Below are 1,153,433 nucleotides of genomic sequence, written 5' to 3'. Positions count from 1 at the left end.
ACGTGATATACTCTGTTATGCAACAACTGCTTATTTCAACCTTATTTTTCTACTTGCTTACTTTACATGGCATTTTTAGGAAGCTATTGAGAGGATTTCTGACCAAAAAGTGGCCCAGAAATCCAGCTATCGAAACAATATGTGTGATGTAACCATGCACTGGGAATAGCATAGGTGTTTGGGAGGCAGGATTTGAGGAAACAAAGATGGGCCCTGGAAGGCTCTCATAGGCTCTGCCCAGGCTTGCTGGGGCCTTGGTTTTAGAACTGAGTGGGATTAAGGAGTTTTATAGGACTATAGAGGCTAGTACCACCCTGGGAATGATTGCATGCCTCAGCTACTCTGTTACCCAAATGAATGTGAGGAATGTTGTGGTTTTATATTTGAGGTTTTGTTTCATACATTTTGGGGAGAGAGGGAGGCTAGAATTATTGCCTTGAGTTCTACATAGTTGAATTAAGAACAGTGTGTTAGGAGATCTTTAAATTTAAAACGGGGATCTAATTAAAGTTTTGTCTGAGCAAAGGGCAGGTAGGCCTCAATCTTCCCAGATGTTAATAACATACAGTGGCACATATTTGGTTTTGAATATGTTTAAGCATCAGATATTTTAATTATATTTTAAAAATAACATATATGACATTATTTATAGAGAATATATATGACATACTTATAAAGAAGATAATTAGAAGATTCTAAATTCTCACCTCAACTTATAACTCGTAAGGAGCATACCAAGTACATTAGGGTGAGCACACAGTGATCTTAATGTTTGAATTGTGGTGTGATTCCAAAAGAATGGCTTAACCGCGCAAGGATGTCTTGGTAGAATATCAGTCACTTTGTTGGGAAACGTAAGCCTGAAGGTGGAGTGAGGTGTTCTCCAGGCATGGAGATAAGGGAGCATAAATGATGTAGCCAACGGGCCCAAGGAAACATTTGCCCATTTAGTCAATACTTGTTTCACGTTTCACAGAAAATACAGCTTCCTTACAATAGTTTTTTTAACTGACTCAAAATTTTTTTTAACTCCGTAAAAAGTTACATAATGTCTTCCATCTTCCTCTTATTCCATCTCGTGTACTCTGTTCACCCACTCCCTCTGGTAAACATTGCTCTACGTTTTTCATGTATTTTTTTCTGTGGCAGATAGTGTTTCAAAAGATGGTCACAACATCTCCCACCTCACCTGCTCTTTTGCAATGGGACATTGACACTCCCCCATTAAGAGACAGAATCTAGGCCTCCTCTCCTTGAAGCCAGGCTGCGCACTGTTCTAAGCTTTGTATAGGAGTTAGCTCATTTGAGTTTTACGAGAGCCATATGAGGGGGTACGATTATCACCCCCATTTTAGAAACGAGACAATCATGGTTAAAAGCCAAAAGGTTACTTAGGAGCAGCATTCATAAAGTTGAAATTACAGTATATACAGAAAGAAATAGAAATTTTAATTTACGTCACAGTCTATGATCAAGAGGAACACTAATAAATTGAAAGTGCTTGAGAAATGTTGGTTATTATTAGATTTCAAATGCTTTATTTCTGCTCTTTTAATTGTGTATTTTAATTTTTTTGTCTTACATTTTTTCTAATTCTAATAGTATTTTCATTGTTTCAAAAATATATTTCCCATTCTACTGTTTCACTATTATTTACTTTTCTCTTTTAGTGCTTAATTCTGTTTCTAAACCTGAAAGCTACATATTTTTACATTCACATTTAAAAAATCCATTATCTCTTTTGTATGCTTTTCTTTTTTTTATTCTATTGGCATAGACTTTACATCTTAAATCTCATGTCTTAATCTCACTATTTTCAACTCTTAATATTCAAACCTAATTGGGAATTTATTTCATTTCTCACTTTTTAAAGGAGTTCTTTTACCTATTTTCTTATTGCATCTTATTAAATAACATATTTTAAATCAATTACCTTTTTTCCGAGTCTTCATGGTGAAAGTTCTTAATAAAGTTTCTAATGTGTCTCTCTCAACATCATCTAGTACACAACATTATTTCCAGAAGTCTGTAAGCTTCTACCTTGAACTGGATGAGCTTAGCTTTTAAGATCTGGGACAAAATTCTGTACCTGGGGCAATGAGTTTGATGGATTTTAAGCCTGGTTATACGTTATGAGATCCATTATCTGTTTTATATTATGGAATGTGGCCAGTTAGGGTCATGAAAGAAATGACACTAATGTAGTAATATTACTTGAGTTTCTATATCATACAACTGTAAGAGAAGTTTGAACATTCATTTACTCGTATTCACTGTTTTGGACTTTTATTGTTTGTGCTGACAGGTAAAAAGGTTGGCTGAGATTAGGATTGGGTTTGCTGTTGAGATCCTTGGTTCATATGATAGAGATTTTTCTCAACATTTACCACTACAGTCAAAGTGTATTCTGTATTCTTGGCACATGCTGGTTGTCTTCTTGACGATAATTTATTTATTTTACACACCTCTCTGAATTCATCGTCACTGGTCACTGATTACCAAGACTGATGTAAAACTAAAGGAGGCATTCCTAGAGTGAGTGCAGTGGGTCCTATCTCTGTGGGCCTTCCCCTTTACAGAAAGATGCAGGAACATTAATTAATAAATCAGCCGCATTTCCTCCCGGAGAACCAGCAATACAGATAATTCAACGTTAAACCATCTCTGCTTATATCTTCTTAAGATGGGTGCTTTGGACTAAATATTAAAAGACAATATCCTTTATTTTCATCTCAGGAAAAAACCAAACAAACCAGAACCAATATTACCCATGGTTAGATTAATGAGATTAGAGGGCAGGGAAAACTAAGACGAACAAAGGAGGTTTAGATATATTGGTTACCTGCTGTTATCACAGTCCGTGATTGTAGCTTAAAGAGAAATTTCATATATCCTGTCAACAGTTTGATAACTTAAAAATGTTTCGATACACGTGGTATCTTAGAAAATGTGGAAATCAGCTTTTTGCTTTGACAAAGACTTTTAGGTAGCAAATAAAACAAAAACAATACAAAACAAAATAAAACAACAAAAAAGAAACAAGTTAGTGATTGACATATGAAACAAAAATCAGAAGCATCCACTTGTGATTTTATCAAATTCAAATCCTAAAACCCTCTAAAAAATCTGGTAAAATAAACTATGTAGAAAGCTCCATCAAACTGAACAATAAGAATGGATTTTGAAATATAGTTACTTGAGGTAGAATTTTGGGAAGTGAGGCAGAGGATTGGTGGATTTGTGACATGTTTATATTTGCCAGTTTTATAAAGGAAGATTATCTGCCTTGTATTTTGTACTGAACTGTTTCCCTATGCCTCCTCATACTCTAAAGCTGATTTAAGAATTTAAGTTATTTGCGGAAAGTTCTGTCTTTTGAATTATTCAAAGACTTTAGGTGGTGTGTTCCAATCCTTATCAATTTCTTTGTTTATTAATGCCAGATTTTACCTAAATATAATCCTTCCTTCTGTTTTTTAGAGGAAAAATTACAGACCCGTTTGTGTGTAATACATTCCTTTGACAATATAGGCCAAGTCCTTCTTGGTGAATTGCAAATTTGACTTCTTATGTTAATGTCCCTCCTAAGAAAACAGGCAAGATTTAAGCATAGCTATTCTGTTAATTGACTTAGACTCTACCTTGTAGAAACATGTCTTTATGATATTATAAGATTGTTTGCAGTTTTGACATTGTAGACAAGAATTAACTGTCCTTCGATTTGTGGGCAAGACTTGATTATGGACAAAACAAAATTGATATCTCTCCCAGTTATTCATGCTTATGTTTAATTGTGCTTTAAATATTATCAGGGTGAATGGACTGCTCCAGCTCTGCAGTTCACTGCTACTCAGTCTGAAGTCACAGACTGGTCTGCAGGCGTGTGTGTGCCCTGCGTGACATTCAGCAGTTCCCTACTGAAGACTGGCGTGCTCAGCAGGCCACTGAAGACTGGTCTGCAGCTCCCACTGCTCAGGCCAGTCAATGGGTAGGAACAAGCACTGAGTGGTCTAAGTTGCTCTTCTAGAAAGGCAAAAGAAATGGAAATAAGGTTGATGGAAAATAAACAGTATCTAAAAAAAATAAAAAAAATATTATGGTGAGAGCTGGGGTTATTATTGATGATCTTTTGATTAGTCAGATAATTTCTTTTGTGCAGAGAAGAGGGACAGAGTTCTGATTCTCAGTAATTTGTAACACAATATCTTGATAGCTGTTTTGGATTAGAGAAAACCATACCCTCACATAAAATAAGAAACATGTGATGATGATAGTAATGGTGACAATTTTTGTGGGGGATATTTAGAATATTTATTGAAACAAATGAATGAAATCATACTTTTGTACTTGCTCAACAAATTATTACCTGATCTATAGTAGTAACAATTTTTTAAAAAAGGCTTAAAACACTGTAACAATAACAACATAATAAGCTAGCATTTATTGAACACTTCACATATAGGAGGCATTATTCCTAGGGCTTGACATATATTATCTCACTTAATTCTCATAACAACTCTTTTATAGAGCTATTATTATTCTCATTTTTAAAATGAGGAAACACAGGTAGAGAGAGATTAACTATACTCAGTGTTACACAATAAGTGACAGTGTTAGAATTCAAAACCTGGACAGTTTGACACCAGAAAGTAAATACACAGAATATGATAGGAAGCTAAAGACTTGCTAAAAGTTTAGTGGAAAATTAACTTACTTCAAATAAAAATCTTTGATAATTTCATTAAGAGATTCTCACACTTAAAAAAACTTTTTTTTAATGATAAGGTAGTGCAGGTCCTCATTAGAAACAGCATCCTTTAGTTGGAGGTGCTTAATATACCATCAGGGTTTTTGCTGTTGTTGTTTGTTTGCTGTTTTGTTTTGTTTTTTTAGGTCTAGTGGAAATGATGTGGCTCTGCCTAATTTCTTCCCCATCAAAACACTAGAACTTTGGTTTATTTCTAAGTTGTATTTTAGATTGAAAGAACACATTTAAAATTTTGTTTTCTTTTTGTACACACCTTCCTTTGATGTTCCCTTCACAGGCAACACATCTGCTCTTGCCTTCGTGAAAGGAAATTTTCACAAAAATTAGGAACATTATTTGGTATGTCAATGTTAGTAATAATAATTTCAAATATATTTGTAGAGGATTAAGGCCAGCTTGAAAAATTAAAATAGTATATTGTTCCTCCAGAATTGTTAACTTATTCCTTTGTGATTATTCCAAACTCTATCCTTATTCTTTGCAGGCTTATTCTTAGCCTTTGATAAACTGCTGTACCATCTGTAGAAACACTATTCTAGCTTTCAGACTTTACACCATTCACATTAAGTTAGGCCAAAGGTAGGTTTTTTTTTTTTTTTAAGATTTTATTTATTTGAGAGAAGAAAGAGAGAGATAACAAAAGAAAGCACTAGCAGGGAGGAGAGGGAGAAGCAGGCTCCTTGTGAGCAGGGAGCCCAGCCAGGTTCTGCATCCCAGTGGACAGAGCTACTCAGGCACCTCCAGCCGGAGATATTTAAAGTAATACCTAAGGGATCATTTTCCAGTTCTTCTAGCTATGTCTTGATAATAACTCAACAAAAAATTACAGGCTCTATTTACAACCAGAAGAGCGTTCCTATTGGTACACTTACACAATTTAAAATGACACCTCCCAAAGGAACTTCCAAGATACAAGGTCAACTAAAACTTCCTGAGGTATCACTTAAGACATTTTAAAGTTGTGTTGGTGATAGAATTATCAAACTGGTGATTTTATTCTTGCTTTTCTTGGTAATGTAACTGTGTCAAACTCTGAATCTGCTGCAATGAATGCTTCTACTTCAGGCTCTACTCTGTAGGTATTTTTATTTAGTGCTGCTTCTACTTTTCCAGAGGATGGTGCTTAGGAAGAACATACTGAATCATCTAGTTTATGAGATATGTTTTCTCATATGTTAGTCCTGTTATTGTCATCATCATCTCTGGATAAAATGACTGAATCCTTTCAGCCTAACAAACTTTTGGATCAGGAGGCAGAGGAGATTGGAATGTACTACAATGACATTTCCATTCTGCTTTCCTCTTAGTTTCAGTCTTCAGTCATGATTCAGACTCGTGTTTTGTTCATTATATGAACATTATACACAACGCCTTCGGGCCAACTTAGTCTTACAGGATTAATTTTGTTGGACACAGAGTGGGTATCCTTGAGCTGCTGATTTTAATACTTGTATCTATACATCAGCATGATGAGAAAGTCTTCCATGAACGCTCCAGAATGTATCAATGCAGTTTGTGTATTTTAATTTAATTTCTAATTATTGCTCTATTATGTTAAGCAATTACATGGCCTTCTAAAGTTTTAAAACTTCCCGTCTTGTGTCGTCTTGCACGTGTCTTCATGATGAAATCACCCCAAATAGTAACAATTTTGGATTGACAATGTGACTTCCGGAGAGGTAACCTCCCCGGGCCGTCCGGGCTCTTGCGTGCCGCCATATTCCTCCTCTCACACCGCCTCGCTCTCACCTGAGGCCCACACAGCGGCAGGACTAGGCAGCCCCCGCCTCCACCTCCGGCTGTGCTCACCCGGATGAGGGGCCGTGTGGCAGGAGAAGAGCCGCAGCGACGTTCCGGCCTCCGGCTGCGCCTTCGGGACCGCAGGCTCCTGCGTCCAGACGGACCTACGCGAAAGCAGGCCAGGTGCTGCGGGCGGTGACGCCCACGACCAGGGCTTGTCTTCAGGCTCCCCTGGACAACACGCGGCGGCGAGGACGGCGACGGTGCTTCCCGGACCGGTTCCTCGCGGCACACCCAGAGGCTTGCGAAGCTTTCTCCCCCCACGGGCTCCTGGAAGGGAGGCTGAAGGTGAGTGCACAAACACGCCTTTCTCCGGGGGCGCGGGAAAATGGGCACACCGACCGCTGGCTGTTTTGGCAGCTGCCGCCGCCGAGGCCCTGCACCCACGCGCCCGGGCTGGACAGCGGCCGTGGGGACCTTTGCGACCGTCCACGTGGGCACGGTGGGTCTCCCCTGCTAGCGCCTTCTGTTGATCGCCACACTGGTATCCTTGGTATAAAACTGAATTTGCCGTGTAATATTAACAAAGAGAAGGGCTACAGGTCTATTCTAAAACTAAAGCTGTCATTTGTGGTGGTGTTCCTCAACATTTAACCGGCTTGTATTCAACAGTCCTGTGCTTATTAGTAACTTAGTCTGCTCAGCGGCATGGCGTGCACTTTGCGTGATCGGCTTGTCTTTGAGGAAAAAACAAGTAATTGTGTCGCTCAGCAAGGCCACGCTTACACCCCGGGCTGACAGGCCCCTGGCGGGAGCCCCGCACAAGAGCCGACCCACATCACCAACTCGTGAGAATCAACTTATAAAAACACCTTCTCAGCACTGGCACACTGCGACCTATAACTCAAGACATCCGCTTTTGTGACTCATACTTCAGGCCCCAGGGGAATGCTTCTCTGTGACTCTTGTCCACTTATCTTGGATTGAAAGGCAGTTGAATCCCAATGCTGTAAAGGTTTGTAGACTGTGCTGTTGCCAGGGTAGGAGATACACACTACTTTGGCGTGCAGGGGGGTTTGTGTGGCAGAAACAGTTAGGAAAGAGAAAGAGAAATTAATTAGGTTTCTAAACCGCCATTATTTCTTGCCTACTCTTTAATAATCACATCTACACCTTCCACTTTTGCCTCTCTTTAATCCATCTTCCAAATCTTTATAAGTATAAATAAATCCTATCACTTACCTAATTAAAACTCTGTAATGGCTTCAGGTTCTTCCTAACACCCCTGACCCCTATCACCTTGTCTCATGGTCTGTCTGCACCTTCATGAACATGATGTTGCTGCAGATGGGCCTTCTCGCTGTTCCTGGAGAAACGCAAACTCCTTCTTGCCTTAGGGCCTTGCATATATTCATATATTGTTCCCTTTTCCTTCAGATTTTAGTATAAAGCTCAGCTCCATGAGGAAGACCACTCTGACATCTAGGTCCGGAGTAGGTTTCTGTGATACACTTTCACATTCTCTTAAAAACTTTTTTTTTTTTTAAATATTTTATTTATTTATTTAACAGAGACAGCCAGCGAGAGAGGGAACACAAGCAGGGGGAGTGGGAGAGGAAGAAGCAGGCTCCCAGCAGAGGAGCCTGATGTGGGGCTCGATCCCATAACGCCGGGATCACGCCCTGAGCCAAAGGCAGACGCTTAACCACTGCACCACCCAGGCGCCCCCTCTTAAAAACTCTTAAGTCCGTTTCCTTCATAGGACTTAATAGAATTTTAATTGTGTAAAATTTTTTCCCAATAGTTGTCTATTTCTTCCTTACAAATTAAGAGTTCCATGAGATCAGGCAGGGTTCTTTCAGGTATATCACCAGTCCTTAGATTGATGTCTGGCACAAAGAATGCACTTGGTTTTTCTTGGATGGAACAATGATCTATTGTATTGCTCAGCAATGCCGTTGTTAGATCCAGGCCAGATGGCTTAGAGAAATGAATGAGTGAAGAATGCCACTAACCAATTGTGTGATTTCTGACATGTCTGGGTCTCAGTACTTTATATTTTAATTGAAGATGATAATTCCTAGAAAATAGCTACTTAATAAAATTCTTAGAAAGAACATTTAAAATTAAACACACATACCCAGAAAAGATTATTTTGATTACTGAAATGTTTATGTCTGTACTGTCAAATATGTAGGTATAGCTATGGTTTGGAATGAGTATATATATATATCAGTTAGGGTGAAGTATTAGTGAACTGGAGTGGGTTTAAAAAATACTGGGATCGTTACTTCTTTTAACAAGAAGTCTGTTAGTAGGGAAGTTCCAGGTGCAGATTGTTGGGACTCTGGCTCTGCCTCCCTGTCATTTATTCTGTTTCACTCTCCTTTGTGGGTAAGCCTTGTTTTCAGACCCACAGCATGCTGTCTGTAGCAGTTCTGGGCACAGTATCTAGACACAACACTATCCAGAGAAAGAATATCTATTTCTGTGAGTCTTGAAAAGGAGAGAAGGCTTTCCCAGAGGCCCCCAGCCCAGGAGACTTCCCCTCATCAGAACTGTGTCACATTGCTGGCTTAAACCAACCTTGGGCAGGGGAATAGGATTGCATGATTGGCTTCATTCAAAGTGACTTCAGCTCTTTTGTTGGTAGTGGCATCAGCATTCCTTTAATCATGGGGACCTGTGGAGAAGGGTGGATAATAGAACTTTATCATTTTTTCTGGAAGGAAGAAGGAGGGATGAAAGAGATGGATTTTTGGGTAGGCAACGAACAGCCCTATTGTCTGCTGTACAATATGTTAAGTATATATATTTAAATTTGTTTTTCTTATTACTGGAGGTCAGAAGATCTAAGACACATAGATAATGTGGAAAGATAAAATATTGTAGTATCACACAGTATCTTCGAGTACAGAATAATAGGATTATTAGCAAATGATATCACTAACAAGTCAGCCTACACTGGTATGCAACAATGAAGAGAGTTTCTTTGCTGTGTAGTTAAAAATCATGTCTGATTATAAAGTAGAGGGAAATATCAAATAACAAAGGGTTTTATAAGCAGTGACAGCTGTCAGGGATAACATGCCCATTCTCTGCCTACTCCCATGCTCATTGCATACTTAGCTAATTGATCGCAACATACTCCTTACTGAGGGTGGACATGATTAAGAGTCCTTTTCAGACAGCTCCTGATTATCCACTGGAGTTGATCCTCTAAAGAAAGCCTATCCACTATCTATGACATAGATATGTTACAGAACTATTTTTTTATACTAGGGTGAGAAACCAATATATGTGAAGCAGAATGAAAAAAATTCCAAAGTAATTTCAAGTGAAAATCAATAAAGATACGGACCAAAAGCAGAAGAAATAGAAATATGAGTAGTAATTTTATGCAATCTTGGCTTTTGGTGTAAGTGGCCTTTCAGTTAGGCCCTGCAGGATGCAGAGGATTTATGGTTCGGTGGATGAAAAAAGGAAGAAAAAGAGGAAACAGGTCAGGGCATTAGCAAAGACAGGCAATAGGATCAGTGATACTAAAATATTGAGATGAAAATTTGCATGTCCCTAATCTTTTCTCTGTGCCCTCTTCCTTCATCCCTCAGCACTTTATCATTGTTTCCTCTCAACCAAATCCCTCTGTCAGCAGAAGATCTGACAAATTCATTCACACTAAACAGCACATGATTGATAAGGCTCAATGAGAAATCTTTCCCTAATCTATTGTGAATATTTGTTAGAAGCAAAGCTTTAAGCTGAAGGTGTGAAGTTAATAAGGTATAATTTCACAAGGTAGTGAAATAGGAGTAGGGCAAGGGCAAGAGATATTTCAGAGACTGTGAGCCCTTCCCCAAGTCTGTGCAATCATACCACGGAGTGAAATACCGAGTAACAACAAAAAGAAGTATTTTGGGTAAAGGCAGTTTATTCTGCCTACAGTGTCCAGTGCTTTAAAAAATGGCTTTATTGAGATATAATTTATATACCATACAATTCAACCATTTGTGTACATGTCAGTGGTATTTGGTGTATTCACAGAGTTCTGCAACCACACTCCTTTCTAATTTTTAGAGCATTTCCTTCACCTCAGAAAGAAATGCTCTACCCAATAGCAGTCATTCCCCATTCTTCCTCCCTCCGGCTCCTGGCAACCAGTAATCTACTTTGTCTGTATGGATTTTCCTATTCTGACCATTTCATATAAATGGAGTCACACAATGTTGATCTTTTTGGACTGGCTTATTTCACTTTGCGTTATGCTTTTAAGGTTCATGCATGTCATGGCGGTGATCCCTATTTAATTCCTTTTCGTTGTTAAGTAATATTCCATGGTATGGATGGTCTACATTTTGTTTATATATTCATCAGTTGATGGACATGTGGGTTGTTCCCATTGTTCGGCTATTATGAATCATGTTGCTATGAACATTCATGTCCAAGTTTTTGTGTGGACATATGGTTTCATTCCTCTTAGGTATATACCTAGGTGTGAAATTGCTAGGTCTTGTAGTAACTTAACCCTTTTGATGGTAGATCATTTTCCAAAGCAGCTGCACCATTTTAAATGTCCACCAGCAATGTGTGAGGCTTCCAGTTACTCCACATTCTTACCAATACCTGTTTTTATCTTGACTTTTACGTATAGCCATGTTGGTGGTTGTGAAGTAGTATCTCATTGTGGTTTTGATTTGTATTTTCCTGATGGCATGCCCAACACTTTTTGTACCCTCCTTCAGCCCCTAATAGATATGGTTCCATTGTTTTTGGCAAGTGAAATTTCTTTTTTTTCCCTTTTCTAGCTAATGACCAATAGAGATGAACACAATGGATGGTGGTTTCCCTTTAAATGATACTGATCCTGTTCATGATTTCGATGGTTGATACTCGAGATATATTCAGGGGGCACCTGGCTGACTTAGTCAGTAGAGCATGTGACTCTTGATCTCTGGGTTGTAAGTTCGAGCCCCATGTTGTGTGTAGAGATTACTTAAAAATAAAATATAAAAAACCAAAACCATATTGTTAAAAATATATATATATATATTTTAAAAATATATGTATGTATTCAGGTCAAGAACAGGAATACTGTCCAAACATGAAAATCTAACTTTGTGTGTGAGAGGAGCAGATACCAGTGAATAGAAACTGAAAATCACAGTTTGCTCCACATGTCACTTCAATCTTAGCATATTGCTAAATGGCCCTTTGCTGTAATTTGAAATTGTGGGAGAGCAGTGACTATCCTAAAAATCTTGTAGGAACTGAGAAAGATGAATAGTCTACTCTTATTTCCTTAGATCTTTGGAACATTAGTAGCATTTTGGCATTGCAGAAAATCTTCATATTGCTTTCATTTTCATTTATTTCCAGTCAGAAGGAACTCAACTGTGAAATGATATCAGAACCCCTGGTACAGGAGAGTTTCTGTTTCCTGAAGTTTGCTTGGCTGCCTTCATTGGGCCATTATTGAAGTGTTTGCAGAGGCCAACAGCTCTTAAGGACTTTAGGCAAGTTTTTATCATACCAGTTAACTTAGAGGAATTTCATTTTATTTTGATTATTGTTGTTTTTTGTATATTATATGTATTATTCTTATCAATTGTATTATAATTTTACTAGCTATTTAAGAAGTATTAAACTACAGGAAGGGAACTTTTTTTTGGTTATTGATATCCTAATGTTTAGAACAGTGCCTGGTACATTGTAAGTACTCACAAATATTCATTAAATAGATAAACAGATGAATCGAGTGCCTTTTATGCCTGGCACATAATAAATGCTCAGTAAATGTTAGCTGTTATTTTAAAGTGCAAGTTTTTGGTTAAGCACTTTACGGTGGCTACTCAATTCTCCTACCAACCAAGAAAGAGAAATATTGTTATTATAATATTAATTTTACAGATGAGGAAAGGAAGAGCTCAGAGAGTTAAGTAATTTGTTCAAGGTCACACATAGGACTGGTAGGTGGCAGAGCTGCGGTTGGAACCCAGCAACGCTTGTCTGCTAAGCTCGTGCCCTTATTCACAGTGCTCCTCTGCCTTTGCTATTGAAGTATAAACAATCAAAGCCCTGTGCCCTTTTATCATTGCCTGGCAGCTCCCGAACTGCCGGATGTTACGATTTAAACAGAAGACGAGTGCCGTTGGGTATGAGCCACCTCTCCTTGCTCTGCGGCAGACGGTCCTTTGAAGTGGAGAGAACAGATATTCAGGGAATAGAAAAAGGAAACTTCAGACTGCTTGAATTTCATATGAAAAGTTGTCAGTTAGTGTTATTGATCCACCCCACATGTAGCAGCTGGTAAAGCGTTTGTTTTAACTTGCTTTTCTCCTGATGTTTAGAAGTTTTGCTGCTACTCACAGAATTGAGAAACTGCTTAAACTCAACCTAATCCTTCTGATGTGTTACTGTAAGAATTTATACTAATGCTCCCTTCTAATAATAATAGGTATTCCCAAAGGGTGAAAAGAGGAAACTTAATGTGGTGGCTTGCTCCAGGAGGAAAAACAAATGCCTTTTCTGAGAGTCAAGAAAAATGGGAAAACAAAAATCGGTGCTGACTTGTAATTTAGAGTTTCTTGGAGCTACTCCTATGCTAATAAGTCTTAGTGACTAATTATAGCCAAGAAAAATATGTGATATGTGCAGATATGAAGAAATTAGGCCAGACATTTAAAAAATATATGAGGCTACTGGCAAATGAGATTTTTTAAAAAAATTGAGAACAGTTTCTGTCACAAATACTGATCTGTCTAGAAGGATGATTGGAAATTTGTGGGTTAGTATAGGATTTTTTAAAAGTTAAAAATTTTAAGGACATTCAGCAAGGCCAGATCTGGTCAGTATTCTTTGAGTAATAGTAGATTTTCTGGGACTTGTGTTCTCCAGCTTCATAGACAGCTGGGGTGAAGTTATAGTGAGGGCTGCATGGCTAAAGAAAAAACAGTTACCAAGATAAAAAAAGCAAAGCTGGGTGACTATTTCCCTAAGTTCATTTCTTTATCTCAGTTCATTTCCCATACGGTTTTTTCAAATGGGAAATCTGACAGTAGTGAACATTATTGTGAGGCTGGCAGGCCTCCATTCCTTTAATTATTATTATTTTTGTTGTTGTTGTTATTATTATAATTTTTAATGCTGTCTGGATGTGGCTGAGTTTGGCATGTAGCCTGAGCCAATCAGTATAGCTTATATCCTCCAGGACACAGGCATCAATTTAGGAATAGGTAGATGACCCAGTTTGAGCCAGTGGAGTCAGGGTCCAGGACTTAGGTCCAATCTATTGGGTGAGAGAAGTCCTTCTTTTCTGCTTTGGTTGAGAAGAAAAGAATGTGTAAATCTGAGGCTGCTGGCAGCCATTTTGTCTTCTCTGTTGTCACAATGATAGGAGTGGATTCCTGGAGGTGGAAACAACACAGAGGGAAGCAGAACCAGGACTGGGAAGAGACTGGTGACTGGTTTCAGGCCTTAGATCTAGCTGTGTTCAAAATCATCCTTGTCCTTTGACTCTTAAGTTCCATGAGCCAATAAATGACCCCATGCCACTTTTTTTTTAAACCTATTTGACCTGGTCTCTTCCTTGCAACCAAAGCATCCTGACTGATTTGTTGAGATAACTTTTAATTTAATTGACCTTTACCAGCTCCCCAACTAAAGAGTCATACACATACTTACACACTAAGGCTATTTACAATGGACTTTATGGCGCAATCCTGATCATATGTAAATCTTTTACTGCTAGTTTTTTAATTAGATACATTATTTCATCTGAATATTTGGGGGTAGGTTTTGTTTGTTTAGAGAGGGAGAGGGGTGGGAGAGGGGCAGAGGGAGAGAGAGAGAGAGAGAGAGAGAGAGAGAGAGAGAGAATCTTAAGCAGTCTCCACACCCAGTGTGGAGCCTGACAGGGGACTTGATCTCAGAGCCTAAGATCATTGACCTGAGCTGAAATCAAGAGTCAGACACTTAACTGACTGAGCCACCAATGTGCCCTAGGGGTAGGTGTTTTGTTTGGGAAAATGACATGGTTCCTTGGTAATAGTGTCCTGATGTAGCTTTAGTCCGTGTAAGTTTTCATTTAGTGGCAAATTAAGCAAGAGTACAGTATTTATTTTTGGGTCTCAGACAAGACTAGGATGTTCTTTTTTTATTTAAAAAATTTTTTTTATTTATTAGAGAATGAGTGGTGTGGAGGGACGGTGCGGGGGGGGGGGGGAGAGAGAGAGAGAGAGAGAGGGAGAGAGAAAAGCAGACTCCCTGGTCAGCAGGAAGCCCGATGCAGGGCTTGATCCCCAGGACCCAGAGATCATGACCTGAACCAAAGGCAGCTGCTTCAACAACTGAGCCACCCAGGTGCCCCAAATGTAGGATGTTCTTATGTCCTGTCCTCGGGCCTGTCATAGCTTTGTAGATAGTAAGTGTTATGGACTAAATGTCTGTGTGCCCCCCAAATTCATATGTTGGAATCCTAACCTGCGGTATGATGGTATTAGAAGGTATAGCCTTTGGGAGGTGATTAAATCATGAGGGTAGGGGCGCCTGGGTGGCTCAGTCGTTAAGCGTCTGCCTTCGGTTCAGGGTGTGATCCCAGGGTCCTGGGATCGAGCCCCAAATTGGGCTTCCTGCTCCATTGGGAGCCCGCTTATTCCTCTCCCACTCCCCCTGCTTGTGTTCCCTCTCTCGCTGGCTGTCTCTCTGTCAAATGGATAAATAAAATCTTTAAAAAAAAAAAAATCATGAGGGTAGAGCCCTCATGAATGGAATTAATGCACTTATAACAGAGACGGCAGAGATCTCTCTTATCCCTTCTGCCATGTGAGGACACAGTAAGAAGACAGTCTTCTGTTAAGCAGGAAGTGGGCTCTCACCAGACACTGAACCTGCTGGCACCTTGATCTTGGACTTCCCAGCCCCTAGAACCGTGAGAAATAAATGATTGTTGTTGAAGCCACATAATCTATGGTATTTTTATTATAGCAGCCCAAGTGGACTAAGACAATAAGAAATCCATAAATATATGAATAGTTGTTCATTTGTTCCTGTTAATTAAAATATGACTTATTTTCTTCTGTTTGTGAAGAAACATTTTATTAGTGAAACAAAATTCAATGTCAGTACTGGCAGAATATTTTTTCTGTTTGTGCTTTGATGTAAATAAAAGATAGGATAATAACTTTCCTTAGCATTTTCTTATTCCTTAGTCAAAGATTGTTTATTAGGATTTATACCTTGCATACTTTATTTTGTCTTTGAAAATATATTTAATTTAGAATATTTTTATAAGTTTATATTTAAAAAGTTATACTTTTTTAAAACTAGGCTTCAATGGTAGAAGCAGAACCATTATGGTATATGAGAGAAGGGATTTATTAGAGGAGTTGGAACTTACAGAATTGTGGGAGGATCTGGAAAAGAGAAGGTCCAAAAAAGAAATTGAAGAATCAGAAAAAAAAATATCAACCAGTTAATATGAAAATCCAAAGATGTCCAGCTTCCAAAATAAGACTGTGAAGGGAAGATTCATGGAAGATCCTATGGGGCGCTGAGACTCTGGGTAGCTAATGCCTCTGTGCGTCCACTGCCAAATGTCTGTGGGTGGGTCTGGGGCTGCTGTTGAGAGAGAGTGTACGTGGGACTGAGGACAGCCAGGGCAAACTGGAACCTCCTGCCAACTCTGCAGCACTCTATCTTTGCATTTCACCACAGTGGCCTTCAGAGAATCATGGCTAACCCTCACTGCCACTTTCTGCTTGCAAACATTCCTCTTTAAGACAGCTCCAGTTTGGAAACGTATAGAGAAGGGGATTTAAGGAAGCATACTTTCTAGCTTTAGCACCATATTTGCTCTTAACGTTTTAATTTATGATTAATTTGGATTTGAGTTAATTGAAGTGTCGTACAAAAGGTGGTTATAGTAAGGAAATATTGATACAAATAAATCGCATAATGGTTAAGGGCAGGGGCTTAGAGTTAGATGGACCTAAGTTTTGAAGTCCTTGCTTCACCATTTTCTAGCTGGACAACTAAAACAAATTTTCTCTAAGCTTTAGTTGCCTCATCTGTGAGAGGGAAATGCTGATCAGATCTACTACAAAGAGTTGATGAAAGAATTAAACAGATGTGTTGGACTTAACATAGTGAATAGCAAATTGCAAACATGCATGAGTTCTTGTTACTTCAAAACAAAATTTCAGATACCATAGAGGAGCTGCCGAAGGCAAGAGTTTTAAGTGACAATAGTCAGTTTGGAGGTGGATTATTCCTGGTACAATCCTACTCTCTCACACTCTTAATTTACTGATGATTGTTCTTGTTTGTTTTGGATTTCACAAAAATAGTATATATGTGCTTACCTCATGATAAGCCTCATAGGCTTTATGTTTTCCAAGTAAGCCCTTATTCATTTTTGTCTTGTACTAATAATTCTTCTCTGTGGTATGATAATCAGTTTCAACCAGTTTAGGTAGCTTGTTTCCCCTCTCATATACATACAAACATGGTATAGTTCTTCCTTGTTAGTGTTTCTGATTGGCCTGTTGCATAAATTTTAATTGTCTTGGCCACAATTGTTAACAGTCCCTTGTATGATAGAAACAGGTCTGTAACACCATGGTGGTATTTTGGTTTTATTAGATTTTCTGCTGAACTGACATTTATTTCTTCTTCATAATAGCTAATAGGTTTTCTCAAGTCAACTCCTAGTTAGATATACTAAACTATACCATCAACATTGCCACAGTGGGGGAGAACATCCATTTAGTTCATATAGTTGCTATTTTAAGTTATTAAAGTAAAATTTAAGATAAGGGACTAGAAAATGGCCAGATCTCATATTGTGATGAGTTGAGATTTTATTCATCTGAGACTTTCCTTACATGTTTTATTTTAAAACACATTTTCTTGATAATGAAATAGAAGTAACTTATAGAAGGAAAAAATTGGAAACTACAGAAAAATACAAAGAACAAGGTAAAATGACTTGTAATCTTAGGACTTGGAGAAAACCGCTGTCAGTATTTTGCTGCTTTTGTTTCATTTTCAGATTTGTTTTCATATATAAAAGATGGTCATGCTATTTGTATGTATACATACAGGTACACAAAAAATCACATTACTGTTATTTAGTTTGGCATCCTACTTCATAATATATCATGTGATTGTTCCATGTTAGTGAAAATTCTTCATTCCCTTATTATTTATGTCATTATTGCATATAGACATATGTCAAACTCCCATCATAAGGCTTGGGACATAGTTAGCGCTCAAATGGTATCTGTTATGCATATCTCTGTATCTAGAATTGCCTTTATTTATGTAAAGTCTTTGGATTTAGACTTACAAACATTTTAGTATTCTTAACACAAGTTAACTTTTTTTCAAGAAAAGATATCTTTCTTTTTACCCTCCAACCGGGAATTGATGAATATTTTTAGAAAGTTTATTCTCTTTTTACAAGTAACAAGTGTTCTTTCCCTCTAAGTATTATTTAAAATGTCTGTGTTTTTTTATGTTAACAGTAGTATGGTCTGCCGGAACTTGATGTTATGAGCTTCACAAATGATTGTGTGCCTATATGTTTCTCTTGGTACTTCTTAGTTTTTATTTCACGTATCTTATCAAATGAAAGTAAAAAGGAGAGAGGGAAATGAGCCATAAGTGATTCTTAATGACAGAGAACAAACTAAGGTTTGATGGAGGGAGATAGGTGGGGGATGGGCTAGATGGGTGATGGTTATTAAGGACGGCACCTGTTGTCATGAGCACTGGGTGTTTGTATGTAAGTGACAAATCACTAAATTCTATTCCTGAAACCAATATTGCACTGTATGTTAACAACAAAATTTAAATAAAAAAAATAAAATAAATGCTAAAGAGCTGCTACCAAATGTCATATCCACAAGCGGTTAAAAAAAAAAAGTCTATATCCTTTCCTTGTGGATTAGATTTTTAAAACAACCATTTTGCCTACTTAATTTGAATCTTAAATGTGACTTTGTCTAAAATTAATATTCTGTTCCTGGTGTTTTTTGTTTCTGTTTTTTGGTTTTTTTTTTTTTTATTTGAGTTTGATATCCTTCCCATAAAGCTTTTACTTTTAACCCATTTTAATCATTCTAATTTTACTTTTTCTTTTGTAAGCAGTATGTAGTGCCTTTATTATTTAATTGAGAAATTTATACTTTTCACATTTGTGAAGTGTTTGGTCTGTTGTCATCTTATTTTATGATTTACCTTTCCTTACTATGACTAGTATTTTCTTTTGTGACCTTTTCTATAGATGGCCTATGTTTTATTTGCTTTTTTCCCCCTCTTCCAATGATTAAGAGACATACAAGATGTTCACTGTGTTTTTAAAAACAACTTTCCAGCTACATTTCACAAATCTTCATTTTAGGAAGAATTACATAGCATTTTTTAGTGTCTCTATATCACTTTTATTTTTGACCCATTATTAAATTCCTGATCTTTATTAGGTTTATCTTGGGTTGAAGGTCATATGAATGGTTATATTAAGAATTAATACTTCTTATGTTACATGTATTTTATGTAATGTTTTTGAGATTTTTATTTCATTTTGTAATCATGTTTATAATAATTTTGTATAGTCAATGATTTGATTTCAGTGTTCACCACCAGTGCTTTTATGCAACAACCTTGTTTAAAATGTTGAGTTTTTAATTTTGATGTCATTCTTAGTATACTGCCTTTGGAGGTTTAGGAGAGCCTAACCTTCCACCCCTTTTTCTCTCCAAGTTCTAAAGAATTGATAACAAACACAAGGAGCCAAGTGGGATCAGTGATGCCTAATCAGCTAATACCTAGCTCTTTGGCTGTATTGGTAAGAGTTTAGTTCCAGAGAATTCAGTGGTAGAAAAATGAATCTATTCCTGCTAGTTTCAGCAGGAAAAAATTGTAATGTATTAAATAGTTTATGAAATTATCAAAGACTGAAGAAACAGACTCTAGGTTGAGCTTAAGAGAGCAACTCCTAGGCTGCAGTCCAGAATCACGCCACCTAGGAAGCTTCTCCCTCTGTTATAATCAGGAAGCATGCAGCTCCAGAATGATCCTTTCATGACCATGATCAGGAAACTCCTGCTATTGCTGCTGACTATACAACTGTGTCTGACTTGTTACAAAATGTGCCAGCAAAATGGATGGCCCATGAAGCTGGGGACTGGACTGCAAATGTTGTCCCAGAAAAACCAGAGGCTTCCATGATTGTGCTTGTTAGCAGAAATAGCAGCAGTAGCTGGAGAAGATGGCTTCTGCAACACTAGTGCTTTTTCACATCTCTGGTGGTTGTATTCGATAGTCCAAACCTAAATCATACCCGGAAACTTGAGCTGCAAAGGAGCCTACGAATTGAATTGTTTAGTTTTCTAGTCCCAACTTTATAGGAGTATTCTCTGCAAGGAGGATAGAATCGATGCCCAAAGTCAAATCTCTTATCTACAACAGTATTATAGCTGCAAAAGTGGAGGATATCTCACAGAAATGAATTTATCTATTTAGTCACATGCACAGATGTACTGCAGGCATCTTTTTCCCAAGCCTGGAGGTTCACCCTGGTGGTCTACTACTTGAGTACAGCGAGAAGAGGAGAGCATGTGCCACATGATCTGGCAGTTAAGGCAGAGTCAGAGAGGAGGATCAGAGAGAATGGGTGGAGCCCATTTATTGCTGTGAGGCACAGTAAATTGTCCCATAGCCTTCCCTGGAAAGTTGATAATGAGTTGAAGCAGGAATATGGTTTTCGTAATTTGAGATGGGAACGTGAAAGTGAAGGAAAAGTGTTCTACCAGCGTAACTGCCCTTGATCTTTTAAAAAATACTGGTATAATAGTGATATGTTTTCTGAACATATAGATCCCCTCTGTAGTTGAAAATGTCTTTTTACTATCTTCACATGTGAATGACAGCTTGACAGGGTTACAGTCTTGGGTTATAGCCTTTTCTTCCTAAAAATGACATTGTTTGGTTACTAAGTGTTTTAAAGGAAAAAACCTCAGGCCAGACTAATATTCCTTGGTAGAGAAACCATTTTGTTTGTTTTTTCTGCCTAGAGCTTTATGGATTTTGTCTTAACCTGTTAATTGACACATTAACAGAATATGTAGATATTTGGTCTGTTGGTTGAGATTTACTTGTTAAATTATTGGGCTTTTATACTAAGTTATAAGATCTTTTATCAGATTAGACAAGTTTTCTTCAGTTCTGTTTCTGACCATTGTTTCTGTTATATGTTTTCCAGTTACAACTTGGGGAAAAACTAATTCTTAATTTATTGAGCTCCACATCTATCATATTTTCATTGATTTGTCTCTCTTGTCATTTTTTATGAGTTTAAAATCATCTCCTTTTTGATCAAGTCTGTGGCCAATACAATTTTCTGTATTTCTTCTTCATTTTCCATTTGATGCCGGGAACCCTCATCTGGAGTGAGTGGGTAGATATTCCCTGTCTGACAATGACGTTGAGTGTCTGTTACATAGAAATTTCTTTTTCCACATCACCTGAAGCTGAATTGGGCAAGACCATCCACCATGTGTCACCAGAGCTTTCCTGGCTTCTGCCTCCTGGAGATAGCAGTTCTTGGGGTCAGTGTCAACTACAGAGTTTTCATTTGTGGCCAAATTTCTTGTTGAAAAATTTGGCTCCTCAGCACGCAAAGAAAGACAAGTACTCAGTGGAGCTACTTCAATAAGTACTCCTTTGAGGTAGAGGACTAGTTCTCCAGTTTTCAGGTAAATAAAGATCTTATTTCATGAAGTGGGAGATAATGCCTGGAGAACAAATAGCCTTTTGTCCCTGTTTCAGGCAGATAAATTGCCCATTTCTAATGGCTAAGTTGATGTAAGACAACCTGTGTTTCCCAGTCTAGTTCCATTGACCTGATGACTAATAAAGATTCTTCCATGAAGTTTGTCCTAGCTTTCAGTGCTACCATGTATAGTCTTTGTCTCTGCCTTCAGGGAGATAATTTAGTGGGGACTTGGATTACCCCATTTCAGGAACTTCTGACCAAGAGATTCTGTTTTAATTGAAAGCTAGTAGTACTATGATACAGGCTTTAAAGTTGTGATACTACTCTGAATCCATTCTGCAGTCAAACAGTATAATTCATTGACAGTTCTTGAGATGAAAGTTGGTCTTAGAGAGTATCTAGGAAAATAGAAGTCTATAATTTGGGAAAAATGAGGGGTTTCTAAAATTGGGATTAATCTTATTTTTTGCTCTTTGGATATTATACTTGCAAAATTATACTTACATTTAAGTATGTATACTTATATATAGAGGTAGAGACTGGTAGAGACTGAGAAAAAGCTTTTTGAAATGTATGATGTCATTGAATTCCAATTATGAAAATCTTAGAACCTATAAAATATGAGAAAACTGATGCTAGAACTGGATAGGAGAGTGAGTTGCTTGTCTAAATGAAGAGTTGTATTTGACTTGTATAAGAGACTTATGTTTATATGGTAGTCCCTAGGCACATTGTCCGTGTAAGTTTAAAATTTAATTAATTAATGAAAAAATTAAAAATTTAGTTCCTCAGTCACATTAGCTACATTTCAGGTGCTCAATAGCCACATGTGTTTAGCAGTTACTATATCGGACTGCATAGATATAGGACATTTTTGTCATTACAAAAAGTTTTATTGGACAGTGCTATTTTGTACAACAATGTCTTTAAATCTTCACTTGCTGATGAACTCAAATACTATTGATTTTTAATGCAATGTATTTTGGGAAGAGTATTTAAAAGTATCTAAGATTATGGACTCGGTTTTAGCTGGGTTTCTTTTAAAAATAATCTTTTAATTTTTGAATAGATAAAATATTTATTTTAGAATATTTAAAAATTTACAGAAAAATTACAAAGTTGGTATAAAAACTTGCCATATAGCCCTTTTTAAAAAATTTTCAGTGAAGTCAATAGGTAAGAGAATGAATATTTTCTAGTCAGACTATTCACATTTAAACTGATTATTAATATAGTTGGATTAATATCTATCATGTTGGTAACTATTTTCTTGCATTTTTCTCTATTTCCTCTCCCTCCCTCTTTCTCCTGCATTTTCTGGTTTTAATTGAACATTTTATATGATTTCATTTTATCTCCTCTTTTAGCATATCAATAATTTCTTTTAAAAAATTTTAGTGCTTGTCTTATGTTTTATAGTACATATTTTTAAACTAATCTAAATCTATCTTCAAATAACACTATACCATTTCATAGGGAGTACAGTTACCTTATAACAGAGTATTCTTAATTCCTTCTGTTTGTTGTGGCATTGCTGTTATTCATTTCATTTATTCATATGTTATAATCAGTAATCACTTTATTGCTTTAAAGAAAGATCTTTTAGGTCAATTAAGTATAAGAAAAAATAAAAGATTTTATTTTGCTTTCATTCATTTCTTCTCTAAAATGCTTCCTTTCTTTATGTAGATCTTGACATGTCATTTTTTTCTGCCTGAATAACTTCTTTTAGCATTTCTTTTAGGGCTGGTCTGCTTGTGTTGAATTTCCTTACATTTTGTTTGTCTGAGAAAGTCTTTATGTCTTTTTCACTTTTGAAGGATAATTTTGCTGGATATAGAATTCTGGGTTGGTGGTTTTTTTTCAACACTTTAATTCATTCTACTTTCCTCTTACTTGATGGTTTCTGCCAGAAGCCTGTTGTAATTCTTATCCTTTATTACTCCATAGGTTAAGACACCACTCCCCCATTCCTTCTGGTTTCCTTCAAGATTTTCTCTGTGTCTTTGGTTTTCTGTAGTTGGAATATGATATGCTGAGGTATCCTTTTATTGTGTGTGGCATTTATCCTGATTGGTGTTCTCTCAACCTCCTGTATCTGTGGTTTGGTGTCTGTCATTAAATTTTTGAAAGTTCTCAGCCATTATTACTTCAAATATTTTTCTGCTTTGTTCTCTTTTTTCTCCTTCTGGTATTTTAATTATTCATATGTTGTACCTTTGATATTGTCCCCTAATTCTTTCATGTCTTGTTGTTTTCTTCTTTCTCTTTATATTTCAGTTTGGGAAGTTTCTGTTAACCTATCTTCGAGTTCTCTGATTCTTTTCTCAGTCATTTAAAGTTTACATTGAATTCATTGAAGGTGTTTTTCATTTCTGGAATTTCCTTTTGATTGTTTTTTAGTTTCGGTCTTTTTGCTTACATTACCCATCTGTTCTTGCATGCTGTCTAATTTTTCTATTAGACCCCTTTTCCAACATCTGCATCCTTTCTGAATCTGATTCTGATGATCGCTTTGCCTTGTCAGAGTACGTCCTTTCCTTGCTTTGAAACTGAATATGTTGTATTGGGTAATAGAAATAGAGACAAATAGATCTTTATCATGAGGATGTATGTTAATCTGGCTAGGAATTGGGCTATGTTTATTGTTTATTGTAGCTGTAGATACTAAAGGCCCCAATTCCTCTGATGTCCTTGTTTTTGTCTCTCCTGTTGTCTTTAGGTTTTCCTAAGAACTCTTCAGATAGAGTCTGTGTTTCACAGTTTTTTTCAGCTATAATCCACTGTTACACTGGATCCCTTTTGTGATGGTGGTAAGGTCTGGAAAGGGAGCATTCCATAATCTCAGTCTTTTTGAAGGTGTGTGTCTCGGGGCCTTTCAGTGTTTCTCTAGTGTAAAGGAGAACTTGTCCACTACCCCCTTCTCTGGATGAGATATTTCCAGTCTATGTTCTTGAAGTCCCAACCCTTATTAACTGTGGCTTATTTCGCCCCCTAAGTGAAACAGGAAGGCTTGAGCTGGCTGGAAGGCCTGAGGTGAAAAGGCCTTTGCTTTGCCTCACTGGGATAAGGTTTTAGAAATGAGTTATGAAAAGCTCTTTTCCTTGGAGAGCAGGTCTATTTTATAAAGAAGGCTTTGTTGTTACTCCTCCTCTCTCACTGCCCAAACCAGGAGGGGATTCTCTTGAATCCTTACTGTGAGGGCCTGGTGGTATTCCTGGTGAGAAAGCCTAAGAATGTGGGGGGAATTTCTTACTCTCCCACTAGTCCACACTCAGTCTACAGCAATTCTTCAAAATTACCATAGAAGTATTCCTACCAGTTTGTAGCTTCAGTGGCTTCTGATCTAGGAACAGATCTCAGTTGCTTTATCTCTTTGTATGTGCCTGTCACTCTGGATTTTGGAGTGGTTTGCCGTGTAACTTTAGTTCTCTGAAGGGCCCAAGAAGAGTTATTGGTTTTCAGCTTTTCAGTTTTTTGTTGTTGCAAGTATGAGAGTGACCGCTTTCAAGCTTTTTGCATGTCAGAAGTGAAACCAGAAGTTCCCTGCTGAGTTCCTCTGAAGTTTTATCTTGCCAATTTTTCTAGAATATTTTTAATTTTCTGGTTGTCTTTGTCAAGTCAATAGATAGGAGAACCAATCTTTACCCAGTTATGGTGTGGTCAATATTTTTGTATCCTATATATAACATCTTTAGGGATAATTAGAGGATGAAACCATTAAGTGTATGAAGAGTGTTTCAGGTTTTTTAGCACTCATTAATTATGGATATCCAGAAGCTCTTATCTCTAGATTAATTATAGATTTCTAGAAACACTCATCCTTCTACTTTATAATTCTGTTCATTCATGTGTATAGTGGACACATTATGTGATATTTCCTCAGTTTATCAGCCCCTCATCAAAAGAGAACTTTCTCCTCCCCATCCCTTATACACGAGGAAGGGCCCTATTGGTCTGGTGTGTATCTTGTGATCCTGTCTTCTGGGTCATAGTTACTTTAGATGAACAGAGCTGAGCCAATTGGGTTCTTTCTCCTACTAATTAAGAACTGGGATTGAGAGGTAACTAAACTCCTTAAGTTGGTCACTTGACTTAAAGGTAAGTAAACAGTTTTCAGGCAGACATCATCTGCTGTGTGCATGCTGAATCAGAGAAAGGTATTTGGTGAAGAACTGGACATTCTGAGAGACGCAGATGTGTGAAATCATATAGCCTGAGATAGAGATATAGAGGGTAAAAGCCTTGGGTATTGATAACATTCTATATCTGTCTTGGGTTCTATGTGATACCCCTATTTTCTTATAATAAATTTGCTATTATTGCCTAAACTATCTTGCAAGCATATTTTCTACTTATTGTCAGGGGTTATTGACGAGATAGTGATAATGAGAATCAGAATGAATTTCAGAGAAGGAAGGAAACTTTCATATTTGTTTGAACATCACCCTTTAGAAGTACAAAGGCACCCAGTCATGTTTGAATGTTTGTATTAATTATTAAATAACACTGGCCCTTTGAAATAAAGATATAAGTAAAAGTTTTATATTATTCCATGTGGCTTCTATTCAGTATTTTCCGATTAAGATGGCAAATTGATTTGATTCTTTTGGATTCAGTGGTTGATGCTACTTCCTATTTGTAAAGATTTGTTAGTTAATGGATTGCATATTTCTGACTTTTTGACTAAAATTGTTGAATTGTGAGTTCCTCTCCCCAGAGGAACTTCTTTGCAATTTGAGTCTATGGACTTTCTAGTTCTGCTGTCCTGAGGAAGGAAGTCATTAAATAGTAAGGTAGATATACAGAATGATGACAGTCTTTGGAAAAGAAGAACAAATTTGGATAAAAGATGGGCTGATGGCAGAGGCATTAGTGAAGGAAAATTTTTATTGAGGACATTGGTTTCTGTTAGCCCAGTTCTTAGGCTTTGTATATGTATGAAGTTGTCAGCCTCCTTCAGAGTACAGTCATTTAGGCCAACAGGACCATCAGGGATAGAGAGTTTAAGGACAGAGATTCTGTAGCACTAATTCAAGATAGGGTTTAGGTAGTTAAGGTCTTCCTCCTGTTTTGGTATATCTTATTTATTTAAATTTTTAAAATATGTTATTAATTATGCATAAGAGAAAATAGAAAATATTAGCAACCTTGGATTTAGCAAAGAGTTCTTAAATATAACACAAAAAGCACAAGCTATGGAAGAAAAAAAAATCAATACATTGGATTTCATCAATGTTAAGACATTTGCTCTTTAAAAGACACTGTTAAAATGAAAAGTTGAGCTACATACTGGTAGAAAATATTTGTAAAACTAGTCTGACAATATATGACATATGTCCATTGTATGATATATGTCATGTAGCCATAAAAATCACGTATTATTCTTATAACTAATGATAAGAAGACAAATAACGTATCCAAAAAATGCACAAAAGATTTCAACAGATACTTCCCTGAAGATTTGCAGATGGAAAATGAGCACATGAAAAGACACTCAGCATCATGAGTCCCAGGCAAATGCAAATTAAACCACAATGAGATAGTATAATACTCACACCAGGACGGCTAAAATTTAAAAGACTGACCATACCAAGTGCTGACAATAATGTGGAGGAACTCAGACTCTTATACATTGCTGGTGTAATGTAAAATGGTAATAATGTATCCCACTTTGAGAAATAATTTGACAGTTTCTTTTTAAAAGTTTAACATACACTTATTATGGCCCACCCATTCCACCTCTATATTTTTACCTAAGAAATATGAAAGCACATGTCCATTTAAAGACTGGTATGTTGGGGTGCCTGGATGGCTCAGTTGGTTAAGTGTCTGCCTTCAGCTCAGGTCATGATCTCAGGGTCCTGGGATTGAGCCCTGTGTTGGGCTCCCTGCTTTCAGAGAACTGCTTCTCCCTCTCCTCCCTGCCTGTGCTCTCTCTTGCTATCTCTCTCTTTCTCTCAAATAAATGAATAAAACCTTTAAAAAATGAAAATGTTTTTAAAAAAGACTGGTATGTGATTATTCATAAAAGATTTATTGGAAATAGCCCCAGACTGGAAACCATTGAACTGTCCATCAGCAGGTAAATGGATAAACAATATGTAGTGGAATACTGCTCAGCAGTGAAGAGGAATGAACCATTGGTACATGCAACAACATGGATGAACTTCAAAATAATTACGTGGAATGAAGAGAGACAGATAAAGTAGTCCATAGTCTATTATTTCATTTACATACGTTCTAGAATATGCCAACTAATCTGTAGTGATGGAAAACAGATCAGTGCTTCCCTGGGAGTAAAATAAGGACGAGGATGTGAAAGGGAGGTGTAATAAAGGGACAAGAAGACACTTTGGGGAGTGATGGATATTGTGAAAATAAAGGAAACCTCATTTAAAATGGAATAGGGCACCTTCGAAGGGGGAGCTCTCATATACTACTCCTCCCTATAAGAAACATACCTCACATTCCCCAACAGGAAGACACTTCTTTATATACCCCAGCAGGAGAAAGGAAGAATTTCTCCTTGCCCAATAGCAGCCCAGCCAATGAGAACTCAGTGAAACAGCCTCTTCCCAGCTTCTTCCTTTCCCTATAAAAGCAAGCCCCTTGCTTTTGCTCTCCAGACTTGCCTATGGTTTGCCATAATTTACTTGTCCTAAATTGTAATTCCTCTGCTATTCCTGAATAAACTGATTTTGCTGATAATATCACTGGATCTTTTATTTTATTAAGGTCAACAGTATGTTTATTGTCTTGGGATGTGGTGATAGTTTCAAAGGTGTATACCTATGTCAAAACTTACCATATTGTATACTTTGTGTGCATTTTATTTTATGCCAGTTATACTTCAGTAAAGCTTTAAAAAGAAAAAATAGGTAAGTTCAGCTAAAAGTAAATGAATAAAATAGGCATAAATCTGATATATAAGATGTTCAGCATTAATCATTAGAGAAATGCAAATCAAAACCACAATGAAATATCACTTCATATCCATTAGGATACCTATTATAAAAAAAAAAAAAGCAAAAACTCGACAACCCAGAAAATAGGAAGTATTTAGTGAAGATGTGGAGAAAATGGAACTCTTGTATAGTGTTGTTAGGAATGTAAAATGGTGCAAGTACTATGGAGAATAGTATGGAGGTTACTGAGTAAATTAAACAGAATTATCATATGTTTTAGCAATTCCACTTATGGGTGGGTACACAAAGGAATTGAAAGTAAGGACTTGAAGGGGTGTCTGGCTGTCAGTTTGAAGAGCAGGCGACTCTCAGGGTTGTGAGTCCTACCCCTGTGGTAGAGATTACTAAAATAAATAAACCTTAAAAAATAAATAAATAAATATTTAAAAAAGAAGGTAAGGAGTTGAACAGATATTTGTATATCAGTGTTTATGGCAAAATTATTCATAATAGCCAAAAAGTAGAAACAACCCGAATGTCAATTAAAGGGTGAATGGATAAACATAATGTGGTATATATATATACATGTGATGGAATATTATTAGCTTTAACAGGAAATGAAATTCTTTTACGTGCTGCAAAATGGATGACACTTGAGGACTTTAAGTCATACACAAACAAATATTGTACGATTCCATTTACATGAGCTAGAATAGTTAAACTCATAGAGAAAGTAAGTAAAATAGTGGTTACCAGGGACTGGTGGGAGGAGGGGCATGGGGAGTTATTGTTCGATGGGTACAGCATTTCATTTTGAGAAGATGAAAAGTTTCTGGAGTTGGATGGTGGTGACAGTTGCACAACGGTGTGAATGTACTTAATGCCACTCAACTCTACACTCAAAAATGAGAAATGGTAAATTTTATGTTATGTATATTTTATCACAGCAAAATTAAAAATATCTGCTATATCAAATAGGATCCTTAAGGAACAAGCAAACTTTTGTGTCTCACCTTAATGAGTTCTGTAAGAATTAGAAAATGCCCTAGGAAAAGAAGCTGCATTCTGTTGGGAAAATAATTTCCTGAAAGCTGGATTATAGACCGACCATAGTTGGAGAGGTGAGCACATATCACTTTAGGTATCATCTCAGGCTAAAGGCATTATATATAAAGGGCAAGGGAGATTCATGCTAAAATGAAGGCTCACCTAACAGTTTACTCTGTCCGCTTGGGGTGCATATTAAAGCAGTAGCTTCTCCTCTTCTGGCATATAACTCAATTCCTCTGTTCTTTTTGAGCCTTGTTTTCCATATTTGTCATGATATGGTGACAGTCTATTCCCCTATAACTTTATAGGTTGTTTCAAGATAGGCTAAAATTAAATAAGCTTGTAAATTGCCTTTAGTTCCTCAGAGACTTAAGTGGTGTTACTTCTGCTGCTCAGCCCCTGTGAGTACAGCATCAGTCATTAGAGTCCTGCTGCTGTTTACTACACAGTGTGTCAAGACAATAGTGACCTATGACCCAGACAATATTTATCAAGGGTTGGGGCTAAAAGATTTTTCATTTAGGGTAGCACTCATCTTTATATCTTCTTTTAAAGAAGCATCCTAAAAGCAACATACAAATGGTAGGAAGTACCGTAAAGATGTCATAGCAAAGGCAGTCTTAAAATTATTCATATTTTCCTTCCATTTTCTTGCATAATGTCATTTCTATAAAAGAAACATACTAGTTTTCTGGAACATTTTGCTAGTTCTTGATGAAGGATAAAAAATTATGATTGTAATTGTGGTTAATGTAAGTGTAGGAAAGGAAAGAAACTTTTCTGATACCCTCTTAAGTTCAGTGACTGAGGCTTGTGAATTAAACCAACAAATGAAAATTTCATAGGAGAAAAGGGGTTGTTTTGCTTGCATACTGGAGTGTCACAGAAAAGAAGTGAAAACTCTAAAAACATGATCAGGCCCAGGGCTTATGTATCATTTTAATGCAGGGTGATGAATTGTGGAAAAGTGACAAGACAAAGGAAAAGGGATTTGGGATTCCAGGGACAGCAAATTGTGGGAAGGCAAATATATGGAGGAAACTAATGAAAGGTAAGGGTTATTTTGGTAAGGTTTGTTTATGCAGACTCAAGTCAGTGCTATTGCAAGAATGAGTCATGTCTTCCTTTTTGTATGGGAAGGGGGGGTGACGTCTTTACAAAGGGAAGTTTATGCCCTGTTTTTAGGCAGAAAGGGGGAGGCAAAGAGTTCTTGTATCTGCTCTTTTTTAATTGCCTTCAGCTCAAAATAATCATGCGAAAGTGGCATATTTGGGGAGCGTATTCTGATCCCTTCATAATAAAGTGAATGTGTTCTCTTCTTTCTAGGTTTTTTTTTTTATATTTTTAACAGAAATTAACTTGGATTATCCATAATTTAAGGACTATTTCAGATAGCTGTGTGTAATTTGCTTGGATATTGGTCTCCTGATGTGTAACTTAAATCTTTCTTTGTCATTTACTTGAGAGTTTTCAAGTTTCTCTCTTTGAGTGTGTTAGAGAATGTGTATTTATCCTTTATCACCTCTTTGGTGGCAGGCAGCTTTGCTACCACCTCATGTGTGTGGCTAGGTGGTTTCACAGTGGTAGCAGGGATAATTCTCAGGGAAGTAAACATGAAGCATGGTTAAGTCAGAGTTTAGAAAGGTTACTCCTGAGGGTGGTCTTCTGGGAAGGCTGCATTTTTCTTCTTTCCAAAAGCTAGGGTTTCTGGAGAGAGAATTTCTTCCATCCTGCAGAAAATGAGAATTAGAGAGATGTGCTCCGTCAAAATCAGTGGTTGGCTAGGGTGAATCCACGACCTGAAATTCCTTACTGGGAAGATGGCCTTGGAATACATGAACTTGATTCAGGAGGCATTCAACAGTCAGCGACAGTGAAGGAGCATGGCAACTGAGTTGAACAGCATGGGAATAGCTTAGAAGAAGAGCAGTGGCAGTGACAGCAGCCAGATAGCAAATCCATGAGTGCGTGCGCAAGAGATAAGAGAGAAGTGTTGCTGATTAGAACAGGAAATTTATAGGAGAAAAGGAAAGCAAGTCACAGGATTTATGGTTGCGAAAGCAAAGACCCCGTATTGTAAAAAAAAGTTAGATTTCTCTGAAGGCACTTCTAAACCTTCTTTAATAATAGAAAAGAAGGCATGGAAGAGGAAGAGTTATCTGATAAAGAGGGGGGATTGAACCAATGACTTTGTGGTATCCAATTTATAACATTTCCTTTTCTCGGGGAGGGCTTGGGAGGTCAAAGGAAATTCAAATTGTATAATGTATTTGCTACTAGATTAAAGTATCTCGAACTTTTTAATAATGTCATTTAGTCATCCATGAAAATTTTATTTTCACACGAAGGATTATTCATGTTACAAGTTGATGTTCAAGGGTCCTAACAAAGCAACAATTATGCAAACTCATCCTTTACCTTGTAGCCCTTGTTACCTATTTAGCCCAGGCTCTCATGGTCTGTCTCTATTTGAGTTACTGGATTTGTGGTCCATAGGAGTATAGAGGGATGTGCATTTATCTTGTTTTTAAAAGGAAAATAACCATGATAAATAATTTGTTACAAACTTTTTTGATACTTTTCACCAAATTAGCAACTTTGAAAGTTGTCTTACCTGGATATTTGTTCATGAAAGAGACACAGGTACTGGAATCGAGATTCATGATGAGTGTAAGTTTGCCTGTCCTTGAAGAGCTTGTGGATCTGCTTTATACCATATGGTCTCTGAAAATATGATGATATCCAGTGTATGTGAAGGATATTTCCAAAATGATTTGGCTCATAAAACTGTCAGTTGATTTCATATATCTAATTGAAACGTTTTCCATCTAAAATAGGGCAATTTACAGAAGTGTCTCTCTGGTTTATTTACATTGCATATTCCCATAAAGCAGCAGGTTTGCAATAAAGCATTTGACACCCCCATGGTATTTTGGAAAAACAATATACAATCTGGCACAAGTTAGCACCAGTGTGAAATGGCAGGCTGGGGGGATATCTTAAATAGCAGCAACTTTCAAGACTAAATGAAGTGTCATCTTAAGGAGTCTGCTGTTAATGCAATTTAAATTACTCACCTGAAATTAATATTCTGCTGAGGGAAATAAAGCAATTTAAAGGACCACATAATTTCCGATCACTTTAATGACATTATGTGGTCATGGACTGCTCCCTTATCTAATATAGTAACATTCTAGTTTCTTTTTAACACTAAACACATTTTTCCATTTTAATTACTTGCCTTCTGGAAAAAAAAATCTACTCAGTCCTTGCAGTTGGTTAACAATTTGAGATTTATGCTTTGCTTCATTAGAATTAGGTAAACATGACCTTGACATACTTATTATTGTACCTAATATTCATTCCTATTAGAGGAAAGTGGAAATCAAAGAACTGTGGCCTATTGTGTGAATTTTCCAAGCCTTTTAAGCCTGTACAAGGCCAATTTCACTTTTTTTGCCCCTTTGTAGCTAGAGGCAGTTTGAAATGTGCACCATTTTACTTCTTCCCATTTGGGCATATGAAAATGCTAAAGGAAGAACGCAGTTTTTATAAATAACTGCGTAGCTTTCTTGAGGAAAGAAGAAATGCTAGATTCTTTCTAGATGAGGGAGAGACTTGAAGTTTCTAGGTTTTTAGGATGTTGGATTTGATTGGATGAGATAACGAAAGGACAAATGTGTTGACTGTTTATAGGTGCTGGAATTGGTATTGTTATCTGAGGATTAAAACAAAAACAGCAGCTCTTATTTTAGAGTTGATTTGAAAAAGAAAGGGTGAAACATAGCTAAATACATTATACGTAGTGAATATTCTCATTTGTTAATTTCTCTTTAACATTTTTTGCATTTACCCCCATAATTATGGAAGGCTATACCCTCAGGCAGGAAGAAGCAGCTACTAGGCTGTTGAATCCTGGTGGTGGTTTTCAGCCTTGGCGTGGGGGAACTTCTTCCTTACCCCAGTGCGCATGTTGCCCCTAAGAACAATTAAATCAGAAGCTCCGAGGGTGTAATCTGGCCTTTTTATATATGTTATTTAATGCTCCACAAGTTATTACAGAGTGCAGCCAAGGTTGAGAACTACTGTGGTATAGACCCTCTTCTGAGTGCAAAGATATTTGTGTTGATGTCATTATTTTATCAACAATTCAATTACCTATTTAATCTAACTATTGACTTCTAGTATGAAGAGAAAAAAGGAAATTCCATTAGTTTAGATTTGGTGAAAATGACAGTGAAGTTCTCTAGGGAAAGGATTGGCTTCAATTTTTTTAGTTCAGTTTCTAACAGTGACTAGCATATAGTAGTTGACTGCTGCATATTTCCCAAATAAAAGCTTAGTTTATCCATTTAAGTTTATTTTGATGGAAATTATTGTTATCATTCAGAGACCTTGTTAATGGAGTCTATAAAAATGTTGAGGAAGAGTATCCTTCTCATTTAGTACACTACCACCTGAGGAGAGTAAATAAACTTCTTCAATAAAACAATATAGTAATATTTTTCCCAAAATAACATCACTGTTGGGTAGAATAAAACTTCATTAAATCACTTGAATGAAATTAACTTTTGCATTTGGAAACTGATTGTGTTCAAACTAATCAGTGACTCAGCTTTTAGTAGGAAATGGTCATGTGACTGACTGAATGAATGAGAGACTTGACAATACTACAGAGAATTAATATTTTTCTAGATACAGTGATTTTATTATATATAGGCTTCATATATTGAGCCATTTAATAAGTGATGGCAGCCTATATATCTCAGGTGAAAATAATTTCTAGGCATTTGAAATATACCTTTATAACAGAATGTGGCTTTTTGCTTAAATTTGTTCTGCCTGTTCATCTGTTCATCCATCTATCCATCCATTCATCCATCCACACACTTAGCCATCTACCTACTTATTTATTGTTACCAGAGATTTTTCCTTCACCTTTTTATCTGCATATTCTGCTCATTCTACTTTTATCATTAGACTGATCTTGGAATCATGTAGCCAAAGATATCCGAGGTTCCTACCACACAGAGATTGCTATGAAAACCAGACACATACGAAATAAATACAATGCATGTTTTGATTATTTTTATGATGTCATTGCCACTATATATTGGATAAAATTTGTGGAAACTATTAAATATTACCACTGTACATGAATAGATCAAGTCAATAACTATTTTTTTCCTCCTAAAATTTAAGAGGGATTTAAGTTATTTTTTACATTAAAATTAAAACTTTAAAGAGCAATGTTCAAATCATAATAAAAAAGAAAATATTACAGACACTTATGTATACACCACTGAAATTAAACGTATGTTAACAATTTGCCTCTCTTTGCTTCCTCATTTTCCCTCCCTTCTTCTTTCTTCCTCTCCTACCTCCATCTCTCTCCTCTGTTCTTATCCCTCCTCTTTCCCTCTCTTTTTCTCTCTCTTTCCTTCTCCTCGTCTTCTTTATCATCATCACATCACTCTTAATAAAAGCACTGCAACCACAGCTAAAGCTTCCTACGTGCTCTCTTGCTCCTTCCTTTTTCTGTAGGGGTCATGACACTTGTAAAGTTGATGTATATCATCCCCATGTATATTTTCTACTGTTTACAAATGCATGTGTATGTAAATGCAGTAGGTACTATTGTTTGGGTATTTAAAAATACATAGAAATAAATTTGTTTTGCTTTACTCTTGACATTGGGTTTTGAAATTTATTCATGATATACTTAAAGTATGTGTAATAGTCCATTCTTTCTATAATTTACAATTTATTTTATTCATTCCCTAATGGAGAGCTCTTAGGATAAGAATTAAACATGGAAAGTTTACATGGAGGTGATGTTTGTATTAAATCCTGAAAGAGGTGAGTAGGGATTTTCCAGAGAGATACAAACATTCCAGGAAGAAAGACAAACCAAGGCTTAGAACTGAGTCCTGGTAAGCTTTAAACAGCATGTGACAGATATGGATGACACGGGCTCCTATTAAGAAAATGACTAGTAACATTGACATGTAGCTTCAAAGTAATATTAAAAATATTTGAAGAATATCTTAATTGAAATATTCTTGGCATTATATTTCAATAATCTCAATCTTGATATGAGTGACAGTAAAGCCATGATACTGTGGATACCAAGATACCAGTCTTAAATGTTTTGTTTCTCCTCACTTTTAATGAGAAAAATAAATTTGACCTCTTCCTCATAACTTTGTGCAGTAAGTTTTTATTGAAGTATAATTGACATATATCCTATTAGTTTCAGGTGTATACTATAGTGATTTGATATTTTTATACATTACAAAATGATCCCCACAGTAGGTCTAGTTACTACAGTCTGTCACCATACAAATTTATTATTACAACATTATTGACTGTGTTCCCTATGCTGTTATTTTATATCCTATTACTTATTTATTTTTTAACTAGAAGCATGTACCTCTTAATCCTTTTCACCTATTTTGCCTGCCCACCCTGCCCCCCAACCCATTCCCCCTCTGGTAACCAAATTTGTTTCCTATATCTATGAGTCTGTTTCTGTTTTGATTGTTTTGTTTTTTTAGATTCCACATATAGGTGAAAATACAGTGTTTGACTTCTTTCACTTAGCATAATACCCTCTAGATCCATCCACATTACTGCAGATGGCAAGATTTCATTCTTTTTTATGGCTGAGTAATATTTGATTATACACACGCACACCCCCACATGTTCTTTATCGAGGGACACTTGGGCTACTTTCATAGTTTGGCTATTGTAACTAATGCTGTAATAAGCAAAGGGGTGCATATATCCCTTCAAATCAGTGTTTTTGTATTATTTGGATAAACACCTAGTAATGGAATTGCTGGATCATATGGTAGTTCTATTTTTAGTTTTTCGAGGCACCTCCATATTGTTTTCCCTAGTGGCTACACCAATTTATATTCCCACCAACAGCCACTAACAGTGTATGAAGGTTCCCTTTCCTTCATATCTTTGCTGACACTTATTATTTTTTGTCTTTTTGGTGATTGCCAGCTAGTACATCTGACAGGCATGCGTGGTATTTCATTGTGGTTTTCATTTGCATTTTCCTGATGATTAGTGATGCTGAGCATCTTTTCATGTATCTGTTGGTCATCTGTATGTCTTCAGAAAAATGTCTGTTCAAGTTGTCTGCCCATTTTTTAAATCAGGTTTTTTTTATGTTGTATAAGTTCTTTATGTATTTTTTATATTAACCCCTTATCAAATGTATGATTTGCAAATATCTTCTCCCATTCAGTAGGTCGACCTTTTGTTTTGTTGATAGTTTCCTTTGCTGTGCAAAAGTTTTTTAGTTTGATGTAATCCCTTTTGTTTATTTTAGCTTTTGTTGCTCTTGCTTGAGAAGACTTGTTCCAAAAAAATATTGCTAAGACTGATGTCAGAGAGCTTACTGCTTATGTTTTCTCTAGGAGTTTTATGGTTTCAGGTCTTCATGTCTTTAATCCATTTTGAGTTTATTTTTATATATGGTGTAAGCTAGTGGTCTAGTCTCATTCTTTTGCATGTAGCTGTCCAGTTTTCCCAGCACCATTTATTGAAGAGACTTCTACCAACTTTGGATTTTGTTTGTTCTTCTTTTTCTAGTTCCTTTAGGTGTACAGTTAGATTCTTTATTTGGGATTTTTCTTGCTTCTTAAAGTAGACCTATATTGCTATGAACTTGTCTCTTAGAATACTTTTGCTGTGGGGGCACGTGGGTGGCGCAGTCGTTAACCGTCTGCCTTCGGCTCAGGGCGTGATCCCAGCGTTCTGGGATCGAGCCCCACATCAGGCTCCTCCGCTAGGAGCCTGCTTCTTCCTATGCCACTCCCCCTGCTTGTGTTCCCTCTCTCGCTGGCTGTCTCTGTCAAATAAATAAATAAAATCTTAAAAAAAAAAAAAAGAATACTTTTGCTGTGTTCCACAGATTTTGGTAAGTTGTGTTTCCGTTTTAATTTGTCTTAAGTTTTTTTTTTTTTTAATTTCCCCTTTGATTTCTTCATTGACCCATTGACTGGTAAAATGTTAGTTAGTCCTCCTGTGTTTGTGTTTTTCTCTGATTTTCCTCTTGTAATTGATTTCTAGTTTCATATCTTTGTGGTTGCAAAAGATGCTTGATATGATTTCAGTCTTCTTAAATTTATTGAGACTCGTTTTGTGGCTTAACTTATAATCTGTCCTAGAGAATGTTCCATATGTGCTTGAAAGAATGTGTATTCTTCAGTTTTTGGATGGAATGTTTTGTGTGTATATATATATATTTTTATATATATATATATATATATATATATATATATATATATATATATATATATAAAGTGCATCTGGTCTGGTGTCATTTAAGGGCAGTGTTTCCTTATTGACTTTCTGTTTAGATGAGCTAACCATTGATGTAAGTGGGGTAAAAAGTTCCCTACTCTCATTGTATTGTCAATTTCTTTCTTTATATCTCTTAATATTTGCTTTATTTAGGTGTTCCTGCTTAAGATATGTTTAAGAATATATATCTATTTGTTTAAGAACGCTATATCTTCTTGTTTGGTTGATCTTTTTATTGTTATGTAATGCCCTCCTTTGTTTTTTGTTATAGTCTGTATTGTCTGATAGGAGTATTGTTTCTCCAGTTCCCTTTTTGTTTCTATTTGCATAGAATAATTTTTTTCATGCCTTCACTTTCAGTCTGTGTATGCCTTTAAATCTGAAGTAAGTCTCTTGTAGGCAGCGAATAGATAGGCTTTTTTTTTGTTTTTGGACCATTTAGCCCCTAGTGTCTCTTGATGGGAGCATTTAGTCCATTTACTTTTAAAGTAGTTTTTGATAGCTACATACTTACTACCATTTTTTAATTGTTCTCTGGTTGTCTTTGTAGTTCTTCTCTTTCCTTTCTTCTATTCTTGGTCTCTTCTCTTCTGGTTTGATAGTTTATTTTAGTGTTATGTTGGGTTCTTTTCCTAGTTTTTGAGTATCTATTGTAGGTTTGGTTTGTGGTTACCATTAGGTTCACATCTATCAACCTGTTTTAAGCCGATAGTCAACTTAAGTTTGGCTGCATTCTAAAAGCACTACATTTTTACTCTCCTCTTCCACATTTTATGTGTGTCACGTCATATTGTACATCTTTTTATTTTGGGTATCCCTAACTACTTTTGTAGTTGTAGTTGATTTTAGCATTTTTGTCTTTTATTTTTCATTCTAGCTTTTTAATTGGCTGATTGACTGCCTTTACTATACACTTGCCATTACCAGTGAGATTTTCTTTTTCATGTATTTCCTTATTTTCAGTGATGGCCTTTTCTTTATGCTTAAAGAAGACCCTTTAACATTTTTTGTAAGGCCAGTTTAGTGGTGGTGAATCCTTTAGTTTTTGCATATTTGGGAAGCTCTTTATTTCTTCTTCAATTCTGAATGATAACCTTGCCAGGTAGAGTATTCTTGGTTGTCAGTTTTTACCTTTTAGCCCTTTAAATATATCCTGCCACTCCTTTTTGATCTGAAAAATTTTTGCTAAAAAATCAACTCATAGGCTTGTGGGGTGTCCATTGGGCATAATTGTTTGTCTCTTGCTGCCTTTAAGATTCTCTTTATCTTTCATTTTCATTCTTTATCTTTCTTTCTTTTTTTTTTTTAAAGATTTTATTTTTATTTATTTGACAGAGAGAGAGACAGCCAGTGAGAGAGGAAACACAAGTAGGGGGAGTGGGAGAAGAAGAAGCAGGCTCATAGCAGAGGAGCCTGATGTGGGGCTCGATCCCATAACGCCGGGATCATGCCCTGAGCCAAAGGCAGACGCTTAACGACTGCGCCACCCAGGTGCCCCTCATTCTTTATCTTTCATTATAATTATAATATTTTTGTATGGATCTCTTTAGTTTCATCTTGTTTAGGACTCTGTACTTCCTGGACCTGGATGTTTGTTTCCTTCCCTAGATTAGGAATGTTGGCATGCTTGATGTTGTCTCAGAGGTCCCTTAACCAGTCCTCATTTTTAAAAATTCTTTTTTTCTGTTCTTGTTTTTAAAGATTTATTTATTTATTAGAGAGAAAGAGAGAGAGAGAGCATGAATGTATGGGGGGAGAGGCAGAGGGAGAGGGAAAGAGTCTCAAGCAGACTCCCCACTGAACATGGAGCCTGATGCAGGGCTTGATCCCACAACCCTGAGACTGTGACCCAAGCCAAAAAATCAATGCCCAACTGACTGAGCCACCCATGCTCTAACATCTGATCTGGTGTTTATTCCTTCCAGTGTGTTTTTCATTTCAGTTATTGTATTCTTCAGCTCTGATTGTTCTTTTTTCTTTTTTTTTTTTCTTAAAGATTTTATTTATTTATTTGACAGAGAGAGAGACAGCAGCCAGAGAGGGAACACAGGCAGGGGGAGTGGGAGAGGAAGAAGCAGGCTCCCAGCAGAGGAGCCTGATGTGGGGGTCGATCCCAGGATTCTGGAATCACGCCCTGAGCCGAAGGCAGATGCTCAGCAACTGAGCCACCCAGGTGCCCTGATTGTTCTTTTTTTCTTATTTGTTAAACTCTTGCTGAAGTTCTTACTGTGTTTATCCATTTATCCATTCAGTGAGCATCTTTTATGACTTACTTTGAACTCTTTATCAGGTAAATTACTTATCTTTTCTCATTAGGGTTTTTTTTCTTTTCTTTTCTGGGTTTATGTCTTTTTCATTTGGAACATAGTCCTCTGACTCCTAATTTTGTTTGACATTTTGTGTATGTTTCTGTGAGTTAAGTGGAACAGCTCCCTCTTCTAGTATTGAAACAGTGATGTTTGTGTAGGAGCATCCCCTGTGTAGACTGCATGTGCCTGGTGGGTTTGGCAGAATGGCTGAAGCTGGAGCAGCCGATGGCCAATAGGTCTTAGAGTAAACCATGCCATTGCCTCCTTGGCAGGATGGTTGGAGCTGGAGCAGGTGTAGGTTGGGCTGGGGTAGGGGCTCTTGGGTATGTGACCCAGGGTCTGCCTTGGCAGGCTGACTAAATCATGGGGTTCTGGGGCATTCTGCACCATGGTCATTTTGGTAGGACTTCTGGATCAGGTACAGGCCAGGGTTTTTCCAGGCATATGGCACTTAGGCTGCCTTTGTAGGATGGCTGGATTGGGCACAGCCTGGTTGTAGTGGTGGGAGGAGGTGTCTTGGAACACGACCAATTTCACCGAAGTATGCTATATATTTTTTTTGGTATTGTAATGAATTTTAACTTGCATGAATTAATTTACTCTAAAGAATGAAATTGCCATTTGCAATTTTTTATTTGAAAACAGTAGTCTCTTTCCTGCCATTCAGTAGACAGGAGAGCAAAAATAAGACTAAACTGATAACATTTGAACTCTGTCATTATACATATTATAAGCATATGTAATTATACATTTTAAAAAGCCATTAAGCTGATAATGGGCAGTCCATAATCTTGAAAGATTAGTCCAAAGAAATGAGTTCAGTTCATTGAAATGTTATCATAGCATGGGTTAATGATGTGCATGTTTTTATATACTACTAAAAAGGAATGTTATTGTTCAGTGTGTTGTAATAGTCATTTCCTATTTCTGAATTTTATTTTCTTCCTTCGAAAAAGTTATTGCTGAAATCTCCCACACTGGTAATTATCCCTTGCTCAACCTCGTTACTGAATGGAATAAAATAAATCATAGACTTGATATCCAAAGGAAAAGCTTGGTTAACCTTCCTCAAGGTTCTTGTGGTTACATATGCATATATATTGTCTCCTGAGGTTGTTTAAGATTGCATAAGAGCACAACACATGCTTAATGCATTATCAGAAATTTTGAAGAGCACTTAAGACAGGAACATATCAGACAAAGTCTAATTGTTTGCTAAATTTTTATTCCATTATATTTAATTTAGAAATTTAAAAATGCTGAAATATTCTTCTAGACATTGACTTTTTAGGAATGAGCATTGGAAAAAAGAATGCAAATAGATTTTAGATTTTCACTCAATGAAAGATCTAGATATTCATTCATTGTTTCCAGTTAGATTTTTATCCTGCTTTAATTAAGAAAATTATTTTGTATTGTCCTACATTGTGATGTTATTACAAACTCCTCATCAGGTTCACTAAGAAATATCTGCAGACATTTCTGTATTAATTTCCTAGGACTGATAGAGCAAAGTACCACAATCTGGGTAACTTAGAACAACAGAAGTTTATTGTCTTAGTTCTAGGGGCTGGAAGTCCCAAGTCCTAAGGTATTGGCAGACCATGTTCTCTCTGCAATCTGTAGGGGAATCCTTTCTTTCCTCTTCCTAGCTTCTGGTGGTTTTCTGGCAATTTTTGGGTTCCTTAGCTTGTAGATGTATCATTTTAGTTCTCCGTCTTCCCATGGCATCCTTCCCACATCTGTCTTTTCACATGGTCTTCTTTCTTTTTTTTTAAGAACTCTAGTCATATGGAATTGGGGCCACCCTACTCCAGTATGACCTCATCTTAACTTACTACAGCTGTAATGATCCTGTTTAAAAAAAGTCATAACATTGTGAGGGGGTTAGGATTTCAGCATATGAATTTTGAGGGGGACACAGTTCAACCCATAACAATCTTACATTTAGGTAAAAACCTGAGTGTGTGTCTTATTTCCAGATGAACTTATTTCAGGATGGTAGTGTCAGCTGGCAATGATTAGTGCAGAAACTCTGCTTCTCTGGTGAGAAATGGCAATCACTATGAATATATCAAACTTTGAGCTTTTCTTCCTGTTTTCAGGAAGGAGACATCATTATGTGTCTAATATTGTTATTCTCTATGTGGACAATTCATCATTCAGTTGTCCCTCCAGAAGTGGTCAACATCAAATTCTGGACTGGCTGACAGGACATTTGCTTCTCGCTAAGCATAACTTGTAGTTACTTAAAAACTTGGGTTTTTTTTTCTGGATATAAAATATTAACATTTATTAGAAAAGATAATATACAGGTATTTATCTGTAGAATCTCATCTAATTGTATTGTAGAAGAGTGTTTTAGTTATTGGGAACATCTATTAGATTTAGAAGATAATAAACATTGGTTTTCTTATGTAGCCTGCATTCACCAAAATAGGCTCAACCAGTGTCTGGAAGACAAAGTTTATTTGGCTCATGGTTTGACTTTCCTGTTCATTATTAGTAATGAGAAATTTTGTAATTTTTCTGCTTTATGTTATCTCTGGACTGGCTGTACTACAGTAATATTGATCTAAGAAAAATCACAAAAATTTTGCACACAAGGTAAAACATATTCTTTTCAAGTATACATTTAGCATATGTTGGCTCACAGTAGTCTCTGGATTTCAAAAAAAATATGTATCATATGGATCATTTTCTGTTATCCTAAAACAAACTGATTAGGAATTAGTAATAAAAGGAAAATGGCATAAAATAATACGTGTGTTTGGAAACTAAAAAACATATATATTCCCAAATAATTCCTGGGTTACAAACTTTTTAGAATGGAACAGTAATAAAAGTAGACACTAAAACTTGTGGGATATAGATAATGTATTCAGAGAAAGAATTTATGATATTCAATAAGTTTATTAAAAAATAATGTTTTATAGGTTTCATGTTGGCTGTTTTCTACTTCTTAACCCTTTGTAAGAGGTGTTATCTAGGCTATATTTTTCAACAGACAAGACGTTGGATTGTCTTTTTTAGTCTTTGTTCATTTGAATCATGACTAAATCACTTCTCAGATTTATACTTGGAGGTCAGTTTGAGAAAAAAACATAGTCTTCCATTTGAGGGCAAACTGATTAACCTCTCCTGTGCTTTATGGAGATTCTTTCCAGATGTTTGCTTTAAGTTGTCTGTCAATCCTAACTTTTAGATGGTGGTGTGTTTTCATCTTTTCCTATGTGTTTATAAATACTTTAGTGAAAAATTAGGAGAGGCAGCATTAGGGGATGTTAACAGATGCCATTTTAATTAAGAAATCCTGTTTGTTTCTATGCTTTTGAAGAGATGAAGTTATGAGCAAGGTAAATTAGGAATTTACCCGTGCTATACTTTGATCAAATTCATACAGAATTCAGGCAGATGTCAAGTTAGTTGATAATCACCGCTTTACTTGCCTGTGTGCTGGCTTTGTAATTTGCTCATAGAAGGAACCCTCTTTATTCTTTGTGTGCCTGAGTGACATGTACTCCAACAATATAATTTGCTTCTTCATTTTACTTGAAACAAATATCCTTTAGTTGCTTCCATTCCTAGGTTTGCAGATTTCTTAACAGGTTTATTCACCAGAAGTTCCAGTAGGCTCTTAGACAGAAGTTCCAGTAGGCTCTTAGACAATTTCAAATAACATACTAAATAAAAACTGAAAGTTAACCCAGGGGCTTCCATGTTAAAAATGAATATAGATAGAGATTAATAAACTCCATCTCAGACTTTTGAATCAGAGTGCTGGGATTGGGATTTTGGCAACTATAGTTTTAAAAAGTAGTTTCAATCCATGCCCTGGTTGAAAAAAAATCACTAATTTGTTATGTACAGATTAATTAATATGGTGGGTAGGTTCTAACTTATATTAATCTGGCTTGATTTCTCAAACATGTATCATTGCAGTACAATTTTTAAAAAGTTAGGGGTTAGACAGGACTTGGAACAAATCTCACTCTGCCTCTTTGCACCTTGGGCAAGCCACTTAGTCTTTCTGAGCCTCAGTTTTCTCACTTCGAAAATGGGGATGATATCATTTATGACAAATGATTTGTTTAATGGCTTACAATCTTGTTGTTTAAGAGTCTTGGATGGATCCTCAATGCTAAAGATAATAGGTGACAAGATCCCAAATGTTCTAAAGAGGATGACTTGCTAAGTAGTGGCCAAAGCCATCTTGAGACACAAGGGTCACATATAAAGAGAAAATCTGCAGGCTAGACTGATCAGAATAAAAAAAATATTTGAAGGGGTTTGTTACCTTAGAAGGCATGGTCCTGACTTCCTGTTTCAGTACATCCCATATAGGTTCTCCCTGATGCTCTGGCCTCATCCTGATAGGCGTTTTTAAATGGTTCTGTCTTACCTCCTGCATGTCAGCCCTGGTTATTAGAAGACTGTTTGTAAAATTAGGAGCTTATCTCCCCTGTAACCCACCAACAGGGATGGGAGATACAAAGAGCAGATTGAAAGACAACAGTAAGGAGGGAAAAAAGACTATTTTTAGGTTGTACCCTACTGAATAAGTTTATTTAACATGAGTCATATATAGTTAACTCATGACTCACTCTATCAGATCTCGGTACATCTATTATAATATCTCATTTAAGCACCCTTCTATCTTATCAGCCAAAATCTAGCATTTTCTTCTTGAGGTTGCCAAAGAACCCTGGGATCTTATTTAGTTCAGAGTGGGAGATGGGAGGAATCCATCTTTACATGCTGAACAAAGAGGGACTTTGGAGTCTGGCATCCCCTGCTGTCTTTGTTTCTCAAAGTTGGTGTGCTGCCGCTGGGCACCAAGATTATAGATCTTTTTTAAACTTCGTACCCTGTGCTTAGCCATTATTGTCCAAAGCCCAGTGACTTCTCCTAATGTGTGCAAATGACCTAGTATAATGTCTGATACATGATAGTAACCAGTTACTTCTTAAGCCACATTTATAGGGCTATGATGCATGTAGAGGTGTAAATGTATCTGTTGACAGTATGGGACATGTAACTGAAGGATTTAGAGTTTGTCCTACAGTAGGGGCTGTCAGTCTTCTCATCTGGTTGATGCAGTTGCCATTGCTCACTGATGTAAGTTCTTTGGGATTAGTGATATAGAAGTGGCTGTTTGTTCGCAGACTTGATGTTGGAGTTACCAAGGCTCCATCTCAGCCTTAATTACTTATTTATGTTTGTTTGTTTGTTTCTTTCTTTTACTGTACACTCTTCTTTGGTCATCTCATGTGTTTTTATGGCTTTCGGTACTATTTCTAGGCAAATAACTCAAATTCTTATTTCCAGCTCAGTTCATAGTTCTATGCTCCTGATGCTTATATTACACTGCCTGCATTTTTCATATTTTATGCAAGCATCTCACATATAACGTGTTCGAGACTGAACCCCTGAGTGCCATCTCTCACACATGTTCTACTTCCATTTAGTAATTGGTACTATCTCCCTTCCCAGCTTTTCACACAAGAAAATACCCTTATAAAAAGTACCATCAAAAACAAACAAGCAGACAAACCAACCATCATCTCTTGCCTATAATGCTCATCTTATTTCTTTCCTTGTCTACCTTCATCCATTTTCCACGTAGCAACTGTAGTGATCTTTAAAAAGGAAAAAAGATTAGCCACTCTGGCCTAAAACCTGTTAATGACTGCCATGGTACATAAAAATCAAGTAGCTTGACAGTGGCCTTAAGGCCATGCATGATTTGATCTTTGAGTATTTATTCAACATCCCTCTCTTCATTCTTCCCCTTGTGCATTTTCTCCAACTACTCTGTCCACCATGCAGACACTAAGGCAGTAAGCTTATTTCCACCTCAAAGCCTTTGTACTTGCTTTACTTTCTGCCTGCATCACTCTTCCCTAACACCTGGAGCCCCTGTCTCCACATTCCCTACCTAGTTCACCAGTCTAACAATTATGTTTAAAAGTCACTTCCTCGTGGAGGCCTTCTCTTGTACCTTCCCATTCTCTTTTATCATATCTACTCCTTTCCTTTTAGAAGTTATTGCACTTTTTAAATTGTATGTTTGCTTGTTTAGTGCTGATGTTTGCTATTAGATAAGTGAGTTCATAATGATAGTGACCTTGTCTGTTTTGTTCACTGTGGAAGAAGCAGAATGTGAAACAGCGCCTGGCATAACCTGCTGAGCGGATGAGTTAGTGAAAAGAGTGTGCATGGAGGTGGGAGTAGGAGATACAGGTTTTTCTTTGCTTGTGAGAGTGAAGGGAATGATCCAGAAGATGTTAGTGTGCCTCTACAGTTTCTGGATACATCTTCTCTCCTTTCCATTTGGTTGCTAACGTTCCTTATTTGTATGAAAAGGAATCTCTACAATTTGCTCTTTCTTTTTCTGATAGTTATATCCATCATCACTGCTGTCATTTCTGTTTGCCCTTTTATTCCATCCTCTTCTTTGAAGTTGGATAAGATGTTCTCACTGAAGCCACAGAAATAGAAAGTATAATGGAAATTATGTAGTATTATTTTATGATGATGAAATGGGAAAGAGATAAAGGTAAAGTAATTAAAGCCCAGAGTGGTGATTCTCACACTTTAATATCTAAGTTCCACAGGGAGTTTGTTAGCAGATGTCTATTCCTGGACTCTATCTTTAAGGTGTTTGATTCAGTTGATCAAAGTTGGGGTCCAGGAATTTGAAATTGTGTCAAGGTCCCTTGGAATGGTGTGTTATGGTGGGATTTAGTGGGAGATGGGAATGGAAATCCTCCCAGAGATGAAATTTGCGTCAGTTTTATTTTCTTCAGTGAGAAAAGTTGCTTCTGTGTCACAGTAAAGTTGGGAACTTAAAATCCTGCTGGATTCATGGAGCACTGTCTCCTTTAAGAGGATAGGTGGAGGACGTTTTGCAGTCACATAAAAGGAGATGCCCTGGGAGATAGGGGTTTCTAGACCTGGAATGAAGTGCAGCTTACCTGGGAAATTAGGGAAAGTGAGGCTTTGAAACTCTGAGGTGGAAGGTGCCAGAGGGTATCTGGATCGAGGGCTTTGGGAGTGGGCTTCCATCCCCAAATATGTCTGGGAAGTAAACTGAAAGGCTAACACTGGTAATGTAGCACTTTGTGCTTCAGTCTGGCAGGGTGAGAGGACTCAGTTTCTGAGATGACACTGGGTATGTCCATTTGCCTCAAGTGCTGCCGGTGAGCTCTGGATCAGCACCCACACTGGCTCCAGAGCAGGGGACACAGCCTCTGCCGTTTTGTGCTGGGCCGAGTCTTCAGGAACAGCTTTATGATATGTAGGATCTCACCTCCATGGAGCTTATGTCTTTCACTGCAGTTGCTGTTGCTGCTGGCTCATACCTGTTGGATGACAGAACTGAATGAACTGTAACAGAAGGGGCTTGGGCACTACCCTCAAAGATGCTCCACTGTGAGGATGGCCAGCATCTTAGCACCTGCACCTACCCCATGAGCTAAAGACCAATTCTATGCTTCAAACAGGGTTTGCTTAGGCTCCTTCCTAACGCTTAGAACGCTGGATTAAACTTGGGAGGCTTGACTCCTACCTCTTACCAAGATATTTATGAGCAATAAGAGACCCCTGGGCTATAATAGAGAGTTGAGGAGAGCCATGCAGGGGATAGACTAGGCTTCTGGACCTCCTGCTATTGCTAGGTGGATACTCTCTGGGGATGTGTAGATTGCATTTTGTGTTATGTTGGGGTACCCGAGTTACAGGCAGGTAGACTCAGCAGGTATGTACTTATTATGACTCAAGGTAAGCTATGAAATTCTAACTACAAAATAATATGTATTTCAGAGAAATCTGATATATCATTGTTAATGCATGGAGACACAGAATATAACATTGAAGGAAACTAGAAATGACGTAGAACAGCTTATCGCCCAATAAGAAGATTCTCTTTATTATTGTACTGTTTCTATTACATCTCTTAGTTGAATACTTCCAGTAATAGGAAATTGAGAACCTTTTAGGATATTTCACTAATTTACTTTTAATATTATTAGAATTTGATAATATGCTTTAATATCTGATGGTTGATACTTCCCATCATTATTTTTGTGTTCAAATTAGTCTTGGCTCTTTTTTTCTGGGTCATTTAATATCTCAGCTAAGCTTCAAAATCATTTGGTGAAGTTCTAAGTTTGTACATTAATTTAGGGAGATTTGAAATCTTTGTAATATTCTCTTTCATTCAAGAACATGGTTATGTCTGTCCATTTGTTCAAGTCTTATCTACCTCTCCCAATAAAGTTTTGTAGTTTATTTTATATAAGTTCTGGGACTTTCTTGTTAGTTTTATATATCATTCTGTTAGTGGGGTCTTATTCCGTCTTGTTCTTTAATTATTTCATAAGAATATATGAAAGCTATTGGAATTCAAGTATTTGTATTAAATAATTTCTTTTATGAGTTCCAGTAATTTTCCAGTTCATTTTCATATGCTATCTGGATAGAACACCAAAATATCTAAAATTGGTATCACTTTGTCCTTTTCAAAAGTGAAGAGTTTCCAGCTTTGTTGCATTGGCTGGAACTTCTGAAACAATTAAAATAAGGAGTTACCTTTCTAATAAATATACCACTCAATTCTGTTTTCTATGTTGTTGCATTGGTTAAACTATTCTCAGACTGCATTGTGTCAAATTTTATCTTCCTTGTTTTGAGGTAAATTAATTTTGGGACTCTTTTCAACTGTATTGCTGAGGCCTCTACCTATTTTATCTCTCCTTACAAATTGTTCAAAATACTTGAATTATTATTATTGTCATTCTTATTGCTACCCACAAAACAGTAAGATGATAGCAAATTAACTTTGGAAAAGAGAACAAACCAACTATAATTCCATTACTCGTATATTAACAATCAGAGTTGGATGTATATTTCTTTTCTGTTTTTAATTGAATGCAGGATACACAGAAAAGGGATAATATATTACAGTGATATTACATTTTTATCTAAAAATTGAGGGATGATTATAGATAGTAACACCTACCTCATACTTAATAAAATCACATTGCTTAGAGTAAATATTATTAAAGTAGTTTAAAGTATCTTGAATTTATTTTAAAATATGCTTTTCGTAAACTTTGTTTTCATAAAATGATCATTGATCATAATTAACAGTAGAAAAATTAATGTAAATATTCTCAAGTTTTATGTGATATGCTTATACAGATTGACATTTTGATTGTTACTTTAAAAATTTTGTATTTAGGGGCACCTGCGTGGCTCAGAGGGTTAAATGTCTGCCTTAGGCTCAGGTCATGATCTCCAGGTCCTGGGATCGAGCCCCATGTCAGGCTCCCCGCTCAGTGGGGAGTCTCCTTCTCCCTCTCCCTCTGCCTCTCCCCCTGCTTGTACTCTCTCTGTCTCTGTCTTTCTCTCTCTCAAATGAATAAATAAAATCTTAAAAAAAAAAAAAACCTTTGTGTTTGTATGTCAATGATGTCTTAGGTCACAGGTTGTATGCTGGTTGAAGTGTTTATTTGTATATACACATTATAAGATAATGCTGTATGTACAGTAATGATGTCTCAAGCACAGCTGAATGAAGAAATCCACTTTAAAGCTCAAGAGATGGGGAGAAACTGGGATTTTTCTTTCTTTCTTGACAGACACATTCATCCTGTCTGACATTCCCCCAGTTCCTGAAATGTCTCCAGGCTAGCAGTACAGTATATACAGACTTCAACCTTGGATAGGAGAACACAAATTATATCAGTTTTGACGTAAGGGTATGAGTTCATGAGTAAGGAAGATAAGGGATATTTTTATGGTACTGAAAGATCATTATCTGTTTATTTTAACCACATATACCTATTTCCAGATATTTTTCTGTGATGGATATTCAGTTCCCACTTATAATTTTTCCTTACTCTTCCTTTTCATTTGTCTTGTCTGTGAAGGTTAGATAAATCTGTCAAGGTGGGGCTGACTTTATGTTTTATGTTGGGTCTGATGTATGCTTGCTTTTGTGATCACTGTGATTACTATTATCGCCACCATATAATTTTAGTACTAGATCTTCCTTGCTCTGTAAAACTAATTATTTTTATACCAGTTCTGCCTAGGAAGTTGGATTATAACCCTCAGAACACACTTGAATAGTACAACTGCAGGCCTACCCTGAAAATAAATAGGGTCTGTAAAGGGAGGAAATGGTCGTAGTACACAGAAAGCATGAATTTTAAGGGTGTTCAGCGGTTCATGGAAAGCAAGGAAGTTCTCTTTACTCTCTCCTCATCTCTGGTGATAGCTTAAAAATTTTTTTATAAGAAAGGCTTCATTTCTTTTGGTTTAAGGTGATAATTTATATAAAAATCAATTCCTGTGCCATTATATGACTGTGATAAATTTATATTAGTTCTTTTTAAATAATATTTGTTAATCACCCCAATGTATTATGAACCAGAGGTATTGTACTATGCCCTGGAAAAATCCCAGTAAATGAACTGGCATCCAAGCTCTTGAGAAACTCTGTAATTGTGGTTTCAAACACCAAGCACTATCTCATATACATATAACGTGATAATTCTATACCAAAGGGAAAAGACTCTAAAGTAGTATTATAAGGTTTAATATAAAATAGGTTCTCAGTAAATATTTTTTATAATATTAGTTGTCTTCGTCTTTCAATTTGATGAACTGCTTTTTATTAAAGAGAGAAATCATTATTTAATGCTTAAAATACCTACAATTTATTGATTTCTTTGTGCTCAGTACTTTACATAAAATTTTTGTACTTTTTTCTATTATATCAGTTAATGCATACTTATTATAATAATTATGGAAATTTTCATGAAAGTATAATGAAGATCACAGATTCACCAATAACTCCATCATTCAAAGATAGTCATGATAAATATTTTGGCGTGGATCTTTCAGTAAATTTTTCAATGTATATTCTATACATATATTGATAATTTAAATGAAATTAGTAACATGATGTACTATATTCTGTTTTTCACTGAATCAACTAGTCATTTGCTCATTAATTTACTAAATATTGAAAATCATCATGGGTTTAGATATTCTACTACATCTTTAGTAGCTGCATGGTATTCCATTTTCTGGAAGCATGGTGAAACAAGCACTGTTGGTCATTTTTGGTGATTACACTTTGGGCCACAATAAATATTGCTGGGTGGTTTTCTGAAATTGGAATTGCTTTGTTAAGGTGTGCACATATTTTAAAGGTAGTAGCATATGTTGCCAAAAAGCTCTCTAGGAAAGTTGTGTTAAGTTATATTACATGAAATAGTGTATGAAAGTGTCCATTTCCCACTACACTAGTCCACATTATCAGTAAAAAAAATAATTGCCCTTGTATGTGTGTGTGTAAAAGCATGGCTGATCATTTCTATTTTTTCATGTTTAGTGCATTTTAAATTTTCTTTTAGTGATTTACTTGATCATATTTTATACCTATTTTTTTATTGAGTTATTCTTCACACTACCCTGTCAAATTTCCTGTTATATTAAGAATGATAGCCCTGTAGCTGTCTTATACCTGGGCTTATTTTTTTTCAGTTTATATACTTTGGGCTTTTGATATTATGTGTACAAGTTAATTTTTGCAAGCAAAATCTATTATCCTATTTAATTATGTTTTCTGCCTTCGTATTTATGCTTAAAAATTCTTTTTATCATGAGATGAGAATAATAGTAACTAATATTTTCTTCTAGTACTTTTTTATTTATTGTACATTTTATTTTTTAATATACTGGAAATCGATTTTGGTGTATATTGTAAAATTTTGTTTGAGTCCATAATATGACTGAAGATTACATTTCTGTTGACTTCATGAATGAATGCTTGCAGGATTAAGTACAGACCTCTGGGTTCAACTTTTTTCACCCCAGATTCGGTAGACATTGCTCCTTTGTGTCTCACTCTTTAATGAAGATGGCTTGATTCTCCTTTTTTTGAAACTTGTACATGAAATCTATTGTTTTTCCTCACTGGGTATATATGAATCAATAGTTATTCTTAAAAGTGAAAAATTTATGAGGGTATGTTCAGAAGTTGGCCTATATTCATTGTTTTTGCTTTAATTATGATGAGTTCTTTTAAATATGTAGATTTATGTTTTTTTCTGTAAGTTTTGGAAAGTTTTCTTGTATTACAACTTTTTGTACTATTTTGCTTCCGTCTGTTCTTTTCCCCTCTTTAGTAGTTCTGATTATATGTACTGATGAGTCACTTTGCTACATATCTACTATTTTCACTTATGATTTTTTTTATCTCTTAGTTATACTTTCTGTGCTGCAGGTAAAATTCTAAAGGTTTTTCCAATTAGATTTTCTGCATTGTTGATTCTGATCTTTAGTGCTTCTAAGACATTTAGTTTAAATTCAATGACTGTGATTTTGTGTTTTTAAAATCTTTATCTCATCCAGATCCTCTGCCTTTCAGCAAAATAGCCTTTCAGTTTAGACTGGTTTTTTTCTCCTAAACAATTAATCTTTAGTCTCCTCTCTTTTTGTAGTCATTTACATTTTTAAAAAATTGAGGTTATAAAGAGGAAACATACTTCTGTTTTCTGTGACATGCTTATCTTTTTATGTTATATTACCAAATATTTTTATTTGTTTCACCATTTCCCGCTTGTCTTTAAAAAGGAGAGGTGTATCCAGGGCCAAACATATGCTCCAAATGGTCAATAATAATACAATGTGTATAACAGTGATATTTCACTTTCATACCAAGAAAGAGATGCACTTAACCTAAGTCTCAGAGAATATAGAGAAACCGAGGTTTGTCTTTTTTTTTTTTTTTAAAGATTTTATTTCGTTGAGAGAGAGAGAGAGCGAGAGAGAGCAAGGGCAGAGGGGAGAGGGAGAAGCAGACTCCCCACTGAGCAGGGAGCCTGACACAGGCCTCGATCCCAGGACCCTGGGATCATGATTCTGGGCTCATGACCTGAGCGCCAAAGGCAGATGCTTAACCAACTGAGCCACCCAGGCACCCCTGAGGTTTGTCTTTCTTTCATTGACTATCCATTTTAGCATGTCCTGGAATGAAATTAATATCTTCAGATTTTCTAAAGGCTAATGGTTCAGAGTGTACAGATCCCGACACTGGATAAATGATAACGTTATACCAGTATTATGATAAGTCCATGAATGTGGTGTAAGCTCAGCACCACCATGCCATGTATTTTAGAAAGGGATAAACTTGCACATGTGAGATCTAACTCCTGAGTTTTAATGTGATTACCTAGTACTTTTACTGGCTTACTATTATTTGTCTTTCAATGTAATTATTATATTGTTATATATGTATGTAATTATGTTGTTATATATATACATATATATATACATATATATATATGTATATATGTATATATGTATATATATTCTCCCACTCCCACTATTGTTTCCTCTGCTTTTCATCTTCTATCTTGAATTATCTGTTCTGATTTGGGTGTTTTACTTTGTATTATAGGTATCAGGTACTCTCTGCCTAGGAGGTTTTAAGATTTTTTCCTTCATTTTTGAAAATTTGAATCATTCATAAGAAAAACTGATAACTGTACCAGGATGTGGTTAAGTGTATGGCAGACATTTACGAGGTTTGGTGAGCTCTTTTAATTAGGAGACTCAGGTTTTTCTTCAGCTCAGAGAAAATCCATTTTTCCTTCTTCTGAAACCACCTATCCTTTGTGATCTGCACTTGAAGACCCTTAACTTTTCCCTGAAGGCATTTGTATTTAGATATTTGTCCTCCTGGGAGCTGAATTAATGGCCCAAGAGATTTAAAAAAATGGGGGGGGGGTTCCATCCTTTTCTTAAATTAATGTACTGAATTTTTAATTTGAAAATCATGTTGTTTATGTCTTTTGTCATGCTGAATTTCAATCTTCTTACGTCTTCTTGTTCTTTCTCTGGCTGTGCTGTTTCAAAAGTGGCGCGTATCTATTTGCTCTCTCTGGCTGCCGGTATGTGTTATGGGCAGTGGGTGGGTAGTGGGAGGAATGCAGCAGCTGCTCTGCTAGTGTTTGGAATTAATAGTTGCATTGGCCTCAAGAAGGGAGGGAAACAGGAAGCTCCACCTTCCTAAACTTTTACGTAGTCCTAACATTGGACATTTCTGTTTGATATTGGTAGTGGAAGTATTGTAGATTTTATTGTAGGAATCATGGATCACTTCTTAATCAGAAAAATTCTGTATTTTTTACTTAACAAGAACAAACAAGTAGATCAGTTAATGTTTTTCTTCTCTTTACCAGGACTGTTTGGCAGTATTTTGTCACCTAAAATTTATTTGGAATAATGTTAGAACCTAATGACTTTATAAACACTGACAGGTACTATTTTTGGTAGTGAAAGTTTATAGCCTAATTCCATATAACCAGCTGTTGTTCAGATATTAATGATTTGTAAAACGCAATGGGGCATGAAGAAAAATACATATTTTACTTAAGATTACTTTTGATCATCTTAATTTCTATATTTTGCTCTCTGTGCTCTATGGCTGAGTATCAGAAAAATAACTATTCCCTGAAAAGGAAACAGCCTTCTTCCAGAGGCATTTTCATGGCACCTTAATAAATCAGCAAGGAAAGGCACCTAAGAGAGCAGTAAATCAGCACCCTGTGTTCTGTCTTCCTTTCATTATACATTCCTTCCAGAGGATGATGAGGCTATATTTTTACCTAAAACAGGCCTCCCATATGAGTGTTTAAAAAAATGTGTATTTTTTGGCTTGTTGGAAACTTTAGGAACAGGTTTCAACTTCTTTTACCTAAAAATATATTTCTGTATGCATATTTTGACTGCTTGGGGGATGAGTACATACAACAGGCAAACATAGGTGTCTTTCTCTCCTCTCATTCTTTCTCTTCCTTCTACTAGCTTATATGTGTTTAATATCAATTTGGTTTATATTCATTGAGGAACTTCATATTTCATGAACATTGTAGATTTTGGGGATACAGAAATAAATCTAGCATTGTCCTACCATGCATATATAATTTGTGTGAACACACAGCATGTAATTCTGATTAAAATACTTGGTATACATTTCAGGGCACATTATTTTTAGATTGAAAATAAAGATAAAACTCTAACTTTCATTGAGCCTTTATAGAGGTAACATGATTTTATAGTTGGGCCATGTGTAGGTAAATTATATAGAACTCTGTACAGGTGGGGAAATAGGAATTCTTTATTCATTTTATCATTTTATCTTGACCCAATCACAAAAGTCAGTTGTCTCTTTCCCTGGCAGGTTAAAAAATATCCTAAGGCTCGGGGCGCCTGGATGGCTCAGTCGTTAAGCATCTGCCTTCGGCTCAGGGTGTGATCCCAGGGTCCTGGGATCGAGCCCCGCATTGGGCTCCCTGCTCTGCTGGGAGCCTGCTTCTTCCTCTCCCACTCCCCCTGCTTGTGTTCCCTCTCTCGTTGGCTGTCTCTCTCTCTCTCTGTCAAATAAATAAATAAATAGAATCTTAAAAACAAAAACAAAAAATATCCTAAGGCTCAAAAGGATCATTCACCATGATCAAGTGGGATTTATTCCAGGGATGCAAGGATGGTTCAATATATGCAAATCAATCAATGTGATACACCCATTAACAAAGGAAAGATAAAATCATATGATTGTCTCAGTAGATGGAGAAAAAGCATTTGACAAAATTTAACACCTGTTAAAGTCTCAACAAAGTGAGTTTAAAGGGAACCTGCCTCAGTGTAATGAAGGCCCTATATGAAAAACCCACAGCTAATATCATAATGGAGAAAAATTGAGACTTTTTCCTCTAAGATTAGTAACAAGATAAGGAAATTCACTCTTACCACTTTTATTCAGCGTAGTACTAGAAGTCCTAGTCACAGAAATTAGACAAGAAAAAGAAATAATAGGAATCCATATTGGCAAGGTAGAAATTATACTGTCACTACTTACAGATGACATGATGCTATACACAGAAACCCCTAAAGACTGCACCATAAAAACTATCAGAAGTAATTGATGAATGCAGTAAAGTTAGCAGGATACAAAATTAATACCCAGAATTTGGTAGTGTTTCTATACAGTAATAACAAAATAGCAGAAAGAGAAACTAAGAAAATAATTCCATTTGTGTTCAGACCAAATAGAGTAAAATATCTAGGAATAAACTTAACCAAAGAGATGAAAGACCTGTACTCTGAAAACTGTAAAACATTGATGAAAGGAATTGAAGATGACTCAAACAAATGGAAAGATATTTTATGCTCATAGATTGGAAGAATTAATATTGTTAAGATGTTCATACTACCCAAAGCAATCTACAGATTCAATACAATCCCTTTCAAAATACCAGCAGCATTTTCACACATTTAGAACACATAATACTATAATTTATATGGAACCACAGATGATCCCAAATAGCCAAAACAGTCTTGAGAAAGAAGAACAAAGCTGGAGGTATCACAGTTCTGGATTTCAAGATATATTACAAAGCTTGTAGTAATCAAAATAGTATGGTAATGGTACAAAAATAGACACATAGATCAATGGAACAGAATAGTGATCCCAGAAATAAACACACATTTATGTGGTCAACTAATCTATGGCAGAGGAGGCAGAATATACAATTGGGAAAAAACAGTCTCTTTAACAAATAGTGTTGGGAAAACTGGATAGCTATATGCAAAAGAATGAAACTGGACCACTTTCTCACACCATACACAAAAATAAACTTAAAATGGATTAAAGACCTAAATGTGAGACCTGAAATTATAAAACTCCTAGTATGTAGGCAGTAACTTCTTTAACAATGGCTGTAGCAGCATTTTCTAGATATGTCTACCAAGACAAGGGAAACAAAAGCAAAAGTAAACCACTGGGGCTATATAAAAATAAAAAAAGTTTTGCACAGTGAATGAAACCATCAACAAAACATAAAGGTATCCTACTGAATGAGAGAAGATATTTGCAAATGATATATTCAGTAAGGAGTTTTACATATATATAAAATGTATATTTGTATAAAGTACATAATATATGTAAAGTATGTATTATATAAATATCTCCAAAATAAATAAAGAACTACAACTCAAGACTAGAAACCCAAATAATCTAATTAAAAATGGGCAGAAGACATGAACAGACATTTCTCTGAAGAAGACATACAGATGACCAGCAGACACATGAAAAGATGTCCATCATCACTAATCACCAGGAAAATGCAAATCAAAACCACAGTGTGATATCCTCTTACCCCTTTCAGAATGGCTAAAATAAAAAAGACAAGAAATAACAAATGTGTTGGTGAGGATGTGGGTTAAAAGGAACCCCCATGCATGACTGGTAAGAATATAAATTGGTAAAGCCATTATGGAAAGCTGTGGAGGGTCCTAAAAAAATTAAAAATAGAACTACCATATGATCAATAATTCCATTACTGGGTGTTTACCCAGTAAAAATACTAATTCAAAAAAATATATGTATCTTTACATTAATGTTGCAGCAATATTTATAATAGCCAAGCTATGGAAGCAACCTGCATGTCCATCGATAGATGAATGGGTAAAGTAGATGCGATACACACACACACACACACACACACACACACACACACACACACATAATGGAATGTTATGCAGCCATAAAAAAGAAGAAATCTTGTCATTTTTGACAACATGGATGGACCTAGAGGGCATTTTTCTTTTTTCTTTCTTTTTTTTTTTTTAAAAGATTTTATTTATTTATGTGACAGAGAGACAGCCAGCGAGAGAGGGAACACAGCAGGGGAGAGGGAGAAGAAGAAGCAGGCTCCCAGCCGAGGAGCCCGATGTGGGACTTGATCCCGGAATGCCAGGATCACGCCCTGAGCCGAAGGCAGACGCTTAACGACTGCGCTACCCAGGCGCCCCAGAGAGGGCATTTTTCTAACTGAGCTAAGAGAAAGACAAAATACCATATGATTTCACTTTTATGTGGAATCTAAAAAAATAAAATGAATAAACAAAAAGAATTAGACCTATAAATTCAGAGAACAAACTGATGGTTCCCAGAGGGGAGATGGTTGGGGGAATGGGTAAAATGGGTGAAAGGAAGTGATAAATTCAGGCTTCCAGTTATGGAATGAATAAATCTTGGGAATAAAAGATACAGTATAGGGACTATAGTCTTTGGTATGTAGCCACAGTTGTGGTGATCATAGTAGAGAGTTACGGAATCACTATGTTTTATACCTGAAACAAATGTAACATTATGTGTCAACTATACTTAAAGAGTTAAAAAAGAGTTATTAAACAATAATCTCCAGCCATGACTGCAGGGTCATTGATGATCTTTCCATGTTGAGAAAATCCTTAGTTGTAACACACTTTGGCATGTAACAACTGTTTCAAAGTATGCATTTGCAATTCCTAATTGGGAATAAGGTCCCAGATATTCCAGGTAAAGCAATCTTCTACAGCACGGGTGGGCAAATAACAGTCCATGGCCAGATCCAGCTCAGCACCTAATTTTGTAAATAAATTTTTTTTTGGAATACAAAAAAGCTAACCAAAATATCCCAAGGCCTTAAGAACAGTCATTAGCCCTTTCTCTGTTTCATAAAATTATATCTAACTTTAAGAAACATTTGTAGCCTAATGGACAGCATATTACAGTGGGAAAATACACTAATTTTGGAACTTGGTCACTTGAATCCACTAAAAGCTCAAAATTTATTTATTTCAATTATTTTATGTAGAATACATCCCAAACTTTAATTCAATGGAATGGGAAATCTGTTTTTATAAATTATTTAAATCACATGAAAACTTTAAAGAAATTTATCCTCTTTGTAAGCTAGTTTTTGAGAAATCAATGTAGAGAAATATATTTATCATATGGTTTCACTCATAATGTGGAACATAAGGAATAGCACGGAGGACCACAGGGGAATGGAGGGAAAATTGAATGAGAAGAAATCAGAGAGGGAGACAAACCATGAGAGACTCTAGACTCTGGGAACCAAACTGAGGGTTTCAGAGGGGAGGGGGTGGGGGAATGGGGTAATTGGGTGATGGGTATTAAGGAGGGCATGTGTGGTGATGAGCACTGGGTGTTATATGCAACTAATGAATCGTTTGTTGAACACTACATCAAAAACTAATGATGTACTATATGCTGGCTAATTGAACACAATAATAAAGAAAGGAAAGAAAGAAGAAAGAAAGAAATCAATGCATAACCTATAATTCAGTTACAGTTACCTAAAATGATTCAAAGAGACAGTATTTGAGTTTATTATGTATGTTTATAGCAAAAGCTAAGTTTTAGAATCATTATTATGTGTAACAGATTTTCTAGGCATATATTAATTTGAAGGATGCACCCATAATCTAAAATAGTAATTAATTGAATTTATGGACCTTATTAAATCATTTTAGGAACAGAGTAGTATGGGTAATCTTGTTAAATAGTGATATTATTCAGCCTTGGTGAATCAAAGTAGATAAATGACCCAGAGTAGAGCAATATTTAGGGATAAAATACCTTTCAAGAGCATAGTTTATAAGCTAAAATAAATACTTATAAATATTTTTATATTATAAAAATGATGAAAGCTAGAGACCTTTGTCGTCCAGTCTTCACAAGACAATAGGCGTGTCTATGAACCTTTCAAAATGTAAGTATCTGTTTAGACAAAAACCTGTCAGGGAGCCAATTTTGAGGTAGATCTGTGCTGATAAGGGATAGTGAGGCAGGGCAGACTCATCAGGGAGACCCTGGCCTTTTGGGGACTTGTATCTAACGAAAGGTATCTGGTCATAACGCCCAAAATTCTTCATTCTAATAGGAAAAGCTCGTAACAGGAGAGGCAGCAAGTGTGCTTGAGCCATTTGCAGGGACAGAACAACAAAGATCTGTGTGTGTGTGTGTGTGTGTGTGTGTGTGTGTGTGTGTGTGTTTGGAGGAAGATGTCTCAGATTAAGGATTGTTATAACATGAGGTACCTTGTATGGATGCTTTCTGTGGTCCCATGTGTAGCTGTAGCATGAAGATGGGAAGTGGGAATGTCATTTTCCAGTACTGTCAGCCATAAGCCAAGAAGGAGCCCAGAGTAGATGAAGCCTTGAATCCCCTGGGAGGAAACTGGTTCTAATTGTGGTTGAGGCCAGTGATCTAACAGTGTGCATGTTCAGTCCATTGGAGGGAAAGACAAGTGATTAGACAGGAAATGGATTTGCAAAATATTTTACTTTCAGTATTTATCTTAGAAATTTATTTTAAATTTAATTAGTATGATTTCACCAGGCTTTGTATATAACTGCATAATCACAGCCAAAATCACTTCAGATTTGTAAAAAAGACTTCAAGTTTGTTAAATGGGAAAAAAAGAAAGTGCAGTAGTGATGAAGTTGGGGAATATACGTGAGGTTCAGTGGGGTGGAGTCCGGAGCCAACGACCAAGAAAGAATTCTTGAGGCGTCTTTGGTGCAAAATGGTGGTTTATTAAAACACAGGGACAGGAACCGTGGGCAGAAAAAGCTGCTGCCCCGGGGTTGTGAGGAATGGCCTATTTTATACCCTCAAGTGGGGAGGGGGCTAGGAATAGCGTAAGTCTCTAAGGAATTTTGGAAGCAAGTTCTCCAGGACCTTGAGGGGGCTAGCTACCGTTGGGAAAGGGTCATTTATTACCGTCTAATAAAAACCTTAGTCATGAGACCCTTCAGATTTATATCGGTGGGCCATATGCTTGGGGGATGATTGCCAATACGTATTTTGGGGGGTTAGAAATAAAGGAAGTTTCCAAAGGAATTTTTATACATTAAAGTAGACTTAAAGGATCTTGGTGGAGGGGAGGGGGTCAGGCTAGGACTGCCTTTTGCCCTTAGCAAAGTATTAACATTGAGGCAGCTGAGTTCCTAGAGGAATGTCACCATGCCTGTTTCAAGGACTTGTCAATGGGCTGTAGGTAGTAAGGACTGTTTCTTTGTCCTTTAGGGCAGCCAGGAGTGCCTGAGGAATGTCACATACATCCCATGGGGGGGGGGGTGCAGGGTGTCAGCTTCTGCTTTGTCCTCAGCTTGCCTTCCGTTCCCTCATCAGTAGTATATTTTGTTAGAGCTCTTTAAAAGAAAACTCACAAACTATCCACAATAAAATATTTTCCAGGATTTGGGCATTAAATTATTCATTTGAAATCTTTCTTCATAAATAAATTGTGTTTTAGCTTAAAGAATAAGATGATTTTTCTCATTTTAAGGCCAAATAACTGGGCTATGTGTGACTTAAGCTAATTATATATTGTTCATGTTATCTAAAAGTCAAGAGTCATAGAAAAGCATAGTTTTTTGTGTATTAGTTTGACGAGTGGCAGCCAAGTACCCTTCTCTATTTACCTTCACTCCCTTGGTTCTTTGTGTAACAGACCAAATCATACCTCCCTATTATAGATCCAGAGAGTTGTTAGTCTTTGAACAAGAACATTCAGAAAAGATATCAGGCATTTCCTTTCTCAAATTTTAAAATAAAGAGCCCGAATATTTCCAGAGTGAATTTTAAGGTTTATGACTCTGAAAATTGCAAGTTAAGAAGCACATTAGCAATTATTTCTGAATTGCACCAAAAATTATGGACCAGTTCAAAACAGATTGTTGATGTTCTAATGTCACGATTGGTGCAACAAAAGTCCTTTGCAATAGAGATTTTTGTTTATGACTATATCCATACCCTGTATCCCTTTTCTGCAACATCATTGCTTTTTTCCTTTTTAACAATTTTATTAAAAATAATTCCCTAGGATATAATGTGATCTGCTGCTTAGAACAGGTTAACAAAAGTGGAAAATTTTATTTTCTATTTCTGATCTTTGCCCATAGCAATTTAGTACCAAGTTAGGTATCTGGGTCTCCCCATTACAAAAAAAGAAGTTTAATTATTCTTTCTCCTCGAAGATACTTAATTATCAGTTGAAAAGACTTCATGCTATTTAGCGATCTTCAGATCAAAGCAGTATAAACATGCATCATTTTAACAGCATACAAGTATAAAAGCTAAGAAATTATCTTTAGTGTGAGGTTAGTCTCCCCACTCTCCATGATTTTGCTCAAATTGCATGGGTAACCTAGATACTAAAGCTGAGATATACATCCCTTTGAGGAAAAGGAAATTATTTCCTTTGCCTTTTGTTTTGTTTTCTGCATAAAAGGAGTTGCAGATATTTTGTAGATGAAAGGTTTTATTTATCCAAGGATTCCTTTGAACTCAAACTATTTTTTTGCTGAAGTTATTCAGAAGGTTGTGTATGGGGGAAAAAAACCAAGTCACACTGTAACTGGAAAAATAGTCATTGTCAGTAGCACTTAGTTAGAGGACAGTATAAAATGGACAAGATGTAGACCTTAAAGTGGAAATAAAGTGCTTGTTTTGATGAATAGTTATCAGTGGCTTAATTGGGTATTTCATCATGTCTGTGATGGGCTGTAGGTTATTTATCATGTTTGTGTGTTCTCTTGTTTGAATCTTCACACAAATGGAAGACTTCTGAGTAAGTGTCTTTTAAAGGCGAATTCGAGTTGGATTTTGAACACTGTAATCAATTGTTTAGCCCATAAATATGTGAAAATACAGGTATTGTAAATAATAGTTTGTCCGTTGTTTTTGATCCCCCATTTTCTTTCATCTGTTAGCCTTTTTTGCTGGAACACTCCTGTGATTGCTTCTGCCCCAGCCACTCACAATCATTCTGCTCTACCTACTTCTGTTAGTGATTATATTAGCTCAACGCATTTAACTACAGTTTTCACGGTCGATTATTAATGAAAGTTTCATTTTATCTGTAGTAATACTTTGCCAACAAAACTGCTGTGAAGTTAATTACCTGGCAGTTTTTTAAAGGATAAAATTGAAAGAAATGGCTTTTGCTGTTAAATTGTCATGCAGACCTACTTTTGTCCTTACAGGGTAACAACAGATCCCTTTGATAACTAAGCCAGGTAGGTCAGCTGCTCTCTCTTGTTCAAATGGTTGATGAAATATTCACAAAACTGAAATCTAGCGGGGTCTGGAACCTATGGCTTTGCAATTTCGATGACATTTGATTATGTCCTTTGTAGATTGTTCATGTTCTTTGAACTTGGTTGAAAAAAATGTTTATATTTCAACCTGCTGAGCTCCTCACATTTAAAAGAGAATAAGTGGCTTCTACAAATCAAGGCACCCCAGGTAGCAAAGACTTGCCTCACAAACAATGGCTGAGAGAGACACCTGGCTGCAGGCACATCAAGAAGCTGCATTGTTAAACCAGCTGAATTGTGGAGAATGGATGTGCAGCAAATCACAGTTCCTGAAAAGTTAGTGTACTTATAGGCTAAAGATTCCTATCTGCTTTGACTCATTTAAAAAATTACACTCCATGAAAATATTGAGGCAGTAGTTTTAAGATTTTTTTAAAAAAGTTTTTATTTTAATCACCTGGTGCTCATCACAAGTGTACTCCTTAATCCCCACCACCTATTTCACCCTTTTCCCCCACCCACTTCCCCTCTGGTAACCATCCATTTGTCCTCTATAGTTAAGAGTCTGTTTCTTGATTTTTCTCTCTCTCTCTCTCTCTCTTTTTCCCTTTGCTCGTTTGTTTGGTTTCTTAAATTCCACATATGCGTGAAATCATACAGTATTTGTCTTTCTCTGACTAACTTATTTTGCTTAGCATTATGCTCTCTAGCTCCATCCATGCTGTTGCAAATGGCAAGATTTCATTCTTTTTTATGGCTGAATAATATTTTATTTTATATATATATGTACATATCTATATCACATGTTCTGTATCCTTTCATCATTCGATGGACATGGGCTCCTTCCATATGTTGGCTATTGTAAATAATGCTGCTATAAACACAGGGTGCATGTATCCCTTTGAATTACTGTTCTTGTATTCTTTGGGTAAATTCCAGGTAGTGTGATTGCTGGATCGTAGGGTGGTTCTATTTTTAACTTTCTGATGAACCTCCATACTGTTTTCCAAAGTGGCTGCACCAGTGTGCATTCCTACCACGAGTGCACAAGGGTTCCTTTTTCTCCACATCCTTGTCAACCCTTGTGTTTCTTGTGTTGTTGATTTTAGCCATTCTGATAGGTGTGAGGTGATATCTCATTGTAGTTTTTATTTGCATTTTCCTGATGATAAGTGAGGATGAACATCTTTTCATGTCTGTTCATCTGAATGTCTTCTTTGGAGAATTGTCTGTTCATATCATCAACTCATTTTTTAATTGGATTAATTGGGTTTTCAGGTGTTGAGTTTTTTTTTTTTAAAAGATTTTTTTTAATTTATTCGACAGATAGAGACAGCCAGCGAGAGAGGGAACACAAGCAGGGGGAGTGGGAGAGGAAGAAGCAGGCTCATAGCGGAGGAGCCTGATGTGGGGCTTGATCCCATAACGCCGGGGTCACACCCTGAGCCGAAGGCAGACGCTTAACCGCTGTGCCACCCAGGCACCCCTCAGGTGTTGAGTTTTATAAGTTCTTTCTGTATTTTGGATACTAACTCTTTATCAGAGATGTCATTTGCAGGTATCTTCTCCCATCATTGCGTTTTAGTTTTGTCGGTTGTATCCTTTACTGTACAGAAGCTTTTTATTTTCATGTAGTCCCAATGGTTTATTTTTGCTTTTGTTTCCCTTGTCTCAGGGGACCTATCTACAAAAAAGTTGCTACAGTCAATGTCAGAGAAACTATTGCCTATGCTTTCTTCTAGGATTTTTATGATTTTAGTTCTCTTATTTAGGTTTACACCATTTTGAATTTGTTTTTGTGTATGGTGTAAGAATGTGGTCCAGTTTCTTTCTTTTGCATGTAGCTGTCAGTTTTCCCAACATCATTTGTTAAAGAGACTTTTTCCCGTTGGATATTCTTTCCTGCTTTATTGGAGATTAATTAACCATATAGTTGTGGGTTTATTTCTGGATATTCTATTTTGTTCTGTTGATCAATGTGTCTGTTTTTGTGCCAGTACCATACTGTTTTGATTATTATAGCCTTGTAATATAACTTGAAGTGTGGAATTGTGATGCCTCCAGCTTTGCTTTTCTTTTTCAAGATTGTTTGGGTGATTCAGGGTCTTTTGTGGTTCCATACAAATTTTAGAATTCTTTGTTCTAGTTCTGTGAGAAATGCTGTTGGTATTTTGATAAAGATTGCATTAAATGTGTAGATTGCTTTGAGTAGTATAGACATTTTAAAAAAAGATTTTATTTATTTGTTGGAGAGAGAGAAAGAGAGGGAGAGAGCACAAGTAGGGGGAGCAGCTGGCAAAGGGAGAAGCAGTCTCCCTGTGAGCAAGGAGCCTGATGTGGGACTAGATCCCAGGACCCTGGGATTGTGACCTGACTGAAGGCAGATGCTTAACCTACTGAGCCACCCAGGCATCCTAGTATAGATGTTTTGACACTATTTGGTCTTCCAATCTATAAGCATGAAATATCTTCCCATTTCTTCTTCAATTTCTTACATTGGTGTCTTATAATTTCCAGAGTATAGGTATTTCGCTTCTTTGGGTAGGTTTATTCCTAGGTATCTTAATTATTTTTGGTGCAATCGTAAATGGGGTTGTTTTCTTAATTTCTCTTTCTGCTACTTCATTATTGGTCTATAGGAATGCAACAGGTTTCTGAACATTGATTTTGTATCCTGTGTCTTTACTGAATTCATCAGTTCTGGCAGATTTTCGGTGGAGTCTTTTGGGTTTTTTTATATACAGTATCATATCATCTGCAAATAATGGAAGTTTTACTTCTTTCCTACCAGTTTGGATGACTTTTATTTCTTTTTGCTATCTGATTGCTGTGGCTAGGACTTCAAGACTGTGTTGAATTAAAGCATCCTTGTCTTACTCCTGACCTTAGGGGAAAGGCTCTCGGTTTTTCCCCCTTGAGGATGATGTTAGCTGTGGGTTTTTCATATATGTCCTTATATTATCTTGAGTTATGTTCCCTCTAAACCTACTTTGTAGAGGGTTTTTATCATGAATGGATGTTGTACTTTGCCAGCTGCTTTTTCTGCATCTACTGAAATGATCACAGGGTTCTTATACTTTCTCTTATTAGTTTTAAGATTTTTAATTAGGAACTTTCTTTGTGCTGTTAGGGCAAGTGTAGGTGTGATCTCCATCACAGGGTGGCCAGAGTTAGTGAATAAAATTACACGGACCCCAGTTAAATTTGAATTTCAGAAAAGAAGGATGTGCCGTGTACCCTGTATTGTATCTGAAAACTGTACATTCTGTTTTTTACTCTTACATAGAAATTACATTCTGTTTTTTACTCTTACATAGAAATTACATTCTGTTTTTTACTCTTACATAGAAATTACATTTATTTTCTTGTCACAAATAGTAAGAATTAATGAACATGGCACAAATGAAATTCAAATTTATATGATAATGTAATTTTGCCAAAATTTCATGTAATTTAGTCTGGAGCAATTTTGAGATTTTTAAAAAATATTTTAAAGCATCGATTTCCAAATTTGAGTACCTATTAGATTCTTACTTGGGGAACTGATAAAATTCATTAAAGTATGATCCAGGTGGCCCTAACAGTTCCCCCTCAACTTGACTAAACTTGAGAAGAGCTTCTTCTTGACTATGGGTACCTGATCTCCCTTTTCTTAGAACATTTACTTTGGTAAACTTGCAATTGTAAATTTTTTCCTTGCCCCTTTGAGATGTAAAACTTCCCCCAGCCTCTTTCCATTTTTACAAACCATTAATGTCTTTCTCAAGACCCTGGGAACCATTCCTTTGAAATAGTAATAAAGGAAGATAGTGTCCCTGTCTCCCAGTCTGTGTGTTAGGGTAGGAGCCTACCTTCAGTAATAAACAATTAGGAAACACAGGTGCTCTAGTCACATTGACCAATTTTCTCCATAACATTTTTCAGTACTTTTCCACTAGCCCACCCCAGTGCTTAAAAATCCTCCCACTTTTTGTTTCAGCAGCGCTGAGCTTAGTCCTATATTAAAATTCCTCTCCCCTACTTGCAGTAGACCTAATAAAATTATCTTGCTGTTTTTGACAAGTGTCCAGTCCATTTTTTACTTTGACAGGTGGGACAAGTCCTAGGACTTTTTTGTTAAGTTCTCCTGGTGATTCTGATACTGACCTAAGTTTGAGAACCAGTTTATTTTTAGTGATATATTACAAAACACAACAAATGGATATTATTAGGTTCCTATACATTGTGGTTTAGATAGGAAGATAAAAAAGAAAACAAACCAACGCAATAGTATTTGATAAATACTTTGACCAACATATGACCAAATGTTTCTTTCTACTCTACTTCTAATGACTGTTCAGAGACTTTATTATAATATTGCTTTTAAAAACAAATGTCACTTGGGCATCTGGGTGGCTCAGTCAGTTAATTGTCTGCCTTAGGCTCAGGTCATGATCCCAGGGTCCTGCGATTGAGCCCCACATTGGGCCCTTTGCTCAGCGTGGAGTCTGCTTCTCCCTTTCCCACTTCCCACCCGCCCCCCTGCTTGTGCTCTCTCTCTCTTTCTCTGTCAAATAAATAATTAAAATCTTTTTTAAAAAGTCAGTATTTATAATTGTCAAAACTTGGAAGCAACCTGACCAAGATGTCCTTTAGTATGTGAATGGACAGATACACCGTGGTACCTCTAGAAAATTGAATATTATTCAGCACTAAAAAGAAATGAGCTATCAAGCCATGAAAAGACAAGGTAGAAACTTAAATGCTTATTACTAACAGAAGCCAATCTGAAAGGCTGCATACTATATGACATTCTGTAAAAGGCAAAGTACAGAAAGCACAGAGCATTTTTAGGATAGTGAAAATGCTCTGTATGATACTATAAAGTGGACATATGTCATTAAAATTTTGTTCAAACCCATAGAAAGTACAACACCAAGAGTGAAACCAAATGTAAGCTGTGGACTCTGGGTGATAATGATGTGTCTGTTGGTGTAGATTCATCAGTTGTAACAAATGTACCGCTATGGTGAGTATGTTGATAGTGGGGGAGGCTATTCATTTGTGGGGGCAGAAGTATGTGGGAAATCTCTCTAGCTTCCTTTCAGTTTTTTTGTTAACCTAAAACTGCTATGAAAATAAGTCTATTACAAAATTCTTAATAAAGACTTTTGCTTTTGGTTGACTATTCCCACTCAGTGTTCTACAATGAACTTCATTATTTCTTGAGTATGAACTTCCTGGCAGGTTGTGTCTGGCCTCTTGGCAGCTTATGGTTTCTGTAGATGATTTTTTTTTTAATAATGATTTTTTATTATATTATGTTAGTCACCATACAGTACATCCCCGGTTTTCGATGTAAGGCTCGATGATTCATTAGTTGTGTATAACACCCAGTGCACCATGCAATATGTGCCCTCCTTACTACCCATCACCGGTCTATCCCATTCCCCCACCCCCCTCCCCTCTGTAGCCCTCAGTTTGTTTCTCATAGTCCATAGTCTCTCATGTTTCATTCCCCTTCTGATTACCCCCCCTTTCTTTATCCCTTTCTTCCCCTACTGATCATTCTAGTTCTTATGTTCCATAGATGAGAGAAATCATATGATAGTTGTCTTTCTCTGCTTGACTTATTTCACTAAGCATTATCTCCTCCAGTGCCGTCCATGTTGTAGCAAATGTTGAGAACTCGTTCTTTCTGATAGCTGAGTAATATTCCATTGTATATATGGACCACAACTTCTTAATCCAGTCATCTGTTGCAGGGCATCTCGGCTCCTTCCACGATTTAGCTATTGTGGACATTGCTGCTATGAACATTGGGGTGCATATGGCCCTTCTCTTCACTACGTCTGTATCTTTGGGGTAAACACCCAGTAGTGCAATGGCTGGATCATAGGGTAGCTCAATTTTTAACTTTTTAAGGGACCTCCACACTGTTTTCCAGAGTGGCTGTACCAACTTGCATTCCCACCAACAATGTAGGAGGGATCCCCTTTCTCCACATCCTCTCCAACAATTGTTGTTTCTTGCCTTGTCTATTTTTGCCATTCTAACTGGCGTAAGGTGGTATCTCAGTGTGGTTTTGATTTGAATTTCCTTGATGGCTAATGATTTTGAACACTTTTTCATGTGTCTGTTAGCCATTTGTATGTCTTCTGTAGATGATTTTTGCATAGATTTACCCAGATACTCATCTGGCCTGAATATGACTCATCTGACCAGGAATATGAAAACCTGTAATGCTTCCTTTGTATGGTAGTATGGGACCACAGAAATGAGCAGGCAACATTAAATAGTACAAAGTGTCCGTGTTAAATCATGTAGACTATAAGATTCTGAATGAAGACTTCTGAGAGGAGATGGAGAAATGGGGAGGTAAAAGGGAAAGAATATTCACATATTAGCATACATTCTCCATTGTATTAGAGAAGGTTTCTCAAACTCAATACTATTGACATTTTGGGCCAGATAATTCTTTGTTGTAGGGGACTATCCTGTGCATTGTGGTATATTTAGCAATATCCCTGGCCTCTGCATGCTAGTAGCATCCTCCAAGTTTGGCAAAAATGTGCCCAGATAGGGTCAAATGTTCTTTGTGGGGCAAAATTGTTCCACATTTTACAACCATTGTACTAGAAGAAAAGTTTACCTGGACTTCACTGAGGTGAAATCACAAAGAATCGTATATATTTAAAGCATCATTTAGGTTTTATTGGAATATTTTACATATAAAGGACTATGCTTTTTACATGACTAATAAATGTTTTCATATCAGGAAAATAAAAGCACGTGTACAGACAATTTTGAAGAATGTCATCTGCTCATGGAACACTTCAGATGGGTACATCTGTGTTCATTTAGTTACCACAAAATTTATAGAAGAGTTCTGTGACAGCAATTTGTCTCTCACTCCCAGTTTGTTATTTTACCTTCATCAGGTTCTTTACATAACCTCTACTCTCATCCCCGAGTTTTAGGCTTATAGAGTTTAAGACTTGATTAAAAACAGTGTGTAAATGTGTTTGTGTGTAAATATGGTGATATTTCCACAAATTCTTTTTAAAACAAGCCTCTTTATATAGCAAAGTCTGTGTTTGAAAATAGTAACAACAAATCTTCAGAAATCATTCAGATGGAGTTGTGTGCATCTCTAGCTGAATATAACAGGAAGCATCTTGACACAGCCTCTTTTCCTCTAGGGATTTCTCAGGTAACATGTAGTTTCTTTCCTGCTCTCCAGTAGCTCATTTTCTGAATCTATTTCTACTTCAGTAGAGACTTTCTCCTTTAGGCTTTCTCATGTCATACCTTCCTTCATAACCTACCTATAGAAGTAGATACCTGTCTTAGATGCTAATTGCCCACCTGACTTTGAATCAACTTCCCAAGCACACACACATTAATTTTAATTATCAAGAGAAAGACCCCTCTCCCGTCCTGATTTCAGACATCATCAAGCATGTATGAAAATGGAGGAGAGAAGGGTTCCTTGCAACCAAATGTTGGTGCTTTCTTTTGAGCACTTCTTTTTAATTTAGTACAGAATTCTGATTCTGAGATGAGAAATATGCACAGATTTAATCTGCATGGATTCTTTATGAGACTTTCTCACAAGGAAGGCAGTTAAAAGAACACCTTCACCTTCTGGGCTTATCTGTGTGATTCCTTCCATGTGCTGCAAAGGATGATAACATAGAGGAGGGAAAGAAATGTCCAGTTTTCCCTGATAGTTCCGACTCAGTGGGTTCCAATGGAAATTCCTGTGGTCATGTCTGGGAAGGAGATGGTGTAGCATGGTGTAAGGATGGAGGGCATGAATAGGAAAGGATGTTGAAGGATTGGAAGCTCAGAGTGGAAAAAGGAGAGTTTTGGGAAGTGAATGCTGTCCATTGGAAGAGTAAGGATGGGGGGGCAGTGATGGTGAGAGGATTAACACAGATGTCTTGCTGTTCATTAGGAAAAAACTGTTATCCTTTGGCGTTTTTTCAGGAGACTGCATAGGGATTGACAAACTTTTAATTAACTTTTGTTTGTTGGACATACCTTAATTAGTTTTTCTAAGTGGAATATGAATAATTATTTGTGCCCATGTCTAGAAGTAATGGGCGATAGTGGGACCTATACATATTTCTCACTTCTGCCCTGGTGTAGCCCTCAATGGATTATCACTCAATTCCACCTATCCAAAGGGCACGTGGAGTATCTCTGTTACTTGCCCTAAACATTTTCTTTGTTTTTTGGTTTAGGATTTTTAGGACAATGTGTGTTTTTAAATCACATTTAAAATTTCTTTAATGTTTAGTACTTTCTCAACCACAGACTTTATCTTATCCGGTATTTATTCTGATGCCTCAAACTGTATTGACTTCTACTTCTAATAATAAATTCCCTGATAAGTAGTTCATTGAAATACTGTCATTTTATTTTTAGATACAGCATTTTAGTCAGTTTTGATGCATAACCACAAGCTCCATTTCTTTTTGGTTCTAGAATTTTGGACTTTACGAGTCATATTATTTTTTTCCGGTCCCTTGAAACTCATCTTAAATAAAATAAGCCCACAGTCTGCTTTCATTATATTATGAATATCTTGAATCTTACTAATTTTTTTTTGTTTAAAAATAACCTTCTGCATTTTTTCCCAGAAAACTATTTAGCCATTCTGAAATAACTGTCTTTTGCAACTGTTTTCATTTGGAAGATAGAATATTAAACTTTTGTAGCAAATGCATATTTAGATACTTGAATGGACCCAATTAGTGAGAAATGTTGTATTTTGAATTTATTAAAGTCGAGTCCATTAATCCAAATAAGAAAAAAAGTGACCATCTTTAATTTTGGAATTATATGTTAACTCTACTGTTGAAAAAGACACACTGCAGCAAACCTTCCCTTATCCCTGGTGAGTTTGGATATCTATGTAAATACGTTATACTACATAAGAGAGGTAAAAGGAGGTTAACACACATATACACGCATACACAAAACTACCAAAATTTTTGAGAAGTTTATATTTTAGGCTTTTGTTTGGTTGTTTCTATATGTGCATATATGCGTGTTTACAGTGCAACTCATTTTAATAATTTCATAATTTGCCTCACAGTAAAATACATCTTTCTGTTTTAAACAAATTACCTTGGTCTTTTAAAAAAGGATATAGGGAAAATAAGGATTCTTTTTGTATTTTATCCCCAAAGCTCATCCAAAAGCTTTAGGATTCTCACACAAAGTAGCAAGCATTTACTCAGAAAGTAAATCCAAAGAAAAGAGGATTTATATGAGACCAACTAACCAAGCAGGCAGTGAATTCCAAATTCAGAGAATAAAAAAGGTTTATTAAAATGTGTCAGCTCATCACTTCTAGACTATGCTTTTGAAATAGCCAGTGGCCCCCCCTTAGGTGATTTCAGACAGTGGTTCATTTTCTTTTAGTTAATAAGAATGAATAAATAGAGAAAGAAGTATTTCTGGCTAATACTTAATCCCTTGATGCTGGCATGTACCATCATGTCATATAATATACTTCTGTTTATGGTTCAAGTAGTTGTTCTGTTACATTTAAATTATAAAAATAATTTCAGTCCATAACCATTTAAAGTGGATCCTAGCTGAGCTCAAATCACAGTAACCATCTTACTGTTTGCTGAGCCAGTATCCTGGTGACCCATGAGGACATCTGTTAACTTACATTGATATGTCTATGGGATTTTGTTTAGGTTAAAGCGGAAATAATTTTTTTAAATTTTTTACATTATTTAAAAGATTTGATTTATTTGAGAGAGGGAAAGAGAGAGAGCGAGAGCGTGAGCACGAGTTGGGAGGGGAGGGACAGAAGAAGAGGGAGAAGCAGGGTCCCCACTGAGAGGGGAGCCCCACATGGGGTTGGAACCCTGGACCCTGGGATCATGACCTAAGCTGAAGGCAGATGCTTAACCAACTGAGCTACCCAGGCACCTTGAAAGACTTTTTTTTAATTGCAGAAGCACCTCAGGCTGAGGTGGTAGAAATATCAGCCATGGAGGGATCATAATGGCTACAGCCCATTTGGAGTTTTGAGCCCTGATAGAGTGAGGTAGAGGAAAAAGTTGAAGGAGCTGCTTTGATGAGAAATGCCGTGATATTTGCATACTTATGAGAGGAGCTAGGCTTCTCCAAGGACAATGATAGATCACTGGATAGAGGATGTGTGAGGGACTTCTTTCCAACCTCAGCAACGGGCAAAGCTCTGAGTTTTCAGAGACTGACTACTTTGGGAACACCTTGACTTGGGCACAGACATTCACAGGGTACATGGAACAATGGCAGTGACTTGAGATTTTCATGCTGGAAGGCAGCCCCCCAGAAGGAAAAGTTGGGAGCAGATAATAGCAGTTTATTCTTGCTTTATAGGGACTCCCAAAAATACCTGGGCAGGAGATCCTTCCAGGGACTGGAGTCCTTCCTTCATGAGTTAGTAGGAATATTGACCCAGTGAATTTTGAATGTCTACTGTTAATGTACTAATGTCGACTGGAAACATCTGCATTGTCTTTATTTATGGTGTTTCAAAATTATTGTGATTATCTTTTTAATAAAAGGTCTGTCTAATTACAAACAAACAAATAAAAAAACTCCACAACACCTGACTGATACTTTCTAATATATTTTTGCTTCTACAGTCTGGGTTCATTACAAAACATCTGAATTGTCTTTGTGCATATTAATGAGTTTAATAATTAGATGAGGAATGAGGGAGAACATGTAGTTCAGAAGCAATTAGTCAACATTATTAAAACACATCCTATAAATTGTATCTATATTTATTAAGAAAGGTTGCATTCTCAGTTTGAGAATTTAAGAATTACATATTAAATTATCAGAAAACTTATTTGATAGTAAAATTGGGATTATAACTCTATTTTTATTTATTCAGTGCTAGAACATAGCATTAAACTAAAGCACATTTTATTTAAATATGCTGTGCTGAAAAATGGGGATGTGTTAGCTAGACAATAACTGGTTTTCAACATATCCTATGGTATGTTATTCTACTTTATAACTTCCAAAAACTTCAGCTTGGGGAATATACTATTGCTGTACTATGGGATGTTGTGATTCAATATTAATATATTTAATTTATTTAAGTTTCATGCTCCTGCTCTGTTTTGTAGTGATTGGGGCTGTGTAGCTGAGAAAAATTTCCATTCTTGTCCAAAAATATATATTGAAGAGCTATTTATTTCATTTGCATTCTTTGACTGCTGAAGCAACAGTATGCTCTTCCACTTACTGACTGAAAGATACTAAACAAGTCATTTATTCTCTTTTAGTCTCAGTTTTGTTTTATCCTGTAAAGTGGATAAAAGAACACCTAATAATGGTGTGTTAAGGAACTGAGATATGGTGGCTCCTAGTATCTGGTTGTTGGGCATTCTCCTTCCTTCTTGCAATGCACTTCTTATAAACAGCAAAATCTTCGCCTTAAATTCCAGCCTGTGGTCTTTTTTCTACCCACTGTTCTAGGCTTATAATTATATTGTCTTCATATGATAATTCTATATACTTAGATTTGCCACTGTTAACGAAGTGGGCAAAATATATTTATTTTTAATTCTAGTAAATCTCCAATTCCATTATTTTCCTTTGAAATGTCTTTTACATTTTTCATTTCTCTTACCTTTCTAATAGGACAATTCTAGTTTGGGTCCTAATCACCTCATGCAAGGATTACTGAGCAACACCTAGCAGGCATCTCTAACAGCAGATTTCCCCCCTTCCATTTGATGTGCATTATATTGTTAGAATTATTTTTATTAAAAAATCATATCATTCGCCTCACAAACAAAATAAAATTTTAGCAGATTGATAAGCATTTAAGTTGTATCATGTCCTAATTTCTTTGCTAGCTTCGATGGCTTTTTATAACAAGAACATTCCCCCACTCCCATCCCCACTAGCCTTCTTTGCGTCTTCTCTTCATTCCAAGAAGGACGATTTTTTTTTCTTGTGGTTGTTTAGTCCAACCTCTCTGCCTTTGTGTACACTGTTCTCCTTATTCCACGTCCTTCTCTCTTTCTTCACCCATCCTTCAGGGATCATTTAGGTTTTTCTTTGCTGTTGAAGCTTCCAATCCAAGTTATATGAAAACTTGCCAAATACTTATGTCTCTAGGAGTTCTTTGCCAGTGATTTTTATACATACAACTAATGGACTCCTAGCCTTTTTTATATTGTGATAAAATAGACATAAGATAAAATTTTATCATTTTTGAGTGTTCGTTTCAGTGGCATTAGGTATATTCACATCGTTATGCAACCATCACCACTGTACATTTGCAAAAAGTTTTCATCATCCTGAACTGAAACTGTACCTATCAAACAATAAATCTCTTTTCCTCTCTCCCTCAGCACCTGGTGACTACCATTCTACTTTCTTTATGAATTTGACTGTCCTAAGTACCATATTTAAGTGGAGTCATACAATATTTGTATTTTGGGGTGTGGCTTATTTTTCTTAGCATAAGGTTTTCAAAGTTTGTCCATGTCGTAGCATGTATCAGAATTTCATTCCTTTTTAGGGCTGAATAATATTCTGTTGGCATAGACCACATTTTGTTTGTCCATTCATCTGGTGATGGACAGTTGGGTTGCTTCCGCATTTTGGCTATTATGAATAATACAGCCATAAACGTGTTCAGATATCTGTTCGAGTCCTTGCTTTCAGTTCTTTTTTGTAACCATCCAAAAGTGGAATTGTGGATCATTCTATGCTTAATTTATTGAGTAATTGTTTTTCTGTCTTTTATGGTGGTTGTACCATTTTATACTCCCAGCAGCAATGTGCAAGTGTTCCAGGTTCTCCATATCCTTGCCAACCTTGCTATTTTCTGCTTTTTGGATAACAGCCAGGCTCATGGGTGTGAAGTGGTATCTCATTGTGGTTTTGATTTGTATTTCCCTAATGATTTTGAAGTCAATTATCTTTTACTGTGCTTATTGGCCATTTTTATGTTTTCTTTGGAGAAATGTCTATTCAAGTCCTTTGTTTTTGAATTGGATTATTTTTTTTTTCCTGATGAGGACCTTTTAAACAGCATATATTCAAAAAAGTTTATTAACAGGTTTATGAAGACTTCAATCATCACAGGGAACATGAACTAATCTCTGTGTGTATGATGCACTATGAACCACTGAGGAGGATAGAGCTTTTCAGTGGCCTAAGATGCCTTGTTTATTAAGTTATTGGATATGTTATTTATGTTTTCTATCCATTCCTTTGTTTATAGCAGTTGTTCTCTTTAGTGTTAGCATGCCTGTCTATAAGCAATTTTCTTTTTAACTTGTTGTCTTAATGTGATTTTTTTCTTGGAAACTAGATGATCCAAATTGTTACAGTTATGTGTAAATTTAGGCTAAATAATTTCTCATTGAGGCCTAAGAGACTCACCCATGGGTAAAGAGAAGACGCTTTATTGTATGAAATTCACAATGTCAAACTTATAGCATCCTTTTGTTTCTTATTGATGGAGCTAAGTAAGGTTTCTTGTTTTTTTTTTTTTTTCTGTAGAAGTGCGATTTTGCAGTATAAGCTTCTCAAGTGTAGCAGCTATATTTGGTTCTTAATCTCTATAACTATATGTATCACGTTGAATATTCAGTGGTTATCTAATGAATGTGTTTTAGTTGCTTTGTGGTAGGTTCATTCAAGTTGTATCATAGGGCAGTTTCCATGGCGATTTTAACCAATTTTTTCATTGAGTAATTGTTCTAAAATTATGGTCATTCTTGAGGAGAGACCTTGAAATTTATGATGCCTTAAAAAAATCTCAATTCATCAATAGGATTTGCTCAGTTACAGATAATCCTAAAACTTAAAGGTTTAAGAAGACATCATTAGCTCATTCACTGATGATTCTATGGGTTGATAATTTGGGCTGGGCTCAGCTGGGCAGTTTTTCTGAGTTCACTCCTGTGGGTGCAGTCAGCTGGCAGGTAGGCTGGGATCTGTTTCGTTCCAGATGGCTTTACTCACAAGTGTGGCACTTGGGTTGGGTGTGTAAGGTTACAGATTCACTTATCTACCCTCTAGCAGGCTAGTCCAGATTTCTTTTCAGTGTTCCAAAGGCAACAGGAAAGAGCATGGTGCATGCATGCAGGGTTCCAAAAGCAACAGGAAACAGCATGCTTCAGTGTGCAAGCTTTCTTCCTGTCTCTGTTTCATGTTTGCTAAGGGTTTTTGGCCAAAGAAGTCATATGGTTAAGCCCAGATTCAGGAGAAAGAGAAATAGATTCTACCTCTACACGGAAGGAGCTGCAACTTACTATGATAATTTTTTTGTATTCAGTCTACCACGATGTCAGTATCAACACATGACCTTGTTTTGTTCATGTAGTATAAGCCCCATGTGAAAACTGTATTTTCAAAATATAACATTATATGTTTTAAAATAGATTGAAGCCATACTTATAGGCTCTGAAATGGCATGAGGCTTGGATATCTTCTTTGTTTGAATTTATAGTTTAAAATATTTTTCAACAGGTTTTTTTTCTTTTTATTTAAATCAATTGCTTGCCTTTTGTCAGACTTTTCAGGGTATGAAAATTACTAAAATACCAAAATCACTCTGCATTAATAATATAAGACAATTGAATGACAAAAATTTTAACATCAAATCACTCCCCAAAGTAGCATTGTCTTTTTAAATTTTAATTTCTATACAATATCAAAAAAAATGAAGGGAGTAAAAAAGCGCATATAGAGTAAAATTGTAGTCATAAATCTATTGAAGTTACCTAAGTTATTTGGAAGCTAATTATGACTGTGTGCAAAGCAAATGATGTGAGAACTGAATTAATGAAGACTAGCTACCTCCCACAAGCTAATGAGGCATACTTTATACCAGTAGTGCCACAAATAGAAAAATTAAACCTCGTGGTGGAGAGAAAAAAGGAGCAGCCCAAGTTAAGAGTAACATGCAAGGCCAAAGAAGTTCCCAAAGGCCCTTTCTGCAATTAACAGTCTTTGCTGCCTTTTGTATGATACAAAATATAGAATGTAAAATCCTTGAAATTCCCTTGTATTTTGTCCCCCACTCCACCCATAAGAATTCATAGACACTGTAGTTTGCCTTAGCTCACAGAGTCAATGTAGTACTAGTGTTCAAATGCATCTTCATTTCTCAAGTGTTGACACTTACCTTCATATATGATATATGAACTATATATATGAGCTTATTATATATAAATTCAAAAGGAATATACATTTGTATATTTCTACATATTTATGTATAACTATATTTACATATAATGCAACTTGCTCTGAAAACAATCTAAAAGATTGGCAGAATAGATCACCCACAGTTTTAAACATAAAGAGAAGGCCACATCAAGAAGATAGAAGGGTCAGAGATGCTGTTGGGAATCAAACCCCTAATGTGGTAACCCATATGTGGCAGGGATATCATAGGCACTGAGATCCTCCCTGGGTGAGGGGATCAAGCTCCACATCAGGCACCCCGACCCGGGGTATCTACACTGGAAACATGAACCCCCATAATGTCTGGCTTTGAAAATCAGAAGGGTTTAGCTCTGGGAGAACGGGAGCACTATGGGAAACGAGGACTCTATAAAAGGACCAACATGTTGTATCACTAGGTCCAAGATTCAACACTGAAGCAGCAGTTTGAAAAGTACCTGGGTTAAATGTGAAGGAGAATATTGACTGATTTTAGGGCGTGTGCCAGAGGATCAGGGACCTGTAGGAACTTTCTTCAGGAATGGAAGTGCTGACAAATGCCATTTTTTCTCCCCCCTTCAACGTAGCTGACACTAGTTCTGACACTCTTCATCTCCTTGCTAGCATCCTTCACCCTGCCCTGGGATTCCCCTGCATATCTGTCCACCTGGCAGGTGCCTCTCTAAAGTGACTCCCACCCACCACACCTGGCAAGCAACCTTAGTTGGGACTGGCATCTCTTCAGAACAGCTACCATCCACCACACCTGGTGGGCAGCTCTGGCCAGGAATGATGCTCCTCCAAAGTGACTCCAGCCTTGGAGTGGAGAGGAACCTGTTCTACTGAACAGCACACCTGCAGCAGTTGTGGCTAGGCCTCTCAGCCAGTTGTGCTTGGGGCTAACCCCATCACCAGCATGCCTACAGCAGCTACAACCTGGCCTCCCAGCCAGATGCACCAGGAGCAAACCCTACCTGCCAGCAAGCTGGCAGCAGCTACAGCTCGGCCTCTCAGCCAGCTGCACTGGGTGCCAGTCCTGCTTACCAGGGCTCCTGCATTAGTCATGGCCAGTCATTGTTGACAGCTGGGCTGAGGGCCAGTGCCACCCACCAGCTTACCTGCAGCAGTTGTAGCCCAGTCACAACAGAAGGGTGCATGTAACCCACAAGAGGACACCCTTGGAGACCCTGGTTCTGGTGGCCTGGGGGCCACGGGCTATTGCACTACTGAGCCCCACAGGATGCCTTCTACATAAGGCAGTTACATTCAAGAGCAGGAGATGTTGCTGATGTACCTAATATATAGAAAAAAACATGGAGGATCAGACAAAATGAGGAGATAGAGGAATATGTTCCAAATGAAAAAAACAAAACCTTAGAAAAAAATTAAATGAAAAAAGATAAGAAATCTACCAATAAAGAGTTCAAAGTAACGGTCATAAAAATATTCATCAGACTTCAGAGAAGAGTTCTCTGTGAGAACTTCAATAAAGATATAAAATACAAAAAGAATCAATCAGATGAAAAATATAATAACTGAAATGAAAAATACACTAGAGGGAATCAACAGCAGATTAGAGGCTGTGGAAGGGATCAGCAATCTGGAAGACAGGGTTGTGGAAAGTAATCAAGCTGAATAGCAAAAAGAAAAAAAAATGAGAATAGGTTAAGGGAACTCTGTGGCATCATCAAGCATAAAATATTCACATCATAGGAATTCCAGAAGGAGAAAAGTGAGAGAAGGGGGCAGAAAACTTATTTGAAGAAATAATAGCTGAAAACTTCCCTAATCTAGAAGGAAACAGACATCAAGATTCAGGAATCACAGAGAGACCTTAACAAGATGAACCAAAAGAAGGCCACACCAAGATACGTAGTAATTAAAAAGGCAAAAAGTAATGATAAGGAGAGAATTTTAAAAGCAGCAAGAGAAGAGAAAACCATTACACACAAGGGAAATCCGTTAAGGCTATCAGCTGATTTTTCAACAGAAATTTTGTAGACCAGAATGGAGTGATATGATATATTCAGAGTGCTGAAAGAAAAAAAACCCTGCAACTAATAATACTCTACCCAGTGAAGTTATCATTCAGAAAAAGAGAGACAAAGACTATTGCAGACAAACAAAAGCTAAAGGAGTTTATTACCACTAAAGTGGCCTTACATGAAATGTTAGAAACTTCTTTAAGTAGAAAGAAAAGGCCATAATTGAAAGCAAAAATGTTATGAAAGGAAAAAATTTCACAGGTAAAAGCTAGTAGATTAATACTACTATAAAGATAGTAGATTAATCACTTACAAAGTTAGTACAGAGGTTAAAACATGAAAGTAGTAAAACCAGTTATATCTATAGATATATCAAGGGATACACAAAATATGTAAAAAATATGAATATGTACATATGAGGGAGAAGTAAAGATTTAGTGCTTTTAGTATGTATTAGAACTTAGGTGACCATCAACTTAATATAGACTGCTATACACATAAAATATTATATATGAACCCAGTGGTAGCTGCAAATCAAAAACCTATTGGAGGAAAACAAAAAATAAAGAGAAAGTAATTCAAGCGTAACACCAAAAGTCATCAAATCGCAAGGGTGAGAGCGAGAGAAGAAAGGAACAGAGAACTACAAAAACAACCAGGAAACAATTAACAAGATAGCAGCTGTACATTTACTTTAAATGTAAATGGACTAAATATTCCAATCTGAAGACACAGGAAGAGTGAATGGATAAAAAAACAAGACCCATCTCTGTGCTTCCTATAAGAGATTCATTTCAGACTTAAAGACACATGAAGAATTAAAGTGAAGGATGGAAAAAGATACATCAATGGAGGCAAAACCCCGCCCCCCCAAAACTAAAATACAAACCATGGGGGTGACAATACTTAAATCAGGCAAAATAAGCTTTAAAACAAAGACTGTAACAAGAGGGGAAAAAAGGCATTACATGGAGTGCCTGGGTGGCTCAGTCAGTTAAGTGTCTGCCTTCTGCTCAGGTCATGATCTCAGGGTCCTGGGATGGAGCCCTGCATCAGGTTCCCTGCTCAGTGGGGAGTCTTTTCCCTCTTTCTCTGTCCCTCTGTCTCTCTCTCAAAATAAATAAAATCTTCTTTTTAAAAAAAAGGCATTACACAATGATAAAGGGATCAATCCAATAAGAGGATATAACAATTTTAAATATCTATGCACCCAACATAGGACCACCTAAATATATTAAGCAAATATTAACAAATATAAAAGAAGAAATTGACAGTAATACAATAGTAGTAGGTGAATTTAGCACCCCACTTACATCAATGGGTAGACCATCCAGACAAGAATCTATAAGGAAACAGTGGCTTTGAATGACACATTAGGCGAGATGTACTTAGCTGACATATATAAATATAAATATATATAATATCTACTATATATATTATAGAAATATAATATTTTTATTTTTATAATATTGTAATTGTATAATTAATATATTTCTATTATATAATAATGTAAAATATTTTATAATATAAATAATAAATAATATATAAATATATAATGTACATAAATATAAATATATAAATGTAAATATATATACATATATATGTATGTGTATATACATACACACATATATATGTATATATATATAAAACATTCCATGCAAAAGCAGCAGAATACACATTTTTCTTTCAAGTGCATGTAGAACATTCTCCAGGATAAAACAAATGTTAGGCCATAAAACCAGTCTCAATAAATTTAAGAAGATTAAAAATATATTAAGCATCTGTTCTGACCACAAAAATAGGAAACTGTAAACCAACTAAGGAAAAAACACAAACACATGGAGGCTAAACAGCATGTTACTAAAAACCAATGAGTAAATTTGATTTTAATCAAAAGAGGAAATCAAAAAATACCTTGAGACAAATGAAAATGGAAATTCAGTTTAAAATCTTCAGGACAGGAAAAGCAGCTCTAAAATGATGATACGGCTCTAAAATGATGATACATGGTAATACAGCTTAACTCAAGAAACAAGAAAAATGTCAAATAAACAATCTAATTTTACACCTAAAGGAACTAGAGAAAGAAGAACAAACGAAGCCCAAAGTTGGTAGAAAGAAGAAAATAATAAAGATCAGAGTGGAAAAAAATGAAATAGAGACTAAAAAAGCAATAGGAAAGATCAATGAAATTAAAAGCTGATTCTTGGAAAAGATCAACAAAATAAATGAACCTATAGCCATACTCATCAAGAAAAAGAGAGGACTCAAAATCAGAAATTTAAGAAGCTAACAGTTGACACCACAGAAATACAAAGGATTTTAAGAGACTGCTTACAAAAAATTATACAATAACGAGTTGGACAACCTAGAAGAAATGGTTAAATTCCTAGAAACATGCAGTCTTCCGAGATAGAATCTTCCGGATAGAAAATTCTGGCAGACAGATTACTAGTAATGAAATTGAACTGGTAATAAAAAAACTCCAAGCAAACAAAAATCCAGGACCAGGTGGCTTCACAGGTGAATTCTACCAAAAATTTAAAGAAGAGTTAACACACATCCTTTTCAAACTATTCTGAAAAACAGAAGAGGAAAGAAAACTTCCAAATTGATTTTACAAGACCAGCGTTACCTTAATAGCAAAACCAGACATAAACACTACAAAGAAAATTGTAGATCAGTATCCCTGATGAACATAAATGCAAAAACCTCAACAAGATATTAGCGAACTGAATTCAACAATATATCAAAAATATCATTCACCACAATCAAGTGGTCTTTATTTCAGAGATGCAAGCATGGTTCAATATTTGTAAGTCAATCTATGTGATACACTACATTGATAAAATGAAGGATTAAAAATTATATTATTTCATAAGATGCAGAAAAAGCACTTGACAAAATTCAGCCTCCATTCATAAAAAAACAGTTAACAAAATGGATATAAAGTGAACATACCTTAACATAATAAAGGCCATAGATCACAGACACACAGCAAACATCATACTCAGTGGTGAAAGGATGAAAGTTTTTCTCTAAAATCAGGAACAAGAAAAGGCTGTCTAAGCCAAGGAAACAATCAAAAAAACTAAGAGGCAGCCCACGGAATGGGAGAATATATTTGCAAATGACACTACAGATAAAGGACTGGTATCCAAGATCTACAAATAACTTCTCAAACTCAATACACGAGAAACAAATAAACAAATCAAAAAATGGGCAGAAGATATGAACAGACACTTTTCCAATGAAGACATACAAATGGCTAACAGACACGTGAAAAAATGTTCAAAATCATTAGCCATCAGGGAAATTCAAATCAAAACCACACTGAGATACCACCTTACACCAGTCAGAATGGCAAAAATAGACAAGGCAAGAAACAACAATTGTTGGAGAGGATGTGGAGAAAGGGGATCCCTTCTACATTGTTGGTGGGAATGCAAGTTGGTACAGCCACTCTGGAAAACAGTGTGGAGGTCCCTTAAAAAGTTAAAAATTGAGCTACCCTATGATCCAGCCATTGCACTACTGGGTATTTATCCCAAAGATGCAGACATAGTGAAGAGAAGGGCCATATGCACCCCAATGTTCATAGCAGCAATGTCCACAATAGCTAAATCGTGGAAGGAGCCGAGATGCCCTTCAACAGATGTCTGGATTAAGAAGTTGTGGTCCATATATACAATGGAATATTACTCAGCTATCAGAAAGAACGAGTTCTCAACATTTGCTGCAACATGGACGGCACTGGAGGAGATAATGCTAAGTGAAATAAGTCAAGCAGAGAAAGACAACTATCATATGATTTCTCTCATCTATGGAACATAAGAACTAGGATGATCGGTAGGGGAAGAAAGGGATAAAGAAAGGGGGGGTAATCAGAAGGGGGAATGAAACATGAGAGACTGTGGACTATGAGAAACAAACTGAGGGCCTCAGAGGGGAGGAGGGTGGGGGAATGGGATAGACCGGTGATGGGTAGTAAGGAGGGCACGTATTGCATGGTGCAATGGGTGTTATACGCAACTAATGAATCATTGAGCCTTACATCGGAAACCGGGGATGTACTGTATGGTGACTAACATAATATAATAAAAAATCATTAAAAAAAAAAAAAGAAAAGGCTGTCTATTCTCACCACTTCTATTCAACACAGTACTGGAAGTTCTACCACAGCAATCAGACAGGGAAAAGAAATACAAGGAAGAAGTAAAACTGTCAGTGTTTACAGATTACATAATACTATATATAGAACACTCTAAATACTCCATCAAAAAACTATTAGAACTAATAAATGAATTTAATAGAGTCATAGGATAAAAAATCAATATACAGAAATTTGTTGGAATTTACAAACTAGTGATAAACTCTCAGAAAGAGAAGTAAAGAAACAATACCATTTACAGTTGCATCAAATAGAATAAAATACCTCGGAAAAAACTTAACCAAGGAGGTGAAAGACCTGTACTCTAAAAATGATGACATTGATGAAAGTAATTAAAGATGACACAAAAAACAGAATGATATACCATCCTTATGGATTGGAAGAATTAATATTGTTAAAATGTCCATACCTACAGATTCCATGCGATGCCTATCAAAATACCAATAGTATTTTTCACAGAACTAGAGCACATAATCGTAAAATTGTGTGGAACCACCAAAGACCCTGGATAGTCAAAGCAGTCTTGAGAAAGAACAAAACTGGAGAGGTATCATAATCTCAGATTTCAAACTATACTACAACATTACAGTAATCGAAACACTATGGTACTAGCACAAAAATAGGCACAGAATAGAGAACCCAGAAATGAATTCATGCTTACGTGCTTAATCTATAACAAAGGAGGAAAGAATATACCATGGCAAAAGACAGTCCCTCAAATAAATTTTGTTGGAAAATTGGATAGGTACATGCAAAAGAATGAAACTGGACTACTTTCTTACATAATACACAAAAATAAACTGAAAATGGATTAAAGATCTAAATGTAAGATCTGAAACCATACAACTCCTGAAAGAAAACATAGGCAGTAATTTCTCAGACATTGTCCTTATCAATATTTTTCTGGTCTCTCCTCCCCCAGGCAAGGGAAACAAAAGCAAAAATAAGCAATTGGGACTACATCAAAATAAAAAGCTTTTCACAGCAAAGGAAGCCATCAACAGAATGGAAAGGCAACCTACTGAATGGGAGAAGATTTTTGCAACTACTGTATCTGACAAAGGGTCAATATCTAAAATCTATAAAGAACTCCTACAACTCGACACCAAAAAAAAAAAAATCTGATTTTAAAAATGGACAGTGAGGGAGTGGGACTGGGTGGTTCAGTTGGTTAAGTGTCTAACTCTTAATTTTGGCTCAGGTCGTGATCTCAGGGTTGTGAGATTGAGCCCCACATTGGGCTCCGTGCTGGGCATGGGCTGTGCTTAAGAGTTGCTCTCTCTCTCTCCCTCTGCCACTCCCCACCTTGTGTGTGTACACTCTCTCTCTAAAAATAGATAGAGAAATAAATAAAAATTTAAAAAATGGGCAGAGGACCTGAATAAATATTTTTTGCAAAGAAGATATGCAAATGGCCAGAGATAATGAAAAGATGCTCAACATCACTCATCATCAAGGAATTGCGTATCAAAACCACAAAGACATACTATATTTTTGTTTTTGCATATTGTTCCATTTTATGGGCTTACTATAATTTAAGTCATTCTTATGTCTGTATTTCAAATGAGTAGATATAATCAATTAATAGCTAAATAATAAATATACTAGTATTAGAAAATAAAATACAGGGTCTGATATTTTCTTTCTCTTATCTGCCCCCCTTCTCTCCCTGTTTCTTTATTTTTCTCTTGTTCCTTTCCTTTCCTTTCTTCCCTCTGTCTCTTTCTTTTCTTTTCTTTTTCTCTCTCTTTCTTCTCAAGTCATGATCTGGGGGTCCTGGGATCGAGCCCTACATCAGACTCCACAGTCAGCATGGAGTCTGCTTAAGATTCACTCTCTCCCTCTCCCACTTGTGCTGTCTTTCTCTCTCAAAAAAAATTAAAAAATAAAATAAATAAAATCTTAAAAAAGTACTCTAGCCATTTTTACCATTTGTTTATCTGGGTTTTGTTTATCTGTTTTTATAATGCCTTCTAAGTACCTATCATTTCTTTTTTACCATTTAATCCTATAAAGGCTGTTCTGTTACATCCTGATAATAATAATAATTATTATTTTTTGAGTGTAGTTGACACACAGTGTTACATTAGTTTCAGGTATACAGCATAGTGATTCAGCTTCTCTGTACATTGTGCTGTGCTCATCACAAGTGTAGCTACCATCTGTTACTATACAACACTCTTAAAATATCATGGACTGTATTCCTTGTGCTGTTCCTTTTATTCCCATGATTCACTAATTCTGTGACTGGAAGTCTGTATTTCCCACTCTCCTTCACCCATTTTGCCCAACCCCTTATCCCCCTCCCCTCTGGCAACATCAGTTTGCATTCTGTTTATAAGTCTGATTCCAGTTTTTGTTTATTTGTTTTAAGATTCCACACATAAGTGAAATCATATGATATTTGTCTTTCACAGTCTGATTTATTTCACTTTTGCAGAATACCTTCTGAGTCCACCTATGTTATCACAGATGGTAAGACCTCATCCTTTTTATAGCTGTGTGTTATTCCTCTGTGTGTGTGTGTGTGTGTGTGTGTGTATACCACATCTTTCTTATCCATCCATCTACCAATGGACACCTACACTTAGATTGCTTCCATATTGTGGTTATTACAAATAATGCTACAGTAAACATGGGGGTGCATGTATCTTTTTGAATTAGTGTTTTTGTTTTCTTTGTGTAAATACTCAGTAGTGGAATGATTGGATCATATGGTATTTCTATTTTTAATCCTTTGAGGAGCCTTCATACTGTGTTCCAAAGTGGTTGTACCAATTTACATTGCCACCAGCAGTGTACAAGGGTTCCTTTTTCTCCACATTCTTGCCAACTTTTGTTATTTCTTTTCTTTCTGATCATTATATTATTAGGAAAACTTGTAAAATAAAAAATGACATAATTAAATTAATAGAGGCAAGTATGTAGAAGGTTGCATTTATAAACTGCAGTTTCAGTTTCACATTTCTAGTAGCACATTTCAGTGACAAAGATATAACTATAACTGCACATATGCAACCTAAACACTACTCAGTCAATCCAGTATTTGATTACATTCATCCTTTGCTATTATTAGCATAGTGTTTCTTAAGCATTCTTATCTCCTATATCTCCTGTGGTTAAGAGAGACAAAGCACCAAACATTCAAATGAATGGTTTAGGCTTTTAGTGTTTGATGCCAGTTCTGAGTTTTGATCATCCATGACATCTGGCAGAATGCAAGTTTTTTACCCTAATTAATGCTTCACAAGTATCTCTATGGTGAGTTATTGAAATTCTTGCTCTGATTCGGGAGTGGATACAGTATACTTCTACATCGTGTACATTCTCCTAGTTACTAAGAATATAGTTTATCTTCAGGGAATGTTGGGAATCTTCTCTGAAAACTGAGGTATTCATGGTTTCATTAAATAGCAAGAAAGGGAGAAGTGAACTGCTTCTTGAGGGCAATCTATAGCTATCTCTCTTCTACCACAGTACCTCCTGATACAGGTAGGTACGTCATGAGCGATGGGTGTATGTGGCATGCCTTGTTATTACCTCCTTTTATTTACAGAAAACTGGTTTGATGTAAATAATTTATCAAGAACTTTATATATGCCAGAAATTATTCTTAGCAATTTATTTATATTAGCGACACCATGAGTAGGTACTAAAATCATCCCCACTTGTAGATGAGAAAACCAAGGTACAAATAAGTTAAATTATTAAACCAGAGATACATAACTAGTAAGTGATGCCATGTGGTTCTAGTGCCCACATTTTTAACTACTATGCAGTATTCCATCTCCATTTGTAAACTAGTTGACTCATTTGGAAGAGATAGATTTAATAAGTACAAAAGAGAGAAGCAGTACTATTTTGGGCCTAATTCAACCGTGGAGATAAAATACTTTCTGGAATAATTGAACATTAGTTTTAAAATGAGAAGATATCAGCTTAGATTTTATCTCATCCACTTAATGGTTGTGTGAGTTTGTTCAAGACACTTCAGATAAACATTTCAACTAATGCTGTAAGAATTGTATATAGTTAATTGCATTATAATCCATGGAGAAATACTAAGTTTTTATTACCATTTATAAAATAGAACACTACACTATAAATTGGAAGGCAAATCTAACTCTTATCTTGCACTAGTTGGTTATGATTAGATAAATCACTTAAAATTCTCTCTTATTTCTCCACTTATAAAATAAGAACAAATTTTTAACCTTATCCTCTAAAATTATCACAGGAATGTTGGAAAGAAAAATGAGAAAATAAATGAAAGTGCTTTGAAACGGCAGCCTACAAATCCTAACTGGTGGCATTGTTACAAATAGAACTTAAAAATATTAAGTTCTATATGATATTTACATCCTTCTTAGAGTCTCTTTTGTTTTCAATTAGGTGTTGGTATGGAGGAAAGTTGGTGGTTGTTGAAACCATAGAATTCCTGTTTTAGGTGGGAGGCTATATGATCTGTTTTATGTATTTTTTTTCTTTATCATGAACATTAACTTTTCTGAAGTTTCATAATAGGGATCCAGCCATAATAATGTTTTAAAACATTTTAATATATATGACGTGTATGTATGTATATTATATATATATAATATATATATTATGTATTTAGGTGGGAGGCTATATGATCTGTTTTATGTATTTTTTCCTTTATCATGAACATTAACTTTTCTGAAGTTTCATAATAGGGATCCAGCCATAATAATGTTTTAAAACATTTTAATATATATGACATGTATGTATATTTAATATATATGACATGTATGTATATATATATGTAATATATATATATATATACATGTATACACATATGCACACAGATATTTTCACCTTTAGAAAAGGCCCTTTTGGAAGTTGATTTGGTTCAAACCCTCCATTTAGTGATGGACAATAATATAACTTGTTGTCATTTAACCACTATTCCCAAGGTGGGAGTAGAACCAAGTCTTCTCAAATAGAATCCAGGGCAATTTCCACAGTCCATGGTAGTATTTACCTTTTCTACCAATGTTCTGACATAGTATTTTCTTTCTTTGATTTTTATCCTTTCTTTTCACTTCTTTCCATTTAGTTCACTCCTTATTTTATCTTCAAATTTCCCTTCTCCCTTACTGTCATAATAACTTCCAGGCCAGAAATTTTAAAATGCAGTCCAGATAAATCCAAGAAAATGAAATTTCGATTCCATTCAAATTTTAGGTAAAAAGATACTTTACATTTTATTGTATTCCCTTAAAAATATAGCTATCACTGAGAGCCAGCTTAGGCTTCTTACATACTTGGGAACACCTATGACTGTGAGGCAAGTAGTGCTTTCCCCATAATTGATTTTGCAAATTTCTAGTTTAGATTTTTATTAAGAAGTGCTTAGAATCCACATGCCAGCTTCCAAGTAGGTGGATCGTTTATGGACATAGATTTCCCAGGAAATCATGGTCTTCACAAAACCCATATGCTTTCCCCATGACGAAGAACAATGAGCCCTTTCCTTGAGTCCGTATTCCAACTATGGCTAGAGAGTTTACTTTGTTTAACCCGACATAGCTTTGAGCTTTCTTTGAACCCAAAGGGATGACTAGATTTGCTATTTTCTAACATCTAGACTACTAATAGAGATAATGAAAATACTGTATTTCTTTAAGGTTTTAAAAGAATCTTGTATAGGAGTTATAGGAAGACAGAGTATATAACGTCTTTGGATTATTTTCCTTATGTTTTAAAAGTTTAAATTAGTATAATGGCTTATTGGATAAGTAACAATTAATTTAATCAGTTGTTTATTTCTTATAATTTCACTTTAAAATATAACCATGATAGGCATGGGTGGATAGAGAATATGATTAAGGAATTAGATGGTTGAATATAGACTCATTTGCCAAATTATATGTTAGTACTATAGGCAGTCCTTGAAACTATAATAAGGAAAATACAGGACCAATAAAATGAAATTAAAAATTTACCTAGTGAGGAATTTATTGAGCTCATGTCTCTGGTGAGCATTGTTAGAACAGCTAGGCCAGGCCTTTCTGAATTACTCATTATTTGGCTCCGTTGTCAGTGGCTGAATATTAAATAGGATGGACCACGGTTCTTACCTGGTAGGATAAATCTTCTGTTACTTTTGCAATTATGTTCATAAACAGGCCTGGCTTCTGTGATGGACACTGATTGAAAATCTTTTGAGTAAGACTTCTTAAGAAGAAAACTACTTGTGGGTTAGGTACACTTTTGAAAGGGAAGTGACATTAGCAGTGCTTATCAGTTTGTTATGAAAATTTAATGGAACTTATGATATAAAATGAAATATTGGGTAAACTTCTGACAGGTTGTCTTTAATGACAGTTCAGGATACAAATAGCTCATTTCAGAGACCATTTACCTAAGGCTTTTAAATTAAATTTTCTAAGTGCCTTGCATGTTCGACTGTACATTTAAAGCAAGCACCATTCCACTTCAGGGAAATGAAACCACTTATAGTCATAAAATAATAGATTCAGATTGGCCTTTCAATAAAGGGGTGAGTATGCCAAAAATTTGAAGGGTATTACTGTAAATAAAAATCTTTATTAAGAACTAAAGAATGCAAATTGATTTTAAAGGTTGTCGTCCTTGCTGGCACATGCTAAAATATAATAATGATAGTATGAAAATACTCTTGAGAAAGGAGGAGATCTTGAAATGATAGAGAACTCTAGTCCTGCAGAGAAGAAGACGTGGCTCAATGCCTTTCATGAGGATGGTCTAGTGTATTAAAATGATGGGTTATTTCAGTTGTAGGGCTGTGTGAATGAGGTCTAGGCATGAAGGCCAACGGTTAGCAGTTCACCATTAGGTTTATTTGTTCCTCCAGAAACATTGTTCTTAACTCTAGAAAGGACTTCCTGTTCATAAAGTGTTTGTACGTAAGTCAGTTGGTTAGTGTTTATTGCCCACAGCGTGTTTTGGCAAATAGGGCTGGATCCAAGGAAAATTGCTTATTAGTAATAGATGAAATTAGTATTCTTCTCTCAATTGTTTTCTGTATCTTTTTCCTCCCATTTAATTCACACTTCTTCCTCCATACCCATACACACTAGTACTCCAATTTTCTCTGTTCTGTCCTATAATGGAATTGATAGAGGACTAAAGCAGACCTACGAGTTAGTGACTCTAAGTGACATCCATTTCTCCTCATCCATCCAGGAATACTGGCCTTTTAAAAGAGCAGGCAATGCTTTCCTTGAAAGAGACAAACAACAACTAATAGTAGTATACCCATTTTCTGTATTAGGGAATTGAGCTTGATGGAGAATATACCACTTATTCAAGATCACACAGAAAGTTACAGAACCAGAATTTGTACCCACATCCAGCAAACTCCTAGGCTCTTGAGCACTGAACTTTGTTATCTCCCAATCTCTGGCAGCTAGATTGCAGGAAATTCCTTGTGTAGGAAGATGAGGAAGAGTTTTCTTTTCTTTTCTTTTCTTTTCTTTTCTTTTCTTTTCTTTTCTTTTCTTTTCTTTCTTCTTCCTTTCTTTTTGTAAAGATTTTTGTTTATTTTTTTGAGACAGAGACAGAGTGCGCAAATAGGCAGAGTGGCGGACAGAGGGAGAGGGGAAGCAGGCTCCCTGCTGAGCAGGGAGCCCAACGTGGGGCTCGATCCCAGGACCCTGGGATTGTGACCTGAGCCCAAGGCAGATGCTTAACCGACTGAGCCACCCAGGTGCCCCTGAGAAAGAGTTTCTAGTCTCCCGCAAACTTATACTCTATACTCTGCTAAATTTGTGGGCACATGAGAACCATTCTTCTAGCCCAGGTCTCCTTAAGGAGCTGCCCTGCATGCTAACTCATGGCTATTCATGCTGGCTTTACCTCAGCTTTGGCCTTCCTTTAACTTTGCAGCGAGCCTTCATCGTTATGAATTTGACTCCTCTACATTCCCTAATTCTTCTCATTTTCTTCAGTTATTACTCTTCTGGGGTGACCCATGCCCCAGTTCTGCCCCTCTGGTTTAATTACCCTCCTCTCACCTGCCTTTGAGACTTGAGAAATTCTGAGAGTACAGCAAGGACAGAAACAGAGGGCATAGAAGATGCTTTTGCATTAGTTGTTTTTTCTTACTGATGAAATTAAACACTTCAGGATCCAAGGAGAAACTGTGATATATAAGAATTTATAACTTGGGAATCTGTCTTTTTCTGTTTTTCTCTATGTCCCATTTTCAGCTGAATCCAAGGCTTCAGTTATCTTGGATAAGTCACAGCAACCTTTAATGAAGATTTCTTCCACCACAGGAGGAAAGAAAAAGTCCTCTATAGAAGGAATAACCTTATAAAAATGACTTCAGACATGATTTACTAATGTATTAGGGTTCTCCAGAGAAACAGAACTAATAGGATGTGTGTGTGTGTGTGTGTGTGTGTGTGTGTGTGTGTATTTTCATATATACAATTTCTTTTTACAAAGAGATTGATTATAAGGAATTAACTTATGTGATTACGGAGGCTGACAAGTCTTAAGACCTGCAGGGCGAGGCAACACTCTAGAAGCCCAGGAGAGCTGATGGTTTAGTTCCAGTCTGGGTCTGAAGACCTGTGAAGCAGGCGAGCCAATGTTGTAAGTTCCAGTCCATAGGCTGGCAGGCTTGAGACCCAGGAAGAGCTAGTGTCTCAGACTCCAGAGACTAGAAAAGACTCATGTCCCACTCAAGGCAGCCAGGCAGGAGGAGTTCCCTTCTTCTGATGGGAGGGTAACCCTATTAATTCTATGTAGGTCTTCAACCAATTGAATGAAGCCCACCGACATTAGGGAAGGCAATCTGCTTTACTCAGTTAACCAATGTAATTGTTAATCTCACCCAATAACACCCTCACAGAAACACTCAAGATGTTTGAACAAATACCTGGGCACCCTGTGGCCCGGTCAATTTGACACCTAAAATTAGCCATCACATGTAATGTTTCTATATATGAGTAATGTTTCTTCATTTCTATGTTCAGCTGTTTCTCATAGCTAGATGTAGAATGAGCATTTGTTTTAGTTAATAATTCAGTAATGCTTGTCGTCCGTACAGTCTCCTTTTTCTTGAAAAAGTCTAGGGGATACGAACACCCTACCAGTACAGGAGTTTGCCAGGGTTTAAGCTATTTTTTACAATATGTAGCTTAAAATAATTTTCTCATTTTCCCCTCCAGGTGAATCTACCAGTATTTCTCTCGTCACACTTGCAGTTTTGTCTCCACTCTTCTCTGAGTTTATTGCTCCTGTCTCCACTTCTGTTTGTGATTGTGGACTTTCCTTCTCCTTTCTCATCCTGCATGTACCTACCCATTTAATCAATGTCTGTGAACTTTAATCGGCTGCAGGGGATTGGTTTCTTCCATGTCTGTTAATTAATGCCAGTTATAATTTGTCATATTCAATCAACGCTAGAAAAGTTTGAGAAGGTGAGATTAGCAGGCACATGACTCTTAACCAGATTTTTAAAATATGTAGTGCTAATTTTTAGCATTAGTTATTACAGAAAAGCATCCACGTTTGTCTTTTGTGGAAGTAGCTAAGCTGATTAGTGCATAGTACTAAAGAAACCAATAGCATTGTCTCCCTTCTTAAGGCTGTCCGTTATCCTGGCCTTATCTCTAGTCAAGGCCTGCATCTGTAGTCCTCCCTCTTGTCAGCCGGTGAGGGTGCTGTTTTTGGTCACAGGGGGCTTGGGTGAAAAAGAGAGGATCACCTTCTTTTCTGCTACTAACTTAAACAACTCGTGGCCATGCACTGGGGGAGGCGGATAGAGCTCAGCAGGACAATCTTCTTATGTTAAGGTCAGCAAGTTATTAAATATTCTCCATAGGGAGGTGATCGGATTAAATAATTAGTGAATGTAAAGTGCTTTAAACTGCTAATTATTATGCTTTGTGGGTCTATTTTGCAGATGATCTGTAGTCAGTGAACCTGTCATTAGGTAAGGGGTTCAGGATGATGTTCTCTCTCATTTATCTCCGCTCCCCCATGAGATTTTATAAGTATATTGTGGATGGATTTTGGTATTTTACAGCATTTACAAATGTAATCTACCATTGTGACTCTTAAACTTTGGTACATAAGAAAAGCAAGGCAAGATAGCTAAGGAAACCTTTTCAGGAGAAAAGGGAGATTAGAAACACCAGATAGCAGATAGCTCACACTATTAATCATGTGTCACTGTACCAACATAAGAACTATGAGCTGTGCTGTGTAGAAGAAAACCTAGAAATAGGGCTCAGCCACTGATAAGTCTGTTATGGGCTACTTGTTCTAAAAGTTCAATTTAATCTCCTGTTGTAGCATGGAGATTTGAAAGGTAGAAAAGCAATTACTCCTGTCCCTGGAAGATCAAGCTCTTTCTTCTCCATTAAGGAATTATAGCCAGCTCTAGAGATGATTTATGGAGCTATCTGACATATACAGTATGTAAAATTGAATAATCCATAGTCAATCATGTCAGTATGGTTTTCAATAGATTTTAAATAATATGTCTTTGTTCATAAGCTTGCTATGTTTAGTAGCCCCACCCTCAGTATGCAAACCACAAAGGAGCATGATACAATTTAAATATTTAGCGCTCACTTCAAAGTTGGTATGGAATTAATAAAAAGCACTTGAGGGTATTACTTTAAAGATCTTTTGAATATTGGTAGGAGGGAGGATGATGAAATTAAAAGTATGATGTAGAGTATAGAAACCTCACTATATTCCTTTAGCGCTTCATTACCTCTTTCCCATGTACAATTTGAAAAGGAAAAAAAAAGATAGATAAGCCAGCGATGGGCAAGCCAGTGAGAAATCACTTTGTGTATCTGTGCTGGCTTAAGTTTGAGGAAAGCTCTGAGTCTGTGTGCAGTGTTAGAAGAGATGGACTCTGGGGGTGCCTGGGTGGCTCAAAGTGTCCAACTCTTGATTTCAGCTCAGGTCTCAATCTTAAGGTCATAAGTTCAAACCCTGTGTTGGGCTCCATGCTGGGTGTGAGCCTATTTTTTAAAAAAATTAAACCCAGAAGAGATGGGCTCTTGAGAGGGGGAGGGGAGGGAAAGGAGGGAATGGGAATGGAAGGGGGAGGGGAAGGGGAAGAGAGAGAAAGACTAATTAACTTTCTGCATCTTAGCTAGAGGAAAGAGAGCAACATCACGACCTCCTTAGGCTATTAGAAAAGGTAGGAGGGGCTAGACTAGAGCTGGAGGTAATGAGGGTGTGTGTGGCTCTGAGAGGCAGTATATGCAATGGTTGAAAGCAAGGAGTCTGAATCCATACTGCCTTGGGTCATGAACCCAGCTCTCTCAGGTACTAGCTGTATGTCCTTGGAGAGAGTATTTAATCTCCTTGGACCTCAGTTTATTGGTCTATAAAATGGGGTTAATATTAGATTGCTATGAAAAAAAGTACCCAGAACAATATATGGGACATTATAGGCACTGTATAAATGTTTGTTCTTATATAAAAGTAATATTAGGATTACTTTTATTAGTAAAATGAAATTATTGTTACTAAATAAAAACATGAAAGTTACCATTATCTAAGACCATGAAAGATACGCAAGATCTAATTTCTAAGAGAACTAGAGGACAAATTAGTTGTGGTTAACTATTAGGCAGTGAATTATTTACTAATTAACTTTTAGGAAAGACGGTGTGATACAGGGGAAAGAGAACCTGAGCTTTAGGGACCGAACACCTGAGTCCAGATAGGGACTCTGCTATGGGTATATTCCAGATTAGAGTCTTCCTCTTCTCCCACAGACCCACTTTTTCTCTCATAGACCTTCTTTCTTTCCTTTCTTTCTTTCTCTCCTTTCCTTTTCTTTCTTTCTTTCTTTCTTTCTTTCTTTCTTTCTTTCTTTCTTTCTTTCTTTCTTTCTTTCTCTCCTTCCTTTTTTCCTTTCTTTACCCCCTTCCCTCCCTCCTCCCTCCCTCCCTCCCTCCCTTCCTTCCTTCCTTCCTTCCTTCCTTCCTTCCTTCCTTCCTTTCTCTCTCTTTTTCTTTCTCCTTCCTCCCTTCCTTCCTTCATTCCTTCCTCCCTCCCTCCCTCCCTTCCTTCCTTCCCTTTCTTTCATCCATCCATCCATCCATCCATCCATCCATCCATCCATCCATCCATTTCTTTTGAGTGGGGGCAAGAGGGAGAGAGAGCAAATCTTAAGCAGGCTCCATGCTGAGCTGGGAGCTCAACATAGGGCTTGATCTCACCACCCTAAGGTCATGACCTGAGCTGAAATCAAGAGTTGGATGCTTAACCAGGTGCCCCTCATGACCCTCTTTTAATCAGTTGTATCAACTGTGATTTCATCTCTTTTCCTGAATTGAGCCCTAGCCAGGTGGAGCCAAAGTGTCACATGAGGACCCTCATCATGCACTATTATTTCACTTGGGCTTTTGTAGTAACCTTCCATTCCAGATCTGGACTGTCCAACATCTGATATTCTGCTATTAATTTTCTTAAAGCACCATTCCTTACGATTCTGTCTCCTGTGCTTGACAGTCTTCAGTGGGGCTTCATTTTTGACAAAATAAAGTCAGTCTTTGCAGTTGTGCTCTAGACTTTTCATGATACGCTCTCAGCTTAACTCCCCAGCTTTATTATGTACCTTGTTGATACAACCAAACTAAGCCAAATTAAACTCCTGCTCTCCCCATTGCTCGTGCTCACCTTTTTCTCTCCTAACCTTCCCAGTCTTCACCACTCAGTTGTGTATATGGCTTTTCTGAATTTTTGCTCCTGTTTCTGATTTTTCCGTAGCTCTAAGCCCCTTTAAGATGCTGTGTACATTCTCGTTGATCTTACAATACAGCAATTATTATTTTTTTAAAAGATTTTTATTTATTTATTTTAGAGTATGTGTGTGTGAGTGGGGGAGAGGGGCGGAGGGGGAGGGAGAGGGAAAGGGAAAGAATCTCAAGCAGACTCCATGCTGAGCATGGAGACCCATGTGGGGCTCAGTCTACAACCCTGAGATCGTGACCTGAGCCAAAATCAAGTCGGATGCTTAACTGACTAAGACACCCAGGCACCCCAATATAGCAATTACTGTTATAGTTATGTGGACAAATGCTTATCTCTGCTTTTTGTATCTAAGTCTTACACAGTTGGGCTGTGTTTTTATCATCTTGGTATTCTCTGAAGTCTTTAAGGTAGTGCCTTAAACTTAATAGGCTCTCAGATACGTGATGAAGAAGTACATTAATGAATGAATGCCATTAATCGAGTGACCCAGAAAATCTCATTTTGGCTTAAGTTTTCTTATTTACAAAATAATGAGATTGAAGGAAAGTCTCCAGCTCATTTTTGTGTTTCCTTCCAGCTTATAAAGTTTATGATTCTAAATCATTCCATGTCATCGTATAAAGAGAAACTGCAGTATATCGGAAATAAACACCAAAAAAACTCTTTGAATATAATTACCGTGTCAGTTTCCCCAGCTTCACACTTCTATTATTTTTAATTCCCTGCTAATGTTAGTGTATTAAGCACAAATTCCATTATTATTCAAAATGTAATTAATTAAAAAAACTTTTCTCAAATAAACAAATGTGTAATGGGATTTTTCAGTGGCTGATAGAATCTGTTTGTACTGAGGTTTTCATGCTCTGACAGATTTTCCCAAAGTTTTGGGCTGTTGTCAAGAAGTTCGGAGCTTATGTATTTATTTTTACTTCCATTTTAGATTAGTTGACTATTGTTAGTGGCTCTTTACCTTTTTAAATATCTTTACTTTTTTCATTCTGTATTTTCACTGTTTTATTCCCAGCTACATCTGGTCTCCTGCAGAGGTGTACTAGTTCACTGTTGCTGCTGTGGTCCAGGACTAGTGATGACACCTCACAGAGTTTTCCATGTTTATAGTGACTGTGATACACTCTGTATCCTTGAGCACATAAGGGATGTGATGAGATCTGGAGAATAACTGAATCTGTGGAATAGCAAGTTGCTTTCTAATGGCATTTTACTGTATTTTTATTTTTATTTTTTATTTTTTTTTAAGATTTTATTTATTTATTTGACAGAGAGAGACAGCCAGTGAGAGAGGGAACACAGGCAGGGGGAGTGGGAGAGGAAGAAGCAGGCTTCCAGAGGAGGAGCTTGATGTGGGGCTCGATCCCATAACGCCGGGATCACGCCCTGAGCCGAAGGCAGACGCTTAACGACTGAGCCACCCAGGCGCCCCATACTGTATTTTTAAAGAATGTTATGATGAGATGTCACTTTGAGTCATCATTCAGTTAAACAGATACATGCATTTGAATTCTTGACTTACTATGAAAGTTACATTTCACTTGGCATTTCACTGAATGTTTGAATTTAAAAATTTTATTACCTAATGTACAGGGAAAATCATTTCAATGCTTATCTTGCATCCTACTTGAGAGAGACAGTAGGAATTTCTGTAGTGTGTTTGTGGCAAGATTGAGGTCATTTTATCACATGAGTATGATGTTTATGTATCCGAGACTCTCTATGTATAGGAAGTTGTTATGTTTTATCGTGAAAGGATTGTCATTGACAATTCTAATTCCCTCAGAGGTTGGAATAATTCAACATTCACCTTATAATTGTTTCTTTATAAGAATCGTTCTCTTATAATTATAATTTTAAAGCTGTTTTGCTGTTCTTGTAATTTCTGAACACTCTTAAGCATATATAAGCATATGAGCATTTTACATATTTTTTAATATATAGGAGAAAAATAAATATTTAACCAACTGCTTAAACTTTAGTTCTTAGAATATCGTATTTATCTTATATCGGTTATTTTACAAAATTATTTGTATTGGAGCTCTTGGCCGGCTCAGTCAGAGGAGCGTTTGACTCTTGATCTCAGGGTTGTGAGTTTGAGCCCCACATTGGGTATAGAGATTACTTAAATGAATACACTTTTAAAAAGTTTTAAAAAATTATTTGTAAAGTCAGGATCCTTTCAGTTGCCAAGCTTATTGACCCTTTCTCATATATTGAATAACATGAGGAATTCTGACTTTGCTAACATTTGTCACTTTCAAATAATCAGGCAAATTCTAGCTGGTGTGTTGGGGCTCGACTCAATAGCATGCATTGGGGAAATAACTTTATTTTCCCTATCACTGTCTTTAGATTCACATGGTTGAGTCTCCCTTTCAAGGCTCTAAATGACACTGTGGCAAATTTCCTAGGTTTTTGGCCACTTTGAAGTACAGAATAATCTCTTTTTTAGATATTAAATACTGTGTAATCCAAATAAAAAAATTCATTTCATATACAGTTTAAAGCTTCTCCTCTTGTGTTCACCCTGATACCTGCCATCCCCAGTTCAGGTACAACCCAGAGTCCATAGCCTGCAGCAGTGGGGGAAGGGGGTGAGGCATAGCCTGCTTCATCACGGAGTTTGTCCTACTTTTCCATCCACTTGTTAACTGTTGCTTCTGGTTCTATGGGTGGGCAGGGAGGAGGAACTAGAAGAAAAGGGAGGGATCTTACTTGGTTGTTGCTGTTAGAACTGGCATTGAGGCCCTTACTGTGGCTGATATTTAAATGCTGACTTTTTCTCAGAGGATGCTTTGGTGGTCTTTATAGAATCCTTCCCTCCATCCTCTCCCAACCATCTCCTGGGACCTCTAGCCCTATAGTTTTCCCTACTTTCTGGCTGTCCTGAGTGAATATCCACTCCTCAATTCTTTTTTTTTTTTTTAAATATTTTATTTATTTATTCGATAAAGATAGAGACAGCCAGCGAGAGAGGGAACACAAGCAGGGGGAGTGGGAGAGGAAGAAACAGGCTCATAGCAGAAGAGCCTGATGTGGGGCTCGATCCCATTACGCCGGGATCACGCCCTGAGCTGAAGGCAGACGCTTAACCGCTGTGCCACCCAGGCGCCCCCCACTCCTCAATTCTTGCTCCTAAGAGTATACTCTGCACATCCTTGTCCTGGTAGATGGTTTTCGTGAGCCCAGTACTGTTCAAATGTCTGAAGCCTAGATACTTTCTTTCAGCCCCCAAGAAAACTTAACACCTTTGTCCTTGTATCCTAACCTTGGACATGGAGGGAGCATGTGCCAGTATAGCTCTAGCTTTAATATTTGCTATCACAAACAATTGGAATTGCCCTGCTTTTTTCAAGTGAGAAAATGCAGATGAAGGTTTCAAGAGAATTCTCTTTAGTATTCTGATTCAGTATTAACATTAAATGAACCTCTGAGTTTTTATATCTGAATAAGCATGGGAGCTGGGGACAGAAACGGTGGGAAGAGGGGGTTTAAGATGTCATCTTCTTTTGAACTCACAGCAGCTGATGGATAACTATGCCAGAATATAAAACAGTGTGTTTAGATACTGACACCTACTTCCAGTGGAGGACTTTGGATTTAAGGGAAGAAAAATTTTCTTTCTATTTAACATTTTGAAATAAACACTAATTAAGTATATATACACATACATACAGAATCATCACAAATACACTGATAGTAATGCAGACTAATGCAAAAATGTTTTATCTTGGTGACTCAAGTACTACTGATGTCATTGGTAATGTGATATTCTATTTTAATACATTTCTGAACAAGAGAGAGTGTAGCGATCCTTCATTTGCATAAGAGTTGCATTCCTAAAAAAATGATGCATTTCAAAACCATCCTGGATTTTCATTTCCAGCTATGACTGACTAAATTGTGGCAGTTGAAATTTCCTACCGAAAGCTGGATGATGAGAAAAAACTTTCAAAAGCATTTTAAAAGTCACCAAGGGAATCAGGACTGAAGGGGACAAGATCCTGAAGAGAAGAGAACACATTCTGTACCACCTTCCCCCTCAAGATACTGGTTAACTCATGAACAGTGAATAGTGAGATGCTAAAAAGCTGGGCACAAACTGGCTGCCAACAACCTGAGAAACTAAGCAGGACATTGGGAAGTCTCATGGTAATTGGGGGACAAAAGTTAGAGTTCCTCAGGCTGTCAGTTGGAACACTGAAAGACTGTTGTCTAGAAATAAATAAATCCTCTCTGGAGAAAAATAATATTCTGAGTTTTTATAGACTTTCAACCTAATGTCCAACATTCAGTAAAAATTATCTGGCATACTGACAAATGGGACCAAAAGAAAAAATAAACAAAGAAACAGACTTATAAGTGATACAGATATTAGACATACATTTTATTTATTTATTTATTTATTTATTTATTTATTTATTTATTTATTTATTTTAAAGACTTTATTTGAGAGCACACGCACACAAGTCCTGGGGAGGCGCAGAGGGAGAGGGAGAAGCAGACTCCCCGCTGAGCAGGGAGCCTGACCCTGGGCTGGATACCAGGACTCTGAGATCATTACCTGAGCCTAAGGCAGATGCTTAACTGACTGAACCACCCAGGTGGCCCCAGACATACATTTTAAAATAAAATTAATGTAATCAAGAAAATAGAAGAAAAGATGTAGAATTTTATCAGAGAATTATGCCCAATACACACACACACACACATGCACAGACGCAGGCACGTACAGATTCTGTTTGAGAACCATGGCTCAGTTGCTCAGTCCAGCCCCTTTTTATGTGGAGAGGTAAAACTCAGAGAGCTATGATTGCTATACAAATTTAGACAGATTATAAAGCTGAGGTTTGAACTGTGACCTCCTAACTCTTAATCGAGTGCTCTTCTACAAATCTTCTGTTTCAGGTAAGTATTAAAGTTCTTGGGAGAACTAACTTTGATTTCTGTGTCAATCAGCAACTTGAAGATACACATATACACATACATATAGATGAATGATGCAGGACACTTAAAAACCATTAATAACTGAAAACTATTAGTTGTTTTTTAAAACTCCCTTTGTTATAATAATGCAAATCCCTTTCCAAAATTTTGAAGTATGCTGGGACTTCTTGCTGAGAGTTTAAAGGCCTCAAAACACCTCACCCTGCTTCAGCTTAGGAGAATCAAAGGAATACTTCAAAGATCTCAAGTTTGAAAAATATCAGAAAGTTCTACTTGTAGAATAGTTCAAAGCAATCACAGGTGAATCATGAGGGATTTGTGTGAAAAGTTAGTATCCAAATATATTTTGCCTCTGAAATTCACATAGGCTTCTAAATTCAGTTGTATTAGCATTTTTATAAATTCTCTCACAACTCCACAGTTCTTCAGCATCCCCTGAAATCATAGGCTCTCCTCCAACTTTAATGTTGAGATAGCTGTCATGTCTCACAGACTTCTGAGATGTCTGCTTTCCATCCATTTGCTCTTTGCTTCTCTTACATGTAGAAAATAGAGCTTGTCTGAAAGATTTTATTTTTCTCTACTTCTGTTTTTATAGGCAACTTCAGATTTGCATTTTTATCATTCCTCTCTCAAAACATGTTGGCATTGTTATTGAGTTCTAATGGCTCTTTATTGGTAGTTCTCAAAATTAGTGAATCATTATTTATTGCTCTGAGTGGGTTTGTATGCAAGCTTCACTTTATTTCTTGTTTTTTTTTTTTTCCTGGGGAGTTTTTTTTTTTCCTAGTATCTACAAGTGAGATACATGTATGTATTAGTGTGTGTGTATGTGTGTGTGGGTGTGTCACTAGTGCAAGAACCCAGTAAGGAGCACCCATACCTACAGAAGGTAGTTACAGAGCCATTAATTCCATTTATAAATGTACACAAAATGAAATGGTTCCATATCTATCAGAGCTTCAGTGAATTCCACCTCAGTGAGTCCTTGCCAGGAAGGCACTGTACCCTACAGAGGCGTCAGTTCTTATTTGCTGCAACTCTGGGTATGCCAGGAAGGCTTGGGAAATTGTGAGTACCACATATCCCCCTTCAGCTCCTTGCCATTTAGCAATGTCCTCAGCACTATTATATCTCTAAGATTTAATTTGTCTCATTCTACTCAATGAATATGCTGGAACACTTGTCTAAATATAAGGCTCTTCTACTGGCATATATATGACCATTAGGTTTGTATTCAGATATTTCAGTCCTTAGCTTTCTATATGCTTTTCAGAAGACTGTACAAATCTTATTTCAGTCCTAATTCTTTTCCTAAGCCCTTTTACATAGCTGTACCACTAGAGTGAAACACAGGTTCAAAGCAATTGTGAAGATAGGTTTTAGCAGTATTGTGAAGGTCTCTGACTTCCTTCCTGTTCTACCCTCATTTTTCCCCCTCTCCACCAGTCTCCAAGTGCTTCTCTCACCAACTCATTAGTGTGATTATTTTGTTACCCTGGAATCATTTATTTGACACAAGTTTTTTTGTTGTTCTTATTATTTTTTTTTTTTTACTAAAAATTTAAGCGTACTATTTCATAGCCTGTTAGTATGACTTGGTTTATACTTTCAGGAGAGCAAGTTTTAATGATGAGAAGGTGTAGGAAGCTTGAAGATTCTGGCCCCTTTGAGGAAGAATACCTCTTGGGTAAGGAAGGAAGCACTTCTGTGGGAGGAAGCCAGGGGTACCAAGGCCATCTGGAATAGACTGTACTGATCACAGCATAACCTGTTGTTGGTTTAGGGAGCTGTTATTAGAACTGTGGTTCTCACTTTGTGTTGGAAGTTATCTCAGGGAAGAGAGAAATATGTGGTCTGACTTCTTTATTAGGTTGGCTAGACTTCCAGTGTATGCTAGTTCAGGCTAAAGGAAATCACTTAGCATATCAGATTCAACAAGGTTTTATTCTCCTCAGAATATAGGGTGGGAGTGGACACAGTCTGTGGAAGGAGAAGAGTGATGCATTTTTGCTCACTTTACTGTATCCTTAAATTTTCATTAATTATACTTCTCTATACGAAAGTGTTGAAACTATAGACACTAGAATCAGGCAGGCTGGTTTCAGTTCCTGGCTGTGCCCCTTACTCACAGTGTGACTTCGAACAGACTAGCCCCATTGTACTCTAAAGCACCTCTAAATACTGTCTCTAAAATGGGAATAATAATAGCATCAACCTCATAAAGTAATATTAAGAATGAAGTAAGAAAGTAGGTGGCCAGCTTTTTTTGCACAGTTTGTGGAATAATGATAGGTATTAATTATATTCAAGTTTAATTTGCCTTTATGATTTCATTTAACTTCAAAATATGGTTGTTTAATATCACCCTAGGTATTATTCCAAACATTTTCAATGGCTATTTACTGCAGTATTTTCACAATCCAGTGTATGATAGCTGTTTTCTGGATTTATTGGTTCCAGTGAATTTCTTGCCCTTTTAGAGAACTTCCTACCAACAGCATCTTAATTTGACAGCATTGTACAGATGTGCTTTGTGTTTCAGTTGTTTTGTTTTACCAACTGTTAATCCTATGTTCTTTAATGTAAAAGAGCTGAAAATGGTGACAAAGCACAGGCTGAGTTTAGTTTCCCGGCAAATCTTTTCTTTTGACTTTCAGATAAAAAGTGTCCTAAAACTCTCACAGGTGCACTCATCTTTTATTTTCACCAAAGTAGCTTTACAAAAGACATCCTCCACCAACTCTTTCTTGGACTACTTTGAGTTATTTATTTTTTAAAAGTTAATCACACTTTCTCTTCTTCCAAATACATCCAGATTTATTTACTGAGACCTGGTCTCTGAATCCTCATTAGCATATCTGGTATGTAATTCTAAAATAAAGCTATTATTAAATGTGTTTGTGGTAGACCCAACTTAGTTTGGTTGCCTTGCTCATGGTAACTTCCCAGGAGGTCATGAATGTGCTGCTCTCCTAGTTCAGGTAATGGACTCTGATGTAGGAAAGAGGACATTAGGGTTCGAAGCTGACAGCCAAGAAAGAATTCTTGAGATGTCTTTGGTGCAAAAAGGTGATTTTATTAAAGCAAGGGAACAGGACCCATGGGCAGAAGAAGCTTCAATGGGGTCATGAGGAGTGGCCCATTATATACTTTCAAGTTGGGACGGGGTTAGGAATAGTGTAAGTCTTTAAGGAATTTTGGAAGTGAGGTTTCCAGGACCTTGAGAGGGCTGGCTAGCTATTGTTGGGAAAAGGTCGTGTATTACCATCTAATAAAACCTTATTCATGGGACCCTTCAGGTGTATATTGGTGGGCCATCTGCTTGGGGGATGATTGCTAACATGTATCTTGGGAGTTTAGAGATAAAGGAAGTTTCCAAAGGAATTTTTATACGTTAAAGTAGATTTACAGGATCCTGGGGGAGAGGGGCCGCTCAGGCTAGGATTGCCTTTTGCCCTTAACAAAGTATTAACATATAGGCAGTTGAGTCCCTAGAGGAATGTCACTCTGCCTGTTTCAAGTGAAGGGGTTTTGGAATTCAGGTGAGGTTCGTGGGGGGAGGTCCAGAGCCAGTGACCAAGAAAGAATTCTTGAGATGTCTTTGGTGCAAAATGGTGGTTTATTATAGCATGGGGGCAGGACCCCTGGGCAGAAAGGGCTTCTACACTGGGGTTGTGAGGGGTGGCTGATTATATACTATGGGGTTGGGGGAGGTAAGGAAAAGGGAGGTTTCGAAAGGATTTTTATATATTAAAGAAGACTCACAGGATACCAGAGGCTTTGCCTATTCAAGTTAAGGTGGTTTTTCCTTCTAGTAAGGCATTAACAGTAAGATAGTTGGGGGCTTCCTGGAGGAACATTACACTTTGCCAGCTTCAAGTATCTGTCACTGGCTGCAGATTATAAGGACATTTAATTGTATCTACATTCCCTTCTGGAAGCTAGGCCGTTGATAGAATGCTTTGTAAATTGCTAAGACTTTTGTAAACTGAGGGACACTCTTGTCTTGCAGGATTGTGATCTCTATAAGTTAACTATTTGTTTTTCCTTTAGGGCAATCCTGAGGAATGTCACATATATCCCATATATGTGAACCAAAATAGTTGTCCTTATTCTTCTCTTCTTGCATATGCCCCAAGACCTGCTTTCCCTAGCACTATACAACTGCTTCTTATGCAAGTAGTGTTTGAGCCAGAGACAGAGCTGCTGAAAATGGGTTTTCCCTTAGCTGGAAACTTCTCCCAGGCAGTTTAATTCTTAATCATCACCTTAGTTCATTTTGTAGTTTTCATTTGTTATTATTTGTCTCTAATACCAGCTCTAAGTAAGGAGTTTCAGTTTTCCTTGCCTTTTCCACAGCTGGAACTCTTCAGTCAGTAGGAAGATCCACTTACCCTCATTGTCTGTCCTCCGTTGCCTCAGACTACCATTATTAGTAGATTATATTCAAATGTGTTTCTCTTTGATGCTTTTTTTTTTTTTTAAAGATTTTATTTATTTATTTGACAGAGATAGAGACAGCCAGCAAGAGAGGGAACACAAGCAGGGGGAGTGGGAGAGGAAGAAGCAGGCTCATAGCGGAGGAGCCTGATGTGGGGCTCGATCCCAGAACGCCGGGATCACGCCCTGAGCTGAAGGCAGACGCTTAACCGCTGTGCCACCCAGGCGCCCCTCTCTTTGATGCTTTGGATCCCGTAGGCCCTGACACATTTTAAACTCCAAATAAATGGTAACTACAAGTATCATTGTAATGGTGATGCTCACCATATTTACAAGTGCTAAGATGCTAGAACAACTGACATACACCTCATTGGGCACCAGATTCTATTCTTTCTACTAACCTGATTATTGGGGTAAGTTCTTCATACCATTTGTGTCTTACTGGAACAGTTCACTCAAAGAAGGATTCACTAAGGAAGGATTATCTTTCTTCATAGAGGAGGACCTTATTTGGACAAGAGTGTATGAGGTAAGCCTTTTTCCTACTGAAACAGCCAAACAAGATTTTGCAGTTCCACAGCTGTTGTATCTATAACAATTAAACTTAAATTTTCTTGTTAGGCCACTAAACCTGAATATAGACTGTAATACAGAGATGCTCATAATAAGCGTAGAAATAAGTTCTTATGTGTTTTATGTTCTTGATAAGAAAGATTAACAGTCAGCTATGGTATTTCTCCTTGAAAACATTTCTCATGTTCAAGAATGGTTTTATTATTGAAACAAGTTGAATATTTGGATGAATAGGCAACTGGTAAAATATCCTTGCCCTATGCTAATAAACTTTGAAGAAGAGTTTTCAGCTGCTTTGAAAGATATTTTTTTCCTGCTGATAGCTTGTAAGTAATTCAAGTTGTAATTTCCACTGGTGCCATGGCCAAGTTATCACTTTAGCATGAAGGAGAAAAAATGAAACAATTGATGACTCATCTATCAGAATAACTAGATGCAACTGTTCAAAGGGGAAGCAGAAGAGAACAAGAAGTGATTCTGCTGTCAATTATATTGTGTTTGATTTGAAGTAATTATATGTAAAGAAGAACTGTGTTGGATGTTAAGGTCTCTACTCTCTCAGACATACATTGCCCCCACCTTTCTAAGCCTTTCTTTGAACTTAACCCTACTGGTGAAAAGTAGGTATTGAATATGGATTACCTTAATAGTCACCACCTCATCTATTGAGTTGAGGAATGTGTTAGCTCTGGTAGTAATTTAGGAAAGATGCTTCATGGTAAGCATCACTTTGAACTATAGTATGTCAAAGTAAAAATAATAAAGAGAAGGATGTGATATTGTAGTCAGTCCTGGAGACAACCAGAATACCTTTGGCAGTGAGATATTTTGGTTTCACAAATTGGTTTCTGGACCAACTTATCAGTCTTTCTTAGCACACCATTACTTTGAAATTAAATTGAACAAGCTTTATATCAGGTACTTTAAAGAAGATTAAGCCTATTTGTCTTGTAAAAATCAGTGAATAAGGTGATACCAATAGCTGATTCCCCTTCTTCCGACTATGGATCCAGGGAAGATGCCTTTCAGTGTAGATTTTATTTCCTCTGATGGATCTAGCTTTCAGTGAATATAATTTTCAAGACTGTGGACCATCATTTCCATCCTAAGGATGGGAATAGGGCTGAATTTCAAGTTATAATCAATATAATATATATGTGATGCAACACCAGCAGCAGCAGTCTGTGAAGAGGGCTCAAGATCTTCATTATGTCTCCCCTCAGCTGCTATTTACCTCAGTACAGCTAGTGTCTCATAGGTCTGTTGTTTCCCAATTCACTTCCATTCAAGTGTGGGGAGGGGTCTTATCTTTAACTGGCTTATTTCATCTTAATACCTGTTTATGAAATGTTTGTAGAAGACTTAAAGTCATTTTGTATTTTTTGTAGTCATATTTCTCAGGTGCTCTAATAAACGTGTTGCCTTACAATCAACTATTAGGCAATTTGAGTAATAGTTTTCTTTGCTTTAAATCAGTGTATAAATACTCTCTTGAACTATAGTTTGAACTCTCAAATAATTGTGATGTCTAGTGAAACTTAATACGATAGAATGAACAAATATACAAAGATTCCTTGGGTATCCTGACTTAGGTTTCTGAGGAAGTTGACTCAGTAAAAGAGAAGACAGTTTTCTTTCTAATTAGCAAAATGGTGGCCTAAGTGCAACTGGTTGAATCTTGCCTCATGGGAAATTATAGCATAACTTCAGTAAGCTGTAATAGCTTCCTGTGGCTGCTATAAAAAAATACCACAAATTTGTGGTTTAAAACAACAGAAATTTATTACCTCATATTACTGAAGGCCGAAATCTGAAATCAGTTTCATATGGTCAAATCAAAGCTGCACTTCCTCATGAGGCTCCAGGGGAAAATCTGTATTTTGTCTTTTCCAATTTCTGGTAGCTGCTGGCATTCCTTGGTTTGTGGCTGCATCATTCTAGTCTCTGTTCTGTGGTCCCACTGCCTTCTCTTCTGTCTGTGGTAAAATCTTCCTCTGCTTCTCTCTCATAAGAAGTCATGTGATTGCATTTATGGCCCACCCTCAAAATCCAAGATAGTTTCCCCATCTCAAGATCTTTAACTTGTTCACATCTGCATACCCCTTTTTTGTCATGTAAGATAACACTCACAGGTTATAGGGATTAAAATGTAGATATCTTTTGGGAATCCGTTATTCAGCCTGTCACTCAAGTGTTACCAGGATGTGTAATATTTAATAGATAAATAGCATGATCTAAATTACTAATAATGGTGCTTTTCAGGAATTGGCAATATTTTCCTCTAAGAATTTGGAGAATCTAAAATGGCAAATTTGGGGACAGTTTGGCTTTTGAACCAGAGTGTTACAAAGCACAATTAAAAAGGAAATTTGCAGACTTTGTGTGGATTCAGGGTTTTGTGGAATTGCATATTAAAGTTTGTATACGTTTTAGATTTGGTGTATACGTTTTAGATTTGGTGAACATTGCTTGTTCACACCTTTGGATGTTTTCTAAAGTCTAGAGCTTGTCTGCTATGTCAGTATTTTCTGGTCTGCAGGTATTATCGTGATGAGAATTTTAAAATGGAGTTTCTTTCTTTCAATACATAGAATTGATAAATATTTTCATATTTTGGAAGGTATGAAAGAACTGCACAAAGGTTTTTTGGCCCCCTCCATATTAAGGGTCTTATCTTTCATCATCATATAAGACTTAAATAACATGGGACTTGATCCCATAGATCTTGTATTGATCCCAGGCTCTCCTTTTCAGATCATCATACCCAGGATCTGATACACCGTGGTAATCACTGGGCTCTCATATAAAATCAAAACTTCCTCCCTAGCCCTAGCTGTTCTTTATTACATCTCTTCTCCATTACATATTCCCCATTTTTGACACTTTGTCTTATGATTTGGTTCTTATAGTCCTGAATTGCTCTCATGATGGCTTTGATGCTGACCAGAGCCTAGAGACAGGCTTCTTATGGTCTTCCTACAGATATTTCCAGGCAGTGATTGCTTTCTACCCTCTAACCACCCTGCTTGCCCCAGCTGTTGTGATATGATTATGCTTCCCCTTGACACCAGAGCACAATTATGACATAGTAAAATATAGTAATGTGAAGAAATCCAAATACTATGGTCAGTAGCTTGAAAAGGCTTATTTTCCATAGCTGAATTATGAGAATGAATTGTTCAGGCTGCAGTGTTCTAGGTTATTGGCACACTAAATGTAGAATACAAGAAACTATGGTCTTACTGACCTGTGTTTTGGAAAAGATTGGCCCACAAACATTGATTGAGTCATTCAGTCAACATGAATTTTTTTATTTGTCAAGACCTTTGTTAGGTAACAGGGATAAAATGATAAAAACAGACTTGTGTTTTCTTTGGGCTTTCATGATAATTACTAAATCAAATGGTCATGAAGAATTGCAAATTACAATTATGAATGATAAAAGACTTATTCTAGGAAAAGTCAGAGCATATAACCTAGGTGAAGGGAGGCATTCAAAGAAGGTTTCCATAAATAAGCAAAATCTTTATGGATATTTGAGGAATGAATGGGAAATTAGCAGGGTGGGGTGGTGAGGGTATGGAGAGAACATTCTATGCAAAAGCACATGTGCAAATGTCCTGTGGTAAGAGGAAGTGTGGCATGTAGAGGAATTTAAATAAGATCAATGACATTGAAACAGGAAGTTGTTTTCAGTATAGTAATGGTGGTAGGGTGGGTAAGAATCAGATTATCTGCTTTTAGGCATTTTAGAGATTTAGCCTTGCCAGAAAATTCATAGGAAACTATTGGATACTCTAAACAAAAGTATATGTAATCAGGTTTTGTTTTAAAAAAGATACTTTACTGTGTGGAGATGAGTTTGTAGGAAAGGAAGAATGAATATAAGAAGTCTAGTTAGAAGACTACTGTAAAAATAGAGATGAAAATGGGTCATTCTGTTTTTCCATATTCTTTGATTTTGTCCTTTTCTGGCTTTCAGCATTGTGCTTGGATCACTATATATTTGTTTAAAGAACAGTAAAAGATTTATGAGTGAATAAATCCGGCTATGGTTTGGTGTAGAAGAAGAACTTGAACCAACTATGCTGTGTTTGTTGTTTAATGTTTGTTGTCACCAATGCTCATGCTCAGTTTGAAAAACTCAAGAGTTCTATAGCATCATGAAAATACAGAGATCAAAATGTTCTAAATAGGGGTGCCTCGGTGGCTCAGTTCGTTAAGTGTCTGCCTTTGGCTCAGGTCATGATCCCAGGGTCCTGGAATCAAGCCCCACTTCAGGCTCTCTGCTCAGCAGGGAGCCTGCTTCTCCCTGTCCCTCTGCATGCTGCTTCCCCCTGCTTGTGCTCTCTCTCTCTCTTTCTCTCTGTGTCAAATAAATAAATAAGATCTTTAAAAAATGTTAAAAATGTTCTAAATATATTGAATCACTCATTTGTGCATTTGGGAAAGGAGTTAGAGGAGTTCTAGGGATATAGGGCAGACATCCCATATTTCAATCCTTGTGGACCAGAATGTTATTAAGCAAAATTAAAGGTCTGATTAAGACTGCAAAGGGTATAGAGATTCCTGAGGTTCTTGGTAATTATGCGATAGAAATTTAATCCAAATTGGCAGGAAATTAGTCTTTGAAGGATAAGAAGATGATAACTAGGTCACTTGACAATATGGTGTGAATATTTTGTCTGAGCTTAAGAGGTCATTCTAACTGCTTCATTAAGACTCAAATATTCTATTAAAATGAAGATATTCTAAATATGTCAAGCTTTAGGAAAAGAAATCCAAGAATTACAAAGAGGTATTTTAAATTGCAAGTGCTTGATGTCCATCCAAGAGTTGAATTAATTGCCACAAAAATGTGAAGTAAATATTTCTGCTGTAAATTCTCTCAAATGTACACCAAAAGTATTTAAAATAGTATGAGTTAATATAAAGTTGAGACTTTGAAAGTTTTCTCAGTTGGTTTTATGAGTTGGGCTCAATAAGGTCCGGGTGCCTCAGTCAAAAGCCCTAGTGTATCGTACTCAGTGCAGGCAGAGTTGCTGCAGCGGCACAGCAAGGACCTGCCTTAATTGGCTTCTACAGGGAGACTAGTATCTTCCTTTCTTAAATTTTTTTTTATTTATAATGATTTTTTATTATATTATGTTAGTCACCATACAGTACATCCCTGCTTTCTTAAATTTTTAAATTAAAAAAATTTTTTTTATTTTTTTTATTTTCAGAGATCGGGTCCAGAGCCTGACAGGTTTATTTACCTGGAGAAGTAGATTTTAGTTTCTAGAAAAAAAAAAATTAAAGACACAACCGGAAGTGAAGGGGTAATCTGACACAAATTATCATTGATTAAAGAGCCACTTTACCTCAGGCCTAGTACAAATTCTGTGTTTCACAGTAGAATTCTTCTAACCTCGTTGAGAGAGGAGACAGCCTGGCAAATAATACCCAAGGCATTATTTCTGGGGTCCATTTAACTAAAGATAAGTATTCATCTTACTAAAACCCATTTGTAGGACCCACAGAATTATAATGTAGTAGATCAGTACAAGGCTTTAGAGTCCTATACGTGTGCGTGAGAGCCTGGCTCTACCAGTTATTTGCTATGAGACCTTGGTCACAGTACTTACCTTTTCTAGGCCTTATTTTCTTATATCTAAAAGGGGGGTAATAATACTATTTACTTCATACAATTATTGGGAGGATGAAATTACTTCATAAATACAAATAATAAACTAAAAAATTATAGCAACTACTCTTACTGGGAGGCTTTTCAGATCGTTTATGATCTTTATCTAGTTCTCATCACAGAAAGAATGAAGAATTTTTATAGTGTATTATGTCAGTTATGCAAATATAACGAATATTCTACAAAACACAGATTCTCAGACAATTTTAGGGAAAACCTTATTTTGAAATTTACCACTGAAACATTATTATAAACTTCAATAACCTTATTGAAACATTTACAGTATTCTCCTCGCTATGAGAGCCATGGATGGAGAAGTGTTAATGGCATATTGTATGAGTTTTTCTTATATTCAGATAAAGTTTATTCTTGGGAAAATATTAACTGTTTAGGCAAATTCAGCAAAATTTAGTGACTAGAGGGAATTAAACCAATGCATACATTGAATAGAATATCCTAGTATTTTCTTGATTTGCTCAAATGGGAGAAATCATGTAATTTTTTTGAAAAGTGCAATTTATATGAAAATGTAATTTCTAGACATTCAGCAGCCCATTTACAGGGTAAAAAAAACTGTTGTCATAAATTCAAAAAATGCAATTTTACATTTTCATGACTATTTATCAAAATAAAATATTTTTCTGCAGGCACGATAGCTTATTATTATACATTTGGGATTTTTAAAGATTCGTATTTTGTTTTAGAAACAGACTATTATTTCTGACTGACTGCTTTGGGTTTTAAAACCAATATTGTCATTAGCAAAGAAGCATACCAAGTTACATAAGCAAAACAAAATCAAGCTGTATTTGAACAGCACCTCAGAGGAAGTTTCTCAAGAAGTCATTTAGGTAATTTAAAATGTGTTTTTTTTCTCTGATGTTCTGATATGCTACATATAGATAAAGTTTAATTGCCCTTGGGTGATTGTTTTTAAAGAAATCTCAAAGCTAGGGGCGCCTGGGTAGCGCAGTCGTTAAAGCGTCTGCCTTCGGCTCAGGGCGTGATCCCGGCGTACCGGGATCAAGTCCCACATCGGGCTCCTCTGCTAGGAGCCTGCTTCTTCCTCTCCCACTCCCCCTGCTGTGTTCCCTCTCTCGCTGGCTGTCTCTCTGTCACATAAATAAATAAAATCTTTAAAAAAAAAAAAAAAAAAAAAGAAATCTCAAAGCTAAATCTTAATCCCTTAATTTCTAAGTACCTCACAGTGTTTCCCTTATGATTATCTGGTTTACTGCTTCTTTGCTAATTAATCCTAGAGAAATTCCTCTAAGAAATCCCACTTATCTGAAAGACCCATTTTATAGATTATGGGGGGCATCTGCCTACTCACAATCTTTTTTTTGAAAAATTTTTCTCCTCTATGTGATTGAACACTTACAGCTGTTTTTTATCACATGATCCCCACCCTCTGAATGAAGGCTCAGCTATTAAAGATTCTTTTTCCTATTACTTGAGTTTCTGAGCCAGTGGCCAGTTGCAGTCTTCATTGGCTGAGGTTTTCATTTTGGGGAAACACTGATCTATAATATCCTCAAAAAGAGGGAAACCTCGCTTTCAGAAAGAGAGAAAGAGTGGACAGATTATGCAGAGAGAAGCATTTTCAAGTTTATGAAGTCCCTATAAGTCAAAGAGAGTAATTTTTGTTTTCTAACACTTCCCAGTTGCTGGTTCCAGACCCTCATGAGAACGACTTATCCATGATTTTCATAAGCTATTCCTGTGTCCTTATAACAAATTTTACTTTGTTGAAGTACCTCGTGTGAATTTCTGCTATTTGCAACCAAAGAACCTCTACTAAGGAGGTAATTCAAATCTAATGGCCTTGTTTGGAGAAAAAAATGATGGTCATGGTGGTGGAATCTTTTCCTATGAAATTGTGCAAGTCTGAATTTATACACCCTGTAAAAGCATTGGAAGTCCTTAGTAGCAAAGTATATGAAAAGCATGTGTAATTTTAGGAATTCCTATCCATTGGCACAAAAGTAAAACATGATTACTTCATAGTCCAGGAAAGCTTTTTCAGCATCTTTGAGGAAGAACTTAAGGAAATAATTTATAAAGCACAGATAGAAAACTACACAGGGATTTCCAAGAGTAATTTTTACAATCAGGAATTTTTGCCTCTGATTTAGACTCTTTAGACTCCTTCCACTGTACATATTATCAGAGAGAATTTAAGTAATTCTCCTAAAGTCATGGTGGATATATGCCAGAACTCAGATCAATTCCAAGACACGTGTTCTCAGCTACTCTGTTGTTCTGCCTCCTGAGGTGATCCTAAAATGTGGAGGTTACCAAGCTTAACCCCTCAAGGAAGTACATTTTGCAACTAGTGATATGTACAAAGGAAGGAAATGAAGAAAGGAAGCTTCTGATATTTCTTATCTACATTCCTTACTCCTCCTTGGTATTCATCTCTGCCTAACTCTGCCCATTCCCAGGCCCAGGCCCACTGGAGAGTATAAAATGCTTGAATATTACCATTATTTAGTAACATGCAACTACAAATCACCCATCTTTACTGCCCCTGTCTGGACTTTTCTTGTGATTTTGTAGGATTAGGAATCATATTTGAGATCTTAGAAAGCAGGATATTGTCACTGAGAATCTTCCAAAGAAAAGAGGCTTCTATTGTAAGATATTTGCTTCTTTATATAGTATTTAAGTGATGGCTTTAAGTATTGCTGTGGGTGAATGACCATCTTTGTCAGCTATCACAATTTAAAATTGGGCCCTAAAGACCTAATAGTTCTTAGTACTTTAAATAACGCTGATAACATCAGATGATTCCAGTATAATTTTATTTTAAGTGTCTTTAGGTGGCTATCTGTAGTTGACAGTGACAAATGAATATAGCTTAAGGCTCTTTTCATATGCATTGATCCATGCTAAAAAGACCAATACAGCTCTTATTGCAGTATGTTGTGAGTCCAAGAAACAATGGACAAATTTATGATGAGGCAGTTACCTAACTATAGCAAAATACGTTAGCCTTTTTTTTTTTTTTTTGATGAATGTAAAAATAAACACTACGGCTACTCTAAAAATGACTAAAAACATCTCTGATAGAATTACTGTAATTTTCTTCACTTAGAGAAATTCCATGCCATGTGATTGGGGGGTCATACTTATAGTGGCAGAGATCCATTTAGATAGAGAGATAACAAGCAAGTTGCTTAAGTTATTATTGCTTCCACGAGTCTAGCAGGAAAAAGGAACAACATTAGGAATAATTGATAGTGAAGGGATGAGGGAGATAAAAAGAGATGGACTGGGAAGAATTTAATGACTCTTTGTGGCTTTACATCTGTCAGTTTTTGTGCTACATTAAAGTTTCATTATTTTCACATTTCATGTTTTCATATTTTTCCATCCCCTTCTTTCTGCTAAATTTACCAAGTAATACAATGTAGATAATGGAGAGCTATTTCTATAAATGTCATCGAATGTGTTACTGAAAATGAATAGTGTTTCACTGATGCATTTCCTTCAAAATACATTTTCAATTAGCAGTGGAGGATTTGTGTACAAAACATAGTCTTTTAAAAATTACATAAAAAAATAGACCATCACATAACAAAAATGAAAGCCTAAAATCATGAATATTTGTATCTATGTTCAATTTTAGTGGGTCAAATGGTTGTGTCAATCTGCTTTTAGAAACTTCATTTTCTTACGATATTTGGTGCTTACCTAGATGCATTCTACCTCTCAGTTACTTGACCTTTAGTTTACCACAGGATATATTTTAATAGTATTTCTGTTAATTTCACCAATGAGTTAAATTATTTTATGTGTAAATATCTGAGCACAATGATTGAAATGATTTTCATAATCTTGTATTAGCATAATATTTTTTTGAAGTAATTCTTCATTCAGAGTTAAGGCAGAAACCGTGATCATATTCTCTCTCCATGACTGAATCATCATGCAACTTCTTATAAGAACTTGTATTTTTGGTGCTTTAATTTGGTAGAATCGAAAAGAGTTTAATACTTGCCCTAAGCATATGCCTTCCATGGTTGTGTGGAGGAGGGTTATAACTCAGAATGCCACTATTTCAACCAAACACTGAATTTCTGGATCAGTGCTGCAGAAAGACACAATGAGGGCAAGGATCACATCTTCATTCACCATATATTTCTTTCACTCCCTATTTTGCCATGTATACCACCATGCTTAGCTTTGGAAATCATATAGGATTGAGTGTCTTCAGGTGAATATACTCTGTCTTCATGCATCTTCATTCTCCTCACCTGCCTGGCATAGGGAATATGCTTGTCAATGCTTGTTAAATGTGTTTTTAAATACCACATTAAAAAAAAAAGATTTTATTTATTTATTTGAGAGAGTGCGTGGGTGAGCATGAGTTGGGGGAGGGGCAGAGGAGAGAGAGAAACAGACTTCCGACTGAGCACAGAGCCTGACCTGGGGCTCCATGGTGGGGGACCATGCAGGGGTGGGGTGGGAGGGTGGGTGTCTATGTGGGGCTTGATCCCTGAGATTATGAACTAAGTCAATATCAGATGCTTAACCGACTGAGCCACCCAGGTGCCCCTGAACAACACGTGTTTTAAATTCAACTCAGTTTGCTTGTCTTCATGCAAGAAATATCTAAAACAGCACCAGCCATACAGTGTGAGTGTTGTTGTTGCCAGTAAAAGTGTATGAATTCCCTGATACCACTGCCATTTGTTTTACTGAACTAAATCGACATCTCTTCCTTACTTATTCATGTCTTGTAGAATGACAGATGGAGATACGGTCTTATGGAACTAAATGTTGGAAAAAGCTATGATATTCTTTTTTGTTTGTTTGTTTAAGATCTTATTTATTTGTCAGAGAGGGGGGAGGAGCACAAGCAGGGGAGGTGGCAGGCAGAGGGAGGAGCATGCGCCCTGCTGAGCAGGGAGCCCGATGCGGGGCTCGATCCCAGGACCCCAAGATCATGACCCAAGCCCAAGGCAGATGCCTAACTGACTGAGCCACCCAGGCATCCCAAAAGCTATGATATTCTAATTGGGAATTAAATGTCTTCATCAGGAGATACTGCTGAATTAACATCATCACTTGTAGTATATTGTACTATTTTGGGGTGCCTTTTCATTTAGAGATAATTCTCTCATTTTTTGAACTGCCATAATGTTTTGTAATAAGCAATATTCATTGTTAGGATCCAGTCTGCCTCCTTTAGAAAACCTAAGTTGTACGTGATGCACTTATGGTTATAGGAGGGCAAGTTATGAACAGTTAAGAATAGAAATGTTTTCATTGACATCTATTTCATTGACATCTATTCATTGACATCTATATGATGTGAGAAAGAGTATTATATAATATCAAGACAGTTTGCTGTGTTCATATACTTTAGCTTATTCAGTTAAAACTTATTATAACATTTCTTTGTGCCACTTCAGTTGTATGTAAAATGATTAAACCATGGCTAGAGCTGCCAAGGTTGAAGTGTGCCCTGTGGCTACCATTTTCATGTAAAGTAGTCACAGTCATGTGTACCTGTGCTTGAACTTTCTAGGCAGCTCTTGTGAATGAGGAAGAGATGCAGGCTTGGAGCTGGAAAACCTGAGTTCAAATCCAGGCTTTGACTCTGTGTGGTTTTGATTAATCCTATTTTCTTTCTTGAGCTTCAACTCTTCCTTATGTCAAAAACAGACAAATTGTGTGAGATAATGCATGAAAGCATTTGTAAACTCCAGAGAGGTTCCTAAATTTAAAATGTTGGAAGTATTATAAAATGTGTAGGCAGGTATTATTATGGAGCAAATGAAAAGCACTTTCAATGAAAATGTCATGCCAGCAGGGACTTTACCAGAATATCTTACCCAGGGCTCCTTTGAAAGCTGGACTCAGATTCTTGATTGGCAGTAGCATGCTTGGAGCACTACATGGCCCTGCTTCAGTGCTCCCACTGTGTTTTCACAAAGCTTGCTCATTGTTAATTAAACTGAGCCAAGAGTGTCAGCATTTATTAGGCTAGACTCTGGACAAGCACGGAACTGTGAAAGCAAAAAGGAATTTAAAATTCGAGAAAGGTTATTGAAAATATATAGGCTTTGAGGTTTACATATCTTGTCTTCTTGTATAATTTAAAAATAGGCATCTGTATCCAAACAATGAAAATGCAAAAGAAATGTCCAGCTTTGCTAATGCTAATGGACATGTGGGTCTCTTAGTGCCATTGAAGCATTTAGATTTTTATCCCCAAGAGGTCTGCAGTCTTCACTCAGCTGGAACAAGTGGAAAAGGATCTCAGATATAACAATGTTATAGCTAGAATGTCTAGAGTCATTTTCATCTGGATGATGCATTTTACTTTCTACATCTTTAAAATAGAAAGAAAAAAAGAACCTCGTTCTTTTTTTTTCCCCCTGAGTAGCACAGCTCACATCTTGAAAAGCTATTGACAGACTCCAATTTCTCTGATATATTTAACCAGAAGGAGCTCTTGATGATGAGTGATCATTTACAGGTACTTTTAAAGGCAGGAGTTAATGGAAGTGAGGATAAAGGCAGAAATTATTCCTATTCTTTACTGTGTCTTCCAGTTAAAAGATTTTTAGCCTTGTCTGAAGGAAACCTGCTTCATTCACCTGCCTGGTGATTATCGATGAATACTGACTTACATCTTCACCATGCCAGCATTAAAGTGTCCTGCTTTTTCTTTATGTTTGAGAATACTTCCTTCTTTGAGTCATTAAAGTCAGATCTAAAAAGGTTTTCTCCCACTCTACTTTAAATAAGAGCATAGTCAATTTTAAGGAGTGTGTGTAGAAATAAATTGTACTTTGGTGCCTCTGTAATAACCAAAAGAAAAAAATGGGACAGTGTTCTTGGAATTAAAGAGGGATGTGCTCACATTTACCAGTATTTATATGGAACCAAATGATTCTTAAACAGATTAATATTAGTCAGTGACACATAAGCATATCCCAGTCTATCTAAAATTATGTCCAGGTACTCCTGTCTGTGTTACTGTGTGAAGGTATTACTATCAGCTACACATTTTTGCCTGTCAGCAGCTCCAATTTGTACAAATTTCCATGCTTATTTTTCAGAAGATTTGAGTTTATAAAGGTATTTTTAAAAATATTAGATTGCAGTTTACTGCAAGTAAAAAATTATAATGAATGAATTGGTACACATTAAATGACATTAAAAATATTCTTTAAAATAGAAACAAACACTACATAATTGTTCTATAATTTTTTCTTAGTTTTGTCATAAATTAATTTGAGATAATTCTCTTACATTTGGTTTCCTGCCTTACATGGATCGGACAAGAGATCAGTTCTTTTCAATGTTTCTTATTTTCAAAGTGGTTAAAATTTCATGTTTCATTGTAATAATTTTTAACTACTCAGTCTGTTTATAACAACTAATCAGAGAAATAAAATGGATTTTATAGAGAAACATCCATTAATGAGCAAGTATATGGGGATTAGAAAAGTCTGCCTGAATCACAAGGCAGAGATGGCATTTAGTATCCAAGTCCACTTCCAGACAAAATTAGCAAAGGCTGCAGTGAAGTTAAAGCCTGCTGGTTACAAAATTGGAAATTGGTTTCCTGGGGCTCTCTGTAAACTCTTCATTACTTTACTCAATCATGGTTCATTAGCAAGTTAACAGACAGAAGACCAGCGCACGTTGGGATATATGTAGAGCCAATCCTTCCATCTCCTTGAGCTTCACTTAAAACCTGAATGTCACAGCAGATTAGACATTGCTTCAAACTGTATTTTCATACCATGCTGTACATGGTCAGCCCACAGATCATATCCACTTAAACTCTAAATATTGTTAAATGTTTTGGTTTATCACACATTTCATAGGGCAGCAAAGGTTTTAATTCAAAGTGACTCTGATGGAACAAAAAAAATCTCAAAAGGCATCTGAAAAAGAAACAACTTGAAGAAACTCAGTGAAGAGATTGGACTAAAGTAGATTTAATGGTTCCCATTAACTTGGATCTAATTCATTGGAGGGGAAAAAAATCCATAGGGACATTAGGGCATTTAAATGTGCTTCTGAATGTGGTTGGACAAACTGTGTCTTGGCTCATGAAATAGTTTTGTTCAACCTAAGCAAATGGCTTTGACTCTTAGACCAAAACAATTCATTTTATGCAGTTCATATTGCAAGAATGTATTTTTGTAGTGTTGTGACTCTTGAAAAACACTAGGGAATGTACATAAATTCCTAGGACCCACTAGAAGTTATGGTATATTTCTATTTTGGACTCACACGTATTTGTGTTACTCAGAGGATCTGTTATTAGTTGCTGTCCAGAGTATCCATTGCTCAAATATTATGTGTATTTCATATTCTGAGAGTATTTCATATTCAGGGAGTAGGCCTAATTATCAGATGAAATAAAGTGGGATGAATGTTCAGTTTAAGAAGGATTGGACTTATAAGACACGAATGCCCACTCTCACCACTGTTATTCAGCATAATACTGGAAGTCCTAACCAGAGCAATTAGGCAAGGAAAAGAAATAAAAGACATCCATATTGGAAAGGAATTAGTGAAAATTTCTCTATTTTTGATGACATGATATTATATATAAAAAACCCTAAACACTCCACCAAAACACTGGTTGAACTAGTAAATTCATTAAAGTTGCAGGATACAAAATTAATATACTAGAGCCAGTTGCATTTCTATACACTAAGAATGAAGCAGCAAAAAGAGAAATTAAGAGAAAAATCCCATTTACAAATACATCAAAAAGAATAAAATCTTAAGGAATAAATTTAACCAAGGAGATAAATGGCCTATACAATGAAAATTGTAAGACATTGCTGAAAGAAATTGGAGAAGACTCAAATAAAAGGAAACATATTTCATACTCATTGGTTAGAAGAATTAATGTTAAAATGTCCAAAGCAGTTTGCAGATTCAGTGCAGTCCCTTTCAAAATTCCAGTGGCATTTTTCACAGAAATAGAACAAACAGTTCTAAAATTTGTATGCAACCACAAAAGACCCCAAGTAACCAAAACAATCTTGAGAAAAAAACAAAGCTGGAGGCATCATGCTTCCTGATTTCAAACTATACTACAAAGCTATAGTAATCAAAACAGTATGGTATTGCCATAAAAACAGACATATAGATCAATAGAACAGAATAGAGTGCCCATAAATAAACCTAAGCGTATATGGTCAATTAATTTCACAGAGCCATGCATATACAATGGGGAAGGGATAGTCTCTTCAATAAAGAATGTTTGGAAAACTGGACAACCACATGCAAAAGAATGAAACTGGACCACTATCTAACACCGTACATAAAACACAACTCTGAATGGATGAAAGACTTGAGCATAAGACCTAAAACCTTAAAACTCCTAGAAGGAAACATAAGTAGTAAGCTACTTGACATTGATCTTGGTGATGATTTTTTAGAATGACATTAAAAGCAAAGGCAACAAAAGCAAAAATAAAGAAATGGGACTACATCAAACTAAAATCCTTCTGCACACCAAAGGAAACCACTGACAAAATGAAAAGGCAACATAACTGAATAGGACAAGATATTTACAAATCATACATCTGATAAGGAGTTAATGTCCAAAATATATAAAGAACTCCTACAACTCAGTAGAAAAAAAAATCCAATTAAAAAATGACAGAGGATCTGAATAGACATTTTTCCAAAGAAGTCGTACAAATGGCCAACTGGTACATGAAAAGGTATGCAATCTTACTGATCATCAGAGAAATGCAAATCAAAACCACAATGAGATATCACCTCACACTTATTAGAATGGCTATCATAAAAAAGACAAGAGACAACCAGTTTTGGTAAGGATATGGAGAGGAGGAAAGCCTTATGTACTGTCAGTGGGAATGTAAATTGGTGCATCTACTATGGAAAAGAGTGTGGAGGTTGGTCAAAAAATTAAAAATAGAACTACCATATTATCAGCAGTTTGAACTGGATATATACTTTCATATATATCTTCTGGGGATATATCTAAAGGAAACGAAAATAGGATATTAAAGAAATTCTGCACTTTCATGTTCATTGCAGCATTATTCACAGTAGCCAAACTATAAATACAACCTAAGTGTCCGTCAGTGAATAAAGAGATAAAGAAGATGTGGTATATTTATACAATGGAATATTATTTAGCCATGACAAAAAAGGATATCCTGTCATTTGCAACAACATGAATGGACCTGGAGGGCAGTATGCTAAGTGAAATAAGTCATTGAAAGACAAGTACTGCATGGCATCACTTATATGTGGAATCTAAAAAAAAAAAGTTAAAGTCATAGAAACAGAAAAGTAGTCACTAGAGGCTGGTGGTAAGTGAGTAAAAGAGACGTTGGTAAAGGGGTACAAATATTCAGCTATAAAATGAATAAGGCCTGAAGGTTTGATGTAAAACATGATTACTGTAGTTGATAACACTGTATTATATAATTGAAATTTGCTAAAAGAATACAACTTAAATAGTGTTTTCACACAAAAAAAGATAAATATGTGAGGTGTAGGATATTAATCAACTAGATGGTGGGAATTCTTTTACATGTATATATGTATCAGATCACCACAATGTACACTTTAAATACAATTTTATTTGTAAAAAGAAAAAAAGGATTTGCTAGAAAGGAAATAGAAAACTTAAGGGTGACTTGTACATTTTTAAAAAAAGATCATTCTTCAACCATAAGTAACAAAGCAGAAGTGGTATTTTATTTAACATTTACTTTATTTAGACAGAAAAAGAGGACACTGATTTCTTCTGGCTTAAATTTTATCTTTTTTGATAGAGAAGTTTCCATTTTTTCCCACTTTTTTTCAGTTCTAGGTTTCTTGCATTTATTTCACAGTTTCTAGGTCAGCCTTCCCTACATTATTTTCTTATTTGTTTTCATAGAAAAGTAGATTTTTATGAAATGCAGCCTGTATACGACAGGTGAGGACCCAGTAATGTGAGTATCATACTTCAGTGATGCCTGATAGATCAAAACGTATTGATTGGGATGAGAGGTTCACAATGATTTAAAAAATCTTAGTAAAGTTTGATTTAATAATAGGCGATTGAACTATATTTTATTAATATTCAGGCTACAGAATTTCATTGTCTTTTATTCTTTCTTGACACTAAATTTTGTTGTAAGGTAAAAATTGCTCTATCCTTGGCTTCCAGAAAATTAGGCTGATTTTGGTTTAAATTACAGAGAACAGATCTGGCCCAGAAGGAGTCCATATTTGTGAGATAATTGGGAGTCTGAGAGTCTGTAGAACAGTTTGGGCTGTCAGGTCTCTTCTGGTTTATGCCTAGTGGGACACATGGGTATTTTATACTGGCCTCACATTAGCCTCAGTTATGAGATAATGATACAGGTTCAGGAGGGACAGAGATTTGAACTGGCCTCAAAACTTGGATTACTGGATGTATTTGTTTTATTTTGTTAAGCCTTAACTCTGAGAAAGATGCAACATCATGCATTGACTTTCTGTCCTTTTCTTTTTTTGCAATCTTATCGATGTATAACTTGTTATTCCCAACTGTCCTCTACTTCCCTTTACACTTTTTTTCCCTAAGAGAATTCAATAGCTCTGTTATGACTTGAAGATATTCCCAAATAGTAAAATAAACAAAACTATTACAAAAAATCTCTCTTGTATAAATCAGGCTGACTTTTTAAAGTTTATGCCTTTGGCACTATTGTTTTAGATCATAAACTCTTAGCAAGCAAGGGCGATGTAAGGCTTGGTTAATTTTTGTCCAAGACCATGTGATTAAACCTTAATATATATTGACTGTTTTTACCCATTAACATAATTTTGTTTACTCAAATGCATTATTTTCTTTTTCATTTACTTAGTATATCATATTATGTACAATAGGAAACAAGTAGGAGTCAATAGGAAAACATATTTTCTTGCACTTATTTTTTTTAAAAATTATGCTTATATCAGTTTTTGCCTTCTCTTTTTTCATTCTTAGGCAGAGACAAATATTTTCTCCAGTAGCAAAGATATTACTTCATTATTTTCAGCAGGATTCTCTCTCAGGTTGCATTTTAGTTATTAACTGCTTTGTTTACAGTCATCTCAAGAAATACCATTCCTCTCATTCAGAAGTGCACCAATCCTTACCTTACAACTCAGTGCTTGAGAGAATTGAAGAATGTGAAAGCCATTGCTCTGACGTTTCTTAACATAATAAATTTATCAGTGTATGTATCTCCTGTTTGTGGGGCTGTGCCACACTTTGATGGAGTCTGACCTGATTTCTTCAGTGACAGCCAATTTGCAGAGAAATATTTTTGTCTTTTTCCCTGAGAACAGTTACCTAATGAAACAATTAATCACCTTCTAAATCAAATGCAAAACTTTGAATTAACACAGCTGAAGAAATGGAAATTATAGGTGCTATATTCTGAGTAGGAAAGTGAGTGAGGTATAGAACTAGTCAAACTCATTGTGTAGGCACTGGTGATGATAATCTGTTTCAAAGAGAAGAATCAGGTTGGCATTCAGAGTAAAGGCTGGATTTGAATCATCTGGGTGGAATGCAGAATAGAGTGAGAAATTCATCATACACAGCCTTCCCAGGGTGGAATGCAGAATGGGATGAGAAATCTCTCGATATAGCATCTTGTTTTAAGAAGATGCATATGGTCTCAAGATGCGTATGGTCTAAAACACGAAATTTTATTATAATTCCTGAACTTTCTGGGCCCTATAAGTGCTTCATTAGTAGATGGGCATCTGTTAATTGTTTCAGCTCCCAAATGACAGGAAAACACTCTTCAGTGTTAGAATTGGGTAGAGGGACCAAAGGCTAAGAGGCAGAACCAGAATAGAGGGAGAGCAAGCCCTGGTAAAGTGGCTTGAGGAGGTAGTGGATTGAAGGTGGGAGTGGGTCACAGACAAAAGGTCAGTTTCAGACACAAGAGTAGAACCAAGAATCATGAACTATGGACTTGGACTAGGGTGAGCACTGAAGGATTGCAGAAAGTGCACTGGACTGGGACTTATGGAATTAGTTCTGGGCTTGGTCTTGTGACAGATTATTTATATGACTTTAGGTATATCCTTCAGCATTACTGGTTCTCAGTTTCATCATTTGTAAAATGAATGGAAAGACCATATAGTTTCTAAGTTCCATCACAATTTTAAAATCTGTGATTCTGTGGTATGTCTTATTCTGAGCCATCAGTCTGTCAGAAGGAATGAGGCTGCTCAGAGAACATTAGAATGAAGTTGAAAATGAGCACTCTAGATCAATTTTTTGACACTGATGGTTAGTTAGCAGTTTAACAACCACAGTTAGCAAATGAATTCATGAAAAAGATAAAGAGAACATTCACCAAATACACTCTATTAAGAAACACTTTCTGTTTTATGCGATGACAGTAACAGTAGATTAGAAAAGTTAAAGAAGTAACTTCTGTATTTAAAAAAGTTATTTAACAGAGGAATGCACTGATTTTAGATTTCATTTATTTGCTATTAATAAAAAGCTATATTTGCACATAAATGAAAAAATGCTTAGAACTGAAACGCTAAAAACCTTAAATTTTTACTTTTACCTGCAAAAGAAATTATGTTGAAATCACACTGAAATGCTATTGAATGTGAATGTGGTACATGCATACCGTCTCTGAAGGCATGCGTTGGGATGCAGACTTTATCTGGACACAGATCTCCTAGGTATTTTAACAAAATATGAATAGAGAGAAAACAGGAATTACTCAGAGGAAAAATTGAAAGCCAACTTGTACTATACAGCACTGAGATAGCAGAAACAGCTGCACAGCAGCTTAATCCTCGTGACAAGCCCAGAACTCCACAATGACGGCTGGCACTGTCTGATGAAATTGCCAAGGAGCCAGATGCCACAGCTGGGAACATTATCCTTGTGTTTCTGATGAAATTGATACAGCAAGTGGTACTCCATTGTTAACTCCTTGCTATCCATATAAGCTTTCTCAAGGAATTGAGATCTCTTGTAAAGGGTAAGTTCCAAAGAATAATAGCAAGGACAATAATTCTATTAGAGAAAGAAACTGAAGAAGATAGTAAGTATTGCTCAAAGAAGAAAAAATAGAAAATAAGGAGTGATTTTCAAATGACGAACTATAGAGAATTAGAGGAGTCGTGACAGTATCAGGTTGACAAATGGTCTAAAAATTATAGCACTATTTACATTTTCTCTAACATATGTGGTAGTATTTTTTTCCAGTGACAATGAGAAAAACAATAGGGGGAATGTTTGACCTAAAAAGATGATGAAGAATTTTTTCATGATAACATACTAAATAATACATAAATATTAACATTTACAGTATTTGACCCTGTGTTAATAGTATAGTCTATGAATAGTATAGTCTATATACTAATAGTAGTCTATGGTATAGTTTGTATACAGTGTGTAATATTTTATAGTTTATGTACAAAGTACAAGACCCTGTGAATTACTGGATGGTTTGAGGCTATGGAGTATTCTCATCTATAAATATAGTATGGTTTATGTGATGGACTAACAACTCTCATGTCCTCACTGTATTTGAATTTTGATTCCTGGAACATGTGATGAATATATTACCTTACATTGCAAGAGGGACTTTGCAGAATTTGAGATGAGGAGTTATCCTGAATTGTTTGGGTGGGCCCAGTCTAATTACATCAGTACTTAAAAGCAGACAACTTCTGTGGTTGGATCAGAGAGATGATATAAGAGTTTGAAGCATGAGAGAGATTCAACTCAGCATGGCTAGTTTGAAGTTGGAGTAAGGAGTCCATGAGTCAAGGAATGTAGAAACAGAGAGAATGGGCTTCAACTGAAAGACAGCAAGGATCTCAGTGCCACAACCATAAGGAAATGAACTCTGTCAACCAACTGGACAAAGAAATGGGTTCTTCTCTATACCCTCCGGAAGGGAATGCAGCCCTGGTAACACTAATTTCTGCCTTATGAGACCTGTGTAATGAGGACTATAAAATAATAAATTTGTGTTGTTTTAAGCTTGAAGTTTATAATAATTTGTTATTGGAGCAATAAAAATCAAATGTAATCCATGTTATTAAATGCATAGCAAGTTAAAAATACAAGGGGAAAGTAGCTATACAAATAGTGATATATTAAAATGATCAAGTCTGATTATCCACTGAGTTAGTAATTAAAAAGAGGGCAACTTTCATGAGATCATGTAGGACTCAGTGGGACTGAGAAGTTTTTATAAGAAACAAATGAAAAACTGACTTGGGAGGATATGTAGACTTTGTTGATGAACATTATGTGTGGGAGACTGACAAGACAAAACTTTTTTTTGTAGGAAAAGTTATGAGATGTTTTTTGGAACAAATGGGTGAGAGCCTTGACTATTTATATATAAGAATCATAGAACAGTAGGGAAACCTGGGTTTGGTAAAGATGGTAGAAATTGCTTGGGCTTTCTTGTAATGCCAAGAAGCAGCTTGCTTATGTATGTATATATGTATATGTTTATATTTATTTTCCAGTATAATTAATATACAGTATTATATTGGTTTCAGGTGTACAGTATAGCAATTCAGCAGTTCTATACATTATTCAGTGCTCATCATGATAAGTGTACTCTTAATCCTCTGACCTATTTCACCCAACCGCCTACCCACATCGTCTCTGGCAACCACCGATTCGTTCTCCATAGTTAAGAGCCTGTTTTTTTGTTTGTCCCTTTTTTCTTTATTCATTAGTTTTGTTTCTTAAATGCCCCATATGGATGAAATCATATGGTATTTGTCTTTCTCTGACTGACTTATTTCACTTAGCATTATAGCTTCTAGTTCCTTTCATGTCATTGCAAATGGCAAGATTCCATTCTTTTTATGGCTGAGTAATATTCCATTATAGGTATATACCACATCGTCTTTTCCATTCATCTATTGATAGATACTTGGATGGTTTTCATATTTTGGCTATTGTAAATAATACTTCAGTAAACACTTTTCCAATTAGTGTTTTCATATTCTTTGTGTAAATACCCAGTAGTGGAATTGCTAGATCAAATGGCAATTATATTTTTAATTTTTTGAGGAACCTCCATACTGTCTTCTATAGTGGCTGCACCAATTTACATTCCCACCAACAGTGCAAGAGTGTTCCTTTTTCTCCACATCCTTACCAACACCTGTTGTTTCTTGTGTTGTTGATTTTAGCCATTCTGACAGATGTGAGCTGATATCTCATAGTTTTGATTTGCATTTCCCTGATAATGAGTGATATTGAGCATCTTTTCATGTCTGTTGGTCATCTGAATGTCTTCTTAGGAGAAATTTCTGTTCATGTCTTCTGCCCATTTTTAATTCGATTAGTTGGGTTTTTGGGGTGTTAGGTTGTGTAAGTTCTTTATATATTTTGAGAACTACCCCCTTGTCAGATATGTCATTTGCAAATATTTTCTCTCATTCAGTAGGTTGTCTTTTTATTTTTTTGATTATTTCCTTTGCTGGACAGAAGATTTTTATTTTGATGTAGTCCCAATAGTTTATTTTTGCTTTTGTTTCCCTTGCCTCTGGGGACGTACCTAGAAAAAAGTTGCCACAGCCAATGTCAGAGAAATTACTGCCTGCTCTCTTCTAGGATTTTTATGGTTTCAGGTCACACAGTTAGGTGTTTAATCCATTTTGAATTTATTTTTGTATGTGGTGTAAGAAAGTGGTCTGGTTTCATTCTTTTGCATGTAGCTCTCCAGTTTTCCCAACACGATTTGTTGAAGAGACTTTTTTTTCTTATTGTATATTCTTACCTAATTTTTGAATATTAATTGACCATATAATCATGGGTTTATTTCTGGGCTCTTTATTATGGTCTCTTGGTCAGTGTGTCTGTTTTTAAGCCAGTACCATACTGTTTTGATTACTATAGCTTTGTAGTATATCTTGAGATCTGGGATGTGATACCTCCAGTTTTGTTCTTCTTTTTCAAGATTGCTTTGGCTATTCAGGACCGTATGTGGTTTCATACGAATTTTAGAATCATTTATTCTAGAGGAAGATACAAAGATTTTCCATATATAGTCTGTGCCCTCACAGGTATAGTTTCCTCTTTAATCAACCTCTTCCACCACAGTGGTACATTTATTACAATTGGTGAACATATTTTGACACATTGTAATCTCCCAAAGTCCATAGTTCACATTAGGGCTCACTCTTGGTGTTGTGCATTCTATGGATTTGGAAAAATATATAATGACATGTAACCATCATTATAGTGGCATATGGAGTTTTTCACAGGCCCTAAAAATTCATTGTGCTATGAGCTTTTTCAGTAATTGCACTCCCTAATATTTATCCAAAGGTACTGAAAACTTATTTCCACATAAAAACCTGCACATGGACATTTATAGAACTTTTATTCATAATTATTAAAACTTGGAGGCAACCAAGATGTCCTTCAGTAGGTGAATGGATAAATAAACTGTGGAACATCAAGCTAATGAAATATTATTTAGTGCTAAAAAGAAATGAGCTAGCAAGCCATGAGAATACATGGACAAATCTTAAGTTCATGTTACTAAGTGAAAGAATCAAGCAAAGTTTTCAATTTTTCATTCTTTCTGATATCAAAGTAACAATGGATATTGTAGAAATAATTTTGAATCCAATGTAAGTTATAGTGAAATGTGACAGTCCTCCAACCTGCCTACCTACCCTGCAATTCTATGCTCAGAAGGCACATTTAAAATTATGTCTGCTTTTAGGTCCTCAGATTGTTCCCTCCATATAGCTTAATAATATGCCTTTAAGTCCATGTATCAATGTGTCAACCTTAGACTTTATTTACTGGTCATATACTATGAAAGATGCAAATTGTTAAACTTCCCAATATTAAATCGCTTGCTTATACTTCTATTTTCTGTTCCAATATATATAGCCAAAAGTTGCGTACACTTTTAGAACTAGAGATGAGAATATGCGTGTCCCACTACCCTTCCCTCTACCTTCTCTCTCCACCTTCACCTTCCAGCTTGTTAGCTACATTTTTACTTTGTCATTGAGCTGTCCTCTTTCTTTTAGAAATTGAAAAAATGTAATTGAGTAGAAAACAATTCAGTTGAAGGGCTGGAAAAGAATTCTCCCAGGAGGTAGTGCAAAAAGACAGAGACAGGTAAAAGTGAAACAAACAGATCACACAGTGGCTAATCCAGGTAGTCTTTTATCTAACCGATAGGATTACAGAAAGAGATACTATTGAAAATAAGTCTACTGTACTTTTATTCATAGATTTATTTCTAAAAGCTGATAACCAATAAATAGTAACTATATTATGTATACAGTTAATATTGTTTACTGGAGAACCTCTATTTTTCTTACTTGAAGTGACTTAATGTCCTAACTCTTAAAGTTATTGCTAGCATGTAGGTGAAATGAACCTTCATCATATTCTCAAGGACTTTTATTTATTTAGATTTTAGTGAGTAATGATTGACAAATATAATTTTATGTATTTAAAGTGAACAGTGTGATGATTTGATACACATTTATATTGTAGAATGATTACCAAGATCAAGATAATTAATACATCTATCACCTCACATACTTAACATAGTTAAGTCTGTGTGTGTGTGTGTGTGTGTGCACGGTGAGAATGCTTAAGATCTCAGCAACTTCCAAGTATACGGTATTATGTTATTAACAGTAGTTCTTTTATTTTTTAACCATTTCAGTCACACTGGTGATTTCAAGGGTTCCCCTTTTGATTTCTGCAGACACACCACCAGGCCTTTTAATCTCTTGCTCCAGTTTGTGTGATTACTCAGCTCTTCTTGGCTTTGGTCATTCAGAACTTCCCCTTGTTGAGCTCACTCTTTTCTGAATTCTACTTCTTACTTTTTTTTAAATTTACTCCTTCCTTGGCTTCTAATGACTTCCAAGTAACTTCCTAAAAATGAATAAGAATGGGAGATTAGAGTAAAAGGTTAACACTGTGGAGTTCATGCACACTTGAAATATTTTTATTTTTCAACTAATTTCATGGATATACCTGCATATTAAATTTTAGGCCCCATAAATTTTCTCTCAGGACTTGAAAATGATTGCTCCATTGTTTTCTGAGATGCAGCTTAATGAGATATATTATGTTACAATGATGCCCATTTCTTTGTAATACTGTTTTTTTTTTTTTTTCCTTCCTGAAAGCATTTAGGACTTCATGTTTGAAGTTCTAAATTGTTATAAGGACTAGATGTGGGTCTTTGGTCATTCATTGCTCTGGAGATTTTTTAGGCCTAAAACTTGTATATAGCATTTCTTTAGCTCTTTTTTATCGTCTCACCCTTTAGTAGTTTCCTTTTTTCCTTTTCCTTTCCTTTCCTTTTCCTTTTACTCTCTTTTTACTATTTCTGGATACCTATTGGTGAAAAGTTGAATGATCCCTAGAGAAAAACTCAAAACAGTAAAAAAAAAAAAAAAAAAAAAAAAATTATAGGATTAAAAATAAAGACAGGCAAAGATTTTTTAGGAAATCAAACAAAAATAAAGCAATTGTGACATTAACTTCAAACAAAATAGAGTTAAAATATATTTAGGAAGAGCATAATGTATAATAAAATTATAGATCATGTATATATGTAAAGAAAAGGATGCATATGTCTAAAAATTCAAACTATTATATATAAAATGAGAAATAACACAGTTATTGTGGAAAACAACACGTAGTTTTCTGAACAGATAACTATAGTCCAGGCTAAAAGTTTTATATGCATTAATATTTAATCCTGTAACAATGCTGAGGCAGATACTATTTTTCTCATTTTATATGGAAGGAAACAGTGTTAGATATTTTAAGTAATGTGCAAGGATTAAATAACTAGGAAGTATGTAATAGAATTGGATTTCAAACACATGTTTATCTGATTCTGGAGTTGGGTTCTAATACTCTGCATTTTGCCTTCTTTCACTCCCTTCCATAGAGGAAGCAAATAAAACTCAATAACATAGGGGCTGTGAATGATGTTTGTTTGATTTGAAAGATATATGTGTCAAACTTCCAGCTCAGAGAAGTGCTAATAGAGCTAGAGTTTTTTTGTCACAGTTGTTCTTTGTACTATAAAGTTCTAGATTTGACAGATGAGCAATGTCATGTATCTGTCCCTATAGTACTATACAGAAAAGTTTCCAAACCCTAAAAAGTCCCCTGTGCTTCACCCCGTTAACTTCCCACCAACTCAAGCCCATGACAACCACTGATATGTTTTCTGTTTTCATGCTTTTGTCTCTGTCAGAATTTCATGGAAATGGTATCATATAGTATATGTCATTTTGAAACTTCCTGCTTTCTTTTAGCCAATATCCATTTAAGCAATAGCGTATAACATGTATCCATGCTCTTTCTTAGATTAGCAACTTATTCTTTTTTTTTCACTGAATAATATTCGGTAGTATAAATGTGCCGTAGTATGTTTATTCATTTGACCATTGAAGACCATCTTGGTTGCTCCCAGTTTTGGGTAAATCCTGATTTTTAAAGGTTAATAGTGTATATTGACATTTATAGGTGCTAAGTGGAAGATATGACAGGACTTGTCATAATATACTATCTATCACTGGTGTATTCAATTTTTTAAACTATAAATGAAAAATGACTCAGGTCATTCAATATGCATTTTATTTTATTTTATTTAAAGATTTTATTTATTTATTTAACAGAGATAGAGACAGCCAGCGAGAGAGGAACACAGCAGGGGGAGTGGGAGAGGAAGAAGCAGGCTCATAGCGGAGGAGCCTGATGTGGGGCTCGATCCCATAACGCCGGGATCACGCCTTGAGCTGAAGGCAGATGCTTAACTGCTGTGCCACCCAGGCGCCCCTCAATATGCATTTTAAAGATGCAGTAAATCATGCTTTGTTACTAAACAAGGAGGTGTGAAAATAAATGAGCTGAGCATTCATGTAGAGAAATTAAAAATAGAGAAACACACGAGCCAATAGAAAGATGAAAGAAATGGATGATAAAAATAAACAGACATTAATAAATTGGGAAATACAAAATAGTAGAAATAATAAGTAATTTGAAGAGATTTTTTACTTGGAACAAATCCTATAACACACATACAACTTTAATATGTTTCATCAAGGAAAAGGACAAAATTTTCAATGACATTACAGGAAAATTTATATAAGACTAGAATGAAAAAGATATATGCCATGTAAATGATTTCAGAGTAAAATAGTCTATAATTTACCCAGATTAATTTTATAAAGACATAAGAATGCTAATACCAATATCTGTTTTAGACCTTCCCCCAACTATAGAATAATCTATTTTTGCAAAGAAAACAAAAGCTTACTAGCAAGTTAAATTCAACTAGTTATTAAAAGAAATGGACACAACTTAGTATGTTTTGTCCCAGGAATGCAAGAGCAGTACCAAAAAAAAAAAAAATACATTTCAATATGTTAAAGGAGAGAAAAATTATAATTTTAAAAAGTTTCCTGAAGGTATTAATTAATAATAATTACTAGCCTTTTAAGTTACAATAATTTCTAATTTTCATTAAATACTTAAGTTGCCAGCCACTGTTCCAAGTTCTCCAAACACATTAGCTCATTGAATTCTCAAACCCACAAAAAAATAAGTACTGTTATCCTCATTTTACCACTTTGACAGAAAAGGAAATCAAGGCACAGATAGTTAAAATAACTTACCTAGTGCTACACAACAAAGAAATAGAAAAGCCAGAACATGAACTGAGGAGATACGACTCTAGAACTATGCTCTTATCCACTGGCATACAGATTCATAGAACTTATTTCTGATTAAAAACAACTATGAAAACCATAAAACAGCAACCATACCAATGAATCTACCACCACTCACTACATACCACAACATAAAATTAGGAATAAAAATATAATAAAGAGGATCTATTTCAACCTAAAAGTGAACATTATAGTAAACAATGAAACACCAAAAGAAGGAGGGCAAGTATGCCCTCTACTCATATTATTTTACACATTTCCAGAAGTTCTAGGCAATTGAATAAGAAATGAAGTGAAAACAAAGAAGTGTATTTTTTGGAAAAGAAAACATTTAATTATCATAATTTTCCTATGACTTAATAATCTATCTAAGAGACCCAGGAGAATTATTGGAAAAACTATTTGAAGTAATAAGAGAGATCAGTACATTATCCAGATGGGGAAAAATGCAAAAAGGTCAGTTTTTTTTTATTTGACAATTTTAATGGAAAAAAGCCATTCCCAATAGCTAATATATTATAAACTGTCTAAGAATAATATATAAGGCCAAAATAAATCCAGCTACATTAACTCCGCTGAAATCTCAAAAAAAGAAGATATGAAATACATAATATTGGATGGAATGTCTAAATTAGATTATTCCAGTGGTACACTGGTAAATTGGCTTTCTGTGAGGTCAGAGTGAGGAAGCCATGATTTGTAGCTTTTGCTGAATTCTATGGTGTAAAAACTCCCACCATGGCTGATTTCAAGATATTAAGAGTTTAAAACCATGTGGCAAAATTCCTAAATTATTAAATAATTAGCTTTTCCCAGGTTGTTAAGACCTCGTTCTAGAACACAACTGAATTACTACTAATTTAATTTGTATGTTTAATGTAATTACATTCTAAGCCTCAATACTATGTTTTTTGAAGCTAGACAAATGTAATGAGCAGGCATGCAGATTATATAGGAAAGTGTGTTATAAACGACAATAGGAAATAATGAATGTGTTATAGGCACAAAAATCAACAGATTCATGGCTCACAATAGGCAAGGAATAGATTCTAGCACATGCAAACAATCATTGTGTGATAATATCTAGTTGCTTTTAGTTGTAGAACTGCAAACTCATACAAAGAGGTAGCATTTTTTAACCTAAAAGAGCAGTCTTAAGTGTTAATGTTCAGTGTTAAGAGCCTGGGTGGCTCAGTCGTTAAGCATCTGCCGTGGGCTCAGGGCGTGATCCTGGCGTTCTGGGATCGAGGCCCACATCAGGCTCCTCCACTGGGAGCCTGCTTCTTCCTCTCCCACTCCCCCTGCTTGTGTTCCCTCTCTCACTGGCTGTCTCTCTCTCTGTCAAATAAATAAATAAAATCTTTAGAAAAAAAAAAGATGATGTGGTAAATTCTATATGTACATTCTATATAATTATAAGTTTTTTGCAACTTCCCTGGAAATCAATTTATTAATAGATATCAAGAACTTTAAAGAATATATACCATTTAATATACAGTCTGTCATCTTTTAAATATATATATTACATATATTTTCAGATTAGTGAAAAATTAGAAACAACTTAAATATCTCTTCTCATTTTGGGTCATTTTGCTTCATGTATCTGAAACCTACTATAGCTAGCTGAAGAAATGGGGGAAAATGATTTTTACAGGCATTCACAGATATTTCATGGAAGCGAAGAGCAGGAAGTACAGCTGGTTCCTTGAGAGGCCAAACAGAAAACTAAAAAAAAAGCCACCAGTATCCAGGACAGCTGTGTTCTTTATATTGGTGTTTGCTGCTCCATGATCTCTCGTCTATGCTTGGTTTTTGTGGGGCTGTGGAGAAAATATTTTTTGTGTTTCTGCAGTTAGGAATTTTTCTGAGCAAATTTTACTGAAACCTGAGATCTGGCGGAAAAAGTGGAAGGTAATTTAAAACCGAGAACTTCAGAGAGATTTACCAAATTCCAGAGGTATATATTTGGATTTCAGGATACAAGATGAGATCTGAAATGTGGAGACATCCTTAGGTTGTAAAGCTGAAGACAGTGGTTTTATCTTCCCTCTGAATAAATTAATTTGTATTCCAGAACGTTTGAATGGGAACCCAGGATCCTTTCCAAGAAGCAAAGCTTTTTTCCTATCTGGAGGGAAAGGGGCAATGTGTATTTTAGCACTTAGATTCACTATTTCGGCTTTCTTGCCTATGATATATACCTTATGTTTGTGTCAGATAATGTATATGTATAGCTTTCATCACATTGCCCTAAGAAATTGAGGCACAGAGGAATCACGAGGTTATTTGTCATAAAGTAAATAATAAACTGCTCTGCTCCAGAAACCTGTGTGTGCATTTAGGATAATATTAATAAATATGGATATTAAAAACTTAACACATTTTTTGATCCATTCTCCAGGTTCTCTCTGTACCTTTGCTCATCAGTACATAGAGCTCTAAAATGGCTGCTCCATAGGCCCCTAAAGGGCCTCGCACCCAAGGTAAGTCATCTATTTTTCTTAGTCTCTCAATTACAAATTCCCTGCAGAGAGAACCAAATCAGGCTCTGCCTTACTACACAAGGAATTAGTGCATAGATTTCTGAGTGGAAAAGAAGAAATGAATTCTTTAGGACAACCTCCAATAGTAGGAAAAAGGATTAAGGTATATCTGATATCATGGATTATTATGCAGTTACTAAAACTGAGTTTTTGAAGAATATTTAATGATTCTGGAATATGTTCATGATACATGTTTATGCTCTTGAGGGATAGTTGTCTATTTTTTTCTTATAATGTGTCTGGTTTTGATATTAGAGTAATACTGGCCTCAGAAAATGAGCATTCCCTCCACTTCTAGTTTTCTGAAAAAGAATGTGTAGAATTGAAACCATTTCTTCCTTAAACATTTAGTATAATTTGCCAATGAAACCATCTGGGCCTAGAGTTTTACTTGATGGAAGATTTTTTTTTTTTTTAAGAGAGAATGCATGCAAGTGGTGGCAGGGGGAGGGAGAGAGATAATCTTAAGCAGGCTCTACGCTCAATATGGAGCTGACGTGGGGCTTGTTCTCATGACCCCGAGATCATGACCTTAGCTGAGATCAAGAGTCAGATGCTTAACTGACTAACCCACACCAGCATCCTGTTGATGGAAGATTTTTTTAAGCATATTTAATTTTTTTAATGGGTTTGACTATTAATGTTATCTATTTCTTCTTAAGTGAGTTTTAATAGTTTTGTCTTTCAAGGACTTGGTACTTTATGGACGTTTTTAAAGGGAAGCAACTTTAGAATACAATTAGGTGTCATTCTTACAAATCCTTAACTTTTTCTTTAAAAGTTTAATACTCTAGTCAATAAAACATTTTAGTAGAATTTTCTTTTGTAAATTCCTTCCAGACTTCTAAGATTCATTGTCAACGCAGCTGATATTTTCTTATCTCTCAATTGTGGTAGTGGGATTTTCAGCTAAGGAATTGTCCTTGCAGTCACCTCTTCCTTGGTTTATAAAAGTATTGTCTATTTCAGTTTTGTTTAACTAGTTGGGCCTCTAATGTCTTCTGCATGAAAAAGAAAGAAAAGTGAAGGGGGGGAGTGCACTTTGCTTCTTTGAGAGTAGAAAAGTCAACAAATGCCACCACTACCACCAACAAAGCTATATCTTTCTCTTGATTGTAACACAATTTTTTCATTTTATTCTTGGATGGAATATTTCTTCTCTTGCCTTTCAGTCTAGGAGCTTGTTTAAATCAGTCGTAATGCAGTTAGGTAACTAATAGGCCACAGTGACCAAGTTTGCCTTAATAACAATTGACATTTATAACCTAGTTAAGCTTTAGCTTGACAGGGATAATGCCTCATAATCCAAAATAGAACATTTTGGTTAGAAATTTTGAATTTCAAAATCAAGTTTTAAAATATTTCATCATACATTCTGTGATTGGAACTTTAATCTTAGTCATTTCAACAACTGGAATCTTAAGGAATTTGACAAATTCTTAATCAAATTCTTCTTGGATGATTAACTTTTATTTTATAAGCCAGATTTATTGAAGTATAATTTATGCACTATAAAATTTACCTGTTTTAGTATACAATTCTGTGGGTTTGACAAACATAATTGGCTTGTGGATTTGTTTTATTCCAAAACTTTCATCCTCCTACTTCCCCGCCTATTACCATTCTCCTATTACCCATCCCTATCCCACCCAATGTTCTTGAGAATATTTGAAATAAATGGATAGGTGCTCTTACAAATTTCATGGCATTATACTCAACATGAAAAGAAAATGTTCTCTGGTAGATATACAAAATGCTAGCTGCTTCCTTAAAACTTGATTATTAGTCCTGAATATATGGGAGCCTTTTCTTTTGGATTTGTTGGAAACCGTAGCATTTCTTCTTAATGTTTATACTGTAATCCCTGAAGTTCATGTATTTTATGTGACTTAGTGACCTGTGAGCTTCAATGCGGACACAGCTACCTCATATGCATGTGATTCTTATGTACTGTGAATCCTATAGTTCATCTGTCAGTGAAGGATATGGCGGAGAATTTTTTTTTTCTGGTTTCTTATGATAGTGATATTTCCCTCTTTTCTTCTGTGACCTTTTCCTTTTCTTTACAAGACTTTCAGAATTTTCCCCAGTAATTCTCTGAAGGCCTCTTAAATAGTCCTCTAAACTGTTCTATCCCTTAGTAAATCTGTTTTATAGCGTTGTCATGTACATGACCCCAAAGTGAAGAGAGTAACAAAAGGAAAAAATATACTGACATGTGCATTTAGAGGGGGAATTAAAAATGTGTCAAATAGTGAATATTTTGTGCATGCATTCCCCTTCTTATTAAGCTAAACTTAAGCTTATCAGCTAAACTCATGGACTTGCTGGATCAAAGAGTATTAAGGCTTTTAATACATAACCTCAAATTTGTACTCCTGAGAAACTTTGCTGTAAAATTCCCATCAGTATATATGAGAAAAATATTTCTCAACTTTCTTGCATTTCTTTGCTTCATGTTTGAAACTTCCATGCTTATATAGCTCTTATTTGTAGTAGTTAAGGATAAATGTTTGCTACACCAAGTTAAACTAAAAATATCTTAGTCAAGGACAAAGGTATGTAATTTAAGATAGGGATGCTTCTGTTATTAAGTTAAAAGAATAGACAACTTTAAAATGAAATGGAGATTATCTTCCAACTGGTTACTATACCATTCTACACAATAAAGAAAAATTGTTTAAAATGAAAATTTAATCTTGTACTGTGCTGATAAAGAGAATATAATTTTGAATGAAATGATAGCTATAAAATGTTGAAATGATGATTCCCACATAAGAATAAGAGTCTGGCACCATTTTACAAAAATAATTGCTCAGACTCTGGCAGTCTACTTTGGTATTTATTATCTCAGGTGTCAGTTCTCATTCATTTCTCTATTTTATGTATTTTGGGAGATTTTTCTAACAATTGATATTGTATCATTCATTGCATTAGTATTTCTCACAAATACATAGTCACTGAAAAAGCTCTATCCTAAAAAGAAAAGAAAAACCATAAGGACTGTTGAACATACTGAAGGTTTGCAGATTTTATGAGCAGTTGACTAAGGACAAATATATTTGGTCGCATTTTGACAAGTTACTCATCTTTGGTATAGGTAGAAGGGAGTAGCCTCTCCAGCCTGCTTAACCTTACCTGCTAATTATACCACTGAACGGCTAAATCCTTATTTGACGAGATTTCTATTAAGAAAGACTGCAAAGCAAATCCATAACCATAGAGATGGCTAAATTATCTCTGATAAAATGAGATAATTTTGTCCAACGAGTAAAATAATTATAGATTTTAAGATTCAGCTATGATTCTGACTTTAGTTGCATAATTGCATACACCATTAATGTGAAAAGTTGATTCAAATATCCTGAAAATTGGGACTCCCAAATGCTTTCTTTAAATTACTGAGATAAATTCATGTGAATACTGGTGTTTAGTGCCAGTTTATTGGAAACTTGCTTCAGTGTTTACAATATGTATGTGTGTGTATATGTTTATATATATATGTATATATATATATATGGAAAGTAATATATAGTATTATATACTATATATAGTGTGTGTGTATATATATATATAATAAAGTAGTATAATGGCTTTATCTAAAGAATGGTTTAATATGGAAAGAAATGACAAGGGGCTTTTATGGAAAGTCCAGTGTTTCAAAGAAAATCTGTGTGAGGTAACTAAGGTGAAACAGATTTTAAGCTTCTAAGATCTGTTTGCTTCAGTAGCTTTAGCCAAAAAGAATAAAAACCTGAGGTAAAAAGCAGTAAGACTCCATCTTTCATGCTCAACCAATCTAAGTATGATTCTCTGTTCAGCTTGATAACGGAAATCATCTTTGTTTTTGCCTATGCCAGACACCTAGCAGGAATTTCCCTTTGGAATGCCCTGATCTCACTTTCGTGCATTCTCTTCTGTACATTGCTTGTTAGGAACAGTTATCTTTCTTCCTTGTAATCAGGTAACTTCCCCTAGGTGCTTTTATAAGCATAGCTATTCTGTGAGTCTATTGCAGTGACAACCCATCAGAAAAAAAAGACTGATGTTAATAACATTGAACTGTTGAAAAAAAAAATCAAGAAACCATGGATCCCTTGAGACATAAGCTCTGAACCTCAACTATGACTATTAAATCCATTTTATATTTTATTCAGATTCAGACTTCTAGGGGGAGAAACAGCCACACTTGCAGAATGCTTTAAAAAATCATTTGGAAATACACAAAAAATTGGCTTGTGTGTTTGTTGCTATTTTCAACAAAATAAACAATTTTATAAATCATTTCACTTTTGTTACTAAGAAACATTGACTCCACATAGCACATTTCACTGTCTTCATTATTTATATTAATTCTTTTATCTAAATTAATAAACACATGAATGGAAAATAAAATAGAACAAAAGGGTTGGTTATGAATATAGATAATTTCTGAATGTACCTATTCCCACCCATTCCCATCTAGGCCTGCTCTTAGGGGCAAAGACTATTTCCTCCATTCTCCATATAGTTTATTTGTGCCACTTTTTCTTTTCTTATCAGCTGTAGACATTATTGTCAACTTCCTATAATATAATACATCAGATTTAGCTCACTTTCCAATCCCTCCAACTTTATTTATCTATCTTGCTTAATATTGTTATATTAGTTCCTCAGTTGTTTACCCTTGCAAACAATAATACACATAATATATACTTACCTTTAGTCTCTTATTCCATTAACCATTGGCTCCTCAGTTTGTTTGATGAAAAAATTAGTGCCCCTACCTGTGCTTCTGCCTCTGTTTTCTGCCTCCTACTTCCTACTCCTGTTAATCTAGTTTTACTTTTAAATTGGCAAGTTTGAAAACATTTGCCATTTTGTAACCACGATTAGTATTTCCATATTTTGTTATTGGTTGATCATCAAAGTTGACAGCTGGTGACATTTATATTATTATGACTTTGGGAATATTCCTCATTGCAAAGCCAAGTGGTGTGCTAGGATTCCTTTTCTTTCTTTATGGTTCCAGTATCGTGACTTCTGTTTCACTCAAAGAAGATTGTTCAGATGGGTTCTTTCTACATTTCATCAGTCATTCCACATTAGAGTTTGCCCCATATTTGGACTGTGCATACTTTTCCAGTCCCTTTTGCCCTGGAACCCCATGCTGGTTTATCCTGCTGTTTTCTTATTGGGAAAAGAATCACAAGTCCTTTTCACCAATGCCTTCAGTTTCTTGCTCATTCTGGCTCTTGCTTAAAATACAGTGCATTGTTATTCTTTTTTTTTTTTTTAAGATTTTATTTATTTATTTGATATATATAGAGAGAGAGCACGCACAAGTAGGCAGAGCGGCAGGCAGAGGGAGAGGAGAAGCAGGCTCCCAGCTGAGCAGAGAGCCCTATATGGGGCTGGATCCCAGGACTCCAGGATCATGACCTGAGCCGAAGGCAGATGCTTAACCAACTGAGCCACCCAGGCACCCTGCATTTTTATTCTTGAAACTCATTGACCTTCTCTTAGAATTTGGATTAACTGCTGTTTCATATTTCAGATATAATTTTAGTGTTTGGTTTTCTCATAATTGAGTTTTTCCCCCTGGCATTTTGTGCTTTTTAAAATATTCTTTGGTTTCCAGGTTATCATTCATACCATATAATGTAGGTTGTCTCCTTTTTGCACATCTTCCTCCAGAGTCTGTTATTTTCATGCTCTTGTCCGGACCTGGTGATGCCAGCTGTCATCTTGGTTCTGTCTTTTGCTATTCTAGTTTTCCCCCTCTGTTATCTGAATCCCATAAATTTACCTCTTTTGCTTCACTTCCTTGTTTTGCTGGAGGGTATTTTCAAGTAACTTCATCAAGAGGAATTCTGTATATTTGAAAGTGTCTTTAGTTTAAGCTTGCACTAAATTGATTCAGTAGCTAAAGGGATTCGAAGGTCAGCATCATCCTCCCTCAAAATGTGGTTAGCATTTCTCCATTGTTCATCCTGTCCCGCTCGCACCCCACCACTTACCTTCCATCATTTCTTTCTTCTGAATCTAGATCCTCTGTAAGGATATGTAGGTTAAGCTGGCTCTACCCACCCCACGACCTTATCCTTCTCTCTGTGTGTTATAAATAACCCATGGTTTCCTTTCCTCAGCTTCTTCTGTCAGTCTTCTTCCACCTATTTTCTATATTTAGAAACTTCAAGTCTGCTGATGATTCCTCTGTCATTTTATTTGCTTTTGGGGGTTTTAGCCTTAAAAAAGTCATTTACTATCATTTTTGGGAGGAAAAGAGGAAATAAATATATATACTGAGTCATCCATCTTGAACCCAAAATCTGTATCAAGATATTTACACATTTAAAATTTTAAGATTTTAGTATGAATGTTTAATGATTGATATATTGGTTTATATTTTTATCTTTAAACTTAAACTCTGAGGTATTTTCCTTAGATAGCAGATGTGGAAACTGGGGAATGGGTAGGTTATTTAATTGCTCAGGCTTTTCTCTCTGGTAGTGGTAGGTGATATTTACAAATCTAGATGTATCTGATTCTAAATACCATGCTCATTCACTCTGCATAGCAGGTTCTTATGCTGTTCTTATATTGGTAACTAAATTTGCCTTTGGGTACCCTTTAAGAAATATATGTTATATCAGCACAGATTCCGAAAAGTAGAAAAGATAAAGAAAAGCAAAAAAAAAAAAAAAAAAAAAAACAAAACCCCAAAAAACAAAAAAGCCAAAGAAAACTCCATTCCTCAGGTGGATTAAAGTATAGTTAGAATCTAGTTGGATGCATTGTTGCATCACGATGGTTTAGGATTATTTTGAGATTTGGTGACGACTGCCCAGATCCCCTCAAAATGTAAATATTGGTGGAGATACTCTAATTAATCAGTATGTATCGAATATCTCATATGGATAAAACATTATACCAGGTGCTATAGTAAGTACAAAGATGAGCAAGATATAATCTGTCATCTTCTAAAAGAAAGATAAATACAAAAATAGTTATAGTGGAAAGCAAGATATAAGCACTGCAAGAAAAGCATAATATGCTATGGTAATTAAGGAAGGAGAGGTAAGCAAGGGTCACCAGAGTATAGGATGGAGAATGGAAGAATATTTATGTGATGAGCTTTGTTAGATGAATAAGTTTTTAACAGAAGGGAGTGTGTTCCAGTCTGAGGGAAAAATAAAAACAGTACTAAAGCATGAACATATTCAGGAAAGAGAGGAATATCCAGGTTTCTTGATCATTTGGATAATGAATAACAGAAAAGCCAGTGCCTTGCACAGAGTACACAATCATTCAGTAAGAAATTTTTTTTAAAAAGATTTTTATTTATTTCTTTGACAGAGAGAGAGGCAGCGAGAGAGGGAATACGAGCACGGGGAGTGGGAGAGGGAAAGCAGGGAGCCCGATGTGGGGCTCAATCCCAGAATGTTGGGATCATGACCTGAGCTGAAGGCAGATGCTTAACGACTGAGCCACCCAGGTGTCCCTCAGTAAGAAATTTTTGAGCCCCTCCTGTGTACAAGAATTGATGGATGTAATAGTGAATCAAGATGACTTGGTCACTGCTCTTATTGAATTCACCATCACATGAAGTAGACCAAATAAAGGAGTAAACATACAAAATGAGTGTACTTTGTACCAGGTGCCATGAAGGAATAATGCTAATCCCATAGAGTTGTGTGGATTACACATGCTAATATATGTAAAGTACTGGATGCCCCTAACCATTATTACTTTCATGATCATTTAAAAAATATTATTAAGAAGTAAGTAAACAAAGTTTGTTATAAAAAATAACAAGGACTAGCAACTTTAAATACAGGAGTTAAGAAAAGTTTTTCTGCTAAAATGGTATTTATGAACTTGATATAAGAAGTCAAGCCATGCAAATAATGGGGGAAAAAAGTGATTCAGTAGAAAGAACGGAGGAGTAAATGCCACAAACCAGAACATTTTAAGGGAGGTTATAGGAAATGAATATTGGCTTGTTTGGCTGAAGCAGTTAGGTAGGGGAGAGACTTATGAGATACAGTTGGAGAGGCGGGCCGAAGTATACTCTGCATATCTATGTAGGGCATCATAATATTTTATAAAGAATTGTTGAATGGATGAGGAAATGAAAGAATAAAGATCTATTGAACTGTGCCATGGTTGCCATGTCTGGAGAAGCACATGGGGGCCAAGTTGTGAAAGACCTTGAATGTTGGTCTAGAGTGAGTATCATTGGATTAATAGACAGTGAAATATGCTGTTCATTTTCCAAACAAGGGAGCACATGGTCAGGACTGTCTGCATAATTTGTGGAGTCTGGTGAACAAAAAACATGTGTAACTCCATGTTTATAAATTAAGAATTTCAAGAGGGTGTTAGCAGAACATTAAACAAAGCTTGGTCCTTCTTAGCATAGGGTCCTGTGTATAGGCCACATGCTTTTCAAGCCTTGTTTGGTCATGGCTAATAATCTTTTAGAAGTTTTGTCTTTCAGGAAACTGTGGGTACAGGGAAAATATCTAATGAACAATTCAGATACTCTGTACAGTGTATGGAGAGAAGCTGAATCACCATTCAGTGAGAATGATAAGAAGGGGACCAATGGAAAAACTGGCAGAAATAGACTATATAAATGGTGTTATTGGTTGAATAGAGGAGATGGAATTAGAAAAGGAAAATTCTAACATGATTTAGGTGTTAAGCCAGAGTGACCATGGGGAATGAGAACGACTGTTTGTTAAACTGTTTCCTGTATGCCAGAATCTCCTAGATACTTTATTAAAATTTAATGCTTAAAACAACACATTTGTAACAGTTGTAATTATTATGATTTTAAAGATAAAACAGTTTAAAGAGTCTCAGTAAGTTTTCTCAGGTATTTGTATCTGTATTTCAAATTTCAGTCTGATTGTACAACCTGTGTTCTTTTCACTGTATCACATGGCCTCCTTTCAGTAAGAACATAAACTATGGTGTTCCTAGTTTGAGATATAGCAACTTAAGTGGGTATTCTCTGGATCTGATTTCATTATCTTTCATTTATTCAGCATATATTTAATGAGTGCTAATTACTATTATATAGCCAAACTCTTTATCTACTTACTAACTATACAACTGTGGGAAAATTGACTGGACTTTCCATACTTCAGTTTCCCCCAAAATGGGGATAATAAAGGTGCCTACCTTGAAGGACTGTTAAGAGGACTAGTGATTAAAAACATACATTACCTTGAACAGTGCCTACCATACAGTTAGTACTCAATAAAGGTTACCAATAAACTCAGTAAACTCTTACCATTACTTGTGGCGCACAATCTTATTTTAGATATGTCCTAGATTTCAAGTCAGTAAATTTTATGGCCCGTATAAAAAGAGTAGATGGAAAGTCACAAGAAAAAACAAGTTTGTGATTTTTTTGTCCATTACTGGAACTAATATAATGCAAGAAATTTTCAGTGGAGGTATGGTAAGAAAAATAAATTCTTATTTTTAGACCAGTAAATCCTAAATAACCAATGTCTAGTTTGTTAGTAATTTTGTTTCAGTAGGCATTAGCATGTTCTTATCCATTAGTCAAAAAATATTATACATATATCATATATATACATATACATGTATCTTGTATGTACTCATGCCTGTACACATACATGTAAGTGTAGGCATATATTGGTTACTAAGTCAGCAGTGTAGTAAGTGATGATAATGATTATCCATGTAACAGTCTTAAGAGTTTTTCCCATGAAGTAAAATTTGAGAAATATTAGTAATTAAGCCATAAACCTGTGCTCGTAACTTTATTGGAGTCATATAATATGAACTTGGTAGTTTTAAATTTTTTCTGTGTTATATTTTTTCTTATCTGTCTAGTCAAAACGAGACTATTTTAGTAAGAGCAAGTTAGCAGTAGCATTATATGGCTCCTGAAAGTAGTACAATAGTGTTTTCCTTTTTAGGTCCCTTAAGTTGAAAAAGAATAGTTAATTTGCATTATGAATTTGTTTCATTGATTTTATCACAAAGAATAAAAATAACTGATTACATCTTTTAATCAGTATGGCTAGTGAGTCATTTTTAAAAAAGAATATTCAGGTTCTGTGGACTATTTCTTGGCTAATTTTATTTTAGCTCTAATACTTTATATTTTGATCTCTAGTATTAATTCATGAATAAAGCTACTATACCGAGCTTCCTCCCCTCATTTTCCCTTTTCCTGGCATGTCTTGTCCTTCCATCTCTGTAACTTTAAACATTTCCTTAATTACTTTATCCTGAAACGATTTCTTCTTTTTCTGTATTTCTCAAATACTTTCTTGGTATTTCTCTTGTAGCACTTATCACTTTATATCCTGTATACATTTTTGGTGGTAAAGGCCAAACTCTGTATTTATGTACTAGATGCTATCAACTTTGCCTAGTTGAGGGTCTGCTCTGAGGCTCATGGAAATTCTTTGCAGCCTATAAAGTAAATCTAAGGCATGAATTGTTAATGTAAGTGCGTCGGGATTTTTTTCTAACTTATGTACCTTGGGGGATGAATAAAGGATAACAAAATGTCCAATTTGTTTTCATATGACAAGGACTAAAACCAAGCAACCCCCCAAACAACCTAGTTTCAATACAGCAACTATGGATCCCCAAAATGCTCTCTTCCTATGATTAAAAAATGATCTCCCTTGGCAAGATGCAGATTGATGTAATAAAAATTAGTGACCCATTTGAAATGAGAAATTAAATAAGCTAGTGGGAAGTAAGTACCCACTTCTGGTGTCATCATCTTGGTGAGCCTTCAGCAATGAGGAGTAGGTGAAGTGTGCTTGAGATTGCAGTTGTGGGTAAGGGTAACAATGCATGCAAGAGAAATGGGCCTTGACTATGGGATTTTGAATGTGTCAACACCCACCTCCACCTCCTTGCTTCTGCCTTTTAAGCAAGCTTCTAGGAGTTAGGGCCCAAGAGGAGACAAATTCTGTGTCAAGGGGAGTCAGTGTGAACATACACATCATCAGCTCAAATGAGAGAACACCCAGCAGTGGAGTTTAAGCCTGAAGTTTAGGCGAGGAACAATAGGATTGTTATTTTCCCTTTTGTTTATTGCTCTCAGTTAAATAGAGGTTGCTTTATTCTCTGGTGAGAGCATGACGTACTAAGAGGGTTTATTAAGAGTAACTTTAATCCTCACGGATTAAGTAACCTGTTTACCCATTCTTAAAATCTTCTAACTCAGGGGACAAGTTGAACAAGTAGGAGAAGAAGGGACAGAAGGTTATTGGGTAGGAAACATCTCTAGAAACTGAGGCAGAAAAGGAATAGCTGAAGAAACTGATTGTTTAATCTGGAAAAGAGAGAATTTAGGGGGTGTTCTGATAACTTTTCAGATTATCAACCCTTTATATAGGAAATCTATATATTTGTGTGTGTGTCAACAGTAAGCAGACCTAAGCCTAATGAAAATCCTAAATGAGGAGGTAGATTTTAGCCCAGTGGAAGGGAATACCAGTCAATCAGCAGCCAACCAACAAACAAACACAAAGTTTTACCACGAGAAAAAAATTGCTTTTTCATGAAGTAATGAGTTCTGGGTCATTGGAGGTGTTCAAGCAGAGATTGAAAGACCACTTTTAGGGAGTAGTGCAGAAAAGAGCCCAACATCTGATAATGGTTGGGTTAAATGACCTGTAAGGTTCCTCTGCAATCTAACATTTTATGTTTCTAAGAAAGTACCAGATTTTATGCCTTAGATATAAGGTTCAGGAAGTCATATTATTTCTAGGCAATTTCTCATGTCCCATTTAGTAAAAAATAAAGAAATAAACTAGTTCCTGAATGAGAAAGGAATAGAGCTGGGGCTTTATGCTTTCCTGGTTAAAAGAGGCCTTCAATATCTTTTGTTCTATGGAATCTAAGAAAATAATGCTCTAAATTTTGACACTTTCTCTTTTTAATATTTACTTTTGTGGAAGCTAGTTTCATTTCTCACCTTGCAAAGGAGGAGTCAGCTCTGAGGTTTACCATCTTTTATGATTCCCTTTACCTCAGAGAGCAAGGCACCACTTAATTCAGACTAACCTGTGGTACTCGTTTAAAATTTGCATTCCTAGTCCCACTCTGGCATGATGAATCAGAATCTTTAGGATGTACCCTTTGAATCCTTGTATTTAACAAATACCTTCATGTGATTCTTATGCACATTAAAGTTCAAGAATGTATGCAATAGATCTTCATGATTGGTTTTAGTATGTGAGTATCGTTTATTTTCATGCTATCGGATACCAGAAAACCTCTCCATCTTGTGCAATACCTGGGGCAAAAACCTTGACAAGAATAAATAGTTGTCTTCAAAAAATCTTTTTCTTTTTAAATTTTTTATTTTTGAAAAAAAATTAAGATACAGTTGACACACAATGTTACATTAGTTTCAGGTGACAACATATGATTCAAATTCTCTATACATTATGCTATGCTTACCATAAGTATGAGCTGCCATCTGTCACCATAGAATGCTATTTCAGTATCAATGCCTATATTTCCAATGCTTTGCGTTTTATTCCTGTGACTTCTTCATTCCATAACTGAAAGCCTGTGTCTCCCCTGACACTTTACCCATTTTGCCCATACCCCCCTCCCCTCTGGCAACCATCAGTTTATTCTCTGTATTTATAGGTCTAATTCTGCTTTTTGTTTATTCATTTGTTTGTTTTTTTTTTTTTGGATTCCACATATGATTGAAATCTTATGGTATTTGTCTTTCTCTGTCTGACATATTTCACTTAACATAATACTCTCTAGGTCTATCCATGTTGTTGCAAATAGCATGATCTCATCCTTTTTTATGGCCGCATAATATTCCATCATGTATATATATGTGTGTGTGTGTGTGTGTGTGTGTGTGTGTATACCACATCTTCCTTATCCATCCATCTGTTGATGGACAGTTATGTTGTTTCCTTGTCTTGGCTATTGTAAATAATGCTACAGTAAACATAGGGATACATATATCTTTTTAAATTAGTGTTTTTGTTTTCTTTGGGTAAATACCCAGTAGTAAAATTACTGGATCATTTGGTGATTCTATTTTTGAGTTACCTCCATACTGTCTTCCACAGTGACTATACCAATTGACATTCCTATCAACAGCACACAAGGATTTCTTTTTCTCCACATCCTTGCCAATACTTGTTATAAAAATACTTTTCTTGATGTAGTCTTTTCATTTGCTTACTTTAATTCATAAACTTAACAATAAGAAAAATCATAGCATTCATTTTTGCATACAGGCTTATAATTTTAATCTATAGGAGAACTGTGCCAGAGGATGTTAAAATGAAGGAAAATTTTTTTATCCTTTATTTGTTCTTGTAAAAAAGTTGGTGGTGGATTAGCTTATTATTTACAACATCATGCTGCTGAATTCTAGGACATAAGTTGGGTACTTATGTGGTCAATAACAGTGTTGTTCTGTTCCATGGTTTAAAAAATTCATGTCCTTGTGTGAAGAAGTAACTGTGTTTTCCGAGGACTTTCACACACACACACACACACACACACACACACACACACACAACTGCCAGTGACAGAAATGACACTCAAACCAGCTTAAGAAAACAAAGCTTCATGTAACTGGAAAGCATAGGAATGAACTCTAGGCATGTCTGGAGCTGAGGCTCAAATGATGTCATCAGAAGTTTGTCTTGAACTATCACTTAGCTCTGATTTTTTTTTCTGGATTAACTTCATTCTGGTAAGTGTTTCCTATGTGGTGGCAAAGATGGCCATCATCAACTCTAAGTTTATATTGTTCTTACATCTGGTGCTCTAAGAGAAAAGAAAGTGTATTTCTCTAAATCTCCATGCAAAAATCTGAGGGATGACCCTCCTTGGCCCAGACTGAGTCACACATCTATTCCTGACTTAATCACAGTGGCCAGTGGGATGAAGTACTTAGAGTTCTCTGATTTTCTATTACTGGGCCATACATCCATCTTTGAAACAAAGGTTTATGTCACCCCCTGGGTCTCTTAAGATATGTGTGAGTCTGGGCATGTTTCCCCCCGAGGAGGAGATGCTGAGCAGAAGTTAGCTGATGTCCTCCAGTCGAACTACTTATTAAGTTCTTCTTTCAGCAGGTATTGATTGATCATGAAATATTGGAGATATAGAGTGGACCCCCACACGGACTTCCACTCCTTAGGCTCAGTCCAGTGGATGGAATTAATCTCTAACATTTGCTATGTACGGTGATAAAGACTGTGGCAAGGTAACAATGAAGTTCTAAGGGAGTCAAGAGGAGTATGCAGCTAATTGGGACTTAGTAATTTAAAGAGTGGCAGCTGGAATCTGGAGAATGAGTTGGGGCCATAAGGTAGATGCAGTGGGAACAGCAGTCCAGGAAGAGGGAACTGCAGGTATAAAGGCACATACTTTGAAATGGAAAGTAAGAGTATCATGTTACTTATATAATAGCTAGCATTTATATTACAATCAAAATAGATTTTCTAAACAGGACGGTTAAAAAAAAATCCTGACTCAGGGTAAAATTTGAGCTGTTTGTCCATTTTGGCTGGGAGCCAGTGCAACTTACCCTAGATAACTCAATTTCTGTTAAGCTGAACTGTGTTTCCACTTGTAAGAAAACCTTATAGTGGAAATAAAGATTTTTTTTTAGGTCAAGTTGTTAAGATTAAATGTTAGAAAGCTCTTAAAGGCAATTGCAGTGAAGTTTAGCAATTTTACTTCTTAGTGAAGGAAAAAAATAATATGGCAGCAATTTAGAAAAATCGTGCTTAAAATTCAGTGAAATGTAGAAGCAGTGGAAGTTAAAATTGAAACTTTTTAAATAGACTTCAGTTTTTTTTAAGGATGAAAAGGATACCTATTGATTCTGTTTACCATTGATGATGATTCAGGTGTGGAATATTCGACATACAGTATTACTCCAAAAGATAAAGATAAAAGTGATTTTAAATATTTTGAGATGAGATGGAGAAAAGAGGAGCTAGGGAAGAGAATGTATGATAAGGTAGCACAATTAAAAAAAAAGTTTATATCCAGCTTTTCATAGTGTCTCTGTAGGCATTAGGTTCAATTATATAGTCTGCTTTAGAGAAACCAATTATATAATGATGATGCGGTGATGATAATAAGAGCATTGTTTTAAAGCCTATATCTATATTGTTGAATTTAATTCTTGAATGACCATTTAATATAGACTCAGTATCATCTTCATTTTAGATATGAGGAAACAAGGCATAGAGAGGTTGAACAGCATGGCCAGGGTTCGGGAGCTGGTGTTAGAGCAGGATCCTGACTCATATAGAGTGACACTGGAGTCCAACTGTGGACAATAACAGCTAAGATTTATTTAGCATCTACGATGAGCCCCAAATTATACTTGGTTCATCTATTCTTCACAGATGTCCTATGAATAGATATTATTTTAAACCCATTTTGCAGGTGAAGGAGAGCTTGAGACACTGAGAAAATTGTCCAAGTTAATAGGTCTTCTGGACTTCATATACTGTGTTCCAGTTACTGTTCTATACGATCCCTTTCTTGGGCTGGATATAGTGATCGTAATGAACAAGGGAAATCCGGCTTTTCATTTTCTTCATGAATCTATAGCAAATGCCCATTTAATGACAAGGTGCTACTCTGTGGAGACCTTAATAATAAAGAATCACTAAAGAACTTAAATGTGGTGGTCACAGAAATAGGTAATTTTAAACTAACCTGAATCTGTGCTATAAAAACTATGTACTGTAGTTTAGGATTTAAATCTATTCTGAAAAATTGCATTAAAACATGTTCCATATACTAATTCTTAATACTTTGAATTTTTTTCTTATTTTTAAAATACCCCTTTGAATTTTGATACTGATTTCAGTTATAAAACTGTTACATTTCTAGTTAAGTATACCTGGTATATTTAAGAGGTTAGAAATTTTAGCCCAGGATTATACTTTAATATGATAGGTTGAGCATATGCTGGTATCTCCTACTTTGCTCCAAAACTCATTGTAATAAGAATAAAAATGTAGAAATAGGAAGTGGAGGGAGAGTCAATGGTGTGTGAAAGTTTTATCAAATCTAATGAGATGTAGAGAATGGGTAAAAGAGTCATACTGGTTCAGAGCAGTGGAGGAAACCATAGCTTAGAAAATTCCCAAAGAAAATGCCTTGGGGGTTGTATGCAACTTCTAATCTACAGATAGAATAGTCAAAAATGAGTGTAACCTTGACAACAAGGGGGTAAATGGTATAAGTCACTTAAAAAAAAAAAAAAGGTAAAAAGCCTGTAGGTGGATAATACTTCTCATACACCTTCCTTTCCTTTGGACACAAACCTCAAAACCAAAAATTGCCTCCAAACAAAAAGTAAAAATTAAATAAAAATGGACATAAAAAATAGAACAGTGGTTAACAGGGGCTTGAGAGATTGTGGGATGGGAACTTAATGTGTACAGAGTTTTAGTATGGGATGATGAAAAAGTTTTTTTAGGTGGATAGTGGTGATGGTTGCACAACAGGGTGCATGTACTTAATACCATTGAACTATACAGTTAGAAATGGTTAAAATGGTAAATTTTATGGTGTATATATTTACTACAATAAGAAGAAAGAAAGGAGACTTCTTATCTATAGGAATGAAAAAGACTGGTAAAATTAGGATAGTTTCTGTGGAAATTGGCATCTTAGAGTGAAGTCTTCGACATTTCAGCCATTCATAGTGGCTGACTTGCTACTGCCTCCACATAAGATGAAACCTGCAAGTTGGCAAACTTGCTCATCAATACAAAGGACTCAGCTAGATTTTCTGTTGTCTTAACCTTAAATTCAAACAGACAATTAACTACCAGACAAATGAGGAATGTCAAAGAGAAAGAGCCAGGTTAATAATTTGCCACAATGGCCAGAGAGGGAACAGAAGAGAATTTTAAAATTGTCCCTGTCCCTAGTATTTTAGAGATATTTTAGAGAGATATTACATTTATTAAGTAATAATAGTATGCTATAAAAGAAGGAACACATAATGTAACTGACGGAAAAATCAGAAGAGTAAAGAATAAAAATCACGCAAATCTCCTGGAAATAGAATAAAAAGAACAGAAAACAAGGGAGGGAAATAATGAGAATAAAAATTAAAGGCATAAGGATCAATGCAAGGTTTGCTACCTAAATAGTGGAAGTTCCTGAAAGAGAAAACAGGGGACAGTATATGATCAAAGAAATAATAAAAGAGGCAATCCTGTGCTGAAGTATAAGTCTTCATGTTGGAAGGTTTTCCATGTACCCACAAAAATGAAGAAAAGACATTTTCTAGACATGTTCTTGTGAAAATTTAGAATACCAAAGATAAAGGGAAGATGCTAAAGTTTCCAGAAAGAAGACAACAAAGTTAAAAAACAGGTCACCTTATATTATAATTCAACAATAAAAAGGCAACCCAAATAAAAAATGGACAAAGGATTTTAACAAACCTCTCAAAAAGATAAACAAATGACTAACAAACACATGAAAAGATGTTCAGCATCGTTAGCCATCAGGGAGTTCCAAATCAAAACCACAATGGAATAATACCTCTTAACACACATTTGTATGTCTGTGATTAAAAAGACAGATAACAACAAGTGTTGGTGAGAATATGGATGAATTGAAACCCTCAGATATTCCTGATGGGAATGTAGAATGGTATACCATTTTGGAAAACAGTCTGATAGTTTCTCAAGAGGTTAAACAGAGTTACCAATATATGACCCAACATTTTCACTCCTAGGTATATAGTCAAGAGAAATAAAAATAAATATTGGCACAAAAAGTTTTGTATGAGTGTTCATAATGATATTGTTCATAATGATATTGTTCATAATAAGCCCAAAGTGGAAACAACCCAACTGATGAATGGATAAAATGTAGTATTTCCAAACAATGGAATATCTGGCCACGAAAAAGGATGAAGTACTGCTACATGTCACAATATGGATGAACCTTGGAAATAGTATGCTGAGTGGAAGAAGTCAGTCATAGAAGGTCACATATTTAATATTCGTTTTAAATGATATGACCAGGTGTGACCAGAATAGGCAAATCTATAGAGATAGAAAATAGATTAGTGGTTGCCTAGGGATGTGGGGTTGGGGGAAAATGAGGAGTGACAGTTTAGTAGGTACAAGATAAGAAAATATAGTTTTGTGGGGATAGTGGCACAGCTCTATGATTGTACTTAAAGGCATCAAATTGTACACTTTAAGTGGGTGAATTGTATGTTATGTGTAAATTGTATCCCAAAAAAGCTATTATTTCTTTTTTAAAAAGTCACACTGCCTCTTAGCAGCCTTGGATTCTAGAAGTCTATATAATGTGGAAATAGGCAAAGACCACCCAGATGAGAATAAGCAAAGGGTATTAATACAGAGCTTTTTATAATAAGGGAGTCAGCCCCTATCACCTGGTTTTGGCAGAAACTCAAAGGCAAGCAAAGGAGTGGGAAAGCTCTATAGTGGAAAAAGGAAAGGCTTCAGGTATGCCCTGATTGGAAGCTGTTGGAATGGGGAAGGTGTAGGTAGGCTAAGTAGAAGCCAGGTATCCTATGTGGCTTTTTGTGGTTGGTACTAAACTGAAAGTGGAAATAAAAATTAGAGAAGCTGTCAGTTACTAATCAAGTTCTGGCCACTCTGGGCCATTTTTTTCAGGATTTATTGTTTGTTGGAGACCATGATCTGATTTCCTACAAGTAGATTGGCTTCTTGGACAGATTACTGTAGACAGTGGGTTGGTTTCCTAGGTTAGTTGCTGCAGATTGTTGGTCAGAGTTCTCTTTTTATATATGATGTGGCCATTGTCCATTTGTATATTCAGTCTCTCAGTAAAAATGCTTTCAAAATTATGAAGGAATGAAAAAATACATACCTAAAGAATAAATAAAATCTGAGAGCTGAATGAATATATCATACATTCAAGGATTCTTAACTTTACTTCCTAAGCACCTTTTCTTAGGAAGTTAATTGAAGACATATTCCAAAAAATAAGGAAGAAAGGGAAAGATAGGAAACCCAGAAAGAGGTGATATAATCCAGAAGAGCAGAGGCCTGAAGTTCCAGGAAGAGCATGGTTTGGCACATGTAGAGAAGAGCCGCTGAGGGTGGAGTGCAAAGATTGAAGATGCCAGCAGGGAATTGAATTCTGTGTGGGGAGGGGTGGGAGGGAGTTTCTAAAACGGTGTAAAGGACTGTTTTCACAGGAAACTAAGGATATGATAGGGGAGTAGGGAAAAAAAAAAGGCAATTTAAAAAGGCATTAGTTACTCCAGGGAAAACAATAATATAGTGCTTACAGTTTTATCATTTTGAATTATTGTTCACAACACAGCCTGTAATTACAAAGCACATAATAATACAAGCATTATTGTTTTTCAGTAAACACCAAAATGTAAAATCATTGATTGTAGTTATAAAACAGGACATAAATACTGTCATCCTTGATAAAGTAAAAGTATAGGTGACAGAGGTGGTGAGATGGAAAGTGGGCGAAAGGTGAAAGAAAGGCAGAACATGCCATCATTATAAGATCAGAAGCCAAGAGATACTGTCTATGGTTGATGGAAGAAGAAATAAATGTGTCAGTTTGTTACTGAGAGAAATAATGGTATTCATGTGTATTCACACACCAGCATAGGAATACGAGTTATAACCTGAATTCTTCCTTAATAATATAGATAATTCTCTATGGTGATAAATAAATGATTTATATTATCATTTGAAACTGCTCTGTGGTATAAGATTTGTTATACCATATTTATACTGGTAGATTTTTGCATTGTTTCTAATTATTCACTATTGCAAAGAGTGTTACACTAGTGCATATTTATGCAATTTACCTATTATTTCTTTATAATAATTTTCTAAAAATGCAACTCTACATCTAAAGTTATCTATATTTGAAATTTTTAATCTGTGTCCAGACTGGTCTCCAGAAATGTTTATTGACTTATACTCTCAACTCAGTAATATATGATATTTTCTGTGTTTGTATATCCTTACCAACACCCACTACTATCAGACTTTTTGATATTTGTCATCTGACTTCATTGGTACTTAAATTAACATTGTTGGATTACTAGTGGAGTTGTACATATTTTTATGTTTACTGCTATTTGTATTTCAGTCTTTACTTGCCCTTGCACACATGGTAATATTTCTTTTATTCATAATTAGGATATATATATAAGAAATTTTGAAAATCTTTTAAAGAATTGGTTACAAATTTTTTAAATCATTTTGTTTGGATTTTAACCTTGTTCATGCTGCTAAAAATTTTGAAGTAGGCAACTCTTATAAACATTTTTACTTAGGGTGTTTGAATTTAGGTTCATATAGTGCACATTGTTTCTACTTCAGGATTATAAAAATATGCACCTAAATATTATTATACTATTGGTTTTCTTTTTTACATTTAATTGATTTGTTCATTTGATATTTATTTTGATGTCAAATGAGACGATGTTTTCCAACCAACTTTTCTTCTAGTCCTTCCAGCACTGCTTCTGTTTCTTTCTCTTGTTGAACATCACTGAATTCTGCTAAATAAATATATTTTCCTAGTATTTGTTTTATCTTCTTTGATCTATATTCACTAGTACAATGGTGTTTTAATTCCTCATATTTTGTTTTCCCGTTCTCTATCTATTGGGAAAGTATCCTTTATTAGTTCTCTTTTTCATATTGTTTCTGCCTGTTATTTCATAATTACCCTTCTAGATAAAATTGAAAATTCTTCAGTCAAAATTTCAAAACGACTTATTAGAGTTTTGATTAAAATTGCAAAAAAATTTAAGGACACGTGATGGGTCCGCTGACATCAGGGGAACACTGCTTCAGAAAATTTATACAACTCTACTGAATTTTTTCACCTTACCTTCATACACACAAACCTTAAATGGATACTCCACAATGCCCAGTGACCCTACCAGGTTGTCTTTAACTATGAATTTCTGAAGAGCTAGTAATCTAGTAATTTTATCAAGATATATGATGTGTTGATAAATTTTCAGAAATTCTGCTCATCATAAATTCTATTCTCTGCATGTAACTTCTGTGTACTGCTTATAATGTTGTTAAAGATTATTTCTGTCACACTGTATACTTCTCAGGATGTTGTCTTTCCAGTGCATCTTGTGTGTTTTCTTAATTTAATTGAGAATGTAAAAGAATTGTCTAAAATGTTCTTTTATAATAGAGGTAAATTTTCAAATGTATATTCTTCATTTTTCTTTTGTGTTAGTTTTTGTTGGTGTTTTTGTATTGTTTTGTTTTCCTTTGATTTTTAAAAATTTATCAGTCTCTATAGAGTTGTTTTCATTTAATTATGGGGAGAATTTGCCCCAAAATGAAACAAAAGGGTTTTCCCTGAATTGTTTATCGTATCTTAGCACTATTCAGAGTGTTTCTTGGAACCTAAGAATGGAGCTTTATATTTTCAGTTAGGCAGGACCACTGCATATGGCTGAACAGCTTGTGCATTGCATGAGAATACCCACCTGAGGGTATGAATGGAGACGGACATTCTGCTCAATAGGTTCTGTGCCTGAGTTCCGAGTTGTGTCTTGCTAGAGGACAAGGCTCCCTCTTGTTCTCACAAAGACATAGTTTACCCACCCAGCCATGTATCCACAGAGCAGTCTGCCTCTTGGGAAGTATAAATAACCAGGAGAGACCTTCTTCTTAATCTCACAAACACCAACCTCTAGCTTGCCTACATCTTTGTGCATATATCTGCCTTTCCTCTGAGCCACCTGTGTGCTGAGCTCCTTGGGCCAGTTCTTCCAGTGTGTGCTGGAGGGTACTGCCAGATGGGGATGAAATGAAGAAAAAAGGATCAAGAGGATGTTATTTTCTTGTACTGTCCTCCAGGAAATCCTTCTTTGCACTTTAGAAGTTCTTGTTCTTTTTTTAGGAGTCCAGTGTGCTGATTGTTGCTAACAAGGTACAATTAAGGGGCTGGAGTTGGTATGAAGGATTTACTTAAATTGTACTTGATCATGCTGAAATAAATCTGCAGCTGACAATGAGAGAAGATGGAAAACTGTCATGTGATGTTTCTCCTCAAACTCATTGTGGGTTATGGATTTGTTTTGAGTGTTTTTCTTTTCCTTTTTTTCCCCTTTATGATCTTTGGGACTTTGAGAATATCCAGTGAACTTGATGGGGTTTTGGAATATTGGTGAGGTTTGGTGGGGTGAGGTCTGGAGCTGATGACCAAGAGAGAATTCTTGAGACATCTTTGGTGCAAAATGGTGGTTTTATTAAAACACGGGAACAGGACCCATGGGCCGAAAGAGCTGCTGCACTGCGGTCCCGAGGAGTGGCTGATTATATACTCAGGAGTTGGGGAGGTGAGGACAAAGTGGGTGGCCAGAAGGACTGTCATATGCTGTAGAAGACTCTCAGGATACTGGAGGCCTGGTTATTGTCAAGGCAAGGCTGTTTTTCCCCTCTAATGAGACACTAACATGAAGACAGTTGGGAGTTTCCTGGAGGAATGTTACATTCTTCCTGTCACATGTCCTTGTCAATGGGCTGCAGGTTCAAAAGAAATTCAGTTTTATTTACATTTCCTTCTGCCTCAGCCTCCCTCAATTTCACGGAGGGGACGGTAATGTTAGGGCTCTAGGGAACTGCGTTATGGGAGCTTCACAATTTGGGAGCTGTCTTTATGAAAATAATACAAAATAAAATATAAAGTTAATGACATAGTATATATTTATTCAGAAATCTCTTTAAAATTCTTGGGGATTTATATCTCTTTTCTTCTGATCTCTCTGTAGGCAGTATACCAGAAATGCTTCCTTAGAAATGTTCCCAGTGGTAACCTTTTTTCTCTTCCCAACTAAAAGCTGGGAAGCTTCCCAAAGCTTTTTCCTTGTAAATCACTAAGACATTTGCAAACTGAGGGAGACTCCTGTCCTGCAGGACTGTGATCTCTATCAGTTAACCATTTGTTCTTCCTTTAGGGCAGCCAGCAGTGCCTGAGGAATGTCACACATACCACATTGGGGCAGGGGTGGGGGAGCTGGGGGGTTTGTAAGGTGCCAGCTTCTGCTTTGTCCTCAGCTAGCCTTCTGCTCCCTCATCAAACTCTCCACCATCAATATAACTCTACGGACTTTGCTGGTGGTGGTGTGGTTATTTAATTTTTGTGATAGGGAAACAAATTCTTTTGAATAAAAATAAAACAAAAAAAGAATAAATTTTACTAAGCCAAAAAAATATGATGATTTTTGGACCTTCAAACTTCTTTGAAGCCCTGAGATCCAGCAATTTCCCCCCATCTTCTGTATTATAAAAGTACCCTCAACTACACTAACAATTCCATGAGCATAATTTCTTACACCTAAATAAAGGCTCTCTTGTCTGTTCATGTTGCTCGATCTATTGTCCCATTCAGAGCAAAAATCCTCACCAAGCAGGGCAAAATATTGTTCTTTCCTAACTCAGCTTGGAGGGCTCCCTCATGTTCTTCAGATTTCTGTTCCAATTCACTTTCTCAGTAAGGCATTCCTTTGGCAGTCTCTCTCCCTTTCCTAAATTCGTTTTCTTCATAGCACTACAACCATTTGATATATTATAAATATTGCTTAGTTCCAGCTCTTCTAAGGTGTAAACCTAGATCAAACTCTATATATTGGCATTTTCTAGAACATGCCACCCAAACCATTATTTTAACTAGTTTTAAAAGGGTTACTGTGATATTATGATTTACAGTCATAGGGTCTTCCAGCTGTTCCTGGCGGAGAGATCCTATAACCCTTAGAATTTCTTGTGATAAGAGCAACAAAGGTGCCTTTTGTTATGTTAGTGAGGTGACCTTTGAAAAGCCCTTAGGTAAGGGTGCTAGTTGCCAGGGGAACCAACCTTGTGATTGAGGGTTGGAACTTTATTTATTTATTTATTTATTTATTCATTCATTCATTCATTCATTCATTCATTATTTATTTACTTGTTTAAAGTTTTTTAAGTAGTCTTGATGCCCAGTGTAGAACCCAGTGTGGGGCTTGAACTCAGACCCTGAGATCAAGACCTGAGCTGAGATCAAGAGTTGGGCACTCAACCAACCAAGTCATCCAGGTGCCCAGAGGGTTGGGAACTTTAGTAACCACCCCCGAAAGGGAGAGGGGCTGGAGGCTGAATCAATGACAGTGGCCAATGATTTAATCAATCATGACTGTGCAATGAAGCCTCCTCCTGAAAGGACAGGTTTCAGAGAGCTCCAGGTTGGTGAACACAAGGAGGAGGTTCCAGGAGAGTGGCACAACTGGAGAGAATGTGGATGCTCTGGGCCTCTTCCCCATGTCTTTCCCTATGCATCTCTTCCTGAGTTATATCCTTTTATAATAAACCAGAAATCTCTAAGTTGACAGATTTCCTCAGTTCTGTGAGCTGCTCTAGCAAATTAATGGAACCCAGGGAAGGGTTGTGGGAACCTCTGATTTATAGCCAGTTGAACTTGGACTTAAGACTGATATCCTGAATTGGAGGAGGTCTTTGGAACCTCTAGTCTGTATCCATTTGGTCAAAAGCAACAGCCTGGGCTTGTAACTGGCATCTGAAGGTGGGGTGGGGGAAGGCAGTTTTGTAGGACTGAGCTCTCAATCTGTGGAATCTGATGCTATCTCCTGATAGTGTCAGAATTGAGTTGAATCCTCAGACATCCTGCTGGTATCTGAGAACTGTGTGGTGTTACATGGGAAGTATGCCGCCCCCACTTCCCTACCAATGCACACATTGGAGTTGGGTCCAGGAACCTAATTTTGTTACCTTGCCACAGAGTTAAATTTACTATTAAGATAATGAAGCTTAAGGTTCAGGCCCCTTCTTTGTACAGACCAGTGAGAATACAGGAAGTTGTTCAGAGTTGTAAGTGTTCTAGTTGGGAAGAGAAAAAAGGTTACCACTGGGAACATTTCTAAGGAAGCATTTCTGGTATATTGCCTACAGAGAGATCAGAAGAAAAGAGATATGAATCTCCAAGAATTTTAAAGAGATTTCTGAATAAATATATACTATGTCATTAACTTTATATTTTATTTTGTATTATTTTCATAAAGACAGCTCCCAAATTGTAAAAATTTCAGTTTCCACAGAACCTGTAGTCAGCATTGGTTAATTAAATTAAGTTTGCTAATAAACATAGAACTAAAGAAAATGAAGCAGGTTTCCCTGATGCAGAATTTTGGAGGTACTTGCCATGCAAATCTGCAATGTAAATCTCTTAGAGAAAGTTGAGATATGTGGTATTTCTAAAATGGCACATCCACTTTTTCATAAAGCATCTTAAGCAATCAGTATCCTGTGGAAAATACTTTGGAAAGCTCTGCCCTGGAAACTTGCCCACTCTCTCTGCTTCCTATTTCATTTCCATCAGAAAGGGTGAACACTTCACTAACCCATTTCTAGTGGCTGGAATGTCACTTAATGAATTTTATATTTGAAAGAAATATAAAGTAGATTCTTTCCGAGATTGATTGAGCCCTCTATGTTTAGCATGACCCTGGATGAAATAAGAAGAAAAATAAAAACCTTGAACACAATCTAACCTGACCATGATAGTCACCATTTTAACCCTTATCAATCTCCAGTTGATGAAGGAGATTGTAGTTACCTGTGCCACGATCATATTTTCAGATTTAATCTGCATTTTCAAATTCCACTGCCCCTCTGGAGACTGGCAGTAACCTAAAATAGTAATCTGAATGATACCTAAAAGGCATTTCAATGCACTTGCCAATTGAAAGCTATTGCAACCCTCCAAGAATAGTTTTTAAATACTTTAAAAATGTTTTACGCTGCTAAATATAAAATAGAACCACGACTTCTCATAATTGAATTAAACTAGATGAAACTCAGTCTGAACTTCAGATGATAGATCAAACAGTTCAAAAATCGGTATAAGAAGAGAAAGTGTCTCAGACGGTGGAAGTGAAATTGTACTGTATTCACACCAGATGGCATTTTAAACAATACTTTCCATGGGCAACAGTGATAAATGTGTGTGTGTTTTGTGTGTGTGTGTGTGTGTGTGTGTGTGTGTGTGTGTGTGAATTTATTAGAATCATATCTGTCTTCGTATTTGGCTTCCTTCTTATGTACCATCCTTTTTTTAACTTTTCTTCTGAGTTCGATCACATTTACAGCATCTGCATTCACAAGATTACTCACTTCCCTAGCTCAGATTTCATGGCATTTAACAACTATAATTATACTTTCCAAGTGCTGTACCAATCTTCGGTATTACATTCACTGGCAGGGATATTAGCTTTCAAAAATGCTGAAGATCATAGACATTTCATTTGTAAAGATGGGCTGTACTTAATTTTGATGACAGTTATCTTGTTCATAACCACACTAAAAAGATCAATCTCATTAAAAGTATATTACAATTGGCAAATCTAAATGTGATGGGCTAAATTCTTTCATCAAATTTGTAGAAATGGTCTTAGATGTGAGTTACCTGAAGTTTTAAGAGGAGAGGTGATAAAAATAAAATTTTCTTACTTTCTGGGTAAATATTGTCAAGTTTCAAAGATAGGGTGAAAATATATCCTGGCATAACCCCAGTTTATGCCTGTTGTTCTAGCTTAATTATTACTATAATCCCCTTTCACTGTCAAAAATGTCTCGGTATAGATGATAAATTATATAGTCACCCTATTTGTAGATTGTTTACTAAAGCTGGGACAATTTGATCTAATTCATTCAGTTCTATTCCCACCTTCTTCTGATGCCTACTGTGTTGTAAAGCTTGGATTTTATAATGATAGTTTTTTTTAATATGTATACAGTAAGATATAAAAAGTCAATTTTCAGTTATACTTAAGTGTGTATGTCCTTAAAATAGAATAAAGTATATCAAGTCACAAGGCAGATGACTGAGTGTTATTTTTAGACACTGCCTTACCTTCATACATCAGATAGAATGTGTATATATTATATCTTGCTCTATATACCACCGTGGATTTTAGGGCATCGGTAAAGATAAATAAAATTTCCTGCTGTCTAAATTAAGAAGAACCTGTATTAAAAAACTATAATAAAACTTGCTATAACTTTGGTTGCTGAGAATAGTAAGGTTGTTCAGTAAGGACAATTGAAATTTAAATCATACAGCTGTATTGTTTTTTGTTGTGTTTTGTTGCAAATTTGATACAACGATAAGGTCTCAGCACTAATAGAAATAGTATGATTATAGACTAGTAAGTGGTTAATATTTTTCTCCTTGCAAAATAACTTCCTTAATTATTGGTTAGAGAATTCTTGGGACTGTGTGTCATAGTTTATTTTTCCACTTTTTAACACATAGAAATGTAAAACATAATATTTAAATGGTTCGTATTTCCAACAACTGGATAACTAATGCTAATACATGTTAATATTTAAATACGCTCCCCCACATTAAAATTACATTTTTATACATGGTGTATTCATTATTGTTGTAATAGAACAAATTATTTCATAACATGTTAGCAGCTTAAAGCACAGACTTTTATGATTTCCCAGTCTTGGGGTTCAGGAATTCAGAAGTGGCTTAACATGTAGTTCTGGGCTCAGGGTCTCTCAAAAGGTTGCAGACAAGCTGTAGGCCAGAACTGTAGTCATCTAAAGGCTTGACTAGGGCTGTAAGATCCATTTTCACCATGGCTTACTCACATGGCTATTGGCCAGAGGTCTGAATTCCTTGCTGTTTGCTGGCAGTAGGCCTTTGTTCCTTGCCATGGGGCCTCTTCATAGGACTGCTTGGATGTCTTTAAGATGTGTAAGTGGGCTTCCCCAGAGCAAGTGATCCAAGAGATCCAAGAAGAAAATGCCTTCTGTTACCTTGTCTTAGAAATTATACACCATCACTTCTGTCACACTCTATTTATTAGAAAGAACTCACCAAATCCAGCCCACTCAATGGGAGAGGACTTAATCTCTACCTCTTGAAGTGAGGAGTATCAAAGGATATGTGGACATATTTTAAAACCACCACATATGGTAAAAATGTAGGAAGCTACTGCAAAGTGGAAACACTGGAAACCATGAAACATTGCTGAGAGAAATTAAAGATCTAAACCAATGGAAAAGATATACTATATTCATTGATTGGAGATTCTATACTGTTATGATATTAATTTATTTCAAGTTGATTTATATGTTCAATGTTATCACAATAAAAACTCAGTAGTCTTTCTTGTAGGAACTGACAAGATGACTCCTAAATTATGATGGAAACGCAAAGGACCTAGGACATCAAAATGATCCTGAAGAAAACTGGATCTATATATACTAATACATTTCAAGATTTAATATGAAGTTATAGTAACTAGGGCAAGAGTGTTTTCAGCATAAAGAGACAAATAATTCAATGAAACAATGAAAAGTCTAAAAAGAGACACATATTATATCACTGGATTTTTAGCAAATTGCCAAGTACTTTAATTTTTGTTTCTTGGATCCTTAATATTATATGTATTTTCCATGCTATTACTAATTATTTGAACATATCATTTTTATTGATGGTATAATTTAATTTCATGTGGATGTTCTAAAATTTGTCAAATTCTTTTCTACCTGAAAATGTAGGTGGTTTCCAGTCATCTGCTGAAATTATGGGTAATACTGTGCAAGCACTTGGTTTATAAAGGTGTGTGTATACATGTGCATATGTGTGTGTTCTTTCCCCTATTTACTATTTTGCCTTATAATAATTTCCATAAATAACTGTTGGGTTAAAGGGATTTAGTTTTGTGATACTTAAAACATGGTGACAAATTGGTTTATAGATTTTTTTGATTTTCATTGCCACGGGCAGTGTAAGAGAATGAGTTTCTCTCATAACTCCTCTTAGTTTTCATCATTCATATTTGTATAGCTTTAATAATGCGTGCTTGAACATTTCTCCATATGTCAAATTTTAAAATTATGTATTCATGACTTTTAAAAAATAGCAGTAGCATATTATTGATTATAGTCACCATGCTGAACATTGCATTATCCCTGACCCTTTCATTTTACAATTGGAAGTTTGTACCTCTTGATCCCCCTCCTCCGACCCATGTTGCCTACCCCCCATCACCTTCCCCTTTGGCAATCACCAGTCTGCTCTGTGTATCTACAGATTTGGTTTTGTTTGCTTATTTTCTTTTTTAGATTCTACATATAAGTGAAGTCATACAGTATTTATCTTTGATTTATTTCGCTTAGCATAATACCTTCAATATCCATCTGTGTTGTCTCAAATGGCAAGATTTCATTCTTTTTATGGTTGAATGTAGACCACATCTTTATCCATTCATCCATTGCTTCCATACCTTAATTATTGTAAATAGTGCTCCAGTGAACATATGGGTACATAATTCTTTTTGAATTAGTGTTTTTATTTTCCTTGGATAGATACCTGGAAGTGGAATTGCTGGATTGTATGGTATTTCTACCTTTAATTTAAAAAAAATTTTTTTATTTATTTGACAGAGAGAGAAAATGAGCACAAGTGGGGTGGAGGGTGAGGGGCAGAGGGAGAGGGAGAGGGAGAAGCAGACTCCTTGCTGAGCAGGGAGCCTGATGCAGGGCTGGATCCCAGGACCCTGGGATCATGACCTGAGCCGAAGGCAGACACTTAACTGACTGAGCCACCCAGGGGCCCCTCAACCTTTAATTTTTTAGGAACCTCCATACTGTTATCCAGAGTGGCTGTATCAGTTTACATTTTGGCCAGCAATGCATGAGGGTTCATTTTTCTCCACATGCTTGTCACTACTTGTTGTTTTTTGTCTTACTGATAATGGTCGTTCTGATAGGTGTGGGGGTGGTATCTCATTATGGTTTTGATTTGCATTTCCTTGATAATTAGTGACGTTGAGCATCTTCTCATGTGCCTATTGGCCGTCTGTAGGTCTTCTTTGGAAAAATATCTATTCCAATCTTTTGCCATTTTTCTATTGGATTGTTTGGTTTTTTGCTCGATTTGTATGCGTTCTTTATATATTTTGGGTATTAACCTCTTATTGGATATGTGATTTGTAAATATCTTCTGTTATTTAGTAGGTTGCCTTTTTATTTTGTCTGTTGTTTCCTTTGCTGTGAAGAAGCTTTTTGGTTTGATGTAGTCCTGTTTGTTTGTTTTTGTTTTTATTGCCTTTGGAGTCATATCCAAAAAATCACTGGAAAGATCAATGTCAAGGAACTTACCACCTATGTTTTCTTCTAAGAGTTTTATGGTTTTAGGTATTACATTCAAGTATTTAATCCCCTTTACGCAAGTTTTGTGTATGGTGTCAGTGTTCCAGTTTCATTCTTTTGCATGTTGCTGTTCAGTTTTTCCTTTAGCATTTATTGAAGAGACTGTTCTTATGCCATTTTGTAGTCTTGATTCCTTTGTCATAAATTAATACCATATATGTGTGGGTATATTTCTGGGCTTTCTGTTCTGTTCCATTGATCTATATGTTTGTTTTTATGTAATATGATACTGTTTTGATTACTATAGCTTTGTAATATAGTTTAAAATCAGGAAGTATGATGCCTCCAGCTTTGTTCTTTTTCAGGATTGCTTTGGCTATTCGGGATCTCATGGGGCTTTCTGCCTCAAGTTTTAGGACTGTTCTCTTTCTGTGAAAATGCCATTGGGATTTTGATAGATATTGTATTGAATCTGTAGATTGATTTGGGTAATATGGATATTTTAACAATATTAATTCTTCCAATCAATTAGCATGGAATATCTTTCCATTTATTTTTTCCTTGTTTAGTTTCTTTCATCAGTGTCCTGTAGTTTTCCATGTATAGGTCTTTCAACTCCTTTGTTAAATTTATTCCTAAGTATTTTGTTCTTTGTGACGCAATTATAAACGGGATTATTTTCTTAATTTCTCTTTCTGATAGTTAATTGTTGGTGTATAGAAAGGTAGCTGATTTTTGTATATTGATTTTGTACACTGCAACATTACTGAATTTATTAGTTCTAACAGTTTTTTGGTGGAGTCTAGGATTTTCTTTATATAAAATCGTGTCCACACAAGGTTGATAACTTTATGTCTTCTTTTCAAATTTAGATATCTTTTATCTCTTTTTTTGCCTAATTGCTATGGCTACTGTGTTTAATAAAAATTATAGGAGTGGGCATCCTTATTTTGTTTCTGATCTCTTTTTTTTTAAGATTTTATTTTATTTATTTGAGAGAAAGAGAAAGAACATGGACAGGGGGAGGAGGTGGAGGGAGAGGGAGAAGCAGACTCCCCCCTGAGTAGGGAGCCCAGCTTGGGGCTTGATCCCAGGACACTGGGATCATGACCTGAACTGAAAGCAGACGCTTAACCAACTGAGCCATCCAGGGGCCCTCTTGTTTCTGATCTTAAAGGACAATCTAACAGCTTTTCACTGTTGAGTATGATGTTACCTGTGGGTTTTTCATATATGGCCTTTAATATGCTGAGGTATGTTTTGCCCATACCCACTTTTTTGAGAGTTTTTATATTAATGGAGTTTGAATTTGTCAAATGTTTTTTCTTCATCTTTTGAGATGATCATATGATTTTTAACCTTCATTTTGTTAATGCATTATGTTAACATAATAGTATTATGTTAATTGATTTGCGGATGTTGAACCATCCTTTCTCCATAGAATAAATCCCACTTGATCATGGTGAATGATCCTTTTAAAGTATGGTTGAATTCAGTTTGGTAATACTTTGTTGAGGATTTTTGCATTGCTGTTCATAAGGGATATTTGGCCTGTAATTCTCTTTCTTCCTCCCTCCCTCTTTCTCTCTCTCTCTTTCTCTCCTTCTCTTCTTCCTTCCTTCCTTCCTTCCTTCCTTCCTTCCTTCCTTCCTTCCTTTCCTTTCCTTTCCTTTCCTTTCCTTTCCTTTCCTTTCCTTTCCTTTCCTTTCCTTTCCTTGTCTGATTTTGGTATCAGAGTAATAATGGTGGCCTTGTAAAATGAGTTTGGAAGTGTTCCTTCCTCTTCAATTTTGGGAGAGTTTGAGGAGGATAGGTATTAAATTTCTTTTGAATGTTTGGTTGAATTCACCAGTGAAGTTTTCTGGTCCCAGACTTTCATTTCTTGGGCGGGTACCAATTCAGTCTTCTTACTAGGAATCAGTCTACTCAGATTTTCTGTTTTTCGTGATTCAGTCTTGGAAGATTGTATGTTTCTAGGATTTTATCTATAATTTTATGGTTGCCCAATTTGTGTATAACTGTTTGTAGTAGTCTCTTATGATCCTTTGTATTTCTTTGGTATAAGTTGTAACATCTCTTTAGATCTGATTTTATTTATTAGAGCCCTCGGTTTTTTTTACTTAATGAAGCTAAGGTTTGTCAATTTTGTTTATATTTTCAAAGAACTAGCTCTTAGTTTCATTGGTCTTTTAAATTGTCTTTTTAGTCTTTGTTTCATTTATTTCTTCTTGGATCTTTATTATTTCCTTACTTTTATTAATTTTGGGCTTCAAATGTTTTCTTTTTCCACCGTCTTTAGGTGTAAAGTTAGATTGTTTTATTTGAGATTTTTCTTGTTTCATGAGGTAGGCCTGTATCTCTATGATCTTCCCTCTTAGAACTGCTTTTGATCCATCTGATAGTTTTTGGTATTTTCTACTTCCATTTTCATTTGTCTCAAGGTATTTTTTCAATCCTTCTTTGATTTCTTTGCCAACCCATTGGTTATTCAGTAGCTTGTTCTTTAATCTCCACATATTTGTGATTTTTCCGGTTTTTTTCTTATAATTCTAATTTCATAGACCATTGTGGTCAGAATAGATGCTCGATATGATTTTAATCTTTTAAAATTTATTGAGATCTGTTTTGTGGCCTAACACATGCCCAGTCATGGAGAATGTTCCATGTGCTCTTGAGAGGAATCTGTATGCTGCTGCTTTTGGATGGATTGTTCTCTATATATCTATTATGTCTATCTGGTCTAGTGTATCATTTAAGGACATTGTTTTCTTATTGATTTTCTGTCTGGGTGATCTATCCAGTGGGAATTGGAGTATTAAAGTATATATTACTGTATAGCTATCAATTTCTCCATTTAGGTCTGTTGTTTGTTTTATATATTTATCTACTTCTGTGTAGGGTGCATAAATATTTACAAATGTTATATCTTCTTGAAAGATCAACCCCTTTATCATTATGTAATGCCCATCTTTTTTTAAATTATAGTCTATGTTTTAACATCTGTTTTGTCCTATATTAGTATAGCTATCCCAGCTTTCTTTTGGTTTCCACATGCAAGAACTTCTTTTTCTATCCCTTCACTTTTTGTTTTTGTGTGTCCTTATATCCAAAGTGAGTGCTTTGTAGGCAGCCTACAGATAGGTCTTGTTTTTTTAATTTAATTTTAATTTTATTTTTCATTTATTTATGAGAGACATAGAGTGGCTAAATGGATATATAGGAGAATTTAGTCCTTTACTAAATTACTATTACTTTAACAGTTAAAGTAATTATTAAGTATGTCCTCATTGACAGCTTGTTTTCTATGTGTTTTGTAGCTCCTCTTTTTTCTTTCTTTTTCTCTTGCTTTTTTCTCTTGTGATTTGATGACTTTCTATAGTATTATTCATTATCTTTTCTGTGTCTACTATAGGTTTTTGCTTGTGGTTATCATGAGGCTTACATATAACAGCCTATATATATGGCAGTTTATTTTAAGTTGATAGCAAGTTAAGTTTGAAAGCATTCCACAGTGTACATTTTTACTCTCCCTACCTGTGTTTTATGTTTTTGATGTCACACTTTTCATCTTTTTATTTTGTGTATTCCTTAACTAATGATTGTAGTTACAGTTATATTTTTACTACTTTTGTCTTTGCTTTATACTAACTGTATAGGTGATTAATCCACTACCTTACCATATTTACCTTTACCAGTAAGATTTTTACTTTCACATATTTTCTGTTAGAAATTAGTGCCCTTTTATCTTAAAGAAGTGCCTTTAAAATTTTTTGTAAGGCCCATTTAGTAGAGATGAATTCCTTTAGCTTATCTTGAATACTTTATTTTTTAAAGATTTTATTTATTAATTTGACATAGAGAGACAGCCAGTGAGAGAGGGAACACAAGTAGGGGGAGTGGGAGAGGAAGAAGCAGGCTCCTAGCGGAGGAGCCTGATGTGGGGCTCGATCCCAGAATGCTGGGATCACGCCCTGAGCTGAAGGCAGATGCTTAACGACTGCGCCACCCAAGCGCCCCAGCTTATCTTGAATACTCTTTATCACTCCTTCAGTTCCAAATGATCACCTTGCTGGGTGGAGTATTCTTGGCTGAAAACTTTTCCTTTTTCTTTTTTTCTTTTAAATAGTATTTATTTTGTTATATTAGTCACCATACAGTACATCCCCAGTTCTTGATGCAATGCTCCATGATTCATTACTTGCATATAACACCCATCACTTTGAATATACAGTACTCACTCCTTTTTAGCAGAGGATATGTTCTTTTTTAAAATTTTATTTATTTATTTGACAGAGAGAGAGAGAGCGCACAAACAGGGGGAGTACAGAGAGAGAGGGAACAGTAGGTTCTCCACTGAGCAGAGAGCCCAACGTGGGGTTTGATCCCAGGACCCAGGATCATGACCTGAGCTGAATGCAGATGCTTAACCAACTGAGCCACCCAGGCGCCTCAGTAGAAGTTATATTCTGAGACCCACGGTGGATGTCTGAAACCATTGATCCTACTGAACCCTATGTATACTGTTTTTTTTTTTCCTATAAATAAATAGCTGTGGTAAAGTTAAATTATAAATTTGGCACAGTAAGAGATTAACAGCAATAACTAAGAATAAAATGGAACATTTGTAACAATATGCTATAATAAAAGTTATGTGAATGTGGTCTCTTTCTCTCTCTCAAAATATTTTATTGTACTTACCCATCTCTTGTCATGATGTGAGATGACAAAATGCCTAAGTGATGAAATGAAGTGAGGTGAATGACATAGGCTTTGTAACATAGTGTTAAGCTACCAATGACCTACTGATGATATGGCGCGAGGAGGATTACCTGCTTCCTGACTGGTTGAACGCATGTAACTGAAACTGTGGAAAGTGAAATCCCAGGTATGTGGAGGACTACTGTACCATGTCACATTTTTGGGTTTGCAAAATTCTGCTAAGAATTCAGCTGGTAGTCTTATGGGGGTTTCCTTGTACATACAAGTTGTTTTCCTTTTGCTGCTTTTAAGATTCTCTCTTTAACTTTTGACATTTTAATTATAAAATGTCTTGGTGTGGGTCTTTTTGGAGTACCTTGTTTGGAACTCTGAACTTTATGGATCTGGATGTCTGTTTCCTTCTCAGGTCATGTAAGTTTTTAACCATTATTTCTTGAAATAAGTTTGCTAACCCTTTTCTCTTTCTTCCTTCTGGGATCCCTATAATGTAAATGTTATTCTGATGGATATTACCTGTTTGTCTCTTAAGCTATCTTTACTTTTTAAAAATTCTTTTTTTCTTTTTGCTGCTTTGTTTTAGTGAGTTCCAGTATTGTCTTCCAGCTCATTGATTCTTTCTTCTGCTTCATCTTTTCTGCTATTGAACCCTTTTGGTGTATTTTTCAGTTTAGTTACTATATTCTTCAGCTCTGTGACTTCTGTTTGGTACTTTCTCATATTTTCTATATCTTTGTTGAAGTTCTCACTGTGTTCATCCATTCTTCTTTTGAGTTTTATGAACTCAAATATCATATGGATATATGAACACTACTTTGAACTGTTTATCAGGTAAATTACTCATCTCTGTTTCATTAAGGTATGTTTTTGTTGCTGTTATTTTGTTTGGAAATATTTCTCTGCTTTTTCATTTTGATTTACTCTCTGTTTCCATTTATTAGGCAAAATGGCTGTCATCCCCAAGACCTGTGAGTGTTCCAGAGGGAGGGATCTCAGTTAGCACCTAGTTTTAGGCTGATTGGAAGCTAGGCCCTCAGGCAGATAGTTTTATGAAGATATATTTAGTGCGAATATATTTATGCAAATATATATAGTCATGCGCAGTTGCTGTTGTAAACCCTGGTGGTTTTCAGACCAGGTGAACTGGAGGTGTACCCTTGGTGATGTTTGCAAAAGGTGGGGCTCCAGATGAGTGTATGAACTTGTTTCTGGGAGGTATTGGAGAAAGTACAAAGTTAGGATTCCTAGCCTGTATTCACTGAGTGCGCCTTCATAGCCTCTAGATGTGTGGTAAGTCTGTAGCCCATCCCTCAGACTGAGGCTCCAGAACAAGTATATAGGCTTTTTTTCACAGGATGAGTGGGAGTGTGTTTGTCTTCTGTGTGTACAGTGCCCTGTGATTGGTAGTTTGCCAAGAACTGTTTCTTGTTTCAGACTTGTGGTGCTCAGAAACGATCCTCCCTGGCTATCAGAGCCAGGTGCTCAAGTGCTGTCTCCTGTGTGGAATGCATGTATGGCTTTGGTGGGGGCTGTGGGAGCAGTGTGGGGGGTTGGGAACTCAGCCCCAGGCTTTGGTAGGGCTGCAAGAGTGGTGCAGGAGTGAGTCGTGCCCCCTGGCACTAGCAGGTTAGAGGTAGAGTACAAAAATTGTGCCCACCAGCACCTTAGTCCTTGGAGAGAGTTCTGACAGACTGATGCCCCTTTAGCAGAGCCTTCAAGACTAGCAAATGAATCTCCTTCTCACATGGTCTGGGCACTTTTCAAACTGCTGCTTTTGCACTGGATCCCAGGGCAAGTGAGTCTACATGCAAGCCCTTTAAGATTGGAATCTCTATTCCCTATAGCCCTATGGTTCTTACATGTTATTTTATTTTATTTTATTTTATTTTATTTTATTTTATTTTATTTTATTTTATTTTAAAGATTTTATTTATTTATTTGACAGAGAGAGAGACAGCCAGCGAGAAAGGGAACACAAGCAGGGGGAGTGGGAGAGGAAGAAACAGGCTCCCAGCGGAGCAGGGAGCCTGATGTGGGGCTTGATCCCAGGACCCTGGGATCACGCCCTGAGCTGAAGACAGACACTTAACGACTGAGCCATCCAGGCACCCCTCTATGGTTCTTTTAGATAAGAGCCCCATTCGTTTCCAAAGCTAGATGTTTTGTGGACTCATTTCTCTATGAAGGTTTCATGGGTTGGTATGCCAAATGTGGGGCACAAACCCTTTGTTGCTCAGAGAGGAGCTCTTGCTTTGTGAGATCCCTCCTGATTGTGGGTTGTCATGCTAGGCGATAAGACTTTCAGTGAGAATGTGTCTCTCCCTCTCCTACCCATCTAAATGTGGCCTTTTTATTCTTTGTTGTGGATTAGCTGTTTAGATAGTTTTCAGGTCTTTTTCAGAGGGAATTATTGCAAATGTAGTTGTAGTTTTGTTGTGTCCTTGGGAAGAAGTGAGTTTAGGATCTTCCTATGCTGCATCTTGAACTACCTTCTGAATTCATGACTTTTGATCATTTATTTGAGTCCTTAGGGTTTCAAAAATATTTCTGTTTATGTTCTATAAAGACCGGGTTCTTATGGATGCAGTCCATTGGACCTTTAGCAGATCCTCATCCTCTATGGTATTTTCATGATATGATGTGCCATTTTTTTATATAAGCATTTTGCTTTGTTTTGTTTTTTCAGTTGAGTTGTAGTAGCTTTCAGTCAGCTCTCAAAGTAGCTCATGAAAATAAAGGTTAAGAACCACTAATAAAAAAATATAGTACCCATTTGTATTATTTTCTATAAATTTATTCTAAAAATACTTTACCTAATTTTTTGTTTTCTTTTTAATTTCAACTTTGCTTATTTGGTTAGATTGTTTACATGTAGTCATATCTTTCCTTTTTTTGATTAGTTTTCATTGCTTTTAAAATAAGAATGCTCTTGCTTGTCCAGATAGTTAAAAATATTTACTTTTATGTTTTTCTAACTTAAAAATTCACTCTTACATGTAAGTTATTTGAAGACACATGGAAATTACATCAATAAGTTATGGTGATTTGTTTTCCATTTCATATTTGTAGAATAATTCATTAAATGATTTACCTTCTTAAAGTACTTCATTTGTATTTAGGATGTACTGGGAGGATCTTGCATACTTTTTTTTTCCCAACTAAAATATTAGTACCATTATTACCTAATAATCCTGTTGTATCAGTCGATACTTATGTTATCAGTGTCACTATTCCTTTTACTCAATTTTTTTGCTAGGCAACAGGAATAATACAGTTTGATATTCTCAATTTAAGTAATGATATTTATAAAATTATTATTATGAACTTAAAGAAAATATGATTCCTTTCCTTGATTTTTTAAAAAAAATAATTCCTATTGAAGGCTATGATGGTTAAGGAAATACAATGCATTCAAGTAAGCAATGTGTGATTACTGTTTTTGGAGAATTTTTAATATGATTTAGTATATAATGAATATCCCTGAGAAGGAGGTTTATTGGGTTTATATGAAAACATAGTTCTCAGGATGTGCACTGTGGGTGAATGTGTGTCATGCAAGTATAGTCATATGTTTAACATCACTTATAGATTATGAGGCCATGATTGGAAAATGAACTGCAGGGTAGCTCAGGGTGACAGAAACAAACATTTTGAAACAAATGGCAGATACAATAAGTGATACCAGTTTTGTACTTCAACTATCAGCCACAGTTTCATACCTGCTCAAATATTTTATTCAAATCACTGATGTGTAACTTCTTGTTCTGACGTAGAACAGAGTCATCATTTCCTTTGTTAGGTTCTGAACTCCTCAAAGGCAGGGCAGTGGCTTTTCAATCTTACTTGCCTCATCATACCTATACCACCGTTCCATAGCATCGAAATGTCTGATTTCCTCAGGAAGGTGACAGCACAGAGGGAGGGAGCAGAACTGTAAGAAAATTGCAGATTTCCTTATATAACTAAACACAGAGACTCTGAGATTAGTAATGAAAAGAGACTATCCACATGGCAATGGATAGCTGGGCTAATTCCCCTGACTCCTAGCATGGAGTTTCTTGCTGAATCTTCCACTGTCCTGGCCTCTGGGGACAGAAGTCAGGGATTTGTTGGCTTAGCTGTGTTTTTCCAGAGGGATATTCTCATTTTTGTCAGCTTTAGAAGACCAGGGTTAGTTTATTGAGTCGGTGGGTTTTCCTTTCATGAGTCTATTGTTTCTTTCCCATTATAGCACTGGATTCACCCTTGTTTTCCAACTTTGACCTTTAGAGTCTCTGCCTTCAAATTACAATTTTGTATTTTAACCTCACTTAACAGAGAAGGGAAAACTGAAACTCAGCGATTAAATGACTTGGCTGAGGTTAAAAAATGGGTCATCTTGAATGTGAGATAGAAACCAATACTTTTGATCGTATTTCATGGGTTTCTCTCCATGTGACTATGCCATCTGTTCTCAGCTGATTCAATCCTGCTATTCTTCTTCATATTGTCTAGCAGAATTGTTCAGTCAGTTTTCAGTGACGAGAATGCCATTTGTTCTTACCTGTAATGCTGTCTTTTACTTCAATAGATGTTTAGATGTTTGCTGTTTTTTTGGCCACTGACTCCCGTTTTGTTTTTTTATATTGCATTCTTAATTTTACATAAGTAGTTTACTCCTAGTAGCATTTCTATTTTTAAAAGTTTATTTGGCTGTATAATTGACTTGTCTTTTGCTTTTACTTACTTTTATTATGAAATTTGAGTCTTCTTTCAAAATGTCTTATATTTATTTGTCTTGCCCCCTTTTTTAAATCTCTGTTAGTGCCTGTGTCACCATAGACCTCACCAAGGTTAGTCTCTTGACACAAACATTTTATTATTTTACTCTTGTTCAAAAGCCCACAATTAACATTTTACATGCTAAAGGATGAGATGTAAAATATTTTCAAAAGTTCTGCCAATGTTTATGGAAGGAACAGTGGATAATAAAAAAGATAAGGGAACCCCCCCCCCCCTGAGAATTTAAAACCTTTGACATGGAATATGGTCCAGGTAGATGAGAGAGGAAAGGCCAGGACTAGGACGCAGATGTTTCCTATATTAACTATATATCTGAAAAAGTAAATAGGAAAAAATATAGTGTTTCAGGAAAGATCAATTAAAGGAGAAACATACTGAGAAGGTCTTGGCAAATTTTCTGAGATGCCAACTAACATCCAGCAAATTATCTGAAAAGGCATAAATATCAGATTTCTCCTCTCTGATATTGTCAAAAGATAATGAAATAACTCCTACAGAATTTACCAAAGAGACTTTGAGTACTTATAAGTGATAGACACTATTCAGCACTTTGCAAACATCATTCTATTTTCTCCTTATGACTATGAGTATCCTCTGGTTTGGTTCCTGTGGTAGAGACAGTGTGCAGTGAGTCATCCATGAGCTCCTCTGCTTCATTTCCCTTCCTCTCTTGCAGTTAGTTTTCATCAGTGGATTGTGAGTTGCAGTGACATGTGTCACTTGAGCCAGTGTGCTCCCTCTTTTTCTTCTGCTCTGTTATGATCATGAGGCCACAAGTTCCAGATGGCAGAGCTAAAGATGGAGGAGGACTGCCTGAACTGCACCAAGCTTTATAGTAATGAGATGTAAACCTTAATTGTGTTAAGCAACTAAAATTCTGACGGTTTTCTAAAGTTGCAGCAGTTAGCCTTAATTAGGGAAGCAAATTCTGGAATGCAGTTGGATTATAAGGTTTTTAGTTTCTGCAAAATGGAAGTGACAATTGTGTTCTTTTAGCTATTATGCATTTGTTTCTATTTCTTTCTCAGTACTGGAAAAGGTATTTCTTGAGACATGTCTTTCAGTGCACAGTTCAGATAAATCTTGTATCTCTATTGTTGACCATTTAACACAATAGTACTACTGTTCTTTCACTACACTTAACTATGGCTAAGCAGTTGACCCACCTGGGAAATTTCTGGGAGTCTTTTTATTCTGCTTTTTTTCTTTCTGCAAAATTTGAACTGCATAGAGCAACATAATGGCCATTTCCATTGCCAAAGAACTTTAGTAATGATTTTCTGTATCTTTGGAAATAATAAAAATAACACTGAATCAACTATTTTTATAATTGAAGGATTAATAAAGCATCTGATGACAAATATATTTGTTTTCAAGTTCAGTGCATACCTACATTTGTCAGCCTTTTTGTGTGCTCTGATAATATAGTGCAGAGGTCAGCACATTTTTTTTTTCTATAAAGGGCAAAGTAGTAAATATTTTCAGCTTTTGGTGTCACATAGTCACTTTTACAACTACTCAATTCTGCCATTGTAGCATGAAAGCAACCTTAGATAATACATAAAAGAATGGATGTGTCTGTGTTCCAATAAAACTTTATTTATAAAAACAAATGGTGGCTGCAGTTTGTCAAACCCTGTTCTAGAGGAATACAGGATATTCTTTGTTGTTATAGTACTTTATTCTTGCCAGTAATTTTCAACCAAGGGCCCCAGAATCTCCCAGGAGAAGGATGGTGTGTGTGTTAGGGTTCTCTAAGGCTAATAGAACTAGTAGGATTTTATACACACACACACACACACACACACACACACACACACACACACACAGTTGATTCTTGTTATACACTATAGTTATGTTAGTAGAGTCTCTACAGACCGAATCAGTGAATAATGAATCATTACTCCATTACTCCTAGGGGAAATACAAGGTAATTCCTGGAAGCCTCTGGTCACAACATTTTTGTCAACCAATCAATCCTTGTTTTATGCTTGTTTCTGTTAAAGAAATAAAGAAATATTCTGTTAAAAATATATATTTTTAAAAATATATATTATTTATGCATTAACATGAACTCACGGTCAACAGCATCATGCCTGATACCTCATGCCTGAACAAAGCTTATATAAAACATATTTTCTTTGTAAGGCACACGAAAACCTGCTCGTATTTAGGAATACTAGAACGCACTTTGGCACTACACTTGGAGGCCATTTTAAACAGCAAAATCACCAATCACTTGCACCAAAACGAAAAACAAAACAAAACAAACCTAAAACAGAAACATGGCACTAAGTAGATTTTGAAAAGGATGCTCGTTTATGGTATGAGAGCTAAAACAAGGAGAGGGAACATTGCCTTGTTTGAGCTCAACTGAGAACCTCTGTGTCTGGTGACTCAAATTTTTTGCCTTTCTCTGCATATCCAGGAATGACATGAAAGTGCCTTGAGTGTTGATTTTGAGGTTACAAACGAATTTTAGCAGGTAAGCAAATTCACAAATAGAAAATTTGTCGACAGTGAGGACCTACTCTACACATACACACACAGTTTATTTCAAGGATTTGGCTTACATGATTGTGGGGTCTGGCAAGTCTCAAATTTGTAGGGCAGACTGGAAACTAGGCAGAAGCTGCTGTTGCAATCTTGAGGTAGAATTTCTTCTTCCTCAGAAACTTCAGTTTTGCTTTTAAGGCCTTTCAACTGATTGGATGAAATCCATGCATTTTATCAAAGTTAATTTCCTTTATTTGAATTTAATCGATTGTAGATATTAATCATATCTACAAAATACTTTTACAGCAACACCTAGATCAGTGTTCGAATAACTGGGAAATGTAGGCTAGCCAAGGTGATGGTATAAAACTAATCATCAGTGTGAATATAGTTTGGAAAAGCATAGAGACTACGGTGAGATAATGGTATTATGGTTATTATTTTTTTAAAGATGATATCTTTTGAAGATACATGGTTAAGTATTTATCAATGAAAAGATAAAGACTAATGAACTAAACAAAATATCAGTTGTGATTATCTGGGTCCAATTGCCTTCTCAGTGTTTCCTACACTTTTCTATATTTGCAAATTTACTACATTTCTTTTGTGTTTATTATACAATCAATTATGGTACTTTTACATATAATAGAAAAACATATGTTATATATATAATAGAAAAGTATATATATATTATATATATAATATAAAAATATGTGTAAATTTTCTCTTGCTACATAACAAATTACCACAAATTCAGCAACTTAAAATAACAAATTTATTATCTCATATTTTCCATAGGAGTCCAGGCACAGATTATGAGTCCTCTACTCTTGGTCTCACCAGACTAAAATCAAGGTGTTGTCTAGGATTTGGGGTGTCTTCTAAGCTCACTGGTTGGTGGCTGAATTCAGTTCCTTGTGGTTCTAGTTTATATACCTATTTTTTTGTAGGCTGTTGACTGTGAGTTGCTCTAAACTCCAAGGGGGAACCCTCAGATCCTAGTCTTGTGGTTATCTTATAACATGGTGCTTACTTTTTCAAAGTCGATAGGAGAATTTCTCTCCAGTCTGCTAAGATGGAGTCTTATATATAGCATTATCTAATCAGTGGGGCAGCTCTCCAGTCTTATTCATAGTTCTGCCCAAACTCAAGAGTAGGGAATTATAAAGTATGTGAATATTGGAGGAGCAAGAATTTTGGAAAGCATCCTAGGATTCTTCTGTTTCCCATACGGTGTGATCATAACTAATAAAAACATGCATGGCCAAAACCTGGAATGGAGCAAAAAATGTTAACTGCTTTTTTTTTTTTTTGAGTTGGCATTATGAGGAAAGGTGTATTTACCGCTACAAATGTGTAGTTTAAAAATTGTTTTGTAATACTCATGTGTTAATTTTATGTATATATTTAATTTTAATAAGTTTCTTTTATAGAAATAATACTGGTTTGTTGTTGAGGGGATCAAGCAGTAGTGAAGAGCTTAAAGATAAAAATATGATTAAGCTCTATTCCTCTCTCTGAACTTCTCCCTGGATCCCCTCTATAGGGAAATAATTGTTAAAATTTTTGAGGTATCCTTTTATAAGTATTCTTCAACTTTCCCTTTCTACTAAACACTATATTAGACATCTTGTATATGTCTTAAGTTTGGTAATTATATTTTCAGTTCTAGGAATTCCAGGATTTTTCTTCTCGTGATTTCAATTCCTTGGCAAATATTTTCATCTCATTGTATATTTAAAGAAATCATGTTATATGAGTTGATCACATTTAACAACAAAGCCCATCTTTGATAACTTCAATATGTGGATTAGCTATAACTTTTGGCTTTTTTTCTCTTGGGTTTGGCATTTGATCTTGTCTCTTGTCATGCCTCATAATTTTTAACTAAATGCCATACATTTTGTGTGAAAAATGGCAGAGGCTCTGGATGATCTCATTATACTCCAAGGGAACTGACTTTTTTTTGGCAGTCAGCATACTGGCAAAGCAATTGACTTCAAACAGAGATTAGAGGATTTGAGTTGATGATGAGTTTTAATCTTTGAAAGACTTCTAATTCTGGCTTCTAAAGTGTAGCCCATCAGGGATTAGAGTTGAAGGCTCCATAAACCAGGGCTTTTTCTCCTTGGTGAGCTCTACAGTCTAATTTTTTGTCTCTCCAGTATGATGAGTCTGACAACCCCTGTGCTTGATTATTAGCTACTTGGCTGTCACTTTCTTTCTTTTTTTTTTTTTTTTAAAGATTTTATTTATTCATTCGACAGAGATAGAGACAGCCAGCGAGAGAGGGAACACAAGCAGGGGGAGTGGGAGAGGAAGAAGCAGGCTCATAGCGGAAGAGCCCGATGTGGGGCTTGATCCCATAACGCCGGGATCACGCCCTGAGCCGAAGGCAGACGCTTAACCGCTGTGCCACCCAGGCGCCCCTGGCTGTCACTTTCTGCATGGCTACCCCATCCTCTTGTCCTATGCAGATTAGGAGTCAAAAAAATGTCTCTAGGAAAAGTTAGTTGGAAAGTTAACTTATTATTCTCATTTGGCTTTTCTCTGGGACCATAGCCTCTCATGTTCTAGATGCCTTGGTATCATTGATCTTCAGTTTTTGTCTCCCGAACCCGCTGAGATTGCTGACATTTGAGTCACTACTTTTGCTTGGTCCGCTAGCCCCAAGCCGCTTAGGAATTGGCAAATGTCTCCAGGAGAAAAGTAGTAGGAATATCTGTTTTTTTTTTCCCCTCCAGATTTTCTCGTTATTCTTTCTTCCTTTTTTTTAAATTGAAATATATTTAATGAGAGGCCTGTTACAAGCCACTCTTTAATTTTCAGAAGCAGAAATCCTCTACCTCTATTTTTATCTCTTAATTAATTAATTAATTAATTAATTTTTTAAAAAAGATTTTATTTATTCGACAGAGATAGAGACAGCCAGCGAGAGAGGGAGCACAAGCAGGGGGAGTGGGAGAGGAAGAAGCAAACTCATAGCGGAAGAGCCTGATGTGGGGCTCGATCCCATAACGCCAGGATCACGCCCTGAGCCAGAGGCAGACGCCTAACCGCTGTGCCACCCAGGCGCCCCATTTTATCTCTTAATTTAAGCAATATTACAGTAGTCCACCCTTTTCTACGGTTAGCTTTCCATGGTTTTCGTTACCTGTGGTTGACTGCAATCTGGAAACAGATGATCTCTGCTAGGGCAGAAGGTCAGTAGTAGCGTAACGCTGTGTCGCAGTGCCTATACCATTCACCTCACTTTTTCCTCATCACGCAGGCATTTTATTCACACCATCACAAAGAAGGATGAGTACTGTACCATAAGATATTTTGAGAGAGTGAGAGAGAGAATATTCACATGACTTGTATTATAGTATTTTGTTCTATTTTATTATTAGTTATTGTTACTCTCTTACTGTGTCTAATTTATAAATTAAACTTTATCATAGGCATGTATGTGTAGGAAACATAGTGTATTTAGGGTTTGGTACTATCCACAGTTTCAGGCATCCCCAGGGAGTGTTGGAACGTATCTTCTGCAGGAAAGGGGGAGCTACTGTACTTTTTTTTAAAAAATGGTCACTGCTTAATTTTATCCACATGCATTCTTGGCTCACCTTTCTTCTGAGATTGTTTTCTTACTGAAGTACCTTGTTTAACATTGTTTAAATTTCTTTAGTGAGAGTCTGTTGGTTTTACATTTTCCATTTTGTCGTGTCTGAAACTGTCATTATAAAAAACATAGCACGGTAATAAAAATTTAGTTAGTTGCAAAGTTCTTGGCTGACCATTATTTTGTCCCAACAATTTGCTGACACTTGAGTCACTACATGACCATGTTTGGGTTTCAGTATTGCTGTGGAGAAATTAGCCCAGCCGAATCATTGTTCATTTTAAGTATTAGTCCTTTTTCTCTTGGTGCTTTTAGGAACCTTTTGTGACTTAAACAATATGTTTCCAAATGTTTACTTTTTATTTCATTAATGAGACAATTCAAATGCAAAATACAATAAAAGAGAAGCCTATGATAAGCCTATCATTGTTCCCAATCCACTCTCTAGCTTAACAATTAGCCTTTTGTTATTCTCGTTGTCTATTTGTATATCCGCAATATGAGATTTTTGGTACTTTCTGAGTCTGTAGATTTATTTCTTTTTATCTGTTCTACGTAAATCTCAGCTGTTATCTCTTTAAGAGTGTTTTTCTTCCTCTTTCTTTTTTCTCTCCATCTGAGATAGCTACTAGACAATTAAATCTTATTTCTTCCATGTTTCTTAAACTTTGTTTTGCATTTTTAAATCTTTTTCCAGTGCAATCTGATTAATGATTTTAGCTTTATCTTGCAGGTCTAATTCTCTCTTTGGCTGTGTCTAATTTGCAGTTTAACTGACCATTGAGTTTTAACTTTTGATTATTTTATTTTCAGCTTACTAGTCCTATTTTTTTTTCATTTAAAAAGTAGGCCAGTCAGTTATTATTTTTCATCCTTGCTTACAACATAATTATTAGCACAGATTCTGCAGCCAAATTCCTTGGATTTGGATTCTAGCACCACAATTTATGCTATGTAAATTTAGGCAAGTTTCTTAACTTCTCTAAGCTCTGATTTCCTCATCCATAAAATTGATAGCACCAACTTTATGGAGTTGTTGAGGATTAAATGAGTAAATATATATAGATAAAGCATTTACAACAATGCATGCCACAAAATAAAGATTATAAAAGTATTTGTTAAATAAGATTTTGTTTCCTCTTTTTATTTCTTTAAATATTTTTAAAAGTTATTTTTGCATATTGATTTGATCATTTCAATAGGTGAAATCTTTGTGGTGATAATTCTACTGATTTTATTTCTGCTAACTTTCATTGATGTCATCTTGTTCTTCTGTATATTTCGGAAACTTCTTTTTGTCCTTGTTTCTGACTAATCTTTAAGAATTTTTAAAAAAGATTTTATTTATTTGAGAGAGAGAGAGAGAATGAGAGAGAGCACAAGATGGGGAGAGTGGGAGGGAGAAGCAGACTCCCTGGTCAGCAGGGATGCGGACTCGATCCTGGGACTCCAGGATCATGGCTTGAGCCGAAGGCAGTTGCTTAACCAACTGAGACACCCAGGCACCCTATTTCTGACTGATCTTAATGTCTAAGAGTACTAAAAGACTTGTTTGAAGGTCTCCTCCTACATTTGTTTTGTATCTCTGTGATTCCCGCTGTACTGTAGTCCCTGTGTCACTTTAAGTTATGGTTTGTGTTTGGGAGCCAATTTGAGGGCAGAGCTATGGTTATGAATTCTCTCTGGCTGTTATTATCCAAATGTATGAGGCTGAAGCAGACACATTGACACTTATATTCCCTTTGCTAGCAAGTTAAATTCTAGCTTATCCTTTTACTGAAAGAGCAGGCTTTGAGGGCCCTAGCTCTCAGTAAAGGGGTCTAGGAGCCTAGTATTCTACTTTGCATGGCCCCATCATCTGTCCCTGACAGGAACGTTAGAACTCAGGTCCTAGGTTTCTTGTATTTAGAAATACCTAGGGTAGTCATGGCTCTGGATCATTTTTAACTCTGTGGTTTTGGCCTCTTTTTGGATGGGGGAGAGGGACACTGAGACGGTCTTTTACTTTTGTATGAACTTAGTTATGATTTAGAGTAAAACTTGTCAGTTAATTTTGGCATCTATGAACATTTTATTGGTTTTTTCCAGAATGTCTGTGCCACTATATTTTTGTAAGTGGAAGTCTCTCTTCTTTGTTTTTGTTAAATATCTTTTGCTGTGTAGTCAGTATTTTCTTTGGTGTTACGTGTGTGCATGTATCTATATTTTCCCTTATTATATTTGGAATGTTTATAGGCTATTCTTATTCTTTAATAATGTAATCAAACTTTAACATTATCTCTGGATTCCCTCTTATGAAATTTAATAAAATCATAAGTTTGGACTTTTTAATCTCTTGCCTATCTTTCTCCACTTCTGAATTTTTATCATACTATTTTTTCATTGTCAAGGTTATAACATTTTTATTATATTCAGCTGCTGTAATTCTCATAGTTTATCTTAGTTCTGTATTTAAATATATTTAGTGTTCATTCTCAGTTCTTTATAACATAGCTCTCCAGTATCGGAATTCTTTGATTCTTTATTTGATCTTTTGATTAATTAGATTTTTGTCATTGAGTGGATTTCTCTTTCTAAAAAAAGAATTCATGACTACTGTAATTCCTAAACTCTTGCTTATCTGAGAACATCTGCCTTTATAAGTGAATGACAAATTGGGTGTTAAAGATAGGTATTATAGCTGCTTTTTCTCATACTATGTAAACACTGATTTACTCTTTCCCCATCTGTAAAATAAAATTCTCTGCAGAAATTTTAAGGCAGAGTAATTTTTGTTTATTATTGGTGACTGTTTTTTATTTCCTAGATATTCATAAGAAACATTTTCCCCCTAAAGTTTAGTAACTTCTTCAGGTTATCTTGACATTGCTCATTCTTAGAGATTCTTTTATTGAAATATAATTGACATATTATATTAGTTTCAGGTATACAACATAATGATTCAACATTTGTATACATTGTGATTATCATAAGAAGTCTAGTTACCTACCATCAGTTCTCACACAAAGTTACAAAAAAACCTGTTTCTTGTGATGAGAAATTTTAAGATCTACCCTCTTAGCTGCTTTCAAATATGCAATACAATATTATGGACTATAGTCTCATGGTGTAAATTACGTTTCCATGACTTATCTATTTTATAACTGGTAGTTTATACCTCTTAATCTCCTTTACCCATTTCATTCAATCCTACAACTCCTCTCTCCTCTGACAACTACCGTTCTATTCTCCATATCTGTGTGTTTTGTGTGTTTTGTTTTTTAGATTTAACACATAGGCGAAATCGTATGGTATTTATCTTTGACTCATTTCACTTAGCATAATACACTCCAGGTCCATCCATGTTGTCACAAATAGCAATATTTCATTCTATTTTATGGCTGAGTATTATTTCATTATATGTACACACACACATATATATGTATATATACACCATTTCTTCTTTATCCGTTCATATACTGACAAGCATTTAGGTTATTTCAATATCTTTCCTATTATAAATAATGCCACTGTGAACATAGGGGTGCATAATTCAACTAGAGTTAATGTTTTTGTTTTCATTGGTTAAACACCCAGATGTGAAATTCCTGTATCATATAGCATTTCTTTTTTTTTTTTTAAAGATTTTATTTATTTATTTGACAGAGATAGAGACAGCCAGCGAGAGAGGGAACACAAACAGGGGGAGTGGGAGAGGAAGAAGCAGGCTCGCAGCGGAGGAGCCCGATGTGGGGCTCGATCCCAGAACGCCGGGATCACGCCCTGAGCCGAAGGCAGACGCTTAACCGCTGTGCCACTCAGGCACCCCCCATATAGCATTTCTATTTTTAAAGTTTTGAGAAATCTTCATAATGTCTTCCACAGAAGATGCACCAGGTTACATTTCAAACAATTTTCTTCGGATCTTTACCAACCTTTTCTTCGGATCTTTACCAACGCTTGTTATTTCTTGTATTTTAATAATAGTTATTGTGACTGGTATAAGATGGTATCTTATTGTGGTTTTGATTTGCATTTCCCTGATGATGAGTGATGTTGGGCATCTTTCCATGTGTTGGTTGAAATCTGTATGTCTTTCTTTTTTTTAAAATGTCTATTCAGGACCTCTGCCCATTTTTTAATCAGATTGTTTTATTGTTATTGAGTTATAGGTGTTTTTTATATGTTTTGGATATTAACCTGTGATTAGATACAAGATTTGCAAATAATCATCTTTATTTTGTTGGTTTACTTTGCTGTATAGAAGCTTTTTAGTTTGATATTGTCCTATTGTTTATTTTTGCTTCTGTTACCCTTGTCTGTGGCGTCAGATCCAAAAATATGTCAACAGGAATGATGTTAAGTAGCTTATCACTTATGTTTTCTCTAGTTTTATGGTTTCTGGACTTGCATTCAGGTCTTTAATCCATTTTGAGTTAATTTTTGTGTGTAGTGTAAGATAGTGGTCCAGTTTCATTTTACTGCCCGTGGCTGTTGAGTGTTCCTAGCACCATTTATTAAAGAGATTCTCTTTTCCGCATTGTGTATTCTTGCCTCCTTAGTCATAGATAATTGACCTTATATGGTGGGTTTATTTCTGGGCTCTTTGTTCTGTTTCATTGATTTGTTTGTCTGTTTTTATGACCAGACCATACTATTTTGATTACTATAACTTCATAATATAGTCTGAGATCCAGGAGCATGATTCCTCCAGCTTTGTTCTTCTTTCTCAAGTTTGCTTTGGCTATTTGGGATCTTGTGTGCTATAGAATTTTAGGATTTTTTGTTCTATTTCTGTGAAAAATGCCATCTGAATTTTGATAGGGATACACTGAGTGTATAGATTGCTTTGGGTATTGGACATTTTAACATATTGATTCTTCTAATCCATGAGCACAGAATATTTTTCCATTTATTTGTGTTTTCCACCATTTCATTCATCACTCTTAGAGTTTCAGTGTACAGATCTTTCACCTACTTGCTAAATTTTTTCTTAGTTTTTTTCTTTTTTATATACTTACAAATGTGATTATTTTCATAATTTCTTTCTGATCGTTTGTTGTTAATGCATAAAAATTCAATAGATTTTTATATATTGACTTTCTATCATGCAGCTTTACTGAATTTATTTATTACTTCAAACAGTTTTATGGTGGAATCTTATGGGTTTTTTTCATGTAAAATCATGTCATCTGCAAATAACTTTACTTCTTCCTTTATGATTTGGATGCCTTTTATTTATTTTTTCCTAATTGCTCTCGCTAGGACTTCTATTACTGTGCTAAATGAAAGTGGTAGAGAGTTGTCATCCTTTTCTTCTTGATCTTAAAGGAAAAGTTTTCAGCTCTTCACCATGCTGTTGCTGATAGCTGTGGGTTTGTCATATATTGCCTCTATTTTGTTGAGGTACCTTTTGTTTATACCTACTTTTTTGAGAGATTTTATTATAAATGGATGTTGGATTTTGTCAGATGGTTTTTCTACATCTAATGAGACGATCATATGATTTTTATCCTTCATTTTTTAGTATGGATCACGTTGATTGGTTTGCAGATGTTGAAAACATCCTCGCATCCCTGGAATAGATCCCACTCGATCATAGTGAAGGATTCTTTTAATGTATTGTTAAATTTCATTTGCTTATATTTTGTTGAGGATTTTTGCATTTGTGTTCATCAGGGAAATTAACTTATAAATAAAAAAATTTTTTTTTTTTTCTTTTCGTAATGGCCTTGTTTGGTTTTGGTGTCAGGGTAGGTCCAGCTATGTAAAAAGAGTCTAAAACCATTCCCAACTTTTAAATATTTTGGAAACATTTGAGGAGTATAGGGATTAAATGTCCTTTGAATATTTGGTAGACAGAATTCACCAGCATGAAGCCTTCTTGTCCTGTACTTCTGTTTATTGGGAGGTTTTTGATTACTGAATCAATCTCCTTACTAGTAGTCAGGCTATTAAGACTTTATTTCTTTATGATTAAGTTTTGGAAGATGGTATGTTAACAGGAATGTATCTGTTTTTCTGGGATGTCTACTTTGTTGCCATATAATTCTTCATAGTAGTCTCTTAGGAGCCTTTGTATTTCTTTAGTATCAGTTGTAACTCCTCTATAGATCTGATTTTATGTGAGCCTTCCCTCTTTTTTTCTTCCTGAGTCCAGCCAGAGGTTTGTCAATTTTGTTTGTATTTTCAAAGAACCGTCTCATAGTTTCATTGATCTTTACTTCTGTCTTTTTAATGTCTTTCATTTATTTTTGCTTTGATCTTTAGTATTTCCCTCCTTCTGCTAACTTTGGGCTTCATTTGTTCTTTTTCTTAGTGCCTTTTAGGTGTAAAGTTAGATTGTTCTTTGAGATTTTTCTTGATTCTTGAGGTCAGCTTGTGTTGGTATAATCTTCCTTCTTAGAACTGCTTTTGTTGCATCTCATAGATTTCGGTATGTTGTATTTCCATTTTCATTTGTCTCAGTAGTTTATGATTTCTCTTTTGATTTCTTTGTTGACTTTGCTTGCATAGCAGCATGTTGCTAATTTCCCCATATTTGTAATTTTTCCATTTGATTTCTGTTTTCTTACCATTGTGTTCAGAATAAAAACCTGACATGATTTCAGTCTTCTTGAATTTATTAAGACCTGTTTGTGTCTTAACATACGATGTATCCTGGAGAATATTCCATGTGTACTTGAGAAAATATGTATGCTGCTGCTTTTGAATGGATTCTTTTCTATCTATTTGGTCTAATGTGTGATTTAAGGACAGTGTTTTCATATAGAAAATCTGTTTTCATATAGATATATCCAGTGGGTACATGGGATATTAAAGTCCCTATTATTTTTGTTTAGGCTTATTAATATTTGCTTTGCATATTTATATATTTCCCTGTTGGGTGCACATGTATTTACAAATGTTATATCTTCTTGGTAGATTGACCCCTTTATTATTATGCAGTGCCCATCTTTGTCTTTTATTAGTTTTTGTTTTAAAGTTTATGTTGTTCAATATAAGTGTAGCTACCCCAGCTTTCTTTGGGTTTCCATTTGCATGAAACATCTTTTTCCATCTCCTCACTTTTAGTCCGTGTGTGTCCTTACATCTGAAGTGAGGTTTTTTTGTAGGCAGCATAGTAGTGGATCTTTTTTTTCCCTATTCATTTAGCTACTATGTTTTTTGATTATTTAGTCTATTTAAATTTAAAATAATTATTGATAGGTATGTACTTATTGACATTTTGTTAATTGTTTTCTATGTGTTTTACAGTTTCTCTCTGTTCCTTTTTTCTTCTCTTGCTTTCTTCCTTGTTGTTTGATGACTTTCTGTAGCATAATACTTAAATTCCTTATTCATTATCTTTTGTGTGTTTACTGTAGGTTTTGTTTGTGGCTACCATGAAGCTCAAATGTAGAGGCATATACATACAAGTAGTCTATTTTAAATTGATAGTGAGTTAAGTTTGAATATATTCTTAAACTGAATTTTTTGCAACCCCCAAGTTTTATGTTTTTGATGTCACATTATATATCTTTTTATTTTGTGTATCCTTTAACTAATTACTGTGGTTATATTTATTGTTACTACTTTTATCTTTTAACCTCCCTACTAGCTTCGTTAGTAACTAATGCACTACTTTTATTGTGTATGTTTACAAACGAGATTTTTGCTTTTGTATATTTACTTTACTAATTAGTACCTTTTCTTTTCATCTTGAAGAGGTCCCTTTAATCTTTCTTGTAAGATTGGTTTAGTAGTGAAGAACTTATTTAGCTTTTTGCTTGTCTCAAAAGCTCTTCGCTTCTCCTTCAGTTCTGAATGATAACTTTATCAGGTAGAGTATGCTTGACTGGAAATTTTTTCCATTCAGTACCTTGAATATATTATGCCACTTCCTTCTTGCTTGCAGAGTTACTGCTGAGAAATCTACTGATGGTCTCATGTGGGTTCCCTTTTTTGTCATAAGCTGTTATTCTCTTGCTTGAGATTTTCCCTTTAACTTTTGACATTGTAATTATACAGCTGACCCTTGAACAACATAGTTTTGTGACTTCTGTTTGGTACTTTATTATATTTTCTGTCTCTATGTTGAAGATTTCACTGTGTTCATCCATGTCTTTTTCATAGTTCAGAGAGTAACTATATAAACATTACTTACAACTCTTTATCAGATAAGTTACTTATCTTTGTTTCACTAAAGTTTTCTTTTTCCCTGTGGTTTTACTTGTTCTTTCATTTGTACCGTACTCCTCTGTTTCCTCACATTGTTTGACACTGAATGAATGCCTATGTATGAGCTGAGGTAGCTACCTCTCCCAGTCTTGAAGGAGTGGCCTTATGTAGGAAATTAACCTTATTTATTTTTAAAAAATTTTTCGTATTTGTCTCTCACATTGTCTCTGATTGTTTCAGACCCATGGGTTCCAGAAACATAATGCCCCCTGGCCGGCCACCAGATCCAGGCACTCATAGGACATTCCCTGTGTGAGCGCTACATACTCATTAATCTGGCATTGATTGTGGAAGAAGCTCAGAGGGGTGAGGTGCTGACAGGTCTGGGGGTGGTCATGGGAGCACATAGATTGGTGGGGCGCTTACCCACCTGATTAGATGGCAGCCATCTGAGCTGCATGGAGGGGCAGTATGTTTTCTCACTGGTGCTAGCATTTTAGAATGCAAAAATTGCATCCATCTGTGCTGGCATCAACCATGTAGAGGGAGAGAGCACTTTGGCCAGTACCAGAAAGGTAGAGGAAAAATGCCAAAGATGGCATATGCCAGCACCTGTGTCCTTGCAGAGAGTCACTTTAGGCTTTTGCCCTCCAACAGAGGCCTTAATGTTAGCAAATGAATTTCCTTCATGTGTGATCTAGTGGCTTTTCAATCTAATGCCTTTTTTTTTTTTAAAGATTTTATTTATTTATTTGACAGAGATAGAGACAGCCAGTGAGAGAGGGAACACAAGCAGGGGAAGTGGGAGAGGAAGAAGCAGGCTCATAGCAGAGGAGCCTGATGTGGGGCTCGATCCCAGAACACCGGAATCACGCCCTGAGCCGAAGGCAGACGCTTAACGACTGCGCCACCGAGGCGCCCCCAATCTAATGCTTTTATACCAGGTTCCAGAGAAAATGATTCTGTGTACGAGCCCTGTCGGTACAGAATCTCCATTCCCTATAATTATATGTTTCTCCTTCAGAGGCCCCATTGGTTTTCTTGGTGGTGTTTTTTTTTTTTTTTTGATTGATTGATTTAATTAATTTTTTTTTAATTCTCCCATCCCCTATTTTTTTTATTTATTTAAATTCAATTAGCCAACATATAGTACGTCATTAGTTTCAGAGGTAGAATTCAATAATTCATCAGTTGCCTATAACATCCAGTGCTCATCACATCACATGTCCTCCTTAATGCCCATCACCCAATTATCCCATCCCCCTACTCACCTCCCCTCCAGCAACCCTCAGTTTCTTTCCGATAGTTAAGAGTCTTCCATGGTTTTTCTCCCTCCCTAATGACTTCCCCTTCAGTTTTCCCCTCTTCCCCTATGATCCTCTGTGCTCTTTCTTATATTCCGTATATGAGTGAAACCATATAATAATTGTCTTTCTCTAATTGACTTATTTCTCTCAGCATAATACCGTCCAGGTCCATCCACATTGATGTAAATGGTAAGTATTCATTCTTTCTGATGGCTGAGTAATATTCCATTGTATGTATATATACCACATCTTCCTTATCCATTCATCTGTTGATGGACATCTAGGCTCTTTCCATAGTTTGGCTATTGTGGACATTGCTGATATAAACATTGGGGTGCATGTGCCCCTTCAGATCATTACATTTGTATCTTTGGGGTAAATACCTAGTAATACAGATGCTGGGTCCCATGGTAGCTCTATTTTTAACTTTTTTTTTTTTAAAGATTATATTTATTTATTTGACAGAGATAGCCAGCCAGCGAGAGAGGGAACACAAGCAGGGGGAGTGGGAGAGGAAGAAGCAGGCTCCCAGCGGAGGAGCCTGATGTGGGGCTCGATCCCAGAACGCCGGGATCATGCCCTGAGCCGAAGGCAGACGCTTAACCGCTGTGCCACCCAGGCGCCCCTATTTTTAACTTCTTAAGGAACTTCCATACTGTTTTCCAGAGTGGCTGTATAAGCTTACATTCCCACCAGCAGTGTATGAGGGTTCCCCTTTCTCTGCATTCTCACCAACATCTGTTATTTACTGAGTGCTTAATTTTAGCCATTCTGACTGGTGTGAGGTGATATCTCATTGTGGTTTTGATTTGTATTTCCCTGATGCCAAGTGATGTGGAACATTTTTTCATGTGTCTGTTTGTCATTTGTATGTCTTCTGCCCATTTCTTGACTGGATTATTTGTTTTCTGGGTGTTGAGTTTGATAAGTTCTTCATAGATCTTGGGTACTAGTCCTTTAACTGATATATTATTTGCAGATATCTTCTCCTTTTCCGTAGGTTGCCTTTTAGTTTTGTTGACTGTTTCCTTTGCTGTGCAAAAGTTTTTATCTTGGTGAAGTCCCGATAGTTCATTTTTGCTTTTGTTTCCCTTGCCTTTGGAGATGTGTCTAGCAAGAAGTTGCTGTGGCCAAGGTCAAAGAGGTTGCTGCCTGTGTTATCCTCTAGGATTTTGATGGATTCTTGTCCCACATTTAGGTCTTTCATCCATTTTGAGTTTATCTTTGTGTATGGTGTAAGAAAATGGTCCAGCTTCATTCTTCTATATGTGGCTGTCCAATTTTCTCAGCACCATTTATTGAAGAGACTGTCCTTTTTCCACTGGATATTCTTTCCTACTTTGTCGAAAATTAGTTCACCACAGAATTGAGTCCATTTCTGGATTCTCTATTCTGTTCCATTGATCTATGTGTCTGTTTTTGTGCCAGTGCCATACTGTCTTGATGATTATATCTTTGTAATAGAACTTGAAGTCTGGCATTGTGATGCCACCAGCTTTGGTTTTCTTTTTCAACATTCCTTTGGCTATTTTGGGCTCTTTTCTGGTGCCATACAAATTTTAGGATTACTTGTTCCAGCTCTGTGAGAAATGTCAATGGTATTTTGATAGGGATTGCATTAAATGTGTAGATTGCTCTAGGTAGCGTAGACATTTAAACAATATTTGTTCTTCCAGTCTATGAGCATGGAATGTTTTGCCATTTCTTTGTGTCTTCCTCAATTTCTTTCATAAGTGTTCTGTGGTTTTTAGAGTACAGATCCTTTACCTCTTTGGTTAGGTTTATTCCTAGGTATCTTATGGTTTTGGGTGCAATTGTAAATGGGATTGACTCCTTTCTTCTGTCTCATTGTTGGTGTATAGAAATGCAACTGATTTCTGTGCATTGATTTTATATCCTGCCACTTTACTGAATTCCTGTGAGTTCTAGCAATTTTGAGGTTAAATCTTCTGGGTTTTCCCCATAGAGTATCATGTCATCTGCCAAGAGGGAGAGTTTCTTTGCCGATTTAGATGCCTTTTATTTCTTTTTGTTGTCTGATTGCTGAGGCTGGCACTTCTAGTACTATGTCGAACAGAAGTGGTGATAGTGGACATCCCTGTCAAGTTCCTGACTTTAGGGGAAAAGGTCTCAGTTTTTCCCCATTGAGAATGATATTCACTGTGGGCTTTTAATAGTGGCTTTTATGATAGTGAGGTATGTTCCCTCTATCCCTGCACTGTGGAGAGTTATAATCAAGAAAGAATACTGTATTTTGTCAAATGCTTTTTCTGTATCATTTGAGAGGATCGTGTGGTTCGTGTCTTTCTTTTATTAATGTGATGTATCACATTGATTGATTTGCCAGTGGTGATCCACCCTTCCAGCCCAGGAATAAATCCCACTTGGTTGTGGTGAATAATCCTTTCAATGTACTATTGGACCCTATTGGCTAGTATTTTGGTGAGAATCTTTGCATCCATGTTCATCAGGAATATTGGTCTGTAATTCTCCTTTTTGATGCAGTCCTTGTCTGGTTTTGGGATAGCTAAGCATGAGTTTGGAAGTTTTCCTTCCATTTCTGTTTTTTGAAACAGGTTCAGAAGAATAGGTATTAGTTCTTTTTTCTTTTGAAAATACACATTCATTTATTCACTTTGACTAAATGGTAATATATATGTAATAAAATTTTAAATTTTTTTAATGAATAAAATCACATATACTTTCCACCATGTGACTGAACCGGAACAATAAAATTTGAATAATTATTTTTAAGATATTAATGTTAAATCAAATCAAAACTATTTCATTAGTGAAAAAAAAGAGGCTTACCCATATCCAAAGTATTTTGCCAAAAATAATAGTAAAATTATAATAAATTTGCTCCGTGTTATCTCACTACCACTTCTATCACTGGTACAACTTCCACTATTGTTGCTACTTTGTTCACTATTAATATGAATACAGTTTATTCAATATTATCTTCTCTCCATTAAATCCTTTTCCTACTCATTTTATTCATACAATAACCCTACGGTACTGATACTGACTCCTTTTATTTTTATTTTATTTTTTAAAAGATTTTATTTATTTGACAGAGAGAGAGAGCAGGAGCAGGGGAGCAGAGGGAGAAAGAGAAGCAGGAGCAGGGAGCCTGATGTGAGGCTCAATCCCAGGACCCTGGGATCATGACCTGAGCCAGAGGCAGATGCTTAACTGTCTGAGCCACCCAGGCACCCTGATGACTCCTTTTAATAGATGATGAAATTAAGGATTTTCTTAGAACATTTAAGTAAATTACCAGTCTTACCCATTCAGTAAATAGAGAACCAGGATTAAAAACCAGATTTATCTTTTTCTAAAGAATAGAATATGATAAAAAGTGTATAATAAACAAGCACAGTATATTAGTTCTTTAAATGTTTGAGAATTCCCCTGGGAAGCTGTCTGGCCCTGGACTCTTGTTTGTTGGGGGATTTTTGATTACCGCTTTAGTTTCCTTGCTGATTATGGGTCTGTTCAAGTTTTCTGTTTCTTCCTGGTTCAGTTTTTATAATTTATATGTCTCTAGGAATGCATCCATTTCTTCAAGATTGCCTAATTGGCATATAGTTGCTCCTAATATGTTCTTAAAATTGTTTCTATTTCCTTGATGTTGGTCGTGATCGCTCCTCTTTCATTCATGATTTTATTAATTTGAGTCCTTTCCCTTTTCTTTTGATAAGTCTGGCTAGGAGTTTATTGATCCTTTTAATTCTTTCAAAGAACCAGCTACTAGTTTCATTGATCTGTCTACGGTTCTTTTGGTTTCTATTTCATTGATATTTTTGCTCTAATCTTTATTATTTCTCATCTCCTGCTTGGTTTGGGCTTTATTTGCTGTTCTTCCCCCAGCTCCTGTAGGTGTAAGGTTAGCTTGTGTATTTGAGACTTTTCTAGTTTCTTGAGAAAGACTTCCATTGCTATGTACTTCCCCCTTAGGACCACCTTTGCTGCATCACGAAGGTCTTGAACAGTTGTGTTTTCATTTTAATTTGTTTCCATGAATATTTAAAATTCCTCTTTAATTTCCTGGTTGACCCATTCATTCTTTAGTAGGATGCTCTTTAACCTCTAAGTATTTGAGTTCCTTCCAAATTTCCTCTTTTTTTTTTTTAAACATTTTATTTATTTATTTGACAGAGATAGAGACAGCCAGCGAGAGAGGCAACACAAGCAGGGGGAGTGGGAGAGGAAGAAGCAGGCTCATAGCGGAGGAGCCTGATGTGGGGCTTGATCCCATAATGCCGGGATCACGCCCTGAGCTGAAGGCAGACGCTTAACCGCTGTGCCACTCAGGTGCCCCTCAAATTTCCTCTTTTGACTGAGTTCAAGTTTCAGAGCATTGTGGTCTGAAAATATGCATGGAATAATCCCGGTCTTTTGCTATCAGTTGAAACCTGACTCAATATGTGATCTGTTCTAGAGAATGTTCCATGTACACTCGAGAAGATCCATGTGCACTCGAGAAGAATGTGTATTTTGTTGCTTTAGGATGGAATGCTCTATATATCTGTGAAGTCCATCTGGCCCAGTGTGTTACTCAAAGCCCTTATTTCCTTGTTGATCTTCTGCTTAGGTGATCTGTCTCTTGCTGTGAGTGGGATATTAAAGTCCCCTATTATTATTGTATTGTTTTTTATGTGTTTCTTTAATTTTGTTATTAATTGGTTTATATAATTGTCTGCTTCCACATTAGAAGCATAAATACTTATAATTGTTATATCTTCCTGTTGGATAGACCCTTTAAGAATGATATAGTATACTTCTTCATCCCTTACTACAGTCTTTGGATTAAAATCTAATTTGTCTGATATAAGGATTGGTAACCTCAGCTTTCTTTTGATGTCCATTAGCATGATAAATGGTTCTCCACCCTCACTTTCTGTGTGGAGGTGTCTTTGGGTCTAAAAGGAGTCTCTTGTAGATAACATATTGATGGGTCTTGCTTTTGTATCCAATCTGATATCCTGTGTCTTTTGATTGGAGCATTTAGCCCATTTACATTCAGAGTAACTCTTGAAAGATATGAATTTAGTGCCAGTGTATTACCTGTTTCTGTCTATTGTCTCTATTCCTTTCTAGTCTGTGTTACTTTTGGGCTCGCTCTTCACTTACAAGTTCCCCTTTAATATTTCTTGCAGGGCTGGTTCAGTGATCACAAATTCTTTTAGTTTCTGTTTTTCCTAGAAGCTCTTTATCTCTCCTTCCATTCTAAATGACAGCCTTGCTGGATAAAGTATTCTTGTTGCATGTTTTCTTACTTAGTACCCTGAATGTATCATGCCAGCCCTTTCTGGCCTGCCAGGTCTCTGTGGACAGGTCTGCTGCCAGCCTAATGTTCCTACCCTTGTAGACTAAGGACCTCTTGTCTCAAGCTGATTTTAGGATTTTCTCTTTATCTCTGAACTTTGCAAGCTTCACTATTATATATTGGGGTGTTGATCTGTTTTTATTGATTTTAAAGGGGGTTCTCTGTGCCTCCTGGGCTTGAATGCCTATTTCCTCCCCCAGATCTCAGCTATTAGGGAAGTTCTCAGCTATAATTTGCTCAAATATACATTCTGCCCTTCTCTTTCTTTCATTTCCCTTTTGGGACCCCAATAATTCTAATATTGTTTTGCTCTTGGTATTGCTGATCTCGTGTATCCTCCCTTCATGGCCCAGTTATTGTTTATTTCTCTTTTGCTCAGTTTCTTTATTCTCCATAACTTTATCTTCTGTATCACTTATTCTCCCTTCTGCCTCATTTATCCTAGCAGTAAGAGCCTCCATTGTTCATTGCATCTCAGCAATACCCTTTTGATTTCAACCTGATTAGATCATAGTTCTTTTATTTATCCAGAAAGGGATTCTCTGATGTTGTCTGTGCTTTTTTCAAGTCCAGCTAGTATCTTTATAATTGTTCTAAATTCTAGCTCCAATATTTTACAAATATCCATATTTATTTGAGAGAGAGAGAGAGAGTGCAAATGAGTAGGGGGAGGGGCAGAAGGAGTGGGAGAGAGAATCCTTAAACAGACTTCCTGCTGAGCAAGGAGCCTGATTCAGGGCTTGATCCCAGGACCCTGCGATCATGACCTGAGCCTAAATCAAGAGTTGGCTGCTGAACTGACTGCGCCACCCAGGTGCCGCACCCCCTTGGTTTTCAAAACCACATTTTTTGGAGGCTCGCCTCTCCAGCGTTGGTCCCAAAGGTTGAAGTGCCTGAGGTGGGACACAAACCCTTTGCTCCTCCGGGAGAAGTTTTGTATTTATGAGATTTTTCCTGGTTCCTGACTATGGGTCACCACTCCCAGAGTTAGATTGTTGGTGAAAGCGCTTCTCTGCCTCTACTGCTCACCTCAATGCAGCCGTTTAATTTGTGTGTGTGTGGGGGGGTTTCTGCTGGTTTTCAGGGGTTATTTTTGGAGGGAATTGTTGCATATATAGCTGTAGATCTGTTGTGTCTGTGGGAGGAGATGAGTTCAGGATACTCCTACACTGCCATCTTGAACTGCTTCCCCTTATATAATTTTAAGTGAAATATAGAATTGCTTTCTAATTAGCATATTTGGTTTTTTAAGAAAATTTTTTCTTTTAAAATACATAAAATTTTAATTCCATTTGCTTAGATTTCTTCTTTAAAAACACCAATTATGGTTCTATATGTATTGCCCTTATTTGTCATGTTTTTTCTATTTTCTTTTATATCTGTGTTCTTTTTTATTTCATTTTGTGTGCTTATCTCTAACTTTATGGCTTACCCTATTTTTAGCAGCATTCAGTCTATTTATTTCAACTTCTCATATGCCCTTCATTTCTGTATGGTTTTATTATCATCATCTATTTCTTTCCTGAGTTTTGCCAGGTAACTTTGTATCTCATTTGGGTTTTTTTCCTCATATATTCTTTAATCACTTGTCTCCCTTAGTTTGTTATATTTTTAAGCATTCTAAATTATTTTTCTGAAGATTTCTTGTTCTCTCATTGTATACTTCATATGTTCTTATTTATTATACTTTTCTCAACCCATTATGCTAGTGTAGGACTTGAACAGAAGTGCACTGATGAATCCTTTAGAGTTTGGATGGGATTAGATGGTAAATAGGAAGATGATTTGAATATTGACTTGTTTTCTGATTGCCCTTCAACCCATTTCCACTTTAGCATTCAGATGCTCCAGTAAAGAATTGTTAATAGGGCCTTTCTGGACGCCTTACTTAACTTTTAAAGGAACCTGTAGCTTATTCAAGATTTAGCAGTTTCCATTGTCTACCCTAAATTTGGTTAAATTTCACTATAATGTATTCTTTATAATTTGTGATTTGGACTTAAAGATGTTTCTTGGTTTTATTAACTATAGAGGTTATTTTTCTATTTCATTTTATTTAACATACTAGTGACTCAAGGTTATGAGTAAAGTCACTTTGCCATCTTTTGGTTTATAATAAAATTACTAAGTTTTTTTTTTAAACTCCTATCTACCTATCAAATCATGTTCATTAGTTTTCTATTGGTGCTGTAAAAAATTACCACAAACATAACAACTTAAAACAACACAAATTTATTATCTCACAGTTCTTTAGGCCAGATGCATGGGTGGGTTTGACTGGGTTCTTTCTTTGGTTCTTGCAGGATCAGCCTCAAGGTGTCAGCTAGTTTGGCTCTTATCTGGAGCTCTGGGGGAGAATCTGTTTCCAAGCTCATTCAAGCTATTGGCAGAAGTCAGTTCCTTGTGGTTACAGGACTGAGGCCTCTGTATCTTTGTGGGCTCTCAGTTGGGAGTCTTTCTCAGCTCCTTAGGCTTAAGGTTGCCTACGTTTCTCATCACATTACCCCTGTATCTTCAAGCCAGCAATAGTGTACTGAGTCTTTCTCATGCTTTCGATGTCTCTGACTTCCTCTTCTGCTGCATTTCTTTTGCCTCCAGCCAAGAAAGTTCCCTGCTTTACTACATTGGGGCCATATAGGTAATCCAGGATAATCTGTATTAAGGACGTTAGCCTGAATTAAATCTGTGATGTCTCTTCTTCATGTAACAAAACATATTTACAGGTTCCAGAGATTAGGATACAGACATCTTTGGGGGGTATTACTCAGCCTATCATACACATTGAAAGGAGTGGTCATATTTTCTAATATATTCCAATCTTAAGCCTTTCTTGCTTACCAGAGCCAGGTTTTAGTTTCCTGGACACATTACATTTAGAGTGGTCTCTTTGCCTTTTGGATTCTATTTAAAATAAATTATTTCATTTTCTTGCTTAAAGTACTATAATAGGTTACCGCTGTACTTAGAACATTTAAATCCTTTCCCATGGCTCATGAACTGGGTTTTAATTACCCCTTTCTAATCGCAACCCATTATGCTCTCCCCATCATCATCTGTGTTCAACAACATTGCTCACCCTTTGGTTTTTCAAATAGTCTAAACTTGGTCCTGCTTCAGATCCTCTGGACTTGCTGTTATACCTGCTATGATTTTGCTATGCCTCACTCTGTCTTGTCCTCTAGGCTCAGATCAAATATTTTGTCCTCAAAGATGCCTTTCTGACCATTGTATGAGTTGTTGTCTGTCCATCATTCTCTTTGGTAATTATCAATTTAAATGTTTTATGGTGCTTATCTTTGTATCTCTTAGTATGTGGATGATAGAAAGTGATTGAAAGATTGTACTTCATTGCCATGGCTGGCCTCAGCAGTAAATGGAAATACAAAAGTGAATCTGGTAGGTTTATTGTCACATGCCACCAAATTACTTTAGAAAGTATTAGGTTCCTGATTAATTTCCTTTGTGATGTTGGAAAGCTGTCCTCACTGAACTACAAGAGTAAAAATATCACTCAATACAGTCAGTCATGCATTTCAGGTTCTAGTACTGGTTGGTGATAAGAAAGTTGTTTCATCTCTCTATTCACATTCCATTTCTTCTAATGTAAAAGAAGGAATCTGGATGATTTAATCTCTGTTCATTTTCTACTTGAAAGGTTAAGGATTTTGAATTCTGAAGTCAATTTGATATTAAGAGGTCCTTAAACTTCTTGTATTGTCTAAACCAGTGGTTTTATAGTGTGGTGAGCAGATCTCTGGAGGTCTCTAAGTCTTTTCAGAGGGTTTGCAAAGTCAAAAGTACTTTTAAAAATATTAATATTTATTTGCCTTTTTCTTTATAGTGACATTTATACTGATGGTACAGAAGTAAAAACTACAAGTATGCAGTACAAGTCAAGGCAGTGGCATCAAAGTGTGGAAATAGTTATTGCATTCTCCAGGACATTAAACAAAATGTAACCAGATTTAAAAAGTCTTTTCATCTAAGAATATTCTTAGTGAAGCAGGAAAAATTATTAAATTTGTAAAATCTTGACCCTTGAGTGTCCCTCTTTTTAATATTCTATGTTACAAAATAGGAAAATAGTATAAAATACTTCTGCAATATACCAAAGTACCAAAGTATGGTGGTTGTTTAGAGAAAAAGAACTTGTGTGATTGAGTTGCAAGCTGACCCAGCCACTGTTTCATAAAATACCGTTTTCTAAATGAAAGAATGACAGACAAACTAGGGTTATTCAGACTTGATTATTTGGCAGACCTTGTCTCAAATTTGACCAAAGTGAATCTGTTATTTTAGGGAACACCCTTGACAGTGTTTGTTGCTAATGATAAAATGAGCTTTCAAATGAAAATTAGAATTTTGTAAAATTTATATCAACTTTCCAAACATTTTAAGACTTTTTTCAGTGAGGTTAGTGGTGATACTAACAAATGTGGTTTTTAAATTTTGAATAATGAAATGTGTCAACATTTGAAAGAGCTGAGTGATAACTTAGTGAACGAATATTTTCTAAATGAAAAATGCATATTATAATGCATGGATGGAAGATCTACTCAAAGCACAAAATAGACCAAATGGACTTACTGTAACAGCATAAAAAGTTTATTGGTATGGTTTCAGATTCCACATTGCAACTAACATTTAGGTACTACTTCTTATTGAATTTGAGTATAATATCAAATAATATCCATACTTATCCTAAGTACTTTTAAATTCTCCTTTCCAAGTATATATTTGTATGAGGCTGGATTTTCTTAATTCTTCAAGCAGAGTAAAATACTCCAACTTGAATGTAGAAGATAGGGTTGTTCAACTGTCTCATATTTAGCTAGATATTTAAAAAGATTTTTAAAAATGTAAAGCAATGCTACTTTTCTCAGTAAAGTACTTATATATTGGGAAATATACTTAATTTTCATAAAATGTATTGTTTATATATAGTGGGTTCATTATTATTTTAAAAGAATTAATAAATATTTTCAATTTTCTCAGTTTTAATCTCTAAAATGGTAAACATCAATAGATATAATCCATGTCAATAAAAGTCCTGTGGGTTCCTTATTAATTTTTAGGAATATAAAAGGGTCCCCAGACCAAAAAGTTTGATAACTGTTGGTTTAAGCAGAACCAAAAGATGTTCAGTAGGATTGACTATTTAAAAATTTTTATAATTGTGGTAAAATATACATAATGTGAGGTTTGTTATTTTAGTTCTTCTAAAGTGTACAGTTCAGTGATATTGAGTATGTTCACATTGTTGTACAACCGTCACCATCATCTATTTCCAAAACTCTTTTCATCTTATAAATGGAAATTCTATACCCATTGAACAGTAACTCCCCCTTACTTTTCTATCTTCAGCCTATGACAGTCACTATTTATATTAGTCAGGGTTCTTCAAAGAAATAGGACCAAAAGAAAAAGAGATTTATTATAAGGAGTTGATTCACGTGATTATGGAGGCTGACAAGTCCCAAGATCTGCAGTCAGTAAGCTGGAGACCAAGGAGAGACAATGGTATAATTCCCATGTGAATCCAAAGGCCTGTGAAAAAGCAGAGCCTATGCTGTAGATTCCAGTCTGAGTCTGAGTCCAAAAGCAGGAAAAAACCAATGTCTTAGCTTGAAGACAGTCAGGCACAGAGAAAATGAATTCTCCTTTACTCGTCCTTTTTATTCCATTCAGGCTTTCAGTGGATTGGATAAGGCCCATCCACAATGGAGAAGGGACTCTGCTTTACTTCGTCTACCAATTCAGAAGTTAATTTCATTCAGAATCACTCTCACAGACAAACCCTGAGTAATGTTTAACCAAATATCTGGGCAGCTTGTGGCTAGTTAAGTTTACACACAAAATTAACCATTACACCATTTCGTTTTCTGTGTGTATAAATTTGACTACTCTAGATTTCTCATTTAAGTGGAATCATACAATATTTTTCTTTTTGTGACTGGCTTATTTCACTTAGCATAATGCCCTCAAGGTTCATCCATGCTTTAACATGTGTCAGAATTTTTTTCTTTTTTAAAGCTGAATAATATTCCATGGTATATATACCACATTTAGTTTATCCATTCATCCATTGACTGACTTTTGAGTTGCTTCCATATTTTGCTTATTGTGAATAATGCTGCTGTGAATATGGGTGTATAAATATTTGTTTTAGATCTTGCTTTCAATTTTACTTGTGTATATTTAGATGTGAAATTTCAGAATCATGTGACAATTCTATGTTTAATTTTTTGAGGAACTACCATGCTGTTTTCCATAATCACTGGACCTTTTTACGTTCCTACCAACATTACACAAGGATTCCAGTTGCTCCACATTCTTGTCAATACTTGTATTTTCTGGGTTTTTTTTTTTTTTTTTTTTTTTTGATAGTAGCCATCCTAATAGTGTAATGTAATATCTCACTGCTGTTTTGATTTGCATTTCCTTGATGATTGGTGATGTTGAGCACCTTTTTATATATTTTTTGCTTTCTATATATTTTCTTTGGAGAAACGTCTATGCAAGCCCTTTTCTCTTATTTATTTATTTATTTATTTATTTATTTATTTATTTATTTTCCCTTTTCTCATTTTTAAATTGAGCTGCTTACTTTTTTGGTTTTTGAGTTGCAGAATTTCTTTTTATATCATGGATATTAATCCCAAGTTAGATATATGATTTTCATATATTTTCTCCCATTCCATGGGTTACATTTTCTCTCTGTTGATTTGTCCTTTGATGCATAGAAGTTTTAAATTTTGATGTAGCCCAGTTTGTCTATTGTTTCTTTGGTTGCCTGTACTTTTGGTTTCATATCAGAGAGATCATTGACAAACCCAATGTCATGAAGATTTTCCTTTATGTCTCCTGCTAAGAGTGTTATAGTTTTAGCTCTTATGCTTAGTTCTTTCATCCATTTTCAGTTAGTTTTTGTCTTTAGGCAAGATAAAGCTCCAGTTTCATACTTTTGCATGTGCGTATCCAATTTTCCCAACACCATTTGTTCTTTCCCTCATTGAATGGTCTTGGCACCCTTGTCAAAAATCCTTTGACCATACATGTGAGGGTTTATTTCTGGGCTCACTATTCTGTTCCATTGGTGTATATGTCATTATCTATGCCAGTACCATACTGTTTTTATTAATGTAGCTTTTAAAATAAGTTTTGTAATCACGAAGTGTGAGATCTCCAACTTTGCTCCTCTTTTTCAAGATTGTTTTGGCTCTTCAGGGTCCCTTGAGATTCCATATTAATTTTATGATAGATTTTTCTATTTATGCAAAAAACATCATTGGAATTTTTATAGAAATTGCATTTGGTCAGTAGGTTGCTTTGGGTAGTATTGAATTAATAATAATAAGTCTTCTAATCCATGGACATGAGATGTCTTTCTATTTATTTGTGTCCTTAATTTATTTCAGCCATGTTTTATGATTTTTACCGTTCAAGTGTTTGGTCTACATGGGTGAGTTTATTCCTTTTTTTTCCTTTTTGATGTTTTACTAGGTTTAACTGTTATGCACTAAAAAAACACATTTATTGAATATAGGTACTGCTTGAAATAGAATATCACATGGATCATATCCTCTATTAATTTATGTTACAGATGGGTCCAATATATTGTCATATGTAACCATAAAGGTGATTTTCACAGGGTGTTATTGGAGAATATAGGACGGTTGTTTTTATCCCAACTTGAGATATCAGGCAGTATCATCTTGGCAGTTATATCTCAGTGAAATTTTGAAGGAAAAGTAGACTTGAGGGAGAATGAAAGAGGGAGATCTGGGAAGAAAGTTAAAAGTAGAGATAAGAGCTCCTGAATGAGGAATTGGAAATGTGAGACAGCAAGATGTTTACAAAGAACTGCTCTAATGGTTTGATATTGTCTGAGCATGTAGTTCACTGAAAGGTGGTATAGGAGACTAGACTGGAAAAGCAGACAGGATCAAATCTTGACAGTTTTCGCCCAAACTGTTAACTACTCTTAAAATTCATGTGTTACCAAGTCTAGGAACCCTTTTCTTACAGTTCTTCCTCTCTCCAAGTTGGGTTAGGTCCCCAATGATGCTACATTTATATTTGGAAGAAACAGCTCTTATTTAATACACTTAAAAGTTGTATTATAGTTTATTTATATGCTTGATATAATGCCTGGAATGTACTATCGTTTATTGAAACTTTCTGAATTGGGTACATATTTTTGAATAGATAAATTATGAAGTAACATGAATGCTTAAAGGAATTATTTTTTTGTTGCTGTTTATGTGATAGTAGGGGCTAATTTATATTGGAGGTAGGGAGAGCAATTGTTAAAACTTTCAGAGAGAAACAATGTTATTAGGACTTATGTTAGCTTAGCAGCTCTGGAAATGAAAGAAAACAGTCTAGAATGTGCTTCATTTTACTGTTGTGAAATTGTGTGCTCCCAGTGAAGCCTGGCGATGGGGTGGGACACTGAATGGTGGCATATGCAAGCTGACCTCCGAAGAAAGAGTGATATACACAAAGATTTTGGGTTGAACATGAAACAAGTTTATTATCCCTTAGGTAGAATGCCATCAGAATTGAGGTAGGGAAGATAAAGTAAAAATAGCTGTGTAAATTGTTGAGAGGTTTTAGAAGAATTGGAAGTGCCTAAAACCAAAAGTGGCCTCTCATGGAAAGATCCCTGCTTACCTCAAGGCAGCACATGTTTCTTAGACATGAAGCTGAACTAACCATCTGTCTTTTCAACCTCCCCTTGAAAATGCCCATGCTCTGCTGCTGAGGTCGAGTGCTCCTTTCTGTTTATCCATCTGCACCTACCATACAGTGTGAAGATGTTAGTTTTTTCTTTGTTGCAACAAGGGAAGATCATTTTAGAAAATGGATTTTCTCAAGAATTTCAGAGTATAGTATTAATCTTTAGTAGAGTAGTGCAAAATAAAGTCACCACCACTTTACATTTTTTTTTTGAAGAAAGAGAAATGTGCAGAATTATTCAAGGTGACAGCAACTACCTTCAACTTTTTATATGCCAGCAATGCAGATTTTTTATGGAGTGACCTTGAATCACAACAGTAAAAAGAATCAGGTATAATATATTAGGACTACTGTAAGACTGCCAGGAAAAAGGAAAAGTAAAAAGAACCTTTATAATGTAAAATTCTTGTAATCTACCATTTTAAAAATCAGATAGTACATGGGAGCATATTGTTCTCTCTTCTAGGGAGCTTCCAACAATGAGATAGCAAATGTTCCTGTTTCAGCTAGGAATTTTAATCTTAGTTACTGTGTGGAATATAGTGAAAGTAATCTATACATTCAGTACATGGGCATATTTATTTTTGTGCTTTGTAATCATCAATTTTTTTCTGCTTAGTCTTTTGAAAACCATGCCTTTTATTACTCAGAGACCTAAGTTGAATACAGAAGCAATATGTTAAGATTAAATGGGTGACTTAGTAGGATTTAAGTTTATTTTAACTTGAGATATTTGTTTACTTTATTCAAGTTTTTTAAATAAAACACAATCTTTTGGATATTTAAAGTAATTAACATTAATATAATTTTGTTGTAGTATAACATATCAAAAACTCAAATATTTAGCATATGTCCCAAGAACCAGAAAGGAAACAATTTAAAAATAGCCAAAATTAATTATAAATAACACTAAAGGCATAAGCCTCTCCTCCAACACAAACACACACACAGAAACAGAGAGGGAGAGAGAGCGAACACCAACTGGGCCCTTTCATATAAAACAAAAGGAGCTCATGATCTTATATTTCCCAAGAGCACTAGTGCTTATAGCACAGTACGGTTATTAATGCTTGCCATCATACCCTGAATCATCTGGAAAAGGTTAAATAGTGTGCAGTAATAAATGCATTTTTAGAAAATAGAAAAATATGTACCTCTGGCCTAAAGGGGGCCAAACACTGTTCTTTATTTTATTTTATTTTTTTTTTTTTGCTTTTTTTAATGATTTTTTATTATATTATGTTAGTCACCATACAGTACATCCCCGGTTTCCGATGTAAGGCTCGATGATTCATTAGTTGTGTATAACACCCAGTGCACCATGCAATACGTGCCCTCCTCACTACCCATCACCGGTCTATCCCATTCCCCCACCCCCCTCCCCTCTGAAGTCCTCAGTTTGTTTCTCATAGTCCATAGTCTCTCATGTTTCATTCCCCCTTCTGATTACCCCCCCTTTCTTTATCCCTTTCTTCCCCTACCGATCATCCTAGTTCTTATGTTCCATAGATGAGAGAAATCATATGATAGTTGTCTTTCTCTGCTTGACTTATTTCACTTAGCATTATCTCCTCCAGTGCCGTCCATGTTGCAGCAAATGTAGAGAACTCGTTCTTTCTGATAGCTGAGTAATATTCCATTGTATATATGGACCACAACTTCTTAATCCAGTCATCTGTTGCAGGGCATCTCGGCTCCTTCCACGATTTAGCTATTGTGGACATTGCTGCTATGACCATTGGGGTGCATATGGCCCTTCTCTTCACTACGTCTGTATCTTTGGGGTAAACACCCAGTAGTGCAATGGCTGGATCATAGGGTAGCTCAATTTTTAACTTTTTAAGGGACCTCCACACTGTTTTCCAGAGTGGCTGTACCAACTTGCATTCCTACCAACAATGTAGGAGGGATCCCCTTTCTCCACATCCTCTCCAACAATTCAAACACTGTTCTTTAAAGTGCTTTCCTTCCCTATGCAGACTTGATCCTCAATGATTCTGAGTAATTGTGACTTTACAGTAATTGGAGTTAAGCCAGAGTTAATGTGGTTAGCCAAGTGTTGCTAATGACACTACACATTCTTTTTTGTGCACCTGTAGTAGAAAATAAAAATACTATTCTTTATCATTGATCATCATATATTTTTACTGAGGAAGAGAGCTAGGTAGGATCTCCTAGTTTGTAGCCAAAAGTCAATTCACAAATTGACTTCTATGTCAACATATCATATTATTCACAATAATGTTATAAGAACTACATTTCCATATGCCACACAGCTTTTATTAGCTCTTTATTAACAGTTTAACATTATTTTATTATGTTTCATTTCTTTTCACTGTGTTTAGTAAAGATGAAAAATGATCTGTTTACATTCGTTTATATATTATCATTGTAAAAATACATGTCTTGAAAAGCACAGTTGAATGGAATAAGGACACTTACACAAGGCAAATTATTGCTCCATTGAAGAGTTTTAAATAAAGTTAGAAAGACTTCAAATAAAGGAGAAAAGAAGAAAAGAAGTAATTTATTGAGTACCTCCTATGTGTTAGGTTTTGTGCTCTATATAAAGAATTTGATTCTCAAGTATCGTAGATGAAGAACATGAAGTTTAGCCTGTAGTTAAACAACTGGTAATCAGCAAGACCAGAATTCTTACTGAGACCTGTCTGGCTTTAGAATTAACACGCATATCTAAGAGCAGGCATGGCTAGAATTTTAATACCTGTTGAAAATGCATGACACAAAACTAAGACCTCAAGAATAGCCAAAGGAGGAGATCAGTTGGGCTGCAGGGATGAGAAAAGGTATAGTTTAGAAAAGAGAAGTTTTTATAGACTTCACAATGAGAGAATCTTGGTAAGAGTAGGAAGAAGGGAAGTTTATCCAAATTTCAGTCACTGATGCCCATAAGAAAAGTTTATGATCCCTATATGAAATATCGATATCCTCAGTGTTAAGAAGACGGTCATATTGACAGAAAATTTTTTCATTTTTATGGAGTCTGTATTCACTAGTCATACATTCATGGATTCTTCAAAATTTTATAAATAAAAAATTTCCCCCCCAAAAACTACTAAACACATTTGGTAATTTTCTAAAATGATGGAAATTGTATAACTTATCCAGTACAACTACATACGAATATATTTCTCTGCATATTGATATTAAGTTAGTGTTAATGTTAATGTCAATAATAGTAGCTGATTTTTATTGACCACTTTTTCTTTGCCAGCCACTGGCCTCAGCAAATTGCATGCACCATCTCATTTAATCCTCAGAATAAAAATGTTGTGTACTGTTGTAATCACTGTATAGACAAGTAAACTGTGGTCTAGAATATTTAAATAACCTAACCAAAGTAACATGATGTGTGTTGGATAACTTCATTTCCCCTTCGTATTCCTCCGTATCTTTATGCATTCTTCTGGGTGTCCTGGGAACAGCCTGGCTTCATGAGCACATGACTTAGGCAGTTGCACAGGGTCCCACACATAGAAGGGCCCTTGATTTAACGCTCTGTTGTCACTATCTTGAAATTCTTAATAGTGTTAAATCTTCATTTTGTTTTGGATCCACAGAATGTGTAGCCAGACTTGTCTGGGCAGTTAACCTTGTCTGGGCAGTTAACCCATTTGCTGTGTGTCCATGGTCTCCCTTCTCCATGGTTTCAGAGGTAAAGCGTGGGGAGAAAGTGAGGCTGGTGTATTAATTAGTCCAAAAAACCACAACCCGTGCGGTTTCTAAGTAGTTGCTTTATTAAGCTCTCCTCAAATTATCCAGTTTGAATGTGCCATCTGTTTCCTGCAGGGACCTTGACTGGTATATACAGTTACTTAAAAAAAGAAACCTGCAAATAATTAGAAAAAATAAATAGCGTGGAGTTAGAAAAATCATGGCTTAATGGAAAGACAAACTGTACTCCCTCAGCTTCCGTTCTGCTTATTATCTAATCCAGCGACACCATAGAAATCAGCTCAGGACACTTGGATAGGAACTACCTGAGGGAGAACAGAGAGCACAGAAGGGGCCAGAGGCAAGTAGCTGTAGGACCTCTCTGCCAATTTTCTCTCAACAAAGGTTGAATCAGCTTATGCACTACTGGTTATACACTTGCGTGGCTGTTTTATCACATCTTTACTTTTACTGAGTTTTATAATTTTCCCCAATTCTGTCTCTGACCTTAAAGGAAAAAGGGCCCAGAATTGGTTTGAGTGATGCCTGACCCTGAGAGGGTGGGGGTGGGGAGCAGGGTGATGGTAAAATCTATGTAACTGGACTCTATATATGAATTTAAATTCTTAAGGCTATTAGTTCAGTTTCTTTTTTTTTAATAATAATTTTTATTTTGTTATGTTAGTCACCACACAGTATATCCTTAGTTTTTGATTCATTATTTGCGTATAACACCCAGTGCACCATGCAATATGTGCCTTCCTTAATACCCATTACTGGTCTATCCCAGTCCCCCACCCCCTCCCCTCTGAAGCCCTCAAGTTGTTTCCCAGAGTCCATACTCTCTCATGGTTCATTCCCCCTTTACCCCCCTTCATTCTTCCCTTCCTTCTCCTACCGATCTTCCTATTTCTTATGTTCCATAAATGAGTGAAAGCATATGATAATTGTCTTTCTCTGCTTGACTTATTTCACTTAGCATTATCTCCTCCAGTCCCATCCATGTTGCTGCAGATGTTGGGTGATCGTTCTTTCTGATGGCTGAGTAATATTCCATTGTATATATGGACCACATCTTCTTAATCCAGTCATCTGCTGAAGGGCATCTCGACTCCTTCCACAATTTAGCTATTGTGGACAATGCTGCTATGAACATTGGGGTGCATATGGCCCTTCTCTTCACTACGTCTGTATCTTTGGGGTAAATACCCAGTAGTGCAATTGCTGGATCATAGGGTAGCTCAATTTTTAACTTTTTAAGGGACCTCCACACTGTTTTCCAGAGTGGCTGTACCAACTTGCATTCCCACCATCAGTGTAAGAGGGATCCCCTTTCTCTACATCCTCTCCAACAATTGTTGTTTCTTGCCTTGTCAATTTTTGCCATTCTGACTGGTGTAACGTGGTATCTCAATGTGATTTTGATTTGAATTTCCCTGATGGCTAATGATTTTGAACATTTTTTCATGTGTCTTAGCCATTTGTATGTCTTCACTGGAAAAGTGTCTGTTCATATCTTCTGCCCATTTTTTGATTTGTTTATTTGTTTCACGCGTATTGAGTTTGAGACATTCTTTGTAGAGCTTGGATACTAGTCTTTTATCTGCAGTGTCATTTGCAAATATCTTCTCCCATTCCGTGGGCTGCCTCTTAGTTTTTTTGACTGTTTCCTTGGCTCTGCAGAAGATTTTTATCTTGATGAAGTCCCACAAGTTCATTTTTTCTTTTGTTTCTCTTGCCTTTGGAGATGTGTCATGAAAAAGTTGCTGTGGCCAATGTCAAAGAGGTTGCAGTCTATGTTCTCCTCTAGGATTTTGATGGATTCCTGTCTTACATCGAGGTCTTTCATCCATTTGGATTTTATCTTTGTGTATGGTGTGAGGAGTGGTCAAGTTTCATTCTTTTGCATATAGCTGTCCAATTTTCCCAGCACTATTTATTGAAGAGATTGTCTTTTTTCCACTAGATGTTTTTTTCTGCTTTGTTAAAGATTAGTTGCCCAAAGAGCCGAGGGTCCATTTCTGGGTTCTCTATTCTGTTCCATTGGTCTATGTGTCTGTTTTTGTGCCAGTACCATGCTGTCTTCATGATCACAGCTTTGTAGTATAGCTTGAAATCCGGCAACGTGATGCCCCCAGCTTTGTTTTTCCTTTTCAACAATTCCTTGGTGATTCGGGGCCTTTTCTGGTTCCACACAAATTTAAGGGCTGTTCCAGTTCTATGAAAAATGTCATTGGTATTTTGATTGGGATGGCATTGAAAGTGTAGATTGCTCTGGGTAGCATAGACATTTCAACTATGTTTATTCTTCTGATCCATGAGCATGGAATATTTTTCCATCTTTTTGTGTCTTCATCAATGTCTTTCAAGAGTGATTTGTAGTTTCTAGAATATAGATCCTTTACATCTCTGGTTAAATTAATGCCAAGATAATGTATGATTTTTGGTGCTATTGTAAATGGAATGGATTCCCTAATCTCTCTTTCTTTAGTCTCATTGTTCATGTATAGAAATGCAACTGATTCTGAGCATTGATTTTGTATCCCGCCACATTACTGAATTGCTCTGTAAGTTCTAGTAGTTTGGGGATGGAGTCTTTTGGGTTTTCCATATAGAGTATCATGTCATCTGTGAAGAGAGACAGTTTGACTTCTTTGCCGATTTGGATACCTTTTATCCCTTTTTGTTGTCTGATTGCTGTTGCAAGGACTTCTGGTACTGTGTTGAATAATAATGGCGAGAGTGGGCATCCTTGTCGTGTTCCCGATCTTAAGGGAAAGGCTTTCAGCTTTTCCCCATTGAGAATGATATTCGCTGTAGGCTTTTCCTAGATGGTTTTTATGAAATTGAGGAATGTACCCTCTATCCCTACACTCTGAAGGGTTTTAATCAGGAAAGGATGCTGTATTTTGTCAGATGCTTATTCTGCATCAGTTGAGAGGATCATATGGTTCTTGACACTTTTCTTGTTGATCTGCTCTATCACACTGATCGATTTGCGAATGTTGAACCACCTTGCATCCCAGGGATGAATCCCACTTGGTCATGATGGATAATCTTTTTAATGTACTGTTGGATCCTATTAGCTAGGATCTTGTTGAGAATTTTGGTGTCCATATACATCAGGGATATCGGTCTGTAATTCTCCTTTTTGATGGGGTCTTTGCCTGGTTTGGGGATCAAGGTGATACTGGCCTCATAGAATGAGTTTGGTAGTTTTCCTTCTGTTTGTATTTTTTGAAACGGCTTCAGAAGAATAGGTATTATTTCTTCTTTGAATGTTTGGTAGAATTCCCTGGGGAATCCGTCAGGCCCTGGACTCTTGTTTTTGGGGAGGTTTTTGATCACTCCTCAATCTCTTCATAATGAATCGGTCTGTTTAAATAATCAATTTCTTCCTGTTTCAGTCTTGGTAGTTCATAGGTTTCCAGGAAGGCATCCATTTCTTCCAGGTTGTTTAATTTATTGGCATAAAGCTGTTGATAAAAGTTTCTAATGATCCTTCCTATTTCATTGGTGTTGGTTGTGATCTCTCCCCTTTCATTCATAATTTTATTAATTTGGGTCCTTCCTCTATTCTTTTGAATAAGTCTGGCCAGTGGCTTATCGATCTTATTTATTCTTTCAAAGAACCAGCTTCTAGTTCTGTTGATATGCTCTACTGTACTCCTGGTTTCTAATTCATTGATCTCTGCTCTAATCTTGATCACCTGCCTTCTCATGCGTGGGATAGGCCTGTTCTACTGTTCCAGCTCCAGTTTCTTGAGATGAGAATATAAAAAATGCATTTTAGATTGTTCTGTTCCTTTGAGTGAGGCTTGGATGGCTATGTATTTTCCCCTTAGGACTGCCTTTGCAGTATCCCATAGGGTTTGCACCGATGTGTTTTCATTCTCATTGGTCTCCAAAAATTGTTTAAACTGATTTTTAATTTCCTGGTTTACCCATTCTCAAGCAGGAAGGTTCTTAGTTTCCAAGTGTTTGAGTTTCTTCCAAATTTTTCCTTGTGATTGAGTTCCAGTTTCAAAGCATTGTGGTTTGAGAATATGCAGGGAATAATCTCAGTCTTTTGGTAGTGGTTGAGATCTGTTTTGTGACCCAGTGTATGGTTTATTCTGGACAAAGTTCCATGTGCATTTGAAAAAAATAAGTGTTCTGTTGTTGTGGGGTGTAGTGTTCTATATATATCTATGAGGTCCATCTGGTCCAGTACGTCATTCAAAGCTCTTGTTTCTTTGTTGATTTTCTGCTTAGATGATCTGTTTATTGCTGAGAGTGTAGTGTTGAGGTCCCCTACTATTAACGTATTATTATCTGTATGTCTTTATTCTGGTTAAGAGTTGGCTTGTGTATCTAGCTGCTCCCCTGTTGGGGGCACAGATATTTGTAATTGTCATATGCGCTTGTTGGATACATTCTTTAAGAATAATATAGAGTCCTTCAATATCTCTAACTACAGTCTCTAGTTTAACATCTAATCTGTCTGATATGAGAATTGCTACTCAGCTTTCTTCTGAGGTCCACTGGCATGAAAAATGGTTTTCCATCCCTTCACTTTCAGTCTGGATATATCTTTAGGTTCAAAATGAGTCTCTCGTAGACAGCAAATGAATGGGTCATGTCTTTTTATCTAATCTGCAACCCTGTGGCATTTTATGGGAGCATTTACGCCATTCACATTGAGAGTGATTATTGAGAGATATGATTTTAATGATGTCATGTTGCCTGTGAAGTCTTTGTTTCTATAGATTGTAAATTTCTCTTCTGTATCACTCTTGGGGCCTTTTACTTTTATAGAACCCCCCCTTAATATCTCTTGTAGGGCTGGTTTGGTGGTTACGAATTCCTTCAGTTTCTGCTGATCCTGGAATGTCCTTATCTCTCCATCCATTCTGAATGACAGCCTTGCTGGATAAAGGAACCTTAGCTGCATGTTCTTCTCAGATAGAGTTTTGAAAATACCCTGCCAACCCTTCCTAGCCTGCCAGGTCTCTGTAGACAGGTCTGACGTTATTCTGATATTTTTCCTTCTGTATGTAAGGATTTTCTTCCCCCTGGCCACTTTCAATACTGTATCCTTGGATCTAATATTTGTGAATTGCAGTGACGTGACGTTGTGTGGGTCTGTTGTCATTGACCTTGGGAGGGGTCCTCTGTGCGTCTTGGACACGAATACTTGTTTCCTTTGCCAGATTAGGGAAGTTCTCAGCGACAATTCATTCAAATATCTCTTCTAGAGCTCTGTCTTTCTCCACCCCCTCAGGGATGCGGATGATTCTGACAGTAGAATGTTTCATTGAGTCAGTAATGTACTGTAACCTACATTCTTGAAATTGGATTTTTTTGAGCCAAGTTTCTGTTTTAACTTTCTCTTCTACCATCCCATCCTCCAATTCAGTAATTCGTTCTTCTGCCTCATTAACCCTGGCCGTCACAGCATCTAGTTTAGACTGCATTTGATTCATAGCATTTTTAATTTCTGCCAGATTCACTCTCATTTCCGCCCTAGGGAGTCTATATTCTTGTTAATATTTTCATTAATATTTATTCAAGCCTACACATCATCTTGACCATTGTTACTCTGAATTCCATTTCTGACAATTTGGTTATATCCATATCCATCAGTTCTGTGGCAGAGGCCACAGACTCATTATCTTTTCTTTGCTGGGGGAGGGGGAATTTCTCCTCCTCGTCATTCTGATGAGGAGAGGTTGTGGGGATGCCAGAGCCCAAATTATTGACTAGGACCCAGACAGTGTGCACTTGTTTTATAGGGACCTTAGGGATGTGGGCTTCTTGATTTTTCAGCCTGCCTTCTGTGGGAGGGGCCTGCCGTGCTGGTATTCAGGCAGCCCTGTTTGGGTAGAGTCACCCTGTCCCCTGTGAGGGGGGTGGGAATGAGCACAATGTTAGCTGGTATTTCTGGGCTTTTGTTCTCTGGTGGTTTTCTGTGACTCTTCTGAGAGTCAGAGCAGCAGTGGCTGTATCCTAGCCACTTTCTCAGAACAGAGAGATCACAATCCACTCTCCACCCAGCTCTCCTGGACATTCTAACTCTGTTTCTGTTGATGCTACTAAAAACCCTGCAGCATCCCGGGCTGTGCGCCTCACAGCCACTCTCCCAGCCCTTGCTCCAAGGCTGGCACATCTCTGTCCTTCGTGCTTCTAACACCGCCAGCTGTCCCCGGTTCCCGTGTGCGCATGCTCCCGAGCTCTCTGTTTCAGTGTGGTTCACGCTGGTTTTCAGTCTGGTGGCACGCATGCTCCCGAGAGCCCAGTATCAATCCAGTTCCAGTGAGCGCTCTGCAGCTCTGGTTTTCAGTCTGGTCGCATGCGCATTCCTAGGCTCACAGTCTCGGTCTCAGTCTGCTTTCTTGGGGGTGCTGTTCCGCGGTCTGACCAGCTCCCCAGTGCAGGTGGCCACTGCTTCCCGGCGCCCGAGTGCGGAGGCTCTCTCCCCCTTCCATTTATCTTCCGATATCTGTGCGCAGATTTTCGGCTCTCCGCTTCGTACCTCAATACTCAGCACTGGAGATGTTCATTTGAAGAGATCCAGATGTATCTTCCTCCATCTTGGGGGCTGATTTTGTGGGTGTTCAGGATGGTCTGGTAGATATCCAGCTCGACTCAGGGGACCAGCTGAACAAGGGGTCCCCTACTCCTCCGCCATCTTTTCTCTTCCTGTTAGTTCAGTTTCTGACAAATACCTACATAATTACTTTCTCAGGAAAGCTCTAGAGGTTTAGAATAAAGATCTTAGTTCTGTGAATTCTCTGACATTAAAAATGAACACAGGAGAAAATGCTTGTCAGGGAAAAAAAGTGAGGTATTAGCATTTACATTTCATTTTCAATTTACATGTTTAAAGGCTCTGTGTTTTTTATATGAAGTTGTTTAAATCACCATTATTTTTTCTCCTTGACTGGAAAATAAAAGGATATTCTTTAAAGTTCAATTTTATTATGTTTCAATTTCTTATTATGAGATTTTTCTCTATAGGCAGAGAGGGTAACCTCTTAGAAATACTTCCATTAGGCATTAACAGCATCTATGAAATAGAAATCCAAATTTGGGAAACAAGCTTTTTGTATTTTCACTAACAGCACTATCAGAGTAGTACTAATACATGAGCTTATTCATGTTGACTTAAAGGTTATATGAGAGCTTGAGTTTTAAATTAGGAGGTTATATGCCATTGAACTGTGAAGATTTTTATTCCAAAGGAAAATTAGAAATAATTACATATAGAGCCCTAGTCACTAAACTTTTGTCTCATCCCATAAAACAAACCAAAATAAAACACTGTCTTTCTTTAAATCTCTACCAGAAGAATGTAAGATGCTTACTATAAATATAATGACAAAGAAGTTCATTTCTTTTCTCTCTGTTCTCACTCCCTTCATGACTTAAGACTCATGGTTTTAAACACCATCTATATGATAACTCACAGATTTCTATCTTTACCCCAGATCTTTCTTCAGAAGTCCTGAATTTATATACATAGCCCAATTTAGTAATCTCCTCTTGGATGTTAAATTTGACTGCTGAAACTGGGCTCCTGATCTACACTCCAGAGCTGGTCTGCATGCGTCCTTACCCATCTCAGTTATTGGTACTCCATCATTCTCACTGATCAAACCCTGGAGCCATCCTCCTTGTGTTTTTCTCATATTCCATATCCAATCCATCAGGAAAGTCTATTGACGTTTCATCAAAATCCAAGTACCTTTTACCACCTCTGCCATTACCCTCTGATTTAAGCCACCATCACCTGTCTCCTGGACAATAGCCTCTTGCCATTTTTATCTTTTCTGCATGTGTTGCCTTTGCTTCTCCATTGATTCAGCAACAAGAGTGATTATTAGAAATGTAAATAAGATTATCTTACTTTTCTGGTCAGAGCCCTTAATTGACTTCTTACTTCATTAAGAGTAAAAGCCAAAGGCTATCATGTCCTTACGCTATCTGACTCTCTCTGCTTCTTCTCTGACCTCCTCTTGTACTGTCCCTCCTCCTTTCCACCTCTTTACTACCTTGAACCAAGCACACTGGATCATGCCCTTTCTTTGCTACCTCCCCTTCTACTCCCAACCCTCCTTACTTTGCTCTATTTTAGTTTAGAGCACCTACCATCTTTTAACACATAATTTACTTATTTATTACTTTTATTATGTATTGTCTTTCACTGTTAGAATGTAAACCTTGTGAAGACAGAGATCTTCCTCTGTTTTGTTTACTGATCTATCCCCTGTGCCTAAAATAGTACTTGACATTTAATAGCCAATCAGTATCTGTTAAATGACTGAAAGGTTTCTTTATATTATCTGTACCCCCTTTTTGTAAACTATGTATTTTGAAGGGCTGTGTAGGGAGGTAATTTTATGTCCAATCTATTTGCAGAATGATAAAACAAGCTTAGGATTGGTACTAGGTCTTTTCTAATTATAGAAAGGTCTTGAGGATTATTATAAACCATCCAGAGTTAATATTTACTAGTAGAAACATAAAAGCGGTTATTTCTCACTTTCCTGATGAGCTATATTCATGTAAGAAGAAAGACAATGAGTTTTAGAGTTAGACTTAAGGTCCACATACACCTCTGACATGAGGTGAGTGGTCTTGCACAAGACTTTGACCTCTCTGTGTTGTCCTCTGTGATATGGTTATGATAATGTTAGCTACCTCTTAGGGTTGAAGTCAGTGAGTTAATATGTGTAAAATAGCTTGCTCATGCATGCCATGGAACCCAATGGAATTCCAGTGCATTTAATTCAGAGTGTGGTTGAATGAGCTTCTTTTCTACAAGGACAAAGATAAGCTTAATCTTTACTTCTTCTGCTACTTGAGACATTTTTCAAGCACATTCTCTCTTCATGAGTAGCTAAAACAGAGATGAAACTGTCACAAAAGGGGGGGAGATTCATCACTCAGACAGTGAAACTACTGTTGCACTGGGTGAATAGAGCTTAGGGAGTGTGGAGAGAGATCTGCAGGTACTGGATAGATCATTGAGTCAGTGATGTAGTGGTAAACTGAGAATATCAAGGTCATTGCTAAGTTCTTAGTAAACCAAATCTAAGAATAGTTTTGTCTTTAAAAGAATTTTATCCATGGAATGAGTTACCAAAGTACGAAATGAATTAAAATGATGCCAACAACAAGCACAAGTGTTTTTGAATTTCAAAACATATTTCAAGTCATGTGTAACTACTGACTATTGGTAATTTGGAAGTTAGTATTATTCTGTTACTGATATATTCAAGTAAATTTACATGTACTGTATATTTGAATAATACAGTATTTTTCAATTACTATCTTAAGATCATTTCCAGAATCAAGTATTTATTCAACCTCTTTGCTTAATACATAGAAATGATCTTTTCTTTCCACTTTAGAGATTAAAAAATTTACAAGAAAAAAGGTTAAAGGACTAATACATTATCAGTCTCTAAAGCAGTAATAAGACTAGAATTAAAACACAGCTATTTTGATTTTCTTAGCAGATCTTTGATAAACTCACCAAATGCTGTTGAAATGTTATGTCTTTTATGAAATGCTTACATAGGGTAGATTAAGTGTAAAAAAAAGTGGCAGCATCTTTCAGCTGTGATAAACTGAATATGAATGTTCCTAATCTTCTAAACAACTAGGGGTAGCAGAAACAAGTGCCTTGTCTCTCTGCTGACCTCACCGGGGAAAATTTTACCTTTCAGAATTTCAGAAGAAATGTTGATGTTGGTTTACTGTAGGAGAACTGCGAATAACAATATAACTCATCTGGGAAAATGTACAGATCTGTAAAACTCTGCATTTCTCTGGACTTACTCACTTGGGTGATTTCATCAGAAGGTCAGCAAAGAGAAAGAAACAGTGGCAGCATAAAGTGATAAGGTTGTCCTTTGGTTCTGTAACTCTGTGCAAACTTATTTTGTCTTGGTGCTGGATACCAACGTCAAAGCACACTGCATGGAATTTTCTTCACAAAGATGTGATTGCAGCAAAAGAACTGTAATCAATAAGTACTTACCACTACTTTCTGCAATATAAATCATTGATTGATAAAACAGTGGGTCAAATCACTGTCAACTTTATTGCCATAGGAGGCTTTTTTTCTTAACATATCAATTATTGCTATATATCCTTTCATTAAATCTACTTTTGTATTTCAGTATTATGGGAAAGTCTATGCTTGAATTCCCTATAAAGTCGTATTAGGCTGTCTATTAACCACAGGGGCTTTGAGCTTGATGTTTGAGTACTTTAATTGTCACTGTAATTGATTTTACCTTTGACTTGGCGCGGTGATTTCTTTCTAATTTGTTGATGATTAATGACCATCCTCTGGTTATTGCTGCTCAGCTGGCCAGAAACAAAGCAATTGGCTTGTCTTGGCTCTTAACTTTTCTTAAAAGACTTTAAAAATCAAGAGTGGCTTTGTAAAAAGATTTTATACCCTCTGTGGTTTATCTTACAAAAAAAGGCTGGAGGTCAAACTTAAATAAATGTGGGTTAATTTTATCTTTATGTTCTTAAGATACATTAATATTCAAAACTTTCTACTTTATAGCATTTTGGTCAATATATCAGTTTTAGAAACGTAGATGCTTTTGAAGATCAACAAAAAGTTAGGATATTTGAATTACTACAAAAATTTTCAAAATAAAAATTCCTAAAGAAGTGATACCATTATTCTAATGATGTTATTATGATCTAAGAAATAAAAAAGTGTTCATTAGAACCCTGGGGTGGGGGGAGTGGAAAAAAAGAAAAATGGCACAAGGTGATTACAGGGATCTCACCAAAGAAAGATTCTTCTGAAATGATCTGTAACTCAGAATTTTAAACACAAATATACAGGATGAAAATAGAATTGGTGATTATTGATTCATTAATTTAGTTAGCAAATGCGAGTGATACCATGAAAAAGCATTTTGCCAAGTACTGAAGAAAAAACAAGTTCATAGACCTGACTTTTTGTTCATCTCCCCCCAATATACAAACAATCACATAGGTGATATGATCTAGGAAGAAAAATTAGAAAGTGTTATAAAAGTAGGGAAAATATGTAGCTTATACAAGATAGTTAACATAAAAATTTGAATTATACAACTATAAAAAAAAAGCACACCTAACCTAAGATACATAAATATTTTAAATCTCTTAGGAAATATTTTAGAAACTCCATTGACAAGATTATGTGAATAGAATCTTTAGGTGTGAAATATCATTAATGATAGGGAGAGAAAATAAACACTGAGAAATATGTCCAATCTAATAAAAAATTTGGTGTAACATATTTTTATTTTGAACATAAATCACAAACTATTGAAATTTTGAAATACATCAAGCTAATGCACATATTCAAATATAATTGGTTTTAGAACAAAAATTCTTCAGAGCAATAATTATTTTTCATGAGTATTTAATTTGTTTTATTATGTTGAATGTTATTACAACTTTGTAAATTTTTAAAAAATTAAATTGATAAAGTGAATTGTAAGTTCAGGCATATAGATAAATTTCTTGAATTCACAAAATAAGCTAACAATTTCTGAGTCTTTTTCTAATAAGAGAAAGAAAATGTTTTTTAAGTAATTGGGAGAGTTGCTGCCTTAACCAGGGATTCTGATACTCAAATATTTTCAGAACTTAAGTCCAAGTTGAAGTTTGTTAATGGATTGTATTTGAAAATATTTTTAAATTAAATAAATTGTTTAAAATGTTGGCTATTTTTCAACTGATAAGATATTTTACATAGTAGTTACATTTTAAGGACAAGATAATAAAATCTTTTAAACTCAATATTCCATACCTGATGATCTTCCCAATAGTGTAAGACCTTAATCACTGTGAATAATGATATTTCAAAAAATGCATTTAGAGATCTCTCTTGAGATGACAGGAACTTACCTTCTCTACCCTACACCTGCTAGAATCCAAGCTACTGTGGATGACTTACATGATTTGAGTCTCTGAGAAAGAGGGTATAGGGAAATGAAAGGTGGAAATTAGGTTCTATGCAGCCTCTGGTCATATAAATCTTCCCAAATTTCTTTGTCATTACCTGTTTCTCCATTGGAGAATTTTATTTATTCTTTTCTTAACCGTAGTACAGATGGTTTTTGTAGCTTTTCCTCTACCATTGCATCTGCTAGGCAAGCAGACAGTTCTTCTAGAGTTTTGGGGGGGAATCAGAGGTTGTTTAACAGTTCAGAGTAGAGACTTTGGATTTAAGAGGTTCATGTCTCAGCCGAATGGCTTTATGTAGTTTATTTAAAGCATCTGGCTTTTGTTTCCTCATTAAAATAGCAACTATAATATGTATCTTAAACAGCTTTGAGAAGAAAATAGTGTAAGGTAAAATCTAGGATTATGTTTTTTTCACTTAAAGCTTGTAGGAAAAGACTAAATGGTGTAGGTGATTGTTCTTTGTGTAGATGAAGAACTCAGGCCCTATTCACGTACATTTAAAAGGACTTTAAATGTATCTAGGGCTTTTAAATAAGTATAATTGAGTGTTGAATTACCAAGGGCTTTTAAATAAGAAGTATAACTGGGTATTGGATCAGAAGCTAAGAGAACTGAATCTCTTTGATGATGATAGGTGGTGGAATGAAGAGAAGATTTGGAATTCTAGTTATGAGACCCAAGCTGAACTCTACTTTGATCAAGATGGTCTTCTTTTCTCCTTTCTTTTTGTCACTTGCAGTCTCTTGTCACCATAGACTACATCTAGGATTATGGATAATTCCTGCATAATTTCAGAATCGAGAATTAAGGTTCACTCATTTATTCAACCACTATTTATTGCCTAATCCTCAAGTACTAGGCACCAGTCACAAAAATATGAACTCCCCTACCCCTGCCAATAAAAAAAGAGTCTATTTTTTTTTCATAAAGCTTACAGTGCAGCAGGTTTACAGATACAAGTCAGGTAATCTCCAAGCGCATGTAAAATGACAACTGTGACCACTGCAGTGAGGTAGAGGCCCATACTGTGCATTGACTCACCATGGGGGAATTTGAAGTAGTCATGGAGGTCAAGGAAGGTTTCCTTGAGAAAGTGATGATTAAGTTAATATCTGAAGGAGTTAACTCCTGGGTGAAAAGGGAAGAGAAGCACATTCTAGGCAGGAGGAAAGAACTGTTAAAAAACAAACAACAAACAAACCAACCTGTCCCTGCAAAGTTTGATGAACCATTTGAATAATTTTGTCTTTAAAGGGCAATAAGAAGCTTAGCAAGGGTTAAGACGTCATTTGGGAAAGTCAGGGTAACATGATCTGATAATCAGATATCCAGTTTGAAAAGACCATTTTGTTTGAAACATAAAATAATGGATTGGAAGGGAATTTAGTGGTCCTATGCAGACCCATTAGGGGCCATCGAGGCAGTCCAGGTGAGAAATGGTAACTTGAACAAGGCTGTAGATGATGTACCTGAGAGAAACGGATAGATTGAGAATTACTTAGAAGGTAAATGGATAAGAAATGTAATTTAGAGAAGGGTGATAGGAAATCTGTGATCCCTATTGAGAACAGAAAAAACTCTTAGTTCAATATAGCAGAAAGGGGAAAAAAGAGTTCTCATGACTAACAGGGTGGTGGTAGGGGATGAGAATGTGATAAGATGTAGAAATCTTCCAGACACCTGTTCTTTGAGTATAAAAATTGTTGTAATAGACATTGGCTGCAAACTTATAAAATGCTAATTCTTCATTTCTTCTTTCTTTCTTCTCAACATTTGCTTAAAAAAATTTAGAGGAATACCTTTTTCTCACCCCATTTGGAGGTAATTACTGTAAAGAATGAAATATTTTTCTTATGTCTTTGTTAGCAATCTGAGTCAAATCTGAATGATTCATATTCACAAGTATTTTCCCAAAAATTCATTTGTACTGTATGCTTTCCAGAAGTATGAATTATGTAGTACCTTCTATCAAAATTCTAAAAAAAATTTAAATTTTCTCTTTCTTGTGATTTTCTCTTTTAAAAAATTTTATTCAGTTTTATATTTTAATTCCAGTATAGTTAACATATGTTATAACATTGTATGTTGTATTAGTTCCAGGTATACAATATAGTGATTCAACAATTCTGTATATTATTCAGTACGCATCATGATATGTGTACTCTTTAATCTCTATCACCTATTTCACCCATCCTTCTACCTGATAACCATCAGTTTGTTTCCTATAATTAAGAATCTGTTTCTTGGTTTGTCTCTTTTTTGTCCCCTGTGTTCATTTGTTTTCTTTCTTAAATTCCACACACAAGTGAAATCATATGGTATTTGTCATTCTTTTTTTGCACACAGCTTATATTCTCTGGCTCCATTCATGTTGTTGCAAATGGCAAGATTTCATTCTTCTTTACGACTGAATAATCTTCCATTGTATACATATGTCACATCTTCTTTATCTACTCATCTACCAATGGTTATTTGGGCTGCTGCCATAATTTGGCTATTATAAATGATGCTGCAGTGAACACACTGGTGCATATATCCTTTTGAATTAGTGTTTTTTTATTCTTTGGGTAAATACTGAATAGTGCAATTCCTGTATCGTAGGTTAGTTCTATTTTTAACTTTTTGAGGAACCTCCTACTGTTTTGCAGAATGGCTGCACCATTTTGCATTCTCACCAACAGTATAAGAGAGTTCCCCTTTCTCCACATCCTCTCCAACACCTGTTGTTTCTTGTGTTTTGATTTTAGCCATTCTGACAGGTGTGAGGTGATATCTTATTGCAGTTTTGATTTGTATTTCCCCAATAATGAATGACGTTAAGATTCTTTCCATGTATCTGTTGGCCATCTGTATGTCATCTTTGGAGAATGTCTGTACATGTCTTCTACCCATTTTTAATTGGGTTTTTAGGGTGATAAGTTGTATAAATTCTTTATATATTTTGAGTAGTAACCCTTTATCAGATATGTAATTTGTAAATATCTTCTGTCATTTGGTGGGCAGCCTTTTAGTTTTGTGATTGTTTCCTTTGCTGTGCAGAAGCTTTTTCCGTTGTTGTAATCCCAATAGTTTATTTTGGCTTTGTTTCCCTTACCTCAGGAGACATATCTAGAAAGATGTTGCTTTGGCCAATGTCAGAGAAATTACAGCCTGTGCTCTTTTCTGTTTTATGCTTTCAGGTTTCACATTTATGTCTTTAATCCATTTTGAATTTATTTATCTCTATGGTGAAAGAAGGTGGTCTAGTTTTATTCTTTTGCGTGTAGCTGTCTGGTTTGCCCAACAGTGTTTGTAGAAGATACTGTCTCTTTCTGATTGTGTATTCTTGCCTCTTTTGTTGAAGATAAATTGACCATACCATGGGTTTGCTTCTGGAACTTCTTTCCTCTTCCAATTCTCTGTCTTTTTTTGTGCCAGTACCTACTGTTTTGATTACTACAGCTTTATAGTATAACTTGAAATCTGAAATTGTGTTATCCCCAGCTTTGTTTTCTTTTTCAAGATTGGTTTGGCTGTTTGGGGTCTTTTGTGGTCCCACACAAATTTTAGGATTATTTGTTCTAGGTCTGTGAAAAAATGCTGTTGGTATTTTGATAGGGACTGCATTATATCTATAGATAGCTTTGGGTAGTATGGACATTTTAATGATCTTTGTTCTTCCAGTCCAAGAATATGGAATATCTTTCCATTTGTTTGTGTCATCTTCTGTTTCTTTCATCGCTGTCTTATAGTTTACAGAGTATGGGTCTTTCATCTCCTTGGTTAAGTTTATTCCTAGTTTTTTTTTTTTTTTTAAATTTTTGCTGAAATTGTAAATAGGATTGTTTTCTTTCTCTTTCCATTGCATCATTATTGGTGAATAGAAATGCAATAGATTTCTGTATATTGATTTTATATCCTGCAGTCTTACTGAATTCATTCATCAGTTCTGGTGGTTTTTTGGTGGAGTCTTTCAGGTTTTCTGTATATAGTATCATATCATCTGCAAATAGTGAAAGTTTGACTTCTTCATTTCCAATTTGGATGCCTTTTATCCCATTTTCTTGTCTGATTGCTGTGGCCAGGATTTCCGGTACTCTGTTGAATAAAAGTGGTTAGAGTGGTCATCTTTGTCTTATTCCTGATCTTAGGGGGAAGCTCTTGGTTTTTCACCATTGAGTGTGTATGATATTCACTGTGGGTTTTTCATATATGGCCTTTATTATGTTGACGTATGTTCCCTCTAAACCTTCTTTGTTGGGTGTTTTTATTGTGAGTGGATGTTGTACTTTGTCAGATGCCTTCTTCTGCATCTACTGAAATGACCATATGATTTCTATCCTTTCTCTTATTGATGTGATGTATCGCAGTGATTGATTTCCAAATACTAAACTACCCTTACATCCTGGGAACAAATCCTGTTTGATCATGATGAATGATTTTTAAAATTTATTGTTGGATTTTGTTAGCTAACATTTTGTTGAGGATTTTTACATCTATGTTCATCAGAAATATTAGCCTATAGTTCTCTTTTTTGGTGGTATTTTTTTCTGGTTTTGGTATCAGGGTAATGCTGGTCTCATAGAATGAACTTGGAAGCATTCCTTCCACTTCTGTTTTTTGGAATAGTTTGAGCAGAATGGGTATTAACTCTTCATTAGATGTTTGGTAGAATTTACCATTCAATCCATCTGATCCTGTACTTTTGCTTTTGGGGTTTTTTTGCTTACTGATTTAATTTCATTACTAATAATTGGTCTGTTAAAATTATCTATTTCTTCCTGATTCAGTTTTGGGAGGTTGTATGTTTTTAGGAATTTATCTATTTCTTCTACATTATCTAGTTTGTTGACATAGAATTTTTCTCTTATAATCCTTTGTATTTTTGTGGTGTCAGTTGATATTTCTCCAGTGTCAGTTGTTATTTCTCCTGTTTCATTTCTGATTTTATTTGAATCCTCTCTTGCTCTTTTTTGATGAGTCTGCCTAAAGGTTTATCAATTTGGTTGGTCTTTTCAAAGAACCAGCTCCTGGTTTCATTGATCTGTTCTATTGTTTTTTTTTTGTTTGTTTGTTTGTTTTTTTTAGTTTCTATTTCATTTATTCCTGCTTTGATCTTTATTGTTTCCTTTCTTCTACTGGCTTTGAGTTTCGTTTGTTTATCTTCTTCTGTTTCCTTTAGGTGTATAATTAGGTGGTATATTTGAGATTTTTCTTGCTTCCTGAGTTAGGCCTGTATTGCTATAAACATTCCCCTTAGAACAGCTTTTCTGTGTGCCAAAAATTTCGGACCATTGTGTTTTCATTTTCATTTGTCTCCATGTATTTTTAAATTTTTCTTTATCTTTTAATTTATTGATTTCTTGGTTGACCTATTCATTGTTTAGTACCATGTTATTTACCTTCCCTTATTTGTGCTCTTTCTTGTGGTTGATACTTATTTTCATTGCGTCGTGGTCAGAGAAGATGCATGGACTGACTTAGATTTTTTTGAATGTGTTGAGACTTGTTTTGTGGTCTAACCTGTGGTCTATTCTGGAGACTGTTCCATGTGCACTTGAAAAGAATGTGAACTCTGCTGTTTTAGGGTGGAATGTTGAATATATCTCTTTTTGTCTGTCTGGTCCAGGGTGTCATTCAAAACCATTCTTTCCTTGTTGATTTTCTGTTTGGATGATCTGTCCATTGATGTAAGTGGGGTGCTAAAGTCCCCTACAGTGGGATTCACAGTGCCTGGATAGATAAAATCTAACTTGTATATGCCTTGCTGGATGAGACTAATAGAAAAGCAAAGGAGGAGTACCCAGAATGCTGGGCCTCCTTTGAAGTCTCTTGGCTGAAAGCAGCCAGATTCTTACTGCGGCTCAACATTCTCATCTAGGGAGTAAATGTTTAAATTTTGAAGAAAAACAAACACCTGTGGTGGTGACATACTTCACGAACTCCTTGCCTTGCACGCATGTTATGAGCGCTGCTTGCCCATATATTATTGTACTGATCACTAAAGCTACACATTTCTTCTTATTTTGCTCTCATGCTTGGTGTATTGATAAAACTCACAGTAAAAGTGGAGACAAAGCTTAGATTGGGGCCTTTCACCACTGGAGTGTTTGGTCCCCAGGCCCTCTCCTTTCTCTTATTAAGGTGTCTGGAGTGATGTTTTCATTTGCCATCTCAGAGTTTGCTGGCCAGACTCAACACCCAACTGTTATTGTATCACTACTGATTAGTGCCTTTATGTTTGTTATTAACTGCTTTAAGTATTTGGGTGGTCCCATGTTGGGTGCATAACTATTTGCAATTGTTAAATCTTCTTGTTGGCTTGTCCCCTGAATGATTATCTAGTATTCATCTTTGTTTCTTGTTACAGCCTTTGTTTTAAAGTATTTTTTTAAAATATATTTTGTTTTAAAGTATATTTTGTCCTATAAAACTATTGCTACCCCAACTTTCTTTTCACTTCCATTTGCATGGTTAATGCTTTTCCATCCCTTCACATTCAATCTACAAGTGTCTTTAGGTTTGAAATTAGTCTCTTATAGTCAGCATATAGTTGGTCTTGTTTTTTTATCCACTCTGTCATCTTATGTCTTTTGATTGGAGCATTTTATCAATTTAGATCAAAGTAATTATTGATAGGTATGTATTTATTTCCATTTTGTTACTTGTTTTATTCCTGTTTTTGTGTTTTTTCTCCATTCCTTTCTTCTTTTGCTCTCTTCTCTCACAATTAGTTCGCTTCTTTAGTGATGTACTTGGATTCCTTTCTGTTATTTTTTGTATATCTATTACTGGTTTTTGATTTGTGGTTATCATTCAGTTTGTTTATATCTTCTCTATATAGCAGTCTATATTAAGTGGATGGTAACTTAAATTTGAACCCATTCTTTGCTTCTCCCCCTGTTTTAAGTATATGGTGTTTTTATATCCTTTTGTTTTATGAATCTGGGACTGATTTTTACAGATACACTTATTTTTACTGCTTTTGTGTTTCCTACTTTCCTTACTGTTGCTTATGGTCTTTACTTTCAAGTGCATTTTATCATTTCTTGTAGGGCTGGTTTAGTGGTCATGAATTCCTTTAACTTTTGTTTGTCTGGGAAACTCTTAAACTCTCCTTTTATTTTGAATGATAGCTTTGTTGGATAGAATATTCTTGGCTGTAGATTTTGTTCTTTCAGCACTTTGAATATATCATGCCACCCTCTCTGACCTGAAAAATTTCTGCTAAAAAATCAGCTGATAGCCCTGATATTCAGTTTCTTTTGTAGGTAACTGTTCTTTTCTCTTGCTGCTTTTTAAATTCTCTCTTTATCACTATATGTCATGCTGTGCACCTCCATCAGATTTTGTTGTGGCATCTCTGTGCCTCCTGGATTCGGATTTTTGTTTCCTCCTCCAGATTCAGGAATTTTTGAGGTATTAATTTTCAGATAAATTTGCTACCCCCTTTTCTTTCTTTTTTCCTTTTGGGATCCCTATAATGTGAATGTTATTATGCTTGATGGTGTCACTATGTTTCCTGAGTCAAGTCACATCTTGCATAATTTTTTTCCTCTCACCTGCTCATTTTAATTACTTTCCATTACTCTTTCGTCTAGGTCCTTGGTTCATTCTTCTGCTTTGTCTAATCTTCTGTTTACTCTAGTGTATTTTATTTATTTATTTTTAAAGATTTATTTATTTGTTTGAGAGAGAGAGCATGCACACCCATTAGCAGCAGGGGGAGGGCAGAGGGAGTGAGACAATCTCAAACAGACTCCCTGCTGAGCATGGAGCCCAATGGAGGACTTGATCACAACCATGGGATCATGACCTGAGCCAAACTCAAGAGTCGGATGCTCAATCAACTGAGCCACGCAGATGCCCCTCATTTTGTTTATTTTAAATTTAATTTATTGTGTTCATCTCTGGTTCTTTTTTTTTCATTGTTAAGGGCTCACTGATGTCCTCCACGCTTTTCTTAAGCCCAGTGAGTATCTTCATGATCATTACTTTAAGTTCTCTGTTAGATATTGGGTTCTCTTTGCATACTATGAGCAGTGTTTGGTCCCTGTGGTTAGTGGGCTTGGGCTTGAGCTGAGTCTCATCAGACATTTCCCAGAGATGCAGTAGCGCCAAACTGCAAAGTGCCTTTCCTGTGTTGTCCCCTGAGAAGCTGTCATTGGTAGTCTGGGCCTGTAGTCAGACCAGTTTCTGCCTCCTGCCCACTGCTAGGGTCTCTGTCTCTGGTCTTTGTGGTTATTGTTCCCTCTTTCTGGGGCAGGAATCACTGTGGAGTGGCACTGGCCACTGTATGGGCTTCTTCCATACTACCCGGCCTATGGCACCACACTGTATGGGCTCTGGTCAAGAGCTTATTGGAGAGGGCAGATCCACAGAAGCACGGTGTGGTATGTGGGGCCACAGTGCTAGTAAGTTAGTGAGTGCGTCCTGCAGGTTACCTTGTGTTTGTGCTGGGGGATGGGGTGGGGTGGGGGGAATGGAGCCTTCCAGTTCCTTTCATCCTAGAGGAGTTCCCTAGGGATTCTGTCCCTCTGGGACAGGCTCTGAGATTAGTAAATAACTCTCCCTCCTGTATACACCAGACACCTTTCAAACTGCTTCTGTGCTATATCTCTGTGGGGTATTTGTTGTGATGTCTCTTTAAGGACTTATATTCGGTTTCCTCTTGCCCATTGGCTCTCCCAGAGGCATGCCTGCTGATTTTTTTTTTTAATTCTAGGTTTTAAGTCCTGCTGGTTGAAAGAATTCACGAAATTTGACCCCTCTGGTATTCAAATCTTATGCTGTACCTTTTATTCCTATAGTGTATTCATTCCATAACAGGAAACTATCTCCCACTCCCTTTCACTTACTTTGCCCACTCCTTGATCCCCTCCCCTCTGGCAAATATCAGTTTTCTCTGTTTATAGGTCTATATCATACATCATATATGAGGTAACAATGTTTCTGTTTTGAAAGAAATCAAATATTGCAATGTGCTTAAAAAACAGTACACCAGGGGCGCCTGGGTGGCACAGCAGTTAAGCGTCTGCCTTTGGCTCAGGGCGTGATCCCCGCGTTACGGGATCGAGCCCCACATCAGGCTCTTCCGCTATAAGCCTGCTTCTTCCTCTCCCACTCCCCGTGCTTGTGTTCCCTCTCTCGCTGGCTGTCTCTATCTCTGTCAAATAAATAAATAAAATCTTAAAAAAAACAAACAAACAGTATACCATAAAAATGTATAATCTATTTCAGCAATTTAAGGATTGTTCATCACTAGGCAGACTGTTACCTTATTTTTTAATTAGTAAGTGAATGATGAGAGACCATGAACTGTTAACAGTAAATAGTAAAATAATTTGAAATAAAAGACAATAGTGATTTAAAGGATAAGTAAAGTAGGAATAAAATTAATTACTGCAAATGTGTTCAGAGCTTTTATGTTAAAGAGCCAACATAAAAGATTGTATTAAATGCTGAAATACTAAAGACTTGAATATTAAAGGTTAGACTAATAGAGTATTAATTTTAGTATCTGGAGTTAGAAATGAAACAGAAACAATATTTTTTAGTAACACACACACAATTTGGAAAAAGAAAGGTAATGACTAATGAAAAGGGCAGTACAACTTATAAGTTAACATGAAAAAAAATAAGTACCTTGATCTCACCAGCAAAAATAAGGAAAATGAAAAGAAATAAAGAATAAAATATAATAATATTAATCACATAATAAGATGGAAAAATAAAAATATTTCACTTGTTACATTAAACAGAAATGAATATGTTATTTATTATAATACCAGATGCTTTGGTTAAAAAAATAAAAATTGTAAAAAGCTAAGTGTAGAACTATGTTTAAATTTTACTGCTAAGATAGGTGTAAGCAAATACAAATTTTAAGAAGGATGTTCAATTTTTTTCATCAATGTTTTATGTTTTATAGTTCGAGTACAGCTCTTTCACCTCCTTGATTAAGTTTATTTCTAGGTATTTTAATATTTTTGGTGAAATCATAAATGAGATTGTTTTCTAAATTTCTCTTTCTGCTACTTCAATATTAGTGTAAAGAAATGCAGCAGATTTCTGCATATTAATTTTGTATCCTGTGACTTTACTGAATTTATTTATCAGTTCTAATAGTTTTTTTTTTTTGGTGTAGTCTTTGAAGTTTTCTATATGTAGTATCATTTCATCTGCAAATAGTGAAGGTTTTACTTCTTCCTTACCAATTTGGATGTCTTTTATTTCTATTTGTTGTCGGACTGCTATAGCTAGGACTTCCAGTTCTATGTTGAACAGAAGTGCTGAGAGTGGACATCTTTGTCTTGTTCCTGATCTTATAGGAAAGAAAAGCTTTTAGTTTTTTACTAGTATGTGAAATGAATGAATACTGATGAAAAAAACTGAAGATGACACGAACAAATGGAAAGATATTCCATGGTCATGGATTGGAAGAACAAATATTGTTAAAATGTCCATACTTGCCAAAGTAATCTGCAGATTTCATACAGCACTTATCCAAATACCAACATTTTTCACAGAACAAGAACAAATACCACCAAAATTTGAAAGGAACTGTAGAAGATCTTGCATAGCCAAAGCAATCTTGAGAATGAACAAAGGTAGAGGTATCACAATTCTAGATTTCAAGATCTATAAAGCTATAGTAATCAAAACAGTATGGTACTGGCACAAAAATAGACACATAGATCAGTAGAGAGCCCAGAAGTGAAATCATGCATATATTGTCAAGTAATATGTGACACAGGAGGCACAAATATTAATAGGGCAAAGTCTCTTCAAGAAATGGCACTGGAAAAACTGGATAGCTGTATGCAAAAGAATGAAACTGGACCACTTTCTTACAGCATACACAAAAATAAACTCAGAATGGATTAAAAACCTAAATGTAGGACCTGAAACCATAAAATGCATAGAAGAAAACAGGCAGTAGTTTTGACATAGGCCATAGAAGTATTTTTCTAGATCTGTCCCCTTAGGTAAGGGAAATAAAAGCAAAATTAAACTATTAGGACTACATCAAAATAAAAAACCTTTGCACAGTGAAAGAAATCATCAACAAAACAAAAAGGCAGTTTGCTGAATGATATATCTGATAAGGGGTTAATATCCAAAATATAAAGAATTTATACAACTGTAACCCCCCAAAATAATAAATTAAAATGGGCAGAGAACCTGAATAGACATTCCTCCAAAAAAGAAATACAGATGGCAAACAGACACATGAAAAAATGCTCAACATCACTAATCATCAAGAAAATGCAAATCGAAACCACAATGAGATATCACGTTATACCTATTAGAATGGCTGAAATAAGACAATAAACAGTAAGTGTTGGCAAAGATGTGGAGAAAGAGGAACTCTTGTGCATTGTTGATGGGAATGTAAATTGGTATAGCCACTGTGGAAAACATTATGGAGTTTCTTCAAAAAAATTAAAAGTGGGAATACCATATGATCTAGTAATTCCACTACTGGGTATTTACCCAAAGAAAATGAAAACACTAATTCCAAAAATGTATATATTTATGTTGATGTTGCAGCGTTATTTACAATAGTCAAGATATGGAAGCAACCTAAGTGTTCATCGATAAATGAATAGATAAAAAAGCTCTAGTGTGTGTGTGTGTGTGTGTGTGTTTGTGTGTGTGTTTGTGACACATATTATTGCGCCTTAAAAAAGAATGAAGTCTTGTCATTTGGAACAACATGGATGGACCTAGAGGGTATAATGCTAAGAGAAATAAGTCAGACAGAAAGACAAATACCATATGATTTCATTCATGTGTGCAATTTAAGAAACAAAACAAAGTAAATTCACAATAGTCAATGACCATAATTGATTCATGAAGAAGTAGAAAATTTGGATAAATAATAACCCTTGTAAAATTTAATAACTTCTTTCTCTCATACTTCTCTCCCCACAAAGAAGACGCTAACCCTGACTATCTAAGGAAATTTGTAACATTTTTCAAGATACAGGTAATAACAATCTTGTGCAAATTGTTTCAATGACAAGAAAAGAGGTAAACTACATAGTTGTGTGAGACTAGCAAACATTGATACCTCGATAGAATAGGGCAATAATGGAAAATAAGTGAACAGACTTTGTGTCCAATTCACTGCAGATATCTCTTGAGCACTTGAAATGTGGCTAGTGCTACTGAGGAACTGAATTTTCAAGTTTTAAAAATTTTGATTAATTTGAGGAGGAGCTAAGTTGGTGGCATAGTAGGAGGACCCTAGGCTTGTCTCATCTCTTGAGCACAACTAGATAACTATCAAATCATTGTGGATACCCAAGAAATTGACCTGATGACTGACAGAACAAACTCCATAGCTAGAGGGAGAGAAGAGGCCACATCAAGGAAAGTAGGAAGTGTGGAGAGGTGGTTTGGGGAAGAAATGGATTGCAGGTGCTGTGGAGAGAAGGGAGCCTTGATTGCAGAGAAAGGCAAGAGGGAGAGGAGCACACAGAAATGTACAAAGAGAACGCTTCCCCAAAGCCATTGGCTGGGAAAATGAGAGGGGCTGATTTTTGTGAGTTTTTGCAACTTGTGGCACTTGCAAACTGGAGTATAAACATTGGCAGACTTGGCCAGGATAGAGCACTCGGGACACTGCCCTGGTCCTGGAGATAAGGCAGGCAAGCAACCTGGGGGCAGTTGGCACCATCTGAGGAATGCCTAAGGTGTACAAGGGAGACCTTGTTCTCTTTTCTTGCAGCACATCTGTGAGAGGTGATGTTCATAGAGGTGCCTCTCCAGGGACAAAAGAGCTGGTGGGTATCATTTTCCTCCCTTGCCTCTCAGCATAAGCACAGAACCACCTGCATGAAATAGCACAGCACCCACACTGGCTGCCTAACCTGCTTAAACCAAGTCCTGCCCCCTTGTGATCTTTGGTACTTCCTTTCTCAGTCAAGTGTGCCTCAGTCTCACTGCAGTGGGCCCCTTCCCCAGACTATCAAAAACCTGCACTCATACCACATCTCCTAACCAGAGAGATCTACAAGGCTTTAGTTCTACTGGAAATAGAATCAGGTCTCATTTAATGAGCAGACAAGAGCACGTCTAATTAAAACTCACCGCAATCTGGCCAACATCCAAACATTGCCTATTATAGGCATGGAAGACCTCTGCAGATGGCTGACCTGAGGGATAGAGCAGCCAAAACACAGCAGCAGAGTGTACACAGCACACACCTGAGACTCCCTGATATACCAGGCCCTGGACACTATATGACCTCTTCTTCATCAAGCCAGTATTCTCAGAAGCAGGAAACATAATAGGCTTTTCTAAAACACAAAAGAAGACCGAGACTTAGGCAAAAATGCCAAGATGGAGGAATTCATCCCAAATGCAACCACTAGAACAGGTCACAGCCAGAGATCTAATTGAAACAGATAGAAGTAATATGCCAGATGAAGAATTTAAAACAGTAATCATAAGGATGCTCCCTGCACTTGAGAAAAGAATGGAAGACTTCAGGGAGGCCCTTCCTGCAGAGATAGAAGAGTTAAAAAGGAATCAGAAATGAAAAATACAATAACTGAGATTCAAAACAGACTAGATGTAATAAACATAAGGATGGAGGAAGCAGAGGAACAAATAAGTAATACAGAAGATAAAATAATGGAAAATAATGAAGCTGAACAAAAGAAAGAAGAATTATGGAACACGAGAATAGACTTAAGGAACTCAGTGACTCCATCAGGTGTAATAACATTCTATTATAGGAATTTCAGAAGATGAAGAGAGAGTAAAGGAAGCAGAAGGTTTATTTGAGGACACCATAGCTGAAAACTTTCCCAGTCTGGGGAAAGAAATATCTAAATCCAGGAGGCACAGACGATAAAGAAAAAAATCTGAAAAGCAGCAAGACAAAAGACCTTACAAGGGAAACCCATAAGGCTAGCTGCAGATATCTCCAAGGGATCTTGGCAAGCCAGAAGGGAATGGCATGATATATTCAACATGCTGAATGAGAAAAATCTGTGGCCAAGAATACTCTGTCCAATAAGGCTATCATTCAGACAAGAAGGAGAGTTCAGGAGTTTCCCAAACAAAAGCTAAAGGAGATTGTGACCACTAAACCAGCCCTGCAAGAAATATTGAAGGAGACTCTGAGTGGTAAGGAAAGACCAAAATCGACAAAAAGAAAGGAACATGGAAAATCTCCAGAACCCATATATGAACTGTCCTTCAAGTAGCATCTTGTTTCAGGAAGGCTTAAGTGTTTTTAATCATAGGTATAGAAGTACATGAAAATAGCCCTATGCTAAACTGTTTCAGAGTTCTTTGTGTAGAATGCATCTTGCAACTAACGTATGTACCTATTTCTGAAGATGTAACTGTTTTGCACGTATATGTACAATCATATGGGTATAGCCATGTGCTTAACTGCTTGAATCTACCCTGTGTAGAATGTGTCTTTCCGCAAAATTCTTCCTTTCATTAAGATATAACTGGTTTGTACTTACGTATACAATTATATGGGTGTACTTGTGTGCTTAACTGCCTGAAATATCGCTATGTAGAATGGGTCCTTCAACTAACATCTTCCTTTCATTAACATGTAACTGGGTTGAATTTATGTGTAAAATGATATAAGAAGAGCCCTGTGCTTAACTGTTCAAATCTACACTGTGTAGAATGTGGCTTTCAACTAACATTTTAATTTCATTAAGATATAAAACTTTTTAAACATAAAACATTTTTGATCAAATTAAAAAAGACTCTTGATTCAATCATTGCAAAACCTTAAGCATGGTTGAAATGACTTGGTTATGTGAATCTATCTTTTCAACCATAAATTTTATGGTATAAATATAGATAAATATTTTTGATGAAAAGTTGACGTCTGAATTGAGATATACTCTAGTATAAAATACAGATTTAGAAGACTTAGGTAAAATAAAGAATAAAATAGCTCACTAATTTTTAAATTAATTGTATGTTGATAAATACTACATTTATATAGCATTTTAGTTTATTGGGTTAAATTTATTAATATTAATTTCATTTTTTAATTTTTTTAAATCTAGTTACTTAAATATTATATATGTGGCCCACATTATATTTCTGTTGGGCAGCAGTGTTATAAATCAGTCTCACTTATGGAAAAAGATGTGCAACACAATGTTATGGATTCAGGATTGTATAATAAAGAAACATTATTTATCATAGGAACTCAAGGATGATTTGATTATGTACAATTTGTTAATGCATCTCCTACATCCATAGATTAAGGTTTGTCTTAAGTGCAGTCTTTATTTTTATTTGTGTCTGACTTTCCTTTTCCCCACATCACTCTTTCTCAGGTAGCACATGTTAACCAGGTGTATCGTGTTCAGTAATTTTCTCTATACTGATATGTACACTTAATTGACACTGTTGTAATTTTGTTGTTGCTTTACAAAATTAAGATTATATTATATTCATTTCTCTGCATCTCACTTTTTTCATTCATGATATCCTCATTGAAATTCCTCCAGGCAACTGTTATTCTAATCATTGCATAATATTCCATCATGGGAATATATAAAATTTATATGAAAATTTATTCAACCCTTATTCTATTGGAAATTTAACTTCTTTCTACTTTTTGCCACTAGAATGATGTTTAACATGCTTGCACATAGAAAGTATATATGAGGTTGGGGAGATTTATAAATCAAAATGTTATGCATCAAAATTTTAAATTGTAATAGATGCTCCAATTGGTTTCCAAAAGGACAGACAAATTTGTGTTCTCCCCATTGATTATCATATACTATTCCATGCACCATCAATAATAGCAGTAGGTAATATATGTGGAATTCACTGGGGTGAAAAATGTGGGAGTAGCTGATTCTGCACAGTGTAAGGGGGGAATCAGAATTTTGTAAAGAAGGAAAGCTTAAGGCAAGTCCAGAAAGATAATTTTATATATTTATATATCTCAACATATAAAGTGAATGTACATATTTAGGACATTAAAAAATGGCTCTTTCTATACAGAAGTTTTATACTTCTATACATTCCAGAAGATAAGTAATAATTATTTTTTTCAGAAAAATCACCATCCTTATAACTAGTTTTCTAGAGCTCATTCTTTCCTAACTATTAATTTGTAGGGCAAAATTTCAAATATAAGACATAGCTATTTTTCTAAGAATTATCTTTACTGATTCCTGTAGAAAAAGAATTGTAGAGTTAATTCACTAAAGTTCATAAGAAACTTTAATGGGATTTTAAATGGAATTGCATTTAATTTATAGATTAATTTAAGGAGAATTGAGAGCTTCATAAATACTAAATCTTTCCAGGAACATGGTATATCTTTTCATTTATTAAATCGTTCTTGGGCTTTTCAAACTCATTTGAATCTCTTTGGGAAGATGAGGTGGGGAGTAGAAGGTTTGGCTTAAGCAGAATCAGATTCTCTTTTAAGCTGTGGAACTTTCTTTACAGTTCATGTCACATAGAGATAAGCTCATAAAATGATACACAGTTCTTCTGTATGATAAGACCAGAGGGAGCACTTATCATCTGAAAACATCTTTAAGTCAAGAAACACATTTGTTAAGTTTAGTTACTGGTATTTTTAGGTTGACTTTTCCTAGGCTATGAAGTATTTTTCCAACTATCCAAACTTCCTTGGATAAATTTGAGAAAATGTTGAAAAAATGCATAAATTACTTGCTTGTACTTTTACTAAAAGATACATGAGTGTTGGTTAGCTCCTCAATAATTTTAAGATATCAATTCAACATTTATTTTGTTTATTGTTACCATTTTGTTTTTCCAAGAGTATCCTGGATGCCTTTTTATTAAAATTTTATTTAAAATGTAATGTCAAAAATTAAATGCTTGTTAATATTCTTCCTCATGAAATTCCTTACAAAGGTTTTCCTCTATTTCAGACTGTTCTTTTAACAATGACTTACTTTATGTCTAATTTGAGAGTTTTGCTTTTATTTTTGGTTTGCTTTATTTAGAAATTTGTAGAATTTTATATTGTCTAGGTATCCAGAGAGTTATATGGTTCAAATTTAGGCCTGAAGGTTATTTGGTTCCTATCTCTCCCTCAAAATTATTGCTTTATTTATCCTATTTTGAAAGTTCTCTCTGAATTGAGGTTGGATTACATCTTTTAGAGCTATCTAAATGTTGAATTATTTTTTTCACTCAGGCAATATATTAATTTTTAAATGAATCTTCTTTTACTGTCCACACATTTGTGATTCTTTAAAAATCAGTTGGTTGAAAGGCCTAACTAAAGTCATAAAGTTTATTCTCAGATGGGCCAATTTACTTTTCCCTACTCAGTGCCCTGAAACTATTTTTCATATTGGCAAGTATTAGAAATATCACAAAGTGTGTGACCTGCATAAATTTGAATAACTGCAAGATAAAATTAGTTTCGGTTTAAGGGAAGATTTTTGACTCACTTCTTAATTTTATTTTTTTCAGGGTAAATTTCCTTTAGCTCCTTTTTTTTAAAATTGTGTGCTTGGTCCTTTAAACAAATTTTAATCGTTTTTGCTAGTTTTCATCCTTTATGTTTTCTCACTTTAAGCAAAAACTGCATATGATACTCTATGCATGTAATTCTTCTTGAATATTGGGGAAGATTTGTTTGTAAGTTTTTATTCAAGTATCCATTTTCTATCCAATATCCAACATCCTACTTTGTAAAGAAGGAAAGCTTCTAAAATGATTAGAAACAATATCTATATAGTGAAGGATTAACTTTACTTAACGGGCTACTGGGAGGTGATCTCCAGGTCTTTGGAATGACCTGTCTGATAAGTATCTTTGTTTGCTTGGGGTCTTTTGCTGTGAACAGTATAACAGTGTGATTTATGATGGGGTCATTGGAACATGCCATATAGTTCTGACTTCCTAAGGACCTGGTGACTAAGGATATTATTAGCCTGAGTGTCCATGTGGGGCTAGTGATGAAAGGTCAGCCATGTTGGCAGTATGTGATCAATCCCCAATAAAAACTCTGGACTCCAAAGGCTCAGGTGACCTTCCCTGGTTGGCATTACTCTGTACTATTATACACTATAGCCAGAGGAGTTAACATTATCCAGGACTCCATAGGACATGCTGACCAGATAGATGCTTTATGAATGGACCCATCCCAGATTGAACTGATTCTAATTTGTATTCTTTCAGTATAATAAAACCATAATCATAATTTAAGTACTTTCTTGAGTTCTGTGAGTTGTTCTAGTGAATTATCAAGCCTGAGGAACATCACGAGAACCCCCAAATTTGTAGCTTGCTGGTCTGAAGTGAGGGTGGCCTTGGGGCCCCCCAAACTTGTGACTAGTGTCTGAAGTGATGGTGCTCTTGTGGAGACTGTTACCTCAAGTGTATAGTTTGTCTCACTGTTAATACTGTCCTAAAATTAATTAATCCTATATGTAACTACAGGGTAACATTTAATATATTATTACTTAGGTATATCCATATTTAAAAAATCTACTTTAAGAAACCTCATTAGGTGGCTATTATGTGTCAAGCACTGGAAAAGGGAAATATTTCAGCAATTCCTTTTTCTGCAAGCACTATTATTTTTAACTCATGTATTGTTTCATCTTAAAACATATACCTACTATAGAGATAATTAGAATATTTTTTTTAAAGATTTTATTTATTTATTTGACAGAGAGAGAGGCAGCCAGCGAGAGAAGGAACACAAGCAGGGGGAGTGGGAGAGGAAGAAGCAGGCTCCCAGCGGAGGAGCCTGATGTGAGACTCGATCCCAGGACCCTGGGATCATGCCCTGGGCCGAAGGCAGACGCTTAATGACTGAGCCACCCAGGCACCCCAGGATAATTAGAATATTATAGGAAAAAGAAAGTCTGAAAGGAAACTGCTGTATTTGTGAGCAATTTGAATGACTTGACCTTGGGATACCAATTAAATATAAAACTTGTTTAGACTAGCTATCATCTAAAATGCTCTTCTGTTGTCATCGGATGCTTTTTAGTTTTATAGTAATAGAATACTCATTTTATAGCGATATCTTAAGGAAAGATGGGAAAGGTCAATGAAACCACAAAATTTGTCAATTTAAATCTATTAAATCACAATAAAACTTCTCCTCTATTTGAAGTTTTCCTAGGTTTCATTGTGTTCAGATATTACTAGGGATTAAGAACTATAAAAAAGGATTGAAAGACCACAGAGATTGCTAATAAATAACCCTCTGTTGAGTCTGGAGGAAGTGGTTGTTGTGAGTCAGATGACTGGCCTCCTAGAATGTCTTTATTAATGATCTGGGAGAGACTGTAAAAGCATTATAATGAAATTTCAAAGATGCTAAATGAAGGTCTTTCAAACACTGCAAAATTGGTCAAATTATGGAGCTGGGAATTAGGAACCTGGAATGCAATTATTTCTAAGGATTTGAGTGGTAACATTCAGGAAGAGGTAACAACAATCATGAGAACAATTTCCGATTTCCCATAAGAATGTTTGTCTGTTCTTGTCTTACTAATGTATTATGTAGCTTATATATACTTGTTGAGTATTTGACTATATTCTGATAATTTCCACAACTGCCAATGAGTCTTCTATGTCACTTATAATTGAATGCCATGGTTAATACTTTATTCATATTTAAAAGTAATGGAATAGGAATTGACCGTTTTGGTTTGGAGGAAAATGTCATTTGAAGGAATTAGCCATGTAACTATTCCACCCATGAAGTCTTTCATGTGGCTATTTTTACAATAGGAAACATACATGTTTTGCTACACAGCTTGCATAAAATCAGTATCTGCTCTTACAGTTAACAGAAGTCCTAAGTGATATAATTTTTTTTCATGCTCTTCCTTTTTGATTTTACAACCTTTGAAGTCCTTTAAGGCTTACCGTCATTTTCCAAGAATAGTGTTGAGAATAATTCAAACCCATTTAGTAAATTGCTACTTTTATACCTTCTGTTCAGTGGCTGGAGTTGGGGGTATAGCTGAAAGAGTTAATATAGCTTCGATTTGTATCTGTTTACAACCATGGAATGGTAAGCCCAGGGAGAATAAGGCTAAGTGCATGTTTGTGGAGTCAGCTAGTAGCAGCAGGATTTCAGAAAATGACTTAATGCTTTGGTCATGTGCTTTAGTTCCAGGGGTTGGGGCTATTAGAGTGAAGACAATATTCACAATGTCTTACACCTTCTGAATGTTTGACATTATGTTATCCGTCCAACTGTGAAATGAATTCTGGGCTGTCCTTAAATCCCAGTAAGTAACTAAAACTGCTCTAATGTAAAGTAGATAGCAGAGCAGTAATTACTGCATGCACTTAAAAATGCACCAAGCTCATTTACCCTGTGTTTTTAAAGTGATACATAGGGTGACTAAACTGACACTACTTAGACTCATGGGTGATGCCATAGGATGGTATGGACAAGGGCATGATTATTGCAATCACTGCTTGCACCAAGTCAGGCTCCATAGTAGCTTAAAGACTGAGGGTAGTGGGTGTGGCACTCCAGCCCCAATTTTTAGACAGGGATTCCAGGAATTTATGTCTTGACAATCCAGAGTGCTTTGGAGCAACTTTGTGGGTACGCCGTGCTAAGGAGATGTTGGCTGAGAGGTGAACCAGACCTCTCAGATAGCAACTTCCCCCGAATGGGCTCAGTTATTCCAAACACAGCAAAACAGTGCTGCTGCTGCTGCTCAATCTAACAAGTACTGAGAATTCCAGCTATTTCCGATACCGTTCTCCGTGTTTGACATGTATGAACACATTGAGTAGTCACAGCTCATTTAGTACTTGAGTTAGATTTTATTATTGTTATTTTACAAATGAGGGAACTGAAGCACAAGAGAAGTATGTTATCCAAGGTCACATAGTGGGAACACTATGCCACCTGAAAATAATCTCTCCATTCTCAGTCACCACTCCATGATGATTTAGGAATTTTGACATACTTGGCCCCTTATTTGTATAGCTTAAAGTATGCTTAGGAAATCTCCAGACTTTGCTCTGACAAGCACACTTAAGACAGAAAAATAATTTTGTGCTGGCATTTAAAAGGAATGATACCTTGTGTTAATGACTTCAAGATATCCCAGAAATGGCATCAGATTAAAAAATCTAATCTATGTAATCATAGCTGTTAGAGATGGAGGGGTCTTTGTAGACATCTGACGCAGAAGTCCTGGTTCCCTGCAAGGATACCTTTAAAAAGGCGCTTGCAGCTGAAATAATATGCAGGATATTTTTGTAGGTACGTGTTTCTAGTTTGCATATTTATTGTTTTCATCAGATTTTCAAAGGGTTCTGTGACTCACAAATATTAAGAATCTAATCTAAATATCTTCACATAACCCTTCTTTCCTTCCTTCTCCTCAGTACCACAATTTTCTCCTTCTTATGGTCATCCATTTTCATCTTCATCGCCTTCTTCCTAATTCTACCCCTAGTCTGTCACCACATAGGACTAGGTACTTCAGCCTCTTTCTTCTTCATCCACAACCAGGAGAGCAGATAGTAAAGGCAATTCAGTTATCTTTGGCATGAACTCACTCTTCTCTTAGTTTATTAAAAAAAATAAAACTTCAATGACATTAATGGCTTGAAGGAGCTTGGTTGTGTCAAGCCCACTTTCACCCCAAATTATTCTTCACTCTGCTGATTCTCTTTGGCATATCATGGTTGCTCTGTCTTTCAGAGCCTGATCCCTTTTCAGAGGTTCCACAGCCAAGTCTGGTTATAAAGTGTCGTGAATTTAATTTATATGCAACTTATCCTTTCTCCCATATATACTCCCCTTTCAGGAGTATTCTCCCCTCCTTCCCTTTCAAGACAGATACAAAAAACAAAAAATGTACTGGGTAGGGAAAACCTAAACTAGAGAACATGTATTGCTGGTTTCCCAGACTTTTACTTAAAACTCTAACTGAATGTGCTTATCAAGTTTCTATAGGTCAGGAACCTCCATTTGTTATTGATTGATTAATTTATTCATTTTTAAATTTCATTCAACAATCTTACATTATGCTAGGTCCTAATGACACAGTAGTAAATAAGGTGCCCATGCTTTTGTCTCATACAGCTTTAGTTCAAAACCAAACTTCCGTTTAGCCTCTCTGAACCGTCATTTCAAAATCTTAGGTGATTAATGTATTCCTTGTTTCTGAAATGAGCAAAATAGTTTACCTCTCCTCTGAACAAGGCCTTCATATCTGTGTACTGTCTTGCTAAGTAGCCTTCAGCAAATTATTTCATATTTCAGTTTTTTATTAACTGATGAGCATGTGTAATAGAAATAATAGTAATGCTATGTGATTTTAATGACTAGAAAGTGTCCTAAAAATATACAGTACCGAGCGAGTTCCAGGTAGTAAGGGGACCATTTGAAATCTCATTTCCATCTGGCTGTTTATGCAAACGTTTAACTTGCGTTTTGTCCTCTTTTTGTGTATTTCCTTTGTGGTTGCAGGCATCCCTGATGCCATTATCTGCTGTTTTACTTGAAAATTGAACCTGTCTCTTTGAAATATGTTACATAGTTTAAAAAGTGTAAGCAAACTCTGACATTAAAATCAACTTAAGTAGAGACAAACAAATGAATATAGATGGGGTACTTTGCTGCTTTTCCCCTGGCTCCCTCCCCCGGCTGCCCTTTGCCTGGGATGTGCATCTTTGACAGAGCCATAATTCAGTATGTGTTCAAAGGCTACAGATTCAGCAGTAAGCACTTAAATGGTACTGTAAGTGATATCTTAACAACTTCTGTTAGGCTTAAAAATGAATCCTTGTAGAGACTAATGTATTGTACAATTTTTTAAAAAGATGAATGGAGAAAATAGCCTGCCTTTAATAGAGTGCTCTTCCCATAATAGCTGGAATTTGTGATTCACCAGCATACCCACATAATAGTTTTTGCAGTAGTAGTACTGCAGTTTAAGGAAACCTCTTGTCCTACGCCACAATTAATTAAAATGTATGTTTAATTAACATAAAAAATGGAATTCCAGTAGGAAAAAATACTTCTTTAGCATTTCTTGAAGAGTTTTAGAATCTGTGGCAGATATGTTTCTGGGCATTGGTGATCTTATGATTTTTTTCCAATATGTTGAATACAGCTCTAGGTACTGATTGCCACAGAGACAGTGGCTGGGACAAATACTTGTGACAAATGCTCGTGATGGTTGGTTGGCAAAGGAGGGCAAGTGTCCCAGGACGAATGGCTGGCTTTCCTTATCAAGTTAGGAAGGCACCATCTGACAGCATACAATGGTTCTTGTCTTCTCCAATAACCTTAATTACATTTGGGAAACTTGAAATGAGGCCAGGAAGAATACACAAGAACCTGGCAGCTGTGGGCTCCTGAGAATAAGGTGTACCATTTCTCAGCATTCTCAAGGATAATCTATAAAACCTGATCACATAGGCCATTGTTCTTTAATGGAGGGTTGGAATCAGCTTTAACCAAATATATATGAATGGGGAGAAGCTAATAAAAGACCACTTTTGATTGCCTTCGTCTATCTTCAAGTTGTTGTTTTGTTTTGTTTTGTTTTGTTTTTTTGGTTTTCAAGAAACTAAAGCAATAGCTGTGCTCTGCAGTCATGTTAGTGTCCACTTGCAGCCTTGAGATTCTAAACAGGCCTATGGAATTTTGTTCTAAGCATATCAGACCTATAAGCTTGGATAAAGGAAAAAAATCAGTTCTGAGACTTGTGTGCATTCCTGAGACAAAAGAGAAAATGCGGAAGCAGTGACATAGAGTAGATATGTGCAGAGGAGGCCACACCTGATGAACAGTGCCTAATCTCCCTCCTTCAGGTGTGGAAATGAACACAAAGTAAGTAACTAGAGCAGGGGGTGGGCAAATAGATGAAGAATTTTCTGAGCTCTCTGCTCCCTGAATGATATGAAAACTAGAAAGACCAAAACCAGGATTAGAGAAAATCCAGAGCACACAAACAAAAGAAGGTCTCAGAAATATTATAAAAACAATTGATTTCTATAAGTGCTTTAATTCAGTGACTTCAAATTGGTGTCCTGCCAATTGGTGCTAATTAGAATTTAAATTCTGGGAATTTCTACAATAGGGAAATATATTTTGCCTTCATATTTTTAGACTTCTGTTGGACTCACAGGGAATCTTTTGTTGTTGTTCATTTGATAAGTCAGTAGCATTTGTTGAGCGTTCATTGTACACAGAACAACATATCCTTCATATCATTTTGTCTGGGAAACTGAATGTGAAGGTTTCTGAGAAGAGACACATATTCAAGTTTAATAACATCAGGGACCTCATTAGGAAGCAACCTCACTGATTCTGTGGTTCAGCTTCAAGGTTCCGAAGATTGTGTCAGAATGAGGCTTCTTTACATTGCTGTGTTACTTTGGCTTCCTCTTCTTAAAGCTAAGTGATAAATCATATTCTATTGAAGCAGCTTCATTTTAGCATTGGTTTCTTCTTTTCAACAAAAGCTCAATTTCCAGAGGAAATTTTCTTTAATATGGGGAAACTGTATCAGATTCAGATCATGCTTATAATCAGATTTTGGGATTCAGAACAGAACTATTTCTGCAAATAATCTTTATCTGTCAGGATATGCATGTGACCTTTTCTCAAAAGATTTAGTTGGTCAATTAAAATTTTCCCTCTTTCCCTGACCTGTCAGTGCTCCTTCCACCTCTCCCCTCCCATCTTTACTTCCCAACTACTGTGCTATGGGTTAGAACACATATTCTCTGGGGATAGAGTGTTTATCATTTCTGATGGGTATCTGGCATCACCAGGAGAGTGGAGGAGAGCAGTCACAAGAATGACAATGCAGGATTTTCTGGCATGAAGGGGGAAAAAAAGATCCATGCAATTTACTTGAATCATGTACAACACTGGCTATTTGATGTTCAAAAGCCCACAGCAGACCTGCCTTTAATCTCTACACATGTAGGTTTAGCTGCAGTTCTTAGCGGAGCACGAGTTCAAAGAGGAGAAATACAACACTCAACAATAATAACAACAAAATCCAATACATGCTTAGCAGGTTTTAGCAGCCCAGAAGTGCTAAGCAGATTGTTTTACATGGAGAAACAGGCTGAGAGCAGCCCATTAGAGAGAGATCCAAGGTAAGAACGATAGCGTAGGCAGAGACATGCTGATTCTGTGCAGCAGGTTTATGGTTTGAAACATCATGGAATGAAACATTACCAAACATTACAGTCACCTTCGCTGATTATCATGGCAAACGCACTGTGATTTGGCAAGCACAGACCCCATGTGTGTCTTCAGGTCTCAGCCATTCTGAATTCCAGGTGTAAACATTGTTGGTCATCATGGAAGTGTGCGTGGTTTGTGTTTGCTTATATGGTGGTGTAAGGTGTTTTCCCTCGTACTATCCTGGATTTTTAAATTGAGCTTTATCTCTGTAGTATTCTCTACAAGTATTTTCAGCTTCCCTATATCTCTCCTCCATTCCAGATTGCCAAATCAGCAAGTTAGAAGTATTGGTTAATTGCAACAGCTGGTGCATTAATGGCTTTTGGGTTAATCTGTTTGGAAACAGTTTATGGAGGGATGAGTTATTGTTCTCCATAATACATTTTCAAATATTCAAATAGCATTGTCAGAACAGCTGCATTAGTTAATTTCAGGAATTAAGAAATAATTTCTTTTCAGGTACCAAATTTCAGAATGGTTTTGTTCTAGAATAGCTTTAGAGCATAGGTTTACCACTCAATAAAAATTATGCCTTCGAAGACTGACTTATTCTCAGTATGTGTTTAACCATAATGCTGTTTTAGAAGTAACATGAATGCAAAATTAGATCCAGAGGTGTTTTTTTTTTTTAATTTTTATTTTTTAATTTTTTTTCAGATATTCTTTAAACAATTGGAGACCAATTTTCAATAAATGTTTCCATTATTAAGTAGCCACCATGTAGGTTGAAGAATAAATAGTCATGTGTGGCTATTGACTTGCCCCTGGGCATGATAAGTTATACCTAAGCATAGCCTATGTGGCCAAGGAGCCTGTGTATCTCTTTTTTTTCAGAGTTAGCCAAGAAAAGCACAAGGCATCCATTTCTCAGACCCATGGATGGAAGGAAAAAAAAAGCTGCTTTATTTATAAGACTGCCATTCATACAATTATAAATCTGAATATCTTACCTGGACAACTTAAATGAAAAAACAAAAAACAAAGACTCCTTTCTTTTTCCTTTATTTTTTCTTTAGTTATTTAGCTTTTTAGCTTAACAAGTTTATTTTGGTGGCCATTTTCAGAAATTTTCTTAGTAATATATTGAGAAGGATAGCTCTAGTTTATGCAGAAATCCAGACTTCATATCTGAGAATTGGACTTGAGGACAAATTCCATCACTTGCCAGCCTTGGGACCTTCAGCAAATCACTTCATCTCTCTCTAAGCCTTAGTTTACTCATGGGTCAAAGGGAAACAAGAGCTTGTTTCCCACAGCATTACTGTGAAAATTTAAAGCATGGTATAAATGAAAAGTATTTTTCATTTCTGGAGGATACACCCTCCAGAGTTTGCTATTTCACATATAGTGATCTAAAATAAAAGTTGATAGTTATATAAATAATATTTTATACTGATTGATCTCTTTCTAGTTTATATAAGCATGGGTTAGGGATTTTAGATTAGAGTTTTTATAACTTATTGCTATTGAATAAATGCAAGAGAAAAGACACAATCAAGAAATCCAAATAATGTTCATTCACTTATCAACTCACTCATTCATTGATATGTATTATGTTCCTACAATGCGGGAGGTACCTAAAGTGTAAAGATGAATATGATGAATTTCTTTCCTTTGTAGAAAGACTGGCATCAATGTGAGTAGCAGTGATGTGATAGGGGTTATAGTACAGGTATGTTTAAGGCAAAGTAGGGTCTTAAAGGAGAAAGACAACTGTCTGAGGAGGAATGAGGCAGTGAGGATGGAGGTGCAAAACAGGCTTGAATAAAATTTCTTATTCTCTAGTATACACTTAATTTTAGCAAGAAAGATGTTTCAATAAATATCTGTACAGAAAGATAAAGATATGTGCATATATACCAATATTCATTTTGAGAACATAGAACAGTGAATGACTGGGGAAGGTAGAAGAGGCTTCACTGTGGGTAAAATAGCTCTGAGAATGTTTTATGGAGGTTCCAGTCTTCCCCAGCTTTGTACCATACACTTTATATAAGCTCATTCTATCATCATAGGCAGTACTGTCTGCTGGTTGAGTATACTTCTTGAAAACCCTACAAACCCTGGATTTTTATCCTAGCTTTTCAGAACTTACCAGTTGCCTTACTTAAGACGCTTAACCTCTAAACCTTTTCATCTGTACAAGGATAAACATACTATCTCTTTGAAAAATTGGCATTTGGATTAGTCAGAGTGTAGACATGTAGATAAAGCAATTAGGCCAGTGCCCAGCACATAGTAAACCCTTGATATATAGTGCACTATATGGTTGTTCTTGTTGGAGCAATAGTGTCAGTAATAGGACTAGTAGCAGTAGAAGGAGTGGTAGCAGTGAAATATCGGAGGCCAGTATCATTAGTCCCTTTCTAAATACAGGGAAATCAAGTCTTGACTCAGTTAAGGAGCTTGCTCAATGCTAGTAGTGACTAAGCCCTGATTAGAATCTTGGTTATCTTACTCCAAAGTTTAAGCTCTTAAATATTGAAGGAAGTTCATATCTGACTGGCTCCTAAAGGAATATGTTAAAAGAAATGAAAATGAACACTGTTTGAAGGCCCAGGGTGTCATATTGTGTCAATTGGAGAAGAAACATTCATATTTTAAGGGTATTTATCCACATTACTGCAAACAAGATCCAAAATAGAAACTTAAAAATTAGCAGTTTTATGTACACAAGGAACCTTTGTGTTAACTGAGCAGGTTCTTTCCTTTCTCCCTTGTTGTGGGACGTGAAGCATGCATGAATCAGCTCTGGCTGCTCTAACAAATACCATAGACTGGGTAGCTTAAGCAACAGAAATCTATCTCTCATAATTCTGAAGGCCGGTAAGTTCAAGATCAAGGTGCTGACAAGATAAGTTTCATTCTGAGGTCTCTTCTCTTGGCTTATAGGTGGCTGCCTTCTTGCCTTGTGCTCTTGTAACCTCTTCTTTGTTCACACAAAGGAAGAGTGAACTCTCTGGTGTCCCTCCTTTATGTACATTGATCCTATCAAATCAGGGTCCCCACCATTATGACCTTTTTTAAGTTTAATTGTTTCCTTAGGGTCCCTATTTTCAAATACAGCCACACTGGGAGTTAGGGCTTCAAAATAGGAATTTTGGGGGGACACAAACATTGAATCTATACAGAGAATTATGTCACACATTACTAGTTATGTACCCAGAAGTAGTCCTAAGCAGATGTAAAAAGCGGTTTCTTTGTATGTATGTAAGCATGTATGTATTTTTCAGCAGCCATGTTTCTCTTGATGAAACTGTTTTTCAGGTTCATAGTGTTATAGTTTTATCTCTTCTCTCTTAAATTCGAAGTCCATCATTTTAGGCATGGTATGTGTCAGACTGTTACAGTGTAAATATTCGATATTAATGTAGGTGTCAATCCCTACCTCCAGTTTAACAAAACTCTGTTAGGAATAGTCGTCCTCCTCTTGCAGGCTTCCTCTTTCCACCACCTTGGAGCCTGGTCTTGAAGAGCAGCAGAAGTTCTCAAGAGGATGGAAGTGTTGTGGGATGAGCTCAAGCTTGGTGTCAGTAGACCTGTGTTTAAATTTTGTTCTTCACAGTGTAAAAAGTGATGCTACAGGATCACTTTTTCGCAGAGGAGTAGTTGGATCATCCGGATTGCTTGACTGGGACTGGAGGGTCCAAGGTATCGTCATGTACATGGCTGGTACCTTGGCTGAGGTAGTCAGGGTTGGCTTACCTTTCTCCCTTATCCTTCATAGTCTCTCTTCCTCCACAGCCTCTCTGCACTTCACGGCCTCTCTCTCGCAGGGCAGTCAGACTTTTTTATGTTCGCTAGATTCCAAGGAGATGAAAGTAGAAGCTGCCAGTTCTTGTAAGGCCTAGGCCCAGACTAGGCAAAGTTTCACTTCTGCCACATTTTATTGGTCAAAGCAAGTCACAAGAGTAGGCCTTATTCAAAAGGAAGGGAACTAGCATGTATATACGGGTATGGGAAGAATCGTTGGTGGCCATCTTTGTAAATCATCTGTTACACTGGCCTTGATAACATTTGTACAGTCGGGCATGTGGAAATGTGAAGAAAGAATATTCATGGTGGAAATAAATAGGCTAAGCAAAAACTTAGAAATGGGAAAGAATATGAAAGGCAGTTCTTGAATTTCTTTGGAACCCAGACTCTGAGGTTGGTTGAGGTTAGTGTCTGGAGACCGGTGTATAGCTGAGGAACCTCTCAGTGTTCATTATGCATCTTCATACATAACCTCCTCATGCTCCCTCCTGGTATCCATTTGCTTTAGATCTGCTCGAAGTCCCAACTAAAATAATGTAATACATAATTTTATTCTTAACCAAGTTTTTGTTAATGTAAAAATAATGCATATACATTACCAAACACTCATCAGAATAAAGGGCATATGGTGATGGTAAAAATAAGTTTCATTTCCAGATCTTTAAATTTTACTCAGGGGCAATCACTAAATAATTTCTCCCAAATCCTTCAAAAGATAATCTATACCTAGCCAAGAGGGTAGGTAGATATCTATCTATCTATGTAATATGTTCTATATATATATATACACACATAATATACATATATCTGTGTACATATGGGAGCATACACTATAGGTTGTTTGGCCTGCCGCTTTTTTTTTTCACTTAATAATATATTGTGGAGATTGCATAATATCAATATGTATATACTTAATTGCTTTCTTAAATGGAAAGAAGTAACTCTTCGTGATAATTGTTAGTGACCATACAAACTCTTTGTTATGAATTTAACTGTGGTTAAATACACACTTGTGGGGGCGCCTGGGTGGCACAGCGGTTAAGCGTCTGCCTTCGGCTCAGGGCGTGATCCCGGCGTTATGGGATCGAGCCCCACATCAGGCTCTTCCGCTGTGAGCCTGCTTCTTCCTCTCCCACTCCCCCTGCTTGTGTTCCCTCTCTCGCTGGCTGTCTCTATCTCTGTCGAATAAATAAATAAAATCTTTAAAAAAAAACACACTTGTGGAGGAGGAAGAAATAACAGACTAATACCTTGATGCTCCTTCTGTAGACAACAGGAATGTAAAGAGATGACAGTGGGGGAGAAAAGATGACGAGTAAATGGTGTTTTAGGTGTCAAGGTGAAGTAAACCCAGGAGTCCATAGATGTTTACTGTAGATAAAATGTATTTGTGAGATTGTTTAAAAATGCACAGAGCCCACTATAATCATAAAGAGAGAGTGAAATACTGTAGAGAGGGCAGGCACATTCCAGTGCTCTCCCTGGTTTGACTTTTCATGGAGCCCTGGCCTCTGTGGGCTAGCTATTCTGTTTTTTTCTTTCCTTTAATTTGGATACATGAGATCCAGTTACATGGGGAGAGTGTGGAGAAGAGATACACAGTCCTTTGCAGGCATATGTGGACCTTTTTCAAGTATCTATTTTTGCTGGAAACACTGGCTTCCAATAATTATCAGGTAAAGTTTACCTTTTTTTTAATAAGATTTATTTATTTATTTTAGAGAAAGAGAGAGAGAGTGTGTGTGTGTATGCTAGCGCACAGGCAGGGGGAAAGACAAAGGGATAGAGAGAATCCTCAAGCAGACTCCCTGCTGAGCATGGAGCCTAGCGTGGGGCTCCAACCCAGAGTGCTGAGATCACAAGCTGAGCCAAAATCAGAGTTGGCTGCTTAACTGACTAAGCCACCCAGGCGCCCCCAGATAAAGTTTGCTTTTAAGCTCAGAATTTTTTCATAGGTCCTTGGTTATGTAATATTACTAACATTGGCCAAATGTTTACAAAATTTTCCAAATTTGAGACATTACCAAATTATGAATCCTGCCAGGATTGTTTTAATTTATTTATTTTACACAACTGGTTTTGCCCACTGGAAACTTAAAACTAGTAAGAGAAATAAGATGTGTTCATGAATAACAGCTGTAGGAATCATAGATAAAATAAGTAATTCAGGGTTCACAGAAAGGGTCATTGTCTTTCAGAAGCATGTAAAGAGAGGGCTTCCTGGAAGAGACTATATCGGAAATGGGTCTTAAGATTGTGGTAGGATTTCCACAGGTGAAAGAAGTTAGAGAGAGAAACACTGCTTTTACTACACAGGTATAAAGACATAAGCAGAAGTGTGAAAGCAGAAATCAGATAAAGCAATAATAATATTAATGCTAATATTTGTCATTTGTTGAGTATTTGTGATGTGCCCTAAATGAAGCCAAGGTGTTCTAACACTCTTTAATACTTACTGCATCCTCCAGAAGAGGTATTGTTATCCCTGTTTTAGAGAAATATAAAAATCGAGGCTCAGAGAGCTTTAATAATTTGGCTGAAGTCCAACAGGTACAGTGTAGAAATTCAGAATTTGTGTTTATCTGCCTGACTCTAAAGCTTGTGATATTTTTAGGATGTTTGCACTGCACAGGCCAAGTAAAGAAAGTTCCAAGAGCAGGCAGTGGTCAGCCATGTTCACTGCTACTGAGAAGTTACATAAGAAGACTGAGAACTGACCTTTGGAGATGACAGCAGGGAGGTCACTGTTTGCTTTAAGAGGGTCAGTTTCAAAGTTTTGTTGAGGCTGAATTCTTGATATAATGGATTTCAGAGAAAATGGAAGGTGGGAAAGTGGAGACATGGATTACAGACAATTCTTTAGAGGAATTTGACTGCAAAGGGAAGCAGGGAAACAAGACAGTGCCCCTGGGCAGTGATTTGGGGTGAAGGGAAGGATTTTTGGCTTTACGTTTTGTTTGTTGATGAGAATGATCCAATAGAGAGGGAAGAAATGATGATATGGGGAAGGGGATCGTTGGAGGATCAAAGGCCTTGAGTAGGTGGTGCTGACTGGGATCCAGTGCATCTGTGGAAGGGGTCATCTGTAGACAGGAGCAGTGACAGCCTATTGTAACAGAAGAGGGGCAGAAGACGTGGGCACCGATGCAGGCTGATGTTTCGGTGCTGAGAATATAAGGCCTTTTCTGACTTTTTACTTTTGGTGAAATACGAAACAAGGTTATCATTGAGAGGAGGGGCAAGGGGTCTAATTAGGAGTGTAGGATTGAATTGCACTGACTATGTTTCATTCCCTGTCCTGTTCTGAAGATCACAGTATGGAGTCTGGGCTGCTTGCTTTATGGAGGAAGCACAGCCACAGTAACGGAAAAAAAGGCTCCAATCAGCAATGCTGAAAGAAGAAAATCATACCAAACCCTGGAGATCATCTCTACAGACACAGATCTGAGTAGCCCAAAGTGAAATGAAAAATAGATCTCAAAGTATATAAATCATCATAGATACTGACAGCTAAACATCCATAAGGCAGCAGGCAGGAAGAAAAGAACCTGCTGGCTATGAGAGAGTAATAGCAGCATGATTCTCAAGCTTGTGTTTCCATCCATGAAACAGAGCTAACATAGCATTGGTTGAGTTAGAGTAGCCTTGGAGAAGGGGTTGGAGAGGTGAAGCAGAGCAGCGACAGGGCTTCTAGCGAGAAGAGAGAGAATGTACATTTATCCTAAGTGAAGAGATAAAACAAAGAAATTCAAAGCAAGTATAGCTATGGAATAAGGGTGGGATTTGATCAACTAGAAGATTAAAAAATTTTAGAATACAAGTGTGCGTTTACAGTCGGTTTTAGATGGTATGCTGAAAGTCCATCACTCCTCAGAAATTTACTTCTTTATTCAGACATTTAAAAATCATATTTAAAAATCATATAAATGGGTTACATAAAATTAGCTTACATGTAACAATCGCTTACATAGTGCTTACAATGTGCCTGGTACAAAGAGCTTTACATACTAATGTACTCATTTAACAGGAACAAGTCTGAGTTACATATATTGTTATCATACCCATTTTACACATGAAGAAACTGGAGCATAGAAACCTGCCAAGATCACACAGTATGCAATGAGTAGAGCTAGGCTATAAACCCAGACCAGCTCTGACATACTGCATGATCTGCTAGTTAAGGATATTATCCAATAGGCATATTAAAATAAAAATCCTAGATAAAAAGGCATAAGAAGTGGGGAAATAATTATACCAGGAAACTAGGGCAAGGGCCACTAACTAGATCTTTGAGTTTCTTAATACTCAGGATGAAAACAGAAACATGATTTGCAACCCTGCAGATAGAGCATGACTGCTGCCTGTGGGATCGGTTATAATAGGAACTTGTTTGTAATGTCACATGATGCATGTTATGGGCTGAATTATGTCCTCTCTAAATTCATATTGAAGTAGTAACCCCTAGTACCTCAGAATTTGACTGTTTTGGGACCTAGGGCCTTTAAAGAGGTGATTAAGTTAAAATGAGGCCCTTAGGGTAGGTCTAATCCAATCAGACTGGTTGGATGAGGAAATTCGAGATACAGAGAGACACCATACAGGTGCACACACAGAGGAGAGACCATGTAAGGAGACAGCAAGAAAAATGGCCTTCTGCAAGCCAAGGACAGAGGCCTCAGGAGAAACCAAGCCCACTGACATCTTGATCTTGGACTTCCTGCCTCCAGAAGTATGAGAAAATAAATTTCTGCTGTTTAAGCCACCAGCCTGTGGTGTTTTGTTATGGCAGCTTGAGCAAACTAATACAATGGAGTTGTAATTTTGGAACAAAACAGTTTAGATGGACCTCAGGGCAAAAGTAGGGATTTTGACCAAGTTTGTTCATCAGTGGACTGTGTAGGAAGAAAGCTTTAGGCCACATTATCACCTCTGTAGAACCAGACAACCCCAGCAGCTATCCATGCATGACAGTTGAAATCCAATGGTGATAATATTAACTACGATTTATGTACTGGCAATTTTCCCCTGCACATTTCAAGGAAATGTGGGAAAAAGCAGAAGACACTTTCACATTAACTGGATGACCCTGCATTATATGATTTTCTTTGCCAAAAAAAAAAAAAAAAGAATGATTTCAATGATTTTTTTTTTAAATCTCTGCTTTTATTGTAGCCACACACTTTTGTAAAAGCAGCTTGCAGAAACGTTCTGAAAACTGACATTTTCAGGTAGCTCCAGGCACTGCGTGGGGCACTGAAGCAACCCTCTAGGCGCGTTGACCTCAGCCTTTCCCTGCACCAAGTTCCCATCGCAGCAGGAGATTTGAATTCATTATGAAAGGGAATTCAGCTTTCAGAACTGGGTACCATATGTCTTCCTTGGTGATAAGGTTGACATTTGCATCCGTTGAAAATACATAAGTCAAGTCATTCTTGTGCTAATTCTCAAGGGAGGAACCTGCAGCTGACTTAAATCCAAGCACTGACAGGTTGCAGCCATGGGATCCTGCAGGTTTTCAAGTCAGTGCATCTTCCAGAAGGTGTAAGGCAGTCATGCCTTGGAATTTTGAAACAGACAATAGACAAAGAGGTAAAGGGAAGTTAGGATTTTTGCTTTCTCTTCTTTGTCTCTCTTGGCTCACACTGCTCACTTAGAGACTTTCCTCTCTATATAATTTTCATTTGTTTCTGTTTATTATTAAATTTCTCTATCACAAATTTAAAAAATCTGCTTGTGTTCTGTGTTAATTGAAAAATGTGCATATTGCCTTATATCAGCATAGAGTTGACAAAAATGCATTTGGTGAGGTTTCTCATTATTCAATACATTCTATCAGTGATCTATTATGACTTTAGAGTAATCATTTATGGAGGGACCAGAGTAAGAAATAAGTAAGTGACAGAAATAACTATTATTTTCTGACTTATATAACCTTGATAAATTTAAAGTATTCATATTCAGTTATCAGGTATAAATAAGGACTATTCACATATATTTATTTTTAATTGATATTTTGTATCTTAAATGTACTCAAGTTCTTGCCTTGTTATTTATTTGACTTTGGTCAAACCACTTTAATCACCAATCACAATTGCTTAATACATCCGTTGTCCTGCAAACAGTAGAAATAATATTCTTTAATTATTTAGTGATCAGTTATACATCTTGGATCTTTGAACAAGAATGTGATCGCTTAACATTTTCACTAGAGGACAGAAAGGGAGGAAGGTTTAACATAACTTCAGTTCAGTACTTTAATGTTAATTGGGTATTTGAATGTCTAAGACTTCTCCTTTAAGCACTGAAGTCATAAGGAAAAAATTAGCCTTTATTTTGTCATTTTATTACATTCTTTCAGTGCAACTGTGCTGAAGATTTTGTATATACAAAAATACATAAAAGTGTGGGGTAGTGGGAAAAGCAATGGGCAAGCAGTCAAGAGAGCCTGGCTTCTCATCTTGCTTCTGCCATTGATTTTCTGTGTGATCTTAAACAATAAACAAGACCTGTCTCATTTTCTCATTTTCCTCATTTATAAACAGCAGCAATAAGACCTTTGCTGTCTACTGTTTCTTGTGATTAAATTAGATAATACACAAGAAAGCATTTAGAAAATGTTATATAAGTATTTTTACTATTAATGGAAGTTTGTGCATTGCTTAACCTGAATGGTGAGTTAGCCAAAGCATGAAAAGATTCTTTTGTAAGTATTTTTACCTCAGAACAGAAACTGGACTCTGCCTGATTACTTTCTCTTTATTTTAAAAACACTCTTATGGATTAAAAAACTATATTCACTAAGTCTCATTTAATTTTGTGTACGTCTTTTACTGGGTAGGATGCCTTGGTAGGGAGGTACTTGATAGAAGACTGAATGCATTTTAAATGAATGAATCAGCCAATAAATGCAGATATGTCCAAGGTATTTGATTCTTTAAAAAGGGAAAGAAAATTAGATAATAAAATATTGTAAAATAGGTTTATACCACATCATTTAAAATAAGCATTGAGGGGGGTGTGGGTGGCTCAGTTAGTTGAGCATATGACTTGATTTCAGCTCACATCATGACCTCTGGGTTGTGAGATTAAGCTCTGCATTAGGCTCTGTGCTCAGCATAGAGTCTGCTTGGGATTCTCTTTCTCCCTCTCCCTCTGCTCCTACCCCCACTCTCTCATATGTGCTCTCTCGCTAAATGAATGAATAAATAATCTTTAAAAAATAATTAAATAAGCGTTGATTCCCAGTAGTAATGTAGACTGTGAAGAAAAAAACTCTCCCCCAAATTATTTCTATTATTTAAATTATTTATTATTTTAATTTATGTATCATTTAAAAAATTATCCATCATTGCTGTTTCTCCTTGTCAAAGAGACCTGGAAGAAAACATGTTTAGTCCACATTGTGAGACTCCTTGGATGCACAGATGGAGGACGATGGGCTGGGGGGAATAGTTAGAAGTGAAAGCCTTGGAAAGTTCCATGTGTTTTAGCTGCATTTAGGCAGTCAGGAAGGGCACTGGGATGAATGTGTAAGACAATAAACATCAACCTAAAACTGAATGGACTTGTCCTGATCAGATTCAAAATTTGAAAATAGAGCTTTCCTTAATGTAATGGAAGATTCAAGAGATACTCCTTCCTTCCTTCTTCCTTTTCTCCCTCCTCCTTTTCCTTTCCTTTCTTCTTTCCATTCCTCTTTCCCTCCCTTCCTTACTTCCTTCCCTCTTTTTTCCTTTTCTTCCCTTCTTCCTCCTTTTTTCCCTCCCTCCTTTCCTTTCACCCTCCACCCTTCACTCCCTCTCCCCCCCTCCATTATCTTCTTGCTCTCTTTCCTTCAACTCTTCGACTTCTTTTTACTCCCTTCCTGGGTTTATAAATGATTATCCTTTTCTGATATTTCACAACTATTACCTTTACTTTCAGAGAAGTAATTTTTCTGCTTTAGGAGAAGAAACAATGGAGAATGGTCTTGTCCATAGTTTCCTTTGACCATCTTCTTGCCATTGATAGTAAGATTTATCAGTATTTCATAGGATATTACTTTTCATTCTTTTCCCCCCTTACACTTACGCAATTGACTAAGTATAACTGGTATCATTACCCAGAAAATATCGAATCATGCCAGTACAACATGAATATAAGTAGCTATTCATGTCACAAAAGTTGCTTATCTGTTTTTTCCATGATAAGTTAAGCTGGAAGGTATAGGTATATACCTAAGAGTACATTCTACACATGACAGGTATTTTATTTCAATGGAAAAAATAACTGGAGTTTTGAAAAATTACTTGGTAGCTGAAAAGTATTACAGATAGTACTGTGAAGATCTATCATTTTATGAGAAAACATATCAGAACTGATGTAGGAAACAAAAGTAAAAGAAAAATTAAATTTCCTTAGTACTTAACAGCCCATTGGCAAGTCCTTGAAACAGGCAGAGCGACATTCCTCTAGGAACTCAGCTGCCTTGATGTTAATACTTTACTAAGGGCAAGAGGCAATCTTAGCCTGACCCCAAGGGATCCTGTAAGTCTACTTTAACATATAAAAATACCTTTGGAAACTTCCTTTATCTCTCCACCACTGGATACATGTTGGCAGTCATCCTCCAAGCATATGGCCCACTGATAGACATCTCGAGAGTCTCATGACTGAGTTTTAACTAAACAGTAATAAATGACCTTTTACTAACAATAACTAGCCCGCTCAGGATCCTGGAAACCTTGTTTTCAGCCCCCCTTGGGGGCTTGTGCTGTCCCTAACCCCCTCCCAACTTGAAAGTATGTAAACAGCTACTTGTCACAATCCTGGTGCAGTTCTTTCTGCTCATGGGTCCTGTCCCCATGCTTTAATAAAACCACCTTTTTGCACCAAAGATGTCTCAAGAATTGTTTCTTGGCTGTTGGCTCAAAACCCCAACATTTTCCTAAATCAAGAACCACCTATGTTGGATGTTTTTGCCCTAGTTTTCAAGATTCCGTTCTATTTTCATAAATTGGGTGATACCTTTTCACACCGGGGAGAGCTGTTTGCTTTACTCAGTCCATTAATTCAAACGCTAATCTTTTCCAGAAACCCATCACAAACACACAGGGAAATAATATGTAACCAGACATCTGGGCATCCTTTGGCCCAATAAAGTTGACACATAAAATTAACCATCATAGTTATGTAATTTGCATTTGAAATATCAGTGGTACAATGCTACCTTTATAAAAAATTTACTTATAAAACTTTATGTATAATGTCTCTACAATGATATTTCACAATAATTGCATTTAAATTGAGTTTGTAACACTAATTTTTCTGTAGCTGAAAAATGTAATAAATATCTCATCCAAGACTGGCAATAGAATATTTTATGCACATCAGATTTTGTTATTTCAGTGATTTTATTCTGGTTGCTTTATGCTAGACTTGCTTATCTGAATTTATTATCCATTTCTCTCTCCATATATGTATGAAACCATTTCCTTGTCCATCAATATAACCTTGATGTAATGAAATTTTTAATTAGACTCTCCTATCTGAAACCATGGTTCAATTTTCTTGCACTGTAAGATGATTTTTTCCTCCCAAATATAGATGTTTCTGGGACTTAACTGTTTGAAATATGTGCGTCTTTTAAGCCAAAAGTACAAATTATTTCCCAAGTATTGTGCACTTGTGCCATTGCATACAAATCGAGGACATAGATTTCTCAAAGCCTATGTAAGCAGCTCATTAATGTAAAGCGTATAATATAACTGTATATGCAGACTGACTTATTATGAGGGCTAATAGTTTGCACTGGTATTAAAATTTAAAAGTTTGAGCTAAACGTGTGTTTGCACCATCAAATACTGTGCGCTACAAACTATTTTTTTCTGTGAGACAGATTTACCTGACTCATTTTTACTTTCTCATCATGACTTTTTATTAGTCAATAGTGAAATTTAGTTAATGGAAATAATAATTCACTGCGTTTTCTCACAGTTCAGTTTTTGACTATAGCATACACTGCATTTTCCTCCTTGTATTTTAATTTAGGTTTGTTTCCTTTACTGGATTATACATTCTTATTGGTCAGGACCAGGCCTTTTCCTTTAGTGCCCCTCATAACATTGCACTTAAGTGCTTATTGACAAATTGTTAAGTATGAAATTTTGAAGGGTCTGGAATAGTACTCCACTTGTAAGCTAACAAGTTAAAATGCAGCAGAAACATGAGATCAAAGGACGGAACTTGAACTCACAGAACATCTTGCACTCTTCTGACCTTCCCGGTCTATGCAGGCCATGTGGTAAGAGCCAGATTTGCACCACAGGAGAGAAATCCTGAAATATGAAATTTGGAGTTTATTTGGGGTGGCTGGCATGTCTGACCACCCCCACCCCCCTCCTTTCTCCCCAGAGAAAGAAGAAATTTGCTCTGGAACGTAAACAAATTCTCTCTGAGAAGAGGGAGAGAGGGTACCATTCTACTACCTTGCAATGTAAGTAAATGGCTCTGGGGAGATACATCTTGTTTCTGTCTTTAGGGTTGCTGTTCAGTCATCTTTAAACAGCAAGTTGTAGAACATTGGTGAAGAGTAGATGGGTATTCAGTGTAGTAGTTATGCAACTTTTCTGATGATTTAAACTTCTTTGAAGTAAAAAAAAAATTGTAAAATGTTTGCATTGGGAAAATAAGAGTAAGCTGGGACTATGCCAGGTGAACCAGGAAATAAGATTATCTTGTTTATAAAGCATAATAATAGGTGCCAAGTACTATTCTAGGCTGTAGACACACAAAGCTAAGGCACTTTTCTTTTTCTTTCCAGGATCTCATACATAAAAGAAAAAAAAAATTAAGTCAATAAATGTGAAATTTGTTGTAGAGAAAATTTTGTGCAGAGAAAATATTTGTGTGTGTCCCTGTGCAGTTGAGGGCATTCTAAACAAATTTTGCTTAAACATAAGACCTGTGCTAAAAGATCAAGCTATGGAAAGAAATTTACAACTGTAAAGGTAGTGAGACTTCCAGAGAGGTTAACCTAATTCCGAAGGTTTGTGTTTGTATTTCATTCAAGGAGGGGTGAGGCCTGAAACCTTGGCAACATCTTTGAGTTGTAAAGCTGGAGACTGGGTTTATGTGGCTAGTGGAGAGATGTATTTACACACCAAAGGGTTAGAATCCAGGATTCCTCCTCTTACTCCATTTTCAAGATTCTCTAAAGGAGAAGGGGCAGCATATCCCTATAAGCTAGAGGAAATTTATTTTTAACCATTTTTTGTTTATGATACAGAGTCCATTTGTACATATAAGACATTTGTTCTGGTTTTCATGGCACTACCTCAGGGATAAGACTTGCACCAGTGCTATTTGCTGTAAGTGAATAGAAGTCTGTCTGATCCAGAAAATCTAGTACATGCATTCAGGACAAAATTAATGAAGATGAAAATGTAAAAATTCAACAGAAATACATTAGAAGTTCTATAAAATAAGAGGTATGAGTATTCTGTAAACACAAAGGGAGCTACTACTGTCCTCCAGAAATTTGGTTGGATCTGGAAAACATACTGGTTTGAGAGAGAAGTTGTATCCATTACGGTTCTCAGTTAAGTGTGTGTATCAGTTGGAACACGTGGCATATTTCACTCTTTAAACTTATGAAGTGGTACCTGTTCTTTTCTCCTCTCATTCTGTAGTATTATTTGAAAAGAACGACGTAAGAGTAATATTACTTAGTGGACATTTATGGGGCTCCCTGCACAGTAGAGAAAGCATCCATGGGATATATTCAGAGCCAGTCAGACTGGAGTTTGAATCTCACCTGTGGGAGATGGGACTTGTTAATTAAAATCTATCGGTTTCAGTGTCTTAAAAATGGAATGTTCATGTTTAATTCAAAGAGTTGTTGTGAGACGTAAATGAAATAACCCATGTTAAGTGCTTAATGTAGTGCTTAGAAATAATCGGCCCTAAATGGGTGTTTCTTCTCTTTCCTTTTTTTTAGTCCTGTCTTCTACCACTTTGTAAAAGACCATTGCAATTATAAAATTGAATAGTTGAAGGACACTATGTCTGTTATTTACCTGTCTTAGCCAATATCACATTCTTGAAATGGGTCTTTCTCCATGTTGATCTTATGTTGGGAATTCACAGCACATTGTGAACATGTACAGAATAACCTTGCTTAAGTGGGTGGCAGTAGATGAGAAATCTTAAAGGAACCACTGGACTTGGAAGCCCACTTTATCAGTTATCTATATTCAGGATTATAAATAATGTGTATTAGCCACATTCTAAACTATTTTTAGCTCAAAACAAATTAATAGGAGAGAAAATGCCGTTTTACTTTTCATTCATTCATAAATTTGTACACTTTAGTGAAATTATTTAAATATTATAGTAAAAACTTTTCCTTTGAAATTTCTATAGATACAAATCTGAAAATTGTGTTGATTTCTCAAACTACTTGTTTTATAAAGTATCTGTTTTCACTTCCAGAATGATCACTTTTTAGTAATAGAGTATTGTTTGAAACTGAGGCTAGCTACCTCAGAGCTGTAAAACCCAGACTTCAGGCTCTCTATATTTCCGAAGCTAAGAACTATTAGGCTCTCAGAGTGAATTTGAGTTATGTTTGGTTTGTAGTAATAGGAGCTGAAAGTCATTCATAATCTGCTGTTACACGGGCTGATCTTTGTTTCTTCTCCCGCCATTGTTTATAATGTAACACCCATGGACATAAGTATTCCCATGGACATAAAAAATAATTATGTTCATATACTGATGGAGAATAGAAGGAAGACCACTCAGGGCAGTGTTCTAACTCTTCTAACTTTCTAACTCTCTTTATGTAAGATCAGGTAAAACAAATATACATACTATTGCAAGTGGGCAAGAGTGGGCTGTTCATCAACTTTATGATTTTAATTCAGAGTTTTCTGATGTACTAAAGCAGTCTAGTTTTCTATAAATATATTGCATTAACTGGACAGTGCCATCTAATTCTATTTGAGATCATGGGCCAACCAAATGGAGTTTTATATGTGATGTTTGAATTGCCTTGAATGCCAAAACTATTTGAAGGAATGTTCAGTTCCTCTGCTGAAGCAGGAAAACAACAGGTTAATTTAACATTATGAATAGTAGTCCGTCATCATCAACCTAATCATTTAAGTTATTTTACTTCTGCTCTCTATTTCCTTGCTGTCTGTTTGTCAGAGACATCTCACTCAATGTCAACTTGGAGAAATTACATGAGGGGAGGAAGGCTAGGGGATTTTTGGTGATTAGTCTTTCCAGCGACTCTGGATCTTTTCACTATGATGGAGCCCAGAAATTTGTCTCTCCTTCCGTTATATCGCTAAAAATTTCAAGCTGGTAAAATTATTCCATCATGTAAATCATTAAGCAGAAAGATTTTTAAATATCTGAAGCCAAAGATTTTCTACTCTAAAGTTAGGACAGGGATATGTTCCATCTGCCTGATCCCTCCCTTAAAATATGTATGCCTGAATTCTCTTCCTTGAATTAACTCCTAAATTTATCTTCCTTGATAATTACTTTAAAAGTTTTCCTATTGAAAGATTTTTTCTGTTTCAGTATATCAGGAAATTTTTATCTTTGTGGTGGTGACCAGCACAGGTCTAGTTAAATTTTTGTTTTTATGGTATTTACTTGTGCTTCCACTAAATATTCATTGGGGACCTACTGTGTGGTTAGCACAGTCTTTGCACTCAAGGAACTTACAGACTAGTGAAAGAGACAAGACATGCTGTGTGTTAAGGGCTATGATAGAGGTAAGAGAGCACATGGAATGCACATCTAATTCAGTCTTTATGGGATTAGGGAAGACCTTCTGGAGGAGGTAATGTTTCAGTTGATATCTGAAGGATGAGGAAAGCTAATCTAGGAAGAAGAGGGAAGAGTATTTCAAGCAAAGGGAACAGAATATGATAGAGACCAAGTGAAAACATGAGAATGAAGTTGTGGTAATCTGGGGGAGAGGAGTTTAGGTGGTAGAGAAGAAAAGAAAAGAAATTGGAGAAATCTGCTGGGTAGATGTGCCGAGGAGTTTTTACTTCATTTAATTTAGAAACTGTCTTTCTGGTACTAAGTAGTTAAACATTCTTGATGAACTCCTTTAATGTTGTAAAAAATAGTTAAAATATCACAATATGGGCTAACTTGAGCTAGTTAACTAAATGGTCTAGTTCTGGTTCTTAATTCTGGTTAATAAGAACTAAGATGAGCTAGTTACAGTTTTCGTAAGGATTACCTTAGTAAGTTGTCTCATATTTGTATTACTAGTTTGTTACTCTTATCTGAGGAAATGATGAATTTCAACTAATCATTTTACATTGTTAGACCTTTTTCAGAATTTAAGTTTCAAAATGGTACAGACCATGAACCATCTTGGCTGTAATAGAATTCATTTTTTTTTAAAGTGTTCTGGTATAAATTAACAGCAGATACTATATGCCAAAATATACATAGAGTACATATGATAAATAGGTTTCATCATATGGCTTTTCTTCCTAGAAAAACTACTTAGCTTTATTTTATATACTGAAACCATTTGCTAAGGCTTTTGAATAGCTGGACAAGATTTTTCTTCATTTAGTCTTGCATGCATGCACACTTAATCAGATCATTCTATAGTAGTTTACATGAATTTGCATAGGTAATCAGTGTATCATTGCTTGTACACCTTATATGTCTGTAATTATAATGACTGTTCTGCCTATTACAACCATATTAAGAGTCCATATAATGAATTAAGTCAGGTCTCCTATTGTGCAATTCATTAGCAGTACTCCTGGTCCAGCCAACTACAAGAAAAAACAGTTTAGGGAAAAGAACTAACTGATGCATATGGACGTGGTTATTAGTTTTGTAACAGGCCTAATCTTTAAAATGTTTTGTCAAAGCAAATGTTTTGAGTCAGTAAATTCTGCTCTTTCAAGGGAATTTCCCCATATAGAAATATAAATTTTGCCTCCATCAGTGATACCACATTGAGAGGCCTATCCTGCCTCCTCTTAAACTAGTTTATATAAACAAAACAACTAAATGTATTCTAATAGTAGACAAAGTAGAACGTTTAAAGGTAAGCACACTATAATCCCTGAGTTTGTTTTCCAAGGTCACATTTTTCTATTATAAATTTTGCCTGGTGGATCGGTATAATCTGAGTTACTTCTATGCAATACCTAGTACCTAGTAGAAATTTTGTTTTTGTCGCTTCTTCCCCTTGATGTTCCCATCCAGCAGACCCTTGACTCTTAGCCAACTCCCCTGAAGCTTTCTCCTTGTACATATCTCTTCTGTGGTGGTCCCAAACTCTGGGGTATTTTCCTCCCAAGTTTGTACAATGAAATTGGCATGTCCAAATTATAATTAAAGGACTAATTTCTATGACGATCCAGGAATTCGTATAGATTAGTAAGAACACACACATTGTGGTAGAAAATGAGCAAAATAAAAATGAGCAATTAACAGAAAAATTATAATTTTATTAAAAGAGGCTCAGTGTTATTTATAATTAAACAAATGCAAATTAGGACAACAGTATACTTTTTTCACCTACCAGATTGGCAAACATCAAAAAAAGTTTAATAATACCTGATACTGACGAGTGTGTAAAAACAATTATTCTCATAAACTGTTGGTGAACATATAAACTGATGTAACATTGTCGTTTGTTTCTTGACCACTCTAGATTCTTCATATGAGTGGAATCATACCATAATTGCCCTTTTGCGACTGACTTATTTCACTTAGTGTAGTGTCTTCAGGGTCTATCCATGTTGTAACGTGTGTCAGAATTTCATTCCTTTTAAAAAGGTTAAATAATGTTCCATTGTATATATGTGTACTACATTTTGTTTACCCATTCATCTGTTAAAGGACATGGGGTGGCTTCTACTGTTTGGCTATTATGAATAGTGCCTCAGTGAACTTGGATGTACAAATATCGCTGTGAGACTCTGCTTTCAGATTTTTTGGATATATATCTGGAAATTGAATTGTCAGATCATATGGTAATTTTACTTTCAATTTTTTGAGTAACTGCTATATTGTTTTTCATAGTGGCTGCACCATTTTATGTTCCCATCAATGGTACCCAATGGTTCCACTTTCTCTGCATTTTCACCAACGCTTACTATTTTTGTGTTTTTTTTTTTAAATCTCAGTGGGGTGTGGGGAATATCCCTCCGTTTTTAAAAACTTTAAAAAAATTGAAATGTAATTTACATACAATGTTGCATTAGTTCAGGTGTACAGCATATTCATTTGATAATTCTACAGATTGCTTCGTGCTCACCTTGATAAATGTAGTCACTGTCACCATACAACGTTATCACAGTATTATTGACTATATTCCCTATGCTGTACTTTTCATCCTTGTGACTTATTTTATAATTGAATGTTTGTACCTCTTAATCCCTTTTATCAATTTTGCCCATGTCCCTGCCTCCCTTTCCTCTGGCAATCACCCGTTCTCTGTATTTAAGAATGTTTTTTGTTTGTTCATTTGCTTTCTTTTTTGGATTCACATCTAAGTGAAACCATGTGGTATTTGTCTTTCTCTGACTTATTTCACTTAGCCTAATGCCATCTAGGGCTATTCTTGTCATTGCAAATGGCAACATCCCATTCTTTCTTTTTTGTTGTTTGGGGGGATGGGGGATGGGGCAGAGGGAGAGGGAGAGAGAAAATCTTAAGCACACTCCACACCCAGCGTGGAACCCTTTGCGGGGCTTGGTCTGAACCCAGAGATCATGACCTGACCCAAAATCAAGAGTCGGACACATAACTGACTGAGCCACCCAGGTGCCCCAATCCCATTTTTTTTTTTAATTTTATGGCTGAGTAGTATTCTGATAGTATTCCTCATGTAGGAGAATTTCTTGGTGGTGTGAGAACTCTCACCCATGCACACTGGAATGGAGTACAGAATCTTACTTAGAGAAGTGGGCTGGACCTTCCCTAAGAGTAGACGTAGACCAAATTCAGGCTCAGGAGATATCACAGGAAAAGTAGGGAGGAGTTTGGAAGACTTTTCACTCCTTGATAAAGGTTGAGATGAGGCTGAGAAGAAGGCCTCTCTTAGCTCCATAATTTATCCTGCTTCCTGCTTTGACTATTAGATCAAGGATTTGATAGCTGGAGCTGTAGCCCCCTTCTTGTGACCATGAAGCCACTGAGCTGATGACAAAAAGCCAAGATGTGTGGAGGATGGCAAAACAGAAAGAATGTGGTCTCTGGAACTGTGTTTAGCTGCTAAATTGGTCCTGGAGCACCTTTCTCCATACCAGTTCAGTAAATAATAAATATCCTTGTGACTTATGCCATTGTTAGTCACGTTCTTGGTTACTTATGAACAAAATCATTCTTCTTTGATAAAATGTGGATAGTCTGATCACATTTGTGTAAATGTATGTGTTTGTAATAGTATTTGTTAACTTATGAATTTACTGAGCATTTTTGGAGTTTATCTAAGAGGCTACGTGATAGATACCATTGAAAAACAGACATCGCTATCCTCATGTAGATTATAGTAGGAGAGAAGGGCAATCATTAAACAAAATATAATAGAGATGCTATATGGAGTAGAGAAAGTGTTATTCTTTAGGTTGTACCTGGCCAGGTACCTTGTTTTTGCCAATGGGATGTTAATATATGTCGCAAGTAGCAGTGTTAAGTATACTTGTATAGTTCGACTTGAATTTTGTGCTCCATTTTGAGAAGAGCATGGTTTGGGTGGCTGCTGGTCTTAAACAGATAAATGGCATGTGGAACAGACCTGAACCTAACCTGAGACCCGGAGCCCAGAACGCAAAGTCCAGTCTTGTCCAATTCAAGCCATCCCATAGATCTCTGAGTGAGAAATAAATACTTGTTGTTTTAAGCTACTGAGTTTTGAGGTGATTCGTTACAGAGCATCATTGTGATGAAAACTGACTGATAAATAATAGTACTTTTGTGTGTTCCTTAATGGGCTTGTGTTGCTTCTGGTATTTCTATGTAGACAACTTCTAATTCTATATATTGAACCCTTAACTCTGTTACCTTTGAACAATTAACAATATTTGGCAATGACAGTGGTAATTAGAGTGGGATTTTATATATTACAGCCATTTACCCTCAGAGAAAATGGGGACTTAACTGTGGAGCTAAGCTGAGGAAGGGTGAAGGAAGATATTTTTATCTCAAGAAGAAAAGTGACCAGTCCATGGTTGGTAGCAGCAAGAGTCAGTGAAATGAACTGTGCCCTCAAAAGGTGAGACTGTGAGGGAGTTAGAGGGCACCGCTACAGAGCGATTCCCACAGAATGAAGAACTCAAAGGAAGTATGATTGGATGTTTATCTTAGAACATGAGGCATACCTGTTAAAGAAAGGATAAATTTAATAATTCCCAGTTTCAGGGAAGGAAGCAGACCACCATATGATTATGCTGAAGAGATATAGTTCCTTCTTCAGTCAGTACCTTGAGATTGCTGAACATTATTTGGTCAGTGTGTGTGTGTGTGTGTGTGTGTGTGTGTGTGTGTAGAATTGAAACTTATGCTAATTTCGGGACCATTTAATTTTTTATGTCTGTGGTGAAACTTAATGTCTTCATTGTCAAAAATAAAATGAAGATATTGTGAGGAGTGAAAGTTCTGAACATCCAGTCTGGTCAAAAATACTTCTCTTTGTACACCTCCCCCAAACACCTACCTCATTGTGAGATGTATTCAGTCATGGGGATTAAGTATTTCAGGTCCTACAGGGATAAAAAAATCAGAGTAGAAAAATGATAACAAAAAATAATATGATAAAAATAATAAAAAGCTATGCTTTTGTCAGTGATTATGTAAGTAAAATAAAATGATTATAAAAATAAAGGCAGTAGCAGAAAACCATATATTCTACTGCTATATACAGCAGTGTTTCCCAAACATGCCTTATTATATAATCATGTAGGGCTCTTATTAAGCACACAGAGTTTTGGTTCAAGCCCAAACTGAGTCAGATCCTCTAAAAAAGGGCAATTAATATGTTTAAAAGATGTCTAGATGAGTTATATGATCAGGTCAATTTGGAAAATGCTGGTTTATTAGGTTTTATTCTATAGCAGTTATTTTCAATGTGTGTTTCCTAGACCAGGAGCATTAGGATCTTCTTAGGACTTGTTAGAAATGTAAACCCTCAGGCCTATTATAGAGCTACTGCAACAGAAACTCTGGGAGTGGGTAGTGTTGGTATAAGCACTCTAGGTGATTGTGATTAAGGCTAAAGTTTGAGAACCACTGTTCTACAGATTTCAGAATGGTGAAGAATAACATTTGGGTGTGCCCACAACAAATCAAAAGTAGAAAGGGTCACTACTTGGGAGATGTTAAACTCTATGACAGATAAGCAGCTTTTAAACATGGACCTTAACATTGCCTCTGTAAATAATATATAACACACAACTTTTGGATTTTCTCCTTTTGGAAGAGAATGCTGTTCTGCCAGTCAGTTAAATGGCTACCATGTGCCTAGTACTGATGAAGCACTTTTCCTACATTGCAGTAATCATTGAGCTCCATTTTCAGGCGAGCACTTCATGGAAGACTTGGGATTTTAAGTCGGACCTTGAAAGGTAGTGTTTCAACAGGTAGAAATTGGGAGAAAAATTACTTCAAGGCAGAGAAAAGAACATTAGTAAAAGCAAGGACAAAGAAGAAAAAGTGAATTTGGATAATAATGAATGGAGTAGAGCAGTAGGTCTCAAACTATCTGCATCAGAATCACTTGGAGAGTTTGTTTAAACACTGAGCTCCACCCCCAGAGTTTCTGATTTAGTACATCTGGGGTAGGCCTGAGACTCTGAACTGCCAGTACAGTCCTAGGTTGTGCTGGTGCTATTGACCTGAAGACTGCATTTTGAGAATCACTGGTATAGTGTGTGTGACGGAGGTAACAGTGACCAAATACTGAAAGATGTTGGCTTCTGAGGCCAGATTACAGAGGACCTGAATTCATACCAAGAAGTAGTGGCTTATTTTATGTATATTTGTATTTATTCATTTATCTTGCTTTTGTTTAAAGCAGGAGCAGTAACTTGGCTGGGGTCCCTCCGGACTACTCTGATGTAGTATGCAGGGTTGAGTCAAGGAAAGAGAAACAGGCGTGTTCCTAAATTACTTACCTCCAGTCTCCCCACTTTACTGCTACTACTCCCACCGTTTAGATCCATGACTCCTTTAGAGAACGTATGAAATTCTTTGTTTTGAACATAAGTGAACAGTTGAGATGACAGTGTGAATGACTGATAATTATTTAACACTTTTCTTAATTATTTGCATTTTAAAGGTGGTACATAATAATCTCAATGAACCTCTGCTTTGGAACGTCAGCTACTGTAAAGTGTTAAGAGAAAAATGTCTGTCAAGCAGTGTGCATGTAAGGGAAAGGGAATACACCTTTTTGGGTGGGAGGGGTGCGAGGGCTTTCGTGTAGGTTGCTCCCAAGTTTAATTCTCCCTGGTTGTGTCTGCTTTTAGATTACTTGCTTCCCTTTCTCAATCCACAGATCTCAAATAATGCCAAGTTTCTTTGTGGTAGATTAGTTTCTGACTGCAGTTATATTCTGATCCATTGCTAAGCAATCAATCAGCTGTGCTACCTATGTGTGGTAATCTGACTTTAGTAGGAATACGGGCTTTCAAAATCTGTTTGGAGTTTTTACGTTTCTCTAGATGGTGAAGATTAAGGATATGGCATACCAATTTCTGTTACTTTGTACATGAAAACATTCCCATATCTATATGGGTTTGGGTGTGTCTTTCATCCTTATTTTAAATATCCTGTGCACATTCTACTTTTATTGTAAGTTTCATGAAATCATTTTGGAGGTTGGTGGGGATATAAATAAATAAAATAAGGGAATATCATCATATTATTTTTGTCTTTTATGTGTTCCAGTTATCACTTCAATTCCGTGTTAGAGACATGTAAAAACACAAAGAGTTCAGTATACAAGATAATGTTATTTTCTCAGCTAATGATATAATAAATAAAAGCCTCTCAACAGATTAACCTGTGGAGGTATCATTTGGTTCTGTAATGAATAGCTTCTTGTCTGTAGTCACATTCCTCTCTGCCTGTTGCCCACCTCAAGGAAGCCAGAACAGAGGGACATTGGAACTTTATCCATGAAAAAAATATTGTCACAGACTTTAACAATGATCAGTGAGGAGAGCACAACAGTTTGACAAAGAAACACATAAAATTACCAAGAATGGTAATAACTAGATGAAGATCAATAACTAATTATTCAAAAGACAGAGATGACTAGAACAAGACAGAAATGTGAGGCAAAATGGCCCAGAAACTAGAATAATATGTATCCATTTGGAAAATAGATTTAAGAATGCCATAGGTGGGCAGTTTATGTCTATGTAAGTTATGCCCAATGGTGTTAAGACCAAAAAATCTAAGACTACCCTTCTTGGCTTATGGTAATAAATACCAGGATCATGAAGCTTATTATTATCTCTTCTCAACAGTCAGTTGAAAACTATCAGAAATATTAGGATGTACATGTAGTATTTTACATTATATAGAAACATTGAAATAAATAGAATCTGTTCTCGAGTGTCATGTATTGTTAAATGAATCAAAAATGGTCCTAATGATGGGTAGTTTTATTTCACTATATCAGAAAATGATACATGGGCTTTCCAACAACACCATCAGACTGATTATGGCAGTGATAAGTTGGACGTGATTGAGATTTGAGTGTTTTAAATGATATTTTATGAATACCATGTTTCCTGAAATAAAATACAATTGGTGATTCTTCTCTTCTGTCTTTTCATCTCTCAGTATGGAGCAAATAAAGAAAAGCACAAATAATAGTTGAGGCAAGGTCAGTGTTTAAATCAGGGTGTAAATCTCAGAGGATTTCATATCCAGTATCACTTTTTGCTGTTGACATCAGGGGAAAAGTTTAAGATACCTACTTTCAGCTTACAGGAAATCTGTTGCCATTTCTTTATGCTGAAAACTCAGAATGGTGGCTCTTTCCCAGCAGATTAATGAAAAAAAATTTTAAACAGGCCATCAAAATTGCTATTGAACATGGAAATATAATGGTGTGTGTTTCTGTCTTCCTTTTTTTTAAATTGAGGTATAATTGATATATCACATATTAGTTTCAGGTGTACAACATAATGATTCAGTTTTGTATATATTGTGAAATGATCTCCACAGTAAGTCTAGCAAGCATCTGTCACCATACATAGTTACATTTTTTTTCTTATGATGACAACTTTTAAGATATTTCTCTTAGCAGCTTTCACGTATGAACCACACTGTTATTAACTGTAGTCACTATGCTGTACATTATGTCCCCATGACTTATTATATAACTGGAAGTTTCTACCTTTTGAGTTCCTTCACCCATTTTCTTCATCCCACACCCCCTGCCTTTGGCAACCACCAGTCTGTTCTCTGTATCTATGAGCTCGGTTTTTTGTGTTTCTGTTTTTAGATTCTACATATAACTGACATCATATGGTATTTGTCTTTCTCTGACTTATGACACTTAGCATAATGCCCTCAGGGTCCATCCATGTTGTCACAAATGGCAAGATTTCATTCTTTTTTATGCGACTAATATTCCATTATATGTGTGTGTGTGTACACACATGTATATATATCACATCTTCTTTACATATATACATACATATATATATATATATATATATATATATATATAAAATGTGTTGTAATATATATCATATCTTCTTTATCCATTCATTCATTGATAGACATGGGTATTTCCATATCTTGGTTACTGTAAATAACACCGCAGTGAATATGGGGGTGCATATATCTTTTTGAATTAGTGTTTTCATTTTCTTTGGATAAATACCCAGAAGTAGAATTGCTGCATCCTATGGTATTTTATGTAGAGGTTTTGAGGACCTCTATACTGTTTTCCACAGTGGCTGTACCAATTTACATTCCCATCAGCTGTGTACAAGGATTCTTTTTCTCCACATTCTTGCCAACATTTAATGATTTCTTGGTTTTGTTTTGGTTTGGTTTGGTTTTTGATAATGGCCATTTGACAGATGTGAAGTGATACTTCATTGTGGTTTTCATTTGCATTTCCTTGATAATTAATGATGTTGAACATCATTCATGTACTTTTTGGCCTTCTGTAGGTCTTCTTTGGAAAAATGTCTATGCAGATCTTCTGCCCATTTTTTAAATAAGATTCCTTTTTATTTATTGAGTTTTAGGAGTTCTCTCTATATTTTTTCAGATACATGATTTGCAAATATTTTCTTTCATTCAACAGATTGCCTGTTCATTTTGTTAATGGTTTCCTTTGCTATGCAGAAGCATTTTAGTGTGCTGTAGTGCCAGTTGTTTATTTTTGCTTTTGTTGCTTTTGCTTTCAATGTCAGATTCTCTGTCTTCTGTTTTAAATGATGAGCATATTTAGAACATAAATAATTTTTTTCTCTACCATTTACACCTGTAATGATACTAGCCACTCAGTAAAAGTTTGATGGTACTGAAACATAACACGAAGGAGAGAAAATGATGCATTGAATATGAATAGATTCAGAGATTATTAGAACTGAAAAAAAAATTCAGTGATCATCTGCACTGGTGTAACATCAAAGCAGGAGGTTTGTATCATAGCAGACTTAGTTTGCCGTTATGACTCCATCCTTTATTGGCTGTGTGACTTTTGACTGAGTCAGTTTTCTTAGATAAAATAAAATGAAAATATTCAAATATACTGGCTTTAGGATGGGCTTCTTCAAAAGCAGAGCCTGAGTCAAGAACTTGCATGGAGGTAGCATATTTGAGACATGATCCCACGATACAGGAATAAAAATGTAGGGAAATGAGACTGAGAAGAAAGTTGAACTAACACTGTTCATTATGGAGTTTGCTATTCCAGGTAACAGGGTACTGATTCCCCCAGGGCTTCTGAGAAGAGTTCAGACTATCTTCTAGAAATGTTGCTCCAAAGGACAGGATATGGGCATTTGTCTTCCAGTGATTGCACATAAAACTACAGAAATCAGAGATAAGTTGAAGGGATGTGGGGCATCACAAGTATATGAAATTGTTGAAATACTTAATATGATTATGTAATTAAGGTACTTGATGTTTTATAAGCAGTTAGATGTTTCTTCTTCCTTCATTTTATTAATGAGAGAATTTTATGAGAAGAATTATTCAGTTTTTTGTATTTCAATTCATTTAGACAACACATAGTACATCATTAGTTTCAGATGTAGTGTTCAACAACAGTTGTGTATAACACCTAGTGCTCATCACATCACGTGCCCTCCGTAATGCCCATCACCCAATTTCCCCATCCCCCCACCCATATTATTCAGTTTTATACAACTATTTAACATCAGAATGGGGTGGATACCATGTGACCTGACTCCCATTTACTTCATTCCCCATTTTGGCATACTATAAACTTGGTTTTAAGGTACAACACTGTATATTTATTATCTTACCTTTGATCAAGCTTAGAATAAATGTTAGACATTTTTTTTTTTAAAGATTTTATTCATTTATGTGACAGAGAGACAGCCAGCGAGAGAGGGAACACAGCAGGGGGAGTGGGAGAGGAAGAAGCAGGCTCCCAGCCGAGGAACCCGATGTGGGACTCGATCCCGGAACGCCGGGATCACGCCCTGAGCGGAAGGCAGGTGCTTAACGACTGCGCCACCCAGGCGCCCCAAATGTTAGACATTTTAATTACCATTTGCAATGGTATGAAATTTCTACTTAATGTTTTTCCAAAGGAAGCAGAAGAGGGTAGTATTAATATAAGTTTTACCTTATAAAATGTGATTAGCTTATCACATGGCTGATATCCTGAAGAAAAACTGTTTTGAAGATAATTTTTGAAAAGTCCTTTGTTATCATTTAGATATAAGGTAGCAGGCCCTCACCCCCCCTTCCCAACTCCAAGAATAGGTGTCTTATCAAGACTGGTTTCATGGTGGAAAAACTATACCCCATATGGAATGAGAAAAGACCCCAAATAGCCAAAGGAAAGTTGAAAAAAAAAAACTAAAGTTGGTGGTATCATAATTCCAGACTTCAAGCTCTATTACAAAGCTTATTACAAAGGAAGACACAAAGAAATGGAAAAACATCCCATGCTCATAGACTGGAAGAACAAATTTTGTTAAAATGTCTATGCTACCCAAAGCAATCTACACATCCAGCGCAATCCCTATCCAAATACCATCAGCATTTTTCACAGGGCTTGAACAAACAATCCTAAAATTTGTATGGAACCATAAAAGACCCCAAATAGGTAATGGAATGTTGAAAAAGAAAACCAGAAGTGGAGGCACCACAATTCCAGGCTTCAGGCTGTATTACATAGCTGTAATCATCAAGACAGTATGGTACTGGCACAAAAACAGACACATAGATCAATGGAATAGAGAACCCAGAAATGGACCTTCAACTCTCTGGTCAACTAATTTCTGACAAAGTAGGAAAGAATATCCAATGGAAAAAAGATAGTCTTTTCAGCAAACAGTGTTGGGAAAATTGGACAGTCAGATGCAGAAGAATGAAACCGGACCATTTCCTTATACCATACACAAAAATTGATTCAAAATGGATGAAAGAGCTAAATGTGAGACAGGAATCCATCAAAATCCTAGAGGAGAACACAGGCTGCAACCTCTTCGACCTCAGCCACTGCAACTTCTTGCAAGACATGTCTCCAGAGGCAAGGGAAACAAAAGCAAAAATGAACTAGTGGGAGGGACTTTATCACGATAAAAAGCTTTTGTACAGCAAAGGAAATGGTTGACAAAACCAAAAGACAACCTACAGAATGGGAGAAGATATTTGCAAATGTTTTGTCAAATAAAGGGTTAATATCCATAATCTATAATAAACTTAGCACCCAAAGAACAAATAATCCAGTCAAGAAATGGGAAGAAGACACAAACAGGCATTTCTCCAAAGAAGACATACGAATGGCCAAGAGACACATGAAAAAATGCTCAACATCACTTGGCATCAGGGAAATACAAATCAAAAACCACAATGAGATACCACCTCACACAACTCAGAATGACTAAAATTAACCACCCAGGAAACGACAAATGTTGGCAAGGATGTGGAGAAAGGGGAGTCCTCTTACTCTGCTGGTGGGAATGCAAGCTGGTACAGCCACCCTGGAAAACAGTATGGAGGTTCTCAAAAAGTTAAAAATAGAGCCACCTCTGACCCAGCAATTGCACTACTAGATATTTACCCTAAAGATACAAATGTAATGATCTAAAGGGGCACCTGCACCCCAGTGTTTATAGCAGCAATGCCCACAATAGCCAAACTATGGAAAGAGCCAAGATGTCCATTGACAGATGAATGGATAAAGGATATGTGAGTTATATGATTTCACTTATATGTGAAATTTAAGAAACAAAACAGAGGAACATAGAGGAAGGGAGGGAAAAATAAAACAAGACGAAATCAAAGGGAGACAGACTAAAAGAGACTCTTAACCATAGGAAACAAACTAAGGGTTGCTGGAGGGGAGGTTGGTGGGGGGATGGGGTAACTGGGTGATGGACATTATGGAGGGCACATGATGTAATGAGCACTGGGTGTTATATACAACTGATGAATCACTGAAGTCTGCCTCTGAAACTAAGAATATACTATATGTTAATTAATTGAATGTAAATCAAATTAAATTAAATTTAAAAAAACTATGCCCCTTGGCAAGGAGAGACAGTTTTTGGTTGGTTGTTTTTGTGTTTTAGAGTGGCTTATAGCTTTTATTTTTTTTCAGATTTTTGTTTGGTTTTTTGAAGTTCGCTGCTTTTACATTCACTTACTCACTGGTCCTTTAAACTATTTGTATATGTTTATTTTTAAAAAATATTTTGCAGTAGTTCTTTTCCATCCCCAAAGCTGATCCATAGGCTGCCTATATACTCCTTCCTTCCTACCCCACCACCCACTTGCTTACCACCACTTGGCAAATAACAGCTTCCATCCTTTTTTTATTAGGATTCCATTTTTACTGCCAGAGTTTAGGCTATATGGCAGGCAGTTACCTCTTGGTTTTCAATTTATTCATACCAACTTGGTCCCATTCTCTGAACTGACTTGAATGCAAATTCAGTGCTTGTATAGAAAATGGGATATCTAAGGTGATCAGGGGAATAGGTTTAATATTGTGGCGCTAGCCTATCTTTAAAGTGGTTTTTCTTCTCCCTGGGCATGCGAGAAAACTATATTTCACAGCTTCCCTCTCAGTTAGTTGTGTTGCCAGGGAAATGCCAATGCCTACGGGAACTCAGGAAGCCTCTTTTTGATGTCAGGAACAACGGCAACTGGGGTCACCGAACAGCTGCAGCAGACCATCTCCCCTCACCAACTGAACCCAGTCTAGTCTGTTACATAAATGAGAAATGTGCTTGTACTATTTTAAGTCAATGAAAGCTTAGGGTTTGTTTGTTATAGCAGTTGTCCAACCTTAACTAATACAGAAATCTTACCTTATAGTCAAAAATACTTCACAAGACATATTTACATACTCACTTGATAGTTACAATTTGTATGACATATTTTTATGCCTATTTCCTAATAAAGGAATTGAAGTAAGTCGTGTTATCAAGGGTTTAGGGTCAAGTTCAGGATAGATTTACAGGACTTGAAAGATTAGAACTACAAGCTATTGTGACAGGCTAAGAGGTTGAGTGAAAGCAGTAAAGTATGACATAGTACAATATGTAAACTACAATATGTAAATATTCGTTCAGGCAGGATACATAAAATATAAGGGCTGATCCCGGGACAAGGATGGAGTATTTTCTCCAGTGTATTGGAACTGCAAGGGTTTTCAACAATTTGCGAATGTATAGCTGAAGGGAATGAAGCATCCCCAGAGATGCAGCTCATTCCTGCTTAAATTAGGTTAGAAGGCTAGGCCTTCTGGGAGATGCTTACACTAACCAGAAACTATGCTAGCATACTGCATTCCCAGCTACTAGACCTCACTCCGCTCTCCATAATTATTTCCTTTCTAAGTGCTTTTGAGGAATCCCTGTAAAATCTGCCCTAATGTGATAATTGGGGTTCAGAAGTTTTAACAGTATAAAATAAGGGGTCATGTTATTGTAAGGATAATGAAGTCTCTGGGGGAGCCTGTGCAGCTTGCTGGCAGGAAGTTGGAGGTCTTGCTGTGTGATCCAAAAGTGTCCTTTCCCAAGTATGGTTTGGCATCTGTGGTTGCTATTATCCCTCCACTTAATTTCTTTGGAAGCATATGGGGTTCTGTGGTTGGCTGGAGTCCCTACAACGTGGGCAGTTCTGTTCGTCTAAGTGTCAATGCAAGAATGTCTTATTAATATGGTTTTATAATAATGTTCATGTCTGGTAAAATATGACTGCCTTCTGTGTTCTACCTCAGAAATGTCCTATTCTTCATGGCCTTTTGCATTTCTATTTTTTTAAAAAAAGATTTTATTGATTTATGTGACAGAGAGAGTGAGAGAGCACAAGAAGGGGGAACAGCAGAGGGAGAGGGAGAAGCAGGCTCCCCGCCAAGCAGGGAAGCCTGACGTGGGGCTCAATCCCAGGACCCTGAGATCATGACCTGAGCCGAAGACAGATGCTTAACCATCTGAGCCACCCAGGTGCCCCCCTTTTGCATTTCTACATAAATTTTAGAATAGGGGTGCTCAGTGTGGAGTCTGCTCAGTTGAGACTCTTTCTCCCTCTCCTTCTGCCCCTTCCCCCTCTGTACACACTCTCTCTCAAATAATTAAAATCTTTAAAAAATTTAGAATAAACTTGTAACTGATCAGGATTACATTGAATCAAGAGACACATTTGAAGAGAATTTACTCACATTTAAAATGAAGTTTTCCAATCCATGAACATATAATATTTCTCTATCAGGTACATCTTTTCTAATTTCTTTCAATAATGCATTATAGTTTGCCATGTAAGATGTTAAGGTTTTCTTTATAAACAGTTCTATTAAGGTAAATTTATATACCATGAAGTTCAATCCTTTAAAGCAGAACTCAGTGGTTTTTAGTATATTTAGTATATTCATCTATTGCCATGTTTATTTTGGAATGTTTTCATCCCTCCAAAAACAAAACATAACAACTCCATAGGAATAGTATTCAATTTCACAGTCCCCTAAGCACTGGCAACCACTAATCTACTTTCTGTCACTATGGATTTACATATTCTGGACATTTCATATAAATGAAATAAAATATGGAGTCTTTTGTGATCAGTTTCTTTCACTTACCATGTTCAAGATTCATCCCATGTTATACCATGTATCAATATTTAATTTCTTTTTACAGCTGAATGGTATTCCATTTTATACATTGATACTCTACTTTTTGTTTATCCATTCATCCACTGATAGACATTTGAATTGTTTCTACTTTTTGGCTATTATGAGTAATTCCTCTATGAACATTTGAGTACAAGTTTTTTTGTGAATGTGTTTCTAATTTTCTTGGGTATATATGTAGGAGTTCACTTCCTGGATTATATAGTATGTCTTTTTTTTTTTTTTAATAAACTTTTTGAGGAACTGCTAGACTATTTTCCAAAGAGGCTACACCATTTTGTATGCCTGTCAGCAATATATAAGGTTTCTAATTTCCCAATATATCTTCTTTGGAGAAATGTTTATTCAGATTCTTTGCCCATTTTTTAAATTGAGGTGTATTGACATATAACATTATCCTATTTTCAGATCTACAACATGGTTCAATAATTGCATATATTGCAAAATGATCATCACACTGCTCATTTTTAAGTTGAGTTATTTGCCTATTTTTGGTTTGTCAAAGTACTTTCTATTTTATTTGTAAATATTTTCTCCAATTCTGTGCGCTGTCTTTGCACTTTCTTGATAGTGTCCTTTGAACCACAGAAGTTTTTAATTTTTTGAAATCCAATTTATCTTTTTTGTTTCTTTGTTTGCACTTCTGCTTTTGGTATCATATTGAAAAAAGTATTGCCTAATCCAAGGTCACAAAGATTTACTCTTACGTTTTCTTCTAAGGTTTTTTTTACCCTTATATTTAATATCTGGTCCATTTTGAGTTCATTTTTATATATGATTTGAGGTAGTAGTCCAATTTCATTCTTTTGCATGGAGATATCCAGTTGTTACAGCACAATTTGTTAAAAGACTGCTTTCTCTATTGGATTGGTTTGATAGCCTTGTCAGAAATCACGGGCACCTGGGTGGCGCCGTTGTTGAGCATCTGCCTTTGGCTCAGGGCGTGATCCCGGCGTTATGGGCTCGAGCCCCACATCAGGCTCCTCCGCTATGAGCCTGCTTCTTCCTTTCCCACTCCCCCTGCTTGTGTTCCCTCTTTCACTGGCTGTCTCTGTCTCTGTCAAATAAATAAATAAAATCTTAAAAAAAAAAAGAAATCAATTCACCATAAATTTATAGGTTTATCTCTTAACTCCTTATTCTGTTCCTTTGATCTATTTATCTATCTTTATGTCATTACCATACTATTTTGATTACTGTAGTGTTAATGTTCATGACTAATGTATATAATTGCAGTTGGTTTTTTTTTGCATACTGGTCCTGCAGCCTTACTGAACTTGTTTATTAGTGCTAATAATATTTTTGTATATTCTGTAAAAGTTTCTCTATACAAGACCAAGTCATCTGAAAATAAATATAATTTTATTTCTTCTCTTCCAATCTTGGATATCTTTTATTGCTTTTTCCTGTCCAATTGCCCTAAATAGCATCTTCAGTAAAATGTTGCATAGAAGTGGTACAAGTGAGACATCTTTGTCTTGTTCCTGATCTCAGGAAAAAATATCTAGTCTTTCACCATTAAGCATGATATCACCTGTGGGTTTTTCACAAAAATGCCCTTTATCAGGTTGTGAAAGAGCCCTCTGTTCCTGTTTTGTTGAATTTTTTTTTTTTATCATAAAAGGGTATGGATTTTATTCATTGTTTTGCTGCATCTGTTGATGGGTGATCATGTGGGATTTTTTCCCCCCTTTATTTTGTTTATATGCTGTGTTACATTGATTGATTTTAGTATGTTTGCCTGATCTTGAGTTACTGATAAATTCCACTTGATCGTCAAGTACAATCCTTTTTCTGTGTTGCCGGATTTACTTTGCTAGCATTTTGTTGATAACTTTTGTGACTATATTCAAAAGGAACATCGTTCTACAGTTTTCCTTTCTTGTGATGTCATTCTATGGTTTTGGTGTTAGGGTAATACTACAGACCTCATAGAATGAGTTGGGAAGTCTTCCCTCCCCATTTTTTGAAAGAGTTTGTGAAAGATTGGTCTTAATTATTCTTTAAATGTTTGGTAGAATTAATTAGTTAAGCCATCTGGGTCTGGGCTTTTCTTTGTGGGAAGTGTTTTGATTACTAACTCAATCTGTTTACTTAATATACATTTCATCAGATTTTTCTCTTTCTTTTTGGAATCAGTTTTGGTAGTTTGTTTCTATGAATATTCCCATTTTGTCTGGTTTATCTATTTTGTTGGCATACAGTAGTCCATAGTATTACCTTTTAGTTCTTTTTATTTCTTTAAGGCCAGTAGTAATGTCTATTCTTTTATTCCTGATTTTAGTGATTTGAATCTTTTCTCCGTTTTTATTTGGTGAGTATAGTTAAAGACTTGTCAATTTGTAGATCTTTTAAAGAACTAACTTTTAGTTTCATTGATTTTCTCTATTGAACTTTTATCCCCTATTCCCTTAATTTCTGCTCTAATCTTTATTATTTCCTTTCTGTTTCCTTTAGTCTTATTTACCACCACCACCTCCCTCACTTTTTTTTTTTTTTTAGTTTCATAAGGTGGAAGGTTAGACTGTTGATTAGATCTGACTTCTTCGCCCCCGCCCCCACCAGCTTTCCTGACATAAAACTGACATATAGAACATAGAACATTGTGTATGTTGAAGGTATACAATGTACTTTTTTGATATACTATATATTGTGAAAAGATTGCCACAGTAAGGTTAGTTATTAACACATCCATCACCTTACACAGTTTGTAAATACATACATATGTATATGTATATGGATATGTGTGTGTATAAATACATATATTTAAATATATATATATATATATATATATTTTGGCAAGGGGAACTTGTAAGATCGACTTTCTTAGGAACTTTCAAACATACGATATAGCATCATTAAGTATAGTCACTGTGCTGTACATTATATCATTATATCTTCAGAACTTACTCATCTCATAACTAGAAGTTTGTACCCTTTGATCACCGTCACCCATTTTCCCATCTACTCTTGCTCCCAACTCTGGCAACTGCCAGTCTGCACTCTGCTCTGTTTCTATGAGTTCATTTTTTTTTTTTTTAAGATTCTACATACTTGTGAGATCAAACATTATTTGTGTTTTTCTGTATGACTTATTTCACTTAGCATAATGCTTTTTAGGTTCAACCATGTTGTCATAACGCCAAGATTTTCTATTATATGGCTAAATAATGGATATTTATATACATAATGTATATCTGTATTTATATTATATGATATTACATATCATCAGTTGAAGGATACTTAGGTTATTTCCAGGTCTTGGCTATTGTAAATAATGCTGTAATAAATATGGGGTACTGATACCTCTTTAAGATAGTGATTTTATTTCCTTCAGATATATACCCAGAAGTGGAATTGCTGAATAATATAGTCTATTTTTAATTTTTTGAGAAACCTCCATACTGTTTTCCATAGTGGCTGCACCAATTTACATTCCCATGAACAGTGCGCTAGGGTTCTCTTTTCTCCACATCCTTGACAGCACCTGTTATCTCTTGTCTTTTTGGTAATAGCCATTCTGACAGGTATGAGGTGATACCTCATTGTGTTTTGATTTGCATTTCCCTGATAAGTACTGATGTTGAGCATCTTTTCATGGACTTGTTGGCTGTTTGTGTATCCTTTTTGCAAAAGTGTGTGTTCAGGTCCTTTGCCTACTTTTAAATTGAGGGGTTTTGTTTTGTTTTGTTTGCTATTGAGTTGTGTGGGTATTTTAAATAGTAACAACTTACCAATTACCGCATATGTGGTTTGCAAATATTTCTGCCATTCTGTAGGTACCCTTTACATTTTATTGGTTGTTTCTTTTTGAGGTGCTGAAGCTTTTTAGTATGTTGTAGTCCAGATTGTTTATTTTGGCTTTTGTTTCTTGTGCTTTTGGTGTCTTACCATGAAATTATTGCCAAGACCAATATCAAGGACTTTTTACCCTATGTTTTCTTCTAGGAGTTTTATGATTTTGGGTGTTATTATTTAATTCTTTAATCCATTTTGTGTTAACTTTTTGTGAGTGCTATAAGATAGGGGTTCCATTTCATTTTTTGGCATGTGTCCAGTTTACTCAACACCACTTATTGAAGAGGTTATCTTTTCCACATTGAGAATTCTTGCCTCCCTTGTTAAATATTAGCTGACCATATATGCATGAGTTTATTTCTGGGCTCTCAAGACTATTCCATTGTTTTATATATCTGTTTTCACGCCAGTACCCTAATGTTTTGATTTATATTATGGCTTTGTAATATAATTTGCAGTCAGGAAGTGTGGCTAGTGTTAATGAGGAATTGAATTTTTAATTTAATTTTTAATCCATTTAAATTCAAATTTAAATTGGGACATATGGGTGTTAGCTTCCATGTTGTATAGTATAACTCTAGTGGACTCAGTCTGTTTTCTCTTCCTACTCAGTTTATATGATACATTTGATAACATGTTTCTTTGGTGGCAACATCTACTTTATCCTTGTTTGATTTTGATACAGGATTTCTTTTATCATTCCAAAAATGATGCTTAGTGCCAGATATCCACACAGTCACATTGTTTGGAGGCTCTGCCGCTTCTGGAATGCTGCATGAAGAATGAAATGCTAATGTTCTCAAGGAACCCAACCTCCTCCAGGGAGGTTAACTTCCACTCAGTCAACATTAATACCCTTACTCTTCTCTCGTTCACAATACTTTCTGAATCCTGTATTCATAAAAACAAAGTCCTCTACTGTAGGGCAGGGGACACCCTGATCTCTAAGACCCAAAGCACTGACTCCTCATTTTCAAGGAATAAAGATGGGCAAACCTCTCACATTTTTTTTTCATGCTGAGATCGTAATAGTTAAAACAGACACGATTTCTCAGTCAAACTGTCTTGCTACATACATATAGACCGATGTGACAAAGAAAAAAATTAGGAAAAACCAACAAATGAGGAAAATCGTGTATTCTGCATTGTATGCTCCTATTTGTAAATGGTAGTAATGTTCTTACTGCATTGCAAAGCACATGGTAAATGAGAAAAAAAATGCTCAGAAATATTCTATGCAGGCATGAGTTTTGCATTTCTGGGAACCGAATGCAAGATAATAACTGTGTAATAATTTGTGAATTATTTTAGAAGTCTAGCAACATTTCTATATGAGTAAATTTGAAACATAGAGAGATTGTAACATAAATGGTCATAAAGATTCAATGATGATGGTCTTAAAATGTCCTCGTTTCCATGGCAATTCTAGAGTAATTATCTTATCTTCTAGTAAACATATAAATTTGGGTTTAGTTACAGAATATTCTGATTATATGTGTGTCTTGTTATAATAAAAACAACCTACCTATTTTTTTATGTTAGTGAAAACACTGTCATGTGACTATTACAGTTTACTTCGGATTCTTTACTAACCAGCTTTTGCAAATTAGCCAGATAGAATTTATTTTAAATGATGTATGTGACTTATGAATTGTAATGGGAAATAAAAAAAATAAATATAAGCCACAGTAGTTCTTGCTGAAATTATGTTGCACTCACAATGTAAAAAATTTCTATGGAATAAGTAATATTATCATATTGGTCACAATTAACTGGTAAGAATAGGAAAATCACAAAATCAACTTGGCTGCAAACATAAAAAATAATATGGCTTTCTCTTTAGTAAACATTCAGAATGTAGATTAAGATGATGTGATTTCTTTGCTGTAACAGAGATGATGCCTCACTTAATATATATTAGAAACATTACTACTTATTTTGAATTAAATATGATCTAGAGCAAATAAATAATATATGAAATACTGGAAATAATGTGTTTTAAAGGACTTGGAAATCATCATGTGTTAAAATGCAAGATTATTTTTTTCTATTCCGTATGGGTCTTTATTATATGTAGATGCTTATTCTGATATATATTAAAATGGTAGACATATGGAACAGAAGCCAGAAACCCTATTTCTAATTCTGATTGTATAACCTGCCAGCCATGAGACCATGAGAAAATCATTTTGATATTTCTTATTCATAGCTTATTTACTTATTAACTTTCAATAATTTCCATTCTGCTCACCTTAATACCTGGTGGTAATGACCAACTGATGCTAATGGAATGTAGAGAATCTGTGATGCATTTTGATTAAATAGAGAGCTACTGAATAGTCAAAGCACAACTGATTTCAAGGCAAAAGGCAGGTATTCTTGTTCGAAGAGGCCTTGGGATAGTGATTACTTACAATCAAGGTAAATTTATTACCTACCCATTGGGTTTAGAAAGGGTGTAAACTGCATAAATATGTATAAAAGTTTTGGTGGCTTATTAGTGTATATATCCAAAAGCCATATTTCAGAACATAATTCCTTCCTAGAAATACTATGGAATAGTTTAACATGGAAAATATGAATATGCAGTAAACAATATATTGGAGGGTGTTATGGGATTGATAGGATTGGGGATGAGATATAAGAAGACTTAAGTATCAGCTAAGATTCAGTTAGCCTGCATATAGTAGAAAGTCTAAAATAGTGGCTATACAAAATAGAGGTTTATTTCTGTCTCATTAACAAGCAATCCAGAAGCAGACAGTACTCAGCTTGTTTGACAGTTCCATTGTTGTTCAAGCAGGTTTCTTCAATCTTTTACTTTACTATCCTTCATTAATGACTTCTCTCCCCAAATTTGACACATCGTCCAAAGTAGCCAGAAGTCTTTGTTCCAAGGAAGCTGGGTGAAGATAGTATTCAGAATTTTTTGTAGTAATTTTTTGCAATGTTTTGGAAACAATTCATTTCAAAATGAAAAGTTAAAAAATAAAAAAATGCAAAAGCGTAAAGGGGGTTCTTGAGGAGTGGAGAACATTATGATTTGACACATAGCAGACAATGGCCAAAAGAATGTACTAAGTTTTAAAAATAGTAAAGATTATTTAGAACAGCAGTTTTTAATCTTAATATGAAGGGAAGAATTAAATGTTTATCTGTGCATTTAATAATTTTGAGGGGCAAGAGAGTTCATTACTGTCATCAAAATTTCAGTAGAGGGTAATTTAGAACAAATGGATAAGTTTTGATTTTCATACTTAAACAATCTCTTCTTATTCAGTAATTCAGAAATTCTGTTCTCAGATATGGGTCAAAACAAAACCCATGAGTTCATATGACACAAAAAAGAGAAAACCAAAAGCAATATAAATAATAACACAAAATAAAACCCAACTCCTCACTGGTCATAGGAACTAACTAGGACACACTCCTTATTATGAAAATTGGCAATTTGAAGGAAAACAGTTAATTCTGTTTTTCTTGTATAACTTCCATTGTAGGATAACCAAGTACTTCATATTGATGAGAGAAAGTTATTCTTTATAGAAGATTCTATGCTAATAAACAGAGGAAATGATTTATAAAATCATGATTTTGCATTTCTTAGTAATATATTCTTCATCATGTAATACACATCAAGTTGATGGGTAACATTACAGTAGAGGGATTTGTTTCCTAACAGATAGATGACAGTTGAGTTTCAAGCAGCACTTGTGAAGTATTTTTGCCAAAAATGTTTGCTTAGTTCAACCAAGCCTTTATATATACAGTTTATTAGGAATATGAAGAATAAAAATAAGTTAAAGAACACCGTAAAACTGGAATGTAGGATAATCTATAGGAACCTTGATCCAGTTCTTTTAACAAGTCACTGGCATTAAAAAAAAAAATGAGAGAGAGACTTAAAAGATACAGCTGTAGCAGACAGAGATGTGCTTCTTAGGTCCCCCTTCAAGAAAGCACTGTTGCCTAGCTATGAGCAGTGTGGCTCACTGACAGCTTCCACATGTGAGTTCCTGCAGGATGTCCTCAGCTTTTCTCTCTGCTCTTGCTAATGAGTTGAACAAGAATGTGATTCAAGGGCTGGCAATTATTGCCAAGACAGGGTGCCTCTAAAGGGTAATCTTTCCTCCTGAGCTTCCTCTTGGACTGACAGAAATTTTGTTACAATTGCACCATGGCTGTCTGCCTCCCCCTGTCTAATTCTGCTTTCTTTTTCTAATTACTAATAAATTAATGGGCTCTCAACTACTGATTTATATTCTTTCATGAGATATTCAGTCAGATGTGACCACAAGAGGGGACACAGGAGAGGTGCTGGAAAATTTTATTACACACACAGTACTAAAGAGAGAGAGAGTCACCACACAACACTAGGAGGGGGTCGCACAGGCAGCAGGGGGAGCACTGAGAGACCAGGCTCAACCAAGCAGGTGGGAAGAAGAGGGAGAGGGAAGGGGAAGAAGGTGAACTTGTGGGCAAATGCCTTTATAAGGAGTCAGGGTAAAGTACACAGCAAAAAATAGGAGGGGATTTCATTGGTGCATTGAAGTCATTAGGTCACAATCAATGGAGGGAAAGACGGGGAATTTGTGGCAGGGGCCAGCCTTATTACACTGGAGTATCTTGGTCCCCTAGGCAGGGAGCTCATAGCCTGTTTGTGGGGATTTGAGCTAGTAGGAAAATAGGAAGTTTTAAAACTGACAGTACACCAAATTAATCCTATCTTAATACCGTCTTTGTTCTTCCTAGAGGTATAAACTGATATAATTTCCAATGGCAATATGAGGACCTTATGTGAATTAGAGATCAAAACTAAATGTGATAACCAAGAAGGTGTATAATCTGAAACTGTAAGACGTCGATGAAAGAAATAAAGACACAGTTAAATGGAAAGATACTTCATTCTCATGGACTGGAACAATTAATATTGTTAAAATGTCCATACTACCCAAAATGGTCTATAGATTCAATGCAATCTTTATCAAAATTCCAGTGTATTTTTCACAGAGCTAGAACAAATAATTCTAAAATTTGTATGTAACCACAAAAGACCCCAAATAGTCAAAACACCCTTGAGAAAGAACAAAGCTTGAGGCATCATGCTCCCAGATTTCAAAATATAGTACAAAGCTGTATTAATCAAAACAGTATAGTACTGGCACAAAAAACCACATAGATCAGTAAACAGAATAGAGACCCTGGAAATAAACTCACACTTAATGGTTAAGTAAGCAACAGCAAAAGAGGCAATAATCTACAATATAGGAGGCAAGAATACACAATTGGGAAAATATTAATAAATAAATGGTGTTGGGAAAATGGAACAACCATATGCAAAAGAATGAAACTACCATTTTCTCACACCATGCACAAACATAAATTCAAAATGGATTAAAGACCTAAATGATTGAAGACCTGAAACCATAAAATTTGTTAAAAAAATGTAGGCAGTAATCTCTTAGACATCAGCCTTAGCAACATGTAGGGCCATGTCTTTGCACACAAAGGAAACAAAAGCAAAAGTGAACTATTGGGACTACAACAAAATAAAAAGCTTTTGCACACAAAGGAAACCATCAACAAAATGAAAAAGCAGCCTACTGAATGATGGAAAATATTTACAAATATCTGATAAGGGGTTAATATCCAAAATATACAAAGAACTCATAAAACTCTATGACAAAAACCAAAACAGTCCAATTAAAAATAGGCAGAGAACCTGAATAGACATTTTTCTTTTTCTTTTTTTTTCCCCTGGCTTTTTAAATTTTTTTAACTTTTAAAAAGGTGTTTTTAATTTTGGGATGCTCAGTCAGTTGAGCATCTGCCTTTGGCTCAGGTCGTGATCCCAGGGTCCTGGGATCAAGTGCCACATAGGGCTCCCTGTTCAGCGGGGAGTCTGTTTTTCCCTCTCCCTCTGCCCCCCCCCGCTTGTGTGCTCTCTCTCTCTCTGACAAATAAATAAATAAAATCTTTTAAAAAAGACTTTTAATTTTAATTCTAGTGTAGTTAATTAACAGTGTTATTAGTTTCAGGTGTTACAATATGGTAAATCAACAATTCTATACATTATTCAGTCCTCATCATGGTAAGCATACTCTTTAATCCCTATCACCTATTTCACCTATCCTTTCCCACCTCCCCACTGGTAACTACCAGTTTGTTCTCTATAGTTAAGAGTCCATTTCTTGGTTTCTCTCTCTCCTTCTCTCTTTTTCCCTTGCTCTTTTTGTTTGTTTGTTTGTTTCTTAAATTCCACATATGAGTGAAATCATATGGTATTTGTCTCTCTTGGACTGACTTATTTTTGCTTAGCATCTTGTAGTTTTGGTTTGCATTTCCCTGATAATGAGTGACGTTGAGTATCTTTTCATGTGTCTGATAGCCATCTATATGTCTTCTTTGGAGAATGTCTGTACACATCTTCTACCCATTTTTAATTGGGTTTTTAGAGTGATGAGTTGTATAAATTCTTTATATGTCTTAGATACTAACCCTTTATCAGATATGTAATTTGTAAATATCTTCTCTCAATCAGTGGGTTGCCTTTTAGTTTTGTTGATTGTTTCCTTCTCTGTGCAGAAGCTTTTTACTTTGATGTAGTCCCAATAGGTTATTTGGCTTTTGTTTCCCTTGCCTCAGGAGACATATCAAGAAAGATGTTGCTATGGCCAATGTCAGAGAAATTACTGCCTGTGCTCTCCTCTAGGAGTTACATGATTCAGGTCTCACATTTAGGTCTTCAATCCGTTTTGAGTTTATTTTTGTATATGGTGTAAGAAAGTGGTCCGATATCATTCTTTTGCATGTAGCTGTCCAATTTTACCAATACCATTTGTTGAAAAGACTGTCATTTTCCCATTTCATACTCTTTGTCAAAAATTAATTGACCATATAGTCATGGATTTATTTCTGGGCATTCTGTTCAGTTACATTTCTCTCTGTGTCTCTTTTTGTGCCTGTACCATACTGTTTTGATTACTACAGCTTTGTAGTATAACTTGAAATCTGAAATTGTGTTATCTCCAGCTTTGTTTTTCTTTTTCAAGATTGGTTTGGCTATTTGGGACCTTTTGTAGTTCCATACAAATTTTAGGTGATTACTTGTTCTAGTTCTGTGAAAAATGCTGTTGGTATTTTGGTAGGGACTGCAGTAATCTGTAGATTGCTGTGGGTGGTATTGGACATTTTAAAAGTATTTGTTCTTCTAATCCATGAACATGGAATATTTTCCTATTTGTTTGTGTCATCTTCAATTTCTTTCATCACTGTCATATAGTTTACAGAGTACAGGTCTTTCACTTCCTAGGTTAACTTTATTCCTAAGTTTTGTTTGTTTGTTTTTTTGGTGAAATTGTAAATAGGATTGCTTTCTTTTTCTATCTATTGCTTCATTATTAGTGTATAGAAATGCAATAGATTTCTGTACATTGATTTTATATCCTGCAATCTTACTGAATTCATTCATCAGTTCTGGTGGTGTTTTGGTGGAGTCTTTCAGGTTTTCTGTATATAGTAGCATGTCATCTGCAAATAGTGAATGTTTAACTTCTTTACCAATTTGGATGCCTTTTATCCCATTCTCTTGTCTGGTTGCTGTGGTCAGGATTTCCAGTACTGTGTTGAATAAAAGTGGTGAGAATAGACATCCTTGTTTTGTTCCTAATCTTAGGGGGAAGCTCTTGGTTTTTCACCATTGAGTGTGTATGATATTCACTGTGGGTTTTTCATATATGACCTTTGTTATTGTTCAGGTACGTTCCCCCTAAATTTACTTTGTTGAGTGTTTCTATCATGAATGGTTGTACTTTGTCAGATGCTTTTTCTGCGTCTGTTGAAATGACCATATGGTTTTTATCTTTTCTCTTATTGACGTGATGTATCACAGTAATTGATTTGCAAATATTGAGCCACCCTGGCATCCTGGGAATAAATCCTGCTCGATCGTGGTGAATGATTTTTTTTTTTTTTTGAGTGTATTGTTGAGTATTGTTAGCTAATATTTTGTTGAGGATTTTTCCATCTATTTTCTTCAGAGATATTGGTCTATAGTTCTCTTTTTTGGTGATGTCTTTTTCTGGTTTTGCTATCAGGGTAATGCTGGTCTCATAGAATGAACTTGGAAGCATTCCTTCCTCTTCTGTTTTTTGGAATAGTTTGAGTAGAATAGATATTAACTCTTCTTTAGATGTTTGGTAGACTTTACCTGTCAGTTCATCTGGTCCTGTACTTTTGCTTGTTGGAGGTTTTTTGATTACTGTTTCAATTACATTGCTGTTAATCAGTCTGTTCAAATTTTCTTTTTCTTCCTCATTCAGTTTTGGAAGGTTATATGTTTCTAGGGATTTAGCTGTTTCTTCTATGTTGTCTAGTTTGTTGCCATAGAATTTTTCTTATATTCTGTTTGTATTTCTGTAGTATTGGTTGTTATTTCTCCTCTTTCATTTTTGATTTCATTTATTTGAATCCTCTCTCTCTCTTTTTTTTTTTTAGATTTATTTTATTTATTAGAGAGAGCGAGGCAGTGTGGTAGGAGGGGCAGAGGGAGAGACTCTTTCAAGCAGACTCCCTGCTAAGCATGGGGCCTGACACAGGGCTCAATCCCACAACCCATGAGATCATGACCTGAGCTGAAACCAAGAGTCAGGCGCTTAACCGACTGACCTACCTAGGTGCCCTGTCTCTTGCTTTTTTTTTTTTTTCTTCTTTCTTTCTTTCTTTCTTTCTTTCTTTCTTTCTTTCTTTCTTTCTTTCTTTCTTTCTTTCTTTCTTATGAGTCTGGCTAAAGGTTTATTAATTTTGTTGATCTTTTCAAAACACCAACTCCTGGCTTCATTATCTGTTCTATATATTTTTTTTAGTTTCTATTTCATTTATTTCTGCTTTGATCTTTGTTATTTCCTTTCTTCTACTGGCTTTGAGTTTTGTTTGTTTTTCTTTTTTAGCTCCGTTAAGTGTAAGGTTAGGTGGTTTATTTTAGCTTTTCCTTGCTTCTTGAGTTAGGCCTGTATTGCTATAAACTTTCCTCTTAGAATGGCTTTTTCTGCATCCCCAAATTTTGGACCATTGTTCTTTCTTTCTTTCTTTCTTTCTTTCTTTCTTTCTTTCTTTCTTTCTTTCTTTCTTTCTTTCTTTCTTGTCTCCTTGTATTTTTTTATTTCCTCTTTGATTTCTTGGTTGGCCCATTCATTGTTCAGTAGCATGTTATTTAACCTCCATGTGTTTGTGCTCTTTCTTGTGCTTGATTTCTAGTTTCATGGTGTGTGTTCAGAGAAGATGCATGGAATGACTTAGATCTTTTTGAATTTATTGAGACTTGTTTTACGGCCTAACCTGTGGTCTGGTCTGGAGAGTGTTCTATGTGTACTTGAAAAGAGTGTGTACTCTGCTGTTTTAGGGTGGAATGTTCTGAATATACCTGTTTTAGTCTGTCTGGTCCAGTGTATCATTCAAAGCCATTGTTTCCTTATGATTTTCTGTTTGGATGATCTGTCCGTTGATGTAAGTGGGGTGCTAAAGTCCCCTACAATAATTGTATTACTATTCATTACTTCCTTTATGTTTGTTATTAACTTAAGTATTTGTGTGCTCCCACATTGGATGCATAAGTATTTACAATTGCTGTATCTTCTTGTTGGATTGTCCCCTGAATGATTATAAAGTGTCCTACTTTGTTGCTTGTCACAGTCTTTGTTTTAAAGTCTATTTTATGCAATGTAAGTATTACTACCCTAGCTTTCTTTTCACATCCATTTGCATGATAAATCCTTCTCCATCCCTTCATTCTCAATGTGCAGGTGTCTTTAGGTCTGAAATGAGTCTCTTGTAGGCAGCATATAGATTGATCTTGTTTTTTATCCATTCTGTCACCATATGTCTTTTGATTGGAGTGTTTAGTCCATTAAATTCAAAGTACTTATCGATAGGTTTGTATTTATTGCAATTTTGTTTCTTGTTTTATGATTATTTTTGTAGTACTTCTGTGTTCCTTTCTTCCCTTGCTCTCTTCTCTCACAATAAGTTGGCTTTCTTTAGTGATATACTTGGGTTCCTTTCTCTTTACTTTTTACCTGTTACTGGTTTTTGATTTGTAGTTACCATTGAGTTTGTATATAACATCTTCTCTATACACCAGTCTATATTAAGTTGCTTAATTTTGAACCCATTCTTACTTCTCTCCTCCCCACTTTTTAAGCATATGGTATTATACTTTAATCCTTTTATCTTGTGATTCCTTGACTGTTTTTTACAGATATACTTATTTTTATTTCTTTTGTGCTTTCTATTTTCCTTATTCTTGCTTGTGGTCTTTCCTTTTCACTCAGAGTGCCCTCTAACATTTCTTGTTGGGCTGATTTAGTGGTCATGAATTCCTTTAACTTTTGTTTGTCTGGAAACTGTTTATCTCTTTTCCTATTCTGAGTGATCACCTTGCTGGATAGAGTACTTTTTGTGCAGATTTTTTTTCCCACAACAATTTGAATATATCATGCCACTTTATTCTGTCCTGCAAAGTTTTTGATGAAAAATTAGCTGATAGCCTTATTTGGTTTCCTTTACATGTAACTGTCTTCTTTTCTCTTGCTGCTTTTAAAATTCTCTCTTTACCATGACTTTTTGCTATCTGAATTACTATGTGTCTTGGTTTTGACCATCTTGGGTTGATTTTATTGTGAGCTCTCTGTGCCTCCTGGATCTGGATTTCTATTTCCTTTCCCAGATTCTTTAATAGTTCATCTTAATTTCTTCAAATACGTTGTCTGCACCCTTTTCTTTCTTTTCCCCTTCTGGGATCCCTACAATGTGAATGTTATTATGCTTGATGGTGTCACTGAGTTCCCTAAATCTGTTCTCATTTTGCATAATTATTTATTTCTCATCTGCTCAACTTGACTAGTTTTCATTATTTCTTTGTCCAGGTTGCTGATCCATTCTTTTGCTTCATCTCATCTACTATTTATTCCATCTAGTGTATTTTAAATTTATTTATTGTGTTATTCATCTCTGGTTATTTTTTATCTCACTGTTAAAAGTCTTACTGATGTCCTCCACTCTTTTCATAATTCCAGTGAGTATCTTTATGATCATTACTTTAAATTCTCTATTAGGCATATTGCTTTATGTCCATTTTGCTTCAGTCTCTTGCTGTGATTTTGTCCTGGTCTTCCATTTGGAACCTATTCCTCTGTCTCCTCATTTTGTCTAACTCTATGTGTCTGTTTCTGTGTGTCTCTTGGACTGGAAAGTAATGGCCTTATGAAGAAGAGATCCTATAGTGCCCTGCTGTGTAGTGTCCCATGTTCACCAGAACCTGGCTCTTTAGGGGTGTCACCTATGTGATGTGTGTGCCCTGCTGTTGTGTGCCTGTTACTTTTTCTTTCAGTCCAGTCGTCTGTTATGGCCCTCTTTGTTGTGGGTGATGTTAGGCCCCTGTTATATAGCAAACCAGTTGTGGCATGCCTTGGACTTGAGTTGAGTCAGACCAGGCATTTGCCTGAGATGCTATAGCACTAAACTGATGAAGCTTTCCCTGTGTTGTTCCCTGAGAAGCTTTGGTTGGTGAATGCATCCTGCAGTCAGACCAGTTTCTGTCTCCAGCCTACTGCTGGGTCTCTGTCAGACTGGTGTGTCTGGTTCTTTCCTTCTGTCCAGGGCAGGAGTCACTTTGGAGTGGTGTTGATCACTGTAGGGGCTGGCTGCTCAGTGCTAGGCCTGTGGCACCGCCCTGTATGGGCTCTGGACAAAAGTGTATTGGAGAGGATGGATGCTTTGAAGCACAGATGGGGAGTTGGGTCAGCGGTGCTAGCGAGCCCTTCGTGTTGCCCTTCCTCTGTGCTCGAGGCCCTGCAGCATCAGGACTGAGGCAGGGTGTAGAGAATGGTTTGGCAGAAGAATAGCACAGGTGAAGGGGGGCAAGGTGGCAGTGCTAGCGAGTTAGGGAGCAAGTCCTGCAGGTAGCTATATATTTGTGCTAGGGAGGGGGCAGGGAGGGGAAATGGCACCTGCCAGTTCCTTTGTTCCTGAGGTGGTACCCCAGTGATTTCTGTCCCTCAGGACATGCCCTGAGACTAGTAAATAACTTCTCCTCCTGCGTGCCTCAGGCGCCTTTCAAACTGCTGCTTCTATGCTGTATCTCTGCAGGCTCTTTGTTGTGCTTTGTCTTTAAGGGTGGGGGACTCAGCTTCCTCTTGCCTTCCTGGATTTCCCCTGAAGCAGAGCCTGCTGATTTTTTAAAATCCAGATTTTAAGTCTCACTAGTTGTAAGAACTCACAAAATTCAACCTTTCTGGTTTTCAAAGGTAAGTGTTATGGGGATATGTCTTCCCCATTCGTGTTGTCAGGCATGAGGATCTGTTTCTCTCCCTTCTCCATGCCCATGATGTCCCTTCCTCCTGCCTACAGTCCTGAGAATCTGTTTAGTTCCTGATCACATCTTTGCCCTTCTACCCTCATTGTGTGGGCTTTTTGCTACATTTGGCTGTAGAGTTTATTCTGGCAGTCTTTGGGTCATTTTCTGTTGTGTTTTGTGTGTGTGTGTGTGTGTGTGTGTGTGTGTGTGTGTTTTGTTTTTGTTTTTGTTTTTTTTTTTTTTTTTTTACACAGATGTGAGTGTTATCTAGTTGAATCTGTGGGCCAGGTGAGCCTAGGGTCCTCCTTCTCTGGAATCTTCCCCATGACACCCTGAATAGACATTTTTCTAAAGAAGTCATAGAAATGATTAACAGACATATGAAAAGATGTTCAACATCACTCATCATCAGAGAAATGCAGATCAAAACCACAACGAAATACCATCTCGCACCAGTCAGAATGGCTAGTATCAAAAAGAGTGGAAATAACAAGTGTTGGCAAGAATGTAGCTACAAGGAAGCCCTTATGAACTGTTGGTGGCAATGTAAGTTAGTGAAGTCATTATGGAAAATAGTATGGAATTCCTGAAAAAATTAGAAATTGAATTACCACATGATCCAGTTATTCTACTTCTGGGTATTTGTCTGAAGAATATGAAAATATTAATTTGAAAAGATATGTGCACTCCTATGTTGGTTGCAGCATTATTGACAATAACTGAGATCTGGAAGCCACCAATCAATGGATGAATGGATACAAATTATGTGATATATATTAGTGTATATATATGTATATATATATATATATATATATATATATATATATATATATACACACACACTAAGTGAAATAGGTCAGAGAAAGACAAATACCATATGATTTCACTTGTATGTGGAGTCTAAAAAACAAAATAAATAAAAACAGAAACAGACCCATAAATACAGAGAACAAACTGGTGGTTGGGTAGTTGCCATAGGAGAGGGTGGTATGGGGATGGGTGAGATAGGTGAAGGGTTAAGAGATACAAACTTCCACTTAGAGTTATGGGGACAAAAATTACAGCATAGGAAATCTCGTCAGTAATATAATAACTTTGTATGGTGGCAGATGGTAAATACACTTATGGTAGTGAGCCTTTCATAATGTATAGAATTGTCAATCATTATGTTGTACACAAACTAATATAATATCATATGTCAATTATACTCCATTTAAAAAAATCAAATGTGAGGGGGCGCCTGGGTGGCATAGAGGTTAAGCGTCTGCCTTCGGCTCAGGGCGTGGTCCCGGCGTTATGGGATCGAGCCCCACATCAGGCTCCTCTGCTATGAGCCTGCTTCTTCCTCTCCCACTCCCCCTGCTTGTGTTCCCTCTCTCACTGGCTGTCTCTATCTCTGTCAAATAAATAAATAAAATCTTTAAAAAAAAAATCAAATGTGAAGCACATCTTTAGTCAAAGAAATTTGAATATGAGCTCAGTATTTTACTTTCTAAGGTATTATGTTAATTTGGTTATATGTGGTAATAGCATTATAGTTAAATGAGAGAAGATTTATATTTTTTGGAGATATATATTAAAATGAGTGGTGAAATAACATGACGTTTGGAATTGTCTTAAAATATTTTTGCTAAGAATGAGGGGCAGATAAAAAATAGAGAAATAATCTTAATAATCTTGGTGATGAGATCATTACATTACTTGTAATATGGTGATTTTAAAACACTAGGACTAGTTTTTGGGCACTGAATATGTGACTTTGGGTGAACTGATGATGAAGAGATCAAGCAGTGATCAAGAGTGCATGAAATGGAAAAAAGAAGTGAGAAGACGGGTAGTTTATAAAGACAGAAGAATGATAGGAAGCTGCTGGAAATAAAAACATAAGCATTCTTATTCATTACACTAACAATTTGAAAAAATGAATTGCTATAAAGGAAAATACATATCCCTTCATAGTAAAGGACCTAGACATTATTATTAACTACAATACCGATAGATCATCTCTTGGAATAAATTATTTAACTATATTGAGTTTCAGTTTTAAAAAATACAAAATGGGAATAATAACCTCTACTCTTCTATTTTATTATCAATGTTTATAATAAATGGACAAAAATGAAAGGTACAATATTATATACTAAATGAAATTGGTATTTTTGTAGGTCTTAAATTTGAGTATTGCCATCTGATAGGTTTAATTCATTGTAATCTCAATGAGCTAAAAATATGCACAGAATGTAAAAAAAGAAAGGAAATACACAAAACTATTTATAGTGATTGTCTTCAGGAGTTTTGGGTGGTTTTGTTTTCTTTATATTTTATTCCTTCATATTTATTTCATATTTTATTATTTATTATATTTTCTAGGTAGTTAGAATGAACATTATTTTCTTAATTAAGGCAGAAACCTTAGGAAAAAAGATCATGTTCCCTTAAATATAAAGGTACTACACATAATAAAATAAGTTCTTTTAAAAATATAAAGTACTATACAATAATAGTTAACATTTTACACTTACTGTGCATAAGTGCTTTACCTACATTATTTAATCTCTGCAAGAACACTCTGATTTTAAAATGATGCATGTAAAGACTGAGGCACAGAGAGGTCAAACACCCTGTTCAAATTTATCTGGCCAACAGCTCAGTTAGAATTTGAACCCAGGCATTCTGGAGCCCAAATCTGTCCTTCTAACAATATGAATGTAGATGAGAATGACACCCTGTTATTAGGACAAGGAATGTGATAGTGGAATGATATATTTGTAATTGTCAAAAATCATTTTAGAAAACATATTGTGATATTCTTCACCTTTTCTTGAAGCACAACCAGCATTTAAACTGTTTATGAGCAGAAAAGAATAAATGTAAGCAAATGGAATTCCACTCTTTTCAAGACTGTCTGAAACCTCTCACTTCATTGGCATGTGTCCAAGCCTTATTATACCTATTCATTTAGCCAACGAACATACTTGGGGTAGCCCTATTCCCTGGAAACATGCTGGTAAACTATATTTTTCTGTTTCTATATAATCACAATGATGTCCTGTTCCATCCTCCTTACTTTTTTCTCACTGTGAGAAATGAACAGAGCTCTTAAGAACTCACAGTTGGTTGATATTAATTCCACATATTTCTGTTGATGCCTACTCTCAGGAGTGAGTGCTAACAAGCACTGAAATGCAGAACGAGAGACAGCAAGAAGGTGACCAGAAATGCAAGTTCCATAATCAGCTCCTCAAAACTTGAGAATTGAAAGAATTTTTTGAGATCTTAATTACTTGAGTTATAGATGGCCGGTCATCTTCCATATTTTATTTAATATCATTTATCACATTTTCCACCATCCTAACACTTACAAAATTAAAAACAGAATATCTAGATTGTCTGAAGTCATGAAATGAAATTGGAATACAATTCAGATATTTCTAACAATCATAATTGTGTTTGGAATATGCAGGTCATTATTGTGATCCTTTTTTGTGCTGTATTCTGTACATACAATTGACTGTCTCTTTGAAAGTGTTTATAAAGCACCTCAGCATATCCAGTTATAGTATGGGCCAAGTCATATTCCTCCAAGAGTATGTATACTCAAGAATATATATGAATATATAATCCAAGAATATATTTTTATTCATATACATAAAATTTAGAACATACTAAAATCATCTGACGTGTATTCAAAAGCATATTTTGAAACTTCACCATCAGAGATTCTGCTCTAGTATATGTGATGTATGGCCTAAGAATTTGGTTAGTCAGTTTAATTTCCATTATTTCCAAAAAGAAACCTAATTTCTATTAAGCTATCACTCTCCCTTCCCCTCTTCCCTTTACGCCCTGGCAATCGCTAATCTACTATTGTCTGTATGAATTTGCCAATTTTGGAAATTTCATATAAATGTCCACATTTCATACAGTCTGGATTTTTTCATCAAGCTTCTTTCACTTAGCATGTTTTTGGGATGCATCCATGTTATAGTATGAATCAGTACTTCATTCCTTTTTTGTGGCTGAATAATATTCCGTACTATGGATATAAATAAAGCTTTTTAAAAAATCTGTTCATCAGTTGATAGACATTTGGATTGTCTCTTCATTTTAGCTATTGTGAATAATACTGCTATGAGTATCAGTGTACAAATTTTTGTATGTACATGTTTTCAGTTCTCTTGGGTTAAGTAACTAGAAGTGGAATTGCTGAGTCATATGGTAATTCTATAATTAACTTTTTGAAGAACTGCCAAACTGTTTTTCATAGAGGCTGCCCCATACTCCATTCCTACCTGTAATGTATAAGGGTTTAGTTTCTCTACATCCTACCAACACTAGTTTTCCACCAAAAATAATTACATCCATTCCAGGAGATGTGAGGTGGTTTCTCGTTGTAGTTTTGGTTTTCCTAATAACTAATGTCATTGAGCATCTGTTAATGTGTTTTTAGGTATTTGCATATCTTCTCTGGAAAAAATGTCTGCTCAAGTCTTTTGCCTCTTTTTATTAAAATTGGGTCATTTGTCCTTTTGTTTAGCTCTGAATGTTTTTATTTGCTGTGTATACTAGACCCTTATCAGATATATGACTTGTAAATATTTTCCCTTGTTTTGTGGGTCACCTTTTTTTGTTGATACTGCCCTTAAATGCAAAAAGCTTTAATTTTGAAGTCCAATTTATTTTTTGTTATTGATTGTGCTTTTGATGTCATATTAAGAAATTATTGCATGACCCAAGGTCACAAAGATTTAAAGCTATGGTTTCTTTAGAGAATTTTATACTTTTAACTCTTACATTTAGATCTTTCATCCATTTTTGAGTTCATTTTTATATATGTTTGAGGTAGAGGCCAGCTTTATTCTTTTGCATATAGACATCCTGTTTTCCCACCAACAATTGTTGAAAAGACATTAACTTTCCCCTTTGGAATGGTCTGTGCACCTTTGTTGAAATCAATTTGCTATAAATAGATGAGTCTTTTTTCTTGACTCAAATTTTATTTTATTGCTCGGTCTATCCTTGTGCCAGTACCTCACTGTTTTAATTACTGTAGTTTTGTAGTAAGTTTTGAAATTGGGAAGGGTGAGTCTTCCAACTTGGTACTTATTTTCAAGATAGTTTTAGCTTTTCATGGTCCTTGAAATTCCACGTGTATTTTACGACCAACTTGTCCATTTCTGAAAAAGAAGCAGGTAGGATTTTTATTGACTGCTTTGAATTTATAGATCAACTCAGGGAATATTGGAATACTGCTTTCAGGGAATGAGTTAGGAAGTGTTTCATATTATTTTATTTTTTGGAAGAGTTTGTGAAGGATTGTATTAATGATTCTTTATATTTTCATTAGAATTCACCAGCTAAACCATCTTGGACTTGGTTTTTTTTTTTTTTTTAAGTTTTTAAATTGCTCAATCTCTTTACTTGATATAGATCTATTTGGATAGTCTCTTTCTTCTTGGGTTGGTTTTGGTGTTTTTATGTTTTTAAGAATTTGCCATTTTTCTAAATTATTTAATTAGTATACAATTGTTCATAATTTCCTTATATTCTTTTTATTTTTGCAACATTAGTAGCAACGGTCTACTTTTATTCCTGATTTTAAAAGGCTGAATCTCCTCTCATTTTTCCTGGGTAGCTTATGAATTGGTAAGAGAAACTAATTCTAAAGAAACATTACCAATACAGCCTTTGTAGTAGCACCTAGATTAGTGTTTGTTGTTGATTAACACTAACAGCTTAGCCACACTGACACACATGACGAACTGTCACAGTCTAACTAAAGGTCTGTCGGTTTTGTTAATGTTTTCAAAGAATCTACTTTTGGTTTCAAGATTCTCTTTGTCATTGTCTTTTTAAAAACATTAATATTATAGTAATTTATTTAAATATAGAAATCTCAGTGAATTCTGTTTACTTTCACGTGTTTTAAAATACTGTTTATTTGAGTAATAACTACCATTATAGAAAAATGAATAAAGGTTTTTTTGCATGGTACTTTGAAAGGAGAGTAATCAAATTCAATTTAGAGTAATTACTGGCTGGCTCAGTCGGGAGAGTGTGTGACTCTTGATCTCAGGGTAGTGGGTTCAAACCCCATGTTGGGTGTAGAGATTATAAATAAATAAATAAATAAATAAATAAATAAATAAATAAATAAACAAGTTTAATTACTGATAGGAAGTACTTCTGCTATTTTTCTATTTGTTTTCTACATACCTGAGAACTTTTTGGTCCCTCACTTCCTGCATACTGTCTTCCTTAGTGTATGGTTGATTTTTTACAGTGAAATGTTTAAATTCCTTTCTCATTTCTTTTTGTGTATATCCCATAGGTATTTTCTTTCAGTTACCGTAGGATTACATTTAACAATCTAAAGTTATAAAAGTGTAATTTCAATTTATACCAACTTAATTTCAATAACATACAGAATCTCTACTCCTTTAACAGCTCTGTCCCCATCTTTTTCTATTGTTGATGACACAGAATTACATCTTCATACATATGTGTCCAAAAACATAAACTAATAATTTCTTGATGCATTTGTCTTTGAAATTATGTAGGAAATAAAATGTGGAGTTCAAAACCATAGTTACAATAATGGTAACTCTTAGATTATTATTTGTTTTATTTAAACATATTAGTCTGCTAAATTACATAGAAAACAAAAGGTGGAGTCACACACTATTGTTACAATAGTACTTATTTATATAATTGCCCATGCTTTAACCTTTACTAAGACCTTTATTTCTTCATATGGCTTTCAGTTATTGTCTAGTGTCCTTTCATTTCTTGCTGGGAAGGTCTAGTGGCAATGAATTCTTCATCTTTTGTGTATCTGGTAATGTCTTAATTTCTTCCTCACTTTTGAAAGACAAATATAGGATTCTTGGTTCACAGGTTTTTTTCTTTTAGCATTTTGAATATAGCAGCACACTACCTTCTGGCCTACAGTTCCTGGTGAGTAATCTGTGGGTAATCTTATTGAGGATCCTTTGTATGTGACTAGTTGTTGCTTACACAAGTCGCTCTGTCTTTAGACAGCTTGACTGTAATGTATCTCAGTGTGGGTTTCTTTGAATTCATCCTAACGGAGTTCATTAAGCTTCTTGGAAATTTATAGTCATGTCTTTCATCAAATTTAAGTCGCACGAGTAATAGACAGCATGAGCAGGGAGCCCAATGCTGGGCTTGATCCCAGGACCCCGAGATCATGACCTGAGCCAAAATCAAGAGTTGGCTGCTTAACTGACTGAGCCACCCAGGCACCCCTATTTTCCACCATTTAAGTTTTAACCTATGTATCTTTACACTTAAGTGTGTTTCATGTATACAGCATATAGTTGGTTCTTATTTTTTTTGTCCTGACAATCTGCTTTTTAATTGGGCTATTTAGACTATATTTAATGTGGTCTGTTTATGGGCTATATTTAAATCTACTACCATCTTATTGTTGTCTATTCGTTCTGTCTGTTATCTATTGAATATATTTTTACCCCTAAATATTCTTGAGCTTTGTCCTAGAATGAAATTATTTGGAACCCCATTTATCATTTTGTCTCTTGTTTTTATGATTTGTTAGATGGGTCTGGAGAGTTCTCTGTCTGGGCCTACCTATTCCCCACTTTTGAGTTTAGCTCCTTCTCTGTATTCTGCACAGTAGCCCATGAGCTATGTAGTTTATTTCATCTAGCTATTGGAAACAAACACTATTCCAGGCCTTGTGTGAGCATCAGGCATTGTTACCTCCAATCATCTTTCATATTTCTTTCCCTGGCCTTATTTAATTTTTTTACATGTTATATGATAATTAGTATTCAACTATTGCAAAAATATGTTTAGAGCGTGAAGTATACAAATAATTTTCTGTAGGTTTTTCTTTTGCATCAGTCCACATCCCACAAATCTAGAAAAACCAGCCTGCTAGATAATCTAGTGGTCCACTTTCAAAGCAAAATATTAATTCATAAAATATGTTTTAATAACAACAATAAGCAGCATTCGCTGTGGCCTCAAAGGTAGCAGTGCACTACCTTTTCTCCATAGGGTTCTGGGACTCTTCAGAGTATTTTATATTTATAGCCAGTGCTAAGGTTTATCACTTTCCATTAGTGCGGCTTCTCTTTACTTGGCTTTCTGCTATTTTTTATTTGGCTAGTGCTAATGGCATGTTAATAATCACAACAAACACTGGCTCTCTTTAATGTGTAATCTGTTGTCTTAAGGATTATATATACATGGTTTTATTTACTCCTCAGAAGCCCTATTTTAAAGTTGAGAAAACAGAGAGGATAAATGACTTGCCTAGGGTCACACATAGTTGGTAAGAGCTCAAACTTAGTTTATTTAATTCAAAAGTGCTTACCTAGAGCAGTGGTAGAGTACTACCCTTAGCTGCTATGAGAAATAGTCACGACAGTTAACAGTTGTGTATTGTTACTATATGTTAGAGTTGTTCTTAAGTAAATCGTGGATATTAAATTATTTAAAGGTGGTCTTACAACTACCTGATGGGTATGGGATAGGTTCTATTATTATTATCCTTATTTTATATGTGATGAATGGAGGAACAGATAGGTCTTATACCCAGGAAGTGGCAGAGCTGGGATCTGAACCCCCACACTTTGTTTTAGGAGTTTATGATCTTAACCTTTAATCTGTGTTGATTAGATTATATGCTCCTACATAATCTGCTGGTTTCCACTTTAGCTTTTATTTGTCTCTGTGGTTTTTGTGTGATTATCCTGCAATTAGTAACTGGCCAGGGAAACAAAGTTTTCATATTTTTCTATCCTTTTCATCTTATTTCCTATTTTATTGACTTGTTTGGGAAATGGCAGATAGCTATAAGGTCATATCAGTTAAGGTCACCTCTGACCCACTTTAGTTTTTTTTGTGTTATTGGAGAAATCAGGCTGCCCCTTCCCTTGTGTTCTGTGAATGATTTTATTTGTCCTCTGTTTCTGCTAAGAGATAGTGGGACATGTTTTCTAAATGAAGCACACACACACCACATGCACACATACAAGTTCCACAACAAACCACAATGGAGTGTATTAATAAAGAGTATAAATTACAATGTGTGTATGTGTGTGAAAAACATCACCTAAGAATGATAACACATCAGAAGGTGTTTTTGGAGAAACGAATTCTTTCAAAAGATTTATTACATTCTCCTTTAATCCAGTTTGTCTTTCTTTCTGAAATGTATTTATGTCTTAGCACCTTTACAGAACCTTTCTGGACCTACTTCCTCCTATCAGATGAGTGTAATAGCTTTTCCTGTGATTCTTGCATTTATTTAGTCTTTCCTTATTCCTCTTATCAAGGGACATTCTCCAAGCCTCTGAATACAAAGAGCTTTTAAACTAGTGCAATAATAGAAGTTAAAAGCAATCTTCAATTCACTTAGTAAGGGTTGGGGAACTTTAATGTTTGTGAGACTATGACTTTGATCTATTTGCAAATAAATTTCTCACAAATCTTTCCCTCCCATACATCATCACCCTCCCCATCTTGCCACAGTTCTTTCCCTTAAGTTTCCTCCTGGCACTGCTTTATTTTTTCTTATTGGTGTGTTTGGAGCTTACAGGTTCTCTACTGTTTGTAAGTTAGACATTCTACCTGTGTCATAAGACTTTTAACCTAAAAGTGCTATTGAAATCCGGAAATCGTTCCAAAAATCAAGTTTAAAAAGTAAACTCAATTCAGTGTGATTCAAACACTCTCACTATGGGGTCTCAATTAGTTCTTAGCCTGGAGACATGTTTTTAGGGTTCATCCATCAATTTCTTTGTAACACAGAGACTGCACTTCTATTCTATCAGCAAGAGAGAATTCAGGGAGAATGGGAGTTTTGAACTCTAGAGTTGGAAGAGAACTGGAGACCTCTCAACTTCTGCTTCTAGGGAGAAACAGTCCTAATCCTTACTAGACAGCTAGGTGAATGTCCTATTTTTCAAGAGATGGAAATTGAACTCTTGTAACTCATATTAAGTTTATTAAAAATTGTCCAGGCTTGACAGTGGAGAAAGATGACAGATATTACCACAGTCATGTAATCTAGATCAACATCAACAGTCATGCTGGTTACATATACCCTGGATGTGTTGAGAATGGCATTTTATCTGTGTGATCATCCTCCTCCAAACCCATAACCCCACTCTAACCATGAGAAAAGCATCAGACAAACCCAAATCAAGGGACATTCAACAGAATATATAACTAATACTCCCCCAAACGGCCAATGTCATCACACGCAAGGAAAGCCTGAGAAATGTCACAGCTGGGAGAGACCTAAGGAGACATGACAATTAAGTGTAATGTGGTATCCTGGGTGGGATCCTAGAAGAGAAAATGGTCATTAGGGAGAAGTGATGACATCCAAATAAAGCGCAGATTTTAGTTAATAATAATGCATCAATATCAGCTCATTAGTTGTGACAAATGTACCATATAAGATGTTAATAGTAGAAAAAACTGAATACAGAGTATATGAGAACTCTATACTATCCTTGCAACTTTTCTATAAAAAGTGTTCTAAAATTAAAAATTTATTTAAATATAACAAAAATCATTCAACTATAGGAAGTACTTTTTCATTTAGATTCAAGAATACTTTGAAGCAAGCAGAAGTACGTTTGTCCTGTTTTACCATAATGACTAAGGCTGTTATAGAATTTTGGGTTACGATAAATAGTATTTGAGTTTGTTATTTTCCAGACCTTTGAAAATTTAGAAGGTATTAATTAGCATCTTAGCCTTTTTAAGCTAAATTAATTGTTCCTTAAATTTTAGCAATTTCTGTTAAAGTAGGAGTCCAGTTATAGTGAAGAATTTCTTGTTCATGCTCAATTTGTTGTAGAGAGAGTTAACATCAATGGAATGGATAATTACTAATAAAAATTTTGGGAACCAGTATTGATGTGGTCATTTAACATAGGTCAGGAATCCTGACACTTCTTGAAGTGATGTCCTAAAAATAGCACACTACTTAATTTTCGTATAATCAGAGCAATGGTTATATTTTGTCTTAACATTCTAAACTCCTTTTTTAGGACTTGTGCCCTTGTACTTTAAAAGTTTTGTATAAACACTTCTGTTTTGATCATATTTTATTCCTAGAATGCATGTAGTTTATCTTGGTTTATTTTAGAGTGTACTGACAAAGCCATCCTGACACATCATACTTTCTCTGCACAAATAATGTAAAGGGCAATTGTATATGTTGTGTATTATGTCTCTGTGACTATTTCATTTAATTTTTAGGATTGCCCTTTAAATTTTTGCTCTCTGACAAATGGATTAGTAGCACTTTCAATACTTTGTATACAATTTTCTGCTACTCAGAAATACATAAATCCATTTATTTGACCTTCATAATGAGGCAGAGTTGATACCGTAAGGTTAATGAGGCAATTATTCTTATAGAGAACATCAGTCATGAAAGCATAGTTTCTTCCTCTCTTTAATATGCACATTAATTAAAATAATTTTTTCTTTGCTATTTGCATTGATAAGTGATCATCAATGACGGGAGGGATAATTAAGATTCTAAGTATCTCCATTGTGATTTTGGGCCCTAAGTTTCATGGTATAAAACTTTTTCTGATAAAATATGTACTTTCATATTTACCCTAGTAACCTGATATATACTTTTTTCCGTTCACTACAGAAGCAGAAGCAATGGATGTTACTATGGCAGTCTGTCAGTTATGTGGGGAGAAACATACACTGAAAGTCTTTTCAGAATCTGCCCTTGGCTGCTACCTCAGATATAACTCACTTGGTTAGGCATGACATTTAATCATAAGCTAATAGTTCAAAATTATTTATTGAGTTTTCTTTCAGATTAGAATCTTTTTAGGGCATAATAAACATTGTTTTCTATTAATATCAAAATATACTTTTAGGGATATACTGATCTAAACATAGATCCTTAATAATTTTTGTACTAACACAAGGTGATTCTATCAGCAATGAACCAGCCAAACCTGTGGGTATGTAAATTTATTAAAAAGTTTAATTAAATATTATTTGGCTTGTGTACAATAACTTATATTAAACCTAAACCAAATTTACTTATTATAGTTTAAATATACATATTTGTATCTATAAATGTATTTAAAATATATTTATACACACATATTGAAGAGAAAATATAGATAATGTACTTGCATCTATAATTTAGAGGAATGGAATAATTTTTCTCAAGTTGACATTTTTTATTTGGCAAAATGCTTTAATGAGGCATTTGCTTGTGAAAAATGGGGCTTAGACATAGCTGGGAGGGCTGAGAAGAAAGACAAGCAAACACTAAATTGCTCTTCCTAATAAAATGAGACTTTTTGGAATTTCCTACAGAAGTTAAAGAAAGGGCAAGCGGGGGATGGAGAGTGTCACTGAAAGGAAGGTGGAGAAAGGAGACCAACAACCCAAGGAAAGCCAGAATGCTCGGCAGTGTGATGGTAAATGAGCATGGCTGAAGGATAATTTATACACATGAATGTCTGGCTTCTCATGATAAGCTCTTGGTCGCATGAACTTTTGGTTGGCTTTTCCTTGCCCCACCCTCACTTTGTAACGTCAGAAACTTCAATGATAGTCTGAGCAGGGGCACACCCGCTTTGGGAATGGATACATAAGAGCGTTTTTCAGGATTGGGAAGACTCAGAGAAAAGCAGCAGTCTCCGAGAGAGAGAGGATCCAGTGGGGTAGAGCAGAACTGAGAGCTAGCAGGTTCAAGAGCTACTGAATACATTCTCTCCTGTGATTTACACACATTTCATTTGAATGTTAAAGTACATTCAGTACCCTCCAGGACATGCGGTACCTTAGCTATGTCTCAGTTATACATAGGATGTATTTAATACTCTGTGTACGTGATCTCTTAGATTTAGGTTACCAACAGCACCACGACATTCCCAAAGAATATTATCTAAGGGTTCATTAGTGAATACCCTGACCTCTATAAAGAAGTGAGTTCTGATTTTGAGAAAGAAAGCACCCCACACAGTAAAACCTCAAGCCATCTTCTTCATATATGGTAACTTTGTGAGATTGAAGGGCCACATTTCTCTGAAGACCTACTTAACAGAAATCTGGGAAGGAAGATGTTAGTATTCATAGCCTCACAAACTGAATGGAGGGAAGTTGGGCTCAACTTTGATTTTTCCATTTAAGGACAGTATCATAAGTAGCCTTACATTTTCTACATCTTTTCTTAAGATATAGAATGTAAGAAATTATTTAGGGTCATAATTGAAAATTGATCTGTGTTAGAATCATGTTTGTCCTTGCCCCACATGGCTGGCAATCAACCAAAAAGGCTGTTAACACCGTTAATCAGGATGGTTGCCAATTGTTATCATTTGAAACTGATATATTTTCTTGTTTACATATTTTGAAAAAAAATAACTTTTGAGAAGCACAATATACAGTATACACTGATGGTTGGGTAATTTTTTCCCCTTATCAGATTAGAAAGAAAACTGCATTTGAAGTAGAATGTTGGTCTCTTCCATCAGATTAAAATTTCACAATTTAGAAACTCAGTTAGTTAGTAACTGACTTCTTTTAAAATGGAAATGTAGGGGGGCTTTAGTCTTTCATACTTTACTCTAAATTGTTTATTAGATGACCTGTCTTCTAACATGTAGGTAAAATTAGCCTCAATGAATAGTTGAGGGTGTTAATAGAGCCCTAAAGAGAGGGAGGTTAATTTTTGAATAAAGACCATGACAATAGCATCCCTGATTGTGACCCTGTGGGAGAGCCTATGGGGCAATGGAAAAGGTGAAAGTGAAATAAGAACATACCAAGGTAAACTGTATTCTTTACAACTTGCTTATAGTAATCCATATACTAATAATACTCAGGTATTAAACAGATTTAAGATAACCAGAGCGAATATGGGGGAAATGCATTCTTCTTTTCTAAATAAAAGTAATGGAATAAGAATTTTAAAATCTATTTCTGTCCAACACTCCTACATTAAAAAAAAATTGCACTATTTCTGTGTATCTCCCCTCTAGACACCTGCATCTTCCAACAGTAAATCATTAGCAACCTTACGAAGTGCCACAGAGAATAGGCTTTGTGGTAGAAAGATGAACATAAAAGAGAAGTTGAGAGCAATCAAACATCCACTTAGGAAGCAGTTTTACCTATGGGAATCTTCATTGGGTGCCTTTATTTCATTTTGATTACTGCCTTTACTGTTTCCTGGAGAACAAAGCCCTGATTTCTAGAAGTATGCTTTCTCTCCTGAGCACATAATTTCTGAGCCCACGGGTATCTTATAGACATTAACTACACTGATTCAATGGACTCAGACAATTTTGTATTTCTGAGTTTTTTTTCTAGGTGGATTCTAAAGATTTAGGATAGCTTTTTTTCTTTGTAAATATATAAAATAGCGTAAAAATAAATTTGCATCACTATGACTATCTTGTAGGATACCTTTCTTTCAAGAAGCTCAACGGAATTTTTGATGTGAGTCACATTCATACTTTAGTCTAAATTGGGGCCTCAATTACAGAGTAGATACAGTATGTATATTGAATTTTATTTTGGTGCCCCTAAACAGTAACTAATGTCCACAGGATTGTGGAAAGAATCACTAGGGGGGAAAAAAAGAATCATGTAAGTTTATGAGATAAGACTTACAATAATACCGCCAGCTATAAAGTGCATGTAACTATCCATGCAGTCTCTTCTCATCACCTGATAAAACATATTTTACCTTACACTATAATACAGAATACACTAAGGCCACTGCCACTACGAAGACCTCTCAGTACCCAACTGCCCACCTCTGCTAGAAGCTGGACACAGGAATGTTACTGTAGAAAAATCCCAGTTTTCTATACACTTGCTTGCTAAAAGAAAATAGCCAGAATGAACGTGAAATTAGCTTCTGCCTTTTGTTCATTCTCCAAATCCCAGGAGATGGCATCTAATTGATGGAACCTGAATCACATCCAGATCCTTAGCTGCTAGGGAATCTGGAAAACATGGTTTTTGCTTCCCAGTCTCTAGAGCACAATGGGACAGTGGTTCTCAAAGTGAGATCCTCAGAACAGTAGCATTAGCATAACATCCCCCTTGGAACTTACGAAAAGTACAAATTTTTGGCCTACCCTTTACCTGCTGAATCACAAACTCTGGGGATGTGGCCCAGCAGGCTGTATTTTAACAAGCCTTCCAAGTGATATTCATGCACACTGAAGTTTGAGAACCACTGTAATAAGGCGCACTAGAAGCAATTGGAAAAAGGTGCTGCTTGCCATTCAACCATATTTGAGAAATAGGTCGAGAAACACATGCCATAACACACAGGTAGTCCAAAGAAGGAAAAAGGAAAATTAGGAATTCTGAAAATTTAAATCATAGTTCTGTTTATATTAGCTGATTGTATTATTAGAGGTGTAGGCCTTAAATTCTTACTTGTAAAATGGGGTGTCTATTTTTATGGGAGTCTACTATGTTCAACAGAAGTGATTTTTATGTTTTGTTTTTGCTTTCCATTACAATACCTTCATTAATACACTATTACCTAGCACATGCTAACTTTAAGAAGTTAGTTTCCAAAACCCATAGCAGAAGAATCAACAAAGCCCATTAGCTTTTTATTTTGTTTTATTTTATTTTATTTTATTTTATTTTATTTTATTTTATTTTATTTTATTTTATCTGAGTTGGGGGAGAGTGGGAGAGAAAGAGTGAGAGAGAGAGTGAGTGCACGAGCAGGAGAAGGAGCCCAGGGAGAAAGAGAAAGAGAATCTCAAGCAGACTCCCTGCTGAGTACTGAGCCCAAGGGGGCTCAGTCTCATGACCCATGAGATCATGACCTGAGCCGAAATCAAGAGTTGGTCACTTAACCAACTGAGCCACCCAGTGGTGGCTTTTACATACCTTTTAGCTTTTACAGACATTTTCTGGAAAAAAAAATTATTACAAGGATATTTGAATTTAATATTTCTTTTCAAGCCAAATCAATAACCTTTCTTGAAAAGTGGACAGTGCTGTTCATCCTAAGAAGGTATAAATTTGCTTGATGTAACACACTGTTTTCAAAGAACACAAACTTTCATTTCTAGAGACTCACATATATATATTTAATTCCCAGAATATGAAAATTAGCAAAAAAGTGAAAATCTCCTCATAATCTTACCACTTAGAGACAAAATGAAGTTAATCCCTCTCCCTCATCCTTTTCGTCTAATCATCTCTATCAGAAGGAACTACTGATAACAAAACCAGAATTTTTGATGCTTATATAGGTAGACACATACATATTAAGATAATAATTGAACAGTTAATGTATTCACTCATTTGAAAAAAGTACTTAGTTTTAGAAATTAATGTACTGTTTTTAATTACCAATTCATTAGTGGATTTCTTCATGAACCAGTAATTATTTGTGATGGCTGTATGATATTTTGATTGTATGAATATAACCAATTTACTTAACTATTCTCCTTATCACTGTATATTTTTCCAGTTTATTTTTAAAGATTTATTTATTTTATTTTTAGAGAGAGAGAGTCTGGGCGAGTACGGGTAATGGCAGAGGCAGAGGGAAGCAGACTTCCTGCTGAGCTCAGAGCCCTCCATGGGACTCTGTCCCTTGACCAAGAAAGTCGGACACTTATTAACCCACTGAGCCATCCAAGTGTCCCCCAGTTTTTTTATATTGAGAACAATAATGCATTTAATATCTTATACATACATCCTTATGTATTGCTTTTTTTATTTTTTACGCTAAATATTATAAATATATTTACTGAGCATCGCATTAAGAAATATTAATAGGTCTTACTAAGTTATTCTCCAAAAATATTGCTCTAATTTAAGCTGTCAATAATGACATACCTTTTAAAACTTTATTGTTATTAATATTTCATTTAAAATGAAATTTATGTGGTGTTTAATTTTCATTTCCTTAATTAGATGTAAGGGTGAACAACTGTCTAAAATCTACTGTTTATTGTTTTGACTTTGTGAGTTATTTGTTCTTATCCATGACTCATTTTTTTTTCTACTGCACTATTTTTCTTTTCTTCTTTGCAAGTGGGAGTTTTTTGTGTGTTTTGGTATATTAACTACTTGTTCAGTGTATTACAAATATTTTCTGTCAGTGCAGTGCCTTAAAAATTTTTTTTGTTTTCTTTTTTACCATATGTGAGCTTTAAATTTTAGAAAGTTAAATTTGTTAAAATATTTAATGGCTTTTGGGCATCATGCCTTGCTTAGGAACCTGTTCCCATCTCAGGACTAGTTTTTAAAACTATTTACTATTTAATTAATTGTATTTTTTTTTAATTTTATTATGTTATGTTAGTCACCATACAGTACATCATTAGTTTTTGATGTAGGGTTCCATGATTCATTGTGTATAACACCCAGTGCTCCATGCAATACGTGCCCTCCTTAATACCCATCACCAGCCTATCCCAATCCCCCACCCCCTCCCTTCTGAAACCCTCAGTTTGTTTCCCAGAGTCCATAGTCTTACCTAGTTCATTCCCCCTTCTCTTTACCCCCCCTTCATTCTTCCCTTCCTTCTCCTACCAATTTACTCGCATTCCTTATGTTCCATAAATGAGTGAAACCATGTGATAACTGTCTTTCTCTGCCTGACTTATTTCACTTAGCATAATCTCCTGCAGTCCTGTCCATGTTGCTGCAAATGTTGGGTAATCGTTCTTTCTGATGGCTGAGTAATATTCCATTGTATGTATGGACCACATCTTCTTTATCCATTCATCTGTTGAAGGGTATCTCGGCTCCTTCCACAGTTTAAATATTGTGGACAGTGCTGCTATGAACATTGGGGTACATATGGCCCTTCTCTTCACAGCATCTGTATCTTTGGGGTAAATACCCAGTAGTGCAATTTCTGGGTCATAGGGCAGCTCTATTTTTAACATTCTGAGGGACCTCCACACTGTTTTCCAAAGTGGCTGTACCAACTTGCATTCCCACCATCAGTGTAAGAGGGTTCCCGTTTCTCCACATCCTCTCCCAACATTTGTTGTTTCTTGCCTTGTCAATTTTTGCCAATCTAACTGGCATAAGGTGGTATCTCAATGTGGTTTTGATTTGAATTTCCCTGAAGGCTAATGATTTTGAACATTTTTTCATGTGTCTGTTGGCCATTTTTATGTCTTCATTGGAAAAGTGTCTGTTCATTCTTCTGCCCATTTTTTTGATTTGATTGTTTCTCCTGTATTGAGTTTGAGAAGTTCTTTATAGATCTTGGATACCAGCCTTTTATTGGTAGTTTCATTTGCAAATATCTTCTTCCATTCTGTGGGTTGCCTCTTTGTTTTGATGACTGTTTCCTTTGCTGTGCAGAAACCTTTTATCTGATGAAGTCCCAAAAGTTCCTTTTTTTCTTTTTTTTCTTTTGCCTTGGGAGACATGTCATGAAGTTGCTGTGGCCAATGTCAAAGATGTTACAGCCTATGTTCTCTCTATGATTTTGATGGATTCCTGTCTCACGTTGAAGTCTTCATCCATTTGGAGTTTATCTTTGTGTATGGTGTGAGAGAGTGGTGGAGTTTCATTCTTTTGTATAAAAGCTGTCCAATTTTCCCAGCACCATTTATTGAAGAGACTGTCTTTTTTCCACTGGATGTTTTTTCCTGCTTTGTCAAAGATTAGTTGACCATAGAGCTGAGGGTCCATTTCTGGAGTCTCTATTCTGTTCCATTGGTGTATGTGTCTATTTTTGTGCCAATACCACGCTGTCTTGGTGATCACAGTTTTGTAGTATAGCTTGAAATCAGGCAACGTGATGCCCCCAGCTTTTCTTTTCTTTTTCAACATTTCCTTGGTGATTTGGGGTCTTTTCTGGTTCCTCTAAATTTTAGGATTGTTTGTTCTAGCTCTTTGAAAAATGTCATTGGTATCTTGATCGGGATGGCGTTGAAAGTGTAGATTGCTCTGGGTAGCATAGACATTTTAACTATGTTAATTCTCCCGATCCATGAGCATGGAATATTTTTCCATCTTTTTGTGTCTTCTTCAATGTCTTTCAACAGAGTTCTGTAGTTTCTAGAGTATAGAACCTTTACCTCTCTGGTTAAGTTTATTCCGAGATATCTTATAATTTTTGGTGCTTTTGTAAATGGAATCAATTCCCTAATTCCTCTTTCTTCAGTCTCATTGTTTGTGTATAGAAATGCAACTGATTTTTGAGCATTGATTTTGTATCCTGCCACATTACTGAATTGTTCTATGAGTTCTAGTAATTTGAGGGTGGAGTCTTTTGGGTTTTCCATACAAAGTATCATGTCATCTGTGAAGAGAGAGAGTTTGACTTCTTCTTTGCCAGCTTGAATACCTTTTATTCTTTTTTGTTGTCTGATTGCTGTTGCTGGGACTTCTAGTACTATGTTGAACAATAATGGCAAGGGTGGGCATCCTTGTCGTTTTCCAGATCTCAAGGGAAAGACTTTCAGCTTTTCCCCATTGAAAATCATATTCGCTGTGGGCTTTTCATAGATGGTTTATATGAAATTGAGGAATGTACCCTCTATCCCTACACTCTGAAGGGTTTTAATCAGGAAAGGATGCTGTATTTTGTCAGATGCTTTTTCTGCATCAATCGAAAGGATCTTGACTCTTTTCTTGTTGATATGATCTATCACGCTGATCGATTTGTGAATGTTGAACCACCCTTGCATCCCAGGGATGAATCCCACTTGGTCTTGATGGATAATCCTTTTAATGTACTGTTGGATCCTGTTAGCAAGGATCTTGTTGAGAATTTTGGCGTCCATATTCATCAGGGATATCGGTCTGTAATTCTCCTTTTTGATGGGGTCTTTGCCTGGTTTGGGGATCAAGGTAATACTGGCCTCATAGAATGAGTTTGGTAGTTTTCCTTCTGTTTCTGTTTTTTGAAACGGCTTCAGGAGAATAGGTATTATTTCTTCTTTGAATGTTTGGTAGAATTCCCTGGGGAATCCATCAGGCCCTGGACTCTTGTTTTGGGGGAGGTTTTTGATCACTGCTTCAGTCTCTTCATAATGAATCAGTCTGTTTAAATAATCAGTTTCTTCCTGTTTCAGTCTTGGTAGTTCATAGGTTTCTAGGAAGGCATCCATTTCTTCCAGGTTGTTTAATTTATTGGCATAAAGCTGTTGATAAAAGTTTCTAATGATCCTTCCTATTTCATTGGTGTTGGTTGTGATCTCTCCCCTTTCATTCATAATTTTGTTGATTTGGGTCCTTTCTCTATTCTTTTGAATAAGTCTGGCCAGTGGCTTATCGATCTTATTTATTCTTTCAAAGAACCAGCTTCTAGTTTTGTTGATCAGCTCCACTGTGCCCCTGGTTTCTAATTTATTGATCTCTGCTCTAATCTTGATCAACTGCCTTCTCGTGTGTGGGTTAGGCCTGTTCTTCTGTTCCAACTCCAGCTTCTTAAGGTGAGAATATAAAGATTGCATTTTAGATTGTTCTGTTCCTTTGAGTGAGGCTTGGATGGCTATGTATTTTCCCCTTAGGACTGCCTTTGCAGTGTCCCATAGGTTTTGGACCAATGTGTTTTCATTCTCATTGGTTTCCATAAATTGTTTAAATTCTTCTTTAATTCCCTGGTTTACCCAATCATTCTTAAGCAGGATCGTTCTTAGTTTCCAAGTGTTTTGAGTTTCTTCCAAATTTTCCCTGTGATTGAGTTCCGGTTTCAAAGCATTGTGGTCTGAGAATATGCAGGGAATAATCTCAGTCTTTTGGTATCCTTGGTTGAGACCTGCTTTGTGACCCAGTATATGGTCTATTCTGGAGAAATTTCCATGTGCATTCGAAAAGAATGAGTATTCTGTTGTTCTAGTGTGTCGTGTTTTGTATATATCTATGAGGTCCATCTGGTCCAGTATGAAACTCAAAACACTTGGAAACTAAGAATGATCCTGCTTAAGAATTGGATACACCCTTTAAGAATAATATAGTGTCCTTCTGTATCTCTAACTACAGTCTTTAGCTTAAACTCTAATCTGTCTGATATGAGAATTGCTACCTCAGCTTTCTTTTGAGGTCCGTTGGCATGAAAAATGGTTCTCCAACCCTTCACTTTCAGTCTGGATGTATCTTAGGTTCAAAATGAGCCTCTTGTAGACAGCAAATGGATGGGTCATGTCTTTTTATCCAGTCTGCAACCCTGTGGTATTTTATGTGAGCATTTAGGCCATTCACCTTGAGAGTGATTATTGAGAGATACGATTTTAATGATGTCATGCTGCCTGTGAAGTCTTTGTTTCTATAGATTGTAAATTTCTGCTCTGTATTACTCTTGGGGTCTTTTTACTTTTATAGAACCCCCCTTAATATTTCTTGTAGGGCTGGCTTGGTGGTCACATATTCTTTCAGTTTCTGCTGGCCTTGGAATGTCCTTGTCTCTCCATTCATTCTGAATGACAGCCTTGCTGGATAAAGAATCCTTGGCTGCATGTTCTTCTCACTTAGTGCTCTGAATATGTCTTGCCGGCTTTTTCTGGCTTGCCAGGTCTCTGTAAGCAGGTCTGATGTTATTCTGATGTTCCTGCCTCTGTATGTGAGGATTCTCTTCTCCCTCACCACTTTCAAGATTTTTTCCTTGGATCTAAGATTTGCAAATTGTACTATTATATGACATGGTGTTGGTCTGTTCTCATTGATCTTGGAAGGGGTCCTCTCTGCCTCTTGGACACGAGTGCTTGTTTCCTTTGCCAGATTAGGGAAGTTCTCAGCTACAATTTGTTCAAATATCTCTTCTAGACCTCTTTCTTCACCCCCTCAGGAATGCTGATGATTCTGACATTGGAACATGTCATTGAGTCAGTAATTTCCCATATTCTAATTTCTTGAAATTGGAGTTTTTTAAGTCATGTTCCCTCTTTTTCCTTCTTTTCTATCATCTCATCTTCCAACTCACTAATTCGTTCTTCTGCCTCGTTTACCCTGGCGGTTGGAGCATCCAGTTTAGACTGCATTGGATTCATAGCATTCTTAATTTCTGTCAGATTCGCTCTCATTTCCGCCCTTAGTGATTCAGTATTCTCGTTAATATTTTTGTTAATATTTTTTCAAGCCAAGACATCATCTTGACCATTGTTACTCTGAACTCCATTTCTGACAATTTGCTTATATCCATATCCATTATTTCTGTGGCAGAGGCCATAGTCTCTGTTTCTTTCCTTTGTTGGGGGTTCCTCCTCTTTGTCATTCTGATGAGGAAATGTTGCGGGAATGTACAGAGCCCAAATTATTGACCAGGACCCAAGCAATGTGCACTTGTTTTATAGGGACCTTAGGGATGTGGGCTCCTTAATTTTTCATCCTGCCTTCTGCGGGAGGGGCCTGCTGCGCTGATATTTAGGCAGCCCTGTTTGGGTAGAGTCGCTCTGTCCCCTGCAAGGGGGGATGGGGATGGGCACAATGTGAGCTGGTATTTCCGGCCCTTTGTTCTCTGGCAGCTTTCCCTGGTGGTTTTCTGTGACTCTTTTGAGAGCCAGAGCAGCAGTGCTGTATCCAAGCCTCTGTCTTAGAACAGAGAGATCGCAATCTGCTCTTCGCTCAGCTATCCTTCACTGAACTAAAAACCCTACAGCGTCCCAGGTTGTGCACCCCATAGCCGCTTTCCCAGTTCTCGCTCCCAGGGGTCCAACGTCTCTGCCCTTTGTGTTTCTAACACCGCCAGCCTCCCCTGGTTCCTGCGCACGCACCTGAGCTGCCTGTTTCAGTGTGGTTTGTGCGTGCACTCCGGAGCGCCGGGTTTCCATCTGGTTGCACGCGTGTTCCTGAGCTCCTGGTTTCAGACTGGTTCCAGTGCGCGCTCCTGAACTCCCCGTTTCAGTGTGGTTTCCCGGTGGCTAACAGTCTGCGAGTCCGACCTGCTCCCCAGTGCAGGAGGCTACTGCTTCCCGGTGCCTAGAGTGCGGTGGCTCCCTCCCCCTTCCATTTATCTTCTGATATCTGTGCGCAGATTCATGGCTCCCCACTTCGTACCTCAATACCTTGTGCCAGAGATGTTCTTTTGTAGAGATCCAGATGTATCTTCCTACGTCTCAGGCTGATTTCATGGGTGTTCAGGATGGTCTGGTAGATATCCAGCTCGATTCAGGGGACCAGCTGAAAAAAGGTCCCCTACTCCTCCACCATCTTTTTCTCCCTCCCCTTAATTGTAAATTTTTATACTTTGATAGCTTCGTTTCATATATTGTATCTTTAAATTGCCAGTATTTTGTAGTGTACAATTGCTTGCATAAATGGATAGACAAGATCATTTATTAAGTAATTAATTTGAAAGGATATCTTAGGATATACCCAGTTCTCATATTCTGTTGGCCCTGTACCTTACTTTTCTAGTCTATTCTACTTGCCTTGTGTTTATTCCACTAAAACTTGCTGTTTTAATGACTGTAGTTCTTTTTAAATGTTAAATTTTTCCCCTTGTGGTGACTTTTAAACTGGCAGACTAGTAGAACCAATCTCAGCCCCCTTATCTTTCAACAATCTTTAAGAATTATGTATGTATGGCAATTTCTAATACATCTGAATTGTCATTTTAAAAAAATTATTAGATCACTGTTTTTGCAGGGCTCACTATAAATATTAACTGACTTTAATCAGATACAGCAAAATAAATAAATAAATAAATAAATAAATAAATAAATAAATAAATAAATAAATAAAAACCCTTGTATAAATACTTGTTTATAAATCCCTGGGAGTGCTTCTAGTATAATGTTTTCAATTTAACAGTGCTTATATATAAGGAATATTTTCAGCAATGTATCTTCTCAAGGAAAACCAAAAAAAAATCAATAACATTTCAACTACCTGACTAAGAAAATGGAGTTGTCCTTGTTAAATTCTAAGCTGTTATTTAGTAGTGTTCAGTCTTATTAAGAGTAAGTCAATAATACTAACTTCTAACAAATGTATATTGAGTACCCAAAGGATATGTGTACACTGTAGGAATTCTCTGGAGGACAAAGTAATTCTCTAAAGAATTCTCTGGCTTCCTAACTTTTCAATAAGATCATCACTTATTTCTGAAAAGCTCAGAGTGAAACTATATTGCCATAGATTTTTCAGGAAAGGAAATTCAAGGGGTGAGAGTGGGGAATTCGAGGACTGGAAGTTCTTTCGTGAGATAGTCTTCTGCCTCACTGAAATATGGGTTCTTCTTGGATCTGATCCAACATAAATACTTTAATGAAATAACTAACATTTCACAACTTCCAGTTCTGCGGCTGTGTTCAGTGCATCAGTGCTCCCGGTTAGCAATTAATCTATTAGGTTGCAATCACCTTTTCAATTGATTTATATTAAAGGCTTCTAGTTTTCTAGCATTTCCATGTTTAATATTGCTGACTTTTGCATGATTATTTGTGGTTAATTATTTCTTCGTAGTATTTTATGTATATAATTACTTAGATTGACAGTGTCATAATTAGAATGATGATACCAAGGAAATATTAATATTGCCTGCTTTTGAAAAAGCCAGAATATGAAATAAATTATTTCATTTAAAAATAAATGGGTAAACTGTCTAATTTTTGAGGAAGTGAGTGTAGTTTTTGTGTAACAGTATGCTATAAAATAAAATCTTTAACTTTGTATCGGGAAAAAGAACGAAATAAATTTTAAACCTCAGATAAAAACTATTTTTGTTATTTTTTCATCAAAATGCCTGATTTTATAAACACTAATAGATGAACAAGTTAATTCCAGCCATGATTTATGCATTATACATGAAATTTCTTCAATTTGTATGTCTAAATATGCTGGTATGAATCACAATATTTTTTAACTTCTGTTTTTATTCAACTGGTGTTTTCAGTTATATAATCACACTGTCTTGCCCATTGTTTGTATATGTCTTCCTCTATACTTTTCACAAAGATACAACCTCATTAAAATTCTGTTTTAGAAAATCAGATATAAATGCAGTTCAGATCATGTCTCCTAAAACATAAGTACGTACAGTGAAATCTTGATATAAGACAGCTTAAATGAATGGGTGTTTTTACTGTTCTTTGACAACATCATAAAGAATTTCTGTGAATGTCCATGTATAATCCAAGAGTGGGGAGACAGGGTAGATGAATATTTTGTAAACAACAGAAGTTTCTTAGGAATCATTTCTTTCTTTGGTAAGTAGGTTCAGTAACCCTGGGTGAGATCAGGACCTGGGGTAGGTGGTAATTTAAAGTCTGTTGCATTAGATTGTGTTTATTGAGCGTCTACTGTCTGCCCATCTCGGCATGCTGTTGTTGTACTTGGGGAAATTTTGAACAGAGATCAAGGGAGAATACCTTCTCCTCTTCCTACCAAAATCAATGATTTTTGTACACTTTGCTAGGCAGTGATTCAGGATTCAAATAGAGAAATTAAAACAGTATTTCTCAAGTTTTAATGTGCATAGTAATCGCCTAGGTATCTTGCTACAATGAACATTTTGATGCAGCAGACCTAGGGCAGGCCTGAGATTCTGCATTCGTCTATGTTCTTTTCTACTCAAAATAATGAGTAATAATCCTATACTATATTGCCTTCAGTGGTGCCTCAGCCCTCTACTGTTAAAGTTACTATCTTGTATAAAAAGTAATTCCAGTGGACACTTCCCCACTTCATCCTGTTTACTAAGGGCGGTTAGAGATCAGGGTTTTAGAAATGACCTGGTCACTGCTTCCAAAGGACAAGATGAACTGATTCTGTCTTTATAACTAAGGTGATGAAAGTGTAATGGGAAATCCAACATTTCTCTTCTCCTTTGGGAAACTAGTGGGTTGGCTTCCTGTATTTCCTAACGGACATATTACAAATTAGGAGTCATGCATAATTTTTCAGGACACAGAAAAAGATATAAGAGTTTTTTAGAACATGTCATACCTTCACTTCTTGTGCTGAAGCTTGAAGTAGATGTTTTTGGAATTAAGCATTGAAGGCCTTGTGCTATCACACTGTAGGAATTTTAGTCGGAGTTTACCTCACAGATGAAGGAATAGTGACCACGTGGCAAATGGCACTGAATCAACTTTGTCTACAAGTGCAGAATTTTCAAAGGTCTCCAGGATATATGGGAAATATAAAAACAAACAAAACAAAATCACTTCTATATGATGTATTTACGATCTAGCTACTTTTTAAAAATCTTAGCTACAGGATAAACTATTTTTTATATAAACTATTAGGACCTGGGTTAAAGGACAGAGCATACCATACATTTGAATGCTCAGAAAATTTGTCTAATGATTTCCAAAATGAGACTTTAAATTGGTCTTATTTTAGTTCTTGCTTTGAGATTTGCTTGAAAATTGTCATTTAGTCAAACCTAACAAAGGCTGAGATTTCCCAGTCATTTGGTGAAAAAAGGAGTGACATTTCCTGAACAGTATATTTATAACCCACGGTCCTTTTTCTCATTGATCCTGAGCTTTCTCTATTAATCACATAAATAAACTTCTTCCCAATGTCTCCTGTTCTGTGTCCTCATATTTAGCAATGAATTACCTTTGAATTTATCTTAGTCATAATAACTATCTTCCTTTATATAGTAACCATCAGTCTTGTTCCCCTCCTTCTCACAATTATCCTGATCTGACCCCTCTCCTTTGTATCTCTCCTTTACTTCCAATTTTATTATTTTACCAATCAGATGGCTCCCAGGTCCTTAGTTTTTTTCTCAGATATTCAGATTTTTTTCCCAGAAGTAACACAGCATTTTGCTTCATATGTATTTCTACCTGTAACTTTATTATATCATTTTACTTCTTAAATTATTTGTGAAGATTTCCTTTCATTCCTCTCATATCTCATTCTAGCATAAAACAATTGTCGTGACTATTATCTTCTGATTTTTTAGTAAATTGATTCCTTGAGAAATAGGATGCCCAGAGTTTTACCAGATTCATCTCGGATGCCATAAAGGAATATTCATTTTTTAACTAGAGATTTTCTTCTTTACAGGCAGCATAAAAATCTGTAAAAATGGGGTCAGTTTAAAAAAAAATAACAAACCACCACAAATGAATGAACTTGCACCAATATCTCCCATCCAGATGAACAGAATTCTCTTCTTTGTTAAGTTCTCAATATGCCATTCCTATTGCTGATAGACAGATTATAAAATTGACCTCCTTTCTGTAAGAAAGATTCTAGATTTTTCAGTCCTTTCATATGTGAATTTGCCTTGAGAATCAGCATTTATGTGTAATGTATAATTCATACCTCATTTTCTTCCCAACATAGTTTTGAGTCCATTTTTAATAAAAGATACATCTAAATAAGATACTTAAAATCTGTAGTTAAAATTCAATGAAGAAACAAGTATAGAAAATATAGAGGAATTAAATCAAACTAATATTCCATTTATTTATTCATCAAACGTTGTCTAATAATACCTATTGTCTGGTAGGTATTCATTAGGCACTGGATCAGAAAATAAAAGTAAAGGATATGTTATAGTTCCCAATTTTCAGAAGATCAGAATCTAGAAAAAAAGAGACAGACAAAATTAATTAAATGCCAGTATGTTGAATGTTGTGTCAGATGCAAATGAATATTGCAATGCATGAGGTCAGAGGATTTGATTTATGCTTCATTAAAAAAATAAGTCAACCTATCTTGATTCTTCTATGGGAGAATGGCTGTCTTGGCTATATGTAAAGATGAGGTCCACTCGATAGTTTAATGATAAAAGGAAAAATAGTTTCATTGCATCTTATAAAAAAATATCCATAGTTGTTTTGAGCTTTTTTATTCCAGTATACAAATACATATGTGCTATATATTTCAATTAAATGAAAGAAAAGCCGGGTTCAGGCTTCTAGTGCTCTTAAAGACTGATGAAAATTGCTTTGAGTCATAGTCAGAAATAGTTTGTCACCACTGTACATCCTAAGGATGTTAGTTGTTTTTGGAATTTTATCAGATTTGAAGGAAGCTTGTGATAACACATAGGATTGACCTGTGAGTAGGCTGTTGCTCTGTAAAGTCAGGTCTGGATTAAGTTTAAGAACACAATAGCAATCATGTTAGAGACAGAATTGCCAAATTGTTTCTATTTGAGAAAAGTAAGTGCTAAAGGATGTGATTATGGACTATCAGAAGACACTGAATAGGATGGATTGTATACTCAGCTGTGGATGCCACCTCGCTTGAAGTCTAGAAGTGGTCCATAGTACTACTAGAGTTTTCTTTCTATCCAAGAACAAGACTCATATGCATAGAATTGGTTAATTCAGCTCCTCATTATTGCTCCTGGCATTTATTGCAAAAACTACCTAACTTGTTTTGATCCTTGCCTTTATTTTTTCCATTCTAATTCATACTTCCAAATGATGCCATTATGGTCTCTAAGGCCTCTCTAGATATTAGCACCCTGTTTGCCTTCTGAAAGCCTAAACCCTCTAGCCAGTCCTTGATGATTCTTTATGTTCGAAATTACCTTACCTTTCCAAATTTGACTCCAAGTACCCCTCATCAACCACCAGATATTCTGTCCCAAATGTACCTACTTACCATTTGCCATTGACACCTAGCATGTGCACATTTTCACATTTGTGTTTTTGTTCACATGATTCCCTCTGTACCTCTCTACATCTATATCCAAATTGTACATCTCTTTTGAACTTTGGCCCAAATTTCATCCTCTGTGTAGACTTCTGGTATTTCAAGTTGGAAACGAACTTTCTATTCTTTAATCACTAATAGGTTAGAATAGAACTGCACCTGTAGCTCTTTACATACACCCACTGCTTTCTGGATAACATGAAAATTGAGTATGTAAGTCCTGTTCCCTTTAAGATTCTTAGGAAAAAGATCTGTGTCTTATTTATTATTGAAAAGATAATAACAATAGTTAACATTTATTGAGGGCTCACTCTGTGTTATTTAAATATGTTTAATACAACTGGGCAGTAAAGATTACTCAATAAAGAGAGTCTACTTAAAAAATACAACTAAAAGATGACTAAATTAACTGCTCCATTCAGTGTGAGACATACATTATCAAACTTAGTGCTTATAACAGCACTACAAGACAAATATTACTCTCCCATTTTAAATGGGAGGAGCCTAAAGCTCACAGAGTTCAGAAACTTCCCCAGCATCACATGTATCTGACTTCAGATCCAAACCCTTGACCATTATTCTGTATTGCTGCTTGCGCATTCCCACCTGCATTTTTGTTCCCTTTTGCTTCTTGGGTTACATATGCATCCCCCCCCCCGGAAGTGCTCATAAAAATCTCTTGGATAAACAAATGAGTGATTCAATTAAGATATGTATTATCTTATAAGGGTTATATATTTATATCCAGGCTGCAAGATAGAAAAATTTCATTCTTTATACATGGAAGATAATTGGTATAAAAATTTCTAACTGACACATAAATTGTTAAGATTTATGCCAGAGTTCTGATTTGTGCTTTCTATTACATAACTTAGGAGAATTATAGTCTTTCAAAATAAATTTACTTCTTCAAAATTTTTAAGAGCCTCAGGAAAAAAGAATGTGGGGACGTCATTCCTCAGAAGAAAGATGCTAGAGAAACCTAAATTTTTGTAAAAGATCTTTCATTTAATGTCTGATGTAAACCTTGGCCTATTTGCCGTCAGGTCAGTTTCTTCTTTATTCCTCTGTTCTAAATCATGGTGCTGATCTCTGTAGACTATGTTTCCCAGGCTCTCCCGTTACTGGGTTCTAGCTGTGTTTGGACAATGGGAGATATTTGAAGAAAGGAGAAACGGAGAAGCTAGGGTGTTTCTTGCCCTCTTTGTCTGAAGTGGCATCATCTGTACTAGCTGCATCTTCTCTTTGGCTCTAGTTTCTTCAGACAGGCCCATTAAGGTTTCAGCTTCTACCAAGTGACCCTGGCCCCTGGGCTCTCGTAACACCATCCATCCTTTGCATCTCCAATTTAGAGATAGTACCATCTTCCAGTAATTGCTAATCACTGGTTTGGTTTACTGTCCCTGGTTGGCTTCTTAGCAATTCTATCACCTGTGTACCAATCCTGGTATGAAATCCCTTCTGTTTTAAATACTAATAGTGGGTCTTCTTTTTCTGATTGGATCCTTATTGATAAAATGTCCTGTGAAATAATTGGTAATATTACTAAAATTGACAAAATTTTAGATTTAATACTGGGAAAATTTTAAAAATAATTTAAGTATGTTCTCTTTCATATATGAAGATAAACTATAAAAATATAGGGCATGTTGTTTTCTTTCTTTCTTTAGAAGAAAAATAGTAAGTTAGATTTATTCTCACACTGCTACCTTGTCACCAACGGTATATGATGATCCTGGGATAGCCGGCCACTGTTAGTGATACAGTCTAGGATGAATGGAATGGAGTTTATTTTGACTATGTGGGAATCAAAGGTCTTGCTTGAAGCCCACCAACAATGTATTTGAATCAACTGAACTAGTCAACTAAAAACATCCAGTGATATACACTAGTAGCGTACATTTGACAATGAATGGTTTAGGTCAACTTAAACAATGGTTTAGGACAATGAATGATTCGGGTCAACAATAATTACATATTTTTAATTACAGTTTAAAATCGAATTCAGCTAGCAAAACTACCTGTCATTGTACTGATTATGACATGTAGCATATTAACTAACCTTTATTCTGCTTCCTGTTGTCTTAATTGAACAAGACCTTCATCAAACAGACAAACCTAAAGGAACTCAACTGTCATTTTATTTAGTCTACAATGTATGCATCAGGTGTTGGGAAATGTTTATATGCATATGTTCTTAAACTTGCCACTAAATGACAGAAACAATGAAAGGTCATAACTTTGGTTGAAAGAGGGGATATCTGAGATCATTTCTTTCATATTTAGACTTTAATTTGAATGACGGTGCAGAACCCTGTAAGTGTCAGAGGTCTGTATTTGTATATTATGTAAAATGGTTTTAATACAATTGGGTGGGGAATATTAGCCAACAGATAGAAAAGACATCCATTAAGAAATACTAATTATATGACTATTAAATTAGGAGTAGGTACCCAAATTCAAATTTTCAGAGAAAGTAGTGGAAAGAGTATTAGATTACAGTATTGGAAGACCTGGATTTGAGTCTTCATTCTGCTGCATTATGAGCGGCATGACTTTGGGCAAGTCCTTTCATATATCTGAATTCAGGGTTCTCATCAGTAAAATTAGAATAATACCAGTGCTACCAGGCCAATAGTAGTTTATTCTAAATAAACACATTCAGTGTCTCTAAGCAGATCCAAAGATTTGCTGAGTTTTCAGGAGATGGAATGTGGGTTATTTTATCTTATTTTCTTTGTAATATGTCTAAAAGTAGATGTGTTTGAGGCTGATGGCATTCTCTCTCATTTTCTTTTTTATTCTGAGGATTACTCTTTCTGAGGATGAATGGAATCCATGAACATTTCTTCTCTCATTATCTTTTTCTATTTAGACTTTTTTTTTAATAGTCATAAAGGTGACTTTGCAAGAAGAGCATACTGCATTTCACATTTGTGAAATACTGTTGTGAAAAAATTATCAAAACCAGAAAAACAGGGTTCATTTTCTTCCTGAATCTAAGAAATGTTAAGTGAGAAGATTTCTCTTTTGATTATTTTCTACTTGTTTCTGTTCTTTAGCAAACATGATGTTAAGGAGTTATACCAAAATAGCCCATTTTTATAATTTCTTAAGTACTTTATTTCTTATTTTGGAAGCATCAGAGCTGAATTCAAACTTCTTTTAATGACATATATATTTAACTTCACGACTAATTCTAAAATGTTTCTTCTTCTAAACAGGATATTATAAATCTGAAAATATGACTTACGGTTTTTGCAGATTACACTTTTAATAAAAATGCTAGATTTACCGCCTGGTTGTATAGTTGAATATATTCATAAATTTTCACAAGCACTCTTTAAAAAGGATTTTTTTGGTAACATTGATAATTTCATTAGTATTGCTTGCATATTGGGTTATATTTTTCTTAAAACAGGTACAGTTGGAATTACACCTATTTCTAAATAATAGTTATTTTTATAACAGCATTGCATGAACATTTTTAGAAAAGTCAAATAACACTAAAAAGTTTATAACCAAAACCATCTGAATCTGATTCACTTATCCTTGTGAGGTGGGATTGGGTCCTTCCCAAAGTATGTGTGGGGGTGGCCTTTTAATATTCATATTTCTAAATAATATAGTAATGATCAATAATTCTAATATCTCCATTTTACACATTATTTGCTGTCCTTAAGTGTGGTACGTGAGGATTTTGTTCCTTTGTACTGTAACCCTTTTGCCTCCTTCCATAATACTTGAATTTTTAATTGATTTTTTTGCAGTTTACTGGGCCTAGATATATATCATTGATTGCTAAGCCAAACAATGTATTAAATTTGTAATACATTGTATTAAATTATTGTAATACATTTTATTAAATTCTTAAATTTTCTTTCTTTCATAGTTTTTTTTCTGGGCATTTGCCCTTTTTTTGCATTCAATAATTTCTTGTGCACTCAGTTTTTATTATTTTGCACAATTCAGCAACTTCTTATATGTAATTTTTTGTAGAGTTGAGTCCATCATATAATCTATCAGTAGAGTCATTTATTAAATTTGTTCATTTTCTGAGAGGTCTTACTCCTAGATTCCTTCTGCTTCCTGGGCTAGTCTACACCAGTTATTCTCTAGGCCTGTCTTACAACTTGCTTTTCTTTCCATGTCCTGGGAATTCCTTTTTACCTTTCTCTTCTGTTGAGTCCCTAGTTTCCTAGATCCCATTATTTTTCTTTCTTGGTTTTGATGGTAGGTGCTCTCCAGTAGCTTCCACTGAAAGGATGCATGAAAGGTACATGTTTGGAGACATTTCATCTCTAAAAATATTTTTATTTTGCCCTCACACTTGATTCACAGTTTATTTGCATAAATTTGGACTAAATCTCAGTTCCTATCAAGGTTTTTGTTTCTGAAATTCCAGAATATGCCCTGTTGTCAGTGGACCGTCAGTGAGCCTTTTTCAGTTTGGAAAAATTTTAGCACAGAGTAATTTCTCTTATAATTTTTTGATCTTATTTTTTTACCTTTTTTTTCCTGTATTCTTTTTCAGGGACTCCTACTGGTCAGCAGTTACATCTCCTGGAACAATTCTCTAATTTTTGTATGTTCTTCTCTCTGATTTCTTTCCATTTCTTTATTTTTATTCTACCTTTTTAATGTGATTTTCTCAAGATCTTATATCCCTTTGTCTTCTAATCCTTCTGTTGAATAGGAAACATATTTTATCTGTGCTTTTAAATTGTTTCATTTTGAATAGCATTCCAACTTTGCTGCATAGATGTAATATTTTATGTTCTGGGAAATAAATTTTAATTTTTGACTAATTGCACCTGGTCATTCACCCTATTATTTTGGATACCTCATATGTCCCCATTTTTTGTTAATTTTGGTGTCTGTCCTTCATCTAGGGGCTTTCCTCAAATGTTTGGTATCTTTGGATGTCTGTGAATGGGACTCTAAGAAGCTGGTTGGATGGAGATTGTGTACCTAGACAAGGCTGTGTACTGGAGACCGTGAGAGTGATGTTGGCAAATTTGCCAGATTTTGGCCTTTGAGAAATTCTCAAATGCCAGTATCTGTTCCTTTCTGGGATTTTTCAGTTCCTTTAGAAATGTTCCTCCATTCTGCTATTTTAGGAGCAAGCTGAAAAAAGACTAGGGAAGGTGGTAGGGGTCCCAGCATTGGTGTACAGTCGTCCACTGAAAATCGCATTTTCAGTCCAGAGCCTGGCCGCCACCTCTCACTGTGCTCGATATCTCTGATACCAAAGAGCCAGCTGCTGGATGGGGCTGAGTAGGGTGCTGGGAAGCCAGTGAGATCATTTCTGCTCTTTCAAGCCCTGTCTGGTTCCCTCTTTTTGTGGTGTCTGACACTGCCATCAGGCTTGCCTTTTTGGGTTCTGAGCTGCCAATGGCTTGTCTCTCACTGGTGCACTTCTCTATTCAGGCGCTTGATTTTCAGCTGCCTCTGCTGTGCTATTACAGGTGTGTCTTAGTTTTCCATCTTTCAAAATTTTCTTGATGTTTCCTGTTCTCTCATCCATGAGGGTTTACATGCCATGGAACTCAGGGAGAGAAAGAGGGATAAGTTTGCTGCATTTCATGGGAAGTCTATTTTTATACTTATAATACTCCAGTCTTACATTTTAGAACACCAAAAAAAGGGAGATAAAGAATCTCCTCAAATACATCAGTATATCTTAAAATTACATTTTTAGTTGTTCTCCTAGTTCAGAATTATTTTAAACAAGGTATGTATGAACATTTTCATTTCAAAGTGTAACCTGCTAGTTTATCTTCAGGTATTGAAAAAAAAAAAAAAAGGCCATAAGTCCAAGCATATTAATGAATGTCTGTAACCAATATCTACAGCCATAGTTTGTAATTTAAAAAAAAATATGGATCAATAAGGCATTGGTTAAAAAAAAAAGTCAAACTGTTTCTCAGCAAAGATTGTAGATTTCTTCTTTAAAGGTTAAAGTATTTCATGAACTTTAGTCTCCTGATGTCAAAATCAGTGCTAAATTGTGCCAAGTTAGTTCAGTAACAGCATTTAGTCTTAGATGATTTTATCTGGCGCTCATTGAGAAGTGGCCTCATGAGCCTCTTGATTTTGTTTCTTTCAGTCTTATCACTTAGTTTAGAAAGTACAAAGACTTCATTCCAGTGTTGGAGTGTGAAAGAATGAGATAAAGATCAAATTACCTGTACAAGAAAGAGAAATGGATGACTTATCATGTTTTCACATTCCTAAGGTTTCTAGGTGAAATTTCCTACCATAAATGTCAGTTAAATAAATGTCTGAAACAACGTGACTTTTTTTCTGTCTTTCTTTTTTTTCTTTTAACTAAGAGTGGCATTAGAATTGCTATGAATTATTTTGCCTGTGGGACTAAATTACAGACAGAGTCCCAGAATTTGTTCTATCACCTTTATACTTTTAGGAGTGAGATTTATTTAATTAAAATGATTGGAAAAGGCTCATGGAGGTTTTAACCATTTAAACAGTGAGGAAGTTATAAATAGTCTCTTACAAAAAATGTATTTCCTGAACCAATCATTTAATTTTGTTTCATGACTTTTTCTCCCTTCCATGAAGAAATAGCTTATATAATTTTCTGTGATGCATTTTAAAGCAGTGTTTAAAAAAAAACAAAACAAAACAGGAAAAAAGGAGGGAATAGCTAGCCACATATTGTTGCTTCTCTGGCTACTCATTTCATAGCGTATGATGGTAGGTATATCATACCAGAAAAGAAAGACACATATGAAAGAAAAAAACCCCATGCATTTAAAATAATTTTAAAACCAAATCCTACATTAGCACTTCTAAAGGTGAGTTCTTAGGGTATATATTTTGTGCCTATAAAAATGTGTATCTCTGTCCACAAATTGTTTTTGATTCCCGTCAGAGTAGTGAATACTGCCAGTTGAGTAAAAGGAAAACACCTTTTGTGATTGAGGCTTTGAATGTCTATCCTCATTCTTCAAATGCATTTGCATGTGTGCTCCTTACACCAGGAATGAGAGAAGACACATCTAGGTGGACCAGACCTTGTCCCACAGCATCCCAACTTTTTTGTCATGGGGTGCTCTTGAGAGCAACGCAGATGAATGTGACACAGATGTTTTATGTCCTCTGGAAGAACTGTTCCTGGATCTCTCATTGATAACTCACAATCCTTCCAGGCTTATTATATGATGTAGTGTCCTTGATCTTAAAATGCTTTTGGTAGTCTCAGAGTTTGTAAATCAGAGAATCTTCTAGTCAACCCTCTCTGATTGATACATTCAGATCTTGGCACAGTGGGCTCTGCTGTAGCAGGGTTTATCTGCATATTCAAACCAGTCATGAATAGCCAGAGCACTGACTTAACATGCCTAAGGCCTAAAGTAAATGAGGAGAGGCCCACAAAACGCTGAGACAGCAAAACTAATGAGGACCAGGCAGGGAGTCTACAGAAAAGGGTAATATACGCTACTTCCCCTTTATACTCTTTGGATTAGTTTTTTATCAGGCTCTGGGGAGGGAATTCTGGAGTATATATGCAACAAGAAGATGTTTGTTCTCTATAGACCAGCATTATGGGAGAAGTAGCTGGGGATTCTTAATATGAATGGGAATAATACAAACTTCGCAAGTTGTATAAAACTTTGTGAACCTATAGAGTTTTTGAAAACTCTGTATGGTCTTATTACAGCAGGAATGCATCATTATGGTCTAGTAATTTTAGTTAGATTAAATAACCTCTGAAGCAAAGGTCAACATTTGGAATTTGTGGGGTTTTTTTCCCTCAACATCCAGGAGGTAATCCAGTTGGTGTTGTTTTAACCGTTTTCTATAAGATGTAATTTCTTTATTTAATTGGTTAATATAAACAAAGATACAAAGATTTAGCTTTCCTAAAATTCCCAACAATTTCAATTTCACATCAGATTTTACTAGTTTGGAATGAAAATAATGTATCTGCAGATGGTGCTGAATTGCATAAAATTAATTACTACATGTGCAAGTTTTCACTAATTAATTCCAGTGAGGCCTGTAAAAATCTATTGTGAGCAGAATTACATGCTTTTTTAGCCTCTTCTTTTCCAGCCTGATGGTTGCTCTTTCACTCTTGATAACACGTTAAAGTGACATGGAAGCTTAAAGGTCACTCAGGGAAAATTTTGCATTGGATTTCTTAGGGTATAAAAGAACCAAACTCTTGGGTCATGGCTAGTTCCCATAGTTGCCATATGCCTGTAGGTTTTCATTTAAAGAGTGATTATCCCTTGGTGATGGGATGGGGAAGTCAGTATTGACAAACATATGCTATTGCTTTGCATGTATTTTCCAGCCATGCCTGGACATAGATTGACAGTGGGATTTGTCCAGTGTTTTACTCCTTGGCCTTAGTACTGCTATGTAATGTTCATTTTTCCATCATTTTCTGTGGTCTTCATGAGTGACTGTTTGCAATACAAAAACTTAATTCATGTAATTGAATATTTTGAGTGTAATATTAAGTGTACTTTGTCTATAACAGTGAAGTTTCTGGGATCACTAAAGAGCTACTAATATGGGATAATGAAGAAATAGGAGGTTTTCGGACTAACAATATTTAAAAGTGAGAGTTTTACTAGTCATTAGATTCTATTTTGAATCATGTGCCTTCAAAGTCTTCATGAAGTTCTAACTACCTCAGATATAAATAGAAATTTTTGGAATTTTTGCTAGATGCAGTGAATAATAAAATATCATTGATTTAGGGTCTAATTAGTCAATGTATTAGTCTTTTTTGGCTACCATAACAAAATATAATAGACTGGGTGGCTTAAAAAATAGAAATTTATTTTCTTGCCGTTCTGGAGACTGGAAGTTCAAGAGCGCAGTGCCAGCAGAGGTGGTGTGTGGTGAGAGCTCTCGCTTTGGGTAGCAGATGGCTACCTTCTCACTGTGTGCTCACATGATTTCTTCTTTGTGAATTCACAGATCTCTACCTCTTCCTCTTTTTATAAGACAACCAATTCTAGAAGATTAGGACCCTACCTTTATAACCTCATTTAATTTTAATTACCTCCTAAAGGCCCTTTCTCCAAATACAGTCCCATTGGGGAATTAAGGCTTCCATATATGAATTTTGAGGGACACAGTTTAGTCCATAGCAGCCATAAAACTCAAACATAGTATTTTTAACATAGTTCTAATTATACTAGATGTATATAAGCATGACTTTAGGCATTATAGGATACTGAAGTACTTTCTGCAGCATAAGCAATGAATTAAATTATGTCCAATATACTTCGTGTGTTAAATTGCTTTATAAACTGGCAATTCATATATAGAGGATAGGGTATTATTTGATAACTAGCATAGATAATAAGTTGGCCACCCCATTTCACTTTTTATTAATTCTGAGACAATCAAATTCATCATGTTTTCACTTTAGGAACAGATATAACTTATGAGCTATTTGAACGTGCTGTAATGCAAACATTCATTTAAGCTAAAATTTTCTAGTATGTGGAATAGCTAGTAAATAAGAAGCTACTTTATTTAGCTATACCCAGAATCATAACCAATAAATTAATTAAGTATACATAATTAGCATAATATTTTCAAACCACTATAATTATATGGTTTCATTTCTTGTCTTTATAAATCGCATTCCCCAGAACTCTACCACCATTGCAGGCACAGTAATAGGGGGAAAGCAAATGCTTTGTTCAAAAGGTGATCGTCTGTAGCTTGGGGCTGCCACATACAGTTATACAGGTTTTATACTGCATAAGTACGTCACATTTAGCAAGGCTCCATTCACATTATAGACAATGTAGTTTGCATATTTATTTTAACAAAAATCTCCCAGCAGATGGCAGTCAAATGTCTTATTCTGAGGAAATCAACACAAAGCAATGATTTTCTGACAGATGGAAATAAAGTTTTTTGAAGAAGGACCACTTTTTCTGATTCACAAAAAGGCACTGAATAGGCTAGCTTATGGGGGATATATATGTCATGGGGGAATTATAAGGATTAATTCAGTCATAATAGTTCCTGGCTCATAGAAATCTCTGAATAAATATTAACTACTACACTACACAATTACTACTGTGTGTACTGCTGTCATCATTTTCATTATCTCCATGACGACAAGCAAACAGTTTTCACACATATAGGCAATATCATTTGGGAGAAGAGAGATGGTATGGAAATCTGTCTTACCTAAAAAGACTGACTGTTCCATAAGATGGTATTTAAACAAGCCAAATGAAAACTTAAACTTGAAATAGAATGAATATTCAGAAGAAAAGAGACTTATAAGTTTAAGTCACTCCCTCTCCCAGTATGGTGGAAAGTGAGGGTCAAAGACTTGTAAGGAAGATTATATCAGTTCTGGAAAAGTTACTATTTTTTCCTGCTTCCAAGTGAGGTGCTGTGTCAGTTCAGGTCTTCTGAGAAGAGAACTCTAAGACAAGATTCCAGTACAGGAGATTTAGTGAGTAGAACACCTATAGGGATAAAGAGAGAGGGAGAAGGGAGGGTAAGTTTTCAATTGTTGATGCAGGACTGATACCCGTGAAAGGAGAAACAGAAGGAAGTGGACTTGGGTAGGAATAACTCCAGACCATAATGCATTTCTGAGAAAGCCTCAGCCAAATCAATGGAGAGTATGCAAGCAAAGGTTGCGCACTGAAGGAGTCCCACGTTGGACAGGAGTAGCTTGGCTCTGGACCTCTCCATTCTCCATGTTCAGTTATTGGCTGGGAACCGCCCAGAGGAAGTGTATTCTCTTACTGAACACAATGGTGGATCCAAAGGTGCAGCAGTCAGTCAACTGAACAGCCGGGGCTGTTCAGTCAGCTATGTTCGTTATTGGCAGGTTCTCTTGAAGGGGCATCTGAATGAGACACCTACATGGCTGCCACAGAACCTGCTTCGGTGCTTAAAAGCATAAATACAACCCCCTCTTTAAAAAATACATAATAGTATGAGCAACCATTTACAGAATCGAAGGGAGAACTGGCCAGCTATACAATAATAGTAGGAGATTTTGACACCCCATTTTCAATAATAGAAAGAACAACCAGACAGAAGATCAATAAGGAAATAGAGGACTTGAACAAGACTATAGAACAATGGAACCTAAGACATATCCAGAACACTCCATCCAACAACAGTAGAATATACATTTTTCTCAAAGGTACATGGAACATCTTCTAGGACAGATCATATGCTAGGTCACAAAATAAGTCCTAATAAATTTTAAAAGATTAAAATCATTAGAGTGTGTTTTCTGATCACAAAGGAATGAAACTGGAAATCAATTGCAGAAGGAAAATTGGAAATTCCATGAATATGGGTAAATTAAACTGTATGCTCTTAAACAAGCAGTGGGTGAAAGAAAAATTCACAAACAAGTTAGAAAATATCTTGAGACAAATGAAAATGAAAAACAGCATACCAAAATGTATAGGATGTAGCAAAAGTGGTATTAATGAGGAAGTTTATATTTATAAATGTCCACATTAAAAAAGATCTCAGATTGACAACTTAACTTTATACCACAAGGGACTAGAAAAAGAAGGACAAAATAAACAAAAAACTAACAGAAGGAAAAAAATAATGAAGATTAGAGCACAGATAAAATGGAGAACAAGATAACTGGAGAAAATCAATGAAACCAAGAATCAATTCTTTGAAAATTCAACAAAATTGACAAACTTTTACCTGGATTGACAAAGAAAAAAGAGAGAAGACTCAAATAACTAAAATCAGAAATGAAAGAGGGTACATGAATACTAATATTATAGAAATTAAAAGGAATATGAGAGTATTGTGAACAATTGTTTACCAACAAATCAGATAGCCTAGATGAAATGAATAAATTCTTAGATACACACAACCTACCAAAACTGAATCATACAGAATTAGAAAATCTGAACAGACTTATAACTAGTAAGGAGATTGAATCAGTAATCAAAAATCTTCCAACAAAGCAAAGCCCACAACCAGAGCCCTCCCTAGTGACTTTCTAAAGAAGAAATAATACCGTTCATCCTGAAACTGTTTCATTAAAGTGAAGAGAAGGCAATAGTACCAAACTCATTTCATGAATCCAGTGTTACTCTGATACTAGAATCAAAGACACTTCAGGAAAACTACAGACCAATATCCCTCATGAATATTGATGCAAAAATTCTCAATAAGATATTAGCAAATAGAATTCAACAACATGTTGAAAGGATTATACACTATGACCATGCAGAATTTATTCCTGGGATGCAAGAATGGTTTGACATTTGAAAATTGATTAATGTAATACACTACATTAATAAAATGAAGTGGAAAAAAACATATCATCTCAAGATTCAGAAAAAGCCTTTGACAAAATTCAACACCCTTTCGTTATAAAAATTCTCAACAAACTAGGAATTAAAGGAAACTACCTCAACATAAGAAAGGCATATATGAAAAACCCATAGCTAAACATCATATTCAATAATGAAAGGCTGAAAGTTTTTCCTGTAAGATAAGGAGCAAGACAAGAATGCCCATTTTTGCCACTTCTATCAACATAGTTCTGGAATTAGGCAAGAAAAAGACAAGTTATCCAAATTGGAAGGAAGAAGTAAAATGATCTGTTCTCAGACAACATGATCTTATATGTAGAAAGCCCTAAAGATCCCACAAAAAATTTAGAACTAATAAAGAAATTTAGTAAAGTACTAGGATACAAAGTCAACATGCAAAAATCAGTTGCATTTCTGTACACTAACAATTAATAATTCTATTTACAATAGCATCAGAAAGTATAAAATCCTTCAGGATAAACTTAACCAAGAAGGCAAAAGACTTGTACACTGAAACTCACAAAGCATTTTTGAATGAAATTAAAGAAGATAAAAGTAAGTGGAATTATATCCCATGTTTGTGTGTTGGAAGATTTAATAATGTTAAGATGTCAGTACTACCCTAAACAGTCTACAGATTCACGCACTCCCTATCAAAATCCCAACACTGTTTTGCAGAAATAAAAAAATCCATCCTAAAATTCATACTAAATCTGAAGAGACTATTTCTTTTTTTTTTAAAGATTTTTATTTATTTATTTGACAGAGATAGAGACAGCCAGCAAGGGAGGGAACACAAGCAGGGGGAGTGGGAGAGGAAGAAGCAGGCTCATAGGGGAAGAGCCTGATGTGGGGCTCGATCCCATAACGCCAGGATCACGCCCTGAGCTGAAGGCAGACGCTTAACCGCTGTGCCACCCAGGCGCCCCTGAAGAGACTATTTCAATCTCGAAAAAGAGAAACAAGTTAGAGGTCTCACAATTCCTGGCTTCAAAACTTAAAGAGCTACATTAATCAAAACAGTGTAGTACTGGTATAAAGAAATAAATATAGACGAATGGAATAGAATACACAATGCAGAAATAAACCCTCACATATATGGTCAAATGATTTTTGACAAGGGCAGTAAGACCTTGGTGAGAGGGCAATCTTTTCAACAAATAATGCTGGGAAGACTGGATATCTATACATGCAAAACAGTGAAGCCGGTCCTTACCTTACATCATATACAAAAATTAACTCAAAAATTGATTAAAGACCTAAACACAAGAGCTAACACTATAAAACTCTTGGAAGAAAACATAGAGGAAAAGCTTTATGACATTGGATTTAGCAGTGATTTCTTGGTTATATCAAAAGTACAGGCAACAAAAGAAAAAAAAGCAAATTGGACTACATCAAAATTAAAAACTCTTATGCATGAAAGAATACTGTCAACAGGGTGAAAAGACAGCCCATGGAGCAGGAGAAAATATTTGCAAGTTATATATCTGATAAGGGCTAAATATCCAGACTGTATAAAGGACTATTACCACCATCACCAAAAGCAAACTTTTTTATTAAAAAATGCACAAAGAACTCAAATAGACATTTCTCCAAAGATATACAACTGGCTAATAAGCTCATCAGAAAATGCTCAATATCAGTAAGCATTAGGGAAATGTAAATAAGTATGATAATGAGATACCACATCAAATATCACATTAGGATGCTGTTATCAAAAAAGGAGAAAATAACAAATGTTGACAAGGGTGTAGAAAAATCAGAACCTTTGTGGACTGTTGGTGGGAATATAAAATGGTGCAGCCATTATTGAAAACAGTATGGTGGTTCCTCAAAAAAATTAAAAATAGAATTACCATATGATCCAGTGATTCCATTTCTGGATATGTACCCAAAAGATTTGAAAGCAGGGACTCTATCAGATATTTATACATTTTCATAGCAACATTATTCATAATAGCCAAAAGGTGAAAGCAACCCTTTTGTATCTCTGCATCTTTTTGTTTTCTTTCTCTTTTTCTTTCTTTCTCTCTCTCTTTCTTTCTTTCTTGCTTTCTTGCTTTCTTTCTCTCTCTCCCTTTTTTCCTTCCTTCCTTCCTTCCTTCCTTCCTTCCTTCCTTCCTTCCTTCCTTCCTTCCTTCCTTCTTTCCTCCCTCCCTCCCTCCCTCCCTCCCCCTCTCTCTCTTTCTCTCTCTCTTTCTTTCTCCCTTCCTTCCTTCCTTTCTTCCTCCCTCCCTCCCCCTCCCTCCCTCCCTCCCTCTCTCTCTCTTTCTTTCTTTCTTTCTTTCTTTCTTTCTTTCTTTCTTTCTTTCTTTCTTTCTTTCTTTCTTTTTCTTTTCTCTTCTCTTCTCTTCTCTTCTCTTCTCTTCTCTTCTCTTCTCTTCTCTTTTCTTTTCTTTTCTTTTCTTTTCTTTTCTTTTCTTTTCTTTTCTTTTTTCTTTTCTTTCTTTCTCCCCCCCTGCTTTTCTGTCTCTCCTCCTCCTCCCTGCTCTTCCTTAGTTCCTTTCCCTCCCCCCCCATTCACGTTGACATTTGATGTTTCCATCTCTGTCCTGTTCATTGGTGGATGTGTGGATAAGCAAAATGTGATATGTACATATAATGAAAAAATTATTCAGTCTTAAAAAAGGAAAGAAGTTCTGACATGTGCTCTAACATGGATGAGCTTTGAAAACATTACACTAAGTGAAATAAGTCACCCACAAGAGGACAAATACTATATGACTCCACTTATATGAAGTACCTAGAATAGTCAAATTGATAGATATTAAAAAGAAAAAAGGTGGTTACTGGGGGCTGGGAGGAAGGAGAAGTGTGGCGTTATTGTTTAATGGTTATGGATTTTTGGTTCAAAAGCTGAAAAAAGTTCTTGGGAGAGATGGTGGTGATGGTTGCACAACAATGTAAATGTAATTAATGCCACTCAGCTGGACACTTAAAAATGATCAAAGTGGTAAATTTTATGTATATCTGTTTTACCACAACTTAAAAAATGTTTAACCAAAAATGTATTAAAATTTATAGAATAAACCAACTCACTTCAGAAAAAATGCATAATAGTTTAACAATATGAATCACAAGTAATTTAAGCAATGATAATTTGGTCAGTAGAGGTAAGTTGGATTTAAAAATATCAGTTTAGACTTTGAGTTGTCAGGTGAAAGAGAAGCCTAAACATTCAGTTTCTTTAAGTCCTCTTTGGATGTATTTGTATTACAAGAATGAGAAAAACAAACAAAACCCCAAAACCCTCCAAACTCAATATAAGGAAATGTCACTTTGGATGAATTAATCCCAACATTCTCCAAGGAATTTTGGTGAAAGAATTGAAGCTCTAGTGTTAGGCTATTTTTCTGGACTAACTTTGTAACTATTTCAGAATGCTTCCTCTTAACTACATAATAATTTTAAAGTTTTATGTCTAGGATTTAGTCAAACACGTAAGTAAGCTGGGAAAAAAAATAGTACCATCAATAGGTGATTATTTATTTTACTCCTTGATGAGAAATTTCCCTATATACTAGAATATTTGAAATCAGTATGTGGCTAAAGGAAACACATCATTATTGAAAAACCACTGACCCCAGCAATTGCCATTATTTAACAACCCAAAGCATATCTGATATCTCTTCTCACTGTTTAACTATTTTGTATTTTGAGGAAGTCTGTTAAACATGATTATTTTCTACTAATGTATAATATTTTTAGAGCATTGGATACATGATAAATATAGATACTTCTCTTACTTCTCCAAACTTTAGCATCCATGAAAAAGAAATAATTCTTCAAATTTCTTTTCTTTTTTTTCAAGTAATAATTTTTTGATGAGAAGACAATAGAAAAAATATATGTGTAGACAAATACATGCGCATACATACAAAAATAATATGTTAATACCTCTTTTAAAGGAACAATATATAAACAATAATGACATTTTAAATAGTTTATATAATGACAGTGAAAGACTGCTGAGTCCATCTAAATATATTAGAGTCAAAATGAAAATTAAGCTCTTGGGTCTCTAAACTTCATAAGCTCTACATCTTCTCCCAAAAAGTTAAGAATCATGTGTTGGAGAGGGGGATTGGCTAATGTGTGCTTAGAGTACATAGAATAGTTTCTGGCACATGGAAAAGTCATTGTCATCATCATCATCATCATTTATACCAATGATTCTCAACCACTGGTGGTTTTTGCCTCCCAGGGGACATTTGGTGGTACCTGGAGATAATTTTGGTTGTCATGACTTAGGCGAGGCTACTGGCTTTTAGTGGGTTAGAGTATAGGATTCTGCTGAAATTCCTACAATGTACAAGACAGCCCCCCACAGAAAGAATTAGCAGGCCCAAAATATCTGTAGTGCTGAGGTTGAGAAACACTGATTTAAGTTATTCTGTTGTTGGGAGATGAAGTTTAAAGGCCAGCAAATATTTTCAAAATGTTGCAAATAATGCTGATTAATCCTAACGTTAACTCTGCATTTTCTAAGCTTCTGTTCAGCAAACTGTGAGTTATCAAGAATCAGAAATCTCTATGGATACGTAACTATGGGTGGGAAAAGTTTCGGAGGGAGTAATAAAATATATAAAGTAACAAGTGTGTTCCTACAACATAGAGAAAGAAGGTAAAAGAGAAGACACTGGAGGAAAACTAATGGGAGCAGGGACTGAGTAGGAAGAGGAGAATCTCAAGAACCTGATTTTAGGGCCTTTGTTTTACAACCCTGCCCCTCAGCATCTGGTGTGGGTTTATAACTTTTTAATTAATTTCAGACTTTGAATGAATGAATGAAAAGAAGATTACAACTCCTATCCCTTCACTCTCCACTTCACTTAACAAGTTCTCACTGTACTGATTATTCCTCAAAGCTCTACAGTGCTCTATTTTTTCTCCTAATCATCAGCAAAATGAGGAGAGACCCAGTGCTCCCTAACTGCTTTCCATTGAGGAGGAAAATTGGATTGAGAAGGGATTGGCAGGACTATGTATAGACAGAAGTGGTGAGATCAAGTGGGACCCATTCCTACCCATATGTAAAGCTCCCTTCAGCCAGCACACAATTATATTTATTCTGTCTATTGAATTTACAGGCTACTTGACCTGATTTTGGTAGCTGTTATTGATTTATTTTTATGGAAATACTTCTTTTGCTATGTTTTAAACCAAATCACTATGAATCAAATCACAGATGGTGTGCAACTCCTGTGATTGGAAATCCCCATCATCCTGAGATTCTGATGTAATTGTGTGTATGGGGGGGCACTTTCCTTAATATAATACTATTTTAAGTGTGGAGGTTCTACTAAACAATATAGTAAGAGAAACAAGAAAAAATATAGTAAGAACTAAAGGCATTTTTTCTGTGTTGAGGGTACTCATGTTGTGACTCAGTGGCCATTACTATGTTTTCTAGACCAAGATGTATGCTTTCTGGTGGTTTTATTAGCCTTGTACATCACATTTCACTGCATAAATACCCAATAAATCATTATGTGGTTTCTAATCAAAAGACATGTAGTTAAACCAAAAAGCAAAGCCAATTTACACTTTGTTATCCTATAGTTGTGCTTTTATTTCAACCAACTAAGTATTGATTTTATTTTGAAGTTTCTTATGTTACAAGGTGGAAAATTGTGTTTTCCAGAAATATGCACCCTGTAACAAAAGTGGTAAGAGCAGAAAACTATTCAGAGGGGTAGGTGATGGGCCTTGGGAAGGCAATAGATGGTAGAGAGAGAAAGGAGGAGGAGGAGGAAGAGGAGAAGAGGGGAGGGAGGGAGTATAAGGGAGAGTAATAAAAATAGGGACGGTGAAAGAGAGGCAGAAAGACATAGAGAGGGAAACAAAGATATTTAGCAAGACAGAGACAGGAAACAGACACTGAACATCAGAAACAGAGATTTGTTTGGCAGCTCTGAAGGGTTAAAAAACCTCAGGAAAAGAGTGAGCAAAAAAGACAAGAGAAAATGTGAAATGTTAGGTGCTCTGTAACGTCCTTCTATTTCTCTAAGAGTTTTCTGAATCTTTGGTTTTTCTGGATTTTTGCAAATAAATGCTTTTGGAGTTGGATTTTTCTTTTAATGTGGCAATGTTTGTAACTGGTCCCAGAAGTGGCAGAAAGAACCAAGTTACATTTGAGTTATACTTATATACCCCTAACTTAATGGTGTGTAGAAAACTGGGAACCATTTTTGAAGACTAATAAAATAATATGCCCTCTAGTGTTTTGGTTTTTTTTTTTTTTTAAGATTTTTTATTTATTTATTTGACAGATAGAGACAGCCAGCAAGAGAGGGAACACAAGCAGAGGGGATGGGAGAGGAAGAAGCAGGCTCCTAGTAGAGGAGCCTGACCTGGGGCTCAATCCCAGAACACTGGGATCACATCCTGAGCCGAAGGCAGACGCTTAACGACTGCGCCACCTAGGCGCCCCTCTAGTGTTGTTTTTACTTACTTGGTTCCATCCAATATTTTAAGATAATTTAAAATCAGTCTTACAGTTTTGAAAGCCCATTGACATGTTCCATACAGTGCAATTTATATTTGAATGTCACCATTAACCCAACTTTATCCTAATAATTTTATGCTTTTTCAGCAAAGATGAGACACATTTAAAGAAAGAATTTCAGTCTTTTTCCCTTAAATTATTAATGAACACATTTTTACAGATTTCCGTAAGTATAGAACCAACAAGCAAGCAGGTTTCACAAAACACAGTTGTTTCCACAGTGCAAATAAGGACCATCTATATGAGACATAAAAATTTTAAAATAGAGTGTGAGAGCAGTGGTCTAAGAGCCAAGATACTGGGGTCCCAAGCACAGCTCTGCCTCAAATTAGTCATAGGACCTTGGCCACCCCATTTATACCCTCTTGGTTTTTGTTTTGTTACCTTTTATATGAGAAATTTTATCAAGATGACCCTTTAAATCTCTTCCAATTTTAACCTGTATGTGTGTTCTGTGGGTTGGTCACTTGGAAAATCTGGAGTCAAAGGGTATAACCCCAGCATGTGCAGTGAGGAGTGGTGTTTATGGCTTGCTGTAATTTTGATATTTAGCTATAAAGTATAGCTATATAAGTTAATATTCTATAGTATAGCCTGTTTCCTAAATTATTTTTAAAAGTAGTATGAATTATCACTTTCTACATACACTACCAAATATACTTTCTGGAAAGTTTTCTAAAATTTTTTGTGTTCATTACAAACTTAAGGTTTAATGGAAAGAGAGGAGACCCTTCCATATTTTTTCAAATTACACTTTTTACTTAGAGATAATTATAGATTCGTATGCAGTTTTAAGAACTAGTACAGAGAGATCATGTGTACCCTTTAACCAGTTTCCTCTCACGGTAATGTCTTCCAACACTGTGGAACAACATCATGACCAGGACTTTGACAGTGACAGAGATATAGGACATTTTCATCACCACCTGTTGCACATTGATAACTACCCACATTCCCTTCCATCTTCACTTCCACCTTAATCCTTGGCAACCCTGAATCTGTTCTTTATTTATATAATTTTCATTTCAAGAATGTCACATAAATGGAATTACAATATTTAACATTTTGGGGTCGTATTTTATCACTCAGCATGATTTTCTGGTTTCATCCTGGTTGTTGCCTATATCAATAGTGCATTCCTTTTTATTGCTGAGTAGTATTCTATGCTATGGCTATGTCACAGTGTTTAATAGTTCACCCACTGAAGGACATTGGGTTGTTGCCAGTTTTAAGCTATTATGAATAAAGCTGATATAAATCTTTGTGTACAGGTTTTTGTGTGAACACAGATTTTCATTTCTCTGAGACAAATGCCTAAGAGTTCAGTTGCTGGGTTGTATGACGGTTACTTGTTTCATTTTTTAAGAAACTGCCAAACTGTTTTTTAGAGTGGCTATACCATGTTACATTTACATCAGCAATGCGTGAGTGATCAAGTTTCTTTACAACTTCTCCAGCATTTAGTATTGTCACTATTTTTTATTAATTTACTTTTTAAAAGACGGTTTTAGATTTATATGAAAATTGAGCAAGTAATGCAGAGAGTTTCCATATATTCTCTCACACACATTTTCCCCTATTAGCATTTTACATTCGTGTGCTACATTTGTTGTAATTACTGCACCAATGTTGGTGCATTATTATTAACTAAAGTCAATAGTTTATTCAGATTTCATTAGTTTTTACCTACTGACCTTTTATTTTCTGGAATACCATCTAAGATACCATCTAGCTGCCACATTTCATTATGCTCCTCTTGGCTGTGACAGTTTTTCAGACTCTCCTTGTTTTTGATGGCCTTTATCGTGCTGAACTGGTGTTGGCATTTTACTAATTCAAGTTAAGTGTAGAAACCTCTACTTGGATCCTGTTACCCTTCTCTGTTTATAATATAATTGCCTTAAACGTTTCCTCTGCATACACTTGGAATCATAATTTTCAAGAGGAGAAGGAAAGTCTGTTTAAGCTACCTATAATTTTGCTTACTCTGTTCTTTCTTCCTTCTTGATCCTCCAACACTCCTTATTTTATTGTTTTCCTTTCTGTTTAAAGACTTTTCTTTAGCCACTTTTTAAAAGAAAGTATGCTGATGCTAGTTCCTTTCAGTTTTCCTTCATCTGAGCATGTCTTTGTTTTCCCTTAATTCCTGAAGACTATGGTGACTGGATATAGGATTTAAGGTTCACGTTTTTTTTCCTTTTCAGCCTTAAAAAATATTACTCCACACTTCCTGATCTCCATGGTTTCTGATGAGAAATTCCCTGTCATTCAGATTGTTTTCCACTGTAGGTGTAAGGTATTCTCTCATTGTTTTCAGATGTTTGTCTTTAGCTTTCAGAAGTTTGACTGTGATTTGTCTTGGCATGAATTTCTTTGAATTTTTCATGTTTGGGGTTTGCTCAGCTTCTTTAGGTTTATGTCTTTTGCCAAATTTGAAAGATTTCCAGCTATTTTACTTTCAGTAATTTTTCTGCTCTGTCATCTTGTTCCTCTCTTCCTGGGACTTTGATAACACAGGTCCCTGATGCTGTACTCTTTCCTTTCCTTTCTCCTCTGTTGTGTTTTTTTCTTCATTCTCCAGATTGACTGATTTCTCTGTCTTCAAGTTTACTGATTCTTCCCTCTGCCCCCCCCCCCCCCTTGTGCTTCTGAGCCTATCCATTATGTTTTTTATTTCGGTTATATATTTTTCAGTCTAAAATTTCCATTTGGTTCTTTGTTAGGTCTTCTATTTGCTAAGACTTTCTCTTCTTTGCTGACACTTTCCATGTTTTCATTATTTCAAGCATGTTCATAATTGTGGATTTTTGTAATGGATGCATTTCATTGTCAAATAATTCTAACATCTCAATTATCTTGTATTGACATCCATGATTGCATTTTTCATTTCAACGTGAAATCTTTCTGATTTTTTGCATGACATATTTTGATTTTGACTGGGTGTGTCTTTTTGTTATTGTTATGAGATGCTAGTTCTTACTTAAACCTTTTGTTTTAGCTGGTTTCCTGTAACCTTCTTCTAAAAGGGGAAGAGGATATGCTGCTTTTGTTATTGCTATGTGGGGATAAAAGTCCATGTTCCCTGCTTGTCCTCTGTTGGGAGGAGGGCTCCTCATTATTGTTGAGTGAAGGAGGGAGTCCCTGCTCTCTGCTAGTCTCTTGCTGGGGGAGGTTGAAGGATGGCATTGCTAGTATTGGGTGATAGTGGAAGTCTTAGTTCTTCATTAGGCCTTCTTTGATATCGCACAAATGAAAATAGGGTAAAGCATCTTGTAACTGTCAGATGAGGATAAAGGGTCACCATATGGTCTCCATGCCTTGTTATTGCCTGATGGAAATGAAAGTCCCAACTCTCCCCTTGGTCTCCCATGACACCAACCTGGATGGCGGGCTGGGGTGCTGCATTACTGCCTGGTAAAGGTTAAAATCAGACTTTGTTGGCATGGGTGGAGGTGTGTCTATAGTTTTTTGGTTTTTTTTTCTATAATTTTTGTGATAGATGAGAGCAGTTAGTGTCTAAGCTTACAGTCTTGTTAGGTTGCCCCTTTCCTAGTTCTTTGGCTAGAAAGAGCAGGCTTTTGTTAGTCTTTGTCTTCATTCATTGGTGTTTCTTGTTTGCCAGCTTCTTCATTTTCAAGTCTGGGATATGTGAGGAAGAGGAAAACCCAGGGACCTCACGACCATGTTGTACCACAGGTCCTGAGGTACAGGTCACTAGCCTGTCTGTTTGTCTCACTACCTTTTGGAGTCTTTTTATCTTTGTTTTTTATATAATGTTCAGAGTTTTTCTGGGAGGGGTATAGAAAAGTATGTCTACTCTGTTTTACCAGAAGTGGAAATCCAGTCCTTTCTGTATGTCTTTAATGATCTCTTTGAGAATTCTCAGTAAAACTAGATGCCACTTATTTGCCCATTCCAAGGAAAGCAGGAAGAAAATTCCTACCTTTGAAATCATAAGAATCTTCTGCAACACCTGTTTTATCTGTGGCTACTCTACTTCTTGGTATTCATACCGCCCTATCTCTTGCCATGAATTTTGAACTTCCTCCATAGTTTGCATTCTCAGATTATGCTGTTAACTGCCCCAGAGGGTTAGCAGTTCCAGAATCTGGTCTAGTTTCAGCTCAATAAATTTGTTTGCTTTATTAATTGATTTATTGGATGAATGAATGTGTTTTCAATCACTGTTAGCCACCCACTTTATCCTCAAAACTGAACAGTTTATCTGGGTATAGATGTCTGGAGGAAGGGGTGGCCTAAAGAGATGATTGGGCCAGCAAGCAGTACTTTTCAGGCAAGGGCACTTATTTTTTTCTTACCTGTAGTCATTGCATGTTTTAGGGTTTTAAAAATTCCATGGACATTTCTAGCTACATAGCTTGTAGGCCTAGTACAAAATATAAAAATATGAGGCCCCTTATTTGAAAAACAGGAAAGGGGCCATTAAAGGTACTAAAATACAAAGCTTTTTCTTTTTTTTCCTGCTGTCTCTTTTGGCTTGTCATGGTGATTTTTTTTTTTTTAATTTCCTAATTGTTATTCTAAGTAGAGAAAACTTACAAATCTTACCATTCATTTTTATATTCCTGCCAGTTTTAATGCAGCTATATGAGCATTTAACTCATACGTAGAATCTCTAAAAGTGCACAATTCGTGTATGATATGGATTTTGTTCTTACCAGAAATGCTATGCAAAACTAACCAAATTGTTTCTATTTCACTTCTTGAACACATGCATTCTGTTAACATTCTATCTTCAGCTGATTAGTGAATAAGTAAGGACTGAAAAGAGAGGGGACCATGGGTTGCTGTATCTTTCTCTATTCTTCTTTGCCATTTTTAGCATAATTAGTTGGCTAATACCAGGGAGTAGCATGCGTGAGAAAGGATATGATTATGTTTCTTAGTCATTTGTGTTCTTAGAACTCCATTGCTTGCTTTCTACATTTGAAGCAAGTTCTGGTTAAAATGGAATACCTGGTCTCTTAGAGTTGTCTGTACACCTGCTTATTCAGTTGTATATGTAACATGCTTAATTTATACTTGCTTTGAGTTTCATGGAATTCTCATGCCTGGTGAGTCCACAACTATTGTGTGAGCATGGTGGATAGGCCTAATACACACATGTATATTCTCTATTCACATGCATGCTCCATTGTCCCATTGGACTTCACTTACTAAAGACAAGTTCAAGAATAAAATTATTGAGGGGGTGCCTGGGTGGCTCAGTCAGTTAAGCGTCCAACTCTTGATTTTGGCTCAGGTCATGATCTCCGGGTCATGAGATCCAGCCCTGTGTTGGGCTCTGTGCTGAGCATGGAGCCTGCTTGAGATTCTCTCTCCCCTCTCTGCTCCTCCCCTGCCACTGGCACTCATGCTCTCTCTCTCTCTCAAAAAATATATATTGAGATTTTCAAGACATTGTTACCAAAGCATTTAATCAAGCATAGCTCTGAGCACAGATCTCTGGCTAACTGCACAGCTCATGAACCATGAAACCTGCCTTTATGAATCAGAAGCAAATTTTCCTGTATTTGTAGTGCCCTACACCTAAATTTTCTGATACTCTTTGCTTTGCCCACCTAAATACCTAGCTTTCCTTTAAGCTATGAAATCTGGCATTTCAATTTCCTATTACCTAAAGAATTTATTAGTTGAACACTTTGCTTAACCAAGTTTTGTTTGAGTATTTACTGGGTTCCTATCTCTATGACATATATCGGCCCTTGTTATCTCTGTGAGTACAGTTGTCTTTTTTTCTTCTGTTTTAAACTTTCTATTTCAGTCCTGCTACATGTGATCTTCAGGCTTTCTGTCTTCAGGATTATTGTCTGGGTCCTTCCTACCTGTCATACTTCCTAGTTGTACCCTAATTAACCTGTTTCTTATTCCTTGATTTTTATCTGCAATCTAGTAATATCTATGGCTTGGTGCTGATGTAGTCTAGAGCAGTATTTTTTCAAACTGTGGCAACACATATTCATGTAGATATTGCTTTTTAACACACACACACATACCCACAAAGTTGTATATTGGTTCACAGGATTAAATGCATTTATTTATGTGGGCTGTGGGTCATGGTCAAAATATCTGAAATCTGGTCTAGTGTAAACACAAATTATTTTCACATTGAAAAAAAGTCTAAGTCATTGCATAAATTGCATCATATTATAAATTAAGTGCATAACTCCTGCTGTACTAAAAGGATACTGGAGTGATGATTGTACCATAAAGGAATGATCATCATGCCATAAGGTTCATCAATGATACTTCTTGTTACTATAATCTTCAATGTGGACTACCAGCAGTATTGAAGAGAAGGAGATGGAGCCAATAGGCAGAGGAAAAGCACATGTGAAGGGTAGAGATAGGATGTGCAGATTAGTTTGACTAGAGGATCCAGGGCTTTATGGAAGCAGAGAACAATGACATTTGAGTTCAGGAAATACAAGGACATTCTTTGTTAGACTATGTTGCATGTTTGGATTCTGAATTTGATACAGTGATTTCATTAGAAAACTACTGGAGATTACTGAGTATAGGAATGATGCTATAAAAGTGGGGGTTTGGATAATTATCTTGATAACAGTTTATATCTTGGATTAGAGAAGAGAAAGGCTAAACTTTAAGAGACCATGTAGAGCTGTGCTATCCATTATGGTGGCCACTGGCCAAACTTAGCTCCTGAGCAGTTGAAATATGTCCATGTAACTGAGACCTTGATCTCTTTCTCATCTCTAAAAAGAGAGTGATAATTGTACCCATGTTATAGATTGTGTGAAGCTTAAAGGTCTCATCCATGTAAAGTGTTTAGAAGAGTACCAGGTTAAAAAACAAAAACAAACAAAAAGAAAAAAAACAAAAAAAAAAAAGAAGAAGAAGAAGAAGAAGAGCACCAGGTATATAATAAGTGTTTAATTTAATATTGACTCTTACGTTTATTGTTCACAAAAATACTATGTATTTGAACAAGTATCCAAATATGTTGTAGTCCCAGAAGTATTTACCATGAGCACTGCAGGTGAAGAAATTCTGAGTATCTTTTAAAAAATGTTTGTCTATTGCCATCAAACTATTTCTTTATCTGTTTTGAGTTAGAAGAATTATATGTTTTGAGTCAAATCCTAGGAGTCAGATTACATGAACTCGAAGTTTGACCAGATCTGACTGAAGGCAGATTACTTAACCTTAGCAAGTCTCTGTTTTCTCACCTCTGCAATGACTGTAAAAACGCTTCCTCAGTCTGTGTACCCATTGTTAGAAGATGATTAATGGTAAGAGTCAAGCATAGTGCCAGACACATGTGATTTTACTGTTACTCTTATTTCTTTTAGAAGAACCCTTTGCAATCCTGTGAATCTAGAACTTTTATTTTAATCTAATTATAAAAGTATATTTTTGAATCATGGCCACAAAATCTGAAAGATGAACATTTCAGTTTTTCTTTTTATTTTCTCCTTTATCATTCACACTGCATTTATTATGAAAAACCTATTTCTATTGAGTCTTTTAACCTATCCAGTGGCTCATAAAACTGTCAATTGGTTATGAAAAACAGACAGATATCTGCTAAATCTATTTTTTAGCTTAGTACCCCCATGTGAATCTTTTTTCTGCTGTGACATTTTTAGATTAATGTATCATTAAGCAAACTATATACCTAGAGAAGAAAAGTTAATGAACTCTTATTTCTGTTGACTTGGCTGTAATGACCTTGCATTTGGAGGTTTGGGGCAAAATAACTGAATGAGAATCATTATTAATAAAAAATGATTTTAGGATTTGTTATTCCTTTATATAACAATACATATTTGTTTTGTTTAAAAAAAGATTTATTTGAGAGAGTGAGAGAGAGAGAGAACGTGAGCAGGGGAGGGGCAGAGGAAGAAGCAGACTCTCCGCTGACCATGGAGCTGGACATGGGGCTCAGTCCAGGACCTGGGATTATGACCTGAGCCAAAGGCAGATACTTAACTAACTGAACCACCCAGGAACCCCTAACAATACATGTTTGCTTTCTAATCCAAGGTTAACACTACAGGAAAAGGAACTTTTCAAAGATTGTTTCTCAAATGAACAATTATTTTCTATTTGTAAACAAGAGGAGATACTTTGTAAGAAACAGTATTCTGTCATTGATTAAATCGCTATTCCTTTCTGCCCAGTTATAACACAGAACTTTAAAGGACATAGAACTCTAAAGGACATAAATAAACACTATTCTCTCATTGATCAAATAGCTATTCTTTTCTGCCCAGTTACAGTATGGAACTTCAAAGAAATCTGGTTTGCAAGTTCTCTTTACTACTATCCTCAGATGCTGACCAACACAAAGTTAAGGAGCTTGAAACATTATTAAAATGTTACTCTTGGTATAGGCTTTAAAGGGCCTCTGTCAAAATGGGTTGAATTATTTATCTAATGGCAGATTTTACCCTTATTTATTAAGTGATCTGCCTTACATATGAAATAAATGGGATCACAAAATAATTCTAAGATATATTCATCTCTTCAGTGCTCTCCACAGGGTTTGCTTGCTAGACCTATTACATGTTTACATGGATTCTGGCCTGAGAATGAGGGTTGGCTTATGGAGCAGACAGCGTATGCTGGATTTTATGTGTTGTGAAATATGCCTTAACCGGAAAAGGCTTTTTTTAAAAAAATTTATTTTAGTATAGTTGAAATACAATGTTACATTAGTTCCAAGTCTACAGCATAGTGATTCAACTTCTCTATATGTTATGCTATGCTCCCCACAAGAGTAGCTGCCATCGGTTACTATACATGCTATTGTATCATAGACTGTGTTCCCTTGCTCAGCCTTTTATTTCTATGACTTATTTATTTCATAACTGGAAGCCTGGATCTTCCACTTCCCTTCACCCGTCTTTCCTATCCCCCTACCACTCTACCTTCTGGCAACCATCAGTTTGGTCTCTGTATTTATAGGTCTGATTTTACTTTTTGTTTGTTTATTCATTTTTTTTGTTCTTGAGATTCCATATGTGAGTGAGATCATATGGTATTTATCTTTCTCTGACTTATTTCACTTAGCATAATACCCTCTAGGTACATCCATGTTGTCTCAAATAGCACGTTCTCATCTTTTTATGGCTACATAATAAATCTATTGTAGATATATCTCCCTTATCCATTCATTTATTGATGGACACTTAGTTTGCTTCCATATTTTGGTTATTGAATAATACTGCAATAAACGTGGGGGACATGTATTTTTGGGAAAGGCTTTTTAATTTATGTGTCTCCTCATTTTAGATGAAGAAATTATTATCCTTCCAATTGGAGTTAGCTTGAGAATTCTCTGTTGTGAGATTAAGTTAATGGTAGATCCTCAAGTATTATATATTTATTATCCTAATCGAGCTTGAGTGGTAATAAAGCTGCCAAGAGAGAAAAGGTAAAGTAAGAACCAGAAAGTTTTGTAAGGTTAGAAACAAAGTAATGGATCTAATTATAAGAAGAGCAAGGCCAAAGATAAACACATAAGAGCGTGTGTGAATGGAAGAGGAACTGTTAAACTAGAAGGGCAGTTGGATGAAAAGCAAAAAGTTTCTTCATGTCGAAAATGGAGCTAGGAGCTAGTCATATCTTGATGTTGGGTTTTTGAGTATATTTTTGTTAATGTTCCTAGTAGTGCCTGGCACCTAGTAAATGCTCAATCAATAACAGACAGTATTATTATCATCATTATTTTTATTTGAATTAAGGAATCTGATCCTGATAATATTTTCCAAATATGAAAATTTAGAAATGGGTTCTTATATCCCTTTTCAAACTTAAATGCATATCTGTGCATGGAGTTCAACCCTAATGCCATTGGAGTTCATGTCACATGTGTTTCTTCTTCTTTATTTTCATCACAGAGAGATGCAGCTCTCCTATCCTCATGATGAGTTTAGTGACTTAGAAATCAAGCCCATTAACTGTATTACCTATTCAGTTGGTGAACTGTGACACACTGTTTCATTAGTCATACCAGGTTGTTTTGGAAATACATCCTATCAACCTATAAATTATGGAGCTGCTGTTATAAATTCATAACACAACTATATGGGAAGTTTTGGATTAAGTTCATATTCTCTTAGCTGAATTAAAATATGAATGAGCCACTTTGCATCCCAGACCTTGGTTCACTGTAAGTCTGAGGTGGGAGGATGATGTTAGGAAAAAAAAAAAAGAGAACACAGTATTATTTGAAGTCCATATCCAACCTGTCATTTTGACAGATGCATGTTCTTGGCTTATTTTAATACCTGGATTGAAAAAAAATTAAGAACTCTAGCTTGGTCTTCTATGGCTTTTCAAATATATAAAGATTTTCACTCCCATGGGGAAAAGGAGATTATGAGATTCTAAATAATAGGAGGAAATTTTATGTTTGATGATGATTTAAATTAATCCAGGAGTTGTTTATGGCTCTACTAGCGTATTGTGTTATTTTGCCCAGTTCCTAATTCAGTCAAGCAACAAGAATATATTGAGTGATCGGTTATATAGTTATGATGCTTGATGCCCCTCCCCCAAGAGTATGCAATATAACAGCACAGAACACAGATATATAAAAAGACAACAGTGGCAGAGGATCTGTTGTATTGTTAAACAAATGATACTGATAACAAGTGCTGTCAAACGTCAGAGACTGTCTTTTGCTCTAAAAATATTTCAGAGATTTCATTCTTAGCCTGGAAGTAGCACTTCTTTATGACTCCAGCCTTGCCTCCAGCTGTGACCTCTTTACCACACTCAGGTCACTCAACTCTCATCACTTGTGGGGATAAATCAAAGTTGGATTTAACCAGGCTAAGAGAAGAATTATGTAGTAAAGCCACATATAGACTCTTTACATTACCTTAAGTAGCCCTCAACTGATGGTCCCCCAAAATTTATTGTCAGATGATATCAGTTTCCCTGATTGTAATGATAATGCTTAACATTAATGCTTGACACAAAGAAGAAACTAACAGGTGTTTTTGTAATCAGTGGTTTTTAAAGTTGTTTTAACCTGCATTCAGATGTTTATAAGTTTTAAAAATACAATTTTTTGAATTGTATTTTCAGAGAAACCCAGTGACCACAACTCATATTTACAGAAGTCCACTAGTCATAAGCAGGTTTGTCCAGTATTCACGTACCTCACAGACTATTGTGTCCCTTAGAAAGGACCTTTGCATGCACTTTCTACATTTATCTATTCAGGTTTTCCTTCATACTACAGATACCGAGAACCTACAATTCTAAGATTCTAGGCACCAGGGATACAGTAGTGAACAAGACATATGAAGCCTCTATTCTTGCATTCTATTGGAGAAATGAGCAACAAGCTAATATAGACATAAAATAACAGTAATGATAAGGGCTAAGAAGAAAAACAAACCAAAGTAAAAGGATGCAGAGGGACTGGTGGTAAGAGAGGTGCTGGTCAAGGTAGTTCTTACTGAAAAGACAATATTTGAACTGAGACCTGAATGAAGTGAAGGAGTAAGGTAAGAGCATTCAAGCAGAGAGAACAGCAAGTGGGTAGATACTGAGGCTGGAGGATACCTGGCATGTCTGAGGAACAGCAAGGAGCCCACGGGCCTGGTTGAGATTATAGTGATATGATAGGAAGTTGCAAAGGTAGTAAGGGCTTTACTGGAGAAGGACTTTTAGACTATCATAAGGACTTTGGGATTTTTCTGCATGAGACAGGAAAGATGAATGACAAGCTCTGACTTGTGCTGTGAAAGAAAATACCTGATGTGTTGAGATTAGTACTTAGGAAGCCAAGTTAGAAGCAAGGAGAACATTTAGAAAGTTCTAGCAATAAACCTGGTGGGATATAGTGATAGGTTGAGCTGGAGCGGAAGCTGTTATGTGGGAAAAGTAATGAGGCTTCTCAATTAATTCAAAAGTAGACCTGACAGGATTCATCAATGAATTGGATGTGGGTTGTGATCAAGAAGAATCAAGAGTATCTCTAAGATTTTTGTAAGCGTAGAGTTTATACTTAACTAAGGAACACTCAGAGGAAGGCAGGTATGTGTGTGTGGGGGGGAGGTGCAAAATAAATTTGGTTTTGGATGTATTAATTTCGAGAGCTATCAGACATCAAAGTTGAGAGGTCGAGTTGGCAATTGAATATGTGGACTTAGAGATGGGAATAGTGAGAGCTGAAAATATAATATCAGGAGTCTTCTGCATGTAAATGCCATTTAAAGCATAAACCTAGATGAGCTCATCTATAGAGTAAATGCTGATAGAGAAGGGAGGAGGCGAGAAGACTAAGTCCTTAGGGCACTCCAAAATGTCAAGGTAGGGGAGCTGAGGAGAAATTAATTATGGTACCAGAAGAAGCAAGTGAGGAAGGAAGAGTCTCAAGACAAGGCTACATGAAAGGGAACATGTTTCAGGAAGAGGGAAGTTATAAGATGTATTAAATGCTGCTATGAGAGTGAGTAAAATGAGAACTGAGGATTAACCAAAGGATTTTAGAATAAGGAGAATGTTGGTAACCCCGTTTCCTGAAATACCCTTTTCTCATCTTTACTTATAGCTGGTGCAAAAACAGTTACCCCCAAACAAAGCAAACAAAAACAGATTGAGAGAGGAGGGGGGTAGGGGAGAGGAGGGTGAGAATGAGAACATGTGACTGATCGTTATATAAATACATACAAATGTTAAAACTTTGAAATGGGGTGGGGGTGTTCTAGACAGAGGTCTAAGCTATATGATAGTATTGACAGATACTACTGAGTTGTGGGGTGAGTCCTAGGCTACACATGCCTACTAACAAGCCGTGTGAGAGAAGACATCAGTGATATTTTGAGCTTGCTAATGATAGAGCTTAATCTAACACGAAGAAGAATGTAAAAACAGAGCTTTGCTCTCTTTGCATCATCACCTAATCTGATGATAAATGAAAGTCAATCAATTTTCAAAAAGCTTGGCTTCACTGTACCAAGGAAACAGGTGGTTGATATCACCTTATAAGATGTTATTTTATTTTGTTTATACAAATGTGCTAGAAAATAGTTTCTGAAGTGCAGTATATAACCCTTTTGAATTAGTAAATAAAATATCTGAGATACACTGTTGCTTTTTTAAAGTAATTTTTAATAAGAAAACTAGTATGAATGAATGAAAAAGGAAGTAATTGGGGCCTCTCCCATAAAGGAGCAATCATGTGGAAGCTCACTAGATAGCTCTGTGTATTAAGTAATATATAGTAATATAGTTATATAATATATAGAAATGCCTCTGTAGTCTAGATACTTAGAGGAATTAAGTAATAGATTAAACTAAGCCATTTGACAATTATTTTCTTCAGTCTTGTATTAGGAGAAAATAGAATTGAGATTAAAAAAAATTCTTTGACTTAAACACAGAACCAAAGGAAGAGAGATGCATAAATAACATTCGGAACACAGATCCATAGTGCAAGAGAAAACAGGACTAACAGAAAGTGGGTAATGAATAAAAAAACAGTAATCCATTTTTAATTGTATTAATTTTTCATGGGATGTTATCATACTCTTGTTGAGTGAGAAATGGTGATTGTGTTGTTTCAGGAAGATATTTATTTTCTCTTATTAAAGCAACATAATGATTTTAGAGATTCAGATAATCAGAGATTATATTTTTGATGTGAGAGTTGATGCTACAAATTTATAGGTCTTGTCTAGTGCTTCTCAAACTTAAATGGGCACACAAATTACCAGGGGATCATGCTACAATCAGATTCTGGCTCAGTGAGTCTGGAATGGGATCTGAGATTTTGCATTTCTAACCAACTTTCAGGTAAAGTCAGTGTTGCTGATTAGAGCATGATGCTTTGAATAGAAAGGTACAGAGGAATTGTACTTCCCGAGTAATTAGGCTGACTTACAGACTACTTGATTCTTTCTCAGAGTGAATCTCTTTGGCCCTGATTACACCTCTGATTAGCATCCTTTCAGTTTGCATTGTTCTTCATAGATGAACATCATATTTTTGACTAATAACTGAACATGCTTTCCGTAGAAGTGATAGATTTGCAGTTGTCTATTCCTGCTCATTATCCAGACTTCTTTATTAAAGACCAAGAAGGAACATTTTGAGTGTTGAGGAACATTCTGTGGACATGGGGTAGAATGAAGTCGGTAGTTCTGTGTAAAGATTGTGCCCATGGCCTTCTTAGCTCTGTGTTCTAAATCTGGGTTTTATTCAGTTTTGTTAATCAGTCAGATTTTTTGGCTAATGAGGCCAAGAGTGGAGGCTATGCTCTTGATCCTGTGTCATGACTGGGGACTACACTCCTAAACCAAACTATTCAGAAATATGGACCATTGTTGTTTGAAGAAGAGGTATATTTAAAGAAAAGTAGCACAAACACCAATACTGATAAAAGCAACCCAAAATGAGTTATCTACATAGAGTAAAACACTCCCTTTTCCTGCTGTCTAGTCAAGGTAGTAGCTCTCAACAACCCTGGCTTCCCATTAGTATCATTTTGGCAAGTTTATAAAATATTCCAACCTGGACCCATCACCCCTAAAGGTTCTGATTTAGTTGGTAGAGAGGGGTCCTAGGTATCAGCATTAGTTTTAAAGATCCCTCTTGTTCTCATGTGTAGCTAAGCTTAAGAACCACTTTTTAAGAGTTAGAAAGGCTTAAGTTTGCAGATTTCTCTTTTTGAGGAAAAATATAAGCCACACAGCAAATGACTTAAAAATCGTAAGTGTTCAGTAAATATTTAGTAAATAAATGGTATTTAAGATTGAGGGTACCTCTGTTTAATTGATCTGTTTACTCTGCTGAAAGAGATACAGAAAAAGAGTTAATTGATGACAGAACTAAAGTTCACAATGATTTCTTTTTTTCATTGCTAGACTGAAAAACAAATCTCCATTAATTTTTTAACAGTCTTCTCAGTATCTAGTAATACATTTACACCCCTGTTGAGGGTTGTTCAATCAAATGGGGCTTGGATAAACCCCCATTTTCCTATAATATAAATGAAGAGGGTATCCATTTTTGAAATGTATTTTGGTCTGAACTACGTGGAGTAACACTTTCAAGAGTTTCTCTCTGAGCAAGTTTACGTCTATATATAGCTATTACTCAAGAATTTCAGTCATCTTATATTTTCTCACTTTTTTGCCTTTATTCAGTCTTAGGATTCCTCCTTTTATCTCTCACATCCTCAAAAACATTAATTTGGGCCTACCATTCATTTTCTAGGTTATATTGAAATGATACTTATTCCATGAAGCCTTCTTTCTTCCTTTGGTCAGAATAGTTCTTTCCTACATAAGGTATGAATTAAGAATTATCTTTAATAGCCTATCATGCCTTATCTAGTAATTATTTATGTATGTCATTATTACCATCCCCTCAAAAATATAAGCAGCTTGAAAGGTGGGACTATGGCTTATGAAAATTTTAAAAGATTTATTTATTTATTTATTTATTTATTTATTTATTTATTTATTTTATATATATAGAGAGAGAGCACATGTGCATGCATGAGCTGGGGCAAGGGCAGAGGGAGAGGGAGAGAATCTCAAACAGACTCCCCACTGAGCATGGAGCCCAATGTGGGGTTGATCTCATGACCCTGAGATTATGACCCTGAGATCATGACATGAGTCAAAATCGAGAGTAAGATGCTTAACTGAGTGAGCCATCCAGGGAATCCTGGCTTACGGAAATTTTATTTATCATTAACTCTTATCATGTATATAGATACATAAATGCATTAACAAAAAATTATACTTTGATTGAATTAAACAAATAATCTTGTTTATTATGAATTTCTTTTTTTAAATTTTCATTTCAGAAGGTAAGTTTTCCTGACTTCATCATCAGATTCTTAGACATTATACTTTTTCTTTTATGGACCAACCACATTATTTAAATTAAAAAGCATTCTTTTCCAACAGAAAGAATATGATAGTCATGACATTTAAAAAAAAAGATCCTTTTATAAAAATGGATTTTGTTTTCAACAAAGCTAGATAATCAGAATTCCCACAGTCCTCAGAATACAGAGGGATTTAGCTAAAATTCAACACAGGAAGCTAGGCAAATAAAGGAGAATCAGTGACACAGAGAAAATTTCACACAGAGTCTAAATTACAGACAAGGAGGAAAAGCTGTAGGAAATCACGGAGTGCTTTCTTAGACTCTCATACTTTAGTGAAGCAGCCTAAGCCCTGAAGAATCTCAAAAGTATTCAACAAATGCACATTTTTAGAATGATAGAGACAAAACTGAAGAAACTGTTTTATTGAGAACAGGACCCAAATTGAACAAATTGGAACCCTGAAGAGACAAGGAGAGAAAGACCTCAGGATATACCATAACTACAAAATATAATTTTTGAACATGAGGACACTGATGTGGAAGTCTAAAACTCTGGACCTCTCAGAGGTAGAGTCAGGATATCTTCCTTCTCTATCTACCTTCCTCCTTTCCTTTCTCCCTCCCTCCCTCCCTCCCTCCATTCCTCCTCATTTCCTTCTTTCCTTCCTTCCTCCCTCCCTCCGTCTTTCTTCTTTCTTTCTTTCTTTCTTTCTTTCTTTCTTTCTTTCTTTCTTTCTTTCTTTCTTTCTTTCCTAGTTTTAGGGGAAGTTATATTTATTATTTTATTTGAATATAGTTGACACACGATGTGACATTAGTTTCAGGTGAACAACAGAGTGCTTCAGTGACTCTATAGGCTACACTGTGCTCCAGGTGTAGCTACCATCTGTCACTGTGCAAGATGATTAGACAACTTTCTGAATGAAGCTTAGCCTCCAGACACAGAAATGAAAACAAAAAGGAGCTATATTTCTGAATATATTCATAGTAACAGCAGAAAAAGGAACTCTTACTTAAACCATGAATTTGTGAAACTATGACTTTTCTCTGCTCCCTATGTAGGAACACTTTCCTAATTTAACTAATTAGTTAAAAAAAAGACCAAACTCCAAAACAACTTCATTGAAATACAGAAAAAAATATTTACAATCCAACCCCATATAAATAAATTGCAATTTATAAATAAATTGTAAATAAACAATGTTCCAACAGATGAGAACATGCCAAAAAAATGGAGCCACAAAGAAGATAAAAACTACTGTCAGATTTTTAAATAGTCTAGAAAATTAAGAAAATGATCAAAGGTTTGCAAGAAAAGCATAAATCTCTAATACAACAACTTCAAAGTGAGGTAGCTAGACAATCATAGAATCTGAAAAGATAGCAAGAAATACTGTAGAAAAAGGTTAAAGAAAAACATTTTAGAAATAGACATTAAAATAGAAGAAATACAGAACACATAGTTTCACACACAAAAAAAGAGTAGTATAGGATATAGGATATGGAATAGAAAAATCTAAGCCACTGGGGACGCCTGGGTGGCTCAGTTGGTTAAAGCGTCTGCCTTTGGCTCAGGTCATGATCCCAGGGTCCTGGGATTGAGTCCCGTGTTGGGCTCCTTGCAAAGCCCAAATGTCTTCACTGTGAATTCTACCAACTGTTTAAGGAAAAAATAATATCAACTGTGTATACACAATCTTTCAGATATTTAAAAGGAGGGAATACTTCAAACTCATTCTATGAATCCAGGATTACTTAGATTCCAAAACCAAATACCATACAAGAAAACTGCCGACCTTCCATAAACATAGATGCAAAAATGCTGAACAAAATTGTAGCAAATTGAATTTGACAGTACAGGAAAAGGGTCAGACAACAGGACCAGATGAGCTTTATTCCAGTAATAAAAAGTTGGTTTAATATTTGAAAATCAATCAGGGCAGTGCACCACATTAACAAACGTGGGGGGAAAAATGGAGAAAATTCCTTTGATAAATTCAGTGTCCATTCCCAAGAAACAAGAACACTGTCAACAAGTAGGTATAGAAGGTGTATTAGTTTCCTGTGACTGATGTAACAAAGTGTCACAAACTGGTTGGTTTAAGCAACAAAAATTTATTATCACACTGTTCTGGAGGTCAGAAGTCTAAAATCGAGGTGCCAGCAAGGGCTGCACTCCCTTTGGAGGCCCCAGGGGAGAGTCCTTCTGTGCCTTTTCCAGCTTCTGGTAGCTGCTGCCATTCCTTGCCTTTCTTGGTTCATCACTTCAACTGCCTCTTTCACTTCACCATCTCCTCTGTGTGTCTGCGTCTTCTCCCTTTCTCTTATGAAACACTTACCATTGAATTTGGGACCCACTTGGGTAACCCATAATGCTCTTGTCTCAAGACCCCTAACTTAATTATATCTGCCAAGATTTTTTTTCCCAAAGAGGCTAAGGTGCAAGGATTTGAACAGGCACGTATCTTTTAGGAGGCCACCATTCCACCCACTACAACGGGGAATTCCCATATCCTGAAAAAGGGTGTCTGTAGAAAGCTACAGCTAACATCATACTTAATGGTGAAAGACTGAATGCTTTTCCGCTAAGAACTACAACAAGACAAGGATGTGCACTCTCAATACTTGTATTCATGATTGTACTGAAGGTTCTAGTCAGTGCAATCAGGCAAGAAAAAGAAACAAAAAACAGCCAATTTGGAAAGGAATATGCAAAACTTTTTATTCCAAGACAAAATGATCATCTATGTAAGAAGTATGGTAGAATCTACAAAAGTAAATAAATAAATAAATAAATAAATAAATAAATAAATAAATAAACTATTTGAACTAGTAAGTGAGTTTAGGATGATTGCAGAATGAATGATCACTATACAAAAACCACTTACTTTTCTATATACTAACAACAAACAACTGGAAACTGAAATTACAAAAAAAGAAAAAAAATTCCCCTGATTGGATTCATGACCGCAATTATTAGTATTAGTATTTGCTCTAAAGGACACTTTTTTAAAAACAAGTGGCAGAAGAGGAATAAGGTCAGTCGATTATATAATAATATTAATTCTGATTTTGATAATTGGATTGTAGTTACATGACAGACTAACATTATTTTTAGGAAGTACACACTGAAATATTTAGTTGTTAAGGGACATTTCAAATAGTTCTGAAAAAAAATTGTATATGAGAGTAAGAGAAACAATAGTACAAGTGATAAAGGGGATAGGAATTTGGACAAAGGCTATACAGGACCTCTTTGTACTATTCTTATATCTGTTCTGTAAGTAAACCTGAAATTAAGTCAAAGTAAAATATTAGGAAAGAAATTGAAAATAGTGTGTATGAACCACTGTTCTGAAGAATTTTGCTGTAAATAGAGCCATAAGTGATTGCCCAGATGAAGTCAAGAGGTATAAAACTTTATTATAACATTTGGCACAGCAAGATGCTCTTGCGATGGGAGGCATTAGCTCATTGAGACAATGCTCAGAGAGAGGTTATGTCCAGGTCTCCACATTCTGATGTGGTGAGCAGAAAGTTTAGCAATGCTATTCTCTTTCTCTTTTCCATTCTCTCTTCTCTCTGACTCACACAGTTGAATTTGTGTTAAGTTAAATGCCATCATTATACATTTTATTTATCAGTTCTCATACCCAAGATTAGAATTTGCAGTGTGCATTCATTTAATTTAAAATGTCAAAAAAAGCAACAAATACTGTAATGGAATACTTTTAAAACTTCTTACAAAATCTTCATAGTTTTCCAAACAGGACTGAGGCAAAGGCGTTACCAGGATGTATTGTAACAGCATCTAGAGAAATGGAGGGAGAAGATGAAAATGGCGTTTTTAAAACTGAATGACTGACTCCCTTGGAGGAAGCTTCCCCTATTTACAGTCCTCCAAGGAAAGTAGGACAAATGAAAGCTCTTCTGTAAAGGACTGTGTTACTTCATCAGGTTGCAAGATGCTGCTTTAATGCTCCCAGACCGTTCTGGAGAATGTGGCCCACAGAATCTTGCTTCTAGAGTTCTTTTCCACTGCTGTGCAAGAAAGGTAATTAGAGAGACCAGGGAAAGGGTGGTGGGAAGGCTTGTGCTATGAATGCTGCAGTCATTATTTCAAGTAAAGTTATACACTCAGATAGAGAAATACTCATTACATGTCAGTTTTTCTAAAGTTAAGTCAGATTATCACCCTTCAGTAACCAACACACATTTATCTTTGACACCTTACATATTATTTAGTAGGTGGCAGATTTTTCACAACTGTCCTCTCTCTTATTAATAAGATTCTCTTAGAAACTGTGGTTCCATTAAGAACACATAAAAACCTTCCCTTAGGGCGTTCGCTTCCTCCTGCAGTGGAGGAGTCTTTTTCGTTAGAGTGGTTTGTTTTTTGTTTTGTTTTTCAATTGTAGAAGATGACTGAAGTCTAGAAATACTTACTCTATCCCATTATTTATAGTGCCCAGAATTGAAGTTTAGTGTCCCACAAATGATATTTAATGTATTATTAGAAGGCGAGATAGAGTGAAAAGAACATTTTATTTGTTGCCTGGTGGGGCTGGGAAGCAGGGGGAGTGAGAGAGAGAGAGAGAGAGAGAGAGAGAGAGAGAAAGAAAGAAAGAAAAGAAAGAAAGAAAGAAAGAAAGAAAGAAAGAAAGAAAGAAAGAAAGAAAGAAAAAAGAAAAAGAAAGAAAAAAATGTCAGCATATCTACTCTTAGGGCTCAAAGAAATCAAGGAAATCAATCATTGAGTTAAGATCCGGGTTAACTAAGGTAATAGATGTGAAAGTGTACCCATTAAAAATATTATATAAATTTTTGATATATTTATTACTAAAATAAACAAAAAAACAAACAAAAAAGAGGTAAAGTTTCTTGCTCTTTGTGAAGCGGGACTGCGCGCCGCCCACCGGTTCCGGGGTCCTTAGACCCTCAGCTCCGCCAGCCGGGTGCGCGGTCTAGGAGTCGCCGCCGCAGGTCGGCCGGGCGTCTGGTCGGTCTTCCTCGCTGGTGCGCGCGCTTCCCTGCCGGCCTTGGAGAGCTGGAGCTGCTGGAAGCCGCGCGGGCCAGGCGGGCGCAGCGCCCGAGGCGCAGAGGGAGACAAAGCCGCCCGGGCCCCCTAAATTAAAAAAAAACAAAAAACAAAAAAAACGTCGTCAGCATTTAGCAATAAGGAGCTTCGAGATTAGTGATATTTATCGTAGGGCATATTTTTGTTATTTACGAGCTGTTTACACCATACAATTGGGCAAAATTGTCTACTTATTAGATGTTTACTCGCAAATTGTGATCTAAAAGACGTGCGGGACACAAAACAATAATGAATGCAAATAAAAACTGTATAAGAGAAATCAAAATATAATTTATGGGAAGATACTTTGAATAATGTCAATTTTTGGAACCTCTGTGTAGATGGAAAAGATGTAGATAATGTAATATACAACCATCATGATATTAACTGAATTTTTGCATTCAAAATAGGAGGGCAGTACTATTTCCTATGCTTGTCTGGTCAGACCATTCTTAGTAAATGGCAGTCTTCTGACTATCATAGTAACAGCCAGCAGCAAGGGGATTTGCAGAATATCAAGCAAGTAAACTAGAAAACTGAGTTTGACTTCCAGTAGAAACAACAAAAACAATCCAATTTATAAAGCTTGGCCAAATTGAAATGGTCCTAGACAAGAATCTGTAGGGTATAAAGGAGAAGGAAAAATTGTTTAGAATGTGGTAATGGGATGCAATTAGGGAAAAGAAAATGTACGCTGAATATCAGAAACAATTTCCTAACAGTCTATTAGACTGTACATTAGTTTCCCAGGGGAAGAAATGGAAGCCTCATTGCCTGAATCATTTAGAGCTAGACTGATTCCCAGAGGGTGTGGCAACTCAGAAGGAAATGAAAAATGTAGAGTCATGAAAGTCAGTCTAAGTTAATTTTGTAGCACAGTGAAATGCTGTTCTAGGTATTGGAACGGGTCTAAAAGCACTGCAAGGGACGTATTCTGTTACTTTAAAATGAATGGTGCACCTAGCCCCGTACCATCATCAGCGTCAGATGGAGTCAGCTCTCCGGTAAATCCAGTACTTTTTCTGGGCTGAGTGCTAGGACAGACAACAGTAGATGCCATTAAAGTGGGGGGGGGGGGGAATCACAGTATGCCTGCAACTGGTACCAACCCAAGAGGCAGTAGAGCTGAGTTAGATATTGCAGCTGCCTAACTAGATACTTACTTCTCCCCTCTTTCCTCCAAAACCCCACTGAAGAGGATGGACTCTAAAACAGGCTGTTTTTCAGTCAAGGAGAAACACCGCCAAGACTGAACTCCTGACTTAGAAGTGTTTTGGGGACCACCTTGTACTGTTACATTGAACTATATTAGTGACAAAGATTTGTTGGTTTAGTCTCATGTAATATTTCTTTTCAATGTCTTTTAGTCTTTTCTAATTTATCTACTTTTCTTCTTACCACCAAAGTTAGATTCTGTATTTCTGATGAACACTTAGCTCTCTCACCCCACCCCCAAGATTTTCCAGATAGTTCGGGATCCAGCCAACATTAAAACAAGATAGGATCTAAGTTTATTAATATAAGACACCATTTTGACTCACAAAGGAAGAAAAACACTTACTTCCCATTAAACCGTGACAGTACTTCATCTCCTAGAATTTTTATCTTATGCTTATTGAAATAGCTTTTAAAAATTTTTTTGTTACAGATATTTTACCATAAATCATATTTGTGCATATTTTAAAATTGGTGAAATAAATTGCTTAACATATTTTTAAAATAATTTCACACTTAGAGCACAATTTTTCTGCATCCCTTTTAAGCCCGGAGTTGTTGATATCTATCCGTGTTTTGTCACAAGAGACAGTCTTCTGTGCCATCAAGAGCATTACCAATGCAGCATTTCTTTAAAGAGTGCTCCACTATCATCTCTGGGATTTCCTCATCAGCTACTGATACCTGTTCTGCCGAATGTGTTGCTGGCACTTTCGTCAATAGAAGCAAAAGATAAAACATCTTTATCTTCTTGTAGGGCCTTTCTCCTTTCGTGCCAAAAATCCCTTTGGTTTTGATGCCCAAGAAAAAAAATAATAGAATTCATTACTTTTAGGACGGAAATTTGCTTCTGGACTATTAAATATATGTCCTTCTGCATGGCTTCTGTGTCTTTCTGAACACAGAACTTTTCATTTCAGTGCAGAATCATCATGCAATTTTTAAAGACATTTTAAACGGTAATTAAATGTACCACCTGTAGTACTAACATAACTCGATTAAAATGACAATATGGAAGCCATGACCATATTACTTACGTGCAGCCAGTGGCAACTGTGTCATTACTGCCGCCTGGTTGAGAATGACAGGAAGATGTGAAAAACTGTGTTTTCTTGAAAAATAAATCCCCTGGTCTTTTTTTATTCAGTTTTATGTTATTTAAAAAATTTTTATTATTGAAGTATAGTTGACATACAGTGTTATATTGGTTTCAGGTGTACACCACATTGATTCAACAATTCTGTACACGAGCCAGTGCCAACCTTGATAAGTATAGTCGTCACTGTCACCATACAATGTTATTACAGTATTATTGACTATATTACTCTTTATCCCTGTGACTTACTTATTTTATAACTGGAAGTTCAGACCTCTTGATTCCTTTGACCTGTTTTACCCATCTCCCCAGTCCTCCTTCCTTCTGGTAACCACAGTTTGTTTTCTGTATTTAGGAATCTTTTCCTATTTGTTTCTTTGTTCATTTGTTTTGTTTTTTAGATTCTACAACAAGTGAAATCATATGGTAGTTGTCTTTCTCTGTCTGATTTATTTCACTTACCATAATATGTACACTCTGGGTCCATCATGTTGTCACAAATAGCAAGATCATCTTTTTTATGGCCAAGTAATATTCATACCACATCTTCTTTATCCATTCATGTATTGAGGGACACTTAGGCTGCTTCCATATCTTGGCTATTATAAATTATGCTGCAGTAAACATAGGGGTGCATATATCTTTTGAATTCATGTTTTTGTGTTCTTTGGGTAAATACCCAGAAGTGGAAGTATTGGGTCATATCGAATTTCTGTTTTTAATTTTTTAAGGAACCTCTACACTGTTTCCATTGTGGTTGCACCAATTTACATTTTTACCACCAGTGCACAAGTGTTCCCTTTTCTCTACATTCTCACCACACTCGTAGTTTTGATTTACATTTCCCTGATGATGAGTGATGTTGAGCACCTTCTCATGTGTCTGTTGGCCATCTGTATGTCTTCTCTGGAAAAATGTCTATTCAGGTCCTCTGTCCATTTTTTAATTGGATTGTTTGGGGTTTTTTGTTGTTGTTTTGTTTTTTGCTATTGAGTGTTGTAAGTTCTTTATATATTTTGGACATTAACCCCTTATCAGATATTGCTTGCAAATATCTTCCCTCATTTGTAGGTTGCCTTTTCCTTTTGTTGATGGGTTCCTTTTCTGTGCAAAAGCTTTTTATTTTGGTTAGTTCCAATAGTTTATTTTTGCCTTTGTTTCCTTTCCTGAAGAGACAGACATATCCATATATATGTTGCTAAGGCCAATGTCAAAGAGATTACTGTCTGTGTTTCCTTTTAGGAGTTTTTATGGTTTCAGGTCTCAAATTTAGGTCTTTAATCCATTTTGACTTTTTTTATTTTAAGATTTTATTTATTTATTTGACAGAGAGAGAGCAGAAGAGCACAAGCAGGGGGAGTGGCAGAGGGAGAGGGAGAAGCAGGCTCCCTGCCAGTCAGGTAGCCCAACGTGGGGCTCAATCCCAGGACCCTGGGATCATGACCCGAGCCAAAGGTGGTCACTCAACCAGCTGAGCCACCCAGGCATTTTGACTTTATGTTTGTGTATGGTGTGAGAAAGGGTTTGACTCTTTTGCATGTAGCTGTCTAGTTTTTCCAACTGAAGAGAAGAAACTATCTTTTCCCCATTGTGTATTCTTGCCTCCTTTGCCATAGATTAATTGATACAATTGTGAGCTTATTTCTGGGCTCTCTGTTCTATTTTGTTGATCTGCGTGTCTTTTTCCGTGCTGGGACCACACTGTTTTGATTATTATAGCTTTCTATTATATATTGAAATCTGGGATTGTGATATCTACAGCTTTGTCCTTTTTGCTCAAGATTACTTTGGTAACTTGGGGTCTTCTGTCTTTCCATACAAATCTTAGGTTGAATCTTCTGTTCTTCTAGCACTTTTACCAGGCCTTATTCATGCTAACTGGAAAATTTCACTTAACCCTGAGTTAAAACTAAATTACTGAGGAGGCCCAATGGTGTCTTTCTCAAGGGAAATTGTACAGCTCCTTTGTTTCTTGCTCATGGGAACCACGTATTTGATGAAAACTCACATATTAGAGAGCTTGAAACTGCTTGCCATTCTCAGAATTTTTGTTGTTTCTTGTCTGAGGGGCTCTGTTCCCAGTATGAAATTAATTCCCTATATAATGACTTCAAAGCAATTCTTCAGAGGCTTTTTTTCTTGCTGTCCTCAACTATAAGGAACAACGTTCCACTCCTTTAGATCTTGGTGATTTCAACAAGTATCATTAATTTTAAAATTATTTCTTATTTTAGAAATGTTGTTATGGGAAAATATGTATCTTAGAATTGATGCAATGAAGTCTATGTCACTATACAGTTTTTCTTTCCTATTCATTTTACTCTAACTGAAGTTAGGTACCATGTCTGTATTGAGATTTTATTGTCGTATAGTGAATGTTATTTGGATCTCACGTTCTTCCTATGGATAATCCCTAACTACTGCAGGATTAGGTTAGTGCAAACGCAGTTTTTGTTTTGTTTTGTTTTGCTTGTTTGTGACTAGGTACGTAACCTTTATTCTTCAAAGTATTTTTGAGAGTTACTAATACTGCTAGGGAGTATGTATGCCCTCAGTCCTATAAACCCATGCTACCTTTTCCCAGTGAACAGATGTTTATTAAGCACCTACCATGTACTGTATTCAGTACCAGGCAGTAGAGAGAATGATGAACAAGTTAGGTAATTCCTGACCCCACACAGACTACAGACTTGTTCTGCACAAAGTCTCTGTAGAATGATGAGGACCTGTTCAGTGATCTGGATCACAGTAGCTTTGGAATTATGTGTATGTGTGTGTGTGTTTTACTATTTCAGAGGATAGAAAATACATCTAGAATTTTTACTAAAGAGCAAAGGACCCAAACAAAACCTTTAGAAAGAAAGCACTGTAGATTGTATGTGGGCACCTCTTAAAACTATGCAAAGCCTCTTCTTAAAATGAAAGAGCCAAACTTTGAGGTCAATAGAATAATTTTGCTGGCCTCTGTACACTTTAAAGAAATTAATGGAGAGGAAAAAAATACCTATTTGAATTTACCAGGAAAGTGCTTTTAAGAGACCCAAATAATCCCCTTCAAATCATTTTAAGTTTCAAAAGGACAAGCAAATTGTTAATTGAATGTTTAATTAACATTTATTGCTAGCATATTAGGTTTACATGAGTCACATTGAGTAATACAGTAGAGTTGTATTCTTGCTACCATATGTGCACTTCATATCATATTCAGTCCCCATATATAATCAACACATATGGTTCATTTATACCCATTTTATAACACTTGGAATATAATTTCCCTATTTTAAATAATCATAGGGGTTTATAGTTCTATCACTTCTTTCACTGAATTCAGCATGAATTTATTGAGGAAACTAAGTATAAAGTACTTTGCTAATAACACTGGGAGAAATATAAAGATGGAATAGATATAGTTCCTGATGCTGGTTAAAGAATTTGGTATCTGAAAGGGAGGGCAGGTATTATTATGTGCCTGTCTGTGCCTTGTGCTATGCTAGGCACCGGACATACAGAAAGAGTAAGAGATGGTTTCTGCTCTTTAGCAGTTTAGCTTTAGCAGGGCGTTAGAATAGTCAGAAGGAAATAGAAGGATGTTGAAGGGCCAGAGGCAAAAGAGATAAGGCATATTTGCAGACATGGAAGTGGGTTCAATATGTATTAAAAATAGAACACGAAAGTTGAGAAAAATACCTGAAACTTAAGCCATGTAAGTAGGCAGGGGTCTGGCAGTCATAGGCTTCACATGTTATGAAGTTTGGAAGAGAAGTATGGATAGTCATTGATGGATTTTAAACCAGAGAATGGCAGGGGACCTTTTAGTGTTAGGAGAATTATTCCAGTAGTGGTAGAGGAGACAGAGAGACAGAGATTTGAGGCAGGTAGGGCCCCAATTACTGAACTAACAAGTATAAGAGGTGGGAAGAATGTAGAGGTGAGGATTATGAAGTCTTCCTAATAGCTCCTCAATCCTGCCCTTTTTTTTAAATGTACACTCCATTTTCTATCTCCAGCCCACATAATGTCATCTCTGCTTTTTTATGTAGGTTGGCTCCATTATTCCCTTATTATAACAAATTTATCCTTTCCATATTCCATATTATGCAGTCCAAATCTTGGAGGAAGCTGGTCTAACTGACTAAATTAACATCTTGGTACAAGTTCTAGAGGCATATATCATACTGCATATTATTACCTGGATATCCCAAAGGTTGGCCTGAATTTAAAATGCCACCTTGGGATGGCTGGGTGGCTCAATCAGTTAAGTGTCTGCCTTCAGCTCAGGTCATGATCTCAGGATCCTGGGATCGAGCCCTGCATAAGGCTCCCTGCTCAGCGCAGAGTCTACTTGTCTCCCTCTACCTCTGCCTCTCCCCACTGTTCATGCTCTCTCTCTCTCTCTCTCAAATAAGTAAATAAAATCTTAAAAATAAATAAATAAATAAAATGGCCACCTTGTATAAAAAATAGACACATAGATAATGGAACAGATTAGAGAGCCCAGAAATAAACCTACCCATATAGGGTCAGTAATTTACAATAAAGGAGCCAAGAATATGCAGTGGGGAAAGGACAATCTCTTCAATAAATGGTGTTGGGAAAAGTGGATAGCAAAATGCTAAAGAATGAAACTGGATCACCATCTTACACCATACACAAAAATTAACTCAAAATTGGATTAAAGATTTGAATCTAAGACCTGAAACTATAAAACTCCTAGAAGAAAATTTAGATGGTAAGCTCTTTGACATTGGTCCTGACCGTGTTTTTTGGATTTGATACCAAAAGTACAGGCAAGGGAAGCAAAAATAAAGAAGTAAGATTATATCAAGTTAAGAAGCTTCTGCCCAGGGGCGCCTGGGTGGCGCAGTCGTTAAGCGTCTGCCTTCGGCTCAGGGTGTGATCCCGGCGATCTGGGATCGAGCCCCACATCAGGCTCCTCCGCTAAGAGCCTGCTTCTTCCTCTCCCACTCCCCCTGCTTGTGTTCCCTCTCTCGCTGGCTGTCTCTGTCAAATAAATAAATAAAATCTTTAAAAAAAAAAAAAAAAAAGAAGCTTCTGCCCAGCAAAGGAAACCACCAACAAAAGGTAAAGACAACCTACTGAATGGGAGAAAATATTTGCAAATCATATATCTGATAAGCAGTTAATATCCAAAGTATATGAAGAACTTGTATCCTCAATACCAAAAAACAAATAATCTGATTGAAAAATGAGCAGAGGATATGAATAGAATTTTGCCAGAGAAGACATACAGATGGCTAATAAGTATATGAAAAGATGTTCAACATCACTAATCATTAGAGAAATGCAAATCACAACGAAAAATCACTTCATACCTGTTAGGAAGGCTGTTACCAAAAAAACAAGAAATAACACGTATTGGCGAGGATGTGGATGAAAGGAAACCCTGTACACTATTGGTGGGAAGGTGAATTAATGCAGCCAATGTGGAAAACAGTATGGAGGTTCCTCAAAAAATTAAAAATGGAAATACCATATGATCCAACAATTCCACTTGTAGGTATGTATCTGAAGAAAATGAAAACATGAACTTGAAAAGATATATGCATCCCCTGGTTAATTGCAGCATTATTTATGAAAGCCAAGATATGGAAATAAAGTGTTCACCAGTAAATGAATGGATAAAGAAAATTGTGTGTATACACATACAATACACACACACACACACACACACACACACACACACAATGGAATATTATTCAATCATAAAAAAGAATGAAATCTTGCCATTTGTGACAGCATGGGTGGTCCTTGAAGTTATCATGCTAAGTGAAGTAAGTCAGAGACAGAGAAAGGCAAATACCACATGATCTTACTTACATGTGGAATAAAAGCAAAAACAAAAACTGCAGCAATAAAACAAAACAATCTCACAGATACAGAGAACAGATTGTTGGTTGCCAGAGATAGGGACAGAGTGAGGGTATGTTAAACAGGTAAAGGGAGTCAAAAGGTGCCAACTTCCAGTTACAAAATAAATAAGTCATGGGGATGTAATGTACAGCATGACAACTATGGTTAATAATACTGTGTTGCGTATCTGAAAGTTGATAAGAGAGTAAAACCATAAAGTACTCATCAGAAGAAAAAAAGAATTTTGTAACTAAGTATATTGACAGATGTTAGCTAGACTTTTTGTGGTGATCGTTTTGCAATGTATACAAATATTGAGTAATTATGTTGTATGCAATATAATGATTATATTATATATGTATATAATGTATATAATATGTATATAATTATTATACAATATAATATAATGCAACAATATAATGTTTTATATCAATTATATTTCAATTTAAAAAAAATTTTTTAAATGATAAAATGACCAACTACTGATTTTTGTCTTAAGCGTTTGATATTCATTGTTTCATTTTGAAAGACCATGTTGAACGTGTACAAGAACTAGGTATAGTGGGACTCCTTAGTTCTGTCTTGGTTCCTGCAGTTATGCTGCCCCAATTTCAGGTCTATTACATCATTATCATAAATTCTAAACTTCTTTCTTTTAAGTTGGTGTGATGGTTAATTTTATGTGTCATTTTAGTAGCAATTTAATCCAACACGAATCTAAGTGTTATTGTGAAGGTATTTTATGGATGTGGTTAACGTCTATGATCATTTGACTTTAAATGAATCAGATTACCTTTGATAATGTGTGTCAGCCTCATCTAATCCACTGAAGTTAAGAGCAAAAACTTGAGTTTTCTTGGAAAAGAAGGGATTATGTCTCAAGACTGTAACAGAGATCCTGCCTCATTTCAAGCCTGCTGACCTGCCGCACAAATTTCTGACTTAAGATAGCAGCAATTGTCGCCTGTGTTTCTAGCCTGCTGGTCTGCCCTACAGATTTTGAACTTGCCAGCTCCTACAATTATGTGAGCCAATTTCTTACAAGAAATCATACCTTCACCTCCCGGTTCTGTTTCTCTGATGAACCCTGACCGATACAATTTTCTTTTAGTTTTGCTTTATCTGTCTAGTCCCAAGAATTTTCTAAGTAGGAAGGTGAGGGGGTAAAAATGGGAGGGCTACTCTACCTATTCCAAGCGAAAGGTGGCCATGGACCCAAAGATTGTAAAGCTTTGGAATTAATTTACCCTGACAGTAGTTCCTGTTGTTTTTACTACCTGAATCTTCTCATTACTTTTATCATGTGGTATGTCTCATGTCCTCCCATTGGGTATAACTTTCCATGGGAAATAACATCCATTTTCATATGCTAATAACTACATTATGTTTTCACGTTCTATTTGTAACACTTGTCAAAGAATGACTTTAGCTATGCTTAGGTTTAGAAACCAGTAGCTTTTTCATGCCTTTTACATTCATATACTGCTTATATTCATTGAGTTCTAAATGACGGGTATTCGGTGTTCCAATATCCATATGACTTTTTTTATATTTAGTGTTTTATTTGTAAGGTGAAAGATTCACAACGATCCCTGAGTAAAAACCATGGAGGCTTTTCTCCCCCTATGACTTTTCATCTCATTGCTACTTCCAGAAGCAGGAAAAATCTTTTATATTCACTGAAACACTGTGGGTAATGATCCTTAAAAATTTTAGTCATTCTCTCTAATTAGTGCCTCCCCAGGGAGGAAGTGGTGACGGTGAGGGAAAAATTGACTATATGGGTATTCTATTGATTAATGCTACTGTAACAGGAACAGACAACAGGAAGATAATTTTTAAATTACTAAATTAGTTAAATGGAAACCAATCAGTTGACTCATATTCTATTCAAAGGCAGCATAACCACTACTTTTCATAAATGATTCAGAATGCCTATATCATGATTGGTATAGCTGTAGATTTTTACAGCTTGTTTCAGTGGCAAGAGGCATAAAGGAAAGTGGAGTTTTGAGTTCTAGTCCTAACTCTTTCATGAGCTTTGAGCTCTGATTCTATGTACATTTCAGAAATTGCTCATGGTGAATGGCTTGTAAGGATAAAAATACAATGATAGGTATAATACTGAAAAGTAGAATTCACGAAGTAGGAAGCCTTATAATTAGAAGATTATATGGTGTTAGGTGCAACTCAAACTCTACTGCCTGCCCCTACTCACCATTTTCTGGAAATAATAATTCTTTCTGAGAACTTAAATTACTCTGCATATAGCAGAGCAGAGCTTTGTAAAGTCACTTTAAGGGAAAAAAATGGGTTCAAGTTAAGACCTCTAGTTAAGAAACTGTTAACATTCAAAGGTGTGAAAATTTCTAAAATAAAAGTATCATCATCCATAAAAGATTCAGGTTTTTTTTCTATTTTGGTACTTGAGCCGAACACCATAAAAAGAAAAGTTCCTGAAGTTAAAATGTTATCAAGGCTGGCTTCATGGCCATGTGACCTGTGTTGTCAGACGAGCTCAGTGCCATGCTCAGAAGAGCCCCACGCTTGGTTTATTGCTCAACTGAGAAGGTCTTGTGATTCTTAACTGTATCTTTGAATGTGTGTTTTTTAAGTGAAATCCAATGGGACGATGGGGAACACGTGTCAGTAAAGAACATGCATTTCTAGCAAAATGTGTGTTCGCCATTCCTTGTTGCTCCATTCAAAAAGCGTGTTTGTGATGCCCCATGGGCACAGAATTCTTGTGGTTTTAGTATCCATAGAAGTGCAGAGAGACTCCAAGCAAGTACAAGGGAGGCGTGTTAAATCAATGAGTGAATAAGTGGGGGCACTGACAGTCTGGGGACGCCGCTCGTTCTGTCTGATCCGAGTTTGCTTCAAATGCAGAAAGAAGGCAATGGCATTCTAAGAAGCATTAATGATAAAAGGCTGCCATATCCTTTCGTATTCTTGTTACATTTCCTAAATAGGTCAACCACCGATGGGAAAAACCATATAGAGAAAAGTGAAGGAAAGAGCAACGCATAGTTCCTTTTCCTTTCAGTGTTTTGTCACCCACCAGCAAGCCTGAAGTAGAGTATTAGAATACACGCATATCAAGAACCGAAATAAAAACAGTTGAGTTACTTCTATGTTGTGTTTCCTTTGTCTGATAAGAGCAAAATTCATACACCTTTAGGAACTGATATACAAGTTGTGAAATTTTAGTGATTCTGCATATGATTTCAGTGGTCTTATATTTGCATTTAAAACAGGCATTACACAATTAAAGATGAGGGGTAAAATTCACACAAATAACGAAAATTTCTAGTTTTTCTTAGGATGACATTAAAGAACACATTTAAAAAGCAACAAGACACCGTGACAGGTTGTGAGAGAGAACACAGAATAAAGAAAAAACAAAAAACAAAAAACCCTTTTATGTCATTTTTTTGGTCACTTTTTTCCTGCATTTTGAATAAGAAGTCTCTCATTTCCATTTCGCACTGGGTCCTACAAATTTAACCAGCCCTGGATGTCATTTCTCATCCATCTTCACTCTTGGTTAATACAAAACTTTATAAGCTTTGGTCTTCTTGGCTTTCATATGAATTGCTTTCCTATTGGTCTTGGTCCAATCTCCCATTCTGATACCACGTGTTCAATTTTTTGTGGGTTGCTTTGTTTGATTTTTCTTTCTACCTAAGTATAGGATGTTGCACTTAATTCTTTTAAATTTAATCATGTTACATTTCCCATTGGCAAAATTGATTTTCTATTAATAACTTCTATCAAAATAGAATTGAACCCTGAGCTAGGCGTTCTCTTTTGGGAAGGTGTCTGTCTTCTCTTCAGAAAGATCTTTTACTTCAATTTAGTGTTTCCTACTGCAAGAGTTATTTGTTTCTTTCTCTTGTATCTTTCCTTTTCCCCTGAGATTGAGAAGAATTTTCTTCATAACATTTTGGATTATTCCAGTGACACACATGGTGGCTATTACTTGTCTCATCTTCAATCACCAACTAATTATATGCATGAAATATAATTCAGCAGTTTTCCAGCTGGGTACACCAGCCTAAGATAGCAGTCTTTAAGGAGAACTAATATGGTTTTTCCTACTGTAGTCCATTTCATAAAAAACTCCAAAATTATTTCCAAATAATATTAATAAAATATGTATGTGCCTTTACATTGTAACTGGGTATTAACTGCCAGCTGCTTACATATATATTTTTCACATCTCTTTTTCTGGTACATTCATACATTTTTATTTATGGAGAAAGTAAAAAATGCCCTCAGCTATACAAATGTTATTTAGCAGTTTCATAACAATTAAGTAATGAGTGATGAATGAGTGATGAAGCACCAAAGCTAGGTCTTCATAAAAGTAACCTTTGCTTAGTAGACAGTGAAAGAATTCTAAACAGACCAGTTGTATAAGCTGGGGCAAACTGCTCAACTTTGGGCTTTGCCCTCCTCATTTGTAAAATGAAGGTAATAATAAAATCTAATTTAAACTTTTGTTAGAGGAGTGCCTGTCACACTATAAATGCTCAGTTTACCTTCTAGTATGGCCGCTCTTATCCTTGGTGCTCTTACTGTTGTTGTTACCATTTGTAGTTAATTGCCCTCTTCCTGGCTAACAGAAGTTGGATTTGGAATCAAAGTGGTGATGTTTTCACCTCAGGTTTTGGGTTGTGATTAGTCTTAGGCAATAATAATGATCCTGTTTCTTACTCGTCCTTAATTTACCTGTATCACTTGCAACTCGTGCAGCCAAAGGCCCTAAGTTAGTCCAGCAGAAGTTTTCTGATGAGGTTTCTGAGAAGGCATTTAATTACTTTTTAAAAGGGGACAAATGTGGCTGAAATAGACCCATAGCCCATGGCCTCTTATCTCTTTCTGCCTTCTTTGAATATGGACCTTATGAAATAGCCATCTTTTGACAAGTCTTTAGGGAAAAAAAGCCAACACACTCAACCAGGGCAAGCAGAGAAATAGAAAAGGTCTGTGTGTCAACTTATATCATCAAGCAGTGAGACACAGTTTGTGGATACATCCTGTGCCTGCTAAGAAACACAGAATGGCATCATATTTAATACTTTGGCTACTTCTAATAGCTTATCATTCATGATTTTTCAGATAAATAATTTTGCTCTCAGTGCATAATTGCAATAGCATATAGTGCTTGGGACATAGAATCTTAAAAAATAATTTCATTGCAGGGGAAAATGAATTCTATCTAGTCTATCTTCTGCATGAATTTAAATAATTTTCCTAAAAAATTGAGTGAATACAACCTTATAGAAATTTCAAAATGGTCTAACTATTTTATTCTTTGCTGGATTTGCAAATGTCATTAAATTTAAATGATTAGATGTTATTTTAAAAAGTGGTCTTCAAACATAGAGCGGTGGTTCTCAACTGAGTGCAACTCTGCAATTGGCGATGTCGGGACACATGTTTAGTTGTCACTTGGACAGTGGCTACTAGCGTGGAGTGTGTAGAGGCCAGGGATGCTGCCAGACACAAACGTCTTTTAATGTACAGGATTGTATAGTACACAGGATTCTCCCCTCCCCCCACAGAAATTATCCTGCCCAAATGCCAGTAGGAGCAATGTATTTGCAAAGGATTTAGAATGTGTCCATTGGGACTGTTAAGGGTCTGCTTAAGAAATATTTTCCTTAATTCAGTTATTTCTTATTAGTTATACTTAATGGCCAGATTCTACTTGTGACAATGCTAGTGCCAAATTTCAGATATCTTGACAGTTTTTTTTTTAACTGAAGAGATACAAATAAGTTTTGATTACATGATTATAGATGAGAGCGAAATATTAACCTATAACTACACACAATAAAAATCTGAGATAATACACATAGCAAGACTATCCTGACGTCATAAAGGGCCTGTACTCTGCTGACTAATAAGGAACTAACGTCATTATTTTTGCAACCTTATCCCTTCAAAATCTCATACCCTTATGGTTCAATAATATGTATAAAATTTAAAAAGTTTAGTTCCTATACTTTAAGTGTATTTATTGCCACATATATTTTCTATTAAGTAAATGGTTAGTAATAGCCTATTTTGCAGCCAAAATTAAAGGAGCTACAATAATCTAATGCAACTCTAGAATTAGAACCCCAAGCTTGGGGAGTCAAGTTTGCTAATTAATTTGTAGTGCTATCTAAGATACACATATTTTTCAAGATTAAATTTTTCAATATGTTCCGTCCATTTTTGTACTTTTGACTGCTTCTGGAACAACAACATAATTCTATTTTAGTTCTCCTTAAAAAATGATGGTATCATACAAAGTATAACTTCTTTTTAGTAAGGAACTGGGCTACATTCACCATTCATTATTTTATGACCCTGGAGGCACTCTCTTAGAATTTTGTTTAATGGAGATTGCAATAAGGACTAAATGAGATTTTGCAGGCAAAAAAAGTGCTTCACCCCCTACCTGGCACAGAAGAAAGTTCTCAAGAATGCTGTTACTTTTTCCTCTCTGCTTTGGTATTTTTGCTCCAACAGAATGCTTGTGATGATTCATGGCTCATGGTCAGGCCTTAAAGCTTACCTTGTTTTGACTAGGCAACATCTGTGTTTCAAAAGAGAGAATAGATCCCTGATGTTCTTTTTTTTAATCTATCAATTTTTATGTTATTGATTTTGAATATTCTGCTCATTAGACACAGACAATTTACTTTTAATTGTCTGGACATGCTTTGGATTAAGCAATGGATTAAGACAAGCAGACTTACTGCAAACGATAAATTGGAATCCTACAACTGGAATTAACATTTAAAACAAAGAGTGAAGGAAATTCCTTTTTTAAACTCTGAAGGTCTTTTCTTCACCATCAATTTGAAGCATAACTGTTTTCCTGCTTTATAAGAGATGAACTTTAATACTACCAAGTGCGTTGCAACACGTTCAGAATGATTTCTTTTGTCATGTTGACTTCAGAGGTAATAACAGAGATGGAGTTAAATAGGCCACTTAGGAAAATGTCTGCCATTTTAGATTGTAACCTACCACTTTGCTTTCCGTTGAAAGTCAAGCAAAGCCTTACGTGGTAGGGTAAATTGAGAGAAGCCCAGCCAGTGTTAACCTGCTTCATGAAGATCTAATGATATACTTGCTTCTTTGCTGACGACTATTTTGTTAGCAAGAAAGAGCACCTGAGAGATGTAGGTACTCAATGTCTGCCTGACAGCAAATGTAAATCTTTCCTAGGTACATAGCAACAAACCTTAAAATAGAATCCAGCAGCGCTTAAATTAAGAACAAGAATACTTATTTTACTTTTTCTACAGTCCCATTGTTTTGTGATTCAAACATTAACTCATCTATCTTATATTTAAGCTATAGCCAAAAAAGAGCAAAATTTCCCTACCATCCATAGGGTTTGGAAGGTTCTAACCTCATTTCACAAATGAAGCTCAGGCAGTTTACTCAGATTCCTTCTTAGGACTAGAAGCTGTTTCCCCCCCTTTTAAAATGAACAGTTTTAAAGTCCTATGTGCGTATTTCAGTTGTAAACAGGCACAATCTCTGAACAGAGCTAGGTTGGAAGTAAGCTTGGAGATTTGTCTAGATTAAATTCAGATCTGCTTTTAGATTCAAAATGACCCCATACATTCAACTTCAGAATCACCTTCTTTGTTTGCTGTAATGTGGATTAGAGCCTGCCTTCCCTGAGATTTTCTTTTTCCTTTTTGAGTATGCAAGTTACATTTTCCTGTTCATCCAAAGAACGAAGTAAACCCAATTAGATTTGTTCTCCATCTGGGAGCAGGAAATTAACTTTGAAAATGATTTAAATCTCTTGCCTGGGGAGGGACTTTTACTGCCCTGAGTTCAATAGTTCAATTTGACAGAAGCCTTTGCCAGATTTCTAATACATAGTTGTGTTTAAAAAAAGGATGAAAATGAGGCTGCTTTAAATTTCATTAACTGAATTCTTATATCAGGCCAAATTTGGAGACCTGTCAGATTGAAAAAGTTGGCCCAGCAAACCTTCTAAATAGACATGTATTATAGGCTCAAAGGAGAAGAAATACAGGCTTTTGTATATTGAGAGGAAATCTTCAGGTCTGACAGTTATTCCTTGTAATTTTTTTTATTATGTTGTAGCCATAAGAACAGACAGCGCAAACCTGAAACTATGAAGACTGGTTGTGCACATTCAGACTTTATTTTGGTAATCAAACAAAACAACAGAATTCTTCGGACATATTTTTAATGATATACGTAATAATTGTGCTGAAAGGTAACTATTCAAAGATGGCAAGATGTTCATAGAAATAACCTTATTTTGAATTTTTATATCCAAACAGATGCTAGTTTTAGAATTTTTTTCTTCTCATTTGTTTATTTGCACATATTTGTAATTAACACTGGTGATCACAGTATTCCCTTGTGACTATTTATCACACTCTCACATACACATTTGTGTGTATATATACTTTATTTTCTATAACTGGGTCTTCTTTCCTTGGTATCCTTTGTCCCATGTCCTGGCAGTAGGATTCCTGCTGTTGCCTCCATTCAATCACACTCACAGTGTTTTCCCCTCACACCAAGGCATTTTTGTTCAGTATCTGTCAAGCAGATGATAGTTTAGGCCACAGTAGGTTGTGGCAGCAAATGACCCTCAAGTTTCTGTCTTTTTCAGAAAAAAAGCTTTGGTTTTTGCTCCTCTTATATATTAATTGGGGGTTGACTACAGTTCCACTGGATGCTATTTTCATTCCAAGACCCAGGGTGATGGGTCAGTTTCTAATGAGATATTATCAAATTTATGACAGAGAAAAAGAGCAGAGGTAGAATGATAAGATAACTTTTAAATCTTCTGCTTGGAAGATCACACATCACTCTCCTCAGGTTTAATTGACCATATTAAGTCATGTAGCCAAACCCAACGTCTGTGGGGCAGGAAATATAATTCTCTCATAAGAAATGGCTTGATAGGGAGGGATATCTGAAATAAATGTGACTAAACCACAAATAGAGTATATTTTACAGGACCCAGTATATACATGTACATATAAGCCAGTACAAGGAATATTCAACAAATATTTGTTGAATGGATAAATGAGTGATAAAACATTAGTACATTATGATGTACTCTGATGTATCTATTCCACTGTATTCTTTTGCATTGTATTCGATTTCATTTTGTGAAGTGTTAATCATGACCCACTAAACTGATTTCATGATCTACAGTTTAGAAACACTGATTAGCAAATGTCAGACTGAAAGCAATATTATTTTCAATCCTTAAATTTGTCTTTTTCTCCTGAAAACATAATAATCATTTATTAAATACCTTCTGTGTGCTAGGTGAGTATTAATATTGGTGTTGTGAAATAATTTTAAAGAGTTTAATTAAACATCTAAGAAGCCCAAGGTTAATACCTGCACCATTAATATAAAAGAAACTTGGTGATCGCTTGTAAACAGATGTGTAAAAATTGAGGGAGAACTATAAAGGTTTCCCCAAGGAAGTGATGCTTAAACTAAGTAATGATAATGAATAATAGGATTTTGAAACATAAGAAAGACTTGCATAAGAAAATTCTCAGTGGCATGAAAAATTATGGTAATTTCGAAGAAGGCCAAATAGTCTAAGAGAAAAGTGGTCGGAAATATGAGAAAGTTATGGCTCATACGTGACCAACTAACTATTCTTTTTTTTTTTTAAGATGTTTTTATTTATTTGAGAGAGAGAGAAAGAGCACAGATGGCAGAGGGAGAGGGAGAAGCAGACTCCTCACTGAGCAGAGAGCCCAATGTGGGGCTCGATCCCAGAACCCTGAGATCATGACCTGAGTTGAAGGCAGACGCCTAACCAACTGAGCCGTCTAGGCACCCTGACCAACTAACTATTCTTTGTCTACTAGATATATCTGGAATCTCTGGTCTATAATTCTACCTTTTTAAAAAAGCTAGTAAAAGGAAAGCAGGAAAGTTGTGGAAATCAGAGTTTTATTTCATAAACAGATCAGATTAAAGGTTAACAAATTCCCTATCTCACATATTTATTAGATGAGCTTTTTATGCCTCCCAAGTATACTAGACAGACTTTTCCTCTTTTTCAAATTTTTCCCATTTGTGATTTGCCATGTACCAATTATAGAGCCGTAAAACAAACTGGCCTCAATTTCCTTATCTATATAAATAAATTTATAATACTTCCTGCTGTGTCCATTAGGAAATATATTTTGCAGCATGTAACCAAAAAAGGATATAATGTTTTCATCACATAAGAACTAAGAGAGCAGATAGAGTGGCCCAAGAATATTGAGGCCAAGATCCCTGTGTTCCTGCGGTATCCCCTCATGTTTGCAAGATAATTGGTAGACTTCATTTAAAACATCCATAACATCAGGCAGGAGGGATGAGAAAGAAGCAATGAAAAAGAGACAAGCCTACATCAGTAGTAGTCCACAGTTTTCCAGAGATTCCCCAGCAGGCTTGGAATCACATTTCAGTGGCCGTAGATCATATTCACATCATGTGGCCAGTTCTTCCTGCAAAGGAGGCTGGGAAATAAACTGTGCTATTGCTACCTTGAATAAAATTAGAGTTCCTGATAATAAGGGGAGAATAATAGCTGCCAGCCACATCCTCTTACCTCTCAGGGTTGTTGAGGAAATCAAATAAGAATATAGGTGTGTAAGGACCTAAGATCAGATAATCATGAGCAAGTAAAATTGAATTTAGAAAAAAGTAAGAAACATACGAAATTAAACCTAGCTAACTAGCTGTTTCTGACACAAAAATTCTTAGAAATTCCAGCAGGCAACACACACACACACACACACACACAACCATTCATACACATAGATACTGCTGCATTAATGTATATATAAATATTTAATCATCTATGTGTATATGCCTACATATATTATTTACAGATCACTTATACTAGTTTATAATGAAGTTTCATGCATACGTAAATGTACCTATAAATAATAATATATACACAATAAAATAACTGAAAAATCAAAGATACTATTTTTCTTTTTAATTTTATGCTACTAAGGATTCAAAATCTTCCACAATGTGATATTGTGAATTTATTTCAGAACCTCCCACAAAATGCTCATCATTTACGTGGCAATTTTGTCTTTTTCATGAAGAATTTCTAACTGGAAACTTGGAATATACAGATTAATGGGGGGAGGGGCAGATATATACACATTCACCACAAAACTGGGCAATTTGTAAAATTCACAGAGTTCTGAAAATTTGAGTAGAGTTTAGGAGCATTGGCTCTCTCAGATAGAGAAACGATACTGAGGGAAGGTACGCTAGCTCTCAGGTATGTAAAGGTATGTTATACAGTTAAATAGGAATTATTCTGTTAGTTGATAAGGACAGAACATGATATAATGGGTTGAAGCTGTAGCAAGGAGTGTTCTTTAAATAATAGGGGAAAAGGCAATAGAAGCTTCCAGAAAGGTATCTTTTTACACACACTGGAGATATTTAAGGAACAACATTATTGATATTGTAGAGTCTTCTGACATAGCAGAAGAGCTACTATATTTATATCCTATTTGTACTCCTGGACATTTTATTTCAGTTTCTGCATTATTGTTACTATTTACTAGATCAACTGGCTAAAATCATTATATTATTACACTGTAATTATAGCAAGATAGTATGTGTGAAGACCCTTTGTAAAGCTACCAAATACTGTAACAAAAGTATAAGCAAATACAATGTAATATTACTATGCTCCTCTGTCACACAAAATCCTGGGCTGATGTAGTCTGTAAAGTAGTCGTTTTCTAAGTGTAGCTGTGGATTCCTGGGGATCCCGAGACTATTTCAGGTGGCAGGTGAAGTTAAAAGATTTTCACAATAATATAAAGATGTATTTGCAATTTTTTACTGTGTCGACGTTCGTACTGATGGTGCAAAACAATAGTGGAGAAACTGCTGGCACTTTAGCATGAATCAGGGCAGTGGTGCCAAAGTGTACCAGTAGTTGTATTTTTCATCGCCATGCATTTGTGGTGAAAGTACACACACACACACACACACACACACCGGTTTCACTTAGGGATATCCTTGATAAAGCAGTGGATATTATTAATTTTATTGAATACTGACCCTTGAGTTACATGTCTTTTTAATACTCTGTATGATAAACTGGGGTGGGGGGGGAGGTGCTCCTATTCACTTCCGTTGCACACCGAAGTTCCTGGTCTGTCTTGAGGAAAACACACTGTGCTGTGAGCTGAACTAGCTTCTTTTTAAATTGAACTCCTTCCTTTCCCAAAAGAAAAATGACAAACTATGGTATTGAGACTTGGGGCAGACATTTTCTCAAAAATGAAGTGAGTCTACTATCACTTCAAGGAAAATAACTTAAATAAGTTTGCTAATGAATGTATTTGAACTTTAAAATGAAAATTAGAATTTTTAAAACCTTGCATTTGCCACCGGGAATCTGACTACTTTCCACTTTTTACTGACTTTTCTGATGAGATCAGGAGTGATATTAATGCATGTGATTTTTTTTTGATACTGCATAATGAAAAAGGCAGTAATTATTTGGAAGCTCTGCATAGCTCAGTGAAACAGTATTTTCCAAATGACCAATGCAATTGGTAAAAGATCTATTTCACCTATAAGATAGACCAGCGGATTTTAATGTAACAGTACAAAAAGATCATTGATACATGGTTTCTTAAAAGTTAGTTGCAAGGCTGGATCGGAGACTATCATTTCTCATGTTTTGGTGAAGAGTCAAATAAAAGTATCCACAAGCATCTAAAAAGGTTACTAAAATACTTCTTCTCCCAACCACTTATCAGTGTATCAGTATATGAGAGACTTCGCTCATATAGTTCAACCCAAACAATATGTAGCAATAGAATGAATGCAGAAACAAATAGGAGGATCCAGCTGTCTCTATTAAGGCAGTTGTTAGATTTATAAAAACAATAAAACTCTTCTTATTATATTTGTTTGTTTTGGAAAACATAGTAATTGTTCATAAATAATATGTTTTAATATGAACGTGTCTTGGGTTTATTACTGTTATTTGTAAGTAGCTTAAAAAGTTACGAATTTCTTTATTTTATTTATTTATTTTTAAAGGACTATTTGAGAGAGAGAGAGAGAGCACAAGCAGGGGGAGGGGTAGGGTGAGGGCAGAAGGAGCGGGAGAAGGGAGAAGCGGGCTCCCCACTGAGTACGGCCCCCCAATGTGGGGGAGATGCGGGGACTTGATCCCAGGACCCTGGGATCACAACCTGAGCTGAAGGCAGGCACTTAATGGACTGAGCCACCCAGGAGTCCCCAAGATTTCTCTATTTTAATTTCCAATATAGTATATATTGGTTGATGTAATCACATAAGTAAATGCTCATTGGGGTATTCGTTAATTTATAAGACTATCAAGAGGTTCTAAAACCAAATGTTTGTGAACCACTGTTACCAAAAAAACTTTAAAACACAAGGTTTAACTTTATACCATTATTTACACACGGTTGAACTTTACACCGTTATTTAATACATTTTAGACTTTGATCCGTGCGTTGCTTTTGTGTTCTTATGTCACAAACTTTGGTTGTGTTCTTTTGTTCTCCAGTATTTGTTTTTGCCATTCAGATGAGAAGACTGAGTCCTTAGGCTCCCTGTGCTTTTTAAATCATGATGATCCCCAAGGCCTTTGCGTTTCTCACTGTGTTTCACTTTATGTTTACATTTCTTTTCTTACAGAATTAAGCAGTAAGCCAGAAGCCACGTGCCATGGTGTGCTGGTAAACCCACCCTGAGGGGGTAAAAAAAAAAAAGGCTGGATTTGCAGCCCTTGCTGGTGCCTTTAAGCCAGTAAGCTAACATCCCTCTCCTCGGAGCAGGAGTTGGGAAGAGATGTGAACAGCGGCTCTCCTGAGTGCCACGACCTGGCTCCGGCACAGACTCGGCCCATGTCATTATTAGTGTTTCTATCTTTCATCTTTTAGAAAAGATAATTCCACATTTTCCTGTTTTCACTCAGAACATATCTGTTCTGACATCTCTGTGAAAAAATAGAGTCTTTGGTGGGTTTTTTTTTGTTTTTTTTTTTTAAACATCTCTCTATTGAGCAGTCAGCCATTTAGGCCCTCCGTGTGGTGTGGAGACACCTGGCATCACGCAAAGCTGTAAAAGGTATCAAATGTTCTCTGCTCTGGAAGAGGCAAATTCACACAATGCACTTTGAATTTTAAATGTGGCTGTTATCTGGGTAACTTTATCAGTGAGAACTTTAAGGATGAATAGTTTGCCTTGCTACTCGAAGTACAGTTTTTGGACTTTAACTTCCACATCCCCTGGGAGCTTGTTAGAAATGCGGAATCTCAGGGGCGCCTGGGTGGCGCAGTCAGTTAAGCATCTGCCTTTGGCTTGGCTTGGGTCGTGATCTCTGGAGTCCTGGCATCAAGTGCCTGCATCTCCCCCCCATCCGGATCCCTGCTCAGTGGGGAGCCTGCTTCTCCCTCTCCCTCTGCCGTTCCCCCTGCTTGTGCTCTCTCGCTGTCAAATAAATAAATAAAATCTTAAAAAAAAAGAAAAAAGAAATGCAGAATCTCAGGCCTCACCGAATCCCCCAGCTTCATCAAAATCTGCATTTTAACACGATCCCTCAGGTGATTCTTATGGGCGTAAGGTTTCTGAGGGCTGCTTTAAGGTTATTTGAACCCTAGTGGTCTCAGCTTGCCACCTTATATTGGTAAATGGTTACTACAAAAATACAAATCTCAAAAAATGTGTTATGTTTCAGAATATTAGCCAAAATATTCCACTCACCTTATCTCTTAGTTTATCCTTAATGTTATTTTTCCCTAGTTAATTGAAGTTAAGTTTATGTATGTGTCTATGTCTTCTCATAATCTATTTTCTTTAAAACATAGAATTTCTATTCTCTTTTGGAGCATCAGATTTATCACTCCAGTTCCTGTTAGATTTTTGTCTCCTTGAAAATACTGATGTATAGATTCTTTGCTTTGTGGCGTGATCAGTCAGAGTTAGTACATATTTTTTCCTTCTCTCTTGATTCGGAGATTCGCTTTTATGTGTTACTCAATTAGTAAGGTGTTAAAATGCTGTGCCTCTGAATTCCGTGAATCAGCCCAGCACGTTGGCTCTAAAGGCTAACATAATTTACTATCATATAGTTCAAGAGCTTGACAGAGAAATGGACATTTTTTTTTTGGAAGAATACATAACAAAAATTAACATATTTATAGGAGTTTAAGCAAGTCTCTCTAAGGCAACTGATTCCACTCTGGCTACACTTTAGAATTATCCAAAAAGTTTCTAAGAAACCTAGGACTGGGTTCCCTCCCCCAGAGACTTTGGTTTAATTTGATCTAGTGTGGTTTTCATGTGTCAGTATTTTCAAAAACTCTCCAAGTAGTGCAAACCAGGGATTGAGAGTCACTGCTCTATGGAGGTGCCAAAGCCAAGAATAAATAGGCCTTGGCCAGGCACCCTGCTGACAGCATTCTCTCTCCTGAAGGGGTCTACTTAGCCCATGCATGAATGTGGTCATTAAATTTGTCACCTAGGTCCATCCGATTTAATTACATATCTTTAAGAATTACTGAAATGTTTGTTTTTAACCTAGCTTTATGAATACAGCAAAAAAAAAAGAACAAAGATCAGGCGGTTTCACTATCATATAAAGTTTAATAAAAATAGCTGACTTAAGGTGAAATCTGTATGCATCAAAGGAAAAAGAATGTAAGGATGAATATATAGGGTAATTTCCTCAAACCTGGCTCTCCGAGTAAAAGCAGAATATAAATACATAATTTCAGGTGAGCCTAAAGACATAAACACAGACTGGCCTAGTACAATAGCCTGCGGTGATTTGAAGTTTTGTTTTTTCTTAAAGTTTTATGTCAGTTTTGCCTTATATCTCATGAATATATTTCATCATATATATCGATGTATTGATATATATATTTCATCAAAGATATCGATCAAATATGAAATATGTATATTCTAGTTACCAATATGTAATTCAAAAGATAATAGATATTTTAAGATTAATATATTTAAAATTGCATAAGAAAACTTCCATTACTAATCTTTCCATCATCAGCTTCCTCAAGGTAAGTCAGAGGGATAATAGATTAAATGTTTTGGTTCAATGTCCTATATCATTATGTGTTTGGTAAAGTATAAACATCTAGAGAGAGTGTATTAATCAGCTTGGGCTGTCATAACAAAATACCACAGACTGGATGACTTAAATAACAGAAATCCATATTCTCACAGTTCTGGAGCCTGAAAGTCTGAGCTCAGGGTGGCAACCTGGTCGGTTTGTGGTGAGAGTTTCTCGCTTGGGTTGCAGAAGGCTGCTGCCTTCTCTCTGTGCGCTCATGTGGCATTTCCTTGTGAGTGTGTGAAGGAAAGAGGGAGCTCGCTGGTGTCTCTCTTATAAGGTCACTAATCCTATCATGACCTATTATGACCTTATTTAGTCTTAATTACTTTTTTAGAAGCCCCATCTTCAAATATAGCCACACTGGGGGTTAAGACTTCAACACATAAACTTGAGTAAGACACAGTCAGTCCATAACGGAGAGGTTCTTGATTGAGCACATACCTCTTTTTTTCTCATACAACATTTATAATATGCTAGAAATATTGTTTTTGAGTATGGTTTGATGCATATATATGAAAATTAGCAAGAAATTTATACTGAGCAGAAGGGAGACATGGGGATGGGGCTGGTGAGAAGGAGAGAGAGAGAGGCATTAACTAAAAATGATGCCTATGACCTATGATTTGACAAAATCCCCTGTACCCCCTGCCCCCTCACCCTTCCCAGTGACATGAAATACTATGTCGAAAACCCATGTTGAAGCAGAGGATCTGTAATACCAAGAATGAGGTTTAGGAAGCTCCTTCAAGAAAACTGACAAGAGTAAACGCACCCTGGGAAAGGGTAAAGCAGCTGGGAATGATGGTCTAGCTCCTGGCTATCACTTTATAAGCTTAACGTATGCTCCTGCTGAAGAGATAAAAACACGGAGCCCACCATTGAACAGCTCTCACCTCTGGTTTCTATGAGAAACTCATTACTTGGCTTCGTATCTGATGGAGTGTCTAGGAAATCTTCTGGAGTGTCAATCATTCAGCCATGCGTGGAGAAGCAGGAGCTAAAAGAATATTTCAAGACCTTCACCCTATCACTTTCCCCCAAATAAACACTGGGGAGAGGAATAAGCATTTTAAACAAGGGACGGTCTTGCTTAAAGGTTCTTCATTACTATTTTAGCCTTGGGGCAAAGTGCTTTTTCCTTAAAAAATGAGAAGTGATTAATAAAAATGGTAAATGATTAATAAAGGATTTTAAAACTCAAAAGCAACCCAGCTTCTACTTAGGAGATTTACATGAGAATTATGAGCATTCTGTGGAACTCTGAGTTAAGGTGCTCATTGTAAGCACTACTAATGTTACTGGTTGAGTTAGTTAAAATGATGGTGTTGATTCAGGCTACCAGTCTACAACTTCGCCTGCCAGAGATTTGGTCCTTCTGTAGGCACATCTGTATGTTGCCTCACCCCCTGCCCCCAGCCCCTTAAATACCAAGCAACACCGGTAAAATCTCACTTCTCTGGCCAGTAAAATACTCCCAATTATTTCATGGTCAAAGACTTTACATAATGTCTTCACAGATACAATCTGTGAATTATAAATCAAACAAATTGGTCAAATTCACCATGTTTTAACCAACTATAAAGAAATCTTGAGATTGTTGACCTAATACAAATATAAAATTCCCATAACATCATCTGACATGGTTTATTCAGATAATTTTTCTTACACATGTGTAGGGTCAAAAAAATGCAAAATTTAAGTTTTTTTCCTCACATTTTCTAGTCAAATCACCAGTTTGGGAAGATGTGTCAGGTTTATTCTGACTTCAAGCAAGATCAGGGACTACCTTAGACTGAGAGGCAAAAACAGGGAGGAACTCAAACCTACCTCCTTTGGGCTTTGGTGGATCAAGCGGGTACTTTTCAAAGTGTCTTTTTCTCCACTGCCTTTGTGGAGAGGATGTCTGGGTTGGAAGAAGATTGTGCTTTTAATTATATCTCCCCAACACTGGTTCCTCAGAAATCTTACTCCTATGGTAGTTAATCAACTAATGACCAGTTGATGACACTGGTCATTTTCTTGTCAATAATAACTATTCTTAGGTTCTGTCTGGAATTGCTCAAAACACAGTCTTAAAAGTTACCACTTTCTCATTTTGTAACTAACTGAATTTTATCGTTCTTGCCACATCGACTTTGTTGTTAAAAAGCTGGTGCAGGGGCGCCTGGGTGGCATAGTCCCTTGAGCATCTGCCTTTGGCTCAGGTCATGATCTCAGGGTCTTGGGATCGAGCCCCTCATCAGGCTCCCTGTTCTTCAGGGAGTCTGCTTCTCCCTCTCCCTCTGCTGCTCCCCCTGCTTGTTCTCTCTCTCCCGCTCTTTCCTGTCAAATAAACAAATACAATCTTTTTTAAAAAAAGCTGGTGCAAATATTTTCAGTGGGAATTTGTTTTGCAAATGCCATCTATGAAATCCCATCTTCCCAATGTTCCTCAACTAGAAGGTATTTTTTTTTTAAAGATTTTATTTAAAAAAAAAATATTTTATTTATTTATTTGACAGAGATAGAGACAGCCAGCGAGAGAGGGAACACAAGCAGGGGGAGTGGGAGAGGAAGAAGCAGGCTCATAGGGGAGGAGCCTGATGTGGGGCTCGATCTCATAGCGCCGGGATCATGCCCTGAGCCGAAGGCAGACGCTTAACCGCTGTGCCACCCAGGCGCCCCTAGAAGGTATTTTTAAACCTCCTTAATTGTAGGTAGAAAAAGACTTCTAAAGTTCTCTGATTTCAGTTTTAAGGGGTAAATGTTAATTGCTAATCTTGGGTTGAATTTTAACTAAGATTGCTGACCTTTATTCTATTAATATTAACACTGATAGGATCAATTTAACTTACTAACAAATGGAAGGAAGTAACAGGCATTTCAAATAAGAGTCACGGTCAGTAGAACATGGATTTGTAGGAATCAAGGGTAATCTAAGCCACAGCCCTTTTTACCTCCAAAATAAGCGTCCTTTTAAACAGACCTGCAGTTGTACTTTTCAGACAAAATATGTACAGAAAAAAATGTCTATTAAAATAGATTTTAAAGCCATTATTACTGAGGCTCAGTCATAGAAAATACTTCATAGAGTGTCTATTAGAGCCCAAGAGGGATTGGGATAGTTAACTTGAACCAAAGAAGCTCCGTGTAGCACATGAAACAGCATTTTGAAGGTCATTTGCACATAAATGAAGAGCTTGCTTCTCCACTGCTGCCTGTTAAACTTTTGAAACTTGCAGCAGTAGAGGAATGGCAGTCTGATTATGCCCTTGGACAGTCCGTTAGAGCCTGCAGTCCATTTTATTTTCCATGTGGTGTTCATTAAAGTCAGGTCAAGTAAAAAGATTTTCTCTACCTCTGTGATTACTGCTATGAAATCATCAGCTTGGAGAAAACAAGCAGTTGTGTGTGTTAAATACCTTGGCCAAGCACAAAACAAATCTTTGTCAAAACCCTAAAAGCACTAATCAGCACTTTCACATGCCTAACTTTAATAAACAGGACAATTCATGTAAATTCAATTTAGTGGGCATTTTATTAAGTATGTACCATGTGTAGCCAAGTGCTCTGAAAACTATGAAGAAAGTGTAAAATATAGTTCCTGTCCTTAAAGTGCAGTATTCAAACAGAATTGGAATGAACTGAGCAGAAGTCCAGAGATAATTTTCCGACCTTTCTTGGTATACAAAGTAGTGATTTACATTATCTCCTCTGGGTGGAACCATCTTTAAATGGCTTACATTTGCATAATGGCTTTTCTTTTGTTCCTTCTGTTGTCCCAAGTAATTGCTTGCCTATAGCATTTTATGGCTCTCTAATGAGTACCTCCTTCCTTTATGAAAAAAGAAATGATCTGGTTTCTTCCAAAGCATAAAGCTGACATTGATACCTGAAAGTTGAGTATGGTATCACACCCTGGGATACATGAGAGAAGAAAAGTTCAAGACAAAAGCAAGAAATGTCCACTTGTATGTCTTTTGTTCTGTTTATTAAGGAAAAAGAGGCTGTGGAGATGGAGATAAACCCAACAAGTCTAGGAGATGACTATAAAATGTTTTAACATTGAATCTGGGCTTTCAATTAGCCATGTAGTTTTCCTTTTTAAATCAGGCTTGTCTCTGGTGAATACCTTGTAGTCAAAGAATATCCTGATTCTTTGAGCCAATCAAACTATGTCTTTAGTAAGTTATTCAGAGATCTAAGGAACCTCAGCTGTTGGGGTGGGGGAGGAAATTCATTTATTTAGAGTCTTCATTAAAGATGTGCTAAAGTTAGAGTAATGGCAAAAGTAAAAGAAAAATTGCACCAGATCAGTTAAATAAGTAAGAAGACTTTATTCAAGACTATTGCAAAAGAGGAGAGAAATTGGACTCAATTCCTCTGAAACAAAAGATGGGAAGATTTTAAAATAAGGGTAAGATTGGTGGATGTGATTAGGATATCTGTGTTTGCTAATTGGTGCTTATTGAGGTTAATCTCCTCCCTTCCCACAGAGACTGGGAGAGAGGGGCCCTATCTCCTTCCATGATTACATTTCAAAAGGATGACTCCCAGGTCCTTGAGAGAGACAATTCTAGGTTGTAGAAGATTTACAAAGGGGCAGAGAAAGAATTAGAATTGCAAGTTTTCTAAAATAAATGCTCTAAGAAAAGGGAGGTCAGGAAACTACAGTCACAAAAAAGCCAGTCTAAGGTTCAGTCAAGCTCAGGGGAATCACAAGGCTGCCTTGGTCACAAAGATAGATGTGGCTAAGACATATGGCTAAGATTTTCCTCTCTTTCTTTCCCTCCTTCCTCTGTTGCTTTTTCTCTCCTTCCCTCACTCTTCCTTCTCTCCCTCTGTCTCACTCATCATACACCTATTCTCTCTCTCTTCCTTCTTTTCAGTCTATGAAGCCATAGTAATGTATATTAACTTTTATTTTTAAGCCTGATACAATAGTGGACATTTAGAACAAGAACAAGTTATCACATTGATCATGGATTTAGCAATAGTCAGAGTGTGATGAACTATAGCAATACTCAGTTCAAGCTTGATGAGATGTATTAATACAACAATACAAAATATATTTGAACTTATCATTTATGAGATACTTGAAATGTTTTATATATAATCACCATTAACTGTATAGTTTTTAAATGCCCTAAACTAATTTTGATTATTTTATAATAGTAATGATTTGGAATAGAATGTGCAAAATGATTTTTATTTTGGTAATGTAATTTGTGAAAAGTAATGTTATGAAAATAGACCTATTTTCCTAAATATTATATAGAATATTTGATATTGTCTTTGTTAGTGTTAATATAGGAGACCAAAATATTTTTAAAGTATAAAAATGTGATTGAGATTCCAAAAGAAGATTTAATATTAAAGTAATATTTCTAGAATTTATATTCCAAGATATTCATTATATACCCTGACTCCAGTTCATTTTATTGTTTGACTTGCTTATTCAAATCTAGGTACACATTCTAAAAGAATATGGCTTTTCCCTTTTAGAATAGTTTCTGCTTGTACTGATCTTCATAATCAGAAAATGTGATAATCCATAATCAGCCAAGACCTGGATAATTATTAACCCACTCTATTTTCTAGAGTTGGCAAAGATAAGCTGATGGCCTGTGATTCTCTTTGGTTCTTAGGGGGCCAGCAATGGGTTACTTTTTGCCTGTTAGTAATGTTTTAATCAGAAGGAATCCAAACAAAAAGATGCTGTGGTCAAAATACTATTATCAGTAGCTGAGACAAATAAGAAAGAATAAATCAATAATTGCAGAAGGAAAAAAAAAAGTCAAGGTTATGGAGTGAGTAGAACTGCTGGTGTAATGAACACTACACAGGCTAGAATTCACTTCTATAATCTTGTTAGCTGATAGAATGAGCCACGGCCTGTCCTCTGGATCTCAACCAGTCCCTTCTTAAAATGGTCAGTGGCTTGGAGCAATATGAATAATGTCGTATACCTATCTTTTTTCAGAAATTACATCAGGGGAGACTCTGATACTTTCATGTCCCAAATTTGTCTTTCACCTGGATATTGGGGAGACAATATAATATAGTGTATATGAGCACAGGCTTTGGAGTCAGCCTGCCTGCCTGAGTTTGAATTTTAGCCCTACTCCTACTCACAAACTTTATGACCTGGGCAAGTTACTTAACCTCAGTTTTTTGTTCCCTCAAGATAGAGTTAAGGGTGCCCAGAGGATGGAGTGTGTATGAAGACTAAATGAAACAATAACTGTGTAATAGGATATCATTTTGGAAATCTCATCTTAGGCACCAAGAGGGAAAAGAGATGCTAAAGTGATTTTTGTAAGATAGAATGTTCTGTAGAAATTTCAAAGTAGGTTAGATGACATATCATAGAAGAGAGTCGGATATTGAAGATTAGGATATATATAAGCAGAATTTTCTTCAAGAGAACAGCTGCCGTTCTTTATTTGCCTTCCAGCACCATGTCAGGAGTGTATAAGAGTGTGGATGCTTCCATAGTTCTCTCAGGTCAGGGGAGAGGGCTTCAATCATAACATTCAGAGAGCTTAATATATGTGCTCTGATTTGGGGCATAGAGCAAACTGGTATCTTATTCCTACCTTAGAAATCTGGTGAACTTGGGTCTCAGAGTGGAGTCAAATTGAACTCCTTGGATTTTCATTACTGACACTTGTTCTGTAAATAAATACATGAATGTTTCCTGTGGACCAGATGTGGAATTGATGTGTGTTGAGAGATGTGTCCGAAGGGGACTCTCGGAGGATCATCAGGCCTCAACATGGTTGAGAAGCTGAGTATGGACCACAGGATTTCTAGGAGCTAATTAGACAGGAAATGATGTTAGGGAGTCCATTTTCCTGGAGACCAGGGAACTTTGAGGGAGTAGCTGCTAGCAGTTCTCTGAGAGAAGGGTCAGATGGGGTGCTCTGGTAGGCACAGAGAACAGGGCGTCATTTTGTGAGACCTCTGTTTGTGTAAGAATTTTCCTGCCCTCCTTACCTTTCTGTGCTATATCCCTTCCTTATTAAGTTGGGAAATTTGATTATTACATGGAAGGCAGAATTTTAAAGTTTACAAAACTGAGAATATGTTTATGGCATAAAGAGATGGCAGGGCTTTATATCGACAGTGATAGCAAACTCATAGGGCTTACTCAAGTTTTCTTCTAGAGAGAGGAAGGCATCCCCCAGTTGAGTACATTTTTTTGGAGAGAGGAAATAAAAAAATACAGCTGCATTCTGATTGTCTCCCTGGAGTCAAGCTTGTTCAATACACGTAGTACAAATGTAAAGCAGTTAGAACTGTGACTGACCCATAAGAAGCATTCAGTGAATGTGAAGGCTTATATTTGTGTATTTTGTTTTATTTTATTTTAATGATTCTACTTTCAGATTTCTACCTGGACCCCTAACATTAGCTGTGTCTGGGAATTTGCTTCAACTTTTGCATGCAGGGCCTAAAAGCTCCTTTGACAATTTCAAATATTGCTCCCATTTTAAAATATCTTTCTATTTGGTCTCCAGCCTTCTTTGCCTTGGCTTTTTGGGTTTTGTAATTATCTTGGCCATTGATTATTTATTTGAAGTTTTGAAGTCTCACTCTGCCCAATTCTTTTGTATCATCATGGTTCCTGTCTGCCAAACTAATTTCTGATTCATGGTTGACTTTCATATTGAGCGTTAAGGTATTTCAGAACTTTCTGATGATTTACTCTCATCTTTCATCAGCTCCTAACATGTGTTGGGGTTCTAGTGTCTGGACCAGATCCCACTGTAGCGGCCCAGACTGTATCACAGCTGCTCGTGGCTGCAGCCCTTCTGAGTAAGCACTTGAATCTTACAGTAGTGTGGAATTCCTCCTCCCTTCAGAACCTTTCAGTTACTTAGCAAAATTACATCTTTTGAGGCCCTTTTCCTGTTATAGTAACCAGTCCTGGCACAGGTGATAAAAAAGTATTGCCATATACTTTTCTATATGTGAACATCTATATTGTTCTACATTGTGTCTGTGCTTATCTTTCCACATATATACCCCAAACCTGGAAGTAGAGGAAAATCCCTTGTGTTAATAGAAATTCAGCTATAACTTACTTTTTTTTTCCATCTTGGAGAATTTAATGTGCCAACAGGGAGGGAGAAGGGCACAAGATTTGGAGGCACAAAGCATATAAATTGTAGTCTTGACTTTCAATGGAAACATGGAGCATAATAAAACTCTTCTTCCGTCAGAAAGAAGAGAAGATGGATGTTCTTTCCCCTTGTGTGAATTGCTATACAGTGATTGCACTGGAAACAGAATTTAGAGCATACACACTGATAATCAAAGTGTACATGTCTCTTGCTTAAAGAAGCTGCTGTAATAAAAAGAAATGGGGAAAGCACAGAACTAAGGCTATGATAGAGGATGATGTAATTACTGCTGACTTGAGTCCTACATATTTATAATGTGACTGGTAGTGATCCCTTTGGGTCAGTCGGTTCCTGAGCCTGTTTATTTTATTCATGCTGACAGGAGCACTGCTGACAAACTACATGTGGATCATCAAATATTTACTCATTATTGAACTGATATAACACCTCTCCTCTTAAGAGCTTACTGCTCTCCGCATGAAACTTTTAAATTGTACAACTAACTTTCAGATAAATACCTACGTATGGAAACTGCGCAGCACAATATGGAGCCCGGGGGAAAAGAGATGAGGAGTGGAAATTCAGGGCTAGTCCTTGATTATCTGTGACCTTGGCCCAGCTGTGTTCTGAAAGAAATAATAAAAGGGATGTTTAGTCCAAATGCACAACCTAATTATGTGAACAGGACCACTGCCCAGAATTCTGCTTAAATTACTCAGGAAAGGGGTCTAGGCAGTTAGGAGGAAATCTTTTTTCCTGATCCCTCCCCCTCTCCCTTCCTCCTCCCAGTGCAGTCCCAAAGCAGGCTTTGAGGAGCCACCTCTCAATGGTTTCTTCACTGATCCCTCTTAACAGCTCAGATTTAAAGCTAGTGCCCAAATCTCTAGCCCCGTTATATACTTTCTTCATTTCTCATCATTAAATTAACATTTTGTATGGAGGGAGTGGAGAAGATAGAAGTTGGATCAAAGCTGTTTTAATTCTCCATAAACTCCATAAACAAGCTAGTCCAGCCTCCACTCCCTAACAGCGTGGGGAGGTAGGCATACGAAGTGTTATTTATTCATTTTTCTGTGTCCCTAGGAAATGGATGTTGTTCTCTGACGTTGATTTCTGTTCATTGGTGGCTCTTGAAGCCTCGTCTTGTAGAAAGTAGTGGTCCTCCAAGTCTAGATGGGTTGATGCAGCTGCCAGGCTAATGGAGGAGGCAGCTTCAAATACAGTGCTGACAGGGGCACATGTAGCAAGGTGAAAGAATCATCTCTACATAGGAACTCTGCTGAAACCTCAGTTCCTAGTATAGTGCCTGGCATGTAATAGGAGCTTAATAAGTATATGTTGAATGAAGGAATGGACACAGTATATTTATACATACACAGATACTAAGTTATTCTTTTTGATTATGTTTCTTCCATATGAGACTCAGTTCTGCAAATGCTTTACATACAACTTCTTATTTTGTATAATAACCTGAACATTATGGGAAGAAAATCCAGGACCCCATCTGGTTCTGATATCTGCCCTCACCAGAGTTTTTATGCTGAACATATTGGCTAGATAGATTCCACCAGCATATTTTCCAGCACATCTTTTCTTTACCTGCATTTTGTCAAGATAGCTGTTGCAACAAAATAAGGGTGTTTTGCCCTTGGCCTACAGATGTTAAATGGGGTTTCTAGCAGTTCTAAGCCACTTAAATATGCAATTTGGTCTTCAGAGGATCTAGGGAAAGTTTGAACATTTGGTATTGGTGCCTCCAGTTCCTTATTTAAGTTCAGATTTCATTACATTTTGGTCCAGTTGAAGAACAGTGGCTCTCCACTGGCTGTAGGACAATGTTTACACAGCTAAACCTGACACTTCTCTTCTTCCCTCTCAACTCCTAGAAAATCTATCATGATTATTTTTAAGAGTTTATTAAACAATGAGTGTCACAAGCTATATTTTATTGACAAATATGTGAACACTGTAGTAAGAAAAATTTTATTCACTTGTCATGTCTTACTAAACAGTACAAAGAACTATTAATATTTATAACTATTAAAATCTCACATCTGTGATCCCATATTATGGGGTGAAAGGCTGAAAAAAATTAAAAATACATGGTGGGGAGCATCTGGGTGGCTTAGTCAGTTAAGCGTCTGACTCTTGATCTCAGCTCAGGTCTTGATCTCAGTGTGGTGAGTTCAAGCCCAGCGCGGGCTCCATGCTGGACATGGAGCCTACTTAAAAAAAAAAACAAACAAAAAACAAAAAAAAACATGGTGGCTATTATCACCCTTCATAATGATCCCATGGCCCTAAATTGTAGATGAATCAAAATCTCCTTCAACGTAAAGGAAAAAAGTAAGTCCTTAAAGGTGATCCTTGCAGGTAGGTAGGATTCAGGTAGTGGGGAAGGCATTTCAGGAGATGTATGTAATAACGCAGAAGCTGGATATGCCTGACTTCCAGTGGCAAAGTGATAGGAGATTTGGAGGAAAGATGTAGTTTAAATTAAAAAAAAAAAAAGGCTTCAAAAGCTAATAGTGGCTTAATGTACCTAGGAAAAAAAATTGATCCTGGCTCTATAAATTACACAGAAGTTTCTTTCACACATTCTTACTTAATTGGCCCTAGAACAAAAATCTCTTACCATATTTCTGCCACTTTAGCTGCCAGTTAAGGCACCAAGATAACAGACCTCACTTTGGTACAAGTGATACTTTTAGAATTATTTTCTATGTGACTCCTAATATCTTTGATTACAAGTTTAAGGAAAGTTTATATGAATTCTCTGTCCATTTCTGAAGCATCTTCACAAATTATTTTATTTCCAGTCATATTAGTAAGCTTCTGTGGTTACATTCATCTTCATACAACAGGAGAATTACTTTTCTTTGTGAAATAAAACAACTTTCTTTTTTCCAACATAATATGAGTTGGGGCTAATGATTGCTAAAGTTGCATTTTATACTGGTCCATGGTTTTCCTTTTTTTTTATTTTTTTAAAAAATTAACTTATTTATTTGAGAGAGATAGAGAGTGTGTGCAGAGAGGGGAGGCACAGAGAGAGAGAGAGAGAATCTCAAGCAGACTCCATGCCCAGCAAGAAGCCCAACAGGGTTCTTCATTCCACAACCCTGAGATCATGACGTGAGCCAAAATCAAGAGTCAGACCTCTAACTGACTGAGCCACTCAGGTGCCCCTTCCTTTTTATCATTGTAACATATATTAGTATTTAGGATGTTACATAATTTGGGGATGTACAGAATAAAATATTAATTGCTATATAAACTAAAAAATTGCTCTCACATAGTTTAAATTTACTTTACAAAGCCCAGAGGTTTCCAAAAACTGTTCTTTTACATGCCTTTTGAACAATTAATACATACAAATTATTAAAAAAAATTTCAGGTTTTAAATAGCATACAGCCCTATCTATTTCTTAGTAATCTACATATTATCATCACAGTCATATTCTAAACATATATAGGGGTTATATAATATATACAAATATATAAATACATATACACACAGAAGTATGTGTGTGTATATACATATATATATATCGGCAAAATTCAAAATTTGTTGATTATTGGCAAGTTGCTTTCCAAGGAGTTGTACCAATTACACTGCTACAATAAAGCAACAATATATGAAGATCCCTGTTCCCTTACACCCTCATCAACAAAATGTAAAAACCCTATCAAACTATTTGCTTGTTATTGCTTTTTAGGCTTAATTAGTATTTTTCTCCTGTGAAGGAGATTGAGCACATTTTCATTTTTTAACACACATACTTATTTCTTTTTCTTTTTCTTTTCCTTCTTTCTTTTTATTTTCTTTTTCTTTCTATTTCTTTCTGTCTGTTCATATATTTTTGCCATTTTCTATTGTTTGTTTTATTAATTTATAGTAGCTCTTTATATATTAAGAAATTACATCATGATTGTGATATGAGTTGCATATATTTCTTTGAAACTTGGAGTTTCTCTAGTTTGTGGCAAGTTTTTCTAAGGTCATTTTTTAATACTTGTGTAATAAAAAATGTGTTTTTTGCGTGGCTCTTTTGAGGTATAATTGACATTCAATAAAGTCACATATTTAAAGTATACAATTTGACAAGTTTTAACATACGAATACACACGTGACACCGTAACTTCAGTCAAGATAGTGAACATATTCATCACCCCAAGTTCCCTCATGTACCTTTATAATCCCTGTATTTTTTTAGCAGCTTCACACAAAATCTGATTGGTTATATATTAAGTTTCATTCAGTTAAGATACTTTCTAACTTTACCTTTGAAGAAATGAAGGCTTGCCTAGTTTGCTTCCCATTTCTTAGGCATCATTCTTTGTTTAAAGTAGTGATTTGTGGCCTGATTCTACTCCAGAAAACTGTTGTTTTATATATCATGTCCAGCTTTTTAGATTAAAGGATAAATCTGGTCCCTGCTACTCTATCTTGGGTAGAATCCTATGTAATCAAATTTAACAATCTTTTTTCTTGTGGCATCTGGTATTTGTATTCCACTTAGAATGGCCTCCAACACTCAGGTTTTTTCAAACCATCAGGCTTTTTCTAGTATTTTTGTTTGTTTTTATGGAATGTATTTCGGAGTAAAATATGAACTGTAGAGCCAGCATCCCTACTATCACCCACCCCACACAAACACTTATAGCTCTCTAATTGTCCTGACATCATTTACTAAGTAATATAGCTACCTGTCATGTCCTAAATTCCAGTATGCATTTGAGTTTATTTCTTGGCTCCCTATTATTCAATTGTTGTCTGTTCATGAGCCAGTTCCACACTGTTTTAATTTTTATGACCCTGTAAAATAATGTTGGATAGAATTAGTCCTACTTTGCTTTTAATTTTCCAAAAATTTTTATATAATTTTGCTTGTTTATTTTTCTATGTAGAATTTAGAAACAGTTTGTTAATTACCAAAAAAAAAATCTGGTTAGAATCAAGTTAGATTCATAGATTATCATTTTTTTTTTAAGATTTTATTTATTTATTTGACAGAGAGAGACAGCCAGCGAGAGAGGGAGCACAAGCAGGGGGAGTGGGAGAGGAAGAAGCAAGCTCTTAGTGGAGGAGCCTGATGTGGGGCTCGAACCCAGAACGCTGGGATCACGCCCTGAGCTGAAGGCAAATGCTTAACCACTGCGCTACCCAGGCACCCCAGATTCATAGATTATCTTTGAAAGAATTGATATCTGTAAGATGTTGTATCATTCTGTGCAAACATAGTATCCAAACCTTTTCAATTTGATCAAGAGTTCCTTTATGTTCTTTGGTAGTGCTTTACGTTTTCTTTATTTATGTTTGCATATTTGTCCTTAACTTCATTCCTAGATGTTAATGGTTGCATTACTTCTGTAAATGTGGCCTTTTTCTCCCATTACTTCTTCTAAGTAGTTTTTGTTTAAAGTAGTGATTTGTTGTATTACTAGTGTGAACACTGGAGGTCGGTGCAGCCAGTACCAGCTGCTCCAGCCAAACCACCTTCTTCTTTGGCTGCCTGCACTATAAAGGTTGTACAAAGTAAGTATTTGAGTTCTCAGCCTCCACTGAAGGAGTAAACACCAATGCATAGCGGCCACATTGTGGCCACGAAAGAGGCCTAGAGAATGTCAGAGACATTAGCACGCTGTTGTGCAGTCACATCCAACACCGGCAAACTGCATTCCCCCTGCCTGATGCTAGATTCTGATTTTGAAGAAACATGAAAACAAGTACTAAAAACTTCTTACGGGACTTTGAAGGATTATATATGACTGATATGAACATTTTTGTCCTGCAGTCATATATTGAGAGACTTACTGTCTGAAGGTATAATCATTTAACCAGACTGTATGCTACAGATTAATAATAGTAAAATCAGAATTATACTAATAACCAAAATGCTCTTTATACAATATATGTTCTTCATAGAATTAAGAATATAGAAATAGTGTTCTTTTTTTTTTTTTAAAGATTTTATTTATTTATTTATTTCCCAGAGAGAGAGCACACAAGCAGGGGGAAGTGCAGAGGGAGAGAGAGAATCAGATTCCCCATGTAGGACTTGATCCCAGGACCCCGGAATCATGACCTGAGCCAAGGGTAAACCCTTAACTGACTGAGCCACCCAGGCACCCTAGAAATAGTATTTTTTTTTTTTTAAAGATTTTATTTATTTATTTGACAGAGAGAGAGACAGCCAGCGAGAGAGGGAACACAAGCAGGGGGAGTGGGAGAGGAAGAAGCAGGCTCATAGCGGAGGAGCCTGATGTGGGGCTCGATCCCAGAACGCCGGGATCACGCCCTGAGCCGAAGGCAGACGCTTAACCGCTGTGCCACCCAGGCGCCCCTCCTAGAAATAGTATTCTTATAGTAAAATATCTTTTACCATTTAGAATAACTATTCTGGGGCTGCTAAAATACTACTTTTTGTTTGTTTAATTAAAACATCTTAGTCAAGGAATGAGAATATTTCCTTCAAAATTTTTAATTCAATGATTATTTCACAAGTTAAACCTGACAGCAAAATTATTAATAATATCAAACATAATAGGCAGACATTTGAGAACTACTTATAAAGAAAAATCCGTCTTTTTTACTAAAACTTCACTCTTACTGTTTTACTGAACGAATATATATTTTGACCTTTGAATCATGAAGTCGTGAGGGTAGAAGATATTGGCCTCCTAGAAAAAAAAGGCTGAACGTGAAGTGTCCTCAGCTGGGTTAAAGCAATGAGAACAGAGGAAGATGGTGTAGGTGGGGTTGGGGGGTCAGGTCACGGGGGGGAAAACAGTGTATCTTTTGAGTTCATTAATGGCACACTACATCAACATTTTGTCAAGGGTATTTCAGTTGCTTGTTTTCACCAAAGAATTCAGTGACCATTCTGGAAAACAGTACCGTAGTCAAAAATATGTGTGCGAGCGATAATAGTGACAATTATATGTCATGATTACATTTAGAATTGGAAAGGCAGTGTGGCTGTAAAAGCCCTGACTTTTACGGAATGAGTTTTGGAAGTCTCCGGTTTATTAGGTCAGCTGCTTATATCTCCCGAGCTGTAAAGCTTTCAGTCAGATAAAGCGTTCCAGATATCATTGCCCCTGCATTCTACAGTTCATCTAAAAGTACTTTTATTTGCCAATAAAAATTTGCCTTATAAAAACCAAATTGGATTCATCAAATAAGGAGTGTGGCTGCTCCATTGCATCTGTATTGTAGTTGTAGTGATATTTTTAATGTGATAAAATTATCTTTTTACAGATTTGCGGGTAGTAAAGCTGTTACAGTCAGATGCTGGGACAATGAAACTCTCCTTACCAATTAAATAAAGGAGATTCCAATTTATTGAAGGCAATGAGAAAAGGATTTTCTTTTTCTTTCCTCTTTGTCCTCTTCAGCATTTAGCTAGCACTTTCCATTTGCATTGAACACCTTGTACTTTTCGGGATTTGCATGTTACTAGTAATTTCCTCTCAGCCCGGGAGGAAGATCGGTAATAGTTTTATCCCTGTTTAAACAAGCACAGAGTGTGACAGCATGCCACTAGATATTAGTATTAGTCAGTCCCTGAAGCAGGGAGAGAAGGAGGTGGGCTGCCAGTGCCAAATTTAAATGCGGAATGAAGACAAGGGTGGGAATGAGACGGGGCGAGAGCAAGCAGAGGCTCTGCCCTGGCAGCTGTAGAGAGAACTGTTTCTGTCATGACTGCGGACCTCAGTCCTTCACTTTACCTTCTTCAGAACTTCCTCTCAGGCTCTTAATTCTGTGTCCAGCTCGCGGAACTTTGATCGCAGCTGGTCCGCCTTGGCGGTGAAGGTAGACTATTTGGACTCGATGTTTGGCAATGGTGCATCTTCTTGGACAAGCTGTGAATGCCAGCTCAAGACCCTTAGCCAGCGTGTGTGATTAAAGTTCAGAGATAGTGGGGAACCAAAGCAAACCTTTTCTGGGGTGCCTGGGTGGCTCAGTCGTTAAGCGTCTGCCTTCGGCTCAGGGCGTGGTCCCAGAGTCTTGGGGTCGAGCCCCTCATTGGGCTCCCTGCTACTCTGGGAGCCTGCTTCTTCCTCTCCCACTCCCCCCTGCTTGTGTTCCCTCTCTCACTGGCTGTCTCTCTCTCTGTCAAATAAATAAATAAATAAAATATTTTAAAAACAAACAAACAAACAAACAAAAACCTATTCTTGGAAGGCTGCCACAGGCCTGAAACACAAGCCTCAGCCTGAGACTCAGACTGACCTTGTGATCCCCATTGTCCACTCATTCCCAGCACAAATTCTCCACCTCAGGCAAGCCGCTGAGCATCTACTTTCCAGATCATACACTGTATTCTCTCCATGTCTGTCCTGTTCTGTGCCCTCCACATGAGATGTTTGCCTTCCTCCCTTCCTGTGGTTGGGGAGTTCAATTCTTCTATGAGAAGCCACAATATCACCTAACATTCCTTTATTTACTTACTTATTTATTTATTTATTTATTTATTTATTTATTTATCTTACAAGATTTTATTTAAATTCAAGTTAGCATAGAGTGTAGTTTTAGTTTCAGAAAAAGAATTTCATGATTCACCACTTACATATAACACGTGGTGTTCATCACAAGTGCCCTCCTTAATGCCCATAACCCACTTAACCCATCTCCCCACCCACCTTCTCTCCAGCAGCCCTCAGTTTGTTCTCTGTAGTCAAGAGTCTCATGGTTTGCCTCCCTTTCTGTTTTTGTCTTATTTTATTTTTCCTTCCCTTCCCCTATGTTCATCTGTTTTGTTTCTTAAATTCCATATAGGAGTGAAATCATATGGTATTCGTCTTTCCCTGACTGACTTATTTCGCTTAGCATAATACACTCTTGTTCCATCCGTGTCATTGCAAATGACAAGATTTCGTTCTTTTAGATGGCTAAGTTACATTCCACTGTGTGTATATGTGTGTATCACATCTTTTTTAAAAAGAGATTTTATTTATTTATTTGTTTATTTATTTATTTGAGAGAGAGATTCTGGGGGGGGGGGAGGAGAGCAGAGGAAGAGGGACAAGCAGACTCCCTGATGAGTGGGGAGCCCAACATAGGGCTCAGTCTCACAACCCTGAGATCATGACTTGAGCTGAAATCAAAAGTCTGATGCTTATATAACTGAGCCATTCAGGCACCTCAATATAGCAAATCGTGTTTATCCATTCAACGGTTGATGGACATTTGGGCTCTATCCATAATTTGGCTATTGTTGATAGTGCTGCTATAAATATTTGGGGTGCATGTGCCCCTTTGAATCAGTATTTTTGTATCCTTTGGATAAATACCTAGTACTGCAATTGTTGGGTTATAGAGTAGTTCTATTTTTAACTTTTTGCAGAATCTCCATACTGTTTTCCAGAGTGGCTGTACCAGCTTGCATTCCTACCAACAGTATAAAAGGGTTCCCCTTTCTCCGCATCCTTGCCAACATCTGTCATTTCCTGAGTGGTTAATTTTAGCCATTCTGATCCATGGGTGGTGGTATCTCATTGTGGTTTTGATTTGTATTTCCCTGATGATGAGTGATGTTGAACATTTTTTTCTCTGTTAGCCATTTGTATGCCTTCTTTGGGGAAATGTCTGTTCATGTCTTCTGCCCATTTCTTAACTGGATTGTTTATTTTTTGGATGTTGAGTTTAATAAGTTCTTTATAAATTTTGGATACTAGCACTTTATCCAGTTTGTCATTCGCAGATATCTTCTCCCATTCCGTAGGTTGCCTTTTAGTTTTATTGATTGTTTCCTTCACTATGCAGAAGCTTTTATCTTGATGGAGTCCCATTAGTTCATTTTTGCTTTTGTTTCCTTTGCCTCTGGAGACGTGTCTAGTAAGGAGTTGCTATGGCTGAGGTCAAAGAGGTTGCTGCCTGTGTTCTCATCTAGGATTTTGATAGACTTCTGTCTCATATTTATGTCTTTCATCCATTTTGAGTTTATTTTTGTGTATGGTGTAAGAAAGTTGTCCAGTTTCATTCTTCTGGATGTGGCTGTCCAATTTTCCCAACACCATTTGTTGAAAAGACTGCCTTTTTTCCATTGGATATTCTTTCCTGCTTTGTCAAAGATTAGTTGACTGTAGAGTTGAGGGTCCATTTCTGGATTGTCTATTCTGTTCCTTTGATCTATATGTCTGTTTTTGTGCTAGTACCACACTGTCTTGATGATTACAGCTTTTAATAGAAGCCCAGAATTGTGATGCTTCCAGGTTTGGGTTTTTTTTCCAACATTACTTTGGCTATTCAGAGTCTTTTCTGGTTCCGTAACAGACTTTCTTTTTTGATTTATCTCATTCAGACTGTGTTTCTGATACCAGAACTATAATTTTAAAATAATGTGGTATAGTCAAATATATAAGTGGCAAAATTAATGTCAGATTGGAATTAAAAGCCAAAAACATTAAGGAAGGACAAGTAGTGAAGACTTAAAATCTATGAAACTTAATGGATGAAATAAAACAAAATAAAAAATATAAAGTGAACATAGAGCTATAAGGAAAAATTAACAGAAATATAATTAACCTGGGAAATCTGAAAACATCACTCTCTTTTTATGGCAACCAAACTAAAATATATTAAATGGAAAATCTGAATAACATTAAGAAGGTTATTAAAAGGGATATATGGAAAGCTTTACACACAAGAATCAAAAAGAGTATACATTATTTTCAAATGTTCATGGAGCATCTTCAAAAACTTATGTTTTAAAAACTGAAAATGAAAGGAAATTAGAAATTGTGGTGACCACATCTTCCAATTTGGAATCTAGACATGATTCAGAAAATGTCCTAAAACTTGGGGCACCTGGGTGGCTCAGTTGGTTAACTGTCTGCCTTCAGCTCAGGTCCTGATCCCAGGATCCTGGGATCGAGTTCTGCATTGGACTCCCTGCTCAACAGGGAGTCTGCTTCTCCCTCTCTACCCCCCGCCCCTACTTGTGCTCTCTCTCTTGCTCTTACTCGCTCTCTCTCAAATAAAGTCTTTAAAAAAATTGAAAAAAAGAAAAAGTCCTAAAACTCATTTAAAAAATAGAATCTTGATTTTTTTTTAAAAAGGTAATATACTTATTGTGATGAGCACTGAGTAATGTATAGAACTGTTGAACCATGATATTGTATGACTGAAACTAATATAACACTGTATGTTAAATAAAAAAAATAGTAGCACAATTTATGATCATACAAGTAAAAACCACATGAAGCATTTATTGAATCAGTGGTAAATTCTTTACCTAAACACTTTTATATAAAAGAGAAAGCATGAAAATATGTGAGCTAGTCATTCAGCTTCAGTCAGACCAAAAAAAGCAAATGTAAGAACAGTATAGAGAAGGAAATGAGCATAAAAGCAGACAATCATGATTTCATACGGACAATGCAATAAGATGAACAAATCCAAGAGATTTTTTTTAGATTTTATTTTTGTTTTATTATTATTATTATTATTTTAGAAAATGATACATAAGAAAAAACTAGAAAGCCAAAGCAGGAAAAGAAAGAAAAAAAATGATATACAAATAGATACAGCAAATATTAAAAATAAATTATATACTTTTGGGAAAATATAAATGACCTAAATTTACTCAGAATAAAGTATAATGCCTCAATAGGCCATTAAGCAGACAATTAACTAAAATAGTGTTCAAAGTACCAGTAATAAAATGATTCACAAAAGAGATGGTTTAATAGGCAATTCCTTCAAACATTAAAGAATTTCTGTATCATATAAAATGTTCTGGAACCTAGAAAAGGAGAGAAAACTGCTTCTTTTTTACAACTTTGTAAGGCTAGTCTAACATTTACAATCTGACAGACATAAATTCTTCATATTCTTTATGATAATTGTGTAACTCAGTATTTTATTGGGCTTTTCATTTTTTTCATTTTTTTTAAAGATTTTATTTATTCACTTGTGTGAGAGAGAGACAGACAGAGAGAAAGCACAAGCAGGGGGAACAGCAGGCAGAGGGAGAAGCAGGATTCCCCTCTGACCGCAGGACTCAATCCCAGGACCCTGGGCCACTCAGGGATCCCTTACTGAGCTTTCTAGAAGCACCGAGGTAAATTTAAAGTTCAAATATACATATTGTTGTATATTTGTAATCATCTTTACTGGTCCTTTTTCTCTCTAGACCACATTGTTCCACTTTAATTTATAATTTATTTTTGCATTCTTGCTATACCATTAAAATTTTGCACATATTCTTGCTATAAGTCTTTCCAAATCCTTTGAGATGGGGATTTGATAAAATTAATTACTTTCTTTAGAAAATATTTTTACTTAAATTTCAAGTCCACAGAAAAGTTGTGAACATGGTGATATGAACTTCTTATGTCCTTCATCTAGATTCACTCATTGTTAATATTTAGCCACATTTCATACTGTCTTACTCTTACTCTGGGCGTAGGTTGCATATCAAGAATCAGAAATTTTCCATCTTCTCACAGAATTCCTTCACGCCTTTTTCAACGAACCCCTATCCTTGGGAAGTAATCACTGATCTGATTTCTATCACTACTGAGTAATTTGACCTGTTCTGGAATTTCATGAGGTCAAACAGTATGTACTTTGTGTCTGGCTTCTTTCACGGAGCAGAATATTTTTGAGATCCATCTATGTTGTTGTGTGTATGATTTATTCATTTCTGTTGTAGTGCAGAGTAATACTGCATTGAATGAGAACACACTTTATTTGTCTACTCTTCCTTTGGCAGACATCTAGACATTGCTATTTCTAGTTTTTGGCTATTAGGAATTAAAATATAAATATTATGAATGAAATTAGATTCTTTTTTTTAAAAAAATGGGTATGTTTGCTTCAGTATCATTTAAGAGATCTTCATTTGCCCCATTGAATTACTTTGATGACATTGTTTAAAAATCATTTGACCAGATACGTGTAACTCTATTTCTTTCTCTGTTTTGTTCCACTGGCCTATTTTGTCTATCCTTTTACCACACTTACTTGATTACTCTAGGTTTATAGTAAGTCTAGATTTGGGTAGAATAAATCCTTCAATTTTGTTCTTCTTTGTCTAATTGTTTTGGTTATTTGAGTTCCTTTATCTTTCAAAATAAACTTTAAAGTAAGGTTTTAGGGGCGCCTGGGTGACTCAGTCATTAAGCGTCTGCCTTCGGCTCAGGGCGTGATCCCGGCATTCTGGGATGGAGCCCCACATCAGGCTCCTCCTCTCAGAGCCTGCTTCTTCCTCTCCCACTCCCCGTGCTTGTGTTCCCTCCCTTACTGTCTCTCTCTCTGTCAAATAAACAAATAAAATCTTAAAAAAATAATAATAAATAAAGTAAGGTTTTAATTTTCTAGGAAGAATCCTGTTAGTATTTTGAGATTGTACTGAATATATGGATCAATTTAGGGATAATTAATGTCTTAACGATATCAAGTCTTCCAATCCAAAAATATAATTTTTTTTTTAAGTAATCTCTGCACCTGATGTGGGGGTTGAACTCACAACCACAGCATCAAGAGTTGTATGCTCCACTATCCGAGTCAGCCAGGTGTCCCAATATAGTGTATTTCTCATTTTCCTAAGGCCTCTTTAACCCAGAAATGTTTTATAGTTTTCAATGTAAATATATTATACATCTTTTGTTAAATTTATGCATAATATTTAATGTTTTAAATGCTGTTGTACATGGTACTTTTAATTTCATCTTCAGATTTTTCATTGCTAATACATACAAGTACAATTGATTTTTGGATATCGTATCCTGTGCCATTGCTAAATTTACTTATTAGTTCTGCTACTCTTCTGATAGATTCCTTAGGACTTTCTAAATAACACAGTGATGTCATCTGCATGACAAAGATAATTTTACTGCATCTTTTCCAGTCTTCGTGTTTGTTATGATCTTTTCTTGTTCAATTACACTAGCCAGTACTCCAGCACGATGTTGAATAGATGGCATGAGAGAAGCCATCCTTGTCTTGTTACTAACTTTAGGGAGAAAACATTCAATATTTCACTATTATATATCATATTAGCTCTAAATTTTTCATGAATGCCTTTATAGTTTAACGAGGTTTTCTTTTCCTAGTTTGCCAAGACTTTTAAATATAAATGGCTATTTACTCAAAGTTTGTATTAAAATAATTAAATGATAATTGTATGACTTTTCTGTCTCAAACTGCTAATGTGATAAAGTATATTGACTAACATATGCTAAACTTGCATTTATGGGATCAACCCCATTTAGTATGAAGTTTATTATTTTTGTATATTGTTGGATTTGACTTGCTAACATTTTGTTGAGGATTTTTGCATCTATAATTTCAGGGATATTTGGGAGAGTGGATGGTTTAACAAACATGCCGTCTAAGTACATAAGACATTTTATGATTATTAGAGTAGGGATATGGAATCAGTATGAGTGTATGCTTCTTGTTTGCCCAGCTCAAGTAAAACAAAATCTCCAGGCTTATTTGATGACTCTTTGGGATGGAAAACCAAAATAAAGTATTGGGAAATTGTATTGGTAACAGAGATCACAATAAAAATTTGCTCTGAGTTGCGTTTTCTTTAATGAAAACTTTAAAGCAAATTTTTAATTCTGTTACAAATTTTCTCTTCATATTTACATTTATGTTTAGGATTATCCCTGTGTAAATTTTTACCAAAATTATCAATTTTCTTTGAAACTATTCTTGCATTCTTTTGATTGGAAAATAAGTAATACAGAAATTATAATTCATGTGATTTTATGGAACATATAAAAGAGTTGCAGCAAAGCAACTCTAATGCAGTGTTATTCTACACATAACTAATCACTTTTACTTAAAAGTCCTTGTAGATTTGTTCCTGGGACCAACTTTGATTCAGTGTATAAAAGAGTGATAAATAAAATGGTCTATCAAAACTAGAGAAACCATCAGATAGAACCATGGGTTTTAAAAAGGCTTCTAAAAATCATAAAACAGAGAAAAATGGTATTCCATCATTTATAAGCCTTCATCCAGTGATGAAAGCATTTTATAGTGTCACAAGATTCATACAATAATAATTCAGTAGTACTGGCTACCTTCATAATGGTGAGAGGAAATGCAAGGAAACTGACTAAAATTATAATTCTAGCATACACTAACTGTAGCTTTGGAGAAGTCATTTCACCTTTCTGAATCTCTTCCCTATTCTCTAAGATGAGAGGTTTCGAAACCATAATACGGTTTGCAAGATCTTTTTCAGACCTCATGTATATGCTACCACACCTTATAATAATTAATAATCCTCATGATGATTCTGAAACATTATGAAGTCTTGAAATGCTTTTGAGTCCTCAAAGAAATTGTGTTCAAATTTTTTTGTAGGCACTTGCTGCTTTTGTCCACCAGCATCTTTTCCTCCTTCTCTTGGGAATATCACTCAAATATTTGCTTTGATTTTCTTTTTCTTCCCCAGATAGTTCATTGCTTCAGGAATGATGCATGTGCTTCAAGCTTAAAATGACTGGTATGATTCCATTTCCTTGATTTCAGTGGTTCTTTGGGTATGGTTAAACAAACAAAAAACAGAAACAAAAACAAAAAATCCCCACAACTAATTGATTAGATCAGACACCACCCCAGATGTCTTATTTAGAAATTAGAGAAAGATCTATTTCTGTGCTTACCATGAGCAAGAAAGCATGATACCCTGGGAGCTATCTGCAGCCATCTCAGGACCACAAAGGTGAAGCTTGCTGATCATGTAGCCAATACTGAGAAAGAGCTGAAAAATGAATGAGAATCAAAGGCATAATCAATTTGTTTAAGTTTTCAAATCCCTCCTGTCAGAGGACACCAAAATCTTTGGATTTTTTCGGTTGCTTAAATTCCTTTATTCTCTAAGCTAATTTGGTTCGTGTGTTTTTACTTATAGTCAAAAACATTCTGCTAATACTAATTGAGGAAATGCTTTGTTTTAAACATAGCTAGACAGGCTATAAGGAACATGTATCTCCCCATATGTGTATTTGTCCTCATATCAATGCATTGTCCTGCTAGTAGTGATTTCTCTTCCTGCTCACTAACTTTCCCCATTCCCCTTCTTTATGAAACAGATCCATTTCCTTAGGGAAATCTTCCATGTTTTCTACCAGGACCAACTCATACTTTCCTTAGGGGAACTCCCTAACTCAGTCTATGTTGTTCTGATAGTGCCTATAATGACAATATCCAAGCCATTTGTGCTAGCTTGGACCCATCAAAGAATCCAGCATTCTTGGCAGAGTAATTAGCATAAGGCTAGACATGTGGCTTGATAGAAGAACTGGAAGTTTTCTTTGTATCACTCTGTGACATTTAGAAAGAGGAACCTTTTTCCTGCTTGAGTTTCTAGGCTGAGAGGATTTGAATTTGGGTTCCCAATAGCCATGTCCCCAGTCACTGGAAGGAAACGCATATGCAGTAAGAAAGAATGAGACCAGCTCAGAAAAAAAAGCAGAAATAAGGAGAGGGAGCCCAGAAAATAGCATTCAGGACCAATATTCTTGACATGCCTGAAGCTAGGCTTCAAACTTGAACTTATCTGTTCTTTCAGTCAATAAATTCCTTTTTGAAGTTAATGTAGCATGAGTAGGATTTCTGTACTTCTCAAGACCTAGCTTATAAAACATAAGAAAACCAGTTCAAACGTCTGTGTACATAAAGATACCTCCTGATTTAATTTAGCTGCACACCTGCTCATTTCACTCTCTCCTTGCCATTTGTAGTATCTTTTCTCAGCATTTGATGCTCTCATGGTTTTGAGGAAACTATTGATAGCACTCTCTACCGGCTCCCCACACTCTGTGCTGCCCATGCCTGTCCCTGACATCAAGCCTCCTAATGAGGAAGCCGCTGCAGCTGGCTTTTTGAATCACCGCTTGGGGCCTTATATCAACTAGACTTAGCAGACGCTTCTTTCGGAGCGGCCAAATCAAACATACTGGCCTGCGTGTGAATTGATTAACTGCAATCTCACCATCATTTTGCTGACTGTGTGCCCAGTGATGGTCACTATGAAATGACAGCATTTTTATCTTTCTCTCTCTGCAAAGTGGTTCCTGGGGCAGAGCCGACTCTCAAAGAACATCCCCAGATCAGTGGAAACACCCAGTCTCAATCATCACCTTGAACAGATCTAGTTTGATATTGCATTTTATCCTTATTTTTGTTTTTTAATGGAAAATTTACATTTTTTTCATATTTAGATAATCAGAAATGACCTAAGGTTGGCATGGATTCCCGTATCTCCCTCAGTCTGGGATCAGTTTAATAGAGTACAAGTACTTAGCTACAGTTGGGACCAAATGGGTGGTATATTTTTTTGGACAGATTGTGGTTCTTTAACTGTATCAAACAATGGGCTGGTTAATGTCTCAAAAGTCATTGGTTACAGTATATATCTTTACATTAAAATGTCCCTGTTCTTTTCTCTCACTGTCTCTCTTCCAACTGCCCTTCCACTGCCCTATGCACACACACCATTAATGTGATCAGTGTCTCCCTTCTAGAGATGGGTATTACTGTCTAGTTACAGGTGCTTAGAAAACTAATTGTAGATAATGTTCTCATTCTTGCATTCAAATTTATACTTAAGAAACAGTATTTCAGACAATGGACTGCTTCCCCCTTTGTCATCAATTTTTAATTCATTTAATCTGCAAATATTTATCAATTGCATATTCTGAGCCAGCTACCATGGCAAACAAGAGAAAGGCTGCACCCTATTGTCGTCAAGCTAGCTAATAAAAGATGAGTTGGGGAGCTCTTACCTTCCATTCTCATTTAGTCAAGTGTCCATTTATTAGGGTTTTTAATGCATCATCCAATTATAATTCATATAACTATTGTTTGTGCATGCTTGGTAAATTATACTGTATGCAAATATAAGTAACTAATTGTGTCAATAACTCTAAAAGTGACAGGAAGATAAAGAGGGCCGCTGCTGCTGTTTGCTTTGTATTCTTTTCTCTCTTCTCTCTACATTCCCTTCTTGGAGGTGGCACAGATTTAGGAAAAACTTAAACTTTTTAAAAAACTACTGTGGTAACTGTGATTATGTGGCATTGCCTGCGAATGTCAAAGTGATCATTTATGAATCAGTGTGATTTAAATTGGAAATCTCCACAATTATAGCCAGAAGTCATATTAAAAAAATAGATAATGAAATTTTACGGATAACCTAGTTAATTTCATGATTATAGTTAGGTGATTCAGATAATTCTAGGCCTGCACTTCTAGTTTCTTAAAGAGAATTGAGTCGTGAGGAGAACTCTTGGGAGACAGCTTGCCTGTCTTGGGGCAACACCTAAAGACCCTTCTGAAGTAATTTTTTTCTTAATTTTCTCATCAATAATAACATTTTCTTTCCTTAGTTAACAAGTTTTTTAGGATAATGCAACCGAAAAAACACTAGCTATATCACTCAAGTTTGTGCAAAGGTGCCTGTTTTTAATATTTTGGATATAATTTGACAAAAAACTATAAGCTGAGTAGGAAGGAGTTTAGGAAGCAAGTCCTCTCAACCCAAGAGGTAGATGACGCTCTGACCCTGTGTCTTCCTCGCAGTAGGTATTTAGTAGTAAAAGAGGAAAATGTTTGTAGATGTTGGGAAATAATCTTTTTAGTTACATTTTGCTTGGAGTTTTCTTTTCCCTACAGAGGACTATAAATAATCCCTCCTACATCCCTTACAGGGCTTATAGTCAGTCCCAACCATAAACAGTAGAAAGAGGCAACATTATGTTATCCTGTCAAATTCCCAAATGTTCAACTGTTCAAGAATAGCCCCACCATGGTAACAGAAAAACCTACCATTGAATGTGCCTCTTTCTGGATATGGGCAAGGTATTGTGTATCCAAGAAGCACGTGCTGAAACACAGAATAGCAGCCACAATAGAGACAAATATTTACTGAGTAAACGCAACAGTGTAACCTATTAATATTTTTAAAATCCACTTTTTAATGTTCCTGGATTAGTTATTCTCATCATAAGGCCTGGGAGACTGGGATTTTAAAAAATAAGTTGTGATAGTGGGAAACGATGGTGACTATTACAAGTATGGGGTACTTATGCTATGCAGAATTTCTTGGTATGGAGTATATACTCTAGACAGCTATGTCTACTAAAATCTCATTATTACCATGGAGTTGTCTCAGTATTGTCTCTTGGACACATGACAGGCCGTGGTCTCCCAAGAGACCATCAGGGTGACATTTTTCTTTGGTGCTCCTTTTCCCCAAGGTATTTTCTGAGGAAATAAATTCTTTGAGCTACTCTAAAATAAAATAATTTTGGAGTCAACTAAGTTTATCTCTATATCATATCTCATTATTAAAGACTCAAACATGTTGCATGTAACACAGTAAGGGATCTGAGAAGCTATAAATTAAATATACTTGTTTAACTTTGTTCCATGTAGTGGAACCTTGCTTCTTTGCAACAAGTAATATTCTGTAGGTTTACTTTGGACAATACAAACTTATGCAAATTCTCTTTCTGATTTTTTTGATAACACTTATAAATTTCTGTCTACATGTCAAGCTACTTTCGTGGGTGAGGAAGCTGAAATAAGAAGATCTTGTGATTATTAAGATGTAGAGCCGGCATTCAGACTCGGGTAGCTTGGTACCAAAGTCCAGGCATTTGATCATCCAAGGTTTGAACTTAAACCTTGAGTTTTTGGAAACTTGATTCTGCTTGCAAGTCCTGGAATGCTCCATCCTGTAGGGCTAGAGACACATTAGACAAAATCCAGAGACTGATGTTTCAAACCCAAATGTCTATGTTATAATTTACAATAAGAAATTGCCACCATAAAGATTGGAGCATTCAAAGTGCACAATTTATGCATTTTTCTCTTCTAGGAAGACCTATGTGGAAAACCAGGCCACATGCAAAATGTTATTGGATGAGAATGGAATCAGAACAAGTGGAGTTAATTAGATCACTGTTTCTCAGTCTGTACTTCAGGGACTTAAAATTGGGGGGAGACATTAGCTGAAGTTCATCCCTGGTATAATGAATTTTAATTATTTCCTCCAAAAGTATCATTAGTAGGGAGATTGCGCCAAAATGAAAGACTGAGAACATGTGCCTACTCATCTTCCCCTCTAAAAGCCAAAGAAAAGAAAGAGAAGATTCATTTATTCTGTGAATAAACCCATGACTATGGAAAAGCTACACAGAATGTCATTAGACAACCAGAACTATCATACGTTTCCTGAAAGATAAAAAGCAAATGTGAATAGATTACTGAAGAGTAAAACCATAAAGAATACAAAATATAAAACATGATCTAAATATTCCAGAAGTAGTAGTGATAACTTCCTGATTGATCCAGGCCCAATGCAATGAACACGAACTGTTGGGTGGAACTTGAGATGTGGGTCAGGTTGACGTCATTGCTGAGCTCTATCTTGTGCACCTAGAGCAACAAAACTTCCCACTTCTCTTTGACTAAGGAGTGGTCTGGGCATTATTTGGTAACAGGATAAAGCAGAAAGCCAGAACATAATGATTATAAAATCAAGGCAAGATGACAGGGAGCTGTTGATTTCCAAGAAAGACAGGATTGTCTCTACTCATTAGACTATTTAACTCACATCCCAAATTTACCACAGCCCTGTCCTTTCCTCTCCCATTAGAGGCAAAATGTGGTCATCAAAGCAGTCAAGAGTTGTCTAATTGAAATATGATCAAATAGCCAAGAATCACCAAGTAACTGAAGGAAATTAACATTATGAAAGAGTTACTAAAACAAACATTAGGACATAATACCTGACAACATAGAGTAAGTAATAGCAAAAATAGTAGAAAACCTTAGGATAAGCAAGATTAATATTTTTTGAGGGGAGTTGCCGCAGAATATTATGGTCATGAAAAAGAATAATATAGAGATTTGGGACATAAGGAGTTTGTTGGAGTAGACAAAATAAATAATAGAGGGACTGGATGTAAAATAGGCATAACTACTGAGCATATTTCTGAGCTGGGGGTTTAACCTAGGAATTTCCCCCCAAATTTTAACAAAAATAAGAGATGGAACATATAGCACAATAAAATAAATTCATAAAAATAAGAGAGAAATTAATTCAGATAAAAAAATAATGAAATGTAAAAGCCAAGAGGAGAAAAACCAGCTGGTTTCTGAAAAATTAATGAAATTGACAAGCCTCTAGAATAATTCATCAAGAAAAAGAGGGAATATGGAAATATATTAAACATGAGAAAGAGGACATGAATACAGATTTAGGGAAGATTAAAATGTGTGAGAAATTCTGTACAACTTTATGCCAGTGAATTTGAAAATATAGACAAAATGCATGACTTTCTGGAAGAGCTAAAATTTGCTGAAAAGTTTTTAATAATGATCTCCTGTTGTGGAAGACTTTTCTTAGCCAGGACACAAAATTTAGAATTTATAAAGTTTAGAGAGAGAGCATTGACCTCATACAAATTTTTCTGATGATGAGCCTCATGAACATGGTTAAAAGAACTGACAGAGAAAAAACATTATTAGTCCTTTTATTAGGAGGCAAATATTTACTATCATGATATTTTAAACACTACCAAAACTTTATCAGAAGATAATCATCCCATTGGAAACAAAACGACCCTGCCAAGTCCCCTTTCCTATGTTATTTTTTTCCCATAGTGCCTGACATACTTATATATAGATAACTTATTTGCATTATAGTAGCTCTCTTCTCCCTATCAGAATGTAAATTCTAAGATTACAGTATTTTTTTTTTTCTGCTTTGGTCAGTTCTTTACTGACCAAAAGACATCATAAGTATTCATAGAACCAAAATACAGATCACCAATAACCATGTGATGGCACTCTGCAAGAATTAGGGGAGAGCAAATTTAAAAAGTTCTAAATTTTTTGTCAGTCACACTGGCAAATAAGAGAAAAGAATTTTAATGTATTAGGATATGGAAAAATAAGTTTTCTTTGTGCGATTTTAGACAAAAAAGCAAATTTAGAAAGCAATTTGAAATTAATTATTGTCATTTAAAATGCATAATTTCTTTGACCACAAAATTTTGCTTCTATGAACAGGTTCTAAGAAGTACTTGCACACACGTGTAAGCTACGTGAGCAAGCATGTGTTACTGCAGCGTTGTTTATAATAGTAAATGACTGGAAATAAATGTCAATCCATGTGAAGTAGGTGCATATGAATTAATATACAAAGATCCAAAAGTTATATAGTTAAACTTCAAATCGCTTTATAAAGATAGTTATAGTATCTCTTTTGTATAAATATAAAGTTAAAAAGCCTATAACTATAGGAAGAGAGGTACAAGTTGTCACACCTAACTTTTATTAGTGATTACCTCTGGGTAGAAGATAAAAATTGAAAGAAGATTTAGCAACTCTTCTCTGTATACTTCTGTATGCTAAAACAAGAATAATGCCATGTAATACTTGTATCGTTGTGTATGAGCGTATAATTTTCATGCTGTCACAAGTATATTTGATTTTAAGTCCTTAAAAATTTTACATTATGTACGCTTCATAATTATCATTTGTACAAGTTGCATGCTATTTCAGTAACCTCTAAAACCAGCTAGTCACTGGTTTTAGGTAGGTTTTGAAACTTGATCAGTGGAAGTAGAAAAGAATTAATGAATTATTTGTTGAGTTAGCTTTGGCCCTTCTAGGCAAGAGACATGTATATAAACCTTAAAAGCCAGAAGAAAGGTTGTGAAAGCAGTCAGTTATAACAGTGAGAATAGAGAAAATTTGCTTTAAATATGCTTTCTCAGAATACGCTTTTAGGAACACCAGACTTCCAGGGCATTCCATTTGAAAGATTTCGAAAAGAAAATTTTGAAAAAAACAACAGCTACTGTATTTTCCCATTTTGTTATTGCCAAGTATTCCACAAATTATATTAAAGTTCTAGGAAAAAAGAATATATATATCTAGCATGGCTTTAAAAAGTTTTAAAAAATATATTTAACGATTTTATTAGTTTTCAATTGCTTTGTAACAAACAATCCCAAAATTTAACAGCTTAAATCAACAAAAATGTATTATCTCACAGTTTCTCTGGGTCAGGAGTTTAAGGGTAGCTTAGCCTAGCTGTATTGTTTCTGGTTCACAGTCTCTCCTGAGTTTGCAGTTAAGATGTTGGCTGCGGATACAATTACCTGAAGGCTTAATTAGCCCTGGAGGATCTATGTTTAAGGTGGCTCACCCCCTTGCTGGTCACGGTCAGTTCCTCACAATGTAGACCTCTCCAGAGGGCTCCTAAAATGTCCTCATAACATGGCAGCTGGCTTCTCCCAGAGCAAGTGACCCAAGAGAGAGAAGAAACACAATGTGTCTTCCTCCTTTTTTCTTCCTAATGCCTTTTATGACATTGTTTCTTAAGTTACATTGTTAAAAAAAAGTCAGGAATTAGAACCCATACTCAAGGGGAAGGTACTTAGGTTCCACCTTTTGAAGAGAAAAATATAAAAAAATTTGTGGACATAATTTGAAACCACCACGGTATCAGAATCCATTCTTTTCCCTTGATAATACCTATTAACATTCTAAGGATCACAGTGGGAATACTTGGCAATAAGGTCTTCACACTGAAGAGGGTTCCTTATGTTATCTCTTCAGTGGAGAGAATAGGAGGAACTGACTGACTCTGTATTCAGTATCTATATGGTAATTGCATTTTGCATCTCCTTAGGAACAGCATGTTTTAAATAATGTGTAAATGGGTTACCTATGATACATTTTTTAAAACAGTAAGTGCAAATCAAAACATGTAAATCCTGTATAAAAATCAAGCAACAGGGACAGGTCATGGGTTTTGTATCTTGAACTTTTCTCTCACATTCACTCATTCTTCCATCCATTCTTTCATTTGTCAGCCTACCTTGACAGCTTAATGTTATCAGAACTGCACCATATACTGTATAGAAAATCTAGTGAACAGAAGTAGCCTGCATTCACCTTTTGAAAAAACCAGTCTTGTGAATGGAAACACACATGGAACCAGTTGTCAAGAAAAAGGCTAAAGTAAATACCCTCACAGAAATAAGACCAAGGGTTTGAGAGCAAAAGATGGGATAACTAATTATGCCTGGGGAATATCTAGGATGAAACCTTACATTTTTATTGTTATTCCTTTTAATTTGTTGTGAAGCCTGGTATTGTAACCTTTTTTAGAAGTAGCAATTCAAGGAACACCTGGGTGGCTCAGTCAGTTAAGCATCTGCCTTCAGCTCAGGTCATGATCCCAGGGTGTTGGGATCAAGGCCAGGGTCAGGCTCCCTGCTCTGCAGGGTGTCTGCTTGGCTGGCTATCCCTACCCCTTCCATTTCCCCCTCTACCCCTCTTCCTCCTCATGCTCACTCTCTCTCTCTTTTTCAAATAAATAATATGTTTAAAAAAGAAAAGAAGTAGTAATTCAATGTGTGACTAATCTGCATACATTGTGGAATTTATTCAACCAGTGAATCCTACACACACTCAATAGATTCTATTTTTTAAAGAACTTTTTGTACCATCCTCATTTAGGAACAATTTACTACATCAACCATAAGGGAGAAAGCTAATAGAATCAGATCATAAATATGTGTGCCTGTATGTATGTGTGTATATAGATTAGATCCACGAGCATACATAACATCTGTCCTGTCAGGGTCATACGTAAAGGTAAAGGATTAGAAAAAAGCTTAAAAAAAGAAATCTTGAAGATTTTCTAAGTGTTTGTTTTTCATAATTTGCTAGAGAGAAATACTTGGTATATGCTCACTGTCTATATAAAATCTGTCGGTTAGTCTCCTTATTAAGCTAATGAGGACACTTTTACCTAGACCTTCAGAATTGTACATTATTTCTTATTTTTTAGCACTGACCACAGGTCTTGTTATAAGACTGGAGTTGAAAGAAGAGCATACAGGCTAAGTGATGGCTTTTTGGAGGCAGTGGGGTCTGTTAGGATAAATATGGGATTTCGCATCATTTCCTAACCAGCTCAATATTGCTGGTGGTGTGGTCTAAGTTATTTAAACTCTGTAAGCCTCAATTTCCTTAGCTGTAAAATGGGCATAGTCACATCTACTTCCAGCACTGTTATGGGAGGATAAAAAATATAATGCCTCTACATTCTTATAACAGTGCCTGGCACAAAAGAGTTACTCAATAAATAATCATGCTATCAGGCTTACTTACTATATATACTATTCAGCACTTACTTTATAATGGGAATGTGTGAAGCACTTTATACACATTTTTAAAAATCCTGTTAATTTATAGAAAAGGGAACTAGGAAAGGTTTAAGGCCTTTCCCCAAGTCATTGGCCAGTAGTAAATCAGACCAGCATTCAGACCCAGGTGTGCCTGACTGCCCTGTACTTAGTGCCTTTTCCAGTACTTTAGATGAGAGCGTCATGCCCATGAAATGTACTTTTTTTCCCCTGTCATATTGGTAAACCATCTTGAAAAAACATCCAGTCTTTCAATACTATCTTGGATGTGGAAGTTTCTCAAATGGGGTCATATCCTTCTTTTTTTTTAAATCATGGCTAACTGTGATAATCAGGAAAAATGATTCATATCCCTATTGTCAGCATTCCAGTCAAGCTCCAAGGAGAGTTCCAATTAATGGAGAAAGAAAAAGAGGATTTTTTGCTGCGTTCCCTTAGTAATCTCTTAGAGATCTTTTTTAAGCTCTCAGCTCCCTGGAGTCACGTATCTCTGCACTTTCTGTTGCCCCCACTGTTTCAGGAATGCTTTGAGGACACTGCAAAATAATATAGAGGGCAGCACAGTATCTGCAAAGGTTGGGGCTCAGGGAGTGTCATTGATGGAATAGGTGATCGATAGATGAGTGGATGAAGGAATAAAGAAAGGATGATGGGAAGAAGGGTGAGGGAGATGAGCATGAAGTTGAGAGATGATTGTGACATGAGTCATGAGTTATACCTTTCCCAGAAATTATGCATTAATGTTCCTCAGTTCACTTGTTACGAGCACTTGGAGTGAGGAAAGCACTCTATATCACTGTGGATTGCAGAGCAGGAAAACCTGTGTACCAGTAGAGTACTTCCAAATGGAAAAGTCACGTGCTCCTATCACCCTCCAGGGCTCAAGATTTCCCATCCTTTCCATTTTTATGGACCTAAATATTACAGTTACTGCCACACATTATCTTCTTCCATAGGTAAAGTAGTCAAAAGCAATCTAAAATGTAAGTTTTTGCCTATTTTTTTCTTGTTTTTTTTATGAGGTCAGGAACTTTGTTTAACTTATTATACTTTGTTTTATTACCCTTCACAGATAATGCCTTTTTTTTTTTTTAATAAATTGAGGGTTTGTGGTAACCCTGTGTTGAACAAGACTCCTGGTGCCCTTTTTCCATTAGCTCACTTTGTGTCACTGTTGTTATATTTGTTATGGTTATCTGCGATCAGTGATCATTCACTGAAAGCTCAGATGATGGTTAATATTTTTTAGCAATAAAGTGTTTTTCAAATAGGTACATTGTTTTTTAAGACGTAATGCTATTGTACTCTTAATAGACTACAGTATAGTGTAAACATAACTTTTATGTGCTCTGGGAAACCAAAAAATTGATTTGTCTTGCTTTATTGTGATATTCACTTTATCGTGGGGATCTGGAACCATAACCATGAAACTTCCAAGGTATGCCTGTATTTCCTGCTATAACCAACCTTCCTAAAATAATGCCTGACACTTAATAGGTGCTCAGTAAATGTTTTCTGGATGCTTAAGTGAGTCAATGTCCATGTTTGGTAACATTTAATTTTACAACAACTCTTTGTCAGCACTTAACACAATCGTAGGATGCTTGAGACTTTGGGACTCAACCTAGAGAGTTTATTTCCCTCATTTTTCAGATAAGGTAGCTGTGTTTCAGAGAGATTACATTAGTTGTGCAAAATCACATTCCAGTCATTATAGCACTTAGGTGAGAAATCAGGTTTCACATCTGTCAGACTGAGGCATTTCTGACTAATCCACATTTCTTCCTGTTTTTCTTATACCCACTTCTTACTATTCTCTTTGTATAGTCACTATAATCTTGCTTTCTTTAGCCGTATGAAACCCTCAGTGTGTTTATTTTTTAATGTTTATAACTCTAAATAAAGCTGTTCCTTGACTTTGGTCAGTATTAATTCTACTGGGTAATGTAAATTAGTGTCACAAAGAACTAGAGGAAAGCTATTACCATGCATACCAAATGATTGCCACCAGAAGGTGTTTGGCATTCCAGGGAGATCCATGGTATAAACTCTTCCCTTGAACTTACAAATAAGCAGACAGCAATATTTGGGCTTTTTCTACTCAAGCAATTTACCACATGATGTTTTGGGTAATCTTTTTATTTCCTAGATTAACTGGTCTACCTCATGTCTAATTCATCAACTTGACCAAAAATAATAAAGGGAATTTATACTCCAATTAGTTTGATTCAATCAGAAGGATTTTAACCCAGAAGCAGTGCTTGACACTTTAAGATACATTATTTCATTCACTTCTTCAATAGTACCATAGCCCCATTTTAGACAGGAGAGACTGACGCTCCCAAATGATAACTTGCCTATAATCACATATTAGGAATACAGTCAGGCTTTGAAGCCACTTTGCTGTGTTTGGTTAGTGAACATTTTGTGGCCTCTTTTTTTGTAATATCCCACAGTTGTGGGGATGGTGAGTGGGAAGCAGAGAGACAATAATCGTGACTGTTGATTCTAGCAATAACATAAGTAATTGGGCTGAGTCCGCTGTTAATTCACCTGCCATGATGATTATCAGAATAGATCTACAATCTGCTTTTTTCTCAATGTCCTCGTTAGGGATAATAATGCTTCCAAAGATTTCCTGGTGTGACAATCTCAATTCACTACAAGTTTAAGGACTTTTATCTTTATTTCCTCTGATTAAATATAATGCTTTAATATGTGGAATGATAATAGTTTCATCTTTTCAGTGCCTTCCTGTTCAGTCTTTCAGGATAGGACTTAAATTATCTTGACCAATAAAGACATTTTAGGTTACATACAGACAGAAGGAATGGTGAGATGGGGGAGACCACTAAGTCTACTAACATTTTCATTCTGGATAGAGGCATCATCGCAAGCATCAGATTCCTTTATTGTCTTCAAAGAGTGCAATAAAGTTTTTGCTTTGTTTTGTTTTAGAATCATGAACTCAGGATTTTGCATCAGGGTTAAGAGCTTAAGCTCCAGAGACAGCATGACCTCGGTTTGGAAATTAGATCTGCGACATGCTAGCTCTGTGAACTTTGGCCTGGAAAAACCTCAGTTTTCTTATCTTTGAAACTGGAATGACAACAACAACAATAATATATTTCATATGCTTTATATCAAGGTTAAATGAGTTACTGCAGATAACAGTTCATAGCTCATAGTAATCATTAAGTATGTATTATTATTTGATAAACTTTACCTAACCAAAACTCTGCTGAACCTTCTCCTTTGCTCATATTATATGAATTATTATAGGTGAATACCATTCACTATTTAAAAACATGAAAAATTAGAACTAAAAACAAATGAAAAAACAAGCAGCAGTGCTGCTTTCTCATGATAGTCTGTCCATTTCCATCTTCAAAGTCAGATACCCTCTCTTTTTCTTTGGGAATCACTGAATCCCTAGGTGTTACTGATTGATAATATTCTACACACAGTACCTACCAAAGAAAGAAATCAGAGAAATAGAATCTGTTTAGCTTTGTTTTCCATTTGTTTAAGTATTTCTAATGTCAGTTGGGTACGTTCAAAGTTGACCAATCCATAAAAGTCTATGAAAAGTACATACAGGGTTGTTCCAGGTATATTATAAAGGATAGCAGTCATTGTTTCCTTCAAATGTTACTTTTTATTTCTTAAGAGACAGAATCCTAAAAAGAAAGAGAGAGAGAATCCTGAGTTATAGATTATGGTTCTGTCTCAAAATGGCATTTTCTTCCTGAGAGAAGTTAACTATAGACAAGTGTTTTTGTTTCTATGTTCTCTGAACCAGCAGCAGAAACATTGAACACCAATGGGTAGAAAGAGGGTGAGTTTTACGTACAAAAATTGATGACTTAAAAATATGAGCAAGCTTACTTTTTGCTTCGAAATATAGTAAATCTTCCTCTGTTTGAATCTGGAAGATTGACACATTATATTTTAAAGCTACTGAAATATTTCATCTTGAACTCAATGGCCACGTGTGTGAGGTTGAGGGAAGGATCATTGGGGAGCAGTTAGCTAGAAGAATGGAATATGATGATCCATTAGTAAGAATATTGTAACATTTTAGTTACAAGATGATAGAATATGTATGAAATATTATTGTATTCTAATCCATTCATAGCCTAAACTACTTTTGTAATATTTCTAGTTGATCAAGTGACTTAATTAATTTGACTAATAAACTAGAATGGAGGGACACCTGGGTGGCTCAGTCAGTTAAGTGTCTGCCTTCAGCTCAGGTTATGATCCCAGGGTCCTGGGATTGAGTCCCGCTTTGGGCTCCTGGCTCAGCAGGGAGTCTGCTTCTTCCTCTGCCCGCTGCTCCTCCTGTTTGTGCTCGCTCTTTCTGTCTGACAAATAAACAAATAAAATCTTTAAAAAAACCCAAAAAACCCAAACCTAGAATGGATCCTTGGCATTTGCTAAGGTGAAATATGAATGATAAACTCATATATCAAACATGTACAATGTTATCTTATTTCCTGTGCTTGATCCTAATGGCCCTGCTGAAGGGCATATTAAGAGAAGATTGAGATCTAAAGAGTCACAAAGTCTTACAAAGTCTGCTTAACTACCTTAGTTAATACCAGGCACAGAATAAACCAACTACCTGCGTTCTCCAGTTGAGCTTTCCTCCCTGACTTCCCAACTTAAGTGGAGAAAACTTTAAAACATTCAAGAAAAATCTCTTTTGTTAGGCTAGATCTGAACCTACCACAACCATCAATGTTACAATGACTATTTTAATTCTCAGGAACAAGTTATTTTATTAAGTAGCTGTTTGTTTTTCTTTTTTATGTATGTGGAAAATAAGAGAGTACAACCAAAACTTAGCGCTGGTTAAAGCCAATTTCAAAACAAGAGAAATGAGAATTTAGATGCAGATGTGAAGCAATTAATTATTTTCACCAGAAATAATTGGACTATTGGGATTTAAAAATATATTTAAAAATATAACTTACCTATTTAGATATATGTAAGTGTTGGGTTTTGCCTTAAACTTAGAAACAGTAAAACTAATTTCATACCACATTTTAAACTGTAGTCTCCCTACAGAACTGTACACCTGGAATTTAAAGACTGATGCATGAAAAATTGATTCATTTTAGCCTTCTCAGTGATCAGTGTGGCTGTCTGCATGTATTCTGGGTATCGATTTTGAAGGATAGCTATGCTTTCATCCAGATAGGTATTTCATTGTCTCAACCATCATCTTATTTTGATGATCTTCTTTCTAAAATACTACCTATTATTAAAGTAATCACCTCTGAATATTTTCTTGCAGCAATGCTTTATAACATTTCGGTCTCTTACAAACCACATTTATTTTGATATGTTAGGCAGCCAGAGTATGTGATTAGAATTAAATATTAAAAATACAAATTAAGAAGAATGTTAATTTATTTTGTTCTGAGAGCTTATTAGCTGAAGAAAACTCTGATTTTCTATCTATTTTGAGTATCTTGTGTCAGCAATATCATGTTCATAGCACACCTCATTAAGTAAAGTAATTTAACAAAAAACTGTATCCAAATGAATGCTAATAACTTACAAAAGCACAAATAAAATTGAATTTGTATGAAGAAGTGTTTGCCTATGTCTAGACACTAAGTAATCATTAATTTCCACATATTCCCTAGAAATAATTAGAAAATTTCATTGCTTTGCTTAACCTTTGGATTTTCAAGAATACCATATAAAATTAAAGACAAAAAAATAAGCAATAAATCTTAATTTTTTCCCCAAATTGTCATCTTTTCCAAGAAAATTTAACACTGTCTTGAATCAGTTTGCCATTTATTTCCTTATTCTTTCCATGATTTTCATAAAGTTTCATACCAAATTGTTCTCCACATCAGTATAGATGAGTTTTTAAAACTAGGAAGGAATTTGAACCTGAGTAGAAAGTCTTATTAGTCATAATAACTAATGATATTCTTTTAGCAATTTTAACATTTCGAAGACACATATTTCCTATAGATGCTCCTGAATCAATCATTAACAATGTTGATTCTGTCAATGGTAAGACACTGTTTTGAGCCCCGTTGTACCGGGGCTGTGCCTTTGGGAAATAGCTTTTTCATGTGGTGGTCTGCTAGTTACCTAGAAGTTTTAGAATTCAGTCTACTTTTACACATGGGCATTCTTTGGGACACATGTATAACATGGGCAATTTTCAGGGAAGAGGATTTTTTTTTTTTTTGAGGATGGTTTTTAAAGAAATTTTAAAAACGCTTTAATTTTCACGTGACATTTTTCTGTTAGACAATGACTGGTCTTAATGTGGATAAACTTTTTGAGGTGTACCTCACCACCCCTCAGGATGTTACAGCTCTTTCAGTGATCATCTGACATCTATATAACTGATTCCAGTTCTTTTTTCACATACAGCTTTTTCTTTAATGCCTTAAGTATTTGTTTATATGTTTGTTTATTTGTTGGTTTCTCTAAAATATAAGCTTCATAAGGTCAGAGGCTTTTGCCTGTTTTGTTTTATGCTATTTCATTTTCAGCTGCCCATTGAACAAACCTTTCTCTGCCCTTAAGGATGGAACTCAGTTATTTTTCCGTTATAATGCTGAAGAATAAGTGAGCTAAATTTTGTCAACTTGCAATTTTAAAAATATTGAAATTTTAATCAAAGTCAGTCATTTTGCAGTAAGACCTTCTGTCTCTTTAGTCTGAGATTACTTGTACAAGGTTTGTTATAAAGATCAAAAATACAATCATTATGAATCTCTCAGAAAAATTCTTGCCACAATCATTCCATTGCTGTTGGCTATTTCTCACCCCCCACCCAAATTTCATGTGTAGTGTAGTTTTTTGATTTGTGGGATTTATTTTCAGTTTTTAAAAACTGCTTAATTTAAAAACTACACAATATAGTTAAATGTATCAAAAGTCAAAACTATATAAAAACTTATACTTTGAGAAGTTTGCTTCATTCCTTCTCACCTACTTTGGTAATTATTTTTTAAATTTCTCACTTATTCTATCAGTGACGAGACTCAGAAGACCTACTTCACTAGTAATATTATTGTTTTAACTGAGTTTTCATATATGTTATACATTTAAGACAGTGTCTATTCTTTCCAAAGTTTTTGGAATGAACCAGAGTGTTAGTCATTATAGTCTGTTATTGGAGAGGAAACATGGGTCTGGAACCAGATGTTTTTGAATTATCATTCCAGCTCTGCTATTTACAAGATGTGTGGTTCTGTAAAGTCAGTTAGTGACTCTGAGATAAATTTCATCATTGCAAGGTGGAAATAATAACATTTACTTCTTAAAGATTAAAAGAAATGTGGTAGCCATGAATCTGTGACACTTAGATATCTTTTCAAGAGAAACTACCCCTTTCTTTTGCTTTCTTCTCCTCCTCCCCCTCCCCCTCCTCCTCCCCCTCCCCCTCCCCCTCCCCCTCCCCCTCCCCCTCCTCCTCCTCCTCCCCCTCCCCCTCCTCCTCCTCCTCCTCCTCCTCCTCCTCCTCCTCCTCCTCCTCTTCTTCTTCTTCTTCTTCTTCTTCTTCTTCTTCTTCTTCTTCTTCTTCTTCTTCTTCTTCGTAATCTCTACACCCAATGTGGGACTTGAACTCATGACCCTGAGATCAGGAGTAGCATGCTTAACTGACTGAGCCAGCCAGGTGCCCTGAAACTGTCCCTTTCTATTAAGGGATAGCACATCTGGATCAGTAAAGACACCGTAAAGGTCTGTCCCCTACAAGGCAACAGATGCTCCTTGAAGGGTAGCCCACCTCCTCTCCTGTGTTCTAGGCCAATAATTTGGGTTAAATCTCAGCATAATCTGAGTGGAGATGAGCTAAGCCTGATAATGGATGAAAGATTTAATATCCAAAGGAGCTGTAAAAATGGGTCAGCATGTATGAGCCAGATCCAAAGAATGGACTGGATTTTGAGGAAGCTTGATCAAGTAGGCCAGAATGTAAGTCTAAATAGGTAAAAATCCACTGACTTGGGTGTCTTTCTTGGAACATAGGATTTAACAGAGGAAGGCATATTTAACACTATAGCAAGGACCCTCAGGGATATGGTGAAGTCAGTGTTAGAGTGGCTCTTAGAAGCCTGAAGAAAGTGAGAGCCCATGCCAGAGTGGATCTGCCTGTTTCCCTGATAGACAGTGGAGAAAGAAGTTAAAAACAAACAAACAAACAACGACAACAATAAAACCTCAGAGGAGTGAGCATGCTGGAATGAATATATTATGTAAGACCAGAAGACCAACCAGAGGGTTTTGTTGCATGAAAGAGGCTAGAGGACACATCATTCACTAAGGTCATCAAGAATGCATCCATGGTGGGTGATTATGACGTATCAATGTAGGTTCTTCCTTGGTAACAAATGTACTAGTCTGGTGAATGATGTTGATAATGGAGGAGGATATGGATGTGTAGGAGCAAGGACTATATGGAAAATATGCCTTCCTCTGTTTTGTTGTGAATCTAAAACTGTTCTAAAAAACTAAAATCTTTACCAAAAAAAAAAAAAAAGTATGTGCCCATGGTAGGAGCATCACTAAGAACTTCAGTGCTGGCTCTCCTGTGCACACCAGAGATGATGGTAGGAGGACTACTCACAGAATGGCATTCAGTAGAGCAGAAGGAATAGTGGGTCTTGAAGAAGGAATAGAGCCTATTTGGAAGCGCTTGATTGCCTGAAGCTAGGTCATTACATTTCTATAATGACTGGCAAGGACGACTGACAGCCATGGGACCTTGACTTGCAAGGAGTTGTGGGGATGGTTAGTGGCATCTCTAGGGACAGAATAGATGGACAGTCAATAAGGGAACTGCTTAACATGTATACACAGAAGAAGGTAAAGATGAGGAACGGTACTGAAACAATGCAGCAAGTGTGGACTGTGAAGATTCCATCAGGCTTTGTGGCAGATCTTATCGTGTAGCACGTGTCGGTGGTGGATAATGAGGCAGTGTGGGGTTTATAAAAAGCCCTAGTGAGAAAATTACAACACGGGCCTCGGGGGTTTTGGAACAAGGCAATGCCATCTGCAGCAAAGGAGTATATGCCTCCTGAGAAACCACCCCTGCTATGTTACTGAGCCCTGGTGGAGACAGAACCCTTGTCCATGGTGTAATAAGTGACTATGCATTCAGAACTATTCATTATAACTGGGCTGTCTTGAACACACCGAGTCATAAAGTTAAGCAGGCCCATCAGTATTCCATCATAAGATGGAAATAGTACATCCCGATTGAGGCTGAGAAAGACTAGAGGACATGAGTATAATGCATAAGCAGGTATCCCAAACCACCAAGTCATCCATCACAGTTGCACCAGTGCCCCTCCCCCAGCTTATACCTGAGGCCTGATTTGTGGGTGGTGGGGGTGGGGGTTTGGGATTCCATATGATCACCTGAAAAAAGGAAAAAATCCTAAGTTTGGCTTATAGATAGTTCAGTTCGTATGTGGATGTAAGCTGAAAATTGATGTTGGTTACATTATAGTAACATTCAGGGGTGGCTTAGAAATTCAGTGAAGAGGATAATCTCTTCCTCATGGGTGGCACTGCAAGAAATGCACATGGTTTTCTGCTTTAGAGGGGAAAGAAGAGTGACTGGGGATGCTCCATTCTAAAATGTCCAGGAATTCACTCTCACATGGATAGATATCTATTATGAATATGGGTACATTTATGGGTTTGACTTTCCTTCTAATAGAGATTTAGTCAGCACCATTATCTGGAGGTTTGCTAAAGGTCTGATGCATAGGCGTTGAATTCTCCACAATACCATCGAACAGAGAAACCACAGTAAATGTGGTATAGGAATGGACCAATGGCCGCAGGATCCACTGACTGAATCATATACCACACCATCCAGAGGCAGCTCTTCTCACAGAATGTTGGAATGGCCTTCTCTTGGAGAGTCAGCTTGATGGCAGTACTGTGTAAAGAGGCATTGCCATTGTTCAAGACATAATAGATACCAAGTCAGAGGTCTAAATAGGAAGAATATATGGGCCCGAGTACCAAGAGGTAGGAAAGGGATGGTGCCATTTACCTTCTACTCCTAACTTCACTGTGGAATTTTCCATTAGCGGTCCTAGTCTGCAAAGGGGCAAACTCTTGCCAAGGAAAAGAGCAGAGGTACCATTAAACTAAAAGCTACAGCTGCCACTTAAGCTGTTCAGACAATTTGTGTCCAGAAAATACCAGGTAAAGAGGGGAGTCACCATCTTTGCAGCAGTAATGAATCCACTTTCCAGAATGATATAAGGCTACTTTTTTCATGAGGGAGACAATATGTGTGGAATCCAGGTGACTCACTTCGACATCCTGTGATATTCCCTTGTTCAGTTTTAATAGTGAGTGGACAGGGGAGCCTATGTGGCTCAGTCAGTTAAGCCTCCAGCTCTTGGTTTCAGCTCAGGTCATGATCTCAAGATCCTAGGATGGAGCCCTGAGTTGGGCTCTGCACTCAGTGGGGAGTCTGCTTGTCTGCCTCTCTCCCCGTGTCCGTCTGCCCCTCCCCCTGCTTGCGTGCTCTCTCTCTCTCTCAAATAAAGAAATCTTAAAAAAAAATAGTGGACATATGCAGGAATCCTCATTTGAAAAAGGTATAATTGAGTAGGGCTCAGAATCATCAAGAATGGATTTTTGGGTTACAACACCAGGTAAACCAGCAGGACCTACAATTATTGCTCAAAGCCTAACTGCAGAGACAGGGCTATGATTTGTCTTCCTAACATACTACCATTAAAATTTCTCTCAGGAGGAGAGATCCATAGGAATGATTGAATACTTTCTGGAAATCTGTGCAGGAGAGACTTTATGAGACATATAAGGGGGGGACTGTGGTGGCCATGGAAGTGTACCACTCAGATATCCCTTCTAGGAAATAGTTGGCAAATGGCCTCTGGTTGCTTTACTTTTAGGATCCATTGCAGCATTCCTGTAAAGTCCATGCTCTCCTGGGCTGCCCCCAGCCCGTAACTGAGTACAACAGAGGTACTATATATAGCCAGGAAATTCTGGCCTGATCTAACACTCTGCTTATGGGCTATTTTTCCTTTGGCACTGTACTGCTCTCCTACCCAGCTTTCCACAGATGTTAGACCTGCACCAGAATCCGAAGGCTTTTCCTGATCTTGCTCCTTCTCTTTATCCTTGGCAGACATTCTCCCAGCAAATCACTTGCACATCTAATTCTTGGCATCTACTTCTCACAAGAATAAAACTGAGATATTAGGTAATGCTGCCTAGAGAAGTTCATTGTGATTCAAACTAAGAACTCAAAAACGGTTTTTTTTTAAGTCCTTATCAGTCAGTATATGTTTTTAATATGTTAGAGAAATTGGTTATGTCTTAAGCCATTTTCCTAACCACAAAGCTATGAATATTTTGCATGCATATGAAGTTTGATGATATAAAAAATATTATACTGTATTTGTTAATTTGAAATAAAAAATATTCATTTATATTATTTGCCAAGTCCATAATCTATTCTAGAAGTATAAAGAAGCAATATCCAAATATAGTGTATTTTATAATATAACCTTTTTCTGCTTATAGATATCTTACTCTTTTTTTTATTATGATATGGTAGTCCCATACGGTACATCATTAGTTTTCGATGTAGTGTTCCATGATATATATCTTACTCTTAAGTAAGCCATATTCTTTCTAGATCCATATCTGATCATTCAAAAGTTGAATAATAATAAATAGTTGAAAATAGAAAAAAACTTTTACATAGTTTTCACTTGTGTCACTGTCACTGAATAGGAGAGAAAAGGTAATATTTTTCATTTGGATGCAATCATCCTCAAAGGCAAATGCATGATAGGTATTATTGCAGGTACAGGGAGTGGGTTGGTTGATCTACTACTTCTTAGCTAATAACTGCAGTAACCTGTGGCAATGAATGGAACTGAGAACATGTCAACATAGAGTAATTACAGCTAAGTTTATGCTGGTATGCGATGCACAAAGTAGAGCATTGATAATGCTGACCTCATCACTTTTGCATTTGTCTAACAAGAATGAAGTTTTTTAAGTCACTGCTATATCTTTTGGATTTGTATATTTTTGGGATCACATTTTCTTTAGGGATTTGTTTTATATGCATATAAAAGATATATTTTAGATGTCTGGTTAGGAAAGAAGATGCAAGAACCGTTTTATTCATGCTAATGTTACTATCAGGCTCAGGGTTGATTTCTTTAGAAAAATATGTGTGTATGTTTGGGTTGCTTTCGCCATGCATATACTCTCTACAAGGACTGCAGACCTTGCTAAGTAGCTCTGAACACTATGTGCCCTTTCTCTTTGTGGTCAAAGTCACATCACTAGTCCTCTTTTCTCTTTCTCTCTGGTTTGTTTTGGAACTTCAGCTGTCGGCTGGAGATGCCATCTAAGAGAGCCTAGAGTTACTTTAAATCCGTTGTGCTGTGGAGTAAAGAAGGTGGCTGGGCGTTGTCCCTGGTTCTTCAGAGGAATCCTCTAAATCCTTGGATTTCCCAAGTGATAGGAGTGTCTTTGTTACTTATAGTGGACCTTTTGAGCCCCACCTGAGTTTATGCTAATCAGATAACTCCTGGAGTGCCTTTAGATAGTTTATGCTAACCCAGTGAGCCAGAATGGGGGCTGGTCATGCAGGAAAGACCAATCATATAAGTAGAGGTTTGGGGCTTTGAGTCCTGTGATATCAGCCTGACCCTCTGGGGAAGGGAAGGAGGTTAGAGATTAAGTCCAATTTTATAGCCAGTGATTCAGTCAGTCATGCCTGTGTAATGAAACTCCAATAAAAAATCGTGTACAAAGATGCTTAGTTCAGCCCCTGAGCTGCTGACACTCATCAGTATCCTGAGAGGGTGATACTTCCTGAGAACTCAGAATCTTCATGATGGGGAAGCTCCCACATCGTCCTGTATGTTTCTTCATTTTAGCTCATTCTGATTTTTATCCCTTACAATAACAGTTTAGTGCTTTCTTGAATTCCGTGTCATTCTAGTGAATTATCAAACCTGAAGGAATAGTGAGCACCTACAAATTTGTAGCCATTTGGTCCCAAGCATGGGTGGCCTGGGCACCCTTGTGGCTGAAGGGAGAGCGGTCTTGTCGGGGACTGTACCCTTGACCTGTAAAGTCTGACTGAATTTGGATTGTTAGCTTCAGAACTGCATTGCACATTCTTTAAATCCTCAAGCATAATCTCCTTTAATAGCCAACCAGTTTATCTGCTGAACTTTGTTTCTCTTCCCACATTTCCCACCATTCAGGCCAGCTGCTTCTTTCTTTGTCACATCTTTCACGGGCATCTCCTTCGGTTCGTGTTCTGCTGTCACACGTTTCCCTTTTTGATGTGAGCCAGTTCACTACGACTTAAGCTGGTCTATCCTCATACATTCTTCTCTATATTGTTCAGTCAAATGTATCTCCGTTCCCCTCTCCTCAAGCTCAGACACCTTTTTCAGAGATAATCTGTTTAGTGCCCACTGCAACAACCTCTCACATGGCAGGCGCTCATTTATTTGTTGAATAAATCTCTGCCAGCTGTTCAAACTCCATTGCTCCAAGGAACCCCACAAATCATTCCCTACACATCTCTTCCGTTCTGTTTTTCTTACTTCCATAAATGAATCTCTTGTTCCAACCCAGTTTGCTCCCAAACAATACGGGTCCATCTCCATTCCGTTGAACAAGCTGCCTGTCTGAAATGCTTTTTTTTCTTCTCTACTTGTCTAAATGCCACCTCCAGGAGCCTTCTTGGACTCCATTCCTCAGGGATGGCTCTCACCCCTGAATTCTCTTAACACACCTTGTCTGCATATTGTGTGTATTGTATGCAGTTCTCATTTGGCTCTTAGTCTCCACCACCTGGGATTTTATATTATCCCAGGTTCTTTAAAAAACCATACCACAGTCTTTTGAAAACAGGCAAATGTAATAATAATTTTTTGTGATCTCAAGGACTAACAGATGTAAGAAGTGCATCAGATTTCCAGTTTTTCTACAAATTTTTCTTTTATTCTGTCTAATTAGCTTAAGCAGTCAAGCCTGACCTATAAAAACAGTGAAGATGGGGAAAATCCCTTAGCTACTCATTCTACAGCTGTTCTAATCAACCCAGTATTTTAATGTCTGAAATTTTAGAGGTAGTATTGTCCATACTGTCTCCTTGTAGCCGGAATTACAGAGAATTTGTTTGTTGTCCTTCAATAGGGTATGTGTGATTTTTCACTTATTTGTTCTAATCTGAACTTTTCTCACCTGAATCTTCAAAGTCAGCAAAGGCTCACATTTTCCACCATGGAACAAAGCAAAAAATACACTTACAAGCATAATAAGGCAGCCCTCACTGTTTCCAAACAGGGAAGAAACCATGCCCCCAAATTTATTTAAATAATACAATCTTTTTAGGCAGTTTTGCAGTCCTTACTTTGACATAGCTTCTTACATCACCCTCATGCCTATACATAATGAAGACTAAATATTGGCAGTCTTTGTTATTTTGTGGCAAAGAGAAGAAAAACAAGGTTGCATTCTCACTAATCAGGAAGGATGCACAATTCAACATTCATTCAGTAGAGACATGCCTTGGGACGAAATGGCCTTTTTGTGAGCAAAACACAAATTTTTAGAAAAAAATCAAACCTGAAGTTGACTGCAGGGAGTTCGCTAAGTTTACTTTTGGGCAAATGGGTTCTGGGTCATTAGGTCTACATTTGTTTTAAAGAGGTTTGTGTGCTCTGAAACAGACTGATCAATAATAATACTGAAAAACTAGGGTGTTATAAAGCTGAATTTTAAAGTACAGCACATCTAATATGTGAATAAAGATGAATGTGTTTGAAAATAAAGATAAAGGGAATAGTGAAAACTTACTTCTCTGAAAAATATTAGATGTTAGATGTATTAGATCTAAATTTATTAGATAAATTTAAAATTTCCTTATAAGATTCCACATTACTTTTTACTTACTGTCAGTAGAAACACATTTTTACAGATCTTGCTTTGTCAAATATAATCTCATAGTGATTTCATATTCCTACACCTGAGTTAATGATTTCTCTCAAATAGTTCTTTCAACCATTTACACGTTTATGGGTCAATACACATTTAAAAACACTCAGTAGGGAATTTGAAAAATAACTCCTATCAACTCAAAGGGATAGCAAAATTATGTACTGATATAATGGTCTTGTAGAGAGCAAGATGGAGTCACTCATGTCAAGCAATGATGCAAGCAGTTTAGGGTACTGCAGCTATGAAATATCACTGAGACCAGCACCAGCTGACAAGCCCAGAACTGAAAGCAAGCAGAAGCAGAGGAGGTCCGCAGGGACCCAAGACTGATTAAATCCCTTTTAAAGGGGAGGATTTTTGTAGCAAACTGTCAGCCTCTTCAGACATGACATCTCTATGTATGACCACTTTAAAAAGGCAACTGCCACCAAAGGCTCTGCCCGATTGATCTCTGAACAGAACCGAGATCCTTCACTGCTTGAACATAATAAGCAGTAAGTGCCGAGAGCTGACCCGGACTGGACAGAGGCCTTATTTCAACTGCACGCCCACAGAGCAGTGTTTGGTTCGTTAACCTCCTACCCCCTGTGTATCTTGTTTGTTGTGTGACTTGTCCTGTGTTCAGCTCTGTGTGCTGTGTAAGAAGCCAGGTTAATCATGTGGTGAAATGTCATTGAGTTTGGAATCCTGAACCTGCTTTGTAATTACGTTAACCTTGCTTTATGACTGAATGACGCTGACATTGTGGAAAGACATCACAGTGTGCGTGCCTTCATAGCATGCTCATGACAGGTCTATAAAATGAGATAATGACTGAAAATTTTAGTTATTTTTACATTCTTACTCCTGCCTTTGAATTCATCGTTAAACATTATACTGAGCTGGTAAGAAATCAGACTAGTAGAAAGAAACGTAGATTGGTATATTTTAGACACCAGTTTATTTTCAAATTTTACAGATGTACGATAGCGTCTGATAGCCAAAGATCATACTTGTACCAAAGTTGATTTTAAGAGTGAAAGGTAGAGTAAAAACATAGGTGAAAGACTGCTTTCTGGTGAAGGCCTCCAGCTCCAATTATTGAAGGCTCCAATGTCTTCTGCAGTGAATTAGATTGTCTTTCGAGGAAAGTACCTAGAACCAAACCAGAGGTACAGGATTGAGAAAAACTTTCTTGGGAAATTTCTTCACATACAATAAAGGGTTGTGTTATGTCATCAATACAGTGTAAACTTACAGAGCAGAGTAAATTCTGAGCTAATGGCTGCAATGAAGAAGTACAGAGTAGGTACCAATGGAACAGGTTTTCTGTTTCAGGGGTCCTTGCACTTTGGGCAAGAGAAGAGAGTGGCCAGGAGACAATGACAATAGTGATGAGCAGGGAACGGATTTCATCATATCACTAAAAGGGAAGAGCTGGTGGTGCCTGGGTGGCTCAGTCGGTTAAGTGTCTGCCTTTGGCTCTGGTCATGATCCCTGAGTCCTGGGACTGAGCCCCATATCAGGCTCCCTGCTCACCGGGGAGCCTGATTTTCCCCTCCCTCTCCTGCTCCCCACCTCCTCTGACAAATAAATAAATAAAATCTTTTAAAAATGAATGAATGAATGAATGAATGAATGAATGAATGAATAAATAAATAAATAAATAAATAAATAAATAAATAAATAAATAATAAAAGGGAAGCCTGGGCTTTATGTATGGGGGATATAACTGTCCCAAAGGATGGCATCTTGGAGTTCAGTGCATATATCTAGGTCTGAGTTGAGTGTAGGAGGCTTGTGTCAGGATTTGGCATATACTACCTAATGTCTCTTTTGGTTGTGTGGCTTTTTAGACTCCTTAGTGAGAGGCACTATTGCTTTAGAAACAAATTATTTTAAGTTGGAAGCTGAAGTCGTATCTCTCCCCTTCTTTGATGAACATCTGACTATTTCCAAAGAAGTTCAATTTGATCCAAGTTTAGGAGGTAGAAGTAAGATAAAGAAAAAGAGATAAAGGCAGCGTTTTACTTAGAAGAGACACATCAGTAAGTTTTTGGAATCAGAAATACAGTCCCTAACTTAGGAAATGTCATTCTTTCAATAATCATTTTTCAGCATTTCCTACGTGTCAATACTTTGGTAGGTATTAGAGCTATAAGATGAATAGGACATGTTTCTGCCCATTAGAAACTTAACATCCTGATGGGGGATAGAGACAAATAAGCAAAAAATGACCATACAGAAAATGTTCCATTTTCTGATGGATTTGCTGGAGGTACTCTGAGAGGAGAGGTATACCTAACCCACACCACGGACAAAGGGTCAGAAAATATTTTCAAAACAGTAGTGGCTGAGCTAAATTTAACCATCGAATATATGTGCTCGTGACTTTGTGTACAGGGCGGCTACCTGTTGAGTTGTGACAATAACTGTATCAGTGGCATTCAAAAATTATAGTATTGGACCTTAAATGCAAACTAGGGAATTTTGATTTGATAGACATGGGAGATCATTTAAGTTTTTTTTTTTTTTAAAGATTTTATTTATTTATTTGACAGAGAGAGACAGCCAGCGAGAGAGGGAACACAAGCAGGGGGAGTGGGAGACGAAGAAGCAGGCTCCCATCGGAGAAGCCTGATGTGGGGCTCGATCCCAGAACGCTGGGATCACGCCCTGAGCCAAAGGCAGACGCTTAACGACTGAGCCACCCAGGTGCCCCTCATTTAAGTTTTTAAGCTGGGAGAAACCATATGGCAGAAATGTCTCACAAGCTTTCAGTCCAGTAGGACAATTAGGTGAAAGGGGATTGGAGGCAGGGAGGGTAGCAATGTCAACCACTTCCGTGTGAAGCAGCAGAGACCTGAGTCTCGGTTGGTGGTTGTGGGGAAAACACAAATTGTCAGCATGTGCATCTGCATTCTGAGTTTATTTCAAATGTTTTTCCCTCAAGAATGGGCATTTGATTGAAACTGGAGGAGAGAAGAAAGCCATAAATCAATCAACAAGACCACCCACCTGATAACCGGTTTGAAGACTTTGAAATTCTCTGAAGATATAAATACAGGATTTGAAAGAGACGTGGAAATAGATGAAATGGAGAAGGTCAAAGTTGGTTCCCAGATGCAGGTATCAGTGTCCACTTACATGCCCGTTTATTTTTTTCACAGGGCTGCTGTTTATTTCAGCATGAGGAAAACGTTCTGAAAGAAAATGGGAACGACTAAGTTCGTGAAAAAACTTGCACCAAGTAACGTGAGTGTGGCCAACAGAAATTTGTGGGTTGAAATAAGTTTAATATACCTAGTAACTGGTAACTATCGTTTTAATACCAAATGATCTTTAGAAAAAAAAAATGTGTGATGTGGTACTTTAAATGGTCCTAGTATGAGAAGTAAGCCCACTCAAAATAACTTATCATGATAAATATCATGGAGAAATAGAGAAAGGAAATATTTAATGAGTGCTTGTGATAGTCCAGACATTGTGCTAGGCGCTTTATTAGAACACAATATTTCTCAAATTAGAATGTGTACATATTGCATTTTATCATTTCAGTTGGAAAGTTTGATGGAATAACATTAGTTCCTCCTGAGAAGGTTACAGCATAAACAATTTTGAAAAATAGTTTGGATACAAAAAATAAATGTTCAGATCCAATTAAAAACGTTCAGGCAAATGATTGTGAATGGCATATTCCTGATTATATATACTCTCTACATCTGTTTATATGTAGCTGCATTTGTTGGCGCCTGTGCTTTAAGGTCAGTCCCTATGAGGATGACAAATTTTGATCTCCCCGTTGATAGTAGTTACTTTCTGACAGGGCCATTGTCCTTTGGGATGGATTGCGTCAAATTCATCACTGCCACTGAAAAATTAACAAAGCAGGTGTCTTACACATCTCAGTTTGAAACAATCATCTCCATATATGAAGGGCAGCACGCAGTTTCACAAATATAAATGAAAACCAATATTCTCCTTCTTTAAACATTCTAATTTATCTGAATTATCTTTTTTGAAGTGTTCATAATTCGAGGTAAAAAAATGAACTGAGGAGAAGTCTACTTAGAACAAAATAAATTACCCTTTGATATCAGTGTAGCAACCTAGTATTTGAGAAAAACGGAACTTCACAAAGCTTAATATATTCAGAATTTGACAAAGTGTGACCCATTTACTGAAGCAGAAAATGCACCACAGGTTTTTCAGTGTTTCTTTTTTTTTCTTTCAAAAGCAGATAAATCATATTTATCAGCAAAATAAAAGAACTGCTTCTAGACTTACTTCTTTAGGAGAAAATTGGGAAAGCAATAGAGAGGGGGAAAAAACAAGAATTTTGATTCAGGAAGATACACCCCAAACAAAATGTGGTAGGTTTTAAAGAATTCACAGGAATGTCAGAATGGGGAGCTAGTTAATGAGTTTATGTAAAAAGATACTAGTAGTTACTGTAGATTCCTTGAAGCCCTTCAGATACCGTGAAGATACTAAACAGTTTATAGAAGGCACATATTCATGTTGCCATTTTTCATAGGAAATTTCTGAGATTTTTGTTGGGATATTAAATATACTGGAAAAAGGATACAAAACCCTTACTCTGACTTATGTATTCTCCTAAATATTCATCTCAGTGTTAGCACTTTTTACATTTTTCCACATATACCAGTTTAATTGTCTTTCCTCTGCATGTACCAGTTTAATTGTCAATTCCTTGAAAATGGGGAGTTCATCGTACACACCCTCACACAGCCAGTCCCCTGTACTGCATTTAACACAAAACAGCTGGATCAACAAATGATTGTTGACTGTAAGATTGAGGAAATAAAAATGGGAGTGTATGGATATTTTTTCATAAAAAAGAGTATATACTAACATGTAGATTGAGATACTTTTATATTAATCAAGCATTTAAGATAGACAAATACGACCACTGATTATGTTTAAATATTTTCTCCTTCCAAAAAGAACTTACATAAAAGAAAAACTCATTTAACAATTTTATGGAATATTGAAAAAGCATGTAATTGTACTTAATATTACTTCAACAATTCCAAGTAGTGAACGTTATGTTGATAACCTAGGGGAATGAGAGATTTTACTTCTCAACCTTATTTTTAGATTTCTTGGACCATTTAGTTTTTAGATTTTTTTGTTTTTTGTTTTTTTTAGATTGATACTTTAAGCCAAAGTCAGAAGTGGGACTACAACTGAGTTTTCTAACAATGTGGGTAAATTTTAAATGATACAGAAGGATTAGAAAAGTCTTTCAAATGCAGTTCCTTTATTCATTACAATGACTCGCAATGGCCTGATGGAACAGATCAGATGTGGCTAGAATGAGTTGAGTCCACAGTGCTGTAGATGAAATTAAAAAAAAAAAAAAATTGGAAATCCCTTTTGGGACCCTTGAAAACCATTTCCAGTCTAAAGCCACAGGGCAGAAATGATCAATAATGGTGGCCATTTGGCTCATTCATTTCTTTTAATGAACATGCCCACAACTCACTAAAAGCATCCTTACAGGACAGGGATGGATTTCAATTCTCTGGTGACTGACAGAAATAGAGCCTTTGATAAAACCTGGAGGGAGTAGCACTGCTCCCCACCATTCTTTCCTCCCCCTCATCTTTACAACGTGGTCCTGTTTCAGAAAAATATGTCATCTTGGTACAGACTGACAAGCAGTTGATCGGCAGCTATTAGCAAAATTCTCCTCATGATTCTTAATGCAGTTTATTTTAGGAAAGAATCCCAAAACTGTGGATGCATTTCAAATATGTAAAGTCTAGTAAATGTAGGAATAAAGGCCTCAAGAAAAAATGAGCACTGAGCTGGTTTAATCATTTTATTAATATTCAGTAGGGTCGTTTCCATTTCTGTAGTCACTGCCCTAGTTCAAGTAAGCATTAATTTGTATCTAATAAAGTGCCATTAATACTGAGGATCCTTATAAACCGCTTTTGATAAATGAACAACAACTGGATTATTGCATCAGTCTCTTAACTTGTCTCACTTATTCAAGTTTCTTCCAATTATTACCTATTTTATATCTAACTGCCAGGAAGAAAAACCCTTTCATGAATTTCTACCAATATTTAATTCCCTTACTTATGAAACTAGAGTTTGCTTACTCAAAAGTTTGCCTGAGAGTTTGCCTGAGATTAATTTTTCCCCCCAATTTCCCCAAGATCTTCATTTCTTCCTATTAAGTTAATCTCTTATGACTTCAGTCCATCCATATTCTTCAAAAAAGTACATTTTAATTTTCTGGTATCATAATCTCAAATATGTAAGTTTAAGAATTTCTAAAAAAAAAAATACTAGACTGTTGGAAAACAAAGACTAGAAGGTCTCTGTGATTTCAGAAAATTCCCCTTTCTTGCATCTAGTCAGAGGTGACTTGGGCAAGGATGGAAGGAGCCATGGGGGTGAAGGGGAAGTGATTTTCTGGGCCTTTCTCTTTGTTGCTTCCTTGTCTCCCTATTTGTAATACTATATTGTCTGTACATGAGAGGTTTTGATATTCAAAGAGTAGTAACTATTTTCAGAGCAAATGAACAGTATAGTTACTAATCAAGAGTAAGTTTACTAAGTATGTATTTTAACCCTTTAGATGGGGTTTTCTGAAGTTCTAGTATTACAGTTGCATATCACATGGAATTGAATTATGTCCTGTTTTTATAAATCTTGTCCTCATATTTCATGGTTCATGGAGATAAACTTAGATCAAAATTTTCTAAAGGCATGAGAGAAACAAGGAGACTTTCAAAAGTCTGGTTGTGTGGTGTAGACCCTAATGTGGATAAATATTAATTTTAGCAGACAAATTGCTGTGCCAGGCCTTGGAATTTTAATTGAATACTTTTTACCAGCAAGATTATTTAAATGCCTGGATTCATAGTTTCTATGTCACTAGGGAGTTATTTTTTTAGGATAATATCATCTTTGTCTTTATAACTCTGCAACATCAGTTACAACTTTATACTTCATGGAATCCCAGAGAATCTGGGCACATCTGTCAATCATCTCTGTCATGAAGTGTCAACTCTATTATGAGAAAACAATTTCAGCAACAATTTATGAGATCAAATGTAGAAGCAAGCTATTGAATTTACTTCTTCACTTGTTTTTCCTCTCATCCCATGTTGGGAAATACATCTCCCACAAATACATTCTCCAATTTCTGCCAAATTATGTCCTTAACTGAGTCCCACACCTAAAATGGACTTTTTCATTTGCCCAAATCCTTCTGTCCAGAACTGCCATTTTAACATTTTCAAATGGTGCTTCATTCATTTCACTTATGTTTTCCAATGGCATCCCTACAAAATGAAAAACAATCTATTTCATATAATCAAGGACCTCCGTGATATGATTATTTTTTACTTGCTCATGTTTTCTCTATTAACCCCCTCCTAAACACTGAATGCTACACATGACTCTGGAACATAATTTATGCTTATCCACTTGGCTTCCCATCTCCAGTTTGGCCACTCTTTCACTATCTTCTCCACTCCTGAAATGCTCTCCTCTTCTCAGACTACTTCTACCAGCGCCCCTACCCTCTGTGGACTTTCCTTGATTTCCCCAACCACAAGTTCTCTTCATTTGCAAAATGCGCGTAGCACTTTCCATCTAATACAGTGGTTTAAAACTACAGGGGATTTTTCACTCAGTCTTTAGATACAGGCACTATCTGGAGATATTTTTGTTGTCACTAGTGGGAAGGTGCTATTGGGATCTTCCGGGTAGAAGTCAGGGATGCTGCTAAACACCCCACAACATACAGAATAGCTCCCCACCACTAAGTGATCTGATCCAAAATGTCAGTAGTGTCCTGTTGAAAAACACCCTAATTCAATCCAATTTGGTATCTCTCTCTCAATCCTGCCTATAATTTTACTTCACTATGTATATCTTTAGTCAGACTCTTTATTAGGATATAAGCCTTTAGAAGAGTAGGACCACATCTTATGCAGAATTTTATTTCCTCAAAAGTCTAGCACAAACTCTGGTATATATGGACACTCAAAAATATTTTAAAATCTATGTAAAGTGGATACCTCGAATAAGCATGCAAGAAGAAAATACTTACCAATCAAGCTACAATATATACTTAAGTTCAATTTATATTTTCTTTGAAGGCTTTGAAAATTCATCTATCACTTGAGGATCTCTTAATGATGAAAATCAATTGGCATTGTGCTAGTAAAGAGAGAACATATGGGTCAGTATGTATTTATTGTTGATAAGAGACATATTACAAACTTCACTTTATTTTCATTGTAGACGAAAAATGAGGCTGAGGTTTTCAGGGCTAGTATACCTATCTTTAATAGTTGTCTTCTATTTCTCCTGTGGTAGATTTGTTGAGTTGTTGTTGTTGTTGTGTACTATGCCACAAGCAATCCTTGCTTCATGAAGGTTTCTCAGCTGCTGGGTAGTGTGTGTTGGTTAAATCAGCTTCAGTTTGTTTGTATTCCTCTAAGTGGAGCATCTAGCTGTTGGGCAAAATAAAACATTAAATTATCTTGCCAATTTGCTATAAATATTTGAAAATGATTGGTATTGGAATACATAAGCAGTTTTTTTTAAGCTTCCTTATGAAATGAGCTGATGCATTTTGCTTACTAATGGAATATCTATGCTTACATCATGTCCAACAGCCTCTGATACATGAAAAAATGAATGGAGGTGATGGTGCCCTGCTCTAAAGAACATGTTCGAGCAATATGCCTGCCACTCAAGGTCTCCCCAGATCTGCCCCCTACTCACCTGTGTTTCTTTCACAGATGTCCTGCTTCAGCTGAATCATTTCATTTACAATCTCTTGAATGTATCTCTTACTTTCTTTACCTCTAAGGTTTGTTCTTTTTTTTTTTTTCCCTCAAGTTTTTCAATCATAGGATGCAGTTTCTCTTCTAAGTTCTCTTATGCCTCTGAATTGCTGGCCATTCTAAACCAGCCATGTCACATGTCAGCTTCCTTAAAAAGAATGCCTTTATCTTCTAAATCATGCCTCTACCTTTAAAACATAGCATCTTATACAACTCAATTAACTTCTACTGACATGTTGTTGTCATTATTTTCGTGCATTATTATTTTTCATTTTCGTTCAGATTGTAAAGTCCTAGCAGTAAGGACCATGATTTAGAGACATCTTTGAATCATACTCAGCACCAGTATACTGTTCTGTACATAGTAATTGTTCATTATAGTAGTTGAATAGATGCTGAATGAATTATGGTTTTGCTTTAGAAGTAGAAAATAGTGTGGCAACCGGCTATAAAATTTGTTTTCCCAATAAATAAACATCAGGAATAAGTGAAGGGCGGACTGTTATGGACATAGCATCCAAAAGTGCTGTGTGAATCTTGGTTCATGTTGATTTGAACAAACTAACTGTAAAGGAACATCTTTGACATAATTGGAGAAATGTGCAGATAGAATGGGTAATGGATGATATTAAGGATGTATGGTATGACAGGAGTGTGTTCATCGTGTCAGAAATAGTTTTTAAAAGTTAGAAATTCATACTGAATTATTTACAGACAACATGTTTGGTATTTGATTTAAAATATTCCAATAAAAAAGTACTAGGGATAATAATAAACTTGGCAGCAATTGGCAAAATATTGACAATTATTGAAGCAGAGTGAAAGCTACATAGTGTTCATTATGCTGTATCACTCTAGTTCACTGTAAGTTTAAATAGTTCCACTAAAAGTTCATATAGATTAATATAAAGTGCTATAGAAGAATCACCTTTCAGTCATTCTCACGGTAGGAGAGTAATCTTTCAGTCATTTTACATATTTACTCTACGGGACTCCAGTGACTTAGGTAAAATTTCGTTATACGATGTTCAGCCCACCACTTAGGAGCCAATCCACCCTGTGAAAACATTGCATTAGTTGCACAATGTCCTACTCCTTTGTATGGTACAGAAGACTACTGGGTGCTTAGTGAATCAGTCTGGCTTTCTGCTCTTCTCTTAGGACCCTCTTTTTATTATTCATAACTGTCTGGCTTGAAGGAGGTTAGTGTCAACCTAATAGCCAGCCACTGACCTCAGATGACTTACTCTGTTATCCTGAGAATGACCAACAGCCCTGTAAAAAGCAAAGAATAATTTTTTATCTTTGCTAGCTAAACTGCATCCACTTATCCTTAATGTCATGGAAGAGAAACGATATGAAGAAAACTTTGCTTTAATAGACACACCGAGGATCAGATAAGTTGATACAGAAACTGTTGGATATTACCAAGTAGTAAGTGCTGAAGAAAGATGGCAAAGACAGAACACAGATGAATTTGTGATTTGAATACGAGACTTGGTATTGTTAAGCCTTTTGCTCATACTCATTCTTGTCTTTCCAACTTTGCTGCCACTCTCCTAGACAAGTTCGTCTTTACAACTCCTTCAGGTGAAGATCCAAAGCTGCCAACCTTGGTTATCCCCAAAAGCATGCCCAAAACCACCCCCAAAAGCATAAAATCTAAGTTATAGTCTTGTTCTTGATAAAGAAACACAACTTCCAAAAAAGTCCTTTACCCTCCCAGCTTTCAATCACCATTAAGATCTACCTTTCTTTCTTTCTCTTTTCTTTCTTCTTTCTTTCTTTCTTTCTTTCTTTCTTTCTTTCTTTCTTTCTTTCTTTCTTTCTTTCTTTCTTTCTTTCTTCTTTCCTTCCTTCCTTCTTTCTTTCTTTCTTTCTTTCTTTCTTTCTTTCTTTCTTTCTTTCTTTCTTTCTTTCTTTCTTTCTTTCTTTCAAAGATTTTATTTACTTATTTGAGAGAGAGAGAGCAAAAAAGAGAACACATGAGCAGGGGCAGAGGGAGAGGGAGAAACAGAATCCCCACTGAGAAGGGAGCCCGAAGCAGGACTCGCATGACCTGAGCCGAGGGCAGACGCTCAATGGACTGAGCCACCCAGGTGCCCCTATGCCCTTCTTTCTGTTGACAGCAGTGTACCTCCATTTCCCTGTGGGTTACTTCAACATTTTTCCTGGTGGTCTTTTTGTTTCTAATCTTTTCCTCTTCAACACACACTATCGGATGTTTCCAGATAAGGCTTCCTAAAATATAGTACTTAATAATACCAATCCCGTGTTCAAAAACTTGCAGTGGCTTACTATTGCCTATTACATAAAAGTCCATTTTTGTTCACTCAGCATTCCAGGCCTCACAAATCTGTCTGGAGTTTACATTCTAAGTGTGACTTCTTTTAAGTACTCGAAACTGTAAATCAACAGAACTAATTGTACTTCCCTGAAAATACTCTATACTGTTGGGTCTCCATTCTTTGGCTTAGTAGTGTTCTAATTACTTAAAGCCTCTCTTCCCATACATTTCTACTTGAGACCCTCCAATTCTTCTTTCATTATCCTGTAGCACTAAAGTCTTTCCTGTGTCTGTCAGAATCCGCCTCTTTCTCCCTAAGGTCCTACAGCTCTTCATACAAATCTGTTGTGGACTATTTCCTCTCACTGGTATTATAATTTGATATGAGCTTCATTTCTCCAGTCATAAGCTTTTGAGAACACAACTTATTCGTTTCACCTTTGTATCCCTAGTCTCTGGCACAGTCTGTGCTTAGAATATGTTTAGTAAATATTGGTTAAAGACTGGTAGAAGGAATCTAAAAATTCTATGCAAAGATAGAAATCAAGGCAAAGCAGTGTTTTCACACGTTTAAACGTTATGGTGTTTAAATTCTAATTATCAAATAAATTATCACCGTTTCTTGAGGCTATCCCAGGCATTAGGCTAAGTGCATCTTTTCATTGTCACATTTAATCCTCTCAGTTTAATAACCGTCTAGATGAGCAAATTGAGACTTGGAGGGATCGAGTAACTTATCTGTATATGGTCTATCTGATTCAAAACCAGGTCTGCTTGCAGTCAAACCTAGTCACTTTTCTATTATTATGCCTGGGAAGCCCTAGGGTTTAGCAGACATAACTCAAAGGACACCTCAAGAGATGAAGGAAAAAAAAAAGATTCAAACAGAAAATAATTCCCTTTACCCACCCTTTACTTGAATAAAAGAAGCTTTTCTTTTGTTTGTTTTGCAGTGAACTTTTTTATTTTTTATTTTTTATCTGCAAGGTGCGACACTCACTTTCTTATTTTCATTATTGCCTTTATTACCTATTGATGAGGTTGTGGAATATAGGTGAGGTTCGGTGGGGTGGAGTCCGGAGCCCGTGACCAAGAAAGAATTCTTGAGACGTCTTTGGTGCACAATGGTGGTTTATTAACGCACGGGGACAGGACCCGTGGGCAGAAAGAGCTGCAACGCAGTTGTGAGGGGTGGCTGATTATATACTATGGGGTTGGGGGAGGTTAGGAAAAAGGGAGGTTGCGAAAGCACTTTCATATGTCAAAGAAGACTCGCAGGATACTGGAGGCCTTACTCTTGTCAAGTTAAGATTGTTTACAGTACTGGGGCGCCTGGGTGGCACAGCGGTTGGGCGTCTGCCTTCGGCTCAGGGCGTGATCCTGGCGTTATGGGATCGAGCCCCACATCAGGCTCTTCTGCTACGAGCCTGCTTCTTCCTCTCCCACTCCCCCTGCTTGTGTTCCCTCTCTCGCTGGCTGTCTCTGTCTCTGTCAAATAAATAAATAAAGTCTTTAAAAAAAAAAAAAAGATTGTTTACAGTACTTTCCTCCTGTCATGTGTCCTTATCAATGGGCTGCAGGTTTAAAAGAAATTCTGTTTTATTTACATTTCTTTCTGCCTCAGCTTCCCTCAATTTTATGGAGGGGATGGTAATGTTAGGGCTTCAGGAAACTGAATTATGGGTCTCTGGAAGTTAGGTTGTTGATAAGAAAGCTTCTTCCTTGTAAATCACTAGGACACGTGTAAACTGAGGGAGACTCGGGTCTTGCAGGATTGTGATCTCTGTTAACTATTTATTTTTCCTTTCCTTAGCTTTAGGGCAGCCAGGAGTGCCTGAGGAATGTTGCATACGTGGGGGGGGGGGGTGTAGGGTGTCAGCTTCTGCTTTGTCCTCAGCTTGCCTTCCGTTCTCTCCTCACCTATTGTCTTATATACCCAAGGATTTTATGTATTTAATTTGTTTGTAAGCCCTCACATAATGTAACACGTTGCATTTGCTTCCCCAGAGCAGGCATGTCATCAGCCTGTGTGGCTCTTAAAACAATACCATCATATTCTAACATATATGTTCTAATCTACTTTTGTAATTGTTCTCAGAACCAATTTCTAAGTCTGGCAAGAAAATCAATTTCATTATTTGATAGTCTCGGTTTCAATTTGTTCCAAATAGTTTTGATTCTTTCTAGAAATTCTTCAAATCTGAAAGGATGAGCCCATCATGCAGATACTTATGTAGTTCTTTTTTTTTTTTTAAGATTTTTTAAAAATTTATTCGTTTGAGAGAGAGCGAGCAAGAACACGAAGAGGGGGGAGGGTCAGAGAAAGGGAGAAGCAGACTCCCTGCTGAGCAGGGAGTTTGATGTGGGACTCTATCCCAGGACCCCAGTATCATGACCTGAGCCGAAGGCAGGTGCTTAACTGACTGAGCCACCCAGGCGCCCCTTTAGATGTAGTTCTTTAAAGCCAACTCCCAAAAGGAATTTAAAAAATTATTTGGGTGACGCATAGCTCCCCATGGTGGCCACTTAAAAGAGAGCTCATTTGAATGTGTAAATTCTGGTGTGTGTGTGTTCTGATCTGTATAGATATAGACATACATATATATGTGTGTGTGTGTATATATATACACATATATACATAGTTTTAAAAATTCCCTAGTTAGAGCTTATATCAAAAATATCAACTAACTACTACTGTATATCAGAAATTTCAAAATTTTTAAAAACAAATTTATTCTGGGGATGAGGAAGACAGGAGAGAATTCTTGGAGGAAATATAGTAGTAGTCCATGGGGCTCTGGCCTGGGAGATGGATAGCCTTAGGACATAGCATAGCATTTCCTATGTGGAAAGCAGTGGAGGTGAGTTGGGTGGTCAAATGTGTTGGGAAAACATTTGTCAGGGAAAAAAAAATGTTTACTTTACATTTCCAACTCATTTGACAATAGATCACCCTTATTTTCTTATATACCCTCGGATAATACCCCAGTTCCCATGTAAATAAAGCCTATTTAGGCTGATGATTATGATGATGGTAAGCATCCCTCATAGTTTTTTCAATAAACTCACATTTTTGTATGTGTGTGCCTTGAACAGTTTCTCGTGTTTTTACTCAGTTTAACATCTACAAATTGTATGTTTATGGAAAGTTATTTAAAATCTCTGAGCCTCAGTCTCCTTATTTGTAAGACAGAGGTAGCACAGCACGTATTCATAAGGTTGCCGAGAGGATTAAATGAGCCAGTCCCTGCAAAGTGCTTGGAACCGTGTTCAGTTGCTCAGTATATGGCATGATCTCGGCAATTCCGTCGGCCCGTGAGAAAGCATTGATATTTCCAATCATGGCAGTCTTTCCTTTTGGAAGTTTCCAGTTACAGGAATGTTATGTAAACGAGCACACAGTGCTGTAAATAGAGTATGTTTTTCTACCATGAACACTACACAAACTCTCAGAGCACCACGTGCATCACAATCGTGTCTGTGTTTAGAGGCGCCAGGGTGGCCCAGTTGGTTGAGGTTCCGACTCTTCAGGTCCTGATCTCAGGGTCCTGATCTTGGATGATCCTGTGTGGGGCTCTGTGCTCAGCGGGAAGTCTGTTTGAAATTCTCTCTGTCCCTCTCCCCCTGCTCGTATGTATGCTCTCTTACTCTCTCTCTCTCAAAAAAATAAATAAATGTCTTAGAAAATTGGCTGCAAAATTAACTTTTAAAAAACAAACAAACAGGGGTGCCTGGGTGGCACAGCGGTTGGGCGTCTGCCTTCGGCTCAGGGCGTGATCCTGGCGTTATGGGATCGAGCCCCACATCAGGCTCCTCCGCTATGAGCCTGCTTCTTCCTCTCCCACTCCCCCTGCTTGTGTTCCCTCTCTCGCTGACTGTCTCTATCTCTGTCGAATAAATAAATAAAATCTTTAAAACAAACAAACAAAAACCCCAATACTTTGCGTTTAGAAAGCCTTTCTAGATTTTAAAAAAATAGGCAGGGCTAAAAAAAAATAAAATATACAGTATGTGTCTGGTCCCCAGAGGACAACTACCTTTTTGTTTCTGTGTTGCTTTTTATGGGTTAAAAAAAAACCACACACACAAACTCCCCATCTCTGGAGGACCATTTATTATATATGAAAAAAAATTATATGGGTGTTATTCTTAGTATGCAAATGTAAAGCACCTGGGAATTATAGAAAGATGCCTCAATACATATTATTGATCTGTCCATTATTAAGAAGATAGTTACTCTGGTTTCTTGAACTTACAGAGTTGTGAAGGATATGGTCTTTGTAATTTGGCTTTTGTGTATGTTCAGAAAAGTCCCTGAGGTTTCTTGGCAACCATAATCCCATCCTCACCTTCCAAAAAAATACACTTCATCACCTATGCAATCAGAAAGATTTATTAGGTATTTGGACTCTTTTGTATCTAACTTTTATCAGGAAAAAACAAGTAGAAATGAGTATACACATATGGTATGTATTCAAATGTACAATTCTATCATCTTAGGACCTCTACTGTTACGGATCTAAGGATAAAATAAGATCACTGCGAAATGACTGTGAAACATTATGAAAATATGTTTGCTGGTAGCAACAATAATGAATTGGTGTGTGGGATATTCATACTTAGGTCTATAATTTTACTTATTTTAGGTCTCAAAGGAGGGACCAACCCCAGTCAATATTTTCACCAACAGATATCAATAAGTCAATAAAACATAATGTTTATGTAAGTTAATATGTAATTATCTATAGTTATATATAATCATAGATAATTACATAACTTAAATACTGGATTCTAAAACATTGGCTAACCATTTCTCCCTGACATAGAAATTAATTCAGTTCAGTTTAGTTGTGACACACGGGGTTTTTAAAAAAAACATTTGTAAGCCACACATTTTAAATTTGGAAATCAGGGTGCTTCTCATAATCAATATCCAAAAAACTGCTGGTTATTTATCTCTTATACTGAAAGACTTTCATTAATTACGTCTTATAACTAATTCTGTTTCATGGTTAAGGAAGTAGAGGATAATGTACTTCCATGTGTCTAGAGACCGTTTGTGGATATAAATGCCTGTTACTTAATTAGCCTCCATCATCTTTTATACATTTCATTTATTTATTTTTTGCTATGAAATATTTATGAATGCTTATTCTACCTTAGTCATTAAATGCTGTGATGTGGAGGTCACATCTAATATTAGTTAATTTTTGTTTCCAAAGGCTGAATTGTGAGTGACGAACATGTATCTTAGTAAAAAATATATGGAAGCAATGATCTAATGCATCCATAGCATTCTTGGCCAGCCTTGCTCCTCTAAATGAGAATCAGAAGATACACCACTGAAATCACAAAAGGTCCAATTAAGAGTAGAAAATTGTCTGAGGCGAGTCATAGTCAGATCTTATACAAATTGACCTAATGTGCTGCTTCTTTTCATTTTAAATTTCATATAAATAAGCAATACCAAATTAATATAATAATATTTTAAGGTATACTTAAAAAAGGTACTCAGTATTATGCCATCTTGAGCTTCTATGAAATTAGCTGCCTAACTATTGGAAATATCTTCATTTATTCCATTATCTCTACATAGAGAGATACACACATATGTATGTGCCTCTACATACAGAAGTGCAACACATGTGAGCCCAGTGTCCCAACGTCTTCATGTAGGTAAGAGTAGAATCTGACTTCATAATGAGAAAGAGGAGTGGCCAGTGATACCATCATCGTGAAAGCAAAAGACGTCCTAGGTGTTCCCTAACCACTTGAAGCTCTCTGCCACCACATTATCAGCACTAGCGTTTCCGATACCCATTCTAGTACAGGCAGACTGTGCAGTTCACTCATTTGTTTAGTCAGAAAATCCTGAGTTTGCACTTTCCATCAGGTGGTGTGGTAGATCCCTGGAACTTAGAGATGAACCATGTTCTGCCTCAAGGTCAGCCTCATGTGGAGACTGACAAATAATAACCAATAGTATGTGGCATAGCAATAACATAGAAAAAACCATAGGAGCAGAGAAGAGGGCGGTCATTCTAACACAGCTTGGCCTAGTAAGGAAGAGACAGGGTTTTGTCTTAAAAGAGCCACTGTCTGCCCTGAGTGATAGACTATGAATAGGAATTCACCAAGTAGTTATGTTTGCATGTTTTTCCTCTTCACTAGATCTCTCATTCTGATATTTCAGATTTAGTCCGGAGCCTTCCTGCCTTATTTCTGTAGACCCCTCCGGAAGTAGTGTCATCGACTCTCGGGGCCTTAGGGCCATCTCTGTGTTCATTATTTCCAGGTAGACATCTGAGGGCACATCTTCCCTTTGAACCTTAATGGGAGGTTCAGGGTATTTTGTGGCTGAGCAAGGAAAAAGATATGACCACAAGGTGGCAGTAGCACACACAAATTTTATTGGGAGCTGCTTTGCTAGGTTCTCCGGGAAAGTCCCTCGCAACATGCGGCTATCCACAGACAGGGGCCCAAGGCTGCTACTCAGAAGGGGAGGAGGACAAGGGATCTCTTGGGGTGTGGGGTGGGTGGTTGGCGAGAAGCTTCTGTGTGTAGGCAGTGTGGCTGTGGCTCAGCAACCTGGCGGGCAGTCTTTGGGGTCAGAGAACTCAGAAGGGCGGCCTGGGTTTGGAGTCTCCATGGCCTGGGGCTTATCTAGGGCTAGTCCATGTGGGGTGGGATTTTTCAGGGGAATGCAAAATACGCAGGCTCTAAATGGCTATAAAAATCTGCTTGTTTGGCCTATTTTAAAAATAAATGGATGTGTAAAAATTTGATTTTGTCTCTGGCGGGCTTTTGAGCTAATGGGCCTCAGCCTGCGGTAAATAGAGAAATGACCTAGGGGCCATCTTTGGCTCGTTTATGTAACAGCTTCACATCAATATAATCAAATGCTTATTTAACATCTACATTGGGGTGTCACATAAGTATCATGAAATTGACCCGATCAAGACAGAACTCCTGGTACTTCTGCAGTTTTTCCTTCTCAGTAAATGGAGCTATCATCCAGATTTGAGGCAGAAAGTTAAGAGTCATACATGGTTCCTCTGTTTCCAGTCTAGTTAATCAAATTTTGTCATTTCTACCCCCTAAGCATCTCTCATATTTAGTTCTCTACATCTCCATTGCCAACTCTCCAGTCTAAGCTGGAAATCTCTCTTGCTTGGATTACGCTAATACTCTGTTAGGTTGTCTTCTTATTTTACTGATGTCCCCTTTCCACGAATTCTCCATACAGCAACCAGGATTATCTTTTGAAACATAGATCCTGTTTACACTAGCTCCTTGTTTATACACCTTCTAACAGTGTCCGGTTAGCACAGAGAACATCCCAATCTCAAAACCCGGTGTGATCTCACCTTCTTAGCTCTTTTCACACCATTCCCTCCCATTGCTCGCCAGTGTCCACTTACAGACCCAGTGACTTGTGCATGTTCATTTTCACACCATGACCTCTGTACTACTGTTCTCTCTGTGTGAAATATGCTCCTCTCCCAGCAATTTGAATGGCTCTTTCCATTTCTTCCTTTCTGTGTTGCTTAAATGTCACTTCCTCAGGTAGGCCTTCCATAATTGGCTTAACATAGCTGTCACCCTCCCCTCCACCCAACCACACTGTTCTGTTTCAAGCTCTCTGCTTATTTCTGGGGCTACAGTTATCTCAATTTATAATTGAGATAGTACATGTTGTGTTTATTGCTTCAAACCTTCTCTAGACTCTAGGCTTTTTTTTTTCCATTTTTAAAATTTAAATTCAACTAATTAACATGTATTACTGGTTTCAGAGGTAGAGGTCAGTGATTCATCAGTCTTTATATAATACTCAGTGCTCATTACATCATGAGTCTTCCTTAATGTCTATCACCCAGTAGACTCTAGGCTTCACGAACACACAGACTTTGTCTTGTTCACTGCTTCTTTGCTTTTTTTGCTTTTTAAAAATAAATCTAGCTTCTAATATAGTGCCTGGCACATAATAGAAACTAAACAAATATTTGTTAAATGAAACACATTTCGTACTTTCATAAAGAACAAATAAGCAGGGAAAGGTGCAGTCAAGTGAAGAAAGATTTTTTCTTCTTTTTTTTTTTAAGAACTAAAGATGTTACTGTTAATGTTACATGGTTAACATGGAAAATTTATGCCTTTCTTGATGAGGTAAAGGAATTCAAACAACTATGGGGAATATAAATAGACTTTAAATGAACAAGTTTGAAATCATTGAAGTAAATCACTTGTGATTCCTTAGCAAGGCTGGGGTGTTTGTTTTGTTTCTGTTTTGCTTTGGCTGGGGGTTATTAAAAAGTACACTGTGATCAGCTCTTCTCTAAATTTTTAGACCAAGAAAGGTAAAATAAGAGTAATTTTCATTATTTGGTATGTAAAAGGTATACGAAGGAATATTTTCCACTAGAAGTAAGAATGAAAGAAAAACTGCTTGAGGACATAACAAAATCTTAGAATTCTGACTTTCCACCATGCCATTTTACATTTTGAATGTATCTATGGCTATACTCCCTTTTATACCTTCCTGTTACTTATATGTTTATTCTCTCTTTTTTCCCTCACTCCGTCTTAGTGGGAATTTATCCATTCTGTAATAGAAGTACACCTGCCTTAATTTGGAATTGGTCACAAAAATAGTAATACAAAGAATAAGAATATGATGAGTGAGCATTTACTGAGTGTTTACTATGTGCCAGGCATTATTCTAAGGGCTTTACATATTCTAATTTCTTGAATCTAGTAAGAAGCCTTGTGAGTTAGGTATTAGTATAATCTCCATTTTACAGATGAGGAAACAAACAAGGCAAGGTTGCCTACTTGCCTGTGATCTCACTGTTTGGAAACAGTGGAGCTGGGACTTGAAATCAGGCGGTCTGACTCACTGTCTTTGTTGTCAGCTTTCATACTCTGCTGCTCACTGCTGTAATGCTGTCCTGCTCTTTCTTTTTAGTGGGTGCACCTGCTATGGATATATCCTAAAGATAGCAGGATTGTGCTCATAGAGAAGAAACAGAAGCTCGGAACAGTAAATGTAGGAATGTCCAATTCTTTTTTTTTTTTTTTTCTACACTATTTGGAAATTGTTAACCTTTTGCCAAAATGTTTGTGGTTTTTATTAGTGGGTAGCACCAACAACAGTGAATAGAAGACTTTCTTGTCTTCTTCTTTCCTCCCTCCAGATAAAAACAAACTGAGAAGTCTGGGAGCCTCTTTCTGGGAGGAGACCTTGTAAGTCTATGAAATTTTGGAGTAGAGAGAAGAACATTGACTCCTTCACTTTTCTGTGCTTCTGTTTCTGTCCTCATTTCACTTTTTGGTCACTACAACCTAAGATCTGATGTGATGAAGCTTGGAAAAATTCTCTGCTCTCATAGCTTCATTCATTCATGGGTTATTTATTCAACAAATATTTCTGAGTATGTACTATGTGCCAGGCTCTGTGTTAGGCTCAGGTGTTAAGTGGTGAAGCAAGTCATGGTGAAGAAAATCTGTGGAGGGAAAGAGAAAATGAAAACATAAAAACACACATATATGTACACTCACACATGTGGGGTTTTTTGGTAGATATTACTTATATACATGAATATACTTTATGTCTACTATATATCTTACATATGTGTATACATTTAACTCTCTTGTTTACTGTATGTGCTTATTCTACATGTACTCTACATATGTATACAGTTATAAATTATCCTAAGTGCTGTGACAGACATGAACAAGTTCAGTGACAGAAAACCAATTATCAATGGTGGGAACACAATGAGTCCCTGGCGGGAAGGAGCTTAAGGATATTCCTGGCTTTAGGGAAAGTGGCAGAGGGGGTCTTGAAGTCCCTGTGCTGCCCAGCCTTGTCCACAGACTCTCTGAGCTGGAATAATGGAAAAGCTCAGAGCTGTGTTCTGTGTGGATGACCAAATGCACATGGCTGTAACCACAGAGTGAACACACCAACATGGTCATTTGACAAAGAACTAAAAAGATTAGCACAGATATTGGTGAAATGTGGAAGGCATTTCATTCACAAGCCTATGTTCTGACCATGCTGTGAGGAGAGAGAAAAGAAGTACCTCTGACCGCAAAGATCTGAGTCTAATTGGGTAGAATAAACAGATGCATGAGGAATGACACCGGAGGCAATGGACCAAAATGTGTAAGGAAAGTCATTATAAGTGGGATGAACAGAGCATGGTTGAGCTCATCCTTTTCAAAGGAAATGAGTTAGAGTCATGGCATTTACTTAATGGATGGTGATGGCAGTGGGAATATATTTAGATGAACACTGAAAATAAGGGCTTAAATTTAGGAAGCCAAACACAGAAGATGCAACTTCTATGGAAGGAGACGATAAACAAGGCAGAGATTTGAGAAGCTTCGTTCTAAACTCATTACAGTGCTACTGTTCCTCTTGTGGGCCTATTTCCCTATTTATCAATGTTGCTTAATAAAACCTAGCATTTTCTGTACGTGGGGCACAAGCACTACGCATTTCGTGAAATAACCAGTGTCTCCTACATGTTTGTTAGTAAAATATCCCTCGTACAAAACCAAACAGACCCTTCATTCCATGATTCGAAAATTAATTTTCATCCAGCATGAGAGAGACCTTGGACCTTTCAGAGTTTTCAGCAACAGTTTAACAAATGTTTTTTGAATCATCCCTCAGTGCCAAGGAAATGATGGAGCAGCAGGGCTACACAAAGTAAGCATAGTTCTGTCATGTTGGAGCTTATAGGTCAACTCAAGACAGAGAGAAACATGTATGTATTTCATAGAATGCAGTATGGGGACCCAAACGGGACGCGCAGCATCACCCGACGATGAGTAGGAAAGTTCAGAGAACACTCCCGGAAAGATGGTTCCTTGACTGAGAATTGATAGCACCACAAAAGAAAATAGAAGGAAAAGAGGGTCATTTCAGGAAGGGGGAGCAGCAGGAAGGGGCAAAATGTGGAAAACCTTTATAAGGTACTATTTTTAGAAACTTGGCTTGAGGTAATGTTTCGGTGTCAGAGTCCAAACTAAGTTTAAAAAATGCATGGATGTACAACCCTAGTTTGATACTTTAGGATTGAGAGGATATTCACAGAACTAATTTAAACTCCCTAAAACCACTTGAAGACATGGAATTGTTTTGGGGCCCAAACTTCCTTTCATGGAAAGAAAGGAGGGACAGAATTTTAGAATGGTAACAGCTCACTGCTTGCACTCCGATCGTGTCCTTCATATATGTGGAAATAATCTGGGGATTCTGGCATCCTTTGTGACTTTCTGGGAAGGGTATTAATGTTTGTGAGAACCAGCACCTAGTGGTGAATTTGAAGGGTGTGTCCTGAAGAAGGGGTCAGACTAAGCTGGCCAGTGTAATGGAGTCTCGTGACACCAAAGTTAGCAGAAACAAGAAACACACTTTTTCTCTGCCTCTAGCTCAGGACTTGGCCCGGTGCAGGCGCAAAGTAGAGTCATCCTTTAGTGAAAGGAGAAGGGCTGCCAAGGGTACAGTGATTGCAGTTCACGCTGCAGAAGAACCTCTGAGATCTCCATGGTGAGTGCAGTGGTACTTGCCTAAGAATTCAGTGGAGCAGGTGGCCTATGTTAGATCTTGGGTCAGTCAGGGTCCAGTCAAAAAAATGGGATTCACTTCGAATATTTGTCAAATGGAGGATTCAGATGTAGATAATTGATTAAAGCAAAAAACAGGTGATGAGAGAGACAGAAAAAGCCAACCAGAGAAAAGTGAGGCGGTCAGGAGATGTAGCGACAGGAGCTAGCCACAACCCTCCCTAGCTGGAGGGACGCAGGATGAAGAGAGGGTACCGTAACACAGGAGCCATGGGCTATCAGGAACGTGGCAGGCCTCAGCGGCAGGAGGTGGGCACCGAAGGGACCTAGCCTGAGAAGGTGCAGGAGGCAAACAATGTTGAGAGAAGTGCCCTTGATTGCTCCCTTCTTCCCAATCTCCTGTCTCCTCCCAATGTCCCCACTCCCAAGTTCCACGGGCGGAAGCCAGCGACAGTTCCCCTGAGACTGAGCTCTCGGAAAGGAAGCCTCAGGGGTCAGAATTTCCTGTCCCCCAGTGAGCCAGAGCGAGGGCAAGGGATGGATCCAAGGGCCAACAAGCCCAAGACCCCATATCAAGAGAGTTACGTTATAGAAATCCCAGGACTGCCTTGCTGACAAAAGGAAGCCTGCACTCCCAAGACTGGGTTCTTAGAAGGTTTGGGTAGAAGGAAACATATCTTCAAAACATGTTTCCTCTCTTTCTCTGCTTTGCTTGGTTAGAAGGTCAACGTAAAATCAGAACATCTGTGTGCACACCCCCAAAATTAGTTCTGATTTGGCTAGAAACTCTCATCAGTAAAGAAAACTGATTTTTTTTTCTCTAAAAGAAATTGCATTTTAATGTCCTATTTTGTAAAGCTTAGCCTACGTGTAAGATTTTCTGTTTGTTGTGCTAGTACATTCTACAAATCAGAAGATCCCTGAATTATCAAACAAAGGCTTATTTGCCTAAATTACCATGCTGGCCTGACACTGAGATGTGGGGTTTGTTTTGAGTCTTTGCACATTTAGTGACCCGCGGTATTTTGATGAATGCCATTGCCTAGAACTATTCAGTAGGAGGTTTGGGCACCATCTGTGTTTGTTTCTGTAGGAGCAGTAACTGCCGAGAGAAAAATCTGATGCTCATTTCAAAGATGCAGTATAAACAAAATTCAAGATGATGCCTTTAACGTAATTATTCCACCTTTCATTTACATAGTACTTTATGCATTTCAAAGTGATTTGATATGCTTTCATTTAACGGATCTTCACAGAACTTGTGGAAGTTAGGTATGGGCTTCTAAGAGATGTAAAAGCTCGACAAGGACAATAACACTGAAAACAGGCAGTCTTTTAGGAGAAGACTATAAAATACCATATACTTTCATCTCCTCCTGAGAGTAATAGAAAATCCTTATCGAGCACCCACCCTGCACCTTAAATGTGTATCACACATATGAACTCATTTAATCATCAGGACGATTCTATGAAGTAGGTATTATTATATTCTTACTCTAAGGAGAGAAGGACTAAGAGAGATGGGGAGGTTAACTGGCATCATAAGAGAAATGAGCCCTAGCAGTCTAATAAAATACTGTCTTTCTCAAGCAGTGTCTTCTTTAAATATGTACCTAACGAGCAGGGGGAAAAAGGCCCTAATTTGTAGCATGCTACGGTCTGGATGTTTGTTCTGCCTCTCTCCCCCCAAAATTCATGCTGGAGTCCTCACGCCCAGGTGATGGTGTTAGAGGGTGGGGCCTTTGGGAGATGATTAGGTTGTGAAGGTGGCGCCCTCATGGATGGGATTAGTGATCTTACAAAGGAGACTCCACAGAGCTCCTTAGCCCTTCCGCCACATGAGGATAGAAGGAGAAGGCTGCAACCTGGAGGAAAGCCCTGACACAACCACGCCGGCCGCCTGATCTCACACTCCCAGCCTACAGAACTGTGAGGAATTAATTTCTGTTGTTTTTTAAAATAACAGTCTGAACGGACTGGACTAACACAAAGCCCTTGACAATTTCCATGGTGTGAGTAGTCTGCCAGGGTCTACTTCAGGCTACCAAAGTGACATCACTGAATGCTTAGTTGAGAAGAGATGTGGATATTTGGATCTCATTGGCTCATGGCTCTACCAGTGGGTGACTGAAATTACTCTTGTACTCAAAATGACATGTATGCCATGGATGTGATAATCTACTCTTGAAATATTCTTAAAACACAAATTCATTTTATTTTCAGATATTTTATGCAACTGCATGAATTAAACAGTTTTAGATATGTTCAGTGTTCAGTCACTACTTATGATGAATTTTATAATCATGTTTATGTTGGAATGTTTTTTGCTGATGATAATCAGGTTTGTCTGGGATGAGGTCTCCTGTAGCATCTGGAGAGAGGAGAGGGGAGGCGGAAAAAGTGCACCTATTCATATGATGATCAGTAGATACACACCTTGAGCCAGGTACCAGCCATTTTTCAAACCAGAGTTCCTTAGGTTATTTTCCAGCCAGTACGGTTACTAAGATTCCAATTAGCACCGTGGAAGTCTTGGGTTTGGGTCCACTTGAGAATTCCATGTGTGTGTTACAGAGTCTAATCACGTCAAGAGTTCATCCGATAGTCCTTTAAGGAAGAGTGGCCATTTGTTTAAGCCCCTCTAGCCCAGAGCCACGTCAGCTGAACGAGAAACAATGGGGATGGACAGTCAGGACTTCCCTTGAGTGGCACTGAGGCTGAGCTGACAGGTGTCCTGTTCTGTGACAGTTGCTTCTGCCCAAGCTCCGTCTTCTGGGTCCTACCTGTCCCTTCTCTAATACCAAAAATAAGTATCTGCCTTTATTGTCACAGCTGTCTCATGTTAAAAATGTTTTACAAATACACGTCCACAGCTAAATACCATGTGATGCCTTCCACTTCCCTCTTCATTCTCCAAAACACATATATGAATAATACATTCAGAGCTTTCTGTCATCATGTCCTCATATTCTTTTCTCGTCTGTGTTTTGTTTTGTTTATTCTTTCTTCTTCCTATTATTTTTCTTGTCTATGAAACTGTTCCCAAAAGTATTATAAAATTCCACGGGGGGAATATGAATATCTCCTGACTTTTTTTTTTTTTTGCAACAACAACAACAACAACAACAACAACAACAAAATGCTAAGGAAACTTGGCTTGTTTGGTGCTGGGAAGATGTAATGCAGCAGCATAAAGATTCTCAGTGATCTTTCTGACAGTCATGCCTTTAAAACTGTTAACAACCCAAACCAAAACAATGGCAAAACAAGCCTGTTCTACAAAAAAGCAGATCTGCAGAAAGTGTGGGAAAGCTTACTTATAAAGGCTTTCTCCTTCGCATTGACAGGTTTGGTGATTTTGTCCTCCATGGAGAGACTGGTCTGAGAAGAGGGGTTTACCAGCTGTTCTAGGCAAAGACATGGATGGGAAATGCCCCTCCTGTTAAGATGCTTTTAACTCTTTTGCCTTTGCCTTTGCCATCTTTTTATTGGGAAAGAAAAAGCCTAAAAGCTTACTCTTATAAAGTAACAATTCTTGAAAGTCTTTGCCAGGTTATTGGTTCGGGGTCAAGAAACAAATTAACTAACTAACCAAGACTTTCATAGATCAAATGCTTGGTCCTTCAAATGGAGACCATTGGAATCTTCCCCACACACAAGGTGGAATGAATAAACTGGATAAATCTAAATGTCTCATTCATTCAACAAACAAATACATGTCAGGCATATTTTAGATGGCAATCCCTATGTTAAAGATTTAAGAATTCAGATTTGAATAAAATATAGATTTTGTCCTTGGCAGTTTGCAGTCTAAACTGCATTTACTAATTGTGACAAAAATTCTTTATTATAAGTAGTAAAATCTATAATCTCATCTATCTAAATATCCATATATAGATATATCTTCCTCTCTCTCTCTCTCTCTCTCTCTCTCTATATATATATATATATATATATATAATCAATATATAATCTATAATAATATACAAGCTTTCAAGCAAGACTTTAAACCTGAGTTTCATCTTAGAAGATAATGGAACATTTCCAGGTGTTTATCGTTATAAATTTTATTATCCAATTAATCCAATAGGAATCCGATATGCAGGCAAAAACACTTTAAAGGCAAGATTTTGTTTTGAGCTAAAGAGTAAAATAATAATAATAAAAAAAGTTCTGGTTCACCTACCTTCCGTCCATATCTGACTTTTCATCCAACTCTCACCTCTTCTGGGAAGCCGTCTTTTAAAATCCCAGCTCAGATTAACCTCTTCTTTTTAAAGCTGCATAATTAACATATTGCTATGTTCCACATATATTTTAATCAGTGGCTGTTATTCGTAGTCACTTCAGAATCACCTGTGGAGTTTAGAAAATACACATTTCCAGGCTCTAACCTCAGAAACTTATTAAGTCAAAGCAAATACTTATTAAGTCCTTGCATTTGTATTTTTAAAGCACACCGCACACAATGCATTCCCAGTTAGGAACCACTGTTCAAGTTCCACTACAGGATTTGCATTTTATAATAGCATATCACCCATATTCATCCATTTATATTCTTATATCCCCAAGGGGATTTTAAGCATCTTTTGGGCACAGGCACAGACTTCTATTTCCTTTGTTCTCTGCAGCACATGGAACCTACTCTGCACCAGTAAGAATTTCTACACTTCTTTTTTGAAAAAGGAATTTCTTTTCAACAACCTCGATATAATACTATCATATCTGCTTTTCTATCCATATTTTTTACACAGTGGTGGAACAAAGCTGATTATAAGCAAATATTATTTATTCATTTTTATTTAATATTGCTTTTCAGAAAGGTTCCTGAACTAGGGCAATCCCTAGAGAGTTTCAGAGAAAGATGCTAATTCTAAGCATAGTGCATTAAACTTACATTGGTTCAAATCCAAATTCTCTTCTTATCTGGCCTATGGTGAGGAGAAAAACAAAAGAAAAAAGTTGATAAAGTGCAGGCCCTTAGTAAGCATTTAATGCACTATAGCTTTTATATATATAATATATTATATATATATATATAGTGTTAGGGAAGTCTCTTCACCCCCAAGAATTTTCCTCAGCGTCCAGATTTCATGCCTTATATCCCGATAACCAGTTACTCCCAGAGACCTCTATCTAGTCAGAGAATGTTAGAGTTGGGGAGGCCTGCTGAAAACGAAATGATCCTCAATCTTCCTTTTAACCTCTGAGGCAATTTAGGGCTGGTAGCTGAAGCAATCCGTACGCATTCGTGGGATTGGAATGTTCTGCCTCACAGAGCTATTTCAAGAGTCCGAGAACACGGGGAAAGCCCTTAGTAGAAAAACTAGTCACTTAATAAATCATTGCTATTATCATTAATATATTAATAGTAATATCCTGAACTACAACCTAGCTCAGTTCAGTGCTCTTTTCTTGCATCTTAAAATGTATGTTCCTTATAAATATACAGTCTTATAGCAGCTAATAAGAATAACAAATTAAAACCATTGATAATCTTTGAATGTATTCAGTAAAAACCAAGTCACTTATATCAACCAGCAAGTAGGAAGATAGTATACCATCTTCTGACCTATGTCAGACCTTTGTCTGGTTTCAGGTTTGCCCACTATGAGAGGAGGCCACACTAGTCAATCTCCCTGTCTCTGTTTCTCCAACTGTAAGATGGGGGAAGTAAAATATCTCCCTCATTGGGTTACTGGGAAGAATTCATTATATATGAAAGTAGTTCAAAGTCTCAGGCAAATAGCAAGCATCCAGTAAAGTTTAGTTTATTATTATTAACATTTTATTATTATTTATAGATGAGGTTACTATAATTTGTCATCCATACTGGGACATGTCTGAGAGTGAAAGGCAGTACTCTTAATAATGACAACTGGGACAACAGGCATAAACCAGGATACATGGTCACCTTATCTACAATGTATTTTCTTTTTTTTTTCTTTTTTTTTAATTTTTTTATTATGTTATGTTAGTCACCATACAGTACATCATTAGTTTTTGATGTAGTGTTCCGTGATTCATTGTTTGTGTATAACACCCAGTGCTCCATGCAATATGTGCCCTTCTTAATACCCATCACCGGCCTATCCCAATCCCTCCATCCCCCCATGAAGCCCTCAGTTTGTTTCCCAGAGTCCATAGTCTCTCGTGGTTCATTCCCCCATCTGTTTACCCCCCACCTTCATTCTTCCCTTCCTTCTCCTACCGATCCTCCTGCTATTTCTTATGTTCCATAAATGAGTGAAACCATATGATAATTGTCTTTCTCTCCTTGACTTATTTCACTTAGCATAATCTCCTCCAGTCCTGTCCATGTTGCTGCAAATGCTTGGTAATCGTTCTTTCTGATGGCTGATTAATATTCCATTGTATATATGGACCACTTCTTCTTAATCCATTCATCTGTTGAAGGGCATCGGCTCTTTCCACAATTTAGCTATTGTGGACAATGCTGCTATGAACATTGGAGTGCATATGGCCCTTCTCTATGTCTGTATCTTTGGGGTAAATACCCAGTAGTGCAATTGCTGGATCATAGGGTGGGACTTCATCAAGATAAAAAGCTTCTTCACAGCCAAGGAAACAGTCAAAAAAACTAAGAGGCAGCCCACGGAATGGGAGAAGATATTTGCAAATGACACTACAGATAAAAGACTGGTATCCAAGATCTATAAAGAACTTCTCAAACTCAATATATGAGAAACAAATAATCAAATAAAAAAAATGGGCAGAAGATATGAACAGACACTTTTCCAGTGAAGACACACAAATGGCTAACAGACACATGAAAAAATGTTCAACATCATTAGCCGTCAGGGAAATACAATGTATTTTCTAGCTAAAAACAAATTCCTAAGGGAGTGTTAGATTGTGCAGAAGAATTTACATGGAACTCTTTGGAAAGATGGTATGTATAGGTCAGATTCAAGATGGGCACAAAATAATGCTGCTGCCTTCTCCAAGCTCCTCTGAGACAAAACGGGGCATGATGTTTCTACAGTGTTTGTAACTCAGCTGAGGATTTCCTAAGTCTCTCTGACTTGGTCCTGGAAAGTGCACTTTAATTAAAAAAAAAGTTATTTTAATTACTTACAAGAGAAACTTTTTGAAATCTCGTATGTAATTTCATGTCTCATTAAAACAAATATATACACTGTAATTTATACTCTTGAAACAAATTATTTTTTATTTTATATCGTTTATCTATTTATGTCAGTAATCTCTACACCGAACGTGGGGCTTGAACTCACAATCCTTAGATCGAGAGTCGCATGCTCTTCCAACGGAGTCAGCCAGGAGCCCCACAAATTATTTTTTAATAAAAGTGTGCATGAAGAAGGAAACAAACTTCTATTTTGAAGCATCTATTTCACTGCCTATCCATCCATCCATACATTTATTTCTCCTTTTGTTTAAGAACAAAGTAGAATTTTAGGAGGGAACAAATAATCCTGTCCCCAGTCTATCATGTTCTGTCCCACTCTGCTCCATGCCACCCATTTCATTCTACAAACATTTACAGGATGCCCACTGTATATTGTCCTTGCCGGCAACACTGAACTTTCCCTCTAAGACAAAAAGATGATGTCGAGAAGGATGACTAATTTAACTGTTTAGACACAAGCTCCATAAAGATGTATCATGTATGGTGGATGACCTTTCCTCTCCTCAGGAACTTTCCGTCCCCCATCCGCATTTTTAAAAAAAATTGTGTGAATATCATCACAATCCCTCAACAAAATATATTTCCTTATTAGTTGATTTTTGTTTTGATTTTATTCTGTAATACAGAAATTCATAACCTCAAGTTCTGAAGATGCAAGGCATATGAAAATCGTGCACATATGAGAATCAGCACATTATTGCGGTGCTGCTACAATGTAGAAAAAAACTAAAAGTCTCTCACTTGTTTGACGTTCATTGGATGTCCCACCTAGTTTCTATCAGATGCAAAGATCTGCTTCATCCATTTAAGCCTTTCTTTTTGTGGCCATAATGAAGTGTTCTGCACCTGTCTTGTAAGCAGAGTGCATAAATGAAATCAAATAGATGACGGGGCTCACCTCCGTTGTTGAAAACACTGAACCTCCAGTCAGTGTCAGATTGACTCCATCTTTTGGTTTCTCTATCATACATCTTCACCTATAGTCCCCGATGAGCAGAACAATTTAAAGCATAGTGCAATCACACATATAGCCATCTCTGAGGCATTCCCATATGGTGTATCAATTCAGTTCATGGCAAATTTAACAACAGTAGCAGTTGTCACACATACTCAAAACAAAATAAATTAGCCATCCAACCTCTTGTACTTAAGTGCTTTTTATATTCTGTGTTTTAGAAAAACAGTTTAACTTTAAGCAGCATGCTAGCTATGATCAGTCTCTCCTGAGAAGTTTTTTATGGGATTGAATGAAGATAATGACAACCATTAGTCATTGCCATTAACATAAGGCATGAGGCACACTACAATATTTATAAGCAGCTAAGTCATGACAGTAAAAATACGACTTCCTGCGACTTGGGCAGGCTTCTAACTACGGCTGACTGCTACTGTGTAAAGGGAAACGGGTCTAGGTCTGCTAGTAGTGTATTTAATGGCATGTTCATCATAAGACCTAATTGTTTTCCACCACAGGGTATGGAGCTTTATGTCCTCCATCAACCAAAAACAAACAGTCATACTGCTTAATGGCTGTTCAATTAATGTTTATGTGCTACTTTTACACCCTGAATTATTTGATGAATAAACTCTAAGAAGCTATTTGAGAACTATGTTTAATGGAACCTCAACTATTATTAAAAAATTCCCAGGATTCTTACAGTAACTCCAACTATCAGCTAGGGAATAGAGAGCTTACACTGATATTAAAAAACTTCCCCTTCTTGTAAGAATGACAGAAAAATCAAAATTTTGGAAGGAAATGACCATGTAGCTTGAGCCTTACTGCCTTCAAACTGAAGATCAAAATAGGGTTGGAATTAGCAGTGACTAGGTCAGACTAAGTCAGAAGTGAGACTTGGTTTATTATACTAAGAAAGGTTCGGCTTTTGTATTTCAAGTACTTTCTTAACTTGTAACTCTTTACCTGCTAATAGTTCTACTTTCCTGATATAAAGACTTAGCTGAAAGTACTAGTTGATTACAAATGTATTAATTCAACACCCTCTTTTGCTAGAAGTTTTGTGAAATTACCAAAAATATATTTTCACTGAAAGATTGCCACTTTTGAATTTGTGAGAATAAAGGATATGTGACTTTTGTAGTTATTTGGATATCGTAGTGTTTTTTTTATTCACCGTTTTTCTTTCTGATACGAGTCCTGATGTCTCCAACACTAGGTCAGTTAATTAATGGTCTTCCTTATTGTTCCAACTTAGTTGGGCACCATTAGACACAGGAAAAAGAAAGAAAGAAAACAAAAAAAAAAAACAAGAACTGAGGAAATGAGAGAGACTGCATATTTCCTTTGGAAATTACAGATCCTTTAACACTACACATGGTATTTGCAAATGCTGATGTATATATTTTAATAAAATGGTGGCTGTCCTCTTCTTCCTGTCCTGTAGTTTAACATATCAGTGTGAGTTTCATAAAGAAGGACAAATGCGATAGCAAGTTTAAGAGAGGTCAAGTGTTCTCGACAACTTCCCACTAAGAGCACAACTGAGAAATGAACTTATCACCTAGTTGGTTGAAGTTTAAATCTCACTGTTTTTGATTACAAAGCAATGAACCTTTAATTTTTAGTTCATTTTGCATTTCTTAAACAGTGTTTCAGTGAAACATATGTAATTGAATTGATTTGAACTTGATTTGTTTAGACTACAGTTTCATTATTTGTTATAAACAAAGGTGGCTGTGTGGTGTTCCAGCACATTAAGAAACATTTTAGCAGAGCAATTGACTTTTATTAAGATTTTTAAGTGTATCATTACTTGATATTAAAACCAAATCCATTACAACTTAACTGGATATACCTTTTCAAATTCTACATATTGTTAGATACTAATTAATATTCAAATTCATTTCTAGTCGACTTTGAAGCTACTGAGCAAGTAACATGTGATATAAAGATATGAATGTGTTGCATAGGCATTTGGTGGTAGAGTAACTGATTAGGAATGAGACAATAAATCCTCAATATTACTTCCAATTAAAAATCCATAAAGTATGTTTCCCTAGATTTTTTTTTTTTAAAGATTTCATTTGAGGGGTGCCTGGGTGGCTCAGTCGTTAAGCGTCTGCCTTCGGCTCAGTATCATGTCAGTTTCTTACCCTTTTTTTTGGTGTGGACATCATAGGTATAGTTAAAGTCATCTCTCATTTATATTACATTCCTAGAGCCTTTCTTCTCCTACATCAGGGAAGGGAGGCAGCAAGGATCATCTCATCATCCAATACATCTATTTATTTTACTATTTGCAACTTAAGGTGCTGTATCTTATTTATATAATAAGCCCCAATATTTTAATTAGTCACATATGTTTAATAAAAAGTGCATTTATCAATCTCAGCAGTTAACTAGAAATCCGTGAGGTTTTGAGCACACCAGCACCTGAAGTGTTATGGTACAATTCCGCTGTCTCACCACACAAGCAAGAATTCAGGGACTCGTGTCAAATTCAGGGATGAAGCTTGACTTGGAACTGAGTAAGCCTAAGACTCTCTTAAGTAGGCTGCTTTATATATTTTCTGTACAGTGTGAACAGCAGCTTAATCGTAAAACAGTAAAATCTGTGGATCTGATGTACTTATTCAACAGTGGGTTCGCACAAACAGGTATTCCTAGGTCTTGAGAGGTACTTTAACAATAAAGTTGGACAGAGATAAATTGGACCAAATAGCAGAATCCTTTCAGAGGACTACACTCCTATGGAATTAGCCCAAATCATTGCACTGCTAAATGAAATTGTTTAGTAAATTAAACCAAGATCAACTGATGATCTGTATAATTTAGACTCAAACCTTCTGGGATTTTTTCCTCAAAAACAGGGTGCTTTGTTTAAAATTAGGAAATTGCAGTGTCTTTTTTTGGCCTTTGCAAATTGAGCCAAAATTAGATTTTGAAACTCACGGGGTATTTAAAATCTCAATTATCCAATAGTCATAAAGTCCTTTTTTTTTTTTTTTTTTTTTTTTTTAAAGAGGGAAGGACTAATGTAAGCAACAGAAAAATGATGGCCAGAATTATGCTAATTCTTGTCTGGCGGTAGAATGATAACCCATTTTGTTTTCTGTTCAAGTTATTTTAATCATAGATGCTAAAGAAATGGAGTTGCAGTTTTGATATGTTATAAATCAAGTTAGAGTGCTTCCATTAATTTCTTACTTAGTGCTTTACACTTTTAATTAATTTCAATTCCATTCTCTTCCAGCTAAAATCAGAAAAAATATTAGTTTAGATTTTACAAACTCAGTGTACAGTTCTGTAATCATTGGGCTTTTGATTTTGAGTAATTTCATATGCATCTGACATCAATATGCTATTTTTATTATTTATTTATTTATTTATTTATTTATTTATTTATTTATTTATTTATTTTTAAAGATTTTATTTATTCATTTGACAGAGATAGAGACAGCCAGCGAGAGAGGGAACACAAGCAGGGGGAGTGGGAGAGGAAGAAGCAGGCTCCCAGTGGAGGAACCTGATATGGGGCTCGATCCCAGAACGCTGGGATCACGCCCTGAGCCGAAGGCAGACACTTAACAACTGAGCCACCCAGGCGCCCCTCAATATGCTATTTTTAAAAAGTATTCAATGTCATGCCATGTGTTTAGGAAGCATTTAAATATTAATTATTAAGATTTTGAGTAAATGTTTAGATATAGGTAAAAGTAAGTCTCAGTACTTTGGGAATATGTTTCATTGTAAGATGTTTAATAATTACTGCACATGAACAGTGTTCTCTCCCAAACAGCCTTGACTGTTCTTTCTTCCACTGTTGGCCACTATCATTTACAAAAACAAGATGGTTATTTTGGAGAGGTTAATGTCTCAACCCAAATCCCAGCATTTAGGCTTCATATAATTTTGGACAAACCTCTTAACCCTGTGAAATTTTGTTTTTTTTATCTTTAAAATGAGGATAAGGAAATTTGACCTGCTTTCTTCATGGAGCTGTTGTGATAAATACAATATTATTGTAAATGTTTTTAGAAGTATCAAGGCATAATAGATAGGTATGATTAAAAATACATATATGTGAACTTATAAGGTCATATGCACTATTAGCATTTTACATATAAATATAATTTACATAATCATAGCACATAAATACAAGAGCAGAAATAGATGGAAGCTAATTGATAGATAATTTATTCATTTTGTTATATTTGATAAATGTCTCCCATCAGTCTGGTCTGGGATAGTAGCTAAGTCAAAACAAAACAAAACAACCTGATGCCTTTTTCCAAGAGGGCTCAGATTTTTGCCATTAGAAAGGTAAAGCCTGGGTATTCTTTCCCAAAATATATCTTGAATATCTTTAAACTAAGATGCCGTGCTTTAATGGCATATTTTCTTCTGTGGCAGGTTGCAATGTATTTAACTCAGCAGACTGTCACTGAATACTTTTTAGCTGTAAATCATCATAAGACCACTTTCTTTTCAACGTATTTCATTTAGTCACAGGCTATCATTTCTACTTAAAGTGTTTCCTTGAGTGATACAGTGAATAATAGAATGAGTGATGGAAAACCATGTGGATTCAGTAAATCATTTGATTATTACCTCAACTATATGAACACCTTGGACTTAAATCCTGAGAGAATTAATTACTACTTCTGAGCTATCGAATCAACTCATCACCAAGTTTTACTTACTAGTGATTAACATTTTATAAAATCCCACATTAGACATCTTCCTAATAATCTAAATATAACAAATAATAAATTCTTTTTGAGAACATTTATGGAGTTAATACTTCCAATAGGGTCTATTTTTTACTCACAGTATATGGTATATGAAACTGTAAAACTTTAAGTAGTTTGGAGGACAGTCTCTTGGAACAGTCTCATATCCTTGGAATTCATAGATTTAGTACTCTTATAACACCTCTGAATGATTCTGAAGTTACAAGATGGCAATAATTTGTAATTTTCTAAAAGCACAAATTTGAATGAACATACACTGTGAGAATCTAGTGCAAATGTTTATTCTTTACTCAACATTGGGCACAGAAATTTTCCAAAGTGGTAGAAAAAAAAATCTGCTGGTGAAAGTGAGGGGCAAGTGCCATGGTTTATGCAAATCAGATGCAGAAGATAACAGATAGATAACAGAAGTTCCAGATATAATCAGTCGAGGAGTGTTCTGTATCTGTTCTAAAGGGAAGGCATATTTTTAATTTCTGAAGTTCCTGCCTTGTGTGCTAAGTTGCACATGTTGGTGATTTATGAAAATTTTTAGATCTCAGGACATTGCATTCCCTGAAGGTTCTAAGGGGTGGTCTATCTCGTTTTTCATCCTGCTACTTGTTTCATCTCAGCACTTCTAATGGATCTCTCTCAGCCTTCTAACTGCATTCATGTTCTTTCTAAATCTTTTTTTTTTTCTTGTTTTCATGTTCACCTTCATCTGGTGACTTTCATTAAGTATAATAAAATCTAAAATACATTTCAATAGTGTTTATTATTGATATACAGATAAAGGAAAACTCCATTTTATTTTTGAAGTTATACAGATTGGGACAAATCAATACAGTAGAACATGCCATTAGTAAACAAATAAGGAACCATTACAATTCTAGAAATATATTTTTCCAGTTTATTTTCGTTTTTCATTGAGATCTTATGTTATTTAGGACAGCTCAACCTCCATGAAGGCTAACTTCTATACTTAGATACACATAGCTTCATTTTTGAGTAAGCTGGGCAAATAAATATGGTCAGGGACAGCGTATATGGAGTTTAGCGTTATTATGCATGACACACTGTATAGATAACCCAGGGAAAAGAGATATTCTGATTATTTTGGTTTATGTATATATAGAAGTGTTTAGAAATTTATCATCAGACTTTAATCTTGGCGACATTCATAAAAAGAGAATTTCTTTTGATTCCTTTTTACTAGCTTGAAGAATGAATTACAAATCTGCATTTTGGTTTCCTCTCAAACTTAGTTTACTACAAAATTTGTCGGTCAGAGTCAGAGGGGACAGTCGAGTGCAGGGGTTAAGGAAGAGGTCTCCAGTTATGATTGCTTGGGTTTAGAGTCCACCCCACTGCCCAGTGATGTGACCGTGGGGAGGTTACTTCTCTCTCAGGCCCGGATTGCTCATTTAGAGAATGGGGATACCCTAGAACTTACATCATAGGGTTATTGAGAAAACAAATGAAGTAATTCCTAAAAATACTTAAGACCGTGCTTGACATGTCTTATGCATCCCATTATTGCAAAGGTCTCTTTCCTCATATTATTATTATTATTATTTTATTATTGAAACAGTGTACCAAATTACCATTCATCTCACTTTTATTTTTACCTTTGACTATTTCCATGTGAACTGTATATGTGCAACATTACTATAAAATTCTTGTGTATAACTACATCTTATAACACCTGTTAAGAAGATTCCCAGTATATGTTTGCTTATGAATATAATGATGAGCATTTTTACATCTGTAGTCTAAGGCCTACATTAGCTGAATATTTTGGTAAAGATTATTTTTAAAAAATCTAAGTTACAAATTGATTGGGATAATACAAGATTTCTTTTGCATTAAACTAGCTTTTATTTACACATTTGATACAGAACATGAAGAAGTCTTAAAGTTAAAATTTTTAGTTAAGGAAAAATAATTTTGGGGAAAGTATTAACTAAATTTGGGGAGGATATAACCACGCCTGTATGACTTTACATACCTCACACTTTGATGAGTAGGTGGTATTATCATCCCCCTCTTACCTATAAGGAAACTGGAGCTTGACAAGTTCAAGTAATTTTGCTTTACAATGTAGAATGTCTGTTGTGTGTTAAAGCTTCATAGTATAAGTAATGCAACTTTAATCATTCACATACAAATCAACCTTATGGGAATCGGTATTAGCTCACTTTTTCACAAAGAACCAAATTCAGCTCACTGCTGAAAATTAAAATTACATGTATGTATACAGCAGAATCCCATTTCAAATGAATAAATAAGTAATGAGCAGCTGAAGAATGGAGGAAGGAAAGAAGGAATAGAAGAGAAAGAAAATCAGAAGGAATATCAACCAACCTATTAACAGACCTGTCTCTCAGGCTTAGGATTATAGATTTGGGATTTTTACATTACATATTTGTATTATACACTCTAAGTTTTTCAGCCCTGCGTATGAATTACTTTTGGTTAGAAAAAAGAGGGTATATATATTTAAAAACTCTTCAAAATACCCAATTCATGGCAATTCTGCCTATCCTAAGACACCATTGTTTGTACCTGAATGATTTACTTACTAGAAATGAAAAAAAAAAGGTCTTTAAGAAGTTAAACCAATTTGTACTTTGTTTGGGGTTATCAATGATAGACGGATTCCAGGGCAATTTCTCTGATGGAATGTGGTATTACTTATTTTAAAAATTGCTGCTTTTTAGGAAAGCCTAAAACAGCAGATATGTTCTAAATATTAGTTCTAAATAATTATATACTGATTAATAAATTAATTTATATTCTTAAACTTCTAACAGGAAAGTTGAAAGAAACAGTTTAAAAATTCAGTATTAATCCATTAAGATCTTTATGCAACATGTAAATATAATCTTCCCTGTTTAAAGACATTTAAAACTAGCTTTATTCCAGGGGCACTTGGGTGGCTCAGTTGGTTAAAAGTCTGCCTTTGGCTCAGGTCATGATCCCAAAGTCAGGTTCCCAGCTCGGTGGCGTCTGCTTCTCTCTCTTTCTCTCTGCCCCTCCCTCTCCCCTTCTCGCCCCTCCGCCTACTCAGGCTCTCTCTCAGATACATAAGCAAAATCTTAAAAAAAAAATAAATAAAACTAGCTTTATTCTAGTCATAGATATTATGCGCTGATCTCTGTGAATTCTAGAAGTATGTTTATTTCTAATATTAAAGTTTGTATTTTGAAGAGAGGAGTTAGACTAATTGAAGATATTTTCTCACCTATCGCATCCCCTTATAGCTAAAAATTCAAGATTTTGTGAATAGGAGTTTATATATAAATGTTAATTGTAGTTATTTGTTTGCTTTATTTGGATGTGATTTTTTTTCTTGGCATACTTGCTGGTTTACAGTGGACATGTACTGGTTTCATAATGAAGACCATAAACATTTCTTAACGTCCAGCTCTGTTGGATGATTGGACAGTGCTCTTTCCCGGTAGTCATCAGTTGCCTTTCTTTTGGCTACTCAGCTACCCGTGTGCAGTTGGGAAAATGACAGAAGACATCGGGAAGGGAGGGTCAAGATGGTATCAGAGAATTTGAAAAATGTCCTAATGTCAAAAATGTCAGACTAAGAGGCTAGAATATAGGAAATATGGTATGTGTGTGTTTGGGCAGAATGAGACAAAGGGGAGGGAACATTTTCCTACTGATAGAAGTCATCTTGAGAGGCATTGAGGTGACAGGAAACCTATGTCCAGTGCTGACATTTGCTTCTAGAGGCTCTATAAAGAGGATCTAAGAGTCTCCAAATTTCTCTCATAAGTAGATGATTCACTGTATCCTACTGCAAAATATGAAACATGATGGAACAGAAATTTGAACTAAATTAGTGTTTAGAACCTCACTACCAATTTTTAAGATGGCTCATTCCGTACTTTTTTTTTTTTTTTTAAATAAAAGCAGATAAGCTGGCTGTTGTTAAGCTGTCCAGTGGTATATGAATCAGACAGCTTCAATATTCATCATATTGCTACAGAATAGAAATTATATTAAGGCTATCTGAGATTTTAGAATCTCTTTTCAATTAAATTCATTCAAAGTTGGGGATCACCATAACATTTTGGAAAACGTGTGGGTCATCAAACTTTGTTTTAAATATTGGCTTTGCTATGTATCAGTAGTGTGACATTAGTTAAACCTCTGGACTTCAGCTTCCTGTTCTATAAAACAGGGTTAGGCATTTGCAAGCTTGCTTTAAGGATTACAGATGATACACATTTAAGTTTTTATGTGAAAATGACAGTACCTCGCCTGGAAGGTATGCTCAGAAAACACGTGGCCCCACTATTATTATTTGTTTCTATATTGTTATTATTACTACTAAACACTAAACATAAATTTTATAAATTATACAATTGGATATTTTCAGTTGTGTACTACAGAATGTTTTGCAGTAAAAAGTTAAACTTTCCTGTGGAAGCTGCCAGAGTGGCGATGGGTGGAGTTTTCCGTTAACAGGTGGTCCTTTGATAATGAAACTGATAACTTAATGCTCAGGCAACTCAGATTACTGGTCACCGTTCTTTATTCCCTTAAAAAAAATAAACAGACCTACAAACTTCTATATTATGTTAACCAAGAGATGTAGAGATAATGAGAGAGAAGGCTGTATGGGTAAAGGGTTACATTTTTAAGGGACATTTGTGGTTTTCAAAATACCAGACTATTTAAGTGGAGAACTAAAGGCACAAGATTAATGTCTTAATAATACAGCTTGAAAAAAAACGATTTCTCTTAGAAGAATTCGTGGGAACCTTTAATATGTTATTCTGTGTCACATTTATTTAAAAACTGTTAGTGCTTCAATTGTTATTAAGCTAAATTGCTTCAGTTCCATTAATATACTGAAAGTGAAAATGATCTAAATATTACAAATAAGACCTAAAAGCACTATTTGGTCTCTTAGGTGGCATCAAATTGATTCTGATTTAATCATACTAGAGTGTAGTAAAACTTTTTATTGAACAAATAGCAGACACAAAGACTTTCTCACATGCATACATACATCCATCTTTCTTACATTAATGCTATTATTACTCTTTATTTTTTTTTATTTTTTTTTTAAAGATTTTATTTATTTATTTGACAGAGATAGAGACAGCCAGTGAGAGAGGGAACACAAGCAGGGGGAGTGGGAGAGGAAGAAGCAGGCTCATAGCAGAGGAGCCTGATGTGGGGCTCGATTCCAGAACGCCGGGATCACGCCCTGAGCCGAAGGCAGACGCTTAACCACTGTGCCACCCAGGCACCCCTATTATTACTCTTTAAAATACTTTGTTTAGTGTCCAGGCTAGCTACCTTTGGTGTTTTGGTGAGTTGCCAGTTGTCACACGATCATCAGTGTACCAAGAATTACAGCATTATCTGAACAAATGCTTGGAACATACACAGAATAACTTCAAACTGCAGTTACACGGACTGCCCTGTAATTTATAAACCTTAATTTGCCGCGCAAGTTTGTATGACTTGCAGAGGTGAATTCAGACTTGAGAATGTTTGTATCTCACTGGTTCTAACTGGCAAGGAACCTCTTGACTGCCATCTTTGGGAGCCAGCACTTCAAGACTAGTGAGAGCAGACATGATGTCATAAAGGGATGACGTTGGGACCCGGCATCACTGTCTGATACCGACAAGAGAAGAAGGCACCCTTTGGGCGAATGAACGTCTCTTAGTTAGGGCTGCTCTGAACAGTTTGCATTCTATCAAAGGTTTCTGCTGAAAGGCCACTAACTTACGGAAACTCTCATTCCCCATTGCTGGAGAAACGACTGTATTCACTTCTGACTATCATAAGAGTCAGACAAAGTTATGCAATAAATGACTGCAGTGTATGTGTAATTATATTTTTCTATACCTCAACTTCATTTCAATCTTATGTCTCTGTACTGCCAGTTGGAGAAAAACAGTCTCAGCTGAATATGGGTTAGTTTTGTTCAGGAGTTGCTTTGTCAACTCAGGGATCTATTTTTGCCCCATCTCTTTTTCCTGGGGTTGGATTTAAGTTTTGGAGTTTGGTGGGGGGTGCAGCTGATCTTGTCACTTTTCCACGTTGTACGTACCACTGCATCCACATCCCGGTCAGCGCTGGTCCATGCTGATGCCTCCGCACCCTCCCATTCCTTCCCGCGGAGGCAGCTGTGCGTGTGGCTGCCGCTGCCACACCTGGCCCACTCTCGCCAGCATGGAGCAGCAGTCTGAACAAACATTCTTCTGCAGGACAGCACCTGCAGTCCCCTGGTGTGGGGGAACTCTGGGAAGCTTGCTGCCTCCCTCGCTCTACTTTAGACAAAGGTCCCTTCTGTATTCCAAACCTACCCGAGGCTTTTATTGGATAGTTGATACGGTATACAGAACCCATTCTCTAGGCTGTATAATATCTTAAACTAATATCTTAGATATTGCTGCCTCTTGAGCTTTCTTCTCAACTTGGACAGTATTTATTTTGTAGAGTATATGGAAGAAGGTGGATGAGTCATTGACTGGTTGTTTGGAACCTTTTAAATCTACTGTTAACCCACAAACTTTATGTCCTACTTAAAGCCTACTCAAAATCCCCATTCTCATAAATCATTATTTTTGAGCTTTAAAAACTCTTAACTTTTTAACTCAGTAGCCAAGAATGTTCTCTTCTCTTACTTGGCACTGGTATTTCTGCGGTGATAGCCCCGCCCTGCGTTAAGGCATTCAGAGATGTAGTCTAAATGGTGAGAAAGCCACAGGGTGATAAAAGAACAAAAGCAACAATAAAATAATTTCAACGGACACAAAACATACAGATTAATATATCAAAATAGTAACAAACAGTGACTGGTTTCTCTTTCACTGCTTTACCAGATCAAGCCTATTGTTTGAAAAGGCTGAAAGGAGAATAATATGCAGGACATCTGGATTAGAGATTCTTTCTCCCCTTGGTTTATAAAAGCAGTAACACTTTCAAAGAGTCAAATCAGATTGCAATGTTACTGATGAATAAAACTTCGGATTGTATTCTCTCTAACTTTTGACCTCTGATTTTGCGGCTCGACAAAGGGACTTGATTAGTTGAAGCTCATACGTTTTAGATAGTTATTTTAACAGTTTGAATTTTAGAAAAATTCTGCCAGATGAAGTTAGTAATTATAAAACTGACTAAACGTGTGGAGTGCCATGGTTTCTTGGGTTACCTGCCTTAGCTCTGATTGTTTACTTCAAACCTAAAGTGGCTTCCTTTTAGTTTTCACATAAAATCGGAACAATTCAACATAGCACTCAAGGACAGCCACCTGACTTGAACCATTCCTCTCCAGGCTTTGCATTCACCCTGTGCCTTCATGAATCTGGACTGCTGGGCCCATTGATCTGCTTTTCTCTCAAACACTTCCTGAACTTTTTGGACTCTGTGAAGTGAGACAACCTATCCCCTTCCCTAGGTGGCGCTCTCTTCCTCATCAATGGACAGGCTACGCCTCTCATGCCATAGTTCCCTCAGTCTCTGTCCTACCTCTAGTCTTTAAGACCTCTCCAGCTCTCTCATACTGTTCCTATAGTCGAAGGCTATGCGGTATTACAGATATTTGTGTAGTAAAAAGAAAGAGGACCAGGTGCAGAGGGAGAAATTTTGGGTTTCACCCGTATTTCAAATGTTGTGGCAGTTCTCTGAGCTCCATGTCAGTCTGTGGACTTCATAACTGCCCTGGCATTGTTTTCAGTCTGAAGTTTACTGGCTCAAGTTTTCTACTCCTTGTGTACAGAAATGAAGTCTCAATTTTCAATAGTGTTTTGAATTCAGTAAATATTTGCTGAATCAGGTAGAATGGCAGATGATAAACAAGAAGTTTATTGCTAAGTCCGGTGGCATAACTGGGGAAAATAATGGTAAGTTAAGTTATTTTATTTGACTAAATAAATGTTAATGTTAATAAATATCTCATCGATGAAGGGGTAGGTAAGCAGTTAGTTATGGGCTTCCCTTTCCTACTTCCTCCATCTCGGCCAACAATCGCACTTTCTTTCCCTAAAACTGCAGAGTAAAAGTTTGAATACTCTTCCTTTGTGCAATTAGGGAAGGGTAATCTATAGTAATTCGTAGCAATGAAAAAGGCTGAAGATCAACTACTAATTCACGTTTCATTTGATAAGCTTCTGAATAAGCTCAGAAAGCCTTGCCAGGTAAATCCCAAGTTAGTCACTTTATTTCAAAGAAGAGAAAAATAACTCCGTTCTTTGACAACCATCTAAACCTTTGCATTATTTCGACAAGTGGCATTTGCCACAGCTCTATGTTGGTAAAGATGATCCATCTATTTCTGAGAGGATAAAAAAATAAGCTTACCTCGGTCCTTCTTAGCCCACCACCTCTGCTTTTCACTTATGTGCTCTTTGCTTGTGGATACCTGGAACAGTGAGAAAGAATAAAAAAAGAAAATTAAGTATAACTTAACAGCATTTTGTGCAAGGCAAACATTTACAATTTTATTGATGACAGACACACACTTCATAAAACTATTAGCATGCAACTCCAGCTGCAAAAACTGAACAGCAATGTGTCTAAGCTGGTTAGCAGCAAAAAAGTAAACCAATCACATCGACAAAAGCCACCATAAACAAAAAAACTGTATTTAAAAGATTAACAGTTTTGGCATTCATCCCTACCATCAAGTCTTTCGCTTTCTTTTTCCATCAAAATTTAGCTTACGTTTGATGTTAGCAAGAGTTGCATTACTATTATTGTTAATTTTAGTTCTGTTTATTGCCTTGAGGGTTATATATTGTAAAATAATTTTGGTGCCTCTAGTTAATGTTAATTAGTTGTTTTAATAACCTATAGACCTATTTGTTATGTTTTTGTAGGTTTACTTTTTTAACTATCAGGAACTTAATAACTGAGAATATTTAACATTACTGTTGCATAGGCAAAATTACAGAGTCACTATTAGTGTTACCTGTTTAACGTTTAGTCATCCTTTGAGTCCTGCGACATATTTCCTTAATAATCATCAGCCATCAAGTCTGATAGTCTCAAAAGAAATATCAGCCCTCTAAACTGCCTTCAAGGGCGGTGATATTTAGCACTGAAAATTACAAATAAAGTTTTTGAGGTTGAATAGCAACAACTGGCCAGTGACACTGATGATTTGTTTGTCAAAACAAATTGTTATAAACTACGCAAATGAAGTCCACGCACTCCTTTGAGTGAAAACAATAAAGTGAATCTACGCAATGCTTACATGTTGGATGGGATATTTAATGTGCGGGGAAACTCAAAGGTTGAAGAACTAGGCATTTAGACAGTGGTAAGTGGTAATCTTACCTCTTTATACTCCATTACTCTTTCTCACGAGAGACATGCTAATGCAAACAAGTCAATCAGAATTTGTGTTTAGCAAGATAAAGCTTAGAGGATAGTTTAAAATCCATTTATTATTCTAAATCCATTTTTTTCCATTAACATGTTATACATTAGTGTTTACTAACCATGATTCATGTAACAGTTTAGTTTGTTAACTTTTAAATTATTTAACAACCATAAGTTATTAATACATTTTTTAAGTATTACACAAATATCTTAAAACAAGCTTGGGTTCATTTTTGTAATTTTTAAATAGAAAACATTTTAGGCATCTCTTGAAGAAGAAATAAAGCAGGCATTTAAAGCTAGAAAACAAGTAATTCCAAATTTAGTTTTTACAAAAGTTTTCAGCTTTATTGACAAATTATGGCAAACATATTTGACAAATTGTGGTTTCCTATTTAGAGTAGCTTACACATGGAACTTTATGTGTGTTTTTTTTTTCTTTTTTAACAAATACAGGTTAAAACACTGAACAAATTCAGTTAGCTACATACATACAGTAGCTGCTTGTTTTCAACTCCATTAAAACAGCATTTAAAATTAAATTTACAAACTTAATATCGAACATCTTCATCTAACTAACAGATATTAAAAGACAGGTTAAAACATCTTATCTACAACTTTATTATCAGCTAGTTCAAAAATCATATTACAATCTTTTAGCAACCCTAAACAAAGTTTTTGCTAGTTGATTGAGACTCAAAATCTGTTAACAGATTCATGCTCTTTCTTAAAAAAAAAGAAAAGAAAAGAAAAAGAAAAAAAAAAGATTACACACAACAATGAAAAACAACCAAGAGAATATCATCCTACTGAATGGTTTATAGACAGTGCTTGCCAATGTCTTTTTTAGTCCGTTTTGTAAAATAATACTAGTGTCAATGTCACGCCAACAGTATAGGGGGAAATACAAGAAATATATGGGAGAAATCATGAGCAGTTATCCCTAGAATAGAAAAAAAAAAAGGACTATTACTTGTCTTGTTGCTGTTTATGTGGAGACCACAGGCTATGAATTGTCTTTGAGGTGAGGTCACGGGTGAGAAGGACCTTCAATATCTACCATAGGGGTGCTCCCTGTATCCCCCTCTGGCTGACCTTGGTGGTGGTGCCTTCAGGCTGGAGCGGGTTGTGGCCCATTCTTCTGGTGCTATGAACAAGAGAAAGACAGTAACATTCACGTGGCTTCACAGTTACCAGAAACAGTCATTTAAGATGCAAGAGTTGACCAAGGAAAAGAGAATAAAAGATCTCAACACTGACAGCTAAAGCCTTACTACCTTTTCCACATGGTGAGATCATCAAGAAAGTATATATTTTGAAATGCAGCCACGTGGAATTAAACTTGCAGGGCATTCTTTAGAGGAGAGAAAGTTAAAGTCCTTGGATAACGCCACATTTATTACGTGTAAAATTTTTGTGCCACAAAAGAGAAAGAGGGGTATCAGTGTAAACTGCTCCTCATTTTATCCTTTACACAGACTTCTAAAAGAAAGTAGATATAGGAATCCAGTGGTTCCTCCTAGCCTTTGAGTAACTTGAGAATGACCTGGGAATCTTAAAATAATACAAAACAAAACCAAAAATGACTACTACCTGTTCTCTGTCTCCCAAACCAAATGATTAAAAAAGAGACCCGAGGCTTGCTATCTGCCAGTGCTGCACTAGCTGGTTCTTAAGCGGTACAGGGTGAGACCCTGGTGCTAAACTATCGTAGACAAAGTTAGTGAGAGATAGGCAGGATATGGAATAGAGTAAGTTTAGGCAGTAAAAGCAACAAAGAGTATGCTCATATCAGTTTTTACAAATACCTTGAAAATAAAGAGGTATTTGTACACTAGGAAAACTCCTCATTCACCTGTTAATCAGATTTCCAGTAACCTGAGTTCTGGAACCTAGCCAAAACAAAACAAAACAAAACAAACAGAAAACACACAGAAGAAACAAGCCAACAAGGTTTTGAGTGTTGTGGGAAATAGCTTTTATAAAGTCTGTGACCCCAGAGGAGGAAAGTAGACCTCCTTCAAAGAGCCAGGGACTTGATATGGGGTTTATGGTGACTTCTTATGTAATTCCTGAAGCTAAGTTATTTGGGTCTTTCAATCCAAATTCAGTTTTCATTTGAGAGCAGATTTCATGCATGGAACTCTGGTAAGAGGAAGTATGGACATAGAAAAAGAGATTAGTAGAAAGAGACACACTGACATTGATAGCTGATATATAGGATAGTGATGGTAATGGACATACAACTGGAAAGAAACTGCAGACTGAGGCCAACTGATGTACGTAGGGCATGTGTCCCTGGAGAGTTCAACTGCCCCTAAGAATATTTTTGTACATAGTTCAGGAAGATTAAGGAAAAACAATAATAAAAACTTAAATTGCACTCACTATACTATATATAAGGCAAAGGATAGTGATGTACAAGATAGAAAAATATTAAAAGCCCATCAACATAGGAAAAAAATAGCATTTAAATGGTTTTTTGGGGATATCCTTCATCAGCACTTCTTTATTATTATTATTATCTGATAATAAGTGAACAATTTCTTCCACTCTTTAAGGTACATGCTTAAGTTTATTTTAGTATTTGATAGGACATAAAATAGAAATGAGAACCTAAAAAAAAAATAAGAAATATTGCCTTTTCTCAGAATACAGATCCACTTAGATCAGGGGTCGGCAAACTATGGCCAGTGAGCTACATTGGCTACCTGTCTGTTTTTTAAGATAAAGTTTTAGGGAATGCAGGCGGGCTGATTTATCTGCATATTGTCTATGGCTGTTTTCACTCTTTAGAGGCAGAGTTGAGTAATTCTGACAGAGACCATACTGTCTGCAAAGTCTAAAATATATTGCCTGGGCTTTTACAGAGAAGATTTACAGAGCCCTGCTCTAGATCTTGTCTTTTTTGGTTGGAAACTGTGGATGTCGGTCTTTCTGATGTGATCTCTTGAGGATGGGAATTTACCCCTAAGCTGCCAGAATTTCTCAACAGAGACATTGGGGAAAATAATTCTTTGCATTTACATGATTGGAAATATAGAAAACTTTTTTTTTTATGTACTAGAAGGGAAAACAGATTTTGCTTGCAAAACTAGCAAGTGTCTTCTCAGCCTTATGTAATATAAATTTTACACTTTGACAATGAGTAATCAAGAATATGTCAATGTCCTTGTCTTCTGGTGGTAAAATATACCCCATTTTATTCATGTTTTTAACAAAAGGAATGTAATACTTTCTGCTTTATTCTGATCTAGAGTTTTAGAGATCCCTGAATTGTGGTCTATGTATGGGATTTAGAAACTGAGATGATATAAATTTCAAGTTTTCCCGGGAAACGGAAGTCTGCTATCCTTTCTCAGAAGCTTAATGTCCTTGATCGTTTCTGCAGAATAGTGACACAACATGAACAAGTGACAACAATATCTGCCACAGCTACCCCAGTTTTGTCAGAACTTTTAAACTGGCATAATCTTGGGGACTTGCCCCAGGGCACATTAAATATTTAGTAAGAACCCACTGATTTAGGTTTACTTGGCTTTATCTAAAGCTCTCGGGCAGCTAATTTATGGGCTAAAATCTGTCATTTCCTAACTTTTGGCTAACGTTAAAATGGGGAGGGTACTAGTCACTGCTGTATCCCCAGTGCCTGGAAAGAATGCAGTGCCCAGTGGAGGTCGAACACAGTGAAGGACTGCATGAATGAGAGGATGAATGAATGAATAAATTGAGGCCCTATGAGGCAGAAAGAGCTTCCAATGACAACCTTAAAAACAGTAATATTTGAGCTGAAGACACTTGACAGTAATTTTAAAAGCTTAATAACTAGAAATATTATATATTTTAGGGTTGTAGTCAGACTTCTTACTCAAGAGGGGTAGTTAGCTAAATAACAAAAGTATTTCATGACTGGATTTCATAAAACAATCATAGCGGAATCCAATTATGAAAAGGTGTAAAAGCATGTTTCATTGCACAAAATGTGCTCTTATACTTGTCTGTCTGTAAATTCATACTGTGTTCTTTCTTCCTTGCTGAAGGCTAGGAATGGGAAATACTGTTAGTCTATGATAACTGTAACCAGAAAGGCAGCCAAAATGAATTCCCACCCAGGTGAAAGTTGTAGATTTTTCTAAGCTTCCTTATTAACAGAGGAATCAAGGATTTATTTCACTTAATTCATGTTCTCAATTATAATAGTGAATTGAGATCAGGAAAGGTATTATTTCTACTTGTGCCTAATTTCCTTGATCTATATTTTTCCTAGTATCAGAATGTTTATACAGTGACACGTTTACAGTTACCCCATGATAGTACAAGCCGGCTTAGCTTCTTCCAGTGACGTTATCTTCTTTGAATCTAGACTGGAGAGCACTGACTCAGTGGATGTTTTTCCTTCCTCATTGTGTAGTGTCACTGAGCCTTATATGGTCAGCCAGTCCCCTCACTGCCTATCATTGGATTTCTCCACTGTAGTATCAGAGATAGAAGTGATTCTTAGAAATCCAAAGAAATTGTAATATAAGTCCATTATAGAACCTTGCACATGGAAAGACCGAAGCATAGGAACAGACAAATCATTATAAGGTCCTTACAATGGGCATTCTCTAAAATTTGACATATAAAGCCCCAAGAATAGACTTAGAAATTGCCTGTCTTCTTTGAGCTCTACTATTCAGCAGACAAGACGGATTTAAAATATTTTAGGGAGGGGCACCTGGGTGGCTCAGTCAGTTAGGCGTCTGACTCTTGATTTTGGCTCAGGTCATGATCTTTGGGTTGTGAGACAGAGCCCTGGGTCAGCTCCACACTGTTTGTGGGGCTTGCTTGATTCTCTCTCTCCCTCTCCTTCTACAACCCCCTTTGCCTTCTATCTCTAAAAAAATAAAATAAAATAAAATAAAATAAAATAAAATAAAATAAAATTTTAGGGATTCATACAAATCTTGGAGTCCCTGACAGTTGTTTCTATTCCCATGATGTGGTCTAGGATGTCATTTTAAAAATCATTACAGACAATGAAATTTAGAAGTAATCTTTCTTTGTCCTTTTGGAAAATAATAAAGGAAGTAAGATGCTCTCAGTATCAGGATCATTGTCACATGAGAAGCACCAGCTAGACTATGGATGTGAATGAGCAAATTAGATAACAAATTATTCTTCAGAGAATGTGCAAAATAACTGTCTGCCAAATTGAAATTACTGGAATGGTTTATAGAATTGGGGACCTGAAAATAGGAAAAGAGGCTATGAGAAGCAGCTTCAGTGACTTGATCAAATTCCCACCATTTCTAGGCTTCCCAATTAAGATTTTAATGTATCATGCAGTATATGAAATAAGGAGGAAAGGAGGCAAATAAAGCATTCATTAAGTGTTTTTTTTTTCTTTACTAAAGATCTCCTATAGTCTAGTCATTGTACTAAGCCCTGAGTATGAGGATACTTTAAGGAGTTTTTAGGAGATCACAGGACAAAACTACTATGAAATGTCATAGGTTACAACACATTTATAATTGGTATTTGAGAAAATGCTGGGGAAAGCCTAGAGGAGGGAACTACTAATTTCCATCAGTCAACTGAACTTGGACTGAGCTCTAGCATCTAATCATCCCAAAGAAGTAATTTTCTGAGCAAATATACAATGTAACTAAAAATTCAGGTACTGTTTAACCTATTTAAGAGAACTTACTTTCTTTGAAGACTTACTTATGTTAATTATTTTGTATCATCTAGCCTTGTTTCTTCAACTGGATTCTAAGATCCAAGAGAGGAGAGCCCTTTAGTGGCAGACACATCAGAAGAACACCATAAATATATATGAGCGACATATAAATAGATGATGTTACTAACTAAAAGGAATCTTGAAATCAATTCTGTGAAATGAGTCCAATAGAATACTTATTCAGAAACACATTGTTTGCAGTTAGGTTATTGTGTTTCATGTATTTGAAAATATATTAATATTTTTTTTAAAAATGACTCTGCCTCTGTTTTGTTTTTTTTTTTTACTTAGACTGATTTTTTTCCCAGTTCAGTCAAGTTTTACAGAATTCCATAGAGTGTATCTCCATCACATGCTAATAAGCATCACTGCAGAATGTCTTACTTTGATAAAGGCATGTAAATTACCCAGGTAACTCTTCTTGTGCATTCGATGTTACTCTAGTGACTTCAAAAGCTTCTGCATCTCAAATACTCTGCTTTCAGGAGAATCAGATCTATTAAGTGGTGTGCATTCTTCAATGTGCTCTCCCTCCTGCCCTGGGATGAGCTACTTTGGGGAGCAGAGTGGGAAAGAAAAATCTCGGTGATATTTAAAGTTGCAAAACTGTGTTCTCTGATTCTTCCAGAGATACTATAAACATTGAGGTTCTTGGTGGGGAAGTTGAAACCTAGGAACAAGGCACCAATTTGGGAAACATCGGCATTATTTAAGTTCCTGCAAAGTAAACTTTTAGTGTTTATCTTTCCAGAAGTAGGTTTAAAATACCACCTTCAGAATACATTAATTTTAGGAATCGGTTTAGAAAGGGTATAGAAAGTCATGGAGATTATTGAGGGTGCAGCTCTTATGTTCACAGTTTGTTAGACCTACATAGCTAGTTGTGTATATATATCTGAGATCTGAAAAAGAACCTAAAAAAATTGTTTTTTAACTCACCACAACAAAAAGGGAGAACTCATGCTGTTTATTTTTGGTATATCGTAAACCAGTATGCAGAAACCACAACTAAAGTAGGAAACCTAAGTTAATCTCTATTATTACAAACAACTAGTGTCTTAAAAGAGCATTTACAAGGTTGATTAGAATTCACCTGGCTCTGAGCCTCTCTGTTTATTGGTCTCAGTTAAATTTCTGGTCTCTCTCTAAGGAATATCATTCTATTTAAAAGCACCTTTTGATACTTACCTGTTGTGTTATTGTTATTTATTCCCAAAAAGAATATGTTAGGTTAGATGTTCTGTTGTTGGAACTCACTATGACAATAATGTCCGTTTTCTTTATTTAATTTTTAAATACCTATCCTATTTAAAAAAAATTAAGATATCCACTCTCCTCACATCTTCCAAAGGTCAAACATAGTGCTAGGCATTTTATGTGTATTATTAGCAAGTACTTATAATTTTCTTGCAAGATAGGTGCCAATGTCATCTTCCTTTTAAACATGAGAAAATTATAGCTCAGAAAGTTTGCTTGGAAGACCCAGAATTTTTTTTTTAAGATTTATTTATTTATTTTAGAAGGCGAGGAGAGGCAGAGAGAGAGAGAGAATCTTAAGCAAACTCTCCACTGAGCATGGAGCCTTACACAGGGCTCTATCTCACCACCTGAGATCATGACCTGAGCCAAAATCAAGAGTCAACGCTCAACCAACTGAGCCACTCAGGGGCCCCAAGAGACCCAGAATTTTTATCTATAATTGTCTTACCATTTTCCATCACTCCTTTCATCTGAAAGAAGATCCTGACCCCCACTCTCTTTTTCCTTTCATTGCCTGGAAAATAGGATTTCATTTATTCTAATTCCCTTGAATTATATAATAACCGGTGATTCCAACAACAATTAATGAGCTAAGTAAGTGAGAATGTAGCTTTAATTTTGTTAACAGGAGTGTGGGCTGCTTGAACTGAATTTGTTAACTGAAATCTAAGTGTTCATTCATCTGAGGTAGAAAGAAAGCAAGATTGTCTGCTGTGCTCTGAGCATTTTAAAATATTAATGGAACATTGGAACCTAATGTTTCAACAATTTTATCTGCACAGTTTGTATTGCCACTATGTGTAATTGCAGAGTTTACTGTTTTAAGATACAGAGGGTAAAACATTATAGTACTGAAGGGGAAATATGGAGGACCAGCATCTGTTTTCACAGATGAACATAGTGAATTCTGTTCCAAGAAGAGTTAACTTTGAGTTCACCACAGTTATGCTCTCAGAAAATTCAGTCAGCTTCTGGGAAGCATTTACAGCTTTATCACTGTTTCAAATTTTTAATTAGATATTCTCTGTTAGAAAAAAGTTACACTTGGAATAATCCATCTAGAGAATAACAAAGGGCTGGGCCTTTCTAAGCACTCTTTTCTCAACTCTAGAATTTTGTGAGGCACATGGCAGGCACTTGGTCATTATTTATTGCATACATTAATTCTATTTAAATATTTTACATCTTTATTTTGTACCCGTAAAAGAAGCCACAGCCTTCCTTTGGAATAGGAGTCCCAGGGGTCTTATAGTGAGGCCTGCATTTGAATTCTGGTTCTTCCTCTTACTCACTGAAAGACTTCTTTGGCAAGTGGCAAGTTTCTTAATCTAAATGCTGATGACAAATTTTAATCGTCACAGACCATTCTGAGCTTCTGACATGCATATGTAACTGCCCATGGAGCAGCTCCTCAGGTGTTTCAAAGTCAACTTTTTCCAGAACTAAACTCCTCTTTTTCTCCATGCTACTTAATGTTCTTCCCAAGTTCTGTGTTGCAGAGACTGAAGCTACTGCCTACAACTTGCCTAGTTACCCATCAGAACCCTCGGCAGCCCCTCACCTTTGCCCAGGCAGTCTAGCCAGTCATCAAGCTTTGCCTTTTCTTCCTTAATATGTATTTAACTCATGCATTTCTTTCCATCCGTACCAACCCTATTCCATGGCAAGCCATTCTCATCTTTGCCCAGAGTACCCAGCTCTCTAGTTATCTTCTGTGACTTTCCATGATTGTAAATGTGTGTATGTGTGTGTGTATATATATATATATATATATGTATATATACACACACATGTATACACACACACATCTCTGTATACGTATATATACGTGTATATATTCCCTAATGTGTGTGTATGTGTTTGTGTGTGTGTACACTACTACTCTACTCTACCTTCTAGCCAGAGGGACTTTTCTAAGTACAATTTTTCCCCCTAAGTTCAGTTGCTCTTGTAGCATACTCAAGCTCAAGTCCAAATTCCTTAGCAAGGCGTCCCACGCAGAGCCTATGATCTGACCTGACTTCATTTTTAGAATTGATGACTTCTAAAGTAGAAGTACAAGTTACGTGTATAATTTACAAGTATTCTACAATACTGAAGTACAAGTATCCTACAATATTCATTGAAAAACACATCTTGGGTCTTGAAATAGGAGGAGTGTTAGTATAGTTAAGATTTTAATGTCTTTTTCTCAAAAGGAAGGTCATCTTGTTTTTGCATGGAAATGGACCAGTTAGGGGTAGAAATCAGTGGAACCAACCACTTAAAGGTTTCAAGTACAAAAGACGCAAACTTTAAATACCCGTTATATTTTGGCAAATGAATGATTTCATTTTGCTTAATATATTGAGAAAAACTTACATTTTCCTTAACAACTAGCAAATGTTTATGGATTAGTTTTTGGATCACTTATTTTGATTCATCTTCAGAATGATAATGATGATTTCTGATAGTGATCCCACAAACCAGAGATGGGCTGGGGTCTTATGGGACTTCTTAAGAGCTTCTCTTGGCTCCTGCGGAACTTGTCCTAAATACCAACATTTTCCTCAAGAGCAGTGAGATTCATTTTAGTCTTTGAAGAAGTTCTTAGGTGAAGTCCCTAAGAGGCTTTTGAAAGTAGGTATTTCCCATTGGCCACCTGGACCATGAAACATAAATAGCAACTGACTCCAAAGTCCATTTGTTGACATAAACAACAAATATGAATGTTTAAAATGTGGTCCATATTGAAAATATGCATGGGTAAATTCAGGAAGACAGTTTGATAAATATATAAGTCATCTATAATAAGGGAAACTGTAGAAACTCTTGGAGGTAAAATTCTGAAATACATCTGTGGCTCAACTGGTTGGTACTTGACATTTCTCTATTAACTTTAATTCACCTCAATGAAATGTGGGTCTGTGGCCATGGCTGGGTTCTATAACCTGAGAATTAAATCATCTTCCAGTTTCTTTTTTTTTCAGTCTAGGTATGGAAATTCTAGGGCCATTTTTCTTAACCTTTCACCATTCTTATACATACCCTTGTTTAGTATCTCCAAATTTACTTCATGTATACCTGATTTCCAAATCATTACATTATGTCACAATTTTATCTTCTGTGGCTAAGCTTAAATTATTGGAATTACTGCTATTTCTGATTGTGAGCTCCAGGAAGATTTAAAAAAAAATGCCGAACAAACTTGAGGCTGTGCTAAGAATTGCATTCAAGGTAGTTGAGCTTGCAGCGAGTGATTTTTACCAGCTTCTGTGTTCCCAGATGCAGCCACTATGATTGGGAATGTGAGGAAGAATTGTAATTCAAATATGCTGTGATTAGTGTATTACCCTGTCCCTTGCTGGTGGTACAATTTTTATATTGTCTACTCTGTTTTAGCCCCTACCTTATGCACTTTACACATTATCACATTTAATAATAACTTGACTCTGTACCATTTCATTTCTAGTTATCATCTATTAATAACTGATAAATTATACACGTAACTAAAATTTAGGCTTATATTTTATTCTTGACTCTACTGTGTAATATCTTGCAGCTATAGAATAATAAATGCCAGTGGTCCTCAATATTTTAAAATAAGTATGTTTCTATCTTCTTACTTTGGAGTTAAGATCTTATCTAAATAAAAGGGTGATAAAGAATCCAGTTAGAGAAAGGATTTCCAAAATGGAAGGTACAGAAAAAAAATGGTGAATGATAATTGGACACAGTACAGAAGCTTTTCTGACTTGACTTTAAAAAATACTTCTACTATTGTCAAATAAAATCTGGAGTCAATCAGAAGCCTGCAGAATTCAGCCACAGACTTTTTTTTATACATAAGGACTTTATGAGAAATAATGGAAGAATAAGAATGATGATATAAAATGATATTTTATAATTCTGTTCTCTAAGCATTCCAATAATGCCTTCACCTCAGTGAAGGAGGTAGGTTTGGCGACATAACTTCATAGACAGACTGAATTTGTAGCTATTTGATTGCCTTACTTCCCCCCCCCCCCAACAACATCTGTCATTTCTATACTTGAGAACAGAAATGAGCCCAGAGTGTCTTCTTGGACCAACACCAACTTATGGGAGTTACAGAAAACCTAAGCTCAGCAAAATGTTAACCTGGCTGTTTGACCAGCTCTGACTCCGTGCTTTTGCCTCAACATATCTCTGCCTGATTTCCCAGGTTTGCGCTCTTATCTCACCCCCTGTGAAATAAAAATTTGGGCTACCCTTTGTCCCCAGTTACCGTGAATAACTCTGGAATTTCCTGGAGTAATGGGAAAGTCTTGTTATTCGTGGTGGGCTCCTCTGGCCACACCTGATAGTTCATGCCATCGAGATGACTCACGATGGGGGCTGGTCACTCCTGAGAGGCCAACCAGGAGATTAGAGGGGTTGGGTATTAGCAGCCCAATCTGGAGAAGAAAGAAAGGAGTCTGGAGATGGAAATGATTCAGTCATTCATGCTGCATAATGGAGCTCTAATAAAAACTCTGGGCACTGAGGTTTGCACGAGCTTGGCAACACCTTGTGTGTTGTTACACATCAGTGTGCCTGGAGGATATTCGTAAAGCTAGGCAAGCGAGTGTAGCATTGGAGAAACATAAGGCTTGAGGCTTATTGATTCCTTAGATCACAACTGTCTGGATTCGCTTTCCTTTTTAAATACTGGTGTACCATTTTGGCTTCAAAAAAATCTCTTCTCGCTTCTGCCCCTCTCTTTGGGGAGGGGTCGCTTAACTCAGGGACGTGATATTAGAACGGTCTCCGGGGGGTGCCACGACGCGCTTGCTAGCTGAGCGAGTGCCACCAGAAGATTTTGAGAGCTTCATGGTTGGGGCTCTCCCAGACCTTGCTCTGTGTAGCCGTCTCTCTCTCTACCTGGTTCTGCATCCTTTCTTTTTGCTCTAATAATTAATCGTACGTTAGAGCCTTTCCCTTAGTTATGTGACTCATTGCGGCAAATTATCAAACCAGAGGGGGTAGTGGGAGCTCCAGATTTGCAGCCAGCTGGTCAGAGGAAAGGGCGGCCTGGAGTCTCCCAAACTTGTGACTGGAATGTGACATGAGGGCAGTTTTGTGGAGAGTGGTGCCCTTAACTTGCAACATCTGGACTATCTCTGGGCACACACTCTAGTCTGTTTGCTATCCCAGTTTTCTCAGCAGCCTGAATTTAGCTCTTTGCCCCTGACGGGACCTATCCCTGCTAGAATTTCCAAATGCCAACAGATACTCCAAGGGTATCTGTCTGTTGCCTGCGGCTGCACTCCCCTGATCACGAGGGGATGTCTCCTGGAAACTTCCTGCACAGTTGCCAGGCTCCAGACAGACTGACTTAAGTATTCTAGATCTACCCTCCCCCTCCCCCGGCCCATCTTGTTACCAGCAGAGCTAAAGGTTTGACAACGTCCCCATATGGTTAGGTGATTTACAAAACAGACACCAATATTAATCATCAATAATCATAATTACATTTTCAACTGGCATACTTTTTCAGCAATCTGTATATATCAGTTCCCATTGAATCATTCAATAAATTATGACATATTTGATAAATATGTGTTGTACATTTATTTCAGGACAATGTATCTTAGTCTTTTAAAAATTCATACCCTCTTTTAATAAAAATAAAAATTTCCCCAAGCCGTGGAAATTTTATAAAGACCCCATAAGGTGGTATGCTCCAGGATATATTTTGTCTTAACTAGTCTATTTCCAGGTGGCCAAGAAAATGTATTCCCAGCTTTATATTTTATATTCTGTACTTTGTGTTTTAAAAACAGCTCATTTTTGTATATTCTAAATATAAATCATTATCATCTTGAATTTACTTTTTTTGTACATGATCTGTTCACCCCAAGATTCTGACAATAAATCACTCAACTCTTCCCTCCCCATCAGTTAAAATGATTGCACCATTACCTCAGCAGAAAAGAAAGTGATAAAAGAACTTTCCTATGGCTTATTTTACTGTCTCAACAAGAGAGTTGTTAGGTGCATGTGAGCTGTAATTTTTTGTGGACTCTTTGTTGGGTGAATTTTAGACAAAGTCCAGTTTGAGATTTAAATGTTCGGCACACAATTGTCCAAAAAGGGAACAAATTCTATTTTCCATTAGTTAAACTTGTAGTTTTTTTAAAGTGAATTTTTAAATGCCAGGTCCTAGAACACAGTATTTGCTTATAAAGTACCCAGTGTTCTAAAAGGTAGCCTGTGCATAACCCGTGTGGTGCCTGCAAGAATGCAAGTGCCTGGCACAGTCTGACCATTCATATTAAAATCATAGGCTACTTTTCGTCATGCTCCCATGTAGGTATCTAAAACTTATTCTCAACTTTAGCTTCCAAAAGAAGCACCCAGAAAGCTATTCAATTGAAACCCCCAGTCCTCATCTCCAAAGATTGTGATGGAGCCGATCTTGGTTGATAACTGGACATTAGGATTTTTTCCAGATTCACCAGGTGATTCTAAAATGTGTAATTAAGGTTAAGAATCTCTGATCTGGAATATTGAAAAGCAGGTTCCAGTTTTTGCTTTAAACTGAATGGAAACTGTAATACATCAATTCAGTGGAAGTGATAGAGTAGTAATGCGCTGATCTTTTTGATTGTCTGTTTAGGCAACATGATCTACATTTATTATCCAGGCTAGTTGAATTAGATATCCATCTCATTGCAACCTATGAAATAGTAAAGACCAGAAAGTTAGCTATGCTTAAGTTAATTTTACAAGTGAATTTTAGGGGTGCCTGGGTGGCTCAGTTGGTTAGGACTCTGCCTTCAGCTCAGGTCATGATCTCCCGGTCCTGAGATCAAGTCCTGCATCAGGCTCCCTCCTCAGCGGGGAGTCTGCTTCTCCCTCTGCCTCTCCCCCCAACTCGTGCTCTGTCTCTCTCAAACAAATAAATAAAACCTTTAAAAAAAGTGAATTTTAAAATACTTGAGAAGCACCATTTCATTAGTCCTTTAAAATAAAGGACTAATAAAGTCTAATAATTTTAGTCCTTTATAAAGGACTAATAACTTTAAAAATAAAGTTTAAAAATGTATATTAAAAGTTTGATAGAATAAAAATCACAGTGATATTTTTTTCAGCAGATTATCCTGTAACAATTCAGTATTAATAAGTCCTAGGAAGAATAAAAATAAGTCCTAGGATACATGAATTTTTAAAATGTCTGGTAAAGTCTTGCCCATGTTAAGAAACTTATCTTCATTTATAAATGAATTTCCTCAAATTTATATTTCTACTTACTATTAAGAATGGACAGACTGTTCTTGAATCACATGGATGGCATGATTGCCAGTTAGCTTCATTTTCTTTTGCTGTTTTCACAGATTAATCAATGCAGGGCTTATTTTCATACTGGGATAATAATCACTCCTGCCTCTGAACACAAAATGAGCTTTGTGTTCTGCAGTCGTCTTGAAGTGAGGCACTCAAATGCCCTAGGATATGGCACAGAATTCTTTTTGCTTTCATTCATTTCAAGACAGTGTATTAATATTATCCTCCTTGCTTCCACACAGCTGTCATCTTAAATGCCACTAAAGAATGGATGCATAATTAGCTCTTTGGTTCGTACATTAAATACATTTTAATAAACAGTTCTTTTCTCTGAGAAGAGAATATTGCCGTCCATTCTTAGCCGTCAGTCTCAGAGAATTTAGAGGGTGTTTCCTCTGTGAAGCATTGCTTAGCCCAGCTGATCTATGCACTATATTTAAAATGCACCCTTATTGAATTATGAGCTATTCAGACTTACCCAAAACAATTATAATGACTCTGATAAATTAGGAAATATTTTAAAAATGAAGAAACTGATTTGGATTCCTGTAAGTCCAATGTTCATGTTCCAAAAATAAATTCAAGTTATTGGAAACTTAAAATTTAAATCTTAACTTAATAATAATTAAAGATCAATGAAATGTTTAATCAATATTAATATATTAAATATAATAAATAATGTACTTATGTTGTATTTTAGTACTAGCATTTATGTAAAGGATTTAATATTTAAAATTTTGTATTTATAATGCTTCAAGAAAAAAATAGTTTAATCTTTAATATTAAATTGTATGCAAATATCTTGAATAATCTAATGGGGATGACGCCCAGAAGGATGCATGATTTTCTTTGAAGTCAACATATCTGTCACTTTAACATGAATTATGGGCCTGAAAAAGACAAATACAGTTTTAACCTAGTGATACACAAAACACAATGTATGAAGATTCAGAGTGAGGCATCACACTGAACGATTGGATTTTTACTTCTGGTGCTTTACTTCAAACCATTTCTAAAGGAATCCTAAAAGAGAGATTCCATCCATGAGTCTTTCAAATGCAGGACCCAATTATCCTGAAGAGCATTCTTTCTTCCTTTCCCAATACCTGTTTGCCCCACAGTTCTTTCCACCATCCTGAGCAGGAGAGGCAGCTGATGGGGAGCCTCTTCACTTACTCTCCAAATCTGGGTTGTTGACAGGAAACTGAGAATTGGGACTATTTATTTTATAAAAAATACAGTCATCCCATTGAGATTTAGTACCTGTACCCAGGATACAACCAAAATGTAACAGAGAGGAGTTACTAATTTAGAATGGAATTGAGCAAATAAGTGGAGATGCAAGGTTTAAATGTTATTGATTTAAAAGATTGTACACAGTTCATTAAAGGTAAGCTACAAGTGGATGCTAGTTAGTATACTAGTTACTATGTGAGGTATAGAAAATTAATGAAAAAAACATCAATCCATCTATATTTGAGATGAGTAGGTCCTCAACTGCTCCACATGCATATTTAAATTTTATGACATGTTCATTTGCATATGATAGGGTGGGCAGCCTATCAGCACAAAGCCTGTGCTTTAAGTTCCCTCTCCATAATAACCTGATACCAAAATCTGAGTGTATACAATGCATATTGATTGTTAATTAGATTTCAAGATGATGATGCTGAGCACTCACTCTGACAAATCTCAAAATTTAAATCTCATTACTGTGTGGATTGACCACAAGTATTTTATTTCCTGGTTATACAAAGGGAGTATCCCTCTTCATCTGATCATATTAGTGGTTAATTCTGATAGCACATGTGAAAATATATTAAATTCTGCATTTTGTCAAGGTATAATTGTAATGATTAAGAACTGAAGAAGAAAACCTTTACCTAATGATAGGAAAATCTTAAGGGAACTTTTATAAAGCAGTCTACATTGTGTTCTCTTTTTAAATATAATGTGTATCATGATGGATAAAACATTGGCAAAATATATAACAAAAAGTAAAGAATGAATACATATAGTAGCATAATTCAGGATGATTTAAATTTCCTTCTTTTTCAAAATGAATTTTCTAAAATGGATGTGTATTATTTTTAGAATAAGAAAAAAATAACTTATATTTTTAGGTGAATCAGGCCTACGTATCTACTTAGATTCCTAAACACTGTGGCAAAAAGAAAAAAAAAAAGAAATCTAAAAAAATAAAATCAATTTCACATGCACATCATTTAAAACATAGTTGCCTTTGTTCACAGTCCCTGATCCCCATTCTGTGGCCACATGTGTACCACAGATGGGTCACAGTGAACCGAGAGGGTCATGGGCAGTGGGATGGACGTTGGGCTGCTAGAATTGTGGCTTGTGAGCAACTTCTCCCTCAACCCACTGTGCTGCACACATTATTTTCTATGAGATCTACACCATGAAAAAAGGTTGCAACACATAAGTTCGATTTCTTCGCTTCAGCCCCTGGAATATCACTTCTGACCCCAATGAAACGAATCAATACACTCTGTCCTGAACAATTATCCTTCTGACATGAAAATCCAGAAGGGCTTCCTAAATTAGAATGCATAGACTGTTGACATATCAACATTTTCAAACAAAGAATAAAACACCTTGAATGTGAAGCGTATTCTTGAATTAATGCTTGCTCAATAATGTCAGAAAATGGCAACAAATCCTAGTGGCCAAAGAAAAGAGCATGGCCCTAAAGACCAGTCTATTTTTAGCCATGTATATGTATCTAATCTTTCCACTAAGGATATGGCCAATTTGGCTGACATTTTAGTTAATAAAATAGGTAAAAAAAAAAAGTTATTATGTAAAAATTCCTACTTAATATCTTTCTTACTCTGTCTAGACATTTTCCTCATTACTTTATTAAAAATAATTTGTCAACTATTTCTGGGTGCTGAGAAGTGCTTATTGGTAATTTGACCCAGAATGAAATCTAGTGCTTACGGGCAGGTGTAGCTTTTAAAATAAAAGGGGTTGTTTGTCTCTAGACTTTGCTGCAGCGAAGGAATCAAAGAACCAAGAAAGAATCATGTAAGACCCATGGGTCAGAGAGGTAGACACTGCTTTCTTGACCATGGTCCTTGCATGTCCGTTATAAGATCTGAACAGCCATAGTTTATATTCACACACTTTTCCTTATTACCTTACATGGTAATAACATTTAAAAAAGTAATTAAAAACAGAAAACTCATCTCTTATTACCAGCTACACAGTCAGATATGATCCAGTGATTTTAGTACATGTAATTCCATAAAGTTAAGCTCATAAGGGTGATTTTCCTCAAGTTGTTGTGCCAGGTGTAAAAACCAATGACCATATTTTGCAAATGAAAATCCCAGTTTTAAAAAAGTGATTTATAAGTAGTAATGTGTTTCAAGAAATTGTTCACCACAGTATCTCCAGGATTGAGAACAGTGGCTTGCACATGTTAGCCATTAAATAAATATTTGTTATGTGAGTAATGTTCTCTGACCTTCTCTGGTATCCCATGGTTTATAATCTGGCACAGTCTTTTGTATGTAGCCATAAGTTTCTCAACAATAGACAGTAGGAACCTGGGAGAGAAAATGTCTATCATGTGCACCATCAAATTCCTACAGCCTGTAAATACCTATATGCACACAGTTGAATGAATTAAAGAAAGGCCCATGTTGTGTCTTATTTACCTATCATCCCAAGTAATCATATAAGGCATGTGGCTTGATTCCTATTTGTTCTTTTTTTTAAGATTTTATTTATTTATTTGAGAGAGAGAGGGGGAGAGAGAAGCATGAACAGGGGGAGGGGCAGAGAGAGAGGGAGAAGCAAGCTCCCCAATGAACAGGGAACCCGATGCGGGCTTGACCTGAGCCAAAGGCAGACGCTTAACCCACTGAGCCACCCATGTACCCCTTGATTCCTATTTGATTAAGAATATGCTTGGAACAATGCGGATTTACTCATTGCGCCAAGAGAATGCTGCAGCAACTGAGCCAGACCTGTGGGAACTTGTCCATCACTTATTTTTTCTGTGAAATAATTTCTGAGAATATGTCTTGGTTATTTTGGAGAATATCCCTGTCTCTCACAGCAGGGAGTCATGTTCATGTGATTGGTGCTGGAGAAGTTGGGGTCTGAGGGAGTTAGCCTAGTGCTCATTTTGGGTCAATTCTTTATTTTTCCCTGGAAAATACTCTAGAAGACCTTCCTCCTCTTAGATTAGTGGGAGAGCAGCTGGCAGGATTTAGAGAAATCTCACTAAGCTCAACATCCTTCCTTTAAAATAAACTTGGGTTTAAAGAACCAGATCCTGTTCTTTCTCGCTAGGTCCAGCGAACTCTGCCCCCGCTCCCAGCGACAGAATTGGACATGCTTGAATTCATTCTTGCTCTGTCATTTGCTAAGTGTTTAGCTCGGGCAAGTTATTTATGGCTCTGAGCCTCAGTTCCTTATTTGTAAAGTGCTGATGACAATATGAGTGTGTACCCTGTATGATTCCAGTGGGGATCCGATTATGTAGATATACATAGAATGTTTAATGAGGATTATTTCCGTAATCTCTAATCCTCATTATAAATTGCTTAGTACAGAGCCATAATAGGTAGGTGCCTCATGTGTAGTCGCAGCAACTAATAACATTCCAACCATTGATTAGACGATAAAAACAGAAGCTGCGTCCCACAGCTGTACTCTCATATTGACTTAATCTCTGTTGTTGAGTTTCCTCATTATAAAATGGAGATAAAAACACGTAGTAGTTCATGGGGCGCCTGGGTGGCTCAGTCATTAAGCGTCTGCTTTCGGCTCAGGGCGTGATCCCAGGTTCCTGGGATCGAGCCCAGCATCGGGCTCCATGCTCCGGGCTCCATGCTCCGCTGGAAGCCTTCTTCTTCCTCTCCTGCTTCCCCTGCTTGTGTTCCCTCTCTCACTGGCTGTCTCTCTCTCTATCAAATAAATAAAATCTTTAAAAAAAATAGTAGTTCAATTTATCATAAAAAATAAATGAGAAGATATATGTAAGTAAGCAGCTTAAGGAATGGCAATCACTGTGGGGACGGTTTATTTTTCTACTCCTGTTTCTGAGTTTGGCCTCATAATATTCCACCCGGAGAAGTGAGTCGATTAGGTAACTCTAGTTTCAAGGAGGGTGCACATCCTCCTTTCCTCCCGAGGTCTGGACCTTCCCTTCTCCATCCTTATGAAGCACCATACCTGCATAATGTGGAGCCCTGAACACACAGGCAACATTCATGATCTCTTCTACTGCTTCCCATAAAGAGAAGCGGAGTGGCTTTCATATTATTTCAATAAAAATTGGGGACCGAAAACATTTAAATGAGTGTTATTTTTCAAGGTGGTCAACCAGTGACACTGCATATGTATTTTAAGGAACGAAAAACTATCCTTCAGAAGTGATATACTATATGATTATGTCACAGATACTCAATAAATCTTACTGAATTGAATTACAATTAATTTTAAATGGTATTTTAATCAAACAGTGTTATTTTTGAAATTAATTTTATAGACTGAAGTGCTATTTGACTATTAATTCTTATGCCAAGCATTATATGGCACTTCTACGAGCTATAAGAAAATAACGTGAAAGCCACAATTTTGGCCTTTAAACATTTTAAAATATTTTAACTGTGTATTACTCTAATGATCTTTGTGACAGCAGGAAAGACACAGCATTGTTGTCAAATCAATGCGTCAGACAATGGACGCAGTGGAACATGTAAGACACTGTTCAAAATGCTCACTGTTGCCGTTGAAAAGGATCTATGATTGTGATTAATTGCTTTTGAAATTTTGATCAAAATTGATCTGTCCAGTTTTCTGGCACTGGCTCTTGTATGTCAGATCTCACCCTGGAATTACATAAATCAATTCAGTCTGGACTTCTGTAAAAACCGGGCGTAGAAAGATAGAAGTAATTTCTGAGTTGTCAGTGACTGATGGATGTTCTGATTTCACAGATTTAGTAAAGAAAAGGTCTTACCGTAGCTGTCATAGGCATCCTCACTTACTCCATGACCGTAGTCATAGTACTCAGGGACACTGCAACAGATGTAGACAGCAATCAATGCTACTGTAAGCAGGAGGAGTCAACCCAGAAACTCATATGGAATTTGAAAGCAAAATGTGTGCTAAAGTAATATCCCGAGAACCTCTAGGCATCAAACACAATCCTAAAAAAATATTCAGGAAGAAAAATACAGGTTATTGACAAGGAGTGCTGTGATTTTCTCATGCCACCTCAGAACTTCTTTATCTCTAACCTCCAATTTTATAAATCAAATTTCCCTTAAAACACAAGTATAATACTTCAAAATTTGTCAAGAGGGAAGTTATGAAGATCTATTTCCAAGGAAAAGTGCTATATAAGATGACAATCTGGTCAGTTGTGTATGGCTTTTAATGCTGTTATGTTACCTTAAGAAATATACATCCATTTCATCTTCACTTCCAAACACTGAAATTATATTTATACTCCCCTCTAGTCCCCTCTAGACTCCCACAGCATGTCCATGCCCTTCTCAAATAGATAAGCGATTTATTTTTACTTAATATTTTGCTAGATGCCTCCCTATTTCAGTAACTGACAAAAAGGTGTCTTTCCTCCAATTCTTACTCAAGTTGCTTCAAGTCTTCCCTCGCTACGATTCTCATCACTCTGTCCTACACCAACAGTTTTTACCTTTAAGGCACCATTCTCATTAGCATCCACACATTTCATGTATCTCTCATCCCCAAAAAGTCCTCCCTCACACCCACATCTCCTTCTAATGATTATCCCTTTCTCTGCCCCTTTCCACAAAATTTCTTGAAAAGAGGCAACTGTTCACTCTTTTCACTGCCTCTCCTTCTATATATATGCTTTTGGAGACAGTCCATTCAGGCTGTTGTCTCCAGTGACACAGCTCTTGTCAGTACCTTGACATTTCAAATCTAGTGGTCAAGACGTGGTCCTCATTTTACATTAGCACCATTTAACACAGTTGACCACTTCCTGCTCCTTCAACCATTCCAGTTACTTCTGAGATGACTTTAGAATAAATATTAACTATTTATATTAATATATTCACATTGACAATTTATGAGACACTATATTTTCCCTCAGATAAACTCCTTCATTTTATGTCTTCTGCTTGAATCTTAATTTCTGATTTATATATTACATATATAATAAATTTGTAAGTTATGTCAAGATTACTAATTTCTTTTAAGCACATAAAGTGTGGCAAAAAATGGCTTAATATCAAGTACCAAACTGTATAAGGACTGAGGGTGGGTCATAGATACCAAAGGGTTAGGTTGAAAGAAAAGACACAAAGGCCTAAAATTCTGTGGTTGTTATCATCCCTCAGGGAAATCCCATAGGTCTCATTATATTAAACACTTCAGATTTCACTGACAGTAAGGAAAGAGAAGCAAAAAAGAAAATACAAGTCTATGCATTAGAGGTGAAAAAGACAGAGAAGTTTGGCCCTCTTTATCTTTCTGGGAGGCAACTGATAATGCACTAATTCAATTTTAGTGTAAAGTAGTTAGGAAAAATTAAAAAAAAAAAAAGATTACTGAGCCCAGCCTTCCTTGCTCAGAATGTTTATACACTGATTATCTAGGAAAAATGCATGATAATATGTTTTTCTTCCCATCTCTGGGACTATAGAAGTCTAAGGCCATTGACTACTGCTGGATGTTTATCTCTTCTTTCACATCCTTAGCTTCATAGAAGTGATATAACCTAATTGAAACCCTCATTGATATGTAGCAAATTCCTGAGAGCTGTTACATTGATTCCCTGGATGATCAAGAAATGGCAGTCATGAGAATATGATTTAATAAGCAGCATTCCCATCTAGAGGGATGAGGAGAAAATAAGGACATTGACAGCAGCTTCTCTCTTCCTTTGTCACAATCAAACATTTATCCCTGAAAAAGCCTGCTTATGTTTCCCAAAGTGCTGTATGAAGACTACTAGCTCTAAACGCTATCTAGTGGCATAACGATGTTTCTCACTGGATTTCAATTTTAATTTTAATTAATGAAGACAGGAAGAAGAAAGTAGTGAGAGAGCCCATGACAAAGTAACTGCAGTTATTGTGGGTCATAAATGATACATACACACCAAGAGGGAGTTTTAAGTTTCAGCTACTCTGAAAAGGGCAAAGTAGGACATATAAGACATTTGTAAAATAATGGATAATGCAAAATAATAGATAATTATCATAATGGACTCTGTCAGGGTCCATACCTTTGCTTGTCCTTCTCATTTCTTCCATAGGAAAACATTTTGCGTGGACAAACAGCTGCACCATGAATGAATACATTCCTCAGCTCTCCTTACAACTAGGTGTGCCCTGTGCCTAAGACAGGAAGCACGGGATGTGCACGCATGTGAGGATGGTAACGTGGAGGTTATTTCCGATTGAATGACAAGCTCCTCACCTTGGGCTTGTGCACTCTTACCCCCTCAGGTGGTAGAATGCACTCCAGGTGATGATCTGGCAGCTGCCATGTTAGGAAGTCAGGGACTGCAACGTGGGAGGAGCTTCCGTCTGTAAATGATCATGTGGGAGCCGACTTACTGTAAATGACAGCCGACCTCGGGGACTATTGTGAGAGGTTGTTTATTTTTAAATCTTGTTTGAGCCACTGAACGTTGAATCTCTCCGTTACAACAATTTGGTCTAACAAAGAAATGAGTATGTAGAAGTGTAGAACTGCCATTAAAATCCCCAAATATTGGGCATTAGCTTCGTGGGAGAGTAGAGACTGCAAGGAAAAAAATACAGGAAGGTAGAAAGCTAATAAGCCTTGTTACGCCATTGCCCGTGAAAACTTGGAACAGTAGGCTATAGGTCTGCATGTATTTTGACACTGCAGGAGAAAGCTGAACCAAGCTCAGCTGTTCATAATCCTGCTGCTTTTAGAAAGGTTTACAAAAGTCACGAGCTTAAAGAAGAATGGGTCATTTTTCCAGAAGAAACAAAAGTGAATAGAACTTTGCTAAGAGAAATCATCTCTGCCTGATTTCTGTGTCAGTTCTGTGATTTAAAAGGAGAGAATGTTCAGAAGTTTGGGGCTTAACAGGATTAGAGACGTCAGCCATTTCTGTATTCCAATAGGAAGAGATAATGAGTACTGCTCAAAAATGCCCTCATCTCTTCCCATTAGAGTTTACTGCCCTATATGATCCTGAAAACAATCCTCAGGTCCCTGAACATGTACAATCAGGAAGCACGCTGTAAAATTTTGAAGTCACTAATGAGGGCATGTTATATTTGACTCAATTCAGGTGTGGCTATGGATAAGACCATTTATCGATTAGGATAAAGAAGAACCTTCTAGTAAATCTGGTAACCTCCATAAAAGAAAAACCAAGGTTGCCAGATGCACTAACCAAAATATTATTTCAGTGTTGTTGTTTAGGTGTCTTTGCTTGTCAGGATTTTACAATTTTTACTGCCTATGGAGCCTTCAGTGTTTCCCAACAAAAGTTTCTATTATGGTGATTCCGTTTCTTTTCCACTGCTTTATATTGGGTATTTTGTATGGGGAAGAAAGTTGAGAGCAGGAAAGATAATCTATTTATCATTTTATAGGTTATCGGACTTCAAAGAATCAAGACCTAATGTATAGGTCTGTATATTTCCCTGAGATTCTGGATTTTGAGCTGGTTGCAGTAATTGGAATTGAACTTGGATTTTCTCTCTTGGGTAGAAGGTAGGCATCTTTGTTTTAATGAGAAGAGGGGTATTCACTTACATTTGTATGACTAGAGGGTTGGACAGGGAAGACTTCTAGTTGTTCCCCTCCAAAATCCATTTGTCTTTTCTTCCATAAGAGAGACTGAGAACCTCAGGACTACATTTACTAATCTCCCTTATATTTGAGGATGGGCAGGTACAGAATGATGTATAAAATTTTTTTAATGATCTGCATAAAAGTAAAGTCCTTTGTCCTCTACTTCTTTTCAACCTTTATGTAACTGGCTGGAAGTGTGAATGACTGGAGCCAGTGATGGTGTGGTGAACTAAATCTTTTTGTCTCTCCAAATTCATATGTTGAAATCTTAACCCGCCATGTGATGGTATTAGGAGGTGGGGCCTTTGGGAAGTAATTAGATCATGAGGGTGGAGCCCTTATGAATAAGATTAGTGCCCTTAAAAAGGGGACCCCAGAGAGCTCTCTTATTCTTTTACTACCACGTGAGGATACAAGAGAACAGAAGTCTGCAACTCAGAAGATGGTTCTCACCAAAACCCAACAATGCTGGTATCCTGGCCTGGGACTTCCAGCCTCCAGGACTGTAGGAAATAAATTTCTGTTTTGTAAGTCACCCCATGTATGGTATTCTGTTATAGCAGTCTAAACTAAGACAGATAGCATTCCACTAGCCTGGATCCCTAAATGGTGTCATGGTGCAGAGCCCACCTACTTGCCCATGTTTATTGTATGTGAGGGAGATAAACTTTTCTCTTATTTGGGCCACTGAATTATGGATATCCTTACTAAGGAAGCCATAACCCATAATACAGTTGGCAATGAAAGCAACCCCTTAAAGATGAACAGACATCCAGTAAATATTTGTTCAATGAATAACTGATTGAACAAAATAATTCAAGAAAACATGATTGTGTTTGACCATGAATAATTTAGAACATTCTGCTATAAATATCTTTATAAAACTTTGTATGTGCTCCAGAAGGGACGTCTAGTTATATTGACAGCAATGGGAGCAGTGAAAAATGAAACACTTTTATTTTCTCATATGAATGAAATCCACATTAAAAGTTTAAAAACCATGTAACTGACCAGTTCATCTGTGATTTTTACACTTTGTCATATTATTTTTCAATTTTAAAAACGTACATGATTTGGCTAGAGAAAGTAGACTCTAGTGTTGGCTCTATGCTTTTCATGCCAGTATTTCAGAAAGCTACTATTTCATTATGTTAGTTTCACTTATCTGTTGTTTAATAATGTTGAAATGTGAGTAAAAGTGGACAAATGAACTCAGTATAAACACAAACTGGTTATTTAATTTTCGGTTCACTGTTATCCCATCTTATATTTAGAAAATATAGCTATCAAGGTATCTAAACACATTGTGACAATTGTGGAAGTGTTAATTAAAATGACAATTATTGGTGATTTGGAACTTAATTACTCTGGTGGTTATAGCAGATGAAATTTTCCTAGGAACTGGCACATATATAAAATCAAGATATAACATGTTAGCTGCAATGACTCATTAAAGAATATCTAATTATTAGTAAAATTCTCCACAACATTTTGGCTTTTTGATATCAAGACTGTAGACACTAATAAATATTTGGGAAAAATAATATATAAATAAGTGGAGTAAAGAGGCAGGAAAATATCAGATTAATTTATTAATGGTCATTTGTAAAACTAGAAAAAAATCAGAGATGGAAAATTCTAGTTCTTTTTGGATAGGTAGAGGGGTAGTTTACCCTAAACAGACTGATAGCAGTTCATTGAGACAACTAATGAAATGGCAGTGAACACAACAGAAAAAATTAGGATGAAATGTGGATTCCAGGAAACCAAATAATATCGTCACCATAATCAAGCTGTTTTCCCAGCACCTGTGACATAACACTTAGCTTCTCTAGTGTTTCACAATCTAGTGGTTGGTGTTCATGTTCATGTGGCAGGAGAAGCCACACGGATGGTGGAGCAGACTAGCTCAAGGAGTCACTGAGTCTAGCCAAGCTTGTAAAGGAAATATTTTGGACATTCAGTTGTTATAAAGAGATACTAGCCATAATATAAATGAGAACACTGATCTCTAAGAAGTGTTCATATAATCAAACCAGTCAGACCAGTATAAGTGGGAAAAAAAAATAGAGGATGAAATTTTTTAAAAAAATCCACACTTTGCTTAATTTTTGCATAATCTTTTGGTGGGATATAAAAATTACCGGAGATAATGAAACACTTTACGAATACACCACGGCTTGCTGTGGTCCTCCAAAGATTAACACTCCCACATCCATACGTTGCAGCTGCATTTAGCTTATGCTATGCTGTCTTTCATTTCAGCCTTTTTTTGATTCTTGAGTAACCTGAAGATTCGTGTCTATGAAGCTGGACAAATAGATGAGGATGTATTTTAACTAAAGCTTCATTCATTATTTTCTGAATTGAAGAAAAGTAAAAACTACAAAATAAGATTTTAGAAGAAGGGATAAAGGGACTTGATTAATGTATTGATATGAAGGATTTATTATTTATAATTACAAATTTTTTAATTTTTAGAGAGAGAGACCGTGTGAGCAGGGTGGGGGAAGGGGCAGAGGAAGAGGGAGAGAACCTTAAGCAGGCTTCATACCCAGTGTGGAGCCAGACACAGTGCTCGCTCTCACAACCCTGAGATCATGACTAGAGTGTAAATCAAGAGTCGGACACTTACCCGACTGCGCCACCCAGGGGCCCCTCCCAACTATTTTTAGCACTTAAGTAAACACTCTTAAAATTTGCTCTCTTAAGCATTTACACTGAAACCTTGTTATGTGGTGCATTTATGCTGTAGTTCCAGAAATAGTTGTCAAGTAAAGGTAAGTTTTCAGCCCAGCTCCCATCCTCAAATTGCAAATTGGTAGTTCTTTATTTTTATATCCACTTATATGGTGATCAGATCCTTCTGTTAAATTTCACAAAGTTCCAGAAAGTGCTACTTACAAAGCTGTAAACCTAGCATGTAGATTATGATTGCAACACACTATTACATTTTGGAAAGCAACCAAATATACTTGAATTTTAAATTGTACAAATGAGTTGTGGTCTCTGAATCCACTGCTGTGAGTAATACTACAGTAGATACAACTGAAGACTCATAATATTTACTGGGCTGCTGCCAATTAATTTCAAGGGTTTAGAAATGAAATACTCTGAATTATTATTATTAAAACAGATAAATATAAAACACAATTATGATATATCCAGTCATAAGGAAAAAGCATAGGAAAGAAAACATATACTATAACTGCTAATTATGAGTGAGTGAATCCACCTATGTAAAGTTTAAAATTCTTAATCTCATGCTTAGAGATTAAAATAACAAATACCAGTACCACTGGAATTAATAAGAGATTTAAATATGTAGAATGTATAGCTTAAATTACTTAAGCACCATTATGTGTTCATATCTTACACATTTCATTTTTCCTTCAAGAATTTTTCCATTTAGAAATTGGCCTTTATTCTGAGGATAATTGGAGAATTAAAACATATGAGCTAATCTTTGTGATACTAGAAATTAGTGCTCACATATATGATCATTTGCTTTTTTGGGAATTCGCTATCATTGCACTCATCAGTAAATAAAAACTTGGTATAAAAAGAAACCATATGAAACAAACTCAACTGCATAACTTATACATTCCTAATACAGAAATAATCAAAACAAATTTTAAAGAAATGAAATTCTCTTTAAAAATGTGTGTGTATATATACATATATATATATATATATATATATATATATATATATATATACCCAGAGGATGGGTATATACATATATATATATATATGTATATACACACTTTTTTTTTTAACTAGGCTTCACACTCAGCATGGAGCCCAACACAGGGCTTCAACTCATGACCCTGAGATTAAGACCTGAGCTGAGATAAAGAATCAGACACTTAACCAACTGAGCCACCCAGGTGACCCTAAAATATTTTTAAACTTTGAAATATGTTGATCATTGTGTGTGTGTGTGTGTGCTTAAAAATATTACATGAAATACATTCCTTTTTACGTGTACGTGTTTCAACTAAAATACAAATACCCTTTTCCCTGCTCTGATATCAGCAGTTTTCAGAGTTCTAATAAGGGAAAAGATCGATGCTTTAGATACATATATATTTTTAAAGTATCTTTGGAATTCCATCAAGCTTGCATGAATAGTTTTAAAATATTTTTGAAATTCATTCATTCATTCATTCATTCATTCATTCATTCATTCTGTTCAACCAATGGTGCTACACAAAAAGGCTTGTGTTATAGAGTGGCCATATTTGTGTATAAATAGAATACAGATTTGTGTCTTCCAAAATTAACTAGTAAACTAAATACACTAAACATAGATGGATGAATGGAGAGAGAGAGAGAGAGAGAGAGATAACATAATAACCCTCTGCAGTTATCCTGGCCAATTTGTTTTGAGAAGTCAAAGATGTAAGTCTCTCACTCAAAGGTAGCTCATTATGAGTCAGAAAAAGCCCACAGTCCATTCCCTGATCCATTTGGAGGAATATCAGTATTCTAAAAATGATACACAGAATATAGAAAGAGAAGTATTTGAACTTAACATTGAGAGGTGCTATTTTCCATTTTCATTGAGTGTGTCATCTTGGACAAATCATTTAATCTCTCTGAACTCCAGTTTCTTCACCTTTAATATGGCAGTAATAATATTTACCTCAAGTATTAATGAGATAACCCTTGACAGCTCCATGATAAGTGTCCAGTACATAGCAGGTGCTCAGTAAATATTAATAACGGGTAATTGTCCAATCAATAAAGTCATAGACATAAACTCCTCTTTTTCATATTCATAAAGGTTGCAATACTGAAAGAGATTTCATCTTCTTGAAATACTCTGGAACATGAAATAACCATACATGCCCTCTTAAGTTTCAGCTGATGGTATTTAATGTTCACAGGATGAAATACAGGCTGATTATTCATGAGGGAAGTGACATATTTGTTCTGCTCATAGATTAATGATCAAGATAGATATCTATATAAGGCATCTAGTGTAGAATTATGATCAACTTTGCAATGATCTACTCTATAGAAAATGGGTGTTTTGAGAGTGCAACTCATGTTCCAAATGAGAGAGAAATACATTTAGATATATTTTTGCTGGTCTGGATTCAACACTGCACGTACATTTCTGAAAATGGTCTCCTTTTGTAGACACTCTTTATTTGTTTCCAATTTGGCTTGTATTTTTTTGCTTACTTTGACCCTTATTACATAAATGAAGGGTGAGCAATTTTATAACAAAAACATTAATCTTCTGTTTTATTGCATGGAATTATCATTAGAACATAGCAATTATTTTCTATAAATAAGACCTTCAACTGACTGATTAATTAGGCTCAGTGATACATGACATTATTAAATGAACTGCTACATGCTTTTGGTACAAGAACACAGAAGCTATTGAACCCTGGTTTGAAATGGACATAGTTCCAACTGTATGCACATTATCTTTTTGGCTGAATCACAATTCATGAGTATCAGTAAGATTTCAGACTGTAAACATCAGTATAATTTCTAATTATTTCAATACTCTAATCTAGTTGACTTTGAGACTGAATTCATTGGTGCAAGCTGCACTGTGGTTATGTGTTAATGGTGATTTATATTCTTCCCCACTCGAACATAAATGGAATCTTACCTCTATTGCATAATGTTCCAGAACCACTTTTTACTTATTAAAGGATTGTTTTCATGCAGCAGACTTTGGAAATTTAAATAAATAAAACAAAGTCTGGGGAAAGAATATACGAATTAATACCAGTGATTCTGTTTTGATAAGTTCTTTTCTTTATGTGAGGAAACAAAGCCACATTCTTTCAAAAACTCTCAAAATACAACATAAATCAGGTGAGGCTGTGTCTCTGTATACCACCATTGTGGCATGCTATGAACTGAATTGTAATTGTGTATTTCCATGTTTCTCTAATCCTCAGACTGTGAATGCTAATTCCTTAGTATGGCCTACAAGTCCCTTTTCTATCTACATTCTAATGACCTACTCCGCCTTTCCCTATCACTCCCCTATTACCAAACCCTACACCCCGACATAATAGAATGTCTCCCAATTCATGAATCCTTACATGACCCTATGCCTCTTACCATGGCATCCTTCTATCTAGATGGAACTTCCTCTATTTCTTCACCTAAGAAGATATCCATTATCCTTTTGGGATCCAGCTCAATGGTTGGCTAAATTATTAAAGCATTACCAGGTAAGGTGTTACCCCTTCGCACTTGCCTTCTGTAAGACCTTGTTGACATCTTCATGTAGAATGCTCTCATTATTCCAGAATGTTCTTTAAAATCTGTCTCTTCCTCTAGCATAACGGCTCTCAGTAGCTAGTGTGCCTAATGATCACAAGGATACTGTGCCAAAAATACAGATTCCTGAGCCCCCATTCTTCAGATTCTAAATCACCTGGCCGCAGCACATGTCCCAAGATCTATAATTTCATTTGCAGGTGTTTCTTATGCAGAAGTCCAGGATCATATTTTGTAAAACAAACAAACAACAGTGACGACAAAAACACACCCAAAAACCTGTACTAATTGTGAATAAATCAACGTCCAGGCTCTGCCTTATTTGCTTTGAATATGTAGGTGCAGAATAGTGACATTCAGTGAATGCTTGTTCAGTAAATGAATGAGGAGCTTTAAAATACTACCTAATTTCTTTGAGAATAATTTCCAAGCTGCCTGACAGTACAGCCAAGTAGATTTGTGGCTATGTTTACAACTGTTCTCAGAATTTTAATTAGTGGTCAATGTCAATTTAAAGGTTGCTACTGAGCTATGTCCTTGGTACTCTGTTTTTCTAAAAAAAATTTTTTTGAAAGAAATATAAGATTTTTAAAAATTTATTATTTTTTTATTTTAATGTTTTTTATTATATTATGTTAGTCACCAAATGTAAGATATGCTAAGAAGTGTAACTACTATTCTGATTTTAAGAATTAGTATTCAAGGGGCGCCTGGGTGGCACAGCGGTTAAGCGTCTGCCTTCGGCTCAGGGCGTGATCCCGGCGTTATGGGATCGAGCCCCACATCAGGCTCCTCCGCTATGAGCCTGCTTCTTCCTCTCCCACTCCCCCTGCTTGTGTTCCCTCTCTCGCTGGCTGTCTCTATCTCTGTCAAATAAATAAATAAAATCTTAAAAAAAAAAAGAAAAAAAAAGAATTAGTATTCAAAAAAGTAGCTCCAAATCGACAATAGAAGGCTTAAACAACAAGGTGAAATGTCACAGAGATAAATGTACATTTCTGCATTTAGGTTAAAAAAAATCAATTGCAAAGATGCAGGATGGTGTTAGAACTGGCTTGACAGAAGTTTATTTAGGAAGAACCTAGGTTTTCAGTTGAAAACAAATTCAATAAACCCCAATAATGTGACATGGCCACTTAATAGAACCACACGGTAAGGGTGTCTGGGTGGCTCAGTTGGTTAAGCATCTGCCTTCTGCTCAGGTCACAATCACAGGGTCCTGGGATGGAGCCCTGCATCGAGCTCCCTGCTCAGTGAGGAGTCTGCTTCTCCCTCTCCTCCCTATTCGTGCTCTCTCTCACAATCTATGTTTCTCTCTCTCTCAAATAAATAAAATCTTCAAAATGAACAAACAAAGGAAACCACATGGTAGGATGATGTTGAAGTACTGTAAAGTAAGAAGCATTATTACACAAGATGTAATAATGCTGCGTCTTTGCACCAGTCAACTCTCATCTGATATAATGTGCCTCAGGATCATTGTGCTATACTTTACGATGGACACTTGGACGACTGGAGTGGTTTTATGAGAAAGCAACTAGAGTAATTAGTGAAATGGGAATCATGATGATCCAAGAACTATTGAGGAAAACCATGTCTATGTGGGCACTGATCCTGGACACTGGCTTGTTACTGGTACAGTAACGCTGCTTAACAATAAATCACAAAATATTAATATCATACAATATGAGACAATTCTTTAAGTCACATGTTTTTGTTAGGCTAGAGGTTTGCTAATCTAGGCTAGGATCACTGGGGGCTCTGTTACAAGCTTGGACAAAATGGGGGTTGGCCTTGAGGTTTAGACTGCCCATGTGTTCGTTACGGGCTAAGGGCACCACAGCTACCTAAATGAGCTCTTGTCATGGCAACAGCAAGAGAGCAAGCGGGAAACACAGAGTCCTCTGAATGTGTAGGCTTAAGACGTGCCGTGATTCTATTAGTCAAAGCAAGCTATGTGATAGTGAGGAGTGAGGAAAACAAACTGCCTTTTTTGTGAGATACTGAACAATAACACAGCAAAGGGTGCGAACGTGGGGGTGAGGATGAAGAATTGTAGCCAAGAATGCACTCTATCACATTCTGGATATTGATAGAGGGACATTATCTTCATAAAGAAAAGCTGATTTGTGGAACGAAACTAGATTTATTATGTGTAGCTTCACAAGCTGATTATTTTTTTTAATGTTTTTTTATTACATTATATTAGTCACCATACAGTACATCCCTGGTTTCTGATGCAAGGTTCGATGATTCATTAGTTGCGTATAACACCCAGTGCACCATGCAATACGTGCCCTCCTTACTACCCATCACCAGCCTATCCCATTCCCCCACCCCCCTCCCCTCTGAAGCCCTCAGTTTGTTTCTCAGAGTCCAGAGTCTCCCATGCACAAGCTGATTATTGATCAATGTATATAAATGGAGATTATAGGGAAGAAGATATTACTTCAGCTTTAGAGTTTCCTAATAAGCTGAGGTGTTAAAAAACAAAATGAAGTGTTTGGGAAGCAATATGTTATTAGTACAAAGTGCCTAGTCTTTGGAACTGGACAGGAATCAGTTCAAACTTCGTCTAGTCCTGGGCAAAGTAAACATTCTAAACCTAGTTTCTTTATTTGTAATATGAAAATAAAACTATCTGCCTCATATGATCATGTTATAAAGTATCTAATATAGGCCTCTGTATTATGGCTATTATTTTTATTAGAAACTTACTTCCTTTAGAAATGGTCACGTGTTCCCAGACTAGCCCTTCAGACTCCTCTCTTGCTTCTTTCACACATCTTCTATAATTCAGTCTTACTGAATATTATATAATACAAACCCACAGTTATTTATACTTGAATTCTAAATTCAAAAACTCTGAAACCAAAATTTTTTTTTCTTAAATTGGGTGTTTGAGATCATTAGGCAACAAAATTCTGACCTAAAGTGATAAACTATTTATAGCTATTTATGTCCTGCCTACTATAGTTAGTCATTTATTTCAGTGCAATAATATTAATATATATTTTTGGCCCAGATGCAATATATAACATATGCATTGTACTGCCCTTATAAAACATAAGCAATTCTGAATATGAAACATCTGGTCCACAGTATTGTAACGATAGAATTGTGATCCTGTACTTAAATGTGTCATAGAGGTCACTATTCTCCTTCTAGCACCTAGAAAATAGCAGGCCCTTAATAAATAATAATCTTAATGAAACAGTAAAATAGGATGCCGAGGTTGTTATAAAGGGAAATCTAATTATGGAGAATTACTGATATCTCTATCTTATTTTGGCTCTATTCCATATGCATTTGAGGTAGATTCTGTTCCCTTTTCTGAGGTACTCCCAGGAGCTAAAGTGTCATGCTTTGGGTTTTTTGGTTTTTTTTCCCACTCTACAATTTAAAGATTACAAAGTCCATATTTTCCATCTTGACCACAGGTGTTTCAAGAAAAATATGCCCCTTCTCTCATTTCCAGTGTTCAGCTGCAAAAAGGAAGGCCTGGAGATTTTTTTAAGTGCAAACTGATTTAGAAACAGAAGAAAGCAATGGAAGCACAGACAGATTATTCAGAAAAAGGATGGAATAGCAATGAATAGAGAGAACTTGCTGAGCTCAAATGAGCAAATCTGGTTGATGCAAAAAAAAAAAAAAAAAGGTGACATAATTTTCACCAAAGACAAATTTGGCTTTACCAACTTGTAGATATGATGAGAAGCTCAAACACTATCCAAAAATCATTCTTTTCTTATACTGGAGTGCCACATCCAGGCCTTCCTGTCTCTTTCCTATCATTTCAGCTAAGTGTCCTACCACTCGTAAGTATCTTATAATTGGACTCACCTGAAGAACATGTGGTTCTTTAGTAATGAATTTTATATTCTCATTTCTTTGTCTTCGTACATATCTTTGCCTGGCTAAATTTTATTTCCCAGTTAAATCACAGCTGGCATCAGCTCTTAAGAAAGCTCCTGGTACTTTCTCATAACCCTCCACTCGATGGCCTCCTTTGTTCTCGCATAACTTCTGGCACATCCTTCTAGCACAGTGCTCATCACTTGTTCTGTGTTTATTTGCATGTCTGTCTTCTCCTCTAATTGTCTCCAAGCAGTCCACTCCTGGATTTTAGGACATCCTTCACAGACCATAGAGTACCCTCAAATAATTATTTTGAAGGACTCCTTAATTCCATGTCCTTGGAAGCATTTTCTGGATACCGGCTTCATCTCTATCTTGCTTATGTGTAGAACAGAATTTAGAAAACAGTGACTATGGCTACCTACAGATATATTTGGTTTAAGCTCTAGAGTGTTTAACTTTCAAAAATTAGTTGCCAACATCTAAAAATCAGGGTACTGCACTGAAAAACTGATGTGGCAAGTTAATATGTTCCAAAAACATTCACAGTACAATTTTCCATCCTTGAACCATGCTGGTTCCCCAGTGAGGGGTGAGGGCTAATACCCTTCTCTTGGATTTGGCTGGACTTGTAACTTGCTTATACCTAACAGACTGAGGCTGAGCGGTGAAAGGCAATGAAGCTTCTGTTTTGTTCTTTGGGATACTCATATCTGGTGCTCCCAGCTGCCATGCTGTGAGGAAGCCTAAGCAACATGGAGTACTACATGTGCATTCCAAGCAGAAGCCCCAGTTTAGGTATCAGCTGACTTCCAGCATCAACTGCCAGATAGGTGAGAGAAGAATCTCCAGATGATTCCACACCTCAGCCGTTGAGTTATCCTTAACTTTTGAGCCCTCTTGCTAAGGCTCCAGACATGGGAGAAGAAACAAGCCACCCCTGTTGTGCTTTGTTAGAATTCCTGATACACAAAATCCTCAAGTATAAGAGAGCAGCATAAAGATGGTTATTTTATACCACTTAGTTTTGGGATGGTTTGTTATGCAGCAATAACAACTGGAAAGCAGGTTTTCTTCAAGGAAAAAAAGATTCAGCTTCCCTGGGCCCTTTACTCTACATGAACAATATGGCCACGGTATCCTAAACTTTGCTTTCAACAAAGCACACACTTTCCAGTTTGCCACAGTCTCCACCACTCCTTATTGTTACACCTTGACAATTAGACACACTCGTGAACATTTATGGCCCCTAAATATGTCTATAACTATCTGTTACATAAGTTTTTTCTTTTGGTGGAGCCAAGTATCTTTAACGACCATTGAAGCCAAAACTTCACCTTAGGCTCTTTAAGTGGCCTTAATACTAGGCTTTTTACAGCACATTGGGCTCTTCAAATCTAAGATGATCTAATAGTTTCCATTTCTGAAGCTTTGATTTTATATGGTTTGTCCAGTACTTTCCTGTTTCCTTTTGAGGGGTGTCTCCAGTTCTAAAGTAATCTGCTGAGAAGAAATGACGGATATACTGACATATCTTGATCTTGATAAATGATTATACAGGTTTCAGTTACTAACTGGGACACTTCCTTAAGTTTTCTTGGAAGATTTTCATTCAAATGACTAGGGAAAATGGTTTTTCTAGCTTTTCTTATTGAAGTCTTATAAAAGGTATAATATTTATTGCATATTTTTAAATACGAATTGACTACTTAGGCAAGTAGTTTAGTTATCAGAATTAACCCTCAGGAATAAAAAAATCAACAAATACAATAAATATATAATGGATAATTTGAGAAAACACATTGTTCCTTTCCTAAAACCAATAGCAAGTATCCTAGATGCCTAAGATAAGTATTCCAGATGACGACAAAAAAAAAAAAAAAGTATGTATCAAGAGCTGGGATCTCGCTTTGTTGAAGGTAAATCCAGACAATACCCAATCCACTGTTCATGCATACAGAGGTCTGTGGATGGCATGAAAAATACAACTAACTTGTAGAATAACAGTGGGAAAATATCTCAAATCCAATAACCTGTAAATTCAATCTCATCATTGACTATAGTTTGAAACATAAGAGAATTGAATTACAAAATGAGGGTGAGGTATTTTACAGTGAATAGTACCACTTAAATGAATAGGATAAGCTGTTATATACTTAATATGATATCTTTTATTAAATTACTGGATAACTGCAGTGACTTATACTCAAGTTTTCATTAGAAGGGTTTCTGTAGACTCTCAGTACCAAATTCAAGGGCTTGCATTACATTTATAGCCCCCAAACAATAGTTAATAGGTAAATTGCATTTTTTTCTTGCTTGAATTCGTCCCTTGGTCAGAACCTTTCAAAAAGCATGCAAATAACTTACTACATTCTTATTAAATTAAATGCATATTCTCTGTGGCTTGTTCAGATATTAACAGAAATCTGTTGACTCAATGAATTGATTTAGATTTTTAGACACTATTTATTAGTTTTTAAGTCCAAGGCTCTGGAGTTATCAGATGTGATTCTGAATCCAACATTTACTACTTGAATGAACTTGGGAAAATCACTTGACATTTTCAAGCGTCAGTTTTTTTCTGCCTCAAATGTTACTGCAAGGATTGAATGAGACAAAGTGGCCTAAACAATTAGCCCAACAGCTAGCACAAAACTAGTGTTAGTTATTAATAGGAATCATTAGTTCTAAGTAGCTTCTGAACAACAGACCAGTGGTTCCCATTGTGTGGGCTCTGACCCTTGAGGAGCTAAGAAGTTGTGCAAGGGAGTCAAGAACCCATTTTTTCACCAAATGTGTATTTGTATGTTCACTGTGTATTCTGACTTTTCTTTTTTAGTTCATAGCTGCTTTCTCATTAATAAAATACAAATTCATTTAAAGGCATTACTGTTTCCATGACAATTCATTATTTATATCTTCAAGCACCTGACACTAATATATACAATTACTAGTTGTTGGGGGTCTGATATAATTTTTGGATGTTGTGCTGCGTCTCTTCCATTTGCCTTCCCACTTCCAGTCTTCCCTCCAGCCTGTTCTGGGGATGACTAACAACAATGTCATCTACTAGGTTTCTTGTCCTCTGCCTCCAAATGGGTTAAGCCAATGGGAGCAAAGGTGGGAAACCGGAAGGAGGGAGGTGAATGAGGTCAGGGCATTAACTCCCTGAACTTTCTCTTTGTGAGATGGCCATGGCTCCCATTCTGAATCAAAAGTCTCAGCTCTTATCAGGAGGCCACTCCAAACCACTTTCTCTATCTCCTTTCAATCCTAATTTTGGTGACAAACATCTTGCCCCAGGGATCCTAGTGCCAGGGCATTGCACAAGGGTGTGGTTTCCCTGTACTTTGTCACTGAAAATAGTTCCCATATTAAATTCTCCTCAAATTATCCTAATGTAAGAGTGTCACTTTTTTCCTTATGGTGTAGACCGTGACTGTTACAGATACTCAAAAAGTGACTTTCATTCTAGAAAATTTTGGGAACTTACATACCAAAAAGAGTTGTGTATTCTCTCTCCTAGTTCATTTCTTTGTAATTTACAGATTATTTTCCTAGTGAATTCATCACCTGATTCATGATTTAAGGAAAGCAAAGTCTTCCATTTTGATATTTTGCCTATTATACCAACCTGCAGTTAAAATTCGACACTGAAAAATTATAGTTTCTTAACATTTCACATCCAAATTAAATTGTCATTAGAATCAATGATCAAAATTGGTCTTTTGATTTTCATTTGCAATATCACTATTTCAATCTAGGTATATGTCAGTAACTTTTTTTCTACATCTATGGCTTTGGTTTGGTATAGATTCCTGCTGAAAATTTAGGCATTGGAAAAAGTCAATTCGTTGGTAAAACCTTGTGAATCTACATAATTTCAGAAGATTGATCTCTGAAAATGTTAATGACTTTGAGGAGTACATAAGAAATGGGTATCAGAACATGGACAGAATTTAATATTTAGTCCAATTAAAGTTGTTAATCACAGGATGTAACTTTGTCTTAAGCCAAAGACTTCAAATAATTGAGCTCCCCTGGAAACTGCAATACTAGTCCTGAAATTTGAACCTTGCATAATAAACTCATCAATCCATTTTTTTAAACTTTTTATCCTCATTGACACAGAGCAAGAGAAAAAGATGGTCCGAGACCCCTCATATCATCATCGTCTTTACCAGTCCTTAAAAATGTCATTATGTTGAGCTGCCTCCTAAGGAATCTTTAGAGAAAGTCCCTCTTCTGATCCATTTCAAAATTTCCAGAACTAACAACACCTTACAAGACAACTGGGGATTAATTAAAGTTGTTATAGCTTCTGAACTCCAGGTGAACCTTTTTAGGGTTGTTACCTTGTGAACTTCCCTCAAACTCTTTATTGAAGATGATATAATTATTCCATTTAGGTACCTGCCAGATTCTACTTTATAATTTCCACAAATTCTGTCTTCACTTGTGCTGACTAACTAATCATTTAAAGACCATTTTCTCTAAAGATTTTTATTTTTTATATCAGTTCTCCTAAGTCACACATAATTTACCGTTTTACCTTCAGCTTCTAAATTGGGATTTCTTCTGATTTTGACCATGACAGTGCCAAAATAATACTCAGATTGTTTGTAAATGATGGAGATGTTTTATGCTCATATATTTCTCTTTATTCCACTTTAGAAACTTTCTCCATTTTCCTCCATAAATCTAAATCATACTTTTAAAAGCCCAATTAAAGAGCCATTACTTGAAAAAAAAAAAAAACAGTTCTAGACTGATTCTTATAAAAAACGAACTTTCTCTCACTTCTAATTTCTAATACTTGGTTACTCTATAGTTGTTTCATATATATATGGCTTGCAAATGACTCCTCAAACAAATTGTTAGGGGCAAATATTAAAATACACTTAAAAATTTTTTTAAATAAGTATAATAAGTATTGTCACTATATGGTGAGTACACTCTCTGACACATATAATCATTTAATAAGTGCTTATTTAACCAAAATGTTAATATTACCTTCTGCTGGCATAGTTGGATCAGTAGAAATAATCTAAATATAAGAATTTAATACATATGTCATGAGTTTTCTCAGTGCTTATCTATTTCTATTACAAATTGGTAGTATGTTTAAAAATTCTTCCTCATAGAGTTTTCCGAAATAATATTGTTAATTTCATTCATTCATTGATGCAATCATTTATCTTTTGTTCATTTATTCTACAAATCTTTCCTGAGAACCTCTAATGTGCAGAAACTCTATGAGTATTGAGGTCATGCTTTGACCAAAATAGATATTTTATAATTATTGCAATAGAGAATATTAGTATCATTTTTTTAAAGAATATTAGTATCATTTTAATTAATTTCATGACCTGATTTCTTTATCTATTCTGGTTTAACGCTAAGATATCTCAGAAACACATAAATACTCTGTCAATAAATATAATATGTAGAATTCTGCATATTGTATTCTCCTTGATGGAAGAAGCTCTTATTTTTATATTCACAGTGTAGATACACATTAGGTCTGACATTCATGTATTCAACAATCATCTATTCAGTACATACCCTATAAAAGACTCAATACTAGATACTGTGAGGGACATGAGAGTATGAGACAGGGATTCCAGGAAAGTAGTGAGAGTGATAAGTAATATGTACACAATTGATCCCGCTGTAGGACAGAGAGAGGAAGAGCCATAGAAAAGTAAAGATATGGTGCTTATGAAATTGAGAGCAAAAACAGATTATTCCCAAATAAAGGATTAAGGAAAAACTTTTTGGAAGAGTTAGCTTCGAGCTGGGCCTAGGAGGATGGGATGAATTTAGCCATAGAAAATGGAATAGATAGGAAAGGAGAAAGAGAAGGTAGCAGAAGTGCATAGAAAGTATCTTTTTATATATAAATTATGCTTCATTAAACAAGACAAATTTTTTCTGAGATTATTCTACTATTTATGCATAATTATGTTCAATTCTAATATTCACTTTTGAAATATTAAAAAATAAACTATCCTAATCTCCCATTTTTTCTTCTTCCTTGTCTCTTAAAGTCAGTTAAGCCCATTAAAGTCTTACTAGAAGAAAGATGCAGAAAGTCCCTCACTTTCAGAAAATTTTTCCAAAATTTCTATCAGTTGAATATAGCTCTATAGAGCTAAATCCAAGAAATTGTTTTACTCTATTTTAGTTGTGTTTTTAGTGTGTGGTAATTGTTTTTTCTACCAAATAGTTTCTGAAACAAGCTATAGTACTTTATTATCACCATTTTTATGCACTAATAAACAATAATGAACTTACAATTTGATTGAAAATATTAGCAGATGCTTTAAATATGTAGCCAGTTTACATACAATACTCTATTCAGTGTCTGTGACATGATGCAAAACTTTCCCCCATCCTAAATAATTGTGCTGCTTCAATATGTAACTGAGACTGTTAATATATCACCCACAGTATAAACTCTTAGCTCATGATGGCTTTTCTGTTTAACATACTAAAATCAACCAGTTATTCAAAGTTGAAGATGGTCATTTTTCTAATGATATGTTATCCTTAGCCTTAAAGGTATCAGTTCACACTCATCTTTTTCCTAATTGCCTCCTAACCCTTCACTCCTTTCACTAGGCTGTCCTGGCCATTCAAAATGCACACTTATGTGCTACATGTAGATTTCCTCCACTCCATAATGACCTTAAAGTTGTTTCTTTCTTTGTCACCTCCCCTCCTCCAGATATTACTTAATGAAGCATCCAGATTTCTTTGGGTCCCAAAAAGTTGGTCAATGAATGGTCAAAGTTGTGATGATTTTGTGACAATTAGCTCTGTTGGTTTCTGTCAATCACATATACGGGAGAATCACTTAACTATCATACAGACTCTTCCTACTTTCCCATGAAAATTGTAACTTTTTTTTCAGAAAAAAATATTTGGGAGATCGATTTTCCTAAGAATGCATTTGTTTAATGACAATTTTATTCGTAATTGCAAAAAAAAACCCAGAAACAACCTATTTGTCCTTCAACTGGAGAATGAAGTAACTATGGTACATCCTTACAATGAAACACTACATAGTAATAAAAAGGAAGAAAACATTGATACACATAACAACATGAATGAATAAATATCAAATACATCATGATTGTAAAGAAACCAGACTCAAAAGACTACATATCGTATCACTTCTTCTTATATGACATTCTAGAAAAGTCAAAATTTTAATGGCAGAAGACTGATTGTGGTTTCCAAGGTCTGGGAAGGAGAAAAATTGTCTATATAGGGCCATAAGGAAACATTTCGGATTGACTAAATTGCACTATAACTTAATTTTGATGGTGGTCACATGATAGTTTGCATTTGTCAAACTCATACAAACTCTGTACCTTAAACGGGCAAAATGTACTATACGTAAGTACTACCTCAAAAAATTTGACTTTAAGAAAGTAAAAATTCATTGATATCTCAAAATGTGATCTAAAAAATATAGTCAATGATCATTTAGAGATCCATCAAGAAAGGAAAGGAATTATTCATTCCATAGGATGTTCTACGAATTTTCCTTTTCAGAAGGAGCACTAATAACATTCATATATCTTTTGTTTTACAAATAAAAATTCCATTTTAGGGGAAAAAGCTTCATTGAACAAGTGCCTTGTGTTTCATTGTTGTGTTAATTATGAATTTACTAAAATAATCTCCAGAAGTAACAGTATTTTGTTAAATACACACTTACTTAATGAGTTCATTGTTTATGATAATCATCTAGTCTTAAAATAACGCTGCTGTTATTAACAATTGCAAGATTATTCTCTGTTACCTCTCAGTCTAGTAAACAACTTAATAATTCAGAAAGACAATGGAGAAACTCTCACATAATAGAACTGGAAGTCAGATACAAGAGAAAAAAATAGCAGGATTAGAAATAATCCTGAGAAGGATGCTTGAGACAGCAAATGCCTTACCTTTGCGTTTGGGTGGCATAGCTGTTATCATAAGTCTCATAGGTCTGGTCATCATATTCACCCCCGTAGCCATCATCATACCCCTGAGGCAGAAAATGGTAGAAAGACCTATTAGCAATCAATTTGATTAACTTAGATCTGGTTTGGCTTAATGAGATTTTATATGATGTGACTGTAAGTTAGTTTTTATGTTTGGTTAGTTACTCTGCCTCAGATTTTACTAGACTAATAATTCCTTCATAACCTTGACTAATATTTCATGGGCCAGATATTAATGTTTAATAATTAAACTCAGCATGTCATTAAAGTAGCAATAGCTACTCTAGAATTTGTCTAGAATTTTGATCAATACTAATGAAGACTATGTAAGAAGTTAAAAATAAAATTTCTTTTGAAAATATTATGGTTAGATAGTGTGCTAACATCATGGTGGTGGTACCATATTGGTTACAACCCCACTGGGTTTTTTTTTTTCTTTCCCCTGATAATAATCATAATTATGATTGAAACTACAAAATTTAGGATCCTTAAATTGTGGTCAACTTTCAGTAAAAAAGATATAGTCATCATTGCAAAACAAACAAAAGAGGAAGGAGAAAGAAGAGAAAGGGAAAGAAGAAAGAAAAGGAGGGCAGGAAGGAAGGTAAGGTGAGAAGGGAGGGAAGGAAAGGACGGAGGGAAGGATTGGGGGAGGATAGGAGGCAGGAAGAAAGGGAAGAGAAAAAAAGACAGAAGCCACATAAAGAGCCTTTATTTTGTTGTGCATTCTACAGTTTTTAAATCTCATAAATAAGATGATGCTGGTGGTGAGTTTGATTACCTAACTAAATTAACACTACCAAAGCTAATGCAGATTTGTCATTGCAGACTTGTGAAAGCAAGCTAGCAGTTGTACAATCCAGTTATCAATCCCTGTGTGAGAAATTTACCTTTATTTCCCTTCGTGGTCAGTGACTGTACTCTAAACCCTAGCCATCCACCTCAACTACTCCATACTTCTGAAAAACCTTTAGTTTTTCTGTCTCTGGGCCTTTGCTGGTGCGTCTCTTTCTCTTAAATGAATTTCCATCCCATCCCACCAATTCATAATTTCATTTCAGTCTGGAGGCTTATAGATCTCTCTATTGTGTTAAAAAAATTTGAACAAAAAAATACGCAGATATGAAAGTTTCCACATCAGTCTTGACTAAGATCTTTGAGCCCATTTAATCTGGAAACTAATATTTTTCATCAACCTAAGAATGTTTTTATTTTTTTATTTTATTTTATTTTATTCTAAAGATTTTATTTATTTATTTGACAGAGAGAGAGACAGCCGCGAGAGAGGGAACACAAGCAAGGGGAGTGGGAGAGGGAGAAGCAGGCTCCCAGCAGAGGAGCCTGATGTGGGGCTCAATCCCAGAATGCTAGGATCACGCCCTGAGCCAAAGGCAGATGCTTAATGACTGAGCCACCCAGGCACCCCCCCAAGAACGTTTTTAAAATATTATTTATGACTTCTCCATCTGGTTTACTATTTATATAATGCTATTATTTATATATGAGGTTTACTGAGTCTAACTTCAATTTCTTCTGTTCTTCCACTTATGGTTTTCACTTCATCATATTTTTGCTCTGCACTATGGGATTGTTTCTCCATTTGATCTTTGACTATTCTAATTTAATTCCTATGGAATTAAAAAATTAATGGAATTAAAAAATTAAATATTCTAAAGTTAATTTTAACATAGTTAGATTATAGATTATTTTAAAATAGTACCAAAGGATTTATGCACAAAAAACAGCACTTCCTTTCCCTGTCACTCTCTAACCCTCAGTGCTCTCTAAGCCTTTTCATCTATTTTTCCAGTATTAATTCTTGTGTTATTAAGTAATATGGTTAAATTAATGTTGCTGATTTATGAATTTTGATTATTTTTTATTGACTAGCCATTCAGGTTATTAAGGATTTAGTTTTGTAATAGACTCTTCCCTACGTTTTTCCCTACACCTTAATATAGTTTCATCATTACTTTGTTAAATAGTCAATATCTACACTATCATTCAATAATAAATATTATTCACTAAGGATCCAAATAGATTAATACAATTCTTTTTTTATTCTCATATACTTTTTGTTTCTCCTAAAGTTAATAATTGCTCATTCACTTTATTATTTTCTTGGTTTCCTATATATTTTGAATTATTTGTTTGTAACTATCCCCCTGTGTTGGGCTCCATGCTGGGCGTGGAGCCTACTTAGGATTCTCACTCTCTCTCCCCTCCCCATTCTCCCTCCACTCATGTACTCTGTCTCTTAAAAAAGTATAGTTAACATACAGTGTAATATTAGTTTCAGGTGTACAATACAGTGAATCAACACTTTCATACAACACCCAGTGCTCATCACAGCAAGTGCACTCCTTAATCCCCATCACCTGTTTTACCCCCCCCCCCCCGCTCCCCCCACACCGGCTGCTCTGGTAGCTATCACTTTGTTCTCTATAGTTAACACTATGTTTCTTGGTTTGCCTCCCTCTTTTTTTTTCCCCTTTGCTTATTTATTTTGTTTCTTAAATTCCACATGAGCGAAATCATATGGTATTTGTCTTTCTCTGACTTATTTCATTTAGCATAATACTTTCTAGCTCTATCCATGTCATTGCAAGTGGCAGGATTTCATTCATTTTTATGGCTGAGTAATATTCCATCACACACACACTCACACACACACACACACACACACACACCCCATCTCTTTATCTGTTCATCAGTCAGTGGGTACTTGGCTGTTTCCACAATTTGGCTAGTGTAGATAATGCTGCCATAAACATCGGGGTGCATGTATCCCTTCAAATCAGTATTTTTGTATTCTTTGGGTAAATACTTGGTAGTGCAATTGCTGGGTCATAGGGTAGTTCTATTTTTAACTTTTTGAGGAACCTCCATACTGTTCTCCAGAGTGGCTGCCCCAGTTTGTAGTCTCACCAACAGTGCAACAGAAAGAGGGTTCCCCTTTCTCTACATCCTCATCAATACCTGTTGTTTCTTGTGTTGTGAATTTTAGCCATTCTGACAGGCATAAGGTGATATCTCTTTGGGTTTTGATTTGTATTTCCCTGATGATGAGTGATGTTGAATATTTTTTTATGTGTCTGTTAGCCATCTGTATGTCTTCTTTGGAAAAATGTCTGTTCATGTCTTCTGTCCATTTTTAAACTGGATTATTTGGTGTTGAGGTGTTGAGCTTTTTAAATTCTTTATATATTTTGGATACTAACCCTTTATTGACTCTGAAATTTGCAAATATCTTCTCCTATTCTGTAGGTTGCCTTTTAGTTTTGTTGGGTGTTTCCTTCACTGTGCAGAAGCTTTTTATTTTGATGTAGTCCCAATTGATTATTTTTGCTTTTGTTGCTACGGCCAATGTCAAAAAGGTTACTGCCTGTGTTCTCCTCTAGGATTTTAACTAAATTTCCTAATGTCTCACATTTAGGTCTTTCATCCATTTTGAATTTATGTTTGTGTATGGTGTAAAAAAGTGGTTCGGTTTCATTCTTTTACACGTTGCTGTCCAGTTTTCCCAACACCATTTGTTGAAGAGACCGTCTTTTTCCCATTGGATATCCTTTCCCGCTCTGTCAAAGATTAATTGACCATATGGTTGTGGGTTAATTTCTCGACTTTTATTCTGTTGTCTGGATCTCTGTGTCTTTGTCTATTTTTGTGTCAGTGCCATACTGTTTTGATCACTACAGGCTTGTAATATAACTTGAAGTCCAGAATTGTGATGCCTCCAGCCTTGCTTTTCTTTTTCAAGATTGCTTTGGCTATTTGGGGTCTTTTATGGTTCCATAAAATTTTAGGATTGTTTGTTCTAGCACTGTGAAAAATGCTATAAAGTCGCAGGATGGAAGATCAATGTACAGAAATCTATTGCATTTCTATACACCAATAATGAAGCAGCAGAAAGAGAAATTAAGGAATCAATCCCATGTACAATTACACCAAAAACAATAAGATACCTATGAATAAACCTAACCAAAGAGGTAAAAGACCTGTATTCTGAAAAGTATAAAACACTGATGAAAGAAATTGAAGATGACACAAAGAAATGGAAAGATGTTCCATGCTTATGGATTGAAAGAACAAATGGTGTTAAAATGTCTATATTACCCAAAGCAATCTACACATTTAATGAAATACCTATCAAAGTCCTCCAGCCTTTTATTGCTTTCCATAACTCTGCCTTTTTGGGTAATCTAGACCCAATTGTGTCATAGACTGTCCCACATTCTGAATTTGTTTTGATTATTCTCATAATTACATTTTGCTTCAATATTTTTGAAAGAATACTGCATCTGTGATATTGTGTTGAACATTTATCTGGTTGCAGATTTTTAAATTCTAATCCCACACTGGATTGATTAGCTGAGTGTAGAAGTTTAGGCTGAAAAATGATTTTCAATCAGAATTTTTGAGAGCTTTGATTCAGTGTTTTCATCACTACATATTGGTGCTGAGAATTCCTGCTACTTGTACGTGACCTAGTTTTATTTTCATTTCACTTTTTTTCTTTCCTTTCCGGATGCTTTTACAAATTTTACCTTTGGTGTTCTGAAATTTTATGATGCTGTGCCTCTGTGTGTGTGTGTGTATGTGTGTGTGTGTGTGTGTGTGTCTTTTCATTCAGTATGCTGGGTACTCAGGGAGCTCTTTCAATTGTGGGGACTTGTGTTCTCCAGTTCTGGCAAATGTCATTGCATTTCTCTTCTCTCTTTCTAGTACTCCTACTAGTGATATATTGGATCTTCTGCATTGCTGCATTGATTTTATCTTTGTGTCTTATGTGATATCTCTTATTCTTTTTGTTTTACTTAATGGGAGAATTCTAAAAAAAATCAATCTTCCAACCATCCTATAAGATATATAACTTTATTTACACACTTCTACCCCCCAACACACACGCATGAATATACATGCACATTAACAACTATTGGAGTGTGCACAGTGTGGAGTGTCTGCTAAATATTCTATCTATTGCTCCTGTGTTCTCAGGTGAAATTCAGACATCCTTATTCTCAACTCAAGGCTTCATCTCCCCTCTGGTGGAACAACAGTTAACATCACAGCTGGAATTTCCCATAGCTGAACAGGCCCTGCAGTCTAGGTCTCTATCTTGGAGATCACCGGGTCAGTAACTAGGGCATTAATTGTATTTGCCACAGGAGTCTCAGGGGCTGCACGCATCTTTTCTAGCAATAGTTCTCCACCAAAATTCTAAAAATATGGCTTCATCAGCCCTCAGTTGTTACTCAGGACTCAAGAGCTCTAGCTTCCAATAGGAAGCAAGCAAGTTTTGTTTTGTTTTATTTTGTTTTTGTTTGTGTCCCATGCTAGAAGAGCCGGCGGGGGGGGGGGGCAGGTACGTATCTTCGGAACCTTTGACCCCCTAAATTTCCTATGTTTTCCCTGTTTCTGTCTGTTGAAATCCTACTGATAGCTAAAGGTTATTTTATATTATACAATCTTCAGGAAAGTTTTCCTGCTTCTTTCAAGCTTATGGTAACCCCTTGTCCTCTGAATTCTAGTAGCCTGTTGTTTTTATCTCACCAGTACTTAGAACAGTACTAAACATGTACTGTATTTTTTTTAATTTTCTCTCTTTTTAGATTGAAGCTCTTGAAAAGCATGGACTATATCATAGTTAATCACCTTTTTTTTGATGCCTTATGGTGTTTAGCATAGTTTATTCCATGGAGTATTTTCTCAATAAATATGTATTGAATTGTTAAATTAGGAGAGTATTCTCATCCAGAGTAGATATGGATTGACTCAAAGCAATCACCACTAAAAGAGAAATATTTCAAATGGTGACTATACAGTAGTATTATCTCTATTTATGAAGAGTAGTTTTACCATTTAGCTGTGGAAGACTATGACATTTTCCCTCCTCACTTACACTTTTACTTTTTTTTTTTAAGTCTTACACAGAAAATCCATAAAACATATAGAAATCTTTCCTGGCAATGCACAATTTCTTTCATAAGGTATATAGTGCAGTGGTCACCAAATAATTGTCCTTACTATAAAAGAGAAAGTAAACGTGGATCCTTATACATAATTTATTTTTGTTTTCTAACACTTGATATAAGTATTTATGTGGTTTTCTTGGGACAAGTATAATTATGAATCATGCTGGTAATGTTCTAAGATAAATCAGTAAAATAGACATGCTCCCTAAAAAAGCCAGTCAGTATCTGTAAGAGATTCAACTTAAATACGAATATTCAACTAAGAAATCAAAACATATTTTTCCCACTTTTGCACAATTGTTTCAGCTGTTTCCTTTGAAGAAATCACTTTTTCTTTTTAAAGTAATCTCTTTGCCCTAAGGTGGGGCTCGAACTCACCACCCCAAGATCAAGAGTCACATGTTCTTCTGATTGAGCCAGCCTGGTGCCCCTGAAGAGATTACTATCTTATGTCTCAGCCTATTCACACATTTGTACTAAAAATTATGACTTTTTTTTTTTTGAGAGAGAAAGATTTTCTTTATTAATGACCCCAGCCATATTCTTAGATAGTTTTGAACTCAAATACCTAGGAGAAAACAAGTTAAGATTGCTTTATCCTGCAACTCCTTACCAGTAACGTACTGCAGAGTGGAACAGCTTGGAAAAGGGAAAGAAGGCAAGGGGAGAGAGGGAAGATCAAGAAAAGGAATTAAGTTAATCAAGTTAAGTTTTTCTTTTTTTAATTCTTGAGAACTACGAAGTCCTTGCCAGCACAGCTCGTTCCTGCAGATTATTTTCCAAACATGTACAAAATGGAACCAAAACGGAGAACCCCTTAAAAACCTGAAGCCGCGCAACATGAAAAGCTCCGATTATCCAGTAGCAAGTGTTCCTGCCGTCAGCTGCCAGCCGCCTCCTCCTTCTGCTCCCAAGATCGAGCGGTGTGAACACGGTCTTCCCTGTGATTGTCTTCTTTTCTCAGCATCTGGGCGTGCACCGTTCAGCACGTTGAGGAAGTCGCTGTTTTTGCCCCCCTCGTGTGTGCATCTAGGCCTTAGAGCACTCGATGTGCTCGTGCAGGCGGTCCCGGAACGTGTGGGTCAGGTCCATGGAGTTATCTCGAACACTGGCATTGGTGTGGCGAGGGAACAGCACGAAGGTCATAGAGCTAGTGTTGCCACCCGCCGCAGCATCCGTGTCTTGCAGCTCCAGAGGAGGTTTCCGGTGGCTACAGGGGACCTGTTGGGCTGCGCGGCTGGCTCTGTGTCCTTCTTTGAACTCCTGCGTGAACACTTTTCCAATGACCACAGCGTCGTCACCCTTAAACACTGTGTTGAAGATTACTGTGGCTCTGTCCTCTTAGACCCAACAGACATGGTCTCATCATCCCTCTAATGGAAAACTGCCCCGTTCTCTCTTTCCTTGCCCTCTTCTTGGAATTGGGAGTATTTCTCCAAGACAGAAGCAAAACGATTTCGTGTCAACATGCCAGCCTGATGCACAACGGGAATCTTGGGATGCTGGCAGATTTTCAAGGGCAAAGAGGAAAGAGACACTGTGTCCTGATTCGGGATTTACCAAGGAACTCCTGTGTGCCCTGTTTAATAACTCATCAGCACCACATGCCTGAAGTTCCTTGTAGAATTTCAAAGAAATACTGTCACTTTTGTCTCCATTGGGATTTGAAATATGATAGAGGACTCCATCGAATCTGCAAATGTTACTTCTGCTGCTTCTTGCTTGTTACCACTGGCCAAGTTTTTGAACTTGAGTGCGAGCGTCTCCTCGATGATGCTGTTGTTCACCTCTAGCAGGATTACGGCAGCGGCTGGTCCCCAAGCCTGAACCCCGCCTGCCGAGCTTCGGCCTCCGGTCCAAGACTATTTTAGATGCTACTTAAGTTATCAGGGTCTCAGAGTAGAATTTTCTATATCTGATGTCCCAGTGAAAGGGAAAAACACCTTCTGCAACTAAAAGTTTTAATGTTATTTCCTTCCAGCTGAAGACAGATGATTTGGCATCTCTCACGAAAAACCAAAATGCCCAAGGAAAAAAGATTCATTGTTTTCTGGAACATGGTCACGAAGAACATCTCTTCTATCTTGAATTCCTTCATATTTGTGAAATTATAAATTCTTTAGTTTTGTATTCTTTGAACCAAATAAAAGATCCTTACAAGATCCTTAAGAAATGCAATCTTCGCTATTTTCCGGGTCCTCTACAATTTGCTGAAGTTACAATGTGAAGGGTAGCCTGATGTGAAGGCCTGAGCAGTGTGAAAGAAGAGGATGATTTCTTTGTAGTTCCCTATGAATTATAGGTCACGTCATACATGCACTTTACGAGTACTGGGCAAGGCAGCATACAGGGTGATGCGTATTACTATGAACCCATAGTTACACAAAGCCAGCCCTTTTCAAATCAGCTTTGGAAAATATATTTCTCTGCCTTAAAATGCCTACTAAGTTTTCAGTTTGAGTTAAGCACTCCATCTTGAACTACGATTTCTGCACCAATTTTGGGTTTCAAATCTAAATAATATTGGTTCTCTCTCTATATAGGCTTAAAATAATAGTAATTCACCGGACTGTATATTAACCACTGAATTTATTATCCAGGCAATAGAGATAAAAGAAGAACAAGACCTAATTCCTGTCTTTGAGAGGTTCTCAGCCTGTGTGTTCTGATAAATGTTTAACAAATGCCTCTTCAAAAAAAGTGTATATGTGTGTGATGTGTTTGTGTGTGTATACATAGTTTCACTATAAATTTTACTGACATAAGCACACAATTTACAAATAAAAATCAAATTTATAAATATATATAAATTTAATTTATACTTAAAATAAAATTGTATATTTAGTTTATATTAAAATTTATAGCACACAACTTACAGATAAAATAATTTATTTTGTTTTATACACTTACATCTTCAGTATGACTTGCTATCTCTTGTAAAATCTGTTTTTAAAATTCTGATATTGCAATGATACCACAATAAATCACAAAACAGATAAAACATGACTATCATCTTTTTTTTTCAAGACACTCTATGAATTTTAATTAGCATAAATACGAAGAAAATACACCTAGGAATATCCTAATAAAACTGCTGAAAATCAAAATTAAAAGGTATCCAGATAATCAGAAGGGGGAATGAAGCATGAGAGACTATGGACTATGAGAAACAAACTGAGGGCTACAGAGGGGAGGGGGGTGGGGGAATGGGATAGGCCGGTGATGGGTAGTAAGGAGGGCACGTATTGCATGGTGCACTGGGTGTTATACACAACTAATGAATCATCGAGCCTTACATCGAAAACCGGGGATGTACTGTATGGTGACTAACATAATATAATAAAAAATCACTATAAAAAAAAATAAAAATAAAAAAGGTATCCAGGAAAAACTGGTACATTATCTTCAAAGTGAACAAAAAGAGACAAAGCAGAATTTTTCAACAGAAATGATGAAAGCAGGAAGACAATGGAATGACGTCTGAGGGATTACTATCTTATTCAGCAAATAAGACACCCTTGTATTGATGAACATTATAAATCTGACATGAATGTCATTTGAAATTTTCATTTATGTTGGCAACTAAAATGAAAGGAAAACCTCAAATATGTATGTCAACTTTATTCGTCAATTATGTGAGCAACTTTGTTCTGAATTGGACAATGGCTTTCACATACTAGGAAAACATTTCCTCAATATTGTGTTCTGTTCACACTGTAAAGGCTATCATACCACAATTTTAAGTTAAAACTGCATTATTAATATTTTCTCTGTAGTTTTCTTAAATCTACATAATCAATAACAAGAGATCAAGTCCTAGCTTTTTAGCATTTGCTGGTATCTGTGGTGTAAATACTCTTACCATGACTGATTTCAAGCTATCAACATGAAACAAATTTGGGAAGAGAGAAATAGTAGCACACCATTATATATTATTTCCACCATACAAAAGCAGTAGACATAAATAACCTAGAGCACAGATTATAATAAAATAATCAGATAATGATGAACTTGAAAATATTAACTATCTCTGTCTTTCACATCATTTATTTAATTTTAAGTTTATTTAATTTTTTAATAATAGGTGGGTTTAACAACCTAGTCACAAAATTCCTGAACATTCTACAAGGGGTCTTGTGAGCCAGCACAAGTCAGTTGTAGCACACCACTGCTCTTGGCCTACGACATACAGGAGACCAATAGATGTCTAAAAAATTGAAATACCAATGGGAAGCATTTAACGGAATATGTAATAGGTGCTATGGAAGTGCCTTGGAAGGAATGCAAGAATATCTTAGGAAAGGTCTTATTTGAGGTGGTTATTTGTGGATAAATATATATTTCTGATGGACCAGCAGGTAGTGTGAGAGCATTCCACTTTTCAAGAATATCAGCTGTGAATGCCCAGCAACATCAAAGAAAGTCCTGTGTTTAGTAAACTGTTAGCAGCTGAATGTAACTAAAGCACAAAATGTCTATGAAATGGTAGGAGGAAATAGGAGGAAGAAGGTTTGAAGTGCTTCTTATGACATGGTAAGAAGTTAATCTGTATCCTATAGGCAAGGAAGCCATGGGAAGGTTTCAAGCAGTCGAATGACAAAATATACAACTGCATTTTGTAACTTTCTTTGATTCTTAAAAATTCCAAGTCTTTTGGGACGAGGCTCCATTTTTCCCCTCTACTTTCTTGAATATGTTTTTTTAGAAGATTTTATATATTTATTTGACAAAGACAGCCAGCCAGCGAGAGAGAGAACACAGGCAGGGGGAGTGGGAGAGGATGAAGCAGGCTCCTATACTTTCTTGAATATGTTAACCATAGTTACTGTAAAACCCCTGGATGATAACTCCAACATCTGAATCATCAGTGCCTTTATTTTTTCCTCCTGGTTTTTGTTGAATTGATATTGATTCTAATGTGCCTAGTAATTTTTCAGCAAACTCTCCTCAATGTTGTGCATGGAAACGTGTGAAAGCTTTGGCTTGGTATTTTCTCCCAAAGACGATTAAATGTTCTCCTGGTAGGCAGTTAGAAAAGCGGCAGATGACCGCGATGTCATGGAGAGTTAGTCTGAGGCGACTGGACGTAGGGGTGTGAGGCTTGGATAGCCTGGGCTGCAAACAGAGCTCTGGCGGTCATTAGCAGATAGATGACAGTTAAAATAGCAACCATTGTTCAGTCTGTCGACTGAGAGGAGAAGCTTGGGCTGTACCAGGCTCTATGTGAACACAGTGTTAGAAGTCCCACTCCCCTCTTTAATTGCTCTTTATCTCACTAGGAAATGGGAGGTACAAGCATCCGCTATACTAAGTAGAATAATGTTTCCTACAAGAAGAATCTACACTAAAAAGAAAATCAGTCTTGAATTCATAAAAAAGATGTTATTTCTTGAAAAGCCTGAGTAAAAGTCCCCATGCCAGTGTATTTTCTTAATATTGACCTGTACCTGTGAGAGTCTCTGGCTGTCCCTCCCTGTGTGCCCATTACTACCCCACAGACACCAAACCAAAACATTTTGACAAAAATGGAAACATAAATAGATTATATATTAAATGTCCTCAATATATAGAGGTTTTCTAATCAGCGCTCATTTATGGAGTTTTTGAAGATTTCTTGTAATTCAAAAAGGGAATTATTACTCACAATAGTTTAGAACATTTCTGAGCACAGTTTAGACACACATACATATGTTTCCAAAATATTAAATTATGTTACTGACAATTTGGCTAATGATTTTTGTAATGAATTCGCCTATTTAAAAAGCTGAGTTGGATCATATGAAATTGCCATGTTTGCAGGTCAAAATCTCAAATATTGGCAATTTTCTATAGTTCAATATAATACCAATATTAGAAACTATAATAACATGTTTTTATCAACTAAAGATAAGCAACAATGTCTTATGATGCTAGTAAATTATTGTGGCTTCCAGAAGAAAATCATTTGGAAATTTAAATGATATGAAATGTCATCCTCACTCTGTTATATACCTATACTTACTTTGAAGACTTTTAAATTTAACAAGCACTGGTGACAGATTTAGCATTTGATCATTATTCTCATTTCAGGTTTTATTTTCTATAAAAGGTCAGTGGGTTCTAAAATAAAAGGAAATAACATGGAATTTTCTAACACAACCAAGAGAAAAAGAAAATAAAGACAAGCATGCAATCAAGAACCATTAAATGTTCTAGAATTATGTAATTTAATTATGAGGGTCAAGATCATAAATTTGTCATCAAACACTAGACTACTAGGCACAGAAGCAATTTGCAAATGCTGCCCCTTAATGGTATTAATATAATTAACAGGTCAAATAGGAACTTGACATTTAACTTTCTTTATGAAGTGTGGTCAATTCTTATAAACCATGTTCCTTTTTTAACTTAATTTTAACTTTAAGTTAAATCATAAAATGCATAAAATCCACTTCATATGTGATCGTTTGTTATTATAATAACACTTCCTGGTAATAGTGCAAATTAAAAAAAATCATAAAATATTATTAAAACAAAAAACTCAACACAGAATGCCAGTGTTTTAATAGTCAATGTTCCCATAGGATATAATGATCAATGCTTATGATAAGTATCTCCTAAATTATGGATTATGCTTTCTCATGTTTCTTTTCTTAAAAGTTTTATTTTTATGTGACTATCTCCCTACTTTTTATCATGCATCCTGTTTGGTGCTATATAGATGAGTTTCTTACAATACAGAAAGGATTTTAATAGTAACTTTCATTTCTTTTTCCCACTGAAAGAAGGGCTGCCTGTTACAGATTGCTGGTTGGTTGGGAGCAGCATGGCTATGGATACCCGCCAATGTGTAGCTTTTGTTACTGACGCAGTAGGTCAGTTCACTCACTCGCTGTGGGAAGTCATTATCTGTTCAAAACCATCCTACAACATAAGGGTCCACATAATCGGTGGGGATTCACCGCACCTAACAGTCTAGCTCTGCAACGAGGCAAAACTTGAATTTTCAGAAAGTTTTCTATGGAAATCGGTGTATAAGTCCTTAATAAGGGGTATTCTATAACACCTCCATTTTCTGTGCAGATTGTAGCTATTAATCAGCTTTTCCATACATATGTACACTCTACGTGAAGGTTAGAAATTGCATATTTCTGAGACCTAACTTCTTTGGAAATTAAAAGCTCTCAAAGAACTGTAAGACTATCTCTACCAAGTGGGTAACTCTTACTCATGAACATGGTTTTTAAATTTTCTGTTAAAAAACTGTATAATAAAACAAAGTACATGACAAACCCTAGATTAATAAAAAAATAATAAAACTTGGTGCTTGGTGAAGACAGAGGGAAGTAGTAGCTTTTTACAAAATGCTACAAAATGGTATAACTTAAACTGGCTCTCCTGTAATATTTTAGTTATTTTCCCTTTCGTGTTTCTTAAGATTCATTTCTCAGTAGGGTTTCCCCCACCCCATTTTTATAAATCCCTTCTAACACTCTAGAAATCAGGCAGCAGTATGTTCAAACTAGTTAATGAGCAGGACTATGACTAATGAAACTGAAAGTTTACAGTAATGTACTAAAGAATGCTAGTTTGCTAATGGATCCATTTTAAATAGATGCTTTATGTACTTCCCATCGGAAGCATCAATTCTGCTTCAGAACAGAACTCAAAGCAAATGCTTTAAAATCAGTGTTAAGTCTCTAAGGCCTTCTAATTCACGCAACAGAAAAAAAGATAAAATTGGTAAATGCTGTCATGACTAAGAATAGGATCATGTTTTAGAAGATGATTTCTGTTTTTCATTCATAAGTACCAACAGGTTAAAGATGAATAGCAGGGCACTGTCATAACTTAATATATTTCTAATCATAGGTATCCAGTGGGCTGGCCACACAAGGGGAGAGTTTCTTTTTTAAATGTCTTTTTACCTCCAATAATCTATAGAGTGCCTTGAGGTTGCTGCTGTTTTAGGCTCTAAGAAACGAAAGCCTAAAGAGTTGTCAACGTCATTGTACCTGATCTGATTCAACCTGGGCATGGCAGGGGATAAATTAGAAAACAAAACAAAACAGAATCCAAAATTTTAACATCCCATAATGACTCTTGCCACACTTCTTGGCGATATGATTTTGGTTGTGGAAGCAGGGATTTTAATAGCTTGCAGAACAAGAGTATGATGGCATGATGTATCTGTTTAATATTTTTGAGTATTTCTTTCCCAAAACTATTTGAGCTCTGATCTTTAGTAACATTTTTTTCAATTAAAAAACAATTTAAGAATCTATCATTTACATTCATAAATAAAGCAAATTTGGTATTTAGATTATACAATTATTACTTTCTAATAAATTATTCATCAGGCAAATGCATATCAAAATGAAATAATGATTTCATATAAGCCAGTTAAGTAATCTTCATTTTTGTGGTGACTTTTTTCTGTTATATGGGACTATATATAATAAAAAATCTTTTATTATCCAAAGGGGAAAGCATTTCTAATCTTTACAGATTCCTATGGTTAGAAATAAAGTAAGATATAACAATGCCTTTCTTTTCATCCTTAATCTGATACTTCTAGTGAAAAACATGAGTTCTCTTCTAAAACTTGGTCCTGTTCTTAGTCATGACAGCATTTACTAATTTTATTTTTCCGGATTTTTTTTTTTTCTATTTCAAAAGCGGTGCTTATTTTCATGGAGAAGATGTAAACATTCACATTAACTAAGTTAATAATAAAATATTTATTTTGACATTGAGTAGGGAGGGGTCTCACTGCTGAATTAGGTTTAGTTCTGATCTTTACCATTATACTTTTTAAACTACTCTCACCAACTCTGGTCAGAATTTGCTTTTTTTTTTTTTTTTTTGAAACAAATGTTGGAAACCTGCAGTGTGCCAGACTGTCTGAGTAGGCAGGGGCCCTTTCACCACAACCAAACTAGCTGTATTTTAAGTTTTACCTGAGATTTCTTCAAAAACTTAAATCTAAAAAGTTTCATAAACCATGGTAGAGAGCATTCTGCTTTATTAAAAAAAAGTTTGTAACTCCCAAATTGTAACTCCCAAATGTTAGCTATTCAGGCTAAAAATATCAGTTTGCCATATAGAAACTCAAATTTCTATCAAAGGATCATTCACATTGATATATTATTCTATTAACTATTCATTTACTCTGTGGCGATTCATTTCTTTCCAAATTTAACATTGCATTGGCTTCTAATGTTAAAATTCCTGTGGCATTTCATACCTGGAGACTTTATGTATGCTCGTGCAGTGCTTTCCAATAGATCTTTCTGTGGTGATGGAAATTTTCTGTGCTCTGTGCTGTCCACTATGGTAGTGATAGACAGATGTCACGTTGAGTACATAGTACACACTGTGGCTGGTGTGACTGAAGAACTGAATTTTTAATTTTATTTAATTTTAATTAATTTTAATTTTAAGATTAAGTGGCCATATGTGCCTACTGGGTGCCATACTTAATACTGAAGCACTTAGTGAATAAATATATATGAAATACTCAGCTGCCAGAAATTTTTTAATGTCTGCTTTCTTTTTCAGTTCAAACTTACCCAAAGAAGGAAAAAAAAACAAAGGATTTAGAATTTATAAGTGATTTCATTTTGAGAGCAAAAATTATATATTCTTTTGACTCTGCCATCCACTCTGCTTTCATCTATTGTGTCTCATTGTATAAATTATCCTTGGTTTTACTCTTTTAATTTTGAGTGATTTTGCTTTCTAATGAATGAAATGGACTGAGAACTTGGAGGGCATGTTCAGTAAACTGACTTCTTTGGGAGCATTCACAACTAAAATGAAGATACCACTGATGACATAATAATCTTTGATAGTTCCGAGAAAATTTCAATATCCAAACAATAGCAAAGAACAATGAGCTTAGGGCAAATGAAAAACATTTTCTGATTCTGCACTTATCCTTCTTAGAATCATTTTTTTAAAAGATTTATTTATTCATTTATTTGAGAGAGAGGGTGAACGAGAGCTTGTGAGCAGGGGGAGGGGCAAAGAGAGACAGAAAGAGAGAGAATGAATCCCAAACAGATTCCCCAATGAGTGCAGAGCCTGATGCTGGGCTCGATCTAATGACCCTGAGACCATGGCCTGAGCCAAAATCAAGAGTTGGACGCTTAACCAACTGATCCACCCAGGCGCCTCCCACTTCTTATAATCATTTTAAGGAATTAACAAGAGAGGAGACAAATAGACCCATATGTCTGAATCTTCAATGATTTAAAGACTATTTTAAAGCAGCTCTTTTGTTGTCAGTTCTGCTATATTCTTTATTGTTTCCTTATAAACTAATAGAATGACCTCTGGGTTTTATGCCTGAAGAGGCTTTCAACATTCACAAAACTGACAATGAAGAGTTTTTTTTTTTTTCCAAAACGAACTTTATTATTTTTTTTTGTAGTTTCATGTTTTTATTTAAATTCCAGTTAGTTAACATATGGTATAATGTTAGTGAAGAGTTATTTTAAGAATAAATAAGATTACTGTGTGGAATGGGTAGAAGTAACCAGAAACATGTTATTTTTGATAGTATCCATTTTTTTAAAGAACAAGAACAATGAAACAACATTCTTGCCACAAGGAGGATATAGACATAAAAGAAAGTCGGGATTGAGAAGAGCAACACAAGAGATGAAAGGTCAGTTTTTAAAAGTCTGTGTTAGAGTGTATGGTGACTAACATAACAATAGTAAAAAAAAAAGTCTGTGTTATGCTTAAATCTGAGACCACTGACCAAAGGCTACCTTTGTTCCGGTAGATGGTAACAGAAATGATAGAAGCGGAATGGTGGTCGTGAAACTTGTACAAAGACTGGTAAATATAGAGAACATCAAAGGGAATAAGCCAGACCAGTCTACTGCCTAGATTTCTGTTAAATCTCCTTGATACGGACTCTTCTATTACAACAAAACAAAACAAAACAAAAGACTCCTCTAGCCACGTAGTACATAGTGGCCTTCTCTGAACTTCCACTGTTCTTTTTATACAACCGTGATGGTTCTGTCCAGGCACCGCCCGTCATCCCCATTCACCCCGCTAATCCACCAGGGTGCTCTGCTCACCAGCTCTGGCCCATTTCTTTGGAAAGCTATCAAGTGTTACCAGACAAATCCATCTTCTGGTTCCATGCCTCTATATTTCCTTTCTAAGCTTTTAACATTTCTTTATTTCCCTCTCTTGTATTTTCCTTGTTTACCAGGGAGTAACTGCCTCCCTCTTCTCATTTATGACCAAGAGAAGACAAGCAAAAAAAAAAAAAAAAAAAAAAAACCACAAACAAACAAAAACAAAAAAACTAGGAGGCAATAAATCATCGCAAGGATAGTCAAATTTGACAAATGTTATAGTTCTTTCCAAGGTCAAATTCCCATATTTCTGATTTTATCTTGAATAGCTTTGCATATAAATAGTGCTATGATATGTCTATAGTAAAAACAAGGTAAACTATGATAGTAATTGTGATATTGTTGCTACTAGCATAGCAAACAGAAGTATACAGACATAAAATTTTATAATATGTTGTAGTACAGTAAAGAATTTTGAATGACATATTTTGGGGTCTGTGCTTACTCCATTTATTGTTAGGAGGCTACTACTTTTATGCTTACTCATTTTATGACCTTATAGGACTTCTAAAGGAAAGTACTAAGTAGGGGTGCCCGGGTGGCTCAGTCGTTAAGCATCTGACTTGGGCTCAGGTCATGATCTCCGGGTCCTGGGATCAAGCCCTGTGTAGGCCTCCCTGCTCAGTCGGGCGTCTGCTTCTCCCTCTCCTCTTCCCTCCCCACCTCCCTGCTTGTGCTTGTGCATGCACGTGGGTACTCTCTCTCTAATAAATAAATAAGATCTCAAAAAAAAAAGTAAAGTACTAAGTACCTAAAGGACCCGTAACTCAATTTCTGAAGTTCTTGAATAACCCTGCATTTTCAAAATTTATACTCAATTTCCTAACTCCTGCTACCACTAGTTGTTTCTATATACGATTCCTACATCAGGGATAATATATATGTCCTATTGCAAGAGCCCAAACTTTACAATCTGACACAAAGATGGGAAAGATGCTCAGAGAAAAGGGAACAGAACCATCAGCTAAGTAACACAAGGCTAAATTGTCCATGATGCAATCCATCACATTTTTTGCTAAATAAGCATAACACCTAAATGCTGAATAGTGCTGGATTTCACTTGGTAAAAGGAGTAAGGAGCTGTTAATTCAGTTCTAGGGATTAACCAAATTGGCACACTTTGATGGAAGGGCCTGCTGTCAGAAAAGAGCTTGAGGGACCAGCCCTAGCTTGCTGGAGCTGCTAAAACAAAATACGACAGACTGGTATTAGTTTTCTAGAGAAATTCGTTTTCTTATAGTTTGGAAGCTCGAGGCCCAAGTTCAAGGTGTCAGAGGTTTATCTTTTTCTCAAGTCTTTCTCCTTGGCTTGCACATGGCTGTCTTCCCGTTGTGTCCTCACCTTGGCCTTTCCTCTGTGTGTGCATTCCTGGTGTCTCTCTGTGTCCCAGTCTCCCTTCTCATAAGGACAAAGGTATATTGGATAGGGCCCACCCTAACAATCCCATTTTAACTTCATACCTCTTCCAGGCACCTATCTTCAGATACAGTCACATTCTAAGGTACTGGGTGTTAGGGCTTCAACATATGAATTTGAGGTGGACGAGACACAATACACACACCACAGGCAAGAGTGGGAAGGTCCTGAAACTTCACACATCTAGGACTGGCGTGTAGGCCAAGTCTCCTCAGATTGCCCTGGGTCTGAGAGTCCCATTCAATGTTTCGATGGCACTTAGATTGTTCTGCAAGATAAGGATTACTTTTCCCATTTTGCAGGTAAGAAGAGTAAGTTTCATAGGGTTTGAGTAATTTGCTGGAGATCTCACAGATCAGTAGATAGCAGACAAAACTTGACCTAGCTTTAGCGGATTCTAAATCCTAATCTTTTCCCATTAAATCAGTGTGCTAAGTCTGCTTTTTCTATAAGCCAAAGATCCAACACGGTCGTAAATGAAATACAAAAAGATATGTTACTCAATTGCAGTATTTTTTAAACTTTCATTCCATTAGCTTTCTCCAATATTTGTCTCTAATATTATAGACTTTAACAAACTGAAAACCTAATTACTTCACTTGACAAATGTATTTTGAGTGTCTGCAAGGTGCCAGGCACTATTTCAGTGATTATGATACATGAGTAATAAAACAAAAATCTCTCCATAAATTGAGATGAAATTCCAGTTGCTGGCTTATAGTGGAGGTAAAGAATAAACAAAGTGATTAAAGTGAGTATGTATTATGCTTTATGGAGATAGATATCTGGAAAAAAACAGAGCCAAGTTTTTGGGACAGGGGCAGTGGGTGTGGAAATTTTAATAAAGTAGTCAGCGCAGGCTTTCCTCAGACAGATTTATAGTACTGTTTGAATCAGATGTGTTTTGGACTGCAATTATAGTAATAATAGTAACTTAAAAGAAGACTTGCAGAATTCACTGATACTTAAGCTCTTAGTTCACTTTTATTGGCTATTTTATTCATGACCATTTTATTCATGGCCATGTATGTGTCTGAAAACCAAGTAGAGCTTCACAGACCGGAAGGAAAGGCAGCTCTAGGAATGCAATGAACACACCATTTGTGTCGTTCTTCCTTACTCTCTCCCCTCTCTTTCCCTCTCTCTCCTATTCTTTCAATTTCTCATCTCTCTGTCTTTCGGGCATCTCTGCGGGGAACACAGGCACTTGCTGCTCTGTAATCGTGCTATTTAGCAGCTAACCACAGAGAGAAGGAAGTTTCTTTCTCAACTTCGGTTTTCAAACTTAAGTGATCTGTGAAGATCCTATGCTTCTCTTTGTACCTATCATTATTTCTGGGGGGTGAGGAGTCATGACTTGAATGGTCTGGTACCCTCAAAACTGAGCACTTCTCAGAAAGAAAAGGGCAGACTTTTGGGCAGGTAATAGTAACTGTTGAATAGAATGTATATCAACATCTTTTTTTTTTTTAAAGGATTAAATTGTTTCTTTTTTTTTTAAGATTTTATTTATTTATTTGACAGAGAGACAGCGAGAGAGGGAACACAAGCAGGGGGAGGGGAGAGGGAGAAGCAGGCTTCCCGCTGAGCAGGGAGCTCGATGTGGGGCTCGATTCAGGACCCTGGGATCATGACCTGAGCCGAAGGCAGACGCTTAATGACTGAACCACCCAGGCGCCCCAATATATCAACATCTTTAAGCAGAGAAAAGATTATAACTTACATTCAGTCCGCTCCACTGAGTTAGTCAGTAATGGTTATGCTAAACAAATTGCAGATCATTTGTTTATATTTGTGTAGTGTTGAGATTTGTATTTTCTTTCCCAGGACGATATGGAAAGAGAAGAAACTATGGAGTGGAAGTATGGGGATCTGGCCAGACGTGTAGAAAAAGCTTCAAATCTGTTACCCACATCTCCAATTAATGCGTGTTATAAAATGGTGTGGTTGACTGATGACTCCCAAAAACATGTCCATGTCCCAATCCTAGGAATCTGTAAATGTTACTTTATTTGGAAAAAAGGATTTTGCAGATGCAATTAAGTTAAGGATCTTGAGATGAGGAGATTGTTCTGTATTATCTGAATGGGCTCTAAACACCATCAACGTGTCCTTAATAAAGGCGGAGGTTGATTACGGGCACACACACACACGCACACGCACGCACACACACACGCACACCACGAAGACAATATGACCACAGAGGCAGAGACTGGAGTGATGCAGTCATAAGCCAGGGAATGCCAACAGCCACCGGAAGCTGGAAGAAGTTAAGAGTCTATCCAGAGTTTCTAGAGGGAATGCAGCCCTGCCAACACCTGGTTTTGGACTTCTGGACTCTTAGAACTCTGAGAGAATAAGGTTTTATTATTTTAAGCCACTTAATTTGCGGTAATTTGTTACTGCAGCCATAGGTAACTGACACAGATTTGGAGGAGTAAAAAGGCAACAATATAACTGGAATTCTCAGCAAGCTGAGAAGCTAGAAGCTGCCTGTATTAAAGCGAAACACCTGATCCAGGGCTTTGGTGGGAGCTGCAAAAAATACACTGAGGACCTGTCCCATTATTCATGAGTGGGGCAGGAGAGTATTTCAACTTCGCAAGTTCACCAAGCGTGAGTCCGATGTGTGCTGCGGACCTCATGTTCCATAAGTGAGCAGGTGAGCCTGTGATTACTTCCCAGAACTCGTCTCTCTCTAAATGGAGTACAAGTCGGAGGATCGAGGGTTATAAACCCAGACTATGTTTAGAGCCACACAAGGGCAGGATTTTAGGAACTCATAGAAGTTAACCGTCCTTCGGGTATGGACTGTGTCTTACACTTCCTTGCATCAGCCTTCCCACTTGATGCAGGATCTTACATAGGACTTTGCTTATGGTTTTGATAAATCTTTGTAATTGATTATTGGGAGAAAATGCTGCATTGGCTGTGGAAGCTACTTAGTGATTGTGGAATGGATCTAAGTCAAGAAATAATAGAAGCAAGAAAAAGTTAGGAGCGCATAGGAGGGTCAGTAACAAGCATGAATTTAAGGAAATGTTTCTTAAACTGTAACTCTGAAGACCACGTAAAGTATTGAAATGATAGCCATGTTTTTCGACCCACAGAGTTCATGGATGGGACATTTTTGATGTGAAGTTTTTCCTCCAGATATTTTCATTACAGTTTTGACTTTAATATCAAATTTATAGTAGAATTTGGTATAAGAATATCTGTTTGAGCCCAAATGATATTTTACACTTGACAAGTTAATATTTCATGGAATATTGCGAAGATTACTTCCAGGCACTCTCTTCTATGAATAGTTTGACATGTATGGATTTATGTTATGCTATGTATCAGAGATTATTTTTATGCTCAAGGATGTATGAAAATAGAACACCAAAAGTGATTAGGTATAACGTACTTTCTAAAGAAATGCTTTAGAAGTTAGATATCAAAATAAATTAATAAAATCTCTTGATATTTTTCCTGGGCCCTATCCCGAGATTCTAATCTAATTATTGCTGTTGGTCTGTACTAGGGACTGAGCATTGGGAAATTCTTAAAGTTCTCCAGATTACAGTAATGAACAGACAGATTTGGGAACCAAATCTTGCAGTCTTATTAGCCCTGGACTATGGATAAAAGGTTGTAATGAGGCTGACGGTTCACCAAAACTAGTCTACAGAAAAACCCCCACACAAACAAAGAAATAAGCAAAACAAAAAATAAAACAAAAAATCCTCCCAAACCGGAGCCTGTAAGAAAATATTTGCCATGAGAACCTAAGCAGCGCCCGAGGCCATCAACTTGAAATCATGCATAAAAATCAGTAGATTCTTTTAAAAAATTTACTTTAATACATAATTAATTGCATTAATCAGCAAATAACTAGATCTGGGAATGCTGATCAGGAAATAAATGGCAATCCATTTTATTGGAATGTGAGACTCCCCCAAATATAGCTATTAAATAATTATCCCTCCTTCCTGTCACTCTAGATCTCGCTATCTGAATTTTTAACTGCTTTATTCAACTCTAAGTAACACATGGTATACCCCACGAAACATTTTTCAGGTATACAATTTGACACAGGAATGCATAATCAAGATGATTATCTATCCATCAGCCCCTGTCCCCAGGCAACCCCAGTCTGGTTTTTGTTACTATAGATTAGTTTGCATTTTCTAGAATTTACATAAATGGATTCCTTCAGTATGTACTATTTATCATGTACCTTCTTTCACTTAGCATAATTATTTGGAGATCCATCCATGCTTTGGCTTTCATCAAAGTCCATTCTTCTTTATTGCTAAGTAGTAGTCTATGGGATAAGTTTGCTTATCCATTAATCTGTTCCACATGCTCTTGAGAAGAACGTGTTTATTCTGCTGCGGTAGTTTACCCTAAACACACGGTTAGGATGCATTGGTAGTGCTGTTCAAGTCTTCTCCATCCTTGCTGGTTTTCTCTTGACCTGTTCTGTCAATTATTGAGAGAAGTATTGAAACTCTCACTATAATTGTTGATTTGTTATTACAGTTCTCAGCTTTTACTTAAAGAATTTGAAGTGCTGTTTTTAAGGGATTAAAAATTTAGGATTGTTGTGTTTTATGATGGTATGTTATTGCTAATTAGCGCCTTTCTCATAGTGAAATTATCTTCTCTATCCCTGTTAATAGGCTTTGCTCTGAAAATTACTTTGATATTAAAATAGCCACTAAAACTTTTTAAATAGCTTTCTTGACATATTTACAACAATCAAGTTCATATGTTTACAGGATACAAGACATTGTTTTTTAGTATATTTATGAGTCATGCAATTGTCAACACAAGCTAATTTTTAGATTTTCATCATCCCCTCAAAAAAGCTTATGCCTATTAGCAGTCACTCTTCATTAACCCCATTCCTGCAAATCCCTTTCTTATCTAGCCAAGAACCGATCTCATTTCTATCTCTATAAATTGCCTATTCTAGACATTTAATATGGGCAGAACCACACGTTCTCTAGTCTTTTGTAATTGGCTTCTTTCACCTAACATAGTATTTTTGAGTATCATCCATATGGTCACATGTATCAGCACTTCATTCCTTTTAATTACCAAATAATATTGCGTTGTATGGACATACTACATTTTCTTTATCCAGTCGTCAGGCGATGAGTATTTGAGTTGTTTCTGCTTCTTGGTTATCGTGCATAATTCTGCCATTGAGTATCTGGCTACAAATTTTGTGTGGACATATGTTTCATTTCTTTTGAATGTATTCCAAGGAATGGAATTGCTGGATGTATATATACCTCTATATGTAGCATTTTATAGAAATGGTAAACTATTTTCCAATCTGGACGCACTATTTTATATTTCTACCAGGGATGTATGGAGGTTCCAGTTTTTTCATGTGCTTCCCATCAACTTTATTTTGATTAGTAGGAGCGTGGTCTATATTTTTACATCCTTTCCTATGTAACCTCTTTGTATCTTTAAAGTACAATTTTTGTAGGCTGCATAAATTTGGATCTCTTAAAATTATTCAAAGTGATGATCTTTGCCTTTTAATGGGGTAGATAGAACCATTTACATTTTGTAGCATTATTGACATAGATAGGGTGAAAACTATCATTTTGCTATTTGTTTTCATTTTGCCCTACTTGTTCTTTGTTCCCTTTTTCACTCTTTTCTGACCTCTCTTGAATTAATTCAGTATTTTTTAATCATCCAATTTAATTTCGTTTGTTATCTTATTACCATTATTGTTATTTTGGTTATGTCTTTACACTTTATAGTATGAAATTTAGGTTTACCACAGTCTACTTTCATTTGATATTTACCACTTCATTATTGTGTAAGAATCTTATATTAGGCTATTTCTATTTCTCCCTTTTGTTGTTATGCTATTGTCATACAATTTATTTTCATATATCTCTTAGTCAATTTTTTTAAAGATTTTATTTATTTATTTGACAGAGATAGAGACAGCCAGCGAGAGTGGGAACACAAGCAGGGGGAGTGGGAGAGGAAGAAGCAGGCTCCTAGCGGAGGAGCCCGATGTGGGGCTCGATCTCAGATCGCCGGGATCACGCCCTGAGCCGAAGGCAGACGCTTAACGACTGCGCCACTCAGACGCCCCAGTCAATTTTGTTTTTAAGCAATATAAATATTAAGAAAAAATCTTATATATTTGCTCATCTTGTACATTTGCACTTATCTAGCGCTCTTCATTCCATATGTAGATGCGGATATCCATCTACTATAACCATTTTACTTCTGCCTAATGAACAACCTTAATAGTTTTTTGTCATTTGAGTCTGTTGTTGATGAGTCATTTCAGCTTTTGTATGTCCGAAGAAGTGTTTATTTCACCTTAATTTTTGAAAGATTTCTTTTTTTTTCTGGGTGTAGAATTCTAAGCTGACAGATTTTTTCCCCCTTTTTTTCCTCCAGTACTTTAAAAATTGCTCCACTGTCTTTTCATGTGCACTATTTCTTATGAGAAATCGATTCCCCCAATCTTTACACCCCTGCGCGTGGCGTGTCCTTCTTCTTTGGCTGTGTTTACAGTGTTCTCTTTATTGCTGGTGATCAGTGTGATTATGATGTGCTTAGAACAGTTTTCTCTATGTTTCTTGCGTTTAGGGTGTGTGGTGCTTCCTAGAGGTAGGGGCTTAAATAGTTTTCATGAAAATGAAGAAGTTTCAGCTGAAGTCTTGTTCAAATAAGTTTCTATCCATCCCTTTTTTCTACCTCTTTATACTTGGCTTCTTGAAATTACTCCATAACTCACTGTGCTCTGTTTATTCTTTTGTTCTCTGTGCTTCATTGTGAATAGTTTCTGTAATATTACTAGTCTTCAAGTTCACTAATCTTCTCTTCAATGTCTTCTATTTTTTTTCTCCAGTGTCTTATCTGTTAATCCCACCCAATTTCTTTTCCATCTTATATATTGTAATTATCATATCTAGAAGTCTGGCTTCTGTCTTTTAAAAATATTTTCCATGTCTCTACTTACCATTTTGAACAACTAGTATATAGTTATAGTTATAACAACTGTTTCAGTGTCCTAGCTTACTAATTATAACATCTGGGTAAGTTTGTTTTTTTTTTAATTGTGTTATGTTTGTCACCGTACAGTACTTCATTAATTTTTGATGTGGTGTTCAATGATTCATTATTTGCGTATAACACCCAGTGCTCATTACAACACGTGCCCTCCTCAATACCCATCACGGGGCTACCCCATCGTCCCACCCCCCACCCCTCTACAACCCTCAGATTGTTTCCCGGAGTACATATTCTCTTATGGTTGTTCTCCCCCTTTAATTCCCCCCCTTCAGTTTTCCCTTCCTTCCCCTAATGTCCTCCATGCTACTCCTTATGTTCCACATATGAGTGAAACCATATGAAAATTGTCTTTCTCTGCTTGACTTATTTCACTTAGCATAATCCCTCCAATTCCATCCATGTTGATGCAAATGGTGGGTATTCATCCTTTCTGTTGGCTGAGTAATATTCCGTTGTATACATGGACCACATCTTCTTTATCCATTCTTCTGTTGAAGGGCATCTTAGCTCTCCGGAGTTTGGTTATTGTGGACATTGCTGCTATGAACATTGGGGTGCATACGGCCCTTCTTTTCACTACATCTGTATCTTTGGGGTAAATACCCAGTAGTGCAATTGCTGGGTCAGAGGCAGCTCTATTTTTAACTTTTTGAGGACCCTCCACAGTTTTCCAAAGTGGCTGTACTAGCTTTCATTCCCACCAACAGTGTAAGAGGGTTCCCCTTTCTCCACATCCTCGCCAACATTTGTTGTTTCCTGCCTTGTTAATTTTTGCCATTCTAACTGGTGTAAGGTGGTGCCTCAATGTGGTTTTGATTTGAATTTCCCTGATGGCTAATGATGTTGAACATTTTTTCATGTATCTTTTAGCCATTTGTATGTCTTCTTTGGAGAAGTGTCTGTTCATGTCTTCTGCCCATTTTTTTACTTGATTATTTGTTTTTTGGGTGTTGAGTTTGAGAGTTCTTTACAGATCTTGGATACCAGCCCTTTACCTGTGATCACCAAGACAGCATTGTATTGGCACAAAAACAGACATATAGATCAATGGAACAGAACAGAGTCTCCAGAAATGGACCCTCAACTCTATGGCCAACTAATCTTCAACAAATCAGGAAAAAATATCCAATGGAAAAAAGACAGTCTCTTCAATAAATGATGCTGGGAAAATTGGACAGCTACATACCGAAGAAGGACGCTTGACCACTCTCTCACACCATACACAAAGAGAAACTCAAAATGGATGAAAGACCTCAATGTGAGACAGGAATCCATCAAAATCCTAGAGGAGAACATAGGCAGTATCCTCTTTGACATTGGCCACAGCAACTTCTTTCATGACATGTCTCCAAAGGTAAGGGAAACAAAAGCAAAAATGAACTTTTGGGACTTCATCAAGATAAAAAGCTTCTGCACATCAAAGGAAACAGTCAACAAACCTAAGAGGTGACCCACAGAATGGGAGAAAATATTTGCAAATGACATTACAGATAAAGGCCTGGGTAAGTTTTTATTGATTCTTCTCTTTATGATGTGTTGTGGTTTTCCTACTTCTTTGCATGCCTGGTATTTTCTGTTGGATGCCATGCCTTGTGAATTTTACCTATTTCAGTTTTGGATATTTTTCATTTCATACAAATATTCTAGAGCTTTGTTCTGGGATGCAGTTTAATTATGGAAACCAATTTTTCTTTTCAGCCTTGCTTGTAATATTTGTTAGGCAGACTAGAAGAGTGCTCAGCTTAGGGCTCATTATTTCCCACCACTGAGACTTTTGTATGTACTCTACTCGGTGTCCCATTCATAATAAAGGATAGTTTCCAGTATGAAAATTGGGAACAGGTATTATTTCTATTCCTGTGTAAGTGCTGGACACTGTTCCTATTGATTCTTTGAGGCAGTAATCTTTTTCCCAGACTCAGATATTTATTCACGTATATGTGCTAATCAATATTCTGCAGATTCTAGAATTTACTGCGCATTTCTCTCTTGCCCAGGACTCTTAGCATTTCTATCTGCCTTGGCTTCCCTGGACTCTCAGCTCAATTCAGGGAGTTTGCTGAGCTCTGCCTGAGACCCTCCTTACTATATCACAGCCTAGAAACTCTCTCAAGGCTGTAAGCTGGGGCCGTTGCAGGGCTCATTTCATTTGTTTCCCATCTCTGAGATACCACTGTCCATCACTGCCCAATGTCCAGTGTCATGAAACTGTTGTTTCATGTATTTTGTGTGTTTTTTCGTTGTTTTAGGTGAAAGAGTACATCCAATTCATGTTTGCTCCATTTAGCCAGAAGTGCTTTTATCTGAACTTAAGGGATACCTTGTATCTCTCTTTCACTAGATCATGAATTTTTGACAGGTAGCTTCTTTCTGGGTTTTCATCTTTTTTTTTTTAAAGATTTTATGTATTTATTCATTTGAGAGAGTGGAGGGAGGGGCAGAGAGAGAAGGAGAGAGAGAATCTGAAGCAGACTCTGCACTCAGTACGGAGCCCGAAGTGGGGCTCGATCTCATGACCCTGAGATCATGACCTGAGCCAAAATCAGGGGTGGGTTGCTTAACTGACTGAGCCACCCGGGTGCCCCCTGGGTTTTCATCTTAATATCTGCCATCACTGCCAGCTTGGTATATATATTAAACCTTTGATAAACGTTTGATGAATTTGAACAGTTAAAACTCCAAGTAGGGATTTCTGGAATGTTGTACATGGTAATTGCCATACTTTAGAAACACGAAAAGTTAGCTTCCTCCACCCCCTAGCCTCATTTTATAACTGTATCAAATATGGCCCACAAGGATTAAGTATCTTTTCCCAAACTAGTTAGAGTCCAATATAAAATGCAGTTCTGTTATATGACGTTAAGCAAATTACTTAATTTGTGGTGGATGATTTCTATCCATTTATAAAATGGATATAGAAATACCGGCTCTGGACGAATGATTGTTATGTGTCTGAAATGAAAGCTCAGTGTGTGTGTGTAGTCAACAGTATTCTTTCAGCAGCTACCTAACATGTTAATGAAAACAGTGATTTGGGGGCGCCTGGGTGGCTCAGTCGTTAAGCATCTGCCTTCAGCTCAGGGTGTGATCCTGGCGTTCTGGGATCAAGCCCCGCATCTGGCTCTTCCGCTGGGAGCCTGCTTCTTCCTCTCCCATTCCCCCTGCTTGTGTTCCCTCTCTCGCTGGCTGTCTCTCTGTCAAATAAATAAATAAATAAATAATCTTTAAAAAAAAAAAAACAAACAGTGATTTTGCATCTAGGTAGTTTAGTTTTCAGTGGACTCCAATGCTTTCAAAGAATTCAGTGGAAAAAGCCTATGAGAATAGTCACTATATCTGTATTCAAAAGAGAAAGCAAAACATTCTTAACTAGGTATCTGCTCCTATATATAGGTTAGCAAAGCTGATAACTGTGATGGATACCAGCCCATGGCTTATCTAACACTGCCACACCAAAAGTGCTGAGTTCCCACACTGCTTTATTCATTTTTCTGCATGAGTCTGTCCTTTATGTGCTTCTTAAAAACACAAAAGTTAAAGTGGTCTGCCCATTCCTCTCATATAGTACTTTTCTAAATGTATCACAAAAAAGCAGTTTTAATAATAATAATTCTGAACCTTCTCGCATCTCATAATTTAAAATCTTACAAAAATATAATTAAAATGGATTACTGTTCTTAATTCTCTTATACTAGTTTTTTTGTTTGTTTGTTTGTTTGTTTTGGAGATGTAAGAATTGTGTTTTATCTGCTAGGTTTTAGGTCCATAACCCTACAAGTTAACCAGCTCTCCTTCTAAGTACAGAAGAAGTCAAACTCACTAAGGCACTTGCTCCCGGTAGATAACTCATGCCTTGGCATTTGTAAAATACCAAACTATTTTGAAAAATATGAGTGCATCTTTCATTTCCCTTGGTAGCACATTTCAGCCTCTAGTTATGGTGAACAGGCAGGCTGCCTGATACAACTGATGGCCATCATAATGGTAGGATTTGGTTAATCAGCAAAAATTAAATGAACACTAGCAGCCTAAAGGAACCAGAATGTGTGCAACGGATTGTCGTTTCAGCTTTGATTAACTTTTGTCTTCTCCCAGAACGCGCTGTCTTTTAAGCCTGGCCAAACCTTTTTAAAGGTCTGAGCCTGTGGGCAGGCACTAAATGGCAAACTCAATTTATGGGAGAAGACCTCAGTTTGTTTATACTTATTTATTTATTCATAAAATAACTTGAAAAAATAACATACACTTAATTTTTTTTTAAAAAGTTCTTCATTAAACTACATCCAAAAAAAAAAAAAGATGAGTTATTTAAAAAGAATGTTGTATTATTTTTTATTGGAAAATTCAATTATACATGGTCTGCCTAAATATTCTGAAGTTATTATAGGTGAGAGAAATTCAATAAACTTCTAATTGTTTTTCTAAAAGCATTTGTATTGTTCTCTTAGAGAAAGTTTGCAGGCAAGTGTGGAAATAACAAAGAACAAGGCCCTAACTGTCCTTGGTACCAGTAGACCAGTAGCACTCTGGAGAAGATGATTTGTAAAAGAAAAACCATTACCAACAGAATAGAAAATTATGCATTTTTGAATATTTCATGACACTCCTTGTTTTAACTTACTTGAAATGGAAATAAAGAATCATGGAAACTTATAAAAAACCAGTGATTTGGCAGAGCACCTCCACATTAAATATAAAATCTAAATATGTTGACAGATACAACACAAATAGACTTAGTAAGTGACACTCTGGGAAATGCCACAGAGAAATACTTGAGTAGTTTTGAAAATTTCTTCAATAATTGAGTGGCAAAGATTATTGTTTTTTTGCATCACATATTGTTTATTATTAATATTAAGTATATTTTTAGTTGTGAGATTCAGGCAAATAGTCAAGATTGAAAGGTGTTATAAGTGAAATTTGTAGCATCTTTGCTTTCAAAATATTTTCCCTAACTCCATTTTTAGTGGACCAGTTTCATATGGTATAAGGAATAGCTATTTCTGTTGTCTTTTTAGGCAAGGCTTTCCAGAGAAACTGTTTTTAAGCTTTAAAATGTGTGGTCAGTGAAGAGATGTAATGCTTGTATGATGCAAATAAGGATGCAGATTACAGAAAGATGTTGTCAATCACAGGTGTTGGCCTCCTTTGGAATTAATCAAGGTGGCTGGGTTTGAATTTAACTGACATTTTTGACTGTTACATATTTTAGAAGACAAGTACATGTCTGCTTAGCAATTCCTATAAACACCTATTTGATTTTGTGCCAGTGACACAGTCTTTATGTTTTCTATTATAATAATAATATGCTGGTGATATCAGTTTATAAAATTTTAATGGTTCATTTTAATCTGGAAGATTTTGTACACACCAACTAATATGTCCCTGAATATTTATAAAACAGAATTGCAAATCATTACATTAAGGTATTTGGTACAATTTATCTGGACTTTTTGTCAAATAAAGATCACCTAGCACAGATTCTTTAAAGCCTGTTGATGGAAATTCCATAAAATAAATACCTATGTCTTAAATGGAACTGTCATTACATATGTAGGTTATGAAAAGTTTAGGAGATTAGTGTGATGCAGTAGAAAACTATGAAATTTGAAACCAGATTAACTGTTATTTAAATTCTGGCTTCAACACATCTCCATTTTGTAAAATGGTAATACTAATATATACATTGTATTTGGGGGTGGGGTGATTTAAGTTAATCTGCACAAATAAACCTGGGTGCCTTGGTACCATAAAATTACACAAGACCTAATTTGTCCTACATTTGTTTTGTCCCATTAGATTTAAAAAAACAAAACAAAACAAAAAAACCTTTTGTGATATCTGTCATTACTAACAAAAATATAAGTTCAGTTATAATGTGAAATGATGTAAATATAATATCAAAGATATCATGGTCTAAGGGGGGAAAACAAGAAGGAAAACTCTTGGTATTTTTCATTGCAAATGAGTAACTTGTAGATGTCAATAGAAAATGATCTAAACTAAGAAAGGGTTAATTTTCACTGGTTATGTTTCATACATTTCAGAGACTAGCCTAGCATAAATCTAGGACATAATCCATAAGAATAAAAGGAATTGAGCAATTTGAGGAAATGCCTTAGGAAAATGAAAGGCTACACAACCTCTCCATAACAATTTCTCAGGTTTCTCTGTGGAGAAACTGGTCCCTTTTTCTCCCCATTTTTTTCCTCCATCCTGGAAAGAATCATTTATGGGCCTGTGTATCCCCACAAAATAGGGCAGCCTCTTAGCCAGTCAACAGTAATGAAGTTATTTTGCTTCTCATTTACAAATAAACACTGAAGCAGAGAATGCTGAGAAACCATCGCAAACCCATGAAAAAATTCATTCTAACTATTATTTACTCACTTGGGAAAGAACAGAGTGGCATTATACAGTGACACACAAAGAAAGTGTCCAGAGATTTCCATGTGTAGAGGGGGGAAAATTACCTAGGATGTCTATGTTCTCTGGTGATAGAAACCTCAAAGGAATTACCCTCTTTAATTTGGGAAAGAACATAACAGCGTATGTTTGGTATCCTTCCAGGATTTCAGCACTTATATTAAGAGTATGAAATACAGCAAGACCTAGCTGTAAAAAGAAAGATTGTAAGATTTTAATTTTATATCATTCATCTTACCATTTAGTAAAAAAATATTTACCAGAACATGTCTTTGAGACAATGAACAACTACTAAAATATATTAATACCAGCTCTAAAAGTCAGAATTTCAAGGCTTTATGAAACTCTACGCACAGACGTAGTAGTTGGCAGTAAGGCATTTGAATCAAGTTGGCATTGACTATTACGCCCAGGCCTGTGTGAGATTCTTTCTTATCCTCAACCCCATGTGTAAACCCCCATCACAATTCAATGAAACAAGTATTTCTTCCCTCAAATTACAGCTGAAGAATTTAGAGAGGTGATGATGATTTACCCGAGACCACACAGCTGGTTAATCTGACAGCAAATTCAAGTACCATGTGTCTCTCCAAACAGAGGGCACAATAAACATGACTTACAGAGGAGAATATTATAAAATAAAGTATAGGCAGTTAAATTAAAAGATAAAAATACAGATTCTATGGATAGAGGTGTCATAGCATAAAGGACAGTTTTCTAAAGACAGCACAGATGACCGACTGCTCTTTGCCGGGATCAGTGCCACCAGCCACGGTAGCCTTTTTTGTGTCTTCGTTCATTCCTTCACTCCACTGTCAATCCTAAATGACATTCCCCACCCCCTAATGTCAAGAGGCATTAGATTTTATTTTTGATCTCTTTGTTCCATCAGTTTAAAGGACAAGATGTCAGAAAGAATAGATTGACTATTGACTGGAAGCCAAACCCTTCCGCCTTGATTTCAGACCCTTAGCAATTTGGTTCCACTTACTTCTGTAACCTTATTTCTCGGTGATTTACTCACCGACAATCTACCACTCATTTCCTGCCCAACCTCTGTTGTGTGTTGTGTGTCAGACTCTTTCTACACTGGTATTTCCTTTCCCTCTGTTGAGCTTATTGCCCAGATGTGGGCAGCTTCTAATTGCTTTCAGGAGGGGAAAGTGGGCACTTAATTTACTAGACAATTTGGGATATTAGGAGACATTTTCTCAATCATAACTCGAGCTTCTAAACTAAATATCTTCCTATCTTGCCATCCATCAACAAGAGCAGAACAATAGTTCTATTTAATAATACTAATTTAAATATGTAAATGTAATATAAGAATGTTTATTTTAGTGACACCCAAAACATTTATACAATCTTTCTCGGGTTCACTTCTTAGACCACTACTAATAATATCCGGAATCCACCAACTCAGAACTCTTCTCCCATGGGAACCATAAGAAATATACCTCTTAGAGTTGCTATGGTATGGGACAATATAATAGTAAAAGCTAGATGTTTGTCTTAATAAATGTAGCAATAATATAAGGATGAAGACTGCATGGGAACAGTGGAATTTTAAAAAAGCTCATTGATTTTTAGATTAGTGTTTCTTTTTCAAGAAAATTGTAATTAGCATCACAAGAAGAAAAAAAGTGGGATAATCTGTAGAAGATAGTGACAAATAATATACTTCTCTTGAGTGGATCAAATTGTGAAATAAACGAAGGAATAATTGAGAATTTTTGACCAGAAAATATGTAAAATGCTGTACGTTTTAAACCACCCAGTCAGAAAACAGCCCAGTTTGAAAATATGACAGTGCAAAATGATAAGTGGGTTAGACTTAACATTTATATGAATGCCAATAACAACATTCAATGGATATGATACTCTAGGCACATTTTTTAAATACTGAATGTCATAATTTGTTCTGATATAATCCCAAGAGGTATGTACCATCCATCCTCATTTTACTCCTCATAAAACTTAGGCATAAAGTCCAAAATCACACAGCTAGAATGTGTCCAGGCTGGAAATGAAACCCACATCTGTCTGACACTAAAGCTGATTGCTTAGCATTCATAGATAGAACCCAATCATAAAATACTATAAAAGTAGAAGAAACTCACCAAATTAGAGTACTTTATTTCCTCTCCTGGGTTGCCTTTCAGTAGTCTAACTCTCTGTGCATCTTATAAAAACACGGTAGAGGTGTTTTTAAATACATGATGTGGCCTCAGCACATTATTATCCATGAAATAAATAGACAACTTTATTTTATCAATGATTGGAGTAGTGATCTGAGTAATTTAATTTAGTCAAAATTAAGACACATTTTTTTTCAGAACAAAATTGGAAAAAATATATATCTAAAGTACCAAAATGCAAAACACCTGTTGACTTTAGAAAATAGGTAACACTATTATTTTACCACAAGTGATTAATATTTCTCTTCTTGGGTTTACTCAGCCTGAATCAGGATCATTGTCATCCCCTGCCACAAATCCAGCTATGTCTCTCTAGTAATTTCCTTCTAGCAAACAACATTCATTTAAACCTAAATATGGATCTTCTTTCTGAAATCTATAATTTAGCTGTTTGGGAAAAGAATAAGCCATTTATAATACATATATACCTGTCACTACCCACTGTTGCCTATATGAGGAGCAAACTGTCTACAATCAGAGTGTCTGCCCTTCTGAGTTTCACTCGAGGGCTCCCATGTGAAACCATTTTGTATTCTCTCAGTGGCATCTCACTGCAGATGAGGCATCCATGTCTCTCCCCGTACCTCAGATTCATTTATTGCAGAAAACTATGGTCCTTGTTTTGAGGCACATGGAGAAGAAGTTCCTAAAGTGACCATCGTGTGAATCACTAGCCAGTATTTACAATAGAACATCCCAAACATATGTCCCAAATTTGAGGAACATATGCCCATTTTTATATGATGTAATGACACAAAGACAGGAATTTAATTTTATTTACATAGATCACCTAACTTCCCTTTTATTCTGTCTGTAGACGCTGGAATGATAGCATTTTGAGGCAGATGTGGGTATGATTTATTCCTATAGTAACTCTCAAGTCCATGCTTCTATGGAATGATTTTGCAAACAAAGGATGAAGTAAAAACTGATGAAATGTGGACAGTATTCCCAATATAGACTAAATCTCCCCTTGAATAAAATCAATTTTAAGAAATCCAAGCTTCTAACCTCAGGCTAATCTTTTTCTACAAATTCCTTTTCCAAAATTGCATTAAGTGTACACACCTCAATGCCATCAGTAAGACCTATCATTCAAAACAGGCAAATAAGTCAAAAATAAATAAAGTGAGCAAAACTAGCAACTTCCAGATTAGATATTTCCAAGCTCTTCACTTTTCCCAAGACTTTAAAAAGGGAGAGCAGATGCTGCTGCTGACGTTCCAGGGAAGAGAGAGAAGGAAACTTGTTATGAGCTGACTTTAAATCCTCTTTAGAGACTCACTCCGAAAGCTTCTGCACAACAGGAAGAGAAGTGAATTTTATCCAGGGAATATAAACATGCTGCTGAGCGCTAGCGATCCCCGCGTGCCAAATTAAGAATTTTGAACAATTGATGGGAGGGAGCATATAGAGATATACACCCCCAGGAAGGGAAATTGAGAAGTGTTTTTTGGTTGGTTGGCTTGTTGGTTTGCCTGTTTTTTTTGTTTATTTTTTGGTTTTGTTTTGTCTGTTTTATTTTTTAGAATTGAAAATCCAGGGTTTCTTTTTAAAAAGATTTTATTTATTTGAGAGAGAGAGAGAGAGCACGAGCAGGGAGGGAGGGGCAGAGGGAGAAGCAGTCTCCCTGCTGAGCAGGGACCCCTACGTGGGGCTCCATCTCAGGACCCTGAGATCATGATCTGAGCCGAAGGCAGATGCTTAACCGACTGAGACACCCAGGTGCCCAGAAAATCCGGAGTTTGTATTACATATTAAAAGATCAAAGTCTCTGGCTACTACTGATTGTGCTGTGTTCGGCTGGTAGTATCTGGGCCAATTTAGATTAGATGTGTAGGCAATGAGCTATCTGGGCTTGTTTTTTCCAGGAAGTGGTCTTGCTGTATAAACAAAGCATCTGTCATTTTAGTCATTACTTAGGCAGAACTCAGTTTTGTACCCCTGTCATCAGATTGGGTGGCCATGCCAGGATTTATCACCTCATGAATTTAAGATCAATAAATTGGTTTAGTTGCTAGTGTTATTCTCCTATTATAGACTATAAAAGGCCATTTCTGAAGGGCCCAAATATATTATAGTCCTTTCTGTGCTAGAGTCTGGTTTGTTTTTCAGTTCCAGGGGAACCATGTGAGGGTTTATTTATTTATTTTTATTTTTTGTTTTTTAAAGATTTTGTTTATTTATTTTAGAGAGAGGGTGCAAGCACGAGCAGGGGGGAGGGGCAAAGGGAGAGGGAGAAGCAGGCTCCCCGCTGAGCAAGGAGCCTGATGCGGGACTTGATCCCAGGACTCTGGGATCATGACTTGAGCTGAAGGCAGATGCTTAACCGACTGAGCCCTCCAGGTGCCCCTATGTGAGGGTTTAATACGATTTTTAAATATTTAGATAAATGAAATTCTTAAAAAGCTACAACAGATAAAGTTATTTCTTTCATTCAGAAAATTTGTGTTGACCAACAACTTGGCAGCTTTTACGCTCAAAATTGTATTAGCTAGCTATTACTGCATAACAACCACCACAAAATTTCAAGAGCACACAAAAATGAGCACCAATTTTTCACTCATGTGCCTATAAGTTGTCTGTAGTTGGGGTGATCTAGGCTCGGCATGGCTGAACTTACCCCAAGCTGAGGGTGGCATCCACATATCTCTCATCCTTCTTAGGGTAGATGGATATTCAGGCAATATTCTTCTTATGTAAGTGGCAGAAGCAAAAGAGGACTCAAGCACATTTTATGCCTTTTTTTACTCTATTTTCCCTGTATCACATTGGCCGAAGCAAGTCACATGGGCAGTCCAAGAGTGGAGAAGCATACTCTGTCCATGGTCAGGCTCTGGCAAACATATGGATGTATAATGCTACTACATGGGAGTGAGAATTGAGCACAACACTTAAAACTACCATACGTGGAGAGAAAGTGTAATTTTTACAAAATGAAATCTCTTTGTTGGAAAGAATAAAGGTCCTCAGCCTTCAGTATCATACAATTTATTTGTAATCAGCGTCTTCCTATCACTCATTTCCTGTTCATTCCTATACCTGGCTCCTTCTCCTGGAATGCCTTCTTCCTCTTTCTTAACCTGATCGATGTTTTTTCACCTTTCAAGCTCAGCACATACACCACCCTTTATAGAAAGTAAATTCTGACCATTCTGGTTTAAGTCAGAAACATATGCTTGTCCCACTAGCCCAGCACTTTCCATGTTGCATTATAATGATCTATATGTCAGTCTCTCCAGAAGGAGGAGAGCTCCTTTGAATCTTTTGTTTCTAACACTGCATGTAGACAGTGCTCATTTATATTTATTGAAGGAAGACAATAAATGAAACAAAAGAAGACAAAAAGACACATTGTCTGCCTTCAAAACTCATGTCTTATGCTCTGAAAGTACGTATTTTCCTAATAATTTATACAAGTGAATTTGAATCATAAAATCAAATATATTCCCTTGCCAAAATGAAGTCACATAAGTTGTTTATCTATTAAAAAAATTAGTACTCTGTTATCTTTTTTAAAACAATGTAACATGTATTTATTCCCTAAAACAAATTGCATTTTTATTTTACGTAGAATTATGTGTAGGAGATTAATAAGTGAAGTCATTACCTATACACGCTTGAGCTTGGTTATTAATCATATGTAAACTACTGAACTGCTATATTAGAAGGAAAATAAAACATTTAATTATTATGAATGGTTGTTAAGAATTACTTGATAATATCAGGCATCACCCTTTTAGATTATAAAATGTGAATCATTGAAGCAATTAAATCATAGCACTCAAATCTCATTAAAGGAGCATGAAAACAAACCTTAGAATGGCTCTATCAAGTATGTTTCTTTTATTCAGTTAAAAAAAATAAACCTGAAATTAAATCTAGCAATAAGTATAGACTTCCCAGCTAGGAATAATTTTTAAAAATACTTATCTAAATCAGAATTACCTTAATATTTAGTCTTAGATATTTATTTAATTATAAATTATTCAATATGAAAACACATAGATATCCCTAAAGATTTTTAGTGTTCTAGCAATCTCAGCCTCATGTTCTGGGGTACAGTTTCTCATTAAGAACCTGAAAAGTATTTATTGCTTTAATCATTATAGTAATCAACTGATAACTTTTTAAAATAACTTACTTCATTTAATGACTTTTATCAAGAAATGAACCTTGTCATTCAGTGATTCTATAAAGATTCTTTTTAATTATTTTGAAATAGTGAAATAAAAAATCTATACTAAGAATATAGTATGTGTGAGAAATTGCTCAAGCTATGAGTAAGAGTGCTTTTTTTTTTCCAGAATACGATTCAACACATACTAATTTTGTGTTATAAATCAATTTAATCTAGAAATTAGCATGGTATATGGTACATTCTCCAAGTAACACATGGCGTGAATATTTAATACCATTAAATGCATAAATATGAACTATTAGGTGAATTATCAGGTTGAATCATATGAAGTTGACAATATCTGTTGATTTTTTGTTTTCACCTACAAAAATGGTAATTGCACATGCTTTAACCTAATAAAAATATTTATTAACAGAATACTACACATGCATATATATCCATACAGGAATTTTAGTTCTTCATTTTAAACCAATATTAGGATTTTTAGATTAGCATAAATTTTATAAATTTTTAAAAATATATACATTAACAAAGAAAATTTAAAAATATGGAGTATAAGACATGCTACTCAGAATCTAGTACTCAAAGACAAATTTTATAAAATGAGAAGCTATTTTTTTTCATCTCTCACCTCAACAAAAATTGCGAATAGCTATTATTATTCACAATGCAGGAAAAGTAATATTCCTGTTGTTTGATTGTGGGAGTTCAAATTTGTATAACCATTTTGAAGAGCAACTGGACAGCATTTATCAAAATTTAATGTTGTATATACTCTAAAACATAGCACTATTTGTATTGAACTTCATTCCACAAATATAGTAGGGTGAAAGTGCAACTGGACCCTTTTTGAGTAAATGAAATGTAGGTATATGGATATACATACAAAAATCGTGAAGACTTATAAACTATAAAAATAATTTTCTATGGGATTGGTATAGGGAGGAGGTCTTCTTTTTAAAATTATATTTTCCAACTGAAAGATAAAGAAAGCATCAGGATCATTAGCTTCTTACTTTTATGTATGTTTAAAAGACACTCTATATTAAAATTGCTTTAGAACACAAAAAAAGAAATGTTACCCCTCCCCCACCTCTACAATCAAAGAAGGAAAAAAATGCGTACAATTTGTGACTATATAGTAAGTGTAATAGTATGGAATAGTGGAATGAGCCACTAATTTCCTTTATCTGTTCTCCTGAACCAAGCCACAGGTATATACAAATAGACAGTAGGACTCTCTGTCTCTGTCTCTCTCTCTCTTTGACACACACACACACACACACACACACACGCACACACAGAGCTCCCGATCTGTCATGTAGTAGGTAGCAATTACTCCATTTTTTAAAAAAGATAGATTTATTTATTTGAGAGAGAGCGAGCACGCACAGGGGTGGGAGAGGGGCAAAGAGAGGGAGAGAGAATCTTTCAAGCAGATTCCCCTCTGAGCACAGAACCTGACAGGGGCTCAATCTCACCACCCTGAGATCCTGACCTGATCCGAAATCAAGAGTTGATGTTTAACTGACTGAGTCACCCAGACACCCCCAAGTACTCCTTTAAGACAGTTTGAAAGTGTAAACACTGCTAGGTTCTAAATTACATTCATTAATTTAATTCTTACAATCAAAATGATGAAAAGATGAAGGAAAGGGAGAGTGAATGGAAGAGAGGGAGAAAATAAAATAGATGCGGAGAGGAAAAATTTGGTATCAAGTCAATTAAAACACATATTCACGGAGAAATTTCCAAATTACTCTGAAAATAAAGTCATTTGTGATTATGTAAAGAGATTGCTAGAAAAATAAAGATCAAATAACCTGCTAGATCAAGCAAAGCTAAATTTATGAGTGCCTTTAAATGGGAATTAGAACAGACTATGTATATAGTCCTAACACACAGGCTGAGTGATTTTGAGATGGGTCTTGCAAGTAAAGGAATTATTTGGGATCAGGCAGAATTTATGACATAACTCTGGGTTCGTAAGTGGGAATAACAAAGCAGAGGTTTTGAATTCTATCTTTATGCTTAAGCAGTTAGTCTTGGTAAGTAAACTGTTAGTTGGTTCAGTCTTAACTTCTAGGAGTAGGAACGGCAGCTTAGATATTTTCTCTTGTTCTTGGTATTGCTTAGCAAACACACACACACACACACACACACCCCACCCCCTTCCCCAGGACAGAATTTGTCACAGAATTGTATAGCACAGGAATAGGAAATTATATTGGTTTTGTCTTAATTCCATAATCCAAAAACTATCCCAATACAAAATGTTACATAAATTTCATGACTCACATTTTCCTTTACATAAATCTGAATATATTTTTATATAACTATCAGTAATATATATGTATATATAATACTTATTATATATAATAAATATACATTTCTATATAATATTATATAAAATAAGCTATTTTCCTTATTTTTACATATTCCTGAAAGTATACTATTTTGGTACTTAGAATTCTGGTGTAGTTAGGAATGTACAATGATTTATTTTACCAGCTCCCTTTTATTAGACTTTGAGTTTGTTTTCAACATTTGGCTATTATAAGTACTGCTATAATGAACATCTGTGCATATAAATCTTTGACCTCATCTCTCATTATCTCCTTAGGACAGATTTCTAGAAATAAAATTAATTGCCAAAGAGTGTCCATCTCTATTTAGTATAAAATTATGGGTGAAATGATTTATGACTTTACCATGATCACAGTTTCAATCTTCCCATAACTTCTGAGAATATTATATGACAGACGCTCTTACAGACAGTGAGTGATTTACACATTTTAAATCTTGTGGTTGTTCATTGCAGATGAAAACCATGGAGTTATTTTCTTTAGAAGGTGAAGACTCAGCTTTATCTATGCCTCTCATTTAAAAAAGATGTCAAAGTTATCACATTAAGTACTTCATCCTTCCTCTTACTAAGATTTTTGTGTTTTGTTTTGTTTTGTTTACTTAGTAAATTGGTCTGATCTATTATCAATCCAACAGTTCTGGTATTCTTCACTAATACTAAGGCCTTAACCTGTCTTCTGGCCCAATGACAATTTGAATAATTGTGTATTTCTGGATTTCTTACAATCAGATTCATTTAGGAAAGTTTTCTCTTCTTCCTTGGAAATGGCAATGTAATGTTGCTTTTACTGTAAAACAGGGGTTTTAAATGGAGACTGGGTCTTAAGCAGTAAAGGTTTACCATAATCTCAACTCAGCTCAGGGCACTGCAGTCAGTCTTCTCCCTAAACCTGCATGCCTTTAAAAAGCTGCTTTATGCATAGCTCTGAGTAACAACAGATTGGTATGCACAACACATCATGATATATCATTGTTAGAGACACTCTGTTGTCTAAATACTACATTTTAGTGAACTTGCACTAATACATGTTGGAAATAATTTTTTCTACATGTGTTCCAAATCAGCATTCAATATTTTGGGTAGTTTCTATTTACAGTTAGGCAAAATAGTGATCTCATAAGTTATAAAAAACAAAGTCCTCAATTAGATATTATTGGGAAAGAAAATCCTATTCAGTCGCTTTTATGCTCTGAAATATTGGTTGTTTTTAATTCTGGCCTATGTTATCTGTGACCAAAGAAAGAAGTATTGGGGAACACAAATTACTAAAAAATCCTATTACTTATAGCTGTTAGATGAGATTTGAGTGGTTATTATTTCTAGGCTTATTGTCAATTCAAACAAATCATTTGTAATGAGAGTGGAAGAATAGTTTTTTTTTTTTTCCCCAGCTGGAATTCAAATGTTGCTTTATCATGTAAAATATCAGTGTGAGAACAATTTGTTGGTATACATTTGACATCTAATTGTGAGACATTTATGTAGTATCATAGAAATATGTGTATTTCTATTTGGCTTTTTAAAAAGAGTCTTGCATATCATAGGCAAATGTAATGGCCCCTTGTTCTGAAAGATAGCATATATCTAATTAAATAAAACTCTGTTGTCAACTAAATTCATATAAGCTAATTTCATTTACACTTAATACTCCCAAGTTTTTTTTTTTGTTTGTTTGTTTTTTTGTTTTTTTGAAGTTAGGGTGCTGATTCCAGGAGAATAATTTTCAATTACAAGTTTTATTAAAACCAAACTGACTCAAGTTTAAACAAATCTGCCATTCCTACGAAGTAGTATGTTCACCGATTACGTTTATAGAAATCACATATATCATGATGTTTGAAAAGATGAACACAATTTTCCCTTAAATGTTATTTTTACATATTAAACCCAGATTACATGTAAAAATGATGAAGATGAATTATAGATGCAGTACACTGACATTAAGAGTAGGGTTTCTGAACTCAAAATTCTTGGGTCTGGATCACAGATTCTCTGCCTATTCGGGCAAGTTTTTAGCCTCTGCCTGTTTTCTCATCTGCAAAGTGGTTGCCATAAGAGTAGTTATCTTGTAATTTATCTAAGCCAAACAGTGCTGGCATCAAATCATCTTCAATAAATACTAACACCATGTTAGTAGTAATTATTTTTAAAAGCTACATATTCAGTCATTAGTCAGTATTTACTGAAAACCCGATGGAAGCAGAGTATGTGTAGATATTAGCAATTTGCTGAGACAAACTGAAAAGGCAAATTTGAGGATTTAAGATTGAAAAAGGCATAGGAGGAATACATGGACATGACAAGAAAGTCCTAGAGTTACTGCAGTAACTGGCAGTGAAAGCAAAAGTCAAAATTACATAAAATGGTTTATTATTAAATATGAAAGAATAAAGAAACAAATTTAAAAAGTGAAATCGCTAAGCACACAAACATAGAAAGAAAGAAAATGTAGGGGGCGCCTGGGTGGCACAGCAGTTAAGCGTCTGCCTTCGGCTCAGGGCGTGATCCCGGCGTTCTGGGATCGAGCCCCACGTCAGGCTCCTCCGCTATGAGCCTGCTTCTTCCTCTCCCACTCCCCCTGCTTGTGTTCCCTCTCTCGCTGGCTGTCTCTATCTCTGTCAAATAAATAAATAAAATCTTTAAAAAAAAAAGAAAGAAAGAAAATGTAGTGTATTTGGAGAGGAACTATCTATATGGCAGGTAACACATGTTTTAAAGACTTATATATGGTGATTAAGCCAAAAGAAAACACAAAAGAGTCAAATAAATTAGGGACCATGTAAATTATGTTTCTAAAATTTTATTTTAATGCACAAAGGCCAGCCTTTTGGGCTGCTCTTATAAGAATGGTGCCAGTTTGCCGTAATTTCTTTACTACTATATGTCTTATGACCAGGAGATTAATTTTCAAGATTTTTTTAAGGGTTAGAATTTCATAATTTAGTTAGTAAATTGAGTACTTTAAATGGATGCATGATCACATTTACATTGGTAACCAGTGAAAACCTACCTAAGAACATTTATGTCACAAGTATCTAGTAAAGGTGCTATTATACTTACTTTATTGTCAAAAATCAATCTTATTTTCTCCATGTGCCCAAAGCCCTACAGTTCATAAGTGGCAAAGAAAAAAAAAAAAAGATCTGAAGTCCTATTCTCTGAAACTCACACTGTTTTGATAACATTCATAGAGAGACATGAGATAGGACAGAAATCATAGAGGAGGATTAGAAAGTAATGAGAAAAGGAAAACACTGAAGATCTTAAAAACACTGTTCATTTGAAAAAAAAGCACAAAGAAGCAGGCGACAGAGGCACATTTGTCTTCAGACTCTGAAGAGGGGCTCAAACAAACACAAGGCAGCCAACACGGTACTTTAGTAATCACCTGCTTTCATGAAACAAAAGGGTAAAGTCCCATCGTTAATTAGGAATTGTACCCTTCCATGAGATTATTATTATGCACTTAATTGAAATTCTTGGGAAATGCTATTTTAGAAAGAAGGAGTATAATTATCTATTATTGGTGTTGCTTTGGGTACTGCTGAGTTGATTTAAACATACAACCCCTCGTAAAATCAATGGCATTTTATATCCACAACAAGACTATAGATCGTACTGACCAAAATGAGTAATGCACTTTCCATATTAAGGGTGCTTGTCAAAAGATGTCTTTATTAGAAATAAAACAAGAGATCCTTGTAAAAGTAAAATACTACCAGGATTTCCTCATTAGGTACGCTTCTACCTTTCCCTCTTATTTTGAAGCATTTCCCCTTCAGTTTCATCAAGATTTCTAATCCATTAGACTTGAAAGATGCTTAAATGAATGCAACTTAAAGCAGCAATTGCTACAGAAATTAATCAAGGCTTTCACAATACACCTTACTTGCAATTTTTTTTTTAAATAAAAGCAGAGGCAGACAACGGCAGCCTGAACCAGCAAGAATAATTCTTTAACAGCAGTTCAGCTTAAACAAAAACAAAAACAAAACAACCTCTTCACCTGCACTGTTCCACCTGGTCCTCAAAATAACTCTAAAGTAATCATTTGCATTTTCTCTTTTAATCCATTTTTCTGATGAGTTCTTCATTGATTTTTAAATTAAACTACCTTGTGTTTTGGAACAAACCTAATTTTCCTATGGTATATTTTCTTTTGTTAAATTAGCATTATCATTGCTGGATACAGTTTACTAGTATTTAGTTTAGGATATTTTGCATCTGTGCTCATTATGAGATAATTTTATCGTGTTTTTTTTTTCTGTGAATTTGTAAATTTAATCCAAAATCTCCCATTTATTGGCACAAAGTTATCTATAACACACTTTTGTTATTTGCCTGCCCATAGTTGGGTCTCCATTGTGAGTTTTGGTAATTTGTGAATTATCTCTTTTTTTAGGTATTTAAATCAGAGGTTTGCCAAATTTATTTTTTCCTTCTTAAAAAAAAAGAATCAGGGCACCTGGGTGGCTCAAATTGTTAAGTGTCCGAGTCTCAATTTCGGCTCAGGTCATCTCGGGGTTATGACACTGAGCCACATGAAGGGCTCCCCTCTCAATGAGGAGCTTATCCCTCTCCTTCTGCTTCTCCCCCCAAAATAAATAAATAAATCTTTTAAAAAAAATCAATTTCTGGCTTTTTTTTTTTTTTGAACCTCTCTTGCAAATGCTTCTATTTCGTCAACTTCTGTTATCTTCTACCTTTTTCTTTGGAACTGTTTTACTTTTTTTTCTCTTTGTTTTTGTGTCTTGGTTCATTAAATTTAAGCTGATTTTCTTTATTAGTATGTATTTAAGGGTCTTAATTTATTTCTAAATACTGCTTTAATTATATTACCCAAGTTTTAATTTGTAGCATTTTTATTTTCATTGAATTAAAAATATTTTCTAATATCCATTAGGATATTTTCCTTAAAGCACTGGTTATATAAAATGTTTCTTATTGCTTTAAATACACTGATGTCAGAGAAAATTCTCTGTATGCTCAGAGTTCTTTGAAGTAGGATGGATTTCCTTTTTAAAGATTTTTTATGATAAATCTTCTTAAATTATCTCATGTGCCTGACAAGAGTGTGATTCTGAAGTTCTTGAGTGCACTGCAAACAAGTTAAAATCATAACAAGTTACAGGTATATCGAAGCTTTTAGCATTACAAAGATAACCCTGTTCCTATCACTTTTTTTTTTTACCTATCATTCTGCTTAGATATTAACATAACTAAATTTTTTTAATTAATTGATATGTATTTCCATCCCTTTACTTTATAATAATTGTCTTTTGACTTAGTCCGTTTAGAAGTATTGCAATTACTGATATATTTGGATTTAAATCCTATCATTTTATCTTATTTCTTGATTTGTCCTGTGTGTTGTATTTTTTGTCCTTCTATCTTAAATTTGTTGAAATGTTTTTTTCTTATTCTATGTTTTGCTGTCTGCTAGTTTGGAAATTGAACCTTCTGTTTCTATTCTTGATTTGTCTCTCTAACTTACTAAGGTCTTTATTGTGCCATAGTTATCATACTTATCAAAGTGCAGTCTAAGGTTAATATCTGTATGAACACCTTAAAAAATAGGACATTAAGAACGCTTTAATCCCATCCTCTGCCCCCCTGCCCTGATGCATATGCTACTCATTTATATATAAATTTGCTTTATATATTTAAACTCTATATGATTTTAATCATGTTATTATTTTATCTTAATAATATGTGTCCACTTTTAAAAGCATATTTTAATATTTTTGCTCATTCTTGAAATTTATAAGTTCCATCTGGAATCATTTTTTTCTATATCATTTTAAAATGTTCTTTAATAAGGATCTGCTGGTGGATTGGCAATATTTTAGTTTTGGCACTTTGAAAATATCATTCCTGTCACCTTACTTCCATTGTTGCTCATGAAAAGTCAGAATGACAACAAGTGATTACAAAATGGAATATAATTTTAAAAATACTGTCCCCAAATGAACAAGTCACCTAGAAGTAAGTATAAATTTAGTACCGAATATTCTGAATGCAGAAATATATCGTGTTCTTGAATTGAAAGACTCCGTATCATAAAGAGGTCAGTGCTCCCTAAAGTAATCTACAAATACAATGCAGCTTCCAAAAAAATCCTAAAAGGTTTATACATATGTGTGTACATCCTGAAATTCATATAGAAAACAGCCAATAATAGCCAAAAAGATTAAGAAGAGTAGTGTGGGGTTTTCTCTACTTAATTTCGAGAGTTATTACAAAGCTTTGGTGACTGGTATCTTTGAATTTATATAAGGATAAAAACAAAAGCTGAGAGAAAGCTGAGAAATGGATCACACATATATGTAAACTTAGTATATGACAACGTAGACATTATAAATCAGTAGTGAAATGATGATGAATCTACCTCACCACGTTTATAAAATAGGTTTCAGATAAAGATCGAAATCTAAAATGTGAAATGTAAAAAATAGAAGTAAATATGGGATAATATATGTATGTCATTGTGTATGGTCAGCGTTTTTTAAAGTAATTTATAATTATTGTATAATTTAAAAAATTGATTCAGAGATACCAACTTGCTTTTGCAAATTACAACATCTGCTACAAACCAAAGCAAACAATTATTTTTTAATGGTTATATGCACATATTTGTGTTCCTAGTGCACTTTCACTGATTTTCCCAGATCCTACCTCATAAAGAGACGAATATCATCAACAGCTATAGCATTTCCTCTGAATTATGAAGGTGTTAATATCATATGTTATATTAAGAACAGTTCACATGGCAGTGGGCAATGACAATTTACCTAAGTGATGATTTCAGTACTGCTTTATAGTTTAAATTCAGCATGCTGCCAGGATAGTAACACACATAGAGTATTACTTTGGTCAAAAGAGCGTTAGATATAGTAAGTGCTAAAACCAACTTATAAAATAAGAGTAATCAAGGTCTTAGAGAGTTTTGGTGGTATAGTACTAAGACAATGGATATCTTTTTTTTTAAAGATGTATTTATTTGAGAGAGAGAGAGGAAGAGGGGAGGAGCAGAGGGAGAGGGAGAGAGAGTATTAAGCAGACTCCTCACTGAGCACAGAACCCAACAAGGGGCTCAACCTTACAACCTTGCCATCATGACGTGAGTGGAAACCAAGAGCCAGCGGCTTAACTAACTGTGCCAGGAGGCACCCCGACAATGAAATCTTTATATACTACATTAATAGTTCAATTTACTGACCTCTCACCATGTGCTGAGCAGAGTTTCAAAAATTTCATATATTATTTTGTTTGATGATCACAATAAACCTGGAAGGTACAGTTATTACTCATTTCACTGATAGGGAAACTGAGGCTTAGTGATCCAACAACGTGTCTGAGATCAGAGTAAGTTGCAGAGCCCAGCAAATGCAGCCCAGGAATGATCCCAAAGTCCTGGTCATTAATGACAACTTTATAATTGTCAAGTAAGTTGTTTTCTCCAGAAGGGAGAAGGATGTTTTCTGTGGCATGTTTGCTAGCATTACTCTAAGCTGTTGAAGCATCTGTACATTTTAGTGGTGGACAATTTTTATCTAGCATCAACTTTAAAGTAAGTTCGATGTGATAGCTTTTTAGTTGACTGGATGAGAATTAACTAATAAACGTTTTTTAGAAATGGTGTTTTTATCTCAGATGATATTTGAAACGTTATCAAATGATATAAAAGAACGTGGAATCAAAACAGTGGAAGCTTTGCAAATTATGAAACTGCAGCAAAATCTGAAATAAACTCAAGATTTCCTCATAAAGTTCAAGCAAAATAAGTTCATTACAAGTTTTAGAAAGTTGTAGTCACAAACACATGTTTTAAAAAGTGTGTCCCTGAAGACTGTTTAATCAGAGAATTTTAGTGAAGCTGACAAATTCCGCCAGGAATTAAGGAAAAATTAATGTTTTCTTTTGCGTATTTCCTATACTATCTTCTAGTTATGTATATGAGTCTTCTTATCTATATGCTAGAAATGCTGTACTCAAAGCATTGAGGGGCACGCTATTGAGAAATGCCAGGGAAAGAAAATGAATGATTGGGCGTGGCTTCAATCCAGCACAAACTCAACACAAAGAACAGTCAAAGGGAGGCTGTCAGTTTATACAGAAGATTAAATCTTCCGCTGAGAAACATTTTGCAGATAATAACTTGATGGGGACCGCATGCCCTCAGAGCTGTACTTGTAATACACAAGTACTTGCACATCTTTAAAAACTGCTTTACTTAAGGTAGGCATATTGAATCCAGTGATATAAATTATATATTTTTAAAAAAATCAATGCTCACTAGTGTAAGAAGAAAAAGATGGTTTTGATGCCACTTTTATTTCAATTTCATTTTTCTTCCTTTAGTTTTATGGAAGGTTTTATTTGCCAGTTTTCTTATTTGTGTATGACCTTTCCAGATCAGTGCAGCTATCCTTCGTCCCTCCCCTGAAGATCATTTTTACATTTTACCTCTTTCTTCTTACCATAAAGTATGTATTTGAGTAATGGATAATATACTATACTCCAGTTTGTTTATTGCTCTGGTTAACTTCAATCATTTTTTTTCGATTGACCTGAGTACTTTTTTTTCTGAAATAGTGAGGGTTACCATCATTGTACTATCACAGAATCCCTGAATGCTGGGATGTTCCGAGGGAAGTGAAGGGAGTGAACAAGTAACACAGCCTAGAGGTTAAGAGCATGGGGTCTGGAACAAGATGGAATGAGTGTTAGCCTCAACTCTGTCAGTTTTAGCTAAGATGGTTTTGTTTCCTCATTCTGAAAATGATAATATTAATACAGTTGCTCTTCCCACTTTCTAGGGTATTGAATATACTAGTATTCTATAACTTCATTTATTGACTGAGATAGTCATGATTGGGCTTTTATTATTTGAGAAGTGATGTAAAACAGATAAATAAGCTTGAAACATGTTATTCAACTCTTTTCCACTAGTACAGAGAGTTGGCTTCCTTGGAAATGGAATGCCTGAAGAATTTTCAAATTATGTAATTTTTGATAGGTAACCCATAACATTCAACATATATCTATTAGTGTTTCCTTTACTCAACAAATATTAACTAAATGCCTATTATCAGCCAAGCATGATTCAAATGATGAGAGCTTGGTATTAAACAAAGCAGGCATCAATTTATATTCACAAAACTTACCTTTGAATCTATTCCTCTTAAAGGTTACATAAAACCTACCAGCAAATGGTTTTATATAAGTAAATATAATGGTCATATAATTGAAAAAAATAATATAGTGCAGGACGACAAAAGAACCACACAAATGCTTAAGGAATTTGAAAAATAATACCTAGCATGGCTACCATAATTTTGGTTATGTATAAGATTCCCTTCATACTTGAAAAGTGTAATGGTTATATTTAAAAGGGGCCATTTACTTAATTTTCACAAACTTTCAAACAATGCAATTTAATACCATGTATGTCACAGCAATCATTTATAGGAACAGATGGTTTCAGTTGAAAATATATCATGGAGTATGACAACTGTCCATTATCTAATGAGAATTCTTTATTACACTATAAAATGCTAATAATGAACTTGAACTTCCAAGCTACCTGTATTTTATATTTTCATATAAATATATATGCAAAACAAAATGTGCAGAACGAATATCACCACAGTTTTCTAAATTATGTAAGTGATAATAGAGAATAAAACTAAGAAGTCTGGCCTTTTATGAAAAGAAGGTTCTGCTTTAGTAGAACATCTCTGGGGCACCTGGGTGGCTCAGTCCGTTAAGCCTCCAACTCATGATTTCGGCTCAGGTCATGATCTCAGTGTTGTGAAATTGGGCCCCGTGTCAGGCTCACATTGTGCGTGGAGCCTGCTTAAGATTCTCTCTCTCCCTCTCCTGCTCTGCGTCCCCCGCCCCCACCTGCTCATGTGCTCTGTCTCTCTCTCTCTCAAAAAAAAAAAAAATCTTGATGTATTTTTAAGCAATTTCTCTGTAAATTAACAGAATTAAAAAAAAACAACAACTAAATAGCACTGAAGATACCCAGCTGAACATACATTTTTTTTTTTTGCCATAAAAAGAAGGAAAGATGAGGGTCCTGTTTCATGTTGCAGTTAGGGGAAGTAAGAAATTGAGTGAAGGGGAAAATGTTTGTCCACCATGAGACGACATACTATGCCAAACACAGGGCTACGTGGTTTCCCATCCATGCATAATAGCATCCTAATACCTCATTAGTTGCATCTGAGATATATTTCATTAATTTTCATCACAACCTAGTTAGATAGGTATTAGTACCACCATCTTTCTCAACAGCGACACATGAGATCAAGTCTTCAATTTGGAAGAGACGAGAGAAGCATGAGCGTAACCTGTTACAAAGAAAAATAGTAACTGATCTTCAAGACTTCATCATGTTCATTCCGCAAACATCTTTTTAAGCACTTCGCAAATACTGGGCACTCTCCCAAATAGATTAGTGTGTTTTCTTTTCCACTGCCAAACTCTGGGCTATCAGGCCCTTTCTAGGAAATGCCAAGTTCTACCCTCATTGGTTATATCTCACGTGCATTATCTAACATCACCCAGTTATACTATAGTAGTCTCTTCAGGAAGAACAACTCACTGATCTACAAAATAGCTTGATAATAGCATGTCAGCATGTCATACATGGAAACACACACAGACACACACACACAACTACTTCAGACAAAAATACATGCACTGGTAGAAACAATCTCAGCCTTTTGACTGAAAAAATATTTCTTGATTTGATTAGTGAAACTATCTCCAGGCAGAGTGGTCATTTTTTTGAAAATTGAAATATAGTTGACATATAACATTGTGTAGCTTTAATGTGTACAATGTACTGATTTGATACATTTGTACATTATAATATGATTATCACCTTAGCATTAGCTTACACCTATCTTCACATAATTGTCATTTCTTTTTTGTTGTAGGAATAATTACTATCTAGTCTCTTAGCAACCTTGAAGTTTATAGCTCAGTATTGTTGAGTATAAGCACAATGCTTTGTGTGTATTGGCTCTCCAGGACTTACTTATTTACTAGTTCCCAATTTAGACTCTTAAGCAAGAGTCATCCCCACTTCTTCCCGAGCCCCTGGTTAAAAAACAAAAAACAAACACAAAACAAAAAAAAAAAAAACAAAAAACCTGAACTAAACTATATTCTACTGTTTACAAGCTTGGTTTTTTTTTTTTATATTTTAGATTTTACATTTAAGTAATACCATACAGTATATGTCTTTCTCTAACTTGTATCATGTAGCATAATGCTATCAAGGTCCATATGTGTTGTTGCAAATAGCAGGATTTCCTTCTTTCTCATGGCTGAACAATATTCCTTGTGTTTATACACCACAAATTTTTAATCAACTCATCCATCCATTGAAGTTGTTTCTATATCTTGACCATTGTGAATAATGCCGCAGTAAACAAGGGAGTGTATACATATCTTCACACTCCTGTTTTCATTTTCTTTAGATATATAGCTAGAAGTGGAGGTGCTGGATCATATGACAGTTCTATTTTTAATTTTTTAAGGAGCCTCCATACTGTTTTCCACAGTGGCTGAACCAATTTACATTCCAACCAACTGTGTACAAGAGTTCTTTTTTCTCCACATTCTTGCCTACATTTGCTATACATTTGCATATATATTTACATGAAAATATAAAATACAGGTAGCTTGATGATCCCTGTTCTAACTGGTGTGACGTGCTATGTCATTGTGGTTTTGATTTGCATTTGCCTGATGATTATTGATGTTGAGCATCTTTTCATGTGCCTGTTGGCCATCTATATGTCTTCTTAGGAAAAAATATCTATTTAGCTCCTCTGCCCATTTTTAAAATTAGGTTGTTGTTGTTGTTATGTCTTGTATGAATTCTTGATATATTTTGTATTACTAACCCGTTACCCAACAGGTATATATTTTGCAAATATTTTGTCCCATTCTATAAGTTGTCTTTTCATTTTGTTGGTTGTGTCTTTTGCTACGCAAAAGCTTTTTAGTTTGATGTAGTCCTATATTTGCTTTTGTTGCTTGTGGCTTTTGGTGTTATATCCAAAAAGTCATTGCCCAATCCAGTGTCAAGGATTTTCTTCCCCATGTTTTCTTCTAGGAGTTTAAAGGTATCAGGCCTTATGTTTAAATCTTGAATCCATTCGAGTTAATTTTTGTGAATGGTAAGATAGGAATCCAATTTCACTTTCCTGCATGTAGTTATTCAGTTTTCCTAACACCATTTGTTGAAGAGACTATCTTTGCCCCACTGAGTGGTCTTGCTTCCCTTGTCAAGTATTAGTTGACTATATATGTGGGGATTTAATTATGGGCTCTCTATTCTGTACCATTGGTCTAGTGGGTCTATTTTTATCCAGGACCATATTGTTTTAATTATTATAACTTGTAGTATAATTTGAAATCAGGAAGTGTGATGCTTCTGGCCTTGTTCTTTCTCAGGATTGCTTTCTCTGTTCAGGGTCTTTAGTGTTTCCATACACATTTTAGGATTGTGTTTTCTGTATCTGTGAAAAATGCCATTGTACTTTTGTTAGGGATTACATTGATCAATAGATGGCTTGGGTAGTGTGGACATTTTAACAATATTAATTCTTATGATCCATGAACACAGAGTATCTTTCCATCTGAGTCTTTTTAAAATTCTTTTTTTTAACCCATCCCCCACCCACCTCCCCTTCAGTAACCCTCAGTTTGTCTTTAAGAGTCTGTTTCCTGGTTTGCCTTTCTCTCCCTCCCACCCCATGTTCATTTCTTTTTCTTAAATTCAAATTCTTTCATCAAGGTCTTACAGTTTTCACTGTACAGATTTTTCACTTCATTGGTTAAATTCATTCCTAAGTATTTTATTGTTTTTGATGCTACTGGCAGTGAGATACTTTTATTTCTTTTTCAGGTGTTTCCTTGCTAGGGTGTAGAAACAGCACTGATTCTTGTACATTAATTTTATATCCAGCAACTTTATTGAATTCATTGATTAGTTACAAGTCTTTAGGATTTTCTATGTGTAAGATATTATCATCTGCAAATAATGATAATTTTACTTTTTTTTCAATTTGGATTTTGTTTTTTCTTACCAATTGCTCTAGCTAGGACTTCTTATACTTTGTTGAATAATAGTGGTGAGAGTGGGCACCGTTGTCTTCTTCCTGATCTTAGAGGAAAAGCTTTTAATTTTTCACCATTGAGTGTAATATGAGCTATGAATGTGTCATATATGACATTTATTATGTCATAATATAATTTATTATGTTGAGGTATTATCCTTCTATATCCAGTTTGTTGAGGGTCTTAATCATAAAAGAATGTTGTTTTTGTCAAATGCTTTTTCTGCATCTGTTGAGATGATCATATGATTTTCATCTTTCATTTTGTTAATGTGGTTTATCAGTTGATTGATTTGCACATGCTGAACCACCCTTATATCCCAGGGATAAATCCCACTTGGTCATGATGTATAATCCTTTTAATATGTTGTTGAATTTGGTCTGCTAATATTTTGTTGAATATTTTTGCATTTATATTCATCAGAGATGTTGGTCTATAGTTTTCTTATCTGCTTTTGGTATCAGGGTAGTCTAGTCTTATGAGTTTGAAAACATTTGTTTCTCTTCAGTTTTTTAGAAGGAGTTGAGAAGGACTGGCATTAATTCTTCTTTAAATGTTTGGTAGAATTCAATTAAGCCCTCTGGGTCTGGGCTTTTCTGTGTTGGGAGGTTTTTGATTACTGATTCAGTCTCTTTACTTGTTATTGGCTTATTCCAATTTTGTTTCTTACTGATTCAGTCTTGGTGGATTGTATATTTCTAGGAATATATCATTTCTTCTGGTTATCCAATTGTTGCCATTTTATGATCCTATGTATTTCTATAGAAGCAGTGTAATGCCTCTTCTTTCATTTCTGACTTAAGTCTTTCTTTTCTTAGTTTAACTAAAGGTTTGTCAATATTGCTTATCTTTTCAAACAACTAGATCTTAATTTCATTGATTTTTTCCTATTTTTTTCTGTCTCTATCTAATTTATTTTCACTCTGATTTTTGTTATTTCCTTTCTCCTGCTAACTTTGGGCTTATTTTGTTCTTTTTCTATTTTCTGGGGGTGTAAAGTAAGGTTGTTTATTTAAGATTTTTCTATTTTCTCATATATGACAAACCTTTAGTTAAACTAAGAATAGTATAATATAACAGTGGAGTATCAGTATAAACTGCCTTCTCAAAACTGCTTTTGCAGCATCTATAGCTTTTGGTATATTGTGTCTCCATTTTCATTTGTTTTGAATTTTTTTTTAATTTTGCTTTTAATTTTTTCTTTGATCCACTGCCTTTCCAGGAAACCAGTTTTAATGTTTAATTTCCACGTTTGTAGATTTTGCAGCTTTCCTCTTGTTTACTTCTAGCTTCATACCGTTGTGACTAGAGAAGACACGTGGTGCAATTTCAGTCTCCTTAAATTTGCTAAGACTTGATTTGTGTCTTATCATATGGTCTAACTGGAGAGTGTTCCAAATGCACTGGAAAAGAACATACATTCTACTTCTGTTGGAGATAATGTTCCAAAAATGTCTTTGGGATTAATTTGGTCCAAAGTATGGTTCAAGTCCGTCATTTCCTTATTGATTTTTTTTGTCTAGCAAATGAGCTAACTATTGCTTTGGGTGGGGTACTCAGTTCCTCTACTATTACTGTATTGTTGTTTCTCTCTTAAAATCTGTTAGTAGTTGCTTAATATATTTAGGTGCTCCAGTGTTAAGTGCACATATATTTATGATTGTTATATTTCTTGATGGGTTGACCCTTTTATCATTATATAATGACCTTCTTTTGTTACCATTTTTGGTTTAAAGTTTATTTTGTCTGATGTAAATATAGCTATCCCTGATTTCTTTTGGTTTCCACTTGTATGAAATATCTTTTTCCATCCATTCTCTTTCAGCCTGTGTGTGTCTTTAAAGCTGAAGTGAGTCTTGTAGGCAGCATAAACTTGAATGTTGTTTTTTTTATCCATCCAGTCACTCTGTGCATTTTGATTGGTAAATTCGGTTCATTTTCATTTAGAGTTATTGATATGTGAAGGCTTACTAAGGTCATCTTATTGTTTTGTATTTCCATTGTTTCCTTTTCCCTTTGTTTTTGCTTGTCTTTGTAAATTGGTGATTTTCCTTGGTATGTTCTGTTTCCCCTTTCTTTGTCTTCTATGCTAGTTTTGCTTTGTGGTTACTATGAGGCGTCTCATAGATAAAATAGTCCATTTTAAGCTGATAGCAACTTAACTGTGATCATCTATAAAGGCTTCGCCCCTTTACTCCCACCCTTTCGTAGTTTTGATGTCATTATTTACCTCTTTTATTTTGTGTATTTGTTAACATATCACAGTAGCTATAATTACTCTTAGTACTCTTTTCCTTTCATCTTTATACTATAGTTAAGTGGTTAACTCACCCATCATCCTAGTACAGATTTAGTTTTCTAAGTCTGACTGTATAATTACCTTCCCCAGTGTGCTGTAAACTTTCATGTTTTCATTCACTGATTAGTCTTTTGATTTCAGCTTGAAGAACTCCTCTTAAAATTTCTTGCATGTAGGTCTAGTGGTGGTGAACTCACTCAGCTTTTGCCTAGGAAAGTATTTATTTCTCCTTCGTATCTGAAAGATAACTTTGCTGATTAGAGAATTCTTGGGTGGCATTTTCTCTTTCCCTTTCAACACTTTGAGTATGTCATTCCACTCTCTCTGATGAGAAATCCATTGATAGACTAATGTGGGTTCCTCTGAGGGTTACAATCTCCCCCTCCCCCACCTCTGCCCTGCTGTTTTAAGAATTCTTTTCCTATCCCTGATCTTTGACAATTTCATCATAATGTATCTTGGAGAGGTTTTTTTTTTTTTTTTTTTTTTTTTTGCATTGAGATAATAGAAAGGGTGATCTATTTGCTTTGTAAACTTAGATGTCCAATTCTCTCCCTAGGTTTGGGAATTTCTCAGCTACTATTTACATAAATTTTCTGCTCCTTCCTCCCTTTCTTCTCCTTCTGGAATCCCAAATATTCCAATATTTGTTCTTTTGATGAAATCCCACAGGTCATGTAGGCTTTCTTCAACCCTTTTCATTCTTTTTCCTTTGTTCTCTTCCAACTGGTTTATTCCAAAATTCTTATCCTCTAGCTGACTTATTCTATCTTTCGTTTGCTCTACTCTGCTGCAGATGCCTTTTTATTACATTTTTCATTTCATTTTATTGAGGTCTTTAGCTCCAGAATCTCAGGTTGGTCCTTTTTTATGATTTCTATCTCTTCAGAAAAAAATTCTCATTTTCATCGTTTTTTTCTCCCCCAAGATCTCTTTGAACTGTCTGAGTTTTCTTGTGGCTTATTGCGTTTCTCCAAAACAACTGTTTTGCATTTTGATGGCATGTTGCCTTGATTTTCCATGTTCTTTTAGTTTTGTGCTGCTGCTTTCACACTTGAAGTGGAAGACACCCCTTAAGTCTTTGCTAATTGCCTTCTGATTAGGAATTCTGTTAGAAGATGTTTTTATCATATGGGATTTTATCCGTCTTTGTATGGGCCTACCTGTTCCACTGTATTTGCTCCCTCTTGTGGCAGCATTTTGAGTCTCTGGTTCTTGCAAGTCACCAGACTGGCTACTGGAAAAGTCTGTTTTATTTCCAGAAGATGGCACCATCGCTCAAATTTGTGGTTTCTTCTGGCCCACAAGACTGTGGCCTATTTTCTGAGTGTATATCTGTTTAAGAGCTCTCTTGCCACAGCACTCAGGAGTGCACACAAAGAACCTGCCACAGGGTTGGGGGAGCTGTGACTTTAGCCCCTCAGGATGGTGCCTGCAGATCTGTGGACCTAGTACAGAGTTCCCAGGGTATGTTATTCCCAGAGGCTAGTGGACTTTCTACTGAGTAGTCTGCAAAAACCAAGTCCCCTATCTGTCTCTTTCCCGATCTCCTCCGTTCCTGCAAGTCAGGAAGGTTCCATGTCAGTCCTCTAGGTATTGCTGGAAAGAAATGGTTTCTATGTCGGTATCCCACACAACTACTGAGATGACCAGATGATCATTCACTGTTCTCCACCTGCCCTCCACCCCCCACCACACACAGAAGAGGTCAGTGCTGCTGGATAGAGCAGCCCCATGCAATGTTTCCTTGGTGGGGAGGGTGGCATTAGGAAAGTTTCTTTTACTGCTGCCTCCTCTGTGAACAAACTTACGTGTGTGTGTGTGTGTGTGTGTGTGTGTGTGTGTATTTTTTTTTTTCCTCCCTTCAGTGGTGTGCTGGAATCTCCCCTAGGGAAGGCTAGGCTTCAGAAAATTCTCTCTCATGTGTGGGTATGTGCCCAGTCAACACTCTCCAGGTTTTTTCCCAACGGCGGCAAGAGAGGTCTAACATGTTCACTGTCTCCTTTGGTTCCATACCTTATACCAAGGTCTGTGTGCCTATTATTGGATGCACAGGTGGGTGAGACTTCTCCCGGGACATTTGGTGTCTGGTGCTAGATCCCACAACACCCACAAAAGCACTTTTGTTTGTTGATGGGTATCTGTTTCATTGTTTAAAAAGGGGAATAAAAATGAGGAACACCTTACATTGCCATGATGCTGACATCACTTTCCAGAGGGGTCATTTTGATGCGTCCATCACATTGTTATCAGACTATGTGCACAGCTCATTCTGCATATGAGTAGAAACACACAAATAGAGAAACAAAGAACCTTCTGCAATGTAAATTATTCATCTTAATGTTCTTGAGCATGAAGATGCCCAATATGTGTTTTTACTGCCAAAGCAGCAAAGAAAATGCAAGACCACATTTTGTGCCAGTGAAATTTGTTTAAAGCCATGTAACATCATTAGAAAAGAGTGATTAGTTATGGTTAGTTTGGTTAAAGAATACTATAGTTAGTTCATAAGTATAAAACATAAATATTTTTTAGTACAAATGCCTTTTATACTGTCTGCTAAGGTAATCTAAAAAACTATAGAATTTTATGACATTAGAAGGACTTATAAATTGTAAATTTTATATAATTCTCCTTGGCCATAACAATCATAAAGGCAAATAATTATCTTTTCTTTCTTAGTATGTTAATGCATTGGGTAATGAGGCATTTTAACTTATTTAATAGTTAAAAGATAAAATTGAATCTATACTTTTTATGTTTTTCAGTTGTTATTTTGTAGTTTTCTCTTAAATGAACAAAAAGCCCTATACATTTTTATAGTAGCATATGTCTGTTGTGTATATAGATAGACATATACTAATGTATGCATAAGACAAAAAAACTGCTCCATTTATTTAATTCTTTAAGTAATTATATAGTTACAAAGTTAAAGTTGTCGAATTTCACTGAAAATAAAAAGAAAATTAAAGAGTTGATGAAGACTGATACCCTCCATTTTTGTGGCCTTTTTAGCAGTCATCAAATACGGAGTCGAAGGACCAAGAGAAAAACTATTCTGTGCTTAGCACATCGATAAGGCCACATATTCTTTCACTAAGCTTCGCAGCATCGGTCATGAATTACAGTACAGTAAGTTTTAAATGCTGCAGTTTTTTGTCCCCCAGGTATCTATTCCAAGACATTATACATTATTTTTAGAGCATTAAATAGGCAGTCAGAGATATCTAAGCAGTCAGAGATATAAGCTGTATAAGTGTCCTTTTTTCCCCTTTCATTTCATCATTTTGAATATCTTGAGGGCTTTTCGCTGCAGAGTCCTGCTGCTCTAAGCTAAAAAAAAGAAAAGTATTCTTATTTCTAAGCTTACTAGGTCTTTCTTTTACATAGTTCATGGTTTCGTGAATAATGTATATGTTCAATCAAGAGATATTGCCATCATCATGACACCTTAATGAAACAAAGTAATGACTTAGAATTTCTAAGAATTTTCGAAATAAAAAAAAAATAAAGCACAATAATCACAAAACTTCTTTTGGTGGCTATTTTTAGTTAATTCCCTTCCAATTGGAGTTTCTCAAATAAATCCTCTTGACATATAAAACCAAAACCTTCATCACACTACTATGACTCTGAATTTCTCCACTTTGTTATATCCACTCAGGCATGGAATGTACTAATGTAATATTTAGAAGAAACAAAATAGTGGATGGGCAGTAAGAAGTTTGAGGTCTACCCTTTACTTTGTGTGTCCCCCTACATCTACCTCCTTCTATTTCCAACACTTCGTAATTCCACCGTGGTTCCATAGTGCTCTGAAAATGCAACTGATTATTGCATGTGACAGTTATAAAGTAGCAAGTTATGCGTATTAATTAGAACATCTGATTATCTGAGTTATGTGTGTGCCAGTGTAAATGCACATGCATCCTTAAGTAATGCGATTTTCTCTATAATATGCCTAGAAGAATGACTGCAGAAGGCATTGTTTTCACATCCTAATTTCAGGTTTAAAATCGCAATGATGCTGCTTGGGCTTGTGCTAGTGTCTGTAGGTTCTTTATTCTTTGGATAAAATCAGAGTTCTTGGTCCCTGATTAATCTTGGCACAAAACTTTTATAAAGAAAATGATTAAGAAACTAATTTCATGTTTTTGTGTTCAAATCCTATACAGAGGAACTACATGCTGCTACATGTTATATTTTTAGAAGAGAAAGTCAGATGATCGTGTCTAAAAATATGTTTTAAACATAGTTTCTCTCACCATGAACACGAGGGGCTTTAGTCAGGGGATCACAACTGCTCCTTTTTCCTGTGCCTTGGCTCCCCTGGTTCCTTCCCCATGAGCAGCAAAGCAAATGATACCTGTGTCTCAGGACTGTTGTATTCAAATAGTCTGGCTCCACACTGGAGAGCAGTTGCATAGTAGTATAGTCACTAGGACATTTACCTACTTTAACAAAAACTAATTGGAAAAAATCTCACTCTGGTGTGCTGTTTTCCAGCATCCTCCCAATTCTGGACCTTTCTCAACCTAATGGCTGGCTCTGTTTCTTTCTTCAGAAATGGGGCCCATCCTGGCTGTAGGTCGAGGACACAGCCTTCATGTGTCCACCCTTGTTTCTGATCCAGGCATGTCCATCTCATAACTTGGTACGGAAATTCATTTTTTCATTTGTTCACCTTTGCCAGGGTTCCTTTTTTAGTTCTACCTGTAACGTCTATCTCTTTAGAAATGGGATACCATCTTGTTCTTGTCAGTCCTTCACACTCGGATGGTACTCTTGCTTCTAAATACCTGTGACTGTGGCCCTACTTCCTGATGCCAAGTGCTTCTGTACGTATCAAAATATCATCAGCTCCTCGAAACTGTGTGGCTGTAGCCTACTCATCTACTCATATCCTGGGTAGATATGCTGGATTTCCTTCATGTCAACTACCTGTTTCATGAATGCATCTGTGTAATGATAATAAAGCAGCAATAGCAGCAGTTATTCCCATTTCTACTGTAATTCTAATTCCTTTACATGTTTTGTAAACTACACTGAATCAGTGATCTTTCCTGGCTTTCATTTTGGATGGCATGTGATACATGAGCGCAAATGTTTTCTCAAATTTCCATTTCCATTCAAATTTCCATTTCTGTTATTTTTTATTTAACAAATAATTTCAGAGCATCTTTGTTGTGCTGGGACATTACCTGGAGATGATAGGCATTATCTATTTTTTTTTTTTTTAAGATTTTATTTATTTGACGGAGAGACAGCCATAGAGAGAGAGAACACAGGCGGGGGGAGTGGGAGAGGAAGAAGCAGGCTCCCAGCGGAGGAGCCTGATGCGGGGCTCGATCCCAGGGACCCGGGATCACGCCCTGAGCCAAAGGCAGACGCTCAACTGTTGAGCCACCCAGGTGCCCCGGCATTATTTTTTTTTATCCCTAAAGTGTCTAATACTACTTGGAGAACAGAATATGATAAAAGCAGATGATTTTAAAAGAGTATAAAGTGAGAATACAGATGATTCCAATTAAGCTTGGATGGAAGAAAGAAGGAAATGACATTAGTCAGAGCTTTCTAGAGGAGGTGACAGTGGTCACACTGACCATCAATGATTCAGTATTATTTAAGACACTGTCTAATGGAATTGTATCTGTTTCTACATTTCTTTACTTAAATTGATCATTCATAGACATATTAGATAAAGAAAGAAGGCCAATGAGCAACTCTTTGGCCTAATTTAGTTTGGCTGCGTTCAGCCAAAATTGATGTAAGGTGTCACTGCCTGCAGTGATCGTTCTGCCAATGATGATAACCATATGGCAAGAGTGGTGATGATGATAACAATAAACACCACTTGAGTGTTTATATATTCTGGGAAGTTTGCTAAAATGGATTTATACCTTTATATGCTTGATCCCATTTGAACCTTATAGTAGGTAGAATTTTAAGATGGCCCCTTCGATTCCCGGCCCCTGGTGTACACAGAATTTCTCCCAGCATTCAATGAAACACTAATCTAGGTACTGCTGTGAAGGGGTTTACAGATGTAATTAAAGTCTCAAATCAGTGGATCTTAAGATAGGGGTATTATCCAGGTGAGCCTGAATTAATCATATGAGTCCTTTAATTCTGGTCATAGATAGAGGTCAGAGACAGAAGGAGTCAGAGAGATCCAAAGCATGAGAAGGACTCATTGTGTCACTCTGGCTTTGAAGAAGCCACATGGCAAGCAAGCACGTGGCCTCCAGGATCTGAGAGTGAGCCCTCACTAATAAGCAAATCTACTCAGCTGAGAAAATTTATTCTTCCATGGCCACATGAGCTGGAAAGAGGACTCTAAGCTCCAGATGAGATCAGAGCCAGGCTGATACCACGATTTTAGACTTGTGAAACCACAGGGAGAAAACCCAGTTGAGCCAGCCCAGAATTCTGATCTACAGAACTGTGAGATAAGAAATGAGTATTGTTTTGATCTTAAGTATGCCATGCAAAAATGGGAAATGGATACACTTTCCTAGCCAATAAACTGGTCACATCATCATACACATTTTAAGGTAAGGGAAGTGAAATGTAAGGACATTTGCTCATATTTCCTGTGTATCAGAATGGCTGATAATGTGAAACAGAACTTCTTCAATATATTGCAAATAACACTTTCATATTACACTAGTTTAACTTTTGATGTTATGACTAAGGACTCTTGCTGACTAAGTCTGTGCACAAGAAATTACAATATTTTCACCCTAAGTCTAGTTTCAAACATGGACAAAGAAGTCTGAACGTCAAAGAACTCTTATATCCCTAAGAGCAAAAGGCAATATTTAGAAAATGCTTTAACTTTTATTTGAGGTGAGGTAGGGAGTTATAAATGTCCTTTCCTCAGTATTTTATCTATAATTTTATACATTTCTCTGGTACAATTTGTAGTCTTATGCTTCAGAAAAGACTTTTTCTCACCCATTCATTGGCAGATCTTTCTCTTCAATTAAAGCCTGGATGGGTCATGGAGGAGAAGCCTAAAGAGAGCTATACCCATGCCTCAACCCTCCCTGTATCTTGGAATGGCAGAAAGGTGGCTGGGTGAATCAAACGTGTGCACTTGTGTGTGTGTGTGTGTGTGTGTGTGTGTGAGAGAGAGAGACAGAGAGAGAGAGAGAGAGAGAGAAGGTAAAGAGACAGAAAGTTATGGATCTCTACATCCTGATAAAGAACAAATGCAAAAATTGAAAGCAATTATTGCAAAAACTTACGGGGATAAAAGAAGGGAAATTAGAGAAGTTCCTTGGCATGAGCTTTTTTGACTACAATACTGATTTAATTTAAATCTTGATTTGGTTTCCCAGATTCAAAATGTATTTTCTGAATCGTGGACTGAATCATGCTGCCCTCCTCCTCATAATCGATTCTTTAGTTGTTAGATGTGAGTGAGAATTGGAAACAAAGCAGTTTGTCAATTGTTTGCAGACACAAAGACAGAATTCTAGGCAGCCCTGTTGCCTATGGAAACAATACTTATTAAGAAGCATAAGAATCACGGTCTTTCCCAGCACCCCTTCTGGAGAGGGACTGAATGCACAGGGGCATCCTTGCAAGGAAAAATATTAAAAGCCTACTGACCCTGGAACTGTAGTGTTGATTTAGACACACCACTTGTTATCAGTCCCACAGACTCATATATGTTCCTATACTTTCAAGCTTATTTGGACAAATACAATTGAATAATTATAATAACAGGCACTTAGTCATACTTACTACATGTCAGACATGCTCCTGGCATTTTTACACATATTTTCTCATTTAATCTTCGTGACAACACTTTAAGGCAGGCACAACTATTGTCCCTATTTTAGAGATAAGAACATTGAGGCAGACGTGAAACAATGTGTGTGTGGTCACACATGTAGGTGGGGGTGCAGCTGGGACGTGAACCCAAGCACTCAGACTTCAGACACTATGTATAACCACTGAGTCTATAGCAGAATTTATTTTCCAAAGCCGTATACAATAATATTTCATATCCACCTATTTTTCTCACAATGTCATTCTGGCACACTTCCCTTCAAGAGGTGAAATCTAGGCTTCTTTTTCTTAAATCAGAGCAGGGTTTGGGTCTAAGTTAAAAATGACATTTTGGAACTTTCAAGGTCAGGTCATAAAAGGTGGCACAGCATTCACCTGACTCTGCTGGGCTGCCCACCTTGGGAGCCCTGGCTTGCCATGTAAGCAGTCTAACACCCCTGAGGCTACCATGGTATGAGGAAGCCCAAGCCAATCGCTATGAAGGAGGGAGACCACCTGCAGAGGCCCTGAGACTACATGAAAATGGGAGACGCCCAAGAAGCCCCCAGGTGCTTTGGCATTCCCACCACTCTGCCTCCAGCCACCATCTGACTTCACACAAGGGAGAGACCTGAGTCAGAATGGCAAGAGCCAAGCCACTGCCAAATTCCTGGCCCCCACAACCCCTGAGAGAAAGAACAGTTGGTATTGTTTTAAGCCACAATGTTTGGCGGCAATTTGTTATGCAGCAACAGACATAGATAGAGATATTTCTATAGAAAAGTGAATTCAGTTAAAATGAAGTACATAGAAGTATCATATATACTAATTAAAAATATGTTTTAATTATAAGTTTCTATTTTGGTATATGCCCTGGTTTCCCAAATAGAAATTTTCTTACCATGATAACACTGTTTGAGTCTCAAAAGCTGGTTTAATCCAGTTACCAGTTTTGTTTTGTCTTCTATTATTCCAAAGGATGGGTTAATTTCTATAGAAATTACAGTCACTAGATTCTACTTCTCAAATTAATGTGATTTGCTTACTGTCTTTTGAGTGTGAAATAATTCCTTCAGGATGAAAGTACTCTACGTTCTTGCAAAATATCCTATTTTGGCGAAACATTTTTGCTTCGTGAATAAGGTACCACACATCACTGTAATAATCCAGCCAGAAGACCCCTACTGGATAACAGTGTTAAATCAACTGTCATGTTAGGGGGAGATTTGAAGAACAAATTAAATTCCCATTCAGGCATTCAAATAAAGCAACTGCTTGACTGCTCACTCAGTGGGCGCCATCTCATCACTCAGTGGGCATCGTATATGAGGAGGAATATTCCCACTGGCAAGCTTATTTACTTCATGATTTTAAATATGTATGTCGAGTAAAATGTGAGAGCATTAGCTCACTACCATTAGTAGTTTAAATCTATAAAATTGATTCATCTTAAATATTTAAGGGTAGAATTATTTCCAGGGAACAATCACATTAAGCACCTACTTTCTGTGTACGTCTGCTAAAGAGATACAGAAATTAATCCATTAATAGGAACTTGGAGCATTCAAATGGGGCCTAAAAAATATAAAACTGAGATTCTACGTGATGTGAGGTTATAAACATGAAACTATATCCAGAATTCTAGCTCTAGTTCCATTGAACAAGTTTTTTACTAGAAGTCAGTGTAATTACAATGAAATTGAGCTTCAGCATTAGATTTCAGAAGAAGTATTGACCAAAGGGCAAATGTGATTTCTCCCAGTGACACGATCTATTTTCGTCTAAATATAACTCCGTAAAATGCCACCAAGGGAGTCATTGGCAGAGTCATATCTTTGGAGTGTGTACTCATTAAAGATAAAACACTGAAAGCAGATAAATGAGAAATGCATTCTTTGCAGGATTTCTTAGGTTAGATATGAATTACAGTCCAAATTTCTGGATTTCACTTGCTGTAATTGTAACTAAAGGAAAAATAGGACATTTTAGGATTTGAAATGAGGTAAGACATTATAAGAATGTGAAAGCATATTCAGATTGCCATCTCATATATTTGTAGCTGTTTTTCTAAATTAAATTCTAATTTTCTTTTTTCCCTTTCTTTTGCTGATACCTATATAGATTGAAGTAACATACAAATTCCTCTCCTCTGAAAGGAATGAAAGGAGAAAAAAGAAAAATTAAATGAAATTTAATTCAATTTGGCATAAGATGTGTTTAAATCAGTTTGTTAAATGCAACATCCATTTCTGCATTTCCAGGATTGAGATAAAAATAATCTGTAATGATTTCCTGAGCACAAGCTCCTTATCTCAGTTGCGGCCAGTGGCTACACGGAAAAAAAGGTAAACTACCAAACGATGGTGTCACTTTTAAGTACTAGACTCCTTTTACTATATTCACGGAAGTCAGAATGTACTACTATGAGACTAATGTTCTGTAGTCCCTGCATGTAGATGGTGGCAGAGCCGGCATAATAAATCAATAGAACAAATTGTCAGACCAGTAATGTGGCTTCTGTTGTTCTCCTTCTCATTAAAGGCAGTGGCAATTGAAGAAAAGCTATTACTGCATCCAGAATTCTTAATGAGGTTTGCTACCAATTAGTTTACTGCCCAAGTATATGCTTTGACATTTGGTTAGCTAAAAACTCGGGCAACTTTTCTTGTAAGAGGATATTACTACACGTAAGTCTGAAACACTTAGCTATTCTAATGCTGAGCCAGTTAATAGAATATGTACCTGCAAAACATCTAAAGAAAACATTGACCTTCAAATTCCTGCTTTCTTCTCAGCTGATGTCAAATCAATAAAGAAACCTAAAGCCAATGTTTTATTGATATCTGAACTAATGTGGTTTGCAAAAATTTTCTATTAAGCTTTGCAAACCAACATCAGGTTAAACTATTGTGCCCAGAAAATGTCAGCCTCAAAAAAATTGTCTGATAAATGTGATGGGGCTTCTTTGACACATTCTCATCAAGACCCTACTCTGGTACCCTCTTCCTTTCAATCACTTCAAGGCTATGAATAAATATTGCAGCAATTTTTATTCTGTAACTAGGATTTTCATGGGGGAAATCCTGGTGCATCCGTGAGTGAAGATTTTTAGTCGTATTATTGCGAAGAAAGATTTGTAATGTAAAGAAAATTTTGTAATATATCACAGGAGAAAAATCTATGGCTTATGTCACAAGATCTCAAGAAAATTCGTGGTGAAAAGAATACTAATACTCATATACATAAGAGATTTTTGGATAGATCATTAAATAGATACCGTTTATTACACATTTTAAAAGAACATAAAGATATGACAAAAATACTGACTCAGTAACAAAAACCATCTAAAACATTTAGAGTGTCTGAGAATTAATGCAATAAGCTACCTCTTATAACTCAGAATAGAGTAAAACAATTCAGTATGACCTAAATAGCACAGGATGATGGTACTTTGGAGGTTCAGGGGGTAGGACATCTAGAACCAACATGCTTCCTGATACCTCAGTCTCAATCATTTGCTCAGGCTGGTTCTTCTCTACTTGGATGATTTCTTTATTCCCAAGCTTAAATCCACTGGACATTTTTCTCACTGCTTTTTATATTTCTATCGGTTCCAGATACCTAAATGCCACAAAACTCCAACTTTCACTTCTTTGAGATTTATATTCAGCCCATGATCAAATCTGAAGTTTCTTCATGTACAACTTAGGTTCCATTTTCATTCTCCAGTTCCAATATCATTGAAGTAATAACCTTCTAGCTCCTGGATTAAAATGCCTATATCATAGCCTTTATGTCTTTTACGTAGGGAAAAAAAAAGTTATCTCCTTTAAAGCATTGTTCTGAAAAGTCAATAAACTTCGTATTTTTGTGTCTTAGAGTATGGAAAAAAATCTTTGCATCTTTCATGATTCTGTATGAGTTAGCTTTGCATTCTCCTTTGTCCTGCTGGATATCATGCTAATGCTAGAGACTTGCCTTCTTTTATAACCACAATGACAAATCTCTCTTGCCTTGCTTTAAACACATTTTTATGCCGAATTTAATTAAATTTCATTAAATTTTCTACTTCTGGCTTCCTTCTTTCCTTTTAGAGGAGAGGAATTTGTGTGTTGCTTCACTCCAAACACATACCACTGAAAGAGGGGAAAAAATGGAATGTAATTTTTAAAAAAATAGCTTAAAATGTATGAAATGTCAGTCTGAATATTTTCTCACATTCCTGTAATCTCTTACCCCATTTCAAATCCTAAAATGTCTTATATTTCTTAGTTACAGTTACTGTAATTGAAATACAGAAATTTAGACGCAATTCAAATTCAGCCTAAAAATTCTGCAAAGAAAGCATTTGATCTCTTACATCTTTCCAACCATCAAGACACACCAGCCTGAAATAACCTGTGGGATTCATGTCCTCCAGATTATTAGGCCACGAATTGTTCATTAATAGTGTCCTATTTTCTGTGCCTTCCCGGTACTGTATACTGTGCTTGGTACATGGTAGGTCCTCAAAAATGTCTGATAAATACGAACTCCAAAGACAGCGCTTGCTAAATGCCAGACCCTTTATGAGGAGTTTTACATTAAGTCTCTGATTTAATCTAGTAACTTAAGAGAAAACTAAAGCCCATATATGCCAGGTAATTCATCCAAAGTCAACAGTTAGTGGCAGAATTAGTATGAATGTATTATAGTAATGCAAAGTAATGCCCATCAGCTAGTTTATAATTCAATGGCTAATGTAGTTGGATATTTTTTACAAAGGAAACTGTTAACATCACAAAGATCCATAATAGAGTTTATGTAGTTAACCTAATCAATGAAAAGACAAAATATAACACAAGTCACTACTTTGGAAAACAGAATAAATACACACATAATGTAAAATCTCCTTACAAAGAAACAATTTAAAAAATTATTATAAAACCATAGTTTTACTGTTGAGATATGAGCATTTATCTGTTTTTCTAATATAGTCACCCTTGACAATAGCATATTTTCATGTTTATACATATATTCTTATATATTTTTCACATGTATGTTATAATCATCATATTTTAAGTTACCAGTCATCTACTGTTTGGTTTTGAGAACCCCTCAAAATCTAACCTAGTTTGGGATCAATAGGATTTATGTCCCCAGTGAAAGATTTTTAGCCTACCATCAAATATCATGTGTGCATGTAAATGTATTTGGGTGAATTCTGTTTAAAATAAAAATTTAATGGATAAGGAAATGAGAAAGAAATAAAAGTTGCAAGAAAATAAAATCTAAGACCAAATGCAGAAGTTAGAATGGAAAAAGCTTTGTGGTATTTTGAGAAAAAAAAAGGATGATCCAAGATGAAAATTAAGTTAATGAGTCAGATACTACTCAGATGGAAGACATGATACTATTGTGCTTAGAATTATGCTCGCTATTACATCATTAAAGCCAACTGACCACCAGGAACCCAACTACAGCCAAACAAAATTGGGGGTGGTGTTGTTGTTGTTGTAAGAAGACCGCATAACTAGGCAGACCATTGGACTGGCAGGAATTGTCAGAATTTGTAAACTAAGGAATTGCTGGAACCACATGAGTCTGTGAGGTTTTGGATCTGAATGAACTAACACTAAAAGAGTTTGAGATTAGATATTTGTCTTGCACATTATTATTTGGTACAGTTTATCTGTTTTGCAAATCATAGTACACTCTTGCAAGGTATGGTTTCTATTTGAATGCTCACTTCCCTGCTCATCATCTGGCTACTAATAGAATTGCTTTTATTTCATCAATATCAATGCAGCCAAATCCCATAAGAGTTAAATGAAATTAATTCATGTTCTGGAATGAACTAGACTATAACTAATTATAACAACGAAAGATTTCTTTTCTCCTTGGTGACCTCCCAACCCACAGAGGTAGTTCTATCGCACTCGCATGGCACAATCCCACCATTATTGCTTGTTTTTCCTTACTTCCCACTGCTGTCCGGAATCTGCTTGACTCCCCTACCCCACTCCTACCCCCATGCTGAACAAATGCATCAGTCTTAGCTTTAGTCTAGTTGAACTCCAGCAAGATTAATGAAAGAGAGCACTGAATTTATTTATTCCTTTATGGGGAACTGGCTGACAATTTACACTAGCTGACCTTCAAGTTCCACTCAGTGGAGAGTTTCTGTGATTCTTCAAAGTGGCAAAAATATGTCAGAAAGGTTCTTCAAGGCAAAACAGTTGTTTACTTATTCAACAAAAATCATAACTTTGAGCTGTGTTGCCTTCTGGAATATTATAATGTAACAATCCACCATGATTGAAATTAAAATAAATGACTACGATCTAGTCTATGGGCTAAAGTATATAAGTAGTAAAAACTGTGCACGTGATGCTGATACAGTTTAATCTTACCTAAAATTTGGAATCCTAAGCATTGTTTGTATATAAGAGACTGTGGTGGGGAGTGAGCATAAATAACATGATGAAAATAAGAATGTTGTATTCCTCCAAATGCCATTACTCACCCATAAGTAGCTAAGTACATACTTTAACTTAAAATTTTAGTAAAGGTTATGTGTTCTTGCCCATCTATTCATATATTTACAGTGACCTGGACTTACTCTGCATTTGCAGGTGGTTGGCTGGGATTATCCTTAGGGTCAATGGCCACGGACTTCAGAGAAAGTAACTGGTCCCCAGGGTTTTCAATTCCATGACCTTGGTGTCATTAGAAACCTGGTACAGACTTGATCTCCATGAACATTTCTATCCCTGAAGTAATTATCGAGGGGAAATTATTTTTGTCCTTGCTTTTAGTGAAAAATGTGGAATTAATTAACTCAACCAGACAAATGAGTTCTGACTCTACTTTCATTTTGGGGGACTTAGTCCTCCTTGGCTATGTTATATAAACTCTAGGCTTTGGATAACTTGCCCCTCGATATCCACCATAAACCCATTGTTGCTAATAGCTAGTACATTAGACCCTGCTGAATGTACTGTTAAATATGTTCTGCTAGAATATTTGTTAATATTAAAGCAGAATCAATAAACCAAACAGATGTTATTATAAGAAAGGATTTTTCGGCTATGCTCTTCAACTAAACAGAGCTCTCACAAATATCAAAGCTTCCTTTAGTGAAGCAGACCTCGCCCTCACTACCTCCCACCAAATCTAAGATAAGGAATAATGCACTTTGCACACTTACCACTTGCCAAAATCATAAATGAATTCTGGTTAAATAATTGTGCACAATGCTTCTGATTTAGAAAGTACTTCCACAAAACAGTTACAGGCTGAATTGTGTTCCTCAAAATATATGTCGAGATTCTAACCCCTATAACCTGTAAATGTGACCTTATGTGGAGGTTGCCGGCTTCACCAGGACGGAGAAGCAAGAAAGGATTCTACCTAGCTTCTCAGAGTGAGCCCCACCCTGCTGCCCTTTTGATTTCAGACTTTTAGCTTCCAGAACTATGAGGGAATACATTTCTGTTGTTTTAAGCCCCCCGGTTGGTGGTTCTTTGTGACCATGGCCCTAAGAAGCGAATGTAACATTGTTAACTATTTTTACAATTAAATTTGCCAAAGAGAGATTCGTTTACTCTTAAAGATGACATCTATTAAAATGTGGAATGCCAAGATGTTATGTAATGAAACAGAATTATGTCACCATATTCATATGAGGTGGCATTTAGAATCCTCCTACATGAATTTTCTTTAAACTAATATTTTTATGAGCAAAATATTCCTCTTAAACCTATGGGAGTTGTCCTAATTTAAACCATATAGTCTACAACTGCTATCACGGCTAGAAGTTAGTAGATTTCAATGTCGCTGTTTCTATTTAAGACCGTTTACCTGACATTTCTGTCGTGGTCCCCAGAAGCAAGGGGGTGGCTGGTGAAACACTGTGCGGCAGCACAAAGGTACGAAATCAGTATTTACTCCTGTACAACTTTTCTGGAAGTTTTCCCTAAACACAACCTGAGTTCTCTTGTTTCTCTACAACGCATGTAGGTGCTGCCCCCTAAATAATGACTCTACTGCAAAGTGATGATGACATTTCTTGAGAATTACATTTAATGGTAAGGAAAACAGCATTACTGATGATGGCGTTCAACTTATTTTTTAAAAAGGCACTTATTTTGGAAAATAAGATCACTACTTTTTTATTTTCTCGTGCATGTGTAGAAGTCCAAAACTATCCCGATACATATTGCCTTTTTTGGTTTAATCCTCTGTCACTTATGGTGTCAAAATATCACATTAAATGCCTTGCTGTGCTATAGAATTCTGACAATTATAGAAACGCTAAGCAGGATATTAAGAACACAGTAGTGCTAAATCTCTACTGGTACATAGACTTCCTCTCTCTCTACTGGTACATAGACTTCCTCTCTCTCTCTCTACTGGTACATAGACTTTCTCTCTCTCTCTCTACTGGTACATAGACTTTCTCTCTCTCTCTACTGGTACATAGACTTTCTCTCTCTCTCTCTACTGGTACATAGACTTTCTCTCTCTCTCTACTGGTACATAGACTTTCTCTCTCTCTCTCTACTGGTACATAGACTTTCTCTCTCTCTCTACTGGTACATAGACTTTCTCTCTCTCCACTGGTACACAGACTTTCTTTCTCTCTCCCTACTGGTACATAGACTTTCTCTCTCTCTACTGGTACATAGACTTTCTCTCTCTCTCTACTAGTACATAGGCTTTCTCTCTCTCTCTCTACTGGTACATAGACTTTCTCTCTCTCTCTACATAGACTTCCTCTCTCTCTCTCTCTACTGGTACATAGACTTTCTCTCTCTCTCTACTGGTACATAGTCTTTCTCTCTCTCTCTATTGGTACATAGGCTTTCTCTCTCTCTACTGGTACATAACCTTTCTCTCTCTCTCTCTCTTTCTTTTTTCTTTTCTTTTTTTTGTTGTTGTAGGGGAATTCTAAATGCCTCTTCTGGAAGAAAAATAAAATACATTAGATTTGAAAAAGAAAATGCTATGTTTTTAGACAATCTATTTAATAATATACTTGGTTTGGGGGAAATTTCAATTCATAAAACTTCTCTCTATTTTTACCAGCCACTGTGGCTTTCAATATTTATTAGTTATTAGCCATATTAGTACTGAGTCAAAGCTGCGGTTTTGTACACAACGCCCTGACAGCTCACCCTACTAACCTTTACACAGACTTACAAGTCACTGGTGCATAATAAGTATAGCCTCCACTTAATGAACCTAGATCTTTATATTTTTAACACTCATTTGGAAAACCAATTAACTCTGGCTCTATTGAGCAAATTGAACGGGAAATAAATCAAGTGTTAAAACATTGGTGACGAGCCAGAGTTTCTATAATTAGGGTGCTGATATGCCCAGGGCTGTCTATGTGTAGTTCTGTATTTTGATGGACAACTTCCACATATTAAAGGCATTATTGTTATTATTTTTAACATACTGCCCCTATCCCCCATCTCAAAACCCAGAGACCTGAATCACAGGGAGAATTCCTGAGAACGCCACACAATTTACAATGGGAATTTCACCTGCTATTTCATATTCATCTTGCCAAGGTACTATCTACTGCGATAAATAACACGCAGCTCTATTGTTCTTCCAATTCAGAAAGGACATTTTACTGCCAGGTTTTAAAAAAAGACCTTCCCATTGTTAAAATTAGACTGTTAGGCTGGGGAGGCATGATGAAGTTGAAGAAAGGGACAGCAGGCATCAGGGAGGAGGAAAGGATGAAAGAAACAAGAGTGTTAGGGACACTTAAGAGGTTATTTAAAGTTGTCACAGCAGAATAAGCTGATGAAAAGAGGGAGTGACTAGAAAGAGAAGTGGAAGCTCCAACACTAAGAAGCTGGGGACGGGAACTCTGCGCCATTCTTGAGACCAAGGAACTAGCACCCCGTGGCTAGAGGACTCGACTCTGGACGGTGCATTTGGTTTGGGCTAGAGGGCATCAATATGGTTTTATTGGGTCTAGATGAAATTTACTTTACCTACTTTACTTTGCTGTTGTTCCATGTTCACTAGACAGTTTTGGATAATTGGATAATGGACAATGAAAATGATAACGAAGTTCATTCGAAATGTGGGCCTCATTTTGTAAATTGCTAAATTGACGGTTCTTATTATACTCATCTATTTCTTGTGGATGTGGTTAGTATACCATCCCTCCAGAACCTGTTAAGTCTAGAAAGATAGTAAAACTGAGTTTCTAGAGCCACAAAGTGAAAATAAGCAAAAAGATTACACCACCCAGGCTTGTCTCCCTCCAACAATTTTTTTTTTAAAATGCAATTGTTGTCTAGGATAATGTCCCAGTAGGAAAATGCACAACCTTATGTTTGTTACTGTGAATTACTTTACTGATCTGGGAAAATCTGTAATATCCTCAACAGTAACTTTAGTACATAATTGAATTAACTACATCCTCTAAATTTCTCTCTTCTTTCTTAATTTTCCCCAAATCTTTTTCTTTTAAAGATGTTTATTTTAGGTGTAATATTTTAACATTTGAGAAAACTTTAGCCCCTTTTTAGGCAGGCAGTATTTAATTTGGAAAATATAAAATAATAATTTCATCATACAAATGATCTTAGGGAAACAAATGTGACCAGTGAGGCCCAAAGAGCATGAGGTAATGAGGGATTGACGGCAGAGTTTTTTCCCACCAGTTTTAATGGATAATTTAAATTTAAATTTTTATATTAATTTCATCAAGATATTGTACAATACAGTGTAACTTAAGGAAATAAAACAAAATTCTGGAGCTCACTTTGTCCCTGCTGTGATTCCCACCCTCCCTCTTCTTCCTGAGAAATAATAACCCGAATTCTGGGCTTGATATGTCTTTCTCTGACCATGTTTTTATGCTGGATACAGAGATATCTATAAATAATATCTACATTATGTTTTCAACATTTTGTTTCTTGTTTTATTGATTAGTAACTGAAGGCACTGGTTTTCCTGAGATTAAATGAGATCCACAAACACTCTTCTGTCTTCCAATAGGACTTTATGGTAAATTTGATTCCTGCTTATAAATAGTGTTTTTGGTATTAGGGAAAGCAAGTTTCCACTCCTCTAGAACTTAGATGAAGAAATACAGGAAAATTAAAAAAAAATGAACATGAAAATTATATGAAGTTAGGAGATATGAGGGAAGATACCCTAGGGAATGGTCTTCCAGTACCCCAACTGGTGAGGAGGAGATGGCCAAGCCAGGACCTGAGAATTAGCAAGCCCGGTAAAGGAGACAGCAGATGCCCAAGTCCTGAAGAATGAGCAAACGTGAGAATTTCAACAAACATAAAGCGTCTCCAAACTCTCTCTGAAGTACATTCTATTTTAATCATTTATTTTCAGGTAAGGCACAGGAAGGTACAATAGCTTGTCCGGGCTAGAAAGCAGTAAAGCTTAGATGAAAGCCTAGATAATCTGTGTCCAGAAACTTGTTCTCAACACACATACAGCTAATTGGCTGAACAAGGAAGACAGTTAACGAAGGTGTGCTAGGAAAGGTAGCAAGAGGCCTTGGTTTCCTGTGAAAGGCAACCGCATTTGTTCGCTTGTTTGTTTTGTCAAGTAACAATGGATTGAAGAGTTGTGAGCAGTTGAGAGTTATCTGATTTCTATTTGAGAAGGATAATTCCTGCTGCTGGGAAAGAATGGGTTATCAGCAGATGATTGGAAGAGGTTAGGAGCGAAAGCCATTAGAAGACTTTCGTGGAATTCTAGGCAATAAATGATGATGGCTCACATCAGGCCACACTGTGGATGGGAGGTTCAGGATGTGTTTATAAGTATAATGAACAGACCTTTCTGATGGATTTGATATGGAAAGTGAAAAAAAATGGGAAATATAGGATAACTCTATATTTTTGCTTGAGCAATGGGTGAATGGAGGTACTATAAGGAAGATGAAGAATACTGGATACAGGATGGGTTTGACAGGGCCTGAGGTTATAGAACAGAAATTCTGTTTTAGAATTATTTTAAGCAGGAAGTTAGATTAACATATCTCCATCTTGGGCAGTTTAATTCTGGAAAATCAATTTAGGTTTGTTGAAACATGAACTATTTGGAGAGTCAAACCAATCCATGCTTCCTGTCTGGAATAATTTTGCCTTTAGGGACTCTCTGACAGTCACATCCGTATCAGTAACCATTCTGATGGAAATTTGTATGTCACGAACTTTTACAACCCCCTTTTGCAGAAGGGATCTCATTTCTTATGGCCTCTTCTGTGCATGGGCAACACATTTAATAACAGTGTTTACTAGGGTTGTGGTTTTTCATAACAGTTTCTGGAGCTAAGTTAAATGGCATTAAACACTACGTAACTGGTGGGAAGCAAAGCCTGCGCCTGCGCCGCCATGTTTATCTGTTACCCTTCTTCTCAAGTTTGCAGTATCACCCTGGATGGAGCCGAATGGATTCCTAGTGATTGTACAAGGAGAATTTGAGTAAGGACTCGGATACCTCCATACACTGACTACTTAAGCTGACTAACTCTGGATTAAACATGGTAATATGATTATTTCTTTTCCCTTGGCTCCCTAGATTAAGCACTATTAGGGACCTCTGTATTTCCTTATCAGTTAAACACGTTAACCCCTCAGTAACTCAAATCATTTCTGCCTTGGAATATTTGGCTTTCAATTTTCCCCTACTTCAGAGGTTTTCAAAATGTCGTTTGCAGACCACCTTTGTCAGAATGTACTGGGACACTGTTCAAAGGCTGTAAGAACCTGCGATCCATCTGGAAACTTACCAGTGCTAATAGGCAGGCATCCATGAACTAAAATACTGAAAGCATTCAAAAGGTTAAGATGACACTTCTAAGATCACTTTGTTTTTTAAGATTTTATTTATTTATTTGACAGAGAGAGAGAGAGACAGCCAGCGATAGAGGGAACACAAGCAGGGAGAGTGGGAGAGGAAGAAGCAGGCTCCCGGCAGAGGAGCCTGATGTGGGGCTCGATCTCAGAACGCCGGAATCATGCCCTGAGCCGAAGGCAGATGCTTAACAACTGCGCCACCCAGGTGCCCTGACACTTCTAAGATCACTTATCTCTGAGTTGAAGGTGAAAGTGTTATTCACAGCTTCCTCTTTCCAGCTCTCCTTGATTATGCTCCTGCTATACTTCCACAGATGGCTACAATGATGAGAGGTAGAAGCTCATTACTACTCCAGTGAATTTATTTTCCCACTTAAAAGCTTGAGAAAAAAAGCTAGATTTTGGGTGTCCTATAGACTGTTTCCATTATTGGCAGGTATCATATCACTGTTTTTTCCTCTTTCTATCAGGGCACTCTCTTCATCTTTATATAACTCTAGAACCATACTGTGCCACACCTAGGGACCAAGAAAGGGGATTCCTGGTACAGTAAGAATTCAATTCAACAAAGTCCAGAATTGACAGGTGTCTAGAGTAGTCTGCTCACCCCAGATGAACCTTTCTTCAATTATATAGCTAGAAGACACAGTTGACCGACCCACCGTGTGAAACTTCTCAAAGAATTGTCAGGAATCCCCTTCAATGTTTTTATTATTTGTGGTGATTCTTGTTTTTTCTCTTCTTGAAATATCCTCAAACCCAGAATGACCTCATTAATTTAAATGACTTCAGTAACTATTTGTATGGATAAATTCCAGTTGTGTGATCCCAAAGCAGATTTTTCTTATGAACTTTCGACCTGTATTTCCCACTGCCAATTAGTTACCTTTTTTTGGCTGACCCAAGTCACTCTACCTAAAACCGAGTTCATCTTCTTCCCCCATATTTGTTCTTCATCCTGTCTAACCTATGTCAGTAACTGATACCAATGTTTATCCAGTTTCCAAAGTCAGAAATCTAGGCATCATCCTTGAACCGTCTGTCCTCCTTTCCCATATCTGGTTGATCACTGAATCCCCTCAAATTTGTCCTCTAAATGTCTCATGAATCTCTCCACTTATCTTCATCCCCAGTACCATTTGCCTTATATTAGATCAGCATTTTCTCCCACTTTGATCAGTATGTCAGCCTCTTAAATGTGGTCTTCTCCCTGCCCCCCATCTTCTCTTCCTTTCACTAATTCTCCATACAAAAGTCAGAAGTCTCTCCAAAATATTTAAAACCCTTTAATGGTTTTACATTTCTCTCAGGATAGATGTCTAGCTTCCTAAAATATCCTAAAAAATTTCTTATTTATGTACCCCAGGTTAACTCTCCAGGCTAACCTATTTCTGCTCCATACTCTTGGTTTTCTGTTCAATTCTGTGAGTGTATCAGGTCAGCAATGTGGTCTCACAGAGGAGCTCTCTCCATCTCAGACTCTATATTCCTTCTCCAAGCTGTCACTCAGGCTTTAATCCCAACCTACATATTCTGTCTTTCCCATCCCCTTACAGAGAAATCTGTATTTCTTTTCTCTGGTATCCATGATAGCCTGTATTATTTCCATTAGAATCCTTGAAACAGTCTACTATAATTATTAAATTAGTTGCTTTTAGAAGTATATTCCACTAGCTGGTCAGCTCCTTGAACATAGGTGCCATTCCGATCTATCTATTTATTTATTTTTCACTGTTGCATCTCTAGGATCTTACCCAATGCTTAGGTTAACATATATGTGCTGAATAATGAATGATGTGGTATTCTGAGCTGATAGATGCTGTTTGCCCAGTTTACTGAGTTGAGGTAGATTCTAAGCCTCTGAGGCCCAGTAAGAAAGGAACCATGAGGCTGGATTAGCCATGTCTGCTACAGTCAAGAAGTGATATACACCTTACTGTTGCCATACCACAGCTCTTACTAACGGTGCCCTCTAGCCCTTTAGGGAGAAGAAATTAGGAATTAATATTGGAATCTTTCTTAGGAGTTGTATATAATTTTTTATATTAAGCTAAAAATATTTTAAGTATGTTTTGTCCTGATAAAGCATGTGAGTTCAGTCTTTTGCAACATGTCACCATTATTCTTCCTAAAATTCTCATTTAAAGAAGCCCTTTCTAGATGTGGAGACTGGATGGAACTTACAGAAGATAGCTCAGTGCCCCAAGTCAGCAAATTCAGAAACAAAATATCTTCCACAACGTTGTCCTAATATAGGATATTTCTCTCAGAATGTGATCACGCTATAAGCACACTAGTTTAATGATTCTGTTCATCCGTGGTGTAATAACATCAGAACGGTTTCCCATTATTTATTTTTCCTCGCTATCAGGGGTATCTAGAAATAATCACTTCCTTAAAGCATAGTTTGCCTTTGGAGTATTTATACGTGCTTTGGATGACTGTGTTGGAAGTAAAGCCGCTCAAATTTACAGTTTTCAAAAATGTGTGGATTCTACAAAATCTGGAGATTACAAAATAAAAACTGAGAAACTAGGGGCCAGTAAAACATGTATATGGGTCTCTTAATGAAGAAATAGTGCTTGAAATAACACACTCCAAAATATCGGATCTTTAATCCAAGTTAAATCATGTAAAAATGCGGACTATTATTGACCCTTTCTTAATTTGGTGATAAGAAAATGCATTTGATTTTACCTGCAGGGTATCCCCAGAAGACAGTTCTTTTTCCTCCTTATTTTGATAATACAAAAGATGCACGACTTTAAAAGTGCAGAGTATTTTGAGAGCATCAAGCACCTGTGTTTATGGCTAACAAAGCTCTGAGCCGAGGAACGCCTGCGCTCCTATTTCATACATCTTGTCGAGCCGACATCTACTGAAAGCACAGGACGCCACTTTGTACTAGGATCTGAGCACCAGAAGACACATATTTTAGAACTGCCACTTTCAAATACATCAGGAAAATTAAGGTACCCTGAAAATTCATAAAATACACTTAACTAGGAGTTTAAGTTTCAAGAAGACATCAAATCATTTGCTTGTTTTAGGTGATACTATGCTGTGGTCGAGGTTCACTTGTTAGACTGTCTGCAAGTGACTGCCAGCCTTTTACTGGCAACCTAAACTTCTTAAAAATGACCTTTATTATAGTTTTTTCAAATGAGAGTAATGCATTAATCATAGTCATGTCATTCAAATGGCTGATCGTCCACTTTACCAGTATTAAAACTCGGTAGATTATTGTGCTAGGGGGTTTAAATCTATAATTTCACAGCTCTTCTCTGGCAAATTTTCACAGAGACTCATCCTTTTATTACAAATTTAATTCAGTATTCACTTTAATATTCATTTTATTTTAGTTGAAATCAAGGGATAAATTATTTCATTAGCCAAAAGCATTTGGAAAAGGATATAATTTAGGTACTGAAAATGGAATTCATTTATGTTAAAAGGGTATTTTTATAAAAGTTATTGAAGTCTTTAAAAATTGTATTTGTCAAAGAACTATCATTTGACAATTTGTACATTTTCTTTCTTAGGAAAGTAAGTGAATTATCAACTTAAAATAGTGTTTCCATGTTGGGCAACACATTCTGAGTCTCTGGGACTGACAATATACATGCTAGATTTGGTCACATTAATAGCTGCCATAATTCTGCATTTAATCTCACTTAATCCTCTAAATCTCTGGCTCTGACAAATAGCACCCCAGTCTGTGTATACTTACACCAGAATTACCTTGAATGGTTTTTGCAGTAGATTTGACTGTGAGTAGAAAATGCATTTTCTCTAAAAGTCTTCCGAACAAGTTAAGATATTTGAGTGGGTTGTGAAAATTCACGACAAAAAATCACTATCTCTGATCTGTTGACATGGTCACTATCTAAAATTTATTTGTACTGGGAACTTGGTCATGCAGCAAGTCCCCCAAAAGAGACTAGCAGCCAGGAGTGTGGACACTGAGCCCAAGAGCCTGGGCTCAGATGCGTGAACTAGGGGCCAAGCCACTTCCCTGTCTTAAGGTCTTGGCTTCCTCACACACTAAATGAGGATGATGAGAATAGAATCTACTTCATATCACTGTATGAGGATAAAATTAAATCAGTATTTGTAAAAAAATTTTAAAGCAGCACCTGCCACACAGTAAGCACTATAAAATCAATGATTAAATAACATTTTTAAGAAACAGTGCTAGATTAGGATGTCACCACTTGAAAGATTTCTCTCCCCTCCAAAAATAGGAGATAGGGCATCCTTCACCTGACAAAATAGATGTATGAAGACCTGTGGGTTGCAAATGATAGAAAAAGGGGCTTTTCCAAATGTTCTAACATGGCCCATGTCTGTTTAGACATGGCCCTGATCTTCAGAGAGAGGACTGTGACATTTTTAGGGGTTCTGAAGGTTATTTTCTGTTTGCTTTCCTGTACCTGTTCTTTTGCCTCAGCAACTCTGCTCTGAGCCTTGAGGGCTGACCTCTACTGACCATGTCGTGTAGGGTCTCTGCCACCTCCCAGCACTCTCTTAAATTAGGCCAACAGAAGGCACTGCAAGAAATTGGAGGACAGGGAGAGAAAGAGATGAGGTTCATCCTCCACAACTGTGTCCTCTCTCCTCTGCTTGACCAGGGTTTGACAGTGGCTCCTGTGGGGCGGACCCTTTCCCCTTGTGTGGCTGCTTTAGTCCATAGGAGTGGAACACAGTCCATAGTACCAGATACATATCCCATATAGTGCCTTCTCCTTGTGCCCACAGGGCAGAGTTTTAAAGGCTTCCTGCTGTCACGAGGCTCTGGCTGCTTTACCATTCCTATGTGCACTAGTCCCTTCCTTGAGCTCTCTTGATTCACATCTGAGAGTGTACCATCTGGACAACGCTGGCAGCCTGGCCTATAAAGGTAGGATTCATTAATTAGTTATAAATTTGATCTTTCTAGCCTCTCAAGAAACTCATGTTGAATTTTCAAAACAACAGGGCAATTCATTGTTTCCTATCTGCCGTGAAAATGCTTATTTGCTAAAGAATCAGCAGTTCTTTGGAGAGATATTTTCTACTTTTTTATGAAAAGCCTGTGTTCTTTTCTTCAATTACCCTAAATCTACAAGAACATAATTTCAGCAAGGAGGTAGTTTGGACTACATAAAAGTAAGCCAACTGTTTACTTCGCTAGAAAATATAGTACAGTCAGTTCAATGATGAATCCAATAACCAAGTACTAGAGGTAGAATATACTTCTTGGGGCTTCACAGAAGCATATTTAGAACAAACAAACATAAGTTATAATTTTACACAGCAGCTAATAAGCATCATTAATTTACTCATTCTTTTAGTGCTGGGTGCTAGGCAGTGTGCAAAGTGCTAGATAAACAGTGGTGAACTAAATAAGCAGAGTCCCTGTTCTCAAGTTCACAGGTCACCCAGAGGTGTTAAAGCATCTTGCCCGTGATCCCTGCACTCCTTTGTGGAAGTGGGAGTATGGGTACTGCTCTGGAGGAAAAAAAAGACAGAAAACCCAGTTTGTTTTCTTGGTCTACCAGTAAGCAGACACATCACACTTGTTAGGAAGATGGGATCTTTCTCTATTGAAAGTGCTGGGTAGGATGACCCTGACTAAAAAAATTCCATATATGGTCAATAAATCCAGAATCTATGGCTTTCTGAGGCATAGTTCCGTGGAGAATGCACATAACTTTGACAACTCTCTGGGCTATCATATGCATCTGTTCAGGCTGCCATGACAAAACACCACTAACTGGGTGGCTTAAACAACAGAAATGTATTTTCTCACAGTTCTGGAGGCTGAGAGTCCAAAATCAAGGTACCAGCATGGTCGGGTTCTGGTAAGAATTCCCTGAGGATGGTGCCTTCTCACTGTGTCCTCACATGGCAGAGAGAAAGACAGCAAGCTCTCTGGTCTCTCTTCTTGTTAAGGCAGCTAATCCGTCATGAGGAGCCCACACTTACGACCTCATCTAAACCTAATTAGCTCCCAAAGACCCCATCTCTAAATACCATCACACTCGGGGCTAGGGCTTCAACATATGAATTTTGAGGGGACACAATTCAGTTCACAGCTGACAGAAAATAGTGATTTTGCATAATTTAAATGCTCCCTATTCTGTAAGGTAATCCTGAAGACTCACCTAGAGACATCACCGATTATTCTGGCACGTGTCTGGTTTGTGAAGGAAGACCTGCACGAAGTTTTTGAGGCCCCAGAACTCTGTCCTTTGCCCGAGCATCTGGATTGCCTGTATCCTTGATGCTGGATATAACCTTTGATCCACGGATCCCATCTGGCAACCTGAGCCTGCATCTAGCGGGGACGCAGGGCACACGTAAGCACTCAGACGACCAGAGTTACAAACTCTGATAAAGGCTGTCAAGGAAAACTGTGGGGTGTCTTAGGAGACTATAAAGGAGGACCAAATCTAGATTTTTGTGCCAACTACGGTTTCTCTGAGGGGGTGACCTCAGGGTGAACACCTGAATGTTAGGTTCAGATTAGCGAAGAGGGTTACAGGCTGAGTGTGGGGGTGGGGATGAGGATTTATAAATGCCTTTTAATTATTCTTTGTATGGTTAATTGTTATTCATTTTCTTCCATTTCAATGTTAACCTAGCATTTGGTAAAATATCGAGAGCTCATCATAACTTATGATTAAGTCACTAAAAGTATTATTTATCCTCCGTCTTAGCTCAGAGGTCCTCTCTTCTGTGAATCTTGTCCACGTGCCCCAGGCAGCTGGGAGGTAACTCTTTCCACATTTTAGTGTGTCTTTCCATTCTGCTCTGCTCCTCACCTGCCCTTCCATGGACCTCTGTTACAGCATTTATCACACCGACCCTCCTTGCCCAGCTACGAGACCCTTGATGTCAGCTGCAATCACTAATTTATCTTTGTATGTTTTTCCTATCTTTCATTTGTTCTCATGGTTTTTATTTATATTTGTGTATCATTGTATATCTGGCATGTAAGCGACACCCCACAAATGTCTGCCAAATAAATGAATGAACCTTAGGTTGTAAGTGAAAGCATTTGAACACATTTATATTCATTAGTATGCAATGGGTTAGGATTATTAATATATATCCTGGAAACAAACCATTAAGTGCAAGTAAATGACTGTTAGAAAATTTAGTCTTTTACTCCAGAGAGGTCGATAGGGCTATACTCTACTCCCTTAAATTTGGTAATAGCAGTTCATATAACACTGACAGAGAAGAGAGAGAGAATGCAGTTGAGACTGTGTGTGTGTGTCTTTGTGTAGTTGAGACTGAGGATTCTAAGTAGTTCTTTTTATTAATAGACTTTACATAAGTAAATAAAATGAGTCAGAGAAAGATAAACCAAGCAGCTTAGAAATCAAAAGGATCTAATAAAAGAATATAGTAACGACATTTGTTAAAACTCTGTATTAAGCATTGTGGGAAACAGAGTTTCGTTATAGGTGAGGCCAGACATAAAGTACAAAATAGTCTCCATAAACTCATGTACTCAATTGTTTTCATGAGAGTCAACAGCAATGCATCAATTTAAACTGGAGTCACACATGATATTCAATCTTGAGTGCAGTAAGGGCAAAGATTGGGCCCATCGTCTGGGACTTTAGAGAGAGTTCAGCCAGAGCAAGAGAACAGAGATGGTGTGACTAGATGAGCCCAACTGGGCTCTTACTATTCTGAATCTATTCTGAAATAAGTTGAAAAAAAATAGACAAGTTTTTGCTGTACATATAACATCTTGAGAAGCTTGAAAGAAAAGAAATAAATTTGCAATGCGATTCCACACTTTCCGTGCCCTGTCTAATTAAATTTTTGAAGCAGATAATGTAAGAAGGTCAGGGGCATACTGATGTGGGGGGAGCCAATGTGGACTCACCTCAGCCCAGTCAGCTTTTGAGTGGTTATTGTTTGTTGTCTTTTCCGGTTTAGGGCAAGTCCAGAGTGAAGTGCAGGAATGATGCATTGAGAGCTATAAACTTGGGACTTACTGTTACAGATCTTCTCTAATACCTACACAAGTCTTCTCCAAATTTATCCTTTCCAAGGTCGCTGTCTATAAAAAGAGATTGGAAGGAATAACTGGTGAGCAATAGAAAATTTTGGCAGCCTATCTGCAATTTTCCCTAAAGTGATGGAGAGAGATGGATGTTGAAAACTCCATTTATTCTTGAATTCTGCATTTCTGCATCCTGTACAGAATTTATTTTTTGAAGCTTTTGATTCCCTTTCCTTTCTTTTCTCATTAACAAAGAAGCTGGCAGTCCAACCTTTTCTCATTAGTCTGTCTGTTTTAACTTGGCATTTGCACCCCTAACTTCCCAATGTAGGCATAATGTCATGGCCGAGGTCCTAGTTAAAGCTAACCCGCCATTCTACCTCTGAGCCAAGGGCAAAGGAGAAGTTGAAATACATATATGCATGCTTCTCGGTAGCAATATACTCTCAACTTATTACTTATTACTAGTCATAATAATACAATTTCAAAAATATTAGAGATGTGGATAAGTTGGACATTTGATAACACTTTATTTCATCAAATCTAAGATGGTTATAAGATAGGCCATCATTTGATAAACCATTAAGGAAGGATAAAATGCTCCCAACTAAATTCTTGACTCTAAGATGTACCTCTTCTTCAGGGATGTTAGAATGTGAAAATATACACCTGACAATTTGAGAAAAGAGGTAGTTAGATCGGATACTTTTTTCTTTCTTTCCATACTTAAAAGTGCACTGACAATGACAGGTCAGGGGCTCAGTGATTTCCCTCTTTATAAATCTGGTAAATCTCTGTTATTAGCATTAAGGCTCCTTAAGCCTTTGTATGACATGTTCAGTAGTTTATATGCCAAAGGAATTCTTAGCCTAAAGAACCTCTAGCAATATCTTTTTGCTGTTTTAATTCTGGAAGATTATCAAACGACCGACTTGTTATTAATATCTTATTACATTATATTATAAAAAACTCAAATAATAAAAAAGTAACATATCTATTTACATTTAATGTATCATCAACCACACAATTCCTGAAGACAACAAAAGCAAAAATGTGTGTGTGTGTGTGTGTGTGTGTGTGTGTGTGTGTGTTCATTAGGGTTTAAAATGTACCCTTAGTTTTAATTTATAAAATATTATAGGTTTCTACCAAATATTCCCGTCATTTGTTTCCTTCATGTATACTGTGATTGAAAGGAACTTTTGAAGGATATCTTGAGATCTCAGTCAATATTTACAATATTTTTTTCCAGAGAAGAATTCCAAGCAGCTGAATAACAAAAGAAGCTTTATAGTATAACTCAACTGTTGGGAGCTTCCTGGGTTTTTTTTTTGGGGGGGGGGAAGCTTCCGGTATTTTTAGGAATGTAATTAATACGTTCAGTGCACATTAAATGTACATGATATGGCCAATAGATTTATCTGTAATTTCTCAAATATCTTCTTAAATCTTATAGTGACAACATAGTTTTTAAAAATTCCTTATTGGCAATCACTGATGGTATTATCTAGCTCTTCAAAATATGCCAGTAAAGAATAACTTAAGGAATAATTTGATTACACAATAATTTTCCATAACAATTTCCAAGGGCAATCTTAATCATAATAAACATACTCTAAGCATAATTAGGGATAATAAGTCATTATATGAAGTGAATATATTTGTATACTAATAAAGTGGAAAAGTAGTAAATGTTCTAAATTATTTCTAAATATGATAATGAATGGATATTTCACTCAAGACTGGCTTTAGAAATAAGGCCACTTAAATTATGATTTGGAGTGTGGCCCGCATACCTTGTTATTTAAAAGTCTCTCCCCTCTTTTTTTTTTTTTTTTTTTTGTGTGTGTGTGTGTGTGCATGTCAAACCCTCAACTAGCTTCAAAAGTGTTAATAATATGATAAAGTAAGTAAAGGCTGCACTTTGACATCAAGAAAACTGAATTCAGCTGCCACTTTTGCCTTGGGAAAGCCCTGGTTTTGTTTTCCTCAAACCAGATTATTAGAATACTTCTCTCAAAGGATTGCTAGGAGGGGCACACAAAGAAACCTTTGTTAAGAGCCTATTTTAAGCTGTGAAGTATTGTGTTCAGCAACTAGCACATTGTAAGGGATTAGAGCAGCTGATGATAACCAAAGTACTTAAGAATGGTCCAGATGGACAAAGATAGGCGATGGTATCCAGTCATGATCTGGCTGCGGCTGACCCGTGGTGTTTCTGGAATCTCAAAGACCTGTGGGACGGGAGTCTCAAAGCCCTTTGTGTCTAAATAGGTTTACATGATTGAATCGGACTGCTTTTGTTTTAAGTCATACCAAAGAATGTAATTCTTAAATGTTGAAGATCAGATTTAGGTTTCATATTTTTATCTTTGAAATAGTAATTGAAATTAATGCTAATTTAATCTTAGCAAATAATACGTTGAAAGTAAATTTTGTAACTATCTTAATAAATTATAAATATCTAGATCAGACATTTGCAATTTATGCTGATCCTCATTGATACACCCAAGTCACATTCGACAATTTCTTTTGGTTACAACTTTCCTAAAAAGCACCACCTCTTTTTAATTATTTCAATGGGTTTACCAGAATAGAACTTAAGAGACAAAATAGGCAGGCTGTTTACATTAGATATGTCAGTATCTATGAAATTACAGTTTGTGGAGCTATTATTGACATTGGTATGAATGATTCCTGTAGCACAGAATCACAACAATTTTTTAGCAATGCTTTCTGGCCTGAGTGACATTTTTCACATTACCTACATTCTTTGTCCTGGAGTCTTTTCAAAGCTCTTGCTGTTGATTAAATTCTAGGCCAGGCGATTGCTAACATCTCTAAAATGTAATATTTTTGAAATAGCTTTGAAAATGCTATTTCATTCACACATTCTGGAAGAGTTTCTTTTCCTATATAAAACCATATGTTCAGCTTCTATCATATATTCCCAATTCAAAAAACCTTCTGTCTTATGATGCGTCACATCAATCAACAAGGTGTTTATTTGGAAGACATTTGGTCGTGAGCTATAACATTCCTTCCAGATACAAATTAAATGAAACCCCAGCATATAGTTCTCCATCATTCATCATTCGAGGTAGTTGGACAAGACAGGCTTTAATGACTTGAAAAGCTCTTCCAAGGGCGAGTGCAGCTCCAGACATTTTGGTGTGAAAAATACTACGGTTACACTGAACTTATGCCCAGTTTCTCTCCAGCAAAATATATTTCTGGGACTTTTTGAGAAAACCTATTGAAAGAACATAATATCCCTGAGCAACTCTCAATTTCTTTAAAATTTAAAAAAAAAAAGAAAAGAAGAAGAAGAAAGAAAAAAGAAAAAACTCTGTCTCTCTCTCCTCTCTCCTTTCCTCCCTTCCTCAGGCCATTTTTCTGTCTCTCCCACCTTCCTGTTTCCCTCTACCCTTCACTTGAACCTTTTCAAATGACTGTTAAAACCAGAGACTGGCTGAAGACTACACATGGACATCACATAGAAATGGACAAAGGTCTGATAAATAGTGATGACTTGGATTGTATCGGTGGGTAGAATTTCTAAATGGAAAATCTTTTTATTTTCATTTTCCATGCAAACAAGGCTTCACCTATATTTCCATTAACCTCAGGAGTATTTCTATTTTACTTTTATTTAACCTTATTGGTACTATTTCTGTACATATTACTAAACATTAAAAGCTTTAAAAAAATGCTCTTAAGACAGAGTGAATCAAATAATGTGCAGCCAAGTGTATTTTCTTCATTTTTGGAACCCAAAAATTTTCTCAGTATTGTTATTTAAAAACAAAAATATGTGTTTAATCAGCATATGAAATATACGACACAATGAAACTTCATAATGAAGTGAACATGTAAATGTAATCACTTAGCATCATAAAACTAATTAACAGCAGAGGGGATGAGTTTTTTCACCTTTGGTAGTTCTGATTCTGTTTTAATTTTCTTTATCATAATTACAGTAAAGAATATTCTCAAAAGTTAATTCCTTTTGGTTTAAGGGCATCTATTGTATTTGCATTTTTTATGTGTGTGACTCTGGAAGAAATGCAAAGATGTCACTGTGCACCATCCTTAGCAGCTGAGAATCACGAGGTAGAGACTTGCCTGCCGTCTCCTTGTTGGTAGAGTCTGCCATCCAACTTCTCATTAGGAAGAGTATACTGAAGATAAGTCACGTTGATTAGTTCTTAATGCAGGTGTCTTTTATGTAAAAAGGATAACTCAATAGAAAAATACAATTCTATTTTATGTTTAGTTATAAATTGGAGTCATATTTACTTACCACAAGATTTATTAAAACTTGCCGTTGTAAATTTTTAAAATAATAAATATATGAATTGTTGACAGGAATCTTATTTAATTCATTTCCTCCTCTTTTCCCCCTTCCTTCCTTCCTCCCTTCCTTCCTTCGTCTCTCACTCTCTCTCACTTCCTTACTTTTTTCCACACATTAAGTGCCCACGGTGAGCAAGGGGATGAGAAGTACATTTATCAGTCTTTCACTGGAATTCTTTTCTGCCAGAATGATACCTTCCCCATCACAGATTTTACTCTTGTCAGATTTTTTAATTTGCCAATTTGATTAGGAAAGTGAGAAAAGCTGAGGTTCAGCGTTTGAATTTTGGAGCTTTTAGATCTGTCGAGGTGCAGCCAACATCTACTGCTGACGTTCTGACTCATGCAGATGGAGGTGACAACCGCAGACTGGAGCCCTTGCAGAAGGTTCCTTAAAAACACTCCTCTCATGCCTACACAGTCATTCTCTTACATGTTTCCTATTAATGTGTTTTAATTGCAGTAGCAGTGAGGTGTAAGAAAAATCATTGAGTAAGTGTCAGGGGTTCTTTACTAATCACTTGTGTGCGAACCTCGGACACAGCTCATTAATCATAGTGTTGCATTTCTCTCCTCCGTGGCACAGATAGTGCCATCAGCTAGAGCCATCTTGCACTGCCATTGCCAGGATCTACTGACGAAATGAATATGAAAAAGCTGTGAACAGAACGGGCTACTGTAGAAAGACAAGGACTTATTATTTTAACATAGAATGTACATGTTTTCCCAAACCCTTGAGAAAATTTTTGGTTTACTCTCCTAGAATAAAAGAATATGGTATTGACATTTTCTCGATTCCAAAAATACAGACATAAATGTACTGTGTCATCAATGCACATAATACATGCACCACTTCTAAGACAAACTCCAATAGGAAGAGTTAGGGTACTAAGAAAATGAAGAATATGCTGGAGCATTATGAATGAACGAATGAGCTTTGCAATCTAATGACCATTATTTATTTTCTTAGCCTTCCACACACGTGCTGAGAATGTGTTATTATTTTTAAACTTGGTAAAGTTTCCCAGGAACGACAAATATTGTGAGCAATTTAATAAACTATGTTAAACTGCGCTCCTTGGATTTTACAGTCACGAGGTTCAGGAAGGTTTAAGTGCTACGCATGAGTCCCCTAACTCGGGAGGAGTGGAGCCGAAATAATAATAATGTCTTCTGATTCTCAGACTACGCTTCCGTTTTACTACCTACCTCACGGACAGAGAACTGTTTAGGGCATTTATGCGTCTGATCAATAATATCACCTAGCATGATCTCTTCTTTGCCACCATTTTGTTTGACACAAAGTGGTTATTCAAGCCACACCGGGACCCTCTTCTCTCTATGTGGCAGTTTTGGTAGTGAATGCAAAAACCTTAGTTCGTGTATGCCATATATTCTAGGTTTCCCTCACACACAGACTCCACATAAGGCAAGTCCCATAATTTTTCCGTATGAAAGACACATGCATCGTTGGATGAACCTGAAAAGCTGACAAATGACAAGAAGATCAAGCACTCTGCCTTTTTTTTTTAACTTTATGAAATTTTTCATGTTTTATTATCTATCTACTCAGATAAAATTAGGTGGGACACATTTTTAATGCTTCCAATAAATAAGAAAAATGTGCCTGCAGCATGAAAAATCCTGTGACCGCCTTGTGTTATTTGCAACAGATGAATCTAATTTGTATTCAGACATCAGTGCTATAACTAACTAGAGAAACAAAACGGATGTCTAGGACCTCTCCTCAATTATTTAGTAAGGTTGAAGTGTCAAGTGGCTAAAAGTAATGATGCCGTGGCTATATGTAGTGTTACACCTATTAGACAGAAATCCAAGATGGAATATGCACGTATACACGCATACATACAATAGACTAATAGCACTGAAGGTTAAGCAACCTATAACCACCATGACTCTTGGGACACCAAAGTATTTACACTTTAATTAGCTGGTGTTGACAAGAGGCCTTTTTTTTTTTTTTCATTAATATGCAGATAGAATGCTATTTCTTAAAACATTTATATATTAGAAAACAAATTATTTGAGGTTGAAGAATTTATCTGTTGAGCAGTAGAGCAGACTTCATTCATCCATGACACAGTCCTTCTAGATCAGGGATATAAGGAGTTTTTAAGAGATCTTAAATGTGTTATAAGGTATACTAAATACACTAAATGTGAGTACCATTCTGAGTTAACCTTAAATGCAGGAACACTGGTGTATTCCATATACATCCTCAGATTTCCCCTGTGCACAGACTCCATGTAAGGCAAGTTTCATATTTTTGAAACATACATACAACCGTAGATATCCTAATAATTATGACTTTTTAAAAGGTAACGAGAAAATATAATTCACAAATCAGGACACGTTTTATCCTATCACTAACTCAAGACAAAGCATTAGTATTTGAGTGTCACGTAAGTATTTGACGGGTACGTTTTAGAAACTACTGAAATAATAGGGAATATGTGGGATACAGTTTTGACACAGGATCCTGCATGCATTTCTGCAACTGTTGTCACTAAACATTTTACTCTGGAGATAATCCTTTCCTTAGGCACCAACAGTTAGACATGAGTAGCTGACTATTTTGGTGGAGGTCACAATAAAACAATGGATTTATGACTATGAAGTAAAAAAGCAGCCAGCTTTCGAGCAAGTCAGGAACATTCAGACATTTACGTTAGAGTGAACGTTCCTGTCCTGTTTCTCCTTCTCCTCAATATTATGATTATATGGTTGGTGAGAACAGGTAAGGAATGATTACATCAGCAGGGACGGCTCCTGGTTCAAAACTTACAAGGTTCAAAAGACCAACTGCCATTTTATGCCACCATGAGGGACAGTATGGAAACCGAGCTAGTGACCAGTTACCACTTATGTTTGCTTTTTCTTTTTCTTTTTTTTTTCTGGGAGGGATAACTAATTAACAGCTTACAGCAGACCACTGACTAATGTACGGGAACATTCTTTCTCAGCAATTTTTGTGATCAACCCTTATTCAGCAACTCAGGAACCTAGAGCATAGGAACCAGAAATGGAGGTAAGAACCTGGACACCTACAGGAGTAGTAAGAGCAGTTGCTCCTTCGGATGGCCAAGGAGGGAAATACGTATCTGAAAACTCCCATTAGTCCTACACAATGAAAAGAAGATCCTCTTCCGGTACAAGTATGAGTCAGAAAGAATTTAAACACAACACAACACACTGGTTTTTTTGTTTGTTTGTTTGTTTGTTTGTTTGTTTGTTTGTTTTTAGATCTAAGAAAAGGGAAGACCAATTTGGGAAAGGCACAAAAGAAGCACACTAGTTTGATTAGATTCTTTCTGCCCACATGTGGGTTTTTCCAAAGGGATTAATGACAGACGGTCACAGTTCAGTGTTGACATGAAACACTTCTCACCCATATAGGTTATAAGTGTTGTGATGTAAAAATTTGGAAATACACAACTGACTTTGTTTTAAGAAGCTTATGTTGTCTAACTTAATATGTAAGTCTTAATTTCTGAGATGTTCAAACTAAAACAGTTCTTAAGTTACATTTATATTTGAGTAATGATCAAATCAAAGATAAAAAAAATTAAGGAAAGGATATCATATCACTAACCCTCTCATAAACAAAGAACATTATTCTCAATATTAGTTCATATATCTTGGAAATATTTCTATTTTTAATTTACCTCAAAAATAATTACATATAGCATTGTCATAATAATAATGAAAGCACCTTATTGTCTCTTCTAAGAAAACAAAACTCCTTAATTTATTTTTCCTTCTTCAGCCTGTATGCTGTGTAAAATCCAGGAAAGATATAAAGAAGACACTAAAGCCCAGGATGATTTGTGGGGCGCCCAGATGGCTCAGTCGGTTGTCTGACTCTTGATTTTGGCTCAGGTCCTGATCGCAGGGTCATGATCTCAGGGTTGTGAAATGAAACTCCACATGGGGCTCTGAGCTTAGCGGGGAGTCTGTTTGAGATTCTCTCTCTCCCTCTGCCCCTTCCCACCCCAAGGACAGCCACATGCTCTCTTTCTCTCTCTCAAATAAATAAATAAATAAAATAAAATAAAATAAAAAAAGAAAGCAAGCCCAGGATGATTTGTGATTTATCCAGGCTCTGGAATTGTTTGCAAACAGAAATATACCTGAGTCCATCAGCTTTTCTCCATTGCCATCATCAGCACAGCAAGCCAAGCCATTATCATCTTTCACTTGGACTAAATAATGGATTCATAACTGTTTCCTATTTCTTCACTTGCTAATCTCCAATTCATTTTCTGTGCTACAGTTAGGGTGATATTTAAAAAATCCAAATATGTACATACACTCTCTTGTTTAAAAGTTCAAATATTTCTTATTGCATGAGGTTAAACAATACTCGAGATGAGTAAAAGTTGTGACTCATCTAGCCATGCCCGCCTCTCCAAAGTCATTTCTCACCTCCCTCCTACCATGTTCCAGTAACTCTAGATTTCTTTTAACAGGCCAACCCTTTGCCCACCTGAGGGATTTTGCTGATGTTTTTCCTTTGGCTGGAACGATGTTCCCTTTGCTATAACTGGCTTATTATTTATATCCTCCAAATCTCATAGTAAAGTCTTTTCCACAGTAAAGAAAAAAGTTTCTCTGAGCCTCCAATCCAAAATAGTCACTCATACTGTCTAATAGCAATATCTACTTTTCTTACTCCAATTAGATTATAATTTGTAGTTATGGACTTATTACTGTATAATTTCTCTATCACCCTACCCTACTTCATGATTGTTTCTAGGTACTTTGCATTGAATATCCTGTGCCTAGCAAGGGCATAGTTAGTGGCAAACCACTAAATAATAAACATTTTTGAACGAGTGAATAAATGATTGAAGAGATGGATAGGTGGACAAATGGGTAACACGCAACGCTAATCTCCAAGAGGTGGAAGTGCTTAATAGTCAAGTGTACAGGTTCTGTTGTTGGCGAGGTTTAAATCCCAGCTTGGTTACTTATCTTCTCTGTGAGATTGGACAAGTTAAAAAACTTTCTAAGCCTTTTTAAAAATTTTATGGTTTTGGTCTTACATTCTAGAATAGTAAAATTGAAACGATTTGTAGAATAAGAAAGTTAACAAAGATGTAAAAAGTGAACAACTGATGTGTTAATAAGTTATTGAAAGTTGGTGAAAGGTCAAGAACACAGGTGTTTGGACACTTAGATTAGAAAGAAGCAAAAAGACTGCCTGAAAGGAGGAATGTGCATATCATATGGTATTGAAAGAAGGAAGTAAGAACAGATGATAAAGAAAGATGGAGGAGAAAAGCATGACCAATGCATTTCTTCTCCCGCTGGATCAAATATTTATTTTGTAATGAAAATACCCACATAATGTCTGTGCCTTAATTTTACGCAAAATGTTTTAAGTGAAATTATCTATCTAGTCTTTTTTGTTACCTTTATATAACAATATTTGTTCTCAGTTACTACGGCAAGAAAACAAAAACAAAAAGTGTAAACAAACAGAAGGGGCCATTTTCTAAGAACTTTCAAATGAGTTTTACAATGTCATTTTCAATTTAAATGGGTGAAAACTTGAATAAAAACCCCAGGATTTACATTAAAAATTATATTAAAGTTGCATATATTTAAACATATATGTTTACTTGAGTCATACCTTTCTTTTTCACATCATCAAAAATAATGACTTTTGACATTATAAAAGTAGATAACCTAAATATAATTTTGTTTGGCTGTCTGCAACATCTCAGTCCATATATTCCAACTGTAACGCATAATCTAACACCTTTAATAATAGCATATTTTCTTAATATTTGATGTAACACTTAATAGTTAAAGCTACTTTCAGTTCTTTGGACCAGTGCTTGCTAAAATTAAACAAAAAACAAAAAAAAAAGAGAAAAAGGAAAAAGAGGAACAATTTGAAGGTTACGATTCTCTGCGACAAGAATAAGAGATGATAATAAATCATACTAACTGCTTCTAGCTAGTCAATGCTAAGCTGGTTGTCTCATAGGAGCTCTGGGACAAAAACAACTACGGATGCCCACTGAGACAGAGGGAGAAGTCACCTTCTCATCCAGACTGGCATATGTGATGGCACACGGTGATGCTGGGCCTAATCCATGACTTCTGTACCCGCGTCATTCCATAGCAAGTCCTCGAGGTCGGCATCCCGACTGAGCTCATTAAGCTGAGGACTGCATGAAAGAGAACTGTAACTCTCATTCTGCGGCTGTGTGGGAGGAGAAAGTAGCTCCCTAACTCCAACTCCCCATCTTTCCTCCCCTGATAACACAGTAACCGATCTTTATGAACCGAATCGAAGACACACAGCCCAAACAACAGGCCTCTGTGACGACTGGGGGCCATCTGTTTCACATGCGTTTATTAAATTCTGGAAATCTAGGTGACAGCTGAAATTTTTATCGAAATAAATCTGAATTTGTAGCCTTGGAGGAGCCCTTAAAACAGCTCAAGATCCTAAAATCTCAGGGCATTTGAGCTCTGCCTGTACTAATCAAAAGAAAAGGTAGTTTCCTTATTTTTAAGGTAAACCAAGCATCTAATAAACTCTAACTGGAACCTAGCAATCTCCACGTAAGTTTTCTTTACAGCTTACTCTCCCTTACTGCTATTTAAATCCTCCAAAAATAGGGGCACCTGGGTGGCACAGCGGTTAAGCGTCTGCCTTCGGCTCAGGGCGTGATCCTGGCGTTATGGGATCGAGCCCCACATCAGGCTCCTCCGCTGTGAGCCTGCTTCTTCCTCTCCCACTCCCCTTGCTTGTGTTCCCTCTCTCGCTGGCTGTCTCTATCTCTGTCAAATAAATAAATATAATCTTTAAAAATAAATAAATAAATAAATCCTCCAAAAATAGGTAATACGGGAAAGTACTAGGTATGGTTTGCATGGTTACTAGATTGTCAGCCCTTTCGAAAGTTGGCTCCATGTCTTTAAATTTTCCTCCTCTCCTACAAAGGTACTTCACAGGTGCAGAACATTCAGCAAATACTTCCTGAAGATATTTGTAACATAAAAGAATTCAGTCTCTTAAAAATTCATCGTTATGTTTAAAATAAAGCAGCAAAGTAGATATAGAAAGTAAACAAGATCCGGAAGATTGATTTGGCTTTACAAAGATTAATGTGACTCTCTGATTTTATAAGCAACCTCATTAGTAAATATTTATTGGGTCCATCCTGGTGACATGGCCCTGGTCTTGGGAGTATGGATGAAACTCTCGTTATTTCCATGCACTCTGCCGAGACAGGACTGACTGCATCTTCCCAGATGAGCCCCACACTTGCATCTTCCTGGGAACCGTATGAATCATTTACAACAGTTAGCACTGAAAAGCACCGCTGATGTGGTAGCATTTATTATAAAACATACTCATTTGAAGCAGTAATTGTTCTGCTAGCAGGGCACAACCCTTTATAACATCCCTTAAACAGTTTTTTTATGAAGATGGAACTTTAATTTTTTCAGTAGCTACCAAGTGCAATGCTTGAGTACCTTTCCTCATTTGTTTTTCATCATGTATCACTACCCAGAGGCAATCATTAGCTAATTTGCTGATTTATGGTTGCAGTTTATGAGCTTTAAACAATGCTAACCCATTTTTGTTCCTTCCTCCGTGCGCTGGCAGATGAAGAATGTCTGTCCTTTATATGCTTAGCTGTGTAAAGAAAATGCACCTCGCCCTGTGTGTTCTTGGCTCCTATGACATCTGAAATTGCTGCCTTACTGCTCTCCTGCTGGATCTTAACTGAAAGCAGTGTTTACCTAGCTGCCCAATCTGAGAGCTGCTGAGGGTCTCGGTGCTGCCTCCTCTGACAAAACAAGGTCAGAGCGCCGGTTTCGCGTGTGAATCTAATAGCTATTACTTATGCGGCATGACGGTGACATACAGACTGAAGAGCGAAATTGGGTACCGCTGTGTAGGCTGACAGGCACCCGAGCTGTGGGAGACATGTTTTCATTACTCAATGAGACACAAACGTTCACATTCAGAACTTGTTGTGAATAATGACAGTCTATATTCCCTTTGCGTGTGTGACCCAAATTTCACAGGAGGGAGGAGAGAGATTCCGAACGCTTCCTAGTCCTGCCTGAGTAGTTGTGTCCCGTAGGTCGAAAGAGTGGAGAAGGCCCAGTGTGCAACTGCGGAAGCGTGCTTCTAAATCTGCTGACAAGATACACCTACCAGGCGGACAGTAGTAAGTGCCGGCGAGAGCATGGAGTAATTGCAACCCTCGCAGGTTGCTGGTGGGAAGAGAAAATGGTGCGGTTGTTTTGGAAAACAGTCTGGCAGTTCCACAAAGAGTGAACACAGTTATAATATGAGGCGGCAAGTCCACCTCTAGGTGTATACCCGGAGAACTGAAAACATATCCACATAAAAGCTTGTGCACAAGTGTTCATAGCCGCATTATTCATAACAGCCAAAAAGTCGGAACCACCCAAATTTCCGTCAGCTGCTGAATGGATAGACATATGTAGCACACTCACACAAGGGAATAGTGCTCAGCCCTGACAAGGAGCAGCGTAATCACACATGCTACAACACGATGCGCCTTGACGCGTTATGCTAAGTGAAAAAAAGCAAGACACAAAATGCCACAGATAGGAGTCCATTTTTTTGAGATATCTGGACTAGGCGAACCCACAGAGACTGAAAGTAGACCTGTGGTGGCCAGGTCTGGAGGGAGAGCAGAATGGGCTGTGAGCGACTGATAATGGGCATGATTTCTTTTTGGGATGATAAAATTGTTCTAGAATCAGTCTGTGGTGTTGGCTGCACGACTATAAATATATTAAAACCCGCTGAATTTACACTTTAAAAGGATTTATGGTAAGGTATGTGAATTATATCTTTAAAAATGCACATTACTATTGATATCTTCATGTGATAAGCATCTTCGTATTAGACACTGTTAGGCCATTATTTTTCCACATGCTCATAGAAAGCTTATCTGGACTAATTTCTTTTAAGAAGTATTTCAAGTATAAAAACCACTATTCTACATTTTTATTAAAAATCCCAGGATTCAGTTTGCAAAATACAATTTTTTAAAAGATTTATGCATTTATTTGAGAGAAAGAGAGCACTTGAGAGCATGTGAGTGGGGGAGGGGCAAAGGGGAGAGAAAGAGAGGCTCTCAAACAGATTCCCCACTGAGAATGGAGCCCTACCTATCAACCGACCTCAATCCCACAATCCTGAGATCATGACCTGAGCTGAAATCAAGAGCCGGACACTTAACCGACTGAGCCACCCAGGCACCCCTTAAAAACAGAATTGTTAATGCACCCAATTATCATTTGCTCTATCATATTTGGTATTTTTTACCTCTTTTTATTGAATAAATCCCTAATTCTCTTTGTTTGAATTTTTTTAATGTGCTTAATATGGCAATCTTTTCTATTTAAGATAATGGGAATTAAATCATTGTTAACATTCACACGTTTAAAAATCTGAGCTGTGTTTATTCTATTGCCTTTGGGTGGGGGATGAAGGAATGGGATCATGCTGTTTTTACTTTGTGATTCTGTTTCTGGAAGTCCATGAAAATAGAGTTCTACCTTTGAGACAAAAATACATACATTTTAAAGGCCTCAGATGCCATATTTCTCATAATCTATTCCATGATTTCAGATACTTCATTACCTTTCACTGGGACTGTAAAAATGATGTCTTAACTGGCGTGGGCCATTCTTGCCCCACCTCTTTAACTTATCCTACACATTTAATCTTCAAAGTGCATTCTGTTACAGTGTTCCTCTCTTCAAAAACCTTCAATACCACTTTCCTTTTGATCTTTGTATGATTCCCGAGATGGTATTTTGGCTTTTCTTCCTACCACATATTCCACTAATTCCTATATGTGCCTTATAAAATTGCAGCCTGATATGTTCCTTTCTCTTTCCTATTTTCTTATTCATTCTTGTCATCATCCCTGTGAAATCCTACTGCCTGGATTCATTCCACGTCACCCTCGCCTGTTGATATTCCCTCCTTTTCTTAGGGCTTGTGTCATCATAGGGAACATGGAAATCTCATGAAAGCAGAAACTTTTTCTCGTTCCCTAGTGCAACCCCAGTGATTACAATAGTGCCTGACACAAAGTAGAAATTCAAACAAGAAAGACGCAAATAAGTAAATAGATAAAATTAATTTATGATTAAATGAAGGAACTAATAGCTTCTATATATCCTTGATATTCCAATGGTCTCTCCTGCAATCATGTAAAACTACTTTTTCATTGTACTTAATACTCTGCTATACGTTTTACTTGAGTATTTATCTTTACCTTCCTTGTCTCTCATTCATTTCGTATTTCCAGCATTTTATTTTACCCCGCCTTGAATGTGGTCTCTGTTCAATTTTTGTTTGCTAAATTAATCAACAAAGCTCAATATCCTTACTTTAGAAATTGTATCTACTTTGCATTTGTTTCCCCTACAAGCTGGTTTACATAAATATTACATGCTTAGAAAGAGAAAATTTACTTAACAGCGAAGAGGGTAAACCCTAGGAATTTTAATTATCTAGGGTTTATTTGATATGATATGTGTCATGATATACTTTCTTTGGGAATTTTGGATTTTATAGAATGTCTATTTAAAATAAGTATGATTGACATGAGCCCCCACAGATAAAAATCATTCAAAAAACTTGCGGCTTTTGAAGGCAAGCATGTATATTATCAGCATTTTCCTACTTTGCCAGTAGTATGTGATGGCAGAGGGCATATGGCGCCCCAGTTGTGATTCACCTTTGGGATCAGAGTTGATGCCAATGGAATTTTAGAATATGACTCACTAACTGCTGTTGGTTGTGGATGTGGGGAAACTAAATCTAAGATCTAAATCTCTATCCATCATCTTCTCAAAGGAACAGTAGTAGTGGTTCATAGAAGCTGTACATCCTTCGTTTCCTTAATATTACTGTAATAACCACTGCTAGGCAAGGGTAACATAGACCAAGTTCTAGACTACTGATCAAATTATATTTCGCATGGATAATACCTTGTATGTCAATTTATAAGTGAATTTCTCATGTAATAGGAAATCTAAACCATAGTCGCTACCCTAATTTCCCCAATGAAAGTGGCTACAATTTCCACATAATGAATCATACTGCTGTGTTCCGTACATGTGTCGCTACCTTCTCACTTGGTTACACAATGCCTCATTGGTGTCTTCCTACTGCCAATGAGGTAAAAAAAAAATCTCCCTGAGCCGAATTTTGCTCTATTTTGAGTATTTCTCCATTTAAATATGTTTCCATCTCAGAAATTACAGTTAACACTTAAAAATACTTCTAATACATTACTTCCAAATACAGTTTTCTCTATCCACTAAGAAGTCCTGCAGTAATTACAGAGATTTATAATTCAATTCTCAAAACTAGAAGATATTCCTTACAGGCTTTAGATACCTGTATAAGGTAAAGACTCCAAAAATAAACACCGCAAAAACTGGTGGTTCTAAAACTGTAAGATAAAGCCCTTACAAAAGAAATATACCTGATAAACACAGGCCATTATTGAGTAATTTGTAGCGTGAAAACAGCAAAACATTGAAAAAATTACATTTACAATAATTTTTCCTTCAGTGTCTTTTAAAAATAGAATAAAAGTGTTATTTTGTTCCAGTGAAATGACAGTTATGGCAATTCACATATGATGGTTTTCAGTGCAGTAGAAACAGAGAGTAAATAAATTATAACTATCATAGTCTTCCTGAGAAAGGTACCTTCATTTCAACATTTACTGAGTGAAAATTTCATTTTATATAAAATGTATGATGGTCATTTAATACAAGCCACAGGAACTTAGCTAGATGAAGAAAGTGGTTCTAACTTTTCTTTTGTCTTATAAGGTCACATAGTGTTTCTCCCAGTGCTTACCTTCTACAGGGTAAGGACAAACACAAATTAAAAGCAAGAGGCTAACTGCTTCCAGGCGAAAATAAGGGTTTTCCTTCTCCTCTCTTTCTCAGAGTATTTACTGTGGATACTTGTGATTCTAAATACTTTCTCCTCTCTTTGAAATGTGTATAAATCCTTTTGAAGACGAGATTGGCCTTTTGTCAGCTTTATGACCCAGGGATGTCTTTCTCAAGGACCCGGGAGTCATCTCAGTGAAATGTAAACATCAAGGGAGAGGGCACCCCTGTCTCCCAGTTTCTGTGGGAAGGTAGAAGTGTAACTTTGGTGGGTGTCCTGCTCCAAGTTGAAAAACTACCTACACTCATAAAGATATGAGAAGTGGTTTTTCCTCTGGATAAAGCCAATGAGGCAATACAGACGGTCACCCCAATAGCCAGGTAAAATTAGGATAAACTACGTGTGACAGACGGTGCTGTCATTTCCTCTCATTTGAGGCGTAGTTATTGTTTATCTTGGAAACATGGGTGGCATGGGCTGTATCTACTTGGCTATGTAAAAAGGTGAGATGTCTTTCCACTGCATTCTTGTCGTGGATAGCCTGTGGTGTGCAGCACAACTGGGGCAACACTCATTCAATAACAGAACTGGCTTGTTTCTCTATACTCTGTTGTGGAAAGGACTGCTGTATCGGGAGAAGAATTTGCTTTTAATCATGTTTCCCCAACAATTTGGAAGTTATTAATAGGTAGAGGTATGCTATCTCGGAGCAATAAATGTAATTACTTAATTGTATTCCACAGCTTAGAAAACATTTGATAAAGTCTTTTAAAATGATTGCTTCTGCTTCATGTTATAAGCTGATTTTATTGTTGTTACGCTGAGAAATCACTGCCTGCCCATAACTGGGATTCGTTCGATACTTTTGCATTCCTCTTCTTGGTTCACTGACTGGCACACTTTTGGTCATCCCTAACTCCTAATCTCTAGCCAACCATCTGCTGCCATACTGGCTCCTGAAGTTCAGTGCAGTAAGCAACTGCGTGAGTGTCCCTGTGTGCCAGGCTATCCACGGGACTTACAGGTGCAAGACAAGGCAAGACGGTCACAGGCAGTGCTTTCAGGAAACTGCTTTCTAAACAAGTCCCCTAATTCTGATGCAGGTGGTCTGCAGCCCACATTTTATGAAACTCCATTTATGAAACTCACTATTCTATTTCTTTCTACATCTAACTCCTAAAGCTTAACGTGCCTACGGTAAACTGCTTACCATACGTGCAAGAGAACAAGCAGGTGGCAAGGTTGAATGCACCATGCTACAAGGTAGAAAATTCCCCATCTGCAAATGAGGATAGGAGGAAATGTACCAAAAAGCATGTTAAGAGAGACGGAGGTATATTTTCTCTTTATTGAGTTCCAGGAGTTTCATATATCTTTTCTGTTCTTCAGTGCACTGTAGCTCGTGCCATCCCTTTAAGGAATTTCCCTGATCACTGAAACCTGAAATGCCTGGCCCACCTCAGAATCCAGCCGTCACTCATTCATATCTCTTTTATTGTGTTTATCATAATATATCCCAAGACGTCTGTATTTCCCTTTCATGCTGTAAACTACTTGAAGATAGGGTAAATTTCTTATTTATATTTTCAACCTATGTTGAGTTGAAAAGCAGACACACAGTGTATAATATTGAATAGTCAAATAAATGTAATCTCCACATACATTTGAATTTATGCATTTTGTTGCCAGAAAAATTATTCAAAATTCTGAAGAAAAGCAAAAAGATGAACAGCACACTCTTCAAATGTCGCACAGAAGCAGCAGCTACCCAAGGACCATCTAGGGATGAATTTGGTTCAGCTTACTGTTTACTCTTCATTAAACGTCCTAGATTTTGCTTGCTCACTTGTGGATTTTCTCCAGTAGAGTAATGCAAATAATTTCTGTCTCGTGGAACAGATAACCACAAAGATTGATGGCCTGTTAGATACTAGCCAGTTTGTATCTAATTGACCAGTTTGTATGCTGCCTTGACATTTCTTTGTTAAATTGCCTATAAATACCCTTACTTCTTAAATTCTCCTTGAACTGATCACAATATCACTGCTTCCCTTATTAATTTTTGAGTTAAATAGAACCTTTGGCATAGATTCCCACAATATTTGCCTGGCAGTAATGATTTTGCCTCTTTGAAAATTAAACTTTAACGGTAATATTTTGCTTTATTAAAAGAACTATTTCTGTTTTCAAACATCACTTGGAAATTGCTTACATGTTAATAAAAGGTATGCTACTTTGAAACATTTCCCTTATAAAAAAATAACCTACAAAGTACAAAAACTTAAGTTTTATTTAACTAAAAATCTCTTTAATAAAGAGCTCTAAAATAGGGAATTTAGCATCTTTTTTTGGATTATCAATAATAGGCTGATTTTAACCATTAACTTGCTAAGTCTAAGAAAATGTACCTGTCCTTAGCACTGACTTTGGATTTCAATGGCCTGGGAAGTAATGTCCCTCAGAGAAAAGTGGTAGGTTTTTTTGTTTTTGTTTTAAACTAAAACTTTCCCAAAGACACAGAAGGAGCTTTCCATGAGATTCATAAAATGCTATTAATATGAATCACAGACCATGATTAAGTCCCTTTAGAATTTTATAGCAGATAAAGATCTTTTAAGATCTCCCTTGTGCTTAAAGTTTTGCTAGAACTAATCTTCACCTTATGGTGGAAACAGAGAATTGCATGCCGCATAGCTGTCATGGTGGGAAGATCCATGGCTCACTGACTGGCATGGAAGTACCAATATCCACGGTCCATCCTAATGTCCATGAGAACACCAATATAAGGACCTAGTCCAAAAATCTCGTACCCACAGGTCAGACTTTCAATATAGCTCTGTTACTATTTTAATAAACTCCTTTGGCACCTGCTTTTTGACCAGCCCTACAACTATTATTACATGCTTAACTAAGTGTGAATACTTAATATTTTAGGAAAAGAATAGTCATTTTTCGTGTACTATTGGGAAATACATTTGTACTTCTGAAAAATTAGTCTCTTCCAGTTTAAAGACTTCTGTTCGTATTTCCAGCTTTCTCCAGCCATGTGGATGCTGATTTGGTACCCAGGTTTGGTTTGCTTATAACTTATACTAATCACACTTCCACAGAGGATTTTAGGCACCTGCTCTTTGAAAAGTTCAGAGTCAATTATCAGGGTCATTTGACCCTAAATGTATTTAAAACACGCAAAAGTTTTTTCTATTAAAGTTGACTTATTGTAATTTCAGGCCCTAGTCTGATTTCAAATATCAAATTGCTCCTCTCAGTCTAGCTCAGACAGTTGCTGAGGGGAGGCTGAGGCAATGCTTCCGAAGCGAGAGGTAGTGGACTCCCCAGGGGTGGGCCTAAGAGAACCCAGGGCAACAAGGCTGCTTTAGAACACTGACCTTCCTCCTCCCACCTACATCACTATTGTCACAAGCCATTACCAAAGGGACTTTGTTATATGCTCCAGGCCTGTTCTTCTTGTTGTTGAAGAAGGTTGTAAAGAACTTGTCTGAGAAAGAGAAAATGCCTCTTGAATGTTCCTCTTAACCAGTATCCTGGCCCCAGCATGGTTAAGGACCTCAGGGCTTCCTTCCTTGGCTGTTCCAGCAGCCTTCCAGCTGGTCACTCATTTCCATTTTTTCTCTAATCCAGCCTACCCTCTGCAGTGTTGTTAGGATTAACGAACCCAAACAAATATGATTATTGTATTTCCTTGTCTAAAAACCTCTTCTGGGGCACCTGCGTGGCTCAGTCATTAAGCCTCTGCCTTCGGCTCAGGGTGTGATCTCAGAGTCCTGGGATCGAGCCCTGCATTGGGCTCCTCCGCTGGGAGCCTGCTTCTCCCTCTCCCACTCCCCCTGCTTGTGTTCCCTCTCTTGCTGGCTGTCTCTCTTTCTGTCAAACAAATAAATAAAACCTTAAAAAAATAAAAAATAAAAACCTCTTCTGGAAAACTGAGCAAAAAAAAAAATGTATATATATGTATATATATATGTGTATATATATATACGTATATATATATATATCCTATTTGCTTTAATGCAGTGTAAATCCTGCCTTTTGGCATTGGGATATTATGGGCTGAACTGTGTTTCCACAAAATTCATATGCTGAAGTCCTAACTTGTCCCAGTACCTTGGAATGTGACTGGATTTGGAGGTAGGGCCTTTGCAAAGGTAATTAAGGTGAAACGATGTCATTTTATCCTAAACCTTAAGCCCTAAGCTAAGATGACTGGTGTTCTTATAATACAAGGAGATTAGGACATAGACAACACCCAGACGGGGGGTGTCTGTGATGGCTGCAAGAAGGCCACTGTCAGCAAGCCAAGGAGAGAGGCCTCAGAAAACAAACAAGCCTGCTGACTCCTCAGTCTTGGGCTTCCAGCCCCCAGGACTGTGAGAAAATACATCTCTGTTGTTAAGTCACCCTGTCTGTGATATCTCGTTAGGGTAAACCTAGCAAACTAACACATATGTCTTAAAGAAACATTCACCAAGTTTCATTCCTTACGTACTGCTCCATCAGTGAATTAGAACTCCGTGTTTGACAGAGAGGCAAAAGATAGTAACATACAATTCATTGAAGAATAACTGAACTTATAATTGTAAGAAAATGTCTACCTTTTGTATTAATCTAAGAAACGTAAACCAGAATAATGTTGATTTTATCACTTGTCAAGTAAATATTTTTTCCTTTTAATTATTTGATAATATCCAGTGGGATTAAAGATTACTGGTGGCAGTCTTATTTGATAGAACTTTTATGGAACGTGACTAAGAAAATTTTATGAAGAGATACGACAAAAACATAAAATGGAATGTGGCCCAGCAATTCCACTTCTTTTAAATGATTTATAGAAGTAATCTCAAAAATTGAGTGTGTGTGTGTGTACAGCATTGTGTTTACTTTTATTATTTATAATGAAAAATTAAAAACCCCTTACAAATGTGACTATGGTTTATAAAGGATCACTTTAAGTAACTCTGCCTACCACACCGAATTAAGTAAGAACAGCCTACTGAAATGCCAAGGCCTCGTTCTCTCCACCCTTGTACACACACACACACACACACACACACACGCGCGCGCGTGCGCGCGCACTTTTGGGTACTGTGCCGTTAGGATGTTGCCCTTGAGCTGTGAGCTCTCAGCTGTGACCAGACTGTCTGTCCTGCCTTTGGCTTTTACAGAGCTGGTATTTGGTATCTTTACTTTCCGTGGTCTTGGATTCAGCCCTTCTCTATGGACTCAGCTTTGGTTTCTTTGCTCCTTGGGCCTTAGGTTATTTCAGTGAGTTCTTGCTTAAATTACAGCTTTCTAGCGCCTACCTCCAAATCTAATCATTGAGTTTGTTGCCTAACAAAGCTATTCTTAGTTACCAACTTCACAGTTTATAACCATTAAATGTATTGGCCATATACTTTAACAGCTTACAGCCATTAAAATTATGTATTAACATTATGTAAAAGTAACACCATGTAAAAGCAACAAAACGTTGCATAAACATAATTACATTTATGTGACCAAAAGCCTGGATACTGGAAGAAAGACTAGAAGGAAATGAACTAAAATATTAACAAAGTCCTTTGTCCCTAGTCTTCTTTCATCCTGCTGACATTCTGGAATCTACTGAATGTAGAAATGTAATGAAAAGCAAAGGTTACTTAAGCAATTTGATATACATCGAATATATGTCAAAAATACATCAAATGTATACCAATGTATATATGCTAATATATACATCCAGTGTATATATCAAATATACAAGTCTTTGGCTCCATCTGTATATAAAGATGCTAATTGATACACATCTGCAGCAAGAAAAGTAGTATTTTATATTTGCTGAATTTTATCTCTGTATGCAATAGGATGAGGGTCAGGAAACATAAACCCCCAAATAGAGTTAGTTTAAACAAAATGAAATTTCATTGCTTTTTGCCTAAAAACCAAGGTGGATGGTTTCGGATTGATGTGGTTTTCTAAATGTCAGCTCCCTCTATTATTGCTGCTCTATCCTGCACAACTTTGACCTCAAGGTCGATGCGGTGGCATCCGCTTTTCTGACAGCTGGCTGAATGAACGGAGAATCAGAGGAAGAGAATCTTTTACACTGTCTTTAGAAAGATTTTTAGAAACTTCCATAGAACATTTTACGTTGCCCAGAACCCAGTCACATGTCTCCATCCGGCCGGGAAGGAGGACTGAGCAAGCTAGTCTCTATTCAGGAATTCCATGGTCACAGCTAACTATCTAATCTTATGAAAGATATAGAGAAGAATTATTAAAGATAAAACTCCCCATTTCTGCCACAGCCTCAAGAATTCTGCAAATTTCGGGGCGCCTGGGTGGCACAGCGGTTAAGCGTCTGCCTTCGGCTCAGGGCATGATCCTGGCGTTATAGGATCGAGCCCCACATCAGGCTCCTCCGCTATGAGCCTGCTTCTTCCTCTCCCACTCCCCCTGCTTGTGTTCCCTCTCTCGCTGGCTGTCTCTATCTCTGTCGAATAAATAAAATCTTAAAAAAAAAAAAAAAGAATTCTGCAAATTTCAAAATATACTCGTTGAACTCAAGTTGTGAAATTCTGTTCTCTCCTTGGCAGTTTTACCATATACTCTAAATTTTTCTTCAGCCTCCTTATTCTGTCAGCATCTCCTTTGGCTTCTATCATCTTGATTTGAATTTCCTAATTCTTTGAGAATTGTATTCATTTTCTTCTCTCCTAATATTCACTGCTAGTGAGGTGGACAACAGGTAACTGGTCTGAAACCTGCTGGCTATTGTATTTCTCTGCTAGTAACAGAAACAAAGCCTCCTTCATTTTTATTTCTTTGTAATAGTCACTTACTTGTTTTTACTCAGTGCAGATGACTAAGTATGAAGGAAGTTCCCCAAATCGTTATAAACCTACTTAAATGTCATGGTTTTAATTTACCTGAAAAATAGAATATTGTTGGGTATAATGAAAGGCTCCTATTAGAGTTGCTTTATTTTGAAAGATACTTAAGTATTTTTTATTTTAGTGGTAAGTTTTACATGGAGACTTTCTTGTGCTTTTTAGGGTTTTGGAAGAAAATAGATTTAGAAGGTTTCTTCCCAGGTTATTTGAGTTAGTGTGGTGTTTTGTAAAACCATCATATATATATTTTTTCTTTTTTTTTTCTCTTTTCCCTGGGTGGATGGGTGTATTTTTTGCTAAGACTTCAATAGCGGTGACTTTTAAGACTTGCAGGTACTTAAAGAGGTCAAGGCATACTCCTGGGATTGCTGGAGTTAGAGTGAGGACAGCAATACAATGCAGTAGTTTTGTTAAGCCTCTGTGTTTTTACACACAGTGCTCCTGGAACATCTTGAGAAGAAACGGATTTATTTTTTTTTCTGTCTAGAATATGACAACAATTATAAGAGACAAGTTCCAGGCCCTCTTCAAATATTGTGCTGATAAGCATGGCTCCAATCTTGCTATGGGACACATGTAATAATATAATATGCTAATTCCAATAATGATAATAGTGCCAAATAAACTTTCAGTAGGTGATTACCCTTCCTGAACTTCCATTTGCTCTTTTTTTCCTTTAAGACTCATGGATTCCAGTAATTTTCTAAATTATTTATTTCAGAAATATATGGGAAAATGTATGCCAGATAAGTCTTGGATAAAATAGCATACTCATTCTTGCAACTTATGTAGTGAAATGACTACATAAATTGAGTAAAAAGAATTTTAAGATCTAATTTTCACTATATATGTTACACAGAATGATTAAACCTTTCTCTTAAATTCCCATGACATTTTATGGTATTTCTTTGTATAGCCATCAACTTCACTACAGGTATAGCTTAAAAATTGTCACAAATAATCAGCTAGCATTCATGGTAAAGAATAGGCAAGTATCGTGAAGAAATAAAAAAATTTAAAAAAAGGCTGGCATTACACCTTATTTTCTTTCCATGTCTCTTCAAAATAATCTTCTCTGCATTCTGCAAAAAATCTATAATCAATCTTTCCATGGATAATGGAAACTATTTATTACATATTTTAAAAATAACCATTGGAATTGTCATGACATTTTTAAGAAAAAGTAAGGCACAGATATTGTTGCCAGAGTGAACCCCAGCAACTTATATACACAGAGCTTCCCTCATAGCTTTTGGAATTGATCAAAAAGTATGATCTCATAAACCTCAAACAGGGCAATGCCAGTGTGAGTATAAATCATTGGTGGCAATTCCTGCTCCCTGTAGTCCTTTGAAATTCTTCATATCCAATAATCTTCCCTTCATTAAAAGATAGAGTACAAAATGAAGTGGATTTTTCATTGATGGTACAGTTCCGTGTATATGACAAATCTGTTCAACTTGCTAAATGTATTAAAGTTTGTATTATATTATGATACAACATCTCATATTATATCATATCATTTATCATGTTATGTTATAATTGTATAACCTCTGAAAAATGCCAGAGTCAACAAATACTCAAAAGTCAAATAACAGGGACTCACTATGAAGAATTAAATGCATTCAAGATTGGCGTAATGGCATGGGTTTAAATTAGCCATACTGTCAACCAGACCTATTGGGTTGATTTTTCTATTTTTTGACACAACCTAATGAGCATTTCAGAAACATGTATTTTACAATTCTTTTAACAACCATTTGTATCTGGCAGGCTTAATATTGTACTTCAAAGAAACTTCCTTGGGATTAACACAACAAAAACCAATATAATGTAATCCAGCATTTTGTTTCTTTATGATTTGAAAGGGCTAAATTTACTCATAAGGGAATATATTACTCAATATTGAATTTTAAAATTTAATTTTCTATTTTTATAATCAAAGCAATTTAGAATCTGACATAATATAGATTGTTATTTTTTAAATATTAGTTTTTTTCTATATTCTACCTTCAACACCTACCATATAACTTTGAATTTTAGTTCAACTTTTGATTCTTGACCCTTATAAAAATGTAACCACTTGAAATTTTATGGAAAGGTCTACACTTACAGTATTTAATTTATTGAGATATGTCATATCAAGACCGTCTCTTACCTTACAAACACCAATAGCTTCCTGGGGGAGAAAAATATTTGCAAACCAGAACTGATTGGGGGTTAATATCCAAAATATATAAAGAACTCATAGAACTCAGGGCAATAATAATAATAACAATAATCCAGTAAAAAATAGGCAAAGAACCTGAATAGACATTTTCTAAATAAGGCCAACAGGTACATAAAAAGATGCTCAACATCACTAGTCTTTGGGAAAAGCAAATTAAAGCCAAAATGGGATATCACCTTATACCTGTTAGAATTGTCAACATCAAAAAGACAAGAGATAACAAATACTGGCATGTATGTGGAGAAAGGGTAACCCTTGTGCATTATTGGTGGGATTGTAAATTGGTACAGCCACAATGGAAAACAGTTATGAAGGACCCTTAAAAAATTAAAAATAAAAACTACCATATGATCCAGCAATTCCACTTCTAATATATCCAAAGGAAATGAAAACACTAACTCAAAAACAGATCTGCACCCCACGTTCATAGTAGGATTATTTACAATTAGCCAAGACATGGAAACGACCTAAGTGTCAGTTGATGGATGAGTGGATAAAGAAGTTGTGATATATCTGTATCTATATAGATTTATAATGGAATGCTATTCAGCATAAAAAAATGAAGAAATCCTACCATCTGTGAAAACATGGATGGATCTTGAAGGCACTGTGTTAACTGAAATGTCAGACAGAGAAAGACAAATACTGTATGACCTCACTTGTATCTTTTCTAAATTACTAACTTTATAATGTTATATATAACAGTAGTTTCATAAGAGTTGTGTATTTGCCAGATTCTCTAGGAACCCATACAAGTGATATAATCTATATGGTGAATATTCAACTTACTATATAGTCACATATATATTATAATTTATAAACTTAAAATTATGTCTAGAGGTGGATAAAGACTTAAAAAAAAGGGAAAAAAATAAATTATTTCCAGAAAGACCATGGGTGAGAAGTTCAGTGAAAGCTTTTTTTATCTATTAGACCTAAGCAAGAAGGACAAAATATATTTTAAAATATACATATTTTTAATTTTATACATGCACAGATATAAAATAAAGGAATTCTTCAGGAGCCTCAAATGATTAGAAAGTGTGATTCCAAAAAGTTAGAAAACTATGTGACCAACACTTTTCCTTAGAATATCTCCTTACATGCATGCTGCCTGATGCTTGATTTTTTTTTTTTTAAGATTTTATTTATTTATTTGACAGAGAGAAAGAGACAGCCAGCGAGAGAGGGAACACAGCAGGGGGAGTGGGAGAGGAAGAATCAGGCTCCCAGCAGAGCAGGAGCCCGATGCGGGGCTCGATCTCAGGACCCTGGGATCAGGCCCTGAGCTGAAGGCAGACGCTTAATGACTGAGCCACCCAGGCACCCCTGATGCTTGATTTTTAACAGGCTGTATATGTGTCTGGGACAGGAGATATGTATGAGAAGAGGAAATTTTTGAAATTATGAATTTTCTAGATGGATGAAAAATGCTAACCCACAAATTTAGTAGATCTTAAAAATTCAGAGTAGAATAAAGAAAAATAAATCCACAATTAGACATTTCATAGTAACTGAACATGTAGAACAGTTATATTACTTTTTAAAAAGTATATCATGTATTAAAGCAACAAAAAATGTGAGCTGCCTAAGCCTACAAGGTGTGGAAGACTTACGGAGAGAAGCACAAGAGGCGCCTGCATGGCGGGCAGTTAAGCGTCGAACTCTTGGTTGCGGCTCAGGTCATGATCTCATGGGTCCTGAGACTGAGCCCGCTGTTGGGCTTCGCACTCAGCGTGGAGTCTGCTTGAGAATCTCTCCCTCTCCCTCTGCCCCTATGCCTCGTGCTCTCTCTCTCTCTCTCTAAAATGAGCAAATAAATTTTTTTTAAAAAAAGAAAAGCATGAAACTTTTTGAAAATAAGGAAGAGTTAAATAGAAAGATATGCCAGGTACAGGATAGGGTCCTCACTCTGATAAAGATTTTAATACCTTCCCTAATAATATAGCGAGTCAATTTTTCTGTAGAAGAACAGGACCAAAGGAATCTGAGATGGTCCTGAGGAGGAAGAAGAAACAGAGGCCTTAGATGATTATACATCAAAATTTAATTTAAAAGCAACAAAAATTAAGCTGGTATTATACAGGCTTGCAGAAAGAAAAACTGGAGACCAGAGAGCTTGAAAATGGATCTCCACACCCATAAAAGCCTGATATATAAGAGAACTGGTATTGCACACTCGTGGACAGAGCACAGGCTCCTCAATATATTGCATTGGTTTAGTGGGTAATCCATGAAGGGAAAAAAAAAGGAAACCTCAATCTCTTACATACCAGACATAAAAGCTGTTCCTGCCCAATTAATGTGGAAGGAAAAACAATACCTGTTTAAAAGAAAACTTATGGAAAAATTCTTCTTTTTAAGAGTTTTTTTAAAGATTGTATTTATTTATTTGACACAGAGAGAGAGAGAGAGAGAGAGAGAGAGAGAGAACAAGCAGGTGGAGTGGCAGAGGGAGAGGGAGAAGCAGGCTCCTCGCCGAGGAGAGAGCTGGATGCGGGGCTCGATCCCACAACTCTGGAATCATGACCTGAGCTGATGGCAAGCGCTTACCTGACTGAACACACATGAGCTTTATGGAAAGATACTTATTACCTCAGATTAGGAAAGGATTTCTTAGTTAAAATACAAAAATCACACTCTATAAAAGGAAAACTGATAAATTCTGCCACAAAGAATTGCCTATATTCACTAGACATCAAAAAAGAATGAAGGATGAACCACAAACCTGGGGATGATTTAAGAAACAAATATAAATGACAAAGGGTTAGTATTTAGGCTACAGAAAGAACTCTTACAAATAAATGCAAAAGACAACCTCGTAGAAAAACAGGAATAAGTCACTCATTTCCCAACAGCCAATAAATATATGAAAATATAACAAATCTCATTAGTAATCATAAAAATGCAAATCCAAACCACAACAAAATCTGATTTCATATTTGATTAGTTGTAAGAATGTGGAGTAATAAGGACTATAATAACATACTAGGTAATTTATGTAGTTTCTGCTTAGAAAAGCAATTTATCTAAAAAAGTTGAACATTCTCATTCCCTGTGGCCCAGGACCAGTAAGCAGGCACCAGAATGTTCATGGCAGTACTGTTCATAAAAGCAAAACGAACAAAGTGAAAGAGAGAGAAACTATCCAAATGTTCATACACAATAAAATGGATTTTCAAAAAGTTCTGGTATATTTATTGGTGAAAATGAATAAGCTACAGCTACCTATATCAATATGAATAAACCTTAAAATTAAGATTATGCATAGTCTGAGTCCCTTTTTATAAAGTTTAAAAGAAACAAAACTAACCAATACATATATAAGTGTTTTTGAGCTACATTGTTAAGTGACAAAGCAAGGGGATGAGTATTATTCAGCTCAGGATATTGTATCCGAGAGGCTCTGGGAGCATATGACTGAAAAGAGATGCATGGGAGGCTGGAGACTGGTAACACTTTAGTTTTTAATCTGTGTGTTTTATGGATGTTTATTTTATGAATATTATTATTATTTATTTATTTATTTATTTATTTATTTATTTATTTATTAAGATTTTATTTATTTATTCGACAGAGATAGAGACAGCCAGCGAGAGAGGGAACACAAGCAGGGGGAGTGGGAGAGGAAGAAGCAGGCTCATAGCGAGGAGCCTGATGTGGGGCTCGATCCCAGAATGCCAAGATCACGCCCTGAGCCGAAGGCAGACGCTTAACCGCTGTGCCACCCAGGCGCCCCTATTATTATTATTTAAACTGTACACATTAATGATATAAACTCTCATATGCATGCAACTTTTTATGGCAACAAAGAATAATGAACAAAGCTATTAGGATAATGGGATTATTGAATATTTAATATTTGAAAATTGCCTTTGATTATATAATATTGTTTCTATGTTAAATACTAGAGGAATTGATTCATTTGTAGGACAATTTTCACATAAGAAATAGTAACTAACATTCATTACACACACGCATAAAAATAACTTTAATAATAAATGTCTTCATCAAAAATAAATACTGAGAAGTAATATTTTTTCCTAAGAAATCTAATCATTGACACCTTTTTTTCACAAAATGCCTCATTTAGAATATTTGTCAATATTATATAAGAATTCATATGGATGAAAGAAAATAGCTGGCAGAACGAATACCAAAGTAATCTCTAATTTAGATCAAGAATTGATGTCATTGAGCCCCCTTCCTACCTGAATGTGTGTGCTCCCCCCTCGCCGCTTCTCCACCAAAACTAGTAATTACTGCTAAGCAAATACTTTATTTACCTAATCAGTAACTAGACAATATTTGCTTAGGTGCCTCTTCTTTACGTCTCCACCACAACACTGACCCTGGTAGAGAAAGCTGTGCGCTACGGGAATACACAGCTCAACACAGGTGACAAGGTGAGCACCTCATCTAAATCCGTCTGAAAGATCTCAGTGCTGAGCGTCAAACAGATCTGAACGAGCACATCTGAACAAACGAGGAAGCTAGGTGGAGATTCACCTAGACGAATATGGCACGGCCTTCCCCCATCACACCCCCATCCTGTGTTATAGTCTGGGAGTCTAGTCAGAACCCACCACCACGATTTAAAAGCCTCCAGGGATTTCTTGCATCCTTCTTTCCCCTGGCAGGGGTTCCACATCTCTTTTCAGCTGTCTGGCTAGACTGATAAAAGTCATTTCCTTAAAATGACTTTCTATTGACCACTTCTGTTTGCAAAATAATGTAGGAAATAAGAATAGACTGCCCTCAGGAGGGCATACAATTTAGTGGAAGAGACAGCAAGTATGTAATTACGGTAAAGGTGGACTGAACAAAGCATCACTTCTTAAAGGTGTGAAAGGAATGGTGGTGTGAATTCGGAGTTGAGGACCTGAAAGGTTGAGTACACCCATCACGTGTAAGAGTGTGTGTGTGTGTGTGTGTGTGTGTGTGTGTGTGTAAGAGTGTGTGTGTGTGTGTGCACGCGTGTTTGAAAGGTTGAAAGAATTACATACAGAGTAAAAGCAGGAAGGTGAGAAAATGCATGTAATGTTCTGGGATAGTAAATAGGTCAGGCTGAAGGGAGTAGGGTTTATAAAATCTGGATGTGCGGGAAAATAAAGCAGGAAGTCAAGCTTGTCCGTAAAAATCAAGTTCCGGGGTAAACAAGAACACTTTGTAATAAATGCATGTCATAGTAAATGAAGACCTTCCAACCCGTTTTACTCAGACTCCGCTCTTGCCTGAAGGTGGCAGTCCTCATAAAGTGTACCATTCAGACTTTGTCAGGACTGATGCAGGCGTAACTCTGAGAAATGGGTTCAATTACGTCTCTGTATCTACCTGTCCTTCGCAGACCACAGACCGGAGGGAACCTTGAACAAAGAACTTTCCTCATTTTCATGCAGGATTACATCTATCCTTCCACTGAATTGTGTCATGACTGTAATATATGTGATTAAAGTCAAGCTGCTAACAGGTGTCAAGGACAGATATAACCTTTCACCTTCTCTTGTCAACTTGATACTTTAATCTCCATGCCCATAATGGTTAACTTTATATTCCTTGATATTTCTGAAGTCAAACTAGCATATTGGTTATGAGTCTCCACATTTAAAATGAATTGTCATCACCTTGTATTTATTTATTAGATTATTACATTCTTTTTTTTTTTTTTTGACGCTGTCTGCACGGTTTTGATTTTTCCTGCTGATTCTTTCTGATGGTGGGGCAATCTGAAAAGACTCACGTTTGTTCCCCTCGGATTTGAGAAAAACGCCGGTGAGCGAGCATTATTTATTTATTTGTTTGTATATGTGGAGTATCCTAGAGCTAGAGTAGTTGACAAATAAATGACCAACTTGAAAGATTGGGTTTTGTAACCTGTTCCAATTTCTCACTTTATGGCCTCCGAACCATTACCTTGAAATTCAGTTGTTCCCTCTCTGCCTTACTGATTGCTGAAGTCTCTAAGTGGCCTTAATGTCAAATCTAAGGTGCTAAATTTTATAACAAGATCAATTTTCACAACATTTTTACTGCCAAATACATTTTTTAAAGGATGCATTAAATTTGAGTCTGTCTGAAGCACGATGGCTAACAGGTTCTTTCAGGAGAAACAAGTGGTGTAGTTGTGTGAATATTTATCTGACAGCAGCTTACAATACTAGATTATTACAAATGGCAGGGACATAGCACGACCAGTGAGGTGACACAGGAGAATTTATCATCAGAAGTAGGTAGCTTTATAGAATATTGGTATTACTGTACCTACATTCTTCTAAAAATTATGAGGAGCCAAGCTCATTTATCATTTAGCAAGACGTGTACCAGCACAGTGCCTCCGTCACCCAGCCTTCGGAAGCTCCGCTGAAAATGAGATTTTTTTTTTTCCTTTAATGGTATTCAGCTGTTTTAGTAAGCAATTTGGCAGCGTGCTGCATCACATCTGTATCTTTAAATGAAAAGGGCGGGAGGGGCTCGGAATGGAAATAATTCTAAGCAAACTGCCATCTCTGACGGCGACTGATGGAGTGAATTTGATATGGTTTTAGGTGATGTTTTATCCCTCCTCTTTAATATTCAGCTCCTACGAGAAGAGGAAAGGCCTCAGGTAATTCACATAAGCTCAAATTCCAGGGTCTTCTTTTTGCGGTCATTGCAGAAATATGTTCCTTATAAATTTGATTCTGATACCCGTCATGAGATAAATATAAAATACAGCGCCTGCTACGCGTTAGGCTGGGGGTTGGCAAATTAGGGCCCATGGACCAAAGGTGGTAGTTTCACTGAAACCCTGGGGCTCCCACTCATTTGCATTTTGTGTAGGGTGCTTTTGTGCTACGATGGCCAAGCTGGGTCGTTATGACACAGACTGTATTTCCCGCAAAGCCGAAAAACGTTTACTTTTAAGCCCTCTACTGGGAAAGTTTGCTGACCCCTGCGCTGGACCGACAGTGTCGTGTGCTGGCTAGATAGCCTGATTCTGGTCTGTCTGAAGGACCTGAAGGAACAGGACAAAAGGTAGGAAGCCAGAGAGTTGGAAGGGACCCGAAAATATATTAGGATAATGACAGTTCCACAATTCCTCTAGAACATCTTCTTCATACTCTCCTAGGAGAGCAAATAGAAAATTCAATGGAGGCTACATGGAAGAGGAAGAGAGTCTTTCCAGGAATTAGAAAGCCCTAGTTTTTCTTCCCTCTGCCTCACCTGAGATGCCTGTGGGCCTTGTGCTTCCCTCTTTGACCAGCCGGGTGAGCTCCCTTAGGGCCTCCAGCTCTCCCAGCCCCACACGGTTCCCCTGAGGGGCTGCAGAGGTCCCACAGACGAGAACCAACTTCTGAGATAATAAATACAAAACTACCCGGCAAAACAAAATAAAACACTTGTTTCTCACTATTATGTAACTGGGGCAAGGGCTAAAATTGCCCATGACAGATGGATGCTTCTAAAAAAAACAGTGTAAAAACCACTGTGTTATGATATTATGTTTAAAACATCTCTTTAGAAAGCGGTTCAAAACATTTGGCTGAAAAAAATCCATAGTCATGATATGACTACATTATATTATCTTACTTAGAGTAAAAAAAAATAAATATCATTTTTCTCTTCTAAATCTTTTTAAAATCTCATTTAAAGATTGTGGCTTTCAGAAACAATTGTCTGAAATGTTTCCTAACTGAAGCTTTTATGACGATATAGATACACTGGAAAAAGGAAAAGAGGTGTGATTAAAAAAATAATATTGAGAGGGTAGGGGAAATGGGAAGATGTTGGTCAAAGGGGACAAACTCCCACCTATAAGATAAATAAGATCTGGAGAATCTAATGTAGAGAATGTTGACTATAATTGATAATACTTCTTTTATACTTGAAAGTTAAGAGAGAAGATCTTAAATGTTACCACCACACGCACAAATGTAATTATGTGAGAGGACGGAAGTGTTAACTAACGTCATTGTAACGGTTCTGTAATATATACATTGTGCACCTTATGCTTATGTGTGTTCTATGTCACAAATATGTTATATGTGTTCTACGAAATAACTCAATAAAGCTGGAAGAAGGAAACTAATTACCATATATAATTTTTTAAAAGGACAGGTATTTTCTGAAATAAATGACTTTTAAGACAAAAATAAATAATATTGAATAATAGTCTATGTTTAGATTACCTAAAGTCCTTTGAACAATGACCAGAATTCTGGAAGTAGTTTGGTCTAATTGATTTACTGTATCTTCCATAATGTCTCCCATTGTCCCCTCTTAACCATTGCACCTCTACTCTATTAGTACATAGGCCCTCAATGGTGATTCTTGTCTCCGGCAGCTACTTGCCACAGTCCCCGCTGATATGCACAGCTACATTAATCCTGAGATGTCTCAGGGACTTGCAGCCAGTCCTAACAACTTATGATTAAATTCTCTTCCAGTAATTTTTTCCACAACTCATTTTATTACTTTGCCCCAATTCATCTTTCAAGTCTCCCCACGCCCCTGCAAAGTCCTTGTTTTCATTTGTTCACTATAGACCAGGAGGACTTACTAGATGGTTCCTTGAAATATTCCACTCATTTCTTTTCTATTGGTATCACTTGCAACTAACTGTCCAAATGCTTCCTCACAGACAGCAGAGCAGGGTGGGCTGGAGCCGGGCTGTTTGGTGTGAAATCCCAGCTCTGCCGCTCCTTACCTGGATCATGTTGGCTCAGCTACTACACTTCTCCCTTCACGGAATCTTTCCTAGCTAAGAAAGGAATAGTACTTAGCTCCCAGAACTGCCGGGAAGGTCACTCGAGTCTATGTGTGTGTGTAGCACTTAGGCAAGCACCTGCCATGTGTTAAGTACCGTGCTGTTACAGCTTGGAGACTATGGGCACTACCCTTGGAATCTTACTTATGTATACCGGCCCTGCCGCTGGCTGGCTAGCCAGCTAACTTTGGGCCTACTACTTAACCTCTTCAAACCTCAGTTTCTTCGATTATAAAATGGGAATAATACTAGCAAAATAATGTTGAGGGTAAATATTAAATGCTGAAGGTGAAAAACTTTGCATACTGTCTGGCTCATAGTGAGTTCTTAATTATATTAATTGTTTCCATTATCATTATTATAATAATAATTATTATCACTGTTAGGTTTTCTCGCTACTTTTAATGTTCTAGATTTCCAAAGAACTTTAGTATGCATATAACTGCTCCAGTCTTTTCTATCTTTACTATAAAGTTGAAGATTATTGGTTGCTTTTCCCCTAAATGCCTATATTTGCACTATATCAAATAGCATTAGAACTGATTAGTTCTTCGACCTGAGTGGAAGCAAGGCAAATTAAAAAAAAATATATTACAGACATGTTTAGTTTAATGGGATTTCCAGCAGGTGTCATAACTACTTTATACCCAGCTTGTGAGGTAGGTCAGGAAAATATCAGTATGTATCTAACAATGAAGTCTTGAGTCCTCGTTCACAAACTGCATTCTGCTCTGCACCTGTAAGCTTTGATTTTGTTCGAAGTGTGTTACCCATCACCCTTTTAAAGCCAGGAGCTTTGCCTTTACATCCGTATATCCAACACGGTGTTAGTTTTGAAGACAGACCTGTCTGGCTCTGCTATCAGACTGTGACTGACAGATTTATCTAACGTTTGGCCCCAAATCTCTTCAATGGAAAAACAAGGATTATACTTCTTACTTTGAGATTATGCATGTGAAATCCCTAACATACAATAGATACCCCTTTAAAGTGACCACCTTTTTAATCCCTCATCCCTCTTGTGGAAATTAACATTTTACAGAATGGGCATTCGATAGATAGTTGAATTGAATCAAATGGCACAATATAATTTAATATTTTAAGAATATATATGAGTTTAATATATCAAGAATTATACTATTAAGAGTAAACAGCACAGTATATTTGATACATATTAAAGTTGTTGCTAACCATATTGGCTGTATAAATTTAGGATTTTTCTCTCTTGCTTTTTGATTTATTTTTGTTTTTATTCTTGGTCAAAATCTCATTTGGAAATGAAACACAGTTAACAGCAAGCCCGTGAAGTTACTTATCTTTATAGTCTCATAATATTATGTATGTAAAATTAAGAAGTTGGAATTTTTAATTTTAGGCAATAGGAAGAGTTCGATGTTTCTTAACAAAGAAGTGACATGATCAAGTTAGCATTTTAGGAAAACTCATCTGAGTTTAGCATTTGAAACAAAAGCAAAGAAAGAATCAAGAAATGACTTTTATGTTTTGGGGGTTCCACTAAACAGAAGTAGACAAATCGGGAAGAATCTTAACTTGGGAGATGTTGCTGAATGGTTTAGATGCATGGGTGTAGGAAGAGAGGTACTGTTTGAAAGGAAAAAACTGGAAACTCTCAAACAAATAGGTCAATAGGGAGAGTCAAGGTTTAAGACAGCTTTAGAAATGAAAGCTGAAAATGTGGTGTTAAGAGAAAATATGGTGTTATAAACCCTGTAAGGAGCTTAGAATAGAAAAAAAAGGGGAATACAGCTGGATGAAACCTGTTAGTTTGGGAAGAAATTTTAATGGAGATTGTTTTCTGGGATGAAGAGGATTTGGTAGATTGATTTGGGCTCATTATTTGCCGTCTAAGTTACAAATGAAGGCTATCATATATTCTGTATCAAATTTTAAGACTATATTTTCTTATGTAAAAGAAAATCTTAAATGTGATCTAGGTTTGAAATGAAATATATATTTTGTTTCATTATATTTAAAGCTTTATGTGTATTTCCATTCTGTAGTTTATTGCTTAAAATGCTTTAACTTGGGGTGCCTGGGTGGCTCAGTCATTAAGCATCTGCCTTCAGCTCAGGGTGTGATCCCGGAGTCCTGGGATCGAGCCCCACATCGGGCTCCCTGCTCCGCTCGGAGCCTACTTCTTCCTCTCCCGCTCCTCCTACTTGTGTTCCCTCTCTCACTGGCTGTCTCTCTCTGTCAAATAAAAAAAGTCTTTTTTTAAAAAAAATGCTTTAACTTACTTGTGGCAGCTAAAAAGGAATGGACATGTTTGGTAAAAATCTGGTTTCAAACACAGGAGTCAGTTTTGGCTTAATGAGTACTGTTTTACCTACTAAATCCACAGAGATATCTCCTAAAACCTTCTCCTACCTTCTGGGTATGTTTTCTATGTGACAGTAGACTTTGCTCCTGTCTCCACAATTGTTAACTCTGTACTGCTGGGTAGAGTTTTAGAAGGAAATAAGAAAGATCATGAGAAATGGAAACCCTTACATGATTTCTATAAATCCTGTTTCCAAGAAGGAGCTACTTTGATAAATAAAAGAAAACTAGAATTCCCCCGTTAGTTTATCTTTTGCTCTTGGTTTCTTTGGGAGTGTCAGTAACTAAAAAAATAAATAAAATAAAATAAAATAAAATAAAATAAAATAAAATAAAATAAAATAAAATAAAATAAAATACAGAGGATATACACCTGCGTGCGCTCACCCACATGTGTGCATGTGTGTGTATATGTGTGACTTCTAGAAGGTTTTCATGTTTCTGATGAGGGAAGACACAATAACAAGAGAAATTTGGACCCCATAAACCTCGCTGGTAGATTTGCTTAGGGTGGGGGCTCGGACATTTTCATATGTCATCTTCTTGATCTACTCCTTGTGAATTTTAGAAAAGTCTGAACCTCAACATGGGTGCTGGATGATGAGTCTAGTTAATTGGAAGATACATGAGACAGTGCATTTGTGATTTTCCCACTCTTTGTAACATCTATTTTAAAAAGCATTGTAAGAAAAGTCAGAAAGCCTATGACTAGCATTACCAGGTGTGTGACTTTAGTTCAGTCATTCCTTCTCTCAACCTTCATTTTGTCAACATAAAATAAAGTAGTGGGCTAGATAAGACTCTTTGTAACATCCAAAAGTGTAAGGTTTGTTTTTTTTGCATTCAGGAGACACTACATAAATGGTGGAGTGAGGTAGGTGAGGTACATTAGATCATGTCCCACTCTCTACAGATGTGGGACCCATTGTCCAGGAAAGAGGCTGTGATGAATTTCAGCATGATGACAGACAGAGCACTGGGAATTCTGAAGTCACATGAGCCATCAGCTGTGACTGTGACCAGAAGAGGTTTTGGTGCCGTGAACCCTCTGGCTTGGACAAATGCCCCAATGGTTTGGCTAAGGAATCCTCCTGATAGCTAAGCTTAGGTGACTTAATTTGCCTATTTGGGAAAGTCTGTTACATTATATTTCTTTCTTTTTTTTTTTTTAAGATTTTATTTATTTATTTGACAGAGATAGAGACAGCCAGCGAGAGAGGGAACACAAGCAAGGGGAGTGGGAGAGGAAGAAGCAGGCTCATAACGGAGGAGCCTGATGTGGGGCTCGATCCCATAACGCCGGGATCACGCCCTGAGCCGAAGGCAGACGCTTAACCGCTGTGCCACCCAGGCGCCCCTGTTACATTATATTTCTACTAGAATTTCTCCAGAGTGGAAGTGGTACAATATTTAACAGCCAGAATGACTCAGGCCCCAACCAATTGGATCTGAGGTCTGACCAAGCAGAATGGACGCCAGCTGGCGTTCTGCACTTGTGTGGACCAGATGAACATATCAGTGGCGGGTACCAGTTACTATTCTGGCTAGTTACTTATTATTCTGCAAAGGCATACATTTCAGCTACATTATTTAATAAAAAATATTGTCCTGTAACAGAAATTACAACATGGGCTGAAATCACAGCAAAGGACATTCATTGGCTTTTCTTTTCAAGTGGTTACATCTTATACTGCTAGGAGGGGAAGAACAACAGGATATTAAAAGCAAAATCTCTTTCCTTCCCTATGACACACATCCTTATGACTCATATCAAATGAGCTTTTTAATTTAAATTTTTCTACACCAAGAATAGAGAAAAAAAAAAAAAAGGAAGGTTTTGGACTTATTTATGGAGATTGAGAAGAAGAAAGAAAAGATCACCTGAGAGAACAAATTGCTCGTCCTCTGCATCCTAAACCTTCTCTGCAGCCCTCACACCAGCTGCACCCAATGCTCTCCAGCTCTGTTAGTATCCATGGCAGGGGAAAACAGGGAACAGATCACTTTACCTGGATGTTTGTAGGTCAGCAGTTCTAAGCATGCATGTAAATACATCAAGGGATACGGAAAAAAAAAAAAAAAAAAAAGAAAGCCAATTAGTGGCATATTCTCTACTTTGTTTCTAAGAGATATAAGGTAGAATTCATCCACAACATGGTTTCATATAAAGGGAAAGTACAGTTTCCCATTTCCAATACTGAAGAGAAATTGTCTTAATTCAAATGCTGAGATTATTAAAAGTTATTGCAAAGAACATTTGTAGCTTCCCCAGGAGAAGCCTATAACTCATAAGATACTACAGAAAATAATCACAAAGATTCGTGATTGATGGGAAGATTTAGAAGCTACCATCTTCAAGTTTTTTTTTTTTTAAAGATTTTATTTATTTATTTGACAGAGAGAGAGACAGCCAGCGAGAGAGGGAACACAAGCAAGGGGAGTGGGAGAGGAAGAAGCAGGCTCTCAGCAGAAGAGCCTGACGTGGGGCTCGATCCCAGAATGCTGGGATCATGCCCCAAGCCGAAGGCAGATGCTTAACGACTGAGCCACCCAGGCGCCCCTACTATCTTCAAGTTAAAGGGGGGGATCCACAGGGAAAGAAGGCCAAAATATGGACAGGGACTCAATCTTATGTAACCATTCCTATTTGGCTTTTCTGCAAAAGCCACTGGCAATCTAACTAGCTAGGCAAGTGGTTTTTAACTAAGTTTTGTTTGCCAGAAAACATTAAGGGTGGTGTTGGCAAAACACATAGAACATTGCTTTTTGGCAGGCAAAAGAAAAATGATTTTAGGATTCTTAGGTCTGATTTGTCACCCTGTATAAGGTCTTAAGTTTTTTCTAGTGGGGACATAATCATCAAAATCGTAATCAACTCAGAAAAAAAAAAAGGATATACAAACTATTAATTTGTACCCAACACAGCCTCTTAACATATCTATAGAAGGAAATTCAGGCTCCATTCACTTTTATCCTTAGGCCATGTGTATGAAGCAAAGATAGAAATAAGATGACCTTGGGGCGCCTGGGTGGCACAGCGGTTAAGCGGTTAAGCGTCTGCCTTCGGCTCAGGGCGTGATCCCGGCGTTATGGGATCAAGCCCCACATCAGGCTCTTCTGCTATGAGCCTGCTTCTTCCTCTCCCACTCCCCCTGCTTGTGTTCCCGCTCTCCCTGGCTGTCTCTATCTCTGTCGAATAAATAAATAAAATCTTTAAAAAAAAAAAAAGAAATAAGATGACCTAAAATATATTAATAATGTGAAAAACAAAAGAACGGTAGAATTCCTGAAGGCTGAAGTGGCAGTTTGGGGCATTTTTGCCACTGCTCTCCTCCCTATGTCTATAGCAGACACTGCAAAAAGACGGTAGAAGCAGAGCTGAGAGGAAACTTTTAAAATACTTTATAATATTTTCCATCAGCTAAGTCATCTCAAAAAGGCACATGGGGGGTGCCTGGGTGGCTCAGTCGTTAATCGTCTGCCTTTGGCTCAGGGCGTGATCCTGGCGTTATGGGATCGAGCCCCACATCAGGCTCCTCCGCTATGAGCCTGCTTCTTCCTCTCCCACTCCCCCTGCTTGTGTTCCCTCTCTCTCTGGATGTCTCTCTCTCTTTGTCAAATAAATAAATAAAATCTTTAAAAAAAAAAAGGCACACGGAGGAAACTTATTTTCATCCTTGTGTTATAAAAGACATTAGTCATCATGGTAATTATAAGGTACAGGTTTGGATAAAATCCTAAGTGTTGTAGCCAATAGGAGAAACTGCATCTGTTCTAAGATGACTTAAAGTCTAAAACATAATGCTAGAAGAAGGATGGCTTATTCAAGCTTCAACTTCAGAAGGAAAAGGCGCACGATTTTAGAGGATGTTGTCTTATGTTATTGGGAAATAATTTAATATGTTAATAGTCCTTAAAAACTACTACCTTTCTATGGAGAGTTAAACCACAGCCGTATTATGTCCATCCTATCATTTCAAAAAACATTTCATTACCCTGACACGTTTTGGGTTAGTTTAAATATTAGTTATATTTCAAAAAACAAAATCCTACAATGCATTCTGGTAAATTAGTCTCTACTAAGAGGAGACTAGAGCATGAAACTCAAACAAGAATGTTTAATGGAATACAAATATCTAATCTAGAAACTCTAATAAAAATCTCCCTTCGTTGGTTGAAGGCTCTTGGCTATTATACAGAAAACCACCACACGTGGCTCCCCTCAAAATACATTATGGATCAGGCTCATAATCTTTCCTTCCACAAAAATGGCACAAGAATTGATTTCAATTATCATTTAATACTTATTTCCCTCTCCTGTCAAAAAATGTTCCATACACATGAAATTGAAGGTTGGCAGCCTGAACTCATTTATGGAAATTTTAAGGACTATTGATTTACCAGTGAGTTTTCTAGTTCTCTCATTGTTACTGGAAGGATGCCTCAGAGTTGTAATCAGATGACAGGATGGGCTCGAATGCTGATAGGCTTAGTTAAGACTGATGGAAAGAAAAGCTTTTCAAAAATTTGTCAAAATGAATTTTATAAATTAGGTTAACATGATTGATTATACATGGCCAAATTTCTCACGTAGCACTGAACTGACATTTCTTCTTGCTTTCTTGTGTCCCTATACACCATTTTGATATCTGGGTATTAACTGTTGGGAAAAATTTGAGGTAACTTAGAGATTAATTGGACTTAGGTCTTTGGAAACAGGAAACTGTTCTGTGCACCTGAGGGTTTTGTTTTTGATCTTTAGGCTGCGCCAACATATAAGCTACAAAAGAGTGTTTAAGCAAATGCTTATGTTGTCAGTATGTTTTTATAGGGAGTGATGGTCTAATGGACACTTCTGGAAATTGTGTGTGCTTATTTGCACGTTTAATTCTCCCTTGAAACCTTTGTTAAAAAGAGAGCATCTCCACAAGGAACAGCAGCCTTATCAACACTACCGACACGGCGGCAGCAGAGCGCAGCAGAACAGACCTTCAGTACCGGAAAGAAGCTAAGGTTACACAGTCAGCTTTTTTCTTTAAACAATACTCCCCCCCAAGTCCTACATATACCATCACTTTCCTAATAAATGTTGCCATTGTTTTCTTCTATAGCGGACAGACCAAGAGTTTGTGGGTCCTGAAGATACACAATTTTGCATTCTATCTTTAAAAAAAGGTTACAAAATTGTGACTATGTATTAGGCATGAAAGTGAATATTTATTTTGAATGACAAAAGCAATCATGACTAATTGGAAAATTTTAAAAACTGAAAATACAAACATTATTTTATTAACTAGCTGCCTAATATACCCCTAGATTATTTTTCTTATTTTTTTGAAGGCATAATTTTTGATCACCTTTAATAGGACAACGACTTCATAATATTTTCTGTAAAGAGGAGAAGAAATTCAGATTTTTTTCCTCTAGCATGTGACAGAAAAACATTAGTTATTATTGATGGTTTTTGAAAGTTTCCTTCCGTTTCACAACTCATTAGTGGTTACGTTCTAGACTATGAGGATTACTGTCAGGTTTGGGGAAGCCTCTACCAAGTTTCCCTCAGATCTGTCATCATGATCCGAATGATATAGAAGAGTTTTTGGCAGAACACTTCTGGCCCCGTACAATTTGAACCATGTTTCTCCACCACTAGCCACATACTTTCAGCACCGGTGTCGGAGTTCCCAGTTTAAGTAATAGTCAGACCTGCGTCCATGAGGACTTGTGTCATGACACCAGGTGAGATGGGAAGAGTATTCCTGGAATCATACAAATAAAAATGTACTACCGTACTCAAGGTGAATGAACTCCGCTCAGCGTGATTTCACAAATAGCCTTGTCTGCTAATGTCACCTGACCCAAGGGCAAGTGTGACAGGTGGGGAAGTGATCTCCACTGATAGCAGGTGAAAGACCTTATTTCTGCACCTCAGAGACATGGCCCCCGTCAGCGCATGGATGAGCCTTGGAAGGGAGTTGTCTTGAGCTTCAAAGTCCATTCTTCACTGCCTGCCCCTCCTCACCAGCGCTCCCTCTTGTCGCACTCCCACTCCTCATGCGAGCATACCTGGTGTAAGCCTTGCCTGATTTTCCTATTCCTTTCACATCCACTTGTCACAAACCCTACTGTTCTCATTTTCAGTGTTATCTTTGGCCTTGATACTTTCAATCCCATTCCTATGCTTACATAAGTCAAGGACACATCTCAGCCTTGCTGCTGTTGATACCCTAAATCGTCTCTCTTTTGTTGACTCTGTTCTCCAACCCAACCTAATAATTGAGAATTATAAAACTGAGAATTATGAACAATTGAGAATTATGAATTTCCCCCAACTTTTTATCTTCTGCTCAAAAATCTTCAGATAGCCTTTAATTACAGTCAATAATGTTAGAACCTCAGCCTTTGAGGTCATCTGTAATCCTGTATTATATCCATGGCTATCTGAAATGAACTTTATTTCCCCAAATTGTTCTCCCAGATTCTTTAGATTTCCTTCGAAAGGTCCTTCTTTGTGCCCTCCCCCTTATCATTCCTTTTTGCCTGGAGCTTCCTACCTCTTGTCTCTGCTTGTCAAAGCTATACTTGCTCATCTTGGTCTGCTGTTGCTGTCTTCCTTGCCCTCTTAGAGGTTTTCTAAAACATCCAATGCCACGGCGATAACTCTCTTTACTGCAAACAGAAAATAAATTGAAGAAATACTTTCTTCCTTTAGGATGTCTAAATCTTGTGAGACAAGATAAGAGCAAAAATTACTTCTAATAGAAGGTAGAGTAAGAGTCCTATGCAGCAATTACATCCTGTACGTTAATTGTTAGACTGTCTCTCCCACTGGATGGCATGCTTTCGAGAGCAGAGGCAGTGTTTCTTCAATCACTTTTTATATTTCTTCGTCACTTTTTATATTTCCAGCAGCTAGTTTCTGGAGATACTGAGTTTTCTACAGTTGGAGATGTTCCTGTGGGGCTGGGAGATGTCGTAGATATGGCTGAGGGGATTCAAACACGGACTAGCGGTCTGGACGGGAGGTATGAAGTACAAATGGTCTCCACTGTGCGTGTGAGTTCTCTGTCAGCCAAGCACAATGTAGGATACCTTATGATGACAAAGATACAGAGGTCTGGAGACTGCAAACTGCACGCAAGTCTCAATTTCAAGCTTTAGTTTCCTCATCTACTAAAATAGTTCATCGGTAACTGGTTGTTGTGCTATCACGAGATTAAGTGGATTAATATAGTGACTGGAACCTGGTAGGCATTCAAAAGTTTATGTTTCGGTTTACGCTCTCTTAACATATTACCCACTGATAGAGCTGATCGGCTTCATATTTTGAAATGTGGGAGATTTTTTAAACTCTACTCCTCAATTCCCCAGATCTACTTCAATCACGATGATGGATCTGTAAAATTTAAATGTACCTCTTAGTAGGAAGTCAGTGAAAAGAAACTAAAATATTTAAAGTCTGGATTAGGATGTGTAACAATGAAACCAAAATTCATATATTTTTTTTTAGACTTCGCCAACACTAATGATGGTTTTAAAAGCAATCTCATTTACTGTAAGCTGTTGCTTGTCAGGCAAGCTGCAAGGAGTGGATTTGATTACCTATATACATTCTGTGTGGTCAGAAATTTAATGCTGGGACCCAGCAGGGGAGAAAGAAAAGTCTGAAAAGAGAATTGGCTCACAGTGTCATTTATAATAAAGGGAACCTTTTCTAAGAAATTTTATCTGAAAGTTAAGAACTCCTTTGAGATTTTTACCATCAACTCAGCATGGTGCTATTATTTTGTTACTGAGACACTTAAACTTTTGTTTTTCTTACCCCTTACAGAGGAATCAATAGTTTAAAATTAGAGCAGAAAGTAGCAGCTCTTGAGTGTTAATCTGAGCTTGGTACTGAGACCTCAAAGATTGCTCTCAGCAGCTTATCAGCCATGTATTAAACTCTGTACATACTCATTGTTTATAGGGAAAAAATTAAAATATGACGTATGACAGGTTTTAATAAAACATGTCATAAAAGGGTTTTTAAAGAATAGCTATCTACTTTTCCCTATTACCAAGAGTACGTTATCGGAGATCTATCTCAGGATATCTGCCAAGTTCATAATATTTTCTCCTTCTCTGAAAACTAGTGTCTCCCCATAAAATCCTTGGGGTTGGGCTCCCAATAACCATGCTTGTAATGTGTGAACTTGACCTTCACCCTATCCTTGGCACTGGTGGCTGATAAGTAGTAGATCCCTGACTTAGTTTCCAGAAACTGTCCTCTAGTCATAGCTGACTGACCAGTGTTGGACACTTGACAAGCCTGGGTGAATATGATTCCCTCAACCTGGGGATCTAGACTAGGACTAAGAGACGGGCAAACCAGTCAGTATCTGTGGGTGACGAGAACTGGTCACGAATGTGGCAGCCCTAGGGTGGACATACATTGATCAGAGAAGCCAACAAATCCAGTCTGTAGATGAAAGTAACAGAAACATATATGCAGGTGATGTGATGAGCACTGGGTGTTATATGCAACTGATGAATCACTGAACACTACATCTGAAACTAATGATGTACTGTATGCTAATTAAATTTAAATAAAAAAAGAGAAACATACTCAGAGAACAGAGATGAGATGTGAGGATTCTTGACAATTTTCTAGTTCCTTGTTCTAGACCTTTCTTAAGGCCTGATGGCATTGCTATTACTGGACCTCATGACTCTATATTCATACAACCCCCCCATCTCTGTTGTGGATTTTTAATTCATTCATTCAGTAAGTACTTATGTCATGCCTACCACGTCTCAGGAAAGAGATGGCAGAATCAAGACTAGACTCTGGGTTTCCTGACCTGCGGGCGGTTTACAGGGGAGACTATTTTTTCTGTTTCTCGTTTTGTAATTTTAAGATTGTCTAAAGATATTAAATACTGACACCTGATATTGTATAAAAGATATGGTAGATGAACACATTGCCCCTTCCCAGTAGAAAGGGAAATCCAAGCCTCCAAGTGATTGTAAATGACACAGTGAGTGACGTGGTGAGAACACAAACTTCGGGCTGCTGCTGTGTGTTTCTCCAGTCAGGTCCTGCCCCCCAGCAACACAACTGACTTTCCCCTTCCTTCCCCGGCACTCCTCAAATGACCCCTCGATTTAACCCACTCGTTCAGTTCAAGGTTCAGTTTAACCTGCACTTCACAGAAACTTCACAAAAAATTCCTTTTCGTTTCTTTTTTCACAAGTTTTACATCCATCCCATCATCAAATCCTAACAGATCATTTCCCCAATGCTCTCAGATGCTGATCTCTTCTCTTCCCTCCAAGCCATTATTTTGTCCGTGGGGGATACTACAAGGAGTCACTTATCCGTCTCTGTTTCTACTCTGTGCCTATCCTCACCCCATATTCTGTTCTCCACGATGTCAGCAGAATAAACCTCTTAAAATGTAAATCTGGTCATGTCACTCTCCCGCCCAAAACTCCAACAGCAACATGAGTTGGCCTTGTCCATCCCTTGACCTTCCCTACTACCTCCGCCTCACACATCCTGTTCCAGCTTTAATGTCCCCCAAGCGGGTTCCATTTCAGGGCATTTGTGCCCACTGCTTCCTTTACCAGGGATGCCTTTTACGGAGGCAGCCCCTGAGCCTGGACCTTTGCTTCACGAGGCACTTGTGCGAGTCTTCCCTGCGGAGAGACCTTCCCCGACAGCCCGTGTTACAGTATCGCCCTCCCCCCACCTCTCCAGAGCACTTATGTCTGCCTGGCATGACTTCGTTCAGTTATTGATATGTGTTTGCTTTCTGTCTCCTCCCACTAAGATGTAAACTTTATGGAAGCAGCTATTTGGTCTGTTTTGTTCACAGCCACATCTCCAGGACTTTCAGAACAGTGCCTAAAATAAGAGCGAGGCTAAGTAAATGACTGAGTAAGGGACTGGATACTTTAAAATCTATGTAAAAAATTCAGATTATGTGGTTTGACATATTTTCCTTTACTTACTCTAAGAACTACCCTCCTCCTAGATTCCCATTCAGAATATAATCTTTCTCACTCATGTTTCTATAGTCTCTTCATACTTTTGTAGCTTTCTGTTACGGGGTCTGCAGTCCAGTGATTCATCTGACCTATACTGGAATGCACACGAAAGGCTACAGTGTTTTCTTAGCTACACCAAAGCCACAATGTTTTGCCAATCTTATTCTCTTTCACATGCCCTGTAAATTTCACATGCCTTGTAAATTTTCTGGTTAATAACAATGTTGGCCGCATTACCTGAAAAGGTTTTCTCTTTTGCTTTTTGAAATAAAGATCTGACTGTTGAAACTTCTATTTGGAAGATAAAAACACACCATAGTAACAATGTACATAAAGATGGCAGAGGTAGATTTCTTGGAGATTAAAAACAAACAAACAAACAAAAAACAAAAACAAAACAACCCATCATCCCTGTTGTGGATTTTTAGTTCATTCATTTAACAAGTACTTATTTCATACATACATATGTCTCAGGAAAGAATGGCAGAATCAAGTCTAGGCTCTGTGTTTCCTGACCTATGGTCTTGTTTACAGGTATTTTCTGTTTCTAATTTTGCAATTTTAAGATTGTCAAAAGATGTTAAATATTGACACCTGATACTGTCTAAGAGACCTTTTTAATATAAAATATACTTTAGATGAACACATTTCCCCTTTTCCAGTAGAAATGGATTTCTTAAACTTAATTTTCTTCGCTCTTGCAAATATTCGTCAATGTTCTGTATTAAGCAGTAATGTTATTCCTAAATACTAACATACTCTAAGCACTAATACATTCTTGGTGACACCTATCAATAATGTTCACTTTATTTTAGAGTAAGTTTTACTTGGTTGTTAACCGGGTTCATTAAACATTTATATGTCTGGAATGTCCAGCATGTGACAATAACTGTCCTTGAAGAGTTTATGTTTATTTATTTATTTATTTTTTAAGAGTTTATGTTTAATAAGTAACCATTTACAGAGGACATTTCAAAGGCAGCATGTATATGGGTGGTTGAGTGAAAGAAACACCTAGACCAGGGATGAGCATGCTGGAAAGTTTAAAGGTAAAATGGATCTGTTTCATATGATGATGACTGGCTTGCATCAATTAACTTTAACATTTACAGTAGATTTACGATGGTTACACAAGGGAATAGGAAACTGTCCCTTTTTATAATTTTCATAATATTCTAGTCACGGGGACTAGAATGTAATGCGACCAGTGGAATATTAATGACCTGGATGAAAGGTCAAACGGTGTACCAAGTGACACAGAGGTTGGGAAGGGAGGGAAATGCTTATAGACACCGCTTTTCTGATGCCTATGCTATATTTTTTGAATTCTTCATATCTGCCATTCCTGTATGTTTCATACAGTGAAAGAGAGAGCAAGAATATTTAAATGAAAGACCAGTCGCATGGTGTTACATTATTACCGAAAGTTATAGTACAATCACATTATATCTGTCAAATACTTCTGAGTGATTTTTATGTCATTCTTTAACATGTCCCAGAAGAAACTTATGAGTATATGACAATTTACATTATATTCATAATTATTTCCATTTTGAGATGGTTCTTCTGAAGAATAAGAAAACCTCAAGATAGTTTGATTCTTAAAATGCAAACTGTTTAACCGGTACCAACAATCATGGCACTTGAAAAATAAAAGCTTTTCTCAAAATGCTCTCGTTTAAACGCTCTGCTTAAATTCTGTTGCAAATGACCTTTGTTTTCTGCAACAAACATCATCTGCTACATTCATGGTATTGAATGTCTTTGAGCGTTAGCCTATTATCCAATCAGTTGAACTCTTCCTAACCACTGATTTCTCAAGGGTACTTACATATTCTTCATAAGCTTCGTGGGCTGGAGGAGGGGGTGCCCTGTATCCTGGCACAGTCGGTGCCCCCCGGGCTCGTGGGGTAGGGACACCTCTTGCTACAGGGGGCACTGGAAGAGCTCCACGAGTCACAGTAGTCCCTCGAGGGGTGAGTACACCTCGTCCAGGTGGTGGGGGAGGAGGAATGGCACCCCCACGGCCCCTAGGAGAAACAGGTCAAGTACAGATGAGAAAGAGACTAAAACAGATAGAGTTCTCATCTTACCGCCATATAATGGGAAGAAAACCAAATTTATCTGTATGCATGAGTGGATGTGTGTGTGTGTGTGTGTGTGTATGTAATTGAGTTTCTTTAGGATATAAAGTATTTTGACCTCTACAGTAGAATAAATTTTGTAAATGCTGGCTATGACTTCTTATAATGAAACTCATGTAAAATGCTTTAATATAAAATGAAAAAAAAACAACCAAACACAAACCAACCAATCTCATTTTATTCCAGATTTGCCAAGGAGACCCATATCAGAGCTTCAGCTAACATATAAGTATTTCCTGCTTTTCAAAAGTTCACCTTATGCCAACGTTGCTTTTACAAAAGACCTACATTAGCACCTGTTTTTGCTACCTGAAAGAAATCAGAAGAAGATTTCCACTTTTATGAAAAGGTGAAAAGCAAAAAATAGCGTTGAGCATTTGGTAGCGAGCCATTATAGGGGCAGCGCGTACCCGGAGCAGCCAGAGTGGCCCCACCAAGCCCCTTCCCCAGGAACTACACTTAGCATCTCAACATCAAGCCGCCAGAGCTTTGAACTTGTGTGAACATCTGTGCTTTATTTCTATTTATTTTGTGCATCCATTAGCAAGATGTGTCCTAAGTTAACAGAAAAGCCTGAGAGGTTATTTTTCTGGGGTCTGGGAGCACTCAAAAAATTTTCCATATAAATTAATGGTAATTGCTTCTTTGCTTTATGCCATTCAGCTTATGAAAAATCTCACAGGCATGTTCTACTTTGGATAGCAGGGGAAGCCTGTATGACTCACTGGACCCTCCATGAAACGGATCCGCTAAATGTCAATGTCTCCTCCATGCCGGAGATTACTGACAGTGATGTGCAATGTTGTATTTACAAAAAACAAAAAAACAAAAAACAAAAAACAAAACACCTGTCTGCACTTTCATACTTGAATAAAATGCGGAGCTCTAAGCACGGTGATACCATTCTGCTTATTCTAGCAGCAGAAGCTTGAGGTCATTGAAATCACAACTCACTGTCACTGGTTTGTCATCCTGCATACAACCCCCTGAACTGGTAGAGTCACTAATAGAATCTATTTTCCTGTGGTAACTACGGTGTTAGTGAAATACGTCAGGTTTCTGCAATAAAAGAATAGGCTGAATGCTCTGTACTACAGTGCTTGACACAATAGTAACTTGTATTAAAAGCCTAAGATCAAATGGTTGCAGCCAACTTTTATGGTTTTCCAAGGCCTTTGGAAAGGTCGAGTGTTTGAAATCTCTGGGCAAAAGCGTGGTTATTTCACTTTTTATTATGTCTGAAAGGCTGGCCTCCAGAAAGCACTGGAACACTAAAGCTCTGGGGAAGAATGAGGACCATCAGGATGTCAACAATCACACTGTTTGGCTGTGCCCGCAGATGGGGGACGTAGGGTATGCTTTCCGCTATGAATAGCCGTCAGCTGGCTCTTTCTTGCTTGCAGAAAATGAGCTTTTGTGAGCGGACAGTAAGAATGCTGGTAGAGTTTTTAAAAGTTTTAAATAGATGATAGAGCTGATGAATAGAGAAATTATCAGAGAACTCATTGTAAGTCTAACATACAGAGAATGCTCTCCCGGACTGGGGAAGGTGGAATACAAGAGACCCAGAAGGCCCAGTGCTTCAGATGCAACAATAGCTGAGAATACACTCTACTGTATTATCGCGGTAATATAAAACACATCTATGAAAAAGGATGTAAAGACCAATTCTACTTCCACTGGGCCTCCAAGCGTCTATCTATTTTCTCCTAAGTAGGGTGAGCATATGTCCAGGTTCACCCAGAACAGTTCTGATTCACAACTGTTGTCCTAGCTTCCTGTTCAGTTTAGCATTTTAATACTCTCAAAGGTACCCAGGTGTGGGTAGTAAATATTATGTCACCCTGCTTTACACTACGTTCACAAGTGCTGTCAATCCCACTGAATAATCACAGGTGAGTAAGTAGTATAACTCCCCGGGCTTAAGGTGGAATTTTTTTTTTCCTACTGGGTAAAATCACACCTCTGAATCTTCCTGCTTTAAAATTATATGATGCTCGGGGCCCCTGGATGGCTCAGTCAGTTGAGCGTCGACTCTTGATTTCAGCTCAGGTCATGATCTCAGGGTCGTTAAGACTGAGCCCCGTGTGGGACACTGTGCTCAGCAGGGAGTCTGCTTGAGATTCTCTCTCTCTCTCCCTCTGCCCCTCTCCCCACTCAAGCTCTCTAAAAAAAAAAATTTCAAAAATAATAGGATGCTCGTATCAAATACTTCTTATCCTAGTCCTCCCTCAGTCGTGTCCCAGACACAGCCCTAGCAATCTTGTCTCCGGAATCTGACTCATCATCTCCTATACGCTGTGTCCTTTCCTTGGAATTTTAATCTCACATCTCTCTTCTCCAATTCAGCTGAAATTTCACATCACCTATTTTAGGATACTGGCCCTGGCCGAATCCACACTACAGTATTCTTCATTTTTCTGACTTCTCGAGAGTTTTCCATCCTTAATTCTCTGCCAACTGCTCATTCTCGAACTGAATGCAATCTAGTTATTGTTGAAAATACTCTTGACTGAGATTACCAGTTTCCAAATCCACTGGATTCATTTACAGTCACCATTCCACTGCACTTGTCACGTTTATCACTGTGGATTGATTACTAGCTGGAAAATGCCTTCTTTGGACCCTTGCATTCTCTAATGCTAATGATGACTATTACCTGTTTTCTTCCTAACACATGCCATATCCTGGATTATTTGCCTTATGTCAGAGGTTCCTTCACTTGTCTGCATATTAGAATTTCCGGAAGACTTTGAAAAATTCTAAATTCCAGACCACACCCCAGGCCAATTAAATCACAGTTTCTAAGGGCAGGAACCTGTCAGTGATTCCAATGTGCAGACCAGTTTGGGAACAACTGCCTTATATGCATCATCTAATTAAAAATCTTGACAACGTTGTTATGTAGCTATTCCTGAGATACTTTAAAGGTTGAGTACCAAGTCACAGAAAGTACAAGCCACCTGCTCAAGGTCACACTAGCAATCCATAGACCTTGAATTAATTATAGGAATAATTACATTCTTTCTGTAACTTGGTTCTTCACCTAATCTTAGTTGACAATGTCATTAATCTCTAACCAGGCTAGACGTCAGAGAGTTATCCTTGTCGTGGGCTGAATATTCTTTCTTCTTCAACATCTAATGGAGCACTGGTTCCTATAAATTCTAATCTCTAACCTAGTCTTATATCTCTATAGTCCAAGGAGTGTTCATTTCTGTCTTGGATAATGGACTTGTCTACTTACTAGCTTCCCTGCTGTAAGTCAGTGTCTTTCTGTCTCTCCTTGATCGCTCTAATTTTTCTCTCTCACTTGCAGCGATGACTGAGTGGTCTTTCTTAGAGGGAAGTATGATTACCCCTTCTTTCACAAACTCCATTAGTTCTATGCATTAATTCTCATTATAGTAAACAAAAGCCTCCAAAATCTGCCCCTGATGTTTTATTTTCTGCAGTTTGCTCTCAATCAATATATAGTGATGGTGTGTGTCAGAGATGTCAAATATCTTAATTCTTCAATTATGTACTATAAATTATCATAATATGTAGAGGTAATGCTTTGTTCTCTGGTATGCGTAATTACCGGAAGATTAGTTTTTATAGATATATTTATTGAAATGAAAATTGCTTTAATTAAATACATTTTCAACAAATTATTATAGAAAATTTCAAATATTCCAGGCACTATTCTTTTTGAATATAAGTGTAATTGAATGACTTAATAAAGTCGTAATTTCATAAGTATGTACAAATTAGCATCCATTAACTCATGTTTTCAAAAGCTTCCTAATCAATATGATTTTCTGTTTTGTAAAGCTGTTTCCTTATTCTTTTTTAATTGTGATACTTTCCATCATGTGGTTTGAAATAGAAGACAGCAGAATTCTTGTACCTTTACTTTCATTAACATTAATACATTAATGATATCAATATAGCATTGAAGTGAGGTTTAAATTTCAACATTAATTTTACCTTCTTCTTACATATGTAGTATCAGATTTGTATGATATATGGGATATTAAAAAGCAAAACTTTCAAACAAATTTTTTTCTAACATTTAAAAATCTAGATCACAATGCAATATTCTTTATTAAACCATTAAAGATTAATATTTTAGAATGAAACTTTACTGAGATTGAAATATTATATGGTCCACTCAAATACTCAAATATAATATTACATTAAGGAGCATTAATAACAAAACAGAATCTATGGATAAGATTTAATAACCTCAAAAGCAAGTTAATGCATTATTTTTTTAAATGGTCCCAATTTCATGGAATATAAAATAGAAACAACTTGCCCCCCCCCATAGACTTTCTAAATATATATTAGGTTACACCATAAAAATATATATTAGGTTACACCATATAAAATTTGGCAATTTGGGAATTACAAAAGTGACAGTTTCATTATTTAAGGCATATGATTTAATCAATTTAAGATTACCTGCAATGATATCATTTCACAACCCATCATGATGAGGTTAGAAATGTACAAGGTTTTATAAAAGACTGATTTCATAAAAAGTATGTCCATAAACAAAGTTATGTCACATTAACTTTTAGCAATAAAAAATGTTCTTAATTAGCATTAGAGAGCTCTTATTTTCATCTTTAGAGATAAAAATGTAATAATAATCTCAAGAAGATTTAATCTCTAGTCAAATGATATTTTCAGAATTGCCACATTTTATTTTTAAATAGCTATTGCCTTGGTATTTTACTTGGATATTTATCATTTTTTACTTTTTTTTCTGATTAATTGCAAAATGGAGTTATGATTTAAATGTTAAAACTGATTTTTTGACACTGATGGTTGACAATATTTGGGGCATAATTTAATAAATAAATTGAATCGGCCAAGTATCCTAAAATCTCTGAAGATGATTTCTATGCAGTGTATGAAATACTATTCTAGAGCTAAATCCTTTAGAGGTTTGAAGGCCAGCTCTAACAGGGTAGAGAGAATGACTGAATTACAGCGTGTGTGAAGGCTATGAGTAGTTTTTGCTTTACCTCTTCACAAACCAGTGCTTTCTGTTGAAAGCTTGACTAATTCAGAATCGTACAAAACAAATTCTGATGCAGAAAGATTCCTTTTTTTGTGTGTGTGAAGTGCATAATATCAGATAAAATCGTCTCTGTTGACCAAGGACATTGCAAAGTCAAATGCACCTGAACTTTCAATACTCTTACCATCAGCCATACACGAAGTGTGCTTCTGGCTTTCTGGACTAGTGGTGCATATATTATCTACCTATCTATCTGAGTCTCTGCTTAGCTAATCAGCACCTGTCTCCCCACCTGTCCGGAAAGACTATCAATTCAAGGGCCACTTAAGACACAGACAGATTTTTAACTTTCTCTTCATGCAAGGTCATCCTGGCTCAGAAAAGGCAAATAATTGTATCATCCGCATGCTCTAATCCTGAGGACAGAACCACAAAGAAGAAAGTCTCAGGTTTGTGCCTCTTATTTTCTTAGGATAGTTGTTAAGAGCTCTACCTATGAATTCTAGAGTCAGACCGCTTATGTAACCTTGGGCAAATTCTTGACACCTTTCTGTACTTCAATCTGTCACCTGTGAATAATACTTGACCCTAGTATGAAGACTTGATGAGTTAATTTATGAAAGTGCTTATGCCTTATGTAAGCATTCATTGTCATGGTTTTTGTCGTGGTGGCTGTTGGTGTTGTTTATCCCTAGCCGTGATCATGGCACAGAGCAGGTTGGCAAAGTTTTGCCATCCTCGTTTGCTGTTAATTTACTTCAAGTACCTTGAAGGGGTTGTGGGAGCTATTCTGATCCCTCTGCCTCTAATACCTCTGCCACGACCAGAGTCCTCTGAGCCATTTAAGTAAGATAATTCACGTAGTTGTTCCTGACGAATTTCATCATTGTAGTCCTAGGGAAACAAAAACAAAAAACATGACCTGATGAGTTAAAACGGGGCATGGGGATTCTTTGAGCTGAACAAACACAATATGAAAGGACATTTTTCATCTCTTTTCTGGAGCCTTGTATATGAAAATCTAAAATGATGTAAAAGGGTATATACCCTAAATTCCTATTTTTATATAGAGAAATTGAAGTTGCTTCTTTTATCAAGGAAGTACTCAGCAGGAAATCGGATGAAATGTGCTGGGATATCACTTGATGTGTTAGCCAGAAAAGGAAAGACAGCAATACAGAACAAAATCGTGGAATAGACTAAAGTTATGATTAGCATAAGGATTACTGAGAAACAACTCTATTGGGATGATATGTGTAAATTGCGAATGACTACATGATACGCAAATAGCTCCTAATGCATAAACCAAAAAGGGGCGATCTCAAGGCCCGGGGAGACTCTGTGTTAAAGTCATAAAGAAGGGCGAATCGTATAGCACAGTTTCAGACAACTAAGAAGCTGTTCAATCCAACTAAACAACTTGATGGACAATATTTAAAAATAAGGAGTTTTCTGTGTTCTAGCATTGGGATGATGGAAAGATAGCCATAGTAAAAGGCAAATTTCACAGTCAAAGTCGAAGGGACTTTATCTTTCATCACTGTAGAAATATATCAATCGTTTTAATGGGACCAAAGGATGGACTGGAGACATTGACGATGAATGCTCTTTAAAAAACAAGTGTCGGTCTTACCTGTGTCTCCTTTTACTAACACACACACACACACACACACACTTGCTGGAATAGTACAAAACTGAATAATTGGTTATTTTTACCAAAAGGCCAATATGATTAAATTCTTTTTCAGTAAACATATATTTCAGTGAAATCACTGTAGCGGATTTGCTAGTGCTGGAGAGGGGCCTAGAAGTGGACACTAGAAATATCTGTAGAGTGCAGCCTGACAGAAATGATGTTTGAAGCCTAGTTGTGGGCCCAAAAAACAGGTGTATCATCTCACCAGTGTTGCCAGTTTAGCTCTGCATGTATGTGTCATGGTAATATTAACAGAACACTGTGCGTCCTCACCCACACACCTCTGTTTAGAAAAAGGCAGGGATGCTTTCAGCCTACAAGGATTTCTAACGCACAGCTTTATCTCATGCTCCAAAAATTGCCTTGATTACAAGCAGAAGTATTAGTCACTCCAAAGCATTTATCTTCTTATTTTTAACATGTTGCTTTCATGTTCCTCCTCTTCAGCACCTCATAATGGGCTCAGCCCAGTAGGCCGACGGAAGAGCTATACAATAGAAAATTACAGTTTCCAGTATAGTATACATATGCTACTTCTAGTTCTTAATTTTCACATCCCGGCAACCACCAAACTGAAGAACAAACATGTCTATTGTCTCATTAGGATCAGGGAATGTGATGAATTGCTGCTTCTGAGAGAACTAACCACCCACCATTAAAATGAAAAATTAATTCCCTAATTTCCCCATGTAATATGCCTAATTGGCAAGGGGATCGTTGTGGTTTCTTATCTGAGGAAAACCTATGAACTCTCAGGGTTCTTATGAATTGTAAAATGAGACAGATTTTCATTTTTGGCAACACTGAAATTCAAAAACTAAGAAATTGCAGATGAATCCGACATATGTAAATTTTACTTTTATGCTAGAATCAGAAAATGTAATAATGTGGATGTAGTCTTATATAGTGTATACTCATAAAGAAGAGTGGGAGGAGGAGGCTGGGGAGAAAACAGAGAAGGGGGAGAAACATATTAATCAGGTAGTATGAAAGAATAATTCCCAGTTTGATCAGGCCTCCCTGCATCCATATCTTGAAAAGGTCCCATCACACTGACTCTGGAATTATCCATGTGATTTGTCTTAGCCAATTGGACAAGAAGAAATGTGACAAAAGCAAAGACTTGAAAAGTGCTTCCATACTGGAGCTTGCCCTTTCTTGTCACTGGAGACCTACGCCACCAGGTGAAGAAGCCCAGGCTGGCCTTCTGGATAAGGAGAGACCACATGGAGAGAGGCTTCAGTCACCTTCCCTCCCACCATCCCATCGGAGTTCCCAAACATGTGAGTGAGGCCATCCTAGGCCATCCAATATGAGTCAAGTTGATGAAGAATGGAAAAATCACCTTTTCATCCCCAGAATGGGTAGAAATAAATACTACAGTGGTATTTTTAAGCCAGCATTCTGGTGGTTTGTTTTGTGCAAAAACTAACAAACAGCATGAAACATGAGAGACCAAAGTCAGAGAGGCATACTTCAGCAGCCTTTTTCCTCTCCTGTCCAAAGGAGGGTGCCTAGACCCAGGTGTGATCTACATGTTTCTTGGGGGCAGGTATAGCCCTAGTATGGACGTAAGTATAGCTAATGTCATACCCTAGTGTCGTTAAAATTTGAACTGTCCACTTAAAATATTTTACTCAGACTCTATGTTCACCAATCCAACTGCTATTGGAATTCAGCTTCTAGACAGAAACACGCTAACACGGAGAGACTCTGTTTATCTTATTGATATGAATATTTGACACTGTGGGTTAATTCTTAGTGTAAGCAAATATAACTATTGTTGATATATAATCAAGTTTTCTATGAGCTTAGCTAGACACTCTGTTGAAAGAAATGAATCATCTTCCATGGTTGTGGTGGTCAAGAGAATACAGACCTCTAATTATAGATGTACTTGACTAAGAATCCCAGTTGCTCTGTTCTGAAATCCTATTGCTCCCAAGACCATGCTCCCCAAGAGGAACTCCTAGTCAATGACCAAATGTGGTCAAGATGCTAAAATAGGCCCATTCCTAGGAGTCATGGGACCCCTCTGCCAGTGCCTCAAGGATTCTCTGACAGCCTTGCTGAACTTGCTTTTCTTTCTTTTCTTTCTTTCCCTTTCTTTCTTTCTTTCTTTCTTTCTTTCTTTCTTTCTTTCTTTCTTTCTTTCTTTCTTTCTTTCTTTCTAAGATTTATGTATTTATTTTAGAGGGGGGAGGAGAGAGACAGAGGGAGAGAGAGAGAGAGAGAGAATCTCAGTTAGACTCCCCACCAAGCATGGAACCCGATGCAAGGCTCAATCTCACGACCTCAAGATTAAGACCTGAGAGGAAATCAAGAGTTGGACACTCAACTGACTGAGCCACCCAGGCTCCCCTGAGCTTGCTTTTAATGTCATTGCCCCAGGACAGTCTAGGCCCTTCTACCTCTCTTTCCTTTTGGTCAAATATTATAGTGTGAGGGCTCTCCAGTATTTCTTGGCTCCCTTATTTATTTGTTACAAGAGCATTTTCCCCATCAAAACTCTTAGGTGTATAATCCCAATTTGGCATCTGCTTCTTGGCGGGCACAAATGAATACACAAAGTGTTGACAAAACCAAGTTCCTAACATTACAAAGCTGAGAGATTTGATAAATGCATTAATGTTAATGCTGGTGGAGCTTATTTTGTTCAACACACCTTATACTCTGATTAAATTGGAGTACTTGCTGTTCTCTTACTTAAAAATGGTTATATACAGATTAAACGTGAAACTGATTATTGATTACAAAAAGGGTAGTAACTGATATTATTTAAGAAAATGAATTGTATATTGCCCAATTTTTTAACACTTAATAGGACAATATGAAAAAGTCATGGAGTGGAGAGACACAAACCATATCTTGGGCAGGAGACAAGAACAATCTGGTGGGCTCAGATAAACTGCAGCAACAATGAAAAGCTGTGTGTGCAGGTGTGTGGTGGGGTAAGAGAGAATACGGGGGAGCACAAAAAAATTTAGGAGTCTGCTACTGGGAAGGTAGGGACAAAAGACATTTTTAGGTGCAGAGATGGCTAGAAGTAGAACATTAACTAGATAAGAGGAGAAATGAGGGGAAAAAAGGTTTATAGGTGGAGAATTTGTATTTGGTTTTTTTTTTTTTAAGATTTTATTTATTCATTTGACAGAGATAGAGATAGCCAGCGAGAAAGGGAACACAAGCAGGGGGAGTGGGAGAGGAAGAAGCAGGCTTCCAGCAAAGGAGCCTGATGTGGGGCTCGAACCCAGAATGCTAGGATCATGCCCTGAGTCGAAGGCAGACGCTTAATGACTGAGCCACCCAGGCGCCCCTGTATTTGGTGTTTTTTTAAGGATTTTATTTATTTGAGAGAGTGCGTGAGGGCACTCAATGTGGGGGAGGGGCAGAGGGAGAGGGAGAAGCAGACTCCCTGCTGAGTAGGGAGCCCGATGTGGGGCTCAATCCCAGGACCCTCCCAGGACCCTGGGATCATGACTGAAGGCAGCTGAAGGCAGACACTTAACCAGCTGAGCCAGCTGAGCCACCCAGGCGCCCCTTGTAGTTCGTCTTAATTACCTTAGGTTTAAAATGCCAAAGTGACATGAAGGGTTATCTTAGAAATTCAGATCTGGGTTGGGAGAGTAAATCTGAAAGTCATCTGCACATATTTGTGGTAATAGAATATTATAGAATATAATAGAATATTAGCACAAAGACTGTATAAGAGATTAGTAAAATAATGCAATGATAAAAATTTTCTAATCATACTTTTAATGTAAATTTGTATCATTGAAGATGTTAGTTAACTTATTAACTACAGTGTTTGGATCATTAAATGTTAAAAGACGAGGTCTTAAAAAACTCAGGTTTTTCTAGACAACCAAAATATATACACCACTGCATTTATAGTAATGAAGCATCTACATGTTGCAAATAAATATGGAATGCCCACATGTAAGGATAGTTGACACTAAATATTTTCTAGATTGAATATATTCTGTGGATTATTTTTATAGCATAAATATAATTTTCTTAACTCTAAATTCTGCAATTTTATATTATAGTGCTTTTTCCAGTCTTCATTAAGCACAGATCTAATTTTGAATTAATCTTTCATAGCTAGAACATGAATCTATCTGAAGCTAGTATATCCGGGTGAACATTTAGTTGTGGCATGTGTTGCTCATGCTTCAGTTATATAACATCATTTTTTTCAGTTATATTAAACCTTAAAGATACAAGTAAACAAAAGATGCCAAGTTTTCCTTATAAATGTTATCTTATAAAAAATATATCACCACATAGTTCACCTAAGTGGTACCGAGTTCTAAGGTTCTGGAGTCATAAAACAATTATACATATGAATGGGTGGCTATAGTTTCATGGTATTTATAATTTTTACACCCAATTCACTAGGACACACATTCACTGAAAAGTAAAAATGTAAATTTATAAGTAGTAATTTTGATAATTTGTATTTTATGATATTATTTTAGTATTATTTTACTTATTTGATATTAAAAGACCTTTGTGAGAGAAAGAGATAGAGAAAAATAATTACTTAAGCATGTAAAAAAGTTCATAAGGGACAAAGAAAGGTTAAGTTATCAATTCAGGATGAATAAAAATGGAAAAATTAATTCCCAGTCATTTAAAATAAATAAGTGGCAGAATAAATATTTTTAAAAATAAGCATAATATAAAAATACTATTTATAATAAATAAATGACAAAATAATAAATATAAAAAATAAACTCTTATGTATTTAACTTGTATGCGAAACCAGAATATTACAAAAATTTTTAAATAAAATCTACCCATATTATAAAGACAAAGTTCTGTCAAGAAGAAAATGAGTTATACTTACAGATGAACCCTAATGTTATTTTAGATAAGATTTGAAATTACTGGGATTTCACACTTAAAATAATGAAGAATGCTTTACTACTTTGGGTAGACCAGCAGTAAATAAATCATACACACATTAAGAACACTCTTTGTCTTAAAGATGAGTTATAAGGTGCTTCACAAATGCTGATTTGTTTATCTGCAGCTTTGATTTCAGACAGAAGGGATTGTAACAGTGAACTTTTAAATGAGTCTATCAAGGCTCAAACAACACATGCATATCATACAAAAACTTTTAGGACTGATTGAAATTTTAGTTTTATTTTTCCTATAATGTCCAAAAATTTTGCTTGTTTGCTACCAAAATCAGTTTTTAAAAATCACCCCCTTGAAATAATAACAAAGACATTCACAAAACTTGTTATATATTCCTTTTGCTCAGGGTGAGGCAAATGAGCCCTATGAAACAATTTCCATGAAATTCATGCGTGCTCCTTTTTGCATCTCCAACAAGGCCCTCCCACTGTGACGGCATATGGTGTAAACAGTATACACAAAAGCTCAGAGCAGACAGATGTTTGGATGTTCCTAGAAAGGACTCATGCTCATAGTCTGCATATTTAATGTATATGCATAATTTCCCGGTTACATACACTCATGTCCATCTGTTAGGATGGCATTTTGCCCAAATACAAATTGGGAAGATTATTTCACTTGCGTATAGATGCCAGGTGATGACAGGTGTAGATAGGCTACCTGGGGGCACAGTGAGAGACTATTTTCCTGCCAAATTCCCTCCTCTGAGACTCTGATGGGCACTGGTGCTGCCCATTTAAAACTGTGATTATAACCACTGGTAACATGTGAACGTATATTCAGCTCTACCAATGCCAAGACTGTCAGACGACATCAGGGGAGAATGAAATGCACACTGTGACCTGTCTGGGCCATGACAAAGAGACCTGGGACTTCCTCAGCCCCTACAAACAATTAGGTTAGGGCACTTTCGCTAGAGTAATAAACAAGAAAGTCTGGGAGGCAATGGGTCCTGTGCCAATATCAAATCTGTAGCTGAATTAGAATGGGTAGGAAGCTCTTTCAGAAAACCACCAGTGCTGTGCTGGATATTATTTAGCAAAACATTGTAGGCTATTAGATAACAGCTCTTAGCCAACACAGGGTGAGTTTTAATCAACCCAGGCGTGGTACCAGGAAACCTCATTAACAAGATGTGGTCAAAGAACAGTCAATTCAGATTTATTAAGAATCTGTTTGGTGCATGACTCTGCATAAGGTCCAGATAAAGGCTTTATAAAGCTTATTCGCCAAAGGGCATCGAACATCACAAAGTAAAAATGTGAACTTTGTATCTTGAACTGCTAGTGATGGCAGTTTCTGTCACCCGAGAATGTTTTCTCCTTTTTTGCCATTACCAAGTCATACAAATAAACCATATGAAAATTATCAAATAAGATAATACCTACACAGATTTTAGGCAGATATTTTGTGGGATTCTTGACTTATTTTCTATCTTATTTTATTAAACTTTAGCAAACATTGGCCACTGATGTATGAGCTGTAGGGGCCAAGATTCAGCACCAAAGGATTCACGTTTTTCAGTGTATTTGACTCAATGTATTTGGTGTTATAACTTCACCCATCCTGGCTTATAAAATCAGCCACTACCTCAAGTTAGATTTCGGGTAGTAGATAAATATTTAAATAATGGCAAATAAGAGATTTGGATTGTTATTCTAAAAATACTGAGTTCCATTTGTTTAAATAGAGTCGAAATGACCCTATTTTCTTCAGCAAATTTCCTTGGCAACTTTACTGCACACATGATACAGGAGCTCTTTCTGAATTTAAGTTGAAATAGGCATTGATTTAATACTTTGGCACATTTATATCTACCTTAATTTACGAAGACAAAAAACAAACAAACAAAATCTTGGCTAACGCAGAACTGATGACAGTTATTAGTACATTGATCAAATGGATCCAAACTCTTCTTAACAGAGAAATCATCATGATAGGATACATTTAGAGAAGAGTGCCAGTTCTGTTCACGAAAAACATTGATAGACTACGGCACATGTGGGTGATTTTTTATTAATAACCTTGTAATTCTGGGCCTTCCCCTAGAAAATTTACACATTCAAGATAGTAATGCATCTAACCAACTAGATTTGTAGAAGTGCTTAATGGAGTTTTGCTAAATAAATCGTCATTTTATTTATTCAACGTATTTTTGAGCAGCAGGTAAGTTCCAGACATTGATGTAGGTGTTGGAGACACAGTAGAGGAGAGCCTCTTAACCAGCAGGACTTAAGTGACTCTAGATGACGAGATCCCTGCACCTGTCCATGAAACGTTCTTCTTTCTAGAAAGGAGGGATGCCTTCTTAATATGTTCAGAATCAGTATATGCTCAATTCATTTTTCTTTTTGTTGATTTAAATAATAATTTATTCCCAATATTGTAAAGATGTTTTTCATGGTTGCTACCTTTTTACTTTATTTTTAAAAATGTAGAATTTTACCTTTCTGTTTTATTTACTTATTTTTAAAATATTTATTTATTTATTTATTTATTTATTTATTTATTTATTTATAGCAGGAGTGGGGGAGCGTAGAGGGAGAGAGAGGGAGAGAATGTCCAGCAGACTCCGCGCTGAGCACGGAGCCTAACAGGGGGCCCCATCTCACTATCCTGAGATCATGACCTGAGCTGAAATTGAGAGTCAAATGCTTAACAGACTGAGCTACCTAGGTGCCCCTACATTTCTATTTTAGAAAAAAAAGTTTTAGCTTAGAAGAGTATATATGTGGCTCATGAGAAAAATCTCTCCTAGAAGTTTTTTGGGTTTTTTTCCCAAATGAAAATACTGTAGTGATTCCTTCTGTGTTTTCTAATCAGGAAAGCAACAACCTACTCAGCCATGGCAACTTTTTTGAAGCTCTTTGAAAAGAGTATAAAATATGCTCTGCGTGCCTTTTTTTGTTCAAAGTTATCGTTTTGTTTGGCTTGCAGCTACCAGTTCCTTCCAAATTTAATCTTTTAAAAAATTAGTTGCATGGTGTTCTTCCTGAATATTTCATCGTATTACAATAGAGTAGTCCTTAAAAATAATTAAAGTGCCACTTTTTCAAATGCTGTATTAGAAGTGAGCAGAATCATTCGCCAGATGGGAAAGGTGAATGTAGCACGGGAGCCGAGCATAGGCGAGCAGGAGTGAGAGTATCCAGCGAGGGTGAAGGATGCTAAGAGTTCCAGCTACCAAACACCCAGGAAAGGAAGCCAACACATGATCAAAAACTTTAGCTCCATGGTCAGTAGCTGAAGAAATGGACTTGTGAATATACAAGTGCAATACAATGAAGGAGTATTAGAAGATGCATCAAAATATGATGTGAAAGCTCTTACACAGTCTCATGAAATAAATTAGAATTGCAAAATGAAAAAGAACACAGATTCAGAGTTAGAGGAGCGAGGGATTCGTCATTCCTTCCTTTCCTTGCTCCCACTGGTTCTACGTCAATAGGAACCCTCTGTTGAATTGTTTGGCTGGATTTTTCTTCTCAAGTGACTAAGGCCCTTTAATGGGCTATAAATTGTATTCATTTATCTGTGGGTGGGTTTGTTCAGCCTCTTCGTCAGGGGCAAATCATTAAGCAAGGAAGTCTTGGGTTCTCTGCTGTCACGGGCCCATGCAGAGCAGCTGGCATGCTGGGTTTCTCCTCTGAAGGGGGATAGCACACTTCTCTGTTTTCAGGCTTCTCCCAAGATACCCTAATCCCACATGCCATCTGCATAGCGCTCCTTAAGAGCACTAGAGTCAGCTAAATCAGGCAGTCCCCTTTCCTTCTCCACACAACGAACCTATACTCACATTGTCGGAACTAATGTTTCTGTAGAAAGGAATCACTGCAGGAAGCCACCAGATCTTCTCAACAAACATGGGATTGATGGTCCATTTCCAAGGCTCCTTTCAGGCCCTGGATTTCTTCCCTCTCTAAACCTGCATCTCAGAGTAAAGGTAATGCTTAGTTTCTTGGAATCATGTCCAATATTGGGTACTTCAAGACCATTCAGTTTCCCTACCAAACTACTTGTGTCTGCTAAGTCCTTTCATGAAAGCCAAGGGAGAAGTAGTATTAAGAATTAGCCTTCATGGGGCATCTGGGTGGCTCAGTCGGTTAAGCATCTGCCTTTGGCTCAGGTCATGATCTCAGGGTCTTAGGATTGAGCCCCGTGACAGGCTCCCTGCTCAGTGGGGAGTCTGCTTCTCCCTCTCCCTCTGCCCCTCCTCACACTCATGTGTGCCCTCTCTCTCTCAAATAAATAACTAAATCTTAAAAAAAAAAAATTAGCACTCAGGTCACAAACTTTCCCTAATCCTTTTTTCACTCACTTTTAAGATTTATTCTATAAACTTTGATTGAAAGAAGGTAACCATTTAATTGTTCTATAAAGGACATACTCTAGGATACATCAACATTAGTTCTATGTTCTGTGATGAAGATTATACTTTGTTTTCATCCCAATGGGAGAAATTATAAGCTCTCAAGAGGTGGAGACCAACAGAAGAACTTCAGTTTTCCTTTATTTCCTATGAATTGCAGCATCAAGCAATATCTGCATACTATCTACAGTGCTCCCGTCCTTTGCCTGAAGGTAGGATTCTTATTTTGTTCTAAAGATCTAGAATGCCATCAGCACAGGCTCATACCACTCAGAGCTAGGGACAGAAAGCAGGATTTCTATTGAACTTGTACAAACCTACAAGGCCAGGAGCCAGGAAGGGAGCATCTGGGACTATTGGATTCCTTGGTGAAAAAATATATTATTATTAAATATAGTAAATATTAAACACCATATTTAATTAAGTATTAAATATAGTAATATATATGTAAAACATAACAAATATGCTTATTTGTATATATATTTGTTCTAGGGGCTGCTAATACGGTAAACAAAACGGCCCTCCTTGAACTCACATTCTAAAGTGGGGAAACAGACCACCAAAAAGCAAGCAAAGGAAAAAGTGAGCTCATTTCAGATGATAATATGCTGTGATGAAAAGGAACAGGGCAACATGACCAAGGGACTGCTTGGAAAGGTTGATTTAGATGGGATGTCAGCCACAGCCTCTCTGAAGAGGTAACGTACAAACTGAGACCTGAGTGTAAAGAAGCCTGACATGCAAGGACTGGGTCACTAGTCTCCCAGGTAGCTGGAATGCAAAGGCCATGACCCAGGAAGAAGCTGAGACTCCTTAAGGAACAGAGAGAATTCTAGTGCATGTATGTCAAGAATTTAGCGAGCGTGGGAGTGAGTGATATTAGGTCTGATAAGTAGGCAGGGGCTAGATCATGCTGGCTCTTCTTGGCTTTATTCTAAGTATAGTAGATGGCCTAGGCAATATTTAAATGGACAGTGAAATAACCAGTATTTTGTCTCGTTTTAAAAATTTATTAGAGAGAGAGAGAGCGTGGGGGGAGGGGGCGAGGGAGAGGGAAAGAATCTCAAGCATACACTGCAATGAGCAAGCGGAGCCGAGGCAGGGCTCCATCCCAGGACCCCAAGAGCACAACCTGAGCCGAAACCAGGAGTTCGATGTTTAACCAACTGCACCACCCAGGCGCTCCCAGTTTTATGTCTTAGAGGGAATGTTCAGGGTGCTCTTAGGAAGATGGGTTAAACTGGAACTGGAGTGGAAACAGGCAGAAGGGTGACGACACTGATGTGGCAGTAAGTGCCCTGGCTGCGGCAGTGGCCTCTGTTGCCACCATGGAGGACAGCGGTGGAGAGGAAGGGCCACTGGTTACGTGAGGGTGTATTTGGCAGCATTTGCTGAAACTGCTGATGGATTAGATATGGGGAGTTATGAAGAAAATGGACTCAAATGTGACTCCCAGATTTTTGGTTTGTGCTACTGATTCAATCATAGTGTCATCACTGAGATGGGAAAGATATGAATGTGAGTTTCCCTCACTCTCTCTATTCTTAAAAAGGAAAGCAAACATTATCTGTAAACAAGGAAGCTTATATTTACTTATTTATTTATTTTTATTTTTTAAAGATTTTATTTATTTATTTGAGAGAGAGAGAGCACAAGCAGTGGAGCAGCAGGCAGAGGGAGAAGCAGGGTCCTTGCCGAGCAGGGAGCCTGATGCGGACTCGATCCCAGGATCCTGGGATCACGACCTGAGCCGAAGGCAGACACTTAGCTGACTGAGCCACCTAGGCACCCCAACAAGGAGCCTTTGTAAATCGGGATATTTTAAGGTGTGATGTGATTCTCTCCTATACAAGTAGCTTGTCTTTAAGAACACTGCTTACAAACAAATAAATAATAAAATAAAGGCAAAAGACATAGTCTATTAATCATAAGAGGGAAAATAAGTGCTCTTACATGAAGGCATCTAGGGATCAAAAAGAGAGATGGAAATTTGTTAGAGGTGTGAAAGAACAATCCAGGAAGATTTGAACGTGTAAAGTCATGAAGTCATGACAGAAAAAGATAGGGTAGAATAGTCAATAATCCGATTTTCCTAAAGCATCGTGTCTGCGGTAGACAGTAGAAGGGTGTGTGGACAGAATGCAGGTTGGGAGACTGGAGGTTTGTAGTGTCAAGATAATGAGTACTCACAGAATGACATCACCATGGACAGGTTTTGGAAGGATCACTCAGGAATGTGGATGAGGGACTGGAGTCAGAGGGATGTCATTCACTTCTACAGAAACTCAATTACCGTAGAAGACTTTTAGAGCAGTCTGGACATGAGACAATGAAGGTTGGAATGAGGGTGGAATTCAAGTTTTGCTCTTAAACTAGATTTGAGCCTTTGAACAAATCATTTCTGGCTCCATTTCTATAGCGGGAAAATGAGAAAGTGGTCATAATAATCCAGTTAAATAATCCCCAAGCTGTCTCCACAAGGCTTTCTCATGAAGAAGTCTGCCATGGATATCAAAAGGAGGACAGGCTACTGAATTTTTACTTTCCTACTGTGGCATCAGAATACAGATGATTCGGGTGCTATGTGCACATGGAAATGTGGCTGTATTCTTGTCTATTTATGTAATAATTTCTTCACAAAACACATACTTAAATGATCCTTTGCTTTGCAAACCATCTCTTTTCAGGTACTTCTTTACTGCAAAGTCACTGAAACAAAAATAAATTTAAAAAGATTTAAAAAATAGTATCAACAAATCCTCTTGAGGAGAGAGAAAATGCTTTAAAAAGAGATTTACACTTTGGTTTGTTGTACCAGCTTTAATGCTGGTCTAGAATATGAATTGCTACTGGAGTCTGAGGACTCTAGTGGTAGTAAAGGGCTTTTGTGGTTATTAAACAGCTCAACTTTACTCAGGCATTTAGTAAACCACAAAAGCCATTAATTGGCTGTCTTCTGCGCTCTCACGGGTATTGCTTCCACAGCATCAGTAAGTACAGAGCAGATCTATGGTTCCCTTTCCTTTATCACCCTCCAGACAATTTACAGATTAGAAATACATACCCAAATCTTGATTTTATAATGAACAAAAGCATTCTTCCAAGAGGTTTGATTTCCTTGGGTTTCTAAAATACACTTAATTCTAAACTTAATTAGCCTGAACCTCGCAAATCAGCCATTTTGAGGCTTAGAATTTAATGTGAGCAATTTTCATATGGCCTTCTTCTGAAAAGCTAAAAAGATATTTGTAAAACTTTGTTGGGTTAAAGGCCTTTATTGTTCTAAGTTATTGATGTTTATACAGGTGAAGGTGGGCATGTGAAGGCAGAGAATTCAACTCTCACCAAATCACTTTTGCTATTTCTCTAATTATTTGCAGCACAACTGGAGTTTTGGGACTCCACGCAAACTTTCTAGATATCTCATCTTCTGTTTTATCCCTATTTAGAATATAATCATAATATATTTACATATACAAATAAATATTGGAAGAATTGCCAACTCCTGCTTAACTAAGCTGTACAAAGAAGTTTTGTTTTGTTTTGTTTTAAAGATTTTATTTGCTTCTTTGAGAGGGAAAAGAGAGAGGGTGGAGGAGGAGCAGGAGGACAAGCAGATGTCTCGCTGAGCGCAGAGCCCGACACTGGGCTCTTCAACGATCCTGAGATCAGGACCTCAGCCAAAATCAAGAGTCGAACATTTAACCAACTGAGCCACCCAGGCACCCCTACAAAGAAGTTTTATGTTCAGAATCAAATGCAAATACTGACTTGAAAGCTAATAAATAATCTGAAAAATAATGCAGGATAAATTTAAAAAATCAATCAGGATTTTGGGACAATGAGAAGACAAGTCAGATTGGGAAAAAATATTTGCAAAAGACACATCTGATAAAGGACTGTTATCCAAAATATACAGTGGATTCTTAAAACTCAACCATAAGAAAATGAACAACTTATTGAAAAATGAAAAAAAGATATGAATAGACACTTCACCATAGAAGACATACAGATTAGAAACAAGCATATGAAAGCAGGCTCAACATCATATGCTATTAGGTAATTGTTAAGTTTAAGCAACGAGATATGGCTACGTACCTATTAGAATGGCAAAGATTCAAAACACTGACAACACTGAATTTTGACAAGGATGTGGAACAGTAAGAACTCTCATTTATTGCTGGTGGGAATGCAAAAATGGTATGGCTACTTTGGAAGACAGTTTGGAAGTTTCTTACGAAAGTAAATATACTTTTACCATATAATCCAGCCATCATGCTCCTTGGTATTTACAAAAGGATTTGAAAACTTAGGTCAGCCCCAAAGACTGCACACATAAGCTTATAGCAGCTTTATACTACATACTATTTGAGTTCAACTATATGACATTCTGGAAAAGGCAAAACTATGGAGATAATAAGAGGGTCAGTGGTTCCCAGGGGCCAAAAGGGGAGGAAGGGGTAACCAGGTGGAGCACAGAGGATTTTTAAGGCAGTCGGGCTATTTCGTATAATACTCCAGTGGGGGGGGCATATCTAAGTCTGTTCAGGCTGCTGTAACAGAATACCCATAGGACTGGGTGCCTTATAAAGAACAGAAATTTATCTCTCATGGTTCTAGAGACGGGGATCTAAGAACGAGGTGCTGGCAGATTCAGTGTCTGCTGAGGGCCACAGACCATCTTTTTTCCCTGGAGTCTCTTTTACAAGGGCACTAATCCCACTTATAAGGGCTCCACCTCCATATTCTAATCACCTCCCAAAGGTCCCACCTCCTAACACATCATCTTAGGGTTAGGTTTTCAACATACAAATTTGGGGGTGGGGAGGACAAACATTCGATCTATAGCAATACATGCTGTTATACATTTATCAAAAGCCATAGAATGTACAACACCAAGTGTGAACCCTAATGTAAACTATGGACTTTGGGGGACAATAATATGCCAATGTTGGTTCATCAATTGTGACAAATATACTACTCCAGTAGGGGATGTGGACAATGGGGGAAGCTATGCGTATGTGGGGGCAGGGGATAAAAGAGAACTCTTTGTACTTTCTGTTCAATTTTGTTGTGAACCTAAAACTGCTCTAAAAAAATCAAGTTTATTAAAAAATCAATCAGGGTATTATTTTGACAGCATGATGCTAGGAAAAAAAGACAATATTCATCAAGGTGAAACAATTTATGCAAGCTTCAAAAATCATGGTGCTACCCTATTATTTTTTTGCTTATCACAAGAGGTAGGAGGCTACTGCAACCTCTGCAATGCACGGCTGATCTCTAAGGAGCCCCGAGTGCGTCAGGAGGAGACCAAATTCGTCTTTACGGCACCTCAGTGAATGACGAAGGGTTGGAGGATTATTACCCCCATTTGCAGACTCAAAGGTTAAATGATGAATGCGAGGCAAATCACAAGCAGGATTTCGTGGTAAAAACATTTTAAGTGCCCTTACATTTCTCATCTTTATCCCAGTTCAATTACTCCTTTTTTATTTTCCTCCCATTCTGAGATCCCATCAGCCTGGACTTATTCAGAAACTAAGCATGCTGCCATTAAAATAGCGTAGATTACTGAATCAGAGCTCTAAGTCCCTTGTTCTACACATTATCATGGGTTGTATGGGGGCCGTCCTTCTGAATCATTGTGTTCTTTTTTTTTTTTTTTTTAGATTTTTATTTAGTTATTAGAGAGAGAGAGAATGAGCAGAGACAGTGGCAGAGGGAGAGGGAGAAGCAGACTCCCCACTGAGTAAGGAGCCTGATGCAGGGCTCGATCCCACCACCCTGGGATCATGACTTCAGCCGAATGCAGACGCTCAACTGACTGAGCCACCCAGGAACTCCCACTGTGTTCTTTCTGAAAACAGAAAAGGAAATCAAAGGACATCACATTGCCCTTGTTGCCAAGCTGGTATTGCTGCTGCTGCTGCTGCTGGTGAACATGTGTGTTTGACACGTATGTAAAATGTGTATGGTAGCTGTTTGACTAATAAATTGTTACTAGTAAGCAGGTGATATAAATAAATGTATAAATTGGATAGGCTACTTCCTGGGCCTGGAGATAGGAATTCTGAGCTCTAGTTTGGATAAGTCACCTTTCTTCTCTCAACTATCTATTTTCTTATCTCCAAATGGACTTAAAACCTGGCTGCATTTCTGGAGATGTGAAGACAACTCAACCGATGTTGGGAGCATCTAAGTAACCACATGTTCACATGTTATTCTTACACATGTTCATTTACATGCTTCTGTATCTGGACATAAGTATGCATTTATGTGTACATGACTGTATACAATTATAAAGACAACGAAAACTGAGGGCAAGGATCAGTAAATAGAAAAGCAAAATACATAGCCCGACGTTTACATAAAATATGTGATTGTGCAAAAATTTTTAGAAACACAAAACATATCTAAAGGAGTAAGGAAAGGGTTAGCAAGAGCAAGAGAGGTGCGACTCAGGGCACAGAGAAATGGAGTTGAGTAGCTTGCATTATAACAAAATGGGCAATAAATGACAGCGTAGTCATTTGTCGTTACGTTGGAAATCGACTGCTTGATGAGATCTAAATTCACAGTGTGATTAGATGAAACTGTTATGTCAAAATTATTCATGTAAACCAGCTAACTCATAAGAACCCCCTTTTTTCCCAGCTCTGATGTAATGTCTAGTTTTTGCATAATGTCTATTTGTAGAAACATGACTACAACATGATCATTTAGTGTTTCTCTTCTAAAAGGTTATTTTTTGGTCTAATTTCCTCATTATGAATGATTTCTGGTCCTGTTCACTGTGACTTAAGATCTAAAAAGAATAACTACCAAACCGTCACATCTTTCCAAATTTTGAAAACAACTGGCCTGCTTAAGAAATAAGAAAAGACCTTCCCTCCCTCTGGGGGCTGTAAGACTGGTATTTTCCGTGTGGGTCCTATCACTGGGTGTTTCAGAGGGTTGTACGGGTGAAATATCCCTTCAGTACCTTTCTCTTCCCTTTCACAATTCTAAGAGTGGTGTGAAAAAAAAATCCATTTTTATGTATTTTGAGTTGGAACAAAAATCAATTCCTACTTTAAAAAAAATGATACAAGACCCCAAGAGCTTCAAGGAGATAAAAACATGACTGTAGCATTACTGTACGGTGGTAGCATTTAGTTGTTTGATTTCATGATATTTTTAGGTGCCATGCCAATATTTAGAAGAGTTAAGTTTTAAAACTGTGAGCAAAAAATAAAATGATCTTTATTGGACTCTGGAGAGACAATGTCATGTAGCAATTATGAATGTGACTGTGTGGTCCCACTGCCTGGGTCAGATTCAGGCGCTGACATTTATGATCCGTGTAGCTTAATGTAAACGCTAAGCCTTTCGGGGCCTAAATGTTCTTATCTATAAAATGAGATTAGTAACAGTAATAAACAAAATAGTATGGCTATTGGGAGGATTAAATAAATAAACATATGTAAATTGCTTAAGATGGTGTCTAGCACACACTGAGCAGGTGATAAATGTTAGCTATTATTTTTCCCAGGCAGAATACAGGATCCCCTACTTTGGTGTACCACTTACTTGAAATGATAAGGCAAGTCTGTTATATCATTTTATTTCTTAGAAGAATTTTAGCTAAAAAGAAATCCCCAAGTGTTAAATGTACATGAATACATTTTATCCTTTATTTTTCTAAAGCGGTTGACAATCTGAGGACTACAGTAAATCAGGAAATACGATAAATTTGTTTTTGGCTATTTATCCTTGGAAGGTTAAGGCCTTGGGTGAGAATGTGTAGGCAAACCCTGATTTGATGAATTCAGGAAGATTCACAGCCATGAATCAGTTTCAGGCTGCTTCTTTGTACACTACATTTAGCCAACAATCAAGTCGGAGGCTAATTCTTGACTGAGCATCTGGAAAAGCTCCAGTCCTAAAAGAGTCTGCAGCCAGAGCGTGTTTATTTAGCCTTAGTGAACATAATATCATTGGTATGAAATGGAGGTCTAAGGAAGACCAAAAAAATAACAACAAAAAATGACTTTTAAAAGGCCTTGTATGGGGCACCTGGTAGTGCAGTTGGTTAAGCATCTGACTTGCTTTCCATTCAAGTCATGATCTCAAGGTCATGAGATCCAGCCCTGCGTCGGGCTCTGTGCTCAGTGCAGAGTCTGCTTGAGATTCTCTCTCCCTTTCCCTATTGCTCGCACTTAGGCTGATGCTCTCTCTCTTTAAAATAAATAAATCTTAAAAAAAAAAAAGGTTTTGTATAAATGCAGCTGGAAAAAAGTAAAGTGAAACACTTACGAGGAAATAGGATACTCATGCAAATGATTCCATAAAAAGAAAAATTAATAAAATGTCAACATAAGCCCAAACAGTTTTTTTTGGGGGGGGGGGAGTGGGAAGGATGGCAGTGGCATTACCCATTTCCAAGCCAGACATTTTTTAAGTAAAAAAAAAATTAAATGGCAAAGGAAAGTTTAAAAGAAATATTCAAGACAAAAATTTTAAATTCAATTCATTTAGGAAAGATGCACAGACAAGGAAGACATAAAACACCAGATTATTAGTTCCAATCAGTTGTCCCACCTTAAATTGCATGGCAACCTTGGGCAATGACAACACAGACCAAAGCTACAGGATACGTTAAAGTATTATCAAATATCCCTGTCATTTCCAGTGCCTTGTTTTTATAATAAATATTAAACGGTACCTCTCAGCAAGTGTACTTTATCATTCATCTAACTAAGTAACTTCTCTTGCGATCCTAGACAAACAGTATATTCTGTTAAATTCCTGCATTTCATTACAAACGCATTAAAGTGGCCTTCTTTATTGATTTTCTTTCAATATGTATGTGTATTTTAGCAAGTTATACTGGACAGTGGTTGGCAACATTCCTGGGATTTTGAAATTGTTATTTTTTATTTTTTAAAGGAATACTTACTTAGTGTAGCAAGTAACATGATAAAAATATTAATGATGTTTTACAAAGTTAATAACCTGTCCATGACACCTCTTCAACACATCCTCCTGAAGGTTAAAATAAATAGGATAGGGTTTATTCTTTCACTTTTTCCATGGTCCTTTTATTTTTTTCTATTTAAATTTTATTATTATTATTGTATTATTCATGTTGTTTGGCAAGTTTCTCTTTTAACTGAACATGGCCATTCCTCAGGGTCAATGAGACAGAACTTAGTGTTTGTAGAGTAGCTAATTCGTTTTTCATAGGTTTTCATAGCATACATGTGATTTACTAGTACATTTGACCATTCTCCTATTTGTGGACGTTTAGTGTTTTCCACTGTTTTGCCACTACAATGTTATGATTATCATTTTATTACATGGTTCCTTTTTATCCCAAGTTTAAATTCTCTGAAAAGGAATTATTGTGTCAAATGATGCGTTATTTTTAAGAAAAAAATTTTTTTAAATATTTTTTATTTATTTATTCGACAGAGACAGAGACAGCCAGTGAGAGAGGGAATACAAGCAGAGGGAGTGGGAGAGGAAGAAGCAGGCTCATAGCGGAGGAGCCTGATGTGGGGCTTGATCCCACAACACCGGGATCACGCCCTGAGCCGAAGGCAGACACTTAACTGCTGTGCCACCCAGGCGCCCCTATTTTTAAGAAAATTTTAATGCACATGGCCAGACTTTTCAAAATGGCTTGTATTATTCACACGACTATCTGTCAACAGGATATTAAAGTGCTTATTTCTTACAACTTTACTAATAATAGTTAAGTCATCATCTATTTTTTATTTGTCACCTATATGGGTAAAAAATTGTATCTCATGGTGAATATTTTTTAATAACTACTATAATATCCTCTTTTCTGAATAGCCTATTCATTTTTCTATTGTTTGTAATTTTTAAGAATCAATTTGTAGAAACTTCTGATTCAAACCAAGATGGGGTAACTGGAAACAGAATTAACTCTCCATCTGAAAACAAAACAAAACAAAACAAAACAAAACAAAAAAGTAGAAATATATAGATAGATAAAAAAAAAACCCAACAGTTTCAAAACACTGGACTTTAGATAATTTAGGATAATGATACCTGAGTGATGAGAAACAAATGGGGTAAGCTCTATAGTACATTGTCTTGAAAGTCTCCATGCCATGGCACAGAGAGGAATAAATAATCCAAGCAAAGCCCAGAAAACTCCCTGAGTTATAGACACACTGTTGAGAGTTCAGGGAGACCAAGGAGTGTAGATTCCCAGGAAAGAGTAATGAAGAGCTACAAAATGGACAACTCTGAAAATCTGAAGAGGATCCCTTTTGGGTATTCAGCAGAGTTCTTTACAATGCCTATCTGAATGGAACTACCTGGGGCCAAGAAAACAACCAACAGAAGAAGACTACTGGGAACAGTCTGTGTTACTCATATGGGACCAGGAGGGGAGGCTGACCAACTATACTAGAAAACTCAATTTACAGGACATTCGGTAGGGTGTTCAAAAGGGTTTTGTGTCAGTAGTGGGGAATTATTAGACCTAGATTAAGCAGCTTTCTGGTCTTGCCTAATAAACCTTTAAAAGCAAGACACAACAGGATCAGTTTACAAGTAACTTAAGAGCTTTCCAGAATAAAGTTCAAGAATATTTGCAGTAATAAAAAAATATCCAGCATTGATTATGATAAGATTCACAATGTTTAGCAATCAATCTAGAACTACCAGTCAAGCAAAGAAGCAGTAAAATATGATCAATAATCAGGAAAATATCAATGAATTGAAACTGATGCAGAACTTATGCAAATGTTAGAAAAATATTAAAATACAGTTGTTATGAACTACATTACATTTAATGAAATCGTTAAGTAGACATGAGGGAAATAAGGGCCTAGAAATGGAATTTCTAGAGCTGAAAATTACAATTTGTGAAATGAAAAATGTACTAGATAGGACAGATTAGACACCACAGAAGAAAAGATGGACAAACCTGAAGACATAGCGAAAGAAACTATCCAAAATGAACAGAGATAACTAAGAATTAAAAATATAAAATGAAGAGAAAAAGAGAAGACATGAGTTACTAATATTGGAAACAAGAGAAGTAATATCACTGTAGATTCTATAGATATTTAAAGAATAATATGAAAATATTATAACCAACTTTATGCCAACAAAGTCAACAACTTAGATGAAGTGGACAAATTCTTTCAAAGACAAAAGCTACCAAAGTTCACTGAAGATGATATATTTAATAGCTCAAATATTATTTTTTCTAATAAAGACATTGAATTTATGATTAAAGCTGAATTTCTCTCCTTAAGATCAGAGAAAAGGCAAGTCTGCTTACAACACTTCTATTCAATGTTATATGGTAGGTTCTGGCTAATGGAATAGGGCAAGGAAAAGATAAAAGGCATTCATATTGGAATGAAAAAAAGTTAAAGAGCTTTTGTTTGAAGATGACATATTTGTCCATAATTTACTAAAAAGTTAAAGAAGCCATTAGTGAGTAAATTCAGCAATGCTGTAAGATATAAAATACACATAGAAAAAACTGCATTTTATGTACTACAATGAGCAATTAGAAATTGAAAATATAAAAACATATACTTTAAAATGGAGTAAAAAAATGTGAAAGAAATAATTTTGCAAAAGATGTGAAAGACCTATACACTGAAATTTACAAAACTGTGCTGAGAGAAATTAAAGAAAACCTAAATAAATTGATAGATATGCTACGTTATGGGTTGGAAGACTCAATATTGTTAAGTAAGCAATTCTCCTTAATTTGGTTTATTTATTTAATGCAGTCTAATCTATAATGTGATCCCAGGGACAGTAACTAAGCTATGGGGTTAGCAGGGAGGAAAGGATTTTTACAAAAAGTCATAAGAAAATTTTTGTGCATGTTGAAGATATTCTTTATTTTGAGCTAGTGATTGTTTTATAGATGTAAACATATGCTAAAACATCAAATTGACTACTTTCAATAGGTTCAAGTTTTTTCACTTATATTACAATAAATATAATCAAAATTTTAGATACCCCTTTTTATTGTTAATTCTTAAACTGTGATGAGCATTAAAATTTTTTGAAGTCTGACACTGATCTTTAGATTTTATTTATATCTTTTACTCTCCTTGTTTTTATTCTTATATAGATGAATATTTCTAGTTGGATATATGTACCTCTTCTTTAATTTATAAAAACTGGGACTCTTGGATTGCATAAAAAAATTAACAAAAACTGGGACACTTAAATGCCTCAGTCGGTTAATGACCAATTCTTGATTTTGGCTCAGGTCATGATGTCAGGGTCCTGGGATTGAGCCCTGCGTTGGGCTCCTCATTCAAGGAGGAGTCTGCTTGGGATTCTCTCTTTCTCTCCATTGGCTCTTCCACTTCCCCCACTCTGCTCTCTCTCAAATAAATAAATACATAAATAAATCTTTAAAAAATATTAAGAAAACTAAGTTTATGTAAATATGCTATTTAATATTATATCTATTCACAGACTTTACTCAACTTATAATTCATTATTCATTAATTCAATTCTACGTAGAAAAGTTATGTTAATATTATACATCAATAGAAATAGATGATAACTTAAAACTTGGGACATGATAATTTAACTTAATTATCCTTGCATTTTCTTTTTTATTTTTTGATTGAATCATTTTATTTACTGACGGCCTATAATATTATCAGCACAGGAATTCTGAAGTGAACTAAAATGACAAAAATCCTTGCCTGAAGTGAGCTAAAATTTCTGTGGGGGGATAGTGATAGATAGCAAACAAAAAAATAAAATAAGCATTGTGTGATGACATGTGCTATATTAAATATTAAGGATGTGATATGTGTGCTATTGAGGTTGTGATATGTGTGCTATATTAAAAAATATAACAGGGAAGGAAAATAGATAAAGCTGAAGAAAGTGATTTCAATTTTTGAATAGGGTCAACTCAGGAAAGGCCTCTTGAGGCCACTTATGAACTAAGACTCAAGGGGGTAAATGAAGAGATCTGGGTGAAAAGCTTTATGGAGGCAGAAACACGGAGACAGAGGCCTGACAGTGGGAATAGGCCTGTGATGTTTATGGAACATCAGGGAGGCCAGTGTGGCTGGGGCAGCCTTTGGGCTTACCCCCAGTGCACTAGGGATCACTGGAAGTTTGAAATGGAGGAGCAATGTGATATGACACATGCTTTAAAGGATAACAGAGAGTAGGCTGTGGGCAGGATGGAGACCATGGCAGAAGTAGCAGAGCTGTTATGAGACTAGCAACATATGGAAATAAAGCCAGACAAGGGAGAGAAGAAGCCTTTCCATGTATTTAATAACCACTCATTGTTTTTCTATCCAGCTGAAATTAGACCACACTCCCTAACTCCATACTGGTAATGGGAGTAAAGTGGTCAGACATTAATGGGATTGATTAATTAAACCAAGGGCAATAATATGGGATTGGGTTTTAAAATTGTTATTACTAATGTGAGGCTATTTAATTCTTTTACTAAATGAGCATCTTTTTTGTAATGTGGTGACTCTAACAACATGTAGGCTTTTAATTGAATTGACTGTATTAGTACTTGCAAAATTAGCTTGCCGGAAGAGTCATCGCTAAGATTTCCAACAAAAGGCAGAATACTTGAGTGGATGCTGTTTTATAGGTATATATCGTGTGTAGTGGATTCCAAAGTGTTTCAAATAAGTACTTAGTAATGATATTATCTAATTTACTATTGATATTTGTGCAATCCAAACTCCCTAAAAAGAAAAAGCAAGGTTTAAAATGAATGACATAGAAGCATAAGGAATAATAATTCGATAATTTGTAAGGATGTATTGAGTACATACTATGTGCCAGTAATGAAGAAATCTCTTGTACTTACAAAGATAAATAGTATATTTTCTCCAAGAAATTCATAGTTTTGTGGAGTAATAAAATTCTGAATAGAGCTAAGCACATTAGTATTACTTGGAACATTTAGTGATCACTTACTGTGTATTAGACTCTTGTTTTGCATATATTATTTCCCCAATCTTCACAAACCTATAAAGTAGGTAATAATATTATTGCTATTTTAAAAATGAGAAAACTGATACTTAGATTAAATGATATGTCTATAATTACTTAAGAATTATTAATAATTATTAAAATGTAATTGTTTATGTAAAAATAATTATAAAAAGTGTTTGGGTGTTATGTAAAAGTACAATGGGTTTATACAGTGAGGTCCAAGGGTACATAGGAACTATGGTTGAGGAAGAAAGTGATATATGGGTTGGATTCTGCGTGACAGAAAAGAGGCAAAGAGCATCACAGGAGGAACTCTATGTACGAAGGCACAATGTATTTTCTTTTTTTAAAGAGTTGTGTAAAAGTCGGAGCCCCTGGGTGGCTCAGTGGGTTAGGCGTCTGCCTTTGGCTCAAGTCATGATCTCAGGGTCCTGGGATCGAGCCCCGTATTGGACTCTCTGCTCAGTGGGGAGCCTGCTTCTCCCTCTCCCTCTGCCTGCCACTCTGTCCGTTTGTGCACGCGTGCTCTCTCTCGCTGTATCAAATAAATAAATAAAATCTTAAAAAAAAAACAGAATTGCATAAAAGTACTAATCATTGTTGGATGGTGGTGTGGGAGTTGGTGGGCTTAGATGAAACAAGGAATAAGTTTGGTAAGGTAGTTTGGAAGCAGACTGTGGAAGTGTCATCCTTAGGAATATGAAATTAATCCTGTAGGCAGAAGAGTCCCTGAGGTTTTTTTGTTTGTTTGCTGCTTTGTATTGTTTTAAGTAGAGTATAAGTGCTGTATAAGACAATGGACTAAGAAGGTGTAGAATTCCATCCTGACGTACTAACTGTATACATGCTGGGAGACGGATAGCAAGCAAGTGGAAGTTCAGAGTACAGATTTGGAAACACGGACCCAGGGAGGAGTGGTGCTGCCAGTGCTCAAATCCAAGTCACTGCGGTCAAGGGACTGCAGCAAACTGGAGGGTGACGTGGGTCTTTGAGGAAGGGTGTCTCATGAGGTACCAGGGATTTGGGATCATTGACCATGCAAATTCTTGGTATCACGTAGGATGGGAACTAAGGAGAGAATTGAAGCAAGACATTTTGGTATTGTCAGCCAGTAGGTGGGGGTCAAAGCTAAGAAAGTGAAGGACGTCATCTAAAAACAAAAACTTGAGAGAGACAGAAATGGGCCACAGGCTAACCACCATTTTCCTGGATTCTTAAATATATACATATTTTAATGATCTCTCATTTGCATAGAAATGAAAATCAACCATGGTAAAGGTTTCAAACAAGTCTCTGGTTTTCTGACTTCATTCACCACCACCATCATGCTTAACACTCATCCACCATCAAGTTCTTTGTCCAGGAGCAGCATCTGGTTGACACAGTGCAGCTCGGGAGGTACTGCCTAAAATTTGGAGTAGGACAGCCTTGTGTTTTTTTTGTTTTGTTTTGGTTTTTTTTTTGTTTGTTTGTTTGTTTGTTTGTTTTAGAGATAATGAGAGAGGGGGAAAGAGAGAGTGAGCGGCAGTGGGGGGAGGCAGAGGGAGAGGAAGAGAGAGAACTGCAAGCAGACTCCCCCTAAGTATGGAGCCTACGTGGAACTCAATTTCACAACCCTGAGATCATGACCTGCACTGAAATCAAGAGTTGGCCCTTTAACCGACTGAGCCACCCAGGTGCCCCTAGGACAGACTTTAGATTACTGACTTTGTCAATGAACAGCTGAGAGAAAATGTGCTTAAATTTTCGGAGACAATAACAATAAAAACAAAATGATAATAAAAATAGTAAAAATAGTATTTGCCTTATAGAGCTGTTAGTGGCATGACTGATAATAACCGTAAAGCGGTAGGCTGGCACATGATTTGTAGACTTATTTTACAAACCATAATGGAATAACCACTGTATGTGACATCGTGAGTTATTATTATGAACAAGTCACCATTTTTACCCACAAGAAACAACAATCTCAAGTATAAGGTGCGCTACAAAATATAAAGAAAGTCATATCGGTGTTACTCATTAAAATTTGAGTACTCTCTTCAAGGTACTGACAACTTCAAAAGAGAGGTGCTTATTCCTTGGAGAGTTACAGAGAATAGAAGATATCTTCCATTAAGTCTCCAAGTCAACCCTTTTGTGGCTATCACATCTTTTTAAATAAATAGAATTACATTCTCTCACCTCAAAAGTAAAATTTCCTTAAGTGCCAAAGGTAAAGAACTGATTGTCCAAACTCCCCAGTCTGCCCCTTGAACACCTTAACAATTTGGTGGCCCAAATTCATAATGTATGACTACATTCGTAATCTATTACTTTTAAAATGCAGGTTGATTCAATTCACAATAAACAGATAAAAATATGCTGCAATGCATAATACTGTATAATGTACATCTGTTGTACAGAAATGGGAAAAACACGAGGGTAAGATATTTATTTTAAATCTTAGAGCTGTTTTTCAATCAGCTACCAAATCGTAATGTGTGATCGTTCTGTATCTACAAATAAAATAGGCTATGAGAGCAGATAATTATTGGGATTTATTTCACAGATGAAGAGACTGACACTGTCAACTGTTGTTACTGAGTGCTGCCCAATCTTGGATACTTGCTACACCTGGAGTGCTTTCTGGTGTCCGAGGAAATACCGGGCTAGGTGCTACTCACTACTTGATTGGCGGGCAAACCATGCTCTTGTGTTTACCTCATTACATAACTGTTAAGATTGCCACAGAAAAATGGAAGTTTCCTGTAGAAAACAATGTGATTGTTATCAATTCACATTTTGATTGCCTATTCAAATTCAGTGTATAATACAGCAATTCTTTTCAGCTTCTACATTCAAATTTATACTTTCTTAGTAATTGTAGTCCCTGGAACTTATTTAGTGTAAAGTGCTAAGCAAACCTGAATGAATTCTAGAGGAAATCATTGCTTTTTCCTCCCTCTTATTTACAACTCTCCAATCTCCAGAGGAGAAAAACACTGTTTTCATGATAAAATTATAAAATTGCTATGTGGAAACAGGTTAGTGAAGAGGAAATATGAGTCTGCTATTTGTACAATTCCCATTCTGTTGAGGCGAAAGTATTTTAAGTTCTAAATTATTCATACTGTTATTCACAATGATCAAATATCTCATGCAATTACTTCATTCATTTTATTTAAGCTTTCACTAGATGCTTTCCAGTATATTTTAAGATCATGTAAACATAATAAATACACATTTTATTGGGGTGCTACTATATGCCATGGATTTAAAAGAGGACTATACGCAGGTCATTATATTTTTGTCCTATCGGAAGAACAATTATTCATATGGGTCATCTATGTTTTTGTAGGTTTTATCATGCCTGGTATTTCTACCTATATATTTTTTCTACCTATATTTTTAAAACAAAGATAATTTATGATCTATACTGCATTTATAGCTGAAAAACAGATTTCAGGATGCTTTGGAAAGATTACAAACTAGGATTGTTAGGCCTTAAACTTTATCTTTTGTCTGATTCTCTTTTCCATTGTCGCCACTATTTTTAAAGACTACTTAGCAGCTCTTTGGTAGTGAAATTTGAAAATAAGTATTCCTACTAATTACAAAATATCATACTTTAATTTATATATTTCCATATATAATTACATAAAAATTTTAAGACTGCTACCAGCAAATTATTTTCTTCTAAAGGCGGCCAAAAAAGAATCTAAATTGGGCAAGGAAGTATAATATTGATCTGTGGGAACACTGACTACGGTGCAGTTTTATCCTGTGTGGCAGTCCACGGTGCCATGAAATAGAGTGGAAAGAAGTGCTCACGTGGAAGCCATAATGAAAATAGTCATGGAGGATCAGAAATTAGAACTCAGAAATTTGTCATAGTTTTTAAGGTTTTTAAAAATTTTTTTTTAGTAATCTCTACACCCATGGGGGGCTTGAATTTACAACCCCAAGATCAAGAGTCACATGTTCTACTGACGGAGCCAGCCGGCCAGTGACCCTCAGTTTATCATTTCATTAGAATCACACGTGCCATTTCTGTGCTTGAGTGTGTATCAGCTTTCCCCCTCTTTCACCCAATTATACCTCAGAGAAAGGTAATGTTTTCCTGTGCAGTGTTGTAATAGTTCTACTTAAATTCTCAATCCAAAAGGACTGGCCAACATTTTTCTTTTCATTTGTTTGGTTATTTTGAGAAGGTATTTAGTTTTAAAATATTCTAGAATAATAGTATTTTGGCCATCTTAGCAAAATCAGACTTTCAAAAGTGATGCAAATTCTAAGTGCCAGTGACATTTAGTTTCCATTTTTGTTTGGATGCTTTATAGATCATTTTGCAATACCCAATTTTGCTTGATATTTTTAAAAGTGTTAAAACTAAGTTTTCAAAGCAATCATAAATGTGAAAAGAAATGTACCCAATTGATGTCATATTCTATCTGAATCAGATGATTGTAAGTCTTTTTCTTTTCTTTCAGGTAATTATCAGAAAAACAACTTTGGGAGAAGATTCTAATTTTACTGATAGTTAACACCTTAAAAGCAAATTCTTCAGGTTGGTTCATCATAGCTGTCTTTAACATGTGTGGGTGTAGGCCAAAATCAAAAGCTGCCATCATTTTTTTTTTTTTTAACCTACATGAATTTGACTTAGGGAACATTTTATTACAGTATCTAATTTCCATCACTTAGTCATCTTAATAGCAATATAATATGGGTCTGCCCAAAGGCCATTTTCTACCATCTGGATACCTATGGGTTATTAAGACCTTTTCAATCATTCACATTCAACTTACTCAAAAGTGGGGGGAAAAATCCAGAGATACAGGGAAGATTTAAGCAATTTGGAACGTATCACAGGGAGAGATAAAACTGCTTACTCAAAATGGATCAATTTAGCAGGACTCCTTGATGTTTTTAAGTTCTTGAACATTATCATGAAATATGGCAAAACTGTATTGTGGATGCAAATTTGATCATAAACAGAAAACTAACAAGGTAAAAGGATGTAACTATCCTTTAACAAATGTTTGAACAGAGGAAAGTTACTCTAAATATATATACTATAAATATATAATATCTTCAAAATTGCTGGATGACGCTCTTGTTTGTACTCACTTTTTGCATGAACTTAAACATGTCCTCTCTCTGGGTTTCCTTGGTTTTCTCATCCAGTAAATAAAAGATCAGGATTATTTGATTACTTAATCCTTTCCTTCCAAAACTTAACATCCCATGGCTTGCCATTTCTATTTATAAAGGCAATTAAAACAGAAGTGTTGAGAAATGGCTAAGCTTTTATAACTGGCAGGTTTTACAGAAAATGCTCAAGGAATATAACTTGCACCACTGTGTGCCATTGGTGGGCTTTCTAAATTAATTGACAGGTGACAATGGACTCCATAAATCCCCTAAAGAAGGAAGAGTAGTGGCGATAAGTTTAATGAGAATATACATAGAAAAGAAAGGAGAATCATAATAAAAACAAGTAAAGGGGGAACTAACTCAAGCTAGTTAGTTTATGAGTTGTCTGGAAGAAGTTAAGTACCAGACTTCAGTAGAGTTTTATTTCATTTCAATGTCCAAACATAGTAATATATTCTGTACTTGGAGAAAGATCATTCAAAATTAACACATGCAATGTTGCTACTCAGGTGGACAGAAATAATCTGACAGTTTTTGTTTCAAACGGACAACTCTTTCTGTATATTTGAAATAAATACTCCTAATTTTACATAATAACAGGAACCACCAAAGAATTCAATCACATTACACACAAACAATAAAATATTTTCTATATATCTTTCAAATGGGAGAAAATAAATTTTAATAAAAATAGTAAAAGATTGTGCCTAAAATACAACCCATATGAATCTTTAATGAAAATCACTAAAAGAAAAAAAAGCAAAAAAAAAGAAAATCACTATCAGAAAAATATGGTCTGGGGGTGCCTGGGTGGCACAGCGGTTAAGCGTCTGCCTTTGGCTCAGGGCGTGATCCCGGCGTTACGGGATCGAGCCCCACATCAGGCTCCTCCGCTGGGAGCCTGCTTCTTCCTCTCCCACTCCCTCTGCTTGTGTTCCCTCTCTCGCTGGCTGTCTCTGTCTAATAAATAAATCTTTAAAAAAAGAAAAATATGGTCTGATTCCTTTGTATATTGCCATACAACAAAGGGTAAATAAAGTTGCTTTTTAGTGTATGATCGTGGCTCTGTAAACCTCTGATGGTCATTTGCTGAAACTTTCAAGTAAGTGAACTGTTTATAAAGTTTGGAAGTTTATAAAAGCTGAAAGAATAATATTACCAAAAAAGAAACAAAAAAATCTGAATATTGGACTTAAACATTTTTACTTGAAATTTTAAGGATATTTATATATCTAGCTCTCTCTATATAAATATATAGATTTATCTAAAAATCAAAGAAGTTATTTTAAGAAGCTTTATATGTTCACTTTCGGTAATCATTTTTGATATTACAATTTTATACATTTGAGAGAGCGTTGCAGACTAGGCAATTCTTGCATCATGAAGGATATACTGGTCACTATATTCTCTCCAGGACATAGAGAAACATGTCCAACAATTACAGTCTAATTAAAGAGGCAGATTTTCTTTTTTCTCTATAAATTGTGCAATCCTATGTAGCATCTATTTATTGAAATTTATTTTTGACTTTAAAAAGTCAGTTTTTTTAACAGAAAACTGATTAAGAAAACTGGAATTTATTGTCTTAGAAACTAAAAAAATCTAACAACACTGCTCAAGGTTGTATTACTATTTTTTATGAATGGGAAAGTGCACTCAGATTTCCAAATTGGGTGATAGAAACTTGGAATTCAAGAATTCTCTCAGATTTACTGGGGCAAAGACTCAGAAGCATTAGAAAGGGATAGAAGACTCAGTAAACTCATGGGCATATCATACTTCTTGTTTCCTAAGACCTTAGTTTTTCATTAAAGAAATTCAGGTAGACTCTTGAGGATTGGGGTTGAGGAAGAGACCTCTAAAGAGAAGGCATGAGACACTAAATGGTGCCTGAAAGTTATCATCCCTGGAATTTAGCAGAAGTTAGTGGACTTTGAATATGTATAAAGTTTACTTATCCTTCTTTTTCCCTTTGCCATGGCCAGTGTCACTCCTGTCCATTCTGTCCTTGACTAGCAATACGACAAGGCAGAAAGGGAGATGATGGGTGTGAAGCAGCAAAAGGATGACTCCGTGGGCATCAGGCAAAGAGAAGAGGTGAGAGAAGGGAAGGGACAACTGGAGAAAGGGAGATTATATGTGTATCCAAACAGGGAGTTCTTCAGAGGTCATTCCTGCAGAACACATTGTGTTGGAGACTGTCAGAATAGGTATGAATACTTAATATTTTATCACCTAGAAAATTACAGTCAGAGTATATTATCTGAGGTTTTACAATACTATAAAAGAAATTATGCACATTGTTCTGTAAAAGGGGGCAAATACTCCTGAGTGAAATTGTTTGGCTCAATGCTGCTAAATCCTCGATATTATTCATATTCTGCATAATGTATTAAGATTGAATGACAGAAGGGCACCTGGGGGGCTCAGTCGGTTAAGCATCTGACTCTTGATTTCAGTTCAGGTCATGATCTCAGGGTGATGAGATCAAGCCCCACATCGGGCTCCACGCTGGGTGTGGAGCCTGCTTGAGATTTTCTTACCCTCTCACTCTGCCCCTCCCCCCTCTAAAAAAATTGCATGAGACAATTTAGTGCAACTCACTCATTTTAAAATTAATGAAATTTGAGGGCCTGTAAGGTAAGAAACCATCTACCTGAAGCCAAAGATGGAACAAGAATGCATGGCTACTCGCCCCATCTTTGTTTTTAGAAAAAAAATTTAACCACAAAGAAGTTCAGAGAATGATATTTTAAATTATTAATGACAGAGAACTTCAAAAATAACAATCTTATCATATTGATGTCAGCATAGGTTATATAATAATAATGTTAAAGTGAAAATTTCCAATTTCCCAATTCCATTCTATGGCTTCCAGTTGTTTGGTGTGTATCCTTTCAATTTGTGGTATTAAGTTTTTAATCTTTCTCTTTCTATCATCTGTCTATGCACACATAGAGAAGAAATGATGTATACTCTGCTAATCTTGTAACAACTTGTTTCCAGTCAATATTGTTTTAAAATATCTATCAATATGGACATCTATAATTATAGTATGCATAAATATTATATTTATTCTTTGTTTTTATTTTTTATTCTGTTATTGTTGCTTCCCACCCTCCCCCATTTTTGCCTTCTAATAGATTGATCACGTTTTCTATTTCCCCTGTAATAATTTGAAAACTAGATGTACTATTATATACTTTAAACATGCAAAATGACTTCAAAATATTCCAGTACAGTGTAACAATCGTCAAAACCAGTAGCCCACCCCATAGGCACTCCTCCATAGTTCTCCTTCTTCTGGAAATGTCTGTACTTTAGTCTGAACTGCCACCTCATTTTCAGTTTTCATTTTAGTGTTAGCCTATATTTTAGTTTATGTTATTTTAACCATTCCCATCCCCCATATATTCTTCTTCTTATCTTTTCAAGTCAATAATTATCTAGATTTGACCATTATGCTTTCTCGATATTGGATTCATCTTGTGTCCTGCATTCCATTATTTTCTTTTATGTTAATTTTCCTTTGGGCTGAAGTATATCTTTTGTAGTTCTTTCAGTGAAGGTCTGCAGCTGGTAAACTTGTTGTTTATATGTCTGAAAAATATCATTACTGTCTTCTGACGTGAATGACAATTTAGCCTCTAACTGAACTGAAAATTAATCATAATTATTTTCTGTCAGTGCTTGGAAAATACTATTCTTTTATGTTATGTATCTAGTTTTGCTGATGAAGTTTCCTGAAAAGCTTTAATTTTTTAAAAATTTTATTTGGTACATTACAGTATGACAAACATATGTCTAACTTAACGTTTCCAGGACTTTTGTTTATTGTTTTTCAGACTTAATTTTTTCAGTTTTGAAAAATTCTCAGAAAATGAATGTTTTCAAACAGTGCATCTGACCCATTTCCTTGATCCACTCTGAACTTCTACTAAACATGGTAGGAACTTCTTATTCCTTCCTGCATGATTTTCTTTTCATCTCAAGATGCTGCATTCTGAGTAATCACCTCAAATTCATCTTTATGTACATTCATATTCTTTTCAGTTGTATTTGGTCCACCTTTTTACCCATCCCATTGAGTTTTTTGTTTGTTTGTTTGTTTTATTTATTTTATTGTCTAGAATTTATATTTGGGTCTTTTGCAAAGCATTCTCTATTTATTTATTTATTTATTTATTTATTTATTTATTTATTAGCGAGAGGGAGAGCACAAGCAGCAGGAGTGGCAGGCAGAGGGAGAAGCATTCTCCCCACTGAGAAAGGAGCCCAATGCGGGACTCTATCCCAGGACGCAGGGATCATGACCTACACTGAAGGCAAATGCTTAACCGACTGAGCCACCCAGGTGTCCTGCATCCTCTCTTTTTTATCATGTCTTTTCTTGCCTTGTGAATCATGTTTCTTATTTTGTTCATTGACCATTTAAAAGTTCTTATTTTAAAGTACCTTTCAGATTCCTTTTATCAATGGCTCCTTAGCTGTTATTAATCTGACTGCTGCATGATGTCATTAAACATATTTCACATGTTTTGAAATTTTTATTATTGACTTATTTTGGGATCTGATGTGCCCTATGTTTCTTGAATTTACTGGATATTTTCATTATTTTCTTCTTTGAGAATTTCTGCTGTATATGTGTAAGGCAAGAATTGAGATCACACACCTATTTCTATTATAAGGCTAGAAATCACAGGTTTTCCATTTGATTTTGTACTTACAGCCTCAGCCAATAGACTGAAGTTTTCTACTGAGATTTCCTGTGTTTGGTAACTATATTTATAAAGGAAGCGCAGTTTCAGTACTTTTAGATCATAAGGCCTACTGTCTGTATTTTGACCTCTAAACAGAATTAAAGACAGTTTTATACCTATGAGCTACAAGGACACACTCCTAGGTAGTCCTGAAAATCTCCTCTTAACTTCTGGCACGTGAAGATTTCATTTTTTTTAACTTTTAATTTTAATTACCCCTAATTTTCAATCAATTATTTGCATATGAGTAGGATAGTAGATGTTTTCCATGTCAGCTACTTTTACCATCTTAGCCAGAAGCTCTCAGTGCACATTCTATGACTCCAAACTAACTATTCAAATCACTAATACATTATTGCATATTTTCTATGTTTAGAGCACTGGGGTCTGCACAAATGTAAATATAAGTTTTATTATTTCTCTTCAAAGAGTTTATAATCTAATGGTAAATTAAATGAGATAAAATATTTAAATTTCAACAAAATTAAAAGATAAAAATGCACTGACATAAGATCAGTGTGTATTAAAGAGGGGCTGCATCACTTTGAAAAAATGACATGTAAAGGTTTCATGGAAGAGTTAAATTTCAACTTGCTATAAAAACAGATAGATCTGGAAAGCATAAATAAAATAAAAACACAACTTATCAAATTTGGGGGATACTGCAAAGCAGTGCTTCGAGGGAAAGTTATAGCACTTAATGTAAATATTAGAAAAATAGAAAGAAAAGTAGGTATTAGAAAAGTGTATATTTGAAAAGTAGAAAAACTCGATCATCTATGTTTTCACATTAGCAAACTAGAAAAAGAAGAGCAAATTAAATCTAAGGTAAGCAGAAGCAAAGGAAAAATAAGGCAGAAATTATGAAATTGAAAATATGAAATCAATAGATAAAATCAATGAAACGAAAAGTTGGTTCTTTGAAAGGATTAATAAAACAGATAAGCCTCTAACCAGGCTACCAAGAAAGAAGAAAGAAAGAAAGAAAGAAAGAAAGAAAGAAAGAAAGAAAGAAAGAAAGAAAGAAAGAAAGAAAGAAAGAAAGAAAGAATTTAAGTTACAATATCAGAAATTAAAGAGGAGACAGATGCCATGGATGATAAAGGCCTTATAAAAAAATACCATGAACAACTCTATGCTCCCAAACTTGATATTCTAGATGAAACGGACTAATTCCATGAAAGACACTATCTGCCAAAACTCATACAAGAAGATACAGACAATCTTAATAGGCCTATATCTGCTAAAGAAATTGAATCAACAAGTAATAACCTTCCAAAATGGAAGCACCAGGCCTACATGGGTTCACTGATGAATTCTACCAAACATTTAAGGAAGAAATTATACCAATTCTCTACAATCTTTTTCAGAGGATAGAAGCAGAGGAAATACTTCCTAACGCATACTAAACCACACAAAGATATTACGAATAAAGAAACCTGCGCATCATTATCTGTCTTGAACAAAGATGCAAAAATCCTCAATAAAATATTGGCAAATTAAATCCAACAATATATAAAAAGAATTATACAGCACCACTAACTGGGATTTATCTAAGGAATGCAAGGCTGATTCATCATTTGAAAAGCAATTAATTAATGTAATGTATCACATAAACAGAATTATTTTTAAAAATCACATGATCATATCAATAGATTAAGAAAAAGCATTTCATAAAATCCAACACTGATTCATGATTAAAAAACAAAACAAAAGCAAAACAAAACACTTTAAGAAACTGAGAGGGAGAATACCCTGAACTTCATAAAGACTATCTTTTAAAAACCCTACAGCTAACATCATACTTGATGGTGAGAAACTCAAAGCTTTTCCACTAAAACCAGGTATAAGGCAAGCATGACTCTTCTAATCACTTCTTTTCAACATTGTACTTGATACATGCATTTAATGCAGTAAGATAAGGAAATAAAAGATACACAAATTGGGAAAGAAAAAATAAAACTGTATTTGTTCACAGAAGACATGATCATTTATGCAAAAAATCCAAAAGAACTGACAAAAATTTCCTGGAGGAAATCATAGCAAAGTTGCAGGATGCAAGATTAATACACAAAAGTCAAGGGTGGATGGGTGGGTCAGTCGGTTAAGCATCTGTCTTTAGCTCAGGTTATGATCCCAGGATCCTGGGACTGAGTCCCACACCAGGGCTCCCTGCTCAGTGGGGGATCTGCTTCTCCCTCTCCCCTTGGTTCTCCACCCTGCTCATGCTCTCTCTCTCTCTTTCTGTCAAATAAATAAAATCTTTAAAAAATATATACAAAAGTCAATGCTTTCCTATATATAAGCAACGAATAAGTGGAATTTGAAATTAAAAACACAGTAGCATTTATATTAGAACCCCCTAAAGTTAAAATACTGTGTAAATATAACAAAATATGTACAAGAGTTATATGAGGAAAACTACAAAACTGATGAAAGGAATCAATGGATAATTAAATAAATGTAGAGATAGTCCATGTCATGGGTAGGAAGATTCAATATTGTCAAGACATCAGTTCTTCCCATTTGATCTAAAAACTTAATGCAATCCCAATTAAAATTACAGACATTTATTTTGCAGAAATTGACAAAAATTTTAAAGTTATATAGAGAGGCAAAAGACCTAGAGTAAGTAACGTAATACTGAAGGTAAAGAACAAATTTGGAGGACTGACTCCAACTTCAAGATTTATTATAAAGCTGTATTAATCAAGACTGTGCAATATTAGCAAAAGAATAGACCAACAGATGAATGAACATCAGGTAGAGCCCAGAAAGAGACCCATATACATTGTGATTTGTCTTTGACAAAGGAACAAAGGCAATAAGTTGGAACAAAGATAGTCTTTTCAACAAATGGTGTTGGAACAATCTGACATCCTCATGCAAAGAAACAAAAACAAACTAAAAAACCCACAGAGAACTGAATCTAGACTTAGACATTAATCCTTTACAAAAATGAACTAAAAATGGATCCGAAATGAAATGTAAAATGTGAAACAATAAAACTCCTAGACGATAACACTGGAGAAAACCTAGATGACATTGGGTGTGATGATGCCTTTTTAGATACAACACCAGACATGAGCCATGAAAGAAATAATTAATAAGCTGGTCTTCAATAAAATGAAAAAACAAAAAAACAAAAAAAACCCCTTCTGCTTTGCTAAAGACAATGTAAAGAAAATAAAAGACAAGCCACAGACTAGAGAAAATACTTGCAAAAGACAAAGCTGATAAAAGACTCTCATGTGAAATACAGAAAAAAACTCTTAGAACTCAACGATAACAAAGCAATCTGATTAAAAACTGGGCCAGTGATCTTAACAGATACCTCACCAAAAAAGATGGGCAGATGGCAAATAAGCATAAGAAAAGATGCTCCACATCACAATTCATCAGGGAAATGCAAATTAAAACAAGAGATTCTACTTCACACCTCTTAGAATGGTGAAAATCTGGAACATTGGCTGGCTATGATATGAAGCAATAGGAACTCTCACACATTGCTGATGGGAATGTAAAATGGTACAAAGACTTTGGAAGACAGTTGGCGGTTTGTTGCCTAACTAAATGAAACTAAACATATGCTTACCATACAATCCAGCAAGCATACTCCTTGGTATTTACCCAAAGGAGTTGAAAACTTAATCCATGCAAAAAGTGCACACTCACGTTTCTAGGAGCTCTACTCATGACTGCCAAACCTTGGAAGCAACCAAGATGTCCTTCAGTAGATAAATAAATAGCCACTGATAAATAAATACTTACAGGATAAATACAGTGGTACATTTAGACAATGGAATATGATTTAACACTAAAAAGAAATGAGCGATCAAGCCACAGAAAGACATGTGGGAACCTAAAATCATATTACTAAGTGAAGAAACCAATCTGAAAAGGCTTCCTACTGTATGATTCCAAATGTATCGCATTCTGGAAAAGGCAAAACTGTGGACACAGTAAAAAGATCTGTAGTTGCCAGAGGTGTGAGTGAAGGGATGAATAAGCAGAGCACAAGGGATTTTCAGTAGAGTGAAAATATTTTGTATGATATTAAATGATGGATATGTCATCAGACATTTGTCCAAACCCATAGGATGTACAATACCAAGAATGAACCCTAAGGTAAACTACAGATTTTTGGTGATTATGATGTGTCAATGTAGGTTTATCCTTGGTAACAATGTACCATCCTGGTGAATGATACTGATAATGGGGGTGGGGGTGAGGTTATGCATGTGCGTGGGTGTGGGGTATATGAGAATTCTCTGTATCTTTTCAATTTTGTTGTGAACCTAAAACTGTTCTGAATAGATAACATAAAACCCCCACAAATTTAGGAAACCTGAAGAGTTAGGGGAAGTATTTCTAGTCAAAAGAAACAGGATGTAGTATGGAGGTGAGGATGAGCAAAGTATATTTTGAGGTAATAATTATTGTTGCCTCTTCTTGAGCAGACTAATTAGATGAGAGAGCAAAAGACCCAGGACAGATTTTGAGAGTTTAAACTTTCTTTATTGAGGATATTTTAAGTTAGAATGTTATGTTTGAAATTGTTGCTCTGAGAAGGTTAATCTGTCAGTGCTGTGTATCAGGGTGTGGGAGAGCAGAGGCAGGAAGGCACTGAGATAACTCCATTGTAAAAGGATAAAGGCTCAGACTAGCAGATTGGTAAAGGAAGTGGAAAAGAAAGGGAAAACTGACAAAGGCAACTTAATGTATTTACACCCACTACTTTCTACAAAAGATTTAGTGTCTCTTTGAGAAAATACGAAAAGATGAACTAGAAATATAAAGGACGGGGGCGCCTGGGTGGCACAGCGGTTGGTCGTCTGCCTTCGGCTCAGGGCGTGATCCCGGCGTTATGGGATCCAGCCCCACATCAGGCTCCTCCGCTAGGAGCCTGCTTCTTCCTCTCCCACTTCCCCTGCTTCTTCCTCTCCCACTTCCCCTGCTTGTGTTCCCTCTCTCGCTGGCTGTCTCTCTCTCTGTCGAATAAATAAAATCTTAAAAAAAAAAAAAAAAGAAATATAAAGGACGATTTTATAAAGAGAAAAAAGCAAAATCGCTGTTCTATGGCACTGGTTTCTGGACGAGAGTGCATATATGAAAATGTTGTGGGAAGTGTGCTTTTCAAGAGAGGCAAAAGGTTTTTTCCTCATACAACTTCTGAAAAAAAAGAAAAAAACCCCTCTTATTCATGTTTTCCAGTGGTTTTCATCTGGGTATTATTTTGCTTCCTAGAAGACGTTTATCAGGGTCTGGAGACATTTTTGATGGTCATATTGAGTGAGGAGGAGGGTGTGCTACTGCCATCTAGTGGGTAGGAGTGAAGGACGCTGCTAACTAGCTTCCAGGGCATAGGCTGGCCCCTGCAACGAAGAGTTCTCCGGTTCAAAATGTCAGTGGTGCTGAGATTATAAAACCGAGTAGGGTTCATCTGGCCATTACATGTAGATACATTCATGTATCCAGTGAATTCAAAGGGTTAAACATAGTTCTATGAGAGGCACATGCAATTGACTACAACCTGCTCTACTTTTCCATTGTATTTACTGAAATCAAAATCGCTTACTTTCCTGTGGAATTCAAAATCACTTATTTTTATTTCATATTTATTGCCTGCCTAACCTACAGCAATTGCTTGAACATAAGCTCCATCAGTTTAGGGATCTTTGTAAGTTTTTCCCATCACCAGTGCTTGGTACAGAGTAGAACCTTAGTAAGTACCTTTTGTATGAACGATTGAATGAAGTTGGTTAAAAATACAGATTTCTGGTGGTTTAATCAATGCCATTGAAATTTAAAAATTAAAATACTTAGAGGAAGGGAGAGTAGGTATGACTATAAGTTATCTGTCCCCCATCTCACTTGGTTCTTTATACTTTTAAATGAAGCTAGATTTTAGACTCCGAGAACATCCTTTCTTTGAAGAACCAATGTGATGGACAGAATTCCTTAATGCTGATTATAAAACTCTGGGAAGAAACCAATGGACATACTGGTTCATTAAATAGTGAAAGAAAGACAATGGCTGTCACACACTATGGAGCTGAAAAAGTATGGATTTTTTATCCATGTGGAAGTATTCTAGTATTTTCCTAGGAAAAAAGTGACAGCAGAATGTTTTGTTCCCCTGACATTCAACACAGAGTCAAGTCCATCTCTTTTTTCCCTTGGCACCTTCTCTCTATCTATCCATCTATCACTATCATCTATCCATTTTTTTTAAGTAAGCTCTACCATACTTGAACTCACGAGCTCGAAATCAAGAATCGAAAGTTCTATCAACTGAGCTGGCCAGGAGCCCCTGAACAATATTCTTAATCATAAGTGATACTATTAATAATGATATTAAGTCAGAAAAAACAAAGAGAAAAATTCATAGCATTTGCCAACATTATTGGCAAAAATCTCTATTATTTAAATTTATAAGTCTTGAGGTAAACAATATTAACTCCATTATTCATCAGAGGTAAAGATAATAAATATCAATGAAAATGTTTAGTGTATCAATAAAAATGTTTGATATTAGAAATATAAAAATGTAATAGAAAGGTCTTTGATAATAGTGTACTGGCAAATTAATGTTCCCAAAAAATGAATGTCATACCCATATTAAACAACCTATATGGAACAATATAGATCCTAAAAATATACAAGAGAAAACTTGTCTTGCTAAAATCCATTTTATTAAAAATTAATATTTTGTTAATTATAAAACACTATCATTAAGCATCTCAATACTTTAAAATCATATTTTTAAGATGAGTAAATTTTATGAAAATAAAACAGGATTGTCTTATTTTTGGAAGGTCCTTTTTAAAAATTTTACAATAAGGAAATAACTATGCTCAAATATTTATTGTACTAAAAAAATATGCTTAGCATAGCCAGAGGCACAATGTATTACCACTTCTCTTTCTCTTTCAGCTTTTCCATTCCTACAAACTTTATTTTGGTAGCAAGATACAAAAGACAAACTTGAATCGCATCTTTATTTTTTTGCCTGAATTTAATACCCAAGTGTACACAGAGATATCTACATGTACAATTTTATTTATTTAGAAGCATTTTTCTGGTAATGTGTTACTATCTGTTCCCTGCAGACCAAATTTCCATGGATTTAATTTTAAATGTCCTTCCTTGATTTTAATCTTCTTTCTATTACTTCCACGTAAAATTAAGCCAAATAACACTTTTCAAAATAAATAGAAATGTATTAGGTGTAAATAAAAAGAATTGATACTATCAAGCACAAAACACGAAAGAAACAATAAAGATAGGATTTGTAAACAGTTATATCGATACACAAAATCGATTTATGATCCATAATAGTAACCAGTTATTCATACTAAAATGACTTTTCACTTAGGAAAGGACTAAGATTGCACAAGAATGCCATGATCCAGGTAAATAAAGAACTGGTAAATCTGCCTTTATCAATCACATTAATGTTCTATGTGTGTGCGCACATGGGCAGTTCTGTGTGTACTCTGTAACTCAAATGGCACCCATTTCCATTTACGCTAACATTGTAATTTTATTCATAGATTTATATTTACAGGCTAGACAGATAGTTTTGTGTATTTATATAAAATTATTGAGACTAAATTTAAAAGAATAATCCATACCCCCCAACAATTCATATTCTCAGATACAAATATTTTCTAGATTTAAAGATATCTTCCTAAAGGCAAAAATACCTATAACTTGTTTTATCTACCATTCTATTATCTCATGCTGTAAATTTGAAAAAGAAAGACATAATACTATCTATAGCTAGTTTAACTGTTAAAAAATGAAATGTTTTTCTTGAGTTAGCAGAAAGTTCATCAGCACAATATTCAAAACCAAAATATGGTGTTCTATTACAGTTTAAAGTTCTGGAAGGAATCAAATACACTGACTGCTGTTAATGCTCTCATTTCTCTCTCTCTCAACAACAACAACAAAAAAAAGCCTAATAACAGAATCAACAGGAAGGTGGGTGGCTGTGCGACTGAAAATTCCTGTATCTTACGGAATAGCTGTCTTTGGCAAGCTTATTGGATGACAGCTGATATACTGTCAGAATAGACTCTCTTGTGTGAAAATTTTATTTGGTTGTGTCTTAATGCTCTTCCCTTGGATACAGTACAGTTCCAAGAGTTGAATGGCTTGCTATTTAACAGTAAGTGCTGATATTGAAAATTCAATATATTACTCTGGTGTAAATGATCGTATAGTAATCACTACTGATATCACCAACTTCCTTCTGAAACAGATGCTAGGAAATGAATTTCCTGAATTAAGATAGTAGAGTGTCGAAATGCTCACTAAAAGTTAACATTCCAGATGTTCCAAGACTCCTTTAATCCTAGACTTTTTTTTTTTTTTCATATAGAAAGAGCTACCGTCTGTTTTCCCATCAATCAACGATGTTGATGTGATTCTGGATTTTGTGTTAATATACTCTACATTGAGTCTCAGGAAAGTATATTTTCTATGAAATTCTCTTAACTTATTTATTTCAACTATGCTAGCTTTTGGTTTATTGCCCTCCCTGGAATAGGATTATTTGTCTTTACAAGACTTAAAATGTGTAAGACAAGACATCCCTTGAGGATTTTAAGTGATATCTGCTTTAAGTTGATTTTGCTTGAGGTAAGGCTGAATGTCAAACTTCCCTTCAGAGAAAGGAAGGAATTTGAGTTCCACTACCATATTTTAATTTTTTTGTTGTTGTTAATGAGTATGTAACAATCTTAACTATGCTATGTACTCAGATTCATTCTAGTGATGTTTATAGTGATGAGATTTCACTAATACTACTTTCCTGATTAGACAATATTTCCCAGGCCCAAATATGGGGTGACTGAACTAACAATTATCGCAGGCATATACAAATACCGATAGGTAAGCTTTCCATAACTTCCAGAGTTTTCCCCTAGAGAAGCATGAGGCGTAAGGTGCCATGGAGACTGGTGGCAAATTCATGCTATTTTCTGCTCTGTTCTATGGTTCTTTCATCTGAAAGTTCAAAACAGTAATCATCGTTCGAAAATGGACAAGAATAAGAGAAAAACTTTGATATCAATGAATCTGTATTAGAGGCAGATTTTTCAAAGACAATTACTGTAGACAAAGTGTCTTTGCTGTTCTAAAAAGATAGACTTGAAATTGACAAACAGCTCCATGTGCAAATAGGGAATAAACTCCTTTAGAAAAGAGAGCTTTGGAGTGGCTTTCAAGCGGCTGCCAAAAATATTGGGGGGGAGGGAGTGACTGTATAATCTATAGTTACCAATCTACTAATTATTTTTTTTTTGAACCAACAATTTTTAATTGACATGCAAAACAGCACATTTTAGGTTTTAAAATCAACTTTTTTTTTTTTTTTTTTTTTACTGTACTAGAAATGGTCTAGTATTGCTGCTGCTTTTTTTCCCCCCCACAAGCATTTCTTAAGAAGAGGCTTGAAACCTTGCCTTCCAACATAATGGTCAAGAATATAGGGCACTTGTACAACATCCTGCCATGCTAATATGTCTTGACTGCTCACTCATCCAGTTCCTTTAAATGTATTAGCTTGACAGTAAGGTACTTTAAGTTATTCAAAGGCAGGATTAGAAAATCAGCATACAGTGTAAATTACTGAATACTTTTATAGGATGCACCAATCTTGGGTTAGTGGCCATAAAGTGACCTTGACAGAGCTATTTACAGCCATGTTTAAAATGCACAATTTAACCTGAAGTGAATAAAAGGTGTTTATCACATCAGTGTCTGCATAAGTAATCCCTCATTCTCTTGTTGAGGATTTTTTTTTTTTTTTTGGCATACTGTCAGAGAAGTTCAGAAAACACATTAGAAAGGTTCTATAATTATAGTTTTTGCAATTCAAATAGCCTTGCTAAAGTGAAGTAAAACATTATCTGTACAATCAAAGAAAACCATTCCTCAGACCAATTCTGTTTACCAGAATTCTATAATTATACCCAAAACACTGTACTGGAGAATAATGATGTAATTGCCACCAATGATCCTGTATGTTTTTGAGATCAAGAGGCAACATTCACAAGTCTCCGTAAACATTTTCTAGTTCATTTTCATTAACAACTAATCATAACACATAGCAGAGAACTTTGTTCCATTTTTTCATTTTGACTGATAACTTTAATTATTTTTAAAGTATTGACTGGGAGAGCTTTTCAGTTAAAAACTTTATAGTGAGAAGGCAAACTTGAAGATACAGAAGTTAGAAGCACAATAAGGGTGACCTGATTAGGGGCAATGGCTTTAGTGTCCACACGCTGAAGACTGGAATCGCAACATTTCTGGACCTTCCACCTGATCCTTTTGCTATCATCTTGCCACAATAATAGCTTTGTTTCCTCGGTTTGGACTTTTAAGACCATTCATTGAGTGCATTGAACATAAATTCACACAATGAATAATTACCATTTAAACGTGTTTTTTAATAAGTTCCATGACTCACATCTGTCTCTCTTCTTCTACACACAATATCCTCAAAAAACAGTCTTCCCACTTGCGTATCAATATACTTAAAACAGAACTATGGAGGTTATATAATGTTCACCACAGCCTACTGTGTCAGGTGCATTACACATGTTCCTAAAGTGTTGCCCTGACTTGCAATCCTCATTAATTAAAAAACAAAACAAATAAACAGTTTAGTCTCCCTACTAATCATTTTGCCCCATTCCAACTCACATCACCTGTGTGGATGTCCCACTATCTTCCCCATTCACCTACTGTCCAGGGGCCTGTGTTGCAGCCGTATGGTTCTCATGTCTACTCTGGAACATACACTTTAGAAGTAGCTCTTTTTTATTATATTTGTAAAAACTGTGAATAATGACACGGACTCAAAGTTTTTTGAAAAAACTGCTTATATCTATCTGGTTCGACTTAGAAAATTCCCAAAATGTGTTATATTGTCCATTAAATGTGAAATCTTACAATTATTTAGGATTTTCAAAACGCTTTCGTATATATTAGGTAACTGGAGATGCACAATGGCCCAGCAAAAGACAGGGAAGCTATTATTATTTATTTTAAAGATGAGGGAATCATGGCTTAAGTGATACCACTCGGACTACATACACTCTGACTCTGACCAATCCAGCGTGAATTTCCAAACAATGCTATGTGTTTTGAAACAGTCCTTGGTATACATACTGATAAACATTAGAAAAATAAAGATTGGAACATCAAGTATTTTTTTAAAAGATTTTATTCATTAATTTGAGAGAGAGAGAGTGTGTGTGAGCATGAGTTGGGGGGACGGGGCGGGGGCAGTGAAGGGGCAGAGGGAGAACTACAAGCAGACTCCCTGTTGAGCACATAGCCCCACACGAGGCCGGATCCCAAGACCCTGAGATCATGACCTGAGCCGAAGTCAGACACTTAACCGACCGAGGCACCCAGGCGCCCCCGGAGTGGCAAGTATTTTTGCAATTGTCCTTATCCCTCCTCCACACATGCACTAACATAAGCCAAATTACAACCATCTAAAGAAAGGTAAAATGGAATTCGGGAACATCATCACAATTCTTAAAGTGCTCTGGGGAAAATTCTTGTTATGCCAACTCAGCTTTGACAAAAAGGGCAGAATTTCACTTAATATTATGACATTGCTGCTCTCATGTCTGGCGACAATGATGCCCTTCAGCCACCAACTGAAAAAGCAAGCTACTGGAATGATTAAGTACTGCTCTCAGCCATAAAACTGTAAAAAAACGAAGCTCTCTCTCCACGTTCATGAAATCCATTCTTCTATAGGAAAACAAAAAGTATATGACCCACCCATGCTCTCGAAATCAAAACAATTTGCTGATACCGTTGGGGAGATAGAGTGCCCTGACCTCTCTGCCTTCTTAGAAGATACAGGGCAGCCTGAGACAGAACAAATTTAGATACTGACTCAGAAAGAGTGAGTGGAACGGCATGGGCCGCAAGCAAATAAAAGCCAAGCAAGATACCACGGTTAACTTCGCAGCTAGCAGAGACGAGAGAAAGCAGTGAGCAACTAACTTAAAGAAGACTTATGACAAGTTTCTAGACTAAAAAAAAAAAAAGAAGAAAAAAAAGGAAAAAAGAAAAAGAAAAATGGGCCAGGAAAGGAAACAGATGGCAATGGAAACACCACAGTGAATAAACAGACATTAGGACAAAGTTGCTGCAAAATCAAGGTCTGTCAAATAGTCACAGAGAAATTCCGGCAGAGGGATGTTCCACAGGCGTCTCCGAGCGCCACCAGGCACAACACTGAGAAACATGCTTCAGTGGTATGTTGTTGTTTCTGGAAGCTCCTGCCAAGTTCTAGCACAGTCTTTAGTACCTACTTTTTATTTTAGTCCAGAACACAGTCCATAAGGGTTGTGTATGTGTGTGTGTGTATAGATTAGATTAGACAGATGATTGATAGATAGATGAGGCATAGATAGATAATGACATAATCATGTAAATAATAATCATTAGTATTTACTGAGTATTTTTAAGTGTCAATCACCTATCTAAATGCCCAGAAAGATCCCATGAGATCAGCACTATTATTATCCTCAATTTACTGATGATGGAGCTGTGCACAGAACAGTTAACTCTGCCCATAGCCACAGCTTGTAAACAAAGGCGCGAGGCTTGGAATGCAGGCAAGCTGGCTCTAGAGTTCATGCTCCTAACACACCCTTATCATAGATCCAAAGCACAATATACCGATATATGTAATTTTTTCCATTACATGTGATTCTGATTCTCATAAATCCACGCTAATGACTTTTACTGTGTAATATCAACCAGTGCATTTAGAGGCCATCATAGGATGTTGTGAAAATTAATAAAGGGAAACCTCACTAGAGTCTGTAATTGACTCTTCTTCCTGTAATTGAGGTTGACTGGTAGGCTCCCCTTCCCAGCCTCTCTACTCTACATTAGTGAGGTTTCCCTTTATTAATGTTCACAAGGCAAACTGCTGAACATGATATGGTTCACCAATGAAAGTGGACTGTCTCTTTTATCTCCTTGATTTCCTGGGTCACAGTCGCGGCATTCTTCTTTAGACATCTCAAACACTTTCCAGCAGTACATGTCTGCTGCTTCTCTAGGTTACTAACCACCACAGCCATGGCCAGAGACCCAGGGGGCACTCAGGGAACAAGAGATCTCAGAACTCCACCAATCCTCTTCCCACCTTCTTCACACATACAGAGAGAAAAGTCCACGAGGGGTTACTAAGGCTAGTATTAAAAAAAAAAAAAAAAAAAGGACCAGGAAAAGTCACCATTCTCCAGACATCCCTACACGTTGATTGCAAATAAAGGTACACTCCACTGATCTTCTTGCCTTCTTCATATTTTAGCTGTGAGCCAGAAGTCTCTAGAACTCTCTGAGCTTCAGTTCAAAACAACGAGCCATCATCTGATTATTTTGAAGTTTGAGGTAAGTCAATTAAAACACCACCTTACAAATGCAAGCACTCAGTAGTTGTTAGCTGTTTGTGCCATCATCATTACTATAATCTACCTTTATCCCCCCACTCTCATTCATAAATGTTCTTCTGGTTCTAGTCCCTAATGCAACCTCTGACCTCTCTATTCATACCTAAACCATTTCATTCTGTTCTCTGTTTCAACTTCTGTGATATAACAAAAGACACAACAGAACACAATACCTTCAATATTCTCCATCTCTTGGTGGACAGAGTTCACATTTTCTTAACTAGAGCCTGGTTCTCCTTTCTCTGCAATTTGGTTAGCATATGCTGTTTCTGTACATCATGAATCTCTCTGTGTCACAAAGAGAAGTAGGTTTCTTCCATTCTCATCAATATTGCTTCCACTGATTAAATTCCTGTTTGGCGGGTAAAAAAAGCCTGCACTCTTGGAGAGAAGGCCATGTGGCCACCCTTCTTTATATACTGCTATCTGTAAGCCATCTACACATGACCATATTCATTTGTGACTTTAAAGTTTGTGTGTGTGTGTGTGTGTTTTTTTCTAACAAACCATTCATTAATATAAAGATCTCATAGAGCCATATGGAGACCTATCCATTTTCCTAGCTCTCATCATAGTGGTATTTACTTCTATTCCACTTCAAAATGACCTGTTCTAATGGTCATACTCTTTAGTTTGCATTACTTGGAAATGCTTCATCTCTTAAATTTTCCACTTAAGCACCACCATCCATGTTTACAACTTTGTTCCCATTCTATTTTCTATTTTAGGTGTTCTTATTTCTGTAACACTTACTCTTTGTTATTTCCCAAGGTAATACTGTAGTCTATCTAATTTCTTTTCTTCACTATAGCCCTCCTGTCTTCTGTCTTTACTCCCTCCTCTGTTGAGCTTTGACCCCATGATCTATAATTCAAACCAGGCCCTTGACAATGCCTTTAATTTTCTTAGTTCTTGTCCCTACATCAAACCCACCTGACACAAACCCAACTGTGGGTCAGTCCAAATCTCTGCCTCTTAATATCCATACTCAGGCTACTGTGGACAGCTGGAGGGACCAACCATGCTGTAGAAAAATGCACTCCAACATCAATGCACTATTATAACCTCAACTGATGCCACTTCAACAGCATCTGGTTCGTCAAACATTTTAGAGTTTGCTTAATCGCTCCTATTGTCCACAAAAATCATAAAAGTTTTTACATCTCCCTAGCCTTCTGACCCAGCGTCTCTGCCCTTACGCTTAGCAGATAACACTGCCTCCTACCTCACAGAAGTTGTTGCTGAGATTTTTAAGAATGGAAATATTGACGGGTTAAAAATAGAAGGGAGTACTCTTAGTTACCACATCAATAGTCAATGTTTTCAACTACCTGCATTAAAGGAATGCCTATTGAAAAGAATATTTAAAGCTCTATTTAAAGCTATCAGTAGTTCCTTTAAAGATTTAATCTTAGATGTCATGAAATTTCAGTTAATGCAAATGGGAAACGCTGATTTGAGAAACTTCTTGAATTTAAATTTTACGGATACATCAGACACAAGTAAATCATGTCTGGTAGCTCTTAATAAAGTCAGAGAATAAATTAAATGGAAAAACATACACGTTTCAACCAGATTTCTTTTGGCGTTAACAGACAGTAAAATGATCCACCACACACTGCCAAGCTGCAGAGTTTTGTAGACCAACTCTGAAATGTAGCGTGTAGTTTGTGGCAACCATCTGCTGAATTCTCTTTACTTCCTGTCATTTGACTCACATGAAATTAAAATATCGATAGAAACAATTCTGCAGGGAAACTGGAAAAGTTAATAGAAAAGTCAATTAAGGGTTTCATGAGATTATACGGTCTAGTTTCTTGATGCTTCCACTATTCTCAATTATATAACAGGACTAACAATAAGATATAAAATGTAATAGAAAGTAGACTCTGCCAAGTGTAAGCAAAAATATGAAGACAGTTATGGGTTAGGTAAAATGCAATATGGTTTTAGATTCGTCACAGAAGTCAAGTCTGCATTCAATGGCAGCCATATTAGCGGACAAATTCTAATTAAAAAGTAAACGTTAACTTTATAATAAAATATTAAATATGTTTAAATGCCAATGTCAGGAACTTCTTGACTCCCTGCCTCTGTGCTCCTAGATACCAGCTGGGTATATGTTTTTCCTTTTCGATCGACTCAAAACTTGATTTTGACTTCATTAAAAAAAAAAAAAATGATCCCCTGTCTCAGAAAACACTGCCACTATCAAGACTGGCTGACAAAATCTAGAAACTTTAATCAGTGCTTAATTACTAACCTTTGTTACTAAATGTTTCTCTGTAATCTTCAGGCACCTAGCTTGGCTTCATGGCTCTCTGTGGCAATTCCCAGGGCTCAGCAGGTGCCCCTCCCCCCTTTAAAACCCCTATTATTTATTTATTTATTTATTTATTTCCTGGAGCTGATCTCCTGTATACTGAAATCTGTTTCCCCACCTGGGTTTAGAAAACCTACTCACTTTCACTTAGTTTAACAATCTTCCCAATCTGGCCCTTAACGCCATAAACCCTGGACATCTTCCAGGCCTTCTGTCCCTGATCTCTTTAGACTCATATCCTTCTATTGATATGAAACAGCTAACAAGAGCTTCCCAGTCCTTCCAGAAAGGATACAGTGGCTTTACCCAAAAACTTTTGTTATACTCCAGAACAATCAGTGGATACCAACTTAAGGGTAAGATAAAAAAATTTGTAACTTAGAATCACGCTTTTAGTTCATGTAGAAGCCTAGTTTGATCCTTTTCTTTGTATTAAGTCATTAAATTTCCAGAATACTAAAAATATATTTTATTTACTTTTTGAATCATACAAATAGAATTTAGATTCAGTCAACATTTTCACATATTTTGAATTGCAATCCACACAGAGCTTTAGGTAAATGATACATATATTCACATAAATATTATTAATAGTAAATGACTATTAATTTGCTAATTGTTATTTTATGCTATAAAATTTATGGAAGAAGAATATGTCAATATGTCAATTGGACATATAGTATTGGACAGCATTCCTGGAGATTATCTTCATAATTTTTAGGAGGAAGGGGCAGAGAGAGAGAGGGACAGAGAGAGAATCTTAAGCAGGCTCCACACCCAGCATGTAAGCCCAACATGGTGAGGTTCGATTTCACAATCGTAAGAACATGACCTGAGCAGAAACCAAAAGTCAGATGCTTAACTGACTGAGCCACCCAGGCATCCCTTATCTTCATAATTTTGAAAGTATTCTAACTTTTATTATCAGCCAAAATCAGAGTCAAAATAATGTGCATAAACTCCCACTGTATATGTATTTTTAAAAAGAAATATTTAATTTAAATGTACAGTTGCTAAAAAACCTTGAGATCTTTATGAGCCGATGTTTCTTGAAAAATCAAACTGAAACAATATGATAATTTTATGTCCTGAAAGACCACTGTACAAAAAGAGAAAGAAAAGCACTGGAAGTCGGCTGTGGTTCACTATTATAAAAATATTAAAGTATAGATATTTAAAGGATATTAAAAATCTCATAAGCATTGATCCCCTTCTACCATTTTTCAGAACAATTAGAAATAAGAAAATAAAAATGCTATCCTAATTGATATCTGTGAAGCAACACAGGAGAAAAAAAACTACATTCAAGCTGGGAGTTCAACTAACTGATTGTTAATAATAACAATTATGTGTGGTTTGATGTTTTCCACAAGATTGTGGTCAAATAAAGTGGGATAATTCAGAAGCAACAGACACATTGAACCTCAGATCAATAAAGACATGACTAGCTTACACTGATGGGTTTTATAAAATAAATAAGAAAAGTCAAATCTGCAACACGTCAACAAGAAGCAGTATGTCTCCATTAAAATAAACAAAATTCAGCTACAGCTAAACTGTGCTAAGCACTTTAAGAAATTCGCCCTCCGAAAATAACCAATGGTCGTTCCTCTACATAAATTCATTTTTGAAAGGAATTATAAACGTTTGAGAGTAAATTTTGAGCCAAAACCCTTAATCTTAATGAGGGAAAGGGTAGAAGCAACACTGGAGAAGATTCTGGAGAAACTCTGAAGAAAAGCAGAAGAAATTGGAGAGATTTCAGCTCAGGGTAAGATGTAATAAGCACACTCCACACTGTTTCTCCTACTGAGTGCATGAAGCCGTTGTTGGAGGACTCTAAAACATATCGTGCAGATGGGGAAGAAGACCAGAATTTGAAACAGCACTGAACTGGTGGTGACTTTACTACTTTATTCCCTTTGGACTCACGTAGGTCCATAACTTGGAAGTGGATATTGTCATGGATAAAGAGAAACCTGGGAGAAATTCTCCCCAATTTCCCAGTCAGGGGAGCGTTACATTATGCTGGGACAGCAGCCCTACAATAAACTTCCATTCATTGATTCAACCACCAATAATTTGCTGAGTGCTTACCGTGAGCCAGGCATTTTTCTTAGCTCCGGCGATAGTCAAATAAACCAGATAGAGATCACTGGATCTTACATTGTAGCAGAAAGAGACAAACAGCAAACAAGAGACCCCCAAATTAGGCAAACTACATGGTGGTTTAGAAGGTGATAAGTGCTATATAAAAAGATAAGACAATAAATACAGGAGGGCGAGGAGTGCAATCAGATAGGGAAGCAAGATGAAGTTTCAAGTAGGGTTTTGGGAAGGACTCATTGGAAAAATGACATCTGAACAAAGATTTTCAAAAGGTAAGGAAGTCTACAATGCTGAATCAAGGGGAGTGGGTTTCATACAGACAAAGAGCCTGTTCAAAGGTCCTAAACTAGGAGGAAGCTCGACTTGCTCAAGGTAAGGTGAGATGGTTAGAGCGGCTGGAGCGGAAGGAGCAAACAGAACTCACAGAACATGAGATCGAAGAGAAACTGTGGGGTGAGCAACTCATGTAGGGTCTTGAAGGTCATCATAAATTCTTTAAGTTTTATTCAGCATGAAGCAGAGAACCTCAGAGCCAAAGGGCTTCGAGCATAGGATTAATATTATCTGGCTTAGTTTAAAATGGATTATTCTGGCTGCTATGTTGTAAATAGACAACGTGAAGGCCATGGAATAAATACAATAGCACATTTTATAGGGCTATCTTATAAAATGTTAGTCTGTAGGACAATGTGATCATGAAGAAATGTGTGTGTGTGTGTGTGTGTGTGTGTGTGTGTGTGTATATGCACGTGTGCGTGTGTGTGTGTGTGTGTGTATTTGTGTGTGTCTTTTGCCAAGAACCTACTAGGACCTCTGATCCATGGAAAATACTCTAGGAAAATGTAATTCATGAATTTATTTATGATCTGAAGGCAAGCATATCTTATAGGCAATCTTCAATAAACATTATGTCTCACAACTAAGCTTTGATAGGAATTGGGCAGCTGAGCATTTGGGTTTGTAATCTCTGGCAGAATCTGAAGGGCATGTCTATTGTGTTGCCAATCAAAGGTATAATCATATGCTTTGAAAGTTTGCGGTTAAGTTCAAAAGAGCTAGTCTTTGGACTGACACAGAGATAGTTATGGTTATTGCTGATTTACAGAAGAACAGGTAGGGATGATAAATGGCAACAAAAATCAATAAAGGGTCTCCCTAGGATGCCTGTCTTGGCCTTACCATCAACTTGAGATGAGGCAGTAACTGTGGGCCTATCCAAGACTATTCTCAGGAAACTATTACTCTAACACAGATAAAATACATACATGGCCCCCAGTTCCACGCTCCACTGCAGTGGTTCCCAATCTGGGGACTGCAGATGCTAGGAGGTTATTTTATTATATTTTATTTTTTTTGTGGGCAGTGTTGAGGTTTCACAAAGGTGTCTGTTTATCTACATTTGCATGGGAATGTTACGTTTCCATTAGTATAAAAAGTACAGCTACAATGGTGTGGAACATCCACTAAACTTCCCAACACTGAAAACGCTTATAATTTGTGTGTATCTTTTTATAGTTAGAGTTCAATCAATAAATTATGATAAATACATTTGGAGGATGTATGACAAAAATGATGGTTTTCACTATTAATTGTCATCTTTTTCTTCTTTTTTGCTTCAGGATCTCCCTTTAATGAAAAAGTGGTTCCCTTCTTACAAGAGTGACTCGTTTTTTTCATTGAGATAAAATTGGTATAAAACATTTATATAAGTTTCAAGTATACAACATTATAATTCAACATCTGTATGCACTACAGAGTGATAACCACTAAAAGTTTAGTTACCATCCATCACCATATAATTGCTTTGTGACAAAAATTAGATAGTAACACCAGTTATTTAGGCCAGGTAACACTTAGGTTGTGATAATAAAATAATATGCCCATTTTATACAAATCAGATGTGCAACCTATATCCCAACTGCTCTCTATATAGAATCCTGACTCTGAAGGCCAAATTTTCAGCTTATCAAAAGGGAAACTGATTTACATTTTAAATGTGATAGCAAATGTGTGAATAAGTCTGTTCTTCTGGAACCAGATATGATTAAAGAGAAATGACTCAAGCTAAGCATGTTAATCATTCTGTTCTTATTTCTCACAAAGGTATCAGCAGACTTGGTAATTACCAAGTATCACTTGAGTTGGTTATTATTTATTAGTGAAATAAAACATGGCCATAAACATGCTTGGATGGGCCATTGGTGCAGTCAAATATGTGCAAAAGCAGAGAAAATTCCATGTCAGTTTGGTTACATAAGACTATGTTTGGGGCATGAGGTGAAGCCACAGTTTAAGGTAATTATAAACTATGGCATTTAGATTTACGTAGTACGTTATGAAAAAATGAACAAAGGCGTTTTAATTATCTAAGAGAACACCTGAGAGTACAGGAAATTTAGGATGAGGTAAATGCCTTTTTTTTTTTTTTTTTAAGATTTATTTGAGAGAGAGGGAGAGAATGGCGGGTGGGGCAGAGGGCGAGAATCTCAAGGAGCCTCCACTCTGAGCACAAAGCCTGACATGGGGTTCCATCTCAGGACCCTGAGATCATAACCTGGGTCGAAATCAAGAGTCCTATGCGTAACCGACTGAGCCCCCCAGGCGCCCCCTAAATGACACTGTTTTAAGTTAGTTCAGACCACTCAGAGCCTTTAAAATGGTCATTTGGGCCATGAATCTCTAAAAAGGAAATACTGACAGCAGCATTTTCTAAATTTACTTGACCACAGCGACCCTCTAACTTTTTCTTTTCCCACAGACCACTGTGTAGAATGACTGTTCCACAGAATATTTTGGGAAATGATGTTCTAACTATGTCTAAATTAAGAAAGCTCCCTAATTCAGTCTGCCTGAGGCACACAGCCCACAGAATCCTCCAGGTCCTCCCTTCCACCTCCACGCCTTGTTGTGAAAGCCTGAGTATGGGCCCTGATAAATCCAAGTCAAAGGTCTCTTCTTGATAACCACTCCTGTGATTTATACTGGAATGATAATCGTAGCAATATCTTAAAAACTAAGCCTGAGGAAATTTTGTTTCTTCCTTTATACCTAACTATATAGGCTTTTCCATAAATTAATACACCTTTTAAGATTCTCATATTGTGCCCCGTGGATGGCCAATTTTAATGCTGTTTTCCAGTTGACTTTAAGAAATGTAATGATGTCTAAAGATACAGGCTCATGAATGCACTCCTTCCCTCTGAATATGCTGCAATGCAAAGTATCGAACCCCCTGGGACTGCAGCCTGTTATACGGATTCACTTAGAGAAAAAATCGAGAGTGAAGCTAAAACATCTATCATTTATGGTTCATTGTATCAAAACTGGTGCTATGGAGGGATAACATTGCTCTTTAGAAACCCACACATATCATATACATGTATTGTTGTGGAAGAATTTCTGGCAAATGTAAAAATTCAGTTAAGCATTTTTAACCTTGTCACACTGTAAGAGGCTACTTCCATCAATGGGCATTTATTGAGGCCGACGGTGTATGTAGTAGTATCAGGCAGCATGGGTTTGTAAAGTATAATCCAGCTCTGATTTCTGACTTCAGAGAGCTGGGTTTCGAGCACAAAAGTGGATAGATACGTGTGCAAACAGCGCCTCCACTGCCAACTCATACCTCTCTCCAGCATATTAGCACTGCACTAGCAAACTGATCAATCAAATTACAATTTCTGAAAATAGATGGACTCCTTCCAAAAGATAAGCTCTTTTTTTCCTCCCTGAAGTTACCAGCCTATTGTTACTTGTCGTGATTGGATTTTTGAATTAAAAAAAATATATCTTCTGAGGAATTTAATTAGCCAATGTGCTTTTAAGACTTTGAGTTATGTAAAAAAAATTAATTAAGCAATCATTGTCTTGGTCTAGCTTTCAAGTGATTCTGACATTCGAGTCGTAACATAAATAACAGACAAATGAGCCAAACAGCGGTGGCAGAAATGTGCTTCAAAAGAAAACCACTTCAGCAGATTTCCACACAGGTGTTTAGGCAAAAATAGAATCTGTCAACAGGATAAAAAAATCTTTAGTCAAATATGTGTACGTTTTGTTCTGCACATGGGTAAACATCTGGATACTTAAAAATATTTAGATATTTGTATATTGAATTAAATGTGCGATTCAGGAATATCAATGTATATTTTGGATAATTTGTTAATTTTAAGCACTTGGATGAAGAGGAGGGTTAGTTAAATTTTGTTGCTGTTTAGAAAAGGGTTCTAATGTTGACTTTCTAGAATTGAGATGGAAAAAAATAAAGGAGAAATGCCAAAATAAAACGACAGGGGCTCACAGGGTTTTTCCGTACTCTTCTGTGAGGGCTTAGGGTTTGCCATGTGCTAGTGGCCAATTTCAGGGCGCTTGAAACATCTGACCCCAAAATCAGTCATAGCCCTTATGGGTGTGAAAGCTTGAAGCCCGTGAAAAGAGGCAAGAGGGCCCAGATTCCGGACTGCCACAGGCATAGCCCAGCACCAGGCCTGGGAGGAGGAGAGAAGGATATTAGGCTTCCTGTCCTTTCTCAATCTTTGATTTTTAAATTCACATAATAAAAGAAAAGTGGGATTTGGGGAGATGTTTGGTTTTCAGGTTAACATTATTTCATGAAGGTATTTTTCCCCCTATAACCCCAGGTCTGACATATGCAAACGGAGAACAAAAAGTGAGGGAGGATTGATATTTTCCAGACTGGTTGGAGGCAGGGTAGTGGAAATTCTGATATCCTAAAAACAATCACCTGGGTCACCAATACTAGGAAGTATTTCTTCCATTATAATATTATACAATTATTTTTATTCCCCCCAAATCAGAAATGAATAATTGGTACAATTTACAGATACAGATATTCTGGACTGTGGTAAAGCTTTTCTAGATTAGAGAATATTAAGGCATTTTCTTGTAAGGGAGAGTAGAGAGCCATGGAACTACTGATATTTTGATAGATAATATTTAGAGAATTCAATCAGAAGTGGAAGTATGGGACACTTGGGTGGCTCAGTCGTTAAGTGTCTGCCTTCAGCTCAGGGTGTGATCCCGGCGTTCTGGGATTGAGCCCCACGTCAGGCTCTTCCACTGGGAGCCTGCTTCTTCCTCTCCCACTCCCCCTGCTTGTGTTCCCTCTCTCGCTGGCTGTCTCTATCTCTGTGAAATAAATAAATAAATAAATAAAATCTTAAAAAAAAAAAAAAGAAGTGGAAGTATGAGTGACGGCAATAAATTAAAATGTAATAAATAACCCATAGTCAAGTTTCTTCATCACTTTGTCTCTTTTTTATAATGAGCTACATTTCCTGATTTTATATTTAAATAGAAGTTTACGGTCAGTTGGCAATAGACAGTAAAACTTGATATTTATTCAAAGTATACAGAATCCTATTCCTGCTCAATCAGACAAAATCTTATGATTGATATTAGGGGGAAGAAATCTCTGGGTGAAATATATTCTAATGCACTATAATTGATATGACATTTGTAACCTCCTTAAAATGAAATTTGGAAGTGAGAAAAGTGGTGAATTAGTTTGGTGATGACATTACCTCATTGTAAGTTAAAATATTCATTCATTTAAGAAGATAACTGTAAGAAAACCTGCTTTTCTATTATAATTATCTTCAGGTAGTTTGAGGCAAAAATGACCTGTATTTCTCAATATAGATCATTTAATTTTCTAATATAGAATAAGTTTAGCATTTTTAAATACAGTTTTAGTCATGCATTTTCATATTTCCTTCTCCCATACTAAGAGTTAGATGTTTCTAGTGTGAATCCCTTAATCTTAAATCCGTGAACGTGAAGCCACTGGACTTTGTGTAAAATATCAATGCGCCTGTGCATTCTTCTGGGCAAAGTACCTGGAGGTTTCATCTGATTCTAAAGTAATCTCAGAGTGATCAGAGATCTATCTGGGAGGAGAAAATAAGAATGACACAATATCCTAAGAAGCCAAAGTCTGTTTAATGTCACATGATGTGACAGTCCAATTCTCTCTCTCTCTCTTTTTTATTTTTTTGTCTTATAAATAACACAAAGGTTATGTTTTTTGGCTTTATTGAGGTATACTTGACAAAACTGTAAGATATTTAGTCTATTATGTGATGGGGTGCCTCGGTGGCTCAGTTGTTAAGCATCTGCCTTTGGCTCAGGTCATGATCCCAGGGTCTTGGGATCGAGCCCCGCATCAGGCTCCCTGCTCAGCGGGAAGCCTGCTTCTCCTTCTCCCTGTGCGCCTGCATGTGTTCCCTCTCTTGCTCTCTGTCAAATAAATAAATAAAATCTTAAAAAAAATATTTAGTCTATTATGTGATATGTATACATTGTGAAAGGATCTCCCTAACAAGTTAATTAATATGTCCATCACCTCACATATTTATCTTTTTTTCCCCAAATTCTTAATATTGTCCCTAGCTGCATGAGTACTCCATAACCATTCTAACCTTGACGTCATCTGCTGGAAGGTGGATTTCAAGAGATCTAAGAGTCTATGAAACCACTGGAATAAGGTAAGTGTTCCTGGTTCAGACATTTCATTTTTTACTTGCCTCTCCCTATCCTGTATTTAAAGAAAGCATCTCCCTAAATAGTAGCATCATCAACATTTATTCATCAATATGTTTCTAATTTCTAAATATCAAGGTAATTTAAGAAACATTAAGAATTTATGTGGGCTATTTATCAAACAATTCCTAATACATATTTTTTAAATGGATGGGATAGTGTTATGAACTAAGATCTATAAAAATTATGTGTTTTTAACTGGAATACATCTTAAAGGAAAATAGGATTCATGCTATTTTCTTTTAAAATTTAAAAAATTTTAGTCAGTTCAGTTAGTCATACAAATGTAACAATACATATGAAGTTACAATTCTAATATTGTGCTATGTTTGAATTATTAGACTAGACTAGGATTTCTTCCTCTATGTCTACAAGAAATAAATAGATAAATGCCTCCATTGAAATTTAAGGAAGATAAGAAAAGAAAACAAAAGAAAATTAAGGAAGAAAGGAATAAAGGAAGGAAGGAAAAAAGTGAAGAAATTAACACCGTATAACACTGTATCAATGAAATTTGAGGCAGAGAATTACATTAATTTGAAAGTATTCTGATATTTAAGCCAATTTTCAAGCTGTTTGCCTTGAATCTATAATAGATCTATACAAGAAGGAGAACATAGGGCAGCAGTAGGAGTTATGGCCCAAAGGAGAGAGCTAAATGGCCAGTAGCAAGATGGAGTGAGGCTCTGATGGCAACTAAGTTTGAAGGAGTCACCAGGCAACGCTGAGTAGAAGCTGTGATATCCAGGAGGACGAGAAGAGTGGCAGGTAAAGAAGACAGTTGGGAAGAAGTAGAGAAGTGAACAGACACATTGAGAGATGGATCATTTTAATGTTGAAGATATTTCTCAGAGACCCGACTGTGTCTGGGGCACCCAGGATGCAGCTCTTTGTGAGGCCTTATATTACTGTTTGTCCTGCTCTGAGGATTTCCATGGGAATCTTCCCCTAGTCTGTTTGTCTGTCTGACCCTCTCTCTCCATATGTGTTTGTGTATAACTATATAACATAATAATTATAATTATTTAGCATAATATAAATATAAAACTATATATAATATTTTATTATTACACCCCTTCCCTTCACTCATGCTTATATACAAGATCTCATCGGAGTGAATCACTTTTCACTTAACCGGAAGGGTCTAACTAAAGTAGAACCACTCTCTCCAGAGTGTATGGAATACTAGTTAAACCTATAACCTCATTACCCAGGCAAGAGGACCCTGAAGTTCCAAAGTAGTAATTTCAAATGGTATTTTGCTTTTATTCCTGAGAATAACCAATACCATATATTCATTATTGTGTCAGTCCTTTTTTTCCTTTTGCGGTCTACTTTCTAAATATATCTTAATATGTTGCATTATTAACCATTACTACTAACTGTGAGAATGACCGCATTATAATGTAAGGAGGCATCAGCTTGCTGTTAGATGAAGGAATATTCCTTAGAGTGTCTGGCAATGTATAATTTCAAAATATGTTATTTTAATGTTTCTAGTCCTACCATAAAAGCTCTGTCACACATTCTTTACCTATGTTTAAAACAAAGGCAAAATACTTTCACCAAGGGTACAATGCATTTGTGCCATAAAAATAAGAAAGGGAAAGGAAGGAATAGGTCCCCAAGTAGAACAGACTTATGAAGATATTATTGAATTAGTGAGTATCTAAGAATGAGAAGGGAAACCTGTGCCTGCTTCACCACTAAAAATAATATTGGCAAATGCTTACTGAAAGTAAGTCTAGAGTTGTCTATGTGACAAGCATATAGGATGCTTCAAATACAGAGAAGCCTAATGCTAACTACACAACCATCACCATCTGTAAGTGACTTATTTCCTCCTCTCCAACAGAACATGAGAGATCTTTAGCAGTTGGGCCTTCATATTTTGATAATTTTCCTGGTAAGGAGGCATCTCACCCATTCATCTTTTGTTGCCTGACCTTGGACAGCTCAGGTAACAATGCTGGCCTTTGGATATATCCTCACTGGTAAAATGAGAGTTGGATTCCACCAGTAATTTTCAAACTACCCTCGTTGGAACCCCATGGCTCTGAAAATTCTTTAGGGAATTGGCAAAAAAATGAAGTATTTTCAATTATTTTCTTCCTAACCATCAAAATTTAAATTGCTTTGGAAACCTATTAATTGACCTGAGCTTAAAAATTCCTTCCAGATCTACAATTAAAAGAATGTATCTATACAGGCATAGGGATAAAAGCTTTAACACAGAAAATGTTTTCTGTGAGAAAGTGGGCTGGGTTTAATTCCAGGGTAACGGGGTATCTAAACGATGAATTTTTTGTGAAAAAAAAAAAAAGACTGTCTTTGTACATAGAACTTAAAGTTGACTCTTTGCTCATAGGACCTAAGGTTGACTTCATTCGTATGGGTATGACCTGTGTTTTGCCATATTTTCATTAGGGCATCTAAATTCTAAAGAGTTACTCTCCTTGTATCAGAAACTTGTGCAATTACTAGCTTATTGTTAATTCTAATAATTAATATACTTCTTTAAGTAAAGAATATTTCTTACATGTGATCTTTTATTTATTTCTTACACAGTAGGTGTGTTTCACATTTTAAAATGTGTTTGGCAGCACAGAGTTTCCTCAAAAAGTTAAAAATAGAACTACCCTATGATGCAGCAATGGTACTACTAGGTAGTACAACCCAAAGGAAAAAAAAATACTAATTTGAAGGGATATATGCACACCAATGTTTATAGGAGCATTAAAAACAATAGTCGAGGGGCACCTGGGTGGCTCAGTCAGCTAAACATCTGCCTTCGGCTCAGATCATGATCCCAGGTTCCTGGGATCGAGCCCCACATCAGGCTCCCTGCTCAGTAGGGAGCCTGCTTCTCTGTCTCCCTCTGCCTGTCGCTGCCCCTGCTTGTGCTCTCTCTGTCAAATAAATAAATAAAATCTTAAAAAAAAAAAGCAATAGCCAAATTATGGAAAGAGACCAAGTGTCCATTGACTGATGAATGGATGCAGAAGTGGTATATGCAATGAACTATTACTCAGCCATAAAAAAGAATGAAATCTTGCCATTTGCAATGACATGGATGGGACTAGAAAATATTATGCTAAATGAAATCAGTCAGATACTATATGATTTCACTCATATGTGGCATTTAAGAAACAAAACAAATGATCAGAAGGGGAAATAAGAGAAGAAAACCAAGAAACACTCTTAACTATAGAGAACAAACTGATAGGTGTCAGATGGGAGGTGAGTAGGGGATGGGTTAGGTGATGGGGATTAATGAGGGCACTTGTTGTGATGAGCACTGGGTGTTGTATGGGAGTTTTGAATCACTATATTGTACACCTGAAACTAATATTACACTGCATGTTAACTAACTGGAATTTAAATTAAAAAATAAATTAAAAAAATAAAAATGTGTTTGGGATAAGATGATGTCTGTACCTTGCATGAGGACTATTTTAGCCGAAACCTCATCTTACCGTAGCTTGTCTATTTATGGGTGTAAGGAGAGTAGTTATCCACATTCTATTTACAGGAGGTCCTCCTTTCACTTCTAAAAGAATCTCACTCTGATTCTGATATCTACCCTTGCTTATAACATGTCTTTTCAAAGCTTCTCAACTTTCTCAAATGAGAAGTAGATTAGTACTAAGAAGGGAAGAGAAAAGATAAAATATAGCTCATCTTGGGGAAGAGTGCTAGTACCAGGTGGTGTTTGCCATCACCTTCAATGTGCCCTGGGTAATAGGACCAATAAGGTTGGATAAAATTATTACAAGAATCTGTGTGCTCAAAATTTATTTTGACCTAAACAAGGAAAAATACTGGTTGGACAATGTGGACTCCTGGATCGAAGATGGAGTCAAAACAACACAGAGTCGCCTAAAATTTTAAGATTCTATCGTTCTTGTTATAACAGAATAACTAAAAATTCCATATTATGGCAGCTGAACCCTGAAACTGTAAACTTCAGAAGAAAGTGAAGAAACAAAGGGCATCTGGAAAACGGCTGCAATCTAAGAGTAACCAGGTTTTCAAGATTCTTCTTCTTCTTTTTTTTTTTAAGATTTTATTTCTTTATTTGACAGAGAGAGAGAGAGACAGCCAGCGAGAGCGGGAACACAAGCAGGGGGAGCGGGAGAGGAAGAAGCAGGCTTCCCAGTGGAGCGGGAGCCTGATGAGGGCTCGATCCCAGGACCCTGGGATCACGCCCTGAGCCGAAGAGACACTTAATGACTGAGCCACCCAGGTGCCCCTAGGTTTTCCAGATTTTTAAAAGAAGTTTGCTCTGAAAAGGAACATGTTTCCACAGTTATTTAATACTGATAACAACTGATTGGTTCTATACATAGAAACACCATAAGGGATTATTTTATACACTTACATACATACACATACAGAATTAGAACCCCAAAACATCTGATGGTAAAAACCAAATGGAGCTATACGAAGGTGATATTGTCTATGTTTTATTCATATCTAGTTTGTCACTTATCAACAGCTTTGTAACTAATTATAGATGTCTAACTGGATCCAATCTTAGACATTCCATTCTTTTATTGTCTAATGTGGAAAATGATGCACTGCTGTGAGAAAACTAGGACTTCAAAGTCAGGTAGGCTTTGCTATGCCAGGCTACCCATGCTATTTACGTAGCTCGCAATCTTGCTCAGCCTCAACCTCCTCATCTATATAATACGCATTATACGTCCATTGGCTTGTTATAAGGGTAACAAAGGGTAATGTCAATAAGCTAACCACCAGAATGCCTGGCAGGTCGTAGATTCTGAACAATGCCACTATCTCTTCCCTACAGAAAAATCTCAGGCAATGGTATACAAAGAAAGCAGAAATAAGTTATTAGCATTTTAATTTTTCTATTGAAAAACATAGTAATATGAATATTACACTCCTAATTGGCTATTAATGGCACATAGAAATTGTTACTGACATATTTATCACTTATGTGAATGCTCTGTGCTCCCAAATAGGTTTATCTTAATATTTCTGCCATTAAGGCAGGGCCTTCACTGGTATTTGTGCATATTAACTTGACAACATCGCATAAAACGTGGAAACAACTGTATATGTAGTCTTTACAGGGGTATATGTTCATGGAATACTATGTTTTTTCTCTTGTAGAATATTTTACTTTATTATATTATAAATACATAATTTCTGATTTATTACAAAACAAAGCACTCACCTTTGAAGTGTCACATGATGTACAGAGTTCAAACTCACAATCACTGGCACCTATAAAGTTACTTTAGATGTTTTCTTCCATGTGTTGAATATAAAGTGAACTCATTAAACTAATTGTGGAAGACCTTAGTCATCCTGGGAAGACAGTGACCTTAATGCAGCTTTCCCTTTCTTTACCAACTGTAACACACTAGCACATTTTGCCTGAAATAAAGACTGCGACCCTCAGAAGTTCAGGTGCATGTCAGGTTTTGAGTTCTCTGAGAGACCTAGCTAAGACAAGTGACTGGTATAGGCCTTTCTTGCATGTGGGCTGAGTGAATACATGAGATCCAGTGCTGGAAAACCCCAGAATGGTAATGGTAGAGTGAATATTTGAGAGTTTGGCTCACAAAGATCGGTACTTCATCCAAGTGTAAAGTTGCCACACAGACTCCCTGAGGAGGCCGATTCTCCCTGGCCAGCAAGAGGTTAAGGAAGACCTCAGAATGACTCAGAATGAGTGAGGCCTCAAGTCTGGGAAGATGAAAGGAGACGGAGGAAGGAGTTTTTCAGGTTCTCCCCAAGTTTTTGGTGGCCTGCGTAGTTCTATATTTTCGGTCCACGGGGGGAAGACTGATTTATTTTCCGACATTTTCGTGGACTGGTGTTATTAGACATACCTAAAAAACAGACTTAATCAAGATAGAAAGAAAGAAAAAAAGTGAAAAGAGCATCTGGAGAGAGCAAGAGCAGTCAGAAAACCTGCCCAGTGAAATAAAGCTGCCAAGGAGGATCGAAATAAACCTAAACAGAAAAACAGAAGAAGAAATACCTAAGACAATACAGTTACAGTATTTTCTGAAGATAGAAAACAAAACAAGAAAGTAAGCACAATATCTACATGATTCGTCTAAACACTTCAAGGGACTGGAAGATAGCATCATCACTGCGAAATCCTGAATTTGTAGCTTAGAAGACCATGCACGGGGTATCTCTGGGATACATGAGCAAAATGATATGAAGATTCAAGTTGATTGAAAAAGACAATTGAAGAAAAAAAAGATTCAGGAGAGTTGCCATAAGCAATGAGTTTCAAAAGAAGGAAAAGGAAAAATACAGAGAAAAGAAAATAAACAAATAATAAGGAGATAATTTCCCTGAAAGGAAGACCTAATGCCACTGCCAATTGAAAGAGCCTACTGATTACCAGGCCAGGCCTATAAGAAAGGGGCCAAACAGCATATTCTGGGTAAAATTCTTCAAATTCAAGGACAAGGTAAAATATTCCAAGCTCTCAGAGAGAAGAGAGAAATTAGGTACAGAGGACAAAGCTGACCCTCACCACTGGAAGCAAGAAGATGGTAGAATAGCATCAAGATACCACTGAGATAAGGACAGCACGTGAGAACACTGAGCTCCTCCCGGACATCACTCAGCTGAAAGGAAGAAAGCAAGTTATCTGAGGAACAACAATTCCTCTAGCCTGTCATCCATAAATCCCATCTGAGGAAAATAATTGAAATAAGTCTCAAACCAACAAAACTAACCAGATTACCACAGGACCAGTTTTGTGGCCCACCCTTCTCTAATTTCCTATCACTTTCTACCTCACCTGCCAAGATCATTTGCAAAGCTCTGGGAGCACTAGAAGCTGGAATGTGGAAAAAGTGGGAGGAGATAGATGAGCAGACCATGCCTCCTTCCCCACTGCTACTCCCCAAGCTGTAAATTCGGACAGGAGTAGAGGTTTGAATTGGATTTGAAATTGAAATCATAAATTGGAACTAACTGGACTTAAAACCTGAATTATGTAAATTAAGATTCTTCTAATAGGAGAATGAGTGGAAAGCTATGTGATTTGCTCAAGCTGTTGGTAATGAATAAGAAAAGGAGAACAACAGTAGTTATAGAAAAATAAAACCAATTCCTATTTGTACCAGATCAAGGGCAGCCCACCTAGTAAGCCACTTCTATTTGTATTTTAAGGAATTATACAGGTGACCTTTGAGCAGCACGGGTCTGAACCCACTTATAATATGTATTTTTTTTATATAGTACAGTACTGTAAATTTATTTTTTCTTCTTTATGATTTTCTTAACTTTTTCTCTTCTCTAGCTTACTTTATTATAAGAATATAGTATATAATATATAAAACATACAAAATATGTGCTAATTGACTATGTTATCAGTAAGGCTTCTGGTCAACAGTAGGCTATAAGTAATTGAGTTTTGGGGGGAGTTAAAGGGTATACACAAAATTTCAACTACACGGGGTGGGGTTGATAACCATACCCCCACATTGTAGAAGGGTCACCTGTATATGCATCCTTACATACACTATGTGCAAAAGAGAAAGAGACAAAAACAAAGATTAGAGATGAGATAGAAGATATATTTCTTAGAAGAATAGGGATTCTTCCAAGTTCCCTGGATATCTAGTTTGAATACTGTCAACAGGAATCAATATATTTCCCATTGCAGCTTGCTGAAAGTAAAATGAGATCAGTTAATCAAAGAAGAGCAATTCAAAATAAGCTTACATTGTATCTTATGTAGCTGCAAAATAAGCTGTTCGAAAAGTAAAAACTAATTGCTAGAACAGAAGTCGAAGATACATTTCAGGAATATATAATTCTGCAAAAATAATCAGTTTTAGAATATTCTATTCCCTATGTTTTTCTTGTATTTTTTAAAAGATATTCATCAAGAAATAGATCTTAAACTGTGGGTCATCGACACCTTCAAGAAACTAATCAAAACACCCTCTCTTTCTCGTTCTCCACAGCCCCCACACCTCAGTCCCCTGTCTCAACTCTCTCTTTTGAACTCTCTCTGTCTCACTGAATAACTGACTCTTGTCTGTATGGTGGCGTTCTTTGTCAGCAATTGATTTTTCTTTTCTTTTTTTTTTAATTGAGATAAAATTGGCACATAACATTATGTAAGTTTCAGGTGTACAACATTGTAATTTGACATCTGTATAACTACAAAGTGATCCCATCAAAGGTGTAATTACCATCCATCGCCATATAACTGACCTCTTTCCTTCATGCATTTTGCCCACCTCACAACATCCTTCCACTCTGGTAACAATCTAGTCTATCTTTGAGTTTTTGCATTATTCTTTTTGTGCATTTGTTTTGTTTCCTAGATTTCACACATGAGTGAAATCATATGGTATTTGTTTTTCTCCATCTGACTTACTTCACTTAGCGTTATACCCTCTAGGTCCATCCATGTTGTTGCAAAAGGCAAGATTTTATTCTTCTTTATGGCTGAATAACACTCCATTATAAATACATACAACACATTCTCTTTATCCATTCATCCATGGATGAACACTTAAGTTGTTTCCATGCCTTGGCTATTGTAAATAATGCAGCAATAAACATAGGGGGGCATATATATCTTTTCAATTAGTATTTTCATATTTTTTAGATAAACACTAAAAAATGGAATAACTGGATCATATGGTAGATCTCTTCTTAATATTTTGAGACATCTGTATACTGTTTTCCATAGGGGCTGCACCAATTTACATTCCCACTAACAGCGTATAAGGGTTCACTGTTCTCCACATCTTCTCCAACACTTGTTATTTCTTGTTTGTTTGATAATAGTCATTATAACAGGTGTGAGGTTATATCTCATTATGGTTTTGATTTGAATTTTCCTAAGAATTAGTGATGTTGGACATCTTCTAATGTGCCAGCTGGCCATCAGTATGTCTTCTTCGGAAAAATATCTGTTCAGATCATTTTTCTGTTTTTTAATAGGGTTGTTTGGGTTTTTGTTGTTGTTGCTGTTGTTGTTAGTTATAGGAGTTCCTTTTATACTTTGGAGATTAGTTCCTTATTAGATGTATGATTTGCAAATAGTTAGTAGGTTACCTATTTATTTTGATGATGGTTTCCTAATCTGTGCGTAAGTTTTTTTAGTTTGAAGTAGTGCCATTCATTTACTTTTCTGTTTGCCTTGCCTTTGGAGTCAGATCCACATTGCTTAGACTGATGTCAAGAAGCTTATCATCTATTTTTCCTTCTAGGAATTTTAGGTATGCAGGTCTTATATTCAAGTCTTTAATCCATTTTGAGTTAATTTTTGCATATGGTGTAAGATAGTGTCCTAGTTTGATTCTTTTGCATGTGACTGATTGTTTTCCCATACCATTTGTTGAAGAGATTACCCTTTCACCATTGGATGTTCTTGGCTCCTTTGTTGTAAATTAATTGTCCATATATTTGTGGGTTTTCTTCGGGACTCTTAATTCTGTTCCACTGATGTATCAGTTTTTATGGCAATACCATACTGCTTTGATTACTATATAGATTTGTAGTCTAGGGAGTAAGATACCTTTTGTAGTATCAGGGAGTGTGCGATACCTCTAGCTTTGTTCTTCTTTCTCAAGATTCCTTTGGGTATTGGATTCTTCTGTGGTTCCTACAAATTTTAGAATTCTTCCTTCTACTTTTGTGAAAAATACAATTGGAATTTTGACAGGGATTGCACTGAATTTGTAGATTGCTTTAGGTAGTATGGACATTTTAACAATATTAATTCATACAACCCGTGACACAGAATATCTTTCCATTTATTGTGTCTTCATTTTATTTCATCTGTGTCTTATAGTTTTCAGCATTGGTCTTTCATCTCCTTCGTTAAATTTATTCCTAGGTATTCATTCTTTATAATGCAACTATCAATGGGATTGCTTTCTTAATTTTCTTTCTGATGGTTTGTCACTAGTATATAGAACTGCCACAGATTACTGTATATTGATATTGCATCCTACAATTTTACTGAATTCACTTATTAGTTCTAACACTTTTTTTTTTGGTGAAGACTTTGGGGTATTCTATATGTAGTACCATGCCATTTGCAAATAGTAACAGTTTTATCTTTCCTTTCTGTTTTGGATGACTTTTATTTCACTTTCTTGTCTTATTCCTGTGGCTACAGCTTCCAATACTATGTTGAATAACAGTGGCAAGAATGGGTATCCTTATCTTGTTCTTGATCTTAGAGGAAAATCTTTCAGTTTTTCACTATTGAGTATGATGTTAGCTGTGGGTTTGTCATTTATGCCTATATTATGTTTAGGTACTTTGCCTGTATACCCACTTTGTTAAGAGTTTTTATCGTAAATGGATGTTAGATTTTGTCAAATGCTCTTTCTGCATCTATTGAAATTGTCATATGATTTTTATCCTTTTTCTTGTTGTTGTTAATGTGGTGTATTATGCTGATTGATTTACAGATGCAGAACTATCCTTGCATCCTAGAATAAATCTCGTTTTAACATGCTATATGTTCCTTTTAATGTATTGCTGAATTTGGTTTGCTAATATTTTGTTGAGGATTTTCACATTTATGTTCATCAGGAATGTTGGCCTGTAATTTTCTTTTCTTTTTTTTTTTTCTTTTTTTTTTTTTTTTTTTTTTTTTTGCTGTGCCCTTGTCTTGTTTTGGTATCAAAGTAATGTTGGCCTCATAAAATGGGTTTTGAAGCATTCTTTCCTCTTCAATTTTTTGGAAGAATTTGAGGATAAGTATTAAATCTTCTTTGTGGGGTAGAATTCACCAGTGTAACTGTCTGATCTTGGACTTTTCTTTGTTGAGAAGTTTTTGATCACTGATTCAAACTCCGTATTAGAAATCAGCCTGCTCAAATTTTTTATTTCTTCATGATTCAGTATTGGAAGATTGTGTGTTTCTAGGAATATATCCATTTCTTATCCAATTTGTTGGCATATAATTGTAGTAGTTTCTTATCCTTTGTATTTCTGTGATATGAGTTGTAACTTTCCTCTTTCACTTCTGATTTTATTTACTTGAGTCCTCTCTATTTTTCTTAGTGACTTAGTGAGCCTAACTAAAAGTTTGTCAATTTTGTTTATCTTTTCAAAGAATCATGTCTCCTAGCACTAACAGGCTAGAGGGAAGTTCCAAAATAGTGCCTGCCAGCACCAGTATTAGCAAGCCAGGATAAGATCACAAAAATGGCATATGTTAGTGTCTCTGTCCCAGAGAGTCCCAACAAGTTCCTGCTTCTCCAGCAGACACCCCAAACTAGTAAGTGGGTCTCCTTCACACATGGTCCAAGTGCTTATCCAACTGGTGTTTTTATGCTAAGTCCTGGGATGAGTTAGTCTCTGTGCGAGCGGTTTAAGAGTGGGTTCTCTCATTTCCTACAGTTCTATGGTTTTCTTGGACATAATCCTTGTTGGATTTCAAAGCCAGGCTTCTTGGGGGCTCATTTGCCCTGATCACAATCTAGGGGTTGGGGTGCCTGATGTGGAGCATAGACACCTCACTGCTCAGGGAAAAGATCTGCATTTTTTAGATCTTTCCTAACTGTGGATTGCTGTGCCCATGGTGGGGTTTTTCCTGGCAAGACCAGAGCTCTGCCTCTCCTATCCACTTTGACAGTCCATTTATTCTCTGCTGTGAAGACATCAGTCATGCAGATTTCAGATTTTTTTCTGAGGAAATTATATGTGGTGGTAAATTTGTTGTGTCCATGGGAGGATGTGAGCTCAGGATCTTCCTACCCTACCATCTTGAACCCCTCCTAGGAAACAATTCTGATTTTTCTTGACTCTGGAATTAACACTTTTTGTTTGATCAGCATTGCCTGGTGCATCATTACTATTGTCCATATTGCCCTTATTATCCAATCTGGTCTCCCATTTCCCATTGTCTCTTAAATATGTCTCCATAATATTTATCTTTTAAATCTTGAAAATAGTTTTCTGGTTACTAAATTGTACACGGGCAGTGACCGATGTAACACAAATTCCTAAAATCATACCTAGCATATATTTGATGTTCAGAAATATTTGTTGAATTGAATTTAAACAAATCTTTTGCCTGGTATTATTTAGACCACCGATATCACTTACTTAAATTATTTACTCAGTTAAAAATTATACATTTATTTAACAGATTCTGATTACTGAGCTACTTTTCTGCTGTGATTCATTTTTTTTGTACCAAATTCTTCAATAAACATTAGTCTTTTTAAGTTGCTTCCAACTATTAAAGTATTTTCAAGTCAGTGTTGGCATATATTTGTTACGTACCTGTGTACAAGTGCAGGATTAACATTCAGTAAATGTTCTGAATACAATATAAAATTTCTATTTGATCCTCTACAAATTCCCTTATACTAGAATCAGAAGAAGTTAAGAGGTGAAGATATTTTTTTGATATTTTTATTTTCTAAGTAACCTCTACACCCAACTTGGAGCTCGAAACCACAACCCTGAAATCAAGAACTGCACATTCCACTAACTGAGCCAGCCAGGCGCCCCAAGAGGTGAAGATTTTTGCCTCAAAGATCAAACCTGTATCTTTAGGAACCACAGATCTTTAATAACACAGATAACCTTAGGAATGTTGCTAAGCCTTCATGTTAATAACTACATTTAGAATTGCAAACGCAGTTCTTGTGATTTAATGCCAGTTAATGGGGAAGAAGTAAATCATCAAGATGAAATCAAGATGGTGAAAGAAAGAGGAGAATGATGCCAGGCAACTAAAAAGCAATAAAAACTCTTGAAAAGAGTGGCCTTGGAGAATTCAGATTCCTGACGTCCAATGAGACCAGAAATAATTAGTGATAAATTGTTTCTTAGGATCGAAAGGAGATGATCACATCCTGACCCTAGATTCATAAAGCGAACCTTTGATTATCTGTACTGTGAGGAGTAAGATGGTACTTATGTTAGGGTTTGTAGAGAATCAAACTCAAAGAGTTATCTACTCTTCTTTTTATCTGCTTTCCAGGTTATGCCAGTCAATCAGCAATACTAAAGTGGCCTTGCATCTCAACAACAATAATAACAATAAATTATGTTATTACAGTGGTATTCTAATTAATTATATATTATTATAATTAATGTTATTCTAATTAATTATATAGTAGTAATAATTATTACTAGTTCTAAGAATAAGTAATAATTTTAATTATTTTCTAAGTCATAGGTCTGTATTATCTCTTACAACTTATCAGATAAAAAGAAATACTCAATGTTAGTTGATTATGAATTTCTCCAAATACAATCAGAATACAATCCTAGTACTATAGCAATACAAGAAGCATTTCTGAGCAAGTAATAATTACATAAATACATGTGGCTTTGTGCTTAGTGCTATTAGTTACCACACTATTAGAATATGGTTAATTATGAAAAAGAGAAGAGAATCAATTGTTTTGAAGAGAGCAATTTGAGGAAACTCTTGACAACATTTTAACAACGACCACAGAAGTGAGGGAATGATATCCAGGTTATGGATTCTGCTTCCCTCTCTGCATTGAACTTTATTTTTTTATTCTGTTGCTGATTATTACCTTGCGTGTGGGATGTTGTTGCTATACACGCTGAGCTCCTGCCATCAGCCAGCCAAAATGTATCTGCCAACCCTCGCCTTGTCTATAGGTCTTGCCAATTATCGTGACTTTTGCTGGCTTGTGGGTTTTATTCAACACATTGTTTTCCCTACATATTCACTTGCATAAAAGACTCTGACCAAATTTTCACTTTTTATCAAATTATAACATGAATTTCAGGGATATGTTCTTATATTTATAATCTTTCAAAACTTTATAAAAATGTTTTCAGTGCATGAAAGTCTAGATCTTCCATCTTCTAGACTGAAAATACTCTGCTTTTCTTTTCTATTTTCTTATACCTACTTCCTTGTATGATTGCTAATAATGATCAGTGTCATTTTCCCATTTCAGAGCTAGGATTACAGTCTTTGAGGAAGAGAAAGCAAGAATGTCCTCTCTTTGCTTTTACTCTAAAGAGGAGAAGCATTTACTTTTCTTCCATAGTCACACTCCTGAGAGGTTTCCTACACAGGTTTCTAATCTCAAACCTGAAATGATATAATATGCCCTAATTGCCCCATTTCAAGAATCACCGCTGTCGCCAAGACATACAACCAATCTGATGTAGGAAAGAAATAGCCTGGAATGATGCATTTTTTGTCTGTGTTGAATCGTGTTAATATATTGTATTCTTTTACTAACATGCAATATACTGTATATTATATTGAATAATACACATATGTGTGTGTATATATATATATATATATATATATATATATATAATGCCTTTTCTTTAAGTGATAAAACCTCTAGCAATGATCATTAGAGACTTATTCCATGTATGACAAATACTTTTCAAATTCTGTCAACACTGATAATATTCTAGTGCTGTGTAGCGTACTGTGCTGAGAAAGATTCTGGGGCCATGCCAGGGCTTGGTAGAAATGAGTATCGTGATCTCTCAATTCTGTCAGCAACTAACTCTTGAGCCCGTAACAAAGTAATCTATTTGTTTGTTATCTGTGACCTAAACCTAATTTCCTGGTTGTGTGGAAACCCATCCTTTCATCTTTTCTATGAAAGAATGAATAAACTCACATTCAATGAGCAGACTTTTGCTAAACCCTCATAAGTTCTAGATATGAGACAATGTATTATGTTTCTATCATGAGCTAATTATTAAGCATTAGTTAAACTTACTAACTCAACTTAATTGAAGGCGAGAGTTAGCCAGTAGGGAAATGAAACACAGTGTCATTATTTTAAGGTAATCTGCTGACTAAGGTTGGAAAAGTGGAAGCTGTACTCCAAGATCCCAGGGGTCTCATTCGCAAACTACAATGTAAATGTTGTCCCCTCGCATTATGTAAGGGGCAAACTGCACAACTATATGTGGTGGTCCTAGTGCCTGAACTGTAAAAGAAAGGAATATTATAAAACATAATAATGATAAGAATGACATTAGTTTACCTCTTTACAGATGATAAAGGAAAGAGAAAGGCATTAGCATTCTTGAAACATATATTAGTTTAGGGTTTTATATCCTTTTGGTCACTATTTGTCAAATGATTTAATACGCTTAATCTGTATTTGTGAGACAAATTAACAATAAAAGAAAACCTTAATAGAGTATCTGTTCAAAGTATTAGAGATTTAAAATTAGGAGAATTCAATTTATTGATGTTTTATTGACGTGCCACTCTACTTGGTTTGATAAGACTGTAGTAACTGGAGACAACAGCAAGTTAGAAATTTCCTCCCTAGGTAATAATAATTGTTTTGCCCTTAACAATTCATTTAAAGTACTAAAAGTGTGTTGCTTTCCAACAGCTTACAGCATTCAGACATTTTATGACCATTTGTATGTTCTGAAGTCAGCAGTCTTGAACAATTACAAGCTCTGGACATGGGGCATATTGGATAAATGCTGGATAGCATAAAAGACGAGAAAGGAAGGTAAAAACTCTGACCATGGAAAGACACTCTATTTAGTAGAAGAATTAGATGGTAGTCCTAGTCTGCATTAGCTTTCTATGTTGTTCTAGCATGCCTCTGACTGGCTATATTCTTCACCTATTATATTTGTAAATTTTAATGTCCTGATACATTAGCGTTTCTGTAGACTTGCTCATCAAGTATTTTTTTATAATAAAAAGAGAACTGGCAGCTCATGTTTGCCCCCTGTGGTTCTAGTGAAAGATGAAGTAGACAGTTGCCATCCTTTGCTTGGTGCCAAGGCAAACAAGGCAAATTGGAAAAATTTATCAAGTAGGACTTCCACCGATTGTAGAATTTACTAATACAACATTGAGAGATATCAGAATAGTTATTTAGTTATCTATCTATCTATCTATCTATCTATTTATCTATTTATTTATTGAGAGAGAGTGTGAGCATGAGTTGGGGGGTGGGGAGAGGGGCAGAGGAAGAAGGAGAGAGAGAATCTTAAGCAGACTCCACACTGAGCCCAGCATGGGGCTCAATCTCACAACCCAGAGATCACAACCTGAGCTGAAACCAAGAGTCGGAGGCTTAACTGACGGTGCCACCCAGGTGCCCCTATTTGTTTTTAAAAAGCTTATTCAGGGGCATCTGGGTTGTTCGGTTGGTTAAGTGTCTGACTCTTGATTCTGGCTCAGGTCTCGATCTCAGGCTTGTGAGATCGAGCCCCCCCCACCTCTTGGGTTCCATGTTCAGCAAGGAGTCTGCTTCTCTCTTTCCCTCTGCCCGCACTGGCATGCTCTTTCTCTCACCAAAACAAAAAATTTCTTTAAAGAAATCTTAAAAAATCGTAGAGAAAACAAAACAAAACAAAACACTGCCAATCAATGATTAATCGGAGGCAAAAAATCATTTATTCACCCATATAAAAAATATTTATTAAGAGTTCCCATGTGTCTGGCATAGTTCAGGACTATGGGAGGACTAAAGCAATAATACCAAACAATAATCCCCACTCTCATGACATTTATATTTTAGCAGGAAAACCAACAATAAACAAATAAGTAATATATATACGTATGTGTGTATATATATATATAGAAGAGGTTATAAAAGTTATGAGGAAAATTAAATAAGTGAAGAGGGCTGCAGCATGATGACAATAAACTGCAGTGTTAATTAAGGGGACAGTGATATTGTGAACAAAATATAATAGGATTGTAGGAAAGTTACTTTTAGGGAAGAATTTCCTGCATTGCTAACTAGAGCTGAGACCTGAATGACAGCTGTGCCAGTTATTTTGGAGAAGAATCTTCAAAGGTCCTTAGGGAGGAGTGAGCCTGGAGAGCCTGGGGTGCGGGATGAACAGAAGCCAACATATCCAGAGTACAGGGAGTGAGCAGTCGGTCAGGCAGAGAGAAAATCCCAGAGACAGGCAGGAGCAGGTCATATTGGCCAATGTGAGATTTTCATTCCTCATCTGCATATATAAAGCATCTTAGTTGTGGGGTACTATTCCTCCAACTTGACCCAAATAGCTATTTTAGATCTCTGCATCAGTCCTGGTGCCTATTAATCAGCAGACTCTCAAACAAATAATTATTATGCCATGCACGATGCCAAGTGATGGGAATCTAAGAGAGACACTGCCAGCCCTGCCCTCATGGAGTACATACTTCAGTGGGGAAGTTATAAATGAAATGATTACATGTATCACAAGGTCTAGAAGTAGGCTAGATGTATTACTGGCATTTGTAATAAAATAGGGTTAACCTAGCCCACAACTTAGATCCAATATATATGTAGCAATGAAATACTGTTTCATGTCACATATTTAACCTCAAAAAGGCATTCCAAGATTCTGTCTACTATAACAGTAAAATAGATTAAAAGCATCCATTTAAATGGTACTTGATCATTTTTCTATGTCTTTTTCATATACATTACCCTATTTAATATTCACAATAACTGTGATAGAGGTCAGTCAGTTATAATTATCTTCTTTTGAAAGATGAAGGAGCTGAAGCTCTGAGAATTTAAATTGTTTGTCTACAGGCATGAAAGGAGTTAGTAATGTAGGTAGTCCTAGCCTTTTTCTACACCACCTACATCACTAGAGGTCTGACCTGAGCTAAATATAGTAAAACTGCTTACCCGACAGCACTAGACATTTAGTTTGGAGGCAAAAGGAAGAGGGAACAGAACAGCCTCATGCTTATGAAATATTGGATCTGTTTAGGAAGGTCCTGATAAGCACTAGATAATAACTTGTGCTGAAATTCTGTGTGCATATAAAGTTAGGGAATAACCAGAGTGGTATGGGATTATTTTATAACCTTGTCTTGACAGAAATTTTTAAACCGGGTGTATAAATACATTATGTGGTTTGATTTTGATGCTTTTACATTTCGAAATTCTGTTGTTGTTGTTTTCTATTCCCATTCTCAAAATCACTGCCCATCAATGAATCTTACCCACCATTTCCTCTGAGTTTGTTGCTTACTTTAGAAATCTACAGTGTTTCTTCATCGAACAGATTAATTTTAGCTACTCTCTTTCTCCTCTGCCAAAGACTTCTGCCCAGGCACTCCAGAAAACTTTACTCAGCATTCTCTTCCAATTATCTTACTCTCAGCTCTAAGCCCCAATACCAAGATTTCTATTTGAATGACCTCTTCCTAGAATGCAAAATTGTCAACCTTTATAAAAGCTTCATTCATTTAATTTTCCTCTATTTCTTAGAAAATCAGTAGAGAATTCCATCCAATATGCAACCCTGAATTTGCTGCCTTACTAAACGAACTCTCTCTGTTGCTCTCATAGAGTGCAATGAGTTTATTTTTTCCAATTTTTGTTTGACGTCAACAAATGTCTGGCTCTATTAATATTGACTATTTTACATTATGTTTTTTAATGAGCCAGCACCTGGCATAATGTCACATAATAGCACATTTGACATTTTCAAGTAACATCATTGTCTTGTTACAAATATTACATATCTAATCTCTTTCCCCTCCCATTGTACCTGCAAATGCTTTTTCTATTAATTAAAAATTGCCACGAATACATGTCAACTACCAAGTGATTAAGACAGAAGAGAAAAGCATACAGCCTCATTTATATATTTGTGTTTATGTGTTAATTCTCTTATTCTTCAGGACTGTGAACTGGTGATGTATGGAGGACACTGTCAAACTTTGGTTATGTGGCAACATGCCAGGTCCCGTGCTAAGCGTTTGTTGTATTCTATTTTATGTTACCTTCTTATCAACTCCACAAATAATTAGTTTGCAATATGACTCTCGGTCTAAAAAAACAATGAAGATCAAAGGCACACTTAAAAAAAAAGTTATGAGAAACATCTTTGTGAAAAATGAAAGACACTTACGGGAACCAGGAATTTTTTAATCTCTTCCAAAGCATGACTCATTCGTGAATAAGCTTCCCCAGGTGGAGCAAACACTTCAATTAATACATGAAGTTCATCACTCAAGTGGGCATATTTGGCTTCCCCACTCTTCCTTAATTCTTCTTCCTGTGAAAGAGGTTATTTTTAGAAATACAAATCCACCCATTTTGCATTGATTTAACATTTCCTGAGAATATGACAAAAGGGCATAATCTAAGCAAATTTTCCATAAGTAGAAACCCTTTGAGAAATAAAAACCTGGTACAAGCCATTTAAAGATTTTAAAGCCATTTTTGAGTGTTTGAATGATTTTTTTAAGAAGCTGGCATAATTATCATCTACAATGGATTTTAATCAGCTAAATGAAAATGCTAAACCCCTGAAAAGAAGTTACAGAAATGCCATTAACTTTTCAGTGTACACTAGTACATTGAGGAGGAAAAGGACGGTTTTTGTGTCTGATGAGTAATATTTTGCAGATAATAAACTAAAGATGATCCCAGTTCTTTAAGAAAACAAGAACTTTCAGGGCGCTTGGGTGGTTCAGTCGGTTAAGCACCCAGGGCATGATCCCAGAGTCCTGAGATCAAGTCCCATGTCGGGCTCCCAGCTAGGCAGAGAGTCTGCTTCTCTCATTCTCCCTCTCTGCCCCTCCCCCCTGCTTGTGTGCTCTCTCTCTCTTTAGCTCTCTCTCAAATAAATAAACAAAATCTTAAAAAAAAATAAAAAGAAAACAAGAACTTTCTAGCTATTTTTTGAGAAGCAGTGAAAAGTTTCCAGCCTAGGCACCGCCTGGCCCAGTGTGTCATCCAGCTTCACACCCACATCTTCTCTGTCATTTGCTGCCTCATTTTGGTCAACAGGAGTATATTAAAGGGATGGCAGTTAAGCATTATGTTGGCATTGATTCTGCATGAGCTATATACCCTCAGCTTAACGAACAATAGATCAGATTTTTCGTAGTACTGTACCCAAGCAATTACTGTGGTCTGATGAATTCAGCACAGGTGCAGAGCAAATCAGTACATGATCTATATACTTTGCTAATGAGTGCCTATCATCTCTAAGCGCACAATAACCTTGCACATTATTCACAACTCAGATTAGGAAACTGAGTTTAAAATACGTCAAGTAGTTTCAGCAAAGTTGGGATTCAAACCCAGCTCATTTTGCAACCATTTTTGCATTTGTCTAGGGTTTTCATGGATGCAAAATTCAGTTAAAATAGTAACACAGATAATATTGATTAATGTTTTACTCTTCCTGACTCCCCTCCCCAGTAAACTAGTCGTTGTTTCACTAAATTTCAAAGGATAAAAATTAAATGACAAAGTCATTTTTAGTTTTATTTGGGGATTGATTAGAAAAGTAACATGAATAGAATTCAACTGGATAAATAAAAGCAAATTTGCTATTGATTTCCTGTAAGTTAACGATATGATGCATATTAATGTGCTTATCTGATAGAAATGTCCATCGTTTCAATACATGAAGGATCCATCAAAGAGACTGGAAGGTGCGCCCGCTTTTCTGTCCATCCCCATCTACTCAAATCTCTCTAACAGCAATACCTTTCAGCCTGGTAATGCGCTCTCCACATCCCTAAGCATACTTTCCATCCCTAACTAGGAGTTTTTACTTAAAAGGGTTTTCTTAATGCCCATTTCTCAGCTGAGGGAGAAGCAGCACTTGCCTCAACATCTAGGCACTCACAGGGTGTAGAAAACATTTCGTTCCTCTTTGGGTTCTGCTGCGAGGCAACCCGCCCCTTATCTCTGGGGTCAACTTCATTTGCATCTAAGTGCTCAGGGGGTTAAATCAGAGGATTCTTCATATCGCCCCTTTCTCCATACTTCCTGAGCTGATTTCCCACTGGTTATAAAGGGCTACTTGCCAGCCAGATTTTATAGTGTCTGCGTGCTATGAAGTATGGCATTCAAATAGAAATTATAATATTTATTTTAAAGATTTTCAAATAAAATGAGCCTGAGTAGATATCTCAGCAGTTGGGCCACTAGGCTGATGTTCATGGATAAAATGCAGGTTGCTATTTAAAAATACATTTGCCTCTCCCCTCCCCCATCATCCTTTATATAAGCAGATGAGGAAACTCAGGTCTTTGGATATTAAGCAACTTCCTGGAGGTCACCTGTTAGTCAGGATTCCAGCCAGGACCCAGTAAAGTAGGTGTTAGCTGTGACAAAGACTTTAAAGGAGAGAAGTTAAAACAGCAGAACCTATCGTGAGCTACTACTGGTTTTTCTCAAAAGTAAACTTCATATCTTCAACCGTGTCTTATACTCGAAATCCCATATTGGGGTATTTTTGACAGAGCAAAAGTTCCTAGGCCTTCGTTTCTTCCTGGGAAACTTAGATAATAATAGTGAGGTCTCAGGATTTTGTGAATTTTGAGAAAAGTGAAGAACATTTTGTGTTCTAAAAATGCTACACAAATTTATTATAGTAATAAATATTACTTCTTACGTTCTCAAGTAGCATTTTAAAATAATGCCTGGCTGTTTCAACAGAGACCAAATTAAGCGTGACTCAAACGTGACAAAGAGTTCTATCTTTCTGAAATTAAAGTCCAAGCTGTAAGTAGCCAGAGGAGCAGGCGGTTCTTCTCCTCACTGTTATCCAGAGCTCCTGGTTCCTCCTCTCTTAACTCCAGTGCCCCCAAGGATGTTGTTCTCATGTGTGTTGATGAAGGAGGCTGTCTACCATTACTTCTAAATCCCACTCCAGGGGCAAGGGAAAGACGATGTAGACAGCAAAAAGCTTATTTCAAGAATATATAGCAGAGGTTTCATACATCATCTCTGCTCACAACTCTTTGGCAAAAATGCAGTCACACACAGTGACCCTGGATACAATGGAAGCTATAAATGTGGTTTCAGACTGAGCAGCCATGAGATTCAATGTGAGGGTTTCATTCATGACAGAAACAAGTGAAAATCGATACTGGATGACAACAAGCTGTCTTTGCAGCCAGTCCTCACTTAGGGCTGGTTAAAATCATACCTATTTATTAGATCTAATTTTGGTGAATAGCTAGCCATTGTCTGCCAGAACGTCCAGATTTTATTTTCAAAAACAATACTATACCCCCAGTTGGATTTGTAACATAAAGCTGCAAGTTTCATTTGAATATGAGCAGACATCACAGCCATCCTAAATAGCACCAGTGTCCAGAAACCAGTACGTACATTTATACTAATTTAATACAATCTCATGAGGTATTTCTTACACAAGAGTTCCAAATATATTTTGGGGAAAAAAAGTTTATCTTTGCAGTAAATTCATTATTTGATAAGCTGATTATGAATGGGGCAGTAAGTGGTGTTTTCGTGTTTCTGCCCAATTATCTTTTGCGTGTTTTATAACAAAGATCATAGTACATGGGCTGGTTACACTAGGTAGAACAGGGGACATAACAGCAAGACGAGTAAAGAAAAAGATTAAGAAATTAGAAATGCTAGAGAAAAATCTTGGGTATAAACTGACATGAGTGGGTCCAGAGTTACCAGCACAGAAGACCAGGTCTCCATCTAATAAAAGCACAGAAAAGGGCACAGGGACTAAATCAAAAGAATGTAAGATCCACACACTAGAAGGTGAATCAGCTTGATGTGATTTAGAATTCAGCTTAAAAGACTGCACATTCAGTTGATATTATTTAATCTTCCATGAAAAAGGTACATTTATTCCACTGAGGATATTTACTTTAACCATTGACCTTCAGAACACGATTTGTGGTGTTCAGCTATTACAAAGGAATCATGAGCTAATTATTTCAAGTGCAATTATTAGTTGCTAAACATGAGAAATTCAAAACAAAGTCATTACAAATATCGAATCTAGTTTTACATATCCCCAAACGTTCTATTCCCGTGTTGTACCCTAAGGTAAAATATAAGTAAAACATATCAGTTTTTTACTGGTTATTTTATAGAGAATAGCACAGCAGGAAGTAGAGTCTAATTTGAATTGCATTCATGTGTTTAATTGTTAAAAGGATTTTTAAGAAAACTTTCTCTTAGGAATTATCATTTGTATTTTATCTTCCACAAAAGAATGCTTCTGACTTGGAAATAATTTGACAATTAGAAAAGTTTCCTCTTAATTCAGAATAGCATGTTCATTGAAGAAAACTTGAAAAAAAAATCCCCCAAAGTACAAATATTTTAAAAAATAACAACCACACAATTCAAGACACACTATTAGCATTTTCAGTGTATTTTCTTCAAGTATCTTTTTTACAGTAATAGTAATGGAATTAAAATCATAATTTTAATATTGCTTCTTAGGTCATGGGTATGCAAAGTACTTTGCATGGGCTATCTAATTTTGTATGCACAACTATGTTCCATGCTACATAATGCTATTTCCTTCATTTTACAGATGAGGGGACTGGTACACAGAGAGAAACTTGTCCAGGATTACACAGACTATAAATCATGGCGTTGGGTTAGAATCCAGGTAATCTCATAGCAGGTCAAGTTCTTAGTCACTATGGGTATGTACTGGTATAAGTATGTTAAATGTAAAAAAAAAAAAAAAAACAAAAAAAAAAAAAACATTTTCTACATCCAGATTTCCCCATGGATATGTATGTCTAGTTTCTGGAATATCACGGCCAGTGGTCTCTCAGCAATTTCCTGGTATTCAGTCGCATGTAGCACTGTGCCGTCCAGGGTATCCTACAGTAGATAACAGGTCCTTATGCACCACGCACATTTACTGTGAATTTCTTCTCCCCTCTCCCAAAATGTTCTGATTCCTTGGTATCGGTATGCTTATCAGTGCTGGGTGAAACTATTATTTTCAAGGTTCTCACTACTTATCTCCTACTTTATGAAGAACTTACCTAAAAATGCTAGTGATCTCATATCCCATTGTTTATGCCTAACCCTCTGTTTGCAACCATCCATTCCAAACAAGCCATTCATCCAAAGTTTTTAAGGTGGAGCTCAGATTAGTTTGCACAATTTCTCATGGATACTAATGCTGTATTCCTAAAACAAAAGTACCTCATGAAGGGTCATTCTCTATTTTCCTGCATAGTTTGTCCAACAGCAGGGGCAGGGTGGTTGGGACCCTCTGTACCCTCATTCTATTCTGGAGTAAAGACTTAGTCAGCTTACAACTGGGTATTTCATTTTAGTTCAGATGACTGAAGACAGATTCCCCAAAATAGGACATGGGTGTTGTGGTCCTGAGTCCAGCCTTTTGCTCCCTGGATTTGCCAACTGCCAGATGTAATGTAAAACTCAAAATGTCTTAAAATACCCTAAAATATCCACTCTTAAAATCATTTATGGGTGACAGAGACTTCATTTAAAATATCAGAGGGGCACAAAGCAAAGAGGTCACATTGATAATCTCATTACAGACAACTCAAAAATTCCTCATACTCTTGTCACAAGACTTTCCCTGCTTCATTACACACTTTCAATTTTTTTTCTTTTCTGTCTCTAATGTTTGTATTACTCTTTCCTCCCACGTGAAATTTCCTAGGAAATTTCAAATTATTTTCACCTCTATTAGACAGAGTAATTTAGTTATTGAGTGATAATCCCCAAGCTTACAAGTCCAGCTTATTATGGAGCTCAGTGAAATAAAGGGCATACCAGTTAACTGACCCTACTATCCTTAGACGTCACAGTGGTGATCACCATTTGCTACTTGTAATGACCCTTGGGAATCTGTCTCCGTGTCTGTCTGTCTGTCTCTCTCCCACACACACACATGCATGCAAATATAGTGCTCTTTAAAGTGGGACTCTAGTGAAAGAAAATGTTTCCATTTTGTTAAATTAAGAAGAGTGGTCACTCGCTCTGGGCAATTTTCTAAAAAAAAAATATGTTATAAATTGTTCACAATATGATGTAAACCATGCATTCCTCCTTTGTGCTACTCCAGATTTTGGGTTATTTTGTCCCTCCAGTATCTCCTGAAAAGCATCCATTACCAGCAGAGAGAACAGCCGAGTAACTGAGTTGATGTCCTAGCCATCATTTTTAAACATCTATGTATTCACCTAGATGTATATATGTGATATCATATATTGGTTATATTGTCTTCTCTTAAATATTTAATTACAGGAGAAGTAGTCTTTACTCTCAACCACTGAACCAACTCACCAGATTTGCCAAGTATATTCCCCCATAAAATAGTTAAGCTAATGTCCAAGATAATCTTACTGTTCAAGATCCTACTGCCTAATCTTTATAAACCATGAGTCAGTGGTATTTGTTCCCAAATTTGTTTATACCTATTGGATTTGTTATTGTTATTGTATTTTATTATATTTTTATAATTCCCCTTTCAACTTTTTAAAAATTATCAAATAACTTTCAGACCAAAATCATGTAGGTTAAGAGAGATTTTACTGTTTCAAAAATTGCTTCTGTAGTTACATTAACTTAATTATGATTTTGCTCCTAGATCAATTACAGCATCATCATTCTATTTCATAATTTATCTTTATGCACATCTGTTTCATCATTTTCTCAGATCCCAAATTATTCTTCATATATAAGTGTACCCACTAGAACATGAGGAAGATAACAAATTCTTGTTGAATTAATTACTTAAGGGTAAAAATCATGCTGCATTTTTCTTCCAACATCAAACCATGTCTTTACTGCTTATGCTAAGGTTTTCTTTAAATGCTCAACCATTTATTGTCCTGAGACCTTGGAATGGAGTGATCTATATTTACTAATATGACTTTACTTTTAGCTTAGGAAAAATATTTCCAAATTATTATTACATTTAGTATATCTCCGATTAAATGAATAACAATGTGTAGATCTTATATATGTATATTCAACGCTATTTTATTTTGTAAGCAAATAATTATGCAATTGCAGTTTACACTATATCAAGTATTTGTTCTGTTATTATAAGCATATAGTCTGTGTAAGTAAGTAAAACAACAGAAGCTTATAACTCAAAAGAGTATTGTGATGTTACTCATAAACAAGCTAGAATAAGCCAGTTTTTTACAACAGCGCCTCCTCTCTAGACCCTTCTTATGGCTCGCTTCCTTATTGTATAATGGGACTGGCAGTTGGTAATCTCTACACCCAACATGGTGCTCGAACTCACCACCTGCAGATCAAGAGTTACATGCTCTTCCAACTGAGCCAGCCAGGTGCCCCAGGGACTGGCGGATGGATTAGTTCTTTCTAGACTATTCCGATTTCAGGAGAATCAATAGCTGTATAAGTACAGTGCTTATTCTTTGCTTCCAAAAATTAATCTTAGCGACCTTTAGAGTCCAGAAAGAAGATTCCAATGATACAAAACTTTACAGTAATATTTTATCAACAACTGCTACCACCATAGAGACTGAAATGATTTTTTGTATTATTTTCTATGTATAGGAACAAATATTTCAAAAATCCTGAAAACAAATACCAACCACTGCTTTTCTTTTTTCTTTTTTTAGAGAGGAGGAGAGAAAGAGAGAGAGGGAGAGAGAGAATCTTAAGCAGGATCCATTCCCAGCACATGAGCCCAAGTCAGGGCTCGATCTCATGATCCCGAAATCATGCCCTGAGTGGAAATCAAGAGTCGGACGCTTAACCAACAGAGCCACCCAGCTGTCCCCAAACCACTATTTTTCTGTAGACACTTTTATGTAGCCCTAGGTTCAGGAAAGCACGTTGAGCCAGGACACAGGACACAGAAGGTGCCAAGTGTAAGGTCTCTTTCCAGCCAGGGCTCCTCCACTAACTGCAAATTTTAGCAGATATTTTGCTGTTGTGGTTTTCTTCATATGCAAAAAAAGAGAAAGTTACTGGAAAGGTAATTTTCAAATTGTGCTTTATGGAGCCCTGAGGGTTCCAGAAAGGTGTGTCTCATAGACAATCTTAATGCAAAATGAGGATTCTTTTTCATCCCATTCAACCTTATCAACTCAATTTAGACCTGTTCATGTATAAAAATTTGGGGTAAGAGGATATTGTTCCACAAGCTCACTAAACAAAACGATAGACAACGTTAGGTATGTTGATATCTAAGCTTTCTCAAAGCTTTAACATTTCATAACTCACCCTATGACTTCCCTTCACAGTTATCCTCATCCTGCTACCGAGGACTTCAGTAGTAGAAAATGCCCCTTTCCAAGTAGAGCATCTTCTAAGATACATTACAAGGAAAATTCAAAATTAAAAATGGAAACTATACATGTTACACTTTGAGCACCTACAGTGAGTGTTTTATGCACATTATGTCATTTAATTTCATAGAACTTAGTCCTTATTGGAAGCAGCTGAGGGTAATGAAAAGTGAAAAAAAAAGATTTTGGAGTCAGAAAGACCTAAATTTGAATTAACAGCTCTGATATTTATTAACTATAGTGTAGAAGAAAGGTACTATTTTTTTTTTAAGATTTTATTTATTTATTTGAGAAAGAGAGAAAGACAGCCAGTGAGAGAGTTCCACAAGTGGGGAAGTAGGAGAGGAAGAAGTAGGCTCCCAGCAGAGCAGGGAGCCTGATGCGGGGCTCAATCCCAGGACCCTGGACCCCAGGACCCCAGGCAGATGCTTAACGACTGAGCCACCCAGGCGCCCCACTAAATTTTTTTTGAAATTTGGTTTCTTCATCTACAAAATAAGGAAACTCTAGGTCTCTCATGTAAAGCTGCAATGGACATAAATCCCAAGTACAGTGCCTGGCACACTATAAACATTCAGAAAAAGTTAAAGATTTTTTTCTCAGAGTAGCTAAGTAACTTGGTTGCAATTATTCAGTGTATAAGAGATTTGAATTTAGTCGGCCTGACTCTAAAGCTCACTCTTATGTTAATGGATGTTTTTTACGAACATTAAATTCACTTGAAAGAATACAATTATAAAAGTTTCAAATTAACCGTTGCTTTATGTAAGCAAGAATACATTGGTTGAATACTGGTTTACTTATTAAGTTAATTTAAATGTGTAACTTTAAGAGAATGTATATTTGAAAATGACTCTAGGCCAAAGAGCTCATGAGTCTTAGAAAGATAAGGAAAAAATAACATCATTCCATGTACTTCCTTGAATTTTAACTTACAAATGAATCACAAATTTATTGTCTACAGTATGTCACATGGACCATATATCATTGAAAGACCACATATCATAATAGGTAACAGACCAGGTTCTGCTCATGCCAGGGTTAAAATCCCAGCTTTTCCAATTAATGGTGTAAAACATGGGCATGTGACCTTACTATTTCAGCCTTTGAATTCCTTCTTGTAAAATAATGATAGTAATAACAAAGTAAGCACTAATCAATTATGACTATTGCTAAATATTATGCTAAATATCCAGGATTCAAAACAATATTCAAAATTCTATATAAATCGAAAGAGTTAACGTATTCAAAAATCCCGATTATTCTCCCAGGAGTAGTTCTTTCAGTGACAGGAATTAAAAAAAAAAAAAAAAAAGTTGAAAACATATGATATAGAGTACATGCAAGTTTTATACTGTGGTTTTTACTTTAGCAATTATTTTTGTCATATTTTATCCTCAGAGTTATAATTTACTAGAGTGCTTTTTGCAGGCTTTTTCTTCTTAATGCCCCAGGGAACTTTCTTTTAACATAAATCTTCTTTAGAAATAAATAAGTCTATTGTCTGCACAGCTTTCTCCATCAAGAAGTTCAAATAAACACACATTTATTATTTATACCTTGGCCTGAATGGGATTTGTCTGAATTGTCAACTTAAAAGCATTTTTAAATACACATATGTGGAAATTCTTTTATGCCAGTGCAAATTAGTTGTCCAAAATTTATGCACGCAAAGGGTTTTTATACAAACGGATGCACATAAATACATGGTAGAGAAGCAATGGCTTGATCCTGAAGAGCGCCTCAGGTTTTTGTCGCCTTCACTTGCAAATTGCTGCCCCCTTGTATTGAAAGTGGCAAGAACTCTTCCTGGTTAGAGCTCTCCACAGTCCAAATGGTCAGCTATGAGGAGGGAATCTTTTCTCTGCACACCCATTCTAACACTTCCTAGTTTCACGAAGGGTGAAGTACCAGAAATAGTGGAACCAAGGATGGTCTTTTCTAAAAGAGGTCAGGATTTTAAAAGCATAGAGGTGGGTAGTGCCAGAATACTCCTTATGCTTGAGTTTGGTAGTTGAGGGTTTAGAGGGTATGAACCTCAATTCAGGGAAACAATCAAATCATACAGTCTATGTTACGTCAAGAATGGTCTAACTTCTCAAACTATGAAGGTGTGTTGTTTGAAACAGCGAGTGGAGTGTCTAGATAGAATAAAAGGGTTCTTTCACTATTCAAGGAAAAGAAAGCCATCGATCTTGACCAAATGGAATCTATAAGGTTAACAGATCTTCCTCCTGAACTAACATATGAAAGACTTGTATCACCTTGTTTTATTCAAAAGTCACTTGCTTAGTAATTAGGATCCTCACGAACATTTGTGGGAATAGAACCATTTTGGGAACACAATTATCTAAATATGCTTCTCTAGCCTCTTCTTTTCCAAATCCAGCTGGATGTAAATGGGCTCTATTCAGGATCAGCAGAGGGAATTTTGAAGGGGATGTGAAAGCACTTGGAGAACAGTGTTGGATCCTGGTGGGGAGACACAGAAAGAGGGAGTGGATCCTGGGAAGAGTCTGTCCTCGGAGATCTGTGCACCTTGTTGGGGAAGGATATCAGAGTGTCATGGTTCTCCCTGACCTCGAGAGCTGAGAAGAAACCAAAAAGTAAGTTGGGCCTGCCTTGCCTTTGAGGCTGGGAGAAATCAAGAAAACCAGGGATCAGAGGCCCACTGGGGTGGGAATCCCTGTGTCTTCCACTCACTATTTAAAGAATGTCAGCACTAATTGATTTCAACAACCATATCTAAGTTGACAAATAAAAATAGCATACAATACTAGCAGCCATAGACAAGAAAATCAGGCAGAACATCTCAACATATGCCATTTGAACACATGCCAATTGACTTGCAGGAAGGGAAAGATGAACACTTGAATAAACACATTTTAGGAAGCAGCAAGGGAAATAAAATGCAGACACAAAGATTTTATGTTTTTAAAAGATGTGACTTCTAAGGTAAGAACAAATACAAATTAAAAATAAAAGGCTTTTAAGAGGCTTACTTCTCCCTGTTCAAAATAGATTTCCTTCCCTCTTTGTCACAGCACTTACTTTAGAAAACTTGTGATTTTAAGGTAAGTCCTCTTCTCTTTGAAATGGACATAAATCCTTTTGAAGACTCTGTAGGCCTATTGTTAACTTTATTACCTAGAAATTTATTTCTCAAGGACTTGGAAGCCCTTTCTTTGAAATGTAAGCATCATGATAGATAACACCACTGTCTGCCCATTTCTGTGGGGCTTAGAAGCCTAACTTTGGTGGGTGCCTTGCTCCAACGTGCAAAACTACCTCCCATCATAAAGATGTAATAAGTTTTGTTTTTCCCTGGGATGAAGCCAACTGGGTAACACTAATCACCCCAATAACCAGGTAAAGTTAGGATGAACTCTATGACAAATGGTACTCTCAAGACCTTTTACTTGAGGATGACTTATTGTTTATGCTGAGAACAAGTATGTAATGGGTTGAATCTACTTGGAAACATAAAAGAGTGAACTTCGTTCTATCTTTGCAATCTCTGAGTGGATTGCCTGTGATGTCCATCACATTCTGGTTTAATGCTTATTCAATAATAAAAGAACTTTCTTTACTACTTTTGTGGAAAGGCTTTCTGAGCTGGGAGAAGATTTTGTTTTAATTGTATTTCCCCAACACCCACTGAAACAAATAGTAACAGATGCTGTTGATACTCTGCCCATCTCCTCCTGTTTTCTTCCTGCATCCAGCATTTATTTATCTTTTTGCCAGAGGGCTTGCTCTGGACAGGAGGGAAAGCCCCATTTATGTATTTAGCAGGGAGAAAATGGCAGGGAATTAACCCCCTCTAGGAGCAGCTCTCAACTATTGACCAGGAGAGTTGGTTTGTAAATACTCCAGCTTGCTTTATCCTTAGACAAGGTAATTAGCATGTTCTCTTTTCTCAGAGTACCTCAATGGGATAAGCTCACAGGCTGAACTTGTTTGAGAATGCACATTACACAGGTTTCTTTCATTTTCTTATTTTACTTCCTCACTCCTCCAGGAGGGTTTCCAGACATCTCTTTCCAAATAAACATTGCAGAATTAAACCTTGCCACAGTATCTTTTCTAGGGGAACTCAAACCAAAAGTACATTACATTAAGGAGAGGGTGACTGAAATCAGGATTTGGGTCCAGAAAGATCAAATGCCTAGTAAAGCACATGAATAGATAAAGATCATTAAGGAAAAACAGAGAAATGGAGGATAGATCCAGGAAAGCTAGCATGTTAATAAAAGGAATTCCACAAGGAGAAAACAGAACAGGAGGAAGGACAAAAAACCAAACAAATAAATAATAGAAGTAAATTTCCATAGTCTGCAGATGATAAATGTTCACCTAGTTCCATCCTGGATTGAAAAGAAAAAGACCTACATCTAAGGAGTACATGGAAGCAAAACCCCTGAACTTCAATGAAAACAAAAGTAAGCAAACAACAAAAAACTCTTACAAGCCTCTAGAACTAGATTTACAAAGGGGAAAAATATAATTGGCAGTGGACTTCTCATTCACAGAATTGTGATTTTAGAACTAAGGGTATGTTCACCAGTAACCCATGGTTATATGGTAAAATGCGTTTTACTGTGCCCTGTGCTAGGTGTTTTATACACATAATTTTATTTATTACTCCAGAAATGATAATAGAGTATTCAATAACCCTTCTCCACACTGGGAGAAGATATAAATGCAGAGTTCCCATGGCCATGGATGCTCATAATATAATAAGGTGATAATTATTATTTTGTAAATTATGACACTCATTATGCTTTTCCAAGCAACACAATATTTAGACTACCCGGGATCAAGACCGCTGAAAAAAATTCACTAATGCAAAAAGACAAGGCTTATTTTCAAGAGGGCTCAGTAGTTTAGAATTCACGTGGACTTAAAAAGTTCTGAATATATGCCGGTTAAAGCAATAAGCAAGGGGCGCCTGGGTGGCTTAGCCGGTTAAGCATCTGACTCTTGTTTTCGGCTCAGGTCATGATCTCAGGGTCATGAGACTGAGCCCCACATTGGGATCTGCGCTCAGTGGGGAGTCTTCTTGAGATTCTCTCTCTCCTCTGCCTCACCCTTCACCCAGATCATACACACTCTCTCTCAAATAAATACATAAATAAAATCTTAAAAGAAAAAAGCAACAGGGACACCTGGGTGGCTCAGTTGGTTAAGTGTCTGCTGTCGGCTCAGGTCATGATCCCTGGGTCCTGGGATCAAGCCCCCCATCAGGCTCTCTGCTCAGCAGGGAGTCTGCTTCTGCCCCTCCCACCACCTCCCTGCTTGTGCTCTCTGCTCTCTCTCGTTGTCTCTCTCTTCCTCTCTCAAATAAATAAATAAAATATTTTTAAAAAGCAATAAGTGAAATAGAAGTTGTTTGGCAAGAACATGGGGAAAGATGGAGAACATTTCATAAATCACTTTATTTCACATGCTGATTCTCAGGGTACCTATATCCTGTTTTCCATTTCAAGAAGAGGCAGACTTAAAGATGAAGAGGCTTACTGAAGCCCAAGACTGGCATCTTTTGAATTTGGAATAGGGCCCAGGAAGAAAGGTGTGCTGAAAAGAAGCCCACAAACCAATGAAGAAGTGAAGACAACTCGCGAGCTAGGCAAGGGGATCTCAGCAGAGCCATCTTTACCCAGCTAGATACTGCCAGAATTGCTTCGGAGCCTCATGACGCTTGAAAGGACAAGCTGTCCCTGCCAACCGATAATGGAAAAGCAAATACTAGTGAAGCCTAGTGGGCAGGGAGCAACAAACCAAATGCCTGGTTCTGAAAGAAAATTTAGAGACGGAATATCAGTTTTGGGGAGGACAAATCATGTCTGTAAGGGGATACAACACGGAGATACTGAACGGCTTTGACCGAGGGTGCTTGAGCAGCTCCATCCGGAGAGCAGAAAACAAGAACAACAACCAAAAGGCCACAAAGGTTTCTGAAGAAGTTCCCGTGGAGTCGTAGAGATGCTGCCCACTGGAAATGCAATGGCAGCAGACGGATCAATTTGGCCACTGAAGATATGATATGGAAGACTTTACTCTGAACAAATGCATTATGCTGTTCATCAAGCAGCCAGACTGAGAAGCAAACACCATTAGGACCCATAAAGTGGCTAACCACCGACTAGAATATACCTGGTACCAGTGTGAAAGGGCATCCAAATTTACAGCACAGATTCAAGGTCAATAAATGCCACAACAGAAGAATATTTATTGTTGCCACTTTTAGCTTTCTGAAGAAAGGGTTTCCGGATCATATTAGTTCCTGCTTACAACCTTCTACTGATACCCTATTTACCTAAAATTCAACAATTGCAACATGGCATTGCAGACCTTTCTAACCTGGCTTGGCTTAGCTCATCGGTTTCATCTTCCGGCATCCCCTTTGCAGACACTATTTTCCAATCACTAAAAAACCCTCACCTTTCTCCGAAATCATCATCCTCTTTCAAATCCCGATGGACCTGTGTTTTTCTTGCAAGGTTCAGATCAAATATATTTATCTTGACTCCACACAGCCAGCAATGCAGGAACATGGCTGCATAGAATCTCAACAGTAACATCTCAATAATATTATATAGTAAATATTCGGTATTATATTACTAATATTGATTGAATCCTCCATCAGAATATTTTGTTCCATGGATCCTTTAAACACGGAGTATGTTTTTCTGTAGGCATCTTTCTGTGTGTGTGTGTGTGTGTGTGTGTGAGAGAGAGAGAGAGAGAGAGAGAGAGAGAGAGGGAAGGGGCGGGTAGATGAGGGCAGCGTGTACTTACGTGATGCTTCTTAGATCCTATCTAAATGTTAATAAGACGTATAATCTCTATATACTTTTGTATTAATTGTTTTAATCAAATGGCCACTTCAGCTTTCTGTTACATGGATAACAAACGCCTCCCAGGGGAATGAGGGACAGGAACTTGATCTTCTGGATATAGTACGACCTTACCACATGATTTTTTTCCTTTTCTGTCCTTCACTCTGTCTTAGCAAACATATATGTGATAACGTCTCAGAGGAAAGTGGTAGTGAGTGAAAGTTAATTTTATAAACATATTTTTTTCTGAAGAGTTCATCTCTACTTTGTTTTTACAGACTGGCAGAATGGTCCATCAGTGCTAGAAAATACAAATCCAGCACCACAGAAACCCAAAACACGTTAAGGGTTAGAGCATATGGGAGAAAGGCTGTCCTCGCACCCTTCTGTAACTAACTTTCAAGCACAATTGTTTACCAGGAATCTGAACTTGGACATGCGTATCACGTCCAAGCCACTACAAAATTTCTCTTGTGTGAGCAAAGCCCTACTGCAAAACTTTTTTTCTTAAAATTTGTGAAATCACTTTTTTGGAGAAAATGTATGGAAGGAAGAGCTATGGACTCGGACTTGGGCTCCTCCTCACACTTTATATTTGCTGGTGCATCTCTTGCCTCATCTCATCCAGAAAAGATCTTTTCCGGGAAGGAACTCCTCCCTTACTAACACTGACATGTGTTATTTTCATGCTATTATGTGAAGATCTTTCATCACCACCTACCTATGTTTAAATGAGGTTTAGATTCCCTCTTTTATCACCCCGGGCAACACACATCTTTGGACGCTGCATAAACAGAAGGGAAAATTGGAATCATAGTAGTTTAAAGAACAAGGGTTTGTCCTATAACACCGATAAGATAATGTGTATAAAAATATGAAGAGAGTTTGCAAAGTTTTAATCCAGTCTCTTCTTAGCATGGCCCCCTCCTGCCATTGCTACTCCAACAGCACGTGTACGTCTGACAGTGGCACTCAGCAGTGATAGATACGTCCAGAGAACACAGGTCAAGGACAGGAGGGCTATGACTGCCCTCCACTCCTCCAACCACAAAAAACCACATACATTGTTTTCTGAAGTGAGGGTATATATTCAACTGTCTTGCTGCCCTGGTGCTAACATTGCTACTTAAGATTCTGCGGGGAGAGGGGAAGAAAGAAAAAATATACATTGACTATCCACAATGTGCTGGAACTATACTAAGGATTTATTCACTTATGATCTATTTAAACCTCACAGTGGGCTAATATTATCTGCATTTTGACTTTTTTTTTTTTAGATTTTTTTTTTTTTTTAATTTATATATTTGACAGAGAGAGACAGCCAGCGAGAGAGGGAACACAAGCAGGGGGAGTGGGAGAGGAAGAAGCAGGCTCCCAGCGGAGGAGCCCGATGTGGGACTCGATCCCGGAATGCCGGGATCACGCCCTGAGCCGAAGGCAGATGCCTAACGACTGTGCTACCCAGGCGCCCCTGCATTTTGACTTTTAAGGAAACAAAGGATTCTTTGAATAAGCCAGACAAAATTTTAGAAAATGAACTGACTCAAAACATTTGGCTCAATGATAACTATTAAGCCCACACTGATAATTATATCTTATCCCATATCACAACAATAAGCAAGGCAAGCCTGAGGCTAGATTCTGACCTCTAGGTGTTTTGCTGTTTACCTCACAGCCAGCTACTGGAGGAACAAGCTAGCAGGAAGGCAATGGCTTTCAGGGAACAAGAAACTTCTTAGTGTCCTGAAGGAAAATTACCAGGTAAGTTACAAGTTCCTGCACTGTGCGGTCATAGGAATATTAATAAGACCTTCTAATAAGGAATTCTAACGAGGCCTTAATTTTCAAGAATTCATCACTCTGCAAAGAGGAGTTTTCCAAGGGTATAGCCACCCCTGTCTTAAAGATCCTGTTTAGGACTTTAGGACAAGGGATTGATAGTGAACTACTTTTATTCTAGATACTGCCTCTGGTAAAAGAAAATCTAATCATTCTCCTTTCGAAACAAACTGATTTTTTCTGAAAAATAAGCATCTGGAAAGATTGCAGTGATAGTTGTGCTCTAAATAATTCCTAACATATATGTTGATTTACCTAGTAAACATTTAAAATGCATCTTCATGAGACGACACCGCTATCCGAGTTTTCCGGGTAGACTCTGACCTTAGAGAGCTCATTGCTGACGTGGAGAGATAAAGCATCTATACGAAATAATTCTGGTAAGTGATAGAAGTCAGAAGAAAAGTTATGTGAGTTTACTCCTGGGCATATGTATTCATTCACCAATATTTACTGAACCCCTTTGCTGCAGGAGCACAGTTCCAATGAAGGACACGGTGGGAACCAAGGCCTGTCTGCTCACTGAGCTCACATTTTAGTGGAAGAAGTCAAATAATGAAAGATGTAAAAATCATATATATATATATATATACATATATATATACACACATATATAAAGACACACAAATATATGCTATATATTACATTATTATATACACACATGTAATATATGTGTGATATATATTATAAGTGCTATATAATATATATATTATAAGTGTAATATATACATTGTAAGTGCTATAAATGAAAACAAAAGACTAGGGTGGGAGAACAAGGAGGGAAGAGAATTATCTGGATAGGGTGAGTTCAAAGCGCTTCTCTGAGCTTCGTGCTGAGTAATGAGAAGGTGCTTGCCTGCATAGAGCCGAAGGGAAGGTCAGTAGGCAGTATTGTGGGCCAAGTAAAGAATGAGAGAAAACGCCTTCAGGCAGGAAAATTTTGGCATGTGTGAGGAGCAGAAAGAAGGCCAGTGTTGCTTAAACATAGAGAATAAAGTGCAAAGTGGAGGCAAATGAGATGCGAAGTGGAAGACACAACAACTAACACAGAGATTTGTAGAGCACGGTAAAAACTAAAAGCAGGAGAGAGATTTTTGAAGTGCGTATGTACATGTTGTCTCTTTGGGGGAGGGGAGGCTTTGTCCTTGAATTTTGTGAAAGTAGTCAGATACAATGGACAGTTACAATTAATTGAGAAAGAAGATTAGAATGGTGGTAATTGTTCAGTTTTGAAAGGGTAAAATTGTTAGTATCTCAAAATATTAGAAAAAGAGTAATTCGAACTCGAAGTGACTATTTTTGCTTTACTTTTCAACACACTTAATGTCTCCTTTCATAATCTACAAAGTATTATGGAAGAGGTGTTGGTTCAGCTGGGCTTTCAGGAGGGCTGGGATTTGCAAATGACAAGGGAGTCACTTGAGAAGAAGCACTATCATGATTGCAATCTCATTTCCGTTTGCCTTGGGAGAGACCAGGTTTGCAACATTGTCTTTGCCCAATGGTTAATAGAAAGTCCTTTCATCTCAAAAGTGTTCAGGTTTGGACAGTAACTTAGATGGTCAGCCTTAATCACCAGCATGGGCACAGAGGCAGGAAAGCGCGCATTTGCGTCAGGAAGGGCAAAAACTCCTGCCAAGACTCGCCAGGTGAGTGTGCAAGGAGTGCAACAAGATGTCACGTGTTAGAGTTAGGCTGAAACTGAATGTAGAGGTCCTGTAGGAATCACTGGGGAATTGGACTTTAATTCTCTAACCTAGGGGGATATGTGAGGAGGGTAATGCTAATTAGCACCATGGTGCAGAAGAAGGAAATCAGCAGGCAATTTACAAAATTCTGTATCTGTCTTGTGTTAAGTTGACTCACCACCACTTTCCCCACCAATTATCTATCTGTGAGTAGAGAGATGCCTTAAATCCATGTCTTCCAAACTCTCCTAGTACATTGGGCTTTAGCAATTGCTTCATTTGAAACAAGAAAACCTGCTGTTTGTGAAAGATACATTAGTCTATAGACGTCCGTCAATGCATACTAGCTTAAGATACTTAGAGGTTGCCTAATAAGATTGGTTAAAAAAGAACGGAGACAAAGGAATTGAGCACAAGTATAATTATTTCTGGGCATATGATGCCTCAATTGGCTATGTAAACAGTTTTTTAAAGATCACTTTTAAAAGCAATACTATCATGTTTAATCTGCTTACAGGACAGATGTTAAAAATGTTTTAATGCCTTATAAAATGGTATCTGTGATTTAGGATGAAATTTTCAATTAGAGATTCAGAAAGTTCTGTGTCACAGGTAATTTACATGAGAATGAAAATGATGTGCTAAGAAAAGCTTTTAGATGACCCCCAAATTGGCTAGTGAAGATACTGGTGTCACGACTCTGATAAGACACTATATATATGAAACGAGTAGGAAAAATCACTATTTAAATATATCTCTGTATCCAATTTAGTTTTATGCTATAAGTGGATATTTGGCTATTGTATCTATTTTCCTAAATGTCTTTATAATCAGGTTTGCTAAAAATCTCTACACACTACCCCCCTCTGGCTTCTTATTAGAAAACTATTCTCTTGATATTTTGAATTGTATTATATCAAAGAATGGTTGGTAGACCACAAAATGCAAATGTTTTCCCTTTGAAAAAGTAACTTTTTCCAATCCAAGTGACCCCTATTTCTTATAAAGTTCTCTAAATTGAGTTGAAATCTAGAAATTAAACTTCTATCCACTACTTATTTTTACTGTTTTGAGTCACATAGAACTTTAGTATCTCTTCAGGGAGCCTGAATTGGTTAAGCAACCGACTCTTGATTTCGGCTCAGGTCATGATCTCTGGGTGGTGAGATCAAGCCCCACATCAGGCTCAGGTTGGGCGTGGAGCCTACCTAAGATTCTCTTTCTCCCTCTCTGTCTGCACCCCTGTCCCTGCACCCTCTCATGTGCTCACAAAAAAAAAAAAAAGAAAAAAAAAAAGAAAAAAAAGAACTTTAGTATCTCTTCTTTATGATAGTCTTTTAATCTTAAAGTAAATAAACATGCACACTTTTTTTTTTTTTTTTTTTTTTTTGAGAGAAACAGCACAAGCAGGCCAGGATAGGGAGGGGCACAGAGGGAATCTTAAGCAGGCTCCATGTGCCTTGTGGAGCTGAATGCGGGTCTCGATCTCACCACCCTGAGATCGTGACCAGAGCTGAAATCAAGAGTCAGATGCTTAACCAACTGAGCCACCCAGGGGCCCCAGTACACACATATTTTTAAGCCAAAACATCTCCATCATCTGTTTTCTAAGCTGAACAATGTTTCTGTGCCTGTCACTATGCTGGACTCATTCTGATGAATTCTAGTTTGCTAATATTCCTCTTAAACTATATCTTTTAAAACTCTCTACAATTTTTTTTTTTTTTTTGGTATTATTTTATCACAGCAGAGAGAAACTAATTATCATCCTATTGGTCCTGGGTGAAAAGGTCCATAAATACCAGCTAAGATAGGCTGGGCCGCCCTTGACTCCTCTTGAATTGGTAGTTGACAGACACCTCCAGAACTATCGCACATGTATAGCTGAATGTTCAGAAGTAACATCACTGACGGTTTGAAATTAGCTGTTAAAATATTTGATCGAAAGAATCTGTCAAATGCAGTACCTCATGCAAGTGTATCCATTTACCTGTTTGTCCCAAACATTTCATCCAAGCTCTCTTTCTTGCAAATTTTGTGAGCATGATATTGACATACCCGTCTAATCCACTGGTAAAATTATCTTGCCTCAATTTAGGACCTTCCAATTTAACACCAATCTGTTAAATTAGCACTCTGAGGGTTCAACTTACTATGAATCCTCCTAATCCTCAATCAAGCCCTTTAGGGTATAATTAGAGACAACATGTAGCACTGACTCTGGAGGATGTTTTCTCAAAGCTTTCTCCCAACTAACTCCCAACCCAGGCTATATGTTCTTTTCCTAAGCTCTAATGACATTTAGTTGCCATGACCCAAAGATGAAGAGTACTCTTCCACAAGACATGCATAGTATTAGACAGGAGACGAATGACTACAGCACATTCAGGAGGCATTAGGTATTCCAAAAACTGCCTGCGAAAAATGCTTTGGACACAGAAATCAGAGCCTAAAATCATCTATAATCAATATGTTTGGTTTACTAAAGTTTGACAAAGTAACTCAAACAGTTTGAAGCTATAGTAATCATAATTCATTTTAAAACTAAATTATAGCTGTAAATTAACTTCAGTTTAATTAATGTGCATACAGTGGCACTAGAAATGAAGTATATTTTCTCTTCAATATATTAAACTCAAAACCTGAATGAAGGAGACCCATTGAAAATGTTAAAGCATTCTAAAAGGCCATGATTAAAGTAAAAATTCATTAAAGCAGTTTAACTGAGGCAATTTTAATGAGTGAAAAGCAATTGGATTAATTCAATGAATAAGTATTTCAAAGAACTATTTTGTAATCATACTTCATTGACAAAATTTTACCCATAATATATTTGTTGCTGTTCCTTATGCTCCTGAAAGGAGTCTAGTCAAAAATTTCTGGAAGTCACCCAATTCCCTCTAGCAAAAATAAATTTTTGTTTTAAATAATACTTAATTTCCTCTCTATTTTATGAATAAAACCAAGTGGGCCAAACATGCCAAATTTGACAAGGGTTTCTTTCCCAGAATGGAAAATTAATTTCTTTGATGACTTTTATTTTTTGAGGTCATGGTATTAAACCAAATTGTATTTATAGAAATTCGAGAAAACATTGTTTTGGTCATCTTTACTGTCATATTGTTCAATGTGCTTGGTTTGTGTGTCTTTTTTTTTTTTTAAAGATTTTATATATTTATTTATTTGACAGAGAGAGACAGCCAGTGAGAGAGGGAACACAAGCAGGGAGAGTGGTAGAGGAAGAAGCAGGCTCCCAGCGTAGGAGCCTGATGTGGGGCTCGATCCCAGGACTCCAGGATCACGCCCTGAGCCGAAGGCAGACGCCCAGCGACTGCACCACCCAGGCGCCCTGGTTTGTGTGTCTTATCTTTTGTCTCGTGCTTTCCAAATTCATGCCAAGAATTAAACAAGCCACCTCGGTTCTAAAGGAAATAAAAATTTAGGTGCCATCTGAAATTAATCTGTAGACTACAGGATAAAATCGACATCCTTTTCCTCCACTTGACACCTCCAATGCAAAACTCACCTCAAAATCATACCAATCGCTATTTACTCATGTAAGTATAGTTTTATCCTTTCTTTAGATATAAACATATATGCACATGTTTATTTTTTAACTATATCTAACCAGCTATAGACTTAGTCATTTTTCCAAAATCTAGGTTTCTTTTTTTTTTTTAAGATTTTATTTATTTATTTGACAGAGAGAGAGCACAAGCAGGGGGAGCGGCAGAGGGTGAAGTAGGCTCCCCACTGAGCAGGGAGCCTGATGCAGGGCTTGATCTCAGGACCCTGAGATCATGAGCTGAGCCGAAGGCAGACGCTTAACCAACTGAGCCACCCAGGCACCCCAAAATCTGTTTCTTTGACTACATCTTCTCATTTATTTTCTTTCTGAACTTCTAACATTTATGCATCTGTACTGACTAAAATTCTTTCTTGCTCTAAGGAGATCAATTTGATCAATTTGAAAGTATTTATTAATTTAAAAAAACAACCTAAACTTATACCTAGAACATGACTGGGCTCATTCACATTAGGGTAAATGGTCACCAATTTCCAGAGTTACCTTTTCCATTACATCAAGATCAATCACCTCCTAGCCAAATAAATGTATTTTTAAATAACTTTTTTTAAAGAGCCTCTAGAAATGCAATATTTCCTTTCTGTATTAGCAAACAAGGAATCTCATAAAAAATCCCAATTAAATGGGCATAGCTACTGAAATTGACATTTATTATGTTAATACTTATGTGTAAATCTCTTCTGTAAATTAAAATGTGGTCAAGCATTATTATTATGAGCAACAATGTTGATATAACTTAAAGATGTTTTCCCTATGCCCCCTTCCTGTTCTCTAGATGCATATTGCATTTATGGACCCAAAAGAATGATCCCTCTTAAATTTCACAATTAGTTCCTAAGTGCTTAAAATTACAAAATTTTTTTTAGTTATTCCACATGATTTTTCAGTCAACTAACTCAAATAAGAAAATAAATCATCAGCCCAAGAAGGTTTTGGTAATACTAAAACAAACTGAATTTTAAAGTCACTTAAGGACAATATGCTTACTAAATCATGTAAAGTTATATTTTCTTCTTTGAGTTTTTTTCTGTCCTTCAAACTCGCTGTGGTGTCTAGTTGACAAAAACTCTATATTAATAAAATAGAAAACATTATATCTTCATTATCAAAAGCAAAAGCAAAATTAAAGATAATAGTTCTTTATATTATGATGGAAATCAAAGGACATTAAACAAATTATTTTCTTGTTAATAACAAACACAGAAACAAGATAAACATTGAGAAAACTATAGCTGAGCCCAAATGGATAGCTGATATAAGTTGTAGTAGAGGTAAGATGTATATAAAAGCTAGAAAGAATTAAAATATCTAGAAAGGAAGTAGTTTTTAATCCTCACTAAAAATATATGATCTATGATTCTAAGGTTTATAAGAATTTTGTTCAATACTATCAAGTCATTGTGTAGCATGGCTTCTGTGCAAATTAATACTTTAAACTATCTTTTAATAAGTAAATGCATCATTTGGACCTAATGATTTGATTCATAATAATTTGCATTTATAGCAGATATGCTTGTGAAATGAGATATCCAGCTTTGAAAGTCCAATTTTATAGGTGGAAATACTGAATGCTAAGAATTAAAAATTGAAAAAAAGGTGCAATTTTTTTAAAGTGTAGAACTTACGGATTTATAATAAATAAAGAACTTAAGATTTATAATAAATCTTTAAATCCAGTAGGATTTACAACAAAAAATGAAAATAAGAAAATAAATGTGGACTAATGTTTTTAAAGTGCAGGTCTTTGGTCACTGGTTTGTCAAATTGCAGGTCAAGACCCATTACAGGTAAATGACATTATTTTATGGGGTTTCAACTGACACTTAAAAAAGCAAAATAGAATAAATACAATAGAGTAATAATACCAAAGAGCATGTTGTATATTAAGATTTGATAAGGAAGTACACACACATACACACATCTAGTAAGTTATCATCTGATAAAACTCTTGTTCCAATTACACATTATTGTAGTAGTTTCTATTGCTGCTTTAACATATTACCCCAAATTTAGTGGCTTAAGACAATACAAATTTACTCTCTTATAGTTCTTGAGCTCATAAGTCTAAATCAATGTATTGGCAGGCCTATATTCCTTCTGGACACTTCAGGGGAGAAACTTTATTTTTTCTTTTCCAGTTTCCATTCCTTGGCTTCTGGCTCCTCCTTCCTCCTTTAAAGCTGATCTCCAACCTCTGATTCGATCTTCACATCTCATTCCATCTTTACCTTTACTTTTTCTAACTCTGATTTCCCTATCTTCCTCTTAGAAAGACATTTGTGATTAGATTGGTCCCCATGGATATGCAGCATATCTCTACTTTTTAAGATCCTTAAATTAATTACATCTGCAAAGTCTCTTTTGCCATGTAAGTAAGGTTAACATCCTTACAGGTTCCAGGAGTAAGACATGGACAACTTTAGAAGGCAATATTCAGCCTGTCACAATCGTGTGTGTGCTTGTGCTTCTGTGCGCCAAGTCATGATGTAAAACATACTTCTTACTCTGAATTCTGGCTTAAAAATATCAGAAAAACTCCTTTAGATCCAGTGACAGCACACATGGAGCAAAAATGCTACCACCTTCCCAGTTACAGAGCATAGTAAACATCACTCATTGAGCTTAGATTTTTTTTCCTGCTAAGCTCAAATCCAACCTCAGAATCCTTCTCAACATGGATTCCAACAAAATATCAGTTGATTAGACTTGGAATATAAGTGCAAACCTTTTAACCATCCCTCAAAATCACCCTGTTGGTAGAAGAATGAGCAAAAACAGGCTCAGGAATTAAACTGGAAGACTACTTAATACAAACTTGGTATGGAATAATAGAAGCACAGGAAAGAGAGATAAAAGTATCAAATCAAGCATCATACACATTCGTGAGATTTAATCAGTGTCCTTGTAAATGACCCATTATAGACATAACAATTTTCACTGATTCAAAATTGGGAAAGCATGGTCCTTCAATAGCAAAAATAAAAATGAGTTTTGCTATTATGAAAAACTGTTAAGTTGTCTAAAGTTCTGCAGAAACATGTTCAATTGACATACAAAGAAATAAATTTAAAACAAATTGTCAACAGGAATATTGGTTGGAAAAGTAGCAACATTTATGTATGAAGAATGATGTATGGTGTTTGAGACGCAGGCCTTCTTTTTTGCATCAGTCACAGTATCACTGGAGGAGCTTATGGTGTTTTGGTCACCTTACTTGAGAAGGACAATTTAAATGATTACTGAAATGTAAAAGCAGATGAGCAACTCAAGGGCAAAGTCCTTAAAGAACATGCAAATTAGGTTTCAGCCTAATTAGTGGAGTTAATGGGTCAGTAATTTCTGGTTTAAAGTTTAAAAACCATCAAATATACCAAGAGTTTTATCAACTAGGTAACACAGTATTTTCCATGAATGGAGGATCACTAAGGAAATTATTTCTTAAGTTAATGGTATAAAATTGAAAACCTTACAATCATTTGTTTTGCTTTTTTTGGTTTGTTTTTTTTTTTACATACTGGGGCTCCACTTACTGTAACGCTATGGTTAGAAACACTGAATACATTGGAAAAATTAAAATATTTTCCAAAAACATTACTTTTGAGGGAGTAGTATAAAAATGCAAACTTGAAATTGCCCAGGTTGGAAAAAAATTACAGAAAGCCAAGATTTACAATAGCAAGAAAGCAAGCTTCAGTGATAGTAGAATGGATCGTAGTCTTAATAAGATTAAATTTTTGACAGTTGGTAAATACACTGACTTCTGAATGTTAATGCAAGTCATTCATAGATTTTGCTTGCATTACCTTTTCGATGTGTTGACTACCGGGAGAGTAATTTGGCCTTTGGACAAGAAACGACCAAGGGGATCTGTGCAAACGTCAATGACATATTCAGAAGATGAACTAAAATGACACCAGGGTGAACAAGTCTCAGGGGTGAAAAGTTATTGGATTTTGTTTCGAATTTCTTTGTGCTTACTACTGACACACCTATTTCACACTGAGTTTGAAGAGAGGCGGATTATCTGGCACGGCTTTTACTGAAAGGTTTTTTGAGAAATTATTTGAAAGAAGCTAGTGAACTTGCAAAGTAGATCAAAGAGAAAATTAAATTTGAGCACGTTATGGCACTGTACTCACTTTAGATGAAGCACAGGAGATGTAATGCTCCCTGATCTCTGCAAGGCCTTTACCGAATAGTTAGAGCGTTCTCCTTGAGTAATCAGACAGAGAAGGCTATTGAAACCATTCAGTTTTGCTATTACGTTTCCTTTATGGGCATTATGAACCATAGTCACCACAGCGGTTTTTTCTTTTAATTCAGATGAAGGTGTTTGATATTTTTCCTCATGAGTCTCCAAAATTTTCTATTACTAAAGATGGATCATGTGTGAAAGGCGATAGGATTATACTGGATGTGAGTGCTTTTCTTGGTACATTGCTACTGCTAAAAACTGTGGATAAAGTAAGAGCTAAGTTTTTTTTTTTTTTTAGTATCTGTTATTCACCTGGTGTTGGGGGACTTTTCTGATGTCTCTTCAAATCTACTAATGAAATGTCATAATACTAATCTTTTCTACCATTTCTATATATAATAACTATATTAATAATACTTATAAAAGCATAATTTCCTCTTTTATATAAGCATCCTACTGCTTTAACCTATTATGTACTGCATTTATTATTTTGTTTTAAAATAATTTATCTGAAAATTTAAATTATAACATATAATTCATCAGTATAAAAATCATTAAAATTGTTTAAAATTCCATTGATTCAATAAAAATTACAAAGAATGTAATATAAATGACTATCATTAAAAATGCATTTATGTTCTTTTTCTGTAATTATACTTCGGTCACAAATGTCATAACACAAAGAAAATACAATACAGGTAAAATTTCTTATAATTTAATTTTCTATTAATTTTATATCCTATATATTAAATTGAAACATGAGATTCTATAACATAATTTTAAGATAATAACTCTTATACAAGTTGGAAAACTGAGACAATTAAGATTTCATAATTCCTGCACTTTAACAAAACCATTTTGAGAATTTAGTATATTTACTACTTCCCACCATCTACTTACATGCAGAAATTTTCATAGATAAACTTAATGTATATAAAATATTATTCCTTTTCTTTTTGGCTATATTATACATATTTTTCTACTGATTTTCTAACTTCTTTTTCTTTGTATGTAGTCATAATTCAAATTAAGACAATAGTCCTTGTCTATCTTAATATTGTCTCCAAGTAGTGGCTTCCTCAAATATTTGTGAAATACTTTTTAATTTATCAAATATATTAAAATATAAAAACAAAGAATAACAAAACAGAATTACATTTAAAAAGAAATTACCCAATAGTTTTTTGGGGGGAGGGGAAGGGCAGAGGGAGAGAGAGAATCTTAAGCAAGCTCCACACCCAGTGCAGAGCCCAACATGGGGCTTGATCTCATGACCATGAGATCATGACCTGAGCTAAAATCAAGAGTCAGTTGCTTAACCAACTGAGCCACCCAGGTGTTCCATAAATTATCCAATAGTTTTAGTAGGTGACTATTCTTATCCATCATATTTTCATTTTAAATAGTATTTGGATGATAGAACTCTACTAACTCAGATGGTATGAAGAATAACATATTAAATTGACCTAAAATTCCACCCTGCAGAGAGTAATTTTTTCCAGATGTTATCAGGGAATAAAATAATAAGCATTCTGGAAGTTTCACTAAGCTACCATTTATTAGTATTGATTATATAATACAACATTCATGGTACTAGCCCTATTCTCCTCCTACTTAACCTTTTTTTAATAAAAAATTATATGTAAATTAAAGTTTTTCATGTAACTATAGCAATAGAAGTAACGGAGAACACTGATTTTAAACCTTGTTTTATTATGCCTCACAGATACTCTGTTTTTTTATAAATTGAAGGTCTGTGGTAACTCTGCATTCAGAAAGTCTATTGGAGCCATTTTTCCAACATGATTAGCTCACTCTGTGTTTCTGTGTTACATTTTGATTATATTTGTTATGGTGATCTGTGATCAGTGATCTTTGGTGTTACTATTGTAATTGCCTTGGGTCACCGTGACCCATGTCCATATCAAGATGGCAAACTTGATCAGTAGATGTTGTATGTGTTCTGACTGCTTCACTGACCAGCCATTCTCCAGGCTCTCTCCCTCTCCTTGGGCCTCCCTATTCTCTGAAACACAGCAATGTTGAAATTAGGCCAATTAAAGTGGCCTCTAAGTGTTCAAGAGAAAGGAAATAACTGCAGATGTGGTGACAATGGCAAGAGAACTAGAACTAGAAGTGGAGACTGAAGATGGGACTGCAGCTCATGATCAAACCTGAACGGATGAGCAGCTGCTTCTTACGGAGGAGCAAAGAAAAGTGGTTTCTTGAGGTGCAGTCTACTCCTGGTGAAGACGGTTGACAACAAAGTATTTAGAATATCACATAAACTTAGTTGGTAAAGCACGAGCAGAGTTTGAGAGAATTGACTTCAATTTTGAAGGAAGTTCTACTGTGGGCAAAATGCTGTCAGAAAGCATCACACGCTACAGAGAAATTGTTCATGAAAGGATAAATTGATCGATGCGGCAAACTTCATCATTGTCTTATTTTAGGAAATTGCCACCGCCACCCCAACCTTCAGCAAACACCACCCTGATCGGTCAGTCGCCATGAACATAAAGGCCAGATGCTCTACCAGCAAAAACATTATGACTCTCCAAAAGTTCAGGTGATGGGTAGTACTTTTTATCGATAAAGTATTTTTAAATAAGATATGTACATTATTCTTCAGACATAATATTACTGCATACTATAGACTACACTATAGTGTAAACATAACTTCTATATGCACTGGGGAACTGAAAAATTCATGTCACTTTACTGTGATATTTGCCTTATTGCAGTGGTCTAGAACCGAACTGACGATATCTCTGAGGTAGCCTACAAATGCAATATGGAAGGAATAGTTTTCAAGAAATGATGTTAGGAAAACTCAACAGCAACATGCAAAAGAGGGAAAACAGAACATTATTTTACACCATACACAAAAACTAACTCAGAATGGATTAAGGATTTGAATGGAAGATTTGAATGGAAGATTTGAATGTAAACCATAAAATTCCTAGAAGGAACAAGCAGTAAGCTCCTTAACATCCATTTTGATGATGATTTTTTGGAAGGACTCTAAAAGCAAAGCCAGCAAATGAAAAAATAAACAAGTTGAACTACATCAAACTCAAAAGCTTCTGCACAGCAAACCATCAACGAAATGAAAAGGCAACATACTGTATCAGAGAAAATATTTGTAAAACATATATAAAATAATGGGTTAATATCCCAAAACATAAAGTACTCATACAACTCAGTAACAAAAACCAAATGATCCAATTGAAAAATGGGCAGAGGATCTGAATAGACATTTTTGCCATAGAAGATAGATGACTAATACGTGAAAAGACTCTCGACATCACTAATCATTAGGGAAACGGAAGTTAATACCAAATGAGAGATCACCTCACAACTTTAGAAAGGCTATTATCAAAAGGACAAGAAATAGGGGCACTTGGGTGGTTCAGTTGGCTAAGCAGCTGCCTTTGGCTTAGGTCATGATTCTGGGTCCTGGGATTAAGCCCCATGTCGGGCTCTGTGCTCAGTGCAGCCTGCTTGCCCTTCTCCCTCTGCCTACTGCTCCCCCTTCTTGTGCACTCTCTCTCTAATAAATAAATAAAATCTTAAAAAAAAAAAGACAAGAAATAACAAGTGTTGGTGAGGATGTGGAAAAAAAAAAAAGAACCCTTATGCACTATTGGTGAGAATGTAATTGGTGCAGAGCCTATGGAAAGCAGTATAGAGCCTCCTTAAAAAATTAGAAATAGATCTACCATATGATCCAGTAATTCCACTTCTGGATTTTGATCTGAAGAAAGCAAAAACACTAACCTGACAAGATATCTGCACCCCATGTTCACTGCAGCATTATTTACAATAGCCAAGATTTGGAAACAACCTCAGTGTCCATCGACTGATGAATGGATAAAGAAAGTGTGGTACATGTATATAATAGAATATGATTCAAGCATAAAAAAAATGAAATCTTGCCGTTTGTGACAACACAGATGGACCTTGAGGACATTATGGTAAATGAAATAAGTCAGACAGAGAAAGACAAATATTATATGATCTCACTTATATGTGGAATCTAAAACAATAGAAACAACAACAAAAACCAAGCTCAGATTGGTGGTTGCCAAACAGAGAACAGATTGGGGCAGTGGTTGAGCCAAGTGGGTGAAGGGAGTTAAAAGCTACAAACTCCCTTGGGGCGCCTGGGTGGCACAGCGGTTAAGTGTCTGCCTTCGGCTCAGGGCGTGATCCCAACGTTATGGGATCGAGCCCCACATCAGGCTCCTCCGCTGGAAGCCTGCTTCTTCCTCTCCCACTCTCCCTGCTTGTGTTCCCTCTCTCGCTGGCTGTCTCTATCTCTGTCAAATAAATAAATAAAATCTTAAAAAAAAAAAAAGCTACAAACTCCCATTTATAAAATAAGTAAGTCATTAGGATGTAATGTACAGCATGGTGACTCTAGTTAATAATACTGTATTTCATATTTGAAAGTTGGCAAGAAAGTAGATCTTAGTTTCCATCACAGGAAAAAACAACTCTGTAACTATATATGGTGACAGTGTTAGCTAATTCATTTTGGTGATCATTTTGCAATATATACAAATATTGCTTCATTATGTTGTACCCCCGAAACTAATATAATATTGTATGTTAATTCTATCTCAATTAAAAAAAATGAAATACAGCTTAAGAGACAATGAGACACTGGAGGAATTGCACCAAATATAACACATAGATACAGGGAGATGAAAAATTTGAAAACAAGATTAAGTGAAATACGGAATGAGACAGTCTAGCTTATGTCCAATTGTTCAAAGGAGAAAACAGAGTGAAGAAGAAGAAACATTTTAAAGGTTGAAAATCTCCAGGAAATGATTCAGGTATCGAAATGAATCAGATGTGGGATAAATAAAAGAAGTCCATCCTGGATATATAGTAGTGAAACTGTAAAAGAGCAAAAATAGAAAAGAGAGAGAGAGAGAGAAAGGTAAAAAGAACCTGAAAAAGTAGCCAGAGCAGAATGAAAGGTTACTACTTCTGTATAAACAACAGTGAGACTGACACAGACTTCCTCAAAGCCAGCAAGGTGTGCAATGACCACTCTGAGATTCTGAGAGTGGAAAACGGTCAATCTAAAATTATATCTGCAAAAAATTATCTTGCATGAAGCAACGCAGGATAAGCATTTTCAGGTTACTGAAAACTAAGTGTTCAATACGCTTTCCAAAGAAATTGCTAAAAATATACTTCAAGGAGGAAATGATCTCAAAATGAAGGCCAGAAATGCGGAGAGAAATGAGCAGTGAAGTATGTAAGTATACTGGCAAATCTAATCAGACAGACTATATAAAAATAAGAACAGCAACAATAATAATGCCTAAAAGAGAGCTTAGAATACAGTGCACGTGCGTGCGCGCACACACACACACACACACACACACACACACACACACACAGAACTAAAATACCGGAACCCATAAAATATAGATTCAGGAGGCAATACTGAAGTGTTCTTAATTCCTTCTATGCTTATGGGTGGAGTTAAAATATTAACTTTATCCTGTAAATGGGTATAGTAAATATTTCAAAGGTTACAAAGTTTGATATAGGGTATATAATTTTCAAACACATTTTGGAAAAACAATAAAAAATTCTAATTGAAATTTGAAAGAAAACAAAAGAAGAAATGGAGTAAAGCAAAACAAATCAAGATAACTAAGAATGATGCTAGAAAAGTCTAAATATATCAATAAATATAAAATCCTAAAAAGGCAGAAGTTGTCAGATTGAGTTAAAAAAAATAATCCAGCTTTGTGATATGAAAGGAATCTATTCAAAGCCCCTTCCCCAGCCAAGCGTACAGATAAAACTCACAGGTGTCTTTGCTTGGCCCTAAGTCTTTTGTTTTTCTGGGTCACGGTCCTGTACATTCTCAAAAAGTAGACAAAGCATATTCTTCTCTAGCCTGACCACAACCCGCATCCCCGACAAGCCCCACACAAAGCCCCTTGAAAAGCCTACGGCCTCCTGTTCTACTGGCCAGAGTAGACCCCTCCCCACACTCTCCCCATGCACGCAGGTGCAACCCTCTCACAGCCTTCAAAACCCTTAAAAGGCCCAGCTTAACAGACATCTCTCTTGAAGCCTGGCCCCTCCCCTCCCTTGGAGAATGAATAAACTCTGTTTGCTAGTTCTATTCTTTGTGCAATTCTTTGCACTCACGTCACTGGCTACCCTAACATGACGCTTACAAGAAACCCAACCAAAACACAAGGATGTGATGACATTGAAAGAAAAAGAGGATGGAAAAAGTTGTAACAGGCAATATTAACCACAATAAAACTTATATAAATATAAGACAAAATAGAGGTTGCTTCCTTGATATGATAGGCTAGTTCTTTACTGCTATTTCCTTTAGCCACGGGAGCTTGGAAGCCTTCTCAGTAAGAAAGCTACAAACTCACAATTCTTTTCCCTTATGGTTGCAAATTTTGAGAATTAATTATCTTCCAGGTTCTCCTTATTTTTACAAAGCTTCCAGTGCCTTTAAATCTTTCTTTTTAATTATTTTGTCCAGATTTTATAATTATATCTGTGGGACAGTCCTCATGACCCCTCGACTCTGCCACCATTCTTCAATATGCCAGAGAAAAATTGTTTGTCTGTTTAAAGCTCTTTTACATTTTTGTGGGTTTTTTAAAATTTGGTTTTGGTTGTTTTTTTGTTGTTGTTTTGTTTTTATCATGTGCATGCTTTGCCCATTTTTTAAAATTTATGCATGGATTTACTTCTCTGCTTAACTCATCAGATGTATGATAATTGATGCCACAGACCACATTTTATTTATGCTTGTATTCTCATGCAATTTTAATTTGTTGAATTAATTATTACCTATCAAAAATAGAAAGTGAAACATAGAGTGTAATTAACATTCTGAATAAAACCATTAAAACATAGAGCTATGTTAACAAGGAACAAACTCACACCACGTCTTTCACTCTTTCAGGCATAGCAACTAAAATGCACCGCAAGGAAGTTTGTAACTGAAAAGGGGATGCAGGGCCAGTTGGCAAAGCTTTTCTTTAAGTCAAACCTTCAATCATATGTTTAAAAAACAAAAAGCCAGAAAACTGCCATTTTATGTCTTCAGACATTTGTCATAGTTTTAAAGGCATTGTTGACATTAGAGAAACAATTAAATTAGAATATACATGATGTGCTAACTCCAGTGTTTAATGACAAAATCCAGTAGAGGAAATCTGCAAAAGTAAAGAAAATACCAGACAGAAAAGAATTTCTAATTTTCTATGTTAAAAAATGTCAAGCACTGACCACATATAGATACGGAAATCCTCAAAAAAAAAGTTGAAAAAGTAACATGTTTTGATTGAAATATCACACACTTTTACTATTTGTTTCATCATGAAAGTTCTCATTTAGGACAAAATATCGCTCTCATTCAGGGTCACCAAAAGCAAATAAATAAATATTTTTAGCTGGGTATAACCTGTCTCAGCAATGTAGAGTAAAAAGTATCACATGCTTCAGGTTTTTTCCAGCTAAGAGGAAATTTTTTAAGCCTAAAATTATCAAACAAAAGACTTTGTCTTTTCCTAGTCATGTGACTGTAACTCACCTTATGTATTTGAGGCTAATTTCCTTGCTGAAAAATGAAGATAGTAATAGTAACTACTTCTTTGGAATGATTGTGAGGAATTAAAGAAATGTATATAGAATTGACCCCAGTGTTCAATAGTTAACTCTTGGCTAACTTAATGGTTACCATTATCTTTATTACAAGTCTATAAATTGTAACTGTAATCAATACATAGAAGAATGCCATATCTAGATAGTATACATTCTCTGGATTAGGGCATGTTCAACCTCAAAGGTTAACCGTCTAAAGCCGAAACTGATAAAAATTAGCCTACATTTGAGGGAGTGTTTTGCTAAAAACTTTCATTTTCCCTCAACTTCAGTTTCAGACTGTGAAAAGCAATATTGAAAACCACATTCATGAGGAATACAAACAAAAGCATAAAGTTTCTATAGGACAATAGTGCATCAGAGAAACTTCACTTGAAAATTTCAATTTCCCGTTTAAAGTAATAAACAGTCATTTCTGTATAGAGGGCTCTTCTGATGGCATGATAGCAGATTAAGAACACAAGCTCTGCAGAGTGAAACACATCTGATTTTAAGTCCCAGCTCTGCCATCCGGGAGCTATGACTTGACATTTGACAAATTGGTTAATGTCTCACAGTGCTCAAATTCTTCCTCTGTACAATAGGGTGAGGAGTCCTCAAACGAAAAAGAGCCTTCTTGTAAGGTATAAAGGATGTGGCCTACACAATTACCCAAGTGCAATCCTTGCTGCTGTCATTATAATTACTCTCAACCTGGGAAAACAGATAAAGATGGTAGGCCTCTGAATAAAACTGCAGTCAACATTCTTCAACTGACAGCCACCTGCCCTATGATGCTGAGCCTACAGCAGGGGATCTCTCTCTCCTTACACAGATTAAATACAGCTTTTTGTTTTGGATGAATTGTTACAAATCACACACATTTAAAGTATAACTTCTGTCATCTAGAAGCCTATAGCTTTACTTTAAAAATCATGAAGAGTAATTGAGTGACAAAATAACATTGTAACATGGAAACTATGTGACTAGGTCTACAAGTGAACAAAAACCTATACAAGGTAAAAATCAGAACAGGTACAATGTTGGACAAGGCTTAACGGAGACATTAGAAACTGTAGTGGTTTGAGAGCGTTAAAGTACAGAATGGCACAGAGCAGGAGGGCACAAAGATCAAGAGGCATCAGTTCATAAACTCGCCTGCAAACCTGTCATTTTGGACACTTTTGCCTTTATTTTTTTCTCAAAAGTAATTTAGATAAATTGTATCAATCACTGTGCATTCAAATAAAAGGCATGACCGACCTCACATAAGAAAGTAGAGGTTTTTAATCTTCTGTGTAGGGAACATTATATAAAATTTAGTAATTCCTGGACTTCTTATAAGAGATCTACTTATAAAGTAATCGAAATCATTCTTTAAGTTAAAATAACATTTCTAATATAGCTGATTCTTGGGCTTATATGAAGTGAAATGTTTCATGAAAAAAATTACAACAAAAATGTATACTTAAACTTTGCTAAGTGTACATCAACAAAACACAGGAAAATGTGACAAAAGACAAAGAGGACAAATTTTTTTTTTTTTACTACTTTTCATCGTTGTATCAGTAAATAAGTCTTTGTTAAACTGTTAATTACACAAGTGCATGTCCCAAATGTTTGCTTTTTTAAAATTCACCTTTTTAAAAATCATGAACAAAAATCTACCAGCAAAGAAAATTAAGACCTACACACCATCTGCAGTTTTCCAAAAACAAACACATCTGTCTCTCTTAGTACAGATGATCACTTTAAAGAGCTATATTTTTTTTCTTTTCCCACACAGGTCTTCACTTTGTGGTCTCTAATCAAGAGCTCATTATTAAGTAATGAGCAGACATAAAAGGACAGTAACATTTTGATAACTTATGCTTCCCCCCAAAAATGTACAACCAGGCTAGTGTGAAGGAAATTACTAAAATTGAACTTAACAGGATTCTGCCACCTGTCTAGAATCACGAATGCCGAACTCAAGCAGCACCTAGAATGCAGAATGAATCAGGTAGAAATGGGTTCCATAATTCTTTCTGTAATATTGACAAAACTGTCATGAAAAATCAAATGATACTATTTACAAACATGAACACATATTAGAATCAACATTACAAAGCAATAACAATGCGTATGAAAATAAAAACACAAAGTAAACAATTATGCATTTAGTGACATTCAACCAATAACAAACATTCCATGATAGAGAGAATGCATTTTAACTAATGATTTTTGAGATGCAAAGTAACTTATTTCTATTTATATTAAAACTGAATATCTAATAATATCTTAAAAAATTAAAACGAATTTCTCAGCCAACCTCAAAAATTCTTGCTATTCCTCATAAATCCTGCTATATTAAAAGTTGATAAAATAAAATTAAGAACTTTTTTGCTTTAACACTGAAGTCTATTCAATCATGTTAAAAGAGACAGTGATAGTGAGGAAAACATGCTAATTAATAATAAATCTGTTGTACAGAAACAGAGAATATTTATTGACTTAATTATGTGCAAGTCATGAGGCTAAGTCTAATTAATCCAATGATATATATGAGGTAGTCCTTGCTTTTTCAGTGTAAGAAATAAACAAGGAAATGATACAGTCATGTACTTACATGTAATGTAAGAGCACTATCAACTGTAAGACCCACCTATATTTAATGCACCACAGGAAAAAAAAATGCTCAATTTAACTTTAAAATATTGCTTTCTTCCTAACTTTTATATTATTGACAGAACTAAAGACTTATTTATAGATTTTTAAAAAAAATCATATATTGTACGAATGCAAAAAATTAAAATATTAGCAAAATAAACTAGTTCAGTTATTCTTAAAACGTTTTTTCACACTCAGAGCATGAATTTTTGAATCACTTTTCGACTCAAAATCATTGATGTCTGTTTTCTTCTATAAGTATCAGTTTTTGCTGAGTAACAAACTGCCCAAAACTCAATGGCATAAAGCAATAAACATTTATTTAGCTCACATACCTGAAGTTGGCTGAGTGTTGGGTTTGCTGATATAGTTCGAATTTACTTAGATGTTTGGGGGTTAACTGGCTATTCGCTGGTGAAGGTTGGCTTTAGCCACGTGTCCCATCTTTCCAGCAGGCTGCCCTAGGAAAGTTCTCATGTTGATGACACATATACAAGAGAGTAGTCTCCTTTTCAAGCCTCTGTTTACATCATGTAAACTAATTCTCCATTGGTCAAAACAAGGGTCCAGTGCCAAAGCATGAGGCAGGCTAACACCCCCCATCATGGGTGGCAGTATAAAGTTACATTGTAAAGAAATGAATGTAGAGAAGTGTGAAGAACTAGAATCGTCAATGCAGTCTATTACACCACACAATATGATCTTTGCGCCATCAAGAATATTTGATGAATCCTCATTTCTTAACAGAATGCTTCACCCTCACCCCCAGCGCTTTCTTGCAAACACACAGTCTGCAAGTTTCCAAGCCCGTAAGCAATGACAACTGTATCACGATGGCTGCTTGGTTTTATATAATTGTAACATTCACCCCAATTTCAGAGATGTGGAAATGTTAAAAATATGCATGTTAAAATCAATGAAATATGGCAACAAAATACTCCCTAAGTAATACTCCATGTGGGAAAACTATTATATAGTACGAGGAAAATACCTGCCTCCCTTGAAGAACTAGTATGTTTTCTCCTTTGCAACCACAAGAATTAAGCTAAATATATTATAGGACACTTAGTTTCACGTGGGGTTCAATGACAGTGATACTATTAATACTCTTGGTTTGAACATTTTCTCCTTTCTCCATGGTCTTGATTTCCTATTTTTATTAGAAATTACTTCTTAGGGCTATTGTGATTATTATTTTTGATAACAGACTGAAGCACGTGTAGCAATGCCTGACACATACTAAGTTCTTAATAAATATGAGCTATGCATCATTTTTACTATTTGTTTTCGTTTATTATTTGCATTCCCTTTTTTTTTTATCAACTTTCTCAAATGTACTACAAAAAAATGAGTTCAGCAAATACAAAGTTGCTAAAACTGTTTCTAAGAGCAGTACAGATTTTTAATGACCTAGAAACAGATTTAGGGCAATATTTACACAAACAAAAAAGAAGTGGCAGGAGGTGTTCATATAAAATAAGCAGTAAGAAAATGGCATCTAATACATGTTCCTTGACCTGAACCAAGGAATTGTCTTCTCCCCAGATCTTTAAACTCATATAGCAACTCTCTTCTTGACATGTTCATGTAAATGTCTGCAAGTCACCTGCAACTAAACTTTATGAGTACAGCCCTACCAACAACAAATACTGACATTCCCTCAAGAATCCATGAGTTATTTTTGTTATTCAGTCTTCTTCCCTATCTACATCATGTGTAATAATTAGCCCTGCAGATTCTGTTCTCAAAACTTCCTCATAAGCCATGAACTTCCCTCTCTCCTGGTCTCTTATTCCATCTCACCACAATATACATTGCTTGACCACTGCTGTACTTTTTCTAACTCGTTATCCTTTTACCACACAGTAGGACTGTTCTGCTGAAACTGCCATTGCAATTCACCTTTTAGCCTTGACCACACTTCACAAAGGGTTGCCAAAAACCCTTCCACAGCCAATGCCCCAAATCAGACCTGTCACCACCACTCTTGCCAGAACGGGCAGCCGCCATGCCTACAGCCGCCTGCACTCAGAGCTCCCGAGGTGTCTGACTGAAGAAGGCAGGCTCACATGCTGCAAGGGAGCCTGTAAAAGGCAGGTTAGCTCTTCGGCCTCCAGACGGATGGGACTTGAAATGGGTGTAGAGTGAGACGATATATGCTCTTTGCCATGTTTTCCCAACCTGCGTTTTTGAAAAATCTTAATATTACTGCAAGATGCCAAAATCTCTGGTTTGCCTACACTTAACACCTACAAGAGACCTTGGTCTCCTCAAGTGAAATGTTTTTCCCTCCTCACCAAAATATTTCTGAGTGCTTCAAGAGACACGTCACATTTCTAACAAGTCCTTTCTCTGTGTCCAAAGTTGTCAATCAAGCTTCCGCTTGAAGTCATTTTTACCACATCCCCGATGGTGCCGTGTGCTAGTTCCTGTGTCCAAACTTCTCCAAAGTCAATGACACAACTGTTAACATGAACTGACCCTCAAAACACACTATTCCATGTACTTTTACAAATTTCATCTCGTCAACACCTTGCAATGACTCAGTGAGGCGGGTACTATCTGCTGGAGTGCACCGCCCAGCTCTGGGGCACCACTCACACAGTATCACTGTGCTAGTGACACTAGTGCCCAGCTCTGAGGCACCACTCACACAGTATCACTGTGCTAGTGACACTAGTGCCCAGCTCTGGGACACCACCCACACAGTATCACTGTGCTAGTGACACTAGTGCCCAGCTCTGGGGCACCACTCACACAGTATCACTGTGCTAGTGACACTAGTGCCCAGCTCTGGGACACCACCCACACAATATCACTGTGCTAGTGACACTAGTGCCCAGCTCTGGGACACCACCCACACAGTATCACTGTGCTAGTGACACTAGTGCCCAGCTCTGGGACACCACTCACACAGTATCACTGTGCTAGTGATACTAGCGCCCAGCTCTGGGACACCACTCACACAGTATCACTGTGCCAGTGACACTAGCGCCCAGCTCTGGGACACCACTCACACAGTATCACTGTGCCAGTGACACTAGCGCCCAGCTCTGGGACACCACTCACACAGTATCGCTGTGCTAGTGACACTAGCGCCCAGCTCTGGGGCACCACTCACACAGTATCGCTGTGCTAGTGACACTAGCGCCCAGCTCTGGGACACCACCCACACAGTATCGCTGTGCTAGTGACACTAGCGCCCAGCTCTGGGACACCACCCACACAGTATCACTGTGCTAGTGACACTAGCGCCCAGCTCTGGGACACCACCCACACAGTATCACTGTGCTAGTGATACTAGTGCCCAGCTCTGGGGCACCACTCACACAGTATCGCTGTGCTAGTAACACTAGTGCCCAGCTCTGGGGCACCACTCACACAGTATCACTGTGCTAGTAACACTTCCATTGTATGAGCACTAAATACCAAAGACTTTGCCAAAGCTCACTGACACAGCAAGTGGCAGAGTGAGGTTTCAAACCCAGGAGCAGCCCAGAGAGCTGCTAGTGCTAGTGATCATGAGAAGGAGGGAGGTATTTCCCACTCTGGATTCTGCAGGATGTTTGCTTGCTAGGTCTCAAAGCTGTGTATGTGCCCAGAGTCTTACTACTGAGTTTTGACTGAAAAGTCTGAAAAACATAGTGGATTGTTGCAATGTGATATGAATGACACTAATGATGAAAAATTCTAAGACCATATTATTAAAGCATAGTATTAAATGTGTGGTGTCTGTACTAACTGTAAACATATTTAAATAAAAGATGTATAACTTATTTCCCCATACAAATCTTAGGTTGCATCATTACTCTTAATGATTTCCATACATTTTTTTTAGTCTATAAATATTAGTATCAAATACGTTAGATAAGAACCAAATGTACTTACTTTTTTTTCTTATAGTTTCTCATAAATAAAGTATAAATGTACTAGAAGATCTTGCTTCCTATCTTCCTAAGATAGAAAGACTTGTGGGTTTTTTTTATTGGTTTGCTTTTGTTTTTGTGTTTGTTTGTTTGTTTGTTTTCCTAGCCTGGCTTTTTGTATTCAGTCTTTTAACTGAAGTTTTAGTTTTATCAAGGGAGTCCAACAACTTGTCAAAATGCAAGCTCCAAATTGTTCTTTGAATATCTAAATGACAGTTAAGTTACCCGGCAGTCTAGACATAACAAATTGTATCTGATTTCTTTAGAACATTTTATAATATTATTGGCTAGACAGAGTATGAGTGACAGAAAGAAAAAGGGAAAAAAAGATAATTTAATTCATATGGTAATGCAAGAGCTAAAATTGTAATTTAAGTAATATGAAATCTAGCTGCTTTTACTAGCATAACAAAGATTAACTGAATAAGCTCTCATTCTTAACTAATATTCAACACTTAATTTGGATTCTAAAATTACTTCTTTCCTAAACTGAAAAATCTTAGATTTTTACTTCTGTCTAGTCATACAACACATGAAATATTTTTATTTGAGTGTAATTATTTTTGATAGCTGGTCATAAAACTGTCATATATTTAATGAATTGTATAAATCGCATTCTACAAGAAAACAATAAGAATCTAATTTCATTCAGGAAGATTCTTAATTCACAAAGATAAATTTAATCTCCTTTAGTTTCCTAGCCTTGATTCTCTTACTATGAGTTTTTCGTTTTGGCAAAACACACCTAGCATGTATTCAAAGGAAACCTCAAAACATTTATGATGACAAATCATAATCTGAAATGTGTTCAGGGTTGGATGTATGATGCTACAGCAACAAGGGGCACATTTAAAAGTGATTCCTTCCTATTTTTTGCATCTCTCAAACTTACATAATCGAATAATAGTTATACTGTTAGTGCAATGATATTTAAAGCTGCTAAAATTATAGATTAATGCACGAATAGAGTGTACATGGCAACATTATAGAGTTAGAAGAATCTCCTATCTATGCAATTTGACTTTTACAGATAAAGACACTGAGGTTAGGTGGTATAAAAAGCTTTTGTGGGAGGTCACCTAGTTTGAAATAGCAAGAGCCCAGACTAGATCCCATGTCCTGGCCCACTCAACTTTGCAAGATGTAGAGAAAAGTGGGGGAGAGATCAGTGCATGAATTAAGTTTACTGTAGTATTTTCACACTCTGCCATGATTCACCTTAGTCAGTACTATAGTCTACTTTCTTCTAATAGAAACATCTTGTCAGAATATCTTGTCATGATCAGCCTTTCATCCAAAGTCCTGTGATCCTCCTTCTATCCAGTGACAATTTCCAGAGCTCCAGAAAAACTCTGAAGCGCTTTTGTCCCCACTCACCTCCTCCACCTTCACTTTCAATGGTCAGGTATGAGAAATACACAGAGGAGCCCACACAGATGGCAAAAATAGAAGTTCATTCTAGGTTTAAAATGTTTGAAAAGGTAGAGAAAGCCTTTGTATTTTCCCATCCTACTAATGACACCCAGAACTGTTATCTTGAGATCAGAAAATCAGGTAAATTTAATGCCGTTTCTAAGTCTCTCATAGTGTAGGACAATTAGCATCCCCTCTTGAATCACAAAGGCTAAACTGTTTGAGGATTTTCCTGCTTGCTCTGATGATTTCAGTAATTTCACTCCAATGTCAGCAAAGATAGATGGGGCCATTTATGCTGAGTCATTAGTCTTCCTTCTGAACTCCCTCAAACTGGTCTTCCCTCACCTGGGTTTAGACTTTCAAATATATTTTTAAATCCATCATTAATCTAAACAGCCAGAGCCAGACAGAAAAAAAAAAAAGATATGAATAGTGACAACTAAGGAGCTCTTCTCACAAAGGATCTTCTCTTTTTCTTTCACTGTCGCTATAGCTATTTTAGTTTCCAAGGATCCTATTAGCTTATACTTGGGAATTTCAATTTTCAACCCAAGAATATATTCAATGATAGAATGAGGCAGGATGATCAAATTCAACCATTCCAAAAAGCTTCATCACATCAATAATTTCTGTAAATAATTTGGGAGGCTCTGTTATTTGCACCCATGTATTAGTGTAGAAAATCGTGTACTGGTCATATTGGGAGAAATACAAGAGCACTGAACATCTTGCTGACTCTGTTAAGTGTTCAGAAAATACTTGATAATTAATATATAAAGACCTGTACAACTCAACACCAAACCAAATCAAACAAAAACACAAATAATCTGATTAAAAATGGGCAGAAGGCCTGAACAGACATTATTCCAAAGAAGACATACAGATGGCCAATAGACACATGAAAAGATTCTCAACATCACCAATCATTAGGGAAATGTACATCAAAACCATAATGAGATATCACCTTATACTTGTCTGAATGGCTAATATAAAAAAGACAAGAAATAAGGAGAGTTAGTGAAGATGTGGAGAAAAGGGAACACTTGGGCACTGTTGGTGGAGCCAACTGTGGAAAACAGTATGGAGATTCCTCAAAAAATTAAAAATAGAACTACCGTACCACCATTTCCACCAACCATAATCCATAATTCCACTACTGGATATTTACTCAAATAAAATGAAAACACCAATTTGAAAACATATATGCACCCATATGTTCACTACTGCAGCATTATTTACAATAGCCAATATGTGGAAGCAACCTAAATGTCCACTGATTCATGAATGGATAACAAAGCTGTGGTGTATGTGTAATGGAATATTACTCAGCCATAAAAAAGGTCTTGCCATTTGTGACATAGATGGGCCTAGAAGGCATGCTAAGTACAATAAATCAGAAAGAGAAAGACAAATTTATATATATATAGAATATATATATATAAATTTGTTTCTTAGATTCTATATTATATATATAATATATATTATATTATATATATATTATATAATATGATCTATATATATTATATATATAATCTATATATATAATATATATAATCTATATTATATAATATATATATAATATAGAATCTAAGAAACAAATTTATATATATATATATATTCTATATATATACTATATATATAGAGAGAGAGAGAGAGAGAGAGAGTCTAAGAAACAAAACAAACAAACCAAAAACAGAAATAAAATAATAAATACAGAGAACAAACTAGTGGCTGCCAGAAGGGAGGGCTTGGGAGACTGTGCAAAATTGGTGAAGGAGATTAATAGGTACAAACTTCCAGTTCCAAAATAAAAAAGTTATGGGATGAAAACTATAGCATGGGGAATATAGATAACAACATTGTAATAATACATAGTAGCAAACTTCAATTACATTTATTGTGGTGAACATAGCTTAATGTATAGAATTGTCAAATCATTATGTTGTAAAACTGAAACTAATATAACATTGTATGCCAATTATACTTCAATTAAAAAAAAAGGAAAATACTTGATAACTGATAGCTTTGGCAAAAGTCTAATAAGTAAAGTACTCAGGTAAGAAGGAATACATATATTATATATATATATTTATATATTATATATATTTATATATTATATATGTATATATATAATTGCAATATGTATATACTACAATTCATATATTATATTTAACAGGAAATGAGATCGAGAGTAAATAGAAATAATAGAGCATGGGTAATGATCAGTCAGTGATAGGTAGTCACCAAACATTCTTCAACCCTGAGCAGTCCAAGGAGATGCTGACCATAAATTGCGGTCATAACACTATTCTCATGTTACCACTTCTAAGGCAGTGTGTCCCACCCTAACATTATATGAAGTCAGAATAAAGCTGTAGTTTCTCATACTCAAATTTTACTATTTGAAAAAATTAAGTCCCAATAAGAGATATTCAACAAATCATAACAAAACAATCAAGTGAAAACAACTATATGTTGGTGGAACCAATTTATGTTTTTTTTTCCTATCAAATAATTTTCATTCTCTAACCTATAAGAAGTTGTGCCAAAAGTCACATGACAAGGTGATTTTTAGTAGTATCTTGGAATTCTTATAGGAAAGTAAAATCCGCATTAGGTAAGAACTGACTAAATGACAAAGTAGAATAATCACACGTGCCACTAAAACATGATAAAATTCTATAAAAAGAATAGCAAAAAGAACATGTGTCATAAAATTTTAACTAAGAACACAAAATTTCATAATTCAAATGTAAATCAGAAATGAAAAATTTTCAATCTTTTTCATCAATACTCAGAACTCAAACAAGTAAGACTGCTATGTGAGGGGGAAAATACCAATTTACTGTCTCTGAACTACCTCTTCAAAACTCTGAAATAAAAACGTATCTTATAAAAGGAAATCTCATACAAAAATATTATAAAATAATATATAAACACATAAACATAAACATTTATAATATATAAATATATGTAAAATACATATTTTATATAAACTTAATTTAGAAGAGCAATTTTGGATAGCAACTCATATTATAGCCTTTTTCTTTCTACAAGTAACTGTCAAAATAGCAAACACCTCCCAAGTTTAAGCATGTTCAGGACATTAATGTGATTTGAGCTATATAATAATAGAGGGCAAACTCATAGCTATTTTTTAATACATCAATTTGCTTCTTGTAAATGTGATATAAAAACTTCACTCCCCACTGCAAATTATGAAAAGGTGTGATTTTATTCCAGTACTTATTAATCCTAAAAATAAATCTATCTAAAATTCTAGTGCTCAGTTCCACTAGAAACATCATTATAACAACTGAAAATTAATGCCATTGTGGATCAGCATCTTCCATGACCAAAATGTGATTTACATTAAAATGGGTTATTTGTTACTGCCTATTTAACATAAATTAGCTTACTGTGTATTCAGAATTAAAGTTCACTAGTGTCAGAGATAAAATTCTTCTCAATTTTAGGAAAAAACATATATAACTGACATTAGAAAAATAATTTACATGTGGCCAAAAAATTATAACTCAGTAGTCTAACAACCTATATTATTAAAATAATCAGAGCATAATAATTTAAGTTAATATTAACATATATATTTAACCTGTACTACTGAATAAGTAAATTAGTGAATAATGTGCAAATAATTTTTAAATGAGAAAGACTGTATGTAATCTCAAATTAAGTTAATAACTGATTTTTCTCCTGTCTGCTTAATTGTGTCCATTAAGTCTCTTGGTATCCTGGGAGAATATGGCTTCTTTTTCCTGAATATAAAAATAACAGTAATTATAATATAAACAGTAATAAAAACATAATAGCTAATACTAATTTAAAGGTTACCACATACCAAGTACTTTTCCAAATGCTTTACACACATTAACTCATTTTATATGTTCATCAACTCTATGAGGTTAGTATTAGTATTAGTATTACTATTATCATTATTACTTTTAAGTAGGCTCCACACCCAGTGTGGAGCCCAACTTGTTGCTTGAACACCACCCTGAGATCAAGAGTCAGATGCTTAACCAACTGAGCCACCCGTGACCATTATTAATTATTAATACTTTAAAATTTTTTTATTATGTTAATTATTAATACTCTTTTAAGATTTTATTTACTTATTTTAGAGAGAGAGTTGTGAGCAGGGGAGAAACAGAGGGGAAGGGAAAGGGCAGGGGAAGAATCTCAAGCAGACTCCATGCTGAGCATGGAGCTGGACACAGGGCTCAATCTCATGACCCTGAGGTCACTACTGGGGCTGAAACCAGGAGTTGGAGGCTCAAATGACTGAGCAACCTAGGCACCCCAGGTTACTTTTATTTTTAAACCCATTTTAAAAACAGAGAAACTGATGCCCTGAAAGCTTTGGTGACTAGCCCTAGCTGAAAAAACCAGTGAGTGAGTGATTTGGAATGAGTCAGATAGCTTAGTTGTAGAGTGTGTGCTAACATAGTGCTATAGTGACCCAGTTTAGCTAACTTGTTGTGTCTTAGAAGTTAAGTCTAAAACTCAGGGTTGGGAAAGTGTCCAAGATGACAGAGGAGTAGGAGACCTTAGTTTTTTTCTGGTCCCAGGAATTCAGCTAGATAGCTATCAAATCACTCTGAACACCTGTGAACTCAACCAGAATTCTAAGAAAATAATAGCTGCAACTCTACAAATAGAAAAGCGACCATTTGGAGATGCCTGGGTGGCTCAGTTGATTGAATGGCTGCCTTTGGCTCAGGTCATGATCCCAGGTCCTGGGACTGAATCCCACATTGGGCTTCCTGCTCAATAAGGAGACTGCTTCTGCCCCTCCCCACTGTTAGTGCATGGTCTCTCTTTCTCTGTCCTAAATCAATAAAATCTTAATAAAAAAAAAAAAGAAAAGATAAGTGACCACTTTCTGCAAGAATGACAAGATGGAAAAACACACATCACAAAAGAGAACAAGAGGCAGTACTGATTGCCAGGGACTTAATCAGTATGGACATACATAAGATGTCAGAACTAGGGTTCAGAATAATGATTATAAAGATACTAGGTGGGCTTGAAAAAACATCAAAGACACTAGAGAATCCCTTTCTGGAGAAATAAAAGAACTAAAATCTAATCAAGTTCAAATTAAAAAGGCTATTAATGAGATGCAATAAAATATGGAGGCTCTAACTGCTAGGATAAATGATGCAGAAGAGAGAATTAGTGATACAGAAGACAAAATGATGGAGAATAAAGAAGCTGAGAAAAAGAGAGGTAAACAACTATTGGATCATGAAGGGAGAATTCAAGAGATAAGTGATACCATAAATCCAAAAAATATTAGAATAACTGGGATCTCAGAAGAAGATGAAAGAGAGAAGGAGAGGGAAACAGAAGGTAAATTGGAGCAAATTATAACAGATAACTTCCCCAATCTGGGGAAGGAAACAGGCATCCAAGTTCAGGAGGCACAGAAAACCCCCCTCAAAATCAATAAAAATAGGTCAACACCCTGACATATAATAGCGAAACTTGCAAATCTCAGAGACAAAAGAGAAAATCGGGAAAGCAGCCAGGGACAAAGGTCAATAACTGACAGGAGTAGAAACATTAGACTGCCAGCAGACCTATCCACAGAGATCTGGCAGGCCAGAGAGGACTGGCATGATATATTGAGGGTGCTAAATGAGAAAAATATGCAATCAAGGATACTTAATCCCACTGGGATGTCATTCAGAGTAGAAGGGAAGATAAAAAGCTTCTAGGACAAACAGAAACTAAAAGAATTTGTGATCACCAAACCAGTCCCACAAGAAATATTAAAAGGGATCCTTTGAACAAAGAGAGAGCCCAAAAGTAACACAGACAAGAAAGGAACAGAGACAATATACAGAAACAACGACTTTACAGGTAATACAATGGAACTAAATTAATATCTTTTAATAGTTACTCTGAATGTAAATGGGTTAAATGCCCCAATCAAAAGACCCAGGGTATCAGATCTCATTTTAGAACCAAAGACACCTCCAGACTGAAAGTGAGGGGGGTGTAAAAAACCCTTTATCACGCTACTAGACTTCGAAAGAAAGCTGGGGAGGTAATCCTTATATCACACAAATTACATTTTAAACCAACGACTGTAATAAGAGATGAGGAAGGACACTATATCATAATTAAAGGATCTATCCAACAAGAAGATCTAACAATTGTAAATATTTATGCCCCTAACATGGGAGCAGCCAATTATATAAGTCAATTAAATACAAAATTAAAGAAACGCACCCATAATAATACAATAATAGTAGGGGACTTTAACTCCATTCACTGCAATGATTAGATCATCTAAGTAGAAGATCAACAAGGAAACAAGGGCTTTGAATGACACACTGGACCAGAAGGACTTAATAAATATATTCAGAGCATTCCATGCTAAAGCAACAGAATACATACTTTTCTTGAGTGCACATGGACCATTCTCCAGAATAGATCACATCCTGGGCCACAAATCAGGTCTCAACCGGTACTAAAAAACTGGGATTATTCCTGCATATTTTGAGATGACAATGCTTTGAAACTGGAACTCAATCACAAGAGAAAATTTGCAAAGAACTCAAATACATGGAGGCTAAAGAGCATCCTCCTAAAGAATGAATGGGTCAACCAGGAAATTAAAGAAGAATTTTAAAAAAATTCATGGAAACAAATGAAAATGAAAACACAACTGTTCAAAACTTTTGCAATGCAGCAAAGGCAGTCCTAATGGTAAGTATACAGCAATACAGGCCTTTCTCAAGAAACAAGAAAGGTCTCAAATACATAACCTAACATTACACCTAAAGGAGCTGGAGAAAGAACAGCAAATAAAGCCTAAACCAACCAGGAGAAGAGAAATAATAAGGATTAGAGCAGAAATCAATGAAATAGAACCAAAAGAACAGTAGAAGAGATCGTTGAAACTAGGAGGTGGTTCTTTGAAAGAATTAATAAGATAGATAGAGCCCTGGCCAGACTTATAAAAAAAGAAAAGAGAAAGGACCCAAATTAATAAAATCATGAATGAAACAGGAGAGATCACAACCAACACCAAAGAAATACAGACATATTCTAAGAACATATTATGTATGACAACAAATTAGGCAATCTGGAAGAAATGGATGCATTCCTAGAGACATATAAACCCCCAAAACTGAAACAGGAAGAAATAGGTAACATGAAAGACCTATAACCAGCAAGGAAATTGAAGCAGTAATCAAAAATCTCCCAACAAACAGGAGTCCAGGACTGGATGGCTTCCCAGGGGAATTCTACCAAACATTTCAAGAAGAATGAATACCTACTCTTCTGAAAAATAGAAATGGAAGGAAAACTTGCAAACTCTCTCTATTAGGCCAGCATTACCTAGATCCCAAAACCAGAGATCCCATCAAAAAGGAGAATTACAGACCAAAATTTCTGATGAACATGGATGCAAAAATTCTTACCAAAGTACTAGCTAATAGGGTCCAACAGTTTGGGATTATTCACCACAACCAAGTGGGCTTTATTCCCAGGCTACAAGGTTGGTTCAACATCCACAAATCAATCAAAGTGGTACACTACATAGATAACAGAAAGGACAAGAAAAACATGACTCTCTCAATAGATGCAGAAAAAGCATTTGACAAAGTACAGCATCCTTTCTTGATTAAAACTCTTCACAGAGTAGAGATAGAGGGAATGTACCTCAACATCATAAAAGCCATCTATGAAAAGCTCACAGTGAATATCATTCTCAATGGGGAAAAACTGAGAGCTTTTCCCTTAAGTTGAGGAACATGACAGGGATGTCTACTATCACCAGTGTTGTTCAACATAGTAACTCAACAACAACAAGAAAAGCAATAAAAGGTATCCTCATCAGCAAAGAAGAAGTCAAACTCACTCTTTGCAGATGAATTATAGTCTATGTGGAAAACCCAAAAGAGTCCACCCCAAAATTGCTAGAACTCATACAGGACTTCAGCAAAGTGGCAGGATATAAAATCAATGCACAGAAATCAGCTGCATTCTATACACCAACAATGAAACAGAAGAAAGAGAAATTGAGGAGCTGATTCCATTTACAATTACACCCAAAACTGCAAGAACCTAGGAATAAACCTAACCAAAGAGGCAAAGGATCTGTACTAAGAAAACTATAGAACACTCGTGAAGGAAATTGAGGAAGACACAGAGAAATGGAAAAATGTTCCACACTCATGGATTGGAAGAACAAATAATGTTAAATGTCTATGTTACCTAGAGCAATCAGTGCAATCCCTACCAAAAAACCATCAAATTTTTTCACAGAGCTGGAACAAATAATCCTAAGATTTGTATGGAACCAGAAAAGACCCCAAATATCCAAAGGAATGTTGAAAAAGAAAACCCAAACTGGGGGCATCACAATCCTGGACTTCAAGCTCTATTACATAGCTGTAATCATCAAGACAGTATGGTACTGGCACAAAAACAGACACATAGATCAATGGAACAGAATAGAGAACCCAGAAATGGACCCGCAACTCTATGGTCAACTAATCTTTGACAAAGTAGGAAAGAATACCCAATGGAAAAAAGACAGTATCTTCAAAAAATGGTGTTGGGAAAATTGGACAGCCACATGTAGAAGAATGAAACTGGACTATTTTCTTACCCCATACACAAAGATAAACTGATAACAGATGGAAGACCTAAATGTGAGACAGGAATCCATTAAATTCCTAGAGAAGAACACAGGCAGCAACCTCTTCAACTTCAGCTGCAGCAACTTCTTGCCAGACATGTCTCCAAAGGCAAGGGAAACAAGCAGAAATGAACTATTGGGACTTCATCAAGATCAAAAGCTTTTGCACAGCAAAGGAAACAGTCAACAAAACCAAAAGGCAGCATATGAGATGGGAGAAGATATTTGCAAATGACGGATCACATAAAGGGCTAGTATCCAAGAGCTATAAAGAACTTAAACTGAACACCCAAAAAACAACGAATCCAGTCAAGAAATGGGCAGGAGACATGAACCGACATTACTCCAAGGAAGACCTAAAAATGGCCAAGAGATTCATGAAAAAAATCCTCTGCATCACTCAGCATCAGGGAAATACAAATCAAAACCACAAGGAGACACCACCTCACACCAGTCAGAATAGCTAAAATTAACAAGTCAGGAAACGACAGATGTTGGTGAAGATGCAGAGAAAGTGGAACTCTCTTACACAGTTGGTGGGAGTGCAAGCTCATAGAGCCACTCTGGAACTCAGTATTGCAATGATATGGATGGAACTAGAGGGTATTACGCCAAGAAAAGTAAATCAATCAGAGAAAGACAATTATCATATGATCTCACTCATATGTGGAATTTAAGAAACAAAACAGGATCATAGGGGAAGAGAAGAAAAAATAAAACAAGACGAAATCAGAGAGGAAGATAAACCATAAGAGACTCTTAATCATAGGAAACAAACTGAGGGTTGCTGGAGGGGAGAGGGTGGGAGGTTGGGGTAACTGGGTGATGGACATTAAGGAGGGCATGTGATGTAATGAGCACTGGGTATCATATAAGACTGATGAATCATTGACCTCTACCTCTGAAACCAATAATACATTATATGTTAATTAATTGAATTTAAATAAAAAAATAAAATAAAATAAAATAAAATTCAGGGTTGGCCTTCTTGACATTGCATGGTAAATATGATCTATTTGTCCAATCTTGACACTCAAGTCATGCTGTCTTTATTACTGTAATTTATATGTCTTGAAATAACATAGTATAAGCTCCTCCATTTTATTTCTTTCTAAATATGTTTTGCCTGTTATAGGTCCTTTGCATTTCCATATGAATTTCAGAATCAGCTTACCATTGAAAAATTCTGGGACTTTGGGATTGTGTTGAATGTGTAGATTAATTTGGGGACACTGACCTTTTAATGAATCTTTCTATCCACACCCATAGTGTATTTCTTGATATATTTACGTTTTCCTTAATTTCTCTCATCGATGTAAATTTTAATAATCAGCTCTTTCAAATTTTTAATTAGACTTAGTCCTAAATATTTCTCATTTGCTATGCTAGTGTAAATAGTATGGTTTCCTAATTTAAATTTCTGAATTGTTTTTTGCAAGAATTAGAAAATGAATTTTGTAGGTTGGTTGTGTATCTTGCAGTCTTTTTTTTTTTATTTAAAGATTTCATTTATTTATTTGATGGAAACAGAGAGCACAAGCAGGGGGAGTGGCAGGCAGAGGCAGAGGGAGAAGCAGGCTTCCTTCTGAGCAAGGAGCCTGACATGGGGCTCGATCTCAGGACCCTAGGATCATGACCTGAGCTGAAGGCAGACACTTAACCAACTGAGCTACCCAGGCGCCTTTGTATCTTCCAATTTTACTATCTCATTTATTAGCTTTAGTTTTTTGGTTTTTTCTTTTTCTTCTTTCTTCTCTTCTTCTCCCTCTCCCTCTCCCTCTCCCCCTCTCCCTCCTCTTCCTTCTCCTTCTTCCCCTCCTCCTCCTCCCCCTTCTTCTTTTAAACATTCCAATAGATTTTCTTAATAGCCAATCATGTTATCTGTGGCTAAGGGAAGTTTTGCTCCTTTCCAATCTGGAGGCCTTTAATTCAACAGTACTGCCCTACTGCATTTGTTAGAACTTTCTGTAAAATTGTAAAATGTTGAATGGAAATGGTGGCAGCAGACATGATATCTTGTTCCTAAACTTGGGAGAAAGTATCAGAATTTAGTATTATGTTACCTCCAGGTTTCTAACTGATGCTCTTTATAAGATTGAAAAAGTCTGTTTATATCCTAAGTTTACTGTATTTTTATTAGAAATGGTGTTAGGATTTTCACAAATCCTTTTAATGCATCTATTGAGATTACCATATGGCTTTTCTTCTCTTTCTGTATCTTGTTAATGTTTTTTTCTGATTTTCATATCAGGGCAATGCTGGCCTCATAATATGACTTGGAAAATAGTTCCTCCTCTTCCATATTTCACTAGATTTTATGTAGAATTGGTATTATACTTTCCTTATTTGATTGGTAGAATTCACCCAAAGCAGTTTGGGCCTAGTGTTTTTAGGGAAGGATTTTAAGAATGAAGTCAATTGTTAGTGATAAAGGGCAATCAGGCTACCTATTTCTTCTTTAATGAACTTTAATGAAACGTTGGTAGCTTGTATCTTTTAAAAAATATTTCTTTTTCACTGAAGTTGTAGAATTTATTGACATAAAGTTAATAACATTTTCTTATTTTCCTTTTTAATATCTGTGGATCCATAGTAATGTCCCATTGTTGATACTAATAATTTGTTTCTTCTTTTTTCCTTGAGTAGTCTGGCTAGAAGTTTCTCAATTACATTGATTTTCTCAAAGAACACATTTTTCAAAAATTCTCCCTTATTTTTCCATTTTATGTTTCACTGATGTTCTCCCTTATCTTTATTATTTCCTTTCTTTGTTTTAGTTAAATTTGCTTTTATTTTTCTAGTTTTTCAGGTAGAAGCAAAGATAATTGACTTGACATTTCTTCTTTTCTAATGTGTTTAATGTATAAATTTCTACCTAACTATTGATTTACTGGCATCCTTTGCATTCTGATATGTTTTGTACACTTGAGAGAAGAATGTATAATCTGCTATCTGGGAGGAGGAAAATGTTTCTATAGATGTTCATTAAGTCACTTAGACAGATAAGACAGATAATGTTCAACTCTTCCATATCCTTACTAATTGTCTGCATATTCTATAAATTATTGGGAGAGGGTATTTCTCAGCTATAACTATGGGTTTGTCTATTTCTCATTGCACTTCCAATAGCTTTTGCTTTATGCATTCTGAAGCTTTTTTTATGCACATAACCTTTAGACTGTTAGGTCCTCTTGATGGATTGACCCCTTTCATTATTAATTCCCCATCACTAAAAATTGACCACCTTTATCCTTGATATCCTTCTTTTATCTGATATCTAAATTATTTGATATTTATATAATCTCTCCAACTTCCTTTTGATTAATTTTAGCATATCTTTCCGTATTCTTTTAAACTTAATTATTTGTGCCTTATATTTAAAGTGTGCTTCTCCTAAGTTTCATATTGTTGAGCCTTGTGTTTTTATCCAGTTTGACAATCTCTACTTTTTAATTGGGGTGTTTAGACCATTTACATTTAATGTCAATATTCATATAGCTAGGTTTAAATCTTATTCTATTAACTATTTTTAAAAAATCTATTATTTTTTTTCTATTTGTCCCATCTCTTATTTTTTCTCTTTTTCCTCTTTCTACATTTAGATTAACTGAATATTGTTTTTGATCCTATCTTGTATTATTGGCCCTACTCTATTTTGTTATTTTTGTGGTTGCTTAAGGGTATATGATCTACATCTTTAAATTTATATATATAACTTATTAAAGCTTACTCTCAAGTTATATTATACTACTCTATGACCTGCTCAGGATGTCACTTAAATAGACCCTACATCTATAATCCTGCTTGTTAAATAATACCATATATGATTTCAGTGAAACAATTTGAAAACTGTCTAAAATTTTCACCTATTCCTTGAATGTTGTTATACATACAGACTGAAGTAGATTGAAGCTGAGTAAGTATATACAATCAGAAGGTAAATTCTTAAAAGACAAAATACCAATATAAATTGATGTAGTGGTATATTAATGGTCATAGGATTATATTTTGCCTTGCAAAACTTTTTTCATTACTTTGGTTCATTGGACTAAAAAATTTACTAAAGGATTCTCTCTCTCTCTCTCCATTATATCTATATCTATATCTATATCTATATCTATATCTATATCTATATATATATCTATCTATATCATCTATATCTATATCTATATATATCTATATCTTGCCAGTGCATATAGATATATGAGTGTACTGTCACTTCAAATAAATATAGAACTGTTCGTTTACATGGAGCTGATGACTGAAAGTGAAGGCATAATCTAAAGATCTGGATAATTTAAATATGAAGATAAATTCATTTTTGCTTAAATCAATTTCATGACTATTCACTGCATAAGCCTAAGTGGTCACGTATATCTTTGCCCTTTCATAAATCCTCTTTTTTTACATTTACAAGTTATTTCAGTTAAACTGCCAGAGGTTATGTCCAGGTGACTTAATAGAATTTACTTTATCTCTTTCCTGGAAGGTAATGAAGCCCTTGGGCCAAAGCTTATTTAATATTTAATTTAGGATACTGTTCATAGTCATCAAGATAACCATTTGCTTATGTTGTCTTCTGGCCATTCTTTATCACATTCTTAAGATGAAATTTGTCCCTTTCAATTTGCCCAGGAAATACAAAGATATTTTGATAGCATAGCCACACTTAGATTTATGATTCAAATCATGTGAATATTAAAGGATAATCTTTCATTTTTACAAATTCCCTCTTTATAAAAGAAAAACTTTACATCATATATTTTCCACTGACTTCTGAGACTAATTAATTTATAAAGAAATTTAGTGTGTTTTTTCAAAACTGAAAAAAAAAAGTAAACATTAAGGAGAACAAGAATACTAGAAAAATAAGCAATTCACCTCAATATTACCAAATACTTTAAAATAACTTAATTTGAAATGTAAGAATGCACCTTGCCAACACCTGACTAGGAAGAACTATGAAGTGTACTTTGTATAACTCATAATTTAGCTATGAAAAATAACATCTTGCTCCTCGTAGAAAATAAAATGGAGCACTGAAGAATTTATGATTTGCACTGAATATATAGAGGGAGTGAGGTTTCCAATCTATTGAAATAGCATGTCTGTGACAGGATAATGAGTCATGACCAATAGCAGTCATCTACTTACCAACCAAAGACACTTTTATACATCTTAATGTCACCAAAATGATGTCACCCCAAATGTATTAATATACCACACTTTCATTTTGAAGGTTAAAATGTAGGTGTAAGAAGTGAAATTCTAAAGTGGATTAACATAGTACATCATATAATGCCTTCAAGTGTAATTTTAGTCCTATTGATAGTACAGAAACAAAATTTGAGTCTGTGGAAGCGAAAGGAAACTTTTGTAATGAATAAAATGGAAATAACATAAAATCTTCTGAAGGAGAGTGGGCCCTTGAAGGAAACAGCTAAATGATATTTGGGAAAAGAGTTACTATGTACTCTATGAAGGAAAACAAAATTTATTCACATGCTAGATCAAATATTAGAAAAGCTCTCAATCAGTTGTTAGGATTTCACCTTTGGAAAGGGATTGCCCATAAGTTGGAAAAGAAATTTCTCTTCATGAAGTGAAAATGTTTAATTATCCAACTGCTGTAGGAATTTATCATATTCTAAAACATCTTCAGGTTTGTTAAGGCTATAGGCCTGTTTGAGTGAACCAATCTATCTGTATCAAAACCGTAAATCTAGAGAATGTGTATACCATTCTGTGTTTCAATTTCTAGGTAACCACAAGTTAACATATCATATTGGTCATCTTACTAGGTGAAGAAATTCTGGGCAAATTATTTGTGATATATATTATGAGAACAATTATAATGTATACGTTCTGTCTTTATATTCAGTTGTAATTTTTCATTAGAGTTTTTTTCCATTTCCTATTTCATTTTGACTAAATTTATTGTCTTCTTTGGATTATTACCTCAGGTTCTAGGTAACAATCAAAGTTTAACAGAAAGTCCACTTAAATTTCTGGATTCTCATTTTATCAACGTAATCTTTCTATAGTGTGTGCATGGTATAGAAATTTTTTCTATCAGACAATATTTGCTTTATTACAGAATCCAAATTCTTTGGTTTTTGTTGTTTTCATGTAATAATTTGTCATGTCATATTGTAGCAAAAAGATTATTTTGGTAGCTCTCAGAAAGTTGGCAGCAGCTTTTGCAATGAAGTAGCATAAAGCCATCATTACAATTAATTTCCAAGAAAGACATTTAAAAGCCCAGATTCAAAAGGGTAGGCTTCTATGGCCTTAGAAATATTGGAGGATGCTCTGCTTGGAATATGGGAAAGAATAAATATGCAGTATCTTCAGTATCTTCAAAACAAAGTGTTGCATTTCATCTTAAGCTGGAGATCTAAGGAAGAATAGGAGAACTTATTATTATTTTTTTTTAGGAGAACTTATTTTTAAAAATTATTTACTAGTGTGTGTGTAAGAAAGATTCATAAAAACTGAGTACATTGAAATGTGTGTCAGATTGTCAAACAATATTAATTTGCCAAGCAACTTCTGTCTACTTCAGGAAATAATCTGGGCATGTGTTTATATATCTTTGTGGAGTTGGTACAATAACAAAGCCTGATAGTAAGAACACTTACAGCAGGTTCGTGTCAAATGGTCTTCAGTTAATGTTGGCTTTGGAACAGATGTTTTTTATAAAACCTCAATTTATCATAAAGACAATTTTGCTTCCCAGTATTCATTTTTCATGCTTAATTGACATTATCCACACTTTTGTTTCCTGTTTAGTTGTACAAATGTGACTTAAACAGCCCTTTATTTGAAAAAAATACTCAAAAATTATTAATTTTGTGACTTATTTTTGAAATGCTTCAATAAGTAAAGATATGATAATTTTAGAGATTAAGGAAAAAATATGTTTATTATAATACATTTGCCACTAAAGTAAGGTAACAACAAAAACCATCAAAGGAAATAAATGTATGGTTTCCACAACATTTTGCACTATTATGTAAAATAAATTTTCAGTCAGTAATATATTTATACAATGCAAATGAAGTTAGAGTAAGACTACAAACATAATAAATTTGGGAATACTTGATATAATCATATTCTTTGCATATCTAAGTAATTCTTAATATTACTTACAAATGCAAAGAATTTATGCTGTAAAATGTAAATATTGCTAAAAAAACGAAGACCAATATTTTTTAACCTTATATTCCATTGTTCTTTAAAACTAAACCATTACTTTTTTAGCATCTATGTGATTATTTGCATCTTTAAGGCATTAGACCATTATTTAGTAGAGTTTATTGACCATTTACTTTTGCCAAAATAATTTGTTGGACATCCACTATATATATATATAGAGAGAGAGAGAGAGAGAGAGTTATATATAGATGAGTTATATACATATACCATTTCTTTCTTTTTTAAAATTTTTTATTATGTTATGTTAGTCATCATACAGTACACCATTAGTTTTTGATGTAGTGTTCCATGATTCATTGTTTGCATATAACACCCAGTGCACCATGCAATACATGCCCTCCTTACTACCCATCACCAGCCTATCCAAATCCCCCCCCCCCGAAACCTTCAATTTGTTTCCCAGAGTCCATAGTATCTCGTGGTTCATAGAATTTCAATTAACATATTACTGCAGCAATATTAATATCATTCTAAAAAGTTAAAAAAAAAACCCACTATAGTATTTGCTTTCCACTCCACACCTTGATCATCTTGTCTAATTCTTTTTATTTTTTTCTTAAGTAGGCTCCACACCCAGCTTGGAGTCCAACATGGGACTTGAATTCATAACTTGGGATCAAGACCTGAGTTGAGATCAAGAGTCAGACACTTAACCAACTGAGTCACCCAAGCACCCCAATTGAGTCACCCAAGCACCCCAACTTAAAGTCAGTATACCTACATGCAAAGAAGCTGAAGCACAGACTGTGAAAATTCCTCTAAATAATTTTTTTAAAGAAACCATAAATTACTGCAGTTATGCCATATCTAAAACCTATTTAAAGTCGTAACTTCAAAATTAAAATGATTTACCATAGATACATTTTGAAGGCAAAATATATTACTGTAGCAATTTATCAGGGTAAAATAATTTATAGACATCAATCTTTCTAAATGAGGGATCATTAATCTTTATAGGTATATTACAAACATAATCATTTTTTTAGTTATTTAAATTTTTGTTGTTATATTTTTGAATTGTTTATTAAGGAATGTGATTTCTCTGGGCTTTAAAAAATTGCTGCTTTGAGCTTTTATTTTTTCATCATTCTATTTAATTGTAGCCCTGTAATGTAATTTAATGTAAATGCTCTCTCTATTGTGGCAATGCAAAATTTCTCGTAACAGTAACCATTAAAGTATATTAAAAGTATTTATCATGATCCTCACAAGTACCAATAACACACAAATAGAAACCTGGGATACATAATCCGTACAAACAAATCAAAAAAAAATCTCCATTTGTCTACATGTAAAAAAGCCAGAACAGTAACAATTAAACTAAAGAATAAAATAAAAATTCATTATATAAAAATCAATGAAGTATTAAAATTAATCATTTTCATATCTAAAAATCAGAATAAAATTAATGAGGAGCAGATGTCTCTAAATTTGCCAATATTGTCAAATTCATGTACTAAATAAAATTGGAATTTAATTTTGATGGGTCCTTGTCCCAGTTTCACACTCTAGAGATGGTCTGGCAATGGTATATAATTCTTCTAAAATACTATGCTAATGATGATTTAAATTTTCTTGTTTCAGACATCATTTTTAAATTGGCATGTTTCTCTCAATCATTTATTTCAATCTTACTACTACAATTGCTTATGTTTCCTCTTCCTAACTTTTAATATTCCATGAAAGAACCTTTAATGATATTGGTGTCTTTGCATCTGCGGGAGGAGTTTTTATAATTACTACTTTTTACTTCAGAAAATGCATTTCATAATCTTTTTGGATTTAAAAAACTGTTCTTCCACATATCTACTTTTTTTTTTTTTCTTTCTAAAAAAGTATATCTCTATCTCAGTATGCACTTCTAAAGGATGGGGACTTTTTAAAAGCTGTAACTACAATACCATCATCACCTATGAAAATCAACAATAAAACTTTAATTTTAATAGTATCAATTTAGTGTTCACTTATCCAATTATATTTTTTTTTTACATTTTTTCTCATTTTAAGGATTGAAATTAGGTGGATGCATTGTGATCAGAAACAATGTTAACTAAGGTTTTTTTGTTTGTTTGTTTTTAATTTTTGGGTTGTCTCTCAAATTGTCTTATTCCTCACATCTTTTTCTTGTACAAGATACCAAGACCCTTTTCCCTTGTAGTTTTGTGACAGTTCATCTTTTGCTTATTACATCAATGTTATGTTGCTTAACATGTTCCTCCCTCTCCTATGCTTTATATAAATTTTAATTATATCTAACGGCTTGATAAAAATCAGATAGAACTTTCTAGCAAGTATTTTTCATAGGTAGTATTGTATGCTTCTATCACGAAATGAAAGATTTTGATGTATTCAGTTCTCTGGAATTATTGCCCTTACTGATGTTTGAATTGTCCTGTCTTTAACAGAGGGAGCCATTTTGAGTTGGCTCCTATGAGCTCTGTACCTAATCCTGAAATAAACAGATTTCCTAATTTCTATTATGACAAATGCTTCAAGCTCAAAGTTTACATTTACCTACTTATGTTTAAATTTCTCATTTCTTATATAAATGATAGGATTGTATACATAATTTTCTTGGTTGTGCTTTGGTCACTTAGCAATATATCATAAGGGTAACTCAGTACATCCATTACATTTGTTCTCTGTAGTAAATTCCTCAGAAAGGACTTAAGGAACCAGTATTTCATTAGTTCTTGTGTGTTACTAAAAATTTAAGCATTTTATGCATAAAATGTTAGTATGACTGAATAAAAATTCCTGGTTCCCATTTTCTTTCCTTAAGTATCTTATATATGTTACTTGATTGTCTCTGGCAAAAACCACTGCTGACATAGTCGGATTTTTTTTCCCCTCTTATAAGTGATTTAGTATTTTTGCCTTCATGAACAAAGACTTTTTTTTTTTTAAGTTTAATTATTTTTATTAGGGTATGTCTAGTACCTTATGGTCAGTTTTTCAAAGTACATGGTGAACACTTTCTGTATGTAATTTCAAGTCTTGCTTTTAGCTCCAGGAAAATTTTATTCTATTATGGATTTTTATTCTGTTCCTTTGCTTAGGTTTTCTTTTTTTGAGAACTCCTACTGTACATATGGCAGATTTCTTCACCTGTATTCTATAAACATCATCCCCTCAAATTCTTATCAGCTCCTTTCCACCTACATTTGAATTTAAGAAATTATTAGTTGCTTTTAGTTGCTCTTTTGTTACTCTTTAAAAAATTTTTAAGATTAATATAACATATTATATTAATTTCAAATGTATAATACAGTGATTTGACAAGCCTATTGATGATTCTATTCTTTTGTTTCTCTTAACTTACTCATTATTTCTGAAATCCGTTTTACTTTTATTAATAATTCTTTCATCAGTCCTGTCATATCTCCTTAAGAAACTCTCTTTTCCCCAATTAAATAATTTTGATATTATTTCAATACTTTTTTTTAGTTTGCTATTAAGTATATGATTACATGTTTTACTTATTTTGTGTGCATGTCTGTCTTCATTTTCATTTTGAGGCTTCATCATCTATTTCTTAAAATAGCTCCCTATGAAATTTAGCCAAAATCCTATTCTGTTGCTCATTTTTAAGTGAAGAGAGATTTTCTTTATGTTTAGTATGTGGAGTAAACACTACCACCCCCTCTTTTGTTACTTTTCCAAAGGGATAAAAAATACAGCCTTTTGCTTTCTGAAATCTACCTTCTCTGCTCAACGATCCATTTAATTTAAATTTCCATTTATTTTGCTCGTTCTTTCTTCCTTGCTCAGTCTGGGGCTATTCTTGCAGCTTCTCATTGTGTGGCTCTGTCTCAGAATTTCCAGAGTTTAGACTTTTCCAGTATCTTCAGATCTTGAAGTGGACTCAATGACTTCACCCATGAATTCAGGTATAAAAACACCTCTCGAGGTTCATTCTATTCTTAGATTTACCTGAAAAAATACTGTTACTTGGGGATATTCCTATTCTTGTGCCATCAGACACCACATTGCTTTTTTTCTGCTTTTCCCCCACAAATGCTGATATTACAAGGCTCTTGTAGCTTTCATTGCTTTATCTTTACCCACTTGCATTTTGGGGTTTGCGGAGGATAGCTGTCACTTAGTTTTGGTATAGATGCTGATTTATTTGTGAGTATTTTGGTTTTTCTATCTTATTTGTACTGTTTTTATTTATTTTCTCTCTATATATATTACTTATATTTATCATATATCTTTTGTCAAAGCTTCCATCCATATATTTTTATTGTACTTTTTAAAGTATCAGGGCATGTTTGCTTGCATGTAGGTATGTATGTGCAACATCAAACTAGTAATTAATGCTTACTGGCAACTTGTTTTCTAAAAGACATTAGTAAATAACCTGCTTAAATAAAGTAATATTCTACTGAGGGTTGCTAGAGGGGAGGTGGGTGTGGCGATGGGCTAAATGGATGATGAGTATTAAGGAGGGCACTTGTTATGATGAACACTAGGTGTTATATGTAAGTGATGAACCCCAAAATCTACTTCTTTTTTTTTTTTTTTAAAACACCTCTCAATGACCAGAGTGTGTTTCTTTTTTTTTTTTTTTAAGATTTTATTTATTCGACAGAGATAGAGACAGCCAGCGAGAGAGGGAACACAAGCAGGGGGAGTGGGAGAGGAAGAAGCAGGCTCATAGCGGAGGAGCCTGATGTGGGCCTCGATCCGGTAACGCCGGGATCACGCCCTGAGCCGGAGGCAGATGCTTAACCGCTGTGCCACCCAGGCGCCCCCCAAAATCTACTTCTGAACTAATATTACACTAGATGTTAAGTAGAATTTAAAAATTCGAAACTAAAAAATAAAAAAAAAAATAAATGTTCAACTCTTAACTAATCATTTAGACCCTCTGTTTTAGGGTAATAACACATGTCTTCAAGATAACCAAGATTAAAAAGTCATAATTTTAATTTTTCTCTTGTGTCTTGAAGTTACCTGCTCCAACCTACAACTAGAATTCTGTTAAATTATTTGGACAAACGATAAAAATGGTAACATTTTATGCACAGGTGGATTTTGGGAAATTATACCCTAAAACTAAAGAGTTAACAATTGTCCGAAAAGTTATCCATGGTCAAGAATTACAGTATAACTCCACTAAATATGGGTAATAATGCCTTACATTTTAGAAATTTTATATAATAGCTATCCAAATCTTATTTTTGATAGCACATACTTTAATAATATTAAAAATGTAAAAAAAATCATAACTAAGTTTCAGTTAACAGGTACAATAAAATATTTTCATTTATTGTATAATAAATATTTGGGATAGCAATAATACTTTTTGTAAACATTAATATGACCAACTGGCATTAATTACTTCACATTTGGGGAAGAGGAGTTTTTGTTTTGTTTTTTGTTTGTTTTTTAATATGGACGATGTATAGCCCTGAAGAAAACCTTCAAATAATTTACAAAACATGCTTTTTTTATCTAACATCTTTCTTACGAAAATGTTTCACAAAATGTATCAAAATTTTCTTAGTAAACTACACTTATCACCTACTATAATGTCTAAAAAATGTATGAATATCTAACATTATGAAGAAAAATAGCTAGTTTTAGAAATTAATTTGTAACTCCCATGTAATAGGCCACGAAAGACAGACATTCTCCAGATTATCTAAGTATGTCTATCCCCTATGACATGAAGTAGCCGAGTGGTTCATCTGCATTCAGTACTACTAATGCAGCACAAAGGAGATAGAGATAAAAAATCGAAGCAGTAAAGATAAAAGAGGAGTATGGCATATTAACAGACTCGTGGCTTTTCATAATAAATCAATCTCTAAGGTTTTCCCTAGTAAAGCAATTATATGAGATATGATGTGAAACTCGTGTATTATAACATCTATATTTCTAGATATTTATCTATAATATAGACAAAATTCTATTAATGTTATGTATAAATTTTGCACTTTTACTTATTTTTAGGTGAAAATGCATATGCAGATATAAAATTCTTTACTAAAAAATAAAAATCTTTAAGTGAGAGAAAAACAGATATTATCTTTTGAAATAAACCTTCCATCTTCCCTTAGAGGAGAAGACTCCTTAGAGTTCCAACAAAAAGATATACATTGAACTTAATGACTAGAGTTTAATTTTACAGTAGAGGAGAAAAGAAGAGAAAGCAGATTTTTTTTGGGACAGCCACAAGAGATTCACCACTAAACTGTCAGAGTTGAGAAATGGGAAATCTGTTTTAACATCAGATGCGAGGGAGGAGATGAAGACTTTTAATATTGCCACTCCGGTGCACCAGCAGTAAAACAGGGATCTTACAGCATCTGTTCAAAGTCTGATGTAATTCTTTGGTGAGTATTCCCTTAGAACAATATAATTTTCTAAAGTATCAACCCTAGAATGTGCAATTCTTCAGAGAAGGTTAAATTTTCCTCTCAGTGATAGAGATTTGAAAATGCCACCGCTAATTACATGGAAATATTAGACACTTCATGAATCAATTTGGTAGAACTATTTAAATTGATGCAGATGGCTTCATTTATCTAACAAATCTCATCTCTCTGACTAGGGAATCAGAATCTCCAGTTTGCATCTGAACTCTGCTATCCTAATTTAGGGCATTGCTGGAAAAAAAAAATTCTCCCAAACCTTAATTTAGAAATGATTATTTGCAGAATGAAAAATGAATAACTAATAAAACAGTCTTTCATAGAACTAATAAATGTTACACATGTCAAGTAAACCATACCAAAACCCAGAGAGAGTAAATACACAACCAACACTTTTGGAATACTTCTTTCTGACTTTCTAAAAAATATATAGTCCTGTGATAAATATCTTATATTAATGAAAAAATATTATATAAATGTCCTAGTGCTTTAACTTTCAATGAATAATTCCCAGATTCTCTATTGTGAAATCATATCTTCATACAAAGACATATATGAATCTTCAGAGCAGCCTTATTCATAATAGTCTATCTAAATTACCATAAAATAAATGGATAAACAAGTTTTGTGCAGACACACAATGGAAAATTTCTCAGTGATGTAAAAGAACAAACTACTGATCCATGCAACAACATGGATAAACCTCAAAAGCATTATGTTAAGTGAAACAACTCAGGAGCAAGCCTATATGCTGCATACATCAACCTATGAAATTCTAGGAAAATGTGAAGGATGGTGACAGAGAGCAGATCAGTGGTCTCCATGGACCAGGGTGTGAAGTAAGGCCCAAAGGATGTGACAGACATATTCTTTACCTTGATTGTAATGAGACAAACATGACTATATGCATTTATACACTTAAAAGTGGTAGATTTTCATGTGTGTAAATTATACCAAAAGCAAGGCAAAAAATATGATACAGGCCTCGTGATTTAAAAAACAAAACAAAACAAAAACAATGGTTAAAGGAAAAATATGTGCACTGAAATGACATTTTTAGTTTATAATCTTAACAAGAATTCATAGCAATGTGAAGGAAGGTATTACATGTGCAGCTAAATATATTGCGATCAATTTTCCGACCTGTAAACCTATAGAGGGATGAAGGAGTGAGAAAAACTCTTTCCTCCCAGAAAGGAAACTCTAGGCTAAGAGCCTTAAGAAGACAGGAAGGTTTCCCAAAAGAGCCCATTCTGCTCCTACTCTTCCCCTGAGGGTGGGACTAGACTTGCAGTGATTACCTCACTTCCCCGCATGAGTTATCACCAAAGGCAGACAGTTGTTAAACCCCAACATAAAGGCTGCTAACTCAGGCACTCTGAGCACAGGGTGCTCCCCTCCCCTTTCTCATCCATCCAGGGTACACACTGGATGTACATACACTGTACAGAGGATAGATGAGAAGCATTTTCACAAATCAATTAGTTCTACGCTACTCAGTTTTAGAGAGGCTAGATCGTGATGAAGAATCATGGTCAACTCAATCTTTTATATACTGTAGGTAATTTTATGTTATTTAAAGTAATTTGGATCTGTTTTCTTCTTATCTTGGGTGTAAGAGTTCAAGAAACAATAGTAAACACTATTTCTTTCAATGTTATGGTTCCTTGAAATTATTCTGCTAGTTAAGCAAGATATTTTCATGAAACTGCTTCCCATCTTTATGTTTTCTTTTTTACCTCTAATAATTAAATATTTCCTAGTAATTTCCCAGGACTCTCAAGCTAATTACTGTTCCTTGGGCAACAATATATTTTGGTTATAAAAAGTACTGAATTAAACCAGCATCTTTACTTTCTCTGCCAGCTCTAAGATTGTATAATCCAATGTATATATGCGTAGGTACCTATATGATAGAGAAGCACATCTGCTACACCTCCAATTAGTTCAGTGAAATTAAAACAACCCTACAGTCACCCTCATAATATTAAGGATTACTCAAGTTTAATTATTATGTTCCAGGAAATTATTATGCTAAAGATATAGAATTGCCAACAAAACACAGCTTTGCCTTATCTGGGGACTTCCAGAATGATGCTGTCCTCCACCACCCTGGATACATGCTACTTTTGAACTGTGAGCCCTCACCATATGGCCTTTGGAAAGTTGAGGGGTCAGCCTGGGAACTTGAATTTTGCTCATCCTCTCTAGAGACTTTTCAGTTGTAAAAGTCTCTGCGTTTAGTCACCGATAAGACAATAAATGTTGTTTTTACAGGCCTTCAAAAAAATCCATATTATGAAATCTTCCTTAAGACAAATGATAATCAGGGCGCCTGGGTGGCTCAGTCAGTTAAGCGTTTGCCTTTGGCTCAGGTCATGATCTCAGAGTCTTGGGATGGAGCCCCACGTGGCGGGGGGGGGGGGGGGGGGGGCGGGGCTGCTCAGGGGGGAGCCTGCTTCTCTGCCCCACCCCTGGCTCATGCAGTCTTTCTCTCTCTTTCAAGTAAATAAATAAAATCTTTTTAAAAAAAAGACAAATGATGGCTAATTGAACATAATAAAAAAGAAAGAAAAAATTTAAAAAAAGACAAATGCTAATCCAAATAAAAGTTTCTACATGTTTTAAGATTGTTATTATTATTATTCTTTTAAAAATGTGGATATCACTTTTAATCTAAAATGTACAGAATTGAGATCCTGAAAATATTAACTCAGCACAAGGGAGACTATGTCTGGTTACTTGATGGTCTTACTATTTTATTCTTTATCGTTTATGCTCCTGGTTTGGTAGTAGTGACTGTTGACTTGGTTTGATTTAAGTAAATATGATATTGGTGGTGCTGCTGAGGAAATAAATATCTCTCACACCTTTTAGCAATGTTCAGGGAAATAGAAACGAGAGCTATTCAGCATTCAAACACTGGAAAATTTTTTGATTATAAATTATTTTAGCTTTAGAATTTTTTTAAGGTAGACAGGTGAAAGGAAGAAAATTAAGAACGACTGGGAAAAACATTCCCTAAAAGTGCCAAATAATTGAAATAAAAAATTTTGTCAAAACATCAAAACATAGAAAAGAAAGAGAAAACAACCTACTATTGAGAAAAGGAAGCAGCAAATACAGGGCATAATAAGCTTAGAAATATGAACATGAAAGCTTGTGGAGACATTCCAAATTCTCTAAATCATTTAATCACTACATTTTGTTTGCCTTTTTTTTTTTTAACCCCATAGTGATGCTAGAATTGCAGATGTTAGCAATTATATACCTATACGTTATGTATGCCTTATCTGCGGTAAACCACATGCAGAATACTGGCATACATTCACAGTTTATCTCAAAACCCGGACCTCAAAAAGCAAAAAAAAAAAAAAATTAAATGTTAATATCATCAAAATTAAAACAAAAGTGGTTTGCCAAAAAATAGACAAAACAGTAAATATCTTTGCAGATAACATTTTATTTTATTTTATTTTATTTTATTTTATTTAAAGATTTTATTTATTCGACAGAGATAGAGACAGCCAGCGAGAGAGGGAACACAAGCAGGGGGAGTGGGAGAGGAAGAAGCAGGCTCCTAGTGGAGGAGCCTGACGTGGGGCTCGATCCCAGAACGCCGGGATCACGCCCTGAGCCCAAGGCAGACGCTTAACTGCTGTGCCACCCAGGCACCCCTGCAGATAACATTTTAAAACTGAGAATATTTATATATGAAGTCTAGGTGATTTCTGGTATTTCGGTAGTAAGAAAAACATACACATAAGAGTTTCCTGTACTGACATATGGTATGCTTACTCCTGTAACTAGCTTCAGTTAGTTCCTTACTTCCTGTAACAGTTCACAGACAGTGCCTTGTGCATGGCATCCCTGTAAGTAGGCAAAACTTTGTCCCAGCTGCTAAAAGTCAAATGGTGTAACTGATTGTGTTCATAGCAAAATATATAAAATTTCATTTGTGTCCTAGGTCTCTGTCTTTTTTATTTTACTTTTGGTGAACCGGTACACACAGAAAGCAAAAGTGAACTCAGTAATATTATCCATTAGACTAAGGAGTTTGACTACTGTGTCTTTCTTTGGGCTCTGTGTAGCGTCATGAACGATAACCACAAAACAGAGCTCTCTACTTTTTATCAAGGGATGTCAAGAGCTCAAATTTTCAAGTATTCATGACAACACTATCAACTAAGAATGACTGAGATATTTATGCCTGATAAAACTAGAGCACTATTCAACTCTTCAATGATTGTGAAATTAAAAAATAAATAAATAAAGAGAAAACAGAATACAAAGTCAAAAACATCACTGCAACTAATGAAATTCAGAATCTGACTTAGTGCTGATAGTGCACTTGAGTTAAGTGCAGGATTTTTCTCTTTAACATTCCCACTCTGGGCCCATTATCCTCTTAACAGTATCTCCAAATTCCCTAAGCTGGTCTAGAACGAGTAGTCCAAGTTTCTCTTCAGAGAACATGGCTTATACTGGGGTCAAGTTCTAACAATTTAAAACAAACATTTAACACCATCTTTCTAAAAATGTATAAATAATACCCTTTTATCAAAGGCTTTTCTAGGAGTTTAAATATCATTATTTAAAAAAAATTTAGATAACAATTCTTACTTGGTTTGACATTAAAATTATCCATAAAACTAAAATCGTGTTATTTTTTACAATGAGCAAAATAAAGCTATTTAGGAATTTTTCTTTCTAATATCCAATTCTCCTGTTAGAGCAATGATATATTCATATGGGTCTTTTGGACCCATGTATTTATTTGACCTATTATATAGAGCCAAAATATTCCTTGTCCATTCATATGGGTCTATTGCTTTGCTTTGGATATTCATGCGTCTACTGGAATTTGCAATGTGTGGGCAAAGCAAAGATTGGGTCCAATTTAAAAAAGCAAAGCAAATATTAATACTTAAAAATATATATTGAGAGAGAGAGGCCAACTAAGCATATATGGAGCACTAAATAATATAAAATACTAGTAAGTTGAATCACCTTAGAATCCTGCTTAGAAATTCTTCCCTAACATAGGAAACTGGTAAAGAAAGAAAGAATGTCAATGGGTCCATATATAAATTACAGGTAATCTTGATGGTGGTATATTTTATAACTTGATCCCTTATCTAAATTCCACCATCTATAAGAAATGTAAGAAAAGACTGATGAAGCAACAAGCTCAGTTAATGTTCAGAACAAAAATGCCATTTGGTCCTTTTCTTGGCTAAGACCATCTGACTTGGTCAAAAAGAGGGACTAAGAAAGAAAACTGTCCCAGTCTTGGTTTAGGGCAATACTTGCTGTATGGTGCAATTCCCTCCCCTTCTGGGATCTACCTAACATCCCTGATAAAATGCTGGAGCACAAGCTTTCTCAGGTTTAAAATTAAGAAGACTTACAGAGAAATCAGAATTACCTACTCAATTATCCTTGAGTCTTGTGTTATTAAAGCAGACATTCTAAGGTACAAAGGCCTTAGACCAGCTTTATGACTAGCCTAATACTTTTTAAGTCAAATGTTCTGGAAATCTTTGAATTGTCTTTCTTGGAAGCCTTTCCCCTTTCTGGCAACTTTGAGATAGAACTTTGGCATATGCTTCAAAATAAGGTGCAAGTAAATAACAAACAAACAAACAAAAAAAATCAAAACACCAAATACACAAACACCCACAAAACCCCAGAATTTTTCAAAGTCTTTAGTAATTGCCATGAGAGGGCAGTAGAAACACAAGAAGAGAACAAACCGATGTGACACTGGCTCACAACATTGAGAATCTTTGAATTTTATAAATAAAATTGTAGGACTGTGTTCCAGTCATCTAGTGTTAGATAAGTAACCATGCCAACTTAGTTGCTTAAACTAACAACTATGTTGTTATTATGACTACGTGCATGGATTCTGTAGGTGAGGCATTTAGACAGAGTACAATGGAGATCATTTGTTTTGCTCCCAGAGTCTGGGGCTGCAGATAGGAGGACCCAAACAACCTGTGATCACTCAAATGGCTAGAGGCTGTTATCATCTGGAGAATTCTTTACGTGCAAGTGTAATGCCTCGCCTGGGATGACTCAAAGGCAGGGCTCCACTGGGATTTCCCACTGGTACTATACCAGGCCCCCCTCTCCATATTACTTTGGCTTCCTCACAGCGGGAGGTAGGGGGCAGCATTAACATTGTCAGAACACTTGCAAGGCAGTTTAGAGCTCTAAAAAAAGACAGCGTTCTTGTAAATGAGGCAGAAGGTGCACTGTGTCTTCCCACCTCCCTCAGAAATCCTGACGTGACATCTCCTCTGCAGTCCTTCTGTTGTTAGCAAGTCACTAAAACTGTCCGGATTCACGAGGAAGAGAATTCAACCCTACTCACCTTTCTCTAAAAGAAATGTCAAAGGATTTGCAGCCATCTTTAAAACTACCACAGAATGTGTTATTTAAATTATTTCGAAGACATCCTCAGTCCCTTTCTATACTGGAGATATCCTACTTGAATTTCAGTTGCAAGATTTTGAGGTGGACAGTACATCTCAGAACAAAAAGGGATAAGGTTCCTCAGTGGCAGAAAAGAAATACACTATTACAATTCTGGTTTATAAACTGTAAAATGTCTAGAAATGTCTCTGTCTTCATATATTCTATTTTTTTAAGATTTGATTTTTTTATTTGACAGAGATAGAGACAGCCAGTGAGAGAGGGAACACAAGCAGGGGGAGTGGGAGAGGAAGAAGCAGGCTCCTGGTGGAGGAGACTGATGTGGGGCTCGATCCCAGAACGCTGGGATCACGCCCTGAGCCGAAGGCAGACGCTTAACGGCTGTGCCACCCAGATGCCCCCATATATTCTATTTCTAATAGCTTAATAAATAAAAGTTTCCTGCAATGTGGTGTGAGAGACCTTGATTCTGTGATTCTCTCATTTCACTTCTTTCAGGAAACAAGGGTGCAGTCCAAATAATGAGTGACAAATGGCAGTGAAGAAAAAATTACTATACTAGTAACTTTAAAAAAAATATTTTTTTGTATAATATCCTTGGTTTATGGCCAAGATATTAGGTCCTTGGACATTTTCAAACAGCAGGCTTTAATTACAAAAATTAAAATAAATTTGTCTAATTATAAATAAAATCAGACTAGAGGAAAGTAGTGATTTAAGGCAATATGTAACTTCGATTCACAGCCTACAAAACATCGCCACCTCAGGCTCTGTCATTGAAGCTTACGAAGAACTGAGCCTGGACAGGTTTATGGAATTTTTTTTTTTTATTCTTTGTCATCCACCACAGTGAATGACAAACTGTACATAAAAGGGTTGAAGATGTTAATGTAAGAAATTGTTTTGCACTAGTATCATGATATATTTCACTCTTCAACTCAAACCTGACTATTTTCGTTGTTTGGTCACTTGGAGTTCAAATATATTGTAGGCTGAAATACCCTTGTTTTTTTGTTTTGTTTTTTTAAAGATTTTATTTACTTATTTGACAGAGAGAGAGACAGCCAGCGAGAGAGGGAACACAAGCAGGGGGGGTGGGAGAGGGAGAAGCAGGCTCCTTGCAGAGCAGGGAGCCCGATGTGGGGCTTGATGTGGGGCTCGATCCCAGGATCCTGGGATCACGCCCTGAGCCAAAGGCAGACGTTTAACGACTGAGCCACCCAGGTGCCCCTGAAATACCCTTGTGTTGGTCCACCACTGAAACTAGTTTCCTTGCGTTCTTACAAAACACGTATTTGCAACGCATTGCTCCCCTACCTCATGTGCTACTGTGTTACCCTTCAGGTGGGACCGTTCAGTCTGTTACTCTCATTTCTCAACATTCAGATCCAAGAAACAGAAGAATGCAGTGAATAATTCAAAAATAAATCCCCACCTATCTGTAATTCCTCATCGATTCTTTGTCCTTCACAAACTCAAGTGATACTTAAGCAAAGAATAATGCTTACTCCGGGGTACCTGGGTGGTTCAGATGGTTAGGCAGCTGCCTTAGGCTCAGGTCATGATCCCAGAGTCCTGGGATCAAGCCCTGAATCCGGCTCCCTGCTCAGCGAGGAGCCTGTTTCTCCCTCTCCCTCTGCCTGCTGCTTCCCCTACTTATGCTCTCTCTCTCCCTGTCAAATAAATAAGTAAAATCTTAAAAAAAGAATGCTAATTCCTCTATCTCTGTTTGGAAGTAACGATGGGCTAGGCATTCTTTCCTGTGGAGCAAAACGGAGAAGAAAACATTGCTGATCTCCGGTGCCGTGTATTAGGGACACAGCTAAAATTAAAACCAGAGTGTCTGGGCTCTTGATTTTGTGGGATTACAAATTGCTTTGTTGTTGGGGGTATTAAAAAGTTGAAACAGGAGTCTACCTAACCGATCCCAGCCTGACTGATGAGCAGTGAGCGTGGCCTCGCCCCTTCAGGATTTGAGAGACTAACCCTGCTGTTTGATGTGAGGCATAGCCCAGAAGCCAAAGGAGAGAAGGATGATTGGTACGGGGTTCACACCCACCAGGCAGCAGCATCACTTTGAAGGTTTTCAGTTGATTTTATTGTTGATGAAAATCAAATTGCCATGAAATCAGAAAGGATTTACTAAAGTAGCCATCACCAAATACAGAAGATATATTATAAAATAGAAACTGCACATGATATTAGCACATCAAAGAGAGAAAGGCTTGCCTAGAGAATTATCACACATTTTCAAATAAAACTCCACCAAACAGCACTTTACTTTTAACATATAATCACCAGCATGTTTTAAGACTGCATTCCATAATTTCACCCAAGCTTATTAAGAGGAATGCCAGAACACCTTCCATTACAACATAATTTATTTGCAACATGTCTATTTGTGATTTCCCTTTAAGGACAATGGAGGTAGGCAAGAAATTTGCTTTGAGGCTTTCCTGCTGTTTCCTCACTCTTATCTGGGTGTGCTCAGCTTTTGTCTCATCTTCTCTAACCTCTCAAACCTTTTTTCTTGAAGATAATATGTTTGTTCCTCACTCTTTTCAAAGATAAGCCTGTAGACCACTGCTTCCTCTGCTCTCCCTCACCAATCTCTGCCACCAGCGTCACTAAAAATAGTAACACTCTATCTGAAGCTACAGTAAGTTACCCCTGAAGATTGCTCAGCAGCAACTGCTAGGGGGAAAAAAAAGAAGAAGAAGAAGAAGAAGAAGCCAGCAGCTGTGTGGTTATTTAGAACTGGCTGGCCATATGGTGTACGAGGGACTCAGACTTTAAAGAAATTTCTGAACCGCCAGTTAATTTCCTGAGATATTTTGAAATATTGAAAGCATACTGTATATATTACTTTCTAATTTTCTCTAAGAATATCTTTATCATCCCCATTTAAAAGTTAGCTTCTGTTTAAGCATTCCTGGATAGTTATAAGGTAAACTGTGAGTTCACATATCAGGCGATCTGACCAGGACAGGAGTAAAATATTGAATATAAGGTAGGATTTTGCTACTGCTATTACCTTGGATATTACCACATTTCATTTTGTTTTGGTTTTCGTTTTCACTCTCTGTTCACAGAGTTATTGGCTAGGTGTAGCTAAACGAAAAGGAATGTTTCCCCCAAGCCAACCCAAACCAAAATAAGGCAAATAAGAACACTGAACTTGTTAGAATCTTACTACACCAAACCGCTAGAACTGTTCTCTATGACATGCAATTTTATAATGGTCTTATAACAAATCGTAACATTTCGTTCTTTTCTAAGGATGAAAAAGTCTTATCAGGTTTGTAAAAATAAAATTAAATGAGAATGTCACTCTTCCACCTTCTATTTCAATGACTGATACTTTCTTAACTCTTTTTTTTAAAGAAAGTGTTAAACAGATCAGGATGTTTAAACTGAAAGTTTTGTGAGGGCTTGACTCATGTCTAATACATATTTTCGACATAATATTTAATCTACAGTTGAGCACATAGCAGATGTGTAAGAAATGCTTTTGCATAGTTATTTCGTCCTGATTTAGATAACTACCCAAATATCTCCTTTTAATCATGAAAGATCAAGCTTAGGACATACCCTTTTAGCATCTTAATAGCAGAGCCAACACAGAAAAACAATCTGTATTATTTTAATACATAACAATTACTAAAATGTGTTTTTTTTTCACTTATTTATTGTCTGTCTTTCCCATTGGAATGTAAACTGTAGGAAGAGAAAAATTTTTGTCATATTCATTACCATGAACTAGAACTACAGATGACACATAGTGTGACACAGCAATCGATACTTCTGCAATTAATGCATGAATATATTCCTGTGTGGCTGTATAAATACACAGTTCCACTGCAGAATCAGGTAAGTTTTATTTATTTGTTAGAGGAACAAAGTCACATATAAAATCTTCCTTCCTGATCAGATCATGTTGCAGATAGGTAAAACAGCAACACAGTGATCAATATTTTACCAAGGATTTCTTTTTATTTTAATCAAATGTTTCTTAAGGTAAATTTTTGCATATCCATGTCTGTGGTTTTATTGCAGCTATGTGCCCTTGGCAGTTAAGGTCTTGTTTAGATTCTATAAAATGTAGTTTATAGTGCAATACATTATCTTATTATTATTATTATTATATGTTTTCCTTTTGTTTCATTTTGTAAAGGAACAATGAAAATGCTTGAAGCATAGACAAACATGATAGATCACCCAAAAAGTAATCAATGACAAGCTGGATTTTAAGTAACAGCTAATATCCGTAAATTAAACCTAATGGAAACTTAATAGAACTAAATTTGTTTCCGACTAGCTTTTCAAATACTTATGCTGGTTCCTAACATGCTCATAGGGAAAAAGAAATCCAATGTAAAGCTTTGTGAACAGAAAGAAAAAAATTCCAAATATATGGGAATAAACAATAAATACCCATTTGCTTTGAAAGATATGGAGTGCCTACACAGATGCTCTGGGTATGCAAAGCTGACTAGGATATTTCTCCGGCTAGTAGGAGTGTACAGTTCAGTGAGAGAAACAGAAAATTTCAACAAAATATGTTCAGTGATGAGAGGATTTAGCCTATCACAGGAGTTTCAGAAAAGCCCCGTTGGGGAGATAGTGCTTGTTCTAAATCTTAAAAAGGAGTAGGCAAAAATAAAAAGATCACACAGTATGAAGTGTACAGTGTGAGACTATGAGATCTCTGTTCGGTGACATTTCCCACCATAATTTTCTTCAAGATTTCACATTAATAGAACACTGAAACAATTTCCTAAGTTAATTCCCATAGTCAGAAATAAATGTTTGAATATTTTATTTGCCATAGTAACATATCGAATCAGAAAAGCATGGCTTGGCCAAATAATACTATCTTAATACATCCACCTTTTCTCAATGAATTTTAAAAGATCCTTTATGAATAAATCTCTCTCTATAAATGGTTGTTATTTTTCCAAAACAATGAATTCTAACGCAGAGAAAATTGCTATCACTTTATAAAATGGGAAAATGATATAGTTCAGATGTGAAATACATCATTTCAAACATCAAAGTTCATCTATTTCTTAGCTTATTTGTTCTTTTGGGGTCAGGTGAATTGTTTAACATCACTGAAACATTTCAGAAAATAAGTGGAATTCTCTTAGATTTGCAGATAAGTATTTGAAATTGCTTCTGGTAAGAGGATCAGAGTGAAATGAAGCATAGAGATAAAAAGAGAGAATGATACAATGGATGTGATTAGGTGACATAGTTGAAGAGAGAAAAGGGATCCAGACAGGGAATTCAAGAAAATGAGCACAGACATATAGAAACATCCTACAGAGGACACAGAAAAAGTAAGGAGATTTGGCAACAACCTACACAAAGGACTAAAGAGAACAGAGATATGAAATTATATCTTCTGGGGTCGGGGGGAAGGGTAATTGATTCTTATGAAAATAGAGGAATTGAACAAGAGTGCAACAAGGTGGTCCCAGAAGGTGAAAATCGTACGAAACAATGGGAGAACAATGCAGATGTGCTGGTAAACATGGCCCTGAGTGTGACAGGTAACCTCCTGTATGTGTTAAATATCATATTCAAAGTTCAGTACCTTTGCTTTATCTCTCATTGATCCTTTGCCCAGGATAGACATTTTAGCACCTGTTTCTTCCTGTAGTCTCTTCAAGGAGTTTCCTCTTGGTCCAAGCAATTTCCCCACAAAATTGAACTAGGAAACAAAATCAATAGAATTCTGTTTAAAAGTAGAAAAAAGTAATATTTTGCACCAAAAATAAATGATAGGTTATGGGCTTTTCAAACTTTACCATGTAGAAGGGAGTTATGCCATTCACACACATAGACACACACAAAACTATTTCAGACCTCTAATCTAGGATCCATTTTAAAAAGGAGACCTCTTCCTAAAAGATTGCCAAAAATCAATAATATGTTGAACATATCATATACAGTACTTACATAATCAAATAAATAAATCGGGAGAACTGTGGTTCTAAAGGCTTTTTCTCTCCAGATTATTGAAAGAAACAATTATGTTAGACTATGTACCTTCTAAATTGCAAAGGCTAATATTTTTAAAAGATTTTTAAGATTTTATTTATTTTTGAAAGAGAGAGAGAGAGAGAGCATGAGCAGGGAGAGGGGGAGGGAGAAGCAGACTCCCCTGCTGAGCAGGTAGCCCTACCTGGGGCTTGATCCCAGCGCCCCAGGATCATGACCTGAGCCAAAGCAGACGCTTAACGGACAGAGCCACCAATGTACTCCTTAAATAGATTTTTAAAATAAAATTTAATATTCATTTTTGTTAAGTATTATCTGTGCCCATAACATTCTATCCCAAATTTCATGATTAGGCATAAAACAATTCAATTATTCTTCAATCTTACATTCTCTATGTTAAAGAGTTGTTCTAAAGATCAGCAAATAAAAGATGTGATCACACATACAGAAAACTTTAAAACACTACTGATACCACATATATACAAAGCAGTTTTTCTAAATGGGAAATTCTGGGAGGTTTTTCAGTTTGTTTATTCTTCCTGAAACTGGCTAAAAACAGGTGAAATAAGGGCAGTTATGAGAGTATGTTGTCAGCTACAGAATAGAACATTACCACACCAAATGACTTGGATAATCACTCACTGATTAATTTAAAAAATACAAAGGTCTGGGGTGCCTGGGTGGCTTGGTCATTAAGCATCTGCCTTCAGCTCAGGTTGGCTCAGGTTGTGATCCCAGTGTCCTGGGAACATGGGACCAAGGCCACCATCAGGCTCCCTGCTCAGCGGAGAGCCTGCTTCTCCCTCTCCCTCTGCCTGCCACTCCCCCTCCTTGTGTTCCCTCTCTGGCTGTCTCTCTCTGTGTCAAATAAATAAATAAAATCTTTAAAAAAATAAAACAAAATAAAAAATAGAAAGGGCTTAGAATGCACCAAAAGCTGTGCTGGATAAACGAAAAACAGATAAATAAAATTAAGCTACTGCCTTCTAAATCAGAGGTTTTCTATATATTTTTAAATCTATAGTTCTGTAGTAAGAAATACACCATACTGAATGGTTAAAGACTAACTGCTTTTCCCCTAGATCTAGGATAAATTCAAGGATGTCTGCTCTCACCACATTTATTAAATATTGTACTGAAGTGTGGATTGCTGTATCTACAGGCAAATAGATAAATGGACCAGTATAAAGTTCAGAAAGATGATACACTTGGATGGTAAATTGATTTTCAACAAAAGTACATAAGCAATAAAATTTGAAATGCAAATCTTTTTAGCAAATGAAGCTAGAACAATTGGATATTCATATGCAACAAACAAACAAAAACCCAAAACAAAACAAAACACAAAAAAAATCTCTTCTGTCCTACCTCACATTTAGGCAGGCTTTATTTTGAGATCTATCATAGATCTGAACATGAAAACTAAAATGATAAGAATTTAGTTAGAAAGCATACAAGAATGCCTTTGCAAATTTAAACTGGGAAAGATTACTTAATAGTAAGCAAACAGCACTCACTAAAACTTTTGCTGATTCAAAAAACATTCAGAAATTAAGTAGATAAGCCACAGACTGGAGAATATACTCCCCGTGCATACATCTGAAAAATGATTAGTATCTTAAATATAACACTGTATGTAAACTAACTGGAATTAAAATAAAAACTTAAAAATAATGATTAGTATTTAGATCTATAAATAACTCTATCAAGTCGATAATTAAACACACACATATCAGAATTATTAAAACAAAACAAAAAAAGACCAATGTTGACGAGGATGTGAGACTGCTAGAGCAGCCACTATTAGCAGTTAAAATGATACAACTGTCTTGGAAAGATTGACAGTTACTTATAAAATTAAACATAGAGTTACACTATGCGCCAGAAATTCTAGTCAGGTATTTAACCAAGGGGATATAAAAGCAAAATGACTTGAACAAGAATGTCCATGATATCTTACTCACAATTACCATTAAAATAGAAATAAATCAATGCCCATCCGAGGAGAAAAAAATCAATAAGTTTATACATAAATAGAAAGGAATTAGTCATTGATTAACACAACAGCATGGATATATCTCACAATTATGTGGAATGAAAGAAGCCAGATCCAAACAAGTGTATCATGTTAGATTCCACTGATACAAAATTCTAGAGGCCAAAATAATTTATGGTGTTAGAATTCCTAAGAGTGGTTGCCTGTGGAACATAGAAGGCCAGGATTGGACTGTCTGGAAAGTGGCATGAAGGAAACATCTGGGGTGATGGAACTGTTTTCTATTTTGCTGAAAGTATAGGTACATTTTTGTCAAAACTCAAGTCTTACACTAAAACCTGTGCATTTCACAGTAGGTTGAAAACATAGAAACATTTTAAAAATACTATCATAATGTCTTACAAAAAAAATACTATTCCCAGGTAGTTGTACAAAGGAATCTCACTAGACCTTCAGGAAATACATCATTCCAATCTAGGCAGGTGTTGGAGGAATCATTGAGAAGATGGGACTACTGATTGATCCCACCACCTGGGTTTCTGCAACCAGAGGCTCTTTACTCCTCCCTTGTCCTTGGAGTTTATGTTCTGTTCACTGATCCCACAATAGGAGCCACTTCACGGACACAGCCTTGAGAAAGAGTGATGTGTTATTGAGACCATCTGGACTGTATACATGACTGAACCCTACTAAGGCCTTTACATAAACTCTTAAGATTCTGGTGGGCTGGTGCTGAGATCTACTCATTTTGCAGCCACCCAAGACAAGCCTCATTTTAACTTGCCTTGCTAATTAAACCTTTCAACTACCGATCTGGAGTGGCCTGCCTCTTTCTTTAGTCTGTTCTTGCCTTCCGTGTATGGGAGCTAGATTTGAAATTCACCCAGGAAATTCTTGAGGTTGTGAGCTAATAGTAGACTATCTAGAGAAAGAAATGAAGAACTATCCCTCTACTCAGTTAGTAGACTAATATAACCTTGATAGTAAAAGCAAATCAGAAAAGGGAATTTATGGAGCAAACCTACTCATGAAACAAAACCCATTTAACAAAACAGTAGCATAACCGAGGCCTGTTGTACATACAAAAAATACATAATGATTGAGTTGTATTTATCACAGATACATGGGTAATTTAAGAGTCATAACCCCTCATTGTAATTTACCTATTAGTAATGGAGAAAAAGAGGTTAATATTTTATTTGGACAGCAAAAAAAGGTTAACATTTTATTTAAAAAGAAAAATAATTTTATAAAACTCAATTTCAATCGTTATAAAACTCACATCATCTGAAAACCCAATGGAAGCTCTATTAAAACCCAGTAAGAATTGTATATTTAATAGCAAAATAATACCAAAAACAAGGTAAAGATGCACATTCTTGTTTTATTCAACGTTGAAGATTTAAGCCACTGAATAAGATAAATATTATAAATGTCAGAAAGTAAGAAACAAAATACCATTCAAGGTTTATATAATTTATATACATAAAAAGCTCAAAGTAATTTCAGAAAAATCATTAGAATCAGTAAAAGAGCTTAGCAAGGTGTTTCATACAAAATCAATATAAAAATCAATTGTATTTTTGTACATCAGCAACATATAATTAGTAATTTAAAACAGAGAGAGAGAGATACCATTTATGGCATCAGTAAAAAATAAATAAGATTTTCTAAGAATAAATTTAATTGTGTATAATCAAAACCTTTACAGAGAATATATAAAAAACATTAATATAGCTGTCAAATGGATATAAATAGATTGAGAGACAGATTATGTTCATGGACAGGGAGTCTCGATTTCTAGTATTTTCAATTACATCTATAGGTTCTATACAATTCTAATTAAAATCACAATAGGATTTGGATCAACTTAAAATTAGTTGTATAATTTGTATGAAAAGGTCAAAGTCCAAAAATAGCCAAAACATTCAGAAGCAGAAGAACAAGTTAAGAATCATGCCTATCACATACAAAGAGTCATTATAAAGAGTCACTATCATTAGTTATGATAGTGTGATTATGTACAGTCCTGGAACACAGAAAACAGAGCTACAGAATCCAGAATCCAGAAACAGACTCTTAATTTATGTTAAAGTGATATATGATACAGGGGTCAGTACAGATCACTAAGGCAGAATACTGGGCCCCTAAAGATGTCCATGCCCTAATACACAGGATCTGCAAATATGTTCTCCTCCAAAATGGACTTTGCAACTGTGACAAAATCAGGAATCTTGAGATGAAGAGATTATCCTGGGTTATCCAGGTGTGCCCTGTGTCCTTATAAATTAAAGAAGAAGGCAACAGAGTCAGAGGTTGGAGTGATGCGTGCGCTGGGTTTGAAGATGGAAGGGAGCCAGGAGTCAAAGAGTAAGGGCAGCTTCTACGAGCTGTAGGAGTCAAAGAACAGATTCTCCCTTAAAGCCTCCAGAAGGAAGGCAGCCTTAGTGACACCTTAATTTTAGCCCAGGAGAACCATTTTAGACTTCCGACCTTCATAACTGTAAAATAACAAATCTATTTTGTTTTAACCCACTAAGTTTGTGTTAACTATTACAGAAATAATAGGATCTAATACACAAAGGAAAGAAGGGACTATCTAATACAGAGCATGACTGGCTATCCACAGTAAGAACAATGAAATTGCTTCCTACACCATAACAAAAAATAAGTAAATACAGATGGATTACAGATTTAGGAGTGAAAGGCAAAATTTTAGAATTTCTTTTTTTTTTTTTTAATTTTAGAATTTCTAACAGAAAAATACAGGGAAATAATGCCTAAGGGTTCTAAAATAAGACATAAAAATATGCTAACTGTAAAATAAAAGTTTGATTAAAATTAACAACATCTGCTTATTAAAATACACCACAAAGAAGTGGAAAACATAAGCCACAAAACTGAAAACTATTTGCAGTACATGTTACCAATAAAGTATAGGTTACAAAAACAAGTATAAAACAAGAAGGAAAAGATAAGCAGCTTACTAGATAAAAGATAAAATCGTGAATGTTATTGAAGAAAGAATTGCAAAAGAAAAATGCATGAAAATTTCAACCTCATTAGAATTTAAACAAAACTAAGATGACAATGAGATATCATTTTATACACACTGTGATGGGAAATGAAGTCAGAAACCGAACATGGGTCAGAATGTGGAGCCACAAAGACTCACACACCCTGCTTAAAGAATGTAAAGGATAGAACCATTTCGTCATCATCTTACAGATCTGTAAATGTATTTAATCAATGTCTTAGCAATTCCCTTCCTAGGTATATTCTGTAGAGAAGTCTTAGCACATGCAAGAATACTAAAAGTCTCAACGCTTGTAAGAGCAAAAATAATTGGGGAAAAGCTATCGATTCAAGAATAGTATGCTGTCAACTTAACCCCATACCAACAGTTGGCTATGTCTATGTCTCCTAGATCCCCTTCCACATATGCTTCCTTTTGTGGATTTTGTCAATAACAGGAAGTTGCATGAGATGCAGAAGGTGAACATGAATTGGAGTCCATTACTCTTGGCAAATCATGGTTCTCAGCACGGCTGTTTTACTGACCTCTACATGAGCTCCCACTGCATGGATACAAGAGCCCCACAGATCTATCTCTCCAAACTTCTGGTTCTAGGGTCCGGCAAGCTTCAGGCTCAAGTTCTCACTGCCCATGGGTGGCAATTTTCCTAAGGTTCCATCTTCCATCTTTTCCAACATAATGCTAGCTCTAAATTATAGATTGTAAATATTATATAGAGAGTAGATCCTATTTTCCTCCCAGAACCATGACCGGTGCACATAATTAAGTAAACTGTGACATATTAGTGGAATATTTACGGGAGTGAACATAAATTGCCCATAACTACATGAAATTTCATTATTAAATCCTGGAAATAAAATTTTGAGCGAAAAATTAAAACTCTAGACATATGACACTATTTTTATAAAACACAATAAGCAAAATTAATAATGTTTTATTTATGAATAAATGCTTAAGTAGTTAATCTTATCCTCAAATAACAGGTGTAATAATAAACACAAAATTTAAGGCCTTGGTAATCTCTGGGAATGGACCCTAGAGAATGTGGTCAAAGGGAAACATACAGATTGTGTCAAGTAATAGGTAATATTTGAGACTTTAACTTGGGGGTTCACAAGTATCCATTTTATTTTGTTTTAAGCTCTACGTGAAAATTACACATATTCTTTGAATGCATTAAATATTAAATAATTTTAAAAAATCAAATAGATCAATTCCAGCTAAGTAAATTTTGACTGAACTTCTCTTTAACACTGTTACAGAACCTTCTTGCCCCTTTACTGGTAGTAGTAAAACATCAAAGAGAAAAATACCATAGCACTCAAAGTGATGTTTCCATTGGGAATGCTTATGACTGAAAGGAAGAGAGAGCATTTCACGCATTCCTGGCTGAGGACAGGTTATTGACAAAATGCATACATGGGCCATACTCTTGAGAAGTGTCTGTTTTTGACTTGATTATTGTGACACGTTTCCCAACGCTTCATTTCTAACCAATGACCAATTTGAAACCAATTGTCTGAAACTGCAAGGGAGACATCCCTTTTAATTCTTTCATGAACTCTACCTTTTGAAACAGAACACATACATCCAACAGAATGAAGGTGTTACATAATCAGAGATTTAACTTAAACTGATGTAAAGTATCTTTTATGAGTAACATTAATTATATCGCATTATTTTATTTTTATTTTTTTATTTTTTTTTAAAGATTTTATTTATTTATTTATTTGACAGAGAGATAGACAGCCAGCGAGAGAGGGAACACAAGCAGGGGGAGTGGGAGAGGAAGAAGCAGGCTCCCAGCGGAGGAGCATGATGTGGGGCTCCGATCCCATAACTCCAGGATCACGCCCCGAGCCGAAGGCAGACGCTCAACCGCTGTGCCACCCAGGCGCCCCAATATCACATTATTTTAAGCATGAGGTCCTTTTAGTGTGTTTTTAAAATGTTTAAATATACAATCTACCATTTGCTTTTGCAAACGAGTATTTATTTATCATACTTTTTAAGTTTGCTTATGTTATTTTATCACTTCTCTAACACCTGCAGTTTTTGAAACCAACTATGAGGAATGGCTCAGGAAAATTGTTTCCCCCCAATTATTATTCAAATACATAAAATGCCTCAATATCAGTGAACAAGTAGAGCATAATGCTTAAGAGCATGGTTCTCAAGCCAGATTACATGGGTTTGTAAATTCACTAGCTATGTAAATTTGGCTACATTACTCAACTGTCCCTTAGCTTCATTTTTCTCATCTGTCAATGGGGAGAATAAAGATAGTAATACATGTACAATAAGTGCTCAATAAATGTGGATTGTTCAAAGAAAGCAAAAACACTAATTTGAAAATATATTATTTTTACCATACCATTATTTACAATAGAGAAGATATGGAAGCAACCCAAATGTCCACTGGGGTGCAAGCCAACAAAATAACAGACTCTTAAATACAGAGAACAGACTGGTGGCTGCCAGAGGGGAGGTGGGGAAGGATAGGTGAAATAAAGGGGATTAAGAGGGACAAACTCCCAATTATAAAACAAGTAAGTCATAAAGATGAAAAGTACAGCTCAGGGAATATAGTCAATAATATTGTAATAACCTTCTCTAGTGACATGTGGTGACTACCTTCATCATGATGAACACCAAGTAATATACGGAGTTGTTGAATCATTATGTTGTAAAACTGAAAATAGTATAACATTGTATGTTAATTATAGCTCAGTTTTATAAAGCGGGTTGAGATTATTAAATGATTATTATTTTTTTCAGGAAATTGTAATAGTATCTGACACCTATAGTGAAGTTTGACTTTAGTAACCCTTATTTTTTTGTTTTATATTAATACTTTTATTTTTATATGTATTATAGACATGATTATGATTTTTATGATTATTGGCTACTATTACTTGCTACAATTAACATTTTTCAAAGGCTCACTGTGTGCTGGGCACTAAGTCCTCCACATGGATGATCTCACAGCAAGTGTCGTGGCAGGAAGAGATGATTACAAACCCTCCTCACATGGCTGCCTCTACTATAAAGGCAGGTGCCTCCATCCAAAGACTGGATAGCATTTCTGTTTGAGATTTTAAAACATAAGATGTAATCACGGAAGCTGGTACATATTTTTTATGTTGTGCTTAGTTTTTTGAAATTTATTTTAAGATAAATTCTGAAAATAGCCAATACAAATGTTGTTCTAATGAGACATTTTTTTTCTCCCTCTACTTTCATCCTATATTCAGTCCACCTTCAAACAAAGTCAAATGACATAATCATGACAGGTGAATTATCGGTTCACTGAAAACAGTTGGTTCTAACCTTTTCCTTAAAGAAAATCTCTTTTAAACACAGAAAATAACTCAAACACTACAAAGCAATGTCTTCAATATTTAGTAACTTGGGAACCTTTAAGATTCTTAAGGCTTAACAGAGTGAACACAGCTGTGTTTCCAGTATGTTAAATATCTTCAAATAATTTGAAGGTATTTTATCCACGTGTGTTTTAAGAAAATTAAATTTGTGTATGTCAAATTCATTTATGCTAAGTCACTGAACAGTTGTTTTGCAATAAATTTTATATTCAAAAAGCCTTTTGAGCAATTTTAATCAGATTTTTAATTTTTTTCCTAAAAGGAAATATTTAAATCATGTCAAGTAATATTAACTGAAAGAACACATTTCAATGGATTTGTAAAGCTACAAAACATAATTTGTGGCAAAGCAAGTGCTTTTCATAAAACTGGGGACATTTTAAGAAAAATATTTTAGGGACGTCTTAAAAATATATTTTATTTATTTATTTGTTTATTTATTTATTTATTTTTAAGAGAGAGAGGGGGAGAGAGAGAGACAAAGATAGCGAGAGAGAGAGAGCACAAGTGGGGAGAAGAGGGAGAAGCAGGTTCGATCCCAGGACCCTGGGATCATGACCAGAGCCTAAGGCAGACACTTAACTGACTGAGCCACCGAGGAGTCTCTAGGGACATTTTTAACGTAGTAAACCCAAAAATAGTTTAAAATTAGGTAAAAATAAACTTCAATAATATTGGGCATATGTATTTCAAGGTTTAACAATGCATCCTCTAAGTATAGGATACCCCAGAATCTACAGTCTCCCTTTATACCCTTTCTTTCTCGATTAATGTAATTCTTCATGATTAATAATATTTCATCAGTACCTGTATGAAATAAACCTTTTTTTTTAACACGTGGTATTTTTCTAACAAAATGTTTGTAAACTAATTCCAGCAGCCCTGTTTCTTAAATAGAACAGGCAATTCACTTAGCCTTAGTTTTCTTTTTGTGGGCATTAAGATTACATCTGCTTTGTGATGAAAGGGCAGGGTCGATCACTAGGGCCACTTATGAAGAATCTCTGAACTACTAGTCTCTGCTGCTGGCCTCATCTATTCTTCTTTCATATGCCACAACTGGGTTTGAGGGTCCTCAAATTCCCCTTGTCCTCACATCTCTTTATATTTATATTTGAACACCATTTTCATCTCCATCCTATTCCTGGCTTGAGTATGAATCTCCTTCTTAATCAGTATGAATTCATAGAGCTGCTTGCTGTTCTGTGTTTGGGAATTCAATATTAAGTCATCCTTTGGTATTCTACTCTTGTGTTTGTTGCTATTAAAACAAAGTTAAACAAATTTAGGCAGATTGCACAAAGAGAGACCACAGTTGCAGATCAAAAAATATTCTTCCTGTATAAATAGACAGGAAAAGACAACACTTCAGGTACTCATCTCAGCAATCATCAAAGGACATTGGTGAGCAAGGGAACAGAGCTTTATTCAACTGCAAAAATATCAAGCTATGTTTGTAGAATTAAATAATAATATTTGGAATTTACAGAGAACTCTATCAAAGAAGACCACTTTCAATTTAACAAAATAGACAGTGATGAGTATTCAAGAAAACAGTGGTGGGGAAAAAATGTTTCAGAATTAACCATTAACTATAATATCAATATGTTGTCATAAACTAAATGTCATTCAAAAAACATATTTATATAAAATCAAGGATGGAATCAATTCAGTTACTTACGAAACACATTGGTTTAGCACCTAAAACTTGTGAAATGCATGGGGGATATAAAGCGAACCAGATATAAGTACTTCTTTCAGGAAACTTATATGGGGAAAAGGGAATATACATAAATTGTGAAACTTTGTAAAACAACCTGGCAAATGCCATAACAGAAGTACATTAAGTGTTACAAGAATTCAAAGGAAGAAGAAATTGTTTCCATATTGGGAAAGTTAAGAAGTTTGATGTTTTTGCTGAATCTTGAACAGGGAGGCAGAAGTTGGGCATAGAAAAAAGCAGGGACATAAAAAAGTGAAAAAAGGGAGATTGGAAAAGATGTAGTGGAGTGGGAAGAAACCAAAGATGGAGGAGCCCACTGGAAGTTGGTGCAAACTTGATAAATGATAATGGAGCATAAAGTAAAATGGTGGTCACCAAAAATAGAAGAGGAAAGGAAGTGAAAGAGAGACTGGGTGGTACCCATAATAAGACCTGGCAAATTATTCAATTGGGGGAATATGAAGAAAGGAAAGTGAATTAGTAATCAAAATATAGTCTACATCCAAATGATTGAAAATATATTGTATCATTAATAAAACTATGGAAGACAGAAGCAAAAGTTTTAGAGGGAAATTTGTGGTATAATCTATTTCAGATGCCCTCCAAATGGAGAAATCTAGTAGCCACATATGGACAGACACTAAAAGAGAAATATGAAAATATAGGTCTAGCAATTTTCTACATACAAGTGTTACTTAAAGCCAAGAAATTACTAAGGGAGAGAGTTAAGGGGAAAAAAAAAAAAAGCCCAGGAGAAAAGTCTGAGGAGCACTTATATTTAGAAGAGAAAATGAAGAAGAGGAGCAAAGGACTAGTTTACTAGTTTCTGGAGGAATACAAGAAGATGAGGAAAACAAAAGAAATCTAGATTTTTTAAAATAAATCACTTAATCACCAAATACATATCAAGTGACAATTATGCATCAAGAACCATGCTAGGAGAAGTTCAGGATTCCTTGGAAATGTGAAATTGGAGTCATTAGAAAACTCTTCCTGGGACCTAGCATTGAAACAGAGATGGGATGTGTGGGGAGCTGGGGCAGGAGCAGAAGATGAGAGAGTTCTAATGGAGACTTTCCAGAAAGAAGGACTAACATGTGAGGAAACCCCAAGAGCATGACAAGTTTGAGAAACTGAAAGCAATTCCCTTTGGAGGTGTAAGAAATGCAGCTGGAAGAGAGACAGACATAGAGAAAATATTGAGGTACTTAAAACCCTGTTGAGAATTTTAGTCCGAGGTAAAAGCAGTGTAAAGCATTTGAAGCATCGTAACTGGCAACGGGTGGAAGATGGGGGAAGCGAACTGTGGCATGACCAAATTTTACTCTCAAGGCATCTTGCTGACTGAGATGTGAGGAATGGAAGGAGTCGGTCAAGGGATGGAGAAATGAGGAAGTAATAATTTTAGCAGAGGCTACAGATGGAGGTAGACTAGACTTTGAGAAAAACAAACGGTTCATTGGATTTGTCAATTAGGAAGAATTTTGATTCTGCACTGAAATACCAATCATTATAGTAGATTTCATCTTAGAACTTATAGAACATTTCAAAATACAACAGTAAATGTCAACACATACATGAACCTGAAGAGTTTAAATAAGAAGGTCTACCAAAAATATAGGCAGTAATTACTCTTGCTTGCCGTGTGATCCCAAAATCCCACTGAGGAGTGCTCTCTTTAGAGGGAACTATTTGAATTTGAAGGAAGCATACATAGTTGGAGAAGAAGAATCCATTTATACTAAGTATAAAAATGTGAGTCCTCTAAAATATGGTGATTTGGTATACCCTGTGCCTAATCAATATTTGTATCTGAAGTTTCCAAATAACATGGTCTAGGTTAAAAATCATCCAACATTTTACCATTTTACAGGATAGTCCGTGTTTTACAGAAACAGCAAAGAAACTTGAGAATATGCTGATAAAAATGAGTGGACGTGAATTTTAGTAAGATAAATAATAATTTTAAGTTTTAATAATTTTCATAATGTAAATAATTTAATATTTTAATAATGTAAATAATTTAATAATTTTAAACACATATACAACTCACATCCCATTTGTTCTGCTATAAATAATTCTTTACTATGTTTCAGCACTTATGTGTGTAAATCATATTCTCCTTTCACAGAAAACTAAAGAGCCTTTGGTCATATTTTATTTTAGATGTTTTTCATCCTGTGTGGAACACCCTAAAATGTTTTCTGAGCCATATTTATATAACTCTAGGGGCACCTTCTCCAAGCTCAATTTATTTTTATTTGGAAAGATACATTTAAATTACCATCATTAAGTGAAAAGTATCATTAACAAACAGCCCTAATCTGAATTATAACCACAGTTCGAACCCAAACACTGACTTGTTCAGCATGCACAACTGTCTGAATGGAAGTTTCTAGAGTACTATACGATGAGATTATCATACAGTCATTTGTAGAGGCAGATGATTGTTTACTCAGGAAAATGACTTCCAGGAACATAACTTTTTTTTTTTTTTTTTAATCTACATCTTGGCACTTTTAGTACTTAAAAGATATTTCTTGGCTTTTCAAATAATCACTAAAATAACACTTTAAGTCAGCTATATTCTCACACTTTAGAATTTAATTTTTTTTTAAATAAACCACAATGGTGCTGTTGTATAGAATCCTGAATTTCTAAAGTAAATCTTTTATTTAAATGTCACATAAGTCTCTTGTAAGCTGTGTTTACATGTCTAAAGTACAGGTGTTTGTTCTTTACAGAACTTGTTCTTCTCTATACTATGTCATGAAATCAATATAGGAGCTTATGCTTGATAAGGACATAATCATTCAAGAAGTGCTCATGGAGTATTTGCTACGTGCCAGGCACTGTTCTAGACACTGGGGATAGAGAAGCACATGAAACAAAGTTCTTTGACCCTAGCGAGCTTACATTCAAAATATACATTTAGGGGCACCTGGCTGGCTCACTTGGTAGAGCGTGGGCATCTTGACCTCAAGGTTGTAAGTTCAAGCCCCATGTTGGGTGTGGAGACTACTTAAAAATAAAATCTTTAAAACAAACGAACAAACATACATTTATTTCCAACTTAAAATAGCTAATTGCTTTTCTGTTCCCTAGATGCTATCTAGTTTTTTCAAGGCTCCGGCTGCTTAAAAATCAACTACTGTATTTTTTAGTATTTTCTTGCATATAATATGGATAGTCCTAATCATTCTAGAAGGATTTGTCTTAATTCCCTAAGGGTAGATATTAATTCAGTAGTAGAGTAAGAAGAAAGTTAATTTTTTTTTTAAGATTTTATTTATTTATTTGACAGAGAAAGCGACAGCCGGTGAGTAAGGGAACACAAGCAGGGGGAGTGGGAGAGGAAGAAGCAGGCTCCCAGCGGAGCAGGGAGCCCGATGCGGGGCTTGATCCCAGGACCCTGAGCCAAAGGCAGACGCTTAATGACTGAGCCACCCAGGTGCCCCAGAAAGTTAATTTGATTAGCTCATTTAAATAGCATTAATTTGATCAACATTGGTTAAAATATTGGGAGCTGTGAGCAGACTCCTCAGGTGGCTTTTCACCCGACTATAGGTAGTATTCCTATCTGTTTTTCTGAAATCCTCAACTGTGAAACGGATATGGATCTGTTAGAAAAGAAAACAGGAAACCCAAATTTCAAGTCCTTCTTCATACCCGTTTAGTGGTATTAGAAAATATAAAAGGTACTATATATTTGAAAGGAAACTACTTATATCAGAAGCAGAAACACAATATATTAAACTCAATGATTCTTCTGCTTGGACTTGATTCTTTTAAGCCAATGGACTCTGTTCAAGCTAAAAACTCTTTTTTTTTTTTTTAAGATTTTTAAAAATTTATTTCTTTGAGAGAGAGAAAGTGAGAGAGATCACAGAGGGAGAGGGAGAAGCAGACTCACCACTGACTGAGAGGAGAACCCAACACAGGGCTCGATCCCAGGACCCTGAGATCATGACCTGAGCTGAAGGCAGCTGCTTAACTGACTAAGCCACCCAGGCGCCCCTATGCTAAAGTCTTGCTGATAATTAAGGAGGGTATGTGTTGTGATGAGCACTGGGTGTTATATGCAACTAATGAATCACTGAACACTACATCAAAAACTAATGATGTACTATATGCTGGCTAATTGAACATAAAAATAAAAAATTAATTTAAAAAAATGGGAAAAAAAGAGTCCTGCTGATAAATGTGAAATTGCCATGGCTGCCCAGTCCTCATTATATGACATGCCTCCTTCAGAAAATGTCAGCTATTGATTTGCATATATTGAACATATTTATTAAGCTATAATTCACATACCATAAAATTCACCATTAAAAGTGTACAATTCATTTTTTTAGTATACTCACGGTGTATTTTTTAGTATATTCATATTAAGTATGTTCACAATATAGTCACAGGACTGTGTAACCATTGTCAAAATTGAATCTTAGAATGTTGGAGTCCTCTTTAGAAGAAGCCCCTTATCCATCCGAGTTACTCCCTATTACATCCCTAAACCTAGACAACCATAAATCCACCTCTGTCTCTACAGATTTGCCTGGTCTGCACATTTCATATAAATGGGGTCATGCAATACATAGTTTTTAGTGACTGACTTTTTTCACTTTGCATAATGTCTTAAAGTTTCAACCATGTTTTGGTTCTTTCTTTGTATCGTTGAATAATATCCCATTGTATTGAGTATCATATTAACTTTGCATTTTCCACAGTTGCCCTCTTTCACGTTGAGAACATTCCTTTATAATCCTAGTTTGGTGGGTGGTTGTTTTTTGTTTTTTGTTTTTTTGAATCCAGAAAGAGTGTTGGATTCTGTCAAATGCTTTTTCTGCATCTGTTGAGATGATCATATGGTTTTGTCCTTTATTAATTGTGATAATGCATTACATTAATTGATCTACAGATGTTAAACCAAGTTGGATTCTTAGGATTAGTCCCACTTTTTCAGAGTGTACAATCCTTTCCATATATTGCTGCATTTGGTCTGTAGTATTTCACTGAAAATTTTCTGCATCTAGAAAATACCAGATTTTTTCTTTTGCTGCTTTTGTCTGGAATAGACAGAATGATGGCTTTATAAAATGGTTGGGAAGTGTTCCCTCTTTTTCTAATCTTTGGAAAAGCTTAGGAAAATTGAAATTAATTTTTTTGAATGCTTAGTAGAATTCACCAGTGAACCATCTGACCCTGGGATACTGTCTGTGAGGTTTTTAATTACTAATTTTAATCTGTACTTGCCATAGTTTTACTCAGATTTTCTATTTCTTCTTGAGTCCTTGTTGATAATCTGCATCTTTTAAACAATTTGTCCATTTCATCCAAGCTTCTTAATTTGTGAGCATATAGTTGTTTATAATATTCCTTTATGATCTTTTTTACTACTCTAAAGTAGTAGTGATGTCTTCACTTTCTCTCCTGATTTTAATAGCTTGGACTGCTCTTTTTTTTCCCCCTCCCTTGGCCAGTCAAGCTAATTGCCAATTTTGCCAATCTTTATAAAAAAACAATTTCTTATTTTGGTGATTTTTCTCTATTGTTTTTTCTTTTATTCTCTATTTCCCTTATTTCTGCTCTAATCTTTATGATTCCCTGCCTTTTGCTTGTTTTGGTTTTAGTTTAGGTTTTTTTTTTTTTTTCTAGTTTGAGGTGAAAGGTTATTTTATTGATTTGCATTTTTCTTCCTTTTTAATATAGGCATTTATTGTGATAGCAGGAGGGTTCTTCTTGGCTGTGTCTTTCCCTGTCTCCCTCAAACGTCTGGTTGCTGTGCCTTCTGGTTATTATCATACAGCTCTCAGCCTCCTCTTAATTGTTCTCCACCAAGGTCCCCACTGTTCATCAACACTCTTAGGCATATCCTTCTGCACTCTCTGTCCCAGATTATATCTGTCCTCACAGTGACAGGTGCAGATCACTTTGTACTTAAGCTCTGCTTTCCCTCTGAACACTACTGTCCCAAACTAGGTATAGGACCCACTTCTCCTGTAGTAGCCACCACTCTATGATTGTGGATTAGAATCAACTTTGTGGGCCAAAAAAGTTGTGAACATGGGCCAGGCTATCAGAACAGAATACGGGGCAAACCTGAAAGCATTACCCAAACCACACAGACCCAAACCACACACAGCACAAGGCTGAATTCTCACTGTCACGAGGGCTTAAACACAAACTCTGACCAAACGCTAATTGAATAGAAAGCTAGTTTTCACTTAAGCAATGCCTGGACTTCTGATTCATAGAAACTGTGAGATAATAAACGTGTGTTATTTTAAGCTACTGTGTTTGTGGCAATTTGTTACACAATAGAAAACGAATCCATCCCAGGTACATTCATTTGCTTTATCCCAAATTACACATTCAATAATCTCAGGAAAACAATTTTAATAGTACCCCCCCATATGATTATTGGAAATAGCTTTAAAATATCATACTGTCTCCCCCTTATCCTCACATTTTGGGATGTTTTGTTCAGTTAACCCTCCTGTAATGCAACCCACCGCATATGCAAGCATCCAATAAGGTCTCATTTGTGTCACCTCTGAAGACTTGGGGACACGGGAACTGATAAAAATGGGCCAATGTTTATGCTGCTTGGGTGTGTCTGTGACTCAAGACTCATGTATTTTCTATGGCAAAACACAGACCCTTCACAGTTCCTGACACCATCTATGCTTATGTATCATTTTAATTCCTGGTATCAATTGCTGGTGCCTAATATTTATTGATCTGTATCACCAGAGGGTTTTTTGGGGATAGTTTTTCTCAGTAAATTTTCCTTTTAGTATTATTGATACTCTCTATTGTTTCCTTCATTTTATTATGTTCTTTTCTGGTCATAATTTTTTTTATCTCCTACTTTATTGATACTAACTTTATTTTTCTATCTTCTTGAAATGAATATCTAGCTAAATAGTTTTCAGTGTTTTGTTTTTCAATGTATGCATTCATGGCTAAGTATGTCTGCTAGAGCTGTATCACAGATATTTCGTCATTATGTGGTTAAATATGCTCTTTTGAGTTGGTAACCGTGTACAAACTTCCAGCTATAAGATGGCTAAGTCTGACAATCTAGTGTAAAATATGGTGACTGTTGTTGGATAACAATATATGGTATAATTGAAATTTGCTAAGAAAGTAGAACTTAAATATTCTTACACACACAAAAAATATGTGAGGTGATGGATGTGTTTATGAACTGGATGGGGGTAAATATATATATACGCACATATATATGTAAATATATATATATATACACACACGAATATATACACACACGCACACACACATACACACACACACGTCTATATGTATACGTTTCCTCCTTCTAAAGCTGCTAGTAGAAATAATCTAAGTATTATCATTATATCCTCCAGGACATATTTTCTTCCTTTAATTATTTAAAATGAGCGTGTGTGTGTGTGTGTGTGTGTGTGTGTGTGTGTAAGAGAGAAAAAAATGGAGAGAGAATGAGAGAAAGTGATAGTCAGACTTGGATTTTATAAATATGAACATTTTTATGCTATAATATGTAAATATTTATAAATATTTTATATTATAAATATAAATATATTTATTTATATATTTTAATATATATAAATTTTCCTCCTTCTAAAGCTGCTAGTAGAAATAATCTAAGTATTATCATTATATCCTCCAGGACATATTTTCTTCCTTTAATTATTTAAAATGAGCGTGTGTGTGTGTGTGTGTGTGTGTGTGTGTGTGTGTGTAAGAGAGAAAAAAATGGAGAGAGAATGAGAGAAAGTGATAGTCAGACTTGGATTTTATAAATATGAACATTTTTATGCTATAATATGTAAATATTTATAAATATTTTATATTATAAATATAAATATATTTATTTATATATTTTAATATAAAATATGTGTTTATTTATATATTTATAATATATTATTATAAATATATAAATATTTATAAATATTTACATTTTATGATGATGTTAATGACTTAAGGTTCATCTGAATATATATCTAGATCTCAACTTTTTTTGGCACAGGATTGGGGTTTCAATTTCCTATAGATGGTTTTTTCCTCCACCGTAACTCCTGTAAGGATTAAAATCTTTCTTGCCTGATTGGCATGATTTTTCTGATCCCATTTTCCCAGTGGATAACTCTTCTTGTCCCAGGCTTTATGCAGTGAACACAATGATCAGCACTACAAGCATATTAAGATAGACTTGATTAAGGTAACCTGTTGTCCTTCTATAGGTAGTAGAGCCCCTGAGTTCAGTTTCCAGACTCAAAAGACAAGATACATGCTCTGATTTCCACGTAACACCATGCCAGTGGCCTCACAATAATTAATGTCTCTCTTTTCAGAGCAATAAGGGATTTTTTTCTTTATTTTTGGTCAATTTTGTATATGGATTTTTTTTTGTTGTTATTGTTATACTTTAATTCTCATTTCTATATGTAGTCCATGTGTGCATGGTTCTTGTCCAACATCTCAGTATTTTTTATTAATGAAATTAATCTAGAATATCTATGTTTATCTAAACCCCCCATATATTTGTTAGTCCTCATGTACTACAAACCAAATTTTTGGTTAAATGAGTTTATCTGCTAAAAAACTATATTGAATTAAATTACACAGATATATATTGTGTTCTTACTATACACATATCACTGACAAACATGCTATTCAAGATTCCAAAGGCAGAACTAGTCTAATCTCAACAGATCTATGATTCCATACAGTAATAAGATTAAGGTATAATTAATACAACACACATTATGATAAGGAATAACAAGGGTTGTGTGAAGATGAAGAGATGTTACCAGATGGTTAGGTTGGGAGTTAAGTAAATGTTCATGAAAGGTTCTAGGAAGTCAAGGTACAGGAAATGAATCACTAATTTGTGTTAAAAGATCAATAGGCTGTGTTGGTTGTGATGACGTGTGGGGAAAGGGTTTTATTCTAGGTGTTCACTTTGAAGTCCTTTCGGTAGAGAATTAGTTTGGGGGTCATTCAATTAAAGGGATTTGGATGCTTTAGGTTAAAGGATCTTGACGTAATTCTGTAAATAACAGGAACTCACGGGTGTACGCTTAGGTAGTAAGTCTATTATGCTCAGTATCGCATCTCCAGGGCCTACAAGGTGACTAAAATAGAGCAGGTGTTCAAAAGCATTTGCTGAGTGAACAAATAAATAAATAAGCAAGTGAATATTCATGTCAAGTTCTTGCAGAACATCTAGTATCAGTTATAGAATTTATTACTAAAGAAAGTATTTTTCGTTTTGAAAAAAAAGTGTTATATTTGACAAAAATTAATTTCTTGAAGGGCAAGTATGTCCTTTCATTCTTATTAGTGCACATCACTAATAAGAGCAAGAAGTCCAGCTGCAGGTTAAGATCTTATGTATGATCTTTGAGGCCTGACCATGGGCAAGTACCAGGCTTCACCTGGCAGGCTTCATGTGGAGAAGCTGCCATTCTCACATCGGAGCTGGTGCACAGCTACTAAATTATAGTTCATTGGAAGGAGTTTCAGTTACAGACTGAGGCCCACCAGTCAAGCTCCTACGCACACTTGCATTTCTAATCCCAGGTACCTCTCTGAAAAACTACTTATCTGGGGTCTTGAATGAGGCCATTTTTCCCAGTTCTGAATTAGTAATTTCCACTTCTAGCTTTTCTCCATCTTCCTCCCCCCTGCCCAGGCCTCCATGTCCACAAAAATCAAGAGTCTTTTGTTGGGGCTCCTTCGTGTGGACACAACTCCCCCCATCTGTGTTGCATTCATTTAACCTTCACCCAGTGCCATTCTGTGGAGAAAAATGGCTGGCATCATTTTTGGTCCCTTGATTGCATTGTCATAATACGTGAACAAAAACATAAATGTTACCTTCAGTCTGACTTACTGTCCTAATTAACCACCTTGACACACGGCAGCTCAACACATAATAGGTACTCTATTAATTAATTGATGGAAGGAATGCATTGATGAATGAATAAGTGATGATCCAGTAAGAGAAAGGTCATAGGGCAATATGAGCTTGGCGCACAAATGGAATACATAAGAAATGTACATCAACAGGCACATTGTCTCCCTGATTAAAAAAATTAAGAAATACAACATTTATCTTTCTAAATATCTGAAACATACGGAAAAATACATCTTACTACACATTTGAAGATGCCTCTGTAACATAATTACAAGGCATTTTTGGTTATCTTCAGCCAAGTGACTTCATAAATGCTTCTAAGAATATTTGCCTGACACCTTTTTGCAAAATCACCTAAAGTAGTCTTCAGCAGTTTTGTAATTCATTAAGACCACATAACACCTTGGGATATTTTATGAACATAATACAGCCTAAATGAGAATTCCAAGTGATAGACAGATTTAGAATCCTATGACCAATATCATAAACTATACAAGTATTAAACAATAATATAAAATAAGCTTTTGGGGGAGTGTGTGTGGTGTCCTATATTTTATTGGGGTTCTTAACATATTTATCAGAGGTGCATAGATACATCAGAGATTTAAAACATACTTATGTTATCATTTATGTAAAGCAGTTTTGATTATTTAAATTATCAAGTTTTAAAATCTTCAAATATGACTTCATCTCTAGGTACCTGCAGAAGTTTTAACAATTTTCCCCCAAATAAAGATGAAACTGCTGATGATTTGACTTTTAAAAGCAAAGCATTTTAATTTATACTTTACTCTTTAGCAGAAGAAGGGAAATAGGACAACTTCTTTGTGATTATTTATACCATGGAAGTCATGACAGGAATTGAAAGAAAAATCTACTAAATTCATGAAAGTGTGCCTGAAATGTAATAATTATTCTATACCTAAGATCTAATATTCTGAAGAAAATTACACCGCAGAAAGTACACTTAATGTACTTTAGTTTCTACTTCCGTGGTGTTAAAAGGTTTTAAAGTGCTTTGATGCAAAATGGCAAATGACATACTTTAGAGAAAATCAATATTTTTTGCATTTGCTACTAAAAGGGAACATTTTTGTATGTCATTGTTGGGAGACTTGCTCATAGAGAAGAAGTCAGCTATATTTTTAACTGATTTCTTCTCAAAATCTTTATCATTAATATCTTACTTCTCCACAAGCAAACTTCATTCCCCACTGACTTGCAAAAGGATGATAATTATTGTGGCAATGTCTACTGTTAAATTCTGTGCAGCATATTTAAAAACAATTGCTTTAAATCATGAACTAAGCACAGACAATAATTCACCATGATCCATAAATGTCTGTCCACTGTGAATAAAGTAGGTCTTGTATTTCTCTGTATGAGGATATACATTTCACCATGTTTTTTAGTATGCTATTTTTTTAGTTTCACATTTTAAATAAAAAGTGATTTTTCTATGAATTTGATATCCTATTCTTTATAGACTAACATATTAACCATTCTTATAAAATATGACCATTAAAAAAGGATGGCTTTATTTAAATTAATAATCACCAGAATACAAGTTAGAAATCCTGTGGGCAGCTACTATATATCTAGTCTTTTTGTACAGCCTGGACTCATGTATTAGCATTTATCAAGATTTCAGAAATTTTAAATTGTCTCTTATATTTGTCATTGCAGAAAATTCTAAGAAAAATCTAATGCTGCATGCATAAATTTAGAAAAACAGCTACAATAGTTGAGGATTTTTTCAATTTGACACATATTAATTGTACTCCTAATGCTTATACTAAGATGGACGGAAGTAAGACAGACATCTTCCCAAGTCTGCACATAACTAAAACCCGAGTCTCAAGAAGATGTATTCATTGATATGTTTAAAACTCCTTTAATTTTACAAAGGGAACTTTTACAAATAAAATCATACAATAAAATTGTGTACCAAACACTACAAAATAGTTTAAAAATTAGTGCCTACAGATGTGCCAAGCACAGAGATACCAAAAGGTTTCTGAGATACCACATTTGACCATGAGTTTTCTTATGGCCAAAGCTAATTGAAAGATGATGTTAAAATCTCTAACAGTCCTAATATAAAAAAGCTTATATTTATAAATAAATACAGATTTACATGTACTTATAAAATATATAAAAACATGTGAAATTAACTTTTTATGGCACTACACATAGAGAGATTCTCAACTCCATACAACAATACATTCAGGGACATGGTTTATAATGCAATCGGTCATAGCATTCCTCAAGGAAAGCCAAAAACATGTTAATCAATATTTATCGAATGTTTGTGATGTGCCGAAAACCCCGCTAAATGTCTTATATCCATCTTATTTCATTCTTAAGCCAAACCTATGATATACCCAAACTTTGATGGAATAACACCAAATAATATTTCAAGGGCGGTTATTATTTAGGCACAAGGATTTAAGAAAACAGTCTCTATAACTATGGGGATTAATTAAGAGATAACCTATAGATTTTTACAGATGTTTAAATGAGCCAAAATGTAGCATCAGAAATATTGTTTTCCTCAAATAGTATGTGATAAAACTCAAGCAGTGACCTCATGTTTATGGTTATATTTTACGACAACAAACTGGACTGAAATGTTGTGTATTAACTATTGTTCTGGGTAGTCTCCATTTGTCCATTCAGATCACCTGACAATTTCTCTTTGTTCGGGTCCGTGCCCCTGAGTTTCTCTGTGTAAATCTGTGGAACCTGATGTCTCCATGCTCTTTCCCTTTGGCTTCCAGTTGGATTTGGCCAATGAGAGACAACTGAAATAACTGGAGAACAGGACAGAGAAACCAGAGTGGTTATTTTCCAGTCTCCTTCTTGTTGTATATTAGTTTGGCGCTATGTTCCGCTGTCATAGGACAGAGCTCTTGTCTGGCAGCCGTCTTCTACAGCTGAAAGTCTCTCCCTCTCCCCTTGGTCTTTTAGGCTCAGGAGTAGTAAGGCTCCTCACTATTCCTATCCCTGGACATCTCATTGTTCCTTGTTAGTTTCCTTTAACACTGACCATAGTTTGTAAATATTCTCCTCCAGAAACATCTGTTAATCATTTTACACCTTTGATTGTGCTCTTTTTCCTTTTGAGACTCTGACCAACACAGTCATGAAGACCAAATATAAAGGTGATGTATTTTTTAAACGTATACCTAAACAAAGCTTTTACCTAATAGCTAGCCATGTCACATTTACCCAGAGGTGTACTGAGGAATGAAAAAGGAATGTAAAAATAGAGTTCCCTGGTGCTGAAGAAGAACTTAGTTGGAAAGATTTGGAAAAGCTTCTAGAGAAAAGTAAGTCTTCATCTTTGAAGAATAAAGAGGATTAAAATGTTTTCTTAATATAAAATGGCCAAGAAGATTTCTCTTGTGTATTGAAGTTGTATCTAAACAGCGAATTTGAAAATGTTGAAAAATATCTGTAAAAGAGAAATTTGGGGGAACAATAATTTACTGAAGTGTCTAAATGGAACTGTATAAAACTAGAACTGAGTAACACAGAAGAATGAAATAAAGTGCTCTGTTAAAGCAGATGTAGCAAGGGAGGGACCTTCCAAAATCAGTTAAATGTATCTAATGGTAAAGCTTTTCAAGAAGTTATTCAATTCTAAATTATCTTTATATAAATATCTTCGTTACTAATAGTGTAAAACTATACAATTAAATTGTTCCTTTGTTTCTTCATTTATCTCTTCTTATTTGTAGCTACTATCAGGTTTTTTATTGCTAAAATTTAGATGTTTATAAATTTTTACACACTTTTTAGGGAAAAATTTAAAAAATCATATGCATTTAAAGTTACTTTTCCCCCCTTTTATCTATGTAGAATCAGATTTAAGTATCTAATATAACCAAAATATCAAGGATAAATAGAAATGCTATTGCTATTATTGGAAATAATTCAAGAAATTAAATTTCAAAGCTGCAATAAATCAAGAACACCAGAGGGTATTCATCTGATAATTTAAAATGAAAAAAAAAATAGTTTTACAGCCAATGGGAATTGATAATTTACCATTCAAACAGCTACTTTGGGAGGTACTTGAGTCAAAGTTGGGCTCATCCCTTAAGAAGAAGCTAATGGAATTCCAGAACTAGAGCTGGATTCTGGCCCAGTCTGACTTTTTTCTTTAAGAAAAACTACTAGACAAATCATTAAAGATTATTGAAAGCAGTTTTCTGACAAGTAATAGGGCCAAAAACAACCCTTAGTTTATTGAAGAAGGTAAGACACAATACTAGTGTGTATTCTAGAAATATTGCTAGGGAGATTTTGCATATTTATTAATACAAGGTATGCTTTGTCCTGGTCTGGGTTGAGAAAAAGGGAATTTAAAGGATAAATGTTAAGAATGTCTAGTGAATTTATTCTATGTTGGACTTCTTCCTTTTGGGGGAACTATTTCATATTCTTTCATTACCACATCTACCTTTGCACATTTAACTTGTACAGGGACAGACACATGACCTAACCCATGTAAGTCATTGCCCTTCTCTGCAATTAAAAAAAAAAAAAAAAAACTGGACAAGAAAGTATATCCTCTGGAATGCCCAAATAGGAAACTCAGAGCTAAGAGCAGCCATTATTCCCGCCATGTGCATGAAGTAGACGTATATAGGATAGAACAGAGCTAAAACCTAGAGAAAAACAGAGAGGAGATCAACAGTGTTCTCATGCTGTTTAAGTCTTGTCTACTAGTTGTCCTGAGCCCAGCTTGATCCCTTTATGTTCTAAAATTTGAATGTTCAATCCTTCTCTCAAGCATTTGAGATACCCCTTAAATCCTCCTTTTAAATCTTCCTATGATTAAGCTAGTACAGGTTGAATTTCTGTCATTTGTAATTAAAAGAATCCTGAAAATGTAGATTCAGTGGTAAACTACTTATTATATAAAGGCTTGTATTTTATAGGCTTGTGATAGGCTGCACAAAAGTACCTAATCACATCAGTTGTTTGCCAAATTTAATATTATCTTATTGGAAACAATTAAGAAGATAAAAATGGATATCATCAAGAAAGATGTGGAAATACTAAATGTAACCATGGACCAAATTCCACTGTAAATAGAACATATTCCTAATTTTCATACGTTAGAAAAGGTTATAAACCAAATATTTTGTTATTCCTTCCTTGTACTCCTTCAATTACTATAGATTTCTATGTGCTCATATAGTCCCATCAGGTGCAAATCTAAAGAGATATAAGAAAATGGGAATTGCAAAGGCTTCTTATCTAACTCTGGTATCTATCTGCATAATGTTTGGCTGACGGAGATGATTTAATGTCTGCCCCTGCTCACCTTCGTGGATTGGCTTTTAGCTGCTGAAGAACAAGAGACCACTTACAAAAGCCAAAGAGATATTTGGGGTTTCAACATTATCCAATGACGCTGGAGAGCTCTGGTGATAAAGGTCCAGTTGACGCACACATTTTTCCTATTTCTTGGTGGAATAAAGCAGAGCTTCCATGCAGGGTTCAGTAAAGAGAAAAGGTCATGATACTTTGCTATATGTACCCAGAAGTGAGAACTTTGTGGAGATCAGCAGTTGCCCAGAGGAACAATAGATAGCCAGGAGAATATGCAGATATGAACTCAGAATCCACTTCTGAAAATATGAAAGATGTTTATGTAGATATCTTGAAGGCATGATTAAAATGACAAGAAGTAGAAGAAGTAATAATATGCGCTTAAAGGTTTCTCTGGAATCAACACAATTATTCTGAACTAATAACAAAGATTAAAGAAAAAATACATGAAATTATTCATGTTGCACCATTAAAGATGAAAAATGTGTTTTCTGTAAATAGTCTTAATGAAGTATTGTGTGGATTTATAATAATGGTTTCTCACATTTCTCAAAATATGCTTTAGCTGAGAAAAGCTCTCCCATTAAATAGTTCATTAAACTTCTTTCACCCATTACAGAAACATGATTTTCATGACAAATTAAATTACAACTATTTTCCTTTTCCTTCAAGAAGGATACATGATTCAGTGAATTCTGAATTCTTACATCACATGTAAATTAACACTAGCGCCTCTAAAAATCATTACAACAAACCACGTAAGTACATACAAGTGAACCTCAAACATCTAACAATGAAACAGCATCACAAAATTATCTGCATAGTATTTTCTAGAAATTAAAATTTAGATGCTACTCTATACTTTAGAATTCTAAAGAAGTGCTCTTCAGTACCCCTCATTCTGATGTTAAGGACCTGCTCTGTTTGATATATTAGAATATTAAGGCGCTCAAGAAATAATCATATTATTTATCTGAGATACAAAACGTTATGAGGCTTGCCAGGTGAAACTGTGTTAGCCAGATAAGATAGAGTTCCGATTAAGGCAATGAATAATGTAGGTGGGAAAAAAAAAAGTAAAATTCAATGTATGAACCAGGAAGACTCTGTAGAATAAGAGTATAAACACCATAGGAAAGGCGGCTGAGGAGCAGCAAAGTATGCCTTTTTATTTAATGCACAATTAAAAGTAATGAATATGCATACAGAAGTAAAGAATTTAATGTGATAAGTGAAATAAACCTTTGTATTAAATACAAACAAGGTGTTGTGAAGGAACCAAGTCCATTGGAACTTAGTTCTTAGGAAACTAGGGGAGATACTAGGGCATGTATTTTCAGTAGCATGATGAGAGGTAAAGGCCTCACAACAGTGTTGAGAAGCAAACAGAAAATGAAGTGTAGGGTTAGAACTAGGGTTAGGGTTAATGGTAGGGTTGCATGGTCATGGAATGTTATTATACATTGAAAATGCATGCAAGGGGGGGTGTATTGAAAAGGAAGAATTATAAGAACTGTAAAAAAGAATTAGCTTGAATAAAGTTAGTGTTAGAAATAAGGAAAAAAGATAATACTGATACAACCCATTTTCCTTAAGAATTTGTGAAAAATATGATCTGCTAATAGCTGAGAGGAGTGGTTAGAGGGCTTCTGAAGACTGGTGGTGATTTAGGATTTGCTGTGGAAAATCCGAATAAGTGCTAAGTAAAGATAAATAAAAGAATTGCCAATGCACATTAAAAACTCAATCCTTAATGTTTGAAAGAGTTTGGAAATTATGTGTCTAACTGTGTCTATCGACTCTCAGTTTTCAGTGATGCTTGATATATATATTGACAGGAACTGTTTAGAAAAAAAAGGGGTGACTAGGGAAATGACAGCACTATTGATTACTTCCAAGTGATTGATTAATCCTAGGATTCTGACTGCATAGGAAAGGATTTAGAAGCATGAGCAATAGAAAAGAGTGGAGGGACTTGAAGATTGGTGTAGCTAAGAAAATGTTTAATAGAGTCAAACAGTAGGAGATCTAAAGTTATAGAGAATGCGTGGGAGAAAATTGAGCAATTGGGGTTTCTGATATAATAGAACAGAGAATTTTTGGAAGGTAGAGGAAGTGGTGGTGGAATTGAAATCCTGAATATTCTGACAAGTACAAAGTAGGCAACTAAATAGCAAATCCAAAACCACTAGGAAACATTCATTACAAAACTAGGTGACAACAGGATTTTCCAAGAACCACAAAACATAAATGTTGGCAACCTGCATCTGTGTCAGCACATTGTTCACATGAAGAGGAGAAAAGCAATGGGGTATGCGACAAATCTGAAAATAGGAGAACCCCAAAATAGTCAAATGGTATTCGCTGGAAAACATAGCAGGCCAATTTGAGATCAACCACTGAAAATGAGAGTATTCAGCCATCAAAAAAAAACAAAAACAAAAACAAAAACAAAAAACCCAAAACAAAACCAAAAACAAACAAACAAAAAAATAAGAAATCTTGCCATTTGCAATGATGTGGATGGAACTAGAGGGTGTTACGCTAAGTGAAATAACTCAATCAGAGAAAGACAATTATCATATGATCTCACTTATATGTAGAATTTAAGAAACAAAACAGAGGATCATAGGGGAAGAGAGGAAAAAATAAAACAAGATGCAACCAGAGAGGGAGGTAAACCATAAGAGACTCTTAACCGTAGGAAACAAACTGAGGGTTGATGGAGGGGATTGGGGTGGGAGATGGGGTAACTGTGTGATGGACATTAAGAAGGGCATGTGAAATAATGAGCACTGGGTGTTATATGCAACTGATGAATCACTGCCTTCTACCTCTGAAACTGACAATACATTATATGTTAATTAATTGAATTTAAATTAATAATAATAATAGATAATAATATATTATATAATAGATATATAATATAATAGCTAATAGGTAATAATAAATAATAATATTTTTAAATATTAAAAATAATAAAGAAAATGAGAGTATCTTTGTAATCTAATAGCTAGTGGGTACAGAGCATTCACTGTAAGTTCTGAAGAGCAGTGCCCTCTCAAAATTGACTGAAAATCCTTTCAGGGCAGCCTATCACACCAAGGAAAAATTACCAAGAGTGGAATCAAAATTAGAACAGAAAAGTGACAATATAAACAAAGAAAGGAAAGTAAAAAAAAGAGCAAGAGAAGGTTTAAAAGCCAGGAAATCACAAAAGCAATATACCAAATAGTTTTACTTGATAAAAAAGCAAAATAGAGAACTATGTGAATTTAGAAACCCCACATGAACAATGCCTCCTTCTAAAAGTCCAGAAAAATATGAATTTACATATGAATGAGCGTCAGAAAAGGATCAAAGTCAAATTTTATGCAGTTACTGTAACTCAGAACATAGACCATATAAGGTTCCTACAAACAATAAAAGCATGCCAGAAATATATAGCCACAAAACATACCAAAATTGCATTTTGCTATTTCACATAACTTTAAAGACATTAATAAAATTATATTAGGGGTAAAAATAAATCAGAATTAGGAAATTCAAAAATAAAATTTTTTAAATTAAAGAAAAACTTAGAAATAAAAGAAAAATCATTTCATAAATTTAGAGTGATTTGGAAAGAAAAAAAGGCAAATTAGTACAGTAGATAATGCCTTAAGAAAAACAGAAGAAAAAGAAAATGTTTAAAGTAGGTGAGAAATAAATGAAAAAATGAGGTGAAATAAAGTTTAATAGAAAGTGAGAAGCACTGAAGATATGTAAAGAAGATCCAAATGGAATAATAGGGTTCCCAGAAGAAGAAAGCAAAAGCAACATAACAGAATAAATATTAAAAATCATAATTCTAGAAAAATTTTCTGAATTTAAAAAGAAGCTACTACATACTGAATGCACATACCATGTACAGGAAAATACTGACACCAAATAATCAACATTAAAAATATGTCTAATAAAATTACAGGACTTCAAATTAAAAGTCCTTTGGACATCTATTCAAGTGATTTATAAGGGGAAAAAATGAGATTATCACCAGGCTTTTGAACAACAACACTTTATACCAGGGGGGGAAAAATGCAGTAACATGCTCAAGATACTCAAGAAAACCTGAGCCAGGGATTTCATATCTACTAGGATTTTCAAGCATAAAAAGGCCATAATCAAACTTCTCAACGCGTAAGAACTCAACACCTGAGCACTTGCTGAAGAATCCCATGGAGAAGTAGTTTGGGATAACCAAAGTAAGTAATGAGTCCTTGACATTGGAATTGTTAGTGAGGATTAAACACATAGTTACATGCAGACCTTGAGCTCCTAAGAGTTAAAGGTAAAAAGTACACAGTAGAACAGTTGTGTGCTCCGACAATGTAGGTGCGGAGTAACTATTAAAGATAACGTGGGGAAAAGGAAAGAGCATATGATATTTATTTATTTATTTATTTACTCACTTACTGTTTGTAATGATCATACTGGTGGGTAGCATCAGAACTGATATTCTAAGACCACCACTTATGTAAATGGGATAAAGCCAGTAAGTATGGGGATGTATTTGTTTTCTATTGCTGCATGACAGATTACTACAAAAGTACAGTGGCTTAAAAGGGCACACATTATCTCAGCTTCTACAGATCAGAAGTCCAGGCATGAGTCTAGGGTTTCATTTTATGAGTTTAGGATTGCAAGTAAGAGGTTGGCCATAGCTGGGTTATGATTTTGAAGGCTTGACTACGGAAAGATCCTTACCCAGTAATGGCTGTCAGCAGCATTCAGTTCTTTGCAGCTATATAAAACTGGTGACTTCAGGTTTTTCTGCCGAGAGGCCACGCTCAGCATCTAGAGACCACCTGCAGTTCCTAGAAGCCATCAGAAATTCCTTGCCATGTGACTTCCTCAACATGGTCACTTATTTTATCAAACCAATAAGAATCTCTACAGTAAGTCTTCTCACACGACGGAATTTTATGTTGCATAATATAATCACAAGTGACATCTCATCACCTTTGCCATATTCTGTTGATGAGAAGCAAGTCTTGTGGTTAAGAAATAGGGATTACTACAGGATGAAAAACAGAAGGTGGGATCACTGGGGGTCATATTAAAGTCTTTCTACACAAGGGATTCTCCTGGAGAACTGGTGTTTGTGGTATGGATATTATATAGATATAACATAAAAAAGTTAAGTAAAAACCCCATAGTCCTCAATTCGAGAGTATCAGTGAGAACTCATGAGATGCTTACACCTCAGTATTTTGCACCCTTTCTTATGTCCAGTGCTCGTTTACTGAAAAGTCCCAGAAACAATGACCAACATACGGGTATTCCCAGCACAAAGACTGCGGGCTTGTATACCACCTTCCACTACAATAAATCAGAACATTTATTGGACAAAAGCATATTAGACAAAAAGCATACTGGGGGTGGAAAAACCAACAAAATAACTGGAATTGTGGCCATAGCAGACAATGAAAAATTTATCAAAGACTACTATACTAAAGTGATATCAGAAGAACGCAGAAATCAATTTAAAACTGAACAAAACTCCCAGTGGCCTAAGATGGAATAATTTGAGCTCCAAAAAGGGTGAAAATTAAAATTATAAGACATTGAAACTTCTCAAATATATTTTAATCCCAGTTCATAAATACACTTTAAAGAAAATGGATTTGCCAACTCTGATATGATAGGGAGTCAATTCATTATCTTGAAGCAGGTATGTAAAGTAAAAGAATCATGCATTTATTCTGCCAAATAGTAGATAAGTACAAGCATTTATTTATAATGTTATTCCCGCTAATAAATAAGCAATGAAAGATTTCATAAATTACCAATTTGCATCTCCCAATGAGTTAACGGATTCAGGCACTGGGCATCAACAACTGCAGACATCGTAAAAACAGACTGTACAGTAGGTATCGTCTTGCCAAAAGGCTTAGACCTAAGTCTGATAAAGTTTCTGGGTCTAGCTTCCAATGTGTAAAAATAAAGGGGTCAGAGGAACATGTTAGCCTATACCAGAAGCATTCAAGGAATAAAATTAGGCTGTGAGAAACTATACAAATCAAATGGTTTTTCTAAATAATTATATAGTAAGAAAATGTCAGGGATAGTAAAGAAACAAAAAATGGGTAAGATTTTAGGGTTGAAGAATTAACATTTGAGTGATAAAACTATAAAGAATTGTAGGAAACCATTTACCGTAAAATAAATCAAAATTACTATAAAAATCAGGATAGTGGTTAATTTTGGTGAGAGGCAGGTGTTTTTTTTCTTTAAGATTTTATTTATTTAATAGAGAGAGAGAGAGGGAGAGAGAGACCGAGTGAGCACAGGAGGGGGGAGGGGCAGAAGAAGAGGGGTAAGCAGACTCCCGCTGAGCAGGGAGCCCAACTTGAGGCTTGAGCCCAGGACCCTGGCATCATGACCTGAGCCAAAGGCAGATGCTTAACCAACTGAGCCCCCCCAGGTGCCCCATAAGGGGCAGATGGTATTGACTGGAATGGAGTACATGGAGAGAGTCCAGCAAAATTCTATTCCTTAAGCTAAGTGGTAGTATAAGGTTTCAGTTTTACAATAATTCTTTAAGGTACATATTTGTTTTGTATAGTTTTCTGAATCTATGTTTTAGTTCATTCTTTGCAGTGATTATGCTTGTGTAATGTGTATGTAAAAGTTTGAAAAAAAAAAAAACACACAAAGGGGTAGAGCTGTTCTAGGTTTAGGGCAAAATTCATACCAAAGCCACAGACAGGAGTTCTGAGATCGACTGCTCAATTGTGATTGTCAAGGAACTGGGCAGCCCTCACACTGACTGGAGCACCCACACAGATGAAAATGCCTCCTAGAATGACGGTGGGCTTTGGAGAGCAGAATGAAACTTCTCTGTGTAGGAAAAGCCTCAGTAAATGTATGGCAGATGATTAGGGTTGTAGGTGACAGTATAAGAGATGAAGAAATGACAGCAGAACAAAGACAACAAGAAAAACAAGAATAAAACAAGTGTAATAAGGAAATTTCTTTTCAAAATGATTTGGACTTGAGTGGGTATGAGTGGGTATCAAAAAGAACTGTTTAAAGAAATAGGTCCTTAACTGTACCCAAGAAATGAATCCTTGAAAGAGTCTGGAATTTTTAATAGGATCTTCTTACAGTTTTAAGTTCCTAAGAGTGGTTGGCTCCAAAGATAGATATTGTTCATTTATCTCAAGAAAGCAAAAGAAATGAGCAATCATTATCAACGACATGAAGTAATCAACAACTCTGTGCTCGGCACTGTAAGTGCAGCATATTGGCAGATAATACCGAAGCAAAGCCATCCCCTTCTGGTGCATAAATTGTATAACGGAGCAGTGCCGTACCTGCCAGTAACCCCCAGTGGCTATAGAAAAGGTTCTGTTTAACATTTACTGAGCACAGTCATGCATGATGATCCAAAGAGACCTGAATATGTTTATGTGCCAGAGAGAACAGAGGCACCATTTCTATTATCCAACAGTTTGATTTCAAAAGAAATAGAAGTTATTAAAATGAAAATGCACACTACAAATGCTAGCCTTCATTTCAATGGAAATTTCTCCAAGGAACTCAAAGTTCTATGCTCCTGACGTCAATTTTATTTCAAACTCACGTAAATGAAGGTGGGAACATCACTGATTGACGTATATTCAGGTACATGATTTTAGCAAGTGTCACAAAGAATACTGACCAGCAAGTGCCTTAAAGACCACTCAGTTGGGTTAGAATGGCAGGTGCACCTCTGAGAAGTAGAGTTCCCGCAGGCATAACACTATTCCCACAATGTATGGGTGACACAGTACTGCGAAGGGCAGAACGCGGCACATCCTTCACTGCAACGCAGCTGCTGCTCTGCCGGGGGGAACACAGCTGCAGTGCCATCTGGGTGCCTGTCTGGATGACTAAGAGCACAGTACTCTTCTAAAAGGACAGCCTTGCCACACCCCTACTGAAGAGTACATTGAAGTTACACTCTCAGGGTGGGGACCTGACGCGCATAGTCACAAAACCTTAGAGCCAGAATTGGTCCTAAAGGTCACGGACATCATACACATTGCTGCTAATGATGTAATTGTATCACAGTGCTCTACACTTTTTTTAGTTAGGTTGTGTAACATACATAAAGAATTGTAATTTTCTAATAATTTTAGCAAGAAATATCAGTATTTATTTAATTACCTTGGTGCTACTTATGAGCAAAATGAAAGTAATAGTAATTTGAAACTAGAATTCCATTGGTATTTAATAGAAAGTTAAGAAATTAATCTACTTAAGTAAGTTACTCATTCCACACTAATGAAAGTTGTTGACATTTTACATTTTCTTCCCAGTAAACTGTATTTTTCCATTGTTACTTGATAGCCCATATGCTTGCCATTCATGGTTGCAAGTGAGCTGTCAGAATCCCCAATTAAGAATAATAATAGATACTAATTTTTCACCAGAAAAAGTACCGAGAGTTCCACATCATCTCATGATGACAGGAAGTAGAGCACAGAGGTACAAATTACAGAGGCTGCAGCCAGATGACCGGGGCCCTGTCCTTGCTCTGCTTCTTGAGTCCTTGAAAAAAATGACTGAACTTTCCTATACTGCCATTTCCCTACCTATATAGCGAGGTTGATAATAACACTATGGTTTGTTCTAAGGATTACACAGAAGACATCAAGACTAGTGCTTACCAAAGCTCACTACACATTAATTATCAGTTATAATTATTAACCAGGTTCTGGATTAACTGAAACCTCCATAGAGCAAGGAGCCTCTGGGTGGGTGCACAGGGTGGGGCTTTTATAGGGAGCAAACTGCAAAGACAGTATAAAATAACCCCACGTGACAGCTAGGCCTTATCACACAACCAATGACACATCTCCTAAAGTCCTGAATCATGTGTTCTCTGGGTTTTTTTTTTCCCTTCTGCCATTCTGTTTCCAATGGTCTTTTATAGACCCCAGCAACCCAAGACTTTGTATTCATTCCCCACAGTCAGATTCCATGGATTTGGTGTTTGGCCCCTGACATCCCACTGCATATGGAATTTACTATGCTACGATAATCACAAAGAGGCCAATAAAATTACATTCTTGAGAATGATTGATGAACACAACCTGGAAATAGGTAATGACTTTACTGGAATAAACATCTCCAAATAGGTGATCAGCTTCAAATGTTTTCTCTCAGCTCCCATTGACATGAGAAAGTACTGGCACCACTGAGTCAAACGTTACACAGAACGACTTTACTAGATTCTTAAAAAGTTTCCTCTAAAGCTGGAATGGATAAAAACTAATGCATTTTATTTCCCCTATAGCCTCTGCCCATGGGAAAAACAGATATTCCATACTAATCAAAATCACCTTCTTCAAGGGGGTATACACGAACTCTCTACTTTCTGCTCAATTTTGCTGTGACTGTAAAAAATAAAGTTTATTAATTAAAAAAATACCTATCTGATTCAAGGGAACATAATATTTCATTGAATTTCTGCCTCTGCTGTTACGTGTTTTCCTAAAACTTTCTTTCTCTGGAATAGAGATGAATATATAAATGACCTTTATCTTAATCACTCTTTTCTGACTCTAATTTATAGGTAAAAGTGAAAAATGCACTGGAACAATGAAAGGGCAAAGTAATCATTTAATTTCCGTTGCAGAAAAAGGAATTATACTTTTAGGGTCAATTAGCAGTTAATTTGTAAGGCATATGAATATTAGATAAGTATAAAATAAAGAATATCTACTGTCTAGCCTCTAGCTTTCATTCAGGTGTTGATTTATATAAAACCACTATGAACTACCAGACAGGTTAATTTTGAAAGGGCTGATGGCAAGATCTGGAGAGTTTTATACTATTGGTTTATTTAATATTGAGAAATCAATGGCAGGGGAAGCCCTTTTACAGCATTTATCTTTGCATAAGTAGATATTTAAATATTTGCATTTCATATTCAGCTATGAACAACTGACAAATTAAGGTCTTCCATCTTTTATTCAGTAAATTAAGCACAAACTATTCAAAAAACTACAAAGCAATTTTCAACAATATATATTATAAAACAGAATAAAGAATAAGGAAGTGGAGAAACTGTTCTGACCTTAAGTAAAGTAAGATAAAGTCAAGAGAAAGAATAACATGCAAAACACAAGTCTCAGGTGGCTTCACCAAATCCAAGGGTAAAATTCAGAGTTTCTACATGAATGAATAAGCTTTAGGAAATTCTCTGTAGATGCCATTTTCCCCAACCAACCTTTGATAGGTATTAAATATCAGTAAGTCTGAGGTTATATCTGACAAATGCCTAGAATTCAGATAGTCTAGGTTGCTGATCAAGGTAAGATCGACATTTTTAAAACAGAGTTAATGGCTGAGAATAAGATTGACATTTTCCTACCGATCTTCCTAGTTCTTTGTTCCATAGATGAGAGAAACCATATGATAATTGTCTTTCTCTGCTTGAATAAATAAATAAATAAATAAATAAATAAATAAATAAATAAATAAATATTTGTTAAACAAACAAACAAAAGATTGACATTTTCCTCTTAAAGAAAGAAAACAAACACCCTAATAAGGACCCAAGTCTGCAGAGATGACCAGATACTTCTCTATAGAAATAGATGGAGAAAGGAATTATTCAAGCATATTGCAAAGATTCTAAATCCATTTCGACACAGAGTGACTGATAGTCTTATATTCTAAGCCATAGAGCTCTGGTTTTCTCCAAGGTCCAACAGCTACCACTATGGAAGAAAAGGAGACATAAAAGGAACAATTGTATTTCCAGGACTCTTTCTGCCAGAAGAGAACTGGACCAATTATACAGTTGTCTATCAAGGCACCTATTAAATTTATATCAACAAAATAACAAAGGTGTAATATGAATAAAAGAAAACACATATGTACCTGCTAACTATACTAATGTGGGTGATAGGCGGAAGGATTCTCATTCAGATCAGAAACTAGAGTCAACTCATTAAGGTTCAAATTCAAAAGAAGATATGCTAAAACACACTTCTGTTATGCTAAAACACACTTTTGTTTTGCCACTCTGAAAATTATAATTTTATGTGTACCACTCCTCCTCCACACCAAAACAAAACATTAGCAAATTGTTCATACAGACCATGACACTTGAAGAGAATTATTTAAGATTCTAAAAAAGCAGGTGTTTTATCAAGTTTACACATCTTAGTCAAACACTAATTCCTGTTCATATCTTAAAAGCCTGGGAAAAGCCAGTGAATACCACAAACAAGTGTATGTTTTTCTTAAAAGATTTTCTCCTTAAGTTTATCATGAGAATGACACTGATCAATAACAGAACAAACGTGCCCAGTGCCTGACTGTTCCTTACAAAGGTTATTATCTTGAAAGGCCAGATTTACAAACAACTGAGAGAAAAAGTTCACACTCTTAAAATGGAATATAAATTATTACAATAAGCCCCTAAATTGAAAGAAGGGCAGTTTAGAGAGTCTTTATATTTAAAATAGGATACACTACAGTATGGACACTCTCTTTTTTCACTCAATGCTAGGTTATTTCATCTATGCCCATGACTGTAATAACTGTCTATGTGCTGATGACTTCACATTCACATCTGTAGTAGAGGCATCTATTCTAAATTCCACATATTAATTTCCATTTGTCAATGGTCATCCCCAAATTTCATCTTCAAGTACCTAAAATCAAGATCCCTAAGTCAGAACTCACAATCAGGTGAACATGATTCGTTTTCAACATTTCCTAATGTAGTAAAAGTTGTTACACTCCAAATTCTATGCAGTTGTAAAAGTCCAAACCTACAAGTCTTCATTGATACAGTGCTCTGTTTTGCAGCACTATTCAATCCTTCTTCTTTTATCTCCTGAATACTTCTAGCCTCCTTTCACTTTTATCCATCTCCACTGTCACACTAACCCAAGAACCACTACCTCTTGCCTGGCACACTGGATAGTCCTTCTAACGAGTTTTATCACATTCATTCTTTACCTTTTAAATCTGCAATACATACGGTTTTCAATGTGACCACTTTTTAAATGATAAATATTACTCCCTTACTAAAAATCTTCATGAGTGTGATTAGAATGAAGATGTCAATCCTTGACACAATCTATTAGGCATACAATCTCCAACTTCTATTTATTTCCAACCTCTTCTTGTACCACACCCTTCATTACTCTTTGTTCTCTAGACACACCAGTCTTTATCCAGTTCTTATCCATCTTCCTATTTCAGGACCTCCTCTGTTGAATCTGTCTACCTCAACCTTCTTAGACTTTGCAAATTTATATCCTTTGCACATTTCAGATCTCAGTTCAAATCTCACTTCCTCAGGGAAGTTATATCTGACTTTCTAGATGAGACTAGGTCTCTGTGATAAGAGCCATCAAAACTACCATAATTAAATATTCCACAACTATTTAGCTACTGTCATTATCACCCACAGGAATGTAAAATATCTGGGAGCAGGACTTTTGTTTATTTTGCTCAGCCAGCCTCAAGTTCAGTGCCTGTTGTATAAGAGGCACAAAACAAGTATCTTTAGACTAAAGAAACAGATGAAGGCTATTGTGTCACAGTTGTAGATTTTTACAAAGACTAACAAATTGATGAGGATGAAAATTTCCCAATCCATACAGTCCTCTAATAGGTGCACAGGCAGAAAATTCATCTCTAGTGCCTGAAAGAGCATGAATATTAAAATCATTTTTACAGGAAGAAGAGAAATAAAGCCTATTCATAATGTGGTCTTGAGCTTAAAAGCTTCAGGTAGTTGATCAGGTAGCTCATTTTTTATTAATAACGTGGGGGAAATAAAACATGCAAGGTATGAAAACCTAGGCTTCAACAATCAAAAAATTCAAATTTTACTGAAGGTAACTGTTCTAAAAGTTATCATTCTACCTAGATGCAATAGGCAATCTCAGGTTATACCAAAAAAAAGGTCAACAAGCACATTTTTGATGCAATGGATTCAGGAGGGGAGTGAGGGTGAAACAGACTTTCCAGGCAACTGCAAGGTCTTGGGCTTTTATGGAATGAAACAGGGAGCTCCACAGGTTTTGAGCAGAGGAAAGTAACAGTCCACTTTAAAAGATCACTTGGACTGCTTTGTCGTGAGTAGATGTAGGCATACAAAGCAAGAAGCAAGGAGATGAGTTAGGAGGCTACTGCAATGATCCTGGCAAGAGATGACAGAGGCTCAGACATAGAGAAATGGTTAGATTCTTGATACATACTAAAGGTGGAGTCCGTAGACTTCTTGACTGATGAATATGGAGTCTGGGAGAAAAAGTAATTAAAGTTGTTTTGGTCCGAGCAAATGGAAGAATTAAAAGTAAAGGAAATTTGTGGGGCTGGGTAGGTGATCAGGAATTCAGTTTTGGACATACTGACTGAGGGGATGTTTATTTTGATATATGAAAGTTCATCATTATTCAATGCAAGGCCACATGACTTTTCTTCTTTTTCCTTTTTTCTTTTCTATATTATTTTTTTCACACATCTTCAGAAACTCAGAGAAACAATCATATTAACACAACATGATCTTACACTCTCCAAGAGGCACACACAAGCATTACAACTCTACTACGAAGTTTACACATATTAACAGAACTTTTTCCTTGAGTCTGTAAGACTTGAAATGTAAGCAAATGTGCTAGTTATATCATTGTTTCAGGTACTCAGCAACATTCTTTAATTAGAATAACAAATCAAATATTTTGCCTATGTTTATTTTTACAATTATAGGATAATAGTAAAGCACTATCTTCTACAGTAATTATTTAATAGGTCCTAAAATCCAGGATCCTTTAACCTTATTAATTACTTTGAACATAATTTGAGGGATTCTCAACAACCAACTGCAATATTTAAATATTTATAACAGAGCAGCTAATATATATGTTCTTATTTAATTTTTATTTTTAGAAATTATAACATTAAAAAAAGATAATTTAAAAATAAATGTAAATTGTTTTGATTCAAAATTTTCCCCAAATAATCAGCAACCACTAGAATAACAATTGAAACAAATAATAATCTAAGGATTTTAGTTAACAGAATAACAACCAAACACAAAAGCAGGGATAACTCAAGTGCAAAAAAATACTTGCCCATGTGCACTAAAATTATTCAGTCAATACTTTTAGCTTTTTCCAGTATAATTCTTATTTATTTATTTATTTATTTGAGAGACAGTGTGTGAGCAGGGGGCCAGAGGGGCAGAGGGAAAGAATTTCAAGCAATCTCGGTGATGAGCACAGAGCCAAACATGGGACTCGCTATCATAACCCTGAGATCATGACCTGGGCCAAAACCAAGAGTCGGATGCTTAACTGAGTCACCCAGGTGCCCCATAACTTTTTCCAGTATAATTTAATGAGGTTGTGCACAGAGATAGACTAGTAATATTTTCTATTTTTCTACAAGTAAAAATGAAACTCCTCCCTGCCTACAGTTGAAAGAAATGTAATTTGGGATATGCCATTGAGTGTACTTTGATATGCCATTGGGCAAATATTGAGCTGTTGCATAAGGTATACCAAAAAACAGCTATGTAAATAAAACATAAAAATGATATACATTTTTAGTGCCTCAAATGCAGGTTTTCTTACATACTGAAAAAAATTATTTAATAGAGGAAAGACCCCAGTGAAAAATCAGAAGATAGGTAGCTTTTCAAGTTCCAGGCAAGATAGAGAACCAAGATTGGATTTACCAAAAATAAATCAGAAAAAAAATATATGAATGGGGCAAAGGGAACACTTTTCAAGATAGTGCTTATCAGGCACATACTGCTTATCAAGTAATAAAGGAAAGCTCCCTGAGAAATAGAAAACAAATGAAGTAAAGCCTAAGTCTACCCCAGTTTACTGCTTGACAGATTCCAGGGAGTGAGATAGGGAGGGAAATCCTTGGTAGATGCATTGCATTCCCTGAATTTAAGAGGCAAGGCTGAGAGTCCAGGGAGACCAAGGCATCTGGAGTTCACATGAGAATACCTGTGATATCCAGAGTTCCCCTAAAGTATTCAGCATAACACTGATTAGTGGAGGAATGTGAGGAAATTATCTGAGGCCAAGAAAACAGTCACCTGAAAGGATATTATACTGGATATAGTACCAATACTATATGGAAGACTGTGTCTTATTAGTGGTGAATAATTAGCTCTAGGCTGAATACTGCTCCAAGATTGCCTAGCATTCCATTAGAGCAAGACCTGAAACACTCAAACTATCTCCAAATAGCTCAACTGCAGTTCAGAAACACACACACACACACACACACACACACACACACACACACACACACACACATAATCATAGCAATATTCATAAAGATGCAAAAGTATCCAATACCCAACAATGTTAAATTTATAATTTGGCATCCAACCAAAAATTGCCAAACATGCAAAGAAGCAATTAAGCATGATCCATTATTTAGAGAATTATCAGTCAAATGAAATGGACCCAAAACTAATACAGATGATAGAGTCAACAGACAAGGACATGAAAACAGTTATACTGTATTCCATACATTCAAAAAGTTAAGAGATATAGATTTTTAGAAGACCCAGAGAAGTCAAGAGATGAAAGCTAAAATACCTTGGATAAAAAATAGACTGGACAGGGTAAGTGAGAGATTAAACATGGCTGAGCAAGAAATTAGTGAACTTGAAGACATAGCTAGAATACATAGATAGAAATATAGACAGAAACCTCTAAAATGAAACACAATAAGAAAACAATTTTAAATAGATTAAAAGAGTATCAGTGAACCATGGGACAACTTCAAGAGCCCAAATATTCATGTAATTGAAGTACTCACAGTGGACAAAAAAATTTTTGAAGATTTTTTTTTTCCATCTGTTAAAACCATAAACCCCAAATGCACGAAGGTCATCACTTACCAAACACCAGAAACATGAACAAAACACCAAAGCACAACATAGCTGAATTGCTCAAACCAGTAATAAAAGAGAAAATTTGAAGGGTAGCCAAAGAATAAAGACATGTTGGAACAAACAATAGGGATACAGCACATTTTTCATCAGAAATTATTCAAGTGAGAAGAAAGTGAAACAAAACTTTCAAAATATTCAAAGAAATAAAAACTCATTCTAGAATCCTATACAAGATAAAATATCTCTTAAAAATGTAGGTGGAATAAAGTAATTTCAGACATACTAAAAATATTCATCAACAGTAAATCTTTATTACCAGAAATGTTTAAGATGCCCTTCAGGCAAAAGAAAAATGATGCCACAGGGAAATACGAATCTACATAAAGAATGAAGAACATTAGAAATAGTAAGCATATAGGAAAATATATAAGACATTCATTTTTAAAATCACTTTGAAAGACAAATTTATTACTTAAACAAAAATACGAACAAGGCACACATTAGTGAGGTAATAGAAGGCTTCAACAAGACTACCAACCACTTTGAGGTAAGTGAAGTCTTCAGAACACTTTACCCAACAATAGCCCATACACATTCTTTCCAAGTGTACACAAAATATTTGCCAAAATAGAGCACACTTTGACCATTTTTTTCAAATCTGATTAAATTTAAAATGATTCAAGTCATTTAAACTATGTTCCGTAACCACAATGGAATTAAACTGTATATTAGTATTAGAACGACACTTAATTATCTCCAAATATTTAGAAAGCAAATAATTCACTTCTTAATAGCAGAGAGGTTAAAAAATAATCCAAAGAAAAATAAGAAAGTACTCAAAACTGAATGAAAATCAAAACTCAACACATCAATATCAGCAGTCTCACCAAAACACTCCTTAAGGGAAACTGATGTCAAAATGTTTCTATATTAAGAGAATAAATTCTCAAATCTATAACCCCAGGTTCAAAGTTAAGCAACTGGAAAAAGAATAACAAATTAAAACCAAAGTAAGCAGAAGGGAAAAAAAAAAAACTCAGGTGAAAAATAAATGAAATAGAAAACAAAAAAATCATAATAATAAAGAAAAAATCAATGAAACAAATAGGCGGTTCTTGCTGAAGATGAATAAAAGTGATAAATATGCAGACATACTGGTTGTGAAAAAGAAAAAATACAAAATATCAATGACAGGAATAAAAGAGGTGACATGATTACAGAATCTAGAGATGTTTAAAGAAAAATAAAATAAAAATAATGCTATGCCTATAAATTTGACAACATAGAAGAAATAGACAAATTATTTGAAAACACACTACCATGTCTCATCAAAAAAATGATAAATTGTATAGTCCTATATCAATTTTAAAAATTTATTTTTTAGTTAAAATTTTTCTACAAATAAAACCCAAGTCAAGATGGCTTCACTGATGAATTCTAGCAAACATTTATGGGAGACATAGTACTAATTATATACAAATTCTTCCAAAAAACTACAGAGGGGCAAATAATTCCAAACCTATTCAATCAGGCCAGCATTACCAGGAGACCATAAACAAAAAAAAATATAAGGAAACTACAGATCACTATACCTCATGAATAAAAATTCAAGAATTTTAAACAATATTATAGTTAATTGAAATGAATGATATATAAAAAGGATTACCAAGGGCTGTTTTCCAAAAATACAAGGTTATCTTAAGCATTTGAAAATTAATCAGTACATTCATCACATTAATAATCTGAAAAAGAGAAATGTAATCATTCCAATCGTCTCCAGATAACAACAACAAAAAAAAATTTGAGAAAATCCAACATCCATCCATTCCTATTAAAAAATGATCAACAAATTTGGAAGAGGAGGAAAATGCCTCAGTTGTACAAAGGGCATCTTTCAAAATCCACAGCTAATACTGTAATAGTGGAGGAAAAGATATTGTATGAGGATGTTTAATTTCATCACTGCTACTCAGTCTTGCACTAGAGGTTTAGCTGATGAGATCAGGAAAGAAAAAGAAAACACAGGCATCCAGATTTGAAAGCAGAAGTAAAACTCTATTCACAGATGATGTGACCAATTATGCAGAAAATCCAACGCAATCTACCAAATAGCTACTAATAGGTGAGATCAGCAAGGCTATAGGATATTAAGATCAATATACAAAAGAAATTGTATTTGTATAGTGGTGAAGAATAATATAAATTTGACATTTAAAACACCATTTAAATATCCAAAAATATGAAGTACTTGGATGTTAATTTGACAAAATATGTAGAGAATATAAAATACTGCTAAGGAAATTAAAGAGGGTTTAAGTAAATGAAAAGTCATACTGTGCTCAAGAATCAGAAAACTCAGTATTTTTAAGATGTCGATTTTTCCCAAATCTACATCATCTACATTCATTTACTGATTCAATGCAATCCCAATCAAAATCCCAGGAGGCTTATTTTAATAGAAATTAACAACTGGATTCTAAAAGTCATATAGAAATTCAAAGGAACTAGAATATCCAAAACAACTTTGAAAAAGAAGAACAAAGTTGAAGGAGTAAACTACTTATTTGGGTCTTATTATAATGAGAGACAAATAAATCAGTAGAACAAAAAGGAGTCCAGTAATAAATCTACACATATATGGACAATTGATTTTACAACAAAGGGTTTAAAGTCAACTTAGTGGAGTGAGGATAGTCTTTTTGACAAACGGTACAGGAAACATTTAATATCTATATGCAAAAAAAGAAATGGAAAAGGAGGGCAAGTAGAAGAGGAGGAGAAGGTAAGGGAAGGAGAAAAAGAAAGGAAGTAAGGGAGAGAGGCAGGAAAGAAAGAAAAGAATAATTTCTATCTAAATTTTACATTGCATATAGAAATTAACCAAAAATGGATCATACACCTTAATGTAAAACTTAAAACTTTAAAACTTATAGAAGAAAACATATGGGAAAACTTTGTGACTTTGGGTTAGGAAAAGATTTCTTAGATATAAAACCAAGAACAAGTTTCATAAAAAGAAATGGTGACATACTGATAAACTGGACCTCAATGAAATTAAAATTCTACTCTTCAGAAGACACTAGGTAAGAGAATAAAAAGAAAGGTGCCAGACTGGGAGAAAATATGTTCAAAATATATATGTAATCAAGGACTTGTATCCAGAATATAAAAAGAAAATTCAAAATTCAATAATAGGGGCGCCTGGGTAGCACAGTCATTAAATGTCTGCCTTTGGCTCAGGGCGTGATCCCGGCGTTCTGGGATCGAGCCCCACATCAGGCTCCTCCACTGCTTCTTCCTCTCCCACTCCCCCTGCTTGTGTTCCCTCTCTCACTGGCTGTCTCTCTGTCAAATAAATAAATAAAATCTTTTTTAAAAAATTTCAACAATAGAAAAGCAATTCAATTTAAAAAAATAGGCAAAAAAATCTGGACAGTCAACAAAAAGATGTACAGATGGCAAATAAGCATATGAAAAGATGTTCTATATCATTAGGTATTAGGGAATTTCAAATTAAAACCACAGTGTAACACTATTACCTACTGAGTAGAATGGCTAAACTTAAAAAGATTGACCACATCATGTGTTGTTGGTGATGATGTGGAAGATGGTAATGATTTTATGGAAACATAAAATGATGCAACCACTTTGAAAAACAATTTGACGGGTTCTCAAAATGCCAACACGCACTTAACATATAATCCTGCCATTCAAATCTTATAACTATTCAGGATGAAAGAAGCCAAAAAGAAGCCCTTTGCCTCAAAAAGAAACTCACATACTGTACAATTCCATTTATATAAATTTCCAGAGTATGCAAACTAATCTGTAGCAACTGAAAGCAGAACAGTAGTTGCCTAGGAATGAAGTGAAGTAGTAAGGGTAAGAGTGAAGGACTACGATGGAATCTTTTGGACAGGAAAATGGGCGCCATGAAGTCGTTATCTTGATTTTAATGATGGCTTCCCTGGTGTGTATATATGTAAAAACTTGTTGTATGTGTGCAGTTTATTGCACATATGTCAATTTTAACTCAATGAAACTTAAAAAATAACAGAAAAATGTAAAGTGCATTTTGACAGCCTACTCAGCTAATAGGTTTGTGTGCTAAAATTTAGAACTTGCTTCTAAGTATAGGGGATCTTTGTAATAACTCCACTAAATAAATGAAGTAACTGTTTTATTCTTCTGTGATAGCTAAAGAACTACAGCAAATGCTTCCAAGTGACAACAAAGTTCAATACCAGATCAATTGTTGCAATTTAATTCTACTGTATTTTCATACAGTATAATTTACAGATATTTTATGATTCTTTTGAAAGTTAATGTATCTACATATGTACCTAGAATTGATAGCTAGATCTATGTTTATTATCATTTTAGGGAAAAATGTGCGATGTACTAAGACTTCCCTGAAATACAAATAATGGCATTCAAATATGCGCACATTGGGTCATTTTTTTTGAAATTCTGCATTTAATATACTATTATAAAGCCTAGATGAATTAGGTCTGCACAGAATTCATTTATTCATTCAACAAATATCTCTGAATGCCCATTCTATGTATTGCCTCTGTCATAGCACACCTTATATAAAATCATTTGATGGGGAAGTCCCACAAGTATTTTGTGAAATTGGACAGTATGTTTAAGAGATTTATACACTTCAGCTATCATACTTAGTTTTCCTTTGGTAAGTCAGATGATTTATTACAGTAGTTCTCAAACTGTAGCTGCATCCGATTCAACTGGAGAGAGTGTTAAAAAATAGATTGCTGAATGCCAACTACAGTTTCTGACTCAGGAGGTCTGAGCTGCTACAGGGTACTTGTATCTAGAACTTAGTAAGTTTCCAAGTGAAGCTGACACTGCTGGCCCAGGAGTCATTCTTTGTGAAGCACTGATTTATTAGAAATAATTACATAATTGTGAATAATTAAGAATACAGTTTAAACCTAGGGGAGTTGTAAAGGTAAGGTACCTCAACAACAACGACAACGACAAACAAAATAGGAAACATCTATTACTCACTTTATTTTTTTTTTAAGATTTTATTTATTTATTTGACAGAGATAGAGACAGCCAGCGAGAGAGGGAACACAAGCAGGGGGAGTGGGAGAGGAAGAAGCAGGCTCATAGCGGAAGAGCCTGACGTGGGGCTCGATCCCATAACGCCGGGATCACGCCCTGAGCCGAAGGCAGAAGCTTAACCGCTGTGCCACCCAGGCGCCCCATACTCACTTTAAATCTCACTTCACATATTGTATCATGATTACAAATGTGAAAGTCTGTAGTTAAACTGAACCAGCACTCCTGCTTGTGGCATTTACACTTGTAATATTTCTTAACAAAATAGGGAAAAAAATTCTCTGAATCCCAAATCTAACTGACTTCTCCAGTTAATGGGAGAGGCATATTATAACAACTTTGATAGGGCAAATGATTACTCCATGTTTGAGCATTCTTACGGCTCAAGTCATCTATCTCTCTAGCCTGAGAATATTAAAATATCACAGTGGAGCAATAGAAACAGAAGAAATCTTTTGGGCACATAAGATTCAGGCAACACTGAATAAATAGGGCATCTCCACTGGGATTTATACACCAGCAAATCTGTTCACTGAGTTCTCATGAGGAGAGTGAAACAGAAGACTGGAACTTAAATAGAAAAAGGTAATAAAATCAACCCCATATCTTATACAATAATCCTTTCCAGAAATGAAAAGAGTTATATAATGAAGGGTGGTAGCAAAACCTAATAAAGATGCTAAATTACTGTCAGCCTCCTGTGTATTTTTATCACACTTACATAAATTGTGTGGTGACAAACAAGAATGACTATCCACCAAAAAGTTCAGCAGAAACCATGCCTTCTGCAAGTGGCAATACAAACGTCTTTACAATAATAGGGCAGCCAGTGCAACAAAATCACCTTTAGCCCGATATCTTCCCTGGAATTTTCATATAAGTAGAAATATTCCAAAGAAAAATTAAAACATGTGCCAAAGTTGTGAGGGCTATCTCTATACCCATCCATTCATCCGTTCATCCACCCACCCACCCATATATCTATGTAGTTAGCTATCATTTCTTTTTAAGTGCCATTTATTTTTAATAGATGGCATCCAAAACGTGTTGACATTATTTGGTTAAAGCCAATGAAGCTGTCCAGGGGATGGATTGCCTGGAATATCTCATTTAATGGGATTTAATCTAAGGGAATTGTAACATTACAGGTGTGGTATATTACATACTAAAACCTAGAAAAATCAAAGAATTAAGAGTTAATATTCTTTATGCACACATTATGTCACAGTATTTAGGCTGTGTTTGAATAAAAGCTTCGTGGGATATACTGACTGTTATATAAGCTTATGGTAAGCAAAATTTAAAATTAAGAGAAAAAGAGTGAACAGTGTTACAGTCCAGGTTTGAATTGCTGGTGACAGATGAGAATATAATTTTTCATGTGCTGAAAATATATTTTTTTTCACTGAGACAATATGAATTACAAGATGTTAATTTGGAAAATGGTTTTAGAAATATAATATAATATATTTAAAATATAATAAAAATATTGCTTTGTTTTGGTTTAACCTCTTTCAGAGAATCATGGCAAGTCATTTTTATGTAGAGATAACAAACCTTATCATCTTTTCATGTTTCTCCAAGTGCTATTTTTTAAAAATTACACAGCTTCTATGCTCATAACTGAATAATATTGTGGACATTTGACTCTCCCTAGAGACTTTTTAAAATATGTGAAATACCTTAGATACTTGGTATTTATCAATTGAGGAGGGCTATGTGACAAGTTAGCAGGAAGAATCAGAGATCTGACAAAATATATTCACTAACAGAGAATTTGCAAATCCCAAACTTTAACATAATCACAATTTACACAATTGGTAATGACTCTCAGGAGCTTGCAAGATGGCAATATTCCCACTCTGTGGATCCTAACGGCTGAATAAGACATCTCTCATCATATTTCCCCCTTAACAACAATAGTTTGGTGTCCATCCATGGACAAAAGTGCCTGTGTGGGAGTTGTGTGATCCAGTGCCATATGCCAAGGGACCCGGGAGTTTCCGACCCATGTATGGGCACAAACCTTGGTTCCAACTGTGAATTTGAAGTAGCCTGTGAACTGACTCCTATCCATTAGAGCCATTGTCCAGGATCCTCTAAAAAAAATGCTGTCTTAGACAATCACCCCCAGATGAGCCTTTGTGGAAGTCCAGGTTTTTCAGCAGAGAAGTTACAACATATCATGGAAGGAAAAAAAAATTCAATTTTGTTGCACTGGAGAAGGTAGAAGAAACAGTTTGACTTTACCTGCATTACCCCTCCAAGGCAGCACAGCTCAGCACCAAGAGAGAACTTCTTATCCCATGATTTCTTCCATGGGGGATAAATGACAACATGTGAATGAACATCCACTCTTCCAGATGTGCCGGATGCTGTCAGAGAAGCCCATTTCTCTCTTGCCATATCCAGAGTACTGCATAATTTGGGGCAAGAAGAGACTACAGACAGAACTCTAGAAGGGCATTAAAGGGACATGAACACTACTAAATGTGTCATGGACTCCATCAAGAAACAGCCCACAAGCTGCTGGGGATGCCTTGCTTGCATACGCCCCCCTCCACCAACCGGCCCTCTGCAGGACTTAGCTACACACACCCCTACCCTGTGGCTAGCTCCCTATACCCACTCCTTATGGTGGTGGTGAGAGAGATTTGGCAGACAGCTAGTAAACATGTACAGAAAGCTGGCCTGAATCTGCAGGCCAAGGAAAGATCACAAACTTGAGCTTAAGTTCCACTTATGCGAAAACAAAAGGGAGACTGTCAGCACCTGGGCTGGCATGTTGCAGGATGAAGAGAAGGCAAACAAGCTAAAGAATTCTGCCACAAAAGGGAGAAAGAAGAGCAGAACAAATGCATCCAATAGGAGGACTAGCAGGATTGATGGACTATATGTCTCTCCCAAAGGTAGTTAATAAAGACTAAAGGAGGGGACTGCTACTTCAAATGCAAAGCCAGCAATACAAAACTTGAAAGAACATGAAAAATTAAGGAAACATGACACCACCAAAAAATCAGAACAGTTCTCCAGTAACTGATCTGAAATTTACTTGGTAAAGAATTCAAAATAGCTATTCACAGAAACTCAAGGAACTACCATAAAGTACAGAAGACAATTGATGAAATCAGGAAAACAATACACAAACAAAATGAGAAGTTTAACAGAAATCATAAAAAAAAAAAAATTCTGGAGCTAAAGAATACAATGAATGAAATTTTAAAAATGCAATGGAAAACACCAACATCAGAATGAATCAAATGGAAGAAAGAATCTGTGACTTACAATGTAGGCACTTTGAAATTACCCAGTCAGAGGAGAATAAAGGAATAAGATTGAAAGACAATGAAGAAAGCCTTTGTGAATTACAGTATACCAACAATTTATGAATTGTTAGACTTCCACAAGAAGAGAGGGAGAGGGAGGCAGAACGAACATTCAAAGAAATAATGACTGAGAATTTCCCAAATCTGGGGAGAGATTTAGATATTCAAGTTCACGAAGCTTATATGTCACCAAATAAATTCAACTTAAAGAGATCCTCTCTAAGAAACATTAAGACTATCAAAAGATCAGAGTCATACAGAGATTTTTAAAAAAAACAAGAAAAAAGAAACTTGTAACATACAAAGAAACCCACATAAAGCTATCAGTGGATTTTTCAGCAGAAACATAACAGACCAGGAGAATGTGGGATAATATATTTAAAGTGCTAAAAGAAAAAAACTGACAATCAAGAATAAACTAACTAGCAGAGTTATCATTCAAAAATAAAGGAGTGATAAATACTTCCCCCCACAAAAAAAGAGAAGCTGAGTACCACTAAGATGTGTACTACAAAAAATGCTGAAATAGGTTTCTTAAGATGAAACAAAATGATTGTAATTTGTAAGGAAAACATAGGAAACAGGAAAACATAGGAAAATACACAACACACTAATAAAGGTAAGCAAGAAGTTAAATTCAGAATACTCTATACCATAATATGGTGGTATTCACCACCTAAATTTAGTATAAAGGTTACAGTAAAAAAGTACTAAAAATAAATATAGCTACAAAAATGTGCTAATGAATACACAATATTAAAAAAAGATAAATTGTGACATTAAAACCATAAAAGGAGAGAATAAAAGAGTAAAGTTTTTGTATGCCTTCTAATCTAAGTTGTTACCAGTATTAAAATAGACTACTGTATCTATAAGATGTTTTATATAAGCCTCATGGTAACCACAAACAAAAATCTATAGTAGATACACAATGATAAAAATAAGGGAATCCAAGCATACCACTACAAAATACCATCAATTCACAAAGAAAGGCAGCAAGAGAGGAAAAAACAAAAGAGCTACAAAATAATCAGGAAAAAAAAAAAAAAGATGACATTCCCAAGTCCTTACATCTCAATAATTATTCTGAATGTAAATGGATTGAATTCTCTAATCAAAGGACATGGTGTGGCTGGATGGATTAAAAACAAAAACGAAAACAAGACACAACTATATGCTCTTTACGAGACACTCATTTCATTTTTTTAAAGAAAACTTTTTTTTAATACTTTCTTAAATTTGATTTTATTTTTTTCCATCATGGTAACTGTACTCTTTAATCCATATCATCTATTTCACCCATTCCCTCATCCACCTCCCCTCTAGTAACCATCAGTTTCTTCTCTATAGTTAAGAGTCTGTTTCCTGGGGGCGCCTGGGTGGCACAGCGGTTAAGCGTCTGCCTTCACGCTCAGAGCGTGATCCCGGCGTTGTGGGATCGAGCCCCACATCAGGCTCCTTTGCTGGGAGCCTGCTTCTTCCTCTCCCACTCCCCCCAAAAAAGAGTCTGTTTCCTGGTTGTCCTTCTTTTTTCCCATTGCTCATTTGTCTTGTTTCTTAAATTCCCTATGAGTCAGATAATATGCTATTTGTCTCTTTCTGACTTATTTTGCTTAATATTATACTCTCCAGCTCCATTTGTGTTGTTGAAAATGGCAAGATTTCATTCTTTTTATGTCAGAATAATATTCCTCTGTGCATGTGTGTGTGTGTGTGTGTGTGTACCACTTCTTTACCCTTTCATCTGTCGACAGACACTTGGGCAGCTTCCATGGTTCCGCTATTGTAAACAATGCTGCAATCAACATAGGGGTGCATGTATCCCTTTGAATTGGTGTTTTTTATATTTTTAGGTAAATACCAAGTAGTGCAATTCCTGTATTATAGGGTAGTTCTATTTTTTTAATGTTTTGAGGAAACTCCATACTGTTTTCCACAATGGCTGCACCAATTTGCATTCCCAGCAACAGTGCAAGAGGGTTCCCACTTCTCCACATCCTCACCCACACTTGTTTCCTAAGTTTTTGATTTTAGCCATTCTGACAGCTGTGAGGTGATATCTCATTGTGGTCTTGATTTGCATTTCCCTGATGATGAGTGAAGCTGAGCATCTTTTCTTGTCTGTTGACCATCTGTATGTCCTTGGAGAACTGTCTGTTATATCATCTGCCATTTTCCATTGGATTATCTGGGTTTTGGGGGTGTTGTTTTTTAATAAGTTCTTTATATTTTTTGGATACTAACCCATTATCAGATATGTAATTTGCAAATATCTTCTCCCATTCAGTAGGCTGCCTTTTAGTTTTGATTGTTTCCTTCACTGTGCAGAAACTTTTTATTTTGTTGTAGTCCCAATAGGTTATTTTTGCTTTTACTTCCCTTGCCTGAGGAGGCATATATAGAAGAATGTTGCCAAAGCTAATATCAGAGATTACTGCCTGTGTTTTCTTTAAGGATTTTTATGGGTCTCACATTTAGGTTTTTAATCCATTTTGAGTTTATTTTTATAAATGAAAGGAAGTGGTCCAGTTTCATTCTTTTGCATGTGGCTGTCCAGTTTTCCCAACACCATTTCTTGAAGAAAACATATTTTTCCCATTGTATATTCATTTCTTCTTTGTCAAAGATTAATTGACCATAGAATTGTGGGTTTACTTCTGGGTCTTCTGTTCAGTTCATTGATCTATGTGTACTATTTTTATGTCAGTACTGTACTGTTTTAATTATTACCACCTTGTAGGGGCGCCTGGGTGGCTCAGTCGTTAAGCATCTGCCTTCGGCTCAGGGCGTGATCCTGGGATCCTGGGATCGAGCCCCATGTCAGGCTCCTCCACTGGGAGCCTGCTTCTTCCTCTCCCACTCCCCCTGCTTGTGTTCCCTTTCTCTCTGGCTGTCTCTCTGTCAATAAATAAATAAAATCTTTAAAAAAAAATATTACTACCTTGTAATATAACTTGAAATCTGGAATTGTGATACCTCTAGTTTTGTTTTTCGTTTTCAAGATTGCTTTGGCTATTTGAGGTCTACTGAGGTTCCATACACATTTTAGGATTACTTGTTTTAGTTCTGTGAAAAATGCTGTTGGTATTTTGATAGGGATTGCATTAAATCTGTATATTGCTTTGGGTAGTATAGACATCTTAACAATATTTGTTCTTCCAACCCATAAGCATGGAATATCTTTCCATTTCTTTGTGTTGTGTTGAATTTTTTTTCATCAGTGTTTTATACTTTTCAGAGTACAGAGTATCTTTCACCACTTTGATTAAGTTTATTCCTAGATATTTTACTGTTTTAATGTAACTGTAAATAGAATTGTTTTCTTAATTTCACTTTCTGTTGCTTCGTTATTACTGTATAGGCATGCAACAGATTTCTGCACATTGATTTTGTATCCTCTGACTTTACCGAATTTATTTATCAGTTCTAGTAGTTTTTTGGTGGAGTACTTAGGGTTTTCTATATATAGTATCATGTAACCTGCATATAGTGAGAGTTGTACTTCTTCGTTACTGATTTGGGTGCTTTTGATTTCTTTAGGTTGTCTAATTGCAGTGGCTAGGGCTTCTAGTACTATGCTAAATAAAAGTGATGAAAGTGGACATTTTTGTCTTGTTCCTGACTTTAGGGGAAAAACTCTCAGTTTTTTACCATTGAGGATGATGTTGGCTGTGGGTTTTTCACATAAGTCCCTTATTATGTTGAGATATGTTCCCTCTAGACCTACTTTGCAGAGGGTTTTTATCATGAATGATGTTGTACTTTGTCAAATACTTTTTCTGCATCTCTTGAAATGATTATATGGCTTTCATCCTTTATCTTATTGGTGTGACATATCATGTTGATTGTTTTTGCAAATATTGAATCACCCTTGCATCCCAGGAAGAAATCCCACTTGATCACAGTGTATGATTTTTTAAAATATATTGTTGGTTCAGTTTGCTAATATTTTGTTAATGATTTTTGCGTCTATATTAATGAGAGATATTAGTCTGTCCTCTTTTTTTGTGGTGGTGTTATCTGGTTTTGATATGAGGGTAATTCTGGCCTCATAAAATGAATTTGGAAGTTTTCCTTCAAGTCATTTCTTGACTGACCCATTCATTGTTTAATAGTGTGCTATTTAACCTCTATGTATCTGTGCTCATTTCAGATTCTTTTCTTGTGGTTGATTTCTAGTGTCATAATGTTGTGGTCAGAAAAGATACACACACGGTATGATTTCTATCTTTTTTAATTTTTTGAGACTTGTTTTGTGGCCTAATATGTGATCTGTTTTGGAAAATGTTCTTTGTGCACCTGAAAAGAATGTGTATTCTGTTATTTTAGGATAAAGTGTTCTGAATATGTCAAATTCATCTGGTCCAGTGTGTCATTCAAGGCCACTGTTTCCTTGTTGATTTTCTGTTTGGATGATCTGCCCATCCATGTAAGTGGGGTGTTAAAGTCCTCTACTGTTATTGTGCTATTATCCATTATTTCTTTTATGTTTGTTATCAAATGTTTTATGTATTTGGGTGCACCGTGTTGGATGCATAAATATTTACAATTGTTATAACTTCCTGTTGGATTGTCCCCTTTATTATTATATACTGTTCTTCTTTGTCTCTTGTTACAGTCTTAGTTTTAAAGTCCATTTTGTCCAATATAAATATTGCTACCCCAGCTTTCTTTTGGCATCCATTTACATGATAAATATCTCTCCATCCCTTTACTTTCCATCTGCAGATATCTTTCAGTCTAAAATGGGTCTCTTATAGGAAGCATATAGATTGCTTTTGTTTTTTATCTATCTGTCAGCCTATGTCTTTTGATTGGAGTGTTTAGTCCATTTACATTCGAAGTAACTATCGATAGATACGTATTTGTTGCCATTTTATTGCTTGTTTTGTGGTTGTTTCTATAGATTTTCTCTGATCTTTCTTTTTCTTTTGCTCTCTTTCATTGCTTATTGGCTTTCTTTGGTGATATACTTGGATTCCTTTCTCTGTATTCTTTGCATATCTATTACTGGTTTTTGCTTCATGGTTACCACTAGGTTTGTATATAACATCTTCTGCGTATAACAGTCCATATTAAGTTGATGGCTGCTTGGGTTTAAGCCCATTCTTTACTTCTCTCCCTCCCAAATTTTAGGTATATAATGTCATATTTTACGTGCTTTTATCAATCCCTTGACTGATTTTTACAGAAATATTGATTTTTACTCCTTTTGTGTACTTTTTTTTTTTTTTTTTTTTTTTTTTAATTTTCAGACTCTCACTATCTTCCTTTCCATTCAGAGTTTCCCCTAAATATTTCTTGCAGGGCTGGTTTAGTGGTCATGACCTCCTTTAGTTTTTGTCTGGGAAACTCTTTATCGCTCCTGTTCTGAACGATAGACTTGTTGGGTAGAGTATTCTTAGCTGCAGATTTTTCCCTTTTAGCACTTTGACTATATCATGCCACTTCTGGCCTACAAAGTTTCTGCTTAAAAATGTGCTGACAGCCTTATGGTGTATCCCTTGTATGTAACTGTCTTTTCTCTTGCTGCTTAAAATTTTCCTTTAATACTACTTTTTGACATTTTAATTACTATGTGTCTTGTATGGCTTTCTTTGGGTTGAATTTTTGGGGGGATCTTTGTGCCTCCTGGATCGGGATATTTTTCTTCCCCAGATTAAGGAAGTTTTCAACTATTATTTCTTCAAATAAATTTTCTGTGCTCTCATCTCTCTCTTCTTCTTCTGAGATTCCTATAATACAAATGTTATGCTTGATGGAATCACCGAGTTCCCTGAGACTATTCTCAATTTGCATTATTTTCTTTCTGTGGTGCCATGTAGTGCCTTGCAGTGCAGTGTCCCCTGTTCCTTGGGTCTGGAACTTAAGAGAGTGTCTCCTATGTGTGTTGCATGCTCTTTGCTGTTGAGTCTTGGCCTCTTTTTCCTTCAGTCCAGTTGTCTGTAGATATTTTCTTTGCCTATTGTGGGCAGCAAGGTGCATGGTGGTCTGCTTGTGAAATGAGACCTGCCCCTGCCATTGCCAGAACTAAGGTCCCACAAGACACATGGGTCAGGAGATGTGTTGTCAGCAGGATTTGCACTGGTCTTCTGGTGAAGATGCCTGATGTTCCCCGGGCTGAAGTCAGCCTGACTGGGGAGGGTGAATCCACCAAAGCATGGGGGCAGGTCCTGGTGCAAGCAAGTTAGGTAAGGAGTGTTGGTGCTGTGCTGGCCCTGGCAGGTGGCTGTTGTTTATGCTGGGGGCAGAGGACAAAAATGGTACCTGCTAGCTCCTTTGTTTCTCGTGGGGTCTCCCTGTAAGTCTGTCTCCCCAGGCTGATTCTGAGTTAAGCAGATCACACTCCCTCCCATCTGCTGCTGGTGTTTTTCAAACTGCTTGTTCTAGGCTGTATCTGCACAGGCTGCTGTCCTGCTGTCTCTTAAAGGGCAAGGACTCTGTTTCTTAATGCCCTCCATGATCTCCCAAAGGCAAGCCCACCGATTTTTAAAGTTCCAGGCTTTAAGTCCTGCTGGTCTTAAGAAGTCACAAAATTTCAGCCCCTCTCAATTTCAAAGGCAAATATTATGATTTGTCCCTTCTGTTTGTGGGCTCCCCATGTGAAGGTCTGTTTTCCACCCTTTGCATCACAGGCTCCCTCCCCACAGTGGACAGCCTTAGTCTATTTCACCCCCAGGCCACATCTTTGCCCTTCCTACCTTCTTCTGTGTAATCTCTTACCTGCCTTTAGTTGTGGAGTTTGTTCTGCCTGTTTTCCAGTCATTTCCTGAGCTATTTATGGGGACATGGGTGTATCTAATTATATCCCTGGGAGGAGGCAAGCTTAGGGGCCTCTTACTCCACCATCTTCCCAGCTGACCTAGAGGCATCCATTCTGAGACTTGCTTCAATTTAAGGAAGACATAAGATCAAAGTGAAGGGATGGAAAATGATATTCTATGCAAATGGAAACAAAAAGAGAATGAGGGTAGCTACTTTTACATCATACAAAATAGACTTTACTAAAAGTAGTAACAAAAGATAAAGGTCATTATATAGTGAAAATTGGGTCAATCATCAAGAAGCTATGACAACCATGAATATAATGCACCCAGCATGGACGTACTTAAATATATTAATCAAATACTAACAGATCTGAAGGGAAAAAGAGACAATACAATAATAGTAGAGGACTTCAATATCCCACTTTGAAAAATGCATAGATTATCCAGACAAAAAAACAATAAGGAAACAGTGGACTTGAACCATATTTTACCAAATGGACCTAAGAGATATATACAGAACATTCCATTCAACAGTAGCAAAATACACATTCTTCTCAAATCCACATGGAACATTCTCCAGGTTAAATCATGTGATAGATCACAAAACAAGTCTTAGCAAATTTAAGGAAACTGAAATCATGCCAAGTATTTTTTGTGACCACAATGGTATAAACTAGAAATCAATAACAGAAGTAAAGCTAGCAAATTCACAAACGTGAAAAGTAACAACACACAGGGTGCCTGGGTGGCTCAGTTAGTCAAGCATCTGACTCTTGATTTTGGCTCAGGTTTTGATCTCATGGTCAGGAGTTCTAGCCCCACGCTGGGCTCCATGCTGGGTGTGGAGTCTAGTTAAAAAAAAAAAAAAAGTAATAACACACAACACACTCCTGAAAAATCAATGACTAAAAGAAAAAATAAAAAGGAAACTTAAAAATACCTTGAAACATATGACACTGAAAAACACAACATATCAAACCTATAGGATGTAGCAAAAGCAGTTCAAAGAGGAAAGTTTAAAAAGTAGCAAGAAACACATTAAAAAAAGAAAGTTAAAAAAATCCTAACTTTATATTTCATATAATCATCTTAATAGATGAAGAAAAAATCATTTGAAAGAAATCCAACATCCATTCATGATAAAAACTCTCAACAAAACTGGTAAAGAGGGAATATACTTCGGCATAATAAAGGTGATACACAACAACACACAGCTAACATCATATTCAGCAATGAAAGGTTGAAAGCTTTTCCTCTAAGATTAGGAACAAGACAAGGTTTCCTACTCTCATGACTTATTCAACATAGTACTTGACTCTTAGAGCAATTAGGCAAGAAAATGAAATGAAATGCATCTAGGTTGGAAAGGAAGAATTAAAACTGTCTTCATGGGGCACCTGGGTGGCTCAGTCGGTTAAGCATCTGCCTTCAGCTTGGGTCGTGATCCTGGGGTCTTGGGATTGGGCACCGAGCTGGGCTCTCTACTCAGTGGAGAGTCTGTTCCTCCCTGTCCCTGTAAACCTCCCCCCTGCTTATGCTCTCACTCACTCTCTCTCTCTCTCTCAAATGAATAAATAAAAGATCTTTAAAAACAAAAATAAATAAATAAAACTGTCTTCATTTGCAGCTAATACGATCATATATATCAGAAAATCCTAAAGACTCCACCAAAAAACAGAAGCAATCAACAAATTCAGCAAAGTTGCAGAAGTCAAAATTAACATATAGATTAGTTGAGTTTTTACATACTAACAATGAAATATCTGGAAGAGAAACAAATCCATTGATAATCATTTAAAAACAATAAATGCTGAGGAATAAATTTAACCAAGAAGGTAAAAGATTTCTATAAGAAGATCTATAAGACTTTGATAAAAGAAACTGATGAGGGGCGCCTGGGTGGCACAGCGGTTAAGTGTCTGCCTTCGGCTCAGGGCGTGATCCCGGCGTTACGGGATCGAGCCCCACGTCAGGCTCCTCCACTATGAGCCTGCTTCTTCCTCTCCCACTCCCCCTGCTTGTGTTCCCTCTCTCGCTGGCTGTCTCTATCTCTGTCAAATAAATAAATAAAATCTTTAATAAAAAAGAAACTGATGAAAATGCAAATAAGTGGAAATAGAGCTTCTGTTTATGGATCAGAAAAATTAATATTGTTAAAATGTCCATACTACACACTGAGTAATCAATGTAATCAATGTAATCCTAATCAAAATTCCATGGCATATTTCACAGAAATAGAAAAACAATCCTAAAATTTATACAGAACCACAACTGACCCTCAAATACCAAAACAATCCTGACAAATAAAAACAAAGTTGGAGGCACCACAACCCCTGATTTCAAGCAATACTACAATGCTATAGTAATGACTGGCATAAAGGTACACGCCCAGACCAATGGAACAGAATCAAAAGTCCAGAGATAAACCCTTGCTTATAATACCAACTATATTTGACAATGAAGCCAAAAATACTCAATGGAGCAAGGATAGTGTCTTCAAATAAAAGGTGCTGGGAAAAATGGATAATCACATTTAGAAGAATAAAATTGGACCTCCATCTTATACTACTCAAAAAATTAACTCAAAATTGAAGACTCAAACAGGATCTAAAACCATAAAACTCCGAGAAGAGAACATATGGGGTAAGCAGCTTGATTTTGGTCTTGGAAATGAGATTTTGGATTTGACACCAAAAGCAAAGGAAGCAAAAGCAAAAATTAACAATGTTGGGCTACATCAAACTAAAAACCTTCTGTACAGCCAAAGAAATAATGAACAAAACGAAAAAGGAAACCTGTAATGGGAAAAAAAAAATATTTGCAAATCATATCTGATAAGAGGTGAATATCCAAAATATATAAAGAACTCATATAACTTAATAGGTAACAGAACACACAATCTAATTAATAAAATTGGGAAAGGAGCTAAATAGAAATTATTTTCCAAAGAAAACATACAAATGGACAACACGTACATGAAAATATGCTCAACATCACTAATCATCAGAGAAATGCAAATCAAAACCACAATGAAATATCATCTCATGCCTGTGAGAATGGCTATCATAAAAAAGACAGGAGATAATAAATGTTGGTGAGCATGTGGAGAAAAGACAACACTTGTGCACTGCTGATGGGATATAAACTGGTTCAGCCACTAAGGAAAACAATATAAAGTTTCCTCAAAAAATTAAAAATAGGACTACCACATAATTCAGAAATCTCACTCTGGGTATACAGGAAAGAAAACCAGGATATTGAAGAGACATCTGCACTCACATATTCACTGCAGCAGTATTCACAATAGCAAAGAAACAACTTGTGTTGGATAAATAAGGTACGAGGTAGCTATATATCTATGTATAGGTATATAGATAGACATACATACACACATACATATATATGTCATCCATATCATCAAATATTATTCATCCATGGGAAAGAAGAAAACCCTGCCATTATGTGACAATGTGAACAGACTTTGAGGGCATTATGCTAAATGAAATAAGAGAGACAGAGAAAGACAATTACTGTACGATATCACTTATGTGTAGAATCTAAAAAAGTTGAACATACTAAAAAACAGAGCAGCACGGTGGTTGCCAGGGACTGGGGAGTAGGGGAAATGGGGAGATGCTGGTCAAAGACACAAACCTCCAGTTATAAGACTAATGAGTCCCAGGAATTCAATGTACATCATGGGGATTATAGTTAACAGTACTGTATTACATACTTGAAAGTTGCTAAGAGTGTAGATCTTAAATGTTCTCACCACATCATCACGTGAGATGATGGAAGTGTTAACTAACACTACCGTAGTAATCATTTCACAAGTCAAACTCAAGTCAAAACATTGTACATCTTAAACTTATATAATGACATGTCAATTATTTGTCAATAAAGCTGGAAAAACAAAATGCAACAAAAAATAAAAATTAGTGATTCCCACTCTGTGAAATTAATGAGAGCCCACAAAATGCTTCAGTGACCAAATCAAATATCACTTGCAAGAAACATTTACTTTCAATAAATGAAAATAAGGCTCTTCTCTTCAGTTGTGAGTTGACAAAAAGGAAAAGCAGCATGTTTTAGTGACTGACTTCTACAATAGTATAGTTTTGAGATGTTGAATAGGTGACTAGTTCTTTCTGAGCCTTTTCCTTATTTGAGAAATAGGATGGCAGTATTATCAGTCATAAAAAGTACTAAATAAAATAAAATGTAAAAGATTTTAAAAGCTTACAATTCAGGGCGCCTGGGTGGTTCAGTTGGTTAAGAGTCGGCCTTTGGCTCTCAGGTCATGATCCCAGGGTCCTGGGATCAAGCCCGCCGGGCTCCCTGCTTAGGAGGGAGTTTGCTTCTTGCTTTCCCTCTGCCCCCCCACCCCCCGGTTCATGCTCTCTCTCTCTCTCAGTCTCTCTTGCTCTCTCAAATAAACAAATAAATAAAATCTTTTTTAAAAAGGCTACAACTCTGTATAAGTATTATTCATCACCGAATTATATTATGATCTAGCTGGCAGTAATTGTATTATCAACAACGACAGCTTACATTTAATATGCATTATCATACACTAGGTATCGCTGTAAGCATTTTATCGATATTAAGTCACTAACAGTTTTATTATGCCCATTTTACAGAGAATCAGGGGAATCAAAGGGGAATCTAGCACACGTTGGTTCTAGGGTCTAAATTCTAAACAGAAAGGGGAATGAACCATGAGAGACTGGACTCTCAGAAACGAACTGAGGGCTTCAGAGGGGGGACGGTGGGGGATTGGGATAGGCCGATGATGGGTAGTAAGGAGGGCACATATTGCATGGTGCACTGGGTGTTATACACAAATAATGAATCATGGAACATTGCATCAAAAACTGGGGATGTACTGTATGGTGACTAATATAACAAAATAAAAATTACAAAAAAAATAAAATAAAAGATAAGAAACAAAAAAAATTAAAAAAAATTCTCAACTTCAATCTTATTAATCCTAATAAAACAAACAAAATCCACAGTAAGTACATGTTGATTGCAAAATATAATTATGTTAATTTTTTTTAAAAATCATGTTAAAACTTGAAGAGTCCTAATATTGAAGAAACATTACCTTCAATATTTGATAATTCCAGGTCTATGAATTCTTTTACTGGCATAAATATTTAATGTAAGAAATTCATATCTGCCCTTTGAAACTATCTCTCAGTTGCTCATTCATTTGCAATCATTTAATTGAGGAGTGGTTCAGTTGGTTCTGATCCTGTATGATAAAAGGATTCTGAATCACCAGTTTCTCTCTTCTGTAAAAAAAAATCCACAAATAGATGTAAATTCTCCATTCCAAAATTACTGTTCTTATTGCCGTTTGTTTTTAAAGTCTGTTTTACTCCCAAAAAGAATGAGTTTGAATTTAAATCACAATTAATTTTTAAATTAAGGTTATCCACAATATGAGGCCTTGGAGAAGACAGTGAAATGACAGGTTTATAGTCTTCAGAACACCTTACACACTAACGGTCCAGCTCACCCCAGGATTACTGCTCCTGAAGTCAGAATTAGCATGTGCTGCTAGGTGGAGGTGCTACCATGATCTCATTACTCAATATTTTATGGATAAAGATTTATCAAAGCTTCGAGAGGGCAAGTAAATTTTGCAAGGGCAGAAAGACAAATGGAAAAGGTAAGATGAAAGCCAAACTCCAAAATCTTAAGCATCTGGATGAACTTGGGTTTACAGTTGTAAGATGATCTTTCACTAAAAATAGAATGACAGAATCAATCAAAGGAAAAAATAAGGTTGTATGTATGTTAATTGCTTACCTTGTGCAAGCAGTTGGTAAGGTATACCAACTTCCGAAACTCCAGAAAAAATTTTTTTCTAATGAGCAAATTTCTTATTTTGCGAGGCTATTTCCATACTGTAATGATACACAGTCAATCTGTCCTCTCTGTATTCCTTAAAACACAAATGTCCACTACAGGTGAATGGCGAGACCATTTAAACAAGGTCAGTTTCATCAGCATCATCAAATTACTTGAGGATAAACTACAATCATATTTTTTAAAGTTTTCTAAAACATGTTACAAATTTATCCTGAACCCTTAAATTCTGCCTTCTGTTTTTCAAAACAATATAGCCAAACCTCTAATGTCTTAGAATCATTGATGCCATAATTTTTATATATATTTTTAAAGATTTTATTTATTTGAGAGAGAGAGCACAAGCAGGGGTGGGGGGAAGGAGCAGAGGGAGAGGGAGAAGCAGGCTCCCCGCTGAGCAGGGAGGCTGACATGGGGCTCGATCCCAGGACCCCTGGGATCATGACCTGAACTGAAGACAGACACTTAGACTGAGCCACCCAGGTGCCCCATCCATAATTTTTATATTGCCCAATAAATTACATTTTCTCAAAGTTGTATTTAATTTTTAAGAAGGATTAGGCCACAAAAGAGACTATTTAAACCTTATCCCTGATAACACTTTGCAACGTGATACATTTTATATGCTTGTGTTCAGGTGTGCAAATGATATGATGCTATTTGACAACATCAGGTAGTGGTAGTCTCAATCCTGTGGACACTTATGAACACTATTCCTTCTGCTATTGTTTTGTTTTGGGAAGATTTGCATTTATCAATTAAAATACAAATGACATATGTCCTTTGTAAAACTGTCCTTTTAAGCCTTCATAAGATGTAAGTAGATAAAACAATATTACACAGATTCGTTATTTTTCCCCCTCTATGTGCCCTTCTCAGTGTGTGTTTAAACTGCTTTGGCAAAGGTTATGAGTATTTTCAAATTGATAAATTTGAGGGACACCTTTCTGTTCTCATTGTACTTGACTGCTTGTTTGGACTCGAAGGTTCTAAATACTGGCATCCGCAGGGATCTGAGTGTGGCCTTCTGCCCTGCCCGAGGGACCTTGTTCACCTCTTCGGCTTCAGGTGCCATAGAGTAAATGTTTGCTTGGAAGCTCAATCCTGAGCACCAACCTCAAGCAATTTGCAACTCTCAACCTCCTACAAGATAGAGGTTGCCCCTGACTCCTCGTCACCTGTAAAATAAAGTCCAAGGGTTTTCTTTTCTTTGCTTTTTTCTTTTCCTTTCTTTTTTCTTTTCTTTTCTCTTTTCTTCTCGTCTCTCTCTTTTTTCTTTTTTTTCCTTTTTAAGTCCAAGCTTTGAGAGTTGGATTCATGGCTGTTGTGTGACTTGGTGGTCATCCACCGCTCGCTCAAGCACTCCCCTCAACTTACAGCGCTCTGAGCTTTGTGCTTTGGGCCACAAAACACTTAAGCGTTTCTTACTACACAAACCTGTTTCGTGCCTTATTTACATATTTCCTTTCTCCTTTTTCCTGGACTCTCCTCCTTAATTCAATGGAAACTTGCTGAATTTAAGAATGAGTTCTATGATGACATCTTTCCAGAACGCTCCCCCTCACCACGCTTTCCTGTGCGCCCCTGCAGCCACCATCCTGGATTGCACCTGGAAGTTTCCCTGGGGACCCCCTGTTTTAAAGCTAGCAAATCTCTAAGTTCAAGAACTGGGCACTTTTTTTCATCAGATCATGTAGTTTAATATTACATATAGATGTTCAGGAATTACAAAAAATAATTTCCACTGTGGTTAATTTTAGCACTGATATTTGAGTCTTCTAAGCAGTGATATCCACACAAGTTGTACTATCCATAAAGAATTTGGTTTGGTTAAAAATGGCTTTGTGTAAGTCTTGTCTGCTGCCTATAAATGCCATTTGTCTTTGCGGTTTCGTTTGCATCCCTCCTCTTCTCTGATTCATAAACTTTTCATAGTTCAGGGGTACTCATGATTACCCTAATCTTAACAATAATCACATAAGGTACCTTAATGAACCAATCCCTATTCGTAGACCTCTGGCATATTCTCCCTCCTCCCAAGAAGAAAACATCTTCAATGAAAGATTTTTCTTCTCCCACATCTCAAAGTTTTGCATTCTTCATGAAGCTAGACAGATTCTCTCACCTTCTATTATCCCTTTTGGAGCCCCTAAGGCTGCTACGTTGATGGCTCCTGTTCAGAGAGAGAATCTGATAAACCTCACCTTAGCTTCGGAAGCATGATTCTTTAACTTTACATATGGGTTTCCCTGGCCGAACAACTACAGAATATGCACACCCTTCTTTAACTTGAGTCCTCCTGGTCCTATGCCTTCTTCTGTCAATGTTAGCCTTCTCCCACATGGCTGAATGAGTCATGAAACAGGGCTGCAGCACATTTCACAATATGGTGAGGAGGTATATGACAATTAGAGAGACCTGTTTAACTCTCTAAATAGAGGTATTTCATTTGGTGTAGTTTAGAGTGGGGGCATGGTAAGGAAGGAGTCACCTTATCTTGATACAATTAAATATTCAAAACCTAAGATGCTGAAATGAAATCAAAGATATGCATAATGATTATGTGTGACCTGGAAATGTTAAAATAGAAATAGTCATAATACTATGTGCTATCAGTGTTCATTTGACCTACCTGTTGAACCTCTCTTAGAAGAATGGGCTTTCAAAGAAATAAAAAACCTTCAATATCATTTAGGTTTTCTTTGAAGATTTATTTTATTATTTATTTGAGAGTGAGAGAGAAGGAGGGAGAGCAGGTAGGAGGGGCAGAGGAAGAGGGAGAATCTCAAGCAGACTCCTGATGAGTGAGGAGCCCGAGGTGGGGCTCAATCTCACGACCCTGAGATCATGACCTGAGCTGAAATCAAGGGTCAGATGCTTAACCGACTGAGCCATCCAGGTATCCCAATATCATTTGTTTTCATTTTTACTTCTTTAATCTTTTTTGAGTGTGAGAACATTTCAGTTCTACTCTGAATTTCAATTATATAATAGTATTATCAACTACAGTCACCACGTTTTACATTAGGTCCTCAGAACTTATTCATCTTAGAGCTGAAAGTTTGTGTGATTTCACCAATCTTTCCTTATTTCCTCCACTCCCACCCCCTGGCAACCACTTTTCTTCTGTTTGTATTGGTTTGATTTTTTTTTTTTTTTTAAGATTCCACATATAAGTGATACCATGTAGTATTTGTCTTTCTTTCTCTCTCTGGCTAATTTTACTTAGCATAATGCTCTTAAGGTCCATCCACGTTGTCACAAAGAGCAGGACTTCCTTCTATCTCTTAGCTGAATAGTATTTTACTGTATATGTACGACATTTTCTTTATCATTCATCCTTATACAGACACTTAGTTTCTTTCCTTTATCTTAGCTCCTGTGAATAATGTTGCCAATGAACATGGGAGTGCAGCTACCTCTTCAATATCCTTATTCATTTCCTTTGGATATATACCCAGAATGGGATTGCTGAGCCATATGGTAATTCTATTTTTAAAGTTTGAGGAACCTCTTTTTGAGTGTGAGAACATTTCAGTTCTACTCTTCTGGCAAATTTCAATTATGTAATAGCATTATCAACTATAGTCATCATGTTTTACATTAGATCCTCAAAACTTATTCGTCTCATACCTGATAGTTTGTGCCCTTTTATCAACCTATCCTTATTTCTCCCACCCACTAGCCCTTGGCAATGACTTTTCATAGAGGGCAACCCAATTTACATTCCCACCAACGGTGCACAAGATTTCCCTTTCCCCTATAGCCTCTCCAACATTTGTTATCCACTGAAGGAGAGAGAGAGAGGGAGCAAGCAGGAGGAGCTGGAGAGGGAGAAGTAGGCTCCCCACTGAGCAGGGAGCCCGATGCAGGGCTTGATCCCAGGACCCTGGGATCATGACCTGACTTGAAGGCAGACGCTTAACTGACTGACCCAGATGCCCCAAGGTATCCTTTATTTTCTTGATGATAACCACTCTAACGGGTATGAGATTATATCTTACTGTGGTTTTGGTTTGTTTCTCTGATGATGAGTGATGTTGAACATCTTTTCATGTATCTGTTGGCCATCTGTATGTCTTATTTGGAAAGATGTCTATTCAGATCCTCTGCCCAGTTTTGTTTTTTTTTTTTTTTCATTTTTTTCTATTTGTATCTTGCTATGCAGAAGGTTTTTAGTTTAATGCAGTCCCACTTGTTTATTTCTGTCTTTGTTGACTAAGCTTTGGATGTCAAATCCCAAAAAGTCATTGCCAAGACAGATGTCAAGTTGTTTACAACTTAGTTTTCCTCTAGGAGTTTTATAGTTTCAGGTCTTATATTCATACCTTTAATCCATTTGAGGTGATTCTGTGTATGGTGTGAGATGGGATCTAGTTTAATTCTTTTGCATGTGATTATCTAGTTTTCCCAACATCATTTATTGAAGGGATTATCCTTTCCCCATTATAAATTCTTTGCTTCTCTGTTATAAATTAATTGGTCATATATATTCACGGGTTTATTTCTGGGATCTTTATCCTGTTCCACTGAACTGTGTGTCTGTTTTTATGCCAATACTATATTATTTTGACTATTATAGCTTTGTAATATAGTTTGAAATCAGGAAGTGTGATGTCTCTAGCTATGTTCTTCTTTCTAAAGATTGTTTTGGTTACTCAGGATCTTGCACACCCTATGGGTTTGGACAAATATATAATGAAATGTATGCATTATTATAATATCATATGGAGTCTTTTCACTACCCTAAAAATCTGTGTTCTATCTATTCATCCCTCTCTCTCCTCCACAACCCTTGGCAACCATTGATTTTCTTTTGTCTCCATAGTTTTGTCTTTTCCAGAATGTCATATAATAGGAATTACACAGATTTTGGGTTGGCTTCCTTCACTTAGTAATATGTATTTAAGCTTCCTCCATTTTTTTTTAATGGCTGGATAGCTCATTTCTTTTTAATGTTGACAAATATTGTCTAGACGTACCACAGTTTATTTATCCATTGACCTACTGAAGGACATCTTGGTTGCTTCCAAGTTTTGGTAATTATGAATAAAGTTGCTATAAACATATGTGTGTAGGCTTTTGTGTGGATATAAATTTTCGACCCTTTTAGGTAAGTACCAAAAGGTATGATTGCTGGATTATATGATAAGAGTTTGTTTAGTTTTGTAAGAAATTGCCAAACTATCTTCCAAACTGACTGAATTCTATATTATTAAACTCCCTCTTACATATAAAAATAATTAAGCTTTTGAGAGACAAATGCAGCACTGTTTATGATTTTATCACTGATTTAGTAAAAAAAAAAAGTTCTTACTCTAGACAAATACCATATGATTTTACTTACATGTGGAATCTAAAATATAAGGCAAAATGAACATACAGACTCTTAAACACAGTGGATAAACTGGTGGTTGCCAGAGGGATGTGGGTCGGGGGATGGGTGAAACAAAGGGAATTAAGAAGTACAAACTTTCAGTTACAAAATAAATAAGTCAATATGATGAAAAGTACAGTATAGGGAATATATTCAATAATATTGTAATAGTGTTGATGGTGACAGATGATGACTACACTTATTGTGGTGAGCATTAAGGAAGGTATAGAACTGTTGAATCAATATGTTGTACACCCGAAACTAATATAACATTGTACGTTAATTATACTTCAATAATTAAGAAAAAAGGAGGTCAATATTTAAAAAAAATTCTTACTATATTAGTAGTATGTTAATAGGTTACAAAATAACAGTGTAAAATATATGCAACTTGAAAAGAACTGAAGTTTTTATTATACTAAGGTATTTTACTTATATGAAATAAATTTCATACATTCCATAAATTAAGATACAAATGGGAACAACTTTTAGATATTTCTTTCTTACTTTGTGTCAAAACTTACTGTGTTGAATTTCTACTAATTTTCCCTACTTTTGCCTTCTGGAGCCATATAGGACAAGTCTACCTGCTCTTTAATTATCTGAAAATTTTTTACTAAAACAGAGACTATCTTTACCATTCAAGCCTAATATTTCTAGTTTCCTTATAACATTTCAAGATCCCTTGATCACTCTAGTTATGATTTTCTGTACAGTTTTTCATTCACTGAAGGATCCATTCGATGATTGTTTCATTAATTCACTCATTCAACCATGCAATTATTACATGCCTAGAGTCTGCCAGACACCAAGGGTTGTGCTGGGAAGCCACTGAAAATAGACATTAAAAAAAGTTTCTGTCTTTTATCTTTACTACCTTTAGAAGTAACAACATCTCCTTCTATTCTTTTTTATCAGCTTACATGAGTCTACCTACAACCAGTAACTTTCCTGCATTTAAATGCTTACAAACCTATGCCCTCCTATTAGTCTACAGTTTCCCGCAGGGCAGGGCAGGGACAGTTAAGTATTTACACAGAGTTGTGGTTAAGAGCGTGCATTTATGAGCCAGACTAGGCTCTGCCCCTTACTCCCTGTAGCACCTTGGGCAAATTGCTCTGTGCTCCTGTTTCTCCAGCTGGCAAAAGGGGATATTACCAGCAGCTACTTCATAAGGTTGAGAAGATTCTTACTATTGAATTTCTCAGTCTACTTCCTTTGGTTTTATAGTTGGTGAACAGATCTCTATGATTCTGGATATAGGTGGATTGTGAGTTCATATATTCACTGTGTAAGATTTTCTCTTTAAGGATGTATTTTAATAAGTATTTTAGTGGAAATGTAGGAGAGATGATTTTTAGGAGATAGACATTATTTAAACCAAAGAATCCAAATTTCTCTTAAATATTATCTTTTATAAAGAAAGTGAAAGTATCACAGTCTTTTAAAATAACTGCCTTTCAAATCTATTCGATGAATGAACTCATTAACTATTTTCATTCAGCTTGATAAATTTGATTCACATCTTTCATTTTATTTTATTTTTTTAAGATTTATGACTTTCTAAATATATCTTTAATGTAGATATTCATAAGCATGATGGAATTAATAACTTCCTCCAGATGAAAATTATTATAAGAACAAATTAAGAATGTCGACATTTTAAAACCACATCCCAGCCAATATACGGATTAATATGAAATTAAAAACAAATTCAAAGTAGTTATATTCTGCTTATATACCTAACATGATTATAATGATATTATATAATTACTATGTAGTAACAGAAGAGTGTTTTAGGAAATAACTAATTCCCTTATAGACATGATAAATATGATGTGTATGACTATCACTGCATGATAAATAGGACCTTTTTATTCATGAGGTTGGATGTCAGACTCAACGGAAAAATGTGTATCATATTCAATGTATTTATTCCAAAGGCTTGTTAAAATTACTCTATTTTGCTGCAGATGGATAAAATAACAACCACTTTTCTATGTTTTATGGATTAAAACAGTGTGAAATGATGGCTTTAAATTTCCTATGTTTACAACTTTATTAAAACCCCACAACAAGTTATATACTTTATTAAAGATTTATGGAAGACACACTGAATTGCATTCTTATAGGTAACTGTCATGATTTCATGGGGGACTGTTCAAATATTGGAGTACTCTGACAACATCATCACGGGTACAGAAAATAAAGTTCCAAAGTGCAAAAAATGCATTCATAAAAAATATAACACAGGGACAAAAAAGAATAAGTCATTAGACATAGAATACACAAACCAACTATATATTTTTGATACACTGGGTTAAATTTAAATAGCAATAGAAATAGAGCCATTGATGAAGAAATAATTCTTTTTAATGACTTAAATATCTTAACCACTTCCAAGTTTAAAAAGAACTAGATTTAAAATTTGCTTTAAATATGTCTACTAAAGAATCAGTGACCAAAGAGTGCTGTTTAATGTGCTTTCTAGAACTGTGTTCTTTAATATGATGGCCACTAGTCACATACGACTATTTAAATTTAAATTAATCGAAATTAGGGGCGCCTGGGTGGCACAGCGGTTAAGCGTCTGCCTTCGGCTCAGGGCGTGATCCCGGCATTATGGGATCGAGCCCCACATCAGGCTCCTCCGCTATGAGCCTGCTTCTTCCTCTCCCACTCCCCCTGCTTGTGTTCCCTCTCTCGCTGGCTGTCTCTATCTCTGTCGAATAAATAAATAAAATCTTAAAAAAAAATTAATTGAAATTAAATAGCATTAAAAATTCAGTTTCTCAGTCACACTAGCCACATTTCAAGTGTTCAAAAGCCACACGTGGCTTTTGGCTAGTGACTAATACACTAGACAGTGCAGAGAGAACATTTCTATCATCATAGAAAGTTCTGTTAAAGAACAGTTTTCTAGAGTTTTAAGAAAACACTACTCTGCAGAATCAGGGACACAGAATGAATCCAATGTTCTAAATGTTACATATAATATTTCAAAACAGAAAAATGAGCCAAGATTCTTTGTAGATGATTAGCTGAAAAATGTCCATGCATTTTGAGACTGGACACGTTATCTGTATGTAACTACTAAACCCAGATTTTTTTTAAAAAAGTAGCTTCATTGCTTACGATCATTTTTTTTAATTCCAAAATCCTTAGTAGAGATATAATTCTGTCTAATGAAATTAACAAAGAAAAAAAAACTGATGGTATTATTGCTTACACAGCCCTTGGCATGAGGAGGCAAATTAGAGATACTAGGATTATAATCATGATAGAATCATCCCCTTAGAAGAACAACTAAAGACATGTGACACGGTGAGAAAATTGAGAGGCAGTAAAGTTGGGGACTTACTGGTAGTTTCTTGCAGTTCATTAAAAATGGCCTAAAGGGGGCACCTGAGTGCCTCAGTCAGTTAAGCATCTGCCTTAAGCTCAGGTTATGATCCCAGGGTCCTGGAATGGAGCCTGTGTCAGGGGTTCCTGGTTCGGGGGGGTCTGCTTATCCTTCTCCGTCTGCCCCTCTCTCCATGCTTGTGCTCTGTCTCTCTGTCTCAAATAAATAAATAAATAAATAAAATCTTTAAAAAAAAGAAAAAATGACCCAAAGGTCTACTGTTTAGTGGGGTATGCAACAGCATGGGCTTGTAATCAGATACCTGAGCCACTGATCTAAGGTATATAATCTTAGTCAAGCTTCATCTATAAAAAGATAAGAATGGCATATATTTCATTATGATTTATTTATTCATTTTTATTTTTTTTAAAGATTTTATTTATTTATTTGACAGAGAGAGCGATAGCCAGCGAGAGAGGGAACACAAGCAGGGGGAGTGGGAGAGGAAGAAGCAGGCTCCCAGCGGAGGAGCCCGATGTGGGGCTCGATCCCATAACGCCGGGATCACGCCCTGAGCCGAAGGCAGACGCTTAACCGCTGTGCCACCCAGGCGCCCCTCATTATGATTTTTTTAAAGATACTAGCTAATAGGGAACATAAGAAACTTTATTCAATTGTAGTATTTGTATGGTAATGAGATTACTATTAACATTATTATGTCCAGGAAAACCTGTGTTTGTTTCTAAAACACGGATTTCTAAAATGTATCTTGTTTACTAGAATCAGAATTTTTGTTGATGGAGCTTACTAATAAATATGTATCGCAAACTCTCCAAGTAATCCTTTTATGTACCAACATTTAAGAAACTTTGGTAGCAGAAAGACTGCATACCTGAGCACGGGGACTGAGTTTGAATTGAGACACTTCTTGGAGCCTTAGCTTCCACGTCTATAAAATGGTAGAATGACATTTATTTCGTAAGTTTATTGTAAGGGTGTTATTAGTAGTTAGGATACCAACAAGAGCCACTAAAATTGCAATAATTCAGAGGGCTTGACTACAAAAGGTATATTTAAATAGATAAAAGTAGTATATAAGGGTTGCACAAGGAGTCTCCATGTGCAGCCTGTAACATCAAGCTGTACCTTCATCAGGTCTAAAGAGAGGAAGGAGCAGAGGTTAGCAGGAGAAGAAATGCTGTAGAGCAGGATTCCATGAGAGGAACAATAACTCCGATGAAACACAGCCATCCTGAGAAATATCAGAGAAGAACCAGGGGAATAAATATTCTCACCTCATTCTCCATTTTCTTCCTCCCTAATTTCCTGCTGGGGTCCTAACTGATGAAACCCAACAGGAAGCCAGAGGCCATACTGGCCTGTTGATATAGTCCATGCATATCATGACTATAGCAGAAAATAGGGAGGACAGCAGTAAGGAGCTGAAATGGAGAAGTAAATGGGAGATGTATGTCATATATACAAGGCGTCCAGTACTAAATCTCATTTTCAATGAATGGTTTGTTATCTTTATGGTGGACTGTGTTCTGAATGAGTACATAAAAGTTTCTAATGGTATAAATCACACCTGTTCATTAATAAGATATTGAAAATAAGGTGAAGTAGATAGTTATGGACAGATATCAGCAAGATGATCCAGTTTATTTTGATGAATGATATTGTTAGAAACTAGTTAATATTCTTGAAATGTTTGTAAATGTCTTACATTTTAACAGTAATTTTCAGATTATTAAGCAATCAATAATGCTTTAAAATATCCTATAAGATAGGTAGAAATTCATCTCCAGTATAAATAACTCTATAAGATAGGTAGAAATTCACCTCCAGTATTTAATTAAGAGAAAACTGAGATTTTAAATGGCTGATGAATGCAAGAAAGAGCCAGCCTCACATTCAGGTCTCTATTGTTGTGTTAAAGCTTCTTTCCTTTGCTTAAATTATTAATCTATAGTAGTCTCATCTGTGGTTTTGCTTTCCAAGGTTTCAGTTACACATGGTCAACCACAGTCTGGAAACAGATGATCCTCCTTTTGACTTATCATCAGAAGGTCAGTACTAGCCTAACGCTATGTCACTATGTCTAAGGCATTCACCTCACTTCATCTCGTCACATAGGCATTTTATTATCTCACATAATCACAAGAAGAAGAATGAGAACAGTACAATGAGATATTTTGAGAGAGAGAGCATATTCATTTACCTTTTATTACTATATATTGTTTTAATTGTTCTATTTTAATATCATTAATCTCTTGCTGTGCCTTATAAATTATATTTTATAAATTATATATTTATAAATTTATAAATTAAATTTTATCATAAGTATACATGTATGTATAGGAAAAAACAGAGTATACATATGATTCAGTACTATCTGGGGTTGCAGGCGTACGAGAGCAGTTTTGAAATGTATCCCCCGCAGATAAGGGGAAACTACTGTACTTGTCATCTAATATCACCTTAAACAAAATATACAAGTGAGTATATCAAGTAGGATATCCCTTATTTTCTTATCACTCAATGAACCCCTTAATGGTGTGATTTTCAAAGTGTGGTGGCTTGACCAAGCAGCTGAATCGGTGTCATCTGGGAACTTGTTAGAAATGCAATTTATTGCCCCTCCCCCGGCCCCACTGAGTCACAAGTACTGAAAGTGGAGCCCAGGAATCTGCATCTATACAAGCCCTTCCTGTGATCCTGAGGCAACTATAGTTTGTAAACCACTCCTTTAATGGATTATCTGTAATCCTCCGCAGGCAGCCAACATAGCTGAAACCCGAGTTATCTGGAAGGAACCAAAATGTACTGATGGAAACTTTTCTACAGTTTCAGCCTGATTTAAAATGATGAATTTGTCACCACGTTAACCTTTTGATCATTATGATCATTCCAGAAAGATACCTAGTAGAAACGTATAAAATGCTGATATGATGTTCATTATGCCACCAATTGTAATGTGTTTAAAAAGGATCAGGTCTCTTACTTTCTTTCCTTCTCATGGATTTTAGAAAATTCCCATGAATTCCAGCACCAAGACCAGAAATTATGCATCTTAACACAAGATGCAAATAGTTTTGAACCAGATTAACAGGGCCTACTTTGTTCTGATTTGTTCATTAAAATTAGTTGAGGAGCTAAGGCACGGGTCAACATTTTTTTTTTTCCTGCACAGGATTAGATAGTAAATATTTTGGACATTTCAGGACATACGTTCTCTTGGAACTACTCAGCTATGCCATAACACAAATTAGCTGTAGATAATACATAATCAAATGGGTGTGGTTATATTCTAAAAAATCTTTACCAAAACGTGTCAAGGATTTGGTCCATAGGCCATTGTTTGTCAACTCTTGTGAACTAAGGAATCTAAGGACAACACTTTACACATGAAAAATGGAACTAAAGAAGATGGATTTTTTTTTTTTTCAAATCATATATAGCTTAGTAAGAGGCGGTTTCAGTAAATGATTTCCAATTAGGAGACATACTCCTTTAAATATGAGGACCTCATTAAAACTGAAGATTCAGCAGCATTCCATTATTATATAAATGTTTTTATACATTATAGTTTATTCAAGATTATCTTAATTTCGTATGACTATTGCAAATGGAATAGTGTTTGCTTTTATTTAGAAGACAGATTTGGTTTCTTAAAATCATGTTTTATGATGGTAGGGCTTTGTTTTTCTCCCTTATGAAAAAAACATTAGAAAACCAATTACAATGTAAGACTATCACTAATGTTAAATTGTCAGTGAGAGTGGTTAGCTCGGCTTCTCTGCCACAGCGAACAGTCACGATCATAGGAGATTTCTGGCTTCTGCCTGGCAAATGCTTGCCAAGCACTTTAAAAGCACAGCAATTTAGACACTCAGTCTTTTCTTCTATTCCCTGAGGGAAAGCTCATATCTCTTTGGTGACATATGTAAGAATTCACGAACTGCACCTGCAAAGTTGGCCTGGTCTCCTCCCCATCCCCTACTCTTTGGTCTGAGCCCTTAGATGCCAAACCTCATTTGATCGATTTTCAGCTCTTTCTTAAATCAGTGTAATTCTGAGATTCTGAGACTGCTTGTTTCATCGTCTAGATTTCTCGATGCTAAAGTAGACAGTCTTCTGGGGATAACCCACATTAGGTATATAATTTCAAAATCAGTTTAATTAGAGCAGAATTACAAACTCAAAGTCTTCAGAGGCAATTCAGGTTAAAAGTAATGAGAGTAAATTCCAGATATAAATTAAAAAGCACTGCAAGATTTATATTAAGTGACCACTGATACTTGTCTTCAGTGTCAGTGAACAATAGGGAGTGGTGGAGACTTGAGCAAACTAGAGGGGACATATCCTATCAGAAGGAAAGACTTGCTACTTCTCACCAACTGATTAATGACCTCAGGCTATAAAACCCAGTATTACCCTCTTTTACACTTTTTAAAAAAAATTAATACTTTGAAACAGATTCTCTATGTGAAATACTCAGGTTTTAAATTCTGTCCACTAATTCCTGTTTCTTAAATACTGGGAAGATTGAACACACTCCATGCGCTACTACTTTAGAAACTCTGACTTAAGGTTTCATTAAATTATTTAAAATCTTTGAGTTCATATCCTGATGTTCCCAAAGTTAAATGAACAAAATTTTCTCCTAGTGGTTTAATTATTGTTCAGTGAGATTTATTTAGCTGGGATCTTCAAATTACATGAAAAAGTTCACACTGTGCGGCCCTTTAATGTTTGTTGCTCTGTATGTTTGTTTTGCTGCTGTGTTCGCTTGTACATTTCCTATTCCCTCATTGCCTGGGCCTACCGTTGACAGATGTTAAACTTGTGGGCTAACTCTTCTCTGGTCTAGGAACACAACCATGATTGATCACTATATTCTGAATAAGACTTAGAGTCAACGCAATAGCATGCAAAGGCACTCAATAACCTTCTGTCTTCTCGATTCCAAATATTGTGTGCATAAAGATTATCATATGCTCCTCTTCGGGCATCTAGGTGATCTTGACAAGCTTCAATTATTCTGTAATTGCATCCGTTTTTCAACAGTTGTACCCTTGGAATGCATTTGCTCTTTTGACTAATCAGATAACTTGAAGATGCAGTGCCACTTCTGCAATAAAACCAATATTGATAAGAGTTGTTTGGTATTTTAAAGGATCCATATTTCAGGAGAAAATTATACTGCCAATTGTGATTTATGTGAAATTCTTGTTATTTGTAAAGCAAGTAGGCCTCTAAATTTCTACTTATGCAAAACTTAACCAAAAATGTTATCTCTTATTACTGTGACCAATTCAGAGGCTAATAAAAAAAAGTGATTCTACAGTGAGTTGCTCATATAGCATTTTCACTTAATCCTAAAATAGTAGTCTGTTGCCAAACAAAGGGAATAACAAATAACTGAAGCTTGTCAAGACCATCGAGGAGGTCGATTAAACCAAGAAATGGTTCTGTGTGAAATTGACTGTGAACTAGAATTTACAGACCCATTATATTTTGCAGATATGACTTACACAGATTACTCCCTCAAGAAAGACGTAAGGAAAATAGAGAAATGTCACCAAAAACTATATGTGTTGCCATTACAACTAAGTGTAAAGTTAAATATAAACACACCTGCGTCTTTAATGTTTTATCTTATCAAACTGCCAGCATGTTTTTACAGGAAAAGTGTAAAATTGGGTATTTTAAATTATTCCTAGGCAGTGTATAAAATGGCCACTGGTAAGTCATAAGTAATTTTTTCCTGCACATTTTTCTCTTAGCAAATACAATGTTGCCCTTTTTATCCTGAAATGGGCAGCGCTGAAAACAACTTTTTTTTTAAGATGAAAAACAATCTGAAAACATCGTATTTTGAAACCTTTATTTTAAGATTTTATTACTTTTCCAAGAGCAAAAATTTTCAGGAAAAAAAAAATGTGTCTCACTAGATGCTAATGGAAAGACAAGAGAGGAAATACATATTATTTTATTAAAATGACTTGTTAGTTTGAGTTAAAGTTTTTTAGTCATTGATATATAATGATAAATCGGGAAGAATATAAAAATATATTCTGAGACTACCATTTATTACCCCATATTCTACATATTGATTCAATCCACGTAGTTCTCATTATACAGCCCCTTTATCAATACAACATACACTTAATCAGAGCTACTTGATACTGATGAGAACAATGAGAAGGTCATTGACTTTTAAACCATTAGAGTAACATGACATAAGTCAAATCATTCACTAAATGACAATCAACCATAAGGGCTGCTTTAGCAGTAATTAACCCAGCTTCTCTGCAGACGGTTTCTGCTCTGCTACTGCCCCCTAATGCCAGTTCCACTTTTCGACTTTGCCATGTGAGATTTCATGTTTGCAGGGGCTATCTTTTCACCCTGCCCATATTATTTACTTTCAAATATCCATTTAGAATATTTAAAATGTCTCAGTATGAATAAAAAATAACCCGAACCCTACAGCCTATTAATCTCATTCCACAATTTCACGGATAAAAACTTTCCAGGAAACCATTTCCTTCATAATTACTTTTCTTCCATATTTTTCCCTTAAGCTCCTAGCTTTTTGTAGTTTCCTTGAAGAGTTCCAAATCTCTTAACAAGCAAGACTTTAAGAAGACACAACTTTCTGAGATAAACAAGGCAAAATAATTGATACAGTTTCTGGACCATAGCATGCACACCATGAAAAGTATTTGTGTGCAGGAGATGACGAGAGATATGGCAGCAGAGACAGGTAGTACACAAATAATGGGAAGCATCCTACATGACATTTAAACAAACAGATTTCCATTTTAGACAATTCTCGCAGCGAATGGAGGATGCATTTTTGGGGGACAAGACTAGAGGCTGGAACAGTTGGGAGACTTCTGTAATAAACATGGAGATAAATAATATAAATTTGGGGGTTATCAATGGATAGTGAAAGAGAGTCGATGATCAGAAGTTTAAATCAAAAGTCCACTGATGGGCTTCAGAGAATTCATTCATAAGCCCTCTGAAATATACATATAATGTCTTGTGCTTGGGTGATATGCATGTTACCACCACCCATCCCCCTTCTTGGGACAAAAAGGCCATAGCTGTCAATAGATTATCAGAGAGATGTACAAATTAACCCAAAAGCATTAAGGATCACTCATGTAGAGTGTTCCATGCAATGGATTAAGAATGAAACTCTGAGAAACACTGATATTTAAGGGACCGATAGAGGGAAAAAAGGCAAAGAGGAAAATTAGAGAAGTATAAGGAGAAAGTGGTAAATGCACTGCTTTACAATCAAAGGAAATATAAAGATTTAAAAAGGAGAATGAGATTAATTGTGCACAATTTAGCATGGAAGTCTTGCATAGAAAGAATTGGTGATTACAATTAGAATGCCACTAAAGCTCTTAAAGAGAACAGTTTTGAAAGAACAGTGATTTACAATCAGTGAAGATACCATTACACTGGGGGCATTTGAAAATATATGAAGTGTTTTCTGATTGTCACAACTACTGAAATTTAATTCACAGGAGCAGGGGATGCTAAACAATTTTCAAAAAATGTAGAACAGTTTTGAATAAGGAAGAAATGAGCATGAAAGCCAGAACAGGGTGAACTTGGAAGTTAACATCAGTGTTGAAGTGAACACCATGAGAACAGAATTATTTTTTAAAGCTAAAATTAAAAAAAGGGAAAAGATATCAGACAGCAGCTAGATATATATTCTTCCTTTTCCAAATGGAAAAGGTTTAGATATTTACTTTGACTAAGAAGAAAAAGCCTGTAGAAAGGTGATGTTGAAAACAATATTAATACAACAAGGCTCTAGAGAAGATTGGTAGATGATGTGAGAACTGGCAAAAAAAAAAAGTGACTTGAAATTAAGCAGTACAGAGGAAACTTTATCCTATGTGACAGATGAAGGAGCAGTCCTAGATTTTAGAGATGGGGCAGATAAAAGAGATCATGCCTGTTGGCCTCAATTTTCTCAACAAAATAGAGTTGAAATGCAGTGCAGTAGATGCTTTCCTCATTTTTCTTCTGTTCACAGTAGCAAATCTTTTTTTTTTTTTTCAAAATATCCCTTTCCTGTGCATAATGAATACAATGCTTAGTTTTTAAATGAGATGAAACTTTTTTTGGTTTTTTAAAGGATTACATCATAGGCTTTGTGATAATCATATTTTAATGTAGCCAGGCTTGATATGTGTATGCAATCTATAATTTTTTATTTACTTATTAGTTTGTTTTTCTGAGCACTTCCTCTATCTCACATGTTACTCTGGCACATACTAACATGTAAGGTAAGTAGATTGGCTCTTGTGCCTTTCATTTACATGAGTGCCAAAATAATTGCACCCTTACAGCTGAAGTTAGAAAGAAAGCTGATCTGCAGAGCTTTTAATTAAATACATTATATCTAAAGCATATTTGCTAGTGTGATTTCCCTGGGCTAAAAATTTTACCTTCCCTAATGCTTTGTCAAACAATATATGGAGTGGGGAATATCCCTGAGTGGTTTTAAATAGTCCACACATCTTAACGCACCAAAAGTAGAGAAAGACTAGTGTATTATGCTAAGCAAAATAAGTCAGTCAAAGACAAATACCATATGATTTCACTCATATGTGAAATTTAAGAAACAAAACAGATGAACATAGGGGAACCTACGTTCCATAAATAACCAGAATTACCATAATTAACAACAGAAAAGGAAATGAGGGTTGATGGAGGGAGGTAGCTGGGGGATGGACTAGATCGGTGATGGGCACTATGGAGGGCACTTGTGATGAGCACTGCATGTTGTTTGTAAGGGATGAATCACTAAATTCTACTTCTGAAACTAACATTACACTGTATGCTAACTAAAATGTAAAGAAAAGCTTGAGGCATTAAAAAATAATATTAAAAATAAAAATTTTAAAAATTAAAAGTGAGAGTGAAAAATGACAACCAACAGTCCTAGGACTCTTTGTATCTATACTACTTCCCTTTTGGCAGAATTTCTGCACTTTTCTACTGGTTATACTCAATCTGTGGGCATTATAGGAAGAAGATACTCATGAGGGTAGGCAAGTGAGATCATTCTGTCAAGATACTGTAAAATAACAGTGGGTAATCTCTAGCCAGTTTTTTGAGGTCAAAGGCCAAGGCCCACACAGGATGCAAAACAGGAACAGGATGAAAAACTGCTGCCTTCTTCCTAATTGTTGTTTTGTTTTAGGTTTCTATTTCTATTTTAATAGGTAGAAATGGGTCTTGTGGCCTGAAAGATTGCTGGCTAATATTCCCTGAGTGTACAATTTTCCATCCTTGTATCTCTTTGGGTATATGTACATGGACATCAATGAGAACACGTGGGAGGGTCAACGAACAGTTGTCTTAGGGTGGACTGCCCTACATGTAGACTCTGAGACAAAGGCTTTAGTGAGACTAGTTTATTTGGGAGGGGATTCTAGGGAGCACTGGGAAAGTAAGTAAGTGAGAAAAGGAAGGGAAGAAAGGCTACTCAACATCAGGCTATTGCTATGAGCAACCGTGGCTCAGTCTCCCTGGGGACCTCTGTGAGACCGTATAGAACATCCCTCAGGTTATCCACAGAAGTAAAGAAACGAGGTAATAACCCCCATCTGCCACCTATCATTGGCCAAGGGCTGCTCCCAAAGTCACTAATTCCTTGTACATCTGACATGATCTGTGTTTGGACTCAGGAAAAGCCCTCAAATAGCCATTTGAAGGTACTTCAAGTAGGACACCATCGGCATATTCTGGACGGAGTACAATTAGTGTCTGCTACAGCTGGATTTGACGAGCTGCTGTTTTACTCATGCACACTTGGATGGTCATATATCCAAAATGTTTGGTGTTGTACGTTACGTATGATGATCTGATTCTTCCACTTTGCTGTTCTATCTATTTATACTCATGTCACTTTAGGTAAAATCAGAAGTTGCTGCTGTTGCTCATTTGGTGTGGCTTTCCCTACAGATAAGCTTTTTTTTTTTTTTTTAAACAGTAAATATTATGTAGGTTCAGTTTCCAAAACATGAAAATATATTCCACCTGGGAACAGAGACAGTGAAAACTCACACCTTCGCAGAGTAGGTAGTGATCCTATTTTACTCCAAAACTACTACTGTATGGAGTAAGCTAAGTTTTGCTTGAAACATAAATTTCAAATTGTTGACCTCAACATTTAGTCCCAGATTGCAGAGGCAATTCCAATTGTATTTTAAAACATCCCAAAAAAGTGTGTCTCGGAACATATCTGTTCCTATTGACCTGAAATCAGATTTGATTTAGGTTCTAATAAACTAAACCTACACCTAGAGACTACATGGGCGCTACAAGAATCCAGATAATTTTAAATAACACAAGTCTCAAGATGTAGCCTCATTCCAAAGAAGTATTTGGTAAAGTGAAATCTTTTAAGACTAGTGTCCATAAACATGAGTACCTCTTCTAAGTACCTAAGCACCATGTTTGTTTCATATGTAAATATGGGTTTATTTTCCATCTAAAAATGTAATCAATGTAATTATTCTTAAGTAAACATCAGTAGTACTATAAACTTAAGTAAATGTTTAGAATACCACAATGGAATAAGCAATATGAATATTAGAGGAAATTTCATGTCAATGAGGAAACAGGACTACCCTAAGTCAGGATACATTATGTCTATAAATTTAAGAAGAAAGAGACAAATGTTAAAGCTTATATAAGCTATACACTTATGCTTTTTTAAAGAATTGTATTCTGAAGTCCTGTAATTAAATACCTACATATTAGAAACAAGCAGGTGGTGAAATGCATCCAGGAAAACATTTTTACATTATATATTATAGATAGAGATCAATTTATTGATTTTACTTCATCAACATCTAAATAGGGTTTTAGATTTTTTGGAAAACAGAGGTATTAAGTTTGTATTAATTATTGAGTTTTAAAATCACTTGTTTTAGCATCTACAAAACCTTAAGTTCAAAAATAGGTTTACCTTAAAGCTAATCACCACATAAATGACTTATTCTGGCTTGAAAACTATGAGAAAATACATCCAACCCCTTAGGAAAGTTTCTGCATACACTTGATGTTTCCTTCGCCTGATAATAAAATTTATGTGATACCATCGTAATACAAATTTACTGTGATTAAGCTAATGGATGTAATTCCTAACTCATCTATACACTCTGCACAAAAGCTTTCCTTTTCTGAAAAACTAATCACACTTTTTTATTATGCTAAACTCATATATACATACATCCTGCTGTTTTTATAAGACACAAGCTATTTTAACACCGATAAAATTACTTTAATGCATTTATTAAATAGTTTAAAGACAACAGTCAATATTATTCACATTGTTTGTATTGGGCCGAAGTGCCTCTCTGTTATTTAACACCCATTTGTTCCATGTTCAGGTATCAACCTCAAATGTTTAAAGATTGCTACATTTTTTTTTTCGAGTCCTCTCTTTTCCAAGGTAAATTTCCAGTTCTACGCACTCTTTTACATAAGAGGTGATTTTGAGCAACAACTCTGGATCATATAATAGTAATTCCCTTTTGGTAAGTCTCAGGGTACCTTTTATCCCTGTATTTGAGTGTCGGGTTTAGAACAGAATGTAATATACTAAGCGTCTGAGTAATACAGAATAGGATTACTGATTCACTTGCTCTGAATAGCATGCTGCTCTTAAGGCTGTCCTCCAGTATGAATTTATATAGACAAGGCTTATGACATGTGTTGGGAACAGAGTACATGTTCTTATATTTATCTCTTTTGAAATAGATCCCTTTTTAAGATACAAAACATATCTTAGTTTAGTTATTCAATGTAACAGCCATCCTTTGCAGTTTGAAACAACAGAGCATGATAAGCCTATTTGCACCTCATTTAAACCAGTGATAAAAGTAGTGAAGGTATCTCATAGCACACAAATAAACACGTCTTTCAAAACTGACAATTAAAACCAGGGACATTGTTTCAACCAGACACCAGTCCTCTTAATTACTTTTACCAGTGCCCCATAGTTCTCTATTATATCATGAAGGAATTGATAAAATGCCTTAAGAAGACAAGAATGGTAAGTCTACCGTATTTTATTGCCAAAAAAGCTAGTATGCCATGCTCTACAATCAGAGACCCATGCTAGTTATTTCTAATCACACATTTTTCCTGTTTTAGATGTTAACTATACACACACACACACACACACACACACACACACACACACACATATATTAAATAAAGTCTTTTAAGATAGCATTCAGGATTGATAGCAAGTCAACCAGTCAGTGATTCATAAACTCTATCCTCTAATGCTTCCTAAAAATTAGCAGGCATTTACCCATACTGGGTCCCTCAGAGCTCCTCCAAATACACATTCTTTTTCTTCAGCAAACACTGACAGTGACTCAATAATCTTATCTGCAAGCTCCCTTAATACCTGGATACAGAACTTCTATGTTTTAGGGGACCCAAGTTCATGTGAAATAGCTACATGCTCTTCACAATTTTACTCAATTATTTGGATCTCACTTTCATCTTACCAATCAATATTTATTGTCATTTTCTGATAACAGGCACTATCTCATATAGTTGGAAGGATTTAAGAAAGGCTCCTTTGCAAAAATCACATTAACCTAATGTCTCAAGGATAAGCAGTTTTCAGGTAGATAAGTAGAGTCAAAAGAACATCCCAGAAAGAAGATGCAAGGTATGTAAAGGCTCTGAGATAAGACTGCATATGACAGAATGTGCAGTGTATGAAGAATAATAACATATATGGAAAACAGTAGCATGTCCACAAAGTTAGGGAGGGAAACCACGTAATAGACTTTGTCAAACATTAAGGATATTTCTTTAGTGCATTGGAATAGTTTCAAATAGCTTCAAGCAGTATTCATGATTGCATTTATGTTCCTGAAATGATCACCTGACTACTATTGGAAAACTGGATGAGAGTGAAGGACAAAACTGGAAGCTGGGAGTCCAGCTGCTACCTCTCAGAATAGGTGGAGAGAAATGGACAAATTCAACTATATTGAGGGATCACTGTGAGGATCAAGAAAGAAGAGGTGTCAAGAATAAAATTCAAATACTGGACCAAGCAAATGGAACGGCAGAGATACCATAATTAGAAATAAGAATAAATCTGGAGGAAGAATATTTGCATAGTCCACTGTTGTATACATTAAGTCTGAGATGATTGAGAAAGATACCAAAAAAGATGAGAATCAAACAATGGAATTAATTTTTCTTGTGTCCATAGTCTATGTAAGTGGTATTTTTGGCCATCATAATAAACATAATATGACATGTTGGAGAGAGCATACATAGAGAAAAATTGAAGTACAAGGACTTTAATAGGAGTGTTCTATTACACTGAATGATTATTACAGTGAATGTATATTAATCATATCATTAATTATAATATTTTAATGATATATTAATACTGCATATTAAAATACATACATTATAAAATAACAAAATAAAAACCAGTATCTCTTTGGTGCCTACCGGTATAGTCTAAATGCAATAATGTGGTTGGCTGAATGCTTACAAAAATTCCATGTGAGCTATCATGCAACTCACTGTTTATAGTTAGAAATAAATCTTTCTCTATCAATAAATACAGACCTACAATTTCATTTTATTGTATTTTTTTTTGGATATTATTTATTTATTTTAGAGAGATCAAGAGAGAGAGAGAAAGAGCAAGTGGGGAGAGGGAGAAGGATGAGCAGAATCTGAGTACTGAGCAAGGAGGCTGGGCTGGATCCCAGGACCCCAGATCACCACCTGAGCCAAAATCAAAAGTCAGACACAACTTAGCCACCCCCTACAGTTTTATTTTAAGAGGTTCATAGTTCCCTTGATGGCTATCATAATTTATAAAATTTTTTGACCATCTTAGTTATTCGTAATTTTTTCCCTCATTTTAAAAAAGATTGTGATGAACACCCTTGTTCATCCACCTTCTTGCTTGTCCATGTCTAATTATTTCCTTTTTCTCATTACAAGGCTTTTCAGTAAGTATGGCCCAGCAAAAAACTGTTCCAATTTGCATTTTTACCAACTACACATAAACAGAGTATTTGTACATATTTTACCAAACCTGGATTTTAACTTTCTTCTTATGATTGTCAACTTTAAAGATTGAGTCCTATTTAATTTGCAGTACTTCTATCATTAATAAAGCTAAACACTTGTTTGATCTCCTTACAGGTATTTGTATGCTTTTTAGTTGCCTGTATTGCTCTTGTAGTGGTTGTTAGAGCTGTTTAGAAATAGTCTAGTCCTCTTCCTAGGCACATGGTAAGACTACTCACAGACTCCTTGAGAGTTGGGGTTGGCGTTGTGTGTGGCGCTTTGGTCAATAAACTATGAATAGAAGGTATCGCTACCAGGCAGAAGCTTTTGAAGCCAGCAGGTCATTCACCACGTTGCCTTCCTGCTGTTCTGGTGATCAGAGATTGTGGGTCACACGGAACCTCTCTCAGTGTGAGTTCTTGAATGATGATAAGAAGCAGATCCCTAGCCTATCAATGTTAGATATGTAGTAGGAATAAAAATAAGCTTTTACAGTGTTACTAGACTGACCTAAGGGAGCTGCTTATTCCGGCAGCATAATCTACTTTTGTTAATTTATATTTCTTTTTGTTTCCAACTATGGATTTTATTTTTTATTACTTGATTTTTAAGAGTTCCCGACATATATTGAAAATATTTTTATTTCCATTTTGTTGATTATAATTATTATTATAATTATAAATTATAAAAATCAATTATAAATTATAATTTTTAAAAGGTTTTATTTATTTATTTATTTGAGAGAGAGGGCAAGAGTAGGAAGGGGGGAGAGGAGGAGAGGGAGAAGCACGCTCCCTGTGAGTAGGGAGCCTGACATGGGGCTCGATCCCAGGACCCCTGGGATCATGACCTGAGCCAAAGGCAGACACTTAACAGACTGAACCACCCAGGTGCCCCATTATTAATATTTTAATGCAGAAATTCTCAAATAATTTTTTTCATTATGAGATCGGACCTTAAGAAGATTCTTTGAAAGACCTTCACTTTACCAGAATATTCAATCTAGAACTATAAAATATTTATATTTAAATCTTCAATACACCAAGTTATATTGGTATAAACTATGAGACAAAGTAACCAGTTTTACTGTAGCTGCATCATTTATTGAGTAAAATATCTCTTACAAATGATTTGACGTGACAAATTTTCACATCATAAATTCTCACACACACTGGGACCGATTTTTTCCACTTTCTAGACTGATCCATCAATATAGGAAACAAGCATCATAGGTTGTGGTGGTTTTTAAACTATTTTTAGAGCAGTATTAGGTTTATAATAGAACTGAGAGGATACAGAGATTTCCCATATACCCGCCTGCACTCACACATGCATAGGCTCCCCCATTATCAACATCATTCACCAGAATGGCACTTTTTTTTTTTCTTTTTTACCAAGGATGAACCTACATGGATACATCATAATCACCAAAAGTCCATAGCTACCTTGCGTTCATTATTGCTATTGTACATCCTACGGGTTTGGACGGATGTATAATGATGTATTTCCATCATTACAATATCATACAAAATGTTTTCAGGTTCACAAAACTCAGCCACATGGGTCCACCTAATAATTGAGGGAATAATAAACATAGTGTGACCAAGGAAAAAAACAAAATAATATTAGTGAGCACATATGTGTCTGTCACATACCTACTGATGCCCATTTAGGACATTTTCAATATTTTATTAATAAAAACAAGTTAAGTTATAACATTTTTCATGTACATGACACATCCCTAAGATAATTTCCTACAAGCAGAGCATAGATATTTAAAATTCTGAGATATTTCCAAATAAAACTTCATTCCTTTTTAAAAATACCTTGTTATTTAGAGACGTTTGTTTTTGTTTTTGTTTTTTTTCCATATGCCCTCTCCCCCCCCACACACACACACGGGTAGCCTCTCCCATTATCAACATCCCCCACCAAAGTGGTAACTGGCAATTATGAGTAAAGCTGCTATAAACATTTCTGTGCAGGTTTATGTGTGGACATGTTTTCAACTCCTTTTGAGTAAATATTAAGGAGAATGATTGGTGGATCATAAGGCAAGAGTCCATTTAGTTTTGCAAGAAACTGCCAAACTATGTTCCAAAGTGGCTGTACCATTTTGTATTCTCAGCAAGGTGTGAGAATTCTTGTTGTTCCACATTATCTTCAGCATTGGGTGTTGTCAGTGTTACTACAACTGATTGGGCCATTCAAATAGGTATTTAGTGGGATCTCATTGTTTTAATTTGTATTTCCCTGATAAAACAAGATGGGGAGCATCTTTTCATTATGTTTATTTGCCATTTGTAGATCTTCTCTGGTGGGGTATCTGTTAAGATTTTGGACAATGTATTACTTGGCTTGTGTGTTTTCTTCTTGTCGATTTTTTTTTTAAGGTTATTTATTTGTCAGAGAGCGAGCGCACAAGCAGGGGGAGTGGCAGGCAGAGGGAGAAGCAAGCTCGCCTCTAAGCAAGGAGCGCCATGCAGGACTTGATCCCAGGGCCCTGGGATCATGACCTGAGCCGAAGGAAGATGCTTAACCGACTGAGCCATCCGGGTGTCCCTCTTGTTGAGTTTTGAATGTTCTTTTTATATTTTCGTTAAAAGTCCATTATCAGATGTGTCCTTTACAATATTTTCTCCGACTCTGTGGCTTGTCTTCTAATTCTGTGCAGAGCAGAAGTTTTAAATTTTAAAAGTCCAGCTTATCAATTATTTCTTTCATGGATCATGTCTTTCGTGCCTTCTCTAAAAAGTCATCACCATACCCAACGTCATCTGAGTTTTCTCTTATGTTATCATTTAAGTATTTCATAATTCTGTATTTTACATTTAGGTCTACAATCCATTTTGAGTTAACTTTTATGAAGAGTTAACTTTTATGTGTCTAGAGTCATTTTTTAAAATGTGGATGTCCAGTTGTCCCAGCACCATTTGTTAAAGAGAATATCTTGACTCCATTGTATTGCTTTTCCTCCTTTGTCAAAGATCACTTGACTATATTTATGGGGGGGTCTATTTTGGGTCCTCTATTCTGTTCCATTGGTTTGTCTATTCTTTTGTCAGCACCACACTGTCCTGATTATTGTCGTTTTATAGTAAGTCTTGAAGTCAGATAGTGTCAGTCCTCCAACTTTGCTCTTCTCACTTCAGTATCGCATTGATGCTATCCTGAGTCTTTTGCCTCTTGGAACAAACTTTAGAAAATGTTTGTTGATATCCATAAAATGACTTGCTGGGATTTTGACTGAGATTGTGTCGAATCTACAGATCAAGTTGGGAAGAACTGACATCTTGACGATATTGAGTCTTCCTATCATTTATATGAATATAATATCTCTAAATTTACTTAGTTCATCTCTGAGTTCATTCATCAGAGTTTAAGTTTTCCTTATAGAGATCTTGTATGTGTTTTGTTAAATTTATACCTAAGTATTTCATTTTGGCATTATAATCTAAATGACATTACATTTTTAATTTTAAATTTCACTCACTAGGTAGATAGGAAGATAGGAAAGGAAAGATAGGAAAACAATTGACTTTTATATATTAACCTTGAATCCTGCAAACTTCCTATAATTGCTTATTAGTTCCAAGTGGGCTTTTTTTTTTTCTGTTGATTCTTTAAGATTTTCTATAGAAACAATTGTGTCATCTGTGAATAAGGATAGTTTTATGTCTTCCTTCCCAATCTGTATAACTTCTATTCCGTTTCTTGCCTTAATTGCATTAACAAGGACTTCCAGTACAGTGTTAAACAAGGAGTGGTAAAAGGAGACCTTCTTGCCTTGTACCTGATCTCAGTAGGAAAGCTTTCAATTTCCCACCATTAAGCATAATATTAGCTGTGGAGTTTTTGTAGACAGTATTTATCCAATTGAGACAGTTGCCTTCTCTAGTTTACTGAGAACTTTCTAATGAATGGTTATTGAATGTCAAATGCTTTTTCTACATCTATTGATATGATCATGTGATTTTGTTGTTGTTTTTAGCCTATTAATGCAATGTATTACATTAACTGATTTTCAAATGCTGAACCAGCCTTCCATGCCTAGCATAAATCCCACTTGGTGTAGTATGTAATTCTTTTCATGCTACTTTGGATTTGGTTTGCTAATAATTTGTTGAGGATTTTGCATCTATGCTCAAGAGAGGTAACTGGTCTGCAGTTTTCTTCTAGTGTCTTTGTCTGGTTTTGGTAATAAGGTTATGCTGGTCTCATAGAATAAGTTAAGAAGTATTCTCTCTTCAATTTTCTGAAAGAAATTATAGTCTTAGTTACACTTCTTATAATTTTTTCAACTAGGTTTGAGGTATATTTACATACCATCCATTTTATATGTACAATTCAGTCATTTCTAGCATGCTGAGAGACTTACGCAAACATTACAATCCTTCTTCCTTTTTTTCATCCCAGCACTCCACTCTGCATTCTCAAATGCAACCACTTTGTGAAAGACAGATGTTTTCATTTGTTAGGGTTTCCATAACAATACCACAGACTGAGTGGCTTAAACAATAGAAATTTATTTTCTCACAGTTCTGGAGGCTAGAAGTCCAAGGTCAAAGTGTTGTCAGGGTTGGTTTCTTCTGACACCTCCCTCCTTGGCTTGCAAATGGCCACCTTCTTGCTGAATCCAAATTCCCTCTTATAGAAACACCAGATTGGATTCGGGCCCACCCTAATGGCCTCATTTTAACTTAATCACTTTTTTAAGAGCCTTGTCTCCAATTATGGTCAAATCTGAAGTAATGAGGGTTAGGGCTTCAACATATAAATTTGGGGGAGGACACAATTCAGGCCATAGAAATGGATATTATTTCCTTTGAGGAAGAACCTCTTGTTTACCATATAGTCTTTGTGGGTAGTGTTATCTCTTTTTCCCTTTCTAACTTACCCTTTTCCTCTCCAGCCTCTCACATGTGGGAATGGAAACTTCCTCCCACTGTACTGCTTTTGATTCTTGGAGTCTGTTTTGCATTCTTTTTTCATTCTACTCAGAAACTCATCTTCTCTTCAGCTTCCATGTTTGGAAGTAGGTAAAGGATCCTCAAATCGGGTTTGGAAATCATGGTGATGAAATAACAAAACCACTGCCTGTTTTTTGGGGGTCTCTGCCACCTCTCTGTTCTCAGAGATTCCATATGGATATTTCTCTCCTTGAGAATTACCATGTAATTTCTCCTTTATTCTACCCATAGGACATAACCGCTTGGCTGCTACTACACTCAGAATATCATTGATTACTACGAATTAATTATTAATAAATTAATTATTACGATTTAATGCCTCAGAAACAGAAAAAAAGTCCCCTAAAGTTTTTAAACTTTCCTTACTATCACCCTGTTTCCATAATCTCTCCCCAAACCGACTGTATGTTGGATGACCAGTGTCCCAAACCACCTAAACAAAAGAAAATATCTTAAGAAATCACACACTGCTGCCTCTTTTCTCAGCTATCTCTGACCTCACTGTCCTCCTTTTAAGTAACTACTTTATAGATGGATTTTCAAAGAAGAAAATTAAAAGGTTTAAAAATTTCTTTACATACATTTCACCTTGGAAGTATGGTATTTATGTGAGTTTCTACAGATTGGATTCCCATTCCTATAAAATATATTCTCTACTACAATGCTTTCATTTTACCGCCAAGGTCTTTTAGCCACAGAGTAATAAGTTTTGTTTTTTTTTTTTCCTTAAAAGAAAAATAAAGGGAGTACATGCACAAAAACTCTATTTATGTGTCAACATGTATAAAGTGACCAAAGAAAGCTGTCCCCGAAATCATTATTACACCTTTTATAAGTATTTCCAAATTAATTACAATTAAGTACAGGACTAATCGCAGCACTGTGCCCCAATAGCAAAGAAGATTTATCTCCTCTGCACCAGCGTCAATTCAAGGGTTAAAAAAAAAAGTGACAAGTGTACACATCAATGACAATGCTAACTTTTGAAACATTGGCAGATTCATTTGCAGATACAAAAATATCTGCATAGATGTTCATAGCAGCAATGCCCACATGGCTAAATCGTGGAAGGAGCCGAGATGCCCTTCAACAGATGACTGGATTAAGAAATTGTGGTCCATATATTCAATGGAATATTACTCAGCTATCAGAAAGAACGAACTCTCAACATTTGCTGCAACATGGACGGCACTGGAGGAGATAATGCTAAGTGAAATAAGTCAAGCAGAGAAAGACAACTATCATATGATTTCTCTCATCTATGGAACATAAGAACTAGGATGATCGGTGGGGGAGGAAGGGGATAAAGAAAGGGGGGTGTAATCAGAAGGGGGAATGAAGCATGAGAAACTACGGACTCTGAGAAACAAACTGAGGGGAGGGGGGTGGGGGAATGGGATAGGCTGGTGATGGGTAGTAAGGAGGGCACGTATTGCATGGTGCACTGGGTGTTATATGCAACTAATGAATCATCGAGCTTTACATCGGAAACCGGGGTGTACTGTATGGTGACTAACATAATATAATAAAAAATCATTAAAAAAAAAATTATCCGCATAGGCTCCACCACTGGTAAAAGGACTCTAACCTTTTGACCTGGTGAATGTTGGGATGAGCAGTTCCCGCTGTTAAAGACTGCACACTTATGCCTAAATCCACACCCTCAGCAGTATTTACACTCAGTTATTTACATCTCTTACCATTAAAAGTGCTCACAACATAAGATCTACAAAAGGACATTCACATGATCACACACACAGTTATTAGTCCTCAGACCGGTTCCTCTTCAGAAATTACATTTTGGGTGTCTCAGTTATTCTTGTTTATGGAGTTGACTAATCCCATGAGGTTAGAAGTTTGCATTACATTGCTTCAATTTTCCTAGGACAATCAATCTTAGGGATTCAAAGACTTTGGAGATGGTCCAAACTGAAGTAAGCAAGTTTTTTTTTTTTTCTTTTTTCCCCTACCTCTTCCCAGAAATGCTCTACTAAGCAGAAGATCTTCCTTAAATCTGCCAAATAACAGCAATATGTTTAGTAAGCTAGAATTCTCTGATTTTACAAATTACATTATCAATATGTCTTTTATAGAGAAAGAAAGAGAAAATATCTTATTTCCCGTAAGTCATTGGTCATTGGGCACTGATTAATTACACTTTGCTGGGTTCCATCATGGCTTTTCTTTTCTTTTTTCCAAAATCAAGTTAGGCTGCATCTGTGACTCTTCAAAGACACACGAAAGAAAGAAAGAAAGAAAGAAAGAAAGAAAGAAAGAAAGAAAGAAAGAAAGAAAGAAAAGAGCTGCTATTCAAAGAACTTTTCCAGAAATAGTATGTGAGAAGAAGGATGTATAATAACAAAGAACTCAAATTAAACCCCAGGAATTGCCAACACTTTTGAGAGGTTTCGGTGGGGTAATACGGAAAGTGCAGTGGCTGGCGGGGATGATAAATGTAATCATTACACCACTTACAGTGTCTTGTTAAGAAAGGGTGTGTATGTGTGTGATAATGCTGATAACATCTCTTTTCTTTACACCAAGGGTTCTTCGCTTTTCCCTATACCTGCTGCCTGAGGAGGTCAAATATCCTGGGACTAAATAATTAATTTCAGCACCGAAAGTCTGCATACGAAAGGATAAGGCAAAGCTCTTATAAATGTTACCGATTTTGGAGCTAGGAGCAAATAAAAAAGGATACACATGTGCCACAGGATATAATAACAATGTTAAAGGCTCTGAAACAAGCAAACTGGTATCCTAAGTACTATTCATGGCAAATGGGTTAGCATACATTTTTATCTTAACACTTACCGAACAGACTGACTTCAAGATTTGACTTTGAAAACTAATAAAAAGTCACCTGTAACTGCATTATCTTCGGTGATATTTTTTAATCGATTATAGTCAATATACAAATAAAAGCAAAGTCCTGGTGTCTTCTTTTTAAACAGTCTATTTTCCTACCATAGGCTAAAACTCTAGTACTTACTATTTACAATTATAAAGAACAAGGCCCATAATATAGGCATAAATTAAAACTGCCCTTTATAAGCATGGCACTGGGCTTGGCACTAAGAACAAGGAGATAAAAAGTAGTCAAGTCCTTAGGTCCAAGAAGCCTACAAATCTTGGAGACAAGATATTGTACATTAACAGAGATTTATAACGCAATGTGATAACATGATGATGTGTAAGCACAAGGTCCACCATAAGAAGTAAAACAAGTGAGAAAAAAAAAAAGTGAACACCCAGAATTCTCTCATTTGCACTCCAAGTTATTTCGAACTACACAGCAAAAACAGAAAGGGTTTTGGATATTGACTTTCAACACCTAGAAGAATCTTAACCCCTTCATCACTGCCCTCTTCCTTCCTTCTTTATATATGTAATTCCTCAATGTCTTAAATCACTTTCAGATCCTCTGAGGAGCCTTTCCTTATTCCGGAGTTCTGGGTAGTGGCTATTGCGCATGCTTCCAACCCATGTGCCATTCACCTCGCAAGATCTATCCACACTGCAGTATAGTGATCTGCTTACTTGTCTACTTCCCAAGCTAAACGGTCTTTCAAGGAAAAGTGAGCATTTAAAACAAATATTACTACAGGTGTTTGTAGTTCTACTGCTTACCATAGTGCACGACAAAAAGTAATCTGCTCAACAATATTTATTAAATAAGTTAATTTACACCGATTACAGATGATGATTAACTGATATAATACAAATAAAGCACTTTCTAAGAATTCAACAAACATTAGCTCTTTCAAAGCCAAGTATAATATGGTTCAGCATGTAAGAACTTACTGGTCACAGAAAAAAAAAAAAAAGCTTTAAGAAAATAACCCCAGTTACAGGTATTCATGGTAATATAAGGATATCTGTCAAAAACCTTTTCATCCATATAAGCCTACGTAGTTAGACAAAGCTGTGTTCTAACCTTTTACATCTAACATGTACTAGCACTGGCTGGTAAGTGCTCTATGTAACCCAACTGTACTCAATTTTTCTTTTTCACATGTGAAGTTATAGTGTCCACGCCATAAATTGTTAAAAAGGATTAAAAGAGAGAACAGATGTGAAGCATTTAGCTCTGTGGCTGGCATGTAGTGCATCTTGAATTCATAATAATCTTCCTTTCTTCACTTTAAATCCACGGCAAACCAGATCAGCACTGGGAGCAGGGGGTCGTCTTAGATAGTCACGCAGCCAAAAGGAAACGCTACATGTAACCCAGCTATGCTGGGCTGGTTCCTTTATTACCACATTCCAGTCTCATCATTTGGGGGAAAAAAATGTCTGTCTCTTCAGTAATGGCCCTGATAATATTTTTGCTGCCACCATGTGGTTGGTGGCAGTCGATACAGGGATCATTCTTGAGAGTTTATTAAAAAATAATAATAATACATAAATCTTTTTATACGATAGCATACTTTGGAAGCTTGCTTACCATGGTTTAGATGGTGTGCTGAATATTTGATATGCATTATCTCATTTAATTTTTTAAAAAGAAAGAAAAGAAAACCCTGTGGAGTTGGTACTGTTTGCATCCCCGTGCAAGCGATGGCCACAGATCACTGACATGGGAAAGGTAGTCCCTTGCTCGCACCCATTGCTAGTAGTAAGTAGCACAGCAATATTTCAGATCAGAGCAGTCCCATTAGAGTGCCTAAACACCAAACCATAACGTTGCCCTTTTTTTCTAAATGGTGTTCCACTAAAGATTGAAAAATGAATTCTTTAAAAAAAATATTTGATCCCAACAAACATTTTTCAAAGCACCCAAATAAAAAAGGCTGGTTCCTCTGTCTTCGCTTACTTGGATATTTCACTTCAACGTAAAAGCCATTTTTTCCACAAGGAGTTTGGTGGTCCTTTAGGGTCTAGTGCTGTGCCATACAAATCTTTATATTCCCAAAACCCAGTGAATATTTATAAGGAAGACATCAAATCAATGTGTTAATGATTTTAATTTATAGTTCTGTAAGCAACTGACAGATCTTATCTTGTTCTCACATCAGTTCAAAAGCCAAAGATAATCCTTCTTTATAATTCATGCTTGATCTTAATTTAATCTCAATTCTCCCTGGACAATCTTCCTTTCAGCTTCACTTTGTAACTTTCATCCCCCACCCTCCCAGGGGATTTTACCTGCATCTTTTGTTGCAAAGCAGCAGGGTGGAGACAGGAGCATACATGGACTCTGGACTCACACCATCGAATTCTGGCTTAGCCACACACTATTAATGTAATCCTGAGGTATTTAATGAATTTCTGTTAGCCTTGGTTTCCTCATCTCTAAATTGGATATAAGAATTTACTGTATCAGAACTCTCCCATTATTGTACGGTCAATAGCTATTACTCTCCTTTCCCTTTAGCTCAAAAAACAAATTGGGTTCACATACCGTCACATAAAACCCATCTTTCTCTATGCTTCACAATCACAGTCCCACAATTAATCTTTTTCTCTCTGGGAATATTGCTGAAATGCTGCTTTCTTGAAAATTAAACAATAGGATTGCTTTTAGATTTAAGATTTTCCCCTTCAGTGATGAACAGAGCTTTCTTTAATCTTACGCAAGAAAAAGATTTCTAAGAGTATAGGAAAAAAACATTATTTAGTCTTCTCCAGGCTTGTATAATCTAAGATCGGCAGAGACACACATCTTGGAGACGCAAATTAACTAAACAAACACTGAAGGAAATGGCAGCAAGATACTTAAGTGTTGGGTGGTGAACAAAAGTCCCTATTAGCACAAGAAAAAGAAAGGTTATTCATGCATGTATGCGTACATGCGTGCACACACACACACACACACACAGACATACACACACTTTCCAATATTACAGCATAAATAAAAATGTCAGCAGACTATCCTAACAAAGATTCAGCACTGGTGTTAATCTCGAATAAAGGCGGCACATATATGGAGCAAAAAGGCTGTATCTGCAGAAAGATACATTTTACGCAGCAAAATTAATCACATGAGCAAAATTTTTAAAAAGAAAGGAAAAATAGATACAGCAGAATAGTGCAGTGAGTATTAAGTATGTGGTCTAGAGCCAACTGCCTGTGTTGAGTCTTATATACTCATATATTGATAAGTATGTGAATAACCAATATACTTTTCTTCTCTATAAGTTAATGTCTTCATCTGTTAAAATGGAATAATAATGATACTTAGCACATGGGGCTTATGTGAGGCTTAACTGAGATAATACAAGGAAAACGTACAGTGCCTGACACTTGATGATTCATTAAATGCTCAATCTTATGCATATTAAGACAAATGGGGTTGAGTCACTTGCTTTACAAAAGGTATTACTTTATTTATTTAATAATCCATTGACTCTTGAGAAAATATATAATTGACATAAAGGACTCTTAGTGTGGTATACTAGTACTCACTTAATCAAGTTACTAAAAATTAGAAAATGTGGAATTTTCATGGGAATCTGTCCAAAATTTCATTAAAGATGATGATGGAAAAATCTATATTCAAATCTTGACCTGACTCAATTCCTCTCTGTGGTTCATTTATCCCTTTGCCCCCTGCTTGCTCCAAGGAGATGGCTGGCATAAATTGGCACAGGCTGCTCTGTGGCTGTCATTCACGCACACACATTACTCCTAAGGAATAACTGAGACGTAACTTGTGCATGACAAGCACCCTCAGGGAACATAACTCAGATCTGAAATAAACAAATTAATATCTTCAGCCTGTTACAAGCTCTCTAAATTGCATATGTGGATTCCATGAACACAGCAGGGTAAAGATACGGAGGCTTTGATCCACCTGATAGCATCGGGGCTCGGGCCCGCGCGAGGCTCACTGGTGATTATGTATGTGAATGAAGGGCTTGGAGGGGAAACCCTGGATCGTGAAACATTATTTCACAGTTTATAGTTTGCTCAATGGGATAAACATTAAACTTCACATTTTAAGGTCATATCTCAAGGATTAGTTTCACTCTCTTCCAAGACTTAAATTCATTACCATAAACGATGAATGAATTGAGCATTAGGGAATAACCTGCTTAGTGTTTTAAACAGGACATGCTGCACAGTCAAATTCCAAATCCAAATTTGCTTGTACAATTCTAATGCTGAGCAAATGATGAAGGTCCTTAATGCTTGTTTATTGTAAAGTAAAATCTGATTATTAATAAAGAAAAACAAATGTGAGTATTGAGTCAAACTTTTGGAATCCATTCATACTTCATCTCAAATAGCACAAAAGCACTTTCTTTTTGGAGTGTGCTATGATTGGTGTCATGATAAAAAGCATAATGCATGGCCCTTGAAAAGATAAGAGGGAAAAAAAAGAGGTTTCAGCTTTATATTGTTTTTAAAACAGCACAGAATAATAACTAAACACAATGGTTCCCCTTTTTAAGAGTGTGCATTTGAAGATAAATGATATGAATATTTATTCCAATATTTATTTTTGTAAAACATGGAGAGAATATAATAAAATAGGATCAGTGCTTCCCAAGGCCACGATTACATCTTGATGTATGGGCACAGTGGCAGAGATTTAAGAACAGCTACTGTCAGATTCACTCAACCCTCCTCAGTGACAAATTTTTCTTGTTCACTAAATCTAATGAAGAACATTCTTTTGCTTTTTAAAAAATGTCTGGCATAATTATACTCCGTTCTCTTGAACCATGAGTATAAGTTAAGGGAGATTCTTTTGCAACCACCAGAAGTCTTCCACCCAGACTTTGCCTAAAGCGCTGACAGTATGACTTTAAAGGTAACAATCTCAAACATTTTTCTTAGATATCCTACTTAATCATTCCACGCCCGCCTCCCCTAAAGCCACAAAACAGATCTCTCTTAAGGAGTTGAGGTACTACAGTCTTGGGTATTTGCATTCTTTTTTTCACTAGCAGAAGCTCTTTTATCTCTGGATTAATCATCTTTGTACTAAAATGACCACAATACTTCCTGGACAAAACGAGGGAAGCCAAGCAGGGTTCTGATGGAGCATAATGAGAGGTTGCATCAGAGAAGGATTTGGCATGACCAAGTGCTGGTTCAGAAAAGGTGGGTATAGAGGTAGAACAAAAATGCATGGGCTCCTGGGACACACCACCCAGGTGTCACTGGGATTCTGTTTGTGTGCTCTCTCTTCCATTTCTAGTTTCTTCCACCTTATTTCATCTGTTGCATGACTTTCTAACCTAGATTTGAATGGAAGGAAAAGGGAATGAAAACCCCTGAAATTAGTTCACTATTTAGTGACTTTATAGGATTTCTAGCCAGATACTTAAAGAATATATCAAATTTTAATTAAGAAATAGCAAATAATATAAGCTCTGTTTTTTAGGCTATATAAGGAAGAAGGAAGCAGGGTTCTAATTTATATGCTCTCTCAATCTCTGCTAATGTCTCTCTGTGGAAGGATTCATTTCTTAGCATTCCCTCAGTTTTTTCTACCCATCTTAAGAAGCGGAGGGAAGGGGTGCCTGAGTGGCTCAGGTGGTTGAGTGTCTGACTCTTGATTTCAACTCAGGTCATGATCTCAGGGTTGTGAGATCGAGCCCCATGTCAGGCTCCACACTGGGCATGGAACCTGCTTAAGAGTCTCTCTCTCCCTCTCCTTTTGTCCCTCCTCCTCCCTCTCTTTAAAAAAAAAAAAAGTGGAGGGAAAACAAGAACCAAAAAAAATTAAAAATGCATAGATAAAGTGGTAAAAAAAAAGATCATGCAAACAAAAAAGATAAAATTGAAAGAGTATCACAAATGATGCTGAAGAGAAGAATGTCAACTGAAGGGTCACTATTTTAAAAATACAAGACCACATGCCTTTATTTTATTTATATTTTGGTTATACAACCACACAAAGCTTTGAATTTTAAGGATTAGTCATACTACAAATATACCAAAAGATAGAAGCAATTGATGACGGGATTCAAGGTAGAATTAAACCATTCAAATCATACAAGAAGTATCACGAGGACTGGATTTAGGCAGTGGGAAAACATTGAAAGGTCTTATGCAGGAGAACAGCACGTAAAACTACATACTCTAGATCCTTTATGAAGAATACATCAGAAGGAGGAAGACTGAATTCTGCAAAACACGTCAGAAGGCTATTACAAAAGTGGATGTCAAGAATGATGGTAGCCTAGAGGAGGAGGGGTGGCCGTGGGGCTAGAGAAATGTGAAAGGACTTGAACTGTGCTTAGAAGGTAAGAATGTATAGGCTTTGATGGTTATAAAGTCAAGTTAAGAGTCGAAAGTGATACCCAAATTTCTCTCTTCACAACAAAGAGGATGATGTTCCATTCACTGAAATAGGAACAAAAGAGTAAGAACAGATTCTATTGAAAAGGGAAGTAATTTGGTTTTGATCTTGCTGAGTTTGAGTGGCCTTGAGGACATTCAGGTGAGGATGTCAACTAAGTTACTGAATAAATTTGGAAATAAAAAAAAAAAGATATCAGCCAAAGATTTGGATTTTAAAGTCATCAGCAAATACATTGTTCTGAGGATCACGGCAGGAGATGGAATTGCCAGGGACTGGTGGAGAGCAAACATAAGGGACCTGGGCCAAGACCGTAATGCATGTATCTTCTGTATCTTCAACTTAAAGTACGCAGACCTTAAGGCCACTAGGTTTGGCTCTCTTCTCAACAACACCCAGAGTAGCAAAATGCACATGCATTCATTTTATTCAACTTTATTGCTAAGCTATTATTTTTTTCCTTTAATGTAAAAATACTATTCATATAATCTAAAACAATTTTCCTCTCATATGGTTGTTTTTAGAATGCACAGAATAAGCTATTCCCAGATCTGTCTTCCACAGTTTACAAAAATACAAGAGTTCACATAAGTCATTTGCAAGAAGAATGGAAATGGGGGGAAAGTGATAGTTTCTGCATAATCTTTCCATTTTTGTGAAAATTGGAGTGTTCTATCCCACCGGTGTGTCTTGGGGGAAAAATCCCATTATAATTTCAGAGTACATAATGGGCTCACTCCTTTCTCACACATGTGAAATACAGTTGCAGCAATTTCTCTGTCTAGTTAGACAACATATTGTCTGGCAGCAGAATTGTGTATGTTAATTTAATGTATTTCCCCATACATTTCCCAGGGTGTAGTCAGAAACAATTCTACCCATACCAGAAAAATAAAAGGTTCTTAGTAATGCCATCGATCCAATTATATCTGATAGCTTAGGTACAGAATCACTGTGTGTAAAGAAGCTTTTAATAATTTCAAACCATCTGTGATGCAAACATAAAAGCGATAAACATGTGAAAAATGTTTCCCAAGTTCCACCAAACTATGTGCTTTTTTTGTGTGTCTTATACCATATATTTTTTATCAACCAAAAAGTTACATTTGAATAGTCAATTTCATAGAGAATTTTTGAAGACTACATTAAGTCTTACAATAAAACATTTCTTTGACTAATTCGGTAGATTTAGATTGAACTAAAGCAAGATGGAATAATGGGATACATGATCAAATGTTGGTAATAAAGTCAACTGCATGGTTAGTATGAGACTATAAAATCAAAAATTACTTGAAGACTTTGAAATTAGATCCCAGCAGATAACCAAAACTATCAAAAGTGTTCATAAACTTGAAATTTTTCTTAATTTGATGAAAATTCAGAATGGCACTGACCACTTCAGAAATTAAATTCTCCTCATTACAACTTTACCTTGAAATATAAATTCTATTTTGGACCTAACATTAGTATTCTATTTGAATTGCAACAAATAAGAGTGCAGAAAGGGAAATACTCTCCTAAGCATTTTGTTAGATTCTATTGCTGAAATCATAAAACAAAAAAAGTATGTCATTAGATTTTTCTGGCAATCAGAGTTACTCTTCTAAAAAGTTAATTTTGTAGCTTTTTATGATACCATAAAATTAATAATTTTTCCATTAGGTTAAGTATAATGCCTTACTCTAAAAGAAGAAAATAAAAATGATGTAAGCTAAGCCCATGGATTATGATTTCTAATTTCACATTACATGGGCTTCATATAAATGAAGCAAAGTTGCTACTGGCACAAGTGATAATGAAGAATTCTGTGAAACTTCAATATTTGTTGGTTAGTTCGAGAACTACCTAACAGATATCCAACTGCAATGAAACACAAAACGTTTCACTCTCACTTAGTTAGTACATGTAGTTAAAAATAAACTAGCAGCAGCATCAATTTCCACCTCTAAGAGATGTGTCTTCAGATGGGAACATAGGAAGTAAACAAAATACACTGTCAGAGTATGTACTCATGTTTTAACACAAACTGGTACACAGCAATGAGTCATAGATTAAATATGTAAATATTCAATAACAGCAACATAGTTTACATAAAATTCATTTCATAATTTAATATTATATGCAGAATATTCATTTTTAATGAATGAATGTCAATCTATGACAGTTCCTCAAATTCCAAACATGTGAACAGGGAAGTGGAGACTATACGTGAGCAATGTTTTACAGTTCTATTTAAATAAATAAGGATGAAATTTAGGTTTGTAAATAAACATTGTAGATATTCAAGATAACATTTATGCACAAGTTTTCTTCTCTTCTTCAATCTTAATTAATTATTAGATGTCTATGTGACTTTAAACAGTTTAACTATCTGTGCCTCAATTTCTTTATATAGTACATATTCCACAGAGATTTTAAATGAATTAAATCAGGTAATACTGTAAATCACAGACGAAATTGCTTGATACGTAGCAGTCAACAAATAAAACTTATATTACCCCCAATTTAATCATTATCCCCTTTCGCTCACTTTTTCCCTATTTTTATTAATGTTTAATGTCTCTCTTTCAGGAATGATATTACAGAACTCTTAAGGAAATAATTCCAATGATCTGTTTTATGACACATACACACAGCCTGGCACAGAATAGGTGCTTCCCCACCAAAAAGACGTTACTAAGTGGAAAAAAAAAGAGAAGAAACTAATATAAACTTAGTGATGATACCTGTGCAAGCTTACACTGTGTGCTGATACTAGCCAAGTATACAGATATATTCTCAGGCATCCCGGATGAAACTTCATGGCGTATCATTATTCTCATGTTGCAGCCGAAAAACACTGAGGATGAAGGTGTTTAAGGAACTTTCCACCGTTACAGTTGAATGAAGGTGGAGCTGTGACTCACAGTTAGTTCTATCTGGTCCAAAATTCTATTATTTTCCCAGTACATTATACTGTCTCTTCACAGCTCTCTTTAGTCTCTCAAAAACTCTACATCTTAATATATTCTTACAGATTTCTTTCCAGAAACAAAGAGGCCAGACCTAAAAATTACCAGGTTGCAAAAACCTCCACATAAAGTAAAGTTTCTCTACTGAGAGGACTTGACAGTAAAATAAATATTCCCCTGATCTTACCCTCTCCTCCTTTCAACCCTACATCCCAAATAACACCTCTCCCTCTTTCCCTTATCTGCTGTTTTTTTTTAAATAATGCCTATTTTCCCTATATCTTTGCATCCTTTTCATGCCTCAGTCTCTTAAGTTTAAAGGAAACTGTTAAAGACAATCTGACTTCAGGTTTATATTTAAACTACTACAATCCCAAAGCTTCAGGATCTATCCCAGTACAAAGCCAAACTGCTACAATTGTTTAAATCTACCACAGATCATCCTGAGACCCATGAAAACATCTTTTTAATTTTCACATTTACAAGTCAAATACCAAGTGACTGCCATAGAGATCCAACAAATATCTCCTGAATGAATGAATGAACTGGAATTAATATTCAGAATTATGATGTGGAAGCCTCGTAGGCTCTTTTGTAAAAGGTCAAATGATGTTCAATATACTGCACTTACTAAAAATGGATAATTAAATAATAAAACTGTAACATGATATTCAGAAATGACTTGAAAGTAATTTCTGAGTTAACCTTTAACGTCATTTTAAATAGAAAATTTGGTTAAGTAAAGTAACCGATTATCTAGGCATTAGAATTGAGTAAAATTTTCACTGTTATTGCTTTCTTCTTGTACTTGGGTTCTCTCTGGCAAGGTTAGAGCAGCACTGGGGCTTCAGGGAAGATAGCGATACTGGGGTCTCTTTGAGAGAAACTGTGATGTCAATCCTACAAGTGTGACAGGTCCCCTGAAAATTCTGTAAGAAGAGGCAAGAGGTAAGAATAGGGAGATTCTTGCTCTGGGTCAGTTGTATTTCCTCCATAGAGACTGTCTTAGAAAAGAGGCTATGTAGTTATACTATATTCATTCAGGAATTATTTTTAAACCACCTAACTACATTCTAGGCATTGTTCTACATGGTAGGGATACATGATTGATCGAGAAAGACAAGGAGACTTGGCATTTTTTCAGTTTACATACTAATGTGGAGAAACCATAAAAATAAGTAAATTACAAAGTCCATTAGAAGGTGATACCCACTATGGAAAAAATAAAAACTAGAGATAACTGGGGTAAAGGGATTGTGAGTACTTGCATAGGGATAGATGAAGGAACTTGTAGAAGCACAGAGGCTGAGGCCATCAGAGTAATCAAGGTAAGAGAAGAGGATTATTAGGCCAGGGAAGTAACAGTGGAGGTGGTGAGAACTATTTGTTTCTTGACATATTTTGAAGACAAGATTCCCAGATTTGCCTGACAGGTTGGATAGGATGTGTGGGAATAAGAAAGGAGTCAAAGAGGAATCCACAGTTTCTGATCTGACCAAATAAAAGGATGGTACTGCCAACCAGTGAGACATGTGGGGTCAGAAGAATAACGGTTGAATATTAGATGTCTAGACATCATCATGGTGATGTCAAGTAGGCGGCTCCATATATCTCAGTCTTGAAGAGAGGTCTTGGCTGGATCATCAGTTTATATGGTACGTAAAGCCATGTCATAGGTGAGATGACCAAGGGAGTGTGAATGTACATAGAGACGAGCACCATGGCGAATCCCTGGGAAACTTCCACATTAAGTTGTGAAAGAGGAGAAACCAGCACAGGAGGCTGAGATATGGAACCAGTTTTATAACAGGAGTTAAAAAATAAATCTGGTGTCCAGAAGCCAAATGAAGACAATGTAACAGTGATACTTCAATTAAGACCATGATTCAAGTGTTTTAAGTGAGATTTTTTTTTGCGATGCAGAAGGCAGAACCAGGACTAATGGCAACTTACAAGGATAAAAATCATAATTCAATAAGGAAAAAAATTTGAACAGCAACATCTATTCATTATTAGATCCAGCTGTTTTATAATATATTGAACTTTCTTTTTAATCACTAGAGGTATTCATAGAGAGGCTGATGAGTATCACAGATATTCTAGAAATGATTCCTAATTGGGTAGAAGATTAGACCATACGACCTATGAGATACACTCCAACTAATGAGTCTATTATTTCTGCCTCACTTAACACCAGAGGAGATATACATCTGCTTTTCCATCTGTGGGCCTTTGCAATCTAAGCAGTCTGTGTCCAGAGTTATCTCAATGCCTCTTCATATAAAAAAAAAGTGAATCATAACAATGGTTGAATGCAAAGAAGAGAGGATTTAGTACAAACACACTTGAATTTCAATGTTAACACTATCACTAATACATTGTGTGGCTTTATGAAAGCTTCTTAAATATTTTTAAACCTTGGTCTCTTCTTCACAACTCTTACAGTAGTCTTGAAGGAATAAAATAGTTCACTGTGCTTTGCTCGGTGTTTGATATGCACTGGGTTCTAAAAAAAAACCTTAATTCTCTAAGTAGGAGGTCCCAGATTTAAGGACTATTTTCATGTTTTAAAGTTAGCTGTTCCTGCAAACTTGAGTTCTAGAACACATTTCTCATTTAAGCAACATACTTACTGATAAACCAGAAAAAGAAGTGTATGATTTTTTCATTAAGACAAAATTTTTATTTGGTTTTGAAGATCATAATAAATTTTGAGGAGTCATGTTTGGAGTCAAATATTCTACTGTATGTTTCAAGACGTCATTTGCTTACATTACAATAATTGAAATCCTTTTTTAAAGAATTTTTTGTATTATTACTTATTTATTTGACAGAGATACAGAGAGAGAAAGTGCCTGAGCACAAGCAGGGGGAGCTGCAGGCAGAGGGAGAGAGAGAAGCAGACCCCCCCTGCTGAGCAGGGAGCCCAATACAGGGCTCCATCCCAGGACCCCGGGATCATGACCTGAGCTGAAGGAAGATGCTTAACTGACTGAGCCACCGATTCACCCCTAATTGAAACATATTCTGCCTTCACAAGAAGCTGTATTATTAGAGCAGCTGGATATGAATCCTGAATTGGTCCTTTCCTAGCAATGTGATTTTGGCAAATGAGTTCCTCTGAGATTCAGTTTCCTTATCTATAAGATGGGAAGGAATGAATTATTAGAATTTTTATGACAATGAAATGAGTTAATATATGTAAAAACTATAAAATAAAGTGATTTATGAAAAATTTTGATAATTGTTAGTTTTTATTATTAGGAAAAAATTCTAAACACAACTAATTGTTTCTATTTTAATATGTTGTCATTAGCCCAAACTATTTTTAAAATATCTTTATTAGGAAAATAACATATTGACACTAACTAATTCAAACAACACAAAGAGCCTGCAATAAAAAAGGGCCTCCTTCCTTTTTACTTATGATCTATCATCTTATATATATGTATACAAATATAAACATAAATATATTCCTTTTATACTGAAGAGGAATAAACTATCATCTTTTATACTTTCATTTAACAGTACATATGTTTGCAAATATATAATTCTTAAATAAATTGCTAGATATCCAACTGCTTCCAAAAGTCTGTGCCTTTGTGATTTTCATTGATCTTGCAAAATTGTTTCCCTAAATGGCTGAATCTCAATGCTCTGAGTAACAGTTTATGGAGTGTTTTTTTCACCCACACCCTAACATCATTTTTGGTTATAATCAAACTTGTCAGTCTGACAGGAAATAGAAGTATTTCAAATAAACAGTACATGAGTGATAGCTATCTGTTGGTATCATCAACTTCTTGTGCACTTAGAAAAATTGAGTCCCTTATACAAAAAGAAAATGAACTTTCTGTCACGTGTTTCAAATGTTTCTCAAATAGTTATACCAGTTTGGCATTTTAATTGTGACCTTTAATTTTGGTAATCGTCATTATTATTTTTGCTTGTACAGAAGTTTTATGTCATAAAATATTTTAATTATTTACTTATAGTTTTGTATTTTTCCATCTTTCTTAGAAATGCTTTCCCTCCATTAAATAAATTTCCCATAATATATTGTACTTTTTTTTTTTGCATTTAATTTTAAACCAGTTGAGATTTATGTTGGTATAAAAGATGAGTCAGGGATTTAGTCTTTCTTTTCTTTTGCTCCTAAATGCTTCAGTAGTTCTTTTTCCAATATTTATAGAATAAAGGATTTCTTCCCTCCGATTATAAATTTATACTTATTATAGAATATATATCCATGTTTATTTCACGAGGACTGAGAAATCTATCAAATGCCTTTCTGATCCTATTTTAAAATTCAGTAAATTTTTAAAAGTATGTTTAAGTACTCAACCAGTCTTACATCCCTGATATAAAATACATTTGGATGTAATTTATTCTGCTTATAATGTGCCATTTAGATATATTCGCTAGTATTTTTGTGACATTATTTTTTATTGTGATACATTTATATAACATAAAATTTACTATTTTAACTATTTTTAACTTTTTTAAATGTGCAATTCAGTGGCATTAAGTATATTGTGCAACCATCACCACATCCATTTCCAGAACTTTTTTCATCATTCCAAAGACAAATTTTGTATCCATTAAACAGTAACTCTTCATTTTTCCCTCTCCACACCTCCTGGTAACCCCAGTCCACTTTCCATGTGTATGAATTTGCTAGTTCTAAGTACCTCATATAAGTGGAATCATACAATATTTGTCCTTTTGTGTCTGGATTATTTTACTTAGAATGTTTTCAGTATTCATCCAGGTTACAACAGATGTCTGAATTTCATTGCTCTTTAAGGTTGAATAATATTCTGTTGTACACACACGCACAAACACACCACCACATTTTGCTCATCCATTTATCTGTCGAGGATATTTGCGTTGTTTCTGCTTCTTGGCTATTGTGAATAATGATGCTATGAACACTGGCACACAACATTTCGTAATATTTTAAAGCTCTTGCATTGATATTCAAACTGAATTATTGTAATGTTTTATTCTTTGTGATATCCTTGTGAAATCCATCCATTTTTAGGAAATTACTTATAAAATCGAAATGTGTTACCTAAATGTAACAATCGAAATGTGTTACCTAAATGTAACAATCACTTAAATTTGAGAAAACAAATAAAAGTCACAATTTTTCTGCATGGATCTAAATTTCTTTCAAAAAGTTGTTTATAGTCAGGTTCTAACTTAGTACTACAAGTAACAGTAATCCCTTATCTAGATGTCTGGTGTAGGGGGGATGCATTAATTTTACTCCCTGTATCCTTTCCAGAGAAAGTTTGTTTTTCTGCGAATCTCTATATATACAGTGCTTGAATTTATATCAAATTCACTTGCTTCCATATGTCAATAAGTCCTTCAAAGTCAATAATAATATGGGAATCCATTAGACTGCTAACGTAGGGTCTCTAGATTTTAAGTGATCTTTCTTCTCTAGTCTTTTAAAGGTCTATCTATATGAAAAGCCACTTCTACTGCAACAAGAAAAGAAATGACAGAAGAGCCACCTGTGTTCTATGGGTGCAGAAAAACTCACTGAAGGCTCACTAAATTAAGCAAATAAACGAACAAGTAAGGGAATGGAGAATGGTAAGATTATAGAAAGGGATGTGAGGTGGAAGATCATTTCATTCTCAAGGAACCCTTGAGTAAGGATATAGGTTTGGACACATTTCAAAAGGCACTTGCATTTTAATGATCCTTTTGAAGTCGTTTTGAGTTTTCCAGTTGAGGGTTAATGTGAAATAACCTGGCAGAAGGGAAACAGCAGATTAAAACAGACTGAAGATCCTCTAAGAGATCTAGACATAGAAAGGAGAGATTATCTCAAGACGTATGAGGACATACTTTGTGAGGTTGTGCTGAGCCCATTAAAAAGGACGTGAAGAGAAGAACACAATTCAGGATTAGGAACACATGGGTCAGTGTTCCATGGAGATGAAAAAAATTTTAAGTACCAAATGGAAAATAATATTGAAATACAAGGGGTGCGCATTAGTTAAAAGAAAAAGTTATTGGAAAAGACAAGGACTACACAAAATATCACTGCAAATTTCTGAATTTTGCTAGAAAACACAGTTATTTCAGGTGCCATTCTACTGGAGAGAATACAGTCCATAGCATTTTGGAATGTTTTTCTTTTTCATAGAAAATGTGAATCTGAGTGTCATGTTATTTTCCAATTGAGATTTACATTCACAGGTGAGAGACTAGGAAACTGATATGAATGAAATTGAAATCACAAAGTCCGATCAAATCCTCTCTTCCATTTCCTTTAGAAAAGTAAAAAAGCAACACTATGCAATAGTCTCTGTCTGGTAAAGATAAAACAGGTTTAAGATGTAAGCTACTGAGTGGCTTTTGGAAAACCACATTGCTTAGAAAAATAGAGAGGTGTTTCCAAGATTGTGGGAGGTGATATTGGTTTTGAAATACAGTCATAGTTCCCACAGTGAGTAACCCTGGGTCTCTATTACCTATTCTTAAGTGATCTGATAATTACTCATGAAGTTAGAAAAAATACCACTCATCAAGAATTTGGATTTGGGTTTTCATCTTTTCGAGTACAAAGAAAGAAGTAAGCTCCCTGAGAGGACATGCCAGGTTTCAGAGACTGGTTCCAGCCAGGCACAAAGGCAGCCCCTCTCCCTGGGACTGAGCAGAGTAACTGAAATACAGGGCAAGTGTGGTGCTTTTGAACATAGTTTGGAACTTTAATTTTCTGCATTAATCTACATAAGGAATTGATTTGAAAAGCAGCACTGGGGAACATAGCTGCGTTTGATCTTAAAAGGGGCCAAATTTGGGGCCGATTTACACTTCTGGCGATCTATTGCTTTAAAAAGTTGGCAGTAACTCAAGTTGAGAAATAAAAAGTGGGCCTCGAGGCAAATTTAATTGAAGGAAAGGTCTGATGCATTTCAGAGGATTCTGAAGGCAACATCAAAAGATATTTTTAAAAGGCGTTGAGAGGTTGGATTGCCCAGGTGGCCAAATAGGTATAGTTGCAAGCAACGAGCAGATCTCCTGCCAGTGCAGGCGGCGCCTTCCCATCCGCCCATGGCCCTCTCAATTTGCCCATGCTTGTGAGATACACTCCTTCTGCATGTCTAGCAGTAACAAAACAGAATACAGCTTTAGCCACTTATATGTATCTCTGTTTCTTAGGTCCTATAAAGGCACTCGTTGGTGGAGGTCCAAGAAATCATGTTATTTTTCTTACTTCCAAGGATGAATACTGTCTTCATCAAAACCAAATTTATACCCCAAGGTATGGTTCTATTCTTTTGTTGGATATGTCATAGCTTTTGCATGTCAACACTAAATCCTAAAGCAACTTTGAAGACATTTTAAACAATGACGAAACTCAATTTGCATTTTTCCAACACAATAAACAACTGGATACAAGAAGGCAAGGCCAAGTTTACGTGGGCCAAGTTTACAGACAACTTGTTATGAGTTATGACCACTGCTTGCCCGATAGACACTGTAAAATGACTCTGATTATAATATGCATACCAGTTGGAGATGTTAAAATTTTAAAAAATAAATGTGTATTAGACTATGAAATATAGTATGTATGGATTTAGAGGGAAAGAGTTCATGCTAAGGACAGTGAGTGTCCTGCATGAGTCTCTCCAGGACCTTCAGCATGAATCTCTTAGGATTGTAGAGAACATACTGCCACATGTTGCGTCTTTGGAGACTTGACTACCAAGAAATAATTGCACTGATTCTGAAACATCTGTAAATGCAAACAATATATGTGCATAGTCTATTTCCTGACTAATCTTGCTGTAAACAAAAATATTAAAAACAAATAAGAAAAGCTGTTCATTATAATAATTCGATAATATGATATATTTTCCCCAAAACTAAGTGATTAAACATAAAGCATGATAGCTAGATAAATCATTCTTAACGTGTTTGAACAGCATTTTTATATTTTCTCTAATTCAAAATCTTAAACATCTTTCAATTCCTTGTGTTACTCAATTAAGTCAGCAAATTAACTTGATATTGAAGACTAATTGAAATCAAATCTATCCAAAAAGGTCACGTAGTAAAGTGAGGATAAGGTCATTTCCTCAAGAAGTCCCAGAGTTATTTGTTGCCCTTTGTTGGAGGGGACTGTGTCATCACCACACTAATTAACGGATCAAACAGACAGCAGGCATCAAGGGGAGAGATGGCTCTGAAAGAAGTTGTGAAAAGTAGGTCTTTCTCCAATGTACCCCCTGAGGGATAACTCACTTTTTACTATAAAAGATTAAACTTTAAATCCATAAATACTGTTGTGCTCTGCTCAACAGTGCATAGTATCACACCACACCATATACTTTACAGCTCCCAAATGGACATCCAATGCTGCTCAAGTGCGGTGACTGTAATCTTAGCCCCACCGACATTTTCATGAGAGGTGGGCAATAATCACTCAGCAGGAGGGAACCACCACTTTTGAAATAAGATACGGTGTTCAGAATGTTGGTTTTAATTTCTTATACTATAAAAGCAAATGAAAACAAATGTAGGTCAACTTGATAGATGATTCTGTTCTGTTCTGTTTCTCAGTACCTTTCTCTGTAAAAGGGCTCTAAGACTTTTCTCATTGTGATAACTGGATGTATGAAATGCACATCCCTTTAAAAGTAATTTAAAGTGATTTAGCATTCTATTCATCAATTAAGAATGGCAAATTTTCTAAGGCATAAATTGTTACTTGATAAAATTCCAAAAGAGTACTAATCATTAGGAGCCCTCATTCCTCACATTCTTCCATATTTTACATGAACAAGTAATACAAAAATGTGAGCATTATCAGTCAAGTTAAAAATGTAATGGCTCCCAAAAAAGTGAAGAATCTACAATAATAGCTACCTCGCTAAATATCTCCATCTGCAACAAAGATACGTTCTTGAGTAATTCATATTTCCCAGTTACCTCATTTGGAAAATAAAACTTTTATATACTCTGTGATTTTGAAAATTAGTCCCAGCTTAAACATTCTGCGATTCTAAAAATTCTGGAGGTACAATAATTTGTTAGTGAGATATGGGCTGTTTCAATACAATTAGGCAGTTTTGTTATTTGATCATCTTCCCATAAATTATAAAATTAAATCTCACACAAAAATTGGACACGATACAGTATCTTGTTTCAGTATTCAACATTAAGCATCAAATATAGACTATTGCAATCTTCAGTATAAAATCACTCATGCTGTCACTTGAAAAGCCACCAGGACTTGAAATGCCTTTCACACCTTGCCAACCTAATTTGGTCAGAGATATAGAGCTGCATTTTATTGAGAAGGAGATACTGAGTCTGTCACTGGCTTTCCTATAACCAGAGAAGAGACAAGTGCTATTCTGAGAAACAGTATCAAGTTACATAATATTAAATATATGATTTAGAAAGAGAATCTTGTACTTCATAATGGATTAATCAAATTCCTTTAAAAAAGACATTTCTATTCATATTTCTACCACATTTCATTACTAAGTAAACATTTTCATGTACAATTCTTTGCCCAACTTAATATTCATAAAAACATGATTATGAAATAAATCTGAAAAAAATTAATTGTAAAATATCTACTGAATGCATCTTTCTTGCAATAGAGTAAATCTAGTTAAAAAAAACTCACAAAACTTGCGTGCCCGAAAGCCTCATCTAAAAGTTAAATTTTATGGTTTGGTTGGCTGCCACAATTTATTCCTGTTTGAAATAATTATAAACACAACATTCCACTTAATAATATTTACTAAAATTTATCATATTAGAAGACAATTGGTAAACTACAGCATTTATTTCTCTAATCTTTATTATTAGGATAATTACATGGTCCTTGTTTCAAACTCACTCTTCAGAAAGTAAATTACCAGATTGAATCTGAGTTTCCATTGTTAGCATACTTAATTTATTAAAAAAAAAAAAAAAACAACTCCTTTCACCCATTCGAATTTATGAATGTAAGTGATGAAACCATGCCATTGAATGCCGTGTCATGATTGTGGTGATATAATCTTATATAATAAGAAAATGTCCAGGGAAAAAGTACTCTCAAGAGAACAGTAAGGTAATTATTTTTATAAATGAACCCTGACTACATAAGACTAGAGGTTATAATCAAAGGGTATAATAAAGACTAGAATACTTTCCTAGTTATAATAATTTCGTGTGGATTGCCCAATGCTGTACATTTAGTATCATTAATTCTACTCTTTTTTATAATAGGAATAGACATTGTAACATGAACTAAAACATAATCAAGTGAGTATGTACACTTGGACAAATTGTTGAACCATTTACATGTTAAATAAATAACTGAAATATCTAATTATGCTTCCCATATTCACAGAATAAAAGTGCTATGGTCTTTAGCTGAAAATTGTTCTCATCGTTATACTTTCAAAGACTTCTCTTTCCTCTATATCAGTATCATATATATGTGTATACTAATATAATGAAGTTTTAAATATTTATTTCATGAAAGACAATGAATAAAACATCAAATCTTAATTTTATCATTTTTTTCTTAATTCTATGAGAACAGAGCATATATTGCAGTACCTTTGGATATTGCTTGACAGGAATCAATACCCTTTCTGAGAGCTTTATGTTTTTGTTGCTGATGACATCAAGATATTTCTTTTCTTCATCCTCCTTTTTTCCATCAGAACCTTGAAATTTTTCAATTTCTGAAAAAAAAAGCAAGAAAAAAAAAACAGTAAGCAAAATGAGAAGTTATCATAAATGATTGTTCTTATTACTCACCTTCTTAAAAAAGATTTTGAAAACCCCTGATAGAATTGAAACACCTGTTAACAGCTATGTGCATGCTGCTGCCACACGTTAAGATGACCTCTGTTGGGATGCCGGCTGGGGTGGCTCAGTCAGTTAAGTGACTGCCTTCGGCTCAGGTCATGATTCCAGGGTCCTGGGACTTAGTCCCACATTGGAGTCCTTGCTAGGTGGGGAGCCTGCTTCTCCCTCTGCCTGCCACTCCCCCTGCTTGTGCTCTCTCTCTCTTTCTGACAGATAAATAAATAAATAAAATCTTAAAAAAAGGAAAAAAGATGACCTCTGTCAACTAAAACTAAAAAGTTACCATTGAAGGTACGACTGCCTTCCACGAAACAAACAATGAACTTAATTAGCAGCATCTTCAAACAAAACACAAGGAAGAATATGCCCTTTAATGATTTAAAATATCTAAATGAACATAGCTTTCTTAGGGACAATAAATAGAAAAATACATATTTTAAAGTTATATGTCTCATTTTTACTCAGAATTACTGCTACAATAAAATAATTGAAAATAGTAATCATCCATTATCAAATTGGATAGTAAAGATAAACAGCATGTTATTTTTATATTCTAACAAAACTTAGAGGGAATTTAAAAGGGGGTCATGGCAAAGTCTTTTAAAGGATTAAATCTGTAAATGCTTTCATTCATATTCATCATTATGAAATTATCTGTGCATATGTTTAAAAAGAATCACTACTTTCGCCTTATGAGACTATTCCCGAAATGGATATTTTTGAGCAAATGTGCAATATTTATTTATTCTTTCTTTTTAAAATTAGTTTATTCCATAAAGATTCTTTTTTTTTTTTAAAGATTTTATTTATTTATGTGCCAGAGAGACAGCCAGCGAGAGAGGGAACACAGCAGGGGGAGTGGGAGAGAAAGAAGCAGGCTCATAGCGGAAAAGCCTGATGTGGGACTCGATCCCAGAGCGCCGGGATCACGCCCTGAGCGGAAGGCAGACGCTTTAACGACTGCGCTACCCAGGTGCCCCATTCCATAAAGATTCTTAAACCCCTACCACGTGGGTACCACAGATAAAACAGAAAACAAAAAAATGTCTCTGCTTTTATGGAACCTATATTCTGATGGGAAAAATGGGCAATTAGAAAACGAATATATATATACATGCAAATTTATGTATGGGAGTAAAGAATAAATAAAGCTATTAAGACAGGATTTTTGTTTTGTTTTCTTTAGTTTTGTTAGAGACAGAACAAGAACATTTTGTTTCTGTAATTTTGGAGTAAAGGAAAGGGGATAATACCCATTAAGTATGGAAATTCTCAGTTCAAATTAATTTATATTGCATTTTGAAACAATTATTTTGTAAAGATCTGACTATTTCTGGAGGTAAAAGGAATACTGTATTGCATCTAACAGCTTTGTTCTTTGTTATTTTATGTGTAATCAGCATCTTTTCCAAAATGATTTCACATATCCTGTATAAAATCCCTGTAACATTCCGGATGGAAATCTTTTAGTATATTATTTGGCTCATGTGGAATTGTTAAAAAATCTTTTTGAAGTAAGATTACATTGCTTACTCAAATAACGGCAGAATGAATGCTACACTGCATAATTTGCAATCACTCTTTTCAGGTATATGCTGCAATTTCCCTAACGACAATTATCTTAAAATAAACTGGCCTGCTTGAAAAGAAGGTATATGTAATATGTCTATAATTTCTACTTAGAACGATGGCATCATATTCTTACTTTTCCACTCCAGATTATTAACAAGCCACTTTAACTGACTGTCTTTTTCAGCCAAGAAGCATTTGCTATTCAGGTTTTTCAATCCCTTATATAATAATTACACACAGAACTCTGACAACTTCAAAGAAAGAATATTCATTCTATCTTCTGATACTGACAGTGAACTTCTGATCGCTGCCCTCTGGGTACATGGCCTATCTAATACCATACTTCCTAGTTTGCTGAGGCAATTGTAATGTGGGACACACTGAAACAGACTCAATCCCCAATCTATCAAACGTATGGTTTCCCCCATGTCACTCCGTCATACAATAAATTTAATTTGTTTGACATTATTTGTTCTCTACCAAACTACTACTACCCTTGGCATTTTTAGATGTTTGCAATTTGATCAATTGATTAATTCCAATAAATTCTCCATCAAGAAATGGAGCTAAAAAAATACCATTTCCACTGCTTTTTCTGCTAATTTCTACATTCCTTTTAAAAATGCCCTTCTGATCCTTTCAGGGAGTTATCTCGTCTTTCTTGACATATCTACATGACTAAAAGCTCAGTAATTGCATTTGTCAACTGTATAGTCACAGAATGGTATAAGCCAAATTTGCCTGATTTTATTTTATTTTATTTTTTTTTAAAGATTTTATTTATTTATTTGACAGAGAGAGACAGCCAGCGAGAGAGGGAACACAAGCAGGGGGAGTGGGAGAGGAAGAAGCAGGCTCCCACCAGAGCAGATGAGCCTGATGTGGGGCTCGATCCCACAACGCCGAGATCACGCCCTGAGCCGAAGGCAGACGTTTAACCGCTGTGCCACCCAGGCGCCCCTAAATTTGCCTGATTTTAAAACCAGAGAAAACAATGTATACGACACCTTTCCTTTTAAATTTTAGTTTAAAATAATTATTTATTTCATAATTAATGTATGTTCATTATGGAATGTTTAGACAATACAGGTATCCATAAAAATTTAAAGGCACCCATTATCATCTAGCAATAACTAAACAGTTTTGTGTAGAGGACTTGAACAATGTTTTATACTTATTTATATGGTCTCTCCTTAAATTTAGCTTCCATATTATTGGGAAAACATATTCTATATTAAGGCAGGCTTATGTTCAATGTTAAACTACACAGATTTTAGTATTTTGTTTTCCTTTCATGTTTTATCTGTTAATGACCATAGTTGTTCAATAATTTTTTAAGCATTCATGGTCTTATTTTTAGCGTTTATCTCCATAGTACCAAAATTATGAGATTACAACAGAGTTAACTTCTTTTTTTAAAGATTTTATTTATTTATTATTAGAGAGAGAGAGAGAGCACGCACGCACGAGAGTGAGAGAGAGAGCAGGAGCAGGGGGAGAGGGAGAAGCAGACTCCCTGCTGAGCAGAGAGCCCAACGTGGGGCACGAACCCAGGACCCTGGGATCATGACCTGAGCTAAAGGTCATGCTTAACCGACTGAGCCACCCAGGTGCCCCCAGAGTTAACTTTTGGTTATGGGTGTATTCACCTTGTACCCACTGAGATTTTAGTCAGATAGAAGCTATAGTAAGAAAATATCTTTTATTGTAATAAAAACCACATAACAGTACTCACCATTTTAATCACTTCAAGTGTACAGTTCAATAGTGAAAGTCTATTATGTTGTTGTGCAACAGATCTTTAGAATTTTTTCATCTTGCAAAACTGAAATTCTAGACCCATTAAACACTCATTTTCCATCCCCTTCCCACAGGCCTTGGCAACCAGCTTTTCACTATCTGTCTCTATGCTTGACCACTTTAGATACTTTATATGAGTAGAATAGCACAGTATTTGCTCTTTTATGACTGGCTTATTTCACTGAGCATAACGTCCTCAAGGTTTATCCATGTTGTAGCATGTGCCAGGATTTCCTCCTTTTTAAAATCTGTATAACATTCCATTGCAGATATATACCACATTTTCTTTATCCATTCATCCATCAGTGGACATCTGAGTTGCTTCCTCCTCTTAGCTATTGTGAATAATGCTTCCATGGACATGGGTGTGGAAGTATCCTTTGAGATCTTTCTTTGAATCATTTTGGATATATACCTAGAAGGGGGAATGTTGGATCATATGGCAATTCCATTTTAATTTTCTGAGAAACCTCCATACTATTTTCCATAATGACTGCACCATTTTATATTCCCAAAAAGAGTGCACCAAGAGTTCCAACTTCTCTGCACCCTTGCCAACACTTGATATTTTCTGTTCTTTTGATAGCGGCCATCCTAACGGGTGTGAGGTGATATCTCATTGTGGTTTTTATTTTAATTTCTCTTCTGATTAGTGATCTTGAGCATCATTTCATATGCTTGATGACCATCTGCATTTCTTTTTTGCAGTATTATCTGTTTAAGTCCTTTGCCCATTTTTAACTGGGTTATGTGTTTTATTGTTGTTGTGTTGTAGAATTTCACTATATACTCTGCAGATTAAACCTTTATTAGATATATGATTTGTGAATATTTTCTCCCATTTCATAGGTTGCTTTTTCACTCTGTTGATTGTTTCTTTTGATGCTCCGAAGTTTTTCAGTTTGATGTAATCCCATTTATTTTTACTTTTGTTGCCTGTGCCTTTGGTGCCATATCCAAGAAATCATTGACAAATCTAATATCCTGAAGCTTTTCCCTTATGTTTTCTTCTAGGAGTTTTATAGTGTTAGGTCTTACTTCTAGGTCGTTAATCCATTTTGAGTTAAATTATATGTATGGTGTAAGATAAGACTCCAGCTTCATTCTTTTCCATGTGGAGATCCAGTTTTCCCAACACTATTTGTTGAAAAGACTGTCCTTTCCTCATTGTATGTTCTTGGCACCACTGTTCAAGAACATTTGACCATATACACAAGGGCCCTATATTTTGTTCCAATGGTCTATATTTCTATCTTTATGCCAGTATCAAACTGTCATTATTACTGTTGCACTGTATTATATACATATATGTTTTTGTTTTTTGGGTTTTTTTTTTAAGTTTTTATTTAAATTCCAGTTAGTTAACATTCAGTGCAATGCTTCAGGTGTCAATACAGTGATTCAATACTTCCATACAATACCCAGTGCTCATCAGAAGCACACTTCTTAATCTCCATTACCTATTTAACCCATATCCCAACCCACACCACCTCTGGTAACCATCAGTTTGTTCTCTATATTTAAGAGTCTCTTTCTTGGTTTCCTCTCTCTCTCTTTCTTTTTCCTCTTACACTGTTGGTGGGGATGCAAACTGGTGCAACCACTCTAAAAAACAGTATGGAGGGTCCTCAAAAAGTTAAAAATAAAAAGTACCCTATAATTCAGCAATTGCACTACTAGGTATTTACCCAAAGAATACAAAAATACTAATTTGAAGGGATACATGCACACTGATATCTATAGCAGCATTATCTACAATACCCAAATTACGAAAACAGCCCAAATGTCCATCAACTGATGAATGGACAAAGAAGATGTGGTATATATATATATATATATATATATATATACACAATGTATTACATATAATATATAATTTTTTTACAATGTCTTATATTTTGAAAATAGGATGTGTGAAGCTTCCAACTTTGTCATTCTCTTTCAAAATTATTTTGGCTATTTGGAGTCTCTTGAGATTCCATATATGTTTTAGACTTTTTTTCCTATTTCTGCAAAAAAAAAAAAAATGTCATTGGGATACAATAGGGATTGCACTGAATCTGTAGATTTCTTAGGGTATTATGGACATCTTATCAATATTAAGTCTTCCAATTCACAAACACAAGATTCCTTCTTCTTATTTGTATTTTCCTTCATATAGGTTAGTGATTTTTGCAGATTTCAGGTACAAAGGTATTTTGAAGGAATTTTTAGTTCTGCTTTTGCTTCACTTTTCCCTCATTTTCTTTGGGCATATAATTTCTTAATTGTGCTTTTCTTGGTTTATATTATTTTTTAAAACTTTTTAATTTGCATATTTAATTCATTCATTTTCTTTTTATATTTTTATTGATAGAAGTATTTAATACTGTGAACTTTCTTTATAAAACTTCTTTAGCTATGCCTGTCTATTCTGATTAGTTGTGCTTCAATTATAACTTCTTTGCAGAATTTCTGCAATTTCATTTTGTTATTCCCAAAATGTTGTTTAGTTAAACACTTTTATTTATTTATTTTTGAAGATTTTATTTATTTTTTTGACAGAGAGAGCGAGAGAGCACAAGCAGGGGGAACAGGGGGAACAGTAGAGGGAGAGGGAGAAACAGGCTCCCCGCTGAGCAGGGAACCTGATGTGGGGCTTGATCCCAGAACCCTGAGATCATGACCCGAGCCGAAGGCAGACGCTTAACCATCTGAGCCACCCAGGTGACCCAATTTAAACACTTTTAAAAATGTCCAGATGGCAAAGCCTGTCTTCTACTTTGGTATTACTTTCTTTTTTCTTAAAAGATTTTATTTACTTATTTGTCAGAGAGAGACAGCACAAGCAGGGGAGTGGCAGGAAGAGGGAGAAGCAGGCTCCCCTCTGAGCAGGGAGCCTGATGTGGGACTCAATCTCAGGACCCTGGGATCATGATCTAAGTCGAAGGCAGACACTTAACCGACTGAGCCACCCAGGCGTCCCTAATTTCTTTTTTTTTTTTTTAATTGCATTGTTAGCATTATTTCTATATTTTAGAATTCAGTGAAGGAATTCTTAGTGGGTAAATTTTTGGTAAGGATTTATAAACATTATCTGGAATGGGTATATATTCTCCGATGTTGGGTTAAAAGTTAGCTGTAAATCAATGTGATATACTGGATCCATCTTGGAATGAAAGAGTTATGTAAGAATTTCTTTGTAATATGTATATGAGTGGAATTTTGGTTCTTACATTATACACATACTTAATTTGACCAAATGCTACTATTTTGTTCTATAAAATATGCTAGGTACATTCCCACAAACAGAACAGCTGTATTTATATGACTTCCATTTCCCTCCAATGACTTAGATATTTTATTTTATTTTACTTAATTTTATTATTATTATTATTATTATTATTATTATTATTATTATTATTATTTTGACACAGAGAGAGAAAGTCTACAAGCAGGGGAAGAGGCAGAGGGAGCGGGAGAAGCAGACTTCCCGCTGAGCAGGGAGCCTGACGTGGAGCTTGCTCCCAGGACCCTGAGATCTGACCTGCACTGAAGGCAGACATTTAACCAACTGAGCCACCCAATTGCCGCTAGAGTTTTTTTAAGGATTTTTTTTTTTTTTTAGAGAGAGAGAGAATGTGGGGAGGGGCAGAGGAGAGAGAGACTCTCAAGCAGACTCAGAACTGAGTGAGGAGCCCATTAAAGGCTCAATCTCATGACCCTGAGATCATGATCTTAGCTGAAATCAAAAGTTGGACGCTCAACCAACTAAGCCACCTAGGCAGCCACCCAATGGCTTAGATTTTTAACCTCACCTAATTCTCCTATAGAAACAAGATGAATGCCTAGGATAATAAAGGGGAGAAAAAAAAAAAACTAAACTCTGAAATTATCCCCATAATCCAGATGATCTACAAGAAACCTACGTAAAAAGTGGGTTTCTGAAAACACTGAAAACAGCAGGAACCTACTGGGTCCTGTGTGCAGTAGATTGTGGAAAAATGAAAAAGGAACATTTAGATGGTCCAAGAGTCCTAGAACACAGAAATTTCAAGCGAGTACTTATCGTCAAAAGAAGAGATGACCTGTAATGTAGAATTCTCAGTGATCTAAAAAGAAAGAAAGAAAGAAAAACATAAAACTGGGACAAGACTACACAAGCTCCCAATGATGAGTGATTGTGAAGTAAACAAGGGAGACCATATAATGCATGAGGAAAAAGCTGAACAATGGAGACTATACAATGCGTGAGGAAAAAGCTGAGGCTGCTATAGTAGCACAAGCACTCTAGGATCTCAGGGAAAAAAAAAAAAGTCTTTCTTTAAAAATAAGTCCCTTCTGAGAGGGAAAATCTGCTTCAAGCAAAGTCCTAATGGAACATAAGGCAACGACAACACCCTAACTGAACAGTCTATTCCAAGAGAAACTTCCTAAAAGCACAGGCAAATCTCTCTCACTTAAACATTAAAAAGAGAAACAGATTGTGTTGAACCTCATACAAGTATATTATATAAGAAAACAAAAAAGGAAAATGAACTAAATAATATATTGACAGAAAGTGAAAGCAGGAGAGAAACATGATAACAAAGCAGAAAAATATATTAAATGAGGGGAAAAAGTAGAACTACAAAAGTAATAAAAGAGGGGTATATATCAGAAATAGAAATGGGTTACGTAAGAACCAATAAATTAGAGGAACATGTGAAAAGAGCTATCAGAGCTCAGGAATGAACTAGAAAGGGTTTAGTTCATAAATGAAAAATAAACTAGAAATAAGACTAAATAACAAAAAAAGAGAAACAAAATCAGAGGAAAGAATTAAGCACTACTATAAAATCAGAAAGTTAAAAGGATTTGAGAGAAAATGAAAGATGTGTGAGGAAATGATGACCAAGGTACATATACCTGGAGCTCCAAGAAGTTGAAAAACTAAAGCAATAAAACTGAAGAAACACTAAAAACTACAATTCAAGAAAAGTTCTTAAAAGAACTATATGATAATGTCACATGAACTGAGGACTTTGACTAGCTCAATGTTCTGATTTGAGTGAGAGGGATAGGCAGAAGGAAGAGGAGAGGTAGAGGGAAGGGTGAAAAAGAGAAGGAAAGAGAGAGAGACTGATTTTGAGACTGACAGGTGCAAACAATAATGCAAGATTTAATGGACTGGAAGTAATTGCTACAAAATTAGTTCCAGACAGTGGTTAAAACTCTGGCTTAGAACAAAAAACAAAACAAAACAAAAAAAACAGCAAAACAAACTCTGGCTTTAGAATATGAGCAGCATATGTCTGATTCAGTTTGACACCTGGAAATTAGGAAAGAATTCTTGGTGTATTGTAAGGATTAACTAAGTTAATATGAGCAACGTGCTTAGAAAAGTGTCTGTCAAAAGCATTGTCGTTTCTATTATTATTCTCATTATTATATGTTAAACTTAAAAGGACCAAAGCAATGTTTGCACTAGAGACATAAGGCAAAATTTCACTGAAGAGCGAGCCAGAAACTGATCTCCAGGTTAAAAAAGCATGGTTAAAAGAGAAATAGGGAATGCAACTGGCTGGACTGAAGAATCATACTATATAATTCTTATGTGTCAAGAATAGCTTTTCATTTTTCTAATATTTTTAAAAATATTTTTAATATCTGCTCTATGTTTGTAGTTTAGTATATTCTATAGCTCCAAGCATAAACAATGTCAAATCATTTAAACTTTAGATTAAACTCATTCTGAAAATATGAATAAAATTTCAGTGAAGGGGATTCTATTTGCATATCTGAATTTATACCTCCATATTCTAGTCACTTTCTTAATACATGTAATTTTTTCTGAAGTCATAGTTCGTACTTTCTTTTTTTAAAAAATATTTATTTAGGGGTGCCTGGGTGGCTCAGTTGTTAAGTATTTGCCTTCGGCTCAGGGCATGATCCCAGAGTCCTGGGATCAAGCCCCACATCAGGCTCCTCCATTGGGAGCCTGCTTCTTCCTCTCCCACTCCCCCTGCTTGTGTTCCCACTCTCGCTGGCTGTCTCTCTGTCAAATAAATAAATAAAATCTTTTAAAAAAATAAAATAAAATATTTATTTATCCACTTTTAGAGAAAGTATTCGCATGTGCATGCACACGCGCCCCCCCCCACACACACACCCCAGCAGGGGGAGGGGCAGAGGGACAGAATCACTGAGCAGACTGCCCACTGAGTGTGGAGCCCAGGCTGGGCTTGATTCTACCACCCATGAGATCATGACCTGAGCCAAGAGTCCATCGCTCAACCAACTGAGCTACCCAGGCACCCCCTTAATTCATACTTTCTAAACTGGGTGTGTTGAGTTTTTAACAGTGATCTCCCATACATTTCTACCTAGCATTTTTCTGACCTTCAGAATACAGCAGGCTTAAGATTTTAGAAACATCAGTAGCCATAAAATTGATGTGTTAGGCAGTGTCTGTATAGCAATACTTTACACAAGTTATTTTATTGTGGTTAAACTTCTTTTTGTAACTGGCACATTATAGAGACTCATATTTTTAAATATAAGTGACATATAATAACATATAACAGAGAAATCACAATTATCTTGTTTCATAAAAAATCAGTTATTTAACATAAATTAACTTTTCTCTTAAAACCAAATTTAAAATTGGACATTTGCATATTTTAAGTTATCTTTCTAAAATAAATTCCTTATTTCCCAGGCATTTCAGAGAGAACATTCTTTGCATGATCCAGGGACTTTACAATGAATGTGAGTTATTTTATCAAAGCTAATCAATGTGAGTAATGACTTTATTCTTTCGTTAATTCAATAAATACTCCTGAATTATAGTCTACCTCATGTGTGGAGGATTAAGAATAGAAGGAAAAGAGTAAAAGCCAGGAAATAATGACAGAGACTTAGCATACATGATTGAGGTTAAAGAGTCACTAGTGACCAGACTGGGGATAAATCTTGAAGGTAAGACATCCTCTCCTAACTATAGATAGGAAGTGAAGGAGGAGGGAGAAAAAATTAAGGACAGTCCCTAGATAAGTGGTCCTAGCAATAACATTGATCGTGTGTGTGTGTGTGTGTGTGTGTGTGCTGATTTATTTCACCAAGAAATCATATAACCAATCTTGTCAGAACTATACACTAAATAATAATAAATATGCTTAGTCAAACAAATTACATAGAGCATGTTATGCTTAAATTTTTTGTGTGCCTAAATGTTTTCATGGAGTGAAATACATGCTCTTCTGAGTACTTATAATTCTAAAATTCAAATAACGTCTAGGGAAATTTTAAAGAATCAAGATACATTTTATTTCCAAATAGACTTTGAAAATGATTTTTAATGCAATATGAGAGAAAAGAACATTTAAATGCAAGGTATAATTGTATAATATATTGAAGGAAAGAACATGAAATTAGTCTGGGAAGAAAAGAAGTTATTGTCAATAAATTGTAAATGACCTTTAAATATAACAATGGGGAATAATGCCAGTATTGAGTTATTTTGAGATTTATGCTTTGTCTAAAACCAAAATCAAGAGGTTGTAAAAAATTCTATTATTTATGGATATTTTCTGAAAAGGCTTTATAATACAAATAATGTTCAACTGTCTAATGATTAGAAGTCTTTATAAATGGGGCATGAACAAATCAGCCTTACATAATATAACTGAGCAAAAGTTATCCTACTTATTTCACCTTCAAACTATACCCTTTAGGTTTCTACGTAAAAAATGTTTTCTGCTGTTTGTATTTGAATACAGAACCAAATTTTTATCAATTAATGTTAATAGAATGAAAGAGTGCAATATAGAGTAATTTTCATCTTCCTTTTAGAATCCCCCATGTAAAATCTCAGACATCAGTATTCTATAATGCAGTAGGATTCCAGCATTTCAAATTCTAAAAATCTAAGTCTAGAATGAATGGCTAAATATACCACAAATAACAACTGTTTGTTGTGAAACATAAACTTAACATCAATAATAAAAGAATCTGAGATGATTTAGCACAAATTTTGCTTCATTGACATTGATCAGAAAGATATATATATACACGTTCAGTCTCAAAGAAAGGGTGAGGAAATATCAATGTTACTTTGACATATGTAATTGTTTTTAGCAGCATAACTCCATGGGGTAACAATTATCTCCCTTTTCAAATAAATAAACAGGAGTTCAAAGAGCCAATGTAACATATACTATAAATACAAGAAGGAAAACAATAGGAAAAAAGGGGATTTAAAAATTCGAGAAGAGCAGTTCTCAGTGTAGCCTTACATTTAATAATGTAAACAAAAATAATTTTTAAAAAAGGAGCCAGACTTTGCTTCAAAATACCATTGATCATGGGGCACCTGGCTCAGTGGTTTAGCATCCAACTCTTGGTTTCAGCTCAGGTCATGGTCTCACGGTCATGGGATCGAGCCCTACATTGGGCTTGGAATTCTGTCTCTCTGTCTGTCTCTCTGCCCCTCCTGCTCATGCTCTCTCTCTCTCCAAAATAAATAAATAAATCTTTAAAAAAAATACCATTTTGCAACTTGTCCTTATATAAAATATCTTCTGGGGAGGGAGTAAATAAGGTTGATGTCTTGCCTTACCTGCTTTCAGGAAGCTCAGAGCTGAGTCTTTCTAAGGAAAACTCACCTTTCTAACTTGTGTAGGATAAGGATTTCTTGTGTAATTCTTTTTCCTTTTCACCCTCTTTACAATTTTTTGATTATTTAATTTGTGATAGCATTCTTATCCTTATTTTGTACATGCTTTATTATAAGCTGCCTCAAATCCACCTCAGAAATAAGTGATAAATACCACTTTATTTTAAAATTAATTAATATTCAGTATTAATAATTAATTATTAAGCCAACAATCTCTACTAATGCAAAATTTCTCTAAGCTCTGTTTGTGGTCTTTGGCATTAACTCTGAATGTTAAAAGCAAGTTTGTCACCTGCTAGCTACATGATCTTAAGCAAATTAGCCTTAGTTCCTTTTTTTTTTAGGGAAAGTAAATCTATCAAATGATGACATTATGGGAATTAGCATTTTGTGTACCTTCACTGGCAATAATTATGATGTTGTTTTGATATTATAATGTTTCATATCTGTCTCTCTCTATATTTTAATGCCTGAGCAGATTTATTTTACTCATTTTCACAGCCCTGAACTTAGCCCAATGACTAACAGGGTAAAAGAAGAAATTATGCCCTAAATCTGTGTTTCCCACCAAGGAAAAATGAAATGGGTAATTTCTCACAAAACAGAGCTTAAATAATAAGAAGGGAACCTTATGTGTGAATAATGATGCTAGCAAGAGATGTTGCAAATAATGGATCTCTCAGAATCAAGGTCAGCAGGGCTAGTAAATAGTAGTCCAATTCCAAAAGGTCTTAAGGGATGGGAGGATATTCCGAAACTTGGAATAATATTTTCCTTTTTATTGAAGGCATGAATAACTATTTCATATTCAGTAATTGTAAATCAGTAGTAAAGTTCTGCAAATAATTTAAGTACCTACAAAAGTAATTACTTTGATAATTGAAACAGAAACTGTAAAACTTGATTTAAAAATAACCCAGGGTTATCTGGGTGCCTAGTCGATTAAGTGTCTGACTCTCGATCTCAGCTCAACTCTTGGTCTCAGGGTCGTGAGTTCAAGCCCTGTGTTGGGCTCCACGCCCAGTGTGGAGCCTACTTAAAAATAAATAAGTAAATGACCCAAATACTTGTTTTCAACAAGATTACCCATAAGACAATGAACTATTTTAACTACTAATTCATTTTAATACCCTGAACCCAGTAAAATTGTGAAACTTTTGATACCCACCTGCCCCCCTTTCCTGGCTGCTTTTCCAAATTCCAACCACTGTAAGTTTCAGCTCACAGTTCCTCTCCCCCATGGAGTACAGAGTAACTTACAGGGATTTCTCTCTTTGTGAATTCCTACCATTCAAGTCGCGTATTACATATTCAGTCAGTACTACCTTTCAGTCCTAACACAAGGCCACATCCTAACTCTATGGTCTTGGACAAGTCATGTAAGCATTCTTGGCTTCATCTGTTCCCTCCTACCCACCGTCCAACCCCCCAAAACTGAGAACAAAATCTTAGGAAGGGCACCCTAGTATATTCTCAAGATCATAGACTTCATAATATGGTATTGTATCTGTTACTTATTAGTCATAGAACACTTGGCATCAAGAATGATGATACCTATTGCTTTCTAAAAATATTCTATGTGCTAGGCAATGATCCTATACATGGAATAGTTGAGTTCACTTAGTTTACTTAAAAATTTTGTGCCACACTGTTTGCTTGTAAAATGGGTATAAAATCCTCATAAATCTGTTGTGAGGATTAAATGAGTCAAGCAAGTTATCCAAAATAACGTGGTATAGTATCTGACACATAATAAGAGCTATTATTATTAGCTCTTATAATCTTATTACTTGTGTTTGATGGCTGGACATGAACTCTTCTTTTCCATCATTAAAAGATCACGATAGGGGTGCCTGGGTGGCTCAGTCAGCTAAGTGTCCAACTCTTCGTTTCAGTTCAGGTCATGATCTCAGGGTTATGAGACTGAACCCCATGTCAGGCTCCACGCTCAGTGCAGAGAGTCTGCTTGTTCTTCTCTCTCCCTTTCTGCCCCTCCCCCCACATGCATTCTCTCTCTCTCTCTAAAATAAATAAATAAAATCTTTATGTAAAAAAAGATCATGACAGCCAATAGTGTCACATAATTACACCTAGTCTTTAGGTAGGTTGTTAGTTATTGAGGGCACATCTGTGACTTACATTTCTGCTTCCTTTACCAGGCTAATATCATTATGTATATGTTTAAAATGTCATATGTATTGATTTAAATGAGAAATAGGACAAAATGAAAAAGAATGAGAAACATAATCCCATAGCAATAGTAAGAACAGAGTATAGAATTAATTTGTTGAAACCTCTTCAAAAATATGTTGAAACTTTTGGATAGTATTGTCACCTAACACTAAGCGGTGGTACTTCACAAAAGGCAAAAGGTCAAGTTTAGTTTTTCAACCTTGTTAACTGCCAGACGCAAAGTCTTAAAGTTTAAAATTAATGCCTTTTGAAAGGAATAGAATATTTTATTGCTACTCATTCCAAATATATCCATGCACAATCGTGGATTTGCCTCTCTTTGAGTGCATTCAATGTTTTGATTTTAGTTCTTGCTAAATTGCACACACACAAAGTTGCACACAACAAAACAAATGCAGGATACGTATTTCTGCTTGCTGGTTCTTCGTCATGAAATCAATCATTCATCTTCTCACCCATTCACCCCTTCATCCAATAAATACTGAGAGCCTGTTGCTTGGCAGGCTCCATTCCAGGAACTAGACACTCCGTGGTAACACAGACAGACTGAATCCCTGACCTCTTGAATCTTACAGATGAATCAAGTAGAAAGTAAGTGAATAAGTAAATTATGACAGAATCTGGGTGGGTATAAATGTTTCAAAGAAACATAATGACACAAAAAATGCTGAGAAGAGTGTGATACTTAGATAGGGGTGATTAAGGAATGTCTCTTTAAGAAGGTAATACTTGATCAGAGACCTGAATTAAGTAAGGGGTTAAATTCATGAACATCTAGGAAGAGAGTTTTCTAGGCAGAGGGAACAGCAAGTGCAAAGCATCTAACACTGCAAAGAATCTGGCATACTTGACAAACTGTCACAAGGACAGTGTAGATAAGGTGAGAGAGGTAGAAGGAGTAATACCACGAAGGCCTTGTAGTCTGCATGTGGATGGAGTGACACAATTTCACTGAATAAAATATGGCAGAAGTGATGGTGTATGACTTTGGAGACTATGTCATAAAAAACTCCATTGTTTCTTCCTGTTTTCTTGGATCATGTGTCTAGAGGAAGTGGCTGCCCTGTCATGGAGACACTCAACTAGCCCTAGGTAGAGTTCCATGTTCTGGATGCCAGTAGCTTATAGGAACACACAGAAGCCACCTTCGAAGCAGACGCTCTGTCCCTAGTGAAACTTACAGATGACTGCAATTTCTTCTGAGACTCTGAGCCAGAACCACCCAGCTAAGCTTCTCACAAATTCCTAACGTACAGAAACTGTGAGATAATAAATGTTTGTCGTTTTAAGCTGTTATGTTTTGAGGTCATTTATTATGAAACAATAGATGATACACCATGATATAGAATTTATATTTTCTTTTAAGTGTGATGCAAAGAATTTGAAGAATTTTATCACAGTTTTGATCTGATTTGTGTTCTGAAGAGACTATTCTGGAGTCCTATGTAGAACGGCCAGAGAGGAGGCAGGGAGACCAGTTGTGAGACATAGGTCAGGTGGGATATGATGAAGGCTAAGGTATTAGAGGTGGAGGTCTAAAAACTGGATTATTTTAAAGGTAGAAGTTTGCTGTACATTGGAATACAAGTTTAAGAAAAAAGGGAAGAGTCAATAATGAATCTCAGGTCCTTGTCTTGAGCAAGCCAGTGAAGGGCAGCAGCATTTACAGACATGAAAATGACTGGCAGAGAGCAGCCTTGGCAGGTAAAATTATGAGTTGTCTTGTGTTACATTTAACATCTATGTAATTATGTATGATGGGAAGTTGAGTATATAATTCTGGAGTCCAGGGAAAAGGTTGAGGATTCACATACAAATTTCTGCATCATCAGCATACGGTTGATGCTCAAATTCATAGCTAGAGATTGGGGTGGGGAAAAGATTACCAAGGACTGAGCCCAGTGACTAGAAGGAGAGAAGACTGAACAGATGAAGAAAGAAGGGGCAACCAGCAAAGGTTGCAAGGGTTGTGTTAAATAACAAAATTCAACCAAGTAAATTTGAAGATCTAATTGGCTTTATTAAATGATACGTAAATTGGGAAGCACCCCACCTAGCAAGTAGAGTTGTTGCACTTGCCACTCCAAGGAGTTGTACAAAATGGAAGGTTTTTATAGGAGGATAAGGGCAAAAAAGTTACCAGCCAAAGAAAAGGACTGTTGTACACTCCAAGGAGTTGTACAAAATGGAAGGTTTTTATAGGAGGGTAGGGGCAAAAAAGTTACCAGCAAAAGAAAAGGACTGTTCCAGGGAGAGCTTTCTAAGGAGAAAAGCAGGGTGTCTTATATTATGCAGATTACCACATCTTTCTTTGGCGGATAGAGAGGATCCCCATGGCAGACTCATTGGTGTGAACTGAAAAATTCCTGACTGACCTGTTAAGACTATCTGTGGGGGAGGAAACTGAAATTAGATGATGTGGGAAGCACCAGTTTGGGAACGCAGTCCAAGTAACACCTTTTGGAACCGGTACGTTTTTGTTTTGCTATTTAACAGTTGCAAAACCAGGAGAATGTGATCATAAAATTCAAGTGCAAAAAGTACTTTTCTAAGAATGAGAAAGAAATCAACTGATCCCACTGAGAAGTTTAGTTAATTAAAACTGAGTTTTGATCATTGGACTTGGCAAGGTGAAGGATGCTGGCAATTTTTCCAAGAATGATGAAAATCACGGATTGGAGTAGACTTATGAGAGAATAGATAGAGAAGATGTGGATACAGTAAGTATGAAGCTTGCCCCGACAGCTACCCTGGTTCTTTGCCTGACTGAACCCTGTCCTAAGTTTTTGGAGACCTATCTGTAATGCAGCTCCTTCAATCTGATTTCCCCCCTTTCTTTCTATCCTCAGAATTAAATCACTTTCTTGGAGGTGACCTGAACCAAGCACATTTCCAGATGAACTTATCCATGGTTGCAATCCCCATCTACCATCTTTCATCTTTTCAGATATCAAGCCAACCTACCTTTCTAAGTTCTAAATATCTTCTTTTACTTTTTACTCCACATTTCCACTCTAAAATTTCCAAGACATGTAAAGCTCAGTATACCTCAAACTGGATTCATCCTAGCTCTGAAGCCTATTCTCTCCCCATATTCCCTTCCACTACAGTCTTTCCAGTCATAGGAGAACAGGGACACAAATCCTAACCATTTAAACGCTGGTTACTCCCGGGGGCTCATGAGTCTACCCACAGTAGTTCTCAAGCCCTGCTGATTCCATCTCTGGGGCTTCTCCCAAATCCAGCTTCTCCACCCCTGGTGCTCTGCCACTACTCCAATCCCTTTGCCATCCATCCTCACCCATGGCAGGGGACTTTCAACCGGTTTCCTTGAAGACCCACGTATAAATTATCTTTCACATCCAAGCTGTCTTTTCAAAGCACAGATGTGAGCATTATACTTTTCCCTTTTCTCTTGGAATGTGGTATTTGTATTCTTTCTTTCCTAGCTATACTGAGCATTCAAATTCTCTTTGTTGAATGAATAGGTGCCAGTACTCCTCATCTCACTGCCTAAAGTTTACATTCTTAATTTTTCCCATCACTTCAAATTGGTCAACATTCCTTTTTATCTCATGCCACATTCTAGTCTTATCTCTTGCCAACCTAAAGCAAACACTGCAGTCTATCCTCACACATACCCTAAGCAATCCATGTGCTTTCAAAGTCCTTGGGCTTTTGTTCATGATCTTTCCTCCTCACCCTAACCAGTGACGGATTGCTCTTTAATGGAGGCCCAACTTGAACACCTATTTTGCAGGATTTTCTGAAACCTGGGTTTCCCATAATACACTGTATTTTTAAATACAGTGAATTTATCATGTTGTAATGTGCTATTTATAAGCGCTTTCCCCTATTAAACTGTGACTTCCTCGAGGCCAGGACATCACATTTTTTTCTTCACTCCCAGAACTCATTACAAAGGACAACAGACAACCAAGTATTAACTCGAAATCAGACCTACTCTTGAAGCTGTCTGAATAAATTTTTCTAGAACAACGTCTCTTGGTTTTCATACAAAAACTTCATAGAATATATGTGACTTTCAAATACAATGACTGTTGTTTACATGGGAAAACATATTTATTTTCACAAAGCACAATATATCCTTTTTAAAAAAAATTTTAAAGATTTTATTTATTCATCTGTCAGAGAGAGAGAGCACAAGCAGGGAGAGCAGCAGGCAGAGGGAAAAGCAGACTCCCTTCTGAGCAAGGAGTCCAATGCCAGACTCGATCCCAGGACCCCAGGACCATGACTTGAGACCAAGGCAGACGCTCAACCGACTAACGCACCCAGGCGTCACACAATATATCCTTTTAAAACTCATATTTATTTCCACAACATGTTATACAACATTTTTGTATTCTAGAGTGGCTTTAATCTCATTTGTATGCTTTGAAAAGCCTAAAGAAAGGGGGAGTGATATCTAAAAGAGAGGATAAAGCATTCATAGCAACTTTTTTTTACAGCCTTATTGTTTAGTAATCAAGTAATATTTTAAACATGTTACAACCAAATATGACTTATTGTTGCTTATATATTGCTATTTAGCTATAATTTGGGTTATATTTTAGAAAACTTGTTTGAAGTTTTTGCGTTGATATGTTATGCATTATAGTGTTCTCATGTAAAATACTGGAAAATAAGGTCTCACCATTTTTATTCGATATATTTTATTTTTTAAAAAATGTACTACTAGTGTTAAGTGGGAACAGCCTATAGTCATTACTGTTATTTCTGATTTTCTCATGTTCCTATTCAACTATATTTATTCTAGAGCATATATCCTATGTTTGTGGGGAAAAAATGAGACTTTACTTTTGCCAAAGATAACCTGGAGATATACTATCTTAATAAAATGAAGAAAACACACTTAAAATCAGTAGCTCAAGTTGCATTGGTTCAGTTCAAATTAAAAGGCCTTTTCCCGAGTCTACTTTTAGTATGATAATTATCTATATCAGCATTTATTCACCACTTAGACTAATTTTACAGAAATACTACACCCAGATGTGCTTGAATTTGTATTATTTTATTTTTAAGATGTTCAAAAGTCTAATTACATTAGGCATTCCTTGTGTTTGAAAATCAATTTTCCTGAATTGAATAAAGGTGAGCTATTATTCACTGGAGTTAAAAATTCCTAATATGCCAATAGCAGAAGGTATTTAAATAGAACTGAATATGACCTGCTTCACATTAATCATGTTCCAGGGCACAATTACCTCGTCCAATACTTTTGTTCACTCAGCAAACGTTATGGAGAGTGTCTCATTGTGTGTAAGTTATTAGGAAGGAGAAAAAGAAGTAACATTCTATCTTCAATTGCTAATTATCTAGTGACCAATAATTGCAAGTATCACAGTGAAACAATACTTTTTTAATTCTTATTCATATCATGCCTAGTTTCTTATTTGTATATTTTAATAAGTCAAACTATCTAAGGCAAATCAAGTTTACTAAATATATACGCAGTATTTATGAATGGCATAAATGCAAATTGGAAGCCCTCTTCCTTAGCATCAATGTTATTGCTGAATACAATATATGCAAATAACATCCAATTATGACATTAGTATATAGAAGGAATTAAGAGATTCCATATATATGTGTCTGTGTTTATTCATACATACATATATATAGGTGTGTGTGTGTATACATATATATATTCCTACCTCGTTGGGTTGTTTTAAAAATTGGACAGGATATAATTTATGGACTTGGGGTTTGTGATAATTTCTATTCTCTAGGAAAAATTTACCAACCTTTTCCCTTTATCCCAATCATCTTTAACCAATTCTAAAGAGAGAAATTCCTCTGCTAAATCTAAGTCAAAAACAATGAGGGGCCATAATAAAAATAAAGCTTCTATAGTGCTTAAAGATGATGTACTTTCCATTTGTTCTTCCTATTCCTCTTTTTAGTTATTCCCATGCAAATGATATGATAAAATAGACTGGTCTCATCTCATGAATGGGCTTCTTACCACCACGGTGTGGTCCTGAACAAAATACACACTAAGGGCCTGTCTTCGGTTGCTCTTCTTTAGATGTGATGAGAAATGCTTTATTTTCTTTTAGTCTGCCTTCCTCTGCCTCTCCTCACCAACGAAGCAGTAAATCCTTGAGAAATGAATTCTAGCTCTGTCCCTAAGGAAAAGGTACCAGTGTCTGGCCGCACATAGTCTGAATTTAATTGCCATAGATTCCATACGTCTCACAAATGGCACAGGTTATCATATGATAAAGCAGAATGTGTTTTATGGCAAAGTCCCAGGAAACACTCTCTCTTCATTGCTCATTCAGGAACATGCAGTGGGAACAGGCGGCTGATGGTAAACTTAGAAATCTGGATCTTGAGATCTTTCTTCTTAACAGACACAACTGTACCAGCTACTCAGAAGGAACCCAAGGTCTAACTGTCTGCTGTTTTCTTTCTACTTCATCACTGTATTGCACTCCCCTGTCACACTGTTAGACGTTTTCCTTTTTCAAATATATGAAGACATAAATAAGAGTTGAAAAGCTTCTAATTTCTGTTACATGCTATCATTTTGACAATTTCCTAGAACATGAAGTCCATGTTTCATTACTACCCCCATGCCAAACATAGGTAGCTAAAATATACCCATTTTATCACACCCATATGATTATAAACTCGGAATTACCACCACCATTATTACTAACATGTACCACTACTTCATTACTTGACCTTGTGCAAGTCCATTTACACTTTTAGTTCCAAGTTTCATTATCAACAAATAATATTTTTTTTTCCTTAATGAATCTGAGGGGCTCTTCTAATTCTGATATGTGTTGAGTCTAACTTTATAATGCAAAAATAGAATGTGATGTCTCCAGGGTAGATAGGTTCAACATAATTATTTGGTCCTTGATTTAAAAAGCTTGAGGTTAACTTCATTTGATATATTTTCTCTTTTTGTAACTTCAACTCTTTTCCATTTTTACTTTGCAATTTTGTTATTGCTCACATCGTATATTATAATGGTTAAGAGTGTAAGAGTGTCCTAAGAAATAGGACCCTATCTTCCTCACCTACCAAATGTAGATAACAATATTACTACTTCACACCGTTGTCTTGGTGTTAATGGTGATAACAACTAAATTGCTTAGACTATTACTTGATATACTTTTATTGCTGTTATTATAATTCTTGATGTCCATGAATCTACCTGTAGGAAAAAGCACCATGCTTACATTATGGTCTTACACTGGAGACTCATCAGAACTATAGCTAAAGGAAGAGTCAACAGGATAAGGAGAACGTAAGGCACTCTATCCCGCACAGCATGCATTTAGGTTAGCTATTCACAGATTTAACCTGACTGTTTAGATAGCTGAAATTTGGTATCTTCATCTGGGAATCTCAGCTGTGGTAACAGAGGAAGTATTCCTGTGTCAAAAAATATTTTACGACTAAAAGTTATTTTGTATCTTCATGACAAGGTAGGTGAATTAGGCAGGATTCTGTGAATTACATTTTTGGGCAGGAGGTATATCTAGATACAGATGTAGATATAGATATTAGCTATATAGACATTAGATGTATAAAGATTAGATATATAGAGATATCTAAATATTTATAAATCTATATAAATCTCTATCTATACCTGTATCTCTCTATTTAAAAGCTTCAGATATAATTCACACACCATAAAATTGACCCTTTTAAAGTTACAATTCAGTGGGGTTTTTAAAATATATTGACAGCACTGTGAAACCATCGCTGCCATCAAATTTTAAAACATTTCATTCACCAAATAAATAAGTAAATAAATAAACCCCATGCCCATTAGCCATCACTACTTCTGCTCCTCTGACTGCAGCTGCTGGCAGCCGTAATCTATGTTCTATCTCTATGGACTTGCCTATTCTAAACTTTTCATAAAAATGGACTCACGCAATATGTACTCTGTTAGGCCCAACTTCTTTCACTTACCATGTTTTCAAGATCATTTTGTAGCATGTATCAGTCCTTTCAATGGCCAAATAATATTAAATTGTAGGGATATACCTCATGTTGTTTATCCATTCATCAAGTGAAGGGCATCTGGGTGGTTTCTACTGGTTTGATAAAATAAATAATGCTGTTTTGAGCATCTGTGTGCAAGTTTTTGTGTGGACATAAGTGCTCTTAGGATTATTCAGTCATCCAGTAGGTATCTGCTTAACATTTGGGGAACCACCGAACTGTTTTCCGAGGTTACTGTATCATTTTAAAATCCCACCAGCAATGCATGAGGGTTCTAATTTCTCCACGTCTTCATCAACACTTGTTATTGTCTATCTTTATTTTAGCCATCCTACTGTGTGTGAAGTTGTATCTCATTATGAATATCATTTGCATTTTAATAACCAATTATGTTGAGCATCTTTGCATATATTCTATGAAGGAATGTCTAAAATCCTTTGGGCGTTTTTAATTGGATTGTCTTTTTATTATTGAGTTGTAAATGTTCTTTACATTCTTGGATACAAGTTCCTTATCAGACAAGTAATTTTCTCCTAAACTCTACATTTCTCTTTACTTCCTTGATGGTATCATTTGCACCCAAAAGTTTTAATTGTGATATAGTCCAATATATATATATATATATATATATATATATATATATATATATATATATTTTTTTTTTTTTTTTTGTCATCTAAGTTTTGTGTCATATGTAAGAATCCAGTACCTAATCCATGGTCACAAAAATTTACTCCCATAAGAATTTTATAATTTTAGCTCTTAAATTTAGGTCATTGCTCCATGTTGAATTCATTTTTTTTTTTCCTGGTATGGTGTGAAGTAGGGGGTCTAACTTTATTCTTTTGCAAGTGGATACCCAACGCCATATTTTAACAAGACTATTTGTTCCACATTGAATCTTCTTGGCACCCTTGTCAAAAATCAATTGACTATAATGTGAAGATATATTTCTGGACTTTCAAATCTATTCCATTGATCTATCAATGTACCCTTATGTCAATACCACACTGTCTTGATTACTGTAGCTTTGTAGGTAAGTTTTGAAATCAGGAAGTATGGGGACTCCTGGGTGGCTCAGTCATTAAGTGTCTGCCTTCAGCTCAGAGCCTGATCCCAGGGTCTTGGGATTGAGCCCTGCATTAGGCTCCCTGCTCCGCTGGGAGCGTGCTTCTTCCTCTCCCACTCCCCCTGCTTGTGTTCCCTCTCTCTCTGGCTGTCTCTCTCTCTGTCAAATAAATAAATAAAATCTTAAAAAAAAAAAAAAAAGGAATCAGGAAGTATGAATTCTCCAAATTTGTTCATCTTTTCTATGATTGGTTTGACTATTTAGGTCCGTTGGATTTTCATGTGAATTTTTGGATTAGCTTGCCAGTTTATACAAGCATGAAAGCCACTACAATTTTGACAGGGGTTGCATTAAGTTTGTAGGTCAATAAGGGAACTTTGTTATCTTAATAATATTTACTCTTTCAAATCATGAGTGTCGGATGCATTTCCATTTATTTAGGTCTTTCATGTCTTTCAACAATGTTTTGTAATTTTCAGCATGCGATCCTCACATTTTGTTAAATTCATCCTTAAATATTTTATTCCCTTTTACGTTATTGTAAATGGAGTTATTCTCTTAACTCATTTTTGGATCCTTCATCTTTGATATAGAAATAAGTTTATTTTTGGATAATCTTGTATCTTACAAACTTTTATATTTTTTTATTTATTAGTTCTAATATTTTTGTGTAGATTCCTCAGGGTTTTTTCTATATCAATTACATCTTGACATTTACATTCTCTTAACAATCTGTCTACCTTGTTTCCCATCATAAATTCTTTGAAACAGAGAGTATCCTTACATTATTCTTCCAAGTCAGCAAAGTTTTTAATAAGATAAATTTAAGGAAGAAGCAATGCCTGAATGAGAAATTTCTTAGTCATCAAATTTTCTCCCCTAGAAATATTTATAATAAATACCATTTCTTATAAAGCACCGCTTATTTTTTTTATTCTAGTAAAACTGAAATTGATGCTGTGAAATAACAACAGCATTCTGAGAATCTTTTCTAAAGTCCTTGAATATTAGACACTCAATAAATCTTCATAGAATGAATGTAAAAATGAATGGCATGTATAAAAATACATAAATTGTGCACAGTCAAACTAAGAATAATCAGTAAACTCTGATCCTCAGAGGAAAGTCTCAGTTCAGACAAGATGGCTCCAGCACTGATTCTTGGCTTAGGATGGACAATAGGGACACTGAGCCCTATTTCAACTGAACAAATGGAGGGGAAAAAAAGAATATGACTAAACCTTAAAAATTATTTTTTAAATTTAAATTAAAGACATAATTGGGAGAACTGCTTCATAAGTTGTTAAGGTGCCTATGTCTAAACACATTAAAACAGAGGCATATTAAAACATGATTCTACAAAGTGATTTTCTATTCTAGGGAAGGAGTGGACCAAATGACCTCAAAGTCCCCTGTAGGATCTATAATTCTATAAGTAAAAAGAACTCAAGACTTAAATAAAAAGTGACTATTGTATTTAGAAAACAGAATTTGGAACCATTGTCTAGACCAACTCCTACTATTTGCAAGGCATGGGGTAGCAGTACAAATAGAAGGTCCTATATCTTAAGTCTAAATATTTGAAAGTTATACATCAAGTTAACAAACTTTCAATAAAATAAGTTCTATTCTTTTACCATCACAAATACACCTTCCTACTCAATGCTGGTATTGGTATTCACTACTCCCTAATCAGTATGCTTCCAGTTAGGTTAATTGCCTGACAGAACTGAGATGTCTAGAACTTTTCCAAGTTCTCTGCCAGAACAGAATGGTATATAGGTAGAGCCAGATTCACTCTCAGCTCTATCTAGTACTGAAAAAGGCCATACCCACATTTGTGTGGACATGCATCCCACCACCAGACTCCATCTTTGCAAAGAACAATGTCTTGGAATCTTAGGCCTGGGGTAGGCACATCTGTAGAGTGGTCTATCCTTAGAAAGATGGATATCCAGCCAACACCACTATGTTCCAGCCACCCATCACCTGCACACATTCTTGAGAAGCAGCTCAGGGTATGCATACCTATGGTGCAGTCTGTCCACAGGAAGATGGGACACTCAGCCTATACCTCCAAGCTTCAGTCATACATCCCTTTCACACAGCCAACTCCTTGGAAACCTTCAGGCTAGATGTTCATACACTAGCACCAAGGTCTGCCCTCAGAAAGATGGACCTGAGAAACAGACTTAAATAGGCCGGAGAAGTGGGTTTGGGTCAAGTGGGCAGGAATTTGAGCATTTCAGACTTATGTTTTAGAGAATGGGGATAGGGGCTATGATTCTACATGGGCACAACAAAAATTCCCCTAGAAAAATAAACACATTTGTTATAAAGCACAACTTATTTTTTTATTGTAGTACAATTGACATTAATACTGTGAAATAATAACAGCCCCCTGTCACTGGTTATCAGACACTCAATAAATTTTCATTGAATAAATACAAAAGTGAATGGAGCCTAATTTTCTAGCAGAGAAAGTTTGCTTGGTCCTATGAGACTCCTTGCCCCATGAGGAAGGCACAGCCAGAGGGGAATAATAAGGCATTTCTATAAAGCAAAGAGCTCAGAGGACGGGCCCCAGGTCTAGTGAGGATGGTACCATGCTGGTCATTCTATAATCTACTTTGTCCTCTTGCATTTTACCAAAGATAAAAAATTCCAAGGACAAAATAATTTGTACAACAATTAGAGCAACTACATAAGCTTTTAATCTTGTGGAAAAAATTTAGAACAAGGATTCAGAACATGAAATTTTCCCTCAAAAAATGGGAGTATTAGACTATATTAAATAAATCTGTCATGTATAGGTAATTTCAAGGCCCCTTGGATACGTAAGCGGATTTAACAGTCTTATGTTTTCCCTAAAATTCCATCATTACCTGAGAAAAATGTGATAAAGATATGTACCATAACATCAAGTTAAAACTTGCTAACTCAATTGTAAACATAGATCAAACAGTATTTCTGAAAACCTGTATTTTACTGAGGGAAAGCTGTGGTACAATCAAATCAGCATGAATTCTAACTGGTATCATATGCAATACATCACCAATCATTTACAGAAATTGTTCCTTAAGATTACTCTAAGAACACTGCTTCTAAGAATAATGGGTCCTGAAGGAGTTTACTCTTCTAGTAAGACACGTACTTGCCAATTCAAGTATTTATCACACTAAGCATTAAAAATGAGCTTCCTTGAGCCCAGTCTTTCAGACTAATAAACACAAAAGCCCTCTAGTGTGTCTAGTAGAGACAAAGTCCATGAATTTATAAATACAGATTTTAGAGTAGGGATAAGAATTTTAATGCTTATATAAACAGATGAAAGAAGCTTATACAAAAATAGAACAGAAAAGGTGCAATTAAAATGTGGCAAATGTGGCAGACATTTGAAAGACATTTTGAAAGTTGTCAGAAAGGGTTGTGAATCTTTAAAGATGCTTGGAACAACAGTGTGCAGTTCATATTAAAATGTCCAAGATACTTTAAGACATCACATAAATGATATCTAGCTAGTATAAATTATAGAAGACAATGAGCATGGGGAAATACATGCCTCTAACAAAACTAAATTAATTTGTGAACCAAACTTTTACTTTTGCTTTGGACAAATGGATGAGAAGAATAAAGTATTCTGTCCTATGACCTTAAAACACCAGTCACTATTGTAAATCATTTGTGCATAATGACTTAAGCTACTAGGGAGGAGACTCATTCTATAAAAGATAGCTAATGTTCAGTAATGCCAATGTTTACACATTTCAAAGTTATGCACTTTCAAAAATTAAACTTCAAAAATTAAAGACATAAATATTTTGGGGATGTGTAATTTATCTCCTTGATTTCAGAAATATTTTTTCTTGTGGCTATCTAAAAAGTCATCTTTAAATAATCCTTAGGGTCAAAAACTGAAAAAGTTACTTAAAGGCACATGCAATAAATATTTGTTTTTTTAAGATCCAATTTCTAAGCAATACGTGAAAATAAACTTACTCAAAAAGAAATCAATACTAAGTATAAAGCTTATATTTATTCTGATTATACATTTCTAACTAGTATACACATTCTATTGTAGTTAGAAGTAGCACTTTATAATAAAGTTATACCATTTCCCAAATTTTATAGTCAGTGAATAGGAATTTTGCTGTTAAATGTTCAGAAACTGTTCTTCAGACTCTCATACCAACTTTGACTAATAACTGACCTCCCAACTCAACTTCATTATCTGTCTGTACCTCAAAAACATAGAAGCCTGGCAACTCCCCTGACCTCATCTATCTCTTTATCCTAATATATTGAAAACATTACTCAAATCTTTCCAGTTTCCTTTTAAAATGCTTTCAGGGTAAAAAGGCATATATACACGTATAGTTACTTGATATATCCATATTCAAGTATGAAATAAGAAGTTACCCTATATAATACATACATAGATACAGAAATAGGTAGATGATTGATAGATGCACACCTAGATACACAGACAGAGATGGACGGACGGGTAAGCGGCTGAATGGGATTTTTCCCCTATTGACTTTCTGAATGTTCTTATTTCATGGGTAGACACATTGCTATTGATCTGTCTTCATATTCAGTCACCAAGGCAATGCTGAGGCAGTATGCATCATTTAACAAATGAAATCTAAAACTTCCACCTAACAATATTTATCTTTCTATCTACCTACCCACACATACATAAAACACTTATATTATAGATATAATAAAAGTGTTATTGGCAGAAAAAGAATAACATATGAGTAAGCAAAGAGCAGAACAGATAAAAGTTTAAATAATCCCACAGTTGTTATTGTTAAATTCAGATCTATGCATCCACATTTCAGAAATTATGTGTATATTCAACAAGCATTGTCTATTATGTGGCAGGCATTGTTCAAGATGATTGGGATACATCAGTAAACAACAAAAAATATTTTTAACTCTGAAAACCGTAATATAAAAATTAAAGTATCACATACGTACACATATAAATGAACACATTAATAACATCAAATTTAGTCATTTTAAATGGGATAATTTGTTATACAGAGATGTACTCCAATATGTGTTATAAATGTCTATTTTGGCCACAAACTCAAGGGCCAATTTGGTTTATATGATTAGTAAGATTGCTGGCTCTACCTACCAGCTTAATCTCAGACACTGAAAGAAACTGGAACCATTATCCTTACATTACAAAACCTGATACCTGTCTAACCAGGAAGGTGAGTGAAAAACAACTCTACCAATTTGTCTCCCAAACAGACTGAAGCCGAAATGAAAATCCATGGGAAAGTGGATTTTAAATTCGAATGAAGCTTTGCAACAACAACAAAAAAGATGTACGAAAAAAACCTAAAGAAATTTAAAAGGAATCCGCAAAACTCTTTATTGTTATCTAAACATTATTATATGATGGTAAGCTGTTTTTGACATCTGTTGCCCCACTCATTGTCATATAGTGAACCATAATGCCATCTCTACATTTCTGGGAGCATGCAAAGATTATTTTAAAAGGTACTGGATTTCTGAAAGGAGGAAGCAGTAGATGATCCCTTAGAAAAGGATGATATAAAAAGCGAAAAGTACTTCTCAACGTCTCCTACCATTCTCCTTTCTGGTATGTAAGAAATAGAAGTCAAAGGGGAAGGATATTTGAAGAGAGGAATCAAAGACAGTAAGATAGAGGCAGATCATATTATTTTGTGAGAGTGGATGAGCTTCATTCTTGGTGCTTTCCAGACCATTCCTCAAAGTACATACTGTATAAGTCTTACATACCCCACGTGCATAAAAATGTGCACCCATACACAGCGCGTACGTGCATACACACATAAACACACACCTCGCTACCATACTACTGTTAGATATTGAGAAGACTACATAAAGGCCATTTAGAGCTCATATCACATTCACATAAGCAAGAAATTTTGCAAATAGTTTGGTTTGTATTTAGCAGTTAAGAAAAATTATTATCAAAGAATCCCAGATCATCTACTTTCACTGGATAGAATGGTAGGAAGTAGAGATGGTGTTCTTAAGAATTCTCTGGTTAAATAATAAATTCCTGATGAATACTTGGCACATGCTAGTCACAATAGAAAAATAAAAAGCAATTATTTTCGTATTCTTAAAATCATCAGCAAATAGATTACCTCTTTTCTAGAGAAGTCATATTTTTTCTTGTGTTTCCAATTAAGAGTTATTGACAAATTACTTTATCAGAGAAATCTGAACATGAATGGTTCAATTAACACTGATTCAATTAACAATAAAAATCACTGATTTTATTTCATTGACTTTAAAGATGAAGTTAAGAAACTCTCTGAGTTATTCTCTAAAAAAAAAAATAGAAGAGAAAGCCCCAGGTATAGATCACCAAGCCAATGAACTTTTCTTAATAACACTCTAATGTACTACAAAGTTTCATCTCTAATGAATATTCAAACTAAGTAAATAAATAAAGCTATGCAAACACCACCTAATTCTTTCTCTTTTTCTTTCTCTAACTACACATATGTACAAACACACACAGTTCTAAAAGATCCCCCTCTTTTATATATCGGGATAGTTCTGAAAAACAAACATGTCATAGATGAAGCATCTGAATTCTTGTAAAGATCAGCTAGTCTTTACTGAAGGAGATAATGTGTACTCCTTATCAAATAACATCATCCTGGGACATTAAATTTGTTTAAAAGAAAATACCATATAAATAAAATTATCAAGGGAATTGACCCTTCATAGAACAGATTTCGTAAACTCATAGGGGAAAAGAGAAGTCAGATTGTCGTCATAAGATTTCAGAGATAAAACAAATCTGGGAAATAATATCCATCTTTGTAATGGAAAAAGAATAACTTAAACCTCTAATTCTAATATATATGTGTTTTTTTTTCTCAAATAGGTTTATGCCAAGAGACACACATGATGATAAAACACTTTGGCATTTAATTTAAGTATAAAATGCATTTAGAAAATAACTATCAAACTCCAAGATTTTGTCCATGGCAAATTGGACAGGCTTGTCTTCTATCCCTTGCAGATCTTTTTCTCTGTATGCTCAAATCCTGTTTTATGCCTTTTGATGCTTTACGTGTTTACTTCTGAGATTTGATTTATATTGCAGAAAATGCATAATGGCAAAATTTCCTTGTGCAAAATAACTTACTGGTGTAACTGCTGATATATTTAATTTTTTGAACTTCACTATACACTTTTTATACCATTCCACCATATGCAGGAAAGGATTATATATTCTATTAGAACCACCATTCAGGATTATATAAATGCAGTATGAAATTTTAATATGTTATGAACTTCTTTCAGTGCTAAACAGAATTGTAACCCTAGAAAGCTGTAATAATATGAAATTTTAGAATATAAAATTTCCTAGAAGTACTAACTTACATGAACTATAAACCCACTTAAAAGTTAACTGGTGGTAATGGCTGAGTAAGATCTTACCAGACCAATTCTCCCTCAGATAACAAAAACTAAATCCTGGACATAATAAAGAAAAACAGTGGCTAATTGAAATCATTGAAAAAGGAACAGAAGCATGCCTAGAAACGACTGACATCCTTTTCACTCACCCTTTTGATCAGAACTCCATCACACAACTGCAGCTTATCTAAAAGGTAGTCCTCCCCCCCTTTTTCTTTTCATCTTTGTTTAGTCATAGTTATTGGAGTTGTACATCAATTATAAAAATTTTTATTTAAGACTACTTTTGGATTTTACATTTAAAGCCCCAAAACACTCAATAAAACTGACTTTCAAGTACTAGAATCGCCATACATTAATACTTTCACACTGCTACCAAAAAATGTTCAATGGAAACTTAGAATCATTCGACAAAAGGTTGACTAACATGATCAAGAATAAGGCTGAGTGATAGTTCTAAATAAAACTAGTGAAACGATAATTTATTCTGTGGACCTTTAAAACCTCTCAGCAGAGCATATCTAATCTGTTTGTTTTAGACGTGGACTCTAAAAATTCTTATGAAATATACAGAGGTATTTACATGCCATAGAAACAATAAACTATTTAAAGGTTGGGGGTCTAAATGGGCTGAATAAGACCCTCAACATTAAAAATATATTTATTATAAAGGTTTCTTAGAGACTGAAGTTCTATAGGATTCATTATCGTGATGCATGGCAATGGTGGTGGGCTTGGGAAGCAAAGCAAAATAGTCATATAATTAAGGTTTGCTACACTTTCTTCAAATAATTTGAACATATTTATTTTTATTCCTTCTGTTTTCTTATTCAGTGGTTGTAGTTTATCTTCCAATGTTAGAAGAGCAAGTCTCAAGCAGAACAGGGTAGACTTGAGTAGAGGAAATGTCTGGATCCCTAAATCTTGGCTGGATATTAGGAGTCTGAAGTTTGCACATGGACAAACTTTACTTTTGTTTACTTTTCATTCTCTGGAGAACCAAGTACTATTATTGAAATGAACCCAAGACCTGTTAACAGTGGTTTTAGGTGCTGGTATCAAGAACAGATAAATTAACACACTATAGGAATTATGTGGCCAAATATCTTCTCAAAAAAAGATGATCTGGTTAAAAAAATAAAGAGTCAAAGAACAAAATTTGAGACTATGTTCTTGTTAACATCAACATCTCTACTACATTTTTATTCTGAACATTGAATCAATTCAAAGAGAATAATACATGTTCTTAAATAATGCAGGAGAAATGTCTGTATGCCTTTTTCAAAAGGAAGCTGAGTCTCTCACAAACCTAAAATCACACACTAAAGTCAGAATGAGATTTTTCCTGATCAATCAATATGATATTCCAAAATAAAATAAAATAAAGCTGAAAAAACAAACAGAGCCTTTAACAACTGGTTTGTGGTTTTGTATTCAAGGGGTATGTATTCAATGCCATTTCATTGATTATTCTCAATTAACATTTCTGGGTAGTAAAAGTTATATTTTGAATTCATTTTAACATTTATTGTGGACTTACTAAATTCCAGATGCTGTGGTAGGTGCTCTGGATATAAACATTAATGATATTCAATCTTTATTATTGAAGAGCTGTTTCCAAATGTAATTGGTAATACAATGTGGTAAATGTGATAAGAAGAATTAGTAAAGTACCAAGGGAGTGGAGAATGAAAAATTACCTAGAATACTGGAGATTGGCTCATAAGTAAAAGGACATTTAAACTATATTTTCTTTTTCTTTTTTAAGATTTATTTATTTATTTTAGAGTGAAAGAGAGACAGAGCGCACACACCTGTGGGGGGACGGGCAGAGGGAAACAAAGAGGAAGAGAGGCAGACTCCCCGCTGAACACAGAGCTGGAGGTGGGGCTCCATCTCACCACCCAGAAATCAGGACCTGAGCCGAAACCAACAGTCAGATTTTTAAGAGGCAGAGCAACTCAGACGCCCCCTACACTATATTTTCTAGAAGAGTGACCAACTGATATCTTGATTAGAACAGTTTGATTCTAAGAAAATATGTCAAATTGTCTTAAAAACATAACAGGAATATAATTTGCTTTTTATAATAATGGGGGTTTATTTTTTAAAAGCCAAAGGAAAAATTATGGATACATAAAACCATAAAGCACCAAAAGGTAGAATCTGGAAGGCTCAAGTAAATGAACTGTTAAAATTAACTACTGTTGGCATTATACACAAATTCACCTGTCCGTCAGCATAAAATAGCAAAAATTAAAGAGAAAGAAAATATATCATAACTAGTTAGAGAAAAAGAAAGGGAGAGGAGCATGAAACTGACAGATGAGTTCTCAATAACAGCAAGGTAAGCCCAAAGACAGTGAATAAAGTCTTTAAATATATGAAAGAAAATAACCAGCAGCCTAGAATTCTATACCAAATAAAGATATTTTTTAAAAGAAAAATAAATGCCAATCAGTCAAAACCATGCTGAAAGAATTTGCAACCAATAAACTCAAGCAATTGAAATATTAAAGAGTGTTCCTCAGTAGAAGAAGAATGCTCTCAGATGAAAGTGCAAACATGCAAAGGCAAAGTCGAGCAAGAGAAATAGTATCTACATAGGGAAATCTAAGTGACTTATCACCTTTATAAATTTTAACAATAATAGGATTTTATTGGGCACTATATATATATGTAACATATATAAACACACAATATATATACACACTTATACAAATACACAAGTACACCTATAAGTACACATATTTGTATATAATTATACATATACACACATGTGCACACACATACATGAATAAATCATATATTAATATCAGGAATAAGTGAAATTAAAGTGTTCTAAGAAGAGTGGAATTAGCAATTAACATTAGACTACTATCATCCAACATTAGATATTATATATTATAATTTGTAGGGCAATGGATGAAAGAATGGCATAAGAATACATACCTTCACAATACAGTGAAAATGGAATAATTAATTTAAAAATCCAAGAAAAATTATAGTGACATCAAACAAGACATACATAAAGCACTTAGACTATGATAGATTTAAAAGCAAATATATTGGTAATTATTTTGAATGGAAATGAAATTAAAGATCCAATTTAACAAAAAAGATTGTTTTATTAGAAGGAAATAATAATTTGCTGTTTATAAAAAAACTTATAAATTAAGGAAACAGAACTGTGGAAATAAAGGGATATACAAGATACAGTATTTATACACTAAAAGAAAGCTGGCGTGGTCATGTTAGTATCAAAAAGGCACACACAAAAAAACTAGATTAAAAGAGTCACTTCATTGTGATGAAAGGTTTAATTTATCAGGAAGATATAAAACTTCTAAATTAAAACACTTAATTGCATGGCCTCAACATATACAAAGCAAAAACTGATAGTGCTATATATAAGAGAAAATTTAAAAATCTGCCATCACAGTTGGAATTAAACATGATCCTTTCAAAAATTGATCGATTGATCAGAAAAAAAGGAAATCAGTATTTTGAGCAAAATAATTAGAAACCTAAATTTGTGAATAGACAACTGATTTTTATTAATGTTCTCAACAAAATAGTCTATTCAATCACACCTGAAAGTTCACAAATTTACAAAATTGACCTTTTACTGGGCCAAAAACTAATTTTTACAAATTTTAACAAATTGAAATAATAGAGTCTGTGGTTTATTACTATAATATAATTTAGTTAGAAACAAATTTAAAAATGATAATTAGAAATCCCTGAATATTTAGAAATTAAGAAATATACTTCATAAACTATTGATGAAGGATATCACAATGGAAATTAGAAAATGTTTCAAACTGAGTAATAAAGGAAAATTTGAAATTGTGTGAGAGGTAATAGAAATGGATTGGGTGTGCTTCTCACAGCATTAGTATTTTGCAAATCTCCATGGGATACAGTGTGTATACACATGTGCTCATTCTTGTGTGTACGAAAGCACATACGTGTGGGGGTGGGTGGGTACCCATGTGAATATGACTCCTTAAACACAGCCCTTTCTCTGTTATTCAGATGAAGAAATGGCTGAACTTTCCTAACATTTTTGGAAACACTAGTTACATACGACTTACTGACAGACTGAATATCATTTTTCAACCCGGCATCATCCTATAGATTTCAATAATTACTTTGACCTATACAATTTTCTCCTTATGCGCTGACTTTAGAATTTATGCATATGTAATAAACAGGTGTCGGTCCAATCCATCTTCGAAATTTTATATGAAGTGTTTAAGAGTGCAGTGTTTAGGAATGGAAGCATGATTTAAATTTCCACTGTTACTGTCTAAAAATTAGCTAAGCAAAAATCTTTCATATGCCACTGTGTGACTTTCTGAGTTATAGTGCCAACAAATAAAAGGATTAAATGACTCACGGTCCAAATATCAATAGAAAGAAAAGTTGCATGCTTAAAGATACCCATATCGGATATGTCAATATAAAAAAAAAATTTCCTGGTGTCTTGTCTACCCCATCTAATTGGGCTATTCTTGGTTTCAATATTCCCTCTAATACTGGCTAATTCGTTAATTCTCAATTGAGTGTGATTTTTATCCCAAGGGGACATCTGATATTATGTGGAAATATTTTTTTTTATTTAAAACTGAAGGAGATACTACTAGAATCTGGAGGGTAGAAGTCTGTGAAGATGTTAAACAGCCTTCAAATACAAAACAGTCCCTCACAAGAATGAATTACCTAGGCCAAAATGTCAATAGTGCCACATTGCGAAACCCTCCTCTAATCTGATCAATCCAGGAGGGTTTTCTTACCCCTCTGATCTTTGTGTAATAGAAATTTTGTGTTGTTTTCTTTCATGTTTTTCAGATTGGACAGAAAGCACCCTTAGAATAAGGAACTAAAAAATTAAAATAGAAAAACTTCAAGGTGTAAAGATTAGGATATACTTACTCTCATCATTGGTAAACTCAATATAATGTAGTCAACTATTCACACTTCCGTGAAAGAAGCTTTTAATCATATATTTAACAAGTGGAAGATAGGATTACTATATCAACTTGGGGTGTGTCCACTTAAATAAAAATTTAAGTATTTAAATTATTTCCTATTTTACACACTGGCATGAGAAACATAATGATCTTGATGAAAGCTGGAGATCCCCTTTATGTATACCTAGAGACCATGATTCTGAAATTGGCATGTTAGTGGAGGACAAACTCATTCTTTGCTGAAAATCCAAATGCATTATGTCCTTCGATATGCAATATACAGACCTGGAAGAGACCAGTCTCCTTTATCTGCATATTTTACATTTTTTCAACACCCTTTTGTTTATTTTCTGCAAGTCTATAAATTAGTAAAGCAAAATATGTTTCATAAAATGGCACAAAACAGTTTCTGTTTAGTTTGGAGGCAAATTTAGCAGGAAATTAAATGACAAATACAATGACAGACAGAAGCCCCAAAATGAAATCTCTGCAGTACTTACATCATTAAGTGACTCACAGACTCTAAATTGATAAAAAGCTGTTAGAATTAAAATCAAAGTAAACTATTAATAAAACTCCAAGATTCAGCTGGAATTTCAAGTTTGTAATAAGCCGAAGATCTTTCCCCTTATGAAAGACTGTTCTGTACAGACTATAGCAATATAATACAGTGGTGGCTATCACTGAATTTAGAGCCAGACTGCTAGTGATCAAATCCTAGCCCTGCTACTTTATAGCAAGAGGACTTCATATGTGGAAACTAATTAGAATAGTTCCTAGCACTTAGAAGAAATTCTTAATCATTATATTTTAATTATCTAAATATTATTATATATTTACCCAATTCACAATCGCTTCTCAAAAGGCTAGGATCAAGTGTATTTACCCAATTCACTACCTTCCAAAACCCTTTGAAAGGAAGGAGAAAGAAAAATCAATTCAGAATTCGGAGGTCAGTGAAAAACCCAAGCTATGATGTTTCAGCTTGACTAAATCAGACGATACTATTATCGTCTATTATCAAGAATTTAACAACTACACGTGTTAAGAATCTGATTGGTTTATTTTGCTCTTCCTGAATAGCCTAGGACCCAAATCAATCACCATATGATCAGCAGCTCATATAAATGTGTGACGACTATAATTGACCGGGAGTTGTGTCAAAGCAAATGCAAAATGCTATTCTAGGTCATAGAATAGTTCATGCCTCATATGGTCAAGCCTCATAATCCAATCACTGTCTGAGAGGTCCAAATGTAAGAACAAATATAAAATTTTCCCAGCAATATCAAACATGCCAAGAATATTCAACTGTATGGAAAATAAAATCACCAACAGTACTTTGCATCAAGCCTAATAAATTATGAATATCTAGGTGCAGCTGAAAACTAATTGGCAAATATTATAAAATATTATTTGTAGTACATCTTAATTTCCAAAGAACATTTTTATTATCTTTCATTTTTCCTTTGTTTTTGCTATCTGGTGAATTTGCTTTCTCTGGATGTATTTACTCCCAGTGTTTGAAATAGGGTGCAATAAATGGTCTACCTAGTTATGATGGACTGCTCAAGATACCAATCTGTCTTGATTGCCCTCTGATGAATTCTTATGAAGCACTATTAAGATATTTCTTATAAATATTAACTTATCATATTTTATAGTAATGAATTGATACAGGGTTTTCTAGATTACTATGTTTTTAATATAATTTGCCTTTTTAATGTGTTCATTTTCCGTATTCCATGAAGGCAGTTACACTATTGAATCTAGGTTACACTATCATTTTTAGCTATGAAAAAAGGAGTTATTGGGACAAATAATTATTCTTAGAAGGGAGAGAACATTTTGATATTTACACAAATTTCAGATTGACCTGAATAGTACAGATGCTATAACACTGTAATATCAGAGAATTTGTCATAGCTTGACTATAAATCCATGAAGAAAAACACTGTCTGTTTTGTTTAAGACCTCTATTTCCAGGGCTCAAAATAGTATGTGGTAAATATTGCCACTTAATAAATACCTGTTGAACAAATAAGTCTTTTCTGCAAGTGAGAATGATTTTCATCCTACCTAATCCCAGTATGTGTCAAATGAAATTCTGTTCTTTTGATCAAGCCATTGACCACTGATGAAATTACTCTGAGGAAAGCAATTCCAAAACAGGAAAGGTCCCAGTTACTTTCCCAAAGAAACAAAACACACACTTGAAACACACACATGCACGATGAATACAAAACTTGCTAACACTTATTTGAAACACACCCCCATACCTGAAACACACACACCTGAAACTTAATGACTGTACCATGTTTAATATTTTATTTAAACATACTCCGTAGACTTAGCCAGGTAAATAGATTCCTATCTTCTTTTGCTCATTGTTTTCTATTCTGAAAATTTTTCTCTCAAAATGTCTTACAAGAATTAGCTGGGTTGGTTTTAGCTGTTGGTAACAGAAAACAAACTCAAATGGGTTTTAGTAAAGAAATTGATTACTTGACATATTAAAAGCCTAGATTAAGCAAACCAACAAGAGAACTCGAGTCCACAGCAAAGTAAAACTAGGTCACAGAGAACTCAATTTTCCCACCAAAGACAAGCACTTAAGAGTCATGGTTCCTTATCACATCTTACATGAACAAAAGAAATCCTTTTTGGAACCATGACCATAGTCCTTCCTTTCAGTTTTACTGGACTATATTAGGTTGCCCACAGTTGCTAAAAAAATGTCATATGATAATTGATCTAGACTAACTGGGGCCCACCATAGCGAGAAAGGTAGCTTCCTCAGCACAGGGCTGGGTGAAGGAGACTCAGACGCCAGAGCAAAATCTGGCTGCTACTGGAAAGGAAGGACGCATAATGGGTAAGTGGGCATTATACACATCCAACAGTCTCCTTCTCAGTCCCTCCATCCTATTATCGTCTCAGTGTTTCTAGCCTCTTGAAAGTATGAAATAGAAGTTCAATAGTTTTCTCCAAAAGCTATCAATATCACAAAACTGAATATTCAATTCTTCATATCCTACTAATACACTTAATTCTTGAGCTTTATTTTTAAATTTTTTATTATGCTATGCTAATTCTTGAGCTTTAAACATTTTAAAAAAATTTATTTAAGGAGGCTTCACACCCAGCATGGAGCCCAACATGGGGCTCAAACTCATAACCCTGAGATTGAGACCGGAGCTGAAATCAAGAGTTGGACACTTAACCAACTGAGCCACCCCGGAGCCCCTAAAATTGAAAAGAAATTTAACATATGGTATCTTTAAGAATAGCATAGTTTTCAAAGATCTAGTCAATGAAAGTGAGACATGATCAGAAAACTAGGTTCCATGTTGACAACTGCTTATAATAACCATGAAATCAAGTCCTGTTGGGATCTCTATGGGATCCTCAAAAAATAGCACCTTTCTTCCATGCTCAGTTAAGATCAAGACGAGAACTAAAATAAAGACTGTAAATGAACGTCAAAATATTGCCGTTATTACTGATAGAGGCCAGGCTGGAGAATGCAGTTTAAGTCTGTAAGCTAAATGTGCTCATTAATCCACATGCAGCCTCACAAAGATCTGCTCCCTGGGGAAAAAGATCTGGCTGTATGCTCTCTCCTAATGCTCTTGTCTCCCAGAACAAAGAAGGTGGGGCTGTAATGAGCATTCACAAATTTATTAGTCAGTTATGTCAGTCCATTTCCAGGGGCAGAGTCCACAAGAGGTCCAGGGTTATAGCAACAGACTACCATGACAGGAAGCAAACTACTGTAGTGGGAGAAAATCGTTCTCTACTGTCAGTACATATTGTTATGTAAAAATCACCAGGATAAAAAGTTAAGTTGGAGGTGTCATATATAAGAAACTAAACAAGGGATTTTATCATAACTCACACCATATACATGTAAGCACTGTACAATAATTGAACATGGGTTTTGTGTTATAGAATTATATAATTTTGGAGGCAGATTTTTTTAGAAATTATGCACATATTCTAAATTTTCAGCTTTATGAATATGAAATAATGTACAAAATGCAGTTAAGTTAAATGCATAGCTCAAAATAGTTTGATAATAAGCAAAATTAACACTAGAGCCCCAGACCATCAATCTCCTAAACTAGCACCTATGGTTTGGAGAAAGAGTACCAGACAGACTGGATTTGAGTCTCAGTTTGTTACTATGAGTGGGCAACCTTAGATAAATCATCTAAACTCCCACAAGCCCTCTCTCTCTCTCTCTCTCTCTCTCTCTCTCTCTCTGTGAAATGGAGTTTTATTACTAACTACAACACACTTTTGCTGTGAAGATTATGTAACATGCATATTGTAAGGGCCAATGCAATTTAATCAAATAATTTATTAATTCAGTCAAAAAATATTTACTGAGTACTTTTTATATTCCAGGTACTGGGGATACAATGAAAAGGACAAGCATCATTACGTTATGTCCTATGTTCCTCTCATATCAGAATCTGAAACTTAAAAAATAAAATACTGTCGGGACACCTGGGTGGCTCAGTTGATTAAGCGTCTGACACTTGGTTTCAGCTCAGGGCATGATCTCACGGTCATGAGATCGAGCCCCACTTCGGGCTCTGCGCTCAATGGGGAATCTGCTTCAGATTCTCTCTCCCTTTCCCTCTCCCTCTACTTTCCCCCCAACTTGCACACTCTCTCTCTCTAAAATAAATAAATAAATAAATAAATAAATAAATAAATAAATAAATAACTTGGGAAAAAATAAATAAAATAAAATATTGTGTTAAGGTGAAAAGTGCTAGTTTGGAAAGTCTAACTCAATAACCACAAAGTAGTGAGAATAAGTTGATTAGAAAGAATAGCCATTAATGTCATCAAATCAAAATCATCAAAATCCTTAATGTTCCTTTGGTGCTGACTGCCCCATTCCCTGACTTGGGCAATGAGTGGCGACCAGTTCACAGAAGTGCTTGAAAATAAATCCTCCAGCAGGGCTTCTAGCACCACCACAAAATCGTTATCTATCATTTATTTAACCATCTCTAATGGCTAAGATAGATTTGACAAAGATTAAAGCTGAGCTTCTGGGTCAGGGAACAGCGCCATTTTTCCTTCTGCACCAAAACCCAACTAAAATAAGAATTTCAACTCTAAAATGGTTATTTTTAAAATGGTAGAATAGGGGCGCCTGGGTAGCGCAGTCGTTAAAGCGTCTGCCTTTGGCTCAGGGCGTGATCCCGGCGTTCCGGGATCGAGTCCCACATCGGGCTCCTCTGCTGGGAGCCTGCTTCTTCCTCTCTCACTCGCCTGCTGTGTTCCCTCTCTCGCTGGCTGTCTCTCTGTCACATAAATAAATAAAATCTTTAAAAAAATACATAAATAAATAAAATAAAATGGTAGAATACTTCATTTGTAAATGGTCTGGTTGGTAATGATGAACACCTAATACATGATTTAACACAGATTATAGAATGCTTATTATGTTACAAACTGAGGATGTTTCCACTTACTTTAGTTTTTCGTTTTTTTTGTTTTGTTTTGTTTTGTTTTGTTTTGTTTTGAGCCAGCTCAAAACAACAAAACATTGGACTAATTGCTCACGTGGTCTGTTTCAATTTTAACTCTCTATTTAAAAATGATCATATACTTAACGCTCTGGTGGTAAATTGTTAAAGAAATAGTGCCCATGATGCTCTTTTTCTACCTTCCAATTCACACTTCCCTTTTATCTCTGTTTTATGTTTCTCTCCCATTGCTTCCTGATAGTCTGACCCCGTTTGGACCATAATGTTCAGTCAACTGGTACCACAACCTGCCTTTGCCCCTAACTCACCGATTTACCAGCCAACATTCTGCCTCTATTTTACCAATCTTCAAACTGGAAGTCACATTATCTTCACATATATTTCGGAGGATAATTATCACAGAGAATTTAGTGTATTTTAAAATTTTATCTTCTTGCCCCAGAATTGCATTTATTTCCTCCGGGATCAGATATTATGTGTGCTTTTCTTGTGTTTTCTCACTGAATAGTCCCAATGACTTTCCCAGGAAGGCATTGGAAATGCAAAATTTCCCTTGAGAACTTGATGGAATAATACAACGTTTTCATCGACACCCGTTTAAAAGATTAAAGTAGAAAACCATTCTCAACCCATTTAAAACTTAACCAAGGGGCGCCTGGGTGGCACAGTGGTTAAGCGTCTGCTTTCGGCTCAGGGCATGATCCCGGCGTTATGGGATCGAGCCCCACATCAGGCTCCTCTGCTATGAGCCTGCTTCTTCCTCTCCCACTCCCCCTGCTTGTGTTCCCTCTCTCACTGGCTGTCTCTATCTCTGTCAAATAAATAAATAAAATCTTAAAAAAAAAAAAACTTAACCAAAAGAATGGCAAGATCAGAGAAGTATTTCTCTCCCTCACCACCATCTACTTCCCCCAAAAAAAACAATATATTGCAACTTTTCCATGGGGTACCTCAGAGATTTATAAAATGTGACAACCTGTTAATTACTTTGGAACTAATTACTTTGAAACTAATTTTGTGAACCTACAGAAATGACAGATCAAACATTCTGATTTTCTTAGGATTTTTTAAACTAACAATATAATCTTGACAAAGTCACATTACCTATCTGGATTACCACTTTTTATTCCAGAGGAAGAATATTAGATTACTTTTAAGGCCTTTCCATAGTCCCTTTTTGTTTATAGAATTGGCTTAATGGAAGTAATCATCAAAATTGTTCACTGTCTTGGCATAGAAACTAACTCATTTTCAAAAGAATTCTCTATTACTAATTATTATTTGACATACCATAACAAATACATATATATATATATATAAAATATATATAAATAATATAAGTATATATATATTTATATTTATATAAATATATATAAATATAAAATCTGTATAATTACTTATTGTAACAAGTAATTTCTTTTTTTTAAAGATTTTATTTATTTATTTGACAGAGAGAGACAGCCAGCGAGAGAGGGAACACAAGCAGGGGGAGTGGGAGAGGAAGAAGCAGGCTCCCAGCAGAGAAGCCTGACATGGGGCTTGATCCCAGGACTCCAGGATCACATCCTGAGCCAAAGGCAGACGCTTAACGACTGCGCCACCCAGGCGCCCCATGTAACAAGTAATTTCTTTACAAATTACTTATTGTATAGCACTCTCTACACCTCCACAATAAAGGGGAAGATCATAAAAATATGTCACTCATAATATGCACAAAGCGATGAAAGAAACATTCCATCACTGCTCCATCTAATAACAAGGGAAGTGTTAGTGCAGTATCTTGGTAAGATCTAAATCAGACCTTCACAAAAACCAAAAACAAATAGGAATACTAAAAAGATGAAAACTTGGAGGTTTCTAAGGACTTGGTCTATGAATATGTGAGCCATAAAAATCTATGAGAAAGCTAAGAAAACAGTAGAAGTAGAATATGAAGAAAAATATTTAAATGAAGAAGCTTAATATTACCTGAGTTTGGAAAATAATTAGAGACAAGAGCATATAAATTTTGTCTTAAATTTTACAATACCAATCTACTTATTTTGTTTAACACTCTTGTTTTTTTCCCTGAAGCAAACAGCTGTTGCTTATAGTACTTGAGAAAAATCAGTTGATTGATCGAACCATAGATAGGTAAATAGATATAAAGTTGATACTTTCCACTATCACACCTCTGAGACTTTAGGCTAATGAATATATCTTTATGTAAATACATGTTTATGTATGAACATATCTTTACATTCACCTTTATGAGACCCCATATCCTTAAAATATCACAGAGAACTAAGTCGCAGCCTAATCTAATGTAATGAGTGGTCATGGGTGTCAAGATAAGTAAAGTTCTATCTTTGTCCTAACAATATCCAATTGTACGGCCTCGGACAAATCATTAAAACTCTCTGAACCTCAGTTTTATCATGATTAAAATTTAAGAGTATGATTAAAGGATCTAATGTTCTTGTCAAAAAATAAGTTAAAAGAGCTTTAAATTCACGCATTTCCAATAAAATAGCCTTTGTAAGAGGACACACTTTTCAGAAGGGAAAGACACAAAGGAGAGTCACAAATCATATCTTCAGTTCGTTCAATCAAAGATGTCTTACAAAGTATATATGAACAAATAACCAATGTATTTGATTTTGGATTTGTCATATAGATACTAGAAAAAAGTCACTTGTCACCACTGACAAATATTTATGTAGTTTCCAATGCTTGGGATTTTTAGAATATATATAAATATAGGCCTTATTACATTTCTCAGGGATATATAAATACATAAAAAGTTGAAATATATATATATATATATATATATATATATATATATATATATATTTGAAATACCATATAACCTAAGTAGTGAGTTCTACTACGTTAGAGAAAAAGTTTTCCTTTGTTAAAAAAAACCACAGTTAAGTTCTTCAACTAGACCATTCTATTAACTTATTGGTGCAGTCAACCCTTGCATGAATTAAACAGAACTTACATTACTTTAAAGTACTCATTACCCTAAAGTACTCATTGTTCCAACATGGTTTCAAGATGTATCATAGGCTGGACTCTGCAAGGAAGTGACAAACTTTTTCTTAGTAAAGCCAAAAAAAAAAACCCACAAAAAACAAAAACCAAAAAAAACCTGAAGTACTAAATTTACTCTCAAAACCTAGGAAATATCGTATATCAATCATAAACTAGTAAAAAGCATTAGTAATTATGCATTTTATATACACTAACCATTAAATTTGAGAAAATAACAGACTCAAGATACAATTAGTTAGACAAAAAGCTAGCATATAAGATAAAAATGTCATTAAAAACTACCTGAATTTTTTAAATGTGAGTTCCATACAGTAATTTGTATATAGTAATTTGTATGCCAGTAATTCTGGTATACATCATGCTGCATACGAGTTCAGCAACACCCATGAATGAAAAATGTGCCTCTTTGAGCTCCAGGATCTCATTCAATACTGCTAGGTGTTCATTCTTTGAGAGATCTCAGGTGCACAGACAGACCCAATTCACATCTCGTATATTAGTTTACGCTGGATTAATGCTCATGACACTGTTTAAATCTGTGTTAGTTTGGCTATTGTTGTCCCCTATCCCACCCACTGTGGGGACATTTAAATTTGCACTTAACACTGAATTGCCACTGTTCTTTTATGCAATAATCCCAAAAGTAAATCTATCTTTAGAAATAAGACAAAAATGAAAAGACGAAGTGCAGCAAATGAAAATATCCTCAGGCTGAAATTGTTTGTGTATGCGGTTAATAAAGGTAAGAAAGTGTAACCAAAATAAGCATTAATATTTCCCATGAAGGTACACATTTAAATCAAACTTGACTGTTTCCATGAACTCACCTCTTTCTTCTACCTCTAACATGGCACCTAAAGCAACAATTTCATATAGAAATGTTAAAATTGCCTATTGTCAGAATGGTATCTCTATTTCTCATTTTGTTTTATCTTTTGGGGGGCATTTCTCACTTTTAAAAAAGTTGTAGGTTTGGGGCTCCTGGGTGCCTCAGTCAGTTAAACGTCCCACTCTTAATTTTGACTCAGGTCATAATCTCAGGTTTCTGAGATCAAGCTGGGCAATGGGCTCTGCGCTCAGCTTGGAGTCTACTTGTCCCTCTCCCTCTGCTCCTCCCCCGGGGCTCGCTTTCCCTCTTCTCTCTATCTCTCAAATACATAAATAAATAAAATCTTAAAAAAAATAAAATTAGATAAAAAAATAAATTAAAAAGTTATAGGTTTGCCTTTTGAAAAAAGAGAACAAAGCTTTTTTTGGTTAGCAGTCCCAAGTGACTATGTCAGTAGAATTATTTTCAACCTACTCCAAAAAAAAGTAAGTCATTTGTTCTGCCTTAATTTTAGTTCTTACATATCTTCTCAGAAAATATAGTTTCATTTTATAAAAAGAAAAGCATTTTATTAAACATAATATTTTTAGATCATCATCTAAGAAAGGAACAAAATGAATAAGGTGATTAAATCACACACACACACAAGTCCTATCTGGAGAGAGTTTGTTAGTTTCTTCTAGAGCTAAAAATACTTACTATACAACACGGCCATTGCACTCCATAGAACTTACCCAAGTGAAGTAACACACACATCTATAAGTAAATACCTAGAGTAGATTTATTCATAATTGCCAAAAAACAAAACAACCTAGATGAATGAATAAACAAGCTGTGGTACATCCCTAGCATGGACTACAACTGAGCAATAAAAAGGAACAAACTATCAATTCATGCAAAACATAGGTGGAACTTAAAACACATTTTTCTAAGTGAAAGAAACCAGAACACAAAAGCTATTGTTGTTTGACTCAATTTAGATGATAGTCTGGAAAATACAGAACTACAGAACTGTGTTTTACATGGTTCAAATAAATTAAAAAATAAAAATTCTAAAATCACATATAAATGGAAATAAATATGCCTCATTATGTATCAAATTAATAACATAAACATAACCCCCCCACACACACACACACTAATTCAAGCTACTTTAGATATAGTACTTTGATCATACAACTTTTTTAGATGTTCCATAGGAATCAAAAGAACTGCCAAGCAACTTTAACTTTAGTTAGTAGAACTTTTTAAACTAGTAGATAGTGACAGTGTGGACATTCTGCAACTAGTTCATATATACCTAAGTATAGAACAAATGAGTGAATACACCAATGTTTGGAGAGCCAGAATTTTCACTATGGAAGAAGGCAGATACAGATACGAAATGCGGGAAAGTGGGGAAGAACTCCGAATTGTTGGATTTGAATTACAAGCATGAAAACGACCTCCTGATTATTTAAACACACACACACACACACACACACACACACACACACACACACACACACACAGATTCGTTTTGGTCTAGTGTCCTTTGTTTCATGATCCCATCCAGGATAATAAAATCCCATTTAGCTGTCAATCTCCTTAGGCTTTTCTTGGCTATGATATTTCCTCAGATTTCTTTGTTTTTAATGACCTTGACAGTTTTGAGGAGTACTGATCAGGTATTTTGTGGAATATCCCTCAATGGGCATTTGCCTGATGTTTTTCTCACGATTAGATTGGGGTAATGTGTTTTGGGGACAAATACCACAGAGTTAAAATGACATTCTCGCTACATTATAACAATAATACATATTATTAATATGACAACACAACTGATGTTTACCTGGATTGCCTAACTGAGGTAGCATCTGCCAGGTAGCTTTACTTTCCTCCCTTTCCATACTATATTCTTTGGAAGAAAGTTACCATGAACAGCCCTCACTTCTGAAGAGAGGAGTTATGCATCACCTTCCTCCTCCTTGAGGGCAAAGTATCTGCATAAGTTATTTGGAATTCTGTTGCACAGGACATTTGTGTGTTCTCCCCATTCATTTATTTATGAATTACTTATTTACATCAGTGTGGCCTCATGGATATTTATCTTATTTTTTGGATTAAGATCCAAGACTGGTTTATTTTTTTCCTCAAATTGCTCCAGATTTGCCATTGAGAGTTCTCTCAGTGGGCTCTTGTGTCCTTCTGACCTATTTCCATCATTGTGGGCTTTTTTTTTTTTTAAAGAACTCCCCTCACTTTCTAGCACTACAAGACACTTAGGCTCATCTTGTATATATCCTGCCCCCGTCCTACAATGGGTGATTTCTCCAAAGGCCCTGGTTTCTTTTATAATAAGTAGAAGCTTATTGAAAAGCAGGATCTGATTGTGGGTATGCCTATTGCTCATGGACTATCATTGCTTCTAGGGTCTCTCAGAAGACAGAGCAAGGAAATATATGTGTATATTAATCATGAATATAGAATATACAATGTCTATAGCTTCTAATAATACACGTTATGATAACCATGAGTTCATACCAATGTCTTTACCCTGAATCCATTACTACAAGATCATTCTAGTCTTCTCCCCTTGCTTGTACGCGGCCACACATTCTAGCAGTGAGAAATGTAGTATCTCCCATCCATCACACATTTACCTCCTTGTTCAATTCCAGTACACACATATATAGTAGGTTCAGAACTACTGACTCTTATCTCCTTAGGGGACCTCTTTCCCTATAGAATACAGTGCTTATGTGCAGTTCCTTTTGCCTTTGATCATATAGACTGCACTCACTCCCAAAGCTACTTAGAGCAACAACACGTCTTTTTTCTCCTGCATGGGTGTTTGTCTTGCTGTGTCTTTTCTACACGTTGGAAGTATTTCAAAATGAAAAAAAAAATGTTGAAAAAAATAAGGTAAAATCATCTTATTTTGGCAAATTTATAACATCATAAAAAACCATGAAAAACATTGCTAGGAGCCTTTCGACTGCTTTTGAAGAGAACATAAAAAAGAGAGACCCTGAAGCTTAAGCTTGATTAACTTTTTGGTATCTTCATGGTAACCTTATGAGGAAAAAGTAAAGATGATGAGACTAGACATCATAGAAGATGCAGAGGAAGGTGCTCATCAAAAATTAATAGAAAACCCCAAACTATCTTTTTTCTCCTTTTTTTTTCTTCCTACAACAAAAGATAGAAGGTCATATAATTGAGGTAAGACGCTCTGGATAAACTCTAAGAAAGTGCTGAAGGCCCTGAATAGTTCATTTGAAAATACAAGGAAACAATAAATTAATTACCAGTAAACCAGCTGAGGTGGAAAATACATTTACACCTGTACTAGGCCACATAGCTCTGGGTGATTGTTTTTCCCAACGGTGTTCGGTTATCCTGAATAAGAATGCTGAAGGCAGGTATTTGCAATGAACCAGAGAGGCAGCACGCCACCTTGGGAACCACGTGCTTTGAATCTCAGTTCCACCATTAACGATGAATGTCACTTTAGATAAATTACTGAAATACTGAATGCCTAATTTTTATTTGCAAGTGGGGATGATAAAGTACTGATATAGTGTCTGATACACGGTCACTGCTCAAAAAATGTTAGCAATTGTTATCACGACTATGCAGAATCTCAGACTGCAAGTCAAGTATAGTAGAAGAACAAATGGGAGTTTATATATATAATAAACTGAAATTACTGCTTTGCTATATTGGTCTTCTATTCCCTAGGAGAGGAGTTATTTTGTTGGAAGAGTTTCAAGGATCTCCCAAATGTCAGTGTGCAGTATTTCAACATCAGGGAGTTCAGACTATCCTAACTTACAGACTTTGACATGACAATCGAAAACTACTTTGTAGCTTTTATTAAATGAATTTACATTCTTAGAAAAACCGTCCTGGACAGAGAGAAGGAGAGCCCATTTCAATTGACTTAATCCAGTTTGAACATATCCACCATTCTCCACCGGTTGCATGAGATTTAACTTTCTGCATGTTTTAGCCATCTCTGCATAAAACAGTCCTAGCAAGATCTTCAAGTTAGGTTATCCATTTTACTCAAGGACCGACCCCTTTTCTTACATGTACTAAAAATAAAAATAAGGCAGCATTTTTTGAGCAGGGTTTCTCAGCTACTGCCATTTGGGAACAAGTAATTCCTCGTGGTGGTGGTTGTCCTCCGCCCTGGTAGGATACTGAGCAGCACCCCTGGCCTCCACCCACTAGGTGCCAGTAGCGTGTCCCCCCCCCCCCCGCCCCCACCCAGTGACAAGCAAAAAGTCTCCAGACATTGCCCATGTGCCCTAGGGAGACTATCATCCTGGTTGAGAAACAAAACTTTTAGGGGAATGGTATTTACTAAATGTAAATAAAAGAACTTTTGATAGTACAGCAAAATCAAGTCTTAGTTTAAAAAAGCTTTTTTGGGGGACGCCTGGGTGGCTCAGTCAGTTAAGCGTCTGCCTTTGGTCCAGGTCATGATCCCAGGATCCTGGGATGGAGCCCCCTCTCTCTGCTCAGCGGGAGCATGCTTCTCCCTCTCCTGCTGCTGTGCCTATTTGTGCTCTTTCTCTGTCAAATAAATAAATAAAATCTTAAAAATAGATAGATAGATAGATAGATAGATAGATGATAGATAGATAGATAGATAGATAGATAGATAGATAGATAGATAGATAAAATAAAAAAGCTTTTTCCCCCCCTAGGAGTTAACTGACTAAAATTTTATTCCAAAACGGAGTCAAACTCGATAGCACTGAAGAAAAAAAAAAAAAGAAAAACACACACCTCTTTTATAAATTACATCCTCACAAGTAGAGAACTGAACAATGTACTCTTTCTCAGAACCAATGCTTTTCGTGTTGCTTTAAAGACATCTGCCCTTATGGCACCGACACAATTTAAAATCCAATCCAAAGCTGGCCTCCATGTTACACCTGCAGGACATGCCTCTTTGCTTTTATATACTTTGTCAGGTGCCACAACCATAACTCTCACAGAATGTCAAAAGGTATGGGAGAAACGGTGTATGTACTGAGATCATTTTTTCAGAAACACCTTCTCATCCTGTGAGCTTTGCATCAGTTTAGCCTCTGAATCTGAAATTAAAGGGAAGTGACATAGTGTCCAAAATACAAGATGGAGTGTTCCCTGTTTGGGCATGACATAAGTTACTTTAGTAATATGTATGGACACACACCTTAATAGGTAATTTTTTGTGAAAATTGTAGTGTTTTCTAAGGCAGGAACATTCAATTCTTTTTCTTTTTTTTTTTTTTTAAGATTTATTTATTTATTTTAGAGAGAGAGCATGCGGCAGGAATGGCAAAGGGAGAGGGAGAGAGAAACAAGCTCAGCACACAGTCCAATGCAGGGCTTGATCTCACAACTCTGAGATCAGGACCTGAGCTGAAACCAAGAGTCAGTCGTTCAACCGACTAAGCCAGCCAAGTGGCCCAGAAATACTCACTTTCTATTGTCTTCTACAATGATCAGGGAATCTCTTAATAAAGATTGACATGATGTAGTTATATGTTCTCCTGGGTCAATTTCAAATTCATAATGTAAACAGTACTCCAATATAATACATACACTACGCTTCAGTGGCCTCAACATAGAAACCTAAAATGAAAATAATTACACTGCTAGTCAGGTTTGTAAACCAACTGAAGACATGTAAAGGGATTGATTATATTGAGATGTCTACCCTCCAGGGTGATTTTCTCATAATTTACTTTTACTTTGAAATGTAAAGAAAAAGCAAAGTATTCAGAAGACTTGAAAATAAGACATAAGGGGTGCCTGACTGGCTCAGAGGGTAGAGCATGTGACTCTTGATCTTGGGGTGGTGAGTTCAAGCCCCACATTGGGCATGGAGTTCACTTAAAAAAAAAGAGAGAGAGAGACACACATAATAACTACTTGAAAAATAAAAAATAAAAAAATTTTAAAAACCTCATTCTAATGGGATAGAAAAAAATCTACAAGGAAACAGAAGTGCTGCACAAGGGGCTGATGGAAAAGTGTGGACTTTGGAGTCAGATTCTGTGGGTTCAAACCTACATGACACAACCCTTGGGTCTTTGTATATAAAGATATTATTGCTGGGGCACCTGGGTGGCTCAGTCGGTTAAGCATCCAACTCTTGGTTTCATCTTAGGTCATAATCTCAGGGTCCTGAGATCGAGCCACAGGTTGGGCTCAGCACTGAGCAGCGGAGTCTGCTTGAGATTCTCTCCCTCTGCCCCTCTGAATCACAAGGCACGTTCTCTCTCAAATAAATAAATAAATAAATAAATAAATAAATAAATAAATAAAAGCTATTGTTGCTGACCTTGCCTAACTTCTGAAAGGATGGGTTAGGAGGTATATAAAATGCCAAGCCAAGAGCCTGACACAACAGATGTTCACTAAATGGTAGATGTGAACCTTTAACAGCTAAAGGATGTGTCCTACAGTGTATTAAGAATCTGTTAGAGTTTTTTGAAAGCTTTTTTCCATAGTTTTCAAGAGCATCTTATGTCTTCTTTTCCCTTTTTATCAATTAATGTGATAAATTATATGAATCACATTTCCAATTATTGAATCATGATGTCATTCCTGGAACAAAACAGGACAACATTACTTGTTCCTGTCATCTGCTACTTTTAAAAAGACCGTTCAGTTTGCTAACAATGTATTTAGGGTTTTTCCATCTAAATGTATGCACATAATTATTCTCTTTTTGCTTTGTTTGCTTTATCAGTTCCTTGTGTTGGGTTCTGCTGGCTATCAAAAACACAAGTTAGAATATTTCCATATTTCTCTATGTTAGGGAAATCTTTATATATCATAAAGAGCTTAAGGTCAAAGAAAGCTGGGTAGGATTTGCCTCTTTTTAAATACTTCCTTCCATTGTTAGGCAACTGTAATTTTTAAAAAAGAATTTAAAGGAACTTGAAATTCACCTGCCTATAATGTCTCTGAAGGTCTCAATCTACCTTAAAAAACAAAGAAGGTAGAGAAAGGAGAGAAGTGTGGCAAGTGTCAACATTATGAGGTAATAAAGGAGGCATGTAGGCATTGTCAAGGGGCAATTAAAAGACTATTTTGAGAATAAATTAAAGACAATGGGCTGGACCTCAGGGAAAGCATAAAGCTCAGATATAAGGAAGAAATAGTTTTTTTCTGACATCCAACATTCTTATCTATGTAGGTAAATGAACTGTGTCACCATGGCATCAATCCAGTGACCCGCTGTAAATGGATAAGTAGAAACAGATTAAACAATACATCTGTTTCTGAAGATCTCCATTACAGATCTCTGAACTACCCCTATTTGCATCCAAATCTCATGTTTTTAGAATGTAATCTCCACTGAACACGGCAGCCTGCTTTTGCCTTGCCACGTTTCAGCACTTGCATCGGGAGCTGCCAGTGATGATTAAGTGGAATATTGGGCAGAGCCAGCCAGGTAAGTATCTGCACCCCACGACCTCAGGGCTGTGGTCATCTGAGCAACACAGCCGCAAGTTCAACCCTTGCTCACACCAAGAAAGGTCACTTTCTGCCCAGGAGAAGAGGGGAATTATGGCATTTTATGAGTTCTACGGCTTATTCCCAAGATCCTCGTATACCAGAACACTAAAAATACAGCCAACATATTCACCCAGCTGGAAGGGTTTTTGAAGGCTGATACTAAATATCTGAACACAAGCTGGAAAGTGCAATTCAGAAATGTTCTTCATCTTGTTAATGCATAAGAAGGTATGCTGCATTCTCTTTGTTTTTGTTATTCTTTGTTACTTTTAGACACATATTTCCTGGTTGCTTTTCTAGCATTTTAATCTCATTAATATCATCTCTCTAGCCCAGATATCTTAAAAAGGAAATTCTAATTGAATGTTTCAACCCTGTGCAGATTACACAAAGAAAATCTTACGTTGACTACTCTAAATGAGACTTTCTTGAACATCGTTTTAACTGCAGTTCCTCTAAATCGAAAACAGTGGCTAAAATCTTTTGAAAACTCAACATCAAATAATTTCATTGATTTTATTTCTGTTACTACTTTAAGCACTTCCAGTTGAAAGCAAAGCTCTGGCCTGAATGTATGTGATCACTGAAATAACTATTGGCAAGAATCAGCTCAAACAATGTCTGTTTACATCTCTAAAACAACCTATATTTTAAATACAAAATAGAGAGAAATGATGTGCCAATACCTGTCTGTTGAGAACTTCTAAAATTGGACAGTCACAACATTCACACACACACCTATATATACATATGTGGACTCGTGCCAAATAATATGTTCTAAATGGAGAATTTACAAATCTTAATGTAATTATTTGGTATATGAAAATCACTGTTAAAATTACCTCCCATAAGCTAATATTAATCTTGTTCAATATATAGAAGAATTTCATCAAAGTGGAGGAATGTACATTCAATTAAGGGGTTTTTGTTATAGTGACCTATCCCTCCAAAAGTGTATAATGGTGGATTAACAGAGAACCAGGATAAAGAATCAGCCAGGCTGAGGAGTTCCATGAAACGAACAAGATCTTTGTTGATTATTCAGCAAGTTATATTAGCCAGCTGGAGTTACATGATTTTACACATTAGAAAACATATTTCTCAACTAAGATAAACCTGAGATACCTTTAGAAGAAAAACCTCCGCTCCCCTCTCTTGTCTACTGCTAACAGTTCATTTTTCAAGTGAGGTTTCCCAGATTTTCTTATCAGCTGGACTGGAAGGATATATAACAGGAATTCTTTTCTTGTTCTTTGCAATCTACAGCATACAACTTTAAATATCCTGCTTTACAAAATAAAAGAAATAAGAAACTTTCAGTGCATAGTATATACGGCATTTAATCAAAGTCAGCTTTCAGAAGAAAGATATAGAGCCATTTTCAAATGCTGACAAAGTAGGAAAAGAAAAATGAACCCTCATGTATTTTTAATGAAGCTTTCAGGGAAATATATCTATACATATCTTAGTGATTTCTGATTTTTAAAATGTTTTCCCTAATTTGGTAAAGCAAAATATTATACTGCCATGCCCCCCTCAATTGAGTTCAATTTCAAACAAATATATGAATCAAATAGAAAGCATTATTTTAATAGAAGAAACTGAATTTATCAGTCAATACATGAAAAGTGGCAACACTGAATTCACCTGACAGTGAATTATTGAGGAAATTTGTAGATCACTGAGTCCTAGGCCAAAAGATTTTGTTGAAATAATTTTATCAATAATTTTACAAAGATGAAAGCTGTCTGATCAATCCTAAATATATTAATTACACACAAACTGTCTCCTGAGAAAGAAGAGAGAAACTTCCTCTAAAAGCTTAAGGAAACAGCAACCTGCCCTGACTCCTCTGGTAAATAATACTATTACGGTTAACATTTCTGGTACATTTTTAAATCTACTCACTAAGGCCACAACTCCACTAGGAAGTTTAGATTCTATTTCTATGGACACTATAGTACAGGTTACACAAAAAGAATATATGCTTACGGGGTGCCTGGGTGGCTCAGTTGTTAAACGTCTGCCTTTGGCTCAGGCCATGATGCCAGGACCCTGGGATCGAGCCCCGTGTCGGGGCTCCCTGCTCAGCGGGAAGCCTGCTTCTCCCTCTCCCACTCCTCCTGATTGTGTTCCCTCTCTCGCTGTCTCTCTCTCTGCCGAATAAATAAATAAAATCTTAAAAAAAAAAAGAATATATGCTTACATTGAAAGTCATTTAATTCTAATAAGGAGTTTCTAGCTTAAAAAAGAAATTTTGCAGAATTATACTAAAACAATATGGACTATTGTAATTTGAGAAATCAGCTGCACTATTTTGCAAACATTTATATGCATAACAAAGGCTTTTGGAGTCTGGCAAACCTGGATTGTAGACCTTGCTATTTCACTCACTAACTCTTGACCTTAGGTTCTCTAAGCCTCAGATCCTCCATTGGTAAGAGAAAGTAGAGGATAATTCCTACTTCACAGAGCAATCCCCATTATGAAAAGAGACAAAAGGTTTAAGTACTTTGCATAGTAACAGGTACAATAAGTGCTTTAAAAATTTCAGCTACTAGTACTACTAAATAATTGTAGTCAATTAGAATACCATCATTCCCCTTATCAATAAGGAGGCTGTAAGTAGGTATTAATTTCTTATTTGAAGGTCTCTATGGAAAATAACTCCATTTTTCAAATCCAATTAAGTTTCACTGGGGATGAAGAAGAGTTTTCCTACAGTGTTAGAAAATGGTCTTCCAAAAGTTTTTGGGTTTTTTTTTTTTAGATTTTATTTATTTATTTGATGGAGAGAGAGACAACCAGTGGGTTTTTTTTTTTGTTTGTTTGTTTTGTTTTGTTTGTTTTTAGATTTTATGTATTTATTTGATGGAGAGAGAGAGACACCCAGCAAGAGAGGGAATATAGGCAGGGGGAGCTGGAGAGGAAGAAGCAGCCTCCCAGGGGAGGAGCCTGATGTGGGGCTCAGTCGTTAAGCGTCTGCCTTTGGCTCAGGGAGTGATCCCAGGGTCCTGGGATCGAGCCCCACATCAGACTCCTCCGCTAGGAGCCTGCTTCTTCCTCTCCCACTCCCCCTCCTTGTGTTCTCTCTCTCGCCGGCTGTCTCTGTCAAATAAATACATAAAATCTTTATAAATAAATAAATAAATAAATAAATAAATAAATAAATAAGAATGAGGACATCTAAGGACTTGGGATAGAGAGAGAAGACAAATCAAGACCAACTGAAATGCTATCATTCTTTATAAATGTAGTATTTTTGGATAAATAATCCTTTACATTTTGACCTTGTACATTTAGCAAAAATGTCTGCAGAAAAGAAGAGGCTCATCAATCTTTTATATCTCAGTGCTGAACAAAATCTGCTTTAAAAGATGACTTAAACATGTTCATTCAGTCATTTCTATAAAAATTTTCTAAAGTAATTGATAGGTTAAATGTGTAAAATTTCTCAGTGGAAGTATTCCACTATTGCTTAACTGTCATAATTATTTATGTATTTATGTGACATTATGCATTTATTTATAGTCCCAATGATCAAAAATACAGAAAATCCATATATCCTTAAGGAAGATCTCAACCTGTATGTCTTCTTCAGTAGATTTTATATACCAGAAAGCACATTTTGGAAAGTACTGAGCTTACCTTAACCTGAAAGTTACTTTTAAACATCAATTTCTAAGGTAATGTATGAAACATTACAAGATATTTGTCATGAATCACACATATTAGTGTACCAAAATCTCATCTGGATAATTACATGGTTAATGGCTACTTTAATTTTTCAAACAAAACCATGCAATATTGGAGAAACATTAATTTGTCTAATTTTCTCTTCCCTCAACTTATAAATATTTTATAGACTAAAGAGTACATGGCAACTACTAATATGGGAAATATATTCTAAAATAAACTAAAATAAGACCAAAAGTGTTTAATTTTCATTTCACCACCCCTATGTTTATGAAATATAAGCTTCCATTTAACCCAAATGGAAAGCTGCCATCTTTCTGCCCCAATACATACATTCAATTTCTCTATCAAGGGTTTATTTTCCATGTGGAATAATTCAGAAAAGTGGCTTTCATGTTTATGAAAAGAACATGATCTCCCGCTCTCTACTAAGTCCATGCTGCACAGTTCCATAAAAAAGCCTTGCCTCAGATAACTAATATGATAAATTTATTTAATTAAAGATCACATTTAAAAGGCAGCTTCCTCGTATGTTCAGAAGTTCCACTGAGGCACCAATTTCACCCACATGTTGTCTCTTAATTATCTTTTTATTAACTATAGTGCTCTGTTCTTGTACTCAGGACTAGATTTAAATTAGAAGAAAATACTTTTGTTATCACTTAAAACGATAAATGGAAATAGTTCCTGGGGCAATAGTCAGTCTGCTACTCAGAAAACCTTCAAAAGTCAACCCCAGGGAATATAGAAAGCACATTGACTCTCCCGTCATGAATAAAGGCCTCGTTACAAAAGTGAACAAAGCACTTCCTCTAGAGCAGCCATTGTTGATAGAACACTGTAATTATAAAGCATGTTTAGACTTGTTTGACATAATATCCTTTCTGGATGAAATTCCCTATAAATAATACCATAAGATACAAACCTCAGAATACAACTAGCTTTGATTTATGTAAGGGTAAGTAGACAAGTGTCCTATAATTGCATTTAAATAGATAACTTCTAATGAGAAATTCTGCAACCTAATTTAGGAAATATATGTAGACTTTGATTTCAAATGTGGAAAAACAGAGCTCATACAGAAAGGAAGGAAGAAAAGGAGGGTTGGAGGGAGGGAAGAAAGAGGGAAGCATGGATGGAAAAAAGAGGGCTCTAGCTTTCAAAAGAATGCTGAAAGCTGGCTGGTAAATGTGGAGGGAGTGCCAGAGTTGAAAAATGATAATTTTTTTTTAATCGTAATGGTAAAATTGTATCAGGCATGGATTATCTGTGGATGCTAAATCTAGAAGGATCTTGAAGTGTCTCACCACAGACTGCTTATTGGTTTCAAGGGAGAAAAAAATTATACAATAAATAAGGGAGGCTGTACTTTAAAGGGGGGGGATTGTGGTACTGTACACATCACAAATGTCAGTCATTAAAGATAAAGACGGGCTATGAAAACGTTCTAGACAAAAGAGGCTAAAGAGACAATAACTCTTCAACAGAATACCAGATCCTAAGCTGGATCCTGCACTGGAGAAGGAAATGCTTTAGGACATTATTGTGTCAGCTGATACAAGTGTATTAAGAATGATTGATTACATAAAAGTATTGCATCAATGTCAAATTACTGAGGTTCACAATTGAACTGTAATTACGGAATAGTGTATCCCTAAATCTTAGATAATATTCCAACTGAACTACTTAAGGGCAAAGAGACATGATGTATGTTAAAAATGTGTGAATTTGGATAACGGGTATACTGGTATTCTTTGTACTATTTTCATTTTTACAACTTCTCTGTAAGTTTGAAATTATTTTAAAATAAAATGTTAAAAGAATGTGTGGCAGGTAGACTGGCACTTTTAGTATATTTGTGCCTTTTTTTTTTCTTAACAAACACTGAAAGCATTTACCATGTGCTGCATGAATAACTTTGCAACCATTCATTTAATTCTTAAGAAGCATCTTTGACAAATGCACCCTCCTTTTTACAAATAAGGAAACTAAAGCAAAGAAGTTTACAACTGGCCCCAAATTACATATTTTATAATTGACAGAGCCAAGACTCAAAGCTAGAGAGTCTGAGTCCAAAGTGCCTCTCATGACAATTTTTCAAAGTTTCATTAAATAAATAGAATAACAAGTCGTTGGAAATAGCCAAGGAAGCTCAGGGATTTTAATAAATGAAGACGACAATAAGGTAGTACAATTATCTCCGCAGATGGGTTAGAGGATGCCAACTTAATAACAACTCCGGGTACTAAAACTCTATATACACACTTAACAATTTACTTTTCATGTAATCACACACTGTGGACATAATTTTCAAAAACAATGAAAAATAGATGATGTTTCTTGCACCCACATATAGCATCATCTTTTTACTTCAAATTCACAATTATTAAGAAAGAAAGCGGTAAATCTAGTACTAAAGATAAGAGAATAAATAATATTTAAAGTTGTAAGGATAATAAGAATTGTAGGAAAGACTAAATGCCCACAGTAATTTAAAATCCAATTCCATTACCATTTGTAATATCTCAAAGTGGGACATTTGTGAATACGAATGAGTAGCTTACCCATTACCAAGGAGGTGAGCATTCTTGGCATAACACCTCACATAATAATATTTATTGACTGAATTTATAAGAGAAGAGGTATAATAAATGTGTTAGAAATGTGTTCTTTCCCTCAGGTTTTGATATTTTTAATAGGCTTTGACAAACAATAAAGATAATATTCATTGCTTGATGACACCAGTCAGTATTATGAGTGCTAGATTTACCCTAGGAAAACATCTCAGGGCCGAAGGGTTTACAGCAAAGCTTCCTGCTTGTAGGGTCTCTATGCTCTCATTCCACCATCGTGCCAGCCGGAATTAACAGGACTGCTCTTCTCCACTCATCCCTTAAAAACACTTTTACCTCACCTCTTTGTCTAAAACTTTTCCTGACTATTTCAGACTCCAGTGTTTACATTCACTTAGCCATAAATAGCAACTTGTGGTATGCCTTCTCATTACTTTGAACACTTACTGAAATCTTATTGTAGAAACTGGACTTCTGTTTGTTTGTTTACCCGTTCTATCATTTCCAACCAAACTGAATATAATCTCCTTGAGACAAGGGACTACATAAAATATCTTTATATGAATCACAATGCTTAATAGCCTCTGGATGAATCAATTCAATATTTATTTACTGATTTTATTTTTAATTTTCCCCAAAGTTTCATAAAGTTAAAATGTCTTTAAATCTTGTTTGACAGTACTTGTGATTACTTAAGAGAAAACAAAGATTGCATGAATGCCCTTTCTCTTCTTTCTAGTTAAAATATTCAATTTCTTAAAAATCCAGTTCAGAGGAAGACTTCATAAAATTTTCAACTTGTCTCTTGTCTTCTGTTAATCCGCTCATAGTTTGAATCTGAATCACAAATTTGGACTTAAAATGTTAAGTAACCACAAAACCCAAAAAGCGTATATAAAATACGATCATGACCTTGAAAAAACAAATTATAACATAAAACAACTAGAATGGCATATATAAACATATTATCAATAATAGCCTCAGAGTGGAACGCCGAGTGGTTTTCCTCTTGTTTAAATTCTGCCATGGCTTCCGGCTTCCTCCTCCTCACCCCAAAATATGCATATATATCCCATAAAGGGCATATAAAACATTATTCTGCCCTTAAAATTATTGTTTGTTTTATGTATCCCAAATTTCATTATGAGATTTTTAAGGCCAGTGAGTATTTTCTGCTTTTATTTCTCTGATGCCATTTCTAGCATTGTGTTTGACTCAGAGTACTGCTTTCAAGTATCAAGACTGTCTTCACATTTTAATCAGGGGAGGTTTCTTTGCTTTATGTATATTGACACATGAGTTATACATAATTTATGCACATTCACACAAAACTATGGACACCTATAGGATATTAACCTTGTTCTCCTGCTGCCCCTCCCCTGGAAAAGAGTTAGCTTAATCAACGTTGGGCCTATGAGACCCTTCTCTGAGATTTTTTTCGCTCTGAGAATCAGAAAAGTCATTAAGGTAATCTCTCTCTCTCTTTCCCCATCTCCCTCTCACCTCCTCTCTCTCTTGACATTTCTTTCTTTTTCTCTCTCTTTTTTTTAAAGATTTTATTTCTTCCTTAGAGAGAGAGGGTGAGTGAGAGAGAAAGCATGAGCAACAGGGAGGGGCAGAGGGGGAGGGAGAAGCAGACTCCCCACTGAGTAAGGAGCCCAACACAGGGCTGGATCCCAGGACCCTGGGATCATGACCTGAGCCGAAGGCAGATGCTTAACCGACTGAACCACTTAGGCGTTCTCGTTTTCTCTAATATAACTGTAAGGTGTACAACTTGGAAGCTGTTTGACATTCAGGTTCCATTTCCTCTAAAAAATTATCTATAAAATAAATAAATAAAAATAAATAAATAATTACCTATAATACGAATAAATAAACTTGACACACAGAAGGACAAGGAAGAGGATGAAGAAGAGAAAAATAATCCTATTATCACTGTAATACATTTGTAGTGATTCTTAGAAATAAAAATATTTTGGGGCGCCTGGGTGGCACAGTCGTTAAGCGTCTGCCTTCGGCTCAGGGCGTGATCCCGGCGATCTGGGATTGAGCCCCACAACGTGCTCCTATGCTGGGAGCCTGCTTCTCCCTCTCCCACTCCCCCTGCTTGTGTTCCTTCTCTCGCTGGCTGTCTCTCTCTGTCAAATAAACAAATAAAATCTTTAAAAAAAATAAAAAGAAATAAAAATATTTTGTAATAATTTATAATTACTATAATTATTACAATAAGTTTGTATAGCTAGAGTCCATATTTTCACCCGATCCTGACACACAAACACCTTCCTACTTTTCCTTATGAGATGTGAAACTACTTTTCCTTATGAGATGTGAAACAACATGAATGCTGGACTTACAAAGTGCTGCAATTAGCATTATTTTTCTGAAATAACATAACTTTTCTATTTCTAGTAAAACTGTGAGGGGATTTTTTTCTCCTCCACACACATAACCCTGGGGACCATATGCCAGAGTTCTTCTTTCATGTGGGGAATTCTCCCATTGGTCAGCAGCCATGCAGAATAGCATAGGAAAGAATTCTAACTTTTAACAGAGACTGAAAGGACTGACCCAGAACATCACCTTATCAGAAATTCATACACATGGGAAGTAAAAGTGCAATAGGAAGTAAAACATGGCATGGCTTCCTTGCAAAAAGGTTGACAAAATAAAGCAAATGTCAAAAAACTTTTACGGTTTTGCCCCATTGTTGCTCATGCATTTTATATGTCCTACTGCCTTAGAGAACAATAGGCTTATATTCAAATAAACTGAATTCTGTCACTTCACTAGCTCCAAGATGATAGACACATTTCGTAAACTTTCTTAACTGCATCTATTCATTCAACAAATATTTGAATGCTTAATACGTGCCAAGTACTTTTCTAGGTATAGAGAATCAGAGAGACCAAAGATTCTGCAGTCACGGAATTTGCAATGTGTAAAGGAGGCAGGTGATAAGGATACATGTAAGTTAACAAATTTAAGTTTAGGACAAATGTTTTCAGTAAAAGAAAAGATGATAATGGGACCGAGAAGGGAGGCCATGGAAGGCCACTCTGGGCTGAGGCAAGAATGATGAAATGGAATCAGCCACACAAAGTTCTGGGGGTAATGCTTTCCCAGAAAAGTAAACAGTATAAAGGGCTTAACACAGGAAATGACCAATAGTCAAGAAAGAGAAGGAAACCAGTGCCGCTGGAACAAAATGAGCAATGGAATGTAAGTGGTGTGAAATTAGATGAGAAAGGCAGACAAGGCCAGAAAACGGGGAACTGAATAGGCTGTGATTTAGACACTGCATTTCATTCTCACTGCAATGGGCAGTTGGGGTTGGAGAAGGTGGACAGTAGGCACTAAAACTCCTGAAAGCAGTTGAAGGAATAGATTATGCAGGGCTTCTAAAAAGATAATAATAGTTTATAGGAGCATTATCAACAATAGCCGAATTATGGAAAGAGCCCCAATGTCCATTGACTGATCAATGGGTAAAGATGTGATATGTGGTAGAATATTACTCAGCCATAAAAAAGAATGAAATCTTGCCATCTGCAATGATGTGGATGGAGCTAGAGTGTATTATGCTAAGTGAAATCAGTCAGAAAGACAAATACTATATGATTTCACTCACGTGGAATTTAAGAAACAAAACAATGAACTTAGGGGAAGAAAAAAAAGAGAGGAAGGCAAAAATAAGAGACTCTTAACTACAGAGAACAAACGAGGGAGGGAAGGGGAGTGGTGGATGGACTAAATGGGTGATGGGTATTAAGGAGGGCACTTGTCATGAGCACTGGGTGTTGCATTTAAGTGATGAATCACTCAATTCTACTCCTGACACTAACATTACACTCTCTGTTAACTAACTGGAATTTAAATAAAAACTTGAAAACAAAACAAAAGATACTGAAACAAATATATGAAAAAATAATAAAAGGATAATAATAATACCATAATAAAGTTATTTTCTAAACAATTAAAAGGTAAAGAAGTTATTTTTAAATTGATAGTGTATATACAGTGTTAATAAAATACATAGCATATTTTAAATCCTAAATGAGTGCTAGTAATAAAAATTTACTGTTGTTTTTTTCCCCCATGGATTCTGAAATCTGGGTAGTGATTCATAACCTAATCCCGAGACTCAAGCTAAGGTGAACACCACTCAAAAAGACGCAACTGTGATCACTGCATGTGGTGGCATTTTATAAAATGAGAAGAATAAACAGGCAGTTTCCTGTTTATAAATGGATCTTCCAAAAGTTCTCCCATACCTCCATAATTGGAAATCCAGAGCACATATTTCTCAGAAAAAAAACGAATGTCAGTTATTTTCCCAGAGTAGCCCAGAGCGTTCTATGTAATCTATGTGTTAATACTACTAATTCTACAGTTTGGGTTTGAAAATCAGAGGTCCGTACGGTACATAAGAGGAAAATAGACAACTGCTACCATTGACTGGATGCTGAACATAATTCTAAGCCCACTGCAACATCAGGAAGTAGACACTACCGGCGACTCCATCGTACAGATGAAACACTAAGAACCGCAGGTTAACAACTAGCTCATGCTCTCAGTAGTTTGCAGAGCAGGGAGTCAAATCCATGCAGTTCAAGCCAAGGTTGCTTTCTCTAAACCCTCTTAACAACCAAGGAAACCGTATTTACTTATTCCTCGTGCTTTAGAAAAAATCCTGTAGAAACAGTAATGTAAATCCTGTTAATTTGCCTGTGAATCTTGATCAAGCTCTTTTGGAACTTACTGATAACACCCTGGTGCTCTACCTCGTAATACAGGGTATCCTGCTATAATATCCCAGGTAAAACCATCCTACACACTTTCATAGGACATGGCAAGTTGATAAACAGAATCTTTTTTTTTTAAAGATTTTATTTATTTGACAGAGAGAGACACAGCGAGAGAGGGAACACAAACGGGGAGTGGGAGAGGAGGAAGCAGGCTTCCAGCTGAGCAGGGAGCCCAATGGGGGCTCCATCCCAGAACCCTGGGATCATGACCTGAGCCAAAGGCAGACTCTTAACGACTGAGCCACCCAGGCAGCCCAATAAACAGAATCTTTAATAAAATTCTGTATTGACACAAACTGAAAACAAACTCAAACATAAACCTTCAGCTCAAGGCTAAGGAAGAAGTTTAGACTTTAAGCAACAGTTACAGGGGCACCTCTGTCCCGATATCTGACTCCAGGCTGCATATTCCCAGGAAAACTTGTCACCTGTTACTGTTTGGCTCAGTTTCTCACTTGCATCTACTTTTGAAGAATTTAAGTTATTTTTTTTTCTCAAAACCTGCCAGAAGGGCAGCAATAATAATCTAGTAGTCAGCCTCAGGGAACCAAAGTAGTCATTTCTGTGCATTCAGGATGCAAAAGAGGAGAAATCAATATGGAATACAGAAACAGAAGATCTTGGATTCATTCATATACACTGTGTGATTTGGGGCTAGTTATCTATGTTTTTTAATCCTCAGTTTCCCCAAGTGGGGCTTAAAAAGTTTCTCCCTCATAATGTGCAGATGAATGATAATAAGGTAGTGGGGCGGGAGAAGCAGCAGTGACTTCACTAAGTCTTTCCTTATGTCATTAACTTTATCAGTGAGTCATATGGATTTACCCTCAAAACCACCGTGTTAGGCCAAATATCATATCCGTTTTACAAAAGAGAAAAGGAGGTGTACAGAATGATAAGAACTTTTCCCAAGACAACACAGAGTGCAAGTGCTGTCACTGGGAGTCTAGATCCTCGGTTCCAATCTTAATCACAAATTTAGCACTCTCCTGGGCACACTGTAAACAATAAAATGCCACTGTTATGGTGATTACTATTGCCACCTCAATCATCAACCCTATTATTGAGTTGTTAGATGGATTTAAGGAGATGGAAAGCACCAGAACATTGACTAGTATATAACCAATGCTTCATAACAAATGCTAATTGCCTTCTCTGTTCCACAAGTGGTGTATTATCTGTTTGGATTTATTAAAACTATCAAAGATGAGGATATATGAAATACTATGAAAGCAGATTAATTTTACAGTATTGTGAGACAATTAACCTTCCTACAAGAGACATTTGACTCACTTACTACTAATTCTTATCTGTCTTTAATAACTCATAGTTATTAAGTTAGTGTCAGAAAAACCTCAGGCAGTTTATCTTCCTCTATCCTTGGCTTATTTCCTCCACTGAATAAGAGCAGGGTTTTTTTTTTTGTTTTTTTTTTTTGCTTGTTTATTAGTTGAACAGGTAACTTCAGCCATTTACTGCTTATTTCCCTCTCCTCCTGACCTACTTCAAGACTTTATAAACCTCTCACTCACCTGGTCTCTAACAAGTTTGTGGCTTTTTGCTTTTTTGTTTTGAAACACAAAAACTACAGAGCAAGCACGCTGCCTTTTTCCCAGAAGCATAAACTCACATCCATCTCCTAGTCTTCCCCTAATTACAAGAAACATTTTTCCCTGCAATCCCTGGCATGACCTGGCGTGGCCTCAAGCCCGAAGAAGGTTTAACTAGTTAACAATTCATGGAAATGAGTGGTGTTCCTACAGGTGCCCCTTGGCACGTGGCTCCAGTTCTGCCCATGTTTCCATCAGCATGACCTCTCAGATAAAAGAGCATTCTGAGAGTGCCCAGTGATAGTACAGAAATGAATCTCAGGTGTTAGGTGCAGTGCCTTCATTTCACAGAGGAGAAAATGAGAAATGAGGAAATGGATCCCTTCTCAAGGTCCCAGTTACTGAAGCACAGCCCAGGAGAGAAAGCAACCTTGTGCTCTAACAGATGAAGAAGGGAAAATGGATGCATTTCAAAGACAAAGAATTATGCCTATTAAAAGCATCAACCCAAAACATGATCAAGTTTTCTTTTAAGAATATTTTTCTGATTCTAAAAGAAATAAATGTCATTGTAGAAAATCTGTTAATTACTAAAACATAATGAAAATGATCATAGATAATTCCAGAATTCAGAGAGAACATATTCCAATATTTATGTCAGGATTGTATTGCGCACAAAGTCCAATTTTCAAGGTAGCTCTAAGCGGAGTTATACAGAGTATAATTATACATTATACAGAGTATAATTTGTTACTTGTCAGTGTGGGTACATGATTAGGCTACTCGGCGGCTGTCCTAAAGTCCTCGCAGTGCTACACATGGAACCTAGGCTTCATTGTCAGCAAGGCTGGGGTTCAAGCCCAGCTTGGCTACTCTCTGGCTGCATGGACCTTGGCTCTGTTATCGGTAAGATGCGAATACTCGGCATCCTATAAAGCTCTGCTTGAGGCTCGAATGAAGTAACATGAACTTTAATCTTATAAAAATTCAGACTTAACGTACCTTATGCTTCTAGATAAGAAGGAAGGAATGACCTTCTTATCAAATACAATTCTTGGTCCCATTAACAAAATCTGATTATCACAGAAGTCTGAGTTAAGCTATGTATCTTAGATTGAATGGAACACAGTGGCAGCCATCTTTGACTCCTCCTAAACCGGACTACGTGTGTGTCACCCCCCAGTGCTTCAAAGAAAATAACAATTCGACACTATTCTCAAGCAGTTATCCACAGTCCTTGATCTCTTCTTCTCCTCTGTCCAAAGAAAAGCCATCTGGCCTTTTTACCTGAAATGCCCAGCGACCTCTTTTAAGACTGATACTTGTGGATAAACCTATCAACCTTTGAAGCTGTATTTTACGGGAAAATCACTTTAAGAACAGTTTCAGTCTCTTTGTGGTGAGTTTACAGAAGAAGTTTTCCTTAAGTGTTAGGTCTATCATTTCCATTTCTATTGCTTTATCACTTTTATTCTAATTATAATGAGTAAACATAATACCTAAATAAAATTTTAAGAACCAGACAAAATTGAGAAATATTTTTTAAATATTTTATTTATTTGAGAGAGAGAGAGAGAGAGAGCATAGGAGCAGGGGGAGAGGGAGAAGCAGACTCCTGGCTGAGCAGGGAGCCCAACAAGGGGCCGGATCCCAGCACTCTGAGATCGTGACCTGGGCTGGCGCCTAACCAACTGAGTCACCCAGGCGCCCCAACTAGTATTTTTTCTTTTAAAAAAAGTAATTAGTAACAATTCATAACAGCTAGTGTAGCCATTATTTTCCAGTGTCCTATTTCAAGGAATTTATTTTCTTTTCTCACATCCAGAATTGTCTCCTCCTGAAATGTAGTCACCAGGAATACATCTAATTCTTGGCTACTAAACAGATTTACTTGCTTTTATTAATCCATAATGATAGTTTTGTGAAAAATAGAAGAGATTCTAAATGAATGTGCTACAATTGTTTATTTAAGTAGCAGTGGTTAAGCAGATTTAAGCAACTACGATAACTTTACTCTTTACTTAAGATCTATAATTTCTCCTTTTTACCAAAAGGATAAATATTCAACTCATTAGGGCTTAACTTTCTTCATGATTTTGTCCTTGTAAATTTTTCTAGTCTCAACTATTTCCCATGTGTCCCCATGGTTTAGCTCCGTGGAACTGCTTACCAGTTCTGAGCTCGATCAGAATTAGCAGCAGCATCAGCAGTATTTTTCATACTGACAGAAGTTTGCCAATATCAGTGAGTTACAACTAATTAGATAACTCCCATTTTATAAGAAATGCATTACTACTTGATAAAATTATACCCAAAATCATTATACACAATGACTTAAAACTAAAGAGATGTATGTATGTTCTTCACAGTCCTCTTAACAGTATAAAAATAAGAAGGCCTCTGAATAGGAGACAAATGAACCATTTTCCATCAGTGGAAGAGTTAGGCAGCAAGTATTCTTAAAGCAGAAAGCAAGCAATGTCTTTCCTTACCATTCAAAGTAAATCAAATTAAACAATAAGAAATAACTTTTAAAATCATACATTTTTGGGGTGCCTGGGTGGTTAGTCAGTTAGGCAACCAACTCTTGGTTTCAGCTCAGGTCATGATCTCAGGGTCTAAGAGACAGCCCAGGTTCAGTTCAGAGTCTGAGATTCTCTCCCCCTGCCCCCCCACCACCTCTTGTGCACAGGTTCTCTCTCTCAAACAAATAAATAAAATCTTTAAAATCATATATTGTCCATCTGGTCCACAGGTGATAGGCTAAAAATATATTAAATTTTGGAATTTATTCATTTTAATCCAATAAACATTAATTCTAAGCTCATGACCACTATCTTATATTTAGGAGCACTAAAGAGCCCATGAATTGGATGATATTCTGAAAATATTTATATAACAATGAGATTTCTCTCTATCCCAAGTCCCCATAAATAGTTACTGAAAGGCATGGGCACATAGTAGTTTTCTTCATTGAAGCTTTGATATATTTATTTAAAAACTGAAAAAAATTAAACTTCTCTACATTTATTTTGTTTATTCTATCAAGCAATGGCAGGAGGCATACTCAGTATTTAGATATAAATATATGGATAGCTCTGGAAATACAGTCGTCTTTTTGAAAATACATCAGAAATGAGGACTCAGGATTCCACTGTGCATTTCCATCACTTCCAACAGTTACATCTTTCTAGTTTTGCTATAACCAGGTAAATTAACTTCCAGTGAAATTACATTAAAACACATCTATTAGCCATACTATCTGAGGTTCTGTTACTGTGCTAATCTAACACTACCAGCAAAATCAAGGATTTCATATTAATTTACATATTTAAACAATAAAAGTAGAAATAAAGTTAAAAACTAAATTCTTGAAATACAGCTTTTAACAAAATTTACTGAAATTCATGAAACCTCAATTGGAATCTAACCCAATACACTATGTGAAATTCTGAAATTCTAATTTCAGGGGGATTGAAGAGTTTATTTTTAGCCAGGATTGTCTTATCACCTGGTGTATTAAAATCTAGCACAGTGCTTGCATCATAGTTATACTCAATAAATATCTGCTAAGTTAAATTATTTGAATACATTTAATATACAAAAATACCTATAAGTATATGCACACCCCTATTAAAATGAACAATCCTTAGTAGAAAAATAAGCCACAAATATGTAAAATATATACTTAGAATTTCTCTAGAGAGAAAATGTTCTCTAAAATCCAATATACATAAAACTGGTCCCTTAGTGAGCTTTACCTGTGTCACGCTGACATTCCATCATGCCTACCTTTAAAACTTGCAGGCAAGCAAACAAAAAGCAAGAGATCAAAGTTTGACTGTGAGTATGAACATTAAAATTATATGAAACAAACCTGATATTCTTACACTGTCATTCACTGTATTTGCCAAGAAAATTCAAAGAAAGAGCTCATTAGTAACTTAGAATTTTGTTTTTGCATTTTCTACATCAATTGTAGTAAGTATATTTTGTTCAACCTAATTTATTTTATTTTATTCTATTTTTTAAGATTTTATTTTTATTTATTTGACAGAGAGAGAGACAGCCAGAGAGAGAGGGAACACAAGCAGGGGGAGTGGGGAGGAAGAAGCAGGCTCCCAGCAGAGGAGCCTGATGCGGGGCTTGATCCCAGGACCCCGTTAAGCAGACGCTTAATGACTGAGCCACCCAGATGCCCCTGTTTTAAAAAGCACATTCAGTGGTATGAAATTTCCATAGTAAAACTATCACATTTACTTTCTAGAGCAATTTCATAAATTATTTTTATAAATGTATAATTCAGCATAAGATATGGAATGTTTTTCATGCTTAAAGACCCAGCTTCTTTTTTAGGTATTCCGAAGATGCAGCAGGATCCTCAGTTGTAATATCAACTCATTTTTTTCCATTACACAAATTATCAACTACATTATTTTTAAATATTTTTAAATAAGAGTTGCTGCATATTGTCTCAACCAAATATTATCCACATATGATTCAGGTCCACTGCAATGAAAACAACACATTATTTTTGCTTAACAGAGTGATAATATCTTAATTCCATCTGGAATAATTAGTATCAGTTGTTTTCATATTCTACCATTTTAAAATATTCCTGCATCACTAAAACCACTGCAAATATACACATATTTTTCTCAACTACACTCTATAACACAAAAATTTGAGAGTCTCTTTACAAGCTATGTAACATTTCTTTTACTTACGAAACAGGACATCTTTAAATAATGACATCTATCTACTAGGTTCTCTTAATTACTGCTTCATATTCAATCATTTACAAAAATGTGCACCAAGCCTTAGGTTTAAAGGACCTCTCGATTCATTGTTTTTATATCTGTGCCTACAGAGTAATATTTACAATTAATTCCTGCACTTAGTCAAGTTGTTCACAATCGTGCAAGTCAGAAATTGCTTTAATTTTGGAGATAAAATCTGAGCCCTCAGGATGAAAACATCACTGTCCTATTACCAAATAAAAGAACCAAGGGAAGCTTTTTTTCTCAAAAAGTACAGTCAGATACACACATACAGCTACATATATAATGCAGTCAAAAACCTCAACAATGTATTATTTCTCATTTAAAGGAAATCTCTTGGTTTTGGATGAGGTCATGACCTCAGGGTCCTAGGATCTAGCCCAGTGTCAGGCTCCGCGCTCAGTGGAGAGACTACTTCAGGATTCTCTCTCCCCCTCTGCCCTTCTCCCTGCTCATGCTGTCTCTCTCTCTCCAATAAATAAATAAGTCTTTTAAAAAATAAATAAATAAAGTAAATCTGACTTAATATGACAACTTCATTGGGTATCCAGCCAAAGAAATGAAAAGATATTAACAACATATACTCTTTATAATCACCTAAAATCAGGTAGTAAAAAAATAAGTGTATACAAGAAGAGATTGAGTCATACTGCTTGTTGAAAAAATATTAGCTGGAAACTTTACTATGTTTCCTTTATGTCCCATATTTTAATGCCAGCTTTAAAAATAATAATTAACAGTGTTTCAGGGACCTGCTCTCTTGGTAGGGACACATCATACCAAAAATGCTCATTACTCATTCCCATCATCAAATACTCTAAGATCCAAAGAAATATATCCGTATTTCTTTTGAGTATGCACTCTAATAGTGTTGTTATATTCATTTCAGAAGAAAGACAGTTTATTTGTTCACGCAGTGATTCTCACATTTAACTTGTTGGCTTTTTGAAGCTGCCCTTAAGGTTCTGACACTACAAAAGATCACAGGTTAGCTGTTCTCTTTTCCTTTACCGTAGTCTTCATCCTTTCATATTCCTACAGATCTTTTTGCAAGAACCCACACAGAACTGTTCACAGTTTCAAATTATCTTATCCTCATTGTGAAATATGATAGTGGATTGGCTTTGCAATTACTGAGATAATTATGGTAGAACTTTATAACCACATAATTCCAACTTCACCGATTGGTCACCTTGCCTTTTCCTCTTTTTTTTTTTTTAATCTACATTTTCAGTTCATTATTTCCTTTATCATCCAATTTACTGAGCCTATCCTTTTCCTATTCCTTATTAGAAAAACTGAATCTCTAAGTTGAAAAGGAGCTCAAAGATTAAGTGGCATGCAAGGTTGTACTGTCTTTCCAGAAATTCCACAAATACAATTTCTCGTGACAAAGAACTGAAATAGCAAGTGGTTCAGGTCCCTACTCCTACCCATTAATCGGACCAACAATTTCAACTACCTAATGTGAAAATAAACTCTAAACACAATAGATCCAGTGGAGTAATAACAGGAAGTTTGTACTCTGGCTAGTATCAGTAAAAAGGAGGATATTTTTTAATGAGCTGGGGTTCACAGACTACTAGAGAACTAGTAAGCTGAAAGTTTTACTAGAAACACTGTTAAGTAAACTAAGAAAGACAACAGGTGTCCCTGAAAGTATTTGTGGGACAATATATACTAAAAAACATTATTTAGACAGAAAATGTACTTAATTGATCTTGCCCATACAATAAGCCATCAAAATGATACGAGGCAAGGATAAAACAAACCACTAAAAAAGCTGTCTCCTGCATGCCACCCTAGCTAAACAAGCAGCTGTCTCCTCCCAGCTACAGGCCAATTTACACTTCCACCTTGATGGGCACAAATACCAGAGCTACTGTACCGTGTGTGTGCTTGTGGGGTGCACGTGTGTGTATGTATCCCTCCCCTAATGCCATCTGTGCGTGTACAGACATGTGTTTCTGTGTTTGTATTTTTTTGGAGACATATCATTAGCAGCTAAATTAAATAGACTCCTCTAGATTTAACGCATAAAAAAGAATCCAAAAGTATGGGATTTTTTTCTAATAAGAAAGTTAATTGAGGAGGGATTGAGAAAATGAATTAGCTAAATGTTATATTTTCAATTACACTTAGTTTAACCAACCTGAAAGTCTATAAATATTACAATAGTCAAACGAGAGACCTTGTGACTGTTTCATAAAAATTCTTTTCTTATTTTCTTTCTCAATTAGGAGTATCTTCTATTCACCCGTTCACTGCAGGCTTTCGGCTCCCAGCAGCAAATGGAAAGGCAAAGCGTGGCAATGGGCCTTTTGAAACCAAAAGAAAAGACTGTCACTCCCAAACTAGCAGCTATTTCTCTTTTGAATACAAACATACCATTTGAAGTAATTCATTTAGCTTTTTCTAAAGGCACCTTGTGTAACCTTGCAAGTGGTGATTTGTAATGTGGCAGGCTGTTATCAGGCAGCTACAATATTTTGCCTCAGTTCAATAAAGAGCAGCATTATTCTAAAGTTCATTCATATAGAAACATTTCAGAGGAGGTACTTTCCAAACCTCGTTCATGTTTATCAATTTGTTGTTTGCGGGGGCAGGAGGAGGGTGGGTAGACAAACCATCTTCCTCCTTATTTAGTTGCCTCTTTTCTAACTCACAAGGGATTCTTGCATGTTTTGTCTGTCTTATACAGATAAAAAATGGATTAAATAACAATCCATTGCATTATAGCATCCGAGGCATTGCAGTGTCTGTGCTTGCCCAATTTCCCTCATCCTTTCAACCTCAAGGCACACCTGCAGAACTTCCAACAGCCAGCGCCTATACATTCCTGCCTAAGCGCTGGCGCTGGCTGTCAAGAGCTTGCTTTTTGCCTCCAAGTGACAAGCATGACGTGTCAGGAAATTAATGCTCCCTAGGAGCTACTGTCAACGAATAGCTAATAGGATTTGGTGTGAATACGCTAGTTCCCTCATCCCTCAGCATGGGTATGTTTTACACTGGCTCCCAAAATTTCCTGGTGTGATTAAGCATCAGTTGCCTCAACTAGCAATTTGCTTTAAAAAAAAAAATTGTTTTTTGGCTGCCTTTCTTTCATGTATAACTTCCCCATTTCTTGAAATCATCTCCAAAATAAATTACTTGGACTCCAATATTTTTTTCAAGGTCTATTTCTGGAGAAAATTTTAAGACATTATGCACACAACTATTGGTAAATAAGTTTGAACTTCACTTCACCCAAAAAGGAATACAGGGCAAATCTGAAATACATATTTATCCTAGCATACCATCAACACTGAAGATGTCAAAGAGAATAGGACAAAGTAGTAACTGTGTTCTTTGTCTTTTTATTTCCATTTCTTAGGATTAGTAGGGTTTAAAAAAGAAACATTTTAAATAATGGTGTATATTATACAGGCATTTTAACTTAGATATAATTATAATTAGACTCACCAGCATTCAAACAAAGAAAAATGCTAACTCTTTGGAGACTAATATATTAAAGTTGCTCTGACATTTTAATTCATTTCAGTGCTGACAATTATCTAGTAAAAGTAAGTTCCTACATTCAAATCCTCATCTCAGGGTCTGCTTTTATGGGAACCCAAACTTAAACATCATTAGAGATTGCTATTATCCTCAGACCAGTTCTATTTTCCCTTAGTCCAGGTTATTTTAGCTGCAATTGGAGCTATCTTAAATAATTATCAGAAAACTGCATATCTTGGAAAAATTCTGGGGTTTCTCAAGGAACCAAGGTCAGATGAGCCCCTTGAATTTCTCAGAAAGGAAATTCAGGAACTTATCTCTCATATCAGCCTCACTCTGTACACCTGTTTTGCGCTGTCTAAAGATTAGACCTCCAATTCCAGAGTTTACATTTCCTCTGTACTGGGAACCAGTCCAAACTGGTTGGCTTCTTCCCAGCTTTAATGCCAATCTCTCACCAGAAAGAATTAGGTAGCCACTCATCCATTTGGTTGCAGCCAGGTGAACAAGGGTCTAAGAACACAGAGCTCAAAGAAAGGGATCGTTTTAAGAGAACAGAGGTCAAAACAAACTTAGAGAAGATTCCAAAACATCAATATAATATTAGTTATTAGGGACTAAAAGCAAAATGTGTCTAAGAAAGTTGTACTTACTTTTTCATTTCTAATTGGGACTGGTCCAAATGAGCTACTAATGCTAAACACTGGATGCATCAGAGACTTCATTCTTTCTTATTCACCCAACATGAATCTTAAACTGACTAATGTTGTAAAAGTTTGATACATATATAAAAAGACAGTTTATTTCACAGATTTAAAAATCTCTATGGGGGCGCCTGGGTGGCACAGTCGTTAAGCGTCTGCCTTCGGCTCAGGGCGTGATCCCGGTGCTCTGGGATCGAGCCCCACATCAGGCTCCTCTGCTAAGAGCCTGCTTCTTCCTCTCCCGCTCCCCCTGCTTGTGTTCCCTCTCTCGCTGGCTGTCTCTCTCTGTCAAATAAATAAATAAAAATCTTTAAAAAAAATAAATAAAAGAAATATAAATAAATAAATAAATAAATAAATAAATAAATAAATAAATATCTCTATGGACTACTCTTAATATAAATCATACATTCTAACATATTGTTCAGATAAATTTCAAAAGCCATTTTTCTTTATGGTAATATAAGGAATGAAATTTCACCACGAAATTTTTAAAATATAAAATAAAATGAATATTCATAAGTCATCTAATCAAAACCTCCATTTCCAAGGACATATCAACATATATCTTTTGAGGAAAACAAAACAGTTATTTTATCTTTTTCTCATAACTTTCTATAGGAGGTTCTAAATACCCCCATGGGAACACATTTCAGTACTTCACTATGCTATATCACTTGATGGGATCTAAATCCATTTTTATTCCTGTCCAAATGCAAACAGAAATTGCCCACTGCATCCCTAAACCCCACAACATGATCATTTTCCTTCAGGGAGTTGCCTTCCTGCCTGTATAAACACACTCCCCCAAGAATTACTTTGTCAGATGCCAGCACTGATATAGTCTATCAGTCTGGATCATTGTTAAATCTTCCTTTTGGTTATTAGTGTTGGCATGATGAGTACCTACGTGTTTACAAAATGATAGTGGTTTGGTACCTATGCTTTAGGGATTAACGTAAAATCACCAGTCACTTACGCCCTTGGGCAATTTCAAAAACTTTATGTCGCATTTCAGGGTGATAGCAATGCTGGCAGTTAATATGCCATTGAAGATCAAGAGATAATAAATGGGCTATCACTGTGGATGTAGATGTAGGTCTCCACTGTTCATGTACAGGTGTATTTTTTTCACCCAGAATAAGGTTGTCAATCCTGTACAATATATTGTTTCAGTAAAATATGCTCTTTTCTTGAAAAAATAGAAAAAGCATATAACCTGTTATCTAAAATTATATGGTCTTTTTAAATGAAATGTTTAATGTGTACACTATTCCCTATTTTGTGATACTAGAACCTACTTTGCAACTCAGGACAGTGCAAGTGCTCAAATTTTAATGGCTATCACTACTGCTCATAAACAGCAAATACCTTCCATCTTCATTGGCAGAATGCTATACTTGTCAGATTCAGTAAACACCAACGCCTCTAAGATGGCTGGCTAGTCTTCACCTCAATTATAATAAGAAAAGTGTATTCATATTTTCTTCAAGAATTATGTTCTAAATTCCAAGGGAAAGGCAAAAATTTCATATAGTTACATATCATTTTATAGCACAGTATAAACACATGGCATGCGTAATAATTCTAAGGCAGTCATTTCTTTTTGTATTGGAATAGACACATGGTGGGTCAATATTGTAAGGCAGTTCACATACGTGAACACTATGATCTTTATTTTTCTATATTTCATGCATTTAAGCACTATATAGTCATCCTACCTATTTACACTCCATATTCAAACACTTAAACACAACGATGAGCAAAGGAAAAGCTTTCCAGCAAACAATACTAAAACAACTGGGTATCCAAATCTTAAAAAAAAAAAAAAAGAAAAAAAAAGAAAGCACTTTGACCCTATCTTGACACCAATAGAAAAATTACTTCTACTTATACTTAAAGGTTAAAACCAAAAAGCTTCCAGAAGAAAATATTAGAAGATCTTTGGGACCTTGAGAAAGGCAAAGATTTCTTTGAGGGGACACAAACAACACTAAGCATAAAGAAAAAAATGATAAATAATAAATCAGACTTCAGGAAAAATTAATAACTTCTGCCTAGCAAAAGACACTTAAGAAAATTAAAAGCTAAGCCACACATTGGGAGAAAATATTTGCAGCACATACATTTAACAAAGGATGCAAATCCAGAACATACAAATAATTCCCACAACAATAAAAAAATCAAAAATCCAAATAAATTTTGTCAACATTCTAACCAATCGTTTCAAATAAGAGAATACATACAAATGGCCAAAAAGTACATGGAAACATGCTCAGCATCATTAATCATCAAGGAAACGCAAACGAAAACAACAGTTAAGTTAGCACTTGAAACCACTAGAATAACTGTTGTTAAGAAGCCTGGGAACTTCAAATGTTGGTAAGGAAGTGGAACCACCAGAGTTTTCATACATCACTGATGGAAGGTGAAATAGTTCAATCATTTTAGAACACTATTTGGCAATACCATATAATATAAGTCTAACTACACATATGTATTCTAAGACCCTGCAATTCCACTTCAAGTAAAGAGAACATATGTTCACAAAAAAAATTGCACAGGAACGTTCGTAGCAGCTTATTCATAATACAGTAACACTGAAAACAGCCCAAATGTCCAACCACAAGAGATTGAATAAAAGCAAATTGTGACATATCTATACAATGGAACACTACTCGGCAAGAAAAAATATATAATTATTGATAAGTGCAAAAACATGGATGACTTTCAAAAATACAATGAACTTAAGAAGGAAGTGTATGTAGTTTAGTATTCCATTTATATAAAGTCAAAGAAGAGTCAAAGTAATCTAAAAGAGTAGAAAACAGGATAGTGGTTGGCAAAGGAAATGAAGACTAATGGGAAGGGGGAGGTAAGGAAAGTCTCTGGGCTGATGGAAATGTTCTCCATCAAAAGTCATCAAATTGTATACCTAAAAAATGTATTTCACTGTTCATAAAATTTGTCTCAATTTTTTTTTTTTAAAGTAAGCAAACCAGGAAAAGTGGAGTAAAGAAAAGAATCTTCATTGATTTCTGCCATTGGATAAATACTGCACATACCCTTGCATAGGATTCATGAGATGATTGGTTGGTCTATGATATAGTCTGCAAGAGCCCGCCTATTTGATAGATGAGGACATACAGGTTCAAAGAGATTTAGAAATTTGCTCACAGTCACAAAGCAACCAAGTAGTAGATCTGGGACCCAAACACTAGTATTCTGACTTCACTAGATGTGTTCTTTCTACTATAACAGTGGCTCTTACACGTTTTACCACATTCCAGATTAAGAAATACCATATAAATACACACACACAATAAATGTTTCAAAAGGAATGTTTAACCTTAAAATTTATAATTAAAATTTTGTATAAGCACATGTTTTCTTTCAGGTCCAACAGAATCCATATTTCCTCCAGTCCTGAAACAAACCCATGTATCTTTTCATACTATAATGTCACTGAGTGTGGAGAAATGCTCATAGTACAAGCTTTAAGGACAAGTAGATTTGGCACCCATCTCACGCTCACAGTGCATCATAGCTTCACTGATTAGAACAAAAGTGGTAAATTCCTATATTGATGGTAGAATCACAAATTCAAGGGGGAAAGTATATCAAGAAAGTGGCAATGGTCAACGAAGTTGTATATGCCAACAAGTCAATAAGAGCTGTCAAAGGAAAAAATAGGTGCATGCAATGGCTTTGGGATAAGGAAAGACTCAAGTTCAAAGACAGTCTGAGAAAAAGAGTAAGGATTAATTTGACAATTTTATGATAGGAGATGTAGTTTTATATAAGGATGTTCCACGTAACACTAAGAAAGGAAGCAAGGTGGAGGCAGAGGGAATGGAAAACAGAGATGGAGCAGTCTAGGAATTACATCGTAATTTAAACTGAGCCAAAGAAACAATAGGGCTTGGCTGTCATTGTCTTGTTAGTTTAGAACTATCAGTGTCTTTATTTTACACATGAGGAAAAGAGGCATATAGAGGTGAAAGTAACTCACCCAAAATAATACAGATCTTTAATTACAAGAATAAAATTTGAACCTAGGGAGTCTAGTTCCAGCATCTATGCTGTTAACCACTACACTTAAATGCCTCTATCCCCCATATATGTTAAACCTTACAAAATTGCTGTTTTTAGGTTAAAATAATTAAACATTTTTTATTCCTTATAGTTCAACAAATTACTCCTTGCTCTCCTCCTCTATGAAGTCAAAGTTCCTCAGAGAGTTTTCCAACCTCATTCTCTCATAGTCTTACTATTCACTCCTCAAGCTGAAGAAATTTGAGATTTTCTCCATCACCTCTCTCGACTTGTTCTTTTTTGCCAAATCCATTAGAAGAAATGTATATAGTAGCAATGTCCACAATAGCCAAAACATGGTAAGAGCCCAGAGGTCCATCGACAGACGAATGGATAAAAAAGATTTGGGGGCGCCTGGGTGGCTCAGTCGTTAAGCGTCTGCCTTCGGCTCAGGGCGTGATCGTGGTGCTCTGGGATCGAGCTCCACATCAGGCTCTTCCGCTAGGAGCCTGCTTCTTCCTCTCCCACTCCCCCTGCTTGTGTTCCCTCTCTCGCTGGCTGTCTCTCTCTGTCAAATAAATAAATAAAATCTTAAAAAAAAAAAAAAAAGATTTGGTGTGTGTGTATGTGTGTGTGTGTATATATATATAACAATGGTGTATATATATGGTGTGTGTATATATATATGTATATATATGGTGTATATATATATGGTATATATGTGGTATGTATATGTGATATACATATCACATATATACACACGTGTGTGTGTATATATATATATATATATACACATATATATAATGGAATATTATTCAGCCATCAAAAAGAATGAAATCTTGCCATTTGCAATGACATGAATGGAACTACAGTATATTAATGCTAAGTGAAATAGGTCAGTCAGTAAAAGACAAATACCATATGATATCACTCATATGTGGAGTTTAAGAAACAAAACTGATGAACATAGGGGAAAGGAAGGAAAAATAAAATAAGATAAAAACAGAGGGGGAAGCAAACCATAAGAGACTCTTAACAATAGGGAACAAGCTGAGGGTTGCTGGAGGGGAGAGAGGTGGGGGGATGGGGTAACTGGGTGATGGGCATTAAGGAGGGCACATGATGTTATCAGCACTGGGTGTTATATGCACCTGATGAATGACTAAATTCTAGTCCTGAAACTAATAATACACGATATATTAACTAACTTGAGTTTAAATTTTAAAAAAGAAATGTTTAATCTTTGTTTTAATTGGCCCATCTGCAGCACTTGAAAATATCAACCAAATCCTTCATCATCCCAATACTCTATTTACCTGACACTGAACTTACTTATCTTTCCTACCTATATTCTAGGAAACTCCCTTTAGTCAACTTTGCAGACTACTTTTCTCTTATCTCTTCTTACATGCTGACATTCCTCAGAGTTTTATCCTAAGTCTCCTTCCTGTTGTACTCCATATGCTCTCCCCCTAGGTGAGCTCTTCTACTCCCAAGGTCAATTATCACCTATATGCTAATGAAACCATTACGGGTAGCACAGATCTTTCTCTGAACCCAACTCCTTAAGTGCATTTTCATGTATATGTATGTATATCCACCTGAACTCAGCATTAAACTCTTTTTAATTCCTATTTTAGTAACTGATACCACATTTAAACCATTACCCAACTGATACCACCATTACAAAGGAGCAACCCAGACAACAGCCTTGACCATCCTTTATTTTTCATCCCCTCTATCCAATCTGAATCTTTATATTTTACCTGCTAAATTTCTATTAGTTATGTCCACTTCTTCACATCTGTACTCACGTTATCTGAATTCAGGTCATCATAACTTTTCTCCTGGATTGCGGCTTTAGCTATCCGGTGGCCTGCCCATGTTGATTCCATTCTCCAATACCGCAGCCACTTTAGGCTTTAAATTAAACTCTGCTATCACACCCGCCCTTTTTAAAACCTTTAAATGATTTACCATTACTTTTGGCATAAATCCAAACTTCTTAACACAGTAGTTTATAAGATATGTGTACTAAGCTTCTACCATTCTCTTTAGACCCACTTTTCTTGATGCTTTCTCTTTTACTGTATTTTCCAAACATACTTAATCTTTTGGATCTCTGGACCCAAGTCCAAAGTTGGGGGGGGGGAATTCCCTCCCACATTAGCACAAGCAATTCTGACACTATAGCCAGAGATAATATCAGATTCCACAGGTTAGGGATTCAATCCTACAAGACTGTCACCTCCCCACTTCAGACACCAATTGCAGGCGCAGGTTGTTACCTGTAGATTCCAGTCATCCCTTCCTTGGCCTTCAGATGCCAGTTGCAAATCTGGGTTGCTACCTGCACTTCTCACAGACTAGCTATAACCAGAAGTTCTCATAGTCTCCTCAAGTTTGATTAATTTGCCAGAGTAGCTCACAGAACCCACAAAAACATCTTAGTTATTAGATTGCCAGCTTATTATAAAGGATATAACGTAGGAACAGCCAGATGGAAGAGATGCATAGGGCAAGGTATGGGGGAAAAGGGGCAGAGCTTCCATGATCCCCCTGAGCTCAGTGCTCTCCCCAAATTTCCATGAGTTCACTAACCAGGAAGCTCTCTGACCCAGTCCTTTAGGGTTTTTATGGAGCCTTCATTACATGCTTAAATCACTCGCCACTGGCAATTGATTCCACTCCGCCTTTTTCCTTTCTGGAAGGTCAGTGGGGGTGGTACTGAAAGTTATAACCCACTAATCACAGGTTGGTTCTTCTGAAAACCAGCCCCCACCCTTTTAGGCGGGTTTGAAAACGCACTTCATTAACATAATAAAAGACAACTTTTATGGCTGTACTCAGGAAATTCCAAAAGTTTTAGGAGCTCTGTGCCAGAAACACCAGAGAAGACCAAATATGTACTTTTTATTATAAATCACAATGTCACACTTAACCTATTCCTATTCAAATAAATGTTCTCTTTCTTTTCAGGCTTTGGAAATGTTGTTTGCTGTAGCCATGTACTTCTAGATCCTTCTTCACTGAATCCTGGCTATATGCTACTTATTTGTTAGACCTCAACTAACATGCCCCTTCCTACTGAGACTGCCATGACTTCAGTAGACTCCTTCAAGTGGCCCTACCGAGCACTCCTAAAGCATCAGCTATTTATTTTATCACTGCATTTTGCAGATGCTATGGAAATTATTTATTTAATTGCCTGTAACTCTTTTTTTATTATTATTTATTCATGAGAGACAGAGAGAAAGAGAGAGGCAGAGGCAGAGGGAGAAGCAGGCTCCCCGCTGAGCAGGGAGCCCTATGTGGGACTCGATCCCAGGACCCTAGGATAACCACCTGAGCCAAAGGCAAACACTTAACCAAGTGAGCCACCCAGGTGCCTTTATTTAATTAACTATAACTCTTGTTCCTTCCTCAATTCAAGTGTAAGTCTCAGATGGTAAAAAAGAGCACAGATAATAAAAAAAGGAGTGAACCAAGTCTGTACTGCTTTACCTATGTCCAGTATATGCTTACCACACACACACACACACACACACACACACACACACACACATACACACATATTCTACTTATTTTACTCAAAGAGAAACCATTTGGCTTACTGCAACTCATTCCAAACACTTATCACTTCCATCTAATTCCATTAAGTGGCTTTTAATTATCATAACGGTTTATTCTACTAGATTTTCCTTATGTGGATATAATTTCCAATCTTTCACTAATTTCAGAATACTAGCTTAATGCACAGCCATCTATCATCCCAAAGTCCATTCCAAAACAATATCATATAATAAAACGCCATCTGCCTCAGCATACCAAATGTTCTTTCATCTTCACACAATTCCTTAAAGCCCTCCTCTTCCACCAGATCTTGGATGGATAAAAAGGCAGCTTCTAGTTGTTTTGTTTTTTTTTTTTGTTTTGTTTTTTTTCCTTCCAGAAAGAAAAACTTAGACTATCTGGAGACATGGATGGTATTTAATTCAATTTAACACTCACTTAAATTTCCCACTTAAATAATATTTACAAGCCTAAAAGCATATAAGAAATGCATTCTATTATGTAGTCATCCATCTACTGTTTGCATTTATAGTGTTGTTTTATGCAATGAGTATATTGCTGCATGTAAATCAAATTTCTGATCGATCAAATTCCTTAAATTTCCTGGAGAAAATTATTTTAAAGCAAACAATAAATTCTATAGTAACAGGTATTTAACTCCTCTAAAACTTATTCAAACCATGTTCTTGGTATTCTCTTAAACAAGTAATACTCTTCAATATTGTTTAATGCTTCAATGTTTGATGGTTGCTTTTTGACAGTCTTTTATATTATAACTGAACATTTATATAACCTCTTACTTCTTAAAAAAACCAAATTGAGTATGCTACCCTCTAATCTGCCTCTTTATCTCTCCCCATAACATAGGCACAGTATTACCTGCCTTTGGGATATAATGCAAGAACCTGAGCCAGGGTGTAAGTTCAATAAAACAAGCTATTACTTTAGTCATCCCTCTATTCTCGAATTAACAAATTTCTTCTCCCTCAGCCCCTTCACTGAGTTTCTGTCACAGAGGCTCCCTCTTCTGAGTTGTAGCCAGGGCCCATCATTTTCTGACATACAATTCTATAAACCTGCTAAAAATATCTACACTCTAGAGAAAACACATTCATTCTGCTTTTCTATTAGAAGAGTAAAATCTAATCTTTAATATTTTAAAGGAAATAGGCATCAATTGTGCCATTTTGATAACAGCGTAATAATACCAACCAATCTGTTTCAAAGTTATTAAATCCTAAAACCTCGGAACCTATAGATAACATTTTAATCAAGGCATGTTGCTGAGTTATCTGTTTCTGACCACATGTGAAATTTGCCCACTTCCAGATTTTAAACAAAACCAATACCACCTCAAGACACCAAGAAAGGAACTATAGCTGTTCTTCTTCCCTAGAAGAATTCAGCAAATGTAAGCAGTTCTCTAAAAAACACGGAAAGAAAAATGCCTCAGCAAATCACACAAAGTTCTCCAGTCACTTTTTGGATTCGAAAAGGAAAAAAAAAAAAAAAGTGGATAATGTTCTCCTGTGTCTTGCCGCCTCATCACCAAACTCCCTCAGAAATCATAGTCAATATAAGACATTCAGAAAATTTACGCTATCTCAATAATCTTTAAACCAATTCTGTACTTAGGAAAATTTCCCCATTTATAAATTTACCAACCTTCTATATTTTATACTTACCTAACAATATTGTGAAATAATTCATCCAATACTTGCATTCAGGAACCCATTTCATAAGTTAATGGCAACAACCTTGCTGATCTCCTAGGCATACTGTGCATATTAATATCTGCCCTTCCTTCAAAGTCTGCCTAAAATTGTGTCTCTTTCCCAAGAGGCAGTACAGTGCAATGGTTACACGTGGTCTCTGGGCAAGACAGCCTGGGGTTCAGATTTACAATTGATTTGCTGTGTGACTTGAGATAAACTGACTTCCCTAATTCTTCATTTTTCTCATTTGTAAAACCAGGATGATAGTAATAACTAACACAAAGGTTTGGTAGATGGATTAATTTGCATTACCATGCAAAACATCTAGTACAGTGTCTGACAAAGGGGTAATCTTCCAATAAATGTTGACAGCAATGACAATGATGAAGAATCTATGATAACCATAACCAACAAGAGTCATGAATCCCCACGATGTCACTGGTCTGTAAAACCTAGCAGATATTCCCATGTGCTGCTATTTGTATCTTATGTGTATGCTGAATCTCCCACAGATTATTTAAAAACCAATAAACTAAACCTCTAATACCTCTTCAAATACCAACAGCATGTATTGCAGACAAATGGTACCAACGCACATTGAAGTGATGTGTGATTATATAGTTAAAGGTGGTAGAATCCTAATCCAATGGGATTCATCCCCCAAACTGTAAACTATAAGGGTATCTATAGTAAATGGCCTAAAAAGTTGTCATTCTGGTGTTCCCAAATGTTTATTACCTCTCTCCATTGCAAAATCTTTTTGGAAGTAGTGTTCAAGAGACAAAGGTAAGCAATGGAGGATATGCTACAAATGACTTGTTTCCCAAAATAGTTGGTATGATTGAGCAACAGGATGCTTGGCTATGACTTCTCAAGTTTTTAACAAATAAAACATGCAATCATGTTTATTAACAAAATATACAATATTGAGAAAAGGAAGAAGTCATACAGCATAGGTATTTGCTAACAATTTGGGAAATCAGTTATCAACCAGTACACTACTATTTTTAATAACTCTATTTCCATATCACACTTATTGAAATTAACCATTTTTGTGAGAAAAAGGATCATATCTCAATCTCTGAATATATTAAATCTTTCACTGTTTACAGCTTTAAAAAATAAACTGGTGTCAGAATATAATTCCAATTAAAACATGTTTCTTATATAATCAGACAAAAAAAGGAGATCAAATCAGGTGTTCAAATAAGGGCATAAGAAAAGTGGGCAATACCATAGTTATTTCCAAAGGTTTCTAAAAACTATCTCTAAAACTTCTTTCCCTTCTACAGCTGCTATGGGAACAAAGAGCTTCAATCTAGATTGTACACTTAAACAGAAACTAAGAATCATGATCAGACCACACTTCGTTCTCAGTTCATATACCCTGTCACAAAGTCTTTCTGAAATAAGATAAAGAAAAATATTGCACCCATTATCCGGATGGGTTTATCCCGGTCATGCTCATTTGCATATATTTAGTTAATGAAATATGAATGTACAGCACCTAACACGCATTTACAAGAAAATTTCATTTTTTCAAAAGATTCATTTATTTATTTTAGAGAGAGAGTCAGAAAGAGAGAGAGAGAGCACGCGTGTGAGAGCCAGAGGAGGAGGGGGAAGGGACACAGGGAGAGTCTTAAGCAGACTCTGCACTGAGCACAGAGCCCCCTTGGGGCTTGATCGCAGGATCCTGAGATCACAATCTAAGCCGAAACCAAGAGTCAAATGCACTTAACTGCGCCACCCACGTGCCCCTCACAAGAAAATTTTATGAAGAAATAAATTAAAATACATAAATGAGTAGGGACTGAATATTATATATGAAACAAACTTCTATGTTTGTGAAAGTGAGCCCATGTATATGCTTCTTAATTCATGTAAACCTTTTCTAGGCTTTTCCTCCATTATAACCTCACATGCTGCACATAGGCACATTCCTCCACAGCTGTGCAAGAATTATTAACTTTGGGGGCGCCTGGGTGGCACAGCGGTTAAGCGTCTGCCTTCAGCTCAGGGCGTGATCCTGGCGTTATGGGATCGAGCCCCACATCAGGCTCTTCCGCTATGAGCCTGCTTCTTCTTCTCCCACTCCCCCTGCTTGTGTTCCCTCTCTCTCTGGCTGTCTCTGTCTCTGTCGAATAAATAAATAAAATCTTAAAAAAAAAAAAAAGAATTATTAACTTTGCTTTTTGTTATTTTTTTCCAATACTACCTACAGGAACCAGGGATGGAGGCTACTTGATAACACCTAATTTGCAGATACAACTGTAACCCACCAGGACCCCGGAATGGAGCCTACGTGTCCAAAACAGCACACAATCTCAAAACTTTTGAGCCTCGCCTTGTGAAGATGTTTCAAGCCCACCCAGTTCCTGTTCTAACCCACACATACCTTGCTAGACCCATAGTCCCTAGAGTCAACAAAGACAAGGCAGATTTCGGACCAACCCCCTGCCTTCTTGTTGGGCTGCTCTTCTGAGAGTAAACTTTCTCTGCTTCAAACCTGGTGACTTAGAGATTGGCTTACTGTGCATCAGACACACAAATCTGACTTCCGGGTTCAGTAACAAAAGGGGGAAAAAGGAAAATGGCTGGCTAGGTACCACAAGACCCAGGAATGAGATGGGAGTAGTTTCCTTAGTTTTTCCTGTGCCTCAGATGCATCAAAGTGCATACTAGAAAGGCTGGCAAACCAGAAAAGTCAACAGAAGCAGACAAAAAGAAAAAAAAAAAAAAGCCTCAACAGAGGCCTGCTAGCCAGAGGACTAGAAAAAGAGCAACCTAGCATGATAGAAAACTTTCAAACATCCTTCTCCTGCCAAATAATACAGAAAGAAAGAAGAAAAACAAAATAGAACAGTGTCTCATGCTCACCTTTGTCAAGAAAGGTTAAGCTGAGAAGCCTAGACTTCCAACCTCACCCAACTGTAAAGAGATATGTTTTCCCCTCTGGCTGGAATCAGAAAAGACTAGATAAAGAATAGGGACTTCACTTCCACCCACAGTAAGGATGTGTCCTGCAGTGTAGGTCATGGGGAAATCCTGGACTTCCCCTTTATGAACAGCAATAAGGTGCCCTTCTCCCTCCAAGCCAGGGTGGTGTCAGAGGTCTCACTCTACTGGAATTTTCATCATGCTCCAGCAGCAGTGAGGCCTCCCTTCTTCTACTGGTGTCCCTGGGGCTGCATGTAGGAAGCAGTAACATGGTGTGCCTCCCCCTCCTGGCCAGAATGATATCGATGGATGCCTAGTGGGGAACCCGGACCTTCACCTCCACCTGCAGGTGTCTCTCCTGATGTTGGCATGGTATTAGAGGAGGCCTGCCAAAAAGAGAATATTATTAAAAAGTGTGACATGGTCAAAAACTTTGACTTTGAGTGACTCACTCTGGCAGCATTGCTGAGGAAGGGAGAAGACAGATAAAGGGTGGTGAGGATAAGAAACACAGAAGAGTAAAACCAGTAGTATTGTAGTGCCTGGAAGCCAAGGAGAAAGCCAAGAAATTGGAACAAGACCAACAGTTGAAACTGCAGCCAAGAGACCTGATGAGAGGTCAGAAAGATTTTATTGGATTTGGCAATTAGGAGATGATTCTTTCTCCAGGTCACTGGTTTTAGGACAATGATGAGGACAAAAGCCAGAATGAAGAGTTTTGAAGAGGTCAACTGAGAAAGTGAGGCAGCTAGTAAAGAGTAATATTATTGGAAACTTGAAGGAAACAAGGGAGTATCGAGAGAGATTATTTTGGTTACTTTTGGTGAGTGAAAAAAATATTTTAATGTTTTAAGTTATTCAGATTGGATCAATTACAGGCTGCTACAATAAAAGAGCGAAGAGGGAGACGGAAAGTGGAGATACTAAAGAAGGGACAGAACTACGGAACGAGCCTGGAAGACGTGATGAGCATTGGGGTCAAGGAAGGATACTGGTGTACAAGTCAGCCTAGAGCAGAAAAGAAACATTTCATCTTCTGGGAATGAAGGACAGTAAGGAGGATTATGGAGGAATTTAGGTGATGGGAGGTTGAATAACGTCAGAAGAGATATATCCATCTCCTACTAAAACAGAAGATGAAATCAGCTGCCAAGAGTGAAGGACATGTGGGTTTATGAGGAGACCTGAGGAGGTTGGAATGACCCTCGAAAGACACGGGACAAGGGCTAATCAAGCTCAAGTAAAACACTGAAAGGGACCATTGGGAACAGAAGGGACACAGTATTTAAAAACCCTGATTGGAATAATTTTTCATAAGATAACATTTCATAATTTGGTCTATAAGTTCAAATTTCACTCAGCAATGATCCAAAGAGTAAAGGCAGTGCTTATTTTCTGAAAAGCCAAGCTTCAAGTTGAGGTCAAGTCCACAATGCCATTAAAATGTTAAAGAAAATCTTAAAAGCATCATCTTATATTTGTGTGATTTCTGTTTATGTTACATTTGTATAAAAATCTATTTATGTTTGTATAAAATACTGCTTATATTATCACAACAGAATTTTTTTTAACCTTCAAATAACCATGGGTGGTAGATACAACTTTTCCTGTTTTACAGCTGAAAAAACGGAGAATCAGAGAGGAGATAAATGACATATCCCATATTTCACAGTACACAGAAGTGTCAACACTCTGTCCCAAGTGTCTTGTTTGCTAAAGCAGAGTTTTTCCACTGTTTCATAAATGTGTCTTAATTGAAAATCAAAAATATCTTGAAATTATTTTTTTGGCCAATTGTTATTTTTTATTTAAAAAACCAGATTATCCCTAATGTATGAGGAGGAAAAAAAGGGGTTACATTAATCAAAAGGAAAGTCACATGTATACTATTTTTTATCAGAAGCTATTTGGACATTATACCAATACCTTTCCTTAATTTAAGAACTCTTTATGCTTTGTGGAGAATATTTTGGGGAATACAACCTAATTAAATAATGATTCTTACTGAGAATCTACATGTAGTTAAATCACTGCAAGTCAGCATTTGTGATAAATATTATTCCCTGTTTCTCTCATAGTTTTAAAAGTTCATCTATCTCAGCAAACATGTAGGCCAATCCTAGACGGAAGGCCACGCTTTTCACCCAAATTTTAAAATAGCACCTAATGTTTTTAAAATAACATTTTAACTGTTGGGACATTTGGCAATATTTGACTTCCCCATTTGATCAGTCAATCTAAAAAATGATGAATCTACCAATACTCGTGAAGAAGTCAGGTTAGGAAATCTGGCAGACTAGAGAACTTTGTAATTCTAATTAAGTCTGGGACTACAAAGAAACCTATACATCATCTAGTTCAATTCCTTAATTTCAGAGACAACAGGGCCTGGGGGAAGAGAAGTTTATCAACATTCTGTTTAGGCAAAAGCAGCATTAAAATCCAGGTATCTGGATTCACAGTTTAGTGCACTTCCCAGAAGTAGCATAGATATAAATAACCTCATCTAATTTCATCTGGCAAGCAAATTCGGAGGCTGAGTGGAACTTTAAGGATCATGCTGAGTTTGCCGTTTTATCATGTTCAAAAGCACCTTCCATAACAAATGGATAATTAAACAATATTATAATCACAGGAGGAAAATTATTTTAATTAATCAAACATATTATAAGTACTCTTCAAACCATATTATTCAAGATCTTTTCTAAGTAACAATCAAATATACAAAATGTATGGGTTCTTCCATTAGCTTTCGCAGAATCATACCTACCAAAAACACATAGCAGAAACAAGTGAAAGAAAACAAATTACAATCAACAAACTAGTACTTTTAACCCTGTGGCCTTACGAAGTAGTTGCAATGGAGCACTGATTTGCATTTATCGCCGATCAAAAATGCAAAATAAATCACTGTGAAAGCTCATTGGTTTACATCACTGACCTTATATATATATATATTAGCTTCCAGAAAATCATTCTGAAGAACTGAATCATCTGGATCATTTTTATTGCTCACTCAGTCTTGAGACTGTCTGCACAGTACTGACTGAAATGTACTTCAGTGTGCACCTTCTCTCCAAATGAATATCTATGTCAGGTTTATTTATAGCCACTGCCTTCAATCAGTGCATTTCCAGGTGAGAGAAATAAAATCATCTCAACATATTCTCCTATAGAGATCTAAAACAAAACCTGGAAATCTTGGCAAATGGCCTTTGAAAAAACAATGAAAGATCTATAATGTAAAATGTACAATAAGATTAATAGAGATTCCAAAGGACACTCACTTTATACTCTTTTAATTAGTACACATAAAGAACTTCAGGTACAAATAAAGAATTAATGTAAACCTTATGCATCTTTTTTTGCATATCTTTTTATATAGTCCAAGATTATAATTATCACCTCCTCCATTCTCTTTTCCTCATTATTATTTCTCTGAAATTTGAACATCTCTCTTTGTTTCTTACTTAGATGTTTTTCTATATAGGAGCTTTTTCCTCCTATTTTTTTACAAAAGCAGGACATGCTTCCCCCTACTGGGAAAAAATTAAATTACAAGGTACATTCAAACATGTTCCTAAGTATCAAGAAATCAAGTTCCTGGGAACGATGGAATGTTAAGGAACCAAGGGCACAGCCTTTTCTGACCGTTTCACCAGCCACAGAAATGCTTATGCACTCTACTAAGAGTTCCTCATATGCATTTCTTCAGTTTTGAAACGTACACCAACTCCACTAGCTTCTCATCAATGACCGATGAATTAATCATTGAGCCTGCTGTCCCAAAGAGAACTCCAATTAGCAGGTCAGAGAAAATGATCAATGCGTAACTTTTTTTTTTTCATTTCAAAGATGTGATCAGTGTAATAAAGACAATTCTGGAAAATATATTGAAATAAATAATTTCAGAAAGCTTAATTGCGTTTTAAATCATTTTGAACAATCTTAAGCATTTATTAACTCATTAATTTTCAATATTTCTATTATTTTATGCAATTATCTTTATTTTCAATAAAGTAGAGGGAGTGTTTCATTTTTAAATTGACTTTACTTTTCAACTTAATTTCTATTATTTTCATTCAGTAACCAAGAAAGTAGTAAGCATAATTGCTTTTTACCATTCCAAATCCTCTGGAAAGCCAACTTGTTCCTTGAAAAGCAGTTTAGCTGTTTCACACGTTCAAGATTTTGATTATAAATCTTTAATTCTTTAGTATGCAAAAACAAAAATAATACCTTGCACTTCATTGTAAATACTCTATTAATAAAAAAATTAAACAAACCAAGTGGTTATTTGAATCTTACATGGAGGATTACAGTTTTTCCTTCCATGTACAATTACATCTCAAAAAAGAAAACACTTCTTTTAACGCGGAAGGGCCAAGGAGAGGAAGTTGTCACTTTTAGTTTTGCTATAGGTAAATCCATAACAACCTAAGCTACAAAACTGCATTGTAGTCAATTTGATGATGAAGCAATTCATTATTAATGAAGGATTCATAAAAAAAAAAAATCTGGAGTTGTGTTTAGAAAGGCATGTGTAAATTACTACAGATATTGTATCTTTAACAGATAGATGGCATTATTTCAAGAGGAATGTAGTAACTGGGCTAACATTTCTGTCATACAGAAGTTTGTGTGTGTGTTTAAACCATCTTTCAATGCAACGCAAAAGACAAGATATATATGTTCTTCTGGGAATGAAATCACCTTTAACATTACAGGTACACAAAAGAAAATGCACACTTGGTAAAACAGTTGATCAATTGTGGAGTGTTCCCAGGAGCCAGTATCTCTCAGAGTACCCAATCATCACACTTCAAATAAATTGATAAGCACTTTAGCCTTTGCCACATTCACAAACATTGACGAACATGCATAGTTTTAATCTAGGTTCATTCTAAGACTTTTCATAGGAAAGGCTGTAATTAGATAAAGGGTATCAAAATCACTTTCCAAATGCAGCAAAAAAAAAAAAATGCTGATTTGTAGCTAAGAAGCTCTTAGAACACTACATTGATCACCATTTACTTCCAAACTGATTTCCCTTTCCTCTGCAAAGTGAAAATATCCCTGCTGACCGCGCTACACTTTATGGTTTCTCCATCAATGATCCTAACAGGTCACATCACTACTGCCATTACATCTCGTAGCTTTGGTCTTCCCCAAATTAAGACGTAGAGAAGGAGCACTGCTGCCCGCCCCAAGAACGGGCTCTGTCCGCCCGAGCTCTGAAGCGAGCATCTTCAGGGGGACAGTTTCTGCGAAGGAGACAGGCGTCCCTCCCCAACTTCACTCCCTTAACCAAGCCGCGGGTGAGACGGGCGGCCAGTGGTTTGTGCCCATTTGTGGGGGCAAGTCCTACCTTCCGCCAAAAGGCGCGATGCATGCACAAAAGATGGATCCAGGCTATCTTTCTCTGCCATCAGCTCAGGCAAATATTTCTCCTCTTCCATAGCGCGGACTTCGGACCGTCCCCGGGCGAAGCGCAAGGTTCCGCTCGCTCGGACGCAGGGTCGCCGGGCAGCGCCTTACTCCTGCGCTGCTCCGCCTCCGCCGCGGCCACTGGATCTCCGCGCGTCCTCACTGGCCCATGCACCGAGCGGCTGCGACTCTCGCCGTCGGGCTGCGCGGCCCCGCGCCCACACCTGCCGGTCCCTTCCGTCGTCCCTCTCTCGCGCCGAGCCCCGGCTCACACCAGCGGCCTTAACTGGAGAGGCGGGAACAGGGCGCGTCCCACCTCCGTCAACCATTCATTGGTGGTGGTGCCACGAGAGGCCGGGCCCCCGCGAAGGCTGCGGGCCCTCATTGGGCCGCGCCGCACGTCGGATCGCCTGACTGGCAGGAGGCAGCTGCAGAGGGGAGGGGAGCGCAAAAGGTGCAAACGCTTTCTTCTTGCAGCCCGAGCTTTCCCTGGTTATTAGGCATGCCCAGTTGTGTGGAGCACTCTGTCTTCGGCTGAGGTGCAAAGAAAGGAGAGAGCGGGAAAAGCACCCGTTTAGCAGAGCACCTTGGGTCCAAGACAGCAGGGGAGATGGAGATGAAGAGTGAGCTGCTGAGGCAATGGGGAAGCCCCAGGGAAAGTACCAGGAAGGTAAACGGGACTTCACCTGTGTCCCTGAGGTACAGGTGTCCCCTCTCCATCATGCAGCTCAGACGCACTCCAGTGTGCAAGAATCAGCAACACACCCGGTCTGGAAATATCATGAAGACTGCATGTGATCGGCGGCTGATATTTTCAATGAGTCTGACCTACATCTCCGGGACGCAGTAGGATGTTCATTGATAAACAAAGCGGCTCTGGGGCGATATTGTACAGCAACATGCTTCCAGTGTACAATCATTATGGTATTGACTTCTGGTTTCCCTCCTATCCGCCCCTCCTCCCCCAATCCCTGTCGATGGGAGAGGTTCTGGGAGGGGGCTGAATTCTAAAACTAAAAAGCAGTATAATCAGCTACAGTTTGTGAAGGAATTGGGAAGACAAGTGGAAGAAGGAAGAGACTAGAAAATAGGTAGCCACGGTTGCTCTAATTTCCCCCTTTCTCCTTATTTTAGATGTGACAGCGTGTTTCACCCGGTGCTGTTGCTGAGCTACTTTGTATCTATCCCACCTCTATTTAAAGGAGAGTTCAGCCCTCCAGGTATCACCAACACTGGAAACAGTGCCCATCCTTCTCTTAGTTATGGGGCCTGAAAATGCAGCTTGCATGCTTCAAGTGTTTTAAAACAATCTTTCCACCATCTCTTTTCATAAACAATCATTTTCCAATTTGCCTCTGCACCACCGTTTTCATTGTACAAGAATGGGGACTAATTTTCCTACAAATAAAGCATGCTAAAACTCTTCCAAGTTCTCTTCCTGTATTCAAATCTTTTACTTATTATTTTTCAAGATAAAGTTGGAAAAGTATCTTTTACGTATAAAATTTTTATTTTATTTATTTATTTATTTATTTATTTATTTATTTAATTTGCTTTTAGAAACTTCAGCTTTTATTTTTTATTTTTTCCCCAGAATCTGCATTTTGTACTTAGTGTGATACAGTTTTTTTAAATTATATAATTTTTAAAATGTCAATGTGTCTTCACATCCATTATCTCAAATTGTCTTCACAGAAGCACTCTGAAAAACATGGATTGGTATTGCTTTCTCTGTTTGTAGGTATGGAAATGAAGGCAAAGACAGAAAAGTTCAGTGATCCAGAACTAACAAATATGATCTCCCTTGGCACCAGCTATGTTCATCCCACCCAGAAGCTGAGTGTATGCTACAGTGAGGCCAATGGTGAGGAGATATGTGGCTAACAAATGTGACAGGACTATTAAAAGTTTATGAAATAAGCTAGGAGAACCATGATTCTTTGACAATTTTGGTTTTTGACAGTAGGGAAAAAATGTCACATTTCTTTAGGATTTTTTTTTTTTAAATCAAGAGCATTCCTATATAAAAACCTAATGCCTTAAAATAATGTGTTCCCAATAATGTTGTTTCTCTAGGCCTATAAAAGTATCTTGTGATAGAGGGATGGGCAAATGCATGAAGGTGGTCAAAAGGCACAAACTTCCAATTATAAAACAAAGTCTTGGGATGTAATATATAGTATGGTGACTACAGTTAATGATACTGTATTGTATATTTAAAAGTTGCTAAGGGATAAATCTTAAAACTTCTCATTGCAAGAAAAAATTTTTGAAGATTTTATTTGAGAGAGTGAGAGAGAGCACGAGAGAGGGGAGGGTCAGAGGGAGAAGCAGATTCCCTGCTGAGTGGGAAGCTTGATGCAGGACTCAATCCTGGGACTCCACAATCAAGACCTGAGCTAAAGACATATGCTTAACCAACTGAGCCACCCAGGCACCCCTGCAAGAAAAAAATTTTAAGTCTTATAGCTAGTTAATGCTAAAGTTGAGATTAAAATTCAAGCCTATTTAGCACCAGTTAGCTCCAGACTATACTGTTTTAGCCTACCTTTTTGTACATTAAATATTTTATTTATGTATGTATGCATTCAATAAATGTTTATTGAATATCAAAAAGAGCCTAGCCTGTCATCATAAAGATTGTTTCCTAATGGAGAAAGACAAATAAAACTAAATACACAAGAGAACTGGTAATTACTGGCTGCAAGAAAGCCCAAGAGGGGACTAAGCAAGGATTTAAGAAAGCTGATGCAAGGAAAGACTTTTTTTTTTTTTTTTTTTTTACCAAGGTAAACTTGTAGTCTTGCTAAGGAGTTGACATTTAAAGAAAAATCTAATGGAAAAAAAGAATCTATCTGTGTAAGATGAAGAGAAAAGCATTCCAGGCAGGTGAATTTGCCCACGCAAAAGCCATGTGACCAGAAAGAGCTTGCCTATTCCCAGAACTGACTGGAGTCAATGTGACTATAATGCTGTGGGAGAGAAACGACTAATGTTAAAGGTGAGGGATGGAAGGGGACAAACTACCTAAGATTTGGTAGTTGGAAAGTAATTCAGATTTCATTCTAAGTGTTAGAGGACCACAAAGGAGTGTCATCATGCTGTTTGCATGTGCTTCAAATGATTTCTTTTGGCTCGTATTTTCAAAGAAGTTATGATGTAAAATGGAGGATATGTGTAGAGAGTACTTGGCATTTTAGTTGAGTGTGGGTAGGATGTTAAGTAGTTGAAGGGTTGTACATTCTGCACCTGGTTTGCTACAGAGATATGAAGGGAAAACATGCCATCAGTCTTCAGAGAGGTGGCCAGGAACTGCTATAGCAATGGAGAGTAGATAAGATGCCAACCACAGCTACTAAATTGTAAATGTTTTGGAATGAATATAAATTAGAAAAATATTGTACAATAATTACAATTGCACTTTGCTTTGTAGCATGCCAAGAGATTAAAAGCATATGGTGCTGATGGGGACATGCACAGATGCAGTTCCATGAATCAGAAAGATGCAGTAACTCTTGTTACGCTCAGCAACAGCAATGACATTATCCATTCACAGGTTTCTTTCCATGATTAAAGGTGCACTAAGAAGATACCATGGAGAGCTGTCCAAGGGCTGATTTTATTATACAGTGTCTCTGGATATCCAGGTCATTATAAATATGGTCAGCTAGCTAACTTTTACTTTTCCTAGTTATTATCAAAAAAGACATAATTTTCTTTTCCCAGGTAAACTCTCAGCAAATGCCTATAAGGCATTCCAACAGAAATAAAATGTATTAATGTACCTTTAAAAAAATTTTTTTAATGAATGCTAACCTAATCTTTAGGATCATAACACAAATGTGTTAACACATGATGGACATCATAAAATAAAAACATACACACTACACTGACTCTTAAAAATCAGTATGCTTCAGAATTGATCTGCAAAATATTGCCTGTTTCCAAATAGGATTTGGTCGAATAAAGGCAAACTCTCCAAGTACCCTATGCATATGCTTATCCAGCATCAGATCTATATGTTTTAAATAGATGACTCTATGTCACTGTGTGTTCTTCATTTATTTCACATATTAATATTTTACAGATACCACAGTTATGTAGTGGATAACCTTATTAATGCAAACATTTAGTAAACTTAGATGTTAAGCCTTCTATAGATGATTGTTGAATGAATTACAACTACCAGTGAGCCCACCTCTTCTTCTAATGGTGTAAAGAACTTAACCAAAATTACCATCGAATTGATTTGCATATCTTAGATATTTATCTCATTTTAAATATGAGTTCTAGTCCTGGAAAGTTTTTTTAATGGTATTTCATTTACTGCACTATTATTTCAACAATAGGATATTATGGAAAATTTTGCACCAACTAAATTTAGTTTTGAAGGATGAATAAGGTATGTGCTGTAGAATATGTCCTGCAGTTAATGCACAGACTGTGTATTCAACACTCTCACAAACGCTTGTAAGAAAGGCCAAGCTAAAGGGCATTTAATCAGGCTTATTTTTGCAAACTACTAAAAAGTGCCCAACCAGTATTATTAAATAAAACACACAGTTTCTATTTCAGAGCTCTCATCAACTTTAGGGACACTTCACTAGCCTAACTACTTATTCCAAGGATTTAATAGAAGCTACTCACAATAAGAATCATAGGTTAGTAAATTATAGCCACCAATCATTTATGTAATGATAATAGAGACTTAAAGTACTAATACTTACTAAGTGTTCTAATGCCCTGGTGCCTAGGACGGAGTATTGTAAAGGACTGACATATTTTCATCTACTGAAGACTCTGGCAGAGCCCATTACATAAAAGGAGCTGGTTTAATATTTCTACTTATTTTAGTTTCATTAACTAGACAATTGAAATCAGTTCCAGTTTTCTTTCTCACTTCCATGATATATTTTAGAGTTTCAAGAAAGGAAAAATGGAATGGGGACTTGTTTGCAAGAACCAATAGCAGTAGTAGCATGAGAAGAGAGAAGCCTTTCATATGTAATGTTTTCAGAGCCAGAATGCATACTATATGCTAATATGCCACAGCACAAAATGAAAATTCAGCACTCAAAGCTGGCCTAGCTATATGGGGGGGGGGGGAGTGTTTCCTGATTGAGAAGTTTTCAAATTAGCATATTGGATTTAAGCTGACACAAATGTATAATTAAAGGACAGCAGAAGAGAAACAGAGAGAAATGAAGTGATATATGTAGAAAGCCTACTCTTGTGTTTGGAATACTGCTATTCTGAGTCCTCACAAATATAAGGAGGAAGGCCAAGAACTGCAAAGGACCCCAAATATCCAAATCAATATTGAAAAAGAAGAATAGAGTTGGGGGCCTCACATTTGTTGATTTCAAAACTTACTACAAAGCTACAGTAATCAAGAAAGTGTGTCCTTGGGTAAGTATAGACATATACATAGTGGGATAAAATTGAGAGTCCAAAGGAAAGCTATATGTCTAAGGCAAATTGATTTTCAAAGAAGATGCCAAGACCATTCAAAGGGGAAAGAATAGTCTCTACAAAGAATGGTGCTGGGGCAACCGGATATCTAAAAGCATAAGAATGAAGTTGGACCCCATCTCACACTACATAAAAAATTACCCAAAATAGATCAACAGCCTAAGTATAGGATCTAAAGCTATAACACTCTTAAAAGAAAACATAGGGGTAAATCTTCATGACCTTGGGTTGGCAATGGATTCTTAGATAAACACCAAAAGTACATGCAACAACTCAACAAAATAGATGAATTGGACTTCATCCAAATTAAAAACGTTCATGCATCAAAGTACATTTTGGTTATCAAAAAATGAAAAGACAACTTATATAATGGAAGGAAGTATTTACAAATCAAATATCTAATAAAGGCCTTGTATCCAGAATATATAAAGAACTCTCACAATTCAACAACAAAAAGACAACCCAATTTAGAATATTGGCAAAGAACTTGAATAAACATTTCTCCAAAGCAGATACACAAATGGCCAACAAGCATATGAAAAGATGCTCAACTTCATTAATCATCAGAAAAATGAAAGTCAAAATCAAAATGAGGTACAACTTCATACCCACTCAATGGCCATTATTTAAAAAAAAAAAGGAAAAAAGAAAAAAAAGTTTTGGCAATGATGTAGAGAAACTGGAATTTCCATACATTGCTGATGGGAGCCTAAAATGGTGTAGGAGTTTGATGCTTTCTCGAAAAGTAAGCATAAAATTATCCTTTGATCTGAGTATATATGCAAAGGAATAGAAAACTGGTTACTCCAGCAAATACATATACTCATGTATTTATTGCAGCACTATTCACAATAGTCAAAAGATGGAAACAGCCCAAATTCCATCATTCATTAGATGGATAAACAGAATGTGATATATTCATACAATGGACTATTATTCAGCCACAAAAGGAATAATGCGCATGTGTGTATGTCAGGCACGTGCACACACACACACTCACATGGGGAATAGAGGACTTAACTTTACTCACTCATGATATCAAGCTATGCTTGTTAATTACATAAGAGGGCTTGGAAATTTTCACATATTTCTTAAAATATATAATAGAAAAGCAAATAGGATGGTGGCATAACCTGGTCAAACTGCCCAGGGAGCTGGAATCTTAAAAGAATGACATCAATCTTGTGTTCATTGGGCACTAAATAACTTGAGAGTTTTAGAAGCAGCATTATGTAAATGAAAAATAAATAAAATAAAGGCTATCAGAATTTTCAAATTTAATCCTAATTCACTCTACATTGAGAATAGACAGGTAATTGGGGCCCATAATATTTATTAAATATTAGTTCCTTAGGAACCTAATCAAAAGTTACTTACTCAGTAAATCAATAACCAACAATTTTTGAAATAGATTTCACTACAATTAGACATTCTATAATTTTTGGTTAGACCTAAACTTGTTTTCCTATTTAATTAACAGATTCTCAAATTACTTTGCCCTGAGTACCAATTAATTAATCCAATACTACACAAAATGTTGAATCCTTAATGCATTCACTCATTGTACACACACACACACACACACACACATGCACAAACACATACTTTACCCTTCTCACTTGTTAATTGTGAGTTTCTTCATGCAGCTTTCTGTTGGCCTCATCTGTCCACTTTCCGGCAAGCTAAACCTAAGCTCTAAGTCTGCAGGCAGAGGTCAGGGAATGGAAGTGTGATTCTGACACTTCTAAGAAGTGAGCAGTGTCCTAAGGAAATACCGGAGACACTAGCGAGCCTGTGTGTGCAGGAAGGCTCACCATTCTAGGGTAACTAGATATGACTATTCATCTCTCCTGATTTTTGGAATTCCCTTAGGGATGGGTAGATGAGATAAGATACATATATATTCATTTGCCCTCAAGAGAAGAATATAAATGCCAGTCATTTATATATAATTCTTACTATATGCCAGACTTACATCATTTTTATATTAGTTATCTCCTGTGCAACAAATCAAGATTTTAGCAGCTTGTAAGAATATAATTATTAGCTTATAAGATTATATTACACAGTTTCCAACGCTCAGGAATCTGGGGTTAATTTAGCTGGATGGTCTGGTTTATGATCTTTCATGAGGTTGCAGTCCAAAATTTTGCCTAATGTCGTAGTCATCTGAAGTCTTGGCTAAGTTACAGGACTCAACCAACAGCCGTTGGCCGAAGGTCTCATATTACCACAGGTTTAGTGTCTTAATACAACAAAAAGTTGTTGTCTTACAGTCAATAGTTAAGAAGTTTCACATGGGTCTCACTGGGTTAAAATCCATGTGTGTCATCAGGGCTGTCTTTGTTCTGCTTTACGGGAGGTCTGTCTTTTCCAGCTTCCTAAGGCACCTTGCATTCCTTAGCTCATGGACCTGGACCCCTTTCTTCAAAGACAGCAATAGCAGATTGTGTCCTTCTCACATTGCATCACCCTGACCTACTCTTCTGCTTCCCTCTCTTCCTCTAAGGACCCTTATAATTTCATTGGGCAATCTTCTGCAGTCCAGAATCATCTCCCTATTCTAAGGTCAGCTGATTAGTAAACTTAATTTCATCTGCAGTTGTGGTAGGCTGAATAATGCCCCCTCCCAAATGTCCACATCCTCATTCCCAGAACTTGTGATTACGTTACCTTACATGGCAAAGGAGACTTTGCAGATGTAACTAAGTGCAGGACCTCAGAAAGGGAAGATTATTATGAATTACCCAGGTGGGGACCCAGTGTTATCATAGGGGTCCTTATAAAATGGAGGCTTGAGGGTCTGAGAGAAAAAGAGAAAGGGAGAGACAGAGAGATAGACATAGAGAAAGAGAAGGAAAGGAGGGAAAGAAATTAATAGAGAGGAAGATAAAAGAAGGAAGAAAAAGAAAAAAGAGAGAATGAAAAGGAAAAAGAAATGTGTAGCTGTTATTCCAAAGATGGAGGAAGGAACCACCAGCCAAGGAATGAGTGTGGCCTCTAGAAGCTAAAAAAGACAAGGAAACATATTTTGCCCTAGAGCCTTCAGAAGGAATCCAGCCCACTGGACTCATTTTACAGCTCTGACCTCCAGAACTATAAAACAATAAAACTGTATTGTTTTGAGTGGCTAAGTTTGTGGTATTTGTTACAACAGCCATAGGAAACTAATACAATACAATCCTAACATATTCACAGGATTGTGGGATTCAGATATAGACATTTATGGGGGTCATTATTCTGCCTACTATGGCACCTATATTTTTAGGCACATGAATTACTAAGTATGCATTCTCATAATTGTATTAGTCAATGAAGAATTGTCTTCTATTTAAATGAAAATAATTTTCATGTATGATGATGTCCATTACATCAAAAATGTACTCGTGGCAGGGTAATGGTTTTCAAAAGCTTTTTCCTTTCTTAAAATTCTCTGATAAATCCCCCATAAAAGAAAAATTATTCCTATAAAGCAGCCAAATGGAAATGTGACCGAGCTCAAAATATATAATATTCCCCCATGAATACTAATACATCCTTTCATTAAAAATAAAGTACAGCTCAGCTAAAAGTATTGGCAGTGCACTGTTTCACCGATGTTTATGAAGTGTTCTTTGGCATAAGTTAAAAAAAAATGTACTAAAGTCTCAAAGATGGCTTGTAGAAAGTAAAATGAGAGGAAATTTTAATTTCCTACAAGGCAAACCAAAAGAACAGTAACACCAGATCAATGATGAAAAAAACAGAGAAAATCCAAATGGCACACCAACATCATATGACAGAAAAATCTTTAAATAAAACTAATCAAAGTACAGACTAGAATAGCTAAGAGCACTGAGAATAATCTAATGTTATTCAGGATAAACATTGATTTCAATTAGTTTTCTATATTCATTACTGAAGGTAAAAGTGTCATTCAGGAAAAGGCAAAGCAAGACATTACTATTGACAATTAAACACAAAGTAAGTTTAAGAGACATGTTTAGGATTGACAAACTTTCATAAGGTATTCGGGGACACTTAATCCAATTGGATTGATTTCTAGGGAAAATATGTGATTTTATATTCAGTAGAACACTTTCACACACATTACTGTACAGGCAAAAGGTCTTTTAATGTATTTTTACTTTCTTACGAACAATCACAGGAGCAGACAGGGCGCTTTATAAGGCATTCAGGAGTTTAATCCCTATGTTTTTGTGCCTGGGCTTGCAGAGAGGTCTGCAAGTCTTTATCCATAAACATGATTCCAAAGGCTATTCAGATTCTTTTCTTGGGAGGCAATGTCTAAACATGAAGTAAAACTTTAAGATTCAATCAATTTCATTTTCACCTGGAGAGTTGAATCCGGTAAATATATTTCAAAACCTTATTTCAAAGCAGAACGCTTTAAAAACAATTCTAATTGTTTTCATATTTAAGATAAAACTGAACTCAATTGGTATTTGTCGAATTAAACGTACTTTTTTTAGAACTGTAATTGAGACAAGAAAAATGGAAAAACTGACTAATAGGAAGATGAAAACCAAACCACCGATCATTCCATAAAGATAGTAACATCCCTGGGTTTTCAAAAGAATTTATATTTTCTATCTTCTTTCCTTAATCTTTCCCATCTTTCCTTCCTTTTCCTTTTTCCCCCCCTTTCTCGTGTTTATTGAGCATCTACTATGTCTAGGCATTGAACACTGAGAAAAAAGAAATACAGTTGTCACCTTCATAGGCCTTTTAGATTAGTAGATATAGTAAGCAGGTAGAAATCAAACCAGAAAAAAAAAAAAAACAAAAACAGATAAAGGTCATTGGCAATTAGTGTTATGAAGAAAATAATGGAGTCCTCTGAGAAAGAAAAACAGGGGGTTGATGGAAGGAGGCAATTTTGATTGGATTATCAGGGAAGAGTATCTGAAGAAATGATATTAAAGTAAAACCCGAAAGATAAGGAGTTATTCAGGGGAGGAATAGACTTAGAGCCATTCAGGCAGAGAATATAGTGCATGCTAAGACCATGCAGTGGTGAAAACTTAGTATATACTTAGATAACTGAAGGCATACTAGGAGTTCACCGCAACGTTATAATAGAGAGGCAGACAAGAACCAGATAAAAACAGAACCCCAAATTTTAGCTGGTCACATTGACTTAAAGATATTTGACAGGATGCCTTATAACTTGTGGGCCATAGGATTCATTTCTGGCCAAAGTTATGCAAACTGATGTGTCATGTGTCATTTTTTTTCTCTTTTCTTTAAAGAGAGGAAATTCATCCTTCTGCTCTCTGTCCTCTACTGCTGCTTGTGATGGCTGGAGCTCTTGCAGTCATCATGGACCATGAGCTTGAGAATCATACCAAATGGTGAGGAGGAATGACTTTGGTTCTCCAACAGTTTCATAGAATGATCATGCCAACTTTGGATGACTTAACTCTACATTTATTTGAAGGAAACAACAAGCTTTTTAAAGCAATGGTTACTTTGGGGGTTTCTCTTATTGCAGTCAATACCTAATACAGCATGCTGATGTAATAGAGCAAAAGAGAGAGAGCAATGGCTTGTACTAGAATGACAATGGCTATGGAGAGAAAAAGACACATTCAAGCTCTATTTTAGAGGGAGAGAACAAAGGACTTAACAATAGATTGGATATGGCAGGGGGAGGGAAATAGAAACGTCAAAAATTAATCCAAGATAAGTGGCTTGAACAACCATTTGGTAGAAGGTGTCATCATTACTGAATGGGGGCAAACTGAAGAGGCAAGATTTGAGGAAAACTAAAGACTTCACTTTGGATGTATCTCAGAAATACTAAGTCCCTCCATCATATTTGTTTTAAATCTGGGCTAAATCTACCAAGCAATGGATATATATCTTCAGAAATTATTGTACTTGCTAAATTCATTATAAAATTCATAGTTAATTAGAATTCACCAGAAGATCTAATAGAGCCAGTGGGTTTAGGAATTCTCACTGAACCTGAGCTGTTTCTTTTTCTCTCCCGTTTATGTTACTCATAAGTAGATTAAGTTGCTGTGCAAACATGCCATTTTCTTTTGGTTGTTATGTATTCTTGAGGAAAAAAACACCCAAACAGGACCTATATTTAAACCACTAGCTTCTCTCATTTTTCTCTAAGGGGAATACTAATGTTTTTGAAGGTTAGTGATTTACAATGTTATCTAATTCAAACCTTAGTTGTAGGGCTTGTCATCATCATTTTCCAGACGGGTAACTTAGAGAAGTTAAGAAATGTCAGCAAGGTCTACGAAGCTAGAATAAAGCAGAACAAGAATTCAAAGCTAATCTGCCACATCCCAAGGTCTAAAAAGAAGCTAAAAATTGTTTCTTTCTTGTATGTTCGTTCTATAAATAAAGCCAAATTCCAAGATACTGTCTTAATGCTAATTAATTACAAAGATGAAAATTTCTTTTGCAAATATATTTACATATTTGTCCACACATATTTATGTATATACACTGTGAAAATTTTCCAATAAAGAACAATATATAAAGAGTTCAACGAGAGTAGAACTTTTCATGAGAAACCCTATATCTCTTGGTCGCCTCTGGCATTGATTAAATTGAAGTTAAAAAAATTATAATTTAGTTCCATCTTCAGACAGTCCATTATCAAAGCATAATGCCTTTTAAATGAGTTGAAAGAAAAGCCCACAGGCAGTAAAAAGTAGTAAAATCAGGAATGATAGTCTAGGGCGTGATATTTAAATGAGAAGTAAAAGGAGTAAATAAAAGGGTGCTGCCAATTCTAGCCAGGAGAAATTACAATGTATCCACTGGGGAAAAGGCTGGAATATATTTTTATAGAAAAAATAATAATTTAGCGATATGAAGAGTTCTTTCCCCTAGATTCCTTCTTTTTAAAATACCCTGCTTTTCTTTAGTAGAACAATTATTCAATGTCCTGGAATTCAGTGATTTTACTATCTACACAGTGTAAACCATCATGCAAATTGCTTGTCCTAAGTATTAGAATCAAATGTAGGGAGGTTATATAAAAACACAAACTATATCATGCTTACAGTCATCATAAACTCATTTTAGGAAAGGATTTGCTTAAGTGTAAGTAAATACAAAAGAGAAATCAATTTCTTACCTCGAGTTCATTTCCCAGTGAAAGCAATATACATATACAAGTGTGCATATGTATATGTATATGTGTGTATAAAAATATATACATATAATTGTATTTAAGTAAAGGCTCTCATTATGTGTATGCTATATTTCTAAGTCCATAAGACAAGCTTCACTACTCATGAACTTACTTGGTATATAGTTCACTGCTAATGGTTTGTGAGAGGAATAAACATAACTTAATATACAAATATATAAATAAATGATGTATCTTTATAAGTGATCTTCAGTTTGCACTCAGTTGGCATATTTGAACATTGGATATTGACTACCCAATCATTTTTAACTTTAAATGAAGACTTTCCAGCTGACTACTGAACAATTAAATTGAGCAACCCTTTACTCCCTCTCCTCTTTCAGTACTTTTCCTTCTCAGTGATGTTTCCTAACTTATTTTGGGCTTCCATCAGGCCAACCTCCCCCTAGTCTATCCTCTCTGTTAAATCAGGAAACTATACACTTTCAGTGACAGAAAGACATTTTTCATCTGCAGTCTTCTTTGCTGTGTCCAAATCACTCAGCAAGTTCCTGTCTTGGCTCCCTCTAGTGTTAGAATGCAGAAGGCAGGACAATGGTTTCCCCTCTCACCCCAGCTCCCCGAAACCCCCAGGGGTTGCTACATTTCTCTCTTGAGCAGAAATAAGTTAGTATTCCCAGCCCTCTTCCAAATTTAACCCCTAGTTTGTCCAATCTGCCCTAAAACTTTCAGATAGAGACTTTTTTTTTTGGTATATTCAGAAGTTATATTACTGTTTGATGATAATTTTATATTAAAAAATATAGTCCTCATAATATCTTTTCTTAATATAGACTTTTCTCCAACTTTCCACTTTTTCTATTAATTTATCTTATTAATACTTTTTTTTTTTCAACAACAAGCATTTGTTTTCAGTTCTGTAGGCTGGAAGTCTAAGATGAAGGACCCGACAGATCTGATAACTGGTGAGGTATTTTTTCTTAAAATAAGTATATCTTACAGAAACTTATTATTTTGATCGAAACACAAAATTACAATACTTTTTCAAGTAAACAATTAGAGCTCACTGCTATTTTTAGTGTATTTTAATGCACTGGGAAAAGAAATAAACTTTAAAAGACTTCTATAAAAGTGAAATTAGTGTACATGAGCATTCCTTTTAAGTATGAGGCAATTTAAGGTCAATAGATGTTTTAAAAATATTTTGCCATTGTCTGACATTTGGATATATTTTTCTTCTAGTGCCAAAAAAAAATGCCTAACTGGAAATATAGAAATAAAAATTCAAAAAATTTATTTCAAAAACTCAATAAAAAGTAATTTTTAATTTAAAACTACATTTGCTTCGTATATAACATATAGTTTTGAAGTTAAAATTTTAATACAGTGGAGTGATAGTAATATTTCCCTCTGTGTTAATACAGAACCTAAAGAGCAGATATTCTGGAAGGCTTCTGTGTATAAACTAATTATTTTTACTCCATGAAGGCAGATGAAAGCTTTCTTAGAACATGCTAGTCTCATACTGGATATCCATTCAAATAAGAAAATGTCAAATTACAGGTCTGATAAAAATTATCATTTTTTTTTCAAAAGAAAAGTTTCTATATTATTGGCAAACAAATTCTACTTTTTCTAGTTACAAGAATATAGGTTCAGAATAATTCTACGGGAAAATATATTTTACCAAATGTAGCATAAGAAACTTTTATAATCTGAATAGATTATGATCAAGTAAGACAATGAAAAATGTTTGAAAGAATTACCTCCTGAAATCTCCAATCTAAGAGTGTTGTACAGTTGAGTTCAATTCAAATTTATTAGTGCAGACTTATTCATAATCTATACCATATGTTTCAGAGTAAGAAATTAGGCTCTGCCATCATTTTAAGAAGCTAATATAAGTGAACTGAAAAACTGAAACTTTATTTTTTTAACATTCTAATTCCAATTATAGACAAAAACGTAAAAATCATAAGTTAAATATAAGCAAATATGCTCATCAGTATATTAAAATAGTTTCTAGTCATCAAGTGAGATTAGTTCTCAGGAAGGCAAGGTAATTTAATAAAAGATAATATAAATCTATATTTAAGGAATGGTTTGAAGACTAACTCAGCTACTTACTGGACATCTAACTCTGTCAAGTTGGTGAAACTTGCCAGGACTCCCTTTCCTTATTCATAATATAGGGCTAAGGTTATGCATCTCAGACAAGTGTTGTGAAGATTTAGGTTGTTTAATGCTGTGAAATACTTAAGATAGTGTCTGGAAAATTGCAAAAGTTCAATATTTGTTAGCTAGTAGTAGTAGTAGTGGTGGTGGTGGTAGTAATTAAGTTAATATATTTATTAGAAAAAGGATTAATAATTCAACACAATATATCATTTTCCAATAAACATAAAGATAAGCTGAAAAGACATTTCGTAAAATGCAATACCTATTACTGAAAACTTAAAAAACAATAGGAAGATGATTAATTAACATAAGTTGAGAGAGAATATGGAGCTTAAACTAATGATTTGCATAATATTATTCGTATAATATTATAGTCATTCTTATTTATTCTACTACCCTCATTCATTTACTTCCCCTGCTCATAGGGCACTATATTTTAAAGACCTATGTGTATATAGAAGAATAGAGGATTTTGAGGGAGAATTTAGAAATCAGGCACATGACTTTCCTCTGACCCACAGAACTCAGCCACCTGGTCCCACTTAATAATAGGCAGAATGATAAATGCAGTGTGACAAAGAGAAAAATTAGGTAATATTGGTGAGCACATATGAGTGTCTCTGCCACACACACCTACTAATGCAAACGTTGGGATGTTTTCAATATCTTATTAATATAAACATGGTAAGTTATGTCATTTTTCTTGTATATGAACACATCTCTAAGATAATTTTTTACAAGCAGAGCATAGATATTTAAAATATTGAAAGGTATTTCCAAATTAACTTCTATTCCTTTTTTTTTTCTAAATAAAGATTTTATTAAGAGAAGTTTTAGGTTCACGGCAAAATTAAGAGGACAGTATAGAGATTTCCCATATGCCCCCTGATCCCACACATACATAGCTTCCCCATTATCATCATCCCACCAGAGTGGTACATTAATTACAATGGATAAACATACATTGACACACCATTATAACCCATGCACATAGTTTACATTATGGGTTCAGTCTTGGTGTTGCATATTCCATGGGTTTGGGCAAATGTATAAGGGCATGTATCCATCATTACGCTATCATACAGAGTGTTTTCACTGCCCTAAAAATCCTCTGTGCTCTGCCTACTCATCACCCCCACCCACCTCTTAGCAACTGCTGATCCTTTTACTGTCTCCACAGTTTTGCCTTTTCCAGAATGCCATATAGTTGGAATAATACACTATGAAGCCTTTCCAGATTGGCTTCTTTCACTTAATAATATGCATTTCAGTTTCCTTCATGTCTTTTCATAGCTTGATAGCTCATTTCTTTTTAGTGATGAATAATATTTCATCATGTGGATGTACCACAGTTTACTGATCTATTCACCTACTGAAAGACATCTTGGTTGCTTCCAAGTTTCGGCAATTATGAACAAAGCTGTTACAAACATCTGTGTGCAGGTTTTTGTATGGACCTGTTTTCAACCCTTGTGGGTAAATACCAAGAAACGTGATTGCTGGATCATATGTAAGAGTGTGTTTAGTTTTCTAAGAAACCACTAAACTGTCTTCCAAAGTAGCTATACCATTTTGAATTCCCACCAGCAATGAGTGAGAATTCCTATTACTCCACATTCTCACCAACATTTGGTGTTGTCAGTGTTCTAGATTTGTGTCCTACTTTTGTTCTGGTAAGTGCCCACCATTACTTTTTTACTGATTTATGCTCCCATCAGTAATGTTATCAAGTCCCCGTTTCTTCATATTTTCATAAAGATAGTGTGCTATCGGACATTTGGATTTTTGCTAATTTGATCATAGATGAAACATAATAGAAGTGTTATTTAAATTTGAATTTATTTTATTATGAAAGAAATTGAGCATCTCATGTCTTATGAGACATTTTTATTTCCTTCTTTATGAACTCTGCTCAGTCATTGGTGATGATAAGATGCTCAACATCACTAATCATCAGGACAATGCAAATGAAAACCAGAATGAGATATCACTTCATACTTGTTAGAATGACTATTATCACAAAAAGAAGAAATAATAAGCATGGGTGAGGATGTGGAGAAAGGAGAACCCTCATGCAGTGGTGGTGGGAATGTAAATTTGTACTGCTACAATGGAAAACAGTATGAAGTTCCCTCCAAAATTAAAAGTAGAACTACCATATGATCCAGCAATCCTACTTCTAGGTATATACCCAAAGGCAATAAAATCTCTATCTTGAAGAGATATCTGAACTCCCAAGTTCATTGCAGTATTACATTAGCCATCCTGGATGCTGGACACTGTTCCCTTTAATACTTCCAGAGAGTTCTTTCCTCACGCCCTGCGCATCCTCATACCCATGAGCTAATTAATTTTTTGTTGAACACTTGAGGGAGAACCTCTGCAGGGAACTCTCTGGAGTTCTTTCTGTGTACAGCTCTCTCCTCTTTGGTACTCTGTCCTATGAACTCAAGTTGCCTTGATCTCTCTGCACTGTCACCTACATCTCCAGCTGGGTGCTCTCCCTGTACCTTAGCTTGGAAGCTCCCCCTCAGCCATCAAAGCGATGGAGTAAGCATAAAGCTCATCTTTTTTGTTTTCTATTTCTTGGAGATCATTGTCCCTTATTACCTGATGTCCACTGTTTTTTTTTTTTTCAGGAGGACAAATTTAGTCCCTGTTTCTTTATCTCAGTGCAAAGCAAAATCCTACAATTAAAATTTTAAAATGAAAATCAGAACATACCCATTTCAGTCTGAATCCCAAACAGAAGTGGATGGCAAACCAATTAGAAAAATTTAAAGAAGTTGTATTCAGAGGGGTTATTTATGGAGATTTGGTTGCACATGGGGAGGCCACAATAAACAGTATAACCATCCTAGGCTAATAGCAGCAGAGCTGTTACTAACCCTGGTCCCTTTGGGCCTAGGACATAAGGTGTTTACTAGAACTCAGAAGGAGAAGATCAAGTTAAGAAACCTTCCTTGAAAAAATGCATGACCTAAGGTAAAACTGAAGGGAGGGACCAGAGAAATATACTGACCTCACTCTCCTCCACTGCCCTTTTTCCCATGGACTTAATCTAAATTACAAGCAAGAAAGAGGATTGGATAGTTTACATAGCTTCTTAGAGCACAGAGCAAGGTGTATTTGCAAGGGAAATGGAAAATACCCAGCACAAGAAAGTTTTTGGCATGCTTCTATCCATGCACTTAGGTAAGCCTTGGTAGTCATGTTTGATTCTCTCATGTCCCCCACCTCCCATTCCAACTGGCCACCGATTCTGTAGATTCTACTTTTCAATATGTTACATATTTATTGCTTCCTCTTCAACTTACTACTGCCAATGTTTTAATTAATGTTGTCAATATGTTCCCATGTACTTTGCCACAACCTCTTAAATACCTTCCTGGCCCTTCCAGTTTTAGTCCCCCCTCTTTAGTCCATCCACTCTTTAGAAATGATGTGATTGTTTTTTCTTTCTTTTTAATTCAGACTCTCTCCTGATCACATCATTTCACACCTCTATATTTTCCAGTTGCTCAAACATTTCAGTGGGGATTTCAAGATGACCCATTTTCTGGCTTCTACCATTGTCATCATCTTAAGGAAAAGGAAGTCATAATAAAATACAAAATGTAAAGCGGGTTGTTTTTCATAAATTTCTCTTGACAACTTCTATTCTCATAATCCTTCAAATGTCATCAATCTCTCATTAGTGTTATTACTAGGTTACCTTTTTACCACAGTGCTGACCTAGCTTCCTATCTCAACCAATTGATGCCTCTTTAGCACTCATTAAACTAAGAATTACTTCTGTTAATCTTTATATTATTTCTCTTAATAAAAGACTGATTTTTATGTAAGGCATACCTTGTATCAACTTTGGATGTGAATTAGTTTCTCATTCTTAAAGTATTCAGGATCAATACTTAATTCACTTTATTGCTTAGTGAGCTATCAATTAATTCAGTTTCTAATCCAATTTTTATTTTATGTGTTCAATGAAACACTTTATATAGTATCTTAACATTTTAAAATCTTGGTTGCAGAGAATATATTTGAGCCATTTTTTAATCTAAAATAAATACACAGAAATATTGTTCAAATGACACTTCATTTATCTAAATCAGTCTACAACCATAGAAGTTGTTTGCTGTCTTCACAAGGGAACATGTAACTTGGTGAACAATAATGATAAAATTTGATGTGCACTTACAAGGCCCAGTTTCTCGTTATAGTTCCTTCTTCACTAAAATTTAATCCCTTACAACATTATGCTTATCTTTATATTACATTCCCTCAAAAGTTTAATCATTTCTGAAATGTCTGGATCTTCATCTGATTCTACCACTTATTAGCTTGTGACCTTGGACATGCTTCTCTTGGGATATGTTTCCTCATTTATGAAATGTGAATAATAACTTCTACTTTAGGGCACTTTTGTGAGGAATAACTGAGTTAATGCATTAAAACACTTAGAACGGTGTTTGGAATATAGGAAGCAATCTACAAGTGTTATTGTTATTATGAAATCAGATACAAATGCTTACTCTATCTTGTCCTCTGTAAGGCCAATCAGTTAACCTGATATGCACTATTGCTCTCCATCAATTTACATCTCATCGAAGACGTCACTCTCTCAATTATCTTATTTTTCCTGCATCTTTCATTTCTCCCTTGTCACTTGCTCTTTCTTATCAGCATTTAGATATCTTCAAATATTTGTTTGGTTATAAACATGCCACTCAAACATGTTCCATGAGGATAAGCTCTTGTGTTCATTTTCTTTTTTATCACAATATCTTAAGTGTCTGATATGTAGTAGGTACTCAATAAATATTAATTGAATTAACGAGTGGATAAATCATAAAGTAATCATTTGAGGGCCTGAATGCTTTAGCTATTGACCTATCTCCTGCCTATGCTCACAGACTCACATCTACATCTATTTTCATTTCCACTCATTTCTCATTCCTCAGCAAACTGACATCTACTTCCTCCATTTCACTTAAATGTTCTTATCAATTAAGTTAAAATATGTTGCATCAGGGCACCTGGCTGGCTCAGTCAGTAGACCATGTGACTCTTGATCTTGGGGTAGTAGTGAGTTCGAGCCCCACACTGGGCATGTAGAGATTACTTAAAAAAAAATATATATATATATATATATACACATAAATATATATTTGCATATATGTATATATGTTTGCATTTAACTTATGCCTTGGAAACACTGGTTATGCATTTTGTTATTAGCTTCAATTTCAAATAAAGCAAGTTCATCATTTTTAGGAAGTTAAGTTTAAAAAATCAGAACGTTTTCACTGTGAGGCAGGCATTATCAAAAGTGTTTAATTAATGTATTTCAGAGATTCAGAGCAAAAAGGATCTGATGCTTAGACAGACACCATAAGTAGGATAAGGAATGATAGTGTGAGAAGAACAGAACAGTGGAAAAAGTAGAGATCAAGACAAGATTTGTGCATTTATTGGAAACAAATGTAGATAATAGTATCAATGAGTCTGGCAATAGGCAATAGATAGTGATTCAGAGAGCTGGTATTAGGAGGAGGCTGCCTCCATACCTAGTATGGGGTATGGGGCAAAATCCTTGTGGGGAATGGAGTAAATGAACAAGAGACCTCAGAAAAAAATGGGGTACCACTTCCATTTATAGCTATGGCAGATTAGATGGCATCGAAACCTTCCCATGCTAAATAATATTCAAGGTACATATTTTACAAGTGTACAACAGTTTCAAAGGGTTATCCAGTAACCAATGAAAGGTTCTAATCCTAAGAGCAAAGAAAAACACAAGTTTAACAAAATTTTTTGTAAGGATTTTTTGCACACTCCAGCTAAGGAAAATAGAACCCAGGAAAACAGTAAGGTTCTCTGGAGGGAGAAGACAGAGACTGTGGTTCAGGAATGCGAAGAAAGTTGGGGGCAAGAATCAGAGGCCTCAGAATGCTAACCCTAGATATCTCTGTAAAATTTCTTCAGAGCTTCTGCTTTCAGATGGCATCTAATCTGTGAGTACATGGGTGGATCTCTGGAAAAACTAGGAGAGAACTGCTACCAAGGACTAGAGAGCAGAGAAGAAATTCTGAGTCTGCACAATAGTGAAGAGATACAGATGGGAATTTAGGCCCTTCTGGAACAGAGACACTTTATAGACACCTTAGGCTTTAAGTTGAAACTGAAGAAAGGTTGTATCATACAAATAAGGACTATGCCATAAGAGTAGGGATCATGCTCTGGGAGTACATGCAAACCAGAACTGTCCCTCTCTAATAAAGCTTGAGAGCACTCCTTGACCAAATTAGGGTGATCCAACAGTAATGTAAGTAACCCCAGAATAAAACTTAATACCATTTAGAGGATATTAAAATAACCCAAGAACTCTTCCACGTATTTTCCAAAATATCCAGCAAATAATAAAAATCACTAGTATACAAGGAAGCAGCAAAAAACTATCCAATTATGAAGAGATAAAATAGACCCAAAGATAATTCAGATATTGAATTTTAGCAAACAACATTTTCAAAGTAACTATGTGTGTTATAATTACACTAAAGGAACAATTGAGGAAAATATGCACAAAATATATGACGGGAGAAATTCAACAGAGTTATTCAACACAATAATGAAAAGAAAATAGAAATTCTAGAACTTAAAGTACAATGTCAGAACTAAAAAAACCATACGGTGGGATATACTGTAGACTTGATACAGCAGAAGACAAGAGTAATGAACATGAAGATAGGGCAATAGAAAAACACCAAAAGAAAAAAGAAAAAAAAATTATGGAAAAAAATAAAGCAAAGTATAAGAAACATATGGAACATGCTCATAAGAGACACAAAACAAAATATAAAAGACACACAGGACGTGATCATAGTATCTAGGACATATATAACTGGAATCCTAAAAGGTTAAGCGAAAAGAAATGGGATGGAAGCCCTTTTTTTTTTTTTTTTTTTGAGAGAGAGAGTGAGAGCACGGGTGAAGGGCCGTGGGAGAGAGAATTTTAAGCAGGCTCCATGCAATTCAGAGCCCCACGCAGGGCTTGATCTCCCAGCACTGAGATCATGACTTGAGCTGAAATCAAGAGTCGGGCACTTAACTGACTGAGCCACTCAGGAGCCCTGGGACAGAAGCCATACTTGAAGAAATAATTGCAAAAAATGTCCAAATCTACAGGAAGAAGGGTATCAACTCACAGATTCAAGACATTCCACAAATCTATATGAGGTTAAAAGACACACATCCAAATAATCACTTAGGCACATCACGTTCATATTGCTGAAAATGTGAACATGCAGCTAGAGGAAAAGTACTCATTACTCCAAATAAGTAACAGAAGAAATTATGGATGCCAAAATCATGGGATGCCATCCTCAAAGTGGTAGAGGAAGAAAAAAATACTTTGAATCCAGTATTATATTATTTAGCAAAAATAGCATAAATGAAGGTAAAATTCAGACATTTTCAGATGAAGACAGATAAGAAACAAACAAAAAGTGTAAATGTTTTATCACCAGCAGACCTAAAAATTGTAAAGGTTGTAGAGAATTATAGGTACAATAGGAAGTCAATAAAAACATCATAACAGACAGCTTTTATTTTATATTTGTTTTTTAATTTCTTTTTTAATTTTTAAAATTTGAGTATAGTTGACACACCACTATACAGCACTATTACAATATCATTGACTCTATTTCCTATGCTGTACCTTCTCATTGTATGAACTCAAGAATAAGTGTCATAACCAGGTTCCATTTGTAGGCAAAGTAATTTGGCAAAACTAGATGATAAATACTTTAAAAGAAGTTCTAGATGAATATGACTATCTAGATAAGTTTACTTAGTTACGACATAAAGTAATAGAAAATTGTTGTTTAAATAATAAACTCTTCTTCTTGGAGACTAAACAGTCTTCAGAGCCCCATGAAGAATAACATGAAATAGAAGGTAAGCAAATGAGGCAACTTTTCAGGAGCCCAAGAGAAGTTCTTTATTTCCTCTTTCTATTAGGTTTCTGGATGTGTTTTCTCTTAACAATAATAAAATATTTGAAAATCATGTTTCTATACTTGAAAGAAATAGCAAAATATGGGACCTGATAAATAAGTTTCTTAATATTACAAACTTTATAAATATACTCTGTCTTTTTCTTTTTTCAATATCTTTAAAAGACAGTAAGATTATATAAGGTAATCATTAAAATTATGTATGGTTGGATTTTGTAACATATCTAAACCATTTGTATAAAAGGAATAATGTAAAATGGTAGAGAAGAAGTAGAGTTATAGAAGTAAAGTTTCTATATCTTACTACAACTAAGTATAAATCTGAAGAACATCTGATAAGTTAAGATGTATATTATGAGCCCTAGAGCAATCACTAAGAAAAATAACTCAAAAATTTAACGAAAAAGTCACAAAAGGAATCAAAATATTCCACTAAAAGTACCCACCCACTTAATGCAAAAGAAGTCAAAACAGGAGGATCAGAAGAACGAAAGTCATGAGACACATAGTAAACGTAACAGAAAATGTCAGATGTGAATCCAAACATATCTATAATAACATTAAAAATTAATAGATTAAACATTCTGACCAAGGGCAGAGAGTATCTGATATCAGACTGGATAAAAAAGAAGAAGGAGGAGGAGGAGGAGAAATCCAATTCCATGCTTTTACAACTAATACACTTCATGTCCAAAGAAATAGTTTAAAAGGATAGAAGAGAATATACCAACAAATCAGACTTGGAGAGATGGGCCTAAAAACTGCTAGGATTATTAGATACTTTTGGAAGAGTTTTGGAAAAGTGCTGAGGATCTAACTCCATTGGATATAGAGAGGGTAAGACAATGATGTCAGGTGGTCAATGGTAAATATCTAGAATGAAGCTTCCTTTTTTTTTTTAAGATTTTATTTATTTATTTGAGAGAGAGAGGATGAGCACGGGGAGGGGCAGAGGGATAGCAGACTCCCCACCGAGCTGGGAGCCGGACATGGGGCTCAATCCCAGGACCTGAGATCATGACCTGAGCCAAAGCCAGAAGCTTAACCGACTGAGCCACACAGGTGCCCCTAGAATGAGGGTTCCAATGAGGACTGTCAAAGTACACTGTAAAAATGCATTGAGGCTAACCAGTGGAGAGGTTATGTGATGAGTGGATTGTGGAACCTCAGTTATAAACTTAGAACTGTCAAAATTCTAGTATCTGGGTTGAGAAGGAAAGAGAGCAAGCAAGTTTATAACATAAAGGCAGGTATTGGGCCCTGCAAAAACTGGGAGAGAGTTTCTCCTATTTGTTCCTCCAGGCAGGGGATCCCATATATCTTTGTCTCATAAGGGCTTCGTTCAGTGGCTATCATATGGCACATACCAAAAGATATGACTGAAGGATTGAAAAAATTAATAAAAGTCAAAGAATTAGTCACAAGCAATAAGACAGATTTTTAGTTAATAGAATTTAGGCCCAAAGTCAGAGTAGGATTAATACAGGGTTGACTTAAGACTGATTTACTGAGCACTTCTTAATTTGTGTACTTAAAAACAGAATGGTATAAAACAGTGCTATACCTGATTAGAGCCATGATAAAGAAGAGGGCAAGGAATGAGAGCCTGGAAGTTCATTCCAAATACAAATGACCTTTTATAAATGATATAGTATAAAGATCTTATTTATTTGATGATGCAGAGAAGTGCTCAATGGTACCTTCTCATCAATGCTCATTATATGCATGGGTGGGTGTTATTTAGGAAAATGATATAACCACATAATATAGAAAAATAGTTTAATGAAAGGAAAGTACATATAAATACTAGATGTTAAGTTGAAAGACAAAAAGACTTTAGAAGACAGAAAATGAACAAGGATCCATATTCAGGTGGAAACTGCCATCGTTAGATAAGAAGATAGCTTTTTAGGGGTGCCTGGGTGGCTCCGTCGGTTAATCATCTGCCTTTGGCTCAGGACATGAGGGCCCCCTGCTCAGCGGGGGGCCTGCTTCTACTCTTCATCTTTCCCTCTCCTCGCTCATGCCCTCTGTCTCTCTCTCTCTCAAATAAACAAAATCTTTAAGAAAAAAAGATTGCTTTTTATTCTAGAAAAATTATCTTGAGCTATGTGAATTATCTTCTTTGTCATATATACTGATTTTCATTAAAAGTAGCTACATTCATATAATATGTTTTTAGAAAAAGTGTCATTTTATTACTTTATCCTCCCATCTGTAATTTGGCATTTAATATGCATATGTATATGCATATCTTATGTTTAATTAAAATATATAATTTAATTATATTATATATTTAATTAATATATCTTTTATATATATATATATATATATATATACCTGACTTCTATAAAATACATTTCATAGAATATATACACAGTATCGCAATTGGCTTTGTGTAACACACACATACACAAAATGCTGTACTCATTTAAAATTTATATTCCATATTTAATGTCTCTATACAATTTTTATAATGTTATATGATAACTTAATGTTTCTTAATTGTTCCAATATCTAAACATTATGGATATGGGTTCGCTAGAATTTTCTGTACCTTCCTTTAGTTCTTATTGCTGCAGATGAATGTTTTCCTCCATTTTTGTTGGGTTCTTATCTCCTTCCCCACAATATATGATACAGTAAACCCGTTCCTTTCTCTTTCAGTCATCAACTTGCTCTTTCTTCCTTAACCCCAGAAGATGATGGCTTTGTTGGCAATTTATTTATAAAACTGAGCCATCCAGTGTGAATCTTGTGTATTTCTGTTTTTCCCTCAAAATGTCTTGGTCCTACACTCTTTGTACTGTGACAAAACATCCTGGTAGCTTCACCCATTAATTCAACTTTTAGTCCAGTCTACAACAGATATTGTCCCCCAAACTCTACCAGGACAGGGCTGCATTCCTGATCTATCTCTTCCTGCTTTGGAGTACATATGCGACTTACGACTTCATCTGCTTTTAAACGTTCCCATTTCCCTTGGCCCTGATGTTCTTCACCTCTGCTCAGTTATTTCCCACATCAAACACCTTTCCTTTACCCTTCTGTCAGCTCAGTGTGATTCAGTGTACAATTAGTTAGATAATTAATAAATCAATGTGTAAAATAAAAATGGAAATGACTAGTGAGGCCAAGGTCCCATGCCAGGGGAATTTACTCTCTAATAAATTGAACGGTATCCACACAAGTGCATGAAATTAAGTTAAGGGTTTTTAGTGATGTACAGACCAAGTACAATAGGAGCCCAGCAGATATAATGCCCCCTATAAGGTTATCTCAAAAACATATTAATCATCAAGACTTTATTTCAAAATCTCTCTGAAGACTGAGTAGGAAATCAATAGGATGACAACTAAGGTAGAAGGAACTTTAGGCACTGATCAATAATATCAGAAAAATTACAGAGATTGCACAAAAATTATTATGAAGGAAGAACAGAAACTAAGAAGGAGAAAACTAGATTATGGCCAAACCATAAAAGTTCTGGAATTGCAGGGAGAAACGTTTTACCAATTTCTGTAGGTATGGACAGCCATTGAAGGTTTTATGTGAGGCTGACATAAATGGAGTTTCACACTACCACAAAAATTTTCTGACACCTATATTTAGGATAAATCAGTGTTGAGAGCAAGTGTGTTGGAGGACAGGATTCAGACAGGAGTCTACTTAAATTGTGCTTTAGAAAGTCACACGTCTCCGTGGAAGGCAGGTGAGCACACCTGTAACATTTTGGGCAATGGAACTAGGCTGTTGCTCAATTCCTGACTCCACCGCTTATTAGTTTGGTGACTTTAGGCAAATCTCTTTGGGGATCATTATCTCCATCCAGAAAACAGAAACTACAAATAATGCCTCCTTTTTAGATTTGTTGAGCATCGCATATGGTAAATTGTGAAAGGTCCTGGTGCACTGGTGACACCTAGTACGTAAGCATTTACCAAATAATCAGAGCTATTGTCATCATCAATGGCGTTAACTAAAAGGTGGTAGTAGAAGCGAAAATAGAAAGCAGCATACGGAAGTAAAAGGCGTTTTGGAGGTAACTGAGGATTTTTCAACTTATCAAGTAGATGTAGGAAAGTCAGAGATGTCTCTGAGGTTTCATTCTGGGTAAGCTGGAGACTGCGTGTGCCATTAATCAAAACACGCAGGTCACCAGGAGTTGCTGCTTTTGGAGCCGGAGTAATAAATTTGGGTTTGCTCATGCTGATTTCAAGGTGCAAGTAGGTCATACAGGTAGAGCAGTTATTATGCAGTTGAACATGCATTTTACAAACCACGGATAGAAATATAAATCCTGGAATTGCACGGACAGGCCTGTAATCTTGAGAAGGAAGAAAATCCCTAACAGAATAAATGATAGCTTCGGGAATGAAAGTATCACCACACCTCAACCATTCCCTAAGGCTTCCTTCCAAATGTGCTTCTCACACAGGTTTCATAAACTAATCCCCTTGGTTTCCCTGTAGTGGTGCCACCGCTGTCTGCCGCATCTGCTTTCGTTTGTTCATTCATAACTCATCTTCCCCTTAATGCCAAACACACCCAGCCAACTGCATCATCTGTGTGACTGTTTGCACAATGCAGTTGAAGGAACTGAGGATACCTTTCCTCTTTGTGACTGATGCCATCTATGTCAATGAAAAGACTCAGGATTAGCTTGCCTTCACCCTGACGCTCAGACCAAATCCTAAGGAGTTGGACCGGATAATAATTCACATAATAGTCACTCTGCTATAATCAGAACCTCTTTTCTTATGATAAATATTTTCCCAGGGGATTCTGTAGTCCATACTATAATTTTTAATCTATCAATTCAAATGGACCCACTGAGCCCAGTGGAATTTTCCCAGTTTTGTTTTGTTTTTTTTTTCTGTTTCCCATTTCCTATTCTTTTTAGAAATGAGCTCCCAGTCACTTCCATGCTCTCTGAAAAAGCATGTATTTCTACCTTTTTATCTGCCCAGGTCTAAGGATTGTTCTTTTTCTTTTCCCAAAGCTGTTTCCTCAGGACTTCAGGCTATCCAGCCGTGTTTTGTCCCCTCCACCAGTCTGGTCTACTACCCTGGAAGCAGCCTCCGAAATATACGTAGTTTCTTGAATGTTAAAGAAGACTATTCTACTAGTTATATTTGGGGCACTTTATAATTGAGGAATGGCAACATGAAGACTGGCTGTGATCTATCTTAGTAACTTGGGTGAGAAGCAAAAGCAGCACTAGGAGGCTGAAAACATTAAAACAAAACAAAACAGAAAACCACACATGAAAATTAAGAATATTTTGAGATCTTGCATTCCTAAGAGATTTGTAAGTTATTTTTAAATCAAATTCACCCAAAACGGAGATTTTATAAGTCCCATTGGTATCTGCTTGAGATATTAAACAGTCATGGTGAAGAATTTTCCTTATATTGAATAAATTAGTTACTTTTGTTCTGTACAATTCCAGCGAGCATTTGTAGGATATGGAAATGTTGGTGTATTGACGACCATAACTTTCTTTTTCTCTTTCCAAATATCAATTTGATTCATTTTCTTTCTAGCCCTAAAGTGAGGTATCTAATCAAAGCATAGCACAGGATCAACTCTCGCATTGGACACTGTTGATACGCCTGAGGTAAGGGTCATCACCAACGAAATGACTCCTTAGAGATTTACAAAGAGCCTGAAGCTCCTGTCCAGCTTCAACCACCAAATAAAAACACAAAAGGACAGACATGACTCACCATTGCCAGAATCTTGCTTAGTTCACTTTGAAAAAGTGAAACTCTGTGCCCCAATATCAACTTTTCCTTGCACACAGTTTGCTTGTCTTGAGATTTGAGGGGAAGGAAAAAAAAATTAAGAGAACAAGCAAGAAGTATTTCCAGATTCTGATCTGATTCCAGATTCTAAAGACGGCCCCAAGAGTAACAGAGTCAATCACTGCATGCCACTGGATATAAACACAGAGAGAGTCCAAGAAACCAAAAACAGTTAATTTGGGTCTTTTAAAATTTCTTCCTAGCCAGTTCTGTTCAAAGTGAGTAATAGAAAAATAATCTGTTTACATTATGTTTAGCAAATGCCAAAACACCTGATCAAATAAGACTTTCAAGGAATTCATATGCTTTACTTTAACTTCATTGTGAAACATTTCTTTTGTTTGTCTCCAAGGGCATAATTCAATTTTGTACACAGAATGATGGTTCAATAAATGTTATCATGTAGTGATTTATATTTGATACATACTATTGTAGTGGATGATATAAACTATAAAATTATCTATGCTAATATCTTTATGATTTTCATATTCTACAAAAATTTATTGAGTGCCTATTATATACCAAATGTATACAAGGCCTTGAGTATACAGTAATAACAAAACAAGTATCAGTCCCTGACTTCTTGGAATTTTGTAGTCTAATATGCAATCCATATGTGCATTTATTCTGTAGAGTGATCTGTGGAGTGAAGTCAATTTTGCTATAGGAGAGTAGCCCAGAGAAGCCTAATCTATACTCACAGATCAATCATAGTTCTCAGTATTAAGAAACACACTGTCCACTGGGGGAAACAATACATAATAAAAGTTGAATGAAACCTAGCTTTTCGGTAGGATTTTACATTTACAAGGTGATTTTCAAATTATGACTTTAAAGGAAAGGAAAATATTTGCACCAATATATAGCTATATATTGCTAACCATTAATGATTACTTATTCTCTGATTTTGTCCCTGGATTTATTTTTAGTTGAAATACTGTAATGTTTATAATCTAAAATTATACCTCAAATTTCTTGAATTCGACTTAACTAAATGTTTATTCAAATGTGCAAGTCATGTGTACAGTGCTGAGACTACAAATATATCAAAGATAGACATTCCCTTTTTAAGGAATTCATCTAACATGTACATGGCCTTCTAAACGAATCTCTTGGTTCTAAATGTTCCCGGTTCCAGGGATGCCTGGGTGGCTCAGGAGGTTAAGCGTCTGCCTTTGGCCCAGTTCATGAGCCCAGGGTCCTGGGATGGAGCCCTGCCCTGCGATGGGCTGTTTCTCCCTCTCCCTCTGCCCCTCTCCCCTGCTCTCTCTCTCTCCTGCTCTCTCTTTCAAACAAATAAATAAAATCTTTAAAAATAAATAAACAAATGTTCTTGGTTCCAGTAACAAATATTTAGCCAATCCTAAAATATAATGCTAAAATGAAATTTTAATTTATAACATCTAACAACTCAGTGAAAATAGTAAATTCATATTGTTTGTCATCAGATTTGTAGGCAAAGAAAAAAAGACCGATATTATGAAAATTTAATTAATTTAGTTTACTTCTTTCAATAACAGACTTGGAAATTACTATAGCACCTATAGATGGTGATCTACTTATTGATTATAGGCTAATTATTAATGAAACTTACAGTTGAATGCTGAGATTTCTGCTTATTTATATTCAACTGTGGAAGAGCAACAAAGATTTTAAAAAAACAGACACACTAATTAACTAATTACTTGAAGACTACCTTATGAAGCTCTTCCTAAGCTTCAATATATCATTGACAGTTCTGTAATCTCAATAAGTCTCTTTAAATTACAGAAAGCTAACATTGCCTTGATAAGATTCTGGTTATTTATTTTGCACCTGTGAGAGTTGCCCTAGGCCATTCTTCCTTGGGTTACTGCCTTAATAGAATGCTGAGATATGAAAACAGAAAGTGCCAGGTGTAGTGAGGGTATGGGGCTCCTGCTAGCCGAGTAATGGATACAGCACACATCTCCCTCCATTCCTGGACTATTTGCTTCAGGAAACAGCTGTGGGATGATGGACAAACACTAGATGTGTACTCAATACATTCTTGCTTATTCACCTGGTAAACTTTGACACACGTAGTATCCTGACCTGCCAAAGTGTTAAAATAATGTAATAGCTATTTTTCTTAGATTATAGGCTGTTGTGAAGATTAAATGAGTTCAGCTGTGTGATTGCATGTGGTAATCTATCAAAGGTAATACACATACAAGGCATTATTATTATTATTTCTTTTCTCATGGAAACCTTATCTTTGCTTTGTAGCTAGTGTTGATTTAATATTACATCAACCATAGTCTCATGCCCCACAAAAATTAATGCAGATCTGTTACTAATGAAATGTTACATTGCATTGATTTCCACTCCTAATACTATGTAACATATACATTGATAATAGGAATCTGGCAATGCAGTAATATCTGTCAATATGCTGAGCCATCTCTACATCTAAGATGGATGCCAGAATCTCCAGGACTGACATAGGGAAGTAAGAATTGTACCTTTAAAAAGCCCTATCCTGTTGGGGTGCCTGGGTGGCTCAGTCGGTTGAGCATCCCACTCTTGATTTTGGCTCAGATCATGATCTCAGGGTCCTGAGATCTAGCCCCAGGTCTTGGAGCTCCATGCTCAGCAGGGAGTCTGTTTCCCTCCCTCTACTTCTGCCCCTCTCCCTGGCTCACACACATGCGTGAGGTGAGCACACTCTCTTTCTCCCTATAAAATAAATAAATCTTTAAAAAGCCTTACCCCCATTGCCATCAATGCACCCCCTTCCCAGGGCCAGCCACTGTGGAAATGACTGTGATGATTTGCCTTTGGTCCCCTCTATTCTCTTGGTATGACCAATTATCAATCCACAAGTATATGGTAAAAGCACATTCATCACAGGTATGCCTTTGTATCCCCCTCTCTTGCAAGATAATTTTCTCTTGTTAGTCTAGTTAGCTCATGTAATATTACTTAAATTACCTAAATGTCAGTCTTTCTAAACCCTTTAGATCCTGCTGAGATTACCTTTCTCTCTCTTAACTTGGGAAAAAGAAGGGCTATCTCACATTCCTCCTCCTGTCATCCACATGGCAGTTGTTCCTCAACAACTATGCTCTTCGGTCCCCAAGTTGAGCCAGGGAGTCAGCGCTCATCACCTGGTTCTCTCTCTCCTTTCTTTTCTTTAGTCCATTTCTCCCTCTGGATAAAAGCTTGTGAAATATCTTCAGACCTTTATTCTCCCTATCGACAAGCAACACCGAAGGAACCTATCAGATTTTACCTAAGATATGAGGTTGCTGCTGATAATTTCATGGTAAAAGGGGATGGAAAAATTTCACACTTGTCTAAACACTACTCTTCCCCAAAGTACAAGAGAAAAGCATCCCAAAATTAAACTCTGTATAGACATCCCACTTCCTGTTTTTCCTACCTGATTCTCAAAGTGCAACTCTTTAGCACTTTCTTTTTCTGATCCCTTTGGGAGGAAACTTTGTCTGTTATCACTGGGGTGAGCGCACTGTGAAATTCATCCCTCTTTCTTCTCACTATGTGTATTATCTTGGGCTGCCATCACAAAATATCATAGACTGGGTGGCTTAAACAACAGAAACTTATTTTCTCACAGTTCTGGAGGCTAGAATGAGAAAGAGATCAAGATGCCAGGATAGCTGGGCTCTGGTGAGAGCTCTTGGCCCCGTTTAGGATGGCTGCCTTCTCTCTGGGTCCTCACATGACCTTCCCTCAGTGTGTGCACTTAAAGAGAGATTTCTCTCTGTCTTCTTATAAGGCCACTGATCACATCAGATTATAACCACACCTTTAAGACCTCACTTAACTTTAGTTACCTTTTAAAAGCCTTATTTCTAAATACAGTTACATTAGGGTGAGGGCTTCTCTATATAGATTTGGGGGGATGCAATCCAATTCATCGCAGTATGTTTCTCCTTACGTGTCTTTCTCAGTTTTAATATGAGTCCCAATCTCCTAGAAATTCTAGGGAGAGTAGGCACTCTGTATCTGGACCACCATAAGGTCTCCGTATCAGTGAATGCTACAGCTAATTAGTGCACAGATTTCTCTGGATTCTTCTGCTCAGTCCCTGTCTTCTGACGTTGTCTTACTGTCTTTGTCACTGTCTCTGTCTCTCTTTGTCTGCCTCTCTCTTCATCTTTCTCAAACTCTCTCTCTCTCTACTCTCTCTCTTTCTCTTCGTCTCTCTTTAACATGCACACACAGGCACACACATACAAACTTACACCTCCCAAGAACAAATATTAATCTCCAGAGACAACACAGTTTAAGCCAGAGGCTACAAATTCAAATGCTGCCAGGGCCAGCTAGGTAATGTAAATATAGAACTCAAGAGATAACATATAAAATTTGGGGACTAAAATGGAGAACTAAAGGACGTATGCTTATCTAAATGCATCATATTCAAATGCACTGTGCACAGAAAGCATAATGTCACCAAGCCGAATTCAATCTGTGAATTGGTGCTTTGTGACTCTTAGTGTAAAAACGGTTTTAAAAAGAGAAATATCTTCCTAACTAACATATAGGCAATCAGGCTACCTATTTGCAGTGGATTTGCAGCTACCATTGCAATGGCTAAACGTGTTCTTTCTCTTCCTTCACCTCTCCCTATAATCCTTTCAAATGCGCCCCCTCAGAACTATGGAAATAATACACAAGTTCCTCCTCCCCTGGGTTCATCCCGACACCCTCAAAGAGGAAATGAACATTTACATGTGTTCTGTTATATTCTCAACCAAGGACATTTCTCTACCCAGTCTCAGTCTGGGTGGGGGTTGCGTTGATTTTCTTACTCCCATAGGAATCCTTATCTCTTATAGAAACACAAAGGAAGTCAGCCACAGTCCTGTTCGGTTGAGAACTGTTTCAGAAGGCAAGGGCGAGAGGTCACTGTGGAGCCCCGCATTTTGGTCGGCAGCAAACACCCTCCTGACTGCTACCCTGACTCTCAGTTACATGTAGCTTCATAAGGGCTCTGATCTTTGGACTGAGCAAGTCAATTCTTTCTTCCTCTCTGCAGAGGTACTTGTTAGAGAAATATCCTCCATACAGCAGAATAATTTTTCCCAGCCTCTATGCATGATACGTTAACCTCTAGTCCTCATGTACTGTGTTTTATAAATATGATTTCAGTTTCCTAACCTACTACCCACCATCCCCCACGCCTCCACTGCAACCCCTGCACAATCACATCCACAGACATAAGCCTTTCCCCAACACTGAGGCTCTGAAACAAGAGGACAAAGGAGGCCAGGCACTGTATGTCTAAATATGTACTTATAAATTAAATAGTATTAAATAAACATATCCTATCTGACTTTCATAGCGACCTGAAAGTCCACGTTCAAATTTAAAATTCTTGGACATTTCGGAATTCACTGTGGAAGTGTGGGGAGCATCATCCCCCTCTACACTATATCCTACTCCATGTTCTTACCATTTCCCAGCTCTGTCCCAGTGTGAAAGGCCCCACATACATGTGTGTAGCCACTTCGGTAGGTAACAATACATTTGAGCCTCAGTTTCTCCAGTATAAAATTGGACCTATAATACTTAAAGGATAGGATTGCTTAGAGGCTTAAATTATATAGCATGCTTTAAATATTAGGTCTTGCATATAATAGGCTCTCAATAAATGGTCCCTTTCCTCATTTCTGCTTTCTTACAAACACCGTATTCACTATTTTTAATAAAATTGTGGTTTTATTAATTTGTACTTCTCACTCATTATTATTCCATGTCACAATGGACAAAATGGAAACAAGGATGATGAGTGGGTTTCAGCTTACATAGGTGCAATGTTTGTGTTAGGTCGTAATGAAAATGCTATATGCCCAAGTAAAGAGGGCCTTTTTACATTAATTAACAACTAGAAGTGCAGACCTGAAGGGGAACCTGCACCTTTTTTTCCTAATCCTGCAGACACTAAACTGCTTTCCCATGAAAAGTAGAAGTAAAAGAAGAAGAGATTGAAAAGCAAGCAGGGATGATGAGCACCAGGTTCCAAGGTGTGTATGTGGAGAACCTAAGTAATAAGAAGGAAAACAGCCACATTCAGCCCTAGGTACGGGACTCATCTTTATCATTCATTTTTCTTTTTTCTTTTTTTAATATTTGTCTTTATTTATTTATTTGACAGAGAGAGACAGTCAGAGAGGGAACACAAGCAAAGGGAGTGTGAGAGGGAGAAGCAGGCTTCCCGCAGAGGAGGGAACCCCATGCGGGGCTCGATCTCAGGACCCTGGGATCATGACCTGAGCCGAAGGCAGATTCTTAACGACTGAGCCACCCAGTCACCCCTACCATTCATTTTTCTAGGAAAGCTGAGGTTTGGTATTGCCAATAGAGGAAAGTCTCATGTCATGGAGAAGGTTGTGAAGGTAAATTCCAACAGCTATTCAGGACCTGCTGGTAATCCCAGTTGTCAGGCAGGCAGCTGTTGAGATGAGTCGGTGAGAAGGGAAGGGAATCCCAGGTTCGTTCCAGAGTGTCTGCTGTACCTTCTGAGAGCTGGCCTTGCCTCCCCCTCCATCTGCAATTTATGTCACTCTAATTCAGCCATGCGGCTTTCCCTCTGTTCTATCCCAGAGACTTAAATATATATATATATATATATTTATATATAGTTTTGTTGAGATATAATTCACATACCACATAATTCACCACTTTAAAGTACACAATTCCATGATTTTTAGTATTTTCACTATATTTCACAGTCGATTTTAGCTATTTTTACCACCTCACAGAAACCCCTATACCCTTTAGCGATCACTGCACTGTCCTTTTATCCTACATCCCTTGAACTTAGCAACCACTAATCCACTTTTTATCTCTTTATTTTCTTATTCTGGATTCCCATATGAGTGCAATCGTATGTTGTCTTTTCTGACTGCCTTCTTTCACCAGAACATTTCCAAATTTCACCTATGTTGTACATTTATCGATTATTCATCCCTTTCTATGGCTAAATAATATTCTATTTTATAGATATACCATATTTTGTTTATACATTTTTCAGTTAATGGATATTTGGGTTGTCTCTATCTTTCAGCTATTAGAACCCAAATATGTTCAGGGGCACCTGGGTGGCTCAGTTGATTAATCATCTGCGTTCGGCTCAGGTCCTGATCTCAGGGTACAGGGATTGAGACCCATGTTGGTCTCCCTACTTGGCAGGGAGTCTGCTTCTCCCTCCCCCTCTGGCCCTTCCCCTGTTTGTGCTCTCTCTCTTAAGTAAATAAAATCTTAAGAAAAGAAAAGAAATGCCTGTTAAGATCCTTTGTCCATTTTTAATTATTTTGTCTTTTAAGTATTGAGTTGTTAGAGTTCTTTACATATCCTATACCCAAGTCATTTATGAGATATACGATTTGCAAATATTTTCTCCCATTTTGCATGTTGTATTTTGAAGGTCTTAATGATGCCCTTTGAAGCAAAGGAGCTTTAATTTTGATGATGTTCAGTTTATCTGCTTCTTTTCATTTGTTGTTTGTACTTGCGATGTTTTATTTAGGAATCCTTTGCCAAGTCCAAGATCATGCAGATTTATTCCTATGCTTTCTTCTCAGAGTTTTATAACTTTAGTTTTTAATTCTTATTTCCCCTGCCTGGGACACTCTCACTTGGCTCATAGAGTGGTTAGCTCTTTTATTCTTTAGGTCTTGTCTCAAAAGTCATGTCTTCAGAAAGGTCTTTGCTGACCACTTTACCTAATGTTGGCTTTCCTCTCCACATATTTCTCTATCAAAATACCATAATTATTTTCTTCACAGCAACCTCCATGATCAGAAATTGCATCATTCATTCATTCATTCATTTTCTTACTTACTCATGTATTTACTTATTGTCAGTTTCTACCCACTAGAATATAATCTCCCAAAGTGTTGTGTTACTGCTGGGTTAATAGTGCTAGCACTTTTTAGGTGCTCAATAAATAACACACTAGTGAATGGCAAGTGATAAGAAGGAAAATTTCTACAGGGTTCCAGATTAGAAACAGTAGAAAAATCCTGGTGAATCTAAAATGAGTGAGTCCATGTTGATATATTCATCTATACACCAGATATGTAAAAGCTGGATTCCACCTGTATTCACAGGTCAAGGTAAGACATTGGGGTCAGTATCAAAACCCAAGTTCAGGACAAAAATATGTAAATAACAGAAAGCGAGATACATGTTTTTATTTTCTTAGATTAATTTTCTAATAGTTTAAAAAATTAAGTTGATTGGAAAGCTAAAAGTTGATATTCAAAAAGTGAGGCTGATATTTAAAGATCACCTTGAGACTATTGATCTAGTCAAAAAAGGTCAACTATTTGAATACACAAGTGACTTATACAAATTAAGTTAAATGCAACATGACCTGAAATAATTTCCACATTTTAATGTGCATGTTCCTAGAATTTTAATTTAAAAAATAAACTACTATGAAATTGTCTTTGAATACCATTTTATCTCCTGAGAACTTGAGAAATTTTCTAGCATTCAGGACTGTGACTGTAAGTACTATTTTTTATCTTCCCCCACAAAAGCATATGATTCCATAAGGACTGTCAATCTCCAGGTCCATCATCCCCAAACTTTAGCAAATATTTTTTATTGTATTTTATCACATCCTGCCTGTACATCTTTCCATCCAATATCAATTTAGATATTCGGTTTTCCTGATGTTTCCACAACAATATTTCCTGTATCATTTTTAGCTGTACTTTGGCAATTACCAGCCTAGGCTACAATATCAGTTGGATTACTTTATACGTCAGCCAGTATTTCTGCATCTAGAATTTGGCCTCTACAGTCTCTTCACTCTACCTGAAGCATCTTTAAGAAAGACTGTTTTATTTCTTTATCTCCTCATCAAGGACCTAGCATATCTCTTCCAGGAGTTTGAATTTAATCCTATCCCACTGGATAAAATTTGAAGCTCTCTGGGGCGCCTGGGTGGCTCAGCTGTTAAGCATCTGCCTTCAGCTCAGGTTATAATCCCAGGGTCCTAGGATTGAGCCCCACATCGGGCTCCCTGCTTGGCAGGAAGCCTGCTTCTCCCTCTCCCACTCCCCCTGCTTGTGTTCCCTCTCTCGCTGTCTCTTTCTGTCAAATAAATAAATAAAACCTTAAAAAAAAAACCTTTAAAAGAAATTTTTGAAGCTCTCTCATGAACTAAGCCAGTTTCTGTCTCTCTGCTAATGAAGGTTAATGACTTTACTATTTGTTGGACCTGCCAGGACCAGTTCTCCTCTGCCCATTCTATCTCCTCAATCTAAAATTGGCCTCTTCTGGGGTGCCTGGCTGGCTCAGTCGGTAGAGCATGAGACTCTTGATCTTGGGGTTATGAGTTCAAGCCCCACGTTGGACATAAAGCTTCCTTAAAAATAAAATCGTCCTCTCCTTTCCTCTGTTAATCTCACCTCCACTTTGTTTTTATGGCCTTTGCCATTTCAGGGCTTCTGCAGCCTCAGCCCTTATCAGTTCCACAAAGATGAGACCACAGATGTCTTTTTTTTTTTTTTAAGATTTTATTTATTTATGTGACAGAGAGACAGTCAGCAAGAGAGGGAACACAAGCAGGGGGAGTGGGAGAGGAAGAAGCAGGCTCCCAGTGGAGGAGCCCGATGTGGGGCTCGATCCCAGAACTCCAGGATCACGCCCTGAGCCGAAGGCAGACGCTTAACGACTGCGCCACCCAGGCGCCCCGAGACCACAGATGTCTTAAAGTTTCCTCAAAAAATTAAAACTAAAACTACCATACAATCCAGCAATTCCATTTCTGTGTATTTATCAGAAAAAACAAAAACACTAATTCAAAAGGATGTATGCACCCCCATGTTCATTGCAGCATTATTTACGATAGCCAAGATATGGAAGCAACCTAAGTGTTCATCAATAGGTGAATGGAAAAGAAGATGTGAGATATATACACATATATATATACATATATATATATGTGTATATATCTCAATCAATGAAATATTATTCAGTTATGAAAAAAAACTTTGCCAATTGCTACAACATGGATGGAACTAGAGGGTACCTTGCTAAGTGAAATAAGTCAGAAAAAGACGAATACCATTTAATTTTACTAATATGTGGAATCTGAAAAACAAAACAAATGAACAAAGAAAACAAAACAGGAACAGATTCATAGATACAGAGAACAAGCTGGTGGTTGGCAGAGGGGAAGGAGGTAGGGAACGAATGAAGGGGATTAAGAGGGGCAAACTTCCAGTTATAAAATAAGTAAGTCACGGGGATGTAAAGTACAGCATGGGAAATATAGTCAATAACATTTTAATAACTTTGTATGGTGACAGATGGTAACTAGACTTATCGTGGTGATCATTTTGTAATGTATAAAAATATTGACTCACTATGTTGTATACCTGAAACTCATATAATATTATGTGTCGATTATAATTCAATAAAAAAGACAGTCTCCTTTTCATCACCAATCCAATCCTACAAAGAGTCAAAAGTTTTTAAAGGAATATCTTCAGTTTCAAAATAGCGTAAAAAAGAGAATAGGAGACGTTTAAGCATTTTTTTATGTGGAAAATAAAAAACTAGAAAAGCAAGCAATTAAACTTACAGGCAAGAAAGAGAAGGATTCAAAACAAAGTGTGTTAGAGGAGACAGAAGCCATAAAGAAATGGTGGGGTGGTAGTGGTGGTAGTATTTAACAGTAATAGGGAGGTAAGATGCTTTTTTTCGCTGTAGTAAGAAGAAAGAAGACTTTGTATGTTTAAATTAAGAGAGATATTGAGGTAGTGAGAAAATTACAGAAACTCTTGTCAAAGTTGTAAAGCTTAGAAGTCCTGTGTAAGAAATGCACAAAGAATTAAAATCGGGAAGACAATGTGTGTCAGGTCCAAACGAAAAATATTGTCAGGGTGGTGCCGGCTTCTGAAGGGTTTCCAAAATTAGGTTTGTCATATTGATTATAGAGATAGACAAACCTGTATTTTATTCTTATTATTGACTCTGTGGTCTTAGATAAGCTAGACCACTGTGAGAGCCTCAGTGTCTTCATATGTGGTTTGGGTCTTTGTGAGGACTGAGCGAAGAAATGTATGTGAAGTACTTTGCACAATATTTGGCACATGGTAGGTACAGAGTGGATTTCTCTGTCATTATTAATTCATGATCTGAAATGCTAACAAGTCTGAAAAATTTGCAATTATTTTGATGAGATCCCTGGGCATCCAGCAATTGTAATTAAAATGTAAAATTAAATGTAATTAAACTTAAATGTAATTTAAAATGTAATTAAATGTAATTATTGAGGAAAAAAATTCCCACTTGACAAGAGATGGACAAATAAGAAAAATAAATGTTTCTGTTTAAACTTTTGCAGTAATGTTTAAAATTGACTCAATGCTCTTCTTCCTATGTCCATTTCCTGGTAATTATATGCATAAAACCCTTTCACTTACAGTATTATTTGTCAGAGAAGTGTTTGTGAAATTCAGAGAAAATGCTTGGTGAAATTCTAAATTTCTTCAATTAAAAAAAAAATGTATGCAGGATACATTTGTGACCAATGGCTCATGGACAAAATGTCAAGCCAAGAAAAAGGTGTTATTTTTAAAGCAGATGGTTTTGAAATTTTATCGTATTGAGGTACTGTGGTTCAATAGACCATGGGAATTACCAACAATAATATCAGGAAAACAAAATTAATAGTTTACTTCTCAGAGAGAGGAACACTACACATTGACAAATAAGTTTTGGGAATTATCCAAATGCTGAAAGCAGTGTGCTGAGGCTCAAAATCAGCTAAGGCGGCAGTAAAATGCATCAATTTGTTCAAAAGGAACAGAATAAACAAATGTATCTGACAGGAGAATGCTGTAGGTATCAGAAGAGACAGACCCTGCAGTCAGGAGCCTCAATAGGGAAGCCATACTCTAGGCTGAAATAATGAATTCTCAAATGTTTAGGAGAAAATGGCCTCTTTTTTTTTTTTTTTTTTAGTACTTGAAAAACCTATCCTTCCAGCCATTCAGTGTCTATTTTGGCCATGAAAGTCCACCAAAACTAATAAGGAAATGGTCATGTTTGCTTGTGAGATTGTTAATGACCCAGGTTTTCTACTGACAGTGAAGTAGATAGACAGTGAGGATGACTTTACTGAACATGATCACAAAAGTTAGGAGCATGTCTGTACATCTCTGTGTCTCTTATGCACCTCTTCGTAACCTGTCCTCCCGCTCCAGCCACTGCACTAGCTGCCAACCCCCATGGGCTTGCCAGCTTCTTGCAAGCCGAGAACAATGGCCCCTCACCTGAGCCTGTGCGGGGCCTCTCACTTCCTGCACCAGTCTCTTAGAAAACCATGTGGCACTTCTGGGGTGGCTACTCTACGCCAACGGGCAACTAAGTCAATTCTGAGCACATCTTAGGAGATCCCTCAGAAGGTCTTGTGGGACTGAGTACTCATCGCTCATAGAGCAGATCTCAGTAGACACAGGCTTGTATTTTAACTTCTCTGTTTATTCACCTGTCCCTCATTCTTGCGTCCTAAAATTACATTCTTGCATCAACTGTCTCCGGCTTTGCTCTAGGGGAACCTAAGCTAAGAGAGAGCAGTTGTTTTCTGCCTTTGGTGCACTAGTTTTTCTTTGTAATTCCTTCTTTCTTGGAAGATGACCAGAGTTCCTTTACCCAGGTGGTTGTACAGCTCTACATTTTATTTGATTGGTTTATTTGCTTGCTTGTTTAAAAAGGCAAATGATAGGAAATAAAGTTAAATTAAATTCACTTTAGGAGGAAAAAGACCTCAAAACTTGCACCAGTGTCTTCCTTTGTGTGGACACAAATTTAACTCATAGTCCATGTTAGCTTTATGTGTCATCTTAACATAGAATCCAGTTACATAATTGAGCACTACTCTAGTTATCACTGTGAAGGTATTTTGTAAATGTGGTTAACACCTACAATCAGCTCACCTCAAGTCAAGGAGATTGCTCTGGATAATTTGGGTGGGCCTCATCCAGTAGAAAGGCTTCAAAAGCAACTAAAATTTCCCAAAGATGAAATTCTGCCTCAGGCTTAAGCTTAGCCTGCTGGCCTGCCTTATTCAGATTTGCCAGCCCCTATAATCACATGAGCCAATTCCTTGAATTAACACTCTCTCTCTCACAACGTATATGTATACGTACATGTACCTTGTATGGGTATGTGTATACATATTCATCATATACATACGTTTTTCCTATTGGTCTGTTTCTCTGGAGAATCCTGACTGATACAACATGCAATATTCTAAAGTTAATATACTGTATAATACATTACCTACAAAAAAAATTTTGCCATCAAGAAAATACTTACATTGGATAAATAAATAAGGAAAAAAATACAAATCTTTCTTATAAAGGAATTCAAAATCATTCATGTAAATATACTCCCTTCAGGAAGGTGGGCTGGACTTAATGACACTTTCAAAGAGTTGAGTGGGGAAAGGGAAAAAACAGTAGCTTTACAGTGGAGAAATTTAGCAAACACTATCTTAATCAAGCTTAGCATTGTCAGTGATATCATGTGGATAGCATGTATACTCAATGTGATATGACAAGAAAAACATTTCACCTCTCTGTTATTCTTTCCCCAAAGCCTATAACCCCAAGTTAAACATAAGTAAAAATATCAGACAAATCCAGATTGGGGGAAATTCCACAGGACAAATGGTTGGGACTCCTCAAAACTGCTGAAGACTTGAAAATCAAGGTAAGACTGAGAAAATGTCAGAGACCAGGGAGGCCTAACAGTTAAATGCACTGGGGCGCCTTGAATGGAATCTTGGAAAAGAGAGGGGACATTAATGGAAAAACTGGTGAATTCCAAATGAAGTCTGGAGTTTATTTAATAATAATATACCAATATTCTTTCTTAGTTCTGACAAATGTACCACAGTAGTGTAACATGTTAAAATGAGGGATGCTGGATGTGAGGTTTATGAGAACTATTTTTATTATTTTTGCAAATTTCTGTAAGTCTAAAATTATCTGAAAATTTAAAATTTGCTTTAAAAAAATATTTACTTACATTCACTATTAACTTAGTCATGACAGTATATGATAAATTTGATAAGCATTTCTGATATACATTTTTTTAAAATTTCAATGGTTAAAATATTTTTATTTAATAAGAAAAACACTAGTGATTTAACAATCATGAAAGTTACATTATGCATACAGAGAGAAAACTCTTCACATAAAAGCAAAATTTCACAGTAACTGAGTCAGTATTCCTCAACTTTTAGGAGAAAAATTCTGAAGACATTAAAATCAAAGAGAAGAATATCAGATAATGTATATTATGACTTTTTCCCCCTCATTTCATCTCAGTTCACTCTGGAAGATAAGTTCTAAATTGAAATTTTATGGATGATCATGTAAATTGTTATAATATTCATAATATTTCAAAATTGATCTATTAACAAACCTGATTTTTTTACATATCTGTGCTAAATTTTGGTTACAAAATATTGGAAATAAATATTTAATATCAAAAATAGGTTACTTAAAATAAAATAAGAAAAACTAAAATTTAATAAAATAATATCTATGTTTATATCGTTGATATTTCAACACGCATTGCCAAACCATTATTTTGCACAAGGGAACTAAAACTGTTTTAAAAACACTTTCCTTTTTCTTTTATATCTTTATAACACAGTAAGAAAAATAATAAATTGTTGGTTAAATAATATTTACGCAGCTCCGTTTATTTCACATTTGACTCATAATATTGCTTAAAATATATATAGAAATAGTACAAAATTAAGTTACATCATAAAAAATCATTTCTATTTACTATCTTCTAAATTCACTGAGACCAGATTCTACATCCATCCCCAGTTCTTTTTTGACAGATCTTAACTTGTTTTTTAATTGATATCTTTAGTCTGCTGGTTTTGTGTAGGGCAACATGCCTAGTGAAAATGCTTCTACCCCTCTTTTCCCTTGCAGTTAGGGGTGGATTTAAGACTTCGCTAGGTACAACAAGATCTAAACAGATGTCTACTAAGAAGGGGTTTCTAAGAATGCACAGTTTCTTTAATAAGGAAGAAAGTTTTAGCTAGCATGTAACTTTTACTCTTTGTACTCCTTCCTTTTTAACCTGTCCTCCTCCAACACATGTACAATCCACGAGCACAATTTCAATGTTTTCTCAGTTAAAGGATGATTTCATTTGTCACAGAGAAATTTTTCAAAATCATCATCTACATGTTAACAGTATTTATTGAGGTATATGACTGCATTTTATTCTCCCCTCTATAATTCTTTGTTTCTTTACATGACATTCTTACATGGGGATAGCTATCCTATAATTATATAATTTCATAGATTTCTTTAAATACCAATCATTCTTTCTTCTTAAGTATTTTATACATTGTTAGGAAAAAGTTATAGAGTGTATTCTACTCTCTGTGTTATCTAATTCCCATGGTGGTTGTTTAGGATGATGTTTGGCTGAATATAGGGAAAAAAATCTATTCTACAAAAGTGGCATAAATAAGATGAAAATACCCCACATTAAGAAAGCCTAGAGACAGGCAGTTTGAATATGTTATTGCAGTTTCATGTTGTCATAAGAGACTGTAGTAAAGTCTCTTAGTAGACAGTCTCTGTAGTAAAGAATTTAACCTTATTCATTGGGAGGTCTGGTCTTTTTCTTTGGCTCCTGGGAGGTAATCTCCAAGCTCTTAGAATATCCTGTTTGTTAAAAATATTTTTTGTTTACCTCAGGGCCTTAGGTCAGTCATATGTAGCAACGTGATCTGGGGTAAGAACTTTGTGCTAGGGGCGCCTGGGTGGCTCAGTTGTTAAGCGTCTGCCTTTGGCACACGGCGTGATCCCAGGGTCCTGGGATTGAGCCCTGCATCGGGCTCCCTGCTCTGCTGGGAAGCCTGCTTCTTCCTCTCCCACTCCCCCTGCCTGTGTTCCCTCTCTCGCTGGCTGTCTCTCTCTCTCTGTCAAATAAATAAATAAAATCTTTTTAAAAAGAAAAAAAAAAAAGAACTTTGTGCTACACCAAGAATGTGATCTAGGTTGGGGACCTTGGGACAGACCAGACCAGATAGTAACAAAGTGACTTAGGGTGGGAGCTTTGGGTCATGTGGTATCAGTGGATATCCAGAGGAGATGGAAGCTGAAGTCAGCCTTACAGGTGTCCAACAAGTTTTACATTATTGAGTCTCTATAAAGACTCTGGAAAGCAAGGCTCAGGTAAGCATCCTGGTTGGCAGTATTCAGTGCATATTGCCACACATAATTGCTGGGAAATGAATGCTGTCTACAGCTCCATCAGGAGAGGACAAAAATTGGAAGCTGGAAGCTAGAGGTTCTCTGTTTGAGCTCTGTTTCCTGGGCTCTGTCCTATGCGCCTCTTCCCCTGGGTAATTTTAATCTGTATCCTTTAACTGTAATATACCACCACGCTGAGCTTTCAGTGAGGTCTGCTGGTCCTCTAAAAATTATTGAACCTAAGGGTAGTCTTGGAGACTTCCGAATTTGCAATCAGTACCAGAAGTGAGGGTATTCTTGTGGACTGTTCCAACTAACTTGGTAGGGACCCAACCTCTACTTTTTGTCCTACCCAAGGATATGGCTTATATCTTCTAGGTTAATTTATGGCCCACAATGGCTGCTGGAATACCAAATATTACATCATCAATGAACACTGAAAGAAGCATAGAAGGTATAATTACAAGTAACTATCCCTCCAAGCTTAAGTAAACTTGTTCTATGCAGTCTTCCCTGAAATTCCAAATAGCATATCTAGTTACAGCTCTTTGGGGCTTAATCACATGGCCGCATTTAACTGCAATGGAAATTGGGAAGTCTTAATTCAGTCACAATGTACTCAGTAAAAACAAAACAAAAAAATAAATAAAAATTTGGTTACTTAAGGAGGAAAGAAGCATAAAATTTAAATTAGACAACTACTGAGTTCTGGCACATGATTCATAAGCTATATACTTAATGTAACATAACCAATACATGTAAATACCTGTAAATTTGTGTTCTTCCTTATGGAATAAAAATTATTTTAATATCATTTTGATTATGGAAATAAAATATTTGAACACCGGACAGCTGGTTTAGAAAACCAATTAGATGAAGGTAACCAGGAAAAAGAAAAATGTAAAAAATGCCGAAATAGACTCATACATAAATTTTCACAGCATTATTCATAAAAACCAAAACTTGAAACAATTCAAGTGTCTTTGTACTGAAGCATAGATGTTTTTAAAATATGGCAAGTCCACACAATGGAATACTATTCATCAATGAAAAGGAACAAACCACTGATACATACATACTATGATACGGGTAGATCTCAAATCATTATGCTTAATGAAAGAGGCCAGACAAAAAAGACCACATAGTAAGTGACTGAAATGTCCAGAAAAGGCAGATATATAGAGACAGAAAGGAAACAGCAGACTGCAAAAGGGCATAAGAAAAGTTTTTGGCTAATGGACATATCTGAAAGTTGAGTTGTGATAATGATTACGCGATTCAATAAGTTTACTAAAAATTCTTGAATTGTAGTCTTACAATGAATGCATTTTACTGTACATAAATTTTTACCTCAATAACACTATTAAAAATAAATAAGTTAGGTGAGCTTCCAGGGATGATGTGTCAAGGAGTTTCCCTAGCAAAAGTAGAGCCCTGGTAAAGGAAGTGTTTTGTCACAGTCTTATGCAGTGACTCTTCAGTGTGTCGTGAGGATGCTACATTAGTATTATAAATGAAGCTTGTCACAGATGTTCTTGTACCCCACCCTGGCATCCTAGGTAGGAGCCAGATAATTTTCATTTTAACAAGTTCTTCAAGTGATTATTTTTCACACTAACCTCTGAAAGTCCCTGGTAAAAAAGATAGGTAATTCGGGTTATTGATATAGTGCATTAAGGCTTTGGGTTTGGGATAAATGGAGAGTGGGATGTTTTTAATCTCCACTAGAATTTTCTTTTTATAGCATGATGCCATGATTTGTCCAGACATTTAAAGAAAATCATACACTGGTTCATAATAATAGAAATAAATTTCTTTCAAGTTGTAAAACCAAAATATCTTAGGAAATAAAGACCTACAGTATAAGGTAAAAGCCTCACACATAACTGTTTTTTGTTTAATTGAGAAAGATTGAGGAAAGGGAGGAATTTGGACTGGGACTGGCTGAAATTTAATCAGAACAAATCAAAAGAAAGTTACTTAAATTGTTGATACAGTTCTCTCTTTAAGTGTCAGAACTATAATTCAAAGTTTCTGAAGGTAGAAAAACAAGAACAACACAAATTCATACTAATTTTGTCTGAGCTCAAGGGAAAAATATGATATAGGGTAGATTCAGAATAGAATGTTAATTTAATCAAGGTTAAGAAGTCACAGTGTAGATGTTGTCTTGGTGTTAGCTATATCATTTCCTTCAAAAAGCAGAAAAAGTACATCCATTTCTTGAGAGAAACTTGCCAGTTCAGAGACAGAAGAGAGAACAGATTTAAATATAATAGCCATGATCTAACCCTGAATGACTGAATGGATAATTATAATTTATAAAGTGACAAAAAGTGGGGTAGAGAGCTAAAGAGCTTTGAGGAGCCAAAATAATTATTTCTCAAAGAAAATCAGTGACAAATGGGGTCCTACGATTTTCCATAGGAAATTCCACATCATTCTGGAGAACAGAGAAAATGACAAGCCACACCTTAGAACTGAAAACTTGTCACTTAAAAAGTTCTTTGCTTAAAAATGCAATTAATGAAAGGTTAATTACTACCTCAAAATGGTACAGAGAATCTCCAAGTGTTCAGTGAAGGCACCTAAGATTATCTGGATTCCAATATTGGTAACACTAAGAACTTGGACGACCAAGTTCATTTCTTTGTTCTGTAAAATGGGGCTGATAATACTATCTACTTCAAATGATTTTGTGAGGATAAAGTTGAATGACAGGTGCAAAAGACTTGGTGCAATGTCTGGCACATAAGCCTTTAAGAAATTTTATTATATAATTATATATAATTATGTGTTGTAACTATTTATATACTATATACACATTATTATATATACACAAATAGATATTATTATACATAATATATTATTATATATATGTACAGTATATATTTATCTATGTCTAATTATATATTTATATGATATATGTTATTATCATTATACCTATTATGACTGTTGTCCTAAAAGGTCAGAATTTTTTTTAAAGATGTGCAACATAAAAGAGAAAACAACCATAGTTTTATTGACCAAATTCTAAGACATTAGAAATACTGGTCATTCCTTTCATGCCAGTTTGAGAATCGTTTATCTTTTAGCAACCCTGAACTGTCAGGAGTTTCCAGTTCTACTGATTCATGCTTCTCTCTGCTTTAACTCACACTTTCTCCTCTGCTTGGAATTTCCATTTCTTCTTCCCTCTTCCCTCTCTTCTAACTGCACAAATTTGCCTCAAGTTTTCTAATAGTCTTCAACTTTTTCCTGAAAGCCAACTCTAGCCCTACTAGTACAGGTTAGAAGCTTCTCTTCGGGGCTCCTTTAATACTTATGTAAAATTACCACTGGCTGTTTCATCATGCTCTTTTATAACAGTGTTTATGTTAGCCAATCTTCTTAAAACAAAGTCTGTTTTATGCCTTTGACTAACATTGCTCAGAATAGAGGCTGGTTTATCATAGGCACTTGGTAAATAGTATTTGGATTTGATTGGCTTGAGTCAGTAGGTGGAATCTGTTAAAGCTGTGATACAAGTTGAAAATATTAATAGATTCAAGGAGTATTTGAAAAATACATAGATGAATGACGTAATGGCTTATAAAAAATGAATAAAGTAACATAGGTGCATTTAAATATTTTCATGAAGAACACTGCCCTCCAGACAAATGTCCCTGCCATCAGGTGTGTCTGGAACCAACACACATGGTTTAATTAGATAAACCATGGGTGTTTTCTCATTCTGGTATTTTTTAAGTCTGGTGAATACTTGTGCTCCTTTATTTTCTCTCTATTAATTTCTCATTCATTAAGCCAGAACCAGTAATGTTCAAACAAAAGCACCTAGGGTAAAATAACCCCACTGATTCTTTATAAATTAAACATTTGCTTTGATAATAATTTATCTTATCAGAAATTATTCTTACTCTTACAACTTTCAATCCCTCCATAATTTGAAATATAAATTATATCTGACAAAACATGAAACTTACAAAGTGACTTACAACTCAAAGGATTTTCACTATTAGTATGAATTTGCATAGCAAACCTCAAGTCTCTTTCTTATTTATAAAAATTCTTTCTGAAGCATCTTCCATTTAATTGGTGTTGAAAACAATTCAATTTATATCACCTTCAATCCAATTAGCATATATTTATTGATTAAGGCAAAAGCAACCACAATGTGGTTCTGCCTTTATCTCATGTCCAACCTAGAGGAAAAGACATTTATTCACTGACAATCTTTTTACCACTAAAAAAAAAAAAAAAGGATTTTTAAAAAGATTTATTTATTTCAGAGAGAGAGAGTGCACGGGATGGGGGGTGGGAGGAGAGGAAGAAGGAGAGAGAGAAAATCCTCAAGCAGACTCCCCGCTGAATAGGGCTAGATCTGTGACCCTGAGATCATGACCTGAGCCAAAATCAAGAGTCAGTCGCTCAATCAACTGAGCCACTGGGGTGCCCCTAAAAAAAGGATTTGAAGTACAACATCCCTTCATGATAAAAAAAAAAAAAAAAACCAAACCAAAAACTCAAAAAACAAAACAAAACAAAAACCTCAACAAAGTAGGTTTAAAGGGAACATACCTCAACATCAAAAAGGCCACATATGAAAAATACACAGCAAATATCATCCTCAGTGGGGAAAAACTGAGTTTTCCTCTACAGTCAGGAACAAGACAGGGATTTCCACTCTCACCACTGTTTTTCTAACATAGTACTAGAATTCCTAGCCTCAGCCATCAGACAACAAAAAGAAAAAAAAAAAGGCAACCAAATCGGCAAGGAAGAAGTAAAATTTTCATTATTTACAGATGACATGATACTCTATATAGAAAACCTAAAAGACTCTACCAAAAATCTCTTAAAACTGATAAATGACAGATGCCTAGGTGGCTCAGTCGGTTAAGTGTCTGCCTTCAGCTCAGGTCATGATCCCAGGATCCTGGGATCAGGCCAAGTGCTGAGTTGGGCTCCCTGCTCAGTGATGTGCCTGATTCTCCCTCTCCCTCTGCCCGTCCCTCCACTTGTTCTCTCTCTCTCAAATAAATAAATTTTAAAAAACCTGATAAATGAATTCAGTAAAGTCACAGGATAAAAGATCAACATACAGAAATCTGTTCCATTTCTATACACCAACAATGAAGCATCAGGAAGAGAATTTAAGGAATCAATCCCATTTACAATTGCACCAAAAACAATAAGATACCTAGGAAAAAACCTAAAAGAGGTGAAAGGCTTATACTCTGAAAACTATAAAACGCTGATTAAAGAAATTAAAGACGACACAAAGAAATGGAAAGATATTCCATGCTCATGGATTGGAAGAAAAATATTGTTAAAATGTTTATACTACCCATAGCAATCTACACATTTAATGCAATCTCTATCAAAATACCAACGGCATTTTTCACAGAGCTAGAACAAATAATCCTAAAATTTGTGTGGAACCAGAAAAGACCTGGAATAGCCAAAGCAATCTTGCTGGAGGCATCACAATCCCAGACTTCAAGTTATAATACAAAGCAGTAGTGATCAAAACAGTACAGTGCTGGCACAAAAGTAGACACATAGATCAAAAGAACAAAAAAGAAAACTGAGAAATGAACCCACAACTATATGGTCAATTAATCTCTGACAAAGCAGGAAAGAATATCCAAGAGGAAAAAGACAGTATCTTCAAAAAATGGTGCTGGGAAAACTGGACAGCCAAATGCAAAAGAATGCTACTCGACCATTTTCTTACACTAAACAGAAAAATAAATTCAAAATGGATTAAAAACCTAAATGTGAGAACCTAAACCATAAGAAATCCTAAAGGAGAATACAGGCAGTAACCTCTTTGACATCTGCTATAGTAACTGCTTTTTAGATATGTCTCCTGAGGCAAGGGTAACAAAAACAAAAAATAACTATTGGAATGTCATCAAAATAAAAAAGATTCTGCACAGAAAAGGAAACAATCAACAAAACTAAAAGGCAGACCTAGAATGGAAGAAGATATTTGCAAGTGACATATCTGATAAAGGGCTAGTATTCAAAATCTATAATGAATTTATCAAACTCAACAACCAAAACCCAAATAATCCAGTTAAGAAATGGGCAGAAGACATAAATAGACATTTTTCCAAAGAAGACATACAACGACAAACAAACATGAAAAGATGCTCAACATCACTGATCATCAGGGAAGTATAAATCAAAACTACAATGAGATATCACCTCACACCTGTCAGAATGGCTAAAATCAACAACACAGGTGTTGGCGAGGATGTGGAGAAAGGGGAACCCTCTTTCACTGTTGGTGGGAATGCCAACTGATGGAACCATTCTGGAAAACAGTTTGGAGGTTCCTCAGAAAGTTAAAAATAAAACTATCCTGCAATCCAGCAGTTGCACTACTAGGTATTTACCTAAAGAATACAAGGATACTAATTCAAAGGGATACATGCACCCCAAGGTTATAGCAGCAGTATCTACAATGGCCAAATTATGGAAACAGCCCAAGTGCCCATCAGCTGATGAATGGATGCAAAAGAAGTGGAATATTACTCAGCCATAAAAAGAACAAAATCTAGCCATTTGCAATGGCATGGATGGAGCTAGAGAGTATTATGCTAAGTGAAATAAGTCAGAGAAAGACAAATACCATATGATTTTATTCATTTGTGGAATTTAAGAAACAAAACAAATGAACATGGGGGGGAAAAAAGAAAGAGAGAGGCAAATCAAGAAACACACTTCACTACAGAAAACAAACTGATGGTTACCAGAGGGGAGGTGGCGGGGGGATAGGTGAAATAGGTGATAGGGAATTAAGGAGTACATTTGCTGTGATGAGCACTGGGTATTGCATGGAAGTGTTGAATCACTATACTGTACACCTGAAGCTAATGTTACACTGTATGTTAACTAACCGGAATTTAAATAACAACTTTAAACAAAGAATTTGAGAGAAGGGCAAAGAAGGTGAGAAGGAGGGAGGAATGGGGGCCTGGAGAGGACCAGGGGTGGGCCAATGGCAGGCTCAGCCAGAGGGGATTTCCCCGAAGAAGGTTCCTCCAGCCCAAGTTCCCATCTACGGTGTTCCCCAATCTAGGGGACTCAGCGCCCAGACGCTGCTATGGGCAACATTTTCACTCAGTGCCAGGAGGGCAATGCGGTCGTCATTTGCCTGTGGTTGGACAACAGACAACAACCTCAACCAGGGGGATGATCATGGCTTCTCCCCCTTGCACTGGGCCTTCCGAGAGGGCTGTTCTGCTGTGGTTGAAATGCTGATCATGCAGGGGACATGAATCAATGTGATGAACCGTGGGGATGATGCCCCCTGCACCTGGCAGCCAGTCATGGACACCGTGATATTGTGCAGGAGCTGCTGCAGTATAAAGCTGACATCAGTGCAGTGAAAAAGCATGGAAATGTGCCCCTGCACTATGCCCATTTTGGGGGCCAAGATTGGGTTGCAGAGGACCTGTTGACTAATGGGGCCCTTGTCAGCATTTATAACAAGTACGAAGAAATGCCTGTGGACAAAGTCAAGGCACCCCTGAGAGAGCTCCTCCGAGAGTGGGCAGAGAAGATGGGCCACAACCTTTACCATATTCCATACAAGGACACATTCTGGAAGGGAAACACCCACACTCAGCCCTGAAATGGGACTCTGAACAAACACTCTGGCATTGACTTCAAACAGCTCAACTTTCTGGCAAAGTTCAACGAGAATCACTCTGGAGAGCTATGGAAGGGCCATTGGCAGGGCAATGACATCCTCATGAAGGTGCTTAAGTTTCGAGACTGGCATACGAGGAAGAGCAGGTACTTCATTGAGGAGTGTCCCTGTCTCGGGATTTTCTCGCGTCCAAATGTGCCCCCAGTGGTAGGTGCCTGTCAGTCTCCACCTGCTCCTCACCCCACCCTCATCACACACTGGATACCATATGGATCACTGTACATGACGACACCAATTTCATTGTGGACCAGAGCCAGGTTGTGGAGTTTGCATTGGACATGGCAAGGGGCATGGCCTTCCTACACACATTGGAGCCCCTCATCCTAAGACATGCACTCAATAACTGTTGTGTAATGATTGATGAGGACATGACTGCCTGAATCAGCATGGCCGACAACAAGCTCTCCTTCCAATGCCCTCGGCGCACGTATACACCTGCCTGGGTGGCCCCTGGAGCTCTGCAGAAGCCTGAAGATACAAACAGATGCTCAGCAGACATATGGAGTTTTGCACTGCTTCTGTGGGAACTGGTGACATGGGAGATACCCTTTGCTGACATCTCCAACATGGAGACTGGAATGAAGGTGGCACTGGAAGGCCTTCAGCCTAACATCCCACCAGGCATTTCCTCCCATGTGTGTAAGCTCATGAAGATCTGCATGAATGAAGATCCTGCTAAGCAGCCCAAGTTTGACATGATTGTACCTATCCTGGAGAAGATGCAGGACAAGTAGAGCTGGAAAGCCCTTGCCTAAACTCCAGAGGTGTCAGGACACAGTTAGGGGAGTATGTCTTCCCAAAACAGCAGGCCTCTGGTTGCCTCCTCTGCCTCCAGTCATGGTACTACCCCAGCCATGGGGCCCATTCCCCTGACCCATCCCTACCACGGCAACCCCCAAAGGGGCTAGGCTCAGAGCTTTGTCACTTGCCACACAGTATCTCCCAGCATGGGAGGAACCAGCCCTGCCTGTCACAATAAAGTTTAGTATGGGGGGGGAAAAAAGGATTTTACGGTCCTCGATGAAAGACAACTATACAGAAAAAAGAAATAAGAAAGAATCAAAATAGTTTCAAGGCAAAGAGGAGAAAAAAACAAGCAATCAAATATGATGCAAAAGGAGAATGAAGTAATACCATAATATACTAGGTGGTGTTGAAACACAGGACAGGAAATATTTCCTTCAAGGTAGGAAAAGATGAGGGAAGATATCTGGGAATAGGTGGGATTTGAATTTGAATTCAATAGACAAGAAATGAATATAAATTAACAAAGACATATCAGGTCAAGGGAAAAGCTACAAAATCACAAAATTCTTGCTGAATGAGTATTTTTGTGATGTGAGTATGTAGTGTACATGGGAGGGATGTTGGTAAAGACAAAGCTAAGAGAGACCGACTGGAATCACATAGAGGAAAATCTTGGGCTACGTGCTAAGCAATTTAGGGCAAGGGAGAAATAGGAAAATTTTGAGAAGTGTATGACATGAGAATTCAAGCAGCTTTAAAGCAGAAGGAACTGGATGAGGAAAGAACAATTACATAATTACTGTAACAATAAAGGTAAGAAAAGATGGCAATCAGAACTAGGTCAGTGACAATATTCTTTAAGAATAGGAGCTGTTTTTTTTTTAATATTTCGTAGACCTAACAAACTGCCTTGCATAAAATCAGTGCTTAAAGATTATTTTTTGATAGAAAGGATACAATTGTAAGGAATTCCTTCTTGTCCCAGTGAATGATAGAACTCACCTCGTGATGTTATGAATTAGCTTTTAATCTCTTCATATTTTCAGGAATAAGGATTAATTCTTGGAAAATATGAATATATTAGCTTGTATACACTGAAAGAATTGGGTTGCCAGTATGAATTTGAATACAAAATTTAGATTGTTAACTCAAAAGCTAAAAGTATCACAGAGAAGTAATTTACTCTAGTTGCTTGATTTTTAGAAAGACAAATTATCCAAGGGAATAATGTCAATAATATAAAATATTTCACTAAATGAAGAGTATTGGCCTCATTTCTTGCTTAATATAAGAAATATAGGAATCACATTCTTGAATAATTGATTGTAAGAAATTTTTTCTGAGTATATCATATAATCCTATTTCCTTTTCAATTTTCATTTTATCTATTTTCCCTATTCTATACATTATTAAACAGACAACCTCAGAATCCACGTATTTATTTAGAGCTCCATTCTCAGGGCTGAGTTATCTTACTGTTAGATGTTTGAGTTGCAAGATTATTCTTTGGAATTCCAAAAACTACCTTGGAGCAGCCATCCAGACCTTACCTCGTGGTTTGGATGCTTTGTCTGCCTCCTTACTGCCAATATCTCCCATTTGTCCATTGTAGATAAGAGCAAGTGGGATTTCAGTTTGGATATTGGTGAATAGGAGCTGTCACAAGGAATTTGAACAGTTCAGCACTCCTGAAATGTAGTTATTTCCTCCCTCTTCCTAGTGCTCATTATCTGTACTTCCCACATCCACGCACTGGCAAATGCGGCCCAATTCTGAAGTAGGATGTCTCTGTTCCCTATGAAGCATATAAACTGCAGGAATATCATCTACAATTCTTCTAATACTCCCACCATAATCTTTTCAACCAAGAACTCCTGAGGGCTTATTATTTAAGAAAAGTATGTAACTCTATGTTTATTTATTTTTACCCTTTTATTATCTCTTCTAATTTCATTTTTCTTCTGTATTTTTGTCAAGGTTGTGGCTCTAAACTATTAAGCTTCTGCTACAAGGAGCTCTTTAGGATAAAGATCAAAGGCAAATATGAAGAAGCCTAACATTGAACTGTCTCTTCAGTAGGGAACACGTGTTGTAATATTAACATCATATACATGGAAATAATTAATTACATTTAAAATGAAAAGTGGGAAATCCCTTGTCAATGAAAACCTGAACTTGCATATTAAGTTCCTAAGAGGCTCATGAAGATTATTAATCAATGTGTTTTCATCATTTCTTAAAAAATAAACAGAACTTTTAAGCTGAAGTAGTCTAAAAAAATAAGGCTCAATTGCTTTGTCATCATTATCTGAAAGCCACCATTAATATCTAGGTTTGTTTGGAATAAAAGATGAATGCTGCATTTTTTATTTTTTTTGAGAAATATAGTTTCCCAAATGAAAGGTCCTTGGGAACTCTAGAAGTTAAGGTTGACTCTATTAGGTCTGCAACAGATGTGTCTGCCCTAAAGAAAGCCTCAGCCACAGAGAGAGGGGGACATCCTACTACATTTTTAAACTCCAACATCATGACAATTATAAAAGACTAAAAGTAAAATTATTTTACATTCAAGAACTTGATATAAAGCCATACTCAAGAATACATGTAGTATATTTTATTTTGAAATATAAAATTATAAAAGGATAAAGAGTTCATATAATGGATTTTTCAATGTTACCTATTTTCTCATGGTTTCTTTCAAAGGATTCATAAAATATAACCAGACCAAGAGTCTCTCAAAATGGAGACTTTATATTTATCTATGGAGAACTGAAAACAATAGCAATTTTAATTCAGTAAATAGCTTAATGTTATGGTAAGTATTGCCAAATGCAAGGGATAATGCTACCAAGATCCTCATTGTCTGGTTTTCTTCCTTATTTAATTAAATACCAGTCAGATTTTGGGAAAAATAATTCTTAAAATACAGTGGCCCTTTGTCTTGCTACATTTCCCTTTTGGACTGAATTTTCCTTTGTATTTAAGTACAAATAGGATTGTTTAAATTATTACAGCTGAGGGAAAGACTAATAAGATGTGTTTGTTCAATTAGACTCTGAAAATTACTTTGAAATGTTCAGGAAATAGAGCAATAAAATCAGTTTTCAATCTCATTAAAGTAAAATAAATATCACCTAATCTAGACTATAGGAAAACTTATTTATTCAAAGATTGCAAAAAAAGAAACATTTATTTAAAATTACTTTGCCATGATTACTTGAGAGCCACCATTAATGCTTAAGTTTATTCTGTATAAAAGATAAATGCTACATAATTTTTGGAAAATGCATTTTCCAAAAGACTTTTTTGGGACACTTTAATGATAGATTTTTATTTATTTTTATTTGCTTATATATGTACGCATATATTTGGAGATATACATGTATATATGTATATTTGTATACATATATATATATGGGTATATAGTTTTTTGTTCGCTTATATGTATATGTGTGTGTGTGTGTGTGTGTATGACATATATATGTGAAATACACACACACACACACACACACACACACAGGGAAAAAAATAAAGCCCACTAGCGCTCACCAAGAATACAAAAATGTTCTGATAAGTAGAGGTGAATATATTTACTGATAAAAGGAATTTTATTAAAATCTATGATTTATCACACTATACATGTATAACAGATACCTAGCAGATAACAAACTCAATGCTCTTAATCTTTATAATTTGGTGTTTTAAAAATTTCATCAGAGAAAGAATTTCATATACATCAGTTTAAGTTAATTGGCACTCTCCTCTGTGTTACTACAGCATCTGTATGTTCAAATTTTCCCCTTAATTTTGTTTAAATCCCCATTTGCAATACTTCAAATGTTTTCTCTTAACTTTCTGTTATCCTGCCATGAAAGTTATGGATATTACTAAGTAATATTGACCTTTTTGGACTTCGCTGAATATTTATTTATGTTCATTATTTAAATGTTTAGATGTCATTCAACTAATTTTCACATTAGTTGTTTTAGAGTTTCCCAAATGCCAAGCCTAACCTTGTGGAATAGACCATATTTTAATTTGGCATTCTGTCCTTAGCTTGTTCCTATTTTCCCCAAAATTACAGTGATACCAGTTTTTAATTCTTCCTGACTTCTGAAGGATGTTCTAGCTCTCAGACTTTCTCATTCACCAACTGCCTCTCATGGCTTCTCTTTTGCCTTTAAAATTGCACAAATCTCTATTCAGATTAAAAACATCTTTGATTTAAAGATGGTTTCCGCTGTTTCTCTCTTTTCTTGGCATCTCTAACTTCTAGAAAGAATAATCTACAAACTGAGACATCCTTTACTTATACCATTCCCTCTTTGATCTCTAATGTTAATTTTGTGCATGTAACTGAGTCCAAATTGCTTTTGTCACCAATTTTAGAGTTTTTGTCTCAATTTTCACTTTTTTAAGTTCTCCGACTTAGGCAACAATATGCTCTCATGGTTCTCTTCCAATTCTTGTAAGAGAAACTTCTACTTTAATTGTGTTTCTTACCTTCTCCAATATTAAATGTAAACTGATACTTGATACTCTACAAAGGTTAATTTTTAGACCTATACCTTTTATAAATTTTTTGCTCTTAGATAATCCAATCATTAGCATGGAATTAATACATTTTTTTAACTCTCAAATTTCTTTTTCAATGTGGCCAGTGTTTCATCTGCCAAAATTATCATTATTAGTGATATATTGCTTTACTCGGGAAATCCAAGATTGTTAAGAAATCCATGTAAAATAATGAGAAAATTTGGTGAGATGAATGCTAACAAGAATGTTGGATCATTTACAATAGTGACAATAGACTTTTCGGAAAAAAATATAAAGCTAAATCTCATCTTCACTTCTGTATCAAAATAAATTCCAGATAGATCAAGGATTTGAATGCAAAAATGAACCCAAGATTTCTAAAAGCAAAAGTTGGATAAATTTATTTGTGATTTTAGTAAACAAACTCAGAAAAATTGCGATATAAGGTAAATAAAGCACCAATTGTCTTACGAGGAGTGTACAAGGAGATATGAAAATCAGTGTTTCACAAATCACTAAGAAACTAAAAAGGAACCAAGCATATGTATAGGCAATATACCAAAAGAGAAATAGAAATGCAAATGATAAATGAATACATATGAAAAAAATGTTCAACTCACAACTAAATAAATGAGATACTAATTTTTATCAATCATAAGTAATACTTGGCTCTGACAAAGTTGTGTGTGTGCTATGAGGGGGGAGCAATTTTGAGGAATAATTTAAGGGTACCTACAAAAATTTTAAATGTGCATCATTTTGATACAATAATTGCACTATTAGTTGTTTAAATGTATGCATACCTATATCAAGATATATCTATAAAGGTTGCAATAGCAAAAAGATGCATAAATTTTCACCAAAAGATCACCAGCCAAATTAAATCTATTATATATGTATGATAATATTTAATCTAAATAAAGTATATTTTCTAATATAAAAACTACTCAAATATATTATTAGATTAAAAAAACAAGATATAGAATCACATGTATTAGTTTGAGTCATAAGATTGCTGGTCAACATTTGTTTTATATAGCTCAAATTAATACACTTCTATGTGTAATAATATGTAAGATAACATAAGAATTTTTTTAAATAGCTCTGGTTGGAAGAGAAAATATGTGCAGGTTTGGGATGGGGGGTTTTACTTGTTATTTGTTAAATTTTCTAATTTTATGGATTTTTAACTTTCATTTTAACAAATCAAGATGAATTGCCTGAGTAATGGGCTTACAAATAATTTTGTTTTCCTTTATAACTTTCTTTATATATGTTTACAGTATTATTATTTTAAAAATAATTTTTGCTACTAGAAAATTACCATGGCCACTGGAATTACAAATCAGTAATACTCTGTAGAATATTCAGTTTGAATACTAACTTTTCTACAAAAAGATTTGTTAGCAAGCTTTACTAGTGCATTTAAATATCATTTTATTGTCATTAAACATAGTTAAAAGAAATTCATGTACAAATAGAATGCCCGCTAAAATATTTTCTAGCTTGTTTATTTTTAAGCCCTTTAATTATCTGGCTTATTGGGAAAGAAAAGCTTTATTAAAAAGTAAATGTTAAAATATCTATTAAAATTACAGATGAATTTGAATTGACATATGAATATAGAAGAGTTTTCTGCTGCACGATACTTTTAAAAGGGATATGGTAAACACTAAACCCTAGTAGGGGAGAATGCATTATTCATTTAGGGAAGTATAACTCCATATCATAGAATTTTTTATCTGACTGTTTGGCTAAAGACTCAATTATAAATACTTGAAAGTTAACTACCACTATCCCTACCTAACATATAATTACTATTTAAATGTATACAATCTGTTATTGCTTTTATCGATTTATCATTTATATCAGAATTGATACAAATCAATAATTTTGCATGTTTTGAGTAAAGATGAATTAGGGCATGGTGACAGTCTGCCTAAAGCAACAGAATATTGTTATAAATACATCTAATTGGTAGTCTTTCTTTTATCCAGAGTTTTACTTAACAAATCATATAGAAGAGAGCTGATTGGGACGCCTGGGTGGCTCAGTTGGTTAAGTGTTTACCTTCAGCTCAGGTCATGATCCCAGCATTCTAGGATTGAGTCCACGTTGGGCTCCCTGCTCAAAGGGGAGCCTGCTTCTCCCTCTGCCTGCCACTCCCCCTGCTTGTGCTCTCTCCGAAATAAATAAATTAAATAAATAAATAAATAAATAAATAAATAAGAGCTGATTAATTCCGGAAACTTGTCATTTTTGGTCAGAAAGAGGTTCTAGGTTAGTTGGATCACATCTGTTAGGGACTGAATTGTGTCTTCCAAAATTCATATGTAGAAACCCTAACTGCCAATCTGAGAGGCACACTCAGACACAACAGCAAACACTCCAAGTGATGGATACACTAAAGTATGACTTTTATCCTGGTAGGTTTTTTTTCCATTTTTAAGCTAATGAAGCAACCGGTCCTTTTAAAGTTAAGCAGACAACATGTCCTTAAAGGTATATATAACATTCTCTAATCCCTTTTATAACTAACTGTAATTATACAAAATATAGAAAATTCTTATAAGATTCTCAAAAGTAATAACAATAATTTCCTTCATGTGATTCAGTATATTTTTTCCTGAACTATTCTGTAGTTGTGTGGGAGTATTAAGATATGTATGCATGTTCTTCTGGGGGGAAAAAAAGGACTTTTATATGCAAAGACAGAAAATTGGAGATACTCTAATTATCTTCCTATTCCTTTCCAGGAACACTATATCTGATGGCTCATCACTTCTGCGAGACCCAAGGGTAAAAGCACCAGACAGCTTAAAAGAGCTGTGGTATATTCTCCGGGCACCAAAAGGATTTATTACATGCAAATTTCCATTAGTGCTAATGGAGTTATTATAGGTGATTCATACTTTAAAGATAACAAACAAAAAGTTGGTTTCATTTTGTCCACTTTGAATGAATCTCTCCTTTTGTTTTGCAAAAGTCATAGAAAAAGATGAGGAATAAACATCAACAACCCAAATATTAAAATATATATATATATATATATATATATATATATATATGTGAAATGGTGCTCTTTATGGTTGATAATTTCAAATCCTAATTTTTGAATTCTCAACAATATGCCACTGGCACTCCTTTCTCATTTATCCCAGCGTGTAGTTAGGCAATGAAGACCAATTTTAATACTAGGTTGATATGCTGCTATTACTAGTCATAAATGTATGACAAAGCCATATAAAAATGAATTTTTTGTTGTTACTTTAATTTCGAGTATAATTAAAAGATGATTATCATCTAGCAATCATATTTTTGCAATCGTATTTATTGGAAACATTCACGTACTTAACTAGATTGGGATAAGAGCTTTCATCTCTTCTTTGAGAAATGTGATTTGGTAGAAAAACAATGTAAGTTGACATGAATGCAGCTGTTCTCACCCTTTTCCCCCAGTATTGCCCGATATCCTATGGGCTTCCCCCTTTGAGTCAGGTAAGACCTCTTAAGCTTCATCTTAATGCTGATATTCTGTGGTTTTATAAATGAAATAACCCTGAAAAATGAGTTTGAAATGCTAGAAAATCTATTGCATGTAGATTTACTTTTAAGGTCAGTTTAAACACGTATCCTCTGGATTATGTTTACTGATTCTGAAGACTCATTCCCATTCTATTTTGTTTTTTTTTTTAATTTTTCTCACATATACTAAGCTACATTCTCTATTATTTTATTATGTGAGCTCACAGAATGGAACTCATTTACCATTTATGTTGTTTCAGTGAATATTTCAATCTCAGGAATAAACAAATCTCTAGGATTTTTGCTCATATAATGGCATAATGCCAGGTTTATAGCTTTGTTGAGGAGCTTACACATGGCCTTTGTCTATGTGCAAATGAGCAGAGAAGCTTTTCAGAAAACCAATCATTTTCACAGACTGCAACTTCTAACATTTCATAACAAATCTTAAGTAATGGTTCAAAATGCATGCTGATCTTGATGACATATGCAAAGATGAGTAAAATCAATTTTAGCACTACAGGTGCGGTGTGCAGTTCCAGATCAGTAGCTTGGTGTAGCAAGCAGACGTGGCTTTTTGCAAATTTTCTGCTCTGAGCTCAGCATTTGCTATTTAACCGTGTAGTTTCAAGAGATGTTCATAAAAAGTTGAAGAAAGAACTTTAGAGATAAACAGAAAAGAAATAATGTGTCTTCGATCAAAAAAACTTAACTTGGTTTTCAGGTGTGAACATTAAAATGCCCAGTAAGGACTGAAATATACTTGTGGTTTTGGCTTAAAAGTGCATGATGCACTCACATGTTTTATCAATATTTATATTTGTATATTGATGGTGACGGAGATGAAGTTCTTATTAGAAATAATATAATGCAACTTAACAAATATTTCTGAGTACTTTGTATTCTCCAGATACTGTGCTAAGCATATAAAGATGATTGAGAGAGCGCCTGCCTTTAAAAAGTTCATGGTTGAGAGTGAAGTGGAAGATAGACATAATCACACAAACAGATGCTGTGTGTATGCATGCATGCAAGTATGTGTGTATGTATGTATGTATACATGTATTTATAAAACAAAGCACAGAAGGTATGCTAATAAAATGAACTGGAAACCTTAAAAAAAAGGAGAGTGGGGAGTCATATGTGATGATGTGAATAAAACTTTGCTGTTTTATAGGATACAATTGACAATTCCACCCTTCTTGAAAACTTTCCTTTCTGATTTTTAGCAGCAGCATGTCTCACTGGCTAATCCTTTCAGACTCCTTTCTCATCTACATTACTTATCTATATAGTCTAAATGTTGGGAGAGCTTCAGGAGTGAACCCTAGTGAGTCTTTCTTCTCCCATCCTTGGTTTTAACTGCCGTCCATATTCTGATGACTCGTAAAGTTTTGTCTCCATGCTAGTCTTCTCCTGTTAGATCCAGGCCGGTATGTCTTACTGTCTACTTGACAGCTTCACATGGTGGTTATATTAGCACCCCAAGTATATTAAAAATATTGATTTGGAAAAATTCCTTCCCTTTGGCAGCAAACACGGTTATGCCCAAATTTCCCTATTCTCAGAAAACAGTGCTAACACTCACCATGTCTTCAAACCCCAAACTGTAGGAGTAATCATTGATCTCCTTTCCTCCATCCCTAAAATCCAGCCTAGCATCAAATGTGGTAGTCTTCCAGACTATCAACCGGAATATCCAGCTAACCACAATATCATATCCACTCCCCTCAATTGCCCTTGCCACTATCAGTGTTTCAGCTAAACGATCAATTCACCAAAATCTTGTTTTTAATAAACAAATTAGTGTAAAATCAATTGTCTAAAATCCAGTTCTTAAAAATGCAAGTTCCCTCAAACACATCTATATTAAATACTTATATAGTTTTCAGCATACTGTGGGGCATGGATGATTTCAAGAGATTTTCAGGATTTTAAAATAATCTTTAAGATGAGTTGATTCATAATAGTCTTAATACTGCTAAATATTGCTTACCACAGTTGTTTTGCAGTGATTTTTTTGGTGAAATTTATTTAAATGTCTATTTTAAGAGTGATTCACATTTTAGTCCTGAAGAAATTCTCAAATATTAACTTGTTTGAGCTTATTGATGAATTTGTGACTCTAAATTTATTGGAAGATAGAAACTCACTCATTTTAAAGTACCAATATTGAATATATGCCCAAGACTTATCACTGAAAATGCATAAGACAGTCTCATTTCCAAGCAGGGGATAGTAAAACAATCAGGAATACACTATATTTTGGCTTGCCAGAGTGAAATTACTCATAATAAATCTAAAATAAACTGAATTAAAACTTAAATTCCTTGACTAAAACATTTCAGAAATTTTCAAGGTTTATTAAAACCATCCATTTCAGTCAAAATATCTCTAAACTTTATGAATTAATAACATCTTCCAGTAAATCGGTAAATTTGGCAAATTTACCACTCAGCATATTGATCATTCAGCATATTTATGAATTATTTGTAGAGATTCAGGAATTTTGCAATTGATGCATGTTTTCTTTTGGCCAAACTGAACTAAAATCATTCATTCATTATATCTTCATTGGAATATTAAGTCTTTCTAACTAGTCTTCCTCTTTTTGTTCTTGTGCACCCTATCAATCTTCTCCATTCAGAGCAGCCAGAATAGTCACTTTGAAATGCTATGATGATCATATCACTACCCATTTAGAGTCTATTAATGGAGTCCCAATTTACATGGTAAAATCTAATCCGCCTGGCAGAAGCCTACAATCCCCTGAGTGATCTGACTCCTCACTAGGTCTCCAACTTCTTCTCAGGCTACTCTTTCCCTGTTTACCACACTTCAGCCACCTGGAGCTCTATTTGACTCAAGAAAAGAAAAAATGCTTTCACTTTAGGGTCTTTGTATTATTCTTTCTGCTAGAAATTTTCTTTTCCTGGTTCTTCACTCAGCTGGCTCCTTTTAACCTAAAATATGACTCCCTTTGATAGTCATTGCCTAACCTGTATCTATGAAAAACTGTCTCTATTATTCTCTGTCATACCAATCTATTCTTTTCCTTTCTAATTCTACTTCCATCTAGATTTCCTTTCTTTTCGTATTAGGTGATGAACTTATTGTCTATTGAACTCCCTATAATATAAATTTTATGAGGAAAAGGATCTGTCTGTCTAATTCAACATTGCATCACCACTGGGCTTAGCACACAGTAGGTGCCCCCTGCTTATTTGTTATTCTATAAAATAAAAACAATTAATATGATACTTGGGAGAATAAAAATAAACAGAAATTGATTATTTAATAGAAAAAATAATGGAATCTGGAATATATCATATCAAACCAATATGGTTGATAGCAAGATAAAAATTCCATAGCAGATTATTAAATGAATGATTTGTTAAAGAATATACGAGTAATACTGATAACTACCATCCCTGCTAAAAGGCATCATGTAAAAATTAAATTGACTTGCTCTATCCTGATTGGGTCTTTACACTAACTGATGAAGTTGACTGCTCTATAAATAGTATGTTTTTATTTTAGTTTACATTCAGCAAAATTTTCATAGTATTATGAATAAGGTGGAGAAACAGACATCAGATTATGTTATAAGCATGTGACTAATGGTTATTTGAGCAATTGTCTCAAAAAAATGAGTATTTATTAATTAAATGTTGCCAACCTGGAGAAACTGCTCTATGGCTATACCATAGGATTACATATTAGCTTTATTCTATCTAACTTCTTTTTAAAAGTCAAGATATTTCTAAAGATATATAAAGCATTCAGTCAACATTACAAAGCAGGAAGGATTGTTAAAATATTTGTTGACGGGATCAGAATAAAAGTATATGAAATTAGGCTAGAATACTGAGCTAAAACAAGGCAGATAAGGTTTATTAAAAATAAGAACAGGGGCTCTTTGGTGGCTCAGTTGGTTAGGCGTCTGACTTTGGAGACCTGCATCGGGCTCTCTGCTCAGCAGGGAGCTTTCTTCTCCCTCTCCCTCTGCCTGCTGCTCTGCCTGCTCATACACATGCTCTCTCTCTCTGTTAAATAAATAAATAAAATCTTTTTAAAAAAAGAATAAATATAGAATTTTGTACTTACATTTTCAATTTAAAAATATAGATATTAGACAGATGTTCTCTGAGGGGTGGCAGGTAGGACCCTTCAGTGGAATTCAAGCTTAACCAGAAGTCACCCTCTTGTGTGTGTGTGTGTGTGTGTGTGTGTGTGTGTGTGCTTTTTAAAGATTTATTTATTTATTTTAGGGGGCAGGGGCAGGAACAGACAGTGAGACTCTTCAAGCAGACTCCCAGTGAGCATAGAGCCTGATGTGGGGCTGGAACCCACGACCCATGAGATCATGACCTGAGCTGAAACCAAGAGCCCCACATTTAACCAGCTGAGCCACCCAGGTGTCCCACGTTTTTGTGGTTTATGGATGAAACTGGAAGTTGGAAAAAAAAGTTCTATTAATAGAAACATATTATCCAGACAGAGAGATTAGTTCCATTCTAATATTCACCAGTCCAACCACTTAAGGTATAGTATATCTACTTCTGGGGCCTATATTTTGAATATGAAATTAAGAAACAAAAGCTTACCTAGACAGTAAAAATGCCCAGAAACTATAATTTAAGGAAAAGTTACATAAAACTACAAACTAAAGAGTAAGCAGGTGTGTAATATAAAAAGAAAGATTGGAGGGTTGATAATCTTTTTGTTTTTTTCAATAGTTAATTTTTCCGATTTTGTTATAGCTAAAAACTACTTTTTAAATGTTAAGCAAAGAAATAATATAAACAATAGTTCCATGGGGAACAGGATAGGAGTCTTGTAATGCTAAGAGCTGTCATTTTTAAGCACTTAGGTGTGATGCCCTATAGAAGGTGGTTTACATGTATTATCTTAGATCACTCACATAGAACATCTTGGAAAAATGGATTTATTATCCTTATATAATTAGCAAATTAAGGCACAAAATAATTAAATAATTGTCCCCAAAGTTCATAGTAAGAAAGTAGAAGTATTAGAATTGAGCCCAAATTTGTTGAGCACTCTAGTCCATATCCTTTTCAATATAGCAGGTTATTTTTATCAGCTTATTTACATTTTTTTTGTATTTTATGTCCATTATAATGACCATGAATTACTCTGATGAGAAATGTGTTTAAGCTAAAACAATAAAAATTCTGAATGCATTGAGTTGTGTTGTGTTGAAAACCAGAAGTAAAAGCAGAAAATGGCTGGCTTGCAACAAAGGAAAATTTTTGAGGGAAAAAAAGTATTTTTCTCATAAAATGCTTATTATTCACCTCAATTTCATACATTGACTTTAGTGACTAGGAGAATGTTTTCTGTATCTAAAGTAAAACAAATATGGTTTTATGTACTTGCAGAAGACAGTTTCAACTTTAGAATACATGACATCCTCAGAAATCCATGAAATAGGCCTCTACAACTGCTGAGTTAACAACTGACACTTGTGTTATTTTACAGTATAAAATTTTTATCAAAATTTTCTCCCATTTGAAAAAAGAGAGAGAGAGAGAGAGAGAAAAGAGACAAACCAAGAAACAGATTCAACGACAGAGAACACACATATAAGGACAATAAATCCATTTTTCCAAGATGTTCTATGTGAGTGATCTAAGATAATACATGTAAACCACCTTCTATAGGGCATCACACCTAATTAGCTATAATAAAATCGGAAAAATTAACTATCCAGTAGGTCCAAAATAGCAGAGGCAGGGAAGCACATATAAAATAATACAAAATGCTATACATAATAAAAGCAGCATTACTGACAGTAATTCATCAACAACAACAGTATTAATGCTGAGATTTTGAGTCTAGGAGACAGTGCTCTTGTCTAGTTGAATATTCTCAAAATTATGTGTGATCATGACCTCAGAATCTGTATCATTTTTAAGACCATCTTTATTTTACTTAACTTTTTACTTTGCTCATAATTATAATCTTGGAGAAGAAATAGAACTTGACCATGTTTTTACCTGGAAGAAATTCTGTAATTGTCTTTTTATACAGAATGGTTTTGCAACAGCTAAATTGAACTAATTTATCACCAAGGTCATGGTGAAGATGCAAACTTTATAGAAATGTGGTTTAAAACTGTAAATGAGTGAATATGATTTTACATAACAAATATCAAATGCTGTTTCTTATGGCAGGTTCTAGAGGTAAGATTGATCAATAATCCTTGACAATATACATACCATTTTTTTTCAAAATTCCAGGAAAACCCTTGCCCTAATTAACAAATGGGCTTAGACGGAAACTCAAATTTACGATGCTAACATAAAAAATACATTTAAATTTAACTTAAATTTTAAGGTAATATATAAATATTTGCTAACTTCTTTCTTAACTGTTCTTCAACAGAATAAACTGTCTAGCTTATGGGTTGTCCTCTCAGATTACCTATATCAAAAGTCTATCATTCTTTTAGGGTTTTTATTAACCAATAAGGAAGTTATACTACCTAGTCATGACCAAATTAAAGAACAGAGAGATTGTAATTTGTCTCTCCACATCTAAAACTAACCTTGTAAATTTAATTCTAAGATATTCCTGGGGAGTGACTGAGCATGAATTGGAGAAGATGTATTTTTTTTTTTTTTAAGATTTTATTTATTTATTTATTTGACAGAGAGACAGCCAGCGAGAGAGGGAACACAAGCAGGGGGAGTGGGAGAGGAAGAAGCAGGCTTCCGAGCCGAGCAGGGAGCCCAATGCGGGGCTCCACCCCAGGACTCTGGGATCAGGCCCTGAGCCGAAGGCAGATGCTTAATGACTGAGCCACCCAGGCGCCCTGATTTTTAAGACTTAAATATGAATGTATACGTGCAAAGTATGCGAGTATATAACTTCATATAATATTTAATTATTCTATCCAGACCAATCATACCATTGTGTAGCCTGAATTGATTTCCCCTGTGTCCTCCCTATTTTCTCTCTCTATTCTCTACCAATTCTCTAAGAATATCATGTAAAAATTAACTCTGAGTAGAAAAAAAAATCATCAAAAAATCAAATGATGATTCAAAAAATCAAAATAAATTTCTCCTTTCCTTTTGATTCCATACTTCTCTTTAAAAGGATCTTACTTTAATGAGTGTTTAATAATTGTTATTCAATAATGTTAATAACTATAATGAGTCTGAAGTCCATCTTAGTGGGAAAACTACATCATAGCATAAGAGCATAAAGCCTTTATTGGAGATGGAAAAATAAAAATTGATTATTGAATTTTACCATTTTGGCAAAATATTAAACAGCATGATATTCAGGAAATAGAGAACAAAATAAAGAAAGCCAGCATGTTCCCAGAAAGCCTAGCTAACAAAATATGACACCAATAGAGCAAAATGCGCCTAGCCAAGCTAATAGCCCATAGAATAGTGGTAGCATGCAATTTGTAATTTGACTGTGAGGCCTAGATTTTCACAGATGCTGCTAAATGTCAGTACTTCCACCATGTCACAATGAACAAAAGAGTACACCCTTAGATGAAACCAACAGCTGTGTCACCATTGAAACTCATCTTAGGTAAATAGTATGTCAGATTCATGAGGGTATTAAAGCACATGCAGGGACCATGCCATTTGTTCAACTCCATGAGCAGTAGGGATATTACAAGTCTAGGGTCTGCCATTAATAAGACAAGCCCCCATAAATCCTGGGCCAACCAAATCTTTGAGACATTCAATTCTGCTGCAGTCAAATAAACTCAGGGTAAAAATGGATTACAAAAAATGGATTACCACTCTATGCAAAACTGAGAACAACGAAAACCACAGTAGAAAGATGAAATTCTATGAGGACATGCCTAAGCATAATTTCAAGCAACAGGGCATAGCCAATGACTGCTGGGAAACCATAGCAACAGGCAGACCAAGCTGGCATGTTAGTAATATGAGATGGGCTGGTTCTTGTAAAGGGAGGAAGCTAAGCTGTAAGCAGGATCAAGCCTGTAAACATAAAGCAAGCATACTTTCTCTCTTACAGAAAGAAATGCAGCCTTATTAGTAACAATATTCTAATAGATGTCAGCAACAATAGAACTGCCATTAAACAAGAATCACAATGGAGCATTCTATGCCTTTAGAATTCATGTATCAAGAATAATGAGATAATTTTGGTAATTTGATAATTTATCTCTCTTGGATGTCATTGGGAGAAAAATATATTTAAATCCAAGCAAAAATAAAGCATACTAGAACAAGGCCCTAATATATACCATCTAAATTTAGTGACAAAGAATTTTATTTGGTATTTTACATTTAAAAATTGAAGTTGTACAAAAAATGCTATAAGTGATAGCTTTTTCAGATGGAACGTGGAAATTCAGAATATTTAAATGTGTCAAAAATGAACATATCATTTTCCTAATATAAATCCTGAGAACACAAGGAACATATATATCTATGGGAACAGGAGCACTAGGATTCATTTTATGTTTCTGCAAAGGAAAATACTTTCTTTTTTTCCATGTCTACTATAAAGTATTTAATCTATAGCATAATGTAAAAAAGAACTACTGACCACTAATAAGATATAAGGTAATCTCTATATTTCTTCCCATTATTACTGTCTTGAATATTTATGAAGCCGGACTACACATTTTCCTGCATGAATTAGCTGTAAATCTCAAGTCATATTTTAGCCAAGTAAATACATCTTCAAGGAAAAACCTTTGCAGAAGAAAAAAATGGGATTCCAAAGCCAAATTTTAAGCACAACTCCCTAGATAGTATTTTATTTGAGACACTTTGCTGTGATATCAGTATGACAGAAAATCACATTGAAGATGAGTATTTTTATGAATTGAGATTGAAAGCAATCAGGTCCAACTGTTTCCAACAGGACAAAAGACATTTTGTAAAAGCCTAAGTATTGTACATATGGTTTTAATAACATTAGTTTAAGAAAATCAGTATTATCAAAATGATTCTTAATAACTTAATAAAAGCATTTCTTTACTTCCACTGACTCCTATCAAATAAAATGAAATGAACAAAATATAGACAAAGAAACCTTTCATTAATGAAGCAGAAAAGAGATTAGAACCTCAATGCATAAATTATATCAAAAAACTGTCGGAGCGTCTGGGTGGTACAGTTGGTTAAGTGTCTGACTCTTGGTTTCGACTCAGGTTGTGATCTTGGGGTTGTGAGATCCAGCCCCATTTCAGGATCTGTGCTCAGTGTGGAGTCTGCTTGAGACTCTCTCTCCCTCTGCCCCTCCTGCCCATGCTCTTTTTCTCTGTCTCTCTCTCTCTCTAAAATAAATCTTTAAAAAAAAATGTCAAGTACTCTCAAATTTGAACCAAAATGTAAGAGGACATGAAGAGCTTACATGTACTTCCATAGATACAAGGAGGTGAGGCAGGATTAAGGTATCTCTAAAACTATAAATCAGTTTCCTAAAGAATATGTCCAGTGATTCTCTAAAATATAGAAATATGGGTGTTGCCTCAGTTCAGGACATTATACGTACAGGGGAAATTAGAACTGAAGGAGAGGCTATAATGACTATAAGGTTGTTTTTTTTTTTCAATTTGAGACAGGTTTTTACCACAGGAGATTGCCAAAATTAATTGCAACAAAGGAGGGAGGAAAAAGTTATCATAACACAGACACCATGAGTGAAGGGGCTTCATTATGTGTTATATCAACCAGCTGAATGTAAGCAACCCAGCAAGCCCATGTCTTGAAAGATAATGGGCATAAGAAACTTAGTGCTCCAGAAAACAGTCCTGAACGAAAGCTGTGGCTGTCCCCAATGCCTTTCCTCCACACTCAACCCAACATTCAGCAAAAGGCTGGCTTGACTCACAAGTGGGTAATAATAAGGAAGGAACCACCATGGTATTTATGTAGGGATATGACCAAAATTTAAGGGATGGAGAATGGGAAATCAATACAATTAAGGTGAAGAATATAGTCACTCTGAAAAGAAAGAGGAAGAATTTAGATAATATCATTCTCGCTTATTTTTATGTAACAACACACAAAGGATGAATCCTACAACTGCAACAAAAATAACAACTACAACAACAAAACAGAGAAGAGCTGCTTGAGGTAAAAGGCAAGGAAATGTAGTTCAGACAAGGCAAGAGCCGATGGTGGCTTAGACTAATATATTAATGGTGGATAAACTGAGACGTGTTTAGAGTAATGATAGATATTGTAGAAGGAATTTTAATGAAACAAGACCATAGGGGAAGTGAGTAAGGTGAGTCCTATTGATAGTTCATAGCTTCTGTTTTACGAGTCTTCCTGGTGTTAATATGTTGCTTTGATTTATATATTTCTCTGCCCCAACTAGCCCATCTAATGCCCCAGAAGTTGGCTCCATTTTCACTTTTAGGGCTGATACTAGTCATAATCCATCATGTTAATACTTCCCTCCTTGCCAGGTACAGGATTCCAATGTTAAGCAAATCAGTACTTGACATTTTCCTGATTAATGGTATTAGTCCAGAGGTGGACACATGACAACATTTGGTCTTATCATACAAAAAAAAAAAAAGAGAGAGAGAGAGAGACTTTTCTCCAGATTAGCAAAGAAATTTATCTTCATAGGATGTGAATATCTTGTATATGTTGGTTAGACAGTTTGAATAAATGAATCTTTTTTGATATCAAGGTTAAATATACTAAATTGAGAATCAATTGCTTATAGGCAACTGGTATGTTGAATAAGAGTTTATGGAATTGATTTGTAAAAGAAACTTTGTTTTATTTCTCCGTATCTCTTATATACTGTGACTTTTCTAATCAATGTTAGGCAATAGAAAAGCCTACAGTTATTTAAGACCCAACACAGTCTTGAAGCGATTATTTAAAATATACAGTCTCAATGATAATAATCAAAACTCTGATTTAGATTTAATGATAAATTTACTCCTTTCCCCGCCTTATTCCTCTGATAGTTGGCCTCTTGGTGTGGGATAGAACAGTGTCATCCTATTTCTCTCCCTGTAAGCCTGCTAACTATGGTTTCACCAGGTCCAATCAGGAAAAGGCAGTTGAGTTCAGTGGGAAAGAATGTTCTTACACAATTGATAACTTTCTTAGATGAATCTGTGTTGTCTGGATCTGGTGTATATTTAAAAACTATTTTTTTTCTCTCGTGGATATTTTCAAAGATTCTTCAGGGACCCCCACTGGTGATATTTGACTGCATAATAGGGTCAGGGGATGTGCACTTTCCTTGGATCCTCATTTTTAATAATTTCACTCCACTCTTTCTTAGCTTCCCATTCCTCTTCTGGCAACTTTCTTAGAGGATTTCAACTGGCCTCAGGTTATCTTTCCTCCCTGCATCACTCACCTCTGATCCATGGAAAATGCTCATATATTTTGTAAGGACAATTTCCAAAAGTCAGGCCAATTCCAATGAAGCAATAACTCTTCTTTCCTCACTTATTCAAGTAGTCAACCAAATCATCTTATCCTTACAATCAATCCCTGGATGGGAATCAAGTATGAGTACACTTGGCCCTACTGACTTCACCAAACATATAAAACTACCAAACAGAACTAATGAAAAGTACTTCTCAGATTCAGGAAACCCAACAAATATCAATCAGTAAAAATAAAAAGAAACACATATCTAGATACCTCACGGTGAAACCGTTATCTCTTTCATATGTTTGTCCCTTGTCTCAATATCCTATCTTCTATATAATTTCTTCAAATGTAACTTTGAAATAACTAATTCTCTTTCAATGGTGTTTAATGAATAAAGTGTTTAAGGAATAAAGTAAGAGTGAAAGGTCCCTCCCATGGGGCCAGAATGGTTGAGTTAAATACTAAATTTCTATTTACTAATCATACACTCTTGGGGTACTCAATTTTCCTGGTTTTAACCTTTCCTGTTGTTTCTGGTGTCAGAAATATTTTCCTTCTTTTTCTGCCATCTCAGCTTTGCATAAATAGGTAGGATGCATTGATTGATTGATTAATTGATTGGCAGACAAATATAGAATTGGAAATTGATATTTAACTTTAAGCAGTGGGAAGACCTAAAGATATATAAGCAAATGAATAATATGATTAGAATCACATAGAAGAAACATTAATCTGCAAGCAAGGTGTTGGCTGTATTGGTAAATTGGGCAGTATAGCTGGTGACCTCAATCAGGATTTAGTCTGTACTTAGGAATATTTTAAAATGCAGACAAGAGGTATTAGAAACTTATTGCTGATTAGAAAGGATGGGATTGGAAATGGGATGAGTCATTTATAGAATGTTGTAAAAATAATTGCATATAAGGTGTGAGGGACCAAATATTATGATTTGGAACAAAAGAACCTAGGAAAGAAATGTGCTTAGTTGATCACACTGTGCTTGAAGTCCCAAGATGATACCCAGGATGGGGTATACAACATAGCATTATTTATGTAGATTTGTAGCTCAGAATCAGATAAAATACACAAAGAAATAAGAGCTAACTCTGCTAAGAGAGTGTCAAGAGATAAAAGTAGCAGACATAATAGTACCCACATAGCAGTGGAAGGAATTCCCAGAGGAACCTTCATCCCTTGAGCTGAAAGATTTCAGAGTCTCAAGACGTTGAGGGGAGAATGATAGAGTAGGAAGCTACACATTAGAAGCCTGAGGGCATATCTTGATCTTGTGGCTCCGAAGGCACTGAGGCTAACAAACCAAGAGCCACAAGCTAAGCTCTCTCCTCCCACTTCTGCCCCAGCATAGCTCCTCTACTCATTTGCGTTATAATGCCACCACCATCCCCTAGGAAGGCTAGGAGGAAGGCTGCCCTAACGGTTCCTGTATAAACTTTGTTTTAGGGTCAAAAACTCCCACTCCCAACCTGTAGGAGGCGTCCCCCGGTGATTGGAAGCAGCCTCCATTACAAACCACCCTATCCATGATGCAAGGCCCCTCCCCCTCCTCACATAAAAGGAATGAACCCCCACCCATAGCCTCAGGCAGTTGCCACCTCTGGGCCTGCCTGGTCTCCCACCTTGACAGTGTACTGTCCTTAATAAAACTGTTCTCTGCTTTCACTTTGGGCACTCATCTCTAACTGCTTATTGCATTGGTGCCAAGACCTGAGATAAAAGGCTTTTCACGCTGACAGTGATACTTTTAACGATATTGGGCACATCGCTTGTATGCGCCCCTTCCAAGGCCATGGAACAGCTTCATGTGGTCCTATGGTTTTGTAAAATTTGTGAAACTAATTTTTTTTTTTTAATTTGTGCACCATTACTTATTTTTGTGCTTCTAAACGTATTTTTTTTCCGGACGCAACTCCGCGTGCGACAGGGCTGATAGGAACTGTACCAAAAATAGCAACGTCAACAAGGCCCCTGAAGGGGCTAGAAGGGTACAGTTTCCCCGCCCCCCGCCCTCACACCTATGGACCAGCAAAGAATGGCAGAGTGGGTCCTCAACAGGAACACCACCTTCTGCCAGCCCTGGGACCCCATTCTTTGATCCTCACCACTGCCACTTTTTTTTAAAATATATGTCATGTATCTTTTTTTTTTTTAAGTTCAATTAGTCAACATATAGTACATACTTAGTTTCAGATGTAGTGTTCAATAATTTATCAGAAACTAACATTTTGTATTCTTTTCTTTAAAAAGAGACCTCCTCCCCATAAAATATTTATCTGCTTACTTATTAGTTTGCATTCTCTTGAAAGCAGAACCTGAAACAAAGACGAAGGCAGGTCATTTATTTGGAAGACAACCCCAGGAAGCAGGAGAGAGGGAGAGGGAAAACCTGGACAGAGAGGATGCATTATCAAGGTCGCTGCTGTTAATAATTGGGCTTAATGCCACCAGGACTTGGAAGAAGCATAAAAATTATCTCCTAGAATCATCCACCTAAAAGCAAGAGGCCAGGGCATTTAGCCACCAGTTCCCATAACCCATTGGTAGACGACTGCCTGCAGAGGTTAATTCTTGCTGAATTTCCAGGCTGCTCCCTGAGTTAAATAGCCAGTTCAGCGAATGCCCTGGGGCAGAATGCTGAAAGACATTAAGCCCTTGAAGTGGGACACTCATAGCCAAGATGATTCTGAGGTTGCTCTGAACTGTCTATCAGAATGCACATTTGAGTCAGAGTTGCGCTGAGGGCACTGGATGCTTTTATGAGAGACATCTGCTTCAATCCTATGGGTCAAAGCACAAACTCTGGAATGCCCTTATTCAGGGTGCAACAGTAGGTGAGTAATAAGAAAACGGGAAAGCTTAAATAGTATGAAGATAAGAAAAGAACTAAATCAAAGCAATATCAGAGAAGCAAAGAAAGGAAAGATGTCTGGCCAAACATTACATTTTACAGGGTGCTCAAGAATGATACGCTTAAAAACCGCTATTGAATTGGGTTAATGAGAGAAGATAATTGACTTTACAGAAGAATTTCATTGAAAAAGTGGGTCAGAAAATCACATTAAAATCCATAATTACTTTCTTTTCCTGCATTTGTTATATAGCTGATCCTTTTCCTGAAAATCTTCCCGCCTAAATACCTTTATGTTTCCATAAGGATTAAATGAGTTAATATATGTAAAGCACTTAGGACTATGTCTGGCACACTACGGGTGCTATGGAAACGTCTTCTACTATTATTTTTATTATTTAGAAGATTGTAGGGGCGCCTGGGTGGCACAGCGGTTAAGCGTCTGCCTTTGGCTCAGGGCGTGATCCCGGCGTTATGGGATCGAGCCCCACATCAGGCTCCTCCGCTGTGAGCCTGCTTCTTCCTCTCCCACTCCCCCTGCTTGTGTTCCCTCTCTCGCTGGCTGTCTCTATCTCTGTCGAATAAATAAATAAAATCTTAAAAAAAAAAAAAAGAAGATTGTAAAGACACTGCAAAAAATATAATAAGAAGCCAAGTAGAGATCAATTTAAAGATTAAGAAAATAGCAGGTTTTCTTCAAGTCAGGGAAGATTATTTCATAGTGATCTCAAAAGGGCTTGGGAGCTCAAGATCAAAGGAAAAAAGAGGTGATAGTGGGAGAAAACCAGGTTTAGGGACAAGAGAAATCCAGAAGGTCCAGAAGAGGCTCAGAATTAGAACCATAGAGATAGGTAAAGGCCTCTTATAGTTGGCTAATACAAATAGGAAAGTAGTTAAGAAGTGGGGCTATGGAGCTTATTTCCAAAGAAATGTAGAAATGGAGATATTAAAAGCAGAACAATTCTAACATCCATAGGCACAGGAATAACTAGACCTGGTGATAGTCAAGTAGAGTGAACATTTCAGAATTAATATAATAATAACAACATAAAGTTATACTTTATAGCTTACAGAATCTCACTCTTCTCAAAATAATGCATACATACACACACACAGACAAATGCATATGTGTATATATATATACATATGCATGATATATATGTATATATACAAAATGAAGTATATACATGAGGATATTTATTATCCTAAATTAGCAGGAAGCTAAAAGTTTGGAAAAATAATTAATAAGACAGATTTTTAGCTTATTATTCCACTAGCAATTTCACTAATGATTGCTCCTTCAATCCTTTATTCTAATTAATAAAATATGGCAGTGATTTACAGATATCATTTTCCTATTAAAAGCATTTTACTGAAATATTTTCATATCCTCTTATAAAATAAAAAAATACAAAGTATCTCAATGCTCATGACTAATAGGTTCTAACCAACATTTATTTTTATATTAACTTGTTAATTTTCTACTTATTCTATTCACATGTATTGATGACTTCATTTTTATAGTTTTAAATTTTTAAAGAGATCTCTCTCAGGTTTCTCTTTCATAACACACATTGGCTTTGTTTGTACTTTCAAATAATGAGTTCCTATGTGTCACAGCCTACCTCTTTTTGATCTTTAAAGCAGTCATTTCCATACATTCCGTGCCTGCTTAAGAAGTACATGCTACTTTTTTTTCCATCAGTAGGCAAATATCAGAATATTTAAGATGTCACTAATTTTACTACACAAAATATTTTTGAGATACAAGCATCGGTCACTTCTTTCATTAGCACAGAACATTACACTCAAAGATACATTCACCTCAATGCCTTCTAGTTTTCTCAAAAGATTATTTCAAAGTGTAATTGTTTTATACGAAAGAGTGAACACTCATATGTTACCATGGTATTGACTGTTGCAAATCAATATGAATATACTCTTACTATCCAAGCAGGAATATAGAGAAAAAGCACATTATGGTCCCATGTGGGTATCAATTCCAGGATGAATCTTTACTGTGGAAGATTAATTTCATATAAGGAGCAGCTTTCTTTGAATTAGTATATGAATCAACTAGTTACTATCTTCAATTAATGCCAAATATTTTATGGAAGTACCTCTTCCATGAACTTTGAACATAAATTACCAAAATGAAGGGTAGAAATACATCTATTTTATTTCACTAGAAGAGGAAGAAGAAAATGAATCTTTCTTATCATTTAGGGAAATTTTTAACAAAATGCTGTAAAGCCCTTTTTGAGAAAATTTATTGAACTTACTCTATTTGTTTTATCAAATTAGTAGCAAAATAAGAAACTGTACTGATAAGAAATACCTTTCAACTTAAAGATGCAATGAGATGACCATTGTTTAATGGCTTTGTAAGAAGGGAACTCAACATTCACTTTTTAATAAGGTTGTAATTTGAATTCAGTGAAATTACTATTGGTAAAGATCCTCATCTAATTAAACACAAACAAATGTATCTTAATTCATGTCCCCAAAAGAAGTAATCCCTTTATATTACAGCCAAGTTCAGTGCTTCCAAAGGATTTAAATAACTGAGAAAGGTGCTTAATCAAAAACAGCTACTTATTTCAATTAACTTTCTGTTAAACATGAATGATGCTTCATTTCCCATGTTCTGTGCTATAAATGGTGACAATTACTTTATCCATTCATTTGTGGTCAGCCAATAAATATTGAATAACCACTACATGCATAGAACAATTCAAAACTTTGGAAGTTAAGAAAACTTTCCAATAATCAAAAAACATAAAATCTAATGGGCAATACAGTCACATACATATACATAAGTAACTAAAACAGTAAATTTTAAATGGATGATTCCACTCCAAAATAAAAAAATATTATAATTTATGCCTTTCTTTTCTCCATCATCTCTATAATACACTTTAATGGACCTTTAATTTTTGAAATTTTATTTGATCTATTCTTGACAATATCTACTCCTAATGACATTGATGGTGGTGGTGATGATGGTGATGTTATTAGCTAACAGTTATTGGACATTATGTGCCAGTCACTGCCCTAAATAACCAATATGCATTTTCTCTGTAAATTGTCACAACATCTTTATAATTTAGACGCTATTATTACATTCACCATTCATCGGGAGGAAACCTGAAAGACACACGGGTTAAGTAATCTGCCCAAGTTCACGTAGCTCATATGGGTAGAGCTAGGAAGCAAAATTAGACTATCTGGTTCTAGAGCTTAGGTTGCCAGCCATCACACAAGACTGTATCTAAATCATCATTATATATACCATAAAATATCACAAAATAAGCTCTGTAATAGAGAAATCATAACTCAACACAAAATTATATAAAATATTATTCTCTCATGTCTTCAATTTGTTCCATGTAATTATTCCTAGTCCCCTATAAATTCTTGAGTAATTGCTTCTGCTCTACCTGTTGTACAACCTTAGAAAAATTGAGATTTAAAGAATTTAGGAATTTTCCAATCTATAAAATGGAGCTACCAAAATAATTGTCCTACCTAAGTTCATATTTCCATGAGACTTCCAGGTTTCTAGAACCTCCTTTATCAGGTCAACAGTCTCCCTTAAATTTTGCCCCTCTCCAGGACTGGACAGCTGATGCTAGTTTTTTGGGGCTTACCAGCCTGGTGGTGCAAAGCAGGGGAAGTCCTCTGATCCAGTTTCAGTCTGAAACAGATGGTGTCTCCATGTGTCTTCATGGTGTGACTTTGTTTTTGCTTTTGTTTTTTTCAGATTATTTATTTATTTATTTACTTAGAGAACATGAGTAGAGGTAGGGGTACAAGGAGAGGGAGAAAGACAATCTCAAGCAGACTCCACACCAAGTGTGGAGCCTGATGTGGGGCATGATCTCATAACCCTGAGATCATGACCTAAAAAATCACAAGAGGACGCTTAACAAACTGAGCTACCCAGGCATTCCCATGGTGAGACTTCGAAATAATATTGTTCATCATCCTCCAGGTAAAGAAAATTTCTAACGGTCTAGGCTCAGAACTATTTCCTGTCCCTTTCTCAAGGATAGAAGGATTTTTCATATTCCCCTCCTTCAGTCACAATGGGTCTTCACATGTGTTTTAGGGTCCATATAGAGTTTGCTTCCCTTCCCCCAAAAGATGAAGGCTTTTGTTCTGTAGGAAATAAGGAGCCAAGTGAGATTTCCTAATTTTCCCAAGGTGGTGAACACTCTCTTCCTCCAAACCTGCGAAATTGAGGCAGTTTATTGGGTCAACAACCCTACTCTCACTTTGTTCATGAGTATTCAGTGAAGTTCTTTGTAGAAATGCCAATGAATGAATGCAAACATCCTTTGCATCTGAAGTTCTTAGGCTTCTAAACTCTCACATTAGCCCACACAGAACCTTTAGCATTCATTAAGAGTTTTAGCTGAATTATTTTTCCCACTTGTATGGAAACTTCATTTTCCTCCTGTGGTTTGCCCTACATAAGTCAGCACTCACACCCCACTTCTACTTGAAAGTGCTGCCTGTCCTTGGATTACAGACGGGTTAGTTTCTCTATGACCTGATCTCTGGTGGTTTGAAAAGTTACACTTTTTGTAGATTATCTGTTTTCTATATGCTAAGCAGAAACCAGAAGTCTTACATTTTGATATACATTGTTGTTATTTAACCCTTACTAAAGCACTGAATCTTGTGTGCTACTATCATCTCTACTTTGTATATAAGGAAACTGAGTTGTAGAGAATTTAAATCCTTGCCTGATATCATTTAACTACTAAATGGCAAAAACCAGTTCTCTTGGCTTTAAGATCAATTTGTTTTATACAGTTGACTATGCCATAGGTCAGAAATGCTACAAAAATTAAAAAGAAAAAATTCAATAGTATTCTGTCATAATCCAGGGTGTCACTGGGTGGTTTGCAACTCGATGGAATTTCCAAAAGTGAATATGCCAGTTTTCCTTCCATTGTGCTGGGGACAATGAAAAATTATGCTGAGCAAAAAAAAAAAAAAAAGCCAGGCACAAATGAGTATATACTATATAACTGCATTTATATAAAGTTCTAGAATAGGGAAAGTAAGCTCTGGTGATATAAATAAGAATGTTAGTAGCTTCTGAGAGGGGGAGGTGGGTGGAGATTATCCAAAAATTGGCACAAGGCAGCTTTATTCTGTGTTAATTTCCTTTATATTGATTTTGGTGGTGGTTTTAAAAACTCATGTACTGTACATTTAAAATCTTTTTATTTTATTATATCTAAATTATACTTCAATAAATTTCAGCTATAACCAAATAAAAAGGAAGCTGAAGTTAAATTCATTAATTTAGAAACTTTGTGAGTTCAATGGGAAGTTTTACCTCTACAGGTGACACATAATTTTAAAATATTTTAATCTGCTTTATTTTATTTATTTATTTATTATATTTATTTATTTATTTATTTATTTATTTATTTATTTATTTATTTACTGTACTGGGAAGCAAGTGTTATCATGTCCATTTTATACATGGGCCTGAGTGCAAGTGTGGATCTGTTGAAAGAGTTGGCTACATCATGAGTTAGAAACATTAAAAGTAAAATAAATGCAGTAATATCTTATTGTAATCCACAGCATCATATGGGTCATCCTGCAATTCTACATGGGAGGAAAAGAGAATATAGCCCTTTTTTCCCATATTACAAAGGCAACAATGAAGCTCCCACCTCTTCATCATGGAAACTTCCACACCCTAAATAAAAATAGAAATGTTATTCTTAAGTAAATGTCTTCAGTCAAAATATATTATCATTTCCCTTTTCAAGTCAATTGCCAAGAATGTGTTTAGCCAAACTGACACTGTTTTCAGAACGCTTCCAGACAATGGGCCCATCCTGTTACTAGGTTAATTAAAAATAGTTGATTGTTACTGTCTTTGTTTGCATACCACATGTTACCAGCATGTTTGGAATATTTCGATAGGACTATTTTCACACAAATTATAATGAGAAAACTGAAACACATAATTATTCAAATAAAACATAGCATCAATAAAGTAGGAACCATTATAAAATAAATATGGCTACCACACAGGTCAGGCAAAGCTTCACAAAAATTGATTCCATGTATACTACAGTAACAGTATATAATATGGCTTAGTCATGATCCTCCATTAAGACAGGTTGTTATTGCTTATTATGTTCCCTTTGATTCAATGTTCACATGAAGCCCTAACCCTTAAAAATGAACTTAAGTTCAAATATGGTAATGGCAGTCCATTTGTAATTTCAAAGGTACAGGACCACATCCAGATAACTTCTTATCACCTGGAACACAGATTTAATAATCCAACAAGAGTCACTATCACTAAGTATTTTACAAGCCTTACACTCTTCCCTGTCTACTCATGATATCTCTGCACAGAGACACTGCCTAATGATAGAAATGACTAACATAGTTTGAACTTCAAAGGTTGACTCAGAATGTGCCTCAAGGATGGTCAGATAATTTAGATCAAATTGGGCTTTCTCTTCTCCAGTTGCTGCACACACTAGTCCTGGCTCCCTACTGTTCTATTTTCCTAGTTATCATTTGCTCAAAATGTACTTTCTTTTGCCATTTGCTCTTGTCTCTGCCTGCTGGGCTTGTGATTGGCTCCAGGAAGGCAAAGCCAAGTGGATGTGAGCATTTGTTTAGTGTCAGAATATTGACTACCTCCCAGGACATCATTATTCCAGGATTTCCCTAGCATTTGGTACTGATTATAGTGTGTGGAGCCACCAGTGAATTATTTTCAGAAGGACCGTATGGCTTTATTGTCAAAGTAAGGTTTTATACTATAATTGGAAGGTACCCTTAAAAAAATTGCAGGGCTGAAAAAAAATGACTAAGTAGTTGCCAATTTTCTCTCTGACGACATTTCTTATATTTTATTGACTTAAAAAAATCTGTCTTGTCTTCTGATCATGCAGTATAATAAGACAGATGGGAAATCAAGGGGTGATTGTGACTCGTGAGATCACAAAGTTGGTACTCACTCTCCTTGGTCAGACAGCAGATAGCCAGTGCTCACTGAAACCTCAAAGCCACTCACTTTTGGTTTAGTATTTAGTAATGGCGCTCTGAACTAGAATCATCTTCCTCTGTCTTGAGTTTCTTGATTCCTACTTTTGCCTTTTCATTAATCAGTGTGGTGCTGCGAGTGCCAATGATTTAGTAAATCAAGTGATAATGCCCCTTACATTATTTTTTGCCATCTTACACTGTTATTTCTAAGAGACAAGAGTTTGGAGCTCTACATATAACTTGAATTACTTATTAAATTAAAGAGAAAAAATTCTTAAGTCTCTATAAGGAGAATGTATTTTCTCTTGATTTTTTTGGAGGCATTATAAGCAGACACTACAGGCCATAAGTCACAATAACAAAACAGAAATAGAGTTGTCCTAAGAGAGATAATCACCCATGCATATGAAACCTGACTTTAGATTGTGTTTAAGTCTTAGTTCCTGCTCTATGCAATGAATAATGAGTGTATCTAGCATCTACCTTTTTGCCTTTGTCTTGGATGATGAGTAGTTCATATAGGTGCCTCCATAATGAAATTAATATATGATTTTTAAATCTTTTTTGAAAACATCTGTTCAAAAGCCAATATATTATGTTTTCCAAATCCAATTCCTAGATCTGTGTTTGACTGAAACCTTGCAAGGTATGTGCTCTTAACATTTCACCCCTTGCCCCTTCCATGCTATAAAGACAATTGTGGCATATAAGAAAAGGTATTTATCTTGAAGTGGACTTAATTTCAAGTTTCATGCCAGAGAGTTACTAGCTATGTGATCTGAAATAAGGTGAATAACAACTGTGTGTCTCAGTTTCTTCTTTACAAAATGGGGAAATCGTCTACCTCACAAGGTTATTTGGGAGTTGGAATGCTGTGAGACAATGTGCTCTGTCATTAGTTATATATCAGACAAAGATAGGGTCATCTATAATAGAATTCAACTTATAAATAAAATACTCTCATTGCATGGAGCTTTAGGTACCTATTCTTTGTAACTGTAGGAATGTGATTGATAATAATATAGCGTATTTATGATTACAGATTTTCCTTTCTAACAAACATAAATCTTCTTTAATACTCAAATCTCTGTTATTGTCTTTTATCATGCACAGTGATAATCAGAGTATTGAAAATTCCCAGAATTCCGAGTGTTGACAAAGATCCCATGCAGTCATCATGAGAAAATTTCATCTCCAGCTTTGCCTTTCTCAGCAGTAAGCCATCAGTTCAGGGAGTAGAGCTGACAGTAATTGAAGATGGTGTCACATCTCTGGTGCCACTTTTTGGAAAATTATAGGATGTTGTGTTCCATTTGTGTCAAATTTGGTGTTAAGAGATGGCAGAAATGCTAGTGTTGCTACCAGAAAACCACTTTTCTGCTCTGTGACAATGAGAAAACCAGCCATGTTCCTTAGAGGAATAGTGTGGTGATGACAATCTGTCAATCTGAGAAGTTCAGAAAGTACCACAAAACCGAAAATGGTATGTTTTCTTTCAGTTTGATTTAAACTTCTGAATACTTTTCCTTTGCTTAACTACTGATGTGATTTATTCAAGAGTTCAGTAGATGAAATAAACTTTTTAATTTACTATACCTAAGTATTTCTAATTAGATAGTTACAACTACTAAAATATTCACATGGAGAGCAATCATTTTAAGAGCCATCACAGGAAGCAATTGTAAGATGCCTATATTTTGTGTAATTATATAGCTCATTCTTTGTCTTTCTCAAGAGAATTTTGTATGAGATAATAACTTCAGAAAATGATATTAATATATCTGATACCAGAGCTATTACCAATCCTAATTTGCACCTTTCATGCTACTTTGAATATTTTATTTATGCCGTAATGTCAACTATGCAACTGAAAATGGCCTAAAAGGAACATTAGCCATCCATCTCATTGGGTAGAATGTACCCGTATCATCCCTGACAATATAAAATGCTCTAAGATACAGGTTTGCATACATTTTGTGTTTACAGATGATTGCAGAGGATCAAAAAAACCATAGATAACTTATCCCATTTTCATAAATCTCTATCACAGAGGTATACTTACAAAAGTGGTTGTGAGGTACTGACTAAGATCTATGTTTTGGTGGGTGCAGGAGGGTGACTAATGCAAATAATGCTGTCATTAAAGTGCAGTTACAGAAAAGTTGCTAAATGCTCCAGAGTCAGAAGAATACCTGGATCTTCATATAAAATCCTTGCGCTCCCTGGTATTAGAGGAAGGTCAGACTCTTTTAGTGAACTAATCAAGAGATAAAATAAGTAGAACAAGAGTGAGAAAGTATGGTCTTCATAAGAATGAAGTTCTGCAGCAACAACCAGTCCATCTCTTTTCTTTCCAACTTCTTCACCAGAAAGTGCCTACAACATGTTTTCGTAAGCTCTAATAAATGATGCCTTCTTATCAGAAAATTGCTGAGTCATTAAAACAGCTCAGTTTCTGCTGCTATGAAGGCACGGAAGGGGGCAGAAGAGAGGAGGCAGCACTGAAATTAGAGCCTAGATTTTCTTCACTTAACATAGCAATGGTAAGGGCCTTCCCATGAACCCATTAGACACTTTGGATGGTTACAGCGTCTTACATATTCTTGCCAATGCCTCCAAGAAGGCCACTCTCTGGGAGAGGACTCTGACTGCACAAGGCTGTGAGGTAGATGGCCATGGCATGCCTTGGAGTCGGGGAGAAAAGGAGAAGGTTGCATTTCAAGTGCCTCTCCAATGCCAGGAGATCAGGTGTGGGTAAGATATAGTCCATTGATGAACCAGCAAATGCATCACTAGGAAATGGCTTTAAAACATACAAAATACAGGGGCGCCTGGGTGGCACAGCGGTTAAGCGTCTGCCTTCGGCTCAGGGCGTGATCCTGGCATTGTGGGATCGAGCCCCACATCAGGCTCCTCCACTATGAGCCTGCTTCTTCCTCTCCCACTCCCCTTGCTTGTGTTCCCTCTCTCGCTGGCTGTCTCTATCTCTGTCAAATAAATAAATAAAATCTTTAAAAATAAATAAATAAAAAATAAAAAAATAAAAATAAAACATACAAAATACAGAAAGAACAAACAGCCAGCTGGTATTAGGCAAAGAAACAATAATGACTAGCAGCACCACCATACTGTCACTATCCTTGATAGGTGAAGCATGGGATTACTCACATTATCCTGTCCACTAAGGGCAAGCATCTTTAACCTCTGTCCTCCTTGTCTCAAGATGAGAAGGTTACCGGGAAGATCATGGTATAAAAGGGCAGCCCACGTTTTCTCTCTAACCACCACAGTGTAACTCTCAGCCTAACATTGACGGAAATGGGGACAAGGAATATTTTGACTCCTTTTTAAAAATTTTTCAATGCAATTCAATTAATTTATTGTTTTAGAACTTATCATTCCAAAGGCTTTACAATGTAGCATTTTCTAACTTGTTTGTTGGTATAATAGCTTTATTAGTTCAAATCAAGAGAGAGATCACATGTTCTAGCCCATCATGACAATGCAAGATATTTAGCTCTTCTTTAGCGGTAGAACTCAGCAATTTGTTTCCTCTACATCTGCTGGGCATTTCCTAAATATTACAGTATTTGCCTCAAATCTCAGTGCTTACTTGTTAATTTGTAAGATACTTTGGTTTTTGGATCTCTCACAGTTACATTCCAGCCATTTGTGAGAGGCTCTTCTGGACTCCAATCCCTCCTGTTTGGCCACATACATTTCCTTCGGAGACTGCCGTAGTCCCTTCATTCCAAGCTGTTCTGTCCCTTCACCTTGTAAACCACACGGATGCTCTCATACTCACCATGCTTTAACTTGTACTTATTTCTGCTGGGCTTTGAATCAAATGTGAAATTGAAGCATTTAAATGAACAAGATCAAATTTTAATTACTGAAATGAGACTTTCAATAACTGAAATAACTAAAATTTTATGGATTCAGACTAAGATATCATTAAGGGACATATCAAACACAAGAAAGGGGTAGTTACAGACAGCTCAACAGGAGCCATTTACAGAAAAATAAAACATAATTTTTTTCATTGAGACAAGTTTTCTAATTTAAACTGGTAAGAGATTTTTAATGTTTCCATTTGGAATTTTCAAAGATTTTACAAAAGCAAAATAATTATTGTGTCTTTGTGCATTAAAAATTTTTTTTGTGCAAATTTCCATTTTTTTTTAACTTTTGTTCGTTCACCAGACATTTTCAGAAAGCCCGGTTTATATAAAAATTCATATTAGTACATTGTGAGATATAATAAAATTGGTATTTTATGCCATGAAGTTTAGGGGTAATTTGCAATGCAGCAATATTTTGTAATAATATTTTTGTTCATTTTATTTTCCAATGGATACAAGCCCTTTCCTCTGTCAAGTAGTTAGGGTAACAGCTGGTTCCTCCTCAATTCAAATTGAGCTGCATTTGGAGTGGGTTCACCTGTGTTCAAGCCCAAACTGCCACCATTTTGTCAGGATACGGTATTGGTCTTACTAGTAGTAGTACAGCTGGATTGAGCTGGGGTAGCAGTTTGAGATATTTTCTGTTTTCCTTACATTTCCATTCTGTCAGAGCCCTGGAATCTAGCACCCTGACATTATGTGGAACTATGTAATTACTCTCTGTTATCCAACCCCTCTTCCATGGTATTTTCTTGGTTAAACCTGAGTCTGTGCCTAAGGGAAAAATTGTTTGGTCATTTGATTTGCTTCTGCATTTGGGGTCTTCCTGACTTTATTCTACTCTGTCTACCCTTTCCTCATCTAACGTTCAGCTGATTTCTCTTTGTCCCTGCAAATATTCTCTATGTTAGGGCCACTCCTCAACTGACCTGTCCCAGCCCAAATGCCTGCTCCAGGTATGGAAGTTGTAGCCCCTGTTTCTTATGTAAGAAAGGCTTGTTTTTCTCTGGTATTTAGTCCTTCAAGGTTTTCTTGTGTCTACTGCTCTTTGCCAGCTACACAAAATACTACAGTCACTATTTGCTCTTATTTTTCTTGTTATCATGAAACAAATGTCTTTCACATTCTGCTACATCCTAACTGAAGAAGTCTAAGCATTTGTAGTTAGGGCTATTGTTAGCTATTTCATGTTATAATTCCTCTTAATAAAATAATCACTTTTGCATTATAACTTCTAATTGAATAATTTTGTACCTTTCTAATTCAAAATGTTAAACCCTTAATTCAATTTTATGTCTATTTCATTAGATAGAACTTCTAAAATGGAACAAAACAAAACACCTACAAGTAAAATACTATGCTGGTGGTGGTAACACCAGCAGAGTCAAACCATAAAATACTATGTTAGCTATTGGTTTATGTCAGAAAACTTTCATCATGTTAAGCAAAGATCTTGCCATTACTAATTTTGAGTCCTTTACCAGGAATATTTGTTAAATTTAGACCATGATTTGAAAGACTTATATGTTTTTCTTTTTGGATCTGCTGATGTGATAAATTATATTAATAGATTTCCCAAGATACTATTATTCTTTGACTCCTGGGGTGAACACATCTTAATCATAGTAGCTGATTACTTTCTACTATAATGTTGAAATTGATTCTAATGATGTGATATGGGAATTTCTATCTATGTTATTTCAAAAGAGTTTTTATAGCAAGAATGGAAAATACTTGTCATCTGTAGAACCACATGTGTTCATGGCAGATATCATAATTGGTGAAAGCAAATGAGGCTAATGATTCATTATTTACATAATACTTGTCAGCAGCTACTACTAATGAGTCAGAGTTGGAATGAGACCTGAAACTGCTGTCATTAATCAATGCTTTTCATTTTTTATGTTCTCATTGTCAGTTTTAGCACTAAGTTGCATAACATTCCCTCTTTGTATGTTTTACCACAGGTATCATAACATGTAAGTTTCCTCTTTCTAGACAGTTTTAAATAATTCAATCTTAAAAACGTTTGTCGCAGAAACATTTATTCTTAGTAAGCTTTACATTCTCAGAATATATATTTTTTTATTTTAATGTTTTTTTATTATATTATGTTAGTCACCATACAGTACATCCCCGGTTTCCGATGTAAAGTTCGATGATTCATTAGTTGCGTATAACACCCAGGGCACCATGCAATACGTGCCCTCCTTACTACCCATCACCAGTCTATCCCATTCCCCCAACCCCTCCCCTCTGAGACCCTCAGTTTGTTTCTCATAGTCCATAGTCTCTCATGCTTCATTCCCCCTTCTGATTACCCCCCTTTCTTTATCCCTTTCTACCCTTACCGATCTTCCTAGTTCTTATGTTCCATAGATGAGAGAAATCATATGATAATTGTCTTTCTCTGCTTGACTTATTTCACTTAGCATTATCTCCTCCAGTGCCGTCCATGTTGTAGCAAATGTTCAGAATTCGATCTTTTTGATAGCTGAGTAATATTCCATTGTATATATGGACCACATCTTCTTAATCCAGTCATCTGTTGAAGGGCATCTCGGCTCCTTCCACGATTTACCTATTGTGGACAATGCTGCTATGACCATTGGGGTGCATATGGCCCTTCTCTTCACTACGTCTGTATCTTTGGGGTAAATACTCAGTAGTGCAATGGCTGGATCATAGGGTAGCTCAATTTTTAACTTTTTAAGGGACCTCCACACTGTTTTCCAGAGTGGCTGTACCAACTTGCATTCCCACCAACAATGTAGGAGGGATCCCCTTTCTCCACATCCTCTCCAGCAATTGTTGTTTCTTGTCTTGTCTATTTTTGCCATTCTAACTGGCATAAGGTGGTACCTTAGTGTGGTTTTGATTTGAATATCCCTAATGGCTAATAATTTTGAACATTTTTTCATGTGTCTGTTAGTCATTTGTATGTCTTCATTGGAAAAGTGTCAGTTCATATCTTCTGTCCATTTTTTGATTTGTTTATTTGTTTCTCATGTATTGAGTATGGGAAGTTCTTTGTAGATCTTGGATACCAGTCTTTTATCTGTAGCATCATTTGCAAATATATTCTCCCATTCCGTGGGCTGCCTCTTAGTTTTTTTGACTGTTTCCTTGGCTGTGCAGAAGCTTTTTATCTTGATGAAGTCCCACAAGTTCATTTTATCTTTTGTTTCTCTTGCCTTTGGAGATGTGTCATGAAAAAGGTTGCTTTGGCTGATGTCGTATAGGTTGCTGCCTATGTTCTCCTCTAGGATTTTGATGGATTCCTATCTCACATCGAGGTCTTTCATCCATTTGGAGTTTATCTTTGTGTATGGTGTGAGAGAGTGGTCAAGTTTCATTCTCTTGCATGTAGCTGTCCAATTTTACCAGCACCATTTATTGAAGAGACTGTCTTTTTTCCACCAGATGTTTTTTCCTGCTTTATCAAATATTAGTTGCCCAAAGAGCCGAGGGTCCATTTCTGGGTTCTCTGTTCTGTTCCACTGGTCTATGTGTCTGTTTTTGTGCCAGTACCATGCTGTCTTTGGATCACAGCTTTGTAGTACAGCTCGAAATCCGGCATTGTGATGCCCCCAGCTTTGTTTTTCTTTTTCAACAGTTCCTTGGCGATTCGGGGCCTTTTCTGGTTCCATACAAATTTAGGGACTATTTGTTCCAGTTCTTTGAAAAATGTCATCGGTATTTTGATCAGGATAGCATTGAAAGTGTAGATTGCTCTGGGTAGCATGGACATTTTAACTATGTTAATTCTTCCAATCCATGAGCATGGGATATTTTTCCATCTTTTTGTGTCTTCCTCAATGTCTTTCAAGAATGATTTATAGTTTCTAGAATATAGGTCCTTGACGTCTCTGGTTAAGTTAATTCCAAGGTAACGTATGGTTTTTGGTGCTATTGAAAATGGGATGGATTCCCTAATTTCTCTTTCTTCAGTCTCATTATTCGTGTATAGAAATGCAACTGATTTCTGAGCATTGATTTTGTATCCCGCCACATTACTGAAATGCTCTATAACTTCTGATAGTTTGGGAGTGGATTCTTTTGGGTTTTCCATATAGAGTATCATGTCATCTGCGAAGAGAGACATTTTGACTTCTTCTTTGCCGATTTGGATACCTTTTATCCCTTTTTGTTGTCTGATTGCTGTTGCAAGGACTTCTAGTACTATGTTGAATAATAGTGGCAAGAGTGGGCATCCTTGTCATGTTCCTGATCTTAAGGGAAAGGCTTCCAGCTTTTCCCCATTGAGAATGATATTTGCTGTAGGCTTTTCATAGATGGCTTTTATAAGATTGAGAAATGTAACCTCTATCCCTACACTCTGAAGGGTTTTAATCAGGAAAGGATGCTGTATTTTGTCAAATGCTTTTTCTGCATCAATTGAGAGGATCATATGGTTCCTGAGTCTTTTCTTGTTGATATGATGTATCACGCTGATTGATTTGCGAATGTTGAACCATGCTTGCATCCCAGGTATGAATCCCCTTGGTCATGATGGAAAATCCTTTTAATGTACTGTTGGATTCTATTAGCCAGGATCTTGTTGAGGATTTTGGCGTCCATATTCATTAGGGAAATCGGTCTGTAATTCTCCTTTTTGATGGGGTCTTTGCCTGGTTTGGGGATCAAGGTAATATTGGCCTCATAGAATGAGTTTGGTAGCTTTCCTTCTGTTTCTATTTTTTGAAATAGCTTTAGGAGAATAGGTATTATTTCTTCTTTGAATGTTTGGTAGAATTCCCCAGGAAAACCATCCGGGCCTGGAGTTTTGTTTTTTGGAAGGTTGTTTATCACTGATTCAATCTCTTCATAATTAATTGGCCTGTTTAAAAAATCAATTTCTTCCTGTTTCAGTCTTGGTAGTTTATAGGTTTCCAGGAAGGCCTCCATCTCTTCCAGATTGCTTAATTTATTGGCATATAGCTGTTGATAAAAGTTTCTAATAATCCTTCCAATTTCATTGGTGTTGGTTGTGACCTCTCCTTTTTCATTCATAATTTTATTAATTAGGGTCCTTTCTCTATTCTTTTGGATAAGTCTTGCGAGCGGTTTGCCAATTTTATTGATTCTCTCAATGAACCAGCTTCTAGTCCTGTTGATCTGCTCTACTGTACTTCTGGTTTCTAATTCATTGATTTCTGCTCTAATCTTGGTCAACTCCTTCCTTGTGCCGGATTCGGCCTGTCCCCCTGTTGCTCTTCCAGCTTCTTGAGGTGAGAATCTAATAACTGCATGTTAGATTTTTCTATTCTTTTGAGTGAGGCTTGGATGGCTATGTATTTCCCCCTTAGGACTGCCTTTGTAGTATCCCACAGGGTTTGGACCATTGTGTTTTCCTTCTCGTTGGTCTCCATAAATTGTTTAAATTGATTTTTGATTTCCTGGTTTATTGATTCATTCCTGAGCAGGATGGTTCTTAGTCTCCAAGTGTTTGTGTTTCTTCCAAATTTTTCCTTGTTGTTGAGTTCCAATTTCAGAGCGTTGTGGTCTGAGAATATGCAGGGGAAAAGTTCAGTCTTTTGGTATTGGTTGAGACCTGTTTTGTGTCCCAGAACATAGTCTATTCTTGAGAATGTTCCATGGGCATTAGAATAGAATGAGTAATCTTTGGTTCTGGGGTGTAGTGTTCTGTATATATCTATGAGGTCCAACTCGTCGAGTATGGCATTCAATCCTCTTGTTTCGATGTTGGTTTTCTGCTCCGGTGCTCTGTCTATTGCTGATAGTGTAGTGTTGAGGTCACCTACTATTAACGTATTTTTATCTATATGTCTCTTTATTCTGGTTAAGAGTTGGGTTGTGTATCTTGCTGCTCTCCTGGTGGGGGCATATATATTTATAATTGTCATATCCACTTGTTGGATACATCCTTTAAGAATAATATAGTGCCCTTCTGTGTCTCTAACTGTAGTCTTTAGTTTAAAATCCAATCTGTCTGATATGAGAATTGCTACCCCAGCTTTCTTTTGAGGTTCTTTGGCGTGAAAGATGGTATTCCATCCCTTTACTTTCAGTCTGGATGTATCTTTAGGTTCAAATTGAGTCTCTTGTAGACAGCAAATGGATGGGTCATGTCTTTTTATCCAATCTGCAATCCTGTGTCATATTATGGGAGCATTTAGGCCATTTACATTGAGACTGATTATTGAGAGATATGATTTTAATGATGCCATGTTGTCAGTAAAGTCTTTGTTTAGTGACTTTCTGTTCTGTGTCACTCTTGGGGCCTTTTTACTTTTATAGAACCCTCCTTAATATCTCCTGTAGGGCTGGTTTCGTGGTTATGAAATTGGTCAATGACTGGCGATTCTGGAAGGTCTTTTTTCTCCATCAATTCTGAATGACAGCCTTGCTGGATAGAGGATCCTTGGCTGCATGTTTTTCTCTGAAAGAGCTTTAAAAATGCCCCCCCCCAACCCTTTCTCTCATTCCAGGTCTGTGTAGACAGGTCTGACGTAATTCTGATACCTTTGCCTTGGTACATGAGAAATTTCTTTTCCCTGGCCACTTTCAATACTGTATCCTTGGATCTAATATTTGCGAGTTGCACTATGACGTGACGTGACGTGGCGTAGGTTTGTCGTGGTTGAGCTTGGGAGGGGTCCTTTCTGCCTCTTGAATACGAATGTTTGTTTCCCTTGCTAGATTAGGAAAGTTTTCAGCTACAATTTGTTCAAATATCTCTTCTAGACCTCTGTTTTTCTCCACCCCCTCGGGGATGCCGATGATTCTGATATTGGATCGTTTCATTGAGTCAGTAATCTCCCGTAACCTACATTCCCGTGTGTGGATTTTTTTGAGTCCAGATTCTATTTTAGTTTTTTCTTCCACTAACCCATCCTCCAATTTGCCGATTCGTCTTCTGCCTCATTCACCCTGGCCGTCAGAGGCTATAGTTTTGACTGCATTTGGTTCATAGAATTTTTAATTTCGGCCAAATTCGCTCTCATTTCCGGCCTTAGAGATTCTATATTCTCATTAACATTTTCGTTAATACTTTTTTCAAGTCTACACATCATCTTGACCATTGTTACTCTGAATTCCATTTCTGATAATTTGGTTATATCCATATCCATTAGTTCTGTGGCAGAGGCCACAGACTCATTGTCTTTTCTTTGCTGGGGGGGACTTCTCCTTCTCGTCATTCTGATGAGGAGAGATTGCAGTGTTGTCCAGAGCCCAAATTATTGACCGGGACCCAGGCCGTGTGCACTTGTTTTATAGGGACCTTAGGGATATGGGCTTCTTGATTTTTCAGCCTGCCTTCTGGGGGAGGGGCCTACCGCGCCGATACTCAGGCAACCCTGTTTGGGTAGAGTCTCCGTGTCCCCTGCAGGGGGGATGGGGATGGGCACACTGTGAGCCAGTATTTCCAGGCTTTTGTTCTCTGGTGGCTTTCCCTGGCGGTTTGCTGTGCCTCTTCTGAGAGTCAGAGCAGCAGTGGCCGAATCCCAGCCTCTGTCTCAGAACAGAGGGATCGCGGACCGTTCTCCACTGATGTTCTGGCCACTTTAACTCTGTTTCTGTTGGTGCTGCTCAACCCTGCAGCGTTTCGGGATGTGTGCCCCACACCCAGCATCCTAGCCCTCACTTCCAGGGCCAGTGCGTCTCTGTCCTTTGTGTTTCTAATACCGCCAGTCACCAGCCGCACCCACATTCCCGGAGCTCCCGGTCTCAGTCTGTTTCCAGTAAGCACTCCAGGGCTCCGGTTTTCAGTCTGGTGGCGCGCTCCCAGCTCACGGTCTCAGTCCGCTCTCTCGCCAGTCCGGGAGTCCGCCTGCTCCCCCGTGCAGGTGGCTACCGCTTCCCGGCGCCCAAACACCGCGGCTCCCTCCCCCTTCCGTTTATCTTCTGATATCTGTGCATGGATTTACAGTTCCCCGCTTCATACCTCAATACTCAGCGCTGGAGATGTTCATTTGTAGAGATCCAGATGTATCTTCCTGCATCAAAGGCTGATTCCGTGGATGTTCGGGCTGGTCTGGTACCTATCCAGCTCGACTCAGGGGACCGGCTGAAAAAGGGGTCCCCTACTCCTCCGCCATCTTAACTCCAACCCTCAGAGTATATTTTAAGTCATATTTTTCCACTTTTGATATAGAAACAATCGATAGGAGTTACTAATTTTTTAATGTCATAAAAATGGGATTATAGTTCTATACATTCTTACGGTTATATACTTATACATTTCAATTCTGGCTAAATATTGCTTTTTAAAACTTGTTTCGAATAATCATATTTTGTATTTACTTTTAAAACTGCTTTTCTTAATGTTTTGTATATTCTTGAAAACACTATATTGTCAACTTCTTCAGTGGAATTTTAGGTGCCTATTAAATCAAGTTTGTATCGTGCTGTATAATTTTTCTAAATTCTTACTAAATTTTGCCCACTTAATCTGACCCTTATCAAGAAAGTATAGTATTATCATTGTCTCAGTTAATTACTTGATTTGGCAACAAACTTATTCATCTTCTTGCATATCCTTCTTACTTATATCACAGTACTTCCATCTGAAATTATTTTCTTTCTAACCAAAGTGCTCATTTAAAATTTCTTTTACTGAGAATCTGTTTGTTACATACTCTTTCAGTTTTTGTTTTTGTGAAAGTATCTTTATTTTAACTTCATTAAAAAAATAATGTTGGGGTTTTGTTAGAGGTGGACAACTCTTTTCCTGATACCGTACTGAATATCTTGTTATGGTCTCAAAAATGGTCACCCAGTGGATGACAGCATTTATTATTCTCATGTAGATGACCCCTCTTTAAACTAGGATCACCAACATGACTAAATTTTACCCAAAAAATGAAGAATTGATGCTGTGTGACTCTAAAGATTATGTCAAAAGAAGCCTTACAGCTTTCCTATGGTCTTAGAAAACTTGCTCCAAGGGATGTCTGACCATTCTAAGAAGTCTGACTACCTTGAGCCCACCATGCTGTGGACAAGCCGGAATTATCTTATGAGGAGAGAGAGATTCCAAGCTGAGCTCAATCCATCTACAAAGCAGACAGACAGTAAGATGTTTTAAGTCACAAAATTTTGGTCTAGTTTATTATGCAGCAATAGATAATTAGTATAAAATTAGATTACTCTTTTTGGTGTTTGTTTTGTTTTTGAAAAGTTTTTTACCAATCAAACTGATATTACTTTATAGATAAAAGAGAGTTGAGGGGTGCGAGAGTTAGCCAATTATGAAGCTGGAGGGTACAGACCACATAAGACCATCCTCAACTGCAGGCATGGGAGGATTCTCAAAATCACCTTCAATTTTGATGATTTGTTAGAAGAACTCACAGAGCTCACTGAAAGATGTTATCATTATGGTCACAGTGCATTATAGGGAAAGGATACAGATTAAAATCACTTGAAGCAAGAAAGTCATAAGGCACAGTCCAGGAGGATCCCAAACATGCAGCTCCAAATGTCCTTTCTCCATGGAGTCATAGACAGTTGTAATGCCTCTTAGAAACTATGTGTGACAACACACATGGAGTACTTCCAACCAAGGAAGCTCACCCAAGTCTTGATGTCTGGAGTTTTTATTGGGGTTCTATCACATAAGCCTCATTTAGCATCCAAGTGGCTTACCTCAATCTCCAGCCCTTTAGAAAGTTGAGCTGACACCCCATGCAGAACCCAAAGCCACAACCCTACATTATCTTGTTGAAGAGGCCCTAAATCACATTGTTACTACCTGGTTGGCCCCAAACCCTCAGGCAAATGGAGACACTCTTACCAGGCATGACATTCCAAAGGTTTAGAGATTATCTCCCAGGAGCCCAGAACAAAAGACAGACCTCTTTTTGGACTGGGTTAAACTCTTTACTATACAAAGGGTGTTCTAGGTTTAGCATTTTAGCAGTTTTCCAGGACATTCCATTAAACTACTGCCTCAAAGAAAAACAAACTATACCTGCATAACCCTAACCCTAACCATTAAATCACTTCTTTCCCTTCTCCTACCTAATAATAAGACTCAATAATTTCTAAATATTCTGAAGGCCATGGGACAACTTCCCATATACTGAAATTTAGGCATCATTAAGAGTATTTTGGTGCCTGATGCTCATACTTTAAAGTGGGCAAGGCACTCAAAAGGGAGTAAAATATCTAGTACATATCTACTTATTATAATCCACTCTAAAAGAACTCTTATAGCCAATGTTGCCAGTTTGGCAATTAAAAATACAAAATTTCCATTTAAATTTGAAGGTTAGATAAATGACCAATAACTTTTTATAATTATATCCCAAATATTACATATATACTTATCCTAAAAACTTACCCATTGTTCATTCGAAAATCAAATTTAAACGAGTTTCTTGTATTTTATCTAGAAGCCCTACCTTCAGAAATCCTTTCAACTGGTGATCATGAAATAAGAAAATACATGATCTTCGGCTTTAGATTGTAAAAAAATTCATGAAGATATATAAAAATGCTAAATTAAATATATCCTTCTGCAAAATGTTATCACTTATTACAGCAAATGTGAAGAGTAAACTACAGAGTTGGTTATTCTTTCGAAGATTTAGATCAGGGGTGCCTGGGTGGCTCAGCTGTTAAGTGTTTGCCTTTGGCTCAGGTCATGATCCCAGGGTCCTGGGATCGAGCCCCACATCGGGCTCCCTGCTCAGTGGAAAGCCTGCTTCTCCCTCTCACACTCCCCCTGCTTGTGTTCCCTCTCTTGCTGTCTCTCTCTCTGTGTCAAATAAATAACTAAAAAATCTTAAAAAAAAATTTTAGATCACCTATCCAATAAGGCTAATATCAACATTGATTCATGATTTTCTACTATGATTTCTTCATACATAAATAAATAAGAAAATTTCCACAAGGGATGAGTTCAGAAGTTGCCCATATTTGGAACACCTCACAAGTGTTCTTAATTTTCTTGTACTTCCCTAAATGTACCCACACAAATGAAGCTTTACAAATTTACCTGATGATTTAGTGTTTGAATGCCAAACGATATTCATGTCTATGTTTGTGAGCTAAACTGTAGCTACTGTGTTTGATTTAAAATAATGCATAATTAGCCTTAGTTTACTTAATACCATTATGCTGTGTTTTGACAACGAAATAGTGAAATTCACTGTGCTCAACCTCTATTTTATTGAAATCAACAGACAGAAACCAAAAATAATTGTTACAAGCCCTCTGATAGTAACAATTAGTTAACATCATAAAGAAATAGCTGTAAACAAGAACAGTGTTCCAGCCTGAGTTATGAATTATAAATTTACAAATTGATTCTCTTATGCTTCTCCATTGACTTGAGCCTTAAAAACATGTCATTGATTAAACATGTCCTATATTATGTATGATGATGAGAAAGAAACCTGAAAAGACTGAAACAACAAAAAACATAGCAATGCATTTATCTTAACAAGAACTATTGGTAGGGGAATCTACTTATTCACCATTTTTCTAACCAATCCAATTATTGGAACTCTTCCTTTAGTCTAAGCCATAAAATATGGCATGTTCCAAGAGATTCTGTGAAGGCAGGAAAAAGCTTAAGAGGTAAGAGTGAACCATAAATTAGTCTATTTTTGTCTCTATAAAACTTAGAGACATATGAGGTGCTTAAAAATTCTCTTCCTACATATTTCCTGTGAGAAATGTGTCTTTCCATTATTTTCTCCCTTGATACTCATGTCATTTACTCATTTATTCATTACTTGAAATGGATTGAATTCTTAGTACAATATCACACAAAATGCTATGTGTTGACTATTCCAAGATGAATAAGTAACAATAGCTCCTTTCAACGAACTTATAAACTAATGGAGAAAAATAGATGAGAAAATCAATTATTGTAACAAAATGTAAAAAGTGCTAAAAGCAGAGAAATGCATGGTGAGAATAGAAGAGGGTAATTTTTCTCAGACTTTATGCTGGTGAAAAGAAAGTACGTTAGAAAACATTTCCACAAGGACATCCATAAACTAAGAATTACCCAACATCCTTAATAAAAACTCTTTTCCTAAATGTCTACCATGGAAGAGAATATTGAAGTGTACATCCCAAGCATGGGATGGGATAAAGGTGAGGGAAAGGAAAAAAAAAACCATATATGGCCCTTAGAAATTCCACCCTAGGTTTCAACATATATCATGGGGGGTGGGAGACTAAAAGTAAGCTAAAATATAGGTCATGAGTGAAACAAGCAAAGCTATAGTTTGCATGTGAGTTCTCAACTACTCAGACCAGAAATATAAATATTTAAAATTCATACTTCTTAAATTCTTCTTTTCCTCAGATCATATCCAGTAATATTTTCTCATTTATTCATTTAAGAGTTCAAATCAAAGCAAATAAAACATTTGTCCCTAAAAGCATCCATATCTCTTTTAACTATTAATTCTGATTCTTGCAATCTCTTCTCCTTCAAATTAGCTCTAAAATATGATCTTGACTACTAGACTTGATATATTGGCAATTCCATTTCAAAGATCCATTGAGTGTTTTACTGCGCAATTTTGGAGTTCTGCTTAGTTAGTCAGCTTTATCTTATGCCATTAATAAATTACAAGTCCAGGCTTTCCAATCCAATATTATGCATGACGAACAGGTAGACATTAAACACATTTATCCCTTTCTTAATCTCTGTCTCAGTCTTTTACATTATTTGAAGAGGGACAAAGATTTGGGCAAATGATTGGCCTCTTTTGAAGATTAGGATATAGACAAATATGGTTGTAGGTCAAGATGTAGAAATTAATATGGATTCAGTCTGAATGATCTTATGCAAACTACATTTAAACAACAATGTGCAGTTAGAGCAGCAAGGGTGAGAGATCACATAATTTCATATTCTTTCTTCTTCGAAAATTATGCTCAATTATTTTAAATCAGTTTTGTAAGTTCTAAAAAGAATCTTAATATCACAAACTAAAAGCAGCCTCAATTTTTCTTTCAGATGTCTATTTCTATACAAAATACTTTGTTAAATCTAAAAAATGTGTGTTTTTACTAAAGACTCTTCAAAACTAAACAGATCATTATAGCCAACAGCTACATATAAAAATTCAACTTTCTTTATTTGAGGTTCATTGCAATTACTCATTGTGGTAGGTTCTCAGGGTTCTAAAATTTAAAAAAAAATCTATGAAAACAAGATTGAAGCTTTTCAGTGGCTATAATGGCTAGTAATATCATGCAATACAGGCTGAAAATATCTTCTTGGAAAATTTGTAAGGTTAAAATAATTTCAGGTATAATATTTATTGATCACTTTTCCATGGGTTAAAGTAGATGTAAAGTTGTTTCCTGTTTATTTTGGTTTAAAAAATACTTTTTAAATATATAAAATCTATCATTTGATTCATATTTATCCCTTCTATGTGCTGTAGTAATAATAATAATATAGTCTTTGAGCATTTAACTTGTACCCGGTGTTCTGCTAAGCATTGTACAAGCCATCCATTTATTATAACAAAAGAAGTGGGTATTACATATGATGAAACTGAGGTTTGGAATGGCTTAGTAGCTTATTCTAGGTCACAGTGTTTATACGTGGTGGAAATGAAATTACTATCTGGTAGTCTAACTCCAAAACCCATGTCCTAAATTATTATGCAAAGGGCCTTCTTTTTCAGCTGCCAGTTTCCAAGACCTTATGCCTAGCAAAAGAAGGGAAAAACTTTTTGCAAAGATAGATATTTTAAGAAAGATTAATAAAAGATTAGTAAAAGCTGCTTTTTCTTGTTTCTGTCTCTCTGTGCTTCTCATTGTTTGTTTTCTGTTTCTCTATTTTATTGTACCCATATCTTTTCATGTGTGTATCTTTTCCTTCCTTCCATTCCTCTTCCCCTTCTCTTACTTTTCTCCTTCCCCTCCCTTCACTTTCCCTTTCTTCTCCTTCTTTCTCCCCCTCCCTTTCCTCCTCCTAATCTTGGTCTTCTCTTCCTCTTTTTTCTTGTTTTTTTTTTCTTCTTCTTTTTTAAAATTTCATTTATTTAAGCAATTTCTACACCCAACGTGGGGCTCAAACTGATGACCCTGAGATCAAGAGTCACATGCTCCCCTGACTGAGTCAGCCAGGTGCCCCTAGTTCTTCTTTTTCTTACACACACGCACACACACACACACACACACACACACACACACACACACCTGTGATGTTTGGATCATGCAGCTGGGTATATAACAAGATCACATAAAGGAAACTATATGAAGGAAAAAATGTGTCATTCAGTCATCTAGGTTTTTAATTCAACAGGTCCTGGAAATGGATGATTGCAAAGATTATGTGTTTAATCATATATCTTTCTTTCCATGTCAAAAGAATTTTAGATGATATCACCATGAGCTAAAGTCAACTTAAAATACAAAAGAAGAGTAAAATTTTAATATCAGATTAATTCATTTCCAATAAAGCTTCAAATAAATATAATTTCTATTTAAGTAAATTTATTACTTATTTGGAATCTGCATGTCTCTGATAACTACAAGTTTGATTAAAATAGGATATTAAATAATCTATATACAAAAAGGGTTTTAAAACTCCATAGCCCTTTAGAAGAAAATAAATCTCCAACACTGTTATTAGGGATCATTCCAAAGTTAAAATATAGCAAAAATATAATTCATTTTGAGAATGAGTATATACATAAATATTTATGTATCTTATTCATAAAAATATATGGTGAATCATTCATTGTTATTTCATATGAATTAAAGGGTCTTAAATATATGTTCTAGGAAAATTCAAAGAAATAATGGTTGGGCCACTGTGGAGGTGCTCAGTATAAGTTCTGGTATCAAAAATAACAATGCTCTAAGTAACTGCTAGTAAGAAGATCCTTGCCGGTAGGAGCCTATGTCCATTTTCTTCTCCTATTTACATGGAGAATTGGATATTCTAGAAAACGTAAGGTGGTTACTTTGAACAGAACCACAATGCAGCTGCTTCAATAAGGATTTTTAGTAAATCAAAGTTCTGCTTTGTTCTTTCTCATTATAGAATATTCAGATTCCACTTATAATCAGAACATGTCAGAATGTGTCATTTTGATTTGCTACTACATGTAATTATATCTACGTGAGCAGGCTACAAGGCACTTGGAATAAGTAATTACTTAATAAGGAAAATATTTATTGAAATAAAAATTTAGACACCTCCCAAAAAGTATGAAAAAAATAGATCACTTAAATAAATCAAAGTGGTTTAAATGTTCATTTTTTTTTAATTTTTGTTAAAGATAAGACAACGAGCCCAAAATGGAGTCAGTTATGCTAAGTCCCAGTCACCTAACTTAGACTTAATTACAGTTTTGGCTTTCTCAACAATAGAACCTTCAACCACTTAATCAGGAATTCCCCAATTAGCACTATTTAGGTACTCTGCCTGATAGGGCCCTTCTATCCCCTCCAGGAAAATGACCTTGTCATAGCCAATCTGCTTTTTTTGTCTAGTATAACCTCTTTGTTCCCCACTCCCTTCTGCCTATAAAAGTTTTTCATTTCATACAGCTCCTCGGAGCTCTTTCCCATATGCTAAATTGGATGTTGTTCAATTCATGAAGCATTGAATTAAGCCAATAGTTCTTTAAAATTTACTCAGTTGAGTTTGTTTTTTTAACATCTTGTTAAACAATTTATAAAATATTTTATGAAGATATTTTCAAATGTAAAAAGTTCAATTTCAAAAATCTATATGAAGCAAAACACAGGATAATTATGTGCAATGCCTATTTTACAAGGTTTAAAACCAATCCCCTGGAAGTAGAATTAGGACAATCATGTGTATTTTCCCCAAAGCTATTCTATTACACTGAATATTCATTCTTTTTGGTAGTGAAAATATGACCCTAGAAGGAGAAATAAAATCGCAGTAATTTATGCACGTTGTTTTTATTTTCTCATTAAAGAAGCAGTTGTGGATATAGTGATACGGAGAGAGTTGAGCTTATTTTCCCCGTCTGAATGTAAAGTTTGCAATTATTTACATGTTTTTATAACTGGCAAAAAAGTTTACAACTAAACAAAATTTAAGTTAAATTAATATATTAAATTAATAAAAAGGAACTCTAAGTACTTGCTGACAGGATTAACAACAGAATTTGTGTCATATACGTGTGTAGGGTCAGAAGGGAAAACACAGTAAACAAACGTAAAGTGATTATGCAAATTTAACTCTTGCCTTCTCCCTTCAGAAGAGTTTCTACAGAGATTTAGTCATCTTCTTCTTGGTACAGAGGAGGAGACACGCTTTAAAATGGAGATTTTCCTTATAAATGTAAATGTCTCTTACAAAAGGGTAACTTTTACTGTTTTCTTTGTCTTCTGTTTCTTTAAAATAATTAGCTCAAGATTTTCCTTATCCCATGTTTTGGGGTGGTATGTTCTGTTCCTCCTCATATACATCCTCAAAATGCATTTTTTGTAAATATTTATTTATTATCAAATGAATTATTAATTTATGTTAATGGCCTGTTATTAGTAAAACCACAAAAATGAAGAAAAAATGGAAAGTCTCTTAACATTTGAGATACTGCCTTATCTTTTAAAAATTTCATGTGTGTATAATTAAACTCAAACACATCTTGAAAAGACTGGTAACAATTACTTTGGTACACTTGTTCTTCATGTGTACATTTCCTACTCTCTAAATACAACAGCAGAGAGCCCAATGATTTAAAGACCATGGACATGGTATTTCCACTTGGAGTCCAGCTGCATTTGGCTCTAATTAGTTACTTAGGTCACAGACAGGATATCTACCCTTCTCTGCTTCTTCCCCAGTTCATGTCAGTGACTTACAATATCATTATTTTTCCTGCCCTCAGTGTACCTCTACCTTACTCTTTTCTCCTACCTTCCTTTCCATCTCTGCTACCAATACCTGTTTCTAATGTGCATAGATGGAGGCCTGGCAGAACTTTTAACTGTTTCCTAGAGGCCAGATCCAAGTTCAATACTCTGGTTGCACTGAGATTTATTCTTTCATGCTTATGACAAAGTCCTGTTCCAAATTTAAGCTTTATATGTTTTGACTCTATCTCACTTGAGGTAACTTCCCTACCAGTCTGACATCTCTATGTTCCAGAAGTTGCAACAGGTTTCATCCAACTTCTTTTTAATAACTGCTTATGCTCATATCTGGGAACCTAAGTCCAAAAGACATCTTTTCCAATACATAGGATATGTATTGTTTGAGTACCTGGTACCCTGTCTCAATAACTCAACTTTCTTGTGCTGGAGAAGCAATTTATCTCTACACAATGAACGCCCCCCCCCCCCAACTCATACACACACATTTACATAGGGATTTCTTCTTCATATACTTTATGGCACCTTTCTGGCTAAGAGAGTCTATCTCACCTTCCTGTCATGAATTGCATCCCATTAAGTGTCACCTTACTGCCAGAAGCGAATTGCCCCCCTTTCATTGTTATGATAGAGGGAGAGTGGGTGTTGAGAGTCCTAGATTGTGGTCTAGATTCTGCTACTAACTACTTATATGAGTTTACAAGTTGGTTATAATTTCTGTCCTCAGGGAAGAATACAAATGTTGAAGACATTTTGCTTTGAAATTTCATCAAATGTATGTATTAAGCAATGCTATTTGTTCAGCTTTATTCTCATCATATCATGACAGGCCCAGCTTAAAAAGTGACTGAAATAACTGATATTTTTAGCTTTACTAGAAAAGTCAAGAACTCCAGAGGGTAGACACACAGAGTTACCCTAAGAGAGCTGAAGAAAGCAAGGCTTATAATCTTTGTTCATCTTTCCACTTGGTTCTATTAAATTGAAACCAGACCCTATATTCCACTTCTGCCAAGCAATTATTTGATGAATCCAGTATTTTGAGATGAGAGTTGTCTGATTTGAGTCAATAAGGCTCTTAAAACTACTTTCCAAACCTTCAAACTTACCAGTTTTTATGATACTCTTACTGTAACTTTGAAATAAACTTCCTATAAATTTATTTATAACTATCAAATTCATCATAGGAAAAATGCCTTCTGTCCCTCTAATTCTGTCACTTGTAGACTTACCTATTGTGGTATCTGTAAGTATCTCTTTTCCTCCCTTTAAGATGAAGAAATACCTTTCTTACCTTGCATGGCTCACTCTTCCTTCCTTCCTTCCTTCCTTCCTTCCTTCCTTCCTTCCTTCCTTCCTTCCTTCTTTCCTTCCTCCCTCCTTCCTTCCTTCTCTACCACCTTCCCTTCTTTCCCTTAATCCATTTAGTCAATAAATATAACACAGCTCAACTTTTCAGATACATTAATTGGGCACACAATACTCTAACGTCCTAAAAATTTCAGTATTTGATAAATACATCACACATTTAATATGTGGTTTCTTTGACATGCACTGTTCCTTTTGCTTTTTAATAATCTTCCCTTTTTCTACACTGAAAATGCATGCCATTTTTAAAAACTAAATCTGTTAACTCCTGCTCTATGAAACTACTTAGAGCTCCTCTCTGAAAAGCTAGGCACTCTTTTTTTAGTAGACATCTGTCTATACCTTATTCAAAAGACCAGTTACGTAGTACTTTATATGATTTTTATTGTTTAGACTAGTTCATTGAGACTCTTTTCAAAATGTGGGAACTATAGTTGTCAGTCCAAAATTTTAAAACAGTACTCTTTGTGTTACTCTCTTTAAAACTGGCAACTTTACAAATTTTTTTTTAATTATGAAGAAAATCTTCCCCAATAATGAATAGGGAAAGTGCATAAAACCTCTAAGACTACAACAACCAAATATTTGTGAAATTAAGAGCATGTGTAGTAAGATTTCATATCTGAGAATACTGGTATTTTCATAGAGCTGAAACTAGCAAAGCATCAAGGGGTAAGTAGTATGTATGAATTTTTGTCTCCTTAAGCAGTAAAGGCAGAGGAATAAGAGAAATGGCAAATACAGTCATATCATTGATTCATATCCATTTTTGTCCAACACAATCTAATATTAGTGACACATTTCTAAGATTAAAAACTAACTTAGGTAAACTATATCTGACGATCTAGAACAGATTTCTGTTTGACGGTCTGAAACAGATAAAGGTAGGAATTTTCTGAAACCTTGGACCCTAAAATTAATGATGACATAAGAGAACAATAGCTAAGAGTGAAATGAACCATATCAAATGTAAATTGTTGAAATTTTAGTGCAAAGTGCAAAAGAAGCATATTAGAAACAGCATATTTTTTCAAAAAATGGATAGAAGCCTTATGAATAAAAAATGTAAATTTTGGCTAAACATTTAAGAGAGATTTTATTAATGTGAACAGATGATTTTCATAAAACACATGTCAAAATAATAGTAGCAGTACTACTTACTAATAAGAACAATAACCATTATTTTTTGAGTGTTTATTGATAGCACTTTGGGTATTTTATGAATATTTTTCTAACATTCCCAGTACCACTACTTGAAGTATATGTTTTTTTTTTATAAAAAGCAGTCTCATTAAAGTTAAATATGTATCTCAAGATTATAAAACTAGTCACAAAAATAAAATCGAAGTTCAAGTCTGAATTTCATTATTTTCAACGTACCTACAAATTATAACAACCCTTCCTCTATATCCACCCCCTACCTTCCCTCGGCCCCACCCCCAAAAAACCAGTTATGATATATAGAACAACTTCTTTTTGTTAGATTCTTTGCATTTGTTATCTCCCAGATTTAAAACACAATCTAAAGCCTTTGCCTTCATTTTACAAACAACAAAACTATACATCAGAGAGTTACATAACTTTATCACATTAAAAAGTTAAGAAGATAGAGCTAGCATTCTTAATTTTGTTTGAAAAGCATGTACACCTGTTTCCTAAGCATGTATTTCCCTTACTACCGAATCTTTCCTATTACAGTAAAATTATTTAATTAGAAGGATAGAAAACTCATGGCTATAAAGAAAAATGACCTGAGATAACCACCCCCTCACACATACACACTCACATTTGATGTGCATTTTAGGAATTTATAATAAATTTGCTAATTTCAATATCTCTTTTCTAGGCTTGGTTTTTGCTGTTTTATATACTGTTGACATTATTATCACTGCAAAATCACAACCCATTTGCTGATTTTCACCTTTCATTCAGAATATCATAATTATATTGTTTACTCATTCATTTCTTAATTCATTTAAATATTCTTGATATATTTAAATAACATTTTCAATATTTCTTCAAATAACTTCCAGATATAAATCTCACGAGAGCTGTATTCTGTATGATTAATATATTAAGAGATTTAGTGGAAAGGTGGATAACATAAATTACCATAGGGGAAACTATAAAAAGTGAAATGAAAATACTAGGTAATTCTTTATTTCTGATATGTTTTACATTTCTAGATTTTTTTGGAAACTACTGACGTAAAGAATAGAACAGAACAAGAAAAGCTGATAAACATTATCAAACCATCTAATATTTATGCAACTGAAGTCCCAAATGAAGAAGGTGAGAATAGACAGAAGAAATATTTTAAGAGATAACAGCCAAGCATCCCCAGAAAAGGAAGGAAAAAAGAAAAAGTAGAAAGAAAAAGAACTGTTTGGACAAATAATAAGGAAAAGAGTAGGAAACTATTTTGATAATTACATCAAATATGAATACTCTAAACAGACTGAATGTCATACAGAGGTTACTAGACTTAATAAAGAAGATTCAACTATCTGCTGTCTACATAAATCCCACTTTATATTTTTTAATTTTTTTAAAGATTTTTATTTATTTGAGAGAGCAAGAGAGAGCAGGAGAGCACAAGCAAGGGAAGTGACAGAGGGAGTTGGAGAAGCAGGCTTCCCGCTACGCAGGGAGCCCGATGCAGGGCTCGATCCCAGGACCCTGCGATCATGACCTGAGCAAAGGCAGACACTTAACCAGCTGAGCCACCCAGGTGCCCCATAGGTTTTATTTGTTTTTATTTTTATTTTGAGAGAGAGAGGGAGAGAGAGAGACAGTACACTAGCGGAGGGAGAAGCAGACTCCCCGCTGAGCAGGGAGCCCAACAAGGGGCTCCATCCCAGGACCCCTGGATCATGACCTGAGCAAAAAGCAGACGCTTAACCGACTGAGCCACCGAGGTGCCCCTACATAAATCCCACTTTTAAATATACAACCACAGATAGTTTAAAAGTAAGCAGCAGGGACAACGAAACATACCACTGACTTCCACTCAATGTCTAGTATCCTTTATTGTCATCCACACTGAAGAATAAGCCACAAGAAATCTAGTTTTATCTAGTAAACTAACTTTAAATATTTATCTTTTTAATCCCTACAGGAAATTAATTATCTTGCAAAACAAATGAGAAGAGCTCTCTACTTGGAGACACCAAGTATAGAGAAGTATAAAGATGAAATACAAAGTTGAAATATAGCAGAGAAAAATACATATACACTAACTGTGAGGCATACAAAGTCCTTCTCTTGCTTTCCTTCTATAATGCAAGCTACTAGATAAATATCACTCTTCTACCCATACCCAATCTATAAATCAGTCAATCAATCAATCAATAAAAGTTTTCTGTTTGGGGGAGAAGAATATGTTCCAGAAGTAAAAATATTTTCCCCGAAGAACATCTCTAAATACTATGTAACTAAGGTACAGTAACAGTTATTTATCAAATTTTTAGTGTCTCTCCCTGAAATAAGAGCAGAGAGTCAAGGATCACCAGAGGATTTAGGAAAAACCTCCAACACAGAAAAAATCAAAACAAACCATAAGAGAACACAATCCTAGAGAAGTAATGCAGAGAGCTCAAAAATTTCAAAGATACTATTATGAATATCTTCAGAGAAATATTACTTCCATAAAACATAAAAAGACATACCAGAAATGTTATTAAACAGTAACAGGGCAAGCATGCAATTGTGAAACTTATTCTTGAGATATAAAAAAGTAAATATTTAATAGAAGAGTATGAATTCGAAGAAGTCTCCTCAAGAGTAACCTCCAAAAGAAAAATTCTGAGTATAAAATTAAAAGAAACAAAATTAGGAATCAATAAAAAGAAGTACAATAACAAGATAATTGTTACAGAAAAGATAAAAAATGGTGAGGAGGAAAATATCAAAATATAAGAAATCATACAAGAACATTTTTCAGAACTGAAAATGGCCATGAAATGTACCAATAATGAAAAGTGATCCCCATCAAAGGCACATTATCATGAAATTTTACACCACTGGCAATAAAGGAAAACCTAAAACCTTCCAACAGAAGAAAAAGGTCTGGGTCGTATGAAATGAAATGGGAATAAAAATGGCATCTACATTGTCAACAGATACTTCAGGTGAAAAATTGGGAGATAATGCCTTTAAATTTCTGGAAGAAAATAATTTTTAGTCTAGAAACCTATAGTCTGTCAGAGCATCATTCAAATATGCCTGTAGAATTAAGATATGTTTCAGATTTAAGGACTCCAAAAATATTCCTTTTACCTACCATTTATTAGGAAGAGAAAACTGTAAATGATAAACAAAGGAAAGAAATAGTAAAAAGGAAACACAATTTTGTTATACTATTTAGTTCAACAGTGAAAGAGGCTCGTATAGTAAAAGTAAAATAAATATTGATTATTAAACAAAAATATAACTATGTTGGGAGTATTGGGAAATTGCATAGACTATAGAGTAGCTAAATTTCTATAATTATTGAATAAGTACATCAATAGATTTTAACTAAAATTGAAAAATAAGAAGTGTTTGGCATCCAAATCATTTGGACACAAACTTCTTAGTTTGGTTTTGAAACTATTTGGACAATTCCAATAAACATGAAAAATAACTAAAAACAAAAGAGTGAGGAAAATAGTACCTTTGTGCGTTTGTATTGAGCTTGTCAACTATCAGAATGTGCTTAAAGGTGAGCTGTCAGTGAGTCATTTTTAACATTGGCAAAGATCTCAGGGCACCTGGGTGGCTTAGTCCTTAAGCCTCTGACTCTTGATTTCGGCTCAGGTCATGATCTCAGCATTGTGAGATCAAGCCCTGAGTCAGGCTCTGTGCTGGGCGTGGAGCCTGCTTAAGATTCTCTCTCTCCCTCTCCTTCTGACCCTCCCCCCACCTCCCTCTTCCTTAAAAAACAAAACAAAACAAAAAAACATTGGCAGAGATCTAAATGATCTATAGGGAAGACTAGGTTTCTAAAACCCTGGCTAGAACAAGAAGGAATGAATTAGGCACTTGCCTCTGACACAGAATTTGGGGTGTGACAAAAAACTTAGTAATCAAGATAAGTTTAATGCAGTATTTTAAAAAATCAAGGTTAATGGGGAAAAAAATCCATGATGGAAAAATGTCAATATTTTAAATAAAATAGGATCCAAACCTCAACTTGCCTCCCTTGATCACACTCACTTTCACTCAACTCACTGTGATTCCTGCCTTGGATAAATCTAAATATAACTGTCCTATTACTTCCCTAAGAGTTGGTTTAATTTCCAAAGAGAACAGCACTTCATTTTTCCTTCTAGGTTAACAGACTGCAGATGATGTGTTGTAGACGAGGATGTTACAGGGATGGAGTGAAGGGGAACAAATTTTCCATTTAAAATTTTCAAAATAGTACTCTGTTTTCAGCCCAATTTCTCATTATTATTTTTAGTTATTATTTTCTCATGGTCTGGAGCCTATGTGGGATTTTGCCAGGTAAAGTAGTATATTGGTTAGGTTAAAGCCTAGATGTTTCAACAAAGACAGCCCGAAATACAATCCTTTAAATAAACAGAAGTTAAATTATTTCTAACATAAAAGACCAGAAGTTTGTGGGTAATTCATGGCAGATGGTGACTCCCCTCCATAACATTATCGGCACACTCTCAGCTAGTAGACTGGTTGTGGCCATTTTCCTGCCAGTCTAAAAGGGAAAGAGGAAAACACACACACACACACACACACACACACACACACACACACACACACACACAATCATCTTTCTTTTTAGGATTTTGACCCAGAAGTTTTACACACCAAATTCTGCTCACATCTCTCTGGTCTGCATTTAGCCACATGGTTGTATTTAGTGATAAGGAAAACTAGGATGTAAAATCTCTAGCTGAGCCACATTCTCGTTAAGAATGGGAGTGCGCTTTAACTACCAAAAAGGAAGAAAGGCAAAATAGATGTTGGGGAAAATTAGCAGCCCTTGCCATGAATTGTCCCTTCTTTAGATATATCACCTTTTCCATGTTGTTCTACGTAAGATTTCTTTCTGTTTTACCAGTCAACTCTCTTCCATCAGCTTTTCTTTTTCCAGAAATTTGACAGAAATCTCATCCAGTAATAACTCTCATTCACTTTTTGTTATCAGTTTGTATCTTTTTCTGTTTTTGTTTTTCTTCATACCATTTAAAATTAGACTTTTCTGTATTTATATTGAATTCTCATTATGGAGAAGAAAGAAACATATGTTCCCAGTTAAACAGTGAATTGGTAACTATCATTTTTAACAGCATCTGTAATTCTTCCTTAAAATTCATTTTATGAGAAAAATATTTAGTATGTACTATTCAGTTGATGTAGTTTTAATATAGTAACAATAGAACCAAAAGCATTGCATTAAATAGTGATACCTTCATTAAGTTCCTTATAGTAAAATGGAACATTGTATGGATTTACCTTTGTATATGTGCCTTAGTGTGTATAAATGGGAAGAGTTGGAGAGGGTTGGGGGAGCTAGAAAATTCAGGAAGGGGATTTTGACCAAATGATACAGTATTGTTGAAATTATCCCATGTCTAAAAATTATCCTACTTATACTGAATCTGGAATTCTGGAACAGAGGAAGTGGAAAATTAAAATATTTTAGCACTTGAAATTTTATACAGTAAAAGTACTGTTAGATAATGGTTATATGTGGCAATCTTTTTTTTTCTCTGTTGAACTAAGATGAACCATTAGGGAGTTTTGTTTATAGAATTTTTCTAGAGAGCTGTAAATTTCTACTAGCTCTTTCATACGATCTCTCATCACAATCAGAAGTATTAATCACAGTACTTAACATTAATATGCTTCATTATGCTAATGAAGTGTTTTGTGTAGATCAATTCATTATTCTTACCAAATAAATTACAAGATAGTTTAATGCTATTATTGCTTAATTTTTTGAAGAGATAGGAAATGGGCACAGAAATGTGAAATATATTACAGGTGATTACAAAGGTAAGTGTAAGGAATTATAAAAAGGTTTTCCCATAGGGAATGTTGCCTCAAGCAGAGAAATGGTAAATTCACTTCTTAGAATGAATAGAACCTTAGATTTCATCCATCCATCCATCCATCCATCCATCCGTCCTTCCATCCATTCATCTATCCCTGTCTCACTGATTTTTGGGCCATGTGTGCAACTGCTTGTTTTATATAAGTCCCAAATGGTAAATTTTTCATTTAAATTATTATACTTTCAGCTCTATAATTTCCAATTTGTTCTTATTATAGCTCCATTCCTCTATGGTTATTTCTTATTTGTATCTTATCAGCATACTGTTTAATTCTTTGAACACATTTATAATAGTTACTTTGATGGTTTTGTGAGCTAAAATCAATATTGGACCCACAGAGTCAGCTTCTATTGAATGTTTTTCATTTTCTGAATTTTGGCTATACTTTATTTCTTTGCATATTTACTATTTTTTGTTGCAAATGATATATAAATGCTGTTATTCTTCCAAGGAATTTTATTTTTATTGACTTGCCTGGACTTAACGGTAGAACTATCTTCTGTATTGTAATATACATACATATATGTATATTACACAGAGAGAGAGAGAGAGAGAGAGAGAGAGAGAGAGAGAGACCAAATGTGATAAAGGTAAAAAGACCCATCAGCTTTTGAATCTTGAGTCATGGGATCTCTTCCAATAAAAAATTTGTGTATCTTGCAGCTCCTCTGATCTCTGAACTTGTCAGATTTTGTTGGTATACAGTCTTCTAACCTTCCTCCTTTCCTGTCATTTTTATATAACCAATCAATACAAAAACTTCAAGAAAACAAAACTCCCAAGAAAACACTGAGGGTGCATAAGGCAAGCATAAAGTGTTGACTGTACACCGTTTTCTGGTAGAAGTAACATCTTTATAAGCAAAGAAAGGATGAGTAAAAAATGAATAAATGTGCATATATTTTTACGATGGACTTCAAACATACGGAAAATAAGAACAGTGTAATGAACTTCAATGTACCCCATTACCTAACTCTGACAATTCATGCAGGCTGATTCTGTTTTATCTACACTTCCTCTCCTATCCCCCACCACAGAATACTTTGCAGGAAATTTGAGATATTACGCCATTTTATCTGAAAATATGCTAGAATCTTTTCTAAGTAGATTTGCAATACTATTATCACACCTAAAATAGTAAAATACTTTCTAAATATTACCTGTGTTCACATTTCTCCAGTTGTCACATAACAAAGGTTTCTAAGATGTGATTGTTGATATAAGCTAATATGCCTCTTACCTTTTTAATCTATAACTTTTTCTATAGTTATAAAATCTATAATCTCTAATTGCTTTCATGTTTAATTGCACTGGCTAAGATCTTCAATTGAATGTTAAATAGAAGAACAGAGAATTGGTATCTTTATCTTTTTCTTGACTTTGGCAGGAAAATCTCTCTTACTTTGCCACAAAGTAACATGCTAGCAATTGCACTGAATTATGTATATTTTATCATGTTAAGGGGGTATCCATACATTCTTATTTTATACATGATTTAACAGAAATTGGTGTTGAATTTTATCAAATGCTCTTTCTAGTATTTATGAAGATAATCATATGATTTGGTCCACTAAAATTGTTCTATAAAATTCAAAACAATCCCAATCAAAGCACAAAGATTATTGTGGAACTTGATGAATAATAGAAATTTAATCTGGGGGGGGAGGTTAAGATGGCGGTGGAGTAGGGGACCCCTTTTTCAGCTGGTCCCCTGGGTCAAGTTGGATAGGTACCAGACCATCCTGAACATCCATGGAATCAGCATGAGACGCAGGAAGATACATCTGGATCTCTATAAATGAACATCTCCAGCGCTGAGTATTGAGGTACGAAGTGGGGAGCCATGAAACCATGCACAGGTATCGGAAGATAAACAGAAGGGGGAGGGAGCCGCCGAGTTTGGGCACCGGGAAGCGGTAGCCACCTGCACGGGGGAGCGGGTGGACTCTCAGACCAGCACCTGCAAGAGAGCAGACTGAGACCGTGAGCCGGGAGCTCACGCCACCAGTCTGAAACGGACCTCCGGTGCACTCACTGGAACCAGACTGGGACCAGGAGCTCCAGAACGCGTGGGGACGGCTGGGGGCGGGCGGCTGCCAGCTGGCAGTGTTAGAAACACAAAGGACAGAGAGGCACCGGCCCTGGAAGTGAGGGCTGGGACGCTGGGTGTGGGGCGCACATCCCCAGACGCTGCAGGGCTGAGCAGCACCAACAGAAACAGAGTTAAAGTGGCCAGATCATCAGTGGAGAACGCTCCGCGATCCCTCTGTTCTGAGACAGAGGCTGAGATTTGGCCACTGCTGCTCTGACTCTCAGAAGAGGCACAGCAAACCGCCAGGGAAAGCCGCCAGAGAACAAAAGCCTGGAAATACTGGCTCACAGTGTGCCCATCCCCATCCCCCCCGCAGGGGAAGCAGAGACTCTACCCAAACAGAGTTGCCTGAGTATCAGCGTGGCAGGCCCCTGCCCCAGAAGGCAGGCTGAAAAATCAAGAAGCCCACATCCCTAAGATCCCTATAAAACAAGGGCACACAGCCTGGGTCCCGGTCAATAATTTGGGCTCTGGACAACCCTGCAACCTCTCCTCATCAGAATGATGAGCAGGAGAAATCCCCCCCCAGCAAAGAAAAGACAATGAGTCTGTGGCCTCTGCCACAGAACTAATGGATATGGATATAACCAAATTATCAGAAATGGAGTTCAGAGTAACAATGGTCAAGATGATGTGTAGACTTGAAAAAAGTATTAACGAAAATGTTAATGAGAATATAGAATCTCTAAGGGTGGAAATGAGAGCGAATCTGGCAGAAATTAAAAATTTTACGAGCCAAATGCAGTCAAAACTAGAGGCTCTGACAGCCAGGGTGAATGAGGCAGAAGAACGTATCAGATAATTGGAGGATGGGTTAGTAGAAGAGAAAGCTAAATTAGAATATGGGCTAAAAAAAATCCATTCTCAAGAATGTAGGTTACAGGAGATTACTGACTCAATGAAACGATCCAATATCAGAATCATCGGCATCCCCGAGGGGGTGGAGAAAAAGAGGTCTAGAAGAGATATTTGAACAAATTGTAGCTGAAAACGTCCCTAGTCTAGCAAAGGAAATAAACATTCATGTCCAAGAGGCAGAGAGGACCCCTCCCAAGCTCAACCACGACAAACCTATGCCACATCACGTCATAGTGCATTTCACAAACATTAGATCCAAAAATACAGTATTGAAAGCGGCCAGGGAAAAGAAATTTCTCATGTACCAAGGCAAAGGTATCAGAATTACGTCAGACCTGTCTACACAGACCTGGAATGAGAGAAAGGGTTGGGGGGGCATTTTTAAAGCTCTTTCAGAGAAAAACATGCAGCCAAGGATCCTCTATCCAGCAAAGCTGTCATTCGGAATTGATGGAGAAATAAAGACCTTCCAGAATCGCCAGTCATTGACCAATTTCGTAACCACGAAACCAGCCCTACAGGAGATATTAAGGAGAGTTCTATGAAAGTAAAAAGGCCCCAAGAGTGACACAGAACAGAAAGTAACAATCTATAGAAACAAAGACTTTACTGACAACATGGCATCATTAAAATCATATCTCTCAATAATCAGTCTCAATATAAATGGCCTAAATGCCCCCATAAAGTGCCACAGGGTTGCAGATTGGATAAAAAGACATGACCCATCCATTTGCTGTCTACAAGAGACTCATTTTGAACCTAAAGATACATCCAGACTGAAAGTAAAGGGATGGAATACCATCTTTCACGCCAAAGAACCTCAAAAGAAAGCTGGCGTAGCAATTCTCATATCAGACAGATTGGATTTTAAACTAAAGACTATAGTTAGAGACACTAGAAGGGCACTATATTATTCTTAAAGGATGTATCCAACAAGTGGATATGACAATTATAAATATATATGCCCCCACCAGGGAAGCAGCAAGATACACAACCCAACTCTTAACCAGAATAAAGAGACATATAGATAAAAATACGCTAATAGTAGGAGACCTCAACACTCTACTATCAGCAATAGACAGATCACCTAAGCAAGAAATCAGCAAAGAAACAAGAGCTTTGAATGCCATACTCGACGAGTTGGACCTCATAGATATATACAGAACACTACACCCCAGAACCAAAGAATACTCATTCTATTCTAATGCCCATGGAACATTCTCAAGAATAGACCATGTTCTGGGTCACAAAACGGTCTCAACCGATACCAAAAGACTGAAATTATTCCCTGCATATTCTCAGACCACAATGCTTTGAAATTGGAACTCAACAACAAGGAAAAATTTGGAAGAAACGCAAACACTTGGAGACTAAGAACCATCCTGCTCAGGAATGAATCAATAAACCAGGAAATCAAAAATCAATTTAAACAATTTATGGAGACCTACGAAAAGGAAAACACAACGGTCCAAACCCTATGGGATACTGCAAAGGCAGTCCTAAGGGGGAAATACATAGCCATCCAAGCCTCACTCAAAAGAATAGAAAAATCTAACATGCAGTTATTAGATTCTCACCTCAAGAAGCTGAAACAGTAACAGAGGGACAGGCCTAATCCACACACGAGGAGGCAGTTGGCCAAGATTAGAGCAGAAATCAATGAATTAGAAACAAGGAGTACAGTACAGCAGATCAACAGAACTAGAAGCTGGTTCTTTGAGAGAATCAATAAAATTGACAAACCGCTCACAAGACTTATCCAAAAGAATAGAGAAAGGACCCTAATTAATAAAATTATGAATGAAAAAGGAGAGGTCACAACCAACATCAATGAAATTGGAAGGATTATTAGAAACTTTTATCAACAGCTATATGCCAATAAATTAAGCAATCTGGAAGAGATGGAGGCCTTCCTGGAAACCTATAAACTACCAAGACTGAAACAGGAAGAAATTGATTTTTTAAACAGGCCAATTAATTATGAAGAGATTGAATCAGTGATAAACAACCTTCCAAAAAACAAAACTCCAGGCCCGGATGGTTTTCCTGGGGAATTCTACCAAACATTCAAAGAAGAAATAATACCTATTCTCCTAAAGCTATTTCAAAAAATAGAAACAGAAGGAAAGCTACCAAACTCATTCTATGAGGCCAATATTACCTTGATCCCCAAACCAGGCAAAGACCCCATCAAAAAGGAGAATTACAGACCGATTTCCCTAATGAATATGGACGCCAAAATCCTCAACAAGATCCTGGCTAATAGAATCCAACAGTACATTAAAAGGATTTTCCATCATGACCATGTGGGATTCATCCCTGGAATGCAAGCATGGTTCAACATTCGCAAATCTATCAGTGTCATAGATTTTATCCAGAAAGAAAAATTCAAAAATCATATGATTCTCTCAATAGATGCCGAAAAAGCATTTAACAAAATACAGCATCCTTTCCTGATTAAAACCCTTCAGAGTGTAGGGATAGAAGGTACATTCCTCAATCTCATAAAAACCATCTATGAAAAGCCTTCAGCAAATATCATTCTCAATGGGGAAAAGCTGGAAGCCTTTCCCTTAAGATCAGGAACATGACAAGGATGCCCACTCTTGCCACTATTATTCAACATAGTACTAGGAGTCCTTGCAACAGCAATCAGACAACAAAAAGGGATAAAAGGTATCCAAATCAGCAAAGAAGAAGTCATAATGTCTCTTTTCGCAGATGACATGATACTCTATATGGAAAACCTAAAAGAATCCACTCCCAAACTATTAGAAGTTATAGAGCAATTCAGTAATGTGGCGGGATACAAAATCAATGCTCAGAAATCAGTTGCATTTCTATACACGAATAATGAGACTGAAGAAAGAGAAATTAGGGAATCCATCCCATTTTCAATAGCACCAAAAACCATACGTTACCTTGGAATTAACTTAACCAGAGACGTCAAGGACCTATATTCTAGAAACTATAAATCACTCTTGAAAGACATTGAGGAAGACACAAAAAGATGGAAAAATATCCCATGCTCATGGATCGGAAGAATTAACATAGTTAAAATGTCCATGCTACCCAGAGCAATCTACACTTTCAATGCTATCCTGATCAAAATACCGATGACATTTTTCAAAGAACTGGAACAAATAGTCCCTAAATTTGTATGGAACCAGAAAAGGCCCCGAATCGCCAAGGAACTGTTGAAAAAGAAAAACAAAGCTGGGGGCATCACAATGCCGGATTTCGAGCTGTACTACAAAGCTGTGATCACAAAGACAGCATGGTACTGGCACAAAAACAGACACATAGACCAATGGAACAGAACAGAGAACCCAGAAATGGACCCTCGGTTCTTTGGGCAACTAATCTTTGATAAAGCAGGAAAAAACATCTGGTGGAAAAAAGACAGTCTCTTCAGTAAATGGTGCTGGGATAATTGGACAGCTACATGCAAGAGAATGAAACTTGACCACTCTCTCACACCATACACAAAGATAAACTCCAAATGGATGAAAGACCTCGATGTGAGATAGGAATCCATCAAAATCATAGAGAAAAACATAGGCAGCAACCTCTACGACATCGGCCAAGCAACCTTTTTCATGACACATCTCCAAAGGCAAGAGAAACAAAAGATAAAATGAACTTGTGGGACTTCATCAAGATAAAAAGCTTCTGCACAGCCAAGGAAACAGTCAAAAAAACTAAGAGGCAGCCCACGGAATGGGAGAATATATTTGCAAATGACTCTACAGATAAAAGACTGGTATCCAAGATCTACAAAGAACTTCTCAAACTCAATGAACTGACACTTTTCCAATGAAGACATACAAATGGCTAACAGACACATGAAAAAATGTTCAAAATCAATAGCCATCAGGGAAATTCAAATCAAAACCACACTAAGATACCACCTTACGCCAGTTAGAATGGCAAAATTGACAAGGCAAGAAACAACAATATCTGGAGAGGATGTGGAGAAAGGGGATCTCTCCTACATTGTTGGTGGGAATGCAAGTTGGTATAGCCACTCTGGAAAACAGTGTGCTAGCTAAAAATTGAGCTACCCTATGATCCAGCCATTGCACTACTGGGTGTTTACCCCAAAGATACAGATGTAGTGAAGAGAAGGGCCATATGCACCCCAATGTTCATAGCAGCAATGTCCACAATAGCCAAATCATGGAAGGAGCCAAGATGCCCTTCAACAGATGACTGGATTAAGAAGTTGTGGTCCATATATACAATGGAATATTACTCAGCTATCAGAAAGAACGAGTTCTCAACATTTGCTACAACATGGACGGCACTGGAGGAGATAATGCTAAGTGAAATAAGTCAAGCAGAGAAAGACAACTATCATATGATTTCTCTCATCTATGGAACATAAGAACTAGGATGATCGGTAGGGGAAGAAAGGGATAAAGAAAGGGGGGTAATCAGAAGGGGGAATGAAGCATGAGAGACTATGGACTATGAGAAACAAACTGAGGACCTCAGAGGGGAGGGGGGTGGAGGAATGGGATAGACCGGTGATGGGTAGTAAGGAGGGCATGTATTGCATGGTGCACTGGGTGTTATACACAACTAATGAATCATCGAGCCTTACATCGGAAACTGGGGATGTACTGTATGGTGACTAACATAATATAATAAAAAATCATTAAAAAAAAAAAAGAAGTTGTGGTCCATATATACAATGGAATATTACTCAGCTATCAGAAAAAACGAATTCTCAACATTTGCTACAACATGGACGGCACTGGAGGAGATAATGCTAAGTGAAATAAGTCAAGCAGAGAAAGACAATTATCATATGATTTCTCTCATCTATGGAACATAAGAACTAGGAAGATTGGTAGGGGAAGAAAGGGATAAAGAAAGGGGGGTAATCAGAAGGGGGAATGAGCATGAGAGACTATGGACTCTGAGAAGCAAACTGAGGGCTTCAGAGGGGAGGGGGACGGGGGAATGGGATAGGCTGGTGATGGGTAGTAAGGGGGGCGCGTATTGCATGCTGCGCTGGGTTTTGTGCGCAACTAATGAATCATCGAACTTTGCATCAAAAACCAGGGATGTACTGTATGGTGACTAACATAATATAATAAAAAAACATTAAAAAAAATAAATTTAATCTAAAAAATCAACTTATGAAAAGTCTCGTTTAGATGCTGGAAAAGAGTAATAATCAAGTGGGCCATTTAAGCTCTAGAAGATGTTGAAATAGATTAAGAAACAGAATAATTAAAGAGATTTCTTACTAATAGGTCTAGATAGCTTGATGGAACTGAATGGGAAAGTGCAAAAACAAATTTAAGTCAATTTTGGAATTTGCTATACAGTAAGGTTAGCATTTTATCAGTTGATAAAAGATGATTTTTAAAAATGGTGTTGAAGCAACTGATTACATCTTTTGAAAAGAGTATAATTACCGGTTGTGTATATTTAATAATTTTTTCATACTGATTGTTAGTAATGATATTTTGCACACATCAATTTTTACATACTAATTTGTTGAAAATAACGTAATATTTTAGTAAATTCAGGGAATGGTTGAGGAAAATCTAACAACATAAAGAATTGGCACTAAAAAATGCTTTAATTTTTTTAGAGCATGAGAGAGTGATGTGAGACGAGTTAAAATAAAATAGTCTGACACAATATTCAAGTTAATATGAAACTGTACACATACCCCTTAAGAATGTCCAAGTGATTAGGCCCTGGTCCTCATGAGATTAACAATATAATGAGGAAAGTAATGGGTTGAGAATCACTCAGAGGAAGAAATGAGGGGGAGGCAGAACCGGGGTGGAGTTTTGGTTGCTCAGCAAACTAACTATAAATTAGGTGATGGAGAAATGCAGTTGAGATCTAAACAAAAGCCTGCAATGAGCATAAAAACTTTAGGACTTATTGGTTAAGGCAGACCTATTTTACTGCTCTGTGATTTAGCTGGAGTCAATGTAAATAAGCTAAGCATTCATATGTCCATATTTCCTCTCTGGCTCTGGGACTGAGGATAGAAAGAGAATGATCTGTGTGTGTCACAGTTATGCCTTTGCTATTTAACAAACCAGTCCAAAAACTTAGTTGCTTAAAACAACAACCATGTATTTGGCTCATGATTCTGTGGGTTGGCAATTTGGAATGGGCTCACCTGGAGAGTTCCTCTGCTGATTTCTGCTGGGGTCATTTATATTTGTGTTTTAAGTGACAGTCTGCTATGTTGACAGTCTAAAGCCGTTTTTGAGAGAATATGAGGAGAAATGTCTACCAGTCTGTCAGGCCATTATCAATATCTCCTCCTTGTCCTTCTTCTACTTCAATTTTCTTCCTATAGAGACTTTGTTTTGTTGGTTTTGGTTGGTTAATTTTGGTTTTCATTCATTCATTCACTCATTCATTCATTCATTTGGAAAAAGCATGTGCTTCAGTGTATTATACTTTAGGTGAGTTTGAGAAAGTAAAATTTGAATGGGTTTCTGTAATATTCCAGCAACAGGGGATAAATATTGTTTTAAAAGGACATTTAGCTTCTGATATTGCACTTTAGTTATTTTTAAATATTCAAATATATGATATTCTATCATTGCAAATGTTGAGACTATTTAGTAAGAACAGGATAGGACTTTATAAAGATTATATTAAATAGATGAGACAGTCAGACAATAGTATGGGAGTATGGAAATAAGATTGGTATTAGGGTACCATTTCTCTTTATTCTATACAACAATGCCTCAAGAAATTAAGTAACTTTATAAATTATGAGGGCACCACTTTCACGAAGTGTGCCCCTATCATGTGGAGAGAATTCTAATGGTAGCATCTTGGTATTTTCAGAAATGTCAGGGAATTTCTTCTTCTTAATATGTCATCATTACCCAATCAAATATTATAGATTTATTCTGATTACTCATGCTTTATTTTAATATGTGTATGTATTTCAACATAATTCCTCCCAAAAGTCATATGATGTCATGGAAATTTTAATAAATGGGTGCATACGTGATCACATAATAAGGGAAAATAATGTTAGGCTTGTGTCACAGGAGAGGATGAGGTGGAACACCAAAGAAGATCTCTGAAAGCTAGAAGTTTGCATCAAGTATAACAGAGACACTGGGAGAATGTAGGAAGTATATGTAAGTTCACAAAAGGAGCTGACAATGTGTCATAGACACTTTGCCTGCTTTAAAATTATGCTCTGGGTCTTAAAGTTAACCAGCATTTGGTAGTATGGTTGACAATTATCATATGTACTAGCTTTGGAATAATTACCATTAATCGATGGCTACTGTAATGGAATAGAAAATCTGAGTTAAGGTGCATATGAAGGTAAACTTCATCAATACACTCACAAAATGAAATAGTGGTAGACCCCCACAGCCACATCAGCTGTGCAAACCTGGACATATGCAATCGTTAAATTGGCAAGTCATCACCGAAAGTCAAGACTCAATTAGCAGTGCAATTGCTGAGAGAGGAAGATTACCCACTCAACTCTGTGGCTTAACTGTTTTCTTTCGTTCTATAAATTTAGCTGCTTGGAGTCTGCTAGACTGCTGAGCGAAGAAATTATTAGGAGATAGGTCTGTGGTAGAAAAGAAGTAGCTAAAATGAGTGCATTAATTTGACCTCATGTTGTTTTTAAAAGGAGAAATTCAGTGTATTTTATTGTAATATTCCTGTTAAATGTCAATTGAAATTTCTTCATCTGACTCTGTCCTCAAAGAAATGAACAAAATCAAAATTAGGCATTCTAGACAAATGGAGTATTTTGGATTTAAAGAAGCACAACAAAATCTTCATACCTTCTTTAATTAAAATAATCAAACGTAATTTAAGTTAGACATGGTTTCACCCGAAGTTCATCACATGGTTATGTAATACTCAGGAGGAACATGAACACATTAACATAGTATACTTTTTATTTTTAAATTTTTTAAAAGTTAAAATCAGTAAGATTCAGTATTTAAATATTACTCTTACATGTATCAGATAATCAAAATTATTACATTTGTGCTAGGTTTATATACCATTCCAGCCCAGTAGTTCCCAGTATAAAATTGCTCCATGATTCTCCCAATTCTTATCATAGTGCAGTGATTTTGTACATATGTGTGTTTGAATGTGTTTTAATATATGTGTATATTTGAATCCCTTGCAGGTAAAATCTACACATCACTGCTATACATGGAATTTTAAAACTAATCCTGTACAATATGGGACTGCATTATTGAAAGATTAGAGAAATGACTAGAAAATTCTTTTGTTGAAAAAAAGATTGCAAACATTATTATGTTCAATTTTGCTTTTTCAGTGTTTGTTTTGTTTTTATGAAGACAGCCACTACAGTTTTCTATAAAGGGCCAGACAGTAACTATTTTTGGCTTTAAGGGCCACACATGTTACAACTACCCAACTTCCTTATAGTAACCTGAAAGCAGCCATAGACAATATCCAAACAAATGGGAGTGGCTATTAGCCAATGAAACTTTATTTATGGACACCAAAATTTTAATTTTATGTAATTTTTACATGCCATAAAATATTCTTCCTTTGATTACTCTGTAACCTTTTAAAAATGTGAAAACCATTCTAGGCTCATGAGCAATGCAAAAACAGGTGGCAGGCTGGATTTGGCTCCCAGGGAATATTCTGCCTAACCCTGCTTAATACCAATCTCCTTATCTCTTACAGCTTTCAGGTAAAGTCATTACAAATGTAATATATAAGATAGGTATAAATAGATAGTAGTAAATTATCTATTTATAATATATCCTTACCTACATATACTTATTCACTCATTCAAGATATATTTATTAATTATCTTCCATGTGCAAAGCATGTGTTGAATTCAACAAATGATACAAAAAGAGTATGACACAGCTTCTGTCTTCAAGAAGCTTAAAAATCTATTAGAAATTTTGAGTGATCTACTCTACACAAAGGCCACTTGGGATAACTGCCCAAGTTGAGAGGTACATAAGTACTTAGAAGTTCCCAAAGTGAGATGATTACTGACATCTTAGCAAACAATTTCATGATATAGAGTATCTTTGTCCTAAGACTCAATGGATGACAGTATATTTACAAGCAGATGGTAAAGACATAAAAAGATGAGATAAATTCTAGGTCAAGAAAGGCAGAATTATTAGCCTGTCTCTTTCAGATAACTAACTTTATGGATAGGTAACTTTTTTTTTTTCTTTTTGAGACTATAGATAGTGAGACTAGGCAATTTATAGAGGAGGAATTCTCTAGTTCCAAAAGAAATACTATTCTCTTAAAGGTGAAATTAATCAAATACTAATTTTGTATCTACTATGTGCCTCTCACTGGGTTCAGCTCTAGGGTTACAAAAATTAATAACACATGGTTTCTGTGTGAGTGTTTTGCAATGAAGCAGAGAGCAGTAAACTGTAAATCATTAGTTGTATTGTAGCACAAGGAGTAGAATATAATGTCCATAAAATGATGAGAGAACACTGTGTTGCAGGATTTCTTCTCCTTTAAGTGCCCACGGTTCTTGGTCACAACACTTGGAAGAATGAGGAGGTAGAGTGGACAAAGAGTGGTGGGCAGCAAAGCAAAGTTTATTGAGGCATAGTAAAGTGATGGTAGAAAGCTCCTGAAGGGGGAGGGGACACGAAGGGGTTGCCACCAGAGTTTCTAAGTCTAGCAGTTTTTAGGGGCTTGTTGGCAGGCTGTTTTAATCTGATTAACCCTCAATGCGCTTGTCACCCAATCAGGTTTTTGTTATCTATCATGCAGGAAAGGGTAGAGGGCTCTTTCCTGAGTGGTGTAAAATCCTTAAGGGTGGTTTCCTCTTAGGGCAAGGGCCTCTTGTCCCTGCCTGCCTTTCTTCCAACTATCCTCCATCAATTTCAGATATTGATATCTGATTAATTCTAAAGGGGAGTGGAGAGATGAATGAAAACTTTTTTTTTTTTTTAATTAGTAACGCTAGGAATTTTCAAAGAGAAAGTGTAAAGGGAGAATACGGTACCAAAGGACAAATGCAAACTTACAGAGATATAAAGAAACAAGTTATGTTTTCCAAGGTATAGAGGTACAAAAGAAGGGAAGCAAAGAGCATGCTAGCAGGAAATGAAATTATAAATCCATCCCAAAACTTATAATTAATTAGGCAATATTATTTTTCAGGGCATATGCTGAAAGTAAATGTATTAAAAGGCAAAATTATTTTGTTCATTTCATTATTTTCTGGTAAAACAATCCCAGGCTTCTGATTTATTAAGTATGCAGCTAGCTCTGGAAATTGTATCAGAAAAGTAAATGAACATACTGCTTCAGTTCACATTTAAAATGATCAATATTTTCTATGCACATATGTAAGAAGATAGGTGGGAGCTCAAGTAAGTGCAGGACATAAAATATTATCAGAAGATTCCTCTACCTCAAAGAGGACAATAAACCAATTCAGGCTACACTGATACCAATTTTATTGCTTTCCAGATTTGGGGAAAACCATTTTCCCTAACGAAGGATCCTGAAGTTTACTGCCCATTAAAAATGGAAGACAATGACTACGACTATTTTTTTTTATCTCAAAATATTATTAATCATAGACATAAACAGAAAAATGTAATGTTTGTCAACTGGCAGTAAACATCATTTGAATTAATCTTCTCCAGTTGTCTTAAGAATGAAAATAGAGTGAGACTCAGAATTTAATGCAGATCAAGTTGAAAGGAAAAGAAAAATCGAGTCCAGATGAATGAGCCCAGTTCCTTCGAGAGCTTTGTTCTTCAGAGCAATGAAAGGCTCTGTTGGAGCTGATTTTCAGTAAAGAAAGATGCTAGGTTCTCTAAGGAGTTTTACTAGTTAAAATAATTTAACAACTTTGTCCAATTTTTGAGTATTAATGTGCTTCAGAGTGTTTATTTTAGAAGCTCTATTTGATTAATTATCGTAAATATATATTTTTTCCTATGAGAATTTACCTTTTTTACTTATCTTTTTCTTCTTAACAGATGATCTTAATAAAGGTTTTCAACTGGAAAGTAAAAACATTGATCAAAGACATAAAGCCTCAGGTTATGCAATCTGCTCAAGGTCATTAAACTAATAAAGAGATGAAATTTAATTCAAACCCCAATTTTCCTTTCCCCCAAATCCCCACATTGCATTACCATTGAGTATTACTCTGTGTAAAACCCTGTATACTAAGTGCAATATGAGATACAAGAAACCAAGGGAAGATAAGGCATGGTGATCAGATTATTTTCTATTCTCTAAATGTGTATCTTTTTTTTTTTTTTTGGAAAGGAGAGAGGGGCAGAGGGAGAGGGAGCGAGAGAATCTTAGGCAGACTCCAAGCCCAGTGCAGAGCCTGATGTGGGGCTTGATCTCATGACCCTGAGATCATGACCTCAGCCGAAATCAAGAATCAGATGCTTAACCAACTGAGCCACCAGGCGCCCCTAAAGGTGTCTCCTTTAAAGCCCCATTGCTAAGCTCTTACCATTCTTCACCTTGCCAAGTTTACTTCTGCCCCTTGGCTTTGCAGTTGCTGTTTCCTCTCTTCGGATCACTTCTTCCTCAGAGAGTGGCATGGCTTGCCCCTGCTCCTTTGGGCACTTACTTCTCTGCTCACTTCTGTCATCTCCAGAGAGGCCAGCTACATAGCTCATTGTCCCTCTTTATTCTTTTAACCTGCTTTACATTTTGCATATGATGTATCTCCTGCAATTATTCACATATTTAAATGCTTCTATTTATTTATTACTATCTGCCTAAATGACATTCTAGTAAACTCCACAAAGGCAGGGATTTTGTTTTGTTCACTATTTTATTTTCAGGACCCATAGCAATTCTGAGCTCATAGTAGGTATTCATCAAATACTTGTGCAATGAATGAACAGATAACTCAATTAATTATCTGAGAGAAACACATCAGGAAAAATAGGGCCTAATTAGTAAAACAGAGAAATACATACCATGATATTATAATTAGATCTGTAAACAAAACTCTATGGGATTCTAAATAAGGAAGCAATTATATCCAATTTAGGATTTATGGAAGGCATAACAAATGAGCCAAACCTTGAGCTGTCTTGGAAAAAGGGTATTTCAGAATAAGAGGGCATGATGAATACAGACACAGGCAGAAACAAATTCTGGGGGTACCTGTTATGAAAGATTCTTATGGAAAATGAGACTGGAAATACAGGTTTGCCTCATGTTTCATGGAAAACTGATTGGATGCCTGCAAGCAGTGGGAAGCCCAGGAGTTTTACTGAAGAGATGAATGCCTGTGTCATCAACTGGTTCTATCAGGCTACAATGGGCAACCTGTAATTCTCAGACACAAATGAACAGAAGTAGGATCTTAATGACTGATTTCTTGTTTATTCATTTCACTTTGGTGAAAATACTAGTTCCTGGTCTTAACTGAAGTATGTTTAATTAATTTGAAGCTAATTGATTCTATTTAGTTGGTGTACAGTGATATACTTGTAATTTACATATTGTTGAGATATGAACTGACTGAACATAAAGATTTTAGCAAGTTCAAGACTTTATCACAAGGAAGAAGATGATAAAAATAATTCTTTTCTAAGTCTGGAGATATGAATATCAGTATAGTATCTATTAACAATTTAATATATGAAGTAAATTCTGTGCCTTGATATCATTTTTTATTTACAATGAAAATAATACTACCCTATACTTCTAATCCTAACAAAAGAAATAAGATGTCTTTTTGGTGTTCTTGAATTAACTCCACTATGAGGGGATTTTCCCCATCCTGCCCCACAACACCAAGCAATTCTCAGACACCAGTAGGAGTTCAAGAATTCAACTCAATTCTGACACAATCTACTAGGAGATAACATCCAATGCTACAGGTTAAGGGTTCAGTCCTACAAGAGTGCCTCCACTCCCCGATTTCAGATACCAGTTGCAATTTTAGGTTGTTACCTGTACTTCTGACTGACTGGTTATAAATCAGAGGTTCCCGTGATCCTTTCTTTGAGTTCAATTAATTTGCTAGAGCAGCTCACGAACTCAAGAGACATGTTTACTCATGAGATCACTGGTTTATTTCGAAAGAGTGTCACTCAGGAATCGCTAGAGAGGAGATGTATAGGACAAGGCAAGAGGAAAAGGTTCTGAGATTCCATCCCTTCTCCAGGTGTAGCACTCTTCCCAGCATCTTCACGTGTTCACCTGCCCAGAAGCTCTCCAAATTCAGTCCTTTAGAGAATTTATGCAGGCTTCATTACATAGTCCAGATTGATTAAATCTTTGGCCATTGGTGATTGATTCAGTTTTCAGGTTCTCTCCCCATTTTGGCGGTCAGGGAGAGGGGACTGAGAGTTCCAACCCTTTAATCATATGGTTGGTTCCTCTGAGAACCAGCCCCCATCCTTAAGGACCTAGAAGCATTCCCAAACTCTCATTAACATCACAAAAGACACCTTTATCACTACCATCACTTAAGAAATTCTAAGGGTTTAGGAGCTCTGTGCCGGAAATGAGGACTAAGAGCAAATATATATTTCTAATTAATCGCAATATATTAAGGGATCTCATATAAAGTTTTATTCAAGTGGAAATATCAGTAATCAATACAGACAATAAAATACATAAATGTCAGATCAAGTGCTTTTCTTACTGTTTACTATGAAATATATTTTATTCTCCTGTTTTTAAATGACCAATATTCATATTTGTTTTTAAAGATACAAAGAAGACATTGTAACTATGAAGATGAATGAACTCACTTCTAAGTATAAAAAATGCATTTAGGTGGTAGGCTGAACTTTAAAATTCCAACATGTCTAGTAAAACATGTCAAGGAGAAAGAATTTGCTCTGTTCTTCAAGGTTCTTCTAGCTGGACTAAGAATCAAATTGACTGGAGACAGATAAACAGGAGAAACTGAAATTTAGTTTTATACACACAGGGAATCCACCCAGAAATTCCAAAGATAAGTCAGTCAAAATGAGGTATATAGGAACTAAGGAGAAGTGGGTAGCAGTCTGGGACTTCAGAGGGAAGGAATGCAATTCACAGGAAGATGAAAAAAATGTTTGATAAACAAATGTTTGCTGGCACTCAGAAACAATGGAACATAGAAGATTTTGATCAAACAGACCTTGCTAGGTTCCTTCCTGTTTACCATATTTAGTTCCTATCATTAGGTAGTTATCTATGGTAATAACTCTCTTTCTGGATCATGCCCCCTGTCCAGGTTCTTTTTAGGAGTAGAGGGGGAGGTAAAGAGCTTTTCCTGAATCTGCTGAGTTTTGATTGTCTTAACTAATGCAAAAAAATGGTTTTTTTTTTTCAAAAATTTATCATTGATATTTTGAATGGATATATAAACACAAAAGCATATCTTAAAAGGGAAAATTAATCAAAGTTCATCTCTAGCATGGCCTATATTCTTAGTGAATAGAAATTAAGAAATGCTATGTAAAGGATATATATAAATACTCAAGCCTCAATGTTCAAAGAAAGTAACTAACTACATTGTAAAAGTGCTGATGGTAAGACAGTAAAATGGAAACTAATTTTTAATAATTGAAACATTGACTTTATTTCAGTAGTTTCTAGATCTTCTGAGTCTCATGCATAACAGAGAAAGAGAAGCATAAATGTTTTAGGAAATAAAACTACGCATGGTTTAAATGATTTTTGGCATTTCTGTACTGATACTGGCCCATATGTTCCAAAGACAAATCAGCCTTATTGTTTTAATCACTACTAGAATATCCACACAGAACAAGGACTCAAACTTGAATGGATACTTGCAGCACTCTAGTGGCCATTCTTTATAAGTGCAAAAACACTCTGCAGCAAAATAAATCACAGTGGATGACACAGATGTTCTTGAAAAGACAGTCTATACTCATAAACCGGCATTGAAATTAAATCTGTTATTCTTACATTGTGCATAATTATTTTAAATTAGCAAATTTATCCTGTTAATTTTCCTCTTTTCTCAATACTGCACATTTTGGAGGATAACACTTGAGGGATATGGAAGCATAAAGTGATTAAGGAGGTGAGGAAATATAAAGGCTCAGGAGCTCATTTAAGTCAAAGACCATAGAGGGATTAGTTTGGGAAGATTTTGTTGAGAATCATATTAATTAGAGTTGCAAATGGAGGTAGATTAATAACTTCACACTCTTAGAGTATAAATCAATCTTGTGTCTGTAACAAATAATTTTGTTTAGCTAAGATAGAGTCCTCAAACTTATACAAGAAAAAAACTGAATTGGTCAAAGTACCACTTATGGAACATTTCAAAGTGTTTACGAAAGTGTTTATTGGGCAATATGGGAGATCGTTTTAAGAATGGGGAAGGACTAGATTATAAGAATGGGGAAGCACTAGATTATAAGAACACAGAAGGACTAGTAGGGGGAGTAGTATAAATTGTGCAAGGAATTGATTAGAGAGAAATTATATTGAACATGATAATGAATTAAATAGAATTCAGACTTAGAGATGTGAATATAAGTCCAGCTACAAAATAAATGAACATAAATCTATGAGATCATGTATTTATCTATCAAAAGGATGATTTTGGTTAACTTGTAGTTATTTTCTTTCCTTTTATCAATGATTGACTTTAAAATTCCTGAAAGATAATGATTCTAGAAAAATATGCTTTAAATAATTCATCATCTGAGTGTTAAAATGCCACTCTTGCCATTTGATAAAAATTTGATAATAAAATGTAAGCTGACAGTTGGGTAAACGAAATAATGTTTAGATAAGCTTATCTGTTCTTCAGCAGAAATATATGCATAAAGTTGTCTTTACTTCATAA

The 1,153,433-nt window shown here is 36.0% G+C and overlaps 1 protein-coding gene and 2 pseudogenes across 2 annotated transcripts; 1 reads left to right on the top strand and 2 right to left on the bottom strand.

The window, feature by feature from the left end:
- Positions 1–481,823: 481,823 nt before the first annotated feature.
- KHDRBS2 (KH RNA binding domain containing, signal transduction associated 2) lies at positions 481,824–1,023,124 on the bottom strand. Of its 2 annotated transcripts, XM_087856979.1 has the most exons (10): positions 1,022,819–1,023,124; positions 930,753–930,880; positions 817,354–817,470; positions 741,094–741,240; positions 663,637–663,764; positions 657,544–657,742; positions 524,350–524,432; positions 502,461–502,519; positions 483,289–483,340; positions 481,824–483,136 (listed from the first exon to the last, which is right to left on the bottom strand). In XM_087856979.1, exons 1-10 carry the CDS (start codon positions 1,022,907–1,022,909, stop codon positions 483,121–483,123), a joined length of 1,020 nt encoding a protein of 339 aa, XP_087713105.1. In that variant the 5' UTR covers positions 1,022,910–1,023,124; the 3' UTR covers positions 481,824–483,120. The 2 variants fall into 2 exon arrangements, with proteins under 2 accessions (XP_087713105.1, XP_045659042.1); XM_045803086.2 differs by having other exon boundaries at positions 481,824–483,340.
- On the bottom strand, positions 531,099–581,814 carry LOC123796967 (actin-related protein 2/3 complex subunit 2 pseudogene; annotated as a pseudogene).
- A 51,712-nt stretch (positions 1,023,125–1,074,836) lies between the features above and the next one.
- Positions 1,074,837–1,076,179, top strand: LOC123797399 (scaffold protein ILK pseudogene; annotated as a pseudogene).
- Positions 1,076,180–1,153,433: the final 77,254 nt, after the last annotated feature.

Source organism: Ursus americanus, chromosome 29 (genome assembly GCF_024610735.1).
Source record: "Ursus americanus isolate L20-20 chromosome 29, mUrsAme1.1.p, whole genome shotgun sequence".
NCBI classification, from domain to species: Eukaryota; Metazoa; Chordata; class Mammalia; order Carnivora; family Ursidae; genus Ursus; species Ursus americanus.
The sequence above is the reverse complement of the archived record's forward strand: the minus strand, read 5'-3'. Positions and strand labels throughout refer to the sequence as shown.

Bases quoted from the DNA above. Each gene is read 5' to 3' on its own strand.
- KHDRBS2 (XM_045803086.2), bottom strand. From the start codon at position 1,022,909: ATGGAAGAGGAGAAATATTTGCCTGAGCTGATGGCAGAGAAAGATAGC. The intron at 741,241-817,353 runs GTACTGAACTTT...CCTCTTTCACAG, and splicing joins CAATGAGAGATAAAGCAAAG to GAAGAAGAATTAAGGAAGAG. The intron at 502,520-524,349 runs GTAAGGCATTTG...CATCTGTTGCAG, and splicing joins TATGCCACCCAAACGCAAAG to TGTCCCTGAGTACTATGACT.